The sequence below is a fragment of the Ictidomys tridecemlineatus genome, chromosome 8 (assembly GCF_052094955.1).
Source record: "Ictidomys tridecemlineatus isolate mIctTri1 chromosome 8, mIctTri1.hap1, whole genome shotgun sequence".
NCBI lineage: Eukaryota > Metazoa > Chordata > Mammalia > Rodentia > Sciuridae > Ictidomys > Ictidomys tridecemlineatus.
In genome coordinates, this window is record NC_135484.1 from 133,471,443 (window position 1) to 134,570,130 (window position 1,098,688).

A 1,098,688-nucleotide genomic window follows, 5' to 3' on the forward strand; every position below is an offset into this window, starting at 1 on the left:
AGCTGGGCATGCACACCCCACAGCACCCTCCGTAGGCAGTCCTGCCTGCCCTGGATCTGCACTGACGTTAATTAGGCTGCTTCATGAGAGGGACGAAGTGTCTGAGGAGCTGATGTGAAAATGACCAATACGTGGATCCATCCCTCTGACCCAGGGCCAACTGGCTTTTCTAGGGGGTGCCCCAGTGGGCACCCAGATGGGCACCCCACCACTTTTTCTGGCCCAGCTTTTATCTCTCTGATCCCACTCATGTGGGAGGTAATAATCCCAAATAATCCCAAAGTATGGAGGAGGGAACTGTTAGCATGGGTGCAGACCCTTCACTGGGCCTTCCAAACCCCACAACTCCAGAATGTCACTTTTCTCCACTGTGGCTTAGAAGTGGGAAGCCTGGAGCTGGGAGGGGGGGTGTGTGGCTCAGTGATGGAGCCCTTTCTAGCATGCCCTAGGCCCAGGGTTCTGTTCCCAGTAGGGCGAAATAAGAAGAAAAACCAAATTGGAAACCAGTGAGCTCAGTAATTCTGTCATGGAACCCAGAGGACTCTATCTTGGCTGGGCCCGTAGCACGGTTTCTAAATGAACAATGGCCGTCTTCATTTACCAACAGGAGAAAAAAGAGAATTTGTTTTCTTTGAAGATGCCAGCCTGTCACCCTGCTCAGAACCAGTCTAAGCAGCCGCACCCAAGGCAGCCTTCAAGCCCACGCCACGCTGAGACCAAATGCGGCCTCGGAGCTCTCTGAGCAGAGGACAGACATCCATCGGGTGGCACTTCTGGCATGCATACCCTTGTGTTTGGTATGTGGGCATTTATACACACCCCAAGGTGGGCATGCACACACATTTACCTGTGCACCCACGCGAAAAGTTTCGGGAGGTGACTGGTGTTCCATGCGCACATGGAAACCTCGTCACTTTTATTGTCTGTCCTTGTGCGGTATTTAAAATACAATTTTGAATGTGTGCAGGTTTTTAAATGTTATTGGACCACTTGGGTTTTTTGGAAGTCAGGCTGACTCAGAGACAGACCGCATCTGTCTGTGTTGAAAGGGACCATTCTTTCTCTCCCACTCTAGCCCTGCCCCCTCCGCACACACCCTCCTTCCAGTGAAACCTGAGTGTTTCCTTTCCCGTAAGGTTTCTTCTAGAGCCTGTGCAGCAGGGCCAAGCCCTGCGGCTCAGGCAGGCCCACGTGACTCTTGAACTGCAGACCCAGGTCCCAAGGTGGGAAACCGTTTGTCAACAGCTCCCATATTTATGACCACAGGGCCTGGCTGGTCGGTTGGTCAGTCAGTGGGGGGTGCAAAGCTATTGTTCAAATCACCAACAGTGCAAGGAGTTCCCGGGAAGCGCTCTCCAGTTCTAAAGAAATGCTGCTCTCTCTCCCCTGGTTTCCTCTGCCCCAATATCATTCTGATCTGGGGGCTCAGTTAAGATGCTGACCACCACACATGTTCTCTCTGCAGAAGACAACCCGTGTTGATGCCTGAGTTTTTCACAGTTCTTGTCACCGTGATCTCAAGCTGAAGAGCTCTCTTTGGTTGATGGGCCAGTCTCTCCACTCTTTCCATTAGACACCTTGGACTGTATTTCTTGGATATCCTTCCAATTGTCCCTCAGTATCTGCATGAACACTGGTTCCAGGAACTGCCCCACCCCAGATAGACAGAAACTCAAGTTCTGTATGTGACAAGGTGCAGTAACTGCAGAGAACCTAACGTATCCTCCCGTACACTTCAAATCATCTCTAGAAGACTTATGATACCTAGTACATTGTAAATGCTACGCCAGTAGTTGTTAAAACTGTAGCATTTAGGCAATAATGATAAGGAAAACTCTGTACATGTCGAGCACAGATGAATAGATTTAAATTTTTTTAATGCACAGTTGGTTTAATCTATAGATGAAAAACCCATGGATGTAGAGGGTCGGCCGTGTCTTTATATATGTTTTCTATTTATTATAAAATAATCTCACATCTTTAAAGAATTTTTGAAAAAAGGAAACGTGGAATCCACAATACCACTGTGTAACTCCATAATGTTCCTATGTTTAATTGTTCTGATCCTGATCATATGAAAGCCTAGTTTTAACTGGAAGTTCAGGATTTTCACATGATTCAATATTATATTAACATAATGTTAATTATACAGCATTATCATGTTTAAAGCCACCTCCATTTCCCATGCAGTATGCCCTGTTATAATTTCTAATGCTCTGTTACTGTTCCAGTCAGAGAAAGTGCCAGGATTTATTTTACATTCCCTTTTTTGCTCGGTATTTGGGTGCAGTGCAACGCATGTAGACAGGTTGTTTTGTTTCTGTTGAATTATGTCCTTGAGAAGAGTGAGATGATTGGATCTACTGGTGTAATCATTTTCAGGACTTGTATTCCAACTTGCTTTCTAAAAGCTTTTAACCACTTACAATGCCACCAAGAGCTAGCATAATATTTTTTTAACTGCAAACTTGCCAGGAATAAATTAGTTTTTGCTGACTTAGTAGATACAATTTGATAACCTTAAAAGGCTATTTTAATTTTCATTTCTTTGATGAGTAGGGAAGGGTTTGTTTGGTTTTTTTTCTTTTTTTTCTTTTCTTTTCTCCTAAACTCCATGCATTTTTAAAATAGCCTGTGGCAACACCTTCATCCTACCTCTCTAGATTCTGGCTTCAAAGCAGAGGATACAGATGAGGCCTGAAGATACAAAGGGCACCCAAATCACCAGAACAGTCTGTGAATTGACGTTTCTCTATAAATCACATAGCTGGCCCTTCCCAGCTATGAGTAAGGGACAGATTGAGCCGGGAGCTGGAGCAGGAGAGCAAAGAAATAATTTCCAGGGAGAGGGGGCTAGTCTGTGACCAAAATGCCTGACCAGAACAACTTAGAGGCGGAAAGGTTTCTTTTGGCTCACAGTTTTAGAGGCTCATTTCATGGAGGCCACCTCCATTGCTCTGGGTCCTGGGTGAGGTGGAACCTCATGGCGGGAAGGCGTGGGAGGGGAAGCAGAAGCCACCGTGAAGATGCCCACTCCCGGGGACCCCAGCCACACCCCACCTGCCTACAATTATCACCCTTTAGTGCATTTAAACTAAGATGGACTCTCACAATATAATCATTTCACCTCTGAATACTCTGCATTAACATGGGAGCTTTGGGGGAACACCTCTTATCCAAACCATAACAGAGAGCAATGGTTGGGTCCATGTTCTTCCCTTTGTGGAGAGAAGATGGAACGTTCTGGGCTGACATCTGCTTTGTCCTGAGGCTGAGTCCCTTCTATAAGGGGCTCTTGCATCCTGACGGCTTAGTTTTCTCTGTAACTATGTGAGGCTAACACAAGCTCATTTTCTATAGCGTTTTTGTATTCAAAAACATTAAGCTTCCCCTCACCCACCTGCAGATTGGGGATGGAACCCAGGGTCTCAGGCATGCTAAGCAATCACTCTACCACTGAGCTATACTCCTAGCCCCAAAGGGCTTCTTTTTGGTGGTGCTGGGAATTGAACCCAGAGCCTTACGCATAGCAAGACAAGCACTCTACCAACTGAGCTATATCCCCAGCTCTCCAAAGAGTACTTCTAACAAACTCTCCACTTTCTTTTCAGTAAAGGTGACAGGTTTGCAAAGGGAGCTTCAGGATGCAGCCACACTTGTGTTTGTTCTTTGCTTGAAAAATCCTATGCCTCCCCTGAGCTCGCAGCCCTCATTACTCATTTAAATTAGTAGTACAAGATTATTGACTTACCCAAAATGTCCCTAATCTCACTCCTCTCCTTTCAAGAGCGATGTCAACCCACAGATTACCAGCTACCAGGTTTCCTCAAATCATTTCCTACTAAATACAAAAGGCCGCTTAGGATAAGTGTTAGGTTGATCTTTCTGGACTCTTCTCAGTCTTGATGGCTTATCAAATAAATCTCTTGCCCCGAGAACTTGTCCTCCATTCAGTGAGCCCTTTTTTGCACAGTAAGGAAATGGACTTAAGTTAGGGAACCCCCTCTAGGAATTCTGCTTTGAGAATCTTGCAAAAAACCAGAACTCCAGTTCCCCAAAGTTATGACACAGACAGACCACATCAGAGGTCCCAGGGCTCCCGTGGCCACCAGGGGCTCTGAGGATCTGGTTCCATCTGGCTCTGGTGAAGATGTTGATGCCTAACCATCAGCTCTTCATGAGGCCATCCATGACAGGTGTTGTCTTTTGAGGAAGTCAAGGGACTGTGGAGGGTGGTGAGGAAGAGAAACAGGGTAAGAAAGGACAGGCGGGGTGTTTACCATGGTCTGGGCATGTAGGATTTCCACTTGGGAGAATCTTGATTCCGATATTCTGGAGTCTTGATTCTGACATTAAACCATTCTCCCAGAAAAGCTTTCCTGGTGTCCTAGGAAGATCTTTCCCCCTGTACATCATCAGACATGGTCCTGGGGACAATCTCATTCACAGGCTCTTTGAAGCTCCTATGCGATGCCAGGTTTTCCCCTCTGGCAGGGCAAGAACCACCCACATCACACAGGTCTGCTCCCTGCTGAGTTCCAGGGGCGGGGGGGGGGGGGGGGGGGGGCTACTCTTACTTCACGTATTCCCAGCACACGGCATGCCATGGCAGGAGCGCCGGATGAATGAACGCCTTTGAGTCGACCCGCCAACCACGGGCTGTCCCTTGAGTGAGTAAGCACATAACTGCGGATCTGGGACAGCAACCTGGGAACAGAGAGAGCAGCAGCACCTTTCATCATCATCCACTCCAAAGAGCTTCCGTGCCTGGCATCCCCAAACTCAGAGGGCTCCCAAGAGCCCCAGACGAGCCCCTGGGGCTAAGACCCTGAACATGAGCTTCTTGAGGACCAGCCTGCCATCTCCAGCAGCCACCTGCAGGGCAGAGAGGCTTCAGCCCCAGGAGAGCTTGTGGGTGGCTATCTGTTCACAAAACTCTGGATACTTTTGTGGGGTTTTTTTTTGTTTGTTTTTTTCAGAGCTGGAGATAAAAACCCAGGGCCTCATGCATACTAGACAGTCATGCTACCACTGAGCATGTACACCTCCAGCCCTCTTTCTATTCATTTGGAGACAGGGTCTCACTAACTGGCTCAGGATAGCTTCGAACTTGGGTCCTCCTGCCTCAGTCTCCCATGTAGCTGGGACTACAGTCAGGTTCATCACCACACCTGACTCCAATAGTTGATGATAGAGACATTTCTATAGCTTCTATTGTTTGTGTATAGTTGCAAGATTACTCATTCTTTTCACTTAGCATTTATGTCTTAGAGTTCACTCAATAGCAGGACATTTAGAAGTTCCCTCTGCCTTTTCATGGTGGCATAGTATTCCTTTGTGTATGTTTACCATAATGTATTTAACCCGTCCCCCACTGATGAAGATGTTTACAATCTTCTGCTATTATAAATAATCTTTCATACTCTTGTGAAATTGTGTCTGTAGGAGATATCCCTAAAGTGTGATTGCAGGATCAAAGTGCATCGGTTAGGAATTGCCCACATGCTTTCCATGCATGTTATAGCAGATCGCCCTTAGGATAGTCAATCGCCTGTTGAATCTTTGTTAATCTGATAAACTGAGAATGTTTCATTGAACTTTTGGGTTGCATTTCTTTCTTAAATTTTTTTTATTTGTTTTAATTAGTTATATATGACCGTAGAATGCATTTATGCATGTGATATACATAGATGGGGTATAATTTCTCATTTTTTTCTGATTGTACATGTTGTAGAATCACATCCTTCATGCAGTCATAAATATGCATAATGTAGTAATGTCTGTTTCATTCTACTATCCTGGAATGCATGAGGTTAAAAGGCTTTCCCTAGTCTTGACAGCTATTAGCTCCCTTGACTTTGAACTTTCCTGTTCTTTGCCAGAGTTCTTACTGGGTACTACTCTTATTGATATGTATACCAAATCAGTATTATTCTTATACATCAAAGCAGTCATATTCTTGTGTATCATGGGCATTAGGTCTTTGTATGGTGTGAGTTCAAGCATTTTTTTTCCAACTTATAATTTACCTTTGACTCCTGGATATTTGAGGAAATTCACTGCTTTGTTGGTTTGTTTTCTGCTGTGCCAAAGGGATTTCTTTTTCTTTTACACACTTATTTTACTTTTAGTTTTTCTGGTTTTTGCCCCTACTCCAATATTAATTTTATAACGGTCTTGTATTAATTTTAACATTAAGAATATACAGTTTTATAGTTTTGTTTTTCCTGTTTAAATCTTCAAACTGTCTAAAATTTATTTGCATGCTATGTACAATTTGGAGCCTACCTATACTTTTTCCAAATACCACATCTCCTCCCGAATTTGAAATGCCACTTCCAGCACATGTGCTGAGTCCTTGTGTGTAACCAGGTAGTTCTAAACTCTTTAGACTTCCATCGACCTATCTCTTTAATCATTCATCAGAAATACTTTTTATTACTGTCACTTTATATGTGCTCAATATCTGACACAAATAGCCCACTCCCCATTATTTCTTTTTTTCTAGAATTTTTTGGACTATGAAAAATCGCTTATTCATCCCTCCATATGGGCTTCTGCATGAGTGTTACGTGATAACAAAGTATGTGCGGGCTTTGGTTTTTCGGTTTAGGAGTTTTGTTTGGTTGGTGAGTTGATTGGTTGGTTGGTTTCTTGTTATTATTGGGTTATGGCTAAGTCCTTCTGTAGTATGTTGATGTGTTGTCTATAGATTTTTTGATTTTGCCCATTTCTGATTAGTTTTGTATGGCTTTTATGTGGGTTTTGCTACTGTACCTGGAATATTTATTTCACTATGTTATAACTAACAGATTTCCATTTGCCTATATGAGAGCTAATGGCTGCTGTATATAACTTTTGAATACAGCAGCCTCACCAAAATATTTTACTTTTTGTAAATCCCCAGAAAAACTAAGAAAATCTGCTGTAAATAAAACTTTCATAGAAGCTACAAACTAGTAGAAGAAATATGTTTTTTTCTTGTGTGTTATATAGACTAATTTTTAGAGAAGTTATGTCAGTCAGCGTTCCATTATGGTGACAAAATACCTAATGCAAACAACTTAAAGAAAGTCTTATTTTGGCTCTCAGTTTCAGAGGTTTCAGCCCACAGTTGCTTGCTTGGTCACATTGCTTTGGGCCTGTGGCAGTGCACTATGTCATGGTAAGAGCTCATGGAGGAGGATGCTGCTCAGCTCATGCTTGCCAGGATGCAAAGAGAGAGGGGGGAATGGGCTGGGGTTCACAACTAGAGTACACCCCAAGCAACGTAACTTCCTCACACCAGGCTTCACCTCCTAAAGGATCCCCTACCTTCTAATAGTGCCACAGGCTAGAAACCAAGCCTTTAGCCTTTGGGGACATTTAAGGTCCAAACCACAATCGCAGTGTTAAATTTATTTTACTCCTTTTCTTTGAAGTCAATGCTTCAAATGTTTCTTCGTTTTTAAGCATGATACTGTGTTTATGATTAAAATATGCTTTTATATCATGTTAAGGAAGTATCTATCTCTATTGAAAGTGAATTTTATATCCAGAATAAATATTGGTAATGAATTCATGGGGCTAAGTATTTTTAATGCTTAAAAATTACATTGTCAGCCATTAAATTTAATGATTGAAAGAAAGTGTGTATTTTGGCAGTGTGTACTCCCTGATGGAAAAACATACACCACCTATAAAGTAGCTTTGCCTTTAAAAATATCAAAGGTAGATCTGATCACACTTCTTGATAGTTCTACAGACAGAGGGTCCCTAATCCAAACACACACAATTTGAAATCCAAAACTTCTTGCATGTTCACAAGATGTCACAAGTGGAAAGTTCCATACCTGACCTCATCTGATGAATCACAGTCAAGACACAAGCACATTAAAGATATTGTGTAAAATTACTTTGGGGCTAAGAATATAAGGTCTATATGAAATGTAAGTGAATTTTGCATCCACTTGGGTCCATACTTAAGATATATCTTTATACATAAGCAAATATTCCAAAATCCAAAAATATCCCAAATCCAAAACACTTCTAGTCCTAGAGTTTTAGATAAAGCAAAATCAATGTGACCAACTTACAGAAATTCAGAGACCAGGAATACCCTATACCAGACCACAGAGAAGCACTTATCAGAACCCAGGCTGTGGGAGACTGCAGAGCACACAGCCCAGGTCTTTCAAAAGTTAACTTCCAAGTTAGGGTCAGAGAGAGAAAGAGGGAGGTAGACATCACCAGGTTAAAGACTTAGAACCCATCCACTCAGGGCCATGTGTGGGCTTATTTTGATACTGATTCAAGTAAATAAATGTCAAAAATTATTCACAAGATAACCAGAAATTGGTTATCTCTGGCTGAATATTTGATGACATTAAGGAAGTACACACAATAACCAAGCTATGGAACAAAACTAGGTGCCCTTCAACAGATGAATGGATAAAAAAAATTGTGGTATATAGACTCAGCCATAAAAAAATGACTGTGACTTTTGCCAGTAAGTGGATGAAACTGAAGACTATCATGTAAGTGAAATAAGCCAATCACACACACACACAAAAAAAAAACAGTACAAATGTTTCCTCTGATATGTGAATGCTAGCACACAATAAGAAGTGGCCCGGTAGTGGGTGGGGAATAAATAAAGGGAAGGGAGAAAGGATGGGAATAGTAAAGAGAGTAGAATGAATCTGACATAACTTTCCTATGTTCATATAGTGAAACTCCACATCATGTACAACCACAGGAACGGGATCCTAATTAGAATAAGTCATGCTCCATGTATGTACAATATGTCAGAATTACCCTACTCTCATGTATATCTAAAAGGAACAAATAAAAATAGGAAAAAGGGAAGTTCAGTTGGTCCTGGTATAACAAATGTTTGACTTTACAATGGCACAAAAATGATATGCACTTAATAGAAGGCACAGCTTGATCTTGAGTCTGGACCTTCTCCCAGGCCAGCTACATGCCGTACAAACCTCCCCTGTGATGCGGTGAGCTGCAGCTCCCGTTCAGCCCCGTCATCAGGAGTGGAAACAAACCACCCTCCAGAGTGAGACATGTGCTACACGAGAGTGTGCAGGAGGGTGGGCACAGCCCGTGCGTGTTTCACTCACGACACCTTCAACGTACAAAGGGTTTGCCCAGATAGAACTCCACCCCGCGTCAAGGAGCACCCCCGGGGCTGGGGTGTGGGGCTCAGTGGAAGAGCCTTGCCTAGCACGTGTGAGGCCCTGGGTTCGATTCTCAGCACCACATACAAATAAATAAAATAAAGGTTCCATCAACAACTAAGAAATATTTTTTTAAAAAAACATTTTTTAAAAATGAAGAAGCACCTGTATATTTTTTGGAGTGATAATAGCATTGCTGTTGTTTTATAAAATCCTCGTCCTTCAGAGGTGTGTATGGAAATATGAATGGAGAACATGATGTGATGTCTGGGATTCCTTTCAAGATTGTATGAAGAGAAGAATGTGAATGGGGCATAGATGGACGAAGAATGGTCCCAGCTGAAATATGTAGTGGGTGCCTGGGGGGTCATTATACTCCTCCGTCCACTTCTGTATTTGTTTGAAATTCTCTTATTCTGTAAAGTAAGAAAAATGAATAATATATTGCATTATTTTATTTTTATTAATTATTATCATTTTCATTCTTTCATTGGTGCATTATGGGTTATGCATAATAGTGGGGTTCATTTTGACGGAATCCCACAGGCATGGAATGTAATTTGCCCCATTTCAATCGCAGTCCTTCCTCTTTTCCTCTCCTCCTTCCTCCCCTGCTTCTCTTTCTCTACTCCACTGGTCTTTCTTCTATTTGTTTATTTTTTTAATTGGTGTTTTTTTTTTAATTGGTGCAGTTCACTGTGGCATATTCATATTTGTGCATGACATAATCTGATCACTCTCATTCCACTTTACTCAGCCCTCACCTCTCCCCATCAATTCCCTTCCTCCACTCCACTCATGGCCCTTCTATTTTCACGGGAAGTTGTGTGTATTTATGGAGTGCGGGTCAGGTTTCAATACCTATGTGCACTGTGTACTGTGTGTTTGGAGACTCTGAGGTCCTTCCTCTGCTTCTTCATGAAACATAAGCTACTGTGAACTGTAGTCGCATAAAGACCATGGTCACAGGGAGGAGCGTCATTGATTTGACCTTGAATGAAAACAAGGTTAAAAATTAAAAATATCAGTACATACAATAAACCTCAACTTTGTCATTGTGAGAGAGACAGGGGATCCTCCGGGTCCCTTAGTCCTCATGGGAGCTCCTTGGCTGGATCTAGGAACCCAGTGAATCTGAGAGCTGATTAGTCGGAGAAAAGCACTAACATTTTATGAGTTCTGCACGTGCTCGGGGATCTTCACGGAGGAGTGACATCTGAAGAAATGGCCAATGCTTGCTGCTTCTACACATTCAGACAAAGTGCAGTCATTTGTAGAGCAATGGGTGATTAGATCGGGATAATAAATTCTAGGGATGTTTCAAAATCTATATTTGGAGGATGCAAAAGCTAGTGGAAAATAAGTTCCTTCAAAGTTGGTTTACTCCGATTCATGGCAGCCCCCGGGACCGTCTCTGGTGATCAGCATCATTTTCCAGCGTTGGCATGTGAAGGACATCCCTCCTCAAGAATCGTGATGGCTTCTGCACATAGAAATGCAAGCGATGGCCCTTTCTGAAGCTCATCTCCTCAAGGGGTTCCAGCTGGGAATAGTCACCGTGCCAGTTTGGCAGATTTTAAGATGGGGTGTACTTAACTCCTTCATAACCCACGTGTGAACACACTCAGGCACCCTTAACTACAGGGTTACCTTCTTAGACATGTGTCCTTGGTGATTTTGCCACGAGGCAAACACAGAGTGTACTTGCACCAGCTCAGACAGCCCCGGTGACAATGGGTGACACCATCTTGAGGGTTATTGGCTGAAAAATGGGAAAGAAAAAATACCAAACTATTCACAGTGGCTACACAGTGGGAGATTTTGTTGTTGGCTTTTGGCTTTTGTGTTTTGATTCGTTTTTGCAAATATTCTACAGTAAACACATCATACTAATGTTTGAGGTGACAGAGGAGGCCGCTGAAGTACAACAGCTAAGCCATTCCATCAGAGGTCTATCCTGTTGGTTTGATCCCCAGAAACATAGTCACTTGACCCTCTGTGCAAAAATGTGTAGTCATCTTCTGCATTATTTTTAAAAAGATTTATTCTGTATTTGGCTCAGATGTTTCCCCTCTATAGTCTGTACTTTCTGGGGTTTTTGTTTTGTTTTGTTTTGTTTTTTAAAAAAATATTTTACTTGTTTGGTCAACATTTGTCCATAGTTAACTATGAATGTTTCAAAATATTATCAGAAACTCTATCTCTAGAATTCCTTGTAACTATTTTTTATTGGTTCTTTTTAGTGGTACCTGACAGTCGGGTCCATTTTGGTAAAATTGTATATGCATGGAGTATATCTTATTCTAATTAGGACCCCAGTCTGCTGGATGTACACAAAGGTGAGATTCACTGTCGTGTGTTCATATACGAACAGGGGAAAGTCACGTCAAATTCTTCCCACTGCCTTTCCTATTCCCATCCGCACCCCCTTCCCTTCATTCCCCTTTGTCCAATCCACTGAACTCCTGTTCTCCATCCACCTGCTTCGTGTGGGTTAGCATCCTCATATCAAAGAGAACACTCATCCTTTCTTCTGACTGCTCACCAGGAGATGCTTTCAAGACCCATACTCAAATAAAAAGCAAAACTACTTGGGAACTGTGGGAGCAGCCAGGAAGAAAGACCTGTAGCCTCTGTCCCTCATCACAGGCGGCCAGCTGCCCAGCCCTCACTGAGACCTCTGGGTTCCCTTACTCCTCACGTTCCCCTTCGTCCTACGTTCCCGGCAGCCACTGAGGGATTGGCTCCCCGACTCTGTGATCTTTCAAGACTCCATTCTTGCAACCCGCTGCCCCACGTTTCCAAAACGCACACTTAGGCAGAAACTGCCATCACACCCTGGTGCTGTTTTGGAAGCTCTGGGACAGATGGGCACAGGACACAGCTTTGTCACACTGGTGAACATCAATAATTGATGAAATAGCGCCCCACGTTTGCAGAGAAACCTACTTTCTCTCCACCCTGGACAGACCCAGCACGTGCCAACCATAAGGAAGGGCTCTTAGGCTTCTTTCCTACATCGGCTTTTGTTAAACTTGCAGACTCTTTTCCCCAAAGGCACCTCAAATGGATTGGGTCAGCCATTGTTTCAGTAATAGGGGAGTCGTGTTCAAAGCCCCCAACCACCATCGGACCCAAGAGAGCCCACACCTTCAAAACCAGGGGAAACCGGCTACTTACACACCACTTGTTGACCACCCAAGTGCCTGGAAGCCAGCTGTGGCAGCCCAGAGGAAGGAACAGTTTTGAGGTCTCTGTTATTTTTACAAATGGCACAGTTGGTACTGAGAGGAGAGCCAAGTTATTTCATTTCTTCCTTTTTTCAAGGCAAATGTTGATTTCTTCAAAAGCCATTCTTTCCAAGAGGGTTATTTATTGGCAGGGTCGGTTAGAGGTTGGTTTGTCTATTTCTTTTTTAAAAAATATTTTTGGTTGTAGATGGACACAATCCCTTTATTTATTAATCTTTATGTGGTGCTGAGGATCGAACCCAGTGCCTCACCTGTGCTAGGTGAGTGCTCTACCCCTGAGCCACATCCCCAGCCCTTGGCTTATCTAGTTTTAAGTGGTGTGTAAGTAGCCAGTCTAAAGCTCAAGAAATACACCAAACTTCTGACAGCCAAGGAAACCAGGGCATGAAGAGAGAGCCTGCAGAATGAGAGAAGCTCTTTGCCAGCTAGTGTTCCAACAGGGGATTCATATCCAGAACACACAAAGAAATAAAAATGTTTAATACCAGGAAAACAAAGAGCCCAATTAATAAATGGGCAAATGATCTCAACAGGCGTTTATCAAAAGAAGAAATACAAATGACCAACAAATACATATGAAAAAAAAATGTTCAACACCCTTAGCAATCAGGGAAATGCCAATGAAAACTACACGGAGATATTAGTTCACTCTGGTTAGAATGTCAATCATCAGGAATACAAATAATAATAAATGTTGATGAGGATATGGGGAAAAATGTATAATTATACATTGTTGGCGGGATGGCAAATTAGTACACCCACTCTGGAAAGCAAAAAAAAAAAACTAGGAATGGAACTTTCACATGACCCAGCTATCCCACTCTTCGGTATTTATTGGAAGGATCTAGAATTAGCAGAGTCTAGTGAAACACACCTACCAACGTTTATAGCAGTGCAATTCACAATAGCCAAGATACGGAACTGGCCTGAGTGTTCATTGACAGATGAGTAGACAGAGAAAATGTAGTATGTATGGAGTGTGGTATATAATGGAGTCTTAGCCATAAAGAACGAAAATGTGTCATTTGCTGGTAAAAGGAGAGAATTGGAAAGGTGAAGTAAGTCAGACCAGGGCTGGGGCTGGGGCTCAGAGGTAGAGCGCTCACCTAGCATGCATGAGGCACTGGGTTCCATCCTCAGCACCCCATAAGTATAAAATAAAGATATGTGTCCATCTATAACTAAAAAATAAATATTTTTTAAAAAGAAATAAGTCAGACCAGAAAACCAAGGGTCAGATGTTTTCTCTCCTATGTGAGAGGGAAAGGGGGGAAAGAAAGGATTAAAAAAAATGAATCTCACAAAAACAGAAGGGAGAGCAATTAAATAGAGAAAAGGGACTGAGACTCATCTCGCCTCATTATTCTAGGGTCCCCGGAGTAAAATCCTTATAAGAGCCAGAGTGTGACAACCAGGCAGCCAAAAAGCCTGTGGATCCTCCGCCAGAGCCCCAGGCTGGGCTCCAGCAAGGCCGTCCCAAGCCCAGAACGCTTCTCCTTATGTGAGGCCGACGGGTCCCAGGCTGCTCCCAGGGTCTCAGCTTCCTGGCTGACGTCCACCAACCAGAGAGATGGCCAGAAAAGAGCTCTAATGGGTCAGCAGAGAAGGCAGCTTTGCTTCCAACGCCGAAACCATCTGCACTGCACGGTTTCCAGGGCTCCTCCGCAGCCCCGTGAAGGACAGCGCAGTGTCCCCGTGCCCTCTCTTCGGGGTGTGCACACAAGGCAGGAGACCTCCCATGGCCTGTCCTCTCCACACCAGGCACCTCAGAGGAGGAGACAGAAGGCCCCTGTGTTGTCGCCCTGGAGCAGACACCGCCATCCAACGTCAAGGCTAGGTCACCCAAAAGACTTCACTTAACCTGCCCAAGTGGAGCCTGGATCCTGTCAAACTCTCCAGATGTTCCCAAAGAGAAGGATTCAGACCAGGTGGACACAAAGTACTCTCCAGATCCAGAGGCTTTGCTGTTCGAAAATAGTGTTGATAAGACAATGTACAATGTGTTTCAATTGTTTCAGGTGCCATTGGCTGAGGACCTACTAAGTTCTACGAACTATATGAGGTTCTTCAGCATTATTTTCAGTTTTGGGTGGGGGGAAGAGTACGGGAGATTGAACTTAACCCATGAGACGCATCGCCGGCCCTTTTTGTTTTTTTGAGATGAAAGTGGCTCACTAAGTTGCTTAGGGCCTTGCTAAGTTGCTGAGGCTAGCCTCAAACTTGCAATCCTCCTGTCTCAGCCTCCTGAGTCACTGTGATTACAGGTGTGTGCCACCGTGCCCAGTTTATTCCTAATCTTTACAACAACCTCACAAGACAAATATGATTACATCCAATGCATTTTGTTCTTTTCCTTACTTCCGTCCTGCTGAGGGCGTCTGTCATGGAATTCGGACAAAACTAAAGTCAGGAGGTTCCATGACTGACTCCGGGTCACAGGTCCAGTCATTGACGAGACAGGAATTGGGAGGCACATCTGCTCAGCTCCACATTCCACTCTGCCTTCTGCCCTCCGAACTTGTGAGTACCATGGGGATAGTGCCACCTTTGCATGATTATTAAGGAAATAAGGTAAGACACATCCACCAGGAGGTCACACACTCAAGAGCTCTCTGGCCAGTTGAGCAGGGATGGTCGCTTGGTCCCCTTGTCTTGGTGTGGGTAGCACAGTCCATCAGGGTAGAAATGTACCGTGGAAGAAGTTGTTTCACCTTGTGGCAACTGGAAAGAAAAGAGGACAGAAAGAGTCTAAGGTCCCAATTTCCCCTTCAAGGGCACGCCACCAATGACCTAACTTCCTCCCACTAGGCCCCGCCCCCTACAGGTTCCACCACCTCCCAGCAGCACCCTGGGTTGGGGACCAAGCCTTCAACACATGGGCCTTTGGGGAGCAACTCATACCCACGCGATGGCAGGCTCCTTCCCCGAGAACGTGCTAGAGTTCACACAGTCTCTCACCTCCTTTACAAAAGAGAATAAACTTTTCTGTTTGTTTTTTTATTGTAACAAAATAGGCCTCTATAAATAATCACCATCCTAACCATCGTTAAGCATAGGGTTCCCTGACATTAATTAGATTCACATTATTGTACAGCCGTCACCACAGTCGTCTCCAGAACGTTTCATCCTCCCACACTGAGACTCTGAGCCCAACAGCCTCTGACTCCCCCCCCCCCCCCGGCCCTTGGTGGCCACCTTTCCACTCTCTTTCCAAAAGAGTCCCCTTACCTCTCCTTCCCCAAATGAGGGACACCTTCCTTAGCAATTAAACTGGCCCCGGACTCCCCTCCCACCCAGTCTTGTACTCATTCTGAGGCTGGTTTCACAAACAGCTTTGGGGCCCACGTGGGGCTATTCTGAATTCAGTGCCCTGATACAGTGAGATTCGAGTTTTAATAACTTTACCTATTATAGTCCTCACCCACCGACACAGAACCCACCGGTCACCCTGGAGGAAGCCCCCCAGGACCCAAGAGGAAAGACAGAGGACAACTAAGCCCCAGATGGGAAAGAGGAGGGGACTGGTAGCAGAAGACCCTTCTCCGTCACTTAGGATCAATCTGTATTCTTGTTTTGTTTTGTTTTGGTGCTGGGTTTTGAACCCTGGGATCCTCAGCACCCACCCCCCATACACTTTTTTTTTGCTTAAATTTTTAGATGTTATTTATTTTTTTTAATTTGTTCTAATTAGCTACACGTGACGGTGGAATGCATTTTGACACACTGTACACACATAGAGCACAACTTCTCCTTCCTCTGGCTGTACATGGTGGAGTCACACCAGTCACGTAATCATACATGTACACAGGGTAATGATGTCCGTCTCATTCCACTGTCCTTCCCATCCCCACACCCCCTCTCCTCCCCACACTCCCCTCTGCCAAGTCCAAAGTTCCTTCATTCTTCCCCACCCACCCACCCCCATGATGGATTCATAATAGCTTAAACTATAGAGCCCTTTTTATTTTTCATTTTGAGACAGGGTCTCACTAAGTTGCTCAGGGCCTCGCTAGTTGCTGAGGCTGGCCTCAAACTTGTGATCCTCCTGCCTCAGCCTCCCCAACTGCTGGGATGACAGATATGCCATTGCTCCTGGTGGGATCAAATCTGTCTTTGAACCTAGGTGGGGGGAGGGAATTCTCTATTTTCAGATACCCTACTAAAGGATCATTATCACCCAATTAATTAAATGGCCAATATATTGGGATTGCTTACAGCATACCAGAAATATTCTTCAGAAACTTGTCATCTCTCCTTCCCTATCCTGTCCTGGAAGGCGAACTTTGAGACTCCCCCACCCCATCCCCAGGGTGTGTAATCAATGCAGTCAGATCCTAAAGTGTGTTCCATACAGCCGTCCTACCAGGAAATGCTCTAAATACTGTTTCTGGAGAATTTCAAATCATATTAGTGTATTAAAGTCCTGGGGAATATCAGTTTAAATGTATGTGTCACCGGAATTGTTTTCTTTTTAATTTTTTAATTTGCATCATTGATGGCTACAGGCAGCCCAAGAAACCAGGCATCATCAGAACCAGCTGCAACCAATGGCCTGTGTTGAACAACTGCTTAAAAGCTCGTCCTGGCCAGGCAGGACGGCAATGGCTCAGGAGGCTGAGTCAGGAGAATCACAAGTTCAAAGCCAGCCTCAGCAACTTAGCAAGGCCCTAAGTAACTCAGTGAGACCCTGTCTCTAAATAAAATATTAAAAAGGGCTGGAGATGTGGCTCAGTGGTGAAGTGCTCCTGGGTTCAACCCCCAAAGGGAAAAACAAAACCAGGCCTTATGTATGTTCTATAAGGAATTTAAGAATTTGCAACCAATGCACCATTTTGTCTACTGGTAATTTAGTGTGCTCTATAGTCCTGGAATGTATAATTGAGTTCATTATCCATCATGTGGACAATAGGTAGGAAAAATAATGTGCCAAAAGCTGTTAGTTACCTCATAATGTTATTTATTCCCTTCTTATCTAGTGACAGAACCCTGATTTTATTTGAGAATGGCAACATGCCCAACCAAAAAGTACATTTTTCAGCCTCTTTATGGCTAGGTATTACTGATCTAACCAATCAAGCTGTGCTGGTAGGACTTCTGGGAAGATTTCTTTTAAAAAACTAATTAATTTGGGTAACGAGCCTATTCTTCCCTCTATGGCTCCTTTATTCTGCTGAGATGCCGATCTGATGGTAGGAGCTCCATCAGCCACTTTGAACCAAGAGGTTACCCTGAAATGGGAAGCAATACATTGAGGATGGACAATCAGAAAGGGATCTGGGTCTCTATGACATCATGAGGTTGCCATACCACCCAAGAACTAGCTGCATCCAGGCCTGCCAGCAAAATAAACACTTGTATGTTTAAGTTGCTATTTCTAGGTTTTTTTCTTTTATATGCAGTGGAGACAAAATCTTAACCAAAGAAACAAGAGTAACTAGTGGAAAGTTCGTTAATGTTTCTGGAACAGGAGATCTGGCCAGCTTTCCAATAAACCTCCACCTTCCCAGCTGTTGCTCGAAGTGAAACATGATCTGCTACCTGATAACAAACAGCCAAATTCCCCTACCGTCTGGGGATTCCCCCTCACCCCAGAACCCTAGCCTGTGGCCCTGTGTCCTTCCTAGGGGACAGGAGTTCTGTTTCCTGGCCAGATTCCTTACAGACTCCAGCCATAGGTCCCCGCTGCTCTTTGCTTTCACGATGTGAGTTTCTCCTATAAATCTCATCCTGGTCTCCTTGCGGGGGGGTCTCCCTTCTGGATGGAGCCCCCCACCACGAGGTCGCCATGTCACGGGGTCGTGATATTTTCTGCAGGTTTCTACAAACTCTCTCTCCCCATTTGTCAGGAATCGTGTTTTTAGGAAGAGGAAGTTTCTTTCTGATTCAGTAAACGGGCATAAGAAGAGGAGCAAAATGATTTCGATGAGAAGATATGGGCTTCCAGAACTTTTCCCGCTGTCTGACCCAAATCTGAGAGCTCCTTATTTTGTTCTTTCTGCACGAAACAAAGCAATGGAGCACGCACGGCCCTCTGTCGAAACAAAAGCATTTTTTTTTCAGAGTGAAAATGTTTGCTGCTGCTTCATCTCGGCGGCAGCAGTGTCACCCCAGGAAAAATAAGGACAAGGTTTGTTCTCTTTTTTTAAAGCTAACTCCCCTATACAGTAGTGAGGGAAACCAAAGGCTGAATGTTGGCAGATATCGTGGTTTTACTTAGTCATTTGCTTTGGTCTCTGGAGTAAGAGTGGACGGTGTTGCAGTCGGCTTCTGCATCACTGTGACCAAAACACCCGACAGGAACGGCTTAGAGGAGGAAGAGTGGGTTTAAGGCTCACGGTTTCAGGGGTCTTAGTCCATAAATGGCGACTCCATTGCTCTGCACCCCAAATAAGTGGCACATCCTGCAGGAAGGACCCAGAGGAGGAAAGCTGCAGAGAGAGAGAGGAGAGCAGAAGGGGCCACAGTGAATACGCCTCCAGGTCCCAGTGACCCCCTCCTCCAGGCAAAGCCCACTGCCCTGGGTCACCACCCGTCAGTCCAGTCCAACTAGGAGGGACTCACTGGGCGACAGCTCTCCTAACCCAGTCACTTCACCTCTGGATATTTCTGCATTAACAGGAGCTTGGAGGGACACCTCGTCTCCAGACCATAACCATAGAGACAGGGGTTAGATGGATTTGGGGGGTGTTGAGCAGGTGGGTGGGTGAATGGGTGGATAGGTGGGGGCGCTTGGGTGGATGGATGGATAAACCAGGGAGGGGTAGAGACAACTGTTAAAATCATAAGACGACAGGGAGAAAACCCAGTTTAACGCCCTTCAACTAATGATGAGAAAACTGAAATCCAGAGCGACCAAGAACCGGTTTCCCTCAATGACACCTAAAATCCTAAACTTCTGAAGCCCTGCCCACAGCTCTATTTTTGCTCCCGTGCCTCATTCTCAGTAGAATTAATGGAGTTAAGCTAATTTAAATCTGCAATGGGAAGCGACCCCCCAATCTCCGTGGCTCAAAATAGCGACAGTTAATTTCTTGCCTGCACTTCAGGTCCAGAGCAGGCGATGGCCACTCCTCCCAGCCACCATCTGAGGTCAGGGCCGCCTCCGCCCCATCTCCGCCCCCAGTCTTCCATTCACAGCGGCTCTTGGGTGCCTCCAACCCAAAACTCCCTGAGTCACTCTCGTTTGGGCAGAAGCAGGTCTCTGGAGGCTGGGAAAGGCAGTGCTCCCTCCCATTCAAGAAATACGGAATGAGCCGGGCACCGTGGTGCACGCCTGTAATCCCAGTGGCTCAGGAGGCTGAGGCAGGAGGATCACCAGCTCAAAGCCAGCCTCAGCAATGGTGAGGCACTAAGCAACTCATGGAGTCCCTGTCTCTAAATAAAATACAAAATAGAGCTGGGGATGTGGCTCAGTGGTCAACTATCCCTGAATTCAATCCCTGGTAATAATAATAACAATAATAATAATAATAGCAGAATGGAAACATCAGGGAGCACCAGAAGTATCACCCACCCTAGCCTGGTGGGCAGGGCTTACTATCCCTCAGGACAGTGTACAGAATGGTCTACACCTGCCGTGTTGGGGACTTCAAAGTCAGCAAGGGACAAAGGCTAGATCCACCTTTCAAACCATTCAACTTCTCTAAAACCCATGTCGGATCCGTCTGATGGAGGTTTGGAAAATTACAACCCAAAGACACGAGGAGCCCTTGGCATCTCTGACCCTAGTTCTTTGTCATGGAATCTGCAAGCATAGACTTCAGGACCTTAGGCATATGATGTTATGGCTGTGAAGGAGACTATTTAAGAGCAGGCCAAATCACTAAGCCCGTCCGCCTTTGGAGAATGTTCCCCCAAAGGAACTGCTTCTGTCTTTATCCCCTTTAACCATCCCCATATAGCTGACCTGGGGGACAATGTCATCATTTTACAGATGAGTGCATCAGTCCAAATCCACTGGCCATTCCACAGTGACCGACACTTAGGCTCCTGGGGCCGAGCACCACATAGTACGGGGGTTGCTCCTGCTCACACTGTGTGCAACACGGGTGGTCAGGGAGTCCTGCTCCACACCGTCACTTGGGATCCAGGATGATGACGGATCCCCATCTCGCAGCCACAGCTCTGGGAGTGCACAATTTTCTCAGCAGGAGGAGAGACACCAAAATGCTCCCTGCACACACCAGTCACTCCCACCCACTGTCCATTGGAGGATTGACCCTGTGGCTCCTCCCACCTGCAGTGGCTGGGAAGGACAGTCCCCCTACGTGCAGGGTAGCAAATAGCCTGGTGATGTCCACCAAGCCAGGGCATTCCAGAGCAGAGCAGGGTTCAGAACCCAGATGGCCTGCGTTTCCTGTTAGTGCACCCATTCTGTAGTAAGAATAAGAGGTTTAAAGATAAAAAATTCAACTGGGGTCTAGGGCCATTACCTTGGGTTAGTCGCTTTACCAACCTGAGACTCAGATTGTTCATTTACAAGGTGGAATAATGAGCCCCACCACGGGCCTGTTGTACGGATTACAAGAGATAGTGGACAGGAAGTGCTCAACATGGTATGTAGGACACAGTGGGCATTCACGGAATGAACTGGAAGCTCTCTGGGAAGCCCTGTTGTCATGTTGTCATGTTCCATATCCATGCACAGAGCGTGGGTTTATGCAGGATGGCGTCACCTCTATGGGCAATAATGGGCCCATGGAGCTGGGTCTCGTGGATTACACCCGTTATCCCAGTGGTTCCGGAGGCCAAGGCAGGAGGATCTCAAGTTCAAAGCCAGCCTCAGCAACTTAGCGAGGCCCTAAGCAACTCATCGAGACCCTGTCTCAAAATAAAAAATAAAAAAGGGGAGCAAAAAAAGGGCACATGGAATCCTGCTTTGGCCCGTTCAATGCTCAGGGCCCTGAGGAAGGTGTACACACTCGTCCTTGGATTTAGCTTTCCCCCCTTCTCTAACTCCAGGCTATTTATTGCGTTCACTTGATCTGATAAGTCTCAGAGCAGTCTCAAAAGCTTCAGGGAGCCGTGCTCCCCACCACCTGCCAGGGACCCTCCTTCTCAGCCTCTCTCATCCCTTTTTTTTTTTTAGTGTGCCTTTCTTTATACAATGGCCAGAAATATAAACACACATCCCTTGGCTGGTGGCAATGGCAGTAGGGTCAGAAGCCACAGCTGTGGGGCAGCTTCCCAAAGGACCAGGCTGTTGGGACCCTAGACAGCCCACAGGCCCCTCCACACTGCAGACTCCAGGCCTCACTTGGGGGAGCTGGGGACTGTGTCTGCTGGTTCTCCTTCCCCAGTGATTCCACGAGCCGTTCAATATCCTGTGACAAATCCCTTTCTGCTCAAACTCCCCAGGGTGGACTCTGCTGTGTAACAGGGCCCTGACAAGTCCCGTGGCTGGGGTCAGGAGACCTGCAGGGCCGACCTCAGGAGGGGAAATCTAAGATCCTTCAGCTCAGTGGCTTGCAAACCCCTGGGTCCCAATGGTACACAGATCATTTTTAAAAGACATCTCTCTCCCCATTCTCACTTACACAGAATCTTGCCTTTCTATAAAGAAAGCAGTAGCCCTCCGCTTTCCCCCACTCAACCAGTGGTTGAAGTTTCCAAGTGCCATCAAAACCCTCCTGTGTTTCCATCTTTTCCTGTCTACTGGGACCTTCTGCTATGGAATTGGCCTGGCATTAGTAACAACCTCTCCACTGTGTTGAGAAGTTCTGGATCCAGATAGAGGAGAAGCGAAGTGGTGAGAGTAATGTTATTTACATCACTTCACTTGTCTCTGACATCCTTTAAGATGCAAAGAACACATCATTTTGGAGGGGGAGACATGGGAGAGCTTGGCTAAGAAATGCTTTGTGATTTGGGGAGCAGAGCAAGGAAAGAACTGGAAGAATTGACTGATCTTTTCTGTCTCCATTGGTTTAATTTTGTGATCAGGGTTTTTCAGATGTCATAGCTACCAAACACCAAAAAATAGGAAAAGAGTTGACACAGAACTGTGTCCTATTCTGGCAGGGCTTTATTCATCCTTTTACGTTTTAAAAATGAGAAGAATTTATCCTATCAGTGATGCATTTCCAATAAAAATTTTACTCCTTGTAAAATTGTGTTTTATCAATATTTACCACAGATTTATGTTGTTTGTGTTCGTTGCGTATGGCAACAACGATCCTAGGGATGATTCAACCTAGAAAATATTTTAAACTCCTAAAATCTTTTTGGTGAGAGTTCAATGAAGAATATTTTAAAATTTCAATGCACATACATGTTGGAGTGATAGGAAAGAGGGACGGATACATTTTTCAAGCATAACCGTAGGGTGAACCTTGAAAATGTTATGATAACTGAGGGAAGTCAGTCAAAGGGTCACATGTTATACAATTCTATTCATATGGAATTTCTAGAATGGGTCACTCTAAATGGACTGGGAGGAAGTTAGTGGTTGACTGTAACTGGAAGAGGGAATTTGGAGGGAATGTAGAGCAATGGCCAAGAGCTGTGGTCCTTCTTTTGAAATGGAAACATTCTAGAACGTACCGTGGTTATGGATACACAACCCCTCTGGGACTACACTAGAAACCATAGAATTGTACATTTTAACTGGGTGAATCGTACTGTAGGAGAATGCTATCTCAATAAAACTGCTAAGAATTACCCCCAAAATATACATTAGGTTACGTTAGGGCCAGGGTTTAGGCCAGGGGTAGAATACATGCTGAGCACAGGTGAAGCCCTGGGTTCAACCCCCAGCACCAAAACTAAGTAAATAAAAAATACTGTGATACAATTCAGAGGACAAGGTGGAATGGAAATATATGTTCAAAGGGTAAAAAGAAAAACATAAACATTTTTAAATGTTAAAAAAAGAGATTGTTCAACCATTTTTAAAGTGAATAATAGTCAATAGCATGTTATTATCATGTTTGGGTTTCATAAAAACTTTTTTTAAAGTTACATAATAGTTTTATCATAAGGCCAGTGTTTTACAGTTTCTGGCAGATTATTCATGAAATTAATGAAAATTAATTGTCGGAGATTTTCTTTAGCACGGGCCACTTCTGAAGCCTGGAAATGGTCCTTCTAGGGCATGTATTTTAGTAAAGTTTGCAAGAGACCTTTTTACCTGCATTTTTGTCTTAGTCCTTTCATATGCAATGGCATCCACAGTGGTCACCGGCACTGTTGGAATTTCACCAACTGAATCAGGATGAATAATTTAGTTTGGGTTTAGCAGTATATAATTACTGACGTACAATCACTTCCACATACAGTTATTTCTAGCCACTCTAGTGGACAAACGATTTCTAGAACTATTCCTTCTGCCCAAGGTGCTGAAAGGGGGAAGTCATACCCATGAGACTCATTTTCTGGGTTGCCCAACACCGTGAATATGGACAGTAGAAAAGAAAGAAGTCTGGGTGTGAACAAAATATGAAGCCAATCTGGACCAAAAAGGAGTATTGAGATGTGTCTGGCAGAACATGAATAAAAATAAATCTTTCTCGAATTCTGTCATACAAGCTTCTGAAATTTCTGATGTTCTGTGATCCATTTTAACTCTTTACCCCTATCAGAAGAATGTCTGATGTTACGTTTAAAAGTGTGTAAAAGGTACATTATTTTCCAAAATCATTTCAAGGAGTAGATAAGGAAAAAATAACTGAGACCATTAAGTTATCTGTGTTGACTGGGTTTGAAGCACTAAAGGTTCTACTCACAACAGCAGATGGTCGCTGACGCTCCGTGGCATGAAGTGACACAACAGTTCCTTCCCTGAACTCTGCTGCAGAAGTGGCATTTCAAGAGTTGAGTGATAGATGGAATCTTGAGCTCAAGACCTTCTCATCATGAACTTTGTGGGTCTATACACCTACCCTGTGGTTCAGAATGCAGGGCATTTTCTATACAGTCAGTTTTCTGTGCATAGAGAAATAACTCAGCTACTGAACGCTCATCCATGACCCAAGAAGTGAGCACTATTAAGGTAAAAATAACCAAGTGGAGGACCCTGGAACTACTTCCCCCTACTAAAAAAGTCAAAGACAACATCACATCCCTGGATGAAACACTAAAGATTAGGAAGATACAGAGACAGTGATACCTGTTACGGACACGTAATTCCCTTGCTTGCTCTGTGTAGAATAAAAATGTTTGTTGGAGCAAAACAGTGGTCTTGTTACCTTAACCAATGGATGACTCCATTTACAGCTGTGGCTCTAGATGTAATTTTCATGGCTCCAGCAAATCAGTGCAGCCCCTGGTTCTCATTATGTAGCTAGCAATTTGACAAATGCCTTTTCTACTTCCCGATGGGTCTACAAGGAGAAATAATCTTTTACCTGGTAGGAACAGCAATGTCCCTTCCCAGTCTGACTCTGTGTCAGGCTCCTCTTCTCTCCCAATTTCATCTGCAGGGGACCATGCTCATGTTGACCTGACACATGGGTGCCCCCACTCTCATTGAACTTAACCACGAGGCACAAGTACATTAGGTGACCAGATGTGCCAAAGGGAAGAATGTTACACTATGAGAATTCAAGGAACTGTTGAGCACAACTGCTGTGCCCAGAGATCTGGGGAGTGATCTGATCTCTCTGCATCTTATACCTCTTTCTGCTAATAAAGACCCATAGCATTTAATGAGGCTCTTTGGATTAGTGAACTAATATATAGCATGAGTGTTTGTGCAGCTCTGAAACATTTTCTGAATCATCCATCAGAGTACCATTTTCTCAAGTATCCATTAGGGCTTTGAGGGGACCCAGGACACACTGTTCGGATCAAATGTAAGCAGCTTGGTCCAAGCGTGGACCTACAACAGGCCTGGTCATGCTTGAAGTGACAGTGGCAGACCAGGATAGTGAGGTTGACTGTAGGAGCTGAGGCTGCATATCCAATCATAGAAGTTAGTGGAAGGCTAGAGCATCTCAGTCCAAGAAAGATCACCCAGAAACAGGACTTGCAGGAATTAAGACTTCCACCACACTGCTAGATAGACAGTGTTAACCAGCAGAAGCCCTGAATGAGAGGAAAGGAAACACATCATAAGGGAAAAGAAAGGATTTGCAGTCGGAGGTAGAGCCTAGCATGCACAAGGCTCGAGGTTTGATCTCCAGCCCAAAAAAGAAAAAGATGTCGAAGAGTCCAACCTCAGAACACAGAGCATAGACTAGAATGTAGAACCTCTGTGAGAAAATGATGCTCCCATGGTGGGAGCATGTGGCAAAGGAATTTACTCATGGATAGGGCATGAAAAAGAGGAAGGGGTGGGGTCCGGCTCTTCCCCTTCAGGGCACACCCCCAATGACCAAAAGACCTCCCATTAGGCCCCACCTCCTAAAGTTTCTGCCACCTCCCAATAACACAGAGCTGGAGACTAAATCTTTAACACAGGGCAATTAGCGGAACCTGTTGGTGTGACCCCACGAGGCTCAGCGGGGCTGCACGAGTCTAGTAGCTAAGCTAGGGGAGTTTCGGTCAACTGACACCGAGGCAACAGGAAATTCCAGACCCCGCCATGCCTCATATCGACAATGACGTGAAACTAGACTTCAAGGATGTTCTTTTGAGGCCAAAACGCAGCACCCTAAAGTCTCGAAGTGAGGTGGATCTCACAAGATCCTTTTCATTTCGGAATTCAAAGCAGATGTACAATGGCGTCCCGATCATTGCTGCTAATATGGATACTGTAGGCACCTTTGAAATGGCCAAGGTTCTTTGTAAGTTCTCCCTCTTCACTGCTGTCCATAAACATTACAGTCTTCATCAGTGGCAAGAGTTTGCTGGCCAGAATCCTGATTGTCTTCAGTATCTGGCTGCCAGTTCAGGGACAGGCTCTTCTGACTTTGAGCAACTGGAACAGATCCTGGAAGCTATTCCCCAGGTGAAATATATCTGCCTAGATGTGGCAAATGGCTACTCTGAACACTTTGTTGAATTTGTAAAGGATGTACGGAAGCGCTTCCCTCAACACACCATCATGGCAGGGAATGTGGTCACAGGAGAGATGGTGGAAGAGTTGATCCTCTCTGGGGCTGACATCATCAAAGTGGGAATTGGGCCAGGCTCTGTGTGTACAACCCGGAAGAAAACTGGAGTGGGGTATCCACAGCTCAGTGCAGTGATGGAGTGTGCAGATGCTGCTCATGGCCTCAAAGGCCACATCATTTCAGATGGAGGTTGCAGCTGCCCTGGGGATGTGGCCAAAGCTTTTGGGGCAGGGGCTGACTTTGTGATGCTCGGTGGCATGCTGGCTGGGCACAGTGAGTCAGGTGGTGAGCTCATCGAGAGGGATGGCAAGAAGTACAAACTCTTCTATGGAATGAGTTCTGAAATGGCCATGAAGAAGTATGCTGGTGGCATGGCAGAGTACAGGGCCTCAGAGGGAAAGACAGTAGAAGTCCCCTTTAAAGGGGATGTCGAGCATACCATTCGTGACATCCTAGGAGGGATCCGATCTACATGCACCTATGTGGGAGCAGCTAAGCTAAAGGAGTTGAGCCAGAGAACTACTTTCATCCGAGTCACCCAGCAGGTGAATCCAATCTTCAGTGATGCACACTAGACCTGAGCATTTCTGCCCGCTCAAGGCGCCAATACTTCGCAACAGGGTCTCCCAAATGGGTTTCTCACCCATTCTAACTACTGTGGCAGTGCATTTAACAGTTCCCATTGTCTTCCTCCTGAGAGCTCCTATAATAACGTTATACTTCTCTGTTTGTACACACAAGATGCCCAGAGCACTTACTGGGGAGGAAGTGAGGAAGAATATAGTCTGAAAATGAAGTAAGATAATCGAATGGGTATCTGGGTACCCGGCATCCTGAAGATGAAAAGATACTGATTAAATCATAAATGTTCTATATGGCCTTGGTCTGGATGGGGCAGGCTTTTGGAATTATGTCTTATTAATCAGCTTCATTAAATGAGATCTTTAAATATCTAAAAAAATAAATAAATAAATAAATCTTTAACACATGAGCCTTTGGGGCCCAAAGTCTAGCAAGCATTAATAAAAGGTCAGAACAGTGTGTTTCTAATATTCTGCTGGCAGGCACCATAAGGAAGGCATCTGGTTTCTCCATGAAAGCATGAGGAGAGGTCTCAGTGTCTGTTTATTGGCTGTGTAGGGTATTAAAAAGCACTGCCCGGCAAGCCTCTTTTGCTGGTGTGGATCGCATCAGGCAGGACATGGCTTTGGAGCCAGCTGCTGTCTACTCTTGGACGCTTCCTGATGATGCCAATGACCTGTCACATAGCCTCCTCAGCATGGCAGGTGACAAGATTCTGGAGCTAGAAGTGGTGGCCACCATTTCCTGACGTGGTTGCTGTCTGCAGAACTGGAGAAGAAGTAACAGCTTCTTCAGTTCTTCAGGGTGGCTTCGGGTAGTGTTCTTAAAAGATCAGTCTGGAATCTGATTCTTTAATATCCTGCCATAAATCCCTTTCTGCTTAAACTAAGTAGATTGAATTCTGTTCTGTGCAAGCAAACCTGGGCAACAGACCATGTAACCCTCTTTGTATTCCTGTGCCTGTGTGTCCTTTTCTCCCTCCTAAGCCAAGTTCTAGAATATATTATCCATGCCTCCTGGCCAAACCACAGGCTTTCCCTTAAAAATGTCAGCTTGAGATTGACCCTCCATGAAGACATTTCAGATGGGTTCAAAAAACGCATCCCATTTCCTCTGAAACTGCAACCCAGACACTTAGTAATGGCTCTTCGGGGGGCTCCAAGGACATTAATCAGTTTCAGCACCAGAGTCAGTGAGCTTCCCTGGGGAAGCATTTTTCACATAAAGTAAAAAGTACTTTGACCCTCGCCGGGTAGACAAGGGCTTAAAAACTCAAGTTTAAGACTGAGATGACAAAAGGTATGAATACTCATCCCTCTCCTCTTTCAAATTATTTCTTCCCCTTTTTTCTTTTTCTCTCTCCTTCCCAGAATACTTGGCAGCAAAGCGGGATAGTAATGCATCACGCCCACTGAGAAGATTCACTCAGAAACAAACGTCCTCATCTGTCAACAAAGCATCTTCACCTTTCAGGAGACCAGAGCCAGGACCCTTGGGTATGCTGGGTCTTCTCCAACATGCAAGCGCCCAAGTGCTGAATGGTGCCAGAGCCCTGCACCCCTGCAAGTAGCACACACCGCCCCCTATGGGTGGATCCCAGCATTGCTTCCTGAGTTCCCATAGGTGTCTGGTTCCATTTCGCAGCTGTAGACCTTCTGTTCCTGCCCAGAGCCACCGCAGATAGCAACATAGAAACAAACTAACTCACTGACAGTTTTGCAAGAAAAACTTTACAAAGGAACACTAGATGAGGAGTGGTCATTCCAAAAAATATCCTTCCGATAACTTAAATACGTAATAAATCATGAGGGGGAAAATGTATAAAATGTGCTAGGCATGATTGCCTATGCCTATAATCAGAGCAACTCTGAAGGCTGAGGCAGGAGGATCTCAAGTTTGAGGCCAGCCTCAGCAACTTAGCAAGACCCTTGGCAGCTTAGAGATACCTGTCTCAAAATGAAAAACAAAAAGGACTGGGGATGTAGCTCAGTGGTAAAATGCCCCTGGGTTCAATCCTCTGTATCAAAAGGAAAACAAAGAAACAAAAAATGCATAAAATGTATTTCCCTTTACCCAGCATTTCCATTCTGACTTTTTGCCTTAAAAAACAAACAAACCTGTTTCTATCTTATTCAGAAGTGGTGTAATAGTGACCCCTTCGATGATGAATGATATCACCTGGCTTTGATAGCAACACCAAGCACTTTAGAAAATTCGAAGAGGTAATACTTGGTAATTAACAACATCATATACATTCTGATATATTTTGCTAAACAAAAGAAAAATGCCAGGCAAACGAGTTGATCAACTTCATGTATCAATGTGTCGCTTCTAAAACTGAATGTTCTCTGAATTCTAAGACCAACTTTCTCCAGCAACTTGTGTAACATGTCCCTAAACTGGTATTTAGGATTTGGAAATAAAACATAATTTGAAGAGATTCCTTAATTGGAAAGTTACTTCCTTGCTAAGGACATAAGCCTGTTTCTATTAATTATTTAATTATTAGATTCAGTTACATAACTTTGTCAGTCAGCTTGCTGACACTGTGATCAATATACCTGATAACCACTTTATAAGGATGAAAAGAAGAATGGAGGTCACAGCCTCTGAGATTTCAGTCCATGGGTTGCTTGACTCTATGGAGTGGATGGTAGAGGAAATTGCTCAGTTCGTGTCATCAGGGAGGCTAGGAGAGGGAAAGGGCTTGGGTCCCAATATCCTCTTCTAGGGCACAGCCCCAGTGACCTAATGTCCTCTCAGTAGGGCCCACCACCTACTAACAGCACAGACTGGACAGCAGGCCTTTAACACACAGGCCTTTGGGGACTAACTATCCAAACCATAGCCACCATTTTTTGTTTAATTTCGTGTTCACATATGCATAAAATGTTTGTCTCACCATCAATCAACCAGATATTAAGAGAAGGCAAACATCTTCTGGCCATAGTTTTAGAAGCTGTTTGTGAACATGCAGTCTGCGGCCAACACCCTTGTGTTTAATCATCACATTGTGGCTTTTTCTCCCCCCACGCCCACCATGGTGGAAACTGAACTCGGGGTGCTCTGTTATTGAGCCAATATCCCCAGCCCTTTTTTGAGACAAAGCCTAAGTTGCTGAGTCTGGACTGGAACTTGCAACCCTGCCCCAGTCTCCCAAGTAGCTGGGATGACAGGTGTGCAACACCACGTCCAGCTATTGTTGCCTTTTAACAATTGTCTTTAATTGATTCGTTGGGACCTTTTCCTTCCATGAGGCCCTTATGCAGTCAGCATTCAGATTAAAATGATGGTAATAAAACACACCAACGTGGTAAAAGGCAACTGTGATTTTGCAGTCATAGGGATTGAATCCAAGGCCTCCTGCATACCAAGCAAGAGCCCTACCACGGTGCTACATTGCCAGCCCTTTTTATTATATTTTGAGACAGGTCTTGCTAAATTGCCCAGGCTGGCCTCCACTTGTGCTCCTCCTACCACAGCCTCCCAAGTAGCTGGGATTATGAGTCTGCATCACTATGCACCCCCCCCTAAAATAAAAGTGTTTACAATTTAGTTCATACTGCAGTGATTTATCTCTAAAGAGCTCTGTGATCAACTTTGAAGTGAAGACTATCAAACGAACTTGCAATCAAGATTGCAGCATTTATTTTAAATATCAATGTATTATGAAATAGTTACACTTCCCCTGAAAATGAAAAATGGGACTTCATAATTTTTGACCTTGAAAGATTGAAACTCTACGAAGACATTATAACAAGATCCCCCCTCCCCAAGACAATACTGTCAAGAAAATTGAATTTCCTTCTCTACTTAATGGTTTAATTTGAAAAACAAAAAAAAAAAAACACACACTAAAATTTAAGGTTTAAAAATAGAAGAAGGAAGGAGTTCACATCTTTGTGTAACTGACATTCCATGAAGGGACTTCAAGCATTTGCAAGAGAATTAAACAAGGTAATTTTTATGGCTTCCCCATCTCTCCTGGATTTTTTATTTTAAATATATATACACAAAGTAGACAGAATATTATAATAATCCTTCCCATACCCTTCATTTAATTCAACATTTATTAGAACATATCTTATTTTTATTTACCCTTACCAAATATCTCTGAAGTAGATACAAGATAAATCATTTCATATAAAATAGTTCAGTAGGTATTTCTAAATGTAATGATTCTTTCAAAAAAAAAAAAACACCCAGCTATACTAAAATCATTACACCACAAAAAAGCAGCAGCAATTCCTTATCATCATCCATTATCCAATCATTTCATTCATTTTTATGATCTATTTAAATCAGATCCAAAGTCCATGGTTGTAGCTGGTTGCTAGGTCTCTTGGGTCATTTTTAATCTTTGATTTACCCCCAATTCTTTTCCCTTGAAATGCACTTGTTGAGGAAGCTGAGTCATTTTTCCTGTAGTGTTTTCCGCAATCTGAATCTGCTGATATCATGCTAGGGGTGTTATTAAAACATCCCGTGTAGTTTGTGTAAGTTGACAGTCAGATCTGGATTCTTGGCGGGATTCACTGTGACCTCTTCTGAGGTTGTTTGGATTTGTGATCTGCCCCTCCCCAGTGCTGTGCCACGGATAACTACTATGGATTAGGATGTGTTTTGTGTATAACTCTTTGGTGGAGCAGATATCTGAAGGCTTCACGGTCCAGTGGAAAGAACAGGACAATTTAAAATCCAGCAGAGCTCAATACGAGACCCACTGCCTCTGAGCTATAGGATACTGAGTAAGTTATTGAAACCTCAGGTATTTCATTTATAAAGTGGGAACATGAATACCTGACTTATGAGGTTGTAGAGATCAACGTGAACAACATGTTCAAAAGCCCTGAGCACACCGTGAGTTTTCAACAGTCGTTCTTACCATCCTGATATTCCAGAGTTGCCAGGGGTGACCCTGCTCTCTCCCGGGGAACATTCTGCCCTCAACTGTCCTGCTAACTCCACATCCTAACCAACCTTTCTCTCTTCCTAGTAGTCTTCTCCAACCCTCAGGCGGAGCTATCTGTCTTGTGTGTTAACAGCATTTATCAAACCACTGTGAGTTCGCTAGTTTCTCTTCCTCACTAAAATGTGAGTAGCTTACAATGCCTCTGTGTGTTTTATTTAGATGCTCTTTTAATTATAAATCATCTCATATGTAACAAAATACTCATAGATATCTAAGTACCCACCACCAAAATTAAGCAAATTATGAGTATTTTGTCTGATGACTTCATCTTTCTCTTTAAAACAATAAAAGGTTACTGACTAGATAAATCTCCATTTCTACAGTTCTTCCATTCTTCCCTTTCGAGAGGAGCTGCCCATTTTTAAGTATGTTTGTGTACTTTTACTTCGTATATATGAATTGCTGATCAAGACACAGTGTCTCATATGTTGAATCTTTAATGTTTACCTAAATGGTATCAGGCTGTCTCCATTCTTTTGCTATTTTCCTTGCTGATATGTTTTTGGGATCTATGCATGGTGTAACATTTAAATATCATTTATTTTAATTGTCATAGATAATTATATGAATGAATAAGCATTTTTTTTAGCCATTTCTTAGAAAGGGATAGTTAGGTTGGTTCCCCCTTCTGCCACTTCTGAGACTCCAGTGAATAAATGCAAGCATTTGTCCCTGTGAACAAAGGCTTGGGAGTCAATACTTGTTAGTTTTTCTCTGGGGGAGAAGGTATAGATGAGGGTCTTGTCTCCACACCCCAGACTCCCAACACAGTGCCTGAAATATCAAGTTTTCAATCAACACTTGTTGAGAGACGGAATGAACATATGAAACATTTCATTCATTCAGGAATGAAATACTGATGGGCATAAAAACTAAAACATCACTAGGGCCCAATGATTAAAGATATAAAGCTACCCAGGAGCATTTGTACATGTGAATGGGCCGCTGTGTCTTGGCATAAGCTGCAGAAATTCAAATGAATTATGGGGGAAATGAAGATATAATGCCAGAGAAAAGCAATCACTCCCCGGGGTTGACTTCAGCTACGTATCCAAGTGGGTCCCCAAGACAGAGCTTCATTTGTTACCTTGGATGAAACTGAAGAACCAAGTTAAACACAGGCCTCTAAGGCAGGGCACCAAGTTGCAAAGGGATCTAATACCCCACATCTCAATGAGGTCTTATAAACTTTCATGAGAATGACCTCAGTTGGGTCATATATAAACAGATACACTTTGCCCTAAGAAGCTACCAGGGGCATATTATATGCCACATGTTAAAAGCCAACTTTGATATCACAGAACTGCTTTTTAGAAAACACTATTCAACTACTGATACTAAATCAGAAAATAAATTAAGAAACCACATAACTTGGCCATTTTCCAACTTTCCCAGCTGTGGAACTCCTACATGCAAAGGTGGTATGAAGAATCCAGCCATCTCAAATCATGGCACCACCTGGGTCTTCCTTAACCAGATCACTGGCGATAGGGATGACATCTTACTTAGACCAATTAGATCTACTCCCTGGAGCTACACAGGGAATTTGCCTTCCCTAAGGCATATAATTGTACATGGAAAGGTGGGTTCCTGAACAGATTTAAACTCCCGTGAAGAGAAAAGAAACAGGGGATAAATCCTGAGTGGACAACCAGCCGTGTCTGCTACAGTCCACCCCTTTAACTTCCCAGTGTCTGTACAGACTTCTCTTGATGTACATTAAGGTGACTACGCCTTTACGAAATGCACTCGCCCTTTGTGATATGCCATCTTCTTCATCAAGTAGCTCCTCATGTTCACACAACAACACAGGGAGAAAAACCAAGAGAATTGCAAAAGAAACAAAAACCACTTAATGTAGGAGGTCAAGACAGGCTAACACTTCTGTTGCAATTTGAAAAACTTAATTGCAATGATCATATTTTTTAAAAGACATTGGAAAGTTCTAAAAGTAACAAGAACTAGATGAACTATTTTTTTTTTTAGAGGAAAGAAGCCCTTTCAAATTAAGCCAATGATCACTGGCCATTTTCATTCCTGAGAACACTTTTCAACTCTGGATCCAAATAGAGGGACTGAGCTAGATTAAAGAGAAGTCATCAAAGTTTTGGACAGTTGCATAAAACCAACCCAAAGGATTGTAAATGAAAGAAAAAAAAACAAAAACAAGCCTGGATTTATTGACTAGTCATCTACAGAGTGCTGGGACGGTATAGAAGATTAAGTGAGATGACTAGAAAGGCAGAATAAAATCTTCCACAGTCTCATGGTGCTTTGAAAATAAAGTCCTACTAAAGAGAAGGAACCTAAACCAAAGGAGTAAATTAATTCACAAATATTTTATTCTTTTTAATACTATTTTAAGTAGAACTGTTTTCTTGAATTTAGTTTTGAATTGTTCATTCCTAGTGTACAAAAATAAATTAATTTTGTATATTGATCTTATATTCTGCAGCCTTGCTTAACTGCTTCATTATTTATGATAGTTTTTTAGTGCGTCCCTTAGGATTTTCTATACATATAATCCTGTCATCTGTATACTTTCACTTCTTCCTTTACAACATGAGCCTTTTCTTCTTTCTCTTAACCACTCCAGTTAGCACCTCCAGAATAAAGCTAACTAGAAGTGGCAATGGTAGACATTTTTGCCTTGTTCTTAAATTTAGGAGGAAAGCATTCAGTCTTTTGTCATTAAGTATAATGTTAGATGTGCATTTATCATAGGTGTCCTCTGAAGTTTTTTCTATTCCGAATTTGAGTGCTTTTCTTGTGAAGGAGTATTGGATTTTGTCAAGTGCTTCTTGTGCACCTATTGAGATGATCATGCAGTTTTTTGGATCCTCACTGCATTGACATGGCATAGATATTTAATAAAATTTTAAAATGTTGAGCCAATATTCCCAGAAGCAATCTCACTTGGTCATTTTGTATCATGTTATTTTTTTTGTGAATTCAGATTATATTCTACTATGTATTTTTGCATCTAGATTCATAAACGATATCAAATTATAGTTTTTGAATGTCTTCATCTGCTTTGCTCTCAGGATAATGCTGACCTCATAGAATAACTTGTTACTATTAATTATTGGTCGATGGATTTTGAAGAATTTGTATTAATCCATTTTAAATATTTGAAGAATTTTAAGAAGTGAAGACTCTGGACCTCGGTTTTTAATTTTGGGAAGTTTTTAAATTACTAACTCAACCTTTTTACTTTTTATAGGTCCATGCAAATTGTCTGTTTCTTCTTAAGTCAGTTTCAACAGTTTGAGTTTCCTAGGAATAACCTCCATTCATGAAAGTTTGTACCGTGTTTTGGCATCCAGTTGTTCATAGTAATCCCACATAATCCTTTTTATTTCTCTCATATCTGTAGCATTGCTCTACTTTTCATCCTGATTTTAGCAGTTTGAGTCTTCTTTATTTTTCTTGGTCAGCCTAGCTATTGTTGGTCAATTTTGTTAAACTTTATGAAGAAAAAACTTTTAGTTTTGCTCAGTTTCCCTATTGTTTTGCTATTTTTCTATTTAAATAATATCTGCCCTAGCCTGTATTATTTTACTCTTTCAGCTAACTTTAGGTTTAGTTTATTCTTTTTAACCAGTGTCCTAAGGTGGAAGATGAGGCTATTGATTTGAGATTTGTCTTCTTTTTTAACAGAGTTATAAACAACTATTCAATGACCTCTAAACTCTGCTTTAGCTGCATCCCATATGTTTTGAAATGCTGTGGCTTTATTCTAATTTTCTTGTGACTTCTTCGTTGACCCATTGAAAGTCAATTCAATTAGAGCTATTGAAGTTCCCAACTATTATTTTTTAAAAATATTTACTTTCAACACTTTTTTTTAATAATTTTTATGTCAATTTTATTGAGGTACAATTAACATACAGTAAGACTTGCCAATTTTTTGTGTGTGTATGTGGTGCGGGGGATTGAACCCAGGGCCTTGTGAATGCGAGGCAAGCACTCTACTAATTGAGCTATATCCCCAGCCCCCAACTAATATTTTTTAATTATCTATTTCTTCTTTCCCCCTTTCACTTCTCACTTTTTAAATTTTTTTTAGTTGTTGATTGACCTTTATTTTTTATTTATTTATATGCAAAGCTGGGAATCAAACCAGGCAAGTAGACTGCCACTGAGTACAGCCCCATCCCTCAATTCTCATTTTAACTTTGTGTAGTGAATGGTTTTATTACTAGGCATGTATGTGTTTATAATTGTCATATTTTCCTGCTATATTTATCAATGCAAAATGTCTCTTTTTATCTCTAGGATTTTTTATTTTAAAGTCTATTTTTTCTCAGTATAGTCTAATATAGTCCAATCTATTAGTATAGTCTAATCTCAAAACATTGCTGTTTTCTTATGGTTATTATTTGCGTGATATATATTTTTCAGCTTTTTCTTTTCAACTTACTTGTGTCTTTGATTCTAAAGTTTGCCTCTTGTTCACTGTGCACAAGACTCAACTCAACGTGGATTAAACACCCAGGCATTAGACCAGAGACTCTGCCCCAACTAGGACAAAAAGGTAGGCCCAACCCTCCATCACGTAGGCAGGAAATAACTTCTTCAATGATTAGATTGTATCAAACTAAAAAGCTTCTTCACAGCAAAGGAAACAATCAAGAACAGGAAGAGAGAGCCTACAGAATGAGAGAAAATATTTGCCACCTGCACCTCAGATAGAGCATTGATCTCCAGGATATAGAAAAATTTCAAAAAATTTAACACCCACCCCCCCCGCAAAAAAAAAAATAGCCCAATCAATAAATGGGCACAGGAATTGAATAGTCACTTCACAGAAAAAATATAACCAGTCAACAAATATATGAAAAAATGTTCAACATCAGCAATTAGAGAAATGCAAATTAAAACTACACTGAGATTCCATCTCATTTCAAACAGAATGGCATTTACCAAAAATACCAGTATCAATAAATATTGGCAGGGTGTGGGGAAAATGGTACATCCATATATTGCTGGTGGGACTGCAAATTGGTGCAACCACTATGGAAAGCATTATAGAGATTTCTCAGAAAACTTGGATTGGAACCACCCACTCCTTGGTTAATACCTAAAGGACTTAAAATCCGAATACTATAGTGACACAGCCACATCAATGTTTTTAGCAGCTCAATTCACAATAGAAAAGTTATGGAACCTATCTAGGTGCCCTTCAACAAATGAATGAATAGAGAAAATCGAATATTACTCAGCCATAAAGAAGAATGAAATTATCAGCATTTGCCAGCAAATAGATGGAACTGGAGATTATTATGCTAAGTGAAATAAATCAGTTCCAAAAAACAAAAGGCCAAATGATACGCAGATGCTGGCTCACAATGGGGCAGGAGGAGTGGAGGTTCACCAGTTGGACAGGAGGGATTGAGGGTAGGGAAGAGGGATGGGAATAGGAAAGACAGTGAAATGAATCAGATATAACTTTCCTTTGCTCATATATGGATACACGACCAGTGTAACTCCACATCATAGGATCTTAATTGGCATGGGTTGTACTGCACATATGTAAAATATGTCAAAATATACTCTACTGTCATGTATATCTAAAAACAACAAAAAGAAAATATTTTATAAATAAATAAAGTATGCTTCCTGTAGACAGCAGTTGGATCTTGTTTTTTAATCCAGTCTGACACACCATACTTTATTAAGTTGTTTAATCTCTTCATATTTTATGCTATTATTGACACTGGACTTACAAATGGAATTTTGCTTTTTGTTTTCTATACATCTCATGTCTTTTTTTCCTCAATTCCTTTTTTACTGCTCTCTCTTGCATTGGATGAATATTTTCTGTGTAAGATTTTAATTTCTTTAACCATTTATTTCACCATATTTTTAATTATTTTCTTAGAGGTGTCTCTAGGATTTATCACACACAATTTATCAGAATCTACTTTATATCTACATTAGTTTAATTTCAGGGAAATATTAAAGTGTCACTTTTCCATAGTTCTAATTCTAATTCCTTCCCCCATTTCTATGTGATTGCTGTATATAAATCATAATCTCAATGACATTTTGAATATGTTATTCCATTGCCTTCTGGCCTCTATTGCTTCTAGTGAGAAGTCAACCGTTAATCCAGTGTGTGGGGGGTGGCATTTTTAGTATTGTGTCTGGGTATGCATTTATTCTATTTGGAATTTGTCAAGATTCTTGAATATGGATATTAATGTTTTTTATCATATTTGGTGAATTTCAGCTATTATTTCTTTTTTTTAGTTGTAGTTGGACAAAATACCTTTATTTTATTTAGACACAACACCTTTATTTTATTTATTTATTTATTTTTATGTGGTGCTGAGCCTCGCACAAGCTAGGCAGGTGCTCTACCACTGAGCCACAACCCCAGTCCCTTATTTGCTTTTATTTTTATGTGGTGCTGGGGGCTGAACCCAGAGCCTCCATGCATGCCAGGCAAGTGCTCTACCACTGAGTCACAACCCCGGCCCCTTCAGCTATTATTTCTTTGAGTATTTTTTCTACTCCTTTCTTTCCTTGTACAATCACCATGTTTATTGGTGCACTTTATAGGTTCCCACATTTTTTTGAGTCTCTATTCATTTTTTTACTGTCTTTCAGATTATATAATCTTTAGTAATCTGTCTTCAAGTTTGTTGATTCTTTTTTTTTTCCCTTTTTCTAGCAGTTCAAATCTATTGTTGGGACCCTCCAGTGAATTTTTCATTTTAGTTGTTATCCTTTTCAGCTCCTACATTTCCATTTGAATCTTTTTATAGCTCTTAGTTCTTAATTGATATTCTCTATTTGATGAGACAGCACCTTTCTTTACTTCTTTAAGCATAGTTTCTATTAGTTCCTTATATTTGGATTGTAATGCTGTAATGTATTGTAATTTGTATTGTAATGCTGCTTTGAAGGTTTTATCTATTGGACTCTCAGGTTTGAGCCTGTTAACAGGCAGTTTGTGTTATGAGGTCATCCCACCCTGTGTATGGGTCATATTGTCCTGTTTATTTGCATGTCTCATAATTGCTCATTTAAAACTGAACACTTTAGAAAATATATTATGGCAACTCAGGATCCTGATTTTCCCTTCCTTCTAGAGTTGTTGTAATTGTTTCCTTGTTTCTCTGTTCAGTGATTTGGCTGGACTACTTGAGTGAAATCGACTTCCTCTGTAGTATAGAGCCTTTGATGTCAATTCTCAAAAAGTACAGTCTTGAATGTGTGCACAGTCAACCTGGCATAAGTGTGGTTTTAGCAAAACTCTCTTTCACTGTTTCTTCACCAAATCTCTCTCTAAGCTGTCTGTCTCTTTTGGCATCACACCCAGTTGTTAGGCTCTACAAATTGCCTCCTGATTGCTCTGGAGTTTTTATAATGATACGATGCATAAATTGCTCCACAAACTGAATCAAATTTGGGCCTCATTTGTAGGAACGTTTTTGAAGCTAGTCTTTGAGATTTGCTTTTATTCCAAGAAAGACTTTAACTATCCTTTTCTCTGGTTCTCTCTCATAAACTAGTGGTCTTACAACTTAACTTTTTGCCCTCAAGTGCTACCAACCCCCTCTTAATTGCAAAATCTCCTTTGTTTTTGAGAGTTCCCTTAAGCATGAGCATCCCAACACTCTATTCTTAATAAAGCCAACTCATTTGAGGAGACCCTCAGAGCTCTCTAAAGATGCACTTCTCCCATTAGGCAAAATCTCTACCTACTGTCCTGGAGCTTGGAGCAAGAATAGTGGCTTGTTTCTCTCTGGGCAATACCCCATGTTTATGAGCACTGTGCTGAGTAGGGACAGTAGTAGCCTTTGGCCTTCTCATCTGACCTCTCCCAGCCTGTAACTCCCCAGCATGTGTGAGGCAGGGTAAAAGCAATTGGGGCTCCAATGTCCTAGCCCACCATACCTGAGGGTTATACTCACCATACTCTCTGAATGGGAGCTGAATGGAAGAAGGAGCCCTTGACCTCAGCCACACTCATCTGGAATTTAGCCTATTCAACACAGCACTGGGGAAGATGAGAAATGCTGACAGTCTGCCCATCTTAGAGAGATACTGTAGCCCTTGATGGAGAGGTCATGATCATACCCTCCTAAAATGCAGATGCCATCACACTGAGCTCAGAGGGGAGCAGGTTGTGTTTCAAATGCCACAGATTTTTGCTCCTCTTACTAAGATTTAGTATAGTACAGAAATACAGAAGATAATGAGAAATTATTTTTAAACCTTATATTCCAATAAAATAGAAGACATTGAAGGCATTGGCAAATTTCTTAAGTCATATGATCTGCCTAGATTGAGTCAGGAAGATATACACAACTTAAACAGACCAATATGGAGCTAGGGTATAAAAGAAGCCATCAAAAGATTACCAACGAAGAAAAGCCCAGGACTGGATGGATACACAGCTGAGTGCTACAAGACCTTTAAAAAAGAACTAATACCAATACTCTTCAATTTGTTTCAGGAAATAGAAAAAAAAAAAGGGAGCACTTTCAAACTCATTCTACGGGGCCAATATCACCCTGATTCCAAAACCAGACAAAGACACATCAAAAAAAGAAAACTTCAGGCCAATATCTCTAATGAACATAGATGCAAAAATTCTGGCAAACTGAATGCAAAAACACATCAAAAAGGTAGTGCACCATGATCAACTGGGAATCATCCCAGGGATGCAAGGTTGGTACAACATACAGAAATAAATAAATGTAATTCATCATACCAATAGACTTAAAGATAAAAACCATATTATCATCTCTATAGATGCAGAAAAAGCATTCAACAAAATTTGGCACCTCTTTATGCTCAAAACACTAGAAAAACCTGGGATATTAGGAACATATCTCAACATCATAAAGGCTATCTATGCTAAGCCTCAAGCCAACATCATTCTAAATGGAGAAAAACCTAAGGCATTCCCTCTAAAAACTGGAACAAGACAGGGATGCCCTCTCTCACCATTTCTATTCAACATAGTTCTTGAAACACTGGCCAGAGCAATTAGACAGATGAAAGAAATTAAAGAGATATCAATAGGAAAAGAAGAACTCAAATTAGCTCTATTTGTTGATGATATGATTCTATACCTAGAAGACCCCAAAAAAATTCCACCAGAAAACTTCTAGAACTAGTAAATGAATTCAGCAAAGTATCAGGATATAAAATCAACACCCATAAATCAAAGGCATTTCTGTATATCAGTGACAAATCATCTGTGAAGGAAATGAGGAAAATACCTCATTCACAATATCCTCAAAAAAAATAATAAGATACTTGGGAATCAACAAAAGAGGTGAAAGGTGAAAACTACAGAACCCTAAAGAAAGAAATCAAAGAAGACCTTAGAAGATGGAAAGATCTACCTTGCTCATGGATTGGCAAAATTAATATTATCAAAATGACCATACTACCAAAAGCACTATACAGATTTAATGCAATTCCAATCAAAATCTAATGGCATTCCTCATAAAAATAGAAAAAGCAATCATGAAATTCATTTGGAAAAATAAGAGACCCAGAATAGCTAAAGCAATCCTAAGCAAGAAGAGTGAAACAGGTGGCATCACTATACCAGACCTTAAACTATACTACAGAGCAATAGTAACAAAACCAGCATGGTATTGGCACCAAAACAGGCTGATAAACCAATGGTACAGAATAGAGAACACAGAGACTAACCCACAAAATTACAATAGACAAAGTTGCCAAAAACATGCACTGGAGACAAGATAGCCTCTTCAACAAATGGTGCTGGGAAAACTTGAAATCCATATGCTACAAAATGAAAATAAACTCCTATCTCTCACCATGCAAAAAACTTAACTCAAAATGGATCAAGGACCTAGGAATTAAAACAGAGACTCTGCATCTAATAGAAGAAAAAGTAGGCCCTAATCTTCATCATGTGGGATTAGACTCCAACTTCCTTAATAAGACTCCTATAGCGAAAGAATTAAAACCAAAAATCAATAAATGGGATTGAATCAAACTAAAAAGTATCTTCTGAGCAAAAGAAACAATCTGTGAGGTGAACAGAGAGCCTGCATCCTAGGAGCAAATCTTTACCCCTCACACATCAGATAGAGCACTAATCTCTAAGGTATATAAAGAACTCAAAAAGCTAAACACCAAAATAAATAAATAAATAAATAAAAATAACCCAATCAACAAATGGGCCAAGGACAAGAACAGACACTTCTCAGAAGAGGATACACAATCAATAAATAAATATATGAAAAAATGCTCATCATCTCTAGCAATCAGAGAAATGCAAATCAAAACTACTCTAAGATATCATCTCACTCCAGTCAGAATGACAGTTATCAAGAATCAAGCAGCAATAAGTATTGGTGAGAATGTGTGTGAAAAGGTACACTCAAACATTGCTGGTGGGACTGCAAACTGGTGCAGCCAATATGGAAAGCAGTATGGAGATTCCTTGGAAAACTGGGTATGGAACCACCATTTGACCCAGATATTCCTCTCCTTGGTCTATACCCAAAGGACTTAAAAACAGCATACTACAGGGACACAACCACATCAATGTTTATAGCAGCACAATTCACAATAGCTATACTGTGGCACCAACCTAGATGCCCTTCAGTGGATGAATGGATTAAAAAATGTGGTATTTATACACAATGGAATATTACTCAGCATTAATAAAGAACAAAACCATGGCATTTGCAGGTAAATGGATGGTGCTGGAGAAGATAATGCTAAGTGAAGTCAGCCAATCCCCAAAAAGCAAATACTGAATGTTTTCTCTGATATAGAGAGGTTGACTCATAGGAAGGGAGAGCATGGGAGGAGTAGATGAATTCAAAATAGGGAAGAGGGGTGGGAGGAAAAGGGAGGGGGTAGGGGAGTAACAAAGATGGTGGAATGTGATGGTCGTCATTATACAAAGTACATGTATGAAGACTTGAATTGGATGTCAACATACTTTATATACAAACAGAAATACAAAAAAATATGGTATTTATGTGTATTAAGAATTGTAATGCAAAAAAAAATAATGTTACCTTAGATTAGGTAGAGGGAAGTGAAAGGAGGGGAAGGCAGGGGATGTGGGTATAAGAAAAATAGTGGAATGAAACATGCATTATTACTATATGTATGTATGTGACTGCATGACCAATGTGATTCTACAATATGTACACTCAGAAAAGTGAGAAATTATATCCCATCTATGTACGATACATCGAAGTATATAAATTCATTCTACTGTCATGTATAACTAATTAAAACAAATTAAAAATGTCAACAAAAAAAAGAAAACACCATGAAAAAAAAATTGCCACAGATTCTTGCTCCTCTTACTAAGATTTAGTAGAGTTTCCTGAATAAACACCTATTATTGTATTAGGTGCTCCTAACATAATGTCCACAATGTCCAGAGATTTTAAATGTTTGGGTTTTTAAAAAATAATAATAATTTTCACTAGAGCTGGAAGTGTGGCTTAGTGGTAAAGCACATGGTTAGCATGTGTGAGGTCCTTAGTTTAATCACAGCACCAAAATTTTTTTTTGTACCAGGAATTGAACCTAGGGGAGCTTGACCTCTGAGACACATTCCCAATGTAAAATATATAATATATTTTATTTAGAGACAGGATCTCACTAAGTTGCTGAGGCTGGCCTTGAACTTGTGATCCTCCTGTATGGCTGTTTTGTACGGGAGTTCCTCACATGCCACTCCAGAAGCAAACTAATCATGTGGGCTTCTTAGGGAAGAATCTTTAAGCAATTTTGCACAAAATGATGAAGGGAGAGATAAAATTAATTTAATACCAATGTGTATTCAAATATGCTTTTTCTTTAAAAATAAATAATGTCAAAACTAGACCCCTCGCTCCCTGACAACTTCAGAATTCTAGGACTCCTCAGCCATTTTGTAAGAAGTCTGACTGTCCTGAGGCCGCCAAGCTGTGAGGAAGCCCAAGCTACACAGAGATCCTGCTGACCCCAGTCAGGTGCCAGCCCCAAACCTTCAAATCGTCCCCAGGTGTCCCATCAAGGGAGCAGCTGGTTGTACAACAGACACAGGCTGTCCCACCGTGCCCCATCCAGCCCACCGAACCTGTCAGCATAATAAAATGGCTGTCTCAAGACATGAAGTGTGGGGTGGTTCTTTAAAGAGCAAAAGATAACTGGGACAAGGGGGAAATACTCAAGATATGTCCAACAATAGTGCTGTCTTGCTCCATTTTTTGTTGCTATAACCACTTTCCATTGTGATGGGGAATCCCCCGTCCCAGCAAGCTCCAATGAGTTACACCAGTTGTTTCAAGTGGCTTAAGCCGGCCCCTTGCATCCCAGAACCAATGCTAGTCCCAACAGCTACAGATGCTGAAAGGAAGGGAAACCATGAGTGAGGAGCTGAGGAGTTTTACAAGGTGGCATTTACCTAGTTGTATTCATCACAGTCCAGAGATCTGGTGCTCAGCCTTGAGGTCCACAAACCTCACCTGGTCATTACTCAGGGAACCCCAGAGACAGATGAGTGACCAAGGAGCAGTTTGTTGATTAATGATAGTGCTCCCACTGTAGGCCTTCTTCAAGGTGGTGCAGTGTTGAAGCTTGTTCTGTGAACCGATGCTCAGGCAAACAAGGGAGTATTTTATAAACACGCAGGGCAGGAAAGGTAGCTCAGTGGTGCAGCACTAGCCTAGCATGCACAAGGCCCTGGGTCCATCCCCAGCACCACAAGGTAACAAAAGCAGATATTTAATGGGGATTCGATTCAAATATGCAGGCAGATCCAGCTCCACACTGAGGTAAAGGTAAGCAGAGCAGGGACAGGCATTTCTGTGTCCTGACATCTCTCACACACTCTCCGCCTGGCTGATTGTAATCTGCAGATGCCTCTCACGGTGATACTAGGGGCTTCCCACCACTGACGGTCATGTGCAACACAGGTGCAGCACTGCCAGATCTTCTGACTTTGGGAGCAAAAGGTTGAAATCCTAGCTTTAATTTTTTAAATTCCCTGATTTTTAAAATAATAGCTCAAATGTTTAGAAATGCTAGATGGATCCAAATAAACATCAGCAGCATGAGTCCAACTTTCAGGCTGCCAGATTGCAACCTCTGAAATGTCAGGTCTCCTTTCTGGGGAGGGCATGGCCAGGCCTGCTCTTGGAAAGCCCCTAGAAGACTTCAGAGGGAAACTCCCAGGCCCAGATAAAGGGCGGCAGCCCAGCAATGGGCTCTGTGGCTCCATGTGCAGAAACTTCAGCAGCCCTTGCAGCAGGCCTAGGAGATATGGCTCACTGAAGAGCAGAAGTGTCGCCTTCTACGGTTGTATCTGCTACTTCTGGTGCTAATGTGGCTAGAAATATATAAAGCAGTGAGCTCAGTTCAGCGCTGCTCCACTAGCAGATACCCACACTGTGCTGCCTGCCAATATCAGGGAGCTCTGGCAGGGTGCACCAAGAGTCACAGCCACCATCGGCACCCCATCTTGTTTATATTTTTTGCACGGAGTCAAGAGCAAGCCAAAGTAAGGCAGCACTGTACCAAATACCTTAGGCTCTCCCCCTTATCCTCAGGGGATATAGTCCAAGATCCCACCCAGAGGATTCCTGAAACTGCAGATGTAACTGAAACTTACAGATGCTATGATTTTTTTCTATACATACATAACTATGGTAAATTTTAATCAATAAATTAGGCACAGTAAGACATTAACAATAATAATAAAATAAAACAATTATAGCAATAATACCATAACAAAAATTATATGAATGTGGTGTCTGTCTCTCTCTTTCTCTCTCAAAATATTTTATTGTACTTTTAGCCTTTTCATTTGAAGAACTTGATGACGTCTGTTTGGCATATCCAAATTGCCAGCATCACTATTTTTGTGCTTTGGGGTCATTACTAAGTGTCATTTGAATAAGAGCACTTAATAAAGCAACTAATACCCAAGATGATCATTAAGTAGTTAACGTGCGGGTAGTGTATACAGCGTGGACACAGAGGACACAGACAGGAGGATACATGACCTAGGAGGGATGGAGTCGTAGAATGGAATTATATCACAATATTTAGAACAGTGATTTAAAGTTTATGAATTGTTTCCTTCTGAAAATTTCCCATTTAAATTCTTTGGACTTCAGTTGACCACAGCTAAGTAAAGCCAAGAAAAGGAAAATAGCAAATAAAGTCCCCATTTTTTGGTCCATTTTCAATCCTGGGTAACTCTGAATAATCCTTACTGAGATATTTCCTTCCCATCTGCCCCCAAGACATCCAATCTCAGCTGGACCTGCTGCAGCTGTTGCACCTTCTATGAGGCCTGCAACCTGACCAGCCACCCTGGCAGACGAAGCAGGCCCTACCTTTTGCCATGGTGGCCCTGATTTTCTCGAGCAATTTCAATAATGAATGATGTGTTCCTCTGTCAGACTATCATCAGATTTGGGAGTTCAAAATATCTCTGATTGGCTCCAGAAAGGCAGTTCCCATTAAGAAAAATACAGTGAACCGGAGCCAAGTCCCAATCTTTCCCAAACCCTTATCCTGGAACCTGGCTGGAACTCTCCCAAAGCCCCAGGTTTCCCACCTGTAAGAAGACACAGGAGCACCTCCCTGGAGCCTTGTTCTGAGTCGTTAACGTGTTTGGAAAATGCAAAGGACGGCTTCACATGTGCGCTCACTAGTCCTCGGGTCTCTCCTTCCAGTGTTCATCACGGTCCCTGGTCAGCAACTCAGTAAACCCCCGCTCCCTTGTTCCTAATCCCTCTCCCAGATCCTGTCTCAACAGGAACCCCAGCCAGCTTCGCAGGGCAGAGCTATGTTAAGGCCTTGTGCTTCCCCGGGGTTGGAGACATGACCACCCACCTGCACAGGAGCCTGCAGCCCTGCGAGCCAGGGCCCCTTCCCTTAAGCCCCCTCTGTAGGTGTGGGTAGGGGTGGGGACCCAGGTCTTAACAGCCCCAGAGGGCTTCACTTGATGGAGTCAAGCGGGGACTGTAAAACTCACAGCCTCCCAGTTCCCAGGCTCTTTGTCCACCCACCGAGCCCTGTCACCTCACAGCTCCTGCAGGCTGTGGCCCCGCGCTCCCCTGGGAAGGGTTTAAAAGCCCAAGTCTGGTTTTTAGAAAACACCAGCCGCTGACAGTTCCCCCGCAGATCCAAACCGTAAGCAGCAAAGCGAAAGGAAAGAGGAGAAAACTCCTGAGTGGGGCTCTCTCAGGAAATATCATTTCTACCTGGGAAACTAGAAGATTCGGGCAATAATTGTGCTCCATCAGGAAGAGAGCCAGAATCCCCACAGCATCCCGGGTCGGGAGCCAGACGCACTCTGGCCAAACCCAGTCAAAACACCGACACCCCCACAGCCCACGGAGGCCACAGTCTGAGGGTTTCTGTCTCCATTTGCTCCTTTGCACAAAGCAACGGATTCCAGAAAGTTCTCTTTCCCAAAACAGTGAGCCTGGCTGATCTTTTTTCCTTCTTCTTCTTCTTCTTCCACGCCCAGACCTCAGCTGATGCAGGGAAAGAGGGCACTGTCTGCTCACCTCCCTGTCGGGAATGAAAGGCTGCCCTTGTTCCGATGGGAAAACAGGGTTGCGGCTCCCCACAATCCGAGCGCCGTTTTGATGATTAAAGCGAGCATTTCAACCCGCTCTGTGACAGACCTTCCGGGTGGGCGAGGTCAGAGAAGAGGACGCTGCCTGCCAGTCTTGTTTTCTCTGAACTTCTGGCCCCAGTGGGAAAGGAAATTAAAACTTTGTTTTTAATTTTTAGTATGACCCACGGTGCAGAGGGGTCACCGCAGGGGGTTTGGAAAACCCAGCCCTGAAAATGATTTGAAAGGCTCTACTGGAGGTCAGTTCACCATGAAAGAATCAAAGGCCCAATCAGGGACGGTAAAATCATTGTGTAGAACAGACACCTCGTGCGATGGAATAGATAGGATAAACATTCCTAAAGTCACGAACGTGGCAATACTTACATCTGCAACTTAACTTACAATTTCTTCAGTACAGATCTGGGCATAGGGGAGTTTCAATCAACCACAGGCTGCGTATAGCAATAGTGGTCCCATATGATATAGTGAAGCTGAAGCATTCCTATCTCCTAGTATATTTCCTATGTTTAGCTACACAAACACTTAACTCTGAGTTACAGTTGCCCACAGTATTCAGTACAGAAACATGCTGCACAGCTTTGTAGCCGAGGAGCAATATACCATGAAGCCCAGGTGTGTGTTAGATTGTCCCATTTGAGTTTGTGTCAGCAACTCACACAATGTTCACACAATGATGAAATCGACCAGCAACACAGTTCCCAGAACATAGCCCACCATTAAGCCACACACAGGACTGCATAGATACTTACATTTGTAATTTCCATAATGATTTCTAAGTCCTTTTGCAATTGGACTTGCTGGACCCTCCACTCTCAGATTCTAATACACTGTCATTTCAAGAGCAAGTTTAGGGCTTTTAGTGTGTATTTTTTTAAGGTCGGTTTATGAAATGATTTATGGACCGGTTCAGGCAGTAAATGAAAGAGAAGTTGAAGAATGTTAGCCAGACTCAGACCCCATCATGGCTCAGTGGATAACTTAGTGTAATAGGTAACTTAACTCCCAGTAACTTGGACAAGGTGAAGTTCACCAACAGAACACTTGCCTAGCACGTGTGAGGTTTTTTTCCCAACTCCAGCATCACAAAAAGAAAAGAAAAACTCCTAGTAATTTAAGAAGACAAAGCTCTCAAGAGTGACCAGCCAATAAAGTGCCTGTCATTGGTCCAATGAAAAGATTCTAAGGAAAACTAAGAATGAAGAGATTCTATGGAAAACTAGTGACCACAAAGAAGGTCCCAAATGGTCTCCTTTGGGTCTCAGAGGATTTTTTTCTTTTTCTTTTCATTTTTTCATTTATTTATGCTGGGGATTGAACTCAGACAAATGCTAGACCAATGCTCTAATCTCTAAGCTACATCCTCAGCCCCATTTTCTCTAATTTTTACTTTGAGACAGAGTCTGGCTAGGGTAATCAAGCTGGCCTTGAACTTGTAATTATCATGCTTCATCTTCCTGAGCAACTGGGATCACAGGTGTAATCATTCCCAGTCTGGTTTTTTTTATTATTATTATTATTTAGAACTATTAATTAATTATCACCACTCCAAAGACATCACACCTAAAAATCTCGGTTTCTGGCTCCTCTCCAGCAATTGGAAGATGAGGCTATGCTGGACGCAACCATCTCATATGGCAAGACCCGGCTGGAGCCGAGAGCACCTGCCCTCTGGATAAGTTGTCCCCTCACCACTCATCACAACTGCCATGCTATGCCATCAGAAGCTTCTGAGCTTTGGAACTCTGCTCTGGAACAAATGGAGCACATAGTACATACTTGGACCACAGCAACGGAGATGCAAATCTTTTAAATAGACTACCTCGCCCCAGGACAAAATTCTTCAGAAATGCAAAATTCTTGTAGCTATGCTTAGGAAATAAATAGGCAGAGCTGGGGGTGGAGCTCAATGGTAGAGCACTAGCTTACCATTTCCAAGATCCTGGAGAGAGAAGGGAAGGATAAAAGGAAGGAATGGATGAATGAACAAAGAGCAAATGGAAAAGACCACAGTAGTCATCCAAACCCACATTTGGTGGCACCCTTTTACATCACCACATTGACTTCCTCTGGCTCTGACACTGATCTGACAATGATGCCCAAATCTTGGAAGCACTAGTTTTGGCACTCTCCACTTCTGCTAATGAACCCTCCTAGAGGGACAAAGGGAACTCATTCTTCTCTCAGGACACTTGCTCTCAGACCTCTGGTGGCCTACAGCCAGAGCCCTGAATTACGGCAGTGTGAGTACCAGCGTCCACAGGTCTGTTCCAGGCTGCAGGAGTCCCCATCGCCCACTAGTCAAATTTAGGAAAGATTTGTTTTGTGAAGCAAAGCGGAGCCCTCTGGCTGGTTGTTTGCCATCCATCATGGGCAGCTACGCAGTCTTGGGCAGTGCCAGCAACCTGAGGCTGCCCGCCCCACTCACGGCAGCTGCACACAGCAATGACCTCTACCCAGTCTGCAGCCCTCCTTCCAGACCTGGACAGGTCAAAAGTCCCCAGTAAGGAAGAAAATCTGGAAATGGGCACCAAAGTGGAATACCTAGTTAGAAAATTGAGTCTGGCCGTCAGATCATTTGGAAACATTATCTGTAGTCTCACAGCCCAACACTATTTTTTTTTCATATCGAGGTCTTTAAAGCATAAGAAAAACTGTACTAAGAAGGACAAAGAGAACCTTAGATACCATTCATGTCAAGATGTCCCTGGAAAGAAGGAACAGTGAGTCCTGAGGACAGAGGCAGGAATAAGCAGCGAGAGACTTGCTGCCCAGAGAATGACTATGCAGCATTGGACAATGATGCCCAAATCTTGGAAGCAAAGCCTGAGTTTGGGTACAGGTCAAGGTGACTTCAAAAGCCACCAATGGGATTTACTTTGACATGCGTATTTTATTATTTGTTGTAGAAAATCCTGATTTTAACAACCAAGAAAAAGAAAGAGAACCACAAGACTAAACTGGTGAGACATGGGGAGGGCTGGGAGGAACCGAGGGTGGCGTTCAACATTTTCAGGAGGAAGTCTACCATTCTGTTTTCTGCATTTCTTTTCTGGAATTTCTTACTCTTCCAAACACAACTGATAATTGAGTGGGGTATTCCACCATCCCTCCAAAAACAATAATGCCACACGTCCAAAATTCCACGGCTGCAAAAACTTTGTATCCAAAAGAGTTGTAAAGAGTCCCTCTATGGTAACCATCTCGTACCAAATAAATCCTGCCGTTGTCACAGACTGGCCGTGGTCTTTCCATTTCTGACGTGGGCTTTGAACAGAACATAAATCCATTGATGAATGAGTCACATTTTGACCACAATCCTTTCCACAAAGACTAGGCTAGGTATGATGAATTTAAGTTCAGTGGCTATCCAGAGGAAAAAAAAATCATATGAATTCCCTTTTCATAAATTGATGATGAGATGTTGGGAGAAGATGTCCAGTGAGTTCTCATATCTAGATTCATTGATCATTTATTAGCTGTTTGGACACATGGCTGGGAAGGCTCCTCCTTCGCGGGTTCTGATCTAGTCTATCAGCAACCAACCATGACTGTGGTCAGCTCACACCTTCTCTGGACTCCGCTGCCAGGTCCTTAAAAAATTAGTCCCTAATGAGCTTCCGGCTCTGAGATGGCATGACTTTACCTTGAAATAAGCAAGAGGCAGAAAGAAATGTCATGTATACCTTGGAAAACAAATAAGCAGAAAGACTGAAGAGAAATTGATGATGGGAAAAGCAGACAGTCCTGCCTCCAATGACTGGAGGGAAGAAAGAGACTCTGAATTCAGAAATCAGAAGTTGGCCTTCGCAGGCTGAGTTTAGCAGCTCGGATAGACAAAAAGATCTTGGCCTAGAAAAACAGACTAGCGTTAGACGGGTCCTTGCCTGGGACACAGGTACCATCACATCAAAGACTCAGGAAAAGAGAAAAGTCACGTGATTATTAGTTAATTTCTGTGGCTGATACAAGAAACAATGGGAAGAAGATGGGGGACAAGGAACAGCTCCAGGAAAAGTCTAGGTGTCTCGGTAAACAGAAAAGTCCTTGTAAATATATGATGTAACGTAGTCACTAATAGGACTATTTTTTCTTTTTTTAGATATGATACACTGAGTGCACACAGAGAGGTGAAACACTGTGAGCCTGACAGGCAACAAGGCTTTCTTTATTCTGAAGTTTGCAACCGTAGTTCAGCCCCACAAGCAGACCGCAGACAGTTTGGAGCACCCCAAGTTCAGAGGAACACTGAGACATTGGAAGCCTTCCAGAGGAGAACCGCAAAGTTGAGTTACAGGCTGCGAGGGCTTGAGCAATGGGAGAGGTCATGACGTTGAACACCCAGTGAGGGCAGTGGCTCTAAGTCAACCAGGGCGAAAGTGACCTAAAAATAATCTCCAGGCTTCCCCCGTGAAGAAGGTGCCTATTCTGCCTGAGTTGGGGACCTGGGCAGCTACAGACCACACCCAGGCTCTAGGCCCAAAGAGCCAACAATATATTTATAACCTAAAGCATTCAGAGCCCTCTGTGGCTGGCCCACCTGCACTGGGATTAGCAAAGTCAACTGTCAGAGACATGGTGCCACAGAGGGGTGACCAGCACAGACAGACACAGTCCCAAAGGACAGGGGAGAGACCTCAGTAGTGGTGGGTGTGCCCATCCCGCTCTTCCTCGCTTTTCCTTTCCTTCCTCTTCCTCTCTACACTGTGGCTACCCTAGTGATCCACTGTTCAATCATCTTCCCTGGTCCGAGAGGACAAAGATGATAAAGCAGGTGACCCTGAAGGTGTGGGCAGCTCTGCAGATGAGCCTCCAAGACTGCAGCATCTGTAGACAGGGAGAGCCCAGGAGACTGGGATGGCTGCCGGAGCTGTCACGGAAGTCACTGCAGATCTTCTTGACCCTGATCTCCACTGCTCAAGCGCCTCTGCAACCCAGAAGGCCTGCGGCAGCACGGGCCAGGTACCGAGGACAGCACTCGTTATGGACTTCGCCACACAAGTTCCTCTCTGTGCAACCAACTCTCACCCATCCATTGCTGAAACCCTCAACCCCTGACTAAATTTGAAAAAGGAAACCAAAGGAAGTAGAAAGATGAGGAAGAGTCACTCGCCATTTTCTACCTTTGACATCCATGCTCTGAGAACAACAGCTCCCAGTGACCAGAGGGTGGCCACTATTTGGAGCAGTTTATGGCTGCATGACTCACGATCCAGCTGAGGAAGTCTCTTATGAGTCTCCTTTCTTTTTCTTTTTTTTTTTTAATTATACAATCATCCTTCCGTATACAGCTTCCTCATCCATGGATTCCACCAACCATGGATTAAAACAACCACAGATAGAAGATACTGGGGAAAAAAAAAATATTGCATTTGTTTTACACATCTTTCTTGTCCTTATTCCCTAAACAATACAGTGTAACGACTACTTACATGACATTCACACTCAGAGATGATTTGAAGTACACAGGAGGATGTGTGTAGGTGATATAAAAATGTCGTCCTTTATGTAAGGGACGGAGTATCTGCAGATTTGGGGATCCAGGGGGGAAAGGATCTGCAGATTAATCTGTTCTGATTGAAAACAACAAGCTACACTTCTATATCAAATGATAGAACCAACATAGAGAGAGCTCCATTCGCCAGCACAGCTGGAGGAAAAGACAAACAGGGATTTAGCAGATAAGTGGGACCCTGGTGTGAAGCGTTGCCCTGTAAACACCCCCACACAGTTCTGCTGTTAAACTGGGGACCACCAAAGGACCCTCACACGCTAGGAGCCAGGATTCTATCAGAATCTTCCAAAACAGAACCCACTCCTCTGCCTTTGAAAAGTGTCTTCACAAACTCAAGAATTCGAATTCGGATTTGGTCAGGGATGCAGGTCCCTTGCCTTGTGGTCATTGTGAGGCAAGGACACAAGCAGAACTGCTGGCCCAACACAGGGGGCAGCATGAGAAGAGGAATCAGCAATGCAGCCGGAGGCAAAACCTCATTTGGTTGAGCAAGCGTGTCTTGGCCAGCTTGAGCCTGCTCGGATCTTCCTGTCCACAGTGCCCAGGGGCCTTGCTCGCCTTCTGTCACCTGAGCCCTTGTCTTGCCACTGCAGGATGATCATGAGCATCTGCACTGGGGCCTCCTGCTCTCCTTTGCCTTACAGGAAGAGCTGAACAATAAGGCCTGAGAAGCTGCAGGGAGGATTCAGGCAGAGGCTGGACTAGTGTCCTGGGAGACAAGGGTAAGGAGGAAAAGGTCCCCAAGGACTTAGGAAGGACCTCATCTCCCTGGGGTGCCCTGGGACACCTGGCGAGGTGAGGCTTGGACAGCTCACAAGGGCTGAACTCCAAGGACCCCAAACAGATGTCTGTGGGCAGAAAACCTCCAAAGCCACTTCTCAACTGGGGCTGATTCACCACAGGACGGGCAGTTGGCCAGCCACAATGAGTTCAGCCTGACCCAGGAAATCCTTGAAGACCGCTGTCTCCAGCCCATCTCAGCTCTCCACATGTGTCGTCCCCCTCTGTCTTCTCAGGACGTCCCACTCATGGGCTGTCACCCTTGTTGTGTGGCTGGGTCCCTAGGACACTGGCTCATGATGATGGGGCTTTCAGTCTGACAGAAAGTGTGAGGGAGACTAGAACTCCAGACTGGCTGAGGCACTATCCAGAGAGGGGGAAAGAACACAGGAAACAGGCTGTGGGAAGCCTCTGAGTCAAGGTGTGTGAGAAAGGAAGTTGGGGCTCCACTGAGGGAGGATGTGGACCATCAGGAGCTCAACTACATTCCTCAGAGTATAAATCATGGTGATATCTACGACAGTGCAGACACCCAGGACTCACTAGTTCCCCATCACAGGGTACATCTTACACAAATAGATGCCCATGTACGCCAGGATTCATGTACAAGAGTTTTGTAGAAGACCATTCATAACATCCCCAAGCTGAAAACAACCCAAGTATATAGCAGTGATCAATGATTAGTGCAAAGGAATATTATAAGCACTGAAAATAAAAAAAACTTCAGCTACATACACAATAGAAGGATCAGTCTCACAAGCATAATGTTAGAGAAGAGAAGACCACAGACAATAAGACTCTACTTATAAAAAAAAACTATAAAATTCAAAAACGAGGCAAAAAAAAGAATATATGTTGCTTAGGGATTATATCTAGGTGGTAAAGCTACACACACAATCTCCAGAGAAGGGGGATAAAGATGCCACTGTCAATGATCCATGGCACCCCCAATTCCAGAGGTGAGAGAAGGTATTTCAATATTTGAAAGGGAACCTGGACTCCATCAACCGATGAATAGATAAACAAAATATGGAGTATACATACAATGGAATATTAATTGGCCTTAAAAGGAAGAAAATTTTGACACATGCTACAACATTGATATACCTCGACAACAGTATACTAATTAAAATTAGCCAATCATGAAGGGAAAAATGCTGTCTTATTCCACTCATGAGGTACCTAGAGTAGTCACATTCATAGAGGCAGGAAGTATTTGAATGGGGGTTTCCAGGAGCTGGGGGAAGGGGCACATGGAGTCAGTGTTTACTGGGCGCAGTTTCAACTTGGCAGAATGAAAATTCCTGGAGACAGATGACGATGATGGTGGCATGATAATGTGAATGTGTTTCCTGCTGTAGAACTGTGCACCTAAAAATGGCTAGGGTGGCAGGTTTATGTTACGTGTATTTTACCATGATTTTGAAAATAGTTAAGATGATTTTGAAAATTTAAACAGGGGTATTCTTGCTAATGTCAGCAACAAAACAACAATCTGCCTCATCATTGATACAGCTCTACACTGTAGTTGAGGAGGCAGCCAAAGCAACTAGATACGAAAATGAAATGGGGTGTGTCAAAATTGAGAAGGAGGTGAGGCTGAAGGAAAATGGAAGCAGAATAAACATTAGCCTCTACCACATCTTTATTCACTTTGCCAAAGTTTCCCTTGTGGGTAGGTGCTTAGAAAAGGTATCCCATTCGGGGGTTGGGGATTTAGCTCAGTGGCAGAGTGCTTGCTTAGCACATGCAAGGCCCTGAGTTCAGTGCTCAGTCCTGGAGGAAAAAAAAAAAAGATTAAAAAACAAAAAGGATTAGATAGAGCACTAATCTCTAGGGTATATAAAGAACTCAAAAAGCTAAGCACCAAAATAATAAATAAATAAATAACCCAATTAATAAATGGGCCAAGGACCTGAACAGACACTTCTGAGAAGATGGTATACAATCAAGAAATATATTTTTAAAAGTTCGTCATCACTAGCAATTACAGAAATGCAAATCAAAACTACTCTAAGATTTCATCTCACTCCAGTCAGAATGGCAGCTATTACGAAGAAAAACAACAATAAGTGTTGGTGGGGATATGGAGAAAAAAGTACACTCATACACTGTTGATGGGACTGAAAATTGGTGCAGCCCATATGGAAAGAGTTAGGAGATTTCTTGGAAAATTGGGAATGGAACCACCATTTGACCCAGCTATCCCTCTCCTCGGTCTATACCCAAAGGACTTTAAAACAGCATACTGCAGGGACACAGGGACACATCAATGTTTATAGCAGCACAATTCACAATAGCTAAATGTGGAACCAACCTAGTTGCCCTTCAATAGAAAAATGAATTTTAAAAATGTGGCATATATACACAATGGAACATTACTCAAATCATGGCATTTGCAGGTATATGGATGGAGTTAGAGAAGATAATGCTAAGTGAAGTTAGCCAATCCCCCAAAACCAAATGTTGAATGTTTTCTTTGATATAAGGAGGCTGATTCATGGTGGGATAGGGAGAGGGAGCATGGGAGGAATAGGCGAACTCTAGATAGGGCAGAGGGGTGAGGGGGAAAAGGAATGGGTGGACATGGGGTTAGAAATGATGGTGGAATGTGATGATCATTATTATCCAATGTACATGTATGAAGACATGAACTGGTGTGAATATACTTTGTATACAATCAGAGATATGAAAAATTGTGCTCTATATGTGTAATAAGAATTGTAATGCATTCCACTGTCATATATAAATTTAAAAAGCATGAATAAAAAAAGGAGAAAATGTACCCCTTCCCCCAGCAAGCTGCCCTGTGCAGTGACATAAGTACACAAATGCAGGATCTCAGTGGTCAGAGAGAAAATTAACATACAGAAACCAACAACTTCTTACATACTGTGAAAAAATGCAAAAGTTATCAGGATCAAAATGAATTAGCTTGTGTTGAACAAAAGATTAAAAAAATAATAAATAAGCCAGAAGGTTATAAAAAAGTGTTCTTATCCATGATTGCCTGATTGCATTATCACAAAAGAGTCTGCCCAGACCATAATCTTGCACAAAGGCCACCACAGCCTCAGGAATTGTCTATCAACTGTCTGCTCGACTTCAGACCGATGCCAGTCATTGTAGCTCCTGGGCTGGGGCTGGCGCTTAGTGGTAGAGCACTCACCTAGCACGTGTGACGCCATGGGTTCAATCCTCAGCACCACATAAAAATGAATAAATAAAGATATTGCGTCCAACTACAACTAAAAAACAAATTTAAAAAATCATTGTAGCTCAGGATGAGTGTTTCAAAATATTTGATGAAATCCTCATCGTTTTTGTTTTTAAAAACTTCCCCTTGGGGCTGGGGATGTGGCTCAAGCGGTAGCGCACCTGGCATGCTTGCGGCCCGGGTTTGATCCTCCGCACCACATATAAACAAAGATGTTGTGTCCGCCGAAAAACTAAAAAATAAATATTAAAAAAATTCTCTCTCTCTCTCTTAAAAAAAAAAGTCAATGACATAAAAACAAACAAACAAAAAAAAAACTTCCCCTTGACTCAATCTCCTTGAATTTCTTACTCTAGCCTCTTACTCCATTTCTTATTCTGGCCCATTGCAATGCCCTGCTATTCCTATTGCAATGCTATTCCCAAATAAATATCATTATATTTTAGAGACTCTCTCTCTCTGATTTTTATTTTCCAATTGCTTATGTAAACAATGCTCCTTTAAAGGACCCTTAAAAGTTAGTGGAGGGCTAAGGGCATAGCTCAGTGGTAGAGTACATACTTAGTCTACATAAGGCCCTGAGTTCCACCCTCAGCATCAGACACACACACACACACACACACACAAAAAAAAGATAATGAAAAATGCTATGAGAGCAATATTTCTTTAAAAAATATATTAGGAAAAATGATAGAATGACATGGACATTAAGACCCTAGGTACATGTATGATTGCATGAACGGTGTGACTCTGCATAGCGTACAACCAGAGAAATGAAAAGTTGTGCTCCATTTGGGTTTAATAAGTTGAAATGCATTCTGCTGTCGTGTATAACTAATTAGAACAAATAATTTTTAAAAGCATCTTAGGAAAAACTTAACAGTATATGTATCGCCCTTTAGAATAAAACTTCAAAGAGCTCTTGAAGAATATAAAGGTAGAACTTTTTAAATAGAACCCTATAGTTTTAGAATTTTCAATATCAAAAGATGTCAAGTGGGGCTGGGGATGTGGCTCAAGCAGTAGCACGCTTGCGTGGCATGCATGAGGCCCGGGTTCGATCCTCAGCACCACATACAAACAAAGATGTTGTGTCCGCCAATAACTAAAAAATAAATATTAAAAAATTCTCTCCCCCCCACCCTCCCTCTCTCTCTCTCTCTCTCTCTAAAAAAAAAAAAAAAAAAAAAAAAAAAGATGTCAAGTGTCTCTAGTTCGTTTAGATATGATTATCATCTCAGTTTTTTCTAGTATGTGGCAAATAATCCTTAAGTTTATTAAGCCCCTAAATAAAATATTTTTAAAAGGTTGGGGATATGACTCAGTGGTTTAATTCCTGATACCCACCCCCCCCACACACACACACACAAAATACGGGGCTGAGGTTGTGGCTAGTGGTAGCATGGTGCCTCACAGATATGAGGCACTGGATTCAATCCTCAGTACCCCATAAAAAAATAAAAATAACGACAAAAAGTGTATATCTTAGTTCTATAAAATATTTTATAGAACTAAGATATAAACTCTACAAAAATAGAGTTTACATCTTTAGTTTTAATTGACACATAATAATTGTATATATTTATGTGGTATAGTGTTTTATTTCATACGTGTATACAGTGGGTAATGATCAAATCAGGGTAATTAGTATTCCCCTCTAAGAAGGACTTTGTTTTTTGAGGTAGGGCCTGACTATGTTGCCCATGCTGGCTTTGAACTCCTCAAGTCAAGTAATGCCCCAGCCTCATCCTCCCAACTAGCTGGTACTGCAGGCGCACATCACCACACCCAGCTTTAAGATGGACTTTTAAATAACAGGTTGTTATAACCAGGAAGCCATTTAGAAAAAAAAAAAACAAACCTGAATCTAACCCTCACAGAATATGCCAGAATTAACACAAAAGTTATCACAGATTTAAATATAAGAAAATAAAAGCATAAAACATCCTAGAAAAAAAAACCAAGGGCAGATACCTCTGTAACCTTGAATAGGGAGATCTTTCTAATGAGGACTCAAAATTTCAGTAGCTAATTAGGAAAAAAAAAAAAAGACTGAAATGTTGGGTAATCTAAACATAAAAAATTTAAAATTTTCATCTGTCAAAAAATTTAAAAAGCAATTACTGTGAATTTTCTTGGTGTGATAATAATATGATGATTATATGAGAAAATGTCCTCATTTTTAGAAGATATATGCTGAAGTCCTTGGATTAAAAGAAACTCTATCTTGTGTCTATATGCACACACCCACACGTGCACACACAGATAAGGCAAACAGAGTTGTTGAATTGAGGGAGTAGATATAGAACTGATAGTTGCACTGTTCTTTCAATGATTTATTTATTCCAAATAGAAAGCTGAAAAATAATGCCATCAACAAAGTCAGAAGATAAATGACAGATGGCGGAAAATATCTGTAACTCATAATAGAACAAGGGTGAATCTTCCTAATACATAAAGAACTTCTAAAGGCACAAAATAAACAGTCCCCATAACTCAATACAAAAGTGAGACAAGTAAGAAATTGTTCACAGAAAAAAATAACAATAACTCCACTCAGAGGAAATCTATATTAAACTATACCTAGATAACTACAACAGTTCAAAAGCCATCAACATGGTTAGCAAGGCTATGGGAAACATTCCTGGTAAAATGGCAAAATGGTGAAACACCAATGGAAAGGGATTTTATAACTATCCAAAATTATGAATATATCTACCCTTTGACCCCACATTCTGACTTCTGAGAATTTATCTTATGGAAACAGTTGTATATGATGCATGTGATGACATATGCCCAGTGAAATGTATTGAATCATGGTTGTATTTTGCCGGTTCTAATAACATAATTTGCAAAAAAAAAAAAAATCCTCAAGAGCATCATTTAATTTTTAAGTAAAGATTTTTTTTAAATGTTGGTGATACTTAAAGTTATTTTATATGTTGCCTGATCAAAATTTTGATTCTGAATGTTCTATGTAACTCTAGTTCCCTCTTTTAATTTGTGCAAAATAATGAGCCAATGGTTTTCCTTACGAATTTGGTCCATGTGGAAAACTAACCTCAGCAATATGGGGCGAAAAGTCCTTTTCTTCAGTAAGTAGGAATAGGGCATTTTCTCTAAGTTATTCCTTTCTCTCTCCCACATGGGTTTGCTTGTAGAGGCAGCGCCCTGATTTCTCCCAGCTGCCTCTGGGTACTCTCTGTCTAAGCTCATATAATCACCATTGCAGATAATTCATAAACAAATATGGAGGCGAGAAAAATCAACAGTGCCAGAGTGTTGGTTATTGTTCAATAAGGGAGGGGATAGATATTGCTCCATGGGTCTCGTCCAAAAAAACCAACCCAAACACACCAACACCCTCTCAGCCATCCAGATGCCAGCAGGCCACACATGCTGACTCTATTAATTCTAGTTTTTAATCCTCAAGAGAGAAAAGCCAAAGTATCTCAAATGCGTACAAGATGTACAGGGAACTCGAGGACCCATGTGAAACCCAATACCCTCTCCCAGGAGCTCCTTGGGGGCAGGAAAACAGGATACTCTACAGAAAGCAGAGATCATGTTTGTGAACTCCTCTACTCCCCAGGGAGTTGAAGCTGTGGAGACAGAACCCAGGCAACTCACTGAGTGCCTCCCTACAACCAGATGCCCTACTGTGTGCTTTCATGCAGACAAAAGCAGGTTAAAAGACCAGTTTGGGAGAGAAAAAAAAATTCACTAAATAACACTTGCAGACTGAAGGGAAGAGTCTGTAGGCAGGAGGAGGTGCACTTTTGCGGGGCGCTGTGGGCTATCTATGGGAGAAAGGGTTCTTGATAACAGCCATGGCAAAGCCAGCACTGTATCCCTGGCAATCTGCCTCGGGCTGCTGCCCAATTCTGGCAGAGCAGGGCCTTCCAAGCCTGAAGTTTGACATTCCCCAGTCAAGTAATTTTCTGCATTGTCCATTACCATCCAGAGCATAGATCAAATACCAATCCCTGAAGGGGCGGAGCTATCTCTGAACTCCTGGTGAATGCTGCTGAATCCTGGTGAGCTCCTGCTGTTCCAACCAAGAGCCCCTGGAACAACTAACTTGAAAAATTGTGTTTTCTTCTTCAATTTTATCTTCCTAAATTCTTCTGCATTTTCCCTCTCTGACTTTGGTGTTTCTGTTGTCCTTTTATAAAATAAAAGCATGCAGATTAATCAAAGACTTCCATATAAAAAATTAGAAGACTTTTTCCCAAATCAGATACCATTAGTGTTTGGCTATTCTTCAAAGCCCTCCAGAAGAGAACTTTGGATTGTAAAAATGACTATGAAATAAGAGAAGAAAAGTAAGAAAGGAAAGAGCTATTATTTCTGGTGGGAGTTCTCCCAGAACCAAAGCCCTGACTACTAGAGGTCGATTAATTCACATGGGCCAGCATTTGTTTTTTCTAGAAAACCGGAAATCACAATCACTACTATTGACCAGTAGCATCCAGCATTCAAGGTGTGGAGGAAGCTGAGGGTGATTCCTAGGCAGCTGTCACTCACCTTCAAGTCTTTACTCCAGCTGCAAATGACTTCCTCCCTCTCTGGCTCCCAGTATGATTATTTCCTACAAATGTAAAAATGCAGGTCCTTCACAATGAGGCCAGGAGGGACAAAGATTGAGGTCGGTGAGAACTGACTTAGATTCCTCACCACCAGAGTCCAGCCTCTACTCCTGGGTTACGTTAACCATGCCCCTTGAGTTCCTTTCCTGATCAGACCTCACACTCTTTATTGTCAAGTTCCAGTCAAATGGGCACATTTGTTTGAGCTGAAAAATTATGCCAGGCTGAGAAAATTGTCTGCTGCTCAAGTTTCCCTCTTTTTCTGTTACACAGAACCATGCAGAGAGAGGCTTTATTCCCCAAGGGAAAAAAATGACACTTGTTAGGGTTTGCATGGGTGGGACTGAGAACATAGGTCCCAGGAGTGCATGCGTGTCCACATGCATTTGTGTGACAGTGTGTGTTGGTTGTGTCTGTGTGTTTGGTGTGTATGTTGAGTTGTGAGAGTGTGTGTGTGTGAAATGAGTTGTTAATGTGTGCATGCATACTTCTATGTGTGTTGGTATGTGTGTCTGTGTGAGTGTGCACATGTGTAAGTTGTGTGTGTACTGAATGTGTATGTTTGTGTTGGGTGTGCATATGTGTTCAGGTGTTGGTGTGTGTGTTGGGTATATGTGAGTGTGCACATAAGTTATGTGAGTGTGTGCATTGTGTGCATGATAGAATCTGAATATGAGAGTGCATGTTGGGTGTGAGCATATGCTCAAGCATTTGTGTGAATGTTGGTGTGTGTGAGAGAGAACATCCTAGTGACTGGGCTAAGGTATGAGCCACTGGCCAACTGAAGCCAACTAATTTAAATAAAGAATTTCTTTTTTCATTGACTTAAGAAATGCTTTTGAGTTCTGGCAGAAACACTCCATAAAAATTTACCTTTGGGCAGACATGGCCCAGCACCAGGCAAGAAAGGTTTCAGGACCAGAGAATTTGGCAGAAATCATGAGCAAGTGACTAAAGGAGTTGGGAAATGAGGCTCCATAGATCACTGGAACGAATCGGTTTGTTCCTGCTGACAGCGGGGACTGCTGGCTCCAGTCTTTACTCGGGCGCAGTCCCCTAGGCAGTGGGACTTGCCTCCCCAGGTGTGGCGACTGCAGGATTATTTCCCGTGAGCTCATGTGAAGTGACTTTTATGAAAACATCATCTACTGTAGATTTCACAGAAAAGCCTGCACACGTATCCTAAATCCATTTCCCAAATAGAGCCTTACGTGCTCAGAATACCATGATCATCTCACCTACAAAACATGAACACAGGATCTGTGTGTTTGTCATGAAGTTTATGGCAAGAGTTTGCAGTGTTCCAGAACATGGGCCAATTCACAGTGTGAAATGGAGAAGTGAGGTCATTTTCCAGATAATACATGACCCCAAGATAATTATGCCAGAATTATCTGGAAAAAGCATGGAAATATGTGCTGCTGGCTTGATTGATATGACAAACTGACTCATGTCAATTTGCACAAATCCTTAGTTCCCCAAATGAGCAAGAAGGAGAATTCTCTTAAGAACTAAGAAGACAAACGTGACCTCATATCTACTATTCTGCTGAGTAGACAAATGTCGTTTCTTCTTTAAGTCATCCTTGTTTGTTTAATAAACATTTATTGAGAGTCTGCTCTGAGCCAAGTATGAGAAGACACAGGTGGATAAGAAACAGATGTCATCTAATATTATGATTAACACTGGGCATAAAAGCTGTTTTCTGTGCTTCTACCTTAAGGCAGATACTTTTATTTTAATCCTCAACAGTTATAACCAATTCCATTCAAACATCTGCCAGCAATCTCAGAATTACTGTTCAGAGTGATTCTGCAAAGTCCAAGCACAGAGAGGGCATTTGAGAAATGGTAGCTGCAATTGTTACCACCTAATTATAAATCCAAGTCCTTTTATCAATTAGAACAGTAACCAAATTTCATTCATGGCATCTTCTGGTACCTAGTGCAGCACCTGGTACATAACAGAGGTTTGATAACAATGTCATCATGTTTTCCTCATGTACAGAGATGACTGACACCAAATTTCAAATTGCACAAAGTAAAAGAAGTGACCAACTGATTGATTCTCTCACCAAAAGGCCGCTTTGGGACAATTTTAAAACATATTATGTGTTCTGCAGGTGATGCTGTCTCTGTAGAAATGTGAGAAGAGACAGAAAAGCCACAGTATTTCAACAAGCATCCTTACAACAGTGGCAGTCTCAGTTGGGCTCAATGGGGTTCAAAGAGCAGTGATTTTCTGCCTAGGTGCCTCCTGAAATATTTGTATTTGGTAACTGAGGTTGAGATGATTATCAATGCTCCATGAAAAACAAGATCAAAGGGAAATCACTAGGAGCTTCTTTCTTCTCTTGGCAGCTCAGACTCTCACTCATCTTGGCATTACCCACCCCAAGCACAGCGTCTGTTCATTGTCAGTGGTTAACAAATGTTTCTTGCAAAATCACCTTGGAGAGAGCAGTGTGTCTGCTTTATTAACCTAAAACAACAGGAAACGATCCTTCAATATGTGCTGCAAGAGAAAAAAGGGGGTGTTTAAGTTCATGTACCCAAGACAATGGGAGACAGGGCTTTAATTTCCAGTGGGATCTATCTCCCAAATGTTCCCTCCACCCAAGCCCACAGGTCAGAGGCAGCACCTCAGCCACAGACTCCCAATGCAATAGCTTGGATCTGAAATGTCCACCATAGTCCCTTGTGCTGACTGGTCCCCAGCAAGGTGCTATTGGTAGGTGGTGGGACCTTTAAGAGGTGGGACCCCATGGAAGGTTTGTAAGTCATGGGGCTTGTCCTTGAAGTCTGTGGAACCCTGGCCCCTTCCTTTTCCTCTCTTTTGCTTCCTGGTGATGAAGAATATGGTGGCTTTGCTCCACCATATTCTCCCTGCTATGATGTCCTGCTCCACTACTGTCCCAAAAGCAGCAAGGTCAACTGACCATGGACTGACACCTCCAAAACTATGAGCCAAAGTAAACCTTTCTTCTTTATATGTTGGCTATCCCAGATGTTGTTATAGGGATGGAAGGCTGATGGACACATCCTATATGTCCTATGCACTGGCCAGTCCTTATCTGGGGACACAGACAACACTGTTCTAGGACATTCCGTAGTTAATTCTGTGGGACACACTGGAACCTCATCAGATTTTAAAATGTATATTAGCAGTTAAAAATCTGTAAGAAAGTCTGTAGTTGGGAAATAAGTTTGACTTTGCTCATAATTTATTTAAATTTATCTAGTTGCATAGCCTCCATTAATTGTTCTATAAAATTGAATTTAGGGAATGGTGACGTATAGGGATCGATCTATAATTCCACTTTTAAAAAATTTCATAAACCTTCTTTGTCATAAAAATGACACCTGAAAGATTTCACATGCCAAAGGGAAATTATTTACTCTTTTTAATATGTTGAACACATATTTAGAGCTCAAATATAATGAAATTCTTATTTTTAAGACAACCCAAAACTATGTCATTGTTGATTGGTTAATGAGGCTTTAAAATCAGGGCCTGTCACACCCAGAAACAGGGAAGGTGTTTGGTGAGTGATTTTTGGATGGGTGTAGAAAGTCAAGCCAGAGAGAGATCACTGACTTCAATGGGAGAAAAAGGTGAAGATCTATTTTAAAAAGGCACATTCACTAGCAAAACACCATATAAAAGCAATTAATTTTTAAAACATTTTGGTATTGTATAAACCTAAAATTAAAGTACTAGGAGATGAGCATTATCCCAAATCAACAGATCTTAAAACTGCATGTCGGCTTTATCAACATATTGTTCTATATTTGCAAATTCACTTACTCGCTAAAAATCACCCACAAATCAGTGCTTGCACGGTTTTCACCGTCCTTTGTTAACATGTGATAACCAGCAAAAAGTTCAAGTTGCCAGATGAGCGTGACCTGGCTGGACAAGGCCATTCCTGCCTCTTGTTCCAACTTCCAGGCGGCAGTAGGTATCTATTTTGCCGTCTATTCATTTTCACCTTCTTGAGCTTGTTGGTGGTGGTTCCACTGTTTAAAATGCCCCTGTGCCCAGTGCTGATGTGTGTCTAGGGTTTCAAAGCACATAAGACTGCATGTGCATTTGGAGAAAACCAGTGTGTTGGATAAAATCCATTCAAGGGGCTGCAGGCAGAGCTCAGTGCTAGAGCCTGTACTTAGTAGACAAGAAATGGGGATTTAATCCCCAGCTCTACAAACAGGTAACAATTTCAGCCTGAGTGACAATGCTTCTAAAGCTGTGAGTTCAGAGTTAATGAGTCAACAACGAATATTAAATAAAGGGCCTCTAAACAGAAACATAAAACAAGGTTATGTATTGATCACTTGAAAATGTGACCAGAGGCTTGAAGAAAACTAACCTTTTCCTTCCCTAATAACAAGTTCAGCAAAGAAGAAGGGTGGGCTGTGTTCTCAGACGTTCCCAGGTGCCTGAAATCACAGATGATATCAAAACTTACATAGAATGGCTCTTCCTAAATATGTAACAATAGTAAAGTTTAATTTATAAATTAGATGCAGTAAGAGATGGACAAGTGTTAATAATAAAATAAAGCAATTATAACAGCATATCATAATGAAAGTAGAAATCGTTTATTTCTGGAATGTTATGTGTGGTATTCTCAGACAATAAATTGACCCAGGGTAACTGAAAATGAGGAAAGTAAAGCCCTGCCTAGGAGTGACCACTGTATCCAGTTACTCTTGAGTTTGCAGTGACTTTATAGATCACGAGATAGAATCAAGGGTTATATTTGCATAGCAGTGACCAAAGTTTCCTTTCAAGAAAAGTCTTGCCATGGGGCTGGGTTGTGGCTCAGTGGTAGAGCGCTTGCCTAGCACGTGCGAGGCCCTGGGTTCGATCCTCAACACCACATAAAAATAAATAAATAAAGGTATTGTGTCCAACTAAAAAATAAATATTAAAAAGAAAAGTCTTGCCATGCCTCCCGGTGAACACCTCTAAGGAGGATCAGCAATGAGTGAGACCCTGTCTCAAAAGTAAAAAGGGTTGGGAATGTTGCTCACGGGTCGAGCATCCTGGGTTCAATCCTTAGCACACACACATACACACAAAAAAAGAAAGAAAAGAACAAAAGAAATCTTAGTGAAGCCGAACAGGACAATTTCTGGAAGGTGAACTATCAGTGAAGATTAGTTTGCAACCTGCGAAAGCTCTGGATGTAAACACAGCAGTCCGCCAGGGTTCTTCTGCTTGGTCTTCTGATGCAGCACATGAGGCAAAGGTACTGTTTGCATTCTGTCTGCAGCCAGTTTCTATCTGGCCCAGCACTACATGTGACTGTCTGCTTTCCTCTCCTACTTCAGCCAAGTTTTACACTCAGTTCCCAGTGAGAACAATCAAAGCATGCTCTGAAAGGTGCAGTTTCATTCACACTGAGGAATCTGGAACTCTAAAATAGGGTTCTTTTCTTGGTTCATATTTTAATTCAAAATCTACTGTGTTTAAATCATCAAGATTGGGCCAGGTATAGTGTCAGGAGGACAAGAACCCAGCCTCTGCAACTTAGCTAAGCAACTCAGGGAGACCCTGTCTTTTTTTTTAATTTTTAATTTTTTTTTTTTAGTTGTAGATGGACACAATACCTTTAATTTTTTATTTATTTTTATGTGGTGCTGAGGATTGAACCAGTGTCTCGCACGTGCTAGGCAAGTGCTCTACCACTGAGCCACAAGACTCTGTCTCTAAATAAAATATTAAAAAGAGCTGTGGATGTGGCTCAGTGGTTAAATATCCCTGGGTTCAATCACTGGTATAAAAATAAAATTTAAAGAAAAAAAACAAAAATTAAAAAATCACTACTGGAGCTTGTGCTTAGCAGGCAGGCCCTGGGTTGAATCCCCAGTACCCCCCAAATAATAATGATAATAAAATATATTGGTTTCCCCCTACTTATCTATGGATTCACCTTCTGTAGTTCAGTTACCCAAAGTTATGCACAGTTTTAAAATAATAAAATAGAAAATTCCAGAAAAAACAGTTCATACACTTTAAATAAGATCTACATTAAAAGTTATATTAATAGTATATTGTTATAAATGTTCTATTTTAGCTATTATTGTTAATCTCTTACTGAGCCTAATTTATAAATTAAACTTTATATAAGTATGCATGCACAGGAAAAAACAGCCCACACAGGGCTCAGTACTGTCCTGATTTTGAGGCATCCGTGGAATATCTTGGATGATATCCCCACAACATGAATAAAGAGGACTGCAATTTTATAAAGTTTATAACAACCTTATAAAGGTCTGCCAGCATCATCGGATATTTTCTTCACACTGTAAAGCATCTAGACCATTCTTTAACGAGGCCCACATTAATAAAACATCTGCTCTTTGTCCCCAGCCATATCACCCACAGCTGTGTGCTGGGCCAGACCACACAGCCCCCACTGACATTACAGAGGACTTGCTAACACAAAGGAGCCCTTTGGTCCAGGAGGACAAGGCTCCAGAACAAGCCATGGCAGTTCAGCCATCTCAGAGTCCCACAGCCACCAGAGTGGGCCATGTTCAGTGCTGACGGAATGAAAGTTCAGAATCGATGTTTCTACTTCCTTCTAGCACATTCCCTCTGCCTCTCCCTCCCCTTTCCCCCACCACAAGACAAAAAATCTGTAGCAACGTTGATCTTCTTCTTCAATCTTAAACACACACACACACACACACACACACACATACACATATATACACACACACACGTATGTTTCTAGACATGGCCAAATCAGTGTGATTTTAAAGTGAATTTTGTAAAAAATACACTACAAAAGGAAAAAAAAAAAAACTACTTCATGCTCACGCCCCCACCCCCCAGGTGCAGCATGCATATGACATGACGTGATAATTCTGCAGCTATAAAGAGATACGTTCGAAGATTGAAATAGCACATTTTTCCTTTGAACTGATGAAAAGATCCTTGGGCGATTTTGAAGGCTGTGCCGAACGTTTGCGAGGAGTGAAGTAATTCACAGGGGGGTTTTGCTTGGCTTGTACAAACACACACCATGGACTCCAGGAAAACAGACACAGAATCGGTTTCCTTGACTTCTTGGGTCTAGGAGGAGCTTTTGCTCCTGTGGCATGATTTCTGGAAGTCCTGACCAAGTTACTTCTTCCCCGAGAACGCATCTGACACGTCTGTACTAAGCTGCTGGTTTACGTACAGCTTTTTACCAAACCAAAGGAAGCCAGACCCTGCCATCTTGATCCAGGAGGGCCAGCCTCAGAGGGACAAAGGAGACTCCACGTCCTGCTTCCTAGGAAGGAAGTCACAGGTAAGTGCCTCAGTGAGTCCCCATCTGCCCACCTGCTGGCAAAGGAAATTGCCCTGGACATTTCTCCAAATAAGGGGACCTACTTTCCCTCGTGTGGTAAACAAATAAGGAGGAGTACTGGAGGGGTTTCTTCCTTCCTTTGGAGTTTTAACAGAAACAAATTCCTGGGATGGGGCTGTTGGTAAAGAAGGGGCCCCCAACCTTGCCTGTTAAGTGCCCCTCCTTTCCCTATGCAGGAATCTGTGGGCAACTTAGGCTTGCAATGTTTGTGTGACTCCCAGGGGGGATCCAGAGGGGCGTGTGTGTGTGTGTGTGTGTGTGTGTGTGTGTGTGTGTGTGTGTGTGTGTGAGAGAGAGAGAGAGAGAGAGAGAGAGAGAGAGAGAGAGAGAATACTTTTTGAAACAAGTTATTTTCATTTTGCTATCCTCGGGGAAAAATGCTAGCTAGAAGACTCTAACCAAGAAGGAAATCACTTGCAAGTGGACATTAGCCCAGTGACCAGCTTTCTTTTGCAGCTACTTACCTTAACTCCAGAGCCCTTAGAGTCTGCTTTCTTGCTAGGGACTCCCTCCCTGCTCTGATCTTTCCCTGCTAGTCTCAAGGCTGTCAAGGTAAAAAAATCAAAAGTTGAGAAAGTACCTGCCTTTCAAGTTTCCATTTGAGTATGACCAAGCCCTTCTGTTTAAAACATAAATGTTCAGGTTGTGTTATGAATTACATGTGATTCGAAGTGCAGTGGCGAGCCGGGGGTGTAACTCAGCCTATAGCACTTTCCTGGCTTGTGCAAGGCCCTGGGTTCCATTCCCAGCACCACAAAAAAACAAAAACACAAACAGACTAGGAAACAGGAATTGGTCTTCAATTAAATCTCTTTCTAAAGTAAGCTCATTCATTCCTAAAGGGCTAGAACTCTGGTGTCTGAACACAGCCTCTTGGAAGCCCGTGGAACATTTGCCTGTGGAAAGGAGACAGGCAGTGAGCATTCATAATAGATTGAGCTGAGAGGAAGCCACAGCCGACGGGAAACAATGAACTTTATGTTCTTCAGAACAGATTACACACTCTCTCCAGCTCATAAAGGCTTTTTATATAATTCCACTCATGCAATACCTGGGCAGGGAGCAGCTACAGGAGGTCTCACATCCTGGGGTGGCAGATGCCCATTGACACCACCTCCCACAGCCAGAGCCCTCTAGCCTGGCCAGCTGTGCTCATCAGGCCTCCCCAGGAGAGGCCTGCCGTCCCAGCAGACGCATCTCACTGGGTCTTGCCCTCATCTGGGATTCAGAATTTTTTTAATTTTAAAATTTATTCTAATTTGTTATACATGACAGCAGAATGCATTTCAATCCAGAGTACACATATAGAGCACAATTTTTCATGTCTCTGGTGGTTCACAAAGTAGTCACACCCCTTCGTGTCTTCATACATGTTCTTAGGGTAATGATGTCCATCTCATTCCACCGTCTTTCCTACTCCCATGCCCCCTCCCTTACCCTCTGCCCCTTTACCCTATCTACAGTTCCTCCATTCCTCCCATGCTCCCCCCTCCAACATCCCATTATGGGTCAGCATCCACATATCAGAGAAAACTGGGATTCAGACTTCTAATGCTGACTGGAGTCCACGAGGCCACCAGTGAAGGCAGGAAAAAGGGGTGACACCTCCTGAAAAGCTGGCCCCTCAACTTTCAGAGCACGCAAGACACTTCACGAGATGACAGCTCGGTCCTCATGAGCCCTGTCATGACTGCAAATAAAGCAGACCCCAGTGCCGGTGCCCTGACCAACTGAAGCAAGCCACCACCCCAGGTTGTGAGACCTCCTGTAGCTGCTCCCTGGGGCTTAGCAGCTACAACTCAAAATAGGCACCCTGAAAATCTTCCAACAGAAGTCAGTCCTTCTGGACTGAGGATATAACTCAGTAGTAAAGTGCTTGCCTACCATGTGTGAGGCCCTGGGTTCTATCCCGAACACTACTGAAAAGGAAAGATTGGGCGGTGGGGGAGAAAGAGAGGGGAGGAAGGGGGGCAAAGAAAGAGGGAGGGAAGGCAAGGCCCTGGGTTTAATCCCCAGTGACAAAATTTTAAAGAGGAAGGAAGAAAGAAAAATGAATCCATGCACTCATAGGTGAAGGTGGCCTTTCCGTATCTCCCAGGCCTTGTTTGGGGGCAGTCACGAACGTTTTGTTTTAATGGTCAATGTGGCCACTCATGGCCCCTCATGGGAACCATAGTGGAGGTCTCTCTGTAAAAGCTGCATTTTTAAGTGACACATCCAAATCTAAGACTTCCAGGATGATCAGCAAACGTCAGCCAGCAGGTGGGGGGTTTCTAAGGAGCACCTGTCAGTCTGTGGCTCCCTCTCAGGATGACTTTTGGGGCAGCCCATGCTGGGGCACAGCCCAGCCAGGGCGAATGTCTCCCTCTGCCCCTGTTTTCCAGAGCCCCAGGCCTACCTGAAGTTGAGAACGACTCTGTATTTGGTGTGGTGATAACAGCCCGTCCTCTCTCATATGCTCTCTCTAATCTCTGTACCTTGGGGTCAGCATGCTCCATGAGGATTTCCCAGCAGGTGCCTGGATAAAAACATTTTACTGGAAACACAGTTCTAACTCCCCAAGATGCATCTGCCTGGAGGTGTTCCTCAGCACCTGATTCCCTACCTCCCTGCCATAGCTGGCCTGCAAACAGGGGTTCCTCCTTCCCTGCCCTCCACCATATCCTCCTCCTTGTTCTCTTCTCCATCCACCACACACTGATGGTCACCATGGAGCACCAAAGGGACAGCTTGCTTTTTTTTTTTTTTCCCCGGAACCAGGGATTGAACTCAAGGGCACTCAATCACTGAGCCACATCCCCTGCCCTATTTTGTATTTTATTTAGAGATAGGGTCTCACTGAGTTGCTTAGTGCCTCGCCATTGCTGAGGCTGGCTTTGAACAGCGATCCTCCTGTCTCAGCCTCCAGAGCTGCTGGGATTACAGGTGTGAGCCACCCTGCTAACCTGGGGTGGGAGGGGGCTTCTTTCAGGAGAGTAACAAGTGTTCAAAGTCAGGTAGGAAATATGGTGTGGGCCCAAGTCCCGAAACACAGCCCTCAAATCTGTTTGCAGAGCCCTGTGACCACATGCACAGTTTGAACATTTCCAGGGCTTAGTTGTCTCTCAGGGTACGTTTGGACTTAAAGATGGAGAGGATCAAAGTCCCACACAGGGAACCCAAGTTCCTTAGGGACTTTTTCCCCCACCGTGGGGAAACAGGCCACTGGATAGCATAACATTCAGCTTCACTCTCTCCCTAATGAGGTGGAGTCATTCTAAGAGCCCAGTAGTAAAGCCCTCGTGGCATCCTGCCACCAAAACTTAGTGGGAAAGCTCTTGGTTTACAAACAGTCCTAAAGTGCAAGGATTTTTACCTGGCAGACACAATCTCTTCACCTCACTGGTAGGAAACCGCCCGGCCGGCTCAGAAGCTTCCAAGTGCACTTCTCCTTTTGTCACTAGATGGCGCCAGAGCACCATCTCAGTCGAGGTCTCCCCCGAAAAGGACCCACAACCCGGATTCCTAAGGCGGGGGGGGGAAAAAGAAAAAAACTAAAAGAAAAAGAAAAATGAATGGGAGAGGTCGGAAATAACTCTATTAGTACATTCCTAGTCCGTGAACAATTGAGTAACACCACGGGCTCCAGTCTTCAAAACCCAGGTCCAATTTTTTTAAAATATCTTATGTATTTTTATGCGGTGCTGAGGATCAAACCCAGTGCCTCACACAGGCGAGGCAGGCACTGTACCCCTGAGCCCCCAAACCAAGGTCCAATTTATCGAGAATCACAAGAAAAATCACAATACAGAAAACTCCAATTTGTAAGCCCTAATAAAACGCCACTAATTAATTGCAAATGTCTGTTTAAAATAAGTTGATTATAGAGGTTTGGCGGGGGGAGGGGAGCTTCTTTTCTGTAAATGATAATGGACACTTAGAAATCATCTTGGCTGTGGTTGAACCCCGCTTCTTGGTTCTTCGCCGCCTCTCCTAGTCTCAGAACATGTCTTCTGTTCAAAACGGACACCCCTTTAGAACCCAGCTCTCCCCACCTGGGAACAGCACAGAGCAAAGCTCCTGTAGGTGACTTGCCCGGAGCCAAGTCCTCATGAGAATTCTCTCAGTGGGAAGCCAGAGCATTTTTGCCCTGGAGGTGAGCGCACGCACACACATACACACACACACACACACACACACACACACACACCCAGAAAAACCAGAAGAACAGCCCACAGCACTCAGCCCGCTCCCAGCCGGCCCCCTCTCCTTCCGCAGCTCCAGCGGCCCCTGCCCTGCCTCCACTCTTCCTAGTCCACTCCCCAGGAGATAAGATTCCTGCAAAATGATGGGGGAGGTCAACGCTCCCTGTAGCTTGTGCCCCTGAGCCCCACCCTCCGCATCCTCACAGCACCTCCGTTTTGTAAATCAGCAAATGTTATATAAACGATTTATCATTTTCAAGCCCAGATAACATCAGTCCTGGGGGGAGATAAAGGGCTTTGCGTGAAATCTAATGCCTTGGCTATTGGGAGTTAACAGGCTTTCCTTCTGGCCTTCCCAGGGGCTAAAGGCCCCTTGTTTATCTCTTCCTCTCACCAAATTACTTCAGGGCCATTCACACCTCTCCTTCCCCCATCCACATCAGCTTCTTTTTCTTCTCCTGCCCCCTCCCCATCTTTGTTCACGCAGGACTTTCTGGAAGATTTCTGCATGTTCTCTTGTCTCTCAAATGCATCTTTTTTTTTTTTTCCCAAATCCCATTGCCCTACCTGGAAATTTAGAAACCGTACATCATCAAGCTATAGAGCAGGGCTTTGATGGAAGAAAGCACCACCCTAAAGATCCTTGTGGTTGTTTTTTTGTTTTTCTTTTGAAGTCTTCATCCAAATGAATACATCACTGTTCCACGTTTGGCAAAGTGCTCTTCATTCTTTTTTTGTGATCCTAGGAAATTGGTATGTTTACTAATGACCTTCTGGTTGACTCCAAATCTGTTGCCATTTAAAAATCTCACTCTGAAAATAAGTTAATTAATTAAAATCCAGCTTTGGGGCTTGAGGGTGTAGCTCAGTGGTAGAGCACTTGCCTAGCATGATCTTGCGAAGGAAGGAAGGAAGGAAGGAAGGAAGGAAGGAAGGAAGGAAGGAAGGAAGGAAGGAAGGAAGGAAGGAGAAATCCCATTGGCTTCAACCCTAATCCATATCAGGGTAGATTTGGATATTGTGTATATTTGTAGTTACTGCATTCTTACAACTCTAGGAATCTACTGCAAGATGTAAAGGACTATTTTCCCTACTGTAACACTGTTTCTTCTAAAGCTTGTTGTGATGATTTATATACAAAATATTATAAATAAGGAGGTAGGGGCAGGTGTTTGGGGGGTTGCTGGCATCTGACCCTTTCTCTGCCACCCTGTTGGTTTTTTTCTTGCAGCTTCATTTCTAAGCAGAAGCCTTGAACACACACCTTCTGTCAGTCTGGGCTTGTCAAGGTAGTATGTGGCCATTAAATTCCAGGGATGTTAACTAGAACTTCAGAGAACTACTCCCTCATTTACTATTTTATAATCCTCGTTTTTTAATTTCCTGTATTTACACCGTTTCTCTTTTCAAAGGCATTCCAAAGGCTCTCCATTGAGATCATCTCATAAAAGTCAATCTTTTGGGGGCTGGGGATGTGGCTCAAGCAGTAGCGCGCTCGCCTGGCATGCGTGCGGCCCGGGTTCGATCCTCAGCACCACATGCCAGCAGAGATGTTGTGTCCGCCGAGAACTAAGAAAAAATAAATAAATGTTAAAATTCTCTCTCTCTCTCTCTGTCCCCCTCTCTCTCTCACTCTCTCTTTAAAAAAAAAAAGTCAATCTTTTCATGTTTAAGTGAAGTAAGAGACAGATATTAACCTCTCTTGAAAGAAAAGGTAAACCGAGGCATAGCTAGGCACCTCAGGCTGGGCCCTGTGGTGCCTGGAATGGCAAAGTCCTGCATGCAGCATGTGGCCTAAAGCCATGGCCACCAGCAAGCCAGCTGGACCCCCCAGTGGTCCCCCTCTGCTGCTAATGCCTTGACCTTAAGTGAGGAAGATTTAATTTCTCTGTCAGATTCTTGCTTGGAGAGCCCAACCATTTGTTCCATTGAGATAATTGGGAGAAGTTATTTTTTTCCACAGTCATGTTGCCTGCACTTCATCATGTGTATTATTGGATCTGCTTCAAAAAGAAAAATGGCCTTTCATGGTGCATACTGCATGTGGGCAGAAGTTGGACCAGGCAGACATAGAGTTACACATGGAGATGGAAACTATTCATGAAGAACACCCACACTCTCCAAGAGAGGGGCCAGGACAGGATCCCGAGTTCTGGGCCCTATAAATGGGGCCACAAAGTCATGGTGCTGGAAGTGGCCCCATGCCCCTTACACTTTCCCCACCAGCCCATGGCCCAGCGGAGATCCAGGTTGCTCTTTCCCAGACTGCCTTCCCCAAATGCTTTAGCCCTCCTTTAGTGGGGGAAGCAATAAGAAGGCCCCAGAAGTTTCCCACACATTTACACCAATACTGCTGTCTGCCAGGCACATTTTCCCAGTGTGTTCTGTGACAGGTAGAGAGACAGACCTGCTGTCCCTCTGATTCACCACTGACTGCCAAAGAAAAGGATGTATCTGTTGCCTTAAGAGAAACTTCCTTGCACTCCACTTGGGACAACACTCAGATCGCACTTGGCCATAGCAGGACACAGATCTTGCTGGGATCCCCAAGCATGGTCAGCTGGTCAACCAGCCCTGGGAAAGGTGGGAAGGGGTGGCCACCCCCAAGCTCTAGCCCTTCTCCTCCCCAGGGATAAGTGTATCTAAGGAAGGAGAATGATGATATAAAAACCATTTGCAGAGAAGCGTCAGAGAGTTCATGTAGAAGAAAGAAAGAAAAAGAAAGAAAGAAAGAAAGAAAGAAAGAAAGAAAGAAAGAAAGAAAGAAAGAAAGAAAGGAAGGAAGAAAGAAAGAAGGAAAGAAAGAAGTCTGAAAGTATGGTTCATTGATAGAGAATAAGCGCTGGGTTTAATCCCTAGCACTACAAATGCACACAAAAAAAAGAAAGGAAGGAAAGAAGAAAGAGAAAAGAAAATGAAAAGAACAAAGGAAAAAAAAGAAGAGGAGACAAGCTTGAACCATGACCATGATAATAAACCCACTCTACCACCAGGAAGAAAAAATATCCAGCAACAGAGGGACCACCTTGTATCTCCCTGTGAACAGCACTGGGGACTCCCACCAAAGGGGAAGGATTCTAGAAGGACAAGCGAGGACCCCCACCTGCAACACCCCTTTCAGACGTTTTCCCCATATGATCACTAGTAAACCCTTTAAAATATGAGAGAATTAATAACCACAGCTGTCACGCTTTCTAAGAGAAAGTGGTATCAATAAAAGACCATCATGGGTTTTCTTCAAAATTTTGGACTTCATTTTTAAAAATCCAATTGATTTTGTAACTGATACATAAATTATAAAAATCATTCATATTAATAGATATCCTTGTGATAGTCTGACACATTCATACACTGTTTGGACCTCGTTTTATCTCTCCTCAAAGTTCATCTTCCTTCCTTCCACCCATCCCACCTAACTTTGAATTTTTTTAATTATATTAAATGGTTATAAATGGGGCAGAGTGCAGGAGGGTAAATTGAATCCATCAAGACATGTTAGATTGAATGATTCAAAATTCATAAACTTTTCCTAAGAGAAAGAACAAATAATACATCCATCATTTTCATTTTCCACCAAATGTAGACACTTACAATATTTGTTTGCTGATGGATAAAACTGAAAGTTATGCTAATATTAGAAAAGCAGATCTGGGCCTATCAGAGAAATTTGTTTTTAAAGGGTCATTGCCAAGAACTTTTGAGTCCAGCACTTGACCTGTATTTAATATTACTTCGATCTGCTTCAGGACGCTTTCAGAGTTCTAAATACCTACTTGGAAAATGTCTGGCACAGTCAGAAAATAAAGTACAATCCTCCTTTTATGAGATTTACAACAGACTGTCAACACCATCTGATAATTGAATCTCTTGGAAATCAGCAGCGCTATATAGATATCATCAGGAAAGCTGATGTACAAACCAGCAAGAAGAGGGGGCGGGGAAAGTAAGAAAATGTGTTTATTTTACCCCATTTAATGCATATTTAAGGAAAATTTGAAATTTGCCAAACTCAAGAAATACGAGATACGGATTTTTTTTTTTCCAAACTTCACTTAAAAATAAAAGGAAATGTTAGTGCAATACATTATGTCTCTCTTTTTTCTAATTTCTATTTATTTGTTTTTGCAGTGCTGGGGATGAAACCCACAGACTCCTGCCATACTAGCAAGTGCTCTACCACTGAACTGTGCCCTCGGCCCAGTCCTGTCTTTTAAAATATCCAAAGACGAACTGAAAACTGAAATGAATGAAGAGGAGGCAAGGAGCCGGACTGCTTCTGAGCCCATTCCAGAAAAAACAGTTGGCATCAATGACAGTGATGTTTACTAGAAAACTAACCTGCTTCCAACAGACAGTAGACAATGTGAGTGATATTAAACAAAATATGCGAATGTGTTTGCCCTGATGTTCAGAGGGTGGAGCCCTGTGTGTTTTCCCCTGCCCACTCCTGCCCCAACATTTTCCCAGCGACACGTCTGCCTGCCTTTGGACACGTTCCCTACTAAAACAAATAGGCCTAACAAATAATCTTTGATAGCAAATATTCATAAAGGCACACAATGAAAACTACTATGGTGTGTTTCTTAAGATGGCACCGGTACTCTATGGAATTACCACACACAAAAGAAAAACAGTCGAGCCTTGCTGGCTGGGCCTAACTCCCGGAAGTCAGCAGCTGTCAGCAACTGGCTCTTTCTTGGACAGTAACTCATTTCCCTAGCTGTGAGTTCTATGTGGACCTCTCCCAAATAAGTCATAGTATGTCTATTTGGTGTCTATTTGGGAAGTGATAACTATAAAGAAACAAACTATAATTATAAGTGCACACTCTCCCAAATCAAAGGAGCATGTCTTGTGGCCCATCCTGGCACCTTATAAAAGTGTAATTTAACCTTATCTAATCTAGTGCCTGTTTCATCATAGGGCTATCCAATAATGTAAACCTTTGTGTCAAAGGAAGAAGGAAAAGCGCACACAGGGCGGGTGTGACCGACTCTGCCTGACCCAGCCGGGACTCTCCTGGACTCTGCAGCCATCCAGGGAATGAATGCTCTGCCGTCCTGAGGGTGATAGGTGAGAAAATGATGGATGGGCTGGGGTACGGTGAAGGCAAAAATGGCTGAGAAAATCGTTTCCTCTTCCCATCTGTTCAGGAAGGACGTCAGTGAGCTAGACTAAACACAGGCCCTGCTCAGGATTACGTGTGCGCGCCTGTGTGCACACAGCACTAGGCCTGGAAATGGACCTTCTTCCTTGGGCTGAGGCAGACAAAGGCAGGCCAGACACTCAACCTGGCTGGTCTTGAAGAGAAGCAGGCCAGTCCCAGACTGCGACCGTGGCTGGCAGGGGCCGAGGGGCTCCCTGAGGAGTCTGGCCTGGTAGTGCTCAATGCCTGTGCCTGCCCCTAGCTCAGGGGATGCAGTCCTGCCAGGGCAGAGCCCCTAGCTGCTGGCTCACGCCTTGCAGGCTTCCACACAGGCCTGGCTGAGGTCTCTTAGGGCTCTGTGCTCCAGGGCACCCTCACGCCACAAATGTTGGCCCTTGGGTTAATCTTCCAGACCCTGGCCAACTCCTGATTGGGTAGGGAAGGAATTCCCAGGAAAGAAAAAAAGGCTCTGCTGCCTTTGGCGCATATTGGCTTCTACAAACCTCTCTCCTCTTCTCTGCTCCTACTTCCCTCCAAATACCTCCCATATCCTCTCCACAGGTCAAAGGCTTCCGTGGGCCTCAGACATATGTGCTGTGGGACTTAAGGTCAAGGAGCCAGAATGATATGCTGGGGGAAGGCTGAACTAGACTTTGCCAGTCCTGCATAGAAGCCCTACCCTACCTTGGGCCAACACTGTCCTGAGAGCCTCAGTGTGACTTTCACTGTGACTCCCTGTGACTCTAACTGCCTGACTTTGATGACAGTCTCATTAAGGGTTCCTGGGGTTCGCCACAACTTGAAACCCACCTTCTGCAGCCGTGTTCCTCCTCCAGACTCTTTTGCCCAAATTTTGTGATGGCAACTGAAAGAAAATGCTCCTGCCTGCTGACTGGGTCCTGATCTTTCCTAGCCTGCAAGGATCTGGCTGGCTCATCTGGAAGCAGGAGCTGGAGTGGAGGAAAGAGTAGGAAATGTCATCTGGTCTTCATTTGCTATCCTTCCTGAGGAAACTTCCTTGGAAAAACTAAATGGAGAGGAAAACAGGAGAGGAGCCACCAGGTAGCATCCAGGAAGAGAGAAAATGCAATAAACAGCAGGATCTTTATTCATATTCATAGGAGGCTCATGCCCAAATATATAGCATTTTCTGTGCATGTAAATGTCATTTCGCACTCTTGTGTGTCTCAAATATAAGTGTGCAGATAAACCATCCCAGTGCAAGTCCAATATATTTACACATGTATAATGGATTCAATCATCAGAGTCCATAAACATTCTTTCCATAGTTATTAGTATTGACCTTCACATAGATGTCCATCAAAGGGATCCCAGCTATTAGAATCATGCCAAACAGAGAGAGGTCCCTGTGTATGTGTTGATTAAATGGATCCGTAAACATAGCATTGATCTAAAATGCACTTTCTTGTTTTACATTTTTAACATCTGAAATGGAGATGAGAGTTGCAATTGATGTTTAATTGTTTTCCTTTTCCCTCTCTTTGTGATACCTTATTGTAAATGGCATCTTAGATCCAATAAGACACAGTAAAGGAAAATAGTGAGGGGAGTGTGGCTTGGGCAGGTTATTTATTCCAAGCTTTCTTTCTTTTTCTTTTTTTTTTTTTTTCCCCCAGGAATAAGATGGAGGTAGCATCCATGTCAGGGTCCTTGAGAGGATTAATCAGAATGATTATTTACAGCACCCTTGTTATGAAACATGACAATGCTCCAAGCACCTTACGTATCGTTATCATGGTTACTAGCATCTGTGCTTAAGAACAGAGAAACAGCACATCAAACAAATTCGCCTTTCATTAGTACTCATACTCTGCCCCAAATCAAGCTTTGAGGAAGAAAAAAAAGCTGCTGTTGTTGGTGAATGGAGAGTTTTTTTTAGTTGAAAAACTTGAAAAAAATTAATTCTGAGGGGTTGGGGTACAGCTCAGTAGTGGCATGCGCTTGGCATGCGTGAGGTGCTGTAAAGAATAACATACTGGGACTACCACAGCTAAATACTACAGAGCAAATCCCTCCGTTCTTCACCTACATTTACTTCTATTTTATGTGCTGTGGACCTTTGCCTCTCTATTTGCTGTAGTTGTCTTTTCTTATAGCTTCAGTTCCAAACTAAATAGCACTAATCCGAATGCATACCTCCTTGGGTGCCAGCGTTTAGCCCTGTGTCTGCGCCTGCCGTGTATGTACATACTGGCGCGTCTCTCCGTGGGTGTGTATAGTCTGTTCTCACAGTGACTTGGGGGTGTGTAAATGCATGTGGGGGTGTGAGATCTCACTAGCAGCCACCATCAGTGCCACTCACTGGTCCTGTTCTCTAAACCGGTTCTTTGGAGGTTTGGCTTTTGGTAATTAATACCGAATGGCTAAAACACAGAGGTACGTTTTCCTGGAAACCAGCAGTCTATATCTGCGACTTTTATTGGCAGACCTGGCTCCCAGTAAATGCATTCCTTGGCATCTCCCAGAACGTAACTCACTTGATGAAGCGGCTTTGCTTTTTCTGTAACGTGTACATCAATTAAAGGGGGCCGCCTAGAAGGAATGTGTAGTTGGTGGCTGAGCGTCCCAATTCCAAGTCCCTCTCCAGAGACAAAACACATCTCTCTGGTCTGTGCCTGGGAGTCTGAGATAGTCTCTACGATGGAAGTAGCCTCCTCACTGGGTTCCAGAGGCTGTGAGAGTTGCAGTGTGTGAAAACAAGGAGCCTGGCATGTTTTTTTTTTCCCCCAAGACCCTCTTCTCTGAGGAAGCTAGGCCTGAATCCGGGGATGAAGTCCTGTCAGCTGCAGAGACTCCGTGGAGATGAGACCACCGACTGCAGGGGGCGCTCGGAGCACGCGCAGTGTCCAACTGCCAGCCTCTGAGCGGCAGGCTGTGCTCGGCTTCCGAGGCTCGGGACTATCCCAGGGATCTACATCCCCTAGCCCGGGATCCCCAGCCCCGGACGGTCCCACGGCCTAGGGTCTTGCACATTTTCCTTTCTTTTTTGCCTTCCCTTGCTGGTAAGAGATAGAAAGCCTACAAAGGGAGGATGGGGCTCCGCACCACTATTTCCAGATCCAGACAGCCCCCAGTGGCGACGCCCCCCAGGCGCTCGCGGGAGGCCTTTTGCAGGAACTCAGGTGCTGGCATTGTCCCAGCACTGAGAGGTGCCAACGCACGGCTCCGGCCCAGGGCTCCCTACCGCTCTCCACAGGTGCGGGGTCCGAGGCGGTCTGCTCTTTGAGCACACAGGCCCAGCCACACAGTGGAACGCGCCCTTATAGGACTAGGGACTTCGGGAGGAATGTCCCAGAGTTCGGGCGGGCAGAGCACGCGGAGGGGCCGAGGGTCCCGAAGTTCGGGCTCTGGGAAGGAAGGTTCGGGGCAGCTCTGGTGCCCGGGTCCGCCGCAGCGCGGGCTGGTGGCAGGGCAAGAGCTCTCCTTCTACAAAGGTGCAGCTGACTTCAGCCTGCATGGGGTTCCGGAATCTTCTGTGGGTCTGTTCGGCTGATCAAAGCCTTTCCTCCAACACCCTTTGCCAAGGCGCGACTGTGCAGGAGCGCGCGCTTTCCGCTCCAGCCCGGGAAGGCGCCTTCACCACGCCATTCTCCGACGGCCGGCTCCCGCCCGCACCCCGCAGGCTCTGAAACCCGGGACCCGCCAGCGCTTCACACAGAGTTTGGAAGGTGGAGGGGCCTCTCTTGCCCTTTCCAGGCCCTCAAGTGCGGCAGCCGCTTAAGTTCTGTTGGGGACCTGAATGGGGAGAAACCGAGGCGCTGGCAGACCCACTTACGAACAACTCGTTTCTGATCATCCTCCCCTTTACAAGTTTTATTCTAATTTCAGATTATGAAAGGTGCCAGTTTGACTCTCCAGCTACCTCTGCCTAGACAAAGAATGCCCTGAGCCTTTTGTGGCCAGGCATCAAAATTAAAGATTCACTTGCCAGAAGCCTGGTGACCCCAGTTTACTGCTCAGCTAGACTCAGAGCCCCGAAAACGCTTTTCACCGAGACTGAAGTTTTCCTACAAAGGGGTGACAAAAGGAACTGATTCCTAGGAGTAATAATATCTCTCTCTCTCTCTCTCTCTCTTTCTCTCTCCCTCCCCCCTTCCTTCTCTCTCTCAATAAGGGGGTGGGGACAGTTTGGGAAGATGACATTAAATTATCCTATCATACGAACCTCCCCTACTGGGCCGCGGCGTCTAAGACAGCCACTATCCGATTAATTCAATCATGTAGATAGGTAACACAGATCACTTTACCTTGGAAACAATCGAAAAACAAACTCTTTTCATTTATATTGTAGGCAATTTTTTTTTCAATTAAGGAGAAGCTGAAATAGAGGGACCGAATTAACCAAACCTCTATTCCGCGAACTCTCCAACTGAGAGAGAAGGAGGAAGTCGATCCGTCCCAGTCGCGCGGCCACCCAGACGTTTGGTCCCCTCCTCCTCCCTCTGCTGAAAAGTCACACCGATGACAAACGCAACCTGCCTGATGGTTTGATAACGAATAACGGGTATTGACACCTGGGTAGCCTCCCCTACCCCTGGGCTTCGACAACGAGGCCAAATGGAGAACTAAGACAATTATCTAAATAGTTCAAAGACACCCCCAAAAGGCCTTGGCTCCAGTTGTTTCTGATGGCAGCCTAGTGGGAAGTTTTCAAGTCGCATTGTCGGGATAATTGCCTTAATCCTCTACGTCTCCCACAGCTAAGTGGGGGATGCTGCGAACGTGCAGCCTTTCTCCTGGATGTGCAAAGCCCCCGGGAATCCCTGCTGCCTGTTGAGTCGTCCCTTCCCTCTTCTCAGCCTGCCTTTCTCATGTCTGGTAGCTCTTGTCCCATCCGGCCCCCGAGGGCCAGCACGCAGACGTCCTAGCCCCTCGACGTTTCCACTTATAGGGCTAAACTCATCCAAAAACGTGGGCAAAACTTTAAAAAAAAATGGGGTGGAGGCTTGGACACCCCCGGCGGTCGACACAGCCGCCCAGGGCTGACTGAGGACGCAGGAAGGCTGAGGAGCAAGTGGTCTCCAGGGTGGGCAATGGAAGCAGCTTGGGTCCAGCTTGCACCCCTGGGTAGTGATTTTCTGCGCTCCGGGGGGGTCCCTGCCCAACCCCGATTCTCGCTCTTTTACTCGAAAAAGGAGAGGGATTTCTGGCTCCTGGTAACTCGTTAGAACTTGGTCCCTTCGCCCCCAACTCTCCATACCTCCTCCCCTAACCGGGCATTTCCTGGAATGCGTGCCACCTCCCCCTTCCTGGTGCTTTTGCGTAGGAGGGGCCCAGAGGGATCTTGTTTTAAACCTTGCTGTGACGTCATGCCCCCTACTCAGAGCAAGAACCCTCAGGTGGGCCCGGAAAATTGCCACCGGGCCTGGAGAGTCAAGGAGGGGAATGAGGTGGGGTGCGCCGAGCGACGCTTCCACTACACATCCATTACTGCTGTCGCCTGCGGGGCCTTCAGGCTGCAAGTACTCGAGGTGTCAAAAAGAAGCCGAAAAGGTTCTGCGGGGGGCCTTTCTGCCAATTAGATCTGGGTTCTAGGGGAGACGGACGACTGAGCTACCCTTGTAGCAACAGAAAAGGAGAATCAAAAACCTTAGCCTGAAAATAAAAATTTTAACCTGTTTCCCAAAAGACTTCATGTCGGTGTCTTAATGTTCAAACAACCTCCTAAGTAACAATAATAAAATAAGTAAAGTGCTTGAAATACAATCAACCCGTTTACTGGAGGTTTGCTTCCGAATAAGCTTATAAAACACAAATGCAAATATCTTTTCCTGGCGAATATCCAGAGCTAAACCAGTGGAAAGCTGATCTTTATAAAACTGCGCCCCTCCATTCTCCCCTCCACCCCGACCCTGCAAGCCAGATACTAATTTCACAACGGCAATTTCTGTACCCAAAGCGGGGAACTGAGAGCGTCCGAGCAGTTCGATTTGCAATTTACATAACAAGCTGTTTACACTTCCCTGGGCTGGAGGGAAGCTGGAGACTGTGGATTGGAGGGGGGGGGGGGGTAGCGGAGTACACTGTCTGTTGCAAAACCCGGCCTGCTGGTGTTTCCCACGTTCGGAAAACATCTAGATGAGTTGCTGAACTCTGCATTTCTCTCCAAGTACTAGGAGCAGTGCAAACGCGAAGACTCAATTCACCAAAAGCTAAGGTGTTTAGGGGGTTCACTTTCTTATTGTCCTCCAGGTTGAAGTCAGACCCCCCACACATACACACACACTTAAAGTCTCCTCCAAAGGAGCTGAAACGACCTTCAGGTTCAGGGATAGGGTTGGACACCAAATCATGGGGCTTAACCACACCCCTACCATACCCAAATGTCTTTAGAATCACCAGCTAGATGATTCTGTTAGAAAACTTAGTGTTTCTTCCAACCCAGGACTGCAAATAACCCCAGACAGGGAGCTCAAGTGACCCAAACGCACTGCAGGCCAGGAGGCAACTGCCTCTGGATTTTCCTAACTTCCGGGCAACCCTACCCCTTCACACGCCAAAAAAAAAAAAAAAAAAGAATTCTCGAAACAGCAAATCTTTCTCTTCCCTTGAAGTAAATATCCATTTTAGGTGTGTGTGTGCGCGTGCGTGTGTGTTTTCAAGTGACTCAGAGCTGTTCCAGCTACATAAGTTAGCATCCTTAACATTTAACAACCGAAGCTGCAATTAGAATTTTCGAGGAAAAAAGCTAGGAAGGCAGGATTCAAACTGGGAAGCCAAAGGGAGCTCCCAACAAGTCCTTGAGTTAAAGAACGTCAGAAATTGGAGAAGCGGAGGTGTAAAATGCACCACGCATACTTCTTCACAGTCTCTTAAACTAGCTATTTCTCCTGGCTTCTAGTAAAGGACCTCTTGTCCAGCCTCGGAAGGGTATTTATTAAAAAGTTGCTGAAAAGTAGAATCGCACCGAAGGCGGAGAAAGGCCGGTCCCTTTCCTGCTCCTTCGTTTCGTTCCCTCTCATTTCTTTTCTTCCTATCCCATCCCAGTCACCCAGAGGCTGCAAGCACCCAGTCGTAAGCACAGGACGCGGGGGAGGCAGCGGAAGGGGCATTCTGCGCTCCTACCCCCAGAATCTTTGAGCCGCCCTACAGGTGGGATTCTGAACATCTCCCAAACACATCCTTTATCTCTGGGAGACGTGTGGAGATAGAGATTGGCCTGGGGGAAGCATTAAGCTCTTAGACGTGCTTCTTTGCTTTTTGTCATCACACCTGCTGAAGTCACTGAGCGCACAGCTTGACCAGAAACGTGAGGGGTGGGAAGAGACATTAGGTGAGCCGGGAGCTGGGGGACCCTTCGCGGAGGACGAGTGGGGAAGAACGTGGGGAAGTTGCCGGCTCCTACGGCACGCGCCGCCGGTACCCTCGGGCAGCCAAGGGCCCTGGAGCGCCTAGGAATAAGGCGACCTGTAGTGAAGAGGGCAGTCTACAGGGACGAGCTAAGGTCCTGACTCCTAGCAGGGACACGTATCCCCTTTCCTTATTTCGACTAGAAAAAGGTAATGTAAGGAGTCTAGGTGTGGCGACCACACTTTCCCCACTGAAAACTGCGGGGATGTGACTGAGCCCTCAAAATAGTGTGCCCTTTGGGACTGAGTTCAGGGCGGGAAGAGACCTCCAGGTGTGTGTGTTTGGGGGTGGGGGGGATTAGAGACGTCGGTGTACCGAGTAAGAGTGGCGATTGGAGGGAGAGGAAAGGGGGTGGTGGGGGGAGAAAAGGTGGGCAGATAGGCAGAGAGGCCCGGGAAACCCCGGCGCTGGAGCCAGGTGTATCGGCGAAGGAATGGGAGAGAGCCAGAGCGAGGCGGGGCCCGAGGACTCAGTGGGCATTTGGGAGCGGTGGATCGAAGAGGGTCTGCTTGAGGCCCTAGGAAGGGCATAGGAAGTCTGCGGGAACAATGGGAATTCGTGCGGATGGCCCAGAATGAGAGGTAGTGCCGGGCGCCAGAGGTGAGCTGGTGGGTCTCGGGGGGTGAACTGACCACCGTCTCTTGACCCGCGCGGGCAGGGGCACGGGCGCGAGGCCCGGGTGGCCGGCGCGCGTGTGGTCAGCCCCGCGGTCCTCCGGCCGCGGGGCGCGGGCCGGTCGGGCTCGGCCTTCGGCTCATTCAGAGGCGGTTCTCGCCTCCCATTGGCTGCCGCCGCCGTAGCGGGGCGGGGCTCCGCTGCCCGGAAAAAAATGTAACTGCGTAAAAAAGTCCTCGCCTGGGTGACGGATGCTCAAAAGTTCAGAAGTTTTCCCAATGCTTCCTTAAGCGGCCGGCGCGCGAGAGACTGAAAAAAGGTGACGCGGGGCCCGGGAAGGCGGCCGGCGCGCTGCCCCCCCCCCCGCCCCTGGTTATTTGGCCGCCTTCGCCGGCAGTTCGGGGCAGTCTCCTGGAAGGCGCAGGCAGTGTGGCGAGAAGGGCGCCTTCTTGTTTTTTATTTTTGGCTCTTTTTTTCCGTTTGTGCCTGGAAGTTGTTCTGCGAGTTCCTCCAAGGCGGTTAGCCGCATCCTCGTCGGGCCCTCTCCCCTCTCAGCGACCCTCCCTCGCGGCTGCCGCGGGTCCCGAGGTGGCCGGAGGCGCCCCAAGAGCCCCAGCGAGCGCAGGGAGAGGCCGCGCAACCCAAGGCGCTGGGAGGCGGCGGCGGCCGAGCCAGACGCAGCGCGCCGGGCCAGCACCAGCTCGGCGGGGCCGGGACTCGGACTCGGACTCAGCGGCCGGCGCGGCGCGGCCGGGCCGGAGCGAGGGTGGGGGGCGGCGGGCGGCGCGGGGCGGCGGCGGCGGCGAGCCGGGGCCATGCAGGCGCGCTACTCCGTGTCCAGCCCCAACTCCCTGGGAGTGGTGCCCTACCTCGGCGGCGAGCAGAGCTACTACCGCGCGGCGGCGGCAGCGGCCGGGGGCGGCTACACAGCCATGCCGGCCCCCATGAGCGTGTACTCGCACCCGGCACACGCCGAGCAATACCCGGGCGGCATGGCGCGCGCCTACGGGCCCTACACGCCCCAGCCACAGCCCAAGGATATGGTGAAGCCGCCCTACAGCTACATCGCGCTCATCACCATGGCCATCCAAAATGCCCCGGACAAGAAGATCACCCTCAACGGCATCTACCAGTTCATCATGGACCGTTTCCCCTTCTACCGGGACAATAAGCAGGGCTGGCAGAACAGCATCCGCCACAACCTCTCGCTCAACGAGTGCTTCGTGAAGGTGCCCCGCGACGACAAGAAGCCGGGCAAGGGCAGCTACTGGACGCTGGACCCGGACTCCTACAACATGTTCGAGAACGGCAGCTTCCTGCGGCGGCGACGGCGCTTCAAGAAAAAGGACGCGGTGAAGGACAAGGAGGAGAAGGACCGGCTGCACCTCAAAGAGCCTCCGCCACCGCCGCCAGGCCGCCAGCCTCCGCCCGCGCCGCCGGAGCAGGCAGACGGCGCCGCTCCCGGACCGCAGCCGCCGCCGGTGCGCATCCAGGACATCAAGACTGAGAACGGTACGTGCCCCTCGCCGCCCCAGCCCCTGTCCCCGGCCGCCGCCCTGGGTAGCGGCAGCGCCGCCACGGTGCCCAAAATTGAGAGCCCCGACAGCAGCAGCAGCAGTCTGTCGAGCGGGAGCAGCCCTCCGGGCAGCCTGCCTTCGGCGCGACCGCTGAGCCTGGACGGTGCGGATCCCGCACCGCCTCCGCAGTCCGCGCAACCTGCGCCGCCGCCACACCACAGCCAGGGTTTCAGCGTGGACAACATCATGACTTCACTCCGGGGGTCGCCTCAGGGCACAGCCGCGGAGCTCAGCTCTGGCCTCCTGGCCTCGGCGGCCGCGTCCTCGCGCGCGGGCATCGCACCCCCGCTGACGCTCGGAGCCTACTCGCCCGGCCAGAGCTCCCTCTACAGCTCCCCCTGCAGCCAGAGCTCCAGCGCCGGCAGCTCCGGCGGAGGCGGCGGCGGGGGCGGCGGGGGCGGCGCTGGGGGCGCTGGGGGCGCCGGGACCTACCACTGCAACCTGCAGGCCATGAGCCTGTATGCCGCCGGCGAACGCGGCGGCCACTTGCAGGGCGCACCCGGGGGCGCGGGCGGCTCAGCAGTGGAAGACTCCCTGCCTGACTACTCTTTGCCTCCAGTCACCAGCAGCAGCTCATCGTCCCTGAGTCACGGCGGGGGCGGCCAGGAGACCGGCCACCACCCTGCAGCCCACCAAGGCCGGCTCACCTCATGGTACCTGAACCAGGCGGGCGGTGACCTGGGCCATTTGGCGAGCGCGGCGGCGGCGGCGGCGGCCGCGGGCTACCCCGGGCAGCAGCAGAACTTCCACTCGGTGCGGGAGATGTTTGAGTCGCAGCGGATCGGCTTGAACAACTCTCCGGTGAACGGGAATAGTAGCTGTCAGATGGCCTTCCCTGCCAGCCAGTCTCTGTATCGCACGTCCGGGGCTTTTGTCTATGACTGTAGCAAGTTTTGACCCCCTTCCTGGTCCTGGCACCGTCAAAGCCGAACTGAATAGAATCCCAAAGCAGGAACAGCCGAAAGAATCCATCAATGCAAAATCGAAACTAAAAAATATGCAATTTAAAATACGAGAGATATTCAGCACACCAGCAAACCGATTCCCTTCCCAAATTCAACTCACCAGCACCAGCTCAAAGAAAACTATTTTCTTAAAAGATTAATCCAGAGCCACGTCCACTTTGCCTTATCTAAATAAACAAAAACGTAAACTATTTTGTACAGAGACAGCAAAATCATGGTTTATTAAAGGACAGTGTTACTCCAGATAACACGTAAGTTTCTTCTTGCTTTTCAGAGACTCGCTTTCCTGCTCCTCTCCTCTCCCTTCCCTGCCTTCTTCCTTGCCTCTCACCTGTAAGATATTATTTTATCCTATGTTGAAAGGAGGGAGAAAGTCCCCGTATATGAAAATCGCTTTCTTTTTATTCATGGACTTGTTTTAAAATGTAAATTGCAACATAGTAATTTATTTTTAATTTGTAGTTGGATGTCGTGGACCAAACGCCAGAAAGTGTTTCCAAAACCTGACGTTAAATTGTCTGAAACTTTAAATTGTGCTTTTTTTCCTCATTATAAAAAGGGAAACTGTATTAATCTTATTCTATCATCTTTTCTTTCTTTTTTGTTGAACATATTCATTGTTTGTTTATTAATAAATTGCCATTCAGTTTGAATGAGACCTATGTCTGGATACTTTAATACAGCTTTAATATAAAGAAAGATTTCAGAGATAAAACACACTAGGAGTTACCTGCTCTCCGCCTAAATCTCTGAAAAAGAGAAACTCTCTGACTAGTCCATGTAAAATTTCACTGAAATTCTTTTTGTTTAGATTTTTTTTTCCTGCAGCATCTTCTGCAAAATGTACTGTACAGTCAACTTGCTTTGTGGCTAGTAAAAAAAAAGATAATTTCCTAAACAGATTTGAGTTGGCATATAAACAAATACTTTTTTCTCAGTAATGACAGAACATGATTTGGAAATCTTAAGCCCATGAATCAGCAGCAGTCTTACTACAGTGATACCTGTGTGTAGAGAGATGCAAATGTGCCTGAAGATATACACAGATGGATATTTGGCTCATGTTTCCCATATAAAATTGCATTGCATATTATACATCCCTGTGAGCCAGATGCTGAATAGATTTTTTTTCCTATTAATTTCAGTCTTTTGTAAGAGGAAAAATAAACCAGTTTTTAAGTATATGTATATAACTCATCCACATTTACAATCCTTCGTTTGTTATGTAGAAGGGTCGATTTTTTTTTTTAAGATACAAATATACTGCGGGTTGGAAAGGGATATTTAATCTTTGGGTAACTATTTTAGAAGATATGTTTGTAGAACAATTATTTTTGAAAAAAAGATTTAAAGTAATAACAAGAAGGAAGGCGACAAGGGCAGAACATTTAGTCTGGGGTGGTTTCTTTTCAAACCAATTTTTTCTTGTTAATTTACAGTTAAACCTAGGGGGCAATTCGAATTGCCCCCTCCCCCCTTTTGTAAATAACCCAGGAAATGTAATAAATTCATTATCTTAGGGTGATCTGCCCTGTCAATCAGACTTTGGGGAGATGGCGATTTGATTACAGACATTCAGGGCCTTTCAGTTTGTTTTCGAGATAATGCAGTTTCCTATCTGCCGCTCCTATCTAGAGACAACACTTAAGCAGTAATTGCAGTTGCTTGTTGTCAAAATTTGATCATTGTTAAAGGATTGCTGCAAATAAATACACTCTAATTTCAGTCAAAAACTTCTCTACGTGGCCTCTGATTCGCTCGCTCCCCTCCCCCAGAGCCGTAACCTAGTAGCCGGGGAAGATCGCAGCGGTGCTGGCGCGGTGTCTCGGTTCGGGTCAGGCCGGCTCTGGCTGGCATTTTTAAATCTTCTAGGTCCTAGGTCCTAAGGCTGCTTGGAGTTTCTTAGGATTCTCCTTTCCTGGGGGATAAGATGGGGAGAGGGGGTGAAAGGAAAGAATCCACCGACCAATCTAGTGGAGTTGGTGCTTTGCTCCATTTTGGGGAACCCAAGGTGGAGCTGGGATCTGCGTGCAAAGGGTCTGGTGGCCAGAGCTGGGTTGTCTAGGCCCGGATGGGGAGCGGCAGCAGGTGACCCTACGGCCCTGTCGGGTTGACAGGCTTCGAGGCTGAGTAGCTGGAGAGCGTACACTTCTCGGTAAATCTGGTGCAACTCTTTGCAGAGGGGAGTGGGGGTGGCTAGTGGAGCCCCGTGGCCCACCGCTGGCTTTCCAGCTGGGGCCCCGAAATCTTGCGAGTGGCGTCGGACCCCGACGCCGGCTTCTGGGACGCGGCTCCCGGATGGGAACGCTCTTCAGCTAATTAGCTGTAATTACCCACTGCGGCCCGGGGCCCGGCTTCTGTTGGCGTTTGGAGCTCTTTCCTCCTCCCACGCCCGCCCCCGCCCCGCCGCCTCCCTCCACGGATTCCCGACCTCGCCTCCGCGGCCTCCTCCCGAAATAAGTTGTTTGGGGGGAGAAAATAGAGTCAAAGGAGACCTCTGTTAGGTCTGATGGGTTAATCACAGGTTGCGTCGGGATGCCGGGAAGACCGCGCGGAGCGGAAGGTGGCCAGGAGCAGGCGTGTGTGAGTGCCGAGGACCAGGGTCGCCGGCACGGAAGACGCACCTTGGGGCCCTGGCGTTCGCGCCTGGGGCAGACGCCGAGGAGTTCGCTCCCCTCCTCGCCCCGCGACTCCGACCGGCGCTGCCGGGCCCCACAAGTGCTCCCATTTCCTTCTTGCTCGTCACCTTCGTTTTGGAGACACACGTGTGTTTGGGAGCCCAGCCGGGTTGGAAAGGTCAGAGGCACTTCATTGCTCACGGGTGACAGCGCGCCCCACAGCCTCGGCAAGCACAGGGCCCGGGACCACTGGTTTGCACGACCACCTCCCAAGTCCTACAGGGTCCCCAATCCGTCAACCTTGGCCTGGCCGTGCCGGACCTGTCCGGGCTAGCGCTGTGGCCCCAGGCAGCCTCCAACGCAGGGCTGCGTCCTTGTGCAGTGTGTGAGGTCGGTTTACAGACGCCACAAATCACTTGGCAGTGGCCAGGCAGGAAGTCGCTGGGCCTAAAGAACGCGAGAGGCCTGTGTACGTGAGGCCAGCTCCGCGTGTTTGGGGTCCACGTGCCCGCAGCCCCCGCCATCTCCGTGGGCCTCGCCTTTGAAGCCCTAAGGATGTCGCCGCCTCAGCCGGCCGTGGGCCTCACCCCAGCCTGGCCCTGTAGAGCTAGGTGGGCTTCTTCTAGGCCGCGCTGCTCCGAGGGGTGGCCTGCGGGACAGCTAGGTCTGCGCCCCGCACGCCTCCCTGGAGTGCACTCGGCCTGCCCAGAATCCGGCAGCTGGGGAGAGCTTGGCAAAGCGAAGAGCCGGCAGGTTCCCAGCAGGGCCCTTCCCGAGCACGCCAGAGTGTGGAGTGGGCTCCTTGTAGTCCTTCCTATTTGGACCCTGCAGCTGGTGAGAAACCGGCTGTGCCTATGGAGTTGTGACTTCTGTGACCGGCGGGGCCCCTCTCACCACAGCTCCTGGGAATGTTTCCCTGCGTGCCAGAGGAGAGTTTCTCAACTATTTTCATCCTCTTCGATTTGAAGTTTGAAAAATTAGGCATGGAAGACATATGGGTCTATGAAGGTGTTTGTATTTATTTCTGCACGGTTTGCCTACATAATAGTTTAGAAACTAATTGTGAGTGGGAGACGAGAAGGTCTGCTCCTTATTCTTTTTAAAAATCACAAATGTATAATTTTTCTACCATCAATACGTTTACTTTTGAATTTTCATATCCAAATTCAAGAAAAAAACAATTTGTGACATTATTTAACCTGGAACTTCTTACTCTGGTGGTTCACATGTTTGAGTTTTACTCTTTTTTTTTTTGTTAATTATAAGGATTTTTTTCTGTAAAATGTTCTGAGAAAAATTTCTTGATATTTTAACTGCTAGTCAGTTCATTTTGAAATTAGTCTGCTGATGGCAGGCAGGGTCCGGTTGGAAGAATCAGCTAATTTTGTAAACTGCCTCTGTAGAAAGCTTTGGATAATAAGTATTTTGTCCTTTATACGCAAGTGGGGTATGTTTATTTTCTTAGCAATATATACTATGAGTGCACGAATGCTAGCATGCTATATGCCACATAAAATCTTGCATTTGGCATAATGCATGTGTGGTAGGAACACGTGCTGTTTTGTAGGGTTATGTAGTTAGCAGGCCTTTTTCACCAGGCTGCATGCAAACAAGCATGCATTTTACAATCTATCATTCCACACAGTTTGTGTCATTAATAATCGATGTTTGCAGAAGAATAAGGCTCAATTGTACTGGTTGCCTGTAAGCTCCTGGCTGTTTCCTGTCGGGTCAGAAACAAGGGTCAGGAAACAAGAGTGCCTTATAGCCCTTTTGGGCTCTCCCTAACTTTGATAGGTGAAGAAAGTCATGACACTTTTTCTCTTTCACCCTGTTCACTTGGGGGCCGGGAGAGTCTTGGGTTTTAGGGTGGAAAGCCATTAGTTTTGTTCTTAATGGTGTAAAAGTGGAGAGACCCTGAACTATGCATGTTCAGGCAGCCTGGTCTGACAGCCCAGGAGGGACAAGAGGCATCCATACTCTATCCAAGCCTTAGGCAACCAAATCGGTATTCTTCCGGGCTGTTAGTGTTACTAACAGCAAACAGGGTTGTAATGACACTTTTTTTTTCTACCCGCATCTCACATCTTAGCTCTCTAGGAGAGGGACCCCTTTTGTTTTTGAGTGCACCACTGGGTCCTGCTTGGTGTTTCAGAGCCTTCTTTTTTGACTCTTCTCTACTCATTTCATGGCTGGTTCATGAAACCATTAGCCCTTCCCATCTATTCAAAAACAAATGTGTTAGGGGTAAGATTGATGGTGGTCTAGTAATAAAACTGGCCGGCAGGACAGAATATGATTTGATGTGGGCAGGGACTCCCCGCCCAGCAGAAAGATTAGGGTGTGGGGAGTAAAGGGACCAAGAGGGGTCCAGCAGCGCAGGAGAACTTCCAACAAGGGATGTTTGATTTATTCAGACAGTGACCACTTGGCAGGAAAGTAAATCCACAGAGATTGGCCAGGGGACCCAAATGCCAGCCTTAGACACCCTACTTCTCTGAAATCTCTTATTTGAATTTATAACCCAGCCAAAAGTTTCCTGGTAAAGAGACTTTATTAATGGCATTTTTGCTCCCACTTTCCTATTTGGGCCCTACCTCTATAGTTAATTTTCCTTCCTTCTTTATTCCAGCCCCCACTTTCTGAGTGTGTATCCAACATAACCATTAAGTTGTATGTATCTCTGTTTCTTCGTCTTTCTCTTTTCCCCATCCTTGCCCTAAGGCCCCTGGAGTTTTTCCCGGATGTCCCCTGCTCCCAGTTTGCACTGCCTCTGGTGGCCTCAAGACCCACCCTGTGCGGAGCCTTCTGGGGGATGGGCCAGATGCAGCCTGAGGGAGCTTTCACCGAGGCCTTGAATAGACCTGGGGCCACACAGGAGCAGAACTGTCAGGTTCCAGGTCCAAGTTTGGTTGGGAAAGGAACAATACTTAATTAAATGAATTCCAGCTCCAAAACCCATCCAGGAGAGTGAAAGCCACTTCTCCACCAACATTCTCAACGTGATTAGGAGTGGAAAATTGAGCAAAATGTACCATGTCTGCCTTATTGGAAACCAAAATAAGGTACAGAGAGCATAGAGCTCGACAGACCTTTTTTGCCTCCGTTCCCATCTTACCTTGGCTCCTAAGAAACTCTGTTTTATATTAGTTTTTTTTTATTGTTTACTTGATTTTTTCCCTCACTGATTTTAAATTTGTAGCATATTGAGCGTATTATAGGAGATGCAGTAGGATCTGGAATTTCCTTGCATGTAGGCCCCAGTCTGTCTTGGAGAAGAGCAGAGCTCCCTCTCCAAGGAGAGGCCAGGATTTGAGGATAGGCTGGGTCAGCTGGACCTGAGAGAGGGCCAGGCATTGCTTCCAGCTCAGAATCTCCCAGCCTGGGGTCAGGAGGGTAAATTAGAAAGCCTCCGTGTCACTTCCCAAGGCCCCTTGCCCTAAGGATGTGTCTCTCCCAAAGAGCATGTTTCTTCCAGTCTACCCACAGGCCCCTTCAAACCTGATGGTTTTGGAAGGCCTTGTTCCACTAGACTTCCTACCCTCTTCTCTCAGCTGCCCCTACAGGTTGCTCTCAGGAAGGGGACTGGGTGGGCTGCCTGTTTGCCCTTAAATCAAAATAGCTTGGTGCTACTTGGGTGGGCATGGGAGAGCAATTTGTGTGTCCAGTGGGAGCAGCATAGGGTGGTCAGGGCTGGGCAGCTGAGGTTTCTTTCCTGACCTGGGTGGTAGGACCCCCTGGCAGGGTAGAGAGGTGAGGAAGGCTCAACCCAGGGGCTGGGGAACTAGAATTTGGGGGGAATGAGAGGGTCTGCTGAAAGGCTTTGGGGACAAAACGGAGGGAAAGACAGTGGCAAATGGGGTGGTGCGACAGAAAGAGAGGGAGGAAAGGAGGTGGGGGGAGAGGGAGAGGGAGAGGGAGAGGGAGAGGGAGAGGGAGAGAGAGAGAGAGAGAGAGAGAGAGAGAGAGAGAGAGAGAATGAGAATGGGAATGAATATGAATCCCCCCTCCCATACCTTCTCCAGGGAAAAAGCAGGAAAACCAACACATTTAGCGCCATTAACTCTTAAAGGCCTCGGCATTTCCTTCAGTATAAAAGCAGGTCATTGGTCCCGGAGGCTCGTTAATGGCTACAGACGTGCAAACCGGACAGGGCTGAGGAACATATGTTTCAGTCGAGATTGGATTCTTAAAAAATCTGCTGGTAGGGGAAAAACGAAAACTGTTCTCTGAGTCGAGCGAAATCGGCATTTCCGCTGGTGCAGAAAGGAGCCTTTAGTATAGTCCCAGGAGACCGACGTGCGGGAGGGAAGGGGACGGGGGTGGCCCAACCGGGTCCGCAGCCTGCGCGGGGTCTGCAGCCAGGGTTCGCCCGCCGGTGGGGTCGGGCCTGAGGCCTTTCCAGAGTCTAGGTACCCAGGACAGCCCTGGCTACTGAGCCCGAGGCTTCTTTTCAATTCCAAAGATCAGTTTTGTTATTGTGGCCGGGCACGCTAGTTTGGGCAAGAGAGTGTGGGCTAGCCGGGGGCGAGGGGCGCAACCCCCAGAGACACCAGGCTAAGTTGCTGGGGAGAGCTCTGGAGAGGAGACCCATGTGGCTTCCCCAGTCAAGGGCGGTGTGGGTGTTAGCTATTCCCAGAGAGCGCCCAGGGGTTGGTGTCCCTGATCACCGGTGGTCCCGGGTCTCTGCGCGCACCTTAGCCCCCCCCCCCGCCCCGCTTTACGTCGATAGACTATCCGGGAGGTGCGGGGCAGGACTTTCAGTGTGTGCCAAAACAATAATGTGACATGTTCCTCCAGCATTTGTCCGCTGGCTCCAGGGAAGGCCTACCCGGCAGCCCCGACCGGGAGTCGTGTCCTCAGAGCCGAGGAGAAAAGGCCATCCTCTCCCGGGTGCAGCCGCGCGCTTCCCGCGCCGGGCGCTGCTGGGCAAAGAGGCACAACAGGAAGGCTTCGCCAGAGGGCCCTTCCCAGGCAGTTTCCTCGCCATAAAAAGCCAGACTCCAGCCGAGGTCCTGACCCCTTCCAAATATACATTCTCTCGCCCTCGGCCCGCCACTCCAGCCCGGCCTTCGGGCTGTGCAGCTTCTTCTCAGGCCGGCAGGGACCCAGTGCCGCCCCGAAGCATCGGGAGTCCGGGGAGCCCCAATTTGTGGCCTTCCCTTGTTCACCAGCTCCCTTGCCCTCGTGCTGTTGGCCTGAAGGCTGCCGCGCAGCGCACCAGTGAGCCCAGGGCCACAGTTGTGAGGGTTTTCTTTTTATGAATGACAATGCTTTCTCACCTCACCTCTGCTCTGGAACCCCCCCCCCCCCAGTTGGGAAGCGGGAGGCTGCTGGCCACTGTACACATGCAGGGTCCGAGCCCGCTGGGGCCTGAGTTAAGGGACTCCTGGCCTGCGCATGCGCACGCGCGGCGCCTCCGGGTCCGTGGCGGTCAGCGGGCCCATTTAGCCTCTCCTTTGAGGCCGAAGCTTGGAAACCCAGAGATTTAGAGGCTCGCAGAAGGTCAAGGTGCTAGTGAGCTGGCCCAGGCCTCCGCATCGGGGATCTTCGCAGGGATCTTCGCAGCCACCTCGGCAGCGCACCCAGGCGGGCACCTTGGCCCCAAAATTCAGAGATCAAAGGGGCAGCATAAACTTGGACTTCTGCTGTGTGTGACCCTGACTCTGGAGGAAGGGCGGGAACCTGGGAGTGGGCGGTGGGGCCGGAGGTCAGGCCGAGATCTTGGGCCCCCAACAGTCATTCTTGCCCAGGAATCGTTTGAGGATGTGGTGGGGGGCCCTGCCATCATATTCTTTCTTAACTAGGACCTTGGGAAGATCTCTGGGGGTTCTGGTCACTTCCGGTGAGAGTCGCAGGAGAAGCCCACTACATGGAACTCTGCAGATTGCTGGGCAGCCTCGAAGGCCAGGGTCACCGAAACGGTGGTGGTCCAGTAGCAGGCCTTATCCCCAATGGCATGCTACCTGAAAATGTGTTCCACCAACCCCAGGTTATGTGGGGGGACAGGGACACGGTGGAACTAGGGGTGAGGAAGCAAGGGACTGCTGGGCACAGGGCAGCAGTGTCTCGCCCTACTTCCAAAAAAGACTCAGGCTCTGTGTTTTCAAAGGATACTGAGAACCATGGGAAGCCAGGACTGTAGGGTGTGAGCCACCTCTCAGAACTGCCTTGTGTCCCAGTTGTCCGCTGCTGTTTGTGAAAATTCTCAGTACCCCCAATTGTGAAATATCCCAGTGTTTGGGGAGGTGCAGATGGCATGCTGGGACTTTCTGATTTGTTTGTAACACACACACACACACACACACACACACACACACAAATCTTTGTGTGATACCCGCATGGGAGCTCCCCTACTCATGACATCCTCTGAGTAATTAAGGCTACAGTGCCAGGATTGATGGGAAAATATTCCATGTATGAATTGGATTCTTTGGGATACTCTTTAAAACAGAATGCCAAATACAAATACCTTTTGCTTTGAGGTGTTTTGGGGGGAGGGCTTAGAAAGTTGTTTATAAGTGATGCACTTGTTTGTTTAATTGCTGGGGATGTATCTGGGGCCAAATGCATTCTAGGTTAGGCAAATGCTCTACCCCTGAGCTACACCACCAACCCCAAGGTTATTATTTTAAAATAAAAACTTTTAAATGTTGCCTGTTGCTCCTAGTTTTAATAGCATAGAAAAAGTAGTATTCACCAGCAGCCCACCAACTTCTTGGCTGCCAGGGATATGGGGTTTGGTGGTTGGTGTTGGCAAGGCCATTAAAAGGGAATAAAAGAAGCCTGAAACGATTTCTATCTGATCACAGCACTGGATCTGCCCCTTACCTGGCACACAATTCAGACAGGCAATCTGGCTTCCTAAGGAGCCATCTTGTGCAGAGCATTATCTATGGAAGCACTTTAGCACTTTCCTTAAGGTGATGCAGCCCCACAGCCAGCCCTGGGCCCCTACACAGCTGCAGAGGTGTGACAGGTTTATTATGGTGGGGCCTAGCTCACTTGCTGGCTCATAATTCCTTCAAGAGCCGGCAGATAAAGCCCACAACTGGGGCTGGCAGGCAGGTCAGTTGGAAAGTGAGGCCACTGGGCAGCCCAAGTATCTATACTTGTCTTTCCTCTAATGAACAAATATGGGTTTGACTGCTTTGCCATAATAGTTGGGCATACTGAAAGTTTAACACTTAGTTTTTACCCACCCCCCAAAAAATCATGGTGGGAGATGTTTTATAATATTTAAAATTAATAGCCCAAATTTGCAAAGCAGGAAAAAGAGAATGCTTACAGGACAAAAGAAAATATATTGAAATGAAATTGAGATTTAAGATCGAAGAATCCCTTTAATATGGATTGTCTTGAAGGATGGCCACAGGAAAGAAAAATACAGAAGCAAATCTGTTCTTTTTTTCTCCTTTTAAACATACATCCCACAGGAGAACAAATGAACCCCCCTCCACCCTGCCATCAACTGAGGGGTCAGGAAGAATGAGGGAAGGTTGCAATTAACAACAGCTTGTTCCTTCAAAAACTGATGCTCCAGTCCATGTTGAGAAGTATAATTTAACAATGGCTGCACTGGAGTTGTATTAAACTCCTGCCTAGAATCTCTCCTACTCCTTCCTGACCAGCTTATGATGGCTTTGGGCTAAAAAGCCACAAAACATTGTATTAAATGGGGTTACTGTCAGCCTGAAGTCGCCTGAAATATTCTCTTCTGGGTGTGAGATGAAGGGCTAAGGTGGTCAGAGAAAAGGTGCCTGTCAGGGTCAAGGCAAAGAGGAGAGTGATTATTTCTGAGATTTGTATGTATATAATTGTGTTTGTGACAGTAGGTTTTTGAGTTGTGTTTGCAAGTGTTTGTGTGACAGTGTGTAAGATGTTATGTTGGTGAGTATATTTGTGAATGGATGTGTTTTGTGTGTGACAGTGTATGCTTTTGTGCAACAGTGTGTGTAAGTATCCATTTGTGAGTGTGTATATGTTTGTGTGTGCTTACCAGCCCTCCTAGTCCTGGAGGCTTGGTCTCTGAGGGACCATCTGCTTCCAATTAGCAGCATCCAGCTTGGGAGTTGGGAGAAGTCTCCTCCTGGGGCAGCTTCTGAGAACCGGGTGGGCCAGCTTAGGCTGCCCTAGTTCTGCTCCATGGAAGCTAAGGCCGCCCAGGCCAGCATGCTTTCACAGGGACTGGGGCAGCCACACAAAGAGCCCTCTCTCCTACACCAGCCGTTGGAGCCCTGATCCTCCCCCAGATCATAAACCTGCCTGAGAAGACATTCAGAAATAGTTCACCCGTACTCACACACGCATGTGCAAAGGCTAGAATTCCATTTGCTGTAAAGTTTTATTTTATTTTGCTTGGAAGAGAAGTGTGTAGGGGGAAAGAGTCCTGACCTAATTTATTCTAGGGCAAAATACTGTATTTCATGCGGGGGTATACACCTGTACACAACTCTTTGCTTGCTGCCTGGAGGTATTCTGTACATATTTCTGTCAACCTACTTGTAGCTCTACACTGTACATACACAGTTCAGGAGCATTTGCCTGTGGTCACACCCAGGACACCTAAATGATGCACTCAGTGAAACTGGGTCCAGTGATCTGAGGCTGGGCCTTAAATGTCTTTATTATAAATTCTAATTAACACTGACGTAGTTCAAGTGTGTAGCACAATGTCTGACACATATTAGGTACAATATAAATGGGTTGAATGAATTAAACCAAAATTCAGTTTAAAAAGTGATCTAGTACTGATGAGAAGAGGTTGTAAATAAGCATTGTGTGAAAGATTCTAGACCCCAAGGAAAGGAATGAGCGAAGACCTCTGGGTAACCCAGGGGCATGGAATGCTGCAACAATATTTACTTACCTTCAAGTTTCTTCTTGTAACCCCATTTCTCAAGCTTTCTTTTGAGATGGTGGGAGCCCAGTGGTTTCTAATTATAGTCAGCATAGACCAGAGAGGGTGTGAATGCCTCACTTCTACTGGAAATCAGTTTCCAGAGTAACATTGTTACCAAGAAGGGAAAGGAACGTCTCAGGCATCCACTATGGAGGGGACTCTCTGGAAGCCTACAGGGTCTTCCGAGCCCTGGCTTGAAGGGAGCAAAGCCTGGGGGAAACATTTCATTCCAAGGCATGGGTTTTGGCATTTTTGTTTGGGGCCCTTATAACTGTTTTTTATAACTTTGGAAAAACATAGTGACTCTGTTAATGCTAGTTCATAAAAAGATCATATTTAATAAGAAAAAAGAATTTGAAGGCCCCAGAATTTAAGTTGTCTAAGTGACATAATTTCAAGTAAATATGTGAATATGTGATTAAAACATCTTGATTTCACAAAACCATTCAGAGGAGGCTTCGACAAAAGCAAAGCGGCCAAATCCCGGAGTGTCACGTCCCGGTTGCTACAAACCTGGCGGCCCTCGCTCCCGCCAGCGGGGACAAGGCAGTGGCGGCGAGGGTCTCAGGGTACCGACTGGATTTGCCTGCCCCTCCCGGGTACATCCCAGCGCGTGTCTCCGCCTGTAACCCCGCACCAGCCGGCGCCAAGAGGGACGACAGGTCGGAGGGCGCCGGGGCTCTGAGGCCGCGCTCAGGCGTTGGGGTTGGTCCTCATGAGCTCCACGTCGGCGTGCACCATCTCCCTCACCAGCTCCTGCGACAGGAGACACAGGGTGGGCGGTGAGGGAGGAGCTTCTGCCACTCTCTCCGGGTGACACCCTTACCCCGGGTGGCGGCCCCAGAGAGGCCTCCGGCACCCCGCCCGCCGCCCCGGGCCGCCTCCGCCAGGCCCAGCCCTCCCTCCTCCCCAGCCCGGCCCTCCCCGCCTCCCCGCCCTGGGCACCGCAGACGCCGGGCGGGCCTCACCCAGAGCTGCTGCCCCAAGCCCGGCCGACCTGCCCCGCAGCCGGCGACTCAGAGGATTCCGCACCGTGAAGGCGACACTTACATCAAAAGCGACCCGAGGCTTCCAGTTCAGCTTCTGTTTCGCTTTGGAGCAGTCTCCTTGCAGAAAGTCCTAGGGGAAGAGATGGACAAAGCGGGCGTGCGTGGGTCGCGAGGCGCGGACACCCATCGTCTCGCACTGCCATCGGCCCTCGCGCTCCCTCCCGGCGCACAAGGCTCCCCCTGTCCCTTCTTAGGGTCCCCTCCGGGTCCCCTCCAGGCGCCTTCCATTGCGGCTCTCCGGAGCGGTAAATCCCAAGAAGGTTGCTCAAGCCAGCTAGGTCCGTGACAGCGATCAGTCCCAGCTCGCTCCAGCCACCTCCGGCCCACCCCCTTCGCCCCACCGCGCCCCATCGACTCTTAATGGCTTTTTTTTTTTTAAACATTAAGTTGTCAGGGACGCTACTGTGAGAACTGTTTCGAATTACTGTACTTTTCAGACAAGAGGAGGAGTAAATCATCCCGAGCCCCCTCCCGCCCCTCGGAGACCTGGGCTCGGGTGGTGGCGCGGGCACGGAGCGCCCGACCTCGGGTGCTCTCATTCCACCCAAAGCCACCAGCCACGCGGGGGCGGGACTCCTCTAGAGGCGCAAGGTCTGGGGACCAGGTTCTGGGCTGCAGAAAGCAGCGCGCTCCTCTTTAATGGACCCGTTGAGTGTCGATTCCCAGCCTGCAGCCTGGAGCAATTCTTCTCAGGCGGCAGCTCGGGATTTTCTGGCCACAGTAAAGACAGCTCATGTTGCCTGCAGCACACCCACATGTTTATAAACCGAAACTGAAGTTTTATGAAGCAATATTTACCCTTACCATCCAGGGGCACTAGGTCTACTATTCTACTATTCTGTTTTATTCTACTCCCTAGAAAATGCTGATCTCGATCCACTGCATTTCATACCCACTAACTAGTTGCAACCAGCAGTCTGAAAACATTGCTTTCCGAGGCCCTGAAGCTTCCTTAGCTGCGGTCCTTTCCATCAGCTTCCCTTTTCTCCCAATGCTCCCAAGCAACTCGGTAGAAGATCTAGCTAACTTTTCAAAGAACCTTCAGCTCTACACAAGAGGCGGGGGCTGCCATGTGCTTGATACTAGAGTTTCTCATCCCAGTCAAGAGGACCTTATCAAAATATATTTTAATAGGAGGCCAGTGGCTCCTGATCTGCCTGCTCAGCTTCTACCTTGGAGGGAGGGAAACACAAACACGCCAGGATTTCATCGAGAGTTCTAGGGGAACAAGGGAAGTTCATTTCCACCCATTTAAGAGTCTTCTTTGGAAAGAAGACTGGTAAAAGGAAAGGGGTAGAGAAGAAATTAATCCTGCATTTCAGCCCTCTCTTACCAATTTGTTTATTACAAGTCTCTGAAGACTGATTTAGTTGAAGATTATGAAGAGAATTTCAAGATGAGGTGCAAGAAGAAGGAAAGGAGGAAAGGAAAGGAAGGGTGAATGAAGGAAGAAAGGAAAATCAGACAACAAAGACTCTGAGCTACATCATTTTTAGAAGAGATGAACACTGAGCTCTTTCATACTCTTATGTTTTCATCAAATAATACAGAATATATGAATCTTCAAATAGGCAGCAGAACATGCAGGTGGTATGAAAAGAGGCAATTTTTAAGGTGAGCAATACTCAAGATGCACACAGAACGAAATTGTCTAAAACCAGTTACATCAAGTCAAAGTAACAGATAACCAAGCTGCAGTTGGAAGCCTTTCCTGCTTACTTGCTTCAGATTCCTCTGAACTTGGCAGGCATGGGGACTTTGTTCTAGATTTATGCTGGGGTAGGGCCTATTGGCACTGCCCACTGGGTGCTCACCTTCTCTGATCAGCCACCTCCAATGGAAGCATGTCTGAAACCATGCTCTAGCAGAGGACATTTAGCCATCTCACTCCCAATCATCCATCACTGTGTTTTAGGCTTGAATAAATCAAACTCCCAAAGGCTTTGCATTTCACAATACACTGAAGTACCCATTTCCTCCCGAGAGTGTTAACAAGTTTTTTTTTTTTCCCTTGCTGGCCTATATACAGATTCCTCAGGAAAGGTAGGATACAAAAATTAGTAATTAGCAATTTAACACAGTGCTACACGAGCTACCAATGTAAGTGGGAAAACAAACCAAGTAATTTATTTCTCTTTCCTTCCTCTAAATAAATGTGTATATATATACTTATACAGTGCTTCTCTTTTACTATAAGAGCCACACAAAGATATTCATTCTTTTTCCCCAGAGGAAGCTGTGCAGTGTGCAGTCGTGAAGCAACCAACAGGGCCAGTCCCTCCCTTCCCTTCATCCTATAGCAGCTACACAGCTCAGAGAAACATGCTTATTGTTTAATCACATAACACTGGCTGTAAATCAACCAGCACAGCATAGGATGCAATTCATGGCTGTGAACTTATAGTTAGCAAAACCCTAAAACCCAGTTTGGCTTCAAATGATCTCAGTAGGCTTGGGAAAGGGAGTTTTGTATTGTAATTATGTTTCCTGTATTTTTCTACAAGTAGCTCATAATATAAAAACAACCAGGGAACTACAATTAAGGAAAAAGAAAAATGGTTTTCAAAAGCTTAGAAACAGACATTGCTACCATACACTGTGAAAGTATTTCATTGAAACCAGAGAAGGGCCCAGTTAAACTTCCCAATTTACTTTGAGCACAGCTCTTACACTGCAGGCTAGCTGCTCCCTTCAACCTTCTGCCAAGGCTCTGTCTCCCTGAAATCTAATTAGACCAAGAACCCTTGAGAAAGAAGAGGATGTCCCATCAGAACAAAACAGTGGCCTTCCATGCCAGCACCACTAAGCTGACATCTGCTTGTGCCCAGTCAATATGCTTATGCCCAATCAGCTTTTTTAATCCCAGAGCTAGGATGGAACCCAGAGCCTTGCATATGCTAGACAAATGAGCTGCACCCCTGGATCTCCAGCCAACTTATAAAGAAAGATTAAGGACTTCCTATCTTGTTTTGTACTTAACTGTTCCTGAAGAAATTTAAGAAATTTCTTTTTCCTGTGGTATCTTCTATAGTAAAGATCCAGTCATGGCTCATTTTGCAAGGTTTGGGGCACAGGCACAGTGACAGGGTCTAGGTGGTAGAGTGCACAAAGCTCTGGATGAGAGGTAGACACGGAGACATTTCTTTAAACTTGGCTTCCCCTGGCCTGTGGAGAAGTCATGTGGCAGAAACTGTATTTTTACAAGGCATTCAAGTCCTAGATGCTCCTTTTATATTTAACTGTTCTTAAAACTTTGGAACTTTTACAGACCCCCTCCACTAGGGCATGACCAACTCCTGAGGACAAGTGAGAGGGATGAGTTTATCTATTTTGCTCTTTTTTTTTTTTTTTGGAAAGTTCATTTGCTTCTTTAATTACAGGCTTAAAGGTGTAGTATGACAACAGGGGCAAAAGCTGAACTAAAGTGATGATTTTATGTATAGTTTCCAGAAAGGACTCTGTGCACTGGGTGGTCTGGAGCTTTTCTGGAAGACAGAGAGAGAGAATGAACAAAGCTCTGAGAAAAATTTAAAGCATTTCTATGTGAATATGACATTTCCTGAACTCTGGCTTCTGGTGTCTTCACTGTTTTCATTGCTATTCCTTAGGTGAACTCTACAGTTTCAATATGTAATTTATTATTGTCAAATTCAATTAGGTTTAACTGAGCATTTTACAGCAGCCAACACGAGCAAAGGGGAAAAAAAAATGCCTCTGTCCAGACACCCCTTCCTTTCCCTCAGACTCCCTGACTGCTTTTTATTCATTTGACCTTTAGGAATTGTCCTCTAGCTACAGCGTGACCCTGAAAGGCTCGGCACCCATGGTCAGAGCTGCACACAGCAGCCTGGCAGAAGGGCATGTTTTCTGCAGCAATTTTTCAGGCTTTCCTGGCTCATGTTCTTGTCATAGTGAACTGATAAAGTGCCAGACCAAATCCTGGAAAAGTCATTAAGCCAGTTCCTGAGGCCACAGTAGTTAACGGAAAATCCAGAAAAGGAGTGCCCACACTGCCATTATCTTCTCCCCTAACTCTAGGTCCCTTTCCTCAAATATCTAGGGTCATCCCTTCTCATCTCAAGATAACAACACACCTTTAAATTACACTGGTTACTTTTTTTCCTTCCCCTAATCTTATTTTCATCATTCTTTACATGTTAAGTCCGTTTCCCACCACCGACCTAAAATCACTGTAGGCAATGCTATTATGTAGACAGCACATGTATCCTATGAAGCACAGAGGATATATTTTCTTTATTCTTTTCTTGCCTTTTTGAGGTACTGGGGATTGAACTCAGGGGCACTTCATCACTGAATTATATCCCCGGACCTTTTTATTTATTTATTATTTATTAAAATTTGAAAGAGTCTCACTAAGTTGCTGAGGTGAAGCCTCAAACTTGGCGATCCTCCTGCTTCAGCCTCCTGAATAACTGGGATTGCAGGTGTGTGCCACCACTCCTGGCAGGATAATGTTTCTAAGCCAGCAGTCTCATTTCTTTTTTTTTTCCCTTTTTCACTGACTTTGTTTTGGGAAAATTTATTATTAGTCAAAATTACGTGTTGGATACCACATTTCCTCAATAGATCTGCTGGTAAGGTTTGCAGAGAACATCTGTTGAGGTGGAGAGAAATTTTAAGAGTGTGAGTTCTCTTGGCAGGATGTTGTTAAATTTCTAATGTACATATTGAAAGAAATTGACTCTTGAGTGCTATAAATAAGAAGAAGGTGTATAGACAGAGGATGTTACTAAGGAAAACCAAGGCTGATGGAAACCAAGGTTAAACATCTTTAGGAATTTAAGACATGGAGCTGTTAGTGGCACAAAAATATATTCATTTTTTCCTCCTATTTTTCTTAGAAAAGCAAAACGAGGAATAGCTCAGGTTCTAAGGGAGTAAAAGAATGCCAGTGAGGGGCTGGGGTTGTGGGCAGTGGCAGAGTGCTGGCAAGGCACTGGGTTTGATTCTCAGCACCACATATAAATGAGTAAAACAAAGGTCCATTGACAACTAAGAAAAAAAATTAACAAAAAAGAATGCCAATGAATTAGGCTCTAGATCTAACTTTATGCTAATGTACAGTGAGTAAGAAAGTTTTGCTCTTGGAGGTAATGCTTCTTTTGGAAAAGCCAGAACCATTAAAAACAATCCAAAACAACAAAACCCCAGGAAAAAACTTTGAAGTTACACGGCACAGCATATCCTAGTCAAGATTCAAGACAAGCAGCAGAGAGCAAGGGTGGGGGGAGTGAAAAATGACGTCTGCACTGTACTTTCTTACAGGGTGCAAATTCAGCTCTTGTATCCCTCCGTTTAATCCTTCCCCTTTAATCCTTCCCAAGGAGAGTGAATCTCACAGCCCTAAGAAAGGCAAAGGCGGTGTTAAGACCGGTAATGAACATTTCCCCTCTCCTCTTGACTGCTGTATATCAGCACAAATTGAAGTTGAAGCCAGGCCTCTCCTTTAATGACAAGGGGTGATAAGAGACAAGAAGAAAACAGCAGGCCATCTCGTCTGCTCAGGAAGCGGGACTCAGGGGGACTGTCCATCAGCAGGGGCTGACAGAGAGCCGTCAGAACTCCAACAATGCTCAGTCAGCCTCAGGGAAATCGAGTCAGTCAGCACTGGCTCCAGTGAGCCCACGGTGCACTGAGAGTGGAGCTAGAGCCCGGCAGGCAGGCCCTGCACAGAGGCCTGTCCTCAGCCACTGCAAAGAGGCTTTGTACGGTCATGGCTGGGGGCAGCTCCTGCACAAGTGTCTTGGACTAAAACCACCGTTGGCTGGGTACTCTCACTGTCACCTCCATTGGTGGGTTTACCTAAGCCCCCTTAAAAATGAGTCAGACATGCTGGAGGATGGTGCCTGGAGATATCTTTAAGATCCCAAGCCCCTTTTTTGAAGGAAGGGGTTACTTATTCTCAACTGGTTGAATTTGTCATTTGGGATCAGAAGCTATTCAGAGTCACTAAACAAAGAGAAAAACACATCCATCTACATGTATGCCCCGGACAACTCATGAAAAGATCTAGCTAGTGAAGCGGCAGACCTTTCCTGGAAGGCAAACGAGGACATTGTCTTCATTAGGTGTCTACCTGTCAATAAGCACAGGTGTGGTTAAAAGAAAGGTATTCATTTCATAAAAGGAGAACTTAATTAATAGCACTAGTAGTGTAGCTTATATATGGATGCATCTTTTCATTTATATTTAAAAATATATTAGCATAAAAAGAAATGTAGATGGGCAAAATGTAGACAGCCTTTTTTTCTTTCCTAAGCAATATAGTATAACAACTTTTGATAGAGCATTTAGATAATATTAGGTATTATAAGTCACCTAGAGATGACTGAATATATACAGAAGGATGTGTGTAAATTATAGGCCATTTTATATAGGGAGCTTGAGCAGCTGTGGATTTTGGTATTGGTAGAGGTGGTCATAGAACCATTCCACCAGGGATAATGAGGGGTCACTATATTTAGGGGAAACACAGAAGTTAGGCCTATTAGTTTCCTTTTAAAATAGTTTTAAAAAATATTCTAGAGAAATCCTTTTCAGGCTGACAGGCTTGAGACATGAGCAGCAGTTCACTCTCCTCTGTGCAGTGGAATATATTCCCCTCCCCATTCATGCCAAGTGACTTATAGCCTCTCTCCTTCAGACAGCAGCCTAGAGATTTCCTCACAGACACTGGCTGGCTGCCCAGCCTTTGGGGCAGAGAGGTGGGGACACCCTAGAAAAGCTCCATCTACCCTGTCCATCCCTGTAGGATGATGGTAGTGGGGATTCCTGCTTGCAGCTGAGCAGAAGAAAGCATTTCTCAGAAGCTATCCCTTTAAGCTTTTGGGAAGCTGCCTACTCATAGGTAGGTGTCTAATAGGTTACTTTAGACAATAAGCACATGAGATTTTGGGAAGTCCTCTTGCATCATACATGTTTATGTGATACTATGTGTCTCTGTTCTACATCTATAAGTTCAACAGCAGAATTAACTTTTTTGTTAGCTTGACTTCTTGATCCTGGTGCTTACAGTGGCATCAGCCTGGGGAAAGCGAGTTGAATTTCTGTAACTAGAGCCCTCTCTGGATTCCTTCACTGAACTTAGTTCAGACCAGCTGATGGAGGTGGTGGCTGACTCACAGTTATAATGCAGGGACCATTTAATGAAAGGGAGATAAGATTGTTAGTGACCTCAGCATTCCAGGCTTCAAAGTCAGCACCATCTTCCTAGGAAATTACTGGTTACTGTTAATAACTGGATCTAGGGTGTAAAGATTTACCATGCTGGTAGGAGGTGGCACAAACCCAGAGGAAAGGAGATAAAGCACTTTTAAGTGGACCGATTAGGGACTGTTGTGACATAATTGGCAAGTGGCATTCTGGACATAAGACGAAGGCTGCTTTTCTTTTGCCACTTAGTACTTTCTGCCCTCAAAGCACTTTAGAGACTTCAGTTAATTAAACCTGAAAACAATCACATTCAAGATGCAACTCAGGAGATCTTGTATCTGTTTCAGGTACCTCTTTCCTAGAGATGAAAGTTCTGACAAAGTGTCTTGGAACTAAAAGCCAGATTCATCCAGCTTATCTTTAGCCTGCACCTTCTCATCCAGGAAGGGAGGCTTAGGCCACAGGGCATCCCGAATTGCACAAGACAAAGGGAATGTTCCTTAAGCTTGTTTCCTTCTCATTTGTTAGAAAATCTACCCAACTTCTTAGAAAATACCTCCTCCCCTGTTTTGTACATTAGTACTAAAGCACATTGTAAACAACATGAATTTCTCTATAATATAGATAGGACATTTTTTCCTTTGGGGATTTTCTCAGTTTATATAAGTATACTAAGGTCTTCCAACTGGAGAATTCTTGCTTCAATAATTTATCCATCCACCCACCTGTCCCTCCCTCCTTTTCTTCAAACAGAAATGACACAACAGGGTCCTTTGAATAGTCACATTCCCTCAGTAACTTCTTCACTTCTAGGGCTAATAAAGCAACTGACATCATTGAAATTCTTGCTTTTTGGCTGTTTATTTCTGGGGACTTTTTGAGGAAAAGTTAAGACCACTACTTTGACATCCATTAGCAAGCTTCTAGAGAGACACAGAGAAAAGATGAGCAGTAAGATGGATGCATATGTTTCCCATGATGTCATTTATCTTCAGCTTGCTTCCTATTATCCTGGCAATCGGTGAGCTTGAACTGCCTGTCTGGGACCTATACATGGTTACCTAGCACTCTTTGTTTTATGTCTTCATAAAAAGAAACTGCATTTGTGGAGATATTTAATCCAAACCAATTAATTAATGTCATGAAGTTGTCTAGTGGTGGGGTTTTGGACTATGAAGGCAGGGTTTCTGATTCTTAGACCAGCAGTTAACCATACTCAAAGGACAAAACCTTCTGTAGAAGACAGTGTAAACTATAAACTTTATGTTATGTTAATTTGAGTGGCAAAGCGGTCTCTAGATAATACTGTGCCAGTATATGAGACTGTCTGCACACCCCAATGCTGGCTGAAGGAGTCAATACAGAAGAGCATGAGTCATGGGATTCATTATATGATCTGGAATAGTCAAATTCATCTATGGAGACAGGAATCATATCAGTGGCACAGGGGAGAGTGTAGGCTAGGAAGGTGTGGGAGGAGACTTTGGGGGTAACGGAATGTTCTTTATATGGACAGGAGTGTCAGTTACAAAGTACATGCATTTGTCAGAATTAATCAGCTGGCATCATTAACATCCATACATTTCACTGTATGCAAATTGCATCTCAATAAAAATACCTTAGTCATCACCAACAACACAGAGACATCACCAGAGAGACATGGATTCACATCATGGCTTATCTACTTAGCTGTTTCCTAACGTCTCTGCACTTTGGGTTTTAAATCTATAAGTTGGGGGAAACACTGATTACCCTGTAGCATTTTGGTGAGAATTCAAGATTACAAATGAAAAATAGTTAGCACCGCTTCTTGACGTTCCTCTCTCACCATTTTTTTAGGTGCTGGGGATGGAACCCAGTGCCTCGAGAAATGTGCTCTCCCCCACTGAGCTACATTTCTAATTCATCCTACACAGGTTTTCTGTTAAGGCTAGCTTACTCCTTTAATTACTGAAATATAGGAAAGACTTGTTTTCATGCAGTGACATCATGGACGAAGACATACATTTTTTAGGTGGGTCATCCTTTGGTTTTTCTTTGACAGTCATATGCTACTTCTCTCCTGCACTCCAACTGTGTGTGTGTGTGTGTGTGTGTGTGTGTGCGTGCGTGCTGGGGATTGATTGAACCAAGGGCCTTGCACATGCTAGGCAACAGCTCTAAGCTACATCCCCAGTCTCAGTTTTCTTTTTAGATCATTTTCTGAATAGTCATAACCAGAGTATAGAGAATTTTGTATTCTGCTTTTCTGCAATTATTGCACACATTTCACAACTCTTGATTGTCATCAGACACTGACTGCTTCAGGCACTGGGGAAGCACCTGTGGACAAGGCAAGGCCTTGGCTGTCACGAGGCTTATGTTCCACTGGGGAGAGATGGCAAAGGAGGGAAGAGAGACATGAGTGAGAGGAGGGAACTTGTGGAGAGCTGAAGGGCAACACTGATCGGGTGGGGAAGACATCCTACACAGGCAGAATCTCTGCTCAGAGATCTGAATGATGAGAAGAAGACTGTCACATGGGGATTTGGATAAGGAGGTCTCTTAGGAGACATCTCAGGTGGGAAGTCCTTGAGCCCCAGTGGCCATGTCTGCACCTCTGAGTGAGGGAGAGGAGCCCATTTGAGGTTGGATAGAGACAAAAAGACAGAACATGGGGGCCTGGTTAGTCCCTGTTATAGGGCCCATGCCTTTCTTTGCAGAGACCTTGTTGTCACAAGACTTTATCCTTTGAGTCATACCCTATTGTCAACTTAGAGTATTTGTAGCCTGTGGACCACAGTTAAAAAGCTGGTTGACTCAGTTGGATATAGAGAGATGTTTGAGTTTCTGAGAAATGTGATTTTGTGTGTATGTGTGCATGTGTATGTGTGGTGCTGGGGATTGAACCCAAGGCCTTATTCATGCTAGCCAACAGCTCTACCATTGAGCTACCTCCCCAGCCCTTTTTATTTTAAAAATTGAGACAGGGTCTTGCTAAGTTGCCCAGGATAGCCTTGAACTTGTGATCCTCCTACTTCAGCTCCACCACATCTTGCCCAATTTGATTTTCAAAAAGTATGGGATTTACTTCTAGCTGTAAGTATATAATCATTTTTTTTTTGTAATGGGGATGTTAGGGATGCCTAACTACTGAGCCACATCCCCAGCCCTTTTTATATTTTATTTTGAGATAGGGTCTTGGTAAATTACCAAGGGTCTCACTAAGTTGCTGAGGCTGGCTGAACTTGCAATCCTTCTGCTTCAGCCTCCTGAAGACATGTGCCACCACACTGGGTATGTATATATTATTTTGTCCTCATGGCCCACTCTAATACATGATCCTTCTCTGTCCTAAAAAATTCTGTTAGTTTTTGATGTGTTTGGGCAAGCAGCCAACAAATACCTGGTCACTCCTGTAGGAATTAAATCTGCATTATTGCAGTGGACAATCAGAATGATACCCAGCTGCTCTGGAGGACCAGGGACTAAGGACCTGGATGTGCTGCTCTGGCACCCACAGTGGTATGTGGTGGAAGGGCTGTCTTTTTTTCTGGCCAGATAAGGACACAGTCAGCTTCTGAGGGCTACTGGATGCTGACACACCTTCACTTCCTCCCAGCTGGAATGAAGTTGGAACTCTGAGTTCCCCTGCCTGGCTGAGAAACCTCCTCCTCCTTCCTTACCAGCTCTCAAGAGGATGAGATACAGCACTGAAACTTGAGTTTAATTTTTTTTCTTTTTTTTTTTTAAACCATGCTCGTGTGTGTGTGTGTGTGTGTGTGTGTGTGTGTGTGTGTGTGAGAGAAGTTCCACTCATCTACAGAGGAAGAATCTGCTTTTCTTTAAAACTGATCTTTACATCCTGGCACCAAAAGCATGGAGTCTGGGCTTCCTCTGGGTGACTGGAGAGTTTGAACGTAGGCGGCAAATGCTCTGATGGAAGTTTTCAAAGATGGCTACAGATGCTGCACCTGGACTAGAGGGGGCAGGGAAGGAAAGGAGGCTAGATAAGAGACCCTAGATGGTGGTGGCTGGATCAGAGGACTGCTGGGGGGAATGTGGTTATGGAAAGATGTGGGTGAACTCTGGACCTTTTCTAGAGGTACAGCAAAAGATATATGTATAGACTACATGTGGGAGTAAGGGAAAGAGGATTCCCTCTCTCTTTTCTCTCAAAGGCACTGCATGAGTAGGAATGTACAAGGTATGAGTGTATAAGCAAAGTAGGAATGTACAAGGTATGAGTGTGACATTTTAGCACAACCACACCAGCATTATTATTATCATCACATTATCTCTTTTTCAAGGAAAACTCTTACTTCCAAGATTATAAAACAGGATTCTTAGCCAGGTATGATGGTGCACGTCTATAATCTGATCCTGGGAAGGCTGAGGCAGGAGGACTTCAAGTCCAAGACCAGCTTCAGCAACCTAATAAGACTCTGTCTCAAAATAAAAATAAATAAATAAATAAAAAGGGCTGGGGATGTAGCTCTGTGACAGAGCACCCCAAGTTCAATCCCTAGTACTGCAAAAAAATATAACAAAATAAAAAGAAAACCCTAAACACAACTACAGGGATTCTTTTAAAAGATTACTTCTGTGAAATAACTGAGGACCTCTTATATTGTTCCATGGAACACACTTTCACATTTGGGATCTTGATTTGATGCCAAATCCTCTCAGCTGAGGAAGTCTGTTTAACTCTGAGAAAGTAGCTCGGTTTCCACATGTCCTGGCTATGTTCATGTGAACGGAAGGTGAAGGGGCCTGGCTCACCTTCTTCCATGACCCGAGCTGACATACAGCTTCACCCAGGTCCCAGGACAAGTGAGGAAAGGGTTAAGTGAAGCTGTGTGCCCTGCACCCTACCAACACGTCCCACTTTTATCCTCCAGCTTGCAGCAGGAGGAAGTCCGAGAGGTGGCCTTTCACATGACATCATAAAAGCCTGATTTATCACCAGCCACCAAACATCTAGAAAATCATAACATCCTTTCAGGAAAATGCAGTGGAAAATAATCAGGTTGACTTTGATGAAAGCTTTGGTGGGGACTCCATGTGTGACATTCTGTACAGTAACCCTTGGCAGGTGCTTTGTTTGCCTTCAGCGCCAGCCTCACTGACAAGGCCCAGTGTCCAAGCCACACAGCGGCCCATGATGGAGCATGGCTTTATTGTGCACAGATAAAACAAGTCTGGATCAATCACACTCTGCCAGCTTGCCTAAAACAACACCTCAGTGAATGTGAACACACTCTGAAAGTGATGGTCCGTCCAGATGTGAGAGATTATTGATTATGGGATCATAAAAAGTCATGCCTTGTTACATAACCCTCTGAGATACCATAGGAGCCAGGCCACAGCATCTTCTGTATGAGCTAATGACCACTATAGCATTGTTCCTAATAAGAAAAGGGGGCTAAGAGATTACAGGGCAGGAGCACTGTGAAATGTTAGAGGAAATAAAGGGATGAGTTCCTCATGCCACAAGGATCCTTCCCCAGGAATGTCTGTATCTCCCTATTGCTTCTCTTGCTCAGTAAGTTGGTAAACCACCAAGCAGGAACCTCTTCTTTGATGTACACAATGTGCTCTGCAAATAAACACAGGAAAGAGGGACCGAGTGGCCTGCAGACTAAGATGGCTCTAGAATTCTGGCCACGTCAATTCTATAAAAGCCTGCTGGCACAGAAAGTAGACCTATCTTTGCAGAGTGAGGTCAGTTTTGAAGGGCTTGGGATTCTTGAGTCTTGGGGAATAAAGATGTTGCAAAGCTTAAGCCATAGCTGAAAACAGACTAATCTGGGTTTTTAGGTTGCCAGAAATGAAACTTGGGCCCAAAGTTACTTTCTCTTAATTTAACAGTTAACCCAACCACTTTGGGGCACAGCACCAAAGGGTTGAGTGAGCAGACATAGTCTCCAGCATTTCCCTGGCCACCCTGAAGATTCCCAGAAGATTGGTGCAGGTGTGGCCCCTTATAGGTATGTGTCTGCCATGGCTGAGTAGCTCAGAGCCTGGCCTGATATCATCAGCCTAGGAGAGGGGACACCCATAGCCACTCAGGCAGTTTTTACTACGATTCCATAAATCCATGCAGGTCTGATTTCTTAACTGCCTTATCTTCCCAAGGAACTGGAACTGCACCTTCTCTGAACTTACTCCCATGCCAAGGACCATCTTCTGGCCTATCACTCACTAGTCCTCTTTCCATAGTGGCTGTGGTGGCCTAACAGCAGGACTCAAGTTCTCCTCTAGATGTGCACAGTCTGGCTTATTCTTAGCACTGAGTATGTCAAGCTGGGTAGCCAGGGGAGCCAGGTGACTTACTATACAGTCTGGTGGTAGAAAGTGGTGACAGGCTTCTCCTGGCCTGACTCCCTGCACCTCAGCCCAGTAAGGCCTTCTCAGGCATCTTATATATCCTGTGGGAAGTTTGGAGCACTAGTTTCCTCAGGGCCTTGTTCAACACACTAATACCAAACCCAGGCCTATTCCACATAGATAGCACCAGGACGCAGGCCTGAGTTTGGTATAGTGTGTTGAACAAGGCCTGGAGGAGACTGGTGCTCCACACTCTTCCCATGAAAGCATGCCTGGACAATTTGGGAACTCTTCCCTATGACACTTGGAGTGCTTCTGCTAAACTGTGGTTGTAAAATGGATGCTCTTGGAACCTTATTGCCTTGAGTGATGCACGCCACTGATATATAATAAAAGTAAGTGGCCTATCTGCTGGAGACTGTGGCTGTACCCCTGTCTTTGTTCAGGGGCTTGTTTGTGAGGTTTCTTCTGCAGCGGGCCAGTAAGCCCATCCCCAGATGTTCAGAACGGGTTCTCTACTGGTTCAGTGGTGGAACTGGGGATCCTTTAGAGCCAACGATAGCAACACCTTTTTATTGAACCTCTCTTTTGTGTTATGTACAAAAGCATTGCACACCCCACAATGTTCAACTACCAATAGTTCTACATGGCAGATAAGGAAACTGAGGCTCTGATAAATTAGGTGACTTGTCCACTGCCACTCTGTGGTGGAGTGTGGACTCAAACCCAGACTTGTCTTACTCCAAAGACTAGGTTACTAGCCCATTAATCTAGACTGCTTCCCTCAGAGGTCTTCTCTCTTTAAAGTGGGCTAATAGTTGAGAAGAGAAACATGCAAAGCCATGCATTCACCCCAAACAGAAGCTCTGGGGAAGGATGAAGTGTGTTTCCCAAAAAAGAACTTGTTAAAGACAGAGACTGAAAAAGAAAATTTAGTTTTCCTCCACAGAGGTCCAAAAACAAGAAGGCTGATGGTTAGATTACTTGTATAGATTTGATTAGGGTAGATAAGGGTAGGAGCCAAGAATCAAAAAACAAAAAGGGCCCCATCAAGAGATTCTACCTTGAAATAAGCATAGGACTTCCTCAAAGCAGTGTACTCCACAGTACAAAGCTTCCTACAGTCTTTTTTTTTTCTTTTTTTTTGAAACCAGGGATTGAGCTCAGGAGCACTCAATTATTAAGCCACATCCCCAATCCAATTTTGTATTTTATTTAGAGACAGGTTCTCACTGACTTGCTTAGTGCCTCACTGTTGCTGAAGCTGGTTTTGAACTCGCCATCCTCCTGCCTCAGCCTCCCAAGCTGCTGGGATTACAGACTTGCACTACTGTGCCTGGCTAGTGTTGGGTTTTAAGCACAAAAATAACTTCATTTTTTTTCTAGCTAGAGATGAATGCTTTTACAGAGGCATTCTTGGTGGAAGAGAAAGCAACTTTGATTGTTTAAAATGGTTAATATAACTTTGTCAAAAACAATTATCAAGCTGGGCATGGTGGCACATACTTGTAATCCCAGCAGTTTAGGAGGCTGAGACAGGAGGATTACAAGTCCAAAGCCAGTCTCAGAAATTTAGTGAAACCCTAGATAATTTAGCAATCCCCTGCCTCAAAAAAGATAAAAGGGCTGGGGATGTAGTTCAGTTGTAAAACACCCCTGGGTTTAATCCCAAGGACCCAAACAAAAAACAAAACAAAACAACAACAATAAAATGCCCAGGAAAAAAAATAAAAGAACCCAAAAAACAATTATCAATTCCTCAAGTGCCATTAGGAATGATCATGATCCTGGATTTTGTATTTATGAGTAGAGAGACACCACACCATCTACCTGTGGAAGGATTTTTTCTATGTGCCCCTGACAGTACAAGGCCATGACTTTCCCAGTGGAGTTAGCTGGCAGAATTAGGTTTTGTGGCAGATTCTTCAAGGAACTGCTGCTTTCCAGGACCACAAGGAATACTAAGAACTGCCTGGCATGGGAGCTCTGGAGCTTGGGAAACTTCCAAAGGGCCTTTGCTTGGAATCTGATTCCATCAGAACACCCTTTTCTATGAAAAGGCTTCAATGCACAGAACTGAAATGTAGAGTCGGCCACCACCATGACTGCTGCAAACGGAAACCTGCTTCTCCTTCAGGGGAGGAACTCTTCTGTTGTCAGGGTCTGCATCGTAAAGGACCCATTAGCAGAGCCTGTGCACTTGGATACAAAGGAGTAGGATGAGTCTGAAGACCCCGAAGTAGTGAAAGACTCTGTCAAAACCTACTTACTTCTTGAGTTTGAGTAGTCAAAGTTCAGGAAGAAAGGGATCCTCAAATCATCACCGCCACAGTAACAGAAGTAATGATAGTAAAAGTTATCACAAAGGACCTTCCAATCTATTTTCTCATGGAATCCTGGCAACATTCATTCACTCATACACTCAACAGTCATAAATACCTGGCCTGCAGGAGCTCAAGGTCAGTGATGGAGACTTAACAAACAGACGGTGACAGCAGACATGTGCCATGCGGGGATAAGTGACAGAGAGCAGGGGACAGACTTGGAGTGAGTAGAAGGCACAGGGTAGCACTGAGACTTGAAAATGGACCCAGGAAGTTGGAGAATAAACTGCTGTGTTAATCAGCCTCTGAAGCAACTGCAGAAATAAATAATGGGATGACTTGTCTAACATTTCCCCCTGGGAAAAGTGCCAGGACTAACCTGCCTTCACAGAGTGACAGAGGGGGTGGTTTGCTGCCCAGTGAGGCAAAGGGGTTCAGGAAATGCTTCCCAGAATAGATGTCCTCTGAATTGGGCCATGAGGACTGAGCAGGAGGCAGGAAGGCCAAGAGTGAGGGTGAGGCTGCCTGAGTATAGGAATGGGAGTTCTAGGGTCCAGAGGGGTTTGAGAGCCTCCCAGGAATTGCCATGAGCTGGGTATGGCATGGGAGTGAAGTGGGCTCTCCTCTCCCGCTGGGTGTAGCCCCAGGTGTACAGCAGTCAGCATTAGCTTAATATGAACTTTGGAATCATATCTAGGCTGAATCCCATTTTGCTATGAACACAAAACTCACTTGGCCTCAGTTACAACCTGTTACATTACACCTATCAACGATGAAGAGGAGGGACAAGTGGCTGATGTTGACCAAATACTCAAAAAATAGCAGCTACCGTCAGCATAGAACTTTATGGCTCTGGCAAGGTCTAGGAAATCAAGTTATGTCTCTTGGATGGATACTTGGGTCCTCTACACTAGTTCTGCAAACTTAGTGCCAGTAGTCCCCTATGTGAACCTTCAACCTGAAGCCCCCTTTCCTCATGCAGGTAATTCCTGAGAGCCTAAAACATTCTCTGTCCTCATTTATTTAAGCCCATGTAAAAGCACATGGGGTTTAGAGTCAGAGACTTAGAGACTTAAAATTCCAGACCCATCAGCATTTACTGGGTGAGTCTCAGCTCCTCACTTGTGCCACCACCTGTAGAGTGGTACAGATGTGATGTGCCCAGTGCCTGTCACACAGCCTCACACTTGCTCACTCTCCTTCCCTTCACATTCCTCTATCTATCTTCAGCCTCAACCATCTCCTCCTACCTCACACTCATTCCTACCTCCTTCTCTGTTGGCCACCCCCGGCATGAGGTACATGTCAGTAGGGCCACACACGCATAGGTCAGATAAGGCCACAGCTCTGGGTGACAGTTTAGGAGTTAATATTTCTTATGAACTGCAGGGTGGGTTGACTCAGGGTGTGGTCTCAGATGACCTTGAATACACGGTGGCATCCCCATAGCACTGCTGCGGGGATGCTGACCCAGCAGCCAACGTGACCAACAGATGGCTCATGCTCCATTATGGCAGTGCTGGATATACAAATAAGCAAGAAAAAACCATTGGGAATGGAGTCAGGAATGCTGCCAAGGTGAAGTTCAGGCAGAGCGCTGATGGGCAGCGATGGGAAACCTATGGATAGGCATTCCAGGTGGAGGAAGCCTTTTGGGTTAAGTGACTGGGAGGTCAGAGACCCTGAATTTCAGAGTGACTTCTGAGGGTGGGGTGAGGGAAGCTGTTACAGGTGGAGAGAACTTCAGGGTGTGACAATGATCCATGATTTTGTTAAGGAAGAGCCCTGTATAATTTCTTTCTCTGGGCACTTGTCAAACCCTCTGCTTGCAGGCGATTTTGGAGGACCCCCTTGGGGAATGCTGGTGATCAGTCTGGACTCCTTTTAGATGTCCTGGATCATCCTGTCTCTGTCAGGAGTTCCAAAGCCTGGAAGGCTTAAGAGGATCCACAGGGCTCACTCAGTCCTCATCTTTTTGTGTGCACCAGAGTTACTGGGGGACATGAGTCAGGGCTGATTGTTTTATGTTCCTCAGGGACAACCTATGTCACTATCATCATGCTAGAAAGAAAAATGGAGGTAAATATCCTCTGCCAATTGATGGCATGCAGAAAGTGCCTAGAGGAGATCCTAACTGGGTCACAGATGGAGTCTGACTTTCAGGAGAAACACTTTATCTTCTATCAAGGAGAAAAGGTCAGGGTGCAGTACAGCTCAGTAAGTGTCTTCCTGACCCTTGACCCCTCAAAACTGGGCAAGAATGGAGTTTTACAACTGGCACGGAAAAGGCCCATTGCTGTCCAGACAGGTGCGCACTTCCGAGCATCATGCTTCAGCAAGCCACTTGCTTGTGGCTCATTTCTCTTGGTTGAAATTTTAGGAGGTGAAATTCATGTTGAGAATCTGTTGATGTCTCTGAGCATCTCTTGGATGGTACCTGCAGTTGGCCCCTCCTATAGGCTACTGCTCAATCCCCCTGTGCCTTATTTAGGACACCTGGGGTACCACAGGTATGGTGGGGAGGGACTCAGGACCTGGAAGGTTTGCTGGTGACCACAGAGCCAGGGCTTGAATAAACCAAAGCACTCTGCTGCCTTGTGCTGCCTCTCTGTGACAGTTTGCTGGGGGCCTGGAAATTACACGTGGCATGGCCACCAGCATAGCCACTACCACTGCCATTTCTGCACCTACACCTTGTGCTCTGTGTCTCTCATATCAGCTATCTTCTTCCAGCTGTCTGCAGCAAAGGCTGTCACCTCCATTGTTGCAGGCGAGGAAGCTGAGGCTTAGGGAATGACTTGTCACAGTGTGTGAGTGGGAATGGGCCGATGACTTTCATTCTACTTTACTCCTCCACCTTTGTTATTAACCCCTGTACTCCTTCTTCCAAAGCCAATAAAAGCTCCCACAGGCAGAGACTGTGTGGTCTTCATTTTTAATGACCACCTCTAGTGCCTGGCTTGACCTCCCTCGAGTAGCAGCTCTGAAAATCACCTATGGAAGCTGTCTTGATGGAGCGGGGGGGGGGGGGGGAGAGAGAGAGAGAGAGAGAGAGAGAGAGAGAGAGAGAGAGAGAGAGAGAGGGAGGGAGGGAGGGAGAGTGAGTCAGAGAGTCTTTTATTTCCCATGCTGTCTTGTGCATGGTGTCTTAAGTCCCATGTGGCAGGGCCATTCTACCCCTCTCCTCTAGGTCCCCAAGCTCTCTGCCCTCCCCAGATTTCTTTCTAAAGCTTCCTGTGCCTAGTGTTCCCACACTATCCTCGCTCATCTCTCTTCCCCTCCCCTTTTCCCCAAGCAATAGTTTCTGCTCCTGGCTTCCTGCAGGTTCTCAGGGGTGGCTCTTTTCTGCCCTTGATTTCAGCTGACACACTACACAAGGACACTATGACTTGATCTCCATCTTCAGTGTTCTCTCCCCTATGCCAGTTCTGCACTTTTTCTTCCTCGTTCTACAGCTACAGTTCAAAGCCCCTGTGTCTCAGACAGCCTTTTTGGTAAGAAATCTCTCTACACACAACCCTGCTTCACATTCTCACAGTGGCCTCTTCATTTCCTGGAAGGCTTTTCCGTAGTCTGTTATGTCAGTTAACACGATGTCCTGTCTTTGTCCACCCTAGAATGTAAGCCCTGCGAGGCCAGGGCTGTATTTGTCTTATGTCCTCTATCATCAGGGTCTGACCTCTAGGAAGCATTCAACTGTATTTGCTGAATGGAAAAAGGGATGTTTAAAACCGATGTCAAGCGGGGCACAGTGGTGCACACCTGTAATCCCAGTGACTCAGGGGGCTGAGAAAGGAGGATCACAAGTTTGAGGATTGCCTCAGCAATTTAGCAAGCTAATCCTAACCCTAAAAAAATCAAAAGGGCTGGAAATGTAACTCAGTGATAAAGCACCACTGGGTTCAACCCTCAGTACCAAGAAAACACAACAACAACAAAAAAACCCAAAACACAAACCAACTACATCAACAAAAAAATTGATGCCAGTGTATTTTCCCCCAAGCAAATAATTCCTACTGCATTGTTACCATTCTTGCCCTCTCCCTTACCCAGGCTTAAAACGTTGATCACCTTTAGCCCCTTCTCTTGTATTCTGCCCACGTCTTTCACTCCCGAATTTTTTCCAGCATCACCATGTTGACACAAGCATCAGTGACCAGATATCTGCACAATGACACCATTTTCTCCCTCACAGACTAGTCCTTCCCTGCTCTGGGGTCCCCAACTCTCAGTGGGACCCTATCCATGCCTCCTGTAGCTGTTCTGTTCTGTGACATCCCCCAGTAGAGATAATTACTTGCCAAATAAAATCCCAACTTTTACCTTGGCTTTCAATATCTTTGACAATTTGATTCCAACCTCCTTTTCCAGGTTCATTTCCCCTTCCTTTCAAAAGACATCCTGCATTCTGGATAAGTCAGATTAACCAGGAACTCAGCACATGCTGAGTACATCCCCTGTGCCTAGTGGCCCCACACTATCCTCTGCACTCTGCTGCATATTGAGACACTTGCTGAAGTAGCATCCATGAAATACATGCCACTTTCCAGGTCTGGGTGTGAACAGTCAGTCAACTGTGGTGGGGAAGACACTTTCGAAAGCCAGATCTGAGGAGCTTATCAACCCCAACCAGTTTTTCTCAAGCAGATCACCTTGACAGCTCCCTTGGGCATAGTTCATAGCCCTTCTCTGACCTTGCTGAGCTGGAGCCAAGGAAGAAAGCTCTGACTGCTTTTCATAAAGGTGACTTAAGCTGTGTGGGTGGCAGAGGGGGAGGTCTAATTTTATATAAAATTTCTCTCTCTCTCTATATATATGTATATGTACTTATACACACACACTCACACACATATATATATATATATACACTTTTTTAGTTGTTGATAGACATTTATTTAATTTATTTTTTATATGCAGTGCTGAGAATTGAACCTAGTGCTAAGAACTGAACATAGGTTAGGAAAGCACTCTATACCACTGAGCAACAACCCCAGCCCATCAAGTGGTTTTAATGTGTTTTATTAGCTTAGACCTAATCCCTTTACTGCTCTCTGACATGGAAAATGGAAGATGTGGGAGATGGAGAGTGAGGGTTAGGACACTGCTGGCACTAGGTAATTCTTAGAGGTCCTGGAAGGACACAGGGTTTCCTGATGTATACAGCACAGGAATTCAAACAGTTTTTCTTAAGCTTTACAAATGGACTGTCCTCAGCAGTCTGAAGGGTCTAGAAGCATTCATGTGTCTGATGCTTTGGTTACTTAAATAAACCACAGACATCACACCTTCAGCTGCTTACAGTGTAGGGGACAAGAACACAGAAGCCAATAACTGCAATTCAGTGTGATGACACACTGACAGCGACAGTGACTGATACAGCAGGAGGGAAAAAGGAGAGGGACAAACTATTCCCTCTTGTTGGAACACCTTCTCTTCATCTGGACCTACCAACACTGCGCTCCCCGACCAGGGCCAGCCTAATGCTGGCTCCTCCCAGAGCGTACTGCTCCTAAGTGATCTGGTCTTCAGGAACTCTAATGGTTCTCAGCTCATCTCCCCAAAGAGCACAGATCCCGTATCCCTAAGGCTCAAGTATTCTCCCTAATTGCAGGGTCTTCCACGTAGTGGGAGACCTCCATCTTAGGCATTATCCACCCATTAGAGCCCAGGACCTATTCTGGCTACAGTGAGTGCTCCAAGGGCATCTCCTGAAAGAGTGGCCACACTGTTTGCTTAAAGCTGCTTCTCCAGGTTAGGTGAGACAGGCCTGGGGTTCCGTAATTTGGGCAATGGCTCATCATATCCTATTTTCTCAGGATATCCCCACTGTTGTTCTGTAGAAGTGACAATATAAGCTGTGTGGTGTTTCCATGTGGCAAAACTTTCCCTGAGCAGTTTTGCTGGATGGAATTCCATGTCTCTGACACATCTAAACATTTCGGCTTCTACCTTGTTTGGAAGGAAACTTCCTTTCTAGTGTTGTGCTACTTGAATTGCCAACTTTTTTGCAGCAGATGGGGGAGCTGTGTTCAGTAGCACAGAAGGCTCTAAAGATTATTTTTACATCACTGTTTAGGGCCGCTCCATAAGGTATGAATTAATTTCACCACTAGCAACACAATGTTACCGTAATTTATGTGAAGAAAACACAGAGCAAGCATTAGTTCTGCCAAACCCTCATTCTTTGCTATCATAGTAAGGAATGGTTTTGAACACATGTTAAGAATTTGCAGTTCAATTTTTCTGCACACAAGAAAAAGCATGGCTCCTCCCATTGTAATAAAAACGCAAAGTGGTTTTGCATAGATAGCTATCAGATCTGTTCAGTTTTGTAATACTTTAGTTCATAGTTCATTTAGCTAATTATCACTCCCAAATAATGAAACATTGTAACTATCAACAATATTTGATGAAATAGTTTTTGTAAAATGATATTTTTATTGGTCTAAGTGTAAAAATGTTGTGGTGATCACAGCCTTCTATGTCTCTGTTTGATTTTGACAATAAAGAATCTAAGACATAAACAACCTCCTTGGAGCTCATATTTGAATTTGTTGCTCTAAATTCCTGATATAATGGTTGCAAAGGCAATGTTCCACACAGAATCAGAAATAAAGAAAAGTATAAACTTATTTTTAAGGTGAACTTTAAAAATACACAAATGTAATTATAATTCTTATTTTTTAAAAAGTGTTAACTTACGATACTTTCCTCAAAGTATTATTCACAAGTGAGGCTTTGGATTCTGTTGCACATTGATGGCCTTAGAAGCCTAGGGTTCATGATGTCTGTGTGTGTGTGTGTGTGTGTGTGTGTGTGTGTGTGTGTGAGTGTGTGTGAGAGTGTGTGTGTGTGTGTGAGAGAGAGAGAGAGAGAGAGAGAGAGAGAGAGAGAGAGAGAGATTAACTCTCTAATAAGGTCCTAGCTTTTAGGGTCCTACTTTCGACTAATATTGTGATATACATTCAGGAAATAAACTTAGGTACTAGGAAGAAATAAACCTATTATTCTTTAAGAGTTTTATATGGTCTTCCTATGACTTACATCAACCAATGTTTCAAGTACACATCAATAACTCTTCTTAACACATGGGGAAACTCAATCCTGAGAGGTTAGTGACTTGCCTGTTGTTTCAAATCCAGGAAGTGAGAATATCTGATAATTTCTTAATCTCTAAATTTAACACATTATACTTATGCCAAGAGCATTAAAAACATTACTAATGTGTATTTAGCCTCTTTTGGAGTATATTTAAGAAAACATTTTCTTTTTCCTAATAATATACTCATTAAACTAGAATCCTGCAAATTGAGATCTTCTCTTATAGCACCTGGTAACATGAAATCATGTTACACAATATACAAATGCAATAGAGCCAAACTTTTGCCCTAATTACCACATCTTCGTTATGTGCAGGCCAAAGGGCATTTTCCCTTTTGCTACATTCTTACTCATTCTTAAACACAAGTCAATTAACCCAGGTTCTTTCCAACCCATCTTGACTTTATTTCTGAAGAGAAGTTTATTGCACCCTTACCCACTAAAGACATTTTAACTGTGCTTCAGAGATATCCCTTTGATATCACTCCCAGCACTTATTTAAGAAAATAGTGCTAACCTTTCTTGTTCCTTTGTCTGGGTGACCATTCCCTGGTGACAGTTTTCCAAACCCATCTGTCAGAGAGTCCAGAAAAATCAGAATGGAACTTTCTAGCAAGTCTCCTGGATAGTGAATCTCTTCCTCGTCTCTGCAAGTAACTTCCTTAGTGACTGCCTAGCTCTCTGACCTGGGATAAATAACTTCTGTGGGTCTCAGTTTCTTCAGCAGAAAAGTGGCAAAGTTGGAGTAATTGCTGTGCTCTCTCCCAGCAACACAGTTCTCAGACAAGACCCTTTTCCTTTCCTCATCCATCTCTGGAGACTGGGGTCAGCAATGCCAATGACATGCATTGGGAGCATGGGGAGTCTTAATCATCCAGGCAGCCAGGAACCTGGCAGAGACTGAGAGCATTCACTTCTACATGTGGCTCCACCAGCTCTGCTCTGATTCAACTCCATGCCAACAAGAGAACCAACCAGCAAGTATATGCTGATTTTTAAATTTTAAAATTAAGAAGTTCCCTTATGTACTTTTAGAATATCCCATCAGGTGGCCTGTCATATGGCAGGCATCTAAAGACAATGCATGGACATGTCACAGTCCATTACTAACTGGGCACAACTAGTAACACTCCAAGTATTCTCCCATCAATTCTTATCATTCTGATAAGAATTACCATCACTCTGTTGTTATCATTCTGATTAACAAGCACAGGGGAAAACCTCTTCTAACTCTGACTATTCATTAAATGCTTTAATTGAAAAGAAAATGAACAGATGAATGAAACAGAAAAATACAAGACCCTACTATAACCCCAGGGCCAGCTCTATCATGAAGACATGTGAGTAGTTTTCTTGGTCCTTTCACATGGGATAAAAACTGGCTTTGACGTTTGGCAGGTGTACCTTCTGCTCTGAGCAGCACATTTGAACAATGGCAGCTATATGGGATCTCATGGCCACTAAGAGTACAGTGCAGGGCAATGATCTGATCAGATCTAACCGGCTAGTTCCCAGATAGTACCAGCACACACTCTCACTGCTCCTTGTCACTATGTCTTCAGCCTACATCTGTCCCACAAGGTAGGAGCACACAGTGAACAGCTGTGTCAGTCTGGCATGGTTCATGAGGGCCCAGTGCAGCTTTTCCCTCAGGTGTCTTGTGCATATGCCCCTGAGTTGGCAGTTCAGGGCCTTTCAGGCAAGGGACAGAGAGGGAGATGGTTGCTCTCCTGTATTCCTTCTCAGACTCTCCATGAGCCTCAGTTTTTGTTCCTCTATCACCATGCCTTTGACTATGTGGTATGAACACTCCTTGAAATACAGCAGCAGTTCTGGGGATCTGTGTAAGGCCTGATGTTGAGAGCCACAGCCAAAGGGGCCCCAGCAAACTTCCAGCTGCCAGCTGATGATTGGCTCACAGCGGCCGCCTCAAACTTCCAGCTGCCAGCTGATTGGCTCCTCTGCGGTGATGCTCATTGGGCTGTTTCCCCGCCCTTTCAGACCACAGAGCTGGTCATTGGGGGACTTTTTGGCTCCGCCCACGTGACCCAGCCAATCAGCTGGCAGGTAGAAGTTTGCTGGGGCTGCTGTGAGCCAATCATCAGCTGGCAGCTGGAAGTTTGCTGGGGCCCCTTCGGCTGTGGCTCTCAACAGCCTGGGACACACTTGGTGTGTTGTCTAAAGCTATGAATTTAGTCAATGTCAGACTTGCCTTCTTCCATGTATGGCCTGGGAGAAAATAGAGGCAGAGGTGGGTCTATAGTTGGTATTTAATTTAGTTTAGTTCCTTGTTTGATGTTCTCAGGCATGAGGCAGAGATCAGAAATGTCAGTCTGAGCTTTGTCTTGGTGGAATCAGGAGATCTGAGATCAGTAGAAAGCTTCTAGGAAGACTGTCCTTACTAAACAGGACTCCTGGCCAGCTCTGACATTCTGCTGCATGTCCTTCCTCTGCTGTCAGATGAACACTGTTTGCAGCACACATGGTGCAGTCCTGATCTTCTTCTCCCTGGGTTACTGTGTCTGCTGTGTATGTCACCTTCCAAGCTACCTTCAGTCATCTGTGTCACATCCCCATTACACCTGATTTGTGCCCCTCCTTCAGATTCCCAGGGGTTCCAACACTGGGCAGCCTTATGAAGGGTAGAGATGCACCTCTTGCCTTGGACCCCCATGGCATGGCCCCAAGGCACTGGTGTCACTTCCTATGCATGCTCTTGACTCATTCCTATGATTTGCCTTATTGTTTAAACTGGGCTGTAGGCTGCTTCAGAAAAAAAATTAAATTTTTATTTTTCCATGACCAGAGATGGTGTGATGCTTGCGCCAGGCCTCAAAAACAAGTGCAAAAGACATGAATAAATGGAAAGACATTCCGTGTTCACGGACTGAAAGACTTAGTATTGTTGGGGTAGTGAAGATGCCCAGTGTGATCTATAGATTCAAGGCAGCCCTATCCAAATCCCCATAGGCTTAAAACAAACAAACAAACATACAAAAACAAAACCAGAAATATATCCTAAAGTGAATATGGAATCTCAAGGGAATCCAAATAGCCAAAACAGTCTTGAAAAAGAAGAACAAAGTTGGAGGTCTCAAAATTCCCAATTTCAAGTTACTACAAAGACAAACTAATGAAAACAGTGAGGTACTGGCATAAGGATGGTTATATAGATCAATGGAAACAAGACCTCACAAATAGGGTTAATTGATTTTTGACAAAATTGTGCAAGAACAATGGGGAAAGGTTCTAACAAATGGTGCTGGGAAAACTGGATATCCACATGCAAAAGAATGAACTTGGACCCTCAGTTTGTACCATATACAAACTCAAAATGAATTGAAGACCTAAACATAGGACTTAAAATTATAAAACTTTTAGAAATAAACATGCGGGAAAAATCTTTATGACACTGAATTCAGTAATAATTTCTTGTTTATGATACCAAAAGCACAGGTAGCAGTAGTAAAAACAAGTTATACTGAAATACAACAAACTTAAAAACTTCTGTGCATCAAAGGACACAATCAACAGAATGAAAAGGCAACCTGGAGAATGGAAGACAATACCTAAAAATCATACATCTGGTAAGTGGCTAATATCCACAATATATTAAGAACTACAACTCAACAACAACACACAGTAAACTGATTTTCAAAAATGAGTAAAGGATTGCAGTAAACACATCCCCAGAGAAGATGCATAGATGGCCAAAATGTACAACATTGCTGTTTGTTAGGGAAATGCAGACCAAATCCACAAGAAGACACCATCTCACAATTAATAGGATGGCTACTATTAAAAAAAAATAACAAGCATTTTCAAAGATGTAGAGAAATTGGAATCCTTGTGTACTGCTGGTAGGAATGCAAAATTGTGCAGCCACTATGAACAACAAACAGTATGGCAGTTCTTCAAAAAACTTAAAGTGGAGTTATCAATGAATCTAGCAATTTTGCTTATGGATTTATAAACAGAGGAACTGAAAGCAGAGTCTTGAACAGATATTTGCATATTCACACTGAGAACAATATTATTCAATATAGCCAAAATATGGCAGCAACTCAAGTGTCCATCAATGATTGAATATATGTGGTACATACCTACAATGGAATACAATTAAGCTTTAAAATGAAAGGAATTCTGAGATGCTGCAACATGCATGATCTTTGAGGGCATTATACTAAATGACATAAATCAGTCACAAACGGATACTGTATATGAGACCACTTACAAGGTTCCTAGAGCAAATTCACAGAGACAAAAGATAGGATGGTGATTATCAGGGACCATCACAGTTAGTGGGGTGCTCTCTGGTAATACCAAGAGCCTCTTTGAGGTTTGGGGTAAGGAGGATGGGGATTCATTACTTAATGGGTACAGAGCTTAGTTTTGCAAGATAAAAGAGTTCTGGAGGTGGATTGTGGTAATGGCTGCACAGCAATGTGAATGTAATTAATTCTTCCAAACTGAATACTTGAAGATGGTTAAAATAATTAATTTCATACTGTGTACTTTACTACAATCATTACATAGCTAGTTACATCATGGGAAGTCATAAAATAAAAAAATTAAAAATTAAAGTATAGGAATGATTACATGGATTCTGATCATTTCTTAAATTTCTAAGGTTACTCATTAAACTATTTCATGCTGTATTATTTTTTTAAATAAAAATTTCCTATGTATGTACAATGTTTATATTTTATTTAAAGAAAAAAGCCTTTAACATTTTTTAATACAAAACTAGGAAGAAGAACATAATGATCTCCTTATATGTCCTCAGAGACAACAACTCAAGGCAGTTTGATATCTGGCTGCAGTGTGTTAATCCTCTGTGTCAGGGTGAAATCTGCATGTCATGTGCAACCCTCTATTCAGTGTACAGATGAGGATGCTGAGATGCAGAAGGTCAATCACTCGACCTGGCTCCCCAAGATAGCAGTGGAGGGGCTGGCTGCTAAACACATTAGGTTGACTCTCTTTTTTCATTTATTTATTCAAGTTAATTATCTTAACTGATAAAATTAGTTTTCTAGGACAAATTGGTCAACTTCTTAGGTAAGGTTAATTAGAATTTTTTATAATAGAAACCACATGACTTAGTTCATGGTGTCCTGTTATTGGCTCTGGAAATGTGGTCACTAATGTCTCTAGGAACTCTGTTTTGTTTCTAGAGCCCTGACTTACTGCAAGCATGTACTGAGGCATGCTTCCAGGAGGTCTGATGGCAACAAGGCTGCACAACTCTGCACGCTGGAAGAACTGCTACCTCTACAGTCAGTTACAACTTAAGTGGCTAAATTAAACCCAGATTTATCTTTTTTTTCCCTTTGTCAATCAGAAGGCAATTTATTCATTTTGGAAAAATGTTTAGTATCCTTCTCTTTTCTTTCATTTTGTTCCCCAGTCATATTTACCACAACAAATCACAAACTCAGGCTCAAATGAGGTAGCATCTGCAAAGAACTTTGCAAAAGGAGTCAGTACTGGTGCTGAGATAGGGCTGAGGTAGGGCTGAGCTGACGGTAGGTTTGCTCCAGACTGAACACCTGCCTCTTTCACTGTATAAATCAGATAACACTTGGGCAAAGGACTGAAGGTCCACAACATACACTCTGTTGGAGAAGGGCTGGCATCCTTTTGAGTAACTCCTTGCAGGAAATAATCTTTACAATGACCTACAGCAATCACAGAGACTGAAGTCTGGCCTCCCAGAACCCTATGCTGGAGGCTTTGTAAGTGTGTGTGTGCGTGCACACACGCACACATAGCAAGGGTGGGGGTGTCAGGAGGCACAGGTGCAGATCTCCCAGGTTCCTCCACCTTATTGTAGAGGGGTCTCTTGGTGAGGGGGACACCTGAGAGGGCTTGCTTTCCAACAGGATGGCCCTGAGAGAGTAGGTCTGGTGTCTGACCAGGAAAACCTCCTCGGAGATCTTTGATGCTGTCAGATTCCTGCAGAGCATGAAGCATGTCATGCTGGGTACCATGGTATTGCACAGTCTCTGCTTCACGGATGTCTCCCCCCAGAGCTGAGAGTGAATTATGAAGGGAGAAGGAGACAGTGCAGGTGGGCGTGTGGGACAGGACTGTGGACAGAGCCTGTTAGTTTCGCCACTTATGCACTTAGGCAGGTGCTGAAATAAGAGAGGCTGAGCTTGAGGATGGCTAGTGGAGGCTCTATATGACAGCTACCTTGAGGATCATAAAAACCAGATGAGCCAGCAGATAACTGCTGTATGGTAACTTGTGTCACAATAAAAATGTCAGCTTTCTGTATTATTTTACAACATTGACTAGCTGAGGAATGCTTTCAAGCAGGACACTGATACCCTCCATTGTTAAACATAGACTTAGGCATTTATTAACTGGTATTCACACGGCTCTTCACTACCCAGGTTTGTGAAGCGAGACCAGATTTCCTGTCCTTAGTATTCCTTCAGGGGTAGCTACCATGTGGGCGTGGTAAAATGCTTCCATCCAAAATGACAGCCAGGGTAGGCGCCCCACGCTCCCACATTCCTATTCCTCTCCCTCTCTCTCCCTGGAGAGTTAAGCAAAATTGTCTTTATTAATTTTGTTCTTTATTACTAAAACACAAACAAAACAAAAAAACAAACAATGCTTTGTAACAAAGAACTCCAGAAAAAAAATCACCAAATCTCCCCTCCTTTTTTAAAAGGTGAGTTCTCTGTAGAGTCCTGGCAGGACCTGGAGGTGGGGCCTCTTCTCACTCCTGCCTTGCATAGCACTGGGGTCATCATTTCTCCTCTGTTCTCATGAAACTACTCAGAGGCTAAAATTGCAAGTGGTGTGCATTAGCAAATAGATTCCTAAATGATTATCCAGAAAACGTGCCTTTGAATTTTAAATGAAAGACATTATTTTTTAGGACTATTTGTCTTCTCTTTGATTTGTAAGGCCCATTATGAACAAGCACCATAAAAATTACTATCCTTCATGGCAAAGGTAAATACGACACTATCTCTTCTATGGGCATTTAGGTGAAAATACTGATTTTCGTTGGGCAGTTGCTTCTTTCATGATGACCCTTGAACTTGCTCATTGTTTCCAAGATGAAGCCACCATTATCAAGTCTCATTTTACTTCACTTTTCTATCTGGAGTCCACTGAAGAACAAACAGATAGTCCTGCTAACTATTAGCCTTTCAGGCTCCCCAGCAGGATCCAGGGTTACACTATGCAATGGTGAGAACACAGCTGAGGTATCACAGCACGGGGGAAGACAAACTCTACATTTTTACCTAATGCTCCATCTACTCTATGATACATGTTTTTATTTTTTTGTTTATTTTTATTTTTATTTTTTTGGTGCTGGGGATTTAATCCAGAGCTTTGAGCATGTGAGGCAAGCACTCTACCAACTAAGCTATATCCCCAGCCCCAGTCCCTCTATGATATACTTAATCACAAAAACACTACTGATCTTAAACAATAAGTGATTTTTCTGAATTGGGTGTGTGTATACATATGAATATACTAGAGATTGATCCCAGGAATACCTTTCCACTGAGTTTTAGCTCCAGTACTTTTTAGTTTTGATTTTGGATATAGGGTCTTGCTAAGTTGCAGAGACTGGCCTTGAACTTAAATCCCCCTGTGTTAGCCTCCCACGTAGCTGGGATTATTAGAGTATACACATACATACACACACATGTGTGTGTGTATATATACATACACACATATATGTATATACATGTGTATATTCATGCATGTATGTGTATATATCTCTATATGTGTATGTATATATACATACATGTAAAATACAACATTATATATGTAATAAAAGTTCTTATTACATACAAAATATTGAGAATGTATCCCAGTGGCAAATCACTTGTCTAGTATCCATGAGGCCCTGGGCTCCTTCTCTAGCACTGCCAAAAAAAAATGAGTAAAATTTTAATAAATGTTTTTAGAGTAAAATAACAAAATCAACATAACACTGACAATGCTTTGTCTCAAACCACTAACTCTGGGGACTGGGTGTAGCTCAGTGGTAAACAGCACACTCAGCATGCATAAGGGCCTGGGTTCCATCTCCAGCATCATAAAACAAAAACAAAACACAAAAATAAATAGAAAATACCTGAGAGATATCTAGTTTAGCTTTCCTCTTGGAAATGAGGAACCGATGCACCTGGCTCAGGGAGCCAATGTTACCCTGCTAGAGTGGTGTTGTCAACACCATCAAGCTACTGGCTGAAAACACTCTGGGAGTGGAGAGGGGAATTGCAGTTTGCTTGCTGAAGAGAGGCCTAGGTGGGGGATACCTGGGAGCTGTCCTTGAATACCTGAAGGGATCTCACAAGAATGAGGAGATAGGATTTCTTGGGGCAGTTAAATGTAGCAGTTACATGGAGGCAAGTTTTAGTTTAATAGGAAAAAGCAAAATGACTAATATAATAAGCCATCTGAGAGTACAAAGGACCGCCTCTGAGTAAAGAGGAACTCCTCATTACTGGGGGCTTCTGTAGAATGGACACATCTGCAGGGCACATCTAATTCCCTGCATCAGTAGAGAGAGGTTGGAGGGAAGAGGGAGCTGGGACAGCCCCCAGCTGGGGTGGCAACACTATGGGAGAACTGATGCTGGGGGTACTTTAGGATAGAAGTTTTTTACGACTTTATTGTTGTATGCTTCACACATCGTATAATTCCTCCACTTCAGCTTGCAATGCCATGGTCTTTAGTAACTTTACCAACTTGTACAACTATCATCATAATTACTTTTAAAACATTCCACCCCAATAAGACCCGTGGGGACAGCCATTTAACTACTGCTGGTCTCTCAGGCATGACTATCTTGCAAGGGGCACATCTCATGAGAATCATATTGTGATGATCCTTCCTATCACAGTTTGGGTAACTTGCTCGGGTGTGATTAGGTGTGGTTCCCATGAATGACATTCAGAGTGGTTCCCAGACAGGCTAAGGGGCTGGATGGTGAGGAAGAGACTGGCAGAGAGGTAACAGAAGGGCAGGTGCCATTGAGGTAGTGACAAGGTAAGAGTAGATTCCTCTTTTCCTGGTCCTCCCCCAACTCCATACAAGGTTCTAATTATAGTAAGTCTGAGTAAGGTAGTGGAAGCTTTTCACTCTGACAGTTTATCATAATAAACTTTAAACAATAAAGACTGAATCACTTGAAAACCCTTAAGTTCCTAATAAAACAGATGCTCATAATTGTTATATAACATCCATTCTCTTTAAGCAATAGTGTACATTTTAAACCAGTTTATTTCCCTGACAAGCTAATCTAATACCAAGAAAAAGGGATTCCTCTTTAAGTTGGGGTCATCTGTGGTGTGCCCCGAAAGGAAGACTCAATGGCCCGGACTCAGCCATTTTATAAGGGTTGGCTGGGCTGCAAATGCTAACTGTGTGTCACATCTCTCCCCATGCCAGAGGACCTGCTTGTATTCTCAAAACAGGTGCTTAAGTAGCACCTTGAAGAAAATGACGTGCTTGCTGGATTATGTACGTGCACACACTTCCTCGCTGGAGTGTGCCTGGCAAGCCAGGCTCTGCTAATCATATCTAGGTGATAATCACAGGATGGGCAAGGCAAAGCCACCAACCCACGTGCCAATTAAATGTTAAGGGGCCTTAATGGGACTGGAATAACTCTTTTAAGGTAAAGCCTAAGATTCTGGCTATTAAAGGAATCTGATAATTCTGAGAGTTCATTCTTTGCATGAAGCTTTGAAGAAGTGGGCTCATAGTGTATTTAGGGTAAAAGTGCCAGAAATCCAAAAGCAACAAAATAACATGAAGTTCCCAGAAAAACCGAGAAAGACATTTTAGTTTTGTTTTTAATTTTTTTAAAATTTTTATTCTTATTTAATTATTTACTTAATTTTTATATTGCTGGATCTTTATTTTATTCATTTATTTATATGCAATGCTGAGAATTGAACTCTGTGCCCTACACATGCCAGGCAGGTGCTCTACCACTGAGCCACAATCCCAGCCTGACATTTTAGTTTTCTATTTAGTTTTTTTTTTTTTTGGTTAGGGTTGTGGGCACAGTCTGATCCAAGTTGCAAAATGTTGGGATGCATTAAATTTTGTTCACCTCCTAGATCACATGAAAAAGAACGAAAACTCTCACAGGGTTTGTGAATGCGTTCTTTCTATTCTGATGATTCTATTCTGATCTAGTACTCAAAAGTAACCCAACTATTTGGCCAGGGAGATGCAGGCAATACAACATGACAGAAGATATTGCTGGCACATCTAAATCCAATCTGCTCTGAAGTCTTTTTAAAATAGACATGGCCACACAAGAGGGGCGGTAGGGAATATTCACTCACAACACCTGGAATCTTTCAGGGAACTGCCCAGAAGACAAGCACATTAAGAACTCTCATTCTTTCCAGCATAGTTCCATGGATTTGTAAATAAATCAGTGTTGGTCACACCATATGGCCTCCATTTTCCCCCATCTTGACCTTGAGATATGGCCCGAGGAGACCACAAGTCCCAGCAAGCAGTTTTCAATCTATATCTGAGTATCGCCACATAAAAGATGAAAGCAATTACAACGAGCACCATTTGCAGCCAATACCTCGATGCAGTCCTCCTGGCTTCTGGAAAATTGCAAGGGAGCCCTGTAACTGGCCCAGAGTTCGGGCACAGGCTTCACTGACATCTTTTTCAAATTATAAATCCATTTGGGTTAAATTCTCATGGGTAGTGCCTTAGATCCTCGCGTGGATTACACAGCAGGCACTATTAGATCCTAGCTGTAATCAGTGAGTGATGGTCCAGGAACCTGGGAAGGTTCTAATAACAAGCAACACTATCATCAGAACACTTAAACACTTAGGCAGCTTCGCATCTTCAAAGCACTTTACAAACATTAATTAATTCATATACACTACACCCCTGTGATGTCGTTAAGTATTATTATCTCCATTTGACATATAAGGAAGTAGACAGGTTAAGTAGCTTGCTTGAGGCCACACAACAAGCCCAGAGTAGGTCTGGGAATGTAAATTAGAAGCACCTGATCCAATGCACACACAAGTCTGCTATGGCAGGGTCAGCAGGCTCACCTGTTCTCAGTCCTCCATGCCCCAAACAAGTGGGCCTGTGGCTGCAAGATAGCTGCTGACACCCTGTCAGAGGGAGGAAGCCCCCAGGGTGTTGCCCAGGTTCTATTACACATCTCCTGGATCATGTTACAACCCAGAATGGTTAGCAGGAGTTTCATGCACCCACTCTAGTGAATCTGCTGCTAGATTCATACTATGGTTTGAATGGTGTCCCTGAGAATTCCTGTTGAAACTTAATCTGGAAGTCATATGTTAATAGTATTTAGAGGTAGGATCTTCAGGAGGTGATTGGATGAAAAAGAGCCCCAAGAAGGGATTAGTATGCTATGGAGGAAGTGGCTTTGTTATGAAAGTGAGCTCTCTTTGGCACACATGTTATCTCGCCATGTGATGCCCTGTGCCACTCTTCAGAGTCCTACCAGCAAGAAGTCCTCACCAGATACAACCTCTCAACCTTGAACTTTCCAACAGTAAGAAACCAATCTCTTTTCCTTATAGATGACTCAGGTATTCTGCTATAGCAGCACAAAACAGAGTGCAACAGTCCAGTTGCAATGACGGGGAGGGGAGGGCCCTTTGCTTTAGCATTTCCTGCTGCCTGGGGAAGCCACCAATGTGGCTGGAAGGAAAGGCCCTGGATAGTCAGAAGTCATGGCTACAGGATGTGTGATTGACAGAGGAGAAAATGGAGGACAAGTGGAAACTCGGGCAGGAGGAGTCTATGATCTGTGAGTTATCAAAAAACAAACCTAAACAACAACAAAATACCAGGAACCTATGCTGGGGAAATGGAAGAGGTCACAGAAAACCACATGAGATAAACAGCAGGGGCACTGTGAGATGGAATGAAGACTTGCCCTGGCACTGAAGGTGCTGAAAGGAGGAAGAACAGCGTGGCTGGAAGAGATCAGAAGACTTCTGAGGGGAGAAGCAAACCAGTACTTCTTGAGTGCCTTCTGCATAATGGGAGTGTAACAATCTACTCCACCAGGTGAAAATCACATCTACTCTTGATCTTCATCTTGGGAAGGGGAAACAGATAACAGTGGTCCACGTTCAGGCAGTGTTAGATTCAAACTCAGATCTGGATGGTGTTGAACACATGGAAACCTGAGACAGGTGAGAGCTCTGGGGGTTGCATAAATGACACAGCCAAAAGGCCTCTGGGAAGAGCAGGAGACGTAGAACGGCCATGAAAATGATAGCAGCACTGTGTATACTAGGGATTTGACTTTGAATACTGGCACCTGTGGCTGTGGGTGACTGGGAACTTGGCATCCAAGGATTAAAGCTCCCACATGAAGTACAGCTGATTTGAGGACAGAGCTCCATGGGAGGGAGAAGGGCCATCAGTCCTACCTGCATATCTGACAAGCACATTCTTAGGAACCTAGTCGGACACTCTCAGGGTAACTCACTGTGACATCCAAGGAGAAGCTCCAAATGCATCATAGATGTCACAGCAACTGGTTTATGTTAATGAACATAGGCCTGTGAGCCAAGGGCAGTGGCTTGTTCTTTTTCAAAAAGATGAACTGAGGGGGTTGGGGCTGGGGATATAGCTCAGTTGGTAGAGTGTTTGCCTCATATGCTTAGGGCCCTGGGTTCAACCCCCACCACCAAAGAAAAAAAAAGATGAACTGAAAGAAATAACCCCCATACTTCCCAGATTATCTGATAGAAACACAAGTTTGGGATTCAGTTCTGCCTAGTGTTTTGCATTCCCTCCTGCTAACATGCTGAGGCAGTTGGCTTGGGTTATGTGTGGAAACGTGTTGAACGAATGGCTGAGGACCCAGAAGCAAAACTTCTATGAATGCTCACCTTAGTACTCTCAGAATGAGGATATAGGTTTCCATTGACTAATTTTACTGAAAACTTCCTACTCTCTCCCTTTCTTGATTTTGTTAGAAATGTTTGATTCTTTCCTTTCTCTGATCTGCTTTAGGGAGATTTCAAAGCTAAAATAGAAATTCTTATTTTCAAAGGATTCAGTGCTCACATATGATATTTATGATCACACAGTAGCTTTTCTTAGCATTGGGTAGCTTTTCTAGAGCATGCATTGGGAAAGAAAAGAAAGGGAGAGAAATTCAACTTGGGACCTCTTTGAAGACTTTGTTAGGGAAGGATGCTGTGGGACTCCGGGGAAGGCAGAGGGCATGGGAACATATGCAGGTGGAACACTGGGAAGGAGGCCTGAGCTGCTGGCTTAGATAAAGCAGCCATCACTTTCCTTTCTGAGTTCAGCTCAGCCTAATCGTGGGACCTCCTCCACCAAAGCACACCAAACCTGCCTCTTGTTTTGACCCATTCAACTGAAACCCAAAATTCCCTAGAAGAGATTTTAGCTAGCATCTTATTCCAGAACAGTGGGATACCAAGTTCCTTTCCTTTCTCCCCACTTCCACTGTTGCCCCTGCAGAGCCCTTCCCACAGCACTAGAGTGATGCTTTTAGGAATGCAAGTCACACTGGTGCTCCTTCTGTGACTTGCATTCCTAAAAGCATCACTCTGAGGCTCCTCTGATCACAGACACTGGGACTCCAAACCCTGACATGGGCCTACAATGCCTTATGTGACTGGCCTGTGACTATTCTTTTTCCTTCCCCTCCCTTCCTTGCTCACTCTGTCCAAGGCATACTGGTCCCATTGCTGTTCCTTCAAATGGCAAAGAAATCATCCATGTGCTGCAGAGCCTTTGCATTGTGTCCCATGTGCCTGGAATACCTTCCACTGAAGATCAGAGAGGCCTGCTCCCTTACTCCCCCAGCTCTGCTGTGGTGTCCCATTGCCTTCCCGCATCACTGTTTACCCTGCTCTGTTTTACTTCATAGTGCATGACATGTTACTCATGTATTCATGGTCTGCGCCCTCCCCTGAGACTGTAAGCATCTTAAGGATACACGTCTTTGCACCCCAGGGCCTGCAGCAGTGCTGACACATAGCAAGGCCTTGGTAAAAATGCATTGGATAAATGCTTACTTCTATTCAAAAGAATAAATTATATGTACCACTTATTTTAGTTTTTTTTAAAAACATTAATTGGGCTAAAAGCTGTTTACAAAACAAATAGCATCCTGATCAAATTTCACTTTGATAATTGTTTTTGATCACATTCATGCTGAAAGTTACCCATTCTTACTCCAGAACCTCTTTTATAATTTCTCTTTAAGATGAAAATTGTTCTTTGCTACTTGAATCTTATATCAGCCTATGGTCAAAACATTAAGGCTGGGCATCCCTCTTCACCCCAAGATTTCTGGGTCATCTAGGTGTCACCTTTATCCCTGGGACTTGGGCCTCATCTGCCTGCTCCCCTCTGACCCACTGTCCGTATCACCCACAGGGAGGATGGGGGTGTTTACTCATGTGGGAGACAGAGTTTTCTCCCCACTGGGAGAATGAGTGTCCTTTTTTCCACAGTCCTCCATCCTCTGTGCACCATGGTGTTTCTCTCTACACCATCTGACCAGTGCCACACTCATCTACTATGTCCAGAGGCACTATGTCCCCGAGTGTCAGCGAGATGGAAAAGAAGTTACTTATAGCATGATTCTGACATTCTGAAGTGTTTGAACTTTATGTAAACTGTTCCTTGATCATTCTTGGTTCTGACCTCATAATTAAGGGGAAAATGCTAATATTTAATATTTAAGCATAATATTTAATTTGGAAAATCCTAGTGATTGTATAGTAGTAAAAAGTCTACACAAACAGGTAGAGATTTTTATAATCTCATTGATACTGGGGGTATAGGGCAGTAAAAACATTTTGAAACCAAAGTTGAAGTTGTCCTAAGTGTAGAATTAACATATTTTACTTCGGTAGTGCTCATCGGGATAACTTATCCATGACACATGTGCTGTGTAAACATATGTATATCCTTCTGCATATACAGTTGGCTTTGCACGTCTCTAACACTCCTGGACAGGGCATGATTCATGGAATTGGCAGCTGGCAGTTTATCTTTGACTGACCGCTGCATTCAAAGTTGGCTTATGCATTTATGGGCACAAAATATAAAACCACTATGACGTTAAAAGATTTCAGTTCCATGTGGGAGAACAGGTAACAGGCCAGTCTAGGAATTGAAAGTGATTGTGAAATGTGAATGTAACAAGAGAGGAGGAGACAGACCCTTACTAGTGCAACAGAGAATAAAGATCTAGGTTTGTTTTATGCATTACTTTCTCATTTTTCTTCTAAGGCAGAAATGATTATCTGACAAAATATATTTAGGGCAAGTTTTGCTGTTTTTGTTGGTATCTTGGTTTGTCTCTTTTAGGATCAGAGAGCTCCCTTCTCTCTTGGTGGCCACATATTCCTGCTGTGACAGAGAATGATGGGATGGAGGAGGGGGATGCACATGTGCCTTGCTTCATACAATGGTCACAGCCGTAGGAAAACAGAATTTGAGTACATGTGATCATATCTTCAATGTGGTAAGGAGTCTGGCTTTGAAAAAGACCCTGCTGAGCTTAAGTGAGGATTAAACAGCATATTAATAGATCTGTTTAGTATGTTTGATTTTAGCTTAACAAATTGAGTTCCATAATAGATACAATATTTCCTTTTGTGGACTATATTTCTAATTTTATCAACCTCTGACCCATTAGCAGAGTTCAGTCAAGTGAATTGTCAGTGGAGGAGACATAATGACATTTCCATCCAGGTAGGGCTTGGAGTCTACAGAGGAGCTTTCACATACATCACTTTGGTCTCTCCTTTGTCACAGGGATAAGTATGCAGCAGATAGGTAGATTAGGTATCTGCCCCAACGGTCAAACCACTGGGGGCTCCTAGAAATGGGATCCAATTCTTAGGTGGAGGTCACTGCCACACAATGCCTGCCTTTCTCCCTTTTCTGCACCTTATATTTTACACTGTGGATCTGGTGGGCCAGGGGTCCTCTTCTATCATCCTGCACCAACACCAAGAACATCCTCATACCTGAGGAGCAAATATGGTAATGAATGAGAGAATATAGTAATGAATGAGAGAATCAACACTTCTCTCTCCCAGGAGCATTGTATAGGGAGGTGAATCCCTGCCCAAGACTTTATCTAACTATCTGCCTATATAACAAAGGAATTTCTTGCAACTTAAAAAGTTATACAAACATTCAAAGATCCAAAGGTAAAGTCAGGAAGATTTTTAAATACTTAAGCAATGTGGAATTCTATGGAATGCAAAGAACCCATGGAATCCTGGTGTAGGATCTGACTTTGCCCCTCACTGGAGGAGTGATGCAGTGGGCATTTCCTAGAATGTCTACCATTGACTTATGACAGTTACATTTTTGGTTCTCAAGCTCATAGTATACTTGTGACCCTGGCACTTAAGTAAGCTAACTGGAATAATAGTGGCGATCTGGAGGAAACTGTTTAAACTCTTTTTTTTTGAACGTGAACTCAGCTGGAAACCAGCCTTCCATTCACCTTCTGTCTAGCAGCGATATGATCAACTCTCCCAGCTGTTCCACAGATCTTTATGAAGCACTTCCAGGGAAGGGTGCTGTACTTCCTGCAGAACACAAGTACCCTGAGAGTCCTTAGAGAACAAGAATTCTGTCAGAGTTCAGCCACAGGACCAACCCCTTAGGAGGACACCCTGAGTACGACTAGCAGGAGCCTGGTCACAGCTGTGCCCACACTAGCCCTTGCCATTGACCCAGCAGGGATGGCTGCCTTGAGGGTGGTGGGAGTAGGGATGAAAGAAGCAAGTCTGCTCAGCAAACTGTGAGACAAACAGACCCAGATGGATCAAAGTCTGCCACTTTGCCTTATCTATCTGGAACCATAATTCAAGAATGAAATTGCCCTAGGTTTCCCCCTCCTCACCATTAAATTCCGTTCAATCATGGTAGGCAAAATGCAGTTACGCTCAAGCATCCAGATGTTATCATTACAGACCTCTCTTTATAAACCCATGCTGAAACCTGAGTGGTTGATGAGCCCAGCTAAGCAGTTGTACCTTTGACCTGATTGCATTAAACTTGCCCTATCAATTTGAGCTTAGTATAAACACCATTTCCCAGAGCCCCTCGTGAAGTCAGTGGTGAGAAGAAGCTGACTAAGCCTAAACATTTTTTAACAGCAATCTTGTCTTACAACACCAAGGGGATTTGCTGGGCATCTGGGGCTTTATAAAACCATATGAACATGCTGAAAGAATTAAAATCCTTTAAAAATGAAAAATTGATGGTGACAGTCCTTTCTGAAGACTAGTTGGTATAATGGCAGTGTAGGAATGGGTAGGAGGTGGTCTAAAACACTTTTGAATTTTTTAAAGTGACATATTTTTATTAGTTTTTTTCTTCTTTCTCAAATGTTTACAGTGGCCATTTCAATAAAAAAAATAAAAGAAAGTGACACTTATCAGTGACCTGGACTTTTTAAGAGGAATTGAACATATTTAATGTCCTGTTTAAGTTCTTTCTAATGAAGACTGGAACACCCCACCCCACTCAAGCATCTTAGATAAAGCTATCATAATTCTTTCCACACTGCATGCAGTAGTATGGTCCATATACACACCCCAGGATGAATGAAGGTAGTGACCATGACTTGTTATTTATTTGTTAATTTTTTATATTTCAAATATATGAAACTTTGGTGTTTTATAAAATCTAAGATTATATTTAAATTTTATAAGTAAATATACTTCAATGTAAGGCAATTTCAAAAGAGAAAACCAAACTTGGAAGTGTTCGTTTATTTTTTGTATTTGCTTTATATAAAAATATTATTCAGTCACCTTGTGGCTTAGTTTCCAAATATGTAGGATACTGTTTCTGCTAAAATAGGACATTGGTGAGCAAATAAATGTGTGAATATAAAATTCATAAAATTTTATAGCAACTACTTTTAAAAAAGTCTTATTAATAAGAACAAAAAAATCTATGAATTATAAATTATAAACCAAAAAAATAGCTAAACAAGGTATGATGATGTGATGTGCTCTTATAATCCCAGCTACTTGGGGAGGATGAGGCAGGAAGATTTCTTGAGCTCAGAAGTTCAAGGCCAGCCTTAGTGAGACCCTGACTTAAAAAAAAAAAAAAAGAATAAGTCTAGTATATAAATATTTTAAGAGATGGGGGGAAAAGAATCTAAACATTGAAAAAGAACATTCTTCTATTGAGAAGAAAAAATGCCATGAATTTAGAAATAGTTTCTTGGAATACATGTGAAGATGTGTAATTAGATAAGTCAATACATCATCTGATTTTTGCCAAATCAAACAAGCACCAAGATATCAGTTCAGGAAAACAAAGCCAGGGAATTGCCAAAAGAGATTTTATGGCTGAATCTGAAATAGTCTGGAATTAGTGAAAGGTTGTAGACTTGAATGGAATATACTTCTAATTTAAATCAGTATTATTTTAACTAATGAAGAACTCTCTGCAACTTTAAAATCGAATACTGAAATTCAGGAAAACTCTGTCAAGTGTTTTGCTAGTGTAAACTAAAAGAATTATTCTAATCCTTCTCTTTAGCAGGAGGAGCCATTCATTTAAGGGGCAACAGAGAGAAGGCTGAGAAAGCTGCAAGTACTGGGGAGGCTGAGCTGGGCATGCCACATAGTCAGAGGGGGATTTTTGGCAATCCCATGAACCTTTTGGGGCCTGGGCCTTCTGGCCCCAATGTGAGCTTCAGAGGAAATGGTTTCTCAGGTTCTTCAGGCTCCATGATTCAGATTCTACACCTTAAACACCTGCATTTAACAAATAATAATATTTAAGGTTCCTTCTATCTGAAGGATTCAAAAAGTATCTGAAAAATTTGTTTAGAGAGAAATGCACTCTGAGAATAACACCTTCCTCTGTCACAGAAATAAAAAGAACCAACAAGCCTTGTGTATATCATTGTTAACAATGGGATGTCGAAAACAAAGTCATCACATTCCACCATACTTGCAGGGGTTTCTGGACCCTGCCTCCAAAGCTGTCAATGCCTGTCCCTGATGGCTGTGATTATAAAGACCGCAGAAACCTCCCAGGCAATGAAGATGAGCAAGGGAGTTTGGAGGACTTCCTAGGAACACACCCTTGCGTCACAAGAGGGAAGAGATCTTGAACAATGATTTTAGACACACCAAGTCTCTGGAGAGGATCAAGTAAGGGCTGTGCAAATGCACGTCACACTCCAGTGTCATTCAACTTTGGACTGGAACAGGACAGCCTCCCCAGGTGGATGGGACTCCTGCCAGCTGGCCTTTGGGGGTCACAGGGTGACAGCGCACCAGAAGCAAGAAGGGACACTCTGTTTGTAGGTTCTGTCCACACTTTCAGAAATCCAGTGTTTCTGTTGGTTTCACATAAACTAAAAATGAGAAGAGAAGCTTTTGGAAACTTTTGGTTAATTAGATAACCCTTTTTTTTTTTTTAAATGGATGTAATACCTGCTGAAATGTGGAAGTGTGTTTCTGAGCTGTGGGGACTGGTAAATTACCTTTCTTAATTAATGATAAGTTTAGATATATACATGATATTGGCTTCTCTACACTGTGATAAGATAGAGAAAAATATGTTAATAAAAAGCTAGAATATTTCCTATGTGGTTTTATAATTAAAAATGACATTTAAAATGAGGAAAAGTTAATAGACTTATCCTGTGAGCAGATTCTTCCTAAGGGTACAGTTCAGTAGTACTCAGGAGATAATCATCTCCTTGTGTCTTTTGTCTTCAGCTATATTTTTAGTTTTCATTCTGCATTCCATGGTTCCAAAAGCTGAAGTCATCTGCAGGTCAAACCATGGCCTGGGGTAAGTACCTAGTACATCTTAAAAAAATGCATCTTCATTTTGAAAACAAGAAGACTCTTGCTCTGAGGCGGGATGCAACGAGCCACGCCTATTACAAGTTGTTCATCTGTCCCTGCTCACTAGCCTGGGGGGACTTTTGCTCAGAATTTTGCTGTCACCACACAGCTGTAGGGCTTTTCAAATTCTAGACAATGAAGCTCATTTCCATGTTGCTCACCTCTCAGCAACCATGGGGGCCTTCAGGAGGCTCGAGTTTTCAGACTCAGGCATAGATCTGATGGCAGCTCTCCTGTAAATCATAGGAATCTGCAAAGGCCCCAGAACAGCATAACTGCTCCAAGATGTCAATCAACCCCCCTGAGCTTACCTTTCCCAACAACCTGTGACCCACAAAGATGCCAGCCTGTCGGAGCCTAGTGGCAGGCTTATCACTGTCAACTTGGGGTTTATAGACGTATGCATGTTGGTGCATGTGTTTAAAAGGCTTCTCAAGCTCAGTGCCCTGATCAGACTACGCAAGCAACTGCAGACAACTTTCCTGTGGGCTGTGCTTCTAAGAAGCACCACAATGACCAGGAAGTGAATGGGCCGCCTGTGGAATCGGGCCCAAAACAATACCACCAGCACCCCACACCACCACAAAAGGCTACTCCTAATAAAGGGCATTATTATTTTCTGGGTATATAGTCACACAAGTATATAAATATAAACCGCAAAGTAAACTAAATAAACCAAAGCACTGAATTAATGATAACATTCTGTGATTTGAGAGACATTTTGTACATCCCTAAATATGTATAAAATAAATTTAACATGGGCAAAATTGCAGATCCAACATCACCACACACTTCCTTATTGTATTTCTACAAAAAGAGAATTTTGTTCTGGATTAAACAGTGGCCAGTAGTCCACCAGATTACATATCCTGGTTTGACTATGATGATTATGGAGTAATCTGATTAGCTAACTTGAAGTCATTGCTGTATTGTTTTCCAAATGATAAAGGTGACCTGGTATCCATGTCATAATGCATAAATGAGAGGCTGGGTAAGATGGCAAAAGAATTGGAGAGAACTGGAGGGCAAGGGATAAAATAGAGTAGAAAAGAAGAGGAGGGAAGAGGGAAGATAAAGCGGGGTGGCTGTGATTCTAGGCAGTTCATGAGTATTGGATTTGGTGGCCCATGTGTGGCATACATGCAAACAAACAGGCCAGACATGAAATTCCCAGTTTCATATCTAACATTCTCTGTACAATTTACATCCTAAAGATTGTGTAGTTCTTGCAGAAAAGTGATAATTATTGGAAACAAAGGTCTCAGAAATTTCCAGTTTCATGTCTGATTGTGTCTTTGCCACAATTTACATCATAAACATTTGTATTAAGAAAGGCATTTTTAACAATGGCCAATTTCCTTAATAAGTGAAATCTAATACTGGAAGATAATTCTAAGATCACTTATGAGGATCCCAAGAAATGAAAGACTGAAGACGGTTCCCACCGCTGTGTAGAGAGATGATTGAGATGTGTACTTTCCCAAAGGTGAAACCCCTGCTATTGAAATGGGGCCTGTGGAGAATCTGAACACCTCACAGGCAATGCAGGGAGGGGTGATGATGCATATTTCTAGGGTTCATTTCTTTCTTCCTTTTCTTTTGGTTTTTTTTTTTTTTTTTTTTTTTTTTTTTTTTTTTTTGAGAGGGGTAGAATTAGGGATTAAACCTGGGGCCTCACATACTCTAGACAAGCACTTGACCACTGAGTTACATCCCTGGCCCTTTCTATTTTGAGACAGGTCTCACTGAGTTGCCCAGGCTGGCCTTGGAATTTACAATCCTCCTCCTCGATCTCCCCATTAGCTGGGATTACAGATGTGTGGCCTTAAATTCTTTTGTTTTCTTTTTGGTTTTTGTGTTCCTATGTCACACTGCAATCTTCTGACCATTTCTTAGGAAACTGCCCAAAGGTGCTTTTTGAGGCTGGATCAGAACTACAGATGTCACAGAGCTGTGTCCTTCTGGATGTGTCAGGAAAGACAACTTACTGCTGGTTCTACACTCCTCAGCACCATTTCAGCAGGGATTTAGAAAGTACCACCCAATTCCTAATTCCATATTTTCAAACACAGCATGAAACGAACCATCGATCAACCAACAGCAGCTGGCACACGATCAAGCAGGCCCTGCAGTGGCTTGAACTCTGGTGAAAACAGATGAAGCTCGGGATTTCAGAGGCTTCTCCAGTTTCAGGCCATCACTAATACTGACTGTATTTTCTCTCTCCCAGGCTGTTCAGCCAGCTCCCCTTCAGCAGACTGATGGCAGACCTGCACTGCAAAGTTCCCAGAAATGATAGGGCCAAGTGATCAGGGCATCACCAGACCTCATTTCCCCTTCCTAATACTTTTTTTTTTTTTTTGTATAAGACTCTTTCTTATTCTGAATTCTCCTCAAATAGGGTATTAAAGGTCTTATTTTTTATTTAATAGACTTTTACACAGTAAGTACAGAGTTCTTGTGCACCTCTTCCTTTTTGCACCCTACACAATTTCCCCTATTATCAACACCTTGCTTTAGAGTGGTATGTTTGTTATAATTAGTGAACCAACACTGCATTCTTATTAACTAAAGCCAATAGCTTACATTAGGGTTCACTCTTTGGATTGGATACTTTTGGGTTTTGATATATGACACTATGTATCCACCATCATAAGGTCACACAGAACAGTTTCACTGCTTGAAATTCCCCCTGTGCTTTGCCTACTCATCTTTCCCTACCTCCCCCTGTATGCTGGGCAACCACTAACAGTTTTACCCTCTCCACAGTTCTGTCTTTCCCAGAATGTCATATAGATGGCATTAAACAGTACACAGCATTCTCAGATTGACTTATTTCAATTAGTGATGTGCAATTAAGGTTCCTCCATGAGTTTTTTTATGACTTACCAAAAATCATGTCTTTTTAAAAATCAGTGAATAATATCCCATTGTATGCATGTACCACAGTTTGTATCACAGTTTATCCACTCACTCATTCACAGAAGGATATCTTGCTTGCTTCCAGTATTTGTCAATTATCAATATCTCTGTGTAGATTTTTTAAAAAATATTTTTAGTTGTAGATGGGCATGTTACCTTTGTTTATTTTGATGTGGTGCTAAGGATCAAACCCAGTGCCTCACACATGCAAGTCAAGCACTCTACCACGGAGCCACAACCCCAGCTCTGTGCAGATTTAATGTGGGCATTAAGTTTTAACTTGATTGGGCAAACACCCAGCAGACCAAATGATGGATCACACAATAAAACACTTTCAAGAAAGTGGCTGTGCCATTTTCATTTCTCACCCAGTGAGTGAGATTCCTATTGTTCCACATCCTTGTCCGCATTTGGTGGTATCAATGCTCTGGATTTTCCTCATTCTAGGTCTGTGATTGTTTCTCATTGTTGTTTTAGCTTGTAATTTTCTAGTGACATATCATGCACAGTACATCTTCATATGATTAGTTGCCATCTGTCCATCTTCTTTGTAGCAGTGTCTGTTAAGAATTTTAGTCCATTTTAAAATTGGTTTGTTCTTTTGTTAAATTTTAAAGTTCCTTGCACATTTTGGATACCAGTCCTTTACTAGATAGGTATTGTGCAAAGACTTTTCTCCCAGTCTGTATTTTCTCTAGTCATTTACTTAATACTGCTTTACAAGAGAAATTTTAAATTTTACTTACTTTTTTTTTTTTTTTTTTTTTAGTGGATCATGCTTTTGGTGTTATAAAAACTCAACACCTAGATTTTCTCCTACATTATTTTCCAGAAGTTTCATAGTTTTACATTTAGGGTCTGTGATGCGTTTTAAATTAATTTTTGTGAATAGTATAAGGACTGTGTGTAGATTAATTTTTTTTGCATATGGATGGTCAGTTGGTCCAGTACACTCATTCAAAAGATTGCCCTTTTCAATAGCCTTTGCTAAGTCAAAAACTGTATTTGTGAGTCTATTTCTGGGCCCTCTATTCTGTTCCATTGATTTATTTGTCTATTCTTTTTTAAAAATATTTACTTTTTAGTTTTAGATGGATACAATATCTTTATTTATTTTTATGTGGTACTGAGGATCAAACCCAGGGTCTCAGACGTGCTAGGTAAGCACTCTACCCCTGAGCCACAACCTCAGCCTCTGTCTATTCTTCTACTAATACCACCATGTCATGATCATTTTTGCTTTATCAGTGTCAGTGTCCTGAGACTTTGTTCTTCTTTAGTATTGTGTTGGCTATTCTGGGGCCTTTGCTTTTCTAAATCAACTTTGTTATCAGTTTGTTCATATCCACAAATTAACTTACTGGGCTTTTGCCTGGGATTGCATTAAATCTATAGATCAAGTTGGGAAAATATAGATTCATAGCTAAGAACTCACACTTTAACAATAGGGGTTTTCTATCCATTAACATGGGATATCTCTCCATCTATTTAGGTTTTTTAACATTTCTTTCATCAGAGTTTTGTGTTTTTCTTATATAGATATTGTACATATTTTGTTACACTTATATCTAAGTATTGCCCTCCCCTTTTTTGGGGGGGGATTGTTAATATAAATGATATGTTTTTAATTTCAAGTTACACTTGTTCATTGGTGGTATATGTAGAAAAATGTTCAACTTCTACATTATAACCCTACATCCTACAACCTTGATATAACTGGATATTTATTCCAGGAATTTTGTTTTTGTATTTGATTCTTTCATATTTTCCACACAGACCATCAGGGTCATCTGTGAACAAAGACAGTGTTATTTCTTCCTTCCCAATCTATAAACACATTATTCCTTTTCTTATGTTATTGCATGAGCAAGATCTTCTAGTATAAGACTGAATAGTAATGATGAGGAATGACATCCTTGTCTTTTTCCTGACCTTAGGTGCAAAAGTACCTAGGTTTTCACTATTAAGTATGATGTTAGCTGTAGGTTTTTTTGTCAACGTTCTTTATCAGTTAAGGAAGATATCCTTTGTTCTTTAAGCTTTTTTTTTTCTTGTACTGGGGATTGAACTTAGGGATGCTTTACCACTCAGTTACATCCACAGCCCTTTTATTATTTAATTTTTAGTTGCAAACGAACATAATACCTTTATTTATTTTTATGTGGTGCTGAGGATCGAACCCATTGCCTCAAACATACTAAGCAAGCACTCTACTACTGAGCTACAACCTCAGCTGGATTATTTATTTATTTATTTTGAGAAAGTATCCTTAAATTTCTGAGGGTCTCACCAAGTTGTTGAGGCTGGCCTTGAACTTGTGATCCTCCTGCCTTAGCCTCCCAAGTCACTGGCATATGCTAGCATACCCAGCTTGTCTGTTCTTAATTTGCTGAGAATTCTTTAAAAAATCATGAGTAGGTGCTTTATTTTTGTCAAATGCTTTTAAAAAATATGTATTACATGCTCATATGTTAGATTTCCTAATAATGAAACAGTTTACGTATCTAGAAAAATAGATTTGGTTTTCGTACTAAGGGTAAAATAAGTGAAGAAGTTTCCCCTTCTATTATTTCCTGAGATCTCTCTTGTAAAGAATACTATAAAATTTCTTAAATATTTGTTAAAGTTCACCAGTGAAATCAGCTAGCTGGTACTCTCTGCTTTGGAAGATGATTGATTCTTCATTTAATTTCTTTGATAGACACAGGCCTATTCAGAGTACCTATTTCAACTTGTGTGAGTTTTAATAGATTGTGTCTGCTGCCTTTCCAGGATTCCTATCCAGGGCTGCTCCGGCAGTAGTTTCTGTTCCTAAGAGCTGATTCCTGGTATTTCTTCAATTTTGGAGGCAACAGGTAGCCCTGTGATCTTGATTCTCTAGTGGATTCAGGAAGAGATGCTGCTCTCCAGTTTATTCAGCTTTTTTTTTCTTTTTTTTTTAATTGTGAGGATAGAGCAATGACTTCTTGTTCCTTACATGTTGGACTGAACTGCAAGTGACTTTGGTTGTTTTTTGATTAAATTTTCTTCTCAATAATTGTAACTTAATCTAAGTATGAAAAGGTAACACATAAGACAGGAACAGAAACAAAAAGTAGACAGGGATCCAGGAAGAACATTTTAACTTAAGTCAGAGTTAAAAATTAAATTTTGTAACTACCTTTCTATATGACACATTTGTACCTTCCTATATAAGGAGGGATGTCCCTGTGTCAAATTATGTTTTCATACATTTCTTTTGATCATTTAAACATCAAAAATGACTAAATATTTTCATTTATACAGCAGTGGAACCTGGCATAGTCAGCTATGTGGCTAAACATGACAAAGGTATCATTATTTGTTTTTAAAGAAGCACCTGCCACAGCACATTCTTATACATGGAATATGAATCTGATAGCAAAGAAAAATACTGATTAAATAGTGCTAGTTACTCAAACAACCTTAGAAAAAAGTGCTTCTCAGATTTACATGACCTTAATGCACATGCGTGCGCGCACATACATGCACACACACCACAGTATTCTCTGTCATGCACACACTGTGCTGAAAAAGGAAGATATCATTTCACTTGTGTAATCCATGTTGAGAGCATTTAGATGGTGGTTACCAAATACTTCTACACAGATGTACTACAGACAGCTATATCTCAGAGGAGCAGTATCATGTGTGAAGCCAAACTTTGGCTCTGCCTCCAAACTTGTGCAAATAGCCCTGTGACGTCCTCTCCTACTGAAGCATATGGATTGTTCCAGGCCATGGGGGTGGGTGGGAAAGAGTTTTAGAATATAAATAGAGACCAGGACAATGACTATATTTATTTAGAGGTGACAACATCATTAAATAATTTAGGTCAGCTGATGCAAGAGCTGAGAATCTGAACCTTTACAACAACTGGCATGGTGCTGTATCTTAATTACCAGGCCAGGCAAGTGTGCCTGGCTAATATCACTGTTAAGATTTGCTCTCTGCTCCCCATACTTACTGGTATTGACTTTGTGAAGAGGTTCAGATCCATGAGTCGCTCATGAAGTAATGACTGAACACAAAATGAATACAGAGAAAAACTCATCTGTATGTGCTCTGTGTTCTTCTCAGGAAGGGCACTTCCAAGGGGGAGATTGGTCATTGCAAGTTGTTACAGTTCAATGTGCACCATATTTTGATAATACACAGAGAGTGTTTTATTGCAGTCAAATAATATCTTGAGCTCTCACAGCAGCAAACTGCAGGAACTTCAAAGGGATTCCAGTCCAACTGGAACCGTCATTACAAAACAAATTTTAGCTTTATTGTTAGCCAGACCACAAAGGGGTAGAGACAGTGCCAAAGTAAATGTTCTTGAAATCTACTCTATATATTACCTTTGAACAATTAATTGGTCTCCTGGAGACAAGAGAAGAAGAAAAAAAAAGAAAACAAAATAAAAGATTGACAATGGAATATATTGTTCTTGGATGTCACAGCATGGACAATCCATAGCTATATTGCACAAATCCCTGCCAAATTGATCAATAATTTCAACTAGTCTATTATTCCACACATTAGACTTGGGGTTGTAAGCTGAAATTATTCTCTCTTTGCAGATTATGTTTTTAGTTGGTCACAAAGAGGAGATTCTACTGCCTAGGAGAATATACTGTATTCAACATCCAGATACTCAACAGGTCACCAGGCCTCAGAGATGAATTCAACTTATTAGGCATTTCTCCGTGGCTAGCAGGTTTTGTGCCCTTCATCAACCTGCTTCCTTCTACCATCTTCCAAAGGAACAAGACATGGCTCTGGGTTAATGAACTTAACAGGCAGGAAGATTAGTGAATGAATGTGAGCCTGATTTAAATGCCTGAGTTCTATCCCTGAGTATCAGAACCCCTTTGCCTGATCGTTATTGTCCTCTTACACCTGTTGCCTTCTAAAATATTGTGCAACCTAAGGCTCAGGTCAGACTTTAGTTCTGACTCTGTCCTGTGGCTCTACTTCTCTAGTGGGCATGATACCACCCTCTGGTCTTCCTCACTTGGGAGCTGAACCAGCATAATCAATGTCTCATAGATCAGGCCCTTTGAGAATCTTGTGATGAAGGGGCTTATAATGGCAAAGCATCATTGATCATGAACATTCTAGGGACTTTACTGGAGCCACACAATATTTTCCATGATTACTACTTTGCGCTTGGATATCAGGCAAACTACAGAAGAGTCTACAGGGACGTCTTCCTTTAACAGGGCCTGGTGCCTGGTGGGTGCTCAGGAGTGCTTGTTGCTTCTGAAACTGATCTGAGTGACACAAGAGGCTGCTTTCCATGACAAATTACTCTGCATGAAGTTTCCTAAACAAAAGTCACATGTGTGGGCCAGAGACAATTTAGATCTTGGTTTGTTCTCTCTGCTGCCTTCTTAGAAGAGCAACAAAGAAGCAACAAACACACTTACATGCACACACATGTGCAAACACTCATACATACGCATGCACATCTATACACATACATACTCACACTCATGTGCACGTACATATTACACACCCACAGAAAAGTACACAGGGTATGTGTCGATGCAGGAGAGGAATGTGTCTATGCCTCTGCCTCTTGGCAGTGTCCTGCTATCTGGCCACCCAGACACGCTGATACTTGTCCGACTGTGGCAAAAGCTTCCGCTTGACTGACATGTGTGACATCACATTGCAAATCCTGTCACATGGTTGGATAAGTCACTTATTTTTCAGCTTGGTGAGTTCTAGCATGCAGGTCCCAGAAAGCACAGGAAGAAAGTAGCTCTACAGTGTTCAGAACTGGAAGTTGTGAGAAATTGGAAAGTTTTGTGTTCAGGATGAAGATGGAAACCAGAGTGTGGCTCCAGGTAAAGAAGTCTACGTGGTAGAGGCAGGGCACACATGAGAGCAGACTACATGTGCCAGAGGGGCTGCCAGCAGACAGCAGGTGACATTGGGATCCAGGGCAGGTCAGGATATGGATGGGACAACAATCTCACCAGTCCTTCTGATCTGAACCACCACAATAAAGAGCTTGTAGGTGAATGAGAAGAATGCTGTGAATTTTAAAAATCAACAAAAACATTTATTATGTATATGTGGACATTTCTCTTTTAAAAAATTATGGAAAAATTACTGGACTTAGAAGCCATGGCTCCAAGTTATGGCCCTTTCACTTCTCAGCCTTTGTATTTTGTATGTCTAGGTTTCTAGAATGTTCTTTTTTTCCCAAAACTTTGATGTTTGCAAAAGGTCTATATCTTTCCTTCCCAACCAGATGCAATTCAGAGGAATTTGATGGGATCCATTTATTTTATTCTACAATGTATCCTAAGAAAAATATGAAGAAAGAGAAAAAAAAGTCTGTGTCTCAAAAACGCTTTCTCACACCTTTAGGGAGGAAAAAGCTGGCAGAGCTGAAGCCCAAATAAATTCACACCCCCGCCTGCTCTGCCCCAGCTTTCCACCCCACCTAACTGGTGGCCAATGGCAGCAAAGCTGGTGGCATTTCTGGTCAGGCTCACAAAGACTCTCACATTAAAGGGATTCAGGTGTGCAACTTTGACAACTCTGGTATCTTGTCCAATTGTGAGGACCAGGATCACGATATACCCATGAGCCACTCCAGGGGAAAATTCGGCAAGGGAATGTGTCTCCAATGTTGATGGACTTCAGTTTTTTTTTTTTCATTTATACATGGGCACAATATCTTTATTTGGTTTATTTATTTTTAGGTGGTGCTGAGGATTGAACCGTGTGTCTCACATATGTGAGGCAAGTGCTCTGTCATTGAGCCACAACCCCAGGGCTTTAGTTTTTTCAGGAACAAATCTAGTGCATATGTGTTTGCATGGGCATGCAGAATACATGCATGTGTGAAATCTGTAGCTATTTAAGTTAGTTAAAGGAAGTACCTCTGTTGGCTGAGTAGGTCCTAGAGGCCTCCAATTTGAGAGCTCTCAGGAAGAGGAGGGCAAATCTACACCTGTGTGCAAGTGAGTGCCCACAGTACCTGTGCTGCCGCATCTGCTTCTGGCCTCTCTGAGACTGTGCCCACAGCACACATTTTACCTCACTGGGGCTCTAGTTTTAAAGGTCTTAGGATATCTGTCTTAAGCCTGTCACAAAGAAAAACTTATTTTAACTGAGGAAACTGGCAGGAAGACTGGTGCCAAAAGTCTAGGAGTTCTGGCTCTGATGCTGAATTTTCTTCCCAATTCAGCACATTGGATTTGACCATTTACCCTCATGTTTTTCAGTGATGGGGGTCAACTGTCCCCTAGAAGTTACATCATGTTCAGATTTGAGAAAAAAGCTTTAGACATGAAAACCATTTTCTCTCATTTATGTTTTCTCTAAATTTGTTTTTCAGTTAATTATAAAAAGTTCCTTTGTATATGTTCATCTTCATATAACTGAGATAAAGTGGGTGGTTCTTGGTTTTGAGATGTAACTATTACATCGTACCTGTTCTAAAATGCTCTATATTATCAACAAAAGTTTCTTAAACTTTAAGTACAGTAAGTTTTACAATAGTAAGAGAGGGTTTTTGACATTAATAGGCCTGAATTTGTCAACTATTGGCTAGGTAGTATATACAAGTCACTTATTCTCATTAGGCCTTGGTTTCCTCATCTGTAAAATGAGAATAACAACAATACTACCTAACTTCATACTCTTTTTGTGAGGATTAATGGGGTAATATGTAAATACCAGGATGTGGGACAACTAGAAGTCTCATGTGTTGCTGGTGGGAATACAAAACAATAGACCAGCTTTGGGAAACAGTTTGGGAGAATTTTACAAAGTTAAAATATATTTTCCATACAAAACAGCAATCCTATTCAAAAGTGTTTACATGAAAGAAATGAAAACACGAGTGTGCACAAACCTTGTCTGTGAGTGTTCACAGTTCACATCATCCCAAAAGGAAACAAGCCTAAGGACTTTCAGGTGCGGAGAGGATGAAGGGTGTTCTACCCCTACAGTGTGCTACAGCTCAGCAGTAAGAAAGAATGGACACTGAAACACCTAAAAATGTGCATGAATCTCAAGGATATCATACTCCGTGAAGGAGTCCAAATACACAAGGCATGAAATGAATGAGTCCATTCATGTAGTATTCTAGAAAAGGCAAATTTATAGTGACAAAAAGAAAGGGGGCTGTGATGGGGAGGGACTGACTGCAAAGGGGGAGGAGAGGGCTTTTTGGGGTGCAGGAAATGTTACATCTTAGTGGTGGCGATGGTCGTGCAATTGTATATATTGCTAAAACTCATCAATTTGTATGCTGAAAGTGGGTGATTTTTATTTTAAAGGAATCGTATTTCAGCAAAGCTGGGAGTAAAACCAAGCACAGTACCTGTCACTAAGTAAATATACACTGTAGTTGTCAGCGAGATCTATAAGCTGGTGCCTGTGTGTGCTAATGTTACCTGTCACTGAAGCCTCACTGATCTCAGGCCTAAGTGTGGCTTTTCGCCTTCAAGCCCTTCTGACACAAAACTGCCTTTTCAGAAAAATTACTTACCTACTTAAAAAAAAAAAAGAGTAATGAGACCTAATTAACGTTTGTAAAGCCCCTTGAGACACTTGGATAAAGAGTGATAGAGGAGTGCCAAGCGCTGTTATTACTTTTTTGTTTTCGACTACACAAATAGTGCAGTTCTTTGTTTGCTCAGTGACTTTAGCAATAAAGAAAAAAAATCCCTGTTTAATCTTAAAATGTAATTAAAAGGCCATGTGACAATATATTCTTAATCTTTCTTTGTGCCGACAGATTACCACACTGACATTTCCAGGCTCAAGCCTCTAACAATCTACTAAATTCCTAAATTTGGAGTCTCGGTCCAGCATCTACCCTCCTTAACCCGCAGTTCTAAGCTCAGCCCTAGCCGTGGGCTGAGCATGATGGGGTGGGTGGGCAGCAGCAGGTATGGGCTGTGTGGACTGAAGGAGATGAAAATGGGTAGGGTAAAAGGGCAGGGGTAGAAATTTCAGACTCAAGACAAAGGGAAAGAGTATGGCTGTTTCTCTGAACTTTTCTTGGCTTCACTAATTAGTAATGTTTTTCAGCTTTTAAGAGCTCTCAATTTGCAACACCCTTCTTAAGCTTATCAGCACATTCTTGAATACCACATACTGAAGCCTGCTTTTGGCACAGAGGGGCATACTCAAATCTAAATCTCTCTTCCATTCCTGGTGATTGTGCCATGAAGCAGAGGATGTGGACTCATTTTTTGAGACACAAGGTCACTTCACACTGGGGACTGTTTGGCGGGTTCTTGTTGGCCTTGGGTCTTATACGGAGGTGGCAGGGAAAGAGAAGTCTGTAACCCTCATTACAAACCCTTTCCAGGCTGCAGGCACATGGCTGCAAGCGGAGGGAGAACTGAAGCAGTTTCTCATGCCCTGCACTCTGAAACCCGAGATGACGCGGCCTCCTTCCTGCACAACAGTGTGGAGTGTTCAGTTGGTGTTATGACTTGTCTGGTTCCCACAGAGGGAGGAATCCTGCCAAATATTTGTAATCTGTGCTTAAGTATGCAATCAGGGAAGCCACACCCAGAAGCAAGTGCATGGCTGCATAATTACAACAATCACGCTGGAGGACCAGCTGGAACGTTGGTCAAGGGTGGAAGAGGCTGATGAGTGAGCGTCAACGGGATCTCTGACACCTTGGCTCTGGTTTTCGGCAAAACATTCTCCTTAGCCTCTGGAAGGCATGCATCTTTCTCCAGGCCCACAGATGAATCACAACGTTTCTCTCTGTATGTGAAGCCACTTATCTGTGTAAAGGTTCTAGATAAGTAGAATTCTCAGGTTGGTTTGTCTTTACATCATAAGACAAATCAGACCGTGTGTATATGCAAACGATGCTCTCTTGTAAGCAAAGCACGGTGACACCATCGCCATGACAGCACTGGGTAAAAGTGCACCTTATATTCCTGCAGGCTGTGTTGACATTGAGCTGTTCCATTTTTCAGGGTTGGCCCTGCTATGCAAAAGGGTTAAAAGCATTTGCTCTGAGGTACTGGTAAGATGAAGGGATAAACACATAAGTTGATCATCCAAGGACACAAAATAAACATTTTTTGATAGGAAGTTACTGAAATTAGTAGAGCTTAAATTTTTTAATAGTCAGATAATAGCTATCAGCAGCGCCATCTGTTGAGATATAAAGAAACTTCATTTCCTCCATCCCAAATTATTTTAAATAAAGAAAGACAAAAAACATTTAGAATCAAAGGTGGGACCGGATCTCAATCCCACCTCGAGGCAACATCACGACGCTATTTTCTAGGATAAGAAGGGCTGCACCATCTGCAAAGCCCCAGAGCAGTGACCTTACCTATATCACTCACCTCCCCACTGACAGAAAATTCCTCCCCTAACAGAAACTAAACAGCTCATGCTTCAACTCCTTTCCACTCCCCAAGCCTCAACCTCGGGAGGGCGGTGCACAGCTGGCTAGCACATGCGACACAGACTCTCCTGTGCTTCACTGGTCTGTTGCATTTCAGTGCTGGAAGTGGCCCAGGCTCCTTGCTCCAGGGAAGGAGAACAAGGCCCACACTCTAGGTCTTGGTTTTGCCCAAGGTCAGGCAGGTGCTAAGTATTCAGGTCAGAACTTGAATTCAGGCCCCAGGTGTTCTGAATTCCAATCTGGGACTCTTTCCACTGCCTCCTAGTCATCTCAGTGGTGTGTAGGGTCAGTGATGATTGGTCCACTAGACAGTCAGAGAGCATAGGTGCTGTCCCAGACACTGGAAACACAGGAGACCATGAATGGCACAGGTGATACAGGACAGTGGGAATAAGGGGTCACATGGGGGTGCTGTCCCATTGAAGCTTCTGACAGACTGAAGGGGTGAAGGAATGGCCCTGCCTTCCTGCTTTCTGGGGGAGGAACAGGTTTTGGTCCCCGAGGTGAGTGGAAGGGTCAATGTTGTTGGACAGAGACCAGCTGGGGTGAGAGGGCTGGAGCTGAGCCTGAGCCCAGCGGGGGCAGGGGACAGGCCATGTCAACACTATTGACTGAGGGAAGGACTTCAGATTTCATTCTGAGTGAGATGGAAAGCCAGGGTAGGGTTTTGAGGGAAGGCTAATGTGGTCTCCCTTTGTTTTAAAAGATACTCTGGCTGTGTGATGAGATTGGGCTGTAGCAGGCCAGGAGGGCAGCAGAAAATGCTACTGGGAATCTATGGAGAGGGGATGGCGCTGCACTCTAGAAGGGGCTGGAAGAACCCTCAAGACATGGCTAGGTTCTGGATTTATTTCCAAAGAAAGGCAGGCAGAGTTTTCTGATGGACTTGTGGGACGTGAAAGAAAGGAGTCATCAAAGTTAGTTTTGAGGTTCAGCAGAAAATAATCACAATATGTGCTGGCTACCTACTATGAGTCAGATATCTCTCTAATAGTCTTGGGAACTCTGCAAAGTGGGTATAAATAATTCTCATCACAAAGATGAAGAAAACTCAGTAGCTTGCTGCCCACAAGGTGGGAAGTGCTAAGTGGACTCAAGTGTCTCCAAAGCTCTTGTCCTACTCAGATTGTCTCCAGTAATCGAGAGATTCCTGTTCCCTCCAGTGCCTAAGGTTTGTGTGTGTTTCTGCTTTGTGCCTGTGAATCTTTGCTGAAAACGGCCATTGTTCTTCCAAAGCACATATAGAGCTACTGAGCCACAGACCCACTGCAGGTCTCAGAAGGTCTCAATCTTAAATACTAGCCAGAAAAGGAGAACTAGCCTGGGGACTTTATACTCTACACATAGCTTGTTGGCTTTAAAGACTTCACTGTAACAGTCTTATTAGGTACCAAATAAAGCAGAAGTTCTACAAAGTGCCAGTAGCATTTCTGAGGTGTGCACAGGTTTCTGATGTGGCATCTTTTGCAAATTTTACCTCTGTTCAAGAAATATGAGTTTAAAGAAAAAAAAAACCTCAGTTCTCTACATCCACATATAGATATGGAGGGAAATAAAGGATAAGCATTTAAAATACAGTCATATTCCTTAGAGACCACCCACTGCTTACATTAGAGGGTGAATATTTGTATAGTTGATGTAGCTGTCTTTATAATGTTTGGCTGTGAGGGTTGTATTTGTAACTTCTGTGCCTTCATTGGCTTTAGTAGCCCATTACATGGACAGGTATGTATCTGGTCATTTGTCCAACTGAGCTGTTGATGTTTCAGACACTTATTTTTTAACCACTGAAGAGATGCAGGAGGAATGGCCTGTGTGGGATCCCATATTTCATACATGGTTGGACATAGTCACGGAAGGATTCATCAGCGGCTTTCCTCTTCCTCTTCATTTTACTTTGCCCCACGCCCAATACTGCAAACATGAGCCAAGACAGCCCATAAAATTACTTAAGTGTAGGCCTTTAAAACTACCTCCCAGTGAACACTTGAAAGCTTTCACTAGCTATTATAAAGTAACTTTTTATTCTCTGAACAACCTGTCTCATGACTAATGTCATCTAGCAATGGAGTAATTGAGGGACACTCCCCCTGAATCATAACCAGTGTAGAGTTGAAATTGAGATATAATGTTAAAAAGGACACCTACTTCTTTGAATCAGACATGTCTGTACCTTCCAATATAAGACCTTGGATATTAGGGGTGAATCTGCCTCTGGCCCCCCTGTTCTGGCATCCCTGAAACTCTAGCATGAAGCTTTTGCTCATAGACACAAACATCTCCTTCCAACTCTTGTGTCCCAGAATGATTAACTTTCCAGGGTTTTTTCACTTGGACTTACTGTTGTGTATAAGTGTGATTTGAGGGCTTTTTTTGGTCTGCAAGCTCCTACAGCACAAGATCTACCCACTGTATTATCACACACTGGGCACTAAACAACATCTACAGAAAAACCGTAAGAGAGAAGAGCCATGATTTTCTTAGGTCAAGTGCCCATGGTTGGCTTAATCCTAAACAAATGTTCAAACTTTTCACAGCACAGAAACCAGGTTGAAGTACCTGTAGTGACGTATAAAGCTTGACCATAAAGTGATAACTTCTTTTTTAACAAAATAAAACAGGCTACACATTTACGTATACAAATGAACCGAGTCTAACATTTGTTTGTTTCCTTTTTGGTACTAGGAATTGAATGCAAGGACTCTTTATCATTGATACATATCCCCAGCCCTTTTCATTTTAATTTATTTTATTTTGAGCAAGATCTCGGTAAGTTGGTTACAGCTTCACTAAGTTGCTTACACTGGCCTCGAATTTGTGATCTTCTTGCCTCATCCTTGAGAGTTCCTGGGACTGTAGGCAAGTGATACTGTGCCTGGCTTCTGTTTCTTATACCAGGCATGGTTCGAAATACTTCTGAAAATCTCTTTGGGAAATGCCTCAACAGTGAATGAGTCTACACATCACACTGAAAACCAGTTTTAGGATTGGGGTAGACAGTAGCTCAGTGGTTGAGTGTTTGCATTGAATGCATGAGACCCTGGATGTTATTCCTAACACTGCACAAAAATAAGAAAAAGAAGTTTTAGATGGTATAGTTACAATATTTAAAATTTCTTTTGCTTTAACTGCTTTATTGTGGTATATAATTAAAAAAACATAAAGAGCGATCCTTACTCCAATGTTAAGTACTGTGTCCTTTTTCTCTGGTTGCCTTTAGCATTTTCTCTTTATCACTCATGTTGTTTGATTCTGTTAATTTTTTTAATATTCTTTTTTTTTAAATTTGTGATTTACTTGAAATAGTTTCCATTGATGTATCTTTAAATTCACTAATCTTTTCTTTCACAATGTCTAATATGCCATTAATTCCATCCAAAATAATTTTTATGTTATATATCAAGTTCTCTTTCATCTTCTAACATATGCAATAGGGTTCTAAAAATTGGTTTAATATTCCTACTGTTAATTCTAACATGTATTAATTCTGGGTTGGGTTCAATCTGTTCTTTTCCCATTCACTAGGAGAAATGCTTTCTTTCTTCTTTGCAAGGTTAGTAATTTTTGATTGGATATCATAAATTGTAGATTTTATTTTATGTGGTGACAGGTATTTTTCCATTCCTCTGAATACTCTTGAACTTTGTTCTAGGACACAGTGCAGTTACTTGGAATTATTGTCCTTTTGGGTCTTCCCTTCAGGATTTGTGCAGTAATATCCAAGATAGGGCTCCTAAGTGTTCATTACGGAGGCAAGACCCTTCTCCACACCTTAACCAATCCCCCATGGACTTTGAACTTTTCCAGTCTGGCTAGTAGGAACAGGCAGCATACCCAGCCCTGTATGAACACTTCGTACCCTTCTCTTTAATCCCTTTGGGTGGTTCTGCCCCAGCCTTAGATAGTTTCCTTGTACTGATCAGCATGCTCCTGCATAAATGAGGGAGCTTCTGCAGATCTCTGCAAATCCATTTAATGCTCTCGGCCTGTCTCCTGCCTTCTCTTGCCTGTCCAACCTCACTAAGCCCTCACCTCTGCCCTCTCAATGTGAGGAAGTTCCTGGACTCCCTGGCTCTTGCCCCCATGTTTCATCTTGTTAACCATCTCAGTGGTGAGCAGTGGCAAATGAAGGGCTCACCTCGTTTATTTCCCATTTCTCAGATTACTGTCCTCTGCTGCCTGATATGCACTGTACTCAAAATCACTTTCTCATTTATTTTATATTTTTTTCTTTTGTATGCTTTTAAGCAGGATATAAATTAATTCCCTGTCACCCCATCTTGGCTTATAACCTTTTGAACACTTGATGTGGCTATCAACTTGGCTAGGGCTGACTTTGGATCACCTTTGCTTCTTTCAAATTCAATGGCAAAGAATAAAATTTCTGTTATGAGCAAGCAAGCATGCTTACTAGTTTATTTTCTCTTTATCACATACAGAACATGTAAATACCATTCAGGGATACTGTGTTTTATGTACATTATCTCATTCTAGTCTTTAGAACAACTTTATAAAGTAAATACTTGAGACTCAGAGTTAAGTCATTTGCCAAAGATTACTTAGCTAGCAAGTAACAGGGCTGAGAGTTGAAATCAAGTCTATCAGATTTCAAAATCTGTGTTCTTAATCATTTCACTTCTGAATGCACCAAAGAAAAGATCTTGGGCTACAAAAAAATGTGTTGGAATAATGGCAGCATTATTAAAACATGTAAGTGTACAGCACCTTTTCTCATGATGTGACAGAGCACGATGATAACAATCTATTTCACTGATTCCACATGCCACCAATGGTCAGAGGTACTCTTATTTTATCTACCTCGTAAGAAAAATCCTGCTCCAGTATACTACGATATAGTGTTTAAAATATCATCAGTTTTAGGATGGATCTCAGTTTGAGAGTTGTTAAAACTGAAAAGTTTGCAGGTTGAAGTCAATAAATTTTGGCACAATGCTACTTACTAGATATTGTAATTGTGCTATTATTATAACTGTTACAATGACCCTCCAAGATAGGTATTACTGTCTACTATGTGTGTGTGTGTGTGTGTGTGTCTGTGTGTGTGTGTGTGTGTCTGTGTGTGTCTGTGTATTAGTAGGGACTGAACCCAGGGTCTTGTGAATGCTTGACAAGCACTCTAGCACTGACATACACCCTTAGCCCTATGGTCTGCATTTTATAGAAGTAGAAACTGAGGCTCAGAGTGAGAGAGGATATGTTTCAGATCACACAGTTAATAAATGTCAGTTTTAGACATTCCTTATTTCATATATGCTTATTTCAAAAATCAGTCTTATCTTATATTAAAATAAAAATATGTTGCTAATGGCATGTTAATCCTATACGCATGTATATGCAAATGCATCTGTCCTGGGAGTTAGACCTTCTTTAGCAGAATAGTGACAGGCGGAAGTGCAACCAGTAAATGTTGGCAGCAGGAAATTTCTCATGTGCTCACAATCTAGTGAATGAACAACTATGCCATAAATGTTCCAAGAACTTAGGAAAAGTTTAAAGACTTTTAAAGCTTAGAGTTACTTCAGAAATAAATCAGTTTTACATTGGGACATATATATATATATATTTCAAATGCAAAATAGCTATTGTTTTCTGAGATTCCTACCTAGTTTGAGTACATCAAGATTCAAGGCAGTTGGGTATGGTGGTGCACTCCTGTAATCCCAGCATTCAGGAGGCTGAGGCAGGAGGATCGAAAGTTCAAAGTCTGCCTCAGCAATTTAGCGAGGCCTTAAGCAACTCAGTGAGATCCTGTCTCAGAATAAAATATAAAAATGGCTAGGGATATGGCTCAGGGGTTAAGTTCCCCTGGGTTCAATACCAGGTACCAAAAAAAAAAAAAAAAAAAGACTCAAGACTCAAGGAAAACTCTAAACTCTACTTTGAGAGTTTAATTTTTAAAAACATTAATCCTGTAATAAAGAATAATTCTTTACAATACTGTGGAGGAAAATGCTGCTTCAAGTAGAACTTGCTTAGTTATTCTGTTAATTCTGTCTCTTTGTATTAAAAAAAGAGAACAGATTCGTATTTATTTTAAAGAATAAATTTTTACAAAATCAAACCTTCCTGAGGGTCAAGTGAGAGGCTCATCTTCTGAGATTGACAATTGCTTGTCATTATGAAACTTCTCAGACAGCTCATCTCCCCGAAATCATCAGTACTGTCAGGGTGCATACTGAAGACTTAAGCTACTGTTTACCATCCTCATTTCTGAGAAGGGTTATAAATTTACACAAAAGGTTAATGTTAGAAATAAATAGATTTCTAAGGCTTCTGTAAAAAATCTGAACCAATGAATAGCTTTGAAATGGTGAAGTGAAATGTAACTCTCTTTGAGGCCTCATGTCAGTAATACCCTCTATAGAATTATAGGTATCTTAATGTAAAGACTGCTATAATCCTGGTCTAGCAAGGCAATATTTTTAATATGAAGGTCCAATTATGTGTCCTCTTTCAGAAGAGTAAGGAATGACAATGACATATAGGGAACAGATTTTTCAGAGTATTAGAGGATGGTAATTACAGAGGGCTCTGTCATGCAGTAGGCAATGTCTAACATGCCTGTCTTTTCTTGACATAGACCTAGATACACATGGCCATGACAAATGGAGTCTGAAAGCAGTTCTTGGCAGAATCCCCAAGAGACCTTGCCCTGTCACTTGGAGACTGGTACCTCCTCTCCGGAGTCCTGTGTATTCTTCTTCTGGCTCCTATTTAGAGTCTGGAATCCAGTAAATTAGCTCTGAGGACACACAGTACTGAGAGAAAGCCTGTGAGCAGGCTGAACCTGACCAGAAAACAATCACATCAGTATTTCTTTTTTCATACAATATTTCTTTTTTCTTTTCTTGTCTTTTTTTTTTAAATTGGAACTTTGATGAGAAAAAAATACTGAAGGGAAATGAGAGGGCCTGGTTTAACCCATGTGTAAGAGCTTTAATGATGAAGATGGAGGCAGAGAAAATGGAAGAACAGAAAATCGGAGGGGCAGAAACAGAAACATGTAGAGGGGCGTGATTGTAGCTGGTGATCTTGGTCCAGTGGTCTAGGGTTCCTAATGTTTTCAGCAGGAAGAAAATAACTGTAATGAAATGTAATGAGACCCTTTGACACTGAGGAAGTGACAGCTCAGGCCTGGCCTTTCACCACACACCTGTAATCTGTGTCTTGCAAAAGAATATTTCTGAAGAGAGCAATCCTCTCTGAGTATGGCTCAGGCTTGATTTGCTGTTCTGGGAAGGGTCACACAAGTTGCTAATCCTTGTAAAACCAGTTGAAGGACCATTTCTCCCCCTGAGAATCTTCTTCTGTTCTTTGCTAATTTTGGCTCTTCTAGTGGCATTGTTTCCCCTCCATTTAAGTAAATATTCCTCAAGTTGATGTGCCAAATCTTTCCTTGGGAATAACGGAAGATTCAATAAGTATGTACACTTTGGACAGCACTTGGCAGGTTACTGACAGTGTCATGTGTGTCATTTTTATTCCTCCCCAGGACAAGCTAAGGCAGAAGGCAGTGCCCATTTCAGAGATGAGGAAAGTGAGGCTCAGAGGAGTTAAAAGGTGACTTAGGGTGCAGCTCAGTGGTAGAGTGCATGCTTAGTATGTGCCAATCCCTGGGTTCAATCCCTACCACCAAAAAATGTTAATAATCTTAAGTGCCACACCTCATAGACCAAAGTTCAGCAGAACTGAAGTCCAGCAGGATTAAAGTCCAGGTTCTGATGCTAAGTCCACTACCTTCTACTCTATAACAGCTTTCTCTTATTATAGTAAGAAATGAGTGTTTGGAAGGATGAGCACTTAAAAATAAAAGACTCATATTTAACATTTGGCATCTTTAAGCACTCGGTTTTGAAAGGTGGAAATGTTGACGATTACTGGGAGGGGCTGCAGAAACACATAGTGTTTCTAGTGCATAGAAGATTCAGAGCAGTGTGTCTGCCACACAGCAGGCACTCGACAACACAAGTGTCACACAAGACAGTGGCAGCTGTTAGGCTGTCTGAGCCTAAATGCCACAGCTCAGAAAATTAAGGGGATTGTGATGCCTACACACTCCTCAAGGTAAAGACTTAACATCTCCAAAGACTATTCCTGTGCTTAATGGCAGGTGTCACTCAAACTCTAAGTGTCCCATGAAACCCAAGGGTAGCCCACTCACAACTCTTTCAGTAGGGTCCATTTGGAATGGACTTGCTGTGTGAGTTCCTGAGCTGAGCCAGACACTTGTAATGAGGGAGGGAAAACATTTTGGGATGCAAGATCAATAATCAAGGAAGGTGCCCTGGTTTGCCAGGACTTTCCTGGCTTTAGCAATGCAAGTCCTGTGTCCTGAGAACCTCTTCAGTCTTTGGCATACAGGGGTGGCTAGTGACCCTATCAATCATAGAGACTGAAGCAGCAATAAAGCAAACAAACAAACAAACAAACACCCCAAATCTATTTCTTATGAGGAATTCCTCAATAGAAAACAATGCTAAAGTTTTTGGATGGCTGTCACTCCATGTTTTCAACCAGTGGTTCTCGTAGTGTGGTCCACAACAGCATTACCTGAGAAGTTATTAGAAAAACAAATTGGAGACACCATTCCATACTCATGAGTCAGAAGCCATGGGAAAATGGCCCAGGAATCTGCATGATTCTGAAGCTAGTTGATGTTTAGAACTGCGGGAGCATCAGCAGAAGTCAGACCAGAGGCCAAATAGAATGGAAACCATGACAATTCATGGGGTAACATTTTCCTTCATCTATTATCTCTGCTTCCATTTCTGATTGTTCAAGCTGAACTGAGGAAAAAACCGTAGGTGTACATCCAGCACCCTGTTCTCCAGGAATCCAGTATGACTTGGAGGTTTCAAGGGTAAAGAACCTCCAGAAAGTAACACACTGACAAGAAAGGCATCTTTGGCGCCATTATACATATTAAATCATTTGTGGCCACATGTGAATGCTCTTTATGCATGTGTTCTGAAAAGAAGAGGGGAGACAAAGAGGGTCTCCTCCCAGCCCCTCATATCAGAATCTGGTTTCCTCCCCTCAGCTGGGGCTCTCTGGAGCTTGGCTGCAGTAATAACAGCCTCCTGGGGAGATTAAAGCCCTGGCAAACACAGTTTATCTTGGTTAATGTATACTTTAGCTTTGTGTGTGTGTATATATATATAAATATACATATACATACACTGCAGTATTTATATAGGATATACATGTGAAATATTACTGGAAATGAGGCCTGGAATGGGCCAGTGATACCTATAGAGCTGGAACTGAGGTCCTTTAAATGCAAACTTGGTTTCCCTGAACTGTACCTGGCCCTGTGCACTACGAACGCATGTGCACATATCAGGAAGGATACCCTCTTTTTCTGCCAACAAATTCAGCAGGGTCTTTCTTCTGTTTCCAAAAAGACTAGAGCATTCTGTGGTGGGTTCTTTCTTTCTTTTTTTTTAATCTCTGGGGACTTTGCTTATTAGAAAAGACACCAATCATCAATCTCTTGAATAAGGAAATGAGATGGTCAGGAGATGAGCTGACTCAGGGCAGCTTCTTTAAGTCAGGTTGACAGAGATGGAAGGGGAAGAGTACTCAGTGTGACAGAGCCTGGAACTGAGGAGGGTGGGGCTGGCACTTCCAGGCTGCAGCTCCCCACGTGTGTGACCCAGACACCCAGACAGAGGGCAGGGTTAGCTAGAGGTGCTGCCACTGTGGCACTCTGGGCCTGGTTTCCTTTTTTTTTTTTTTTTTTGGTGGGGGTGCATATTTCCTCAGGAAGGAGCAGATAAGTTCCTCCTTAGAACTGTGAATGCTTTCTTGTCACTTGGCCAAATGGAAATTCTAAAAGTATTCTGAACAGGCAGCACTTGCTCACAACAGTGCAGAACCACAGTGGGATCAAATCTCCCAATCTGCCTTCATGAAAATCTGAATGGGTAGCTCGGACCTTTAGAAAACGTTACAGAGAACAATACTCTATGGGCTCTAGCTCTCTAGACAGACCTACCTAGTCTCCATGTGTGAGTAACAGCACTGCCCAGCCTAGGTTCAACAGGAGGAGCTGAAGTGCAGCGTTCTGCATCCCAAGTCCCTCAAGGAAGGGGCCAGCCAGGGGAGAAATAGAAGAGAGAAAAGGAAGGTACATGTCAGGCTGGAAAAGTGAGGCTGGGAGAGGAAAAGGAAGAAGAAACCCAAAGAAAGTGGGGCAGAAGACCTTGCCTTTCCTAGGGCTGCCTGCCCTACCAAATTACTGCAGATTTAGGGGTTTAAACAACACGATTCATCCTCTTAGAAGCTGTGGGTGTGGGCAGGGCTGGTTCCTGCTGGAGGCTCTAGGAAGAATCTGTTCTCTTGCCTTCTCTGCCTTGGGAGGCTTTCTGGCCACAGTTCCTTCCTCACATCACTCCCACCTCTGCTTCCCCTCTCACCTCCTCCTCCACTCTCTTGTCTTCCCTGTGATTATAGCAATCACCCCTGATGCATAGCAGTGTGTCTGCCACACAGCAGGCACCCAACAACACATGTGTCACAGAAGACAGTGGCAGCTGTTAGGCTCTGTAAGCCTAAATGCCACAGCTCAGCATGTTAAGACCAAGATCCAAGACTCTGTGTGGATAACACAACTGAATGGTAGCAAACCCTACATATATTGTTTTTTATATTCATACATATGTATGACAAAGTTTAATTTATATGTTAAGGACATAGAAATTTTAAAAATAACTAATAATATAACAATATGCTGTAATGAAACTTGTGTGTGGTAGATTTCTGAAATTTTTCACTTAATATTTCTGGATTATGTGTAACTGATACCTTAGAAGGCAAAACTGTGGATAAAGGGGCTACTAGACAACTAGGCCCCACCTGGATGATCCATGATTATCTACCATTTCAGGATCCTTAACTTGATCCTGTGTGGGAAGTGTCTTTGCTATGTAAGGTGACATAGTCACAGGTTCTGACATTAGAGAGGAGAGAACCTTAGGGGTGGGAGAACATGGTCATCAGAGTCTCCTCTTCCTGGTGCAGCTAAGGACCACACCCACTTCCTCACTGAGACAGCAGCCTGTGGCCACCAGGCTTCGGTCCCTCACCACACTTCCCAGGCCCAGATGAGGGCCTCATAGTGGCTTTGCAAAAAATCCATGAAAGTTAGATATTTCTGTATTCAGTTTCTATAGGGAGCCCCCCAAATGTATTGAGCTGGATTTGCCTCCACTTGCCCATGTTGTCCCTGTATTCAAAGACCTTCAGGGGAAGCTACTGTTTAATCTGAAATGCCTGTACTTAAAAATATCAAAGTGTGTAGAAGTACAGGAAAAGCAGCATTTCTTTAAGGAAAAATTTTCATATTACTTCTAATTTATTAGCATATGATAATTTTTAAAGTTACCTTTCAAGAAAACAGCTCATTTTTATTCAACTACTTTTTGAAGTTTTATTTTTGTTCTGAATTTTATTATTGTGCTTGCTGAAAAAATGTCAGTCCTTTAATTGTCTTCATATAGTCACTAAAGCATCAGAAGAAAACTGAATTTTAGGTTCAGCTCCATGGAACACCTCAATACCACTTAAGCATGAGGGCAGTGGGAGCTGGCAGCAAGTTTCAGGAAATCCAAATTATTCGTTTCTCCCTGTGGGGGTAAAAGCAGACCTACGGTCTTTTGGCTCCCAGTTGCTCTGAACAGAGTCAGATGCTGCACAAGAAGGATCCACATCTCATTTTAAATTCTTGTGGGGAACTAAAAAAAAAAGTTAAAGACTACGTGGGTGTCAGGGCCTTTGAGGGGGAAGAAGACCACACAGGACAATGGCACCTAATTTTGGCGTTCTGCAGACTTGAGCAATGTAGTGTGATGAAGGCACAATAAGATGGACAAAGATAGCAAGGCCAAGAGTACTACACAACCCTCCTCCTGCCTGGCACTGTGACATTAGGCTGAGCACTGGTTCACTCAGCAGAGATGCCTGGGGTCAAAACATCCATCCTAGCCCCTGTTCTGGAAATCTGAGACTCCAACTATAGTACACTTTAGAAGTACACTTTACAGTGCCCTTTAGAAGATACCCGATGAAAAGCATCCGAAGTCGAGGCTGTAACTTATCCTATTCATAAATCAGAATGACAAAGTAAAAAAACCTGTCTGAGGCTGGGGACAGGGCCAAGGGGACAGACTCTTGAGAAGTCAGTGCTGAGGAAGCTTCAGGTGATCACTTGTGTAATGCCTGGAGCCCCTCCTGCATCTACAGTCCATTTCTCTATTAGCCCATTTTCCCTCCTTCTCACCCTCCCTCCTGCTCCCTCCATCCCTTCTCTAATAATGGAGTACATCATTCTGTTCAAAAGGGTAGATTGTACTTGTGACAAGATCTGATTTATAATTAGCCCAATGACCTTGATTCCTCTATAAACTGTATATTATTTAAAAAATAGGTTACCTTTCTTTCATTGGTAATTCTTCTCTATTTATACACAATGTTGTCTTCAAATAGAAAGTGAAATGGACGTGATGGAAGCTCTATCCTTTAACCCTGTGTCTATCACACTCCCTTTTCTAGCGTGGTCACACACTGCTTGCCAACATACTTCATGAGCAGAAGACTAGCCTATTCTGATAATCTCTCCCATTCATCCATGGAGTTGAACTTAAAGACAGTTCTGCACAATATTAAAGGATACATTCAAATTTTTGAGAAGTGAATATCTTGGTCTATGAGCATTAAGTTAAAAATAAAATAATTTATTCTATTTTAGTTTTATAACTTAGGCCATAAAATCTAAGATCCTTAGGGCAAAGGTCTTAGTTTAAAATTATATGTAAATATTAATTATAAGTAATAAATAAATCTTTGCAGTGCTGGAGATGACCACCACCCAGCCCCTAAATAAATTTATTTATAAATAAATTTCATCTTTTCCATACACATAAATGTGTCTTCCGTTTCTGTAAGCTTAGAGGAAATCCCTTAGAACTTTTTTTTTTTTTTTTAACGGTGCTGGGGATGATGTAACCCAGGGCCTCATGAGCTCTAGGCAAGTGCTCTACCACTGAGCTACATCCCAGTCCATTTTTATTTTTTATTTAGAGACAGGGTCTTGCTAAGTAGCCCAGGTGGTCCTTGAATTTTCATTCCTACTGCCTCAGCTCCCCATGTAGCTGATATCAGACCTAATTATTTTTGTTTGCTGATGATAGGTAATACAAATAATTTTATTTGGAGCAAAACATGTTCTGATTGAAAGAAGAAGAGATCTTCCAAAGTAGCTAAAAGCTGATTCAGAGGAGGTTGCCTTTTACGGCAAACTTGATGTTAAGAAAGGTCAGATGTCCACGCTTTCTGAGCTGAGGGTGCAAGAGATTCCTCTGAAGTGACACGTGTCTCTCTAGGGTATTACTGGACTGGAAGCTGGAATGCCCCCTTGCAGACCAGACGGATTCCGAGGGCACTACCACACCACACGGACAAAGCTGTTTTCGGAGCAGGGCCTGACAGAATCTCAGGGTTTTTTTTTTCCTTTCTTTTTTTTTGTGGTACTAGCAATTAAATCTAGGGCCTTGCACATGCTAGGCAAGTACTCAACCAATGAGCTGTATCTCTGGTCCTTTTCATTTTTAAATTTTGAGACAGGGTCTTGCTAAGTTTCCCAGGCTGGCCTTGAACTTGTGTTCCTCCTGCCTCAGCCTTCAAGTAGCTGGGATTACAGGTGTGCCCATTGCATCCTGCCAGCCTCAGGTTTTAACAAGAAGAGCCTCTCTGAATTTCCACAAAGGGGCAGCTCACCTGTAGCCCCACTAGAGAATTAAAGTTGATAGGGACAAGGACTCCCAGATAGTTCCATGTTTTATAGTTAGAGCCAGATTAAAGAAACATATATTTCAACTGTGGCAGAGCCAGGACTGAAACATTAAAGTGGATTTACCTAAAATTCAATTGATTTTAAACCCTCTGCTTACTCAGGAGTTTATGTGCTGCACCCCTTCTACTATCACTGATGCTCATAATGTTTCATAGTTTCACTGTGTGTAGGGTGGGAGAGATAAGAGGGAAGGAGAGGGGAGAGAGAGAGAGGGAGGGAGGGAGGGAAGGGGAGGGTGGAGAGAGAGAGAGCAAGCGAGCGCGAGTGAACTAAATGCAATTGAATTTTGCTCCTTAGGGAAGAAGACAAAGGTGTCTTTGAGGCAAGCCACAACATGCACTGATTCTTTGTGCTCCCCCATGGTGGCATTGATTGTACTATCAATCAGGGTGGTGCCCACCACTGGCAAATGCTGGGTAAGCTTTCTGCAGGTTTGCAGGCTGATGCATTTAAGCTATAGGTACTCAGGGTCTTAGAGTTCCAGAACACTGATTATAGAGAACCAAACAGCCTCACTGCCCTATTAGTGACCCTAACCTCAATCTGGGGAAGCGGCTTCCTTATGAAAAATAACTTCATCTTTGTGACAACTCCGCCTCAGTCCATGCTAAGAAGAGACATCAATTGTGTTGACTTATGACTGCAGGTTTTTGTGTTCCAGATTGCTATCCGCAGAGGATTTCCTAATGCAGTTGGAATGAAGCCCACATATGCAAAGATGAGCTGAAGTGCTAACCAAAACGCATGCCCAAGTTCCAGCTGCAGCTGTGCATTCTGGTGAAGGGAGCTGAAATCTTTCTTAAGCACAATGAGCCTAGTGCGAGTGCAGTCGGTGGAAACTCTCCTGTGAATTACATGGGTGGCCAAACAGGACATAGTCATAGTGGGGGAAAATGAGCTGGTACAGAATATCCTTCATTTTGTTTCTTCTCTGCCTCTGCCTCACCCCTTCCCCCTGGAAAAGCAGATGTTTTAACTGATGATTTGTAAATATTCTTAAGGCAGGCAATTGCTACCTTAGTTCCTCTTTCTTATCTCCAGTTCCACCTGAAAGTGATAACACAACACATCCAAACATGGCTTGTCATTCTAAAGAGGGCTCTGTAGCTCATGTAGACTTTCATTCATTCAAAAAAAATTTTTAAAGTTGTTTTTGTGAGTAGCCTTTCCTGTGCTGGGTGAAAGTCCATTCAAAACTCTTTTGTGGGCTGGGGTAGAGTGTAAGTTTTCATGCACGAGGTTTTGGGTTCAATCCCTACCCCCAAATCTATTTTAGACAAATACAGAAATATATTTATCTTCTTCATCCCCCAATAGTGCTGTGGGGCAACATGCCAGCCATTGTCCTTGACCCCTGACATGACCATAGGCACTGGGGGGAGGAGTTCTGTCCAGTAATCACCAGGTGCACTACTCCCCTCCTGAGCATCTTGACACCACTAAAGAAGCCTAGGACTGAAGTGAGATGCCAGCATGCACTCTTGGTTTACACTGAGCTTACAGATGGCCACAGTGCCAAGGCTTTTCCCACATGCAATGCTGGGAGGTTGTACCTCTTGCACAATTTGATATTTAGAGCCACCTTCTCTTTTCCTTTTCTTTACCCCTGACACAGGCCTGATGTAAACATAAATTTGAGAACATGGTCCTTATGTGCCAGATATGTGTTTTTGAAAGTCTGTGCATGCTGACTTTCCTTTTCTCTCTCCCAGTATTTTATTTCCCCCCCCCAATACTGTCCTACTGGTGACCTAACCTCAGTCTGGGGGAAGCGGAGAGAGGAGTTCTGTCCAGGGAATCGAACCTAGGGCCTTGTGCACTAAGCTACACCCCAGTCCTTTTTATTCTAATTTGAGACAGGGTCTCACTAAATTGCTGAGAATGGCCTCAAACTTGTGATCCTCCTGCCTCAGCATTTTGAGTAGCTGAGATTATAGGCATACCCATCATGCCTGGCTTGTTCACCCTAACTTTCTAAGGCTTGTCACTTACCTAATATATAACCTGTCATTTGTCTGCCACAATGACAAGTACTGTGAAAGATACAACAAGACAAGACATGGCTCTTGACTCCTACAAGTTAGCATTTTGCTAAGGGGACAAGATTAACACTGATGATACAATTGTCAGTAACTCAAAGTAGTCTGCGAGAATAGAACTCAGTGATGCTAGTTGTAAATATAGTAGAGTTATCCAAAGAAGAATGAACATTCCTAGAAGTGGGATCAGCCTGAGTAAGGGCAAAGAAGATCCAAGTGGTGTCAAAGAATAGCCCCCTGCCTGGTACAGAGAATGTATATATCAAGAGAGAAACCAGATTCTGGAAAGCTCTGAAGGCTGGCAGAGTAATACAGGCTCCATGGGACAGACAATAGGGAGCCACAACAAGGTACTTGGGCAAGAACATGGCGGTGAGGGAGGAGTGTCTGTACTGTCCTACTTGAGATGGTTTATAGGAGGAAGAGGATGAAGGCAGCATGACTAACTAGGAAGAAACTTCAGGAAATCAGAGGCATACTTCAGAAAGGACAGGTGAATGGGGATGACAAAATATCAGCCTTGTGATATCACTGAAAAGAGGAAATGAGAACATACACTTGGAGTGTACTGAGTGCCTAGGATGAAATATGTGCTTCATAAATGGAACCTAGTGGAACTTTTATAGTTGTTGCTACTGTTATTTCCATGTGTGAGAAGAATGTAAACCAACAAAAAGTAAATAAGTTAAACACAGGGCCTGCCTGCATGGCGTCTGTTTTGTGGACTAATATCAGGGCTACCTAGTTATGACAGCCCTTGTTCTATTGTTTGAGAATGAGGACCGATGACTCTCTTGTTGACTTAAAAAGTGCCTTTTGATCTGGATCATTGAGCAATTTTAGAATTATTAAGGACTTTAATAATACTCATGGTTAAAATGCTGAACAAAGCCCATCCAGAAACTTCCTACATCCACAACTCTGTGACTGGATCTGCAAGATCTATGAACCGTTACTAATAATAAAACAGTCCTAATAAAGGACAAAGTGATTAGTACTAAAGTTCAGTTTCACCAGGAGGTACTGGTAGGTTACCATAGGCCAGGAGATACATTGGGGACACAAGTGGAACAAAACACACCCTATACCTACAGAGCTTAAAATACATGGTTGACATAGATACATGCATTAGCAATTAGAAAACAGGTACAGAGTCCCTGAGATGCTGTGGCCTATAGAAAGACCAGGTGGCTGGTGCAGATCATGCATGTAGATGTCTGCTCTGATCTGTAGGGACAGTCCTGAACCACAGGAATCCTAATGTTGCATCTGGCCAGTGCCTCCTTTTACTTTTGATATTTGGATGATTACTTTGTAGTCAACCTAATCCCATCTGTCCGAACACCCCAGTAACATAAATATTCCTTTGACAAAATGTATTATATTCACAGTCAGTGATAAAATCAGAGCATAAATAGTTTTGCTTCAGTTCAGGCCACATTTTGTAACCAGATGGGTTATAAGAGGTTCTGGCTCTCGCTGACCTCTCTGGATCTCAGTCCTGGATAAGGGGCTGCAGATGACATGGGGTGGAAAATGCAAGTGTCACAGGGACAGAAGAAGGACCACCTCATGGAAGGAGGTTGGGGGAGATTCTGGGGGAAGCACCAGTAAACCTGGGCCCCTAGGGAGGAGAGTGTAGGGACAGGAAGGAGGGAATGGCAGTCCAGGGGAAGTCTTGGAGGTGATAGGCACCCAGTCATCCAAGGCTGGAGTCAGACAGTGACATGAAGGGCAAGTAATATAGTGGGGAGGCATCATAGAACACGTGTGTTGGGGGGTGTTAGGTTGGGAAGAACAGGGTCAGATCTTGGGGTGTTCTGGAGTCATTGGGCTGATGAATCCAAGGAGGAGACTGGTGCAGAGGCCCAAATAGGAGACTGAGGCAGGAATGCAAGTCAGAAGTGAGGGGGATGCATTTGACAGGTGCTTAGGGGACAGAAGCAGGGCTTGCTGACTGACCAGAGGTTGAGGGAGGGGGAAGGCAAGGGAGGTATCCAGGGTTTTTGCCTCATTGTTCTAACCTGAGACTTGTGAACAGGACTTGTCTTTCTCTTCACACTTATTTATTCTGATGAGAATAACACTGAGGCCTTTTCATTTTAAAGTCATATGTGCTCATCTGTGAGTACTAGGCAGACACAAACTGTGTATGTGTGTGTGTGTGTGTGTGTGAGAGAGAGAGAGCCCCCTCGCAGGCCCATCACCATAACACTGTGAACCCTGAAAGTCCAGTGGGAATAAGGCTCAGAGCCACAGAGATGTCTGAAGAATGTGCCTGATGATGATGTTCTAGCTTTTTCCTTACCTGTGTGTAGGCTTTCTTATATGGTTCTGATCATTCTATTTATACATTTTTTTATACTTCTTTTTTTCAGCTCTGGCATTTTCCTCAGTTATCCATACCCTGAATGAAAGGGGTTTTTGATGGCTTTGCCGCTTCATGCCAATTTGAAATATAGTGCTCAATTATCCCCTGTGTTTGGACATTATGCTGTCTAACAGATCTCTAAATTCAAAGGAAATTATTTTAAAGGCAAACCTTCATGCCAATACTTCAGGGAAGGCGAGGAAGCATTTGGCATCTCTCACTGGTTCCTAGCTTGTAACTTTCCAAATTCTCTTGCTGTCAACTGAACTGGGCATGGAAACATTTATAACTGGTGGTTTGTGGATAACAGAGTAGTATTTTAGCAGTTAAGTGGATCTCAAGTTTCAGTACCTCTCAAATGTTGTTTACTCAAAATTTCAATATTATTATTGGTTGGGAATAGAAGGAATTAAAATTACATCTCCATCGTGCCCACCAGAACCACGTCTCTGCTAACCATACTTTTTATGTGACTTTAAGAAAGCAAAATCAAGTCATAAGGTTTTGAGGTCAAAACACGGACTGAAAAGATTCGGATTTTTAAAAAATACTTATCTGTCCATCCATCTACCTATATGTTACTTAAAACAACTTCTCATTCTCCCAGAAGGGGGAGGGAAGGTTTTAATGAGAGACTGAACAGCCACATAGCTGAGAGAAGAAATGAAAGGGCAGCTTTCTCAAAGTCCCTGCTACAGAGCACCGTTACCCACAGCAGTGTCTAGGGAGGCACAGGAAAGAGAAGGACCACTCCCCTTCGTCTCCCCCAGGATAGACCTGGTTTAGGCAGACCAAACAAAGGGTAGGTAGCAGAAGGTCTGCTGGCCTTTGGTTCTCTTTCAGAGTAATCTTCCAAAGAAACACATTATTAGCACCCAGATTTGGAACTCAGAATGGGTACCTGTATAGAAAATAATTTTATATATGCTAACAGGTCCAGTTTAAATATTTTTAACAGCATTTTAGATACCTAATTGGGAAATAAATTTTTGTTGGCAGTGCTAGGACTCTAATGCCATTGAAAACATGCTTTCTAAAAGAAGAAAGTTTTCAAGCACCAAATCTGTTACTACACTAAAGACTGTAAAATAAGCTGCACGCTTATTAGCCACATGGAAAATTAAATGTTCTTAAACATTTTCTGGAATCAGGCAAGGCATACATAAGTGAAATAAGAATAAACAAATGCATTTCTCATTTAATTTTAATGGAATAAAGAGGAAATATCCAGAAGTATCAAGTGCAAAAGGAGCCCATCCATACCCTCCTAGGGACTGGAGGATCATAAGGAACAAGCCATTTGTTCACATCCATGGAAAAGTGTGAGAACCAAGACGTGGCATCTTTATATATCTCAAAGGTAGGAAGGGAAACAAGTTTAGGCTATAACTTTTCCGACACTTGAAGCGTCACTTCTCCACAAAGCAGCATTCCCCACAAGCAGCGAAGCGTGTTCAGGGAAGCTAAAGGGCAGATGAGGGGCACAGGGAGGGACTAGCAGGGTGGGCTTGCGGTCAAAACCCTCCCGGGGGCATTGTCAAGATAGTAACAGCAATGCAGATAAACATGCCACATGGGTGGGTCCAAGCCTGAACTGCACAGGGATAAATAAGTCATTGTGCAATGAAGGAGGATATTAATAATACAGTTTAGTCTGGGAGACAGTGTCAAGAGAAAGCCCTGACATCAGATCACTGGTAAACAACGTGGTTTAGATCTTTGGAAAGTACACTTGGGTTTTCTTCAAACCCTGTGTATCACCAACTCATTAGTGGAATATTTCCCTCCTACCACCCACTTTTTTTTCCCCCCCAGTGCTGGGGATTGAACCCAGGATCTTGAGTAAGTTAGGCAAATACTCTATTACTGAGCTAAACATTCCAACCCTAGAATATTCCTTTTTAAATTAAAATCTCACAGTCTATTCTAAGAATTCCAAGGATACGTTAAAGAAATGACAGAAACTTTCAGGAGGGTCTGTGGGCCTGGACCATACTCCCTTGGGCACTGTTACCTGAAAAATCAAAAGAGTCAGTGGGGGTCACATCTCCATATGCTGCATCTCACAGATTGGTCTTTCTTTTAAATGTAAACCAGAAGCAGCAGCTTTGCATAGTAAGGGAATATATACCAGTCACACATGGAACTACAAAGAGCCATTGTTGGGCCATGACCCATCCTACTCCCAGAAAATTCTTCAGAGGCTTCACACTTGGTGCCTGAATTGCTGGGGGAGAGGGCACAGCTGTCTGGGTGATGTCCCGATTGCCTGAGAACCTTTCACATTGCCTCAACAATGCAGGTAGGCATGACAGGTTTATGTCCCCTGAATGTAGGAACAGGTCTCTGAGTACGGGTTTATAGTTTCAGGCCATTAAGTAGGTATAGACATGTCCACTGTGACAAAGACCAGCTGCACTGAGAAAGGCAGGGGAAAATGTGCATAGAATCAGATTGTCAGCTGCCCACCTGCTTAGTGCTGCAGCTAAGACACCTAACTAGAAGTCACCAAGAACAGGTGTCTCTGAAGACCAATGGGCAGAAGGGCCAAGAAAGCCCACATGATCCAGGAGGAAAGGAGGGAGTTTTCACTGTGAAGGACAACCTGCAAAATAGCTGCGCAAGTCACTTGGCCCCTTAGCAGCCCAGTTTCTTCATCTGAAATGGAGATAGTAAAGATAATGCTCCCTGAGCAGCCAAAGGAAATGACAATGGGGCTCTGTACCATGAAGTCACAGAGAGGAGTGGCAGTAGAATCCCCATAGCTCCAAAATGGCTACACAGTCAATACCTCTGCAGGTTCTTTGCTGCCTGTCCTCAAGGACTAAGGAGATGTCTTTAGCTGGTCACCACAGAAGCACAGAGAGGCAAGCAAGAGATGTGAGTCAAGGCCTTGGCTTCTCTCTCCTTTCCAAGGCAAGAACTTGATTTTCTGGCTGTCCATTCACAGCTAGTGACATGAGTGCTTGAAACAGAGAAAGGAAAGAAGAGGGATTCATCAAGAATTAATATAGTATAAATTCTAGTTAGGGCAGAGGGGTAGGAGGGAAAGGAAGGGGGCAGGGGATTAGCAAGGATGGTGGAATGTGATAGACATCATCATCCAAAGTACGTGTATGAAGACACGAATTGGTGTCAACATACTTTATATATAACCAGAGATATGAAAAATTGTGCTGTATCCATTTAATAAGAATTATAATGCATTCCGCTTCGTTTATTTAAAAAAGCAATAAAAAAGAATTAATATAGTAACTAAGATTTATAGTTGGGGTGCAGAACAATGTTTCAAAATAAGATCTTAAATTTTGGGGAGAAAGAAAATATCTCTTCTCTCAGTGAATGGGAACTTTTGGCTGGAAACCTGCCTGGCTCAACTGCAGCAGAGTGCCCAAGAAGGGTGAGTTTGTATCTCATGTAGCAGCTTTAGCTTAACTACAGAATTATTTCTGGAAATGGTCAATAAAAATTACATATGTATATAAAAGGATAACATAAAACCCCAAACCGAACAAATATGTTTAATGTAAATGACTTCAGATCTTAAAAAATTGTTTTTATATTGCTGGAGTCCCTGGAGTCAGAGTCCTTGCTACAGCTGGACCCATTCCAAGAATCACTGCTTGTCAACACTGCTCCTGTTTACCTCCACTCTGCCTGTCAAGCTGGCTTTGTGTCCAAATGCTCTGCTTTCTATTACCACCCTCCACCAGACCAGGAGGGACATGTGTATACTTCCAGGAAGCTTAAAGACGTGACCACTGAAGACACACTTGGTTAAAAAAAAATTCCACTTGGTTAAAAAAAATCAATCTCACTTATTAATCAGATGCTTCAAACAGCTGATTCCTGATTTTCTTCTCCATGCATATCTATGGCATTTGTTTAACTTTCAAATACTCAGGGCCTGCTTGCTTTGCACCTGGAGTGGTGTAAACCTAGCTGTGGAGTCAGATCTGATGGAGCTGTGGTCCATCAGAGAACTATGTGGGACCATAAGTGGCTTCACTACAAAGGAGCAAAAACACATATCTACACAGATGTGGCCAGGTCACCTCTGAGATTTTTCTTTCATGTGGCCCCTACGGCCCAGAGCTCCCTGTGGGTGGCAATATGAAAGCCAAGACTATCCAGGTACAAAAGCTGGATTGCTACATTTATAACATCAATTTAGCCTGAGTTGGTAAATGTTCCAATGACAGATGCAATGTTGTGAAGGGTCTAACTGGTCATTTGTGAGGGGCTTAGTATACAGGATTAGAAATTTCACAAAGGAAAGCTGGATCACCCCGAAAGGAACATTCTGAAAACAAGTAAGCAAATGTTAAACAAATATTAAATAATCATCAAAAAAGTAAAAACGGGGGACTGGAAAAGAAGGAGGCAAGATGTGGTTCTGCAGTTTGTATTTCTCAGCATAGGTCACTGGAAAGAGATGAGGACTCCCTAAAATTAAGCACAGTGTTGTATCCTGAGCATTTTCCTCTTGGGCACAATCAGCTTTTATCTGATTCTCAGTGACGTTAATGAAACCAAAGGTCAGGAACATCTGAACTGACTGCATCACTCCCTGACTGTGGCCAAGGGCACAGCTCTCTGCAACCAGATAACTCTGCAGGGCTCAAAACTGGCTGCAAAGGGTCCCCACAAGAGTCCCAGAGGCCACTGCTTAATAGGTGTGAAGATGAGTCCTCTAAAACTCTTTAACAGTTTTCTGGCTGAATTGGAGACACCGCACCTAAGAACCACAGACCAGGGTGGCCACTGTTAAGAAAATATGCCCACAATTCTGCTTTAGTGGTATTGCCTGTAAGGAAATGGGTCTATGTCCATTTGCTAAGAACACCTGGGAAAACACCGGGAATATATCTACAATGACTCTGACTTTTACAGTCAAAATGAAACATATTGGTGGGAAATACATGGAGAAACCCATTTCATCAGTGTTTGCATTGAACCTGTTGTGTATGTGGCTTGTGGTTCAGTGGTACTTACTCATCTGCATATTTCACACACATTAAGGTATGTTTTTTTGATCTATCTTGCTTATCTCTGTGTTATTAGTCTGTCTTTGCTTCTGAGGCCTTTGGATACCTGCACACCCCTTTCTCACCCTTTAAGTGACTTAGGAAATTTCAGAAAAACCATCTTTCCAATCCAGATTCCATGCACTGTGGATGAAAGTCCTGGATAGCCATATGGAATGAGTTGGGCTGAAGGATTCTTTTTCTGGCACAGTAAATGCTACCACAAGCATTCTGGGCAGACATACTTACATGTTTGTCAACTGGCGCCTGCTGGAGCTTTGAAGCAGTCACCAGCGGAATGTGCCCTGCAAAACTACTCCAAACTCTCACCTGAGCTTTAACTAATGCCTTTCACATTTCTCTCTTTATACATCTATGACTGCAACTTACTCTCTAATCTCCAACAAAACTTGGAAACAGACTTCAGGATCAAGGTTTAGGGCTTTCTAGCAGATATAGAAGATGCTGGATAATTCAGTCAGATTATTCCAGAGTCCTTTGAGGAGTTCTTTTCTTTGATAATAATCGCATCAGTTTGCAATAATGTGCTATCTTTAATCATAAGATCTCAACACATTTCACAAATGCTAATTTACCCTCCCACTACTTTTGTGAAGTTTAGCATAATCATCCTTCATTTAGATGATGGGGAAACTGAGATGATGTATAAAGTTGAAGATGTAGATAACTAAATGTGGAACTTTCAAATGCTGCCTTCTATCTTAACCCCTAATTATTCTGACCAAAGTGTTTTCCCTTGTTTCCTTCAAATGAATAAACTAATATTATTGCAATGGCTTACATAAATAACAGTAGATGCAAAAACCACATTCCAAACATATCCCCTCCAGCTAAAGTTGAGGTGCAAAATGTCACTCATCTGGAGAGTAGATGCAGAAGAAATAGTGACTTATCATCGACTCATGGTTTAAACAAATACATGCTTTACTTTGAAGTCCCTGATGTTAACCACAAAAGATGAGGGTTTCAGAAATAAAGTTCAACTGTCTGAACAAGTTATAAAGATGGAGAGAGGAAAATAAGAAAAAAAATTGAATTCTTAAAAAAAAAAGCCACCATGACAAAGACAGAAAATGAAAAACTTTTCTAGTAAGCAGCAATGGGTTAAGTTTGGATTTTAGCAAGAGTCTGTAATAGAATATTATAAATATTATTAATTTTGGGGAAGACTGAAGAGAGAGTGATGTGACATGTCCATCAGTGAACGGTGCTGTGAGTAGACTGTAAAGCTGTTTCTGCTGTAGAAAGGTAGAAAGCCAAAGCCATCATTCTATTTTTATCCAAAAGTGGTAATTCCATAAACATGGACTCCATAGAACCCAGTTACTGTTGAGACTGATAAGTCAGAAGAACCATGGTGGATCCATGGTGATCACTCTCAATGGATAAGCAACTAACTCTGTTTTATGTTTTGCCAGATATAGCTGAACAACAGGAGGTAAACACTAGCTTTTTCATAAATAAGTTAAATAAAACCACAATTAAAGCCATCCCCTTAGCCACCATTCTCCCTGTGGGATGGCATGTCCTAGTTCTCTAGTGGACTCCATTGTGTTATCTTTTCACCTCGTTTCTGGGATCACTTGGTGGTTGCTCAGCACCACGTGTGACGACTGGGCACAAGCCCTGGCCGCTCCCAGCACCCACCACCCGCCCACACTGGGATCTGGTGCTCGGGCTGTTTGTTCAGCGTCTCCTCCCTGTAGCTGCCTCCCACTACCCCCCTTGCCAGCTGAAAGAGGAGACAATGCACTGGCATCAATAGCCATCCCACCTTTAGGACAAGTGGGAGGTGCTGATGCATGAAGATAATTCATCTCACCAATAGAAAAACAGGTTTGGACCAGTGGAATTCCTACCCCCCAAACACTCACACATGTATGCTACATTGTACAGGTGGGCCAGTCTCTGAAAATGGCTTCTGTCTCATCTCAATTGGGCAGCACAAAGCACTGGAAACTCAAAGGAACATCAACAACTGTTTTGATCCAGATTCTGTCTTTTCCCCCCATTCATCTGAGTTGTAGATGGAGATCTTATTTCTTCACATCCTCTTTATAAGTTAACATTTTAAGCAAGAGACCTATACTCAATCAGACTATTTCTCTTCCTGTGGGAAATCTAATACTAAAGAAAACTATACTTTAGACATTTGTTTTAGAAAGTATATTAAAAGCTTATTCCAGTGCATTTGACTGAATTTTTCACCAAAATGGGTGAGAACAGAGGAGTCTATCTCAAGTCTAACTAGAAAAAAAAAATCTCTGCCAGCCTAACATTTGTTTCAGAAATTAAAAAAAAAACTTCTAAATAATTATCACTTATCTTATATAGCCATATACTGATATTCTTTGCATTTTTTTAAAGAAGAAAAACACTGAAGACTCTAATCAAGGAAAGGAAAGGATAACATGTCATTAGGCTTCCAATAGACTTTGGCTCTTCAGTAAAAATATTAGCCATAATAGCTATTTGCTGATTGATACTTCTCATATTTTTATTCAGAAAGTTTCAGAGACAGAATAGCAGAGGCATGTGTGAAATTGGTAAGGCCCAAGGCATGAATAAGGGTCTCTAACACTGCATGATCCTCAGCTCCACAAATATAGTCTATGAATGGAATAAGAAAGACGGTAGCTGCCCACAGACTTATTCAAGGTTCAGAACTGGAGAAGCCTCCATATGGCAGGTGAATTTTATTTAAATAGAAGCAACGTAGGATGCTTTCATATATGCATTGTTATTGGTACAGCCCCCAAGACTTCAAAGATGCCATCAGACTGTTCATAGTGCAGACAGAGCATGATGTGGATGCTAGAGACACCTTGCTCTGGAGGGTCTGAAGGGTAGAGCTGGCTTCAATATCACCAAAACTAGATCTTCCCATAAAGAGGAACCAGGAATTAGCTCTGGTGCATTAAGCTTGTGTAAGATGATTGGGATAGATGAAAAAGAAAGTTGCACACATAGAAGAGGGGAAACAAACTTATGAAGCCAAAAGTTTAAGAAAAGATGAAAAAAGGAAGGGAACATCAGCAAAATCACAAAGAGATAAGACAGGAGTATAAGATAAAAGAACTAATGAAAAGGGATATGGAGAAAAAGGAAGAGAACTAGAACAAGAATTTTTAAGGGTCGGATGTACTCAGTAAGCTATGAATGAACTTTAACATTCAAGTTGCCATGGAATCTCAAGCAGAAAGAAAAAGAGCAAAATTACTATTTAAAAGATTTCTGCTGCTTAAGATGTAATTACAGCTTAATACACTGGATAGAGTAGTTTTGGTTGCCAGAGCTGGGTGGAAACCACGAGAATGATTCTTTGGTGATGTGTACACACGCTCATTCATTCACCCCGCACTACCTGTGCCAGGTTCTACCTAAAGTCATCACATGTCATTCCTACCCTCAAGCTCCCAGGTGGGAATGAGACATCACAACACAATGGGGCCAGTGCTTCAAAGAGCTGAGTGCTGACTCTGCCTAGGGAAGCAGGAGTAGGCTTCACAGAGGGGCCAACATTTGTGCAGTCCCTTGAAACTAGTCATTCATTTCTTCATCATGTCCCCTGAGATCAGTAGGAAAATACTCATTGCTATATTCACGTGGGAAAAACAGAAGTAAAGGCTAGGAGCTTTAAGAAGATTTTAAAAAGTCTGAAAGCAGAGGAAAAAATGTATTGAGATTTAAATATGTTACATCAATAATGTAAGAAAGTCAAACATATTCAAATTATCACTATATTTTCTGTTAAACAGAAAAATTTTGGTAAGAGAATATAGTATCTTCTAATCTTTCAAAACTAAAATTGATACAGAAACAAATACATCTGATGACTTCACACACACCTTCTCTGCTACCCTGTATTTGAAAACTAATGGAAACACCTGAATTTAAAATACACAGTGTCTTTCTAATACCACTGAGAAACACTTTCACATTAGAATTCATTTCATTCTCAACAAAATTCCTGTAAGATAAGGAAACATTTCATTAGAAAGCTGAAGAATATGTACAAGAAATAAAAAGCATCCTTAGTTTGGTCTTCTTGCAAGGACTGTTAGGGAACACCCTTCCTGAATTTGATGCATCAGGGGTTAGATGGCAGATATCAAAACACAGGTTAGAGGCTGGGATATAGCTCAGGGATAGAGCGCTTCTTGAGCATGTGCAGGGCCCTGGCTTTGATCCTCAGCATTGCAACAAACAAGCAAACAGAAGACAGGTTAGTGGTCTCGGAAAGGAGTGGCTTCAGGGATTTTAAGGAGGATGTGTGACTGGTTTTGATTCATGACAGCGAGAAAAGAGAAGGGAGGAAAAGGGCGATAAAAATAAAGGGAAGAAAATACAAAATAGTAAAACTATATGAAGAAAAAAAAGATAAAAATGAAAAGGGAGGAGCAGCCAAGTGGCTGCAGAGGTAGGCGCAGTGCAGAGAGGGGAGCTTGCCTTGCAGGCGTCTGGGCAGAAGGCCACCTGACTCAGGAAAGGTGTCTCCACACTTCTCAGGGTTCCTCTACAGGGTCCCAGCCCTAAATCTCTGCCCGTGCTGCTGGTTCATTCTCACAGTACCTCCTGCTCAACTGGGAATACCCTCCATCTCCCTGCCTGCCCCCAAACTCTTTTTCCTTAGCACAGTTCCTTCCCAAACTGCTCTGAAACTCCCTTTCATTAGGAAGTTGGTCTCATCCCTCTGCTTGTTATCTCCTTGGACTTCAGCATGGCCAATCGGTGTAATGTGAGTGGTATTTTTTAGTTTTTACATTCTGAAGCTTTCATTGGGCAATGAGCAGGGTCTTCATTTCTTTTCTCTCCTCAAAGTGATTAATAGTAGTCTTCCTGAACAACAGAACACACTGTGGTCCAACGATGGCTCAAAGTGATTAATTTGAAAGTTTCTGCCAATAGAAAACCTTCAGTCCCTTGAGGCTCCAGTAGGAACACAGCTCTGTCAACACCTTGACTTTAGCCCAGTGGAACCCACTTCAAACATCTAATCTTGAGAACTGCAAGATGATACATCTGGGTGGTTTTAAGCTGTTGAAGTTAAAAGTTTGTGATAATTTGTTTGGGGTAATTTGTTATAAGCATTAGGAAACCAACACAGATTTTAGGCTATAGAAGTAACAACCGGCTGGCTTGATGTAATAAACCCAAAGATGGATTTCTGTAGGACGATTTTTTTTACCATAATTATTTTTATTCGTTTTATCTTTGCATCCTCATTGTTAGCAGAGTTCCTGTTGTTTAACAAACATTTGGTTGGATAAAATAAGAGGAAAAAAACTGCCATTTGCTTATCTGAGTCACAATTTCCTGGGACAATCTTGCCTCTGTTTGAACATATGTATCTAAATTAAACCTTGCCTAAATTCTGGCCTACAACAAAGCCAGGAAGAGTATGATTTCATGTAAAGTTGGCCAAAACAGGACTCAGAGGGAGAAAGTTCCACGTCAGTGATGAGAGAATCCAACAGGTAATCCCATCGGAAGTTTGGCTTCAGGACTTGGAGTAGAATGGGTACTCCTCCAGCTGAGACTGACTGGTTGACCATGACACAGGCCTTCAATGTCTGTTGAAGCTGAATGTGACTGTCATCTTCTCATCATTCCATTTGAAGTAAAAAACCTGAAGGTTCTCTACAATGCATACTAGTGTCACAGACTAAGGGATCACCATCACATTCCTCTGGGTATGAAACTGGGCTGGGGTGTGAGTGTGACTATTTGTGTGTGTGCACGTGGAATGCATATACATGTTATTTGCAGCATCTCCTTATTCTTGGGATCTTCCAGAAGTGAAGCCTCCTCTAGCTTCTTTATCCAGAGGCTGTAGGCTGTGACAATGATGCCCTTGGAGGGGCAGCACTAGATCAGTTTCTTTTGGGAGGGTACGAGTGACACTTGACTTGAGTAGTTACTGGTTTATATTTCAGGCCAGTATTATTCAAGACCCTTTCAATATGGAAGTGGTTGAAGTTGGAGACACCAAGGGCTTTTTACCAACCCCCCCATTTACCAGCTCCTCCATGATATCTGGGCTTCCAGGAATGTTAATTTACTGGCCCTTATTGTCTTTGGGGAATAAGTCCTTCTTAGCCTGAAATCCCTGAGGCCAAAGAATAAGAAAGGTGTTCAGAATCCAGTTTCAGACACTGAAGGTCTTCCCACAGACTTCCTTCAGGAACTTTCTCTCAAAGAAGGTTTCCTGTGGGGCTGGGGCTGTGGTTCAGTGGTAAAATTTTTGCCTAGCATGTGTGAAGCCCGAGTTCAATCCCAGCACTGCCCCCCAACAAAAAAAAGTATTAAAAAAAAAAGAAGGCTTACTGCAACTTACTAACAACAAACAGGTCCTTCTGCTTTATCACCCACTCTTGGATCTTCTCTTGGATGGCTTCTGCACCTCTTTCTCATTCTGATAGACCTAGGCACAGCCTATATGATGATATCCTGCATCAGTGGCTGCCTTCACAGTTTCTTTGACTTTGCCTGGGGGAGAATTCGAGGTGCCCAGTCCCACAGTGCGCATCCTGGTTTTGGTGCCAGGCTCATCAAAGGTGGCCATGGATGGAGCAGAAATGGTTCTCAGAGAGCAGATAGATGTCTAGACATAGGAAGATTTCTGAGGGAACAGTAAAAAGAGTGGTTGGCAGATAAATAGTAAAGCAGATGAGTCGGGCACAATGGTGCACACCTGTAATCCCAGCAACTCAGGAGGCTGAGGTAGGAGGATTGCAAGTTTGAGGCCAGACTCAGCAATTTAGTGAGGCCCTAAAAAAGTGATTGAGAAGCGGTCTCAAAATAAAAAAAAAAAAAAAAAAAGAGAAGGGATGTAGGTCAGTGGTAAAGCACTTCTGGGTTCAATCCCCAGTATAAATAATGAAATTAATTGGTTAATAACAAAATAAAGCAGATAATGGCTAAATGTCTTCTCCTTGGTTGCTGCACTCAAGCCTGCTCAGGATTCTGAAGTTCCAGGAGTAGCCACAGATCTCAGGGCCTCTTGCAACGCCTAGGAATGTATCGTTTAGAAAGAATGAGAAGAGATCATCAATTCAACACATCTCTACTTTCCACCAAAAGCACTGTTTCTAATACTGGATCAAGAAGTACAAACCTGTTTTGTGATTACCAAATAACAATAATTTGTAAGTATAACAGGAAGCAATATTGTGAGGACTATTCCTCACCCTGCAAAGAGAATCTTTCCCCAACCAAGACCTCTCTTTGTCAACCAAGGTGATGGAATGTGCTCATACCTTCTGTCACCCACCCTGTGGCTCTGCCCAAATGCTTACCCTTTTATTCTGTCCAAATCCTGCCATTTTCCAACATCCTAATCAATTTCTACTGAGTCCAGGAAAACACTTCCTACTCAGTCTAGTTGTCAGTGATTTCTTTTTTCTCTAAATTTACCTAGCACCTACGACAGATGATAAAGAATGTACAATTTTTTTTTTAAAAAAAGTACAAGGCTGGAAGTTCTAAGGAGCAAATAATTTCCTCCATGAAGTTGTCTAGGTACAAAATGAAACAAATATTTTAATAAAGGAAAACATCAGGAGTGAAAGAGCTCAAAGAAAATGTCTCTTGCTAACTAATGAGTTCACAGGGGTCAATGATGATGATGATAATTAATAATGAAGACAGTAATAAAAATGATAATATGCAGCACAAAGTAGCTTATACTTACATAAGCTCTTTCATCTTTAAGAATTTTAAAATGCTCTGCAACCTGACTTCTAGGACATATCAATTTGCCATTGGGTCTCTGCTTGCCTCTGGTCCACAGTTTTGCCTAGGATGAGATGTGGTAATCATCTGCCAGTTAATGGAAACCTTTTGGTACTAGCCCTTAAATCCTAAAGGAGCCTGAAGGTAGAGAATAATTATCCAGGGTGGGAGACAGTTTAGTCCACCCTATGGCTTTGGGATACAAGAGCTTAGTGTATGAATTCTGTGAATTCTTAACCCACTTTTTCAACATGTGTTTTTCAGACACGGCTCCTAAAACTCAGATTTGCCTAGCTTCAAGTTTAGCTCCCTGTGCATGCTTTTCTTCTCCACCTAGAGATGTTCTTTGGGGGGAATTCATCTTGCAGCTTCATCTCTTACCCTCTTGCACATGTGACCCTTGTCCTGGCTTCTTTCCTCTACCCAGGCTTTCAACTCTCACTACCTCCTTGATATTGCTGTATTGATGTCCCCCAAGCACTGATTGTAACAGGGCTCCTCAACACCTCCCCTGCAAACCCTCTCCCTGATCTCTGATCTGGGTTCAGGCTTCATCACCTCCCAACCTTCACTGATCAGCCTTTGATCCTGGTGACACCCTCAGTTCTGGGTTTTATTCCACATGTGGCTGTCCAGTCTGATTCCTGATTCTGTGGTCTCCACCTCAGCAGTATTCTGGTTTTCCTGTCTTCACCACCTTGTGAAGTTAGAGTCTTGTTCCACTCTACTGGAGCTTCACAGCTGCCCCTCCATTTGGCTGAGAATTTCTCATCTCATCCATCTTTATATTTCTTGGTGTTGGGCTGGGACTAACACCATGGTGGAAAGTCAATAAAAATCCTTTGACCTGAATCTTTAAGACTTCAATCATATGTTTTTTGATTTTATATATTAATATGTGTCTGAGAAATTAAAGGTAAGTCAGGATGATATTTTATTTTTTTATTTTGGTGGTGCTGGAGATTGAACCCAGAGCCTTGAGCACACTAAGCAAGTGTTCTACCACTAAGCTACATCCCCAACCCTTTTTATTTTTGTAATAGAGTCTCACTCAGTTGGTGAGGCTGACGTTAAACTTGTGATCCTCCTACCCCAGCCTTCAAGAAGCTAAGATTATCATTCCATGAAATGGAAAAGCAGGGAACCCTTCCAAACTCATTCTATGAGGCTAGTATCATCCTGATGCCAAAACCAGACAAAGATACACCCAGAGAAGAAAACTTCAGACCAAAATCCCTATAATGAACATAGATACAAAAATTCTCAATAAAATTCTGGAAAATCACATACAAAAACATACAAAAAAGATACTACACCACTACAAAGGGGTTGGTTCAACATATGGAAATCAATAAATGTAATACATCATATCAATAGACTTAAAGACAAGAATCATGTGATTATCCCCAAAGAAGATCGAAAACTATCACCTTCATGTTCAAAACACAAGAAAAACTAGGGATAGTAGAAATATACCTCAATATTGTAAAGGCTATCTATGCTAAGCCCAAGGCTAAGATTCTAAATGGAGAAAAACTGAAAGCATTCCCTCTGAAAACTGGAACAAGACAGGGATGCCCTCTTTCCCCATTTCTATTCAACATAACCAGAACAATCAGAGAGATGAAAAAAATTAAAGGGATAAAAATAGGAAAAGAAGATCTCAAACTATCACTATTTACTAATGACATGATTCTATAATTAGAAGATCCAAAAAAATTCCACTGGAAAACTTCTAGAACTAATAAATGAATTTATCAAAGTTGCAGGCTAAAAATCAATACCCATGAATCAAATGTATTTCTATACATAAGTGATGAAGCCATTGCAAGAGAAATTAGGAAAACTACCCTTTCATAATAGCTTCAAAAAAAAAAAAACTTGGGAATCAAATTAACAAAAGATGTGAAAAACCTCTACAATGAAAACTACAGAGCACTAAAAAAAGAAATCGAAGAAGACCTTAGAAGATGGAAAGATCTCCCATGCTCTTGGAATAGCAGAATTAATACTGTCAAAATGGCCATACTACCAAAACTGTTGTAAGATTTAATGCAATTCCTATTAAAATCTCAATGACATTCTTCACGGAACTAGTTAAAGCAATAAAAAATTCATTTGGAAATGTAAGAGACCCAGAATAGCCAAAGCAGTCCTTAGTAAGAAGAGTGAAGAGGAAGCACCAGAATACCAGACCTTACATACACTACAGAGCTATAGTAACACAAATGGCATGGTATTGTCACCAAAGTAAAAATGTAAACCAATGGTACAAAACAGAAGACACAGAGATACAACCACACAAATACAGTTATCTCATACTAGTCAAAGGCATAAAAAACATGCACTGGAGAAAAGACAGCATATTCAACAAATGGTGCTGGGAAAACTGGAAATCTATACATAACAAAATAAAATTAAGCCTCTATCTCTCACCCTGCACAAAAGTCAACTCAAAGTGGATAAAAGACTTAGGCAGTAGAACAGAGACCATGCAACTAATAGGAAAAAAAAGTACGCCCAGATCTCCATCATGTCGGCTTAGAGCCTGACTTTAACAAGACTCCTAAAACACAAGAAGTAAAGTCAAAAATTAACAAATGGGATGATTTCAAACTAAGAAGCTTCTTCTCAGAAAAGGAAACAATTAATAATGTGAAGAGAGAACCTACAGAATGGGAGAAAATCTTTACTACACGCACCTCATATAGAGCACTAATCTCTAAGATATATAAAAAACTCAAAAAACCTAACATCAAAAAACAAATAACCCAATCAATAAATGGGCTAAGGAACTGAAAAGACACTTCACAGAAGAAGAAATACAATTGATCAATAAACATGAAAAAATGTTCATCATCTCTAACAATTAGAGAAATGTAAATCCAAACTACTCTAAGATTTCATCTCACACCAGTCAGAATGGCGATTATCAAGAATATAAGCAATAATAAGTATTGGCAAGGATATGGGGAAAAAGGTTATCCTTATACATTGCTGATGGGATTGCAAATTGGTGCAACCACTATGGAAAGCAGTGTTGAGATTCCTCAGAAAACTTAGAATGGAACCACCATTTGACCCAGCTATCCCACTCCTAACCCTAAAGGATTTAAAATCAGCATACTACAGTGACACAGCCACATCAATGTTTATAGCAGCTCAATTCACAATAGCTAAATGGTGGAACCAACCTAGATGCTCTTCAACAGATGAATGGATAAAGATAATGGGGCACATACACATAATGGAATATTACTTAGCCTTAAATAAGAATGAAATTATGGCATTTGCAGGTAAATGGTCGGAGCTGGAGGACATCATGCTAAGTTAAATAAGCCAATCCTAAAAAAACATAGGCTGAATGTTTCTTTGGTAAGTGGATGCTGATCCATAGTGGGGGTGGGGTAGGGAAGAATGAAGGAATTTTGAATTGTGCAGAGGGGAGTGAGGGGAAGGGTGGGGTGGTGGGGATGGGAAGGACAGTAGAATGAGACAGATATTATTACCCTATATACAGGTATATACCCTATACATCCTATATACAGTACTGGTGTGACTCAGCACCAAGTACAGCCAGAGGAATGAGAAGTTATGCTCCATTGTGTACAATGTGTCAAAATGTATTCTACTAGGGCTGGGGCTGGGGCTGTAGCTCAGTGGCAGAGAGCTTGCCTTGCAAGTGTGAGGCACTGGGTTCAATCCTTAGCACCACATAATAAATACATAAATAAATAAATAAAGATATTGTATTCATTTATAACTAAAAAATATTTAAAAAAATGCCTTCAACTCAATGCTGAAAGGGGAAGAACAAGCAAGAGGATAGAAAGCTGTATTGTGGGATGTGATTCCTCATTGTGGACTGCTGAAATTGTGGATAAGAAGCATTGGGGCAAAGAATCAAGAAAACAAAATGAAATAGAAAAATGAGCAGAACATGCTGACATGAATTAGAAACTTTCTAAAAAAAAAAAACCCCACAAAATCATTTTAAAATTAGCTTTTATTAAAGGTACAAAGATTGACTTTATTATCTCTCCTCAGTCCATATTATCTAACTCATCTTGTCCAGTGCATGTAAACAAAAATAAGGCCCATTGTATTTACCATTAAAATAAAAAAATATGGGTTGGAGTTAAAAAATGCCTTCTACTGTCACATATATCTAATTAGAACAAATAAAAACAATAACAACATCAATAACAACAAAGGAAGCTGAGATTACAAGTGTTTTCCACCATGTCTGGTTCAGAATGGTATTTTAAATGTACATGGTAAATGTCATAAGTAAGGGATTCCTGTAATGAATACTAAAAACTAAAGGATCTTTTAGTTTGTACACGTACTTGTTTTTTAGTTACACATTCTCATAGCAGGTATTTATGAAGCAGGGCATACATGACTTATCCAGGAAATGAGTGATTTATTCAGTATTACAAAATATCCAAATTGAATTTTGCTATTAAGGACAGTTCCTATCCATGAACAACTGCTGAATGGAACCGGGTATTTACTAGTGGCAAAGTATATTAAGCATCGTTGTTGGAGCTACAATTTCAGGAAGACCATTGGCAGATATGTCACCTGGGAAGTTTATGACAAGCAGCCAGATGGATTCTCAACTTTGCTAGTGGATGTAACAATAAATGAAGAAATCAGTCTGGCATGATCCAAGGGTGTGGGGAGTGAGGCAAGAGGAGGCATCTAGGGTGAGAGAAGAGCACAGAGGAGAAATACCTGCACTACATTTTAGTAGACTAGAATACTTGGTGTCTGGAGAGTAATTGCTTCCAAGGGAAGAATGTGCTAGGGAAAAAAATTTCAAAACAATAATTAATTGTACTGGGATCAAAATGTTAGGATAGGGTGCAGGAAGGAAGGCACAGACAGTATTCTTTATGAAATCTCCATGAATATAGAGATTTTTGAGTTACAGTTATTTTAGAAAGTACACATGACTTACTAGAACATGAAGAACATTGTTGCTTTGTAAAACAAGACAAAAATTTAAAATTTAAAGATGGGGATATTCAAAATTTTGAAGTACTGATGAGTATGAAAAGAAAAATGGAACCAGTGATTGCATTAATGAATAGATCACTCATATGTAATTCAATATCGTGAGGGAGCTACATCAGAGCTAGCTATGAAAGAAGCTGAACTCAACTACTAATTGTTCTTCCTAAGAAAAGCCATTGTGGATGCTAAAACACATTTCTGAGATGATAAAAAGATTTTGGAGATTTTATTTTATAGATATCAAGAGGTCTATACTGTGCTTATAAGTGAGGATAGTCAGTACCTGGATAGTTTTTGGGGGAAAAAAAGGTAAAAATTCTATGAGAAACCTCTACTGGTACACGTAAAGAACACATCGACATTAAGGATGCCAGACAGTCTTAAGGATAAACACAAAAACTATCTTTCAATAAGAGAAGGTACCTAGTTACGTAGATGGATTTTGAGTCTTTAACAACAACATTTAAATCCAAACTTGACCATAAAAAAGGGACCTCCAAGGAGAGGAAAAGAAAACAAGAGGAAGCTGAGGACTTTATAATCAGTACACAACTACTATTTCATTAAGTATGAAATGCTTTTGAGTGGGGACAGTAGCTGAAGAAGGATCACAGGCTTTGGGAGGAATGTCAAATGTTCCTGGGATCCTGTGAAGTATGGGCAACACACAGTGGAACATTTGAGAAGCAATTGGAGAGACTGAAACCTAAAGCTCTTGCAGTTAAGTCCAAGGAAGGAAAAGGGCAGGAAAGGCCAATGTGATTAAGGAAGGATATAAAGATTAGTATGAGGAGCCTAAGAGGGAGGCTTAAAATATATAAACAGTGATTTAGAGATATAAACTATTTATAAAATACAAGTAGTAAGAAGTCTAGAGAATAATTACAAAAGAGGAAGCATTCTGATTGGGCATTATTGACAGCATTCCACACCACTGTGGTCTGAAGGTGCCAGGACATTAAAACTGGAAGGGACCTTTCAGAACGAATAGTCTAGCTTCTCCTTTCACAGAGCCAGGAGTGCCGGAAGAGTGGCGCTGGCCCTAATCTGCTCTCTGCATCCTCTGACCCTGGCTTCCACCAGGCAGAGAAAGGAACAAAGAAGAGCAGGAGTGGAGGGGAGAAGGAGAGCCTTCGAGGTCAGAAGATCAGGATGGAGAGACAGAATGCCTCTATCAGAGCTGCGGCAGATAGAGTGGGGGATCTCATTTCCTGCTTTGGAAGGGCAAGTGTGCAGTAGTGAGAGCAGCTACAGGAGGAAAAGGGGACAAGTTTCAGGACAAAAGTCCACCCTGGTGAACACGTCCAGGGATTTTCACCCCCAAATACAGAGGGAAGCTCTAACTGGTATTTATACAAGTCCTCTGATGACAGATCAGATTCCTGAGGTCTGGAAAGTGTTACATATCATTATTCCAAACAGGGCTGTGAGATAGAGCAAGCAATTACAGGCCATTTAACTTAACATAGTTTACGGAAAAATATTAGGAAAAGTTTGTGGTGGGGGACAGCGGGAGGGACAACTCGACAAGCATATGGTGGTCTTATTAGAAACAGTCCACAGGTTTTCACGGGGGAGGGAGTCACTTGAGCTTGCTGGTCAGACTTCTTTGAAGTTACTGCTTTTCTAGTTCTAGATTTTAACCCATGATTTTTTTTTGCTAATATCTGTAAAGATTAGGAATAAATATAAAGTTTCTATGTAAATAAAACAAAAACCAAGCACAACTTAAAACACTGGAAATACAACAGGGAGAAAAGTAAATTTTAAAGACAAATGGTATAGCAATGAAAAAAAAGTTAGTAAATATCACCTAGTGGAGTTTAAACCAAAATATATTTTCAGGAAAATAATTGATTTGGGTCTGTGATTGTATCCATCACCCCAATTCCTACAAGTGCTCTGTAGACAAAAAGGATTTTGTTTATTCCAATGAAAAAGTCTTATTTTTTATTTTTTAGTGAACCAACCATATGATGTGGTTAAAAATCTGGCACATGAAGATGAATATTCCATTAATCCTTCCTTTGAGAATTTTCCAAGTTAAAGTTCTCAAAGACAAAGAGGATATCTTTGTGGTTATTTTAAACTAAACAATAGGTCAGTACCAATTTTCTCATATTTTTATATTTCCATATCACTGAATAGCTACTGAACCTTCAAGAAAGATTCCAAAAGAATGAGAACCAAGACAGAACAAGTACATATTAATGTTTGCTAGAAGTCTCCATCAGCCTTTGTTATCCACTTATCACTGGTTAACCTGCACAATTCATTAATGATGTCCTACGTTTCCAAAGGTTCTGGACTCTAGGAACTGGTATCATCGTACCTCTACAAGGGAAGGAGCCACATGTGTCTTGTTCATACTTGTATTCTCAGGGTCTAGCACAGTGTTTATTAAATATTCAGTGAGTGAATAAATAAACAATATTAGGTATTTACTGTGTGCCAGACATTGTATAATGGACTCTGTCAAATCTCCAGCAATTCTTTGAAAGAAGTTTTATTATTAACCTTACTTTTAACAATGAGAAAACAGACGCACTGAGAAGTTAAGTAACTTGCCTAAGGTCACACAGCTACGCAAAAACAGGTTTTGAATTTAGGCAGTCTGGCTCAAAGTCCTACATTTTTTGAGGGGAGGGGTTCCCAGGACACAATGTTACTACTTCTCCAGAAATGAGTATATTCTGTAATAAATCTGTGGGATAAACCTATGTATGTATAAGTAACCATACACAAGGAAGGAATCTTTTTTGTTTTGTGTTGCAATGCTGGGGATGGAATCCAGGGCTTCATGCATGCTAAGGCACTCCCAGGCCAAGGCACAAGTCTTAGGTCGTACAGAATTCCAAGTATTAAGATTGCCTTCAGCAAATACTGGAATTCAGAGTCAATGAGAATTTAAAGTCTAATTTCTAAGATTCAGCTATCTGTAGCAGCAAAACTCCTAAACATCTAAAGGAAACCCCAAAGGCTTATAGGTTAAGTACCATTAAATGGGGCTCCATTCAGTTCTAATTGGATGCTGAAGTCTTTGGTCCAGAATAAAAACATTCCAAGTTGGAACAAGAGCAAGATTTAAGGGTTAGCATTGGATAAATCAGTGAGGAAAAAAGTTATCAGCACATGCAGAACCATGTTCTACATGTCTCACTGGTGGCCTCTTTTGGATGAGTAACCGACTTTGCTGAGCAAAGGGACTTACTTAAGACTAGGCTGAGCTTATTAAAAAAAATAACATAAAGCTCTAATTCCTATTAATTTTGCTTTAGGATATTCATGTTATGAGACCTGATGTTCTCATCATATTTTATTGTTTTCAAATTTTCTTCTTGGTACTTTTTTTTTCTGTCAGTCATTCTGGAATCTGTAAGAAAACCTAGTTTATGCTTTTTTATATTTGTTTTCTATTTTTTGGCCTGGTGATGGCTTTCAGTATACTGAAACATGCTCTACCCATGAACCATTCCCCTTGGGCCAAGTTTATGCTTTTAGCTTCGAGTGCCTCTATATACTGAAGATCTTGGGGGATAGATGACCAAAGTTGATCAGGAGAATAAACTTTCATAGAATCAATCCCAGGAAGAATGAAAAGAAACCTCTGGCTTGTGCAGAATAGACTGTTCTAGATGCCTTTGACAGGAAGAACGGTCATCCCAGAGGAAAACTCCACAGAAGACATCATGTTGTTCTAAGTTTTAGGGGAATCTCATTCTGAGGAATTAGGTTAAAATTTGTAATATCACTATACAAGAAAAGTACACCCAGTGGAATACCAAGTTGAAGTGGAGTGAAAGTAATTAATGCAGCCTAGAGGCCTAGAAAGATAAAACATAGCTTAAGATCCAAAATCAGGAGGGAAATGGAATCTCAGAGGAGAGCTAGATGGGTTGTTAAAAAAAAAAGCAGGCATATGAAATTAGACACCACTCTTATGTTCAAACAATGCCAGTGTCAACAGAGTTGCAGAACAGGTATGATGATAGCGCTTGAATGAACAAAAGAAATGGAGGAGGGGCATAGTGTTGCTGCAGGAAAGAGGGTCCATGGGGATTCAAGAACAAGTCTTGTTAGTCTTAGGGTCCCTTTCCTGTTCAGCAAATTCTTTTGTTCAGTGTCCTTATCAATCCCACACCTTGCCTAAGTGAGAATGACAGACAAGCCATTCTTAATGACTTCCTAGCTTTTGAAACTATTTTGGGGTCAAGTGAGAGAAAGAGACACATTTGAGCTGTTGTAAGCACTCGGGTTTCTTTTGGCTTCATTAATTTTCCACTCTGAGATGACTATTTTTGTTTGTGAGCAGAAAAACGAATTTGCACATATATTTTATTTGTGCAATGTTCCAGAAAAATGATGCCCTTGTGGCACCTCATGGGGACAGGGGAAACAAACGGCAGTGTGGCTTGGGACTCTAGACAGGCAGTCGGTGCTGTGTCAGCAGCAGTGTGGCTGGTATCTTCCTCCTCCAGGGACAGGGCACATCCTCTCTAGGCACACCCACTCACCATTAGCACCAGGAACAATTGTTGGCTGTGTCAAAGCCTGGGCCACGCCCTGTGCCGGGACAATGCAGGACCACGCAGTCCTGCCTCTCCCAAGCACTGGCTGCTTCCTTTGCCTTTTCTCCCCTCCTGTGTGTACCAGAGCACCAACTACAGCTTTTTTTTTTTTTCACTGTTTGAAACAACAATTTTAAAGGGTATTTAATGACTACATATTCACATTTGATTTTTCTTTTCTCTGGCAGTTTCTTAATCTTTGAAAGGCTATACAACCAGAAAGAAAATTGGTTCAAAACAGGGAAAGGAGTTCAAAAGGATTCTACCTTCACAGTTAATATGCACTTAATTTGGTGATCATCACATTAGAATGCCGCAGTCTCAAGATGTGGCTTCCAGTTATCTTTGTATATTTCTATTATATTTAAGATCTTGTGTTTTGTCACCATAGTGAGAATGGACCACATTAAAGTAACAATACTAAGCTACATGTTTCCATAAATTCAGGAAAAGAAGATATTATGCACTAATAATATATACTATTGATACTAATGATCTATGGGTTATTTCATTTTTTTTTAGAGAGAGAGTGAGAGAGGAGAGAGAGAGAGAGATAGAGAGAATTTTTAATATTTATTCTTTAGTTCTCGGCGGACACAACATCTTTGTTGGTATGTGGTGCTGAGGATCGAACCCGGGCCGCACGCATGCCAGGCGTGCGCGCTACCGCTTGAGCCACATCCCCAGCCCCGGGTTATTTCTTAATAAAGGGACTTCTGTACTTATAAGTTTATTCATCTATCAACCCATCAGTCAGTATTTATTAAACACCTACATTGTTATACTCTTTTTTAAAAAAGTCCCTATCTTTAATTCAGAGTTTAATAAAGGAAGAAAGACACGAAAACAAGTGATTATAATAGGTACTATAATAGAATTATGCACATCAGACAATGTGGATGCATAGGAAAGGGGAGAAATTACAGTGGTAGTAGAGTATTGGTCAGAAAAGGATTCATAGACTGTGTGGTACTTGAGGTGAGTCTTTAGACTGTTAATCACTTAGGTATGTCTGTGAATATGTCTTGTATGGGTATGCATGAATGTGAGTGTATGTGTGCACATGTGCAAGGGTACACAGGCTCAGCTAGAGCATCAAGTGATCCTCCAGATCCCACAGACCCTGAAGGTCCAGAGCATCTGACTTATAAAGTTAGCATTGGAGATCAGCCATCAGAACAGACTAATGTGATGGGATGTGCCCATGCTATCAGCCTCCATTTCTGAGATCAACTATTTCCTTGGGTGTGTTTTACTCTTGTTTTTCTTAATAGTCATGGATTTTTGTGGTGATAATGATATCACAAATTTAATTCCCGTGTTCTGGTTTGGGACATGCCTGCAGAAGGATGCCAGAGAGGTACACAAATGGCTTTGAAAGTTGGCAATAGGCATTCAATGAGAGCATTTTCCCAGTTAGTGGCCAAATGTGACCACACACTGGGCGATGAGGGAGACCTTACCACTTCAGTTGGTCTGTAGTATTTGAGATCCACAGTCACGTGAACTTTGCCGGTCTCTTTACATCTGCCCACTTCGTTTTCATTCTTTCCTTCCCACCTGTAAAGAAGATAAACACTTAATCAGCTCCTAATTGCTTGGGAGCATCTGGCCACAGTGCAGACCTTGAGATGGCTGCTTTCTCCCTGCAGGAGGGGAGAAGCTCATTAACTGTAGGAGGACAGGCCCGCCTAACCCTGTCATTAGAGCAACAGTGCTTTTCAAAGCTTTTCCTGGTCTACTTTGAATAGGAAGTTTTCCCGCTTTTTAAAAAAATATCATCAATTCAGTAGTGAGGCTATAGAAATGAACAGATTAGTTAATAAAAGGAACTTGGTAACTTTTAGGCATTTCAAACATTTTGCTCTTTTTCATCCCCCTCTTGATAAAGGCAGTTATTTGGAATTAATATATTTTGTCCTCCTCCCTTTATTTTTCCCTTCCTTTTGTACTTTTTGAGAAATTTAGTGTCATTTCAATGCATTCCATTTGAGGATAAGTTCCATATCCTAAATGATGACTCAATTCATTTCTGTATTATGTACAAGTGCCCCTGCCCTCCTCAGTCAGCAGTGGGCCTTGTTAATAAATCTCAGATGATTAAAACTCTAAAAAGTGCACAACTAATTGTTTGTTTCCTGCTGAGACAGGGTGCATCAGCATCTCCCTACCATGTGCTCCACTAACTTGATTGGCATATTATTAAGAGTCCCGTTTCCTTCCCTAAATACCCACAGTTGACAACAGTGAAGATCCATCATGATTCCTCAAGAGCACATTTTTCCAGGACACACCCATTTACTTCAAGACCAGCTTCTCACTGAAATCTACTTTTCTGTTTTATTTTCTCATTTTTAAAAAATAAACAATGCCAATGGCTTAATGTTGACCTATGGATTTCTACAATCTGCCATCCCAACAACAGAATATACTTGTTTATGTTTAAAAATGAATTTTTTTCTGCAAGGAAAGATGTAAAAGTTTACATTTGATGTCAGTGCTCATCCTTAGAATGAATTCGATTTATCAGCTGGAGATGAATTCTATGAACATGGGACAAGTCTGTGTGTTCCCTGGACCAGTCACAGAGGAATCAAAGAGTACTAAGTTAGCTAATTGACTATGCAAGTCCCAGGTACCATTTAAGATAAGCATTAAAGATTGATGAGGGATATATATATATATATATATATATATATATATATATATATATTTGTTTTATAGTACAGGCTCAAAAGGTTATAATGAATAATTATAAGACATCAAAATGAAAGTATTCTATAAACTGCAAAGTTCCATGTTAATAATGGATACTAAAGGAGGGTTAAATTTTAAAATAGGTTGTGTACTGGAGCTCTGACCTCACAAAGTTTTATTTTTATTTTTTATGATGATGGAGCTTGAACCCTTTAGCACCTTTAACACTGAGTGAAACTCGCAATCCTTTTTTAAAACTTTGAGACAGGGTCTTGTGAAGTGGTACAGGCTGGCCTTGAATTTGTGATCCTCCTGCCTTAGCTTCCTGGATCACTGGGATTACAGGTGTGAACCATTGTGCCAGGCACAAACATTCTTTTGGATCAATCACCTGAATATGCTATGAAATCACCTATTGATATCAAAGAGAAATACTTGACGATTGGAGGAATCTTCAGTTTATCAGTGTGCCAACTCTGTTAAGAAAATCAAGGCAAATATGAAAAAAGTCCCACAACAGTGAGAGAATTATACCACAATATGTAGAATAATATAAACTGTACAACTGGTTATTTTTCAATGACTTTCATAGTGATTAATGTGAAAGGGAGTCTTTGATAATACACTTATTTGTTTTAACTTCTTAATGTTGAGTGGATCAATCTGACAAGTTATGTAGAGCTGAGAGTTACAAAGCAAGGAATGATGGGATCAGAGGTGTTTTTGGAACATTCACCTAGAAATAGGATGTTCTGGAGTATGGAGAATGGAAATGTTTTATAATGTGAAACTGAGTAATGATAGTAATCAGAATTTCTTATGGATAAAGACCAAAGGACGAAAACTGCTTAAGTCATGATTTTTTAAAAAATATCATTTATTCTTTTTTTTTTTTGAGAGAGAGAGAGAGATTTTTTAAAATATTTATTTATTTTTTTAGTTTTCGGGGACACAACATCTTTGTATGTATGTGGTGCTGAGGATCGAACCTGGGCCACACGCTTGCCAGGCAAGCGTGCTACTGCGTGAGCCACATCCCCAGCCCAAATATCACTTATTCTAAAGTTAATTGGCTAATTGAAAACTTTTCTTTGGTTAGGCTTCCAGTAAATGAAAGAATATTTGTATTTCATAGGCAGGCATTAACTTCACTTCTGTCTACATTCCATACTTTACGAAGAAACACAGTTCAGCATGACATATCATTTTTCATGACAGTCGCTCCACCTAAAGCCAACACTGTTCATAATATTGTGTTTTTTACAATGTGTGGCTAAGGATTTAGTCTACACTGACCTATGTACACATACATATTCCAATATGTCATTTGTATTGGTAAATAATCTCAGATATTATGATCTGGAAAATTGGTGATTCAAATCTATTTATAATTATATATTTTTTGAACTTGCACAAACACATATACATATTTAAATTGATAAAGCCACAGTAAAGACTTGGGACAATTTCCCTGATTTGAGAAGGAGCATGTGATTCAGGAAAAGAATGAGGCCAAGGAAGAGGGGTCTTTGGACCCTAGGTCTGCAAACCTGTTCATAAAGACCTAGGCAGTATGGATCACATAGTTTCTGTTAGGTATTTCCCTTTTCACTCTTCTTTTGCTTCTTTCCCCCTCTTCTCCTTTTCTTTTTTACCTTAATTTTTCATAGTGCCACCCTTTAAAACTGCAAAACCCATTCTTACTTCTAGGATAGTAGCAAGCAAGCCTTAGCAGAGCTTTGGCCTGCGGGTCAGAATTGCCCCCCCCCCCCCCATTACCTCCTCACTCTGGACTAAGGGAAAGCATTTATATCAAGAGGCTGCATGGCTGGACCACTTGATTTTTAATGTCTGCTACTGACCCTCTTTGATTGCTTTGCTAGTCACAGCACATATTTGGGATTTGTTATACTAGTCGAGGTGAGAAAGGCTAAAGGAAGGACACACTCCCTTTTAGGAGCTTATTAAATACAACCTGAAAGTCAGATTTGGGTTTAATATTACTTTGGCACCTAGAGGTCAGAGCTCCCATTAAAGCTTTTTTGTTGCCATCTGACCACTGTCTGTTGGGCTTCCATCTTGCAAAGTCAAAACAGTCTCTAAGGCACTTAGAGGGCATTGCTTTCTACAATTAATATAGCTACAATGAATAATCAAATGGAACTAGGAAATGGCTCAAAGTGGAACTGGGTTGGCAAAAACCACTTTCTAATTTGCACCAGGTCTGCATGAGGGCAGTAAGCAAAAGTTTGGGCAAAGAGCCAAAAATCATTGTTACAACAATACACAAAACACTTGTATTAACAAGCAAAAGGTAACAGCTAACTAGTCCTAACAAGTAATATTATGACTCAAAGAGTTGCAGTGTCAATGAAACGATGGTGGCTTTTCAGGGAGTAGATTGAGCCAATTAATTGGAATTACTACCCACTAATTTGGATCAGCGATTTATCAGGAAGGGATTCTATATAATTCAACTTTTAAAAGAAACCACTGGCTCCTAATAAGCATTAAATGGCAATAGAATAACAGGATCATGCCCAATAAGGCAAGATGAGGTCCTATTAAAATCTACTCAATTGTGGGTCTTTAAAAGAATAACAGACAAAATCAATCAGGTAAGTTGGACCTGCATGGGAGGGAGCAATGCACTGCTCAGAGTAACTGAAATACTGTAAAATCCTTCAGGAATTATTTTCAAGAAAGGCTATTTTATGAAGGTTGGAGGCTGCAGTGGCTAGGGTTTGATAACACAAAGCAGTCACAGTCCTGGAAGACTTATTGGTTTCTGAAGAGATGGGTGGTTTGTACACACTTCTGCTTCTTCTCAGGTCCACTTTAAAAAAATTGAGTAAATTCATGAAGGCTAAAATAACAGGAAAGAGGTGAGAAGGAGCAAATTCTGGAAGGCAGATAGAACAGTGTTAAAACTTACCAGAAGCCCTAGTCAGAGAGCTGAGAATGAACCAAATTTACACTTGCAGAAGCCTCCACCAGGAACCAAAGTGTGGGTTGATTATCCTCTGCCTGGGAGGCAGGCTGGTGCTCCACCCCTTCCCATTCCTCAGCATTTGGCAACTGCCCCACCCAGCCTGGAGAAGAAGGTCGCTGGACTGAAGGTCATAGGCCCAGTGAAGGGTGGGTCAAGATGCTGTAAACCAAATATATGCACAATGAACCTGGGGACCCCTGCCCTGCCCTTACTGTGTGGGCAGTCAATCCTATTTTCTCCCAGTGATGAGACTTAGGAGTTTCCTTTGTGCATCAGAGATTTTCCAGCTAAATGGCCTTGTCAGGTCAGCCCATAGTGATACAGGCAACTATGGTTAAGCTCCAACTATATTCTCAAAACTCCCACTTTGCTATTTAGGCCCCCACTTTTAAACAGAAGCAAAACCCAAGAATTATCAGACAGATATGTGAGGAAAATCACATACATAAAAGGTCAAAATCAGAATAAATAGAAAAAAAAGCAACTTGAAACAGAACAAGCCAAGATGGAAGAATTTTAAAAACAAAACTTTCACATATATACCTTTAATATCCTTAGATACAGAGCTACGGAATGATACCAAGGAAAAGACAACTGGATACTATATATAAAAAAAGGACACTTTGAAAAATCAAGAGATCTTAAAAATGGAAAAAGTAAAATGGCTCAAAATTCAAGAGAAGATTTATTATTATTATTATTATTTCGGGACGGAGTCTTGCTCATTGCCTAGGCTGGTCCCGAACCCCTGAACTCAAGAGATCCTCCTGCTTCAGCCTCCTGAGTAGCTGGGATTACAGGTACGTCCAACTGTATCCAGCTAAAAGATGATTTTAAGACTACATTGAAATGTACATTGAAAGTTGTGAAAAAATATGTAAGCATGCAAACAAAACACAACAAACAAACAAAATAAAAGGCAGTTGATAAAATGAGAAGACTGCTCAGGAGATCATTATACCAGATTTCCAAAAAAAGAGTACATAGAAAAATGGAGCAGAGCAAATAATTATCTTAAAATAAATCAGGAAAATTATCAGAGTAGAAGCAAATGCATTTCCTAACTAGAAGGGTGCTCTATATAATGGATGGGTCTAAATCCATTGTGTTACTCTGCTTTCCACTGCCATAAAAAAAAGCCTGGGAAAATAAACATATATGGAGGAAAGGTTGTTTATTTTAGGTCACAGTTTCAGAGGCTTCTGTCAATGATCACTTGACCTCGTTGCTTTGGACCTTACAGTAGAAGAGGCTGATGACCTCATGGTGGTTGGGAAGCAAAGAGAGAGGAAGGGGCCCAATATTCCCTTCAAAGGCATGTCTCCAGTGACACAACTTTCTCCCACCAGACCACACCTCATTAAATTCCCACACCTCCTACCAATAGTACCACAGGTGGGTGTTTTGGAGACACTTATCCAAACTACTGCATCTACCTTACATATTTCAGACCATTGGGACCAAAGGAAGGCAAGAGCTACTTCCCAGACAGAACAAACACAACTGGAAGTCAGATAAGCTCTTGGTTTCTCATATAACATTGTAAATCTTCAAAATTCCTTGTACGTTGTTTTGTTTTGTGTTTGTGTGTGTGTGTGTGTGTGTGTGTGTGTGTGTGTCTACGAATTGAATGAATTGAAACCAGAGTCTTGTGCATGCTGGGCAAGTGATCTACCACTGAGCTATATCACCAGCCCAAACCTTCAACATTCTGAAAGAAAATTATTTCCCATCTAGAAAGATGTATTGGCTACAATATTAGTTTTAAAGACAGACTAAAGATATTTTAAGATATGCTTGGCTACAAAATACTTGTTTCTAGACATCCTTCTCAGGAAACAAACTAAAATTTTGCTTCACTCATCCACAAGAGGTGGCATGTACTTGTAGTCCAACTACTCAGGAAGCTGAGGCAGGAGAGAGAATCCCTTGAGCCCAGGAGCTTAAGGCCAACCTGGGCAACATAGGAGGACCCTGTCTCTAAACAAACAAACAAACAAACAAACAAACAAATATTCTGCTTCATCAAACAAAAAGTTTTACAAAAGGTGTCAAAAGTGGGATCTAATATAAGAGACTGGCTAAGAGAATCCTCCAAGTGAGTGTGAAGGGAGACCTAGGGTGCTGACCCTCCTACTTACCCAGACTAGATTAGGCCAGAAGCTTCTAGAGAGATGCTTTAGTAAGACATGACTGTTTGACTAATTTCAGGGGGTGGGGTGGAATGGAGAGAACCTGAAAGCCTTCAGAAGCAATTTAGACAACTGGGGCAGAGTTTAGGGTAAATTTAGTAATAAATACATAGAAAATTAAGCAAAAGGAGAAAGAATGCATTTAATAAGACTATGATCAACAAATGATAATGGTATAGAAAAGCAAAAATAATTGTGATTTAATGGAATGAATACCAATCAGTCATAAAAATGTAATGCTGAATACTGAGCTAATCAAAAATTAAAATTTAACAATAGAGTATTAAGAGAATAGAGGACTGGGTAGAAAAAGAGAACAAAGTACTCATTTTGAATAAGAGATCAGAGAAAGCTAACAGATAATGTCTAGAAGAGAAATAAAATATAAAAAAACAATAATCACAACAATTTATTTGGAAACATGAAAGTAAAAGCCAAAATAATCAGCTAAAAGAGTGTAGTAAAGGACAATAGGATTTCTATCTAGAAAGAGAGAAAAAATAAGAGTGAAACAAATAATGATCATGAAACAAATCAAGACAATTTACCGGAGAAGAACTATTTACCTTTTCAGATGGAAAGGGCCCACAGAATATCCCAAATAACAAGCGGAGCTGGCTGAGAGATAAGCTTTATATGAAATCAGTCAGGACTGATGAAGCCCTTTCTTTCTTTTCATTTTTATTTTTTTGGTACTGGAGAGGATTGTACTCAGGGGCACTCAACCACTGAGCCACATCCCCAGCCCTATTTTGTATTTTATTTAGAGACAGGGTCTCACTGAGTTGCTTAGTGCCTTGCCATTGCCGAGGCTGGCTTTGAACTTGTGATCCTCCTGTCTCAGCCTCCTGAGCCGCAGGGATTATAGGCAGCTGATGAAACCCTTTCTAGAGCCCCCTGTGTGTGGCAGAGATTGGGATTCTGGAATGACTGCAGCCAGACTCCACTGGGCTCAGTCAGAGCTCTGCTCTGGGGACAGGCTTTCTGTCCTACCATTTCCTCTATAAACCCAACACTTCCTTTCAGGTCTCCTCCTGCCATTCTTCCTCTGGGTAAGGGCAGGGGCTGGCATCTTTGGAACCACTAACATGCCAGCTCCTGCACCGAGGACATCTCCTACAAGGTGGTCAGAAGAGTCTGCACAGAAGACGGGAAGAAGCCATTTGGAAGAGGCAGGTCAACTTGGAGGGCTTGGCCTCAGAAACTGAAGGCACAGGGGTGTCTGCCCAGGGCATGATCAATAATGTCAAATGCTAATGATGAGACACAGGAAGATGCGGGATTTGAATGGGTCCCCAAAAGTGCTAGAAAATACTGGTATGTTGGAGTGTCAAGAGCAGGAGACTGGAAAGAGAAGGGGACAGTGAGGAGGGGCAACTCTCAGATTCCTTTTGTCAAAGCAGGGAAAAGGAGAAGAAGGCAGTGGCTGGATCTGAAGGAGGGAGGAATGGCAGGCCTGGAATCCTGAGAAGGCAGGAGGGCAGAAGTCAAAGGCTAGGAGGACAGACTGTTTCCAAAGGGCCTAGGGAGGGGGACCTGCTGGTGGAACAGGAGAGATGAGAACTGGTGTTTTAATCACAACCCCTGCCCTAATGATGGAAGATAACACCAGTCTCCTGGACACCATGCGATCTGAGAACCTCAGCTGCCTACAGCTCTCTAGCATTGCTGTTGAAATGAAGACTCGTCTGCCTCCATCCCTGCCCAGAATTCTTCCATTTTATTTATATTAATGATGCTAACTGTTCTTAAATGAGGGGTTTCTGGCAGCAAAAAGTCCAGCTGTTACTTCTGTAGTTATTGAACTACAACAAAAAATGTAAAATTTAAATTCATTCTCCAGCTGTTCATGTAGAAGGCACTTCTCAGGATTAACACCTACATTTATTCTGTGCTTTCTATATCAGAGGGCCCTTAGGAACGTTAACTGCTGAATCCTGCCAAGAGTCAGACAGGTAGTGTAATCTGCAGTTTATAAACGGGAGAAAAAGAAGATCTGAGGGCTGAACGATTTACAGAAGGCCATACGGGGAAGAGGATTTGGAGCCAAGATTGCAGAGCTAGGCTTCTTGGCTCCACCATCCTTGGCTCAGGTCATGACTATTTCACATGGCTAGAAAAAGCTGATGGGTGGGGGTGCCCTCTTAAGAGGGTACTATCATTTTTATGGGGAGCCCTTCCCAAACATTTTTCCATGACAGTTGTCATTTGTCACCTCACTTTCTTCTTTTTTATCAGCATCACTGAGAAGCTTTTCATTAGAGAAGCTCTACTTTCAAATTGTCTTTTCTTATGCTTTATCTCTAGGAAATCAGACTGGCATGAGAATCCAATGGGAAAGTCTTATGTGGTGGTGCTTACCCGGGGGGAGGGAACCCAAGAGATTAAAAATAAATAAATGCATAAGCAAATAAAGAAATAAGTAAAACAGACCAGCAATGCTCCTCCTTAGCTGTCAAATGGCAGTGGAAGAATTTTCAAATGCATAGCCAGCATTTAAGTGAGTCTTGGTGTTTCCATGCTATCTTTATATGGATTGCTAAACATTATCTGGCTGCCTTATTTATTTTAACTCGGTAGGGACATTACTATCTACCCCAAAAGGATACAGGTGGAAATTTTCCTCTTTTAAAAGAGAAAGCAAAAGGATCGGAGGTCTTTTACAGGGCCATGGAGAAGGCTGGTGTTCGGGCTCCATGTGAAATCTCAGTCACAGTTCTGGGCCTGTGCTCACCTCTTCTACCTATACAACCACATCTATCCATCTCCTTTTCTTCCATCTCCGACAAATTTACACTGAACACCCCTGAGTGCCAGCAGCTATAGCAAGCCAGGAGCTAGACCTGGTCTCTATCCTTCAGGAACCTGGAATCTGGTGACTACCACACCACATGGAGACAGACAGGATGTTGTCACAGCCCAGAGGAAGACACCTGGCACAGACCTGGTTGGAGGAGAGTATCAGCCCCAGGGAGGATGTCTGAGCTAAGGCCACAAGGACGCGTGGGAAGTGGTCAGGGGAAGCAGAAGGAATCATAGGAGCAGGTAGTTCTTGGTATGCCCTGAAGTGGTCAAGCTGGTTCACCCAGCTTATTGGTTTGCCTGGCACTAGCACCCACATACAATTCACTGCCTTCTGCCTCCATGCCTTTGTCATGTCATCCCACCCACCTGGCAGCTTTCCCTCTTCTTAACTACTCTCTGCATTTCCCACTTGGACAAGGGCTGGCTTCAATCTTTTCTTTAGATATCTCTCAACCTTGATATGGTGCCACTACTTCAGTATTGATGTGATACATTTGTACACTGCCATCATCTTATGTATATATCTTTGTGAATGATGTGTTCTTATTAACTATTGCCCTGTAGAGTCTATAGTTCTCAAGGGCAGAGAAATATCTTTTGATTCTCTTCAATGAGAGAAAACGAGGTGGGCAGAGGGTACATGTACTATACATCTATGTGTTTAGATACTGTGCTGGATGTTTACTTAGGTTATTATAAAGACCACAGTTTCAGGATCTACGCGATCCTTGGTTAAGAACTATGATTGACTTTCTACCTAATCAACTGCATATGAAATAGAATGAGAGTTGTCTCATGCCACCACATCACATCATACCAGGGTTCAAATTAGCTTTCATCATGCTAATGACTCAACGCCTGTTGCTTTGACAAAAGCACACATCAGTTTAGGCTGTAGCATTTGGGTTTTTATGGGTTAAAAATCCAAGTACCTAAGAAGTTTATAAAAATAAATGATGATTAGGGCTTAGATTGCTCAGTGGTTGAAGGGAGGGAGAAAAGGACAAAACAAGAAGAGAGAGAGAGGAAGGAGAAAAAGAAATCTCTTTTATTCTTTATGTTTTGTAATGTTGGGGATCAAACCCAGGGCCTCATACATGCTAGACAAGCTTTATACCTACCATTAAGCTATGTCCCCATCTCCACAATTTAGAGTTTGCATGAAATAATCTATTATGATGAAATAGACTGTGAATATTTTTGAAGGCCCACTTAGAGACTTTCCAGAATTTTTTTTATGATACATGCACTTGAGAGTACATAGTTCTATGAAGGTTTGCTTGCAGTGATCAATTTTTCTAGCTCTAATGGCAAATTCTGAGTGATGACAGATGAGATGAGTTATATTTCTAGAAGTCAGTCTCACAGATTTCACTAAATTCAGCTGGACAGTATGTTTACCAAAGAAAAATTTAGCAAACTGTTGAGGTAGGGGTCAAAACTACCAGGGACTCAAAGATGGCTGGCTTAAAAGCAGTGTATTTAATAGTATGAAGGGAAAGGCAGAGCCATGGTAGTTTTTCTTCTCCTGACTGCCCCCCTGCAGAAAACTCTTAGAAGTGTGTCACCTGAGAATTCTGCTCATCAACAACTACAGACTGGATTTGATTTTCCATACTGTATAGTCACAGGCTCAGTAAGCTCTGGAAGAATGCCTCATGGGAACAATATTGGACACAGGGACATTTCATTCATACCCTAGAACCTGTATCCACTGGCCCTTCTTCTTACCTGTCCTCATCAGGATCCTCCTTCAAAGCCCAGGGCCCAGGGTCCAGAAGTTCCCCCTACCAAGAAATTAGGGAAGAAATGTGGGCCAGCACAAAATGGCTTGCCATCCCAGCTGGGAGGATTTTAGACATGGATTTCTTTTTAAAAGTATACTAATTTTGCCCTTGTTTTTACTGAAAATGTAAAGAAAGCACCACAAACTATGATAAATCTTTCCATTGCCTGAAACATCTTTCCCCCAGCAACAGGTATTGGTTCTCTTGTGATTGCAGGCCATTCTTACAACTTTCTTCTTGCAATCTAACAAGATTCATCACAGAAAATTAGTCAAGACAAGTATTTGCCTGTTTGGTTTATCCTACCAACATCTTAGTTGTAGGAGAAAGGTGTTTCTTTTTTGTGTTACTTAGTATGAAGTGGACAGAAAGTGAAAACCAAAACATAACACTAAAAAGACCCCTGATAAAGCATCCTCCTGCCCCTCCTCTAAAATACCCTATAGAACTGTTCGAAGGAAACAGCTGTTGTCATACAGCTGGCATCCCTTTACGAATGTCTGCATGTCTAATCTTTTATCAGGATGGCCTGTGGTACTGATCTGCTTCCCTAAATATATTTTACTAGCCCAAAGTCAAATTAATGTGCTATTTTCTAATAAATGCAAAGCTAAATTACTCAAATGGTATCAAATACTCAAGAGGGAATAGCTCTTTCAATTTTAAATGTACAGATGGCAATTCAGGTGTCAAGTCTTTTCAGTGTATATAAACATTTCCCAAAACAGAGGCAGAAATGTGAAGAGAACACAGATTTTAAGGCAACTAAAGTAAGAATATTCCAGATACTGATCAATATGAAGAGGAACTAACATGTATGATGAGGCTGTAGAGAAAGTCTAGAACCAAGGGAAAATATCTCTGACTTTCCTTTAAGCACAGATAATACAGGAGGTAAGAGTTCCGAGTGGCAGAATGCTATCTGTGTTAACTAGTGGTGCCACTAATGAAGTTAGAAACTTTGGCTTCACCAAATCTTGCTGATTCTGTCTATTATGAATCAATCTCTCCCTCCCTCTTCAGGCCATCAGCTCCTCACAGCCCCTTCCCTGCAAGGCAGCTTCAACAGCCCTCTGGCGGGAAGCATGGTGACTTCCCTGGAGCTGTCACCACCATGCCAGGGTCAATCATACTAACCATGGAACTTGGGGAAATTAGAGTGACAATGAGCAATCTTGAAAGGCCTTTCTGGACAAGCTGGCTTTGGGGAATATCCATTCGTGTTCAATTAAGTATTTATAGAGGGCCTGTTGCAGGCAGCTGTTTGTGAGCATTGATGCTACTCTGGGAAAGAGACAGATGCTAGTGCTGTCTCAATCACTTAACAGCTGCTGACCTAGAGGGCAGCAGGTACTTATACAACTTGTTGGGAGAGGTGCTGTGGTTTAGGGAGAATTTGCTTCTAGTGATAGAGCTTAAGACCCAAATTGCATGCAGTGAAAATTGTCCTTGAAAACTCCATCATATATAACTTTATTCAATCAGAATTTGGGCTCTTGAAAGCTCAAAAGCCAAGCCTCATCTTTGTTCTTTTGGCATTTGGTTGGGGCTTCTCTTTCCCTGAGGTGTGCAGGCCTGGATCTGTTTTTCGTGCAAATATTACATCACGAAGTTTTTTTGAAAGAATGTCAACAAGAAGGATGCAAAATGCAACATAAAGGAAAGTGGCAACTCTTCTCTTTCTTTTTCTTCCTTCTTTATTGTGTCCAACTACAACTAAATTTTTTTTTTTTTTAAAAATGTTCAGATCCGACTCTGCCACTCCCTTGCAGGGTGACCTAGGGAGGATACTGAACCACACTGGGCCTCAGTTTCCTCCTCAGTGAAATAGTACCCAACCCCTGGAATGAAGATGTCTAAGTGTGGAGCTCCTGGCATGCTTTCTGGCTCACACTAGATGCCCACCACACATGATACTGAGCACATGCTGTTTCTCTCTGCCTGTGTCCCCATTCTCTAGTAGTAGCACCCTAATGTTGGGGAAGATCCAGATCCTCTCCTATTCAAACTGTGGACTTCCAGTGGAGCTGCCTATCATGTACTTTTCTCTCATGGACCACAGGAAAAGGCCTGGGATCCAATTCCATTGTGGCTACAATGACTGGTCTTGAGATGATCACAAATCCCAACTGTCTTTTTCTATCATCACCCAGTCACTCATAGCAAATGTTTACACAGAGCTCAGACTCAGGCAGGTGCTGTTCATATACCTAATAACCTGCTCACTCCGCTCTATACCTGTGGGGCTGGGACTCTTACTATCCTTACTTTATAGTTAGGGGAACAGAGACAAATACAAGATAAATAACTGTCCTAGGAAGTCACAGAGTTGGGATTCCAGCCCAGGAATGTGATGATGGGTCTTTGCTTTTAATCATACTACACCACACTGGGTGCAGATGAAGATGAATGACTTTGGGATGAAATTGACTAAATCATGAAATAAAATAATTAGGTAGGATTCTTGGAAGAAAGAAGCATGTTCATGTATAGTAGTCCTCTGTTATATGCAGGGGATATGTTCCAAGACCAAGGATAGTACCAATGGAGTGTGTGTGTGTGTGTGTGTGTGTGTGTGTGTGTGTATGTGTGCTGTTTTTTCTACATATATTATTATTATTATGATTTAGTTGTAGTTCTGAAATGTTTCCCAAAGTATTATGCATACAGAGGTGGGGCTTCAGGGCAATGATTGGTGAGAACTCTGACCTATTCAGTGAATTTATCAGTAAGAGTGAACAATTACTAATAAAATAGAACAAGTATAACAATATACTGTAATATAATTGCCAGCATCACCACTCTTGAGACTTTGAAGCCATAAATAAGGAAAACAGGCATTATTTGAACACAAAGGCACTGGGATACCATGACAATTGACCTACTAATCAAGATATCTACTAAATGTCTCCTGGGCAGGTGGCATTTATGGTGTGGATATGCTGGACAGACAGACAATTCACAACATGTGTGGGAACGATGGTGTGAGATTTCATCATGCTATTCAGAATGGTGCACAATTTAAAACTTATGAATTGTTTATTTCTGGAAATTTCCATGTAATATTTTGAATTGCTGCTGACTGCCAGTAACTGACACCTCCAAGTGAAGCCACAGATAAGAAGGGATTACTGTACTCTTGAAGTCCTATAAAGCAGGTTTCCCAAATTGGGCACAACATTGTTCTTAGTCTCTTAAGAATCTTTCAGATCCTAGTGTGCTGCCTTCGTTTCTGTCTGGTTTCTAACTGTGAGGGCTCTGCTCCCGAGAAACCAAGAAAGGCTCAATGGCCCTCTCAGAAGCTCACAGCTGCAGCAGAGGAGCAGCCAGGGCCCAGGCATGGGACACTGCCTGTGGCTTTCCTCTTCCTCTTCCAGCTGTGATTGGTATGCTGACCTGAAGGCTCTAGAAGACCCAAAGAAAGGAGATTGAAAAAAAAAACAAACAGTGAAATATAAATGGTAGACACATTCACAAAGCTGTCATGATTTTATTATTTGGCCTGGTGAAGTAAGTTGACATTATTAGATAAATTACACTTTAAGTATCACTAGAAGAGTTTAGCACCAGAATTTTTATTTTCTTTTCATTTTGGAATATCCACATATGCAAAATAAGATATCTTTGGGATAGAACCAAAATCTAAACTAGAAATTCATCTATATTTCATATATACCTTATACACAGCCCGAAAGTTAAGTTTGCACAATATTATAGTGTGCCTGAGTTCTTTCTTTCTTTCTTTTTTTTTAAAGACAACAATTTGTGACAGTTCTTATGGTTCCCCAGGTTGACTGGGCTCACTTGAGATGTCTTTACTTGGGGTTTCTCCTGGGGTCAGATACTTGGGACTGCAGACATCTGAAGGCCTGATTGTGTTAACCACTCAGGATGCTTTGCCTGTGTGGCTAGCAGTTTGATATTGGCTAGGGTCTCAGCTGATGCTGTCCAGGTATGAATGTCCTCTTCATGTGATGTGCCTGTGACCCATCAAAGGAAGTTGGATGTGGAATTTTGTGCTTGTGGTGTTCTATCAGTGCTCAAAGTTTCAGATTCTGGAGTATTTTGAATTTTGGGTTAGGAATATTCAACCTGTATAGAATAAATAAGATGAATGTTCTGCAAACTCAACTCCACTGATAAGAGGCAGAAAGAACTGAAATAGTTACTGGGTACACAGGAGAGTACCATTTTGTCTAGGTGACAAGAAGTGTGATAGGCTGCCACTCAGAAGACTATTATTAAAAGCACGAAGTAAGGTCTTTCATTCATCTAGAATGCTGAACCATCACATCTCTCTTTCTGGGAAGAGGTGAAAAAAACTTATGGGCCAGGCATTTTGCCTATAATCCCAGCAACTAGAGAGGCTGAGGCAGGAAGATTGCTATTCTTCTTGGGGTTTATTATGCCTCTTGGATCTGTGGTTTTATTGTTTTTATGAAATTTGGGGGGAATAGTCATTATTTAATTCTTTTTCTGTGTTTCTCCCCCTTGGACTTCAATGGCATGTCAGGTTGCTTAATAATTGTCCCCAAGTTCCTGAGACTATTCTCTCTCTCTTTTCTCGCACTAGTCTTTTTCCTTCTGTGCTTTCTCTTGGATCATTTCTATTATTATGTCTCCATACACACTGACATTTTTTTTTAATAGAGATTGACAAAATTTGTGCAGAAATGCAGAGGATTTAGAGTTTCTGAAAAAAAAGGTGGAGAATGTTTACTGCCTCATTTAACATCTTTAAAGTTTAAACATGGTATTGACATAAGGTTAGACATACAGATCAATAGAAAAGAATAAAACTTTTCAGAAATAAGCCCAAACGTATATGGGCAACTGAATTTCCACAAAGATAATTCAGCTGGAAAAGACTAGTCTTTTCAACAAATGATACTGGCACACTAATAATGATGTGGGTTGGGGAGTGAAATTCAGCAGATACCTCATACCACACGCGCGCGCGCGCGCGCGCACACACACACACACACACACAAATGGATTATAGATTTAAATGTAAGGGCTAAAATTAACATACTGCTAGATAAAAATTAGAATAGCTTTGCAACTTTGGGGTAGTCAAAGATTTTCTAGATTGTTTTGTTATTAAATTTTTACATAAATATAGTTTCCTCATCTATGGCTTATCTTTTCAGATTCTTAACAGTGCTTTACAAACAGCAAATATTTTACATTTTTATGTAGTTCATCTCTTTGTAATCATATAGTTTATTAATTTTTAGTTTCTTGTGTTGTATGTGTTTTCATTATATATATAGGTCAGTTTAAAAAAAAAGACAAGGATTTCTTAGGACACCAAAAGCAAGAAACATTTTTTTTAATGGGGGGTAGGAATGTAGCACAGTGGTAGAGCCTTTGCCTATCATGTGCAAGGCTCTGGGTTCAATCCCCAAAACCATCAAAAAATCATAAAAGGAATAACACTTCAAAATCTCTGCTCCTTAAAAGTGATCATTAAAAAAACAATGAGTCAAGCCAGAGTCTGGGATCAAAATAATTGTAATATGTATATATGGACACAATTCTTATATGTAGAATATAAAACGTAATTCCACATTAACACAACTCAATAAAAAAATTGAATACTTCATACAAGAAAATATACAAACAGCCATTGAGCACATGAAAATATGCTCAACATGCTTAGTAACCTGAGAAAGCTATATATTTTTAATATTTATGCTCTTTTTTTAAAAAAATTTTAGTTGTATATGGACACAACACCTTTATTTTATTTATTTATTTTTATGTGTTATTGAGGATCAAACCCAGTGCCTCATTCTTGAAAGGCAAGTGCTCTGCCACTGAGCCACAATCCCAGCCCTCTAATCTGCATTTAATGCCAACAATGAATTTTTAAGATTTCAGATATTTGGTTTTTTATCTCTAGAAGTTTTTATCTCCATTGGTTTTTTTAAAAAAGTTTTGCTATTTACCACTCTCTCTGCAATGTGCTCCTGTCTTTCTTAGAAAACCGGAACATCATTATAATAGTTATTTAAACATCTTTGTATGTTCATACCAATACCTTTATTATTCCTCAGTCTGTTTTTATTGATTGATTTTTATCCTGGCTATAGGTCATGTTTTCCTGCTTCTTGACATGACTACTAAGCTTTGATTGAAAGCTGAACATAATGAATTCTGTGTAGATGAGTGTCAAGATTTACTGTTTTCCTGTAAAGAATGTAGGGCTTTGTAATGGCAGGAAGCTAGGTTATTTGTGTCCAGTTCCATCCTTTTTAGAGATGTATTTAAACCTGGTTAGCCTAAGTCTAGAGTAGACTTTGCTCTGCGGAACAGCTTCTTGCTGAGGCAGAGCCCTTCTGAAATCTGCACTGTACTCTCTGAGGGATCCACAGGTTGCCTCATCATGTATGGCTGAGTCTTCAAAGCCTTCTAGTCTTGGATGAACTGGAAGAAACATTCACCTTCCGCTTCTCAGGTAGTTCTGTGTCTAAGTTCTTGTGGCATTTCTTACACACATGCCTCTTATTATTATTAAGTGAAGACTTAAGAGAACCTCTATGTAGATTTCTGGAGCTCTGTTCCATATAGATCCCCTCTCTCTAGAATTCTGTCCTATAATGTCCAGGTCCCTCTGACTATGAATTATGATCTCTACCTCCTCAATTCAGCAGGAGAGTTGTTCTAAGCTTGGGGTTCTCCTTGCTTGCTCCTTGTACTCCCAGGGAGAAAGCAGGACAGGGTGATTACAGAGCTCCTTTAATTCATTTATTTTCTATCAGAGATCTCAATCCCATATTGCTTGCCATCCAGTATCTGAAACAATTATTTCATGTATTTTGTCTAGTTTCCTAGGTTTTTAAAGATAAAAGGTTAAATCTAGTTTTTTTATTCCATTATAGCTAGAAGTGAAAATCCTTTCTTATGGTTCAAAAATGAATCTTAGACTTCTCAGAGGAGGACATACAATCAATCAATAAGTACATGAAAAAATGCTCAACATCGCTAGCAGTCAGAGAAATGCAAATCAAAACCACCCTAAGATACCATCTCACTCCAGTAAGAATGGCAGCCATTATGAAGTCAAATAACAACAAGTGTTGGCGAGGATGTGGGGAAAAGGGCACTCTTGTTCATTGCTGGTGGGACTGCAAATTGGTGCAGCCAATTTGGAAAACAGTATGGAGATTTCTTGGAAAGCTGGGAATGGAACCACCATTTGACCCAGCTATTCCCCTTCTTGGTCTATTCCCCAAAGACCTAATAAGAGCATGCTACAGGGACACTGCTACATCGATGTTCATAGCAGCACAATTCACGACAGCAAGATTGTGGAACCAACCTAGATGCCCTTCAATAGATGAATGGATAAAAAAAAATGTGGCATTTATACACAATGGAGTATTACTCTGCATTAAGGAACGACAAAATCATAGAATTCGGAGGGAAATGGATGACATTAGAGCAGATTATGCTAAGTGAAGCTAGCCAATCCTTAAAAAACAAATGCCAAATGACTTCTTTGATATAAGGGGAGTAACTAAGGACAGAGTAGGGACGAAGAGCAGGAGAAGAAGATCAACATTAATAGGGATGAGAGGGGGGAGGGAAAGGGAGAGAGAAGGGAAATTGCATGGAAAGGGATGGTGATCCTCAGGGTTATACAAAATTACATACAAGAGGAAGTGAGGGGTAAGGAAAGAATAATACAAGTGGAAGAAGTGTTTTACAGTAGAGGGGGTTGAGAGAGAAGAAGGGAGGGGAGGGGAGGGGAGGGGGGATAGTAGAGAATAGGATAGAGAGCAGAATTCATCAGACACTAGAATGGCAATATGTAAATCAATGGAAATGTAATTGATGTAACTGATGTGATTCAGCAATCTGTATACGGGGTAAAAATGGGAGTTCATAACCCTTTTGAATCAAACTATGAAATATATCAAATTAGATGTAATGTTTTGAACGACCAACAATAAAAAAAAATGAATCTTAGAAAATAGTTTGGTGGTTACCATATGACTCAGAAATGCTACTCCTAAACCCAGATCCAAAAGAATCAAAAGCAGAGACTCAAATACATATTCATGAACACATATTCACAGCAGCATTTTTCACAGAAGCCAAAAGTATCCACTAACAGATGAACGAACCAATAAAATGTGGTATACACACAAAATAATATTATTTTCAGTCTTTAAAAAGATGTTAAATGTTACAGTGTATATGAACTTTGAAGACATTATGCGAAGTGAAATAAGACAGTCATAAAAGGACAACTACTGTTGGTTCCACTCATATGAGGTACCTAGAATAGACAAATTCATAGAGATAGAAAGTAGAACAGAGGTTATCAGAACTAGGGAAAGAGGAATTACTATTTAATGGTTATCAAATTTCTCTTTTTAGGATGATGAAATAATTCTGAAAATGGATAGTGGTGATGGTTAAACAACAATGTAAAGGTAATTAATACCACTAAACTGTATATTCAAAAATGATTAAAATGACAGAGATATGAAAAATTGTGGTATATATGTGTATTAAGAATTGTAATGCAAAAAAGTACATGTATAATGGCATAAATTGACATGAACATACTTTATATACAGAGATACAAAAAATTGTGCTCTATATGTGTAATAAGGATTGTAATGCAAAAAAATGATTAAAATGATGAATTCTATGTTACCTATATTTTAGCACAATTAAAAAATCATTAAAAATAAAAATATCATCTGTAATGATTTCCCACACATCTTTCAAATATTCAACTAATAAAATATGACTTAAATATTTGTATAATGCAATATGTAGATGTAGTACATGATTATAAACTGAATCGGTTTGGTATAAAGTAGAGCATCAGCCAAACTGCCAAAACTCAAATGTGATCTGATGATTAGGTGGGAGTAATTCATCACTGTGAATTTCCTGAGTTTGATGGTTGTATTGTGTTTATGCAGAAGAATATCTTGTTTTAGGAAATGCACACACCAGTTCAGGATCGTTGGGCACCAGATTACAACTTACCCTCAATGGTTTAGAGAAAAGGAGACTATAATGTATTTGAAGCCTTTCTGTAAGCTTTTGATGGTTTCAAATTTAAAAAATATATGATGGAAGTAGTAAAATGTGGGAATTATTATCACATTGGTCTAGAAAGAGTACAATTAGACCCAGTAGAATCATATTAAAAGATGGTATTTACACTGTGATAAAAAAATTTAAAATAAAATTAAAAATTAAAAACATTTTAAAATAAGAGAGATAAAAGAAATTAGGAAGAGACTAGGTTTAAATGCTGACAAGCAGCTGACATTCAATGTAAATGGGGTTGCATGCAATGCCCCACATGGAAACCTTCTGTTCTGATTTTATGAGAGTGAAAGGGAAGATAAGAAAACAAAACCCCAGTGAAGAGCAGACTTGTGTGCACACCTACCAGAAAATGTCTCTGAAAAAGCAGCAATCAACCTCAGGTATACTTACACAATGGTTTTTCCAATGTGCAAAAATGATTTCTCGACAAATTCACGGACACTATGGACCTCTCCAGTTGCTATGACAAAGTCTTCTGGCTCATCGTTCTGCAACATCAGCCACATAGCCTAGAGAGAGAGAGGCAAGTTCACCTGAAGGTCATACTCAATGGCCACTTTGGGAATACAATGTTGTCAAATGCATATAATCAGTTATGGCCATGTGCAGTTAGAAAAGGAGTGCAAATTTACTACAATAGTCTAACTTCTACAATGATTGTTCTTACAATTTAATGTGCATCAGAAATATTTGGGGAACATCTTGGTATGAATGCCTGGGTCTAGTCACAGAGGCATGGACTCAGAAGGAATCTTTAATCTTAAACATTGTAGAAGATTTTCATGTAGCAGTTCTTTGAACTCAACTTAAAGGAACATGATATCTAATAATATCTGTGAAAATAACCTTTTTTATAGTATGTGTATGAAGAAACAGTCCCAAAAGCATGTCAGAAAGGGCAGACAAGAAAAAGTATTTAAACCCAGATTATAAATCAAATCCATTAAATCATCAAAAATAGAGACTCATTTCTTAACAATAAAATTTGAAAATTTAACCATCAAAAAAGCAATATAAACAAGGACCATTAATGAAGAAACAATCAACAATAGAGAATACTACTATTTTAAAAAGTTGTCTGACAGGCAACAAAAACCAGAATGAGGGGGTTCAGGTTGATAGTCAGGTGCTCAATTTCCATACTGTGATCAATATGAAGGTATTACTGAGGTGTAATTTCTTAGAGGAACAAAGAATCTGGTTGGGCAAAAATACAGTAGCATTCTGAGATACTGATTGGTGGCAACTGTCACAGGCCACCACAATGGAATGAAATTAGAAATCAATGTTAAATAAAAAATAGAAAGCTACTATGACAAATAGAGACTACATAATACACAGTTGAATGATGAATGGTGCTGGGGTTGTAGCTCAGCGGTAGAGCGCTCGTCTAGCATGTGTGAGGCCCTGGGTTTGATCCTTAGCACCACATAAAAATAAATAAACAGAATAAAGGTATTATGCCCAACTAAAAAAAGGGGGGAATGAAATAAAAAAATTCTTAGAGGCAAATAAAAACACTGATACAAAATATCAAAATCTCTGGGACACAATGAAGGCAGTACTAAGAGGAAAGTTTATTGCATTGAATGCATTTATTAAAAGAATAAAAAGTCAACAAATAAGTGACTTAACACTACATCTCAAAACCCTAGAAAAAGAAGAACAAATCAACACCAAAAGCAGAAGACAGGAAATAATTAAAATCAGAGCTGAAATCAATGAAATTGAAAGACAAGAAAAAACTGGCAAAACAAAAGTTGGTTCTTTGAAAAAATAAATAAAATAGATAAACCCCTGGCCATGTTAATGAAGAGAAAAAAAAAGAAAACTCAAATTATTAAAATACAAGATGAAGAAGGAAATATCACAATGGACACATCTGAAATACAGAAGATAATTAGAACCTATTTTGAAAATTTATACTCTAATAAAATAGAAAATATTGAAGACATCAACAGATTTCTAGAGACATATGATCTGCTTAAACAGAATGAGGAGGTCACAAATGATTTAAATAGATCAATTTCAGGTAATGAAATAGAAAATACCATCAAAAGCCTACCAACCAAGAGAAGCCCAGGACCAGGTGGATTCTCAACTTAGTTCTACAAGACTTTCAAAGAAGAATTAACACCAATACGCCTCAAAGTATTCCATGAAATAGAAAAGGAGGGAACCCTTCCAAACTCATATATGTAGCAAAATGAAATCAATCCTCTATCTCTTACCCTGCACAAAAATCAACTCAAAGTGGATCAAAGACTTAGGTACTAGAACAGAGACCCTGTGCCTCATAGAAAAAAAAAAATAGGCCCAAATCTTCACCACATCGACCTAGGATCTGACTTCCTTAACAAGACTCCTAAAGTACAAGACGTCACATCAAGAATCAATAAATGGGACGGATTCAAATTAAAAAGCTTTTTCTCAGGAAAAGAAACAATTAATAAAGTGAGAAGAGAGCCTACATTTTGGGAGAAAATTTTTACCACATCCACCTCCAATAAAGCATTAATCTCTAGGATATATAAAGAACTTAAAAAAACTTAACACCAAAACAACAACAGCAACAACAACAAAAACCCCACAAAAACAAATAACCCAATCAATAAATGGGCTAAGGAACTGAACAGACACTTCACAGAAGAAGAAATACAATTGATCAACAAATATATGAAAAAGTGTTCAACATCTCTAGCAATTAGAAAAATGCAAATCAAAACTACTCTAAGATTTCATATCATTCCTGTCAGAATGGCAATCATCAAGAATACAGGCAACAATCAATATTGGCAAGGATGTGGTGAAAAAGGTACACTTATACATTGCTGATGGGACTGCAAATTGGTGCAGCTGATATGGAAAGCAGTATGGAGATTCTTCAGAAAACTGGGAATGGAGCCACCATTTGACCCAGCTATCCCACCTTGGTTTATACCCAAAGGGCTTACAATCAACATACTATAGTGATGCAGTCATGTCAATGTTTATAGCAGCTTAATTCACAATTGCTAGTCTATGGAACCAACATAGGTATCCCTCAGTAGATGAATGAATAAAGAGAATGTGGTATATATACTCAATGGAATATTACTCAACTTTAAAGAGTAAAATTATGGCATTTGCCAGTAAATGGTTGGAGTTGGAGAACATCATGCTAAGTGAAATAAGTCAATCCCACAAAACAAAAGGCTGAATGTTTTCTCTAATATGCAGATGCTAATTCACAATAAGACAGGGGGCACTAGGGAAGAATAGCATTACCTTAGATTAGGTAGAGGGAAGTGATGGGAGGGGGGAGTGGAGGGAATGTGGGGACAGAAAAGATAGTAGAATAAAACAGACATTATTACTGTGTATATGTATGTGATTGCATGACCAATATGATTCTGCAACATGTACACTCAGAAAAATGAGAAATTATATCCCATCTATGTATGATATATCAAAGTGCATAAATGAATTCTACTGTCATGTATAACTAATTAAAACAAATTTTAAAAATTATAAAAAAGAATATGTGCTTCTTCCAACATAGTCCCCAGTGATATGTGCATTGAACTCTTGTTCTAACATTTAGTGAATACCATTTTGATTGGTGTCTCCCTACCTGGTGTTGGAAAAGCTAAGAAAATAGGTTGCTAAAATAAGCCAACCTAATTTCTCTTGGAAAATGCTACCAAAAAAGTTTAATCCTTCTTTATTCATTCATATTTGTAAATTTGTAGCAACCTTCTAAAAATAAAATAAAAATTTTTCCCATTTTTCTTGAAGTTATTTCTTATGGGTATTCATGTTTTTGGACTATTATCAGATCATTTTAAATGAAACTTTTGTTCTTTGAAGATCAGAGTTTGTGCAATTTTCCATGATATGGAGATGTAGCATGCTTAATGGGACAATATCAATTCCTTTTGAGTGAGTGATCTACTATATAGTAACTGGCAAAAGAAATAATCTTGGTGAATAGACAGATTTGGTCACATTAATGAAATATTTGCAGTTTCACTTTGCATTAAGAGACCATAGTTGATGAACTTAGATACAACACTTTTTGAATGCTAATTAATTAATGTTAATGTTTGATAAGGCTTGATCAGATTGCAAAGGCACAGAATATAAGCTTTCCTTTTTAAGGGGACAGTTCATGCAACAGATGCAGTCTACATGGCTTGGTGGCCCTTGTACACTGTTAAGTGCTGGGGGCTGAGAGGAGGAGAAACAGAGAGGTGCTCTCTGGAATAGGCACCAAGGTCCACAGGCATTGGCAGAGGGCTGGGTGCTCCTTGTAGGTCTGTGCCTACATGTGGAGTCATCACAGCCTGGTATTTGCTCTTTCCTCACATCTGGAAATGCTAATTTGGCCTTCCAGATCCTGGACCAGGGTCCCAAGTCTAGCCATTGGAATAAGTTCCTGTTGCCTCACTGGGTTTTCCTGTGATCAAACTGCACATGGCACAGTGGCTTCCCTGGGCCTTAGGTGCCCTTTGGTCGCCCTTCCCAACAAAGTTAACCTGCCCACCTCTCCCACCCAGGCACAAGCATGTACCTGTGCCCAGGCATACACCTACACACAGGCATGCACATACAAACTGGTTTTGGCTTTCATCAATTTTCAATAAGAAAAATTAAATACTTAGGAAAGGAAAAATTAAATTATGCTTCTGGGTAGAATTTCTGTGTGAATATTTTTTGGAGGGATTAGATGTAAAAGGGTAAATTCATTTAAATGTATCTGACTCAAATTTCCATTCTAAAAATAACATTTCAAATAGGTCTTTCAGGACTACTCAGCTGATTTTATTTCTTTAGGAACACTTTGTTGTAGAGTACTCACAGAAAAATCTTGTTTTTAGTCATGTGAAACAAAAGAAGGGCTTGGTAAAAATGAGAGGAGGAAACATGGGTACCATCAGTGATGAATCACTCTAAATGTGGGATCCAGTCCCTGGCAGGAATCTGAAGATTAGTAGGAGCCTCTGTTGCACAAGAGCAAGAGCCAAGAATCCGCCCTTTTCTTTTCCATCAGACTATCTATGGCCTCTGACCTATCAATTTCTAGGCATTTCCTCTGGGGTTCATATTGTACCAGACTCCAGTCTGGGAATGGGAAGAGAAAGGATATACAATTCCAGATTTATTTGTTATTACTGAATAGTTTACTGGTTTTAACAGAGGGAAAGGGCTTTGTTTAAATTTCCACTGAGCATAATTAATGGTTATTGACTGGTAAATGAAGAACAGGTGACACTCTGGATTAGAAGATAAATGATCCTGTGTTCTGGTGTGATAATGGGTTAGTAATTTGCCACAGAGCTGAGGGTGAATGTGTCCCCATCATAATGCCAGATCATGTTCAGGAGACAAAGGCCCCTTGTGAGGAGGACTCGGCCACTCGCCTCAGTGTACAGCTGCATACGTTGATCTGCTCCATTTATTCTCTGATGGATGGCACAACTGAGGCAAAAGTTCACCCATTCTCACCTTCCTGTTCACATGCTGGACCACATGACCCATGACATAGCCGGGCCACAGTCTGACCAAATCGCCACCCAGCTTTGGCTTCTGACTGGAGAAGCAGTTTTGAGATTACATGTTTTAGATGTCAGTCTTCTCTCTTTGTCTCTCAAGGAATCAAGGAGGAAAAGGACGGAGTCTTCCCACATTCTTTCGGTGCCCTTTAAGGATGTGACTGACTTATCCACTTCCTCAGATACTTATTTACTTTTAGTCCTGACCTGATTACCAGTGTGCATGAAAAAATCCCAGGCCTTTTTATCCATCCCACAGGGAGGGAAGCAAATCAGTTAAGGAATGTACCAGAGCTTCAGATTCTTCAACATAAAAATGTCTCTCAATGGCAAATGAACAATGCAGTTTTCATATCACATTGTACTTTTAAGTCACACGAGGATTAAGGGAAATCTGACTCCATTCGATTGATATTGGATGACGAGGTTGAGATAGATATAAATGTTAGTTAGATTTGTACACATGCTCTCTTGTAACTACAAAATTAATCCATTTTGTTCTACAAATCTAATAGAGATCAAAATAGAACTTTAATGTGAAAACTTTAAAATACAAACGCCCGTCTCACATTCTCCTATTCATAGGATCAAATGATGAATGCGGAAGTGGCTCTGGAGGCCCCTGGTGATAAGTCGCCAGCTCTGGTGGCTGTTCACAGCTGGACCACTGAAGGAGAACACCCAAAGTACATCACCACAGCCGACTGACTACACCTGATTCCATGCATGCCTTTTGGGGTATGATGTGTGTTTGTCTTAAAAGTCTAGATTCTACAATTGCTTCTACCTTGCCATTAACCTGCAGTTCAGTATCCAAACCACAAACACTTATTAACTGAGCTGGCATCCATGAATAACAAGATTTGTTAATCAAGGTTATGTTTAACTATGTGTATTTGATTGCTGCTTTTTTAGCCTTGTGCTTTTGTGCTTTATATGCTTCTGTCATAAAAACAAATTTTAAAATACAACTATATATACACATATATGTATATGTAAATGTTTTCTTTTTCAGAGGGGAAAGTATATGAAATAATTCTGACAAAAATCATGGGATCTAAGGTTATAGCTCAGTGGTGGAATGCTTGCCTAGCATGCACAAGGTCCTAGGTACCGCAAACAAACAAACAAAAAAGTGAATTTGAACCCATGGAAATGAAAGTTCCAGATAAAGGATGCCAAGTGTGTCCACTAACACACACTGCATTGTTAAACAGTATCCAGTCACTATTTTCATGATGTTGGCCTGCAATATATAGTTTAGGTCAGCACCTCAAAGGGGTATTGTGGAAGGCCAGGCCTTAGACTTGGTGGGACTCATGCAGATGGGTCTCAGGATCAGCCTGGGAGAGTACTTCTACTCTGACATTTTTGGGAAATAAGAATCAAATGATCTTATCAAAACAAATAAAATGACATTGATTAAATCAAATAGCACAGAATCAGAGTCTGGACTTAACAGAGCCCTCCATCTGTTTGTTTTCTTCATGGACAAAAACACTGTGACATATGGATTCCTTTCATAAAAGGTCTTCAGACATTTTAAAGATAAAAAGTTACTGAATAGGCAAAGCTGATAGATGATAAATTAATCAAAGCATCAAAATAACACAATACAATTTAGAAAGCTATATAGCCCTTGCTGCTTGTATTTTTGCTGTTAGTGTATCATTCCACATTGATATCACACATACTGAAAGAAAGAGGCTACATAAAAACTGACCCTGACCTTTATCCTTATTCTAGCCATCCATACCAGTCCAAAATCCAAAGTTGGGTTTCATTTTTTCTTTCCTAAAAACAATATGAAACCCAAAAGCTCCTAGTTGTGTGTTAATTATTCTAAAAAATTTTTTTTCCTGGGATATCTGCTCTTTTAGAAGGCAGATCCTAGTTACTTTAGTTAACAGAACAGTTAGTATAATATAATCTAGTTACTTTTTTTTTTTAACTCTGAGTATATTTATCTCTTCTATTTGCCCTATTTCTTTTCAGGCACACCAATTATGCATATGTTGTATCTCTGTTGTTGTGTCTTCTATATCTATCATTTCCTATCTAGTCGTTTTAATGTTTTTTTCCTCATATTATTTTATGTGAGTTCCTCAAGGCTGTTTTCACATGATTGTTTCAAAAACATTTATTTTAAATTTTGCAGCTAATACAATATCATTTCCTTTTTCTCTTCTGTATAATTCCTGATCAATACCAGATTGCTTTATATTTCTTTACATAATTTTATTTAATCCAGGGGATATCAACTTTTTTCTTGAAGGGTCAGACAGTAAATATTCTGGGCTCATGGGCACATTTTCTTTCCTAAGTATTCAGCTCTGATGATACAGCACAAAGCAGACATAGACAGGATAGAAACAAATGACTCCAAAACACTATTTACAAAGCCCATAGACTGTAATTTCCCCACCTTGGCTTTAAGTAAACTTATCAGAAACCTGTTAGCTATAATTTCTTTGAGTCTATACGGAATAATGACCTGAGCTCAGGGACGTAAGTGTTTTGTTGTTACTGTTGTTTTAGTACTAAGGTTTAAACACAGGGGCGCTTAACTACTGAGCACATGCCAGCCCTTTAAATTTTGTTTTTGTTTTTGTACCAGGAATTCAACCCAGGGGAGCTTTACCACTGAGACACATCCCCAGCACCACCCCCAACTTTAAAAAAAAAATTTACTTAGAGACAGGGTCTCGCTGAGTTGCTTAGGGCCTTGATGAGTTGCTGAGGTTGGCTTTGAACTTGTGATCCTCCTGTCTCTTCCTCCTGAGCTGCAGTGATTACAGGTATACACCATTTCCTTGGCTATGTAGTCCTCTTTGAATAATGCCTCTTGATGGGTGTTGCTCATCTGCTTCAATGATGTTTCTTCTCTTCTTACAGTTCTCTCCTCACTCCCTCACCCTCTCTGCCATAAGGTATAAATATTTGGGTGGCACCTTCCTAATTATTACTACACTTGGACAAGGCTGGCTGTGCTCAAAAATTTATCAGAAGGAACAGGAAAGTGCACTGAGGCCACCTGTGGCTTCACTGTAGACTGCTCCCAAGACCTCTTACCAAACTCATTCCAACTTTGGACCAGGACAGGGCTGCCAAAGTTTCTCAGCATTTTGCTGGGTAGTGTGGCTTACAGAATGGCCTATACATCACAGGACTGCTGCAGTATTATCTGGCAATTAGCAATTGCTCCACCTTCACCCAGGACCCATGATCTGCAGTGTCCCTCTGCTAGGAGGTTGTGCCATAGACAATAATACTGGGCTTTAGCAACTCTTGCCACTCTGCAGTGCAGCAGCAGGTATTGATAAGGGTATTCCCTGCCTTTTTCCATGTCAGTATTTTGTGGGCAAAATTTAAAGGCTATATGAATAATTCTTAGCATCTTCCATTATTTTTCTCCAAATTTGTAGCATCTGTCTCAAATGCTTAATATCTTGGAATTCAAATATGGCATATCTTATTGTTATAATGAAAATAAAGTTTCCTTTTTGCCATTTTATCCTTTTTCTTGATTTCACAGAGTTTCAAGGAAAGAGTGTTGAATGACAATACTCTTAGTTCAATATTTTAAAAGCAATATTTCTCTATACATTCACTTTTAGGACAATTTTTTTTAGGACAATATCTTAAAGGATTAAACCTGTATAATTTAGTGAATATAGTGCTTGGCATAATATATTGTGAGGTTTTAAAAATTGATCTTATTAGTGCATTATAATTATATATATAGTGGGGTTCATTGTGACATATTCATATATGTAAAAAACATAATTTCCTTCCCTGCCTCGCTTCCCCCTTCTCCATCCTCTTATTCTTCTGGTCTTCTACTTAATTACACATATGCTTTCATTTCATTGGTTCATTACAATATTACATAAAAGTGGGCTTCACTGTGGTATATTGAGCAAGTACATAAAGAGTTATGCCATCACATGTACCCCCAGGGTACAAGTGTGATAGAGCCTTAATGAAAAATGAACAAAGAAAGGTTGATACTCTTCTCTATTGTGACTTGATAAACCATGTCAAAACATAGTTGTTGTAATATTTTTGTTGCTCATGATTCTAGAGTCAGGAGTTCAGGAGGGCTCAGGATACATGGCCTATCTTAGCTCCTGGTGGGTACGGATGGGTACTGTGAGACCATGAGGGCCTCTCTATGGCTATGGGGGTATGGATGGGTCTGTGAGACCATGAGGGCCTCTCTCCCAGGCCTGGCTGGTTCAGTTCTCCTCCACATGGCCGTCCTTCCCCAGACCCCACGTGGTGTCTTGCCATTCTTTAAATTAGTCCAAGCTTCTTTACATGGTGTCAGCTCTCAAGAAGGCAAACAGAAGCTGCAAGGCCTTACAAACACCTGGCCTAAGAGTCAACCATGGTCACTTCCTCTGCATACTACTGGTGACAGGGTTGAGTCTGAATTCAAGCAAAGGGGAAATAGAGTCTCCCCCATGACAAGAGGATCAGTAAAGACACATTGCAAAAGACCTGCAGGATGGGTGGGATTGTTTCAGCCATCTCTATGAAGAGACTACCACAAAGGGATATCTCCTGAAGACTATAATGTCAGTAGAATGATTTAATACAACAGCAAGATTACTACATTTGTCTTTAATATAAGCATTATTGCTTTGACTTGCAGATTCTATGGAAAGGTCCATCTGTATTTAACAATGCTCAATGATAGGTTTCTATGAGGGTGAAAATAATTCACAGTATGGCACCTAGAATATGGAAGCACTCTTTCAGGTCACTGTAATTTGACAAATATTTTAACTTGGCCCAAACATCACTACTGTCACAACATACTTCCCAGAAGTGGTTTGTTGTTTCCTGGAGCGCACCCAGCCACCTACCTCAGCCAGGTGTTTCCAATTACCTGCTCCCACTCGAATACCCAGGTAAGCCATACTAGAATTGGTTCCTGGCTCAACAGGAACAATATAAAAGCCCTGGGTATGCTGGAGGAAGTTTCTTTACACTCATGACCACCTGATGGACATCTCTGTGCTCTTGGTTCCTGGCAATGCTGCCTAAACCTGTTCCTAGGAGGCCAGCTCTGACCTGGCCATCATCTTATCCTGCAAGCCTGTCCTGACCACCTGATTCTGACTCTGACCTTGGGAATTCAACTTCTGGGATGGTTGTAGGCCCTTGAATAGTGGGTCTCTAGGCCTTGCTGTGGGTCTCTCCTTTCCAGTGTTGGCAATCATTGTTACCAGTAAATTAAAACTATATACAAACTGGGTGTGGTAGCTCACCCAGCCAGTCCCAGCAACTTGGGAGGTTGAGACAGGAGGATCATAAGTTCGAGGTCAGTCTCAGCAATTTAGTGATACCCTGTCTCAAAATAAAAAAAAAATAAAAATGGCTGGGGGTGTAGCTCAGGGATACAACATACGTGGGTTCAATCCCCAGTGCCATAATACATATATCATGTACTAACAGATACAACTTCATAAGGTTAGTGTACAATAGCACTGTCCAGTAGAAATATAAAGTGGGCCACATATATGTAATTTAAAAATTTGTATTAGTCACATGAAAAAAGTAAAAAGAATGGTGCAGTGGATTTAAATGGTTTATTTAACCCAATATATTGAGTATGTTATTCTTTCAATATAATACACTATTGAGAAACTTGACACACCTTTACTAAATACTTAGTCTTTGAAGTTCAATGTGTATTTTGCACTCAATAGTACATCTCAGTTCAGAAGAGTGACAGTCTGAGTGTAAGCACAGGAGGCTGGTGGCTGCCTCAGTGGACAGTGCAGGGCTAGAGAAGCTGCTTCATTTTAAGGTAGGAGGGGAAACTCAACTATGTGATGTGATACCTAATCCTACCTGCTCAACCTGCCGAGACACTGCCAGGAGATGCCTTCTCACTTTCCCCAGCCCATAACTGGAGGAATAAGCCCCTCTCCTCCCTCCTTTGTAACTGTTTCCACCCCCTGACTCCTATAGCTATTTCACTGGTAACTAGGAGAGAAAGCAAACTTCAAAAGCAGTACAAGTAGCTCCTAGTTCACGGGCACTGGCATTTGAGTACCTGCCTCATTCATCCACAGATGGGCAGTCATATCACACTCCCCACTCCAGCTGGGGTACCTGGGAGTTAACACCTAAGGAGCATTTATAGGTCTGGTAAAAAGTAGTGTTGAAGAAAGGAAGCAGGAGTACTCAAATTTAACAGGCATTAGGATCATCTGGACAGTTAAAACACAGATTGCTGGTCCTCTCAAGCCCCAGAGTTTCCAATTCAGGCCTGGGATTGAAACAGAGAGCATACATTTGTAACAGGTTCCAAGGGGAAGCCAGGGCAGCTACTCTAGGAACCACACTGAGAGTTTGGGCAGTGGCAGATTTGGAATCAGACCACTGCTTCAACTCCAGGCTGCTACTTAATGGGCAACTTCTGGGGAGTTACTTAATCTTCCGGTGCTTTGGTAAAATGAGACTCCTACCTCATGGGGTTGATTTTAGGATTAAATTAGCTAACATATGTAAAGTGCCTGGAACTGTGCCGGGGACATAGGAAGTGCTAAAGAACTACTATTTATCACCAGGATGAAGATGACAAAAATGATTACGTAGTTTGAGGGAGCTATTAGTGCCTGGGAGAATCAAATTCATCTCCATGACCAAATTCTTGCACCCATAAATGGCAAGGGGAGGGAAGGATATAGGGTGGGGTAAATTAAATCCCAAGTCTGTTAGTCAGAGCCACAGAATTTTATAGCTGGAAGGGGCCTCAGAGATGTTCTCATTTAGTTCAACTCATTCTAAAGATGAAGCAACTGAAACCAGAGAGATTAAGTGGCTCGCCTAAAGTCACATACCTACTTGTGCCAGAGCTGGGACTACAGTCTCGACTCACCTTCTATTCTTTCTTCTGCATTATGCTCATGTGCATTTTCCTGCAGAGACTCTGATACAAATGCTGGCTAGGAACTGCTATACACTAACCTGGGGACCAACCAGCAGTCAGTAAATATTTCTGGAGTGCCTGGCAGGTACCAGGCACTATGCTAGAGTATGGATATATACTAGACAGTGACAGACAAGGCAGACACTGTGCTGGGCCTGGGGACTTCCAATGTTTATATAGGAAAAAGATTTTACCGTCCAGCATCTTATTTAAGGAAAGACTTGTGGGACACAGGCTCCAGGTAGTACCTGGGAGCCAGCAGGTATAGGTCCTTTCTAAGCCCTCCATCTGATAAGTAATACTGTCCCCACCCACTGCTCTAGCTGAAGGGGCGAAACAGTAATCTGTCCCTGTGCCTCCTGCCCTACCAACCCCCTTATTGTATACGGGAATTTAGCATATTCTGGGCCAATCAGAGTCTCAGAGACATCTGTAGGAAGAGACACAAAGTCTAAAATAGCAAGACAGCATCAAGCACTGGAGTTGTGTGAGACCTGCCTGGCCCCGAGCTGGTCCTAAAGATTTCCTAGATGCTGGCCTGCAATCAACATGAATAAAAAGGGAAGCCAGTTACATTTAAGAAAATATTGATTGTCACAGTTATATATGAACATATTGCTATGGGAGGAAAGAAATTACACAGTATGTGCATGTATACACAGCCATATGCAGCAAAAATACACATCGATACACAAAGAATAATTTAGGGAAATCCCTTCCTCTCAGTAAGGGCCTGTCTTCATTACTGAAAACTAAACAACAAAAACAACAACAAAATCCCTTTTGTTCCCCTGATTTAAAATAAAAATCAAGAGTGTGTCCACAAATTTGATTAAGAAGTAAACAGATGATCAAGGGAGATTTAAAAAAAACTTAAGTCTATACAATTCTAGATAAAATCAAGATAAGGTAGAAAAGCAAGTTAATGACAAATTAACATTTGCAAAATATTAAGCTTATGAAGTATTTGAAAATTCTAAACTATCCAAAAATATTTTAAAAAATCTTTATAGAGAAATAGAGAAACTGAAATTATCAAACACTGGCAAGTGAGCTTTTTTTTTTTTTTTTTTTCAGTAACAAACATTTTCAGTAGTTTGACAAGTATCAATGACTGTTCAAGGCTGTTAACCCAAAGAAACTTCTCTGTTACCATACAACACCGTAAGCAGCATCTCAGAGGCAAACGCTAAAGGCGAAGCTCTGAGAAGCACCCTTTTCTGTTAATATAACACAACATTTTTCACATTCATTTCATGTGAATGAACAATGTCTTCATTGTTTTCCTGAACACTAATTTAGTGTTGTATTTTTTTGCTTGTGTCAATGAGTGTCAAAATATTGTTCTTTTAATACATGAAAGTATTTGCATAGAGCTTTATTACTGATCTTCAGATGCTAGCCAGAGGCGAAATAGAACAGAGACGCTCCAGTTGGGAAATCTCACTAGCAATGAAAAGCAAGAGTCTTTAACATATTCTGCCTTCCTGCCAGTTTTTTCCCCCCAAGTACACAATGATTTATTTACTTCACAATTGGTAAGATTAAAAGCAACGTAGGAGATGACAAAACTGTACTCCAACTATACGAATTCATTTTCTTAAAAATGAAACAGAAAGTTTGCAACGAGGAATACAAAAACTCAAAGAGGAAGTTCTAAGATCCTGACATGAATTAAAAAACAATATAATATAAACCAATTACAGAAAAGCCAAGAAACACAATATGCTTCAACAGTGAACTGAGAAACACCAGGGCAGTTTTTGTTAAGTTTTGTCTTTCTGCGTCAGTTCATCATTAAGCATTCCGATGCTTGTAGTTGTTCACATCTATTCCAATTACTAAGAAAAACAAAGATATCACATCTGCTGTCCTCTGAAACCTGAAGAGTCCATGACCAGGTATCCATTTTTTCAATTTGGATTTTTCCCACCCTAGCACTAATTATATTGTCATTTGGTGTTGCCTGAAAGACAAAATGCCCTTTCACAGAGGCGCGGACTCCAGCTGATGGGTTACTCACGACGAAACTGAAGGGCTGTACCCAGGCTGCGGTCAGGGCAGAGCAGCCCAGAGCTAGTGCCAGGCAGGCTGGCGAAGGCCACGCTTGAATCGCGAGCAGCCAGACCAGCCTTTCAAGTCAAGTGTTGGCTTGTACACACGTAAGTTAATCAGCTATGAAATCACCGCCACAATGTTCTTATTGATCACACAGGCCTTATGATGTAACCTCTTGGCCAGGAGAGGATTTGTGCTTCATTCTTTCAGCCTTCAACCTTCAGAGAAAGAGCACTGTGAGAGGGGTTCATGAGAAGGGAGATGTTAGCTTTGGGATCTGAATCTTCCTTGGAAAATGGTCAACCTTCAGGGTCTCTGAAATGAAGTGTACCATGTCCCAGAACATTCACTTCCTATCACATGCTCATTCAAAGAATCTGATGGTATTTTCACTGCGTTGTATATATAGAGTAAAAGATTATTAATAAAGTATCAAACTGATAAGATTTCAAAATATAATTGTAACTGTGTTCCCCCCAAAATGTTGTTTTTACTTTGAGACTCTAGGAAACTTTGATCATTTCATTTATAGCTCAATAGTATCAAAGAGAACTACTGAACATTTGCTCTGAAGAATCATAAATTTATATTTTAAAAAGCTGGTAATTTAAAATACGACTATGTGTGCAGTCAGAATATTGATTTTACTGCTCTTGCAAATGAGCCAGTAGACATACATGGTATTCATACTTTCGGCTTACTCTTCAGATCTCATTTCTGCTACATTATTTCTGAGATCAGTCATGGAGTTTGGAAAACCTAGGTGAGAGAGGGCAACTTGTGCTGCCGGAGTTTCAGGATGTGCTGAGATGTTGGCAAATGTGGGCCATGGGGTCATTCAGAAACATGCCAGTAAATGAAAGAAACTTTTCCCAGTAGGCCAGTCCTGTTGTTCTGTCCCCTGAAATGTATTCTCTTAGCCAAAATGAAAAACAATGAATTCAGCTCTGAGTCCATACTTCAGTTTTAAGTTCAGCAAGTAGGCTGAAGAATCACTGAATTAAGACTTTTTAAGAGTGATATTCAGTAAATCAACTCTCCAAGGGCACAAATATAAAACCCTATGCCTCCCCTGAGAGTGCAATGTCTGCCAGGTAACAAATGTCCCCTCTCAGTGAGCCACTCTCACTCTTAGGGTAGGCCTACAGATTTTATATGCAGACGTGAGAGACATTCTCAGTGTGAGAATTAATCTATTGACCATAGGACCAGTCACCATCACTCCTTTCTTTTTTCTTTCTTTCCCGTAGATTGTCCTGTGTGTGACTGACTCCAGAAAAAAACAGGAATGGAAAAAAATTCAAGTATTGTTATTTCCATCAGTAAAATGAACTGCAGGTTTACTTTCAGGGAAACAATGGAACATTCTAGTCCCATGGTGGCCTGAAGCACTTCAAAGCAAAGAGAACCAATTTCTCCATTTGCGCGAGGTATTTCTCTCTCTCATTCAGTGTTAGAGTAGTCTAAAACTTTGCTAGGACCACTGAGAAAGGGATGGGATGCTCTTAAGTGTGCACATTGCCCCCCAGCTGGGTGGGTTCACAGGGAGGAAACAGCGCCATCTGCTGGAATGGCAGTATGTTGGTGCAAAGGCCCCTGTGCCGCCCAACAACCCCCTGCCAACTTGAAGAGATTGTAGAAGACAATGGACCACAGAAAGGGAGAGGCACCCAGGCCTGCCTGCTTCTTGGCTTGTTCAATTCCTCAGAGTAAAACTTGGGCTGGAGGGTTAGAGTGAAGGAAAAAGAAAAGTTGTGTGTGTGTTTGTTTAAAATATCATGCTCCCACCAGTGACAACAGTGCTGGTATCTTAGGAGGCCTTTCTGCGAAACTGCATGTACTTTTACACAAGATGAGAGACAGTTATTTAAAGCTGGGGGTGTGTTGGAAGAAAGAATACAAAAACACGCACTCAAAATAAAAGTTTGTATGCAGGATGTAAGAGCTGAGCGATTCACAGAGGCAAAAGATGAAGGTCTTAAGTGCTTGTTCATCTTTCCAAATTAAGTCTTTTTTTTTTTTAATAGAAAAATGGGTAGTGATAAAGAACAGTGTTTATGTTTTGTCATGAAAAGAACTTGGACTGAAGTCCTCAGGCTTTGGGTCCTACCACTAACCAGGCCTGTGATTTTAGACAACTTCCTTAACTTATTTCACCCTTGATTTTCTTACATAAGTTGTAGGGTTTTAGATATCCCATCAGATAATATATTGAGAGCCCTTTTGTGATCTACCAAATGTTATTGCTATTATAAATGATAATATTATTGGAGAAAATTCCTGGGTTAATGCCTGAGAGATCAGTACTCCAGAGCGATCATGGAGATATGATGTGATAATTCCACAGGCTGTTATCATACCAAACATAAAAACACAGCATTTTTCAGAGCACTAATTCCTTTAAAAAATGTTTTAGAATGGAATCTGGGGTTTCAACATTTCCATCCTTAAGAATTTCTGATTCCCTGCCTGAAAGAGGTCGGTGTGTTCAAGTTTCAAAAGAGCATAAAAATGCTGGCAATTTACAGATATATCCTATGCATGGGTTTCTTTCACTTTAAGAAAACAGATTCACATTATAGAATAGATATTCCTGAGGAGCTGTCTTGTCTCTGAATAGTTAGCTGCATTCATTATTGTTAGTTAGTACTCCTTTGTTAACAGTATTCTTAAATAGTGAACAGATGTTGACAAAGTTATTTTTTCCAACACGATTTCTCAATGAAGAAGAAAAACCCATAAGCGTGGCCTGAACTGAGGAGTAAGTAGAAGACTTAAACAAATTAAATCTTTTAAAAGACAGAAACCAAACCAAACAAAAATAAAACAGAAACTCTTTTAAAAGAGATCAGTTAACTGGAGACTGTGCTGTTTGGATCCAAATTCTAACTTCAGCACACTAGCAACTCTAATGCCATCCTTTATTCAACATCGTTTTCCTAATTATCTTGGTCTAAGTGTTTCCAAACTTTATTGTTTATTTTGGCACAAAGTGCTCCTAGCTCCTCCTCGGCTCTTCCTAGAGCTGGGATGGTGTTAACAAGGTTAGGTGGGAACACAACCCATTAACAGGCAGCCAGGGCTGTGGTCTGAAAACCCTTCAAACAGATAAGACCTAGGAAGACAGCAAGACTGAGGCCCAGGAAAGAGTTCCTTTGCCACCAGTCGAGGTGCAAATAAATAAGGATTCCCCCAACGTTTCTTACAAACAGCATTCATTCATTTCATCATCTAATTTTACAGATGGAGAAACTGAGACATGCTTGGAGAACTGACCTGCAACAGGGTCACAGGGCGGCCGAGCAGGAACAGAAGGCAAATTTCCTGGTCTCTGGGCCAGTTTTCCACCCAATCTACCCCGTTGAAATGAAACGGCAGAAGCTTAGTTTTGATAAGCAGTTCCATGAAAACACATCCTGTGCCAGAGTCTCTCTGGTGCCCAAAGACACTCCCTGGTGGGGGGTTAGAACTTGGAGTCCTTTAACTCCTTCAGCACACTGAGGATGTGTTAGAAGACAGCCAGAAAGCCAGAAGTTCTGGGGAAGGCACTTTCTGTGACCCCCACATGGGACCCTCTGCCCTGTCCCACATTCTAGCCCTGACACTGAGGGCCAAGGTGTGGAAGCCTTTTCCCTGGGTCCTATGAAACATGCCTGGTCTCCTGATTAACACCCTACCTTAGCCACATGTCCTTTATCACTGTGGTCAGACTAGCTGCACTTTATGAAAACTGAGTGTGAAATGGGGGCAGGTATTTGAAGCAGAGGACGATTCTTACCTTTACAAAAGGATTGTGTTTAAAAGCAATCCTCTCAGTGCATCCGAATTCTTGCTTGATTCTATGATGATTATTGTTATTTTCTATTTTTGATAGAGAAGCTACACTGAATTACTAAACTGAACAGGAGCAAAGATCCTGTGGAAGCTTCCTTTGAGCTTTAGAGATAAGGAATGTGGACTCCCTAGAAGGTGTTCCAGATGGCTGCAGACAGGCCACGTGTCAGAACCCATACCTTCTATCTGCAGGCCAAGTACCTTTCTAGGTCACGATGATGAAGAGAACCTTGAGAATTACAATGGAAGCCAATGAAGAAATGGGTGTTCACATGACTGCTTTTACACAGAAATCAGGAATAACAAACTTTCCAGTACACAAAGTACCTTGCTTTGAAAAGGGACTTTTTGAGTTTAAATAGCACCAGAACAAGGGTCTGAGACAGGGCTGGCTACTCCTGCCTCCAGGACTCTGGCTGGGCTCACTCAGGCTGCCAGCAGTCCATGCTCTTTTGCTGGAGTCTGGACATTCCAGCAGACGGTCCCCACATGAGAAGATAAAGCCAGCCTCACCATATCTTTTGGCTATTTAAGGAGAGTCGCATATCTGATATGCTAAAAACCAAGAGTTGCATAAAAACAAAAATTCAAACTTTTAAACACAGCCTCCCAATAGGCCAGAGCTGGTCCTCTGCTTCTGCCTAGCTCTCCCTCCTTATACAGGACCCTGATGAGAGTGAAGTTTTCTCCCAAGGAACCTAAGTGTCAAGTCAGGCAGGGATCCCCCAAACCTTCCTATGCCATCACTGCAGGGCACGCTGAACTTTATCTAGCTTAGTAGAAAATAAAATTGACAAATTATAAAATGTGGCTTCTTAGATATATTTACAATATAGATCCCAAATTTAATAATGTTCTTGTTTTCCTACTTTTGTGAAATTCTTCATATAGGAAATGTAAACCACAAAAGGGGATATGATTTTAAAACTAGAAACACATTTTTCAACTCTACTCCCCTATTTCATTTAATGTGCAAGAGAAAACATCCTTCGTAAAACAGCTAATATAATTACAAAATAATTAGTCACAGAAGTCCTATGTAATGAAAAACAACAACAACCCGTAAATTTCAGTCATCAAAAATCAGGAAGCTCATTATATGAGAAATTTAAAAATATCAGTTTGTTGAAAGTAAAATCTGAGTTCGAGGCACAAAAAATAGCCAGAGAAATCAAGGATTACTTCAACCTTATGTGCACATCCAGATAACAAAAAACCCCCGACAAAACAGAACATGCCACAGCGGGACCTCCCTAGAATTCTTCTCTGCACTGCCACCTCTCCCCAGTCCCCAGACTGACCCCTGAGTCAAGCCAGATGGGATGGAGAGAGACGTCAAGCAAGTGCCGAAAAGGTGACTTGCATCTCTGGCAGCCGAGTCTGGAGCGAGTTTCTCTGCAAATTCTCTGGGGGTTGCTGCTTTCCAATTTCTCAGGAATGTTTAATTCTCCTCATCCCTTCACTGCATCTCTCTGGAGAGGTCAGGGAAGCCTGTGACATCCCCGGAGGGCACTGCCTAACTAAATTAGCATGAGATAACTTTGGACTCTCTCCCAAACACAAAAATACAAGGGAGAGAATTTCATTAAAAGCAGAAGACTAGGTGATCCAAGTTAATCCCAGCTCTGAGCTGCTGTAGAAATGTTCGGTGTTTATATTTTGACTTTCTTTGTGACAGTTCACTGACTGTAATGCCATCCATGTTACGTGTACAACTTGACCTCAGCCAGCCAAATCTTGGTTTCATAATAAAGGTAAAAAGTGGGTTTGATGGTGTTAAAATAAGTATTTAGCCTGTTTATGTGTTAGTATATGAAGCAGAGGATCCAGGGGTCAAAAATAAACATTTCAGTACTTTGGCCTTTAAATATCTTTTAAATCAGGAAACAGGAAACTTTAATAGGTAACATGAGTCATTACCATATGTATGTGTGTAAACATGGGAATATCTAATGTCAATTTAGGAAGGCATATAATGTGATGAAGATATGCTTTCTATTATATCTACAAATGTTTAAAAGAATACATTGTAAATATTTAGAATGATAGTATAATTAATGAGATATGTTCAAAAAGCACAAGGATAACAATTTCATCATTTGTTTCTAAAAATCTTAATTGGAAGGACAGCTCCAGAAAGGTATCAGTGTAACTGTGTGGTTGACAAAATATGTTAGATAAAATGTCAAAGGATCCAAACCTACATGTATACCTTAGAATTCTTCTTCTTTAACAAAGGAAGTACAATGTCTATGAATTCTTTAATGAATGAATGTTTCTGTTAGCTATTATCTCATAATTCATATTATAGTTTGCTTTGATTTTTAAAATCTTTTGTTTAATTTGAATATTTATCACTTTTGAAAAATGGAACCTCATAATTATTATTCCTCTATTACATTTTACAGGCTAAATGACAGATGCTTGTATTTTTCATTTTTGTATACATCTAGACATTTTCCATTTTGAATTCATTTTAGTATTCCTTGACTGTTGTAAGAGAAAATATAAAGAATAATATGCCCAGGATGAGATATTATGGGTTACTATATCTTATCATATTACATTCTATAGAGAGTAATAAAATTATTTGCTAGTATATTGTACTTTATATTAGGTGAACTACTGACCTAATTAGTTCCTAGAAAAGTCCTCTATTTTGACTTGGTGATTCTGTGCATTGTGAACCTAACAATTTCACTTTTACGTCACAATGACATACACAAACTGAACACATACTATACACCAGGATTGGATTTACAGAGATAAAGAAGAAATGGACCCTTCTTTCAGAAACATCCAGTGTAAGAAGGTATACAGTTTAACTTGTGAGTAAATAAAATGCCTGAATTTCAATTACTAAGAAACACTCTCAAAGATGAGAAATAAAGAAAATGATGTTTTAGCTTCTGCTGAGTTACTTCTCACATGAAGTAAAAGTCATACTCACACTGAAGCTATAAAAACAAGTGACATAGGAAATGCAAGGATGGAATTGATTGGCATACTGTAATTTCCTGCCTTTCTTTTCAACCCATCATTGGCATTTTCAAGATGGCTGGCGGAACTCAGTGAAATCCTTGACCGCAGAACTATACTATTAATCAGCCAACAGGAAAAATGAAGCCCACGCTTCAACATTATTAGTTCTAAGCTCTAACAAACCAAAATCAGTTGGCTCAGACACAAAATATTCATATCTCTTGAGTAACACATAGGTTAAATCTAAATCTCTGCCGATTATTATCTTTTGTTAAGAAATGCTAAATAAACCCCTTCAAACTTTTTGTGGCTATTTAATTTTTTTTTGTAGAAGTGATTATTAACTTTACTTGTGTTTGAACTCCTTTGAGAATGATAAAAAGTAAGAAAGATGAATTTTTCCTTGAAAGAGACACACATGTGAGTCTACACATGATACTTTCCCCTATGACAGCAGTGGATTCATGATATTTTTAGACCCTAGGTTAGAAAATTTTGAGTTACAGACATAGTTCACAATTTCTAGTGATCTTTCACTCATTTGTGAAACCCATCTTGCATACATTTACTGAAGGCCTAGTTTAAGGCACTATACTAAAAGCTGTGTGGGACACAAAGGGAATATCAAAGAGAGTCCGGGCAGTGGAGAGCCTGATCATGGAGCAGGTACAGGATGAAATTGGAGACACTCTCCACACAACTGCTCCAGAGAGCCTCTGGGGTTGCAGCTTCCTCCTTGGTGATTTGGAGTCTGTAACCTGCCAGCACATCGAGTGAGACAATGCAAGGGCACAGTGCTTGCTTTGTCAATGGGAAACCACTGTGCAAATGTTAGCTGTTGGTTTTATGAAGTCACACTTGCTTTCCTGTTTTGAGAGCCAACCATTCAGGGTAAAGCAGAAATTTATACCAGGAAAGTGAAAGCCAGATGTCATAGAATTAATCAAAAGCATCCTTATAAATTTTCTTCATGAGGATAGAGGATAAATACCAAAAGCTACCAGCCAACTGTTTAGTAAAGGTTATTAAAAATGAAGATCCAGTAAGAAAATAAAACTGCTAAGGTAATAATTGAATAAGTATTTGCTACAGAGTATAGCATGGAGTTTTAGCTGTGATTTTATGTAAACTGTGTCCCCTCCTCCTATTCCCCTCCACATTTTCAAGCAATCCCAGACAGGTTTGATCTATGCAAAATAATGAGTTACTTGCTGGGTGAGTACAGTGGCACATGCCTGTCATTCCAGTGATTCAAAGGCTGAGGCAGGAAGATCACAAGTTTAAGGCCAGCCTCAGCAATTTAGCAAGTCCCTAAGCAAGTTAGCAAGACCCTGTCCCAAAATTAAAAAAAAAAAAAAAAAAGAGCGGGAGATGTAGCTCAGTGGTAAAGCACTCCTTGTGTTCAATCTCCAGTACAAAATAATAACAACAACAAAAATAATAAGCTACTTAAGTATTCTTTGTTGCATAGAATATATAAATAAATCAAAATTAAATAAGTAAATTATTTGTAAAATAGTCATTTAAAAAATCAAGTTACTTGTAATATTCTACATGCTAAAAACAACACTGCCCCTCCATGTTACTCAGACATCATATTCTTTCAGAGCTCAGACATTTAAGTCAAAAAGTATGACTGACCTGGAGCATGTCAGTTGCTAGAAAGTCAGACCAATCCTGTTTGTTTGTCTGTTTGTCTGGTACTAGGGATTAAACCCATGAGCTATTCTCACATTCCTACTCCTTTTGTTTTTAAAATTTTTTTGAGATAGGATCTTGCTAAGTCGTGAGACAGCCCTCAAACTTGCTATCCTCCTGCCTCAGGTTTCAAAGTTGACAGGATATAGGCATGTGCCACTGAGTCTGGCACCATGTTCGGCTTCTTTGCATCTCAATAAGGATGACTGTGCTGGAGCTTCTTTGGTCATCTCTACCTCCTAATTCAGGATGCAGAGAGAAGTTCTGAGGAAAGCCTATGCCTTAGACAGACTCTGGTCTGAATCCCAGCTGTTATTTAATGCCTGGGATGCTGGGCAAGTCACTTCAGCTGTAAACTAAGGATAAGTGCTTCTTTTGCAGCCTTTTTATTTTTAATGGAAAAAAAAACATGTATGTAAAGTGCCTATAACAGGGCTGGGGATGTGGCATGCGTGCGGCCCAGGTTCGATCCTCAGCACCACATACCAACAAAGATGTTGTGTCCGCCAATAACTAAAAAATAAATAATAAAAAATTCTCTCTCTCTCTCTCTCTCTCTCTCTCTCTCTCTCTCTCTCTCTCTCTCTCCTCTCTCACTCTCTCTTTAAAAAAAAAAAGTGCCTATAACAGTAGATGGCATATAGTAGTATATCATAAAATAGTAGCTACCATAATCTGCAGAAATGATTCATCAAAGGAAACTAGATGCAAATTCCCTACAGTTATAGCACTATGTTTTGCAAAACATCTCCCAATATGTCATTTGATCCTCATGAAAAAAAACTGAAATATGTGAATCTTTTTGTTCCTCTTTTACCTGTACAAAAACAAAATAAGAGATATTCACTAATTTCCAAGCATCACACAGTGGTAGAGACAAGAAAGGTCTAGCTGAAAACTCACAGCTATATAAGATCTGATATGTTCAGTGAGGAATTAATCCTATGTTACCAGTAGCTATTGTTATAGTATAATGTCCAAGTCCAGCTCTATGAATATTGTAGAAATTTGTGAAAAAGGGAAAGAGAAGAGTTAACTAGGAAATGTGAATGCATGATAAGGAAGCAATTAGTCTCAGGAGAAATTTTAGATTGTAGGCAAGAAAAGAAAGAGCCACTGAAGAGGTTTTTGCTGGCTTCCAATAGCCACAGAAAGAACCACTCTGAGCAGAAACCTGTAGCTTTACTGAGAGCTTACTGGGGCTAGAAAAATGATATTTATGAAAAGAGAACAATATGTATTGAAACACACACTGCCCTTTCGTAATCTCTAGAATCTCAGGCTATTTTCAGTTACTGCTACAAGGAAAATGAGGCAAAAGGAGACAATGAATAGAAGACTACAATCTTTTTATTTCTTTCTTTTTATAACCCTGAGGGTGGTTCAAGGAAAGAATATGCTAACAAAAGAGAAAAATATATCCTTATAATTAGGAAGTTCTTGTAGCATGCCTGCAGAAATTTACACATATTTTTTTGTGTCCTTCCTTTCCATCCCCAGTGAGAACAAGGCAGAGGATGATTTAAATAGAAAAGACAATCTACAAATGCAGCAGAGGCCCTTGGAGAACCTTAGCGGGTAAGAATCAGGACTGCAATTTGAGAGATGGTTGAACTTACTGCAAATTATATTTAGCTCTTAAAATGAAAAGAGCTTGAACAGGGATTTAGAAGACAGAGACGCCAATCTAGGGTAGTGTAGCATCTATAATCATGTACCAGGTTATCTAGAGTGAACATGAAAGGGATCTGGTTTACAAGAACTTCGAACACAAGCTGGCGACAGTGGGAGAAGGCCTGGTAGGAGAACAGTTGGTAGGGTCTATGATACCAATGACAAATCCAAAAATCAACACAGGCTCAAATATTCTTTATTTCCTCTCCACCTATCTGTGGGCGGCAGGTTGTTGCTTTTTGGAAGGAGGGGTTTATTGGAAACATTACCCCAGTGTGCCTGCTTGATATTCCTCATGTTTAAGTGGGGATGCATGTTTCGGGGCAAAATAGGAGGTAACAAGAACTCACAGGGATGCTTCTGATTGTCAATAGTTGGGACTAATACTGAAAAAGCACATTCTTCTTTCTTTTGAATGGCAGCACCTGCTGATCCTGAATTGCAAACATTAAGCTCAAACAGCAGGGTGAGAAGCAAAGGCAAGGGCAGAGGAGTCTCTGGCAGGGAGGGTTTAAGCTGCCTCTGTGAATGCTAGGAAAATGCTGAGAATTTCAATGGGGAAAATAGAGAATGTGCTCTATTTCTTGAATCTCCACCATGGGCAGTAAGAGAACTCACAGGGCATCTTCAATTTGAACTTCAAGGGAAGTGTGCTATTTGAGAGGAACAACCAAGTTATTTGGGTAAGCCCAGATCTTCCTCAATAGTTACAATGTCTCTTGAAAGCATTAGCATCTACTGAAATAATAATGCCTGAAATACAACCTTGTTAACAACATTTTTAACAAAAGCTTTGTCCATTGCTTAGAATGTTTAGCACTCAACAACATCAAACTGCCAGGCATGAAGAGTGTATTTGCATTCAACTGTCTCACAAAACATTCCAGTGCCTGAGGACCACAATAAGCAGAGGGGCACAATGGAAAAACCGGGCTGACCCTTGCACTGGTGGATTTGTTTCTTAGAGTGAAAGAGCGAGTGCATGTGGAATGCCAGCTTTGCAGTGTGGGAAAGAGCAGTGAGCAGGCCTCTTACATGGGCCACCTATAAACTGGGAACTTGTGTTGAGCAGTGTGGTCCACTATTGGATGGGCTGGCCCATTCTCCATTAATAATGCCTGAATGTCAATGCTAATGGTTTCATTCCTCTTGAGAGAATGTGGGATGAAACCACCATGGAGATAGTAACACTTTATGACAAAAAGGAAAAAGTTCATTAAGACTTCAGTCTCCTCAGGAGGCAGAGAGCTTAACATGAAAGAAGGTAGACTTCTTATGAAATTTTAAGTCCATTAAAGTTTGTAAGTATCGTAGACTACAAATATTTATTATTAGGTCAAAAGCTCAAGCCACTTGATATGGTATATATTTTGAAAAACAAGAAGTAAAATAAATTTTGGAGTAGTAGCTTCAATTGAAAGCAACGAAATGACAAAATGACCTGAAAACAATATTAGAATGACATGTTAAAAATCAATTGAAGAAAACCTTGAAAGAATATCACAGCCTGCAAAATTTCCAAAGAATACTATGTATATTTGAGGAAGGGTCTTAATAAAAATTAATCAAAACCATAAGAATTCTACTTCCTTCAACTCTTTACTTAAATGTTTATATAAATATAGCTGCAGAATAAAGGACAGTATTTTATCTGGTGTGGAGAGATATACTGTCTTCTTAGCCCACTTGGGCCTCATCACTCATGTGTCACAGGGTTTAACCTCCCCCGCTTGTGGAAAAAACATCCTTGTTTTACAGCATCTATCATGCGATCTCTCTGTGTCCGTGGAGGACACACAGAGCCATCAGTTGATATGGGATATGGAGAATATGCCATGAGTAAGAGAAGCAGGCTCTCAGATGAATTATGTGGGTTATTCCTTCACAGCTGCAGATAGTTTTCATATTTTATAAAACAAAACATGATGCAATCTCTCACTATGTTATTAAAGTGGATTAGGGCCCATCACCATCTCCAAATGATGACTGTGTGTAAATGTGCAGACACAGGCACATGTGTGCTCAAGTGCACACACTCTGCCCTTCTGTCTCACCAAATAGCAAAGAGAGATGTTTCAAGCCTGAGCCACATTGAAAACACATGTACAGCAAGTTCTAGTTCAGAAACTCACGCTGTGGCAGAAGCTACTGGACCCAAAGTAAGAAAGGAGCACTTTCCAAAGATCTCCTTTGTGCTTATAAAGAAGCAAAATTTCAGTGGAGGGGGTGCACCTCATGGGATGAGTACTTGCCTAGCATGCACAAGGCCCCCTGGATTCCATCCCCAGCACCACTCACACATAAATCCCCACATGCACACACACAAGCAAAATTTCACATTTCATTACTGCCGTTATGTTTACCTGCCACTGACTGAACCAGGAACATATATAATTTTAGAGAATCAGAAGACTTTAAGGGATTTTTAGATTGAAGAAAGGAAACTGAAATTCAGAGAGCTGAAGGTTGAGCAGCTAGTCAGGAACAACTAGCAAGGAAGGGAAGGTGAAGGGAAGGCAATGGGAGTTTCCAGACTAAGGCCACTCAACATCCTCTTGTCTTTGACTTCTTCTAAAGGACAAGTGTATTAGAAATAACTACTTAATTAAAATCTGTATCATCTAATAAGATTGTTGAAACAAGTAAAGATTGTTGAAAAAAGTAATGTTAAGGGTTGGGGCCATAGCTCAGTGGCAGAGTGCTTGCCTAGCATGTGTGAGGCACTGTTTTTTTTTTTTTTAATATTCATTTTTTAGTTACAGGTGGACACAATATCTTTATTTTATTTTTATGTGGTGCTGAGGATCGAACCCGGTGCCTTATGCATGGTAGGTGAGCGCTCTACCTCTGAGCCACAACCCCAGCCCGAGGCACTCATTTTGATCCTCAACACCTCATACAAATAAAATAAAGGCATGCTGTCCATACACAACTATAAATAAATAAATAAAGTTGCTGATCTTAAAAACAAAAACAAAACAAAACAACAACAAACTAATGAGAAGACAATCAGGGTCCTAGGAGTGAGGGTCTTCAGGTGTACCCTGACTTCCAGAGACAAGATGGTGCATTCTGCTAGCAGTAATGCCCAGCTTCAGTAGGGTAGTTTTATGAGTGACCTCAGTGAGATCTTGTGAGTCATTGCTAGGCTTCCATCTTCTTCAGTTGTACTACATTTTCAATGTCTATGTACAGAGGCTGTGGAGATGACTAAAGAGCCAGTATTAATTAAGACAACCACCAAGCTGGGTACAAGGACACATGCCTGCAATCCCAGCTACTCAGGAGGCTGAGGCAGAAGGATCACAAGTTTGAGGCTAGTTTTGGGAACTTAGCAAGACTCTGTCTCACAATAAAAATATTTTTAAAAGGGGATGGGGTGTAGCTCATTTGAAGAGCGATCTTGGGTTTCACCCTCAGTACTGAGAGGGAAAAAAAATAGACAATCACCTCTAGAGGACTGCTAACTGAAAAGAGTATCTTTGTATGCATTAGGAAAAGGGGCCTTTTCCTTCCACTTTGTTGAAAAATTACATTAATATATTTATTATGATAATAAGTTCATATTTACTGTCTGTTGTTGGAAAATTTTTATAAGTATATGAATCAAGGATGTCCTGAACCAACTTTGCAGTTTCCTTGACCTCATTCTTTTATCAGGGGTCCAAACACATCCCTTTGAATCCTGCACAGAGAGTGATTCCCAGCTGGCCTGATGCTCTGCTCCAGGGACAGAAAGAGGTTTTCCTTGTCAGTATTCCTCCATGTAGCTATGAAATGAGATGAAAGGAACCAAGCTCCCCCACTCCACTTTTTTTCTCTAGAAATTTGTGTTGTTTACAGTTCAAATGTTGTTCTTTAAAGTACAGAGATAAACAAACAACAACAAGAAGCCCAAGCAAAAATAAAATACAGAGAAATAACCCTACAATTTTCAAAAGTCTGAGCAATGGATGGCTATCTCTAAGTGATAGGATTTTTTCCTTCAACCTCTCTAAATTTTCTAAAAATAATGTATATTTTATTTCTGTTTTTACAGTAAAAAAGAACTACAAAAGGAAAGCTGGGAGATGATAGGGCTTTATGGTCACAGTCACCTTAGTATGTACAGTAGTATAGCATGTGTCTCATCACTTCTCTTGCTGTGCTTGCTAGGTCTGTACTTGGCCACTATCTTGCACCAACCCTGGCAGCCAAGGATGAAGACTTCCTGGACTTTGAGGTATAGTCCCTACATCTATTGGTACAATGAAAACTATGACCATTCAAAATCTTAAGCTGACTACATGCTGGTATCAGGAAGATACCAACTTTTCTTAATGATTTATGGGAGTGCATAATTCATTTCCTCTGAATTTGGAAAGGCATGGGAGAAGTTGTTGCTTTTTCTTAAATTAAGCTAAAATACATATAGAACTATCATATAAATCTAAGGCAATCCTGTTGTCAACAAGACTATGTGCCACACAGGATCTAAGGAATCTTACATTTGGCATCTCCTGAGAATCAAACATCTGGGATCCCAGGTGCTGCTTCAGACTTATGAAATCAAAACTTGCTCTGAACCAAATCCCTAAAACACTACCTTAGCTCTTGTTAATCTGGCATTTGGAGTGCCTTCCCCGAAAGAGACTGTGAACCCAGGAAACAGCTATTCAGATGAAGACTGGCACTCTTTCCCATGGGATCTGCAGAGTCCTGGAGGATAAGGCTCAAATCTCAGCTGTGGTGAAAGCCACAGGAACATCTGGGGGTGGTGATCTGGCAATGGGTCATAGGTGATGGATGAGGTGTCAGGAAATCACCAGTGTGAAAACAAATGGCTTTAGATGCAAATTCTAAGCACCTTTTACCCTGCAAAATTTGGCATACTGATAATAAAATTCATCATTGATGAACACCTACCATGAACCAGGCCCTTTACAGGCATTTTCCATATAGCCTAATCCCTACACCACCACTGAAACAGGCTGTGTTGCTTTTACTGGATGACAGAAAAAAAATAGGAGTCAGAAGCATCTCTGTGCTAACATGGTACAACTCCCAATCAGTCAGAGGACCCGACTTTTTTCCCACTTCAAAGGTGATGTGCATTCCACTGATCCACACTGCTTCCTTAAAGTTCAGCTGTTAATGGGGAATGTGTGAAACTTTTTTTTAATGTGGCAATTCTACAGAGAAAAATGTTTTGCTTGTCTTTTTATTTTAAACTATTTTTCTTCTTGGTATATTTCCAAATTTATTGCTGAAGGCTGAAGTCACTTTGTTTTGAGAAATAAAAACACATATACATACTGGCTCCATCTGGGAGACTCCACTTCAACAGTGGCTATTACACCATCACTCTTATTATTAGACTTTTCCAAGATCATAATGACATTAGTATTTCTAGGAAAAAGGGGACTGATGTTGAGCAAGTTTCTGCTCCTGTCATGTAATCGTGTCCATTCGGCAGCCATAGGCAGGGGACAGAGCTAAAGTTTAATTAGATGTTCTCTGGATGAAATTTACATTTGAGGAATAGTTTCTTCTTTGGGGAATGGAGAAGGGACAGTGAGAGGGTATAAAAGGCCTTCCTCATTATAAAACACAAACTGTTCTCTTCAGACTGCTCCCCGTGAATAACGAACTAGGGAATTAAAAGCTTTAAACCTGTTAAAGAAGTAATATTAAGTTTGGTATAAATATAGCTGAAATAATCCAGACAGTTTTATGACCTTACACCCCAAATAAAGGTGAAATGCTGAATTCTTTCCCTAGAAATAGAGGTAAACACAGCTAACAGATGGAAGAGCTGAATGGAAATTTCAATAAAGACGGCCACAAAGAAGCATTTGTAAGCTCAGGGGTGCATGCATTAAAAAAAAGAAGCTGAAAAATGGAACTTTGTTTTATTTTGATAGAGTGCCAAAACAGTACTGCATTCCTTAAAGAGCTGAATAAAGGATCGAGTTAGACTGGCCTTCTCAACACCTCGCGAAAAGCCCCCTTGAGTCTCATTTTGCTGGGATGACTATTTATATGACAGGTAAGGGAATAATTTTGCTGGATTCTGTTACACTAGGGCCCCTGTGACCTCTAGGTCAAAAGAGCAAATGCAAAAGTGACAATGTGGATAATTGCCTGTTTAGGATAATGGAATACTGATTGAAGTCAATTATTATAACACCTGAAAGATAAATGAGCTGATGTTAAAGGTTCAGTGGAGATAGCTGAAGAGTCAAACAGCAGGCACCATGTGGAGGAGTGGCCAGTGAGGCACTGCGGAATTCAAGAGGAGGGGCAGGTTTCCTGACCTGGAACTTACTCCAGCCTGGAGTATTCAAAGATCTAAAATAGGTTAGTTTGTAAAACATGCCATAAAATAGAAATTTAGCCCAATGCCCCCAAACTGCAGGATTAGAGTAACATTAGTTAACATGGCCTTCCATTAATTTTCACTATAACCTCTGAAGGCCTAGACTTGCCCCAAATCCATTATTTTTGTCTGTCACTGGAGGGAACTTTCCCTTCCTACCAGCCAGGAAAAAGCCTGCTGACGTCTGCAGCTCAGACCTCAAAGCGCTCGACAGCAGAGGCCTGACCAGTGTGGGCCAAAGTTGTACCAGCTCCACAGTCAGAACTCGGCCCCTCAGATTTTCTTGTGTTTTTCTCTTATGGCAGAAAAGCGCCTGAGAATGTTTTTCCAACCCCAACACCCCTGCTGCCCTCCCGGTTCAGGTTTCCTATTGCCGTGCCTGGCCCTTCAAAGGCCTGCCCCTGTCACCTCACAGAGCTGGCGCGGCCTCCCAGGCTGTTCCATGGGCCAGGCCTGGCTGGGGTGGGAGTGAGGAGGACTGAGGAGAGGGCTGTGCATGGGGGCTCTCAAGGGAAAAGAGCTGCACTCTGTTTACAGATGAGACCCAAAGTGGATATCACCATCCATATGGTTCAGGGTGTGGGGACAGCCTTTCTCCAGCAGCTCTCTCCTAGACCATGCTAAGGGGTTTTCTATCCAAGACCCAAGTAGCCACTTGCTGGGAAACCTCACAGGTTTATTTCTCACCTCCTTATCCCTCCCCTCAAGCGCCTAGACCAGCTCAATCGTCATAAGGATCCGCACACTGGTGGGAGTCTGAAGTTTCCTCTGGCTCACAGAAGACTCTAGGGAAGCTTGAGGTCACATATCAGATGAGTCAGCCTGGGTCTCTACCTGGGCTCTCATCTCCCAAAACAGCCAAATATAAAGGTAACTTTTTTGTAGTGAATGGAACAGTGAGTTACCAGAGAAGTTTCTAGAAAGGATGACTCTAGGAAGAAGGTTTTTGACCTAATCTGCAGTATTCCAATAAGAGACAATGCATCTGCTCCCTGAGGAGACATTCCTCATCTTCTCTGTGATGATGTCTGAGTAAAAAGGAATGTCCTCTGACAGGAAATGTCCAGAAAGCACTCCCCACCCCCTGGGAGGGGGAAAAAACAGCATATAAGCAGCTGGGCAAGCATACCTCAACAATGTGTGCTAATCTGTTCCTCTAATTGATAGAGGGAAAATAAAAACATCAGTGGTCAAATGCAATTTCTTCTTTAATTTATTGAGGGCCACCGATCTAATTAAACGAAGAATTTGTGTTTTCATTGTGCAGAACCCTGTGGGAGAGCCAGCCCTGTAACTGTAATCTCAGGCATATTTTAGTGATCAACAGATACAAGCAGGCTGGTACCAAAGACGCTGGACAGAATCACATTTCTTTAGAGTCCCTTAGAGTCCCAGCTGTTCAAAGCCACAGTAGGCACAGTTGAACTTCAAATTGGAGTTTATCTTTTGAGGATACTTCTCACCAAATAGCTTTTACACCTTGGGAGGCATAAAGAGGCACATCTTCAGAAGAGGCAAGGAATGCCAAATACAAAAAGAGAGGCATATTTTAATACAATCCCTCCATTTGCAGCCTTTTGTTGGTGTATAAGCAAAGATGTGCTCTCGTATATGCTTTTGGTATATATGAATAAAAGTTTTGTTTTCTAAATAATGATTTCTAATCCTTAGGAAATGTGACTTTGGGCTAATTGCTTACTTCTTTGTGTGCTAGTCTCCTCATCTTTAAAATTGGAACAATACCATTAATACCACAGAGATTCTTATTAGGATTAAATAATAGTACTTAGCACTGCAGGAAGCACATAGAATGTATCCAATCAATGGCCATAACTGCTGTTACAGCTCACAAGGGCAAAGCTGGTCCCAAGGCCTGTGAGAGGGTGGGTCAGGACTCTCTTCCTTAACTCAAGGCTGCCCATGATATTCAGCCCCTCCACAGCACCAAGAACCTGTGGTGATCAGTTGCTCCCTAGCCTGTGGCGGTGGAGAGTCTGGGTAGGTGGCCTCTCTTCTGCCTGCCTGACCAGAGTAAGACTACAGCATGTCCTGCTGTGCCCAGTGACTGGCTGCCCTTGACTGCTCTACCCCTCCTCTGATCATTTTCAGTTAGGACTGATGTGGGACAGTTCACTCTCACCTTCCAAGCTTCATGTAAGCATTCCTGTCCCAAGAGCAGTTAAAGTGTTCAAGGGGATGTCAGACTTAGAGAAGAACCTGCCATTTTGTTTTGTATTATTTTTATGCCAAGGTGAAGTCTCCCTTTAACCAAAAAACCTGGATTGACTTGAGACTGACAAACATAAAGCCCAGGGAAAGAGCAGACACAGTCAACATGCTCTGATGCTGCATGCAGTTTGTTGTTGTCGTGGTCACATATAAATTTAAAAACCGTCCTATCAAGAAACCAAAGCAGAGCCAGATTTTTTTCTTTTTCCTTTCACATCTCATTCTGAACAGAATTTGAAGAATTATCCACAGGAAGTAAGTTTTTCTCTCTTACTGTTGCAAGTGGACAACCACCAACCTGTGCTGTAAAATCCTCAATTTCATAAGTACTCCCTAAAGTGGGAAATCACATGACTTGCAAGATACTAGAATCAGAGGTGCTCCATAAATTTCTAGTTAGAAAAGGCTCCTTGCTGATAACTAATCAGAAGAAAGTGACCTTGTGTCTTGTCCAGTGCCCTGCCTTCCTGGTTTTCCCTCTAGGTACACTATTGCTGACTCAGGTCCCCAGCAATGCACAGAAGCTCAGACTGGGCTGTGTTCATGCCACTGCTTTGGTGGTCCTCACCTGGTACACTGACCCATGCCCTGCTTCTGGCCTCTTGCTCTCATTCTCCCTCCAGTGGGTTTCTGGTATTGTTACTTATTCCTAGCGAGGGCTCCTACCCTTTGCTCCTGGAGCTGATTCTGCCAGGCCTTCTGCCTGTTCCCTTGAAGGCTTCAACCTGCTTAGCCTCTGAAGGGTGTGAGTATCCCTGGGCAGGGGTCAAGCTCTAGGGCTAGTTCCCTCTGCTGCCCCCTGCCTCCCTCACTCCCCTGTCCCCTAGGGTAAATGTGTTGGTGGCTCTTCTGTGTGGACTTGAGCCCTACTGAATTGTCCAGGGGGTGGGGATAACATCCTGCTGTGACTCTCCTCTGGAATGAACCCTGCTGGTCATAACTTCCTTTCCTTTCAACTTAGAACTGAAAGATGAGTCACCAGATTCCAATACTCTTAATGGTCATGGGGTCTTTTTACAACTTTATAGATTGTAAGAATAATAATTTTGTAAGAACAGCACAATCCTCTCAAATCAATTTCCCCCCAACACAGTTGATTTTCAGAGAATCCCAGCTGTCCTGAAATACTGATGAGCAGGGGTGGAATGGGCTAACTTCAAACACAAATCCCAGGCCCTGGGCCTCGCGGCCAAGTTCAACAGACTGCACAGTAACAGGCTGTTGTGCTTGGATCAAGAGGATCTGAGTTTTGAGGCAGGCTTGAAACAAAACGGATTTTATTATAAGTAAAATTAATTCAATGGAATTCTATTGAAACTGCATAATGGGGGAGGGTGGAGGCGTTGGCCTGGTTTAGTCCAGACTCACAGAATTTGATCCAATTCTTTCATTTGCTTCCTCACTCTAACTTAACCCCAAAGAAATTTCTAGCAAACAGATCAGTTACCCATATTTAAAAATTAAGAGGTGGGAAAAAAAAACAAAACAACCTTTCAAACCAATACACCCAAACCTGGGTATGTCCTAAGAGTCACACACAAGCAAACATACTAATCTGCAATTCAAAGTTTGTGAACAATCATTTTCTTATCTATATTAAATAAGGACAAATGGATAATTTATTTGTTAATCCAACAGAGGCTAAAATCAGCTCCAAAACCTTAAGTTTCTTTCAAGTTCCACGTTTTCATTTTTAGGACCAATTAAAACCTGAATTCAGAGCCAATGGGACCACATCAAATAAAAATTTTGCATCACCCACTGGAGGGTGAAGTCTTTCCTGGGAGACTTTGGACAGAAATGCCTCACAGCTAAAAGACCAACTCTTACTTAGTGATTGATGATTCTCAGTTTTGTCAGGGACAAATATTAGAAATTATTAGAAAGGGACTAGTTAAGGGTGAAATGGCAATATGGATCAAAATGAAATAAAGTACTTATAAAAATAATTTCACTAAATGCGTACAGTATGCCTGGCCCTATCCATGTTCATGTTCACATTAACTTATCTAATTCTCAAAGCAACCCTCCCTATAAAGGAGGCATTATTATTTCTGACAAGAAAAGATCAGAGAAGTTAAGAAACTGGTTAAATTGGGACATTTGGATTCTAAACAAGTTATTAAACATCAAACCTCAAACCAGGACTCCATGGGACAATTTGAAACACCCTGATATCACTTCCTTTGGAAAGTCTTGCCCCTGAGGGCTGATGGACTCTGATATTTTAGTGGACGCTGATATCCTAAATGTCTACTAAAATACCTGGGTAGTCCCCACAAAATTCCCCTCAGGGCAGCATGGTGCTTTGATGACCATTGTATCCCCAATGCCTGGTTGAAAATTTCAGATGATCACTAAATATTAAAGTCAGGATCCACATGTTGAAAAGAATCCCAAAGGAGAAGGATGTTACCTTTACTCTTTGGGAACAAAATCTGAATACAGATTGTGAATCAAAATAATATAAATCATATTACATGAAATAATTTTCCTTGTTCTTTAAGAGCAGCTATGATGTTTTACATAGGTAATGATAACACTGCTGGAATAAATACAACTTTTTCATTTTAAGAGTTATCACTGAAAGTACACTGAATAGAGAAATCTGTAAACAGATGCAAGCTCCCCCACAACACAGCTCACTCTTTTTCACATAAAAGGCCATCAGCATTTTGGTACTTTGTGACAGAAGAGATGTTAAGGTGAGTTTGGGTGCCCTGCCCCTTCTCCCTGGATAGGATAGGGTAGGGTGTTAGAACAAATGGGACAGCCTGAAAAAACACAAAACAAGAAAACAATTCAACTTTAGGGAGTGCCCCAACAACCACAAAATCTGAGGAAGTTAAATCTGCTATAATAAAAGGTACATGTTGCATGTTACAGGTGGGCTATTTAGTATTGTCTTTAAAAATTTTTCTAAGCATACTGAAATATGATGGAGACTAGAAAATTTAATTTGTGCACATTCACAGTCCTCCCTCTACCCGCTCTGCTTAACATGTTCAGTGTCTGTCTGTTCCTAACACTGTCTGGTGCTAATGGAGAGTAGGGACCACCGCCAGAGCAGATAGAGCAACTGGAGGGTCTGGCTGGGATCAGAGCAGAGTTTGGGCAGAATGGGATTACAAAAAAAAAAAAAAAATCAGATGCATTTGGGGAGACACATGAGTGAAGAGGAACTTTTGAACTCATGGTTCTGTGTCTCATGACTGACATCTTTTCATCACCTCTTCTAGAGACTACAGGAGAAGAATAAAAGCACTTCTCAATGTTTCACAAACTGGGTTCAGGCTGCCCTTGGCTGTGACACCAGATTAAAACGAACACTCAGCAGCTGAATTTTCTTTGCATCACATGTGAAGTGGACTGATTTCAGGCTCTCACCTATAACAAAGATACCTTTGCAGATGGGAACAAAAAAACCATTGCAGCATACCAATGCAACTCAAAAGTGTGCATATCTATTTTGAACATCACCAATCAGAAGGCATGCACAAAGGAAAAGAGAGTTTCCCAGGAAAGTCTTGGTATAATAATAATAATAATAATCTGTTATAACATGAATTTCTCTCCTACAAAGCACTACAGATAACTTTTTAGTTCTAATAAGACAACAATCAACATAAAAATGTGCTGGATGAAGCTGTAGTAATACCTCCAAGTCCCAAGAAGTTGATCTATTATTTTCTATTAGCCCAGCAGGGTTAGGGTATAATTCATGGAGTTCTCTGCCTGGCTCTAACAAACCCAAATGGTTTATAGTTGAAAACAAGATTAAAACATGTTTTTTATTTTTATTTTAATAAATCTACAGCATGGAGTATAAAAAACTCCACAAAGCTATAGATAGATAATGAGTTAAGAAAAATCCTAACAACTACAAAGAGAAAATAGTTTTATCAGATGAGTATGATACATACAACTGAAAACAGGTCATAAAACAAGGCTTCATTTCCTTAGGGTAATTTAATCATGTCTGTGACAATGCGATGCCATGAGGGTATTTTGCAAAATTTTCTTCTTCCTGAATGATAGCACATAAAAACTACTTTGTGAAATGTTTAGTTTTAAGATAACAATGTGGATAATATTCCATCTGGATAAATCAGTTTAAGAAAATGGCATAGTATTGTTCTCAGGGAATGGTCTTTGAGACCGTGAATGGTATACTTTGGAATAGAAACACCTTACATACTCATGTTAGATGTGCTGCAGTGATGTATCAATGCTGAAATTTCAATGGCTTAACATGGCCCTATTCACCAGAAATACACTGCTAGCCATGTAATTTTAATTTTTCAAGTAGCCACATTATAATATAAAAATAAACAAGTGAAATGAATTTTAATAATGTTACTTAACCTAAACTACTCAAAATTATCATTCTAACTTGTAATTCACATAATTATTTGGTGAGATATTTTAAATATATCCATATATATTTTGTATATATCCAGTGTGTATTTTACACTGACAACACACCAGCTAGATCAGGCTGGTCTCATTCAATGCTAGACAGCAGTTTTGATACAATAAAACTCTTTCAGTTCTCACTTTTCTCCATTCAACTGGTATCTAAAGACAGTCAGTATTCCATGTGTTAATTAAGGGACCAAGACCCTTTCAGTCTTTCCATCCCTCAGGGGCTCAGATACCTTCATTTCCAGTAGATAAGCTGGAAAGGAAAGGGGAAAGAGGCCTAGAAGTGACCAATGTCATTCTGCTCCAAATTAAAATAAAAAAAATGCCACTTTTGACTGAACAACAACTCAAAGAATGGGTCATAGAAAGCTGCTAAGATAAAAACCTGTTGTTACCTTCTCCAAGCAGGTAACTCTGTTCACTTTGGTGTCCCTAATGCTCCAATCTTGATTTCTCTCTGATTCTTTATCAGAAAGAAGATGAAGTCACACTGGTTTGGTGTTGACATGGCTCAGGTTTAGCATTGTGGGTGTGTGTCACTGGGGGACACTCATGGGTCCACGAGGTGATAACCAAGTGTTAATGGATCTGAACCATAATTGGTGGGGCTAGTCTATAGAAACTAGTGCTTTAGTGAATTTATGATCACTATGGCCAAATATAAAATTTCTCTAAAATTTAGTACCCTAAAACAATCATATTTCATGCTCTATGAATTCTTCAGGTTGGTAATTTGGACAGAGTTGTTGTCTGGGGCTTGAACATGCTAGGGCTAGTTTTTGGACTCACTGGAAAGATGGCTCACACCTATTTGTGGAAGTCAATATTGACTGTCAGCTATGAGCCCAAGTTCCTTTCTATGATGCTCTCTATATAGGCTAACTCGGGCTTCCTCGTGCTAGGGACTGTGTCACCTCTCATGAATTTACATCAGCACTTGTTCTGCCATGTTCTCTTCATCAAGGCAATTGCAAAGTCCCTCCAGTGCCTACTCAAGGGAATGAGCTTCCACATTTTGATAGAGGAGTGGTGAGGTTTTGGAAGAGCAAGTGGGATGACAGATAAAACTGTGGCCATTGTTTGAGCTATAGTCTGCCCCCTGACTGGATGGAGCTGCATCTCTCTGTGGGTTTCAGAAGGGCTTTGATCTCTGCTCACCATCTAGTACCCACTTATTTGCATGAAAGGTTGAAATACCCTGGGTAGAAAACTTTCCTGAAAATGGAACCATTGAAGAAGGAGTTAAGAGGTGGTTCAGCTAGACAAGTGAGATGTTACATAGTATAGTGGTAAAGGAAAAATCCCACATAAAACCAATGTGCTACAGTTTCAGCATGATGCTACAGTGTTGGCTGAGAATCTGGAGGCTGTAAACATCTTGAAAATCTAGCAATGCTCAAGGACATATGATCCATCTTGCACAGAATGACATAATTTTTAAAATCCTACAAAATGTTAATATAATGAAGCAATAGTGCAGTTCAACTCAGTTCACCAAAATTCGTAAATTCAACTATGATTGAAAAGGATGGAAATGACAATATTTCAACAAAAAAACATTCAGCTGGTCTGGAGCTGGGACTGAGGGTGAGGAGTACAGGAGGTAGAGTCTGCTGTGGACAGGGAACAGTGACAATCTAAGTCCAGCAGGAGCAGTTCTGCCCATGGAAGTGGAATGTAATGACTCAGGAAAGAGGCCTAGTCACCTGCCCATGGCCAGAATTGTAGAGGCTTTTGTGGGACAGAAGGGATATCATCCAGGGCCCATGGGCCATCCACTGGGCTGAATGAACCAAATTCCAGCCTTCAGCTGTCAGCAAGGATGTGACTGCTCAGGTACTCCCAGTGGTGGGAACTGGACATGTTCTTCCAATGGACCGAGCACCGCAGAAGCAAGCAGTCTACATCACAGCACTCAGAGCAATGTCATCTGCCTTCCCAGAAAACTGCTTTTGTCGTGAAAATAGGACATGTTCCAAATTAGCCAGTTACACAGTAAAATTATTACAATTAAGGAAATTTGTCAATAAGTTGTGGCATTTTTAAAATATTACAATCATTTCAAAATGATAATTACATCAGAAAATAAAAAAGGAACAAAAGATTGACTACCAATTATTCAAAAGAAAAACAGAAAACTGAAGGAGCTGACCATCATGTTATGACAACTCAGCTCCAGGTATAGATAAGTCTCCTGCTATTCTATGCATTCATGTACCCACTGCGATGGGCCTATCAGCAAATACAACTCATGTGTGTCAAAACAAAATGAAAGTTTCCTACTTAAAAAAAACCAAAAGGCTAATAGACTTGAACATTTACGGCATTTTTTTGAGTATACCTTAATCTCCCCCTTGGCTAAGCTGCCATCATATAAATCAGATCCTTAAGTTATCATTGTTATAGTGGCAATAAAAATAATAATAAAAGTACTGCGAGGTCAGAAAATGTCAAGAACAGTCAGAAAAATGAGAGAGACATAAAACAAAGTAGAAAAGACCAGCTAGAGTTGGAAATGTTCAGGTACAGTACCTCCAAGCGTCCTTCGGCAGGAGGTAGCCGCCACTGCTGTTTTATTTAATGAGCCTCCACATAAATCCCAGCTGCTAACCATGTGATAAGTCCATCTCAGAACATGAGGGGCCCCATTCTCTATCGGTGTTCAGTCCTGGCTGCCATTAATGGGAATTCCACTTACAATAAGGAAAAAAACAGATCTTGAAATAATAATTTAAGTTGCCTATTTTTAAAATTTTCATACGAACTGGCTGGATTTTTTGGAACGAAATCAACATGTAAAGTATTGCCATACAAATGCATGCAAATGAAAGGAGAACAAACACTGGGTATTTGGAATATGTTTAATGGGGAAAAGGTGTAAAGACGTTTTCCTGGATACCAAAAAGAAAACTTATTCCTTGGAGTAGAAATAATACCTAAATAAATTTCATAAGCTGATTGAAAAGGGTGATTAGAGAAAAGAGGGAATTACATATATTTCTGTAACCCTCTAAAGCCCAAGGGTTTGGTGGCTGATACATGGTTTTTCAGAGTGGAGCACATGCAGAGGACTGACATGTACACTTGTACCTGATGATGCAGCTCGGCTGGTGGGAGGCAGTGTGGGAGAGCGAAGAAGGCGGCCTTGAGGTGGATGGGCCCGGAGCCCAGCCCAGCCTCATGCTTACCATGCAACCTTGGCAGGTCACTTACCCTCTGTCTCAGTCGCCCAGATGTCAAGTTGGAATATTAATGCACAGAGGTTAGAACAGGCAATGAGGAAAGGCTTGGCAAGCAAGGCAGGGGCAGGCTCAGAGAGGAAATCATGAGTCACAGTAAGGGAGACAGAGGTAGGGACCAAGAGACAACCAAGGCCACAGTCAGGAGGGCGATCCAGAGTTCAGACTGGGAAGATGAAGAAACGAGGGAGGTGTGTAGGATCCAGAGTGGGACTACACTGATAAGGAATGCCTGCGTGCACTGTGTACTTCAGGGAATTCTTCAGTTTCTTCAAATTAAAGAGCAATGAATGTGTGGTAAGGGGAGTAACACAAGAATGGCCTCATTTGTGAATTTTTCTTTTTTTTTTCTTCTCCTGTGTGGGTTCCTAAGAGTTCCTCAATTCAGAGAAATAGTATTACTATCCTGGGGTTTTCTGGCAGAAATGTCTGAGAAGATCTGGTTGAAAATGGTGGTAGAAAAAAGAAAAGAGGTGTTGGGGCTATGGCTCAGAGGTAGAGTGCTCGCCTACTATGCGTGAGGCACTGGGTTCAATCCCTAGCACCACACACAAATAAAATATTGTGTCTACTTATAACTAAAAATAAATGTTAAAAAAAAGAAAAAAGAAAGAGGTAGTTTCTGATATCTAACCAGCAATGGAGGTGGAACGACAGGCCTGAGTGTGACTTTATTACTTCAGAGAAGGCAATCAGAGCTTCTAACAGAATTTTCCTCTGCAAACCTCTAACTTAAGGCCTATCTTCAACCTTGCTCATTAAGATTACCAAGTTCCTCAAAGTTAGAATTTGGTTCAAATGGTGGTGATGGAACTTAGTACTCTGTATCTTAGGTCAAATTATTTTAACTCTTGAAAAACTGTATGCTTACATTTTAATTGTCTTAGATTTCTGGATGTAATTTTATTTCTGTAAATGTGTTAGTGGCAATACTGCAACACAATAATGTGAAAGCACTGGGACTTTGAGTCAAGGGCATAATCCCCAATAAGACAGCCTTCTCTAGTGAAGCCAGTTAGAAGTTTGGGAATCTCCAGCTGCCTAGACTTTTAACTTACTACAAATTCAAGGCACCTCCACAACTCCCCCAGGTTTGATATTTTATTAGAATGACTTCCGGGACTCAGAAAAGTGCTACAGGTACCATGACAGTTAGGAAATAACTCAGAACCAGCCAAATGAAGGGATGCTGGGCACAAAGTTGAGGTTCCAAAGCAGAGGTTCTATGTGCTTAAGGGGCATTAGTTTCCTACTCAATCAGTGCAATCACTAACAAGGAATTTCCCCTGAGCATCCTGTCCAGAGCTTTTACTGGGACTTCATTTCATAAGCATGACTGATTGAACCATTGGCCAGGACACTGAAGTCAATCTCTAGCCCTCACTGTTCCCTGGAGGACAGGAGGTTGGGCTGACCTCATGTGGTGCAAAGCCAAAATCCTCTAGGCAGATTTGGTCCTTCCAGCAAGACCAGCACTGATCCTGAAACCACTGAATGGCCCAACAGGAATAATGTTCCTATTAACTGAGAAATTTCAAGGATTTCATCTCCTCATAGGAAGAGGGCAAAGACCAAATTTTTTATTATATAAATTATACAGAACTGGACTAAAAAATATATTGTCTAATTGCATATTCTTGTTGGTAATAGAGCTAAATACTATGCTAACATTTAAAAGAGCATATAATCCCACTACTGTTTAATTAATATCACACTTAAGTGTATTAGCTCCTGTAATTAAAATTATTTGTGATCTACTCTGGTACATTTTATCATTCTCTCCCCATCTTGTATTCATAAAACATCTTTATGTTCTTAAATACATGACTTTTACATTTACTGCTATTCAGGTTTATTTTTTATTAAATAGCTCTCTCATTTTCAAGATCATCCAGAAAACCTCCTTCTTTCTGTCAATAATCTTACCAATCCTACTCAGTTGGTGAGAAATCCACACATAAACAGCCTCACTCCAGTATGACAACTGAGGAGTAAACTCTCAGGGCTTAGGGGTTATAGACAAGCCCCCCTTGTCAAGAGGAAGATAAATCAATAATTAGAAATAATAGTAATAATAATAAGTAGTAGTAGTAAGAGTTTGCATTTATTGAATACTTTCAATATGCTGATGTTTTAGGCATGGTTTTACAATAACCTACTTAGCAGAGACTATTACTTTCTTTCTTTTACATGAGCAAACAGATTCAGAGAGGCTGACAGACTTGTCTAAATTCATGCAGAAAGTGCTAAGTGGACTTCTTAAATTCAGCTTTTTGACTTCAGCACCTAAATTCTACCGTTTCTGGCTTATCTGCCTGTTTTACAGGAGATAATTTCATAAAGTATATTTTCTATGAAGATTCCAAATTTTCCAAAACCCAGGTTTTTAAGAGTAGTTTTAACTAAAATTAAGTTTGAGCTTTCATCTATTTTCAAACATAACAGGGAACACATGGTTTTAAAAGAATTTCCATTCATTGATTAAGGGATTAAGTACAAGGAAGTTCTGTTGTTATGTTCTTTTCCCTCTTGTGGGAGGCTGAAAAAGTCCTCCCAAACTTGTGGGTAACTTAATTCTCCAACCACTGAATATGTTACCTCACATAGAAAATAAAGATTCTACAGATGTGATTGAGGATCTTGAACTGGGGAGAGGTATGGGTTGTATGGCAGGTTTGATGGCAGCCCAAGATTAGGAGAGGTGGGAGGGTTAAAGGAGACAGAGGAGGCAAAGTGGTGATGGAAGTGGAGGGTGCAGGGTGTGTTTTGTAGATGAAGGGCAGGAGCACAAAGCAAGGAACATGGGTGGCTGATAGAAGCCTGAAAGACAGGAAATCAGATTCTCCCGTAGTGACTTTAGAACTTTGTTGGAGACCTTGACTTCAGCCTGCAAGACTACTGACTTCTAGAAGTGTAAGGTGGTAAATTTGTCTCTCTCTCTTTTCACTTTCTTCCTTCTTTTCTTTTCTTTCTTTGGCGCTAGGGATCAGATTATGGCTCTGTAGAATGCTAGGCAAATGCTATATCCCCAATCTTGTGTTTGGCTTCATCTGCTTGGCTGCCATAACACACTACCTTATACTTGATGGCTTCTATTCAGAAATTTATTTTTCCACTCTTCCTGAGACTGAAATTCCAAGATCATGGTGCCAGAATGGTGACATTTCTGGTGAGGACCTTCTTCCTGGTTTGTAGACAAAGATAGACTTTTCATTGTGTCCTCACATAGCAGGGGTTAGGGAAGAGCTCTGGTGTCTCTTTTTATTATTATTATTATTATTTATTCCAATTTGTTATATATGACAGCAGAATGCATTACAATTCACATTACACATATAGAGCACAATTTTTCATATCTCTGGTTGTACACAGTTAGAGTTGCACCATTTGTGTCTTCAAACACTCACTTAGGGTAATGATGTCCATTTTAGTGAAGCCATTAATCCTATTGTAGGTGCCTCACTCTCATGAACTCATCTAAAGGAAATGATCTCCCTAAGTCCTCATCTCCAAATACACTGAGAGTTAGAGCTTCAACAAAGGAATTTTGGGGGAAAAAACTGAGTTCAAAGCAGCGATGTCTTAAGCCACTAAGTTTATGGAAATAAGAAACTAATAAATTTCTTTCCTTTCATAAATGAAATAACATCCTACTCCCTTTTCCTAGAATTAAATGTGGATCTTACCTGTTTTCTTAGTAAAGTTAAAAGGTGAAAGTATTTTTTACCTTTAGTACTGGCTATATCATATAATCAAATCATATGTTTTAAAATTAATTTAGCCTAATCAAACTATCATATGTAAATTAACAAGTCAAATAGTACTCAAAGATATAATAAAAAAAAAACAGAAATCACTTGTTCCTGCTCCTACCTTGACAGACTCTTCAGAGTCCTCTTGCAACACTTATAACAGCTTGCTAGATGATGCATCTATTATCTCCTGGTTAATATATTAACTAGTTAACTATTGACTTCTTATTACAACTCTAAGGGATTTTCAGTGAATTTATATTGCTTTTTTTTTTTTTAAAAAAAACACTTCCCTTCTAGAATTACTTCTTTTTTTTTTCTTTTTTTTTAATTGGTTGTTAAAAACATTACAAAGCTCATGACATATCATCTTTCATACATTTGATTCAAGTGGGTTATGAACTCCCATTTTTACCGCAAATACAAATTGCAGGATCACATCGGTTACACATTCACATTTTTACATAATGCCATATTAGTGACTGTTGTATTCTGCTACCTTTCCTATCCCCTACTATCCCCCCTCCCCTCCCCTCTCATCTTCCCTCTCTACCTCATCTGCTGTTGTTCAATTCTCTTTGGTTAATTTTATATTCATAGTAGCCATTTATTTCTAAGTAAATATTATTCACTTCTGAATCAAATAATATATAGTGATTTTATAATGATTTTCATAATGATTTAATAATTATTTTGTTACTTCCTTTAAAAAACCCATCCTCCTTTTTCCCCTCTCTCCACCAGACTGTTTGATTACTTTACCTCTATATCAGTTTTTTTCCACACCGTCAAGCTTTCTATAAAACACATTTCAATAAATTGAATAATTTGAGGATATTTTTATGTTCTTGAACCCATTAGAGAACTGATTCCTTTTTATAATAAAAATTTCCCTGGAGACTTCCTTGTTGAAACCCTCCACCTTCCATACTGAGACCAGAACTACTCCTGTTATCTTCTTGGGGCTTCCTTTACTGTCATTCTTAGAATTCCCTTCTCTTCTATTCCTGAATACTACACCTTCATCTTTCTTAGTTTATTCCCTTGTTTTGGTGGAATACATCCTTCAGTAGCTTTCTCAAAAAGTACACAGAAGATAACTATTTTTAAAAATGATCTGTTTGTGAATATCTGTAATCATTTTGGCTGGGTTTAGAATTTAAGATTAAAAATCATTTCCAAAATTGAGAAGCTTTTACTTTATTGGCTTCTCATTTCAATGTTGATATAATACCATATTTATTCTTGATCATTTATCTGAAATCTGATTCCTGAAAGTTTTTAGGATCTCCTCTTGTTATAACTCCAGTGTTGAATTTCACAATAAGAGTTGTTGGTGTGAGTTTCTGTTCATTCACTTGTCTGGACATTTACTTTAGTTCTGCGGAATGTTCTTCAAATATTCATTTCAAAATTTCTTTATATTTTACACTTTTTCTCATGAAATTTTATTAGATGCTTTCACTCTTCAATATTTCCTCTAGTTTTCATATCTTTAATTTTCATCTCTCTTTTGTTTAAAAAAATTGTTAGTTATAGAGGGACACAATATTTATGTTTATGTGGTGCTGAGGATCGAACCCAGTGCCTCATCCATGCTAGGCGAGTGCTCTACCAATGAGCTACAACGCCAGCCCCCAATTTTTCAACTCTTTATTGATGCCTTTTCTCCATCTCCACTCTAAGAGTGATCCTTTCCTGTCTCAACAAATGACTTCTTGAGGTCTCCTCTGGGAGCACTCTGAGGCATTTTCCTGTGTCTTTACATTTCCAGTTCAATAGTATTCTTGGAACCCTTGATAAAATGATGAATTTGTGATATACATCTCTATTCTCAGATGGCTTTAGAAACTGATAAGGCTGTTCTAGAGATACAGATATGGGTTAAGATGAATTGAACAGCTCCAAATGACTTCAGGACTATTATAAGAAATTTAAATAAACTAATGAATTCCTGTGTCCCTTTGAAGCAGATATGAACCAGAGTGGGAAACCATAAACAATCTCTTTCTAGAAATTCATGACCTTAAGATGTCCTGGACTTGATGAATCTGCCCTTGTGTAAAGTGAATGACATCAACTTGGAGACACCTGGATGCTTCTGAGCCATCCCAGGAGAAGTCGGGGTGTCTCATATGCAGAGGTGGTAGAGATAGTTTATTGTAAAGGCAGCTAATTTTCTCACTTTAAAATGGGAAAGAAAGTTTAAAACTCCCTGGAGGATAATTACTATTCCCTTCCCTTCATGCTCTGCAATTTTATGGTCACATGGATTTCTGGGTTCCTTATTTTGCTTCGTATTTCTGAAATTACACAAATTCTCTGCCAATACATTTCAAGTCTCAGAACTTCTCCCAGATACCCTTTATACTCTAAATGCACTTAGAGTAGAAAGTTTGATAGTTCAGTGCCCAACATGAAGAGAAGACTGTACTCATCTTAAAGAATAATGTACCTGGGAAGGGAAGGGAAGGGAAAGGGAAGGGAGAAAGAAGAAAGATTGGGGATGTAGCTCAGTGGTAGAACACACCTGGATTCAATCCCCAGTACCATGAAAACAAAACAAAACAGAATAAAAACAAAACAAAACAGTATTTAGGTCTGTATGAGAAGCGTATCCTAACCTTTTGAAATGAGTTTACCAGTTATTTAGTACCAGTGCTACACTAGTACACTGTGGCTTCTTTCTTCCTCTAAGATAAATGCACAGAGATTTGGGGCTGGGGATATAGCTCAGTTGGTAGAGTGTCTGCCTAAATACTTACACTGCAAATTCTCCTTCATTATATTTATATCTACTCAAAGAATTTCTCAATCTAAGATCTATTCATTGAGAAAAAACCTCAGAAAACTGCAACACTGTATAAGCTGTTCAACTAGTGCAAAAACATTTACATAAACAAAATGCAGGTACATCAGCAAAAATCACAGGGCAAGGAAACTGTGGTATTACACAGGGTGCCAGGTATTTAATGGTTGAAACCATGAAATATGATGGTTTTATGTCTATGGGCCGAATTGGAGGTCCAACCTGATACCAAGAAGCCACAGAAAATGCACCAGCCTTGGGAGAGTATATCATCAGTTTGACTTCATGAAAGAGTAGGATGAAAACTGTTGACCTGGCTTGAAGGAATAACTAAGTATTATTTTCAAAACTTCCTGTCAACCCTGAATATTAGCAATAGCATCCAAATCATTGTATGGATTAAATGGTACATGTATTTTCTGAAAAAAATTTTGTTATATAATATCTGGGACATGTCATTCTTGCCCTGAGGATATAAAATTCATTTGAGAACTTTGAAAAGGAGATGGAAATATCCTATTCTGGTGCACGTGTATTTTGATGTCAGTAATGTCCTAAATGGTCTAAAATGAATGTATTGTCATACACAAATTTCTGTGTGCTACCAAAGACTGAGATAGAGAGCTTGTGTTTTTAAAGAAAGTTTCAGTTATAGTTAAAGTCCACAAGGCAATATAATGTTAAGTCTAATGGCTGTTAGTCTAAATGATTGTGTGGAGTTTTGGTTTTCCTTCTGAATATTTCAGTATCTACACACACACACACTCCTTTTAAATCAGCTATTAGAAAAAGGATCTATGCACACCCCATAAACTATGTTTTCTTAGTGAAAGATAACTAAAGACTGAATGAAAACTTAGAGATTTTTAAGACAATATTCACGCAGTGAAAAATGGGCAGATTAGCAGGGACTATGATTTGAAATAAAAAAAGACTTATTTATCTATGGTGCTGGGAATCAAACCCAGGGCCTTAGTACTTCCAAGGCAAAAGCTCTAACCACTCAAGCAACTTAGCCACAAAGCTTAAATATGTCTTTGATTTAAAGATATGCAGAAAACACTTACAACATGACCCTAAAGAGGCAGTGGATGTTAATAATTTCTCATGATCTACTTTTATAGTGATCCAATTGTCAGGGGAATCAGAGCTGAGACAAAGCAGGGCCTGGCCAGATCCTTTCTTCTAGGTTCTCCACAAAAATGTCAGAAACTGTACAGAAAGTGGCAACTAGAGCTTTACCTTTAGCAGAACTCTTCTCCGGGGATGAGCAGTTTATGTACTTCTTTTTGCAGGGGTAGGTAGGGTACCAGGGATTGAACTCAGGGACACTTGACCACTGAGCCACATCCCCAGCCCTGTTTCGTATAATATTTAGAGACAGAGTCTCACTGAGTTGCTTAGTGCCTTGCTTTTGCTGAGGCTGAAAATGAATTCATGATCCTCCTGCCTCAGCCTCCTGAGTTGCTGGGATTACAGGTGTGCACCACTGTGCAGAGCTTTTGTGCACTTCTTTAAGAGCCAATCACCACAGGGCTGAGTAGGGCTCTGCCACAGTAAACCTCAGAGTGGCTCTAAGGAAGAGGCCCTGGCTCTGAAATCTACCCTGTCTCATAGTTCTTCTTCATAGGATCTGAAACTGGGATCCTCTGTCATTTTATCTTTGCAGAAGATAATGCAAGGAAAAAATTCATGTAGGGGAAAAAATGTATGAAGGTTTTATTTTTCAATAAGTTTGTTCTTCAAAGAAAAAGAAAAAGAAATGGAAAATAAAGTTAGTCCAGTTTATACAGTATGTTCTTACCATGTAAATTAAATCCTCTGTGATACCTCAAAAATGCAAAATTTCAGGAATCACTCCTTCAGATTGCAATAGGTAAGTTGGAAAGGGGCCTAGGAACTTGTAATTTTATAAATCTCCCCAAAGGCCCAATTTTTTTCTTCCATGGGGCTCGAACCCAGGACCTCTTGCATGCTAGGCAAGTCTTCTACCAATGAGATACACATCCATAGGACCTTCCCAGATGCCCTTATCAATCAAGCCATGGTTGGAATTTCAGATCTAATGCTGTTTTGGAAAATTCCTGGGGATAATGTAATATCTCAAATCACCAACCCTCCAATTTTATTTTAGTTGGAAATACTGAACTCCTATACCTATTGGTTCCTTTAATGACATAATAATTTACTGATTAACTACCGCACTTCAATTAAAAATAACATACATAAATACTATTTTGCTAGGTTTTCCATCCAAATGCTTGCTTTGATTTAGCAGCACAGACCTTGAGGAAGCAGAGAACAAGGCTCCCCTTTTTCTCAGCACCTCCTCAGCTCCTGCGCCTTCAAGCTGTATAGATTTTTATTTATTTACTATATTTGTGGCAATTTCTTATCATTTTACTAATAACAAGTCAGGAAAAAAGTCATCTAGCTTCTGATAAGAAGTGTTTACTCAAATGGCTCAAGAAAGTAGAAAGAATGGGTCTACTATACACATAACAAATGATCACTAGGCCATGGCTCTGCTTTGCTGAAGGGTGAATCTTATAGCTAGAACGATAAAAGCACAGGTTCAACATGATAAAAAGGTAAAGAATCCTCTCACTTCCCTCTTTAGTTTAAGCAGTGAATACTGTAATAGACTTGTCTCTCTCTAAACCTACTTTCCATGAGATGGAAAGCTCTTCTTGAGGACATTTGTGATGGTTTGTCTGATGCAAACATGGTGGCAAGTGTTTCCACCATCACTATCTTCACCATCATGGATATTGACACCTTAAATCATTCATAGTTCCAAGCATTTTACACACATTAATGTGTTTAAGTTCCCTGTTGGAGTCCTATGAGATAAAGACATTTATTATCTTCATTTTAAAAATGGAGAAATTGAGACACAATGGCCTTAGGAGATTTGCATAGCATCCCACAACTCGGAAGTAATGGAGCCAGTATCTAGACCCAGGAAATCTGGTTCCTGAGTTAAGGATTTGGATTTATACTTTGAGGGACATCACTTACACAGAATACAAGGAGGTATGCAAGTGCCCCCCCCATGGGCACTGCTGAAACCCCCTGCCCTGGTGCACATCAGGACAGTTTGCTAACATCACAGGACCCCATGTCATGTACTTTTGCTGTGGTGACAGGCAGAGTACTCTAACTTTCTGTTTCAACTTTTCTGTGACTTAGTTTTTGGTTCTAATGCTAAGACTGTCACACAGTTATTTCCTGGTTTTATATGTTCAAAAGTACTCTTAGAAAACACCCTCCTGCAATTCCTGAATAGAGCAGTCAAAGAATATAACATTTTTCCATTTTCCTAGCTTTGGTTCCAATCCTAGTTTTCACCAGCTTCAGATAAGCACTCATTCCATAGTCCTAGAAATTTCACTAACTGTAATTACATACTGAAAGACATTGACCTTGCCTAAATTTTGATTTATGAGTTTACTTCTAATTACACAGCAATCACTCTTCCCCCACCTCTATCTTAAGAGAACTGCTTTAAGGATTAAGAAGCTATCATTATAAAATTCATCTCCATACTGTATGATTTTCAGATAAATGACCATAAAGGATAATTTTAAAAGAAACCAGTTTTTTTTTTTTTTTTAAATGTTGGAAGAAAATCTGTGCTTAACTCTTCTCAAGTAAGAGCAGAACCTGTAGAACTGCTGGTCTTATGCAAACCCTCTGTGTGGGAGGCGCAGGCTGTCCCACAGCTGGAATGTGAGTGAGAAGCATGTGAAGGTAGCATGGAGTCTCTTTTTGATCACAAGAGTTTTAGAACCCTCCCACAGTCAGCGACCCATTCAAGAGCAAGTATCCCTTCTCTTGGCGTATAACGAGTTTGGGAGCCTTCCAAGTGAATGTCCCCTAAATGTCAAACAGAACCAAGCACTATAAAGCTCTGTTTTGCTAGTGCCTTCCTTGCAATCAGATCCCATTTTCTGGTTTTGGCACCGGATGCCCTTGGAGAGTACTAGACAGCTTTGTTGACACCTACACTGGGGGTGTGAACTGCAGGCTGTGACACATCAGTGGCAACACAAACCTGCATTTTGCTTGCTTCAAAACATACTTCTTCCTTATGGGGTGTAGCCATATGAATTTAGTCAGGCAGGAATTTGGACACAAATAACTTAGAACCCCCCAATTTACTTCTGTCACACGTATGGTGTTCTGGTCAACAATCTGTGAGCCAGCAGAGAGGCGCTTCAGTCACCACTACTTGATTTTTAAATACGGACTTTCAAAGCCTTTACTCCTACTAATTCCTGGGATAGCTTGCAGGTCAAAAATGAGCATAGGACAGGACTGAAGCCAGGCAGCTGGAGCTAGAACTGGAGGAGAAGGTGTGGGGAACCTGTGGTGAGGGGGATGGGGAGGAGGGAAGGCAGTCAGGCCCAGCATTTCTCATGGGCAGGAGTCTCCTGTTCCCTCCACAATCAAACATTAAAAATCAGGTTCTCTTTAAAATGTCTATTTTTTCATAGATTTAATTCCCAGTGATAAAAGTGAGTGGCCCTGATCATGGAGGAGCAGATGTGCATTGCTGAAGGGGCCTAAGCTTTAGCCACCAGTGTCCTTGAGAAAGGGTGATGTGTCACACCAGAATTCACCAAGTGTACCTACGCCACTTACCTAAGGTCTAGTCTCTTTCAAAGTTTGATTCCTCCTATGGAAGCAATTTTTAGATAGGGAAACTACAATCAAGATATACTTTCATTTTAACTCTGAAGTTCTTCATTATTTTCAACATAGGCAATGGAAAGCAAGAAAATGGAGTTTTGGCTTTTCTTCCTTGCTCTGTCGTATTCTAGAATAGCAGAAGCATATGACCCTAACATGGAAAGAAGGCAAAACAGGACAGTCAAAAGCAATTGCCTGGCGTAGGAGGTGTTGGAGGCTGGGGGCTGGGTAGGGAGGATAATTACACCTGGAGGGAGGTGTTTCCTGGACACACATATGCTGTTGACTTAATGCTGTCAGCATTATGACTGGCATACACTGGCTGATTTCAGGGTTACATCCTACCAAACAAACCCCATGTACCTTATTCCTAGGTGCATTGATTTGGGGACTCCTTCTTTAAATACACAAGGTACTCTCCCCTACTAGTTCAAATATATCCTCTTAGATTTCTATCAGTTGTAGATTTAATTAGGCCAATAAACACTCCAAGAGTTAAGCCAGATTATTCATTTCTTAGTGTCTTCTCCTTCTTTTTAAAAAATAAACAATCACAATGTGCAGAGAGGGTTTCAGTTATTCTAATATTTGCTGTGGGGAAAAAAGTAGGAGGTCAGGGGACAAGAAGAATGATCACAGTCATCTTCTCAGAGCTGACCTTCACCTGTTCTCTGCCACCTATAAGTGGCTGGCTTCTGAAAACTGTTCCTTCTGAACAACCAAAAGGGTTCCTGAAACAAAATCCACATTTTCAAAGTAAATAAGGTCAAGTTTAATTAATGCAACATCTAGAAATAAAGAGGCTTCCAGTTCTGAGAACTCTGCTTGTGAATCCCAGCAGTTCCAAATACAGGTAATACTGATATTGGTAAATTCCTTAAACTCTCCAAGTCTCAGTTTACTCATTTCTACAAAGTGAATAATAACAGCAACCTTTCTCAGGAGGGCTACTTAAGACCTCAAGGAGATGACATCTAAGGGCAATAGAGTATGGTTCCTACTAACATTCTTTAGAGCACTGCACAATTCTCAGCTCCTTGGGACCTGTAAAGCAGGCAGAGCCATTTCGAAGAGCTACAATAAACGGATATGATTTTGTATCTGCACAGACATGGGCTTGGGTCTCCAAAGACAGAGTCACATCTAAGATGTCATGGTATTGGTACAAACTTCTGGGAAGAACTGCTGAAGGAGAGAGCTCTGGTGATGAGAGAATCTGAAAAGGTAAGTCCTCCTCAGTTTAGGACTCTGGAAATGACAGATCTTAGCAGCAGAGAGCCACCACTCTATCCCTGCCCCTGAAAAGTGATACTCTGACAGCCTGCTTCCAAGGGATCTCTGAAACAGTAGACTTTGACTGTGAGAACAAGTGGTAAGAATAGCTTGCCCTGAACTTAGAAAACGGAGTTCTCTCTAAAAATATCCCCATTCTTTGAGACTCACGGTGACATTACCTTTTAGGAATGGAGACACATGCTTTCTATGAGGAAGCTATACAAGGTGGTTTTCCAGGATAATAGTGCACATTTCCAGTTTGTTCCTTTCAGTTTTCAAAAAGCAAGTGATGTTCTTTATAGAAACAGGAATGATATCTTACTGGAGAAGGCTAAGTACATGCATTTTTTGTTGTTGTTGTTCAAGTTGCCAATCCTGGTAGCTATTCAGTAGATAAGTAATTAGTAACAGTTTTGTTGGACCATGAATATCAGAGATTCATACCCTTTGAATAGAACCTTAATACAGCAGTAAAGGTTTATAGCTGTATAAAGCTGTCCAGCTGGAGTGGAAGCAACCCACAACATGTTCCTTGCAAAACCCACTCACATGATGCATTCCCCGCCCTACTTCACTCCCATCGGGAGGCAGGGCAAATGAAGCAGATGTTTGCACGGGAATTTTCCCAGGGCTTAATTCAAAAAGCTAAAAGAGGGAGCACACCTAAGCAAATGGGACCTGGTTCTGCAGGCAGCACTGTTCAACAGCCTGTGTTTTTCCAAGACTATGGTTTAAGCACTAAGAGCCACAGAAAGTAAGTTAGAAAGGCCTTTTTTACCTTAAAATTGGAATTCTACCCACTTGCTATAGTGATATTTATCAGGTTCCAGGAGGGGACAAGGGAGAATCGGTGCATTTTAGGTTTGTTTGATTGTGCAGTGTGTTTATGTACATCTTAGAGAAAATACCTCATGTAAAGCTACTCAGTCAGCCCCATATATAAAAAAACACTGGATGCTAAAACAGGCCCTAACCTTAAAAAGCAACATCTCTGACATCACAAGCAAGAAACTTTGGAATCTGGTATTTAAGCAAATCATGTTAAATAAAGGCCTATTTGTTTAAACAGAAAAATTGTGATATACTACCACCTAAGGAAAGCGAAAAAAGAAAATGTTGAAATAGTTTCAGTAGATTACTCCAATGCAAAATAAAATCTGCTTTGTGAAATATCTGACCAAAAGCAGAAGCCTTCACCTGAGAACCTGAACTTCCATTAATTAATATTGCACAAGTGTGCAGACAACAGGTAGTCCAGGGTCTTGTGTACAGTTGGTACGCAAGAAATGGTACCTGAACTAAAGGACAAGACAGAATTCTGTGAGATCAAAAAGGAACAGGAAAGTTTTTACAAAGCAAGCATTTTCTATAATAGGCATATCTCAAACTAATAGGCAGGAAGTATATTTAAAAAAATGTTTTTGCTTTAGGTCTAAAAGATTTTCCTTTCCAACTATAAAACAGCTGAAATCATGTATCCTCAGCCCAACATAATTTCACGCCTAATTTATGGAAACAGAATACCAAAGGCCTCTGAAAGGGAGAGGGCAGGCAGGAGGGAGAGGATAGTGTGACATTAACACGGAGACCTGCTCGCTGTTGTTTGGCAGGAGAGGCGGGGAGACTGCCCTACAGGGCGGCACAGTGAGATTCCAGCAAAAACATGTGTTGTGCGGGAGGCGGGGTGCCGGCCGAATGAACTTACTGTTACCTTTTTCCCCCCTCTCACATAAGTCTTCTTTTTCCTGATACTGTCTGAATTTGAAACATCTAATTTAATCCGTTGGAGGGCCAGTCTTCCTTTTATTTCCTGTCTGTACTGAAGCAGTCGCCTGTTTCAATTACGACTTTCTCCAGCTCCTACATTTCTTGTGCTCCAGCTGGCTCAAAGTGCACTTCCTTGGAAGGTAAAATGCACTAACTGTGCTGATCGGAGACTGATAGCTGGAGAGCCACAATATTTAATAGCTGAGCTGATAAGGAGGTTTAAAAAAATCCATTTTTGAGCCTAAACAAAAGGATATTATGTAGCTGTACGTTCAATTAAGATCTAGTTAACTTCTTTTTTCCCATTATGTGGAACTTCATGCAGGCAGTTGACATAATTCATAGTGTTATGGCAAATTTCATCGGCACTGTATGTTTGAGAAATGTTTCCCTCCTGCCTTTCAGTTAGTTACTGCTGATTTGGGACCAGCTTGGTGCAATTATTTCAAAGCACAGAACTGTGGGATTGATACGGCATTCTTGCAAAACCTTGGCTGGCTAAAAATAAGACTGTTTTGTAGTGGAGAAGGCAAAAAAAAAAAAAAAAGTCTCTGGGCTGTAAACACCAGTCAATGTATTTCTTTTCTGCTTTACGAAAACCACAGGTTTTTTTTTCTTTTTTTTCCCATCCTTCCTTACTCATAGCATAGTTTAATTACAGTTTAATCTCTCTCTGAGAGGAGCCTTAGAGACCTTATTGTTCAACCACGGTATTATCAAAGCTACAACTACAATTTATGGCAAAAAGTAGAAGTTCTCCACAGAAAAGCCAAAATGCTTCCTTAACCCCCCCACCCCCAATAAATAAATAAATAAAATAAAATAGTGACTTTATTACTAACTCACATTGCAAATTTTTATTAGGCTCCAGAGATGCCAGGCCAATAATTAAAGAAATACCTGAGAGGTGTTGATCAACACTTACCCTGTTTAACTCTACTGGGTCAATAAATCTGCAGGAACACTTTTAAGTTAACAAGATTGTTTGGGCCTCCAGTTGCTGAAAGTATTTGGTTACACTGAGGGGAAATGAGGTGGGAGAGAGTGGGGGAGAGGTTCAGAAGTAAAAAGCCAACTCTGCACACACTCAAGGTGCAGGAAATATACAGTAAAGAGTTTGCTGCAATTGAAGGGGTGAGTAAGGTCAGTAAATTATTTTTGCTGCTTTCAGCTCACAGGTGTAATTTAGTGTCTCGGAGTGTTCATACATATTTTGAAAGAGTTGCCAAAATCCTAGGGGTTTCAATCAAAGGAAGAGTAAAACTTGACTGTTCACCAGAAGAACAGAGATGATAAGCATAGGGTGACGCACCAAGTTCGAGACAGAACTTGAACCTTTACTTTGTTGTTTCCTTTACTGTCTTCATTCTATAAATGCTTTATGGTCAATTTGATTCACAAATTCATTTGCTTTAAAGAAGCAGGAATAATAAAAACCCAGTATGCCGCTTGCCAGTGCTTGCTGGCTGCTTGGAGGGTTTAACCTGTCACACATTTAACTTGGTATTAATAGAAGACTTTCAAATGCCATGCACTTCCCTTCAGTCTTAAGTCATGGCTGGTCCATGGGGCCAGGTGCCTGAGGTGCCCCCAGGACCACCTCGGCCCACTTGGAGGCTTGGCCCCCATGTGGAGCTTAGCCTCTGCCACCTCTACCTCCACTGCCACTCTGCTTTTCTGTTTCTCACTTCTGGGACTGTGTGCAAAAATGCTGGCTCTATGCAAATTTTGCTGGTAAATTGGAACTTTAGAGCATGCTGATCCTCCCAGTTTATGACACCAGGCTGACAGGTTCTCCTGCTGCCACAAAACACTGATAGCTCATAGTTATCCCTGTATACACATTCACTTCAAATTTCATTACATTAGTATGTAATCTTTATGGGACAAAAAAACCCGAACAAGCCAAAAAATTTTAAAAATGAACAACTCACTTTTAATCCTTATCAATGGACTTTTTTACATGGCATAGAGGTGTTTATTCTAATTTGTGTTTTTCTAAAAATCTTTAACATCATGCTCATTTTTAAATAACAGCTGAAATATATTACCCTTAACATTTTTCTAGGCTAAAATCCTCTCGGCCAAACTTGAAGGCACGGGATCTCAATGGAATAATTTTCCAAGTGCTTTAAGAAAATTGAAACTTTCATTTGAGAAAAAACACTGGCTCCAGCCATCCCACAGCCAACCTTCTGGAGAAGATGAGTGGCTTTGTATTTCAAAAAGAAATCAAGACAGGTTTTTTACTGTCTATAATAGATATAATAGACATCAACGTTGCTCCATTTCATCTCGTTTCTTGAGCTCAAGGTTCTCTTTTCAGGTGCCTACAACTTATAGCTCCACTTACATGTTACTTAACTATTAGTTTAGCTGTGTGAGTTGGTTCAATGTTGATATTATTTAGTATTAATATAAGAAGGGGAAGGATATTTACGCTTTAAACTTTATTTTTCCTGTTATATTTTATATGCATTTGAATATTGCAAGACGTTTGTTTTCTTAGTAGGAATGTATATTATTAAAAATTTATTTTCGTGTGCCATCAAATTTCTACACACATGCCATTTTCTAGAATTATATTATTCTGCTGTACTGCTTCTAATGCAGTTTAAGATTCCAACAGCACAGGGTGGCAGATCTTAAGTATGGTTAAAGGGACACTTAGAGGTCCCTGACAACATTTCATCTGGTCTACACAGGCAAAAGTATTTGTAGAATAATATTAGGCTCTCACTTTTTTGTCCTTCCAATTCTATCACTACTGTACAGGAGTTCTCTAGAACTGACTGTGTCCTTGCAAGAGACTGAATGTTTATTGAAGCAGGTAAGAGATTCCAACCATCTTCTATTAATCCAGACATTAATAAGAGTTTCAAAATCATGAAACAGTGTTACTCTTTGGACTTTTTTGTTTTGGAAAATAGTTATTTCCATAAAAATGTTATTTATGTTACCATATTATATTTAAATGAATTAAGTATTTTTAAGTGCCATAGTTTTATTATCTAATAATGATATAATCCACATAAACAAAAATGCTTTGTGATCCTTTATATTTAAGAATGTAAAGGGGGTTCTGAGACAAAAGCAGTTTAGTAGTTTAAAAACTGTGGAATAGGGTGTTTATGTTGTTTCCAATTGGAGGCAATTTTATTGTGCAGGTTCAGTTAACATTAAAATACACACACACACACATGCGTGCGCACGCACACACACTCACATATCTGGAGAGTGGGTGGTGTGGGAGAAGGGGAGAGAGAGAGAGAGAGAGGGGGGGGAGAGAGAGAGAGAGAGAGAGAGAGAGAGAAAGAGAGAGAGAGAGAGAGAGAGGTAAAATCCCAGGGTCACTGTTTCTAGCCATTACTCATTTATATATATAAATATACCTAGGTAACTAACTTTGTGCCAGGTCCAAAGTAGTCCTTCATAGATTGGGGGATGTATCTAGTAATTAAAAAATCAACTTTAGAGATTTGAAAGAGAGTTATCCCACATAACTATTTGGTACTAGTATTTATTTGTCACAGGCTACTTAAAATATTGAATACTACCTAAAGTTCTTATAAGATGAGCACTCAGTTTTAGATTACCTTACATTAAGTAATTCAAGTCAGAAAAAGACTGAATTTGGGCACCGGTGCTATATCCATTGTCAAAAGAGACCTGGGGTATATGGGTGCATACACATGCACACACATGCTCACACACACAAGTCCTTAATTGAGACCTGAGTCTGGTAGGCCTTTTTGTAACTGAACAAATTAGGGCTTGGAAACATTACTTCCAACTCCATCTGTTTCATTATTTGCCACTAAAGCCTTCTGCTCTTATAACCATTAGTATTTGTCAATGACACAGAATGGATTGATTTTGCCTAGGTTAGAATTTAGGATTCTTACATTTCAAAACAGGAAAGAGGCTCTGTTGATATTTTCACACACTGATACCTATCATCACAGGGTAGGGCTTAATTTAAGCAATGATTATCTTTCAAAAATAGAACCATAAATACTACTCAACTTCAAGAATCAGTTAATGGTTCTCCCTTCAAGCTGATAGCCTCTGTTCAGGCTGTATGCATGTTGTCAGGTTTAGAACAAAGATATCTCATTGTTCAAGCACTCCAGCCTTGTGAATTATTGATATGTTCCGACCTGAATATATAAAGACGATCTGATAATACTTGTCTTCCTTTAGATCAGCGAGTCTCAATGTGTGGAGCAGGGAACAGAGGAAGTGTGAGTGCTTTGTAAAAGCATTTTCGGTTATTATAACTGTTTTGTTTGAGTCACAGTATTTATTTTTAAAAACTCCAAGAACAGATTAGCGTACTAAAGTAATTCAACTGGGAAAAGGAAAGTGTTTTCAATAAGGTTCTAGAGCAACTGGATATCCATATGGAAAGGAATCCTCACCCCTGCCAAACACAGAATTAATCTGATATGGACCACAGACATAAATGTGAATGCTAAAACTCTAATGCTTCCCAGAAAAACATGGGATCTTTTCATGACCACGAAGACAGGAGAAGATTTCTTAAAGGTGACACAAAACCCACTAACCATAAAGAAAAAGATGATACACTGGACTACCTCACAATTAAAACCTGCTCATCAAGAGACCATTAAGAGAATGAAGAAGCAACCCACAGACTCAAGAGAAAAATACTGATATTGCACAGAAGTAACAGAAGGGATTATTTCTGGACAATATAAAGAATTAGGAATAAATTAAGAAAAACTAAGATCTCAACAGTTTCCCAATTAAGGACTATCAATTGTCCTGAGAAGCAGGATCCAAACAACCAGCAGGACAACAGACTAATTGTTCACTCATTCAGGCATGTTCCTGATACTGGAACTTGTGTGAGGAACCGTGTGCACACAGCTGAAAAAGTACACAGAAATGTTTTGAAGTATTGCATGGTACCGCAAAAATACATACAAATTTTATGTATCAGTTAAAGTTCTCAGTTTAATGAGGGGCCCACAAAAGACAATTGGTAATTAGAACAGCATGAAATACGAGTGAGAGCCTAGACCACACTTGGCTGCATTGAAGGGCAGACCTGAAGTTCACATAACTAGTTCCATTTCCTTCTAATCTTATTTTTCCTATTGCCACTTCTCCCACTTATATGGAGGTCTTACTTGCTCAGCTCTGTTATACATGGAGGCACAAGGCAACATAGATGGTGAGGACTGATGGCTTGTAGAAGGGATATCTAGGCATAATACACAGAATTTTCAAAAGGAAAGAACATTGTTGGAATTTTTTATTGATCAATATTAGGAATTTGAGTTTAGATGAGAGTTTTTGAGAGTGCTTCAATACTGTTAAGAATATATAACAGTAAATAATATATACTGTTAATAATATATAACTGAAATTTTATAGTCCTAGATACTGTTAGATATGCATGTACAAAATTAACCCAAGGAGATACATTTTTAGCTTTAGAAGAAATATAAAAAAATAGTTGCTACCTAATGTTATCATCTAGAAAAAGATTAACTTATTTTGTTGAGAATTTCAAGATTTTCCTTTTTCCCAAACATATTAAAAGGTAAGGATGGCTGGGATTCCATCAATTATTAAACTGAAGCCAACATTAAAAATGGTACTGATAGACGTGAATAATTAAAAAAAATCCTAAGCTTGCTTACTCATACTTGTTTGCACTAGTATATATGTTTGTGTATCTACATACAATGCATATAGATATAGAATTATTTGTATATATATTGATCTCTCTCCATCAAGTATATTTAATGGAGCTTTAGGTCCTTGTCTTTTTCTTTCTCCATGATGCTTTTACATCAGTATTTTCCATGAACACATCTGGTGTTTCTTTATAGCCTGGATTTACTAAATGTCATATCTAATGAAAGAGGGATTTATGGTTTTTTGACATAAATTCATTTTATTTTCTCCAGGCTCCTCCCTCACTTCTCAGAGCTGATGACTTCTTAAACCAAAATGGTTGGTTAAAATCCAATCAAGAATATAAAGGCAACTGAATAAATAAAACCATGAAGTAAGTGTAAAATATTAGTGTCCAGACATCTGAGATGTATATGGCTACTATGAAACTTCCACAGCTGTACTGACCTGGAGCTCACGTGGTTCCCCAGATTTAACAGGACCCATTACCAGTACGAGTTTTATTTGCTTAATAAATTACATTCTAAAGCACAATAGCCTAGGTTCATAGCTGTAAAATTGCCAAATATTGTCAATGGCCACTCTCTGGTCATAAATAACAAAATAATCTATGACTCATTGGATTTTTGATTCCCAGGGCAATTCTTTCTCGCCATTACTCAAAAATGTAAAAAAAGTGCCTCTACGTGGCATTTTATAGGGGTTATAAATTACTCAAAGGAGATGACATAGGACAGATTTGTAGGCCGAGTAACAGGAACCAGCCAACCAAATGTGTAAATTAAAGAACTAGTGAGGAGGAAGAGGACTAGTGAAAGAATTCTGAAATCTTAAGGAGAGATGAGGATTAAGATTGTGAAAAGAGATCTTTTCTCTTTTCAGAGAATTGGGAGGAAAGTGATATGACGACTACTCAAGAAGCATTTATGATAACTGGAAGGCAATGTATTAAAATGGGTGAAGCATCATCTATTGACTTCTAAGGGAAAACTAGGAGTAACCTTGAAATACACTTCACATTCATAGACTTAACTGAAAACATTAAAGGGTGAACACTGGTATCTAACATGTGTTCCAGAGATAAACCTCAGAAGGTGATTTTTTAAATAAGTAACATTAATTTTTAAATGAGAACAGTACCTCCTCCATTTATGCAACTAAAACATACTATGCAGCTGCTGCATGCCAGCCCCTGGGCCAGACATAGTCTGGCCCACCCAAAGGAGCTTGCATTTTGAAAAGGAAGCTGATTTTATCAGTTTGTCATATGTGCCCTGTGTGCTGTCAAAGGGCAGGTCCCTCTGGTATGGCATGAGGAATAGAAGAGGCATGTATCTCAGCAGGAGATAGATGGGCAGGGCAAGTGGGAGGAAGGGGACAGAGAAGCAGTGTTCCTGTAAGGAGGAACTAGGTAGGTGAAAAAAGCAGGAAGAGCCCGAGTAGCAAGTAAGGAGGTGCCTGTTCAAGGGCCAGTCTTGAGGGGCTTCCTCAGCCAAAGGAGTGAGATGCATCTTACCTTGCAGGCCAATGACAAGAACAGATTGGCGTTTAGACACATTCTTTCAGCTTGGAGACTGATTTCATTATAATACTATTTAATAATCAAGTCTAAATATTTTTAGCTTTTAAGCAGAACACTGATGGAAATTAAAAATGAATCTTTGCAGCAATTATGATGTTAGGTGTGTGGCATTTTACATGTCCTGACTACTCTGTCTTCGCTTTGATTACAAAGTTTCTTTTCTTCTCTAGTTTTCTGTAGAATGATCTGTAATAGTTTTGGAAAATTCTGACAACATGAAATTGTATCCTGCCGAGCAGTTTGTTGTGTGTTGAGAGGACAGATTTTAAAATCTTCTTGATTATTTAAAGTGGCTACAAATCAATGCTATGCTAGGTAAACTCTCATTTCTCTCTGAGGATAAAATGATGAAATAATTATTCAAAATCTTTCACATTCATCAAAGATAAATAGGTCCTCTTTCATGGAAATCATCTGAGAACACAGTTTTGAGGTATTTTCTAATATTCAGTATGATGCTATCAAGTTTGAACTGCCACAAACATAAAATGACAAATATGTCATACCAGCTAAGTTTTATTTATATTTGTATAACTCAAAACTCTCTATGGTTATCATACACTTTGAATAGATGAAAGAAATGAAAATTGCTTCTAACATATCATTTTAATATACCCTTGATACATAAACTTTTATTTGCAAAACAATCAAGAACATTTTTCTGTCCATTTTTTTATTTCTTTTAATGGAAGACCTCCATAATGTTTTGGGAGGATTGCTGGGAAGAGTCTTGCTACCTGTTACAATGAACATTCAGATCATTCATAGGTACCACCTCTGTGCCACACTGGAAGATGCAGAGGTGCTAATCCTCCACTGTGAAGGTGCACAGTGATGCTTATTTTAATGACAATGATGCACTGGTGTACTTTTCCTGTTCTGCTGTCTGCTTAGTCTCTGCATAAGTTTGGTGGTCCCTTAAAAGAGAGGTTATGTCCATAGAACTTTTGGGATATTAATATAATCCCACTGAAAGTACTTAATTTTAAAATGATCTTCCATAATTTTAGAATTGGAAGCTCTGATATTCATCTGATTAATGGTTACTGTGCACATATTAGGTTTTAGATACAGTGCTAGATACATAAAAATACTGTTACTTTTTTACTGTGGTGGAAATTAAGAGGGATCTGATAAATGATAGACACAGATCTGCATACAGGGCTCCGGAAGCACAATGAAGAATTTGTTTTCAATGGTATAGAAGGTGAGTTGGAGCAAGGTTCACAAAGACAAAATTTTCATTGAGGACCTTAGGATGATGAGACATTCATAGAGAGAGGCTGCATAGTACAGAGGCAGGGCACACAGGTGACTGAAGTGAAGAGCACATGAGGGGAAAGAGCTGGGTCAATAACTATGAATCAGATGATTACTTACTGAGGGCTCAGACTTTCTGTAGCTAAAGGTGGACTTAGTACAATAGAGAAAATCAGAGGTTTCCAATGTTGGCAGCTGCAGAATCTTCTAGGAGATTCAGGAAGAGGACAGGAGGGAGAAAAAGAAGAAAGGACAGAGGAAAAGGAGGGAAGAGGGGAACATGGAAGGAAAGAGAACAGAATAAAAGAAGAATATAGTAGATTAGAGGCATGAGAACAGTGGACACTTGGACCTGAGGTCCAACCTCCAGGGACTGAACCAGAATCTACAGCCAAGGGCTGAAGGGCCTGCACTTCTCATATGATTTGGGATCAGTTAATATAATTCTCAGATTTCCTGGGAGGGAGGGTGACTCTATTTTTTAATCCGTTTTTAAAAGAGGAAAAAGTCCCAGTTTGATGTAAAATTCTTAGACTACAGACTAAAGATTGCAAGCTGGGAACAGAACTTTATTTTTGCTAGAGCTTTCCTGGCTTTATCTTTTTGACAACTCTCCATAACTATGTACTTCTAAAATGAGATATTAAGAATCAATATATATTTTCAAGAACTTTGAGAAATAATAAAAACTATTTTCTTCTAAAATCTAATAACTTCAAAGAGTTCTTTAGGTAAATTTAGAAGAAAAACCCAGAACTCAGCAGCCACAGTATGGTTATTTTGGAAACTACTATTCCTGAGCCATTCCTATCTTCTTCCAACTTGAGAAAAAGACTGAACTTTTTTAGGCTTCTCTTTTTCATTTGAAAACTTAACATGATGTCCCAGGAGACAAAGAGAATCATAAAATCCCTAAAGTGGTACCTTGGGAGTAATTGGTTCTAGATAGCTAATAATGTATATCTGAGAAAGCAGAGAGCACTAGAGGTTTTAAAAAGAGCATCTTTCTAAAGATTACAACATCCCCAAGAGACACTTAAGATCTTCTAGTAAGAAAAGAAGTAATCCACTGACTTTTCCCGTAGTACTTAAACTTTTACTAATTTGTGCTGTGAAATAAAAACCTTTTTTTTAATCAGACTCTTCTTAGCACAAGTCAACAGACTACAGAAATATTCATTCTATTGTTTTACCACTGGAAAAGCAACTGTTGGGAGAAAAAAAATCACAGAATAAATTCCATTCATTATATAACACAAAGAGCAATATTTGGTTTCATATAAAAAATGTAAAACCTAAATTATAAATCTAATTGTTTCATGTGAATAAATTTTGAAAATCTGGCATTATATAAGCTGCACTAAAATTTCAAAAACAAAGCTCAGTGCTCGAAGATGAACTGGAGCCTGCTTGTCCTTTTCCCATTTTCATTCCAGTGGATTATGCATGCTGATAAGAAAATCTTAAGATTGATGACATAATTTTAAGTTAGATTGCAGTTTTGGTTCTACCCTAAGAGTCTGTTTACATCCACTGTGGCTACAAGAGAGGCTATAGCTAGCACAGGGAAGTTCTTGTCTTCTGAAGGATGTCCAGCAGCAGAGACAGGCACTTCCTTCACAACAGGAAGGAACATCTCACATTGAAGGTTCATGGTGAGGTGTTATTTTCTTCTCCTCTTTTTTTTTTTTTTGTTTCTGTTCTTTCTTTCTAGGAAAGGTGTACTTTTTGGGATCAGGAAGACATTTTGAGAAGTCATACAACGTTTTCAACATTAATACCCCAGATAAGGGTACCAGAGAAAAAAAGAGTGCAGCTGTTTTGGGAACACTGGGGGACCACCTGGGCTGTATTTTCTAGGTTTTTGGATGTGCCATGTGAGGATAAAGTGCAATTCAAACATGTGTGGGATATTAAAAGGACTTATATACCATAAGAGAATGTGAAAGAGCAACTCTATAATTTTAAAGAACTAAGAGGTGGATGACGAACAGATTTAATGTAAAGGCACATTATGTTTTTATAAAGGAACATCACATGAATGTGACCTACATATTTAATTAATGATAATTTAAAATGATATCAACACATTAAATTATGCAAATTGTTAGTTGTTTTATATATGTATAAATATTTTTAAATATTTATTTGTTTTTTTCTTAGTTGTAGTTGGACATAATATCTTTATTTTATTTTACTTATTTTTATGTGGTGCTCAGGATCAAACCCAGGGCCTTGCATGAGCTAGGCGAGTGCTTATCGCTGAGCCACAATCCTAGCCCTATTATGTGTATATTTTTAAAATTCACTTATTTGAAACAATTCAGCTTTATAATTCAATCTCTAAACTATTTTAAATAAAATCAACTCAACAATTGCATTTATTTAATGATTTTATAAAATTTCTTGTGATTTCAGTTTCTAATAAAAACAGGTAGAAATGATGAGCTAGAGATATATCTCAGTGGTAGAATACTTGCTTAGCATTTGTGAGGCCCTGAGTTCAACCTCAGGACACCCCTCCCCGACAATGAACTGTTCTATATTTGACTTGTATGAAGAAATGAAAGGTGTTCATTTTTAATTGAATATGGAAAAAACAGGTTACATTTGGGTAAAATATATGTATATAGTAGAATATCATAAACTCTAAAACAAAATACATTACCATGTTATACAATATTCCTCTTTAAGATTAAGTAAATTCTGCTGTGGATTAAATCCTCCATGAACATAATATATATTTTTCACATAGGAAGCTGGGCTCCTAAGTATTTTGTACTTCATTGTTTAGATTTCATCCCCAAGATATTTTCCCCCAATGTATAGATTATCTGCCATTTTAAAAAATAATCTACTGAAAAAAAATCAGTTAACTTTAGTTTTGAGGAAAGCTTACAGTGTCCGTCAATTTACAATTAACATTTTTATCCCAGCAAGTTATTGTATGCAAACATACACAATAGGTGATATTTTCCACAAAGTAAATATCAGATAACTTTTTTACATCTGGAGAAAAAGTTATGGTAGAAAATTTCGGTGCTCTTATTTTTAGTATCAAATTCTAAATGAATTTGCTTGTGGACCCAAACGGATTGATTCCATATAAATAGGTATCTGAATGTGGGCAATAGCTCTATATGGACTTGAAAGGGAACATTCCATTTCATAAATAAGACCATGAACTAATCCCATTTATTGGAAAACCAAAAGAAAAATAATCTGAATTTTGCTTGAATTTTTTTGATAAGTCATATGCCTTCAAACAGCTTTCATCAAAAAGAAGAAAGTGTTCAAGTAATATTTTTAAAATAGACCCATTCCCATTCACACGTCAAAGAAATAATCTTCCAATTCCTTTCTTCCTTTTCTGTTTTTAAATTAAAAAAGAAGCCCACTAGTAGGGATGCAAACATGCATTTTACAGACTGTTTACTATAATAAATTTGGCTGTTTTTGATGGCCCATTGCCCATTGTACACCTTACACCAATGTCAAGCCTTATTTTCACTCTTCCAGATTTCTTTCCCAAGAAAACAAACTCAGACTTGCAAAATATTACAAAAGGAAAAGAAATAACTTCATATGGACCCCCTCCTCAAAAAAAAGCTTTCCCCCATGACAACAAATACATTTCCCCCTTCTGACATGCCATGTTTGCTATAGTCTTGGGTGTTTGCTATGAGAAATAGCAATAATAGAATAAAGCTTCACATAAGAGTACATGCCTCAGAATCCTGGGTTTAATCTCTTGCATGGGTTCAGAAGAGAGAGGCCCCTCTATGATCCCAGGGACTGGGGAGGCAGAGTTAGGAGGATCACAGGTTTGAGGCAATCCTCAGCAACTTAGCTTGGCACTAAACAACTTAGTGAGACACTGTCTCAAAATAAAAAAGTGCTGGGGATATAGTTCAATGGTAAAGCATCACCTAGCTTCCATCCCCAGTATAAATAGATAGATAGATAGATAGATAGATAGATAGATAGATAGATAGATAGATAAAGAGTGTTTATTGTTCCACCTGCAAAGGAAGGGGTGGGGGGAAATGTGCTCCTGGCCTTGATCTGGCTCTGTAGGTGAAGTGACTGGGCAAGGGGAGGGGAGGAGCAATCATTCACTGAACCAACCATCCACCCAGCATTTATGAGAACCTACTATGGTACTTAGAAAAGTACCAGGTAGCATTTATGGGAGAACTGCTATGTGTTAGCAGCTGTAACTATCTCCATTACTTTGAACCATCTTATGGAAATGGTACTCTAATGACTTACAGATGAGGAAACTGTGGTTCAAAGAGCTTATTTAGCTATTTTAAATTACATCAAATAAGGATTAAACTGTGATATGACTGGATCTCAATTTTATCTCATTTCAAAGCTCAGGCATCTCTGATGACTATACAATGGTGACCCCACAAAACACCAACATTAGATTTATTCATACACGATGACAGTAATGTCTTCTAAAATATTATCAAGAGAAGAAATATGGCAAGCTATTATTGGCAATTCAGAATATACTGTAAATTCATTTGCTATGTTTTCTAACTTGTATGACTTTAACATAAAGTAATATATCCTCATTGTAATTAATCAAAGATCACAGAAGTACACAAAGAGTTAACAGGCTTTTTCTACATCTTTCAAACAATGTTGAATTTACTCAATCAAACAATGTCCATTTCTTTTCATCCCTTTTTCTCTGCTCAAGAGTGCAACAAATAAATAGGTTTTTTTTTTTTAAGTTGTAGAAGTTTTTATTTTTTGTCTGCTGTTTTGATAGGAATTTCAGTGGAGGGGGAGTGATAATATTTTGGAAGACTAGAGAAACAACCAGGTCTGGGTAGAGTTATGAGAGTGTAATATTTCATTAAGAATACATATTTTTCCTTTATTCTAAAACTAGAAAATTAGTCCTTAGTAAATTAGCAGTGACCACATCTAAGAAAAATAGCACAACTCTATATAAACTGGCATTTATGCATACATAGGTAATGCACTGCTCTACACACACACACACACACACACACACACACACACACACACACACACACACACATACACACGATGCTACTGATAGATTGCAATCTAGAACATGCCTTCCTGTTCCAATACAAATGGGTCTGCATTTTCTTTTAACTTGGCAAGGTTAAAAAACAGACTCGTCATAAGTGTGTAATGTCTTGAACCAAAATAGACTTCCTTAATGATTTGTTTTCTCCAATTTCACCACAAAATGTAATGCAGCCAACAAAAGAACTATTCTTCCCCCACGTATAATAACATGTTATTCAACAATCATGTAAGAAAGCCTATACATAAGACTGCCAAGGATCTGAAATTGAGTTTCTAACTGAAACGTTTGGGAAGAAATCTTTCTTTTTAAGTTTTACTCCGAGGGTTTGAGTGAAGTGATATAAATATCTAGAAATATACAGTTTTGCTTTACTACTGTAACATGCTTACAGAAGTAGTTATGGTTTACTTTATAACATGGGTCACTGAAAACATTAACCATAAAAACATAAAAGTACAAACAAGTTCTCAGTAGGCCATTTACTCTGTAGCAGAACAAACAATTTAATTGCTTCTGTCCTTGTGAGGGCAAACAGCACCTGTTAAAGCTGGGACAGGGGCACCCCTTGGCTTTGTGGAGAGCCCCAGATCTGTAATCTGTTCACCCTCTCTCTGTACATCAAAAGGGCTGCAGCTGGGGAAAGAGGCGAAAGCACAGTCAATAGGAGGAAAAGCAACCTGTGCATGTTGTAAATAAGATTCTGACAGAAGGACATGCTATTTTTCTTTCTTTCTTTCTTTTAAAGGAGAACTGCAAAAGAAAGAAAAACTGTAATGTTGTAAAAAGCTGAAAAAGAAAAAAAAGTGAATCCACTATTTAGTTTTCTGAAATACAGAGTTGGTCTTATGAGTACACATCAAAATCACTACAGCAGAAAACTACAGAAAATAGAGAAGATTGAAGAATGTAAATACACCATCTGCACACAATGCATGTTTATGGTATAAATATGACAATGAATATTAATATTTCAAAAATGAAGATATATTGCCTATACCCTTTATGTATCTGGGAAACTTAAATGGGTAAATGAAAATGTGTTCATTAAGACAAGAATTAAAAATATTAAGATATCAAGGACAGATTGTTCTAACTACTGAAAGTTAGATTTTCTCTGTGTAAAAGTTTTCTTCGATGAGAAAGTTGGGGAAGAAATGCTGACTAATTAGAACAAAAGCACTAGTATAAGAACACACATATGGGTAGATGTATGTTTACACATGTGTATATCCACACATCATACATACATACACCAAGTCATTAAAATAAGTGGTGCATTTTGCATTTTGGAGTTAGGGGGAGTCCTGGATTTAAATCCCGGATCCACTATTTATCACTTATGGGGCACTGAGTAGATCAGTTCACCCCCTTTTGCCTAAAACTAGGGAAAACGCCATTCATCCTACAGGGGTACTGAAATAAGAGCCTAACGCAGGTAAGGTTCTAGTGTTATGCCCTGCAATTAGGTGTGTATAGTGTTTTTATTTTTATTTTTTTTTGAGACAGGGTCTCTGTCACTTTCCCAGTCTAGTCTTGAACTTGTGATCCTCCTGCCTCAGTCTCTCAAGTAGCTGGGATTACAGGCATGTGCCACCATGCCTGACTGTGTTTATTTTTATAAACACAAGATGGATTTATTTAATGAATTTTTTCATTATATGTGAACAGTATTTAGTTTTAAATTATCATATTAGGAAAGTCACACGGATGAGAACTACTCCTTGAAATATAATTCTTTATATTCACTTAAAAAATTTGTACTTTGGGTTAAGTTTCTCATATAGACAGACTATGACAGATAAACACTGTAGGGGTAATCTCAGTCTTGTTCCATTGTGATAATGTTAAAGAAATACAATAGTAAGACAAGTTAGGAAGATTTCCTGCTACTTATAATTTGGAGTATTTGTTTTTAGCAAACTACACAACAATAAATATTTATATCCCATAAAAATTTCTGTCTAGTACAATACAAAAATTCCTTGATAATGTCACCATTATTGATGATATTGCACATTTCTAAATTAGCTGACATGGTTTATAGTTGATATAATTTATAAACTATATTTTTGACATGGCATCAATAAAAAGAAACTTCAAATCTTAAAAACATATTTAAAAGAAATTAGAAATATGGGAGACTACTTAGGGTAGTTTTCTGCTGTTCACACGTTATTTTAAAGAAGAGACATCAACTTTATTATGAAAATGTAAAAGGTTAATAAAGAATTCTTTGGTAATAAGAACATATACACATAATAAAAACATACACACAAAAGAAGCACTGGATTCCCAATTGAAATTCAATGAGAATTTTTGCCCTTTGGCAATCAAACAAAAATTCCAGGAAAATAGCTTAAATTCCCTTCACAAAGTTCAAATGTAGCTATTAGACATTAACTTGCAAATGTAAGATATAAATTTTTGGTGCAAATATCTGACCAATGATTGGTTATGTATTCTATACAATTTAGAATATTTTTTCATTTAACATGTTTAATGTGCAATTATTGTAATGGTCCAAGATCTCTTTACTTAGAATCCAATTTCCTACAGATGTAATTCCATACAAATGTATTATAATCCTAAAATTGATGTATTAGATGTATTAAGATGTATTAGAATCTTAAAATTGTATTTAAAATTTAAGGTAAGTAATTCATCTAGAGGGATAAGCAATGTTCTTTTTTTGTGTGTGTGAGAAAGGGAGGAACAATTCATTTATGCACTGAATAATGATAAGCACTGTAAGTTACATAATGCCCTGCTAACAGTAAGACACAACATTAAAAAAATAATGCATTTTTCTAAATTCAAAACATGAATTATCAATTAAAATTTCTCTGCCTGAACACCTTAAAAACATGGAGACTCCATGCATGGTCACTGGATGGCTCTGCATACTTGGGTGTGGAACTCCAGCTCAGACCCATCTACTATTAATTGGCTTTATAAATTCAGAGAAGTCCCAGAGCCAATACATTTCAAAAAAGAATTGTTTCAAAAAGTTACCAAAAGTGCTTACAAAAAGCTACCTCACTGAGTTTTACATATGTAGACTCTCTCTATATGAATGCATATTACACCCAATTATGGTTACTCCAGAGTAAATGGATATCTTTTTAAAAATTTTTTAAATTGGTTTTTTAAAAAATAAATGGCAGCAGAATGTATCTTAAGAGAAGCCAATATTACAGCAAACAAGACTAGAAACATTCTTTTTAACTGTGTGAGGAAACAGACATTTGTTTCTTTTCTCCTAGCTAAAGTGGGAAGACACTTAGCTTTTCAGAAGCTAATGGGGTCTCCCCAGAAGTTCTGAGAACAGCCTGTGATAAATAATTCTGGACTGAGAAAACATTCTGGCTCCTTCTGAGCAGGGGGCTCCATTCAACATGAGCCTTCAGTGCTGCCTAGAACCTCTGCTGGGGGTGAGTGGTTGGTGGCTGGGGGCTGAGTTGGCTGCTGCTGGCTTCAGGGAGGGAGTGAGCCTTGCAAGGCCAGGGTGGGCAGGGATGAGGAAGGGGAGACTGACATTTCTTTGGTAATAAAAATGCAGTTTATATAAACTACAGGAGAGTTGGTGAGAAAGTAAAAGAGGTAATTGTTCGCATTCCAAACCTTTTAATATATAAACTGTGTAACCATCACTCACGAATAGCGCAGCTGCTAACAATTTCTTTACCCCCACTTTTTTCCCCCCAGGATAAAAATCACACTGAAGCCAAGAGATGTTTCTCTAGTGAATGATATTTTGAAATTCTGGTCAAAAACAGAACTGTGACATAATAAATTTTTTAAGGAGACATGAAAGCTTAATAGTCTGAAATTTGAAAGAGGACAGTTTTTTCCCCAATTAGAAAGGAACACATTTCAGGATTCACTACAGTGGTAGGCTCAGTCTTCCGAGGGGAAAAGAGGCCAATTCTGCATGCACATCTGTTTCCAGTGTGATGCTGGTATGCAAACTATTGTCTATTGGAAGTGTGTTGTGGTAACGTTTGCCAGGGTTAAAGGCTGGGTCAATTTGATCAAGAAGCTAAAATTAGCTTCTGTGTGTTTTCCTGAAAAGAAAAAAAAAATACTGTAAAGCTCTTTGTTTTCCTTCAAGTGCTGTTCTCAGATTTCAGTTTCTGGTGTGTAAACTACCAGGAAACAGACGGCTGTGACAACTGACTTCTTGTTCATTGAGCTCTGCATAATGAAATGGTGCCACACATCACTGAGCTAGAGGACACGGGAAAAGCAAGCTTTCTACCCAACTCACATTTTCCCATTTAAAAATATCAACATTATAAAATTAATGTGAATGCATTTGGAAATTCAAAGCCACAGCTGGAATGTCAAGTGTGTGATGGCTTGGCTCAGCCCAAGCACATCAAGAAACTCATCATTCTGAGAAGCACTGGGGGTAAGGTTTAGGTCACATATTCCAGGTAGTTGACAGTGCTCTAATTATTTTCAAAGGAAGTGAGTTTCTTAAAACAAAAAAAGGGAGAAAAATACATATAAAAACTACAAACCATTAATTAGTTGACAAATTCAAGGGACAAAAAGGAATCATGGAAGCAAAACATATACTTGTGAGACAGTTCAAGAAAAATTTCAATATATTTCTAGATCAGCAAAATTATTTAGAAGTGAATGTGTCAATAGACAAAAGAGGAAAAGAGATAAATAGGATTATTTGCTATTTTTAAGCCTTATTGATGAGCACACACAAAACAAAACCATGTTTGAAATTTATTTCTATTTACAGAAACTTGCTTTTCTTTTCTATTTCCTTTTTCTTTTGATGCTGGGCATAGAACCCAGAGCCTAATGTCCACTAGGAAAGTGCTCTATGACTCTATAAACTTGCTTTTTCTTACATTAAATGCTAACTTAGATTACAAAGATCTATTTGTACTTCAGTAAAAAGAACATTTAATATTTTAACCACTTAAATATTGTTAATTTTAATTTGTAAAATGATACATAATTTAAAAAGCACTGTATGTGTGCTTTCGTATAAATATTTTCTTGTAAAAAAAGTTTGAGAAAGAAAAAAAAATTTTCACCCCCAAAACAAAATGTGATAGAAAAATAACTTCCACCTAGTTACGCCATGGTGAAAATGTATTTTAAAATAAAACCTATTCATAAAATCTATATAAAATCACCTAATTTTATATTTATATGTCCTCTAGAACCTTATAATAGGGCACAGTAGGTACCTATTAATTATTTAGTTATTTTTTCCTTGGGCCATAAGTTAGTAGACAAAAATACACACTATATATCTTTACACCAAATTAATAAAATTCCATACTTTTTTCTTATTTCTCACCACCAAGTCTTCAGTTTAAAATCTGGTCTTTTTTTCACATAAAAATGTAAAAAGGGAATGATAATGTTAATGGCAATAACTGTGACTTCATCTTCCCAGAGGTATCATGTAAAGCACAGGTGACCATAGCCAAAAACATTATCAACTAAAGATTCTTCCTCTTTCCCCTCCTCCTCTCCTTGGCATGGAAGTTTCAGCATTTCCGAAAGTTGCAACCTTATCTCCCTTCCTTTTCCTTTTACAATACTGCTTTTCATTAAATTCACCCACTAATAAGACTTTAAATATCTGTTTCTAATCTAAGAATTTATAATCTGGGTACAGAACATCCATGAATAGACTTTAGAGGTCGATTAGACTCCTGAAATTATGTCAAAATATATGAATAAATATGTAAAATTTCAGTTGAGAATCAAAAATTTTCATTGAACACTGCCCATGATTTAACAAAACAAAACAAAACTCAATACCCTTGCTCCTTTCAATACCAGGATGGTCACTTCTCACAGCCCAATTGAAAACCTGCACGTGAGTGTTTCCAGCTTCATGGGTACTTCAAATGCAAGCCAAACCCATCAAATGCCTCCTCCTGAGAACTGCGCCTTACCCATGACTCCTGTTTGATTATGACATTATCATTTTGCCATTTCTCACTGTCCTGTCTCCCTCACCCAACAACTTCTATTGCTGCACATCTGAAGGCTCCTCCACGATGTTCTTATGTTTCCAGGACCTGTGAAATATGCTATGTGATGATTTTTTCTCCTGTCTCCCAATCCAGAGCAGTCACTGTTGCACAACTGTGATTCATGTCTCATACTTCCTGAAAATGCAACACCCCTCCATATGATGTGATGACAATTCCAGGTCTGTATGCACAGCAGGGGACTTAAGGTGCACATGTCTATACTTTCCACAACAATATTCTCACTTCTCTTTGCTTTTTTATCTTCAACTCTTCACATTCCTTGAATATGCCCAATCTTTATGCCATGATTCCTACTTACTCCTGTGTTTTTAAAAAATACCACCAATTCCCCACCTCTCACAATCCTTGGAAGTCCTTCTGTTTGTCTCTCTTATGAGGCTCTCAGGAGAACAGAGTGTCTGCAGACAGGGTGTGGGTATTGGATCAGGATCTGGAGCCCAGCTCTAGCATAAACTACCCAAGTAGTCATCTATAAACTACTTAAACTCTCCACACTCAGAGCCTCCTTTTAAAGTGCAGATAAAATTTAACAGTTAGGATGTGAGGATTAGATATAATAATGCATGCTCAGTGTCTGGTACATTTCAAGTGCTCAATGCTTTTGAGCTATTACTCTGACATCCTCACTCCCAGCAATGATTTCATTCTCCATTCTGCACTCTAGTACTCTACACTTGTTTTTTCCCCTTCTCCCAAGTAAGAATTTAGATGTTGGGATCATGCATTAGCATATTTAAATCACCTCAAGCCTCCAGCACAGTGCCTTAAACATAGTAGCAGGTGCTTACTAAATATTTGGTTGTTTTTTGTTTTTTTCCTGAAGTCGCTCTTTAACCTGGGTCAGAATTTATTGGAGGGCAAAGGGGTAAAAGGTGGGAGAAAAAAACACACAAGGAATCTTAAAACTTTTTTTAAAAACTCCCCCTGCCCCAAATCTAAAAGCTTAAATTGCAAGTAGTACATGTGAGAGTCAGTCACTATTTCAGAATTGTACATGGGACATGCTGCCTGTGTCTTCAGTGTACCAAAGCATCAGCTGAGACTATTCCTGATGAAGTTTAACTTGTATAGATCCTTTAAAACACCCTGAGTCTTGTGAGAACATGTACACAGGAGATACAGAAATCTAAACATTTTATCAAACATATTTTCTTAACTCCACAAATGTATACCACACCAAATGCATTACAAAATATCAGACTGCAAAATATCAGACAAATAAATTTAAAAGTGGCTTAGTTAAACTGTATTGAAAAAAGAAAGCTACTTTAATTTGAGACACTAACTTGAATATCTATAGTAAGAGGGGGAAAGAATGTTTCTAAGTAGAGGGTCTATGAGATCTATATTTATAAAGAGATCTATATTAGCAAATTATTTTAATACAAATGGAAGATCCTAAAATTATTCTAAATGCTTCTAAGTTTGTTGTAGGTATTCCTCATTTACACTCTGTTTAAATTATTAATATGATAAGAATTCTTTCTACCAAATATTATTATGAATATGGGTATAGTAATGGATTCCAAATTAATGAGGCAAATTAGCATAAGTTCACTTTAATTCTACCTGATTGTAATGTAAAATACCTGGTTACATTTCCAATTCTGAGGACTAATAAAAAATGATTTCCCCATGCCTTCTTTCTCCACTTCTATTCAACACAGTTCTTGAAACTCTAGCCAAATCAATTAGACAGACAAAAGAAATTAAAGTGATACAATGCAGAAAAAAAAGAATTTAAACTATTATTATTTGCTGATGACATGATTTTTTAGAGGATCCAAAAAAACTCAACCAGAAAAATTCTAGAATTAATAAATTCAGTAAAGTAGCAGGATATAAAATCAATATCCATAAATCAAATGCATTTCTATACATCAGTGATGAATCCTCTGAAAGGAAAATTAGGAAAACTACCCCATTCACAATAGCCTCAAAAAAATCTCCAAAAACAAACAAACAAACAAACAACAAAAAACTCGAGAATCAGTAAAAGAGGTGAAAGACCTCTACAATGAAAACTATAGAACACTAAAGAAATTGAAGAAGACCTTAGAAGATGGAAAGATATCCCATGCTCTTTAATAGGCAAAATTAATATTGTCAAAATGCTCAGAATATCCAAGGCACTACAGATTCAATGCGATTCCAATTAAAAACCCAACATCATTCCTTATAGAAATAGAAAAAGCAATCATGAAATTCCTTTTGAAAAATAAGAGACCCAGAATAGCCAAAGCAATCCTTAGCAAGAAGAGTGAAGCAGGAGGCATCACAATACCAGACCTTAAACTATACTATAGAGCAATAGCAGCATGTGAGTCGTAGACCAATGGTATAGATTAGAAGACACAGAGACAAACCCACATTATACAGTTATACTAGACAAAGGTGCCAAAAACATATAGTAGAGAAAAAGATAGCCTCTTCAACAAATGGTGCTGGGAGAAGTGGAAATCAATATGCAGCAAAATGAAAATAAACCCATATCTCTCACCATGCACAAAACTCAACTCAAAGTGGATCAAGGACCTAGAAATTAGTTCAGAGACCCTGTGTCTAATAGAGGAAAAAGTAAACCCCACACATTATTATGATAGATTAGGCCTCAACTTCCTTAACAAGACTCCTAAAGCCCAAGAAATAAAAATCAAGGATTAATAAGGGGAATGAACTGAAACTAAAAAGCTTCTTCTCAGCAAAAGAAACAATCAATGGAGACTGGGGTTGTGGCTCAGTGGTAGTGCACTTATCTAGCATTCGGGAGGTATTTGGTTCGATTTTCAGCATCACAAACAAATAAATAAAATAAAGGACCATTAACAACTAAAATATATTAAAAAAAGAAAAAACAATCAATGAAGTGAACAGAGAGCTTCATTTTGGGAGCAAATTTTTGCCACACACACGTCAGACAGAGCATTAATCTCCAGGATATATAAAGAACTCAAAAAACTTACCACTAAAAAAACAACCCAATCAATAAATGGGCTAAGGAGCTGAACGGACACTTCTCAGAAGAACAAATATATGAAAAAAATGTTCAACATCTCTAGTAATTAGAGAAACGCAAATCAAAGCTACTCTAAGATTTTATTTGACTGCAGTCAGAATGGTAGCTATCAATAAATGTTGGCAAGGATGTGGGTGAAAAGACACACTCATACAATGCTGGTGGGACAGCAAATTGGTGCAACCAATCTGGAAAGCAGTATGGAGAGTCCTTAGAAAACTTGGACTGGAACCACAATTTGACCCCGCTATCCCACTCCTCGGTTTATATCCATAGGACTTAAAATGAGCATACTGTAGTAATGCAGAAGCAACCTAGATGCCCTTCAGTAGGTGAATGGATAAAGAAACTGTGGTTTATATACACAATGGAATATTACTCAGCATTAAAAGAAAATAAAATTATGGCATTTTCAGAGGAAAATGAAGGGAGTTGGAGAATATCATGCTAAGTGAAGTAAGACAATCCCCCAAGAAAACAGAGGTTGAATGGTCTCTCTGATAAGTGGATATTGATCCATAATGGTGAAAGGAGTGGGGAGGCATGAGAAAAATGGAAGAACTCTGACTGACCAAAGGGTAGGGAGGGTGCATGGGGGCAGGAAAGATGGTGGCATGAGATGAACATCATTACCCTAGGTACGTATGACTACACATATGGTGTGATGCTACATCATGTATAATCATAAAATGAATCAAAATGTATTCTGCTTTCATATATACCTAATTAAAATAAATAAATAAATTTTAAAAAATTAAATAACTGGGCTGGGGATGTGGCTCAAGCGGTAACGTGCTCGCCTGGCATGCGTGGGGTGCTGGGTTCGATCCTCAGCACCACATACAAATAAAATAAAGATGTTGTGCCCACCAAAAACTAAAAAATAAGTATTAAAAAATTCTCTCTCTCTTGACTAATCCACAAAGTTACAACTATCTTATATTTGATAAAGGGGCTAAAAACATGCAATGGAGGAAGGATAGCATCTTCAACAAATGGTGCTGGGAAAATTGGAAATCCATATGCAACAAAATGAAATTGAATCCCTTTCTCTCGCCAGCCACAAAAGTTAACTCAAAATGGATCAAGGAGCTAGATATAAAAACAGAGACACTGCGTCTGATAGAAGGAAAAGTTGGCTACGATCTACATATTGTGGGGGCGGGCTCCAAATTCCTTAATAGAACGCCCGTAGCCCAAGAGTTAATGACAAGAATAAATAAATGGGACCTACTTAAACTAAAAAGTTTTTTCTCAGCAAGAGAAACAGTAAAAGAGGTAAATAGAGAGCCTACATCCTGGGAACAAATTTTTACCCCTCACACCTCAGATAGAGCCCTAATATCCAGAATGTACAAAGAACTCAAAAAATTAAACAATAAGATAACAAATAATCCAATCAACAAATGGGCCAAGGACCTGAACAGACACTTCTCAGAGGAGGACATACAATCAATCCACAAGCACATGAGAAAATGCTCACCATCTCTAGCAATCAGAGAAATGCAAATCAAAACCACCCTAAGATACCATTTCACTCCTGTAAGATTGGCAGCCATTATGAAGTCAAACAACAATAAGTGTTGGCGAGGATGTGGGGAAAAGGGCACACTTGTTCACTGCTGGTGGGACTGCAAAATGGTGAGGCCAATCTGGAAAGCAGTATGGAGATTCCTGGGAAAGCTGGGAATGGATCCACCATTTGACCCAGCTATTGCCCTTCTTGGACTATTCCCTGAGGACCTTAAAAGAGCACACTATACGGATACGGCCACATCAATGATTATAGCAGCACAATTCACAATAGCTAGACTGTGGAACCAACCTAGATGCCCTTCAATAGATGAGTGGATAAAAAAATTGTGGCAGCTATACACAATGGAGTATTATGCAGCACTAAGAAACGACAAAATCATAGAATTTGCAGGGAAATGGATGGCATTAGAGCAGATTATGCTAAGTGAAGCTAGCCAAGCCCTAAAAAACAAATGTCAAATGTCTTCTTTGATATAAAGAGAGCCACTAAGAATAGAACAGGAAGGAAGAGCATGAGGAAAAGACTAACAGTAAACTAAGACGAATGGGGGGAGAGAAAGCAAGAGAGAAGGGAAAACATATGGAAATGGTAGGAGACCTTCAGTGATACACAAAATTATAAGAGGTTATGAGGGGCAAGGGGGTGGGGGGAAAAAAAAAAAAAGAAGGGGGAAAGAATTGAACAACAGCAGAGGAGGTAGAGAGGGAAGATGGGAGGGGAGGGGAGGGGAGGGGGGATAGTAGGGGATAGGAAAGGTAGCAGAATAAAAAAAAAAAAAAAAAAAAAAAAAAAAAAAAAAAAAAATTCTCTCTCTCTAAAAAAATTAAATAACTGTATACTAAAACAGGGAAATTTACTGTACTATATCTCAATAAACTTAAAAAAGGAAACAAAAAGTGATTTTCCTAGAAACAAAAAAATAAAAACAAAACAGAACAATAAAAGGCTTTATATAAGCTTCAATTGCTATCTGAACTCATTTCATTTCAGAAACCTAATGTGTACAAAATAAGGAGTGTGTAAAACTATGTTTAATATAATTAACATATATCAGCTGAATACACACTAGTTTTAAGTAATTATATTATATATTTTGGAAAAGAGTTAAGAATTCTTGGCTTTAACAATATTGTAATTGGTTTAATTTACAATCTTATAAGTTAATTTTATCTAAAGAAAAGGATTTCTTGCCATTGTTTCAAACTCCACTGGTTGAAGCAACTTCTGGGATATTCAGAGGAAATGTATCTGGTTTTTATTGTTGTTGTTTTTTGTTTTTATGTTTGTTTATTTGTTTGGTACTGGGGAGTGAATCCTGGAGAATTCAACCACTAAGCCACATCGCCCAGCCCTATTTTGTATTTATTTAGAGGCAGGGTCTCACTGAGTTGCTTAGCACCTTGCTGATACTTATTGTCGTTTTTGAAATAACCAGGTATGTGAGGAAATTTAGAAAGCCACTGCACATACCCAGCTAAAAACAGGTTCAGAAAAGAATTCAGAATACATTAAGTTTTCACCTCAGGATAATTCCCATCACAGACATACTGGATGACAATAAAAACCCCACCAAGTCATGGAGGAGGGAGGCAATCTGATTTTCAGAGTTATTACATTAAAAGATTCAAATGTCCAGGTTTCAGCAAAAACCTAAAGAGATCTAAAAAGCAGCAGGTTCACTCAAAGGGAAAAAAAAAATAACTGACAGAAACTATTTCTGATGAAGCCTGGGCTCTGGACTTACTAGGTTAAACATTTGTCTTAAAGATAATAAAAAAACTAAAGGAATTAATTGACAACCATAGGGAAACTGAATCTAAACAAAATTAGAATATCAATAAGGGAAATTATAAAAAGGAATTAAAGAGAAATTTTAGAGCTAAAATTATAATAACTGAAATGAAAAATATAATAGAGAAATTAAAAAGCGGATTGAAATGAGAAGATAGAACAACTGAAATCATTGAGCCTGAGAAACAGAAAAAAAAAGCCTAAAGAAAAACCTATGGAGCACCATGAAGCAGACAATCATATGCATTGTGGGTATCCCAGAAGTCATAGTAGAGAGAGGAAAGGACTAGAAAATATCTGAAAACAAATGTCTAAAACATTCCAAATTTTATGAAAGACAGGACTCTATAAATCCAAGACATTCAACCAACAAGTAGGTTAAACTCAAAGAGAACTACCTGAGACATATAATCAAACTGATGAAAGCCAAAGGACAAAGATATAATCTTAAAAGCAATAAGACAGAGGCATTTCACTGCATACAAAGAATCCTCAATAAGACTATCAAGCAGTTCCAAATCAGATGACTTGGAGATCAGAAAGCTCACTGGCTGGCTGATACATTCAAAGTACTGAAAAGAAAAACACTTTCCACCAAGAATTCCATAACTAGCAAACTTGTGTTTTAAAAATGAGGCAGCAGGGGTGGGGTTGTAGCTCAGTTGTAGAGTGCTTGCCTCGAATGTGTGAGGCATGGGGTTCGATCCTCAGCACCACATAAAAACAAACAAACAAATAAATAAATAGGGTATTTTGCCCATCTACAACTAAAAATATTTTTTAAAAAATGAAGGAGCAATAAAGATATTCCAAAACAAACAATAAAAAAGTTTATTACCAGTTTCTTTTGTAGATCTATCCTACAAAAAAATGCTAATAGGAGTTCTTTAGCTTGAAATGAAAATAAATTAGGCTATAACTTGTATGTATGAATACATAAGTATCTCCAGGAAAAGAAAATATATGAATTATTATAAACGCTAGCATTATTATAATTGTGGTTTGTAATCTTGCTTATCTATGATTTTAAAAACAAGTTAAAAAGCAAATATTAATCAATGCAGGTGACAGTTATATTATTTCCTGCTTTATACATTTTGGCTTTAGGGTTTTCCTTTTTCGTTGTGAGTTATTTGGGTAAAGAACAGGGATGTCTCAAAACTAACTCTGACACTCTCACTAATTGACACTGTGGCTATCTAAGGAAAACTTGATTAAAATAAATTAAATGCTAGATTAAGTACACTTTTATATGTTAATACCATTTTATATATGGTTTAATTTAATTTTTCCCCACAATTTTGATGGTATTGCTCAACTTTTTTTCTTCCCATTGTTGCAGTCAGGAAGCCTTACTGCTAGTCTGCTTCTTGTTTTGGTTGTGGGTGAGCTGTGTTTATGTCTCTGGTCTTCCCGTTGTACTCGGTCTTCTGGAACTTCACAGAATTCACTGTATGGAAGGACTGCTCACCCACCTTCAGCTTTTTCAGACACTCTATAGGCTGTGAGCCTTAATCCAAGGCTTATACCTTCTGAAGGCTCTGGGGGATTTTATTCCTGACTTTCAGTCAGAAATTTAAGCATCCAGAATTTACTTGCTATGCCTTTTATCTTTTCCCCCTATATTGTATTTTGTTGTCTTTTTGCTTTAGGCCCTAACTAAGCTTGTTTTTAATCAACCTCCTATCTATGAAAAAAATTTTTTTAGCAATTATATTTTACTGAAGCACTCTTCTTGATATCTGATTTTTGCTCTATTATAATCTTCGATTCTTTTTAAGGATAGGCAGCATCCTCTCAAATCTCTCTGTGGATACAAATTAGAAATGAAGCATGGGGGAAAACTTGATTAAATATAAATTAAATGCTTGATTAAATGTAATTTTATATATTAATACTATTTTATATAGGGTTCAATTTAATTTTTCTTCACAGTTTTGACAGTCTTGCTCAACTTTTTTCTTCCCATTGTTGCTGTCAGGTATTAACTGATGATGTGCTTTATTTTAGAGTGACTAGGGAATAAGCCACTATGCTGAGGATCCCCCAAAGACGAGATAATGATTGCTTTGTTTTGGGCATCCAAACCACCTGATACTGTTGAGAAAAGTCTTCTGATTTAGCAGGGCTAAAGGAAACCTGACCAGGGCATTTCATATACAGGCCTTAGTTAACCTGCTGATTGTAGACCTGCAAATGGTGTCTGCTCTTTTTGGTGCACATCAACTCCTAGGGAAAGTTATTCTGTGTTCTCTGGGCAGACAGGGTCCCTCCCAGTATCTTCGAGGACCTTGATTCAGCAGCCAATATTTCTGTCACATAGGAACCTTGTCAGAAGTACGGAATCTCAGCCTCATCCAAACCCCCACTATTCATATGCACATGCAAGTTTGAGAAACAGGTTTTAAACCACAACTTCTATTTTTCTTAGTCTACTAAAATTCTCTGACCTGCCCTGTCTTCTAGAAATTAGGTAAAAATCTATATAATCAATCATAGTGCCTAGTACATCACAGATATTTAATGTATATTTTAGGAATAAAGAAAAGGGGGGGTGTAGAAGAAAAGCCTAAGAAATTATACTATAATAAAATTACAACTTTTCTCTATATTAAAAAAAGTCAACAATAAATACTCTTTGATATGGCCATTTTTGCCTAGAACATAGTAAACAACAAACTATAACTGCCACATTTTCAGAAATCTATACTTGACAATCCAGCAAGATATTAATGTTATCTGAAATTAATATTAAATTGAGCCCTTTGCACTATATCAAGACATTTAAGAGATAAGAAACAGAGCCTCTGGGAGAGCATGCCTACTTCTTCTTTTTTCTTTTTTAAAGAGAGAGAGAGAATTTTTTTAATATTTATTTTTAGTTTTTGGTGGACATAACATCTTTATTTTATTTTTATGTGGTACTGAGGATCAAACCCAGTGCTGCGCATGCCAGTCGAGCGTGCTACCGCTTGAGCCTACTTCTTACACTGATAAGTAAAATGTTACCCCAAATCAGAAAAGTTTCCCCCTTTCATGAGCATCTAGAAAACTATGTGCCAAAAGCATTACAATTTTTTTCTATTGTTCTTCAAAATCAATTCCACAAATATAAATATGGTGTTCCTGTTGGCTTTATTTTGCCAATAAATAAACAGATTTAATGTTTCCAAATTAGAGTAGTCCAGCAGAATTATTTTGTTAAGGCCACAATAGTCCCCTCATTGGCTACAAAGGCATTACTGCCATTACAGGGTTAGAAGAAATTAATGGCTTTTTTCCCCTCTAAATCATTCCTTTGGTCAAACTGGTCTCCTGAACATTGGGTCGAAGCCTTCTCATTCAGGAACCCAAAGAAAATGAGTGTGTCCATTCTGCCATTTGTGATGGGTGATATAAGCAAGAAGGCCTTCAACTGTGGATCTGCTGCTTACCAATATGCCACTTCTCTTTGGTAACATGAGGAATCTAGATATTCAAGTCTTGATATGAAAGTCTCTGAACTGCAAAAACTCTAAATAAAGGACAATTTTATTTAAGGATTTTAGGCATGGCTATAAAGTTTTTAGCAAAGGAATTAGGAAACAGCATGCATTGATGAGAATGGTGAATCCCAGAGGCAGCTTTTAGGGGAAGTATGATTTAGTAAGACAAAAACAAACACTACAGAACACCATATCACTCAGGGGCTAGTAAAGAATGGTCTTAATGGTCTTTTATTCCAGCTTTCTGAGGATTCACCTGAGCAAAGACATCCTACCCTTTTTAGGTTTTTGATGGAATCTTGAAAACTCTATAACCACCTGCAGAGATCATTTGTTCTAGAAGCTGAAGGCTTCTTCTAGGGGGATCTGCCAGGATAAACTACAGTATTAAAAAATCAAATGTCCCACCAATGGCAGCTTGTCTCAACTACACTAACCACTTATGACTGGTTCTCTTCAGAGTCAGGGCACAAGGCCACAGGGCAGGTTCTGAGACTCCTAGCCTCTCTATTTCTAACTCCATCAATGGGAATTTCTGTAACAAATAATTCTAAGAAGGAGTTTCTTCATGGTCACAGTTCATCTGCCCTACAATAAGCATAAGGTAGTTTTGAAAATGTCTTCAGAGATTTAATAAATAAATGAAAACTATTTACATGGTTTGGCTAGAACTAAATGAAGGTTAGGGTGCAGAATATAAAAACTCCTTAAAGGTTTGTTTGTGTGTGTAACATTTTGACCCTAGGGCAAAATGATGACTTCTTTTTGTCTTGAAGGACATGCAGAGGCACTGGTAGCTGGTCATGAAATGGCCACCCACTGCTTTTGCACAGATTAAACAGAAATAATGTGATTGCTTGGGACTCACTGGATGTCCAAGATAGAAAAGTGGAAAAGGAAAGGCGAACGTAAGACAGAGCCAAAGACTCTGGCCTTAAGAATTGTCTACCAGTGGTTCAGTGGTAGAGCACTTGTCTAGTACATGTGAAGCCTTGGTTCAATCTAATCCCCAGTACCACAAATAACAATGACCATCACTGTCATCATCATTCACCATATGAATTTTTAGCTTAATGAAGTTTTAATAAATATTAATTAAGAAAATTTATGAAAAAGAAATCCTAACCAAGTGAGGTCAACCCATTTTAGAAAGTTCATTTGCAAAAAGCTTTTAATGTAAAAGTAGAACTTCTAATTTTCTTTCTTTTGAGTGAAGCTTCGCCTGCTACAGATCTGGTCTGGAGGTGTGAGGTGCACAATGAACTTGATCAGGCTGTGTCTCTGTGGCGACTTTCCAAATCACACATTTCCCCAGCAAAAATGTTGAGGCCACATGAGGAAGGAAGTCTTCAGCTACTGAAGCTCATTAGCAGCGCTGAGTGCAAGCACTGTCAGTTTCTCAGGTTGGCCTCTGATCACTCATACAAAGGATGGAAAAATTGCTGGCGCCGCTGGCTCTGTGCCCAGCTCACCCGGCAGTGGAGCATATGAAAGCTGCCTTTTTTTTTTTTTAACAACTAACACACTGGAAGGGGGCAAAGGGTGGCATGGACCCTCAGGCACATTAATCAGCAGGGGAATTGGCCAAATGTCACCTCCTGCTGGGCTTCCCTGCCAAAACTACATGTGTCATTGACTCCCAGAAAAAGGGAGGCCCCAGAATAACACTGGACGTATTAGACGCCCTCTCTTCCTTCGTATGGAAAGCTCATCTTGTAGGTGTCAGAGTAAAACATGAGAACAGCATCTGTCCTCAGAGACCAGGGAGAGTGATTCACTATTTCATGGCACAACGAGGGGAGGAGGACACTGCAATAAAACTTTATAAGGTGAAATCTAAATCCTGAATGCAGCACACATTTGAAAAAAAAAAAAAAAGCCCTTTATTTTCTGGCCTTTTCTTCCTTTCCCTTCTCCTCCCCTTCCTGAGGGAACATAACACAATGTAATTAAATAGTAAATTACTTGAGAGAAAAATGTTTAGACTCAGGACAAATCTTTGTGCAGAAAACAAAACTTCACACCCCACACATATTTTAGATGACCTAGTTCTCCCAGCGAAGTTGAAAACTATAACCAAGTTTGTTTAAAAAACAGTTTTCAGATGAAAGGGCAGTGGGTTGAAAAATATTCATTATTCAAAAGTAAGGTAATTTATGGAGGCAGAAATTAACACCAAAACCAAGTTGCTCATTAAATGAGCAAAGTAAATTATGAGGCTTTGGGTTAGGTTCTCTCTATTTCTAGTCAGTGTCTAAATGGGAAACATGCTCTCCTTAAAAATCACAATACGTACATTCCACCAAATCCTGAGAACAATCCTCACATTTCTTACTCCTTCAGAAATGAAGATGTGTATATACAAACATAGCGAAATCATCAAGACAGAGCTTCAGTTTTGGCTAAAAAATTCTGGAGACATTATTAAGGATTTGTATTTTAAAATCTAGTAGTTAAAATGGAAACCAGGAAAGTTACAGATTTGCAGGTTAAAATGCTTGCCATGCTTTGAAATTAAACCAGCTGATATTAATTTCATCACTTAGCAAGAAAATGAAAGATAGTCTACAAAGTTTCATTAAGGGACCATTGGAAGTTAAAAAAAACATTTAAACCTAAAAGAATTTCCATTTAAAATGCTCTCAGTGGTCAGGGAAAAATGTTCGGCTATTTTAAGATACTAATTTCCATCTGGTAGAGCAGACCCAGACCTACAATGCAGCATTTCCCTGAGCAATTGCTCAGAGGTCCTAGGGGCGCTGGGGGTTACTGAGTGTCAGAAGCTCCATGATGCATCTTCTGTCTGTTGGCTCCAGTTGGGATCCATCTTTCCTTAGTACTTGACATCTATGTGGAGAGTCAGCAACTCCCTCTTTCATTAAGTAACAAAACACAACAAAACCCTTTATTTACAGTGCTTTTGTAAGATTTGGCTGAAACACCAGCATTTGACTTTTGACACACTTCCAATTGGAATACAGGATTACTTTCTTCTTCCAGAGAGTTGAATGAAGGGCAATTTCTTACTGAACTATATCATATGCAATAATTCCCAAATAACTCATTGTTTTTTAAAGCAGATATTGTATTCATATGGTTAAAATTTCAAAAATTAACAAGGCATATACTGAATTATCTCCATTAAGTCCCTGGAAAACTCTGTTGAGTTCCCTTTCCTAATATAACCAGCAACCAGAGTTACATTCTTATTCTCCCACCTATCTTTTTGATACTATGCTCTACATACTACTCTGATTTTGTTTTTTCAATTAACATCTGAGAAGACTTTTAGTTTCATGGAGAATGTTCTACTTTTCTACAGCTGCAAGCAAACTACATTATAGATTTGTCATAATTTTTTTTCCATTTAGACATTATTTAGTTCTCTATAGAGGATATAGTTTTCACCTCCCAGTTTCCTAGGAAAACAAAAAAGAAGAAGAAAATAATAAAAATGTTTTTTGGACTTTTATATCTTGTTCTGTGGTTCTAACTCTATACATTTGATCACTTCAGTTTGGTTTTAGTCCTTGAATTTGATCCATTAATTCTATCATCTATTTGTTGTAAGCAATTATCTATTATTTTTAGTTTTCACATTTTTAAGAAGTATTTATACAATGTCTACTCTTGGTACCCTCTAGGTCCAACAAAGTGGAGAATGGGTGGGGTAGAGAATTTTAAAAATGGCTAGTGTCCACTAGGTACTTTAAAAGCTTATTAGTGAAAAATGCTACATACAAAACTTTAAAAAGCCCAAAGTAGTATATGACCAAGTGTCCAAACAACAGCTGCCTGGAATTCAGATGTTGTTAAGTAAGCTGGTTATATATATATATATATTAGTTTAAGATAGCAGGAGTTTTATTCAGAAAAAAATACAAAATTTGCCATCTACTATCTGTATGATAGCAAGTTCTTTTAAACTTTTTTGGGCCTAAATTTTCTTCGTCTATATGAAGTACACCTCACCACTACCTCATAGGACCACCAGGAGGACCAAATGTGATTTAGAAAAGAAAGTTCTCTTGGCATGTAGCTCTTACTGAATGGGAGAGAGGGGGGGAGAATGGGAGGGAAAGTCAGGTGAGCGCTAAATGCTGAAGTGGGGTGAATGATAGGAGCAGGAGGCGGCAGAATCTGTAATGGTGGTGGAGCTGTCAGGGGCATTTTCCTTGAGGAAATGATGTGTACTCTGGCTGAAGGACACGCTAGATAGATGGCCAGGATAGTGAAGAGATGGTTTATGCTGAAGCAGGGTTGAAAGCAAGGTGGCAGTCTGCATTCAGTTCCTAGAGCAATGGAAGTCAACTTCTAACTGGGAGGACAGCAGCATTCTTTGGGAGGAGCTGTCATGTCACATTAGGGGAATTTTCCTTTTTTTAGAAAATAATGCGAAACAGGTGAAATAAAAGATGTGTCCCTGTGAACTAATAATAAACCTAGTAATACATTTAAATTACTAGATTTATATCTTTTCAGGCTGGAAGACTTGAACATTTTTTAAGTTCTTAGACTTCTTTTGTATTTCTAATTCAAATAAGTGCAGTTTACAGGGGGCCAGAAATATCATTTGAATAGACATTATTTAGTTCTGATTGTGAAGAACCAGAAATAAAGTTTTGATGGATGCCCTTTGATTGCATTTTTTAAAGATATCAATTTGGTGACATGGTAAGAAATAACTATTATATCAAGGAAAAAGAGGTTACCAATTGAATGTTCAAGAACGCCAGTGAGTTTTACATTTGTATTGTTTAAATTGTTTTTCTTCTTCCCAGTAGTCTCATCAGGCCCAACATGAGATTCAAATTTCTTTCTCAGTGGTTTTGTAGTCTTACTGAAAAAAATTCCTAAGCCAGAATTTTGATTTTGACTTAAGAAAGCCAACGGCATCCAATTAGATGCTCAGAGAGGTAAATATATATATTACCACATCACCATCAACTTAACAATTGCTGTGCTATTTCATGAAACAGAGAGGCACTGGCATTACAGGTTCTAATCTTTGTTCATAGTTAGGTGTTTGTCACAATAATTTCCCTTATGTTATCAGGTAAAGCCATTTTAGATTTCATGGAATCCACAAAGTATTGTACAGCACTGCTGTGTATTTTATGAGAAAATAGCTCACATCTGTAGTAGAATGATATCTACCTGTTTTAAATTTGCAGAAAAATATGATCACAACAGCCTAAAAAAAAGGAAATTTGGTAAAAGTGACCAACAAACTGGCTACATTAACGTATGCTTCTTCATTGGATTTTGTGGAGCTCCACTTGTAAAATTCTGTGGACTCCTGCAAGGCCCTCCTCCTTCTTCTAAGCCAAGCCCTCCTTCAAATGGAAGACACCTGAATTACATAAATCTCTACAAAGTTACATTTTCTGTGCAGAGCAAGAGCTGTCAGGGAAAAGGTAATGAAGAAGAATAGCTTAGACAGGGGGATTTAATGATATCCAGCTGCTACTCTGTGTTCCTCGCTGATAAGACTTTGTTTTAAGTTTACAATAGAGAAAGTTTGGGAAAAGGCTAAAAATTCATATACAGGAAGTGGAAGTCTTTATATTTCATTTGTTCAATTTCCGCTAACTCTTGCAATTATGTTCATAACAGGTTTAACTTTCAGTATGTTCAAAAATGTCACTGTAAGACTTTAAAACTAAAATTTAAATTGCATTAAAAAGTGTAGAAATATTGCACCTTAGGGAAAAGACATTTAACCTATTTGGGCTCACCACATGTTCAGATGATAAGATAAACCTGGGAAAGCAGGAGACTGCTAAATGTTTACTATAATTGCATGTCATTATTGTGATTTTTCGGCATTTATGAAAAGGGCAGGGGGTAAGGAGAGAAAGAGCCCTTTTCTAATGGGAAGATGGTAGCCATTTCTTCATAACTAGTGTTACCATAAAATTTGACAAATGAAGTCTTTGAAGAATGGAAAACCCTAAACAAATTACATTTTATAAAGGATTCAGATTCGAACACAATGTGACCTTTGCACTTCCTAATTTCCTATTTGCATACAAGATGTTTAATGGCATTATTCAAAGTGCTAACCATTAATGCCAGATCCCTGTACTAAAAGCTCTGCATTTTCTAAGGGCAGAAATGCTGTATGATTAACCCTTGTGTGGGTAAAGGAAATACAGGAAAAAATTCACTGTGGGAGCCAAGCAATGAAGGCTCAAGAAAGAACTTCTGCCTTTGAAATGTGAATACTCACCCTGAGGACTGACTGCTAGAGGAGCCAAAGAGTTAAAGTGAAGTTCTTTCAGGCTAATGAAACCTTCCTGCTGGGAGTTCTTTCCCCAGCGAGTGGGAAAAGCCCAGGGTGCATGGCTGGGGCTCTGTGCACTTTCCCACAGGTCTGGACAGGATCTGCTGCTCAGCATCTACTACTCAGAGAGGAAGGAGAAGCAGGCCCCACAGGGTGTAGACAGGAGGGCTGGAGAGACCCAGATTAGGCGGGCCCCAGGCTCTGCTGCCCAACAAGGTCTCTGAGAGCTTAACAAAGAAAGGCAGTGCTTCTTTTTTGGAAGGGCACAAGGTGCACCTTGGTCAGTGGCAGGTACCCGGGTGCAAACCTCCCATGAGTTGAACTAAAAGGAATATTCTGCCCTGCCCGTCCTTGCAGGAAGTCTCCAGACACAGGAAAAGCTAATAAAATAGAAAAGGAGGAGGTTCTGCCCTCCTCCCCCAACTCCTCACATTACAAATTTGCAAACTAATTACTTAGAGCCAGACATATTAAAAAATTTCCCTTTACAGCTAAGTGAATACAGGGAGATCCAAAATAGAGTATTTGGCTCCAGACTTAGATAAAGCTCTGAATTTAAAAGTCTAGTTAAGGCGAATCCTGTTTGCCACGTAATTCTCTCAAACACTAGCATTATTGAAATTACTCCTAACAACTTAATTGATTTAACCAATACCTCAAGTAAAGATTATGCAGTAATTATTTCAGCCTGTAGAAACCAGAGTATTAGACATGATGAGGTTTTCTTACAATAGTTTTTGCTATTTTTTCCACATAAATTCATTTCTGTGAAATTCTGGGTTTGATAAATTTTCTTTAAACAGACATAGCAATGGAAACAAAACATCGAATAATAAATAATAATTAGCGAACTGACGCTCACTAATTTACAGGGGATTTCTTCATTAGCAATGAGACTGGGATGAAGTGTAGGGAGGGAGTCCTTTTCCCTCTTGCCCCTTGGAGTTCTCTCTGGAAAGGGGAAAGGGAAGATGATAGCATTTTGTGACTCATCCTTTGGAAGAGCATTCCAAATGTGTTTTACTTAATATAGCCCTATAAATCACCTAATGCAGAAATAATCTCAAGATCTGCATGTAAACATAGCTATTAAAATATTACAATTACTCTGTTTGCTTAGTGCTCATAAGGTATATCTCATCTTAAGATAAACAGCTTTTTCCCTGAGGTGGGGCATCCAAAGTAGCGTCCAAATTACATGCCCATCCAAGAACGCTGAACTTACATAAAATATCATATTACCTAAGTATAAGGACAAGTACTAGGAAAGGGACTATTATACCTTCAGCTGAGATTTTTCTGCTGTAAATTTGATGTACTGGTTTGGAAATTTAATTCATCTAATTTTGCAGCTGACTATAGCACTGGTTGGCAATTATTATCACAGAGAAAATTTTAGCTCAGGAAAAAAAAAAGGTGAATGTGTTTTTGACTACATTTGTTTTAGATATTTGCTCAGTAACAGTCCCAAGGCATTTATTTTTCAACAAAAAGTGTGTGTGTGGGGGGGGTGCTGGAGTGAATGAGAGAGTGTGTGTGTGTGTGTGTGTGTGTGTGTGTGTGTGTGTGTGTGTGTGTGTATGCCTTTTGGTAATACTTATTTTGGGCTCATCAGACTTAACTTTGTATAGTGTGGTAATCTGTAACTGTAAGCAATCATCCTCCCGATTAGTACTGCGTTAAAAACTGTAAACCACCTACAATTACTAGCATGATCCCTAACCTCTGTAAGGTGGTAATCCAGTATTGGTTGTTAGCTGTCAAATTTATTTCCCTTTGGTGAAATATACCCTGGATTTAATTAGGAGCCTTTCTTGATACTTTATGGAGCTGAGCCCAAGTGCTGTGGCTTTGACATTTAACCCCTGACCCTTAAATATTTACCAGCTTTTAAACTGGTTGTGTACAATTATCCCTTCAAGTATATCTCAGATCCATCATTCTGACCACTCCAGTCAATTCTAAGTCAGATGTACTATTCCAACTGATGTTGAAATTTTCACCCTGTAACTTGGGGGGGAAATGTTGTTTCACAATGAGCTCCATCAGGCAAAGCTGAAAACACTTGTCGCTAGACACCACCTACTAAAGGAGCAGGGTGGGCTTCCAGGGAGGAGTCACTGATGAGAGTTACAAGCAGGAGTCAGAGAGAGTGCACACAGCTTCCCTTGCTACTCGGGACAGCTCAGGAAGCCTTTGTGGGATGATGCCTAGAAACAATGTCATCTTTAACTCATAATCATGAAAGGATATTTCAAGCACTGTTTTCTTTGTTCTGTTTGAAATCAACTTTAGGTATGGTTTGGGAAGTGTAATTTTTTTAAATGTCCCAAGTTTTCCTGGGCAGCAGATACCTCAATGGAAGTGTTGTGAGGAAGGGACTTCATTTTTCCTAACTTGGCATAAAACTTCTACAGCATCTAATACATACAACAAGTATTCTTTGGATGCTTAAATTTTAGAAATGTATTTTAATCCACAAGATTAGGAAAGAAAAGTCCCTTGTTAGACAATATCTGATTTAAAAACAAATGAAAGCTGTTCTCCTGACATTTTGCAAGATTCCCACTGGAAGGTGCAATAGGTCTCCACTTGTGTAATGACACCCCCACCCTTCTGCTCTGCTTGCCCCAACTGTTCGCACACAGTAGGTTCTCAGTAACTCTTTGAATGGGTGTGAAATAAACATGGCACTCATAAAACAGTTTACAAAGGCAAACACGCCAATCCAAAATGTCAACTAGATTTGTACAAGTAGAAAGAAAAATGTTACTGGACGTGAGAGGGAATCAGAGCCAGGAAAACAGAAGCATGCATTACTGATATCCCCCCCAGTCCCAACCCCATCAGAGTGAGAGAGGAAAGAGCAAGAGATGTATTTGCTGCTAGTGGGGAGCCCATAAGCTGAGTCTAAATTAGTGCCAGATGGTAGTTTTTGGCTACTATAAGAAACCCAAGTCTAGGTCAGCTGCACTTCCAAGTAGGACACAAGTGGAGGCCCTGGGCTCTGGTGGCCAGCTGATCCAGAAGTCTGCTTCCTTGCGGGAGCCAAAACTGGCATGTGAATCAGCTGGATGTAAAAAATTAAAAGAGAAACCTGTAGAATAGTCATAATGTGTGGTCCTGAGTGTAATCTCAGTAAATGGCATTAGGGTTGGGGAAAATGCCTCAGTGGCAGTTTGGTGCTTCCCTGGATCTGGCAGCCACTTAATTCGTTGTGAGGGCAGACTGTAGCGCTGCTCAGCTATGCTGTATGCATAATGCAAGTAAAAACTAAACAGGGAGGACTAAAATTTATGAGTCAAATTTCTTTCATGTTTCCTTAGAGATGAGATGCGGGAAAACAGTATACAGAATTTAAGTATCAGAGATTCCACAAGCTATACATTTTACATTCCCTGGCATTTTTTTTTTAAGCTTTAGTAACTAATATTTTAGTGATGGGAAAGATCCTAAGTAGTAAAAGAATAAGACCAATAAGTCATGGGCATTTATCTTTAGAGAGTGCTAAAGTGTTGGAAGTACTAAAAAGAAAATGGATTCCTTCTCCTATAATCCCTTACTTTTAGAACATCCCAAAATATTTCAAGGCGTTCCTTGTTTTCAGTTTGGTCTTAGTTCAAAGGTGAACTTTCTGCAAGGAGGAGGCTGACTAAGCATATTTTAGTCATTTGTAGGAAACATGATACTAGAAAATAGCATATTTCTTCCCAAACATTAACTGCAAAATGAAACTTGTAAGAAACTCACCAAATTCACATGTAGCTGATAATCAAATGCCAAGGGTTTTGAAATCATTGATTATTATTAAAGATCATTATTAAAGATCAGTGTCATAGCTAAGTACAATGACCAAATCACTGTTGTTTTAAAGAGTTATTTTTTTGTACCCTTAAATACAGTTGTTAATTTAAAATATTTCTAGAAACTGGGAAGGGGGAAGATGTTAATATTAGAATAGGGGAGAGAAAAAATAACAATATTTTGCATAATAGGGCCCTATTTTTGCTACAATATCACTGCCATGAAATGTTATCCCTGATCATACAGATACAGGGATGTATTCAGGTATATATGACATAGAGAAAGGGAGGGAGGGAAGCCAAGAAAAAGGAAGTTGAGATGGTGCTTACAGTGGCTAGAGGACCCAGGAAGGACTTGTTTGGATGCACCACCTGACTCCTCTCTCTTTCTCCCCTCATCTCTGGCTGGGAAGTCCTTCTATTCGACCTCAGAGCAAATGCTGTAACCACCATTTCCTCTGTTTTCCTTACCACCATCTTAATTAATGACCTTCTCCTTTCTCCTGTCTGGACTGGATATGCCTATAACTCAAGTGCCTTTCAAACCTGATGGTGATAAATAGACCTCTTTCTTGGGCTCGTCTCCCATTCCACTAACATTCTCCACATTCATGTACTTATGTATGCCGTTCCATCAATGGAAAGTATATTCTTTACCTCCTCCTATTTCTACTTATTCTTCAAGACTCAGCATGAAAAGCCTTTCTCAGAGAAGTCTTCAGTGGTGGCTTTGATGAAGTGGCCCTTCCTAGGCAAACCCAGAAAGTTTGGGTGTTCATCCACATCTTTGTGCCCCATGAGGGCTGCCCACAGCTCTAGTGTAGGACCATCAGAGCAATCCCACTCCTGACTAGTAAACAGCCCAGATACAATCTAACTCTAGCCAGGGAGATGGGAAAGGAGGCCTCTGGGGGCCATCTGGCAAGGCCAGGGGAAGTCTCACCAGAGAGAGAAGAATGTGTCCCCAACTGCTCCTGGCAGCTCACCTAGAGCCACAATAGGGACCATGCTGTGGACGGCAGAGAGAAGAGACAGCTGAGGGCCTGGATAACTATGGATCTGCCAACAGAAAAGATCAGCACAACTCAAATACCATGTCAAAGGAGATAATATATATCCTATGAATAAGGCTAATGTGACTCAAATTTTTTATTATTTGAAGATTTAAAAATGTTCTAATTTTTTTAAGGAAAAAATTCCTAATATTTTTTTGTCTTCAAAGATGCAATATGATATGGAGGCTCACATTGTGTATTTTCAACAATACAAATATCTAGCCCTCCTGCAAGGTTGGGGTTTTGTGTGAGTGGTAAATACTGGGCAGTATAGATAATGAGCCACAGGCCAATGAGCTCATACCCAGGGGTGCTCTTGGAATGGCAGGAGGTGCAAACCACTAGCGGGCAGCTCCATTCATAAATAATAGCAGGCCATACTCATGTGGGCCAAAGGGAGGCATGTGTCCACCCTGCTGGGGTCTGGATTCCTGCTAAAAAGAAGTGCTATCAAGTTGGGAAAGTAGCAAGATCAGAGATCCAGGGCTCTCTTGGATGTAAGGACTGTACTGGATTAAAGCCCACTCTGGCTGAGCATAGTTCAGCCTTCAACATTGTCTTGCCCCACCCTACAGGCCCTTTCAAGAGAGAAAAGGGGAGAGGAATTGAGTCCACTATAGCTGTGCAATGTGCAAGGTTGGCTTGCTAGTCACAGACTTCAACTCACCTTAAGCAATGTTTTTCTCACCTTGTTTTGCTTTTAGTGTGATTATATAGGCAATCGGGATAGCAAGAACTGTGATTTATGGACTATCTTCCATGTGCTGGGCATCAGATTCAGTTTTACAAATGCCACTGTATTTAATTCTTACACTGACACTACTCACTGAAGCTTATTACCCCCAAAGTCCACAACTTTCAAAATTGAAGAGCTGGGGTTTGAATGTAAGTTTGTCTCTAAACCTTGACATTTTTCCTACTATAATGAATTACCTAAATAAAAAGAAGCTGAAAACAAAACAAAACCCCTAAAGTAGAATGATTTTTTTTTAAATCAAAAGAACTGATGAAAAGAGAATGGCTTATGCATGTGAACTCTATGTTTGATGTTCACATTTGGTCTCAGGATGAGTGGGAGATGGGAAAAGAAGGGCCAACAGGTACAAAATTACAGTTAGGAAAAGTAAGGTCTGATGTTTACTAAGGTAATTATGTTAACAATATTGGATTACACACTTCAAAGTAACTAAAAGATATGAAATGTTCTCACTACAAAGAAAAGATAACGTTTGAGGGGATAGATAAGCTAACTGTGCTAATTTGATTATTGTGAGGTGTATTTATATATCAGAACATCAAACAGTACTCTATAAATATGTATAATTATTATGCATCAATTAAAGACAAAATAGCATTTAAAAAGAAAACCAATGATAAGTTAGCACTACAGAAAACCTACCTTAAATAGTATTAACCTATGTCAGGATTAAACTTAAAATTCTTGGCAAACCATACTTCTTGTATTTAGCTTGAATTTTCAAACTTAATGCTTGGCATATTTGTTTTTACATGTAGTTTTGAGTTTTCCTAAAATCAATGACAGCCTTCATTATCAGAGAAAATATCTCTAAATTCTGTAACAGGAAATATAATAATATATACCTTTTTTCTTGAGGGATCTGAAATAAATCTGATATTAGAAATCCTTTTTATTGTTTGAAATATTTGGTCTTCAATTATAGAAAAGAAAATGAATGTACAAGCTGCCTGTACTATATTGAGCAACTTTCAGTGGCATTAATACATGAAATAACTTGGCTCAAGTTCAAATACATAATTTTATAAATAAGTTAGCTTCTTTCTCAGAGAACTTCCTTTAAGTAGAAGAAATTAACAACAAAGAGTTGCATTAATAATCTTGAGGTAATATTTCTTTATGTGAATGGATAATGGCTAAATGAAGTGGCCTTCTGCAAATGAAATGGAAATTTGGTCTCAGAAGAAATCTTTAGGTTTTGCTATCACTCAGTAAATGTTGCTAAAGCTCAAAGCATTTAAATCATGTATTCTTAATATTTTTCTCACTGATTACAAAATGTGACTCTGGTTACAGAAGAAAAGTAGAAACATCTGAAATAATGGCAAGACAAATTGTTTTCATGTCACAAAGCATTTCACATCTGAGATTGAAGCAATTTGTCAATGTCATCATCTGACTAATGATTTCTCTACTGTACATTAAAAGAAGTGACATATAAGGTCACAGACTGAGTTAAAGGGAGAGAGTATAATGGATTTCATGGATGTAGTTTACTGTCCCATATTTTTTTACGCTTTCAGGGAAAGAAAAGATTCACTATCTTCTCTTTGTACCATACATACACACAAAACATAACACACAAAAATATAAACAGAGATCTTGTAGAAAGTGCACATATAAGATTATAATACAATATTGCTCTGACCCATATGTGTTCTAGCCAACCACTTCATTGCTTATTAAATGGTTTCCTTCCTTCCTGCCTCCCTCCCTCACTCACTTCCTTCTCCTTTGGTTGTACTAGGGTATCTAACATATTTGAGACCTTCTGATTCTTTATTATCTTATTTCTTTATTTCAGTGCTGGGATTAAATCTGGGACCTTGAACATGCTAACCACAAACTCTACTACTGAGTTACACACCAGCCCTTCCTTATTGTTACTATTAATTAATTAATTTTCGGGGGTACTAGGGACTGAACCCAAAGGTGCTTGCTTAACCACTGAGCTACATCCGCAGCCCTTTTAATATTTTTATTTAGAGACCGGGTCTGACTAACTTGCTTAAGGCCTCACTAAGTTACTGAGGCTGGCTTTGAACTCATGATCCTCCTGCCTCAGCCTCCTAAACTGCTGGGATTATAGGCAAGAGCTGCCACTCCTGGCCCTCTTTATTATTTTAATCCATTTGTAGGGAACTCCTTTTCAGAATGCTCTTATTAGGCCCTCACAGCAATGTTCATGCCTGATAACAGCATGGAGTAGGTTTGAACCTCAGGCCTACAACGTGTGAATCCCTGAGAAGCCACTTATTCTATGGTCTCCTTGATAATACGATATTTCTTTATAGATAGAGTAAAAAAGGACTTAGGATATAACTCAATTGTAGAGCACTTACTTAGCATGTGTGAGACCCTGGGTTCAATTCCAGCACCACATAAAAAAATAAATAAAATAAAATAGAGGAAATAGAAAGGAAGGGAAAGAGGAAGGGAGGGGAGGAGAGGGGAGGGGAGGGGAGGGAAAAAAATTCTGAATCTGCAAGCTATAGGGAAATGGTTTGGAAAGCATAGGACCACAGAAAGAAGACACTCTACATTCCTGTATATCCAAGATTGCGGACCACTACCTTCTCCACTGAGTCATTATACTTGCAACTTGAACTGTAGAACACTCAAGGCAGAATCAAGGGAAGGACACTCTTGGTGGAGAGTACAAGTTAGAGATGTGGACAGAAGCAAGAATATGATACCAGTATTTTTTAAAACTTAGAGCATTTATAACTCATATCTTTTAGAACCTTACTAAACCAACTAGGCAGAAACTCTGTCAAAACAAGTGATGACAACAAGCATTGCAATGAAAAAAATCCTTACTAATAAAGGTATAATACGATATAGGGGAGGAAAAAAGCAGAGGAACTCATTCTTGACCTTTCAGATGTATTCAAGAAGCATCAAGGGGCTGGGGTTGTGGCTCAGTGGTAGAGTGTTTGCCTACCACATGTGAGGCCCTGGGTTTGATCCTCAGCACATATAAATAAACAAATAAACAAACAAACAAACAAAATAAATGTGTTGTGTCCAACTACAACTAAAAAATATATATTTTTTTAAAAAGAAGCATCAATATGTATCTTTTATTAGAGAGAGGTAAGTACTCTTGGAGAAGTCTAGAAGGTGGTGAGACGGATGATGAGAGAGCTTTATTTTCATTCTTGTCAAAATTCAGAAGATTAATACAGCAGAAGCCTATTCATCTGTGGTTTTAAAATGCCACCACTTCAGTTGACTTTCACACCTAAGTCTGATCTAGAATTTTCTTCCACACTTTTTATACTTGCTGCCTCTCCACACTGATGCCAACCAGGATCTCGACCTCCACATGACCAATTAGAAACCTGACTTCTTTTCTGTGGAACATGTGACAACCCATTTGTTTCCTAGATATGGAGATTTATAATGCACCACATGTCCCCTGTAAGGAGGGCTTAAAATCTTAGACTCTTAATTCATCCTTCTACTCTGCCCCCATATTAATTAGCTGGCAAATTGTATACTGTCTATCTAGGCCACATCTCCGTCAAGTAGGGATGAAATTCTAGTTCATGCTATTTTGGGTCAACCAGAACACAACATGATAGACATGGTCCCTGACCTGAGAGTATACAGTCCAAGGGGGAAGATCAGTGCTTCAGGAGGAGGAAAAGAGTGAGGCAAGATTTATGGAAGAGAAAAGTACAAGACACCATGGGAGTTTACAGCAAGGGCATTAAGCCAAGCCTTGTGTTGGGGAAGCTTCTCTTGAGGAAATGACATTGAAATGAGACCTGAAGGATGAAAGGTGGAAGGCACTGGGTGGTCCAGGCACTGTGGTTAGTTTAATCCTCTTGAAGTCCACTGCAAATCATGTCAGTGTCCATCTTCATGGCTCCCCACTGCCTATTGAGTAACTTCTCACCTTTATGCTTAAATTCTCCATGACCAGGCAGCAATGTATCTTTCCATTTCATCATCTACTGCTTCCCTTGAGTATGAGACGCTCCATCGGGTGGTCTCTGCTCACAGCTCTGCCTTCCAGCCTCTAAGCCCCTGCTCCTCCATTTCCTCCACTGAGAATGCTGGTGTCTAAATGCTACCTATCCCTCATGCCTGGCTCCAGTGGCACCTTCTTTACAAAATATCCATAGATCCCTGGACTTCCATAGTTCCCGCATCATTTCACTGCCCTTAAATCGGGAAGCAGTTTATACTTATTCTGCACTCCCAATACCCTTCTTGGTACTGAGTAATTTCTGCCTTGGGTCATTTATGAGATTTGATTTAACAAAGTGCACACACACACACACACACACACACACACACAAACACACTTTCTTTCTCCCTTGAGTGCTAACCATGTGTGCAGCAGAGCTTTTTTTTTTTTTTTGTAAAGCAAATGGTGGGGGAAAGGATGTGAATTCATGTTTGGATGCATGTGCTAGAAACAGCCTTTGAGATACTAGGGTAGGAATGTCAAGAGGGCAGGGCTGTATAGAAACTGAACTAAGAAAAAGTCTGGACTGGAGACAAACATTTAGAAGTAAGTAGAAAGTAACTAGTGGGAGAGGATAGGCAAATATGTGTTTTCTCTTCTACTAAAGCAGAATTTTTTAGCAGTGGCATTATTGACATTGTAACCTTGATAATATTTATTGTGGGGCCTGTCTGTGCTCTGAAGGGCATTAGCAGTATCTGTGTCCTTGACCCACTAGATAACCCTTATCTCTCCCCTCAACAACCTATATCCAGTTGTAATAACCCAAACTGTCTCCAGACATTGCCCAATGTCCCCTTAGGGGCCAAACTACCAGATAGAGAACTCTTGGCCTAGATTAATAAGTATAAGTTCTATACATGTTTCTTTCTTCCTGTGATTTAGTCAGGAGCTGTTAATTGCTAAGCAAATACTCAGTGACTATCTACTATGTATAAGCACACTGAAGTCCTATGTTAGATGCTTAATAAATATTTCATAAATAAATTTTAAAAATGCTACATTTCAGGGGGAAAAACCACCCTGGTAATATACACTTGGGGGTAAAGGAAGATGGCCCTTTTAAGAATGTAGATCAGTTTAATGGTGAGGCCACATGTGCCCAATAACACTGGGGAGCAGGACCTTAGTGACTAGATGTCTATAATGCTTTTTTCTTAAGGGAGGTGACACAGGGTAAGTAAGCAAATAACATACTTCTTTTGTTCTCCAGACCCTGGAAAGTTTGCTGACACAAAATATAAAATGTAGTCTGTTGGCACAAACACATGATGACTATTTATTTGTGACTAGCTTGTGAATACCCAGTAAATGTTCTCAAGTTATATGGAATAAAATAAAATTTTGTCATTGCAAAAACAAATCCTAGAATTTCTGTTGCTATAGCTTTTCCTTGAATTTGAGTTTCCTAAATCTTCATTATAATCTCCTTGTTCTGAAGACTATACCATAAGAATTACCCTATTATATCCAGAGAATCTACAGTTCAAATGGAAGCTCTTTGGCATATTATATAAAGCAGCAACACCATCAGGCTTATTATGACACAGTTTTGCAATCCCTTCTATCTAACAAAGAACTTTTCAAAACCTTTCGTAGAGCTAGAATTGCTCAGAGAAAGCAGGAGTTCTTTGCAAAATATGAAGTTCATTTTTCACTAGAAGGAAGTTGAATCTTAAAGAGCTTTTGTCCCTGAAGACATGCGCTGCATGTAAAATACCATTTTTTTCTCCGTAAATGATTTTTACATGACCCAGGGTAGAATGTCAGAGATGTCCTCTTTCTCCTGGTGCCTTTTCTTTTTAAACCTCTTCCTGTAGGCTCCTGGGCCTTCTGCTGACTACCTCCAAATAAAGGCATAAACTGGCAGCAAACAGACAGCCAAACTTCTGAAGAGTTTCTTCCTTGTGCCAAGCTGCTATGGGATGTAAATACATTCCCAGACTATGTTGGAAGCTGGCTCTTTCTGGTTTAGCCTCAGTGTCTATTACCCCAGTAATGTGCAACTCATTACTATGGACATAAGTGTCAAAATACATGTGGCAACAAGGTTCTTCTTCCTGGTCTCAGAAAAACTTTTCTGTCAGTTTTCAATTAATTTGCAAGGATGGCTTGTTTATCAGAACTGGAAATGGGCCAGATCTTCAGAGTATTTGATGAGCTTTACAATCACCCTGAATGCACCTGTTAATTTTGCCTCTGGGTAAACAGTTGAAAACTCCTCAGCTATTTCCTCAAATTGGGTGGAAACAAAGAAATATGAGATTAAAAAAAAAAGGCTAGATTAGGGAATTGGAGATGCATTAATTTAAAAAAGAACAGGGTCAAATGAGGGCTAGGAGGCTAATAAGCACAGAGCACACAGCAGAAAGCTCCCAGCAGGGTAAGAGTTCACTCAATTTATCCAGCGATCTATTCCAGACACAGTCAATGATACATTATTGGATCCAGACCCGCAACTGCTTCCTAAGACCAACCTCGCTTAAGTGTCACTGCCCTCCTTTTTAGAAATATTGCTATTACCCAAACCTGTTTGCAGGGCGGGCTTGCTCAGCTGGCAACCCACTGACTTTTGTTCTTTATGATGCTCCCTCTAACTCCCCTTTCTGCTGTGGGAATTAGGCATAACAACCACCATGCAAACCGCAGAACACCCAAGTTGATCCTACTCGACGAGATTTTTAGTACTTTATTACACGGAAAGCCAATCCTAGGGATAACAGACTATAAACAACAGCAAATGCTCTATCGAGCAGGCTGCACAAGGTTAAGGACTTTGAGAGATTTACTGAGGGGTTGTGGATGGGGATGTTCCATCAATCAAATGCTCTTTCTTACACATTAGATAAACTTTTTTTTTTTTTTTTTAAAGAATGGAAATAAGACACTCTGGTCAAGACATTTAGAAAGTGTGCTTGTTCCAAACAATGAGGGGAAAGGCCGAGTGATTAACTGTAATTAAGGCTGTCTTCTCACCTTTTAATTATTATTAATGTGGGAAGTCATAAGACTGAAAAAACACATATTTCATCACAAAAGGAAATAAGTTTTAGGTGTTTGCTGGTAATTTAAATATTTAAATGGAATTGCCAAACAATAATACATTATACTCACATTAAAAGGGTTTACTGGAAACAACATACTTTATTAAAGTTAGAACCTTCAGGGCAGGAATTCACTGCTCGCCTATGCTATCTAATTGTTTGCAAACACATACTGTATAGCAGACCCCACACTAAATGGCAGAACATAGGCATGTAATAAGGGGACTGTGTTTGTAGGGCTATAAATATGGGCCAACAAATGAGAAAGAGATCACTACTGTGCTCATGAGCATTCCCTTATCCTGGATTTCACCTTAAATACCAGCACCCCCCCCACCCCCCCACCCCCCCAACCCCCCACCCCTGCCAAAAAAATACAACAACGACAACAAAAAAAAAGCTGGGCTAGGGTGTAGCTCAGTGGTAGAGTGTTTGCTTAACATGGGTGAGGTCATGGGTTCGATCCCCAGCACCACCCAAAAACAAAACAGAAAAACTGGAATTGAGAACTATTCACAGAACACAACATGCTTTTAGTGGAACACCTTTTATTTTGAGAGATTCACATTTTCAAGGGTAAAGAGAGAGAGAGAAAGAGGTGGTTAGTCAGCAGACCCTGGAGCATGTGCACATGTGAATGTCCCATCACCAGGGCTATGTTGGTGGTACCACTCCCTGAAATATATCTCTTCCATAATGGTCACGCCATGGCTTCAGAAGCAACTGAATTAAAAGTCATGTGTAGACACAGAAGCACATGAGGAACCCCCAGCAGTGTTCTGCACTTCCCTCTAAGCCAAAGGCCTCAGAGACTCACAAAATGCCTTTGGAATGAAGATTGGATACGAGTATATAATGTGCACACTGAGAACTTAAAAATCAAACAATAAATTTAGCAGTGCATTATTTTGGTCAAAATCTTTCAAGTGCATTTTCTTTAACAGTAAAAGTTGTCTTTGTTTTATTTGAACCCTTGTATGATTTTTTTCATTTTCCACAAGCTTTCCCTACATTAAAAAGATGAGTTTCAACACAATTTTTCTTCTCTCTCCTCTCTCTCCCCATCTTTCTCTTTTTGGCAGTGATAGGGCCTTGGGCATGCGAGGTGAATCCTCAGCCACTGAGCTACATCCCCAGCCTCTTCCTTGTACATCTTGCTTTCATAATTAAGCATTTTATTTTATTTTTCTTATGATTTCCCTCTTGACTTTATACTGCACTATTTTTCGTGTCTCTAGAAAGGCGGAAGGATGATGGGAAAAGGTCAGTCATGTAGTCTGTTTTATCACTTGGAGAATATTCTCCTTTCTGCCCTTGTTGAGAGGAAGAGGAAATAAAGTTGGCCTTGCTAGAATTCCTTCTATTTTTTTCCCTTTCCTTTTTACCAAGTATGCACAGGAAACTCTGGAAAGCATCTGAGACATGCAATACTCTCAACACCAGGCACAAAGCACTGTGCCTCTTTGTAAAGGGCTGGCTCAAGATCACATGAGGAGATAGCTGTATTTGTGTGTGTGTGTAACTCTGTGTGTATTTGCACACACTTGGATAACAGAAAACATTATTTCAAACTGTCTATATCAGCTGTTTAGAGCTTTACAGCCTACCAAAAAAATCAAATATTAAGGAAGACTACAGTGAAGTGATTAGTTTACTAAAGAGAATATTAATAATTGGGCAACCATTTTAGAAGTTCAAGATTTGGTTAAGATAGTTGGAAGATGTGTCCACAAGGCATTATCATCAGTTTGATCTACCCACATGTAGTGAAACATATAAATCATGTGGGTCAAACCCACTTACTCATTTTAGAAAATCCCCTGAGTTGAATGAATGAGTCACTCTTGCAAGGTGTATTTTTCACTTTAAATTATTTCCCCCACTCTGATATCAGTGCCAAATCCTTCTCCACCTCAGTCCTTTAGCACTATTCAGAAGCAGACAATGCCACCACTGTTCTCAGAACATGGACACGGTCAAGAGAGGAATAATATAATGATGCCATTGGAAGCAGCACAGCTAATGTTGTGTCAGCATTTCCATTATAAAAATCTCTTTTCAAGGATATATATCTTAGTTGTAAAAGTTCACACCCAGGCAAACTTTTGTGGCAGAAACTATTTCATTCTGTAAAACTGGAAATGCACTTGTCTTGAAACTAATATTTTTAATATGCACCAACTTCCTACACACCAATATGTGATAACTTAAATAAAGATATGTGTGTGTGTGTGTGTGTGTGTGTGTGTGTGTGTGTGTGTTATGGGGCCATTGGACTGAGGCTACCTTGATGGCATTATTTTATAGAAAACACCATGTACCAACATGCATCAAATTGGGATTGCAAGATTTATATGCTCAGATTTTGTGGCTGTAAACACCAAAACACAATAGTCCAAGGATGTTTGTTTGTCTGTTAATGTTATCCTCCAACACTATCTAAACCTAATCCTATTTTCTTGGATGGTGCTTCTCAACTGGGAGAGACTGTGTCCCCTAAGAGATATCTGGCAGTATCTAGAAACATTGTAGTTGCCACCAATGGGGTTGTGTGGTACCGCTACTGTGTGGCAGCCAGTGGTGCTCTGCTCAATAAAATGCTCCAGGCTCCACTGCCAGTGCCCATTGCCTCCTGATTCAGCATATTGGCACAAGACTGCCCAGCCTCACAATCAAGTAGGACAGGCCACATTCATGAATGACCTCCTCCCCAATGTCCTGAAGTGTGCTTTCCTTTGTTTTCTTTCTTCTATTTAAGTTAAGAAGAGAGAGGACACTTCAAAATCTCAGATCAGTTATACTGAAATATTTTTTTAATCATACTTTCTTATAAAGGGTGACTTCATTTAAAGCTGAGAGATAAGTAGAAAGAAAAGGAAGATGAGCAATAGTGGCTTTATGCTATGAATGGATGATTATCTGTAGTTTTCCTTAAAGAGGGGAGAAGTCTGAGGGGCCGAGCACAAGTTTGAGAAAGGCTAACAGGCCACTTTTAGAGTAGCACTCACTTGGGATTTAAGACCTTTCTTCCTTCTTTGTGTTTATCTTTGACAAACAAATAGCTCAATCTCATATTTTCCTAATGTATCAACCAACTACTCTCTCTCTTTTGTGCTCGGAAATGTATCTGGTGGCACAATGTGAGTAATCTGTCATAGGACAGCACAGATGAAGACATTAAAAGGAAAACCCCCATTCCAACCTTGGTCATCAGATCAATGTGTCTCCAGGCACCATCCATTCAAATGCTGACTCCAACTTATACTCATTTTTTAATTATTTATACTCAATTTATACTCAGTTTTTAATTTTTTTAATTTCTATCATCAAGGAGAATGAAGGTCTCTTTACAAGGAATAAAGAGTAAAGAGCCAGAAGCTGGAAGACGGGAAGGATTTATCAGTTAACAAGAAAAAGAATGAGGTTCTACTCATAAATACAGAAAGAATCCAGAATTCCAGGCTCCACGAGGGTTGGTACCACCCCTCCAAAGTGTCAAGACAGTACATCATCCCTTTATTTGTAATCTATACAGTTGTCACATATTCAACTGGACCAAGCAATAAAAATGTCACTTTTGTTAACCAAAATACAGTCTAACTAGCAAACTAACATGGAAACAATAATTTTTCAGGAAAAAACACACAAATTCACTCTTGTAGCAATGAAAACATTTGAAAGTAGAGTTGACATGTTGACATTTAGCTTATCAACAACTTTTAGGCACAATGTGTACTTTGTGTGTGTGTGTGTGATTCTGGTGATTGAACCAGGGCCTGTGTGTACTAGGTAAGCACTCTACCACTTAGCTATATCCTCAGTCCTTTTTTATTTTGAGGCAGGGCCTCTCTAAGCTGCTGAGACGGGTCTTGAGATTATGATCCTCCTGCCTCAGTCTCCAAGTAGCTAGAGTTATAGGATGCACCCCTTTGCCCAGCTACTTTTTTTTTCTTCTGTCTACTACTACTACTACTACTACCACCACCACCACCACCACCTACTACTACTACACATCTACACACAATCATGTGCATGCATAAATTGATTCATGCACATACGTTATGATGAGATTCTCAAGGTGAGAGATTGGATTTATAAACATATTTACATGCAATGTTTGTCTGCATATCTAGTCTCTCAACTCCAAACTCTTCCCACAAACTGAATGCAGTGGTCCACATCTGTAATCCCAGCTACTGGGGAGTTTGAGGCAGGAGGATCACAAGTTTGAGGCCAGCCTCAGAAACTCAGACCATATCAAAAAAAATATTAAAAAGGGCTGGGATGTAGCTCAGTGGCAAAGTGCCCCTGGGTTCAATCCCCAGTACCACAAAACAAAACAAAAACAAAATCTCTCCACAATAGTTTCAAAGACCTCTAGAATTATTAATGGTGGAACAATGATTACTGAATATTTTAGGAAATCTAAAATTTCCTATAATTCACAGACCATCTTGGGAGTCAGTTTTGTATTTCAGAGTTATGGCTAGTGAGGACCAAATATGGTAGTTGTTGATGGTGATGTTGATAATGATAATTTCGTGTGTTTAAATAACTATTTTCACCTCTGGATTTTGGGACTAAAGCTGCTGAAAATGAAAGCTTCTTGATAATTCATCTAGGCTACTGCCATGTCGCAGAAAAGTGCACTCTAACCTTCCTGTGAGAGGTTGCATACCTCTATCTGGTCCTGACAACTAAGCACTTACGCTTGCTCCCTTTAATTCCATAAATCAGAAAACTCCTCCTGATCCTGAAAACATCATTAGCTACCACACAGAGTGCCAAACTCTGCCACTGATGTAGACATTACCTCTTCAAGTTGTGGAGTACTAGCCTATTTGACCAATTTGCATTTTAATAGTCTGCAGCTGTAGTTGACTGTTCATTTTTATGATGGGGATGCCCCAGCTTTGCTCAAGATAGGCTCTCTTGGCTTGTTGCCCAGAGAATGACAGCTGGACCTCATTTGGACAAAATGCAACAGAGCGCAGCCTCTTACTTCCAACAAAGGTCAACATGGAGGGGACTCCATCATGGGCCCAAGAGCTCGCTTAGACAAGCTTAGCACAGAAAAGCTCCTTATTAGCTGCATTGTTTTGACATTTCTTCCTAGATATCTTACCCTTGGACCAACTGCCTCACTCCCCACAGAGCCATAGGGACATTCCTTATGCCTATCTTGAAGGTGAGGACATCAGTTCTTATATGCCATGAAAAGAGAAGCCATTTTTGAGAAGAAGCCTTGTTAGTTCATAACAGTTTAATTATGCTCTTAATCTAAGCAACAAAATAGATGAACTTGGTCCCAGAATGCACAGAGTTGTCCCACATGCTAAGAGACTTCGGCCTCTCAAGGGTTCACTGAACTTTCTGGAGGTACTATACACAGAGGAACACCAGTGCTTACCATTCTAATTTGTTCTCCTCTGAGATACCCCAGAGGTTTCTGTCTTAGAAAATACTGACACCATAACCAATTTAAGAAGTATGATAGAAGCAGGGTTTTAGACATGACACACAGGAAATCATTTGCTTAACATTGCTGTGGTGCATGCAACATCTTGGGGTGGTCTTGCTGTTTTACTTTTCAAGAAATCACCTAACAGTCCACATGCTGAGTTCAGTTCCAGCCACCATAATGGGAAGCACAGAATACTCAGGCATCAGCTTCCAATGCCCATGAGTAATAAGTAAGGCCTGGGGACATTTGGAGACAGTGGACTCTAGATCTGGGCTGATAGTGGAAGTCTGTTCCAGCATCTGTAGCTCTTTACACCTTGGAAATTGTGGTTTAGCTCTGGCTAATAGTTGTTTAATTTTAAGGTCATAGTAGGAGCTAATTTGGAAAGAACTCCTAAACATCTTGTCAGGATGCCTTTTATCAGAAAGTCGAAGATGGCTGTCTCTATTTTTTTTTTTGAGTTACCGGGAATGTAATAAAATGTATTTGTGTTATTCATTATATTTTATAGCAGGACTGAGCTGTGGTCCATGTGCAGACTCTCTGCTTTTATTAATAAAAGCCATAAATATCACTGCAACCGTTTTGACAGTCTAGAAGTTGCCACTGTTGTTAGGACTTGTATCTCTGTGATTACCATCAAAGTACAGTAGGTAAGGCAGCTATCTATAATCATCATCTTGGAAAAGTCATCGAACCAATTCTAAGGCAAAGTGATGCTAAGCTGCCACAGACTTGTGCTGTGTTTATGCCATCTGTGCCCCACCAGGTAGGAGTAAAGTACATATATTTATAAAGATCAATGTCCCCCTGACAAGATTAAAGTGTGTACTATGTTTATAAAGATATATGTCACACTATATAAGAGTAGAGTTATAGAGCTGAGAGTTGGGAGTCTTATATCCAATTAGCCTACAACTCCAAGTATCTGAATAAAACATATTAAAACAGACAAAAAGGAGCCATAATGTAAAATCTTAAAAGAATAATAAAACCTAGAGAAAAGTGCTTAGACGTTACCCCTCATTTCTTGCAAAGTAAGCTCATATTTAAGTTCAGATGGACCGGGTTAACAATCACTATTTTTAATGTTAAAATGCCCTAGGGAAGTTATAAACGCACCAAATATGCTGTTAACCTTACTTTATATTGTGTGCAGCTGTATGGCTTTGTACCAGGGACTAAACTTCCTAACTGGGCCAGCAAAGTGAAAGAGGCTTTTTTTCCCCAAAACCTTTCAATAACAATGCTTTGCTTGTCACTACATTTCCATTTCATTTTTTTCTACTACTTCACACTGGGTTTAGATTTTACTTATTTCCAATTACTTTGTTTGGTTGTCATTTTCGCTGAGAAGAACACTATATGTTACTAAATAGGGATAACAGGAGGTAAAGAAACCTAGGAGAGACAGAAGAGAAAATTCAAATGCTTATTTCTGACGCCCAGAGTTAATGGGTTGGTAACTCCCACAACCATTCTCAAGAGCAAACTGAAGGAGACACTGATATTTCTGCAGACCTTCCTGGGATCATTAATGATAAGGATGACCAGTTGATCGTATGAGAACAAAAATAACATTTTTTTCCCTCTGTCTACACAGGGGGCAAAAGTCTATTCAACATTTTAAAAAAGAATTTTAATGGTTTTAGATAATTTACAAGCATTCAAGAAGAACATGTCTACATTTCTTGCATAGAATGGGAAGAAATAATCTGACTGAGGTCAGATTCTCAGGTTTGTGTCCTACACATTTGCACTTGAGGAACTTTGTACTCAGATTCATGACAGTGGCACTTCAGGCTAGCCTTGGCTCCCTGGCAGTGACTAACTGACCAGCATGCTGTCACATAATTCTTGTTGACATCCAAGAACAGCACTTACCTAGGAGACTGAACATAGGTATCGACACCTCATCAGAAAACAGGATTCCAACCAGGAACCTTGTGATCTTTCCATGCCACTGATAGAAATGGTATTTTCAAATGTTCCTATTTAGATAATGGTTTTCTACAAAGTATTTACTAAAATGTCTTTTATGATAGAGAACAAAAAAAACAAAATAACTTCTTAGGAGGTAAAATTAAACTAGACTGTGTTGGATGAAAAAGTCCAATATATTAATTCAGTATGATATAAAGCCACGACATTTTAGCTTTAAAGACCACTGAAGTGCAATGAAACAAATCTCATTACCTTACATAAATCTGTGCCTCATTACAGTGCTGAATGTCAAAATTAGCTCTTTTTGTTTTTGAGTCTTTAATTGAAGGAGAAATGGTCCCAGGGCCCTTCTTTGTGAATGAGCTGTCCAAAGCTAGAAGCCTTAAAAAAAAAAAAAAAAAAGCTAGACAACGGTGTGAAGTCACTAAAGAAACCATGGCCTGAAGGCTTGGGGCTGCCCTCTTACCTAGCAAAATCTGGGGACTCACCATGTGATTATACAGCCCTTGTACCAGTCACATTTGAATTGTGAATCAGAACACTTGCCTGCATCCAATGAACAAACATCCTAATTTGCTTAAGAAACGCACTTAAACACTGTCCATCCTTATTTTATTCTTTTTGTGATGTTAGGAATTAAACTAAAGGCCTCGTGTATGCTGAGTACATGTTCTACCCTGAGCTATATTCCTAAACTCCATTCAGTCCTTATTTTAAGGCATGAATACTTAAATAAAAACTTAAAAGATTAGAAGATCTTATTTTAATATGACTGGACTAGACTCCTATAATACAGATTGAACTATTTACTAACTGAAGACTCTCCTGACCTCCACTGGCCCTTTAGATTTCAATTTGTAGTGAGGAAGAAAGACTAAGAAAATAAAAGTAAAAACAAAACAAGACAAAAAGAAAACCTTCCATAATGATGGCATTAAAAAGAGGAATATAGGAATTCAAAACTGCTCAGTACATCTTACATATAAATTATATGTATCTCAAAATATTGGGGAAACACGTTTAATTATAATAAAAATGCTATAATGAAGTTTTTTGTTTTTTCAGTTAAAAAATGTTAATCCATATGACAGACAACTACTTAGCAATAAAAAAAGAATAAACAACTGATACCAGACCAGAAGGATGCCAGACTCCAAAAAATACATACTTTATAATTCCATTTGTATGATATTCTATAAAAGGAAAAATTGCAAGCCCAGAAAACAGATTGATGATTACAGAGGGAGGGGGAAGGGGAAATGGAAGATCAAGAGGCTGGGGTCAGGGGGTTTATGGGTGATGGAGTTCTCTGTATCTTGACTATGGTGGTGGTAATAAAACTACATGAAATTTTAAAATTCATAGAACTGCACATTAAAAGGGGTGAATGGAACTATATGAATTACACCATAATAAACATAGCTTTAAAAATAAAACAGCTGATGGATTTACTAAGTATATATGTTTGATGCCAAAACCAGGGACAAGAAGAGTGATCTCAGGTTGTCAGCTGAGGGTCTGGTCTTCTGGCTTGGATTTTAGGAACTTGATGAGGAAGACAAAATTCAATGGTATTTTTTAGAAGGTTAAATAAGTTAAGAAGTTCTCTGACTTTCTGAGTTACACAGCAACCAAACACTGTTAGGAAGGAGATAAGAATCTGAGTGTTCTCGCCTTTATGATTACACCAAATGGACAAGGTGCTTTTTCTCATCCTGTTCTGTTAGTTGCTGGTCAATTAGCAGATACACATATTGCAAATACACATATTGGCTCAGAGCCCACTGACCCAGCAATGAAATATCATGCTTCTCAATTCAAGAACATAATTTACAGAAACAAGATCTGTCTTTTCTCTGCCTTCCAGTTACTGTACTGTTAAACCAAATAAGATTCCTGCTTTTGAACTAGATCACTAGAGAAAAGTTTTATGAATCACCTGGAGGTCAAAATGCACACAAGGTGAAAGTACCCCCAGGAAGTGAAAGGGCAGGAAGCCAGATACTGCTTTAAAGCTCTGGGTTCACAATCACATGTTGAGCTGCTATTCATTCTAGGAGGACACACATGCACACAAAGGGAACAGATGATGAAACATATGCGAACACAATAAAACAACAAAAAAAAAGAGTGCACAATGAACAAATAGGACTGACAATCCAAGGGTCTAGACAATTAGCAAAGCCCTCTGGAATGGCAATCTGGCCAAGGCTGGGGGCTTCATCTGAACACACAGCCAGTGGGGCAAGCATCTTGGGTCCTGCACTTCAGGGGGAAATCAGTAGAGCTGCTCCTGTGGGAATTCCAGCCTACAGGGCTGGCCTGCTAGCACACACCAGGCTGATCAATTCCTCTAATTTCAGGGCATGAAGCAAAAATGTCAGTGGCTAAAGGTCATCACTGCTCTTTCTCCCCTAAAATAGTGGAAAACACAGGAGGTATTCCACGGGCCACAGGAAAATTACCTTATTGGCTAAGAGAGGTCTGGCCTTCCATCAGTCTCCCAGACTTGGTGTTTTGCCCTCTTCTATACATGAGAGAGATAATCTGTACAGATGCATATCAGTCTCTAGGCACAGGTGACTGAGGGTCTCAAGCACCCTGTCCTTTCGACTTCACTTCTGAAAAGACAGTAAAGTCTACAAAGACAAAATACCTACCACTAATACACTAAGAATTATTTTTGGTAACATGCAAAGTGAAAAGTAGGTATGACTGAATAAATTTAGGAACAGAGAACAATGAAATTACACAAACCTTAAAATAATAAAAGAGCTTCAGAGAGAACTTTCATTTCAACCACTTTCCTTAACAATCTATGTTTTAGTTACACTTTAAACTTTTGAGTATTTAACCGGGATTTACAGAAAATAACTTGAACAGGAAGAGAGATAATGATGATGAAAGAACAGATACTTCAACACTAGACTTCTCATCCTTCATAAACCAGACCAATAAAAATAATGTTTTATTTGATGACTTAAGCTCATTTGTTTATTTTAGAGGCTGTGGATGATCCATCAGATTGAAAGAAAAATAAAAATTATTTTGTTTAATCTTTTAAACTAAAATAATGGTTCTCCCTTTACACAAACACACCTTGAACAAGAGGCAATAGGAAAAGACAAAGGATTCTGCTGGCCTGGCTATGGACTATAGTTGTATGAGCCTCACAATCCATGGCTGCATTAAGTAACAGGTTAGCACATGGGACTATTAAAGAGAATTTGCTGCATATACCAAATGTGTCTCAACTTTATTCTAACTAATGCTAGAAATTATCATTAAAATCCACCATAAGAGGATTTGGGGATTGATATATTTCCACAGCTTGCTAGAGTATGCACTAATTAGTCTCTGCCAAAAAATCTTTCCCAGTTGCAAGCAGAGATATCCTGGATTGACAACCCAGTCAAATCAACTTGAAAACACCTAACATTTTACTCTTATAGTCTTTCCCTAGATAAAAATTGTGGATTGAGTATTTGTGCCAGCAAGCTATATTCTTCTTTAGGACAAAATAATGGCCATGATGTGAAACTTCCTGGAGGGGAGCTCTAAATCCTATGCATTCACAGTTAAGAGTAAGTTTCTGAGTAACATTTTCTCTTACAAACATAAACCCTGCATATATAACTTACAAAAAACACTAAGAAAACATGCTAAAATTAGAAAAGTTAAATAATGAAAGATCAGATAATTCATTATGAATAATAACTATTTAGAAGTCAAACTACAATTATATTATTATACTTTTTAACATGTTAGAAATAATGCTTGCATTTTTTTGCTCTGCAGAATGGGAAGAAAATTTTTTTTAGGAAATTGGATTTTAAACCCTATTCAAAAGATTCTGAGTGTTATCTGCTGTTTCAATGGACTATATTATCTGTATGACTGTAAGTTATCAGGGATGTCAATGAACTGTCAGTATCCAATAGTCCTTGGGAGGTGTTATAATTATACATAACTTTTAGTTTCTTCTAGTATGTTGAGGAAAATTCACTGTAGGAAAAATTCTAGCAAATAAAAAACAAAATGTTTTTAGGATTTCACCTTAGAGGGTATATTTTTCCTGCTTAAGTACACTTCTGTATGTAAGGAGAGTGGAGCTAGAAATGGCACCCACAAGCACTTGGCTGTAAAACTAAGGTATTATGTAATATACCACATAGTACTTCCTCATATAGTACTTCTAAATACAGAAAACATTTTTGTGTGTGTTTTCCAATATAATAGAGAGCAAAAAAAAATCCTCCTAGTAATTTTATTCAATACTTCTAGATTTACATAAAGCACCTAGCTAGTATTATTTTTAATGGCATGAGAATAGATATTTTATTATTTGTAACTTAAAGATTCTGATACCTCTCAAAAGCTTCTTTAATAAATTAAATTCTTCTAATAAATTAAATTCACCTTTAAATTAAAGGTAAAAGTATAATATATCAAGAAGATCTTAATAGATGTGTCTATACAGTGTGGTAGTTTGATAATCTGTAAATCACTTTATTTTTGCTTCTACTGTAAAACACATAATTTACCAATAAAATGCAGACATTGCATATACAATTCCTTTACAGCTGTATACGTTAGGAAATCATACACCACCAAACTTTAAAGTTATCACATTTATCTCAAAATAAAAAAAGTTTGATAGCATATTTTCTAGTGTATGACCCTTAAGAAGACATTAATCAATTTTAAATGAAATATCTAATGAGACAGCAGGAAAAAAAGGTAGTCCCTTTAAATTGATAAATTCCTCTAATAGTAAGGGTCATAACATTTTATTTACAAACATTTTAAGTCACTTTTTATGAAAATAAGAAATGTACTTCTAGTTTGTCATCTATTCAAAAAACAACCCACCCCATGGAAATAAAACATATAAATAAAGAGTTATTTCTATAAGCTTTTGTCATTGTGTATTAATATCACTACATAAGAATAATACTTATAGTAGTCTTTTCAAATCACAGATTTGGGAAGCTATTATAAATTTTGTATTAGAAAAAATATAGGATATTTTTATATTATATATTTTGACATAATGAAGTTTCTAACAGTTCTTTTCCAAACAGAGCTATACATTTTAAACAAGCATAACAAAAGAAAATTGAATTAATAAAGCAGCACTTAACCCTTAATTCCAAGATTAACATTATTGTTATTTCTTCTTACTATGATAAGAATTGCTAACTAGATATTTTAATTATCAGATACCTAAAACTACGAAGCAAAGGTCACTCTAAATGACATGATTTTTTTCTTCCTAGGTAGTAGATGCCAAAACATGTCGGAGAGGGAAACATACCCAGGATCCCCATTCCTGGTCTTCGTTCACTTAGTAGTGTTAGACTAAATGTGGCAAAAGCAGATTTGCTGGTGATGAACTGAGGATAAAATGGAAAAAATGTGAACCCTGACCTTTTTAACACCAGTTAAAAATCAGAACCAGACCCATCAGTGCACCACCCCACTGCCTTTAGCCTAACAAATTGGAAACCTGATCTCCTCTCTTCCCAGTGGAAAGCAGGTTGTCAGAGGCTAAGCTGCCACAGACTCCTGACGCTGTCCTGTTGACTTCTCCCTCCAGACCCAAACCCAGAAAGGCCCTGAGTAAGTCAGCCTTCATATGGCATCCAGAATTTACAGCAAGGTTGAATATAAAGCACACTTTCAAACTGTTTCTTCTGCCTTGCTTTCATACTTCACTGAGAACGTTAATAGAGAAGATATAAACTGTGACTGAACAAAAAAGAATGTGCACATTTATTGCTAGGGCACAGAAACTCCATCATCCATGCTCACTGGCTCCCTCCCCTCTTCAGTATCTCTCTTTGCAACATTATCATGTTAAACTGACCAAAATATCCTATCTTAATCAGTTGGTGACACAGATATAAGCTACTTTCTGTAAGAAATATTTCCTAATTAAGGGTTCTTTAGAACCTTTTCTTTCCACTTTGTCTTGATTAGAGAAGCTTTTAGTTGATACCTACTTTTCCATTTCTCCAACTTAGAAAATTTGTAACAGCTGAGAAAGGATAAGAAGACAACCACTTGGTATAATGTTTAGTACAGAACTGAATTTGTGTTTATTTCAAGGAAAAACAAAGGCTCCTAAAAATACTTGTTGTCCTCTATTTTTTCAAAGTGGAAAAGCTGAAGTAAAAATCTTACAACAAATTAAGCCAGGGTGATAAAATCCATGGGGGAAGAGGAGGAGAAGGAGATTAAATGACATTAAAAAATATCCAAGTCTTCATTTGATTAACTTTAATCTAATTATAAAAAGTCACTTCTCAGTTTTCTACCAAACAAGGAGACCTCAGAAGGTTTAAGTAAAAAGGGGGGAAAAGAGTTTAGAGAAGCAAAAATAATGCTGAATTAAAGCACTTGGAGGCCAATGGCTTTGAACCTGGGCTCCACCAGTCATTCCACCCAGAAAGGCAGTCTGCAGAGGTTTGGGTTCTTGTTAACAGAGCCCTCATTGTTTTCAAAGGCAGTTAGAAAAATGCTGCTTTATATCTCCTCACACCACAGGCTTCATGCACAGCCCCGAGAAAGGCGGCTAAGAGTGTACAATCCACAGGAAGGAAAAAAAAATGCATAGATATATACACAACCCTTACCCCCCCAATACCCCCACCATGACAGAAAAACACATTTTTCTGCTATAAACTACCCCAAACTCAATTCCTGGCTAGCAAACTGTGGTAAAGGATGTTATGGTGGTGCATAATTTATAACTGGAAATTTCTGATTCATGTGGGATTTGGGGCATTTCTTTGCCCTTTACTCTCAGTTTCCACCTCCAGCACAGGGAGGTGAAAGCTGTCAGGCAACGGGCCTATGCCATCAGGCAGTGAGGAGATAAACACTGCATTTTTGAGAGTGCAGTTATTCCACACCTGTTTAAAATGTTTATATAGTAATTAAAGATTAATGCTTATTCCAGACCAGATAAATATTAGACAGTGCATGTGTGTATATACATATATGAATCTGCAATGCTGCAGAGAACAAAGATTTTATTGTATCAGGCATACTTAGTGAAGAGTATATGCTTTTAAAAGGTCTGAGCTTCACAGAGTTTACATTACAGAGGGAGAAAAAGGTTTAAAATGTTAAGTGGCTGGAGCTACTGAGTGCCATACGGAAAGCAGGTAGTTAGTACTATGAGCTAACTCTGCTGCTAATCGTTTGGTTTGAAAGGTGAAGGTCTCAGTTTGCTCCTGACTAGCAGTCAGTTCAGGAGGTCACTCTGAATTGCTTGCTGAAGTTCAATAATTACGCCTGCTAAAACCAGGACAAAGAAAATACTTGAGCCTTGAAAAAAAAGTAGTAATTATAATCTGTAGCTTTTATTGTAATTTTTGAAAAGATAATGCAATGAAATGTTTGTATAAGAGGTCAGGACCCAGATATAGCAGTAGCATCGCAGAACACATAGGAAGCCTGCTCAGTGAGCAGAGGCTGCTGACTGGGGGCCGAGGGAGGGGGGATACTCACCACAATGCACCAAGAGCACCCCAAAGTATTATGGGCAGCTAAAGCACAGAGTGTGACTTGCTCTTGTTCTCTCTGGGAAGGAAAATCACCCAATACACATCATGCTTATTGAGTAACATAAATATATGTCTTAGTTTATAATATATTGGTAGTTTTATTTACTTTTTAAATCTATGACAACAAAAGTTAAAAGAATCAGTGTTGTCTTTCAGTTTATTAGGGAAAAAAAGAGAATGCTTCTGACAAATTCAAGGATATATTGAGCCACATTTCCCAATTTACTTTCAAGAACTCACAGAGATTCTTTGTGTTCCTTTTTGATATTAATCCTAGTGAATAATAGATACAACTTGAAATGGTTGAAAACTGTGACAATGTTTAAAGTTACAAATGTCTACAATTTTCTTAAAGGACATGCTAATTGGGTCAAATAAGGATTTCTTTAAAAAGTGATAAAAACGAGTCCTGCAACTAATTTGCAAATGTTTTCTATACAAAGGGCTTTTGTCCCTAGAAATGTTAACCAAAACACATTTTAATTATACTTTCATAGGGTACTTTCACAGCATGGATTTTAAAAGGTACCAATATGATTATATCTGACAAATTTGATAGTCTGCAGGCAAAAATAGACAAATCTAGAACCATTCATCTGAATTTTACCAGGTTGTGGGCAGAGACCACCCAAACACTTTATATCCTAACACCCACCAAGTTACTGATATACTCCCTGCCAAGAGCTGGAACTTGGAAGTCTTCCAAACTCTGCATGAGATGGTCCCTCCACAGGGACTCCCAGAATAAGTGGACACATGTCTTGGAGAATCAGAAGAAGAGAGCAAATTTCCCTCTATTTCTTGAGTTATCTTGAGTTATTCATAAGCATGGGTAGGATGATTAATAAAAATAAGTCAGCAAATCAAAAGCCTGGAAAAATATGGCTGAAAAGTGAAATTATGAAGAAAACACACTCAAGTAACAGAAGGTAGAATTTTTAGGAGTGCTAGATACATACTACCTGCTATCTAAGAAGTGCCTTGTGTCTTTGGATGGGGGATTTCCACCCAAGGAAGGGAAAATCCTATCACCCTTCCCTCTCAACAGCTATTCTGCCATCTGTAGGTGTTTAGGGACTAAGTTCAGTCACCAGTCTATTCTGAATGGCTAATCAGGTAGCCTGGGAAATGTTTACCCACAGTGATGAATTAGACATGGGGTGACTATAATGGATGACCCAAGAAAGACAGCAGTGTTCAATGCACCCAGTTTGATAAACTGAATATACTCCATCACAAGATTTTCTCCAAAGAGCCCAAAAAAGATAGACATTCAAACCACTATTGTTGAAGAGCACTAATGTAGCATTTCTACAATCCTTACTTCATTTAATAATTTTTAAGGTTCTTTAAGAATTTTCAGATAAGAATTTTGTCAGTTCAGGATTCTTTCCAGTATATTGTGCTATAAAGGTTGCAAATAAATGCTTACTAGCCCTAGAATATGCAAAATATATTATGTATGATTGTGAGTTCAGAGGCTGAATATCAAGGTGAAACAGTTTGGTCACTCAGAATCTTAAAAAGCAAAGTTTATATGATATTTAAAATCAAGAGTTGCTTATACTTGCATATTTTAAGATTAAACTGTTCATTTTAAATTAATTACTCATACCTTATATTTATATTCATTTAAAAATGATTTAACATCTCTTATAATGCATTTTAGCTATAACTGAAATGCTAAAGTGCAAAGGAAATATTAAAACAGGGATCTGAAACCACATTTGAAGCCTAAAGGAAAATATACCAGGGCTTTGATTAAGATGGTTAAGGCTTTCGAGCAATGTGCTTCTCTCTTAGTCTGTAAGAAGATGAGGCAACCAAAGCAAAAAGGAAGCCCTGCTAGATTAAGCAATTCACATAGCTTGGACAAAAGGAAAATACTGGTTCTTCAGGAATCTTTTCCTCTGGCACGATTCTGTCTGTGGATTTTCACCTCGGACACTGATTGGAAAGGTTTCCAAAGATATGCTCCTAGATTCTAAATTGATCTTTTGTTATCTGTTTTATTTTTGTTTTCAAAATAGCATCCCTAAATAAAAGGCAAAGGCATAAACTATGTTCCGGGAACTTCTAAGAGCAGGGGCTGATGCTTTCATGGTTCAGGTAAGTTTCTCCTTGGAAATCTGACAGAATCAGGTTTTAGAAAGCAGAGTCTAGCATGGTGGTATTCTAGGAGCAATGTCTTCAGACTTACTTTTGGCACAAACTGAAGGGCTATTAGATCTTGCTCTTTGGCAAGTGCTTGCTATTGAGAATTACCCATCTATGTGAGTGCCATTGCCCTTAGATGTAAGGCAGTAACAGCCATGGTTAGGGATGATGGACAATTTGTGACCAACAGGGAAGGAAAGCAGGAAGGTAGCAGGAGAGATTATATAGAAATCAACCTTTGATATTAATTTTTAAAAGGCTGAAAATCTGCAGAAAAACAAACAGTACATAATACAATCATAGGGACCATACTACAGGAAAGAAACTCACAGTAGGTGATAGCCTCTCTCATATTCTGTGGGGGATCCAAGAAGGACAGGGGATGCTCTGCCCCCACTGCTCCCTGTATGTGCTGCTGTCATAAGCAAAGGGAGACCCGCTGGTACAGGAGCAGGTGTGTATCCTGAAGAGGATCCTTCCACCATAGGGTGGTCAAGGGCTGTGGCACTCTGACCATGCCCAGCTGTGCCTGGTGCCGCCTTCCCCAAGAAGTGGTGGCTGCTCTCACAGGTCACACCTGGTGCCTGCTTTTCAGGGTAGAAGAGAGAACAAGACCATGACCAGCAGCCAGATGGCTGTGATTCTGCCAGGATGCCATGTTTGGTACTTTAGTTGTAAGATGTACATCTTTGTTTTAAATCAGTGGTCACTTTATTGTAGTTTTCTTCAGCAATAAGCAGTGAAATCCTGCTTATTTCTTTCTATCCCTCTTTGCTCCTCAGTGCTAGATGACATCCCTGTGATTAGTATGGCAGGTTTGTATAGAGAAATGTACTTTTGCAGTCGTCACTGCTATGTCAATAGACAGGGAATCAGAAAGCTAGTATACAGCTTCCATTAGCAATTCCATGAGAAGAGCTAAGGATGCGTGCTTTATCCGTCTTGAACTTTTAGCAAGGATTATATACTGAACCCTTAGAAGCAAAACACATACCTGCACAATTTGATCTACAATCTCAATCTCCCCCAAAGCCAGATACATGTACAGTTACAAAACATTCCAAGCCGAATCATCATCATCATCATCATCATCATCATCATCATGGCTCTTTGCTTATGATTAAGGAAGCCTCAGGTTGGTTTTATGAGTATAGTCAGCATATTTGTCTTTTAAGGAAAGGAAGTGGTTCAGTGCCAGATACCTTGAGATACCTATCTTCAAATATACCCTTCCTTACACACACTCCTTTTAGTAGATAATTATTTTGGTTACACCCAAGATACACTCATTACACTTAAGTCATTTAGGAATAATATTTAAAACAAATGCAAAACACATACTATTAATGAAATTAATCCAAAGTAAGAGAACAGAGCTTTATTTTTTTTACATCCGTCTCAGAGAAGGCAGAAATGCACATTTGTCCACTACCAAGAAAACCCCAAAAGCAAAAACAAGCATGAATAGAGCCCAGGGAACTAACAATGTCACCTGTCCCATATGCTGGACAAATATCTGGGTCTACTGAAGGCATTTCCTATTTTGCATATGTAACAATTTGGCGTTTGGGTGGCTTCCCTAATTAGAGAATAAATGCTTCTCCTTTCCAAATAAAATATACCCATCCATACCCTCCCCCCATACACCTAAATTATTTTTACCTACCAGTGAACATCCACAAGGAGAGTTAGAGAGTACCCTGGGTCACCAGAGGGCTGGCAAAGAAAGCAGGGGTGGGGGAGTGGACAAGCTCAGGGACCCTCCAGCTGGGACCTGTTTGTGACTTCTGGGCCTCACTGTTTGAGACTTTCTGGCATTTTTATTGCCTGTTGTCTCAGTGATAATGTGCAAGCATAGAGATATATTAAAACCCTAAGTAAATATATTCAAAGGGAGAAAAAGAATAGGTCATTAGAGAAAATAGCAAGAGAACATTAATTTCAAAGTGACATGTACAGAGAATGCAATATTTTAATTTTCAAAAATTCCATTAAAAAGTATTAGTGGAGGCTATTATTTCAATTGAGTACTTTGGGGAACACAGCCAAATAAATAATTATAAATGACATTCCCTGAAATGAAAAGCTGAAAGAAACTTTTAATAAACTGGACTAGTCCTATCCTTCTTTGTTACAGAATTTACTTCTTCATAAAATTTGTAAAAGGATTCATATATCAATTTTACAGGGGGGAAAAAACCCAAAGCACAATGACCCTTATTTTAGATATATTTGTTCCATGCTAAATACAATAAAAAATGCTGTTCTGTACTGCTGTTGCTAATAATGAGGAAAGCCAATCATAATGTATTCTTGTAATGACTTTTAAAAACAGTTACAAACAGCTCAATTCTTTTCTTATTAGTCACATAATACTTTCTACAAGAACATAGTCCAGATTAAGAACATGGCAAACTACGTGCCCATTCTTTCTCTCTTTTCTGTTTTTTTTTTTCCCCCTAAATGGGGACAAATACATCAGCCAGCACAGATGTGCCAGCACTATCCTCTTTCTCTGTGATGCTGTTAGCACCTTTGGGCATCAGGTTATTTATTAGACAAATGAAGTATTTATTTCTAACTGCTAACCAGCAAAGCATCTTCTTTCCCCTAGGACTGGACGATTATTTTCCCAAATCCCCTCTTCAAATTAATCTCGCCCACTTATCAGCCTCTGTCTTTAACCAGTAGACAGTGATGCCCTTGCATGGCCTACAGCATGAATGCTGGCATGAATGCAGAGCTAAGCTGACCTATGGACATCCACCAGGCTGGATGATGGGGATGGCTTATTTTCACAAAGGGACTAGATAATATTTTAACAGTAATAATTCAGTCCATATTAACTATAATAATTCAATACTTATTATTTACATTCTTTTATGCATGACTTACATGATGTGTCATATATGTGCTTAATATCCAAGAAAAATGATGATTAATGCTTTATGGAAAGGTTGAAGAAGTGAACACATTTGTTTGTAACCAGACTCCTTTTAACAATTGCTGTCAGAACTTAGTCTTTTTGCGGGGATATGATAGTCCTGTGGATAAAATAGCCCACATTTGCTAGCTACATGTGACAACATCCAAAAAGGGTACAATATATCACTGAAACAGCTTGCAAACTGGCTAGTCACATTATTTATTACGAGCCACACATGTGACAAATTATTTAACTCAGTTGATCCTAATAAGTCAAAGAGCAAGCAATTAGCTAACTCAGTCAGAGGGCTGTTTGTGGCAATTTATAGATGCGCTCAAGCTGTCCCAGCACTTCAAAGCCCCATTAAGGGGAAACCTTTTAATGACTCACTTGAGATGACAAGCATTACACAGCACATATGGCAGTCAGGAATTTGGCAGCCTATTCTGTTACACTTGCCTGCCCCCAGCCCCCAACAGCTGTTTACGTGTTTTCGATCTGTGCTTGGCTGCTGTAAGCCGCTGAACTGTAGGACCAGGAGGCAGTGTATTTTCTAGATCAACAAGTGGCATGAGATTCTTGCATCACACAGGTTTTTGGGAACTGCTGATATCCCCCCTTTTGTGAGCCCACATGAGTTCAGGGAGAGGAAAGACAGTGACACCAAGACATTGTGGAGTCCCCTCTTCCAACTTGTCTCAGTGTTATGGGCAATGTGAAAATAATAAAAATCTACCACATAGAAGTGTCAGAGAATCAACTACTAAATGTAAGGAAGATGCTTTGAAGATGAAAAGCGTTATCTGTGAAAGGCCTATGGGTTATGATTATGCATTGCAACACCAACTGTGCATGTCACTGGGACTTCTGCAGTGGACTTTCCCTAAGAAAATTCTCACTTGGGCTGGATCTACATCCACATCCTTCATTCCATTGCCAAGCTTGTTGCCCCACCTTTGGAAGAAGAGCACAATGCCACAACTAAAGTGCTCAATAAAGAAATGGAATTCTGAGCAACAACTTCCCACAGGGAAGCTTAAATGGACCACTTTTCCCCTGGAAACAGTGCACACAACAAGCTTAGACACTGAGAAACAAAATCCCATCTGACACAATTAGAAACTTTTTCATTGCCTATAGTATTCAGGCAGCACTAAAGAAGATAGTGCCAAGAGAGAAGGATTGAGAGACAGAAAATTGGAGATGTCTTTTATATGAAAAACAGGAGATACAAACACTAGAGCAATATAATTACTTTAGTGGTAAAGGTCATGCCTCTTTATCTGTGGTTTCAAGTACCTCAGTAAGGCCTGCCTAGTGAAAGACAAGCTTAATCGATAGAAGTTGGTGACAGCAGGAAAACACAACACCCTACCTTGTTTGGATGGGGCCATGATTTACTGAGAAAAGACAAGTGTCAACCTTTCCCAAAGTTCCAGCAACCCCTGGAACTCATTAAAGACCATATACTTGCTTTATTCATATGACACAATCAATGGACTGTACTTTTGAATCCCCCAACAGTCACAGATGTTATTAGAGCCATGCTGTATTAACTGCTCAAGGAGGCAGAAGGACAGACAGGAGGAAGGGATGCTGGCCACCCTGAGATAGTGAGCTCAGATGTCTACCACCAGACCCAACCAGTGCTTCTAGAATCCACCCTGTTCTTGATTCTAATTTTAGTTTTTAGCTTTCTGTTGTCGTTGTTGTTCTGAGTTCATACTTTCATAAAACTTTTATGTATTAGTTATTTTAGCTACACTACTCTAGTTTTAGGGATTTTTTTCTGAGTTAATTTTTGGAACTTTAATTTATTGTGCATTATAGCTATACATAGTAGTAGGGTGCTGGGTTTCTGTACATGACTAAAAGGCTCAGGGGTCACTCCAAGAAAACTGGGCTGACTGGGCTGTGCAAAATAACTACACAAGAGACACAAATACCTTTTTCTTTGGGGGTCACTGTGACGACTCCTCTGACCTTCAGGGTCCACAGGAAGAGAGAGAGCAAGAGCACGTGCTGACCTCTTTTATTGAGGAGAAGCTATTCAAATGAGGCAAGGGGTCAGGTTTCAGGGGGATGAGTCTATCTTCATGATGTCCACTATCAGCAGGTTGACTGACACCTGGGTAGGCCACACCCAAGGGCACAGTAAGAGAAGGGATACACACAAGATCTTAGATGGAAGATTCTATCCTAAACAGGGAAAGGGGTTATATTACAAAGGAACAGGTAAGGATAGCTACACCCATGGGGCTGTAGCAAGACACACCCATGCACTAGACGCCATCTCTCAAACTCAAGAAGGGTGGGGAAAGCTCTGCCACATTTCTGTAACTGAGCACCTCAGCACCCAGCCAGGGAGTGTGACTCAGTCACGTGCAAAGTTGGTCTCCCACAGTGGGGTTCATTTTGACATATTAATAAACACAAACAACACAGTTTGCCCATTTCCCGTTTTAGTTTTTCACCTTGGTTGGATAGAATTCCAAGTTTATTTTGATGATATGGAAAAGCTTAACAAAGAAACATGTAAATCGGCCAGGGATACAGAAAGAACAAAGGAGAGCTGGATGTCTCTTTTAAGTTGTGGTTTAAACCTTCAAGTCTTTTTATAGTAAAAAAGGGTCCCCTCAAGTACTCACAGAATCTCATGTATAATGGGGCAGTCTCTCAATTATATTATTTTGAATAACCACACACAGTATTGGAGTGGTGGAGGGAGGACATATTAGTTTAAAATATTATCAATCCATCCTAGTTTCTACACTTCATGGGTCACATGAGAAAATTTGCTGGAACCAATAAGGCTAGGGGGACCATGGCCATACATGTCTATAAGATGGGACTGGGATGTAGCTCAGTGGTAGAGCACTTACTCAGCGTGCACGAGGGTCTGGGTTCCATCCTGAGCACCACATTGTACACGCACTCATGCACGCGCACACAAACACACATAAACACACCATATGATGAATGAAACCAGAAATGTCAAGTTACACACTGAAGACTCATGAAATTGGACAGACATCTATGGCAGCACCAGCAATGAATTCAAAAGTCCTGCCTGAATATGGGTTCTGGAAAACAATTCAAAAAAGTATTACTTGGGCTGGGGTTGTGGCTCAGTGGTAAAGCGCTCACCTAGCATGTGCGGGACCCTAGGTTGGAACCTCAGCACCACATAAAAATAAATAAATAAAATAAGGGTATTGTGTCTAACTATAACTAAAAAATAAAATATTAAAAAAATACCTCTTGTAATGGAGATACTGATGTCCAAGATATGTTGGAGAGTACTGAATAAAATTGTTTGATAAAATGAGAGTTAATAAAAACCAATATTTCGGACTATTTTAATGTTTTAATTTAGTAAATTAAACATTTATAATCATTTTATCACTCTATCCACATTCCTTAATATTTTTTTTAAAGACAGAATGAGAGAGAGTGAGAGAGAGAATTTTAATATTTTTATTTTTTAGTATTTGGCAGACACAACATTTTTTTGTTTTGTATGTGGTGCTGAGGATCGAACTCGGGCTGCATGCATGCCAGTCAAGTGTGCTACCGCTTGAGCCACATCCCCAGCCCACACATTCCTTAATATTTAAATATCCAGCTGCCCTAGAATGTTTTTTATTTCTTCTCATTTGGAGAACATAGGACTAAATTATATTTGAGGTTTTCTATAATGGAGCATATAAAATTCAAAATTAAAAGGATACTCAGGCCGAGAGTGCAGCTCAGTGGGGGAGCTCTTGCTTAATATGCAGCAAGGCCTTAGGTCCAATTCCAAAACCACAACAAAACTCAACAGAAAGAAAACTATATCTAACAAAGGTCTATTCAAAGAAGCTTTTAAGTTAACATATCTAAATTTACTTAATAGAAAAATCAAGTTCGACATTTATGACTCAACTTTACAAAACATATTTGAACACTTGTTTAATCTATTTTATATTCCAGTCTTTTTGCTATTTACATACACACAAATCTACACACAGAAAGACTGGAATGATATTTAGCAATCTTTGTTAGAATTAAAAAGATTTTTTTAAAGTATATAAATGCCACAAGACACATTATGAAAAAAATTAGTTGCTTAATTAGCACATGAGCACAATAAAACTCAGCATTCTATTAATGTCTCAAAACCTTTAAACACTAGAATCTCATACACAGATACAAAACCTTAAGAAACTGTCAGGTTGTAGTGTCATCTTCATTCTTAAAGTCACTGTTATGTCTCAAGATGCTGTCAATGCTGTTTTTCTCAAAATATTGCCAAAAGTTTCTACAATTTCTTCTTTTCAAATAGTATGCCAAAGTAAACTTGACAAAGTAAAATTTTCTCAAAATAAGAATAGTATATTATTAATGATATTTTAAATAATGTGAACATAAATGTCTTTATGCAGTCTTCAACTGTATCTTCGTTTTGACTAAAAAAAGTTTGCTATGTTAGCAAGGCTAAAGACACTTTCCAATTGTACCATCTGTTATGTTCAAGGGCTGAAGGTGATGAGAAAGGAGAGGTGTTTCAAGTGAAACATAAAAGAGGCCATTCATCCAGCTATACATTCTTTCAACCTAAGGATGTAATTGATTTGAAGTGATAACCAGTCTTTGAAAATAAATGTGGTGGTTTGTTAAAGGAATAAACCTGTGCCCAGATTGTTGGAAGGCCATGGTCTTCCATGGCAGAAAGCAGAGGAGCCTGAAGTAGAAAACCCAGGTTCATGCCTGGTGCCAACAACTCCTGAGCTGCTGTGAGATTTCTCTCCCTCATTTACAATGTAGCTCATAATACTAACTAATGCTATTATGAGGACTCAAAGAAATAGGTTATGCCCAAGGAAGCTTTTTATATTATGCTGTCACATAATATAAATGTTAGGTATTACTATGGACACTTTTGTTTGTTCAACAAACTTCTATGTGGAATATACTACAAAATCAAATGTTTTCCTTCTTTTTTTTTTGATTTTTAGATAAAAAGAAGATAAATTGATTGTCTTATATCTTATGTAAAGAGATTCTCTTATTATCCCCGACCTGTTCCCACAATGGGAAAACCACGAGAAAATGATTGTGAAGAAAAGGTGGGCCACGGAGCAGTCATGGCTAAAATGCCCAGTGAAAACGTTCTGCTTCTGCTGTTTCAGAACTGTGGTCCTATTCAGAGTCACAGAAGAAACTTGACTCTACCCCGGGCTTCTGACATGCCAATAAACACAGGGTGGCTTTCCTTTCCCTTCAGTGTCCTTCCTGGGAGTCACCCTGCTGGGGTTGACCATCAACTCAGCCCGTGGAGAAGGACTGAATTCACAGAACTTCTCCTAAGTCTCACAGTCAGAGCCACAGAAATGTGGTCTCAGTTACTGTAGATTCTCAGATGTTAAGCAGAACAACTGATGGAAAATATAAAAAGGTCAAAGAAGCTGAAGGAATGAAGGTGCATCTACTTCTTTCAAGTCTCCTGTTTTCCTCCTTAAGCCCTGAATGCTCTTTATATAAAGTGCACTTTGGAGGGGGGAAGAGCACCAAAATGAGGACACATCCAATATAAGTCATTTGTAATATGCTGAGATTGATTTAAAGATTAAAAATGTTGGCAGGTACACTGTTTGGTGGGCCACCTGGCATGAGAGATCTTTATCATGTATATCTTAGGTGTGGGGTTTAGGAAAATTTCACATTTCTTGAAGGACGTTCATTTGGGGGTAAAATTAAATAAACTGTAAAATCTTTAAGCAAAATGTTTTTACTATTTGGAGCAAACATTTACCATTTAGAGGTCAGCCACACCTCTCTGTCCTTTGGTTCTCCTATTCATGTGGCAGGCTACATTCTTGTTCCTGGTAGCTGTGACACAAAACTATTTTCAGAAATGTCATCTCTGAAAAGTCCTAAACTAGCTAGGCAAACAACCCATGTTAATTTATTCCTCAGGGACATCCTTCCATTTTTACAATCCTGGGTGTTCTCAGGGATTATGTGATGTGTTAACCCTTAGAAAGAGAACTGGCAGCCACGGGGGAATTCTTGGCTCTACAGAGGTGCCCTGAGGAGCATAGAATACTGGCATGTGGTGTTTATTCCTGTGGAGCTAGGTTCTAATATTCTTGCTGGCCACAGGGGCCTCCCCTTGTATGAAAAAAGAAATATGAGATGCAAACTGCAAATGCTCTTAACAGATATTATTTAATCCCTTGAAATAAAAAGTATAAACAAATAGCATGTATTTGCTACAGAATTCAGTGAAGAACCAGATAAATGGTTAGATATATAAAAAGTAGTACTTAAGAATCAATTTTGAAAGACTCTAAAAAGGTGAAGTTTTCCCCTGATGGATATATACTCCAGAGAGAAAATGATAGAAAGTAGGGTTGAAACAACTCCAACTTAAACTTTCTTTCATTCATTCTTTCTTTTTTTTTGGAGGGGGGGGGACTGGGGATTGAACTCAGGGGCACTTAACCATCGTGCCACATTACCAATCTAATTTTACAGACAGGGTCTCCCCAAGTTACTTAGAGCCTCCCCAAGTTGCTGAGGTTGGCTTTGAACTCTGGATCCTCCTGACTCAGCCTGCTGAGCTGCTAGGATTATAAGTGTGAGCCACCACACCTGGATAGCCCTGACTTTTTCTAAATACACTTGGTCCATGAGCTATCACCAGGCTCACCAGCATTTATCATGGCTGGTTTGAGTGAGCATGCTACACAGTTAGACCATGAGCTCTGTGGGGTCAGAGAATCTGTGACGTGTTAGTTGTTTTGTCCTTCATTCACCAGGAGAAAACAATCAAGTCTCAGTAATTCTATATTTAAGAAATATTTACTAAATGAATGACTTTTATAAAAAGTCTTTAATAAAGAAAAGAAAAAAAAAGAATTCAAGGATCCTTTCTAAAGTTTCACTTGGACACAGAAAACAAATTATTGTCTATTTTCTATTTAAGCAGGATTTGGGTACAAAATATTAAAAATATATTTAGATATAAGGGACAGAACTTCTTGACTATAAGACAAAACACTAAACCAAGAAGGCTGGTGGAATTTTTCAGAATTCTCAGAAACTTCTGAAATGTAAACTGTGGATATGCTGTACACTGGCCTGCTAAGGAAACCGATTCAATTAGTAAACTTCAAGAGATTCCACAGTCAATATAGCAAACACAGTCATTTTTATGCTATATAAATACTAAATATTTTGAAGACAAATTTATTCTTATTTCCCAACATGTTACTATAGTTTTTTCTTTTTTAAATATTGAGCTATTATAGAGAAATTCTTTCACTATAGATTTGTTCTCATTTTTACTTCTCTATGTTTAACTACCAAAATTTCTACTACCTTTTGATAAATATGCTAATGTACTGATTTCCTGACTCTTACCAGATCAACCACACAACAGGTGGCTTCAGTTTTCAATTCAGAAATCTGTTGTATTTCTAAAACATGTCTACAAATGATCCTCAAGGAATGAGATCTGATCTAGATACCATGCAAGAGCCCTCGGAGAGCGTTCTGAATGGTGGAACGGTACTGCAGGCACTTTCTAGGATGACAATGCTTCTGAATTCTGATACCCATATGAGATGTGGAAATAACTTGGTAAACACAAGGGAGACTACTGGATTGATTTTATTTTTCAACATATAATTGAGTTGACACATGGAAAAAGGTGAATGACAAGTGATGGTACATATTCCTAAATAGTTTATATTACAGAAGTAGAAGGCAGAGCATGGGAACGAAAAGGAGGGATAGGGAAAGTTGACTGTTAGAGAAATTTTAAAAACATAACGGGCAAAGTTGGGGGTTTAACTATTTTTATTTTACCCAATTTGCTTAGTCTTCTTGCTTTACCAACTAAAGTGTACTGGTCTGGATCCTAGCTGTTTTGGTTAGCATCCAAACAGCTGCTAGGGTAACCATAAAGTGTGCACTTATATGGTATCTTTCAACACAAAACAGAAGTCAATATAGTTGATCTCAGAATTCTTCCAATTGCAATGAAACATCATTAAGATACTTCAAAAATCTTCAGAAGCAATGTCTAGTATCTAGTTGGAAATTTCAGATCCTGCCCACCCATCTTTACCCAGATGAACACTGACGTAAAAGAATAAATATGGATCATTATTAGATAGAGACAGGAACTTACTAGAATAGTTAAACTAGAAAGAAGGACATGAATTTTTTTAATGATATATGGAAGTAGAAAACAAGGAAAAAGAAAAAAAAGAACATTCTGATAACTTGAATGTTAGATTCCACCAAGAGTAAAAACATCACTGAACTATATTTCAAACACAGAAAAGGAGACATTTTACAAATGGACATTTTTCTGTTCTGACCAAATTAACTATTAATTTTAAAATTAGGCAGGAGGAAAGTAGAAACATAAAGAAATTAAAAAGGCCAAATAGAAAAGCTGCCTCTTCCATCAGAAATAAAATCTGTATTACAATCAACTTGGGAGGTTCACCCAGAACATGTAAGAAATGAATAAGCAGATGAAATAAAGAAATTGTAATATTCCATGCTGTATTTTAACCTATTTGTAGCCAAGACCTTGTCTTGAAAATGAACATAGGGGACCAAAACAAATGAGATTAAAAGAGAGAGATTGAAAATTAAAATGACTTACTTTTTAATTTTAAGTTCACTACAGTTATTATATATAATAGTGAGGTTCATTCTGACATATTCATAAATGAATGTAATATAGTTTTCTCTATTTCATCCCCAGTATTAGCTCCTCTCCTCCCCTAATCCCTCCTCCTGATCCCTTTCCTCTACTCTAATTATCTTCCTTATATTTATTTATTTTATTGACACATAAAATGAGTTACTTTCTAGGAAAAAAGAAGGCTGAATATAGATCTAAGTAAAGCAACTGTGAACAACTGTCTAGATAAGGGACATCATCCTATATCTCTGCCACGTAGCCTCGAAAGGACAATAGTGATGTAGTCAAAAGAACTGAATCTGAAAACATAATGTGCTCTAGTAAAACTACAAAAATGTGATTAAAATAAGAACTAAGTAAACAAGACAAATTAAACTACCAAGATGCCTGTTCTGCTTTTTAGCAAACCTCTCATCTCTCATCCCAGTTTTTCAGCAGGACTGCTCCAACTCTCATCCCAGAAATCCTACTGAGTTTACTGGAAATAACAGGATTCAGATTACTCAAATGATCAAGAGCATCTGCTTTCCTGCAAGATGCACAGCGGGATGAAGCAAAAGACATCACTCAAGATCTGGCAGGTCGACCAACAGTCAGCAAAAGATCTGGTAAGAATTACCAGTAGAAGGAGGGAGACAAAAACCTTCCAGAACCACAGCAGCCGTGCAAGCTAAAGTCCTGCAAGCCACAGTAAAAGTTAGTAGAGTTTCTTCCCAGACAAAGTCCCATGCCAAGTAACCTTGGTCCACAAGAGATAATCAAAATGATTATTTTTGAATACATATATAAGTAGGTTTATTTATGGTGAGTATTTTATTTTTAGAACTCCTTTTCTAAGTCAACCAAGGAAAGCATTGGCTTTAAAAAAAGGTGTGGCATTTTCAAACTGGAACATACAGTTTATACTGTCCAAGTTAAGCATTCTGAGCAGGCAGCAGGGGTCTGATAATTCTTTACAGCTTTTGATCTATTAGAACTGAACAAAGAAAAAAAATCATGCATAGTATTCTCGGTATAGGATAAAGGAGCCATTTAATTGGCTTTTTAAGATGAAGATATACATATAAAATTGCTGAGAAATAAAAATATTGGCTATAACTTAAATCATTCACAGTTTTATTTTGTGTATGAGGAATATGTCTAAATGTAATGAGAGATACTCTCAGGTAGGATGATAAGTCAAAGATATATATTTTTCAAACAAAATGATCATGACACAGGATCAATTAAAAACAGGAGAGAGCAATAACAGAGAGGACTCTACCTAAGGACTTAGGAGGGGAAAAGAACTAAAAGATTAATTCTTAAGAAATTTAAGACTGTTAGTAATACCTAGCAGAAAGTCAGTAATCGGGAAAATCCCAACAGTTCTTGCTGCTGATTATTTAATAAGCACTAACATAGCTATATATAGGATCTTAAAATTCTTTATCATTCTCCTGACGCCATTTTTCTGATGATATTCATGAATGGATTCATGAGGATAAGGTAAAACATGGTATATATAATAAAAAAAATCATGAATTATTCAGGTCAGAATCCACTCCCCCCATCCCCATCTTTATATCTTTGGGGCTTAGTTTCAGTATTTTTCCATTTGTAAAACAGAACTACTAAGATAGATCATAATCGATTGTTGTGAGGATTAGAAAAAAATATATATAAGTTAGGCTGGTTTCTCAAAGACTTATTAAATAGCTATGCTGGCAGTAACTATATAAGCCATTATATAGAGGAAAGGTTACTCTTTGTGCACATGTGCAACTTGTAAAATTAAAGATAAATACATGTTTAAGACCTTAATTGCTTAAAAATGGAAATCACAACTGACTAATGATCTAATTTTAATATATTGCTCAACAGGTTGTATAAATTGATAATAAAGAAGAAAAAATTAAATTTATTAAAGATATTCAAACTATAGAAAGAACTTGAATAGCTAGAAAAACTCTCAGGTATATAACTGATTGCTCTAAGACCCTGTCCTACTGAAAAAATTTAGATGAGTCTTACTTACACACAGACATACACATATCAAGGAGCAAATCTGGAATTATAAGCCAGCTTCTCTGGTATCCAAACAGACTGTTCCTCCTACTTAAATGTGTACAAATTATTTTAAAAACTGAGCCAGGTGATAAAAATGTTTCATCATTAAAATGTCAACATTTAAATTTTAATGTTGATTTAAATATCAAATATTTTTTAAAGAAATGTTGATTCACATGTTTTATATTTCATTATTAACCAAATAAAATTTGTAAGACCCAAATACATTATTATGTTTATTTAATGAAAAAGATATTTTCCAATTATTTCAACATTTACTACCTAGTTTTAGGGCCATTTCATTTAGAATTAATGAATGGAACATGGTCACTAAAGTAATATTTAGCATACAATTTTCAAGTAGCAAAGATTTTAACAAAATTACAATTAGAGAGAATGCCTCAATTTAAAGAAAAAGACCATGACCATGTATACTATTACTTGTATTACATGTAAGAAGAACACTTAATATTACTTGTAGGAACTTGGATATTCAATCATTTTCCTGCTTTTCCCTGTTCTTGGTACCAAGCACCTAATAAAATATCTATGTGAGAAGCAGAGAGATACAACCATTCATTGAACTAACACAGGTGAGAACTTCCTTTGGGATAATTACCCTCAGATCAAAGCATGGTCAACAAAGGGAGCGATGATACAGCAGGGCAATTTATATATGACTTAAGTGATCACATTTAATAAGAGCACATAACCCAGAGTTCTGGGGAGGAAGTGATGCAGCGTCAACCAGGGAAAGTCTACAAATAGGACTGGGGGTCAGTTATGTCTTCACCCAAGTGGCATTTTTGCCAACAAAACTCCTGGCAGCCCTTAAGGGGATAAACTAGTATGATTTACCAAATATGGTGGGGAATGTGAAAACATCACAGATATTAACATTTATTTTTGAGACTAACATAACACAGTCCACAGGCCTGCCACCAGAGCCTGCGGCCATTAAGTGATAACTGAAGCACTGGAATGCAAATAATCCATTGGTTCACATTAGTGTCATGCTCATTTGTAAATGTTCCCAGTCCCCTTCTGGCCCTGAGGGTACCTCACTTTCATTTTAGGGGCATAACCTATGGGTAGTATATTAAAAAAAAGAGTTAAGTTATGAGTGCACCAGTGACCAGTGATTTACTCATTAAAAAGTGCATTAGGCAACAGCGCCCTGAGCTGCTGGACCTTGGAGCTGATCACTTCTAAATTACTCAAATAGAAGTAAGTTATTTATCTACTGGCAGGGGCTCAAGATTTATCTGTTTAAGTCACAGAGTTCTCATTTATCTATCCCTACCGATGTTAAATTTTGAAATCCTGATTTAACTATAGGAGAAAACTACATTGATAACAAATGAGAAATGAATGTAGAACTCTGATAAAACAGGAACTATTTAAACAATCCAGCACCTTTCCTCTGAGAAGTTAAAAGGATGTTTCAAATAATTTATGAATGTGAAGGGATAAAGCCCTTGTTGTAAAGAAACAGGGTCAGAAGGCTCAGAGCTCTCGACCCTGAGATGCCACATTGGACTTCTGATTCTGAAAAAAAGAGTAAAACTCTATAATTTATTAGAAAAGTCTACATGGAAATTAATTTACAGCCTAGTTATCTCTGTGCTATAGAGATAAATATAATTATTTCTCATTTTGAAGTTGAAAAAGAAAAGCTATCTTAGAATAAGTGTATTCTCCCACTCACTCTCTGGTTCTGCTGTTTATCTTCACTATATATCAAATTAATGTGTCTGCAAATCCAAGTAAAGAAGCAAAGTGCTTAATCTAGACTTTATATCACCTTCTCATACCACGGAAGAGTAGGAGAAATGGGGAAATATATCTAACTGACATTGGTTGGAGACTACAAAGGCAATGAGGTAAAGTGGTATTTTCAGCATTAAAATGCAATGCTTTGGTTTGTAAAGATCACAACGGAAAGTGAGAGGCAATGTCACAATTGCCCTTTGGCCTCTGAGGCCACATAAGTTTCCAAAGGCAAACAGAGTCCATATGGCTTGTCTGTGGACTCCCCCCGTGCCTCACAATTTTGTCCTTGCTGTCTTCGTATATTACTATCTACCTGATGTCTGTCATACAACATTTCTCCTCCATGGGTCTGGAAAGCCAAGCTAGCACACCTTGTCCCCTGTATGGTCAGGGCCTGCCTGGAACACCAGGCTGCACCCAGCCTCTCACAGAGAGGCCATTTCTACCATTTCCTCTTGTTTCACATCCCAAAACAAAGGGGCCTCTCAACCCTGGGCTGCACTGACACAGACTGTGAGTGGTTCCCATACTGCTCTGATTACTGCTGTCTGCAGAAATGCCAAGGGCAGGCTGAAACCAAGTGACAGAGCCGAGAATCACAGCATGCTATTCAAAGTGAATGTTTCTGTAATTTATAAAAAATTTCCTACTTGGTCATTTGTCTGAGAAAAGAAGAAAGTTATGATATTTCTCCTCCCTTCCTCCCCAAAGGTAAAAGCAATGCCAAGAATGTCCCCTAAAAATATAACATTAATTTCCAACTTCAAGAACTTCGCATACTGCCATCAAGTTCAATCTCCATCAGAAATCCATTAGGGTATATACTTTTAGGACCTATCAAATCATTCTTTCTCAGCTGTGTAATTCTGTTGGAATTTTACTGTAACAAGCACTAAAATATCAATGGAAAAATGATAATGACCAGAAATGGCACAGATTTTATTCTGTGATAAATCAAATAACTTCATCACGTATCAGAGATGGAAAGGCAAACATAAATTAGAGACCTTGTTTTTGTGAACAAAAGGAGGTTTTATATTAAGACATTTCATTTTTAGATGCCTATAAATCAGATAGTTACTTCATTAACAGCATCCTAAGCAAGAAAATGTACTATTAGGATTGCTGCTACCAACATTTCACTCAGTTCATGAGTTTTGCCATGATCCATGACCATTTTACTAAATTTCACTTTAATTATTTATACTTTTTTTAAAAAACAAGAACAAAACTGTATTTACTTTATTATATTAATCAACACCAGCAACTAAGGGGAGAAAAAGACTAAGTCTTCCATGTCAGAGTCAATACTCTCTGGCTATTGTAATAAGAGACGAGATTTGACTCAATACATGGTAAAGCTTTATCACAGCATCATCAGGCTTTCCTTTGAATCAGTCAGTGGAGCTTATTGGTTAATGCTCATTATCAACTGGCAAAAATTTCTCCAGCTTTTTTTTTTCTGTTTGTTCTTATCATTTTTACTTTGAGTACTAACAAAAGAGTAGCCGTTGCTACTTTAAATTATTAAGCAAACTTACAATGTGCCAGGCTATGTACTTAATGCATTTTACCATTTATTCATCTTGGATAAGTATCTTTATCATACCCATTTCACAGATGAGAAAACAGAGGCTTCAAGAGGGAAGCTACATGCCCTGGGTGGGATCCAGGAATGCCTATTTTAGGGTCTTGCTCTTTACCAGCAACTATTTGGCAGTCATATTGTTCAATAAAACTTTTTAAAGAACCTTAACAGAAACCTAGTAAGTAGATATTTTAGAGATGAGAACACCTTCTTGGAGGGGTTTACAAATTTGTGCCAAACCTTGTAAGAGACAGTGTTAGACTCTGAGCTCATTGTAGTATGGGGTATCTCACCAGTAAGAATCCCAGGGATTACCTAGAGCACAATTTAGGGACATTTTGCAAAATATAAGTACACAAATATGTTTTTCACTAAGTGAAAAACAAAAAAACAAAACAAAACAAAACAAAACAACAACAACAACAAAACCAAATTTATGCTCTCCTTTTTGCCTCTCTCCAAAATGGGATGAAGGGACTCTGGAGTTGGTATAGGATAGTAAATGTTCCTAATACCCGCATCTGGAGTTTTATTTTGTTTTGAGTTTTCTTTTGTTCTGTTTTTGTTCTCAACTGTCCTCTATTAGATGAGAACACCTTTTTTCAAAATTTTCCTCTGACTTTAAATCTTAAGATCTGCCCTTTCTATACAAGGTCATTAACATTATCAACAACACCAAAACACTTTCTTTCAACCTTCAGCATTTTCTTCTTCCTTTTTCCACCCAAATTCCTTGAGAACTATTTACTTTCCTGAAGCCTTCACTCATTCCCCACACACTCATTAAAACTTTGATTCTGGCTTTCACCTCTCCTGCACTTAACTGGAACATTACCACCTCCCAACCTCACACTCCACGGCCGGTCCAGTCATCCATGGTGTTTCCCTGGGTGGCTGCCTCTCCTGTCAATCTGCCTGCCTTTGCTTTCACCATTCCCTGAGGTCAAGGTTCCCTCCTTACATCTTAAACCCTTCTACACCTGACTTCTTTCTGACCTTTAAAAAAAGAGCTGTGCTCCCAAGTTATGCATTCAAACAACTTTCCTATTCTCCCATTACCTTCTCTTCTCCTGGACACTTGATTCATTTCCCTGGCCTTACACATGCCTCCAGGTAGCCATCTTCACATGCCTCCCAAAGTCCAAACACCCACCTGACTTTAACGTCATGTGGGCTCTTCACTTCTCAAGATTCATCTCTCTCTCTCTCTCTCTCTCTCTCTCTCTCTCTCTATATATATATATATATATATATATATATATATATGATTCATATACCTTAATATTCATCCATTTAAAGTATACAATTCAACAGATTTTAAAACAGTCACAGTTGTAAGATCATCATCACAATATAACGTTTCATCAATCCAAAAAGAACTTTACATTCATTAGCAGTCATTCTCCATTCACAGTCCCTCACCTCTGACAGAAATCTACTTTTTGTATACTTGGATTTCCCCACATTGGATATTTCACATGAATGGAATCCTATAATATATTGACTTTGGGGTCACTCTTCTTAGGATGTTTACTTAGGATATTTTTCAGTTATGTTGCAGCACTGTCAGAACTTTGCTTTTTATGGTTAAGTAATATGCCTTTGTGTGGCTACACCACATATGTTTATCCGCTCATCAGTTGATAGATATAATTTCATCAAAAGCTTCATACTTTGATTATAGTGAATAATGCTACTATAAACATTCCTGTGTAAGTTTTTGTGTGGATATGTGTTTTTATTTCTCTCAGATGTATTACCTATATTGAACATTTGGAGAAATTGCCAAACTGTTTTGCAGAGTAAGTGAGCCATTTTACATTACCCATGTATGTTTAGTGTCATTCTGGTGGGTGTGAAGTGGTACTTCACTGTGATTTTGATTCACAATTCCTTAATGGCTAATGATGTCACAATCTCTTCTCGTGTTTATTAGTTATCTGAATATCTTCTTTGGAGGAATGCCCATTCAAATCCCTTGACTGTTTTTCATTAGATTATTTGCCTTTTTATTATTGATTCATAAGAGTTCTTTATATATTGTGGAGAAGTTCCTTATTAGATATGATTTGCAAATATTTTATCCTTTTCTTCAGTGTGTTTTTTCACTTTCTTTTTTTAATTAAAAAATTTTTTTTGTAGTTGCAGATGGACAGCATGCCTTTATTTCATTTATTTTTGTATTCGATGCTAAGGATCAAACCCAGTGCCTCACACATGCTAAGCAAGTACTCTGCCACTGAGCCCCAGCCTACGCCCTGTTTTTTCACTTTCTTGAGAGTTTCCTGTAAGCTAAGCACAATAATTTTTAACAATGATGACATCTACAATGTCTACTTTTTTTCTTTTCTTGTATTTGCGTGTATGAGAAGGTCTTATCTATTTAAAGGTCAGGAAGAGTGTTATAGTTTTACATTTTAGAAAGGATGGTACATGGGATATCATTAATTGTGAGTTCACTCTGAGTTAATTTCTCCATATGCTGTGAGGTTCTTTCCCCATTGACTTGTCTTGGTATCCTGGTTGAAAATCAATCAACCACAAATGTATGAGTTAATATTTAAAAAACCATACCTTACATTCTTTTCCAAAGCCAACTCCTAACTTTGTAAAAATGGCATTGGTATTGACTTTCCTGGTCATATATGTGAAGTCATCTTTGATGCCTCCCTTTTCTTTGCCTCCCATGCACAAGCATTTGTCAGAGCACGTGGTTTCCAATTCTACAAGTTTTTTTCATGTGTCCTTTTCTTTCCAACCTCAATGTCATTGTTCTAAATCAAATCCTCATTAGAGAACCGTTGTCAAAGAGAGTTAAGAAATAACTCCATGTCTAACCTGGCCTACTGTGCTACAACAAGTCCATGCTATCACGCATACCTCCAACAGTGAAGGCAGGGGAGCCACATGTGCTGGGACATGAAATAAACTGATGCTGTGAATGGTTGTTAGAGCAAGGGCCTTATTCAAATTTACAGCCTAATCCCTGAATTTTTAGAAAAGACTAGGCCAATGTAGAGAAGTATTAGGAGTAGTTTTGAATGATTAGAAAACTTCCAAGTTATTTTAAAGAAACTCTCAACTTTCTATAAATATTTAATCCTCTAATTGAGCCAGAGAGGGGAATTCTTGAAACTTGGTTTCTGCTTCCTTACTTTCTTACAGGTCAGAATGAGAGTGAACAGCTAAGACAGTCATTCTAAAAAATGGGAGCAAGGGTCACAGCATTGGGATTACCAAGGAACTTATTAAAAATGTAAATTCTTGGGTCCCACTAAGAAATCTTGCAGGTATGGATCAGAATCTGGGTTTTAACAAAGCTTTCAGGGCATTCCTATGCATGCTACAAGTTTGTGAATCACTGGGCTAGGATGGTAGATAGGGATCTGGAGCCTGGGCCAGTGTCTTAAGGTTACTTGACAAGGCTACTACCTCTTCTATGCTGAAATAGCCAGAACAACCAAAGAACTCTGAAAACTCAATCAAATATCAATATTCAGTATTTAAGCCTTAATAATACTGCTGGACATGAAAAGATATAAGTAGTACTATTACTGAAGTATGCTCATATTTAATTATAATTTTTTTCTCTTGAGAAGCACTGAAGTATATACCCAAAGAACAATCAGTCTTAATAATCCAGAATCTGTATTTCCATATTTTTTGCCAAATCCCATAACAAATCCACTTTTAATTAACCTTTTAGCACCCTGTATGAATCACTTAAAAATAACTTTGGGGGTTAGGGTTGTAGCTCAGTGGTAGAGTGCTTGCCTTGCAAAAGTGAGGTCCTGGGTTTGATCCTCAGCACCACATTAAAAAATAAGTAAAAATAAATATATTGTGTCCATCTATAACTAAAAATATTTTAAAAATACAACTTTTGGATATAACAGACACAAATGTAGCAGGGTGGCTTTAGGCTTGATGGTGTTGTCAAAGAGAAGGGTTATTATGTCAACGTACGGCCTATTTTGATTAGCTACGCATTCTCACTCACAGCTGCAGTTTCCCAGTCCTAGATAACAGCTTGAGACTTTGCCTCTGCACTAAGCCTCATCCTGGCCACTACAGCTCCTTCCCTTCCAGCTTCCTGGGAGAATTCCATGCTATCCCCTTGTTTTCACATTACAAATCCAATATAAACCTTATAATCCTCTAAGAAGCAACCCAGTACAGATATAACTAGTACTATTATTAAAGTATGCTCATATTTAATTATGATAATTTTTTTCTCTTAGGAAATACTGCTGTAATAGCCAAAGAACAGTAAGTCTTGACTGTTTCATCAGTCATGCGATGAAATCCTGGCCAAAAAAAGAGGTCCCATGGCGGGTGACAAGAATGCAAGGCTAACCACTGATTTTTGGCTTCAGCCCCCATCCCCCTTCACCTGTCCTCCACCCTACCTGATTTGAAGAGAATGCAGAGAGGGCCAGTGGGGAGAAGAAAGGAGCACTTCCCTGTGCCCATCTCTCCCAACCCAAATGCTCCATCCTTTCTCATGCTTAGCTGCCATTTTGGGCTTTCTTCACATATTGAATCCTGTTTTCCAAATTGGCCAGAAAAGTTTTTGCCATGCTGAAGTCATTTCCAGAGCTAAATCGGGAAACCTGAGGCAGCCGGGCAACCTTACAGCTGGCTGGAATGAGGCTCGCAATAAAAGGCAGTGTGAATAAGGTGTATTGAAGCTAAATTGGATTCGTGTGAAGGGCCGCTTATTCAGAGGGGGTGGAGGTGGAAGGAGAGGAATTAATGAACATAAGAAATTAAATTAGCCCAACCAAGCCTTTAAAAAGTATACTGGAAAATACTTGACCTGCCTTAACCTTTTCACAAAACGAGACCTTTGGATTTATTCCTGGCCCAAGAGAACCCTCTGGAAGGAGGGGTTTCTGAGTTAGATAAGACAGAGGGCAGGAGGTGGTTCAGGGGAATATGGTTTCTCTTACTGCGTTCAGGATGGAAGGCACAATTGGCAAAGTCCATATGCAGCTGAGAGACAAGAGGTCACCCAAACTGATGAAAATATTTAATTCACTAATCATAGAATACCTGACACAAAAATAAACATGACTTTTCATCTTAGCTAGCAGATTTTTCTTCAATGAAATAAAATCATGACCTATCATGTTGTTGGAAAAATTATTGATCAATTTAGGAGCCTAATACTTTAATTGACTGCAATAATATTTTACTCACACCTCTAATCTGATCTTAATGCCACACTGAGAAAGCCATGGGGAATTCTTTTTTTTTTAATATTTATTTTTTGTTGTAGTTGGATACAATAGCTTTATTTTATTTATTTATTTTTATGTGATGCTGAGGATTAAACCCAGGGCCTCACACATGCTAGACAAGTGCTCTGCCACTGAGCCACAACTCCAGCCAGCCATGGGGAATTCTACTGGAAGAATAATAGTGCATTAACAAACAAAAGGGCTTTTATATTATATGTATATTTAATATTTTATATTGCAGGTATTTATATTTCATATTTGGTATTTTGTATTACAGTATTGACATATTGTCCTATGAAAAAATCTGGAGAAAATTTTTCCTTCCTCAAGTGACCAATTTTAGTATTAAAACATTTAATAAATTAAAACAATAATAGAACAGAGTGAATAATGATATTAAATATCTCAGGCTAGGGTTGTGGCTCAGTGGCAGAGTGCTTGCCTAGCATGTGTAAGGTGCTGCATTCGATTCTCAACACCACATAAAAATACATAAAAAAATAAAGGTCCATTGGCAACTAAAAAAATAACAAAAAGAAAGAAAGAAAGATCGATCGATCTACTGTTTAATGCTTTCTTAGCACTTTCAAAGTGTTGACACACAATTATCTCATTTTTACCTAGTCCTTCTTATGACATGGAAAGCAAGATGTTATACCTATTGTTTTAGTTCCATAATTGAATATCCAGGAAAGGAATAAACGTATACGAATGTCACAAATTATCCTGTCAAAAGCATTAGAGAAAATAATATATGAATACAATTTTTTTATTTTAAAAATTATGGCTTATTTAAAATCCTAGTTTCATAGAGTTTGGGGTTATGTACAATAGCTCTACTAAATAAGCCTCCAGAGTCCACTGATACTAGGCATTAGGCATTCAGTAGACAGCTGTTGGGATAGGGTTTTCCTCTTTTCTTGCCTCTCTCCTTCCTCCTTTCTTTCCTTCCTTCCTTCTTTCATTCATCTTTCCTTCCTTCCCTCCTTTCCTTCTTTTCCTTTCTTTCTTTTTGGACCAGGGATTGAACCTAGGGGCACTTAACCACTGAACCACATCCCTAGACCTTTTTTAAAAAAAGATATTCTTGTTTTGAGACAGGTTCTCACTAAGTTGCTTAGGGCCTCACTAAGGTGCTAAGGCTGGCTTTGAACTCAAGATCCTCCTGCCTCAGCTTCCTGAGTTGCTAGGATTACAGATGTGTGCCCTGGCACTCTCCCTTCCTTCCTCCCCACCTTCCTTCTCAAAAACCTTACTTTAAAAAATCCGTCCCTTCAACGTAAATTGCAGAAAAGATGCTCTTTTCTCTCTATTACATTCCAAAATTTATTTTTAATAATTTTGATCTTCATAATAAATTAATTAATTAATCAAAATTAATTAATTAATTCTGAAGAAGATAAAATAAAAATATCTGTTTAAAAAAAGGACTAGGGATGTGGCTCATCCAGTAGTTAAGTGCCCCTGGGTTTAATTCCTAGTACAAAAAGAAAGAAAAAGATGAAAAGAAAGGAAGGAACAGATGAATGAAAGGAAGGAAGGAAAGAAAGGAGGAAGAGAGGAATGAAGACAAACAACAATAAGTGTTGTTGAGGATGTGGGGAAAAGGGTACACTCATACACTGCTGGTGGGATTGCAAACTGGTGCAGCCAATATGGAAAGCAGTATGGAGATTCCTTGGAAATCTGGGAATGGAATCACCATTTGACCCAGCTATCCCACTTCTTGGTCTATACCCAAAGGACTTAAAAACAGCATAAAACAGGGACACAGCCACATCAATGTTTATAGCATCACATTTCACAATAGCTAAACTGTGGAACCAACCCAGATGTCCCTCAGTAGATGAATGGATTTTAAAAATGTGGCATATATACACAATGGAATATTACTCAGCAATAAAAGAGAATAAAATCATGGCATTTGCAGGTAAATGGATGGCTTTAGAGAAGATTGTGCTAAGTGTAGTTAGCCAATCCCTAAAAACCAAATGCCAAATGTTTTCTTTGATATAAGGAGGCTGATTCATAGTGGAATAGGGAGCAGGAGCATGGGAGAAATAGACAAACTCTAGATAGGGCAGAGGGGTGGGAGGAGAAGGGAGGGGGCAGGGGGTTAGCAATGATGGTGGAATGTGATGGACATCATTATCCAAAGTACATGTATGAAGACATGAATTGGTGTAACACACTCCATATACAGAGATAAGAAAAATTGTGCTTTATATGTGTAATAAAAATTGTAATGCATTCCACTGTCATGTATTTAAAAAACAAAATCAATATTAAAAAAATAAAAGAAAATTATGGAACATGACAAACTTTTAAACCCAAAGGTCACAGGTATTCCAGGAGTCCTTACGGGACTTTGTCTGGCAAGGTTAGATATTTGGAATAATTTTACTGTATGGACTGAGTTTGGGGAATGTCAGAAAGTTGCCTGGCTTGCTTGTTAACATTTTCAGTAACTGCCCAGCAAGGCCTGCCTTCCATCTGCCCCATGTTCATGAATGATTCTGAACATCAGCAAGTGTCTCTCCAATGCATTGTTTTTCATTTTTAAAAAACTGTTTCAAGTATCATTTTTTTCTCTGCCCAAAATGAGCCATAATAAAAGTTTAATAAACATTTCCAAAAGCACCATGTATAGTAGATTGCCTAGAAACAGACCTCATTTCTGTCTGCACTGTCCATTATGGTAACCACTGACCATATATGACTATTTAAGTTCATAATTGTTAAAATAGATTAAATTAAAAATTAAGTTTCTCAGCTGCACTCATTGTTATGTGGCATATGACTATAGTATAGCAATGATATGTGACTATCGAATATAACAATGTTCTAATCAACAGAATGTGAGACAGTGGTCTTATCAATTTGTGTCTGTGCACTCTATGATGTTTGTTAGGTGACACATAACTATTATTTACTGAGCCACAAAAGATACACAGCTGACATCATGGAGTGCAATCTAATAAGGGACATGGAAAAGTAAAGTGAGGATCAAAGAGGAATGTCCAAGAACTGCAACGGAGGCACAACAGAGCTCTGGAAGCAGAGAGCTTGTCTTGGAGGACAATTCCCTTAAGGGATGGAAGCTAAGGCAGGGCTTCTCAAACCTAGCACTATGGTCATTCTGGGCATTTGCTGTCTTGTATATTGTACACTGGAGGATGTTTTAGCAGCCTCCTGACCTCATCCTCCACATACAGAGTGAACTGTGACAAGCCAAAATGTTTCTAGACATTGCCAAACATCCCTGGAGATGAAAATTGCCTCCTTTAGAGAAGTACTAAGCTAAGGCCTTTGGGACACATTCATATATTTACCCAACAGAATTTTTGGGACAAATACTGAAAACTCAGTGGAAAGAATATACATAGGGTAGGTCCAGGTCCTCATATTAATAAGTTTAATATCCAAAGAGAGTAAGAGTAGCCAGGGCTTGGAGGAAGGAAGGGGAGCTTGCAAAATGAGAGGACAGCATGTAGGAGAGCACAGGCACTGACAAACCTTGGGAAGTTCCAGCATGCTAGGTAGGCTGGTGCTGTAAAGAGAGGCAAGAAGGAGCGGAGACAGTAGGAGATAATGGAGGGCAGAGAAGCAGAGTTGGGTCTTGAAGGTGTGTGTTTGTATGATGCACATCATATTAAAGTTAGAATGTACTGCAAGGGAATCTGAATGAAGAAATAAATAGTCAAGATTATATTTTAGCTGGTGGTATGGATTTTGTGCCATCAAAATGTGATCTACAGACATCAGTGCTATCAAATACCTAAACTGCAGAGAGAACTTTTTCCCTGATAAAGATAACAAGGTTCTGAATCACAGATGATGGTTACAGGGATGAATAGAGATTTGATTCTGTCTCTGGAAGTGGAATTAACCAGGGGTTAGGGAGAGCAAAAGGGAAGTCCCCAGGATGACTTCCCAGTTTGGGGTAAGAACAACTCTCTCTATATGGTGGTCACATGAAAAGGGTGGTAGATTCAGGAGGAGAAGCAGATGGCACGTAAAGAGAAAAGCAAGGTCTGGACTAGCAGGATGGACGCAAGCACTCAGCATCCATGCTAGCTGGAGTCAGGAGATGGGTTATGGGAAGGGGAGTACAGGACAGGAAGCTCTGTCAATCTCCTTTGGCTGCGGTAACAATGCACTGTAGATGGGGCAACTTAAATCGCAGTAATTTACTTCCTCAGAGTTCTGGGGCCTGCAAGTCCAACCTCAAGGTGCCAGCAGGGTTAGTTTTTCCTGAGGCCTCTCTGGATTGTAGATGACCTTCCCTTCCTCTTGCTGTGTCTTCTCATCATATTCTCCCTATAATGTGCCCTAATGTCTTCTTAAAAGGACACCAGGCATATCACATTAGAGCCCACTTGACTTCATTTTAACAAGTTAATCTCCTCTTTAAAGACTTTAATCTTCAAATATGGTCACATTCTGAGATACTTGGGTTTAGGATTTCAACATGGGAATTTGTAGGGGACACTAATCAGCCAAGAACACAATTCAGTCTAGAGGTCAAGGATGAAATCCTGCAAATGGAGTTTAGTGTGGGGTTGCAGTTGCTAGATTTAGTTTGAATCCAGGTTTTGCCTTTGTTAGCTTTGAGACTTTGACAAATGGCACATACAACAATGTGCCACATAATGGTGTTTTGGTCAGCAATGGACTTAGGTGTGTTATAGCTTAGGTGTGTCATAGACTATACTATCTAGAAATTGTAAATGTTTGAGGAGATGAATATGTTTACTCTGATTTAAACATTACACAATATAAATATACTGAAAATTATATCACACTTCATTAATATGTACAGCTTTAATGGTTTTATGTGAATTAAAATAATTCAAAAAATTTTAAATACCATCTAGGTTTGTGGAAGCATACTCTATGATGTTCTCACAATGACAAAATCACCTAACGACATTTCTTAAAAGATATCCTCATTAGCAAGTCATGCATGGCTGTATTGCCATATTTATGGGACAATCTGAGGAACAGAAAATGTAATAAAGATTTAAAGTGAATGGCCAATGTGTACATGTACAATAGGGAGGAAATTACAGAAATATAGGAGTTTCTTCCAAAGCCTGCTTCCAAAATGGAAAACTATTCAATCTTCACTGCCTCAGAACTGGTTTGGTGAAACCAAACCAACTCCTTGTTTAAGCACAAAACTGGCAGACAATTCCCCTCACCCATCACTCCTCATCGAATCTGTCTAGATTTACCTCCAAATATATCTTTCTCACTCCAACTTCCCTCCATCTTTGAGGTTATCATCTCCTACTCAGCCCAGCTGTAACAACATGGGGCAGCTTCCCAAGCTGGCCTTCCCCCTTCCATGACTATCCGGTATGCCATAGTCTCCAAGGAAGCAAGAGTAATCTTCCCAAAATATAATAAATCAAATGATCATATCCTGGGCTTAATATCTTTCAAGTGGTTCCTGTCTGCTATGTATGGGTTCATCTGTAAGAGCAAGAAATCTAAAAATTTCAGTTAATTTCTTCACATAGATGATCCCTAAAGGTAGGCATCATAGAGCTGAGTGGACAGCTCACTTCTACCTCACTCTTAGGGACACAGACTCCTTTCTACCTCATTACTCCACCAGTCTCCAAGTAGGGCACTTAGTTTCTCATGAGCCAGCACAGCTGCTGGAGCTCTGGCCATCATAATCCACATTCCACATAGCAAAAAAAGAATGGGCAATAAACATTACTTAAAGGAAATTTCCAAAAAGTTGTCATTCAACTCTTGTGTTACTATTTTTCTGACCAGACATTATTCACAGCCACATCTTTGCAAGGGAGGTGAGGAAATGTGGTCTTGACTCTGGAAGGCTGGCATTTCCTCAAGAAATATGAGGAAAATTGATATTGTTGTGGGCACCTATGATCCCACTACAGTTTTCTACTATGTTTGAGATAAAATTGGAACACCTGCAAGGCCCAACCTGCCCTGACTCCTACTCACCTCTCAACCTCATTCTGTAGCATCTTCTTGCTTTACCTTGTCTTTGAAACTATAAGCTTGCTTTCTGTTCCTCAAATGAGTCCAGTTCTTATCTACTTCAGGGCCTCCGTCCTTGCTGTTCATCTGTCTGAAAAGTGCTTGCATTGGCTCTCAGATGTGCTGCCTCCTTCTCATCATCACCTATACTTTGTGGACCTAGTTTTACATCTTTAAAATTAAAGACATAAAACTGCTTATTTACTAATGTATTTTCATATGCAGGTGTATACAATATCTTTATACCTATACATCATGTAATTGGGAAATATACACATTTTGGTTATCAGTGATTATCTCTGATTAATAGAATTATAAACTTTGTTTTAATTTTCCGCTTTATCTGTATTAATTCTTCTATTAGGAACATGAACTACTTACGTAATAAAGACCATATTTTTTTAAAAAATGCAAAAGAAAAATAAAAGAATTAATATAACATCTTCAGAACTTCAGTGGAAGGGAAATGTTGTAAGGTTGATAGAATGAGGCTACCTTTTCAGCTTTATGATTGTCTTAAAGGGAAAATTCAGCTGAAATTTTTCCTATAGAACCAAGAGAGAAAATGTTACAAAATTTTTAAAAAAATGTAGTTAGCTAGTAAAAGGCACAACTCAGGAAAGATAAAGAAAGGTTCAGGAGGCAACTGAGGTTCTATAACAGCTATAAACCACCATCCCCCGTTGTGGTGAAGACAACTGTGTTGTCTTGCTCTGAAACCTTCCTATGACTACTCCACATGCATGTGGAAACCTCATGGTGAATAGGGTAAATGAGTACAGGCACAGATGGCTAGACCACAGGTAACCTGGAGCCTTTCAGGGCATTCCTGATAGTTAAAGTGGGACATCTTAGGTCAACTACTGTATTGCAAGAAAAGTTAAAAGCAATTCCTATACCATGAAGCCTTTTTTTCTTAAGCAACTAGATGTTTTTACATCACAATGGGATACTTTTAATTTCAGAAAAAGTCTGATACACCATGTAAGATACAGAGAGAGGCAAGAGATATAGGAAGGATAGCATCTTCAACAAATGGTGCTAGGAAAACTGGAAATCCATATGCAACAAAATGAAACTGAATCCCCTCCTCTCGCCATGCACAAAAGTTAACTCAAAATGGATCAAGGAGCTTGATATCAAATCAGAGACTCTGCGTCTGATAGAAGAAAAAGTTGGCTCCGATCTACATATTGTGGGGCCGGGCTCCAAATTCCTTAATAGGACACCTATAGCACAAGAGTTAATAACAAGAATCAATAAATGGGACTTACTTAAACTAAAAAGTTTTTTCTCAGCAAGAGAAACAATAAGAGAGGTAAATAGGGAGCCTACATCCTGGGAACAAATTTTTACTCCTCACACTTCAGATAGAGCCCTAATATCCAGAGTATACAAAGAACTCAAAAAATTAGACAGTAAGATAACAAATAACCCAATCAACAAATGGGCCAAGGACCTGAACAGACACTTCTCAGAGAAGGACATACAATCAATCAACAAGTACATGAAAAAATGCTCACCATCTCTAGCAGTCAGAGAAATGCAAATGAAAACCACCCTAAGATACCATCTCACTCCAGTAAGATTGGCAGCCATTATGAAGTCAAACGACAACAAGTGCTGGCGAGGATGTAGGGAAAAGGGTACTCTTGTACATTGCTGGTGGGACTGCAAATTGGTGCGGCCAATTTGGAAAGCAGTATGGAGATTCCTGGGAAAGCTGGGAATGGAACCACCATTTGACCCAGCTATTGCCCTTCTCAGACTATTCCCTGAAGACCTTAAAAGAGCATACTACAGGGATACTGCCACATAGATGTTCATAGCAGCACAATTCACAATAGCTAGACTGTGGAACCAACCCAGATGCCCTTCAATAGATGAATGGATAAAAAAAAATGTGGCATTTATACACACTGGAGTACTACACAGCACTAAAAAATGACAAAATCATGGAATTTGCAGGGGAATGGATGGAACTAGAGCAGATTATGCTAAGTGAAGCTAGCCAATTCCTAAAAAACAAATGCCAAATGTCTTCTTTGATATAATGAGAGCAACTAAGAACAGAACAGGGAGGAAGAGCAGGAGGAAAAGATTAACATTAAACAGAGACATGAGGTGGGAGGGAAAGGGAGAGAAAAGGAAAATTGCATGGAAATGGAAGGAGACCCTCATTGTTATACAAAATTACATATAAGAGGTTGTGAGGGGAATGGGAAAAAAATCAAGGAGAGAAATGAATTACAGTAGATGGGGTAGAGAGAGAAGATGGGAGGGGAGGGGAGGGGGGATAGTAGAGGATAGGAAAGGTAGCAGAATACAACAGTTACTAATATGGCATTATGTAAAAATGTGGATGTGTAACCGATATGATTCTGCAATCTGTATTTGGGGTAAAAATAGGAGTTCATAACCCAGTTGAATCTAATGTATGAAATATGATATGTCAAGAGCTTTGTAATGTTTTGAACAACCAATAAAAAAATAAATAAATAAAATAAAACAACAAAAAGAATAAATCAAAAGGGCATTGCTCTGTATTTTTACTGTACTAAAAGAGCTCACGCTCTCAAAGTACCCTGTGGTGAATCCTTTCGTAAAATGAACTTCCACGGCCTAAGACATCTTGTTTTGAAGAATACATTTTATAAATCAACTGGTTTCATTTTATATCCTGTCCCCTAGAACTGCCAGGGCACATTTTTAAGTTCAAATGAATTTTCTAACTCCAGGTTCTGTATCTGTGTCAAGTATCCATGGATTCAGACAATTCAGATTGAAAATATTCTAAAAGGGATGTAATGTAGTTCAGTGTCAGAATGCATGCTGAGGGCCTAGGTTCAATCTCTAGCATCACACACAAACATGCGCATAACACACACACACACACACACAGTTGTGTTTATACTAAATATTTTTTTTAAAAATGAAAAGATGCAGACCTTTTTCATAATCTTTATTTTCTAAATAATATGATATTGTTTGTAGAGCATTTACATTATATTAGGTAGTACAAGTAATCTTGAGATGATGCAAAGCATACTGGAAGATGTGCATAGGTTCTAGGCAAATACCATAACATTCCATACAAGGAACTTGATCACCAGCAGATTTTGGTGTCCAAGCTGGGAATCCTGGAACAAATCTCCTCAGGTACTAAAAGAATATATACAAAGATTTCATATATACTAAAGAGAAGGTATTTTGAAGTTTTAATGCAATGTGAATAGATGGTGCTGTTGGAAGACCATCAAGCTCCTTTATAATAAAGTGTTGGTTCATGAGGAGCCAAAGTGTACAACTGATAGAGCTGGACAGGGACTCGGCACTGGTTCCATGTGCTCAGGGTCAATGTTCTCATACTGTCCAGTACTGGAGGAAGCCTCGACAGCCTTTTATCAAATAACTTCTGATACATGCCACAAGCCAGCTTAAGTCAGCAGCCACCACTGCCCCCTGGATACCTGCCATGCATGCTGCTGCCCTTGTTATGCTCAGGGCTCACCACTGGGCAGCAGACCACACCCTATCAGAGATCCTTAAGGTCTTTGTCCTTGCTTCAGTCTATAACAAAACATACTAAAGAAAGAAACCTTGTAAATGTAATCATTTGGGGTTTTATAAGTGAAAGATGCTTTAGAGAGTACTTAGTTCATGATTTACTTTAAAATGAAGAAATTTGCTGGATGTGGGTGCATGCCTGTAATTCCAGCAACTCAGGAGGCGGAGGCAGGAGAATCACAAGTTCAAAGCCAGCCTTAGCAACGGCGAGGTGCTAAGCAACTCAGTGAGACCTTGTCTCTCAATAAAATACAAATTAGGGCTGAGGATGTAGCTCAGTGGTTTACTGCACCTGAGTTCAATCCCTGGTTACCCCTGCCCGTCCAAAAAAAATAAAGAAAGAAGAAGAAATTCATACCTGCAGGTGTGAAAGTTATTTTTTCCTCCTGCTATAGTTTAAGAGTGTCCCCCAAAGTTTATGTGCTTTAACTTTGATTCCCAATGGAGCAGTGTTAAGAGATGGGACATAATGGGAGTTGTTTAGGTCACAAGGGCTATACCATGAACTTTAAAGCTGTTCTGGAGAGTGGGTTAGCTCCCATGAGTGGCTTTGTTATAAAAGCAACCTCTGTGTGCACTCTCTTGCGCTTCTGCTTTTCCAACATGAGGTGATGCATGAAAGTTCTCACCAAGCATTATCACCATGCCTTTGGACTTCTCATTTCCAAAATCATGAGCCAAATAAATTTCTTTATAAATCACTCAGTTTGTATTATTCTGTTATAGTAACACCAGACAAAGATATTTCAAAATTGCATCATTAAACAGAGAAAGATTATAAACTTTATCTTCTAATTGCTAGTTAAGGCATCCTTTGACAACCCCCTGCTCAAAACAAAACAAAACTGAATCCCTTTTTAAGACCTCAATTCAGGGCCTCTGGGAAGTCTTCTTTGATGTTTCTATAACTACTGAGTTTGTCACTTGTCTCATACTACTCTGATGCTATATAGATTTCTATCCCCTTAAATGCTAAGCCACTGAAGGGAGAGATTATTTTTCACAGGGTAGATACTTAATAAGAGTTTGGTGAATGAATAAATAAATGGATGACTACTGCCTGAAGGTTCAAGCAACAGAAGTCACTCGTGTAACTTGTTATGTCAACATAAAATTTCTTACTCCCAAGGAAGCACCACTCTGCCCTGTGACTATTTTCAGACCTGCTCCCATCAGGTACTCTGTTGAAGAAAGAGTTTTCAAGATGGTTGAACACATGTGCCTGATTAGTATCTCTGTAAACAATAGCTTCATCCCAGATGTTTTAGTTAGCCTTTTCTCTGCCGTGACTTAAAGACCTGACCGGCACAATTGTAGAGAAGAAAAAGTTTATTTGAGGCCTCACAGTTTCAGAAGTCTCTATCCACAGACAGTAGGTTCCATTCTTCAGGGCTTAAGGTGAAGTTGAACATCATGGCAGAAGAGGGTGGCAGAGGGAAGCAACTCACATGACAATCAGAAAGCAGAGAGAGGGCGCTCCACTTGCCAGAATATATATATATTATATATATGTCCCAAAGCCATGCCTCTAATTCCCTGCCTCCTCCAGCCACACCCCACCTGCCTTCAGTTAGCACCCAATTAATCCCATCAGATGGTTAATTCACTGATTGGGTTAAGGCTCTTTTAACCCAATCACTTCTTCTCTGAACCTTTTTGCATTGTGTCACATGTGAGCTTTTTTGGGGGACACCTCACAGCCAAACCATGACACCAGAGTTCCCCAAAGGAGCATTCCATTGGAGAATTCTCAAAACTCAGGGGTTGGCAAAGTTCTAGGTGAGTGCAGCACATCAGCTTTACCAGGTAAACCGGGAGTTCTTAGGGGACGTTTTTACCTTATCTCTGGAGGACATGTGAGGATACTGGCAATGCTGTTAAACCTTACTTCCAGATCCCCTTGGACTAGGCTAAAGATGTGTCCCTCAGGCCTGGGAACTGCCCTCTTCAGAGCAGTCAGGTGATACAGTGGAAAAGGAAGGCCACAGCCATGCATTTTTGTCAGGCTGCTCCCTTTCAAGAGTCAACTTACTTTTGTATAAAATGGGCAAAACAGCAGTGTCCTTACCTGGACAGTGTTTGTCCCTATGGGCTATCTGAACCTTACAGACTAGCATAAAACACAGACTTTGAACAACTCAGTAAATGTTCTATCAATTATAAAATAAATGATAAGATGCAACAAGAGCTCTCAAACAAGGTACCAACTTAGTCTGGGGGGTCATAATAACTTCCTGGGGGTGGTTACAGTAAGAGCAGGTTGAGGAGAGGTGAGAATCAGACCCTATCAACCATTAAATGAACACGGGGCCAGGAAGTAAGCAGGTGGTGTCTGGTAATTTTGGATGCACAGGACAGACAGCTCCTGCCCTAATGGAGCTCAGTATTCAGTTGTGAGAAACACCATGGCAGATTACACAAATAATGAATTAATTACAACTGGAACAAATTTCATGGGGGAGTCAAAGAAAAAGAACTGAGATAATGTACCTACCAGTGCTTTATGAACTTTCTCATCCCTGAAAAATGCTCCTTTCTGCTAAGATACTAGAAGGGACAAGGGGTAGATAAAATTAGAAAGAAAGTTTCCTTTCTCCTTCCTTTCCTCTCTCCCTTTTCCTTCTTTCTTATCTATTTCATCATGAACATGCTAGGCACATGGTAAATAATCAGATTGGCATCTTTATTCTCCAAACTAGTTTTAGTGTTATATTTAAATGTTACCAGTGCTATTTTTTCCCTGAATGCTTTGATCCAAAAGGTGATGTGTGATTATCTAACTTTATTACTTGGAGAAAATGTAAGGCAAGAGTACCCACACATCCTGGCCACATGGAGAGGAAGTAAAGTGAACAGTCGTTCCAATGCACACATTGCTAAGTAGGACAAAGGTGATCTGTGAGATTTTTAAGGAGAAGCCTTCACTAAGACAAAAGACCTTCCCCAAGAAGCCTGTTGCTAAAGCTGCACTGAACTAAGAGAGAAAACCCTCAGGCCATTTCAGGAAATGATGGAAGAAAGCAGAAGTTTTAATAAGTTTACTATAAAAAATATTAAATTTCAAAGCCAAAAAACAATCTCCTAAGGCTTCAGTAGAACCTTAGCTCAGACTGCTTTGTAAACATGACCTCATCTTTATTAAAGACAGCATCAGCTGGGGTCTGGCAGTGAGGAAGCAGGACAAAAAGAACAGTCACTTCTCCAAGGCCATGCAGAAACCTGTGACAGCCAGCCTGTCATCAGTCACAGAAGAAGGAAGGTTCACCTATCTACTCACACATCTGTAGCTGACACTTCAGGTTTATGGCACTCTATTTTCTAAAAACTGTCCTTTCCCTAGAAAAGAGAGCTTTGAAGATTCAGGGAGACCTGTATGTGCCAAAGAAGTTGCTTTAAGGCTTCATCAATTGCCATGGCCTCCAGCTGTATAAAAATAGGAAAGAGCGGAGTTGTGGGGTGGCTCCTCTGGATTCCAAAATGGAGTGGATGGGCACAGAAGACAGGTGGTTCTTCAGCAGACACTATGAGCATTTAATAATCTAATACTTTTATCATGCAAAGTCTCCAATAACACCATCAACTGCATGAAGGAAAAACTAAATAGTTTGATATTTTAGTATAAAACAAAATGGTAATCAAACCCATTCTCTTATAACAGCCCCCTCAATATTAAAAAATAGCATTTATTATTATTAAAACTGTACCATAAAGAACCTGTGATGGGGGCTGGGGTTGTGGCTCAGTGGTAGAGCGCTCGTCTAGCATGCATGAGGCACTGGGTTTGATCCTCAAAACTATAAAAATATAAAATAAAGATATTAGGTCCCCCTAAACCCCCTAATTTTTTTAAAAGAACCCCTGATGGTAAATACAAGGTCATATTTCATAAATCATGAACATTTCAAAGTGACATAATAAAGTATAATATAACAATAAAAAGGTATTCATATCATGAGCATATGGCTTGATATATTTTCAGAAACTAAGCATGAAGTTTTATGGCCAACTTCAACCAATCTTTCAAATAATGTGATAATAAGAGACAGTTTGGAAGAGTGGAAGGGAAAAACCAGAGGCCAAGGAGGCTGATGGGCCTGTTTTTTGTTCTGGCCATAGGACACTGGATAAATCGTTGACTTCTATTAGTCTTCATTGCCACATGTAATCAGATTAAAAAAATTCTAAGTGTATCTCTGAGTCTAAAGTGTCATACTCTGAAAATAAAGGCTGCCTTACCTTCAAATCAAGTGCTCTAGATGTATCACCTACAGATTGTTTCAGATATCTTGGTTAGGCCAACATGTTATGGTAACTCACAACGCTAGGGAGAAAGTAAAGTTAGGCTGTAACCTTTTTTTTTTGCCTTTCCTTGGCCATTTCCTGTACATGTACTATTAAGAAATGTTATCTTCATTACCTGTCAAAATGAAAGACAGGCCAAATGCCAGCAGCAGAACTGATCTAGATTCCTAATGAGCCAGTGCAGCTGCCTGGTTCTTGGGCCACAGCACCTGGGGACAAGCAGGGCTGAAGTCATCACTGGGACCCAAGATTCTGGGTTGCAGACATTCTATGTTAATGAAGATATGTTTCTCTCCTCAACTTTGGAACTTCTGAGTTTTGAATCCTGCAGACTTTTAAAGTCAGTCCTTTAAAAATTTTAACATGGTGTTGCTACTTGGTTTTGGTAATGAGGTGTTCTTGTGGGCATAGGTAGTATTAGCTGAAATGAGCATGTGCTCACACTTATCAAATAAATCAACATGGAGGTGTGTTAAGTCAGGTTTTCACCTCAGTGTGGTTAAAACACGGAGAAGGAAAAGCATATAATGAAAAAGATTATTCCAGGAGGTGGGCCACCTATTTTATTTTAGGACATTGCAGTTAACTCCTTTAGATCAGCTTAAGATTAGTTTCCATAGATTAAAAGGCATTCAAATAGAACGATTTAACATATCTTCCAAAAATAATTTACATAGGAGAGTTCTGTTTTCCTCCACTGTGGGCTGGTTTTGAAGGGCTGATAAAGAAATCTGCAGTAACCTCTGATATACTGTGGTAATGACATGCCAAATTGCCCCGCACTAGTCTAAAAGAACGCAAAGTAGGCCAGTCTTTGACCATTCCAGCACATTCCTACATGCTCATTACTGAGTTAGACACTGAAGAAACCAAATGAAACATACTATTCTCGCCTTTGAGAAATCAGTAATATATTTGGTTGGGTGCATACATAAACAACTAAAGGATCAATTATTGCTATGGAGGCCATATGATTACAGAAGAGAGACAGGAAGAAGGGTTATTGTGGTTGCTTGGAACGTTTCTGTACAACAGAAAAAGGGTAAAATTGCATTTAAAGATAAAAATATTTCAAATTTGAACTATCAAATAAAAGAAAAATCTAATGGATTAGAAAATCTGGAGAGAATACCACATTTGCCAAATGCCAACTGGCTCAATGTTCTAGAAGCATGCAATTAAAATTTGCATATTGAGAGTCAAACATCCAGGACTATTTAAAATGGGCAATAATAAAGGCTTATTTCTCTAGATTTTCTCACTCTTAAAACCTAATCCTCACTCTGGAGACACACTGTCCTAGGCTCCTCACCCCAACGTGGTGGTATTAAATTGAGAATACAGAATAAGAGGCAATGGCAAATGTAAGAGTTATTTATGGACTGAGCAATAAAGCATAAAACTGCAATCTTTCTGAAAAAAATCAATTATCTGGACTGATGAAAATTCAAACTTGTAATAAATTATTATTTTTTAGATTATTGACTAAAATAAGTAAAGGGTTCTTGAGGCCAGACTTTAGGGAAAAAATGCTGATATATCCTTAATAACCAAAATGACCTACCAGTCCTCAGTTATAACAACAGAAGTACATAGTAGATTATCTGGAAAATCACTGTTTTGAAAAATTGCACATGAATGTTAAAGTCTATTTAAATGGCTATTTTAAACATAGATAAAAGATAAAAGTGCTAATAAGCCATACAGATCACTTATAATGTGGCTATTAAAAAGTCCAACAGATATTTTTTAAAAGTCCTTACGGCTCACTCATATAACAGAAAAACATTCACATTGCTCAAGTTAAATCACAATATATCTCTTAAATCTGCTTAACCTGAAAGCTATTTAAATTTACAAAAATCAAAATATTCATATTTACAATTTAAACATCAATATGACACTGTAAAGATATGTGCCATTCTGGGAAAAGCTGAGTTTTCCCCTGATATAAGTTTAATGTTAAAATAAAGGTATACTGTATAAAACCAGCAGTTTCTCTTGTCACAAACAGCATTATTTTTCCTGTCAAGACATTCCCATTATTAATGCCACTTATCTAGTAAGGACTACAGAGCAATCAGATTTGCTTTATTTATAAAGTTTCTAATAGCTGACTTACAGACATTCAGTAAGGAAAGTAAGCACCTTAGCATCATAAAACATTGTCAATACATGTGTTTTTGATGGTGTTCTTTTTTTTGGGTCCCAACTTGAGATTCAAATTTCTACAGAAAGAGGTAACTTTTAAGTCACACAACAGCATGGCCACTATATATGGTTTTGAATTATAAATTATGTATTGGTTTCTATATCAAATGCCAGAGTTCCTACATATGGAGATCAGTTCATTTTCCATATTCAACTTCATGGAGATTTGTTCCAATAGTAATTTAATCAAGTACCTTTTTACTTGATAGCGATGTGGAAATCATGTAGAACTGAAAGAAGAATTGGGAGTAAATCTGGAAAATCAGAAAACTATTCTTGTCTAAGTCAATTTTCTGTGAATAAAAACACTTCAAATGTGTTTTATCTACATAGCTTTGTTGGCCTAAAAATTTACAAGCTTAGTGCAAACCAGGCGTAAGTTTCATTACATATTTTTAAACAACAAAAGGTCCTTTTCTTGGTCCATTTTCTTCTGTGTCTTCAACTAGAACATGATTTCTAATCTATTATATTCTGCGTCCATTTAAACACTAAGTGCTCATAGGCTGACAGATTTCTTTTCTCCTTCTTGGAAAGCTTGTCCTATTTTCTCCACACCAGATAAAGTCCACCCAGATGCGCTGATGGGCACCTCCCTCTCTCACTGCCCTCCCAACCCTGGATGCCTTTGCAGTCCTCCTCCGTATTCTTGGGTGGGCAGAAACTCATGGAGATGCAGCCACCAGGCAGCTTGCTACTCTCTTGAAGCACATCTGGGCTTTATATCAGGCCTTTAATTAATCCTCAGTGAAAGCCAAGCTATGACATTTTGACTGGGCAGGCTCCAGTTCTGGACAGGTCTTGATTTATTGCGACTGAGTCTCAACCAACTTTGATTTATTTCAGCTTTGGGGAGGAGGGCAGGCTCAGAACAGAAAAGCGCTGTTGAATGTCGGGCACGTGATGTCAGGACAAGACCTCCAGACTTCCGAAGGCCGCAGGGCAAGTGGGTCAGAAGAGAATGGCCTCTGAGAATGCTGTTTTTAAAATCCCAAGTTTTAAATAACATGAAATTCTATGAAACAAAAATGCAACCATGGAAGAGAAAATGGTTCCTGAAATGCTGGCTGATGGCTATAGAACAGGCAGCCTAGGCTAATCTCTGGGAAAAGGAGGTATCTCAGGAATCTGAGTGACAATCAGGACTCTCATTTGCATTGGGGTGGAGGCTGCACAGGCTCCTCCTTCCTGGGGCTGCTTAGAGAGCAAAGATGGGGGCTTCCAAAGGATCCCCCCTCCTCAGCACCAAGAACAGCTTTCGACTCTTTAAATAAAGGCAGATTTCCTTTTCTCAGGTAGAGAGAATAAGTCAAAAGCAAGCAAAGTTATTTGATTAAACAAAAACAAAGTTACTCAACTAATAAATTTCTGTCCTGGGCAGGCACTCCTGTCTGGAATACTGACAATGAGCTGAGCTCACTGCATGTCCTTGAGTCCATTAGAATGGTCACTGCCACTCTCAACCCAGCACTTCACAATACTCTGACACTGGCCAAGCTGGGGCCCACAGGATGATGCCCTTGAATGCCTTTCTGCAACCTTGATCCTTGTCATAAAGCAGGGGCCCTCATTATAGCATCTTTGATGACAATGCCCCATCTACCTTCATGGGGAATGGACTGCACAGGATGAGCATCCCTGATGTCACTAAAAACATGGCTGACAAAGGCAAGTGTCAACAATTGTTCAAGGCAAAGTTAAGTTTCTTAAAAGCGGTAGGGAAAATGGGCTAAAAAAAAAAAAAGAGAGAAGAGAGGAAGTAGAAGAAAAGGGACAGGAACAGAAAAAACGATAGAGGCAACATGGCCCAAGACATGGGTAGAGCATAGGCTTTGGCCTTGGGAACACATACATTTGAACATCTCATAGCTACTTATTTATGTGTGTGAGGAGTCTCCTGTTCTTCAGGGACAAAATGGGAATCAAGCCCTTATTCTGCAGGACTTCCAGGAACACATGAGGAAAGGCCTACAAAGCTCTTACCACAATTAATGCTAGTGCTGAGGACCCAGGGGTAGGACCTCAAAGGCACCCGTGTGCCCACATCTAGTGTAATTGTACAGTTGTAGATGCTGGTGTGTGAGGTTCTAACAGGGTGTCTGGGGACATGTCTTTGGGAAGGAATGCCTAGGTGGCTGTGAGTCCCTGCCACCTGCTGTGCTCCTATGGAAGTGAAAAGTATTCACCATCTTTCCTCACAGATTCACATAGAATGTCTATTATGAAAGTCAAGAATTTGTAGCTGAAACTACTGAATGAGTGATACTTGTGACAAGTATTAATGTCATTGTTAGTTTTGTGACTAGACTTAAAGCTTGAGCATGAGGACATGAGAGAAGTGCTATAATATTTTAAACTGGCTTCAGGATGTGTGTGTGTGTACAGACACACACACATGTGTATGGTGGGTGGTCAATTTCCCATTTCTGCAAATAGTCAAGTGCCAACTTTGAGACCTGGCATGCCAGGATTCGGTAAGCAAGCTCCAAGCATGGGGTAAGCTGTAAAATCCACAGAGTCACCAGGATTTTTAGGCAGTAATGTAACCCATACCAAAACACTAATGGCTATAAATGAAATAACCAGAGTTGAAGAAAACAACTGCATAATAAAATACAAACGTTTTATCATTGAAGATGGCATATTTTAATTTTTATTGCCAGTTTTTTCAACCTAAGGTCAAAGTTACCTCAATGTATATATTTACTGCTTTTGGAATCAAAACTCTATGGTACTCTAGTTTCGTGGAGATTGTGAACTGGTTAAGAACTGAGAAGCCACAGGTGAGGAGTGCTGGGCATTCACAAGACCTGTGAAGCCTGGAAGCCCTAGGTCTGCACATCAGGGTTCCTCTGGCTCCAAAACTATGTGTATCACAGAACAAGGAGAGAAAAAGAGCCAAAGTCCTGTAGGACCTGCCCTCTAATCAGGATCCGGGCTACCTATAGCCTAGGCTACAAGGTCCTACTCCCCAGCCATTCTGTTGCTCCTGAAGCAGAGACAGGACCCACTGTGGGGCCTACCCAAGACCAGTCCCAGGCTTCAGAGAAGGAGGAGATGGAAATCAGTACCAGTCCTGATAGAGGAGCACCCACTCCTCTATCAGGACTGGTACTGCCAGAATTCCAATATTTTCTGTTAATCTGTGAAAAAGAAGATGGGAGTTGATGGTAATAGGTCCTTAAATTTGTACCTGCAAGCATATTCTCTAATATAATATCCTGGTTTTAATGCATATTTTCTCTCTACATTGGTTGTTGACTTTTGTGAAAGAATAGCATGAGCATACACACGCATGTCTATGTTAATGTGAACCCACATACACACAGATTCAAATCACTTCAAGCTCCCTGGGAACAGAGAGGGAAAGATGAAAAACCAGTGGACAAGTTCTAGAAAAGCAAGTGCCACAACTCCAATGACACCAGTTTTTAAACCTGAATTCAGACAAAATTTAAACAAACAAATCTGATACAAATATGCTGTGGCCTATGTAGAGATAACTTTCTAAAACTATTTTAAAGAAAGCTTTATTTAAGAAATCCAAAACCAACACCAACTTTGGGCCAGTACAGAATTAAACAAAAGCATGATGTGAACCCTCCTGGAGGGTCCACATAAAGGAACCTTCAAACACATGGGAACACTTTCCTTTGGGACACGGTTGTTGGGGTTCAGAAAGGATACACCCAAATATGCTGCTTTAGATTTCCAACTGAAAATACCTTGAGGGCAGTAAAAAGGGAAGGGTTTTTTTCTTACAGATCTGCCAAAAAGGAACATAAGTGCCTTCAAGCTTGTTACTGAAATGTCATTAAGCAAGGAGAATACCGTTTTAACAACAGAGGATGAGACTGAAAATCAAACACTCACCCAGAGCTCAGAGGAACTCATCCTAGGCCACTGTTTTTCACCTCCATTCGTCTCCTCTCAAAATCACTTACTCTTCTTCTAAAAGTGCCTGAAGCCCCCTTCCCTCTCCCTTCTAAAGAGGATACTTATACCTCAACCATTTGCCTTTGCCCAAGTTTCATCATTTGTGTGGCTCCTATGCATCTGTGCACTTCCATAAGTGCACAAATCGTGTACCTTTTTTCCTGTTAATCTATTGTTGGCTTATTTCAGCACACTGAAGCATGGAAGCTTCAGAGGAAAAGTTTTAATTTCTCTACAGTGTATTTCTTTTTACAGATCAATAGGCCAATGAGTTCATAAAGCAAATGTCACTGACTTATTGAATTTAATAAAGCAAGTATGCCACAGAATGACAACGAAAGACTTCTTCTGGGCCTCTGTGGAGCTGACATGCATTTTACAAAAATACAAATGAATAAAGTTTTAAGAAAATATGTGCTTACAAGTATTAAGGTGTACTTATATACTTATGTATTAGAGATAATAATGATCAATAAGCAAGCTATGCTTTAGGCAAGCACTCGACCACTGAGCTATACTCTCAATCTCTGTCATTTTTTAAAATTTTATTTTCAGTTTTCAATGGACTTTTTCATTTTATCTTATTTATATGCAGTGCTGAGAATCGAACCCAGTGACTTGTACATACTAGGCAAGCACTCTACCACTGAGCTATGACACCAGTGCCCCCTGTGTCACTTTTATAAGTTACTTTTCTCATATTTTTTTCATTTGAAAATTTAAACTCAGGTTTCTCTTTGCCAGGAAGTTTACAAGTATGAACTACCAGTTCTGTTCTAAATTTCTCTATGAAAAAATACTTATTGAATCAAAAACTTTCTTTGAGATGTACACAATCTGAGTTCTGATATAAACTCCAATAAAGATGGTGTCACTTAAGTCTCATCATTCTTATCAGCAAAGGTACAAAGAGGCAAGAAAAGTCTGTTGCCCCTTTCTGCCATAGTTACCTCTTCTGATCATCACTCTGATCCTGAGGCAGACAGTAGGCAATTCAAGGCATGAATTGCTGCTTCTTGTCTCAGAGATTCCAAAAGATGTAGAAGTTCAGATGTTCCCATGACTCTTGCTTATGAGTAGTTGGCATGTATTAGAAAGATCAGCTATATTTTACTTACTCATATTTTAAATAACTGAAGATTAGAGTAGAAATTAATAAACTAAGAGCTGTGTATTAAAATCCCAGGTTTTCTGTTGACTCATGACTGGCCCTAAAGGCAAGAGTAATTAACCCCAGAGGAGTTAGAACATTCATATCTCTGCAATGAGGACAACTGTACCAACTGGCTCAGGAAAGTACCTCAAGATCCTCAGAGAAAAGATGCTATGTAAATGGAAAGGATGATAGGGCTCTTCCCCCAAACAGGACATTCATCACACCAGTAAATTTACAGGTGCTTAATTCATTTGTATGGCTGCCATTAGGAACAAAAAGAGCACACCAGACTCCTGCCTTAAGGAAAGTCCCTTCAAACAAAGACTTTTTGTGACTAGTACAGCTTGGTAGTCTTTAAATGGAGTGGGCTAAACTACAGACAAAGCAGCAGCTGAAAAGCTTAGGAAGAGAAATGGAACTCTGGGCCTGAAGCTAAAGCACTTAAGTAAAGTGAGTGTTTCTAGAACTTCACTTGACAATTGAAGTTCTGCCTACTTTTGAATTACCTATCTGAAAGAATGGATTTAAGAGACTTGACAAAGACCCAAATGTACAAACTCTGTTCTTATGGTTAGTTTTGTGTCAACAACTAGAAGCCTTCTTAGGTCCTTTACTTAAAAACTTTTGGGGATTCTTTGGATTGCACAAGGCTCTTGCTGTGAGGTGTAAGAGTCTCTGCTTTTGACTGGTGCCCTGGTAGTCATTCAGAGTGAGTACTAATTAGCTGCTTTACCCAAAGGGCAATCTGTATTCAGAAATCTGAGAAATTAGTCTGTGAGTGCTGCTAGCTAAAGCCACTCCAAAACTTCCCTGAAAAACTCTCCAACTGGGAGAAGAATGGGGAAAGTCTTGTATGTGCTCCTTCAGTGTGAGGGGCGCTATGTGGCCAGGGCCCATCAGCTAATCATTGAAGACAAGGTAAGGGTCACTGAGGCCTCCCATCACATGCTTACCATGGAGGAAATGACAAAGTGCTTATCAAAAAGAGAGTAACCTACAAGCATCCCAGCTTTCTTTTTTCATGGCTTCCTATCTTCAGAATTTGATAACTGTAGATGGAGACTACTGGGTTCTGAATGTGCAATTTCATGCATAACAAAGCGAATTTCAAGTCCACAAGTATGCAGAATCCCTCTGTTAACAAAGGCAGGTGATGGCTGCCATGTGACATGAAGTGTGTCTGATTCGAGTCGAGATTTCAAGTGTTAAGCACTTACTGAATTTTAAACAGAGTATAAGATGTCTCAATCACTTTTAAATTTCTTCTACATATTTAAATAATATTTAGTTTATTAACTAAACTACAGTATTAAAATCAATGTCAATTGCTTCCTTTACATTTTTCAGTATGGTTAACTAGAAATTATATTTTAAAATTTTTATTATTTCTTGCTTATTTTACTTTTTGATGCTGGGTTTGCATAGGGCATCAAGCATGACAAGCATGCACTCCACAACTGAGCTATACCTCCAGCCAGAAAATTTATAAATTATAATCAATCATATAGATCACATGAGTAGCCTGAATTACATTTTTAACAGATAGTACTTTCTACAACATCTTTTATCCTGGCATATAAAATTAAATAGAAATTATCTTAAACTAGTGCAGAATAACTGATGTAAACTTGAAAAAAAAGATATTAGGCTATATGAATTAGTTATTTTACTTAGTAATTTCATAATATTAAAACATGAACTCAAATTCAGAACTAGAGAACACCTTATTCTGTTACCAGATATTTTAAAAACATCATTTTACACTAAATATTAAATAATGCTTGTATGAAGAATTGTTTATTAAGCTGGAATCATATTCTCAGATTATGAACCTAGAACTACACAGAACTCTAGTCTCTGACTCTGAAGATGAGAAAAATCCATATGGCAAAGTGATTTTCTAGAGGTACAAGGAGCAGTAGCACAAAACTCAAGACTCAAAATCTAGCAAGAGGGACACTACTCACCAAGAACAAGGTGCCGTGGGTCAAGTCACACAATCAATCACCCCCACCAGTCTTCAGCCCAAGAAAAGAGGAAGTAGGACATGAAGGATCAGTTTTCCAGTTGGAGGTAAGTTGTAGAAGTTGTACACATTGAAAATTGTGTGTGTGTAAATAAAAAAAAGTGAAATTAATGCCCTCAATGAACATGATAGCTTTCCTCTAGGTAAGTATTATTAACCCTTAAAAAGGGCTATAGAAAAACTGCTTTCTGCTTTTAAGAAAAAGTTTGGAATGGGGATGTAACTCAGTGGATTATTACACTTACTAAAAAATGTTTTCAAAGTTCACTGCACTTGCCATTCCCTGTAATTGGTCTACAACATTTTTGGCTATTGAACACAGACAGTCTGGTGTTTTCATGCATCCTGCAACTGAATTTCCCCTCTTGAGTGATTTGATACAAGAGGTGTTTCCACAGCCTGGACTCTGCAGTCAGGGGTAGGCTGAGATCTATGACATTTCTAACAACAATGCACACGTACACTTGATGTAGGTAATAGAAAGGGCATGAAAGTAACATTTCTAAAACTAATAAGCCTTCCCTACATACTTATTAGCAAAACCAGAGGTAGGGAAACTGTGTCCAGGGGCATGCTAATGTCTCCCAGAGAAGTCCAGGCAGGAACTTCAGCTGTTCTATCTTTGGACCATTAATACTGGATGTTGAGTCAGGCTACCTCCCAAAACACCTACAACTGAAAAGTAATTCTTCTCAAATGAAAACTGGCATGTTAAGTGTACCCTCTAGGTTTGGGGAATGTTTCCCATCCCCAAATAAATTTTAAAGCACAAAGAGACAGTTAGAAATGGTCACTCGGCTGATAACTGTGTTTTATTTAGTAATCTGTCAGATATGGCAGAAAAAAACTGACCTTTATATTTTAATTTTCTTTGCTTGTTCTTTTTCCCATTTTAAAAAATATGGAATTTGTCAAAAGAATTAACAGAAATCATGAGAGTATGATATGCCTTTCCTTGTCACACTGGCTCATTTTCAAGGGAAAAGAATTATAGCCAGAGAGAGGATGTTGCCACACGCGTATAATAATGGCATGAACCATCCTGACTCGCAACATAAATTGAACCATTAAAGGATTTAAGTGTTCCTCATTAACTTTTATTAGCCTCAATTTTTAACTTTTTTCCTTCCTCTTAAAATTAAAACTGAGTATTCCCTTCAAGTTTGCACACCTTCCAGGAGCATTCAGACTAAAATGGGTCTTTGTAGGATCACGGACTGGTTGTCTATGAGGGAAAACAAAACCTCAAATAATCAAATCCTCTGGTACAGAATTTCTTTCAAAGTCTCTAACCCTTTATTTAAAAAATAGTAAGTCTAAGGCTATAATTTTAAAGCTTTTTCTAACTTAGTCCTGGGAAGAATAAGAGATTTCATATTCCTGTCATTTTTCTGTTTATCATTCCTATCATTAAAAAGGATGTAATCTAATCAAAGCCTTGTGGAGAAGGCTCCAACTTTGTAGAAGTCTTCCTATGTGTATGGGGACTAGGTTAAGCACTTTGCCTTTATTATCTTATACAACAAAGCCTGAAAGCTTTAAATAGGTATAAGACACTCTTATTATGAAATGTACTACCCACTGGTTGATTAATTCAATATCAAAAATAAACAAACAAACCAACCAGAGAAAGAGAGAAGAAACAAACATATTATATAAAAAAAAAACCCTTTTGATGTTTGTTTCTAAAAATAAATGTAGCATGTCATAAAGTGATAAGTACATACAGGGCAAGAGATTTTTTTCAAAATGGGTGGAATGTTATAACATAAAAACACAAAATTACAATCTTGTGCACACACTCCTGTAGAATTATGTCTAATGACCACTTGATTTTTTTCTGCCACATTAAAGGCCCAAATAACTACAAAAAAGTACCTTTCAAAATTAGATCTACATTTACCTCTGTCACACAAAATATGAATTGAGCAGAGATGTTCAGTTGTATAATTGATGTGTAATCATTATCTGTTGCAAATTTGATCCTTTATTTTTGTCAACTGACTCTTAAAGAAACTCAGACATGGCAATTATGTCCTGATTATATTTCTAGTTACCTTAATAAGCAAATTCGGTAGCCACTATGTATAAGAAATTTTAGAAGCAAGTTTTCTTTCTTAAAGAATAAAATGGTGCAATTCTTTTAAATTTAAAATACTCTATTCCAGTTCTAGGGGAAAAAATAATACTATGTCAAAAAATGACAATACTATGCATTTTTTTTTCACCTTGGAAACTTTAGACTTGAAAGAAAGTTTTCCATCACTCCAGTTGAATTCTAAGACCACCAGTATAACAACACCACTCAGAAAACCACAGGGGTGGCCTTGCTAGAATATACATAGAGTTGCTGAGGAACAGGAAACGAAGCCAGATGGTTCTGCTGAGGGAAGCACTTTTTTTTCCTTCATAAAGCCAAAAAAGTACTAATAGGTCAAACACAAAAATGCAGATATGGTAAAATAGAAAGCTAACAGGGAGATTTATGTAAACAAGACACACTTAGTTTTGCATTATGTTCTCATCTACATCAGTAAATGGATGCAGAAAAGGAAAAAGAAAAAGAAAAAAAGAAAAGTAATACAGTAGATTTATCACTTAGATCTGGGGGGGTTTCTTGACAGGGAGAAAAGCTACTAATTCTGCTTGAGCACTGTTATAAAATTTTGGAAATTCAAACACACTGAGCATCTGCGAGTTATTGTGAAAACTTTTTTTGGTGAAACTTTAATACACACTCTGATATAATCACAGTTTATACCCTGGCTTCTTATACATCTGGTTAAGTGTGGTTGATCACAATTGCATGAAGTCCAAAAGCAGTACAACAACCTGACAGCAATCTGAGCCTGCTTCTAGAGTAGGAGGACCACATGCTTTGAGCTCCCTCAGTGCACACTTATGCCCTAAAATTTCAGAACTGACCTGGTACTGGGACTTGATTCAGGCAAGTGTCTCCCAGAACACCTGGCTTTGTATGAACAATACTCTCTATATAACACCCTTATCTTGTCTTCCTTGATTTGAATATTTGAAGCTCAACACCTGGCTGCCTAACCTCTCTTCCAACAGAGTGGTCAGTAGACATGTTTCTGGCTAATGAAATGCTCATTCTGGTGGCCAGATTTCTGTGGCCTGCCCTTTCCTGCCTGAGCCTGGGTGGAAGGTACATAGGACAGGTGGGCTGAAGTACCCTTGTGATCATGAGAGGCTCAAAATAATACCAAAGACTGGTCCTCACATCTGTGAAGCATTCAATGGCTGGTAGTTGCATAGTAGTCCTAGACTTACTGCACTCCTTTACTGATATATGAAACAACTGAGATTACCAGTGTCCATATCACAAAGGCCACAAAGGGACTTCAGATTCTGAACTCTCTTTGTTAAACCAAGAATATCTCTGAATAATACTGTTAGATGATGGGTACTAATCTGTTAGATGATGGGTACAAAAAAGTACTAATAGGTCAAACATAAAAATGCAGATATGGTAAAATAGAAAGCTAACAGGGAGATTTATGTAAATAAGACACACTTACTTTTGCATTTTGGAGATGATACACAAAGTTGCTTCAGTTTTATAGGAATTGATGAGGCTGATCTAGCTTGCGGTCTGCCTCTCTGGAGTAGTCATTAATAAATGAGCAGAGTAGTCATTAATAAATGTGCACTGAGTCCCTGTGTTCAGGGTGCTGTGGGAGGGGTGCTGGGGACTACCAAAAGGAGACAGCTGGGGGGGGGCTCTCAGGAATGGGAATAAAGAGAACTTAAGGCCAATATGAAAAGTGGCCAGGAGTATTATGGTGGGGTTAGGAGAGAGGACAGGTCCTGCCCACGGACCAGTGGGGGCCAGACATGGATAAAAAGCCCCATTGTGAGGGATTGAACTCAGTGTCTTGCCATTACTGAGCATGTGTTCTACCACTGAGCTATACCCCTAGCCCCCAAAAGATTCTTATACAGAAGTGTTTAACAGTAGCTGTAGAAAACCTACACACACTCTGTAGGAAGAAGAAAAGCATTCTGCAGTATCATGTCAGGTTCTTCATCTGTGGGATTTCATTCCCTTCTGGCTGCACTTCACCTACATGTTCAGAGGACAGTTCCCAGGTCCCTCCTGCAGCCTCTGACTCAGTATAGTGATGCTGTGTGGGTTGTCCATGCTGGAGGGAACAGGGAAGGGAAAAGAGAACAGAAGGAGAGGAAGAGAGAGAGGCAGTGAGGAATAGGAAATGTCAGGGTACAGTGAGTTAGGAAAGATCCTACTGAAATATTTAACTAAGCTAATGTAATTTCTTGGAGGCCCACTAGACTTCTAACATCCCAGAGCCCTATACCACACGCAATTAAACAAGCAAACCCGTAATTCATTAGGGATAATTTTAATAGATGACTCATTTGGCCCAGTCATTCAATGATGCTTTGGTTTCCCAAAGGCCCTGGAAGATAGTTAATCACAAGGAAGCTTTCAGCTACCACTGACAAGCAACAATGGAATTTAAACCACCTCTGCCACTTCTTCAAACTTCTTACTGCAGGTTTTGTGAAGATAAAGATCAAATGAAACAATTTCTGTTAAACTTGTATTTCCTGTACAGAGGTGATACCTTCCTTAAATTGTATGATTGTACAACTATTAAATTAATACTTACTGCAGAGGAAGTCTCCTGTTTAGAATGCAGAACCTGGCCTGGTAACTTTTGGCTCTTCAAATGTTTTACAGTATGCTTCTCAATTTCTCACACTGGAGCAGCCTTATAGGATGAGTAGAGAACTTAGAAGATCAGTGATAGAAATGTTAGCTTGTCTGCAACTGCTAGTGAGAGGCATATATTTGTTAGATGGCCAGTGTTTGAAGTCAGTGAAAAATGGGTTTAAAATCTCACAAGGATGTCTAAATGTACTAAAAATCACCCTAGAAATAGCAATGTGTCAAGAAGACATCACACTGAACAAACCGCTCAGTACGAATGAGGACTTCAGATAAAGGCTTCTCCTTTCAAAGTCAGCCAATCCTTATGACAAATACAAATATAATTCCTGCTGTCTTAACCATGCTTAGAGATCTATTGGGAAAATAGAAGAGGTCAACTGTCCCAGGGTTAAGTAGAAATCTGGTGAAAATTCTATTTTATTTTCAAACTTGAAATTTAAGATCAGTGAAAAGCACAAATAAATCTTGACGTAAAAGAGATACTATAAAAAATAAAATGAAAGTGTGTAGCCCTTGTAATCCTGATTTTTGCCTTTTCCTGGTGAAAAGAAGGTAGGTGGGCTGCTATACCCTGAATGAGTACAGATATGGTGACAGGATGGCCCAAGAGGCAGAAAGCCACAGTCACCTCCCTGGAATGCAACCTGTCCCCTCCAGCACAGGCAACCCACACAGCATCACTACACTGAGTCAGAAGCTGCAGGAGGGACCTGGGAACTGTCCTCTGAACATGTAGGTGAAGTGCAGCCAGAAGGGAATGAAATCCCACAGGTGAAGAACCTGACATGATACTGCAGAATGCTTTTCTTCTTCCTACACAGTGTGTGTAGGTTTTCTACAGCTACTGTTAAACACTTCTATATAAGAATCTTTTGGGGGCTAGGGATATAGCTCAGGAGTAGAACACATGCTCAGTAATGGCAAGACACTGAGTTCAATCCCTAGCAATACACACACACACTTCTTTAAAATTTCACATATATGTAAAAGCAAAGTTTTATTATTAGAAGGTGACCTGCTTCTACTTTTTGTGTATGTGTTAGAATTGTAAGATAGGAAGAAATAACAGAAAAATCTTAAGATTTTCTGTAACAATAGTATCTGTGATGGAAATTTGGGTCCATTTAGAAGAATCTATTAAAAACAAGACCCTGGAAAACTAAAAGCAAAATACACTGATGAGCATGCAAATAAAAAGATTTCTGAATGAGATGATGGCATGTTATCAGGCATGCCCAGGAGCATTTGACCAGTAAATAAATGAAGTTTTTGTGATTTTTAAATTTCGTTTTTTCAGTCAGGGCCAGTTTATCATTCATTCTGTTCTTCTATCTGCTCAGAAATCCATCTTTAAAAATAAGAATAAAGTCTAATAGTAGAAATCTAGATTCTAGTAGAATCTAAAAACAATTAGGAAATGACCACTATATTAGCACATACAGGCACTTCTCAGTGTCCCTTATGGCTTATAAGCAATCAGACAGAAACATGCTCAGAAACATTTTGCTGCAATCAAGTAAACATATCACGACTCAGCCTGAATGTGGAAAGATAATGGTCAGTGGGAAATGTCTTATACTAAGAAAACATCTTTTACTAATACAAGAAATAAAACGTATTTCATATATTTAGGTTTCATTTTAACAAATTTTATAAATAAATAGTAGGGTAGGATTTTATGAAGAAATGATTGAGTATTTACTGGGCAGCTGATATCACCAGACACACTTCGAGGTGCAATTAACGAAAAATAGGACTAGAAATCAGGTCCTGCCATCCAGGAGCTTACTAGATGGACTGAAGAGAGATAACAGTCCTAAAGTCACTATCCTCAGAAGTCCTGCTCCTCTCAGATTCTGAAGGAAGAAATGAACAGCAGTGATTTGTGCTCAGTCATTCTTTCTATGATATGAGAAACATAGCAAGCACAACTGGTCCTAAGTATTCTTATATAACCCTGAGAGGTACCTAAGGGAGCTATCCTAAGGAGTGATTTCATTTTTTTTGAGAACTTTTCTAAAAATTTCCATATTTGAATCTTAAACCAACATTGCAAAGACAATTTCTCAAAGGACTTCTCAATTTTGCCTTTAGATAATTCTGCTTCTGTAGAATGGTCCTTGTGAATTAAATGGGCTTAGTGGAAGTCCAGTTCTTTTCTTTCAGGAGAACTTCATTTAACTCTACCCCAAATTCATGCATATGGAACATGTTTAACTTATATGTATGATATGCCTATAATTTCTGGAGTAGCTCCAAAAAGCTGGGAACTCTGGAAATCTAACTCCAAGAGGACAATGGCTTTTGAATATTCTCTATAGCAAGGCAGAGTAGGACATTTAACAACTTCACTAGCCTATTTTACGGTGATTTCACTGCAAGTGAAGATGTCAAACACCTATTCCTATACAATTGTGGAAAGCAGGTTGTGCTCTGCTGAGTTACTCCATGATGCATGTGGAAAGCAGGCTGTACCTAACCCTGAGTTACTCATTTTACAAAGCAGTTGTTTGCCAGGAGTTTCTTCAGTTTAAGTGCTGAGGTGGAATTACTCTACACCTTATTTGTATAAGTAAAAAATCACATCTACCTGGCACAACCATAGGAAAAAAAACTGACAAATAATCATGCTAATAAAAATGATCACCTTTGAACTTAAAGAATTAAATCAGAAGCACATGGATACATAGGCATATCAAAACCCCATATCAGATAAATCAGGTCCGTGGGCTCATCAAAGATACCAGACCACCAAATGAAGTTTCCCTTTTCTGAAGCCCAATAAAAGGAGGTACTTCCTAAGACCGGACACAGTGGCACAATGACTGTGTCACCTGATCATTTGTCATGAACCTTGCCCAGGAAAATCACCACAATGACAATCCTCTGATTCTCTGTTTCTGGGCTTTAGCTCAGTGTCATTTCTCCAGCCCACAAGGATGCTTGGCCCACTCCAAGCTGGTACCTAAAGCTGACACTCTGAAGCTGCCACCTGTTCAGACCCTGGTTTGTGTTTTGACATCTTGGTGCCTTGAACAAGTTCACTGGCTGGTTTCTAACCTCATATGACCACCTGTACTGACTCTTGCATTCATATCTGCTCTGGGCCTTTGCTCTCAGTCCAGCCTCCTGAGCCCCTTTACCCTTTCTTAGTCTTTCTGTGACCTGTTTATATCATTGTATAAAGTGTGATGAATGACTTGAGTGTTATAGATATTAGTAATTAAGATTGGTATAAAACAATCTGTGTTTGCCCAGATTATAACTATTAGGTGAACATTGAGAATTCTGTAAATGGCAACTTCTCAAAGTGGTGTGGCTTATGAATTTATTGTTATTCAATTTAATTCTGATATTGTGGAATGACATGAATGCTTTTGGTCTATGTTACTGGTATATCTCCCTCACAACACAATACATATTTGAATTCCTGCAATGTCTGTCCCATGTCACCTGGCCTCACCACTACTGCTGTGGACAATCAGCCATAGATCACCAGGACAGATGACCCCACCAATTCAAGTGACTTTTAGGATCAACTTGCACTGCAAAGCTATGTTATCACAGCTTCACTAAAGTCAACAGGTAAAAAAAAAAAAAAACATAATCTATCTTAAAAATTCAAATGATCCAACACTAGCAGAAGGGATCAAACTCTTTTTAACCTAAGAAAAAAGGATTAGGAGAATCTTTGTGAATCATTGCTGTGATTCCCTTACAGAGAATAAGCAGAAGACAAGTTTTAGAATGGACTAAATAGAAGCAGAAAATAAAATGTATTTCTTTGCTTTGGGAAACATTCAACTTGATAAAGATTTCATTTTTGTGGCTGTGGATGCAAAGGCATAATGAACTCATTTGTATCAAATGATCCCCCGAAGCTGAGCCTGGAAACCTGGGACTCCTTGAGGGCACTCCAGTGGTCCACAAAGTGACAAGGCAGAGCCCCAGGGCCTTCCCACCAAGTTCCCTGAGAATAAAACATGTAATTTTGATAAATGATTTCCTGCCATAAAGGTGCTCAATAAATAAGACAAAGACAAATGATATTTTAGAATGAATTTTAAAACAGATTTTTACTTTTGGCTTGGGGTGTGTGTGTGTGTGTGTGTGTGTGTGTGTGTGTGAGAGAGAGAGAGAGAGAGAGAGAGAGAGAGAGAGAGAGAGAGAGAGAGAATATGAGCGTGTGCACATGTGTGTGCCAGAGGAAGAAAGACAAATTAATTTATAGTATTCTTGTCCACAGAGCACATGAATATAAGAGAAATATTGCCTTAACTATAAACCATTTTGCTGTCTTCCAAAGGGCATTAGTATTAAAGTGAAACACTGAAGATCTATACCTTCTAAGAAATTTATCATTAATCTGTATTTATCACAAAATTATCATTAAATTTATGTGTTGTTATTTGAGGTAATTCCACCTATATCACATAATTAGTCTTGTTATTAAAATTAAAAAATTTTGTTTGTGGGTGGAAGTAGACCTGACCTGGAAGAGAAGCTGGGGGCAAGAGACCTAGGGCAAGGGACACACACACACACACACATACACACATACACACAGTGCTGGGGAGAAATGGGAAGGGCAGGCCAACCAGGGCTGAGGGAAGAAGCTTAAGGAATTTTCCCTATACAGGGAATGTGAATGTATCCTTGTCTAAGCGTGAAAGGCACCTTTAACACTGTTTTCTTAGGGCTTTCATTCTGAGAGCTTGAACCAAGACTTTCTTAGGGACAAGTGACACTTTATGATCCACAATGGTATGAGGACACTGGGCATCAATGGGAGTAATGGATCAAAAGGTGGAGTATAAGCTTCCTCTAAGTGGTTAATTGCTACCCATTAGAATGTAAATGGCATTTAAGCAAGGTTTCCTAACTCATGCCAGCAGGCTCCATGCCTACAGAACTTGGAGGTCCATCTATTTGCACTTCCATCCTCCCCCCTCCTCTCTCTCTCTCTCTCTCTCTCTCTCTCTCTCTCTCTCTCTCTCCACACACACACACACACACACACACACACACACACACACACACACAAACTGCTTTTCTAATTTAATATCATATGCTAAATATTATATATTTAAAATCAAGCTGAAAATGTCTTCCAAAAATGCACCAATTTTTATGTTTCTAAATTATCTGTGCATGATGGATAACTCAACTGAGAAACACAGATAGTTATCTTTCATTAAGACAATTAAATGGGGCCTATAGTTTTTGATTGGAGGACATGGCCACTCATGAGCTGTCATTCCCAACAAATTAAGACTTGGCCAGATGAAACAGACAACTATGACCTTCTGAATTTGTCTTGGCTTATTTTAAATACTACACTGAAATTTTAAAGGTTTGCTACATAGGGCTGGGTTGTAGCTCAACTGTTGAATCTTTGCTTAGCATGTGTAAGGGCCTGGATTTCATCCCTAGTACCACCAAGTGAAAAAGAAAAGGGAAAAGGAAAAAAAAAGTTTTCTATACAATGTTTAAACCAAAACCACAGATGACAGAAAAAGAAAAAGGAGAAAAAAATTGTTTTCTTCTTTACTTGGATGTGAATAGTATATTCTTTAGAAACAGGAATAGTTACTCAGAGCAGACACTTTCGATTTCAAAAATATAGGAAACTGTTACAAGCCTCCCCTCCCCCATAAGACCATTCTTTCATTTTTCTTTATAAATTTATTTATTTGTTTATTTATTTAAAGGCAATTCCTTGAGCTACCTTTCTATAAATGTTTGGTTTGTTCAGAAAAAAAAGAAAGAAAAGAAAACATCATGTTCCTCTAAATGCTGATAAAGGGAATATTGTTTATTTAGTTCTTTTCTTTTCTTTTGGTACCAGGTACTGAATTCATGGGTGCTTACCCACTGAGCCACACTTCCAGCCCTTTTTTAAATTTTTTGTTTTTGAGATAGGGTCTCACTCAGTTGCTGAGGCTGGCTTTACGCTTGTTATCCTCCTGCCTTAGACTCCTGAGTATTTTTCAAATACTATATAAAATAGACCTCTAGAAGGTTATAAGATTCCCCCTCCAATGGAAAATAGCAGTCAATACCTCACTAGTCAACATAAAAACTCAAAATTAAACACATAGTAAGCATCATAATGTATTCAATGAGTAGGTCACTGGCATATTTTCTATTCAATCAAGAACATCTCAGATTCCTAAGTAAGAATATGGGCTCAGACTTTTGCAGGTAGTAGAAATCCTATCATTCACCTTATTCCCTATCAATTGACAAAGATTGCATTAGAATAGATTTTCCAGGAAAGTCCCCTTGGAGCGCTCTGCATATATTCATATACCATCTTCCACTGCACTGTAAAAATCTTAATGATACTGTTCAATGAGAGATCTCCACAGAAACTCAGTGTGTGTCACTCTGTGGTCACTTTACAAGTAGAGCCTCACCTCTTTATTAAGTGAGGCTTTACTAAAATATGAATTCTGACAATATTAACACTTCATATAACTGAAACACACAAAAAGCTACTTTTACATGCTACTCTCCTAAATGTAGACACACACACACACACACACAAACACACACACACAAACACACACACAAACACACTGGTTGCTGGTGATGCTCCAGACAGGAATTTCCTTTAAAAAAGACCTCAGAAAGTTTAAATGGTATGTTTTCCTTTCAGATTTGTATAACATGGGATGTAAAATGTGGACTGAAGAAAAGATGATGAAATAGTGGGTCAGTTCTCTCCAGTTCTGGTCATAGTTTATGTTCCCTGCAGAAGGGTCTCTGCAGCAGCTGAGAATTAGAAGCTGCAATGAAGGTCCACTCATTGAAGGTTCAATGGACAGAAGGGAAGGGAGACTTCAGCATACACCTCCCCAGACATACCCTCTGCATCTTTGCCTGATACAGCTGGAATCACAGGTACAGCAAGAGCTCACATATACCCCTATCAGATCTTAACTTCCATATGTCTCTCTTCCCCTTTGGACCACTAAAATCAGGAAGAGAAGAGGGAGAAAAGCAGAATTTTCCAACTCTCTGGAAATGGCATGTTATACAAACCCTCCTTCTAACACCCACACTCCCCTCACCAAAATTAAATGAGTGGTTAGAATAATATGATACTACATTCAGAAGAACTTTAAGCCAATCCCTAATAATCTGAATGTATCCTGGATTTCCTCCAGATGATAGAACTCTCCAGGGCCATCTATGGGGTTGGCTCCTAGGAGGGAAACCTCTCACCAATCCATAAATAGCTTTTGCCAAGTCCTTGAAAGTCTTGGACCTGGTCTCTTAACTATCTGTGTCTCCCAAAGGAATAGGAGGCTCTTGAGAGTGGTAAAAGCTTCAACTTACTCCCAGTGTAGCTCCTACCAATTAGCTTATGTCTCAATATTTTACTGGCCAGAGTTATGTTCTGGATACTTGAATCAACAGGGGATCACAGTGAAATTTTGTTAATCAAACTCTGGAATAGAATAAATTCTATTCCAGCACATGGCACCATTTGCTAACTCTATATAGTACTTCTATGTATTAATACTTTTTTTTTTTCATTCCAAGGATTCCCAGGTCAAATAAGTTTGGAAAATTCCCTACCAATCTGAATTGTCTATAGTCCACATTAACATATCAGTTTTGGGCAGTGAGTCCTACTATAAATAAATCTGTTTAACCTTGTACAATATAAGATTTTCAGTCATATCTGGCTTTAGACAAAGCTTAGAAGACTGCTGTCTGCAGCAACTAGAACTACGACCACAGGAGGTATTCAATATATGTGGAATGAATATATATTCTGAAAAGTTAGAGGTTTTTTCCTTTGCTCTTTACACTGCCACCACTGCAGTGTTGACTGGCAGTCAGCTGGAATATGGTATGAATGCCTGAAGTGTGTTCTCAAGAAGGTACAGGAAGGTAGGCAGCATAAAACAGGGAGTGAAGGGTTCAGGTAAATAGTTGCTAAGAAAAAAATAATTTAAAAGTTCAAATTGCTGTCTAAGTATATATTACAAGAAATATAAATTTATGACAACTTGTATTTGTATCTATTAGGTATTTACAGCTGTGAGCTATTATTAGCATGACAGTGATTATCTAAATAGTATTTTTATTTTCAAAATGCAGCAGAATTAGATGTTAAATATAGAATCTGGGTGGTAGATAACTGGGTGTTCACAATACAATTTATTCGATTATTTTGCATGTTTAAAAATGCTTATATTTAAACATTAGAAAGATTTAAGTCCCTATGACTCGCCTATTTTGAAATACAATATAACATTATACAGTTTTTTAATGTTCTTTCTTTATTTCAAGTTGAAATATAACATTATACAGTTTTTAATGTTCTTTTTTTCAAGTTGAAATAAGTTTTATCTATTTAAGTAATTTTTAAAGCACTTTGATCTAGAAAGCAAGACTACACTTGGATGCTAATGAACCACAATCAGCCACAGGAAATGACTTTGTACAAATTGTTGCAAAAATGTTGACAAGACAGAGGTAGAGTTTAATCACATATGCCCAGCATGTTAATGCTAATTTTTTACAGGGTTGTTATTATGTCCTTTTCACTGATGGGCAAAGGGAGATATAACAACTTCTCTAAAGCTGGGGGGCAATTCAATGACACAGCTGGGATCCTGTGCACCCTTCTTAAATCATGAGGGGCAAATGTTCTCTACTCCTCAAGAGGGAAATTCATCTACAAGTAAAAATGGATACATCACTTAATCTAAAGATTGATTGACGTTTTTGTTTAAATGAGAGGGATTATATAATTAAAACGTGTGTAAATGAGATGCTATTATGACTTCTTTGATCTATACTTGCAAATAATTCTTCATCCTAAAGCTGATTACCCTGTCAGGATGCACATATGTTTTAAACAAACAGTGCTTCTCCTTTTTCAATCTTACTGATTGTTGACTTTAATTTTGGCAACAAATTAATTTTAATCATAAGTCTCTGGAATAACGTCATTTTAATACATTTAAAATTGCAAGAAACAGTAATATTCCTTTAAGTAGAGAGTTGCAAACTATGAGTGCTTAGTTATTTACGGTATCTTTTTACAAATTGAGACTTTTTCAATACACATAAATGAGAACTATAAAATGCTTCTTACATCATCAACATGTGTTACTATTAGAACCCCAGGAAAATCCTTAATGCACAAAATCCACTTGTCTTGTGGAGCAAACCCAGTCTTAGATGTCAAGAAGACTGTCTGAACTGTGCGAATGTATATGTGTATGTATATGAGTGCGCCAGTGGGCACTCATGCGTGTGTGTGTGTGTGTGTGTGTGTGTGTGTGTGTGTGTATGCCCATGGAACGTAACAATTTCACATTTTTAGTAAAAGGCCTGAGTATCTTAATCTTGTCTGGACATTTTGGCCACTGTTTTTGAAATATTTGCGACAAAAATGTTTATAGATATTTTTATTTTATATGAATTCAAATATGGGTCTTTTGTTTAAGATTTGAGCCAAACCCACTAGTTTTGCTAGACTTGTCCTTGGGGAGTGAGACTCTACCAGAGTCACTAGTTCACAAGATATTTTCTTATTACTTATGTACCTATTCTATAGTCCTTTTTAGAAAGTTTTGGTCTCATTTACAAATGTCATTTCCAGGGCTGGGGATGTGGCTCAAGCAGTAGCGCGCTCGCCTGGCATGCGTGCAGCCCGGGTTCAATCCCCAGCACCACATACAAACAAGGATGTTGTGTCCGCCGAGAACTAAGAAAAAATAAATATTAAAATTCTCTCTCTCTGTCCCCGTCTCTCACTCTCTCTTTAAAAAAAAAAATGTCATTTCCCTTCCCAATCACAAAGTTTTATATGTGTTCATTTCAAAGATATGGGAAAAATAAAAACCACAAAGAAAAAAAATAACCAGTAAGGAATACTACCACCAGGCTGGCATGACATTTCCCTCACCATTAAAATCCAATGGATGTCTGAGCTCCAATACAAACTTTTTTTTTTTCCCAAGTGCAAATAAAATAGAATAGAATTTAATATATTTGATCCCTAAATCAGGAAAAGTGTTTTCATATACTTTCTATGTATTTCTAAGTATATGCAAATTGCTAGGATGCTACACATCAATATATCACCGAGAAAATATCTATTTTTCCAAATTTCCCTTGTGTTTTTTAGTAGGAAAGGCCATTAAAGTTAAATAAGAATAATATTATCTTCTTTTACCCTTATCTCCATTCTCCCACCTTCATAATTTTTAATAGTGTGGACCTATGCATTTTTTATACAGTTCTCTTAAAATATATCTAAGAAGTACTGCTTCCTTGTAATAATAGAAGCTCATATTTAAAGGATCAACGAAGAGAAGAAGAGAGAGAACTCAAATTACTAACATACGGGATGAAAAAGGCAATATCACAACAGATGCTACAGAAATACAGAAGACAACTAAAAATTATTTTGAAAACCTATATTCCAATAAAATAGAAGATAGTGAAGACATCGATAAATTTCTTAAGTCATATGATTTACCCAGACTGAGTCAGGAGGATACACACAATTTGAACAGACCAATATCAATGGATGAAATTGAAGAAGCAATCAAAAGACTACCAACCAAGAAAAGCCCTGGACCGGATGGATATACAGCGGAGTTTTACAAAACCTTTAAAGAAGAATTAATACCAATACTTTTCAAGTTATTTCAGGAAATAGAAAAAGAGGGAGCTCTTCCAAATTCATTCTATGAGGCTAACATCACCCTGATTCCAAAACCAGACAAAGATACCTCAAAGAAAGAAAACTACAGACCAATATCTCTAATGAACCTAGATGCAAAAATCCTCAATAAAATTCTGGCGAATCGGATTCAAAAACATATCAAAAAAATTGTGCACCGTGATCAAGTAGGATTCATCCCTGGGATGCAAGGCTGGTTCAATATACAGAAATCAATAAATGTTATTCACCACATCAATAGACTTAAAAATAAGAACCATATGATCATCTCAATAGTTGCGGAAAAAGCATTCGACAAAGTACAGCATCCCTTTATGTTCAAAACTCTAGAAAAACTAGGGATAACAGGAACATACCTCAACATTGTAAAAGCAATCTATGCTAAGCCTCAGGCTAACATCATTCTGAATGGAGAAAAATTGAAGGCATTCCCTCTAAAATCTGGAACAAGACAGGGATGCCCTCTCTCACTTCTGTTCAACATAGTTCTTGAAACATTGGCCAGAGCAATTAGACAGACGAAAGAAATTAAAGGCATAAAAATAGGAAAAGAAGAACTTAAATTATCACTATTTGTGGACGACATGATTCTATACCTAGAAGACCCCAAAAGGGTCTACAAAGAAACTACTAGAACTAATAAATGAATTCAGCAAAGTGGCAGGATATAAAATCAACATGCATAAATCAAAGGCATTTCTGTATATTAGCGACAAAACTTCTGAAACGGAAATGAGGAAAAACACTCCATTCACAATATCCTCCAAAAAAATAAAATACTTGGGAATCAATCTAACAAAAGAGGTGAAAGATTTATATAATGAAAACTACAGAACCCTAAAGAGAGATATAGAAGAAGATCTTAGAAGATGGAAAAATATACCATGTTCATGGGTAGGCAGAACTAACATTATCAAAGTGGCGATATTACCAAAAGTTCTCTATAGGTTTAATGCAATGCCAATCAAAATCCCAACGGCATTTCTTGAAGAAATAGAGAAAGCAATCATGAAATTCATATGGAAAAACAAAAGACTCAGAATAGCAAAAGCAATTCTAAGCAGGAAGTGTGAATCAGGTGGTATAGCAATACCAGATTTCAAACTATATTACAGAGCAATAGTGACAAAAACAGCATGGTACTGGTACCAAAACAGGTGCGTGGACCAATAGTATAGAATAGAGGACACAGAGACTAATCCACAAAGTTACAACTATCTTATATTTGATAAAGGGGCTAAAAGCATGCAATGGAGGAAACATCTTCAACAAGTGGTGTTTGGAAAACTGGAAATCCATATGCAACAAAATGAAACTGAATCCCTTTCTCTCGCCATGCACAAAAGTTAACTCAAAATGGATCAAGGAGCTTGATATCAAATCAGAGACTCTGCGTCTGATAGAAGAAAAAGTTGGCTCCGATCTACATATTGTGGGGTCGGGCTCCAAATTCCTTAATAGGACACCTATAGCACAAGAGTTAATAACAAGAATCAACAAATGGGACTTACTTAAACTAAAAAGTTTTTTCTCAGGAAGAGAAACAATAAGAGAGGTAAATAGGGAGCCTACATCATGGGAACAAATTTTTACTCCTCACACTTCAGATAGAGCCCTAATATCCAGAGTATACAAAGAACTCAAAAAATTAGACAGTAAGATAACAAATAACCCAATCAACAAATGGGCCAAGGACCTGAACAGACACTCCTCAGAGGAGGAAATACAATCAATCAACAAGTACATGAAAAAATGCTCACCATCTCTAGCAGTCAGAGAAATGCAAATCAAAACCACCCTAAGATACCATCTCACTCCAGTAAGATTGGCAGCCACTATGAGGTCAAACAACAACAAGTGCTGGCGAGGATGTGGAGAAAAGGGTACACTTGTACATTGCTTGTGGGACTGCAAATTGGTGCAGCCAATTTGGAAAGCAGTATGGAGATTCCTGGGAAAGCTGGAAATGGAACCACCATTTGACCCTGCTATTGCCCTTCTTGGACTATTCCCTGAAGACCTTAAAAGAGCATGCTACAGGGATACTGCCACATCGATGTTCATAGCAGCACAATTCACAATAGCTAGACTGTGGAACCAACCCAAATGCCCTTCAATAGATGAATGGATAAAAAAAAGTGGCATTTATACAGCATGGAATATTACGCAGCACTTAAAAATGACAAAATCATGGAATTTGCAGGGAAATGGATGGCACTAGAGCAGATTATGCTTAGTGAAGCTAGCCAATCCCTAAAAAACAAATACCAAATGTCTTCTTTGATATAATGAGAACAACTATGAACAGAGCAGGGAGGAAGAGCAGGAAGAAAAGATTAACATTAAACAGAGACATGAGATGGGTGGGAAAGGGAGAGAAAAGGGAAATTGCATGGAAATGAAGGGAGACCCTCATTGCTATACAAAATTACATATAAGAGGTTGTGAGGGGAATGGGAAAATAAACAGGGAGAGAAATGAATTACAGTAGATGGGGTAGAGAGAGAAGATGGGAGGGAAGGGGAAGGGGGATAGTAGGGTATAGGAAAGGTAGCAGAATACAACAGTTACTAATAGGGCATTATGTAAAATTGTGGATGTGTAACCGACATGATTCTGCAATCTGCATTTGGGGTAAAATTGGGAGTTCATAACCCACTACAATCCAATGTATAAAATATGATATGTCAAGAGCTTTGTGATGTTGTGAACAACCAATAAAAAATAAAATAAAATAAAAACAAATAAAACCAAAAAAACCCCCCAAAAATAAAATAAAGGATCAAAATGTTGCACTATCTGAAATTTAAATCGCAGTTAATTTTTCCATCCATAATAAAAATTAGTATTAGGTATTCAGGAACATACTTATTTTTAGTTGTTATAAAAAATAAAAACACAGGTGAAGAGAATCTGTTAGCAAATGAGTTACTTATTCTCTTTCTTTTATAAATGTTCAAGTTTCTTTTTGAATCACATCATTGCACAAGGATGCGATACCTAGTTTCTCAGAAATCCTATAAGACAGAGAGCCACAGGAGCATAGGAGATCTGTGAGCACCTGAATAATGAAGACAGATGACTCTAGAGAAAAGGACAATGTTGCTATTCTGCTCATTCATGTCTGGCCACATGTCTGGAGATTTCAAAGCATACTAATTAGGGCAAAGGAAAAGGTAACCATTTGTTTACAGAACAGAAAAATCATACTACTCATGCACATAACCCTGGTAACCAAAACCCAAATGTAACTTGTGTAGGAATCCCAAGAGTGAACCTGAAAAATTTCCCTTTAAGTATATCTATTATTCAGCAGTAGTATCATTGAGCATCTCTATTTGATGGACAAGGATCATTGGTGGTAACAAGAAGTGTGCAGAGACACAGCCAGACTCCTCAGCAGCAGAAACCAAAGTTCCATAAGACAATTACTCTCACAGGGATTTCAAAGAATAATGCAGATCTAAAGGTCTTAGATTATAAAAATTGAGATTGGTTATTATTTCTTAAAAATATGAGAACAAATATTTTATATCCAAAAAATTCTTTCATGGTAGGTTTTGTGTGTATTGGATAGGAAAGACAGAAGGTGAAACAATGTGGGTAGGGATCAAAGCTTTAGAAAGAAGAAAAACCAACACTGTAACATTTTTTCCCATCTGTCTAACCATCCATCATCCAAAGTACTACCAGCTCCTTTGTTTTAACTAATTAAAATAAGAATTTTGAAAGATTTCCTCATTCAAATAGCATTCAGTGTAATCACTCCTGAACTAACAAGCCTTCATTTGAAAATATGAGTTTAAACATAAGTGCATTAGCAAAAGTCTGTATGCCACCACCTAAGCTCATGCTTTTTCACCACGTGCCTTTAAAACATCAACCCATATGGGTCTTTGTAAGAATGTAATGAGTTAGTTCCTACCTCTACATAGTCCTTGGCGTGGCCCCAATCTCGTTTGGCATCCAGATTTCCCAAACTGAAACATTCCAGTTGTCCAAGGTAAATCTTAGCTACTGACCGGCTAATTTTTCGAGTAACAAAATTAGCTCCTAAAAAGAGACAAAAGATGTGTTATCAGTGAAGTACATTTGACATGTTACAGTTTAGTGAACCAAACACAGCATCAGCCTCTGGGCATTTCTTTCAATCCCCCACCCCCAACCCCCATCCTGCTTAAAATAATAAAAGAAAAGAAAAAGAAAAAAGATCACTAACTGTCATTTAGACAAGTTAAGAAGGTCTAATTCTAAGTGTCACATCAGCTCTACTTTCATAACAAACATTTTTTCTTTAGGGGATGTCTTAACATTCCTAATTTGCTGCTTCAATATGCAAGCCAGGCATTAGGCCAAAGAAAAGCTATTGGAATGCCAGTTTTTAAACAAAAAATTCTAAAGGGTTGTATAAAGGGAAATGCCAGAATGGAAGACAGACATCTAAGACCACCCTGATTTTTTTTTTTAAAAACACAAACATCATATATTCCTATTACTAAGGCTATTTTGGGGCCCATGGGAAGAGGGGGGAAAGTAACTTAGTTCACAGAGTATAACTAGTGAAAGGAAACCAAAAAGAAAATTTATTTGGGCTGCCTTTCTCTTAACAAAATAAGTGGTGATCGCTCTTATTCAGAAACCTGCACAGCCACACAAATATCAAGAATGACATGATTCCAAGTCAAAAGTTTCTCTACACCATACTTTTGTGCAATGCCATTTTCCAACTTCATGTAAATGTTATCTACAGAAATGGCCTCCTGAGTTTTGTAGAAATGTTTTTAAATGATTGGATGAAAGGCAGTATAAACTGAAGAAAAAAACAAATTATTTTAATGTTCTCTGGTTTTTTAATGAAAATCTCTATTTACTTTTAGGTTGTTTTATTCTTTTTCTCACATTTTTCCTCTTAAGAGATAGGGTCTTACTTTATTCCCCAGGCTGGTCTCCTGCCTCAAACTCCTGAGTAGCAGGAACTACAGACACACCTCCATGCCCAGCTTCTATCTCCTTTTAAGAAATTACGAAGAAGGATAAAATTAAAAGGCTCCACTAAGGAAATTTTATCTGCACCTTTGTATTTAGGTAACATTACCAGAGAACACCATTTCATGCCAGATTCTCAAGATAATAATACACATGTGCGCTACTATGGCTTCATATGGTTAAGACACATTGATATCATAACTTATCACATATCAATAGCTTTACCTTTGTTCTTCTACGAATGAAGAAGGGAAGCAAATATGATGAAAGGTTTTGGCTTCTATTAAAACTGGCATAGGAATAAGGGGAATATTTCTAAGTAGGTTTCCTAAATTTTGGCAAGAATGTGGGCTATCACAGGTTCAAACACATACTAAATTGATTCTACCAACTTGATATATACATTTATACAAATATCATTAAAGAAACCAATTGTACTGCTTTGGGAATTCAAATATTCAACTCACAAGGCACATTAAAAAACTGGAGTTTAAACTTTCCATAGAAAAGTTTGTAAAACATACAGAGGCCCTTCAGGAAAAAGTCTTTCGAAATGAAATGAAGATATATTTTGGGATCACAAGTTCAAAGCCAGCCTTAGCAACTTGCAAGGCACTAAACAACTTAGATTTTTTTCCAAAAAGGAAGGGGGTGGGGTGATGTAGATTAGTGATGTAGATTGGGAATGTAGATTAGTGCCCCTGGGTTCAATCCCCAGTACCCAGAGTGGGTTAAAAAAGGATATATTTATTGGCTACAATTCCTCTAAGTATATTACTAATTAGTAAACTTTCCATTAACTTTTAAAAATTAACTTTATAATTGAATTTACATATTCTGATGTCTGTTTTTACTTTAATGTCAGGACTGAACTATCATTCTAAAGTATGCCAGGTAAAGCAGTGATGCCAAATTATTATTAGACCAACATAAACAGTTCAGATTTTTCTAGTCAGCAGGAAAGCAATGCTTAGGAGTCTAATGGAAACATTTGATCTTGTCTTATTAATTTATTCTTTCAGCCAGTATTACCTAAGTACTACATGGCACAAGCTGAGCATTTGAAAGAGAAAAGGCAGCCCCTGCTATCAGGCAGCACAGAGGAGAAGATCGACCAATAAACCCAGGCTGACCTATTTATAGATTTGTCTATTGGGATACTTCATATAAATGGAATTACATAATACCTGGTCTTCTGGGACTAGAATCTTTCACTTTGTGTGGAGTTTTTCAGGGTTCATCCATGTTATAGCTTCAATTGGTACATCATTCTGAGATCAGGAGGTAGAGAAAAGGCCAGGCAGTCAGAGAATTGGGCACCTGGAGGGGCCTTCCATGATCAGCAGAAAAAAAAACCCCCAAACTGTTGCTAAGGAGTTTGTGAATATCTTACCTAAAAAAGGCATGCATGCTATGGAGCCCACAGCCTCTCCAGAAAAGGGAATAACCTGTGATCAACATCTTGATTGGACATGGGACCACATGGATATCTTGTGGACACTGGGTGTCTTACCCAGAATTAGGTTACAGCATGACTTCCTCTTATTATAACAAATGAGTATAAAATGTTATCCCTAACAGACATTTATAAACTCCTAAACAGGACTGGCCCACTAGCAACCCTCTTGGTACCCCTCCCAAGGGGGTTATTTTGCTTTGCTTCAATAAATTCCTAGACTTTGCTTTCACCTTCTGTTGTCCATGAATCTCATTCTTCAGGTTTCTACCAGATGCCATGCTCCAAGTTACAATTCCTTTTTTTATATCAAAATAATATCCTCTTATATGGAAAAATGCATTTTATTTACCCACATATCAGTCGAAGACCTGGTTGTTTTCATCTTTCCACTGATGAAAAAATGCTTCTATGAACATTTGAATACAAGTACTTGTGTGGACACATTTTAATTTCTTTGAGGTATATAGGGGTGGAATTACTGGGTCACATAGCAAGTCTCTATTTAACCTAGTAAGCAACTGTAAACTATATTCCAAAGTAGATGGAGCACTTCATATTCCCACCAGCAGAGCAATAGGGTAGTGATTTCTCTAATTCCTCTCCAGCATGTTAAGGTCTTTTCTATCACAACCACCCTAGTGGGTACTTAGTGGTATTTCATGTGGTTTTGATTCACATTTCTCTGATCACTAATGACATCAAGCAACTATCTTTTAATATGCTTACTGGACTTTTGAACATTTTCTTTGGGGAAATGTCTACTCAGATCGTTTGCCTCCTTTTTTTTCTAAACAGGGTTGTCTTAAGTCTTTTAAGAGTTTTTACATACGCCAGATCCAAGTCTCTTATCAAATGTAATTCCCCAATATTTGCTCTCATTCTGCAGTTGTCTTTTTCACTTTCTTAACAATGTCCTTCGAAACCCAAAAAGAGTTTTAATTTTGATAAAGCCCAATTGGCCTATTTTGGTTTTGTTACATGTGTTCTTGGTGTCATACTCACAGCTTTGTCTAATCTAAGGTCATGTGGATTTACTCCTGTATTTTCTTTTAAAAATTTTATAGCTTTTGTTCTTACATCTGGGTCTTAGATCCATTTTTAGCTAATTTTTGTACACTGTGATGAAAGGGTCCAGCTTATACATTGCATGTAGAAATCCAGCTGACGTGGCACTATGTGTTGAAAAGGTTACCTTTTCATCACAGAATTTTCTTGGCACTTTTGTGAAGAATCAGTCATAAATGTGAATGCTTATTTCAACTCTAGTTCATTGATCTCTATGTTCATCCTTATTCAGAGTCTTTATTATTATAGTTTTCTAGTAAATTTTAAAATCAGAAAGTATGACTTTTCCAACTTATTTATTTATTTATTTATTTAGGTGCTGGGGATTGACCCATGGCCTTGTGTGGGAAGGCATGCACTCTACCAACTGAGATATATCCCCAGGCCCCCAACTTTCAACTTTTTAAAGATTATCTTGGCTATTCTCACTCAATGAATTTCCAAATAAATCTTAGGATCAGCCTTTTGATTTCTGCCAAAATGCCAACTGAGATTTTGATAGGGATTTTAGTAAGTCAATATTTTGGAGAGTGTTTCCATTCTAACAATCTTATGCCATCCAGTCCATGAACGCAGGACTTTGTAAATGTGTCTCAACAATGTTTAATAGTGTCCAAAGAAAAAATTTTGTACTTTTTTTTTGAGGGGAGATATTAGGGATTGAACTCAAGGGCTCTCAAGCACTGAGCCACATCTCCAGCCCTATTTTGTATGTTATTTAGAGACAGGGTCTCACTGAGTTGCTTAGTGCCTCACCTTTGCTGGGGCTGGCTTTGAACTTGTGATCCTATTGTCTCAGCCTCTCTAGCTGCTGGGATTATAGGCATTCACCACCATACCCGGCTGTACTTCTTTTGTTTAATTTGATCCTTCTTTTGTTTAATTTGATCCTTAATACTTTATTTGTTTTAATATTATAGCAAATAAAGTAGTTTTCTTAACTTCAGTTTTAGATTAATTTTAAATAATATTTTTGCAATCATATGTTTACCAATTAATTCTTAGATGAGGCTTAAAAATCTACTCTCCTTAGGGTAGAAGATGGGAACCTGGGAGACAGAGGAAGGAAGGGAAAGGGGAAAGACTTGGTGAATGAAATTGACCAAATTATGTTGTATGCATGTATGAATATCTAACAACAAACCCCACTAATATGTATCATTGTAATGAAGCAATATTTTTTTTTTTAAATTCCTCTTCTCTTTTTTTATTACTTATCACACAGGACTGATGTTTTTAGAAGAGAACTATATTAAGTAACAGAACATGAGGGCTGAGACCTCAGAGTTCACTTTTCCCAACCATCCCAAATATGCAAATGAAGGCGGAAAGGCAGGACAGGTATCAGCACATGTTCTGAGTCTGTCTCCAGCCCTGTGCTGCTTTCAATGACCCACAGAGAAAAGCAGGATGTACCCCCTTCCTGTGAGATGGCTCCAGTAGTTGTAAATTATCACATATGTGGATAATGAAGCCATTGTACTTATTTTAAATACTTACCTTATTTCTAACAGCCTTAAGTTAGAAATCCCTACCTAGGAAGAATATCAAGAAAACCAACCCAACGGAGCTGAACAAAGGCCAGCTCTTTCACTTAATAGTTTGTGTCAGCTCACACAAACCATTGAACAGCTCTGAGACTATGGTATGCTTTATAATATTAATATAATAATAACATTTGCCATGTAAAACCTAGGGTACATTAATGCAGATGAAATAGTATCACAGATATAAATTGCTATAAAATGAAAGGAATGTCAGCATGTCATTGTTCATAAAATAAGGATAATAAGAAGTAGGTTTGATGTATAAATGAAAAAAATCAAGCTAACAGGATTTATAAGTACTCATTATTATAATGATCACATTAAATTGGTAATGATATATACAATTAAGTGTCAATGAAAAGTTCAAATTTCTTACTTCTTTTGTGACTGTATATCATAATTCTTTGATTTTGAAAGTCTAAGATTGAGGTCTAAATAAACAGTCATTGCCAAAAGTAGGCATGTAGACTTACATACAGGCACTGCTAGTAAACATTTCTTGAATTATTTCAGGTTACCCTTTCAACATAAGCTCAATAACCTTTATAAACACTTATTCAGAATACAAGATAAATGAAAGAGGGATTTTAGTCTAAACATTAGCTCTAAGATTGGAATCACAAGTTTCACTAGTACTTATAGAATGAAAAGAACAGAACTTCTGTTCAGTCAATACAACATGCAAAAAAAAAGCCACTTTACAAACAGCAGTATATGTTGGATAAAATATTATTACCATTTCTTTAAATTCAAAGCTGAGCCTCTAAGAACTAAAGGAAAATCTGCAGGGGAAGGGGACTTCAGCATGTAGAACATGGACATGCACCAAGGAATCTGGTTAGGAGGAAGAATGGAAGGCTACCTCAGGACTAGAAACAGGCTTCAACCTGTCCAAGCCGAGACAAGGCCAAGTTCTTTGAGGTGGGATGCTAAAACTAAGGCTAACACACTCACTGTGTCAGTTACTTGCAACCATAATTCTGTACTTCTATCACTATTATGATCTTAAGCAGGTGTATTATGTTCTTATTGCCTGATTTATAAAATGGGATCAAAATCTACACTAGGAACCAAATAAGTACTACACATTTCAGAGGCTGCAGAACATGGCATTAATGTAAAGTGCTTCCACTATTATAAATGTTTGCTGTCCTGGATATATTTATTGTGATAAGAATTAAAAAAATAATATTCTAAATAATTTCAGCATAAAAAAGCCAAGCATGGTCACTGTTCAAAGTTCTTCCTCCAGTTTAAGATGGACAGGCTAGTAGCATGTGGCAGTGGTCCTTGAAAGGAGAGATTCCCCATCTATCCCATCAAGGCCAGTGGAGCAGGGTGTGAGTAAAGTTAGAAGAGTTGAACCTTGGTCTTCTCACCCACCTTCTTTGGGCCAAGGCATATGGGATAAAATAATCAAATAGACTAAAGGAATCTCCAAGAGGACCAACTTCATGTCTGAGTCCACTAGACAGACTTAGAATAGCTGCATCCACACATGCTAAGCAGTGCAGAGGGACTCTAAAGAGACCCTGAGTTGGGCAAGAGGTGGAGAGGTGAGGGCCCCTGGAAATTGAGGTTTGGCGAAAGACCACCCAGGACTGAATCTGAACTACCCCAAGAACCTTGGAAAATAGAAGTCTGGGAATTTTACAAACAACAAACTCCAAAAGAGCCAGACCTGGGACCAATCCCACCTGCATGGCTACCAGGCAAGGGCATAGCTCTGCACTAAGACCAGGAGGCATGCAGAGTGTCCTACATGGACCTGTGCATACCATCTGTCCCTTTGTCAATACAAGGTCAGATAAGCCACAACTGTGTCCTGAGCACCTGTAAGCCATCTTGAAGAAAAACAAAGGACACAGAATTCCAAGAAAAAACTAGCTTTGGCATTACATTAAGCGGACACTGAGCTACATTTTAAAATTTAATTTGTTCTTTTTGAGAAAAAGTATAACAACCTTTAAGGACTGTATTAATTTCCTATGGCTGCCACACAAACAACCACAAACTAGGTGGCTTAAAACAACAAAAACCTGTTGTCTTATGGTTCTGAAATGAATATCTGAAGTCCTACAGGACCATGCTTCTACAGGGATATCTTTGGGAGAAACTCTTTGTCTCTTTTAGTACTTGACAGCTCCTTATATTCCTCAGTGCTAAGGGCACATTCCAATCTCTACCTCCATCTTCACATGGCCTGCTCCTTTCTACACCTGCTCCTCACTGCTTCTATTTCCCATCAGGACACTTGACATTGGATTTAGGGTTCACCTGATAATCCACAATCATCTCTTTATCTGAAGAACCTTAGTTATATCTCCAGAGATTTTTCATCACATGAAATCACTATCACAGGTTCCAGGAACTAGAAAATGAACATATCTTTTGGGGTCTATCATCCAACCAAAACATGGACCAAGGATTAGAATATTTATAAAATATAAATATAAATATTTATGATAAAATATAAATATAAAATATATTTTGATAAAGTATAAATGGGAAATAGTTTCATTACTTAAAATGTCATTTCCCCCCCAATACTGGGGACTGAACCCATTAATGTTCTATCTCTGAGTTACATCCCCAGACTCCCCCATTTTTACAGACAGGTGTGTCTCGAACTTCCAATCCCCCTGCCTTAACTTCCCAGGTAGCTGGGATTATAGGCATGTGCCACTGCACCCAACTTAAAATATCATCTTAAGAATAGTTAGATAACTTTCAGGAGTGCAATAATCAAATAGGATTTCCACTTGTAAAAAGATTAACTTAGAGGTAATAAAGTAAGTTCCCCCTCTATTTTAGATCTGCAAATTTCCTTCAGATAATCTGAATAACTCTCTGGCTCTCTATCTTCAGACAATCTATGATTTCATCCATAGCTTCACACTGTAAATGCTGTGTGTGTTCATGTATTTATCAATTTCCTTTCTCAGCATTTTATCTTGAGTCTGCCTTCAGGCATAATTTCCCTTCTGAGAATTCATTCTTCTTTTTCTTTTCTCATTGCTAGAGTTTGAACACAGCGCCTTGCATATGCTAGGCACCCCCTCTACCACTGATCTACACCCCAGAATATATTCTTTAAAAATTCCTTTAATGTAAAGAAATGGTCTGGCTTTTTAACACAAAAACAGTGTGCAGTTCCAGACAGCTGAAAACTATTTTCAATTTCCATTGGTGGTATTCTTCCACTGTATTCTCATTTCCAGTTTTTGCTACTAGTCTGTAATTACTTTGCAGGTATCTATCTTTTTCCTCTTGTTAGTGTAAAATATTCATTTGTCTATGGTGTGCTGGAGTTTCAATCAAATGTGCCAGACACAGTGTTTTCTGTATGTGTGAGTCTTTTATCCAAGTTGGGAAATTTTGCAACAATTATCTCTTTAAATATTTCCTCTTCTTCACTCTATTTTCTTTCGTCCCTTGTTTTTCTTCTGGGAAAGCAAGTTATACTTTCTCATTTTAACTTCTAATCTCTTAATTTGCTTTGCTATAATTTTCATCTCTTTTCCTTTCTCTCCTTGGATCCATTTAGGTTTTCTTCAGGAGTCTAATACTTAAGTCAGCCATTTAATTTATTATTATCACTATTATTATTATTATTATTATTTCTATGTATGTGTACACACACACACACACACACACACACACACACACACACACACACACACCTGTATTGTGTTCTTTTGGTTCTTTTTCAAATCTGCATGGGCATTTTTATATTTTCTTGCCTCTCCCCTATTGTTGTGATTTATAATTTTGTTTAATGTGTTTTAGTAATTTTACATTGTGAATTTGATAATTCTCATACTTGGAAGTTATTTTTGGAGATAACTCTTTATGTTCTATTTCTGCCAATTTTGACAGATGGTGGTGGTTTGTTTCTTTGTTCCTTGAGTGAGAGTTCATGTTTAGTAATCTTAATTTGCTGGAGATCAGAGGGCCTTTATGAGGATGATGCTTTCCTCCTGTAATGGTTGGTGCTTATTTCTCAATGAAACCAGGAGATGCTAACACCTGGGATCTCATCTCCTTCCCAGGTTATGAGTTTTTGCTCTTACAACTTTTGCTATGTACTTATTAAAGAGGTCAGGCATTTCCTACAGACCTATGCATGCTGCTGCATCTCGCTACATAAATGGGATCAGACACCATGTTGGTGTCTCCAGAGCTTGCTACCTGCTAGCAGAAGGAGAATCATCAGGAAGATGAAGACAGGAATAGAAAATTTAAAAAACTGCATTTGCTCTGTGCATCTGATATAATGTCAATACTGTGCCACCTGGCACATACTTCTTTTTAATCTTCACTTCAGAAAAAAAAATTGATTGTTCTGTTTTATTTTACTGAATTAAATTTTTTTTAGTTATAGATGTACACAATACCTCTATTTATTTATATGTGGTGCTGAAGATGGAAGCCAGTGCCTTACGTGTATAAGGCAAGCGCTCTACCACTGAGCCACAACCCCAGCCCCTGTTCTGTTTTATTTTATGCAGAGTATGTGTAAATATGTACGTGAAAATGTATTTCATACCTAAAATCTATCTCAACTTTTTTTTGATCACCCCACTTCTCTGACTCAAATACAACTATTTGTAATGATTTTTTTCCACATTCCAGGCAAACTACCCTTTTTCTCCTTGTGAAGTTCTGAGCCAGAAGATCATCTTGACTTTGCAGTTCTCTACCCTTTGCACTGGGCCTCACTTCCTGCAAAGACAGATGACCAAGATGGCTGTGAGGCCCTGCCAGCACACCAGGAGGTGGCTCAGATACAGAGCCACAGTCAAATTCCTAATTTCCTGGCTTTGTTCTTCTTCTACTCCTGACATAGATGTGTACGTGAGTGCATGTGCATGTGCATGTATATACACAGTTCCTGTTAATTTAAACTTTCTACTATAATGTCATCAGTCCCAACAATACAAGATACCTGTTACATAACTTCTAAGAATGGAAAGAAAAGAACAAACTTCATTAGACATATACCTTAAATTACCAGCATTAAACCAGAGACAATGAAAATGGTTTTAAGACAATGAGTAGTACCACATTTACTGAAATTAAAAGAATTCGATCAGCTATTAAATCACAATATTTTTCACAACTTATTATTCCCATAAAGATTTGTTTTTAAGACAAAATATAGCACTGGCATCTTGTGCAAATGTAGTAGAAATAGAGGAGGAAAACAGCCAAAGTTATCCTGCTTGTTGCTTTAAACAAAATCACTTTGTGTTTTTTTCATGGTCCTAAAATTATTCTATTTAAGCCCTAAGAAGCAATATAACTCTCAATGTGTAGTGACTTTTATTGTTCATATGTGCACACATACACATGATTGTGAATGTGCAAACGCACACAAGTGTGTAAAACTCATCCCTCAACATCCAAATAGTATTTGAAATAATCACAATTTCTCTAATAAAAATTTTATTCCATTGTCTAGTGCTTCATCTAAAAGCTTTTAATTTAAAGATATTTTTGGAGTTAGATAAAGTACAAAGACAGTTTGGATAATATTCATTGCAAAACAGAAATCATTCCAATTTATCCTGAACCCCACATGAACCTCCGCCATGGGGTCCCGCATTTTTCCCCTGTGGTAATCTCTGGCCACCCCACTGAGATCTGCCTGGGCCGTGGCTCAATGCAGACAGGGTGTAGAAAGGAGAGACACTGAGAAGGTCATGGCTGACTGAGCAGACTGCTGAGATCAGAGAGATCGTACCTCATTTGCTCACCAAGCCCTGCCAAGAGCAACACTATTTAACTGCAGGTACTCAAATCCAGCAGGCATGTTTAAAGGAATCCCAGGCTTGAAAGAGGACAATTCACAATGTGCATTTGTCAGGGATAACTACTACCTTTTGGCAACTATTTTTAAAATGTGCTTAAAGAGAGAAATACAAATACCTTTGCTGTTTATATCAAATGTTCAGTGTATTTTTCACTGACAGACAATTCAAATTCATGAATCATTTCATAAATTGAGAAATTTGTTCCTGAGTTTCTCAACTTTGGCACTATTGATATTTAGGGCTGGATAATTCCCTTTGTGGGGGGATGTCCTGTGTATCCATAACTTTTTCCCCACCAGAAGCCAATAGCAACCACTCACAATTATGACAACCAAGACCATCTATAGACACTGCCAACATCTTCCTGGGGAGACAAAACTGAGTTGATACCACTGCCTTAGTGAAACAAAACAACCCTGAAGTCAAAATGCCACATAATCAAAACATATTTACACAGAAGAGCTAACCTCATTCAACAGATACACTGTGCTATTTTACATATGCCTATTCATTTGATTTACTAACTACAGCTTCGGGGAACTAATGAACATTAGTGACAAACGTGAGACCTCATCTGAAGTCAGAGGGTCTCTCTGAGCCTGACCTTCCAAGGAGGGCAAGGTGGGAACACACATTTGGGAATCATCCATATGTGAATGGATGATATTTCCAGTCCACAGACTAGCTGAGACCACCAAAAGAGGGAAGTAAGCAGGAAAACAGAAATGGGGCATGAACCAAATCTACTGACACTGCACCATTTAAGAGGTCAGACAGGGAGGAAGCAGCAAAGAGACCAAACAGGAGAAAGCAGTGAGACTACAGGAAAAGCATGTAGGAACACTTCGAGTCTGTAAAGGGAGGAATCACCTAGACTTCCAGTCACAGCTAAAGACAGAGAAGTGACCATGAAGCAGAGCAGCATGAAGGTGACTAGGGCCTGTCCAGAGCTTAGGCAGAATGTGGGCAAGAGGGCCATGGAGGTAGGGTTCCAGAGAGAATGAAGAAACCTCAGAGACAAGCTCACAGACACTTGTAAGGACTTTTGTTGCAAGGTGCAGAAGAGCACGATGAGACTGGGAAGTTTTATTTCACAATGAGAGAGAAAGCAGCATCTTTGCAAGGGAAAGATCCAGTGGTGATGAGGAAGAAACTCATTCCGGAGAGATGTCGAAACCACTGACACAGATCTTTAAGACAGCAGCAAAAAACAAGCAGCTAGTGAATGTGGTGGACTCTCTGGAAAGAGAGCTCATTCCCTGAGGACAGTGGAGTAGGAGAGAGAACAAACACAGGCAGCTTCAGATGTTCTGTCACGGGCCTTCTAGTCCCCCCTCAAATTGAAAACAAATCCCCTGTCCTACTACACAGTTTACTCTGTCCCTCTCCTCCATGACTGTTGCCCTGCGTCACTTGTTTTCCAAGTACAAGGTGGCCCCACTTTGCCTACTCAGGGTCTCTAGCCTTTATTCCCTTCATGATCATATTATGAGCCACTGCTTGGATCATTTTGTGACAAATGCTCTTAATTCATTTGCTCTCCAAACTTCACACTGTGGCAAAACTTCACATCCCCATCTCCCCAGTATGTTTCTTCTCGTGCCTCTGAGTTCTGAGGGTGACCGCCACATCCTATTTACCCTCTCCAACTGGAGCTGAGCTCTGGCTGCTTGGTCACTACATGATCAGGCCTGCAATTTACCAGTTTTCCTGCTTCCTGTTCACCTCAGTGGATGTAATCTCTAACTCTCTCTCACTTCTTTCACCCTTCTTTCTGGATATCACAGCTTGGTGAATGGCTTCCCCCTACCCAGAGGCCTGGGAGTGCCCTTTGACTCCTCTCTCATTCAGTCACTCCCCAGTCAACTGTTCCTCTGACTCTACTTCTGAAACACTCCCAACTCCAGTCTCCAGTAGACCACAACTGAAATGGCTGCCTAAATTACAGATTGCACCAGACAGTATTTTTGCGTTCTTTCTATCTTTGTATGGTCCCAATGAGAACAGCCTGACTCTGCTAATCTAACTGCACCCATCAATTCAAGAGTTAAGAGCCTAACCCAAGCTGGCCCAAAGAACTACACTCTCCTGGTTAGAGTGACTGAAGGAATGGGCAACTAACTAAGACAGGTCAGCACAGCACTTCCCTGGGTCTTTCCCAAATGGGACTGAAAGAGAAACCCTTTTTTCCTCTGCAGTGGTGAGACTGAAGAAGCAGTGACCTGAATTCTGACTTCATAGAAAATAAACTTGTTTGAAAAGTCGAAGCCAAGATAGAAAGAAAAATGCACACAATAGAGAAAAGAATCCTGAAGATCTCTGAGTTTCTGGTTCCAGCTATACTTACAATCAGGCAGATCTGACACTCCCATTCTTAGAAAACATCTATACTATGCTCTATCTTTATTCAATTATTTTGCTTAAGCCTATTGTGAGTTTTTTGCCATTTCTAAACCAAGTCCTGACAGTTGCACAAGTCCCAGTTCAGTGAATTGTTCCATCTGGTCTAATCCCTTATCATTTTCTTTTCTGGGTTTCTGCCATTGCTACCAGATGCTCTTCTTATCCTGAGTCTCTTTCCCCCAACATCTGTCCAAAAACTTATGGTTGCTAAATACAAATCCATCCACAACCCTTTCTTGAGTGCCTATAAGCTGCCAATAGATCAGAAGATTCTGTTGTAACCTATTGTCTGCTGTCTCCCTTGTTTCCATACCCTGTAACACTTTTCTCTAGCCATATCCTACTTTGTACAGACACTTCAGCATCCCCTTCTCTTGGTGGGGAACATCTGTGCCACATTTTGCTCCTCAGATGTCTGACCTGCCAAATACCTCCTCCATGTAAGGTTTTCCTGAGACCTATCCTATGTCTTCAGTACCCTCTTGAAGACTCTACCTGCTCTTACCTTGCTTCACTGTGAGTTCTAGTCTACCTACTCCCAAGTGTGAGTTTTTTAAAGACAAGCATTACATTTTGTCTCTTCCAATAGGATCTAACATGGTACCTATTACATTACAGACATTTAGTTAACATTTTCTCAAGAAGGAGGAAGGAAAGCCCAGCTATTTATCAGTTTAAACAGTAAGAATCTTTCATTTATGAAGTTAGTACATAATGAGCCACATTCTTTTATTTCTTTTGCCATAATTCCAGATCTTGGGAAGGATTTAAACTCAAACTGGTATTTTTTTTTTTCAAAGACACGCACATCAGAAAGCATTGAGATTAATATCATATATGACAGTTAATGATAAAGAAATTATCTAACTATTCTAGGTGATTTGTCTTCCTTCTGACACATCACAATTCCCTCTTAGCCTTCATGATTGTGAATACACTACATTCACCTGTATAGTAAGAGGTGGATAGAGGAAAGAACTAATGGAGACACAAAATTCTGTCATTAAATACACATTCAAAATACATAAGAATGAAAAGCACATTGGGATAATGTGGATACTTATACAATCTTTTGAAATCATCTCCTTTTTGTAGGAATGGCTTATCAGCATTAAAAGAATGACTTATTCCACATCATTCTATATTATGTTTGGCTTTGTTTCAGAATTGATAGACAGAGCTATCTGAAAGAATGACAGTATTCATACTTGCATTTGACAATGCTCATACTTAAACCTCTTGGATTAAAATTCTCTTTAGCTTCCTCCCAACTCAGAAGTGTTAGTGATATTTAAGAAGAAAAGAAGGGCCACTTCACATAAGTTTCATGATCAAAGTTAAAGTATCATTATTGGCTGATAGCCATCCCAGCATGTAGACTGCAAAGTAAGAAAATCTTCAAAAGGCCTTTGACTTGAATTCTTCATCTGATAGAAAATTAGGACAGGTAATGTCTATTAAAAAAATGAGGCAACTGTGTCTCCTTAAACAATAATGTTTCTTGGCTGTCTTGTAGGGCTTCTGTTATTCTCTCCTGTCACAGTATAGTAAACATATGCAATACCCTGAAAACAAATGAGTGCAAATGATATTTATTCACCCAAGGAAAGCAAGTAACCTTGCCTCCTCTGTAATAACTGTTGCTGATACTTTATTTGGACTTCAAACAGGTTTTTGAGAAGGGTCAGACTCCAAGGGCAAGATAATTAGAGATAAAGGCTCACTGCTAAGTATTGCATCCCAGTTAGTAAACACTACCATAATGGTTGATGTGGGAGACACACACATACATACACACAAGAAAGGGAGACCATGACTTCCTTCCTCATTACTTAGTTTCTCTCCTTAAATAACATCTATACCTCCTCAAGGCTCTCCATCCCTTTGGGGTTCTCATGCAGAGGCCTATTCACACAGATGAGCACACAGAAGGAGCACCCTTGTAAGGCTCAAATGGGCACAGAAAGAAGCTGTGCTTGCTCTATAGCAGGAAGTAAAGCATAAGGTTCACTTTCTGGAAATTAGGTAAAGAGCAAAAAAAAATCACCTGGTTAAACTATAATACACAAGGAGATACATTATTTCACACCACACCCCACCCCAGGAGACTTGCCTGAATTTTAGAGTGTGCATATACAGCTCTTGAGGTCCTTTGATTTGCATGAAGCTTATACCTGTGAGTTGTAATACCCAATATTCTTCAAATTAGCTAAGAACAGATACTATCAACAAAATAAATGGACAACAAATTTAATCATATAAACATACAAACAATATAAAGAATTTTGAAAAATAAAAGTATCTTTCATGTTGATATGATAACACAATAATACCATAAAACAGAGCTGTCAAAGTTAACAGACCCAGTTCAATTACTATGTCAATGTTGTGACAAAAATATAGGTGGGAGATTTGCTTTTATACTAGTGCTTCATAACTTCATTTTTCCATTAATGTTAATTAGTTTAAAATGTGCTAGCATTTTTTAGGGTTCAGCAAACCTAAATGGGACTGAAAAAAAAAGTTCATTTTGGGAAATGCAGTGTGACAGATGAGACAGGCAACAATAGGAATGGCATAATTTAATGGACAGCCACCCATGTTCAATGTCAAGCCACCTGGGTACAAATCCTATACCTGACTTATTTTGACAAAGCAGTCTAACCTCTCCAAACTCCTGTCTCCTCACCTGTAGAATGGCTATAACGACACCCGCTACACAGTTTTATCATCAGGACTAAAAGGAAGAGTGAAAACAGAATGCCTGGCACCTGGTCAGGGTTTAATCAATGTTGGTTGCTCTGATATCTTCACCATTATTAGTATTGTTACCAGTCCTGCAAGTTGGAACTTTCAAAAACTGTAAGTTATTAACTCAAGAACATACCCAAGTCCTCAAGAAGGATTTATACTTAAGAATTCGCATCTCAGAAGCAGGCTGAATCCTGCCAAGGAAAAAGAATTATGCCGAAAATATCAAGCAGATGTCTGCAGCTTTGGGAAAAGTGGCTATAGAGCACATTCAACCATCGGATGCAGGAAGAGGGCCCAGTAAATGCAGATACCAACCAGGTAAGCCTTCCATGAGAAGGGTCAGAACCACTCCAGGAATATGTCAATAGCCCTCCTCTGGGCAATCCAGCTCCCCATGCACACTTCACAGGGAGCACTGAACTCATGCAATTTGCATCCCCAAACCAGACCAGAAATGTAATTACATTTCAAAATCATTGGCCCTAATTAAAATAGCAGTAAACAGCAAGTTTTACTGCTTTTATTCACTCAAATTATTTTTACTGTGCTGGAGCTTCAACACAGGGTGCCAAAAAAGCTAGAAAAGCATTCTACCAAGGAATTATATTCCCACCCCTCCTACTCATTTCTTAGAGAAAGATATATGTCATTTTCCACATATGGTAACATGTGGGAAATATATGGTATATTAGCTAATATATGGTATATATTAGTTCATTTAAATGATGGACAAAAAAATAGAGTATCTTCTTTTTTTCATATTTGCAGTTCCATCCTTTGTGTGCATATATTTCTGGGGACTGAACCCAGGGCTTGGACATGCCAGACAAGTGCTCAGTTCCCTGCCTTAAATTTTCCTTGATGTCTAGTATTGCATACTCTGTAGGTACACAGCCTTATGGTTGCCTACATGGGGAAGGCTAGTCCTAATTTTTTAAGAACACACATTTTATCTTCATCAAATAAAATTTATCATGCGTCTTTCAAGTTTGTTCCTTTGGTATAAATGAACTGTTAGTGTCCTATGAGGCACCTGGGTGGGGTCTGTGCTGAATCCTGTGTACCTGTGCCTGGCCTGTATTAACACTGGGGGCTTCCCCATGCCACTGATGAAACCATGCTGCAAACCTACCATTCTCACTGTCAGGGAGGGCTTCTCTGTGATCAGGTTGTATATTCACTTCCCTAACTGCATGTTCTCTAGGCTAACAATCCTCATGTACATCTTGCTTTTAGCTCCTATTAAGAAATATTACTTTGAAACAAATAGAAATAATCTTTTCAAATGCTACAGATAGAATAAATATTAATAGTGCATTTTAAAAAAATAAATTGAATGACCATTCCTTGATTTATTGTTTTTAAATTTGTGTCTTAGTATGGTGGTTTACCTAAATTGAAGCATAACCAATTTACATATTGAAAGATCATCTTATCTAATGTATGAAATATGATATGTCAAGAGCTTTGTAATGTTTTGAACAACCAATAAAAAAAAAAGAAAGAAAGATCACCTTTACAAAGGTTAGCTAAGTATACTTTTGGTACATCATCAGTTTTAATACTGATTTGATTTGGTTGTCTATAATTTCAATTTTACTTGTCTAAAAGGCAAATAAAACTCTGCTTCCTTTTGAAGAAAAATTTTGGCAACATCATAATGCATTGTGGTAATTGAGGATCATCCCTAAGTCCTGATTTTAATTACTGTTGTTTTCTTTTTAATAAGGTTCTTTATATTTATTTAAAGAATTGCCTTTGTATCTCTGGCAACCTTCTGCTTCGGAGCTAACTGTGGTTTGGGGTTAGTTACTGAATCACAACCTGACAGCAGTGAAGAAAAAATTGGCCTGTGTTATTTTAGAAGGACTGAATTGGGGATTTGCTGAACAGGTATGTGTTAAAACCATCCCAGAAATGGAGGATTCTATGTGCCTCAATTTCAGGGAAGCATTTTCTTAAACAGTAACATTTCCATGTACTATATACAAGGTCTGCACATTCTCTTTTTTCTTTTTCCTTTTTTTATTGATTGTTTTTTTAAAATACACCACAGTAGAATGCATTACAAATCTTATTATACATATAGAGCACAATTTTTCATATCTTTGTATATAAAGTATGTTCATGCTAATTCATGCCTTTATAGCAGTTGTAGGAGGAGGTAAGGAGTGGATGGGGAACCAATGAAACAAGATCAATCAAGAGTTGACAACTTCATGTATAACTAAAAAAAAAAATTAAAAAAAACAGTTGATAACTGTTGAAACGGATGATGGGTACAGGGGTTCATTAAACTACTCTCTCTACTCTTTTCTATCTTTGAAATATTCCATCATAACAAGTTTTTAAAATCCTGTTTGTAACAAATTTATAGCACTATTTTAAATGACCTATCTATGTGTACAAAATAAATCTGTATCCATGTAATAAAATTTGTTTCAAAGGGAAAAAAAGAAGAAATATTAATCATACTGGCAGAAATTTAAAAAATGGCGGCAGAAATAAACCTTGTTTAACAAGATTTTTCTCACTATCCATCATTGGAATCTGTCCACACCAAAAATGTCTACGTACCAATACCTGGAATTAAACACCCCATGAACAACAAAAGCACAGACCATTCTTCTTCTAATGCTTCATGTTCAATATCCTGTCAATTACTTTATCAGGTCTGGTCTCCTTTAATTATCAAATTAACAAGCTTTGAGAACTTAACACTTTAGCTCAGGCAGGAAAAAAAAAGTTGTTTATCTCCTATTCATTTTCCTCTTTATTATTTCAATTTATTATTATTACATTTTAAATTATGAGGCAGCACAAATTAAATCTATTTCTCTAGGTGGGACGCTAGTAGTAGTGCTGATAATAATTACAATGTACTGATAACTTTACTTACATATTTCCTTTAATGCTCATAACAACTCTAAGTGAAGACTGTTATTATCCCCTTTTACAGATGAGAAAACTGAGGCTCAGAGAGATTGAGAAACTTGCCTAAAGTCACTTGCCTAGTAAATGGGAGATCTTGAATTGAATCCAAGTCGTTGAATACTCTATATCTTTATCTGAACCAATTAAAATGGAAGAGGCTGGGAGTGTAGCTTAGTGGTAGAGCACATGCTTTTAGCATGAATGAGAAAATGGATTTCATTCCCTGTACCCCAAAATGGTAGAGGAAGGTAAAGTTCTATAATAAATAGTGGAGAGAGAAATAAAAAGTGCTAAGACTCAAACTTTTTAAAAAATGGCAGCAGAAATAAACCTTGTTTAACAAGATGCTATTTTTTAAAAGTAAAAAGCAATATATCTTATAATTTTTAAAATTTAAATTATAATCATGAGGCCAAGGATACAGTCTAATGGTAAAGCACTTGCCTACAGCATGCTTGAAGCCCTGTTCAATTCCCAGCCCTGCAAAAAAATAAAAATAAAATAAATAATATAATTAAGTAAATAGTAATTGCATCTTCTTGTTTCTTATTAGTATAGCCAAAATAGAGTGAAATTTTTTCTGGTTTGTGATTTTTTTTTTGACAAAACCATATGTACTTCACATAAGATTTTCACGGGACCAGTAATAAAAATACATGAATCATTTTCAAAAATACTTGAGAGTTTCATTAAATTTCTTAAGGGTCTTTCAAGGGCCTTTCGTATCTATCCATAATCCTTTCATTCACATCTTTTTTTTCCCTTTCACTTCCCTAATTAAAATGTTAACTGGTTCACCTCAGAATCTCATCTGTAAATGGCTTTTCCTGTGATTCCAGCCATCTTCCAACACTACTTATATTTTATCTTTTTGCAATTCATAAATGTCTCAGTGACTGCCCTAATTCATCTGTAAACATCTCTGACATACTCCTGGTTTCTCAGTCCCAAACCATCTCCAGTTGGCAGACCCTGCTACATCCACATTTCTCATGTCCTACTTTCACCAGTAGCCACCAGAATCCCACTAACAGAGTGGGCTCCAATAGGGTCTTTCACCTTGGAACAGGCAGTAGAAAGAAACAAATACCCTAGGACATAGTGCTGAAAACACAGGCAGAGGAAGGGAAACAGATAAATGTTTACATCTGGCAGGCACAGTATTAATCTTGCACATATATGTTCTCCTTTTGCCTATACAATTAACCCAGAAGACAAGTGATCTCCACAATGCCCCTATGAGGTGGGTATGAGAGTATTCTCCAAGTTAGAGGAGAAAACTAGGGTCTGAGGAAATAATTTACCCAAATGCACAGAACTAATGAGTGGTCAACCTCTCAGTGCACACTGCCTGACTATAGTGCAGGATGTTGTGCCATGGAGATCAGACAGTCACTGGTTTGGTTTCAAACATAAATCTTGCATAGATTATGAAACATTAAAAAAAAAACAAGCATTAAATTCAGTTTGACAATCACTGAAGTCTCACATCAGTCGGTGGGAGGGACTTCATTTTGTTTAGTGGTAATAACCACCTCCATTAGACCAGGATTGCTTCAAAAGTCTTTCATGTTTAAACAATTATACCTCATCTCTCCACAGAGAATAACACGGGCCAGACAGCATTGTGATAGCCAAGTGTACATGTCATCTGTGGAGTATCATAGTCTACAAATGCAATGGTAAACCAGATGATGTCACTTGGTGCCCCAACCAGAAAGGCCACCCAGAACCTGGTGGGCCCATAGATAGTGGCCAACAATCTAGCCATTAATGAACAGACAAAATGGTATTGTGCTAAACCTATAATGCTCTGTTGAACAGGAGGATTACTTCATCCCCTGATTTCACAATGGACAGCTATTTTTTTTTTCAGTAAGCTAAGGCTCTTATGCTCATCTAAAAAAAAAAAGCCACAAAGCACCTTTGATACATAGAAATGCAAATAAAATATTGAGCTGTTTGATATTGGTTTTCTTTTTGGTTTTTTGATATCGAGGATTGAACTCAGGAGCAATTAACCACTGAACCATATCCCCAGCCCTATTTAGTATTTTATTTAGAGACAGGGTCTCAATGAGTTGCTTAGCACCTTACTTTGCTGAGGCTGGCTTTGAGCTCGTGATCCTCCCACCTCAGTCTCCAGAGTAGCTAGGATTACAGGCATGTGTCACCATATCCGGCTTGGTTTTCCTATTTTGATATGTCTTGATATTTCTAGAGCAACATGATTTGAAGTTTCTAGTTAGACTAATAAATACTTTTTAAAAGATTATTTTATTTACACATATATTATTTATATGGAAAGAAAGGAGCACTTTCTGCCCCTTGTGATTAAATAAAAACAAGTTCCAGTTATTTGATTTCTATCATACATTCTATCATCCCCTAAAACTCTATGAACTCTAAGAATTTTAAAGGAAAATTCTTATTTATAACAAACCTTTTACACTAATACTGCTCTAATTCCATGCACTGAAAGATAACCTTGAATCTGCTTTTAATAATTGCTTTATACCAAACACAGAACACTCTACAGCTTACTCCCAAAGGAGAGATCTGTTCTTGTTACAATAACAAAGGCACACATGTTCATTGATTTGAGAGGAAAAGGAGGGTCACAGCCCCATTTTGATTTGGTCAGTGGATCAGCTGCTTTTGAGACCTACGGCTCAAACAGCTTCACTTAAAGCTGCCAAAATTTGAATGCTTTTCTGCTGCACTGAGGCAAACATCGGCTAAAGCTTTATGAAAGACTTACTGCAAAGTAAAAGTGATGTATAAAGAAAAACGAGATCCTCTTCTTACAGATGACATTTGTCTAGATTCTGTGACAACAACTTTTGGAAGTGAAACTGTTAGAGCAGGGTTGCTCAGGTCCATCACTATAGCCCTTCTGGAGGAATCAGTCTGTTATGAGGGACAGCCCTGTGCTGTGTGGAGTGTTCAGTAGTGACCTTTGCCTCTATATACTGGATACCAGGAGTATAACCCACTTAAATCATGACAACAAGAACATCTTCACAAACTGCCACATGTCCCCAGAAGGAGCAGTCACTTTCTTCCCAGTCTCCTTCCCACACTCCCAGTAGAGTACCACTAGATAAGGGTATAAATCTTGCCCTTAAAGCAGTAGATAAAGAATAATCTTTAGAAAAAAAACAAAGGAGAAAATTTCTTAAAATTTTACTGACTTAAGTAGTTAACTTCATACATAAATTAGTTTTAAAAATTCTAAAGATAAATTTATGATACTAAATATGGTTAGACATTTCACAAAATATTCTACAACTAAAAAAAAATAGTTCAAGACTACAACTCAAAACCACAAGTTCATGAACCTTAAAATGTCAGATTCTCTCAATGAGGTGAATACTGTATTTAGACTGATATATATGATTTCTTATGAAGCCCATATTTAGAGGAATGTGCTATATCATCTAAAAATGGCTCAATATCTAAACAGCGGCAGCACACCATCCATTTGTGGTAGTCTCAGACTGCTAATTATGAGTTTATTTAAAGTACTTTATAACTTCTTATTGCCTAAGGATTTTTAATGTTTTTCATTAAAAATACATTATTTCCATTATTTCTATTTCTTCTCATTGTCAGCTTGTTGTTGATATTCATGATAGATTATATACTTTATATCACATTTATATTTTAATATTAAAAATTAATGTTTTATTATTATTTCTCTGAAATATCTGAGAAGAATATTTCCTTTAGCCAAATTAATATCTTTTGCAAAAAACAAGAGCAGCTGAAATGTTAAATTACCAGCTTCTTCACTTATTTCATTGGAAGGTCCAAATACCCACCCTGCCTCACAGCAGTTAAGCTATTCCAGTTACAAGTCTAAAATTCAAACATATGTGATTTCCTCACATAGAACAATGTATATATCACTCCAAATTTTCAATATTATTTTTAGTCTCAGCTAACATCTGTGGGTTCTTAACCTTGGACAACTCAAGCTCATGCTGCATTAGTTTCTTCACCGACAGGAAAAAAAAAAGTGGGGGGGCGAATGATCTTTAAATTTCTTTTTCTCTCAAAAATTCTGAGGAAATTTTAGCAGAGTTGGTTGTTCTTTAGAAGTCCTTTCAGAGGAAGAATAATATCTAATGGCTTAGTATACCTGTTTAGTATAATATTTAGAAAATGTAAGTACATATGAAGTCTTATATACACATAATGAAATTTGTAAGTTCAACAAGGTAATCAAAATATCTCTAAAAGTACCTTAAAAGCGTCAAACCATTAAGTCAAATGAACCTAAAAACAGCTAATAGATATATATTTTTCACTGTTTTGACACTCCAAGGATGATGATAATGATGATGATGATGATGACGACGACAATGACCAAACTACCCTGACTCCTCAACTTGGAAAAAATAAAAAAATGTCATACAAATCAAAATGAGTACAGGCACCAGACTTTAAGTAGTATTAATTACACTCTCATGGAAATCTGGAGACACAGGCTTTTCAGCAGCTAAAGAGCTCCTGGAAGAAGACAGTGGTGATGGTGTCTTTAAAGGCCCCATAATCACAGAAAAGGTAGTGCAGTTACATGTGACAAGTGGAAGAGAAAGTTGGTTAGGGGTCAGACCACATAGTAGGAGAAAGAAAAGAAAAAAAAATACTGAAAACAGAGAATACTTTACCTAGAGCTCAGTAAATTATCCATTCTTTTTTTAATTTTATTATTTTGAGATTTTTGGTGATGGGTATTGAACCCAGAGCCTCATATATGTAAGGCATGTAAGTCCTCTACCACTGAGCTACATCCCCAATCCCAAATACCCCATTCTAAACACCTAAAGACAGAGAAAAAGAAAGAGTGAAAGAATGAAAGAAATACACTGTCAGCTTAGAGTGTGACTTCTTACTCAGGCTAGAGGTATTCAGATATGAAACCAATCACTATGTGGCTCACTGATCGTAAATTAATGGCCTAAGAGGTAGGTTCACTTAGCCAAACTTTACCTCCTTCGTCAACTCTGGAAATATCTGTCAGTATATTACCCAGACTTTCTCGCGTTCTTTCTTTCTTTTTTTTTTTTTTTGAAAATGAGATTAAGTCAACAGAAGAAAAACATCCTCATTACACAACTGGAAATCTTAAAATCGACTCCCTTCTTTATAGTCAGCATTTTCAGAGTGGGAACACAGCCTGCCCACATGGGGCAGCACTGAATTTCATTGGGCACACTCTAGGTCTGCACTTTCTTCACCAGAACATGGACCTTGGGAAATCTTGCAGAAATGTCAGTCACAGAAACCCAAGCCACTAATTCCATACTCACATTTAAAACTGAAAAATCACATTCAAAGAATAAGAATGCTCGATATTACGCCTATTTACCCTTTAATTCTGATGGCTACAGTCATCAAAGTTAGGTAATTAAGTTTAACTTAATCATTTAAAAGATAGGTTATATCTTTTTTTTCACTTCCCCTTTAATTATCATGTAAATTGTTTTATTTATTTGGAAAAACTTTATTAATATGAGAACTTCATAAAGTTCACCAAAATCACATTCATTAAGCTAAAATATGCTAAGAATGGAGACATAATGAGCAAGTTGGTGACATTTATCTAAGTGACAAATAGTAGGTTTTTCTTTATCGGTACCCAGGACACTCAACCACTGAGCCATATCCCCAACCCTTTTTATCTTTTTTTAAATTTTGAGACAGGGTCTCACTAAGTTCTGGAAACTTACTAAGATTCCAAGGCTAGCTTTGAATCTGTAATCCCTCCAAGATGCTGGGATTACAGACATGCACTACTGTGCCTGGCTTTACTTTCTAATGTAATAAACAATCAAAACCATAAGTATTATTATTAGGTTCAGTAAATATTTTTATTTTTTTATGTTTTAATTTGCAGAATAATTTTAAGAGTCTATTTTATTACCATAAATAATATATTTCAAAAGAAATTCAAATATACTGTGAGCTATTTCAGAATAATTAAAAATCTTTTCATATTTTTCCCATTGCTTAACTTACATAATTGACATGATATCACAGTTTCAACTATTTAGCATTTTGAAGAAATTTAACCACAAAGACAAACAGTTTTAGAATGTCAATTTCCTTACAGAAATTAGTTCACAATAAGAAACACGATCTTTTTTCCTACATAGAGGGTATATAAATCTGTATTTCCACCAGGATGGAACATCCACATCTGTGGCCAATAGAACACTCGGTTTATATAAATGTAAATAGACAGATGTGTGTATCTCCATAGCGAGGTGATACAGAATTCCAAGTTTGAAGAGACAGTATGAGAGAAAGAAGTCTTTCACATTTAGAATCAGTTTTGCATAATTTTTTCATGAAAAATCCTTTGAATTAATAAATAGTATATTCTTTATTTTAAAAAAAACTTAATGCTTATGAATAAGAGAACCTTGTTAATATCTATAAAGGTCAGTATGTAATACATAGTAATATCTACTCACAAAACATGCATTTGCAAACCTTACAAAATATAGTTTTAAAATAATTTTAAGTATTATTAAGTTCCCTGTAGACTCTATTACTAATGTGTCTGCATCTTATGCAGAGTAAGCCTAAAGCATGGAACATTGGTAGTGTTACTCTCTGAAAGAGTGAATAAGCAGCTGACTTATGGATACAGAGGTCAGGTCACTGTATCACTGGCTTTCTTACCTAGATCAATGATTCCAACTGTTCATTCTACACAAGTGCAGGTGATCGCAATCATTTACAGATGCATTATAAAGTTCTCATAACAGTGTAAATACACTTTAAAAGAATGTCTACATAAATAAAGTTTTTTAAAAAGAAAGAAAATACAGAAGGATGGGAATGGATAAAAGACATTAAGTCTAAATAAAGTCTTAAATAAAAGAAGAAAAAAAATAGAACCCCCAAAAGATTAGAATGGACAAGAGACTAAGAGAAAACAAAAAAATGTCAAAGCTAAGAACCTAGGGTTGCTGTGAAGAGCTAAGCTGCAGAACTCTAGTCAGGACTAGCTCCTTTGGATCCATAACTCCCTGACAATTAGCTTTCCTTTAGAGCACGTGGCCACTCAAGTACAGCAGTGAAGAACAACAGAACCCCAACTGACCAAAATACTTCTGAAATTCAGCTGAAGGCTGTCCTTATTAACTCTTTGACTTTAACATTTGTTGGAAATCTGTATAAAAGTCTACCTTGCTTCTTTGGGAGAAACCCACAATAAACTTAAATGAAAGTTTCTTGGATGTTGAGGATCTATCTATAGCTGGGACCAGCAAATGTTTTCTTAAACACCCAGACAGTAAATATTTCAGGCTTTGCAGACTACAGGCATTGATGACATGTAAACAAATGAGCCTGTGTTCCAATAAAACTTTATCTACCAAAAAATAACTCAGTGGATTGAATTTGGCCTATAAGCCATAATTTGCCAAACTCTGGTCTAGAATATTTTATATTAAAAATACTTCCGGGGCTGGAATTGTGTCTCAGTGGTAGAGTGCTCCTGTACCATGTATGTTAGATCCTCAGCACCACATAAATGAAAAATAAAGATATTGTGTCCACCTAAAATTAAAATATATATATATATATATATATATATATATATATATATATATATATATATATATATATAAAAACACTTCCATGCTTTTTAAAGTCAGAAATTCTCAATGACCTTGTCAATTATTTTTCTTTAGAGAAAATGTATATGTGTCCCCCCAAACAACATTAACTTGAGCTCTACTAATTGGGCATTTGGGATTGTACCTTTGAACAGACTGAGGTTTACCACCACTCCATCTTGCAAAAGCAGTGCTTATTCTCTGTGATAACTGGGCCTGAGAGGACTTGTGTATAAAAGCTCAAGAAAACAAACTCACAAATATCAAAGCAAGTTGTAGTATACAAACTAAGATTATTAAAAACAAATTGTATCTGTTTATAAAGTGTTCAAACTTAATCATTATTTCAAAGTAGTTTTTAGCTTTAACTAGTATATATCTCAAATCACTACAATAATATTTCTTTAAAACTATCCTATAAATTTCTATTGTTCTCTCATTTGAACCACCTAGCTTTCAAGTCAGTGAAGTTTTAATGAAACATAAGATACTCATTCATTTAAAAACTTTCACTGAATGTTTATTAGCAGACAGACAATGCTTGAGAAGTTGGAGATTTAAGAATATAACACAGTCCTGCCACTAAGAGATTCTCAGTCTGGCAAAGAAATCTCCTCAGAAAACAACAATGAATCTTTAAGAACAATCTTATTGTCAGGCTAATTGTTATTTTATTTTTATTTACTTATTTATTTTTGTGGTATTGGGAATGAATTCAGGAGTGCTGTACCACCGAACTTCATTCTGAGCCCTGCTTCCCTTTTATTAAATTTTGATACAGAGCCACTGAGTTGTTGAGGTTCTCCCAAAGCTGCTGAAGCTGGCCTTGAACTTATGGTCTTCCTGCCTCAGCCTCTTTAAGTCCCTGGGACTAGGGTCATATGTTGGCCATCAGGTTAACTTTTCTTTTCTTCTTTTTGGTACAAGGGATTGAATGCAGAAGTGCTTAACCACTGAGTCACCTCCCTAGCCCTTTTTATTTTCTGTTTTAAGTCAGGGTCTCACTAAGTTGCTTAGGGTCTCACTAAGTTACTTAGGGTCTCCCTAAACTGCTGAAGCTGGCCTTGAACTTGCAATCCTCTTGCCTTAGCCTTCAGAGTCTTAGGATCATAGGCAATTACCACTCCACCTAGCTTCCGGTTAAATTTTAATATGAAAATTAATTTTTAAGTTCCAAGAAATGCTATAAGAAAGTAGATTAACTGTTGCCTAGCACTGGGAGTTTGTGGAACACTGAAATACTGTGAATGGGTACCAGGTTTCTTTTAGAAGGCATGAAAATGTCCTAAATTTGAATGTAGTGGTGTTTGTAGTACTATCTGAATATAATAAAATTCATTTAAGTATAAAAAAAGAAATGGTGTAAATATTAGGAATTATATATTTTATCAAATTAAGCTTTAACATCAGTTTCACATATAGCTTTATATTTCTGCATTATTTATTTATATAAATGGAGTAAAAATATGGAAAACACTGATTTTAGATATGTAATAAAACAAATGATGTGTGCTACAAAGCCAAGTTTTAAACAAATGTTTAAGAGAAGCCCAAGTTGCAGAACAATACATACAGGGCAACTCCTCTTGGAAAGAACTGAAGAAACATGGAACATCTCTGAAGGACTGTTCACAGAGGTACTGGGGATAGTTATTCTTCTGCTCTCCTGACACCCTCACATGCTAAGCAAGAACTTTACCATCAAGTTACACTCCCAGCCCAAATGTACAAGTATTAGGCTATCCTTATGAGATGCAAACAAAGGACAGGGGTGGGAGGTTATCTTCAAATTTATCTTTTTACTCTAAAACCTAAGAATGCTTTTTCCTCCCCTATCCTGATTTACAATTAGTCCCCTATCCACCCAGAAGTAAAAGTTAAAAAGGAGAATACAGAAACTCAAACAATGTGTATAAACATGATTGTGAGAAAAGAGGCAGAGATTATCATTCACTAAACAGATTCCTTGAGCACCCCACATACCAGATGCTGCAGGTAAGAACAGCTAATATCTCCCTTTTCCTTTTCCCCTTACTCACAACATCCAGAACCACAAATTAATTAAAGAAATGCTTCTGGCTTCTTGGGCAACACAAATGACAGGCTAGCATATTATGCTTTAACAGTCCATCATGGGGATTTTTAATTTAAGCAACTGTAAAATAAAAGTGTACTGACGCTAAAGATACTGTATAAACCTGTCACTTTAATCTTTCTTCATGACTTGATGGTTTAATTAGGTGGCTATACAATGCCATAAAGTTTCACTAAAAAAATTATAAGCATTACCAGTTGCTGGATATGAAACAAATCATAACACTGGGCTTTTATTCTCAGACTATCAGACTAAATGATAGTGAAATTGAATAAAACTTCTTGGAATTAGATTAGATAGATATTTTTACTTTGTAAAGAGTGTCTTTGCTTGATTAGGATTTCTTGTGCTTCACTACATCAAGAAGTAAGATGGGAGTGCACAGCTTATTTAAAACCTAATGCTGGAAACAGAGAGCTTCCACAAAAACTATGACAAAAGGAAACAAGCTGATGCAAACAAACAAGGTTTTCTGAAAGAAGAAACTGATGATGCTTCTAACTACAAGAACTGATTTCAAATTTCTTTAAAAATTTACTCTGACAGCATAGCCATTTCTGGGTGTCTATTTCATGGAATGTGAAAACAAACCAAACCAAACCACTAAGTATCTAATTGTTTGAGTCTATGTGAACAGGAGTGACTTCCAGAAAGAACCATCAGTTTACTCCTTTTTCCTTTGCATTCACATGGAAATTTTAGTTGGAAAACAAGCTTGATAAGACCTACTAATGAAAATGGTAAAACTGGAACCCTGCCCAGTTTTTAATGTTGAATTAAAAAAAGAAGACCCATAAACCTGATGAGCAAACAAGGTCAGATTTATACTTCTTCATTTATTACTTCTGACATTTCTAATGGTTAAGTGTAAAATTTTTCACAGGGTACAGAACATTTGAAAAGGTAATTGCTGCTAAAGTCTAAAATTCTCTTTTCAATTATTATTTACTGACCTCTTCTGGGACTCTCATGATTGAAGAGAATGCCATTCACTGCAAAGAGATTATATGCCTCCCGGAAGTTCACCACAATCCAATAAGCATACAATTTTGCTGCCCCTGTTGAATTAATTTTTTAAAAACAAATTAAGTTTATTATAAAAGACAAGGATTTTCACTTATCTTAAAGAACAAAAATTACAGTTTGTTTCAAAGTAGCAAAAAATGTGACTCCAAAGCCAAAAGAAAAAAAAAATTCCTATGCCAGTTAATCAGGTTTACCAGGAAATATTTAATAATTTCCTACTTTTGTAATAGCCACAGTTTGTTCTTTCACCATCTAATTGTTTCAACTGTACTGTGTGCAACTGCGATATATCAAATTCTCCTTTCTAGGTAGTTTTTGTTTGTTTGGTTTTAGTTTTAAAGAATTAGAAAGAAAAAAAATTGGGGATCTTAACATTTAGATGTTTTGAAATTTTATCACTAAAGTCTTTCATGAATAGTCTCTTTACAAATATATTAAATGTGATAGTAATATTTTTTCCCTAAGGGTTTGGGTTCAGGGGAAAACTTTTATGAGAGACATAAAAACATGAAATCTTATCACTTCAGCACAATCTCAGAGAGTTTAGAAAAAGAATAATGTTGGGTCTAAGTTTTCTTTTAAAGTGATCTGTGTAGAAGGGTTGAATGAACACAGATTGGTGAAGTGAGGTGGTAATTTTACCCCGAAGGCAATTGCAGCAAATACTTGTAGTTAGCAATGTATAAAGGTATGCTTCTCAACAAGTCTAGTCACTGTAGTCTATCTTAAAGTTAATCTCACACCCAAATGACTTCAGCCATGAGACATGTACAGAATGAAAGCAGAGCAGAAACACGCCCCCCACACCCACTGAGCTCGCCATGCAGGCAGGCAGCAGTGCACACGCGGGTTCTCACCATAGGGCGACCGAGGATAGAATGGGGTAGTTTCCTTCTGGGGTATTTCTTGCACTTTCCCATAAAGCTCACTTGTTGAGGCCTGATAGAACTTCACAGAGTTGATAAGGCCACAGGTCTTAATTGCATCCAAAAGCCGCAAAGTGCCAATCCCATCAACATCTGCAGTATACTCAGCTAAGTCAAAAGAAATCTGGAAAGAGAGGGCAGAGATGTGGCCAAATCAGTGGGGTGAGGAAGACTACAGTTTCATACACTGTGAAGCATCATATGGGTGAGGAAACACCATCATTTTCAAACAGCAGAGTAATAAGACTGTGGATGTCATCTACTTCTAATATCAAATGGCTGGAAAAATATTTTAATATCCACTCATTACTTATGGTAATGTGAAGAACAGTTTAACCACCCTTACATTAACATCCCATTCTAGGTTGAAGCCCTGGGGCACTACTTATCACAGGGCAAAGCTCTGCTCCTAGAAGATGTTCCTTTAAAATTCAGTTTGGACTAATTTCTTGAGTGTGGCTCATATTTTTCACATTTTAAATGAGTTCCAATTGATTATTTTGCACTGAGAAGACTGAGAACATGTGCTTTAGAATACAGTTGATTTTTAAATGGACTGTTTGTTTTCTATTTTTAAACTAAGAAGCAAGAAGGACTTTGTAATATTTTGCAAGCATATGTAATTTTTTTAACGTTTCACTTCTTTCTTTTTAAAATTGCTTTTATTTTTTAAATACATGAAGTGGAATACACCACAATTCTTATTACACATACAGAACATAATTTTTCATATGTCTGTTTATATATAAAGTATGTTCACACCAATTCATGTCTTCATACATGTACTTTGGATAATGATGTCCATCACATTCCATCATCATTGCTAACCCCCTGCCCCTCCCTTTCCCTCCTACCTCTCTGCCCTATCTAGAGTTGTCTATTCCTCCCATGCTCCTGAGAAAACATTTGGAATTTGTTTTGGGGGGATTGGCTAACTTCACTTATCATTATCTTCTCCAACTGCATCCATTTACCTGCAAATGCCATGATTTTATTCTCTTTTATTGCTTAGTAATATTCCATTATGTATTTTATGTCACATTTTTTTTTGTCTATTCATCTACTGAAGGGCATTTAGGTTGATTCCACAGGTTAGCTATTGTGAATTGTGCTGCTATAAACATTGATGTGGCTGTGTTTCTGTAGTATGCTGTTTTTAAGTCCTTTGGATATAGACGGAGGAGTGAGATAGCTGGGTCAAATGGTGGTTCCATTCCCAGTTTTTCAAGGAATTTCCATACTACTTCCCATATTGGCTGCACCAATTTGCAATCCCTCCAGCAATGTATGAGTGTGCCTTTTTTCCCACATCCTCACCAACACTTATTTTTGTTTGTCTTCATAATAGCTGCCATTCTGACTGGAGTGAGATGAAATCTTAGAGTGGTTTTGATTTGCAATTCTCTAATATCTAGTGATGATGAACATTTTTCATATATTTGTTGATTGATTGTATACGTTTTTTATTATAAGGCACAGTGCATACAGCAATATACTAATATACATATGAATTGACTTCTTAGAGAATCTTGAGAAATAATTCAATGTTTTGCAGTTCTTTATGTTTTTTTAAATACATTTGACTGATACACTTTCTTAAATTATCTCTACACTTAATAAACAAGTTAACCTAATATTAAATGTTCTAAAATAATAAGTGTTTATCATTATTCACTGCTTTGTGAATGCCCTCAGTCTTCACACTACGAAACTTCTCACTGAGACCAACAGCACTCTTTGTTTCTTGGTCCTAAGTGGCCCCTTAGCAGAAGCTGTGGCCTGAACATAGTATTACTTGGGCAATTGGGAAATTGCTCACTAGGGACTCAACCAAGTCTACTAAATTCATGTCATCTAGGCTTGTAAGCAAAGCTCAGGTTGAAGCAAGAAAGAAAAGATATGTCTCACCCTAATCTTTCAAAGTCACAAAGGCAAATTAAAGGCCATTTTATTTTTTAAAAATAATAGTTTATTGAGACATAATTTACATACCATAAAATTCACCATTTTAAAGTTTATGGTTCAATGGTTTTAGTATAATCACAACATTATGCAATCATCATTACCATCTAATTCCAGAACATTTTCATCATCCCAGAAAAGAAATTCTGTACCCATTAGCAATCACTACCCAGCCCTTAATTCCCACTCCAACCCAGACAGCCACTAGTCTATTTTCTGCCTCTATAAAATGTCTCTAGCTACTGGGGACATTTACAAAAAATGGAACCATACAATAGGTGGGCTTTTGTGACTGGCTTCTTTAATGTAATGCTTTCATTTCTTTTGGAGATTCATTACACACACACACAAACACACACACATGAATGAATGAAAGGAGTTGCCAGGCTGTTTTCCAAAGTGCCCACACCATTTCATTCTCATCAGCAGTGACTAAGGGTTCTAATTTCTCCACATCCTAACCAAAACTTGTTGTGGTTTGTCTTTTTGATTATAGTCATGCTAGTGGTTTAAAGTGGTATCTAATTGTGGTTTTGATATGAATTTTCCTGATGACTAATGATATTGAGCATCTTTTCATATGTTTATTGGCTAACTATATGTGTTATTCAAAAATGTGTATTTGAATCCTTTGCCCATTTTTAAATTGGGCCATTTGTCTTTTCATTATTGAGTGGATACAGGTCCCTTATCAGATATATAACTTGCAATCTTTTTCTCCCACTGTGAAGGTTGTCTATCCATTTTCTTAATGGTGGCCTGTGAAGCAAAAAAATATACTTTGTATTTCATCATTTATATTTTTGGTGTCATATTTACAAACACTTTGCTTAACTCAAGATCATGAAGATTTTACTTCTGTGTTTTATTCTCAGTGTTTTATATTTCTGTCTCTCATATTTATTTCTACAATCTATTTGAGTGAAGTTTTGTATATGGTTTGGGGGTCCAACTTCACTGTTTCTCAGTTGTCCCAGCACCATTTGGTGGAAAGGCTATTATTTCATGGTTGAATGGTCTACATGATGGGCTGTTTTGTTCTCAGGAAAAGCAATGGCCCTATGTTGAAAGAACAGAGAACTGAGAAGACATCAAGACTGGGGATATCAATAGCTACATGAAAACAAGCTAGTTTTACTTAGGTCTTCCTTATGGGGCAGACATAACACATAATAGTTTCTGTGAATAGATTATTCAATCCTAAGAACAGATAAGCACTTAAAGTGGGACAAAGAAGTTATAGTAAGAGGTAGAGTAGCATATTTTACTCATGGTGAATGTGATATATATTGTATATATTACATATCTGCATTTTATTCATGGTTAAAAAATGTCCCATTAATCTTAGGAACTTAAGAAATTCATTATTCAGAGGACATACTCATGGCAAAGGATTTAAAGCAGTTAGGCTGAAGCTAGTAGATGAGGCAGAAGGTAGTGTGGTGGGGGGAGCAGTCTGTCTACAAATTTTGACTACATCAAGAATACAGCATACATCACATAATAAAAATTTTGAGGATAAGACTGATAAAATCTAACAGTTTACAAAGTTTTTTTTAAAAAATAAAGTATTAAATGAAGTAATTTCCTTTTTTAAAAAAAATCAAAACAGTACTTTATAGTTTGATCAACTCCTAAAGGTTATGATTATTAAAGCATTGAGAGTTCATGGAGTTACAGCCCACTGGCTGAATATGGCTAGCTGCCTATTAGGGAATTAAAAGTTTCATGAGATACAGCCACATTCAGTCCTTTACACATTTTCCATGGCTGTTTTAGTGGTATGACCACAGAGTTAAATAGCTGTTACCCAGAATTTGTATTTCTCACAAAGCTGAAAATCTTTATTATCTGGTCCTTAACATAAAGTGCTCTCCAATTCCTAAACTAAGTCAGTAATATCTGAGAGCCAAATAGATTATTTAAAAATGTTATTATTAGTTTCTGTGTCCTCTCAGTGTAGATGCTCCCAACTTATGATGGGATTACATCCCAGTACACCATCTTAAGTCAAAAACACATTTAATACACTGAACACTCTGGCTGAGCAACACAGGACACTGTGGAGTGTGGGTTGTTTCCCCTGGTGACCATGTGGGGCTGACTGGGAGCTGTAGCCAATGCCACTGCCCAGCATGGAGAGAGGATGGGACCACATATCACTAGCCAGAGAAGAGATACAAATTCAAAATTTAAAGTATCATTTCTACTGAATGTATAATGCTTTTTTTTGCACCACTGAAAAGGTTGAAAAATCCTAAATTGGGGACCATTTGAGCTACAGGGTAATTATGGAGTATGTTTCTAGTTACAAAAAAAGAGCTGCATTTTCAGAGACATGAAAACTTAGTTAATAACAAATATTTTAAAACATTGAGTATACATAAATTAATTAATAAAATATATTATTTTAATGAATGTATTTACTAAACTGCTAATAAATTTAGCTAAAAAATTAATAAAAATTTATTTTTTATTGTTCACTGATGAAGAAATCAAGACTGATTTTAAAAAACAAACAAACAAACAACAACAACAAAAAACCCAAAACACCAAAACCATTTTCATTTTGGGTTTTTACCCCAGCCTATATAATAATGCCTAATTCCCTTTCTAGAAATATCTTCTTCCCTTGGCTGCTGGGTCTTCACATTCTTCCAGATGTCTTCCCCCTTCCTTGGCAGCAACTTTTCAGGCTCTGGTGCTGTCCCCATGGGTCTCCCCAGGTACCCGACATCTCTGCTCCAGCAACAGGATTCAGTGTAGAGCCTTTCCTCTTTCTACCCACCTTTTCTATGTGTCACAAAACCAAATTGCCATCTCACTATTGTTGTGCAGTTGGCTCCAAGGGCTCAACTCCCAGCCAACTCCCTGTTATTTGCCTTATCTATTCACAGAAAAAATTAGCTTTTCTTATCACTTCCAGACAAGCTCCCACATGTAGATTTTACCATCACATTTAATAGCAACTAGCACAACAGCCTCCGCCACTTCAATTACACCCCTCTACCTGGTCCCTCAAGTACTATTATCTTTTCTCACTAGTGACCCAGCCTCTCTGGCTATCCAGTGTCCTCACAGTTGTGCCAACTTGTTCCTGCCTTGAGCCCTTATCCTGGCTATCCCTGCACTGTACGCATGAGCTCTTCATTACCTCTTTTCCTCTCCTTCATCTCTGTTACTCCCTCTAGAACAACTCAATGCTTGTCACCTCTATCTGTCCAGCCCATTGTCCTGCATAATTTCTTCATTGAACTCTTTTATTGTGGCAGGAATAGGGACCTCAAGAAGTACAACTGTGCCAAATTTTCATGTGGGACTCCACTCTGGAATCTAGTGTGAGGGAAATAGCTCCAGCCAAGAGTTGCTCAGTGAAAGTGGTTTACCAGATCTTCCTAAAGTTCCCTTGTACTTTCTCTTCACACAGAATACTCTTACCTCTAAACACCCATAAGAATATATATTTTTAAAATTCTGAAATCTACTAAAAGCAAATGCTAAGGCAAACAAAAAGAAACACACACACACCAACTTCCACCACCCTTACACTCTCGACTGTAAACTTACTGGGGCAGGGGCCTTCACTATTATCTGTCAGGGATATTTCCTAGGATTGCACCAAGTCAAAAAGCGTCTAAAATTTTTAAATGAAAAGACATTTGAAAAAAAAGTTCTGTCTACATATAAAAAATTAAATATGGTATACATTCATTCCACAAATGCTAATAAAATCATTATCTTCTAAAGTATAAATGAATTGGGGAATATTTGAATAATAATTAAGTAACAAAAGAGATTCAAGCACAGTAAGAGAGAACTGCCTCACAAAGTGATGAATTGTTTGCAGGCTTTCAGCTGAAACAACACACAGAATGAAGGGAGGAATTTAAAGAAGGGAAAAATTACTTATAGCATACTTTGTTTGCCTCTCCAAATCCTTAAGGTTCCTTGGTACAGCCCCCTGGAGATTTGGCCTCCAGGCCTGATTTCCAACTTACCTCCATTCACACCAGCACTGCCTGAGGGCTTGGGCCTTTTGCTCCTCCCTCTGTTTGGGATATTTTGCCTACACTTCTCATTCTTTCTCCAGAGTCCTTTCTGAACCTATCCACCTAGAACAACTGCTTTCATCCCATTCTCCCCAGGCCAGTTCCACCTCACTGCACTCCCCACCTTCCAGTACCCCTATCCTCTTGTGTCAGGCCAGCCTGTAAGCTCATTGCAGATAGAAGCTTTGCTTATTTCTTTTCTTTTTCTTGTTTTTCTACAACAAAGAAGAGTGTCTGTTGCGGAGAGAAGGTACTAGGGAATTTTACTTGAATGAAGCACTGAAGTACCTCATTACACAATAAGACAACAAATTTTACATATGGAGCAAATTCCAATTTAAAATCTCAATGAATAAGCCATGTTTTCTGGCTACAAATGTCATATCAGAAAAAGACTTGTCTGCAAAAGAACTAAATGTGGTAAAAGATAACCAGAGACCAAAAAAAGTCTTCCTCTAACATTTGATCTGAAGACACATGAGGAGGCTCAAGATACCCAGGAGCTGGAAATGCCTAAGACCACACAAGCAGCAGCACTGTTTACTGCTCCTCTGTGGGTGAAAGTTATTAATCAAGGAGAGCAACAATAAAACATTGCTTTCCATCCTGAATTAGTCTTTCCCTGTTAGCAGGAGTCCAGCAGAGCTGACAATTTACTTAGCAGCTGGGGCCAGATGCAAATCTGTTTTTCCAATGCTGGGCAGAGTCAGGTAAGTGTGAGTCTAGCTTGGCAAGAAAGGAGGGCATCTAAAAAGGTACTGCCTTACCACAAGTGGGCAACAGGGCCTGAGTATAGAAAATACAAAGGTGAAAAGAAACAGAACCTCATCCTCCCTGCTGCCCTGCCTCTGCCTTCTGGGTGCAGATGAGAAAGAGCTATCAAGAAGCTACAAAAAGGTGTTACAGCAACAGACAGAGGCAGGGTGAGAGGGCTGCAGAGTGTGTGCACCGAGACAGACTTAAAGGAGAGTCAGATGACAAGGATATATCAAAGATGGGCTCATGGAGGAGATGGCCACATGAGGAAGTAGAGATGTAGGGATGTGAGCTATTTTAATAGAGGGTGGGGGATCAACATGAGCAAAATGGGGAAAAATGCACTGGCCACTATTCAGAAATAAAAAGTCCTGTATTTACATACATGAAAGCAGAGGCTATTCTGAAATAGTCTATCTCTGCAAATCCATAGTTTGTTCAGGGGCCTCTGTACCCAACACTGCCTCTGAAGCAGAGGGTAGTGTCATTACTCTGAGTCTCATCTCTCAGTAGAGATTTCAAGCCTCCACTCCAGGGCCCCCAGCCCAGCCCAAGTCTATTTATTTCAGAAAGTATTATTCCTCATTCCATAAACCCAACTTTATAGGATTTTTTTCAATACCTATTGCAATTATATTTTCCTTCAAAAACATTTATAATTACAGTTTGGAATATCAACCAATCATGAGGTTGTTACTCTACCAGAGTGATGAATTCCAGCCAGACTAAACACATGTGATATCTTTGTTTGTCTTTGTATGCTCAAAGGTAAATTAAGATGTACTTTCCATTAAGGATTTTGAAATACCCAAAGTAGAATAAGGGTTCTCATAGGGAAGCAGAACTTCCATTATATAAGACAAGGTAACAATCCCAGAAGGCACCATGCTTCAAGAACTCAAAGTCACACTGCAGTTGTCTGTTGGCCTGCTCCCTACACTGTGAGGCCAAAGTTTTACATCTTTTGTGCCTACTGCTCAGGATACAGGAGGACAAAAAATATTTGTTCAATGTTAAATATTTACATGAGTTTTTATTTTTAGCCATAAAAGTGAATTGAAATTTTTACTAACCAGAGTATAAAGGACATAGGGTACTCTACTCTAAAACATTCCATAGTTGTTTTTTTTTGCTGTTGTTTTGAGTTTTTAAATAAGGGCTTAACTCCTGCTCCAGAAGGCCAACCTCACTGTAATATCTTACTTAAAAACTGTTGGCTTCTCTTATTTATTGACACCACAAAGAAGATTAGTGGCTCAAGAGAATTCATTGAGTTTAGGACTCTATTTCTAAGATGCTGGGACTAGGTTTTTTTCTCCAATTCAGTGATGACTCTTTGGTCACAATTTCTTGCTACTTTTACATTTTCAAAGAATCTCTGGTCCCGTTCCTTTAAATCTTTCCTAAAGTGTTTTCACAAAACAAATATTAAGTTTGAAACAGATATTTAAAATTTAAAAATTATTTTTATTAATTTAAAACAAATATTAAACTAAATTCTCAGTTTTATAAAAAACAATTACTAATAGGGCATTATGTAAAATTGTGGATGTGTAACCGACGTGATTCTGCAATCTGAATTTGGGGTAAAATTGGGAGTTCATAACCCACTTCAATCTAATGTATGAAATATGATATGTCAAGAGCTTTGTAATGTTGTGAACAACCAATAAAAAAAAATAAAAAATTAAAAAAAAATTTTAGAATGTGATTAAAAAAGAAAACCTCCTAAGTCTCTTAAAACGCGCATCCAACCATATTCAAAAGCTTCCATCAGCCATTTTTAGTTCTGGCTGTATATAGCATGAACACATTATTTTCACATTTCTATTGCTCTATAGTTGGAATTAGGAGATTCTGGACCCCAATGACAAAGTACAAAAGTAGCCAGGCATGGTGTCGTGTGCCTATAAACCAACTACTCCAGAGACTAAGGGAGGAAGTGATCAAGCTCTAGACCAGGTCAGGCAATGTCATAAGACCCCACATCAAACAAAAAAAGAAAAAAAGAAAAAGAAAAGAAAGCACACAACTACTCTAAGACATTAATCTAAATCAGAAAGTGAACAATCAAACTGGCTTTGAAACACCTTATGTGATTTAACAACTTTATTCTTCTGAAGGATCCTGATCATACATACCAAGACAGGCTACTGTTCCCAAGTTCTCTGCTGGCACAGAGTGATTGCACAAGTGGGACTGGAGGGTTCACTGTGTCGGGGATATTAAGCCAAAGGCCTTGAAATATCAAACCAAAGGGTTAAAAATATTCATTGAAGACAATCTTACAGATGACTACAGAATATTACCATTCAGATTATGGTAATTTGGAGTGTTCTCCATACAAACTAATGAAAAGTCACTTCAGTTGGGCATAAGGGAAGTGAAACACAACAATTACCTTATATTCCTCACTGTTATTATGAAGTTCTACTTTCCTTTTATGGCTCCTAAAAGTACATTTGTAATTACCAGTACTGTAACATTAAAGTGGGAACAGAACAATAAACTTAGTACCTCAGTAGTTTGTCATTCTTTATTCATTAGACAAAAAAAGAACAAAAATGAGGAATTGCTAAAAGGTTGAATGAGTCTAAGAACCCACAACATGGCCTGATATTGTAAGACTGGAGGTCTCAACAATTCACATGGAAGGATTCTCTACGACAGAAGTACAGTTAACACCCCTAGGCATAAAAAGTAACTTGCTTTAGGGTGCTTTTGACCTTTGAAGAAACTGGCTTATGCCAATGATTATAGGTCACAGTATGAGAGAGACCAAGTAACAGCAAGTTATGTAGGTAACAGGCATTCTCTCTCCTTTCTTGCTTCCACTTCTCTTGACCTTGCTCTTTCTAAAATAGTATATAGATAATCAGAGGAAATACAAAGAGGGATAAATGTACAAAAGTCCTTTTATAATAAATAACTTCCACATGAGAGACCAAGAAGATTTTTAGAAAATATTTTATTGAAAATGTATTAGTCTGCTTTCATCACTGTGACCAAAATACCTGACAAGAACAACTTAGAGGAGGAAACATTTATTTTGGGTTCACAGATTCAGAGATTCAGTCCATGGTCAGCTGGTTCCATTGCTCTGGGCCCAAGATGAGGCAGAACATCGTGGCAATGGGCATGGCTGAGGGAAGTTGTTCAGGTCATGGCATTCAGGAACCAAAGAGAAGGAGGATCCATGGACAACATATATAATCCCCAAGGCACACCCATAGTGACCCACTTCCTACAGTTCCACCTTGTCTGCCCACAGGCACCACCCAGTGATCCATTAAAATTATTAATTCATCAAATGGATTAATCCACTGATTAGATTACAGCTCTCATAATGTGATCATTTCACCTCTGAATGATTCTTCCTGCATTAACACAGAAGCATTGGTAGGGAAGAGAGGTGGGTGCCTCATAGCCAAACCATCACAAAGTCCTGAAAAGAAAAACTAGGAGTTCAAAAGAAACAAGAACAGTGGGACAAACTGGCAAGCAAATGAGAGAAAATAACAAAAAAGACATTCATCAAAATGGAATAAAATTAAAATTGTATTCAAGAAAGAACAAGGTAGGATTCAAGGGCAGGAATTCAAGGTCAATAAAAGAGCAACCAAATATTGAGAGAAATGTGGGTATAGGAGGGATGCAGAAGCCCCCAAAAGAGAAAGCTAGAATTCTGTCTCTACTTGCAGCAGAAGACAAAAGCAGGTTCCAACTTTCAAACTCCCTTTAGAAACAGGCAGGAAAAGCAGTAAATTTAGAGCTATTCTAGATCTAAGACGAACTGGAAATTAAACCAATCACCAGTCTGACTGGCATTCAAGAAGTCATAAGTGATACAGGAGAACTTAATGTACTATGACAAAAATATCAGCAGGTTATTAATGTGACTTTGGTCCATAAAAAGCTAGTTCACAGTCACACTGTGAGTAAACTCAAATCCCTAGGCCATTGCTGGCTGTCTTGTCCATAGTAAAAAATCTAGGAAAGTCTACGGCTAGGAAAAGAATCAATGAATAGAGATAACACCATGGCAGAAAATCAAATGGCTCAGTGGGAATCAAAGTGTGCATGCTATTTTTGCAAATATCTTTAGGGATTAAAACAGCATAAGGGCAGGAGAGAGTGAGGGGGGAAACTGTGGATATAATCACCAACATTATCACAGGCCTTGACAATACCATAACAATGTACAGTTAAGAAATAAATCAGAGTGCCCCCAAGTTCCATCCTCAGTATCAGAAAATTAAAAAATAAAAGAAAGAAAGAAAGAAAGAGAGAAAGAGACAGAGAAAGAAAGAAAGAAAGAAAGAAAGAAAGAAAGAAAGAAAGAAAGAAAGAAAGAAAGAAAGAAAGAAAGAAAGAAAGAAAGAAAAGGGAAGGGAGAAATCAAAGTCATTCTGAAATAGGAGAAAATCCTGTCTCCTAATCATCAATAACAGGTTCCTACACCATCCTTAGCAGTCCCCAACCCCACCAAAAGTAGAAACTCAACGAAAACTAAAAGCAGGAATAAAAATGTGCAAGCTAGAAGGGCAAAATAAAAAACAGATCCTGTCAGTGACTAATTTAAAGATGGTCTTTATTCCATGTTTTGGAAACAATGTGGGAAAGGGAGTAAACAATGAAAACTTCCAAAGGTTCCACTGTTTTTCCAGAAATGTGTGAAGTCAAATCAGAAATTATATACTGCAAGGTCTCATAGTATGATACAATGTGTTTGAAAAATGGCAGAACACTTCAAATTGGAGAATTTGAAGAGAATGGGTTGGAATTAAAAAAAGAGAGCACCCCCACCGGCAGACACCTGCCAGAGCTCCAGCACAGGACCACCTCTTCCTACCAGCAGACTACAGTGGGAGCTCAGGCCCAGCCCAGATCTGCCAACACTGACTTCCAAAGGACACAGGCCCAGGGTAGGTTCCAGTTCGCCACGTCCCCCACCCCCAACCTGAGAGCCCAAGACTAACCCACTTCCATCTTGGGACACTGCCAACATTGCCATAGCCTTCCTCCACACAGTAGCCCCTACCTTGTTGACAACAGATCAGGCCTAGAAGTAGCTGCATTTCAGAGCAGGCATCACAAAGAGAGTGTGAGGCCCACCCTTTCAGCCCCATCTCTGCAAGACACTGCATTTATCTTGGGCACCTCCACTATTATCTCAAGTTTTCTCAGCTATTGCCATCACCACCTTTAGTTGCAGTAGCATACACTGTAGGACACACCAACAGGGTCTGCAAATCCAACATCAAGGTGAGGTACAGGTACTATAAGAATATAGGGAAGAAACTATAATATCAGACCCACACTGCAAGAAAGGAAGACACATAGACAACATGAAAAACAAGGGAGGAAAATACCCAAAACAAACCAGGATATTACAATGTGGACAGCAAAGTTGCTGAAATGTCAGAGAAGGAGTTCAGAATGTTCATAATTAAAATAATCCGCAAAATAAAGAATGACCTCAAATGAGCAAATATAGGCAAAATTTGATCACTGCAACAAAGAGATAAGAGCAAATACAGGTAGCAAAAGATTATTTCAAGAAAGAGATTGAGATTCTGAAAAAGGTCAGAAATCCTTGAAATAAAGAAAATAATAAACCAAATAAAAAACTCAATAAAAAGCATAATCAACAGACCAGAAAGAAAGAATGTCAGATAATGAAGACATAGTATACAATCTGCAAAATAAAGTTGACCACACAATGAAGATAGTAAGAAACCATGAACTGAACATCCAAGAATTATGGGACAACATCAAAAGACAAAATCTAAGAGTTATTGAGATAGAGAGAGGCACAGAGTTTCAAACCAAAGGTATGCACAATCTCTTCAATGAGATAATATCAGAAAATTTCCCAAGCACAAAGAATGAATTGGAAAACGAAATACAAGAGGCTTACAGGACACCAAATATACAAAATTACAACAGATCTACACCAGAGCACATTATAATGAAAATGCCTAGCATACAGAATAAAGATAGAATCTTAAAAACAGCAAGAGAGAGGAATCAGATCACATAAAGGGGCAGACCAATCAGTAACTCAGATTTCTCAACCCAGACCCTCAAAGCCAGGAGACCATGGAATAATATATACCAAGCTCGAAAAGAAAATGATGCTAACTAAGAACCTTACATCCAGCAAAATTAAGCTTTAGATTTGAAGATAAAATAAAAACCTTCCATGAGAAACAAAAGATAAAAGAATTTACAACTAGAAAGCCTGTCTACAGAACAACCTTGGCAAAACATTCCATAAAGAGGAAAAGAAAAACAATGATAAAAATCAGCAGATGGAGGTATTACACTAAAGGAAAATAAGAGGAGAAACCAAGTCAAGTTAAATATCAAAAATTTAAAAAAAAAAAGGCTAGGAATACAAATCATGTCTCAAAAGAAAGACCCAACAAGATAAAAATATGGTGCCTCCTAGAGACTCATCTCAGAGGAAAAGCCATCTACAGATTGAAGGTAAAGGTTGGGAAAAATCATACCACTCACATGGACCTGTGGAGGTAAGCAGAGGTTTCCATTTCATATCAAATAAATAGACTTCAGGCCAAAGTTAATCAAAAGGGATAAAGAAGAACACTACATACTGCTCAAGGGAACCATACACCAACAAAACATAACAATTATAAATACATATGCCCCAAACAATTGATCATTTACGTTCATCAAACAAACTCTTCTCAAGTTCAAGAGTCAAATAGACTACAACACAATAATTTTGGGTAACTTTATCATACCTCTTTCATGACTGGATAGTTCTTCCAAACAAAACTATAAAACTCAATAATACAATCAATAACTTAGACTTAACTGACATATACAGAATATTTCATACTTCAATGAGAGAATACGCTTTCTTCTCAGAGACACATGGATTCTTTTCTAAAATCGATCATATCTTATGCCACAAAGCAAATCTTAGCAAATATTAAAATGTAGAGATACTACCCTGCATTCTATCAGATCATAAAGGAATGAAATTAGAAATCAATGATAAAAAATAAAAGCTACTCCAATACCTGGAGATTAAATAATATGCTACTGAATAAACAATAGGTTACAGAAGACATCAAGGAGGAAATTAAAAAATTTGAAGAGGTAAATGAGAACATAGACACAACATATTGAAATCTCTGGGACACTATGAAAGCAATTCTAAGAGGAAAGTTCATTGAATGGAATTCATTTCTTAAAAGAAGAAAAAGTCAACAAATAAACGACTTAACATTACATCAAAAAGCTCTAGAAAAAGAAGAATAAATCTACACCAAAAGCAGAAGACAGAATATAATTAAAATCAAAGCTAAAATCAATGAAATTGAAACAAGAGAAACAACTGAAAAAAATTGACAAAACAAAATGTTGGCTCTTTGAAAAATAAATAAAATTGTCAGACCCTTACCCATGCTAACAAAGAGAAGGAAACAGAAAACTCAAATTACTAACATACGTAATGAAAAAGGAAATATCACAACAGACATTACAGACATACAGAAGATAATTAGAAATTATTTTGAAAACTTGTACTCCAATAAAATAGAAAGTGTCGAAGGCATCAACAAATTTCTAGAGTCATATGATTTACCCAGATTAAATCAGGATGATACATACAATTTAAACAGATCAATTTCCTTTTTTAAAATTTTCCTTAGTTATATATAAATACAATATATTTATTTTGTTAATTTACTTTTATGTGGTCTGAGGATTGAACCCAGCACCTACATGTAAGAGGCAAGCACTCTGCCACTGAGGCACAACCCCAGACTAAACAGATCAATTTTAAGCGACAATGCCATCAGAAGCCTACCAACTAAGAAAAGCCCAGGACCGGATGGATACATAGCCAAGTTCAACAAGATCTTTAAAGAAGAACTAATACCAATACTTTTCAATTTATTTCAGGAAATAGAAAAAGAGGGAGCATTTCCAAACTCATTCTATGAGGCCAATATCACCCTGATTCCAAAACCAGGCAAAGACACATCAAAAAAAGAAAACTTCAGACAAATATCTCTAATGAACTTAGATGCAAAAATTCTCAATAAAATTCTGTCAAATCAAATAAAAGCATATCAAAAAGATTGCACACCATGATCAAGTGGGTTTCACTCCAGGATGCAAGGTTGGTTCAACATACGGAAATCAATAAATGCAATTCATCACATTAATAAACTTAAAGATAAGAACCATATGATCATCTCAATAGATGCAGAAAAAGCAGTCAACAAAATATAGCATCCCTTCATGTTCAAAACACTACAAAAATTAGGGATAGCCTGAACGTATCTCAACATCATAAAAGCTATCAATGCTAAGCCCCAGGCCAACATGATTCTAAATGGAGAAAAATTCAGAGCATTCCCTCTAAAAACTGGAACAAGACAGGGATGTCATCTCTAACTAATTCTATTTAACATAGTTGTTGAAACACTTGCCAATGCAATTAGACAGATGAAAGAAATTAAAGGGATACAGATAGGTAAAGAAAAACTCAAATTAGCACTATTTGCCGATGATGATATGATTCTATTCCTATAAGACCCGAAAAATTCCACCAGAAAACTTCTAGAACTAGTAAACTAATGAAAGAAATTAAAGAACACCTTAGAAGATGAAAAGATCTACCTTGTTCTTGGACAGGTAGAATTAATATTGTCAAAATGACCATACTACCAAAAGCACTATAGAGATTTAATGCAATTCCAATCCCAATGACATTCCTCATAGAAATAGAAAAAGCAGTCATGAAATTCATCTGGAAAAATAAGAGACTAGATAGAATAGGTAAAGCAATCCTTAGCAAGAAGAGTGAAGCAGGTGGCATCACTATACCAGACTTTAAACTATACTACAGAGCAACAGTAGCAAAACCAGCATGGTATTGACACAAAAATACACTTGTAGAACAATGGTACAGAATAGAGGACACAGAGACTAACCCACATAATTGCAGTTATCTTCTAGTTGACAAAGGTGCCAAAAATGTGAAGATAGCCTCTTTAAGAAATGGTGCAGGAAAAATTGGAAATCCACATGTAACAAAATGAAATTAAACTTCTGTCTCCTACCATGCACAAAACTCAACTCAAAATTGATTAGGACCTAGGAATTAAACCAGAGACACTGCATGTAGTAGAAGAAAATGTAGGCCCAAATCTCCATAATAGACACTACATCTCTTAGAAGAAAAAATAGGGCCCAACTTCCTTAATAAGACTCTTCTAGCGCTAGAATTAAAATCAAGAATCAATAAATGGGGTGGATTCAAACTAAAAAGCTTCTTCTTAGCAAAAGAAACAATCAGTGAGACAAATAGAGAGCATACAATTGGGAACAAATTCTTACCATAAGCATGTCAGATACAGCACTAATCTCTAGAATATATAAAGAACTCAGAAAACTTAACAACAAAAAAACAAATAACCCAATCAACAAATGGGCCAAGGAACTGAACAGACACTTCTCAGAATATACAACCAATCAACAAATATATTTTAAAAATGTTCAACAGTTCTAGGAATTAGAAAAATGCAAATCAAAACTACTCTAAGATTCCATTTCACTCCAGTGAGAATGGCAGCTACTATGAATACAAACAACAATAAGTGTTGGCGAAGATGTGAGGGAAAAGGCACACTCATACAATGCTGGGGGATTGCAAATTGGTACAGCCAATATGGAAAGCGGTATGGAGAATCCTTGGAAAACTGGGAATGGAACCACCATTTGATCCAGCTATCCCACTCCTTGGTTTATACCTAAAGGACTTAAAAACAACATACTATAGAGACACGCCACATTAATGTTTATAGCAGCACAATTCACACACAATAGCTAAACTGTGGAACCAAGATGCCCTTCAGTAGATGAATGGATAAAGAAAATGTGGTAATATATACACAATGGAATATTATTCAGCATTAAAAGAGAATAAAATCATGGCATTTGCAGGTAAATGGATGAAGCTGGAAAATATAACGCTGAGTAAAATTAGCCAACCCAAAATATCAAATGCCTAATGATTTCCCTGATTTAAGGATTCTGATCCATAATATGCTGTGAGTTGGGGTGGGTTAAGTGAACTCTAGCTAGGGCAAAGGGGCAAAGGGGAGGGAGGGGGCATAGGGATAGGAAAGACAGTGGAATAGGATGGTCATCATTACCTTAAGTACCTGTATGAAGACACAAAGGTTGTGACTCCTTACTTTGTATACAACCAGAGATATGAAAAATTGTGCCCTATGTGTGTAATATAAATTATAATGCATCCTGTTGTCATATAAAAAAATTAAACTTAAAAAGAAACAATACTAAAAAAATATAAAACAAGAGAGCAAGGAAAAAAATTCACTGGACCCATATCCTCAAAATTCTAAATATCCTCAGGGTTTCCTAAAGACTTTGGTTTGATGATGAAAGCCAAGAAAATGTAGAGTCTTGCCAAGAAGAACAGAGCAAAAAGAGTACAAGGCAGTGTCCCATTGCAGAAGCCAGAGGCTCTTACCTCTGGGAAACCATAGGATCCTGGAGACAGCACTTTAAGAAAGTCAACTGGAACTTGAAGAATAAAATATGTTTATATCTAGGATGCAAGAAAAAAGTTCAAGGAAACAAAACAGCTATCATATGGAGAGAGGGTTAGATTTCACAAATCAGAGAATATGAAGAGAAAGAACATAGACCAGTTCTTTAGAATGCAGAAGATTTGACCAAAAGCAAACACTTCCTTTAAGTCTGATTAAATACTAAGTTAGAGATTCGTCATCAACTGAGTGATACAACTGAGTGAACAATTTACTTAATCTGCACCACTGGGTAGAAATCAGTCTATGTAGAAACAAATTATGTATAAAAGAAACCATAAACTTTAGAGGCTACAGGGTATTAGCTCCTAACTTGTTCATCTGCATGTACATGTCTCACCCAGTGCCTAGCACATGGTTGGCATTCAGCAATATTTCTTGAGGAAATGAATAAATAGGAGAAGAATATTTTGATATCCTCAGGGAAAACAGTGATTTCAAAATTGCTCCTTCCTCTCTAGATTTCTTTTTCTAAATTCTTATGAGGAATCATTTCCACAGCAGTAATGTAGCAAACCCAATGAAAATACAAAATTTACAAAATACATTATTCTCAAAGAGAAAAATAATATTGGTATAGTAAATGACTATTAATGCTTTTAGTATCAACATTTAGTAACATTCAACATTGATTTTAAAGATCTATAACAATAAAAAGTATATGAAAAGCTATTGATCACACAATTGCAACATGGAAAAAATAAATTGTGTTTTCAAATTCGTTTTTACACTGAAATTGCTGAATGATTAAAATATTTAAATCTTATAGGAAAACACAGGTCACATGGAACAGTTTATATATCTTACTTTCTTTTGCACATTTCTTGTAGTTACACTGCTGCAATATAGATCAGTATCTACTTCTTTAGATTCTGTAAGTTGATATGAGCCAAGCACCTGAGGACCAGAGGTTGAAAGTGAAAGACACATGTACCCACAACACTGTAGGCAAACGGAGAAAATGAGGAAAAAAAATTAATTGAAAAGTAAAAGGAGAAAATAATCACTATCCAAGTTTAAATAGCAAGGATGGTGGAATGTGATAGACATCATTATCCAAAGTACATGTATAAAGACATGAATTGGTGTCAACATACTTTATATACACCAGAGATATAAAAAAATGTGCTGTATATGTGTACTAAAAATTGTAATGCATTCTGCTGTCATTTAGTTGTTTAAAAAATCAATTAAAAAGAAAGAAAACTAAACCAAACAAAAACCCACCAAAAATTAGAACCTTAAGGCAAAAAAAAAAATAGTAATTTTCTGTGACAGTAATTCCATCAGATAGGAAAAAGATGTTTGGATTATATGTAACTGATGAATGAGAAACAAGAAAAAACGGACACAGGAAGTTATTTATGCCAATTTTAACTAAAATTCTAAGGTTCTGACCTTTTATCTCTCCATTAGCCAACAGGCAAAAGAATGACCCTCACTAAGTGTCAAGTTCCTCCTAAATATGAAAGTTCTTTCCAGGCCTAATTTTTCTACATGCAAGTACATAGTAAAAACTAATTTGAGGATCAGGAGAGGTAAGAAAAACTAAAATTCAATATTCAAAACAACCAGAGAGTGATATAATGAGAAGCATAATCACCAGCACTGAAGGTGAGGAGACTTCCAGGCATCAACAAATACCCTGCTCAGTACACAGCACTGTGTTACTCCTAGGGACTCTAATGTTAACCTGGCTTTTTCTACAATCTATCCTCTGTGCTACCAAAATTAAGTTTCTAAAATGTACAGTCCAGTCAGTTCCAAGTCTTTTTAAAGTGTCATGGCTCTCCAGAGCTTTCAGAGGAGTTCAAACACCTCATTTTATATAACTGAAGTCAACATGGTAACTATGTTGTCATATTTTAAGTCCACAACCCCCATCACTGCCACTCGAAGCACAGCAACTATGTAATTCCCCAAAGAGAAAACTAAAAAGATATGGTTGTGTAGGCCTAGGCAAAACAACAGAAGATACTGAATCAGAAAACTTAGAAAGCAGACCTCAAGCTGCAAGCCTGTTGGCATTTCAGGCTGGAGTTGGCAGAGGTGGGTAAAGGATGTTTTCAGCCAGGCTTGCTGCTTCAAACTAAGGGCTAAGGCAGACCATCCTAAAACATGAAAGGAAGAGGAAAAGATGAAGCTGCTTCTGACAGCTTGAAACAGACATATATAGAATATATCAACCATCATCAAGTGGATACACGTTCTTCTCAGCAGCACATGGATCTTACTCAAAGATAGATCATATATTATGCCATAGGGCAACTCTTAGTAAATTTAAAGTTGTGAGGAGATAATACCATGCACCATATCTGATCATAATGGAATGAAACTGGAAATCAATGATAAAAGAAGGAAGGAAAAATCCTGCATCACATGGAAAATAAACAATATATTACTGAATGATCAATGGGTTACAGAAGACATAAAGGAGGAAATCAAAAAAATTTTAGAGATAAAACGACAATTCAGACACAACATACCGGAATCTATGGGACACAATGAAAGCAGTTTTAAGAGGGAAATTCATTTCCTGGAGTTCATTCCTCAAAAAAAGAAAAAAACCAACAAATAAACGAACTCACACTACATCTCAAAACCCTAGAAAAGGAAGAGAAAAACAACAGCAAATATAGCAGAAGACAAGAAATAATTAAAATCAGAGCGGAAATCAACGAAATTGAAACAAAAAAAAAACCATTGAAAAAATTGATAAAACTAAAAGTTGGTTCTTTGAAAAAGAAAAAAAAATTGTGCACCGTGATCAAGCAGGATTCATCCCTGGGATGCAAGGTTGGTTCAATATACGGAAATCAATAAATATTATTCACCACATGAATAGACTTAAAGATAAGAACCATATGAAAGTCTCCATAGATGCAGAAAAAGCATTTGACAAAGTACAGCATCCTTTTATGTTCAAAACACTAGAAAAACTGGGGATAACAGGAACTTACCTCAACATTGTAAAAGCTATATATGCTAAGTCTCAGGCTAGCATCATTCTAAATGGAGAAAAACTGAAGGCATTCCCGCTAAAATCTGGAACACGACAGGGATGCCCTCTCTCACCACTTCTATTTAATTTAGTCCTTGAAATACTAGCCAGAGCAATTAGACAGACAAAAGAAATTAAAGGCATAAAAATAGGAAAAGAAGAACTTAAAATATCACTATTTGCAGACGATATGATCCTATACCTAGAAGACCCAAAAGGGTCTACAAAGAAACTACTAGAACTAATAAATGAATTCAGCAAAGTGGCAGCATATAAAATCAACATGCATAAATCAAAGGCATTCCTGTATATCAGCAACAAAACTTCCAAAATGGAAATGAGGAAAACCACCCCATTCACAATATCCTCAAAAAAAAAATAAAATACTTGGGAATCAACCTAACAAAAGAGGTGAAAGATTTATACAATGAAAACTACAGAACCCTAAAGAGAGAGATAGAAGAAGACCTTAGAAGATGGAAAAATGTACCCTGTTCATGGATAGGCAGAATCAACATCATCAAAATGGCGATATTACCCAAAGTTCTCTACAGGTTCAACGCAATGCCAATCAAAATCCCAATGGCATTTCTTGTAGAAATAGATAAAGCTATCATGAAATTCATATGGAAAAACAAAAGACCCAGAATAGCAAAAGCAATTCTAAGCAGGAAGTGAGAATCAGGTGGTATAGCGATACCAGATTTCAAACTGTACTACAGAGCAATAGTAACAAAAACAGCATGGTACTGGTACCAAAACAGGCAGGTGGACCAATGGTACAGAATAGAGGACACAGAGACAAATCCACAAAATTACAACTTTCTTATATTTGATAAAGGCACTAAAAGCATGCAATGGAGAAAGGATAGCATCTTCAATAAATGGTGCTGGGAAAACTGGAAATCCATATGCAACAAAATGAAGCTGAACCCCTTTCTCTCGCCATGCACAAAAATTAATTCAAAATGGATCAAGGAGCTAGATATCAAATCAGAGACTCTGCACCTGATAGAAGAAAAAGTTGGCTCCGATCTACATATTGTGGGGTCGGGTTCCAAATTCCTTAATAGGACACTCATAGCACAAGAGTTATATACAAGAATAAACAAATGGGACTCACTTAAACTAAAAAGTTTTTTTCTCAGCAAGAGAAACAATAAGAGAGGTTAATAGGGAACCTACATCCTGAGAACAAATTTTTACTCCTCACACTTCAGATAGAGCCCTAATATCCAGAGTATACAAAGAACTCAAAAAATTAAACAATAAGATAACAAACAACCCTATCAACAAATGGGCCAAGAACCTTAACAGACACTTCTCAGAGGAGGACATACAATCAATCAATAAGTATATGAAAAAATGCTCACCATCTCTAGCAGTCAGAGAAATGCAAATCAAAACCACCCTAAGATACCATCTCACTCCAGTACGTTTGGCAGCCAGTATGAAGTCAAGCAATAATAAGTGCTGGCGAGGATGTGGGGAAAAGGGTACACTTGTACATTGCTGGTGGGACTGCAAATTGGTGCGGCCAATATGGTAAGCAGTATGGAGATTCCTAGGAAAGCTGGGAATGGAACCACCATTTGACCCAGCTATCGCCCTTCTCGGTCTATTCCCTGAGGACCTTAAAAGAGCATACTATAGGGATACTGCCACATCAATGATCATAGCAGCACAATTCACAATAGCTAGACTTTGGAATTAACCTAGATGCCCTTCAATAGATGAATGGATTAAAAAACTGTGGCATTTATACACAACGGAGTATTACGCAGCACTAAAAAATGACAAAATCATGGATTTTGCAGGGAAATGGATGGCATTAGAGCAGATTATGCTAAGTGAAGCTAGCCAATCCTTAAAAAACAAATGCCAAATGTTTTCTTTGATATAAAGAGAGCAACTAAGATCAGAACAGGGAAGAAGAACATGAGGAAAAGATTAACATTAAACAGAGACGAGTGGGGTGGGAGAAAGGTAGAGAGAAGGGAAACTGTATGGAAATGGAAGGAGACCTTCATTGTTACACAAAATTACATATAAGAGTTTGTGAGGGGAAAGGGGAAAAAAACAAGGGAGAGAATTAAACAACAGCAGATGGGGTAGAGAGGGAAGATGAGAGGGAAGGGGAGGGGGGATAGTAGGGGATAGGAAAGGTAGCAGAATACAACATTCTTTAATATGGTATTATGTAAAAATGTGGATGTGTAACCGATGTGATTCTGCAACTTGTATTTGGGGTAAAAATGGGAGTTCATAACCCACTTGAATCAAATGTATGGAAGATGATATGTCATGAGCTTTGTAATGTTTTGAACAACCAATAATAATAAAAAAAAAAAGAATAGGAACTACAAGCTAGGTTAGCTCTGTATAATATGAGTCCACAGAAGCAGTGTTTCTGACAGAAAAAAAAATACCGTAGAATTTGTGTTATTAAATAATTGTGTTTCATGCTTAAGAGGTTGTATTTTGAAAATGATTCAGAACAGTGTTAGAATATGTTCACCAACTTTATATTAAAGATAAGCAACATTCCATTAAAAAAAAGGCCAAAATGAAAGAAGAACAGATTTGAAAAAGAATTAAATATAATTCTGGTAATAGGATGTCCTGTCAGCAAAATCCCAACTACAAGGGTGAAGAAAAGCACTAGTCTTTGTAAAAGACAATTGGAAGGCTCACAGCAGGAACAGATGCCAAAAGAATGAGTGCATTTTGTGACAACAGGTGTCCCCTTCAACTCCAGCCACCTAATACAGCTCTAGGAATGCAGCTGAGAAACACACAAGTTCAGTGAAGAGGGTATGGGGCAGGGAAGAAAGAAGTGACTATGAAAACTGGGGTCTTCCAAAACTGAAGGCAGGTAGAAGTTCACTTGTCTTGAAATCTACCTTGGAGGAAGATGGGCAAGTCAGAATTTGCACCTGGGCATGGGTGGATTTGGGGATATGGCACCTTTCCACATTATAAGTGGAACAACTTTGTTCCTCTATGACTTCATGATGCACAAAGTTCAGCTTCATACAGTGGCATGTTTATGACAGTTTGAAAAATGGTCCTAGCGAGGGCCTATAATTTCAAGTTTCAACATTACTTTTATTTAAAAGAACATTGCTTTCCTTTAAGATTTATTACAATACGACAAGGTCTTGAATCACAGGTAATCTATAAATGATGTTGCCTGTGATTGAGAAAATGACCTTCCCTGGGAATCTACTTATGTCAAATGAGAGGTTGTTAACTGCTTTCTCTATCTAAAAACAAATACTCATAGTTCTTTCCAGATTAAGGCACCACTGCAGTTTGGACCGGTATAATATGCATAAAGCATAACCCCACCATTGACACTGTGTAGCAACACAGACAACTCATGAGGATACTAAACTTACTTTCCCTGAGAAATTTAGACTTTCACTTGTTTGATGAGAGCATAAAACATATATTAAGAGTTAAATAGCTAAGAAAGATGCCTGAAGCTCCTATGAATAGGGTGCTTCATAGTCACAAACTTGTATTAATAGCTTATCTGCAAACTTCTACATGAAGGTAGTTGTTACATAAATGAACACTATAAGTGTAAAAATAAAATGTGGGAAGCCAGAATGATCTTCTGAGACTTCAGAATCATGATGACTCTAAACCTCTGTCACAAAACTTAAACTTTGCCATTAGTTTTGCTTATCTCTCCATTCATTGCTATTAATTTAATAGTTTGGGATCTTTCAGGATAATCTCTAACTCAGTATTGAAAGGTTTTTTAATTTCAAGCTATGCCAGTTTGAGAGTAAGGGGGCTGAATGAAGGGCAAAGTAAGGAGACAGTGAATAAGCAATGCAGAAGTATTTTTCAAAGGGGATTTTTTATTTGTTTTAATTAGTTATACATAACAGTAGAAAGCATTATGCACTTTGACATTTCATACATAGATGGGGCATAATTTCTCATTGTTTTGATTGCACACGTTGTGGAATCACATTGGTCATACATTCATTCATACACACACACACACACACACACACATAAAATAATAATATCTCTTTTTTCTACTATCCTTCCTATCCCCATGTCCCCTCCCCTTCCCTCCCCTCTACCTCATATAAGATAACTCTATTCTTCTCTGGTGCCCCTGCCTTATTATGAATTAGCATCTGCATATTAGAGAAAACGTTAACCCTGCCATTAGTTTTGCTTATCTCTTTCAACCTTTGGTTTGGGAGGATTGGCTTATTTCACTTAGCTTGATATTCTCCAGTTTCAAAGTAGATGTTTTAAGCATCATTCTCTTTATTTTGTACTGCAAAAGCACAACAAACCAGAAGATAATGCAGAAAAGGTTTTACTGTTTATGGCTATGTTGCACTTTCCATGGTGAGAGATGCAGCATCTCCTGTGTTGGCTTACCACACCAGGCCAAGCTATGCTAAAAGTTGCACTACTGCTCAAAAGTTGAGAGACAGAGAAAGCACGTGAGAAGTGCCCAGAGAATATTAGTATGAAGATGTTAAGAGAGAGCCCATTCATTTTTCTTTATTGGTGTTGATGGAAACTCAAAGACAAAGGCTAAGAGTAGGAAAGGAATTTTTCAAACTTTTTCTCACTCTTTTTTTTGTGTATATATATATATATATATATATATATATATACACACACACACACACACACACACATATATATATACATATGTATATTTTATATATAATACAAAAAATATATAATCTTTATATATATGCACATACATTTTCGTTATTATATGTACACACACACACACACACAAATATACTGAAAACTTAAAGCTGCAGTTTCTCTTTGATTGGTATGGAATGTTCTCTCATTTTATTTTACTTACTGCTCCAGATAAACTGAGTGAAAATATTTGTAAAATCACCCCTTTACAGTCTTAACTCTTTTTTTGGTACAAGGGAATGAATGCAAGTGTGCTTAACCACTGAGCCACATCTCCATCCTTTTTTATTTTTTATTTTGAGACAGGCTCTCACTAAGTTACCTAGGACCTCGATAAATTGCTGAGGCTGGTTTTGAACTTGGGATACTCCTACCTGCTTCAGCCTTCCAAGCTGCTGGAATCACAGGTGTGCACCATCGAACCTAATATGTATTTTTTTTTTGTTTACTGAATAAACATGTACAGAGCAATCCAAGGCCCTGACATTGTCCTAGGCACCAAGATAAAGCAGTGAAGGCACCAAGGAGAAATCCCTGCCCTATGAAGCTTCCATTTTAATAGGAAGAAGAAAATGGACAATTAATTAAAAAAAAAAACAGAATACAGAGTAAATTCAATAGCCATAAGTAGTATGGAATTAAATGAAGCAAGGAATAAAGTGGGGAACATTGGGTTACACTTTAAAACAAATTGCATGAAAGAATTAAACACAGTAATAAAAATGCAGTAGGCACAAAAGAAGTGTAGTTGTAGAGGTCATAGTCATTGTAAGTGTTTAAAATGCGCCATGTGCCAGGCACTGGGCCAAGTGCTTTACAAGCACTCTGCCATTTAAATACCATGACAAGCCTGTGAGTCAGGGACTACTATTATATGTATTTTACATCTGGAAAATAGAAGCTCAGAGCAATTAAGGAGCTTATCCATGGTCACAGTTATTAAATAGTGAAGCTGGAATTAACACTAGGGGAAAATTAATAAAATAAGGGAAACAAACAAACCACCAGCAGTATCCCCCCATATGCATCCTTTACATTAATATTTCCTATAACCATAACCTGTAACCTATAACTGGTGGTCCAACTTTTCTATACAATTTATTTCCAAAATGATGCCTAACTTTTTTCTAAAGTGAGAGGTTGGAATTCAGAATCAAGATGCTTGTAATGATATATTTTTAAATTTTTTTTCATAATTCATAGTAAAATTTCTCATAGATACAATACTGTAAATAGTGGCTTAGCTTTCATATAGGTCTGTTTAATTCAGAATGAAGATACATAAACACACAACTATAATTTAAAAGAAGATACTGCAATAATACATCCTTACTGCCTCCCCTTCCTTTTCCAGCTCAGTCTTACCCTCATCTCCTTTCTTTGGGAGAAAAGTGCTCCCAGCACTCCCCCTCAGGGGACTCTAAACCCAGGACCCAGAGCATGCTCCAGTTTGGGTTCCTTGTTCAACAACCCCCAAATGCACACTCTTTTTTTGGAAAACGCCCCTTCATGGGAAGTTTCAGAACACATGTGCCATATGCAATAATGACATGTCCAACTAAGAATTACTGAGTGCTATAATACACAATCCTAGCTTAGTGACTTTACTGATTAAAGGTTGTTAATGTTTAAAAACAAAATAGAGTAAATCAGTATTTTTTTTAGTTATACTTGAACACAATATCTTTATTTTGTTTATTTATTTTTTTATGTGGTATTGAGGTTTGAAGCCAGTGTCTCACATGTGCAAGGCAAGCACTCTACCACTGAGTCACAACCCCAGTCTGTAAATCAGTATTTTAAATGAGAAATACAGTTTAAGATAGTTTAAATGTGACTTAGCCTTGAAGGAGGAATGGGATATAGATAAATATCTTGAAAATGAAAAATAATACAGGTGAGGAGCACATACAGGCACAAAAAATAACTTAGGGAAATTCCCAAGCAGACCTATGCAAGCTGCTCTTGTACACCATGATGCTGGGAGTAGTGGGCAAGAAGGACAGATAGGGTGGCCCTCCTAGGCTATGAAAGATTTCTAAGGTCAAAAGGGATTCAGGTACAGTGGTACACACCTGTAGTCCCAGCAACTCAGGAGGCAGAGACAGAAGAAACGTAAATTTAAAGACAACCTCAGCAACTAAGTGAGGCCCTATCTCACAATAAAAAAGGTTAAGGATGACGCTTAATGATAACTTGCCCTTGGGTTCAATCCCCAGTAAAGAAGGTGAAGAAGATGATGAAGAAGATGGAGAGAAGGCAGAAGAGGGGAAAGAGGAGAGGGAGGAAGAGAAGAATTATTATTCACAGAAATACATAAGAGCCAGAGAGTGGGTAAAGAGGATGAGATGGAAGAGGAAGTGGCATGTGCAAATTTCTACATCAGTATGGCCAGGTTGACATGTGATCAAGGCCAGAGGGGGAAAAGAGAGAGATCAAGGGTTTGCTTTGGGGGTAAGAAAAGAATCCAGAGAGTCCTAAAGAATAAAGCTTACACATTAACACTTTCATTGAGAATGACACTGTACATTTAAATTAAGGAGAAAGAAAATTCCATCTGAAAACATTAGGGTTCAAGAGACTTTGTCTAGCCTTTGAAAAAGTACATGCTTGGAGTGCTTAGAACACTCTGGGCATCTCTCTTCTCCCCTGGGCCTTCCACAACAAACAGGAGAGAGAGGGTAGGGTGATAGCTGTTGAGGGTGTTAGTTTGTAAGGTGAAGAGCAAAGGTGACTGTGCTAGGTGGCATAGGTAAAGGTAGCTGGCCATCTCAGGGTTCATATCCTTGTAGATATGATATTCATGGCTGCTAGTTCAACTCCCTCACAATCTGAGACATTTATTTCAGAGGAAGATCCTTGGTGAGGAAGTGAGTTGATTTTCTAGGTATCTGAAGATCACATTATAGGCATCTTTAATTTTTACATTTCTGAAATGTTCTCCTACCATTTAAACAGGGAAGAAATAACAAACTCCAATGAGGCTTATGATACCAAAAATATGACTATAAACATCAGTAACTAACTCTTGGGGGCCTTCAGAAAGATTTACTAGTGTCTTCTCCCATACCACATATGCTCCATGGTGTGTGCTGAGCCACAATAAAGGATAAACAGAAGTAGTGACTCCTTGAGTACTCATGCCCATCAATGGTGAGTGTGCCCTGCTGCTGCCACCTGTCCTCACATTCACAACAGGCCACGCCCAGGCCTCAAAGAACCCCCACAGCCTCCTCAACCAGGGCAGCAAGTTAAATACACAATACAAATTTACTGAATGAAAAAAGGAAAAAAGTTGTTTGTGACAGAAAAAGTACCACAAAAGTAAGTTTAAAAAGGAATGACTAAAAGGAACTAAGAAAAAAATCTGTGGAAGCATCACAGAATGCTATGAAAAAAAAATATCCACAGGTATCCCAAGTTCTGATGATTAAAACAGATATAGAGGTGCTTAAGATAACCCAGGAAAACAGAACAAGCATCCCTATTTAGGAAAATAAGTGCAAAATACCATCTCAAACATTTTAGTGTATTGGAAGCTAACTGTTTTCTCAATATTTATGCTACAGAAGATGACAAAATTAGAAACTTTAAAAAACTACTATGTAGAGTTATAGTTGTTACCTTCCTTATTTGTTTTGTTTTTGTGGTACTGGGAACTGAACTCAGGGGTATTCTACCTCTGATTTACATCTCTAACCCCTTTTTCAAAATTTTATTTTAGAACAGGGTTTCAGGTAAGTTGCAGAAGCTGTCCTTGAACTTGTGATTCTTTTGCCTCAGTTTCCAGAGTACCTGGGACTACTGCCATGTGCTACCATGCTTAGCTCCTTTCTGTTTTTAACAAAACTACAGACCAGATATGAATTAAAATGTCACATACATTATGTGTTTCCATTCTGTCTTTCTTAATAGTTATCTTCAAATTTTTATCTTTATTTACAAACTTTTTCCTTTAATGTTATTCTAGTGCATATAAATTAACTTGTAAAAATATATCTTATAGCTCAAAATGTTAAAATTCTGTCCTTTAGAAAGAATGCCTTTTAGAAAAAGTTAAGGAAGGCTTTAAGGCTGAATCTGGATGGTGTGCATGATCAAAAACAAAGGTACATACAGCAGGGTCAACAGAGAAGAGATTCTTTAGTTCAAAAATATGGAACTTGAGCTTTAAAAGTACAGCAGAGAGGCAAAGCTTAAAATCACTGCATTTATGGTTCTTTATCAGTAGGGAAAAAGGTGTTCAGCCTAGACACAGCTGCAGAGGAAGTGGACCTGTGTAGTCATATGACTATGCTCACTGTCCTGCCTCTGACAACAGTAATCCTCCACTGACTTGTACTGTGATTACTAATGTGACACACTGTAACACTTAAAGCATTAAACAGATAAATGAATGTAAAATTTAAAATAAGAAACAAATTAGGAAAAAGGGAACTGAACATAGTGGCTCAGCACTGGAGCTGAGGCCACATACAACAGAGAGTTTCTCTCAAATCCATACCTAGATGTCTGTTTTTCCTGCTCTAAAATGGGGCAAACAGCTTTTTCTCCTGTCCTATGTCAAGGTTTAACTACTTTTAAATATCTTCAAGATTCTTTTATATGATATAAATAAAAAATAAAAAGAAAGCTTTTTTTATGTACACTTTATCTCAAAAAATACAAAGTGAGAGTTAGCTAGGAAGAGCGAATCTTCCTGTTAAATATGGCCATTATAGAACTCATCACATTAGGGCTAATTTATATAAACACCTCCTAAATTTCTTAGGTCCCCCACCCCAGTTTCCTCCCTTGGCACTGTACTCAAAAATGGTTGCTGAGACTTTTTTTTTTTTTTTTTGTCCAGAAGCTGCTGGTATTTTTATATAGATTTCAAGGTAAGTTTTAAATTGCTCACTCTTATGTTAGAGTCTTCCCTTATCTAACTCCACCCCACCTGTCCACAAGCACCTGTTAAGTGTTGGGAGCAGGCTCCCTGAGAAGAGGTCCAGGGCTCTTCTAGTACCAACTGAGGTGGTGACAGTGCACACATAAGCCAGTCTTACTGGCTATCTGGAAATGTGGAGAGAGGCGGGGCTTGTTCCTGGTCTCTTGTCAAACTCAAAGAAAAGCAAGCTGCCATGGGCTGGGGATATGGCTCAAGCAGTAACGCACTCACCTGGCATGTGCAGGGCCCTGGGTTGGATCCTCAGCACCACATAAAAATAAAATAAAGATGTTAAAAATTCTCTCTCTCTCTCTCTCTCTCTCTCTCACACACACACACACATATACACACATACACAGACACACACACACACACACACACACATTCTCTCTTAAAAAAAAAAGAAAAGAAAAGCAAGCTTCCAACACATGTTCTTGACTCATGAGAAATATCTCCCCCACTTTCTTACACTAGGATATACAGAAACTATTTCAAAAGTGTGACAAGGCAGGACACTACCAGGTTGGGGTTGCTTCTCCTCACACAAACTGAAACAAAGCCTGGCTTACTCCCTTCTAATCCTTCTCTAACTGCATCTTCTTCAATGCTATTAGGAGGTCCCCGTCACTTCCTAGGGGCATACATTCTGGCCTGTTGCCCTCTCTCTCTGTCCAAACCCACTCAGCCCTCCCTGGTCTAAGGAGTATCAGATGCAATATGGGGCCAGACCCAGAACTCCTTCTGAGCAATAGTGCCATTTTGGGTATGTTCCTGAGCCTTCCTCTGCCTCAGTTGCTTAATCTATAAAAGGGGAACATTTGTATTATTTACCCTATAAGGTAACTATAAATATTTTTCCCACTTCAGTACTTAAGGAACTATGCTGCTAACTCCTGGCCCTAGTTGACTTTCCAATGTGACCTCTGTAAGCCAAATGCTGGAGTGAAGAAAATCCTCCACTGATTGAACTTTTGCTCAGATGCTGTCTTTACTCCCCTCTGGTAATTTGGCTGGTTCTCTGCTGCTCTAGTCATTAACATATATTCTTAGTTATTAACTACCACTGGATCATAACCCTGATAAATCTCAGCCCCTCACCAGTTGATTTTGTTTTTTCCTCTACTCTAACTCCTAGGCGGACCAGGAATGAGCCTAAGTGGGCATTGTTAAACTTAAGTATAGTAACAGTAGTAAAGCAGTCAATGTGATATTTATTCACTTCTTTTTAAAAAATATTATTGATGATGATGATGATGATGATGATGATGATGATGATGATGATGCAGTAGTTGGGATGGAACATAGAGCTCTGGGTAAGCTAAGCAAGTGACTAAGTCACATTCCTAGTCCTTGTTCCCTTTGTTAACTAGCTCTCTCTTGGGTCCCCTACTCTGCTCACTGCTCCTATCCTTTCCTCTTATTCTCTAGCAGATTATCCTTCTATCTCACTCACAAAACAGAGGACACAAGATCCATTTCCTCTACATATAAAACTCTACCAGTCTTCCAGTATTTTCTGCTGCTTTAACTGAGAGATGTCACTATTCCTTAGCAGGTCTAATTTTTCCCTATATCTCGTTCTAGCCTCTTCTTGTCCTCCTAACTTAACCCTCTTTCTCTGGTCTCATAAATTAAATGTGCATAAGGCACATTTCCCTCCAACTAGCCTATTCATCACACTCTAGCATTATCAAAGACCTTAGAGAAGAACAATCTAGATTTCAATTTCCCTTCTTTACCACCAAATTGCTGGTCTCCTGCAATCAATTCTTTGGAAGGTTGCCAATGATGTCCTAACTGTAAAACCTTGGATTTCCCTGGGTATCAACCTCACTCTTCCCATGACTTCTATGACTTTATTCTGGCCAAATTCTTTCCTGATCTCTCTGATTGTTCTTTCTCCACTCTCAGAAAGGCATTGTGGTACACGTCTGTAATTCCAGCTACTCAGGAGGTTAAAGGTGTGGGTGTTATTTAAGCCCGTAAGTTCAAGACCAACCTGGCCAAAATGGTGAGAACCCCCATCTCAAAACTAAGAAACACACACACCCCACTCTCTTCATTAACACTTCATTATCTTCCAGTTCTTTTTCATTGCCTAATTTTCAGGGCTGAACAATTTCCCCAGAAAGATATACCAAAGTCCAAATCCCTAGTACCAAAGAGCATGATCATATTTGTAATTAGGATATTTGCAGATGGAATTAAGTCTAAGTCATAGCAGTGCCCTTATCAGAAGGGAGAGAGACAGACAGTGGAAGAACATCACATGGTGATAAAAGAGTTACAGAGATTGGAGTTACACAGCTGTAGGGCAAGGGGCACTGAAGACTGCTGGCTGGGCCCCAGAAGCTCGGGCAAGACTCCTCTATAGATTCCCAGGGAGTGTGGCCCTGCTGATGCCTTGATTTCAGATACTAAATTTATTTTGTTTGAGCCACTCAGTGCATGACACTCTGTCATGGCAGCCCTAGGAAACTGGTGCAGTTGAGTGTACACTTGAAAACTCTTCTCCTTACAGCCACTCAGATGACTGAACCCACACCTAAGTTCTGAGTATTCCCCAAGACTACCATACTCACCAGGAACATAGTCTAGCCCTTATCAAGCTGCCCCGCAAGCCCGTCAACCTCAACTTGTCTAAATTCTCATCCAACTGACCTACCACCACTCCTGCCTTTGCTTTCTACCAGATTGCTGGTCCACCTCACCTGAAGAAAGAAGAATCATCACCACCTCACTCCCTTTCTTTGGCCTCATGTCTCCTCATTCCCACTGCCATCCTCCCAGACCCAGTCCCTTCATCATCCATCTACACTGGTTTCCATGTTGCCCCACAGTATGCCAGGCACTTTGTGGCCAGGGGGCTTTGCCACTCAGTTCATGCTGCCTGAAATAGTTCCCCCCTGGAAATGTACCCTGTCAAAACCTTCCGATTTTGTAGACTTTGTGTTCAACTGTCGCCTTCTGAATGAGATTCTGTCACACATGCTCCTTCTACATCCACCCAGCACTCTTGACCTCATGGTCCATATAATTGATTGCCTCCTAAAGAACATAACACCTGCATGCCCGCTGGCATCTAAACTTGGTATTACCATCCATGTTTCCCTATGAACAGACAGACTCCTCACCAGAGATCACTCAGAACAGTACTTGGCACAAAGAAAGTCCTAAGAATTAATTAATTAATCCACAGTAGACTAACAGCCTTCTTGAAGGCACTGCACTTTCCAGTTCTGTCCAACACACAGATCTCCTGCCTACCCACAGATTCCATGTGTTCCTATTTGAAATATTTCACAAATAAAAAGAAAAAAACTGTTAGAAGAAAAATGGTCTGGCACCACAGATGTGAGCAGATCACCCTGCTGCTTTTCCTACAGAGTAAAGGTCACACTCTTCCACGGGATGCTCACAGCCCTTTGTAACCTAGACACTGCCCATTTCCTCTGTCACCATCACATCCCTTGCCTTGCCTCTCCCTAGACCCCTACTTCTACTGTTTATTCAAACTGCCAAACCACTCTTCCTTCTCCAACCAAGTCATGGATCTTCTCCCATCAAAGACTGCTTATAGTTTTTGTTTGTTTTCTTGCTGTCTGATTCATGTGGTGAATTCTTGACCAACTTGTCCCTCTTTTGGTAATGCTTAAATTCCTGGAACTACATTAGGTAATTCCTTCTGTCACTTTTGACATTACCCATTCTGCTGTGGACATGAAGGCAGAGTTTATAGCCTTTCTACCTCAGTGTGGCTGGCCTTGGCAGAGGGCCTGGCATGGTGTAGATGCTTAACATGCTTCTGTTGTGGGTAGTTGCTGAAGTAAAAAACAAGATCTTACCACAAAAGGTATAGGATTTTCATCAAGCAAGACACAAAAGTGTATGATGGAGGCTTTTATATCTATCCTTTTGGAACTGACCATATTTTATTATTATTTCTTTTTTGTTCTTCATTTTCAGAAGTTATCAGAAAACTGTATTGTATAAATGCTTAAGTTAGAGCTAGCGTTACACTATTTTTTAAAATTTTCTCTCCAGACCTCAATTTTTAATAGCTCCTTCTCTAGTAAAGAAATTTAACCTAGTAGTTTCTGGAATTTGAGCATATTCTATCCTAATTAGCTAGCTCTAGCTATCAATTTCATATATTCTCCCAGTGCTAATGTGACAGTGATGAGAAAAGTCATAACTCCAGGAAGTTCTTTGATCACCCACCACCTCCCACCACTGTCCTCATACCTGTCACAGTAACCCAGAATTCTTGACTTAAAAGTATTTTTTTAGGGCTTCAAAGAACTGAAGATAGTAACCTCTGACATGTTCTACCACAGTAACTGCATTGCTGCAATGATTATGGGAAACTAACATAAAAGGAATTTAAGAGCTTATTTTATAGGAACATAGTATACTTAAGAATCTGAATAATTTTCTTGTTCCTTCAATTTATACTCAGATTCTTTGGCTCCCAAGACATATAAACCCACATTGTCTATTTTCTTGTTCTTTTCACACTAAAAGACATTTGGATTATAATGTCCCCAAACAGAGAGACACACACATACATGTACCTTTCCAACTATCTCTCCTCAACCAAAACAAATATGGATACAATTACAATACAAAGTCAGTTTGTGAAAGTAGAAGATTACACTCTTAGGTGATGTTAATGTCATTTCTGAAAATAATTCTTGGTGTTTCAGTTCTCCCATGAGGGTAATCATATGCTATATTCCATAATTTGTAAGCTTATAATTTTCACAAAGCATCAAGAAGGCAAGCCATAAATAATTCCTCAACAGACATTTAGGGAACATTTAACCAGGTCAGACACTGTGCAGAGTTTGGGAAAAGAAGAATGAACAAAGAACAAACTTTGTCATTAAGGAACCCATGATACATCTGGGACACATACATTCAAAGAAGTAAAAATATTAAAGTCTATTTAATGCACAATAAGAACTACAGACAAGTGTTATACACACAGAAAAGGGAGCTAAATAAGTAAATACATCCTAGGGAGCCTGAGGCTTCAAGAAGGGGGAGATATTTAGCTGAGCTATGGCAGATAAATGGGGGCAAAGGACACACAGAGGAAATGGCACTCATTGGCACCATGGGCTTCCGCTTTCAAGAAGCAAAGTGATCATGTTCACTGGTCTCTCCTACTTTACAGGATCATGTTGAAATCACTAAAGACATATAAAATTGAGAAAGAAATCAACAGTAACCCTAAAAATCAGAGAAGGGCACATTCAACACAAGTAAACTAAAGAATTTTTGAACAATATAAAACATGTGATTAAGTAAAAATAATCAGTGCTGAGTTGGCAACAACACAACACAGACCAAGGCACATGTCTTATAAGAAGTGATAGGTACCTCATAAGAACTATCACAAGTCCATAAAAGCAGCCACTTGGCTATAACCAGCAGAAACAAAGTGGCACTATTGTGGTGCTTGGAAAGGACAGCTCACTGATTAATGTGGCTGCACCAGAGATGGCCATCATGGAAGACATAGGACCACATGGTGTAGGGGGAATGGGGAGACCCTGTTCACCCCACCTCTATGTATCTCTCAGCCCCTTCCCTGATGGCTATAGGTCTGACTGCACTCAGGTAGCCTGTGACCAAGCACTACCAATCTCAGACCCTATCACCACAATTAGGGACTCCATTAGAGCTTCCCAAATCAGAGTGGCTGAATCAATATTCTCTTCCCATCTTGTCTGAGAAGATAAAACAAAAAATTCAATCCCATCCTGTGTAAATGGTTCAATGATAATTATGCACTTGGAGAAATGAGATATTAAATTACTTTTCCACCACTGCATCCAACTATATGATGTCCAATGTTTCTCTTGCTAAGAGGATCTTCAACCACATATGCACAAGTCTCAAAACTTTCTGTTTATTCTCAGATATCATCACTCCAATTCTCTAACTCCTCCTCCAATAGAGGCCAGCTTGGTGGTTCTGAGCATTGGTTTGGCAAGGGCCAGGCTCTACACAGATTCTTCTCCCAATCCAGCACCTGTGACTAGAAACAGAAGCACTGCCTGGTTCGAGGAACACCTCTTCCCAGTTCTGCTTATCTGTATGACATGCCATTTCCTGCTTTTTGGTGATCCCTGTTTCTATACCTAACAATAACCATCCAGGTCACTGAACAGCAAGTGAACACATGCTAACTCAGGCATGGTTTGTTAGAGTTAGCTCTACAAAATGGGTGAGGCAGAAATAGAGCTACCACTGCAAAGGGAGAAATCTGGCTTTAGAACAGCCTATTCTAATAGGCTCCACAACCCCAACTACTATTTCCAGTAGCAGCTGCCCTTCTTCATCATTGGAATTTCCTCATCAAGAGGCCATTCTTGCCAGGCACAGTGGTACACTCCTGTAATCCCAGTGGCTTTGGAGGCTAAGGCAGGAAGATTGTAAGTTCAAAGCCCGCCTCAGCAACAGCAAGGTGCTAAGCAACTCAGTGAGACTCTGTCTCTAAATAAAGTACAAACAAAAAAAAAAAAAATAGGGATGTGGCTGAGTGGTTGAGTGCCCCAGAAAAAAAAAAAAGTATTTCCAAGTATTGTAACAGCAAGAAGGTAGCTATTCCATTGCAATCCTTTCTCCTTGCCATGAAATTTCTGTCCAGGTCTTGCCTTGTCTTGTCTTCTCTTCAATTAGTTAGGACTGAGCTCATGTACAAGTGATAGAAAAGCCAGATAAGAGAAACTTAATCAAGATAAAAGTTTATCTTGCACTCATTTGAGCCAATTGATAGACAGAAAGGGCTAGTATGACGTCCCCAAAATTATTAGGGAACTTTTTCTTTATTCTATATATTGTTCTACTATCTACATTGTATGGCTTCCAACCCTTGATGTAAAATGGCTGCTGGAATTCTTACCATCACATTCATCTTACCATCAATACGATTCTTTTTCACCCCCTTTACAGATGTTTTTTCAAGCAGCTGGCACACATCATTTCTGCTCAAAAACAGAGCATATTTTAGAATATGGTCACTTGTCTACACCTAACTACAGGAGGAGCATGAAAATGTAATTTTGCAAGAATATACTCAAATAAAATTAATAATTCCATTATGTAGAAGAGGAGAACAGAAACTAAACAATCAACAGCTTCTGACATGCTACTTAAACAGATTTCCATTTAGAAATAAGATGTCAGGTCCCGCCCAGGGCCCCCTTGAAACACCACTAATTTTTCTAGGCAAGTCTTCTGCTGTGCACCCCGTCTCAGTTTGGTGAGAAGGGAACAGCCACAGCACTGCCCAGTGGGCCAATGACTCATGCCTAATAATTCTATCCCCTCTTCCTGATCAATCTGTTCTGATGGATGGAGAGAGAAAGGTACTAGGAGGAAAGAGAAAGTGCTAGGAGAAGCAAAGAAAGTTCTTATGATGTTTCTTAGACCCTGAGGAGGAAGGGATGAGGTCCCAGTTTGAAGTATTTTTTTTTTTAATGTAAAGGCCTCAATGGGTCTAGGATTTCTTCTTAGGATACAAATCACCAGTATTCAGAAAGAGAAAATATTCCACTCAATATCTTGTGATAGTATTACAGGGATAGTGACTAGAAGACACATTGAAGGGAAAGCCACCTTTTGGTCTATGGTCCCCTGGAGAGTTCAACACCACAGGCCAACTGGTGTATAGACCCTCCAAAAGGAGAGGGCAAAAAGAGATTTTCACCTCTGCTGAGGGCAGGGGTGCTTTCTTACTACCAACACCAACCAGCTGACATCTCCCTTCATAAAGATGTGCATACTGTGAAGAGTTTCGAAACCTGGAGGAAAGTCAGTACCAAAAAATGGGAGAGAAGTCAGGCTGACTAAGTACAGTAAAGGTGCCTCTGCAGCATGCTCAGGGTGATCTCAAGATCTCAGTCCTCAAGACCAGAAAAAGGCTACTGTGAAACATAAAGAACAACTAAGGCCCAAGAAAAGCTCCAGAAAACTAAAGCCTAGTAAACAAACAAACATGGAGGAAAATTAAGATTTTTGATCTAGAAGACTGACTGAAGGAAGGTAATCTTCTAGAACATGGAGGAAAAATCGTGAGTAAACAGATGAGAAACAAATGCCATTCCCAGGAGGTAACACTGCTACCTAACAAAGAAAAGAAAAGGAATAATCAACTGGAACACACCCCTGAGAATAAAGTGCCAGAGGAGAACACTGTTAGGCCACATGTACCTAACTTCCTGATAAACTACAAAGGTGTAAAACTAGAGAAAAATCACAATGAGCTCCCTAGTAATAAGTTAAGGATGAAAAGGAAGGAGGATAAGAGAAGGCAGGAAGGCAGGTGACAGGGAGGGGATACGCAATGCTAAATGCTAGAAGAGCTATAATGACACAAATATGAAGGCAAGGATTATGACATAAAATATAACATTAAGTGTGGAAAACATTTTTTTAAAACAAGGAGATTAGACATTATCACCAGGAACAAAATATTTTGTGGGAAGTGCTACAGCCCCCGCAAAAAAAAAAAAAAAAAAAGATCCAAGTAAGTGGTACAATGTTATAAACAATGAAGATAATAAAAACTATAATTAGATAGGGCATGTTCAATAAAGTAGCTGTAGAATTAATGGCAATTATTCAAAAAGACATTAAAAGAAAAAATGAGACTGATTTAGTAATTAACATGTAAATTATTTCTATAAAACCTAAGTCTGAATAGAGTTGGCAGACAAGCAAAGGCAAGTACAGGATTTCCTTCCCTCCTTGGCAAAGATTCAATGTGATGAAGAAACTTAAAGGTCTGAGATAGAAAGATTCAAATATTCTTATGAGAAATAGTTAACAAAATAAAGTTAAAACACAGAACTCCAGAATGAGTTCTCTAAAGAAACCAATATTAAGAAGAAACATCAAAAATAATCCAAAAGAAATAAAAGAGAACACAAATTAAAAAAAAAACCCAGAACACAAATTATTATTTATTTTTGTGGTACTGAGGATTAAACCTAGACCCTTGTGACAGCCCTAGAACTTTTTTTTAAGAAAAGGCAAGAATTAGAGCAAGGAGATCAATATTTTCATAGCTATAACAGCCTTGATTTCTTTTGTAATGATAAAAATTTCTTTGAGTATTAACAAAAATTAATTATATGTTATTTTCAATACAGCTGCATGAAATAACATGAAGCAGAAAAAAATGTACAAAGATAAACAAATAATAATAAAAATGCAGACTTTGGGCTGGGGTGTACCTCAGTGGTAGAGCATTTGCCTAGCATGCACAAGGCCCTGGGTTCAATCCCCAGCACTGGAGAGGGGAAAAAACTAAAATATGAACATAAAGAAACACAGATTTCAAATGTATAAAGTGCAAATAATTGGAAATTCAAGCAGAATTAGACAATTCAATTATATTTAGAGGATTTCTAAATAAACCTTTGAATCTGAAAGACTAAGAAGTCAAAAATAAACAAAGGAAGATAGAGGTGTGAGGGGTGGGGGAGCTGGAGGAGGTACAGGTATGGTGACTGTAGAGTCCCTAAGACTCAGCTCTGGCTTCCTGACTTTCTAGATGGGGTGGATGCTCTCCTTGCATTGACAGGACAACAAAGAAGAACATGAAAGCCCAGCAATAGCAAGTCCTGGGACAGCAAGCAGTTAGGGAAAAATAGGATACAAAGAAAGTCATGAGCAGAGAATCTGCACAGAGGAGTGAAAGATAAGGAACATGACAGGTGAGCTGGGGCCTTAGACATCAGGACAGATTTTTCCAAGAAAATTCTTTTTCCAAGGATTTTTTTCCAAGGGCATACCTAGACGTCTCTAAGATACACACCTATGAAGGCTCTGAGAAAATAGAGGCATGCAGGAAAGGAGAACAGTAGCAGGGAAGTAGACGGACCATACAAAGCCCTGCAAAACCACAACCTAATTCCAGGTAAGGAAAAAGGTAAGGAAAGTCATGCTAAGTCTGCATCGGCCTGCATTCATCTCTGCAAACAAAGCGTAAAATCTGAAGTCTTTTAGGGAAATGAAGATGCTAGAGCACAGAGCCAACAGTCAATAAATGCCTGCTCAAGGAGGAACAGGAAAGCACACACCATTAATTCTTAACTTACCTCAAGATCACAACACAAAGACATACAATTTTAGTTGAAGGACAATACAATGTTAGGAAGAAAAAAACCTATTGTGTTTTTTACATACATGCATAAAATTAAAAACTTTAAGATATGCATTAATAGTATCTTAACAGTTTATATATTATTATGTATATTACATGCAGAAAAGGACACAGAAACTGGGAGCTGAGTGAATCATACAAAGCTCATATATACATTATACAATATTAGATATTGTGTTATTATATATATTCCATAATATATAATATATATTTTATATTATAGAGATCATACTATGTATTATATATTACATATGCAAAATATTTATACATAATATATAAACTGTTTCATATTCTTATGAGAAACAATCAGCAAAACAAAGTTAGAATGCAACTCATGAATATATATGTATAATAAATTATATAATATATATACATTATGAGCAGAAAAATATCTGTAAGTACCCAAAACTGTTAGAAAATTTCTGTAATAAGTTATTTGATGTCTCCTTAAGATCTACTTACTAGTGTACTGACAGATTTTGAAGGCTATCACCATAGTCAATTCTAGAACACTTTAATTATCTCAAAGGAAGCTCTGTATCCATTCATTAGCTGCACTCCTCTGAACTCCATGGTTCCATCCCTCTGCCCACCTTACCAACCACTAATACACTTTATTTATCTATTACCTATTGTGGATATAATGTATAAACATGAACTTTAATTACTGTCTTCTTTCACTTTGTATATTTTTAAGTTTCATCCATACTATAATGTGTAAAGAATGTGTGCCACTCTTTTTTATGGCAAAACAGCATCCCACTATGTAACAATGTATAAAATATTTCATCCATTCAATAGCTCATGGATATTTGTACCATTTCATTTTAAGATACTATGAATAATACTGCTGTAAACATTGTTACACAAGTTCCTATGTGGACCTCTACTTCCATTTCTCTTGGATAGATACCTAAGAGTAGAATTGCAAGACCTTACGGTAGCTCTGTTTGATCATTTGGGGATGTACAGACTGTTTTTCCAAAATTTTCAAAAATTTTACATTCCCACCAAATGCATATAAAGATTCTAATTCTCCCATTTCTTCACAAACATAGTCATTATCTGACTTCTACATTCTAACCATCTTAATGGAGATGAAGTACTATTCTACTGTGCTTTATTTGTACTTCCCTGATGACTAATGATGCTGAGTATATTATTCAAGCTTTCTGTCACTTTAGTAAAATATCTCAGACAATTAATTATAGAGAAAAGGTTTATTTTGGCTCACTGTTTGAGAAGTTCAGTCTACAATCAGTTGGCCCTGTTGCTTCTGGGCCTCTGGTGGGTTGCTTGATGGCACTGGTAGAGTACCTGGCAGAGGAAAACTGTTCATTTCATGGCCAGGAAGCAAAAGAGAGTAAGGGACCAGGGTTCCACAATTCAACTCAAAAGGCACACCTCTAAAGACCTAAAGACCACCTGCTATGTCTTATCTCTTACAAGCTCTTCTGCCTCCCTGGGAACCAAACCTCTAACACAAAAGCCCTAGGGGACATTTAAGATCAAACTATACCATTGAGCATATTTTCATGTGCTTATTGGCCATTGTGCATCTTTTTCATCTGAGAAATATCTTCTTCAATCTTTTCTATTTTTAATTGGGTTGTTCATCATATTATTATTGGGTTGTACAAGTTCTCCTGTATTCTAGTTATATACCCTTTATCAGATAGATGATTTCCAAATAGTTTCCTCCATTCTATGTGTTGCCTTTCACTTTCTTCATATTTCTTGAAGCACAAATGTCTTAACTTCATGAGGTTCAATTTTTTCTTTTTTTTTTATTTGGGCTTTAGTATCATAATTAAAAACCCCGACAAATCCATGATCATGAAGATCCTTCCTGTGTTTTCTTCCAAGAGTTTAACATTTTCTTTGTTTTACTTTATTAATGTCTTCAGTGAGTTACATTCTGAAATGGATTCTAAGAGGAAGCACACAGTTGCTGAATAACCAGAGCTATATTTAAAATTTGTTTTAAAGAGTTTGTTTAAAGATGGTCCTGAAGGGAAAATTGAGCTTATATCAAGTCTCAGGGTTGCATGTTCTTTGCTCTATCTCCTTCCAGAATCAAGGGTATGTTAATTCTTTAACAAATATTGTTGAGTGCCTACCCATGTTAAAGAGTAGTAGTAGGGTGGGCAAACACAGTATTCTTGCCCTCATGGCTCTTCTATTCTAGTAGAAGAAAATGAACAATCAACAAAAACTATATACAAGTTGGTTAGAAGCATTGCAGATATAAGGCAGGATGAATGAGGGATGGAGTTAGAAACTAAAGTGAAAATGAAAACATTGCCAAAAGATGCTCTGACTTCAATGTTTCCTATCATCTTTTCTTTCTTTTACTGTTTGAGATCTTATACAAACTAATGTTGAACACAATAAAAAGTCTTTAATATAAAATTGAAAAATTCTTCCAATGTCACATATTGGACATCTTATTATGATACCTACCTTTTATTAATTTCAGGAACATAATGGTGAAGAAAGCTCTAGGTTATTTAGCTATATTATATAATAATTTTGAATTATATCTAAGGCAAACATCACAGACTTTTGAGCCCCAAATCCATAAAGAAGAGAGCCTTTTTTAATGCTATAACAGAAATCACAAATATCACACTTAGAGAACAAAATTAAATTCACCATCTACTTGTTGAGTGGCTAGAAACTTCAAAACACTACACTGAAAATGGATCCTAAACTCAATACAAATTAAAATACTTACCAGAAAATTTACCACTTTTACTTTGGTGCAAAAAAACTTCTTGGTTGAACACTTGAATTTTTTTTCCCAAATTATTTTCCAAATACCAAAAGTCAGGGGAAAAAAAATAAGAATACATTTAACATGAAGAGTTCATGTCTGAACATGAAGCACCTTGGCTACCACCAGACCATATTCTACAACAGAACATGTGATAATGAATTACATGTTTCCTAAGCTAACATACCTGTAAAGGAATGTCAGAGTAAAAATCAGAGTTCAATTTTGGGATAATTTTCTGCTTAGTCATAACTAATCTAGGTATAGAGAAAGCCATAATGACAATATTGCTGATGAATGATGATGATGAGGTGTTAGATGTTATCTTATTAGTATCCTTTATATTCCTATGACATAATGACAGAGTACATGTTATTTCAATTTTGTAAATTGGGAAATCATAAACAATATAATTTACTTAAAATTCCAATGAATCAAAATGCTGCCAGACTCAATGACCAATGAGAGCACTCTGTGTACTAAATCATAAATTTAAAAAGCATATGTCATTTATAACTGTCTCAAAAGAACCTAACACAAATGAATGCATAAATTTCCAAGGAGCAGTAGCAATTAGTTTTAAAGGCACTCAGGAGAGGAAGACTTGCTAAGAGTGACCGACCATTCACCTTAATCATAAAATATTTGCCTGATAATCTCAAATTACTCAAATTGGAATACAATAAAATTTAACAAATTCTTTTTTTTAAATCTGCCTTGCAGTGCAGAAGGATAAAATGATCTCAGGAATCAATCAACACCTTTCAAAGGTCTGGGAAATAACTAACTTGAGCTTAAGCCAGGACCCATTATTTTAAATTGTTATTGCATCAAAATCTTTTACTGTGACTTCTTTTCCAATGCTACATCTTACACAGCAAGAAAAAAATACGATAACCTGATGAGATGTTCACATAACATCCTACTCTGTAATATATCACACAGTTTAAACAGCAACGTTTTCAGAGCACTTTTTCTGGTTATAGGCCACAGTTAAAGTCAAAAGCTATAGAAGCCATTAACAGGTTGCTGTTGGTATTGGGGAGATAACACACGGGTGGAAAATGTTCTAATTAGCATGTGCAACCCTGAGTTCCGTCCCCAGCATAGATGAAAGGACACCATTATTTATTATACTTTATCATAAAATAATCACCCATTACTACTTCACAACAAATCAAAAATTGAGAATAGAATTTAGTCATTTTAAAAATTTTACAATTCATTATAACTAATTTTTTTTTAAATTAAAGTTTTTCACAAATTCTTCTCTTAAGTCCTTCCAGACTATATCAGATATGATATACCAAGGAGCTTTGACAACCTACGAACTAGCTGATAGACACAGGGACATGACACAAAAGATTCCATCTGTTAGGGTTGATTCAGTTTTCCTACTGACTGGACTGTTCTGAACTATCACTGGGTCTTGTGGGTAATACTAAAATTCTATACTTGGCATTGTCATGAAACAGGAAAGAAATCCTGAACACTAGATCCCCTGACATTTCTGAAATTATGTGAGGAGAGCAAAAGTTATAGAAATAAGAATTAAAGGGGAAAAAAAAGATAACCTGATGAGTTAACCTGTGTGACTCTGTAATATGTCACACAGTTTAAAACAGCAAAGTTTTCAGAGCACTTTTTCTGGTTATAGGGTACATTTAAAGCCACAAGCTATAGAAGCCATTAAAAGTAAAGTAACCGGGAGTCAAGACAGGGCCTTATTTTAAGCAGATTTTAAGTGAGTTTCTGATGTTTAGATTCAATATTGCTCTTTAAAAATATCTTTTTAGTTCTTGATAGACATTTTTTAAATTTATTTATTTTTATGTGGTGCTCAGGATCAAACCCAGTGCCTCACACGTGCTAGAAAGCACTCTACCACTGAGCCACAACCCCAGCCCCAATACTGCTCTTTAGAAAATAATTTGAGCTAATGTTTGATATTAGTTGCTGAAAACCTATCTATAAAATATAGCAGATAGAATAAAGCTTGATAAAGTTCCATAGATTTAATAACTAGATTAGGGTGACCTACCATGGTACATAGATTATAAGTGAGATCTATTCAAGTACTTAAGAAGTACTTATGGGTACTTATAAACACAATCCTGTTTTAAGTAGTTTCAACATTCTTGCTAAAATTGTGTTTGTACTATTCGTTTGCTTAGTGGAACTTTTTTCTGAGACAGTTATGGTGAGTTTTAATAAGGCTGTGTCTGGAATAGCTCAAATCTTGACTCAATGGGGCCTAGATTAATAAGGTTTTAAATCACCTCAACATACAAGGCCTCATACAAGATGTTCAGTATCACTAGGATTCAGGGAATTCAACTATATGGTCCAAGCTAAAGGTAAAAAAATTTTAGTCAGAGTCAATCTATCATGGCCATCTATCCCTCAGAATACAATTGCCCCTTTATGATTTCAACTCTTGAAGGGAAAAAGTAGAAACGAATTTGTGTGTCCTGAAAAGAACAGAGACTGGAGTTTCATCCTAAATCAACTGGCATTTTGATATACGAAATCCGGTTTAACAGTTTTGGTTTTTGTTGGATTATTTTCCATAAAAAAATCTAGTTAAATTAAAAGCCTAAACCCCATGGTCTACTACTTCACTGGCTCTATCAGAAATACAACTTCATCTTCTTGATCTCCCATTAACCAAATTGAAGCCCAGGCATCTATCTTTTCCATACTTAAATCCAGTGTGTTCAACCTCACAGAGAAAACGGTTTTTGTCACACACTGAATGTATGGCTTCCAAACTCAGCTGGGTCCTCCACACCACCCAGTACTCCTTTTGATTGCATTTGACTCATGGCTCTTGAGATTCACTCTTTCCTTTGGCTTCTACACACTACCAATGCTAATTATCTTCCCACTTCTCTGATCCCTTGTTTTTTGTTTTTTGGAGGCCAGGGGCATTAGGGATGGAACCGAGACCTCTCGTGTATGCTAAGCAAGCACTCTACCCACTAAGCCCTCTATCACTCTCCAGCAAACTCTTTTCAACCAGTACAATCTTAACTCTGAGTATTCCCAAAGGCCAGTTTTCCCCCATAGAACTCACTCTGTGTACCGATTTCTTCACATTCAGTTAGCACTTAATACACTAATGACCTCTACGTCCTCATTTCTAAGTCAACCATCATTTGAGCTCCTGAGGCCTCATGCCTGAACCTCTCTCACCTACATTCACTTAGCTAAACTGACAGAAATGTAGAAATCATCAAATTCACTGGTTTCTGGGGTGAAGAGAAGTTGTGTTCTATACTCTGCTCTTTTTTTTTTTTTGAATTTTTTAATATTTATTTTTCAGTTCTCGGCGGACACAACATCTTTGTTGGTATGTGGTGCTGAGGATCGAACCCGGGTCGCACGCATACCAGGCGAGCGCGCTACCACTTGAGCCACATCCCCAGCCCCTATACTCTGCTCTTAATAACACATTTCTTAGCAACTGCCACAAAATGGATTTATTGATAGGTAAACCTAAAAAATGAGTATTTTATATGTTATATGCATTCTGCTTTATTTATGTACATGTTGTGTAAACTGAAAAATCACTATCTACATCATTCTACTAAGTCTTCCTTCCCATCAATGATTTCTACCACATTTTCTATTCTACCACCAAAAAGTAGTGTTTTAAGCAATATGCATAGATGGTCTATGTAGGAAGAAAATTCTAATCTGTTATATGACTTCTTGTCTTACAGTTTTCCCTAGGGGTAGAGAAAAGAGACAAAGATAAAGATTGCATACTCATACTCTTTGTACTCTTATAAACACAACAGAAAATAATAAACTCCTCTAGAACACACAGACTAAGGTGAGCAGGTTTTGATGGGATGGAATAACTACAATATTCTCAGCCTTCAATAGTTGTAAGGCGTGAAATGCAGGGAAGTGTCTCAGACTCCCTTAGGCATGCCAATATGCCATAAAATTACTCCCTTAAGAGCTCAATCTCAAGCCCTAGCTTCGAGCTTGCTCTGGCGCTCTCTCTCTCTCTCTCTCTCTCTCTCAGAGGGGGAGGGGTTGTTGGTGGTGAGAAATACAAAGTGTGCTGCTGAGTAAACCAACCATCAAAAGCAAATAATACTATTATAACATACCATAAATGTCTAAAAAATGACATTCTTATTCAAGTCTAAGAACACTATCTTTCCAGTTATTTATAATAAAAAATTCTATAAAAACTGAAATCTTTAAGTTCAATAATTTCCTCTTACTATTCTCTGTGTGTGTGTGTGTGTGTGTGTGTGTGTGTGTGTGTGTGTGTGTGTGTGTTTCCTTTCACATTTAAGAATATTTAGTAGCTTGGATTGGGGATGTAGCTCAGTTGGTAGAGTGCTTGGCTAGCATGCCCAATGCCATGAGTTCTATTCCCAGCACCACAAAAAGGAAAAAAAAAAGAATATTTAATAATTTGATATTTTCTAATCCTTGTGTTCTGAAATTCACTTGGTTTTCTCATATAAGGATCTAATTTTTTTTTCCTCTTGAGGTTTAAAGTCAATTGCTCTTCAGAAACATTCACTTTCTGGTCCTGAGTTTTGGCTTCTACTTTCCTTCTTATCTACTCCACTAATTCTGTATAAAGCAAGTTGCTGAATTTATAATCAAGTTTGCTAAAATAAAAATAGAATGCCAGATGTGAGTGCAAACTCTTATTATTATCATTATTTTATATTCAGTATTTCATTTAATATTTATTATAATCCAGGGTACTTGCATTATTATTCTAATTTAAAGAAAGAAAATGGGTAAGTTTGTATTTATTTCTGATTGATTGGCCAGTCACACTGGGAATACATTTCAGACCTTTTGTCCCCCACATACCCTGAGGATGCTACACTTTGTCATTTCCTCATTGTCACTCAAGGAAATCCTAGAGAAAATGTGATAGGACAACTCTCAATAGTGAGAGGGTGTTGCTTAGGTGACTTATATATCTATAGCTTCCCAAGACCCACATTAAACCTCTGAGGGCTGGGGTTGTGGCTTAGCAAAGAACACTCACCTAACATGTGCGAGGCCCTGGGTTCAATCCTCAGTACCCTATAAAAATAAATAAAATAAAGGTATTCTGTCCAACTGCAAAATAAAATTTTTTTAAAAGCCTCTGAAATCAGACTCTGGGGATGGTGGCATTATCTCTAGATGTGTGGCCATATTTGTGAACCAATGGCTTTCAAAATTACACTTCAGACTTAGACTTCATTGTTGGCAAAGGCAGACTGAATTCCAAATCCCGCAATTGAAGTCCTGAGAGATCTTCACAGTACCAAAGAGATATGCTGTTTAAAAGGCAGGAGGAATTGGTGTCACAAATGTTAGATCTGAGAAAAGAGAACTTTCAAACCTGTCTGCCTAATCCATTTTAAACAGTATCCCAGTAACTCACTATGTAGATAACTAAGAGAGCTCATTAATCATCTGAAATCGAGGACTGCATAAATACATAAAGTTGATAATGAACAGCGCTTCCCCCTCCCAGTTGAATGAATTTCCAAATCTCATCTTTTTCTTTTTTTTAATTAAAAAAGTTACTCCATTCTATTGTCCATGATGACTTAAAAATCACCTCTACTGCAAAACCAGCAGCTATTCATGACTCACAGATATACATACACACAGAACATCACAATTTAAGACACGAAGATAATCACCAGATTCCCAAGATACAGAAAAGCAGACTACATCACTTCAGTGAATTCTTCAAAATGTTCTGAATGATTTTGATAAACACATTAATTAAATTTTCATCATAATAAGAGATGAGGCAAAGGTAAACATATATATATATATATATATATAAATTAGGGTTTATAATAGAATAAAATCATGCACAGGGCATTTTAAATCAGAGTAATTACTGGCTCATTTCCAAGTAAGTGACATCACATGGACACTCAACTAGAAAGAGGGATCTCTGAACCTCAGTATGGAAAGTTTTATCTCTTGAATCAAGTTATTAATTAATAAATTAAAGAATTATTAATAAATTAATTAATATTAATAAATTAAATAAACAAATTAAAGAATTTATTTATTGATATATTTCATATATATATTATATATTTAATCATATATTGATATATTTATTGATATATTTCATATTTCAAGAAAAGAACACGACTATAGAGGACTAAGATGATTTTATGGCTATAATATTCTAAAAAAATTCTAATTTTTGTACTCTTGAACAAAGAACTCATGGAGTCGACTCAGTGATGAGCTCTCCAAAGGCTGAATGGAAACTGTGAGAAACCTCTCCTGTTCTAACAGCAGCATCAGGTACTAGCCAAGCAAGAACCCTATGGAGGGAAGGATTTGAAAAGAACAAGTGAAACCCAGAAACCCAGAACAATTAAGTTCTTGTAAAAGCCACTGATACATTCAAAGCAGCATAGAGGGCTGAGGTGGGATTAGGTGGGTCTAAGAAAAGGATAAATCCAATGCAGATTTTTAAAAATTTTCTAACTTATTCTTTTTGATTTTAATATTTGCTTTTTAGTTGTAGTTGAACACAATACCTTTATTTTATTTATTTTTATGTGGTGCTGAGGATTGAACCCAGGGCCTCGAACATGCTAGGCGAGAGCTCTACCACTGAGCCACAACCTCAGCCCCCAATGCAGATATTTAATCTGAACTCCCAAAGTCAGAAATAAAGAAGATACAAATTGGTAACAGGATAAATCTAAAGCTGGAAAGGAAAAATGACTATCAGAATATGATAAACGCAGCTCATGTTAATTAAAATAGAAAATTAAAACTATGGTCTTCATCTCTACCAGCAGAATTCTACAAAGCATAAAAAATGTTATTGTATTTTCAAGGACAATTGCTTGTATTTATTTTGAATAGAGCTTCAATAACCAATGGGAAAATAGTAAATGACCTAAATGTTCCTAAAATTCAAGAAAAGTATTTCAAGATAAAATGGTTGAAAATTGTCACAATTTGGTGAAGACTATACTCCTTAGAGCCAAGAAACCTGATGAACTCTGAGCAGGATAAACAGAAAGAAAAAAGCAAAGAATATCATAATCAAATCACTGTAAGCTAGTAATACATACAGAAAACATTAAAAACAGAGGGAAACTAAGATGAAAATGAGATTACTTCTCAGAAAATGATATAAAACAGAATATAATGGAAGAAACATTTTTAAAATGCTAAAATCACTAGCATCCCATGTCCACTGAAAACAACCTTCAAAAAAGGAGATGAAATAAAGACTTTGGTGTAGATGAATAAAAGCTGACAAAATTCATTAAGAGCAGACAGATTACATGAAAAGTAAAACATACATAAAATGCAAATTTGTATTCTATTCAAATAAATGAACAACAGAAGTGATAAAGATGTGGGTTAATAAGACTTTTTTCCATATATAAAATGTTCTTTAAACAAGTGTTAAAAGCAAAAGTAATATAAATATATTGTAGGGTCAAGTAAAAATAAAATCTATGAAAATAATAGAACAAAGATCAAATGAAGAAATATAAATGTCCCACTTTCAGCTTCTTGCTATACATGGGATGTGATATAAATTGCCTACAAATAGAGAGTGATAAGATGAATGTGCATATTACAAAATCTAGAACAATCATTTTAAAAATTAAAAAGTAGATACAGGGGCTGAGGCTGTGGCTCAGTGGTAGAGCACTCGCCTAGCATGTGCAAGGCCCTGGGTTTGATCCTCAGCACCACATATAAATAAAGGTATTAAAAAATCACATCAATCTTTAAATAAAAGTAGATACAGAAAAATGAAAGGAGATCAAAAAGAATGCTGTAAAATATCTAATTTACCCCAAATAAGGCAAGAAAAAATTAAAAGAATCCAAGAAAAAAATTAATAATTACAAAAGACTAAAGGCTTCCTGTAATGGGCAATTATATCAAATGAAAAGATCTAAACACTCTCATTAAAAGAAAGATTGTCTGACTAGATAAAATTAGATGACTCAGTTATATATTTTTATGTGAAACACATCTTCAGTATAAAGACAGAAAAAACTATAGGTAAAAAGACAGAGTTTTATCAAGTCAACACCAATCTCAAGGACTTCAGCTCCAACATGTAAAGAGCTGGGAAGTCATTCTTCACATCCTCAAAGCAAGAAAAAATCAGGAACAAATGGAAAACCAATTACTTTTCTTAGATCCATGAGAAAATTGAAGTCACAGGACAAACAACCATCCTAAAATCTGAGGAGACAGGTGAATTCAGACAATCACAGTGGAGACTGGCTTACCTGAAGCTGGCATAGGAGAGCCATAAACTCATAGGAAAATTTAAGTGGTATCTTCAGCGAATTGTTAAAAGGGTAAGTGGGGACTATCTTGGGAGTTAAAAAGTTCTGGGTGTCCTGTCTTAGAAGGGTCCCAACAGTTTCCAGGATTTTACCTACAAGAACTTCACTAGATTCTCATGGGAAAGATCAGAGAAAACCTTCCTACTATTTCAGTGAGGAAAAGAAAAACAGCAACCATTTTGAAATACATATGCTCCTAGATTTATAATTGGGTTATGTCCCAATAAACCCAATGTAAATTGAAAATAAATCTAACATATCCAGTCTGCTATACATCCTGGCTTAGTAGCACAGCACACAGGCGAGTGGGGGTTGTAACCTGCCCATTATCACAGGCTGACTAGGAACCATGGCTGGCGGTCACTGCCTACCATATCACCAGAGAATTTGGACTATATATTGCTAGCCCAGGAAAAGATCCAAATTCAAAATTCGAAGAACAAAGTATGATTTCTGCTGGGTGCATATGGTTTTCACACCATCATAAAGTGAAAAAAATCATAAGTTGAATTTTTAAAATTCAGATATTCAAGAGCATAAGCTGGGCTGTGCTCTGGGACAAAGTACTTTAATACAGCCTTATCTGACCTAGAGAAAGAGTAAACACTCAACCTTGGGCCCATCTATCTTTCCAGTATCCTCTGTAAGAGAAGGGAAAAAATGCTAAGAAACACTTTTTAAGGTCATAAGCCAGGAACTCAGCCCCATCTTTAAAAATGAAATATAATCACAAAATTATAAAATGTTTCCCTTCCAGAATGCCTTACCAACACAGCAGCATTAGTATAACAGGGGATTGATTAGAAGTGAGAAAGCAACAAGCCACTGAAACTATTTAGGAAGGAGTTCTCAGATGATCCCAGACTCAGGAGGGGGAAGAAAGAAAAAAAAACAGGGGTAAACTAGAGGGAAAGCAAGCCCCTGAGACCTATAGCTACAGCAAATACTAAACACAGCCCAGTTCGTGGTCAGATAAATGTCATACCTCATACTAAAAAGCCTACATCTCAGTTCCTATTACCTGATATATCATGTCAAGCTTTCAAGAAGAAAAGGAAAATGTTATGAAAACAAAAAAGAAAAGAAAACTAAAACCAAAAACATAATCTGATGATGTAAAACAAGGATTAGAAGCAGATTCCCATATGACACAAATTTTAACATTATTAGAGAAGGAAGTTATTATAACTATTATTAACACATTAAGGCCCTAAGGGAAAAATGGATAATATATGAGAAAGCTGGGCAAGGGAAGTAGAGCTAGAAGAAGAAATCAAAACACTATAAAAAAGATGAGAAATGCCCTTGACACAGCAAGGAATCAGTGAGCTCCTAGCTATGTCAATAGAAATACTGCAAACTGAAATGCAAAGAAAAAAATATAAAGAAAACAGAACAGAATGTCTAAGAACTGTGAAATAAAGGACAGTATAAGGAGTTAAATTAAAAAAGAACTACAGGTAGTGAAAGAGCACTTCAATAAAGAGTTAGAGGTTGTGAAAAAAAACAAGCAGAAGGGCTGGGGCTGGGGCTTAGAGGCAGAGCGCTCGACTGGCATGCGTGAGGCAAAGGGTTTGATCCTCAGCACCATATAAAATAAAATAAAGTTATTAAGAAAAAAACAAGCAGAAATCCTCAAAATGAAGGAATCAGTAAACCAAATTATAAATTCAACATAAAGCACTACCAACAGACTAGACCACTTGGAAGACAGAACCTCAGACAATTCAGATAAAATATATAACCTTGAAAGTAGAGTTGAACATGCGAAGAAGATGATAAGAAACCATGAACAGAACATCCAAGAATTGTGGGATAACATGAAAAGACCAAATTTAAGAGTGATCAGAATAGATGAAAGAGCAGAGATACAAACCAAAGGCATGCAAAATCTTTTAAATGCCATAATGGAAGAAAATTTCCCAAACCTAAAGAATGGAATGGAAAATCAAATACATGAGGCTGACAGGACCTCAAAAGTACAAAATTAGAGCAGACCCACGCCAAGACACATTATAATGAGAATGACTAACACAGAGAATAAAGATAAAATCTTAAACGCTGTGAGAGAAAAAAAATCAAATTACATATGGGGGAAAGCAATTCAGATCTCAATTGATTTCTCAGCCCAGACCCTCAAAGCTAGGAGGTCCTAGAATAATATATCTCAAATTTTAAAAGAAAATGAATGCCAACCAAAAATTTTATATCCAGCAAAATTAAGTTTCAAATTTGAAGATGAAATTAAAACATTCCATGATAAACAAAAATTTAAAAAATTCACAACTACAAACGCCACTACAGAGCATTCTCAACAAAATATTCCATGAGGATGAAGTAAAAAAAAAAGTGAAAACCAGCGAAGGGAGGATCTACACCAAATGACATTCAACCAAATGAGAAACTAAGACAAATAAAAAATCAGAAATAAATCCAAATGACAGGAAATACAAATCATATCTCAATAATAACCTTGAATGTTAACAGCCCAAACTCATCAATCAAAAGACATAGACTGGTAGATTGGATTAAAAAGCAAGGCCTAACAATATACTGTCTTTAAGAGACTCACCTCATGGCCAAAGACATCAACAAGCTGCAGGTGAAAGGATAGGAAAAAACTTATCACTCATATAGACTGCATAAACAAGCAGGGGTTTCCATTCTCATTTCAGGTAACACAGACTTCAAACCAAAGTTACTCAAAAGAGACAAAGAAGGACATTTCATACTTCTTAAGGGAAGTATATAAAAGCAGGACATAACAATTATAAATATTTATGTCCCAAACAATGGAGCATCTATGTACATCAAGCAAATATACTTTCTTCTCAGCAGCACATAGCTCCTTCTCTAAAATAGACCATATCTTATGCCACAAAGCAACTCTTAGTAAATACAAAAACAACAGAGATAATACCCTGCATTCTATCAGACCACAAATGGAATAAAATTAGAAATCAACACTATAATAAAAAATAGAAGCTACTGTAACAAATGGAGACTAAATAATGCACAATTGAATGATGAATGGGTAGTAAAAGAAATCAAAGATGAAATAAAAAATTCTTAAAGGTAAATGAGAACACTCATAGAACATATCAAAATCTATGGGATACTATGGAGGCAATACTTAAGAAGAAAGTTTATTGCATTGAGTGCATTCATTAAAAGTATAAAAAAATCAACAAATAAATGACCTAACACTACATCTCAAAGCCCTAGAAAAATAAGAACAAATTAACACCAAAAGTAGAAGAAGACAGGAAATAAATAAAATCAGAGCTGAAATTAATGAAATTGAAACAAAAGAAACAATTGAAAAAATTGACAAAACAAAAAGTTGGTTCTTTGAAAAAAATAAATAAAGTAGATAAATCTCTGGCCATGCTAATAAAGAGGCAAAAGAGAGAAAACTCAAATTACTAAACAATAAGATGAAGAAGGAATATCACAATAGACATATAGAAAATACAGAAGATAATAAGAAACTACTTTGAAAATTTATACTCTAATAAAATAGAAAATATTGAAGAAATCAACAAATTTCTAGAGACATATGACCTATCCAAATTGAATGAGGAGGTCAGACATGATTTAAATAGATCAATTTCAAGTAATGAAATAGAAAATACCACCAAAAGCCTACCAACCAAGAATAGCCCAGGACCGGATGGATTCTCAGCAGAGTTCTATAAGACTTTCAAAGAAGAATTAACTCCAATAATCCCCAAAGTATTCCATGAAAAGAAGAGGAGGGAACCCTTCCAAACTCATTCTACAGGCTAATATCACTCTGATTAAAAAAAAAAAAAAAACAGACAAAGACACTCAAGGAAAGAAAACTTCAGACCTATATCCTTATAATGAACATAGATGCAAAAATTCTCAATAAAATTCTGGCAAATTGCATACAAAAACATATTTAAAAAGATAGTGCACCACAATCAAGTGAGATTCATTCCAGGGATGCAGGGTTGGTTCAACATACAGAAATCAATAAATGTAATGTATCATATTAAGACTTAAAAACAAGAATCATATGATTATCTCAATAGATGCAGAAAAAGCATTTGACAAAATACAGCATACCTTCATGTTCAAAACACTATAAAAACTAGGTATAGTAGGAACATACCTCAACATTGTAAAAGCTATATATGCTAAACCAACATCATTCTAAATGGAGAACATCATTCTAAATGGAGAAAAATCCTTATGTCCTCTTTCACCACTTCTATTCAACATCATCCTTGAAACTCTAGCTAGAGTAATTAGACAGAAGAAAGAAATTAAAGGGATACAAATAGGTAAAGAACAACTCAAACTATCACTATTTGCTGATGACATGATTCTATACCTAGAAGATCCAAAAAATTCTACCAGACAACTAATAAATGAATTCAGCAAAGTAACAGGATATAAAAGCAACACCCATAAATCAAAGGCATTCTGTATCTCAGTGACAAATCCTCTGAAAGAGTAAGAAGAAAAACTATCCCATTTACATTAGTATCAAAAATTTAAAATATCTGGGAATCAATCTGACAAAAGAGGTAAAAGACCTCTACAATGAAAACTACAGAACACTAAAGAATACAATTCAAGAAACCTCAGAGGATGGAATCTCATGCTCCTAGATAGGCAGAATTAATACTATCAAAATGGCAATACTACCAAAAGTGTTACACAGATTTAATGCAATCTCTATTAAAATTCCAATGACATTCTTCTTCACACAAATAGAAAAAGCAATCATGAAATTTATTTGGAAAAATAAGAGACCCAGAATAACTAAAGCAATCCTTAGTAAGAGAAGTGAAGCAGGAGACATCACAATACCAGACCTTAAACTATACTACAGAGTTATTGTAATAAAAACAGCATGGTATTGGCACCAAAATAGACCTATAGACCAATAGCACAGAATAGAGGACATAGAGACAAACCCACATAAATATGGTTATGTCATAATAGACAAAGTTGCCAAACACATTCACTGAAGAAAAGATAGCCTATTTAACAAATAATGCTGGCAAAACTGGAAATCCATATGTAGCAAAATGAAATTAAACCTCTCTCACCCTGCACAAAAATCAACTCAAAATGAATCAAAGACTTAGGCACTAGAACATAAACTCTGTGCCTAAAGAAGAAAAAAAAAAAAAAGGCCCAAATCTTCACCACGTTGGCCTAGGATCTTACTTCCTTAACAAGACTCCTAAAGTGCAAGAACGAAAATCAAGAATTAATAAATGGGATAGATTCAAATTAAAAGGCTTTTTCTCAGGAAAGAAAACAATAAAGGGGGGAGTAAGCATACTGAAGAAGAAATACAACTGATCAACAAATACATGAAAAAGTGTTCAATATATCTAGCAATTAGAGAAATGCAAATCAAAACTACTCTAAGATTTCATCTCACTCCTGTCAGAATGGCAAACATCAAGAATACAGGCAACAATAAATGTTGTTGTATAACCATAAATAAATGTTGTATAAATAAATGTTGTCGTATAACCATAAATATTAAATGTATGGAAAGCGGCATGGAGATTCCTCAGAAAATTGGGAATGGAACCACCATTTGACCCAGCTATCCCACTACTTGGTTTATACCCAAAGGACTTAAAATCAGCATACTATAGTGAAGCAGCAACATCAATGTTTATCGCAGCTCAATTCACAAATGCTAGACTATGGAACAACCAACCTAGGTGTCCTTCAGTAGATGAGTGAATAAAGAAAAAATGTGGAATATTACTCAGTTTTTAAAGAAGAGTAAAATTATGGAATTTGCTAGTAAATGGTTGGAGTTGAAGAATATCATGCTTAGTGAAATAAGCCAATCCCATGAAATCAAAGGCTGAATGTTTTTTCTAATATGTGGAAACTAATTCACAATAAGGTAAGGAGCACTAGGGAAGAATAGCATTACCCTAGAGATAGAGATAGAGGGAAGTGATAGGAGGAAAGGGGAAGGGATGTGGGGAATAGGAAAGACAGTAGAATGAAACAGATATTATTACTGTAGGTATATATGTGACTGCATGAGCCATATGATTTTGTAACATGTATATTCAGAAAAATGTGAAATTACATCCCATCTATGTATGATATATCAAAGTTCTCAAATGCATTGTACTGTCTTGTATAACTGATTAAAACAAATAAAACGTTTTTAAAAACTAAAACAAAATAATATGGTTGTATATGCAAAAATCTTAAGTGCTGTGTGCAGTGGTGCACACCTATAATCCCAGAAACTTGGAAGGTTGAGGCAGGAGGATCTTAAGTCAAAGACCAGTATCAGCAACTTAGCAAGACCCTGTCTCCAAAAAAAGAAAAAGGAAAAAAGAAAAAAAGAGCATCCTTGGAGGTTCAATCCCAGGTATATTTAAAAAAAAAAGTCCTAAGCAATTTCCAAAATATTTTTGGAATTAAATTAACACTTGAATTTAATATAGTAACAGTAAACAAGATCAAATATAAAAAACAATCTATTTTATCACTAATTACAAGACAGAAGCAGTTGGAAATTTTACTTAAAATAAAAAATAAACAAAGTCGTAAAATGCAGTCCTGTAGCAACTGCCTAAAAATACAGTGTTCCAAAGTACATAAGCAGTTGATTGTAGATGGATAAAAAAAAGCTATGATTTTGTTTAAACTTGTCAAAATCAATAAGAATTTGTTCAATATCAAATTCAAACATTATTTCAAGTCAAATTCTGTAATCATTTTGTATGATGTTAAGTGGATACCGGTTACTACATGGAAATACAGTCCAAAATTCTTCATCTGCAATTCAAAATTTATAAAATCTAAAACATTTTTTCCACATAGCTAGTTCATAATCAAGTTTTACTTGATTTGAATTCAGTGCTAGCCAGAAGATCATATAAATCAAATAAGTCTATCTATAATTAACTGTATAATTTATATGCAGATATTAATAAATTTGAGTTTCACTAATCTTGCATACTGACTCTTTGGTGAACTAAGTTATTAGTTGTGATAATTTTTAGTGCATTCCTCAAAATCATCTATAGTTAATATGGTATGATTGATCTAGACTCCCACTTAGGTTGTTAAATAAATAAATATTAATACTTCTTGCTTATAAAGTGTTTGTAATAAAGGAATTTGGAAATCTTATGTTTCCACAGTTAGCAATGACCATGTATGCATTTGTTACCATTTTAAAATAATGTCTTTCAACCTTAGTCATGCTGTTGTTAAGTTATCTATAATCTAGAATTGTTAATCTAATACTAAGTATAGTCTAGGACAGTCAAGAAAGCAATTTGTAATTCCTTTTCTAAAATGTCAGGAAAGAAACATGAAAATACTGAAATGAATTAACTAAAAAGATGCAAAAGAAGCATATTACATCTTTGGCTACTGATTGTAATGACTCATTCATTCATTCTGCAAATATCTGTTGAGCACAACTTTGTAAAAGACAATAGGACTAGAATGAGCATCCCATTAAAAAAAGCAATACAGTGGCTTTAAAACAAGTAGGAAAGTTATTTTTAAAAAATTTAAAAGTACAAATAAAATATAATTTGGATTGCCTATTCTGAACATTTCATATAAATGGAGTCATACTAACTGGCTTTTAAACTCAACACAGTGGTTTCAAGATTCATTCCAGTTACAGCACAAATAAGTTCTACACCCCTTGTCCCTCCTTCCTCATTTTTGGGCCCTATCAATAGGATTTTTTATATGGAATAATACATGATTTTTTCAATTTATTTATCAGTAGATGGAAATTATATTGTTTCTGCCTCTAGTTATTGTGAATGTATACATAAGTTTTTGTGTGAACATACACTTTAATTTAATTTCTCTCTATATAATATGAGGTATATATCTAGAGACGGAATTGCTGGGTACCATGGTAACTCTGTATTTAACCTTTCGAGGAACTGCCTGGCTGCTTCTAGGTTGGCTACACCACTTTACATTGCTCAGCAGTGAATAAGGGGTCCAATTTCTCCACATCCTCATCCTGTTGTCATACTGTCTTTTTAATTACAACCATCTGAGTAGGTGTGAAGTAGCATCTCATTGTGGTTTAGATTTGCATTTCCTTGATGGGTCAATGATGGTTTCATGTCCTTATTGGCTATTGACAACATGTAAAAATAAAAATGATTTTTCATACTAATCTTTCATCCTGAATCTTTAGTAACTTAGCTGTGATAACTTAGTATATTAAGATTGTCTACATGTAATTTAAGACTTTTTCATGTCCAAATAGAGATAGTTCTAGTTCTAATGTGAATGCCTCTTACTACCTTTTCTTGTCTCACTGTCTGGACAAGAACCTCCAAACCATGTTAAAGAGAAGTGAAGAGAGCACAAAATCTTCTCTTGAGCCTCATCTCAAAGGGAAAACATCTAGTCTATTTCACTATTAAGGATAATGTCAGCTGTGAGGTTTTTGTAGGTAAACTTTTTCAGATTTTCTCTTCAATTCCTAGTGTAATTAGTATTATCATGACAGGATATTAGTGTTTTTTTGAAATGTCAAAAAAAATTTTCTGTGTCTACCAAGATTATGCAGTTTTTGTCTTTTATTATACTGACAAGCTGTCTGAATAGTGTTAGTCACATTTTGTACATGAAACCAACCTTGCATTCCTTAGATAAATCTCTCTTCATCATGGTATATACTCCTTTTGATATGTTTCTGGATTGAGAATTTTTGTTTAGGAATTTTTCCTCTATTCAAAAATGATATTGGTATGTAGTTTACTTTTCTTTAAATAAGGTCTTATCTGGCTTTTGATATTAAAATTCCATGTTAAACCTAAAATCTTAAACTGGTAGAAGTCCAAAAACTGTTATGAGTCTTAGAAGTTTGTTTATATGACTAATTCTGTATACATTTACAATATCTATCCCAAGAAAATGATTCCTGGAGAAAGTTATTCTTGGATATAAGTATACGTGAAAACTGTGAGGATTTATAGAAAATATTTCTAAATCACTGTGCAATGCGCAATACATATGCCCAATGTTATAATTTAGGAGTAAATACTATATAGGTAAACATATATGAATATGTGTATCAATTATAAATATGATATACAAAATACTACAAAGCAAGATTTAGAAACTAAAATAATATTTAAAAAGTCTTAAAATATTTTAACACTTTGTTTGATCTATAAGTTAGGAGAGGCACAATGCTTCCATTGTTTTAAAACTTTATTTTAAAGTTTTAGAGAAGGAATATTTTAGTAACTTTGTAAAATTATTAAAATAAATATCAATAATACATTTTTCAATGGTTTAATCCAGCATGAAAAAAAGCTGCAATTAATTCAGGTGTATATATTTTTTAAATATCAAAATTGAAAATTAAAAATGCTTAATAAAATACAAGTTCAATGGGAAAATCATTACTTTTTTAATATAAATGAAGAGAGTGATTGTTTTAAAAGTTATGATAAATGCCTAGAGAAAATTTGGCAAAATTGTGATAATACAGATTATCTGAAAATAAAGCATAGGGTAGAAATTTTGCCTAAATCATTCAACTGATTTATTGTTTTCCTTAAATACTACTGGAGTGTTGCTTTAAAAAAACTTTGAAAACCTGAGACTGAGTATGTGCTTATCTACTAAGCATATCTGGAAAATAAAACAAATGTGGAAGGCTTTTTCAAAAAATCATTTTCCTTTAAATTTCTTTAGCTGTTCTACCCCCAGCTGAGATGGTCTTGAGCTTCCTCCTTCTCCAGGCTGCTCCTCCTGCATTTGGCTTTAATCAGGTGCAGAACAGGAACTCAACATCCTGTTGCCTTACTCTGATTAGGAGGAGTCAAATTCTACAAATTGGCAGGTTTCTGCTTGTAGTGATTCTATTTGATGAATCATCTGCTTTTAAGTATTTGAAAAAGGGCCATTAGTGAAGCAGCAGCCCAGCTTGTTGCTATTTTCCGGTCTATTTATAACCAGCCACTCCAAGGAGCCAAATGTTGATCCTCTTTATCAACTGAGCCTAAAATTTAGGAATGCAACAGAGAAGACCGGATAGCCACTTAATTCTGAAATAAAAAACAGTAGTCACCAACAGTTGATACACTAGTTGTAGTGGTCTCATGACCACTATATAGTAAATTAAGGAATTAAGAAATCTAGGTGGCTTTTCCCTAATAATTGAGAAGCTTCAAATGAATATTTAAAGGGTTAGTCCTCCTGGCAAAAAAGTGAGGATTCAATCATTGTTAACAATAAATACAGAATTCAAGATACAAGGTGAAAAAGAGCCTAAAATTAACAACATCACTAAGATAGTAATGGCTTTCTTAGTCTCCATGTCTTATATTAACCCATTTCCTAAAACTCTAATCCTAGATATAAGGTACTGAAGCTATTTGGACAGGTATAACATAACTGTTATATGCACTAATGATGATGTTCTAAGTTCCCATCTTCATCCATAGAAATGTCTTCCCACCAACCACACCACATGGTCTGCACCCAAGCTCCAGTCACTCTTGTAAGGTGATACTAACAATGCATATACCACCCAGCTGGTAGGATGGCAAGAAGCCAGACTTCCTCAGCTGGATGGTCTTGATTTAGAGGTTGCAAAATGGCAGTCTCATTAAGACCTGGCCACTGTCTCTTTCTCAACATCATTAAATTGCTAACACAGCAGGCCCAACATCAAATGGCCTTTGTGTAATCCTATTAAGCCAAAGGATGAGAAAGGCTTGACTTGGGGATGAGGGAATGCTTTTCATTGAAACCTGAGTTTTATAGCCTGACAGACTCCCTTAGCAAGGGAAGATGGCAGAGACAGCATGAGAAAGCTACACCAAACCGAGGCAGAAGCAACATCACAAGTACTGAGAACAGGAACCCAAGTAGAGCAAAATTTAAAGAAAATCTCATAGCTGGGGACACCAAAAGCTAACAAGCCCAAATCTTCAAGGCACTAAATTAAAATGGTTGAATATGGGACACATACTTAGAAACTGCATGTCTTAATTGCTTACTGGCATCAACTCATGCCCCAAAACCAAGTGATAATTTTGTGGCATTGTTCTGTTATTCTTTGCCATTCGTAAAATTCATAAGGTAAAAAATGGCAGAATGTGCTACACAATTAGGCTTCAATGACTTTTCAAATTTAAATTTTAGAAGAAAAAAATCACAAATGAGATCACTTGTTAAATCTGCTAGCAATAATACACAATGCAAAATAAAAATCACTGCCTCCTTGAACAAAGCACAAAATCAAACATCTTAGCTACACAAATGCATGTTTTAGGGACACCACAGGTGCTGTACAGAAAGTGTCCAGACTAAAATATGTATTTTTAAAATTTCATTCAATTGACTGTATAGGGAAGAACAAAAAGAGGTAAAAGAGGTAAAATTTTACTTTATATGTAAAAATTTTAAAAAATGGCAATTCCAGCCAAATAATATTAAAGCTTTAGACCACAGAGAAACCCCAAACTCTTTAAGATTTTTGACAGAGGAATAATAAAAGTATTCAGGTACTTATCCTTTAAGAACTTAATCTAAATTCACATAATTAGAGACTTTTAAATATTATTTATAATTAATTTCTGTAATTGATTTCCTTAAGTACATAGTTCCTGAGTCTCCTTGGCCAACAATATCAGGTAATATTGATGCTGGTCCTTGAATCTCAATACATGGTCATCACACTGTATTCCCAGAAGTTTTATGGACGCTTCCGAATAGCTGACTTAAATTTCATTTTACACAATACTGAAAACTGCATGTACATGCAAATTATACTGACATTAGTGGTATCTACTTCAATATGTACTTATACTGTCAGATTAAACTCAATTTTAATTTTATTTAGACTGGATAAAAAGGTTTCTCCTCTCATTTTTACATACACTTGAACCTTTTAGATGTGTCATTAATAAGGACAATCAAAAACTACAAGAGGTAGGATATCTGTCTTCTTTCTCATAATAGTTATTTGTTCGCTAAACGTTGCCACAATTTTCAAAATTCAAAACATATAAAGCTTGTTGAAACCTGTGCCACTCTGGCAGATGCAAAGGTAGTAGTCTCTCTTACAGGGGCCCTACTGAAACCCAGGTTAGATAGGCATTCAAGAGAGGGCAGTAATGCAACCCACAGAAATATGTGCATTCTCAGAACTAAGAGCAGGAAAACAAAAAGGACAATCTAAAATAAGCATACTTAAAATATTCAGAGATAAAAGAAGGATGCAAAGCCACAAGTTAGAAAAGAGATCTAAAGGGAGCACTGAACAGAAATTTCATATGGTTACTAAAATGTTAGCAAAAGTCGTCAACGGAGAGGTTGAACAATAGAAAAGGCATAGCTCAACAGACAGCTATACTGAATGATGAATGATCTGAATGAGGAAAAATGAGAGCAGCACCCAAAATAAAGCACAAAACTAAAAAAGCTAAAAATAGATAAAGTGGAGTCTTAAACACATGGAAGGGAAGCTGGGAGGCTCCAAACTGTGCCTAATAGAAGTTGCACAGGAAAGAAATAGACAAAACGTGATGGGAGACAATGGTCATGGAATTGGTTGCCAAAATTTTTTCAGAACCAAAGAAAAACACAGATGCTCAGAGTAAAGGAATACATTGTGTTCCACCCAAGAGTCATTCAGTTACACTATAATGAAACTGATGAACATAAAAATCAAAGATACATAAGTCTTAAAAGCAAAGTACTCACAAAGGAATACAAATTATGCCAATTTAAAAAAAGAAGAGCGAGAGATATCAGGATATTTTCATATTGCTAAGAGAAAATTTCTTCCAATTTAGAATTTTGCAACTAACCAAACTACCATTTCAAGTATAGAGACAAAATAAAGATATTTTCTTACAAAGGTAGAGTGTCTGTAACTCACACACTTTCAAAAAATATATCACTAAAGAACATACTTTAACTAGAAGGAAGCTGAACCCCAAAAGCAGAAACTAGATGGAAGTAGTAATGGCAAATAAAGAAATTGGTAATCGTACAATCAAATCTAAACAATTATTAGTTATCTTTAAAATACAACAAAAACAACTGATTAATTTGTAAAATAAGCAAATGGCAGAGTTAACATATTAGAAAGCAATAAATAGAAACATAGGTGGCAGCAGATCAAAGTTCAAATGTTCTGAGAACAATACTATTAATTAGATTTAGACTTCATAATGTAAGCATGCTAAAATTAAGCAAAATAACAGAAAGGAATAGAGAGGGCAAATTCTGCACCAGTAGCTGAGAAAAAAGAAATAAAGAAAATTCAAACCAGCAAAAGGCAGGAAAGAAAGGCTTACAAAGAAAAAGTAAAAAAGATAAATTAAAATAGAAATGAGTACCTATATATATATATAAATTACAATAAATACAAAAAAAAAGTGAAAGGAAGCTGGGCACAGTGACACACACCTAGAATCCTAGCAGGCAGGGAGGCTGAGACTGGAAGATTATGATTTTAAAGCCAGGTTCAGCAATGCTGAGGTGCTAAGCAACTCAGTGAGACCCTGTCTCTAAATAAAATACAAAATAGGACTGGAGATGTGGCTCAGTGGTCAAGAAACAAAGTTCAATCCCTGGTATCCCACACATACAAAAGCAAAAATGAAAGGAAGGTAGGAGTGGTGGCACTTGCCTATAATCCCAAAGGCTTGGGAGGCTGAGGCAGAAGGATTGCAAATTCAAAGCCAGCCTCAGGAACTTAGTAAGAACCTAAGCAATTTAGTGAGACTCTGTTTCGAAATAAGAAATACCAAAAGGAGGGAGGGTAGGATATTGTTCAGTGGATAAACATCCCTGAGTTTCATCCCTGACATAAATTAAGCAAACAAACAAACAAATAAAAAAACAAACAAGTAAACAAATGAAAGGAAATAAAACTGAAATTAAAAAAAAATACCTAGTTATTGCTTATAAATATATACTGAAAGCAAAAGAACACTGAATGGCTGAAAATATTGTAGGTAAAATGTTTTTTAAAAAAAAAAAACTTCATTTAACAATACCAATCCTTTTTTGCTTTAAATTCAAGGCCTGGCAAAAATAAAAGTTATATTACATACTAGTAAAACCATCCATGGAAAAGACATTGCAATCAAACAACAAGAAGAAACAGTTGGGTACAGTGTTACATGCCTATAATTCCAGCATATCAGGAGGCTGAGAGGAGGATCACAAGGTCCAGGCCAGCCTCAACAAATTGGTGAGGCCCTAAGCAATTTAATGAGACCCTATCTCAAGATAAAAAATTAAAAGGGTGGGGGATATATCTCAGTGGTACAGCAACCCTGAGTTCAATTCCCAGTACCCACACCCACAGCCCTCCCCCCAAAAAAAAAGGAGAAGGAGAAGAGGAAAGAAAAGGAGGAGGAGGAGGAGGAGAGGAAGAAACAAATCAACAGTGATAGTGAGAAATTCAAATATTCTGTGGGCATATTAAAATTGCCAATGTAATTATTTAGAAAATGACACTAAAATAAATGAGCTTAGCATTCAATGTATGAAGAAACAGAACAAAATAACCCAAAGAAAGTATAAGATACACAAATTTGACTTTCATTTTTACTTTGAAAAGGAATCTAATTTGTTTCCATTTTTATTCACATGTTATTAATATCATAAGTTAAGGTCTGACATAAAAGTATACTGAAGAATTAAAAATACCTAAACTATGAGTTTAATTTTCACATCTGATAATGATGAGGATAAAATGGTCATGTGAAGAAGCTTAGAGATTATTGGAAAAAAATATTTAAAAGTCTTAGTGTCACACACAATGAATTTTTAAAAAAAATATGTAGTTAAAAAAATTTCAAATCCAGCATTCACTTATCTTCATGGATGTCATTATTAGCCAAGCAACTGAAACCACATGGTGCATGAATATTAAAAAGAAAGTACTCTTATACTGATTGTATCTTAGCCTTTATATTTTCAGACAGATGAATGAAAGTGTACACCATGTGGTCTGTTTCTAAGTCAAGACGTTCTCTAGCAATATGAATATGTTTCAAGCTAAAGGCAGGTTTTGAAGACCACAAAATTTTTAAAAATTAAATTTAAAATAGACAGTTCTTTGTTAATTCTAAAAAAACCTATATAGAAATGATGTTTACTAGAGAAAATAATGAACTCTGTAAATTTTATAATTTTTACCAGTCCACATTAAATTATCAAGATTCCCATACACTTAAGATGTTACAGTCCTTAAAAGAAGAAAAAAGAAATAAAGAAAAAGAAAAGGTTTAACACTGCTATGTGGTCATTAAAATTTTTTGACATGACAAAATAACTCTTTAAATTACTCTTAATACCACTTAGCACATTTTACTCAAATGCTCAAGTTTTACAAGCTTTCCTCTTTTTTAATGTAGAAGGTTTAACTCTCAGAACAATCACTACAGTTCAATAACTGCCCACTAAAAACAGTGTGCAAAGGCAAAGGAAGGTCAAAGGGCCACCACCTGGTCCTGGGTCAGAGACCCCCTGGGCTCTGGCCATGTGGCTCTCTCTTTATCTCATGGTGTGGAAAGCCTCTCTCACTTTGAGCTCAAAAGGATCCATTCAGCCTTGGTTCCCAAGCACACACCTCCACTCCCAGGTTACTAGCTCCATTTGTCCTGCTTTCCTAGCCCTTGTACAAATATCTTCAGTATGAATCATGGACTTAATGAAGTGGAAAATAAGGATACTAAGATCTTTTTTCAAACACAAAGTCATGCAAAAATACCTTTGCAATTTATAAACAAGACATTAAAAAAAGGTTAAATGTATAGACCATTTTTCATAGCAAATGAGAAGATGACATTCAAAATTACCAGCATCTGAGGTGTCATTTTTATTTCTACATCATTATCCACTTACGGAAGCCTGTTGTGAATCTCAGTTTTGTAGTTTGTATGATTTGTACATGTTAACAGAAAAATGCTTAATTTCAGCATTAAAATTTCCTAAACTGCTCACAGCTACTCTCAGTACTTCCTAGGATTTTCTTCCAGTAACTGGTATGGATAATGCCTGTGAAAACATAGCAAAACGAGTTTCAGATAACCGTGTCTGTGGATGAGTCAGTAAGCTGCCTGGCCAAGGTAAATGGATGTCAGTGTATATACATCAAGTCTAAATTAGTTATTTTGTAACACAAATGTCACATCTTCATCAGTCCACTGAATATGGCCTACATGAAGAGCTTTGTACTAATTCTGAGATGTTATCCAGAAATAGGAAATAAGCTCAGTACACTTTTCCAAGGAAGAATATAGATCACATAAGAAATAAGATAATGTCAATGAAAATGTGACAAAAATATAATGCTTAATTAAGAACTGGAACCAGAGATTATAGTAGAAATCATAACAGGAGAATTTAGTCTAAAATGGTCTCATGAAGAAGGTGGCCTATGACAGTTCTTTGAAGGTTGAAGCATTCTGACCAAAGAATAGAAGAATGGCATTCCTACATGGACACCTGGGCACATGGACAGGGACAGAGATAAGAGCAGGTAAATCCCCAGCAAGCAGCTTATCTAGATAGTTCAGCTATATAAGGAGAGGAAGAGAAGGTATTAGAAGAGAAATAGGAGATCAAATATGCAGAAGTCTCAGAACAGGTAGAAAGCTCTGAAACTCAGGCCCTAATTGTTGTTTTCCTTTTCCTTTAATATTTAGTATGTTCAAGAGGGAAAAGATTATATTGATTTGAATATATAATAAGATATTCAGAAAAGGGAGCGAAAAATTCTTACCAGAACACTCAAATCCAGGAGGAAAGTAGTAGGGTCTGAAATAAGAAGAGGCATGGACAACATAATAGGCATATTTGGTGTACTGGGACTTACTGATCTCTGAACATGGCAACTAAAAGGCAAGGAGGATCTTCCTGAAACAAAACTAAGGAAATAGAAAGAAAGAGCAAAGCACATGACAAGTACTGGAAAATAGTGAGGCTGGCATATCATAATACAGATTTTAAAAGAAGCTATAAATGTATGCTTCGTGCAGCTTATGAAAAACAGTTCTTTTTATCAAAGATGGATTCATAAGGAAAAGTGAAAATTTCAGAAAGTTATCTGCATAATCTAAACATCAAGTAGATGAAAACAGGTCTTGTCATCTTATTCAAACTGGCTTTCTATCATAATATAGTATATGAACTTATCACTGCAGGTTCCTTTGCTAGTATAGCTTTAGACTCAAAATTTTAAGTCTAGTATCTATTGTTTTTTTGCATGAACATTTTTAAAAGCTTTAAATCTCTGAAGAAAAACAAATAATTTTTGGCAAAAGAATAACCTTAAAGCAGCTAATATAAAGGGCTTAGTTGAAAAAGTCTAATTTGTAAGTATTTCAATCATATTTGATTCATAGTTAGATCTTACTTCTAAGCAAAATGTTAGCATAATTTGTAAGGATAAAGCTGCTTAGATCATGACATAGATGTAAAAACACCTTTACAAGAGCAAAAGCAGCACAGACAAGATCACTTAAGTGAAGTTAAATGTGTTTCAAGTTTCTCAAAGTGGAGAAAAGGTGAATATATTTTTAAATCCTAAATCATTTACCCACTGCAATTATCTCATCTACCAGAATTCCAAATTCAATTTGACTGGACTTTCATTTATGCTTTAATAGGAAAAAATGACACATTTCCAAATTTAATTAACCAAAACAAAAATTCCTAGGACACCCCATGTAATTCTGAGTGGACTGAACAATACATCTTAGCTGCTCAGGACAAAAGGTCATTTGGAAGGGATGTGCCTTTAAGGATTTACAAAGACTTGGTCTCCAGTCCTGTAATAAAAGAGGAAGCACATCTCAGTAGAGGAAGGATGCCCACTTTAAATAAGGAAATGGGTTTGCAGGATGCACACATGCTGCTTTCTATTAATGATAAGCACAGTCTACAAAAAGAACCCAGACTGTTTTAACTTTCATGTAGAATACCTGCAGAGAATGCCTAACATAAACAAAATGACAAGCAATGTGTCCACTTGCTGTTTTAGTAAATGATTTATGTGTTCATAACAGAGGCTAGTAAATACTGAGGACTGTATTCCAGTTAAAAGCTGTAATTGCTGGTGTGATGATTGTATGCTAGGATCAACGCCAATAATGTTTTGAGAGAGAGGCATACTTTAGGGGTTTATGAGGATAATTATACAAGATAAATGGCTTTGCTGGCTCTGTGATTTTTTTTTTTAACCAGAAGGAATAAGAAGACAGAGATTTCTTAAAACCTTTACCCTAATTTAAAAGATATTTTATTGCCTATGTTTATGCATTCTGTTAACGTTTGATCTCCTCCAAGACAGATAATAAATTCAATAATCTAATAAATATTAATTTAATTTTGGCCATCACCCTTTGATTTCTTCTACCTCTCTCTGTCTCTGTGTCTCCCCTTATCTCACATATGTACAATCACACCTCCTTATCAGGTATTTTTCAATTACAATAAACCCTAAACTTTATTTAATTACTCAGCAGATGACCATCCAATCTACCATGACTCCCCTCTTTCCTTCTCACCACCTACATACTTAGCGCCTCAACAAAAGCAAGTAAATTATCTATGGAGTAAAATTCCACTACAAACTGAGCACCTATCAATAATTCCCAGGATTTGCCTCCATGATGAAGGGGGACAGTTTATAAATTACGCCTACAGTACAACCTTTCTCTTTGCAGTGCCATGATGAACTTTATAAACCTGCAAGACTTTGTTAACTCGACAAAACTGGTGTCAAGCATCTCTTTTATTATGAAAAAATTCTGAATTGTGTTCTGAATGGATCTGGGACTTATCCCATTACAGAATCACCAAAGATGCTAAGTTCTTTGTGTTACTCCAAAAGAGAAAAAGTTCATTTGTAATGCATCTATGTAGAATTTTGATAACAAAATATTTCAAAGAACCTATTTTAATTTAAATATGAATATGAATTTTGTGATATTTTGAATCACATATTGGGATGTGGGAAATTGCATGGAATACTACTTTAATGTGGGGGTCCTTATAAGGATTTACTCCTATCCAAGTCAAATCTCTAATATAAAACAGATGATATGCATCCTATCAAACCACTGCAATTTCTTTCTCTTTGTGAAATGATGTGAACAACAGCTGTGATGAAAATGCAAACATGTGTCAGGCTGTATGGGACAAGAGGTACCCATACAGAGATGCAGACACATCCATGTCATCCACGGTGCCCTCTGTACACTGGCCAGAGACCTGTCAGCATGGGTTCTTGTCTGTTTCCTCCATCAGAGTCTGGACTTTGGTCTGGACTTCTTTAAAAGATCATGTCAAAATAGAAAGCAAACAAGAATAATTATATGTTCACCTTTTCTTACAAGTATGTTGAGGGTGGTACGGAGTAATACTTGTGTTAAGTCTATGAAGTCTAGAAAAAGATGACTGAGACAAACTCGAATTTGATTAAAGAAAACACCAACAACTTGAATTTGGTGCTTATAAAGCACCTGAAGGATATTTTGCTGTTCTTATTTCAGCATCTGAGAATTTGCAGGGAGAGGTTAAGAGGGGGCACACAGCTTCAAATGTTGCTCCCATTTCTATCTTAAATGGACTTTGCTTCACGTATAAAATACATATGGAATGCTTTCTTATCAAAAGTTTCCCAAGGATTTGCAGCAGCAGTCTGTGCAACCAGCCTGACCACAATAAGTCTTAGGCTCTAACTTTTCTCTGGGGATCAATGACATGTGTGCAAAGAAGAATTTATAAGACTCACTAAAGTTCCACTGGAACTATTACTTTCTGATGGTGAAGGTAATAGATATTTTTTAAAAATAGTATAAGTGCCAAAATTCATACTGGCTCCAAACAAGGGAGTGTGCATTAGACAAACGTAGTAAAATTATTATAAAGTGGTTCACTAAAATGTGAACATACTGCTGGAAGACTTAGTGATACACAGTCCATGTTTCACTAAAATGAGAAGTCTAGAACATGACCTAATACCAATACAATAACAAATATTTTTTTTCCAATTGCTTTATTATAAACAAAATCAATTATTACTGTGTCAAATCTTTCACACGTAAAAATGATCATATTACTCTCTATACAAGGGTCACAAATTCAAATGCCTACAGGGGTAAGCATGTAATCTAAATAAAGGAAGCAGACCAGGTGCCGGCTGGTAAAATCAACAGTGTTTCCTCAACTATAATGTGTATAAAGGAATCTTCCTATTAAAATGCATCTCCTAATATAGTAGTTCTGGGGCAGAACTCAAGATTTTGTATTTCTAACAACTACTCAGAGAAGCAAAGAACTAGAGAGCTCCTCCTTTCAGTAGATGGCCTCTCCATAGGAAGGCCACTAGACTCAGGGCTCTGATTTCACAAAAGCAGAAAATTCATTCACTCAACAAATTTCCTTACCTACTGTATGTTTTAGGAATCCCAGGAACTGAATATATAGTGGTGAACCAGACAGATAAAAATGCAGATCCTAAAGAGCTAACTTGATAACTAGAGAGTGAGCCACTCAACAAGATAAATAAGCAAAATGCAAAGACCAGTAGTAAGTGCCTGGGGGAAATGTCCAGTGAAACAGAGACCATGTGCACGGATTGGTTGTTTAGGAGTTAGTACAATTTTATATAGGAATTCAGAGACAGTCTCACAGAGACTATGACACATGAATCCCTTGAAGAAGGAGACAAAGAAAGCAATGAGGATATCTGGGGAAAGAATTTTTAAAAGATTAAAAAATCAGGGTGAGAGCATTCCTGGTATGTTACACTGTGCAGGAAGCTAGGTGGCCAAGGAGTAGACTGAATGGGAAAGACTGAAAGGATGGCCTAAGATCTAAAGGCATTATGTGTTCTCTTCTAATTTCTAAATGCTAAAAACCTCTTTTAAAAAGTTTAAAGATTTTTTAAAAAAATCCTAACATTATAAAAAATCAGATCATTATCACTCTTTATTGGTCTCTATAGTTTTAAGATTTTTAAAATATAATTAGCATTTCAGTCAAATGTCTTATGGAAAAATTATTAGTCATTTTTTCACTGCCTAATTTCTTCTTTTAAACTACATTGAAAAATATATAATTGTGGGGTTGGAGTTGGAGCTCATAAGTAGAGTACATGAATTCCCAGCACCAAAAAAGAAAAAAAAATACAATCAGAACTTAGTATTGAAAATGTACAACACAAAGATCTACTTAAAAAAAAAAAAGTGCAGATATCACAGCTTCACAATGATCAAAAGTGGAATAAAATCCCAGCAAAGATTGCATTCAATTGTCATTCATCTCTGACTGGGCTGCCATTCATTCATCATCTGGAAGACAGATGCAGTGCCCTGTTTTGCTGGTGATAGTTTTGTATTGGAGACATACAGTAATTCATCAGTCTCTTTATGAACAATGTCAAGCATCTGAGAGTGGCCCAGTCAAGGATGCCTTAAGAGACAATAAATCTAATTTGCCTTTTATCCTCCTGATACACAATCCTCTACAGCTGGATATCTCCCTGCAACCTTTCTCAGGGAGTTTCTAGGATTTCATGGGTATCATCTGGGTATGAATCTCATTCTTGTAACCACCTCACTCTGTTGCTTGTACTTTCCCACTGCCTCATTTCCTTCCTTACTGATATTAAACTCATTTCCTCTTGACATAATATACCCTTATAATCATTAAGTGTCCTTAAATCTCTTCAAAATAAGGTCTGGAATCCCTTCATTCATTAAACATTATTGAGTGCCTACTGTGGAGTAGTATTATTTTAATTACTGATTGTATGTCAGAGAATAAAGATCCCTGCTCTTAGAAAGCTTACAAAAATAAAAACATATGTACCAGCGAACAAGAAAAAGGTAACTTGCTCACAAGGAGTCTGATTTAACCAACAACAAAATTAGTAGTAGTACTCTATTTGTTATTATAAAACTGCTAATGCACAGTTAGTTGAACCGAGAGAACACTTGGAATATAACCCTTGTTGATAGACACAATACAGTTTCTCTTACTGATCTGCAATACAACTCACTGATTCCTATAAGAAGGACCAAAGAAAAATTTTAACATCAATTTGAACTTTAATTTCATTTTTGAGAATTCTAAACTAAAAGTCATAAAAATACTTGAATAAAATAAAAACAAAATAACATGCTAAAACCAGGTTACAGACAATTATTTAAAAGTAAAATTATATTAAATCATGCAAACAGTTAAATAAATTATCATACAGGAAAAGAAAAAAAATTGACGTCATTATAATTTAAGTTAATTCCAATTCCTGGATTATTTTAATTGATGTTTCCTTCATTTGTAGTTTGAGTCACACCATATGACCAATGGAATGATGATTACATAATCACTGAATCAACAATTCAATGATTCATTAATCAATGAATAATAATTGCTAAAAGGTACTATAAATCCAATCATTGTGTTACGAGTAAAGAACTCATCAAGAGGTTCCCAAAGTATCAGCTTATACTGCTATCAAACTGATAGTCTATAGCAATATTTCCCTCAAAAAATAATGTTTTATTTGACTGAGGGGGCACCTCAATTATTTATATTCCAGGGCCCAAGAAAACTCTTTCTGGCTTTCTGGGAAAGATGTATAATTAAACTGGTGAGGTGTGAAACAAATCCTTCATTTTATCACCAAACCAAATGGTCTTCTCTGTTCTTAAACCTTTGTACTTACTAAGGAAAAAGTGGCAATGTTTGGCTCATAAGAATAAATTTACACCTGAAACAATGCTCTCAAGAGACAAGAAGACTTCTGGAAAGTAGGTTTTTAAGGGGTTAAACTATCCCAAGTACACTGCCAAGGCTTTTTTTTTTTTTAATTGTACTACTTATATCAGATGCTAAAAGTACCAAAGTTGGTTCCCAAACCATGTTGCACACCAGAATCTCTGGATGTACTTACTTAGTGTTTAACACAAATTTTGGAGTTCAATTTCTAGCAAGTCTGTTTTGGTAGACCTGAAGTGAAAGTCTAAAAACTATTGTTGACAAACACCAAGTCTAGCCTATTCTAAATAAGTATTTTAGAATCACTGATCTGAAGCAGACTGTACAATCCTTAAGAAGCACATATGGTGGTTCAGAGAGAGATGGAAAAATATTGAAACTTTTGTATTGAGTTTTCTTCTATCCACTTTAATTTTTGAGGTGAATAATTAATAGTATACAAAATATACTGAGAGAAATAAAGGTATACAATTTATAAATATATGATATATGTGAGTGAATATAGGGGATACATGTTAAAAAATATATTTCCAAACAAAAATATTCAATGATTTTTTATAACAGAGGTCAGCAAACTTTTCCTGTTAAAGGTCAGACAGTAAATATTTTAAGTTTTTCAGGCCAAATATCATCTCTGATTGAATATAATTTTTTATTGGTTTTATTACAAACCTTTAAAAATGTGACAGCTGTTCAATCATAAAACATTACATATTATTATTCCATTTATATAAAATGTCTGGACATAAGCAAATCTAGAGAGAAACAATGTATCAATGGTTGCCAGGAGCTGGTGGGCAGAAGGGAAATGGAGAAGAAGTGTGCTGATGGAAATGGGTTTTCTTTTGGGGCTAATTTATAATGTATGATAATCCACTGCAATGATGCTTATACAATTCTCTTAATATACTAAAGATCACTGAACGTAACATTTAAAATAGGTGAATTGTGTGACAGGTAAATTATATGTCAATAAAGCTGTTGTAAAAATTGCAATTATCATTCTTATTTCAGGGTTTCATTGGCCCCATGGGCTCAGAGCAACAGTTTTCCAAGTGTGGCTAGGAAATCCTGAGGGCACCCAAGACACTTCTAGGGGGACCACAAAATCAAAGCTATTATCACAAAATACTTAAATATAATTTGTCTTTGGCAAAGGGTGTTGGGGATTGAAACCAGGACCTCCATAAAGCTATACAACTAACCCCATTTTCTGTCTTCATCTTTACATCCTCAGATTTAGATAGTGGAATTTTCCAGAGCCCACATAATAGAGACCAAATGTAGAAACAGGTATAAGTATCCAGCTTTATCATCTTTTCTGATTGAAGTTGCACATGATGCCCAAAGCAAAATGACCACCTTGAGAGAAAGGAAAGAGTTCAGGCCAAAGATGGCCAAGTAGAAAAACAGGAGAAGATGCCATTCCTGATGGCATGGTGGAACCTCCATACCATCCCCCACTTACATCTCCAGACTTCCGATTCCATGAGAGAATTAAGCAGTTTTTTAGAACTCTGATTTTGAGCTAAAGAAAATCCTTTACACATACAGCACCACATCACTCATAGTCCATATGCAGAACACTCCCCTTGACCATTGTCTCTGTAAGCCTCAGACTGGTTACAAGATGTGGGTAGCCGACCTCATGGAGAAGCTGCCCTCCCCTCACATATCAAGTCTTATCTCCTGGGTGCTATTGAAAGCTTTGGCTTCCCAGATACCCTTCTCCCATCTACCAAAGTTCAAAGTTTATTCCTTTTTCAAGATCAACCCAAGGAACAAGTGACTTCCTCAGAATATGTTCCTTTATTTCCCCAGGAATCACCCACTCATCTTACTACCCACATCCGTGCCTCAAAAGGCTCTTGCATTCTACTTCACATTCATTCATTTCTTTGTCTTATGAATCCACTCAACTATTGTATTCACTTCTGTATTCCCCAACACACCTACCATAGCACCTAACAATAAATAAAAGCTCACTATTTTTTAATGATATCAATAAATAGAAAACACTATAGAAGACAGAGCACAAGCATATTTAAAACTCTTCTATCCATATTTAAAACTCTTCTCTCCAATAATCTGTTGTGGCTCAAGCTGGCCTACAGGCCTATCTCAGGCTTCAGGTCATTGTGCCAGGAAGAGTAAATGACAGTGTTCTCCTTTCACTGACTTTAATTTAATGTAAGAAATTGTGTGCCTAATGAAAATCAACTCAACCCTGAACTCCCTTTTAAAGTCAATGAAGGAAATCAGGGAGACTTAATTAACTGGCGAAATAAAGCCCTTTTAAGGAGGATTTATGACCCTTCTGTGTAAAGTAGTTAAGATAACAAGGTGTTGATAAATTAGGCCTTGGTTGGATAAAGATCTAAATACATCAGCATAACAGATAAGTTGTTCATAAACGGACATCCCAGGAATAAACTGGTTTATTGATTCTTTAATTGTTCACTGGAAACAAAATCATTGCTTTTCAGATCTCACTGCTTATTGGTACCTAGAAACCTAAGCTCTGCTCCATAGGGGACCCTTTACGGGTTTAGGGACCCTGTAGGACACCAACTACTCCTGTCCATAGGGAGCTGCCCTAGGGTATTTGTCTCTTCTACATTAGCAGCACTCCAGGCAAAAGGCCAAGAGCACTGAACTACAGTACCAAAGGCCCTGATTAAGACACTTCTCTTCCTATAAATGTCAGGAAGTAAATACAGGATACACTGAAGGTAAGCAGTTATCCATATGAACAGTATTCTCTAGGGAAAAATAAGCCATGAACAAAGTTTACTAAAAGACTTCAGAGTCTTTAGTATGTTAATACAATACTGTGAAACCTGCAAGGTAAGCAGTACTCCCCAAATCAATGTGGCCCATCCCACCATGTCATCTTGACCATAAAATATACTTTCATAAGTAAGTTTTAAATAAGTATTCACTAGACACCTCAGTGTATACTTCTGTTCTACTTAAAATTACTTTCTGGAGACAAGATATTGAATTGGCTGGGCATGATGGTGCATGCCTGTAATTAAAGCTACTCTGGAGGTTGAGGCAGGAGGATTCCAAGTCAAGGCTAGCCAGGGTAATTTAGCAAGACTCTATCTTAAAATAACAATTCTTTTAAAAGGTCTAGGGCTGTAGTTTAGTGGTAGAATGCTTGCTAGTGTATGGGATGCCCTGAGTTCCATTCCCAACATCACACATACACACACACACACACAAACACACACACACATACACACACACACACCATACTGAGATAAGAACAACATGAACTCACAAGATAAAAGGACGTAAACCTCACCAACAGTACCGTCATTATCAATAATGTGTGTCTAACAAAGGTGTCTCCACTTTCAAAGCCAATATCAGTCAATAGCTCCACACTTTCAGGTGGACAGCTGTGACTTCACTTCACCGTCATTTGGTTCCTGTGGCATAAGCCTTCTAAGCACTGCTTTTTGTAAAAAACAAAGATGGTAAGAAACATGAAAATCCTAACAGAAAATTACAAATAGTCCAGAAGAGAAGGACACCAGATTCCTCCCTTCCACAGAAAGTTATGCTATACTATAGTAACAAGTTTTCAAATAAAACATTCCCTCTGAAATAACTTGGCTCACTCTGCATGTCCCTAACAAGTCAGCTAGGCATGAGGATTCTGATCAGCCCAGACTACAGGAACAGACTGGCTGCATTCTGATAAGTGCTTCCAACCAATAAGGAAAGCCAGAAAAGAAGCTCTAGCTTCAAGTAAGTCTGAGGTCTTTGACAGTATAGTAGAAATGAACTATCCTACCTTGAACCCAGAATGAGACACTGACACCTGCAAGACACTTATAACCTGTGTATATCGTTTATATAACTATGGTTATATAGTATATATACCATAGTATATATAACCATGGTATATATATAAAAACATGGTTATATATACTATAGTTTTTTACATATATATGTTCATATATATATAGTTATATACTATTATAGTATACATAGTATATGTTTAACTATAGTTATATATATACTATATGTGTGTGTGTAGTTATTATTTTGTTTTGTTTTTTGGTTTTGGTTTTGAAAAATTCTACAAATAGAGTAACATAAAGTGCCTGGATTTTGTGAATCAGTGAGACTGATTGATTGGGATTTGGTTCTGCTGCTCTCTAGTGTTTACAAACACTAAATTTGGGCTTTCCTTAACCAATGATATCTAGAAGTTGTGGGTAACTTGCACATCATTTCTGAAGTTTCCTGAAAGGAAGACAGAAAGATAACAACAAATGAAGACAAGAGAGCAGAGGAATGAAATAAAAAGGAAGAAGAGGAAGAAAAGAAGCTATCACAGGCAGTACAATAATGGCTTACAAAAATAAATATTTGAGTAACTCCTTGCCACAAAATATCTGTAGTGTACCTACCTTGGTAAGCCACACTTTTAAAGTTAACCTTGAACCTTGAAATAAAAGGAGGGGGGAACTAGCTCACCAAAGAACCCATATAAATTAAAGCTTGAAGTTGGGCTGGGCCACTTTCTATTGAAGATCAGCCCCCTCCTGCCCCCTTCCTGACACAAAGCTGGCTTTGTCCCCAGCACTGCATCAGCTGCACGGGACAGGGCGTACATGTTGAAAAGCAGCTGTTTGCTGACAGATTGTGAGCTGGGAAGCTAAAGCTAAGTGAAGTGGTTAACCCACATCCCTTCCCCACCGATAAAGTGCTTTGATAAGCAAGCTGTACTGGCAAAAGCTGGAAAGGCTGCCAAGAGGCCAGCTCTCAGGAATGAATGCAGGCCTGTCTGGAGGAGCCTGAGTTTTCACATATTCCTTGTTGGCATTCACTCCAGGTCCCCAATCTCTACTGGGCCTGCATGTTTCAGTGTTCTTTCAACTAGCAGTAATACCAATTCTTTGATATGCCAAAGCTATATCCTGTTCATACAGAAAAACAAATATTTTTTTTAATCTTTAAGAAACCACCTCTTCAAGAAATTTTTCTCTAAAGTATTTTTTTTCCCAATTCAAACTCCTACTAGAAATAGAGCATTTAAGAAAACACTTCCTGAAAAATGCTCATCCAACCAGTGACTGCTGAGTCACGTGGGCATAAATTTTTCTCCCATGTTTACTAACAGAATGAAAAGTTTAAAAACACAGACATAATTTGGGGTTTCAACTAGTAGAAACCTCTAGATACACTGTTCCTAATATAAAGCCAGAGGGTCCAGGCAATTTGATTCTGCACTAGCCCTCACAGATGCTTTCCTTCAAAAATGTGGTCCTCATTCAAATTTGTGACAAAAGAGCTTGGATTCTATTAATATACTTTCTCTGAGCCCAGGAGCTCCTGTTAGGTATGGTTTGAATATCCCCTCTAAAACTCATGTTGAAATTTGCCATTGTGATGGTATTGTAAGGTGATACATTTAAGGGGTGATCAGGTTATGAGTTTCTCACCCTCAGAATGGCTTAATGAAACAGATTAATAGATTCATGTCCTTGTCACAGGAGTGGGTTAGTCATGGAGGAAGTGGCATTGTTACAAAATCAAGCACTCTCTCAACCAAATGATACCCATTGCCTTGAAACAATGCAGCAAGAAGGCCCTCCAGATGCAGCCTCTAGATCTTGGACTTCCAAGCCTCCAGAAATATGAGCTGGATACACATCTACTGCCTATAATTTACCCAGTCTGTGGTTTTCTGTTATAGCAGCATGAAACAGACTGAGACAGCTCCTCAGTACCTGTCAGAGCAAACTCAATCACACTACCCCTCTGCAAAGGTGGGATGTAGATGAGGACAGGTATGCTACCACATTCACTGTCTGAAGGACTGAAGACAAGCCTCAATATCAAGATTGGGGCAACATGAACATTTATTAGCATTAATCACTATCCACTGGCTGAAATCCTGTTTAAGGAAATATAATTTTATAAGCATGCTATTTAAAGACAAAATCAATGAATGTGTAAAATTACAGATGGTTTGCTTTCAGTACACATATGAGGAAAGAGTTGTATGATCTACCTGGCTTACTTGCTATCAGAAATGATTGCTCTTTTTAGCAAACATCAATATTATCTTCATATGCACTATTTATATGTTCTTTTCTAGCAGAGATATGCATTAACTTTTAAAACAAAATATATCAGCTTCTAAGAGCTGTAGAGGGCTCTGTATGAGTTGAACTAAGGACAGTAGGAATTGATGGGGTTGAGTATATGCTACACCAAAATGCCACCCTGGCATTTGAGAAAACAGCAGAAACAAGAAGGTCCCTCTCCCCTTATTCCCTGAAACAGGTCATAAAACTCTCTTTCCAGAAGTGTCGTTCCCATATCCAGAGGACAGTAATGACCTTATGTCTGATGACACAACAACACAAGGAAGAATCTGATCAGGGCTTGCTGAGCTCTGCATCGTAGCTTACTACCATACTACAATCAAATGATCCTAGCTGTTGTCCTCCAATCACATTTCTCCATCATCATACTGCTCCATAATCCTTTCCTTCTTCATAAAACAGAGCATACAAATACAAAGGCTTCCTTCTTTAAGACTACATTTCCTAAGACACCCATATCACATAAAACTTTTATAAAAAAATGTTTTTTTCCTTCTAATCTGTCTTTTGTTATAAGGGATATAGTCATGAACTTTAAAATGAATGACAAATCTTATTACTTTGTCTTCCCCTTGGAGGCAAATTTACTTGCAGGATTCTTGCTCTGTGATTTTCAAGACAAATGCTCAAAAGGGTATTATACCATGAAGAAATGCATATACTCATTTATAAAAAATGTATATATTTTTATGTGCCTATATACAAAAACAGTCCTGACAATTGCAAAACCTGATGCAAAAGGTGAAAAAATATTAGAGAAATGAATGTTTAAAAGACTGCTACAGGATGTAGGCAAAACAAAAACATAATGAAGAAAATGAAATGCAAATAAATATGACTATTTCAGTTACTGGAGAAAGGTGTGTTAACTAATGAACTACAAGTAACAATAACCGTATCAATTACATTTATCTCATCTCAGACCATTTAATTAAACTATTTTTCCTGAGACATTTTTACAGAGCCATATTGACACCAAGGCCATTTTGACTGTGCTTAAAAAAAACAAACAATTGAAGTGTTTCAACATTAAAATATTATCCACTAACATATACTACTGACACTTGATCCAGTCCCTGGTCCTTACTCTTCCACCCTTGGGCCTGAAGGACAAACGGGGAGCCGGGAGAGGCAGGGACTGGGGTCAGAAGTACAGCAGTTCTGAAGCGAATCTGTTAAACGTACTGTGATATATTTTTAAAACATCAATTTGTTTTAAAAACCTTAATGTGACTTTGTAAAAATAGACAATTGTTTTGGAAATTATTAGAGAAGTTTCAGGTAAGAGTGGTAGAAAGTATGCTACAACTAACAGTGTGGCAGAAATGAAGAAAAGAATACCTTTTAAAAATAGAGGTCCAAAAAGCACAGGCAATGGTATCTTCCATAAATATAGTCATTTTCCCACATGGCACAAACACATGTACTGTCTAAGGCCTACCCCTCTCAAGGAAAGCATATTAATGGAATTTGGGTCAAACATCCTGAGAGACTTACTTTTTTTTTCCCCCCTAAAGGAGACAATCTAACAGTGGAAAGTCACAATAGAAGGTCTTATAATTTTTGAAAAGGTAGTAAAGGAAGTCAACCTTTTGAATGCTCCATGAACTTATAATTGTGAGTTCCTTTCTATTAAAAGTAACTTAAAAATCATTCCCTTGAAAGGTAACTATTTCAAAATATTTCATACTTACAGAAAAGAAAAAAAATGTTACAAATTATCCATAATGGGTAAGAAAATATCTCAGATTTCTTTCTTCCTTTTTATGCCCAAAAGCTGACTAACCCATTATTGGGTTCTATCTGTTCTACCCTTACCCACTTTTCAATCCACTTCTTCCTACTACTCTACCTGCACTGCATTCTTGATCCCCCTATACTATCTATTCTCCAACTCTAGCCAGAGTTGCTTTATAATTTGTACTCTACAGCTTATAGCATAATTACATGAGAAAATTATTCCAAAACAGATTTATAGGCCTCATCAATTGACAGAAAATTCTAAGTCCAAAAGTTTTGCCAAGACCACAGGAACCTAACTTTGAATATGGACCCCAGATGATTCTGATGTAGGTCATCTTCAGATCATAATTTGAGAAGGACTAGGCTATGAGATTCAAATCCCTCATCATTTTCAAAACAAATAATAAACAATAGGAATTTAATATTTGTAAGACAGCTAGTGGTAGTAACTAAAAAGCCTAGTGACAAAAGTCATTACTTCCTTTCACTTGCTTTCTCTGCCTTACATTATGACACTGTACAAAGTATTGTTTTACTCACAAAGACCTCCCCAAACTTAGCCTTTCTCTTGTTAAACACCAATGTGACACTTTGTGCACCTTTCCTTGGTTCACTAAAGTACTAGTAAACACAGGATTACAGCTATAGTTGAGTTTTTTAGCATTTTGTGGGGATTTGATGAATGCCATGAGTCAAGTCACCTGAAGACTTAACAGCAACAAGCCCAAGTTTACTGCTGGCACTCAACATGTTAGTCCAAGAAGGCTGCCCCAGGAACTGCCACCCTCCTTGGAACTCGCTTACTTGGCTTCACGATTTGGACATTCTCACTGTTCAATGAAAGGCTGCACTAACTACTATCCAAAATATCTGTTCTATGCCATATAAATCTTCATTTGATCCAAGCAATTGTACATAAAAAGCAGCCAAGTATACCTCATCAAACCTTAGTTCCTTTTCTCAGTTTATGTTAGTAGTCTTGGCACCTTGGTAAGCTGGATGGAGCTAGAAAAAATACATGCCAGGGCACTGGGAGCCCCAGAGAGCTGTAGAAAGAATGGATGGCGAAGCATCATATCCAAAAACTAGCACTTGGGCAGTCTAAAATAGCAGTGGCCCGTCATAGGTACCAAACAATATTTGTAATGTGGCTACTGCATATGTAAAATAATATTTTGGATTTTGGGGAATAAACAAATACACCATTAAGCTTAATATTACATGCATTCTAATAAACATTTTTAACATGGCTATTAGAAAATTTTAGGGTTCTTTCCAGTACTGGGTATTGAACCCTGAATCTAAATGCATGCTGGGTAAGCATTCTGCCACTGAGCTATATCCTCACTCCTGGGAAGGCCATTTTTAATGGGAACACGTCAAGTGACCTATGCTTAAATATGATTTCTGACAGAATTTTAAAAATATTTGACTTTGGAAATTTCTTTCTTGTTTATGCTTTTTTTCCTACCCAGACTTTGCTAACAGCACAATTTCATTAGAAACCATTAAAAAATTCATTAAAATTCATTAAAAGCTTATAAAATCATCTAGAAAAGGAGTCTTCCAGGAGGTCTCTCCACACATACACAATTATTACTTCTGTAGTCACTAGTGTATTTAGATCTTCTTGAATCAATTTTAATAATTTATATTTTCCTGTAAAATTCATTTCAGTAATTCTTCCATAGTCTAACAATTAAAATTCTTAAAATTAAATAAGATCCCATTCTAAAAGATAAATTCTCTCTCTGAAATTTATTTCACTTCTCATTTATGATATGTTTGGGTATTCATTTGTTCTTTTTTTCTTGATGATATTGCCAATCGATAATCATTTTTGAAATTCATTAATTCTATTGTTTACATATTTCTATGCAAATGCTTAAGCTGCCAAATATGAAACTTGAAAATTAACTTGGCCTCTAAAAATTGATGTGCAAATTAAAAAAAATTGTAGATGAGGTTTTTGCCAATGATAATTAAGACAGTAATTTGTAAATGTATTATGTTTTAGGTTTTGATTAATGGCTATTTCCATGATGATCTGTTAGTTCATATGAAGATCAAAATAAAAATTATACTTAAACAAATTTGGCAGCTTAAGCTTTTGAATCACATACATTTATTACTTTGTCTAGTTTTTATGGGCTCATGATTTTTAAAAAGAAAACTTAATCAAAGAGGATTTATATGTTATTTGAATAAAACAACAGTAGCCTGCTTATTTTCTAACACATTTTTCATACTTGTTGGGAGAAGAGTGATAAAGAAATATGGGTAGTGATCACAAGACTAAAAATATCACTCAAATCCATCATAATCCTTGCATCAAATGGTGGTTTGAGGAATTAGTTTTAATATTCAAGTAAAAATATTTTTCTACTTACATATACTCACAAATGTGTGCTGCATGCAAGCAAGCTCTCACACACAAAGGAATCACTAAAAATTCTGACTATATTGAACACAAATTTCACTATTTTGTTTGGAAAAATTCCAGATACTAAAAAATTAGAAGCAGCCTGAAAATACACTAAACCAATACCCAATTCACACCCTAGATTATAGTCTTATTGCAATTGACATTTGATATAACCCATTAAAACACAAATTTTCTGGCAATTCTCTTTAGATGGTCTTGCACAGTCCAAGTTATATTAAGAGTTTTGAGTACATAAAGTAGTTTGGCACTATTCTTGAAAACTAGATTCACCAATATAACATTACCAAATAATGAACTGGAGGAGTGAGAAGAGGTGTGATTACTGTGGTCACAGAGAAACATGGTCTTATAGTAAATTTGTGTAAAGCAAATTTATCATGGAGTTCCTCTAAAATAGCCAGAAATGGGATGTGATTTTTTAAAACTGAAATATATTCAAATCATTCACAAATTTTTTAAAGAATAAATTTGCTTGAGATTAGACATATTAAATTTTTTCACATGCTCTGTCATCCTATCAAGAAAATTCCATGGACAAGCTACATTTAGTGTTAGAAAATCGGGGTATCAAGGTAGGATAACTTTCATTTCGGATACTTTTTAGAGAAGAAATATCAATGCTTCCTCATTGCTTATACCCTGAGCTCACACTGACCAACAGTACTAGTGTATGGCACAAACACCCTTAAAAACAGTATCCAAGAAGAAAGCGATCATCCTTCAGTTTACACACTCCATCTGCTGATAGTCTCTGCTGGCCAACAGCAGAGAACTCATTCAAACAGCAGATCTAGTTAAGCTATGGATGTCCCACATTAGAAACCTTTCCCTACTTTGGAGATATGAAAACACTCTGCTAAACCAGGTTCTAGAAGATTGACTATTTTCCCTTTCACATTTACATCTATAACCCATGTAGAACTGCTATGTATGATATGAGACAGATTTCCCTAGAGTCAGGCAGTTGCCAGCACCAATTGGAGAAGATGAGTTCCCCAAGGTACTACACAAAGTCCTTCACACTTTGTTCAACTGGACTGTTTGTCACTCTCAGGCCAAAGGCTCACTGTTCTAATTAGCATGATTTAAAATATATGTTAATAATCAATTCCTCCCACCATGCCACATTTTCCTTCAAGAGTTTCTTGGCAATTATTATTCCTTTGCATATGCATATAAATTTTGTAATCAGTTTACATACCCACACATAAATCTGCTGGAGAATGCTTACAAAGCTATAATGAATAGGGAAGAGTCTACATTCTAATGTTAGTGAATCTTCCTACCACTTCCATTTAATTACTCCTTTTGTTTAGGCCATAGTTCCTCTCAATCATATTTTTTCCTGGTGTGATCTTGTTTTTCAGTACATTTATTTGACATTTTACTGCTGCTGTGAACAATATCTTTTTTAAATTTTGTTTTCTGCTTGTTGCTGCTAAATAGAAATACAACTGATTTTATTCACTGGAGTAATTCTGTATCCAACAACACTTCCATTGAAGAGGGGATAACTATGCCCATTTCACCACCCACGTATCAATATGATAGTTACTAGAGATGGAGCTGATAGAAGAAAAAGTAAGGTTACATAAGCATGGGTGGGAGGGATGACACACGATGGGAATTGTACCATAAGAAGAAGGTATATCTGAGAGCTTGCTCTCTCTCTCCCCCTATCCTACCACGTGAAGTCACAGTGAAAAGGCAAGCCAGGATGAGAACCCTCACTAGGAATTCAGCCTACCATGATCTTGCAATTTCTAGCCCCCACAATTGTATGACATTGAATTTCTCATTTATGTCTCTGAGTTTATGGTATTTTTTTTAATGGAAGCCTAGTCTAATTCCTAAAGTTACTTATTAACTATAGTAACTTATCTTTGATTTCTTTTGGAATATTCTTTGTTTGCAAACATGTTTATCTGCAAATAAGAAGATATTCCTGCCTTTCCAATATTACAATTAATTTGTTCATTGTTTAACAATTTGTCTAACTGCACTGGTTATGCCCTCCTGACAATACCAATAAGGTGCTAGTGAGCAACCTTGCCTCATTCCCAAGAATTTTCACCAATATGCATAAGGTTCTTTATAAACCCTTTTAGCTGCACTGTGATACAGATTAATGGCTCTTCAAATATGTCCATGTTCTAATCCTCCAGAACTGTGCATTTGTTATACTTTAAAAATAACAAAAGGTACTTTGGGGTGGGAGATTTATTTATTTATTTATTTATTTATTTATTTATTTATTTTTTATTGGTTGTTCAAAACCTTACAAAGCTCTTGACATATCATATTTCATACAATACATTAGATTCAATTGGGCTATGAACTCCCATTTTTACCCCAAATACAGATTGCAGAATCACACCGGTTACACATCCACATTTTTACAAAATGCCATATTAGTAACTGTTGTATTCTGCTACCTTTCCTATCCTCTACTATCCCCCCTCCCCTCCCCTCCCATCTTCTCTCTCTACCCCATCTACTGTTATTCATTTCTCTCCTTGTTTATTTTCCCATTCCCCTCACAACCTCTCATATGTAATTTTGTATAACAATGAGGGTCTCCCTCCATTTCCATGCAGTTTCCCTTTTCTCTCCCTTTCCCTCCCACCTCATGTCTCTGTTTAATGTTAATCTTTTCTTCCTACTCTTCCTCCCTGCTCTGTTCTTAATTGCTCTCATTATATCAAAGAAGACATTCGGTATTTGTTTTTTAGGGATTGGCTAGCTTCACTAAGCATAATCTGCTCTAGTGCCATCCATTTCCCTGCAAATGCCATGATTTTGTCATTTTTTAGTGCTGCGTAATACTCAATGGTGAATAAATGCCACATTTTTTTTATCCATTCATCTACTGAAGGGCATCTTGGTTGGTTCCACAGTCTAGCAATTGTGAATTGTGCTGCTATGAACATCGATGTGGCAGTATCCCTATTTAAGAGTACCCTTTTCCCCACATTCTCACCAGCACTTGTTGTTGTTTGACTTCATACTGGCTGCCAATCTTACTGGAGTGAGATGGTATCTTAGGGTGGTTTTGATTTGCATTTCTCTGACTGCTAGAGATGGTGAGCATTTTTTCATGTACTTCTTGATTGACTGTATGTCCTCCTCTGAGAAGTGTCTGTTCAGGTCCTTGGTCCATTTGTTGATTGGGTAATTTGTTATCTTGTTGTCTAATTTTTTGAGTTCTTTGTATACTCTGGATATTAGGGCTCTATCTGAAGTGTGAGGAGTAAAAATTTGTTCCCAGGATGTAGGCTCCCTATTTACCTCTCTTATTGTTTCTCTTGCTGAGAAAAACCTTTTCGGATTAAGTAAGTCCCATTTGTTGATTCTAGTTATTAACTCTTGTGCTATGAGTGTCCTATTAAGGAATTTGGAGCCCCACCACACAATATGTAGATCGGAGGCAACTTTTTCTTCTATCAGACGTAGAGTCTCTGATTTGATATCTAGCTCCTTGATCGACTTTGAGTTAACTTTTGTGCATGGCGAGAGAAAGGGATTCAGTTTCATTTTGTTGCATATGGATTTCCAGTTTTCCCAACACCACTTGTTGAAGATTCTATCCTTCCTCCATTGCATGCTTTTAGTGCCTTTATCAAATATAAGAAAGTTGTAATTTTGTGGATTAGTCTCTGTGTCCTCTATTCTGTACTATTGGTCCACCTGCCTGTTTTGGTAGCAGTACCATGCTGTTTTTGTTACTATTGCTCTGTAGTACAGTTTGAAATCTGGTATCGCTATACCGCCTGATTCTCACTTCTTGCTTAGAATTGCTTTTGCTGTTCTGGGTCTTTTGTTTTTCCATATGAATTTCATGATTGCTTTATCTATTTCTACAAGAAATTTTGGAATTTTGATTGGCATTGCATTAAACCTATGGAGAACTTTTGGTAATATTGCCATTTTGATGATGTTAGTTCTGCCTATCCATGAACAGGGTATATTTTTCCATCTTCTAAGATCTTCTTCTACTTCTCTTTTTAGGGTCCTGTAGTTTTCACTGTATAAGTCTTTCACCTCTTTTGTTAGGTTGATTCCCAAGTTTTTTTTTTTTTGAGGATATTGTGAATGGAATGTTTTTCCTTATTTCTGTTTCAGAAGTTTTGTCGCTGATATACAGAAATGCCTTTGATTTATGTGTGTTGATTTCATATCCTGCCACTTTGCTGAATTCATTTATTAGTTCTAGTAGTTTGTAGACACTTTTGGATCTTCTAGGTATAGAATCATGTTGTCCGCAAATAGTGATAATTTAAGTTCTTCTTTTCCTATTTTTATGCCTTTAATTTCTTTCGTCTGTTTAATTGCTCTGGCCAGTGTTTCAAGAACTATGTTGAACAGAAGTGGTGAGAGAGGGCATCCCTGTCTTGTTCCAGATTTTAGAGGGAATGCCTTCAATTTTTCTCCATTCAGAATGATGCTAGCCTGAGGCTTAGCATAGATTGCTTTTACAATGTTGAGGTATGTTCCTGTTATCCCTAGTTTTTCTAGAGTTTTGAACATAAAGGGATGCTATACTTTGTCGAATGCTTTTTCCGCATCTATTGAGATGATCATATGGTTCTTATTTTTAAATCTATTGATGTGGTGAATAACATTTATTGATTTCCGTATACTGAACCAGCCTTGCATCCCAGGGATGAATCCTACTTGATCACGGTGCACAATTTTTTTGATATGTTTTTGAATCCGATTCGCCAGAATTTTATTGAGGATTTTTGCATCTAGGTTCATTAGAGATATTGGTCTGTAGTTTTCTTTCTTTGAGGTATCTTTGTCTGGTTTCGGAATCAGGGTGATGTTGGCCTCATAGAATGAATTTGGCAGAGCTCCCTCTTTTTCTATTTCCTGAAATAACTTGAAAAGTATTGGTATTAATTCTTCTTTGAAGGTTTTGTAAAACTCCGCTGTATACCCATCCAGTCCTGCGCTTTTCTTGGTTGGTAGTCTTTTGATTGTTTCTTCTATTTCATCCATTGATATTGGTCTGTTTAAATTGTGTGTATCCTCCTGACTCAGTCTGCACAAATCATATGACTTAAGAAATTTATCGATGTCTTCACTATCTTCTATTTTATTGGAATATAGGTTTTCAAAATAATTTCTAATTGTCTTCTGTATTTCTGTAGCATCTGTTGTGATATTGCCTTTTTCATCCCATATGTTAGTAATTTGAGTTCTCTCTCTTCTTCTCTTCCTTAGCATGGCTAAGGGTCTGTCGATCTTATTTATTTTTTCAAAGAACCACCTTCTAGTTTTGTTAATTTTTTCAATAGTTTCTTTTGTTTCAATTTCGTTGATTTCTGCTCTGATTTTAATTATTTCTTGCCTTCTGCTACATTTGCTGTTGTTTTGCTCTTCCTTTTCTAGGGATTTGAGATGAAGCGTGAGCTTATTTTTTTGTTGGTTTTTCCTTTTTTTGAGGAATGACCTCCAGGCGATGAATTTCCCTCTTAAAACTGCTTTCATTGTGTCCCATAGATTTCGATATGTTGTGTCTGTATTTTCATTTATCTCCAAGAATTTTTTGATTTCCTCCTTTTTGTCTTCTGTAACCCATTGATCATTCAGTAACATATTGTTCATTTTCTATGTGATGTAGGATTTTTCCTTTCTTCTTTTATCATTGATTTCCAGTTTCATTCCATTATGATCACATAAAATGCATGGTACTATCAATACCCCTTTATATTTACTGAGGGTTGCCTTATGGCATAATATATGGTCTATTTTTGAGAAGGATCTATGTGCTCCTTAGAAAAAAGTATATCCGCTTGATGATGATTGATATATTCTATATATGTCAGTTAAGTCTAGGTTATTGATTGTGATATTGAGTTCTATAGTTTCTTTATTCAACTTTTGTTTGGAGGATCTGTCCACTGGTGAGAGAGGTGTGTTGAAGTCACCCATAATTATTGTGTTGTGGTCTATGTGATTCTTTAACTTGAGGAGAATTTGTTTTATGAACATCGCAGCACCATTATTTGGTGCATAAATATTGATAATTGTTATGTCTTGTTGGTGAATGGTTCCTTTTAACAGTATATAATGTCCTTCCTTATCCCTTTTGATTAACTTAGTCTTGAAGTCGATTTTATTCAATATGAGGATGGCCACCCTTGCTTGCTTACGAGGACCATGTGCGTGGTATATTTTTTCCCAGCCTTTCACCTTCAGCCTGTGTATGTCTTTTCCAATCAGATGTGTCTCCTGGAGGCAACATATTGTTGGATTTGTTTTTTTTATCCATGTTACCAGCCTATGTCGCTTTATTGGAGAGTTTAAGCCATTAACATTTAGAGTTACTATCCATATATGGTTTATACTGCCAGCCATGTTTGATTATTTATCTTTTTTTTTAAAATCTAGTTTTTTTTTCCATGATTAGCTTTCCCCCCGCCCGCCCTCTGTCATTACCGAGGCACTTCCCACTGATGGTTTTGGTTGTTGTTTTTCATTTCATCTTCGTGTAGTGTTTTGCTCAAGGCGCTTTGCAATGCTGGTTTTCTGGCTGCAAATTCTTTTAGCTTTTGCTTATCATGAAAGATTTTTATTTCGTTGTCATACCTGAAGTTTAATTTTGCTGGATACAGAATTCTTGGTTGGCATCCATTGTCTTTCAGTGTTTGAAATACGTTGTTCCAGGATCTTCTCACTTTCAGTGTCTGTGATGAAAAATCCGTTGTTAAGCTTACTGGTTTACCCCTGAATGTAATCTGCCTCCTTTCTCTTGTAGCTTTTGATATTTTCTCTTTGTTCAGTATATTGGCTATCTTCATAACAATGTGTCTTGGCGTTGGTCTACTGTGATTTTTGTGTGCTCGGTGTCCTGTATGCATCTAGAATTTGAATATCCGTTTCCTTTTTTATTTCTGGAAAGTTTTCTGTAATTATTTCATTCAGCAGGTTACTCATTCTCTTGGTTTGAATCTTGGTAGCTTCCTTTATCCTGATGACTGGTAAGTTTGGTTTTTTTATGTTATCCCATATCTCTTGGATGTTTTTCTCGTGATTTTTTACCAGCCTTTCTGAGTTGGCTAGACTCTTTTCACGATGATATATTTTGTCTTCATTATCTAGGGGATTACACACCTGTCGCTGCTGGTTTCAATGAAGTTATCTCCTCTGCCGCTTTCTGGTGACGTCAGTTGTCTGCCATGGTGGTATCCCATGCAAATAGTGTCTGTTCATTCCCTTTGCTGGGTGACCGATGCAACGGGTGGTTCCTGACTGTCTCTCCCAAGCTCCGTTTCAATCCTGTGGCCACTGCCTATGAAGGCTCGGTTGGGTTTTACCTCTGTAAGTTCAGGAGGGCCGACCAGTTATTTCAGCGGGATCATTAGTGTTGAGTCAAGAGAAGCAGGCGAACCGGAGCTTGAATGCAGCCGATCCGGGCTTGGTGTGTGTTCCGAGAGGCCCAGACTGTTTGCCCCAGATCTGCGTCAGCTCAGCATTGCCTAGTGATCCTGAGCAAACAGCATTTAGACAGTTTAGGACTCCCTATGCCCGCGCAGCTGAAGGGATCAGAGACTTGATCTCTCCGTGCCCGCTGCAGCTGAAGGGATCAGAGACTTGATCTCTCCGTGCCCGTTGCCATGTTGGATCCCCTTTGGGGTGGGAGATTAAGTTAAGAATTTTTGAGCTAGTAACATTGTCCTGGATTATCTGCATGGCCCCATGGTAACTAGTAGGATCATTTAACACAAAATGATGAAAGATAATCAGAGATAAAAGATGCTATGATGACAGAAGCAGAGGTTGGAAAGGTGGGATGCAGGCAGCCTCCTAAAGCTGTAAAAGGCAAGGAAATGAATTCTGCCATGGAACCTCTGGAAGGAACATAGCCATGAACAGACCTCAGTTTTAGCCAATGGAGACTCCTCCTTTTTTTTTTTTTTTTTTTTGACTTCTGGTGTCCAGAACCATAGGACAATATATTTCCTTTTTAAGTCACAAAGTTTGTGATAATTTGTGTCAGCAGCAGTAAGAAACTAACATGCATGTAATAGTTAATTTTGGAAGTTTCCTTATTACTAAATAATTTTCTACTTCAGGTAAGAGAATCATTTTCTCCATGGTTTAAATAATATTGTGAAATATACTAACAAATGTGAAGGCACTCTTGTATTCTTGGAATAACCTCACTTGGCTTGGGGTTACAAGTTTGTTTGTTTACAAAAGTTTAACCTTATAATATCCTTTCTATTAATATTCTTGTCAATTTCTACTATCAAAGTTTTACTTCTTTAAAAATAAGTTGAGGTGTGTACCTTATTTTCATATTCCCTGGAAGAGTAAGTATAAGCCTGAGGCTATAAGGCCATGCTGAGCCCAATGATGGATCTGCTCAGCTGAGTTGGTCAGGTTACTCAATTTTTCCATATCTTCTATTTTTTTCTTCTGTGACTAGCAGTTAGTAAGAAAAATGGGCTAAAATCTCTGACTGATTGTAGTTAGTCAACTTCCCCTTCTAGTTCAGCCAACTTCTACTGCATTATAGTTTGAGGCTAGCCTGTTAAGAAATATTTAGAATTGTTCCCTCCCTGCAAACCTTTACCATTAATTACAAATCTTTACATTAATTACAATATCTTGTACCTATGGCACTACGTTTTTTTTTTAATATTTACTTATTTTTAGTTGTACTTGGACACAATACCTTTATTTCACTTATTTATTTTTATGTGGTGCTGAGGATCAAACCCAGGGTCTCGCACATGTGAGGTGAGTGCCCTACTGCTAAGCCACAACCCAGCCCTGTTAGTACGTTTTTTACTACCATTTTCTTCTTATATTTATGAAAGATTTACAAAAGCAGTTGTATCTAAACTAAAAATTAAAGGGTACGAGATAACAACTGTGTAAAGAGGGGTCCTGCCTCTACACAGGAAAGACAAGGTCTTAGAAGGAAAAGAAAATATGGCTCCTCCAAGAAACTGAAAAATCTTCATAGTCTAACATCTGAGTGTAAGAACCACAGTCTATTGTCTTTATTCCTTTCTCAATAGCAGTAATAATCCTAATTTTGTTCTGGTATTCAGTCTCTCAGGTGGTAAGGAACCACATAGTCTACACAGACAAAAAGGTAAATAATTACTGCTGCAAGCTAAATATGATACTTCTATTTTTCTGGTGAAAAAGAAGAGAAAACTTCAGGAAAAGGCTATCACCTTGAATAATGTGATGATCATGAAAGAAAATCTGGATGTCTGAAGTTGTTGCAACCATTCTGTGACAATGAGGGGAATAGCCTCGGAAAAAAGCCAATACAGTTTTTCAAGCTGAAATGATAGAAGGAGCTCTGTCTACACTAACACTGTTAACCTGTTCCTGTGTCCAGGCTTTCTGCTAAACAAGCCTATGTATTTTTATTGTTTAGGGGACTTTCTGTTGAGTTTTCTGCTCTGGGTAGCTGATACATTCTTTTATAACATTTCTTGATTTTTTTTAAATCCTTCACTTTAACTGAGAAGAGATTGTTGAAGAATAGTTTATTTCTAAAACTGAATTATCTTTATAAGAGAAAAGATATTTACCTTTTTCCAAAACATTGCTATACATCCATATTACATGATAATCTAAAATATTAAGAAATTTAATTTTTTCAATATTATAAAAATATGTAAACATTCTATTATATAAAAAATGATCATTTTATAAAGATTCTATTCAAAAATATAGTTTCTATGTATGGTCATGACAAAGCACAAGTACAAAGAATTAAGAAACAATACATGGAAATAAGTATAATTAGATATGAGGAAAGCAAAAATGCACACACACACAATGCAGGCCAGCTGGAGGCATTTCACAAGAAATGGCTAGGCTTCTCTGAGTTTTTAAACACATTCATAAGTATGAAAATATTAAAAATTCAAATTATCTTCACATCCTCACTTACTACATTTTCATAGTTAGCCTACCAAATATTTGTAATCAAAATATTTCAAATTTCAGGAAATAATAGAAGAATAAAATACTATATTTCACCACATAATTGTGCCACTGCAGTAATGTATATTTACAATATTCTGTGCAATCTCATCTTGCATCAAAACCAGTTTAGTAACAAATGATTTTTAAGTCATACCCACACAACTTAAAAAAAGAAAAAAAAAGCTTCACATAATGATTGCATCCCACTTTTTTGCAGGAAAAAAGGGCATAAAATCTGCAACTATTATACAGTAAAATTCAATACACATTCCTAATGAATTTATTCAATAGATTAAAATTTCACAGCATATAATTTTAAGAAATGTGAAATTAAACACATTGAGAAAAATATTTTCAGGTTCGGTTTATCAAACAAAAACTTAATATTAGAACTATAAATAATCACAGAATAAAACTCAAGATAAAATATTTCTATTAATGAATATGCATTGGTAACTGGGTTAGCAGTATCAAGTAAATAAATCAAGTAAACATTGGGAAATTAAACTGTAGGTGAGTTTCCTATTTTTATAAATTTGTAGCCTCCACATGTACCACAGTCTCAAGTAGAAAACCTACTGTCTTATTGGCTTAAAGAACTAATGGACAAAGTATAGGGTGTGTACAGATGGTAGAGCTTGATGACAATTACAAACTTCCCATTGAAAGGAAAGAGGGAAGATGCAGCGTAAGTTCTGTATATGAGCTCCAATCAAATCTCTGGCTGACCTATAAACCAGGCTAAGGTGAAAGAACTGAATGATGATGTAAGTGTCCAGGAGGCTGAGTTTGTAGTTTAAGTCATCCAAACTAACTTTTGCAAAAACAAAAGCAAATCCATCAACACTTTTGGGAAGAATTTAACAAAATCTAGAAGATTCAGTCTTAAAAAATACGACAATCAACAAGACTAATTCTGACATGGTCCAGATGTTGAAATTATCAAAGATTTTCTTTTCCTTTTTTAAAGTTTTATTTCAAAAACTTTTTGCATATTGTTCTGTTTACAATGCCAACATTTCAAGCAGAGGTAAAGCCCAAAATGCTACTTTGTTGAGAACACACAGTCTGGTTTTTATTCAGAACAAAAAAAAAAAAGAAACTTTAATCATACTAGTAGAAAGTCAGCCTAGGTTTGGAATCTGCATAGATAGATTATATTACACGCACAATGATGATAGCATTATGAATTAGAATTGATTTACTGCTGCATTTCTTTACTGCTTGTCTAATAATATCAACAAAGATAAACAGGACCATCAACTTCTATTTATAGTAGTCCTTACATTGTTGAAGCATCAGCACACCATTTCATATCTCTCACACTCTGGATTCCTTTGTTCACCTGAGCTTCCTCCTCTGCAGCAAAGTCTTTTTTTATATTGAAGGTCTTATGAACCTCCTTAGGAGTTTTCCCCTGGATCATACTGTCAACAGGCTTGCCTATAACATCAAGGAAACCTTTGATATCTAAGTAGCTTACAGTCAGAATAAGTACAAAAAGCATTTCTTGGTCAACTTTCAGGAATGCTTGGTCCCAAACAGGGACACTGTCTGTTCATTTTTGTTTGTTCTCATTATCCTTAGGAGGAGGAGAAGATTCATCTCTGTGGTGGGTGCCCTGCTGAATGGTCTCTTTAATATTGCTCTGTTACCATTTGGTAGAAGAACTGCATCATTGTCTCCTCCTCCATCCATTTCCAAATCTTCCAGCAGGATCTTCACTGTCAAATGGTTTGGCAATTTCTATATTAATTTCAAATATCTCTCCATCTAAACACATATATCTCAATTGAAGACATGGTGTTGGGTCTCAAGAGATGGGAGATGGGAGGCAGAGCCTGCTGGAAGTGAGGTGGCATCTACACAAGAAAAGAAAGTTGGAGGATAAAGCTGCTACCCACATAAGGATTTTCAAGCAGTGACTGAAACTTGGATCAGGGAAATATGCTCATGATGAGTGAATGGAAATATTATAATAGAAATAACACATCATAAGAAATAACTAGATAAAAATTCTAGAACTTGAAAAACATCATATTGAAATAAAATGGGTTTTGTGCAGCAGCAAGTGGGCTTAGTAGCAGATTGGTGATGACAGAGAAAATGTCAAGAAAATCAAAGAGTAATAGAAATGAAAGGATCTGAGGAATGGAGAGAAAAAATACTGATCAAAATGGTGAAATCTTAGCTATTTGATGAATAATATTAAAGCATTCCTTTAACTGTGTTCTGAGAGAAAAGAAAAAAAAAAGGATGGGAAGAGAAAATTAATTTTCTCAGTAAATTAAAATTACTAATTTATCATATTCATAGAGGTCAGCAAATCCCAAGCAAGATAAATAACAAAGAAAACCCCACCTCTGCATGTCCAATGATAAAGTTGATCACCTGTTGCATGGCCCACTGTTTATAGTATAACAGTCACAGCCTTCCCGTGTGCTATCACATCTGGGTGTGATGTCTCAGGCATTTGCACTGTCCAGATCTCACCTTGAGATGTCAAATTATTTTCTCTCTTTCTCAACCATTCTTCCCTTAACTTAGAGGCAGTGTCACATGGTAACATGTTGATAGAGTTATTGATGGAGTGGCAACATTAATTGGTATTTCCCTCTGTTTATATGTTTCTTGCTATTTTATTTTAAAAGAATAAGCCCACTCTGAGCATTTTATGTATATCTGTGGGTTAAATATCAGAATATCCAGTATAAAATAGTGGTTAACAACCTGGATTTTGAAATCAAATGTATTTGAATCTTAGTTTGAGATTTTTCTAGATTCCTCAGAACCATCTAAAAAATACCCATTATTATTCCATTATGAAAATTAAATGCTTTTATCTGCACACTGCCTAACAAACAGAAAACACCCAATAGTTGTTTTAAATTTAATCATTATCATAACTATTATATTTAAAGAGGCAACTAAGGCATTTTACTTTACTAAAACAAATCAAAATTAAGCATTTGGAATTCATGCAATAAATAAATTTAATGACAGTACCAATTATAAGATAAACCCTTATTTCATGTATCACAAAGAAAGAAAAAGCCTTGCCAAGTGAAAGAGAATACTCTATTACCTGTATATCACCTTCTGATTATAAAGCAAGTAATATGTACATCTTAAAACCAATTAAATAAGGTATGTAAACAGTAATTCCCCCTTGTCTGCAGTTTCACTTACCAATGGTTAACTAAGATCCAAAAATATTAAATCCAAAATTTCAACAAGAAACAATTCATAAGTTTGAAATTGCACACTGCTCTGAGTAACATGATAAAATCTCATGCCATTCCTCTCTGTCCATCCTGGGGATGTGAATCATCCCTTTGTCTAGTGTATCTGCACTATACTGGCTACAAACTCTTCAGTCACTTAGTAGCCAGCCATCTCAGTTATCAATTCTATCAATAGGGTGTAATAGTACTTGTGTTTTGGGAGCATTTACGTAATAGCTTATTGCTACATCACAAAGCCTATGTCATTCATCTCATTTCTCATCATGAAGCCACTGTATCATTTCACATTGTCACAAGAAGAAAGGTGAATACAGTATGATATTTATAGAAATATTCACATATCTTTTATTCTAGTATATTGTTCTATTTATTCTTTCTTATTAGTTATTATCGTTAATCACAACCTGTACCTACTTTATAAATTAAACTTTATCATAGGTATGTATGCATAAGAATAAACATAGCATATATGGAGTTTGATATTATCTGCCATTTCAGAAATTTGCTGGGAGTCTTGCAATGAATGTATGCTACTCCTTGGATAAAGGGAGACTACTGTATTAACTCATTTAGTTCTCACAAAGTCCTACAAAATAGATACACGTTTTCCATAAATCAGATGAAGAAATTGTAGTCCACAAAGGTAAAAAAAAAATTGCTCAAACTTGATTTCAGAGTTCTTTCTACTAGCTATTGTACATTATGCTTTTCTTGGATTCTGTCATTTCATTTACTTGAAATGTTCCTATAACAAAGGTCTTAACTCTTTATTATATCAGGCTCAGATTGGTGAAAAAAAGGGGGAGCATTCCATGTCAGAGGTGACAAAATAAGTCACCTATTATTTATTATGAAATTCTACACAGAGGACTAGTGCATTTCAACCCCGACTGCCCATTAGAAAAAGTTCAGGTGCTTACAAAACCACAAATAAAGGGAAATAACTCCAGATGTTAAATGATCTTTATCAAACTTCTACTTCAGAGATAAACAACTAAAATTACTCACTGGATACCTTCCCAGATCAGTGACCTTGTTTCCTACAGACATCATCACTATCCCTATCTCAACCATAGCACACAAATTGCAGTGAGGTCCTTCTGTGTCTCCCCAACTGATTGCTCAGACCTTCCAAGGAAAGATGCCATGAGGGTATATTCTATACACAGTTCAGTGCCAGGACAGAGCAGAAGCCCAACAAGTAAGTGCTGAATGAATGGATAAACTTTCTCTTCCTCCAATTCATACTTACAACCAGTTACATTCATTTTTTAAAATAAAATGTAATCACATCTCCAATTTTCTTTTCCAGATATAAATCTAACTATTAAACCTCACACATCTTAATCCCTGGGAATACTGAACTACTCATATATCTTTTTTTTGCAATTATTTAATGTATTTATTATGCACTAATGTACATCACTATTTATTCATATTTTTCCTTTTTATTAGCACATTAAAATTATACATAACAGTGGGATTGGTTATAATACATTCATACATGCACAAAATAAAATAATTTGATCAGTTTCATTCCTCAGTACCTCCCCTATCCTTCCCTTCCTTCCCCTAATCCCCTTCTTCTATTCTACCAGTCTCCCTCCTATTTTCTTTTAATTTGTTACAAATTGTTATACATGACAGTAGAGTGAATTTTGACACATTGCACACAAATGGAATACAACATATAATTCTTCTGGCTGAACATGGTGTAAATCACACCAGTAGGGTAAATATACTTACATATAGGGTAATCATGTGTGTCATTCTATGGTTCTTCCCCTCACTCCCCTTTGTACAATCCAAAGTTCCTTCATTCTTCCCTACCTCCACCCCCACCCCCACTATGGATCAGTATGTGCTTACCAAATATTCAGCTTTTGGGGTTTGGGGGTACTAGCTTATTTCACTTAGCATGGTATTCTCTAGTTCCACCCATTTACCTATAAATGCGATAATTTCATTTTTCTTTAAGGTTGAGTAAGATTCCCTTGTGTATATGTACCACTTTTTTTTAATCTATTTATCTGTTGAAGAGCATCCAGGTTGGTTCGATAGTTGAGCTATTGTGAATTGAACTGCTATAAAATATTGATGTGGTTCTGTCACTGTGGTATGCTGATTTTAAGTCCTTTGGGTATAAACCAAGGAGTGGGATACTGGGTCAAATGGTGGTTTCATTCCAAGTTTTCTAAGGAATCGCCATACTGCTTTTCATAGCAGTTGTACCGATTTGAAGTCCCACCAGCAATATATGACTGTACCTTTTTCCCCAACACTTATTATTGCTTATATTCTTGAGAGTTGCCATTCTGACTATAGTGAGATGAAATCATAGAGTAGTTTTTATTTGCATTTCTCTAATTACTAGAGATGTTGAACATTTTTCCATGATGTTGACTGACTGTATTTCTTCTTCTGTGAAGTCTCTGGTTCAGTTTCTTAGCCCACTTATTAATTGTATTATTTGGTTTTGTGGTGTTAAGTTGTTTGAGTTCTTTATATATCCTGAAGATTAGTGCTCTATCTGAGGTGCTTGTAGTAATGATTTTTTCCCATTCTGTAGGCTCTCTCTTCACATTATTGATTGTTTACTTCGCTGAGAAGAGACTTTTTAGTTTCCATTCCATTCACTGATTCTTAATTTTACTTCTTGTGCTTTAAGAATCTTGTTAAGAAACTCAGGTCCTAAGCCAATATGATGAATATTTGGGCCTACTTTTTCTTCTATTAGGCGTAGGGTCTCTGTTCTAGTGCCAAAGTCTTTGATCCACTTTGAGTTGATTTTTGTGCAGAGTAAGAGAGAGAGGTTTAATTTCATTTTGCTACATATGGATTTACAGTTTTCCTAGCACCATTGGTTAAAGAGGAAATCTTTTCTCTAATGTATGATTTTGCACTTTTGTCTAATAGAAAACTCTATTATATGGGTTTGTCTTTGTATCTTCTAATTTGTACCATTGGTCTACATGTCTGTTTTGGTGCCAATACTATGTTTATTGTTGTTGTTGTTGTTGTTGTTACTATAGCTTTGTAATATAATTTAAGGTCTGGTATTATGATGCCTCCTGCTTTACTCTTCTTGCTAAGGATTGCTTTGGCTATTCTGGGTCTCTTATTTTTCCAGATGTATTTTATGATTGCTTTTTCTAGTTCTATAAGGAATGATGATGGGATTTTAATTGAAATTGCATTAAATCTGCATAATAGTTTTAGTAGTATGTCTTTCTGTATTATCAGATTTTCCCAAGAAATTGACAATCCCACCAATTTAAAAATCATAGTCATTCTTCAAAAAATAAATTAAATTATATCTTTTTTATTAAAATCTGCCTGGTACCCTCACATAAAATATGTCTCTTAAATAATCTGTAGTCAAATTAAAGGAATAAAAATGGAGAAATACAGAAAGTTATTTCTTTTATGTTTCAGAGTGCTAAGAAATCAATATCAGATAAAATCAATGTAACACTATAAATTAGAATTTGCTGGAGTCCAAAAACCACATGTAGCTAGTGGGTATTTAAAATGTGACTAGTGCAACTAAAAAACTAGATTTTAATTTTCTTTGAATTCAACTAATTAAAATATAAGTGTGAATAGTCACATGTTCATCGCTGCCATATCAGGCAACACAGGTCTGGCAGCACATTGAGCTACACCTTGGAGTACTATCTTGAGCCTCATCCTACACAATATTTTATTAATATCTCAGGTATTTCAATGATAAAAAGCTACAATAAGTGATTAGTAATTTGGAAGGAGAAATAATGCCCCTGAAGCAGATATTAACTATTGGTACCAAGGTCCACATCTAGTACATATAATGAAATCAAATACAGTGTTGAAGGCAATAATGGACCTGTGAGATCTTAACATCTAAGGATATGGTAGCCATCTTCATTTTTGTGAGCACTAATATTCACACAAGGAAACTGCTGCACAACACATTCCTTACTGTATGTCCCATTGTTAATTAGCAATGACTATATAAACTGAATAAAACACCAAACCCCCAAAACAAACACAAAAAGTGTCACAAATTATGATGGTGTAGGTGCATTGGTATACAAGCAGGGAAAGAAAAATAAAACAGACTTTGATTAACTGAGGCTCAAAATGTCAAAAGTATGACACTAACTACTCAATAAAGCTGATAGCATCATGGCTATACATAGATGGAAACTGTCTTCAAAGTGAAGGAGGACAGCCACTCTACCCTCTTAAGGCTATTGGTTGTGCCTGACTTGTGGACTGTCAGCATATCACACCAAAAGCAAAGCTTTATCCATCTGGAATAGTTTTCATTAATAGGGACCAGGATAGTATGGAGAGTTGAAAATCACATCTGTGGAAGATTGGAGAAAAGCCTAAGAAGATTTAACTTGGAATAACAGGTCATAATAATTCTTATTATGTTGTAACTCTCCTGATATATCTGGGAAAAAGTAAAATAGAAGAGAGATCTAACTCATTTTCCTTATTCTGGAGGTAAAAGTTAAAGGCAGAAAGATCTATTCTGAACATGGGAAGAACTTTCAAATAAAGTCTTCTGAAGGTGGTAACAAAGATGTTCAAGAACATTGCTATCTACCACACTGAGGATCACTGTGAAGGGTGTGAAGGACAGAAGCAGGGAATGGAGAAGAAACCATCAAAGCCTATACTTGGAAGTTGAAGCAGAGAATAAAAGAAAATAATTTAGTGTTCATAGCTGCCATATAAATCAGAGTTACACCTGGGAGGCAGAGCTAGATCTTCTAATCCTCAATATAGACTGTCCACTAGAATAGAGTAATTCACAGGTGTTCAAGTTGTTTTAAAGGTAATAGGCTTCAGCTGCAGCTGCTGGAGTAATGTCCATTAAACACGCCATCATGTACAGAGTTTCTTTATGAATGCAATACAGAGTTATACATATCTGAAAATATATCATTTATCAGAACTAGAATTTTCTTTAAAAAGGGAGAATTTGGTCATTAGAATAATTATAAGCTATTTCATAGTTTTATTTATAGTGTTTATAATTACCCCTTTCATAATTGATGCTAATAGAAAATGATTTATTATTGAGACATAAAATTTGTACATCCTTATGGAGTAATTCAATACATATATACAATGTGTCATAATCAAATTAGGATAATAAGCATTTCTATCTCTTCAACCATTAATTACTTTTGTGTGTTGGAAATTTCATGCTCTTGTTAATTTTAAACATATCACATAAATTGTTTTTTCATGCACTTTTTGGCTGCTGTGTGTCATCTTTTGAGACACTTCTGATTATTTCTTTAGTCCATTTTTTAAATTGGATTATTCAGGTTTTTGTTTTCATGATTGTTTTTAGTTCCTTGTGTATTCTGGATATTGACCCTTTACTGAATGAATGGTTTGCAAATATTTTCTCCCAGTCTGTGGGTTGCCTCTCAGTTTTGTTCATTATTTTCTTTGCTGCACAGGAGATTCTCAGCTTGATACAATCAAATTCTTGTATTTTCACTTTTATTGCCTGTACTTTTGTGATCCTAACTGAAAAATCATTGCCTACACCATTGCCTATGTTTTCATGTAGTATATGTGTCTTCAAATGTTTTCATAGATTGTTTTAACAAAAGTTACCCTACTGTGCACTAAAGAAAAAACAGAATATATCCTCCACTACATGTTTTAGAGCTCCTTACTTAACTACCGTCCATTCCCCTCCCAGCTTCCCACCTGGGGTTTAACATTTAGATATTTGATCTATTTTCAATTGATTTTTGTGTTCAGGGAGAGGAAGGGGGAGAAGTTTCAAACTTTCATTAATGTATATTCATTTTTTCCAGCATCATTGCATGTTCTTAGCATCTCAATAAAATCTCAGTTGGCTATATGAATGCACAGTACCAAGCTGTTTTAGCTTTGCAGTATGTTTCAAAGTCAAGTATTAGGATACTTCCAACAAAACCCTCTATCCCATTCAGGATCCCTTTGGCTACTCTGGGTTTTTTGTGGTTCCATATGAATTTAGGATTGTTTTATCTGTTTGTATAACTTCATTGAACCTATAGAACATTTGGGAGAGTATGGTTATTTTAACAACATTGATATTTTTTTCCTATCCATGAACACAAGATATTTTTCCAGTTCTATGTGTCCTGAATATATCATCACTGTTTTTTTTTTAAAGAGAGAGAAAGAGAGAGACAGAGAGACAGAGAGAGAGAATTTTTTAATAGTTATTTTTTAGTTTTTGATGGACACAACATCTTTATTTTATTTTTATGTGGTGCTGAGGATCGAACCTAGCGACCGTGCATGCCAGGCAAGCGCGCTACTGCTTGAGCCACATCCCCAGCCCCTCATCAGTGTTTTTTAATTTTCATTGTAGAGATTTGTTGCTTCATTTAGATTACTCCTAAATAATTTTTTTGAGTTTTTTTTGTTTGTATCTGTTTTATTAATTTGCTTAGAAAGATTCTAAAAGTGTTGTTCAAGTGCTAAGGGGGAAAAATTTCAGATGTTCAGAGAGGGCATTCGCCTAAAAAGAATCTACAAGTAATAAACAGGAACTTCTTTAAAAATGAAGATAGGAAGTGCCATTTTCAGTACTGGCATTAAAGCCTAGTTTTTGAACTTTTTGAATTTTACAAAATAAGTTTTATAGCTGAAATAACCAAAAATAATATAACCATACTTTTTTTAAAAAAATAACAAGAGAATGTACAGGTAAATATAAGCATGCCTCATTCTTTCACACACTATTTTTTCTCTTGAACTATTCTTGTCAGTCTATAAACCACACAAGCAATGCTAGCGATATAAACACCCACATTGTACAGGTGAAAAATCAACTTAGTTTACACACCAGCTTCCCCAAGTGATAATGGTACCTGGTATCCTCCCCCCAGACTTCTCTACCTGTCTCTGTTCCTTGGTTGTACACAGCAATCACTTCACTACTTAAACTATCTATGACAGCCAAGAGAGCCAGGGAGGGGCCTCCATAATGGTGGGCTTTTTTTCCTTAAATACACAATAGGAAGCAAATTTTATTTTCAGGTCTTGGATAAACACAGCTTAAAACAGCAAAACAAAATGAAGCTAGTTTCTAAGTTCTATAATTATATAATAACTATTCATCCACTCATTCAAACAATATAGCTGAGTACCTATTATGAGCCATCACCATTCTAGACCCCATTGCATGATATCCATTCCAGGAGGTACAGCAAAACAAAATTTCTGCCTTTGTGGATCTCATGATTCAGGCAGGGGAAGAAGACCACTAAACAACATGAATAAGTACAATGTATGATGGTAGAAGAACGTGCTATGGAGTAAGGAGCTGGGTACAGGCAGAATGCAAGTCACAGAGAGTAAGGGAGCCGCTTACTAAGAAGGTGACCTCTGAAAAAACTCAAAGAAAGAAGCAAGCCATTGAAGGCCTCCAAGTGCAGAAGGCCCTAAGGCAGAAGCATGGCTGACCTGTCCCAGAGTCAGCAAGAAAGTCAATATGACTACCACCTGGGGTAGAGGGAGAAATGTGCAGACAGGCCCTGGAGACCTCTACAGAACTAACCAATTGCTTGTTCACTGCCTTCCCCACCCACCCTCATTTACTCACACTCTGCATTCCTGAATCTCACAGCCTCTGAGAATAATAAGAAGCTATTATAAATAAGAAGTCTTAATGGTATTTTGAAAATAAAGGAAAACATTTTTCTATAGATTGACTGTTTGCCCCAAATCTACCCTCAAGTATGGTGTGCTTTCACTTTCAATAAGAGTGAAAGTGATATTATACGTATTGATCATACTAAAGATCTTAAATGGTTACCAATTCACATTATTTAAAACTACCTACTTCTGTAGAGATGATTGTTATAAATGTTTATCCAAGACCCAAATTTAATAACAGGAGACAAGAGGACAGAGGAAAAAATGTGTGTACTGATTTAAATTCTATCTCATAAGTCATTCTTTATTCATACAATACATTAAAAGCTTTCAACTGTTTTTATAGCTATGAGTTTTGACTTTAAAACCTGAAATCCTAAGCCACTGCAAGGTAGTTGGCTTGGATTATTTCCTAGTGCTAAAAGTTTGGCAGCTAAATAAAACTGAGAACTATATGTTAATCATTCACTCAATATTTTCTAGACCACAATTATGCATAGATCAGCATAAGAAACCAAAGAAACACCACCAGCAATATTCCCTGCACTAGCCCAGAAACAATTTCCCATCTGTGGTCTCAAGAGGGGAAGCTTCCCAGAGACTCAAGAGATACATCTCCCCCATGCCCTGGAAGGGGCACTCCCGGTGACCTGCATGTCATGTGCAGCAGCCCTCTTCCAGGTCCCTTTCTCCCTTGAATAAATGTATAGTCATTCCTCGGTATCCACAGGAGATTGGTTTCAGGACTCCTGCTCCATACAAAAACTCCTGGATGTTCAAGTCCCTTATTTAAAATCATCCTCTGGTCCACTTTAAATCATCTTTAGATGACTTATAATACCTAATACAATGCAAATGTGTTAGTAAGCAGTGCTTATACATCTGTACAGATAGGACAGATTTTTTTTCAAATATTTTCCAACCTCAGGTGCAGAATCTGCAAATATGGAAGGCCAACTAAATATTAGGAAATTTCACATAACTATACAAGTACATATAATTAAAAAACAAAAGTATAAATATCCCGGGTGCTGATTTTAAATTGCTGACCTAGAATATTTGTTGTTTATGATGAAAACAGGGAAGAAGGATGCTATATAATTAGGATCATTTGGACTAACATGGATATTTGTGAAGATTGCAAAAAACTGCGACAAATAAATATATTATCACTTTTCACTAAAATAAGAAAAAATCCTTTTTCTTTAGTAAATATATGCATAAACTGAATTCAAAATATGACTGGTATAATTTTCAAGGCTAGACACTCTTCATTGATATTTTTAAAACTTGCTTTTTGCTCTATTTATTTATTTAGTTAGTTGTAGATAGACACAATACCTTTATTTTTATTTATTTTCATGTAGTGTTGAGGATCAAACCCAGGGTTTCACACATGCTTGGCAAACACTTTATCACTAAGCAACAAACACAGCACTTTTTGCTTTCAATTAAAAATAACTGTTAATAATTCAAATCACCAAGTTTTCAATTATAGTGCTTTGATTTCATCTTAAAAAACATGGTAAACAGCATTAGTCTAAAACTTATATTGAGGTCTGGGGACACAGCTCAGTTGATAGAGTGCTTGCCTTATATGCACAAAGCCCTAGATTCAATACCCAGAAACACAGGGGGTGTGGGGGGGGGTGGGGAACCTATATTGAAAGACGAGTCACAATAGAAAGGATCAACTGGCAACAAATAGTCTGGAGTTTCAAAATTCCCAGGAGCAGTTCTGTAATTTGAGGCAAATTAATCAATCTCTTTGAGCCTTAATTCACTTACCTATAAAACAAAGATATTCATAGTTCCTTCTCATTTGTGAGGGTTAAGAGATAACATGAACAAAGCATTTAACTTTTAATAAATTGCAGCTATTATTAATACCAGTTTTTTGTTTGTTTAGAATTTGTATGGTCAGATCTATAAACATAGCATTTACCCTAACAAGCCATGGATACAAAGTAGCAGCACCCAAGCCCAGGACAGGAATTCTGTTTGTGACCATCAAAGCTACGTCCCTTGGGCATAACATACCTAGAATTTAAAGAATATCAAATAAATATCCTTTTTTTTTTTTAGAGAGAGAGAGAATTTTTTAATATTATTATTTTCAGTTTTCAGTGGACACAACCGCTTGAGCCACATCCCCAGCCCAAATAAATATCTTTTTATCAAAAAGAAGAAAAATAATAAGTATCCCTGCAGAATGCTTTAATATACTTCATAGTTGGGATTGGCCCGAAAGTTTTGCATCACTTCCTGTTGTAAAAGATACTTTGATATTTCTGCTTCCTGCTGCAAAAGATACTTTGATATTTCTGATATTGAATATATTCAGTAAGCAAAAGGAAGGTCTTCAATTTCTTAAGAAGTTCACTTACATGACAAGGTGGTGGTTGGTTGTACTTTTTTAAATTTGCAGGTAAGTATAGGCCAAAACATATTTTCCATTCTTAAGATCTAAAACCCCAAGGAAACAAAAAGCACAAATATTCACTACCACAAAGTGGTTGTACTTTCCATAATGGAAGACAATATGAAAACAAACAAAACCAAACCATAATAAATGTGAAGTATAACACTATTACTAAAATCAAACTTTAAAAAATGAGCATATAAAATGTTTAAGAAACTGCTAACACTATAGTTAACATCTTTATAAGGTCAACTCTTGCAGGCATGTTCAAAACTCAATAAAGAAGTTGGATGCCACAATGGCTGTGTGAAACATGCATAATCTAGAGGGAACAAAGCACTTGTGGAACCCAATGTCTCAACAGCCCTAAATAATATTCCACCTGTCATTTATCAAACAATTTGGCCCAACTCCCTAACAAGACAAAAGTCACTATTGTTGAATGACAAATGTGCTACGAGAACAGATTGGGAAAAGCTGTTTGAAGGTTAGAAATACTCCCAAGTATTTCAAAAGAAAAGTAATAAATAAAACGTGTTAATGCCCAATATTACTGGTCAAAAATAATCAAGAATTAACAAATGTTACTATTAAAGCTACATACCCAAGTGATGGACAAATTGAGTTATATAAATAGGTGCTCTGCAAATAAAGATTCAAGAATGGATAATTAATTACACACCATGTGGAAAAGATATTGCACAAATGTAAAACATCAACAAGTGGAACCTAATGGAATGTTTTCAAAATACAAAGAGCAGATCTCACATTTTCCATTTCCTGGAAAGCAGACCTGTCGTAAATTGTGCTTTCATACACTAAATTGATACTAAAAGGCAATTCAGGTTTGAGGAACTACTCCTTCAATATTCTAGATGTGTAAAAATTAAATGTATCAGTAATCATAATTGTATGTATGTAATTCCTATAATTTTCAGTATGTCAAAATTTATCAAAGTATATTGGAAATAAGGATGAGAAATAACAAACCCAAGAAAAGGTTTTAAAAGACACTTTAAGGAGGGAAAAAAAATAAAAGAACAGAGGGAGAGAAAGAAAATATACATTTTAACCAACCACATTTACACACTAAAAGCAAATACATTGTTGCTGAATATTTCCCATTATTTTCTTCCCTAGGACTGATTGACATTTTTTTTTTGAGAGAAAGAGAGAGAGAGAGAGAGAGAGAGAGAGAGAGAGAGAGAGAGAGAGAGAGAGAGAATGAATTTTTTAATATTTATTTTTTAGTTTTCAGCAGACACAACATCTTTGTTTGTATGTGGTGCTGAGGATCAAACCCAGGCCCTATGCAAGCCAGGCCAGTGCGCTACTGCTTGAACCACACCCCCAGCCCCTTGATTGACATTTTTGTCTATGTGAAGAGAAAGACTGTTTCTCCCTATACCTAGGACGCAGGACACTTCCTCCTTTTCTTCCCTCTCCACAACTCCCTAATTTCTTCCCACTTTATTAATTACCCCCTTTTTAATCCTTTGGTCAAGTCACTTGGTTTAACTTTCTGACACAAGCCCTGATACTGAGGTGGGGGCAGCCAGGCTGGTATGGGGAGTAAGAGGTAGCTCTGCCAGTTTCAGATTAGCTAGGCTGACTTCATGCCAGCTGATTCTTTAGCAAGGCCATACTATTACATACTATTTAAAAAATTATTTTTTTAAGGAGGAAAAACCATTCCATTTATATTTCTATAAACTTTCCAATAACTCAATCAGGTAGGTATTATTATTATCTATGTGTTATGTATAAGAAAACTGGAGCACAGAAAGTTAAATGGCTGTCCAAGGTTACAAAAGCTAGCAAGTGGCAAATGAAGATCAGAGCCCAGAACATCTAGCTCTAGAGCCCATAGTCTGAACCACTAATATGCTATTTATTGCCCTAGAGGTCTCTTCTCTGAAATTCTATTTAGAGCCCTGAAATAGCAAACCAAGTAAGAAACTTTAACATATAAAATATGAGTGTTGATAGTGGGGGAGCCTGGGATAGAAGGTCCGTAGGAATTCTCTGTATGTTCTCAATTTTACTGGGGACCAAAAACTTCTCAAAAAATAAAGTTTTTTAATTTGTTTTATTTTTGGAAATTAATAAAATGTAGGTGAAAACACTATTAAAACTTATCTTTATTACAGACTGATATAAATCTCATAATAAATAGATATGGAGGAAAACAAATCAAAATACATTTACAAATTAATGAAAAGTGAGGTTCTTGAAGAAGACAGAAGTGATATTTTACCTCTCTGGGTTTCAGAAGAGGCAGGGAAACTATTCAATCCATCAATCAAATAATAAGTGGATTTGAATCAAACCAAAGAGAGGAAAGTATAATGTGAGACATTCATAGTTACATATATGTCCAGGTCTAGGAAAGGGGAGCTGTCTGTGTGTTAAAAACTAGACAGCTTCCAGTGCCCACAAGCCTAAGGTGCATTGTTTCAGGGGAAGGAAGTGAGAGAGAAAGCTAAAAAGATCTTAGACCACTTGGACCTAGGAGTACTTGAGTCCTGGCTGAGCAGAAGCACAGAAGAATGGAAAGTACTGGGAGAAGTGGCTCTGGTGTGATGGCTTCTGAGAAGATGATGAAAAGGGTTTTACATATGAAAAGTTTGGCAAGATTTCAAATATGCTTTTCATATGTTTTCAACAGAGGAAAATTATTCAATTTTACTCCAGAATTAGGATTACAAGTCAGTAGCTCAGACACAACCAAAGTGAACACATATAAAACTGCTCCAAAATTAAGAAATATCTGACAATATCAAAGAATGCATGCAAACTAGAAAGCCTGGAACTGGAACCATTCTACCACATTAAAGACAAAAATAATTCACTCAAAAATCACTAAATACCCACCAATATCAGGTACCACAGGAATCTTTGGGGATAAAATTTATCTACGTAATTTATTTGTAAAAAAAAATTTGCAGTGTTTTTTGATAAATACACACATAGTGAAATTGTTACTATAGACAAACCAGTTAATATATCCATCATTTCACTGTTACCCCTTGACTTTGTATGGCAGAAACATCTAAAGTTTACTCTTCTAGCAAAAATCTCAAATACAACTCTAAATATATTGAGTAGCAATCTCATGTTTTACATTAGATATGTAACTTATTCATTCTCCACATCAGCATCACAATCAATTTTTAAAAATAATATATAATTTGGAAGAAATAGTAACATTAAAGCATATAATTGCTATCATTGCCATGGTTCCAACAAAGTGTTACAGGTGCTCAAAAATATACTTTTTTTTTTTTGACAGGGGGATACCAGAAATTGAAACCAGGGTTACTTAACCATTGAGCCACATCCCGAGCCCTTTTTATATTTTATTTTTAGACAGGATCTCAGAAATTTGCTGAGGTTGACCTTGAACTTGTGATCCTCCTGCCTCAGCCTCTCAAGCTGCTGGGATTATAGGTCTGAGCCACTGGGTGGAGATGAAAGGAATACTTTCCATACAGGCAGTGATATGCTAAAATATATCTTAAACTAGATGAATTAAATTATATGCAAGTTTCTTCTCAATTATATAATTCCTGAAGATTATTATCAAAGTACACCTGTGTTCCAACAGGTGGTAGGCAACTTTCTCCAAGTTAAATTCACACTTCCTCAAAATAAACTACTTAGCAAGTTAATTCATGAAAAAATATGGTTTTAACTCCATTATCAGTAATTAAGCAAGAGGCAGTCTTTTATATAAGAAATATATGTTAAATGTGATAAAACAAAGATATACTTTCTAGGGAAGTACAGAACAATATGAATATATATATCCAAGCATCTTATTTAATTTTATTTATTATTTCACAAGCATAGGCCATGATCACAAAGAGTCTATAATGTTTCTATCCTTTTCTATTACTATCATACCTACAGAAAAGAAAACTTAAATATAAAATGATAAATACCTTGTCCAAGCACACTCATCTAGGAAATAAGAGAGTTTGGCCTTAAATCCAGACTTAAGAGCCATGCTTTAAAAGCCTTCCCTACACTGCCTCTTGCTAAAAGAAGCCTAGCTAGGGGGATGATACAAACTCTAGCTCAAACTGTCTGGTGATTGCTAAAATATGATCATAACTCAGAGAGTAGAAACTTGGTTTATTGTATCATGCCTTTCCTAGTGGGAGGAAGAGGAGGCTCTATGAGGTTTTCCATACCTCATTCCTTAGTCAGTCATCTGTATCTACCCAGTACCTACATGCTGCCACTATGCTAAGGACTCAGAAATGCAGTCTCCAAGACAGAATCTGGCACCCCTTTTGTACCATGGACCACTGGCCACCTAGCCTACGGATGCTTTCTCAGAATAGTGTTTTTAAATGAAATTAAGTTATATAACATTTTAACGGAAGTAAATTATACTGAAAAGCAATTATCAATATATTTTGAAAAACAAGTTCATGATATAGTAATATACATCCTCTAAGATCTTGCAGTTCAATGGAAAATGTCACAGGAGCAGAGCTGGAAAGGTAATGGAATATACTACCTAGAAATACTCCTTTATATAAGTTCACACACATTTTCAACACTAAGACCACAGGAGGACAAAAGTCACATGATCTCAAAAAAAGTCTCTGAATTTCCCTGTGGCTCTCTAATCCAGAGGATTATTCAGGGTCAATGCTTTTGACCTCCTCAGTACTAGGACTTCCTTGACCTTGGCATCTAAGACTCCACATTTACCTTACCAGTTCTTCCCATTCCCACTATTTCTACTATGTTCCTTCCAGAATTCTTTTTTTTCTTTGTCCACATGTTGAACATGTTGTCCAAGCTGGTCTCAAACTCTTAGATTCAAGGGATCTTCCCCCCTCAGCCTCCCGAGTAGCTGGGACTATAGGTACACACCTATCTCATCCTCTGATTTCTGAACACAGACATATCCAAGAGTTTCCTATCAGAGTGTGCACCACAGAACTGATACCTGATGGAACAGTGCCTAGTAAATTCTTGACTGGCCTTCAGATATCATCTCCCATGAGCAGACACTGCAGTTACTTTTTTTTTTTTTTAGTTGTAGTTGAACACAATAGCTTTTATTTATTTATTTATCTATCTATCTATCTATCCATCCATCTATTTATTTATTTGTGGTGCTGAGGATTAAACCCAGCACCTCACAAGTGCTAGGCAAGCACTCTACCACTCAGCCACAATGCCAGTCCTGCAGTTACTCTTTATGTATTATTTTTTTAAATGTAAAATATCTCATATGTCCTTGTTTTTCCTCACTCATGCTTATCCACAGAAGCTATATCCTTGCTCCAGAAATGAGTTCCTTGTCCCAAAACACAACAGATTCTTCCCAAGCAGAGACAAAGATCCCTATCTTTCCAGTGCCTTCCTCTGCCCATTGTTCACATAAACATAGATGTTCTGAAGAATTTTTTTCCTGGCAAGCATGTTCTACCAATCCCATTCTAGATGTTCACTGGATCAAAACCAAATCTATACATCTCAAATCCTAAATTCCTCATTCAAGGGCCTATAATAGCCAAATTGGGTATTTCTAGGACATAGCAACTAGTGAATATGAGTCTTTCTATACAGATTTTTAGGGTTCTTATCTTAAGAAATCCTTTATTCCATCAGCATAATGGCAATGAGGGTCAGACCTGAGTGAGGCACTCCATAATCCCTTTTCCTGAATCCATCTTCCCTAATGGATAATTAATTTCTTGTATATATTTGTATTAACCACATAGCTACTTCACACATAACGTGAACTCAATAAATGTTGAATGAGTGAAAGAAAAACAAAGTAAATACAGAATAACTGATAATATGTCAAAGACTGCATCTCTAGCTAAGAAGAAACGTTACATTTTCTTCAACTATTAAAATGATTTTGAAAAAGCTATGAAAAACAAGAACACATGAGATACTTTACACTTAAAAACTAATAAAACCCCAAACTTCTTTCGGCCACCTGTATAGGCATATTTGAAATTTCTAAGGGAGCAAAATGGCAAGTGATGGTGAAGAATGAATATCAACTGAAGGTGATCAGTCACAACCTGTTTATTCCTGTTTCTTATTTTGATTGTGAGGCACAGGATACACCCAGCCTCACTGTCTTCATCTCTAAAATGCTGACACTACCATCAGGGCCACAAAAGAGAGAGGGGTGGGGGGGGGAATGATGGAAAAGTCTGCTGTCAATCTGCAGAGCAACTCTTTGTTAAGGAAGAAATCCACATGAGTTGGAAGGTCCATGCCAGGTAGGAAGATACATGTTATGTGCCACTAAGACTAATGGAAATGAATCTCTACCTGGTGTTTTTTGGTTCTCCATGTGTTTGCCGTGCTTCTTCAGCCATGAAAACACTTTACTTTTCAGACATTTAACTTCTCCTTCACACAACAGGAAGCATAATGCTATAGGAATAGCCACTGTCAATATCATTTTTAATTATCAATAATTTATGAACTATTTAAAAGGCAAAATTTTTTTTCTTACAATTTAGATCCTCTAAAATGTTCAAAATCTTTAAAATATGAACCTTTCTTTACCCCAACTCTCAATATTATAGTTCTTCAAAGTTCTAATTCTTTCTTTATAGGACTCATTTGAAGAAATGGAAGGTATCTACAAAGCTTCTTCAGGATGTCTAAAGTAGGCTGAATAACAATTTTTGCCATTTTTTTAAAGAGAACTGATCAAATGTGGAAATAATACTGCTCCAAAATATGCTGAAAGTTCCAATTCTCTCCAAGATATTAGGAGCATGACCTGCAAGCTCTGGTTTCAGACCAGCAGGGAGTGGATTTTGAGAGTTATGGTTTTGTTTTCCAGTGACCAATCTCTGCAAACTGAAGTTTAAGGAAAGATACTGGAAGTCATCCAAAATCAATCTTCTTTCAATTTCATCATTTTAGGACAAGGAGTAGATCCTTCACACTGCATGGAACAAAATCAATAAATGCCAAAAACAACAGGCATGGCTCTTTCAAATCATTTCATCAGGACTTAGCAGAGGCAAACACAATGAAGTATCTGTAAGCTGCTAGAATAACATTTTCACTTTGTTATTCACTGTGCTATAATCTGAACTCCATCTTCCTGATCCAAATGCCATTTCAATATTGAAATTGCTATAGCTGGTAAAATCACAAACATATCTGTGAATTTCTATCTGCTTAAATCAGATGAGTATTTGACCTTTTTCCATCTCAGACTCAGATATTCTGCATAAATATACTGTTTTATTTTTGCATGTATTCTTTTATGCATCTGAGACTCAGTGACCCTTCCCTAGAAATACCAACTAACGGTTTTGCTTTCAACACTGGAATGTTTAGATTAGACAGTCAGTGCACAGGGGAAATTAATACAGCCCCCACCTGCCACAACTCATGGTAACTTGTGCAGTGTCACTCTTGTGCAGAAGACACCAGAGTACCTCAGGGACAGTGCTGGATTAAAGATGCACCTTTTCTAAACATATCTAGTTACTCTTCATCACTGACAAATCCAAGAGCATCAACCTCCAGCTAAATCACTCAGCAGATGCATGGGAAAGTAAAGTATTTAGTGTTCAAAAAGTTGTAGTTTGCTTAAAAGGTTGCTTTTTAACTTATGTTTATAAAATGGTACTTCAGATTCTGATCCTAAAATATTTCAGTAAGTAAAATTTGCAAAACAATATCTTCAGTTTCTTGATGTGTGGAATGGGCTGCTGAGGCAGCAGCAGCACTGGTGCTCACAGTGCCATCCAGGTGTGTCAGCTGCCCAGAAGGCAGCAGTAGCTCTGTGAACATGGTGCACAGAATAAACAAGTGCCAAAGTCACTGTCCAATGAATTCTATAAATTTGATTGTCTTATTCTTGATATCAGGATAACAATACAAGAAGTATACTTATTTTTCCATTTCTCCAATTAATTATGACTACTAAAAAAGGAAACTTTTTAAACTACAGTGAAATTCATTTTGATTCCTTTTATGAAACTCCTGATTTTGTTTTTAATTGTGATAACATTTTGCTAAACATATAAATAAGCAGCTTATCTTGTTGAGCAAATGCACATTGATAAGAATGTCTAAAAGAGGGGCTGGGGTTGTAGCTCAGTGGTACAGCACTTGCCTAGCATGTATGAGGCACTGGGTTAGACACATCCCCCCCCCCCGCACCACAATAAAAAAAAAAAGAAATACTAAATAAAGATATTGTGTCTATCTACAACTTCAAAAAATAATTTTTTTAAAAAAAGAAGAAGAAGAAGGGTGTCTAAAACAGGACTGATCTTCATACCTGGACCCACTGACTACTGTTGGGACTCACTTTGCTCTGCAGTTTGGTATTATTTATGTATCTTTTGTTATGTGCCACTAAGACTAATGGAAATGAATCTCTACCTGGTGTTTTTTGGAGAAAATTAAGGTAAAGAGTATTATTAAACCCTCTTAGGGAGCAAGAACAACATCATAACAAGGAAACCAGTTTGAAACCACAAACAAGAATTACAAGAAATGAGTGAGAAGATGACATCATTGCAAGAGAGAGAATATGGGGGTCAATGGCATAGGTTCTCAAGGCAACAAAGAGTAAGCACATAATGGTGTTTTAAGATGTCTCCATTCCAAGATTGACAAAATTAAAGTTAGCATAGGAGCCAAAGTATCCAGTGAGTATGGGATCATTCCCTTTGAATGTTCTACCTTATGAAAGTACTTCAATAAATACTCAGTTGGAAATGTCTCTTTCACAATGCTCAAGAAAAGTCAGAAGTTTTAAAAAAAATTAATTGATAGAAGTTACTGAAGCTGGCTTGGAGATCATTGATAATCTTGATGAAGATTATGAACAGGAAGATGAGGAGAGTCCCCTTAGAGAGAAACTTATATTTAATGACAATTTCTTCATAGAAGCTTATGATTGCACCTACAGAGAGAAGGAAACACAGTATGAATTCTTCTTAAGAAAGCAGACCTTATGAAATAGACAAGCAACCCTCTTCTGCCCTTTTTGATGTTTCGAGTGAGATGACTGACATTAGTAGATTAATTATTAATATCACTGCATCACTTGCCAAAAGAACTGATGCATTTGAATGGTTTATGTAGAACTTCAGGGATATTTGTATTCAGCAGGACAAGATGATTCATCTTATAGTGGTGAGTTCTGGTAGTGGTCTATCTAAAGTCAAGTCTATCCTAGAATCTTTCACAAGTGAATATAATTTCTACAATTACAGTTTGGTCTCACTGAATATAGAATGTAATCATGAATAAGAGCTAAATGTGGGTGTCTGAGCTTGGAACAAGAGAGATGTCTTGATGTTTTTCTGTAAAGTTGATATATATTTCTCAGCCAAATTCCTTAATATTTGCCAGTTAAATGTTGAGCAAGGTTAAAAGGTGTTTTACACTGTGGCATTCAGTCTTTACAATCCTGACATGGTTTATGCCAACCAGGATATGCTACCACCTGTGGAGCAACAGCAGTCAAACTTTTACCCTGTCATTATGAAAGGCTCTCCTTTATGTTTGTTGTCCAAGGACAAAACAAAGTTTCATTTTTAAAGTTATTTTTTAAAACTTTCAAAAAATACACTATAGAAATAATTATACTGAAAACAGCAAAATCACCCTTCCCTTGAAAATTCTTTCTAGCCATCCCCCTACATAAATGTATACATACCTATTTATTTATATGAATGATCAAATATCCATTTTGATCTTTGCTGTTCCATTTGGTGCCAATTTAGAATGTGCACTCACGTTGGGGCACTATCTTTTAGCTATTATATACTATCAACAACATAAGCTTTATATATAGACTAAATTTCACACAGGAAACATTAAATAATGGGAAAAGGCAAAGACGGGCTTTAGGTCAATAATAGATGGATTAGAAGGTCACTTCTCTCTCACTCATTGGATATTTGATCTTAGGTTTTCTAGGTTGAAGAATTTAAATTGCTAATTATTCAACTTTTGGGGGGCTATAAAATAGTAATTCATATGCCTCAACCAAATAATAGCAACCTCAATGTTCCATAAAAATTGAAATAATATCCTCCTAGTTAACACAGTCATATAGAAGTCTCACAAAAACTATTTCATTATCTTTATTAAAACTTTATTTATAGCCAGACATAAAGATACACACTTGTAATCCCAGATACTCAGGAGGCTGAGGCAGGAGGATCTCAATTTCAAGGTTAACCTAGGCAACTTAACAAGATTTCTCAAAATAAAAATCAAAAGGCCTGGGAATGTAGCTCAGTGGTAGAGTGCCCCTCTTTCAATCCCCAGTACTTGGGAGGAGGGGGGCTTTGCTTATCAAGTGTCAATGTAGGATGTCAGATTCTCAGTAAGATACCCTTGTTCTATTTTTTAAACTTAAGAAAAAGATAATGGTAAAATTAGGATATCTACGGAAAAAAAATAAAATCTCACAACAGAGAAATGTGCCATAAGAACTCTACAAATGTTAGCTCTAGTCATAGGAAAACAAGTCTTCATTCTGATAAGGTCCTAGTCCTGTGAGTTACAAGATATCCTCTCTGGGCAGCTCAGCAGGATGGCCTATCCCTTTTCCCAAATGGTCAGACAACAAAGGAGAGACCACAAGAGAGCCACTGCAGGCAATAGCACCTCTGCTCTGGATCCCTCAGACCACCTCCTGCTTGTCTGTCCTGGAGACCTCCCCTCAAGTAATGGTTTGGAGTCAGCTCTGCAGCTTTCTCCTCTGGCAGCCCAGAGGGCCAAAACTGCTAGTGTTTCAATTTTAGCAAAAAGATCAATTACACTCCCCCAGTCCACAGTCCAGGCTATAATTTACCCACTCACTTTTGTAGGACTAACAGTCTGCATCTGAACAGGGCCCTCTTCTTTCTTCTCACCGGCATTCACTATGAGAAATTCCCATCATTTCTATTGCTTTCAATGAAGTCAAAGTCCAGAACTGATGATAAGCTTGTTCCTGAGGCCTCTCCACTCCCTCCCTGGAGCAAAATGATTTCTGCATGTTCATTCACAAAAGTGGGCTCTTACAGATCACTCACTTCAAAATGATCTGAGTTCCAGAAGCAGTGATAGCAAGTAGGACATGGTGTAACTAACCCAATGTCCAGCTCAACCTCATCACTGTCACACTTTTAGGAGATTTAGCCACAAAGGGACACAACATCCTACCTATGAAGAAAATTATGACCAGAAATAACATACAAAATAAAGAAAACAAAAAAAACACTTAATAATACATGTGTTCCCTACCTTACACACACACACACACACACACAGAAAATCTGTGTACTTTACATGAATGTTTCACTTGATTAGCATTAACCATAGGTTTCACCTCTGGCCACTACCTTTGATGAACCTCAAATACTCTTCACAATTACAGAAAGTCACACATGCTAATGCTACATACTCCTACTCTTTCCTTACCAAACTGCTGCTCTAATCTTGCTTTCTGAGTTCTGATGACTTTGGCTCCAAGGAACAAGAGGCTACTACAGGAAGTACACTCAGCAGAAGAAACTGAAAGGTGAGTGTCACTGTTGGCCAGGTCATTGCCCTGCTCTGGCAGGACAGATACCACAGCAGATACTCTCTGTCAGTTCTCCCTACAGAATCTCAGGGTGCAAGCTCCCATCACCACACCTGCACATTTGACGATAAGGATAATAGTTTGTCATTGCTTAAAATCTCAACTTGTGGAGTAAAAACAATAAAGTTAAATCCTAGTTTTCCATTTTAAATCTTAAAATTGAAAAGGCTGTCTGAAAGCATCTAATTCAGTGTTTTTTAAACTGAAAGTGACAGCTATGGGTTGTGAAAGTAATCTGGTAAATGACACTTAAAAAAAAAAAAGAAAATCCTGCAAATTTTAAGGGAGTGTTATTTTGCCAAACTTTTGTTTTTAATGCACACATGTGTGTGCTGGAATGGTTTATGAAATATATTTCTTACTGTGGATTACAGGGAAAACAATGTTTGAAAACGTTGATCTCACTCAATATCTTCATTAGACAGATAATAAAATTGAGTCCCAATATGGTTAAAAGACTTTCTAACAATTACAAAATTTGTTATTGGCAAGAACTCATAGCTAATTAATTATTCTTTATACCAAGATATCTCCTTAAAAATGTAACTTTTAAAAAAAAATCCCAACTAAACATCATCATTCATAATCAAAGAAGGGAGATGTGTGCAAAATTTTCAGAGAATTTGCTGTAAATAACAAATAATTTCTTAAAATCACTTGGCAAATCTGGGCTTTAAGGATAAAATCAGTGGAGTTAGAAACAGTGGAGTTAGAAACCAGGGATTGTAACTTTAAATCAATATAAATTAGATATCTTTAACACACAAAGACTACCAATGTCAGACACTTAATGCTAATATCCTCTTTCATCATACCTACCTTACAGGTTCATCCACACAATTTGAGCCTAAAACAAGCCCAGATCATCCAAATTAATAGAGAATCTTCCAGCTAAGTAAGATCCTACTATGCAAAAGTGGGATCTCTAATTATGAAGTAACCCGTAATTTTTCAAGTATCAAAGTAGCCTAAAGAAAACACAAAAACCATAGCTACATCTTGAGTTATTCTAATGAATTAAATAAAATGGGCAGTAAGCTTAAGACCTAAAAACAACTATTTAGGAAGAAAAAAATCAAATCAAACTCATGACAACTGAAATACCCCTTCAGAGTATTAACCACACAACTTTTCTGACACTAGCTAATTCTAACTGCTTTGAAATATTGGCCTAAACACCTTCCAGACGGGTAGGAGTTGAAGGCCATGTCTATACCTCAGAAAGCTAATTTTGTCTTGATTTTATAATAAAGTCTCTGATTTCTCACAGGTCTTCATGTCACTTGAGTATTCTTAAAGTAACTATAGTTTATTGGGCAAGTCCATCATCAAGTAATTTTAAAATTACAGTATATTTATCATTTGCTATTGATTCCTGACAGATACACTGAAGTGGAGGTCTATTTTTACCAAAACATTCTAGGTAATTGGGGGAGTACACATTCCAACGTCCCACATTACCAGAAATTATCGTAGCTTGAAAGGAAAGAAAAACCAAAGTTAAAATAAACAATATTCAAGATATAAAGAGTCATGAGTCGGGCATAATTGTGTATTTCAAGGACCGTTCTGGGTATAGAAAACCAAATTAACAAATATTTTACCAAAAGCTTTCTATATTCAAAAATACAAATGTGATAAACTTTATATTTTAGGCAAATGCAGGTAACTTTCCTGGCTAAAGTCTCAAGTCTGATTATAAAAGTTACACTTGATCATGTGTGGCTTAACCTTTTTTTCTACCCTTCTAGATACTGTTCATATTGATTTACATACTTCCAAATACCTATTATATCATTTAGGGACACTATGTTTCTGGGTTTTCGTGCTTTGGTTGAAGGGTTCGATCATGTAAGCTATGATAAACTAGTGAGCACAAGGCAGGCTCATAAACAATGCCTTTTACATCAATGACTTGGGCTCACATGTGAGGAGCTGCTTATTTGTTCAAGTGGCAGATGGAGATTCAATTTTCCAATCTCTAAAATAGCTCCCAGATTAGTCAATTACCCTTCATTTTATAGCAAATAGCTAAAATAAAATAATCCAAATAAAATTCTTGAATTAAACTTTCCAAAAGTCAGAAGGTTGGTTTACACATAATTTGAGCAAACCAAAGAGGGCTATCCCCTGCATCAGAGACTTTCTAACACTATTAAAAAAAAAGAACTAGCCTTGCAATTAGTCACATAAAACCATAATCAAATTCAGCAGTCAGTACAAAATTTAGCAACCTCACCATTTTTCAAGGTTATACCAGATTTTTACTAGGCAAAATAAATGAACCCTAGGAAAATACCTTGAACATAGGCACATTTTTAAAAGGGTGCCTTTTATACAACTGTGTTTGACCAATGTCATAGGGCCCATAAATTTATGAAAGTATAGCTCAGAAATCCTTACAATCACCCCAGACTGCTCCCATTTTGCTTTTTGTCTCTCTTTCCAAGTATCTGTAACATGGATCTTACTATTTTCATTATTCATTTTTGTTTTTTTCTTTTTTGCCTCCTGAACCACCTACAGATTTTTAGCTTAGCATCTTCAAACTTGTTTTCTAAGTCAAGTAATTCTAACATTTCATCTTGAATTATGAAAATTGCTCTTCAATTATCTGCCTATGCACCTTATCTAACAACTTTTTAGCAGTCATATGTTCTTTCTCCTAACTTATCTTACTTTTGCATATGTCCGTCTCGTCAGAACAGAAAAATTTACCATGAAATTTCAACGTTTGTGAAGTCAGACAAAGCTGTACTCAAATCTAAGATCTCTCACCTTCACTTATTAATTCTGTAGTCTGAAGACACTTACAAAACCTCTCCGAGTTTGTCTTTTAGCCAGCAAAATAGGACTATAATACAGATTAAAGGAAATTATTAAATAACATGTGCATGCTACTCTTAGCATGGAGTGGCCCACAGTGAGGGATCAGTGGTCACGCTGGTGCTATTCTTACTTCACAGGCTTTGTTTCATCCAATCACATGAAAATGACATTGTCCCAAAGACATGATCCTCTTCTTCCACAGATGAAACCTGGAAGAATGCTGTATTAACAGAGAGTCCAAAGCAATTTCTGCAGTCCCATTCATCCAGCAATTGTGCATCTTAAGGCAATATCACTTTCTGTCTATACCCTGGTCTACCCACAATCTGTCAGAATCTACAAAACTTCTACCTGAGTCCCCTTTCCATTCTCCATCTCTCCACTAACAGCAACACTTCTTTAGCTCTAAGATACAACAAGAAGCATAGTCTCACAACAACAACAACAAAAAATCATGGCCCAGTATCTTGGATTCCCATCATTCTAATGTGATACAGAAACTTTACTATGATCCAAGCCTTTAAACGCAAACTGCAAGGCAGTGCCCCTAATATTAGTCAGGAGAGAATAAACAACCAAGAGCAAGCAGCACTCTGTTGTTCTTCCCAGAGCTGCTGTTTCTGTGGCTGCCTCACAGACTCCAAAATCTCCTTAGTAGTGGAGAGGCTGCTTCCCAGCACTTACATTCTTTTCAATTCATAGAATAGACATTTTACAAAAAGTTGTTGATAGACTTTATTCTGTCTGTGCACATCAGTTAAATGTGTTTTATTTCCCTTTTGGGTTGTGTGCTGGCAGAGAATAATACAATGAAGAGGTGGCAGTGTACATTTCCAGGCCCTTTATGGCCATGATTATGAAAGAACTGCTTTGACAAAGAATGTTCAGGCTGACTATAATGGTTTTCCTTTTTACTACATTATTGTTGCCATGTGTTTGCTGCTCTCTGGAGTTAAAAAAAAAAAAAAAAACTCTGAAATATTTGTCTGTCCTTCATAGACTCAAGAGTTTCCATAAGAGAAATCACTTGGAAAATCACAATATTGCTCCAAATAAAATATTAACATAAAAAACTTGTTGAAATGTTGAGCTAAAATACTAAAGAATTATTACCACAGATGTAATTTATGAGGATCTGAGTGCCTCAGCCTCATAAGGGCTTTTCCATTCCCACTATAGGCACATGTTTGGTGTTGTTCTTCACACAACTCTGACACTGCTATTTGGGGGATCCTGAGAAGTTCTGACAAGATAGATTAGAATGACAAGGAGAGGTGTTGTGATTCAATTTTTGAGTAAAAGGACATTTAGTAAGACAATAGCCAGCCCTTATTAATCTGTTTTAATAAATTAATTTAATAAATTAAAATTTCTTTTATCATGAAAAATGTAAACACTTCTTTCTTCCTGGCATCCTAATTGTTGATTTATTGCTTTGAGCTTAAGAAGTGAGCCTTGAAATGTAACAAGTGACCAGTGGTGATAATATTCTCTAGGATAGGAAGCTGGTCCAACTTTAGGAAAATAAATAATCTCTGGGTATCCCTGAATTTTCTCTAAATTCAATCCTAGTGGAAATATTCTCATTAAGAACATCTCTAACTGAAGATGAGGCTGAATTTGCATTTGGGTTCATCTTCACTTTTGAAAGGACAAACAGCTGTATTTAATCTCACTGCCTAAAAACAGTAGGTACTTAATAATGGCATGCTAACTGAACTACATATGGGTTAGCACTTAGCCGTAACCAATATTAGGATACTCTGAGTCCCAATGTTTCTTTTATGAAAGCACAAAATAAATCTTGAACTTTTAATTATCCCAATATAACCCTCTGTGCCTATTCATTATTATATATTATCAACATCAAAGAAATTTTTATTTTTTCCAAAATTTGAGAGTGAGTGAAATATTTATAATCCAGGTCAGAGTTTTATGACCTCAGATTCTTAATGGAATTATTGTTTAGACTCTACTAACATATTTTATTTATACAAGTAATATTATGGGTTGGACTATAACATCCCCCAAAGGCTCAAGTGTTGAAGGCTTGTCGCCCAATACAGCAATGTTCAGAGGTGGGTCTTTTAGGGAAGTGATTCATTCAAGAGGGCTTTCATTTCATCCATGGATAGATGGGTTCATATTCAGTGGCATTATGGGGAGGCAGTGAAAAATACAGCAGATGGGGCTTAGGTAAAGGAAGTAGATTCTCAAGGGAAGGGTGTTTCTTATCCCAAGCAACTTCCCCACACCCACACCCCTCCCTCCTTGTCTCTACACACACACACACACACACACACACACACACACATACACACACACCTGCCTCCCTCCCTCTCCTTCTCCCTCTCCCCCCTCTCTCCCTCTCTCTCTCTCTCCCCCCCTCCCTCTCTCCCTCCCTTCTTCCCTCTCCTCTCTGGGCCAACATGAAGGGAATAGCTTTCCTCTGCCACAGCTTTTCTGATGATGATGTTTCCATATTGCCACAAGTCTAAAAGCAATGGAGCCTGCTGCCCCTGACCTGAAACCTCTGAAACCAAATAAGAAGTTAACTTCCTCTAAGTTAATTTCTCAGTTATTTTGTCACAGCAATGAAAAGCTCGCTAATATACAAGTGAGGTCTTCATTTTTCCTAACCCTACCAGAGCATAAAAAAGCTCTGAACGGGGTTGGGGTTGTAGCTCAGCGGTAGTGAGCTTGCCTAGCACGTGTGAGGCACTGGGTTCGATTATCAGCACCACATACAAATAAGTGAAAATAAAAGTCCATCAACAATTTTTTAAAAAATATTTTTAAAAAAGCTCTGAACTTGAGAGTTAATTACTAGCTCATCTATTTTACTTGTCTGCAAAGTATTATAATCTTACTTAGATTAGAACAGAGAGAAGACAGATGGGTTAGAAAGAAAATTAAAATGAGAAGTAGTTGGACATAATAAAATGTTGTACTTGGAGTATGAACCTTAAAATGAGAATGTCTTAGAAACAAGAACAACAAAAATGCAGTAAAGATCACAGTATGGGGTATATGGAAGGTATTCAATTAATGCTTCTAGAAATGACCTATATGATTCATTTGTAAAAGCAAAGACTGACTAATCCCTACCTTACCTATAAAATGGCAATAATAATAATAATCTGCTTTGCCTGCATTACAGGATTGGTATTAAAAGAGATAGAAAACGAAATAGCAAACCATAGAGCACCAGTCCTTCCTATCAGTCATATCCTGCCTGAAAATCCTTCCAGGCTCACACATTCTTCCAGCCTTCAAACTTCTTAAGTTAAAAGCTTTGGGTTATAATAAACAAATAATACCTGCTTTCCAATTTTTGCAAGACTAAAATTTTCTTTTATTTCCTTAAAATTAAATACATTGCTATTGATTCTGAAAACAGCACATAAAGAAGACTGGTCATTTCTGATGATAACCTGATTCTAGAGATGGAAAATTTCACCTAGGAGCAGAAGAAAATTCAGTCCTTGTGCCACTCCTAAGTATAGCTTATGTTGGCATGTTCTTTTTCTTTATCCCATTCCCAAGTGAGCTGAAACTAAGAATGTGATAGCTGGTATAAGGTGCTGGTAGCACATGAGAAATGGAAAGGCCAAAGGAGAGTCTAAACTGTGAAAACAAGCATGTCAGACTAGGACCTTCTTCCTTTAAGCTTCATAGAGGGAATGTGTGCCAAGGGAGGCAACTGATTGAAAAGTCATTATCTGATTCTCTTAATCATTATGTAACTTGATGAACATTCACTGAATAGATATTGTGTATAAACCACCATATAAAAGGCCAAAGATAATACTGACACCAAATAAAAACACTCTTATTCCTCTATTAAGTTTTTAGGTAAGTTTATAATAAATTGATGAGGCATGATAATGAATCACATGAATATATGGTTCTCAAACATTTTCCCAGTCTCTAACTTTAGACCACTTGGCTGGGGCCAGATCTCAAGGAAATCAAATGTCATACTTAGGTATTTTCATAGAGAAACTACTGAAGGATTATGAGTAGCAACATAATTAGCCTAAACCTAATTTACTACTAAATTTGGGGAAAAAAAATAAAAGCCAACTAGGACACTATAACAATAGCTCAATTTGTGAGATGAGGAAGCAATAGCACCAGGAATCAGAACAATAGCATAGGGAATGAAAAATGAATGCTTTAGATTCTCAAAGCAGAGGAGAATTTCCAGCGACATAAAAAAGCTACAAAACTGAAAAAGGGAGATTACATAGCAAGAAAACGAGAGGGAAAAGGGGTGGGAGGAGCATAATGCCAAAGCAGAAGTAAAACAGAAAAGATGTGAAAAGAGAGCTCTCATTAGAATATACTTTTTCCCTGAGTACCTGGTTATTTTCTACTATGTGCTGCTCATTGCCCTTGAAAAATTACAGTTGGGTCTTACTTGTGATAATTCCCTCCAGAGAATAATTTTGGTAGCTCTTGCAGGAATTTAAGGGTTCTACAAGTTCCTGAATTCCTAAAACAAATCTTGTTTTAAAGTTTTGTGAACCACTCATGCAATATTTATTGGAATTAAAATATGTTTGAGGGCTTACATGTGGTTACACCTTCTCAGGAATTCCTCTCCATCTCTGCTCTGCTTAACACCAAAGAAATTTTCCTGAAAACTCTGGAGTTGGAAAGAGAATTTATATCTAATACAACCTGAAGATGAAGCCCTTTGGTTTTTTTTTTTTGGTTTGTTTTTTGTGGGTTTTTTTTTGTTGTTGTTGTTGTTGTTTTTTGTCCTTCTCATCACATAAGATTCTCAGAAATGAAGTTCCAGATGCCAAATGGAAAAATGCCCTCACGATGAAAACAGCCTGAATATGTGCTTGGCCTTCCTTCTTCTCCGTATTTGCCTGATAATGGCTCATTACCTTATTAATTCTTTAATTATTTTGAAGAGGATTTTGAAGATTTTTATAGCCTGCATTTTTTAGTTATTTACAAGAGATAATTTGATTCAAATAATCTAGCCTGCAATATTCCTGGATGTGGGACAAAACACTTGAATTCAAATCTCTAAGCACAATAAGTATTGTGGTCAACTAAAGAAATAACCAATCCCAAATCTTTTGGCAATAAGTAGGGAACAAGTATAAGAAATTCCTATACTTAGAAAAAAATAAATATTTGCAAAACTGAGATTAACATATTCATTTGATAGTCATAAACAAAGTTATTTACCACTTAGAACTGTTATATGAGGCCAGTAATTAAAACAGAAAATACTCCTAATGATGTACCTTCTAAATATCAACAAATCTCTTAAATTTTCAAAGTAACATTCAATCTGAATAAACAGGAATAGATTTTAAAAACTCACAAGCATATAAAATTACCTACTTTACATTGCTTTCTAGAATTCCAATCTTAAGCTAGAACAACAAAAACAAACAAACAAAAAAAATCCTTGTTTCTCAGTTTTAAGTATGGCAATATATAAAACCAAAGGTTTTGGAATGATACGTTGATTTATACTAATATAGGTTCAAATTAAAACAAATATTTTAGAATATCTGAACTCTTACTGTTTATAATGTCAAAAATATAATTTTAACAATCCCCTAAATCAAAAGTAGAATATGTTTCAGAATATCAAAGAAGGATCTAGCTGAAGTTTCAAGGTCTCATCACTTATTAGTTCAAACTATCAGCCTAGCAGAACTAAAAGGAAAAATGACACTATATTCATTATGTAATTTAAGTATAAAACACTGCCATGATAAATATTTGGAAATTCCAAGCTTTTATAAAAGCACACTTTATGTACAATATCAGCATTCATCCCTTAGGGTGTACAATGTAGACTGCCTCTAGGGGGAATTTATCTCATTTCATTTTCATTCTACATTCCACTTTTGAGTTGCCAACTAAATTGCTTCTTGGTTTATAGTATAGAAGACTTCATAATGTTTAGTTGGAATTGCTTACTTTTAAAGTATGCTGATAGAAAACCCAATGTGGTCTAAAATATCCTCACCAGATGTTTGAATAGATGTGAAACCAACATGTATCAAAAAGAGATCCAAAATACCACTAGCTATATAAAACACTGGCTCATATATTTAACAATTTCAGCCGATCAAAACACATTAAAACTCTTCAGGAAAAATGAATTTAGCTCTTGCATTTTTCATTATTAGTACTCAAATTCTATCCAGTTTTTTAAAAACTATCAGAATTTCAATAAATGTCAAATAATAATAAGCTACAAATACAGTTTAAGTATATTTAATGCTACTGGACAGTGGGACAATTTGATATGATCATCAAAACAGGTTTTTAAAAATCTAGGTCAGAAAAACAATAATTTAACTTTAACTTAACTTAGTTAAATTAGTTTAACTCACCTAGCTTAGAACAAATAAAATGATAGACTTATTTCTTTCCACACCAGTTAAGCAACACCTAATATAAGATGTTTAATTCTGAGCATTACACCTTAAGAAGGATAAAGATAAATGGGACGTATTGAGCATATAAGAATCAGAAGACTTGTAGAACTTGAATCCACACAATGGGAAGAGCAAGAACAAGAAACTGGTGTATGACTTTGACCAAAAATGTCGGGGCCAGGTTTCGGGGAGAGGGTGTCTACTTGGGAATAATAACCCTTTCCAAATATTTGGAGAAGAGAAATATAACAAAATAATTAAATTTACTTCACGTGTGGATTCTCTTCCCCGTCCCCCCCCAAAATAAGAACAATGGATATAAAATAAACTACAGGGAGATTTTCAGCTAGAGTTGTTGGAGGAAAAGAAGTGGATTAGTTAAAGTATTCTCTCAGGGTGCACTTGTTAATCCTTTTTAAGTATATATGCACCATCATACAATCATGTTTCAGCTGTGCTGTTCTGTCTGAAACATTCTCCTTTTCTGACCACCTGGCAAAACACAACTTTAATCATTCTAGCCTCAACAGAGCACTTTTCTGATTTCCCTGAGATTATCCTTTTCCCCCAGTCCCTTCCCATCCTTAGAATTAATCATTCCTTCATCCCAAATCATGTAATATTTTTATTACAGTATTTACCTTTATATGCTAATAGAAGAGAGAGACTGTCATAATTGTCTTTCTATTCCTGGAATCTATGTAAAGTCTGGTATAGCTTTGGTGTTTGTCATGTTGTAGGCAACAGATATATTTTGAAATGCAAATGATATTCAAATATCAGATGCAGAGTCAGGCTATATAATTTTTTAAGACACCGAGATTCTACAGTACGAGCAAACATAGAGAAATGTTTAAAGTCTCCTAGAGTGAAACAGATCATGTCTATCCCTGGTCTTCCTAAAGCAGTATTATAAATGTACTCGTAGACAGAAGCTGAAAGTCTGAGGATCCAGTGCATTTTCCCCCATAGTAAAAACCAAAAGCTCATCCACAGACTCTGTAGGTATAAGTTGAGTACTTCAGGTATCCAGAAAAAAAGAAAGGTGGGGGGGGGGGAACAACCTTTAACTAATAGCAATATAAATAATATTCTAAACAAAACAGAATGTTTCATGAATAAAGAAAGGTAACTGAAAATTATAAGGAAATATGGAGAGACATATATATGAAGCCAATAGTTATCAGATTAAAAATTTACAAATATAAAATTATCCATTGTCCAATTTTCCAGGGCTATATTTTGAACTTGCTCATTGAAATATGCCAAAACTATAAAAGTAAGGCAAAGTAGGAATCCTATAGTTTCACCACCAAGTTAAATATTTCCAGTGTTGCCAGTCTTTCCAGATGTAACTAAATGGACAGAGAATTAAGTCCAAATATATTTAGCCTATACTATTCTTGTTGGGTTTTTAAAAATCTCCATTATAAAAGAAAAAGAGGTCTACAAGACCACAAAACATCCTTTCTCATATTAAGAAGAAGAAAGAGGAAACACTTGGAAAAAAAAACATGTCAAAAATTTCTTTTTTATTATATATTCTCTTTTTTAATAAGAAAGGAAAAAGGGAGGAAAACAAAAACATGGATTTATCTTTAAAAGAAACATACAGGACATTTCATATGGTTTGCACGGATTCAATCTAATTCCCTAAAACCAGTGGTAGTAGATAATGACTATAATTGTACTTATTATAAAGAATTGAGGAGAGGATCTAAACAAATAAGAAAAATGCATAAGAAAGCATTGCAACTATAATGTTTGATATAAATGTAAAAAGTTAAAATACATTTTTCTGCATGATTCTTTAAAGTAAAAGACTAATATATGATTATGCAATCTCTGAAACATGACTTACAGCAAAGAAAGAATTTTTTAATAAAAATTTAATTGTAAAAATGTACATAATTGAATGTATATTATAATTTCACATACCTCAAAAATATTTGAAAACAGACTAGGAAGAAAAACAGCAAAAAAAAAAACCAACAAAACACAGGCTCTAGTGTCTTAACGTAATTTTTCTCCATTTTCCCAAATTTGTTCTAATGTTATTATGTTACTTTTTAATTAAGAAACAATATTTCACTTAAAATGTTTAGAAAGAGCTGATACAATGTGTGGGGGGTGTTAAGCGTGGGAAATAGATTTCTCAAGAACAACTTTGTGATAATTTCCCCACATTCTTGAAGTCATGATAAAGCTCCTCATGGTTTTCTTGTAGACAGGATAATGAAATGCAGACCCTTATGAGGAAACAGGTTTCTAACAGGCTAAAAGACTACTTCCAGAGGAAGCTAAAGGCCAATGTCAACATGCACCTATGGGGAAGTGTCAACATGCACCTATGGCTGCCACAGGGTTCTCTTCACTAGTCGATCCCATACAACACATGTGCCAGCAAGAGGAACACACTTGCAGAAAGCATACTGCACATAGTTGGAAATGATAATGCTAGAAATGGCGATAGCATGTCTGACACAGAATCAATAGACTAAGCCTTTTTATTTGTTCACCCTCCACAGACTAAAAATATGTAACCTACATCTCTAAGATGGCAACTTAACAAAAGTACATGTAAAGTAGGGAAGTCTAAATATTAAGCTATAAAATTAGGTCAAAAGGAAATACAGCCAACGGGCCAAATATCTGAGAGAAACGATCATCTTAATGATCACCCAAGAGCATAGCATGATGGCCAGTAAAGCCAACATGACTCAAGACTGTATGAAAGGAGAAGAGAGCAGGTAGGCCCTAGAATGCCACATGCTATACTAAGAACTACATTCTCCACATGGCATTCATAAACTGCTTAGAGAAAAAGAAGCAGATCCAAGAATACATTCAAACTTTTAAATTGTCATTATTATAAAAGGGGGTAGACATGTTCAGTATAGTTTGTAGGTCAGGGAAAGCCAAAATCAATGGCATAGAGATTACAAAGAAGCAGAATTGGTTTCGATATAAACAGACCTTTCGGACAAGAAAGCATCCCAAACACAGGGCAGACTGCTAGCAAAGATAGTGAACTTCATTACTCTGATTAGGTGACTGTCAGACACAAGTGTACTCTCACCTGTAGTCAGGAAAGCTACAGGAAAGATTCCTATACCATGTAAAAGATGAAAACAGACTACCTAAAAAACCTCTTCAAGCTGCTAGATGCTGTGTTTGTTAGCCTAACCAAGGTATACGGGAGGTACAACTATGCCAACAAGAAAAAGAAAACAGGATTCTATATGGAATTTTCTTATTAAGAATCAGACAAATTGCTGGGTTTTTTTTCTGGTAAATTGGAAACCCTGGACCAGATGACACACTCCCCAGAGCATCAAACACACACACCTAGCTTAGCAAGACAGCACAGAGTGGCATGAGTTCTACAGAAAGCCTTGTCTCAACTCCAATAGCTCTGAAATAAGGATGTACTTTTATAATCGTGTTCGAGCAGGTGACAGCCATGTTGTAATTGTCATCGCTTGACCAAGTGCAGACCCGAATCACTGCTGTTCAGACTGTTTTTAGGTTAAATGTTGTACATTCTACGTATGCACATCTTAAGTTTAAAGCAATATAGTATATAAACAGGAACAAAAATACACAATAGGGTACAAATTTGGTATTAATAAGCAAATACTTATCACTGATGGAATGTCCACAATTCCATATTTTCTTTCAAAGAAACCAATTCATTTTGCTTATATTTTGTTTTTAGACATATACAAGAGTAGTCTGAATCAAATCTTTCCTAACAATACATATAAAATAATGATGCATCTGAAAGTCGTAGAAACAGTGAAACAGTGGGTTTCTTGCAAATGCAGAGTGTATTTTAAACTACAAAGCACTTTATCTTGGAAGGAACCTTGGAGGTCATTAGAACTAACTCAATCTAGCATATGAATCCTTTCACTAATATACTAAATGTGCTGGATGACAACTTTTTAAGATGCTTGAAGATTCCCAGCAATTATGGAAAACAAGCTATCCAAGAGGATTTCTTGGACGTGTCACATACAGTTCCATAAAGGGGCGGGGGGAGGTGACTTCAACAAAATTTAAGATTTATGTTCTGTGAAAGATACCACAAACAAAACCAGCATAGAAGTAGCAAACTGAAAGAATGTATTTACAGCACATATAACTGATAAAAGATTAGTAGGAATTCCTACAAATCAGCAATTTTAAAAAATTGAAGAACTATATGAACAGAGAATAGAAAAATGAATTTTACAGAAAGGTACAACAGAATATCCAATGACTTATAAAGTGGTTTCAGCCAAAGAATAAATCTTAATTTTACCAAAGTGACACAGAAGGTTTATTAAAAATAATTCTGAAGTAAATAAACATTCATTTTACAGTTAAAAATGATCTTCCTGATTTGTTTTCTAAATTAAATCCTAATTTTTTCCTAAGGTTTTTATACATCTAGTTGTCTTAAAATAGGGTTAAGACCAATACCAAAAAATAAAGCATATTTTATGATTTCCAAATAAATACAAATATTTAATTATTTTCTGTTTTACTACTAGACTTTGGTTTTGTTTAAGAAAACACATTTACAAACTTGATCACTTTTTAAGCATAACTCAGTGAGGGAATCATTCACTGTGTCTATGTCAGAAATAAAAAACTTAGAGTTAACTGATATAGTGGAAATGGCTACAGCAATGGTTTGCCATTTTAAGGAAAATGACAAGTTGAGTAACAGCTCTTAGGAGGTCAAATGCAACTCAAAATCATTAAAAACAATGCATAGTTAGTTCTAAAAAAATATTTCAATGTTCTCACTAGCTACAAAATTCACATATTACTTGAAAATTCTAAAGCTAATCAAAAACAATTCTCACTTCCCTCAGAACAGTGAAAACCTATTTGACCTGTGCCAATCGGGAGGTTCCCAGTTCAAACAGAGGGCTAGCAGTTGTAAAGTACAGCTGTCTCACTAAAATCCCAAACAAGTCACAATGGACAAGTCATCAAAAGCCAATATCAACTTTATATCTTAGTTGTGTGTGTGTGTGTGTGTGTGTGTGTGTGTGTGTGTGTACATCTAGAGACTATACTTAAGTTATTGACTGTAAATTTTATATCAAGAAATGCCTATATGTTTAAGAGTCAAAGAATAAGTTGTCTTTTTTAAAAAAAAGTCACTACAGACATATATAATGTATAAAAATATTAAAAGACAATGTGAATTTAACAGGTATCACCTTAATAATACCATGCTGTACAAGTGTAAACAAAATAATGCTATTTGAAAGGAAAGGGAAAATAAACCATACTAGTTTGTGAGTTACAGGTAACAAATGAATAAAAGAATTGCAAGAATACCCAGAAGTCCAAAAAAGGTTGTTACAGATCATTGGAATTTTGGAATCTGAAAACTCTGTGTTTTTTTATTTTATTATAGTGAATAACTATGTACACCAGCCCCCATGGAGCAGTGCCTGGTCTATTGTTCTTAAGGGAAAGTAAAACAGATGGTTCTAGTCAAAGCCCTTTAACAACTCCAGTTGCCACCTATCTACGAAAGGAGGTGGCCCTTGGGGGGCAGCTAGGAGCAGGAGAAATGCTTCTGGGAACAGAGAGGAGGCAGGAGCTTAAATCAAAAATAGACAGGTAAAGCGGTGAAGGGTAAAACTAGATGTAAATTATGTTTGGCTTTAAATATAAGGGTTTTAATGTTTTATTAGTGATAAATTCACCTTTTTTACCCTTAAACTGCTGTCACAACATGTATTAGTGGCCCTTGACAAATGCTTGAAATCTCTGCCATCATTATTAACACAGGAAAGGCTTTGAAAGAATTCCAAGCAATCCATCCATGTCATACTTTGACAAAGCAAGTGAGAGGCAATGTGTAGAGAAGATTTTTCTCTGAGTGAAGAGTTAAAAAGTAAGCCTTTATGCTAACCCCACTCTGCCCCACACAGCCTAGCTGACTGACCTAGAGCAACCCGAGGTGAGGAATTTAATTTCTTTGAGATTCAGTTATCTAACACACAAAATGAAGGGATTAAGTTAGAATCTTCCACTTGTAACAAAGTAGTCACCACTCTACATGATTAGGATAATGATGACAAAAGAAATGCATCACATAAACAAATTGTAGCATTAATTACAATGCATAATTAATTTTCAGGTACTTTTGAATTTGGTACCACAGTTTAAAAAAAAAACTTTAATGTGATACCAAAAACAAACACAGTAAAAAGATAATTAAGTACTTCTTATATTAGGGGGAAAAAAGTAGGACATAAAGAAAATTATATGTGTTATTTTATAACTGCTCTTCAAATTATGAAACTCTAAGCACAAAGAAAGTGATCTACTATAGGTTGTTTTGGATTTTATTGTGATTAGCAAAGGATAAACACCAATATAAGAATTTGTATATAATTCATAACTTGAATTTAAAACATTCTTAACATCTCATGGTAATTTCAGAGAAGAAAAGGTGGAGAAAATATAACTTTTACATAATTATTTGAGTTAACTTTATAGCAATCCTTGCACAAAATTTTTAAAATTTCCACAAGACATATAAAGAGACCTATAAAAAGCTCAGAGTAAACAGCTTAGAAATGCCTTAACTAGAGTTAAATAAGACTGATAATAAGCTTAAAAACTTATGAATATTTGTCACCTTGACTGCATGAAATGAAACAAAATTGGAAATGGGATCTGAATGACTTTAAAATAATTGAATCTAAGATAGTTTTAATATTGAAATCTTTTACTTGGGAATATAAGGTTTAAATACAATGATAGTTAATAGGAAAAATGCCTATATAACTATTTTTCTTTAAATTTTTATAAGTCCTAGGAGTAAACAGAAATTCCTTTGTCAAATAAAAAATTAAGGGGTTGGGGATGTAGCTCAGTGAAAGAGTGCTTTCCTCCTGTATACAAGGCCCCAGATTCCATTCTCATTACCATAAAAAAAAAAAAGAAAGAAAGAAAGAAAAGAAAAGAAACCGCATTGGAAATCAAAACTTTTAACATCTTTTTTTTTCCACAGATGACGTATTTGTAACATGCTAGATTAAAGCACAACATTTAAAAATAAATTTCTAAAAATTTCACTTTTTGTTCTCCAAAATTACCTACATTCAACCACTATATTATGTGTTATAAACTTTCATTTAGAATACATTCAGTAGAACCAATAATGACTTACTGCCCTACACATTAAATATTTACTTTTAATAACTAAGTCTCCAAACTAACTGCTTTTCTCCTCAGGGTGCAGGGAACAAGAACAATTCATTAAATGGAAACTTTTGGAAAGTTGTACTTGAATGAAGTTACTTAACAATGTTTAGAAGCTTAAGTTTCTAAAATCACAACCCGAATTGTCAGTATATTCAGAGCACAAAAACAGGTTTGTTTCCCCCTAATGAGCAAATCTGGGGCACAAAAGGATTTATTGCAATTGTCTATAATTTCTAAGAAATTTACCTACTAAAGGTAAATACAGAAACAAATTTACACTGGCACCTAAATTTATTTATATGACTCAGAATTAATTCGCACATATATTTGTGTACCTATTAAAAAATCAGCAAATATTATTTAGCAAACCAGCCTATTCATTCAAATTTCTATTTTATAGATAACATTCACAAACTAATTTTCCCTATGCAAGATATTTCCATGGTAACTATGTTAGCAAAAGCTTATGCAGTACTCAGTTTTAATCTGTACTTTTTGACAACATGAAGCATAATGCTTTTTCCATCCTGGAGTTTCCACTCTTCTGTATTAAGTTTTTAAAATGTATAAGGCTATTTTATAAAAGAATTTTAAATTATTTCTTGAGAAAACCATTATATACTTAACTACTGATTCTCAATTATTTGAACCTTTCATCTTTGGGTTTTATTAACACTTAATGTTGACATTAGACAGGATGCATAATTTATATTGATAAGTATAATACCACTTCAAACAAAATCATAGAATTTCAGGGTAAAAAGACATCTTGGAGTACATGTAACCTAACCCCTCTCCACATTCTAAAGCCTCACACTCCATTTTACAGATGAGGAAACTGAGGCCCAGAAAGGCTATGTGTTTTGTTCAGAAGTTCTCTAATGAGATAAAGACTTTGAAAAAGTCTAATTCCTTTATTTCTCATCACAAACAGACCAAAACTACCTTGTGCTAGTATTTAGAAGGTGTTATATTTCCATGTATGAATCACAGATGTAAGTCAATGAGGTTTGAATCACACAATTACATAATTGAAACTGGGCTAAACAAATGTATATAAATTGTCAATATAGTGAAACTCTTTATTTCATATGTTAACTTTGCAGTAATCATTTCGATTTATTACAAATTCCTAGGAGATAGATAACTTGTGAATTTTTAGAAATTACCCGGGTTTGTGTCCTTTTAATCTCCTAGATGTTGTAGCAATCAATATTTTATCATTATACTGATGTTTCATTAAGAAATCTGTATATGCAATGACTTATTTTATTTTATGAAGCACTATTGGTAAAGGTCTAAAGTCATAGTACAATTTAAATAAACTTTAGATTATCCAGTGAGGGATTTGATATGTGGCAGCAAACATATGTCATCAGTTTGACTAATGCAGATGGAGGACCAAGAATAAAAAGTATATGACAGCAACAAAATCTGGATCAACAAGAAATTGAGATACTACCTAGAGCATGAGATCACAGAGCTAATATTTTGAAAAAATCAAACACCTCACAGGAGCTCGACATATAACACTAACATCTGGAAGTTAGATAACCAGAATATGGAAAATCAAATGCCCTTGAAAAATAAAAGAAGGCATTCAATTACAGTACATTATATTTGTTTTACACATAGAAATATAATTCTTATCTAGCGAATTGATTTCAGTAAAAATTTTTATTGTACTCTTTCTGTAAGAACACAAGTTTATGAGTAAGATGAGGTAAAACCTTTTGTCAATTTCAATTTTTTTCTATAAAAGAGAAAAAAATTAACCTGCAATTTTTTTAACTACATCATAAGTGTAAGAGCTGACATTATTGAGTTTTCTTGTTTAAAAGTGACAGTGTTTAAGTGTCAAAATTTTACTAAAAGGTTTTTACTACAAGTTTTCATTAGAATGTAATTTATAATATAATATAAAGAAAAATTTTACTGGTTTGTGATTTAAAACCTCTAACCAGGTAAATGTTTAATCAGAATGTTTATGTTGTCAGTTAAAATACTTTTTTTCCCCAAATGACGCATCTATAAATTCATTCAGAATTAGCCTGGTAAAATACACTCTAAAGAAAAAGAAAATTTAGTCACACCTATACAAAGAGAAAAGAAAGAAAAGACAAGCTGATATATCACACTTTGGAGACTTTTGTAACTTTTTTATGGATTAGTTTCTCTTCCTATGCCAATAAGCTGTATGACCAAGACTCATCATCATACAAGATGCTTCAATTTAACAAGTAAAATCCTCCTCAATAAGAACCGAGAGAACAAGAGGGAGAAACAGAGAACACATGCCAAAGATATAACATAAAAGCGCACATGAAATTTATGTGAAATTAAAGAGTACAAATACAGGCAATAAATTTATGAACCTAGGCATTCATTCCTAAAATAAAGATGCATCCTGTTGTTGTTGTTGTTGTTGTTTTTAAGGCAATTAAGTTTCACACCAAAACTGAATTTTAGTGCACTAATGTTAATTACTTTTTCCACTATCATTATAATATTTCTTGAAAAATAACAGCCACAGAGAAAATATTCTTTGTTGATTATGGTATCTCTCATCTATCAATTTAAATAATTTTTAAATGTCTAGACATTTTTAAATATTCTATATCAAATAAAAGAGAATAAAATTGGGGCATAATAAGAAAGCTAAAAATTAGACACACAAATATTTTATAGCATAATTCCCAATAGTAGTGTTCTCTATCTTAGAACTGGAATGCCAGTCGATCAATAAGATAAAAATTTAATTAATTTAATTATAAATTAAAGCATAATAAAGCATATTATTTCTTTAAGCATAATAAAGAAAATTAAATAAGACAAATATTACTTAAGCTATTATTATATTATAATGAAAAATTTCACGTAAATTCAAAGCCATCATAAAGTAAAACTAATTTTAAAATGCCAATAAGATTCTAAAGTCTTTTATAACGCTCCAAAAATCTGTTTGTATACTTTAAAAAGTACATACAACATTATTTATAAAGTATATCCTTTTTGAAAAAGTCCATTTAAAAGGTCATAAGCAAACTGAAAAAATATAAAAATTATTCAACAATTAATCATTCATACAAAACATTTACATAATATTGTCCAGGTTAATTAATATACCAGTGCTAATATTCAGAAAATTAACATAACTGGTGTTTTCTAAAAAAGCTTTAAAATAATATTCTTCTGTTAGTAAGGAACACAAATCACTTAGATGTAAGTACGTGAGACATGATTCTTTTGAAACCAAGCAGTTGGAGGAAGTGGTGTTTCGATCCCGTCCTTTTTCTGAAAACTGTGGCAATGGAAAGGTCAAATAAATAATCTGTATGATACTGTGCTGCTAAGAAAAGACAGAGACTACACCTATCATCTGCTAAAGAGGGCAAAAGCATAAAATAAAATGTAAGCAGTCACCTGCAAAACATTACATTCAGTTTAAAATTGTTTTCAAATAGCATGTTAATCTACAACCACTTAACAAATATGTTAGATATTTCATTAATGACTTATAAAGTAATTTATATATAATTTTAACTAATTGAAACAGTGTAGACTTTCGTTTTAGGAAATAATATGATGGTGGAAGTTCATCTTATAAAATTCTATCAAATTAATTTAATTGAAGACCCACAAAATTATAAAATAATTAAATCTTTGGAGGTCATATCTTTCTTAGGTTTTATGTTTATTAAGCCCACACTACTAGAATCATTGAAGTAATATAGAACTCTCTATGCATACAAATGAAAGTTAACACAACATAGTTAAAAACAGAAAAAAATGCATATGTATGTATCTTTTCCTACTGATATATGACAGAGCATAACCAGTTAATCTTTAATAAGTAACAAGCAGAAGCCAGAATATGTTTTATGCTTCATTAAAACACCATTGAGGCCCATTACAGTACACAGTAAATGATGCTGGAAACCACCTTCACCCTTGCAAACCACATTCCCTTCTAACCTCATTTGGTTGAAGCAACTAGAGGGTGAACGGCAATATACTCTCAAGTAAGCCTTTATTAAGTATGAGAAATAAATTATATTAAGTGTTATTTTTTGAACTCAGAAATGAGGGAAGGGGTTGTTAAGATATCAAATTTACTAAGAAAATAATTATGTGAGAAATAAGTTGCTGTCACAAGAGAAACTTGCCAGATATTGCATTTAAGCAAGTTGTTATACACACCTTTAGAATCAATTTTGTGACACAGAGATTAGTCTGTGGTACTAAATCACCTCAGAGGAGATCAGAAAAAAACTGAAGGGTAGGGGAAATGTTTTCCTGAACAACATTACCATTACTTTAGACGTACCAAGAAACCCTTATTATGTTTGCAAGCAGTAAAGAGAGTGAGGTGATTCAATTGTTCAGGACGTTTTACAAATTGCTTTTTTATAACTCACTTCCAGATTTCATTTTCTAATACACAGGCTTCTATTTTGTCTGATCCTCCTGTCTATGATTTTACCAAATGCAGTTCTAAAACTTGAAAATCACCTGGAAATTTCTGAGAAGCCACCAAAAGGTCCTCAGAAGCAGACACATATTAAATATTAATTACAATGATGACCAACATCTTTTATAGTGCTTATGTCATTATACAGGAATGCTAATTAAAACATAAAATGACTTGTTAATTGCAAATGCGTTGTAAAGAAACACATTTGTACTTGTGCATTTAATAGCAAATCCAGTCTGGGGACTGGGCCATAATAGACTACAGTTCTATTTTCTAAAATGCTGACATTTGAGCAAATGTTCCCATGGAATGTTTGCCTGATTCGTGGACTGACATTTCCTCTTTGTAACTTGCTTAACTAAAAAGGAGACATGCAGGCCAAACTCTACCGTACCCGCAGGCAGCAGGCCTCACTTGCCTTGCCGATGCAGCTTGTGATGGTTTCTCTTTTACTTCCCTCTTGCCTTACCCCTCCTCAGTCCTTCACTGTCTTTTAAATCTGACATGCACATTTTCTTAGCTGATTCCAATCATCTGACAGTAGTGGATGACATACCTTAAAAGATTAAGCTTTCCCACCTGGGATTTGTCCAGAAATTCAGTGTATTATAGCTTCCCATAGCCTTCTTCATTCTCTTATATTCTTGTGTTATCAATAGTAGCTTTCTTTCTTATTTTACGTTTAACTGCAGGACACAGGCAGCTATGCTGATGGAAGTCAGTTTGTACTGTCACTCATCCTTCATTCCCACTACAAAGTTGGCCTCCATGGTCTGTAACACTTTGCTGCCATCTATATGTATAAAAGAGCACAACACTATGCACTAAAAACTTTTGTCTCTAAAGAGACGAAAAAGGAGCTCAGAAATAATTTGCTTGGCCTGCTCAAGTGCAGAAGCTTGTCAGAAACTTCTATTACTGTCTCTGTGAAGCAACTTCATAGAAGTAAAGGATTATTGGAGATCCATTATTTAACAATATTACTTAATATAACCAATGCTTTTCTCCAATATTGTTACTGATAAATTTTAGTTAATGTGGCAACTTTGGTGGAGTTGTGATTGAAAAGAAAATGGTTAAAAAGTTGAGATTTTGATTCACTTAAGTAAATAACTTCAATAAAATATTTTTTGTAAAATAGAAATCTAAATATCTTTCCAAACAATAGGATTAAATAATCTTTAAGCCAAAACTTCCATAGTATTTAATATACAGTAAACAGATAAAAATATAATTTACTCACATTATTTAATTTCAACAAACAATAACTCAAATATTGTGATGTAAGAACTAAGTAATCTCTATGAAACACTAAAAACACTTCTTCCTGAGGAAAATGGACAAATCCATCAGAACACACCAGAGAGACTTTCAGCCTGGTTTTGAATTGTCCTGATAAAATGTCAGTGTCAAAAAAACAAACAAACAAAACCCCTCCAGTGTGAGCCTTATAGAACACTAAAACAAACAAACAAAAGCTTTCCCCTGTACCATTTAACAATTAATTCACACAGTAGAGGCAAAGAATGATTATTTACAATCAGGACTAATGATATGTGTTAATAGCCTTGAAGAATGTCCTTTAGAGGTTTATTTTGTCAATATTTCCAATTTTCTAAGACTGTATGGAGATGGGAGTGAAAAGGAGACAGGAAAAAGTTGACCCTGAAACACCAAACAAAATGAGCTCACACTGTGCCTCCTCTCTGCCTATCTGTCCTTTATAACAACTGCCACTATTACCATAAACACGATGTTCTTCCTCTCTGAAAACATTTTATTTTAAAACTCACTATAACTACACAGAAGTTGAGCTGAGCTTTCAAAATGCAACATTTTCTAAGAAATTCGCAAACTATTCTAATAATGAACTTAATAGTTTAATATGCTGATGCTGGTCCAATATTTCATGCAATTTCTTGTAAATAAATTGAAATTCACTTCAGATTATCAAAAATAAAATCTCCAAACTATACTGTCACATAGTATGTAAGTATTATAAAAAATAACAGGAACAATAATACCTATTGATCTTTGATGTTAGCTGCTTTTCAAAAAATGAAAATCTAGTACATTAAAACAATTTTCTCATAATTATTTTTTCTTGCCGGCACTGGCAAATCCAATTAATAAGCTTTAGTGGAAATTAATAGAAAAGAGTCTGATGCATTCAATTTCTTTGAATTAGAAAAGGTCTCATTTTATCTCACTATTTCAACTTTAAGCATCCAACTTTAACAAAATAAGTTGTATAAACTTCACTTCTACAAAGTAGAAATTATATTGGAAACCAAGCTTTATTAGGTATTTTGAAAAGAGTAGTTAGTTTGTTCTTAAACTAACACACAACTTTGGTGGGGGGGGGGAGAAATGTCTAACTATGATATTAAATAAGGTATTATTTGTCTATAACTTTATACAAATTAGGAAATTGATTTATCCAATTAGGAATCCTAAAAACTATCTCTATTCAATCATTAAAAGTCCAAAACAAAAAGTTTCATTCATAATACATTTACTGACTTACTATTTGTTCCATTTGTGTTTGTAAATACATACAGAAATTGATATTAAAATATGCATGCACATTGGCTATATGCCTTAATTTCAGTTAAATATATTTGAAAGAACTTAAAATATTAAAATACTGCTACTTTTATTTAGGAAACAAGCTAGTACTAAGTGAAGGGTGCAAGATCCAACAAACATACCACTGTGTGGTCCACTAATTATAAGCAAAATTCCAAACATTATTAGCTGTTATCAAAATTACAATACCACCTAGATCTAATAAAATACAACAATCTGTTTGAACAGGGAGAGGAGAACTTTCATAGAGTGTTCTCTCCCATATAAATTCTTAATGGACTATAAAAGACTTTTTAAGTCGTTTTAGATTTGAATTCAATTGCTCAAATCCACAACAGGCTTTCAATAAGAATTTGAGCCAAATGACACGTGGGGACCCACCAACAGTGTACAATCCCCACATTCTCATGAATATAACACAAAAAATGTCCAACTTCTTCCTAATAGACATGAGAAATAACTAGTCATATTTATATTAGTAGTGTTTATGCATTGTAAACATAAATATTAAATTATAAAATGGGGAAAGTTTATAATGCGATTTATACCTTATTGTAATGCAAATAATAGCTTATTTAATATCACAGTTAGACATAACAAACTAAAGTGACTACCATCTGTATTAAATATCATGAGGACTGTGCCTGCATAGATGAGAGGGCAATAGGACTAATCAGAAAGAAACAGGGGCTTGTAGAACAAAAACAGAAACACATCTTTATTTGAATGTAGAGATTTGTTCCACCCATGCTATCTACCTATGAAATTAAAGCATATGATTTGCTCCAGTCACCTACCTATTTACTGCCCTTGTAAGGGAGCTAAATTGTCCAGAAACACACACTATAGTATGCATGGATATTAGGTACAAATGCAAATCCACCATATAAATCCTCAGTTCTCTAAGTTGTACTCACTGATCTTTACTAAAGTAAACTCTTCTGCTCACAGGCATCTTTATTATCTCAACATTCACAATTTGCTAATAAACTAGAGGCTTTATGTTGCTCTGAGCACATCCAAGAATCCTGTTGACAATGTAACAATTTTAAACTTCATATGAAATATAAGGCTATATCAATTTCTCTAACTATTAATAAGTTATTTTCAGAGACCAATATAGACTTATAATTTTTATAAACTAATAAGTGGACAAAAATGTATCTGTGGTATTAAAACAGAAATATTTATTTTTAAACCTTAGAAAATACATTAATTAATATTATAGTTATGTTACTGCCTTGGCAATTTCTTTAAAACATAATTATAGGAATAAGCTGTTCATTCTAATTATTAAGCTAACAACTTTTCTGATTCCATGAGTAGCAAATGCTATTACATACCTGACTTTTAGGGACACTTACATATATACCAGCAATGGTATAAACACTCAGTTCATAAAAAATTACAATGAATTGAATTATCCTAAACAAAAAGATTGTAATCATTCCTGATGAGTCAGTGTTGTAAATTTCTCTTTTTCCTATTTGTTAATTTTATTTTAGCATCACTAATATACTTGTTCATTTGTACCTTGCATTGTTGTATTTGGGGATTTTCCTAGCTATGCAAACACTATTCATATGGTATTAATTATAACCAATTCCCTCCAGCAAGGAAAAAAATTATTTTTAATTCAAACCTATTGCACCGGAACTTCATTTCACTGTACTAAATGATGGGAATGACAAGAGAGGTAAAACTTCTCTCAGTTCAATAACACCTTCCTTCCCACCCCCATCCTCAGTCTTCTCAGTTTAGGAGCAGAATAAGAAAATGAGTGGCATCAGTCCTGGGTTCCAGGCTAGACAGAGCTGGCTGCTCATCAATTGGCAGACCCAGGCAGGCACTTGTGAAATTTGAACTGGATAACTGCCAAGAGCTCTGCCACCTCAGAATTCTATGGCCCATGTAATAAAATACAAAGGGCCCAGAACATCACTTCCCCCTTTAGAATGTGTCATGCAAGTTAACATTGCAGAGGCAGGAACTACAGGCATTTCATTGAAGAAAACACTCTTGCCTATGCCTGAAGCTAAGGCAGAGAGCAAGTCCCATCTCTGGCAGAAGCCCATCCACTTCCCTAGATAATCAACCTCATGTTAGCCTACACTGAAGAGAGGGGCACACTGATTATTGGGGTTCCTAAGACCCCTTAGGACTATGGTATGGAGGTGGGGAGGCAGAGTGGCCAGTTTGCATTTCCCTCCTCCCTGGCCTACTGCATTCACCACTGCCTACACCCTCAGGACTGGGTTGCCACCCTTCCTAGGAGTGTTCCTACTGCACATAGTCAGGAGGGCCTCACCAGCCGCTGACCTCTGAGTAAAGGTTGAGCACAGTCAATGAACAAGATGGGCGGATACCTGAGGAAAGAGTATTACAGTCAAGTTCCAGTGCACAGGCCCACAGGCAGAATCATGTCCTAAAGGTGAAAAAATGTAGATTTAGAAAGGCTGAGTAGCCTATCAAAATCCTATAGTCTGCATGTGATACAACCAGGATTTGAAAACAGGAAAAATCCCAAGTTGCAGAATCCCAGCAGGGCAGTTGGAGGGGGGTATGTTCTGGACATAAAGTTTTAGAATGTGTCCCAGGAATGCTGATGTGCACCCCTGGTTCAAGAGCCCCAGCCTATATAAAGAGCGTCTTGTGGCATAGTTGTCAATACTTATCCCAATATTAGTTGCAATGTGACCCCAGTGCATTCTGTAGGCACAGAGCCAGGTAAAAGATACAGCCACCACAGTAGAGAGGCAGATGGCTGTATGGCTGTGTTCACACGTGGAGACATAAGAAACTCTTACCACATAATAATATAGACCATGAGGCCAGGTCCTGACCTACCTATAAGGATGTTCCTCCTAAAAGCAAGAGGTATGTTCCTGACTACTCCTCATTTTCCTGCTCCACTCACACCTCCTGTCAGGTTCCCCAGAGTCCAAAATAAATAAATAAGAACACAGAAGAACAGTCCCTTTCTCTTGTTTGCACTGGGTTTTTAATAGGCCACCCCCTACTCTTGCTATAATTACACAGTAAAGGGTCACGTTGTTGCAATTTTGTTTTTTTTCTATAATTGAGTAAGTCAGGCCCCTAACCAGATGTTTAGCCATAGGCACCTGCCCTTCCCCACCATAATGCAATTCTCCCACTGCATTTAGTCACTTGCCCCCTTCCCTCAATTAGAGGTCCCAAGAGGTTCAGGCTTCCTGGGAATGAATACCAAGGCTGACTATCAAACTATAAATTTCAGCTCAGAACGTCCAGGAAAAGTCACTGAAGATGACAATTCTTTAACTCAGGTAATTAAATTGTTCTCAAGACCCACTAGGTTAATTCCCATGCCTGTTTTTAATTCCCAACTTCATTCCCTGGACTGGATTTTCTGTCTTATCTCTCCTTGATTCTACATTGGTGTCCAGCCATAACTACATCAGCTACTTGGTCCATAATCAACTCTTTGTGGCCAGCTTATTGAGCCTGAGGATCCCCCAAGGAGGACTGCCTGGTCTCCTTCTCTTTGGGTTCCCAAGATCCCTTAAGACTATATGAGGAAACCTCAGTCTCCCCTCACTAGGTCCTGCTCCAGCTCTTATCCCAGGCATTCAGCCCTTCCCCAGCTGTCATGAAACAAAATGAAACAACACAGAGAACTGAAAGGGAAAGTAATAAAGAAAATTAAAGAGTTAGAAGAAGAGTGGAAAATATGGAGCTAGTTATGTTGAATAAAAGAAAGTTAAGGAAAGACATAATAATGGTCTTTAGCACTGAAAAAGGATTTGAAAATCTCTAAACAAAAAAAAAAGAGAAGAGTAAGTGTATTTCTATTAAAGACACAAAGAAGAAAAATGAACTTAAGAAGAAACATATTGTGAGGAATTAAGAGGAGGACTAATTTCTATCAAAATTATAACTAATACAAAATCATTTTCTTCATTGATTTTATAAAATAAATTCTAGAATTTAAAGACCTGAGTTCCAATCCTGAACTGGCAGTTACTAAACATATGACTGAGCAAGCAATTTCATTTGTAAAATGGAAATCATATTAAATTATTTCTAAAGTTACTTCTAGCTCTAACATTCCATGTTTTAATTTTTTGAAAAAAAAAAAGGCAATTCTAACATGACATTGTGAGATGAAAGGAAATAATACTGGACTAGGTTCACCAGAGCTCGTCCAACACTATGACTTCAAAAGTGACGTGTGGTTATCAAAGAAGCTGCAAGAAACAGTGGACAAATCCAAAGGCATGACAACAAGAAATGCTGAACGCAGCCTAGAAACACTATTATTTACACAGGAAAAATACCCCATTAATCTCAAAAAAGCAGGTTCCTAAAACTTTTTTTCCATCAAAATGGGCAGGTCCACATATTGGATAATTTGTTCCTACTTGGATGATGTCATCATGCTAGGTTTAACTACTTTTAATAACTAGTACATTTCAGTCATCCCTCACTTTCTCCCACATAAGATCAAATCAGTCTTTCAATGACCTACTTCATGAGTCATAATTTTTCTGTTTATGATTCAGAAAAATGTCTTCAGTCAGTATTTCCCAGACTGCTGTGGGCTTATTCCAAGAACCAATTTCATCTTCATTGGTTTCCTACAGGAAACCAGACCAACTTCCTATTATTTTATTTTCCTTACTTTTAGTATACCATAGCCCACATCAAATTAACTGGAAGTGAGAGTGATAGAAGACTTTATTCCACACAAAGAGAAGCCAAAACAAACAGTCTAAAAGTCATAGATTCAGAATTAAATACAAAATGTGCTAATATTAGAAACCTCTTTCAAAAGAGCCCCAAACAATAAGACATTTATTTTATTTAATCTATTGCAAGCATTCCATGGTCAGAAAGAATTTATTCATTTTTAAAAAAAAGTATATCATCTAAAAGTACAATAAATTCTGCAAAGTTGAGTAATACTTAAATTAATTGAAAAAAATAAAATATGTATTTTACAATAGAATCCCAAAACAAGCTACTATGAAAACAGACAGAGCCTAAAGTGGTCTAGTGACAGAGCAGCATGCCCCAGCTGCCTGGCAGGTGAGCAAAGTCAGCACCCAAGGGGCTTCATCAGGATCCCAATTCTCTATGCCCACTCTCCCTGTGACTAAGAATCAACCTATCTTAGATCAGAGCAGAAACAGAGGTATGAAAGCATGAGATTTTGTAGGACATGCCTACCATAGTTTGTACTCATACTATTTCTTTAAAATGTTAGAAGTAACTGAGAAGTATTTATTCTCATGGACTGTCTGTACTGTTTAGAAAAAGGAAGATTTATGAATGTGAAGATCCTTAGCATAAAGGTATATCAGATTCTCTTCAGTCTCTTTCCATTCTCACCATGCCTAATTGCAGATAGAGTTTGGGGCTTTAAAAGTCCATAGCATTAATGATGAGTAACAGAACTATGTTTTATCAAACTCAAAAACTCATACATTAAAGAAGAAAGTCAAAGAAGAATGCATTTGAGACACATTCTCTACATGGATAAACCAAGAAACCTGAAACACCAGAGTAACAGCTCTCAAAGTATTGTCCTCAGATGAGGGTTAGGCATCACCTGGACATCTCCTAGAAATGCAAGTTCTCAAACCTCACTACAGACTTAGGATTATGGGAAGGGACTTGGAAACCTGCGGGGATGCTGATATATCTGTCATCTAGTATATTCTCTTGTCTTTCTACCAAGAGATCTGAGAAAAGAATCCACTCAGTTTGCATTTCCCTCATAAACCATCAACTTCTAAACCTCCTCTGTTCTCACTAAGTTATTCCATCCTATCACCAAAATGCTTTTTTCTTAAAGTCAGGCATCAGATATGTAGCTTAGTGGTAGAATGCATGTCTTGCATGTGTGATGCCTTGAGTTCCATCCCCAGAAAAACACACACACACACACACACACACACACACACACACACACACACTCACTCACACAAATATAAAAGTCCAAAGTCATCTCCAGCCTTACTGATAAGGCCAGTGACCTCTTCTTGGCCCTCTCTCCCCTAGATTTATCCTTTCCTGCTTGAAATGATCTGACTTCCAACTTCCAGGAAAATTCTACCCACTGCCTCTCATCTCCTGTTCCTGCCATCAGCCTTATTCTCCTTTCTCCTCTAACTACAGTAAAGTCCTAGAGGTTCAATCTGTACTCTTTGCCCTCTTTCTCCAGCTGCTACCTGGCATCTCAAGGACTCTGAGTGCTGAATGTATACTTGCACCCCCAAACTCTCCCAAACCTCAAAACTTTTTAAAAATATCTCACGACCTGCTTCCTTTGCATGGTCTTCACGTATTACCAGGAGAACACCTGACAGTGGCCCCATCAACTGCCTGATCCCCTGAGCACTGGGGGATCTCTTCCCTGGTGACTATATTGAGTAAGAAGAAGAATCAGTGTTGCTGGACATCCTGTTCCTTCCTCCTGCCCCCATTTCTGATGCTGCCATCCACATCCAACAAGTTTCCTGTGTCTTCTGCATCTTACTTCTAGATTCTGATCCCTAAGATTCATATCTGAATACATTTCTCCCCTGTTCCTCCTTAGCATGGCCCCACAGTTCTCCTCCATATTCTTTCTGCTCAACTGATCATTTGAATGTTCATCATGCTCCAAACGTGGCTTGAGGTTTTTTTGACATCTTGGCTTTCTTGGCTTTATGTTATAACCTCCATTTCAACTTCCCATTTCCCACTGTATATGTAAATACCCTCCTATACTTTAAGATTAGTGCCAGCACCAGCTCCTCCTTGACACTACCCATATCCCCTCAGATGAAAGTTATTTCTCACCTTCCTCTAAAGACTGGAAGACTCTGTGCCAGCCTGTGGTCCTTGCTGCAAATAACCTCTATTAAAGTTGAAACCTCTACAGTAGAAGTAGAATTTATACATCTCTTGACCTTAGTATAGCATGTAAGTTACCTTATATTAGGTATACATTAACAAATCTTTGTTGATGGATTAAATAATCTCACAAACCAAAACTCTTAACTGAGGATCATTGATCTATCAGGAAGGTAGTCAAAGTAAGGTAAAACAGAAAATTTCACATACATGGCAACTTAGAAGGAATCAACTCAATCTCCTTTTCTCTATATTATTGAAGTATAACTATTCTGGAATGATGACTAAAAACTATTATGCACACTACAACTAAGGAAATAGAACATTTTTTTTGAACTACAAATACATTTTGGAGAAAGGAAAGGTTCAGCTCATTTAATACACTAAAATGACAGAGGGAAAGACTTCTATAAATAAACCTTTATAAAATGTCCTAAGTCCTTCTGCCATGCCAGTTCATGTCTTCCAGAGGTGATAACCTATCTACAATCACAAAGCAAACTTCTTAATCTTAGGAAAATTGAATAACAGAGTGCTCGTTCCAAAACATTCTGTTTTGTCTGGAAGATACTCTCATGGCTGGTCAGGAAGGTCAAAAACAGTCAGATGAATTATATTGTGGAAGACAGACTGACTGCCTCAATTAAGGAAAATAAGATCGTCATTCCTGGAATGATTAAGAGTTACTGCTTCTTTTTAGCAAAGAGGTAGATTAATCTCTCAAGAAAAATATACCTAAAATACCATTCCTTTCCAAATACCAAATTTTAAACCTAGATATCAAACAGAATCATTACATATTAAGAAAGGGAAAAGCACCTGGAGGTGGAGCATGCAGGCAGAGTGTGGGCTAGCACTAGGGATAAAAAAGGAAAGGGAAATTTTTTTTTCCTAAACAGCATGTATCAGAAGTTAAAAGGTATCTTTATGATGGATATGTGGTCATTTTTCAATTTTTCTTACAGAAAAAAATTATTATGAGGATTGACAACCAAATTTTTAATCTCTTATCAACTGCAACGTTTTATGAAATTCAGTTCATAACTTCATCTCAAACTAGAAGAGCTATGGGAAATAGGTATATAGCCTTCTTTCTTTGAAAAGCTGAGGACATGGAGAAACTTCAAAAGATGTTAAATACTTCCCAAAATAAAATTGATGAATTTGTAATTCATTAAATAGCAAAAAATGCTGGTAGATGTTTCTGGACCTTCTTTTTTTTTGGCAGGGAGTGAGGTTTAAAATTAAAAGTCATTTGCTTTTATTTTTAAGCTTCACTAACTATGCTAATTAAATAAGTTTCATTAAATAGAACTCACATCATCCTGGGTTCAAATTTCACTCACCAAAGGAATACTAGGACACAAATACAACACCCTAAGTGAAGCAGATGGTGAGAAGTCTGGGGGGCGCTTCTCTGGTTTACAGTGTTTGGCTCCAGAAAGAACAAAAAAGAAGAAGGTAGAACAACTCAGCTAATTTTAACATATAATTGAGATTCAAAAAATATTCTTAACCAGTTATAGTAGTCACTAATAAAAATTAAAGTTAAGGTTTTACTGAGTTAAATCTTCCAAAATTTTAACAAAATTTTATTCAAAATGTGGTCTGAAATGGCAGTTAACAAGCCTTGCCGGGGTCATGACTACTGGGAAAAACAAAATAAATGAATATTGCTATTTGAATGTTAGCAGTAAGATTATATTATGCTGTTCAGTAATGGAAAACATACCTTCGAAAACCTCTATTTCCCTTAGGGTCAATAACCAAATTAACATGGATGGTTAAATTTGAAGACTAGGACAGGTGGATTATTAAGTTAAGAAGCAACAGACAGGGGCTGCAGTTGTAGCTCAGTGGTAGGTGGAGTGCTCACCTAGGACATATGATGCACTGGGTTTGATCCTCAGGGAGGGAGGGAGGGAGGGAGGGAGGGAGGGAGGGAGGGAGGAAGGAAGGAAGGAAGGAAGGAAGGAAGGAAGGAAGGAAGGAAGGAAGGAAGGAAGGAAGGAAGGAAGGAAGGAAGGATGGATGGATTAGGGAAAAAGAAAAATAAAGTAGAAGCAACAGACAAATGTAAAACATAGACCACCACAGGAACACAGCTAGAGAGAAAATGATAATGAAAATGGCTTACTTTGACATGGCTCTGGGCTCCCAGGTTGTAAATCTCTGTAGGCTTCACTTCATTGATAATCTTCACAAGGCAGGTACTATCAGTAAGATCTCCATAGTGCAACTTCATGTCTTTAGAATTCAAAAACCGACCATTAGATAAAAGAAAACAATAAAAGCTCAACTTTTGAAAATATCAGACTTGAAATGCATACACTTACAATGTCTGTAAACCAGGGTCAGAACGGAAATGTTGTCCTGGAGCAGCAGAATATAGTTATCATCTTTAAAGAACTTATGAGGTAAGAATGTAGCTCAGTGATAGAGTACTTGCCTAGCATTCACAGTACTGGGTTTTGTCCCCAGCATCATAAAAATAAACAAAGGATGAACCTACACAGTAGAAAGATATTTACATATATTTCCTATATCTATGAAGGATTTATAGGGATAAAATCAGATGAACTTTTTAAAACATTACCATACAATAACAGATGTTAAACAATTAATATATCTTACAACTCCAAGCAGTTGGAAGATGTGTTATGTAAGAGTGATTTTTCAGGCAAATAAAATTTTGTAAGAATGTATATACATTCTAAGCACATCTATAACATACTGATGATAGTAACAATAGCTCATATTTATTATGTTTATTCATATACTTTCATCTACTGATTTATAAATACATTATAAACATCAGACCTTAAGCTATCTATGAAAAGTCTGACACTATAATATAACTGTGATTAGGACAACTAGCCTATTCCAACTCCTACATCTAAGTTGATCCTTATACTGACTTCATTAGTGTAAGAATTTAAAATGTATAGATGGGTAATTTGATCATTTCATTATTTTTACAAAATATTGATCTTATCATTATCTCTCTACCTGTGTTCCTGTGGTGGTCCATGTTTAACATTTGTCTATTGCTGCTTCTTTTTTTTCCCCCTGTAATACCTTTATTTTGTTTGTTTGTTTGTTTGTTTGTTTGTTAATTTTGGTGCTGAGGATCAAACCTACTACATTCCTAATCAGAAAACTCAAACTTTGAAATGCTCCAAATCTGAAATGATTTTAATGCTGACAGGATGCCACAAGTATAAAATTCCACATCATGAAACTTGGTTTAATACACAAAATTATTTAAAATATTGTATAAAATTACCTTTGTCTGTGTTTAGCAGACATATGTGAAACAAATAAATTCTGTTTTAAGACTTGGGTCTTATCCTCAAGTTATATCATTATGTATATGCAAGTATTCCAAAAACTGAAAAAATTCAAAATCCAAATCTTCTGGCCCTAAGCATTTGGGAAAAAGGGATATTCAATATACCTGTAATAATTTTCAAGAAGAATGTACTCAGCAATAAGGTGAAAAGTCTTTTCTGTGGACAAACTGATCACCTTCTTGATGATTACTACCTGAAAAAGTAACCCAATCTTCCAAATATTCAGGACTTGGAGGTGAATACAAAATCATTGATCATTTATAAATTGACTGTATCACCCTTGCTAGCTAGAAAAACTGGCTGAATAATGCAAGCTGAATTTGGAGTTAGAGCTCTGTGTTCTAGTCCCACTCTGTCTTCTTGGTAGTGTTTGACCTTGATAAAATCACCTCTGTCTCCATTTCCTCATGTACAAAATAGTCTAACAACTTGTGGAGTTGCTATAAAGAACAAGTAAGACAACACTGTAATTGTGCTGTGTAAACTATGCAGCTACAACACAGGCAAATTTACTAACAATGACAACAAAAAAAGCTATAAATCTTAACAATAATTGGTAAAGTAATTTAAATATAGTTTTAATTGCCACAAGGTTTTGAATCTATCTTCACAAATTATTTTAAAAATTAATTAAAATGTCTACACATTGTTTAACTTAAGTAAACTGACCACATATAAAAAGCAAAAGAGTGTTCTTTCTATGTAGAACTACTCTTTATTTGCAGGGACAGGGACACCTGGAGAGGGGTGATCAATTGGATAGGTCTCTCTGAGCCACCTATCCAATTTCCCTCAAACAGTCAAACCCAGATGATACAATGGCCTACGACAGCAAGCAACCAGGAAGGTTTTCAGCACATGCTGGTCATATTCAATACAGTAATACATGGGCAAATAATTATGACTAGATAGACTCTGAGAAAAATGACATTTGACAACATCTTCTCTGAAGATAGGAAGTTTATAGACAAAGGTTTTAGAAAAGAAAATGACTTACTTCCTTCAATATGAGCCTGGGGGTTCTTATATAGATGTTCAATTCGACCTGTATTGAATGAACTGGATCGCCGTACAATTCCATGGACCTGAAATTTTAAGTATGAAAAAAAAAAAGTAAATTACAAGTGTGTAATGAGAATTAATAAACAACTCAGAAGGTCTTTTGCTAATATTTGGCTTTATGAAAAATATAACTATTTCTTATAAACATTATTTTTAAACTATTAAAAACAGTTATGGTGCTTATTTTCTCTCCAACTACTGCCCAACAGCTACTAGCACCCTACCTCCACCTTTCTCCAGTGTTTTTACTGCCAATCTCAACAAAAGTAATTAGATAATTATGTGACTTCATGCTTAGTTATAGATACTCAAATGTCTCCTTTGCTAAACACATATATTTGCTGCCCTACTGCTGAAAAAAAAATGTCTCTTCAATTTGAAACTGAAGACAGACCACATGAGGCTACATCTGTAAAACAGCTTTGTGGCCTATTTAACAGGGCATGGGGACTCCACATCTTTCCAATGTCCTCAGAGCTATTGCATGCTGCATCTATTTTGAGTGTGTGCGCGCAAACGTGTGTACATAAATAAAGTTTTTTTCTGTGGAAAAGTCAGAAAGCTAAATTGGACAAGTTAGGAATAAGATTCACACACTACAGGATTTAATAAGATATGAAGAAAACCCAAATGAAGCAAAGAATTTTTAAAAATTATCTTGATTTATCCATGATCAGCATGAGGGGATAAAGTTGCTGGAACAGGAATGCATACCTGTCTGATACTGAAGAAAAGACTATGTGTGTCTAATACATAACAGAAATTGTTCCAGACCTGGCCCCACTTCCTTCTTGTGTCAGGACTGCTCCCTTTGTGCTGCCAATGCTAACACTAGTTTATGTCACCAGCTGCCCAAGTTCCAGTTCCACTGGTGGCAGTTTTAATCCTTGACTTATTTTAATAAGTGTTCCTTCTAAGGTTGGGTAGGTTCATTGCAGCTGAATACACTTCTATATTTTTAACTCAATCGTTTTCTGTCTATTTCAAACCAAAATTAATCCTTGGCATGACTCAAGTATTCCAAATGCAAGGAGGAAATTATAAGCACATAAGACTTTCTTTCAAATAGAAAGAAATGTCATCGTCATTTTACATGGCATACATGAGAAATGACTTCTGCAATGGATGCAACACACCCACAATTAATAATTCTGTTAGTTAGCTGTATTACCCAAGAGGAAAGCACTCATCAACACTATTTTCCAGAAGAATAAAACTCAAGAAAAGTTGGTAAATATGTAAATATTTTAGTAGGGGTATACTGCATTCTTGGTTGACGTTTTAGGAGACAAACATTAAAATCTTAGAAATGGTGAGATTTGGTTATGCATAGCCATGTCTTAATTTAGAAGTATAAGAATATATAAATATTAAGTTTAGAATTTATTCTACTTTCATGGGCTACAATTGTTCAGGTTGTTACTTAATTGTTAAATTGAGCTTCTCTACAAAATTAATAAATTTGTTTAACAAAAAGCAATTTCACATACTTATACATAAGAAATCTGATGTTTAACACCAAAGTTATTTCTGAAATATATCAATACAGATGTCAGTGCTTTGTTTTATTTGATGGAGAGGAATGTATACATTGTAAAAATACATAATTTAATATGTATAATGATGATAATAATAATATAATGATGATGATAATAATAATATAGGGTATCTTGATTGATGAATTCTGAGGAAGTCACATATTCATCATGTGTAAGCATAAAAGACTTTGAAAAAAAATTAAACAATCTTTATGGATTCAATGTGAAAAGCAAACAATTATACAAAGTCATAGCAAATCAGTAACACAGGAACTTAATGTCACACTTACAATGAAAAGCATTAAGCACTATTTCTTTTTTTTCCTCTAATGAAAAAAAAAAAAGTGTTTTAATTTCCCCTCACTCCCAACTGTCGGTATGTATATACAGAGAAAGAGACTTGCCAAATGCTTAATCCATGACAGCAGGTATTATTCTAAGAACTAATGAAAGCTGAGTCTGTCTGCTTCTAAGACAGGTGAAATACAAACACTAAGACAAGCCAAATTGTATGCAAACTGCGTAATCTAGTTAAGAATTAAGAATTTGAGATTAACAGCTTCTCTTTATAGAAAGGATGTAGGGCTTTTTGTTTGTTTGTTTTTGTAAGGGTTTGGAAAGAGATGAGGGTTACAAAATCAAACTGAAAAGATAAATGAATTAAGTGACTTTATATGAACTTAACCAGAATTATTATTAAATTATAGTAGTTCAAAACTAAATTCTGAAAAACTAAAGTCTTAAATGGATATAAGTATTGTGGCAAACAAATATGTCATAGTTAATTAGGTGATGAAAGGGGAAATTTTAAGTTTTCTTCATATCAGAACAAAGTTATTTTGACTTCAAAATCTAGAGTCAGATTAGGCACTATGACAGAGAAATGCTTCATTATTTATTCATTATGATCAGGAACATGAAGAATCGATATCACTAAATGCCAATTCTTTAGTGTCTATATTTCTCTTGGAGGCATGGAATACCTTGCAGGGATGATTAATGTCACTCAGCCTTTGAAAAGTATGTAAATACATATTTATATTTAGGTAATATAAACAGTTAACATTTCCATGACAGTGACCACGGGTCAGACTCTGTCTTTTATAGATAAAAAAAAAAAACAATCACTCAATATTGAAACAACCAAGCTAATATTATTTCCATTTCTCAGATGAGGACACTGCCTGAGATCACACAGCTAGTAAGTAGTGACAGTTAAAGGGTTAACTGGGCCAATCTTGAAGATGCCCAAGGTAGTTTTAAATAAAGTCCATAAAAAGCTTGACTTCTTTCAAATAATGTATAAAGGCTTCTGGGATAATCAATAAGCCAAGGGAAAAAATATTTCAAGAATTCTCACTGATCAAGAAAGGAAGTGTAGGAGATCCACACTCCAACATATAATCTCCCCAAAGAAAACAACTGGATAATTCTTGTATCCCATTTCTTTTCTATTTTTATACTCTACCTCAGAGGAGGTGGTTATAGTTACTTTCCTGGGAATGAAACCCATAATGTACCTGTTATTTTATTTTAAATTCTGAGGTGCTGTGTTGTTGTTGTTGTGGTTGCCAAGTTATTTTAATATAGATTTTTCTTATATTCCTGGGTAAATGTTAGCTTTTATAAAGTTCAACTTAGTCTTTTATTTCTCTGATTCTTCTCTGTGCAAACCAGGCAAAAGCATATGTTGCTGGCAGTTTGTTGTCAGCTTATCTGCTAACAATGGTGCTGAGAAGGTATTTGAAACTAGAATGTACGAATGTACTTTCATAAAACATTTCACTTCTGTCAATTCCCCCCCCCCCATGATGGGGAAGAATGCATGCAACTCTGGCATCCAAGGCAAGAGAACATGCCTGCCTTTCATTAATGCTAATTTGTGAAGTAGACTAAAGGAGCCCACTATACCATCTCTGTCCACTAGCTTGTCAGCATCAGACACTATCTTTCATTCCTGTCACAATGAGCCCCTTGCATCTCACAGAGTTCCAAGGGCTAAGTGTTGTTCAAATGCTCTTATACCTAATCTTCACAACCATGTCAGGAGATAGGTATATTCATCATTCCCATTTACAGACAAGGAAACAAAGTCTTAGAGGGGCTGATTGACTTGCTCAAGGCCACAGAGCCAACAAGTGGCAGAAGAGGGATTAAGACACAGGACATACAGTTCTAAGCCATGGTGGGCTGGGCTGCTTGTTCAGCTTCCTTGCTCTATGCTGGTCCACAGGGTAAAAAAAGAATGACCTCCTGCACTTCAGTAAGGCACAGAATAAAGTCCATAATGAATTCACAGAATAATTTTCCACAAAATCTTGACAATTCTTTATTTTTCTCTTTTTTTTTATTTTATTTTTATTTTTTTTTATTGTTGGTCTTTCAAAACATTACATCTTTCTTAATATATCATGTTTCACAATTTGATTCAGAATGGTTATGAACTTCCATTATTACCCCGTATACAGATTGCTGAATCACATCGGTTACATCAGTTACATTTCCATTGATTTACACATTGCCATTCTAGTGTCTGATGAATTCTGCTCTCTAACCTATCATCTACTATCCCCCCACCCCTCCCCTCCCCTCCCCTCTCATCATGGGAGAACATTTCCACATATTAGCAAAGAATTAACAAGTGTTAGATCATTCTCTTTTAAGTCTCCTTACTGTTTAATTCTTAGTAAAATTCAAGAAACAAACAGCAATAAAACTGTAATTCTCACTGTCTTTTCTCAGTGAGAAATGGACTGTAATTAAAGCAGTACACCCAGCCTTCCATATCCATAGGCTCTACATTCATGAATTCAATCAACTACAGACAGAAAATTATTTTGTTAATTGGGTCTATATTGAACATGTCCAGACATCTTTCCTTATCAGTATTCCCTAAACAATACAGTATATAACAACTTTTTACACAGCATTTATATTGTGTTAGGTAATCTCCAGATGATTTAAAATATTAATATTTAAAAATACTAATATTTAAAATATTAATATTTTAAAATACTAATATTTAAAATATTAGAGAGGAGATATACAGGTTCTCTGCATATCTATGCCATTTTCTAGAAGGAACTTGAGCATCTTCAGATTTTGGTATGGGGAGGGTGTCTGGAACAAATCTCCTATAGATACCAAGGGATGACTATACATACTTTACTTTTTCACTTTTAACAGTTCTTTCAGAACATGATCAGATTTATAGATTTCAGTGACCACATTAAGCTTGTATGATCATACAAGGAATTAACCACTACTAATCAATCTGTTAATCTAATCCATTCCTTTTGAAGTCATCCACAGATGTCTGGTTTTGCTTTAAGATTAGTTAAGCTTTTTGTATTTAAAAAAAAAAGGAAAGAATGAATGAAAGAAAATAGGGGAAAAGTAAAGGAGCATAGTTAACTGTGCTGTGCTAGTTCTGCATACCCTGTCTATGCCACCCGTCATTACTACCCCACAGACCTGATTGCTCCTCTACCAGCCACCTTCATAATACCAGACTGACCTTCTACTGCTAGCCAGTCAGTATGCCTCGTGTTTTCTAAGAACAACTCAATCTCAGCATCAAGCCTCTTCACAGTGTTTATTTGTTTCTGGCTTGTACTTTGCTACCCCAAACTAGGCTGTTTCCAGTTATTTCTAAGTTTAGTGATATTCCTGATACAAAGAACAGATTTGAAATAGCTCAGAGAAAAAAATCCCCACAAATCTGGAATATGTTAAGTCATCTATGATTAAACAGTCACCATATCTCATTTGAACCTTTACTCATAGTAGGTCCTCCACATGTAGTTCATGGTTGCCACAACTGGGGACAAGATAGAAAGGACAATTTCCAAACTTTTGAACCAGGCTTTGGTATCTTAATGGGACCTCTCTCTGAGAACCCACTGAGAAAGTTTGGGAACCCATAGAGTTAAAAGTCTGTACTCATCTAAAATTGCCAGAGTTGACCCTCAAGGGTTCAGATGTGAACAAATGTGTCCCCCTCTCATCATACTGCACACAACCTACTAATTCTATTTCTGCTTGTGGTCAAAAACTACAGCTGATACTTCTCAAAATTTTCCAATGTAGCAAATGTGAAAAATCACTCTAACATTCACTTTGATCTACACACAAAAAGATAAAGCCTACAACACCATCTGATTCTTCTCAATAGCTTATTCTCCAAGTATATCAATCTCTGAAAGTTCTCAACAGCAGCCTACTGAAACAGAATACAATGCAGATAAACACCTTTTATTCCAACCATCCTTATAGCGTTCACATACTCCCTATACTATGTGGAAAACTTGTTTCTACTTATACTTTGTGGCTCAATACCTTCCCCCTATACTGTCAATCATGTTTTCTTTTATCAATTATGGATCTCACTCCTAAGTGTCTCCTTTCTGGTCAATTATTATTTCTGTGATAAATTCCTCCCAAATAACCATGAATTGCCAAGTGGGCTTTCTATCATCTCTATAAGAATCTAATCTGCACTTATAATTTCATTGCCAATGAAAAAAATATATTTGCACTCACCAAGCTGCCCCAGGTTCTCTGAGTGTTTCCAAACCTCTCATCCTAGTTAACTTCTGAAATTGGCTGGGTCCTTAACAAGTCACCTGAATAGAGCTTTGCCTCTGCATGCCACTCTCCTTCATAGTCTTTGGCAGTAGCACTAACTGCACCACCATGCACTGGTTCTTCAGCCTGAGAATGGGCCCTGCCACTTATCAACCATTATCACAGCACACAGCCATACTCCCTTGTCCTCAGGACTGGATATGGACACTGCCTATAGCCAACTACTTCATCTCTAGTCCCAGTCCTCATGACAACTTTAACAAAGACCTTAATACCCATGAAGCTACAGAGTCTCTCCTGCCATACCACCTCCTTCTGCAATAATGCAATAACTACTTCTCTGCTAGCTCCTTCCCCTATTTCACTTGTGCCTCAACCACAGTACTGGCCACCAAACACCTCCCAGTAGGTCTTCCATATCTGAAACACAGTACTATGGCTATTTCTCCTTTTAATGTTTATTAAAGCATAGATTAATCTGAATTGATAATATAACCCTTTCCTAGAAACAACTCTTTGAACTATGAATGATCTATTCTAAAACTCTGCTCAGTAGAACCTATATTTATACTTTTGATTATTATAGCAGTCTATTCATATGGGTATATACGTACACATGTATTTTCATAATTACACTTGCCTTATTTTGATGTTGCAAGATGTAGAACTATTAGGAAAGAATACAGAAGGTGGTCAACACACCTGCTATGAATTCTTAAGGTCTAGAAGTCACGGCTCTCAAAAAAGTTTCTGAGTTATAGTAAGAAAATTAATTTTCTTTTCTTCAAACCCTATCTATTGGCATTTAGATGCTCGATTCCATGCTGTTGTTTTTTTTCCATTGTCTCCAACTACACATTTTTACACAATGTCCTTACAACTGGAATAAAAATACAATGCAAAGCCATCAATACAAATGTTCCCAAAGCAGGTTAGAGCATATGGGCAATAGTGTGTGGGTATTTATTCTCTGCATAGCATGAACTTACACATACATAGATATCTGAAAAAAAGTCTTTGAAAAGTAAGATATACACACTGAATCACATCAAATTTCATACAAAAACCTAGGTTTCTTTTAAGGAAAGAATAAAATGTTGAAGGCAAAGAAGAAAAAAAACAATGATGAAGCAGCAATGGCAGCAGCAAACCTGAAAGTTTCAGCTTTCATAAAATATATGGCTGCCTACTAAGAAAGCAAAAACCTTCAGGTGTAATTTCTCATTCAAGCTTGCCAAAGATCAGCTTGGCTTTTATTGCTCCGTGTAATTTCCGATTTAGGTGACTTCACTGTGAGTGGGACTTTTTATACAACACATTACATCATAAATTAGTGCTCATAATGTTACAGCTTGGGCTTAAGAAGGCTGAAGCTTTATCAGAGATGTGTGGAGCGGCTGAGCCACCAGCGCTCACCAGCAGATAAAGAGCACAATAAGCTGGCAAGATCACAGGCCAGCAGCACAGTCTTCCCCAGATTCTGATTTGTTATCAGTTTCCGTGGAAAATCAGGAGGATGCAGCAGAGGAAACGTGAGGCCCTGTGTCTGAACAAATCCACCATCCGCTAGCCCCCTGAGTCACTCACCTCGTAGCCTTTCTCCAGCAAGAACTCAGCCAAATATGAACCATCCTGGAGAGAGAAGAAAAAATGAGAAGTGTCAGACCTATGGTAGCTAGAATTAAAAAAAAAAAAAAAAAAAAAAAAAAAAAAAGGCCTACACTAAGAATAAAAAAAAAATGGCCTACACTAAGAATTTTGAGAAAAGCATTTAAGAGGTTTCTTGAACTAAAATAGAGGATCATGGCAACCAAAATAAAACAATACCAATAAAGACAATAAACACCATACAGCATTCCACTATTCCTGGGGAATTTTCCCAGACAGTAATCCATTTGCACTCCATAAAAGACAAAGGAAGAAACTGAAACCCAGAGAAGTAGTTAACATGAAGAGAGAAAATGCAGACCTTTAGAATCACATGGATTTGGGTTTACATTTTGCTACTCACAAGCCATATGAAATACACAAATGTGTGCAATGTAAAATGCCTTGTGATAAACTCCTTCCAGATAACTGTGATTTGCCTTGGTGCTATGGGAACATAAAGCAGGAATATGACAAATCGAAGGGAGGTACCAAAAAGGAATCACTGGATAAGGGATCAGATGGAGACAAAGGAGGCTTGAAGAGGAAAGGGCAGGGAAGAGGAGGCAGAGAACATGCAGTGTAGGCATTACTGAAAAAGAGACTACTCAATAGAGTGGAAAAGCCAGCAGGGCAGTGAAGGGAAGTTAGCACCTTTAGGGAAGGCTTCCAGGCCTTGGAGGGAAGTTGGCTGCTAATCCCAAGGGCTCTGGGAAGTCATTGATGAGTTTAAGGGATTTTAGCGGTGTGTGTGTGTGTGTTGTGGGGCAGGAGGGAGGTATAGATGTGACCAGATCTGTATTACCACAGCACATGTATGCTCCCACACACACATGAACTTTCAAAAAGGGGAGGATATTAGCTTTTCACAAATAAGTGCTTCATTTGTATTAATTTTCAGTCATGTAGTTCATCACTACCTCAATCCCTATCTCATGAAAGTGTTTGACTAAATACCGAGATTCTCAATTGGATTCTAATAATTCTTTCAAAAATTTCTAAGCAGGGTCTCTGTTTAAAATATTTCGTGTACCACTTTCAGGGAAAGAAAGTACAAAAGATAACTAATTAAACTAGTAAGAGGTCAAAAGCTGGGAAATCACCATTCAAGAGACACTTTAAAAGTCACATTTTAAATAGGGATCTTCTAACACTCCAGTCAGAATGGCAGCTATTATAAAGACAAACAACAATAATTGTTGGTGGGGATGTGGGGAAAAAGGCACCCTCATACATTTCTGGTGGGACTGCAAACTGGTGCAGCCAATATGGGAAGCAGCATAGAGATTCCTTGGAAAACTGGGAATGGAACCACCATTTGACCCAGCCTATCACTCTCCTTGGTCTATACCCAAAGGACTTAAAAACAACATACTATAGGGACACAGCCACATCAATGTTTATAGCAGCACAATTCACAATAGCTAAACTGTGAAACCAACCTAGATGCCCTTCAGTAGTTGAATGGATTTAAAAAAATGTGGCATATATACACAATGGAATATTACTCAGCAATAAAAGAGAATACAATCATGACATTTGCAGGTAAATGGATGGAGCTGGAGAAGATAATGCTAAGTAAAGTTAGCCAATCCCCAAAAAAACAAATGCCAAATGTTTTCTCTGATATAAGGAGGCTGACTTATAGTGAGGTAGGGAGGGAGAGCATGGGAGAAATAGACGAACTCTAGATATGTCAAAGAGGTGGGAGAAGAAGGGAGGGGGCAGGGGGTTAGCAATGATGTTGGAATGTGATGGACATCATTATCCAAAGTGCATGTATGAAGACATGAATTGGTATGAACATACTTTATACACAGAGATATGAAAAATTGTGCTCTATATGCGTAATAAGAATTGTAATGCATTCTTCTGCCATGTATTTAAAAAGTAAAATCAATTTTAAAACGTCACATTTTGTAATCAATCCTGTAATTGCTCTTCTTTTTTTAGCCCCAGTATGGGGTCCCATCTTCCCACCCAGACTTAACAAAAATGGGACACCGTAACTACTGGGAATTTGTGACCTCTAAAGTAGTTGGGGATGTTTGAAGTTTCTTGGGTATCTTCAGTTTTAAAAAGCTTAAAATATACCTTTCAGCTTCAAAAGTTCTTACCAGATATCCAGGAAAAAGAAAAATAATGCAAACCTTATGATTATCATGACTTGACCGAAAGCTGGAACTGGAGCTACCCTATGGGTCCTGGAAATGACAGGACTGCCAAGGAAGTGTATACAACATTAATGTAGAAGTCCTACATAAATTCAGGCAGAATGACAAGGCAAGGCATACAAGAGACACATTTTGTGGTTCATTAAAACCTCCAGCAGATATTTTTCAGACTTCTTGACATAAATATTCTGGTTTACGGACTCACATGGAGAAGAAAAGAAAGGGTTTGTGCTTTTCATCCCAATATTACCATGTGCATGGTTTTTACATGCTCAATACGTTAACTAAATCAGTCCATAACCTGTCCAATTCAGGCCAGGACAAGCCAGGTTGGCCTACACTACCATCACAAATGTTAAATCAATCAATGACAAAATACAGTAGTAGAAAAATATTTACAAGAAGAATTAACAATATGGCAATAAGATAAAAAGGCCTAGGAGTATAAAGCTTTGTTGTTGTTGTGTTGTTTTGAAGACAACACTTTCCATGTACCAAAATTCTCTTGAAATAACAAGTGAAAATGCTGTGTGTCCTACCATAGTTGCATAGGATGTTGTTTTTTTAAAAAAAAAAAAAAAAAAAAAAGGCAGAGGTACAGGGGATGGGGGTGGGGGGAAGCTGTGATTATTTAGAAAGCTGATGTGAAACAGACCTGACCAGCACTGAACCCTGTCAATAAGGTCTTGTTCTTCTCACCCAGGCTGCTTCTCAAACTTTCCAACCACACTGGAACATTCTGAACCAGCAGTGGCACTAGCTTCCTCCTCATTTCCTTGCCAGGCCTTTCCAGTGATAGGGCCCAGGCTACACAATGAGTGGGAAACAAGCCGAGCGTGGGCTCCTGGTCTCCTGCCCAGGGAGCCCAGCTGGCCTCCCCTGGGGGCCTCCAAGGGAGACAGGGTATCTGAGCAGGCAGGCGTCCTCTGAGCTATCAGGATGGTTGTTTCTACCCTCTCTTGAAGCACAGGCTGATAGAGAATGCTCCAATCAGACTAATGGCTGAAATGTCATACCAATGGAGAACCTGCAACTCACATTAAGTTCTGACACTTGACTCCTCTGAGACAAAGGCACGAGCCAGCTAAATCTCTAACTTGTTCATTATAAACACAATTACTCTGGTATAAATCCCAAATTGGCTTCAAATCCTGTTGCAAAAAAACTTTTTAATTTAAAAGATAATGTCCCAACCGTGACCCTTTCAAATTTAATTTTGCATATGGTTATTAAGGGCATCTATTTCATATAAAATGCTATATTATTTTAGGCAATCTCCATTGCTTTAATGTTTTCAGACACAGAATTTTTCTGGTCTTATTCTTAGAAGAACTCGGCTAGGAAGGTAAGCAGCCATTTGGAAATAGGCAACTGAGGCGAAGGAGGTTAGCAAACTTACCTAACAGTATACCACTAGTTACAGACAAAACCAGAATTAGAATCCAAGTCCTTCATTATTTTAAACTAGAAAATAATCTCCTTACTTATTCTGCTCCACCTGGAAACTACCAAAACAATGTCAAGACCCAACAAAATAATAAGAGACCATAAAGGAATCGTTTTTCAAACCAGCTTGATTTAGTCATTTCCCATTACAGGGTGTTTTATGAATTAAACAAGGCTTCCAGTTTTAATCAAGTGACCCCAAACCCAGAAAAGTCATGTAATTTTAGAACACTCAGAGCTCAGAAGAGAGAGAAAGGATACAGTGCCTGAGATTTCCCAGGTCTCATATATGCGCCTGTAGGGCAGTACAGTATCATGTGGGGGTAGAACTGACTTGGTGGTGGACATATGTCAGAGGAAGGGATGGGGCCCCTGCCAAGAGCCAAAGGATCTGGTTTCAGTGTGCTTGACATCTACCATATTCCTTTGAAGGATGAACCCTCACTTCCATGGAGTACTCAGAAATGTCCAATAGGAGTCACATAAAAATTAAGCATAATCCTAAAAATTAATAGTCATATTTTGACTATTATATAAAAAATTACTTAAAACTCCACATCTATTTAAAAAAAAAATAAAGGAAACAGAGAAAGTTTCTCCATTCTCCTAGTGGTCAGAGATGGCTAGAAAAAGCACTCAACTGATCTTTACACCCACCCATAAATGTTTCTTTTCTCTCTTCCAAAGTGAATGAGCCTATAGCCCAGGTGGACAAATGAAAAGGAATGTTCTCATGTGCAACCTGAGAGCACGGCCCCTCTGAACTGCAGGCTAAATCACATTGTATGTTTCTGTTTATGCACCGTTTAGCAGCTTCTTTGAACAGGATAAGATAAGTAGTACTAAGCTGGAGAAACTGCACCAGTAATAAAATGAATCTCTTTGTTTAGGTCATCAAGCTTCAGGAAACAGAACACCCTGTCTGCATCACGAGAACGCACTCATTTACTCAGCCTTTCATGCTTTTACTCTGGGTATTCTAGTTATTCTAAAAAGACCAAGTTCACAGCAAATCTCCACTACAGTATCAAGAAAATTCATCCCTCTATTAAAAGAACTACAAACACCTCCATAATTAACAGAGGATGCTGTTTTGAATCAGAACAAAAACTTCTAGTGATTTAACCACTAGAGTGTGAATCATCTAGGGGCAGAATATATTGGAAAAGTACTTACACCTGGTTCATGTTTGTCAAATCACTGGATAAAATCTCTGTCAAACTCACTGAATTCAAAAGACCATGGGGATTAATTAATCCAACCCTTTCATTTTAAAGATCAGGAAATTGAGACTCAAAACAGTTAAATGTTTAGTGTATAGTCATACACTGAGGAATGCATACACACACAAAATGGCTCTGGTTGCCAGACCTCACAATTGTGTACCAAAAATGCTTAACACCTACAATGAGTGTGGACAGGTTACTATACTTGTAAAATACTCTATGACATTACCAGAATATTTTACTATACAGTAAAATATAGTAAAATACTATATAGTATTTATGTCATACTATATAGTATGACATTACCAGAATGAAGAACAAGAACAAAGTCAATAACAATCAATAGTGATTTAACCAATTTGACTGATAGAAAGAAAATGAGGGCACCATCAATATTTAAAGACTCCCATTCCATATTGTCCTCAAAGATAAAAATTATTTCTCTCATAAAACCAGTCACCAAAGAACCAACCTTTCCTCCCTTTGATTTGCCTCTTGATATGATGGGCATACCTCTGAATAATGAAGAACTGACTATGCCGAACAGTTAGGACATTCTTTACCTGTGACTTCCTCTTCTCTCATTGCCAGAGAAAAAGCCATCTAAGCAGGTGCTCAGAGGCTACACATGCACCACATGGAAAAGAGAGTAGCTCTTTTCCATGTGGTGCATGTGGCCAAACACCACACCTCCAAGTGACCAGTGAGTGCAAAGTTAATATTAAGATCTTAGAAAGAGGCCAGACCTCCAGTCATCCTGCACATTGGCCTACCAGAGTTCTCTCCCTCAAAACATTCTGTTTCAAAAGGTTATAGATGTTAGCTTTTGTGTCTATTGTCAGTTACGATACATTTTTACTTATCAAAAATAAGAAAGAAAAAAAAACAAGGGAGAGAATTAAACAACAGCAGATGGGGTAGAGAGGGAAGATGAGAGGGAAGGGGAGGGGGGATAGTAGGGGATAGGAAAGGTAGCAGAATACAACAGTCATTTTTATGGTATCATGTAAAAACGTGGATGTGTAACCGATGTGATTCTGCAACTTGTATTTGGGGTAAAAAATGGGAGTTCATAACCCACTTGAATCAAATGTATGGAAGATGATATGTCATGAGCTTTGTAATGTTTTGAACAACCAATAAAAAAAAAAGAAAAAAAATCAGGTTAACATAAAAAAATATGAAAGAAAAAAAGATATGCTATAAAAAATTTCCCAATTTAATTTATTTTAAAAATTACATAATGGGGTTTTCTGCTTCATATTTCATCCAGTATGAAGACTGAAGTTTTTTGTGTTTGTGATCTTATAGATTATTCCTTCTGGGAATTGTTCATGTTTAGATCCTCTACCCATTTTATATCCTCTACCCATTTTCTAATAGGCTATATTTTGCCAATTGGTTTATTTGTTTCTAAATATCTAGAAAACTTATAAAATTACCTCATTTCATTTCCAAAAAAAAAAAAAGCTTCTCAAAAACTGATACTTGAAATGGGTTACTAGATTTTCAGTAGTAGAATTTCCATAACAACATAGTTTGAAATACACATTCCTTGCAAATTGCAAATGTTTATTGTAAACCCTTAATTTAATGAAGTGGGAAGAAAACAAATACCAACTGAACTCCAGGTATACTTGCACAACCCAGCATTTGTAATAATATTAGTGTAAACAAACTAAAATAACCATTTATTTTGGGCAAATGCTATAAGGAAAATGGAGTTAAAGTTTTTAAAACAAGCAGAGGGCAAGCTGTTATTGATAAGGTATAGAAAGATAACTTTAAATGATTAGGAGAAAGGCAACAAAGAGAAACCCCAATACACACAGTTCCAAAAATGGCTGAAAAATCTAGAAGGTAAATCCAAAGGCACTTGTTAACAGCCCGCATGCATGCAGGGTAAGAAACACAAAGGGCAAGCCCACAAGCTCATCTCCATAGGAATAAAAAGGTATACCCAAGAAATACAGTACCCACTGGTTTTCTTTAATGTAAGCTCCTATAGTTGGAACCCTTTTGTTTTTCTCTCCCTCCCACATTCTTGACATTCATGTTGAGTTTTGAATCTCTATGAAGAAAAAAAAAAAAAACATCCTGTGACCAAATAGCAAGCACTTACACAGTTCTTTACATGTATGCCACATATGCCCTAATGGTCAACATTCATCCATCCTCATGAGAACCCTATGGAGTTGTACTACTATTACCTCCATTTTACAGAGGAGGAAATGGAGGCAAATTGAAACTAAAGTAACCTACCCAAAGTCTAACAGACCTAGAGCAAGAATTAATCTAGGTATATTTCTATTTATTTATATAGTAATTTGCTTCATTAATAGACTCAAACACGCTATACTGATGGGTCTGCAGATATTTTAACATAAAATTTGGTTTCTACAGATTCTATTAACAATAGAAAGCAATCTGGACTGGTGAATATCAAACACTCACTTAGGCCATAGGTGTTATGGAATGGATAACAGGAAGGAAATAAGAGATTCAGTCCCTGCCCTATTGCTCTGAGAAGTATCTGGGCAGCCAGGCATTTCCTGGCCTAGATCGGATTATGCTTCAACACTGGCCAGGATCTCTAGATTTCACATGCATCAGCACACCCACACGTGGACAGGATGAGAATAATAAGCAGGTAACTGCTAATCAAACATTCTGCTATCAGAGAATGCCATTAGATGCATGAGTCATAGACAGAAGGTGGCAAGGCTTTGTGGATGAAAGAAAAGCTATGAAATACTACCACATTGACCTCTTCTATATTGAATGGCACAGTGCCCTGGATAAATAAATCACCACACTTGAGCATGAAATCAACAATGGGAAAAAAACAGAGGAAATACAAGAAGCATATCCTATCAAATCCTTTCAAAGATCTGACTAACTAGCCAATTCTGTGCTGGTGTGAATAACTCCTTTCAAGTTTAGAACAATATACTAGCTCAAAGTTTTTATAAATCAGGGATCCAAATACATTGATAAGGATTTTATAAATTTGCAGGGAAGTTAATAATAAATTAATCAACAACTTCATACTTACATAATAATCTCTTAAAAGTAAATAATTATTAACTATATAAAAATTTAAATTGTACTTATTTTGATAACCAAGTTTCTTTTCCCCTTATTCTCCCCTTCCTATCTTTCACAGTGACATTCTATACAATTAAAGGCTGTTCTTTGCAAAGCGCATTATTATATAGTTCTAATCATTTAAGTGATTTATAGAAGAAATTATTTTTTGAAGGTACGCTAACTAAAACAGTGCTGCATTTTGTCCAGTGAATTTGGAAGAAAAAAAAAACTTTGTACTGAAAAGAAAAGACTTATAAAATTTTTATATTTACCTGATTTATTGATGTTTCCTTATACATTTCTTTTTATAATTTGTGTCCTGGCTAAGGCAAAAAGAACAAAGTAAATGCTGTTTATGACTTTAAAAAGATCATATACAAATAAACAAATATTGATGACAATACCTTTCTTCTGTCACTGCATATTCAACAGGTTGCTGCTAAAATATTGCTGTTGATTACATAAGATTTTTATTTACAAATGTTCTTTCTCATTTAAACCAATTTCTTTCAGGGATACAATTAATTAACATAATTCAGTTAAGTTTGCTCTTAAAATATGTACATGTCATGATAGAAATGTCTTTTATTGGATCCCTGATCTATTTCTGATCTGCTCTGCAACTATGGTGTCCCTGCCATGCAGAAAATACTGCATCCCACTAAAGAAAAATGCAAATTAAAAACTGTGCTTTATAAGGCTTAGGATAGGTAGTTCAGTGGTGGAGCACTTGCCTAATATGTGTAAGGCCCTGCTCAATACACAGGACCAAAAGTACATTAAAATCCACTGAAAGACAGATGAAATTCAAGTGTATGTGCATAAGCGTAAACACAGAACTCTGTAAGCATACACCCAGAAAGTTGCAGATGATAAAGCTAATAATGCTAACTAATATTCAGAGATCAGGGACAGGTGGAGTGTTATAAGAACAACTGTTAAGTCATGGACATAAACAGCTCTTAGTGAGAACAGTTTTTATTCTCCTGGAATGTGGCATTTGGAGGTAGTAGGTTCAGCTAGTAAAACTCAAAAAGTTTTTGGGTGAGTGCGTTCTCCATATTGTATGCTACATTGTACATTAGGGTTCTACCACACAGAGAAAGCATTCCAAACCATTGGGGGGGCAGGGCTCAGAGAGAATCACAATTTTTAAAGTATCATACTTGCTCTCTGTATCCCAGGGTTACTACATGAAGGCTATACAATCCAGGTGTTTCTAGATAGTTCACCTCCAATACAGAAACAAACTCCTGGTGAAAAAACCAAGATTATAGTTCAACTTTCCACAGTACCAAAGCTTTAAGCTTTGTTTTGTTTGTTGTTTTGTTTTCTTTCACCAACAGCAGTGGGGGTTTAGCTCTTATTCAACCATAATTTTTTAAAATCTGTACTCAATAAGACTGACAATATTTCAAGTTTCCACTAAAAAAGAACAGCATTGAAGGAGGGGTAGGGGTTTCTAGGTAAAAAAATAATACTACTAAAAATGCCCTACCCTAGGGATTAGACACCACCCCTATCTTGGCCTGCACAGCACCAAGTTCCCCACCTGGCCAAAGCCTCAGGCTGAAGCAGAGATGAGTGTTAATTAAGTTTAATGTAGAAGGCAAAAAGCAAGAGCCTCTGACCAGACTATCCAGACCACATACACCTTTAGGTCTAATCCTAGGACACTGAAATATCTAACCACTGCTTCAGCTTTCCCACTACTCTTTCTCATGATAAACATATTAGGGATATTTAACCACATTTTAAAGATTTGGGTCACATACTTAAGCCATCACCTTTGTATAGGTATGACATCAACTTTATATTGCAGCATATAGGTTCTTCAAAGTATTACTACTCCTACCAAATTAACATCATCTATATTACTATGATTCCTTCTAGTTGCTAATTAAGAGAATTTCCTCATTTACATTTCACAATATCATAGTAACACAGCAGACACAATCCCTGTATTTCCAGATTAGAAAATTAAAGTTCAAAAAGTTTAAATCCCTTGTTCAAAGTCATAGAGCTAGAGGACTTGGCAAAATATAATCAATTTATCTAATCCTAGCTACAATGTTATTTCCACAATACTTCTGATTCAATGTAACTCAAAATATTTCAGACAAAATAACACTTCTTAAAATAATAAATTTATTGAAGAGGCTATCTTTTCTCCAATGCATATTCTTGGCACCTTTGTCTAATATAATTGTAATTTTGTGGGTTAGTCTCTGTGTCCTCTATTCTGTACCATTGGTCTACCAGTCTGTTTTGGTGTCAATACCCTGCTGTTTTTGTTACCATTGCTTTGTAGTATAGTTTAAGGTCTGGTATAGTGATGCCACCTTCTTCACTCTTCCTGCTAAGGATTGCTTTAGCTATTCTGGGTCTCTTATTTTTCCAGATAAATTTCATGATTGCTTTTTCTATTTCTATGAGGAATGTCATTGGAATTTTGATCAGAATTGGATTAAATCTGTATAGTGCTTTTGGTAGTATGGTCATTTTGATAATATTAATTCTGCCTATCCAAGAGCAAGGTAGATCTTTCCATCTTCTAAGGTCTTCTTTGATTTCTTTCTTTAGGTTTCTGTAATTTTCATTATAATGATCTTTCATTTCTTTAGTTGATTCCCAAGTATTTTAATTTTTTTCTTTTTGAGGCTATTGAGAATGGGGTAGTTTTCCTCGTTTCCCTTTCTGAGGATATGTCACTGATATACAGAAATACCTTTGATTTATGGGTGTTGATTTTATATCCTGCTACTTTGCTGAATTCACTTACTAGTTCTAGAAGTTTTCTGGTGGAACTTTTAGGGTCTTCCAGGTATAGAATCATATCATCAGCAAATAGTGCCAATTTGAGTTCTTCTTTTCCTATGTGTATCTCTTTAATTTCTTTCATCTAACTGCTCTGACCAGTGTTTCAAGAACTATGTAGCAAACTACATGGACACATCTTCATCTATGTTTATAGCAGCACAATTCACAATAGCTAAACTGTGGAACCAACCTAGATGCCCTTCAGTAGATGAATGGATAAAACAATGTGGCATATATACACAATGGAATATTACTCAGCAATAAAAGAGAATAAAATCATGGCATTTGCAGGTAAATGGATGGCGTTAGAGAAGATTAACTTGATTGGCTAAGTGAAGTTAGCCAATCCCCCCCTAAAAAAACAAATGCTGAATGTTTTCTTTGATATAAGGAGGTTGACTCATAGTAGGATAGGGAGCTGGAGCATGGGAGGAATAGGCAAACTCTAAATAGGGCAGAGGGGTTAGAGGGGAAGCAAGTGGGGAGGAGTTTATTAATGATGGTGGAATGTGATAATCATTATTATCCAAAGTACAGGTATGAAGACACGAATTGGTGTGAATATACTATGTATACAACCAGAGATATGAAAAATTGTGCTCTACATGTGTAATAAAAATTGTAATGCATTCCTCTGTCATATATAAATAAAAAATAAACTAATTAATTAACTTTTATAAAAACTCATGTAAAGTTTAACATAAAAATAACCCTTAAATTTAAGTACTATCAGGTATTACCCTGACAATACACTAATAAAAACCACTGCTTAAATAAATCCCTCCACCAAGTACACTTAATAAGTGTGTGTGTGTGTGTGTGTGTGTGTGTGTGTGTGTGTGTGTGTGCGCGCGCGCGCGCATGCAGACTCACTCAAAGGGACTTCTACACCTCAGGTTTAAAAAAACAAAGTGAGTGTATACTTTGAATTGTTAAAAGCAGATTTGGGACAATCAATCAACTGACAAACAACTATTAATATCTAAAGCACTAAATGATAAGATATACTAAATTTTCAAAAAAAGATAAAATGCATTTCCTATCCTCAGGAGTTTATAACCTAGTGAGAGAAGAACAGGGAACAATACATCACTACCACCATCATCATTTTAGCAATAACATTAATGTTAATATTAATTCACTGTGTATTTATAATGGTTTAAGACAACCCTGCCCAGCAGAAATATAATGTGCAACACAGATGTAATTCAGCATTTTCACTTGTCACATTTTAAAAAGGTAAAAGTTTAACAATATATTATTTAACTCCTCAACATATCTAGAATATTATCATGTCAATAAACTATTGAGATATTGTGCATTCTTTTGTCTTAAAGTCTTCAAAACCCAGTGTTTTATACTTTAGCAGATCTCAATTCAAATTTAAATTTCCATCATAAATATCTGATGTATATTTAGATTTCATAAAGTTTATGATTAAAAAAAGTAGATTAACATGCCCATATCCAAATTGTACTAAAAATACTTTAAAAGTTTTTCAAAAACTGTATTGGATTTTTTAAAAGATTCATTTTGCTTTAATCTTCTCATAAGTTGACAAAACCAGTTCACTTTTTCCTAATAAACAATTTGACTTTGAGGCAAAAGTATATACTTTCTAAACTACATCTGTTAAAATTAAGTAAACTTAATATCTTGTGTCAAATTAGTATTAACATCAAATTCAAAGGTGCATTTATATAAACTGGAAAGCAAATTCAAATTTATCAGTATCAACAAAGTATTCTTTAAATTTTTTCAAGTTTTTGTAGCCAATATACTTAATAGTATATTGGCTACAAAAATCAACACTAGATATGCTAGATATGTCTAAATCATATTATTGACTTCAACTGTTAAAACTTACAACTTTAACATAAACTTTCATACTTACCTAGCAATGTCACATATTAGTTTTTTTTCCTTCAAGTTTTGAATTTAGTTCATACAAATTAGTGTTACATGAGTGAGAGAATGTAAACCATATTGCCATGTTTTCTTGTTAAGCACTAAATATTTGGCAACTGTTCCTTTTGTTTCAAGAAACAAAAGAAGATCTTATATTGGAGTAAATATTACAAGTTGTAATACTCATGCATGGCTCTATCAGTAAGTATCGGCAAAAAGCATAAGATCATTCTCTTCACTGTCTTCTATTTCTTTCAACAAGTCCATAAACCAGTAGTAGATTTGCACACAGAGACTGGACAATTTTCCCTACTGTATCTAGGACACATTTTACAGAGATTGCTTCAGAATATAATGGAAAGCAATTAGGGAAATATTTTAAAATTCCAATAAATTCAAATATTTGATCTGGAAAACTGACATGAATAAAATTAATTTTTTCATCATCTGAAAATCTTTGACATGTAAAACATCCAAAAATATCTAGGCTATGACGCTAACATTCTGAGCAACAAATTTATAACATTTTTTCTGCAAAATAATTTTATTTATTTATTTAGTTAGTTGTGATTGAAAACAATACCTTTATTTATTTATTATTTTTTAAATATAAATGACAGCGGAATACATTACATTTCTTAATACACATATACAGCACGATTTTTCATATCTCTGTTTATATATAAAGTATGTTGCCACCAATTCTTATCTTCATACATGGATAATGTATGTCTATCACATTCCACCATTCTTGCTAATCCCCTGCCCCCTCCATTTCCCTCCCACCCCTCTGCCCAATCTAGAATTCATCTATTCCTCCTATGCTCCCCATCCCTACCCCACTATGAATCAGCCTCCTTAAATCAGAGAAAACATTCAGCATTTGTCTTTTTGGGATTTGCTAAGTTCACTTAGCATTATCTTCTCCAACACCATCCATTTACCTTCAAATGCTATGATTTTATTCATTTTTATTACTGAGTAAAATTCCAATGTGTATATATGCCACATTTTTTAATCCATTCATCTACTGAAGGGCATCTAGGTTGGTTCCACAGTTTAACTATTGTGAATTGTGCTGCTATAAATATTGATGTGGCTGTGTCCCTGTAGTATGCTGTTTTTAAATCCTTTGGGTATAGTCCAAGGAGAGGGATAACTTGGTCAATTGGTGGTTCCATTCCCAGATTTCCAAGAATCTCCATACTGCTTTCCATATTGGGTGCACCAATTTGCAATCCTTCCAGCAGTATATGAGTGTACCTTTTTCCCCACATCCTTGCCAACACATGGTTGTTTGTCTTCTTAATAGCTGCCATTCTGACTGGAGTGAGATGATATCTTAGAGTAGTTTCAATTTGCATTTCTCTAATTGCTGGAGATTATGAACATTTTTTCATATATTCGTTGATTGATTGAATATCGTCTTCTGAGAAGTGTCTGTTCAGGTCCTTGTCCCATTTATTGATTGGGTTATTTGTGTTTTTGGTGCTTAGCTTTTTGAGTTCTTTATATACCCTAGAGATTACTGCTCTATCTGATGTGTGAGGAGTAAAAATTTGCTCCCAGGATGTAGGCTCTGTTCACCTCATAGATTGTTTCTTTTGCTGAGAAGAAACTTATTAGTTTGAGTGCATCCCATTTATTGATTCTTGGTTTTAATTCTTGCACTATAGGTATCTTATTAAGGAAGTTGGGGCCTAATCCCACATGATGAAGATTAGGGCCTACTTTCTCTTCTGTCAGAGAGTTTCTGGTTTAATTCCTAGGTCCTTGATTCACTTTGAGTTAAGTCTTGTGTATGGTGAGAAATAGGGGTTTAATTTCATTTTCTTGCATATGAATTTCCAGTTTTCCCAGCACCATTTATAGAAGATGCTATTTTTTTTTTGAAGATGCATGTTTTGGGCACCTTTGTCTAATAGAAGATAATTGTAATTTTGTGAGTTAGTCTCTGTGTCCTCTATTCTGTACCATTGGTCTACTAATCCATTTTGGTGCCAATACCATGCTGTTTTTTATTAATATTGCTCTGTAGTATAGTTTAAGGTCTAGTATAGAGATGCCACCTGCTTCACTCATCCTGCTAAGGATTGCTTTAGCTATCCTGGGCCTCTTATTTTTCAGAGTGAATTTCATGATTCTAACATTCTGAGCCACAAATTTATAACATTTCTTTATAAGGTGATTCTTTGTTTGTTTGTTTTGGGGGTTTTGTTTTGTTTGTACCAAGGATTGAACCCAAGGACTCTTTAACCACTGAGCCACATCCCCAGTTCTTTTTATATTTTATTTTGAGACAGAGTCTTGCTACATGCTTAGGGCCTCCCTAAGTTGCTAACACTGACTTTGAACTCCTTAGTGATCCTCCTGCCTCAGCCTCCTGAACTACTGGAATTATAGGTACATACAACACAACCAACTTTTTGATAGTTTTTAAGTCTTTGAAATAAAGGATATCTAAAGTATTAACTAGATAGTGAATCATGTATTATACAACTTATCTAAATCTTTTTTTTAAAAAGTACTTGAAATTTTTTTCATTTCAAATAAACTGATGGTTTATATGGTTAGAAAGGTCTCACAGTCTACAGCCAATGAAAGATTTAATTAAAGATAGTTAAGAAGTTTTTCTTTATTGTACGTTTGTCTTTTCTCATAATATTCCACTAAAATTTTAGTAATATATATATTTTTGGGGGGGCATCTCCCCACCTAAAAATGGTTCCTTATTTAGTACATGAATTCAAGCCATTTTCTAGGTAGCCAAAATAACAAGTTTTGTTAAAAATTTCTGTTTAAAATTTGTTGAGCATTAAATGCTAATTTCAAGCAAATTTCCTTTTTGATCTTTGAGAGGAAACTTCTAATCAAATTCACTATGAATTTATTGAAATTCTTAATATTTCCCACCTTATTTTCTTTCCATTATTTTTTCACATAGGTTTTCTCTTTTGCTCCAGCATAGCAAATTGTACATGCTATGAAATCCATAGTCTCTTTCTGTTCTCACTGCTCTCATCACAGTGCCAGTTTCTGCATTTATACTCAATTCTTCAGCTATTGCAGTACAACTGAGTTTTAAATTTAAAAATTTGTTCATAATTATTTTAACTAAAATAAATAAGCATTTCAATTTAATTGCCAATGATAATGTTCATGCTCATTGTAACTTATGTTATATGCATAAAATGTTCAAATAAACACACTACAATGTTAGAATATGGAAAAAAATATGTACTCAGATTAGTTAATACCAACAAGAATAACTCATTTAACATAAAAAAGATCAGTACAGTGTTTATGTATGAAATATACTAAAGGCTAATATGGTTTTCCAAAACAAGAAAGCTATGATTTTAATAGAAATATATTTTTTTCATTGCTTCTGTTTTAAAACTTCAGTACCTCACCTGTGGCAGCCACATTTTAATTATTTGAAAATCACATGTGGCTCATGGCTACCATGTTTAGACAACATAGTGGTAGGCTCTGACCTCAAATGTTTATGTGAACCAGCTATACAATTCTTACAACTTTAAATGCTCTCCAAATATTTACTATAATTATCCCCATGTCACAGACAATAAAACTGAGGCAAAAGGAATTATGTGACTTGTCCAAAGTCATCCAATCCTTAACTGTGAAACCAAGATTTATACCCAGTGTGACCCAAGAGACTCCTCCTCATTATTTCAAACTGTCAAAACTTCAACAAGGACAAAAAGTTTAATGACAGATGGGACAAGAGGTGCACAGTGTGTTTAAAAACATGAATTAAATGACTTGGTAATTAAAAGAAGGCCAGGCCCCTTAGGAAAACATGGTAGGAAAGGAGAAAAGACATGAACTGAATACTCAGAGATAAATATCACAGAGGACCAGGATAAGCAGCTGACGGCAGGCAGGAGCACATATATGAACTGTGAGCAGAGAGTTAGTCAGTCATAAACAGATAACTTTGATCAGCTTTTTAGTGACTACAGCAAACTAAATGGTCCCCTGAGATATGGCCAAGTCCCAATCACTGGAAACTGTGACTGTTAGCACATATGGAAAAATAGTCTTGGCAGATGTGATTAAATTAAGAAAAAATTTCCTGAGTTAAATTCAGGAAAGATTATCCAGAATACCTGGATAATGCTATCTCAAACATTCTTATAAGAGAGAGGTGGTAGGATTCCAGACAGAGGGAAGCAGAGATTGCAATGAGGCCACAAATCAAAGGATTCTTTGGAAAAGGAGCTGAAAAAAAGAAGGAACAGAGATAGCCCTAGAGTCTCTGAGGAAGTTTGGGCCTGCTGACCTACACCTGGACCTTAGACTTCCAGGCTGTGAGATGATAAATCCATTCCATTTCCAATGATTTGTTACAGCAGTCACAAGAAACTAATACCGTTACTAGGAACTTTTCAAATCCTATATTTAAGCTGGGTACAAGGATGTATACCTATAATCCCAGCTACTTGGGAGGCTGAGGCAGGAAGATTTTAAATTTGAGACCTATCAGACAACACAGTGAGATCTTGTTTCAAATAAAATTTTAAAAATACAATTTTATACAAAGGTGCCTAGCAAATCAGCAAGTGGAGAATATAGTGGAGTGATTTCCATTTTTTTTTAAGGGGGCAGTTGCTGGGGATTGAACCAAGGGCCTCACTAAGTGCTAAGCAAGCTCTATACCATGAAGCTATATCCCTAGTGCCTTCTAAATTTATTTAATGACAGAATCCCAAGCTAGCACCTGTTAGCATCTGGCAGACCTAGTCCCTAGTATTCCTCTAACAAAGTGTGGGAAATCCTAACCCCATGTACATTCCAGAAAGCATGTAATTCAGGTTAATAAGTCTGAACTCTATTCAAACAACAATGCAGACCCATTAAAGAAGGTTTTTGAGAAATGTTACAATAAGTTCACCATCCAAGACAAAGCCCTGTGACCCTGGATTGGGGATGCCTTCAAAGGGGCAGAAGATACTGCTGTGGGATATGCAACATGAGCATCTGAGCTAGCCACCTCAGCCAACAGTGCTACTCCCAAGCCCAGTGTAACCACCGCCTCTAGGAAGTTCTACAAGTCCTGAAGGACACTGAAAAACTGAAGAGGCTTCAGGGTGACAAGTGAGAAATGACAAGAAAGAAGTGTTTCTCCTAGAAAATAATATTCCAAGGGGAAACAAAATAGCAATATCTCTAAATAAATGAAGGGCTGAAATGTAACAGAAAAAAAGAAAGAGGAAGGTTCGACAAAAGCCAAAAGTGAAGAGTCATGGGGAGCATGATAGGTCACAAGGAGCTGTCCACAGGCTTGGCAGAGCAGCCCTTGTGTATCTGGATATTCTGTGGAGAGTGGAAGACAAGTCACTAGTGTCATAGGAAAAGAAAACCCACCCTAAGTAGAGAGGTGGTCCTGACAACTGATAAACTTCCTCCAACTCCAAGATTCCATTACCTGAACTAACTGGCACCTGTTTGTCATACCCACAAGCAAAACCAGAATAATAACTGAATTTAAAAAAAAAAAAACGGTGTTAAACTAAGGGTGAACTTCAAAATATTGAAAAATCTGTGTACCATAAGAACTATCCACTAGAATGGCTGGTAGCCTACAAAGGGTACCCACAAGCTCAATCTCAGCCTTCATATAACTGCTAACACTGCCCTATAGCAGAATGTGGATTCTGAGCAGGGAGCAGTACAGAGGGAGGGGTAAAGAACCCCATGCAAAAACTGTTTATTTGCATTGACAATAAGTCCCCTGACTTGGGAAGCCACAGGATGGAAAGGAAGAATGACCAGTTAGGCTGGAAGCCACTTTCTAAATACTGGGCTTCTGACCACAAAGGGCCAGCAGCCACACACTGTGGTACCATAGTCTCCAAGGCTGCTGGCTCTGCACCTTCTGCAAACACTAATGACATGCCAGGAAGTCTGGGTTTCGTTGTGGTTGTGTGTGCTCCCTCATTCACATTCTGTCTCTCTTTCACTTCTTTCTCTCTTTCTTTTTCCCACCCCTAGAGTCTTGTCTTCTTCTCCCTCACCAATTCCCCTCCTATAGCATAAGTTTGAGTCCCACTCGTTTCAGGCTACTAATATCCATTTGGCAGCAACTGTCTAATAGGTTAATGCCCAACAATAGGCATTTGTATTTGCTTATAAGGTGGAGGTAAAGTATGGCACTTGAACAAAGAACTTATTATCTAAATTTTACTGCACGTTTACTACAAGCCAGTTTCAATTTTATGTTTTCAACCCTAGGCCTTAAGACAAAGGACAGTAGGTCCACGCTCATATTAGAAGGGGCTATTTTAAAAAGAGAGAGAGAGAGAAGAGGAGATAGGAAGAGAAAGAGAGAGAGAGAAAAGAGAGAGGAGAGAGAAGAGAGAGAACGAACCTCTTTAAGTTGAATTTTTCTAAGTTCATATGCTGAGATCCTAACCCCCTAGTACCTAATTCAGGACATGACCTTATTTGGAAATAGGGTTGTTGCAGATAAAATTAGTTAAGATGAGATCATGCTGGAGTAAGGTGGGCCTCTAATCCAATATGACTGGTATACTTATAAAAAGGGAAAATATGGACACTGAGAATGCAAGTGAAGATGAAGGCAGAAATTGGGAGCATGTTTCACAAGCCAAGGAATCCCACAGATTGCCAGCAAACCTCCAGAAGCTATGAGAAAGGAATGGAATAGACTCTCCCTCACTGCCTCAGACCAAATCTGCCCAACCTTGATCTCAGACTTCCAGGCTCCAATTATTCCCTGCCATTGTATATTTTTCATTCACTTGTTCACGTACATGTCACATCCAGTCAGCTGGTGTTCTAGGTGCAGTGCAGGATGAAAGGCATGTCCACCAACAGACAGACTAACAGCAACAGTAACATCAAATGAACAGGTGATATTTATCCGAGGCAGCATTGGCTAAAATGTCCTATAAGCATTAATCTTCAGTTGACCTCACAGGTAGCATCTCATAATTATTCTAGTTCTAAGGATGAGGAACAGGAGTCTTCAGGAGGTAAAGTCAGCTACAAAGAACAAAGTGAGGCTGTGAAACCAGATGCTTGGTGTTTTTGTAGGTGATGGTCAGTCAAGTGTGGCCACAAGAAGATGCAGAAGAGGCCCAGAAAAACAAGGTTTATTATCTTCCCAGGTCCTACAGAAGAGGAGGCTGCAAGGTGACCAGAGGTAAAAGGGAGAGTAGAGAGTGGACAGTCCAGAACAGAGCCTTAACTGGGGTTTCCAGAAAGGATAAGTAGGCATGGTGAACAGCTTAGGACCAGTGAGTATGAATAACTGTGGTGAGCTCAGAGCCCTTAGGGTAGTTATCTATTGATACAGAGTAGTATCTACTGATCAAGGCAGAGGAATATGGCCTTATGGGGTAAAAAAAGCAGACAAAAGAGCATGGCTTTGAACTGGTTAATTTCATACCAAATATATACTCCAGCTGAGCCCTTCTAAGTGGCTTGTTTTAGGCAAGACAGTATCTCCTCAGGCAGAAAAGTTTTTAAAATACCAGAGTATAAAGAAAAACACAGAGAGAACATACACAACACACCACACTATTTGAATTTAAGCATTAAACAACTGTGCCTGCTGGGTCCCCAGAACACAGATGGTATGACATTAGAGTAGACACAAAGTTCAGTCAAGTGGGGCCACAGTGAACACATGAAAGAACAGAAAAGGATCCATAAAGAAGTTGGCATTTGAATGGAGTACTAAAGCAAAAGTGGGAGGCAGAAGGTCTTTCCAAGAAAAGGGAATGGCCTATGGAAAAGCACCCTGGCCAGCCCACTTAGCTCAAGTGTCTTGATGTTATGGAGCAAGGGTCCTGGGAGAGAGAACACAGCAAACAGAGAGAAAGATAAGGGCAAGCACCAGGACTCAAAGGGTGAGGGCAAGAATTATCAACTTTCAGTTAGCTGTATAATGATAATTAGTATGAACAGGACTGCATAATGGTAATTGTATTAACAGTCTGCATTTCAGCTCAATTTCTCAAGGATTTACTGAGTATAGTCTAAGTACATACACAACAGATACATTTAGTACCCCTAACAGTCATGGAAGTCCCAAATATCATTTTAAAAAACAAATCCATTTCATTCCACCATTTTTCCTTTTTCCCATCCCTCTTCCCTGTCCCTCTATTTCCTCACTCTACTCCACAGATCTCTGTTCTATTTTCATGTGATTTCCCCTGCTGCCCTCTTTTACTATGTACATATATGAATATACCACAGTGAATTTCACATTTATGTATATCTATAAAGCACCCATTTAAAAAAAACTATAAATAAATAGAAGAAAGACCAGTGAAGCAGAGGGAGAAGAAAGGGGGAGGGAGGAAGAGGAGGAAAGAGGAAGTACTGGGGACTGAAATGGAGCAAATTATATTCCATGCATGTACGAGTACATCAAAATGAACCACAATATTATGTATGACTATAATGAATAAAAACATTTTAAAAACAGCCCAAAAGAAATACTTATACATTCATAGCAGGTATGTTTTAGAAGATGAAATACAAACTGCCAGTAATCATAAGAAAGATATTCTGAACCAGGGGTGCAACTCAGTGGTAGAGTGCTTCCCTAGCATGAGTGATGTTCTGAGTTCAATTTACATTTAAAGAGAAAAAGAAAACAAAGATGTTCAGTGCTTTGGTTTGGATATTAGTGTGACTCCCAAGGATTCACAAACCAGAAACGTGGTCCTTAGTGTGACTATGTTGAGAAGTGGCTGACCTTTAAGAGTGAGGGGGACTGGTGGAAAGGGGTTAAGTTATTGGGAGTGCTGCCTTTGGAAGGGATTAACACTGGTTGCACAGAGTGACTTAACACAACCTTCAAGCACAGGTTGTTATGCAGCAAGACTACCTCACATGCTTGGTCTCTTCCACATGCATCCAGTTCTCTTTCTATTTTTCCTTCATGTTGTGACAAAGTCAAGGGAGTCTTCATCTGAGGCCAAACAAATAAGGCTATACATCCCGAACTTTCAGCCTCCAAAACTATGAGCTAAATAAACTTTCTTTGCTTATAAATATCAAGCTTCTTGTATTTTGTTATAGCAAGAAAAAATGAATTAATATACTCATTTTTGTTAGCAATCACAGAAATGCAAATTACAACCACCATGAGAAAACATTTTATACCCACTAGATTAGCCAAAGTTTAAACGTCTACCAAAATAAAAAATGTGCAAGCGAGACATTTGGTTGAATATTGCTGGTAGGAGTATAAATTGGTAAAAATCACTTTGCAAGATACTAGTCAACTATTTTCCAGCATTGATGTAAGATGTAGGATACAGCCTCAAGAAACATAAAGGTAAAGCTCCTCAAGGAGGGTTATGACAATATATAAAAGATGGGCAACATCATCAGTTATGAGACAAGAAGAAGAAAACATGATACCTACTATTGAGCAGTTTGAGTTTCTGAAAATAACAGAATATTCATATGGACAAATCCAGTAAACAATCTCTGGTTATATAAGACTGGGATTTAAATTACACAATCTCTAATGGCAGCTGAAGCTCTAAAGCTCTGCATTTTTATAATAATATCTGAGAAGATCAAACTTCATGACTCCTTTACATATCTACTATAATTCACTTCTTTCCTTGTTCTACATTCCTACACAATCAAACAGTTTTGACAAATCCTCCACCTCAAGTGCCTTTATAATATGGATGCTGGATTTCTTGGTTCTTCAATTAAACCACAGGCTCCTGCAAGAGTCTGATAAACTGTCTATGTTCCTCAAAATGCCTTCCACTATTGTGCTGTGTATAAAGTAGTTCTTTTATCCCAATGTGGAACTCAGAAATAGAGTTAACTCTCAGGTAAAATCTGCCAAGAAAGCATCCTGAAAGATGAATTCTAAGCCAACCTTTTGAAGATGTAAAGGAACTTAGTTACTAGAGAAGAGAAAAGACAGCTTCTTGGTAAAGGTTATAGTGTCTGAGTATGAAGACTCTAAGTGCAAGTTGCTGACCCAGCATACCATTAACTACACTGGGACTAAAGGCAAAAGAAAATGGGAGTCCCACTTGACCTACACTTATCCAGTTTCTTCTTAACCTTAAGATGACTACTTTCTTAATGATATTTTAGAGCCAAAGGCAGTATTTTGGAATGAAGATAAAAATAGCTCTATTCAGAAAACTGGTTTTGATGAAATCTAACAAAAAAGTTACCAGTTAGCCAAAGTGATGGTCTGAAATGAATCATAAAGATAATCAAAATGGTAATCATTTAAACCTCTGACACGGCAGACTCTGCCAAGAGTAGAAAACCAATACCAGCTTCCCCTCACTCACATACACATGTTCAGAGTCCCTAATTTTAGTGGTACGTGACATTGGTTGCTAGCCCAGAAGAGATGCTTGAGACTCTGAACTTAAGTTTCCAGTGACTTGGTCCAAAAGTATATTTTGATAATATTCCAAATGGGAAAGAAAGACCTAGACATCAGACTACTATAATTTTGAAACCTTGGCATTAATTATCTCTAGCCTGGTGTTAAGACATTGGAAACCACTGCATCATTCCCAGATCATTATTCTGGATCCCCTACATTTATCAATTTATCCCTCCCCTCCCAGCCCATACACCATTACTATTCATCAAGTGACAACAGCAACAATCATACTTTTGTTAGAGTTCTGTTTCTCCATGAGATCCTTACAAAGCAGATCATGCTACAAAACATAGGACTTTTCTCTAAGATTCTCCAAAAGAATATTAAAATGTATTCAAGTCTAATAAATGCTTTAAACTTAGGACAATTCCCCTGAGCATATTAGATAATTCAGCAACTTAGAAATCAAAAGTAGTTACATTTTATGCATAATGAAATAGATGTGTTGCTGACAAGTTGTCTTAACAAAATATTTACATATTGACTCACAGTTGAAATATGTTAGGAGTATTCCTTACTTAAAAGAATCCTGTGTAAAATCCTCTATAAAGGTTGTTGTATTCTAGACATTTTAAAAGTGGGGCACCCCTACCATAGAACTGAACTCTCTGTTTCAGTCCAATATTTGGAAACACATTTTTACTATTCCTGGAAGCACTTTCACATTTTTGTCAGATGTTGAGTGAGCAAGAGGGTAAATAACTTTTCAAAAGCATTTTTAGAGTAGTAAAACCTTAAGTTCCTTGCTAGAGAGGCTGATCCAAAATAAATTAAATGCTAGTGTGACTAAGCCGAATGTGGTAAATTCAGATTTGTAGTGTGAAAACCTCCAGTTAATGGATCTATTCAGTAATTCAACATGTACTTCGAAGTCCTAAGTAGGGCAGCAAAGTATAAATATAAGACTTAAAAGAATCCTCCCTATCTGGATTTCTGTTCCCAGCTAAGCTACTAGTGTTGACAGCAGGGGTTGTCCAAAACCTGTTATCACACCCTGGTGGGTTGCATCAGCTGTATGAAAGAGGTGGAGTTTAGGGAGCTAAAACACCAAATCTGAGTTAATCCATATGAGTAGCATTGATAGACATGCAAGCATACAGTAGAAAAAGAGGAGAGAATGTTCTCTTGGCCTATATTAAAACACAAGCAGCTCCACATTCAAGATGCCACCGCTGAGGTCCATGAATAGGCTGGGCTCCTGGGCACTATCATCCATCACTGTGAGTTAGACTTGGAGAGGGCCCTCGAGATCAATAAGATCTAATTACATCATCAATGAGGAAACCAAAATCTTGGTAATATGAAATACAGAAGAAAAGGGAAAAAAATGCAGCTATTCTCTTGCTTGCCCAAAGTCACCTCAGACAGTTTAAGGTGGTTAATGGCTTTATCTTAGAATAATTAACTATGAAAGAAAAGTTAAATTATTATTTTCTTATTTACTGAGGAAAAAAATCATTGACAAGCCAGTTGTTTGGTTTGAAAAGATAATCAGTTTAGTTGATTTTATCAAAACAGAGGAAAAGGTACTGAAATTGTAGCTCAGCAACAGATCATGTGCTTAGCATGCATGAAGCCCTGGCTTCAATCCCCAGCACTACAAAATAATTAAAATTGTTAAATTTTAAAATGGAGGTAAGAGGAACAAGATGTTATCTTTTTATTTTTTTTAGCCAAACTGCTAGCAAATATTGGGTTATTTATATGGGTTTCCTTTTGTTTGGAAACCTAATAGGTGGACAATTTAACCACAACACTCCAATGAACAGGCACACACAATAAATGTGCACATGAGGATTATGTAAAATTCTACTACAGCATGGCATTTTTAGCCACCTGAATTTAGGACCATTAAAAGAAACCCAGCAATGTAGAGCAGAGCAGCTGTCCCAACACAAGCAGTGAGGGAACTGAAAATATTCCCACGCCAGTTCTCTTGAATCCAGTCTATTTTATGCTGTTGCGTGGATTCAAGGAAACAGAACTACTATTTAAAAGTGCATTTACAAAGAAGCCTTTAAAAAGCGTCAAAATAAATTACTTTGAAGTGTATTTCTCCAACACGCCTCCAGCTTTCCCTGCTTTTCCTATTTGCTGGTCCACAGAACCCAACTGTGACTATATTTAACTGCCTTTACAAGCTGTGGGGAGACTGAGCACACACAGCAGATCTCAACCAGAACTGTGTGCACTAAGCAAGTCACAAGGTTGGGAGGTGTGGGAGTTTTCTTTTTCTTCCTCCTTCTTTTTTTTTTTTTTTTAACTGTCTCTAAATTACCTTATACTCTGAAAATGAACAGAAACTATTTAGAAGATCCTCTATTTTGCTCTGCATGAGTATTGAAGTTGTATTTTTATTATATTCATACAATATACTCAAGCAAACACTATCATGTCACAGTATTCTAATCCATATTTTATTATTTCTCTCTTTTAAAAAACACTCAATTTACCTAGTATATATTATGAGAAAAGATCAAGTATTCATCAAACGGTATTCATTTAAGAACAGGTATAGAGAGATCAACAGTATTAGGAACTAAAATGACAAGAAAATGAACAATCTCTGATCAAATTTAAAATGAATGAAATATTTCACAGAGTGGGATATGCCTGGTTTTAAAGCCTGCATCCTGCACCACCTCAAAACTGTCTCCACAGAGTTCTCAGGATACGTATTCTAGCATCAAATTGGCCTTACCATTTATTACACTATCCTCTGGGAAAATCACTTACTCTTTTTGGTAGCAGTTTTCATCTATAAAATTAGGGATGGAAATTCTAAAATGCTTTCTTGAATTATTTCCATCTATCAGAAGCAATTATTTCCATCTATAAAAAATCCACAAAACTGAAACTAAAGAATATTCAAAAGACTGGATGTTTTTGCAAAATTTGTAGATACTGGCTAAAAACTGAGTTGAATAACTCAGTAAATTTTAAAATGCTTTGGTTGACTAATATTTCTAAGTGTTATCAATACCTCTATCTTTATGTGATATTTAACATAATCTTTTTCTATTCTGCAAAATTTATACAGACCACATTTAAAATACATAGATTATAATTAGTTTGACAATTTGGAAACTCTGAATATGAATATGATTGGACTGCATTTGTATTGGCAAATTTCTGGCGGAGATGCCTGAAATATTAGAATATATCAGGATGTAGTAAGTGTATTCTTATGTATTTTTCTAGATACAGCTGTCTTTAAAATATTTATTTTCATTGAAGATTCCCAAGGCAAATGGAGCTTTCAAAAATAATGCTGTCATATAAACATGAACACATAAGAGTGAATTCTAAGTAAACAAAGTTTACAATAAGTTTGTAAGATAGCCACTTGATAGTTACATAATTCAGTGCAAGTAACTGCACATTTTTTTGAGATTAAAACGGAAAGATGAATCTTATAATCAATTAACTAAGATAATATATGGACACTATTAGCCTAACTTCTTATTCATAATGATCTTCAGTATTATCAGTAATGTTTCCAAAGCACTGCTACTAAAGAAATACACAGAAAACTGTTCTCGATCCCTGAAAATTTATTTTCAAGTTTTCCATTCTGCAAATATTTCAAAGAAACTTATGCAGGTACATTAAAATAGGCTAGAAATCATAACCCAAGTTTATATAAACTGTTAGTGTTAATGTCATTATATTACATTTTTATCATTATTATATAATTATATATTACATAGTTACATATATATTATGTACTACATTAAAGGTTTTATAGGTTTTCCACATATGAAACAACAGAACAAGATGACCTGTCTAAACAAATATCAATTAGGAAAAAAACAGTTTAGAAATGGAGTGTGCAATTTTTTCCTAAAGTAAGTATTTATATAACACTAATTTTAAATTAGAAAGCCAACCATAATTGAAGATCAGATACGAGGTGACAAATCAACATGATAAACAGATAATGCTCTAATATGAAAATATCAATATAGTAAACAAATACTTAAATTCCTTTTTAAAAATTTTTTCTTATCATTTGGCTTTATTTCTTGAAGAATAGTGTTTAACAGTCCCCTTACTTGCAGGAAAACTAAATTCAGGATTAGCTTTCTAAAAAGTCTATTTAAAATAAAATTTAATTCAGTTAAGGCAATTTACTGGCCAATTTGGAAGATATTCAAAAGACTCAGAATTGGTTACTGTTATTAGCCAATGCAATTAAGTTAAGAAAGAAGGTGACAACAGAAATCATTATTTTTCAAATAATATAATTGTATGACTACAAAATCCAAGAATTTATTAAATTAAGTAATTAAAAATTGTTGTTCAAAAGCAAGCGTTCCCACTTAAAAATATTAACATTTAAGAAAATTAAAATAAAGAAATATCTCAATTATATCTTCAGTAAAATCTGAATACCTAAAAATAGTTAACAACATATTAGTATAAATCATACAAAGAAAACCTTAAGCTCTTAAAAAATGTAAACAGAAAAAAATTTAGAATATTGAAAGACAATCCTTGCTCTTGGATTAAAAGATTCAACATCATGAAGACATTCACTGTACCCTAATTAACCTTAAATTTGATTCAATGACAGGTTACAGGGTTTTGGATAGAATGTGACAAAATTCTATGCTAGAGCCGTACAAGTAGGCAAGACCAGAAAAAAATGAACAGGAGAGATGGAATCATGTTAGTTATAAAAATTCAATATTATGAATTTACAGTAATTATAGCAGAAAGACAAAAATAATGCATTCAAAATCTGGATAGATTCCCTAATATACACAGGAATGTAGTATAAGATAAAGGTAGCCTCTTTCAACTTATAGAAAAGAAATGGATTATTCAACAAATGTTGCTGAGAAATAGCATTTTAGAAAAAAATATACCCACAGTCCTACTTCACTCTTTATCTCAAAATAAATTTCTGATACAACAAAGGTTAAAAATGAAATAATAGAAATACTTAGAAAAGCATGGATAAATGCATTTATAATCTTAGAGCAGAGAATTTAAGCAGGACATAAAATTCAGAGATCATAAAGGAAGACTTACAATTTGACTAAAGGAAAATTAAAAACCTCTACAGGGTCAAGATTAATAATAATAATAATAATAATAATAATGTGACAAAAAGGAGGGGGAAAGTATCTTTAATACCACATAAAGAACAAACATCCATATACATAAAGAATGTGTCAGGCTGGAGTTGTGGCTCAGTGGTAGAGCACTTGCCTAGCATGTGTGAGGCACTGGGTTCAAGTCTCAGCACCATATATAAATAAATGAACAAAATAAAGGTCTATCAAAATCTAAAAAATATTTTTAAAAAAGGATGTGTCTAAGAAGAAAAATAAGCAAATTAGCCAACAATCCAGTAGGAAAAAGGTAGCTAATGAACACGTAATTAACAGAAAACTTTTATAAAAGTTTTATATAAACCCTATTATGACAGGCACTCTTATAGGATGTTATCACACATACGTTTAGAAAACAATTTGGAAGTTTACATGCTCTCTGGTGCAGCATTTCCCCTACGAATTTTGTACTCCAAATATGCTAAAAAACATGACAAGTTGCATACATGTACATGAATGAGAATGTTTATTTCAGCAAAGGTTAGAATTGCACATAGAATGTAACATTAAATAAATTTTAAAGGCTATACATTAGTGTGAGCATAAAAATATTTCTGAAAAACTATGCTCTGAAGGGAACATGGAGCACTTTTCACAGAGTTTGATCTTTACCTTGTCCAGATAATACTTTTATATAAAAAGTAAGAAGCAGCTAGGTGTGATAGGGGCAGAAGCCTATAATTACAGCTATTTGGAAAGCTGAGGAAGGAAGATCACAAGTTCAAGAACAGCCAGACAACTTACAAAGACCTTTCTCCAAAATAGACAGATAGACAGACAGACAGACAGACACACACACACACAACTGAAGACCTAGCTCAGTGGCAGAGTAGCCCTGGTTCAATTCACAGTACCACCAAAAATCAAAAATAAAAACAAGAAAATAATAAAGAATGTATTAAAGCTGTTTTTTATATTTTTATATGTAAACTTTCCCTATTTTTCCAAATGATGCATACAACTCCATCACAATCACATTTATTGAAGACTTAAGTAAAAAGGTTTTGATATTTTATGGTAGATTTTAGACACAAAAGTGGAAAAAACAGTGAAGTATATTTAGTCTTCCTTCTTGAGCTGTTGGCCCAGTCCACATTTTTTCTAGATTTAAAATAAAAATGGTCTGTGAACACACAACAATCCTATTTAGGAAATCTCTTGCTTCTACTTCAAATTCTATTCAATAACAAAATAATACATTAAATAAATTTTCTTTTCCATCTAGACTACTTAAATCATTTACATTAACCAATACATAAAAATGTTGAAAAAATACTCATATTCAAAATTAAATTAAGATACTGGGAAGTGGTTAGGATCTATAATTCAAATGTTGGCATATAAAATAGGAAAGAAAGGCAATGACCACAAGTATGCACCAACTCTTTTCCAACTCATATTCAGTAAAAGATTTTCCACCTAAATTATGCCACTTGCTTCCAGACATTCACTGTCTGGTACCACCCAAAACCTGTTCTCTTGACTAATTCTAAGGTTCATGATTACAACATATCAATAAACACATGAACAAGATGCAGTTATTTAAATGATCAGGGTTAAAGCTGGATTTTTTCAATCTACTTACCATTAAGTACCTGGAATTCTGGCTAGACCCAAACCCATTGTGAATTTTATCCGGTTAAACGCAAGTTTGATAAAAAGCCTCTTATTGAAAATATACAAAAGAAAAAAAACAAGTTTAGCTTAGACCAAACTGGTTTATTCCAAAGTTGAACCATAGGAAATTGCTAATATTCAATGGCTAAACTACAGGTTTTTACCTATTTCTTAAAGTTTAACCTAATACTTAACCATAAAAAGGCTGACTAATTAACTATTTCATAACAGTCTTTTTCAACTGATAATATATGTAATCATACTTATTTTTAAAATAAAATTTCCCAAACCAGAGCTGACACAAATGCTTGACAAATACTGACAACTTTAAAAAAGTAAACAAGCCAGTTTAAGTGAGACTTTTTAGGCCCAATGCAATACAATGTGGACACTACCAAATCACAAGGATGTGTCTGTTTTACTCTTTACAACTAAAGATTATCTACAACCGAGTTTATCTTCACTATCTTTACTCTTTCACAGCAACTCATCTTTAACACAAAACACAAAAGGAGTCCAACTGCAAAATGGACAATGATCTTTTCCCCTAACTTGACAATTAAGAAAGAAAGCAGAAAATTGGACACTTAGTAGATTTTCAGTCTGACATGAAAGGTAATTACCATTTGAGTAGATGTTCTTTTTATTTTTTTTAATTCTAGATGGACACAATATCTTTATTTTATTTATTTATTTTTTAATGTGGTGCTGAGGATCAAACCCAGTGCCTCACGTGTGCTAGGCAAGCATCCTGCCACTGAGCCACAACCCCAGCCTGAGTCGATGTCTTTTGTTGTTGAACTTTGTGACCAAATGCCCAAAATTTATTGTGAATCACTCTCATAAATGGTCCCCTATTTAAAAGGAAGCATTTTACTTCCTTACCACCAATATATGACAACTCAACAACTGCAATCTGATTGCTTCTGACTGACAAGAGATCAGTGTGTCCCAAGTAGTTGATAATAAGAACATAACCATTGTAAATGTTTCAAATTCAGGTCCCTTGTTCATAAGAGTTCCATATTAATGGAACACATTAGAATATCATATCTTTAGGAAAAATGAAGTGCCAGGATACCACAATGCTATTTCCCTCTTAAGCAACAGCATCACCAAATTGTTTGCTCTTTCTTATCATGAAGAGTAAGAATCAATATCTTTGCTAAAAGTTACTTTTTAACCAGGTGTGGAGATTTCACAAATATGAGTTTAAAATTATGAAACCAAATAAAATGGCCATAATTGGAAAGGTATTTTAAACAAACATACTGAGGTATAAAGGTAACAACTGAGGTATAAAGAAATAAACAAATAACAAAGAAGATTTAAATTGCCCATTGTTATTTTTGGCATTTGGTAGATGTATTAGGATTACTCCCTTTTTTTTTTAATGAGTCAAGAAATGTAGAATATGTAAAAGCTCTGCTGTCAAGAAAAATCTAAAAAGATGACAAATGTTTTCTTGTTCTGAATCTTTTTTGTTGATACCACTTTCTCATTCAGGATATAAAAAATGAAATATTTAGTACCATAAAAGTCAGTTCTCCCATGTATAAGTTGTGTGTTATAATTATGAGGCAAAAATGTGAAGAAGAAAAATTAGGGACAGAGACATTGGCAATCGTTCAAAAATATATTTTCCTGTGGTGATAAAATTATCTATACATCACTCATACTAAAAACTTGGAAAAAAAAAACACAAAAAAAATTCAGTCTAATGAACACTCATCTTGCACAGCCACAACATCAGCTCATGCCATATACTCAAGTAATAAATGGTGAGATGAATGAGCAAACAGATTAGAATTAGGCATACAACCAAATACTGACTTTCATAACAAACGAAAAAGTCACTGGTTTTTAAAAATAGAGTCTTAGAACATTTATTTGATAATTACTGAAGCAAGATCATATTGATATTTTCATTTTGCTTAATAATTCAAAACCTTTAACTTTCATAATATGACCATAACATAAATTACTTTTTATTCTAAAGTCAAGTAGAAACCAAGTCTATGATTCAAAAACATCACCACTAAAACAATGTATTCTGTGCATGTGAACTTTTCAATTTTGACTCCAAATGTGCTTCTATTTTCTCTACACACACCAAATAGTCCATATTTTCTTATATAGCCTGTTAAAATGAAAAGAAAGCAAAAGAACCTAAGATTTTAAAGAAGAAAGCCAAATGCCACGGGTTTTCTCTGCTAAAGTCATAGAAGAGAACAAAAAATGATCACCAAATTACTATAAAGAAAAACATGCAACAACTAACTCACTTTCTTCTAATTATGCATATAATGAATTTTTATTCCTCGTATTCCAGAGGAATTTAGCTTTGTGGAAAGTACCACAACAATTGATAAACACTAAAAACTCCATTTGCAATCACAGTATAGCACAATCTGATTGTTTCTATAAACTCAGTGTGTTCTAGAGCACAGCTTCTCAAACTTGACTGAACATCAAAATTACCTGACATCTTTTTAAAATTCAAGTTCTAATTCAGAGTGACTGGGCTGGGGTCAGAGATTCTCTGTCTCACAGGCTCTCAGGGGACACTGTCCATCTGTGAACCAAACTTTGAGCAACAAGGTTCTAGAAAGATCTCCCCTAACACAGTCGCTCAAGTGCATTCAAATTATTTGTCTTCTTTCTAAGTGTGGGCATTATATTTCTGTGGTGGATGTGAGCTTTCCAGTCTCAGATGCATTTTAAGTAAGCCTAAAAACAAGCAAGTTGTAAGAATCTCTCTCTCAGCCCCATCACCAAGAACAGCTACACTGCTAACCTGAATACAAAAAAAATCACCCATCCTATGGCTAATCTCAGCATCCAGATGTTGCTTCGACCAGATCAGAGATGCCAGCATTAACCTTGTCACATGAGTAAAAAATCTCGATGCCAAAAGGAAATCTAAAGACAAAGAAGAGATTTGCCAAAGAAATTAGGGATTCGGTAATTAGGAAACCACAAGACACCAGGCTTCTTGCATCAGTCAGAGATGAATGGGAACATTTGCAGAAGTATTTTACCATTAGTCTGATTTGTGAAAGAGAACCATAGGAAAAACAGAAATTTTTAAATTCCTTTATTACCCAATACAATTATGTGTTTCAGCCTAAACTAATGCTGGCACTGTTAGAATTCTTTCATTCCTCAAGGGTAAAATGAGAAACAGAATAAATATAGGCAGCCTATGTTTTAGCCTCTCCCTGTGTATCGAAGAGAGACATCTCTGTTTGGAAATGGGCATTAAAACCTGCCTGATACAGTTCTGATTCACTATTGTCTCTAAGATGGTAGCTGAAACAAAAACAAACCTCAGCCCCCGAAACCACATCAATACCTCCCTCCTCATGAAAGCACCATTCTTTCATGTTCAACTCCCACAGTGGCCTTTTCATCACCTTGCTGGTTCCAACTTTTATTTTCCTTTTATAGTACTAGTAATGTTTTAAAAAAAAATTCATATGTATACATAATGGAAACAGAAACTGAAAGTCTACCTCAGTTGACATTCAAATAACTCCCCTGAGAGGGATTCCTTAATTTATAGTAAGAAAATACCTTCTAGAGTATGGTTAGAATACACAACCAAAGTAAAGCATAAATATGCCCTGAGATAATTAGGATTTTTTTTTCTGACAAACAAAAATGAATTATAAAGCAAAATTTCCCATCAATCTCAAACAGATGCCATATAGTTGTCAAAATAAAGTGGTGTTGTCCATCAGTTGGATGGATGTGATAATGTTTCAGAGGACCTCAACATAGAAACCTCTAACCTAGGTAAGAATCACAGATCAAAACTGTTCACTTTGATTATAAGCTGCTTTGGATATCTGCTGGCCATCTGATTGCTACTAAGACAACTGCTCTAACCTCCCTTCAGTATTGGAGGATGAAATCGAAAAAGGCCTGATGGGGGCACAGAAAATCCCTTCTGACTACTCCCTCTAAATTCTCTCAAACAAGTATACCCAGATATAGTCAGTGAAACAATAAAAAAATATGAGTGTGGAGGTAAGAGGAGAATCAATAATTATGTGCCCTGAGTAAGCAATACCAAATAAAATCTATCTAAAAAAGTAGATTTCATTTTTCCTCAATTTTTTAAAGCTCTTACTTATTAAATTTCATGCCAGTTTCATTCTTTTGGTGACAGCAACTGACACATATGGAGAGTGTACAGACATTATCCTAAAACACTTAACATTGACTTCTTTCATTTAATCTTCTCACCTGATGAGTGAGCACTACTGTAACTCCATTTTGTAGGTGGAGATTTTCTCAGCTAGAAAAGAACTAGGCTTTAACAAAGGTCTGACATCAACTCCTACTGTATTAATTCTTTTTTAAATTAATTATTTAAAGATACCTTGTCACATCACAGAAAGTCACTCATTTGTCACTACTGGTTTAAGTCTATGAAGATTCTGATGTATGATTGGCTAAATTCTACTTACTAAACCAACAAAGATTACAAAAATTCCAATAATTTTAACTTCTCTGGATAATTTTAAAAGATCATTAATCTTTAATTCCATGTATACACTGGTATTACTCATAGAGGAAACAAGCTATTTAAATTGTAATAAGTTCCAGGGGCAGTGGCACATACTTGTAATCAAAGCAGCTCCGGAGGCTAAGACAGGATGATCACGAGTTCAAAGCCATCTAAGGCAAAAGTGAGGCACTAAGCAAGTCAGAGCGACCCTGTCTCTAAATTAAATACAAAACAGGGCTGGGGATGTGGCTCAGTGGATGAGTGCCCCTGAATCCATGATACCAAAAAAAAAAAATAGTAACAACTGACATTGACTGATCACAGGTGTTAACAGAGCCCTGATTATATGCCCCACCCTGCATACTATGAGTGCTAGCACAAGATTTATGAATTAGGCAGAGGATAAACAGCTTCCCTCAGGAAGCTTCAAGAATTTCTTTCAAATTTTTGTTTCTATTGGGTCTATTTTAGGATCTGGAAATTCATTACAGTATTATAAGAAATCTAGGCTGTGAAACACTGACCCAGAGATGGCTGAGGAGCCTCCAGCTGGTCATCATGATCCTTGAAACAACTTTCCTGGTACAGAATAAGAATACACATGAGCAGGGTGAAAAGATAAAGGACCAAACAGAGATATCAAAACACCTTCTTTTCAGGCAGAATTACCATTTCCCTAACTGTCCCTGAAACACAAATAAGGGGCAAGAGTTTGGTTTCAAAGGACTTCCTGGCTGTGACTGGGGCTGCTAAAAAGTCAGAATAAGTGATGAGAAAGCCAAGACCTCATCCAAGCAAGTCACTAATGACAGAAGTTGCTGTCAATAAACTCAAAAGCAAGATCTGCCACAGATAAACTACAATACAGCTAATTCACTCAGGAGAAACAGAGCTGTCTCTCTGTGCATGTTTTATACCATAGGATATTCACCAAGAAAAATAATATTCTGCCAAGGAACATCTTAATGACACAGGAAATTGTCTATGCCTGATAAGGTCACTTGCTTTCACAGGCAAAATCTCTTGAGACTGAATTGGCCCCAGAGCCACACTAGGATATACATTCCAGTGCCTATTTTATTTAAAAATAATAATAAAAGCAGTCCATTTCCCACAGAGCAGAAAGAACACCTGACCAACAGTAGAGGCAGCTGGGTTCCAGTCATCCCTCTGCCCCCAACTGGGTATCCCTGGAAACTTAAATGGGCCACAGTGTCAGAGGCTGGTTTTTGTGCTGATAAAAAGGAACTGACTAGACAAGTTCAGAAATTCTCAACTCTCCTCCCATGAACACAAATGAAGTCTATAGTTTTCTGTAGGTAAGATTAAATAATAGGCATCTGTTCTCAAAGTTCTTTTGCATATTTTTTAATACCTTGGTCTTGAAACTACTTGTCTGCTAAGAGAAAGCAGAAATTGATTACTAACAGAATAGATTTTGTTTTTTACTCTTCCACTCTCATGTGCTCAGGGTTGAAATTTTAAACTGTATACCTAAAATAGTCATTCTTACTGCTAGCAAAACTAGTCCTGGCTGACAGAATCAAGCTTACCAAGTTTTCATAAAATTGCTACAAATATACCCCACATAACTTCTGGTACCTTGCTACATGACCAGATTTGAGACCCATAAAATTGGTGACCTTTAAGATGTGGCCTTGGGTTGAAAGGAGAAAGCAACAGTAATACATATATACTTCAACCCTCCTGCTCTTCAAGTTCTAGGGCCACTGTAATTCTCTTCATTTCCATCATCTTGTGTCCCTACTGCCACCCTCTATGCTATCACCCTATATGCTCTATGATCTCATATAAAAATAAAAATTTAGAGGAGCAACAGTCCATTAATTTGAATAGGTCTCTAATTTTCTCATTGAGCCTCTCATTGCAATGCTGGTATGAAACTATCTTATGAAAAATATCAATAAGCTCTTGAAATGTCCAATCAAGACTAATGACATGTATCTTAAAGGCTAGTATATTACACTGAATGATGATGGTGTTTAGCCCAGGTGACAATAAAGGTCTTTCCTAACAATGAACAGGCACTATAAAAATTGCCAGCAGCCGGATGACATGCATGACATCATGTGATCTGCCTTGACTCTCACGTGAAAAAAAAATCACCAATGAAAGTCAGATTTCCAAGATGTCTATGTCATGTGGGATTCTCAAGCTGATCCACAAAGTTCAAGAGAAACAAACAGTAAATGTACTGGTCAGGGTTCAACCAAAAAAAAAAAAAAAAACAGAACAAGGGAGCCTGTGTGCATATGTATGAGACTTATTAAAAGCAATTGGGAATTGGTTCCAGAGAAGATGGAAATTCCAAAATCTGCAGTCAAAAGTTTTACATGCAGGGGAGTTGATGGTGTAGTTCCAGTCCTAGTCTGAGGGCTTAAGAGCCTAGAGAGCCAATGTTGTAGGTTCTAGGCTAAAAGCCAACAAGTTCAAAACCCAAGAACAGATGTTTCAGACTGAATCCAAAGGAAAGAAAAGACCCATGTCCCAGGAGGATGTCCCTCTTACTATTAACAGAGACAGCCTCTTTGTTCTATTCAGGCCTTCAACTGATTGGATGGGGCTCACTCACATTAGAGAGGGCAATCTGCTATAGTTATTCTAATAATTCAAGTATTAATCTCACCTAAAACAACATCACAGACATACCCAGAATGTTCAACTAAATGTCAAAATGACACAAAATAACATCACATATGTTTACTGCATTCCCTACTCTTTTATAGAAGACAAATCCATATTTTAAACCAAGGATGCCTAGTTATCCAAATGCATAAAAGAATGTCAGCTCCTGCAACAAATAATAGACAGGGAAACATTTTCCATGGAACTTTAAAATAAATTTAGCTAAGAGATAAAGAATCAGATTCATGATGCAATGTTAGAAGATATGAAATCAAACAAGCAATTCTGGAAAAAAAAAAGGCAGAAAATTCCACATATGAAAATATATAGTCATTAAAATTAAAAACGAGGATAAATTCAACAGCAGACTTGTTTAAAAAAAAAAAAAAAACAACCGCAGCAAATGTTAGGGGAAAAGGTCACCAAAAATGACTCCAAAATATATACAAAGACAGAAAATACAAAAGAAAAGAAACAGATGATAGAGCAACTTGCATAAGCATTCAATAGGAGTAGTAGTGATAAAAAGAGAAAATGTGATTCACATAGACACTGGCAGAACATATTCAGAAGTGAAAACAGACCTTATATTTAAAAAACATAACAAGTACTAGGCAGAATAAATAAAAGCAAGTAGATTTCTATTCATATCTAACAGAACTTCCAAAAAGTAACTGACACAAATTCTTCAGGGAAAAAAAGGTGCAACTATTCCCAATGACTAACAGTTAAAGTAATAACAACATGACAAACAGCTGCCAGTTCCTCTGCCTGTGTCAAGTCCTTTACTAAGGAAACATTACAATAACAATTATCTCTGTAACAATATTCTTACTTTACAGATGAAGAAACTCAGCCTCCGAGAGTACAAGTAAACTAATCAAGTTCCCACATCTGAAATTCAAATTCAGATCTGACTCTAAATCCAAGAACCTTATTCATACTGACAGCACCTCTTACAAATAGCTAGAATAGTCTTTCCATCTGGAATGGCAGGATAAGATTTATGTAGGCAAAGATTCTAAAAGCACCTTCCTAGGTCATAGAATCAATAAGCAGCAAATCTAGGTCACCTCACTCCAAAAGCAGTGCTCTTTCTGCTGTGATAACTCATTTATCAGCAGGCCTCAGTTTCTCCATCTGTACAAACATGGCCAAAGTTGACTCTTCTTTTTATTCCTCCAAAACCCTGCCTCCTTGCCAGCTTGTCACACCTACTGGGCAAAATCTCAATTCTACTATCTCACTCTTTCCTCCTCAGTCTCTTGTTTCCTTTCTCTGTTCCTAATCCCAAGCAGCTGAAATAGACCAAGGAAAATCCCAATGCAGACTGTTACCTCTACAAATAAATATGATTTGATTTCAACTGCATCATCACAACTGCCTGGTAATCTTATGGCATGTGCCACATCACTGTTCCTAAGCAATTTTAAATTTTGATTCAACCACTAAGTTGTCCTCTTTCAGTGAATTCACCAATGACTTCCTAGATGCCTAATCCTGTGGACATTTTTTCTAGACCTTATTATCCTCAGTCCTTTTGCAGCATTTTATTTGGTTAACCACATAACTGTTGGCATTAACACCCCACTCAGGAGCTCAAGGGTAAAATGGGAGGGTCATTTCAGAAGACTGTTATGCCCTCCAGTCAAAAGTTCTATCCATTCAGTCTCCATACATATCATACCCATTTCCTTTATTTCCTCCATACTGCCTCATCTAGTTCCTCCTAATCCCTAATATAAACAACTATTCTAGTGTCCTTATTGAACTTTATACCCATAGTCTCATTCCCCATTCTAACTCATTGTCCAGCACTCCATCTACCTAAGTGATCTACTAAAAGCCACTAGAATTACCTTTGAAAATTCAAATCTGATCAGAATCAGTCTTTCTTCAAATTTATAGGTCCTCCCATCCAAAAGAAAACCTTAATTCTACAGGAAGATGTACAAGGTCCTTACTATTCTGCTTAATCTCTCATCATATGCCTTTCCCCAATACCCACACATAGTTTGGTCTTTCATGTGGTTACATGCAGCCTTGACCTGGGATGCTTGCCCCTAGCTAGCCTGCCTGGAGGACTCCATCCCAGCATTTCTCCTCTGAGAATCCTCTGGCTGTTCTTATTTCCTTGCTCTGTCACAAGTTAGAGATACTTGTATTTCTATTAACATTCCACTGCAGTAAGCTACATGAACTGGTCTCTTCATCAATCTATTATTTCCTTGGGAACAAAATTTCTAGCTTTATTTTGCATCTCCAATGCTTTTTTCACACTGTGGGCAGTCAACAAGCACTTCATAATTGTGCAAACACATGACTGGATGGCTTAGGAGCCTTGCTTATTAGAGCACTTATAAATTCCCACCAAGTTCAAAAACTTCTTTAAGTTGAATGTTAACCAAAGCTCAGGCACGAAGCAATACCATTCCATGATTCTACTTCATGGGTGTCTCCTCATGTCTCTGCACTGAGCATAGATGCCAACTTTTCTACAGTGCCTACTCTTTGTTTTCTCTACATTTGCCTGTTCTTTTCCTTCCTTCCTCAAAAGGCAAAAATCAGCAATAGTCATGTGCCAGTTTTTTCACATTTCCCTTCTTTAGCTCTCTAATTTTCAGCAAAATGCAAGGAGAGGGGAGTATGTAGCTCGCTATTTACTGCAATAGTATTCAAGACCAAAACTATCTTTACACTTGACAGTTTGACTTGTTCCATTTCAAGGCCTGAGATCCACAGGTACTAAGAACTCAAAGAGTGAAGCAAGAAGTCACCTTGCTACAAACAAAATTTGAGCCTCAGAGTGTGGAGCCATAAAATTGTACATAATTTGAATATCAGATGTCAGATGAAATTACAAATATTAAGTAACTAACACATTACTGATATATCATTTTGACAGAGGATATTTTAGAAAAAGTCCTAACTAGGTTTTCATCTCATAAACCACAAAATTAGACTTCTACTATGCTTTTTGATTTCTTTGCTGTACTTTCTTAGGTTGAATGAATCAGTTGCATTCTTGAAATACTAGCCAGAACACATCAACTTCTTCTTTTAAAGAAATTCCCAAAATGGTAAAGTAGATGCCAAATAAGAACTTAGCTTCTAAATATTAACTTAATACAAGTATTGTAAGTAAAGGCAAAATTGTTAAAAGGAAATCTACTCCTGAATAGTTACAGAAGAAAAGTTCACTATTTATTTCTATGTATTCCTTGTCAACAAAAACAAACATATTAACTGAAATTTCTAATTCTATCTGATATAATTTATTAACAAGATATATAGTGAGGACTATCTCATCTAAATGCTGAAATTTTTAAGTCATATAATTAGAAAAAATATTTTTAAAAAGATGCTGACATTCAGACAGATTTATTGATTTTCTTTTAGACTTCACAATTACCTTTCTAGGGAGGGAGAAACTGAAATTCACTCAGTTTCTTAATCTTTAGGATAATCTGAAACAAAGTGTTAATCTTACCCACCATAAACAAGGGACAAGTTCAGAACTAGAAGGTACTTCAAGGAACTAAATGGTGAAACAAAAGTTACAATTAGTATAAAAATAGTTAACTAAAAGTCTAGTTGATACAAAAAATATTGAAAAATCCTTGTAATAGCTCATTCAACAAATTCACACACAACAGTTTAAAGCAACCAGGCAAGAAAAATAAAGGCAATATAATTTTAAATCTTCTAGGAAAACAGTATTAAGAGTTAACTCCTCCCCTTTTCTTTCATAAAAGATTTGCCAAGATCTGAGATTTTTTTAACTTAAACCACTCCTCCAGCAGAATACCATCCTCAGATCTAGATTTAAAAGAAAAGATTCAGACAGATTTCAGCCATGTATGCAGATGGCAATACTTGACTCCCAATTACTACTTCAAGAGTCCTGGTATTGTTAATAAAATGTTATTACTTTTAATAACTTTTAATAATAATGTTATGGGCTGGGGTTGTGGCTCAGTGGTAGAGCGCTTGCCTAGCATATCTGAGGCACTGGGTTAGATCCTCAGCACCATATATAAATAAATAAAGGTCCATCAACAACTAATAAAATATTTTAAAATAATAATAATAATGTTATTACCATTAACTTTAATGAAATTATTAATTTCTCCCAGTAATATTAAGAAATGTTATTACTTTAAGATTGTTTTAGGGCTGGGAATGTGGCTCAAGTGGTGGCGTGCTCGCCTGGCATGCGTGCGGCCTGAGTTTGATCCGCAGCACCACATACAAACAAAGATGTTGTGTTCGCCTATAACTAAATGATAAAATATTAAAATTCTCTCTTTCTCTCTTTCTCTCTCTCTCCCTCTCTCACTCTCTCTTTAAAAAAAAAAGATTGTTTTAAGTCTTATATCCCTGTTATTGATTATTATTAATTCTGTTTTGGGAACAAGGGATTGAACCCAGGAGTGCTTAATCACTGAACCGCATCCCCAGCCCTTTACATGAGACAGGGTCTCTCTAAGTAGCTTAGGGCCTAGTTTGCTGAGGCTGGCTTTGAACTTGCAATCCTCCCACCTTAAGCTCCCAAGCCACAGGGATTATAGGCATGTGCCATTGCACCCCGTCTGTTACTGTATTTCCAAACTGTAAAAGGATAATTATGTTAAAAAATCACCCATCTGCTGGGAACGGTGGCACAAGCCAATCCCAGCTGCTCAGGAGACTGAGACAGGAAGATCACGAGTTCAAAGCCAGCCTCAGCAAAAGCAAGGCACTAAGCAACTCAGTGAGACCCTGTCTCTAAATAAAATACAAAAATAGCTGGGGATGTGGCTCAGTGGATGACTGCCCCTGAGTTCAATCCCTGGTACTACCCATCCACCCCCCCCCAAAAAAAGAATCACCCATCTGTCCAATTATCTTTTTTGTAACCCAAAACTCTAAAAATGAATTTATATCAGACTGCTAAACACCAATAAAAATGTATATCAGACTATTATATACTTGTCAATCAAAATCCAAGTACTAAAAACTACAAATACACATTGGTAAATGAATTCAGAAATTCATGAACTTGAACTCAGTAGTCTGTTTTTATTGTGAGGAGTAAAGATGAAACTGTCACACAAGCTTCAAGGGTCTCAGGCATGTAATCAAATGGGGTAATGAATTCTTACACATATTCAAAAGATAAAAAGAATAAAAACAAAAGCAAAAAAAAAGAGGACAGAGAAGAAATTTAAAATGCAATTTTCTTAACATTGTTTTAGTCCATTCAAGATGCAATACAAAATACCACATATTATATATCTCATAAACAGAAATTCTCTCAGCTCTTGAGACTAGAAAGCCTCAAATCAAGGAACTGGCAGTTTATTATCTGATGACGGCCCACTTTCTGGTTCATAGAAGGGTATGTCCACCTGTGTACTTAGCTCATGGAAGGGGCAAGTCAATTTTCTAGGACCTCTTTTACAAGGGCACTAATTCCATCATGAAATTAGGCTCTACTCTTAGGAACTAATTACCTCTCAAAAGCCCAATCTCATAACACCATCACATTGATGATTAGTTCTCAATATGTGAATTAGTTCTCAAATGTTTGGGGGACCACAAACATTCAGACCATAGCAAATCTGGAGCTCTTTTGACAAAATAAAATGGCATGCCAAACACAATCTATCATAAGGATTAATGTTTTTTTCTTTTCTTTTTTTTTTCTTCTCACAATTGATCCCACCTAACATCATTTCAGGGTCTCCCATCCCATCACACCATCTTCCTATGTAACTTCAACATAAATGTAGCCCCAAGACACATTTAAGAAAACAGTCTAATTTATCTGTCTCTAGGAAACAATAAATACTTTTGAATTAAATGAAAATAAAACAAGCAAACAAAAAGTGAGTCATAATCCTAAAGACTCAAAAACGTAATCTAAAACAATCTACCAAAGGAACTAAAAGAAAAAGTATCAGAAAACTCGTTAACATCTTCTTTGAAAGTACAAAGATTTCTGTGAGAAAAGTACAAACACAACGAAAAAGAATTTAAGGTCAAAATAGGTTAATGACTGTTGTATTCTGCTACCTTTCCTATTAATATGCCATTATGTAAAAATGTGAGTATGTAACAGAAGTGAGTCTGCATTATGTATTTGGGGAGTTCAAAACCCAATTGAGTCAAATGTATGAAAGATGATATATCATGAGCTCTGTAATGTTTTGAACAATCAATTAAAAAAAATGGAAAAAATAAAAAATAAAAAAAATAAAAAAAATAAGTTAATGAAAAAAGAAATGAATGAAATAGAAATTAAAATTTCAAAAACATAATTTAAATTCACACTGAGAACAGTGAGGGACAAAATCAGTGCAATAAAGACAGAGAATAATCTGCATGGCAAACAAATTTGAGTTGCTTTCGCATATTATAGAATTAAAATAGGCACCTTCCAAATACCACAGAAAACATCAAAGAAATAAAAGTGCATACAATAAAAAATAGACCTTCCAAACCCCATGCAAGGCAAAAATACATTAAAAGCAAAAATAAAGCAGCAGATGTATGTCTAAACTTACTTATGACAATCATTTGTTAAAGACTAAAGTTTCTCATATTGAGGAGAAGAAAAATAAGATACCATCTCACAAAATAATGGGATCAGGAGTATGTCAAGCATATAAAAACAAAAAGAATGGCAATATTAATGCAAGACAAAAAAAAGGAATTAAAAGCAAAAGTACAAAGTAGAATAATTAAAAGGTAATAAGCATGAATTTCTATAAAAATATCATTATACTAAAAGAATAAAAAGAATTAAAAGGCCAGGCATGGTGGCACACTCCTAAAATCCCTACAACTTGAAGGCTGACCCAGGAGGATCCCAAGTTCAAAGCTAGCCACAACAATTTAGCAAAGAAGCCCTAAGCATTTTGTGACATCCTGTCTCACAATAAAAAAATAAAAGGGCCTGGGATTTAGCTTAGTGGTAAAGAGCCACTGGGTTCAATCCTCAGTACCAAAGGAAAAACAACATAGAAGAACTAAAAGAAGAAGGAAATGTCATTAGAAATGCACGAAAATCTCCCAAATCTTCTAGATTTAGAAGAGCACACAGCACTATCAGACCTAATATGTAGGAAAAAGTTAGAGAGCATAGAGAATTGAAATTATGTAATTGATAAAGTCCATGGATTTGTATCAGGGTTTATACTCACTTATTAAAAAATAGATCTTCCTGAACTGGGTCATAACTCTGCTGATAAAGTGCTTGCCTAGTGTGCACAAGGCCCTGAGTTGCATCTCCAAAAGTGCAATAAATAAATATTTTCCACAGAGCAGCTACAAAAATTGATAATAACCCCAGAAACTTACAAATTGCAAAAAGTCATATTCTCAATTCCCAAAGAAGTAAAATTCATAACAAGGTTTAAATAAAATACAAATACTAAAATATTCATCAAAATGGAAATCTGCAACTACAGGTTATTTTTAAAAAGAACAAGACTGCTACTTGTTAATATTTAGGAAATAAAATCAGATAATCACAGAAAAAAATATATGGCCTTAAAGCCTTCTGTTACTAAAAAAGCAGAAGTATTCCTGCATACTTGCTGATACCTAAAATTTATCCAGAGTGGGGATGGGATCTGTCACTAAGAAATGAAAAAAAAAAATTAAAGAGTTTATTAAAGTACAAATGCATAGTTCATAATAACATGCTTCAACTAAGGAAAAAAATCAACTTTAAAAAGATAATGTGCTTCAGAATAAACCAGTTTTAGATCACCTGAACCCAGCATTACTAATTCCAGATGCTTCCAAGGTTTATAGGGCATGGAGGGGAAGAGGGCAGCAAGGACAGAAAATCAAGAGTTTAGAAGGGTTCAATAGGTAAACACTGAGGACATGCAAGACAATTTAAAAGTATCCTCTTTTTAGTGTAATTAATTCTAACTGAAAGAGCAATAATTGAAGTGATAGCGAGATAACATAGTGCATGTAAGGAAAATTAATTCTTGATTGCCTATAAGGTTGTGACAGCTAGTAGCTCTGACAACCAACATTTACTTTATCTATCTCCTGCATGACAGTTTTCTTTCTTTCTCTTTTTATTAAATTATTTATTTTAATTTGTTTATACATGATGGCAGAATGCAATTCATTTCATATTTCACACATAGAGCAAAATTGTTCAAGTCACTGGTTGTAAGGCAGTTTTCTTAAGAGAAATAAGTCCTGTATGTAGAGATCATAAAATAGATGTTTTCCACCCAGAGTCTTGACTAACATTTCATTGGATTATTTTCATGAATAGCTACCATCCTCAAGCACTTGAGTATATCAGGAACTGGGTAATATTCTCTCTCATACCAAGGGCCAGGTTGGCTTTTTTTTTTTTTTTTTTTTTTTTTTAGGTATAGATGGACACAACACAATGCCTTTATTTTTACGTGGCGCTGAGAATCAAACCCTGGTCCTGCCCGTGCTAGGCAAGCAGCGCTCTACCACTGAGCCACAATCCCAGCCCCTAGGCTGGCTTTATCAACTTCCCTAGGAGCATATGAGCTACAGAATGGGATCACAGGGCATACACACAAAGGTACAAATAAGGATTCCCACCCCAGATCCCCATACATTATAATATTAAATAAAACTATGAGATTAGAATCAACTTACATAGTGGAAGAATTTTTAGATTCCTGTTTATGTGCTTAGATGCTAGAAGCTCTGAGTTCTCAAATTTCAAAAAAATATAAACAAATATGCCATCATCTTTGGGTTGGGGTTGAAATGCTTGCAAATGTACTTTTGAAGAAACAAAGAATTTACCTGAAAACCATTCTTTCTCATTAAAAAATCTTCAGGCCTTATATTAAAAAAGTTTAGAACTCCATGCTAAAATTCATCTATTTAATTTTTTTTCCAAACTATGCCTGCAGAGTTGTATATATTTGCAGGATAAAGAAGAGTCTTCCAAAGACTGGGGGTGTAGCTCAGGTGGTAAAACACCTCTTAAGTATTGTTCAGATAGTAAATGAACAAAATAACATACAGGAGTAGAATTTAAAGGTTCCTTTTATCTGAAGCCACAAAAACCTATACAAAATATAGGAAAGGAAAAAAGAAACATGCTTGGGAGGGACGGAGTATCAAGGACTTGGGGGCTAGGTCTCCAATCATCACTGGCAGTGGGGAATTTCACAGAGTGCACAATCCTCACTTGAGGAACAAAGAAGGCTGTCATTCAACCAGACCACACCAGAGAACCTGGCTCATCACCGGAGTCACAGAGGGAGCTAGCAGTTCCAAACACAGCACAGAGCAATCATCTTTCTCCCAGAGGGTTCTAAAGGCTGGATACATTTGGGAACTCATGAAATACAATTTCACTTCTTGAAAAAGGAGATGTCTTGATTATTAACATAAGGAGAAGAATACGAACTCAAAGAGAAAACAGCACATGTTAGTAGCATAAGGATAGTGAATTTAAGGGAAGTAAAGTATTATTAACCTTTGAAAGGCTCGGCAAATTTAAGCAGTTTAAGAATAACAAAAACATGGTTTCTGGGCTTGGCAGAACTAGGCCAAAAGTATTATTAAATTCAAAAAGGAGATTTTTTCCCAAGGAAACATGCCACCAAAACCTTTGGCAGTTAAGTTTCCATGTAAAAAATGTTAAGCAAAAGAGAAAACAGACCCACCTCTCTGTAGATATTCCTGAGAATTCATGCAGATAGAAAAAAAAGAGAAGTGTTACTTCACTTGAGCTCTATGAAGAACCAGAATAGCCAATGCATCATTTCACTCAAATCATCTCAAATTCAACTTTTTTCCCTTCACATTGTAATTATCCAAGCCCCAAAGAACACAGCTCCTGAGAAGAAGGCCTGTTTTTGTTTCTGTGCTTTTAGTTTTCACACACATATACACAATGCCCCTCTCAATTTGACATAAATAAAATGTCCAGTAATAATCTGTTCACTGTAATATTAATGATCATTTTTATGGTTAACACTTAAACATTAAAACATTCTACATATTTTATATATGAATCCACATAATCTGGGAGCACAGATGTGTGAATTGTCTGTCCTCCAGAGGCCATTATAGGCAGATGCACACTAGCAACCTCAAGTGTCACCAGCATCCCCATGTCAGTCACCAAGAATGTAAATCATATTTCTGCTAATTGACAAACTGGACCAAAACAGGATAAATTCTTTTTTTTTTTTTTGATGTTTAATCTTTTGTTGTTGTTGTTGTTGTTCCATATTATTGGTGCATTATAGTTATACATAATGGTGGGATTTGTTGTTACATATTCATACAAATACACAATATAACAATATAATCTGGCAAATGTACTTCTCTGATACGCATACACACCATGTTTTCTTTATTAATTCTTTGACAGACACCTAAGCTGGTTCCACAGTTTGGCTATTGTGAGTTGTGCTACTATGAACATGGGTATGCACATATTGCTAAAGGATATGACTTTAATTCTTTAGAATAAATACCAAGGATGGTACAGCTGGGTCATATGTTTGTTCCATCCCTCAAAAGAAATACTCTACACTTATTTCTATACTGGTTGTTCTAATTTATAATCCTACCAAATTTTAAAAGTATTCTCTTTTTCTCCATATCTTCTCCAGAATTTATTATTATTTGTATTTTTGATGGCTGCCATTCTAACTGGAATAAAATGTCAGTATAGTTTTGATTTGATTTCCATTATAACTAAGGATGTTGAACATTTTTTTCATATATTTGTTGGCCATTTGTATTTCTTCTTTTGAGAAATGTTTAGTTCATTTGCCCTTTTGCTAATTGGGTTATTTCATTTTTTTTAGTGGTAAGTTTTCTGAGTTCTTTGTATATTCTAGATATTAATCCTCTGTCAGAAGAGTAGGTAGAAAAAATTCTCTCCCATTCAAAACCAGATAAATTCTGAGTCTATTACTTGATGAGTTACATAGTGGCAGTTCTCCTTTATGTTATCCAAATTTCTGTTTTTCACTGTCAACAGAATTTCAAGCACCTAATGTAATACAACAATGGTTAAAAACAGGTTTTAAACTCAGAGGTTTACGCTCTTATTAGCTATGTTATTTCAACTAAGTGATTTCCCTTTTCTACAATTCATCCGTGAAGTGGACACATTCATAAAGTGAGACAAAGATTAAAGAATCAAGTTCTAAACAGAATGTCTGGTAAAACAACTGAGACAAGACTAGGAAGAGAAACTCATGGAAACCACATAATGGCTTAACCCAGAGTCAGATGAAAAGACAACCTGATCTGCTGGGCAGAGTAGGGGAGAGGACACTTTTTAGTTTGAGTCCATCCCGTTTATTGATTCTTGATTTTAATTCTTGTGCCAAAGGAGTCTTATTAAGGAAGTTGGGGCCTGATCCCACATGATGAAGATTAGGGCCTACTTTTTCTTCTATTAGACACAGGGTCTCTGGTTTTATTCCTAGGTCCTTGATCCATTTTGAGTTGTGCTGTGTGCATCGTGAGAGATAGGATTTAATTTCATTTTGTTGCATACAGATTTCCAGTTTTCCCAGCACCATTTGTTGAAGAGGCTATCTTTTCTCCAATGTATGTTTTGGCACCTTTGTCTAACATAAGATAATTGTAATTTTGAGGGTTATTCTTTGTGTCCGCTGTTCTGTACCATTGGTCTCCCAGTCTGTTTTGGTGCCAATACCCTGCTGTTTTTGTTACTATTGTTCTGTAGTATAGTTTAAGGTTTGGTATAGCAATGCCACCTGCTTCACTCTTCCTGCTAAGGATTGCTTTAGCTATTCTGGATCTCTTCTTTTTCCAGATTTTTCCAATTTCTGACAAGATGAATTTCATGATTGACTTTTCTATTTCTATGAGGTATGCCATTGGGATTTTGATTGAAATTATATTAAATCTATATAGTGCTTTTGGTAACATGGTCATTTTGATAATATTAATTCTACCTATCTACGAGCAAGGTAGCTCTTTACATCTTCTAAGGTCTTCTTTGATTTCTCTCTTTATGGTTCTGTAGTTTTTATTGTATAGATCTTTCACCTCTTTGGTTAAGTTGATTCCCATGTATTAATTTTTTTTGAGGCTATTGAAAATGGGGTAGTTTTCCTCATTTCCCTTTCTAAGAATTTGTCATTGATACACAGAAATGCATTTGATTTATGTTGAAATTTAAGGTGATTCACCCATGTGATTATACTTAAAGCTAAAAAAAAAAAAAAGATACATTATAGCAGCACAATTTCTGACAAGAGCCAACTGTGAAGCACAGGCTAACTTCAGGTGGATTGACCAGGCAGTTCTTCTGGGTCTGTCTAAGTGAGAGCAAGTTGGGTACTAAGGTAGGACTGCTGAGGGTTGCAGGAGAGAATCTAAGAGGATTGATAAAACTGGTTACCAGCACAAGCAGAGATACCAGGGGCTGTTCAAGGCAAGGCATACTTCAAAATATCAAAGGAGTTGAACAACTTGGCAACAGGTACAGTGACTCTTGGCCTCATATAGCAAGGGATCGCTGCATCCTTTAAGCACTACCATTCAAGAACTGCTGGTGAGGACTTCAGCTCTGAGGACCCTCCTGATGAGCTTGGGCCCCATCTTGCCAAATGATCCTTAAAGGTAAAACTTGTAAAACTTGAGGAGAAAGTCCAGGATTGAACAATGAGATACGTACCAGAGAGCTACAGTTGACTGTGAAAACATAAGGAGATAAACCCAGAGATATGTAGAAGACACCAAAGTATTTGGAATCCAGAGTTTCTGGAAAGACTTGGTCACAGAGATGGGAGACATTTTGGAGAATGCTACTAAATGCATTTCTGAAAAAGAGAGAACCTGAGGACAAAAAGCTCACTCTGGAGAATGTGTTCTGAGGGTTGTTACTTTCAGAAGCAAAGTTGAAAAGCGTGTTTGCCAAGCATAGCCAAGAGAAGATGACTCCCAAGGGTGATAAATAGGACCTTTATGAGAATGAACTCATCTGTCATGTGTCAGCTGGTGTTTAGGTATAACCTGGCATGATGGCTACAAACTTCATGGCTGTACCATTAGACTTACTCAGGTGACTGAACTCTGGGAAAACATTCAGTTCTCCAAGAGAACTGATGGCCTGTTCATAGAGATCTGAATGTTCTCTCAAAGTTCAGTCACCTATTTTCTTTATTTATTAAAATAGGTTTTTGTATTGAACCATGAGATACTTCATGTGCTCTGTTCAGGATTTAGTCATATTGGCTTTATTTCTATGATACTCTATTGATTTTATGTGACTAGTTGGCCCTCATCAGAAGTCTTGCCTTTGAGCATTTGAACAATGTAGCAACTGTTTCTGTGGCTTTTATCAAAAGGTTTATGAAAATTATTTTAAATTGGTACTCTGATGACTTTGAACCTGAAATTCTCTTAACTGTGTATTTTTAACTAATTGTTAAAATTAATATAGTGTATCATATGATATTTTATGTTGTGGGAAAAGGAGATGGGGATTGGCTTGACATTTGGGTACTTAAATGATAAAGATTTATACCTGTATAATATATTTGTTAAAAATATAAAAGGGCCTCTCTCGGGGAAATAAAGAAAAAAATAAAAGAAGATCACACCAAATTAAAAATACCTTGCTCTTTCTGGAGTGACTCTAATGCTCCAGAAAAAAGGTAGACACCTGAACTAATCTGTTTTCTCAGTTATTTTCCTGACCAGGGGCTTAGTCCACTTGGTAATTCCATGTTTGATGATAAATGTTCATCTTTTCATCTTTTGAATTTACAAAAAAAATATATTGACAAAGATAAAAATAATTTGGAAAACAAAATACTTAAAAGGTAATGTCAAAAGTTGAACATTTCCCTTTTCCTCTCATTAGGTTAAAAAAAGGACAATTTGTGATAATGCTATACATAGCCCACAATATCTATCTAGAATTCACTACTTAGCTTATTCTTTTGTGGAATGAGTTATGACATAAATGATTCCTAAATAAATACAGAGCAGGGTGTTGCTTTGGAATAAATAACAGCTAATACGAACAAATCTTCACATTAATTCCAAGAATGTTTCTAAGAGTTTCCAAAATACCTGATAAATGAGATTTCTTTCCCCAATTTAACCCATAAGAACTCATTACAGACCCCAAGATGCCTTTTTCATTAGGTATTTCCTTTCCAAGTCATCTGTACCAATAGAATATAAGACAGATCTATGAAATTTCATGTTTAAAAGGATTCCTTTAAAAAGGCACATCAGAACAAGGAATATAACTACTAGCTTCTCAATTCTTTTCATTCTTCCCAATCTCTTTCCCCCAACAAATGGTATCTCTATTCATGCAAATGACCAAGGACAAACCCTTAGGACAAACACTTAATAGTTATCCTTTTTTTCACTCCTGAAATCAGCCCATCAGCAAATTATATTAGTTCAATTTCAAAATGTACAAATTTGTCTATTTTCTCCATCTGTTCTGCCCCACCATCTCTTGCCTAAACAAATAATATTGCCTCCTAATTTTCAATCACTCTTAACACCCTATTAGCAAAAGTATGCAACAATGACCACTCAGAACAAAACCCTAACTCATGTCAAAGTCAATGAGCGCCTGGAGGATCTGGCTTTTGCCAACCTGCCTCCCTAGCACCTTTCCCATCACTGTTATTACTCCTTATGATCCTGGCTTCTTTCTGTTCCTTGAACACACTAACCAGGTTTTCTACTGCCTTGACTGCCTTGGCACTTTCATTTGTTCTGCTTTAAAAAGTTTTTCTCCAGAAGGATAGCATCTTCAACAAATGGTGCTGGGAAAACTGGAAATCCATTTGCATCAAAATGAATCTGAATCCCTTTCTCTCGCCATGCACAAAAGTTAACTCAAAATGGATCAAGGAGCTTGATATTAAATCAGAGACACGGCATCTGATAGAAGAAAAAGTTGGCTATGATCTACATACTGTGGGGTCGGGCTCCAAATTCCTCAATAGGACACCCATAGCGCAAGAGTTAACAACTAGAATCAACAAATGGGACTTACTCAAACTGAAAAGTTTTTTCTCAGCAAAAGAAACAATAAGAGAGATAAACAGGGAGCCTACATCCTGGGAATAAATCTTTACTCCACACACTTCAAATAGAGCCCTAATATCCAGAGTATACAAAGAACTAAAAAAATTAGACAATAAGATAACAAATAACCCAATCAATACATGGGCCAAGGACCTGAACAGACACTTCTCAGAGGAGGACATACAATCAATCAATAAGTACATGAAAAAATGCTCACCATCGCTAGCAGTCAGAGAAATGCAAATCAAAACCACCCTAAGATACCATCTCACTCCAGTAAGATTGGCAGCCATCATGAAGTCCAACAACAACAAGTGCTGGAGAGGATGCGGGGAAAAGGGCACTCTTGTTCATTGTTGGTGGGACTGCAAATTGGTGCAGCCAATTTGGAAAGCAGTATGGAGATTTCTTGGAAAGCTGGGAATGGAACCACCATTTGACCCAGCTATTCCCCTTCTCGGTCTATTCCCTAAAGACCTAATAAGAGCATGCTACAGGGACACTGCTACATCGATGTTCATAGTAGCACAATTCACGATAGCAAGATTGTGGAACCAACCTAGATGCCCTTCAATAGATGAATGGATAAAAAAAATGTGGCATTTATACACAATGGAGTATTACTCTGCATTAAAAAATGACAAAATCATAGAATTTGGAGGGAAATGGATGGCATTAGAGCAGATTATGCTAAGTGAAGCTAGCCAATCTTTAAAAAACAAATGCCAAATGACTCCTTTGATATAAGGTGAGTAACCAAGGACAGGGTAGGGAGGAAGAGCTTGAGAAGAAGATTAACATTAAACAGGGATGAGAGGTGGGAGGGAAAGGGAGTGAGAAGGGAAATCGCATGGAAATGAAAGGTGATCCTCAGGGTTATACAAAATTACATATAAGAGGAAAGGAGGGGTAAAACAAGATAATACAAGTGGAAGTAACGATTTACAGTAGAGGGGGTAGAGAGAGAAAAGGGAAGGGGAGGGGAGGGGAGGGGAGGGAGGGGAGGGGAGGGAGGATAGTAGAGAATAGGATAGACAGCAGAATACATCAGTCACTAGAAGGGCAATATGTAAATCAATGGAAGGGTAACTGATGTGATACAGCAACCTGTATACGGGGTAAAATTGGGAGTTCATAACCCATTTGAATCAAACTGTGAAATATGATATATTAAGAACTATGTAATGTTTTGAACGACCAACAATAAAAAAAAAAGTTTTTCTCCAATGTCAAATCTCATCTTCAGAGGTGTCCCTGACCTAGCTACCATCCATTTCATTCCCAGCGTGTTACTCAATAGCACAGTGCCTCTTCAACTAGCTGTGACAAAGGACCCTTTTATTTATTTTTAATTATTTTTTTGCATTTTCAATCTATCATAGAAGTATTATTTTATAAAAACTATAGGAAAAATAATTCTCTTTTAAAATGATTTTTGGGGGGTACCAGGGATTGAACTCAGAAGCAATCAACCACTGAGCTACACCCCCAGCCCCATTTTGTATTTTACTTAGAGACAGAGTCTCCCTGAGTTGCTTAACACCTTGCCATTGATGAGGCTGGCTTTGAACTCACAATCCTCCTGCCTCAGCCTCCCAAGCCACTGAAAAATATGAAAACTACAAGCCCAAAATGTAAATGTTCAGCATCAATGGTCAAAAAATTTCTCTATCACATGACAATAAGAGTCTCTCACTTCTGTATTTGTCAGTGCCAACCACTATGAAGTAGTGCAACTACCAGATCACACTATTACACTGCTCCAGTTTGCCACCTAGAGTATTCCCTTAGAGCACTTGCATACTCTATAATTACCATTGGTTTATATATTGATCTATACCAGACCCTGTTTTGGGCACTAGAGCTTCATAATGAATAAAATAGACAAACTATGGATATGATTCAGCACAGAACTTCTTAAGTTCATGTATACCATCATTTGTTCCTCAAAAGTATTGCAACATTTCACTGTACATTCTTTATATAATAGTATAATATTTTGATGAAATAATCCTTTCTAAATCAATGTCCATATCCAGATACCAACCTTAAGAATTCAACAATGTGAAAGAATTAAACATCTTCACCCAATGCCTGTAGCCAATAATGATATCACAATAGCCACAACTAATTTTCCACAACTAACCAGCCAAGTTGTATACTAAGTCTGTCCTGCTGGTTTTATCCCATCCAGTGTGCAAGTTCCTTCAACTAATCCCAATCAATAGTTTAAAAATGCTCAGAATTTCTTCTAAGGTATAATCAATACCTCAGCTTTGCCAACCCAGGGCCAAGATGATGTTATACCTATTAAGTACACATCCCAAATTTCCTTGGGCCTCATTAGCTGTCATTAAAAATGATGTTCCCATTCAAAACACATTGGTCCCCACATATATATATGCCAGGTCTTGGACTGTAGTCAAAGTATCTAGGACATGCTGACATTCCTTCCACTCCCATTCATCCAGCTCACCACCTCCCCAAAACTCTATATTGTTATTATTCCCACTTTACAAACAGTGATGTCTATTAATTATTTTTTAAAATTAATATTTGTTAGAATTTTATTTTATTAAATATAGTGTTATATTCTTACCAGTGAGTCCACCTTGGTCAGATTTTAAGTCACCAAAGCTGCCAGGTGGATCTAATGAAGCCAAAATGACATTAGGAACCAATGAACTTTGCCAGATAAAAACTAAGTGTGCATACTGGAAATGCAAAAGGACAGTAGGAAAATGAAAGCTGCTCATTTTCGAAATGGTTTAATGCTTTAATATGCAACGTTATTAGAATACTGCTTGCATAGAGATTCAAAAATCACTAAAGATGTTTGTGTTTTTTCAATCAAGAAGCAGGCCTATCCCTTATAAATAGCAAAAGTGCCAATGAATGGAATCTGACATAAGACTACCTATTCAATTTATCCAATTCCCAAAATAAGGCCAAGGGCATTATTAAGGGATTTCCATTAAAACTCTAAAATATCTGAAGCAACCTGGAGGGAGAGGTAATCTTTAACAAGCCCTACAGTTACTTCTATATAAACAAAGTGCTAGTTAGTCTTCCTATCATAAATTAAACATGGTAGAAAGAACTTCATCTCTAAATTTGGTATCCCTTCCAGCTGACTTCAAGGATTTGCTCTAATACACACCGAAGACCATTGTTTAGCTTTGTTTATTAATTTAAAGGAAAACTCCATTCTGTCAAACAAGGACTAAAAACCACACAACCACCTACATAGTTTGACTTGTAGAACTGCTGAGCAAGACAAGGGACTGAAATTACTGAGTGGGTATATACTAAAACTCTCTCATTGACATTTATAGCCAAATGGGAAGCTAAAAGACTCTTTATTTGGGTGTTTGCCACTTTTCATTAATAAGTGTATGTATGTATATACACATACACACACACACACACACACACACACACATATATATATATTCATATATATAATTTTATATGTGATCAATTTGATACTTTCAACTAAGAGTGAAGTCTATCATTAAATATTAGTAATACTGTATGTTTAAAAACAAATGCTTTAAACACTTTGCTAGATCATTAAAACATCTTAAGCAATTGCTGTTCTCTAGGCAATCATACTTTGTTTTCTTCTATATCATTTCTGCTTATAGCCTTTACAATGACATCACTGGAACCAGAAATACTCATCATTCATGAACCAAGGTCACAAAAGAAATAAATAAACAAGTTTATTTCAGCTGGTCCTTTCTACAGCAGGGGAGAAAAAAGGAACATTCAGTCAGTCAACTAGTGAAGTATCCCTGTCTCCAGTCAATGAGGGGCCTCTCCATATCTTCAGAGTTTGCTTCATCTCCACCTTAGTGGTCTAGAAGGAAGTCATGCTGACCACCAACACCTGTGACATGGTTGGGGCATGAATTCTATTCTTTTGTTTGACAACCATTCATAGTTCTATGGATTTGATTTACCTGTGACCCTGTTAGTCATGGTCACGAGCTTAAGTCTCATCCAAGTAGACTAAGCTGCTCCTTGGAGAGGTACCAACCTGTTAAACAAAATATAAAATAGGAAAAGCACAAAATGTGCGTCATGGTGCTCTGTGTAGAAAATACTTGTATCATGAGAGATACCATGCTTGCTATGCAAGGTTTCATTTAATAAGCCATGAGATCCTATCCTATGAGGGTGGTACCATCACAATGTCCTTTTCCAGAAGACAATGCTTAGGTTTCCAATGAATAAAGTATTGCCTAGGATATCAGGTCAAACAAGTAAAACTTAAACCCTGAGTTGTGATTCTTATCTGCCTTTATTTTTAGTAGCCCATATAAAATAATGCCCACATTAGAAGGGAATGAACAATGGTTTTCAAGCTGACATTGTTTTATTCAAAGGGATCATTATTAATAAGAGTTCTCAACATAGACAATTACTGAAAAGCAGAAAACTAGATGCAAACTAGCACTCTCATTTCAGAATCACTATTTCATTCTTGCCTCTAAGGCTCCAGAAATCAAAACCCAGAATAAATTTGCCCAAGAATGCAGAAAAGTAAAAGCAGTCTCTTTGAAAAGTTTTCAGCTTATGATAGAAATTATTAGAATCAATATGATCAGTCAACAAATACATGAAAAAAATGTTCAACATCTCTAGCAATTAGGGAAATTCAAGTCAAAACTCCACTGAGATTTCATCTCACTCCAGTCAGAATGGCAATAAATGTTGGTGAGGATGTGGGGGAAAAGTTATACTCATATATTGCTGGTGGGACTGCAAACTGGTGCAACCACTCTGGAAAGCAGTATTGTGATTCCTCAGAAAACTTGGAATAAAACCACCATTTGACTCAGCTATCCCACTCCTCAGCATTTCAAGGACTTGAAATCAGCATACTATCATCATGAAGCCACCTCAATGTTTATAACAGCTCAATTCACAATAGTTAAGCCATGGAACCAATCTAAGTGACTTTCGAAAGATGAGTAGATAAAGAAAATATGGCATATATACAAAAAGGAATATTACTCGGCCTTAAAGAAGAATGAGATTATGGCATTTGCAGGTAAATGGATGGAACTGGCAACTATCATGCTATGTGAAATAAGCCAATTCTAAAACTCCAAAGGCTGAATGTTCTCTCTGATATGTGGATACTAACATACAAAGGGGATGGGGGTAGTTCACTGGATTAGACAAAGGGGACTGAAGGAAAGGGAGCACGGATGGGAAAGAGATGACTATGGTGAAAACTCTGTCTTTCCTAAGACAGTACAATGAATCTGACAAAGCTTTCTTATGTTCATATGAATACATGACCAGTTTTAACTCCACCTCATGTACAAACACAAGAATGGGAACTTTTACTCTATGTATGTATAATATGGCAAAATATACTCTACTGGCATGTATACTAAAAAGAACAAATAAAAAATTTTAAAAATAAAAATAGATAATAGAAGAGTTGATTCCCTACCACCCCAGGTGTTTCTCTCTTTGGGCTGACAGCATTCTTGGATGCAAAAGGTCTCTTTCCAAAGAGGGAGGCCTTAAAATGTGTGAGTAACAGGAGTGACAAAGGCTCCTGCACCAGAGACAACTAAAATAGAGAACTGATTAATCTACCTGAATGTTCAGAATTCTCTCCTCAGACACAGTCCAATCTAGCTAACTCATCAATGATCAAACAAATCATTTTAGCCTTTTTATTTAACATCCTGCTTCCAAATCCAAAGGTAATTTAAAGTTTCCTATAAAAATAATATTGAGGACTCTCTTTTAATCTCACTGGTTGCTTCATCTGAGATATCTAAAACTACTCTATGCTAGTCACATAAGCAACCTCCCCTTGAGACCAAAAAAAAAAGTGCTGAGGCAGGAAAAAGTAGTTAACATTTTAACTCTTATTATTTGCAGCAACTGAATATTTTCCAGGAAATTTTAATGCTAAAGAATAGAGGAACTCTAGATAGGGCAGAGGGGTTGGAGGGGAAGGGAATGGGGTATGGGGTTATAAATGATGGTGGAATGTGATGGACATTATTATCCAAAGTGCATGTATGAATACACAAATTGGTGTGAATATACTTTGTATATAATCAGAGATATGAAAAATTGTGCTCTATATGTGTAGTAGGAATTGTAATGCATTCTGCTGTCATATATAAATTTTTAAAAAAGAATAAAACAGTTATTGCTTTATCACAAGTGCTTCTGGAATATGAAGATGATAATCCTAGTTCTCAAGGAATTTAACATCTAATTATATTGTTTTATTCAAAGGGATCATTATTAAAAGAGTTCTCAACATAGTCAATTACTAAAGAGCAGAAAACTAAATCTAATCATCTAATGATAAGGATACATCACTACTCAATTAACTGCAACCTGTGGTAGAAGACTGAGAGGTGGCCAAGTGTACATCTGAACATGAAGTAGAGCTGCATTAGAAGGAATGGTAAGAGAGAAACAAGCAAAGCTTAACTGGGAGAATCCCACACAGAGATGCAACAAGATGCAACAAGATTTCTCCAGATGGGCACTGGAGAAAGCTGAAGCGGGGTAAGAGTTCAGTCTATTGTCCATTACTACCAAAGCTTACAATACATAGAAAAGACAGAACTGGGATGATGGTGTGGTAGGGTCAGACTGCTGGGTTAGAGAATTTAACTCACAATACCAGTCTGAGCTCTATCAAAATAAATCTCACAATTATATGAACTGATTGGGGAAGACTAAATCCAGTAATATCAATAAGCCTGAAAAAGCCAAGAGGAGTTAATGAAAATAACAGAAAGGAAGAGACAGTGTACATGAGAAAAATACAGAAACAGAACATGGTGATTTGTCTGAGAGAGAAAAAGAGGCAGAAAGACATTCAAAGGACATTCAAAAGACATTCTTGGGGCCAGAACTAGGAGTGGAGTAAGGGAAGAGGGTGGTCAGGGATACAGAGTTTCAGTTTACCTGTTTTTATCATTTTACTTTGAGATTCAGGGAGAGCATCCAGGTAGACATCAAATGGACAACCAGAAAGGCAATGAAACCTTATATTTTTGAGCATTAATGTTCTAATCCATAATGGTGATTCCCAAATCCAAATGATTATCAGAATCAACTGGGAAACCTGATCAAAGCACAGACCCCCCTCAAGCCCCAACCTAAGAAATCCTGACTAAGTAGATCTGGGACAGAGCCCAGGAATACATAGACTTAGAAGCCAAGAGTGGGAGCCACTGCTCTTTGGCACTCTGCTCACTTTGCAGTTCATAATCTCCTCCCTTTACAGTCTGAATATACTTTCAGAGCATATTCACTTTGATGGCATTTGCAGAATGAGAAACTATACCTCTCTGGAGGATTGGAAACATACTTTCACATCTGAAAATAATTACTTCTCAGTCTGTATTCCACTGGTTATGGGGAATGGCTTTGATATTCTACTATATAACTGATGGCTGAGGTCTGCAAGTACCAACTACTACAACACAGAGATCAATTCTGCTGAAGCTTTTTGTGGCCAAGACAACACAACCACTAGGACTGATGACAATGTGCATTCAGAAATTGCTTTGTTTTAAATGATAGAGCTCAGTAAGTTTGTGAGATAACTGTGTAATCAAATATGAACCTTTTATGTATGTCAATAACTTCAGCACATATTTCAATGGATTTCTGGCTCCAAGTCCTCCCACAACTCTTATCTCCTTTTCCACCTCACAGAGGTGATGGCATAAAGCTCAGGAAGGCAACTCAGGCAATGGAAAAGATTCAATCTGCAACTTTTATTAAAAGCACAATATTTTATGTCTGAAGAAAATTTCCGAAGATTGGGGGAAAAGAGTAAGTGTGAAATATAAAACTATGGGAATTTTGTGTTTTATGTTTATAATTGAGCAATGATAGTTTAGTATTAGAATACTCTTAACCCCATCTATTCATTGTCTGTTTTCTTTTTTTATTTTTTTAAATAAATGACAGAAGAATGCATTACAATTCTTATTAAACATATACAGCACAACACACTAGCTACATATGACACTGTTCTCTCTTTACACGGAATTTCTCATTTAAGTTTTGGTTATCCTATCATGTGGGTAATTTCATGATCCCCACTTCTAGCAATCAAGTTTCTGCTCAAAGCTTAAAGGCTTTGTCAAAGAGCAGAACTACAATTCCCACCCTGTGCTTCCTGAGGGCAGCATGCTCTTAGCCAGAACTCTAAGGGATGGCCGAGATACAGGACAGGATGTAAAGAGAGCTGGGAAACAGGTCACCTTTGCAATGACTCAAAAATTATTTTTTTCCCTGAATCCCACATGTGGCCAAATCACCTTGCACTCCCTGAGGTGGCCCCTGTGTTTTTTCATCACACACAAGACTCATCTCTTGGGGAAGGAAACAAGTGCCGCTCACCTTCTACTCTCCAACATCCAACAAATCTGGTCTCAAGAAAAGTTCTTAATGGTGACATTGAATGAGCACAGCTGAATAATCTGTGAGAACCTAACCAATGACTCTCACAGTCCCCATTCTCAGAGCCTAAGGAGGGTTTGGGGAGTTTGGGGAGGCTTCTGGGTTATCAGGATCACTGGGGCTGCTAGTGGAATAACTTCAGCACATATTTGGATTTCTGGCTCCAAGTCCTCCCACAACTCTATCTCCTTTTCCACTGTGTGGGTGGAGATCAGGAAAGCAACAGGTCTCATGATGCCAAGGACAGTACTCAACCAAAAACTGTCCTGCATTCCCTACAAGTTTGTTAAGATCTGTTGGAGAATCTTGTGGGTAAAAAATCCTGTTTATAATTGTCTAAGCATAAAACCTAACTCAGTTTTAACACAGGCATAAATAATGTGTTGCAAAGTATGTGGCAAAAAGGACTACTATGTTGTTCCAAATTTATCCAAATTTGAATATTTCAAAAAACAATGACACCAAAAGCATACCACTAGTGTTCACTGAAGTGTCACATGCCCATAAGACAGATACAGGCCCATGAGTGACTTACCAAATGGTCCAGTGTGGCAGCATCCACATACCTATATAATGAAATGTGAGTGCTCTGGACAAAGGACTCTCTCCCCGCTTTTTTGTTGTTGTTGTTCCAACAAAACCATTATATGGATATTTTAAATAATATGTGTACTTGCAAGGTTATACACAAATTTCATATCAAGACTATAAAGATAGCAAATACAAAATGGCCACATGGACAACAGGAATTGTGGAAGCTTAATGAAAGTGCTATAGGCATTATAAATATTACCTATCTTTCTCGATTCAGCATGATGCAAGTCAAGTCAGGTAGTTCCCATACCCCAGGAAATCCTGACTTAATCTATGCTTTGTCAGCAGTTTGGATTGCGCATGCAAGGAGGGAAAGGTGTCTGCTGATCAAGGCCTCTATATTCTATACTAAAGTTATTTTTGAGTTCCAAACTTTACTTCTAAAGTCACAATAATCTCTGAAACAACATGCTAAAACTCTCTGAAAAGAACTTTAAAACAAGAAGAAATGACATAAAATATTTGCAATGAAGAAATAAGAAAAAATATGGGGAAATGTATTTCATTATCTTTAAAGAACAAGGTCGATTCCTCATGGAATATATTTTATTTTATTTATCTTTTTTTTTTTTTTTTGCAGTGCTGAGAATCAATGCATGCTTGATGTGCTAGACAAGAGCTCTACCACTGAGCTACACTCCTAGCCTAAACATATTTTAAAGAAACCAACACACCCATATATAGTTTAAACTCAAGAAACAAACATTATAGCTAAAAGTACTATAACATTAAATTGCGTGTTTAAGCATTTTCTACCAATTTTACATCTTTTTGCATGGAGGTGAGTACTGGGGAATTGAACTTGGAGGTACTTTACCACTGCGCCACATCCTCAGTCCTTATTTTTTGAGTCAGGGTCTCATTAAACTGTTTAGAACCTTGCTAAGGCTGGTCTCAAATTTGCAATCCTCTTGTCTAGCTTCCCAAGTCACTGGGATCACAGGTATATACCACCATGCCCAGCTAATTCCTTCATAAACCAACATGTTTCACATCTCTAATCTCTTTATCATTATAACAAAAAAGATTCCATTTTTATACCAAACCACACACAAGTAAAAGGTAACTAGGATTAGAAAGTACCATATACACTTATCCTAATTACAGAGGAGAGAGGGAAATCCAAACAACTTTACCTACAAAGTTCTCCTCAGTAAAAGTTCTTTAAAATCACATGAATTTCCTTGACAAAAATTAAGACCTTAACAAAGATCCATTGTTTAGAATTCTTGGTTACCACTTGGCTAACTACACATAATGGGGGAAATTAGCATAGTCAAGTAAACATATATCAAGAATTTCAGACACAGTAGCACTGTTTCTGCCAAGTATACAGTAGCAAGGTTCAATAAATGCTATTCCATTAGTCACAATCATTCCTGTGGAATTATCAGCCTTTACTTTGCTAAAAAGAAAAACATTATTTTTAATAATATCAATAAAGACTTTGGTTTTCCTTCCGGTATTAATTATACTTACATAGAAATAACAAGAGTAAATAAAATCAAGATAATTTTAAAACATGCTTTTTAAAAACATCTTATTTTTGGTCCAGCAATATCTTGAACTAGAATTAATACAAAAAATTGATTCAAATTTCACTTTCTTTTCCTTTTTTCTTCTAACAGAAGTTATAATGTCTTTATCTGAAAATTCTGCAGCAAAAAGACATTAAATTTCTAAATAAGTATTTATTTTCCATTATGCGTTAATCGTGTCAGGAAAAAAAATCTAAGTCTGGGGCTCTAAGATTGAAAGACAAAAAAGTATGAGAACAAAAATTACAATGCTGTATCTTGGTCAGCTAATGGGAACAGGGTTGATTCACCTGAACTTCACTGCAAACATATTCTAAAACAAAGTAAATACTCTGGCATTTTAGTCTTTTTCATGTAAGTATATATGAAGCTATAAAGCAATTTCCTTTTCATGAAATAAAATAAAAAGGGTTTTAAATTATTTTCGGGGAATAGTAAGTCCATATAAATTACATGTTGATTTCTACTGATTATGCATCTTCTCTATTTTCTAAACAATAGAGATATAAAAATAAGAATAAACCAGGTTGACAATTAGGCATCTATTAATTTATTTGCAACTGTGGGAAGTATATGTCAAAATAAATACATAAATATTAAGTAAAATATACAATATTCCAAGAAGACAATTGTCAAAAAAAAGAAATAATGTCCAAGCTTTTTATACTACTCTAAGAAAAGCAGTGTCCAAAAACTTAAATGTTATTCAGTGGTGATTAAGAACAATCAACCTTATACTTAGCATTTACTCAAAAATTGTATGAAAAAAATAAATTCTTACAATGACATATACTAAATGGTCTCTCTGAAGTACACAGCAATGGCAAAACTCAAGTGTAATTAAGGACTAAAAAAATGCAGATGTTATATACTTGAGCCATCTGGTGGTTTATTTCCCTCACTGCACTGATAAACACCTTATGCTAAGCACCCAACCTTGTACCAATACTTGTTCAACCTTGTATTGGACTCAGTGTCAAGAACAGGAGGAATTTACATTTACCAAAATATAGTTAACAGTGTAGGTCACAAGGCACAAATCACTCAAGAGCACTTTAAAAACTACACAGTTTCTAAGTATGGAAGGCACACCTCAAAATATACCATAGTTGGTCTTCAGAGCTGTTTTTTATGTTTTTCAACAATATTTGACATCTACACTAACAGTGAATCCAAAATAAATAAAAAGGAACAGTAGATCAAACCTTCAGCTTGCCCATGGTTTACCTACCTCTTGCCCAGTTCTGGGCAATTCAGGACACAGCAAATTTAACTTCTAAAGGGTGTTGCCTTAACTGTCAACAAGGTGGTAATATGTAGTTAGAGACATCAGTTTGAAAACAGGCACACTTTGTCACTAAGAGGAAAGGTGCAAAACGCCAACATTTTCGACCTTCTGATATAAAATTATGATCCCCAGTGCAGCCGGGGGCACACATTTTGTAGTCTCAACTACCTGGTAGGCTGAGACAGACGAACTGCTTGAACCCAGGAGTTTAAGACCAGCTTGGGCAACACAGAGAGACCCCATCTTAAATAAATAGATAGATAACTAAATAAATATTATGCTCCCCAAAAGAATTCCCAAGAGGAATAAAGGAATCCTGGGGTGACCAAAGTTTTATGAAAACTTTATTTTCAAACTTACTAAGGTAAGAACTAGGGTGCATTAGACAAGAAGTATAACAATTCTAATGATAATGGTAATGATGATTACAAAAAACTTGATTCTAAATGCATACTTGCAAAAAAGTCAGGAACAAGTTAAGCCTTTTAACTCGTAAATGGGTTGGGAGGTGAACCTTGGAGTTCAGCAGCAGTCCACACCCTCTCTAGAAGAGGAAACTTCCTCTCTCTTAATCTCTTCCATTAAGAACCAATAAGCTCTGCATTAAAGAAATGCGATTAGCAAACTCAAAACATCCATTGTAATGACTGCTCCCATCACTGCATGTACTGGGAGGTGTACCAGGCATGGATGCCAGAGGCTCCTCTCCACCCTCATGTGAAAGCACTCCATGTTACTGACTCATCCCAGAGATTCGAGGCCACACAGCTCACCAAGTGGAAACACTGAGCGGAAAGGAGGATTCAAAGGATGTCTCTATTCATCTTCTGGCCCAGGTTCTTGGTGGAGGGTAGATGCTATTAAAAGACTAGTTTCCTCGGGAAGGTAGATGGTTTTAGGGAAAAGACCATTTGGCTGGAAGGAGGAAGCTTTGTTGCCAGCTGTTCTTGCAGCTCCGCTCCCTGTGTGGTCTCAAGTAAGCTGCTAAACCTGACCACGTCAAGGGCCAGGTCTATAAAAATGATGACATTTCCCATAAAAAGGCCTGCCTGGCTCTATGCTATTTGCCTTCACAGGGTAGCACCATGGCTAGAGAAGCACTGGCTTTGGAGCTTTGCCATGAACAAATCAAAAAGTGAGACATAGTCTTGACATTTTTCCTAGTGAATTTGGTCCCATTTCCTTGAAACACTCCAACAAGATAGCATAGCTTTAGTTTGTCACACTTCCTAATTCAAGGGGCTCTATGACACAGCTAGTGTTGTGAGAAAAAAATGGGAGATTTGTCACAAGGGCCTTAGCACAGTATAAATGACAAAGGATGACTCCCCTCATAGAGGCCATCCTTCTCTCAGAGGGCCACTGTGCAGGCCATGAGGCAGATCCTACCATCAGTCTCATTTCTTGAAGAAGCTGTGATTGAGAAACAACCCGAGTATCAGTAAAAGATGACACACATCAGAATAGGAAGGCCTGGGTTTAAATTGCAGCTGTGTCATTTACCATCAGGTAGATGCTGTGCAAAGTAACCTTTCTGATCATTCTCATCCCTATCTGTAACATGGAAATAATACACATCACTCTAAAATCTCACCATGAGTGAATGATAAGAAGGTGTGTGGAATTCACTAAATTAAGCAGCCACTGGAGGCAAATGCCAAGACCAGGGCTGGCCAGTGACAGAAGTAACAGGAATGCAGAACTTGCATCAGAAGCTAAATGGTTAATTTCCTGTCCATGAAGAGAGATCTGGAGATATATATATATATACACACACACACTCACTTATAGATACTCAGGTAAGCATATACAAATATATGTGATTCTGAAGAAAAGACTGTCTTGTTAACAGATATATCATGTACCATCACTGTCTAACAGCAAGAAAAATATACCTGTTAGAAAATGAAACAGACCTAAAACATTGAGAGGCTTAAGGACCTTGCTATAAACTAACATACTTTGTGCTCTCTCCAATGACACCACTTTCACTTTATTATTTTTTTTTCTAAAACATAAAATCATACTAGGATTCTCCATTCACATTCTAGACCTCACTGGATTAAAAATAAAAAACAAAACAAAATCAATAAATAAAAGCAGAACTGCAGATAAGAACTGAGTAAGGAAACTTGCATTTTACTGCTATAAAGTACTTCAAAAAAAATTATGGTTATGTGAAGCTGGAAAATATTAGAACTGCTATAACTTCTACACCACATGAGACTCTTCAAGTTCAAGAAAAACTAAGCATTTTAAACTTTATGGTATCTGGAATAGAAAGGGTAGAGATCATGGATCCTAAGCCACTGGAATTATACTAACTCATATACCAGGTGTCTCAGGCCCATCTCTAAGATCACTCTTGGTTAGAATGGGAAGGGCAGGAAAGGGACAATTTACAAAGTCAGTATTTCAGGCTTGGAAATGGCTTTGCTTTACCTACAAGGATCCTTACACCAAGAGTTTGCCATTTCTACCCTAGAGAGAGAATACAATATCCTTATTCATAAAGTTGAATCTCTAATGTCTAACCATCTACTCATTTCCCTACCCTATAATATTTGAAAATGCAATTTCCAACTTCATAAAAAAGATGTTATAATCCAACAATGTTCATTTCTTATAGGTTATAATGGTAAAAATTTTCAGACTAATTCACTCTGTGATTTAACTTTCACATCCACAACACATGCTGTTGTTTATTCAATAATTGAGATTTTCCTAAAAACCATTTAATGAAAGATTCTAGTTTTATGAATGGCAATAAAAATTAAGTATTATACTAAAAACTCTGTTAGACCTTAACAGGAACCCAAAATAAATTTACTCTCTGACACAACAACTCCCAGGCAGCCAGGATCTTTATAAAATGTAAATCAGATGTTGCTCCACTGGCTTCTCATTTCAACTGAAATAAAAAGTGAACTTGATACTGCAGTCTATAAACTCCACAATCATTCCTCCACTTACTTTCTGCACTTCAAATGGTTCCACTCTCTCTTTCTACTCTCCCCATTCACTCGCCCTCACCTGTGAGTATATGCAGCCACTTAAGCCCTCTTGTCCTAGAGTGCAGGTCACTCACCACCTTTCCACTGCCTCAAACACCTCCTCTATGCTGCTGGCTCCTTCTCTCCACTTTCAGCTCCTATGATACCTCCTCAAAAAGCCTTCTTATCAGCAACACTGGCCCCAAACCAATTCAAACGCTATTCATAAAATTATTTTTTCATGGTGTTTTTCATTTTCATTTATTTCAATCTTCTTCATTCAAATATAAACACTTTAACAGCAGGATTTTTATTTGTTTGTTAACCACTTTTTAGCAGTATCTAGACATAGTACCCAGTACAGAGCAGATACAAGAAATACTTGTCAAAAAAATAAGTTAAGTATATAGTTGGAGAACTAAGGATTTGCAAAGGATAAAGGATAAAAATACCAAGCCATAAAGTAAATGCTATTTCAGAACACAGCAGATTAGAAATGTTAAGGGATTCTGTGTGATACATATGAACATTGTCATCTAGAAACCTTAGCCCAGGTATGATAACTCTAGATTACATTCACTCGTTTATTATGCAAATTTTATTGCATATCTACTGTGTGTCACATACTATTTTAGGCATTAGATATTCTAGCAGTAAACACTTCAAAGTCTCTCCAATTAGGAAGTTTACACTCCACATGAAAGAGATGAACAAGAAACACACACCAAGTGCTAAAAAGTGCTATGGAGAAAACTAAGGCAGGGTAAAAAAAAATGGGGAGGGAGAAGACTAAAATCCTAAGAGCAAACTGAGAAGATGACATCTTAGCAGAGACTTGAGGGGAGAAAGTTCAGCAGCGGACACCTGCATAGAATGATCTGGGTAGTGCAAAGGCCCTGAGCAAAAAAGAAAGCTTGATGTATTCAAAGAATGGTTAGGGGATCAGTGGAGCTGAGGCCAGCCAATGAAAGAGGAAGACAGTGAGGACAATGACATGGCAGAAGCAACAGGCTCTAAGAAGGATTTGGCTTTTCCTGGGTAAGATGAGATACCACTATACAGTCTCAGGAAGAAAATCAAATAACCTGGTTTAACACTTAAAAAGTCACTCTGGTCATTCCATTGAGGAGGTAAGGGTAGGGTCAAGAAGGCCAGTTAGGAATCCCTGCAGTAGAAGGAAGGGTTTTACTATGCACCAAGGGCAAGGAGCATCTACAACTGATATTAATCACTAGAAGGCTTTTTTTTTTTCTTATGAGTTAGTAAAGTAAAAATAACTAAGTAAGGGCTGGGTTGTGACTCAGTGATAGAGTGCTCACCTAGCCAGGTGAGGCACTAAGTTTGATCCTCAGTACCACATGAAAATAAATAAATAAAAATAAAGGCATTGTGTTCACCTACAACTAAAAATATTTTTTAAAATAAGTAAATTATTAGTAAACATAACTAAGATATTCAGGAGTCTGACATCTAAATAAATAGACTATGCAATCTGTGTCCTGTTGCAATCAACAACAAACATTCTTAGATATTCAATGTAAACACTTAAGAAAACTGAGTGCTAATTAATATCTAAGTTGACTTCAAAATAAAGAACACTACCAACATAAAAAGAAACATTTCAAATCAGTGAGTGAATTCATTAAAAGATAAAACAACCTTTCTTTCAGGGGGAGTGCACATAATGGCAGATGTTCAAATACATCAAGCAAAAAATGATGCTTGGACTCGGTGGCATCTAGGTTTTCCTTTGTGGTGGCCCTGGTCCCAGCACAGTGGGGCTGGAGGTCATCCTAGGTAGGTTTACCTCGGTGCTCCCATGGAGGCTGCAGCTTTCAACTGGCTTTGGCAAGGTCGCTGCTCCTTCCTTTGAGGCAATGCCAAAAGGGCTGACTTAAGGGGCTGACTTGAGGGTCAACTTGTGGGTCTTGGGTCCAGGAATTCCTCAGGTTTGACTTTCTTTTAGGCATGTTCATTACGGCTCTCCTAGTAATCCGCAGTGAGGAAGTCCACCTCGAATCAGATTGCCATTCAAGCCCACGGATATCTGGCTCTTTGGCCTCGTTGGTGGTGCATGTGCAATAATTTTTTTCGAGTAGTTTTGTCTTGGCTGGAACTACTCTGCCAGTAAAGTTTAAAACTTTAAATGGGAATAAAGGGTAGTATATACAAGGAAATAAGACTGAATAAGTCATCCTTGGTTTAAAGAGATACCATATTAAACTTACTTATGTGAAGACTGCATCCCCCTGCCTTCAGTACCAGCAGTTTCTCTGTTCTGAGATCACTGTGATACATAGGGGCTTCTTAAGTGACAAACTAAATGAGCCTAGGGCATGGAAAAATATGATTTCTACATTGGTTTGAAAAGGCTCCATGAGAACAAGTCAAAGTGGCCATGCATATCTTAAAGAATGGCTGTGGTGGGCTGGACTACCAATGCGAGCAGGTGAGGTGGCAACCTTCATTGGGTTTGCCTTTGTACCAGCCATGCTAGTAATTCCACTGGGAGCTCTCAGCATCCTCATAAGTGCCATTCTTTCTTCATACTTTCTAAATGAAAGACTTGATCTTCATTGGAAAATCACAGTTACGGTCATCCATGCTCCAAAGGAAGAGGAGACTGAGACCTTAAATTAAATGTCAGAAAAGTTGGGTGATCCAGGTTTTGTGGTATTTGCAACTCTTGTGGCATTGTGTCCTTGATATTAATCTTTGCAGTGGGTCCTCACCATAGACAAATATTCTTGTGTACATAACAATCTGCTTGATGATTTTAGTTTCCTATGTGAAGGGTTTGGGCATCACTATCAAACTGTTGGCTGGAAAGCCTGTGCTGCGGCATCCCCTGGCCTGGATTCTGCTGCTGAGCCTCATCCCTTGTGTGAGCTCACAGATCAATTACCTAAACCAGGCCCTGGACATATTCAACTCTTCCATCATGATGCCAGCATATTACGTTTTCTTTACAACTTGTTCAGCAATTCTTCTTAAGGAGTGGCAAGATATGCCTGCTGATTATATCACTGGCTTCTTCCCAATCATTGTGGGGATATTCTTGTTGCATGAATTTAAAGATGTCAGACGTCAGCTCTAGTGTAACAACTGTGCTTGTATCTTTTGAAAAGATGATAAAGCAATGAATGATAATCTCTCTACTATGTATAAAATTCTTAAAAATAATGAAAAAAGCTTATCCTGTGGAATTGAACAACTCACTGAGAATATCTCCCGGAAAAATGGAAATCTGATAGCTTTTTAAGAAAGATGTGATTTAAAAGTTAAACTATAATTATGTTATAAAGTGATTTTGAATAACAAAATCTGTCTGAAAAAGCATTGTCCTCAAATACTGTTCTCTAAAGAGAATCTTTTTTTAAGTTTCCACTAATGTGGATCAAGAAGTTACTTTTCCTTATATATAAACAATGTATAAGAAAATTCGGGCTGGGGATGTGACTCAAGCGGTAGCGCGCTCGCCTGGCATGTGTGCGGCCCGGGTTCGATCCTCAGCACCACATACAAACAAAGATGTTGTGTCCGCCAAAAACTAAAAAAAAAAGAAAGAAAGAAAGAAAATTCACTCACTAAAATGGCCTCAGTACATGGCCAATTTCTATTAACATTGTATTATTGTAGAGATATTTTACATTTTGATTCTTTCTTCAAAATCTAAATGCACTAATGACAAGTTTTAAGTCTATAAGACTTATTTTATTTCTTCACTGGTGGCGAAAGTCTGAAATGTACATTTATCATTCCCACTCCCATCAATCCCTGATCATGCAAGGCTTTTTGGATTATAAACAAGAACTGTTCCAATACATTATCCTCTGATTTACCTTACCTACATATAAAAAAATAAAATGAAGCATGAATTCATGGAAGAGATTCATGTATCCAGGAGGGAGTAGGGACAGCTCCTCAGTGTCTCCCAGAGATACCCTTGAGTTTGCCAGTCAGTATAGCCTACATTCAACAAGAACTCCAAACACAAAAGAACCTAGAGCCACAGGCTCTCTTATATTCCAACCTGTGGAGATGCCCCTTCAGGGCTTGAGTCCACTATCATAAAAAAATTCCATCAGACTCCACAGTTCTGTAATCCTGCATTCTATGCCTTAAGCTTGACCTCAGGCCAGCAGCAGACTGGGCCATGGCCCACCACAACATATTGAATTAAAGCTAGGCAAATTCTTAACTGAGTGACAGAATAGCAACCACTTGAAATCTTAAAAATTAAGTTTTATATGATGTTGTCATTTCTATGAATCTAAAATTGTTGGATATGGTAAGCTCATATGGTTTAACCTTTTATATGTTATAAAGAATAAAATATAAATCAACTCAGTGGTAATTTCATTTTTTAAAAAAAATTAATAGGATTATTTTTAAAGCAGTTTTAGATTCACAGGAAAATTCAGCAAGAGAGAGAGATTTCCTATATCTTCCCCATCCCCACACATGAACTTGCCTACCCTGTTTTCAACATTAATTTAATTTTAACTATAAACAAGTATTCTACCTAACTTTTTATGTGACAATTTAGCAATCCTGACCTCACATAACTATTCCTGAGGAGATGTCCAAAGCTTTATTTACATTACCCCTGCATGAGAACCAATCTTTTTCCATGTATCCTTTAACCACTCAACTCACTGTATTCAATATGGTAACAATACTAATATGGGACTAGAACAACACAAAAGATAGTTAAGTATTTTAAGAATAGAAGATAAAATTTTTTAAAACCCTATTAACTAAACTTTATGGAAAGTAGCTTTAGGGGAACAATTTTAGAAGTAGTAATATTTGTTTGTACTCAGTATCTATAACAGGGTACTTTCCAATGCTATCACAGTCTGCCCTAATTATCATTGTAAGTAGATATGACAACCTTATAATAAATAATTACATTATAAATGAGAGTTGCTCTCTGTTGGCTAGCTTTGGGTGACTTAAATGTGTATTCAGCGATGTCATACAATACTATTGCCGAGTTCTCAGCCTTTCTCTCTTACTCTCTTTTCAATAGATAACAATTTTCTCTGACATCACTGTGCTTAAATGTTTAGTTACAACTCACACATCTGCACAACTATCAATTCTCTCTGTTTACCCTACTCTGGGAGGAGGGGAATGGATTGAACTGATGGAAACCAGGTGAGCCAGGAAAAGTCATGGCAGCTACATTCTTAAGAGTCTAGGCTTGTGTCCTATATATCCTGACAGAGGAAGGGAAGAGCTACTGAATCTGACATAGCACCAAGTTTATTGTGGTTTATCTGGACAGAGTACACTGTTTCTGCTCTGAAATCCCTCCTGCTCTAATAATGATATCTGTGCCCTTGTTTCCAGAACATAGTAGACAGAAAGGCTGGAGCCCAGGCAGAAGCAAATAAGGTCTCCAAATGGTGAACATGGTGGGGGTGAAGCAATTCTGGCCTCTTATATTTGACAAGGTCTGCAGAAAGTCACCTTGAGTCAAGTAATTTGGCGCCTGGATGGGGGCTGTGCACCCCCTTTACCATCAGTATTCTGTTCTACTTTCATTTGAAAGGTTTCTAAGAACATTTCTTGGTGTGTCTTGAATGGTTCATACTTGTTAACTTTATAGGAATGTGTGTTCATAGGAAGCCTGTTAATCAAATTGCCAACATAAATTACTTTTCCTCATTTTTGAAGGCTTGTCCAATTAATAAAAGGCTGATGCTTAGGTACTAGAGTTATTTCAGGCCACTGGGGGTGGGGGTAGGGGAAGTTGCCATTTATTGATTCAACATAGTTTTTCCTGTCACATTGAAGACATTTATTCAATTTTGAAATGAAAAATGATGGTAAAATTGGAAAAGAATATGTAAGAAAAGAAATTCATGAAAAACAATTCCACAATTTAAAAATAATACTGCCTTCCCTGTCAGGCTTTGCTGCCAGCTGTTATTTAAACTTTGCCTGGTGCAAGTCGGCAGCTCAGAGTCCTGTATTAGCAGGAAACCAGGGCATTTATGATTGAGTTCCTGTTATTGACTTATTCTTAGACAAAATGCCAAGTTTCTTTAGACATAGTACAGTAGGCCCACTGTGAAAGTCCGGTGTGAATACTGTTGTGACATTTAGTCCACGATTTTTGTTTTATGTGTCAAGATTTTTTTAAATGATTTTTAAAAGAATATATTCTGTAATGATTTGAAGAAAGTGGTTAACTTTAAAATGAACTGTTTCCAAGATAGCTTCTAACTTGTATATCACATAACTATAAGTGGTTTAGGTTGGTCCCAACAGTCTTGCCATGTTTTCCTGATAACGGGATATATTTCAAGAGAAAATCATGTGCTAATGTAGAGGCTTAAGGGCTAGTGGGGAAAACACCTTCACAATAACATAAGGAACAAAAAAAATTTACATGATCATATACCTTCTAAAAAAGGTAAATGCTTTGATAACAGTAAAAATTATCATTAAGATAAAATTACTGGGGATCAACATATGCCTGCATTTAACCTTTTCTTAAAGGGCAGGGAAGGGGAGAGGTATAATTTCCCTTGAGGTTATCCTCAGCAACTTGACTTTCAAAACTTCCTTAAATTGAGTGACTTACATTCCTAGTTTTTGCTTATTTGTGGTGCTAAGAATCAAACCCGGGGCCTTCCATACTAGGTGAGCTCTCTACTACTGAGCTAAGTTCCAAGTCCCGGTGACTTAAAGAAATTTATTTGAGACAGCTACAAAACTAGTAACCTAGATTGTCTTTGTTTACATAGGCTTGTTCTTCAGAGAATTTTCTCTAAGCACTAAGATACTTCATGTATTAAGTTCCCATTACCAGAGCTGTGAACACTCCCTAACAGAGGTCAGTTTCCTGGCCATCTTTATGTTGGTCTTTCTGCAGGTAAAGGTAATATCAGTACAAATAAGTACCCTTGCTCTCCTCTGTGGGCCCCTTACCTCCCTCCAAATCTTGGTCGGTTTTATCTCATCTCTCTGCTACTGTAATGCAGCAATAAAATAAAAATTACTTACAACTGCAGCTTCCTGCATATATTCCTATATTTATTTATTTTTCCTTTTAGCTGTAATGGAATTGAACCCAGGACCTCACACATGCTAGACAAGTACTCTACTATGGAGCTGCCTCCCCAGCCCTTATTCCTTATGTTTAAATGACATCCTTTATTCATTCAACAAATCTCCAAATCTCCATCAAGTATTACTTATATGCTAAGTGCTATTTTAGGTATCTCAGTTCAGTAATAGGAGACAAAAGTCTCCATTTAAAGAGCTTAGTTTCTGGAGGAATGTTATCTAATACAGAAGCTACTAGACACCTGTAGCTTCTCAAATTAAAATTAATTCAAATTAAAAATTTGGTTATTCCAAGTGCTGGCAAGGATGTGGGGAAAAGGGTACACTTGTACATTGCTGGTGGGACTGCAGATTTGTGCAGCCAATTTGGAAAGCAGTATGGAGATTCCTTGGATAACTGGGAATAGAACCACCATTTGACCCAGTTATGCCCCTTCTCGGACTATTCCCTAAAGACCTTAAAAGAGCGTACTATAGGGATACTGCTACATCAATGTTCATAGCAGCACAATTCACAATAGCTAGACTGTGGAACCAACCTAGATGCCCTTCAATAGATGAATGGATAAAAAAAATGTGGCATTTATACACAATGGAGTATTACTCAGCACTAAAAAATGACAAAATCATGGCATTTGCAGGGAAATAGATGGCACTAGAGCAGATTATGCTAAGTAAAGCTAGCCAATCCCTAAAAAAACAAATGCCAAATGTCATCTTTGATATAAAGAGAGCAACTAAGAACAGAGCAGAGAGGAAGAGCATGAGAAGATTAATATTAAACAGGGATGAGAGGTGGGAGAGAGAGGGAGAGAGAAGGGAAACTGCATGGAAATGGAAGGAGACCCTCATTGTTATACAAAATTACATATAAGAGGAAGTGAGGGGAAGGGGAAAAAAACAAGGGAAAGAAATGAATTACAGTAGATGGGGTAGAGAGAGAAAATGGGAGGGGAGGGGAGGGGAGGGGGGATAGTAGAGGATAGGAAAGGCAGCAGAATACAACAGACACTAGTATGGCAGTATGTAAAAACGTGGATATGTAACTGATGTGATTCTGCAATCTATATACAGGGGAAAATTGGGAGTTCATAACCCATTTGAATCAAATGTATGAAATATGATATGTCAAGAGCTTTGTAATGTTTTGAACAACTAATAAAAAATTAAAAATAAAAATAAAAATAAATTTGGTTATTCCATCAAATTAGCCACATTTCAAGTGTTTAATAATACATGTAGCTGGCACCTGCTATTTTAGGCACAGAACAGAACATTCTCATCATCACTAAAGTTTCACTGGACAGAACTACCCTAGTAGACAGGTCAACTTTACCACTGATGGTTTTAGATCAGGTGAGAAAACTAGAATCACTATATAATCTCTCCTATTGCCAAAAGGCAATACTTAGCTGGCTCTACAACTGGACTATAGCATTCTTTTCTTAGCCTTGCTTGTCGTTGGGAGGGCCAGCTATAGTCACCTATAAAAGTTACTACAGGAGCTAAAGATATGCTATTTGCTTCCATAACAAAAAATTAATCAACAGTATTTTGACAAAAAACTTTATTTAATATTCAAGAAAAAATTGTTTTTTTTTTTTTTGCAGGGGTGGGAGGTTGCTAAGGATTGAATTTAAGATCTCACAAATGCTAATAAGCACTCAACTACTGAGCTATACCCCAGATCCTTAAAACTTTTTAAAAAATATTTATTTTTTAGTTGTAGTAGGACACAATACTTTATTTTATTTATTTATTTTTATGTGGTTCTAAGGATTGAATCCAGGGCCTTGTACATGCCAGGCTGGAACACTCTACTAGCTACAACCCTAGTCCCCTTAAAACATTTTGTGTAAAGTTGTACCAAGGAAAATTTTAATGACTCACATTTATTGAGCATTTAATATAATAATTTAATATACTTTTATTATTTAATTCTCCTAGCAATTCCCAAATGGGATGTTAAGATCACCATTTTACAAATGAAGAAGTTGATGATAACTGGCTACAGCCACTCAGAGAATAAATGGTTGAGCTGAAGCAATCAACTCACAGTTGTCTGGTGGTTGGTTTTAAACACTATCATTATTCTTCCTCTTCTTAAATCACTTTAGTTGCATCTGAAACTCCCTCAATGAAAAGTTCATCTCATCAAGGCCAATCCTTTAGCTAACTCCATATATTCTGTCTCCAAAATGTATCACAGATCTGACCTCTTCTTGCCATGTCCTCTAATCCAAGTTACCAAAAATTATTCTAATAGCATCTTGTCTGCATCCCTTCTTTCACTGTTGTCCTCAATAGTCTATCACCCACACAGCACCACATGTGTTTGTTAGATCATAAAGAAGATTACAATTCTCTTCTAAGTTAATACCTTCCATTTGTCTCCAATTCCAATTAACATAACACCCAAGTTAACTTATCGAGTTCTCATAGGTCCTGGATGACATGGTCTTAGCACACAGAAACCTAACCAAGCTATTTCTTCTGCTAGTGCCTCTACAACTACTGTTCTTAACAACTACCATCTGTCCCCACTGTAGTGCTACACAGCAGACTTCTTTTCATTGTTCAGTGTAATTCTTCAGATGTTGGTCTGTTTGCTTATTTGTGAGTTTGTTTCATGGGCTTTTATGTGTGAAAGAGGTTTTTGATAATGATATCAATTTCTTTAAAAGATTCACATGTTCTTTTTCATCATGAGTCAGCTTGAGCAGGCTTTAAGCAAAAAATATGTTCATTTTTTCATTATAATAGTGGCAACAGTACCAAGAACATAAAAAGCACAGATATCCAAATCTGAAATCAATTTTCCAATTCAAGCAAAGCATTGCTTCCTTTAATATTGCATGGCTCTGTGTTCTTATCCTGAATGGCTACAGTTGACTGACAAATTTCAGCAGTACCTCTGGGAGGCACTAGGAGGCACTGAGGAGCTGTTCCTACTCCCTGAAAGGTATACTTTTGTCCTATGTGAATTTATGCATATTCTGATGTACTCATTTGTCTGTTCAGTGGTACGTAACAGAAGACAATGTGAATAGAATTAGAGTGGTCATTTTCAATAACTTCAATCCCAACATGCCCACTGTCACCTGGCCAACCTCATATGCATACACCATTTTGTTTGGCAAGATGTAGAAGGTCATCACAGTGGTTCTGTGTGTGTGTGTGTGTGTGTGTGTGTGTGTGTGTGTGTGTGTGTGTGTACACATACTGGGGGTGGAACCAAGGGCCTCACACTCTACAATGAGTTTCAGCCCTAGTCCCATAGCAATGGGTCTTAAACTTCGGCGTGCAACCAAGTTGCTCATTTAAACACAGATTGTTGGGCTCTATCCAACCCCCATCCTCTCAGAGTTCTGATTTAGTAGGTCTGGGGAAGATTACCAAAAAAGTTCCATGCTGATGTCATTGCTGCTGATCTGGGAAGTACATTTTGAGAACCACTGTTTTAAAGTCTTTTGAAGTATATTCATTTAGGAACATATAGGTGGTGCTCCTTAATCTGAGGACGTCCTTACCTGAAATCTGGAATGACTCCACTAGACCACCAGGGACATACAAGGATAGGCACATTTAAAAATCACACTTGCAAAAGTCTGCTTAGTGATGTCATCTACAATCATGCTGCAGGGTTAGAGATGGCCATGAAAACACAGGTATACTAAGCAGCCTACCAGTGGGCTGTTCAGGACTGTTGACCACTGGGCCAACAATAATCAGCAACCCAAGTTACTTCTATCCTCAAAGCTCCTTCATCTCAGGTAGCAATAAAGAGGAAGGTAAAGGAAAAGGTGCCAAGTCCCCCAACTTCCTTTAAGCAGATTTCCCAAAAGTCTCACGAAACACTTCCTCTTATATTTACTGTGTAGAACTCAGTCATAGTAACTACTAAAGAGGTTGGAAAATGTCATCTTTTAACTAAACTATGAGCCAGCTCCAAATAATACAAGGACTCTATTTGTAAGGAAGAGAAGAATGGTATGCAACTAACTGGTTGTCAATGCCACAATGAGAACAAAATACTCAGTTTACGATGAATGATAAGGTTTAGAGTTGTAATTAAACTTACAAAACTTGTATCCGATTTGAATTGTCCCATGGCTTGTCTTCATCCTTCCTGAACCATTTTGTTTCTAGCATCTACTAGATGCTCAATAAATATTTGTTGAAAGAGTATTTGTACTTGTTTGAATACTACTCCGAGGATCAATTAACATATCATCATTATATAAAAATAAAAGTAAGCTTCACATTAAAATAAAAGTAAGCTTCCGCCTTGCCCCCTGAAGATCACAGTGCTGCCCATTTAAAGGTACTCCTGGTAAGACTGCAGCTGAACACTTCATCTTAAGGATGAAGGGGGTTACATAGATAAAATTCCTAGCCTAGTTCTTTAACATAGGCTCTCCAGAACCAGGAAGTTAAGCATAGGTTGTGCTTGCCAATTTAGTAGCTTTTCCAGGTACATGGAAGACCTGAGAGAGGGAAGGAAGGTAGAAAGGGAAGACAGATATTTCCTTTCCCAGTTCAGAAAAGTCTTCATCCACCATTCTGGGAAACATGTTCTGTCTCTCTCAGTGCAAGTGTATTTAGCTTATCTGCATTCAATAGCCCAGTTCTAGCAGTCACAAGAGAACTGTACAGTGTTACATGCAAGATGTCCACACAATTCCTCCACAACCTTACTGGGCCAAAAAGAGGTGGTACTGATAGCAGCCCATTGATCTTAGATGCTGAGAAGGAGCTGTTTTTATGATTAATCAAAATATTCTTCCATAGATTTATGGCAGTCAGACTGTGGAAGAGCTCAGAGCAGTTGAAATACCCAAAGGGAAATAAAAGGCTTCAGAACAAAGCATGCCTGAAATGTGATAATTTGAGAAGCTGCAATTCTAGAAAGAACATTTTTTTACTCTTCAAGTAAAATCTGCATATTGTTGTTAAAAAAAAAAAACTAGCACTGAATCTAAAGCCTATTCAGTGAAAACTATAAAACACCTCTCTGAAAACTCACTGTTGGGGCTAGGGTTGTGGCTCAGCGGTAGAGCATGTGAGGCACTGGGTTGGATCCTCAGCACCATATAAAAGTAAATAAACAAAATAAAGGTATTGTGTCCATCTACAAACAAAAGGAAAAAAAAAGCTCACTGTCACCATTCTTAGTTACAGAAAAGTGAGGGTATATTGGGTTTAGGTGCTCTAATGTTCTCAATAACACAGGTAATAACCATGTGACTGACTGCTGGCACCAAAGCTGACCTGAGCTGGTCACAGGGATGAGAGTAGGGATCTTACTAAACTAAACTGTATCTTAAGATCAGTTCAGAAACCTCTTCATAGCTCCAAGGTCACCTTTTAAGACTTTTACCTCCCTAACTGTTATCAAAGCAGGTCCATAACTAAGGATTCACCAGCATTGCAAAACAAAAACTGAAATCAAGATAATGTTACATAAACTCATAACTCAATACTCAGACTTCCTGTAAGATCATCTACTCTTGACTTGCTTCCTAACTTTCTATTATTAAAACAAATGTTCTTTAGTTTAAATGATGGCCATATTTAAAGCTATATATGTCACGGAGGTTTTAAGTTTGTTTTTATTTTAAATATCCTTAGGTGACAAAATAGGAGCATTGGTAGTTTCACAGTGAATTAGTCTATACTGGGGTAGATGCTGCTGATTAAGGAAATCGAAGATCTGCATTATATGAGGCTTATGTTTCCTCAGCTCTGACTTCTCCTTGAATTGGCCAACTTGCTCAATCTTCCCTGGCTAGGGGCAGCCGTCCTGCACAGCAGACGGCACTCTGTTACCCAAGACCACATATAACATTTTCAATCACTCTTTCTCTTACAGTTCCCTAATATGCATTTTAAACTTTAGAGAAGACCAATTCAATAGTGGTATCTGTCCAACATATTTTGTAAACAGGGCTTGTGTCTAAAAATGCTCAAATAAAGCTCCCTCCCCTGAAAAACAAATTTTTTTAAACTCCCAAGACATATGAAAGAAAAAAAAATTTTTTTAATATTACTATTCCTAAAATAATCTAGGCTATAGAGTCAGAAAGCAGACACCAAAAAAAATTAAATCCAGAAAATTACTACAGAATTCTAAATTCCCAGGAAATATTTATTCCATTGGAAAACAAGACTAGCAAGTTTACCACTTCTATTTTAGGTGAGGCAAAGTAGGAACTGCAATAAGTACTTCAATAAGACATAATACAGAAGCATTACAAAAATATAACTTTCCTATTGTTTTTCCTAGTGTAATCATCTAAAATGTAACTAAACTTTCAACAATTGGTAATAATTTAACCCGTTCCTTTTGAATTACAGTTCATTCAATTAAGTAAATACAGTAGGGTTGTGTGGGGAGGTTTAATATTATAGTGCCTACTTATTTTTTCATTAAGAACCTGTGTAACATTTCTTTGTAATTCAATTGACTAAAAAGCCAACTAAATGTGATATTTTGTGATATGATGATCAAAAGTTCTACTAACTCAGGCAGTGACTTTTAAAAGCATAAGGAATTATAAAATAGCAATACCTCAACTAATTCCTTAAGCGGCTTTTGTGTTAGTTATTTTCTACTTGGGAAAGTTAGAGTTAAGAAGGTCTTCCTCCAGGACTTAAGCAGGCAAGCTTAAAAACATGCTGATAATTTAACATCCTTCCAAACTCAGACAACACATTGCTTTAGTAGCAAGCATTGGCAAGATGACCATCTCAAAAAAAAAAAATTGTCTAATAAGTAAAAAAAATCAAAGGGACAAAAATTTGAAACATTATACTTTGCTGGTGAGACTTCATATTGGTATAACCACTCTGGAAAGCAGTATGGAGATTCCTCAGAAAACTTGGAATAGAACCGCCATTTGACCCAGTTATCCTCACTCCTAGGACACTGACCAGAGCAATTAGACAAAAGAAATTAAAGGGATATGTGTAAGAAAAGAAGAACTTAAATTAGAACTATTTGCTGACGATATGATTCTATACCTAGAAGATCCAAAAAGCTCCACCAGAAAGACCCAAAGGACTTAACATCAGCATACTACAGTACACAGCCACATCAATGTTTATAGCAGCTCAACTGGCAATAGTTAAACTATGGGATCAGCCTAATTGACCTTCAATAGATAAATGGATAAAGAAAATGTAGTACATTTACACAATGAAATACTACTCAGCCTTAAAGAAAAAAATGAAATTACAGCATTTGCTGGTAAAGGGATGGAACTGGAGACTATTGTGCTAAGTGAAATAAGCCAATCCCAAAGATCCAAAGGCCAAATATTTTCTCTGATATGCAGATGCTAAATCATCATGGGGCAGGGCAGTCAGGGAATATTAGAAGTACTTTGGATTAACCAAAGGGGAATGAAGGGGAGGGAGGGAAAGAGGAATGGGAAAGAAAGCAGATGAATTGCACATTACTTTCCTATGTGCATATAGGAATACACAAGCAATGTAATTCCACATCGTGTATGACCAGAAGAATGGAAAGTTATGATCCTTATATTTATAATATGTCAAAATATTCTCTTTCATGTATAACTAAATAAGAACAAATAAAAAATTATAATTGAAAACACTGAAGAACATTATAATGTTCTGATAACACTGAAATTGTATGCTTCAACAACACATATACTCTGAAAATTGGACGGACCCAATATGGCAAGGAAATAAAAAACAAAATTACTATGAATAATATAATTGCTGGGGATAGGAATATGGCACAGTAGCCCTGAGTAACAAGGTCCTGGGTTCAATCCCCAGCACATTCACTCAAAAAGATGAAAAATATAATTGGTGGAGAAAATAATCAGAAAGGCCTGGAAACTCTTTTTCTTTCAGTTATCACCTTTCTTGGTTCTACCAAAATTATATTAACTTTTGGGGGCGGGGGCAGGTGCTGGGGATAAAACCCAGGGCCTGGAAGCCAGGTAACTTAAGAACCTCAGGAATAGGAAAATCAAAACTAACCCCCTAGATAAATATTTTCATTACAATGTACTTTAAACACAGTTAAAGTCACTAATTTTAAATGTATAATGCTTTGACAAATGTATATATTTCATGAGCCAAAACCTCTGAGATAAAATTTTGCCAATTCCAAAAATTTCTTACAAGCCTCTTTTCAGGTAATTCCCTCCTCTCACCATTGTCTTCTTTTTTATTTAGTCAGATCTCACTTATCTTAGAGCACAAATATTCAGTGTTAACTATGAGTATCTTGGTGAAACCTCTATTTGCACTTGAAGGAATGTTCTTTTGGTTTAGCATTCTATTAGTGTCAATTAAGATAAAGTAGTTTAGACTGCTGCATATGCTTTTTTGTTCTAGTTGTTCTGTCAACCAGAACAAAGACACTTGTTAAAGTATCCTGTGGAATTGTTTTCTTATCTATTACTTTCACATATTTTTGTTCACACATTTTTATTATGTTATTAAGCACAAATACTTTTAAAATTGTAATTTGTTCCTTAAAATAAAGGAAAACAACTACCCTTCTTTTTTTTATTTCTCAATTTTTTCTTTATTTTTATTTCCCAATATTATAGAACTCAATAAAAGGAACATACACACTCACTGACAATCTCTGTTCACAGTATTAGAAGTCATAAAATAGTATGAGCTCACCATCAGGCAAATATCACTCAGGAAAATGCTTTGAGATTGTCTTGACTCCAGAGTGCCTCAAAATGTGATGCAAGGGGGACCCCCCTAGATTTATGGTAGTCAGTGAAGCCCAGTGAAAATACTCTGTGGCTCTAAATTATAATTACAGCCTCTCGTTAATCTGTCATTTACTAATCGTGGGAGCTTAGTTCTGTTAAGCTCTTTGGGTTTCAATTTTCTTCATTAGTGAAATGAAAATAACAATACAGACCCAATGCTTTTGACAAAGCATTAGTGCATATTAAACAAGATATTTGATGTGAACTCCTCTTGAAAAAGTACAGCAAATAAAATACACATTGATTTTTGCCATAAAGGTACATAAGACTGCTATGCTACAGGGTGGGAGAGAGAAAGGGGTACTTTCTGAAGGGGGGGGGAACTACAATGGACCTAAAACTGACTGCTGGGCCATGCTTCTGTGTGGCAGCATCTAGAAAGAGTACCACTTAAGAACTAGCCTTGCCAGGAATCTACTGGCTACAGAGCATTCAAGAACACAATAGGATTAAAAGAAACCACAGTGGAGTCATTACTGAGAATCAGGATGAGGGAGACTAGAACTCAAACTTATAGGGGAGAGAAGGCCTGAACTATCACATTCGTAGAGGTTTGAGTCAAATAAAAAGGTAGCAACATTCTAGGAGGCAATAACCAAAATTAATACTTTAGCAGAGACATAATAAAGGGCAGTGCTAATATTTTATTTAAAGATTTTCAAAATTTAAAAACGTCTGCCTTAGGAGTCTAGAAAAAGAGCTGATTATAGATTTGAAGAAGGAAAACTGCATGGATCATCTTGTCCTACCAGAAAGCAATGAAGTAAAGACTAGCAAGGCTGCACAAAAGGACATAGAGGCCAAGTGGAAAGGATCCCCTGCCATAGATTATGACAAGTGGAGCACCAAGGAACAATGGATATCAATGCACAACAAAAATACTTAATTCCATAAATTCAACTGATATTTTTTAAAGAAAAGGTGAACATTAGAGGACAGATGAAACCAAGTCATTAAATAAGTTAGTAAATATGAAGAACTGATCATTTATATACCTTTCTTTTCCCACAGGATAATCAAATACAGTATTTAAAAGCTTATCTTTCTAAAAATATTTTGGCTATTCTTGAAGAAGTAATTACAAAATTAGATTATCACCTATTTTCACTTCTAAAGAAATAATAGATCTTGAGAATGATTTTCAACGGTTGCTGATATTACATGAAAACAAGACAATGCATGCCTTTCAAGGGAAGTACGCAGAACCAACTATGAAGCACTCTGAGGATCAAGACTGAACCTGATGAAGTCTACAAATCTAAATACCCATTTACAGAAAATAAAGGTATGAAAGAACACCATGATAATGCAATCAGTCAAATTCCGACTTTGGAAGAAATATGAGATAGTAAATGGCCCAATGTCTTCAACAACTGGAGGAGAGTAGGGGTGGGACACACACAGGTGGGAAAGACATAAGGAGTGAAAGAGAAGGGTTAGAGGGACAGGAGACAGAAGAGAGGAAGGCAGAAATGGCAAGGGAACTGAGGGAAGTTGGCAAAAGGGGATTAAGAACTTAGGAGACATCATCCAAGTGTAATATTTATTTTCAAAAAAATTAAAAATCTTAACATTTATAGATACCTGATTATATTACTGAATTACTAGCTTATTAAGTATAATAATAGTAGTGGTTATTTTTAAGAGAACCAATTATGCATATGTATATACATACACACATATATATACACACACTATAATAAATATAGCTGAAATAATATGATGTCCAGAATTCATTATTTTAAAACTTGGGGAAGGGGTTATAAAAACATAGTTATATATAACATATATTTGGTTATGAGTTACTTATAATTAAGGGAAGGGCACATGAAGGCTTATTATACTGTGATGTCTACTCCAATACATTTGAAAACATTCCTCAATAAAAAATTTAAGCTAATAAGATTACCTTGAATTATTTTTGGAATAAAATAGAATATAAATAAAAATATAAAAGACTGGGGATTATTAAATTGTTGTTAATAGGTATAATATATGCTACTTAAAGACTCATTTCATTAAATAATTTGAATTTCTAATGATATGGTGTTTAAGATTCTGAAATAAAGTGCATGTTGGGCTGGAGGTGTGTCTCAATGGCAAGGAGATTACCTAGCATGTATGAGATACTGGGTTCCATTCCAAGAAACTCAAAGAAGAAAAGAGGAAATACGTGAATGTTTTTAAATCCATAAGAAAAATAACAACCAACCTCATTTCATAATTCCTAGATTATAAATTATTTTGAATATTTTAACAAAACATAATGTCCATTGACTCAAGTTAGTGTGAAAGATTACACCTTAATCAGAGGAGCACTGCTTTGCTAAATCTGTGAACCTCAGAATGGGGTTGTGGCTCAGTGTTAGAGCGCTTGCCTAACACACATGAGGCCCTGGGTTTGATCCCCAGCACCACATAAAAAAACTAAATAAACAAAATAAAGGTTACTATGTCCATTTACAACTAAAAATATTAAAAACAAAACAAAAAACCTGTGAACCTCTAATATGGTATGGAGATATGTGAGCCTGTGCATGTATATGTGCTTAGGCAAAAATGGCTCCCATGCAAGTGAGCACATTTGTACATGTGTGTTTTGCATTCATGCTTTTTTGTGGAGAAAGAATCAGGCTTTAATTACAACAGTCTGTGACCCAAGAAGAATTTTTAGAAAATCTGGTTTGCTTAGATCTGCTTAATTATCAATTTTCATATACACAAATTCAGTTTCCAAGGATCCAGCACATCTGCAGCCATAGTCATCAAGACTCTCATGCCCCTCCATGGGAAGCCCTTGCACACTCATTTCCCTGGAGCTCCAAATACACCAAACTGCTGTAAGTCAAATAAAGGAACCCTGGTTGTTTCTGACCTGCTTTCCTTGTACCACTCCTACCCCATCCCTTCCTTGACAGCTAATTCATGCTCTTTTCCAAAAAAAAAGGAACTCAGCTGTCACCTGCTCTGGGGTGCCTCCCTATCTGTGTCACTAGGGCCCACGCAGCACTGCTCCACTTTACCATGCATAGGGGCCTCCCCTACCAGGATGCTAATCTGCAGTTGTGCACTGGGTCTGAGGTCTGGAAATGTGGATTCCAGCTGTCCCTGTGTCCCACAAGGAGGATACTTCTGGGCTGTAAACAGTATGTAATCGGCTCAAAAATGGTCCTTAGAGAGACAGAGATCACACTACATGCCAGTTTCTCTGAAGCCCTTCCTGAGACACCTAGTATCTGCTTAAAGTCATTATTCTGGCTACGTCTGAAGGACAAATGACTAAAAAAATTTCTCAGGTTCCAAAGGAACTGAGTACTCTATAAAGTCTGAATTCATCTGTGCCAGTGGGGTTGCCTCTAAGCCCCTTAGTGGCATCAAAGACTCCTCACCACCTTTTTCCCTGAATTCCCTACCATACCACCCCAATTCTGTTATATAATTTTCTCACCCACCACCCCTGACATTTTTTTCCAGTTCTGGGAATCAGTCTGAGGACCTCAGGCATGCCAGCCAAACACTCTATCACTGAGCTACATGTCCCACCTTTATACTAAAACCTCAGGGAAAAGGGGGAAAAGAAAGTTGACAATTATAATGATTTAATCTGAAAACCACAACCATAAGATCCATCCTCTGGAGAGGCACAAGTTAAAGGAAAATAAAGCTGTAAACAACAAAAACAAATCCCATCTTTCTGTGCCTCAAATCCTCAGAAATTCCCTTAGTTTTATTGATGAAAAACAGAACATGGAAATATGTTTGCCTACAGGAAGTGAAAGATTAGAACAAACCAGTTATATCAGATCATTCAAGAATTATATAATATTTGATCTTACACTGTTTCTTGAATTAAGAGCCTGGCTTTGCCAGAAATCAATGATTCACTTTTGAAAGCACACCATGATTCCATACTTTCACATCTAGGAATGGAAAAATAAGCTTTTTTTAAAATCCATTTCAGAGTACAGGATTTTAATTTGTCAATATTTTACAGGGTTATTAAAAGCTATGCTACATGCCAAGAACTGTGCAATCAAGTGTTAATTATTCTCATTCTATAGATTAAAAAGCTGAGGCTCACAGAGGATAAAGTTTATTCAAAATCACAAGGTCTTAAAATATGACCAAAAGGTTGTGCTCTTTGTATCACACCACATTGTTCTCCATTCCACTTCCATATTTCTATACATTCTAGCTTTATTTTTCCTGTTAATCTCTAACTCAATCATTAGAAGGGAATATATAAAAATGTTGTCTAGCATTTAAGACATAATTGTTGAAAGATAATGCCTAATATTAAAAAAAAGCCATTATTAAAGTCATTATTCTGGCCATGTCTGGCTGTGTCTTCTTGGCTACATTTTGGGATGAACCTCAGGAGACAGACAAAAACTTAAATTGCTCAGAATTAAATACTCTATGGGTGTTTGCTGAGATTATTTCACAACCAAGATTACATAGTGCCCAAATGAAAAATCTTCTAGGCTAAAATTACCAAAGCTTGGAACTATGGATGTAACTTAATGATATTGCACTTGCCTAACATGCATGAAGCCCTGGGATCAAGCCTCAGTGCCACAAAAAGAAAAGAGAAAAATAAAAAATAAATAAAATTAGAGCAACTGTATTTTATGAGGCAAATTTGGGACCCTTAAAATCCATTTTACTATTTGGTACAGTGGAGAATTACTGAGAACCTGAGACCTGCCCTTCAATCTGATTCATGAAGAAAGGAGTGCCCTTTACTTTGCAATGTCAACCTCATCAATTTGCAATCTACCACTCCCACCCCATGATAAGCCAGGAAACATAAAAGACTATTTTTTTCTTCTCAAAGTTTACTTAAAAGAAAGTGCTACCAAATATGCCTAAGGCCCTGGGTTCAATCTCCAATACAGCAAAAAGAAATGGAAAAAAGAATAAGAAGAGAGGACTAGGAGGACCACTGTTATCTGAACAAAAGAAAATGTTCCATTCCCAATTAGCAAAATAAAAAACTCTGACTCCAGGCCTATCCTGCTGCCCATATTATCCTAAGCCCAAAAAGTTATCACAAGGTACCACGCCGTACCTTGTGACAAAATCATAGAATTTGGAGGGAAATGGATGGCATTAGAGCAGATTATGCTAAGTGAAGCTAGTCAATCGTTAAAAAACAAATACCAAATGACCCCTTTGATATAAGGGGAGTAAACAAGGACAGGGTAAGGATGAAGAGCTTGAGAAGAAGATTTACATTAAACAGGGATGAGAAAAGGGGAGGGGAGGGGAGGGGAGGGGAGGGGGGATAGTAGAGAATAGGACAGACAGCAGAATACATCAGACACTAGAAAGGCAATATGTCAATCAATGGAAGGGTAACTGATGTGAAACAGCAATCTGTATACGGGGTAAAGTTGGGAGTTCATAACCCACTTGAATCAAACTGTGAAAGATGATGTATTAAGAACTGTGTAATGTTTTGAACGACCAACAATAAAAATAAAAAATAAATTAAAAAAAAAAAAAAAAAAAAAGTTATCACAGAAGATGATCTGAAGTATAGGAGATATATCCACTCTCAAACACTGAAATACAGTAACAGGAGAAATGGTTAGCTCCTCTGAGAAGAAAAAGCAGGAAAGTGGGACAGAAGCTGGCAAGGATAGAAGGAAAACTCACTCTTTTGCATCTTTTTTTTTTTCAATTTTTTTTTTTTTTGGAGTTGTAGATAGACAGCATGCCTTTATTTATTTATTTTTATGTGGTATTGAGGATCGTATGCAGTGCCTCACATGTACTAGGCAAGCGCTCTGCCACTGAGCTACAGCCCCTACCCCTGAATCTTTGTATTTTTAATTAGGTAAATATATTACCTACTCTGAAAATCTGAAAATAAAGCACAATCTAAGTAAAAGCCAGATTATCCAAGAACTGCAAACCTGCATTCCAACAGGATTCTTAAACTGAAGAACACCTGACACTGTCATCAGCCAATAGTGCAGTATGTAAATGAGAAGACAATGTGGAATTCACCATATGGATGTCATTAAGTAATCACCTTACACAGAATACTCTAAACCACTGCTTTTCAAACCATCTGCAGGGAAGAACTAGTTGTCATCGTCCTCAATTCAAATTTCTAATCCATCATGAACTAGTTCTTTTACGAAATATAATTAAAAGTGAATTACTAGAAATGTGATCAGATGTTGAGTGTCACAGGAGGGTCAATTTGTTATAAAAGCTTCTAAACTTACTCTCATTTTCTGTACTTACCTTGTCATAGACCAGTAACAAAGTGGGACCACACCAATAAAACAGACCACACCTTTGGGCACCAACTTAAACAGAGAACTTTAGTGAAAAATTAACTCTGATTATGAATATGAATTACGTATTATGAATAATGCTCCTGAACAGCATGGTTATTTTTGTTTTCTTGAAATATCATAAATTATGCCAGTAATTATATCATCCTCTGTTGTGGCATTCCAGCTTAAAAATATAATTGTGGCTACCTGAAAAAGGATGTATGTATGGAATTATGGCACTAAATTCACCTCCCAGCTTTATTTCTGACTTCACCTAGAATTCCAATTTCTCATTTGCAATGTCACAAATTATCCATTCATTTGACTTCAAATGCACTTTACCTTGTTTTTTCATCAAGCTGTATTTATACAATACTGTACTATTAAAATAGTGTCATATATCCAGGCATGGAACACACACCTGCATCCCAGGTACTCAAGAGGCTGAAGCAGGAGGATCCCAAGTTTAAGATCAGCCTGGTCAACTTAAAATAAAAAGGAAGGAAGGAAGGAAGGGAGGGAGGGAAGGAAGGAAGGAAGGAAGGGAGGGAGGGAAGGAAGGGAAGGAGGGAGGGAAGGAAGGGAGGGAGGGAGGGAAAGAAGGGAGGGAGGAAGGGAAAGAAGAAAGGGAGGAAGGAAGGGAGGAAGGAAGGAAGGGAGGAAGGAAGGGAGGAAGGAAGGCTGGGATGTAGCCCAGTGGTGCAGCACTTGTTTATCACCCTACATGAGGCCCTAGGTTCCATCCCTAGTCTGCAAAAAGAAGAAAAAAAAAAGTCATCTAAAATGTTACCTTTAACAAAGTGATCATAGTAAATTTATGAGTAAAAAAAGTAAAAACTCATATTCACATTATCATAATCCCAAACCAAAAGATAAGAAAACTGTTTTCAAAATGTACCATGCAGTATAAAAGAATGAAAAGAAACCACCATCTGTGGCCACTGCCAATGGGCCATCAAGAAACTCAGAGCTACCCCTTTAAGGCTGAAGGACCATAAAGAAATAGGCTTTCTTAAATTAAAAAAAAAATACAAAAATTATACAGTAATTACACGTTATTCTCCACAGTAATGAAAAACAACACAGACAACTGGTTTCTGACAAGGCTCCTCACACGGAGTTGATTAGTGGGAAGTACTCAATATGCTGAAGTCTGAAAAGTGACAACTTTTGCTATATTGTCACTGAATTATGGTATTAGAACTGCAAGTTCTCTGGAAATCAGATCAAGACTTGCTCTAGGAAGTATGCTATAGACTGAATTTGGAGCTTCTTGGGAATTTGCTCTCTCATTACACAACCATTAGGCACCCATTATCTGTGAAAGTCCTGGTGAATGTGCACAGAATAGACACTTGGTCCTTGAGGCATTTGTAGTCATTAGGGAAGCAGGCAAACACAAAATACTCACAGTATGGGAATAACACTGTAATCAAAGTAATTACTCAATTAGGAACAAAAAGAGGAAATACCGATTTTCCTGGGAATGACAGGGAGGGCTAAGGGGTAAATATAGGATGAGTGGCAGGAAGGTTTCCAGGTGGCCAGGGGACACCATAGTAGGTGTGGGGACAATTTGAGAGAAAAGAAAATGGGCAAGTTGAGAAAGACACTACAATGTTACTTTTGTATATCAAATTAGTTAGGCTAGGCTATGGAACCCAGGTATTTGGTCAAATACTTGTCCAGATGTTGCTGTGAAGGTTATTTTTTAGATGTGATTAACACTAACATCAGCAGACTCTGAGCAAGTGGATAACCCTCCACAATGCAGGTGGGCTTCATCCACTCAGAGAACCTGGCCTTCAGACTAGAGATGCCACATCAACTCTTCCCTGGGTTTCCTGTCTACTGACCTGCCCCTACAACTGCATGAGTAAATTTCTTAAAATAAGTATTTTTATGTATCTATCTATACAGTCTACTTGTTGTATTTCACTGAGAATCCTGACTAATACTGTCATGTTGAGTTCAAGAAAACTATGAGTAGTACAAAATGACTGAATTATAAAGGGCACACACAGAAGTTGAGGGACACGATGCAAAGACAGAAAAGTCTTAGCCACAAGGTCTGGACACTGGGAGTTTATACCTACCCTGGGGCAAGAGATAGCCACCTAAGCAAAGGAGGGGCATGACCAGAAGGTCATTTCAACTACAACTCACTTGCAGCAAATGAATAGAAGACAGTGTTGGGCTGGGGATACAGTTAAATTGGTAGAGTGCTTGCCTCGTAGGCACAAGGCCCTGTGTTCAATCCCCAATACCAAACCAGAAATAAAGAAAAGAGTGGGCAGAAAGACCAAGTAGGTAGTGATTGCAATAGCCAGGGTAGGACAAGGTGATTAATTTGGGTGGTGAGAGGATCAGAGCTGCAGCAAAGTCCAAAGCTATGTCAGTAGGGTAAAAATCAACAAGACTTTAAAGGTTAAAGAAGAAAAAAACTTCATGACTGAGATTTCTGACTCTAGCTCCTAGATTAATGGATGGTGGTACTACTCTACATTATGGTAGGAAGATGACAGGAGGGAGGAGGAAAATGAATTCATCTTTGGATACGTAAAACAGGACACATCTACGAAATATCTATGTGGACACATTGAGACATCTGAAATTGAGGATCTGGAACAAATCTGGGCTGGAGACAGTAATATGGGAGCAGATAAGCTATAGCTATGGATACAGAAATTGGGTAAAGTAGAAAAAAGAGCCAGCAATGGAATATTAAAATGTACCAACCTTCAAAATGACAGTGAGATAGAAGAAAGAGAGTGGAAGGTCAAGAAAAAGAGCCTAGCAATGACCATAAGTGCCAAAAAGCAAACAGGACAAAGACCCAAGTATGATAGGAACTGTGGAACAAAATATTCAAAAAAAAAAAAAAAATAACAGTGACCTAGAGAGTTGCTAAGCAAGTAGACAGTGACTACAGACACTAGACTGTAAAACAAAGACTGGGAAACAATCCTTTGTGGAATTCTAGAACTGTCCATCCCTACTGACACAGACACTGGATGTACTGCACTGTAGTGGTCTCTAAAGAGGAATGCTGACCATGGGACAACAAAGACCACTGGGCATCAGTCTCAGATGATCTGGCATTTCATTTGGGTTATGATATTGGGAATGTTGGTCATATGTCAAAAAGTTGGGAACTATTCACAATTGACAGCCTAATTGATTTCCAAATAAAAGGTCTCAATGAATGTTCTATAGGAGAAAAAGTTATCCTAAAAATAATGTATTGATAGTTTAAAGTATAATTTATAATTATAGGGATCAATGGTCAGGAATATTCTGTGTACAATTAGTATTGTGTCCCAGAATGGATGCTGAAAAAGAAAAAAATCTTATATATTTGCCAAAATAGAGCACCTTCATAAAAGCATGTTTGAGCATGCAAAGAAGTAGTAGTTGATTACTGCACTCAAATTGTAGCATGTCTTCAGGAAAAAGAATTCTGTATCAAAGCAGACTAACATTCAGAATGGTTAATAGTAAAACATTACTGAGTACTTATTATGTATAAGGCACTATGCCCTTTAACCCCCACCTATAAAATAATACTATTATCTTCACTTTACAAAAGAGAAAACTGAGGCAGAAAGATTAAATAATTCCCTCAAGGCCACAGAACTCAGAAGGCAGAAAGGAAATTTGAACTCAAGAAACTTTGCTAATGAGGACACTTTACAGTCGCATAGAGCAAACTGCTCTCCAACTTGTACTTTCTCCTGCTCCTACACCACAGCTCTCTCTGAGGTTTATTCTGGTGGGTCCTATGCCACTGTGTACAAATGACGAATTGTTTGCTAACCCTTAAATTTTGCAGTGTGCATTTGGATTAGAGTGTTTGCTATAGACCAACACTGTCTATCAATATCACAGTAGCAAAAAAGTAGAAAAGAACCTGTTATTTGCTAGGAAGCTAGGAATCAGAAAGGAATGAATGCAAAATCTAAATCAGAGTGGAAAAATTAATTTTTCAAGGGCGAAAGACAAATGAGTCAGAAAAGTATTAGCTTTCACTTGGTCCATAACCAACATATATTAATATGGCTCTTTCCATAACTATTGAAATAAGATTCCATTGTTTGTTCCAAGAAATCTCCTGAGACATGATGACCACCCACAAGCAATCATCAGGGAGTACAAGAGCTGCCATTACAGCTCTCCTGCTACCGAAGGCATATGAACTCCATCCCAGGATGATAAACTGCTTCCACTCCAACCCCTGAAGTCCTTACCTGAAGAAGGGGAAAGAGAGTGGGGGGAGAAAAGTAAAAAATAGTGGAGAGGAATAAGACAAATAGGAGGAGGAGAAAACAAAACAATTGTGTAAGAGATATGATGTTTCTTAGATAAAGACCAACACCAAGTCAGGTTAGCAGTGAAGATCTGATCCTATGCTTTTTTTACTAGTTTTTCAACACGTCACCATAACTACACAATATAAGACTTTCAGGAGCAGAAAATCGGCACAGAAATCCAAATAAACGCATCCTGTATCCAGGAGAGAAGGCTTCCTCTCCAAGCCATCTATGGGCCATCATTTCACCCTGACCTGAGTACTATGTATCTCATTACCTATAGGTGACTGGTTCCTGGACCCTCCACAGATACCAAAATCTGTGGATACTCAAGTCCTTTATATAAAATGGCATAGTATTCACATAGAACTTACACATGTCCACTTGTATACCTTAAATCATCTCTAGATTACTAATGATAACTAACACAAGGTAAATGTTATGTCAATAGCTGTTTTACTATATTGGAGTAAGGAAAAAAGTCTGCATGTGTTCAGAACAGATACAATATTTTTCTATTTCTTTTTCTTTTTGTGGGGCGTGGGGGGGAGAACGTTGCTAGGGATTGACCCCAGGGCCTCACATACGCTAGGCAAGCCCTCTACCACTGAGCTACATCCTCAGTGAAATTTTTTAATTTATTAATATTTTTGTTCCACAGCTGGTTAAATCTAGATGTAAGATTAATAGAGAAGGCAAACTGTATTTGATTTTGTTCAGAACTGGCCTTGGATGCAGAATCCTGATTCTTAGGTAAAATAAGGTAAATTATTATTCTAAATATAAATAAAATTATTTCTGGAAATAATATAAAATTATTTCTTGGGTAGAAATAATATAAAATTCATAAAGTTGGGAGTCTCCTCTATAGTAGAATCACAGAATACAGTTCATAAATTTTGAAAGAATTTGTCAGATCTGTAGATTTGTAAAATCATGATTGAATTTAAGAGTCATATTTAGCTTATGGTAAGTATTCATAAAAATAAAATCACAACTAAATTTTGTCATATAATTAAATTTAATCAATCAAAAACATAATCAATCTAGATAATAAAGTGCTTTCACAGAGTATATCATTTATAAAACTTAAATGAGAAATATACCACAGTGATATTCCCAACAACAAAGGCATCATAACCTCCCTATCAGACTAAGCAGAAATGGAATATGAATAAATGGAAATGCAATAATCAAGCAACATTACAGAAAAATGTTTAGAAGTGTTTGCATATGTCAAAGACTAATGAACTGTGATTCTATTTGTGTTTATTGTCCTGAATTACATCATCTTAAAATAATATAAGATTAAAATAACTAACATTTGCACTAAAATATAGGAGCAAATGTCTTTGATAATTTTAATAAGAGGTCAAGCAGGTTACCTGACAAAAAGTCTCCAGGTGGGGAATATTCCTCACCCCTGAAACCCCAAATGCATTCAGTACACTGTAATTCCTGTTATACTTCAGTACCTCCCAACTTCCAAAGAAAGATCCCAGACCCACTATACAAGATACATATCCAATTCTAGGACAGTGGTTGTTCCTTCTTAGCTGCAAAAGGTGACTTTTCTTTGAAAAGAATTGAAATTGAAGGTAAAATATCTCCCCTCCCCCCCACACACACACACCTTTGGGATGAGCTCCAAATCTAGAAAACCAGTTGGTACTGGTAAGAATTTCAGCAATTATTAGGTAGTGAATGGGAGAAATGCCAGCTCAATAGGACATACCCAAGATGGAACTGGACAGAGCAGATGAAACCAGCACTTAAGACTGAAGCTGAAGGACAGGGCTGGGCAGCACAGGGTTTCCTTGAGGCTCTAGAATGAAAGGCTGTACCCCTTGGGCCACATGGGCTGAATCTAAGAGACCACACAAGTGAGAAGAAAACAGGGTCACGCCAGGCATGATGGCCCTTGCTTGTAGTCCCAGAAACTCAAGAGGCTGAAGCAGCAGGATGGCAAATTCAAAGACAGCTTCAACAACTTAGCAAGGCCTTCATAAACTTAGTGAGGCCCTGAGCAACTTAGCAAGATCTTGTCTCAAAATACAAAAAAAAAAAAAAAAAAAATACAAAAAGAAAATTTAAAAGACTGGGGATGTTGTAGCTTAATAGTAGAGTGACACTGGGTTTAATCTTCTCCAGTATTAAAAAAAAAAAAAAAGGAAAAAAGGGAGGAAGAGAGGAAAGAAGGAAGGAAGGAAAGAAGCAAGCAAGCAAGCAAGTAAGGAAGGCCAAAACCCTCCTGGAACACACACATGCCCAGAATTTGGGACTGCCATCCAAATACAGGCTCTCCCATCTGCTTCTACCTTCACAGTTTGTGCAGCATTCCCAGGCAACATGGGAAACAGACACATGCCTGTACTCAGTGAAACTAAGACATAGCTGTGTAAACCCCTTTCAGCTCACAGCCCAGACCTGTGCATGACCCACAGTGTGAAGTATATGGTAAAGGGAAAGCAAGCAGTTGCTTAGACCTCCCTTTTGGTGCTGAACCAGGACAAAATGTACCATTCTTCAAAACAAAGGTACAATTCACCTTTAGCAATTTTTCCTAAAGAAACAAGAATGGCAGATACCTGCCTGGGCCTGCTTGGCTTTACTTGGAAATAAGCAGCACAGCTTGTCAATGCAACTGTCACTCAGGATTAAATGTTTAGGACATCCCATCACTGATCTAAAAGGACTCATTCACAGAGGCAAATGAAAACTAAAGACCCAACATGACCTTTCTGTGCTTCTCAGCACTTCTGGAGCCTTTGACCTATCTTTCTTCCCTCCTCTCCCTTTTTAACCCCTCCCTTTTCCTTCACTGTCACTCTAACTCTTCTACACCTCCACCTTTTAAATGTCCTGCCTTGTGATGAACTCATTTTTTTAAACAGGCAAAACAGCTTTTAAGAGAAAGAAACCACATTACTGGAGAGTAAATCAAGAAAGCAGCCCTTCACAGTCACCATGGTGCTCATGCTTCAACCTAAGTTGAATGGGATTTTGAACTGGTAGTACTAACTAATCAAAGGAGGGTGCTTTAACAAATCCTTCCAAAAATACACTTGAAAATGAGTTTTTTAAACTTGTGCCCATTTCTTCACAGGAAACATTAGTTGAACACAAACTTAGTTTCTGAAGCACATATTTAGAGTAACACTTACAATGGTTTTGCTGCATAGAATGCTTTTTCGGTTCCAACAGGGCTGTGAAGCTCCCTTAATTAGCCCCCAACACCCTCTGTTAATTACTTCATCACATGGGTTCCAGGTCAGATATCAGAGGAACAAGGTGAAACAAGGTACCAGTAAACAAAGTGAGAATGGAAAGGGAAGGCCTGGATGTGGGCAGCAACAGAACCAGAGGCTTCAAATGGGAGGTAAGGGGAAGGAGGACAGACACAGCAAGAGTCCATGAGGCAGATTTCCAATGGGGAGAGGAAGTCCAGAGACTACCTCCTCACTACCTCCTCCCACCAACCCCTGCAGGGCTCCACTGCAGGAGAAGAGTCAACAGCCAATCAGGTGTCTGAAGGTAGGGCATAGCCAACATCCAGTCTGGTGCACTGGAAAAACCAAAGTGGTAAGATAATGGTATTCCCTTTTCCTAAATGCCATTGTGCAAGGCCCTTTCTTACTTCCTGGTAAGATAAGGTTTTATCATTTCCTGGTACAGACAAGGGGGGGTACAGGGAGATTTAAAAGTTTGCTCACAGCACCCAGTAAGTATTGAGGTCAGGAATCAAACTCGTGTTCATCTGGCTCTCCTCTGCCCTTGTTTCTTTTGGGAACAGATTTCTCTCAATTCTATGATAAGGATTCAGATACCAGAAATGGGTATATACTCATCATTCCTCACACACAAAAAAAGATCTGCCTATTAAAACAATCCTACTACAATTAAACAGAAAACAAAAACCATCAAGTTAAATAGATAACCTTTCAAAGCATGGCCTGGTTGTTCGGCCTGAGGAGGACTAACGTGCAATCCAGTAGTTCTGCAGGTCCTTCTACCTCATAAACCTCAAGGCGCATACCTTCCTAGAGCAGCCTTGGCCCAAGATATTCCAGAAACAATGTGCTACGTCTTCCATGACAGTCATCAGACACTTTGAAGACCCTTCTGCAGAACCAACAGTTGGCTTCCTCTTCAGAGTTCCACAAGTGGATTAACTCCTGAAATCTCACTCAAACCCAAACATTAAATGTTATCCAAATTCAACAATGTCCTACTAAATTCTAGGTTCTATTGTACATGCCATAAATTTTAACTTTAAAAAACTAAAGAAAAAAATAGATGCCTTTATCTTCTCTATGTGTTTATATCCATTTGCTGAAATGTATACTTAAAGAGAAAAAAAAAATCAGAGTCCATAAAAGTTAAATGATCTGTGCTCTTCAGACAGCTCAACAGTAATTTCAGGTTTCCTGGACCCAACCCTAAGTTGTGCACTATACAGTGAACCTTCTATTTCTAGGTGGGCTCCCAAACATTTGCCTGGACTAGATAAAAGAACTTTTTAAAGATATTCCCTTGTTTTTCGCAAACTTTCCTTAACAGTCTGGCAATAGTATAAACTTTTGATTATGCCAACATGTTCAACACCTGTAAAGATTAAAAGACAAAACAATACAAAGAAAATACTGCATATTTTGAAATAATTCAAAACTTCCTAAACTAGTCAGAATAGCAAAATGGATAAGAGGTAAAATTTCAAATTTATTATAATCTATGAAATAGTAGAAAGATAAAAATAGAAGGATTTCAATACATTCAATACTTATTCCATTCCTATTTCAAAATTTATATTTAAAGATAGAAAGGTAAGCCAGATATGGTGACACATATCTGTAATCCAAGGTTGGGAGGCTAAGATAAGAGGATTGCAAGTTTGAGGCCAGCCTCCAAAATTTAGCAAGACCCAGTCTCAAAATAAAAGTTAAAGATTGGGGGGTGGGAGAGCATCTGAGGTATAGGTCAGTGGAAAAGTGCTTAAAAGATAAAAAGATAACTTGGTCACTGTTCTTTATTCTTAGATCATGTCCTTAGATTTTAGTGTGTAAAATGATTTTTTTAATGAAATGACTGTGATAGCCGATAATAATTTGTTCTACTTAAGGATTTTACTTTCATATCAAGGCCCTGGGTTTCAATACTTAGTAACACACACACACACACACACACACACACACACACACAGCACATAGCAGACAAACATTGCAAAAAAAAAAAAAAAAAACATGCAATATCACTTTACCTCAAAACAACCCCCAATACCCCAAATCCTTTCCATCCATCTTGAGAAATTCACCCAATACATTTAACACTGTCCCCCTATAAATCCCTGCTCCACTACCATATACCCAGGGTTGATCAACTCAGAAAACTAACTGGATGTCCAAGTCAACATCATAAAAGCAAATAAGAAAGAGTACCTAGTCAAAACTATGAGATCTCTCACCACCCAAAAGAACCCAAAAATTTGGTTTCAGTTTCAAGTTAAAACTGAAACAACACAACAATGATTTGAATATTCCTTCCAAGCACACTAGAGACTGGGGACAGCTGCAGAAACAGAGCTGAAAGGACTCAAAGGGCATGTCTGACTCTACCAGCTTGGATGGAATGATATGTGAGGCATGAAAACTGCCTAAGGAGTCTGTCCAACATAGTAAAGAAAGTCAAAAATGAAATCTCAACCAACCAACTAACTAATATTTCCCAAGTACCTTTTATGGTGCTCAATATCAAATGGGTACCAGGAAGGACAGCACTCTTTCAGACAGCCCTGCTATTCAACACTTAGTCCCCACTCTAGATCATGTATATATATGAGGGCATGTGTCCTATCTTGGAGTCAAAAAAAATGTCACCACAAATTTAAGACAAGATGCCTATTCCCAAGAAATTCATTTTGAGTTCTGAGAATCAGCCAAGTGAATTTTTTTAAATAGTACTCAATAGTGGTTCTCAAATATAATCTATGGACTAATGCCAATACATGACACATTTTTAAAACATTCTTTAGAAAAATGAGAAAAAAAAAACGAGAGACTAAAGTAGTTCACATAGTTAAGATAACTTAGTCACTGTTCTTTATTCTGAGATCATGTCCTTCTTAGATTTTAGTGTGTAAAATGATTTTTTAATGAAATGACGGTGATAGCAAATAATAATTTGTTCTACTTAAGGATTTTACTTTCATATCAAATCTCTGTGATCCAATTGCTATTCCTTTCTTTGTTCTATTGAAGACCACCAAATAACTTCTTGGTGGCCAAAATCAAAAGGCCTTTTTCCAGTCCTAAATTTTTCCTGAACTCCCTTGAAATATTCACAATACTAAGTCCTCTTATTCAAAATTATGTCCTAATTCTACTATGGGTATATATACCAAAAATAAAAATAAAAACGGGTATTCAAACAGATCTTTGTATATGAGTGTTCACTATAGCATTTTTCACATAAGTTCAAAGATAGAAACAATCCAAATTTTCATCAACAGATAACTGAATGAACAAAATGTAACATATCCATATAATGGAATATTATTCAGTCATAGAAAAGAAGGAAGTTTTATTGCATGCTACAATACAGATGAACCTTGAAAACATTATTTCTATGATTTGAATATGGCATGTTCCCACCAGAACTCATGCTGAGGCTTGATTCCACAATGTGGCGGGGTTAGGAGGTAGGGCCTAGTGAATAGTGTTGATGACGGTGACAGAGCCCTCATGAATAGATCAATGCCATCTTGTGGGAAGTGAGTTCTCCCTTTTATGGGACTAAATTAATTAACATAAGAACATGCTATTATAACAGGAGTTTAGGGTTGGGCGTAGCTCAGTGATAAAGCATTTGCCCTAGCATGTTCAAGGCTAGGATTCAATCCCCAGCACCGCAAAAACTAATACAGAATATAGCCAGATATGGTAGCACATGCCTATAATCCCAGCAACTCAGGAGGCTGAGACAGGAGGATATCAAGTTCAAAGCCAGCCTCAGCACCTTAAAGAGACCCTAAACAACTTAGTGAGACCCTGGGATGTTGCTCAGTGGTTAAACACCCCTGATTCAATGCATGGTACCAAAGAAAAAGAATTACAGAATATAAAAGGAGCTGAGTTTCTTCATTGATCTGTTGCTTCCTTCTTCACTGGCCACATGATCTCTCATATGACTGCACCTAATTCCCTTCCACTTTCCACCATGAGTTGAATCAGTAGCACAGGGCCCTGAACAGATTTCAGTCAACTGATCCAAGACTTTCCAGACTCCAAAACTAGAAGCCAAAATAAAGCTTTTTTATCTATAAATTACCCAGCCTAAGGTGTTCTGTCACTGAAAGAGAAAACTGAAAATTATGCTAGTTAAAAGGAGTCAGGCACAAAAGGTCATATATTGTATGATCCATTTATATGAAATATCCAGAATAGGAAAATTCATGTAGACTGAATACAGATTGTTGGCTGCCAGGGGTTGGAGAGTAACTGCTTAATAAGTACGAGGTTGCATTTTAGGATGATAAAAAATACTCTGGAACTAGATAGAGGTAATGGTTGCACAACATCATGAAGACACTAAATGTCACTAACAGTTAATTTTGTTATGTGTATTTTGCCACCAAAACAACAGAATTGTTATGTGTATTTTGCCACCAAAACATCCCTCAGATTCCATGATATTACTCAGTACTCTGTTCTCTCTCTCTCTCAACTCCTCACTAACTTCCTTCTTTTTTAACCTGCAATGAAAACATCTCCAAATCACCTGTATTCCTTCTGCCCCAGATTCTCCCATTTGGAGATAGCATCTACTTCTGTTGCAACCCAAGTACCATCCTGGGAAGACAGCTCTACAGCAAGGTTTGGCGAACTATTTCAGTAGCAGGTCAGGTGATAAATACTTCAGGTTTTGCAAGACATACACCATCCCTGTTGTGGCTACTCAACACTATATGAAAGCAGTCAGAAATAAAATAATAATTAAACAAACAGGTGTAGCCATGCTCCAGTACAACTTAATTTACAAAAACAGGTGGCAGCTAGATTTGACACATGGATTATAGTTTGTCAATCCCGTTCCAAAGTATGATATGTTGCACACTTACATTCCAAGTTCTTTTTATGTGCAGTATATTTCCTTTGTAATTTTTATAGCAGAGATATTAACACTAGATGTCATTCAATAAATATGTATTAAGAGCCTGCCATATTCTGAGCACTGTACTAGGAACATGGAATAAAATATAGTCCTTGCGGACACTGACAAACTCAATATAACCAACAACTGCCATGGAAACAAATACAAAAATAAAGGAAAAAACCCTCCTTTTCCCTTTGTTTCCCTAATTCCAGAATCCAGTCATTTTGATTCTCCTCTTTTGATTCTCCTCTCACAATCTTTCTTATTCCTTCCTATCTATTAGGTGAGGCCCCAATTATCTAGATAAAGAATTCATTCACTGGGGATATAGCTCAATGATACAGTATTTGCCTAAATGTGTGAAGTCCTGGTTCAATTGCCAGTCTCTCTCTTTCTCTCTCTCTCTCTCTCTCTCTCTCTCTCTCTCTCTCTCTCTCTCTCTCTCTCTCTCTCTCACACACACACACACACACACACACACACAAACACCCACACACATGCGCACAAAGTAAAATGAGACAATGCATTCCATTAGTTCAAAAAGCAGATTCTCTTTATAAGATTCGCATATTTTCAGGTTATAGTCCAATGATAACATCAAAATTCATGATAATCAAAACAAGACCTTAAAATTTAAGAAAATCTGAAAAAGCCCAAGTTTCTTTTTTTTTAACTTTGAGTTCAGGGCCTGTTAGCATGCAGTAGACATGACAAACATTCTCAAAAATGATATCAGTTATCTCAAAATGAAGCTAGGATGGTTAAGGTATGATTCTAAAAGAAAGCAAGAGAAACCTTTTAAAATAATAAAAGAAACTTACGGTCACTCAGTGAATAAATTAAAAACAAATAACAGCTTGTATTTATACATGGGCCACATGAGGAAGGGAAAGTTCCTACTGGGATGGAATCATCCAACAAGGGTCACACTCCTGGAAGCATGGAAGAGCACTCTTCTGTAATGGGGTTCTTCACACCAGCTGAGACTAATATATCAGATTAAAATTAATGAATATTCCATCAAGGGCAAGCCTATCAAACTACCCATTCTCATACAAACAGCTAACTACAGCAATTCCCTTTTATCCATTCCACATGAAGCACTTACCTAACATGCACAAAGCCCTGGGATCAATGCCTGGCACCACCAAAGGGGGACTACACTAAGCATCTGAGTACAGATCTTACCATTCTGTTCTTCAAGCAAAAAGAAAATGAAGATACAAAGTGAAGCTCAAACACCCCACAGAGATACACAGAGAAATATGAGAGAAAATATTCTGGGTTGTCAAACTAGTGAATTTCAGTAACAGAGCAAACAGTGTGGGGAGGCAACAGCTCTCTCCAGATTCTACATAACTTGTAAACAAATATACTGACAGGTTTTTCAGGACTATTTTTTCAAGAACATCCATAATGTTGTCAAACTTTAAGATAGAGACATGTCTCTTTCTGGAGAAGAGAGAACATTTGTATCCTATCCAGAATAATAAAGATATTATGTCTTTCTCAAGGCAAAGGCTAGCAGACTCTAAAAGATCTAAAAGATCCGCCTTTCCCAGCCAGGCTTTATGGTGCATGTCTCTACAGCTACATCAGGTGGAAGTATCACTTGGGCCCAGAAATTCAAAACCAGCCTGAGCAATGTAGTAAGCCCCCCCCCACTCTCTCTCTCTCTCTCTCTCTCTCACACACACATACACACACACACACACACACACACACACACACACACACACACAGGTGTTCCTAATCTCACATTTCCTCCTCTACCCCTGGGCCTTGGATGGTGGAACAAGGGGCAATCAAGAGAATGCTATGCAAACAGAACTGCTGCAAACATTAAGTTAATGCTACATACTGTGTTGTGACTGATAAAATCTTGTGTCTGTGACCCACAAGCTTGTGTCTTCTGCCATCATTCATAAAACTGATGGGGGTTAACTTGTTAGACTGCAAATAGTGGGAACTGCAGGATGACCGCAATCATTGGCCAATAGGGTTCCCCCTGTCTTTCTCCTTGATTAGGTATATTCAAACACAAACATACTTCAGATTTGCATTTTAACCTATGAATGTCTCACAACCCCAATTATGTTTTGAGAGATTCCACTCGAAGCTACAATAAGTATGCTTATTTTTATCAACAATGACTGCTGAAGTATGAAGATTCCTCAGAAAACTTGGAATGGAACCACCATTTGACCCAGTTATCCCATTCCTCAGTATATAACCAAAGGACTTAAAATCAACACACCACAGTGACACAGCCACATCAATTTTTAGAGCAGCTCAACTCACAACAGCTAAGCTATGGAACCAGCCACAGTGCCCTTCAACAGATGAAGGGATAAAGAAAATGTGGTATATGTACACAATAGAATACTATTCAGCCACAAAGAAAAATGAAATTCTAGCATTTGCCAGTAAATGAATGGACCTGGAGAATATCATGCTAAGTGGCATAAGCCAATCCCAAAGAACCAAAGGCCAAATATTCTCTCTGATATGCAGATGCTAACAAAACAATAAAGCAAGGTGAGAGGATAGAAGTTCACTAGATTAGACAAAGGGGAATAGAATAAAGGGAAGAGAGGCGGGATGGGAATAAAAAAGACAATATAAAGAATCAGACATAACTTTCCTTTGTTTATCTATGAATATACAACCAGTGAAACTCCACATCATGTACAACCACAAGAATGGGATCCAAATTAGAATAAATTATATCCATGTATTCTGACATATTATCCATGTATGTATAATATGTCAGAATACACTCTACTGTCATGTATATCTAAAAAGAATAAAATAAACTAATTTTTAAAAATTGACCACTGAAAAGTACTACCAGTGCCTACATATTTCTGTACAATTCCAACTCATCATTTTTAAAGAACTCATACAAATACAGTTTAAAAAAGGAATATAAAAACCTAATTTCTGTTGTGAATGATTATATAAACAGAGTGCCCTTCTAAGAAACATAGAAAACTATGTTTTAATTTCAAAAGGCTACTAATAGGGCAAACAAGTGGCTTCTTCACTCCTCATTTGGTAACATGTTTCTGTTAAACACAACCAGGTAATTCATTTCACATGATAATCAAGCCCAATGCTTAATCATAATATATATACAATATTACAAAGTTTTGGTACTACATTTCCCAAATGTAATTGTGACTATTAAAAAAATACTCAGTATAAATGCCTTTATTTTTCATTTTGATGAAGTTTAAAAAAAATGAAGATCTAAGAAAGGATTACCCTAAAATTTACATTTTAATTTTTTTAAAAGGCAAAATATGAACAGCCTGAAAATAAAAATGGAGGTAAACACCTTTCAGTGAAGAAAGTAACTCTCCATAAAATCATCTAACCTTAATTCTACATAACTCAGTTGATATAATTGAGCACCAAAACAAAACCCTAGAAAGCAGAGTCATTTCAGTGAGTGGATTTATAAAACAGGTGGGTTAGTACTTAAGGCCAGGACTAAGTTTGGTACACTGGTGCCCCAATGCCATGAACGATTACTGATAATGGGCTCCCTGTCCTACAGAACTGTCTTCCAAGTACGCTTCCCGCACTCTCATGTATGTATTAAGGATATAAAGGAATGGTTAGTGCAACTGAGCACCTTGCTTCCTTTTCATCAGGGAATGGGAAATTCCCAAAATTCCTCAAGAAAAGAAAAGGATGACAAGCTAAAAGTTGGAGGGATCTTGGACATGGATGCAGCATTACAATAAAAATAAGTGAGAGTAGAGCATGTCTATAATCCTAGCAGCTCTGGAGGCTAAAGCATGAGAATCATGAGTTCAAAGCTAACTGCAGCAACTTAGCAAGGCTCTATGCAACTCAGTGAGACCCTGTCTAAATAAAACACAAAAAAAGGGCTGGGGATGTGGCTCAGTGGTTAAGTGTTCCCTGGGTTCAATCTCAAGTACCAAAAAAGAAGGGAGGGAGGGAGGGAGACAGGCAGGCAGGCAGGCTGAAATTCCTGAAAGTAACCTGGTTAACTTTAATCACAAAACTAAAGGGAAATTGTTACTTTTGATATCAGATAAGTGGAGTCACAGAAAGTTTTGGGGGAAGGGGAAGAAGACTGATTACAACAGAACAGCAGGAATACGTTTAGGACATTCCCACTCCACAGAGTCATCTCTGACTTTTGACACTGTCCAGGTTCTGTGTTCTCTCACCTACATTCCAAGCACATATTTTAAACAGTTTATAGATTATTTGAAATTGGATGTCATGCTCTCACCTCAAACTCAAGAGGAACAAATTAATTCACTATCATTTCCAGAAAATTGGTTTATCTTCCCAGTGGCTGCGTTTCAAGCCATGGTAATACCATCTAGCCAGCCTCTAACTTGGGATCTCCAACTCTTCCCTGTCTCACATTTCCTATATTTAACAATTCTCTTTCCTTCACAACCACTTCCACCTCATGTCCTTGTAATTATGAGAGCTGGTCTTACCTCCTCCATTCTTTTACTACTCAAGTTCATTCTGCATACTGTACCCTAAAACCCATTCCCAAACACATCTCCATCCTTCTGTCATTCCTCCCCATCCTGAGAACTTATTATACATAATAAATAATGACATCTATCATTTCATAAGCAGTATTCTACTGGGCACTGTGAGAGATATCATCATAACCATCATCAATTTGTGAGTATAGCTAACCCCATTTTAAAGCAGAGGATATAAAGGCTCAAGAAGACTAAGTAGCTTGTCTAAGAACACTCAGTAAGTAGCAGAATGTCTTTAATACATTCATTTTATTTATTTATTTATTTGTTTGTTTATTTATTTTTAATTTTTGGTAACAGGGATTGAACCCAGGGGTACTTAACAATCAACCCACATCCTCAGCCATTTCTTATATTTTATTAGAGACAGAGTCTTGCTTAATTGCTTAAGGTCTCACTAAGTTGCTGAGGTTGGACGTGAACTCATGATCCTCTTGCCTCAGCCCTCTGAATCGCTGGGATTACAGGTGTGCATCACTGAGCCTGACTAACAAACTCATTTTTGAAAGTAGGATTTGAGCTCAGTTTCAGTCTAAGCCAAAGCTAAGTTCTATTTATCACAAATGTCTCTGATACCACACTGTATATCATCATGTCCAAGCCTCAATCTGGTTTTCATGATTCACTGGGAAAAAAAAATCTATCAGTCGACCTGCCCTCTAAATTATGTCATCACAAGAAGATGCTTCAACAAATCATCAAATGCTTCTTTACTTCTTCAAATTCTTGGTCTATGTCTCATCTGTGTATTCATAAATGTATCTGATTAAATAATTGGAAAGGCCTCCAACTACAATAAATGCTCATGACAGAAAATATAGCCTGTAAGACAGGAAAATAAGATTAAAAACATCTTTAACCAACCTTCACTTAATACAAGACTAAGCAAAAGATTTCAATGTCTAGTAGAAGAATAAAGCAGCATACAGGTAGTTCCTAAGCAGCTCAACTTCCCACTCAAAAAAAAAAAAGTTTACAGCTGGTGCAATGGCATAAGCCTGTAGTGCCAACTACTCTGTTTTGGAGAGTGAGACTGGGAGGATCACTTGAGCTCAAGACCAGCATAAAAGGCTAAACACAGTGATATGCCATCTCCTTGAAAAAAGAATTTTAAAAACCAACTTCATGACGTGATGAAGATTTAGGCCTACATTTTCCTCTATTAGGCACAGGATCTCTGATCCTAGGTTCCTGATTCACTTTGAGTTGAGTTTTGTGCATGGTGAGAGATAAGGGTTTATTTCATTTTGCTACATAAGGATTTCCAGTTCTCCCAGCACCATTTGTTGAAGAGGCTATCTCTGTCCACTGTATGGTTTTGGTGTCTTTGTCTAGTATGAGATATTTATGTGGTTTTTATCTCTATGTCTTCTATTCTGTACCATTGATCTACATGTTTATTTTGGTATCAATACCATGCCATTTTTGTTACTTTATCTTTGTAGTATACTTTAAAGTCTGGTAGACTGAGATGGACATCATTACCCTAGGTACATGTATGATTGCACATATGGTGTGATGCTGCATAGTGTACAACCAAAGAAATGAAAAGTTGTGCCGCAATTGTGTACAGTGAATCAAAATGCATTCTGCTGTCACATATACTTAATTATAATTAATTAATTAAAAAAACTTCACAACCAACTCTTTTAACTACATGACATTTTTAACCAGAAAATTATACAGTTAGAGATGCTCAATTAATTTGTTGAGCTAATAATATTTTAGAACATTTATAATGCTTTAATTCATGAATTATCATAATAGCAATATAATTACCTACCTAATTGCTTATCCCCCCACCAGATAATCATGTCTTTGAAGACAGAAATCATGTCTGTCTTGTTCACTCACTGCTACATCTCTAGCACTTAACCAGCATACAACACAAATATTTGCTGGAATTAATAAAACTCTACTATATAAATCCTAAGTTCAAAATATAAATGTTTATATATCTTCAATATTTCTACCAAAAATAATAACAACAGAAATTTTTAAAATCCAGTGTCAAAAAAAAAAAAGCCAAAAAATCCACACCTTATTCATCTGGTATGTCCTATGAAGGTAAACAGTTCAGATTTTTCACTCTAACCTTATTAACAAATTCTTATGTGAATTCTTAGTTGACACACTTAAATGTCTAAATTCTTAGTTGACACACTTAAAAGTCTAAATTCTAAACAGTTCACTGGTTTAACTTTTTGGTGGGGATGTGGGGTAGGGGTGGTACCAGGGATTGAACTCAGGGCACTCGACCACTGAGCCAAATCCCAGCCCTATTTTGTATTTAATTTAGAGACAGGGTCTCAATGAGCTGCTTACTACCTCACTTTTGATGAGGCTGGCTTTGAACTTGAGATCCTCCTGCCTCAACCTCCCAAGCCATGAGGATTATAGGCATGCACCACCACCCCTGGCTAGTTTAATTTTTTTTAATTCTCTCATTGGCCATTATCTTTTAAACTGATATTAAATGACTGAACTACTTAAATGTAAAGATATGTATCTAAATTTTTGTTTTACACATAGTGATGGTTTGGCATGCAAGCCTTTAGACTAGGAACAGACCTTAGAAATCTCAGGTAACCTTTCCTGTTAAAGAGTTACAAAACCTATTCATAAAGAGGTTAAAGCTATTCTCTGTTTTTTTTTTTTTTTTTTGGCAGGAAGTGGGAGTTACTGGGGATTGAGCCCATGGATTCTCTACAACTCAGCCATTTCTCCGGCCCTTTTAATTTTTTTATTTTGAGACAGGGTCCTGCTAAGTTGTTTAGGGCCTAACTAAATTGCTGAGGTTGGCCTTGAATTTGTGCTCCTCCTGCCTCAGCCAACCAAGTCATTGAAATTTCAGGCATGCATGACAGTGCCCAGCAACACTATACAATTAATTGGGAGTAAAACCCAACCTCTGAGTCCCAGGACAGAAATTTTTCTCAGGACAGAGAGCTCTCGATTAATTACATTTGATATAAAGACCTGAAAGCCTTCCCACCACATAACAGTCCTTGATCAAAGCAGGACTGTACTCAAGACATCCCTCTCATCTCCAATTATGCCAAACCTTTCATCACAGCACAGCAAATCCGAGAAAGGAAGATTTAGAGTGAAAGTCACTGCCCGCAATCCTCTTATATGAAAAGATAAGACCTGATCTACTTTGCAAATTCATTCTGTAAGACACACCGGACAGCAAATCTTCTGGCCTCCCAGTACTTCATAGCCTTATGGTTGATTCCAAATACTATGGAACTTTCCCCTCCTAGCTAATGAATGCTCCATGCAAAGCAACACTTCATAGTAATACCTCCCACATTCAACTTCCTTTTCTAAAGTTCAATAATTTTTATATTATCTTATGAACACTTACTGTAAAGGAAGGACCATTCTAATAACAGGGCAAAGGTTCCTACTATGTAGCAAACTTACTTCCTGTTTGGCATGAATTACTCTTCCAAGCTGGCAAAAAAAGATAAGTAACTTACCAAAAGCCATAAGCCTGAAGGTTGTTAAGCAGTTATTCAAACCCAAGTTGGTCTAGAAACACAACTCATTTTCCTCCACTCCACTCCATGACAGAGTTCTGATCTTCAGGGAGTCAGCAAAATTAATAGTCTTCAACATGTACCCTCCAAAAAATTAGCTAAAGATCTAACCCAAATAGCTTTGTAATAAGTAACCAGACTTATTCCAATAAAAAAAATGGGGAGGGCATATAACTTAGAATTAATACAGTCTTATTTCATTACCTTAATCTACCTTTGTACAACTGCAAAAAGACTCTTGAAATGCTTTGTTTCTTAAATCTGAGGTAACATTCAGTTACTTCTCCTCAGAATTTATTTGTTGGTATGAATTCCAGACCTAATAGGAAATAAAATCACTGAGAGTTATATTTGAAATCTGACTCTGCAAATGACAACTCAGACACCTCAAGTGCCCTCTAGGCCATAGCCTTAACCTCTCTATTCCTTGAAGATGGTAAGAAAACCACCTACACGAGAGTTCTGTTACTTCAACAAGTAACAGACTTTGAACCAAATGGAAAGTCTCTAAACAATGCCTGGCACAAAGTAAATGCTCAATACATGTTAATTATCATAATCATATCTATCCTCATCACCACCACCAGTAGTACATCAATGTAATTGATGTATTTTATACTTTGTTCACTGTTAAACCCCAGTGCTTGAAACATAATTTGCACTCAGACATTTGTTGAATGAATTAATTGTAATTATTAATACTTCTATTACTAAGCACAGGATAATCTGCCCCAAATATGACATCCTCTAGAGGAAAATATAAATTAAGCAGAGAGGACAGAGGTGGGGAGAATAAAAAGCCCTAAATTGATGCTCAGAAATTTAAGAGAGGAAATAAATAAAGAACCATAACTCAAGTACAATGCTTAATAGAAGAGATAAAAGAGGAGGCTATCCTCAAGTCAAGGGAGCATCTCTTCAGACAAAAGCACCCGGGGTGGGGGTGGGGTTGTTAGATAAAAAAAGCTCTTAGCTTTTTTCAGGACAAAAGTGTTTCAGGTTGCAGCCACAATGGTTGGCACGTGCCTATAATCCCAGACTAAGGCAGGAGGACCACAAATTTGAGGCCAGCCTCAGCCTCAAACTAATTCCTGTTGATATGAATTAGTAAGACCCTGTCTCAAAATTTAAAAAAAAAAGAAAAAAGAAAAAAAAAACTGGGGACGTGGCGGTGGGTCCAATTCCCAGCATATGAGAGAGAAAGAGAGAGAGCGCACACGCGAGAGCGCTCACATGTAAGCGAGCATGTTTCAGGCTTAGATAAGATTCTCCGTTCAAGATAAGGTACAAAATTCTAAAAAGGGGGAATCTTGCATTTCACAAGGAAAATCCAATCAGGAGCTTGAAATCACAAGTCCCACTCCACAGAAAGAGAAAGCACCCACAGAGATGGAGTAGCTTACCTCAGGGCACAGGCAGCACCATATGTGGGGATTCTAACACTCACATCAGTATGTAGGTGGGAACAGGGTCACTGAGAACACTCTGCAGTAGCCTCATGACCAAGCACCTACTTCTCTCACCACACTGCATACTTGTACCTTCCACATGCTCTCAGGACTCACAGGCAGGCTCTCTATGTACAACACTCATCAAGATGGTCCACCCATAAGGTATACCCAAAGCACCCAACTTCCACTGAGGATCACCTGAATTTGGCTACTGGCTCTTGAACCACTTGCCAGAAGAAGCAGAGGTTTATGGACAGGGAAAAGCACTTTACTATCACCATTTTCATCTCTTTACCTGTAAGAACACTCAAAGTACTGAAAAAAATTCCTAAAGCTTCACTAGACCTCCATAAACTAGCCCTCAACCTCCCTGGTTCACCCTTATTCCAGACTTCTAGGACATACCAGCCAATCATGTTAACATCACTCAATGAGATGGTAGAGCACTTCTCAAATATATAGTTGCATTTAAAAACAACATATTTCTGGAGAAAGCAAATTTCTAGTTTGTCCACAAACGGACCAACAGAGCTAGTCTGACTTGACACTTGAGATCCTGAGGAAAAGCTAACATATGTAGGTCCTCAGGCAAGATAAAAGCTCACCAAGCCCTGGTTTCCTCAATACAATGTAACATGGACAGTAAAAACAAGCACCACCTGAAGTGACCTGAGACAATTTATGCAAAGTATGTGGCACCCAGTTATCATTACATAAACATCAGTAACATTTTTTCTTTACCCACCTTTAAGTTACCCATGAAAAAAAATTTTTTAAATTTTTCTTTCTTTTTTCTTTCTTTCCTTTTTTTTTGCTAAGTACTAGGATTGAATCCAGGGACACCCAGAAAACCTAGCTAACTGTAAACATTTTGCCTCATCTCTTATGCCTGGTTCTTTCCATGGAAGTACAGCCAAATAATACAGTTTGGCTAAACATGAAGTAATCATTTTTGTCTAATAAACTTTCAAGGAAAATCTGTTTCAAAAATTAAGCAAGAGCTGGGGATATGACTTAGTGGTACAGCATTTGCCTAGCATACACAAGGCCCTGCGTTCAATCCTAGAACTCCCAAAAAATGATAAAAAGCAAAGGACAGGCAAATTGAAGATTCTTTAACTCAAAGAAAGCCCCTCAACATCACAAGGACAAATAAGAGTCTTTTAGACCATCAAAATATCATGTTAGGAACTAATAAAACACATTCTCAATTTCAGCCTTAGAATCCTGAGGCCAAACATGGAGATATATAGCACTGGGTCTTCCCAGGTTATGAGTTGACAAGCTAGCACTCAAATAATTTTTGAGGCATGGAGGCAAACTACCAGGTAAAATTATACATGATCTTGAATATACAGTCCACCATGCGACCAGCGCACTGGTTTCATTAAAGAGGTTCTTGGCATAAAAGTTAGCTAGTGAGATCGAAATAAAACACACAGACTCAGTTACCTTTTTCTATGACCAGGTCCGAGACGGCTCCCCTCTCTGGTTCCCTCCTCAAACCACCCGGTAGGGCAGCAAGGATTACTCAGGGCTAGCAGGAGGGAGAGAGAGGGAGAGAGAGGGAGAGGGTGAGGGAGAGGGAGAGGGAGAGGGAGAGAGAGAGGGAGAGAGGGAGAGAGGGAGGGGGGGGAGAGGGGGGAGAGAGAGAGAGAGAGAGAGAGAGAGAGAGAGAGAGAGAGAGAGAGAGCACGCCAGGGAGTGGCCTTTTTATTGGGGAACAAGAAATTCAGGGGAGAATTCCATCCAATGAAGGTTGAGCCCCACCCCCCACTCCAAAGGCAGGATTGGTCAGTGGTCAGTCACACCCCCACAGGGACGGGCTCTCTCATCAGGAGAGGGCCAGGAAAGCTCCGACAAAGTTAGCCAGAGCGCCTCAGACCCAAACCAGGAGTTGCCCAGTCACGTGTGAGAATGGCTCTCCACAATACAGCAAAAAAAAAAAAAAAAAAAAAAAGTTGTTTTTGTCTTTTTTTTTTGTTTGTTTTCCAGTTTTGGGGGGGCTAAATACTAGGACTGAGTCCAAAGACACTACACCACTGAGCTCTATCCCCAGCCCATATTTTTATTTTGAGACACAGTCTCACTAAGTTGCTGAAGCTGGCCTTGAACTTGGCAATCCTCCCTCAATCTCCCCAGGATCTGGGGCCCAGCCTTGTGGTGACTAGTAAATCTTAAGTGTTCTAAAGAAGGTTGTCTATAGTTAACCTCTTTCTTTAGTCCCAATAGTTTTATTAATCTTCCTATGTAGATTAAATACTAAAGATTTCCAATTAAATACTGTTAAGTATCTCAATCCTTTCAAACTATATTTTGTTAATATAAAGTGTTAAATGTTAAAGTTAACATAAAGTTAGTTTTCCCTTGAATATTGAAATAGATTCTAAAATATTTATTCAGATGTTCATTTGTTATTAAACTTTACAGAACACTGTAATATCTATTTTACTAATGTATCCAGTCTTTCATTCCAATTTATGTGGCATGTTGTTCTGAGCCTTCTGAGTAAAAGTTAAATCCCTGTGAGATATGTACTAATAGTACTAATAGGCTACCTATCTACTTTGACTGGATGACCAGAAAGCTCAAAGCTGAATTTTATGTTCAACTGTCTACAGCTATCCTTGGCCCTCGATTTTGATACAATACTTCTTCTATCTTTCTATTTTCTTTATCACAGGCTCCTAGTTCTCATTTTGGAGGGTTTTGTCTTTGAGGTGCTGGGATTGAACCCAGAATCTCATGCACACTAAGTATGTGCTCTACAACTGAGCTTCAACCCCAGCCCCTCAATTCATTTTTAAGGATGAGTCCCATGATATGTGTTTTATTGAAACCACCTCAAAATCTTTTGTGGAAGCCGAGGATGGGGGTATAGCTTAGTGGTAGAGCATGTGCTTATGTACAAGGTCATGGGTTTGATACCCAGCACCAAAAAGAAGAAAAAATATTTCAGAAAGTTATATAAACAATTCTTCTATATTACTATTCCTCTTGTTATTACTAACAAGGATGGAAGCAGCAATGGAAAACTGTCTCCAAAACTCCCTTCTCTATACAGTGCATGTGCAATTTACCCAGAACAGTCTCTTTAGTTTCTAGTATTCAAAAACTCCTAAAGTTGGATGAAATACTCATTTGGGTCCTAACATTGAATGAAATACTCATTTGGGTCCTAACATTTTTGTGCAATATTAATTTTTTTGTGTTCACTGTTTTTGTGTACGTTGTCTTAAGCTCTTCAAAGACTATGAGATGCTGGTAGGAAGAGAATTTATCTTACACATCTTTTTATTCTAAGCAGCATCAAAACAAGCCTTTTACACTGCAGATGCGCATTAAAGATATATCCTATTTATGGAAAAAGTAAGTCAATTTTCTTAAAAATCCACTAGGTAAAGCCATGTGGGAGGCAATAGGCTGAAAGTAAAATTTCTATCTTAACACAGTTTACAAACTCAAAGAATGAAGATATGTAAATTATCTATACAATCAATAGGGATTGCATATATGTAAATACAAAGAAAGTTCCTGGAGTGGCTGCATTTGGCAGGATTAGTCTGAGAACACTGAGGCTTTTAGTCAAGCTAAAAGGAATAAGATCTGTCCATTCAGCCACAAATAATGACTCCAAAGAGGTACAAGGCAATAGTACTCAAAGAACAGCAAGAACATTTCTATGCACAGTAAGTAAAGAACAGCAAACATCATTAGACAATGAAGGTGAGCTTTGGGGATGGCTGGCAGAGAGCCTGGAGGCAGCAATGGAAAACTAGAGCCTGGGCTTATTTAAAGATGATTTAATAAGGTACACTTTTTGGAAAAGGATTCACTACTGTGACAAGAATAGATCAGAGTGGAAAACCAGAATAAAAAACCTGAGCATACATGCTAGAGGTATATAGCAGATAAGACAAATACCCTGGGACAACCCATTTAAGCTCAGTGGTACATTTCAGTGACTGAGTGTCAGAATACAAGCACTTAAATCGGAGCCTTTTCAGAAAATCTTTCAATTAATCAATCAACACCCAATCTCACTCTCTCTCTCTCAATTAATGTGTCTGAGACAGTATAACAAAATGTCTCGGAGAAACTGCCCTGGAGTCTGACTCCTAGGTTAAGACTTCAGCTCTGACACTCATTAGGTGTGTGACCTCAAGCAATCTTACTTATCCAAGTGTAAAACAGGGAGACAAGTTATACCTGCCTCTTAGAGATATATAAAATGCCTAGCAGAGTGAGTAGCACAAGAAGTTCTCAGCCAATACTATTAAGAAAATGTTCAGTAAGGTATGAACCCCTTGCATTCATGTCACAGTCCTCCAGGGACACTTGATGCTCAGGTTGGGAGTCATTTTCCTAGAAAATAAATAAAAAGCATAGAAGAGTAATAAATTCCATCAGCAAGTATTTATGTGGCAGCTCCAGGACTCAGCACTGCGCTAAGTGCAACAACAGGAAGTCAATGCAACGCTAAGCAAGCAAGAAGACAATGCTGAGGGCAGACATTGGAGGGAACTGAGGAAAGGACACTGGGGCAGAGAACAGGAGACTGACAGAGAAGAAGGGTTTTTTCTTGTTTTGTTTTGTTTTGTTTGTTACTGGGGATTGAACTCAGGAGAGCTTTAACACTAAGTCACATCCTCAGCTTCTTATTTTTTTATTTTCAGACAGTGTATCAGTAAGTTGCTTAAAGTCTTTTATTGAGGCTATCCTCAAACTTATCCTCCTGCCTCAACCACCTGAGTGGCTGGGATTACAGGTATGTGCCAAAGAGCCTGGCAAGTGTCTAAAGCTGGAAATGAGTCAAAAAATTCTAGTTAGGGTATGTTGAGCATGGTGCTTCAGGAAACACTCCTTCACACACACATACCTCTGGTGGCAGCCTGCAGGACAAAGTAGAGTGATGGGCCACTTTCCTAGCCACTCAGTACCAGTCAAGTGACGACTCTCAAATGTTTAAATAATGTTCCATTTCTAACCTGCACTGACTGACTACTAGTCACTTAAATTGGTATAAGCAATACACATAGCACATTAATATCTTTACCAATTTCTCAACAATTCTAAAAAGATTGCTACTTTCAAGAGATCATGTAAATTTAGCTAAAAGTTGAGCTCTGAAGCTAGTCTGAGTTTTTGGAAAAAAGGAATCATCTGTAGAAAGGTCTCCAGTATTACAAGAGAAAGGACAGGGCTGCAGGGATAGATCAGGGGTAGAACATGCATACAAAGTCCTTGGTTTCATAACCAAAATATAGAGAATGAGACAGTAAGTAGGCCCTGACCTGTCTTACTGCCTGATTTTATGGGATTTCTACCTCAACTTCAGATCCTTCTCCTAAGGACCTCTCTTACCAGTTTTGAAACACTTGTTTTAATTACTTTACACAAAACAAGATGCACAAATAACTAGAAATTAACCAGGATACAGAAGCTGAAATTGTCCAATATTCTGAGGCTGTGTATCTGACCAGTTTCAATTTCTCCTTCTCTAATGTTAGGGAGCTTTGAAAGTAACTTCACTCCAAATAGACACTTTCCAACTGGCTGACCTCAGGCAAATCAAACTCCTAAACCTCAATTTCCACATCTACAAGGTGGGAATAATAGGGAGTTCATTGTGAGAACCAGTGAGTTATTATTAGTCATGTAACTGGAATATAAAGAGCACAATATGTATAAGCTATTATTATCATCTTTTACATCTTCCTTATTTAAGCATTATATTAGTCACCCCCCTACCGGAAGCTATCCAGGGACACAGAATATCCCATTTTTTCTATAGGAATACATGAATATGACTATTTCATCACCCTTGAAGCTTGATAAGACACAGTGGTCTGCTCCACCTGTTGCAATACCTCTAGGAAATGACTGTCACAAACTAGGCACTCTCAGCCTGCAACATAAGGTCCCAACATTCAGGACAGCTCCACCTGATTACCCCACTGAAGGAATTCATTTCTTTGGAAATAAAGGCTAGCATTAGTTTGGGACTTGTCCGTGAGAAACCTGCAAAATGTGATCATGAATCTCAGAAGTTCGTGTGATTTTAAAAGTTTTTGTGAGTTCTCCCCTTACCCAGATATTTCCTAGTATGTGACTCTACAGCACTACTTTCTTTTCTATCTGGAAATCTGGTCAGCGGGTACCAAGAGAGCAAGGCACCCCCTTCTCTGCTTCCCAGGCATTAGAGTTAAGTAGGATTGGTTCTTTCCCCTCCTTGGGCACCAAGATCTGCCAAGAACGAAATTCCAATTGCACCCTCAGGACTGGAGATACAAGCACGGCGGTCACCAGGTGGGCGAGGGTAATCCTGCCCAGGTATGAAGATCACACCCCGTGCGGAACACAAGCTCATAACCCCCAGAGGAAGATCAGAAGTCTAGGAGACATTTCATACGCTCCACATGCAACACACTCCCCGCGGCGCATTGCTGTCCCACCTCCCGGCAGCAGACACCTTCCGGGACGCCCAGAAGGCTGTTCCTGGAGACGCAGGCAGCCCGGAGCCGAGGGAGCGCACGCACACGTGCCTGGCAGCCCCAGGCCCGCTCGCCCCCGCCTCCGCACTCACCTGGCCGGTGATGCCAGTGATGAGCGCCACCTTCCTGAACTTGCCCATCTCGCCGTCCCCGGAACCCCGGGGGCTAGGGCAGCGTGCCGGGGCGTGTGCCATGTCGCCGCGGACAGGCGGGCGTGCGGCCCAGGGCGGGAAGGGCGGAGCAGAGCAGAGCTCGGGCGGCAGCGCCGGCTAGGATGTTGGGGGTGTGCCGTGCGCAAGCTGCCTCGTCGGGCTGCAGGCTGAGGGAGAGCGCACCGCGCTGCCGGCCGCCACAGTCTGACAGGGGCGCGCGGGAGGCTGGGCGGGGAGGGACAGGGGCGGGCCTAGGCGGGCCCGGCGGCGGGGCTGCGGCCTGGCGGGCGCCGCGTCATCCGCGTCAGCCCGCTACGCTGCCGCGGCGCCTGCGGCAAGCCACGCCTCTCGCCGGCGGCCGCGCGGGAGGGGCGGGGCTTGTCGCCACCTCCTCGGGTAAGAGCAAGGCCGCGGAACGTCGCCGCCTCGCCAGCGGCGGGGCAGCGGGAGGAGGGCCTGGCCACCGGCGGCCTGGGCTCTGTCCCTGCGTGCTCTCTTCCCCTCCCGAATCTCCCAGGAATCCTGATGTCACCCGAGGATGCTGGGAGGAACTATGAGCGACCTTTCCGTTAGAAAAAAAGCCCTCAATTCCACATCCAAGCGACCCAGGTTCGGGGTTGTTGACTTTGGTAAATTATTCCTGGGAAACTATTGCATTGGCCTGTTTAGTCTCCTTTTCTGTTACTTGAAGGACACTAGCATTAGAGGGCCCTAAATGGGGTCACAGATATAGGAAAAGACTAACCTCACCCCTAGCCTGGCTTTCTGACTTTGGGCTTTTATGAGGCTTGGAAGTGTGTGTACAAAGTTCCAAGTAGCTTGATTTAAAAGTACAGTATTCAGGGCTGGGGCTATAACTCAGTGGTAGAGCGCTTTCTTGTACATGTGAGGCACTGGGTTTGATCTCAACACCACATAAAATAAATAAATAAGGATATTGTGTCCATCTACTACAAAAATGAAACAAAAAATAAAGGATCCATTAAAAAAAAAAAAAGTACAGTATTTAAGTTTGCAGGACTTGCTGTACAAGACCAGAAAGTCTAAGGCCCCACCCACGTGCAGCATAAAGACAAATGACAAAAAGACTGCACGGGTCAATAAACCTGCAAGTGGTAAATGTCAGACATAAGGCAGAGTCCCAGCTTGGCGTCTGTGGGATTTAGCTTGCATTTGGCAGATACACATTGGGCAAGACAAGGAGTGTTTGTGACTCAAAGGGAGGGTAGCAAGTGTGAGGGGAAGAGACAAACTTCCCTCCCCCACTTTGCTTTTTATCTGTACATACTTCTCTCCCTCAAATAACCTCAGATAGTTGCTTTATATCAAAAACTGATTCCTTGAGACAGTGCCTAACATAACATGCAGGATGTGGTGCAGACCTGGATTCTCCAAATCAGGAAAACTCAAAATTAAATTAACCCCTCCCCCAACCCCTCAGGAACATTCCTTAGTTTTATAGACAGAATTGCCTGGTTTCATACCTTGATTCTGCTTTGGGTATTCTGTAGCAAGAATAGGACCCTAAAGTAGAGAAAACACATTCATTTAGAGGAATTCAGTATATGTCTTTGAAATATACTAGATTATCTAAAAAAACTTATATTTGTTTTCATGTGAATTGACCCTTTCCAAAAAAAATTGCTGAGCAAAATCTATACTCAAGGGAGATATTCCCCATTTCTCCCATAGTTTTGCAAACTATCACACCAGCAAACACCAAAAATTCACCTATCCTAGTAAAAAATGTGACAGGTAGAGATGTTACATTTTTTACTAGGATAGGTGAATTTTTGGTGTTTGCTGGTGTGATGTCCACTTGGGGTCTAGGTCCAAAACAAAGAGTTGAGCAAGACACACGGAAGTACCAGAAAAAGTACAGATTCATTGAAGGTGAAGGTGAGAGTAGCACTCCATAAGGTAGAGCAAAGTAGGTGAGCAAGAAAGAGAAGCTTACAGCCCTGATATCTGGAAATTAGTGACTTATATACTGAGGTGTGAGGTGTTCTCTTCCCTTTAGGAACCTGATGGAAGATCTTACCCCATTTGCTCCCACTGGTTATTTTAGAACACCAAACTTGTGGCAGGAGTTATCATGGGCAATTAGTCTTCAGTGGTGGGAGTTGTCATGGTAATGGGATATCATAAACACAGATATGATGACTCATCTCCTGTCTTGTCCTTCAGTGGCATTTTTCTTGTACCCTGCCTCAGCCATCTTGGCATCCCTGAACTCCTAACAGAAATCACCAAAATAAAACCAATATTATTAAGGCCTGAAAATAAAATATTTATAAGATATTAAGAGAACATAGTTAAAAAATATTGAAGATCAGAGATGAAAACTGAAGTATATTTTTCTCGAAAATTTCTAAGACGGGTGGTGAGGCAGTTTATTAACCTGCCAGGGCTTTCATAACACAGAACCACAGAGTAGGTGACTTAAACAACAGAAATTTATTTCCTCACAGTTCTGGAGGTTGGAAGTACAAGATCAAGGGTTGATTTCTTCTGAGGCCTCTCTTCTTTGCTTGTGGAGTCATCTGTCTTCATGTCCAGGTGATGTTCTTCCCACATATGTGTTTGTGTCCAAATTTGCTATTCTTATGAGGACACCAGTTATGTCTGATTAGGACCCTACCAACCTCTTTTTTAACTTAATTACTTCTTTTTAAGACCCTATTTCCAAATACATCCACATTTTGAGCTACTGAGGTTTAAGACTTTACCATATGAATAGAGGGAGGAACAAAATTCAGTCCATAACAGAGAGAGACAGGGAAAGAGTTTTTTCTGGTTCCTTTGATTTAGAGGTAGGAAAGGAAATGTGTGATGGGAGTGGATGTTGTAATTTTCCCTGTGGCATTAGGGGAATATGAACAGTCAGCACAGGGGTTAGATAGCATGAGAAGGTTGATTACATTAGCTAGAAGGAAAGTTACAGGATATAGAATAGGGGCAATGGTCCTAATTGTGTTTTACTCTAACATATTAATTCTCAACCATAAGTGATTTTGCCCCCGAGGGGACATTGGACAATGTCTGGAGACACAGTTTGGTTGTCCTAACTGAACTTGTGCTGTTGGTATTTATTAAGTAGAGACCAGGTATGTTTCTCAACATCTAACAATGAACAGAATAGCCTTTCTCAACAAAGAATAATCTGGCTGAATATTTCAATATATTTGGTCTCCTGTATCCATATGTTCTGCACCTATACATTCAACCACCCTCTATTATATACTATGTATTTAGTTCTACAGTGTTTGTGTCTATACTGAACATCTATAGTCATTTTTTTCTTCTCATCATTCCCTAAAAGATATACCATAACAATAGCATAACATATCATTTTTATTATATTAGGTATTATAAGTCATCTAAAGATGATTTAGGGATGGGGTTTTATCTCAGCGGCAGAGTACTTGCCTAGTATGCTTGAGGCCCAAGTTTGCTCCCTAGCACTACAAAAAAAAAAAAAAAAAAAAGGAAGAAAGAAAACTTAAAGGCTATGGGAGAATTATATAGGTATATGCAAATGCTTCCCCATATTGTACGAAAGACTTAAGAATCTGCAGATATTGATACCTATGGAGCGGTGGAAGGCATATCCTGGAATCAGTCTCCTTTGTATTTCGAACTTGGATTTTAACTCTATAGGAGTCCTAGAACAGAGGCCCAACTCTCAGGGGTCCAAGCAAGTTTGGGTCTAGTCATTCAACCCAAAAACCAAATGGTGAAACCAAATGGGAAAGGGCAGGAAAGGAATATTAATCAGTAGAGCTAACAAGGAAGTTGAAGGAGACCAACGTTTCCAGTGCTGTCTTCAGTGGTACTGGCATGATCTCCTAGGTTATCCAGAAAAGGGGCAGGAAAAGCATGCACAGTCATGCACATATCAAGCCTAGTTGATCATTTTCTTACGATTGGTCATAAGGAGACTTGTTGCTATTACATGGTGGGCAATTTGGGCACACCACAAGATTTTATCCATCAGACACATTGTTCCTGGAATCCAAGATGACTGACTCATAGCAAAAGAGACAGATGTAAACTGGAGGCAGAGATGCCATTTTCTTCTATATGTACAGGTCCAAGTAAAAAGTTAGTATTTTCAGCAAAAGCAATCTTGAAATCCTTGTGTACAGTCATGCATCCACTACCACCCTCAAGATACTGAACAGTTCCAATACCACAAGGATGCCTCATGTTTCTCTTTTATAACCACTCCACTCTCTCTTGCCCATCTCTAGTCTCTGAAACTACCAATCTGCTCTCTAAGATTTTTCCACTCAAGCTCCCTGGAGATTCACCCAACTTCTATGTATTGACATTTGGTTCACTTTTACTGTTGAGTATATTCCACCGCATGGATGTCAATTTTTTTTTTTAACCACTCACACATTGAAGAATTTCTGGGCTGTTTCCAGTTTGGAACTGCCATAAATAAAGCTGACATAAACATTCATGTACAGATTTTTGTATGAATGAAAGTTTCATTCTGAAGCATGATACCCACTATGACTTGAATCACACAAAATGGGATGTTGTATATGTACACACTTGATCTGGAGGTGACACATCCTGCTTGGGATTGGATGACTTTGTTCTTTGCGTGTGTTTGTTTGTTTATTTGTTTCCTGTAATGTACATATTAATGTTTAAAAAAATAAACCCTATTTTAAAAGCCTGGGGGAAAAAAAGAAAGATTCATTTTGCCCCATAGTAGAATCACATAGTAATTTTTTTAAAACTGATAAAGCATTCCTTTGCAAGGATTTTATAAATATAAAATTCCCTGAATTAAATTCCATTCTGCTTGAAATACCTATAGCAGTCTCTGTGTCCAGCACTAAATTCTGACTGACATGGTGATATAGGTAAGACTGGACTGCAGATTCAGTGCCCATAATTAAGACTGAAAGATTAATGAAATGGCCACAGCATGTGAGTGTGATTGAGAAAGAAGGGTTGGAGCAAGAGAAATTATACAGGAGGAGAGTATAGACTATTTCCTTTTTACTTTCCTTCCACTTCAGAATTTACACCAGTTTTCCAGTTTAGGAAATAAGTAGGATTGAAGCACTGGATTTTTAAATGAACTCTTACAAAATCTAATTTTGTTGGACATGAAACAGTGTGGAAAACTGGTTTTTCACTGGAAAAAAATTACTTTGCATGGATCTTCTTTCTAAGAATATATAGCAGAAGCAACAGGGTTTTACACACAGAATTGAAAGACAGCAAGATATTCCTAGGGTCTGAAATTCCTAGGGTCTTCTGAAATCTGTCAACAGAGCTTTGAAACATACCATTCTACTACTGCAATCACACCATTACAACACATTTTTTGGATGATGTGTTCTTTTTTATTAATTTTACTTTTCATTTGGGAAATGAGGACTGGTCTCAAACCCTTAGGCTAAAGTAATCCTTTTCCCTCACCTTCCTGAGTAGCAGGGACTTCAGGCACTCACTACAGTGCTCTTACCACAGTGCATTTAGAAAAGGAAAATTAAAGTATTTAAAATAATTAGAGACACTTATTTCTCTTATGTCCTCATTCATTTAATTTTTCACAAGATAGATCTCTGTTTTCAGGTAAATGAACATTACAAGTTGCAGGTTCTAGATGTGTGTGTGTGTGTGTGTGTATGTGTGTGTGTGTGTGTGTGTGTGTGTGTGTGTGTGTGTGTATACAAGGCAGGGCATATATGTGTACCTAAAGTTACTTTGTCTCTATCTTTCTTCATTTTTTTTAAGTTTTCAAAAATTGAACCAACGGTTTTCAAGGTAGCAAAATTATTCACTGGGGAAATTTCATTAGGAAAGTTTTTCATTCTTATCATCTCAACTTCTCAATGCACAAATTCCCTGGGAACAGCCTTGGAATCACTGCTGCCACTGTCTAATGCAAATCTCTTCTCAGGAAGCACAGCATTGTTTTTCCATTAGTGGCATCAAACCCAGAAGGGAAAAGCATATGAAGCTTTAAGTCTTTTCTGGTCTCAATTTTCAACATTCTCCTCTCAGGATTTAAGAACATATACGTGCCCACTCCTCCCTTTGTGACATTTCTTAAAGCCATGCTCAATAAAAGTGGATCTCCAATAACATAAAACACTAGAGATGAAGTAATACATTGTTTTTTAAATTAGATGAGGTAATAAAATACTCTTGCCGGCATATGGAAACTTTCCAGTACCTGGCTACTAGTCTGATCCTTCTAATATGTCAAAATTGCCTCAAGGTTAAGATATTGGTCTCATTTTTAACTTTAAGTACTTTACTGCCAGCAAACTCTGACCATTTTGTACTAACATGTTCAAGATGCTGTCATAAACCTCAAATGCTCCAGGCTGAGTCCACTACAGCTAGTCATGTCTTTTAATCTTCCTTCTAGTACTTTGATGCTCAGGAAAGGTCTTGACTACGGAACTATTCTGTAGCTAGGATTATAAAAGTAAGCACCTTGAATCCCTCCTGAAAGAAAAAGTAAAGACCTCCTGAAAGAAAAAGTAAAGAATTTACTTTTTAAATAAAAAAAGAAAAAGTAAAGAATATCCTGGTGAATTTTTTAGCATTTTTTTTAATTTTGTTTCATTTTTGTGGTGATGGGGATGGAACCCAGAATCTGCATGCACTGTACCATTGAGCTACAACCCCAAACCCTCATGAATTTTTTAAGTGGCCCCCTCCTTCCCATCTAGAGAGCTTCCATCACCCTCTGGAAGACAGTTCTTAGGGAATTCACCTGAGAACAGAAGACTGCTAAAGAGTGTCTGGGCTCTGTCCTGGACTGTACCCTAATCCTTAGTGAGTAGAATCAAATGTGACATAATGATGCAAGGGTCCTCTAGATAATCCTCAAATGCAGCTCTGGGGAAACTTGTCCCAAATTCTCAAATCAAACTATAAGTCAAAACTAAAAAAGCCAGGGGATCCTCTGGGAACCTTACCAAAGAGCAATAAACATGGGTGGGGATAGAATCTTCAGCAACCTGCAAGCAGTGGAAATAATCATGGCCAAATTAATATCATTTGTGGTCCTGGCAAGATGATTGTGAGAAACAGGCTCACCTGTCCAAACATGAATGGGCTGAGAGGTACCGAGAAGAGGTACAGAGAAATTGAGACTTTCAAATAACGTTCTTGCAAGATTGGGTATCAGGGGGGCCTGCATAATCAACATTTTATCGCCTAGAGTGCAAGGTCCCTCTCCTGGTTCCTCATTGGCTGAGTACCATGGGGTGTACAAATCTTCCAAATGTCACCTAGGTTTTACTGCCTCCTCTTGGGTAAATTAAAGAAATATACTTTTAACAGTTCCCATTTTCCTCTGTTCTCTTGTGGTGAGAAAGCTTTTCTGAGATTAACTACATTTTGGCACATATGAAGTTTGTCTTTGTTGATCTGACTGGACCCCTTCCCCATCACCTCCTGATTGTCAAAGGGGCTGTGAATCTCTCACTGAGGTGTTAACTTGTAGTAGCCATCACATCGTTCCTCTTCAGCTGATTTTTCTTCTTCACACCTGGGTTGGTTTGACTAGGTACTGGGGCCTGTGTAGGCATTCTTTTCTCTGTGTGAAGCCTCTCTATGTGGCTAGCCTGGGCCTTCCCACAGTGTGGGAGTCTCAGAGTAGCCAGCTTATTATGTGGTAGCTGGCTTCCAAAGAGTAAATGTTCCAGTAGTCCCAATTGGAGGCTGCAAGGATTTTTATAGACTAGGCTCAGCAGTCATACAGTGTGATCTCAGTCACTACTATGGGTTGCCAGGGTTTGAGTGTGTCCCCAAGGTTTGTGTGTTGACGTTAATCTCCGTGGGGAGGTATTAAGAGGGTGGAAACTTAATCCAACAATAGTGTTTAGAGGTGGGGTCTTTGCCAAGTGATTAGAGTCAAAAAAGGTCATCAAGTAGTCCTCCAATACTGAATGATGCTGGCTTTATAAGAGGAGGGAGAGAGGGCTGGGGATGTTGCTCAGTGGTACAGTGCTTGCCTAGCATGTGCAAGGCCCTGGGTTTAATTCTCAGTGCCACAACCATTTTTTTCAAAAAGAGGAGAAACCTGATATACATGTGTGCTCTTTCTCTTTCACCATGTGACACCCCGTATCATCTAGGAACTCTGCCAGCAAGAAAGCCATTATCACATGTGACTCCTTGAGCTTAGACCAGAACCATGAAACGAAATAAACTTCTTTTCTTTATAGATTAGCCTGATTCAGGTATTTTGTTATAGTAATGGAAAACTCATATTTTGTTGGTCAAGAGCAAGTCACAAGGTCATATTCAAAAGATGGGGACTATTCTGGAACAATAAATTCTAGGAAGTATTGCTTACTGGAGAAACCATTTTGGGGGACTAACTGTAAAGGCAGAATATATCAACTTGGAAAAGCAGTATAATTACTATACACAGTTTAAAAAACTAGTTGCCACATATTTATCACCTGTATCAATATCCAGATTCCACATGCAATTTTTTGACTCAGCAACCAATGCCATGTTGGTGTATTACCACTGGCTATTTAGTAAAGCCAGATATCATACATACATAATCACATTGAAACCATGTAACCATGGCAAGCCATGGGCATGCATCATTCATTATCTCTAATAACTCAAGACCTAAGAAATCAGGGCCAATCACAAAAGAGCATCTTCTGGATGCTTCTGAAAAGGGCTTTCCTCTTCAGAAGAGATAGACAAGCACAAACTTATCTTCCTGGTTATTGGTGTAGTTTTATGAAGATAAGATCTCTGGAGTTGCAGTAGACATCCTATGACCATGAAAGAAAAGCAAAAAATTGTAAAGAAGCAATTCAGTACCCTGATATAGAACCACAGATGTAGCTCAGTGGTAGAGCACTTGCCCAGCATCTGTGAGACCTTGGGTTCTATATTCCCAGCACCACCACCACCACAACAGAACAGCCCTTACATAATTGAACTACTAAAGTAGACACCTCTGAAGCTCCTTACTTCCTGACTTCTATGTACTTGGGATTGAACCCAAGCCTTTTATATGCTGGGGAAACACTCTACCATTGAACTACATCCCAACCCCTTGCTTGTTTTTTAAACCACTTTAGTTAGTTATTCTGTTCCTAGCAATTCAATGCATTCTTATTGAGACATCACTCCAGGCCACCAACTGGCGGAGAAGAAAGAATCCTGGAAGTTGGTAGTAAAAGAACTTTAATGGCCACAGATAACATAACCATCTGGTATCAGCCAGGGAAATTAGGGGCCTCTGGAGCTTACTTCACCCCTTCAAGTATACTCCCTGAGACCGGATGGCCTGAGAGAACAAGCTTTGGTTTTGTTTCCTTTATTTGAACCCATTTAATCTTTAAGCATTGTTCCACCTTGTTCCTTCCACACTTGATGTGTTGGAAGCTTAACCTCCAATTCAGCAATATTAGGAGGTGAAGCTGAGGGAGAAGTGTTGAAAAGGGCTCATGGGAGCGGTCCTGGTCCTCTCTTCTGCCATGTGAAGGCACATGTTTGCCCTCTTTGGAGAGAGCAGCACCTAGATGCCATCTTAAAACTTGCAGGGGTTTGGGTGTGGTTTGTCTCCCAGAGGCTCATGTTTTGGAAACTCATTTTCCATTATGGCAGTATTGAGGGGGTACACTTTTAAGAGGCTTTTAGTGGGGGGTATTTATATAATGGGAGCACTGATCTTGAAATGAATTAATGTAGTTCTCACCACCCTCTGAAAGAGCAGGATTTTACAAAAGTCAGTTTGTCCCCTCCCTGGCCTCATGCTTCTTGTCTCACCATGAGTGTTCTTGTGCATGCTTACACACCAAGTGCTGTCATCCACCAGAAGTCCTCACCAGAGCTGAACAGATGTCAACACCATGCTCTTTTTCCCCTAGATCTATAATTTAATTATTTTCTTTATAAAGTATTAAGTACTGTTAATCTTTTCTTTATAAAGTACCAAGCTTCAGGTATTTTGTGATAGCAACACAGAACAGACTAAGGCAGAGCTAAAGAACAAATCCATCAGTGCCTTCTTCAGTGGAATTTTAACCTCCACAAGTATGAGAAATAAATTTCTGTAATTTATAAGTTCTCCAGTCTATAGTATTCTGTTTTATCAGCACAAAGCGAACTAAGACAAACATTCTTCCCTTCTCTGAGCATGATTTCATATAGGATAACCAAGTTTATATTTTCAGTGATTCATTCATAATTATCCAAAACCATGGTGCTATCTTTATTTTACAAATTATTATCAAATCCAGAATGAGAGTCAAATGACCCTGTGTAGGGCAGGACATTTGTTTCCTCACACTATTATAATAAATTATCCCGAACATGGTGAGTTAAAACAGAAATTTATTCTCTCACAGTTCTGAAGACTAGAAATCTGAAATCAAGATGTCAACAGGGACATACTTTCTGAGGAAGTATCTTTCCTTATTGAGAACCTAGCCTCTACCTCAGTGTCCAAGGAAGAGGGTGTGCCCCTGGTCCTTGGAAAAAACCCACAGAGCACTCCTAGGCACATACCCACCCTGATGAGTTGTTTGTTTACAAATAACAGGAGAGGTCTGAGGCGCCAGGTGTCCCTGACTCATTTAGGCTAGGTGAGGACCCATAGCAACCCCCCTAGCAACCTCTAATCAGCATGCGACAGGGAAAATATCTGGAATGCCAGATGACCTCCAAGTAGTTTATGGTGGTTGATAACATGTTGGGAAACCATGTAGTTTAGCACATACACCCCTCATGGCCTAAACCAATCAGTTCAAAGGAATTCTCCTCTTGTACTAACCAATCACCCCTACCCAACCTGTTCCCACCAGTGAATATGCTAATTAATGATAAGAGTTGTTTGACTTTCCCGCGGTATGGAATGATTTGCTGTGTGATGTTGTGACGAACAGAGTATCCCCCCCAAACCTATAAAATCTCACTGGACAAAGGACCAGGACTCACTCCCTGGGACCGCTGCGTCGGGAACGGTTGTGAGTCCAGGCTCAAGCTTGCAATAAAGACTCTTGTGTGATTGCATCCAATTAGGCTCCTGGAGGTCTATTGGCATAACACTTATTTCTTCCCATCTTCCAATAGTTGCCAGCATTTCTTGGTATTCCTTGGCTTGCAGACATATTATCCCAATCTCTGCCTCTGTTTCACATGGTTCTGTGTGTGTGTGTGTGTGTGTGTGTGTGTGTGTGTGTGTGTATGTCCAAATTCCCTCTTTTTATAAAAACATCAGTGATCTTGGATGTGGGGCTCACCCTATTCTGATATGAGCTTATCTTGTCTTGATTGCAATTCTAAGGACCAAATTTCAAACTAAGGTCACGTTTACAGGTACCAGAGATTATAATTAGACTTTTTATTGGGAGACTTAATTCAACCCAGAAAAAGCAAGTCTATTTAAGGACTGATGTAATAGTTAATGTCACTTTCAATTGGAAGATTCTTTCTTTCCTTATTTTTGGAGTGGGTAGGGGGCTGTTGGTTGTGGTGGGATTGAACCCAGGGCCTTGAACATACTAAGCAAGTGTTCTATCACTGAGCTAAAACCCCCAGCCCTTTTTATTTTCTTTTGAAATAGGATCTAAGTTGCCCAGGCTGGTTTTGAACTTGTGATTCTACAGTCTCAGCCTCTTGAATGACTGGGATTAGAGGCCTGCTCAACTAGAGGATTCGAATGAACTATATTGGCAACAAAAGAGCCTAAAAGCATATCTGAGAAGGCTGAATTTAAATATGGAGGTGTTCAGAAGAGGAAGAAAGAGAAGTAAAAAGAAACTTGGTAAAATTTTCTGAAGAAATGAATTTCCCTTGCCAGGGAAACCATGTGCAAGAGAATAAAGACTTCTACGTGGAGCACTTATAACTTGGCAGCTCATTAGATGAAACACTGCATATATTGTTTCAATATTTCTCATAGTTTCACAAGGTAGGAAATACCTCCATTTTCTAGATAAGGAAGTTGGAACATAGGGAAGTTAAGTCAATTGTTTAAAGGTTACTTAGTAAATAAAGGGCAGAGCCAGGAAAAAAAAAAATCTCTATCTGACCACAAAGTCTGTGCTCTTTCCATTTGCAAAAGTAATCCTTCATAAAGTCAACAAATAATTACAGTGTGCTCACCATATGCCAGGCATCTACTCAGGCTAAATGCTGAGGACTGCTTTCAACAAGGTAATTGTGGCTTACATTTGCACTCACAGCATGTAAATGTGCCTGATGGCCCAGAACATTCCCAATGCTGAATATCCAATCTGGAATTCTTCAAACTCAAATGGTTGAGCATGGTATCTTGTTTTAATTTGCATGTTTTTGACTACTGGTGAGGTTGAGCATCTCTTCACATGGGTATCTCTTCATCTTTATTTCCTTTTCTCTGAATTGCTTTGTCCATTTTGTCCAATCTTCTGATGGGTGGTTTATCTGCTTGTAGATTAGTTAAAGCTTTTTTATGTGTAATAGGTTTTAACAGTGTAAAAGATTTCTACATTATAAATATTTCCTCCCATTAAGTTGTTTTTAGTTTTGCTTTGTTTCTAGTAACTTATCTAAAAAGATCTTCCTCATAGCAAGATTATACAACTGCCCACTTGTTTTTTCCTGTATTTGTATTTTTATATAAAATATAATTTAAACATTTCTCAAATAGACAGATTTCAAAGCCATCTATTGATTAGTTCATCCTTTCCACACTAATTTGATATTTTATTGTATCTTGAATTGCAATTCTATATGACTCTTACTAGAGCCTCAGTTTTTTCATTAACTTAATTACCTATTTATTATTATTATTATTATTATTATTATTATTATTATTCTGTTTTGCAGTGCTGGGGATTGAATCCACTTGCATAGCATGCATGAGGCCTTGGATCTGATCCCCAAGATCTCTCTCTCTCTCACACACACACACACAAACACAAAATCATATCAGAGGCATCTTGTCAAACTCATTCCAATTGGACAAGTTCTTCTATTCTATATATATATTTAGTTGTATATGGACACAATACCTTTTTAAAAATTTTTTAATATTTATTTTTTAGTTTTCAGTGGACACAACATCTTTATTTTTTATGTGGTGCTGAGGATCAAACCCAGTGCCCCGTGCATGCCAGGCGAGTGCTCTACCGCTTGAGCCACATCCCCAGCCCAACCTTTTATTTTATTTACTTATTTTTATGTGGTGCCAAGGATTGAACCCAGGGTTTCATACATGCTAGGCAAGTGCTCTACCACTGAACTATGACGATGACTTCTTCTTCTTCTTCTTCTTCTTCTTCTTCTTCTTCTTCTTCTTCTTCTTCTTCTTCTCTTCCTCCTCCTCCTCCTCCTCCTCCTCCTCCTCCTCCTCCTCCTCCTCCTCCTCCTCCTCCTCCTCCTTCTTCTTCCTTTGAGGGATAATAACAATAAGTTTATAGAATTTATGTTTTAAATCAATATTTATAGAACTGTTTCCTACCTATTATGATTTGGATACAGAATATCCCCCAAAACTCATGTGTTGAAAGCATAATTCCCAGGGTAGCAAGATCCAGAGGTAGGGCTTTTAGGAAATGATTCAATAATTAGAATTCTGACCTCACCAGCGGATTAATGATGGATTAATCCATTGACATCAGTGGATTAATCCCTCTGATGGATTAATCAATGATAGCTGGATAGACTTCTAAGAGGTAGGACCTAGTTGGAGGAAGTAGGTCACTGGGATCTTGTCCTGGAAGGGTTTACATTCTCCCAGATCCCTTCCTCCCTCTCTCTCTCTGACCTCTCCTCTTCTTTCCTCTCTACTTCTCCTTTTCCTCCTTCTTCTTATCCTCTTTCTCTGCTTCCCAACTGTTTTCCCCCACCTCACCTTCCACCATCATGTTCTGCCTCACCTCAGGCTCAGTACAATGGAGTTGGCAGCATGGACTTACTTCTCTGAAATTATGAGCCAAAATAAGCTTTTTTTTCCCTCTAAGTTGTTCTGATCAGATATCTTAGTGACAGAAACAAGAAGATGACTATCACACCACCCATTTATATAGGTCTTTAAAGTTTTTAATCATATAACTCTTATATTTTTCTTGTTACATTTATGCCAAGGTTTTATAATTTGTGTTATTATTGTAAGTGAGAATTTTTTTTAATATCTCTTATTGATTATTGCTAAGAAAAAAGGAAAGAAAGAAAGAAACCAAGATATTACACTGTTGGTTCCTATATCTTGATTGTTTTCTTTGTACCACTGGCTTTTACCAAAACACACTCTGGTGCTATTATGGATTTATTTACTTATTTTGGTGCTGGGTATTAAACACAGGGCCTTGTGCATGCTAAGCTCACCTTCTGCCACAGAGCTACACCCCTATCCCCTTTGACCTGCACTATTGAGGTCAGAGCCCTCACTAGTCAATAATTTCCCAATCTCCATCTCTGAATCTTGCTGCATTAGTGACCTTGCTTTCATGTCGTTCATGTGACATGTGTGTGTGTGTACATACATACATATGGCTTTATTTATTAGATCAGTTTCTGGTTCACAGTAAAACAGCAGAAAATAGAGTTCCCACATACTTTCTGCTCCCACACATGCATAGCCCTCCCCACTATCAACATCCCCTACCATTTCTTCCAATCAGTGACCCTACATTTGTTACTGTCTAGGAGTGCTGGGTTTGTTGTCTCTTTTCAAAAAAAATGAAGAACCACACACAGAGATAGCAAGCACAAGAAGATTCAGAGATAGACTTTTCTGAAGAGAAGGAGCCCCAGAGTTGGTCATCTGGTGAAGAATTTTGGCCTGTTCACTTTATGGTCTCTGGAATTTCCTCCTCTCCTAGCTCCTCCCCTGTCCACACATTCCTCAGAATGGTGCCCCCCTGTCCATGCATCTGTTTTAGTTTTTCTGTTGGATCCCTCGATTAGGGACAGGAGTATGGAAGTGTCTGTCTGATTGGATCCCCTGATGGTGTACATGAGCACTTTCATCAAGCTTGAAGTTGACCTCATCAGAAGAACCTCTCATGCTCCTTTGTTCTGGCCCTGTCCCTAACCTCCTCACTCACTAGCTTGACCTGACTGCCTCCTAGATCGCCCTCACATTGACAGATCATTATCACACAAAGTTCATAGTTTATAATAAGCCATGTAATCTGGGCATATAAAGTTTATCTCTGCTGTAACTGTACCGGCTGCTGTGTCTCCACTGAGGGAAAGAAGCTCCACATCCAGGGTGGCAAACTCACATGGTCAGCAAGTTGGTACTCAGTGGAATGGAAACTCAACCACAACTCAGAGCCAGGATCCTCACAGCACAGTGGGTGATTCCCAAGGCCCAGTGCCCTGAGAGGGAGCCAGGAGTAAGTTGTATTTGTCTTTGATGGCCCAACTTTGTAAGGCATATATAGTGTCACATCAGCTATCCTGTTGATCAAAGCACTCACACAGGCCAATGCAGGCTCAAGGAAGGGACATAGACCTCACATTTTTGTGGGGAGTTATGTTTCTGAAAAAGCATATGAGGTGAGAATGTTGTCACAGGCATCTTTGAAAAATATATATTAACAAAAACAATTAATAGGGTTATCTTCCTTGAAATGGTTTGGAAGAAGCTCATACTCCTAAGATAGCTGATAGATGATTGATAGATTATAGACAGACAGACAGATAGATAGATAGATAGATAGATAGATAGATAGATAGATAGATAGATAGATAGACATAAAATAGGAAGAGTAAGGTAAATGCCAAGGGGTCATGATGAAGGACATTCACCATGTTTGGATGTTTGTTTATTACCCTGTTATGGATTGAAGGTGTTACTCCAAAATCCATACACCAAAGCCTTAACCCCCAAATCTCTAAAGTTAAATGTGGTATAACTGGTGGAGCCATATCCACTAGGACTGGGTGTCATTTTAAGGAGAGAGGAAGGGAAAGAGAATGAGAATGAGAGAGACACAGAGCTCTCTATCTCTCTGCACTCTGAGGAAAGGTCCTGTGGGTGCACAGTTAAGTTAGAAGGCAGTAGCCAGGAAGAAAACCTCACCAGAAACTAAATTCTCTGGTACCTTGATCTTGGACTTCTTGCCTCCAGAAGTGTGAGAAAATTAAATCTGTTGTTTAAGCTACACAATGAGTAGTATTTTGTTACGGCAGCCCAAGCAAATTAAGCTAAACTCTATTAAGCTTTGAATGCTAATGTTAGGCAAATACCTACCATATTAAGACAGTTTTGTTTTTTAGAGAGAGATTTCTGGCTGTCACGAGTGTAAATGGAGCATGCCAACCATGAACAGAAGCCCATAGGGTAGAAAACTCTTTTGTTTTATTACTCTTAAGCCAAACTGACTATTTGTAGGCAGAACCAAGGGACAAATTCTCCACTAGCAAATAAGGAACCAGTGTGTCTTGGGGAAGCATGAGGGCAATGAAGGAGAGGAGCCCCTTCAAATGTGTAGGCTTGGAATCCAGAAATTCCTTATGTTAATGTAGAGCATTGTAATTTGAATATGAGGTATTATGAAAAGCTCCTGTGTCAATGAAAGAATATTCAGGGGTGAAATGATTAGATTATGAGAGCTGTGACCTAATCGTCCATCCTAGTTTGAGTGGAGTAACTAGGTGGAAACTGTAGGTGGTGCATCATGGTTTGAAGAGGTGGGTCACTGGGGGCATTACCTGGATGGATTCATCTTCCCTGTTCACTCTTCTCCTTTCTCTCTTCTTCCCACCTGCCATGTCCTGAGAAAATTCCCTCTACCATGCCCTTTGGCCATGACATTCTGCCTCACCTTGGGCCCAGAGCAATGGACTCAGCTAGTCATGGATTAAACGTCTGAGACCATAAACCAAAATAAATTTTTCCTCCTCTAAGATGTTCTTGTCAGATATTTTGGTCACAAGGATACAAGATAACACAGGGCCTAAATGGCCAATTTCTCCACTCAGTGCATAGGAGAATTAAATTATAGTCTCACTTTACTACTAGGGCCTGACTCTTACCTCTGTGTGAATCTGAGTAGAACTTAGAAAAGACCATCCTATGAAGGTTCAGGGAGTCATCTGTTCCTGTGAATGGAAACTAGGGTAGAAGGAAACCATCAATCAGTGAAAGGTATTTAGTAAGCACCTGCTGGGTGCAAAGCTAATGATGAACAAACCACATCTGAGAAAAAAAGGTTCAGCAAATACTTGATGTTAGAAAACAGTCACCTAATTACTAACTCATGCTGTAAGCCAACTGCATTCCCCAAAGCAGGCTCTTGGACTATCCTTTCTCTCTTTCAATAGCATCTGTGCTGTCAGAGAGGACTTAGCAAGACTCAATACCTTGAGGAAAAAGAATCTCAAGATTGCAAAAGGAGGTAAATGGTGGTGGAAAGAGGATGCAGAGATGTCACACTAGGCTAGTTTTCCACTACTGAGCTACACCCCCAGGCCACTCGATAGTTTTAAGTAAGTTACATTATGTGGGCATGACTGATTAAAATATTTTGGCCACTGGTAATCAATTCACTTGACAGCAGTTCTTCCCTTTTTGGAGGTTGGAAGTCCCAGCCTTCTGATCATGCTTTAGTCATCTCCCTCCCTTCTGATCATGCTTTAGTTTCTCCATCTCATCCTAAAGCTATCTAAGGGTCCCAGCTCCTAGTCATCTGATTAGCTTACACAGAGCACTTGGGAGATTCCAAGGATCTTAGAAGTTCTTGTGTCAGGAACTGGGAACTAAGACCAAATATAACAAAATAATGCTCCTATCATCCTTATCACTCAGACAGTTACAAGGTTTTTAAGAACCTGTTGTCAGGAACTAAGGGCAGAGACCAAATGGATATTTCTTGCCATGAAATACACATGGGTGCAGAAAATCTGAGATTGTAACCTTTGTTGGTTACAAAGTCTCAGGAAGCATCCTTGTTCTCAATAGTCTCTAAGTTAAAGGAGGGAGGATAATATTTCCCCTGTACCTCTATCCTTCCCTATTTACTGAGCATACATGCCAGAAACAGTAGAGACTGAAACAGCCCTGACTCTCAGGAGCTAAGGTTTTTGGGTGCTGGAGAAAAATAACCATTTTTGTTCCCTTCTAATACTAAAATATATGACCATGAAAAGTGTGGTGTTTAAGCTAAGGTTCTTGCAGGTGTTTGTGTATGTAGTGCTGGGGATTAAAGCCAGGGACTTGCACATGATAAGGCAAGTGCTCAATCACTAAGATACATCCCAACCCCCTATTTCAGTTTTAATTAGCATGAATTTAAATAAACCAAGGCGTAAAGTAAACAAAGCATCACTACTATTCCTTGAAATCCTAAACCAAGAGTGTTACTGAAATTTACCCTTTAAACTTATTATCTATCTTCCAAGTCAATTCTAAGAAAATCCATAAAACTTATCTTCAGGGGAAGACTCAGGCATTTAAGCAACCTGATTTCAAATAAACAATGCTGCTGAGTTAATAATATTAGCTAAAAATAAACCTCATCTAAAATATGAAAAAATTGATGCTTTAAAATATATTTTTTAAAAAATTTGTGAGTGTTTCTGGCTAAATGTGCCATCTAATAATAATTTTTGCAACTTTTAAAAAACTGCCGCCTGTCATTTTTACATTTCTGAAAAAAATCACATAAAAGGAGAATTCATGGAGTCTAAAGGGCAATGAGAATATGTGAAAGGAAAAAAGTTATAAAGCGTTTGCTCACAATAGCATGCATTCCTCTCCACTAGGCTGGGAATTCCATTTATATTTGCAAAGTTTATATGAACTTTGGAATCCAGTATAAACCCTTGATAGCTTTTAGGGGAAAAAAGGAAAAAAAAAACATGAAATAGCAAAATGGAGAGAGAATTAAAAGTGAACGGAAATTCTTGGTCAGTTAAAAAATTTCACACTTCCTAGCAGTTTTTTTTTTCTGCCCTTAACTCAAAGCTCTAAGACAAGTAAACATTAGAAATTAGTGCTTCCCGCAACAGTCTTCTTGGATTATGCTAAGTCAAAACAGAGATCTTGATTCACACCGTGGAGAGTATAGAGAACTTCCTGAATGAATATCCAGCTCCTCAGAAGGGCTGTGCATTATACGTCTTTAAACACACCCAGAACACATTGCAAAGATATTCAGTAAATGCTTTCAGAATTGAATCTTGATGAGAAACAGATAATACTGTTCTTCTAACTATTAGTTCTATTTTATGAGGGTAGCTTAAAAATTAATCCACTTAGATTATGACATTCAAGGTCAGGAATGTCCTTTCTTCCTCACTTTATATTCCTGGAATCCTTTTCTACTTGTTGTATTCAGTTTTCCTCCTTGGGCAAAATTCAGAGAGTGGTCACAAGAATTACTGTAAAAAAAAAAAAAAAGAATCAAGTGCTCCTATTAAAAAAATTTTAAAGTCCTTGTGTAAAGAGTTTAGACTTATTTAATGTTCTCTTTGAGTCCAGTCAAGGTCTTTATGAAAAATAATGAGCAGTTTCATTCTTGCTGAAGTTCAGGGAAGACAAAGGAGAATTTAAGTTTTGATTGGACATTTCATTTATTCAATGTTCGCTTGACAAACATTTATGTGTGCCTAAGGCATAACAAGTACTATTATAACTGGTTGTTAATGCTAGCTTTGGAGTTCAGGACACACCATCCCAAAACATGACTACAGGAGACCAGAATATGACACTCTAAAATATATCTCTTTATCACATTAATTATGTCAAATTTATTAGAGAAACTTCAGACATAGAAGTAGCTCTGAAAAGTTGCTAAAAGAAATTTCCATCTACAAGAGTTTTAATTAGTAAAGATATATAGCAGGAAGAGAGCTGCTCCCAGATAACTTTTATCACCCAAGAGACTGTTTTTGTTGTTGTTCCTTTTGTTTTAAATTTTTGTTATTTCAGTGCTGAGAATTGAACATAGGGACTCCTGCATGCTAAGCAGTGCTCTACCACTGAGCTATATCTCCACCTCCGTAAGAGACTTTCATCTGCCTAGCAAGACAACATTTATTCATGATACATTTTCTTTATTCATCACTCTCCCATAATCTGGCTGCATCCACAGAAGTCCCACCCCCTATTCCTTTCTGAAGTCTAGGATGCTAGATAAACTCCAATCACCCAGCCCTTCTTTGAGTTTCCTATTATTGTAGGAGTCCTTAATTAAATATTTTTTTTCTCTCCAGTTATGTCAATGTAATTCACAGCCTAAGCCATTTTTTCCCTCCTCTATACTGAGTTAGCTGCTAGAGTGAGCTACTAAAGGAAGTGGTATTGTATATACCATTACTGGAGCTTGATGAGGAGTCTACTCTCTCCTAGAGGGACTAAAGAAAAACAGGGAACAGAGGTAGGTAAAACTCAAGATGCTTTCTACCTCTAACTCTATGCTTATCACAAGCTTTAAGATTGAAAAATCTCAAGGCATTCTGACTTAGATGATAAAGTTTGATAAGGGGAAGTAAAGCCATGAGTACCATTCTGTCACCTAACTTTCCAGTAATGAAATAAAGGAATGAATTAGTGAAGAATACTATAATGTACTTTAGTGAATTAGCAGTTAGCTATAGCTCCAGAGTTCTGATGAACCCAACAGTGAAACTTTTCCACTACCCCCATGAGCACCTATAAGGCACAAAACTAGATCAGGGACAATCCCATTGTATAGCAACTGTGTTATTCAGCTTTTCATTTCTATAGCATAGACCTGAGATATCAACTTATAAAGAGAAAGGTTTATTTGGGCTCACAGTTTTAGAGCTTTCAGTCCGTTGTTGATCAGTCCTGTTGCTTTTGGTCCTATGATGAGGCAACAAATTATGGCAGGGAGTGTCTGGAAATGCAAAGTCACTCACCTCATGTCCAGGGGAAAAAAGAAATAAAAGAGAGAGAGAAGAAGAAGAGGGATTGGTATCTCTGTGGTAGAGTAATTGCCAAGAACGCCTGGGGCTCTGGGTTGTATCCCCAGCACCACAAAAGAGATAGAAAGGAAAGAGAAAAGGTCTGGTGTTCCATTATCTGCTTCAAGGGCACAACCCCAATGATCAGAAGACCTCTCATTAGACCTCATCTCTTTAAATTTCCACTACCTATAATAGCACCAAGATAGTAAAATACACGTTTTAATGCATGAGCCTCGGGGAGACATTTAAGATCCAAAAAGGTAGTAGCAACCATGAAAATGTAATTGAAAAACACTGCCTGACTCATGGCTTCTTTAAGGATCTCTAGATCTTTAAATTCTTTCAAAGAACCCCGTGTGTGGATCACTAGTGTTAAGTTTGACCTAAAGATGCCTCCATACACATTATGAGTTTGGTTTAAAGATATATTCATCTATAGTTATCTACAACCTAATTTGATATGTTAATAGACCATAATTGACTCTTGTGGTAAGTAAATAACTCTTAGCCAATCACAGGTGGCCAACTGTTGAAACCATATTCAAATAAGACAGGTGTGAGCTGTAACCATTTAGCGTGTTTCTATATATCAATTCCAGTTTTCTGTAGTCACTTTCTTTTCTCTGGCTATAAATGTAACTTGCATAAGTGGTAGGACAAAGTTTTTCTGAACCATTTTTGGTCCAGACTGCTGGCCTATTCTAGAATTGCAAATAAAACCATTTAAGATTTAAAAAACTGTATTTGTTGTTAATTTGTCTTTTTAACACCAGAGTTATTCTGAACCATTCTCAGGAATAGGTCTAGTAGTTATAGTAGGTAGATGTAGATGATACTTTACCCCTTTTACTATTCTGTATTTAATCTGGAATGATAGAATTTGGATCTGAAACAAAGCAAAACAAAACAATATAAAATGTTATCCAAAGCTAAAATCAAGGATTGAATCTAATTAGGCAAGTTAGAACCAAAACCACAGGAAAACTGAAAATAGATAGTGATGGATCTTATTTACAATCACAAGAAGCCAGAAAGTGTTACTGTCAGTTTGGGTGGGGCAATTCATCCTTGGGTTGAACTGTTCCATGTGCTTCAGGACATGTCACATACTTTCCCCCTGGTCTCCAGTTGTGTGACTTTCCCCATGTATCCTATTTTGGTTAGGATTCTCTCATAAGGACATATTGAGACAGGATTGAGTTCAAGTAGTTTACTTGGGAGACACAGGAAACAACACTATTGGAATGAGAAAGTGATACAAAGAGTGGAGGGAAACCAATAGTCTGTTGTCAGTTCAGCTACTGCTATGAGATACTGAGCTAAATTGTATAGAAAATTTGGAAATTGTATAGAACAGAATCCCATAGTTATCTCCCCATGGAGAAAGGGATATTTTATTTATATATATATTTAATATTATATTTTTATTGAGACAGGGTCTTGCTTAGGGACCTTGCTAAGTTAACAAGGTTGGCTTTGAACTTGTGATTTTCCTGTCTTAGCCTCCAGAGCCTCTGAGATTACAGGCATGTGCCACCACACCCAGCCAGGATATTATTTAAAAAATAAATGGAGTTGGATAGACTGAAGCCTTCTGAAGTGTTAAGTCCCAAGGGATATAAGCAGAAAACCTAACCAATCTTATCTGCCCATTTTTTTTTCTAAATGTCCTCTTAGGAAACAGCATCAATGTCAGCTTGTTCTTGTCCCACACAAGACTACTGCTTTAGGCAATCAAGGATCACTGAGGAGTTTTAGGATGTATATCAACTACTGTCTTATTTGTCTTTTAAATATCACACTCAGTTATGAAAGAAATTTGAGATTGAAGCCACAAAAGCCAGTCAAGAGGATATTACTATAGTGGAGTTAGAGAATAAACAAAATGAATAATAGAATTAATATGTTAGATAGCTATAAGTTCTATTGAAAAGAAAACAGAACAGAGAAGGGGATAGAGGGTGTCAAGATATTGGGTAGAAGGTTGTAATTTTAAATTGGATGGTCAGTGAAGTCTCCCTGTGAAGGTGACATTTCAACATAAGTCTATAGTAAGGGAAGGAGTAATCAGATAGGGGAAGTTGCATGGGGGAAATGCTCAAAGTAGAGGGAAAGCAAAGGCAGAAGTTTTGTGTGGAGCATGTGCTTGGCTTCCACAGAGAACAGAAAGAAGCCAGGGAGACTGGAGTACTATGAGCTGGGGGGAGGGATGTGTGCAATGTGAAATTTATAGTGACAAACCACCTCCATGATGGCCCTGTTACCAGCAGGAGTCAGGATCGGACTCATGGTCCACAGAGTCTAAGAATGAGCACCACAAACTTGGAGGTAAGCAAGGAGGAAGCAGGAATGTTATTTAAAAGGAGAGTAAAAGATTCAGAACTTCTGGCACAGTGCACCTGGGAGGGGCAAGAGTGCCATTTAAGTCTTGCAGCACTCCTTCTTTTAAAGGCACATAAGGAGAAGTTGATAAGCTCCTCTTGATTAGTTTTTGATATTTCAATTGTCACACACATGGGAGTGGGCTGGATCATGGATTATGCCATTGCTGTCCACAAGATGGAAACTTCTACCCTGTCTGAGAAAACGGAACTGTCTTATTATAACATGTTGGGACATTTTAAAGTGACTGTCCTCATGCTTACCCTCTTGTCAATCTTTATTGTCCCTTCTCTATTCTCCACTGCCTCACCTTTTCTATCTCAGTCTCGAAGATCTCAACTCCTGAGAGTCCCTCTTTTGTGTGATTTCCTTCTTTTGAATGTGGTCACATTAATTAACTCTCTTCTAATAAATGGAAATGGTATAAGTGATGGACTGTGAATTGTGAAACTGTGGCCTCCACTTGGTGTCTTTCATTTTCCACAAAGTTCTCTCCTGTTCCCTCTTGTCCCTGCTTTCTCTTATATTCCATGCATTGTGGAAAACTTGCTCCTGCATTGGTGACATAGGAGAGAGAAAGAAGATCTGCTGGAGTGGTATCCTTGATAAGACATAGGGAGCAAACAGAGGCATAGGCCAAACTATGCTAAAATCTCAACTAATCTATAGTAGCAAGGCATACTATGTGAGCACAGAACGAGTGATTTGTGGTAGCAGGAACTTGTGAATGTTCTTTTTCAATTGCTTCCATTTTGTCAGTTAAATAAAAAGTAAGATTGTTAGATGTACTTCTCAGGTTCTTCAAACAAATAGAGTCAATAAGATTCATATAGATATGTAGAAAGAGATTTGTAATGAAGGGAGACATGATTATGAAGGATGGGAAGTTCCACAATCTGTTACCTACAAGCTGGAGCCCAGGGAAGTGGTGGTGTAATTATAGTCCAAACTCACAGGACTGAAAACTGGAGAAGCTGATGTGTGAGGGCAGGAGAAGATGGACATCTCAGCTCAAGAAGAGAACAAATTCACCTTTTTATTCACCCTAATGGTTGTATGGGGTTCTCAATAGATTGGATGATACCTATTTGTATTGGTGATGGAGATATTCTTTATTCTACCATTTCAAATGCTAATCTCTTCTGGAAATTCCCTCATAGACACATCAAAAAATAATGTTATATCAACTATCTGAACATTATCCCAGTCAAGTTGACATGTAAAATTAACCATTACTCCAACCAAGAATAAGGATAGGGAAGAGGTCTTGAAAGTTGAGGAAGATGTGTGAGACAGTCATGTAAGAGAGCAGAAGGGAGAATAGACTAAGGAAATTGTTGGGCAACACTAAGAGATCACTTGGTTAACCAAGTATATAAAGTTACACTAGCCAGAATATATATGTGTTTTTCTCAGATTGTCTTCAACTGTCTGGTGTAGGCAGAGCTGGATTTAAACAAGACTGTGTTTTTACCAAGAGGGTAACAACCAAAAGAAATGGGAGGTGTATGGAAGAGTATGCTTATAATGGTGAACTTTCAAGATATATGGGATAACATGAAAAGACCAAAATTAAGATTTATTGGAATAGATGAAGGCTTGGAGATGTACACCGAAGGAATGCACAATCTTTTCAATGAAATAATATTAGGACATTTTCCAAGCCTTAAGAATGAAATGGAAAATCAAATACAGGAGGCATACAGGACTCTAAACATACAAAATTACAACAGACCCAAACCAAGCCACATACTTATAAAAATACCTACCACACAGAAGGTCTCCTGGAGTGGCATCCTTTACATAGGGAGTAAACAGAGGAATAGGCCAACCTATGCTAAAATTTCAACTAATCTATAGTAGCAAGGCATAGTATGTGAGCACAGAACAAGTATTTGTGGAAAACTTGCTCCTGGATTGGTGACATAGGAGAGAGAAAGAATAAGATAGAATTTTAAAGAGAAAAATGACAGGTTACATTTAGAGAGAAACCAATCAGATCTCAGCTGATTTTTCAACCAAAACATTAAAGCTAGGAGGTCTTGAAATAATATATACCAAGCTCTGAAAGGAAATGCATGCTGAACAAGAATACTATACCCAGAAAAATGAACCTTTAGAATTTAAGATGAAATAAAACCTTTCATGACAAACAAAAGTTTAAAAATATTCACAACTACAAAGTCTGCACTAAAAATGTATTTAACAAAATATTTTATGAAGAAGAAATGAAAAATAACACTGAAAACTAGGAAAGGAAGGAACTACATAGAAGAATATTCAATCAAAGGAGAAACTAATACAAATTAAAAATTAGAAATAATTTAAAAAGGGAGGAAATAAAAATCATTTTACAATAATAACATTGAATGTAAATAGCCTGAACTCATCAATCAAAAGTCATAGACTGGCAGATTGGATATAAAAAGACCACAAAATATGCTGTCTCTGAAAGATTCACACTATAGGTAAATACAACCATAGACTGAAAAGTAAAAGGATGGGAAAAATTTATTATTCATGTGGATCTCATATACAAGCACTCTTCTCATATCAGATAAAGTGGTCTTCAAGCCAAAGCAAATTAGAAGGAGTTAAGACGGTCATTTCATACTGCTTCAGGGAATTATACAACAAATTGAAATAAGAATCATAAATATTTATGCCCCAAACAATGCAGCATCTACATACGTCAAACAACCCTTCTCAATTTCAATTGAATAGACAACCATTCAATAATACTGAGTGACTTAAACATACCTCTTTTATCACCAGATAGATCCTCCAAATAAAAACTGAATAAAGAAGCTATAGAACTAAAAAATACAAGTGATAATTTAGACTTAACAGACATATATAGAATATTTCATTTATCAATGATAGAATATACTTTCTTCTCAACAGTACATGAATCCTTTTCTAAAATTACCATATCTTAGTCACAAAGCAACTCTCAACAAATACAAAAAAAAACTTGCATGCTATCAGATTATAATGGAATGAAATTATAAATTAATGATAGAATTAAAATTTTAAGCTACTCTAACATCTGGAGAATAAATAATATGCTATTAAATGATGAATGGATAGCAGAAGCTATCAGGGGTGAAATAAAAATACTTAAGAGATAAATGAGAATAGTGGCATGACATATCAAAATCTCTGGGACACTATGAAGGTCATAGCACTGAGCTCATTCATTAAAAGAATAGAAAGCTGGATCCTTTTGCTGAGAGCCGGTCCCGGCGGAGGGGCCACCCCTTGCGTCCTGCTCTGAGGCTCCTGGGCCCGACGGACGGACTCAGCAGGCAAGGGCCCGACTGCGGGCAGCGGCAAGCAAATTGTGAATAGTACTCTTGAGCCCCTTCAAGTGATTATCACTTAGACTTTTCCTGGGACACTTCTTTGAAAGGACCATCATATATCCAATTTGCTCAGATAAGCCAAGATTAATGGAATTCTTGCAAAGTGAACTGCACTTGTCTCACTAAGACTGATGCTAAGAATTTGATTTGAGGTGATCCAACATGGCGGCTGGCAAGGAAGCAGCGATTCCACTTTAACGGGATAAGAAAGACCCATCGGAACAGCGGCAGCCTACCTATGGAGGAACTTCTAACATAATTCCCTTAAGAGGAGAGCTGCCGTGAACTGGTAGGTTTATTGGAAGTGACAGTTTGTCCCAGAGAAGTGGATCTTGGACAGTCACGCGGGCACAGAGGTCTAGTCCCGCAGCCATCAGCCGCTCTGGCAAGCGGCTCCCCCGGGAGGCTTAGCTCTCGCTCTGGGAGCAGCCGCCTCACCCGCCCGGTTCCTAACCACGCGGCCACAGCTACCCGGCTAGACAGGTAGCCCCGCGGCGGGTGCAGAAGTCAAGTCCTGCAACCAGCAGCCGCTTTTGCAAGCGGCGGACACCCTGAGTGACTTGGCCCGCCCCGCCTGAACCGGAAGTCGGCCTCCGCCATCCGGGCTCCCCTGGGAGGCCTAGAGCTCGCTCTGGGAGAAGCCGCCTCACCTGCACGGTTCCTAACCACGCGGTTGCAGCTACCCGGCTCTACAGGTGGCCCCCCCGGCGGGCGCAGAGGTCCAATCCCGCAGCCACCAGCAGCTTCTGAAAGCAGCGGCGGCCCAGAGCGGAGTGGCAGCCCAAACCGGCAGACGCCCCCGCCATACCGGCTGTCCCGGGAGGCCCTGCTCTCGCTCGGCGAACAGCCAAACCACCCGCCCGGATCTTAACCACGCAGACACAGCTGCCCCGCTCTTCAGGTGGCTCCCGATGGCCTGATTCAGCTAGAAGGGTCCCCGCATGGCCCAGCACATGGCCATGCCCTCTGGGCTCTGCTAATAGCCCCGCCCACCTGGCGAACAACCGGGAAACTTCAAAATCTCTCCATGGGCGTGACTGCAAGGACCAAAGGACTCTAGACCCCCAACTCCCCCTACTGCCAGAGTCAGGCAGACCTGAGACCCATCAGCCGAACAAGCCTAGAGGCCTGCCAGCATGGTAGACACGCCACTCCAATTGGAGTAGGGGCAGAGCAAACCAGCCGCCCGCATCCGGATCAGGCCCAACGACCCGAGGGGGTGATAGTCATAGCGCCACAATTGGAGGGGGGGCAGAGCAGAGCTGCCACCCGCACCTGCAGGGTGGGCAGACCTGCGAACAACCGGCAGAGCAGGCCTAGCGGCCCGCCAGCGCGGTAGTGAGATCACCCCAACTAGAGGAGGAACACAGCCACTACCTACCCGCCCTGCAAGGGAGATTTTTCAGCTATACAAGAGCAATATAAATAATTAGGGGGAAAATCTCATAAACACAACAGTTTCACCAAACAGAAAGAAACATGAGCAGCATGAAAAGACAAGGAAAGAAAGGACCACAAGCAATGCAGGTCAACTCAACTTTAGAAGAGGTAATAGCTGCAACAGATGGATTGTCAGATAAAGAGTTCAGGATATATATGCTTCAGATGATCTGGAGTCTCAAGGAAGACATGAGACAGCAAAATCAGACAATGAAAGATCACATTGACAAACAAATCCAGGAAGTAAAAGATCAATTTCACAGGGAGATAGAGGTAATAAAAAACAAACAAATAGAAATCCTAGAAATGCAGGAAACAATAAACCAACTTAAAAACTCAATTGAGAATACTACCAGCAGAGTAGATCACTTAGAAGAGAGAACATCAGACAATGAAGACAAAGTATTTCAACTGGAAAAGAACATAGACAGCTCAACAAGTCTGCTAAGAAACCATGAGCAGAACATCCAAGAATTATGGGACAATATCAAAAGACCAAATTTAAGAGTCATTAGGATACAGGAAGGCACAGAGCTCCATACCAAAGGAATGAACCGTCTATTCAGTGAAATAATACAAGAAAACTTCCCAGACTTGAAGAATGAGACAGAATCCCAAATCCTAGACGCCTACAGGACGCTGAATGTGCAAAATCATAAGAGATCCACACCTAGACACATTATAATGAAGATGTCCAACATACAGAATAAGGAGAGAATTTTAAAAGCTGCAAGAGAAAGAAAGCAGATTACATTTAGGGGCAAACCAATCAGGATAACAGCTGATCTCTCAACACAGACTCTGAAAGCTAGAAGATCCTGGAATAACATATTTCAAACACTGAAAGAAAATGGGTTCCAACCAAGAATCGTGTATCCGGTGAAATTAAGCTTCAGGATTGAAGATGAAATTAAAACCTTCCACGATAAACAAAAGTTAAAAGAATTCGCAGCTAGAAAACCATCTCTTCAAAAAATCCTTGACAAAACATTACAGGAAGAGGAAATGGACAATAACATTGAAAACCAACAATGGGAGGTAGGACAGTAAAGGGGGGAAAGTAGTCAAAGAGGATAACAAATCAGGTTTAGTAACATCAATAAACAAATATGGCTAGAAGAACAAACCATATCTCAATAATAACCCTAAATGTTAATGGCTTAAACTCACCAATTAAGAGACACAGGCTAGTAGAATGGATCACAAAACAAGACCCAACAGTATGCTGCCTACAGGAGACGCATCTGATAGGAAAAGATATTCATAGACTGAAGGTGAAAGGTTGGGAAAAATCATACCACTCATATGGACTGCGGAAACAAGCAGGAGTGTCCATACTCATATCTAATAAAATAGATTTCAAGCCAAAGTTAATCAAAAGGGATAAAGAAGGACACTTCATACTGCTCAAGGGAACCATACACCAACAAGACATAACAATCATAAATATATATGCCCCAAATAATGGTGCAGCTGTGTTCATCAAGCAAACTCTTCTCAAGTTCAAGAGTCTAATAGATCACCATACAATAATCATGGGAGACTTCAACATACCTCTCCCACCACTGGACAGATCTTCCAAACAAAAGTTAAATAAGGAAACTATAGAACTCAATAACACAATTAACAACCTAGACTTAATTGACATATATAGACTATACCACCCAACATCAAGTAGTTACACCTTTTTCTCAGCAGCACATGGAACCTTCTCAAAAATAGACCATATATTATGTCACAGGGCAACTCTTAGACAATATAAAGGGGTAGAGATAATACCATGCATCTTATCTGATCATAATGGAATAAAACTGAAAATCAATGATAAAAGAAGGAAGGAAAAATCAAGCATCACTTGGAGAATGAACAATAGGTTGCTGAATGATCAATGGGTTTTAGAAGACATCAAGGAGGAAATTAAAAACTTCCTAGAGTTAAATGAAAACACAGACACAATATATCCGAATCTATGGGACACATTGAAAGCAGTTCTAAGAGGAAAATTCATTGCTTGGAGTTCATTCCTCAAAAAAAGAAAAAACCAACAAATAAATGATCTCATACTTCATCTCAAAATCCTAGAAAAAGAAGAGCAAAACAACAGCAAAAGAAGTAGAAGGCAAGAAATAATTAAAATCAGAGCTGAAATTAATGAAATTGAAACAAAAGAAACAATTGAAAAAATTGACAAAACTAAAAGTTGGTTCTTTGAAAAAATAAATAAAATCAACAGACCCTTAGCCATGCTAACGAAGAGAAGAAGAGAGAGAACTCAAATTACTAACATACGGGATGAAAAAGGCAATATCACAACAGACACTTCAGAAATACAGAAGATAATCAGAAATTATTTTGAATCCTTATACTCCAATAAAATAGAAGATAGTGAAGGCATAGATAAATTCCTTAAGTCTTATGATCTGCCCAGATTGAGTCAAGAGGATATAGACAACCTAAACAGACCAATAACAATAGAGGAAACCATCAAAAGATTACCAACTAAGAAAAGCCCGGGACCGGATGGGTATACAGCAGAGTTTTACAAAACCTTTAAAGAGGAACTAACACCAATACTTTTCAAGCTATTTCAGGAAATAGAAAAAGAGGGAGAACTTCCAAATTCATTCTACGAGGCCAATATCACCCTGATTCCGAAACCAGACAAAGAGACTTCAAAGAAAGAAAACTACAGACCAATATCTCTAATGAACCTTGACGCAAAAATCCTCAATAAAATTCTGGCGAATCGGATTCAAATACATATCAAAAAAATTATACACCATGATCAAGTAGGATTCATCCCTGGGATGCAAAGCTGGTTCAATATACGGAAATCAATAAATGTTATTCACCACATCAATAGACTTAAAAATAAGAACCATATGATCATCTCGATAGATGCAGAAAAAGCATTCGACAAAGTTCAGCATCCCTTTATGTTCAAAACTCTAGAAAAATTAGGGATAACTGGAACATACCTCAACATTGTAAAAGCAATCTATGATAAGCCACAGGCCAGCATCATTCTGAATGGAGAAAAATTGAAGGCATTCCCTCTAAGATCTGGTACAAGACAGGGATGCCCTCTCTCACCACTTCTGTTCAATATAGTCCTTGAAACACTGGCCAGAGCAATTAGACAGACGAAAGAAATTAAAGGCATAAAAATAGGAAAAGAAGAACTTAAATTATCACTATTTGCAGATGATATGATCCTATACCTAGCAGACCCAAAAGGGTCTACAAAGAAGCTATTAGAGCTAATAAATGAATTCAGCAAAGTGGCAGGATATAAGATCAATACGCATAAATCAAAGGCATTCCTGTATATCAGCGACAAATCCTCTGAAACAGAAATGAGGACAACTACTCCATTCACAATATCCCCCCCAAAAATAAAATACTTGGGAATCAACCTAACAAAAGAGGTGAAAGATTTATATAATGAAAACTACAGAACCCTAAAGAAAGATATAGAAGAAGACCTTAGAAGATGGAAAAATATACCCCGCTCATGGATAGGCAGAACTAACATCATCAAAATGGCGATATTACCAAAAGTTCTCTATAAGTTCAATGCAATGCCAATCAAAATCCCAACACCATTTCTTGTAGAAATAGATAAAAGAATCATGAAATTCATATGGAATAATAAAAGACCCAGAATAGCAAAAACAATGCTAAGCAGGAAGTGTGAATCAGGCGGTATAGCGATACCAGACTTCAAACTATACTACAGAGCAATAGTAACAAAAACAGCATGGTACTGGTACCAAAACAGGCGGGTGGAACAATGGTACAGAATAGAGGACACAGAAACCAATCCACAAAACTACAACTATCTTATATTTGATAAAGGGGCTAAAAGCATGCAATGGAGGAAGGATAGCATCTTCAACAAATGGTGCTGGGAAAACTGGAAATCCATTTGCATCAAAATGAATCTGAATTCCTATCTCTCGCCATGCACAAAAGTTAACTCAAAATGGATCAAGGAGCTTGATATTAAATCAGAGACACGGCATCTGATAGAAGAAAAAGTTGGTTATGACCTACATACTGTGGGATCGGGCCCCAAATTCCTCAATAGGACACCCATAGTGCAAGAGTTAACAACTAGAATCAACAAATGGGACTTACTCAAACTAAAAAGTTTTTTCTCAGAAAAAGAAACAATAAGAGAGATAAACAGGGAGTCTACATCCTGGGAACAAATCTTTAATCCACACACTTCAGATAGAGCCCTAATAACCAGAATATACAAAGAACTCAAAAAATTAGACAATAAGATAACAAATAACCCAATCAATAAATGGGCCAAGGACCTGAACAGACACTTCTCAGAGGAGTACATACAATCAATCAATAAGTACATGAAGAAATGCTCACCATCGCTAGCAGCCAGAGAAATGCAAATCAAAACTACCCTAAGATACCATCTCACTCCAGTAAGATTGGCAGCCATTAGTAAGTCAAACAACAATAAGTGCTGGAGAGGATGCGGGGAAAAGGGCACTCTTGTTCATTGCTGGTGGGACTGCAAATTGGTGCAGCCAATTTGGAAAGCAGTATGGAGATTTCTTGGAAAGCTGGGAATGGAACCACCATTTGACCCAGCTATTCCCCTTCTCGGTCTATTCCCTAAAGACTTAAAAAGAGCATGCTACAGGGACACTGCTACATCGATGTTCATAGCAGCACAATTCACGATAGCAAGATTGTGGAACCAACCTAGATGCCCTTCAATAGATGAATGGATAAAAAAAAATGTGGCATTTATACACAATGGAGTACTACTCTGCATTAAGAAACAACAAAATCATAGAATTTGGAGGGAAATGGATGGCATTAGAGCAGATTATGCTAAGTGAAGCTAGTCAATTGTTAAAAAACAAATACCAAATGACCCCTTTGATATAAGGGGAGTAAACAAGGACAGGGTAGGGACGAAGAGCTTGAGAAGAAGATTTACATTAAACAGGGATGAGAGGTGGGAGGGAAAGGGAGTGAGAAGGGAAATCGCATGGAAATGGAAGGCCATCCTCAGGGTTATACAAAATGATATATAAGAGGAAAGGAGGGGTAAGACAAGATAATACAAATGGAAGAAATGATTTACAGTAGAAGGGGTAGAGAGAGAAAAGGGGAGGGGAGGGGGATAGTAGAGAATAGGACTGACAGCAGAATACATCAGACACTAGAAAGGCAATATGTCAATCAATGGAAGGGTAACTGATATGATATAGCAATCTGTATACGGGGTAAAGTTGGGAGTTCATAACCCGCTTGAATCTAACTGTGAAATATGATGTATTAAGAACTGTGTAATGTTTTGAACGACCAACAATAAAAAAAAAAGAATAGAAAGCTGGGCTGAGTCTGTAGCTTAGTGGTAGAGCACTTGCCTAGCATGTGTGAGGCACTGGATTTGATCCTTAGCACCACATAAAAAATAAATAAATAAAATAAAAGCATGTTGTCCATCTACAACTATATAAAAAAAGGAATAGAAAGTCACCAAATAATACTCTAACATTACATCTCCAGGCCCTAGAAAAAGAATAAATAAATACCAAAAGCAGTAGAAGAGAGGAAATAATTAAAAATTAGAGCATAAATCAATAAAAATGAAAAAAATAATTAAAATCAACAAAACAAAAAGTTGGGTTTTTTTAAAAAAAATAAAATTCGCAAACCCTTAGCAAAACTAATAAAGAGATTGAGGGGGAAAACTCAAATTATTAAAATTCATGATGAAAAGGAAATACCAGACAGATGCTCCTGAAAGAAGATAATAAGAAACTATTTTGAAAATTTATATTCCAATAAAACAGAAAATCCTGAAGACATTGTCAAATTTCTAGAGATACATGACCTATCCAAATTAAGCCAGGAGGACATAGAAAATTTAACAGATCAATTTCAAGTAATGATATTAAAGAGCCCATTGAAAGCTTTCCAACAAAGTAAAGCCTAGGACCGGATGGAATCTCAGCTGACCTTTAAAGTTAAGCTAACACTAATCCTTCTGTAATTATTCCATGAAATAGAAAAGGAGGTAATCCTTTCAAACTTATTCTATAAAGCTAGTATCACTCTGATACCAAAACCAGACAAAGACACATCTGAAGGAAAGAAAACTTCAGACTAATATCCCTGATAGACATAGATGCAAAAATTCTTAATAAAATACTGGCAAATTGCATACAAAAAACACATTAAAAAATAATATACCATGATTAAGTGGGGTTAATTCCAGGAACGAAAAAGTTGCTCAACATACAGAAATCAATAAATGTAACTCACCACATCAACAGACTTATAGGCAAGAATCACATGATTATCTCAATAGATGCAAAAAAAATTCAACAAAATAAAATATCCATTAATGTTCAAAACACCAGAAAAATAGGGGTAGTAGGATCATACCTCAACATTGTAATAGCTGTATGTACTAAACCCAAGGCCAAAATCATTCTACATGGAGAAAAACTGAAACCATTCCCTCTAAAAACTGGAACAAGACAGGCATACCCTCTTTCAACACTTCTATTCAACATAGACTTTGACACCCTAGGCAGAATAATTAGACAGAAGACAGAAATTAAATAAATAGGAATAGGAAAAGAAGAACTCAAACTATCTCTATTTACTGATGACATGACCCTATATTTAGAAGACCCAAAAAACTCCACCAGAAAACTCCTAGAATTCATAAACAAATTCAGCAAAGTAGCAGGATGTAAAATTAACACCCATAAATCAATTGTGTTTCTATATATCAATGATGAATCAGCTGAAAGAGAAATTAAGAAAACTATCCCATTCACAATAGCCTCAAAAATAAAATACTTGGGAATCAATCTAACAAAAAAGGTGAAAGACTTCTACAATGAAAACTACAGAACACTAAATAAAGACATTGTAGAAGACCTTAGGAAATGGAAAGATCTCCCATATCCTTGGATAGGCAGAATGTCAAAAATAGCCATACTATCAAAAGCACTATACAGATTTAGTGCAATTCCTATTAAGATTTCAATGACCTTCTTCATAGAAACAGATAAAGCAGTCATGAAATTCATTTGGAAAAATAAAAGGTCTAGAATAGCCAAAGAAATCCTTAGCAAAAAAAGTGAAGCAGGAGGCATCACAATACCAGACCTTAAATTATACTACAGAGCTATAGTAACAAAAACAGCATGATATCGGCACAAAAAACCGACATGAAGACCAGTGGAATAGAATAGAAGACACAGAGACATACTCACATAAATACAGTTATACTAAACAAAAGCTCCAAAAACACACTGGAGAAAAGATAGCCTCTTCAACAAACAGTTCTGGGAAAACTGGAAATCCATATGTAGTAGTCATATTTTACAATTTGTATTGATAATTGAATGGCATAACAAATTCTGGAACAATGTAATGTAGGAAATGAGGGTCAAATAGAAGCAGGCGTTACCATGAACTTCAATGACCAGAACACCATGAAATAAATGTGTTAGTCTTATCAATCAACAGGAACTTGTTTGAGACCCAAGTATGTGTCAGGTATTGTATTAGACATTTCATATAGCTTATTTCTCATCTTTACATTAACAATATATAGGAAATATTGTATCTGTTTTACATATGAGAAAACAGAAGGCCAGTCTGGTTAAGTAGTAAAAGGGATAGGGAAGGCAGAAGTCTGAGAAGAAAATGAGTCTGATTTTGATGGGCTAATTTAAATTGTATATATTTGAGATATGCAAACTTTTTTGGGCGGGGGAGAGAGAGAGAGAGAGCCTCACCTATCTCTGTTGTTGCCTAGGCTAGTCTTGACTCTGGTGCTTACATGATCCTCCCACCTCAACTCCTCAGTAGCTGGGACTACAGGTGCATGCCATTGAACCTGACTTGAGCATAGTACTTGGTACATATTTATGTAGGAAAATTAAAATTACAATCTAGAAAATGAGTGCATCCTTATCCCCAACTTTTTGGGTGAGTAAGCACCCAACATCTACTATTCTCTTAGCAAAATTTCAGTATACAATTCAGTACTATTAACTATTGTCACAATGTAGTACATTAGACCTATTCATTCTATGTAAGTGCAACTTTGTACCCTTTGACCAACATCTTCCCATTTCCCTCAGCTTTCTGACTTTGGTATGGACCTTTCTATCCTCTATTTATTTATATTCAACTTTTTAAATTCTTTAATTTAATTTTATTAAATACTATATAGGAAACACTATATAGGTAATATACACATGCTAGGCAAACATCACTGAGCTGCACCCCAGGCCCTACTGGGGACTATCCACTTATAAGTGAGATTGGACACTAGTTTTCTTTTCGTGCCCAAATATTTTCGCTTAGCATAATATTCTCTGGGTTCACTTATGTTGTCACAAATGACAGGATTTACTTCTTTTTAAAGGCTGAATAATATTCCATTGTATAAGAATACCACATTTCTTTTATGTATTCATCCCTTGAAGGACAGAAGTTGTTTCCATGTTTTGGTTACTGTGAATAATGCTGCCATGAACATGGGAGGACAGCTATCTTTTTAAGGTATTGATTTCCTTTCCTTTGGGTACATTCCCATTTGGAAAAGAAGCTCTAGCATTTTCTACAATAGGACTGTTCCAGGTTACATTCCCAACAACAGTGTTTCCTTTTTCTCCTCACCTTCATCAACAATTGCTATTTTGTATCTTTATAATAACAGCCATTCTAACAGGTATAAGCGGTCTCACTGTGGTTTTGATTTGCATTTTTTTATGATTAGTGATATTGATCATCTTTTTACAGATGTGTTGCCTATTTGTATGTTTTTTTTTAAAAAAACATAAGTTCTTAACCTGTTTTTTTAGTCAGGTTATCTGCCTGTTTCCCCCCCACACTAAATATTAACTTCCTATCAGACACATTGATTATTTACTCTCCTGTGCCGAAGTTTTTATTGATGTAGTCCCACTTATTTTTTTGTGCTTCTGTTGCCTGAGCTTTTGATGTCATATCCAAAAAGTAATTGCCAAGGAGACTTTACCCTAAGTTATCTCCTAGGATTTTCACAGTTTCACACCTTGCATCTAAAAAGTCTTTAATCCATTTTGCGTTAATTTTTTATATAAGGTAAAGAAGGAAAGAGTCTAATTTCATTCTTTTGCATGTGAATACCTAGTTTTTGCACCACCATTTATTAAGAGACTGCCCTTTTCCATGGTTTTCTTGGTGGCCCTTATCAAAGACCAGTTGACTTCATGTGCACAGATTTATTTCTGGACTCTATTTTATATTCCATTTGTGTCTCTGTCTACTTTCACACTACTTCCATACTGTTTTGATTGCAATGTCTTTATAATATAATTCAAAATCAGAAAGTGTGAGGCCTTCATTCTTTTCAAGATTACTTTTACTATTTGGAGTTTTTTTGTGGTTCCATACAAATTTTAGAATTGCTTTTTTTCTATTTCTGTGAAAAATATCACTGGAATTTTGATGGAGATTGGGTTGAATCTCTAGATTGCTTTGGGCATTATGAACATTTTAACAATATTAATTCTTTCAATCCATGAATATGGAATATTTTTCAACTCATTTGTATCTTCTTTTATCAATGCCTTATCATTTTTTGTGCATCTATTCTTCTTTTTTATTTATTTCTAAGTATTTTATTATTTTTGATGCTATCATAAAAGAAATTGTTTTCTTAACTTTCTTTTGGATAGTTTGCTACTGTTGTGAAGAAATCCAAACAATGTTTATATGTTGATTCTATACCCTGCAACTTTACTAAATTTGCTTATGAATTCTAATAGGTATTTTTGTGCATGTGATCTTTATAATCTCTTACAGATAGAACAACATCATCTGTAAACAAGAATAATTTTGCTTTTCCTTCCTTTTGGACACCTTTTACTTCTCTCTCTTTCCATTTGATAGCTCTTGCTAGTATTTCCAATGCCATGCTCAATAGAAATAGCAAGAATAAGCATCTTTTGCTTTGCACTAGGTCTTAGAGGAAAAAGGTTCTCAGATTTTCTCTTATTATTTATGATGATGATTGGGAGCTTTTCACAAATGACCTTCTTTATATTGAGGAAATTTCCTTTTATTTCTAATTTTTATTTCTAATTTAAAATTTCCTTTTATTTTAATGTTTATCATGGTTGAATATTAAATTTATCAAATGTCTTTCTACATTTATTGAGATAATCATGAGGCTTGTCTTTTGTTCACTGATGGATTTGTATGTGGAATCAACCTCTCATTCCAGGGATAAATCACTCTTGGGCATGGTCACATCTTTTCAATTTCAGTGTGTTGTTGAATTCAGTTTTCTAATATTTCTTTGAGGATGTTGTGAGGTGTTGTGAGATGTTCCTACCTTTAGTAGGAGGCTGGGAATATGTGATTTTAGTGCAAGGATAAGGCTAGAGATATAGATGTGTTGATCACATTGACCCAAAGACTCTAGAAGCAGCAAATCAGAGAAATCTGCAGAGGGATGATAACTGAACTCAGTCCTGGGAAACTCTAAAGAGAGGAAGTAGAAAGAGAAGAGGATAAAAATAAAGAATGTAGGAGAGTACCCATAGCTAAATAGGAGAAAGAAGAGGAGCTAGAGAAGTTTACATGGACCAGAACCTATTCTGGTACCCATTCAGGCGTGGACATAAAATGCATAGGACTAGAAGCTCTGGTTATGATTTCATGCTTAGGCCCTGCAAGATCAGACATTTCTGCACTCCTTCTGACTTACTGCTGGTCCTTGTTACTGGTGTTTGACTTATAGTTGTGAATGGTTTTACCTTTTATCTCATTGCCAAGTGCAGGTGTCTCCACTCTTTTTCTTGCTTTTTTAATTCTCTAATCCTATCTCCCAGTATTTTGGGTCCTACTTCTTGTGTTTGCCAGTCAGATGCACAAGATGAATCTTCATTCAGACACTTGAGACACTCAAGTCATCTTAAGTCATCAGACTCTTCTTTGTGATTGTGAACATTGGAAAGGTTGGAGGTGCCTGTGAACCTTTGTGATTCTGATAAAATTGCTGTCACTCTCCCATGGTCAAAACCTTTGTGGTATTTGTCATTAACATATTTAAGAAAGTATTAAAGTAACAGAATCTATCTGCATATATAAATGCAGAAACATCTAACTTTTCCTTGGAGCTCTGGAAAAATCTTCATAGAGGAGGTAGTGGTTAAGAGGTTAAGACTAGCCTTAGTGAATAGTGGTAGTAACTTGGGAAGAGGAAAAAGGGAAAGAGAATTTATAGTAGGAGTAACAGCATGTGTAAATGCTTAAAAACAAGGAAGTACATAGAATGTGCACTTCAGGACTGATGAGCCGTTCAATATGACTAAGTTAAGAGTCAATACAAAGAAACAGCATGATAAGAGGCTAGAGAGATATGCCAGCATCCAGTGGCAAAAAGGAACTTGTCTGACTTGGTAAGGAGTTGACATTTTATTCTGTAGGCCATAAGGAACTCAAACTAAGCAGAATACAATAAAATTTTTGTTTAAAAAAGATAATCAGCTTCCAGTTATAATGGAGTAGCCTGAGCTGAACACATACGTCATTCAAGAATAGCAAATATCTCCCCCTCACAACACACACAACACACACACACACACACACACACACACACACACACACACTGTTTTTGTAGGGAATGGGGATTAAGTCAGTGGAAGAGTTCTTGCTGAGCTTGTATAAGGCCCTGGATTCAATTCCCAGGACGAAAGAAAGAAAGAAAGAAAGAAAGAAAGAAAGAAAGAAAGAAAGAGAGAGAGAGAGAGAGAGAGAGAGAGAGAGAGAGAGAGGGAGGGAGGGAGGGAGGGAGGGAGGGAGGGAGGGAGGAAGGAAGGAAGGAAGGAAGGAAGGAAGGAAGGAAGGAAGGAAGGAAGGAAGGAAGAAAGAAAGAAAGAAAGAAAATTTAAAAATCTGTTTGAAGGCCTCAAAGAGCTGCTGAGTCAAATAGGAACTAAAGGGATAGACTCTAGAGAAAGGAGAGTCATGTAGAGAATTAAGCTGATATTATGCAGCCAATTTTTTCTCAGGGTATTTTAAAATTCTGGGTATAGAGAAAGAGACCAAGAATTCAGGTAAAGGAGCTGATTAGGGGAATTACTACAACAAGGTAGAAAAACTTGCAGGGTTTTCCATAATTTTATGCTAGTAGATAAAATTATAGAATTAGAGACTAGTTGTTAAGAAAAGAGAGGTGGGAAATTGACTCCAGTACTCTTGGATTTTTCTTTAGACATTTGCTGAATTCTCAGGTGATGCTAGGATGGCAAACAAAGACCAAATAAAAACCTCTGGAGAGTAGAGCAAATGTTTTGATGATCACTCAATGCCAAGAAGTATCAGAGATAAGACTCCCTTAAGTCCTCAGATGGAATACCTAAATGATAAGTCTAAAATATGAGGGTTGGTCTAGAAATATGCTGAGCTTGTGGTCACTTCAGTCCTTAACTAGAATAAAGTGTTTATTGACAGTTTTATTATTTATCTGCAAGCTAAGAAAGGAGAAAATCAGCTCTAAAGGAAGATAAAATCATCCACCCCCACCCCCCAAAATCTGAATGCACAATAAAAAATTACTAGGCATGACATGCCTTATAATTGAAATAAAAATAAAAAATTACTAGGCATGACATGCCTTATAATTGAAAAATAACAATAGAAAAAATAGACAATAGAAACAGTCCCAAGAATGGTCTGATATTGAAATTATTTTAAAAGGAAATTAAAATAGCTATGATAAATATGTCAACATAATAGTGAAAAATAAGGAATCTTACTGGAGATTTTGAATTCATAAAAAAGTAGTGAATAGAAATATTAGAAGTGAAAAAATACAATTCCTGAAATTAAAGAACTCAATAATCAAGCTTGATGGGGTATTAGCCATGCAAGGCCAACATTTTAGTGAACTTGAAGAAAAGTCAGTACAAAATATGCTGATTGAAGAATAATGACTTAAAAGGGTGAATGATACAAAAAATAGTATGTTAGGTTGTTTTTATATTATTATCAAGACAGGATCTTGTTATGTTACCCAGGCTAGACTCTAATTTGCCATCCTCCTGCCTTAGTCTCCTGAGTACATAGGATTATAGGCATGCCACTGCATCTGGCCTCTTATGTACTCTTGAAAATTGAAGTCTTCAAAAAAGTGTAAGTGAGAATCAATATTTTAATAAATTAGGACTGAAAATTATCTCAAACTAATGAAAAACAGTAAGCCTCAGATTCAAGTCTACAAACCCAAAGCAGGATATATTTTGGAAAAAAAAAACTACATAAGAACACTATAGTCAATCTGTTATCACTAAAAATAAATGAAACCTTTTAAAGCAGCTCATAAAAAAAGGAATTATTTGTTGTAAAAACAACAAAAGACTGGATCATCTTTGAGCCGTCAACTGAGATGATGGAAATGAAAGAAAATGGAATCATATTTCTAAAGAGCTGAAAAAAATAACTGCCAATCTAGAACTTTACATTAGGAAAAAAATATTCTTTGAACATAAATGCAAGTTGAAACCATTTTTAGACAAAAAAAAAAGCTGGAAATATTCATCACTGGCAGATGTGAACTGAAGAAATGCTAAAAAGATAGAAGAAAAATGGTCCCACACAGATGCATGGGAACAGGCCAATAATAAAGGGAAACAAAAAGGGATGACATGAGGGAAAATGTAAATAAATATTGACCACATACAGCAATAATTTAATATTTTATAGGGATTAAAATGGGTGCAGGGCTGGGGTTGTAGCTCAGTGGTTAAGCACTTGCCTTATATGCATGAGGCACAGGGTTCGATTTGGATTTTTCCACATAAAAATAAATAAATAAAACAAAGATATTGTGTCCATCAACAACTCAAAAAAAAAAAAAAGAAACAAATGTGTGTAAAATTTGAGGCTGGTGATGTAGCTGAATTGTAGAGTATTTGCTTACTATGCATGGGGTTCTGGCTTTGAACAGAAGCACTAAAAAAAAAAGTGAAAAATTTGCAGAATTAGAAGGATAGAAATAATACATGGAACAGTGCAAATTTATAAAACTTATGTCCAATCAGGAAAATAAATAAGGCTAAAAGTTTTATTAGAAAGAAATAATAAAACGTTAAATTCTTTAGTATTTCAACATTAATGGAAGATAAAGATAACAAATTGCCAGTATGGGAGGTGATAAACTGCCTCATCCCTTACTTAAGCTCTACAATTAATGAAAAGATAATAAGAAATCTAATATATAAATAAATGTTATTAAAAGGAGGCTGAGATAGGAGGATCACAAGTTCAAAGCCAGACTAAGCAAGATTTATTGAGGCCCTAAAGCAACTTAGAAACACCCTGTCTCTAAATAAAATATTTTTTAAAGTGTTGGAGGAGTGGCTCAGTGGTTACGAAATCCTAGGTTCAATTTCCAGTACCCCCCAAAAAAAAAGTTTCTTTGCAATACCTTCTATGTGTGTGTCTAAATTTATGGTATAGCTATTTGGAGTCAGCATGATTATTTCCATATAAATCTTCTGTGACTTGAGTTATTTTTATAAATAGTGTCATCTTTTTATGTCATTTTTCTGTTAGTTTGTTGTTAAAGAAACATAATTTTTATTATTTTTATTTTATTTATTTTTATGTGGTGCTAAGGATCAAACCCAGTGCCTCACACATGCTAGGCAAGTGCTCTACTACTGAGCTACAGCCCCAGCCCCACATAATTGTTTTTTAAATGTTGACTTCATTTCACAACTTGTTTGATGTAGTACTAATTTGAATTAATTTGATTTTCCTGTAGTCTTTGGGACTTTCTAAGTCAACATCTTGTTAACTAAAAATCTGTTTCCCCTCTTCTTGGTTTCTGTGACAAATTAAGTGGTAAACTAACCTCTTACTCTTGAAATCAATCTCCCCAAACCTAGGATGCTGACTAGTTAAGGATGCTTCTTGTCCCCTCTCTCCCTCCTCCCACTTTTCCTCTGGGAGCTCTCCTTCTGTTTATGACTATTAAAGAGCCTTGTCTCCCCCACCTGCCTGTCAAGTCACCAAAGAGGGGGCAATTCCATGGAGATGTCAGAATACTGGCCAAATTCTATATCCAGGCAGTAAAGTCTGTGACCTTGATTGAAAACTGTCCTTCCATCCATGTAGGAAAGTTGTAGATGGTAGTAATGACTGCTAGCAATACATGGGTTGTAGGTCAATGTCCTCATGTGGGTGTTTCTTGTATTAAAGTATATCTTATAATAATATAAATCCTCATTAGGTTTCTCCTAACATATGTGATGTAGAGCTTCCTTTGTGGTAAACCCTTTTTTGGTTTCACCTCCCTCTAATCCATTCTTCATAATTTTATAAACCATCTTCCCAAATGGTACACCTGATGAAGTTGCTCCTTTTCTTTCTGGTTCATTAGCTTTCTTTTTGTCTTCAAGATAAAAATCCAACTCCTTAGCATGGCATGAAAGGTTGTCTGGAGTTTTGGTTTAATTGACATAATTGAGTGTCAACTTCTTTCCTCCTCTTTCTATTCCCTAAAATTCTAGCTATACTGAGATACTTGCTTTTTCCTAAAAGTGTTTTTTTTCCCATTTCTTTATTTTTGTTTGTTGGCTGAGAATAAAATCAACCTATTTGAGAACAAAAACTTTGATTTGGGTGGAATTAGGATCACAATCAGGCAAAACACAGATCCAGACCTTCTAATGGTGGCTGTATTTATAGCTTTAAACCACCAGGGGGTTGGAAATCATGTCACTTGTTAGGAATTGTGACTGGTGCTGACAAACGCTAAGGTGCTTATAAGAATGGGATTGGGCGCAGTCTCTGTCTCTGAGTAGTTGGGAGGAGGGGGTCCACTTGTACAAAAGGTCAGTAGCAGTTAACAACAGTTTCAAAGGGTAACTGGATCTGGGTGTGGGCCTGTCTGCCTCCCTTTTCAAAGGTTCAGCTGTAGCTGTGTCTGAGATCTGATTAGCTGTGACCTCCTGGACTATTTTGAAGTTCTCTGAACCATTGCTATGCCATTTAGACTTTTTTTCCTTGACATCTTTGTGCTGCTTTCTCTGTCAAGAATACTTTCCTCCTTCCCTTTTGATCTTCCATTCCAGATAGCTTACCACTGAGTACAATCATTTAATGGGCTCATATCCACCATAATGGTTACATTTCTGAATTCTAATTTTTCATTTTACTTGCCAGTACCCACCCCCCAAAGCTATAATCCTTAAAGTCAGAAATTGTCTTTTACTCTTTAAATTTCCAGTTTCCTATCTCAAGACCCACACAAAGTAGGTGCTCATTAAATAACAGGTGAATTCAACAGATGCATCTGAACACAAACTGTGCTTTATAATCCTCCTTGTATAAACTATGGGAATTGTTTGTCAGCACCAGTCACAATTCCTAACAAGTGACATGATTTCCAACCCCCTGTGGTTTAAAGCTATAAATATATCCACCATTAGAAGGTCTGAACCTGGGGGCTGGGGATGTGGCTCAAGGGGTAGCGTGCTCACCTAGCATGTGTGAGGCACTGGGTTCGATTCTCAGCACCACATGAAGGTAAATGGGAGATATTGTGTCCACTTAAAACTAAAAAATAAATCTTTAAAAAAATCTGAATCTATTTTCCTTGATTGCAATCCTAATTAGTCCCGAACCAAATCTGGTTTGAGAACAAGAGCACAGGGGAAAAAGCAAAAAAAATATATTTAAGTTGGTCTGTTTCAGCCTGAATGAGAGGATCTTATACCATCAAGTAGACATTTTGTTGTTGTTGTTGCTTATCCCTCCCAATTTATATTTTTGTAAACAGAGTAATCTTAAAAGCTTAGATAGTGTGGGAGGAAACCTTTTCTTCTACCATTTTAGGTTTGAAAGGTTGGGCGTCAATGAATTTTGTGATAATATACAGATTAATGGGACAAAGGACAAGTCTATTCACATGTACACATGGGAGGTAGCTCAGTAATAAGCAACTCATTGAATAGCCAGAGAGAAATGTTTATCTACTAACTTAATAAAGAGGTCAAGGGTCAGGATTTCTACAGAGAAGTATGGAAAGAGCTCCTGAGCTCTCCGAGGCTAATGGCACAAACAGCCTGTCTCCATGGCAGCCGAATTAGCAGGAAACTCCCTCAGAGTGGGGTTATTGGTAGCAGTATTTTCCGGAAGGTCTGCTATAGTCAGAAAATTCAGATAAGATTCATTCTGCATCTCCATAGTTCCAAATGTTTTCACTTTAAAATAATCTTTTGCCAACTTTGAGTGTCCAAATGGGTCTCCACAGTAGTAAGTATGACTCACGCCTCAAGTAGACTCAAGATTTTAAGGAAAAGTGATTTTACTTAATCTCATCTTTAAAAAATCAAACGGAGCCAGGCATGGTGGCACCTGCCTGCAGTCTCAGCTACTCAGGAGGCTAATGTAGGAAAATCATGTGAACCCATGATTTTGGGATCTGCCTGGGCAACATAAGGAGACCTCATCTCAAAAAAAAAAAAAAGTGCAAAATAAAATGTTCTCCACAAATAAGGGTATAATACTTCATTTCTTTTCTTCTAAGCATACATTTTATTACCCATCTGAAATTCAGATAAAAATTTTTAACAGCTGGATATCTCATCTTTGCTCAGAATAATGAGGTATGCCTCATCAGAAGGGATTGGAATGTATTTTTTTTCTTTCTTTATGATTCCTATAGCCTACCCATCATCAAGTTGTTGATGGTAGAGAATCACTCCTGGATCAAGGATCAGATTATCCATAATAATCTAATCATCAGCCTGTTTAGAAAGTTTGGCTTTACTTACTAGGGACTGAACTCTTGGAAATCTCTAGACTGTTCTGTATATGTTCTACAAAAAATTCTCTCAAGTATTAATCCTAAAGCTTGTGAACAGGATATTGTTCTAGGGCATTTAAAAAATGTTGCCTTCAATTTTACTATTTTTAAAGATTTATTAAGTGCCATTGAAACACAGACCTTTGGAAAGGTTTTATTTCAAAAAGAATCAGGGTTGAGTACATCTTTTCCAGGAACAAGAAAGTTAAAGATGATGAGAATCCAGGAAAAAAACATGCACGAATATACATATAAACAACTTGGTTTTATTTCAGTCTCAAGATGGTACCACAAAGCATCCTTATGGACCTCTAGGTAAAAATGTCAGATATCTTTGGTTCTTGAAATTTAAATTTTCACATTAATGTTTTCCATCTTTTTTTTCATGATGCAGGCATTCTTTAAGAATTCTTCTACCAGTTTTAGATCAATTTTGAGGTTTTATGGAATAAAGCTTGCCATTTTCCACACTAGAAGTCACTTTATTTGAATACCAGAGTGTGTTTCTGCTTGCATACTGGCAAAGACCACTGGAAAAATAAAAGTGTGAAATTTGATTTTATTGCTACCAGAAAATATTAGCCATAAGGTGGAAATGTGAGAAACCTCCCACTTTGCAAGAGGAATCCAGCATATCAAGCCTCTAGGCTTTGTTTAAAGTGGGAATGGATTCTTAGAATATTTTACCTAATGCAGGGAATCACTTTGCTTGTTACTATCATTAAAAGAAAGAGGCATGCCATTCTTCATTGTTTCCTAGAAGTGGATATTATGGTGAAAATCATGTGCTGAGAATGGCAGACAAACAAGGAAGAAAGCTGGTTCTCTGATGGTCGTGGAGCTGCCATCCCAGCTCAGGACTATATAAAGGAGAAAGAAACTTCTAGTTGAAGCAAGGTGGCTCTTATTGAGAGTAAGACATCTAAATATCCAAAACACCTGAATGAATTTTCTTCCTGGGGAGCAACACTAGCTAATCTTTCTATTCTGTTTATAGCAATGTAAGTTGCTATAAACAATGCATGGACTGAATTATATTCAGTCCATACAGAGAGAGAGGGGGGGGGAAAGAGATGTTATCAGTGATTTAGTGATTGATTTTTTGGGGGGGCAACCAGGGATTGAACTCACAGGGCACTTGCCTACTGAGCCACATCCCCAGCCCTATTTTGTATGTTATTTAGAGACAGGGTCTCACTGAGTTGCTTAGCACCTCACCATTGCTGAGGCTAACTTTGAACTCGTGATCCTCCTGTCTCAGCCTCCTGAGCTGCTGGGATTACAGGCATGTGCCTCCACACCTGGCAGTGATTGATTCTTGATACTGACCTGTATGACTTCATTAGGTGTTGCAAAATGGTTACACTTAAATTTTATCGTTCCTTTTAATTATGAGTATTTTGAGTATCTTTATGATATTCGAACACAGCGCTTGTTGTTTCATTCATTGCAGTTCTTATTTTTGTTACTTTTATTATTGTTTGCAGTGTTGGGACTTAGATGCAGGGCCTCGTGCATGCTAGACAAGTGTTCTACCACTGAGCTACATCCTAAGCTTGCAATTATTCTTTTACTAGTAATCAAATCATCCCATCTTTAACTCCTTTATGTTGGCTCCTGAGTACTTCCAATATAATCCAAACAGCATTTGGTGAATTTCCATGTCCAGACACATCTTTAAAATTTCCTGCTCAAACCTGAAATCAGCCATTTTTTCCCATGTTTTCTTTTCTACTGGGAAAAGACACACTGAGACCACAGTCACGATTCTAGGAGAACTTATTAGTATTGCCATTGTTTCTAGGACTTTTGAGTTGGATGATTAGTCTTCTAATGCCGATTTAGGTCTCCAGGGTTTTACTCAGCCTTTCCGAGTTTACATTTGTACCTCTTTTTCCCACATGAAAATCGTGGTTCTTGAGGATACTGGGGAACATAATTAGAATATCACATAATTACTCATTTCCTTTAACCCACACAACACACAAAATAGTTTTAGAATAACTGTACTGTCACTAACAATTTAATTACTGAAAGCATTTAAAATTGTGTTCTAGTTCTTTTTCTTTTTTGGATAAGTCCCTTTGAGAGGAAATGATATTACCATGTTCTAAAGTCATTTGAGTAATTAGCATTTATATTTCTAAACAGAATCACATTGAATTTCATTTGTTATATTTTATTTTCAGTGTGCAGAGGTTTTAAAAAATGTATCTCTTTTTGCATAATGATTTTAAAAAATCCATAGTTCCAAAGTTGAATAGAGCAAGTAGTTTGTAGTGAGCAAAACAATAGCTCCTCAATCTATGTTCTGATTCCTGGAACTCATTGAATATATAAGGTTATGTGGCAAAGGGGAGCTCAGGTTGTAGAAAGGACTAGGATTACCAATTAGTTTACCATAAAATAGGAGGATTCTCCTGGATTCTTCAGGTGGTCCCAAGATTACTACAAGGTTCCTAATAAGTAGAATTGGGTATCAGAAGAGAAAGAACCAGAGACACGGCAGAGAAGACTTGACCAATATTGCTGGCTTTAAAGATGAGGAAAGGGCCATGAGCCAGGAAATGTGGGCAGTCTACAGAAGCTAAGAAGGGCAAGATATATTCCATATCCCTACTTCACCTTGATTTTAAGCCAATAAATTTCATTGGACTTCTGACCTCAAGAACTATAAGATAACACATTTGTATTGTTTAACCACTACACTTGTAGGAATTTGTTAGAGCAGAAAACTAATACACAGATATAGCAAACACTTTTAAAATCTTCTATTCCTAGTTCTCCATCTGCATTATTTTTCTTGTTTCAAAATTATATATATATATATATATATATATATATACACACACACACACACACACACACACACGTACATATATATCTAATTTAAATGATAATGTACAATTCCTGCTATAGGAGTTATGGTTCTTTAAAGGAACAAAACCAATAGAATGTGTGTATATGAGGTAATTAATTAGGGGATTAGTTCACATAATGACAGAGCCTGAGAAGTTCCACAATATGTGGACTGCAAGTTGGAGAGTCAGGGAAATCAGAAATGTGGTACAATCTAAGAAGTTGGAAACCTCAGAACCAGGGAAACCAATGATTTAGCCTCAATCTGAGGGTAAAGGTTGAAAACCCTTGAAGGACCCCTAGTGTAAGCCCCAAGGTCCAAAGGCTACAGAACATGGAGCATGGAGTCCACTGTCAAGAGTAGCAACAGGGAAATGTGTACTGCTCTGTAGGAGATTTCTGTGTGAGTGCACCTGTGCAAGAGGGGTAGGGGTAGGAGGAGGGGGAGGGGGAGGGGAAGGAGGAGAATTATCTCTTCCTTCTTTTGCTTTCCTGTTCTCTTTGGATGTCCAGATAATTGGATGGTACCTGCCCACATCATTGAGGGCATGTTTTAGTCAGCTTTTTCACCACTGCAACTAAAAGACCCAACCAGAACAATTGTAGAGGAGAAAGAGTTTATTTGAGGGCTCACAGGTTTTAGAGGTCTCAGTGCATAGACAGCTGTCTCCATGTCTTGGGTCTCAAGGTGAGGAGGAACAACATGGTGGAAAACTGTGGTGGAGGGAAGCAGCTCACATGATGATCAGAAGCAGAGAGAGAGAGGATGCTTTACCAGTTCTTTAAGTGTCCCTCCAGTCAGTTCAATTGATACCAAAATTAACCATTCCATAATAGTATATAGTTGACAGGTTGAGCTGCTATAACAAAATACTATACACTTGATGTGTTACAACAAGCATTTGTTTCTCACAGTGCTATGTGCTGGAAGTCCAAGATCAAGTTTTTGGCAAGGGTCTGCTTCCTGGCTTTCAGAAATTTTTATTAGGTATCTTCTGGCCCTATCTTCACATAGTGGAGGTGGAGAAGGAGAGGGAGAGAGAAGAGAAGAGAGGACGAACTCTGGTCATTCTTCCTCTTCTTGTAAGAATAGCAATCCCACCTCCTCATCCTTATGACCTCATCTAAGTCTTATTAACTCTCGAAGGCTCCACATTCAAATACCATCACGTTGTGAGAATGTTAACGTACAAATTTAGAGGAAACATTCATCTATAACAAACATTCAATCTGCAACTATTGAGAAGTTCCTTGTTCCTTTTGAATGCCACACAGTACTTCTTTGTTTTGCTTTTGGTGTTAGGAATATTCTGGAGCCAAACTGCTTTGTTCATATGTTGTTTAACATCCTTGCTGGCGCATCAATAGTATAGATTCTGGAAGTAGGATTGCTGGGACAAAGGCTGTATAGAGGAAATGTGCATAAAATATTGCCAAATATCAATAAAAAGTACTTTGCTTTCCTATCAATGTATGCAAATGTCTGTTTCCTCATCGCATTGTCAATAATTGTTAAACTTTTAAAAGACTGACAAAACACGATAATAGTAAATTATTTTATTGCCGTAAGGACACATGACATGAGATTTGCCATCTTGGCAAACTTGTATGTGTACAGTACAGTATTGTCAACTATGCTTACATTGTTGTAGAGTAGATATGTAGAACTTTTCATATGTGTGATTGGGACTCCATACCCACTGAACAGCAACTCCCTGTTTTCTACTCCTTCCATTCCCCGAAAACCACCCTTCTACTTGCTACTTCCTGAGTTTCACTCTAGATACATTATGTGAAAAAATCATCCAGTGTTTTTCCTTTTGTAACTGGCTTATTTAATTTGCCATGATGACCTCAAGCTTCATCCATATTGTAGCTTAAGACAGGGCTACTCAGGGCTGAGTCATATTCTATTGTCTCTGTGTCTTATGGCACATGGATATTAAAGTTGTTTCCATGTTTTGACTATTGTGAATACTGGTACAATGAACATGAGACTGCAAATATTTCTTCAAGGTCTTGTTTTCAATTCTTTTGGAAATTGGGATTACTGGATCATATGGTAACTCTGTTTTTAATTTTTTGGGGGAAATTCCATAGTACTTTCCAGAGCAATTGCATCCTTTTATAGTCTCACAAACAGTGTACAAGTATCCAATTTCTTAACATCCTGGCCAACACTTGTACATTTCTGGAATTTTTTGCTTTTATAATGTCCATTCTAATGAATGAGGTGATAGTTTGTTGTGGTTTTGATTTGAATTTCCCTAATTATTATTGATATTGAGTATCTTTACATTTACATGTTGGCTATTTGTATTTTCTTTGGACAAATGTCTATCTTTGCCTATTTTTTTAAATTGTGTTATCTTATTGTCCTGCTGAGTAATAGGAGTTCCTTATAAGTTGTGGATATTAACCCTTTCTCAAATATGTGGATCCAGATATTTTATTGAAATTTGTAGGTTACCTTTTTGTTCTGTTGATTATTTCCTAAGTGATATCGAAGCTTTTTGGTTTAATACAATCCCACTTGCCTATTTTTGGTTTTGTCAAAAACCAATGTCATAAAACTTTTCCATGGTATTCTCTTTGAGAAATTTTATAGCTTCAGGCCTTATATTTAATTCTTTATTTATTTACTTAAGAGTTGATATTTGTGTACAGTGGAAGGGTCTGATTTTATTCTTTTACTTATGGATATCTTATTTTCTGATCATTATTTTTTGAAGAGATTTTCCATTCCCCATTGTTTTAATCAGCTTTTCATCACTGTGACCAAAAGACCTAATGAGAACAAGTTAGAGGAGGAAAAGTTTATTTTGGCTCATAGTTTCAGAGTTTCAGACCATAGTTGGCTGACTCCATAGCTCTGGGCCTGAGGTGAGGCACAACATTATGGCAGAAGGGTGTGTGGAGGAAAGCTACTTAGTCCTTGACAGCCAGGAAGCAGAAAGAGAGCTCTACTCACTAGGTACAAAAATATAAAGTTATGTCTCCAGTGGTCTCCTTCCTCCAACCTGCTCATAGTAACATAATCACTCAGTTAATCCATTCAAGTAAATCAATCCACAGATTAGGTTATAGCTCCCATAATCTGATCATTTCAGCTTGGACCATTCTTAAATTGTCTCACAGATGAGCCTTTGGGGGGCATGTCACATCTAAACCATTGAATGGGAAATGCATCTCTCCAACTTCCATTTTCACATTATGCTCTTCCTCTGTGTCTTTGTCTCTATTTTCTTTTCTAATAATGATACCAGTCATATTGAATTAAGTGCCCACCGTACCCCAGTATGGCATTAACTTAATTATATCTGCAAGGACTCTTAGCAAATAAGGCTACATGCTGAGATGTGCAGCTTTGGAACTTTAACCTAACTTATTTGGGGAAACAAATCAATCCATAAAAACTCATTCAGTCTTGTGCATGCTGGGTATCTGACCCCTACCCTCACCCCACCTCTAATTTCAAGACCCAAAGCCTGTATTTTTAAAGGAACTAGAGAAAATACTTCTCATGGTTTCTCATGATGAGCCTGTAGGAAATTAAGGCACAGGTTAATTTTTAAAAAAAATTTAAAGATAACCACTACTAAGGTTTTTTAAACATTTGAAAATGTCTTTATTATTTTTGCAGATTATAAATGGAATGCATACCCACTATAAAAATTCAAACAGTTAGAAACATTAGTAGAATATAAAGCAGATCTGTCTGCTGATATAACAGAGGAGGTAAAAGAAAAGAACAAATTGTTGATACAGATTCAATTATAAGAACCAGTCTTCCTTCTGAAAACATCTAAAATGTTGGATAATATATAAAAGATATTTTTCTTAAAGCCAACCAAAAGCCAAGAGGTGAGACACTGTCTGTCCAAATCTATGGGAAAATGGCATCCCAGGGAGGTAAGCAGAACACAGAACCCTGTTAGCTTCCAAGGACATTTCCTTCCGTGGTAAACTTGATCTTTTGTTTTGATGGCCTCAGGAGGTGACAAGAAGAAAACCCCAGGATTTACCCAAGAAGGAGGGACCTTCTCCACATGGAGATGGGGTATAGACAACTTGTCATTAAGGATAAAGTCAATCAGAAATGAACTCTCCCAGTGCATCTGTGTGAAAAGTCTGAAACTGAACAGAGGTGGAGTGCAGGGAAAGGAAACACAACCTTGGGTGACTTCTCTCATGGATCGACAGCATAAACTCTTATCTCCTACATGAACACCATTTTTCTAAGACTCGAGTTTATTTAAAAGTGACTTGAGTGCTTCTCAAGATGCCTGCAAAGGTCTAGGCAGCAACCCTTGACTCCTCCATAGCCCAGAAAGGAAGCCGTGAAAGAACAGCTAACCAGAGACGTGGGTGAGAGAGTGGACACTCTAAAACTCAATGTTAGACAGTTGGAGACTTGGATTTTGGTTACCAGAGCAGAAAATAAGGTAAGAATTCCTTGACGCCTAACCCTTACCAATGTTGTATCAAGGGGAAGGTTAACAAAGAGAGAAAGAGGGAGAAGAAAGGTACATGAGCTTACTTCCTTAACAACAGTCAGAAATAAAGGCCGACCAAGTTAAAAGGGGGCAGGAGCAGCAAAAACAATGAAAGATATTGCATAATTTAGCCCAAATTGTCAGCGGGGGGCGGGGAACTCTGTTGAGCAGGATAGTCACTTTGTAGAGTCCACAAATAGGCAGCCTCTCTAGAAGAAATGAAATCAATACAAAATCTCTTCACCTATGAAGAGTAGTAAGTAAAACCATCAGGAACATCTCTGAAATGGCTTGTCTCAGTATCTGTCTGGAAGGAACTTGTAGAGGGACCACTACAAGTTGAGGGAGACCAAAACCCCCTCCTGATCACTGAAGACAAAGGGGTGGGGTGGAGCTGACCTGAGAGCAGGCCACTCCCAGGGAGTGCTAACCCCAACCCCAAACTCCCCATAGTAGCTCAAAGGTGGGTCAGTTGACAACCTACCCCTGCCACAGTGATGGATAAAGCCCTAGAGATCTGTGCCATGGACCACCCACAGAGAGCCTGCATTCACAAGCCCCACAGTTACAGACAGCCACCAAGCACTTAGATAAGACCACTACAAATGAGCCCCAGCAGTGGGGAGCAGGTACTTAGTGTGCCACCAGCAGCCAGTGATGGCCCTGAGCCCTGTGTCCTCACATCTAACACAGAAAGTGCGGCACCCCAAACATGTGGATTTGGACCTTTGGATTGACTAAAAGCACCAGTTGGTGAGAGATCCACAGTAACCATGGAAGCTGCTCCTATGCCCCATGCCCCTCAAAGGGTCCATAGCTGCAAGTCCCAGAGATGCCAGTTAACCTTATTCTTACTCAGGCACATGGACCAACAGAAAGCATTTCCTGAGGATGACTCCAAGCAACCAATGGAGAACCTCACACACACACAATGGAGTACATTCCACAAATAGCTTATAGAGGAGCACCACACAGACACCACCATTACCCAGTATGCCCAGCTACAAGCCCACTGACCTATGACCTATGTACTCCAGAGGGGCTAGTAGCTCCCCACATCTCACAGGCCACCCAGTGACACTTCAACCAGACTACATACCTCTACCTTAAGCTGCCACCCCTACACTCTGAAATACACACAGGGGGAGCCCACACTGGATTTGGCAGCACTAGATACATGGAGCTTTTCTTCAGGAGGGTACAAAAGACTGCACTTCTGAGTGGGGAGTAACCTGGCTGCTGAGTCAAAGACAACTAGGGACCATCTTCCCTGGCTCACCAGAAAGCTAGTAGGTACCTGGACACACCATATATAAAAGGGGAGCTCCTAAAATTATATCAGAGGTGAGCTGGTATGATCACTACTCTACCCAGTGACAATTAAAAGTAAAGCTAAGGAGTAGTGGGCATCTTCCAAAGATCTCAACTCCCAATGGAATTCCAATCAAGAAAATTCAATAAGAAATCACTCCACCTCAAATAACTTGGCATGGAATAGTATATATAGCTCTAATGTCAATTTTGATCTTAGAGATATTACTTTTGTATTGAATTAATAGATATTCCCTTATTACATTATATTGCTGTCTTCGACCCAATTGATATTATTTCTTCTACTGTTTAAAAGCACCAACTGGAAGCATACTTTCTATTTTTGCTTTCCTATTTCAAGTTTACACTTGTTAGTTTTATTCTCTTTTCCCTCTTATATTACCTGCTCCTGTCTCAAGATCTCCTATTTTTTCCTTCAGATCCAAAATTAATGAAATTGAGAATAATAATTAAAAAAAAACACAAAGGATCAATGCAATAAAGAATTGGTTCTTTAAGAAGATTAACAAAATTTCTAAACTCTGAGCCAAACTAACCACAAGAGAGAAAAATCTAAGTCAATGAAATTAGAGTTGAGAAAGGAGATATCACCACAAACATTTCTGAAACCCAGAGGATCATTAGCAACTACTTTGAAAATTTATACTCCAATCAACTAAAAAATCTAGACAAATCTAGACAAATTTCTAGATACATGTGACCTACCTAAATTGAACAAAGGATACAGAAAAACTAAACAGACCAACATCAAGTAATAAGATTGAAGCAACAATTAAAAATCTTCCAACAAAGAAAAGCCCAGGATCAGATGGATTCTGAGCTGAGTTCTTCTAGATCTTTAAATAAGAACTAATGCCAATCTTTCCCAAATTATTTTATGAAATACAGAAGGAGGAACATTCCTAAATTTGTTCTCTAAAGCCACTGACACCATAATACAAAACCAAACAAAGACATTTCAAGGAAACAAAACTACAGACCAATATCCTTGATGAGCAGAGACACAAAAATAATAGAATATTAGCAAACCACATCAAAAACACAAGATTGTACACCATAATCAAGGGGGTTTCATCCCAAGGATGCAAAGGTACAATATATACAATTAAATAGATGTAATTCACCACAATAAATAGAATTAAGGACAAAAATCAAAATATAATCTCGAAGCCAGTGGCTGAGTGGGAAGTGGCTTTTCTCCGACTCTAATGGTAAGAAAACTGCTTCTCTGTGAGGTGAGTGGAAAAACAACAATCCTCTGATACTCAATATTGGATAGAGAGCCTTGGAGATTAGGAAATTTGGGGTACATCAGAAAAAGCTAAGGAACAGAATTGGAGCTGATCTCCTGGCAAGAACAGGCAAAATTAATACACAAGGTCCAAAAAGACTGAAGAATCCTGTGAAAGTCCTGGCCTGGAGAATCCCAGAATCAGGGGAGCAGCCTGCTCTGGGCCGACCAGAGGCTATTCATCTCCTTCAACTGGTGCACGAAAGTCACAGTCTGTCTGCCTTGGACAGGGAGTTTGAGCTAGAGACATTTTAGTTACCTCCATGAAACAGAGGTGCAAACTCAGACTGGGAACTTAGATTTGTGAGTTCAGGGAGGAAACCAATACATGAATCTGGTAGATGCCAACCTCAAAATCTAAACTGAGCCTAGAAAATCAGAAGAATCTCTTACACGGAGAGATTTCTGGCACAGAGACCATTTTGCCTGGGGGTAAGACAGATCAGAGAGGCCAGGAAAAGCCCGCCCCCTTCTGAACCAGCAGTGTACAAGGTGGAGTGACTGAGCTCAGTGCTCAGAAACAGTCTTTGAGAGGCCAAGGGGAAAAAAAAAAAGGCAATATCCCAGAACAACAGAACCAGCAAAGACTGACTGCCTTTTCCCACTAGTGGTGTCCTGGGAGAGAAGTGGGGTACTGTCCTAGAAGTGCGTTTATTTAGAAGTGCGTTGATTTGCCCAAAAACTCCCCACACAATAAAACACCTGGGCCAATATCCTGGGAGCTTCACTTGCAGAAACTCATCTCACAGAACCCAGCAGCAAGTATACCCAGTAAGTAAAGCCCAGAGAAACTTCCTGCATGCATATACTCTCATTGACTATTCTTATTTTGTTTTTGAATGTGAAACTGATTGATATATGATGGACATTTATACAATTGTAGCCATACATCTTTGTTTCTGCTTTTTCATTTTTAGCATTTATTGAAGGCGGCTATTTTCCATGCTCTGTTTTTTTGAGGGTTAGTGTTTTTGATTAGTATATTTTGGATTGATTTTCTATTTTCTCTTTCACAACTCTGTTTCTATTCTCTCTTTTTTCTTGCTAACAGCCAAACTCTGTTGTTTTCTCTCTTCCTTTAATTCTTTTACTTCTATTTTTCTTCTCCCCCTCATAAACACATCCTACATCACATCTACATTTGCCCTATTCACTTCTTGAATCTAATAACCCTTTTCTAACCCCCATCTCTTAATGTACTCTATCTTTAACTAAATACTTCTATGTATTAACGTAGTTTCTATTTTCTCATTTCTAGCATTATTTGAAGACAGTTATTTTTCCTGCATCAATATTTTGAGGACTAAGATGATTGATTAGTGTATGTTAATTTTATCTTATAATCTTTTATATTTTTAAATTTTATTTCATACATTTTTTTCTTTCACTTACTGTTTTTACTCAACTCCTTTTCTCTCTTTTCCTCCACTAACAGCCAATCTCTATTGTTCTCTTTCAGTCTTCCTTTAATATTTTTACTTCTGTTTTCTTTCCTCCTCCCTCATAATCATCACATCCTACATTATTTCTGTTCTATCCCTGTTCACCACTTGAATTTGTAAACCCTTTTTTAAACTTACTGTTTTTACCGTGGATAATTAACTGACCATATCATTTCTGATTATTTTGACAATCAATATTGTAGATTTCATAGCAAGAGCTATTTGGTTGAATGCTGTAAATTGTTTGCATTGGTTGTTGTTATCTTTTGTCTCCCTCTAACCTGTGAGACACTGGAAACATTCAGGGGCACTGAAGTCCACAGGGTAGAAACTCTGTTGCCTCAAAACCTACTGCTAGATGGGTAAACACAGAAACAACATAAAAGAGTAAGGGAAATATTTACCCCACACAAACCAAAATACTTCAATGACAGAGGAGTTTAGGATATTCATAATTAAATTTATCTGAAAGGTAAAGACAATGTAAGAGAGAAAATACAGAAAACAAGAGATCACTACAATAAAGAGAGATTTTGGAAAAAATATCTCAAAATGAAGAAATCAATAAACCAGTTTAAAACTTCATTGGGCAGTATCACCAGCAGGCTAGACCACTTGGAAGACAGAGTTTCAGGAAGTGAAGACATATAATCTTGAATGTAAAGTTGAACATGGGGAAAAGATATTAAGAGACCATGAACAGAATGTTCAACAAATATGGGATGACATGAAAAAAATCAAATTTAAGATTTATTGGGATAGATGAAGGCCTGGAAATACAAACCAAAGTAATGCACAATATTTTCAATTAAATAATATCAGAAATTTTCCCAAACCTTAAGAAAGAAATGGGAAATCTAACACAGGAAGCCTATGGTATCCCCCAAAACACAAAATTTCAACATACCCATAGCAAGGCAAATTATTATGAAAATGCCTAACATACAGAATAACTATGGAATTGTAAAGGCTATGAGAGAAAAAGGAGTGGTTATATTTAGAGGCAAACCAATCCAGATCTCAACTGATTTGCCAATCAGAACATTAAAGCTAGGAGGTCTTGATGTACTATATAGCAAGCTCTGAAGGGAAATGGATGCCAACCAAGAATACACTATTCTGAAAAATTAAGCTTCAGAATTGATGATGAAATAAAAACCTTCCATGATAAACAAAAGTTAAAAGAATTCACAACCACAAAGCCTGAACTACAAAGAACAAACAAAATATTTCATGAAGAAAAACTGAAAAATAAAACTGAAAACCAGCAGAGGGAAGAACTATACTAGAAGAGTAGTCAATTAAAGAAGAAACTAAAACAAATTAAAAATTAGAAATAAACCAAAACAGGGAACAAAAATCATCTCTCAATAATAACATTGAATGTAAATGGCCTAAACTTATCAATTAAAAGATATAGACTGACAGATTGGATTAAAAAAACAAGACCCAACAATATGCTTTCTCCAAGAGACTCATCTTACAAGCAAACATAAACAGACTAAAGGTAAAAGGATAGGGATAAAAAAATTATCATTCACATGGATCTCATAAACAAGCAGGGGTTTCTATCCTCATATCTGATAAAGTGGACTTCAGGTAAAAATTCATGAGAAGGGATAAAGAAGGTCATTTTATACTGCTTAAGGGAAATATACATCAACAAGACATAACATTCTTAAAATATTTATGTCCAAAAAATGGAGCATTTACATATATCAAACAAACCCTTCTCAATTTCAATAATTAAAGAGACAACAACACAATAATACTGAATGACTTTAATATGCCTCTTTCATCACTGGACAGATCCTCCAAATAAAAACTAAATAAAAAACTATAGAACTAAAAATATAATTGATAATGTAGACTTAATAGACATATATATAATATATTATCCATGAATGACTGAATACACTTTCTTCTCAGTAGTGCATGCATTCTTCTCTAAAATAGACCATTATCTTAGTCCACAAAGAAATTCTTACCAAATGCAAAAAATACAGATCCTTGCTATCAGATTATAATGCAATGAAAATAGAAATCGATGATAAAATAAAAAATAGAAGCTAATACTTGAAGTCTAAATAATACACTATTGAATGACCAATGGATAGGTGAAGAAATCAGGGATGAAATAAAAAATACTTAGATGTAAATGAGAATAGCAACACAACATATCAAAATCTCTATAAAAGTGATTCTAATAGGAAAGTTCATTTCACTGGACTCATTTATTAAAAGAACAGAAAATCACCAAATAGATAACATAACTTTATATCTCAAAGCCCTAGAAAGAGAAGAACAAATCAACACCAAAAAGCAGTAGAAGATAGGAAATAATTAAAATCAGAGCTGAAATTAATGAAATTGAAACAAAAAAAATTAAAATCAATGAAACAAAAACTTGGTTCATTGAGAAAATAAATAAAATTGATAAACCCTTAGCCAAGGTAATGAAGAAAAAGAGAAAACTCAAATTACTAAAATTCGAATAACCACCGCCACTCTCCAACAGATTGCAACAATAAAACAGCCAACTGTGCGACTGGAGATCCGGGCCGACTGATTCTCGAGGCCCGCCCCGAGGTTACAGACGGCGGGGCACCACCGAGAAGCCGACTAGCAAGCAGGGAGAAAAGGTGCTGCGGATTCTATGGAATCCTGCCGGCTGAGCCCTCACTCACCCCTTGGTTGAGTTCAGGATTTCAGACAGGGAAGGAAGCGGGACAGTTCTATCCCCCACAATGGAAACTCCACCAAGGAAACCAGCGGCCACCATCTTGGAGAGCTGAAGTAACCACCGACACTCTCCGACAGACGCAACAATAAAACAGGTGTGTGTTACTCAGCTCATCTCTCATACAGCAGGGAATTCGCATAAAATCTCTCCTAGGCTTTCCAGGGGAGGGATTATCAGAGCGAGCCTGCATAAAGACGCGGGGAAAACTAGAGACACCTGACCTTCAACTCCCCATCCCATCAGCGGCGAAAACGAAACCTGTCTAGCCAGCACTGGGGGAGGGGCAAGCAGAAACAATCAAAACAATAGAGTACCGGGGTTCCCAATAGCCACCCTCCACACCCAACAAACAGCAGGCCCAGAGTACAGTTTGAACTGCCGAGAGGCATCACTCAGGGGAAATCTGGTCTAGCAGGAGAAACAAAGACTAGCAGGAGAAACCAGGGGACTAGAGGCCAGGCCCTCGCGACTGGGCGGCTGGAGACGGCTCGCCCGCCAGCGACAGCCCACCTGCTGCCCCTGTGACTGGGCGGCTGGAGTCCGCCCCCTTGCCAGCGACTGATCGCCTGCCTGCTGCCCGCATGACTGGGTGGCTGGAGGCCGCCTGCCCACCAGTGACCGGCCAGGAGACTGGGTGGGTTAGAGATCGCCCACCTGCTGGCGACAGCCCACCTGCTGCCTGAAGACCACACGCCCGCCAGCGACTGATACCTGCTCGCTGCCTGAGCAACTGGGCAGCTGGAGACCGCCCGCCCGCTGGCTGGTGGCTGGAGTCCGCCCACCTTCCGGTGACAGGGAGTTGAAACCAGCCAGAGACAGTGCAGTCCCACCCCCCCCATTCGGACACCCCAGCAAGGAGCCTGGGGTCCGCCATAGCAGAGAGGTGATGTCACAGGAGCTCGGCCGTTGGAATTCCTTCCCAGTGGAATCCACTTTAGCAGGCATAGTCTACCAACACAAAGGAGAGACAACAGAGATATACAAAACCAAAACAAATCTATAGAAGAGAGCAGAAACACAGCAATCAAATAGAGCTGGAAAGTAACATGAACATCATGAAAAAACAAGGGAAAAAAGGAGTACAAACAATGCAGGACAACTTAATTCTACAGGAAGACCTAGAAGCATCAGAAACATGGATAGGGAAAGAACTCAAGGCATACCTAACTCAGATGGAAAGGAATATTAGAGAAGACATGAGACAGCAAGTCCAAGGAATAAAAGTATATTTTGAAAATGAATTAAACAAACAAATTCAAATGGCAAAGACGAGCTTTACCAGGAGATAGAGATCTTAAAAAAAATCAAACAGTAATCCTAGAAATGCAGGAAACTATAAACCAAATTAAAAACTCAAACGAGAATATTATAAATAGACTAGATCAAGTAGAAGTCAGAACATCAGATAATGAAGATAAAGTTTATCAATTTGAAAAGAATATAGTCAATACAGAAAAGATGCTTAAATCCCATGAGCAATCTATTCAAGAGATATGGGATGTCATAAAAAAACCAAATTTGAGAGTCATCGGGATAGAAGAAGGCATAGAGAATCAAACCAAAGGAATGGACAACTTATTAAATGAAATAATTCTAGAAAACTTCCCAGAGATGAAAGATGGAATGGATTGCCAAATCCTGGAAGTCTACAGGACCCCAAACATTCAAAACCGTAATAGACCAACTCCAAGACATATAATTATGAAGATAGCCAACATACAGAACAAGGCAAGAATATTAAAAGCTATGAGAGAAAGGAGGCAGATTACATTCAGGGGTAAACCAATTAGGTGAACGACTGATTTTTCATCACAGAATTTGAAAGCCAGTGGGGGGAGAGAAAGGGAGAGAGAAGGGAAAGCATATGGAAATGGCAGGAGACCCTCAATGTTACACAAAATTACATATAAAAGGTTGGGAGGGGAAAGGGGGAGGGAAACAAGGGAGAGAATTGAACAACAGCAGAGGAGGTAGAGAGGGAAGATGGGAGGGGAGGGGAGAGGGGATAGTAGAGGATAGGAATGGTAGCAGAATACAACAGTCACTAATATGCCATTATGTAAAGATGTGAATGTGTAACTGATGTGATTCTGCAATTTGTATTTGGAGTAAAAACAGGAGTTCATGACCCAATTGAGTCAAATGTATGAAAAATGATGTATCATGAGCTTTGTAATGTTTTGAACAACCAATAAAAAATAAAAAAATAAAAAAAATAAAAATAAAACAAATTACTAAAATTCGTGATGAAAAAAGGAAATATCGTGGTGGACACCACTGAACTACAGATAATCAGAAACTGCTTTGAAAATCTATACTTCAATAAAACAAAAAATCATGAAGACATCAACAAATTTCCAGAGACATATGTCGTACTGAAATTGAATCAAGAGGACATAGAAAGTTTAAATAGATCAATTTCAAGCAACACAATTGAAGACACCATCAAAAGCCTACCAAAAAAGAAAAACCCAGGGCCAGATGGACTCTCAGCCAATTTATACCAGACCTTCAAAGAATAACTTACATCAATACTCCTCAAATTATCCCATAAAATAAAAAAGGTCCCCTTCTGAACTCATTTTATGAAACTAGTATCACCCTGATAGCCAAACCAAAAAAAGGTACATCAAGGAAAGAAAACTTCAGACCAATATCCCTGATGAACATAGATGCAAAAAATTCTGAATAAAATACTGGCAAAAAGCTCCTGTGTGACACAATGCAAGAAGGTTAAGAGGAGAAATGATTGGGTTATGAATTAATCACCTGATGGAATTCACTGAGTAGTAACTGAACGCAGGTAGGATGCAGCTGGAGGAGGTGGGTCATTGGGGGGGGTGCCTTTGGAGTATCTGGCAAGTGGAGTCTCTCTCTCTCTCTCTCTCTCTCTCTCTCTCTCTCTCTCTCTCTCTCTCTCCACTTTCTGATCATCATATGAGCTGTTTCTTTCCACTGCACTCTTCAGCCATGATGTCCTACCTCAGCTTGAGCCCCAAGGAATGGAGCTGGTTTTCTGTGGTCTGAGACCTCTGAAATGTTAAGCCCCTAAGTAAACTTTTCCTCCCCTGAAATTGTTCTTGTCAGGTCATTTAGTCACAGCAGTGAAAAAGCTGAGTAAAACAAGGATTTGAAAAACAAAAACAAACAACAAAAAAATGCCAGGGGGATTCCATGAGAATAGAAGGGAAATCAGGGGAGCAGAGGAAGGGGCTTGATGGGGAAGGATGAGGGAACGGGAAAGAGAAGTAATGGTGGAATGAAATTAATCAAATCGTGCTGTGTTCATGTATGAATATACCACAGTGAATTCCACCTTTATGTGTATCTATAAATCATCAATTGAAAAAACACTAAATAAATAGAAGGAAGACCAGAAAATTAGAAGAAGAGGGATGGGGTGAGAGAAGAGGGGAATGAAAAGTGTAAATGCTAGGAATTAAAATGGAGCAAATTATATTTTATGCATGTATTAAATATGTCAAAACAAACTCCACTATTATAACTATGCACTAATAAAAAACATTTTTAAATGCGATTCTAGAGCCAAGTACAGTGGTGTATATCTATGGTCCATGGTCCTAGCTACTTGGGATTCTGAAGTAGGAGGATCACATGAGCCTAGGAGTTCTTAGTCAGCCTAGGCAACATACAGAGTCCCTGTCTCCCTCTGACTTTTTAGAAAAAGTGATATTGGTATAATTACTTTGGAAGACATTTTGATATGTTCTTAAAAAGATAATCCTTTACCCATCACCTCATTCAGCAATTCTATCCCTGAAAGAAACAAAAACACATCTGGGGTGTAGCTCGACAGTAGAGCATTTAAAGCTCTGGGTTCAATCCGAGTATCACAATGAAAGAAAAAAAAGAAGAAAGAAGAAAGAGAGAACAAAACCATGTTTATGAAACATATTTGTCAATTTATACAAAATTATCTATTTAAATGAATAAAATTATTCATTATGTTTGAATTTGAAACAATTCAGATATCAAGGAAATGATACATTTATCATGTATCATTTATAAAGTTTATAAAGTGTGGTGCATTTATATCATAAATCACTTTTTAGAAATTATCTTTAAAAATGAAAACAAATTACTCATATACTTAATAACATGGATGAATCTCAGAAATATTATGCTAAATAGGAGTAGGCAGACACAAAAGGGTACATATTGTATGATGCCATTTATATGAAATTCTGGAGCAGTCTAAACTAATCAGTAATGTCAGAATGAAGACTAGTGTTTACTGTGACTGCTGGTGCAGGAGATGGAGTGCCAATGGACACAAGGTAAATTTCTGAGAGAACAATGCTCTGTATCTTGACCTTGGTGGTGGTCACACAGTTGTAAACATTTGCCAAAAGTCACTGATTGTGTGTATGTGTGTGTATACATATACACATGTGTATGTATATAAATTTATATATGTGTATGTGTGTGTATAAAATGAAAGTCTGTACTTTCCATTTTAGGTAATATACCTCTCAATAACATTGTTTCCAAAAAGTCTTGGACGTGTAAAGCAATTAGGCACCTGGTACTGGGTAATGATTTATCTTAGGACTCAAGAAAATCTTCATAAATAATTTTTCATTGACAGTGCTAGTGCACACACATGCACACACACACACACACACACACAATCAGCCAGGCATGGGAGTGTATGCTTGTGGTCCTAGCTACTTGGGAAGCTGAGGCAGTAGATGGCTTGAGCTTAGGTGTTTAAGGCCAACCTCGCCTACAGTAAAAATCCTATCTCAAAAGAAAGAAAAAAAAGTAAAAAATGTATAGGTACAGTAAACACTAGTCTGCATCTTAGGGAAAAATATAGTAGAAATATCAGTTTGTAGAAACAAACTTGTAAATAATTTCGGTGGTGAAATTATCAGATACAGATTGTAGAATAATCATGTTCACCATTTTATATGCAGAGAATAGGTCTGTATCAAAAGAAATCTAGTAAATCTAAAAAAGTCCCAAATAAAACAAGAAATGAAAAATATAAAACTGAACTTTAAAAATATATTGGATGTGTTAACAGAAGGTTCGAGTCTACTGCACAGAAAATTAGTCAACGGAATGAAGGATCAGAATAAACATCCAGGAAGTAGTACAGAGACACAGAGTTGCAAAATATGAAAGAAGGGTAAAAGGATATGGAGAGTAAAGTGAGCTCTAAAAAGACTACTTGAAGTTCCCCAAAAGCAGGGAAAGAGAATGACAGAGGAAACATTTGAGATGATATCTTCGAATTTTCTAGAATTAATGAAAGACCACCAGTTTATAAATAGAAGAAACCCGTTAAGTAAAAGTTTATCATCCTGTCTCAAATAAATATCACAATGAAATAATAAACAGTAAAAATGATGGCAGCCAAAGACAAAGAATATTGAACAAGCTATTACAAAATACCATCAGTTAATGTGAAAAGCAGACTTTTCAAACAGCAACATGTTAAGCAAAAAGATAACGTGCTGAAATGAGAGTAATTGCCAATCTTAAATTCTGTAACCAGAAAAAAAAAATACTTTTGAAAACCGAAAGAATTTACTGTTAGCTGGCCCTCTCCAAAGGAAATTTTAATAGATATGCCTCAGGCAAAAGAAAATCATCCCAGTGAAAGACCTGATGTGTAAGAAGAATAAAGAACAATGAAAGCAGTAAATATCTAGATGAAATAAAATGGAAAATAAGAAGATAATAATAATTATATTTAGTGGGATTGAAAAAACAAGACAGAGTTAATACAGCAATAATGTAATTTCCTTCTTCCATAAATCAAGGAGAAGATAAATGGAATTAAATTAATTTAAGGTCCATGTATTATTCTGAAGGAGGATTATTTTAGACTGTAGTAACTATTTGTAGATTATTTGAAGGACAACTATTAAAAGAATAGGATCAGCTTAGTTAATTTTGAAACCAGTAGAGGGGGGAAATGGATTGATACAAAAATTCCAAAAGAGGGCTGGGGCTGTAGCACAGAGAAAGAACTCTTGCCTTGAATATGTGAGGCACTGGGTTTGGTCCTCAGCACCACATAAAAATAAATAAAGATATTGTGTCTATCTAAAACTAAAAAGTTTTTTAAAAAAAATCCAAAAAAGCAAAAGATAAAAGAAACATTGAATATATAAAACAAATAGCCCAAAATATAGTAAATTAAACCCAAATATTAAACAATCACATTCATGTAAATGCATTAAATAGTCCAGATAAAAGACAAAGATTATCAGGTTAGATTATAAGCACAACAAACAAAAAAGAATCTAATGACATGGTATCTATAATAACCACTTCCAAAACATAAGGTACAGAAAGATTAAAAATGAAAATAAGAAAAAAGTTATATCCATGCACATGATTCTCAAAAGAAGCTGACATTGCTATATTAATAAGTTAATTGTTGGAATATTCATAAAATGGAATGGTGTGCAGCATTAAAAGTGGATTAACTGCAATTATACACAACACAAATTAATCGCACACACACCATGTTAGATTGAAGAAGCAAGATACAAAAGACAGTGTGATTCTATTTGTATAATTTCAAAAACAGGCAAACTAGGTGTGGCCAGCACCTAGCCACAGAATTTTTACCTGCTCAAAAGGATAAGCCTCCTGAGAAATTAAAGTCTAGAATAATTAGTGAAGAATAAAAGACAAGTAGAAAATGGCTCCTGTGGTTTATTTATGGAAATAGACAGGGGTAAGATTTCAAGGGTGGAGTCTTGCTTGCTGATGTCTTGAGATCAGCAGGTTGATTGGCATCTTTGTTGGTTGTATCCATCTCAGAGGGGCTGTGCGGCTGCAGCAGGTCACCCCATCTCTGGTGCTGTGTGGGACCTGGCAGAGCTCACAATGTCTCTTGGCATCCAGCCAGAGAAAATGTCCAATGGAAGTTCCCAGACACCAGATTTCCCTATTCAATTAGACTGTGATGCACGAGGGTCCACACACAGCGTATGGATGGCTCAGGACAAACTGCATTTTATCATTTAGAGATGCATACACAAGTGATAACTGCAAGCAAGAAATAGCTTATTACAAAATTATGATTGAGTTACTGCTGGATGGGGAGGGAGAGGACCAGGATTTGAAGCGACACCTTGGATTGGGAGTGAAGCTTAGAGAAAGAGCTCTTCCCTAGCACTTTTGAGGCCTTGGGTCATAGTTAGTACTGGAAGTAAGCAAAAAGTGACACACTGGAGGCTTCCATTGTGGTAGAAATATTTTCTTTGTTAAATGGTGTGTGTTTGTGTGGGTAGTGTATATATGTATATATATAAATCCATACATAAATGTGTCTATATATTTACTTTTCTGTATATTTCACAATAAAAATATTTTTTTAAAAACTCAAACTATTGGGACTGAGGGTTTAGCTATGTGGCAAAGCAAGCGCTTCTCATCTGTCAGACCCTGGATTCCATCCCCAGCTTCAAAATAACAATAATTAAGCAAAAGAAAAACTCAAAATATTGCTTACAACAAACAGAGTAGTTTTTAAAAATGATGTCAGAATGAAACTAAATATATATTATTGCCACAAACATAAATTCATTAAAACTCCGATTAAAAAGGCAGAATCTAGGAATAGAAATCAAAATCCAAGCTATTAACAAGTACACTCTGGCTGGGTGTGGTGGTACATACTTGTAATCCTAGCAACTTGGGGGACTGAGGTAGAAGTATCACAAATTGGAGGCAAGCATTGGCAATTTAGCAACATCATGTCTCATAATAAAAAAAAAAGGGGGAGTTGATGGGCGGTGATGTAGCTCAGTGGTAGAGCACTCCTGGGTTCAATCCCTAGTATGGAAAAAAAATATCCAAGTATATGGTCTTCATAAGGAACATGATTACATCAAGCAAAGGTTCACTTCCAATGTTCATAGAAGCCAATACTGCACCCCTAGTTTCTGCTAAAAGAAAGAGCTTTTTATTTATGAGGTTGACCAGCAAGGAGAACAGGAGCAAAAAGCTCCAATCTACCTCTCTGATTAGTTGGAAAAAAGGGGGGCTTTTGAGTTTATGACATCTAAAGATCATTGACTGTGCATGTCTATTCTCAAAAAGCCAGTTTTAAACCTTTCTTGAGTGGCTTCTGGAGGCGCCTCCTGAAAGACAAATCGAGCACTTTGTTATTTAAGGAATTTATGTCTGGGTATGTCTAGGCCTTCACAGGTTTCAGTGATGCAAAAATTTTAAAATGAAAATAATGGGAAATGTAAGTCACATTGACATTAAAAGAAAGAAAGAAAGAAAGCAGGGATTTCACTTATAAGTAAAAGTAGAATTCAAGGCAAATACTATTATATAGGGAATTGAGATAATTTTAAACTAACTGATAAGAGTTATGCACACATATGGGACAGCTTTCATGAATCTTTATGAACTTAATATCACTGTACTAAATATAAATAAACACTTATTAATACCAGGAGATATGGAGAGAGATACTGTAGTAGCAGGACTTTAACAATGTTTCATATATTTTGATAGATTAAGTAGGCTAAAATAAGGATATAGAGAAGATAATATAATACAGCATGAAGTTAACTGTATGTTTTGTAACCCTCGTTCTCTGGATGTATGTGAAGAATTATTATGAGAACATTTTGCTCAGGGCTGCTGTTTATTTTGTTCCCAAAGTTATTGTAAACAAAACACATTTTGCCATTAAATGATTCATCTTCTTTTCTAACATAGTTTGATTATGTAGGAGAAATTCATTTGCATCCCTTGCAAAATGGAAGAGGTTCTTCTCTTTTCTGGGAGGCAATCATCTGACTTTATCTTACTCGGAGACCATTTCTTCTTTCCCCATAGTCAAGGTGCTAGAGAAGAAGAGCTCCTCACCTGAACTCCAGTGCTCACCCTCACCTGGGAATCCCACTTTGCCTTTTCATAGATGGATTTGAATTTTCCATCCTATAGTGAATGTAGCCATCCTTCTTAATTACTATTGTTGTGGTAAAATATACTAATGCAAAATTATTTTAAGTGTTTAATTCAGCAGTATTTACAATGTTAAGCAACTATCACCAGAACTATCCAGAATTTGTTTTCATTGTCCCAGACAGAAAGTCTGTATCCATTAGATCCTAACTCTGCATCCCACCATTCTAAGTTCTTTCTTCTTTTTTGAGGGGTGCTAGGGATTGAACCAGGGATACTCTACTTCCAAGTTATATCCCCAGCCCTTTCCATTTTTTATTTTGAGACAAGGTCTCACTATGTTGCTCAGGCTGACCTTTGACCTTGCAATCTTCCTGCCTGAGCAGGCTGAGGAGCTGGGATTACAGGTATGGACCACCATTGATTCCTTTAAGTAATAATGTCTTAATATTAAGTCTTTCTATCCCTAAACAGGGGCTATCTTTCTATTTATTAGTCTCTTCTAATTTCTTTTTACAATGTTTTGTGAATTTCTGTGTACTAGTCTTTTGCTTCTTTCTTTAATTCCTAAGTATTCTATTCTATTTGTTTTTGGGGTTTTTTTTTTTTTTTTGGTAACAACGATTTGAACCCAGGGGTGCTTAATCACTGATCCACATCCTCAGCCCTTTTAAAAATATTTTATTTTGACACAGGGTCTCTTTAATTTGCTGAAAGCCTTGCTGAGTTGCTGAGGCTGGCCTTGAACTTTCAATTATCCTGCCTCAGCCTCCTGAGACACTGTGATCACAGGCGTGTGCCACTGCTCCAGACTTACAGTGGGTGTGTATATGTGTGTGCAATCTATAGTAAATCTTTTAAAATGTTCATATAACATATATAAAAACTGATTCTGTAACAGAAAACAAAGAAAATCTCAATATGACTTTATGTTAGAAATTGTACAGGCCACATTTTCTAACATCAGTTAAATAATGTTGCAAATTAAGAACAAAGCAAAAAGAACGAGAGAGAGAGAGAGAGAGAGAGAGAGAGAGAGAGAGAGAGAGAGAGAGAGAGAGAGAGAGAGAGCAAATGAGCAAGAGTGCTTTGTTAAGTAACTTTTGGGTTTAGGAATAAATTTAAAACCATAATAAATATAAAAAGACTGAGTAGTGGATTAGCTGGGTCAAATGATGGTTCCATTCCAAGTTTTCTAAGGAATCTCCGTACTGCTTTCCATGGTGGTTGCACCAATTTGCAGTGCCGCCAGCAATGTATGAGTAGTGTACCTTTTCCTCCCCATCCTTGTCAACACTTTTTATTGCTTATATTATTGATAACTGCCATTCTGACTAGAGTGAGATAAAATCTTAAAATAATTTTGATTTGCATTTCTCTAATTACTAGAGAAATTGAACATTTTTTCATATATGTATTGACTGATTGTGTATCTTCTTCTTCTGAGAAGTGTCTGTTCAGTTCCTTATCCCATTTATTTATTTATTTATTTATTTATTTTTAATATTTATTTTTTTGGTGTAGATGGACACAGCACAATGCATTTATTTTTATGCAGTTCTGAGGATCGAACCCAGGTCCTGCCCGTGCTAGGCGAGTGCTCTAGCCACAATTCCAACACCCCTTATCCCATGTATTGATTGGTTTTTTTTTTTTTTTGGTGTTAAGTTTTTTGAGTTCTTTACCCCCCAAACCAAAGGCTGAATGTTTTCTCTGATAAGTGGATTCTGATCCATAATGGGGAGGGGGTTGTGGAGAAAATGGAGGAACTTTGATTGGGCAAAGGGCAGGGAGAGAGGGGAGGGGGTATGGGGGCAGGAATGAATGGTGGAATGAGATGAACATCATGACCCTAGTTACATGTATGACTGCACATGTGGTGCGACTCTACATGGTGTACAGCCAGAGAAATGAAAAGTTGTGCTCCACTTGTGTAAAATGAATCAAAATGCATTCTTCTATCATGTATCACTAATTAGAACAAATAAAAAAGAAAGAAGAATATAAAAAGAAACATAAGCTTTCAGTATCAAAATTTATGAGATATAGCTAAAAATATGCTAAGTAAAATGATGTAGTCTTAAATCATTTTATCATTAAACAAGAAAATTGAAAATAAAATTAAAGCCATCAATGTGAGGATTCTAAAAGAAAGCTAAATTTGTGTAAAAAGGGGGCTGGGGTCGTGGCTCAGTGGTAGAGCACTTGCCTGGCATGTGTGAAGCATAGGGTTCAATTCTCAGCACTGCATATAAATAAATAAGGATCCATTGACAACTAAAAAAATGCTCAAAACAAAATTTGTGTAAAAAAAGGGAAATTACTAAAAGTAAAAGCAGATATTAACAAATTATAAAACAGAAAAATATAAAATTGATAAACAAATCTAAGAGGTGGTTCTTTGCAAAGATGAAAAAAAAAACCATTTGATCCAGAATCTGACATCATTTAAAAAAAATGTGTGAAAATACCTACAATAAATGAAAAGAATCCAAATGCAGATATTTTAAAACTATCAAATGAGAACTAAATGAATATTAATTTGGAAACTAAAGGAAACAATACTTTTCTGGGCAATTATAAATAAGAAAATAAACTCAAGAAGGACTAGAGGAACAGAGTGGGCCTTGTATCCTTTAAGATTATGTTCAGCTGCAGGTAACAGAACCAAAAAGTGATTTATTTGTGTCAATAACATAAATCTTGAGGTGGGCAATCCAGGCAGTCCTGGAGGCAGACAACTTGCTCAAAGATAAGATTAAAGGTCCCAAATAGATTTATCTTAATACTTTACCATTCTTAGCATGTGGCCTCTTTCTTCAGGGACTTATGAAGGCTGCTTATCCTCTAGCCATTGCACCAATTTTCTAGGTAGGAAGAATAGAGGAAAATAAAGTGCAGAAAGCAGTAGGTACATGCTAAATGATTCTGCCCCCTACCCTTTAATAAGATCAGAGAAGGAACAGCTTTCTTTGAACTTCTGTTCCAGAGACTTCTGCTTAGATTTCTATGCCAAATGGTCCATTCTAGCTCTCAGGAAGACGACAGGTGCTTCTTTTTAGTGGACAAATTACCTTCCTATTGTAGTCACTCCATAGAGGCACAAGGACCCTATTCAAGATTTGGTTTGAATGTTGACTGATCACACACCACATGTGCACCATAAAGACATAAAGCTGAGTTAGTCCCCAAGCAGGACCAAAAATGGCTAGATAGAGTGGGAAAGGTGACGAGCTCTGGGGTCTTGAGGGGGGTGAGTGTGGGTTGTATGGTTTGAACCTTCCATTGGTAGCCAATTTGGAAGAACTTGGGCTTCCTCATCAGCTTTCCCCGACATGGGGTGGAAAGGAAGGAGGCAGAGATGGCCCCTAAAGATTCAGGAACCAAACATTAAAAAAAAAAAAGTCACACTCTTCATTGAAATTCATTTCCAACCTTTGGTGACCCAGATGTGCCATGTTTCATTTCATTGAATTTGAACTTGTGTGCATGAGCCAGAGCCCTACTCTACCAGGCCTGTAACCTGAGACCAGCTAGGGAGGTGACAGTTCTGATGAATGCCCTGCTCCAGAGTCTGCCTCTGTAGCTCTTTTTTTTTTTTTTTTTTTTTTTAGAAGTGACATGAGTGCCCTGTTCACTATCAGTAGTGTCTGGAACTCTAAGGGAATGAGAGTCTCCATGAGGCTGTGCAGAATGACTTCAGCATATTCAGAGATGTGCGTGACCTTGGTTTATATTTTGGGAGTCTGTGCATTATATTCCCAGAGTCTGTTCTACCCCAAGAAGGGGCAAACTTGGCAAAGGAATTATTGTTGCTGCCATGGGCCGGGATAGAGAGCAGACCATTGGCAATGGCCCAAGGGTCTGTAAAAATGAACAGATGGGGCCAACTTTTGGCCAGGGGGTCTAGAACTAAGTTGATTGACTGCCTGAACTTCAGCCAATTGTCAACATGAGTCATGCTCATTATCACAAACATCCCACTTAAAAGGTGAAGAGCGGTAACTCTGCAGGAGGAGCCATACCTTGTGATGGTGATGATTTCATTTAAAAAGTGCACAAACTCCCTTCACCATCACTCATTTGATCCCAGATAGCCAAAGGATCCAAAATGACCTTCTGAAGCTCGTGGCCTTTGGCAAAGACTTAGGACAGGGGAGGCCTCCCCTTCCTGCAGGTGAGATATGCCCCAGGGTTATGGTTTAAGTCTATCCTGTAGGGACAATTTCCATTTTTTTTGGAAGAAGACCCTGGTGACCATGCTGATTCTGGGGGTGCTATTTCCATGACTCAAGGCATAATTGGGCAGATAGGTTTAGAAGTTCATGGGCTCAGGGCCTGTGAGAACCTTGATATCCATGAGAGCCCAGAATGTGGCCAGTAATCCCATTTTAATGGCATATGGGATGGAGCTAAGAAGGTCGGTTTTTTCCACTGGAAGTCCATGTGCAATTAGTGGCCAGAGCTCCAAGAGGCATGAGAGGAGGTGCTAAAGTCCCAGCAGTGAAGGAATCTTGGGATAATAGTGGGCACTGGTGAGAGCAGCTGCTGTATTCCAATTTGGACAGATTACAGGCCTGCTGATATGGAAAGCCCCATTCCAGGTGGGCTGACTTGTGAGTAACCACACAAAAGAGCTCAGGTATAATTTGTAAATGCCGAGTATGTTGCCTCCAGAATCCTAAAGGAACATTGGGCTTGTTTTAGTGTGGGTAATGAGTGGGTTAATAGCTGTTTCTTGACCATGTCAGGGATGAAGTGGTGTTGACTCACCAAATATCAGAAATTTTTTCAGGGAGTCTTCCAATGTGTGCGGCCTGGCCCATACCCTTTCTGTGAGATCTTCTGTGAGCATTCAGTATGCCCTGCATGATTTTGTCAAATGAACCACGTCAGAGGAGGACGTAATACTTGTGCTCTTGGTGAACGTTGGGAGTGGCTAGGATTTTGTCTCAAAATATCCTAACTTCTCTTTAAACTCTGTGCAGATCTCTGAGTCATGTATATGTGTTCAGAATGAGCAGACTCCAAGCAATGCAGCTAAGGTTAAAAGAACTGAACTGAGTTGATCTGCTACTAGGATAACCCAGTTTCTCCAAAAAGTTTTCTGGTTTGGGGATCAAAAGTCCTATCAACAGGGGACCCTTTTCAGTAACAGGCCAATTGGGATGATTGGTCACTTTAACTGTTTCCCAAAAGGCTGTTTGCAACTTGAATCCAGTGAAGCTGGCTGCCTACTAAAACAAACACCAGGAGGAATATATTTGAGTCCGATCTCTGAAACATAACATTTACAATTTGCTATGAAATGAATATTTGTGCCCCCCCCCCATGTGCTGTATTAGGAGATGGGGACTCTGAGACATAATTAAGTCATGAGGGTGGTGCCTCTTGAAGGCAATTGGTGCCCGAATAAGAGACACGAAGGTTTGCTTCTCTCTGACTTCCTCCATGTGACGTTACAGCAGAAGACAATTATCTGCAAACCACAAACTAGGCCCTCAACAGACACTCAAACTTCTGCCACTTTTCTCTTAGATTTATTATCTTTCAGAACTGTGAGATGTATTTGTTTGTTTAACACCGCCCCCCCCCCAAGTCTATTGTAATTTGTTATAGCATCCTGAAATGACTGACACAATGTTTAAGATATGATTCAAAATTAGCAGACAGGTGGGGAAAAAAAGTGAAATGGGACCCATTTTCAAGCAAAGACAATCACATAATACTGACTACCAAGATAACCAAATGATGGGGATCAATAAAGATTTGAAAACATGTATTAACCACGCTCAATCATGTAGGAGAAAAGGTGGTCATAGTGAATGAAAAGATAGGCAATCTCAGAGAGACATAGGAATCATAAATAGAACCAAATAGAAATTCTGTCTTGAATACAAATTTGGAAGTTTTTAGTATCCAAATAAAAAGTTTAAAAAATTGAAAATAATAACAAACAATTTCATAGGTGTCTGGCACAAAACTAACAGATTATGTAATTGGAGTCCCAAAAAGAGAAGAGAGAATAAAGAAGGCAAAAGAACCTCAAATTTGACAAATGAATGAGAAAATTTATGAGTGGTAAGAACCATTATAACGTCAAAAGAAGAGAATCTAGCAAAAGACCCATAATTTGCCAATTATCCTGATCTGGTCATTACACATTGTATATATGTATTGAAATGTGAAACCATACCACATAAATATGTAAAATTACTATGTGTCAATTAAAAATAAAAACATATTTAAGAAGACTCATCGTCTGGTTACTCTTGGTGGAGCGTTCTAGTACTTTACAAGGAAAAACTAATAGTAATTAAAAACTTATGGTACTTATGCCAGTATGTTATTTGTATATTATTCAAATATGTTATTTATTTGAGTTAACAGTTCATTATTTAGGTCCAATCTCTCCGTCCTGAGTAGCAATACGTAGCCCAGACGGACCCAACTTATGTGTTGGATCACCACTCGGGTACACAGGGAGGGAACATAGCCTAGAATACTATACTACTATTGAGCTGGTACTTCAAAGAGCCTATTTTTGATTGAATGTACACTATTGGTCTGTTGGAATCCCTAAGGAAATGAAATTTGCCTCAGCTCTTTGATGGTAGGAATTCCGTCTGCTTGCTTTCGCAGTTCTGAAGAGTGCTCCTGGACACGTTCTGTTGGCAAGCTCCATTTCTTTCATTCAGATTGGTTGTAGGTATTGGGAGACTTTTATATATGCAAGTCCCATGTCGTACGAATGGCTGGCAACCAGCATCTACTGTGGTTCTACATCCCACCCATTTCCTATCCTGTTTTCTCCTCTTATAACTGATGATGGATCCCCCTTTTATTTTTGTTTTTTTGAACTTGCTTGCTGAGCAGATATATATTGTCTTGCTGCCAATTCCCTCTATGCACCTCTGTCTGAAAATAACTGAAATGGTCACTATTTGTTGTTCTACATGCCTTTTAAAAAAAGTATTTGCTTCTTCCCTCCCACTCCACCCTCTTCCCCTCCAGGCTATTTAAACTGGGAACTCGACCCACAATCCAGGGAAGTCAGAACATAAACACAACACTACACAGGCTTCCTGTGCCTGTGCTCCTGGGCAAACCCTAAAGGGGTACCCTTTCCTTGATCGTGAGTCACTTACCTGTCTTTACTCGCCAGCCAGCACACATTGGCTTTGACAGAACCTTGAGTGATTGATAGGACCCGACCCTCCAGGGGTGGATCCTCTTCCAAAGTCAGCCACTTAGATTCTGTGTTATCCAAATTACTATTGCCTCCAAGGACAATGGGTGAAGTACACAAATTTTTGTAGGAAGGGATCATAACCGTGAGTCATACTATTTGCTATGGTTTGGATAAGTGCCCCCCAACAGGCCCATGTGTTCGAGGCCTAGTCCCCAGCCTGTGGCATTATTGGGAGGTGGTGAAATCTTGAAGTGGGGCCTAGTGGGAGGAAGTTAGGTCATTGAGGACATGACCTTTAAGGATGCAAGGGGACCCCAGCCCCTTCTCTCTCAGTGCTTCACACGACAGGCTCCCACCATGATGTGCTGCTTTGCCACAGGCCCCAAAGCAACAGGGTCAACTGACTGTGGACCCAAACTTCTGAATCTATGAATTATTAAAAATTCCACCTAGTCCTGTGCTAGGTGCTGTGAATAACAATAGCAATCACTTAGATTTTTATACTGGAAGTTACATGCCCGGTTTTAAGAGCTTAACAGGTACCATCTCAACAAAAACAAACAAGCTGGCCTTTGACCCCAAGGGAAATGCATGTGTGGTTGAGAATAATGACAAAAAACTGAAAGACAGAAAGATCAGTAAACCAAGTGAGTACCTGAATCCTCCAAAAGAGGATGTGCACATCAGGCCAACTTGGAGCCTGTTGCAGGTGAAGATTAGCTGAACTGGTTCTGCAGGCTGTCACTCCACTACATTCTGATCCATTCTGGTCAGCAGACTCAGCACTGGTGCTGACTTCAGGGTGGGGGACCCAAGTCTCAGTTCAGAAGGGATCACATTCCTGCAGGAGCGCTGCATTCTTGTTCCAGGGCTGTTCCCAGGGGGTGCTACTGGTTGGTCAACATGCCTTCCTTTTGTCCCGGGTTGGGTGGGATGTGAAGTTTCAGTGTAACACCCTCTGCAGCCTCTAATACACTGGTGTTGCGGAGGGAAGTAAGCCCAGGGCCTTTGCTCCCCAGAATGAAAAGTCTTAATAATACAGCCAAGGAAAGACTGTGCCCCAAGTAAGGATCACAGAGGCTTCTATCCCCTGTAGCAACTGTTCTCAAAATGAATTCCTAGACAAGAAACAATAGTGTCACTTGGGTCCCTCAGCATTCTGAATTTTAACAAAGTCTTCTGGATGATCCTGATTTTGAATAGTTTTTTTTTTTTGCCCCTGCCGAAGCCTATATATATAATATAGATATTCATTCTTAGGTACTTCTCCAAAAAAGTCTTGGTAGGAAAAAGTCAATGACCTTTGGCACTTAGCAGGGTTCCATATCCAGCGTGTGCATTGTTTCTAAACAGCCTTTGAACTAAGGAAGGCTTTACAATTTTAAAAGTTAGTTAAATGTGTAAGATCCAGGGTTTAATCCCCAGCCAGAAACAAACAAAACAAAACAAAAAAAGAAAAAAAGGAGAAATGTTTATTAAAAAAAAACAATAGCAAAGAATAACTGACAGAATACAACCCTCAAATTCTGAACTATTTCCTGTCTGATCTTTTACAGAAAATTCTGCTTACTTATTCTTTTAGATAATGTCTCAAAAACCTTATTTAATATAAATTAATCAGTCATATTACTTTTGTGACTGTGGTCTAGCATTCAAAAATCATGATAGAACAGAATTTTCCTTTAAAAAAATACTTCAATTTACCGAATGGTATTTTTCTCTCAGTGAAATTTAAACCCTGTACTGTTTTTAATGACTGTCTGGTTGGAGAGGAATAGATATTCTGTCTTTCACTCCAAACTGACAAATATTTATTGAGCGAACACAAAGGTGACTAAAGTTAAATTTGGCTCTGAGTTCTTAAGAATGTGGTAGATACTACAATGATACAGTCACATCAATATTTATAGCAGTTCAATTCACAAGAGCTAAGCTATGGAACCAACCTAGGTGTCCTTTAACAGATGAATGGATAAAGAAAATGTGGTATATATGCACAGTGGAATATTGCTCAGCCATAAAAAAGAATGACTTTATGACATTTGCTGGAAAATGGATTAATCTGGAGACTGCTAAGCGAAATAAGCCAATCCCCCCCAAAACCAAAGGTCAAATGTGGAAGCTCTGATATGTGGATGCTCACACACAACAAAGTGGGGAGGGGAAGAATAAAAGTTCAGAAGATTAGACAAGGGAGAATGAACGGGAATATAAAAGACAATGGAATGAATCTGACTTAATTGTCATACGTACATATATAAATACACTATAGTCAATGTCCACATCATGTGCAACCAAACACTGGGATTCTTATTAGAAAAAGATGTACTACTCCATGTTTGTATAAATATGTCAAAATTCACTCTACAGTCATGTATAACTAAAAAGAACAAATTAAGAAAAAGAGTGTGGTAGAATTGTTGGACAGGTAAACAGGTAACTATGTGAGCACCAGAAATACAGAAGAGAGGATACTTGTGTAGTGTTCCACTGGAGGGGTGCACCTCACTCATTTATCCTGAGCCCTGATGACGGACATTTGGGTTGTTTTCAATCTGTCCAGTTGTTTCCCGGATCAAAATAACGTTGTCACATGTACCCTTGGACACACCTGCTGGGTTCAAGGTGATGTGCAGAGACTGAACATTCCAATGGGCTGAGCCCCAACTCAATGGGCCGCCATGGATTAAAAGTCCTTAGAATAAAATTCTGTCTATACTGATCGTGTACAAACTCCCTTTCCTTGTCATCAGTCACTGAACAATACAGCATAACAGCTATTTCACATTGTATTTGGTATAAAAATCTAGAAGTGATTTAAAATATACATGAGGATATGTGGAGATTTTTATGCAAACGCTGCATGATTTTATATAAAGGATGTGAGCATCCATGGAATTTGATATCTTTGGAGCCTCCCGGGATTAATCCCCTGTGGATAATGAGGAATGACTGTATATATAAAAATAGAATTCTGATGGACGGGGGATGTAGCTCAGTGGTAGAATGCCTGCCATGCATAAGACCCTGAGTTCTACCCCTAGCACCACAGACAAACAAACAAACAAACAAACAAAACCAAAAATAGAACTCTGACCCACAACTACAGCAACCAGACCAGGAAGCCAAATAATAATCTCTGTAACAATTGGCCCCAAATGGCCAGGACTTGATTGATGGCTGACTGCCTCCTTAATTTTTATTCTTGCTTCTAATTAAGGACAAAAGAAGAAAGTCACAAATGCACCCCCAACCAATCACATAGGATTCCTTGCCTCTGGTCAGCCACCTCTATCTTGCCCACACCAACAGCCTCCAATCAGAGCACATCTGACCCCTTCCCTTCCCCCCACAAATCTTTACCACCTCTTTGCTTGACTTTGAGTCTTTGCCAAATCACACGAGATGTGTGATTCTCCTTGCTATGGTACATTCTGAATAAATAGATTTTCCTATTATGATAAGATTTGGTCTTTATTTCCACAGTTAAAGTAAAGGCCTCTCTGAAATAAATTATGCACTCACAATTGCCTTGGGCTTGGTGTGATACCCACAAACGCCACCCTCTTCCTTGCTGTTCACAGTGTGGATGCACTAAGTCAGCACTAGTCCAAACTCCACTCTCTGTGTTGAATTCCTAGATTTGTTATATTTAGTTTGGTACTCAGGTATAAGTTTGGCATCCTGGGTAGAATCAGACTATTATCTATCTTTTTGCAGTCATATGTTGTTGCTGTTTTTTTTTTTTTTTGTATTGCATTGTCTATAAGTGCTGTTAGTTGCAAGAAGGAGAATCAAAGGGCAGAAGGCATGGGTACGGGTCCTATAGGCCTATTGTTCAGCTGGCTTCTCAGTGTTCGTGGTTCTCACTGGATAAGCATCCACTTGGACAGACTTTGCTGTGGGTCATGATAAAACCAGTAGAGGTGCTGTGTTCATCTGATTTTTTATATTGAGGGATTGGCTTTGATCAAGTGCTCTCTCTGATTTTCTTTCTGCCAGTGTTTTAGATTGTCAGGGCTGCTTTTGGAGGTGGCCAATCATCAGAAGGGGAGGGGTCTGCTGTGGTTTAGATAGGAGGTATCCCCCCAAAGCTCATGTGTAAGACAATGCAAGAATTTTCAGAGGTGAGATAATTAGATTATGAGAGGCGTAATCTGATCAGTGGATTAATCCACTGATATGGATCAACTGGACAGTAACTGTAGGCGGGTAGGATGTGGCTGGAGGAAGTAGGTCGCTGGGGGTGTGCCTTGGGGTTTATCTTTTGTCCCTGGAGAACTTCCTGGTAGTTGTGTTCTGAGCTGACTTTCTCTGCTATGCCCTTCTACCACCATGTTCTGCCCCACCTCGGGCCCAGAATTATGGAGTTGACTGACTGTGGACTGATCTTCTGAAACTGTGCACCAAAATAAACTTTTCCTCCTTTACATTGATCTTGTTAGGTCTTTTGCTCACAGTTATGAAAAAGCTAATTAGAACAAGGCACAGTGCTCAAGATTTCACCCCTACCAACCATTGCCGGCTCTCATAGGGTCATTTTAATCTAAATCTTCTCCTTTACCTTCAAATACTCTCACTCTTACCATGTATTTGGATTATAATCCCAATTCCTGTGTTTATTTTTGTTTATTTATTTTTTGGTGCAGGGGACTGAACCCCAGGGCCTCACACATGCTAGGCAGGTGTTCTGCCACTGAGCCACACTGCCAGCCCTGCCTGTCTTTAATATTTATTTTTTAGTAATTGGCAGACACAGCATCTTTGTTTGTATGTGGTGCTGAGGATCAAACCCGGGCCGCACGCATGCCAGGCGAGCACGCTACCGCTTGAGCCACATCCCCAGCCCTCTGCATGTCTTTTTAAGTGGCATAGTTTTACTGAGGATAATTTGAGCTTTCAGTAGCCATGCTAAAGAACATTTGATTTGAAAAGAATTGTTCATTTGAGAAGAAGAGGGGACAACATTTCTAAGGCTACGTGGACAGCATTTTTTGGGCATTTTGCAGAAGTTTCTGAACAAAATTCTAAATCAAGAACTCCTTCACTGAAAGATTCTCTGACGAAGTCTAATGAACAAATGCTCCTTGTTCTCCTGATGTCTATGTTCAACTTTTCCTCTTCCCTCTTATCCTTCTCATCTCTGTCCTTCCACACCTCCTCCCTTATCTTTCCCTGATCCATACTCCCTGCCTCTTCCAAATAGTCGATCTACTGCCCCCTAAAACCCCAAACTGCTAGCTGCCTCTAACCATCCATGCCCTAAACCTTGGACCTGGGCAGGGGGTGTAGGTTATTGGAAGAGTTCTTGTCTAGCAGGCACAAGGCCCTGGGTTGGATCCCCAGCACTACAAAAACAAAAATCTTGAGCCTGAGCTGAATTAAGAGCTATAAAGATTCCCCTAAACCCAAAGAAGAAACCAGCAAATATTCATAGAAGAATTTAGAATTCTTTGGGGGGCATATGACCCAGTGTGACCTGAACTTTATCAACTCATGTACACATGTTGGTTAGAATCTCAGGTGCTAAATCCTGGATGTTATGTAAAAGCTAATTGGATGAATCCCAGAAAGATCCCCAGAGGATCCATTTTTTTCTCCAATAAACCTGAGGGTCAAGAGAAGGTCAATTGTGTAGGCCAAACTCTCCTAAAAGTCATACTCAAAAGGTTTATAATAAAAATCTGTTGGGTCATGATTCAATCATGCAAACGGGATGAAACTACAGGAGACTTTTGGTGTAAACTGGAATATATTTGCACAGCATTTCATGTCAAAAATATGTAAAACAGTGGATGTGTAACCGATGTGATTCTGCAATCTGTATACGAGGTAAAAGTGGGAGTTCATAACCCACTTGAATCAAATGTATGAAATATGATATGTCAAGAGCTATGTAATGTTTTGAACAACCAATAATAAAAATTTTTTAAAAAATGATACTGCTGTGAATGCAGACCTTTCATCTCATTTTGTCAGTGGAGATGAACCTGAAATTGGAGACCCAATTCAAAAACAGAAAATAGAATGGGAAATAGCCCTTTAAACTGAACTGTAGCACCTGGCAGAGGTAAGCATGTTGACCGGGCTTTAAAACAAAAACAAGATCAGATTCAAAGTAAACTGGCCTCACAGATCACATAGCTAAGTGGCCCAATCCCCAACCACCTGCCTGGAGACAAAAACATTTGTAGGTATTTTACAAAGGCAAAAAGATTGTACCATCTTATACACACACACATACACACACACACACACACACACACACACACAGAGAACAGTATAAAATCAAACAAAAATGAAGACAAAGAAGACTTCAACAAATCAGGTCAATGAAGGTTCACCAAAGATGGAAAATGGGCCCAATATACTGCCCAACTCTTAATCACTGCTAGCATTCCATCACTATAACAAATTACCTGAGAAAATCAACTTAAAGGAGGACAAATTTATTTGAGCTTATAGTTTCAGAGGTTTCAATCTATGACCAGTTGGCTCCATTGTTTCTAGGCAAAACATCATGGTGGGGAGCCAAGCGTGGAGCAAAGCCATGTACCTCATTCTATCTTCCTCTTTCTATCTCCAGGAAGCAGAGAGATAGAAAGAGGAAAGGGACAGGGACAAAACAGACTCCTCAGGGGCATTCCTCCAATGACCCACCTCTTCCAACTGAGTTCCATCTCCTAAAGTTTTCACCACCTTCCAATAGCCTATTAAGTTACAAATCCATACATGGATTAATCCATTTATGAGATTAGAGCTTTTGTGATCCAATTACCTTCCCAAGGTCCCATCTCTGAACACTGGTGCATTGAGGACCGAGCCTTCAACATGAACTTTTTGGGGGACTCTTCAGGTACAAATCATAATGACACTCAAGGTAAATTGATTTCAATGTGGATGTCCATCCTCGTTAGTTGCTGGTGGATGCTCTTCCTACATTAAACCCCCACCACCATTGGTCAACCTCTTCTTTGGATTAAACAGCACACACAAGTAGGTAGTTGGTATTTTACATAACCTCCAGGATTTTTTCCCTCTCTGCCAGTCATTAAGCATAACCCTGGGGCCCTTTCTGCCTTTTCATGTGCCTGAAAATTTAGGAAGGAGAAACCCACTCTGCAAATGGAATTGTTATATTAAATGCATATTGGAAGAGCTATTTCTTCATATTCTGGAGGACACCTCTCTTCATTGTCAAGTTCTATCTGCTCTGTCTATGTCCCATCTAAGTACTAAGTACTAACCAGGCCCGACCCTGCTCAGCTTCCAAGATCAGACGAGATCGGGCGCGTTCAGGGTGGTATGGTCGTAGACTGCTCTCTCTCTAAACCCTCGCATCCTCCATTCATTCCTTAGGGTTCACAGAGGATTGATTCCAAGACTCCTCTCTAGATGCCAAAATCCATGGATGCTAATATTCCTTGTATAAAATGGTATGCCATTTGCAGAGAAACTACGAACATCCTCTTATATATATTGAATCGTCTTCAGATAAATTATAATATATAATAAAGTGTAAATGCTGTAGAAACTGTTCTTATACCATGTAGTTTAGGAATAATGACAAGAAAAAGGTCTGTACATATTCAGTACATTTTATTTTTGGAATATTGTCAATCCATGGTTGATTGAATGTGCAGATCCAGAGACTGACTGTATTTGATGCAGACCCCAGATAACAATCACAGAGAAATGTAGGGTTGGGGGGGGGGAATTTGCTTTAGAATTTTGTCTTGCTTTTATGGTGCTGTGGGACAGGGTGGCCAACGCTAACACGGAGACTCAGGCCAGGGGTGAGCCTGGCTGGTCCGGAGGTCTCAGCATGGGTTCCTCTGTCCTGCTTTAGACAGGTTTCATCACACAGCCAGGGCAACCTAGGAGATCCAAGCTTCCTTTTTAAAGACCATGTGGGGAAAAAAAAAAAAAAGAGTTTGTCCCAGCTGGTGCAGCCTAAGAAATTCTGGGATGGACTGTGATGGGCCCAGCTAGTGGCTAGGCCACATGGCTTAGAGGCACATTTTTCAGAAGCTGGGCAGTGCTGATCTGGGCATGCAGAAAATAATGGGAGTGAATTCTAGGGCCGCTATGTGTGGAAGCAGCCATGAATGTTCCCTTCCAAGAGGACCAACGGCAGGGGGAGGGAAGTGTTCTTTGCTTTCTAGAAGTCAACTTGCACACAGCTTGTGGGGCAAGTTTGGCCTTTGCTTTCATATGGTAGAAGAATTTAAGCAATATAAACATTTTAAAAATCATCCTATTTCTTTCTGGAATAGACGGTTCAATGTGCGGAGCAGTTGGAAGGCAATGAGGTTGCAGGTTATAAAGTGAGATGACTTAGTAGAGTAAAACTATTCCACTTACCTGGAATCCAGGCATTTAGAGCATCCTGATAAGGGGCCCAAGGGTAATTCATTTGAGCAGCCTGGAGTCCCCTGAGCAAATACCATTTTGTGATAAAAATTTTATTTGATGGGTCACAGAATGTCCCGTAAAGCAGAAGCCCTAAATCTTAAAACAACACTGACTGCTGGAAGGTGGTGGTGTGCAGCAGTTTGATATTTATATGTGAAGTGTGAATGTGATGGGGCTTTGTATGTTTAAGGGGTTGGTCTGTTTTGGGTATTTAGAGAGAACCCAGCCTAGAAATGCCTCATCTCTCTTGATGCTTCCATTTTATTTTACTTTATATTTCTTTCTTTATTTTTTTTTCATTTTTCCTGTGGTGCTAGGGATGGAATGCAGGAGCAGAAACTCTACCACTGAGCCATGCACCCAGCCCCATGCTTCCTTTTGATTCTCCAAAAAGGGAGGGACCAGTGGCTGGCTCCATCTGACAGCCCAAAGCCAGGAGATGTGCTGTTGGTCTGCGCCATCATCAGAGACGCTTGGACACAGTGTGGCTGGTCTCCATCTGGCAGGATTCAGGGTTCTGGGCACCTGCCAGTTCTCTGCATTTTGCACTATATTGTGTCTGGAATTAAGAGAGTTGTATTCCTTCATTGCAAATTTTACTGGATCTCTGGACAATGCTAGAAGGCACTTGCATTAACTTGTATTCCCCCACTTTATTGGTGAGCCAAAGTAAAGAACCATTCATTGAAAGAAAAATTGCTTGCTTTTAGCCCTTCTCTTAGAACTAGAAAGTGTGCTCTTGAGCAGACTGATTATGTACACAGCCCCGATTGCCAGTCCTTGCTGTGTGACTTTGGGCAATCATTCAGTCATGTGTGAAATAAGAGGGTTAGACTGAATGATATTGTTATTTTGTCATTCTTTTCCTACTAGCTAATCTACATTGTAAAACACCCTATGCTGGCGGTGAAAGGAAAGAAGAAGAAATTGTGGACCCTCAACTCACCTGCATTCTCACTCAGTTCTACTCATGTGTTCCTTACTCCCTCCAATCTCCAGGAAGAAGAGGGAAACACCACAGACCATCCCTAGCACTCCTCTGTCCTGGCCTCAGGAGAGTCTGGGGTATTCACAGTATAAAAGTCTGCAAGAAGGGGGGTATCTTTTGGAAATCCCAAAGTGCTATTGATTCCAAAAAGTTATAGAGTATAAATTGAAATGAAAAGTGTTGGGTCATTAACACTGTTTTAAAAGATGTTCCTAGGCATCCTGAAAAGCATCTGCTGTGACTAGGATTGAAGTTATTTATTTGTGGGTGTTTCTGGTTGTCTTTTCTGTAAGTCTCCTGTTCCTCCCCTACCACATTCAGCCCATTGTTCAGCATCATGAGTGTGTGGGGACTGGAATTTTCTGATTTGAGGTCTAGAAATTTTATTTCTTTTTAATTTTTTAAAATTTTAAACTGATACATAAAAATTGAACATATGTATGGGGTACCATGTGACATTTCCATATAGGTATACATGGTGTAATGTTCAAATAAGAGTAAAAGTGACTATTTGCTCAGGTGATTACCATTTCTTTAGGTTGACAACATCCAAACTCCTTTTAGTTTTTTTTTTTAATTATAGTACATTATCTATGGTCATCCTACAGTACAATAGCATGGAACAATTAATTTCTCCCATCTAACTACAACTTAGTGCCCATGGACCAATCTCTTCTACCCTTCCATCCTCCTTCCCTCCCCATCTTGTGGTGACCACCATTCTATTCTTTCTTCTATGAGATCGACTCTTTTAGACTCCATATATAAAAGAGATCACGTAGAACTTGTCTTTCTAGGCCTGGCTTATTTCATGTTTCTTAATAATATATTATAAACATTTAAGATTGGAGCTGGGCACATGCATGAGGCCCTGCATTTGATCCCCAGTTCGTGTGTGTGTGTGTGTGTGTGTGTGTGTGTGTGTGTGATTTGTGCTAAATTCTGCTCTGTAGCCATAAAGAAGAAACTTCTTAAGTAGAAAATAATGTAACTTACAGGACTAGAGTCAAGCTTTCTGATAGTTTCTATTGACTTTTCTGGAAAAAAATCTACGTACAAATACTCCTTAACTTATGGTGGGGTTGGGTCCCGACAAAACTGTGGTTAAATTGAAAATATTTTTTGATTTGAAAATGCATTTACTACACCTACCAAACATCATAGCTCAGCCTAAACTACCCTCAATGTGCTCAGAATACTTAGCTTATGAATGGACAAAATTTTTTTTTAACATAAGGCCTAATTGATAATAAAGTGTGGAATATCTCATGAAGTTTTTGAATACTGGACTGAAAATGAAAAGCAAAGTATGCTTTTGCACCAAACTAAAATTGAAATATTGTTTCAGTTGAGCACCATCTATATGTCTCATGGTAGGTTATTTTCTTACAATTTAGTGGACAAGCTTCTGCCTGTGGAAAAAATTTGGGCTGCCACTGGGTGTGATATTGTTTTTGAGTTAAGAATGATTTTTTTAGATTTTTAGATCAGTAAGTAACCATTCTTTACCTCTCGGTTTCCAACCCCTAAAATATTTACTGTTTGATGCTTAAGAAACCTTTGCTACTGTTAGAGCAAACTTTTGGAGTGAAAAAGAATGATAAAATTTTATTTAGATGACATAGCAGTACTTATGTTTATAAACGTGTCTATGACAATATGACTGATTTTGCTTTATCTTGTTGGCAAGATTCAACGTCCTGATGTCAGAGATTGTTTTGAAACAAAAAACCAACCAACCAACCCCCCCACCAAACCCACAGATAAGGCTACATCAAATAAAAACACAATAAAGAATACAATTAAAGAGACGCTTGTGGGAAGACTTGATCTGAGCTACTATTGTGGTTATGCACTGTATATAAATCCCAGAGAAGCCTGGACTATTTCAGTGTTTCTAAACTCCAAATAGAATTTGTGTTTCTCATGCATGTGCTGTTCTATATACTGCTTATAGGAAAATTCCCATGATGTTCCAAAGCTCTATCCTGGGCAAGGTAAACATGGGTGCTTTGCTGGCTGTGGACCTGATAAAAGTGTATATCCATGGGTTAACTAGCACTTGGAAACAACATAACCCAGCAGTTCAGTGCCACACCAGGAGCCAAAAGAAACAGATGGATCACCGGGCTTTACAAAGGGAGTTCACAGTAGTCTCTGATAGGATAGAATAATATCTTTGAAAGTTTCAAAACATAGATAAGACAAACTCATTTGTATTTCTTGGGAATTACTCTTTTGAAACAATGAGAAATTCCAGCCAGGTTTAGGCTGTCTTGGCACACAGACAATACTGCCACCTGCTGGCCGAGTTGAGATGGGCTGTTTGTGTCAACTTTTCTAGAAACTGATAAAACTTAAATCATTTGGCAGGATGGTGTAAAACTCTATCATTTCAAAAATTTAATCTCTTTCTTGTTCTTTGCCAACAGCTTTCAAAGAATTCTGCCTTTCTTTGTGACTGCTATTTTTCTTTATCTGTGGCTATGAATTGGCATCACATACAGCTACAAATCATTTCCACTATATTTGTGTCTAAAGTTGTGGGAATTCCGAATCTTTGGGGTGCTAATAATTACTTTTGCAAAGTAATAATTACCACTGTTTAATATTTTCTTTGCTTTGCTTTTGAAAATAAATAGCGTTCCACTATGTTGCCCAGACTGGCCCTGGACTCCTGAGCTCAAGCAATCCTCCTGCCTCAGCCTCTGGAATAGCTGGAACTAAAGGTGCATCCCACCATGCCAAGGCTCTTCATTTAAAAAACATACATGTAGCTGAGACAGATTAAGGAAAAGAGAGTGAAACCTATATCAACCCATTTTTTTTCATATGCAAACAGCATTCATTAAATATTTGGTGGAATGTTATTTTTAAAATAACTGATTACAGTAAGGGTCTGTGGTTACCAATTTATTGCACTTTACATCCATTCTTCATTGATATAAAGCTCTAGTTTAATGTTATTAATTAATTTAATTATAAAGGCTCTGGATGTTCATGTCTGCATATACTCCTTTTTTAAAGCATTTTTTTTTAGTTGTAGATGGACACAATACCTGTATTTACTTATTTATTATTTTTATGTGGTGCTGAAGATTAAACCCAGTGCCTCACATGTGCCTGGCACGTGCTTTACCACTGAGCCACAACCCCAGCCCCTGCACATACTATTTTACTGCAAATATTTATTTCCCAGCAAATATGTTTGAACCACATATTTAATTTGGGGTAGTTAGCTTAACTAAATGTTTTTGTTATTCTCTCCAACATGTTTGCATCTATCTTTGCTTTTAATTTAGTATGTGAATATAGTTGCTTGAAACAATGGGAGCTGCGTGGAAAAAATACTTATAAGTAACATTTGTGTGGCTGAAATGAGACAAATCCTTTCAAAAAAGGGTGGGCTGGGATGTAACTCAGTGATAGACTGCCTGCTTAACTCTCTTAAGGCCCTGGGTTCCATCCTCAGTGCTGCAAAAGTTAAAAAAATAATAATAAAGAATAAAAAACAAACAAAAGGCAGTGGCGTTGGAGAGAGGGTTGATTTAAGGAAACCTCCTTGTAAGGGTGTAGATTAGCTAAAATATATGACACCTAAAGTATCTAAACCTGCATAAATTATAATCCTAACTGTAAATTTCCCAAGATATGTAACTTGAAGTGTAGTATATGTGTCAAAGACAGGGAAAGCGTTATTCTTAATTTCAAATTAAGAAACAAAACAATCCCCACCCCCAACCACAGGACAATGGAAACCTAAAAGCAACATAACATTAAAACCTATTAATTTGGGTTGTAGCTTAGTGGTGGAGCATTTGCCTAGCACACGTAGGGAACTGGGTTCGATCCTCAGCACCACATAAAAATAAATAAATAGATGAATAAATAAAATGAAGGTATTATGTCCACGTACAGCTAAAAATATTTTTAAAAGACCTATTAATTTTAGTTTGAGACTCTAAAGACACTTTTTTAATATCAAAAGTTGGGTACTTGTAACTTAAGTGTGCCTATAGGTGAACAGAAACTGAATATTTTGGTAAAAAAACATTTTGGTTCCTATCCATAAAGCAACACAACTTATTTTCAGCAATTGCATCTCCCTGGACTGCAAGTTTTAAGGTTTTTGGAGAATAGCCCAGGCTTTCTTACTTAGCGGTTAAAATCTAGTCTGAGTGCTTGGCATTTGTACTACTTTACCCATTAGTTCAAACTACTACTCAACTAGATTATGGTGAAGAGTTTTTTTAACTGGGAGAGGCTGTAACAATTACCTGATCCAGCCCTCTTTTGTCGGGAAAGCAGAGGTCCTGCCTGGTTAAGAAAGTCAGTTACAGTATCAAAATTTCTTCCCTCCCTCCCTCCCTCCCTCCCTTCCTTCCTTCCTCCCTTCCTTCCTCCCTTCCTTCCTTCCTTCCTTCCTTCCTTCCTTCCTTCCTTCCTTCCTCCCCTGCCCTATCCCTCAACCCCAGGGATTGAACCCAGGGGCACTTAACCACTGAGCCACACCTCCAGCCTTTTTTATGTTTTATTTTGAAACAGGGTCTTGCTAAGTTGCATAGGGTCTCACTAAATTGTGGAGGCTGGCTTTGAATATGGCATCCTCCTAACTCAGCCTCCCACACTGCTGGGATTACAAGCATTTGCCACCGTGCCTGACTCAAAATGTGTTTCTCAGGCAGGATTAGGATGTTGGATTAAATAAGTACTGGGTACTTGGACTTGAACAATTTCATTGGACTAATTGAAGCTTTTTAAAAATTTTTTCCCATGATTGTTCCCACTATATCTCACTTTTTGAGAAAGGATCTTGCTATACTGGCCAGGCTGTCCTCAAACTCCTGGGCTCAAGACCTACCACCTCAGCTACCCAAATAGCTGGTTCTCATCACTGGTCTGGCTGCTCCACCATATTTTAAAACAATCCTTTAGGTCTGTACATTTAAGAATTTTATATTGTGTGTTGATATGTAAATAAATAAATAAATAAATAAATAAATAAATAAATAAATAAATAAATAAAAGGAGTCCATGTGATTTCGAAATGAGGGTGTTCACATAAAGATGAGTTTACAATTAGACTCCATACAACTATTAGATCTAGTTAAGGACAATGACAATGTGTGGCTGCTAATGAGTGGGGAAGGGGGGTAGTAAATTATTAAAAGCTGTTAGGTTCATGAATAATACCTCAGCTTGTCTATTTATTTATTTTTATTGGTGCCAGGGATTGAACCCAGGGCTTCATGAATGCTAAGCACACATTCTACCACTGAGCTACACCCCTAGTCTCAATACCTCATAATTTTTTTAATACCCTTTGTAGAAATGATCTCAAATGATGAGTCCTATTCAATCATCTACTTTTAATTCCTTCCTTCATTTGATGATTTATTCATTCTCTGCTGTGTTTGCTAAGAGCCCATTGTGGTAAAACTTGCATTAAATAATATGTGCAAAGAGCAAAGTGGAGTCAAGAAAAAGGTGCACTGGCATTTTTTCTAATTCTTATTTTGTTTCTTGAGGGTATTTTTAATCCCCTTTTGAGCAGAACAGATGGTGAATTTTCTTTATCTCAGTTACACTCCCCAGGACTCCTTTCCGCATAGAGAAGCAGCATGCTTTATTAATTTTTTTTGATGGTGCTAGGGATTTAAATCTAGGGCCTTGTGCATGTGAGGCAAGCACTCCACCAACTGAGCTATACCCCCAGCCCAAGCATGCTTTATTAAGAAGGACTTATACCAGACAGAACATTCAGCCTTTGGTTTTTTGGGTACCAGCTTATTTCACTTAGCATGATATTCTCCAGTTCCATCCATTTACTGGCAAATGCCGTAATCTCACTCTTCCTTATGGCAGAGTAATATTCCATTGTGTACATGTACCACATTTTCTTTATCCATACATCGTTGAAAGGCACCTAGGCTGGTTCCATAGCTTAGCTACTGTGAATTGAGCTGCTCTACATAGATGTGGCTGCATCCCTATAGTATGCAAAGGGGAAGTATAGAAGTTCATTGGATTAGACAAAGGGCAATGAAAGGAAGAAAAGGGGAGTGGGAATAGCAAAGACAATAGAATGAATTGGACATAACTTTTCTATGCTTATATATGAATACATGAACAGTGTAACTCCAGATCATGTACAACCACAAGAATGGGAACCAAATTGGAATGGATTGCACTCCATGTATATATAATATGTCAAAATACACTCTCTACTGTCATATATCTAAAAACAACAAACTTAAAATAGGACTTCTAGACATCTAGTTGTTCTAGAGCAAATTTAGAGACTTTTTTCATATTAATTGAATGTGGATTAGTTAATGCATAGCCAGCTGGATTTTTGCCTCAGCTGTTAAAATGTATTCAGGAAGGGGCTGGAGTTGTAGCTCAGTGGTAGAGCACTTGCATCTCCAGCACTGCATAAAAATAAATGAAGGTTTGTGTCCACCTACAACTAAAAATATTTTTAAAAAATTTATTCAGGAGGATCCCCAGCACTGTAAAATAAATAAACACACACACACACACACACACACACACACACACACACACACTGAGGAAATCTTTCTTCTTTTTCAAAAACGTGCTTTAATATTAAAAAATAATTTTAAGTGCTTCAAAGTAGTGATTGAAATTTAGTGGATGTCCTTAGACAAGTGTTCTTTAACCCCTTGTTTATCAGGCTCTGGGCTGTAACTCATCAGAATTTTTAGTCTGGTGCTTTGGGGTTCATGTGTGTGAATTTAGAATAAGAAGTTTCAAAGGGATCAAATTATATATAGTCATCCCCCATGGGGAAGCCTTCTAAAATCACCATTGGATGTCAGGAACTTGATAGAGCCCAATCCTATATGCATTATGTTTTCTTCCTATATCTGCATACCTATGGTGAAGTTCAATTTATAAATTAAGCACAGTAAAAGATTAACAATAAAACACACAAAATATAATTAGGATACATAGAATAATTGTAACAATATACTGTAATAAAGCTATGCAAATGTGGTGTCTTTCAGAATATCCTATTGAACTAAACTTACCTTTCTTGTGCTGGTGTGAGGTGATACTTACAGGAATCACTTTGTGTTTTCTCTTTGGGATATCTGAACTGCTGGCAATGCCACTCGTGTGCTTTGAACCATTATTAAGTAAAATAAGGGTTATTTGAACACAAGCATTGTGACACTTTAACAGTTGATGTGATGACCAAGATAACTACTAAGTAACTAATGAGTGGGTAGTGTATACAGTGTGGATACGCTGGACAAAGGGATTATTTGAATCCCTGGCAAAATAGAGCAAGATGGCAGGAGATTTCATCATGCTATTCAGAGCAGTGGACAATTTAAAACTTAAGAATTATTTATTTCTGGTATTTTCCATTTAATATTTTCAGACCACAATTAATAGCAAGTAACTGAAACCACAGAAAACTGTGGATGAGAGGGGACTTCTGTAGCATGAATTCATTGAAATATCCATTGGAAAACTATAAGCTAAAATATTTGCATTTTTCGCTTAAACAATTTGGGAATTCATTATTTCATATAATAAGAAATCCAGAGGTAAGAGATTCCAGGTTCTATATTGCAGGACCATCATGAAGAACCTGTGTTCTTTCCATTGTCCCACACTGTCATCTTCAGCACTGTGGTGGAAGCAACAGTAACCGCCAAAGATGTCTATGTGCTAATCCCCAGAACCTGTGAATATGGCAAATTTATGACAGGAAATAGCCTTGCTTAACAGCCTTATTGATTTGTTTATCTAGCTCCTTTCTTTCTTCTTTCTTAATCTATATTTGTTTTGCTAGGGATTGAACCCAGGGCCTTGTCCATGCTAAGCATGTGCTATACCCTAAATTCAAATCTTATTGTAAAATTTTGTCTGTATTTTTGGCTAACAAGTGAATTCATTACTGCATGTCATTTATCATGGTTCATTGTAAGGAAATGCTTGTGCTATAGCATATGAATAATACCTCACATTGCACAGTTTTTTTCATCCATTCATCTATTGATGAACACTCCGTTGCTTCTGACTTTTGATTGTTGTGACTAATGTTCTTGTGAATGTGGGAGCATACCTGTCTGTTTGAGTTTCTGCTTCTAATTATTTGGGGCATGTACCCATAAGTGGAATTGCTGGATCCTGTGGTAATTCTGTGAGCAACTATTTGAGAAGTCACAACATTGTATCCCACAAGAGCTTCAGCGTTTTACATTCCTGCCAGCAGTATTCAAGTGTTCCAATTTCTCCACATCCTTGCTATTTTCCTCTTCCTTCTTTTCTTTCCCCCTTCCTTGTCCTGAGGATCAAACCCAGGGCCATGCTAAACATATCTCCAGATACCATCCCACTTTTGATAACAGCTGTATCCTAGTGGCTGTGAACTGGCATCACATCAAGATTGTGACTGGAATTTCCCTAAAGACTAATGAGGTTGAAAAATCTCTTTGTGCAATTATTGGTTATTTGTACATCTTTGGAAAAATGTCTACTCAAGTCTTTTCCATTTCTAAATTCAGATTTTATTTTTTTTTGGTGGTGGTGGTGAGTTGTAGGAGATGAACACATTTTTTTTTCTGATTTGCAGTATAAGGCTGAAAGAAAATACCAAGATTTATTTCCTGTGCATTGTGATCTTGATAGTGCCGAAAAGAGTTTTTTTTTATATATATAGTTAATATTTACTTTAAAAATACCATTTTCTGCAGGGTGCAGTGGTGCATGCCTATAATTCCAGCAGTCTGGGAAACTGAGGCAGGAGGATCCCAAGTTCAAAGCCAGCCTCAGCAACTTGACAAGGCCCTAAGAAAATCAGTGAGACACTGTCTGTAAATAAAATATATAAAAAGGTGGGCTGGGTTGTGGCTTAATGGTGGAGTGCTCTCCTAGCACATGCAAGGCCCTGGGTTGATCCTTAGCACCACATAAAAATAAATAAATAAATAAATAAATAAAGATAGATAGATAGATATTGTGTTCAACTACAACTGAAAAATAAATATTTTAAAAAATAAAAAATACAATTAAAAATATGTGTGTGTGTGTGTGTGTGTGTGTGTGCGTGTATGTGTGTGTGTATGAGTATAAAAGGCTGGGGATTTGGCTCAGTATTTAAGTGCCCTCTGGTTCAATTCCTATTAAAAAAAGAAAAAAAAACCAAAACAAAGAGACAAACAGAAAAAACATTTTGTTCTAGTTTTTTTTCATTTTCATAAAAATTTTAGGAACATCTTGTAAATTTATGTAGAAATATTCTTCAGATATTTATATATCTTGACTAAAATTAGTGAAGATTGCATAGAATCAATAGGTCAATTAGAAAAAAAAATATTGTCATATTGAATATTCCAAATGATGATGGTTTAAATTTTCATACTTAAAATTTACTTTAAAGTTTTTTATCAAAATTTTGTGGTTTGGGTGGACAAGACTTGACATGTTTGAAAAATATTTTCCTCATTATTTTATTGTATTTTAATGTAATATTATAACACATTTTAAGTTAAGTCTTTAATTTTGTACCTAGCATATAGAAAGAGATAGGATATTGGCCATCTATCCTCAGATCTGCCAACTACTAACTAGTTCTTGTAGATTTATCAGGATTTTCTATATAAATGATCATGTACTCTCTGAATAAGTGTTTTATGATTTCCTTTTCTTAAAAAAAAAATTACCAGCTAAGGGTAACAGAGAGACAGAGAAAGCACTCTCCAGTCTATTCTTATAAGGGCACTAATTCTATCATGAGGTCTCCACCCTTGTGACTAAACACCTCCAAATTACCCTCTTAAGACCATCACATTGGAAGATTACTATTTCAATATAGGAGTTTTGTGGGGACCCAAATATTCAGGCCAGACCAGTTCATGACCAAGACAGACTATAAACGACAAAAGTTCAATGTCACCAAGAGTTCAGCTATAGAATTCATGGTGGTGAAAACCACTTCTTACCCATCTGCATGGCAGCAATTAAAAGGATAGATGACTCAAACCTTGACAAGGATGTGGGAAGACAGGGCATTGCTCATGGGACTTCAAATTGGTACAGTCATTCTGGAAACCCGTCAGTTTCTTTGTGAAATTAAGTGTGCCTCCGTCCTCTGGTCCAGCAGTCCCAGTCCTGAAGTTGTGCAATGCAGGGCTTTCACAACAGCAAGTAGTGGCCCTGATTCAAGACCACAAAATGAGCTGCTGGAACATCTGGGAAGAAGACCTTTTGCTTGCCAGGTAGTTCACAGACCTAGGTTTGTTGTGGCAACAGTGCATGGAAAATTAAAAAAAAAATAAATTCTTTGTATATCAGAGATTGAAAAGGAAGCAGTCATGCCATTGAGAGAATCTTCAGGTGAGGGCAGAGGATGGCTCATGGTGGATTCTAGGGTTCTGAAGTGATGCTCCTGGTGGTAGTGAAACCTTGAAAGAAATTGCAGGAAGGGAGTCTGGAGGGACTGAAGCCTTTAGAGCCACAGCCTTACAAAAGCGGGTGGAAAACCTCAGAGCATCTCTCTTTTGATGTTTCCCTTGCATGTTGCAGCACGGATGAGCATCTCTGACAAGGTGACTGGCAGTGCTGGGTCCAGTGAGAATCAGCTGAGCAATCCCATCAGCCACAGCCACCTGGGGGACCACAGGGCTTTCTCCTCCCTGGAAAGACAGCTCCAAGATCCTGATGTTTCAGGAGGACAAGAAAGTGGAAGTTTGTGATCTGGAATTCCTGCCAATCTGCAGGTGGAGGCTGGAGCCTGTTCTGCTTTCACGTGGAAACCTAATATGTTTCTGTCTTCTGTCTTTGTTTCCATAGCCATTTTTCATTCTGCAGGGTGATGTTCTCAAAAGTAAGGTAAAAGTGTGATTCTGCTTTGTATCCTCGTGACCTGGAACAGGATCTGGTGTGCAGTACTTCTCAGTAAATGTGAGATGAAGAAGCAAAAGAGGAGATGGCCAATACAGAGTGCGGGCACAGGTAAATCTGTTGGCGGTCAGGAAAAGGCAGAAGGGAGCAAGGTGTCCAGGGTTTCAGGGGAAACCCTCACCTCCCCACCCCTTTATCTCCCCACAGAGAGGCTTACAAAGAACAGCTTGTCCCAGATCATTTGCTCCAACACCTGGTGAAGGGAGAGGAACTATTTGCAAATGTTCCTATTGAAGAAACAAAATTTGGGAGAGGGATGTTGATTGAGAGGTGATAAGTATTCTGTAAGCTGCATTCCATGCTACTTTTTATCTCAAATTGCAATTTTAATTCAGGTTTCATGTCGACCTATTCTGACCTACCCCAAAACCATTAAGTTCTGGTTAGAAATATAAATATAATTGGGGTGAAAAAACAAACAAATTACCCACCTTCTGAGAACCGTTGCACACAGTAGGAACTTAAGTCATATTTCTTCATGGATTGATTTCCCTATAATATTTATATTTTCTTGTAATACTTTGTACCTGATAGTTCATAAAGAAAAAAAAACAAAGGTAATTTCATTCTAAAATTTGAGAGAGAAGGCTGCTGAACATATAATCATTGAAAAGAGTTTTTTGTATTTAATTTCTATAAATCTTGATCTTTGTTAATGGAGAGTTTAGTTTTGGCCTCTCTATGGTATTTGATGAAGTCCAGTTGAAATAAAAACTTCAGTCTCAGTAAATTTTGATTCCTGGCATTGAGACCTGTGAAATGGTTTGATTGTATTGAAGTACTGATTTCTAGCCTTACCAATAGACAATGCAGATATTCTCTTTCTGGACAGTCTCTGTTGTTTAGTGGCTGATGGCAGTCATACAGAACCCTGAGCAGACCAGGTATAAAAGATCATAGCAATATCTTAAATCCTTATCCTATTCTTGGGGATGAGATGTATGCTAGTGTTTTCCAATTATACTGATACAAATGTATTAGATGTGAGGTAGTGTTTAGAACACAGATTTTTGGTTTCATACACACTGAGTGGGGTAAGTACTTCCACAATTAAATGATATCTGGTTTATGGCTGTCTCCAGAAGAATTGCATTTCTTTGTCTGCTGGTGGCTAGTCACTGCTGTGTGACTTGCTTTGGTCCGTACAATGTGGTGTCTGATTTTCTAGTCTTTGGATCATCTGCTGTACTGGACTGTTTTGCCTTGCTGTGACAAAATACGTGAGACGAGGTAATGCATTAAATAAAAACTTTATTTGGTTCATGATTCTGGTAGGTAGAAGATCTATATAACATGGTGCTGGCATCCTGGGGAGGGCTACCAGCTGTGTCATAACATAGCAGAGCAGCAGACAGGGAACTGGAAGTGTGCAAAAGGGAGAGATCACATGGCAAGACAGGAAACGAGTGAGCGAGCCATGAAAACCAGAGTCACTTTATCACCACCTCTTCTCTCAGTAACTAATCTACTCCAAGAAACCATAATAATTCCTTCTGAGGGAGGCACCTCCAAGATCTAATCACATTCTACTAGGTCTTACCTCCCAAAGGCTCCATCATATCTTAACATTGCCTCACTGAGGACCACACTTCCTGCACATTTACTTTTAGGGAAAAAACATATCCAAATACGGCACCTGCCATGACTATCATGGAAGTATCAGATGGTCCCTCCATCAATCCCTGAATGACCAGGAGAAGCAGAGCTGCTCTTCTGCATTGGGTATATAGGATCATTAGAGAGGAACAAGCTGAGATATTCAAGCTGTTTGTTACTACAGCATAACCTAACCTGTCCTAACTGATGCAGTCAACTACATATTCTACACATAAGAATGAACATATAGGTGATCACATACATAGGTAAGAAGAAAATAATAAGAATAATGGAACAGTGACGCATTCAACGAACACTCTTTCTTTTCCTTCCTGGACACAAAGATAGGTGACACTGCTTTCCTTCTCTTGCAGGTATAGTTCTAAATGAAATATGGAAAGAAGGTTATTTATAGGCCTGGGCCTCTAGAATGTCTCCCATACAACCCCTGCACATTCTCTCTCCTTTTCCCTGGGGAGAGAGGCCTCTGAGGCTCTGGGAATTGTAGCATTCATAGACAGAGGGAGCATGGGTTCCTGAGTGACTGTATGGAGGAAAGTTCTTATATGCCCTACATAGTCCATAGTAGACAGTGATTTGAGGGACTAAAACAATAACAACCCTTATTTATGTAAGTCATTGAAATTTGGGGATTGTTTCAGAGATTAGCAACAGTTGGACACATCCTTAAAAGAAAAGATTTCTATTTCAATCTCAAACCAGCAAGTGTAAAGTATAACTGCAACATTAGAAACAAGGATGGCCACTTGCTATTACTGTTTGGCATTGTTCTGGTGGTACTAGCCTATGTAATTAGATAACAATAGGAAGTCATGACTTTTATCTATCCCAAATAAACTGTGTGAGGTACTGACCCTATGGATAGGACTTAATACCTCCGGAGATTCAGTGTATGATAAAAGGATATGAAATCAATAAAGAATAGATGGATCAGGCCCCTGCCTGTACCCATCATCCAACTCCAACATTTTCAACTCATGGCCAGTCTTGTTTTATCTCTTACTCTCCCTCCCACCACCACATGCATGCTTTCCTCACCTATCAGAGACAAAAAAATCAGCATATTTTCTTGGAGAAAATGTATCTTAAAAAGAACAATAAATAAATTTTATAAAAACATTATACATTGTTGGAAAAAATAGAAATCAATTACAATGTTTTTATAAAATTTATTTATTTATCCTAATTTATTATACATGTTAGAATGCATTTTAATTCATAGTACACATATAGAGCACAATTTTTCATGTCTCTTGTTCAAAAAAGTAGAGTTACACCATTCGTGTTTTCATACATGTACTTAGGGTAATGATGTCCATCTCAATCCACCATCTTTCCTACTCCCGTTACCCCTCCCTTCTCCCCCCTCCCCTTTGCCCTATCTAAAGTTCCTCCATTCCTCCCATTCTCCTTCCACCCCTAGTTACAACCTTTATAGAGAGTAATTTATTCTTAACTATCAAAACTATAAACACTTTGATCCAGAAATTTCATCTCAAGGATTTTGTAATGTGATACACTTTTACATGTGCAAACACCTAGAAAGTTAACTATGAAGTTATTAGTTGGACAAGCCAATAATTGGAAATATCTTATATGCTAATACTTTGTAGTTACACACAAAAAATGAGGTAACTGTACTGATATGCAGTGTACTCCAAGTTGGATTGGGAAAAGAAAGTGCAAGGCCCAGAGCAGTGTAATAGTGCACTCCCATTTGAATAAAATAAGGGGAAAGATGCTGGTAGCAGAAAGTACTCAAAGGCTTCTATAGGAGCAACAGATGGCTAGATGTTTTACTTCATTTTTTTAAATATTTATTTTTTAGTTTTCGGTGGCTACAACATCTTTATTTTTATGTGGTGCTGAGGATGGAACCCAGCGCCCCGCGCATGCCAGGTGAGCGCGTTACTGCTTGAGCCACATCCCCAGCCCGTTTTACTTCATTTTATGTTGCTATAACAAAATATTTGAGTCTGGTAGCTGGTAGCTGGAAAAGTTCAAACATGTTGGCACTGGTATCCTGGTGAGGGTCCCCCCTGACTCTGTTCAATGTGACAAAAATATAGGGAATTGGCCACATGCAGAAGGGGCAAGTGTGACCTTGTTTTATAACAACCTGCTCTCTAAGGTGCTAATCCTGTTCCAAGAGACCTGATCCATTCTTAGGAGACAGCATTTAGCCATGCATGAGGGTGGAGTCCCTCATCCTCGACACCTCCCACTAGGACACCTGTTAAAGATTCTGTCATCTCAATACCACTACACTGGGGACCAAGCTTCCAGCACAGGAACTGTTAAGGGACAAACTACATCCAAACTAAGCACTAGGGGTTAGGGTTAGAAGGAAAGGGCGGAAATTCAGGTTTTTTCTACATATACTCTTGAGTTGTATATCATATTCAAGCACTAACTATTCAAACACAAAATAAAGTTAAAATTTAAAATCAAATCAAGTTGGCAACCACCAACATCATATGTTTAAGCAAAGTATACTTGTGTCCTGTCAACCAAAGAATATCTGAATAATAACTTCTCTTGGAAAATTAAAAAAGTGACTCATTTGAAAAAAAATCATCTTTTGAATTAAAGAAAAATTAGTGACACCTGATCTTGTTTTGTAATTGTAGAGAATAATTATAAGGAAGTGTATTCAACTTAAGAAAAACAATTTAAAAAAATGAAAAAAAATATTGACTTACATTCTTAGAAATAAATGTAGAGTGTGATACACTGTGTGCCGTCATCCATACATATACAGAGATGCATGGACTCGTGTGCATTACATACATGAATTTCCTTTGCATTCATGTTCACATACATGTTGCACACACATGGACTGCCCTTGTGTTCCTGCATACATACAATAGCACACAGAAACACACATGTGCATATGCCCATGCACAAGCACTCACAATCCTATCTCGTCAATTCACTTCTCTCCTTAAGTATCAAAACACAACTCACGGTTTGCAAACTGTATGGGGCCAATGCTGGCCTATAACATGTGTTCTGGATCCCTCCGCTATCTTGGCACTGGAGAGGATGCTCTGTTTGTTCAAACACCATCTGCTCTGAATTGCATTTTATTTTATAGCTTTCTAACAAGCTTTCCAGGGTGCTGCTCACCACTTATCCATACAGAAGCCCAGCCACCTCAGTGTGCTTCCCTCACCCCACTGACTGAGCTGCGAGGCCATGAGAGGTGCCCAGAGGCCCCTTGCCCCTCTGGGAAAGACGCTGAGCGAAAGTGTGTTTTCCTTGAAAGAACCAGAAGAGAAAGTGAACAGCAACTCCTGAGGTAGTCTCAGAGGCATCTTCTCCACACTAGTACCAGGCTATTTGTAAGAACCAGAAGATCCCTTGGAAAGTGGTTAGCTCTGAACCATTTAAAATGCACTTTCTACCTATATTTGTGCAACTTCTTAATGCTTGTAAGAAACTATGAATCTATGCTATTTAGTAAAGTTTCCTCTAGAAAACCCACCTGAGTACCTCAGAGTGACACAGAAACTGACTGACTATAATGCATACATTAGCACTTGTGAAATGATAACTGCTTGTCTCAGTATTATTGCTCAGCAAATATTTATTGATCAATAAATACCATGGGCCAGGCCTTGTTCTAGGTGCGAAGGACACAATGGTAAATAAGAAAGGCAAGCACCATGCCCTTCTTAAGTTGATAAACTAGTGATGTAAGATTTACACTTAGTGATCAATGTGCACATCCACAGAATAGATGCTGTGCAAATTCTCCTGCCTTCACTGCAAAGTGTATTGACAGCTGACAGCTGTTGGCTGAGCTCTTCTCTGGGTATTGTCCTCAGAGGAGGGAATAGGTCCAAGGTCTCATTCCTCCCCAGGTGGTACCACATACCCATGACCACATGTCCTGGAGGGTCAAATGTGAAGATATAGGCTGGGGCTGTACCTGGGGCTGATTATTTTCTTATCCTTATTCTGCAAATGACCCAATTCTCTACTAAGAGAGCAGAGATGGTGACCTTTGTTATTTCTAAAAAAAATACAGAACATAGTGACTCCAGTCATTTCTTAATATTATTCTTTCTTACGTATGAACTAATTATTTCCCTGAAATCTGGGCCTTAATTACAAATAAACTTTATTATTATTATTAATGTTTCAAATGTACAAATAAACTTTAGAATAATCTTTCAAAACTTAGTGTCTCCAACCATATTTGATACTTACACCAGATCAGCATTTCAAATACGGTCTTCCAAGCCAGAACCTTTTCTTTATTTTAGAACCATACACATAAAAGTAAGAGTTATGTTTATTTTATTTTATTTTTTGGAGTACTGGGGTTTGAACCTGGGGGCAATTTAACGCTGAGTTGCATTCTCAGTTCTTTTTATTTTTTATTCTGAGACAAGGACTCACTAAATTGCTTAGGGCCTCACCAAGTTGCTGAGGCTAGCCTTGAACCTGAGATCCTCAGGTCTCAGCCTCCAAAGCTACTGGTATTACAGGCATGTGCTACCACAACCAGTGCTTTTAATTTATTTTAAATGCTTAAAAAACAAGCATACTTGAGATTAAAATGAGACTTGTTGGTAGAATCTGAATTTCTAGTATCCCACTTTACAATCTTCCAAGACACCATAAAAAAGAATTGGTCAATATTTGAGGAGATAGATATGCTTAACCTGATTTAAAGATTACAGAATGTATATATGTATCAAAACATCACACAGTACCCCATGCACAGTTTTAATGCTTTTCATTTGTCATTTTAAAAATTCAATTAAAACTTTTTCAAAAAGACAATTAGATTGTAATGTTTTGAACAACTAATAATAATAATAAAAAATAAACCTTAAAAAAAAAGACAATTAGAAAATGTCATTCACATGTGCCTGTAACAGGCTTCTCTAGTTGCTAATGAGAGAAGGCTGCTGGAACAGGTTTGAAGATTAAAGTAGATTCTCTACTGGGCCTGCTTAATCCTCCCTTCCCCCACCAGGGGCAATGTTTGGAGCTGTTTTGGTTGTGACTACTGAGGAGGGGATGCTACTGGCATGTCCTGGGAAGTGGTAAGTAGTGGCCCTGTGCTGCTCAGCACCCCACAGTACACAGGACAGTCCACATAACAAAGGCTGATCCACCTATCAATAGAGCTGAGGAGAGACTCTGATGGTAGCCACCAGCCAGCCTCCCTACCTCATAGAATATCCTCCAGGAGAGAGGAATTCCTTTCCATAGCCCCATCCAAGGAGAGATAACTTTTTTTTTTCTTTTCCTGAAGCCCCATTAAAAGCTGTCCAGCCTCATTGCCTCAGTGGGTCTGTCTCTGTAACCACACCCCAGTGTGGGATCCATTAATGGATTTAACTCAGTCACAGACACTGGAATAGGAAGGAGAGGTGAGGGTCTCCAGAAGAAACAAAGGTGCTGTTTCAACCAGAAGAAAAGGGAATGTATGGCCTAGAGTTGTAGCTCAGGGGTGGAGCCCTTGCCTATCAGGTGCAGCAAAATAACCGGGGGGGGGGGGGGGGGGGGATGACCAACAACTTGGGTACATTGACACAGCAGGAGTGGGAGCTGTTTATTGTAGGACAGGAGGGGTATATATACATTCCACACAGCTTATCCTAATTAACATAAACTAGATACAGCAGTCAACCAATAAGGAATCTCCACACTTAATGGCTCGCTGGCGTTACTTCACAAACCACTCCCTCTGCAAAATGCCAGGCGCCATCTTGATTTGTTTACAGACTCGAACACTTGCCTATCAGGTGTGAGGTCCAACCCCAGCACCAATGGCTCAAAAAAGGGAATATATGGATATTAGGGAAAGAGAGATCTACCCTCTACAGATGGCAAAGCAGGGTGTAGATGGAAGTATTCAACAAAGCATTTGGGGTGTTTGCTTTGTAGGATCAGTGAAAGACTGCAGGAGAAACAGAAAGCAAGCCTACTTTATTGAAGTCAGATGGTATCACTAGTTTATGATTCCTCTGATGAGCAGCCTGACAGTCAGGGGTGTCTGAGGCCTAAATCTTGGGCCCAGACAGTACTTCCTATTGGAAATAAGACAGATACAAGAACATATTATGCTTTCTGAAATATCCTTTCAGAGGTCCCCAATTCTCTGTATATGTGTGTTCATGGCCATGTGTGTCTGTATGTGCTTGTGCATCTGTTTGTGCTAGATTAGTGTTGATGGGAAGTGCTTTCATTTCACCTAAAACCCCCAAACCTTTAGAATAGTGATTAACAATCTGTTCTTTCTCTCTTTTCTTTTCTACCCTCCTGATCCCCAATGGAACATTTGCACACAATAATAAATAATAATAATAACTAACATTGTTATGCACTTACTTACGTGCTAGCTCCTTAAGTGCAAATTGCCACAAGCCCCTATGGGGAACATATTTTAATTCCCTTAGAAGCTGAGAAAACTGAGGCCTGGTGAGGTGAAGCAGGTTGTCTAGGACCAGTGAGAGGCTCAGGGGAACTGTGTGGAAGTGGGAAAGACAGTGAGAACTATTGCATTAAATCAGATGGGAGTGTGGTTCCCAGACACATCCGCCCACTGTTGAATTTCTGCTTGGATGTGTCCTGTGGAAGTGGCACCTGCCACTTCTGGGCAGAAGCTCCGTGAGCCAGCACCTGGTCTCTCTGCTTCCTCTCCCTCTGCCATGGGACAACGGACTTCCAGGGGGAGGCTGCTCCCTCAGTGTGCCTCCCTGGGGGGGGGGGCTTCAGGAGTAAGCTGGCGTGGACCTGAATGGATATGAACTGTGGGCAAGGGAAAAATCGGAGGAAATCCCTGAGATCTTGTGATGGGTTGTTATCCCAACAGAATGTGGTTGTTTTGACAGATTTAGGGGCCCTTGAAACTTTTAGCCTTATGGGATTTGGCTCCTTAGAGCGTAAGGGAAGCTGAGAGGGAAGCTGGCCAAACAGTGTGTTTTGGTAAACCCTTCCACTGGCCTATGGCGACTCATGTGCTGGGGAATTTACAGTGAAACTGCGGTAGGATGGGGTCCCCGCCCCCTTCCCACACTCAGGGGCTCTCTTATGGGAAGAGAGCCACGTGGGAGGTTCTCAGCGGTGCAGATGTTGTCCTTTAGTGAAATAGTAAGGATTTCTAGGATCCTTACTCAGGCCCCAGTGGTTTCTTTGGTCAATTCTAAACATTTTAGGAATAAACAATAACAACGCAATACAAACTTTTCCAGAATATAGGGGAAAAAAAAAAAAGGAAAAACTTTCTTTAGAAGACATCTACCCTGAATTTTAAAAGCTGACAAGGACGTTAATACAGGAAAATGACAAGATGCTGAACTCCCTAACAAAATTATTAGCAAACTAAGTTCAGCAATATGAAAAGTGGTGGCTTATCCCAGGAATTCAGAATGGTTTATCTTTTGAGGCTCAATCAATGTAGTTCATTAGAGTACTAGGAAAAAAGGGAAAATTATATGATCATATTGATGGATACAGGGAAAAAAATTGGACAAAATTTAACACCCTTCACTATGAAAACCTCCAGCAAACTAGGATTAGAGGGAGACTTTCCTGGGCTTGGGGTGCAGCGCAGTGGTGGAGTGCTTTGTCTAGCATGCATAAGGTCCTGAGTTGGATCCCCAGCACTGCAACTCTCCCCTCAGAGTCCTTACAAAATTCCCAAACAACAGGCTAGTGGTACATATCTCTAACCCTCACTACTCTGGAGTTTGAGGCAAAGAGGATCTTAAATTTAAGGTTGGCCTAACGAGAGATCCTGTGTCAAATAAAATTTAAAAAAGAGCTGGGACGTAGCTCAGTGGTAGAGTACTTGCCTAGCATGTGTGAGGCTCCGGCTTTAATCCCCAAGACTGCAAAACAAAACAAAACAAAAACCCCAAAACCTCAAAACTTTAATTTGACAAAGATTATTTACAAAAATACACAGTAGCAAACATCAGATTTAATGGTGAAACACTGAAAACTCTGGGGAAAGCCGGGAAGCTGAGGCCTTAAACAAGCAGACTCCACACGTGTGTCAGTGTTCCCACAAAAGCTCGTCCACTAGTTGCACGTGCGCGTGTGTGCACACATGTATACACACAGACACCATGCTGGCCTCGGAAACCCCCTAGTAATACTTTTCTCTCTAAAAACACTCTTCTGACTGTTTGCTCACTTCTGTGTTGACTGAAATGCTGTTTGAAAATGTGGAAACCTAAGGAAACTTTGGCTAACAGCACAAAACCAAAAGCAAAGAGGCCCCAAAGAAATCAGACACCCGGTGAGCACTCTCTTCATATTGCAAAGCTGTTTCTGTGGTCACACCAATGGTTCACTTCAAGAACCTCTTAGCTGAGATCTGGTTTTTCAAACTGCAGTGGTGATTGTGGCTCTTGAGCACTCTCAGATATTGAAGAGTGTCGATAGGATGTGAGTCTATATTTCATCTGGGCTAGTGGTGGTTCTCAAGGCTAAGATAGTTGTGGACTAACCTCTTTTATGGGTAAAAAATGTTTTCTATTTTTTTTATTCCCTCCACTGTTTATACAAATTATCTTTTTTGTTTGCTTTTTCTTATTTTGTATTTAAATTTAAGACTATACATATTTAGTATACTAAGTGATACTAAATAAATTATTTTTGTTGTCATACTTAAGTATGGACAGGTATAAAGCTATGCATAAACCAACTTCTTTGATCAATTCTCTAAGTACATAGGTTCTCTACCAAATCACCAAAGTGAATATGGTATTAACCATTACAGTTTAGTGGTTTTTTTCCCCTATTGTAAATTTATAGGATCAATTTATCATCTTCCATAAATGATTCAGACCTGTTTTTCTCTATTCAAACTACCAGGATGTTTTCCTATAACACTTTGCTGTGCCATCTGGGCTCTGTGCATCATTTAAATCAGAGGCAGACAAGCGATGGCTCATGGGCCAACTGTACTTGTCCAACTATTTTTGTAAATAAAAAATTTTACTGGAAGATAGTCACAACCACTAATTGACATATATTCTATGATGGCTTTCACAATACATTGGCTAAGTTGTCTATTCTGTCAGTATTAGCTCGTTGCAATTAAGACAGTACTTTTTGGTCCTAATGGCCTAATAAGGCCCAAGGCAGAAATGGGTATCAGTATCCAAAGGTGGTGCTTGGTTACAGAGAGCAGGCACTCAAGTAATTCAGAATTGATTTATTAATTATGGATTATGTTTCTGGAATGATTTTGGCCTCTTCAATACTACCAAATGCTAAACGTCTAGCAGTGACATAAAATTAGAGGTGTTATGGTTTGAATGTGCGGCCCCTCCAAAATTCAGGCATTGTCAATGTGATAGAATAAGTAAGTAGTGCCCAACAGATAATTAGGCCAGGAGGATTCCTCCCTTGAGAATTGGATTTCCATAAGAAGGCCTGATGGAGAGAATTTGTCCCTTTTTGGCAGTGCCATGTGAGGACACAGCAGGTAATCTCTCACCAGATGCCCTTGCCTTGATCTTGGACTTACCAGCCTTCAGTCTGTAAGACATAAATTTCTGTTCTTCAGACATTACCCAATTTCAGGTGTTGTGTTGTAGCTGCACAAAATGGACTAAGATAAGAAAGAACAATTTGGGCTGGGATTGTGGCTCCGTGGTACAGTGCTTGCCTAGCATGCATGAGGCAGTGGGTTCAAGTCTCAGCACCACATACAAATAAGTAAAATTAAAAAAAAATTCACCATAACTAATAAAAATATTTTTTTAAAAGAACAATTTATTGGGGAAAGCAAGCTAATTTATGATTTCTCAGATTTACAGGTTGATGTTATATAAAGGTGTTTCCTTGGTTTATGAGAAAAAGGCAATATTCAACAAAATTTTATTGAAAACCTACTAGGAATATAAAAATAAATCAGATACACTTTCTGACACAGCATTTTGTGGAGCTAGAATTTGGAGGATTCATTTTCTTTTAAGACTTGGATTCATGGTAATACAACATGTTTCCAAACCCTGTGTTTCAGTTGTTTTATGGACTTTTGGGTCAGTGCCAATCTCAGCCTGCTTGCCTTATCTTTCACACTCCTGTGTTTCTTTTGGAAATGACTTCAGTGGAGGAAATTGGACAAGAAAAGAAGTTTTGTTTTTTTTAAAGATGCTTTCCTTCTGTAATTTGGAAAGAGGAACAAATTGAGTGCCCCTAATTTTAAAAATCTGAACTACCAATGCTCTGAAATTTGAAACGTCTTGAGTGCCAACATGAAGCTCCAAAAGTTTTGGATTTTGAAATTTTGGATATTGGATTCTGAATCCTTAATCCCCTTGGAAATCTATGCAACTATTACATCACCCACCCCACCACCCAAATCTCCCAAATCTGAAATGCTTCTGTTTCCACATTTTGAGTAAAGAATATTCAACCTAAAGTTTGGATATAGCCCCTGTCACTAGAAAGGGTATGCATCCTTCTATTCATATAACATACATTTTCCAAGCATGTCCCATGTGCCAAATGGTCTGCCAGGGACTGGAGGGTCAGTTATGACCAGGACAAATATACTTCCTATCCTATGTGATTCTAGTGGGGCAAATGACCTCACACATGTGTGGTGAGATTTAATGAATGGTAGGGGAAAGCTAGGGTAAATCTGCAGCAGGAAAAGAATCTTGGAAGAAATCATATTTCTGTAAGAACTTCAGTGTGTGTAGGAGTTAGATAAGCCAAGAGGATAGGAAGAAACTTCCATGCAGAAGACAGAGCATGTGCCCCCAAGTACATCATAAAAACTTTTGAGGAATGCAAAAATGAAGATGTCTATGGATATGCTGGTCATATGCATCTGCATGATTTGCAAACTCTGCCTTTTAGTTGTTTGCTTTTTGGCATGAGGTCCACGTTAAAATGTCTGGATGTCAACTCTGCGATGGTTCATTGCATGTGGTATTCTGACATTCAATTCTACACCATCCTTTCACTGTAGTTTTTTGAGAGAGCACAGGAAGAAGTTACACTTTCCCACCCACCTTGTTCCTACATAATCTCAAAAGTAATAAAGCAGACAGAGCAGACTGTATTTGCCAAAGTCTCTTATGCTCAGAGCTTGTGATATATTGGTCTATTTCTTCTTTCCCCCAAAGAAGGAAACTTTGCTCTCATATTCCTTTTTATGGGTGAGGAAAGTCATATACACATATTTCATAGGAGTTTCAAAATGCCTAATTTCAAGTTCCAGAATGTTCCTGAATGGTACTTTTCTCCCCTTTTCTCATCTAGGTCAATTAGATGCAGATGGCCTCAAATGAGAGTGGAAAGGGTACTTTATTCTGCAAAGGGTTTATTTTAGAGGCAATGTATGTGAATGAGCTCTATTTGGGCAAACCCTGCTTAATGACCATGTGCATCTTTACTTATGACAGGTCAAGCGGTCTCTTTCCTGGAACTGGCACAAGGAGGTGTTGAAGCTGGGTGTTTGCAAACTGCTCCATTTAAAAGTACCTCATTAAATGAAGTCTGTGTTAACCACCTCCCCAGGGATGAGGCAGTCCTGGGCCAGCTCACTCTTTGTCCCTTGTGCATTCATATCTTTGGTGGGTGCCGTGGAAACTGGGTGCAGAGAGCATGATTTCAGTTCCCAAGCCGTTCTCTACAATAACTAAGACCCTCCTGAAAAATCATTTCATACATTTGGGCTTGAGGGGTTTGCAGCAGATGATCAGTAATGTCACTTCTAGCTGTAACACATTCTGTGAAGGAATCTATTGAACACGTTCAAAATCCCTAGACAGATGGACATGGGAGGTTGGAAGTTTATTTAGCACAGCACTTTATAAGGAAACTCACATAATTTCAACATCTTCAAGTTGCTTACTACGGTCATTTATGCCAGTCGAGTGTTTGGTGATGATAATAATTTGATTTGTCTCAGCTCAAGGAAAATTAGGATTGAGGGAAGGTTGTGAATTTGCGTGCAGTGTCTGATGGAATCCATCTCACAGTGGTGTCCCTTCCCCCCTCAAAACTCTTATCTGAGAGACCACTGTTCCAGAACACCTGGGGCTTCCTTACATGAATATTATGTTATTCTCATTAAGCACAAGAACATGCAACAATTATGTAAAAGTGCGCATGTGGGGAAAATCCAACACATTTCACAAGGGAATGGGTATACAAAGCCGGCTTTGAACCTGCAAACCCAAGCCAGCCAACATGTCACAGGTGAGAACGTGTTAGTGAGGGGGTGACGACAGTTCTGAAGCTATTAATTCACTTATCCTCAGATACACTCAGGCAATTGTTCTGAGTTTCCGGGTGGCTGGAGGGCATTGCTCCTCTGTGGCACGTGCGGGCCATGCCAGCTGCCAAGCACTGTCTTCGCATCTCCTGGCTCTGTCTTCACGTTTCTCTGTTCCCTTTTCCATCGGATTGCCGTGGCTTGCCTACTTTCCCATTCTTCTGGACTTCTTCCTCCTTTGTTCTGAGGGGATGACTGTGAACCATTTAGAAAGAAGTAGTAAAAAATAAAGATGTACTGTTTTAATATGTGCAGGCATCGACACAGCTGGCATAATAGAAAATACAGGAAAACCAGTTAGCAACTCCGATTGATTTGTAGGCTGTATCACCCTCGGAGTGGGGCTGGGTGGAGAGCTTTCCCTGAGTTGTGGAACAAGTGTGAAGCTTTGACCCAGGCAGTGACAATAGATGGTGACATGAAAATGATTTACTGTCTTTTTGTCTGTTTGGGGTTGAAATCCTCTTTATTTGTGGTAGCAGCATTTGTCCTTTGTTATACATATACCACACATACACACAAACCTCCCACTACATATACATACTCGGCACACATAGCACAACACACACAAACTCAACACACCAGATGCAGTCACACACACACACACACACACACACTATATATATATATATATATATATATATATATATATATATATAAAACCAGACACACCCAACATATACCCAACACCCACACCCACTGCACATACCCAACACAAACATCATACACCACACACACACACAAATTCCACAACACACAAAATGCACATGCCACATATACTCAACACAGACTCAGCAAACACCACAGCGTGCACACACACACCATGCATATCCAACACATATTCAACACATACATGCACACACCACACCACACATACCCAACACACACCCAACACACACATACCACAACACACATGTGCACACCACACATACCCAACACACATATACCACAACACACACAGTGCACACACCGCACCATATGTACCCAACACACACCCAAAAGACATATGTATACACACACACTGTATACACTTGTGAACACCCCTCTCCTGCAGTAGGATGGGGGACATTCAGGCACTTTGGTAAAACACAGCCATGGGATTGGAAGCTGAGAAAACTCAAGGTGAAGGAGCCTCATGGATGGACTTGGGTGTAATTAGAGGGGCCTCTTCACATAAGTCATCTGCCAAACCATCTTTTCCATACCGTAGGGCTTTACTGCGAAGAGAAGAGGGCGTAGTTGCCTGCATTTGTTTTTTTTTTTTGGTAACTATTTGCTTGGTTCAATGCCTGATGATTATCAGACGAATTACCATTCCTCCTTCCCTGCCCAGTCCACACACCCTCAATGCTGCTGTCCTGTGCGGGCTAATGTTCAGGGGTTGAAGCGATGGAGGGAGGGATCCGTTCTCCCTACACATACACACAAACCTCCCACTACATATACATACTCGGCACACATATCGCAACACACACAAACTACAGAGCTAAGAAGGCTTTTTTTTTTTTTTTTTTTTTCAGTACCAACTTGTCTTCTGGCCCCACCAATAAAGAAGTGAGAAGCCATTATGAAAAAAACAGCGTTCTCCACTCCGGCCAATAAAGTGTTCATGGAAATGCCCTCCTCGCCCCCCCCCCCCCCATGGGCCAGTGTGTGTGAGGAATTTCCATGGTAATGGTATTTTACGAGCATGAGTCACTCTTCTGTTTTCCAGGGAGCGCTTCGCTCTGCCCATCTCTTTTAGTACATTTCCATTTGGTGTGGTTTGGCTGCCGAGCGCAGTGTGGCGGCAAGTTGCTTGAAAACATTTCACGGAAAGCCAGCTGCCCCAGCCCTGGCATACCTGCGGACCACATATAGGGCTGTAATTGCAAGCAGCTGCCCACCCACCCACGTAACAGTCAGAGAAGCCATTTTTTAAAATGTTAAAAATAGCATGCCCCAGGGGCAGCCAGCTCGGTTGTTGATTCAAAAAATATTTGCCACCAAGAAGAGCTAGTCCTGTACCTATCCCCCTGTGAGTGTTTCAGGAGGGTCACTCAGGACCAGCCCCATGGTTAATCTGAATTCTTAATGATAATGACAACTGTAGCCCAATGACAACAGCATGCATTTATTGAGCACTTACTCTGTGCGTCCTACTCTGTGTTTTAAGCCCTGTCAGTGTCCCGACTCAGTCCATCTTCAGATGCCTGCCCCAAGGTAAGACTGTCACATGGAGAAAGCAGATACCAGCATGGGGACCCCTGAGATGCTGGGAAAGCTTTACCACACCAAGATGTTCCCTTTGTCTGTCTGACAAGTTGAGTCCGGGGAAGAGTTTCCCCCCACTAGTCTCAAGATGCCCCTGAAAAACAGAAAGAAAGAGGGAGAGAAGGAGGGAAGGAGGAGAAGAAGGAAGGCAGAAAGAGAGAGAAGGTTCTCTACCACTTTCTTTCAATTTCATTTTTTTTCCCCACATCAGGACCTGTCGTGCCAAAGCTTGGGCTCTTTCTTTTTTTTTTCTGAGATGGGGTTTTGCTATGTTGCCCAGGATGGCCTTCAAATCCTGGATTTAAGCAATTCTCCTGTTTCAGGCTCTTGAGTACCTGTTACTGAAGATGCCTGGTTCTTTTTTTTTTTTCTTATTAATGGACAAAATCATGTTTAAGGGGGCACAGTGTGATGTTTTGTTACCTGTATATTACATAATGACCCAAATCAGGGTATTTAGCATAATATCACCTCAAACATCTCTCATTTCTTCTTGGTGAGAAACTTCAAAATCTTCTCTTCTAGCTATTTTGAAATTTTCAGTATAACATTGTTAATCACGTTCACTCTATGGTGCAATAAATAGCTCAGCACATCTCATTTCCCCCCGCTAACTCAATTTTGTGCCCTTTGACCACTCTCTCCCCAATCCCCCTCCAGACTAACCTTCCCCAGCCCCTGGTAACCACTATTCTACTCTGCACTTTAATGAGATGACCTTTTTTAAGTTCTACAAGTGAGTGAGATCATGTGGTATTAGTCTTTCTGAGCCTGGCATATTTCACCTTAACATAGTGTCCTCCAAGTTCATCTAGTTCCCTGTAGATGACAGGAGTCTATTCTTTCTTTTAAATGACTGAACAGGATGTCACTGTGTGTGTACACCACATCCCCTTATCCATTCACCCATTAATGGACATTTGGGTTGACTCCACACCTTGGCTATGGGGAAACAGTGCTGTATTGGACACAGGAGTACAGATGCCTTTTTGGCATGCTGATTTCATTTGCTTTGGGTATATACCCAGTAGTGGGGTTGCTGGATCACATGGAAAGTCTATTTTTATTTTTTGGTGAGCCTCCATACTATTTTTTTTTCTTTACAACGGATGTGTTCATTTACATTTCTAGCAACCATGTTTAAGGGTTACTATCCCTCCATGTTTATGTCAGCATTTGTTAACAAAGATTTCCCCAGTCATCCTCTAAGGTAGGATAGTGGTGATTAAATAGTGAGCAAAAGACCTGAAAACATATTTCTCAAAAGAAAACATCCAAATGGCCAAAAAGTGTGTGTGTGTGTGTGTGTGTGTGTGTGTGTGGCGGGGGTGGGGTGGGGTGGGGTGGGGTGGGGGGTGGGGAAGCTCAGCATTCCTAATCATTAGAGGAGTGCAAATCAGAACCACTAAGGTATTACTTCACCCCAATAGAGTGGTTATCATCAAAAAGACAAAAAGTAGCAATTCCATTTGTAAGGACTGTTTACAGGTGTTAGTGTGGGGCATTTCAGAGCCTTTAATTTGTGTCAGAGAAGTCAGTTTAGGGAGCATTTCCCAAACTTGACCTTGAATCCGTGATTTCCAGAGCTGGTCTTGATAACCTGGAATTACAATTGTCCCTGTGGATTTTACATGATGACCCCATGAAGAATGTGTCCTTTAAATTCTATGATCTAGAGAATTCTCAACACCCCTGAAACAATTCTTTCCTTAAGTTTTCCTCCTCCTCCTCCTCTTCCTCCTCCAACTCCTCCTCCTCCTCCTCCTCCTCCTCTTCCTCCTCTTCCTCCTCCTCCTTCTTTTTCACGGCAGAAGGAAAATGAGACCCTTACTTGAGATTACCCATTCTTTCTTGCAGTGCTAGGAGATTTGGAGAAGATGAACCTTAATGAGGTTATTGGATGTATAAAAGTGCTGGAAAATGTGCAAAGTTATGATAAAGGCATAAAATGGCATTCCTGGATTTTAGTGGATCATGACAAACATTCTAAAACCAACCAACAATTTAATAAGCCATAGATCTTTGCCAAACTATAAAGGGTTTTCACCATAAGATGTGCAAAAGTTCAAACAAAGCATTTTAAACTGATCAATATGAAAAGTGTCACTGCAGAAGTTATCTGACCTGTTGTAAGTGGATGTTGATAATGATGTTGATGTCAATAAAAGCAAATAAATGGTAATGTAAATATGCAATTTTATTTAATTTCCCCAGTTACCCTCTAAGGCAGGACAGATGGTGAATTCATTTCAGTGACCTGTTACAAACGTATCTGCAACGGAAACCACTTGGGATAGAACCTAGATGTTGAAGAAGCATTAGGAAATCAGCTTACACAGTTTGTGTGTGTGTGAGATTTATAGCTTTCCTTAGCATGTTTTCTCAGTGTCAAACAGTGTCTTATAATTTATAGTGTGATATCTATGTAAATAAACCCACAAGGAGCTCAAGGCTCGTTGGCCAGGCCCATTTTATTCTTCTTTATTCTACTCACATTAAGGACCATAGCTTTATCAGAGCCCTTAATTTCACTATAACTGTGTTAGATCTTAATCTAATTTTCTGGCTCAGGCCATGTGTTTGGAACTTATGGAACTTATGAAAAACATCCAGACAGCAAGATGTCACAGTGACTCAGGTACATGCCTCACAGTCTCCTCCATCACAAACCAAAGAGCAGCTTCATGCCATGAACTTCTGACTAAATCATTATGAGTGGTGGGGGAAAGTGGATGGGTGTGAACTCACTTAGCATGTTGAAGATAACAACAACTGTAGGTGTCTCTGGAGGGGAGAGACACCTACAGTTGTTGTTATCTTTCAGGTGATGTAAAAAGTGAAAATTATGTTTAAATGCTTATAGTTTAACTTGTTTTTCAGTCTTTTATTGACCAACCTTATTAAATAAGGGCAGAAAATGTGGTACCTACATACAATGGAATGCATTTCAGTTATAAATCCATTGGTTATAACACAGTTGGAACTGGAGATCATCATGTTAAGCGAAATAAACCAGGCACAGAAAGACAAGTAGGGAAATCCAAAAAGTGGATCTCACAGAAGTTGAGAGTAGAACGGTGGTTATCAGGATCTGAGGATAGTGAGTGAGGGAGGGTGGGGAAAGGTTGATGGATGGGTGCTAAGTCACAGTTGGAGAAGGGAAATGGGTCTAGGGTTCCACTGTACAGTAGGATGACTGTAGATATCAAAGATGTACAGGTTATTTCAAAAAAGGCTAGAAGAAAGGATTTTGAATGTTCTTACCACACATGTGATAAATATTTTCAAAGAAGATTATGTTTACCTTGATTTGAACATTTCACAATGTCTATATATACTGAATCATCACATGGAACCCCATGAATATGTACAATTTGTAAGTGTCGATTAAAAAAAGGCAGAAAACTGGCCAAGTTATGAAAAAATTTTGTCCCTCTAGTAAACAATACAAACAGAACTTAGTAGGGAGGGAAGACATCTTGCTCCGCTTTTTAGCTATATTCACTCACCTTGCCTTGAAATTTCCATTTCCTTACCTCGAGAACAATCCAGGCCTGTCTATCTCACAGGATAGCTGTGAAGATCGAATGGATACTCAGTTAACTAGTTAGTTAATATCCTGCTCTGTTCTAAAAAGCAAGCAAAAAACACCCCTGCCCCCCTCCAAAGGATGTAAAGCAACTGCCTCAGTAAATGGCCATGCTTTTGAAACCTAAATGGACTGTAGATATGCAAACCATTATTACTAATCAAGTCAGTGAAAGGACTGAATTCTGAACCAGATCAGAATTTAACACCCAGAACTGTAAATACTTTAATACAATTATAAGCTGACCTCATTTTTGTTGGATTTCTTATTACTTTCTCTAGTACTACAGTAACTTAATAGTAAATACTTTGCATCTTGGTGCCAGGAAGGTTGTAGGATTTAGTATCAGAGAAGAGCCATGGGAAACCCAATATGTTGTTCTGTTAGTGCTCTGTGCTTATTACAATGCTAGCTTATCTGTTAACTTATGGGTGTATAAATATGAGTGTGTGTGTGTGTGTGTGTGTGTGTGTGTGTGTGTGTGTATAAAATAAGGGTATACACTTTTTTTTTTTTTTTTTTTTTTTTTAGTGTCTGTCTCTTTTGTTGAATAGTAGAGTTCACAAAGCCAGGGCCACGTCTATTTTGCTTTCTGAGATATCTCTACAGGCCACTCTGTCTGCCAAATAGTAGGCCCTCCATAATGCTATTTGAATAAATGACAGAGTGATGAGCAAATCTGCCTTTTCTGCTTCTTAGTTAGCTTCGCTGTAGTAAGGCAGCCCAGCTCCACCAAGGAAAAGCTAACTATGGTACAAGGTGGGAGGGTGAGGCCTAGAAAAGTGCCCAGGCAAGTTAGAAAAAGCTCCCTGTCTTTGTGCATTTGCTTCCACTGGCCAAGTGCCCTCCCTGCACTCTGGGTAATGTACATCTGTTCTGGCCATGCTCTGTTGAACTGGAATTATAGTATCTTGTTCCCCACTCCAAACACAGAGCCAGTGTGAATGGCTTTCCTAATAACTTTAGTCATTGGAAAGACTGAGCAAACGTAGCTTGTGGCTGGTGAACCTTAACTACAAGAAAATCAAGTAGGTAAAGCCCAGATTTTGTCTATATGGTAAAACTACATGGGGACATGTATGGATGTACCCCATGTATACATCTACATATAGAAATGGTTGAACTGTGTTAAGGAATCAGTTAAGTTAGGGACAAGCTGATGGAGTAAAGGGGTTCTCACATACACACACACACACACACACACACACACACACACACACACACACAGTAAGAAAAGTGGCAACTAGATCTCCCAGATGTAAGGTGGTGGACACATTGTCTCTGATTTAGCAAATAAGGAATATGGAATGGGAAGGAGATGAGTGGGGGAGGAAAACAAATATGAAACCATTTGTCTTTGGGTCAGAATTTCATCATCCTAAATTTCACTAAAATTTTCTGTGTGAACAATATCCAGTAATTATGCATAAGTAGATATGTCTAATATGTGTAGGGGAAGTCTCCGTGAATTAAAGCAAAAGTTATTTAAGAAAAATTTTTTTGAATGAGGAATTTACTTTTTAGACTTTCCATAGTTTTCAAAACCAGAATGAAAATGTCACTAAGTAAGATAAGCCAACTGGATGAATAAAGCAGTGACTACCAAGTTATTATTGATCTGTTCAGAAGGAATATTTAATATTTAGATGATTATTCTAAATTTGACAGCCAAGTCTTTGTTGAAGTCCTAGTCTCATGGCTTGCTCCTGTCTCATTATTTTTTTTCAGAAACCAAACTACTAATTCTCTAAAAGAGTTCAAGACATCAAAATTAAGTAGGCAAAAAGAATATAACAGTTACTATCTTTGATTAGGGCACAGAACATTGCTTCATGTTAAAATGAGTAAATTAATATGTCTTTACTTACATGAATTAAGACACAAGGGCTGGGTTGAATCTCATAATATAAATAAAAGACATTTTTGATCACATCATCTTAGAAATGCTTTGTTGCAGGCAAATGTCAACTAATGAAGAATAGATTGAAAAATGAAGATAGATTGAATGATCCAGGAAGTGAGGCAGCACTGAGCTGGTGAAGGACAAAGTTGGCCACTATAATTTGGTCCTCGTAAGCAAACCTAACATGTTCCCATTGCTCCTTGACTCTGGTGCCTTAGATTCGAGATACACTTTAACATGTGGATAGTCTCCTACTTAGTTCCTGGCTTCTTGACTTTTGCCTACCCATCAAAACTCATTATCCCAATCATTTCTGTCTTTCATCACTAGTCAAGAATAGACAATTGAGGTTGTATGCAAACACTTTCCTCTTTGCATGCTACTCAAACATCCATTAACACCGCCAGGCAGCATCATCACATTACACAGATCTGAGTGTTGGGAAACCAGGTATTGGTCATCAAGGCAGCCTTGTCTAGGAAGTGACTAGCAGTCCAAGTCTGAATTACTGTTGGCAAACTTTGCAAGACTGTTCTGTTCCAGGAATAAGGGAGATGATGACCATGAAACTTGGAAAATTGGTTTGGGGCAAATGATATGATACATGATACATTTTCCGCTATGGAGAATGGTATGAACAGAAGAGGGTAAGGTAATCCAAATGGTCTTTGGTTACGAATGCTTTACTTAGTCTCTGAATGTCTGCTAAGGTATGTGTTCAGGGTCTGAAATCCACATGCATGTGGCAGATGTTTTAATTTCGGTATTTATTTCAGGAATGTGGGATTGAAAGCAAAACTGCTCAGAAATTATTTTTGAGATCTTATGGTAAGAATATTTACTATGCTGTGATATTTACGGGGAAAAACAGTTTTTAAAATAAATAAATGTAAAGCATGGAGAAAAAGAATTCTTAATTTCTTTGTCTAAAGGAAGGATTTCTTTCTGACCAAGTTTGTTTTTATCATTATTATAATTTTCTTTTTGTTGACAACTGGCACTGTGAACTCTTGGATAAAGAAGTTTTTGTTTAAATTATGAAACTTCTGAAAGCACTAATTTCACACCTGTCTGGCTTATACTTGAGTTCACGCCTGATATTTCCAGCCAGGATACTTCTTTGGGCCAAATTTTTCTGGTCAGTTTTTTCTATAGTACGTTAGTTATTTTGTCTAGAGTCTTCCAAAATACTTTTCAAATATGTTCAGTTGTTGAATGATATTAAATTTGGGCTCATACAGTTCTCTAGTTGACATGAAATATAATTTACATGTCCTTGAATAAATAAATAAGTTATTTATTTATGTTGGGGACATTGTGCAAATGCTCTATGACTGAGCTATATACTCACTCCACATTTTTTGTTTATTAATCCCTGTTTTCTTTTTTTTTCTAAATAATGGGCTTATCTTTCACATTCATTCATATCCAACTAGTGTTCCTTCATTCTATTTCCTGTTTGTTATAAAATGTTCAGCATGTTTTTTTCTCATTGCTGATTCTCAAAGAACCCACCGGACAATATAGCCCATGGACATATTGGCTAGGTGGCTATGTGCTAATCTTTATATTATCTGAAAAGAGCAAGTACAAATGACCTCTCCTGAAATATGTAGGTCATAGAGACAATGTGATCAAAACAGATCCAAGGCTGAGGGTGTAGCTCAAGTTAGAGCAATTGCCTAGCCTGTGTGAGACCCTGGGTTTTATCCCCAGCCCTGGAAAAAAAATCCAGATTGAAAGATAATATACATATTTTTAATATTCTCTCTGTGTAGATTTGAAATTTTTCATGATAAATATTTGAAAACATATTCATGTTTCATACACAGTTGATCTTCATTATTTGTTATTTCATATTTGCAAATTTGCCCATTCTATAAAATTTTTTGTAACCCCAAATCTGTACTTACAGCACTTTTGTGGTCATTCATGGACATGTGGCATAGCAGAAAAACATTTGAGTCAACTGATGTGTATGGTCCCTGCTGAGGTTGGACATCACTCTTTCTTCTTGTCTCAGCTGACACAAATATCCTTTTTGTGGTCTATTTAATGCATGACTTCCCCTCCCCCATTTTTGTACTTTTTATTGATTTTGCTGTTTGAAATGGCCCCCAAACATAATGTCGAAGTGCTATCTATTATCTGTAAGAGCAAAAAGCCTTGGTGTGCCTTATGGAGGAACTCTGTGTTAGAGAAGATTTGTTCAGGCATGAGCTATAATGCTGTTGGTTGTGAGTTCAATGTTATGGAATCAATGAAAATATTAAAGAAGGTATCTTTAAATGAAAACACACATAAAACAAGACTATCTGTTAATCAGCTTACAAAAGTGCTATGGCAAGTCGTTTGTAAGAACCTAACCCTGTAGTATCTGCGTTTTCTACAACAATGTATTCAATGAACTATGGAAAATACTTTGGGGGAAAAGATTGTATCTGTACTGAAAGTGTAGAGACTTTCCCCCTTGTCATCATCCTCTAAACAGTGCAGTATAACAATGATTTACATACCACTTCTATTGTATTAGATATTATAAATCATAATACTAGAGGTGATTTAAGCCGATAGGAAGATGTGTGTAGGTTCTGTGCAAACATTACATGATTTTATCTAAGGGACTTAAGCATTTGGGCATCTGCAGGGAGTCCTGAAACCAAGTCCCCTGTGTGTATGGAGGGATGCTGCATTTCCCCATGAAGGGTGGCTTGGTACTCACTGAATCAGTGTACCTTGAATAAGAATCAACTGTACTTATATATAATTGTACCTCATTAGCATCTAACCAGCACTGAGGAAGTGCTGATGATTTATGTTCTATATGTATGTCAGACTAGTTCAGCTGCTAATGGTTTAGTTTCCTATTCAGTTAGTTCACTGTAGGAAAAAAAAATACTGATTCTATTACCTAGATTGTATTTGTGTCCATAATGTTCTACAAAAATTTTTATTCTCTTTGAATTTGGGCTGTTGGCATTTGTGATAAAGAGATTTTGTTTAAAATGAGTTTTAGAATAAAAGCTGGCAGTTATGTCCCATTGCAAGGCAAAATTACATCAAATCTTGTTTTGCAGATCTTTATTGGCCTTATTATGGATTCTTGAATCTGGCACCATCTGGACCAAAAATGGTTCTGAAAGCTCCTTCCTATTCTACATAGAGAGGATATATTTGTAGCAAGAAAAAAATGAAGTGACATAAAGAAATTGGAGGTGGGGTACACAGAGAGCCCTGTTTGGTTACAGCTGGAGTCTACCTTATTTGAACATAATTTGAACAGTTGGCCACATGTGATTGGCTAAGACTCAGTGACTTGTTACAAAGTAGGTTACAATCTGCTTATACATCAAGTTAGGTTGCAGTTCACTGTATTCGAAGGTAACTTTAAACCCAACTTGATTTAACTCACCTCATTATCCCCTCTTGGAATTTCAGTATCTGATCCTCTGAACAATTTTTTTACAAGATCAGGAAGCATGAGTCTTCCTTAACAGGGAAGAACTTTTTTATCCTCTAGACTGAACATAGCACCTGGAACCTAGTAGGTACTGAATAGAATGGCTATGTAGAATATTAATTAAAGATACAGCCATAAAACTTATTAAAAATCTTACAAAATAAGTGGTGACTAATGTTTAATGTAACAGCTGGGAAATGGAGCCCTCAGGGCAGAAGCTGTCTTAGATGTTTAGAGACTTAGTATTGGTTATAAAACCTATAAAATGCACAGAAAAATTACCATATATATTTATAAAACCACACAGAAATATTGTGATAAATCATAGAGTTTATATATTTTATTGGTTTGGCAACTGACAGTAATAAGTGTAAATAAACAACTGAGGTAACCTTTATTAGTTTGACATAGTATCATAAAATATTGCCCAGGGGACAGACAAGCAAAATTTAAATACTGATATCTTGGCTTGGGAGTTATTTCATAATTAAGGTAACTCCTATCAAGAGGGCAATATTTTCCAGCTGTTCTCTGCAAATGTTACCATTAACATTATGCTTTATATTTTGTTGAGTAATACATGCAATTAATTCTAAGCATTATAGTTTGTCCCTTATTTGACCATCAAAATTTTAAGAAATGATTTTTTTTATCTAGGCAGTTAAACAGAATATAAATGTCATTTTAAAAATAGGAACTGAAAATTTAATAATATAGTATTAAGCTGTAAGTATAAGTGAATAATACTAGTCCTAGCTCACTTTATTTTCTACACAATTCTGGCCTATCAATGGAATTTTTATTCACAGGAATGTTGTAGTGCAAAAAGAACTTTTTTGTCAAGTATAGAAGCTTTCAATAGGAACACAAAGGGAAAAAATGAAAATAAATGTTGAGATATTTATACAGATTCATAGAATAAATCATAGAATAAAAATATTCAGAAAAAATATTCATAGAATATTTTTATTCATAGATTCATAGAATAAAAATATTCAGAAAAAAACTCCAGCAGTAAAGGTAGTTTTCACTTGGAGTTTTTCCTCAAGTCTTCATGTAGTTAGGTATGTCAGTGTATGAGAAAATACGAAACTACCCAAGGACACAAACATATATAAAAAAAACCCAACAATACATTTATAAAAATCAAAAAGTATTTGCATAAAGTGAAAAATAAAATGAAACAGAAACTTTTTCAAACAGACGGAAGCCAGATGTCAGAAAGTCTCACGAACCAGAGTGGCCACTGAAGGTTTGCCTTGGTAGCTGTGCCAAGTGTATTCCAGTTATCATGGCTAAACAGATGTCATACACTGGCTGAGTGAATTCCTTTTAAAAATAAAAATGATGGGGCTGGGGTTGTGGTTCAGTTGTAGGGCACTCGCCACGCATGCGCAAGGCCCTGGGTTCCATCCTCAGCACCTCATACGAATAATAAATGAATAAATAAATTAAAAAAACTTAAAAAAATAAAAATGATAATTTCTCTCTGCTGTATGTTGGCCCTCGGATGGAAATATGGCTGGCTAATGGTAGTAAGATAACAATTAATAACGATTACCTATTTTATTGCCTGAGTCACAGAATTTGCACTGAGAGGAAGAAAAATCGAAAAGTTTTGATCCATCAAAATGAAAAACATATTATGTCTGACTACTGTATATTTAAACATTTTTTCCTGCTACGTACTTATTTTTTTTTCTTTCCCCTTCCTCTGTCTCTGTTTCTCTATCATTTTTTCCAGTGCTTTCTATATTCTTCCCTCTTCTAGGCAAGGTGCCTTACACCAACCAGGGCATTACTTAATCTGCTTCCACTGATACAAACATCTGCCCTGACCCATCTGGGATGCAAAGAGACTCAAAGTTTTCTTCTGGTTCTTTGGGTTTGGGAAACAAATAAACAAGCAAGCAATGAAGTGAGCAAACAAACAAACAAGCAAACAAAAAAGTAAAACTTTCAGTCTTTCTCAACAGTCCAAACAATTAATTTCTTTTCTCTTTTTTTCTTTTCTTTTCCTGGAGTCTTTTAGCAATGAGGAATGGAAGATTAAAGAAACAGGATACTCTTTTAAAAAAAAATCTCTTTTCCATAGAAATACCTTATGTGACGGGCTGTGTCCCTGGAACTATATACTCTTGGGGGCTCTGGGGATGGTAACTATTTCTTGGTAGAAAAACAGATTTCAGGCAAATACTCATTGTGTGTCCACTCAAACAGGTTCTAGAATGTTGCCTGCTCACAGGTGATGGGGCCTTCGTGCACCTAAGCTTGTGGAAGGCCAAAGGGAACCACACACAATATTTTATTCTAGGACTGTCCTTCTTAAAATATAGCCCGAGGGGCTCGGGGTTTGAATTATAGTGTGTCTCCTGCAAAGTTCTGGCATCTGGTTTGACAATCATCTTTTCAGAAATGCAGTCTTTTGTGAGCTTGTGACCCAAAATGATACGGTAAAATGAATGCTAGTGAGTCACAGGTGCTTACGTTGCAATACTAACAAAACTAAGAGGAGGGAAAAATAAAGTTGGACACTGGGTGCAATTTAATAAAATACAACACATAAATAGAAGGCCTGTCTATCGGTTATCTACCTGTTCTGGGCTGAATGGTGTCCACCCCCCAACTTCTCAAAACATTTATGTTCTGATCCCTGGAATCTATAAATGTGCCTTATTTGGAAAAAGGATCTTTGCAGATGTAATCAACCTAAGGGTGTGGAGATGAGATCATACTTGATTAGATGGGTGGACCCTAAATCCAATGACAAGTGTCCTTGTAAGAGACACACAGGAGGGACAGAAAAGTAGGAGAGTACAGGACAATGGAGGCAGAGGTTAGAGCATGTGGCTGCAAGCCAAGGAACACCTGGAGCCACCAAACACCGAAGTGACAAGGAGTGGATTCTCCCCTACGGCTTCTGGAGGCAGTGAGTCCCTGTAGATACCGTGATTTCTGACTCTGGCCTCTGAAAGTACAAATTTCTATTGTTTGAATCAACCCAATTTGTTCTGGTAGCTATAGAGAGTGAATTTTTCCTCTCTTTCTCTCGAGCTATCCATCTATGTCTATCATCTATTATCTATCACTTAATATTTTCAATATGACCCTCTCACTATATCCCTATTTTTTGCCAACCCATTCTTATTTCTTTGATGATACATATTCATTTCATGTATTCTATTTTTTCACCTTTTAGTTAGAAAAAATAATAAATTCTAACCATTCTCAGTTTCGGGGCAATATTTTATTTCTGAACTCCATTTTATTTCCTACATGAATATATACAATATATTAAAATATGTGCCCATGTTAAAAATAAACCACACTGCATGCCTATGCTATCTCAGGATATTCTTCAATGCCATGTTAGTTCTGAAGCCCCAAAGAGGAGGGAACAGTATGAATAGAGTCCTTTATAACAGCTCTGACAATGGTGCCCTTATTAATCATGATTTTTAGGCATATTCTTTTGACTTAAAAGTAAAATCAGAATATGTGTTAAAGGAGAGCAAAGCCAAAGCCATCCAACCAAACCTGCTTCTATTGCATTGCTGCTTATTTCAGTCAGGGCTACGAAGGGCCCTCAAGTTCCCAGTCCAGCTCCTGGGAGTTTGTGGGCCATTTCCACATCTCACCTGTTGAGAGGTTCTCCATGCCCTCTGTCCACCTCTCCTGTCACCACTGTCCTCACGTAGAGTTGGGTCAGCGTTAGTTACTTCATCTCTCAGTTACTCTGACCCTCTCCTGGCCCTGCATACTCCACTGTCTCTTCTGCCTACCAGGCAGTCTCCTTGCACACAGGTCACTGACCAGGACCCAAGACTTCACAAACCCGGCTCACTCTGCCTCTTTTCTCTTTGGAAGCTATCTCCTCCTCCCCATCCCTTGCCACATACCACATACATGTGCATGCACATACACACACACACAGAGAGTCACAGTCACACATTCACACATACCTACACCAAGTCCACACATGGATACACACATTCAGCCTGCACACACGCCCCTATGCCCCCACATGTGTATACACATGACCATACAGGCGTATCCCTACACATACTCCCTGTACACACACTCCATGCATGAACACACCTGTATGCATGAGCACATACAATTATACTTGCACATCCCTACATCCCTGTCAACATATGTACACACATTATACACAGTCCTTATGCACACCTCTATATTCTTCACACCCCCACACAATAAACTCATGCTTACAACCTACCTGTGTACACATACACAACCCTCACACACATAAAAGCATGTGTGCACATACATAGGCACCCATGCATGTACATGTTTATTCCCATGTACACATACATTCCCTGAACACAATCCACACACATATCCAGTCTTACACACACACACACACACACACACTTGCATGTATGCATGTGCACATGTGCTATGCATGCACACGTCCCCCAACACCATATTCCATGTAATTACAGGGAAGCCCTCAATTGCGTTAGCCTCAGTGGGATATATAGCATCCCTGTGGCCCAGTAAGGACAGGACTCAGATCTAGTTGAGGTTCATCAAAGACCTTCGGAGAGATACCCTTGGATGTGGGAGACAAAGCAGGGCTGTGACTTTTCTGGGTACACTGGCTGAAAGCATTAAGATCCTAGAAGTTTCATTGGCCATTTTACAATTGCAAGGAGAGAGCTCAAGTAAGAATAAAGTTAATTCAGGAAAGTGAGCCAAAAGACAGTTGGAATGGGGAGAAGAAGGGACACAGGCAGCAAGGAAGAGAGAGAAAGGGAGAAAGAGAGAGGAATGAATCATCTTAATCTCTGGATCATTTAGTGGGTGAAGAAACCCCTTATCTTGGACCTTAAACCAATAGAATTGATTTTTGCTTAGGCTAATTTGAGTTAGCATGCATAATTTGCAATTTATATTGTTCCCATGGATTAGTTGCTCCCCTGAATGCAATCTTTCTCTTCTTCCGTAACCTATAGCCCACCTCCCTGATTTCTTGCCTGTCAAACATCAACATCCACCTTTAAGCCTTTTACATTACAGTGTATAATTTAGCCATTCAGATAACTTGCAGCTTCCTGAATGCAAAGTGGTGTTTCACCCTCAGTCTCTGCATATTTTTTCCTTCACTTATTCCAGAAATATTTTCTAAACACCTATTTTCTAAGTACTGGAGATATGGTAGCAAGCAAAATAGATAAGAATCGTTGCCCTGGTGAGGCTTGTATTCTAGCAAAGGTGAGGGAGGAGAACAGAGTATAAGTAAGATTAATAAGTAAATATAAATTATGTGCAAACGCTTAATTGTAGAGGTACCACGAGATCCAGCAACTTCACTCTTTGTTATATACTCAACTGAAATGAGAACATGCATCAAAATAAAACTTGTGCATGAGTGTTCATAGCAGCATTATTTCTTATGGCAGAAAACCAAGCCAAAACAAAATAACCAGTAGTCTGCCAACGGATTATATGTAGATTATGAGTCAGAGTAGAGGATGCACTCCTTTCATCTGAATGCTCACCCCGGCCACAATATCACCTGTTGCCCTGTCTGTCTAGTGAATACCTCATAAAGCACATGCAAAGGCTTTTTCTCCACGATTTTACTGGTGCTCAGTACAGTATTTGGACAAAGTAGACTTTCTAAAGCATGATTGCGAATCAAATGTACAACCCAAGTGGACAGAATGGTTCTGAGGCCATTCCTGGCATGGGATCATAGTTTAGAGAAACACCCATAGACTTGTAAAAGCATAGGAGAGTCGTGTTAGGCTTTGGCTTAACGTCTCTTTTTGTTCAACATCCAGCAAGAATCCTGCAAAAATCTCCCTTACCCATTGTTATGATTTAGATATGAGGTGTCCCCAAAGACTCATGCATGAGACAGTGCAAGAAAGTTTAGAGGTGAAATGATTGGGTTGTGAGAACTTTAGCCTAATCAGTGCATTAATCCCCTGAAAAGAATTAATTGGATGTTGACTGTAGGCAGGTAGGGTGTGGCTGGAGGAGGTAGGTCATTAGGGGCATGCCTTTGGGTTATATATATTTTGTTCTTGGGGAATGGAGCTGTCTCTCCAGTGGCCACAACCTGAGCTACTTTCCTCCCCCATACTCTTCTGCCATGATGTTCTCCCTCACTTGGGTACAGAGCAATAGAGTTGGATGTCTGTGGAAGGAGATCTCTAAAACTGTGAGATACAAATGAACTTTTCCTCCTCTAAAATTGTTCGTTTTAGGTCTTTTGGTCACAGTGGCACAAAAGCTGACTAATCACCATGTATGCTTTAGAGTCTCTCCGGCTACTTCCCACTCTCTTTCTTGGTAGTCGCCGGCTCTCTCTCTTGCCTCTCCTTTCCTACACTCTCTTCTGTCTTCCCATCTCACTTTTCCTGTAGGCCTGAATTAGACCTGAATTCCTTATCTTTCTCCTCTCCATCTATTAATTCAGCCAAGGAGACAAAACCTGGAAATCTCACCTCGCTGAGTTAAAGATCCTTTCTACTAGAGCCTGGGCAGGTGGCCTCCAGCTAAGAGTGACCTCCTGCACTACCTCAGTATGAAATGGGACTATTTTCCTTTTCCAGATGAACAGCAATGTGAAGAAGATTGGGAAGCACCGAGGGAGGGTGTGTAAAGTACCTGGCATGTGGGAGATGCTCTTCTTTCTTGTTTTCTCCCACTCCTTTTTTTTTAAAAAAATAATTTTTTTTTTGTAGTCGTAGGTAGACAGCATGCCTTTATTTTATTTGTTTATCTTTCTGTGGTGCTAAGGATCAAACTCAGTGCCTCACCTGTGCTAGGCAAGTGCTCTGAACTACAGCCCCAGCCCTCCCTTCCACTTCTGAGCACATCTTTATTATAGCACATATGATAACTTCATCTATTACATGTTTGTCTCCACCTCTAGACTCTAAGTTCTTTAAGTGCAGGGAAACACATTACACTCATCTCTCTTGCTGGGGGCTAGCACAATGCTTCCTACAAGGGAGGTACTTAGTAAGCATTTGACGAATGAATGGATCAAGGATGACGATTTCATGGAAGAATCACTTTAAAATTTCCAGCCACAGACTGAGGAAAGCCAGGATGAAAGCATCGTGTCTCTTGCCCAATTCTCACCACACTCTAGCAGTGGTCACTGCACTGCAGGGTTTCTCCAGGAAGAATGACCTCATGCCAAGGACGAGGGAGGGCATCGGGTCTGTGCCCAGCACTTCCCAATTCTGTGCCCTGGGTGGGGGGAAGAGAAAGGATGTCTACAAGGGAGGGAGGGAGCCAAATGGAGCAAAGGAAGCCAGGAGGAGCCCAAATTGCTTCTGGCCAGGCGCAGGCATGTTGCTGTCCTGTTAGTTGTGTTAGAGGATGTTTCTGCAGTGTCCCTCCATGTCCATCACCCCCATGATGCTCTCAGTGAAAATAAACTCATCTTCTATGAAGTGTCCACAAAAAACTCCATGGGGAAAGAAATGCCATGGGGAAGTAGGCCCTTCTTCCAAGTGAGAGCCAAGAGCTAAAAGGCCTATTTCAGGCTGTCTGGCATTAGCTGGAATGGCTACAGAGCTGGGCCTTCTGGAAAACTGCTGAGACAGTGCAAAGATCCCCCTTCAAACCCTGATTCTTGCAATTAAGTCATAGAGATTTCAGACATGTTGCTCAAAAGTATGAGTTTATTAGAAGGGTGGGGAAAGGGAGAGACTAGGTCCTCAGAGAAGCAAGGAATGGTATGCCTCTCCTGTCCTCTGGTTTTATTGGGGATCCCAGAGAAGTTTTCACAAAGTCCTGCCTAGGTCCATCTCTTGACTTTTGGCTGACAGCAGGATGTCATTAGACTTTCAAGTCCCCACTGCGGATGATAACTCTAGATCACTTTAGCCCATGCTGACCGGTTCTAATGGGATTTTATAGTTTGGGGAAATTATCCTTAACTTCTTGAGTTCTGGGATCTGTCTGTGCAAGGGTCACAAAAGTCCCTCCTTGCTCCCCAGAGTAACTTGTGTTCATTTTATAGGTATTTCAGGCCTGCTTTTCTCTTGCAGATAACAGGTAGTTTGTTGAGGAACGTAACATATCCTGTCAACTTAAGCCAGGCAGGGCTGTAGGTAAATTGCTTTTTAAAAGTGAAAGCATGTGGGGTCAGCACAGTGTGCCCTGTTTATAAAATTATTCCCTTAACTTCATGTTCCCACCACTCACGTCTGTCTGTTCCCTATCAGAATGACCTTGGGATGTACTTTAGGGGAGGCAGCTTTCCCTCTTCCATGGTGTGTGTGGCAGAACACACACAAGATTTCAGGCTCACTTAGTCATGACTATTACAGTAACCTTAAATCTCATCTTTGGGAACGGAGGTTGGCCAGTTCTTACTGTGGAGGCTAGTTTCTTTAAATGCAAAATTGTTTCAATTCATCAATGTCCAAGTATTCCAACAAAGATACAACATAGACACTCAGAGCCTGAATTGATTTTCTAGTTAAAAACTTTCGTGGAAGAAAGTTATTAACTTGGTGGATTTTTAAAATTGTCATATTTAACCTTAGGGGAGAGGATAATATTTCATGGGAGGAAAGCTGGCTCCTTTCTGGTTCCTCCTTTCTGTGCATCCCTCCCTCTGTCACTTGTGGGGACCCATGTTCATACATGAAGAAGTACAGTCTTCCTTCTGTATCTGTGGGTTCTACACCACCAGTTCAATCAACTGCAGATCAAAGATACAGTTAGGCTTATTGTGATTGTGTCTGTCCTAAGCACATACATATTTTAAAAATTATTTTCTCCTCAACAATACAGCATAACAACTAATTACATGGTATTTATATTGGATTAGGTATTTTAAGTAATCTAGAGATGATATAAAGCATGCTGAAAATTATATATATATAATTTTCAAATATATATTGGACATTCAATATAAAGGACTTGAGCATCCCCAGATTTTGGTAACTTTGTAGACACTGGAACAAATCTCCCAAGAATACTAAAGGATGATTATATTACATAATGTTTTGTTTTTTTTAAATGTGGTTCAGGACTTGTATCCCCTGGAAGCTTTGAATCTCAGGCCTCACCCCAGAACTACCAACCATATTCTTCATTTTGATGAGAGTCCCCAGATAATTTGAATGTACATTAAAGTTTGAGAGGCATTGGAATAATGTTTAAGATGGGTCCTCTGATTCTGGACCTAAATCCATTGTAGAACTGGGACAAGTCACTGTAAGGTTCTTTGAGGCTCAGAATTCTCATTTGTATTATGTACACATAAGGGCCTATTTTGTAGTCGTTGATGGGATTAAATGAATGAACAGATATAATAAAGCTCTTAGCATCCAGTGTTGGAAATGATCGCTATGGAGATGACCATCATTCCCCTGTGCCCTCCTTCCCAGTCCTGGTGCCCAGGACCCAGGCTGGTGCTCAGAGCAGGAACAATATAATAGCTTTGGGCTGATCATTTGAAAACCAGCACAGGTAGCACCAAATAGGACTCCTGATTGACATTGTATTTCGAATGCCTCACTCACTGATGTTGATAGAAATGGGTACAGTTGAGTAACAGCCTACTTTTGTGATTTTATTAGTTTTTTTATTAATGCTATTATTCCTATACTATTGGAGGAATTAATGAGTTTTCAACTTGTAAATGCAGCAGCTTTCAAAATTGCAGTCTTTAAAATTTATGATTGCAAGTTTTAGGCCCTCTGAATTAATATCCTCTGGAGGAAAATCCTGCCTTAGGCACCTGGGTGTGAGGCCACAAATATCACAGCTATTCTTCATGCTGGGGTGGAGTAGACATGGTGGGACTGCAGGGCTTACCTGGAAGTGTCCCCTGGGGGCAAAGCAGGTGTTGGAAAGATCCTGGTCTGACAGCAGAACCAGGCACCTACAGTGTAAGGCAGTACACAGCAGGGGCAGTTGGAGCACCTGTGGCCCAGGGACATGCTTGGCACATCTGTGAATCCCTTTCAGTTGATTTTTACAGTTTGCAGTCTGTTTTAATGGATCTCTTTGCCTTGAAGAGAATTTTCCATTTTTTCTGCTAAGGTCCTCAAAGTTTTTGGCACATGACTTGGACCTCATGGTAAATGAATTGCTTTGTCACTAAGCACTTGAAGCTTATCAGCACTGATGTGTTTCTCCACTGTTCCGTCTTACCCTAGTCCCCTGCTTCCTACTCATTGCTCTTTTACTGTGGAAACTGTTTTGAGTTGACACTTGCAATATCACTATTAGTTTAATGGTCAGGGATGCTGCGAGGGAGAGAACAATGACCTGAAATGTGAACATGTTAAGGATATTTAATGAAGGAGGTAGGAAGTCAAGGAACATAGATGAAATGGACAGAGGTATTTTTTTCTTTTTTTCTCTCTTTTTTTTTTTTAAATTCCATAAGACTTCATGTTTGGCTTGGAAATGAAGAATTCTAAAGTTACTCCATGAATTCTCATCGTAGTAGCTACTCAATTATTCTTGGACAAATAACCATCCCGAATCTTGGATAACAGTCAGATATACTGTCTGAAAAGTTGAAATGAGATCTTTCTATGCTTTCAAACATGGCACTTGGCTGTATTCCGGGCAGCCATGCCATACCGATGCGGTAGCCAGTGTATTACCACTTGGCCAGTTGATGGCCTCTTGCTCTAGTGAACCCTGTGTGCTGATAACTGTCATTTGTCATTCTCCTAGCTTCATCTCAGTTCAGTCAATTATCTACTGGTTAATATTGCATCTGTGGGCTGCCATATGGAATGTGTGCTCTTGGGAAATCACTTTACTGTTTACAGATGCTCTGGGAGTATGATGCAATTTTTCAGATAATTAAATCCATAAAAAGCTTTTGCTTTTCCTTCAATGATTGGCCTATTTCAAGTGAATATGTTTCCTTTGGCCAAAACTGTATTGCAATTGCCTCCGTTTTACATTTCTCTGGTCATATATCAAAAAAACCCTTTCTGTTTTGTATACATGGGGCTGATCATCCATACTATACAATTCGTCAGGGAATCTCTGCAGAGTTGACCTTGGTTTCTGTGTGTACTAATATAAGATTGCTACTGGTCTATGTTAGAAAAAAATCATCCACAATTGGAGTTCACAGAAATGTCCAATTTTATATCTATAAATGAGAGAGGTCTCCAGTGGAGTTAGGGAGGATTTGGAAAAATGGCCGTCAGAGAACAATAACAATAGCTAAAGACATATATTGAATATGTACTGTGGGTTAAGTTTGTGAAGTACCTTTCCTTTAAACCTTTTGGTAATCTAAAGTTGATAGCATGGAAACTTTGAGAATTTGACTTCCTTGCCCAGGGTTTTATAACCAGGAAGTAGCAGAGTCTTGATTCCAATCTACAGTCAGAGGATGCTGGAGTGTTCATTTTGTGTCTTTCCAGTGAGTGATGGTTCATACCTATTGGAGATATGATTGTTGTTGGAACATGCTTGCCATTATGATGCTGACAGCAATAACAGCAGAAAGAGCGTGCATCCTTTGTATGCATTCTGTTTCATATTGGAAAGAAAGATGGCAAGAAGTTGGCATGTCTTCTACACGATTCCAGCCCATCATCTGGCCTCCAATATTCCCACCCCTACTTGGCTCCCCTCTTTTCTTTGTCTCATTCTAGAAGAACACAAACTCCTTGAGGACCTTTGTTGAAAATTCACAAACTTTTCACAAGTTTTAATAAACTAGCTGTGGCTTCTTTTAAAAATGTGCCTGGGCAGCTGAGTCCAGGAGAGCTTTAAAAAAATCCCTGATTTTGCCAGCAGACTGAAGAGAGGAAATTCAAGTCACTGGAGACAAAGGGGCAAAGTCGTGGGTTTGGCGCTGGCTCTGGATGTCAGTGTGCTCCTGCTCCAAGGACCTTAATTGGCTGATAGAATGACTGCTTTGGCCAAGGGTCCAATTAATACCCAAGATTTGAGGATTGGTTTTCCAACCTTGGTTGGATGAGTTTCCTGGCAAGAAAAGTTTTACTTACCACTGTAAATTCAATTCGCTTCCTTAACTCTGCACCCACTCTATAATGTAAGGAGATCACTGTCTGGTTAATTCTCCAGACAAGGCTCTGTGAGCAGATGGGGAATTTGGATTTTCAAATTTGAAACAAAAAAAAAAAAAAAAGAAGCATGAGTGAGTGTGAGTTTTATATAGTCACCTTGGTGCTCCACCTTGTGGAAAATGCACTAAATCCCAATACAGAAGGAAGCAGGATGGCAAATGGAAACACAGTGCTTAGCCTGGAGGTTTGTGTCTGCTGAGAACGCTCTGATTGAGAGCCTGCTGTGATTGGCCATAGATGCAGGGAAATCACTGTTGAACTACAAAACAAAGTCATCCAGCCCTGTGTGGAATGTAGCATGGGATGACAACACAGTGGTTGGACAGCAGGCACTATGACATTCTACAGAATAACAGTAGAAGCCATAGGTGTGCATCATGGCTCTGAAATTTACTAGTTGTGTGCTCTTAAGTCGCTTAATCTCATGTACAAAGCAGGGATGATAATACCTTCTTAAACCTCATCACGAGGATCTCCTTAAAGACCATATGTAAAAGCATAATGGCATTAATTTACATTAGGTCCTTTCCATTAAACTAGGGATGCATCCAGTCTGACACTGATATGCTTTTGTAATAATGCTGTCTTGGAGAGGCACATACAGCCTTGTGTTTGGCTTCCAAATAGTAGCCACATAATAGTAAATTCCTAGTAAAACAAGTTTGCAACCATGTAGTCGCTTCCCTCCCTGCTGTTTAGCATTCTGGCAGACAAGCTGTCTCAGAGCCTTGGTTTCGTCTGTTTTTACTCACCCTGAATGGACTGAAGCTTTGCTCCTGTTTTTAAGTCTTCATTACTCTTTTCCTTTTCCTCTTGTTTACCAGATGGAATGAAGCCTATTTGTTAAAAACATCCTTCCCCTCTACTTACTTTGACCTGATTTTGAAAGTAGCAAGTCAATTTACTTGAGCTTCTGGAAAGAGCATGGAAGCAGATGTTGAGGTGAGTAGGATTTCTGGAAGACATTCCCCGTGTCTCCTCTCAGACACGTGATGCATGAAGTAGGAGCCCCTGGCCGTGAGCCACAAGCCCCCTGTTGCAGCACGCATACTCACTCATGCCTCCCATCACTGTCCAGAAGGCCAGCTGCTTCAGCATCTGCCTGCTAATTAGTCTCTGGTGTATTACCCAGAATACCCCACTACCCTAATGGAGTCTGAGGGTGGGGAACGCAGTAGCTGGAGGGCAGAAGTTCTCTGTGACGGAGAATCCACGAGACTGGAGTTTGTCAAAGAGTCCAGTCCAGGTCTGTGACATATTGTTTTCAAAATAAAGAAAGCTCATTCAAGACTCGTTGCTTTTATCCTTGACTTCTTAAACCAGTGTAGACAGAGAGTAGGGTGTCATTTAGGAGTTCTTACAATACCTGACCTCACTCTAGAACAGACATGCCCAGGGCTACAGTGCAGACTGTCATTCATCATCCCTTTCTGGGGATGATGAGCTCTAGAGTACTTGCTTCCTTTTCCCCTTCGTTGATTCATTTCTGAGCAACCTGTACCTCCCCAGAGAGACAAAAAGAACATTTTTCTCTGCTTCCCAAATTGGCAGTCTTTGGAAAATTGAGTGAAGTAGAAGGAAAGGCATTTATTTGTGCATGTATTCATTTCTCCAACAGTTATTTATTGAACATCTGTTATGTGACAGGCACTGTGGAGAACAGGTGAGCAAGAACAGTCCTGAGCTGAAGCAGATTGCTGGCTGCTGCTGGTGGGACAGACAATCAAAGAGGAAACTGATAGTTTGTAGTACTACTAAGACAAGCACTGAGTGCTGTAAGAAGTTCCCTGGGAGCGGTTGTACTAAGAGGGAGCAAAGCCACAATGTAGAGCTGAAGGATGAGAAGGGATTAGTTGTTTGTGTGGTGAAGGGGTGGAGATGGAAAAAGGACAAGCAGGTAGAGGTGAGACCCCCTGAGGCAGACAGAGCCAAGGCAGGGTTAGTCCTATGAGGTGGTGGATTCTTAGGAACCCAGGATAGACTTGGGGTTTCCACAGAGGCCCAGAGAGGGCTGGTCGAGGACCCACTAGTGAGGGTCTCTGAAATAGGGTTAGAATAACTACTTAGCATTGGCAGAGTTGTATTTCTGATCTAGCACTTCCCAATCCTTGAGTATCATCTGAAGAGATGTTCTAGATGGGTCTTGTTTCTTGATACGTCTCTGTTCCATTCTTCAGGAAGAATGGTCATAGGGATACCTCCACTGTGAGGCCAGTGTGATAGAAGAGTATAGCTCCCTAGCACACCAGGGGGGTTCCTGGGGGGCACTGCAGGACGTCTAAGAAGCGAAACCACCACTTGGGAATCTGGATCTTGCAGACATGGCAATGCAATCCCATAGCCCACGTCTTTCTTAATGCTCAGGTAAGTAGGGTGTAGGGTACGTCCACCTAGTGCTTCCAGACTTTCTTACTTTCCTATTTGCGACTAACAACTTTTCATCTTCATCCAATTTTCAACAAATATGAGGGTGACCAACTGTTTCAGTCTGCCTGGGATTGAGGGGGTTCCCTGGATGCTTGACCTTCACCACTAAAATCAAAAAGTTTTAGGCAAACTAGAATGAATTAGTAATCCAAGGAATGCTGACTCTTGACGAAACAATGTAAAATATTTACATCATTGGATCCTATTTACTCTTTGAAGCAATGTTTTGCAGTGGATCATATTTGTATTGTAAGGAGTTCATAAACAAGATTTGAAGTGTGCTTCCCAAGGCTACTTATCCAGTAAGTGATAGATCTTGGATTTAAGTTTGGTCGTCTGGTTTCAAGCTGGTACGTCAGTTGTCTGCTGGTGCTAATATGTTACTTCAAAGCTAGGTGACTTAAACCTATAATAAACATTTATTAACCCATCGTTTCTGTCACTCAGGAATCAGGAGCCACTTAGCTGGGTGGTTCTGGCTCAGAGTCTCTCATGAGGTTGTGGTTAAGAGGTCAGCTGGGGCTGTGGACATCTGAAGGCTTGACTGGGGTTGGGGTAGCCATATCTAACATGGTGCATTCACATGGCTCTTGGCAAAAGGCCTCAGCTCCCCCCAGGTAGCCTTGTCTTGAGGGTTGCTCAAATATTCCTTTAAAAAGGTATCTGGACTCCCTGAGTGAGTGATCCAAAAGAAAGCCAAGAGGACGCCATGTGTCTTTTATTACTTAGCTTTAGGAATCATGTATCACTGTTTCTGGAATATCCCATATGGCAGAGGGATACGGTAGAGGATTACCAATAGATGCCATCTTAGACACTGACTACCAGAGTCACTGTGTATTCTACAATTCCACAGCTACCTCTTTGGACTCTACCTAAAGTAGGAATCAAGGGGAGTCCGTAGATTAAGATAAATTGAAAATAAGTACATATAAGAATACATATGCAACAATATTTATTATATTTGAAAATACCATTGTACATACTCAAATGAATATTCTTTCAAGATAATCACTGCATTGGCAGTATGTGCATTTATCCTACTCATGTTTCTATTACACCAAATATTTTTGTTTGAATATTAATTATGAAGGATAATGAACTTCTGATTTTTCAAATTTTATAACATGAGCATGTTATTTTTATAAGCAGAAGGAAGTAATTTTTCCAAACTCTATAATATGAATCCATCTATTATTTTATTAGTAAAGACAATAATATTTGAAAACATTTTTTATGGGTCTATGTGAACTCGCATTTGATAGATAATACCATTTGGGATTCTGCTTAGGAATTTTTAGAAAACAGCTTACCTGTTCAGATGTTTCAGCGGGCAAAATATATATTGCTACTAATAAACAAAGTTATATATAGAATTACATATTCCATTATATGTGCAGATATATAGACCATTTCCTGGAATTCAAACTGGCAAAAGAGTAGAGAGGGCAGGGAGTTTAGGAAACCAGAGATGCCAACAGTAAGATGTTGGAGAGAAGAAAGATGGAAAATACTTGTGTGAATTTTTATCCTCGCAGTGTTGCTGGGTGGTCCTTGTTAATTTAAAGGAGCTGGAATGGTACAGTCACAACTGTATTTTCTGAACCTTCGTTACTTCATTTTTAAAATCAGGGGGAAATAGTGACACTTGTGCTCTCGACTCCATAGACGTGTTGTAAAAAACAAATGAGAAACTGTATGTGAAAATGCCTGGAAAAGTGTAAAGTCCTAAACCAGAGGAAGGTGCTCCTATCCGTCATTGCAGCTGTTGTCTCTGGAAGGGTACCAACACCTCCTAGGGTCAGTGCTGCTGCTCTCAGAACCATGCATAACTGCTGCTTTGCAGCCCCTGGGAGCCCTCCCCCACCAGCACTAGCCACACGTCTTGCTCCAGTTGTCAGACACCTTAGCCACTGTGTTTTCCTAAGATCTGCTTCCATGTGCTGCCTGGAAGTGCGTGGTTCTGTGGGTGGAAATGAGACTGCTGGCAGGGATCTTTGCTCGTGTCTGCTGCTTGCTTATGCCTGGATGTAAGGTCAGGTGGGGCTAGGTGTGCACAAGGCTTGCCACCTGGTGCTGGTGGGTATGCAGGGTTGGCATCAGGCCACAAGCTCCCAAGGAAGCAAGTATAAATGGTCCCAAAGGCAGAAAGTGGAACATGCATATAAACCTGTAACACTCTTTTCACATTATTTGCCATACCACCGAGGCCCCAAACAGGAGAATTGAGTTTCTTTGACAAACATTTCTTTTTCACCCCTTTTCTTATAAAATTATCCCAACCTGTCTGAAGAGTCTGGCGGCCATTCACATGTCAATAAGAGGCAGTTTTATGGTGATGGCATGAGCAAATTCCCTGCTAAGACTTTCAGCTCTGTGTGAGAAATGAGTTGCTGCTTAATGAAGCACAGCTGAGAACCTCCAGCTTCCCTTCACCCCACGACTCCCAGATTCCCTATCTCTATATCATACGTCTCTCTGATCTGAAGAGTGGCGTGCTGGTCAATGTTTAGTAAACCATTCCCCAAAGGGGGCGGGGGAATCATACCCTGGATTGTCACATCTGCCAATTTCCATGGTGTAAATATTCTCACCAGGATTGATACTAAGCTACTGACCTGATGAAATGCAGAGATGGGAAGAGACCACTGATAGTTACGAACCAATATGAGCTGGTTCCAGAACACCACCGGATCCAAACTTGTACATCAAATGCATCCTTACACTTAGAGGTAAATTAAGCATCTCAAAATCTCAAAATCAACCTGTACCAAATTGAACTCTTTCTCTGCCACACACACACAACCCTGTCCTCTTGTAGATTGGTTTTGCACCCCAAACCCTGGACACAAGTTGTAATTGTTTATAGCTTCCTTCTTCCTCATTACCATAAACAAATCATTGATTTTTTTTACTTCTTAAATATTTCACAACCTGTCCACTTCCCTCTAGACTTATTTACTATTAATTACCTGGATTATTGCAAAAGAATTTCTAAATAAATGATTTCACTGTATCCATTTTTCAGACACAATACCACACACACACACACACACACACACACACACACACACTATGCAAGATTGTCAAGATTTTTTGAAGTTTAATAATCTTAAATGTTGGCAGGGATGTAAAGCAACTGGGACTCTCATATACTTCTGCTGGAAATGTAAACTAAGGATAGGATGTTATCAAAGAAAAGAATAAAGTATCTTTTCCGAGATTAGGAGGTTTGGGATAGCCTTTCCAAAAAAAGAAAACCTTTTCTGAGATTGAAGAATGAGGCAGAGTTGTTCAGATCAAGTAAATTCAGGCAAAGAAAAATTTGTGAAAAAGCCCACATAGTAAATAGTAAATAGTAACAGCTTGGCATGTTGGAGAAACTGAAAGATAGCCTGTATGGTTAGGGCAGAAGGAGCAAGAAGCATGAGGCCAGAACAGCATGAAATTGGGCTAAAAAGAGACAGGCAGGTATCAACCATGTTTGTTTAGATTACTTTCAGGGTTTTTATTATTATCCTAAGATCCATGGGAAAACGATTAAAGACTTAAAAAGTAAGGGAGTAAATGTATGATATGTCAAGATGATTGTACTGTCATGTGTAACTAATTAAAACAAATTTTAAAAAAGCAAGGGAGTGGCATTATAATATTTGCATTTTTCTAAGGTTACTCTGGCCAATGGCATTGTGATTTTAACTTTTAATTCCTGGAGTGCACATAAATTTGAATATCTAAGATGTTTATTGCCCATATGAATTTTCTAAGTGTAAAATGCCTGTTCAAGTCGGTTGCCCATTTTTCTATTGGATTGTCTTGTTCTTATTAAGGAGCACTTTACCCATAATGGAGGCTAAACACTGTGAGTTACATATGTTGCAAATATCTTTTTCCACTCTTTCCCTTGTTTTCTAACTCTCTTCAAGATGTCTTTTGATAAAAAATAAGTTTTTAATTTTAGGGTTGTCAAATATTTTGTTTGTTTTAAGCTGCAAATTGAACCCACCCCCAATCTCTTGGCTTTGCTTATTGCTAATAAGAAGTTAACATTTAATATAATTTCTTCCATTTAAAGTTTTTTGTCTTTTATCTCTCATTTGCATTTTATTAAATCTTCTCTTTTTCTTTGATGTTATTCAGTTTTATTATGTTGTATCTGACTTTGGATTTATTTTTATTTATCCAACAAGAAATTATTCTGGCTTCTTTAACTTGCAGGTTTGAGTCTTTCAAAGATTTAAATTTCTCAGTGACTATCTACAATCTCTCATATTCTGCTGAACTTTGCATATATTACATCTTTTCATTCTCTCTTCCAACTCTTTGTTCTTCTAGGTTGCATTTCGAATGATTCAAAACATCTATTTTTCAGTTTAGTAATTCTTTGGTTTGTGCTTAATCTTCTTTTTTTAAACTTTATTTATTTTAAATATTTTTAGTTGTAGATGGACACAATACCTTTTCATTTATTTTTATGTGGTGCTGAGGATAAAACCCAGTGCCTTACACTTGCTAGGCAAATGCTCTACCACTGAGCCAGAACCCCAGCCCCTTGATCATCTGTTTAATACGTTTAGAGAAGCTTTGACTCAAATGTAATTTTCATTTCTAGAGGTTCTATTTCAGAAACTGGTTCTCTTTTCAAATTTTCTTGTTCATCTTCAAATTGCTAAAATGACAAAATAACTTATTAAAGCACTAAAATTCTTATTTTTATATTCTGATAATTTCTGTTTCTTAAATCATTACCTGACCTATTCTGATATCCATCTCACTCTCATCTAAGTATCTGATGAAATGTGTCATCTATATTCCTCTTCAAAGACAGGCTCCATGCTCAATTGTTCCTGCCTCGATGTGGGGAGGAATGAGGGTCAGTAGGCCGCTGCCATCATCAGAGAACTGCCTCATCCATAGCATGCCCTCTTCAACTCAGCCTGCTTCTGGGGACAGAGTGGCGATACTATTTTGGCCGGGGTGTAGGACACCTCTGATGGACACATCCCTATAAGTGTTCTCTTCTGCTGGGTTGCATAAAGTTTTGTCAGAGCTTCATTTTGGTTGAATTTCTCCTTTTGATTTCTTCATTTTCTCTTTTAGAATTGCCAATTCTAGTAAATATCTAGTTTTCTAAGTTCTAGTCCTGTGGCTACTTCCAGAGGACCCAATCTGCAATTTACACTTATGTGTTTTTTCTGATGCTTCTTGCTTATTGTATTGGTAAGATGAAATTTTAAACCAATTAAATTGAATGGAATGTAATCAAATAAAAAATTGGTGAATCCAACAGTAGTAGTAGTAGTTCTGACAGAAAATGGTTCAGAATGATTCAGAAGACTTCACCTTGCCAAAAGTACAGGCTCTATTTATAGCCAGAAAAAAGGCGGAGCCATACAGAAACAACCTGATTGGCTGTAGTTGGCATTTTTCATATACAGTCATGTTTTGGCAGCTTTCAGCCCCTGACTGACTGGCAGTTCAACGGCTCTGATTGGCTGAGACTCAGCAACTTGTTATAAGAGTATACTTCCAGGTTAGATTACAGTCTGTTTACAGGTTACATTTAATTATGCACAGAGAAACTTTTAGGCCAAATTTAAAATTATATGGAGAGGTGACTTTGGGCCAAACATAATTCAATTTATCAGTAGCTTGTTTCCTTCTGTGTTTATATTTCTTGCAACTTTGTCTATGGGGATGCTTTGAGACTTGTATTGAGGTTGGGTTCCTTTTGAAAGTACCTGAGATTTCTTCTACCAGTTGTCTGGGGGCATGGCCAACATGGGACTAGGTTGAGTTAAAATTGTCTTTTTTTTTTTTTTTTCAAAATATCAATGCAGTGTGTATTGACTGAAAATCCATATGATTGGGGGTGGTAGTTAAGACTTCTCAAGATCGACACATTTCTTACTTTCTGTTTCTTTGCTGGGTTTGTTTCCCATTTACCCTTATACTATGGCCGTGACGTTATAGGCCTCACTTTGTGTGGGAGCCTCTTCACCTTGGGTGGGCTCAAGGCTTAATTTCCTGTTTCTCATGCCACTGTGTAGCTCTCGGATGGAAACTAAAGTTCATCAGAGTTCAGCACATAGTTTCGGGTGAAGGCTGGTTTGGATCTTGCTTACTTTCCATGGTTCCCAGGCTCAGTGTCTTACTTTGAAACTGGAAACTCATGGATGGTTCCAAGTTTCAAAGAAAGATAGATTCCTCACTTTATTGGCAGCATGTTGATTCATTAAAATGTTATTTTCTTTTGTTTTATATTTATCCAGACTTCATTTATTTTCCTTTTCTGAAGTGGCAGCTGGGTCACTTAGGGTTTCGAGTCTACCATGCTGATAGAGATAAATGTTGGGAGTCATATTTAAGTGAACTTTACACAAGAAAGATGCCTGGAGGGCCAGAGACCCCAACAGAGACAATCTGTGTTGAGTGGATCATCTGAAATAGTGTCAATGGGACGTTGAAAGTGGCTTAACAGAGGAAGCAGGGGGCTGTTTATGAGAGATCTACAGTCATAGGAACGTCTTTGAAGAACCCACTAAAAAACACCAAGAAAAATAGTCAGTTTTCAATGTCCTAAAGACCAAAGAGTACGACAGTAGTTTCCCCTTATTCATAATTTCATGCTCCATGGCTTCAGTTACCCATGATCAATGGTGGTCCAAAATATTAATATTTGTCTGAACTCTTGTGAGAGAGATGGACCACATTCACATAATGTTTATTGTAGTATATTGCTATAATTGTTCTATAGTGTTGTTAATTTCTTACTGTGCTTATTTTATGAATTAAACTTGATCATATGTATGTATGTACAGAATAAATCATCATACACACACACACACGTTTCAGCACTATCTGTGGTTTCAGGCATTCATTAGGAGGCTTGGAATATATATATATACATATATATATATTCCCTTATACATATATATATATTCCCTGTGGATGAGTTGGGACTATTGCTTGTGTGGTACTAGGTACTGAACACAAGGCCTCATGCATATGGGCATGCGCTCTACTGCTGAGCAGTAGCTCCATTCCTGAGACTAGAATTTTAGAAGGTGAAGGCACTTCCTGCCAAATAAGAGCTTCCCTGGCCATATGTCTTCTCCTTCCCTTCTATCTCATGCTGGAAGGAGTCAGAGGAAGATTTGTAAGGAAGGAAGACCAACAGAAGCATGATGCTTGGAAACAGAGAAGAAAGACCCCTGACCACTCCAGGGCCGAGAGAGGGGAGAAGCTTTAAAAATTCATCATTTTGATTATGACAGAGGAACAAACAGACCAATGGCTAAAATATTGTTCTTGAATATTCTTACAACCACATGTGAGCAGGAGAGCTATATGTTTTCTCAGTCCTTCTTTCAGGTAAGGACAAGAAAAAAACTCCACATAACAGGTTGGAGTGAAGTGGTAGAGAGAATAAAGATATTTCCTGAGAGAAACTTATGAATCTGCTTTTTTGTGTGTGTGTGTGTGTGTGATGCTGGGGATCGAACCCAGGGCCTTGTGCATGGAAGGCAAGCACTCTACCAACGGAGCTATATCCCCAGCCCATGAATCTGCTTTTAATATACAAACTACCTAGGATTCATACTGGAGTAACAGTTGGAAGGACAGAAGTAGTTGGGGGAAACATGTGGCAAGAAGGATCTGAATTCAATGGTTGAAAAAGAATCTATATAGAAAGAGATAGTGAAGAGAAACGAGGAAGGGGATAATCATGAGAGGGAAATGCCTTTGGGTATACAAGTGGTGGCTTTTCTGCACAAGTGAAGGTGTTAACCTCAGACTATGAGGGGGTCATCATCTGTTTCATTTTAACACAGAGGAAGAAGAAAGGGTGAATGAACTTGTAGACATTTGATGGATTTCTGATCTGATGACTTCTTTTCCCTTTGAAGTGGGTGTAGGGTCACTTTTAGAGAGCGAAGGGCAATATGATGGGGTGACATGTTTTAGACAAATCAAGTTAACATGAAAGAGTTTTTGGAAGGATGGAGGAGCGCCAGACTCAGAACAGGCAGGGGGATGGCAGAATTCACTCTTGACCTAAATAAACAAAGCTGAAAATCTAGACTTCATAGTGGAACTCATCTGTGCCATTTTATGATCTCCTTCAGCAGCTTAACGATCCTGGATAGAGGACAAGAAGGGGACAGTTGGATGGTCCTGTGCAAGATAGACTCTACCTTGGTAGCAGAGGAATTCCTTTTTAGAGAAATTCCGTTTTCTTCCTTCATGCTGGGGATTGAACCTCAGGCTCACACGTGATGTCCAGAGTTTAGTCTTTTGCATAGAATCTCTTTTTCTGCCTTCCCTTTCTTCCTACAGGATTCCCTCTTTTGTGACTCATTCTTCTTGATAAAGTTGTGATTTCATTGGTTAGAGTGTTGTTTTTCTCTGTTACATTCCAGTCCTGTGACTTGATTGAAGAAACATATCTAGTCTTTATCTCTAATCTGTGTACACAACAGTCTTCTTGGAATAGAGCATGACAAAACTGTTCCAGTCAACATTGATTCCTGCTGGTATTGTCTTCAAAGATGAGTCATCTTCAAATCTGGGGAACCTCTTTACAACCAAGGAAGTTATGATTAAAGTTCTTGATGGGGATGGCCATCAAATTTCAGTACATGCCACAGTCATGTGGTATGCCCATGGACTTGTAAGAACAAGGGTTGCTGGACTCTGCTCTTAGAGTTTCTTCTTCAGTTGGTCTGGGACAGGGCCAGATAATTTTCATTTCTTCCAAGTTCCCAGGAGATGCTGCCAATCTGGGGGCCATACTAGAGAACCACTGTGCTGAAATAATGAGACAAGTGATAACAAATCTTCATCATAATAATCAGGTGGTACTTATCTTGAATCCAAGCAGCTCGAAATCAAGTTTAAAAGAAGTGTCTCCCATGTAGTTCATTTTCCTGGGTTTCTCAGTTTCTTTCGAAGGGTTCTGCTCATTTATTTCTGTGTTGCACTTGTTAAATCAAGCCTACCTGAAGAGAGGAAGATGGAGAAAATAAGCAGATCTAGGGCCTTAAAGGTATGAATGATCCCATTGAAGCTGGGTCATCTCAGCTTTCTATACAGAAAGTAGATGAAGTATGGCCATTGGGTTTTTGCAGGCATCTTTATGGAAATATTATGGATCCTAATAGTTGATAGGAAAGAAACATTACAATGTTTCAAGGATCCCAAACAATCCAAGGTCATATATAGAACAAGAGTTAGAAAAGGAGTGTATTGGTCAGTTTTCATCACTATAACAAAATAATTGAGGCACTTAATTTAAAAAGAGGAAATATTTATTTTGGCTTGTGGTTTTGGAGGTTTTAGTCCATGATGAAGTAGCTCTTTTGCTTTGGGCCTCTGGCAAGGGAATACATTGAGGCAGGAGCATGCAACAGAGCAAACACTCACCTCATGAGCCAGGAAACAAAGAGGAAGAGACAAGGGATCCCTAATTCACTCCAAGGGCAACCCCCCAATGAGAGGTAGTTAGTGACCTCTCATTAGGCCCCACATGCTAAAGGTCCATAGGGCTTCTCAATAGCTCCACCCACCAAGTCTTTAACATATGGACCTTTGGGGTATACTACCCATATTCAAGACATAGCAGAACTTTACTGGATCTTCAGTAAAAATAAAACTGCTAAGTGGTCATTGTTTTGATATTGATAAGAGGATGAATAAGGTCAAAAAAGGTAAAAAAAAAAAAAACAACACATTTTTCCAGAGCCAATGATTGGGAGAATTTTTGTGGTAATGTATCAAATACAATTATGTGAAGGAATTTCTATAATAATGGATCCAGTACAATTGTATAAAACATTAATAAGACCTAAGCACATTAAGTATTTGGTAGAGTATGATTAATTTTTCAATATTAGTCAATGTTTAAGTGTTTTGGGAAGTCAAATTTATTAACCTTTTTTTTCTATTTGTTTCTTTATTTTTCAATACTAGGATTGAACCCAGGGCCTTGCACATAGTAGACAAGTGCTCTACCACTGAGGTAGAGTGCCCAGTCTTTCTAGCTTTTTATTTAATAATTAATTAATAATTTAGCTTCGGGGTCAGTCAGCTTTCTGTTGCTGTGTCAAAATACATGGGCAAAATCAATTTAAAAGGGAGAAAGATTGTGGGGCGCGGTGGTGCATGCCTGTAATCCAACATCTCATGAGGCTGAGACAGGAGGATTGCAAGTTCAAAGCCATCCTCAGCAACCTCGAGGAGCTAAGCAGCTCAGTGAGACCCTGTCTCTAAATAAAATACAAAATAGGGCTAGGGATGTGGCTCAGTGGTCGAGTGCCCCTGGGTTCAATCCCCCAGTACCAAAAAGGAAAAGAAAAGAAAGAAAAAAGAAAAAAGGAAGAAAGGTTTTATTTTGGCTCAGGATTTGAGTTTTTCAGTCCATAGTCCTGTTCCCTTGTGAGCACATGGTGGAAGAAAATTACTCACTTTATGGCAGTCAGGAAGCAAAAAGAGGCAGAAAGGGGCTGGGTTTCCAGTATCTCCTTCAAGGGCGTGGCCCCAATGACCTACTTCTTCCACCTCCTAAAGGTTCTACCACCTCTCAGTAGCACCATAGGTTGGGGACCAAGCCTTCAACGTAGACATGGAGGTACATTGAGATGCAAACCGTAACAGCTTTTTATTCACTAGTTAAACTTCTGAAAACTGTGTAAATATTTAGGGAAGTGTTAAAGTGCTTAAAAAATAATCAGCAGACAATAAAAAGTGCAAATAATGGTGAGCCTATTTTCTGCTCTACACATGAAATCTGCTCCAATATTGAAGAATTTGGGGCATTAAACTGATTGACCAGTTGAGGAGTCAACTAATCTCTTCTAGAGGAAAAAAAAGGGTAATATTTATTGGGTATAAAATATAGGATGCTATTTATGTCAAGAGATTCTTTTCTCTATCAATAACTCTCTGTTCATGTCATTACCGAGCAAGTTCTGCCAGTCTCTGCTTTTCACGTAGCTCACTGATGACGCTGTCATTCTTTTGTTTGCAAAAGAGTGTTTTTGCTTATTATCTATGGCCATTTTTCAGTTACAGAAGAGAACAAATGAACTGTGTAGTCCCCATAATCTTGCAAAGGTATTTGGCCTGGAAGATGCTTCGTGGCTGTGTGCCAATAATGACGGCTACAGGGAGAACATTTGGTTAGTCCATAATAAGCAACTCGAACTTGTGCTGTTTAAGATCTGTTGAATTTTTCAGAATCGCCATGATTTTAGCCACAGGAAGAAGTTTATAAAACAGAATGCCCAGGTTCAAGGAAGAAGCCAAGATCGCTGAGAGGTATGAATAATGAAGAGGAAAAAACTCAAACCCAACACCTATCTCAAACATTTTACTGTCAATTATTATTTTAAAATACTTAGCATAGTAACTTCTACCTGATCAACTTGCATCAAGCCACTGAATTCACAGAGTCATTTTGAGAAGCCACTTGGCAGGCAGAAATGGAAATTGCTGGCTCATAGCTTGGTGAGAAAACCAACAGGTACATGGTAATGCTTGCCTGTGTTTCATTTTCCTCTTTCTCCTCTCCTTCTTTTTCTTCCCTCCTGCCTTTCCCTCCCTTTTCCCATTTTCTTTTTTGGCCATTGAAGATTTATTGCCTTTCAGTACTTACAGATGATGTTTTCATAGGCTCTAATGAGGTCCCAGCAGTTTTTAACAATAACAGGACATTACTGTTCCTAAGATATATTATGTGTTTTCCCTCATCTTTCTCCCTTGAATGAAATGCTTAGAAGTATGTTAACCCCCAATTCCCTTTCCTTTACTATGATAAATGGTTCAGTTATTTAATAAGGCTAACTGCTTTGCTGTGATTTTTATATTACTCATTTAAATAAAATCTTAAGAAGGAAGGGCATTTGTGTGCTCTCCATGTGTTTTCTAGTAGAGTACCTGAGCCCATGTGAATGCATTTATCAGTGGCCTTCAAAGTCCTAATGCCATAATTGCTAGTCACATACCCCAAGGACGCTTTTTTTGGGGGTAGCATTTGATGATCTTCTTTGAGAGCTGGTGTTGAGAATGCCCTGGTCTTAGTCCATTTGGTGTTGCTATCACAAAGTATCTGAGATTGGTCATTTTATAAGGGGAAAAAAGTTTTTTTGGCTCATGATTCTGGTGGCTAGAAAGTCCAAAATGCATCTGGTGAGGAGGTCCCAGCTGCGTTACAACATGGTGGATAAGCAGGTGCAAGCAGAAGGAGCATGTGTGTGTGCAAGACAGCAGATTCAAGAGAGGAAAATTAAAATTGATTCATAACAACCCACTCTTGAGGGAACTAATCCAGTCCCATGAGACCTGATCTATTCTCTTGAAAGCATTAATTCTTTCCCAGGGCAGCTCCCCCCCCCCCACCCTGTCACCTTCCAGTAGACCTCACCTCTTAAAGATCTACCACCTATCAGCATTGACACACTGGGACCCAACATTCTAGAAGCATATGCAGCCTTGAGGGATAAACCACAGCACTCAGTATCCCTTCTCCAACCCCACAGGACAGGTACTGATCCCTACTCTGAGCTGCCCGGGAAGGTCAGACCCACTTTGGTTACTGCAGTGAGACCTATGACCAAAGAGGACTTTTTTAAAAAGGGGGGGAGGGACATTTCGATGAGCAAGTGTCTTGGCATTGTGTGACCTAACTTGGCCACTCCCAGGACTTGTTCTTCTGTGGGGATCTGTTAGAAGCCAAGGCTAGAGGTACTTATTTTCTTCTTCTTCTTCTTAAAGGTCAGACAGATTAAACTTAAACAAAAGAGAAAGGAACCAAGCTGGGTCCCATGATGTCACACACAGATTTCAGCAACATGGGACATTTTCCTTTGAGGAATTCCAAGGGGTGGGGAAAACTTTATAGCCAGAAGGGACTTTTGAGCATGAAAGCTTACCACCATCCCGTATTAGTGTGTTCTATTTTGGTTCTGGGCTCGCTTTGGATCCGTGGCTTTCTCTCTGCCCTGAAATTAACATGTTATAAATGGACGGGTTGGGTCTCCCATCCAGAAAGAACCCAGCTTGAAAAATCATTCTGGGAAATGCACTGAATCATTTGTTCCAGGCACAGAAAGTCACTTTGCCTTGAGAAAAAGGGCCATCAGCAAAGTCCCCCAGTCAAGCGCCCTCCTAGTAGCCCTCTAATAGGTGCCAACTCTGTGCCTCCTATAGCTTTCTGTCACTTCTTAGCTACTCATGTTATTTAGGATTGGATTTCTGCTAAAAGGTTCTCTTGGGAGACTATCAGGAGATAGTTTCTTAAAGATCCTTCCTTTTCCAGATTCCTTTGGGATAGAAACCACAGAGCTATTTATTGCTGTGATAAGCCCTTTTTTTTCTACCCTCTGTTTTCTGGGCAACCGCTTTTGCTCTTGGTGTGTGCGCGGGCGCGGGCGCACACACACTCTAATGACTGCAAATGAGTTCCAGGCCGAGCAGAAATCCATGTGGCATGTGCTGCCAGCTCTGGGCAGGTCTGAACGCTGGTTCTGCACCTCAGCCCTCTTTAGGCGCCTTCAGAGTTTGGCTCCTTCAAATCCCACCCAAAATATGGCTCGTTCCACCCTTCCACAGGAGGGCGATGCTGAGGGTGTTTACAGCTTCAGTTCCCCCAATGATCCATTTTTTTTTTTAATATTCAGTTACTGTCCTCCAATTTTTCCAAACAAGCAGTGTGTCCAAAAAAGGATCAAATGGAAAACTTTATAAATACTCCAAATGGTGGAAACAGGAAGTGGAATAAAAATGATGTAGCTATTCACAGAAAACATGCTGTAATTTTTCCTCCGTAAATATATACTATTCATTTTCAGAAAAAGGTTGTGCAGCAAGGAGAAGAAGGAGAAAGGAGGAGGAGAAGAGAAGAAGGAGGTGAGGAGGTGGTGGAGGAGGAACACTCACAGTGACGTGGCTGAATTTGAAGACTGTTCAGAGAAGCTGTATTGGGATGTATGGGGTTTCCCTAGTGAGGGCATGCATGAGTGGATCATGGCCAGGGAACCTCTGAAATATAGATATGGTTTCTAATGCAGAAATGCAAAGTGATGCCTTGTGGAATACTGTCTTTGTCTGTTTTCTGTTGCTATAATGAAATTCCTGTGACCAGATAATTTATAAAGAAAAGAAATTTATGTAGCTCATGATTCTGGAAGCTGAAAATCCAATATCATGTGGCCACATATGATGAGGGTCTCATGCTGTATCATAATGTGACAGCAAAGTGGAAGGGCAAGCAGGTACATGTGGAAAGACAAAACACACAGGGTGTTCTCACTTTAAAATAACTTGATCTTGAAGTAACTAATCAGTCTTGAGGAATTAAGTCACTCCCATGTGAAAGGAACTAATTCTTCTTAGTGACCTAATTACCAGTTAAAGGCCTCACTTTCTGACATGGCCAAAAGGGCAGTCAAATTTCAGCAGGTGTTTTGGAGGGGACAAACCACACTCACACTGTAGCAGGTACTCAGGTCCTAGCGAGTCTTGACTTATTTAACAGCTAAAGAGCTTCATCCATGTCAACTGTATCAATGGTATCAATCCCATTTCCATTGATCAAATCACCCAGCCATTCCCAATTTCTCTTTGATAACCTTGTCCATGTGCTAGTACTAACACTAATATTTATATGATGTCTGGTGCAGGGGCTATTACAAGTACTTTGCAAGGATGGACTTATATACTCCTCCTGAAAGTTCTAACTGGTAGACACAAGTACTATTATCCCCATTTTATGGAGAAGAAGATGAAGCACAAAGGAAGAGCTGACTTTCCTTTGGATAGATAAATTAGAAATGGTGGAGTTGTTGGGTAATAAGATTGATCAAAGTATGCTATGTGTATATATGAATACGGTATAATTAATCCCACTGTTACGCATAATTATAATGCACCAATAAAAAAAATAAAGAAGTCACCATCATCCCCAAGAACAAAAATGAAATGGTGGAGTTGAACTTCAAATCTTGGAAAGTGAAGTCCAGATCTGTTGTTCTCCAGTATTCCTTCATTGTGGATGACGGAAAGATTGGAAAAATAATCAGGAAGCACACTGTGCACAAATGAAACATTTGTTATTGACAGCATTGGAACTTCAGGAAAGGATTCAAAATATAATTCATATAAACATAATCAAACTCCAATGTAAAAAATGGTATCCAATTTCACGTGACCTTACAAAAGAAAGGTGGAGGGAATTTTCACACAAAGAGGAAAAGGTCATGTGAAGATGCAGACAGAGATGGGAGGGATGGGTCCCAAACCAAGCAGTGCTGGAAGCCACTAGAAGCTGGAAGAGCAAGAGATTATCCCTTGACCGGAGGGCATCCCCCAGCACCTTGATTGCAGCCCTGTGGTTGAATGGATTTCAGATCTGAGATCCCCAGATTGGGATTGTCTAAATTTGTCCTATTAATTAAAACTATAATCCTTCAAGGGCAGGTTAGTCTAAAGAGGGACATCGAATGCTTCATCCTCTATAACACATTAGTCTGAATCAGTAGTCCTCAAACTTTCTGTTTTCAGTAACCCCTTGTCATTCCTCAGGACTACAAAGAGCTTATCTGTAGGTGGAGTATCCCTGTAGACATTTACCAATTAGAAAATTAAAGCTGAGCACATTTAAAAATATTTAATTCATATAAAAATAAAATTCATCAAGTCATAACAAAACAAGCCCATTACACGTCGACAGAGATGACATATTTTAATTTTAAAAATGACTGTATGTTCCAAAACAAGATTTGGTAAGTAGAATGGCATTGTTTTACATTAAAAAATTTTTTAAAAAAATAATGTCTGCCTTAATGGAAGACAGCTGGACTCTCATAACAGTTTTTCATTCAATATTTGCAAAATGTTTTTGTTGAAGTATAAGAGGATGATCTGGCCTCACCTAGATAAGTAGTTGCAAAAGAAGGCGTATTGAAGTGCCCTTTGGAATAATTTTAAGTACTCCAGGCACAGGGAAGCACACTTGTAATCCCAGTAACTCAGGAGGCTGAGGCGAGAGGATAAGTTCAAGGTCAGCCTGGGCAACTTAGTGAGACCCTATCTCAAAATAAAAAGATACAAAAGGCTGGGGGTGCAACTCGTGATAAGAGTACCCCTGGGTTTATCTCCAGTACTGAAAAAAAAAAAGGATCATTTTTGAAGGCTAACTAATGTAGGATCTGAAATAATATCAACAAATTTTTGGTACGTTGTTATATTAAAAATCTATTGGCATATTTTGTACTTTGGATATTTTACCCATGAATCCTTTTTTACATATTTGTGTATTAATTTATTTTTAATTTTAGTGAAAAATATGTAACTATCATTCACTTAAGTTTTTGTCATTTTATTTTATTTTTTATGGTGCTGGAGATCAAACCCAGGGCCTCACACATGCTAGGCAGGTGCTCTACCACTGAGACAGACTCATGCCCCAATCACACATAACATAAACATGCCATTTAGACCATTTTTAAGTGTTCAGTTCAGTGGCATCAAGTACTCTCACTCTGTTGTGCAACCATCCTCACCATCACCTCTAGAACTCTTCATCATTCAGAATGGAAACTATGTGTCCATTAACAATGATTTCCCATTTCCCTTTGCCCCTGGCCACCATCTTTCTGCTTTTTTGTCTCTGTGAATTTGACTACTCTAGGTAACTCAAGTAAGTGGAATCATATAGTATTGTCCTTTTGTGATTGGCATATTTCACCATAATGTCCTAAAGGTTTGCCCATGTTGTAGTAGCATGTCTGAATTTACTTCCTTTTGAAGGCTGAATAATATTCCATTGAATGTGTATACCACATTTTCTTTATCACTTTGTCTTTTGGTGGACACTAAGTTGTTTCCCCCTTTTGGTTATTGTGAATAATGCTGTTATAAATACAGGTGTTCAAGTCTTTGGTTTCTTTTTTCTTGGTTGTAAAGTTTTAGTTTTATGTTTTGATGTGTGGTGAATTTTGCATTAATTTTTATATATGACTTAACATAAGGGTCCAAATTCATTCCTGCCTGAAAGTGTCCAGTTTTCCCAGCACCATTTGTTGAAAAGACTATTCTTTCCCATTGAATGGTCTCGGACCCCTTGTCAAAAATCCTTTGACCTTGTATGTGAGTGTATATTTAGGTGCTCTTTATTTTTTTTCTATTAGCCTATATATATGTCTTTATGTTAGCTATGTATGATTTTGTAATCTCATTTATTGATCACTTTGAAAATGGTTCATGGAGTTTTTCACATTTTCTAAATGTTGACAGAATTTAAAATATCAAACAAAATCACATTAATCAATATCAATACCAAACTCTTTTTTAAAATAATTTTTTTTCAGTTGTAGGTGGACATAACACCTTTATTTTATTTATTTATTTTTAATGTGGTGCTGGGGGTTGAAACCAGGCCTCACATGTGCTAAGCAAGTGCTCTATGACTGGGCTACAACCCCAGCACCTCAAATTCTTTTTAAAAATTCTTTAATTTTTGATAAACTGTCAGTCTCTTAGTGGTAGATATGAATTTTCCAAACGTCTAACTTTTGCTAGAAAACTCAAATTTCATTACTGCTACAAGACTTACAGTTGTTCTCATTGAAGTGACAGGCTCACTGCACTCATTTCAAGGCAATTTCTGCCAAATATCCAAGTCTGAATAACTGCAGTTAAATAATTACACAACTGGGTGCTATTAACCATTCTTCATTTTGAAACTTTGAAAAAAAAATCACTTGCTACAAAAGTTTTCTTTCTTTCTTTCTTTCTTTCTTTCTTTCTTTCTTTCTTTCTTTCTTTCTTTCTTTCTTTCTTTCTTTCTTTCTTTCTTTCTTTCTTCCACTCATTTGAAGCTTTTTTTGGCTGGTCATTCTTGGGTTGTGATCCCAAGTCCTTTATATTTCTAGATTGACACTCTACCTAGGTGATCTCATTTGGTTTTGTGGTTTTAGATGCCATCTACAGGCCAATTTTTTCTATTATCTATCATTTCTTTCTATCTATTTCTCTGCCTTTGTCTATCATCTTTCTGTCTGTCTGTCTGTCTGTCTATCTATCTATCTATCTACATCCTTTCAATGTGCTCCAAATGCCTAGGGGACAGCGAGCTCCATTTGGAAATCAGAGAGAGATCTCCAACTAATGTGACCAAAACTGAATTCTTGATTTCATTTCCTAGTCTATTCCTCCCTTATCTCAGTAAAATGAAGCCCAAAATTGAAAGTCATTTTTTTACGTCCTCTCCTATCCACGTACATTGTGCATCCAATGCACCAGAAACACCAGTGGGTTGTGCTTTTAAAATTCACCGTGAATCCAGTCACTGCTGGTAACATCCACAGCCCCCACTCTTGATGAAGCCATCATCAGAGAAGCAAACTTATTGAATGCCGAGTATTGACCTCTTGTAATAGGCATCCAAAAATGCATTCCCAGATTTATTTTACTGCATGGTCTTTGATGTGATACCATCAGTGTATAGGAGGGTTTTTAAAACAAAGTCCATGAGCTTGTGGCTGTCTGTGGTTAGGATATGGTTATGTCACATGAGACATTCTCCTCGAAGACTCCAAGGAGAAATTTCTGTTCAATCTAGAGGAAAGAGTGGTTTGTTTATTGGTTGGAATGCTTTGGTGAAAGTAGGATAATCATATAATTTATCATTTGAAGCTAAGATGCTTTAGGGATTAAAAGGGGATGGTCTGAAGCAAGGAGGCATATGCTCATTATACCTATAGTAAGAGAAACAAACTCTAGCTGGATTAACTGAAAAGAGAGGTCTTTTCTGTAAGGATCAGGGTGTCATATAGACATTGAGAGCAAGAGTGCAACCAGGACTCTGCAAAAGGCTGGCACCAGAACCAGAAGCCTCTGTCCCCTCCTTCTCTGTTGAGCCCAATTCTTTATCTACAGATTGGAGATTGGGCTTTTCCTTTTACATAGTGAATGACAGCCATGGCTTGGTTCCATTCAAGAGGTTACATCAAGCTAAACCAGAATACCATAATTCCTTCCTCATGCATTTTATTAGAATTTTAAAAAAAATTTTATAAGTCCACAAAATATTTAGAACCATGATATTCAGAACCAGTAGCTATTTGGATGATACACATCAGAAATCTGGGGTTAGAGGTGACAGTTGCAACGTCATCTACCTCAGCATCCAATTTTGCCTTTTTAAAAAAAAATTTAATTGATTTTATTTTTTAAATACATGACACCATAATGCACTACAATTCGTATTACACATATAGAGCACAATTTTTCATATCTTTGTATATAAAGTATGTTCACGCCAATTCATGTCTTTATTGCCTTTTGTTTAATTGCACAGAAATAATAAAATTCTGATTAACAGAGAAGATATTTAATGTCTTAGCCATTGTTCATGATCTTCATCATTAACCTAAAGCAAAACATACCTGAAACCTTGGTAGGATGCAGCATTATCACATCTGACATTTCCACCGCAGCCAAGTGGGATCAACTGGTCCACATATGTGCCTGAGCCTTGCTTGTCCTCTCAGAATACCACACATTGTGGTGATAGACCCTTTTGTACAACTTCACTTGATACAAAATTTGCAGGTGTGAATTTATATAAATCACAGCGCAGGACTTCATCCTGTTTTGTCAATGACATGTTTAGCTGAGGTCAAGTAGGCACAGAAATGGTGAAGTGTTTATACTGAGAATTATACAAAAATGAATTACCTGATAGCTCAAAATAAGGGAAATGGTTAAGATCTATTACTGGAGTATTTCAAAGCCCTGGGAGAGAATCCTAGGTCCAGCTTGGGGTCCTTTGTCTATCCATAGTCAAAGGGAAGTGATTACATAGAACTTCAGTGGATGCTTTGGAGAGAAGTGGTCAATAGCTATCAATAGTTCAGAGAAGTAGGAAGATGATCCAGTGAATAAAAGAGGGGAAAGTTTCAAGGATGCAATCAACAAGATTTTATTAGATTTTTCCACTAATTTAACAAACACCACCATCACTTAGGGCCAGATATTGTCCCAGGCACTGTCTCCAAGGAGCTGACAATTAATAGGAGGTTGACAATGAATTTTAAAAATTCATAACAGTCCTCTCAGGTATTGATGAAAGCTGGGGTGGGAGCCCTGGAGGAGTTCATGAAGAGCTGACGTTTGAGTGAAGGGAAGGAAGGGTCATGAGGGGATCTGGAGGTGGAGAGTTCTAGGCAGAGGAAACCATGTACAAAGGCCCCAACGCAGGAGTTGATGTAGGTATTTGAGGAACAGCATGAAGACCAGTACAGTGTGTCTGCAGTGGAACAAGACGGGGCAAACCAAAGCCAAGGAGTCTGGAGAGGTGTAGCAATCAGATTATGTAGTTTATGGGCCATGGTAAAAATGTCAGATTTTATTCTAAATGTGGTGGAGGCCATTGGAGAGTTTAAGCCTAGGAGTGGTAAGGTCTGATTTATCATTTTTCTATTACTGCCTGCAAATGTAGTAGCTTAAAGTAACACACATCGATTATCTCAGTTTCTGTGGTTGGGAGTCTGGGCATGGCTTGGCTGGATCTTCTGCTCAGGGTCTTGCTTGATTATGATCAATTTTAAAAGACCTGTCAAGCTAATGTGTGGAAATTTGTACTATAGGGTGGTTGGGGGACAAAACTTGGTGACAGAAGGCAATCATTGGCCATGGCTTTTTCAACAGATATTTATCCGGTCATAATAATGAGAGGTACTGGGCTGTGAGTTGGGGATTCAGTAGAATTTTTCACTTTTGAGAAAGCATTTTTTTTTGAAAGACAAGGGGTAGTTGACATTGGTTGAGGGGTAAACATGAGGTGAGAATATTCTCATAAAGTTTGAAGGTGAAGAGAAGGAGACAGATGAGATAGCACATAGCTTGAGGGAGCTCGAATCAGTAGGATATCTATTGTGTGTGTGTTTTAAACTTCTTTTTCGTGGTTGAAGGAGGTAGAAGGTACAGAAAAAGGAGCATTTCAGAGGAGAAGGGAGGAGGTGGAATGAGGGTTATAGGAGAAAAGTACCTTAAAAGAGGGTGAGGACCTCTTTTGTAAAATAGCAACTGTAAAGACATGAATAAGATCAATAGAAGAGTAGAGGGGAATTGATGGAGCACATTCCACACTCCAACGACCACTCCACAGACCCTGTATATGTCTAATAAGCAATTCAACTTCAGCGTGTCTTGATCTTCCTCACCAACCAGCAGCCTTCCCCATCTCATTGATAGTGATCAGCCTTTAGATGTTCATACTTCTTTCCTTTTCTCACATTGCTCACTACCCAGCTGGGACTTCTACCTTCTCCAGCCACATCATACCTGCCTACAGTTACCACCTGGTTCATCCTTATCCATGGATAGGATGAACCACACGGATTAGGTTAATCCTCTCATGATTTAATCATTTTATGTCTAAATGTTCTTGCATTGTCTTACATATGAGCTTTTGGGGACACCTTATATCTCAACCAAAATAATCACTTTCTAATAGACCATATAATCCATTTATTTATTATCTTTATCATCTATCTCCCTTCATTGGAATATGAGCTCCATAGAGAAGGGTCTTTTTTAACATTTATTTATTTATTTTTAGGTGTAGATGGACACAACACAATGCCTTTATTTTTATGTGGTGCTGAGAATAGAACCCCGGGTCCCGCTCGTGCTAGGTGAGCGCTCTACTGCTGAGCCACAGTCCCAGCGCAGAGCAGGGTCTTTATCTTTTTTTGTTCCCTCATGTTCTCCAAATACCTAAAATTATTTCTGCATGCCATAAGTGCTAAATAATCTCGAATGAACACATTCATTAAGTCAGCTTTCTTTGGACCCCCTATGCCTACTTTTCCTAAAGTTGTATTTGTACACTTGTGAAATGTAGATTAAGTTTCACCAGAATTACGGAATCAGACTCTCTGAAAGTGGAGATGGGAAGGAAAGTCTGTACTTTACTCTCCAGGTAACCATGCATCCACAAGAACCATACGGTAAGTCTGTTAGACTTCAGGATAGTAGTTTTCAAATTTCTTGGTAGCTTTTGAACTCTTTCTTTAAATGTCAGTCTTCAAGGTCTTAATAGATAAACTTTAAAAAAACTGATTTAAGCAGACAATTTGGAATGGTGGAGGTTCAGAAATCCTGTCTAGTTGTAGTGGTTTCTGAAAAAACAGGGCCACCTTCCCTATAGCCTATGGTATTAAGAATAGATGACCTATTTCTTTTAGGATTTTTTTTATTAATATGAACCTTTTAATAATTCCATTCTGTGTATTAGATTCTGCTAAAATTCAAAATGTCTCCACCTTAAAGATTCTAGTCTAAATTCTCCTCTGCAAACACATCTGACCTCTCTCCCCTGCCCCTCCTCTCACTCCTACCCACCCCGGGTATGATGCCAGTCCCACCTTCCCCCTCTGCAGAGGCCACTGCCTTCTGACCATTCTGGCAGCTCTGGAGAGCTACACAGCCTATGAGGTCAGGGAGAAGAAAGCAATAAGCAGAAGAGGCTGGAAGGGAAGACCCAGTAAAACAGAAGGGAAAGAGGATGCAGCATACTGAAATCCAAGGGAAAAGACTGAGTCAAGGAGAAGTGAGTGATCAGCCATGTCTGAAGCCGCCGATGAGTCTGAGATGCGAACCAAGAACTGGCCACTGCATTTAGCAACTTGAAGGTCAATGGTGATCTTGAACAAAGCAGTTCTAGCATAGTAATTGTGGGCAAATCTGGCTTGAGTGGACTCAAAAGAAACGAGGAGGAAAGAAAGTGGAGAGATGGCCATAGACGACTCTTCCAGGGAATTTTTCTATGAAGAAGATCAAGGAAGTGGGGTCTTCACAGGGGGTGTTGTTGAGTCAGTTGAAAAAAGTTTTTTTTTTTTTTTTTGTAATGGGAGAAGTGCAGTGTGATTGCTTACATAATTGAGATTGTGTTTTTGTTAAACAAACCAGAAAGGAGCAAGGTTGTTGAGGATATGTGCAAAGAATTCATTACACTGATTCACCATTGAATTTAAACTGGGTTCTTAGTGAAACAATGATGATTTTTTTAAAGCATGTTTTAAAGTCAGACTAAGTGTAAAGGGCATCATGTGACTGTGACCCATGGGAAACCCAGGTTGGTGACTGGATGCAGAGAGGATCAGCACTGTGCTTGGAATCGAGGGTAGAGCGAGAAAGAGGAGGAGGTGGTCAGAGACCAGTGTTTTCAGTGCTGCTAGAAACTGTACCTTCCTTAAGTTAAGGTTCATTCTTCATAAAGTAGACATTGAGGGTATGCTACTGGATAAGAAAAGGAAAAGAGGGATAGAGTGAAAAATTATTTACTCGTTATCTATTTCTTGTCCTGTTGTGTGCTTGCCTCTTGGGGGATTCTGTATTTAGTTGCATCTACATTTTCTAAGAATCTCCAGTGAAGAATTAAACCATAGCATATCAGCCCAACCATCTGGAATTCCAGGTGCATAGAGAAGGGAGGCTGTATTAGTGGGGATTATTAGTTGATCCTTTGGTGGGTGAGCTTCCCTCCAGCACAGCGTTGGTTCTCTTAGCTTCCAAAATATATTCAAACCCCAAGACACAGGAGTAGTAATCCTGACACTTTGGAATAAATTTACAGAGACAAGGAAATAAACAATTTAAAAATCCAACAGTGTCCTGGATGTTTCAGGACACTTGGCCAATGTCCAATAAGAAAATACAATCACAGTGACAACATTCATTCCTGTTCTGTTCTCTGGGGGCACCCAGTGTAAATGGTGTCCCTAAAGCTGTGAACTCAGTGGCCCTGGGCATCCTTGGAAATAAGTTCTGGGATTTCTGAACCGTCCAGATGCAGACCTTAGACAAAGATGCCCCTCAATACCAGCGAGCTATCCACTTACTCATTCCTCATCTGCCTAGGGTCACTGAGATTCTTATACAACAGGTGAAAACAATGTCATTATTTCCCCCAAAGTTGTTTCTTTTTTTTTTTTTATCCAAGCTGTTTTCCACTGAAACCCCATATATTATTTACGTGAGTGAGATCACAGAGCTGATGAGTGTGTCATGTGCTTAAGCTGATGACTGACTGAGAGGAGCTGGATACTGAGGGGAGACACGTTTGGGGATGATCTACCTGGAAGAGGGCCTTTCCTCTCTGGGTTCTTTCTTTTTCAGATTGCCCTGTTATTTGTTTTCCGTTTCTGCTGGCCACAGGATGAATGAACTTGCATTCACCCTCACCAGCACCCCTTGCCCAAATTCATTCTCTGATCATTTTGGATTGACATTTTAAGCTAGATGTGCAGGGGGTCCCTTTTCCCATCTTGGAAAGTTTTCCAAGGGAACTCAGGGAGACTTAGAAAAACACCAACAAATCCTACTGGCTTCAGGTTTGGATTTGAGCCGTGCCTTAGGGCGAGGGGTTGGGCAGGGGCTGGAAGAAGGAATGAGATGGAATGAAGAAAAGGCTCCTGTCCAAACCCAGAAGTCACATTGTCACACAGTTCCTTTCATCCAGGTAAGATTTCGCCTCTTTTCTCACAAAGTCAGGCCAAGCTTGTGGTCAGCTTCTATCCATGAAGGGAGAGGAGGGAGGGAAGGATGTGGCAGCAACTTCAAACCCTGGCATCGGCCAGGCTTAGTTCTCCATGTAACCAAAGTCGATTCCTCCTGCTTCCTTGGCTTCCCAATGCTATTTACCTCTTCTAACCAGTGAAAACTGAAGCAGGTAATTATAAGAAAAACAGAACTGTGGTATCCTGATTGGTGAGGTTACCTTCTTGTCACATCATTCCTGGGGTATTTGTCAAGCGCCTGTTAAGGCCCCTGCCTGAACATATTTCTTTTCTTTTCTATTTTTTTTTTGGTGTGTGTAAAATAGTCACATCAATTCAGATCTCTTTCCAACGTACAGTGGAATGTGCGTCTCATTCCTCCCCCTGAAAAAACCGCAGAGCTTCCTGACTCCCCTTTGTAACCAAATTCTTCATATTCTTATTCCTTACAAAGGCTATTTAAGATATTTATTGAAATTAGATGTATACATATGTATACATCTATATTGTATACATCTCTATATATCTATATACACACAGAGAATCTCAACCAATTTGACTTTTCTCTATGATTTCTTTCAAGAGAGGGGCTTATGCCTTCTGCTAACTGAACTTTTGACCTTCCTTTAGATTTTTATACTTTATTCAGGGATGGATCCAAAAATGTTTGTTGGTGATACCACAAAGACCTTATTATTTTTTAAAAAATATTTATTTATTTTTTTAGTTTTGGTGGATAAAATATCTTTATTTTATTTTATTATGTGGTACTGAGGATCAAACACTGTGCCTCACACATGCTATGCGAGCACTGTACCTCTGAACCACAACCCCAAGACCTTATTTTTAAATGGCCTTAACGTAACTTCCTATAAGATATTTGTTGAACAATTGCTTATGATTTCAAGGGCAATTTGCACTCATTACTTAACTTACTCTATTAGCCCTATGGATAGGTTGAAGGGGGAGCTGCTGAGAATGAAAGCTCAAAGACAGATCCAGGACTTGGGTTACTGATAAATAAGTTCTGTGTCCTTTAAAAAGTATGAACCAGACTATCCATTACAGCATAGTTCTCCACAGCAACAATGGAAACAACTTAAATGTCCAGCTATGGAAGAAAGGATATATAAACAGCAAAGTGTTTATTCAATACACAGCAATGTTACACACAACATCACGGATGACAAAATGTTGAATGAAAGTAGGCATCTCGAAGGAATACAGATGCCATGATCCCACTTACATTGATTTAAAAACTAGCCTGCTCCCCGCCCACCTGCTGCCTAAATATCATTTATTCCAAATGTGTTACCTCCAGCTTGCATCTCCCTCCGTACTTAGAGAATTTCATAGGCTCATGCTAACCAGACACCACACTTGGATGTCTTGAGAGAGCTCAAAATTGGACATTTCTAATAATGGTGACTGGGAAGGATCAAGGGTAGGAGTCTGGGATCCTAGAAATGTGTTTACCTGGATCTAGGTGTGGAGTACACAGGCAGACACATATGTAAAAATAAATTGAGCTGTATCCTTATGATGTATGCTTTTTCTAGATGTAAGGAATACTTAAATTCAATAGCTTAAATGAAAAAAGATGAACAATACAGAGTCCCTGGGCGGGAGGAGACAATAGTCTAGTACAAAAAATTTAAGAATCAATCATTTTCCTGCAGTGTGCCGAGAGCTGCCACTGAGGTGTGTGCCAAGAGGAGAGACAGGGGCACACATGGGCATAGGCAAGGGAGAGGAGAGGGACGTACTTGGTACCCTTGGAAAGGCAGAAGGCCATTCTTGGAAAGGGACAGCTCAGTGTGTCCAGTGTGATTTATGCCACTGTCATACTGAAGACAGAAGCTCTCAAGAATGTCACCAAATCCAGGGGATAGTTCATAGCTTTTCTGCTTTTTGATCTCTCTGTGGCATTTGGTTTTGCCAGTGACTTTCTTGCATTTTCTTTCTCTCTTTTTGTTTTTTCTTTTTTTCCTTGGGATTGAATCCAGGGGTGGTTTACCATGGAGCTACATTCAGTCTTTTTTTTTTTTATTTTTTATTTTGAGACAGGATCTCTCTAAGTTGCTGAGTCTGGTCTCGAACTGTGTGATCCTCCTGCCTTAGCCTCCCCAGTCACTGGGATCATGGGGGTACCCGCTGGGCCCGGCTCTATGGCTTTCACTTTTGGAAATGCTCTCTTGCTTAACTCCAGTGACATTTTCTACTGGTTTCTCTCCTCTTTCTTTTTTATTTTTCTTTTTTTGCTTCCTGGTTCCCCTTCCCTGGTCCTGCCCTTTCAATGACCCTGTTCTGCAAGGACTGTCTGTGTCATTCTTCTCTCTCTTCCTCATCCCTGGCTAACTTCATCCACCTGAGCCTGTGGTTTCAGTGAACCCTCTGCCCTCCCATCCCCACTGCCCAGATAGCTTTGAATCCACATTTTCTATCTCGGACTTACATTCCCATCCTTTCCTAAGGAACCACATGCCAATGGGATGTCACCATTCAGGTGTCCTGCAGACAGTTCAAAATGAGTAGTTCTGAACTTGAACTCTTCGTCTCTCTTTCGTCCCCAACTCCTTCTTCTCATATTCCTTCTCCCTCATCCAGCAAACGTCTTTTCTCCCAGGCTGTTAGATGGTCCCTCTTTCTCTCTCCTTCTGTTGAACTTTGTGCACACCTGCAATCATAGCGGGCCTCACTCTTGATTCAGAACTAATTGAAGGCAACTGATGTTATGTGTGTTCGACTGTCAGGGTGGACTTCCTGAGCGAGAGGCTGCAGGTGGACTTTGGAAGAAACCTGTCCGTATTGACGCTTGCTGGAGTTAGGCTCAATATTCCTTACTCTCAAAAGAGTAAAGAGCTTGCAATTTCTCCAGATTTCTTCCATCCGTTCCCAAAGCTCTGTGTGAATGCTGGTATAATAAACCCCGTCTTAGTTTGATCAAGTGACAGAAATATAACTAGTGACTTAAACAAAACAGGAATATACCGAATAACCTTAGATTTGGATGTGGAAACAATTGAATCCAGGGTTGTTTTTTTTTTTTTTTTTTTTTTTTTTTAGTCTGCTTTCTATTGCTATAACAAAACATCTGAGATCAGGAAATTAATAAAGAATAGAAGTTTATTTGAATTATTTAAATGCAAAAGGAATAGAAGTCCAAGGGTATTGCACTGTCATCTGGCGAATGCCTTCTTGACGTGGCGGGGAGGGCATCACCTGGTGATGCAGAGCAAGCTTGCTAGCTTAGGGATCTGTTCTTAAAAAGTTACTAATATCATCGTAGGAGTCACACCTTTATGACTTTTCAAAGTCCAATCACCTCACAAAGGCCCCAATTCCAAATACGAATTTGGGATTAAGTTGGGGGTTAAGTTTCCAACACAAGACATTTTGAGGGACACATTCAAACCATGGCAGGCTTTGTGATGTCATTTAGATTTGGCTCCTCTGTTGTTAGGTCTCAGATCTGTTTTCGTAACTGTTGACCACTCTCAGGAAGAGAGCACTGGGCTCCACTGCCTTTTCTGGTTGGCAAATCTAGCAGAAAGAGAAAGCCTCTCTCCATTTCTCTCCAACAGACTTTCCCCGTAGAGTCTCATGGGCTCAAGAACTCACTCCTGAGCCCACCACTAAAGCCAGGCAGATGGAAAGCTTCAATGGTTTCAGCCTGGGTCCTGTATCCCTCTCAGGAGTTGGGTGTCCATCAGAAGGCCTGCGTGGGCCCCCACTCAGGAAAAAGTGAGGTGATGTTTGTAGAAGAAGAAGGAAGAAAGGTTGGCCAGGCAAAATAACACCTGTCCATCAGAAGCCCTGGGAGAAGGAGAGTCGGTGACACCCCCAGGCTTCGGGCGATGCTCAATGTTGGCACCACACCACGCTCCTCGGGCTCCAGTCCTGGCTTCTTGATTGTGGTTTAGCCTCTGATTCACTCCGTCTGTCATCTTGTCTCTCCTGTCAGCCTCATACTTCCTAGTCAGTGGGTCACTGTCAGGGGAACAGGAACCAAAGAAAGGGAGCCATTGAACCTGTGCTTTCAATCTGCCCTCTGTCTTTGCCTGTCATGCCTCGTCTTGTGTCATGGGAATGAGGAAGAATGGTGCGGCCAGCCAGTTTGGGCTGGCCTGCGTGAATAACCTGTAAGTCATGCAGAACGATGCTACAGAGGACTCGGATTTCCAGGAGCCTCAGCCCAAGCATCCTTCTTGTTCCCCATGGATCTGGCACAGGGCTCTGGCCCCCCCACCCTCAGCGCCACTGAAGCCCAGATGAGATGTGACCATGGGAAAAGCACAGGGATGGCAGTAACACCCCAGGCCTCTGTGTTTACAGGTGTTCTGTCTGGTGGGTACCTGGTGTTGCTGAACACTAGCCATATTTCTAGTCCTGGCTCTTTGGTCACATTAACTTGAATGCTCATGTGTTCATCAGCCCTGTCTAGGCCTTGTTTTTTTTTTTTTTTAATTAATTGAATGAGAAAAATGGGACACAGACACTCCTTTTAGTTCAAAGAGCTGCTATGATTCTGAGATATCTCATTATGAAGGCATCCCCTGCCACCACCACCCCACTCCACCCCAAGCACAAAATGAAAATCCTATATTCTGGGGGTAGGTTGATCAAACATCCTGATTTGAGCATCCAGGTATTTCCTAGTCATGTATTTCCTGAGGAGGGGATGGAAGGCGACGGTTTTTCTCTCCTACTGACTCAGTCTGTGCTATTCCCTAAAATAAAGATCGACTTCATCTAAAGCTGCTGAAAGTTTTACGCCGTCTTAGCACACACCACACCTAAACTCAGCAGGACGTTGTTTCCTTGTCAGAGGATACCTAGCAGAGCGCTCCAAATAATAGCTCGGTTGTCCAACGTCTACTTAATGGATTAGCAAAGTTAACAAATGATATCTTATTCCTGGCTCCTTCTGCTGAAATGGGATACTTCCAAAGGCCTATAAACCGTTCCCACTTGGTGACCTTCCTCCTTCCAGGGAATGAACATATTTACTTCTCTCAACCTAGGCTTTCCCCCCCCCCCCATAGGATAACCCAAAACATCTGGAGATACTGTGGGGTCTCTCTCAAAAGATTACATGTTCTTTGCGGCTTTTTTCCTTTTCTGGGAGATGAATCCTGACAACTGGAAATTAGAAGCTGGAGTTATGGCGACATGTGAGGGCCAAGGGAGATCTCCATACCCCTCCTTCATGCTGGCTTGCCCCTTCTCGCTTCCCTCTTTTCTCCTTTCTTCCCGTCCTTGAGCCATTTCACTGAACCTGGAGACTGTGAGGCACACAGAGGCATCCACGGCCCCCTCCATTCCCAACATGGGAAGAGGCCACCTGGAACAGGAATTCAGCATGACTGACTTCCCAGCACATTTCCTCTGGGCTCCGCTTGAGGGCTGGGCTTCAGGGGGCAGGTTTCACCTCCTTCCTAGAGACACCTGAAGGCCACCAAGCCCCTGTCTCTGAGTAGTATAAATTACAGCTGAAGACCTTGCAGGCATTTGGAACTGATTCCTCTGTCTCTTTCCTAATTAGGAGCTTTGCAAAGCTGGTGTGTGTCATCTCTAATCACTCATTATTTCTCTTCATGCTGATCTTCCTCTGTTCAATGAAGGGGACCTAGCTGAGTGTCTGCTCTGTGACAGGCAGGGGGCTCTCTGCCTCCCAAGCTCCAGGGCCATTTTCCAGCTGAGATAAAAGGAAAGTCCAGTCAATCATTTGTCAGAAATCACAGAAAGGGGATAGGTTACTGCTCAGGCTGCCTGAGAAAGAAACATCTTTGAGTCCTTCATCTTCGGCTCCCAGGTGAAATCTGGTAGCTGGGTTCTTGATGGCTGACTTTCACTAATGTTTGGTTAGAGAAGAGAAAAATGAACAGAACCCTCCTTGGAGTACTGATGGGTCACAAATATTCCAGGGACTTTGTGGAGAGCCCAGAGGTCCAGTAGAAAAGTCATTGAGTCATAGGACATTATAAGAATGATATATTTTAATGAAAGACATTTTTCCCTGGAGATATGGACAGTAGTGTGTGTGTGTGTGTGTGTGTGTGTGTGTGTGTGTGTGTTAGAAAAACATTGTGATGGAGGAAGAAGGCGAGAAGTGGGAAGACACAAATAATTGAGGTGGGGAAAGGTCTAAAGAGCCTTCCTTGTCTGCTTAGGCGGATTTTGCTACAGGTGGAATGTGAAATATGAACTGTTTACACAGTTCACATTTCCATGTAATAAGAAAAACAGAGGAAAGCTGGGCACAGAGCTCGAACTGAGCTCCCTTCTTCTGAGCTCCAAACCACTTCTTTAAAACGGACTGTTAGATCTTAGAGGAAGCTGTTTTCCACTAGCCCTAGTGGTCCTAGAGCAGAGCATGTACCACCAGCTGAGAAAACAAACCCGAGAAAGAGAAAGTATACTCAGGTTAACAGGCCCTCGGCAAGAAGGCCTCCTTCCCGCCTGCCCTGCCCCAGCGGCCTCCCTCCCCTGGGGCTGGAATCGTGGCTTTGGCAGTGAGGTGCTTAGGCAGGGATGAGGACCGGCTGCCCTGAGCCGCAGAGAACATAAAGAGATTTACAGTCTTCTACTCCCGACTTTTATTTAATGAAAACCAGAGGTATAAAAATGAGGCAAGCAAATAACACCATAACAGGAAATAAAAGGGGAGAAGGAGGAGGGAAAAGACCACACTTTGAATACAGAGTGCACATTCGGAGCACAAGTATTTGCAAATACAATTTTTATTGGTCACACGTCTGAAAGCGACATGACGGTGCATGAGTGACATTGGGTGCACAGCTGTCTGATCTGGGGTCCACTGGATCTAGAATTCATTGAGAGAGGTGTAAGCGGGGTGAAATCCTAACTGGGACCTGTCAAGGCATTTCCTCTTTTGCTTGGAGATCCTAATATAGTCTAAGTAACTTTTTTGTACTCTATTTATTTCTGGTTTGTTTCCTACTTCTTGTGAATTAGTTGAGCTGAAAACTAACTATGGTGAGACTAACAATGGTGAGAAATTCTTTGTGGACAAGTGCGTGTGCGTGTGTCTTTGTGGATGTGAAAGAAAAAATGCTCATACTTTTTCTTTCAAGCAGCTAGCAATTTGAGCTAAATCTGACATTCCAAACCCTTATCCATAGTTTCCGAGTGGGTGTTTTTTTGGGCAACCCGGGAAACTTCCAAATGACAGAATGCTCCGTTGACGGGAAATTCCTTCTACTGAAGAGTAAATTCTGTCTTGGAAGGCACAAGTATTTCTTCTCCTTTTTTTTTTTTTTTTTTTTTGATATTCATACCTGGACTCTGCTTCATCAGCTAAATTCAGGTGGAAGATATCAAATGCTTATAAAAATATTCTAAAGTTATGCCTAACCTTTAAGGGGGAAGGTCTAGAGGTTTCATTAAACATTTATCACTTTTTTGGAGGCAAAGAGACTTTATTTTCCTCTCTTGGGGAATTACCCAGAAGCAATAAAATGCTGTTTTATAACTGAATATCCCAGTTTACATCTCGTGGAACGAAGCAAAATAAACACAAACTCTAAAAATATGGTCATGGCCCATATATTTTAAAAAGTGTTGTCACCATGGCCCAACGCAGCTCAAATACGTTTCTTTCATGTTTAACTGTATGGGCTGGGGAGATTTCCCCCAATATCAGTCTCATTTCCCTATAAAGACTCTGATTTATTCTGTAGTGTTTCTTTAGTAAAAAGGGAGTGGTAATGAAACCCCCCACATTATTTAAAAAGTAAAATGTTACCAGAATCTGAGAATAATTTCTAGGAATGAATTCCCCCTGCCTCCTACCTCACAACTGACTTTTCAAATTTTTCTTCCGTGTTTTTACTTTTCCTTTTTTTTTTCAAGTTTTACTTTTATTTGGAGTTTATTATGCAGCCTTTCTGAACACAGAATTATCTCTCTATATGTTAAAATGTTATGAAACAAATGGTTCTAGTTCTGAGATTTGCCTTGAAACAGTCTGGTAGTGTGAGGCAGCAGAGGTATCCTGGAGAAGGCCTACCTGGAACTGGTTTGATCACAAACTCATTATTTTTGAAGCTGTCCACGAGGCACATGGAGTTTTTTTTTTTTATATTATTATGTTTTGGTATATATTTGAAGTTTTTCTTAAAAGAAAATATTCTCCTCAATCCTCTCCAGGATTCATTTTTTTTTCTCTTTGATGGGACTTTAGTTTGTTGATGTGTCATCCTCTCCTCTAGATTCCCAGTACTTTTCTGGAAAAGACACCATTTTGCTTTTCTGGAAAGGTCACTGTCTCTGACAATGGTATTTCTGGAGTTCTTTCCAAAAAAAATCTCAATACAGTTTTGATCACTCTAGGTGTGGGTGTTATTCCAGCTCTTCAGGTGATGGTCATCTATGTGGGCCTCACTGAGAGCCCAGGTTAATGGGAAAAGAACTGGGTTCTGCTGGATTACAAACTACTTCCCTTTCTGGATGTGTTTTTCCTCCTCTTCTCTCCATTTCTGTTCACTCTTCTTCTTCCCACCCCATCTTTTCCCTCTTTTCTCTCAGGACGAGTCCAACTTTCTTTCTCATGTCTTGTGTGGGCAAGCTGTCCTGTAGCCACTTTTTCAGATTCAAACTGCTCTAGAGTAGGTGGCCAACTGCTGTCAGGTAGCCATCTGTCCTACTCTTAACAAATCTAACACATTGACACAGGTGTCTACACAGAGATCTTGCTTAACATGGGGCAGAGGGAAAGAAGTTGAACTCGGTATGAATCTGGGAATTACAGATGTTCAGGCATAGCTGCTGGGATGTGTTATGGGGAAGGTATTATTGACTAAATTCAGAATGCAGAAAGTCTTTCCACTCCATCAGTCTCCCTAGAACATAATAAAACTTACTATTATTCTCTCTACATAAGGCTAAGATGGATAACAAATAAAATAGATAATAGTATCAGAACTCCAAATGATGATTTCAATAGGTAAGACTGATGACCTAGAGCTAATAATTATAACATTAACAGTTCCAAATTTCTGCGTTTGGGTGAGAATTATCAATTGCAGTCGTGTGACAAAGACCTGGGATTTCCAAAAATTTAGTCGGAGCCAATACTGAAATTCAACTACTCACAAAGCTTTCCATCATGTCAATAGATTTCCACTAACCTAGTTGAAAAAGATAATAGTCCCATATTGTATATTGTAGGCACCACACTTTAAGAAAAATACTAACATATTTGGGAAGTTCCAGAGGGAAGTAAATGAGATGAAGAGGAGTCTGGAAATGGTAAATTACAAGGATTCATGAAAGAAATGGGTATACCTCCTGGAGAGGAATAGAGAATAGATGGAGGCTTCTCTCAGAGGGCCAAGGGTGCAAGGAGAGCCTGATGAGATGCAGGAAACTCACTTCTCCCTGTCTATCCCACTTAAAGCAGGAGAAAAGACATGGGCAGCTATTCAAAGAGTCTCAAGAATAAGTCATGGAAGGTGGATGAGAAGACCAGAACACAAAGTGCTGCTAAACTGGCAATGAGTTTCCAGTGTTCTTTCCTTCCAGTTCTCTTACTCCTCGGTCCGGTCCAGCTAGTGGGTGCAGCTGTGGAAGGGATCATCAGAGTGAGTGACTAAAGTTCCAACTTCCCAGATGGAGGAGCAAAATGGGAAGCCCCAGGAAACAGGAAAGTACTCACAAGAGCACAAAGACAGAAGAGCTGGAGAAAGTAACCCTGCCTGTCAAGTTGTTTTTTTGAATAAATTCTAGGCTTACCCCTGAGCTGCACAGAAATGAATTTGATTCTAATCAGCACAAAAAGGACTTTGAGAATTAAAAATAACAGACTATTGTTCAGGTCCCAGGGTAGCTACTGCATTGTACCTATGCAGGGAACATCCAAATAACACTGTAAAGCCTTGGAAATTGAATTGGCCTCAAAATCACTGACCAAAGATTGAAATGTAAGCCTGAAACTACCTAGGTTTTGATTGGCTCCCAAAACAAAAATGTCAACATTTTCCATAGGATTTAAATAAGACCAAGGATCTCATAATAGTCAAAATGTCTATGACCCAACCCAAAATTGTTGGACACAAGAATAAATAGACGAGTTGGGTGTGGAGGTGTATGCCTGTAATCCCAGTGACTTGGGAGGCTGAGGCAGGAGAATAGCAAGTTTAAAACCAGCCTCAGCAACTTAGTGAGGCCCTCAACCATTTGGCAAGAGCCTGCCTCAAAATAAAAAAAAATCTTAAAAAGGGCTGGGGATGTGGCTCAACTCAGATGGCAAAAGGCAATCAATTGATGGTAGCAAAAGGACATAGATTCTGGAATTATATGACAAAGATATTAGAGAAACTATAAGTAAAATTTTCCAAAAGGCAATTGTGAACATGCTTGAAAAAAAAAAACAAACCAAAAAGCAGAAAGACAGAAATGAAAAATACAAAAACTAAAGTAAAAACTCACTACCTTTTAAATATAGTTTATTTTTATTTAATCTTTATTTACTTATTTAATTTATTATTTTTAATTAATTAATTTAATTTTAATTTTAATTTAGGTTTATATAATTTAATTTTAAGATTACATGATTTATTTTTTCAACAATTGTCTTTTAAATATCTATTTACAAATTCTTTAATATTTAACAATCAAGAGCCAGTCAAAAGGATGCTTACTTATAATCCCAATGATTTAGGAGATTGAGGCAGGAGGACAGCAAGTATGAGGCCAGCATGGGTGATTTAGCAAGACTCTGCCTCAAAATAAAAAACGGGGTTGGGGATGTAAATCAGAGGTAAAGTGCCCCAGCACTCAAATAAATAAATAAGCATATTTAACAATCAGCTCCCATGAACTGGCATGGGTTAGCTTTTCAACACAACCAACATTTACCACGATGCAGTCTGTTGTAATGAATAGCAAAATATCCCTTACTGTAAGACCTAGAGAATTTATATTGAAAAGAGCATTATGGAATATCAACAGAGAGGTGAACATGCATTCTAAACAGATAACTTAAAGTTGGGCAATGTTTGATGGAAACAAACAATTTAGCACCAAGATACTCTGTTTCTTTTGACTACATTTAAATTTCTCTCTTGCTCCATAGCCATCTATAATTTTACACTCACTGTAACTCCAGCCCTTTAATTGTTTCTCCTGTCTTGTCTTCTTTCTATGCCCTTCCCCTATAACTTATTTTTGGGGCACAAAGCAACTCCTTGCTATCAACTTTTTCGTAGACAGTAGCCAAGTTTCAAATCTGGACTTACTAATAAAATTTTTGGAAAAGGCTCTATTTTCTTTCTTTGTTAGCTGAAAGGGAGTTCTGCCATTGCTTTTTCCCATACCTCTTACAATGCATACACTTACACCCTAGAAACTGTCTCTCACAACATCCATACACTTTGCAGCTATTAAATCATCAAGATGTTGGAGACTGTCTTATACGTTTGGCAGGACCAGCCTCTGGGATAACATTAACTATCAGCCCCCTTTGCAATGGTCATATGCATATAATTTGTCCTCATATCTCCATCTGTGTTGACCTTCCTCCCACCACTTAATTGCTAGAGCCCTATACCTTTGTTCAAAAGAGTAGGAACAGCCAAATAGTTAGAGATGATGTGATTTCCCCTTCTTTGTCCTCAGATGGACAATAGATCACACATACGCTATCATCGGGATCCCTGGATCTCATTTGGGAAATGCTACTTTTTATTACTTTAGAATATAGTCTGTTTATGTCCATGAAAAACCATCCCTGAACTACAAGAATTTAACTCAATAGCTAATTTCTCTTAATTTGCACACAGCTGTTTTACCTGTGTTGACAATTTTCCTGAAGAAAAATGTTGCCCCTGGAGGAGTTAAAGCCTCTTCCAACTTTGCCAGCATTTCAGAAATAAATGGTGTGCTAGCGCGAAGCTGCTTTTCAGTGAACCATGGGCTTGCCAAAGCTCAAGTCCTCCCCAACATCATGGATGCTAAAGTGAACTTTTACAAGTGGTGCCTGAGGCTGCGGGGGAAAACAAACAGAGGAGGCAACTGGTTTGAAAAACTACAATCATGTCTATCCCCATTTGGAAATCCACATTTTTAACTTAAAATGGTTGAAATTCTTCATTAAGTTCAAAGTTGAAGCTGACCACTCTGAGACGTCATCTCCATTCCTTTATGGGCACTTTCAACTTGTAATTTGAACTGTGGCAAATTGGTTTTAAGGCAGATTTGTTAACCCACTTACGGATGGCTGGAGTTAGCCTGTTGGTTTGCTTATGCAGGATGCGAACTGCCTGTATATAACGGGGGCATGATTCACAATCACTGTCACTTGATATTATGCTGCTTCTTCATTCTATAAATAGTAACACAGATGATCCCCAATGTATGATGATCCGACTTTTTTTACCCCACTTTCCAATGATGCAATAGTGATAGTATTCAGTAGAAACCATACTTTGAATTTTGAATTCGGATCAGTTTCTTTCACTAAAGATAGGTTGTCTGATTCTCTGTAGTGGTAGTAAGTCACAGCTCCCAGTCACACAGTCGTAAGGGGAAAGAAGTAATGCTCTATGGTTTACAGTGTTGCCAATTTAGGATTTTTTGTAAGTTAGGAGTGTTAAATATATTTTCCTTTTTTTTTCCTCCACATTTTTTAAATTAGTGCTTTATAGCCGTACATAATGATGATTTGTTTTTACCTATTTATACATGCACACAGTGTAACAATATAATCTTGTGTTTTCAACTTATATTTTCACCTGAAGATATGCTTTTCAGGATGTAACCCATTGTAGGTCAAGGAGCATATACTATCTTCCTCTGTATTCTAGAATTTTTGGAATAGAATTATTAAAATAATTAGTAGACCTATTTACCTTTTTTTATACCAATTCTAAATTTGTGGTCTTATTAGTAGGATGAATACATTCAAGTTGAGTATTATTCACCTTTGCATCTTTAACTACTTTGCATCTTTAACTCCAACAGAGCTTATGGGGAAAACAGGTCAGCTAATCAGTGTTAATGAATGAATGGGTGAGGGGTGCTGATGGGGAGCTATAGGAACTACAAGGTCAACATTTTCTTCCCGTCAGTCACAGGCTCATTGCTATTAGGTTACAACTAATATTTTCAGGGGAAAACTAATCAGCTTAGAATTGAAATTTCTCTTTCCCCACCCAACCCCAGAAAATGATTTGAGGTTTATTCTAATTTAGACCCATTCTTTTGGCTCTGATGCAAGAAAAGTAGAATTAGCTTTCCAAGTGGGAGTTTGGGGGCTGCTATCTTTCTCTACATTTTAAAATCCTCAAAATCAACCTGGGTAATAAGATATCCAAAAGAGAAAAAAATTGGTTTTGGAGGGGGTGGTGAAAAAAATCTTCGTTTAAAAATATATGTCACAGATAGATATACACTGTGTCCATAGTTTTAGAAATTCAAGGTGAATTAATAAGGAAAAAATGTCTAAGCAGGGCTCCTGAAGAATGATAATGAATAAACATTGAGAAACACTCTAGGGTAGAAATAAAAGATATATCAATTATTCTTATTATTTGCCAGTCTTAATGGATAAAATGTAGCTACTTTAGCTTCAGTGTTGCTCATAATTTATATTTTCATATCATACCTATGTTATATTGTAATATTATCTGTATAAATAAAGTATACTCTTAGTACAATGAACAAAATCAATATAACCTTTTTTAAAAAGAAAGAATGGTTTAGAAATGAGGTGTCCCCCAGATTTTATCTATTGGACAATGCAAGAAAGTTTAGAGGTGAATCAGTGCACTAATCCCCTTGAGTGGATTAACTGGGAGGTAACCCTATGCAGGTAGGGTGTGGCTGGAGGAGGTAGGTTACTGTAGGCATGCCTTTGGGGTCTAAATTTTGTACCTAATGATCAGAGTCTCTGTGTTTCCTGATTGTTATGTCCTGAACTGCTTCTCTCCACCACACTCTTTCGCCCCTGAGGTTCTGCCTCACCTCAGGCTGAGAGCAACGAAGTTGGCCATTTATGAACTAAGACCCTGAAATTGTGAGCTCCCAAATCAACTTTTCCTCCTAAAATTATTCCTGTCAGGTCTTTTGGTCACAGCAGTTGAAAAAGCTGACTAAAACCAAAGGCAAATCCTAGGCCATTTTATTTTAGGCAATATTGGACCAACACAATGATCCCTATCTCAGCTGGGCTCAGTTAGAAACCAAGTTATCTTTATCATACAAATATCATGCAGAAATATATTATTAAAACTTCAGTATGCATTCAATTTCTGCTATTTTGTTGAATAAAAAGCTACAGAAAATCGCTTTCATGCATAAAGAATTATACCCCCTTTTAATCTGTAATACCAGCATTGATCCATAAGTAGTTTTATTTTTCATGAAGAATTGTCTGGGCTGGGCCTAAGAAAAATAGAAATTTCTATTAAAAAGAAAACATAAATCTGAGCTGTATATTTCAAACAAAGAAGATAGCATGTTCCAAAGTAAATGAAAGAGAGTTTATCTTACTCTTCTCAGTGAGGGAAGATTTGAAGCTAGCTCATTCTGATTTCAAAGTCAGGAACAGATTGGTGAAATAGTGATAGATTCACTGTATATTTTATAGTAGCATGGAATTTAAAAAATAGGAACGCCTACAATATTATTTCATCCAAAGCATAATAAACACAGAGAATAAGGTCACTGGAGTCGATGATTTAAACAAATTCCGTAGTTCAAGAGGCACCTAACATTGAGAGGAAAATGGTATCCATCTGCCTAGCATTTTAAACACACTCTTCCTTCACGATTAACATGAAGATAAACCAAATAAGGCCAGCTTTGCATTTTTCTTCTGGGTCAAAGGAAGTCACTGAGATATAATTTCATGTCCTACTTTGAAACTTGGGGACTTGGTGTTATCATGACTTAGGCCATGTTTTTAATGGATTATGCTGGGAAAGAAAAGTGGCTGTAGTGCTCAGCCCACTTAATGCCTTCGGAAAGTAACGTGATAGCTTCTCAAGCCGCAGGTGAAGTCCAAAGGGCAGAGTGCTGACCACAAAGTTGGGGCTGGAGTGCGCGGTTTCAGGGTGTCCTTCACATCCAACATCCAGGTAGGTAGAGCAGACACTGAATCAGGTTAAGTGAATAGATCAGATTGTGAGCATCTCTTTATGCAAGAACTGTGATCTTTTTCATCAGAAGGGACATCCTAAAAGAGAGAAAGATTCTAAATTGATGTGTAGGGACTAACTTCACTTTCTTCAACATTATACCAGAGTCATTCAAGAGGGCTGCAGACTTTGGTGAACACCTTTAAACTTGCCTCAGATTCTATTCTTCAGAAGTGTTTCTGTGCTTTTTCCCCTCCAGATGATTCTCCCAACAGGATTTTGCAGACTATAGTATTTGGCGGAAGGGTAGTGGGGTACTGAGGATTGAAATCAGGGGCACTCACCCACTGAGCCACATCCCCAGCCTTATTTTGTATTTTATTTAGGGACAGAGTCTCACTGAGTTGCTTTTGCTTTTGCTGAGGCTGGATTTGAACTCACAAATCTCCTGTTTCAGCCTCCTGAGCTGCTGTGATTACATGCATGCACCACAGTGCCCGGTTATGCCACTGTGCTCTGCTATAGTATCTTTTAGACTTATTTCCTTGTCAATCAACAGGATACAGAGGTAGCCTTCATATATGAAAAAGTAAAAAAGGGCTTGGTACACAGTAGGTGCTCAATAAGTAGTAATGTGCAGGCTCCACTGAAACCAAAGGTGGGTATGTAAATATAGACCTGAGTCAATATGATTTGGTTGATTGTTCCAGAAAAACTTTGCCCAAGGAAGATAAGGCTATAAGTCAAAGTTTTACTCTTTGCCTAAGGAAATTCCTACAATCAACTTATTAGAGCAAATAGTCTACTCACCTGGGCAAACAACTAGCTTATTAGAACAACAGTATACTTACCAAGACTCTCTTCAAGCAGTCATTTTGCTAAATCTACAGATACTAAATGACCAATTCCTACCAGTTTCTTGCCTTGAAAGACCTGCCTAACCTCAGCCCACCTCTTACTTTGCCCTTCTGAGACTTTGCTGAGATTCTGTCATGGTGGTATTTACTTATTTACTTGCGGTAAGCTCAAATATACTTAATTTTGCCTGTTTAACATTAATTGACCCATATATTTTGGAGCATTCAACAGTCATCATATGATGGGTTTTAATTCCTTTATTTTTACTTCATTTGTGTGGGGGTATATCAACAGTCTTTCCACTGTTCAGGCTTTGGGATACTCTGGTATTAAGTTGGGTTTCTTTCTTTCTTTATTCCTTTCAGTCTTTCTAAAGGAAGGAGCGGGGATATAGCTTAGTGGTAGAACACTTGCCTCGCATGTGCAAGGCCCTGTGTTCAATCTCTAGACTCCTCTCTCCCCAAAGAGGAAAGTCTACAATTTCATCTTTTTTATTAATATTTTTTCCTTGCATCTAGAATAAATTTCATTTTTCTTTTGGTTTGAAATGTTTGTCCCTTTTATTCAGTTTTGGAAAATAGCTTTTTAGCTGGGGATATAGTTCAGTGGTAGAATTCATGTTTGAGACCTTAAGTTCGAGTATCAGAACTGAAAATTTTTTTTTAATCTTTTATTTTAATTTTTAGCAGTGCTGGGGAATCAAACCCTGAGAATTGTGCGTGCTAGGCAGGCACCCTACCACTGAGCTATACATACCCCTAGCACTATTTTTTCAATTGATACATTATAATTGTCTATATTTTTGAGGTAGAGATGATGCTATACATATATATGTACATATATATACACACAAGTGCAACATTAATGATTAAATCAAGCCAATTAACATATCTTTCACCCGTTTGACATATATTCTTAGCAATTTTGAAATATATAATGCATTATTATGAACTATAACCATCAAGTAATGCAATAGATCTCAAAAAAACTTATTCCTCCTTCCTAAGTGAAATTTTGTATGCTTTGACTAATAACTAATAACTTTCCAATCCTCCTCACCCTCTCCCACTCCTGGTCAACACCATTCTGCTCTCCACATCTATGAGTTTGACTTTTTGGGATTCCATTCATAAGCAAGACCATGTAGTATTTCTCCTTCTTTTTTAAATTTTTTTTTTTACTAGTTGCTCAAAACATTACAATGATTTTGACATATCATACATTTGATTCAAGTGGGGTATGAATTCTTTTTTTTCCACGTGTACATATTGCAGTATCACATTGGTTTTACAGCCACGTTTATACATACAGCCATATTAGTGTGTGTCTGGCTTATTTCACTTAGCTTAATGTCCCTGGGGTTCAGTCATGTTGCTGAAAATGATAGAATTTCGTTTTTTTTTTCTTTTTCAGAGAATGAATAGTATCTCAGCATGGACATATGCCACAGTTTCTTTATCTTTTCACTCATCATGGACTATTAGTTTGATTCCTTCTCTTGGTTACTGTGACTAGAGCTGCTGTGAAATTGAGGGTAAGATATCCTTTCAGTATATTGATTTCAGATCCCTTGGATGCACACCCCGAAGGGACATTGCTGAACCACTTGGGAGTTCTAGCTTTAGGTTTTTGAGAAACCTCTAAGCTGTTCTCCATAATAGCTATCCTACTGTACGTCCTCACCAATAGTGGATGTGATCCCTTTTTCCCACTTCCTCACCAGGTAAGTTGGGTTTCTGACAGAACAGCACAACCGATGACATTGCATTACCCATTACATGACCCCGAGAGAATGCATTTTGGTATTGTCTAAAAGCCTCAGGGAACATCTCTAAATGCCTTTTTTGAGTTCTGGGGACAACCTAGTTTAAAATCAGGAAGCAGTTAGAGCTGGATATTCTTCTCAGATGACCAAGATGGAAGCAGAGTTCACAAGTGACACACTCCATGTCATGGATTACGTTGAGGTGGGCCACTTGCTTTACCCCTAGGGTCTACCTGGGTTGGTTAGAAGGGCAGCTAATTCTTTGACTCCTTTGTTGGACTTGGGCTGAATCCTCCTGTTAGCTGTCAGCCTGCTTTCATACAAACATGATTCCTCAAGCTGAGTTTTCCATAAAACAGAATATTAAATCAGCCAAATTATCTCCATCTGGATTTTGGCAACAGCATACTCTTTAGGTTAGGAGAGGAAAGCAAACCTGTCTCTTATCTTTCCCCAAAACCTGTAAAGCAGGCATTTTAAAAAATATATGTAAATTCATAGGTTGTTGCTTCTATTTTCATACAACATAGTCAAGTAGGATTTTAAATTGAAGTTCTGTAGAGATTGTAGTGTAAGTATAGTCCTTCTTAATGTGGGTGTCAGATATCTACAGGCCAGATTTAGCAAATCAAATTAGAGGAAGCATAGGTAAATTTTGAATTTTAGGTTTTAAGTATAAGTATGGCCCAAATATTACATGGGACATACTTACACTAAAAAGTTATTTGTTGTTTATCTGAAATTTAAATTTAACTGCTTGTTCCATATTTTATCTGGCAATCCTCCTCAGGGTTCAGAAAATTGTGCTTGATCTAAAGCCAGGTTTCCTAGCTTGTAGTTCTAGAGTCTTTTGAGCATGCAAAAAGCTTGCTTATGCCTCTTAAATTGATTTATTAAGTTACCTGTGTGGTATGGAGCAATATCTGATTAGTGAGAAATGACAAAAAAGGTATTGTCACGCAGAAGCAGAAGTTTACTGTGGGAACAAAAAAAACCTGTCAAGGATTAAATTGGGTCTTTGGCATTTAGGCTGCAGGGAGGGAATGGAGAAGTGCCTAGCACAGATCTTCAGTACAGTGGTTGAAAATAATCTTGAGCTGTCACAACTTGGTTTAGAAGTGTGTCTTTCTGTCATTCTTTGCCAGGCTCAAGCCCTGTGAAACGCAGTCAGGGAGTCTAGTCATGACACCATGCTGATTGTGGCCAGATGTTAATCTTGCTGTTTGCTGTATTTTATTGCTGTTATATTATCTCTAAACTGCTGAACAATGACATGTAATGAAACTCCTAATATACAGTAGTCACAGTCCTCAAGTTACAAGGTCTGGGAAGCCCATGTTCACTGTGAAGTTATTTTTCCATACTTTCCACACTTCCCTGAAATCCACTCATTTGCCTTGCTATCTTATAACTATGAGCCCTGCATTCACACCCTAAACAAGTGGGGAAAGAGCCTTCTGAAGAAAATATGTTGATGTAGTTATTGTTTTCATTATCGGACATCATGTTCCTATTACTATGGGAAAGAGCCCCTTTCCTTTAGAAAAGAGAAATTTCCTGAGGCTGGTATGTGGAAACTCACCAAATACAACAGCACCCTCCACTGTCCGGTTGAGGGAATGTGATATTTTGTGCATGGAGAAGAAGGGATTCTCCATGGGTCTAAGGAGGTCGTTTTCATTAAAGGCAAATTCCCTTGCTGTTGGAACCACAGGCGTTAGGTTAACAGAACATAAGTGGTTGAAACTAAGCCATTAATTTTTTTTTAGTTATAGATAGATACATGCCTTTATTTTATTTATTTATTTTATGCAGTGCTGAGGATGAAACCCAGTGCCTCACACATGCTAGGCAAGCGCTCTGCCACTGAGCTACAACCCCAGCCCCTGGAGCCATTTTTTTAAATTAGCAAAATTGATATAAAGAAGTGTCCATTGGGCTGGGGATGTGACTCAAGCGGTAGCGCGCTGGCCTGGCATGCATGCGGCACAGGTTCGATCCTCAGCACCACATACAAACAAAGATGTTGTGCCTGCCGAAAACTAAAAAATAAATATTAAAAATTCTCTCTCTCTCTCTCTCTCTCTCTCTCTCTCTCTTAAAAAAAAAGAAATGTCCATTGATTCTGAATGGGATCTAATAAGGAACTATAAATCTCCAGTGAGTTTCACTATGAGGTCGTTGCAAAGCTGGAAGGCCCTTTACCTTGATTATATTTTCCTTCTCCTTTATGTTGGAATAGATTCTGACACTCCAAAGTTCATTAAAATCAGACACAGTTCTCAAGAGTTGAGAGGGGAAGCTGGATTTGGGTGCTGACCCTGGAACTGCAGGCTTTGCGAATTTCAGTTTGGTTCAGAGTTTGATCCAGCAGCACCAGAGTGTCAGTTGCTTCTATGGGCAAAAGTTCATTAAAATCAGACACAGTTCTCAAGAGTTGAGAGGGGAAGCTGGATTTGGGTGCTGACCCTGGAACTGCAGGCTTTGCGAATTTCAGTTTGGTTCAGAGTTTGATCCAGCAGCACCAGAGTGTCAGTTGCTTCTATGGGCGGTCCACCTAAAAGGGCGAAAGTGGCTGTTTACTTTAGAGTGAAAGCAGTTTGTGAGCAGTGCCTTCTGTCCAGGGTGACCACTGGTTGGTCCCAACTCTCATCTTATTCTAGAATTTTCCTTGGAGCACAGAACCTGCTATTACAGGTACAAGGATATTGAAAAACCTTCATTTTACACTTCATGAGTCCTGAGTGACTTGTCCAAAGTCACTGAGTCATCACTCTCTTCCTTCTTTCTTTCTGTATTTTTTTTTTCTCGTGATCTGGGAGACTGAACCCAGGGCCTGGTACATGCTAGGGAAGCACTCTACCACTGAGCTGCACCTCCAGCCCAAAGTCACTGAGTCATCTCTATATAAATATTTTCTTTCAACTAGCTGCAATGCTGCTAATAACTTATTCTGATTTTAACCTTCTCAATGTTGGTGGCAAAATGAATTTTCAAGGAGATTTTCCATAAAGGACCCATTATCATGGAGGAACTTGAGGTGTGGGGTACTCAGCCCCCTGGTGAAAGTGATTGAAACACTTTGTTTTATTGCTTTTGAGTCTGTTTTATTCATGGAAATCTATGAAGTCACACCCCAAAGAGATGAGCAGTTAGTTTTGGTCTGTTGATAAATTATTCTTCCATAACACTGGTATGTGAAGCAGAAGGTAAAGCATTATCCACGAGGCAGGTCTAGCACAAGACAGGAATTCTTTACGGGCTCATATCGACACTCTCGAATCAGCTTGACGTCATGGATAAATTCACATGTTTAACAACATGGAACAGCATTTTAGTATGATTGAGAAAAAAGAGAAACTAATAGTATCTCACTTTATTTTTCTTTCATAGACCAAATCTCTAAATTTAATTCTTCAAAGTCATCTTAGATTTATAACATTGAAAAGCAACAGGAATTAAAAGCAAAGCAAAACAAAATGACAAACTTGAGTCGACTCTTCTTTTAAACATTCTTTAAACTTCTTACTAATTTGGACCACACCGTCAAACATTTCTTATAAATAAATTGTGGTCAACAGACTTAAAGAAACCAATTGTTTGTGGATGGTAGGCTCTTAGAAATTTAGTTTGGAAACCTCTTGAGAAAACAGTTGCCACACCATCCTCCTTCACCCACACCATCAGGTTTACTTTGTCACCACTGTTACTGTGAAAGGTAGCTGAGGGGCGATTTAGCCTCTGGTTTTCTAAAAGGTGCCGCGTAGACTTCTTCTGTGACCAATTTCCATAAAGTTCGTTTTAGCAGTTCAAACTTTATTAAGACTCTTGACAAAAACAGCTGCTAGAATTGCAAAGGAATGTAATAAAAAAACATAGAGTCAGAAACAAGCAGAGTCTATAAAAGCAATATCCACAGTGGCCAAGCCCCCTTGGGGGCGCAAACTGATCCCAGAATCTGTCCATACCACACAGACCCCCAAAAGGGCAGACAGCGGGACACCAGCCTGGCCCAAGCTCTGTGCTTGAGGCTGCCTCCCATCGCCGGCTGATAACTGAGTTAAGGTCCAGGCACGAAGCCAAATAAAGACGAGCAGGGAAGGCATGCTGGTTTGAAAGAGTGAGGAAGCACTGAAGCTAGTTCATTTTATGCTGGTTTTATTATGTAGTAAAAAATAATAAAAAAAAAATCTCCAACACATACTCATTTACTAAAAGAAAACAATAAATGTTCAGTTGATCGTAGTTTCCATATTAGCACACAGGGGCACAAACTGAAGTGAGCCAAAGACTCTGAGATACATTTGGAAATCTTGGTGGAAATTTTCAGGTTTGAATATGAAGATGTAGTAGGGATTAGATTAGGGTTGACAATCCATTATTATTCCTCTTCTCTGATTTTTTAGGGGGGGGGGGCTCTTTGATATATATATATATTTCATATCCTATTGAAAAGACCTCTGGGCATTTCAGGGAAAAAGCAGGAACACAATCACCGGTGTCGCTTTCCACATACAAATGTAATATTCGGAAAAATGGAAACTTAGAAAATATGGTTTCTTTTTGTGGTTTTTGACTGAAATCACAAATGAGGCAATTTGCAGAGGCTGGTGTGATCATAGAGGCAACGGAATCCAGAGTCAGTTCTCTCCCTCCCACTTCTCCCCACTTATCACACACACAGGCAGAGTGAAGGAGAGGGCCCTTTTTTGGGAGACCATCTCATTAGAGTCCAGTCTCCAAGGCAATATGAAGGAAGGCACAGAATGAAGACTGATCTGTGGTTAATCATGGTGAATATATATATGTGTATGTCTATATATATATATTCAACAAACATGGCTGGATTTTGAGCAGGAAGAGGAGTGAAGGGAAGGGGAGGCCCCACTTAGCTCAAGCTTAGAAGGCAGACTCCTTCTTGGGGCCTTCTGGCTTCTCCCCACTCAGCTTCCCCTACTCAAGGAAAACCAAATTATCCATTGGCAGAAGTGTCTGCTGTCCCCCTAGTTGCTCATTTTGTTCAAGGACAATTGAATGGACTCATTTGTCCAAATTCACCAAGGAGAAGGGTTGGCCACAAACTGGGTCTTACACATGAGCAGACAGAAAGAGCCCTTCTCCCCACTTCCCCAGATACCGGGAGACATAAGGACACAAACTGAATGAAAAATCTACTGAGTTGCCATCTGTAGGATGGAGCACGGGTCAACTTTGGCTGACTCAGCAGGTGGGGAAGTGGCTGCGTAGCTTTGGTGGTGACTAGAAATAGCCCTGTTGGGGCCACGGCCACATGGCTAACCCTGGACACTGGTGGTTTCGCCACCTAAGCAGTCACATCCTTGGTGGACATCAGCCTGGATGGTGTGTTTGGGTTATAGATTAAAAACTTTTTTCGGCTTTATTGAGATATAATTCACATTCCATTCAATTAATCTATTTCAAGTGTATAATTATATGCATATTAACATAATGTATTATTAATTTAAATTGTGGTAAAAATATGTGTAACAAAATATGCCATTTTATCCATTTTTAAGTATACAATTTGTATTAATTTCATTCACAATACTATACAATCATCTATTTCTAATACTTTTTCATCAGCCTAAAGAGAAACTCAGCTTGATGGTTACTAAGCAGTATTTCATATTTCCTCTTTCCTAGCTTGCTGGTAAGCTCTAATCTACTTCCCTTATCTATGAATTTTGTTAATTCTAGATATTTCATGTAAGTAGAATATATAATATCTCTGTGTGTAAGTGTGTGTGTGTGTGTGTGTGTGTGTGTGTGTGTGTGAGTGTGTGTGACTTATTTTACTTAGCATAATGTTTTCAAGGTTCAGCCATGTTGAAGCATGGGTCAAGATTGAATTCCTCTTAATGACTGAGTAGTATTCAGTTATACACATGTATCATATTTTGTTTACCCATTCATTTTTTTGTTAATGGAGAATTTGGTTGTTTCTAATTTTAGGCATTTGTGATTCATGCTTCTATGAACATTGGTGTATAAATATCTGTTGCAATCCTTGCTTTCAATTCTTTTGAGCAAATACTTAAGAGTGGAATTGCTAGGTTATATGATAATTTAGTTTAGCTTTTTTTTTTTTTTTTGTACTGAGCATTGAGTCCAGGGGTGCTTAACCACAGACCCACATCTCCAGTCCTTTTCAATATTTTATTTTTTGAGACAGGGTCTCACTAAGTTGCTGAGGGCCTCAATGAGTTGCTGAGGCTGACTTTGAACTTGCAATCTTCCTGCCTCAGCCTCCTGTGCTGCTGGGATTACAGGTGTACGCCACTGTGCCTGGCTGGTAATGTAGTCTTTTGAGGCACTGCCATCCTGTTTTCCTTGGCAGAGGTACCAATTAAATTCTCATCAGCAAGGTATGAGAGTTCTAATCTCTCCACATCCTCACCGATGCATATTTTCCATGTTTTTTTTTCTTTTAAATTGTCAATATAGCCATTTTAATGAGTGTCAAGCTTCTTGCCGTTTTGATTTGAATTTCCCTAGTGACCATTGCTGATGGGCATCATTTCATGTGCTTAGTGGACATTTGTAAACCTGCTCTGGAGAAATATCTATTCAAATTCTTTGCTCATTTTAAAATTAGATTGTTTTGTTGTTGTTGTTGTTGAGTTATAGCAGTTCTTTGGATATTCTGGACATTAAACATTTATAAAATTTAGAAATATTTGCTTTCATCCTCTGGGTGATCTTTTTTATTTCCTGAAAATGTCATTTGATGATTCTCAACTTTTTCAAAGCAGGTAAATGTTTTTTCTCTGTGCCCCCCCACCCCCCAGCTCCCTGCTTTCTTGTTGTCTTTCTTCTCTATGGAGACACAGTCTCATGGCTATGGGAGGGAAGGGACTTTAATGTTCCTGGACACCAAGGGGGACCTTCTCAATCTGTTTTTCTCAGAGGCCCTTCTTTCCTGAGGGCATCGCCCTGTAGAATATAAAATTCCTCATGGTGAATTAATCATTTCCCATCTACAGAGGCGACTTTTCAAAGTAAATATTCCAGTCATCTCCTCACTCCTGGGCAAAGTCCTAAGCCCGGCGCGGCCACATCTGCTCCCAGTATCCCGTGTGTCAGGGTGCTTGCATTCCAGGGCAGAGATGCCACCGTGCAGTCACAGAGCTACACTGCGTCTCAGGCCCACATTTCTCTACTTCTTCATCGTGGGGAAGAGATGTGCATGAATGTTTCAAATTAAGTCAGGGTGTGGGAACCTGGTCCTGCAATAAAATGACAGGAACCTCAAAGCTGGGGTCATTGCAAAGGATGCCGCTCATGTTTTCCATCTGAGTCCAAGGCTGAACTTGGCATTCTGCAGAGAGTAGTCAAGTTTTATTAAAAGGGTCAGGGCCACTCAACTCCCTGAGTCCCTTCTCAGCTTCATTTGTGCCCACACCTGCCACCAGCCCTCCCTCTTCACCAGTCGTCCTCAATTGATAGGTCCTAAGGACAGCAAGAATGAATTCATTTTCTTAAGACTGTGCCAGTGAAACTCAGCCAAACTTACTGTTTTTTTTAATTTTTATTATGGAAAATTCTAAGCACATGCGAAAGAAAACTTCTAAGTACTCATCAGCCAACTCTGACAATTATCCATGCATGGCCAATCTTGTTTCCATGCTTACCCTCCACCCCTACTCTCTCCTGACCAGTTACCATTTTGAAGCGAATCCCAGGCCTCATATAATTTTATTTATAAAGGATTCAGATTATATCTCTAAATAAGGACTCATAAAGATGTGGATCCAATATAGCATGTCGACAGTATTAGCAGTGATTCCTTATTATCATCTCCATATCCAGTCATGACTCATATTTACAATTGCATCAATGTCTTTAATTATTACACTGTTGGTTTGTTGGAATCATGGAATCATGGAGGTATACATGTTGTGCTCGGTCAATATGTTTCTTTTAATCTACAACTACATTTAAATTAACCAAATCTGGTTCTCGGGAGAGGGAGTGGCTGTACTAATATTCAAAGAGATGGACCTTATAGCGATGGAGGCCTCTCAAGATGGTCTTTGGGAAATGTCTGCAGACCATGGTTCTCAGAGGACATGAAGATTGGGGGAGTTGGGGAAAGGCTGAATGAGACTCACTTTGCGGCATTTGCAATTTTTACAATGTGAACATATTCTTACATTATTTGTGAAATACAAAGATAAATTTTAAAATAAAGAAAAAAAACTGGGCGTGGTGGTACAGGCCTGTCATTCCAGCTACTTGGGAGGCTGAGATAGGAGGTTTGCAAGTTTGAAGCCAGACCCTGTCTCAAAATAAATGAAAAATATAAACAAAATGAAAATTTAAAAAAAAAATAAAGATAGTGAATGATACAGTTTGACATGCATTAGATACATGTGTGGATTGGAAAACAGGAATGTAAGTGCAATACAGTAAGAAAAAGCAAGAGTCCCTAGCGAGAAAAGGAGCAGAGGTTCCCTCCATGAGCCTCCTCCTCTCTTCTTTGGGATAGGGCAACAGCAGTGGGGAGGACCTGGATATTCCTTTGTCCTTGAGCATGAAACCCTCTCTTCTTTTGCCACACATGTGGATGTACCATTTCCTGCTCTTAGCTTTTGATCCTCTTTTTACCTTGCCATGTATCTAGGATCTGTCCACCTGTTGCTCATCAGAGCTTGGACGCAGTTGAGTCCATTACAGGCTCGAAGGTGGGTCATGTTGAACTTCCCTATTTTTCTTGAGTGAATATTTATTGCCCTGAAGGTCTTTCTACTTAGTTAGTTGTCTATTTATCTTCACTCCTCATCTTAACCTTTTTAATTCTATGGGCATTCTTATATTTACTTAACCAGTTGCCTTTTTCTTATATTTGATATTTATTGAATAAATGCATGAAGTAGTGAATGACCTACAGTTTTATTTTGCTGAATAGAATTTTTGTATTGTACAGATGATCTCTAATCTTCTATTTAAATTTGTGCTTATTTCTTTCCCCCCCCCCCCTGTTTTTGGGTTATTTTATGTCAGGAGGAGTAATTTTAGATTTTTAAGAAATATAAACTATGTTAAGAGCAGTTTTAGGTTCATGACAAAATTGAGCAGAAAGTACAGAGAGTTTCCTTGACCTATGCATGGCGGTTGGCATCCAGACCAGAGCAGTTCATTTGTTACTACTGATGAATCTGTATTGACACATAGTTACCACCCAGGGTTCAAGGTTTACATTAGGGGTTGACAGTCTGTGGATTTGGACAATGTATAAGGGCATGTATTCTCCATCATAGTAGCACAGAGTGGTTTTATTACTCCCCGAATACTGTGCCTATTCCTCCTTCCCATCCATTTAACCTCTGCCATTGGCTCCTCGGGTTTTGGCTTTTAATTCTCCTGCTAGTTTCTGGCATCTTTCATATTTTTTAGACCACTGGGGCCTGTGAGTTTCCAATTTTAGACCCTTGAGACTTTCTGGTCCTGAGGTCCTGTTGTCCTTTAGGTAGCCTCCCTCCAAGTGTACCCCCTTTTCTTTGCCTCATTGACCACTGTTGTAAGCTAATTTATTCATGGAAATGAAGGACTCACAAAGTAAAACACGCCAACTGAGTTGGGGCAGAGAAGAGAAATGCAGAAGTGCATGGTGATATTATGATAAAGGCATTTTAATTGTTCAAAGAGATTATTTTCCCCCGAGACTAGGAACAAAGGTTGTAGACTTTAAATTGATGGGTAGTACTCTGTTGCAACTTCTCTAGTTAAGTCACCTCGTAGGCACAAGTACAGAGGAATAATAATTAGTTAATTGAAATATGTGCATATATAAAATTACCAGTCTAAAAAATTAGTAAAACATGAAGATCTCTCTTTCTCATACAAATGAAGACTGAAAGGTTGTGTTGTCTTGGCCAAGGACCCAGTTGCAAAAGTCAAGGGTAATTCAACCTCTTATAATTCCCAGTTTCAAGCTGTGATGATGGATGTCTATGACACTTGTTTTATTTTGGCATAGATGGTTAAACTAAGCACAAATGTTTGATTATAACAGTGTATTCAGCAGGCCTAGAAGTGTGAGGCACATTCACTATTTCAGACTTAATGTTTGTAGTGATTCCAGCCAGGGAGGGAGGGAGGGAAGAAGGGGGAGAGACAGAAGGAGAAGGGGGGAGAAGAAAAGGAAAAATTTCCTGGCATAAATTGTTCATGGACAGGCGATTTTCATTAAAGCACAGCTTGGATCAACTTGGGAAAGCTTGATAAATCCCTGATAAGGTGCCAGATGTTCTAATGAACTTTCTCGGGGGTTTCGCCATTTCAAGTCGATTGTGTTTTGCCCAAGGGCCAAAGATTGGGATGGTCCCAGCATCTGATATTGATTCTTCAAAGAATCTCCCCCAACCCCCATTGCCCCTGGACACTGAGTGCCCGCTGGAGAGGCTGCAAATTGGATCAGCCTGATAGGAACTGTAGTCAAGCCTGGAAGCAATATTCTGGCTCACTTTTCCAGGAACAGTATCCCCAAAAAAGGATTCTCAGGGTCTTTTTACCGCTTCCCAGTGATGGGTATGTTTTTTATACAGTGTGCAGATTGCCTTCTAAAATCCCCATATATTTTTAAGTCTGCTTCTTGGAGACTTGAGCAATGAGAAGAGTCACTGAGAAACTATTTATCAACAATTAGCGATTGATCTCCCAGGCTCTAGGGATTTAGAGATGGATAAAGCAAGGCATGTCTCCTTGAAGAGTTCACCAGTCTATGGGGTGAGACATATGTAAACTGGCAAAGCCCAAGACATGCCAGAAACAGGAGGAGCACAACACCCTCAGCCTGAAGCTCCTGCCATCAGGTCTCATGTCTTTTGACACCTAGCCTTCCTTTTTCTTTTCATTTTGAGTGCATGGGCTACTAGATCTGCTTAACTCATTTCACCAAAGAAAGATTTGTCATTGTTTGTCCTTATATGATTGCCTGATATTTTGTGGAATTGACAACAGGGAAGAAGGAAAAGGACTTGGATAAGATAACTGGTTTCCAGCCATTTAAGCAATGAAAGGATTTTTAAGATGAGGGACCTGTGTGCCTCCACTGGAAAGTACCCTTATGGTAGGTTCTGTTGTCCTCTTGTCTGGCATATCTCATTTGGGAAAGGTGCAAAGTATAAGACCAAAGAAATGCTATGGTCTTATCCAAAGAGTCTCAATTCTCATCACTGAGTTTAAAGATATTTTACTTCAAATAAAGGTATGTGTTGAGTTTAAAAAATTACATCAACCTTCATTCAATGTTAACTACAGAAAGACAGATACACATCAAAATCAGTTGGTCTAGTCTATCACACTGTTTTTTTTTCTTCTTCTTCTTTTTTTTTTTTTGGTACCAAGGATTGAACCCAGGGGTACTCAATCACTGAGCCACCTCCTCAGCCTATTTTTATTTCTTATTTTGAAATAAGCTCTCACTAAGTTGTTCAGGGCATCACTAATATGCTGAGGCTGGCTTTGAACTTCTGATCCTCCTGCCTCAGCCTCTGCAGCCACTGGGATTACAGGTGTATGCCACAGCACCTGACTACCACACTGTTCTTAATGCTACATTGACATTGCATTCTATTTATGCAGTAATAAACCATCAGATCTGGAAGGAAGTTTAGCCCCGGGGTTGCAAATCATTTTTATTAAAAAAAGTCCACAACAGTTGCCTGGTAGTTGCCACCTGGAGCCTGGGTTGAGGATTCTGAGTTCGGGTTGGATCTCAGGGACACAATTAATTAGTAATGTCAGCTGTGAACAGATGACAGGCCTCCTATTTGCCAATTTCCTTTTCTTATTGATAAGAAAACAGATCATTGAAATTCAATGTCTTCCAGAAAGTCCCTGTGAGAGCCAGATGAGCAGAGGAGCAGATGCTAGAAATGGGCGGCTGAGTCAACCCAAGGGAGCAGCTGTCAGCACAGGTACACACTCTGATCACCCTGACCATGCAGTGGCACGCTGTGGGCTTGAAGAGAGGTGGCACGGCTCTGACTATATTGTCCACTGGGAGCATTTTCTTGGAGGTGGGTGGGTAGGGGAGAGCAGGACGTGACTGAGCAGAGAGCAAGGGGGAGGGATGTGCTCTGGCACACGGGAGGAGCATTCCTTGCACCAGTGGCCGGTGATTAGTCACACTTGGTTCCAACCCCGGTTCCAAACCTGGCTTATCTTTAACACCCAGTCTACCTCAAGACAAACAATGTAAGGCAGAGAAAAACATCTTGGGGTCATTTGGAAATATTTGCGTCACAGCTCAAATGAAAAGGCAGCACTGGAGCCATGGAGCAGGGAGAGGAAGCAGGAGGCCCAGTCTCCCTGCTCTGAGCCTCCAGTGCCCTCTTCCTGTGCAGAGAGCACTTTTGGTAGACATTCCTTGTCAGGATCTAGGAATTGGCGTCTTGTTCCAGAGGTTCTTTATCCTGCAACATGTACAAACCAGGTAGCTTGTCCCTAAATGTCAAGAAACGTTTGGAATTCAGCACCTGAAATGAGCTGAAAAGAACTGCATATTTGGAAAGAAGAAGATGAAGAAAGAATTTCCTTGTGGGGATTTTCACACTAACTAAGTAGCAAAATTTGAGGACTACAATAATTTTTTTTTCCCTGTTGGATTCCAATTGAACAAAAGATCAAACTGTATGAAAACAGTAGTGCAGACACCAACTCATGTCCGCTCGGGGTGAATCACTGGTACTATGATTTAACTGATCAAAATGATATTTCTGAATCCTGTCCTGAAATCTTCATAGGAAATGATTCCAGGTATTTTGGTTAACATTGATCTAAATCCAGGGCATTTCAGGTATTGATAGCTACCTGTGTTTGGGTCTGATGCTCACTCCCAACTCCTTCCTGTTCTCTACCATCTTGTTTCATATTTACAACTTGGTTTGTAATGCCCTGGCCTATCATGCTACACTACCAAATCTTACCTTATCTTTTAGAGCCTGACCATCTCTCCCTTTTATGAAGACTTGCCTCATACTCTCACCTGCTGAAGCTCTCTTTTCAGTTTTTGAGGAGCCATTACATTTACATCTGAGGCTATTTTTAACACCACCTATCATTTTGTATAATGCAGTTATTTTGGCTACACATTCTGTTATGGTTTAGATGTCAGGTGTTGCCTAAGAGCTCTTACGTGAGACAATGCAAAAAGTTTAGAGGAGAAATGATTGGGTTATGAGAGCCTAACCCAATCAGTGAATTAATCCCCCTGAGGAGATTACCTGAGTGTTAACTGAAGGTGGGTAGAGGTGGCTGAAGGAAGTGGACATTGGGGGCCTGCCTTTGAGGTCTATATTTTGTATCTTGCAAGTGAAGTCTCTCTCTGCTTCTTGATCATCATGTGAGTTTCTTCCCTCCACCACACTCTTTGGCCATGATGTTCTGCCTCACCTCAAGCCCCAAGGAATGGAGCTGGCTATCTATGGACTGAGACCTCTGAAACCATGAGTCCCCAAATAAACTTTTCCTTCTCTCCAGTTGTTCTGGTCAGGTCTTTTGGTGACAACAGTAAAAAAAAAAAAAAGCTGACTCAAACAACATCTATGGTGCAACAAAAAGATTTGCCTCAAGGTGCTCATGTGGCTGACTCTACATTGCCTGGTTGGTATAATGTCTGGTACTAAGGAACCCGTATTTTTTTTTAAAGGGGGGAGGGAGGGGGAGGGGGAGAGGGAGGGAGAGAGAGAATTTTTTTTAATATTTATTTTTTAGTTTTCAGTGGACACAACATCTTCATTTTATTTTTATGTGGTGCTGAGGATTGAACCCAGCACCCCGTGCATGCCAGGTGAGCGCGATACCGCTTGAGCCACATCCCCAACCCCAGGAACCCCTATTTTTACAGCAGAAGGAGCTACCCAAATCTTTGCCTCCCTTTGGACTGGGAATTCCTCCTGCTGCAGAAGAGATTGCAGTTTACCCTAAGTGCCTAAAGTCTTTAGGTTCAGTGTGACTGATGTTGTGTAACAGGCATTTGATCCTATAAATAGATGATGCCCTCATTTATTTTGGATTTTCCATGTCCCCCAGAGGACCATGTATTAAATGCTTGGTCCCCAGTCCATGGTGCTATTGGGACGTGGTAGAACCTTTAAGAAGTGGGGCCCTAGTGGGAGGAAGTTATATTATTGGGGGACACGCCCTTAGAGGGAATATTTGGATTATAGACATTTCCTCTCTCTTTTTTGTTTCTCGGCTAGCAAGAGGCCAGCAGCTTCCTCTGCTCTGCAGTCCTACCTTGATGCGCTGCCTTGCCACAGGCCCCAAACAATGGACTGATTGACCACAGACTGAAACTTCCAAAACTGAGAGTCAAAGTAAATCTTATCCTCCTTTAAAGTTGATTATCTCAGATGTTTTTTACAGTAACAGAGAGCTGACTCACACACCCCAAACCCATACCATCTGGCACTGAGAAGCCTGCTTAGTCTCCCGTTGTTGACAGGATTATTTTACCACGATGACCCTATGAACAGGGAGACCCTCACCTTCTGCTGTAACACAGACCCATACTTCAGGTTCCGCTGGGCTCTGGTGTGGCTCTAAACTTTGTTGGTGGGGGGGCGGGTTGAGAAATTCAGGGGAACGTGTTCCTTTTCTTTTCTCGTTGTTGCTAGGCCAAATAAGTTTTTTTGGAGAAGCTTTCTCAGCTCCAAGTGTGTAGCAGCTGGACTCTTTCCCCCATCAGCGCCAGGAAGGTGGAGGCTCAGAGAGGATTGTGCTGAAGAGACCCACTTTGTGTGACTCTGTCTTATCTCCTCTAGTGGAATCAAAAATTATTTAGCTGGATGGAGACTAATAGCACCTCTTCCATGGTGAGAAAGATGAGGAAAGAGATGTGAGGAGACCACAGAAGATAAAAGAGTTGCCATGAAGATCACAGTATTGAAGGAAGGAAGGGGAAAGAGTGGGCAAAGGAATGCATCGTTGGCAAATGCACCAAATGAGCCCCAGAACTGGGTCCTCGTTCTGTCTCTACCTGCACTGAAGCAAAGGTAGTCTCCCAGTCTCATCAATGTCGTGGAAATATCGAGTTTCCCCTGCCTACAACTCAGGGTTCTGGGATTCTCTTCATCTGTCTGCCAATTGACCTTTGCCCCAATACCCTCTTCTCCTTTGAGTTATATGAACAAGCTCAGGTCTAATTCCCCCCCCACACTCTGATAACTTCCCCCTTTTTTTCTCCATCTGCCTCTTTTATGACTACTTCTCTTAGTCTCCCTCCCTTCCTTAGGTGGCCTTGAATGCATTTTGTGCCCTTTGCCCCCCGCCCAGCGCAGTGCCTCCTGTCTACTTGTATTTGCTGAATTTAGTCAAGAAGAAATCAAAGCATGTATTAAGAAGCATGAAGTAGGGCTGGGTTTGTGGCTCAGCGGCAGAGCACTCGCCTAGCATGTGTGAGGCCTAGGGTTCGATCTTTAGCACCACATAAAAATAAAGAGATAAAATAAAGATATTGTGTCCAACTACAACTAAAAGATAAATATATTTTTTTAAAACGTATGAAGTGCCACAGGAAATAAATATTCAAATCTCATGGTAGCCATGGATACTCTAGCAATGTGGAAAGGTGAATTTACAACTGTGTGAATGCTTAGAGAATGATAAGCTTCCCTCAGTGCAGATATGGTGCCCAGGAGACTGTGTCTCCAACTACAGAGGCCTCCAACTACAGAGGCAGAGTGAGCCAGGATACTTGCTCTGAAATCCATTCCTGTGCTTCTAACTATCTTTGGAGCCATGCTTCTTCTGCAGGTCACTCCCAGACACTGAGAAGCAGGGATATTGAGGCAGGCCTTTTCCAGGAAGACTTCTCTGATGGGCAACATTGCTTTGAGGACTGCCTGATAACCTTCTAGATGCATTTAGACTGTGGTCTGGTCCAACTTTGATTCCCTCTCCTTCACTTAGGGCCAGACTTGCATCATGTTCTGATGGCTTCCCCAGACTTACCTGGCTCTCCTTATACTTACAGATTCCTCCCATTTAATCCTTGCGTGTTTCACCTTGCTTTGACATCTTCTTCTCTAGGACCTTGCTATAGTTTGGATAAATGTCCCTACAAAGGCTCATGTGTTAAAGGCTTGGTCCTCAGCCCATGGTGACTGAAGTGGTGGAACTTTGAAGAGGTGGACTGAGAGGTCCTCCAGTCATCGAGGGTGTGCCCTTGAAGGGAAATACTTGAACTGCAGCCCTTCCTGTCATTTCTTTCTCATCCCAGCCATGAGGTGAACAGTTTTGCCATGCTCTCCTGCCATGATGTACTTCTTTGCCACAAGCCCAAAATCAATGGGTCAACTGACCTTGAACTGAAACTCCAAAACTGTGAGCCAAAATAAACCCTTTCTCTTCGTAAAGTGATTAGCTCGGGTATTGGTTACAGTAATAGAAAGCTGACTAGCACAGACCTGGACTAACACAGTCGGCCTTGCATCTGGACTAAGCATCAGCAGACACAATGGAGAAGCCTCATATGTCAAACCCAAGTTTGCAGTGGATCTCGAACTCTGTTAAGTCACTATAGTTTCTATAGTTTCTCACTCCTACAAGGTCACTAAATAAATCTACAAGAAGAATCAGGTTTGCAAGGCAACAAAAGTTTTCTTAAATATGCACAAGAAAAATGTCATAGATAATTATAAATGTGAAAAGTACTAATCTCATGCTGCAAGAAGAAAAGGATTAATACAGACTTGTTCTGCCTATTATCCACAGCTAGATATTTTTTAAGCTGTGAAGACCCAACCGATTTGTTAACACATATGACAATCATGCCACAGTCTTTCCTTTCACCTAGCTTAAGTACTTCTAGAAACCCACACAGTAAAATGAAGATTGATTGAAAGCTATACAAATGCTTAATGTTTAATGTCCTCTAGGCATTCTTGGAACTGTTGTTGGTTGAAGTAATGATTCCAAGTTATGTGGTGAGAATTCTGGGGAGCAGGGTTGGACTGCCCCCGCCGGTGCTAGTCATTTGTTCACAGTTCTCAGAAATGGGGTGATGCAGGCCTGCTTAGCCATCTCATAGGTGTGATTCTCTAAGCATCTCTGGAATATTTATTATTATCCCCATTTAGCAGATGTGGAAACTAAGGCTGGGGCTGATTAAATTTTTTTTAGACAGTCAGCGGAATCTAACTCCATGTCTGTATACTTTCAAAGGCCTCTGTGATTTCTGCCCCACCAGGTGAGAAGATGCTGAATTGTCCACACTGGACAGATGGAGTCTGTGTCCCATTCACTTCTCTGTCCTCAATAGCTAGCCTCTGTCTGGCACAGATAAGATCCTCCAAAATGGTGCTGAGTTGAAAATAATTGTGGTAGTTTAATAACAGATAATTTTTTTTTTTTTAGTATTTTTGTTTCAGCTTGGTTTTCCTTTCAGCCTCCAGCTGTAGATATCTGCTATTGTAAAAGACTAGACAAGTTCAAAAATGACTTGCTGCCCCACTCTGGGATGGTCATACATCCAAAGAGCAGGTACATTTGACAAACTCTGGGTCCTGTTCTTTAGCCTAGCTAACAGTCATTCTCTTTTATCTGTGGTTATTTGCTTTCCTTGGTTCCAGGTACTACAGGTCAATAGCAGTCCAAAAATATTAAATGGAAAATTCCAGAAATAAACAGTTCATAAGTTTTCAATTGCATGCAATTTTCAGGAGTATGATAAAATCTCACCACATTTCATTCAGTTCAGGATGTGAATCATCCCTTTTCTAATGTATCCATGCTGTATGTGCTACCCATCTCTTAGTCTCTTGGTAGTCATTTTGATTATCAGATTGACTGTTGTGGTGTCAGTGCTTGTGTTCAGGTAAAGATTACTTTACTTAACAATGTCCCCAAAGCACAAGAGTGGTAATGCTGGCAATTCAGATATTGCAAAGAGACGCTATGAGTTGCTTCCTTTGATCAAAAACTTGGAAATTTATCACAGGCATGCATGCATAAGAAGAAAGCATAGTACATAGATTTGGTACTGTCTGTGTTAGGCATCTACTGTGTGTCTGGAATGTGTCCTTTGTGGGTAAGTGGGGATGACTGTATAGTCCTCAGCGAAGCAGATAGTCAGCCCCATGGTCTGAATTATAATCAGCTGTCATGAAGGTGTCCCCATAGCCCTAAAGATGGAATGATTAATTTATCTTGTCTGATTAAGAGGTGAGGGATTTTAATACCTCTTTTGAGTTGACTCTTCTTTCCATGCTTTATGAAAATGTTTTATGAATATATTTTTTCTTAATGTAAGAGATATGTGTTCATTATAGAAACTTTAGGTATACAAATACACAAAATGGACAAAATCTTAAAATACCTGTAGTTTCATCATACAAAGATAACTACAATTTATGCATCAGCACAACCCTTTCCAGACCTTTGTATGTCTGTCCCTAGTGTCCCTGACAGCCTTTGGAGACCCCTGGGTGCTGATGTCCCCCTCTACATGTGTTGGTGCTGGAAGTGGGGGATTTGTGGTTTTAACATATTTGGAGCAGATATTGGTGGGTATGTTTTTCCACTTGTCAGATACCTGGTGATAAATTCTTCAGTCTCTTTAATTTGGGATACTCTGTATTTAGACATCGTTATTTTCTTTGATTCCAATCAGTTTATACAGGCTGCTCTGTAACACATTTTTAAACTTAGATTTATACTGTGAACATTTTTCTAGGTTAACACTTGTTAGTGGAAGGATGGCACCCCACTTTCTGTCTGTACCATTATTTACTTAACCAGTTACTCACTATTGGATGTTTCATTGTTGATCTTTCCTCCCACTTTTTTTTTTTCAATTTAAAACAACTCTTTCAGGAAAATCACTTTACTAATCTTTGAGAAAGATTTTCTGGATTCAAGGGTGTTCACATTTATAAGGCTTTAAATACTTTGGCCAAACATCCTTCCAGAAGAATCGTGCTTAACATTCCCACAACAGCCTGTGGGACTGCCCATTTTCCTACAACATGCTCTTGCCATCTGTATATTTTGCCAATGTGATACATGGAAAATATTTCATTCTTTGAAATTTGGAATGTTATTGTTTTGCTTTACTTTTTTTTTTTTTTTTTACCCTGGGTTGGTTTGCTGGAAAATGAACCTATTCTTCCTACAAAATAAATTGGGCCTTTGATGTCTCTGGTTGGAAATACCTGTGTTTTCAAATATAGGCTTCATTATTATTATTCAGGGATGGTGAGGACAACAGATCAGGAAGTTACTGCCATTGAAAACACAGAATACTGCTCACCATTCTCAAGAGGAGGGGCCGAGTCATGTCAAGTCATGGGGGAGGCATAAAGAGAAGCACCTAGTTGGTCAGGAGGCAGAGGGAACCAGGGAATATATACAAGAGACTTTATGGTGGTTTCTTTAGGAAGGAAGAGGCAAGGCAGGGTAAACAGTTTTGGGGTGAGTGATGTTGAACAATTTCAGGGCTCTGGGACGTAAGCCTGCTCCCAGTTGTGTGGTATCTGGTCCTGAAGTGAGTAGACTAGGTGGATGGTGGCCCAGAGTATGAGAGCCCAATAAAGGAGGTGGTTGAGTTTACAGCTCTGGATTGGCTGATTTGCATGTGAAATGTGCATTTGCAAGTGAGTTGCTTGCTGTCTTTAGAAAGTAGCTGACTCTGGGAAGTGGGTGCAGTTCTCTCTTTGAAGTAGGCCCCAGCTATTGAAGGATTACAGTATAAAAAGTGTTTTTTTTTTTTTTTTTTAGCCAGTATTTGGATTGCTGTGACCAAAATACCTGATAAAAACAACTTGGAGGAGGGGATGTTTATTTGAAGCTCAAGATTTCAGGGGTCTCAGTTCATAGAGAACTAACACCATTGCTCTGGGCCCAGTGCATCCCGGCAAAAGGGCATGGCAGAGGAGGAGTTCTGCTGTTTCTAGCATCCAGGAAGCATAGGGAAGGAAAGAAGAAGGAGCCTCGGGGAATTGCACCTTTCCAGTGCACACTCACCGCTGGTGACCCGCCTCTTCCAGTTACCTTCAGTTAGTCTATTCAAACTAGGATAAGTGGATTAGGTTATAGCTCTCATAATTGAATCGTTTTATATCTGAATATTCCTGCATTAACAGGAGCTTTGGAGGGGACACCTCATATCCAAACCACAGCACATTGCTGATACTGCATGCCACTAGCTCCTAGATGGTGCTTTTTGAGAACGTGTGACTCTGTGAAATGATCTAGCATCAAGTGGGATGGCCCAGGCTGTACCCTCTTCCTTCATCATAGTCACTGTCCTTTCAGACCAACTTGTGGGAATCCCCTGTGTACCCCTGCATACCTGGGTGGTACCAAGAGCACACCCCACCTCCTTACCATCAACATCAATTAGCCATCAGAAAATGGAGCCTCAGAATACATTTTATAAAACTCCTAATTACCATTTGCCACAGAGTGCTTGAAATCTCTTAAAATGGGAGGGTGAAGTCTTGCTATTTAGAGTTCCCTTTTTCCTCACCACATATTCTATTTTCGAGGCCTTTCTTATATATTTTATTCAGCCAAGGCTCTTTGCCAAGGAGTTTCCATTCCCCCCCTGCCATTTGAGGCCATGCTCGCTGGGAGTTTAGTTTTTGCAATTTCTCTCCCGGCTTCACCCACTCCCTCTGAAAAACACAGCTAATTGATGGTGAATTTGGCCACAGAAGCCTATTATTGGAAGTGATGGAATACAGGAGGATTTATGGACTAGATTTTTTTTCCTTCTTCTTCAAGAATTACAAGCTAACCCCAAATTATAGCAAAAATTCTTAAGGTTCAATAATTAAAGCAAAAGGCAGTCCCCATGAAAAAAAAATAAAACAGTGTGGTCTGGAAGCTGTCTTTCAAATTGAAGCAGACTGTGTAACTCCCAAATATTATGGATACAAATTAGCTATATTTGATCACTGGATCTTATTTACCCTAATTGTCTTCATTTCTGTGGTTTCCTTATACATTTTATTTTGAGTGCATTTGGTTAAGCAATGCAGTGCTGGGGTCTAGTTGCAGCTGGTGAGGAGGGCGGGTTTTAAATTTGATGAGGGGGAAAGGAAGAGGGAGAGGAGACAGAGATAAGAGACAGATGCACAGAGTGAGCAGAGCAAAAGAGAGAAGAGGGAGAGAAAGGGAATAAGAGAGGGAATGATATAAGGAGAGAAGAGGAGGCCATGAGAAGAAAAGGGGTGAGGGAGGGAGGGAGGGAGGGAAGGAGAGAGAGAGAGAGAGAGAGAGAGAGAGAGAGAGAGAGAGAGAGAGAAGAGAAGAGAGAGAGAGAACAAGAGAGCGCACAGCCAGCATGTTGGAAGAGAAGAAAGAAGGGAGGGAGAGAGGAGAGAGAGACAAAGAAGGGGGGAGATAGGAGAGAGAGAGAGACATGAAGAGGATGAGAGATGTAGGGAGAAAAGAGAAGGAGGAGAGAAGGGAGAGAGATAGAGACAAAAGACAGTTTTTATTCTTATTTTTATTTTTCTTGAGATATGTGTTTTCCCTCAAAGACATAGAAGTCTTGTGTATTCAGACAAAAAATATGTTAAAAAAAACCCAACCTCTTATGTTATGTGAAATGTTTTGTCTCTGGGAATGATTGATATGCACCTGAGAAGAACTTGAAGCTTGATCAGCCAAGCAACCAGGCATTATGACCTTATCTAAAAATTTAGGCAAAACAGAAAACTGCAGACCACTGTCATTAGGACATGGGGTTAGAAACCTCCTAAGCAGTGACTTTCCCACAAGATTGCTGATGCCTCCTAGTTCCGAATGAATGAGAAATATGGCAAGAATGTACCATTGCTTTTAGTATCTTTTGTCCCTTTCCCTGGTTTGGGGTAAAAGTAGGAAACCAAGGGATACAAATGAATGGATAAACAAATGTCCCTCAAGGGAGCCATTTTGGAATTTGGGGGCCACACTGGCCGGGGTTTCGGGGAATGTTAAGGCTGGCTCTGTTCTCTGAGCTTGCTTCTCTGTTCCCAGAACCTCTGTCTACAGTGGATGTGTCACTTATTATTACAGAGGACGTGAATGGCTTGGCACATGTACCCCTCTGGAGACCTGAATTCAGATTCTGGCTGGTTCAGATGGGAAAACAAAATTGGTGGTGGTGACCCAGTCCTCACGGGTAATGAGCTTCTGTCACATAACACGTACACACACACACACACACACACACACACACTCACACATGCACATGACCCACTGAGATGATGAACATCCCAGGAATGTCCCAGGGAGGAGACAGAAGTGCTGTGTAAGGGGGGGGGGAGGCAGGCAGTAGCCTTGCTTTCTTTACATTTGCTTGTAGCTAGAATTTAGTCCTTGGTATTTGATGAGCACCTTGCTTCATACACAGTGCTGCTCCTGCTTACCAGCGTGTGCGTGTGCTCACACATGCGTGTGCACGCACTGTGGTATGGTTATGGTGACCTAGAGCGTGACTGACTTCAGGATGGATCATGACCAGAGATATGTATAAAAGCCAAACAACCAACCAACCAACAAACTAAGCCTGTTGAATAATGCGAAATGCTTGTTCAGTCTGGTCGCATCTCTTTGACAAGCTCAGAAGGTCTGCATCAGCCTGTGGCTGTGACAAATCTGATTTCCTTCCGCATTCGATCGCTGGGGAAACACATTTTATTTCTTGTCTTTGGATAAAGTCAACACAGCTCTTCATGCATGGACCCTCAAGGATGGGCCCCAGCCCAGGTGTCCAGATCTGGCTCCTCTCTGGCTCTGGCTGGATGAGAGGCTGGAAGACCTGGGGGACCTACTCAACTTCAGTCACTCCCTTAGGACCAGAGGCCTCTGAGAGGAGGCAGGTGGGGCAAAGTTTTGGTAGTTGGTATTTTTTTTTTTTCTCTCCTTGGAATAAAACTCCTTCTTGAATAAGAAGGAATTTTTCTATCTGATACAGTCAGATGGATTTCACAGAATTTTTTAACGCCCTCTTGATGCAAATCCCATCAATTGTAATGAGAATTACATTGTTGTCTCCTCCCTGGGAGAAAAGGGTAAAGGGAGGGTAAAAAGAATTGCTGAAACAATTAAGAAAATGTTCTCCCATAGTTTTGGGGGAAGCAGAGAATTCTAAAAAGATCTTGAAGCTTGCCAATGTTTCCATGAGGAATTTGTTTAAAATCATTCCTAATTTAATAATGTTTTACTTTAAGATAGCGACATTTTAAAATAAATGACCTTGTAATTATCACCAAGCCTTCTATTCTTTTAATTTTTGTTTTTTATTTGCTAAAAAAGTTTGCTGGACTTCCTCCATTCGTTTTAATTTATTATTTATTTGATGTATGAAAATAATCTGTTAAAAATTGTATTTGAGCTTATGTTATAGCCCATTATCTGGTAACAATAACACAAACAACAACAAAATATTTATCTCCAGTACTTGATTAGTTCCATTATTTCAAGCTGATACCACTTATTTGCTCGGTTCTTTCATGTTCTCAACTTGAGATAATATAATTTTTCAAAAAACCTAGCTCTCTCTCTCTGTGTGTTTGTGTGTGTGTTATCATGCTGGAAATTAAACCCAGGGCTTTGTGCATGTTAGGCAAGTACTCTACCATTGTCCTATATTCCCCAGCCATAAAATATATCTTAAGCTGGACATAGTGGCTCACGCCTGTAATCCCAAATACCCGGGAGGCTGAGGCAGGAGAATTGCAAGTCTGAGGCCAGCTTGGGCAATTTAGAGAGATCTTGTCTGAAAGTAAAATAGAACTGGGGATGTAGCTCAGTGGTAGAGCACTTGCCTAGCATGTGAGAGGCCTTGAGTTCAATCTCTAGCACTGGGGAAAAAAAAATCAAACAAAACATACCTTAAAATATTTATCCCTGAAAGCCTATAGATTTAGAGCTGTCACAAAATCAATGATTTATTTAAGCTCATTAGTTTTAATTCTAGATGTATTTCTGCCACTCAGAAGCTTTTAAAACCCATAATCCTTAAAAGCATCTATTCACTCTTTTTCCATGAAATGCATAGATCCTATACATGTAACTGCATTAACTAAGAAACTATTCATTAATTATGTAGTGACTATGCAAATATGGAAATGCGTACACATCCTTATTCATCCCTATGTCTGTTTGAAATAGAGTGGAGTTGAATCAAAATGACATTTCACTTCTACAGTTTCAATTTTGTAAATTTAGCAAAACAAAACCAAAAACAACCCCCACCCACCCCCCCAAAAAATTAAATACTGTTGTCAGTTACATCTGCTCATGAACGTGAATTCCAGAGTGGACCCACGTGGGTGGTTCTAGATGCCCCCAGCCTATGTGAGCCCACGTGTGTCTCATGCTATAAACATCCTTCGAGCAGAGTGTGATCCAGGCCTGAGAGGGTAAAGACCTTTAAACCCGAATCCACATCTTCGTTTGTGTTCGCCTGAAGGAACCATCAAGGCTTCCAACAAGGATAGAGCCCCCTGGAGATCTGTCTATTGTGAAGTTTCTTTTATTTTTTTTTTATTGATTTTATTTTTTAAATACATGACAGCGGAATGCATTACAATTCTTATTACACATATAGAACACAGTTTTTCTTATCTCTGTTTGAGAGTGTGTCACACCAATTCACATCTTCATACACATACTTTGGATAATGATGTCCATCACATTCCATCATCATTGCTAACCCCCTGCCCCCTCCCTTCCCCTCCCACCCCTCTGCCCTATCTGGAGTTTGTCTGTTCCTTCCTTTCAGGCTCCCTCTCCCTACCCCACTATGAATCAATCACCTTAGAGAGAACATTTGGCATTTGTTTTTTGGGACTGGCTAACTTCACTTAGCATTATCTTCTCCAACGCCATCCATTTACCTGCAAATGCCATGATTGGCAGCCACAGCAGAAGAAATGACAGAGAAGGAGTTCAGGATGTACATGGTTAAAAAGTTCTGTGAACCCAAGGAAGATATAAGAGAGCGAATACAGGCCGTGAAAGATCACTTGGACGAGGAGCTACATTGTGGGGTTTCTGAGGATCCTTCAACATGATGCCCCTGTCCTGCTCTACGAGGAGCTGCCCTGTGGGTGAGCTGAAGCTTCACCACGAAATTAATGACAGATGGGCTGTATTTTCAGCACAATTTGAATTTCCTGGCTTCTTTCTCACGTTGACTTCCCCGATGTTTCTGTGATCCTGTCCTGAACTTCAGCCTGCACTCAGCATGTCCCATCGCCAGCTGAGAAAACCCAGGGGCAAGAGAGGAGTGTGTGAGTCAGAACGGAAGAGTCAGCAAGCTTGTGGGGTTGAGCACGGTGGAGGGCAGCACCTCACTTGGCAAGAGCTGTTTTTGAAACAAAATGTAATTATGTTCCATTCTATGTGGAGTTCTTATAGAAACAGCCCTCCAAAGGACCTCGGAGGGCTGGGGTTGTAGCTCAGGGGTAGAGCGCTTGCCTAGCATGTGCGAGGCACTGGGTTCGATTCTCAGTACCACAAATAAATAAAATAAAGGTTTATTGACTGAAGAAAAAAAAAGGGACCTCTGAGATCCCCTTTTAGAGTTTCTAAGGAGGCAGCTGTGCACTGCTTAGGCATTAGGCCTAGGCTAATTTTCATCTTTTTGCCTTTAAAAGTACCATTTTCTGAAAACATAACTTGCTCTGAATTGAGCTGGGAGTGTGGAATTTTATCATTTGCTGTAACTGTTATGTTGCAACATTGATTGTCTTTAAAATTTAGTCATGAACCAGATATTAAAATAAATCAAAAATCCAAAGGGATGGAGTGAATTTGGATACTTCTGATCACAAATAATATAATGTATCTTCTTTGAATTGAATAACAAAGTTGCCTTTTAGTGGAATAAAAATGTGCATGATAAATTGAGATACTCCAATTTTCTCCTTATTGAACCCAACAGTTAATCTGTATCTAAAGTCCAATTTATGGTACCGTGAACCCAAAGAGTTGCATGGATGCCACCTGGCCTTGCAGTTCTTGTATATAATGGCTCAGAGTGACGTGGAGATCTGAGGCTGAGGGATGGTAGTGTCCACAACATGAACTTTTCTCCACGTCTCTAGGACCAAGTTTCCAGTTGTCCTACAATTTGTGTTGTGTGAGACCCTAACAAAAGAGAAACTTCCAGAGAAAACACATGACAAACATACACTCTTCATCACAGGCTAAAAATAGAACAGAGTTTCTAGTGACATGATTCTGTGTCTTCATGAATGCTCTATTCTCCTGGGACTTGGTTACTCTGGGCTGTCTGGAACTAGGCTATGGGCAAGTGATAATGAGCTTCTAAAAATGCAGGGTAACCTTACTTCTTCCTGGATATGAATAGATTGCATTTTCCCTTTTTGGACACTCCCCTCGGTAGGTTTATGAGTTAGTTCATTGTGCTAAAGGACTGTGGTCAATGTTACCAGAAGCTGTCCTCTGAGCTTCTTCCCCCAGTTGCCCTGCGTCCTAATTTATGACAACAAGGCTACATGTACCAAAGGAGGGTCAAGGGCCTCTTCTCTTCTCCCAGCTTATATTTTGTTCCAGCTCAATGTTCATCTGTGTTCCATTCACAATAGAAAGAACTATGCTCCTGAGCATCTAGATGGGAAGAAAGTTCATATTACCCCTAAAGTTACGAAGAAAAACCATGTAGGGGGTCCACTGGGTTGAAAACTGTCTTTCCAAAATTTGCATCCACCTGGAATCTGTGAATGGGACCTTGTCTGGAAATAGGGCCTTTGCAGATACAATCAAGTTAAGATGAAATCATAGAGGAGTAGGTGGGCCCCAAATCCAATATGACTGGTGTCCTAATAAGAAGAGGGGTATTTGGCTACAGACACACACAGGGAGAAACCATGTGGAGACGAAGGTGAGATTGGTGTGGTAGATCTAAAAGCAGAGGAATAGCAAGGATTGCTGGAAGGTCTCCGGAAGCTAGGGGGACAGGCAAGTTACAGACCACCTCTCAGAGCATCCGGAAGGAACCAAGCCAGCCACCACCTGGAATTCAGACTTCTGGCCTCCAGAACTCTCAGAGAAGAAATTATTATTGTTTGAGGCCACCCAGTTTGAGGTAATCTGATACTGCAGCCCTGGGAAATTAGCACAGAGCATTGGAACTGTGAATACATATGAATAACCCTTATTAAATTATCTCTACTATAAAATGAAACAACAGAGGGTAAGCACTAGTTAGAGAGATTCCAGTAGCATTTCATTCATCTTCAAGGGTTAGTCATGGGAACAACACAATCAAAAATTGTTCATTTATTATCCCTTAATTGATAGTTTTCAGGTTTTTCTGCTTCATCCATTCTAATAAGAACAGATGTGCCTTTATTTTCCTTTGTGGCAGATAATGCAATGAAGAGTCATGTTTTTTTCTGGGTGTGCAAGAAATGGCAAAACCTCCTCCCCTGCCCCTCTCCCTGCAGCTGGATCCTGTGAGGAGCAAGACTTAAGATATGAGCAAACTCTCCTCTTGATTCTTTGATTGTTCTCAAATTCACTCTAAGTTCAACACCACAGCTTTGCTGTACCCCTTACTTCTATTTCTCTCCCTAGACTCCAGTTTTCTCCTTTTCTACTCACCCAGAACAGAACTGATGGGTGGGGAACATTGGGTTTAAAGAAGCAGAAGTGGAGAGAAGTTGGTGGAAATTGTGGGGTCAAGACAGTGATGATTAATGCTAAGTGAAGTTAGCCAATCCCCACCCCCCCCCAAAAAAAACACAACAAACAGCGAATGTTTTCTCCGATATAAGGTGACTGACTCATAGTCGGGTGGGGAGGGGGAGCATGGGAGGAATAGACAAACTCTAGATAGGGTAGAGGGGTGGGAGGGGAAGGGAAGAGGGCAGGGGATTAGCAAGGATGGTGGAATGTGATGGACATCATTATCCAAAGTACATGTATGAAGACACGAATTGATGTGAACATACTTTATATACAGAGATATGAAAAAGTGTGCTCTATATGTGTAATCAGAATTGTAATGCATTCCGCTATCATGTATTTAAAAAATAAAAGCATTTTTTAAAAAGACAGTGATGATTGACAGACACATTGATATTGATTCTGTGAAAGAGTTTTCACTAGTCTGCCTGAGGACCTGGAATAACTTTTTCATTAGAGCTTTAAACCAGGGTCTTTGGTTGCTCTAGAATCCCAAGATGAGAGAGTCAACAAAATGATTGGGCTACCTCGAGTGAAAATTAATACATTCACTATAAAAAATTGTTTGGCAGTGTCTCCTAAAGCCGAATAGTAGCATTACCTATCTACTATATGCATGTATATGCAACAGAAATGCATACATTATGTTCAACCAATGACATGTATAATTTTTCATAACCTCCAACGTAGAAACAACCCGAATGTTCTGTAGGAGGATTGCAAGTTTGAGGCCAACCTCAGTAACTTAGCAAGGTCCTATTTTTATTTAAAAATAAAAAGAGTAGGGGATGTAGCTTAGTAGTTAAGTGTCCCTGGATTGAATCCTTGATACAAAAAAGAAAAGAAAAAGAATGAACAGAAAGAATGGATAAATACCAGAGTTCGTAAGATGGAAAACTACACAATAGTGATAAGGAAACTATGTAGCACCAGTGAATGCCACAAATGTCATTAATGTAGAGCCAGTGGACATGCAAAAAAAAGTGCAATGCTACTTATATAAAGCTCAAAAGCAGGAAAACAGAACTATGGTTTTAAAAGTAAATGTAAAGGTTACTCTTGGGAGTCGGATGACTGGTTCTAAGAAGAACTTGGATGGTGCTGGTAATGTCTGTTTCTTGGTCTGGGTGCTGTTGATAGAGGGGTGTTTCCTTTTAAAAAATCATGCAGCTATTCATTGATCTGGGACAAACTATGCACCAGTCTCCTGTCTTTCTGTCTTCCAGTTGGGCCAGATTGTTCAGTGGTACAATAAAGGCCAACCAAGAACAAGATGGACTGCCAAGAACTTTGACAAGAACATTTCATAAAAACCTCTTAGATATGTGGAATTCCAATGGATTGCACTGTAAGGAAAAAGATCCTTTCTTTATATTTATTTGTTTTTTTTAAATTTATTTTTGAGTACAGGGGATGGAACCCAGTACTTCACACATGCTAGGCAAGTGTTCTACCAGTGAGCTACATGCCCAGCCTTTTTAAAAAAAAAATTTGATTCAGGGTATCCTTAAATTGCCCATGCTGACCTCAAACTTGCAATCTCCTTGTGTCAGCCACCCAAGAAGCTGGGATGACATGTGTATGCCATATACTCAGCCTCTTCTTTATTTTTGTATCCTCCTGAGCCTCAGAAAAATTCAATATATGGTGTATGCCTCCATTCTGTTCTTGACCTGACCTGCCCTTCAAATCCCATATCAAGTCAGAGTCACCACAAGAAATAGATGGTATTTACAAGTTACAATAAATCAAGGGGGATTTAATAAGGGGGCTATTGATAAAGTCAAAAGCAGGGCACAGGAAAATGACAAATGATACTTAGAAACAGCTGGGGCTATTATACTCCCATGGCTGATGAGATAAGTGTGGCTATTGGTTATAGGAATCTAAGAAGAGAGAGGTTACATTGAGAAAAACTGTCACCTTAGTTCAAGGGAAATAGCTCTTGTATTAGTCCATTTTCTGTTACTATAATGAAATACCTGAGGCAGGTTATTTTTTTTCAGAAAAGGAAGCTGAAAATCCAAGATCAGGAGGCATCTCTGGTTTGGACTCTGGTGAGTGGCATCATGGTGGGAGTTATGTGTGACAGGGAGAGATTCTTTTACCAAACAGGAAGCCAGAGAGCAATTTAGGGGTTGGGATCACTCTTAGAACAACTTGCTTAATCCCTTTGGAGGGCAGCTCCTCCAATGACCTTAAGACTTTCCATGAGGTCCCCAAAGGTTCTACACCATCAACCAACACCACCACCGTGGGGGACCAAGTCTCTGATGCATGAACTCTTGGGGGAGAGACCATATCCAGAGCACAGAAGCCCATCAGAATCAATTCCACAGGAAGGGAGTGGGGCTGGGGCAGGGGGACCATAGCCTGATCTCACTCTGCATGGCCAAACCCAACTGGAGACAAGAGGCTAAAGAACCCAGTGATGAGGCCCCCACTGGGAGGTCTTCCAAGGACAGGGCAATATGGCGATGGCTACAGAATGAGTCAGTAGGGACTAGAACAGAAAGCATTTGGTGGAGACTCAGTGTGCTGTGCTGAGACCACCCAGAGCCTGAGGATCCTACAATCACTGGCCAGGCCCTCTGCATCCCAGTTCTGGATGCCCACTGCTTTGGCCGGAGAACAAAATGGGTTTGGGTTGGCCTAATCCATGAGCTTTAAATACAGCCTTAGAAATGTTTTGATTACTGACATGGTCAGAAAGGATGCTTAGATAAGGAGTTGAATGAATGCCTTGCAGAGGCTCGCCCTGCAAGACAAACAGCAATGAGATTTCTTTCTTTCGTTTTTGTTTTACTTCTCTGAAACCTCCTTTCTTGAAGTTTTCAAAGCACAAATGTGACAACATCTGAATCAGGCAAAAAAAAAAAAAAAAAAAAAGTGGAAGTTGTTGAACACAAGCCAGGGAGTGGCTTCTTCAAGATGGAGAGAGGAACTGACAGTGGGAAATTGAGGGACAGGAGATGGAATTCTAGTCTGTGTCTCCTCCCTCCATCCTACACACTCCTTTCTCTCAAATGATGCACCTGGAAACTCCAGAATTTGAGCCCATTTCGGAGGACTTTCCATTTCTTTGCTTTCTATTTATCTTTGACTTAATAACGAAGGGAGACAGGAAGCACATGTCTAATGGTTATGGCTTATGTATGTTTAAAACATGAATTATTTTGTTGGGGTGTGAAATGCACTCAGAAATGTGCCCACATAAGCAAACAGCTCAATGAATTCCCTCACTCTGGACATGTCTGAAGAGACATTAGGCTTTGACGTTGTCGGGAGCCTGGTGTGTACTCGGCCGACAAGTTAGGCCCGGAGCCGTAGGGGGTGGTGCATGGCAGCCACCATGTGGGTGAATGGGCCATAAATCAGACCAGCCTTCTTGTTTCTGGTGCACTTGGAAAATGATGGGTTTTCCTGGGGAGAAAAATTATCACAGAAACATGCTTGCTTTAGAGTTCTGGAAAAGAAAGGAAAACAAGACAGTTGAGTGGGCTGGAATGAACTGAAGATTATACAAGATGCATTGTGCCATATTTTATAGAAATAGCGGCACATCAGTCACTGGGCCTGGTCTCCTTTACTTATCTGGAAGAGGTAAGAAACATTAAAAATGTCACATGTAAATGTAGTTAGTCTTAAGGCACACTGAGCAGAAGTGTTAACGTTGGGGAGGGTATTAGTGTAAAAAAAAAAAGGATGTGTTTACAGAAACTGAATTGAAATCTTTAGGCTGACAGTGGGCTCAATAAAAATGTCTGGTTTGATGTTTGCTACTTTATCACCTGAAATTCAGTGGAATGAGTCTGAAGAAAAGTAATCTAATACATATTGCCACTCCATCAAATTCACTGTCACAATGGGCTGTGGATTTAATGATACTGACCAGACTTTACAAGTATTGGGCTGTCCTGGCCCATTAATAATATTTAGGGTGTGTAGTAACCACAAATGAAGTTATGGTGGTGAGACCTATAATAATGAGCCCTCAAGTCTTGGGGCTTATCCTACTTTCTGGTTATGTTTTCCATATAGGATTACATAATTGGCCAGCCAATGCATAATGGTTTGGATGTAATAATGGCATAGTCTGACTTCCTAGCAGTCCCTCACTGTCTGCAAACCAGATTCATCCAAAAACTTTAAAAACCAAATAAATATTCCTTCAAGTGATTACTGCATTCCAGTTGTCATCTGGCTTGTAATGACCGCTTTTCAGTGTTCGGCGATGGCCCAAGCATAAAATAAATCTTGTTCCGATCCTCCATGTCAGCACAGGCATTAAGGACCATAAACCATCCTCTGCTTTGCCTGTCAGTTGCTACGATGTCTTCAGAGTAGAAGGGCTAATATAAACCTGCCTTGCCAGCCCCAGAGGTCACCAGACAGACATTTTATGGTTGAGTTTCCTAGGCCAGATGAAAGCGATTAGAAACTACAAGGGTTCTTTTGATATGACCTATTAATAGTCATGTTGCCATTCGATGGGAGTGGTGGGGAACATTGGCACAAGATGGGCAAGAAGGGAGCACTGCCCCTGACCCCTGCAGGGTGAAGTCTGGGGTCATCTCCCCTCCTCAGCCCCTGCCCAAGTCTCCCACACTTCGGTGTGCTGCCCTCCCTCTGTCCTTCCACTGGGAAAGAATGTTTGACATCCAAGCTATTCCAAACATCATCCTTGATGTCTCGTTTTGTGGGTCCACTTCACACCGTGGTGATCGCTTGCTGTTCACGCTCATACCTCGGCTGTTTGTCTTGGCAGCTCCCCCTGTTTTGCTAACTGGACAGAATCAGGTCAAGACAGCCTCCCCTGCGCACAGGGAAGGGGCGCCATCTGTCATCCTTCAGCCAGCGGGATGCCCGGCTGAGGTCTCTGGGCAGGGCCAGAGGATAAATGTCCTCCATCTTCCTCTTTCTCTGAGCTGCAAGAAAAATGCTGAAGCAAAGATTTTTTTTGCACACAACCTTTTGGAAAAAATTTGAGACAAAATGTAGGAGGCATCGGTTGGAGGGGAGTCGTTGGCGAATACCTGGGTGTCAGTGGGAGGGGGAGGAGACCCAGGATTGCGTCCTGCTCCCTGGTCCTCTCTTTCATGAGGAAGCTCTTTGTACACTCTCTATAATATGGAAAAAATGTCTGCATAGGCGGTGGCGTGATTTCCACTCATCCATTTGGCACAGCCCCCAGGCACACAGAGGTCAGGAGCATTGGTTCAGTTGAACTTTCTCAGATCTGGAGACACATCAAAACAGACAAATGTTACCTGATCCCTAAGGGAAGAAAAATGGGCTTAGGGGCTGTTCAGCTTTAATGTACAATGTTTTCTGAGTTAGTGATAAAATTGAGCATTAGATTTTAGAGTTTGAAAGACAGAACAGAAGGTATAGGAAGCTGATGGAGAATTTGGAAAATGAGTTTGAGTCCTATGTCAGACAAGATTCTCTCATTATCAGCTTCTGCTATGGGAAGCAAGAGAGAGAGAAGCTGGAATGCTCACCCAACATGGGCCGCCATGTTTCTGTGGCTTATGGCCTGTGTACGGCTCTTCAAGAAATGTTTGTCAGTCGTTCCTAGTTTGGTTCCTTCATTGGCCACATTTTCAAACATCCTCCAAGGTAAAGAAAGAGGCTTTGGACAACTGTAAAAGAAATCAAACCAAGAAGATATTCAGTGGGTACCACCTGCTGTGGCCTCTCATCTTTGTTGGATCTAGATGGTGCCAGGGAAGACTCAGCCTGAACTTGGCCCAAGCAGGAAGGAGTCAAAGCAGACTTTAAGGGAAAACTGAGACAGGGCTGAGTCAAAGAGGAAGAGAAGAAAAATAATGTGCTAGATAGAGCATTTGTCTCTGAGGATTGTTCTGGAATGATCAATCTTTGGGACTCAAATGAAATGGTTAGAGATTTCAATCCATGGGGAAAAAAATGTCACCAAGGATCGTAAGTGATAACTGAAAGACCAGGGAGGCATTGTTTGGCAAGCTTGTACACTAAAGGAAACTTACAAAAAGCCACAAAGAACTGTCAATTAAAATGGCGGTGCTTTTTGGCTTCCCTTTCTTTGAGGTTGCCCTCTTTAGGAAACCCTCTTTTCTCATTCCCCCCCCCCAGCAATTGTTTTGGATCTGGGTCTCACAGCTCAGATTCATTTGCCAAACGGGCTATTAGCTTTGCTCCTCCACTTCCCGGTTATGGGAACTTGGGAGAAATTAGCTAACCCTAGGGAGCCTCTGTTGACTTTTTCTGTGGATGAGAAGACACTTTTTCTGTGGATCTTGGAGTGCCTAAGATCCGTGAGTGAGATAATATGTAGATGAAATGTGCACACTTGAGCTTTGCATTTTTGTATCATATTTTAACTTTATTTAGTGAGACAGAATGACCACTTTGTTTCTCTCTTGCCTCTTATATCAAAAAAACACTTCGTTTCTAGAGGCAAACACTTCACATTTCCCCTTTTAACATCATTCAACGTCCTATATCACAGACAGCCAGAGAGGGTTGTTTTATACTTAAAGTCAGGGTCTCCCTATTTGGTGGCATAGAGTGTGGGTGTTTCATTACCACCCAAAGAACTGAGCTGCAGGCAGTTGATTAGCCTGAGGCTTTGGAGCAAAGGAAAAGCTTGCATTTTGACAAGTGAGGGTGAGGAATGTTCCAGAGTGTGTGGAGCATGTTCCTCAGGCTCTGGAAAGACTCTACCATAGAAAGGCATCCCTAAGAACACAATGCCAGGGTCCCAGGGTCCCACTCAGAAGCAGTTACTGTGTCTTCCATCTCCCTGGGAGGCAGCGCTGGCTCCATGTCTGAACCATTGTGTCTGACTGAGGCTCCCTCAGTCTGTCTCCACTCATGCTGCCTGGTCTTCCCTCATAGCTGTGCCATTTAGGGATGGCGAGTGGACTTGTCAGCGTGGGAAACTCCACACTCCTGTTCCTGTCCCATTCACAGGCCTTGTTCTCTCTCTGATAGGCACCACACCCAACTGTGATTTCACATAGTGCTTTTGCCTTGTTCCAGGATGAACTGCAGATAGAGGGCTGCCCGATGCTGTCAAGTGTTAAACTGGAACAACAGAGTGTCACTGAGGACACACCGGAAAGCCAGAGCAGAAGGAGGAGAGAACCACTAAGAAATAGAGCTCACCTAGTGACACTGACTTTCCCTCTGCTAGTTTGGAAGCTGCATGTCCCCAACAGCCCTTATGTTGAAGGTTCGGTCCCCAGGGTGGTGCTATTGGAAACTGGGGGAAATTTTGAGGGGTGGAGCCCTGTGGGAGGGTCTTTGGGTCACTGGGTATGTGCCCTTGAACAGGACTGTGGGACACCAGCCTCCTCCATTCTCTCTTGCCCTTGGTAGGTAATGAGGCCAGTTTGCTCCACCACCCACTCCTGCCCTGATGTGCTCCCTCCTCACAAGCCCAAAACAATGGGTTCAACTGATCATGCATTATAACCTCCAAAATTGTGAGTCCAAATACATCTTTTCTCTTTTTCAGTTGATTATATTAGGCATTTTTTATAGTTATAGGAAGCTAACATACCACCCCGTGTTGGAGGGTATTAGGGTAAATGAAAATAAGATGTCTCCTGAAATGGACTTCTGACAATAAGAGGTAAAGTATGTCCAGACATGAAAATAACAAAGCCATCTGCCTAAGGTTGTGCTAAAAGTGTTTGCTGTTAATGTTAACAGTGTCCCTATAGGACAGATGACTAGCATGGTCCCATTTTATATTTAAGACACTAAGGCACACAGACCAAGTGGCTGGCCCAAGTTAGGGGACATCCAGGATTCCAGTTAAGTCTAAACTCCACAGAAGAAGTGATCAAACTGTACCCTGCAGGTCAATCTGCCTGCTGCCTGTTTTTGTATGGCTTGGGAATGAAGAATGTTTTTTTACACTTTTGAAAGGGAGATTTCATGATACAGAAAATGATATGGAATTCAAATTTCAGTGTCTGAAAATACTGTTTTATGGGAACACAGATGCACTAGCTGTTTTATGTGCTTTCCAGGGTCTGCACTCAGGCCAATTTATAACGTGTAGACATCCGGGGCACTAAATTGGCATAAGCTATTGAGGCCATGGACCATCGGCAGCATATTCCCATGTTTCTTTGAAATAACTGTTTTTTTTTTTTTTTGGTGATACTGGGGATCGACCCCAGGTCCTTGTGCATACAAGATAAGTACTCTACCAACTGAGCTATATCCCCAACCCCATTCAAGTTGAAAGTTCTTTAGTTATTCCTGCTCTCTGCTATGATCTTGAGGGATCCAGCTGGCAGGACTGGCCCAGTGTTGCTCTTTCACACCTGGGAGGCAGTCCCCGGGCTTAGCATGAGAGCAGTTTACTAGGACCAAGGTGTCTTCTGCAGCAACACCTTTGATGGAATAGAGGGGATGGAACTGGCCAGAAGGAAAAGCTGGGCTGCCGAGGCAACCTTTCTATCATGAAGTTCTCTGTGGGTAGTTGCCTGGCTATCACTAAGACGGCCCTCTTTGTAGTGGGGCTACCCAGGGCTTTTCAAACAAGATCTGACTGTCCAGGGATGGAAGGTGACAAGCATCTTCATGTTTGGTTGGTTTAAAGGGAGAAGTTGCACTGTTCCTTTGAGGTGGCATGAAGGGAAGGAGGGCTGCAAGGTCTACACCTTGAGCTGATGGGTTTTAGAACTGATCCTAGGCTGGAAGTTGGTCTGAAAAGTGCCTCTCTATGAAATGAAAAGTAGATACTTTAAGAGCTGCAACTTGAGAGCTCAAATACCCTATTTAATTAATTAATTAATATTTATTTATTTGGTGGCAAGCAATATTTGCCTGTCCTCTCTTAAAGAGAAGGAGAGGAGAGGTTAGGAGAAGCAGTCGCAATGACGCTTTGAAGGAGTTTTCTCTTGAGCTGTCATTGCAAGAGGACTCAGGCCTAGCCTCCACCTTGGATCTAGTAAATCTTTGGGATTCATGGATAATTCTTGGAAGCAGGTACTTAGGAGAGTGATATTTAAAATTTTGTTTTCCGTACTGAGAGTTAAATCCAGGATCCAGGCCTTCTGCATACTAGGCAAGTACTCTACCACTGAGCTACATCCCCAGCCTTGTGACATTCAGACTTTATGTTTTGATAAATCATATGAGAAAATAAAATATTTGACTGGTTTTTGCTTCAGTTTGTAGTTTTTAATCAATTTAAATAGTTTTGAAATATTGATAGGGCCATCATGATTTTTTTTTTCTGGTTGCTGAAAAATCAAAACAATCCTTCAATCAGTGTTTAATTTATGGTTCCCAGATGCAGGTCTATAACACTTTTTACCTGTCTATGAGGAAACGTGATTATGAGGAAAACATTCATAAAATTAAAATTATTACCTTTCAAGTACTGTGTTTTGTTGTGGTAATATATTGTTATATCTTTTCATACTTTTTTGGTATAAAATTTTTCTTCCTCTTGTGAATGTTAGTGATTTTAGATGGTGGGATATAAAAATATGTTTTCACTTGGCAAAATTAAGATTTGGAAACCAAATACCTACCTTTCAAAATGTTTCTAAATTTTACTTATCTGTGAAATCTGTTTAATAGGGTACCCACTGATCTGGTGAATGGTATCTCCAATGTAATACAGATCAAAATTTGTAAAGCCCTGTATAGCTTACATAACATTCCTGTCTCCAGAGTCCTTAAAGCATTAAGAGTGGAACTTACTGGCAAACATACAGCACTTTTATGCTTTTTCATGACTGCTGCTGCAAACCAGCTCTAACTGGCTTTTTAACCCTGGATAAAATCCTTACCATGTATAAATCCTGTGACTTCGATGATCACACTATATTTTAAAAAGCAAAACAAACAAACAATAGCAAAAAAAAAAAAATCAAAACCCAGAAACTTCCTCTGGTCACTTTAGTCCCCCAGTTTGACTTTAATAACAAAAAGACCTACTTTGTGCAAATGTACTAATGCCAAACCTCTCAGGTGGGGAAGAAAACATTATGACACTATAAAAACTTTGTCCAAAGAAGTTCTCTCTTCAATTTTTTTTTTCAGTGTTAACTGTTTTAGACTCTTGAGACATGGTGGGTTGAGAGCTGTAAAGCCATCGTTGGCCATCTTTCCTGAGGGTCTGCCCAGCCAGGTGTCCTCCCGACTTGACAAGGATGAGGCCAAATTGGTCCCCTGCTGTTTTGTTTCCACCCCTCCTGTTTCAGTATCAGATGCCTTTTTTTTTCAGTTCTGCAGTTACCATGTACCCCCACCCCCCATTCTAGGGCATCTTTTTCTCATCTGTAATTTTATAAGGTTACGCAGTGAGTCAAGTCACCCTAAATCTTGCCTGTCCAATTTGCAGCACCACAGGGCCACTGCCCCTAAAGCCGCAACAGACCTTAGAAGTTTCAGGCTAATTTACAGAGGACTAACATGAAATCCAGTGTTTCAGTGGCCTGATGAGAGCCAGGGAATCCCTTCTCAAATATCTAAGGAAAAACGCCTCTACATAGGACACATTCAGCTCCCAGCTGAGAGGAGTTGACACAATTTGGGAGCGCTCTTTCAAAAAAGAACACATGCTAAATCAGGTATGAAATTGTTATCATTTGGAAAAGAATCACAAAGAATCACAAATTTTCAAAGGCTGTAAGATACTACAGACTGCATGCATTCAAGGGAAACGATGTTTTTATTACTTAACTATTCAACCCACCTCTGGATATTTCCCCCTTATTTTTTGGCCTCATATTTTTGGATTGCCTTTCCTTGTGATCATAGTTTTTGTAATCATTTCTGTAATGAAAATAGTGAGGTAATTCAGTCTTTCCTCTAGCAGACTGATCAGAATCTATTTTTTTATTGACTGGGAAAATGTCCTTCAGTTTTGCGACATTATTGAGAGTGTCATGTAAATATTAATGTTGCTATCAAACTTTGTGTAATTACTATCAACTTTCTTTCCGAAGATTAGAAAAAAATCTTTCCATAGAGTGAATTCTGACTCCATTATTTTCTCCTTTTTTTTAAAAAGAATTTATATAATTTGTATTCCATTCTTGATTAATTACAAACATAATTCTGCTAAATTTGAAGTATAAAGATACTTTAACATAATCATTGACATGCATATTAAATAAAAAGGCATAATTATATTTAAATGACAAATAATAAAACAATAGAGACATTCCCATTAAAATCTAGGACAGATTAAATATACTTGCTATCAACATTATCATTTAATAGTATTCTGAGAGTTCCAGAAGTACTGCAAGAAAATGTAAATCTTAAATATTGGAAAAGGAGAAGAAAACAATTTATGTAATTCACAGATTATATGCTTTTTAATTTTTATTTATTGGTTCTTTTAGTTATACAAGACAGTAGAATCCATTTTGACAAAATTATAAAAGCATGGAATATATCTTGTTCTAATTCAGTCCCCAGTACCTCCCCTTCTTCTCCTCCCTCCACCTCCCTTTCCTGTCTTCTTCTGCCATTTACCCATAGTTATTGTTTTAAAATTAATTTCTTGTGGATGTACACAGTGGTGAGATTCACTGTGGTATACTCATATATGTATACAGGAAAGTTATGTCAGATTCATTCCACTGCCTTTCCTTTTCCCACTCCCTTTCATTCCCCTTTGTCTAATCCACTGAACTTCTATTTTTTTTTTACACCCTGCCTCCCACACACATATTGTGGGTTAGCTTCCACATATCAGAGAAAACATTTGAATTTTTGTTTTGGGGATTGGCCTATTTCACTTAGCATGATGGACTCCAGATCCATCCGTTTATAAAAGTCATAAAGTCATTCTTCTTTATGACTCCATCATTTTTGACCCTTGTTTCTCTTCTTCTCTCCACATTACTTCACATATCCAGGACCTGGTACCATGGTGCATGTCTAGACAGTGAGAAGACCCATGACCCTGAACTTTGGGGCCACCATGCTGGTTGCACCAGCAGAATGGGTTTTGTGAGCATTCCTGGAAGCTGTGTCTACACCGGTATGGTAGCAATGATTTAGCTGTACCTGGAAGTAGTGGTGAATTACACAGATGGAACCCAAGCTGATGTATCCCTATCCTTCATTTGCTGTGACTTGAGGCACTGGCGGGGCTGTGTGCTAGATGCTTGCACACAGAGGCATATGCACGTATGCACACAGAGGCATATGCACGTATGCACACAGAGGCATATGCACGTATGCACACACATGCAAACACCTTCACAGCTCTGGAGGCCAAGTCTGTCCCCAGCCCCAGGAGGCAGTCGGTGGCTGTACTCAACTTATCAGCCTTTTTTTCTGGAAAATAGGCAATGCCTTCCAGGAAAAGGGACCTCAAAGACTGAGCTCAATGCCCTCTTTCAGAACCTGGCTGGCTCACTAATTCTTCACCATCTTATTAGCACCTGAGCCTCAAATTCTCACTACAAACAATTTTGGGGTACAGTATCCAGCATACAATTAGAAATCAGATTTGTTCAGAGATGAGTCAACAGGTATAAATATTAGCTGGAACTAAGAGTAGCAACAGATTCACTAAGGCTCTGGAAAGTGGAATTGCAAAATTTTATAGAGATAGAAAACAAGTTAATAGAGACAGAAATAGCAAAAAAAAATCAATGAAAAATTGGAATACACACTTTCATATAACATTGTCTCCAATGATGTTTAAGGAGATAAAGAAGTGTTCAGAATTTTGGTAGACATGGAAGGCAAATTCCCAAACTGAAAATAATCAAAATTAAGAACTCAGCAGATGGATTGAATAGCAGATTGGTCACCATTGAGGAGAAATTTAGTAGGCTAGAGCTTAGGTTATAAGAAAACAAGGAAATACAGGAAGACAAGAGTAGAAAAATATAAGAGAATTACTAAGAGACAGAGAATACAGTTAAAAGGCTTAACATTGGGGGAAAAAAAGAAGCCAAATGCAAAATAAACTGTGGGCCTGTCAGTGAAACAGAGCCCCAAATTCTTTAAGTTTCTGAATTTCCTCATAATGAGAATAGAGGCTACAGAAAAGACCCCCAGGAAACAGACTGTGAGCCTCCAAGTAGCTCAGCCTACGTACATCTACCTATGCATATGTCCTGCCATTTGTCCCAATTTGCCTCCACTCCTCTTATAAAAAGCTTTTGGCACCCTGAGTCCCTGAAAATGGAGATTTGAGAATAAATGTCCTCCATCTTCTTCAAAGATGCTTGTCACCAACCTGCCTCCTGAGCTTTCGTGAAATGCCATGAATGGTAAATTGTTTCTGGGTTTTAAAAGGAGAAAACAAACTACTACTCTACTCCCCAAACAGAATGATTCTGTGATTCCAGATGTGCTTTGGGTTTTTTTCCCCCCCACGTCAAGCAATTCTTCAGCTGATTCTACAGCAGATACCAGCTGGATGTCCTCTAATTCAATTCAATTCTGATTTTATCCACCTGGAGATAGCATCGGATCCCACAGGTTGAGGTCTCAATTTCAGAAGACGGCCCCCGACTTCAGATGCCAATCGCAAGCTTCTGACTGGCCAGCTGTAACTGAGGTCCCCAGGAGTCCTCTCTGGGATCTGATTACTTTGTTAAAGGGGCTTACAAAACTCCAGGAAATATTCTATTCATGTTTGCCCATTTGTCATAAAGAATGATTACAAAGGATACGGAGGAATAGTCGGGTGGGAGAGATGCATAGGGCCAGGTCTGGGAGAAGGCACAGAGATTCCAGGCAGTCTCTGGGTGTGTCACCCTCAGGATCATCTGCTGTTCAGTCCCCCGGAAGCTTCCACAACCCAGTTCTTTTGGAGTTTTGTGGGAGTTTCATTACATAGGCATGATCAATGACGTCATTGGCCATTGATTTAGCAGCTCAACGTTTAGCCCTTTTCTCCTCCCTGGAAGTTGAGGAGGAGGGTCTGGGGTAAGGGATAGGGTGGGGGAACTGGGAGTTCCCATCTTCTAGCCACGTGGTTGGTTCCCCTGGTAACCAGCCCTCAGCATTTCCCTAATAGGGTCACCTCATTTGCTGACAAAAGACACTCTTACCACTGCAAGTATTTTAGGAGGTGTATGTCAGGAAATGGGAATGAAAACCAAATATATATATATATATTTTTTAAAATATTTTTTTAGTTGTAGTTGGACACAATATCTGTTTATTTCTATGTGGCTGCTGAGGATTGAACCCAGTGCCTCACACATGTGAGGCAGGCGTTCTATCACTGAGCTGCAGCCCCAGCCCCCAAATATATGTTTTATAACATCACAGAAAATGATATGATTAAGAACTTTCCATACAGATTACACATGTAAAAGATCTGAAACAAACCTAAACATCACTAAATCTGAAAAAAAAAATTATTAACTTCCTGATACACCTCTAAAATGCTTTTCTCTACCTCTTTTGGCCATGACCTCTTTGATCACCTCTTCAACACACCGTAACTCCATTTTCTACAAAGAACATAGAAAATAGAAAGGTAACTCAGGCTTTCTTTTAGTATGGTTGAAGATTTAGAAAAAAAAAATTCACTTTCAGGCTTTGACTCTATATTGGTTGTATCATGGAAAGATTAGGATTGTTGTCAAAACTTGGGAAAAATTTTATGATATATCTATTTTAAGGTTTTTATGACTTTTCAGTTTTTCTTGTATACTGACTAGGCATAAATGTTCCTGGAATCCTAGGCCAGAGGGGATCTGACAAACTAGGTCAGGCTACTAGTCCCCAAAACCAAATAAAAAAGGTATTGGTGAAAAGCTGGAAAAGAACTTAAATCAATATGACCATATTGGGAAGGCAAGGCAAGACCCAGCATCTCAGTCCAGTCTTGGGGTGCTGGCATGAGCTGTGGGTGTAAATGGAATGGGGACAGGTGTGAGAGTCTGGGTAATTAAGCATGGGCTGGTCAAACTGTGGTGGATCGTGATTTCAGTTCTGGTTCTGGGAAGTGGCTCTGGACAATCCTTAATACTTGAGGAGGCTTCACAGGATGCAAGATGTTAATCAGTCAGACCTGTGGCCCTGGAAGGAGGCAATTCTGTTCCAATAGATGATTGCTCTTCTCTTCCTGGAAGATGTAGAACAAGGACTTCTAGGTGCCACTGCAGGGGTCGGTAGCAGGATGCAAATCTTGCCTCAGTCTTGAAGGGGGAACAAGGTAGATTACTTGGCCACGATTAAAATTTAAAACCTGCTTTTAGTTGTCCATTAGGCATCTGCAGGGTTAAAGAAAGTCAATGCTTTAAGCAAAGGAAACTTCTCTAAGTCCCTATTGTATATGTACTCTGAATTGGTGACACATGCATTCACTGAGTTTTGCCAATAAGTGGCTTCTTAGAGAAAAAAAATTGTGAATTTTGTCAAAGTGTTACTGACAGCCTACCCCAGGGAGTCTGCATGAATCCCTGCTGGCTGGAGTTGGCCACCTTCCCACAAAAGAAATAGGCAAAAGATAAGAGCAAACTCTATGCAGTTTGATCAAACTGGAGAGAGGCGGCTAGACTGTCAGGGTTGGGGCTCACAGCCTCCCTGGCCTCCGCTGTCAGCATAAGGAAGCCATTCTCAATTTTGGATGTGGGTTGGGGGCAAATTAATTCTGTTTCAAAAGGACAAAAGTTCAAACAATTTAGTTTTGAGATCTTTTTTATTAACTTTTTAAATTTCTATATGACAGCAGAATACATTACAATTCTTATTACACACATAGAGCACGATTTTTCATATCTCTAGTTGTATACAAAGTATATTCACACCAATTCATGTCTTCATACATGTACTTTGGATAATAATGTCCATCACATTCCACCATCATGTCTAACCCCATGCCCCCTCCTCAATGCTCCCAGTCCTCTGCTCTATCTAGACTTCACCTATTCCTCCCAGGCTCCCACTCCCTACCCCACTATGAATCAGCTTCCTTATATCAGAGAAAACATTTGGCATTTGTTTATTTGGGATTGGCTATCTTCACTTAGTATTATCTTCTCTAACGCCACCCATTTACCTGAAAATGCCATGATTTTATTCTCTTTTATTACTGAGTAATATTCCATTGTGTATATATGCCACATTTTTTATCCATTCATCTATTGAAGGGCATCTAGGTTGGTTCCACAGTTTAGCTATTGTGAATTGTGCTGCTATAAACATTGATGTGCCTGTGTCCCTGTAATATGCTGATTTTAAGTCCCTTGCATATAGACTGAGGAGAGAGATAGCTGGGTCAAATGTTCAAATATTTCCATTTCCAATTTTCCAAGAAATCTTACGGACAAAGGCACCAAAAACATGCATTGGAGAAAAGATAGCATCTTCAACAAATGGTGCTGGGAAAACTGGAAATCCAAATGCAACAACATGAAATTAAACTCCTATCTCTCACCATGCAGAAAACTCAACTCAAAATGGATCAAGGACCTAGGAATAAAACCAGAGACCCTGTGTCTAATAGAAGAAAAAGTAGGCTCTAATCTCCATCATGTGGGATTAGGCCCCAACTTCCTTAATAAGACTCCTTTGGCACAAGAATTAAAATCAAGAATCAATAAATGGGATGGACTCAAACTAAAAAGTTTCCTCTCAGCAAAAGAAACAATCTGTGAGGTGAATAGAGACTTCCATCTTGGGAGCAAATCTTTATCCTTCACCCATCAGATAGAGCACTAATCTCTAGGGTATATAAAGCTAAGCACCAAAGCAAACAAACAAACCAAAAAACCTGAATAACCCAATCAATAAATGGGCCAAGGACCTGAACAGACACTTCTCAGAAGATGATGTACAATCAATCAACAAATATATGAAAAAATGTTCATCATCGATAGCAATTAGAGAAATGCAAATCAAAACTACTCTAAAATTTCATCTCACTCCAGTCAGAATGGCAGCTGTTATGACGACAAACAACAATAATTGTTGTCGAGGATGTGGGGAAAAAGGCGCACTCATACACTGCTGGTGGGACTGCAAATTGGTGCAGCCAATATGGAAAGCAGTAGTTTCAAGATCTTTTTTTTTTCTTTTTTTTTTTATTGGTTGTTCACAACATTACAAAGCTCTTGACATATCATACTTCGAACAATAGTTTCAAGTGAGTTATGAACTCCCATTTTTACCCCAAATACAGATTGCAGAATCACATAGGTTACACATTCACATTTTTTACATAATGCCATACTAGTGACTGATGTATTCTGCTACCTTTCCTATCCTCTACTATCCCCCTCCCCCCCATCTTCTCTTTCTATCCCATCCACTGTAATTCATTTCTCTCCTTATTTTTCTTCCAATTCCCCTCACAACCTCTTTTATGTAGTTTTTTATAACAATGAGGGTCTCTTTCCATTTCCATGCAATTCCACTTTTCTCTCTCTTTCCCTCCCATCTCATGCCTCTGTTTAATGTCAATCTTTTCTTCCTGCTCTTCCTCCCTACTCTATTCTTAGTTGCTCTCATTATATCAAATAAGACATTTGGTATTTGTTTTTTAGGGATTGGCTAGCTTCACTGAGCATAATCTGCTCTAATGCCATCCATTTCCCTGCAAATTCCATGATTTTGTCATTTTTTAGTGCTGCGTAATACTCCATAGTGTATAAATGCCACATTTTTTTAATCCATTCATCCATTGAAGGGCATATGGGTTGGTTTCACAGTCTTGCTATTGTGAATTGTGCTGCTGTGAACATCGATGTGGCAGTATCCCTGTAGTACGCTCTTTTAAGGTCTTCAGGGAATAGACCAAGAAGGGCAATAACTGGGTCAAATGGTGGTTCCATTCCTAGCTTTCCCAGGAATCTCCATACTGCTTTCCAAATTGGCCGAACCAATTTGCAGTCCCACCAGCAATGTATAAGAGTACCCTTTTCCCCACATCCTTGCCAGCACTTGTTATTATTTGACTTCATAATGGCTGCCAATCTTACTGGAGTGAGATGGTATCTTAGGGTAGTTTTGATTTGCATTTCTCTGACTGTTAGAGATGGTGAGCATTTTTTCATGTATCTGTTGATTGATTGTATGTCCTCCTCTGAGAAGTGTCTGTTCAGGTCCTTGGCCCATTTGTTGATTGGGTTATTTGTTGTCTTATTGTCTAATTTTTTGAGTTCTTTGTAAACTCTGGATATTAAGGCTCTATCTGAAGTGTGGGGGGTAAAAATTTGTTCCCATGATGTAGGCTCCCGATTTACTTCTCTTATTGTTTCTCTTGCTGAGAAAAAACTTTTTAGTTTAAGTAAGTCCCATTTGTTGATTCTTGCTATTAACTCTTGTGCTATGGGTGTCCTGTTAAGGAATTTGGAGCCTGATCCCACAATATGTAGATCGTAGCCAACTTTTTCTTCTATCATATGCAGAGTCTCTGATTTGATATCAAGGTCCTTGATCCATTTTGAGCTAATTTTTGTGCATGGTGAGAGGAGGGGATTCAGTTTCATTTTGTTGCATATGGATTTCCAGTTTTCCCAACACCATTTGTTGAAATGCTATTCTTCCTCCATTGCATGCTTTTAGCCCCTTTATCGAATATAAGATAGTTGTAACTTTGTGGATTAGTCTCTGTATCCACTATTCTGTACCATTGGTCTATCCGCCTGTTTTGGTACCAGTACTATGCTGTTTTTGTTACTATTGCTCTGTAGTATAGTTTGAAATCTGGTATTGCTATACCACCTGATTCACACTTCCTGCTTAGAATTGCTTTTGCTATTCTGGGTCTTTTATTTTTCCATATGAATTTCATGATTGCTTTATCTATTTCTACAAGCAATGCCATTGGAATTTTGATTGGCATTGCATTAAACCTATAGAGGACTTTTGGTAATATCGCCATTTTGATGATGTTAGTTCTGCCTATCCATGAACAGGGTATATCTTTCCATCTTCTAAGATCTTCTTCTACTTCTCTTTTTAGGGATCTGTAGTTTTCATTGTATAAATCTTTCACCTCTTTTGTTAGGTTGATTCCCAAGTATTTTATTTTTTTTGAGGATATTGTGAATGGAGTGGTTTTCCTTATTTCCATTTCAGAGGTTTTGTTGCTGATATACAGAAATGCCTTTGATTTGTGCATGTTGATTTTATATCCTGCCACTTTGCTGAATTTATTTATTAGTTCTAGTAGTTTTTTTTGTAGACCATTTTGGGTCTTCTAGGTATAGAATCATGTCATCTGCAAATAGTGATAATTTAAGTTCTTCCTTTCCAATTTTTATGCCTTTAATTTCTTTCGTTTGTCTAATTGCTCTGGCCAGTGTTTCGAGAACTATATTGAATAGAAGTGGTGATAGAGGGCATCCCTGTCTTGTTCCTGATTTTAAGGGGAATGCCTTCAATTTTTTTCCATTCAGAATGATGCTAGCCTGGGGCTTAGCGTAAATAGCTTTTACAATATCAAGGTAAGTTCCTGTTATCCCTAGTTTTTCTAATGTTTTGAACATAAAGGGATGCTGTACTTTGTCGAATGCTTTTTCTGCGTCTATCGAGATGATCATATGGTTCTTATCTTTAAGTCTATTGATATGGTGAATTACATTTATTGATTTCCGTATATTGAACCATCCCTGCATCCCAGGGATGAATCCTACTTGATCATGGTGCACAATTTTTTTGATGTGTCTTTGTATCCGATTCGCCAGAATTTTATTGAGGATTTTTGCATCTAGGTTCATCAGAGATATTGGTCTGTAGTTTTCTTTCTTTGATGTGTCTTTGTCTGGTTTCGGAATCAATGTGATGTTGGCCTCATAGAATGAATTTGGAAGGACTCCCTCTTTTTCTATTTCCTGGAATAACTTGAAAAGTATTGGTATTAATTCTTCTTTAAAGGTTTTGTAAAACTCCGCTGTATACCCATCCGGTCCTGGGCTTTTCTTGGTTGGTAGTCTTTTGATTACTTCTTCAATTTCATCCATTGATATTGGTCTGTTCAAATCGTGTGTGTCCTCCTGACTCAGTCTGGGCAAATCATATGTCTTAAGAAATTTATCGATGTCTTCACTATCTTCTATTTTATTGGAATATAGGTTTTCAAAATAGTTTCTAATTGTCTTCTGTATTTCTGTGGCGTCTGTTGTGATATTGCCTTTTTCATCCCTTATGTTAGTAATTTGAATTCTCTCTCTTCTTCTCTCCGTTAGCATGGCTAAAGGTTTGTCAATCTTGTTTATTTTTTCAAAGAACCAACTTTTAGTTTTGTTAATTTTTTCGATAGTTTCTTTTGTTTCAATTTCATTGATTTCTGCTCTGATTTTAATTATTTCTTGCTTTCTGCTGCATTTGCTATTGTTTTGCTCTTCCTTTTCTAGGGCTTTGAGATGAAGTGTGAGCTCATTTATTTGTTGGTTTTTCCTTTTTTTGAGGAATGACCTCCAGGTGATGAATTTCCCTCTTAACACTGCTTTCATTGTGTCCCATAGATTCCGATAGGTTGTGTCTGCATTTTCATTTATCTCTAAGAATTTTTTGATTTCCTCCTTTATGTCTTCTGTAACCCTTTGATCATTCAGTAACATATTGTTCATTTTCCATGTGATATTGGATTTTCCCTTCCTTCTTTTATCATTAATTTCCAGTTTCAATCCATTATGATCAGATAAAATGCATGGTATAATCTCTACCCCTTTATATTTATTGAGGGTTGCCCTATGGCATAATATATGGTCTATTTTTGAGAAGGATCCATGTGCTGCTGAGAAAAAAGTATATCCATTCGATGATGGTTGGTATATTCTATATATGTCAGTTAAGTCTAGGTTATTGATTGTGGTATTGAGGTCTATAGTTTCTTTATTCAACTTTTGCTTGGAGGATCTGTCCAATGGTGAGAGAGGTGTGTTGAAGTCACCCATAATTATTGTGTTGTGGTCTATTTGATTCTTGAACTTGAGGAGAATTTGTTTTATAAACTTCGAAGCGCCATTATTTGGTGCATAAATATTGATAATTGTTATGTCTTGTTGTTTAATGGTTCCTTTTAACAGTATATAATGTCCTTCCTTATCCCTTTGGATTAACTTAGTCTTGAAGTCAATTTTATTCGATATGAGGATGGCCACCCCTGCTTGCTTGCGAGCAGCGTGTGTGTGGTATATTTTTTCCCAACCTTTCACCTTCAGCCTGTGTATGTCTTTTCCAGTCAGGTGAGTCTCCTGGAGACAGCATATTGTTGGATTTGTTTTTTTTGATCCATGTTACCAGCCTATGTCGCTTTATTGGAGTGTTTAAACCATTAATGTTTAGAGTTACTATTGATATATGGTTTGTACTTCCAGCCATATTTGATTATTTATCTCGTTTTTTTTTTTTAATTGCGTTTGTTTCACCATGATTAGTTTTTTTTAAATTGCGTTTGTTTCACCATGATTAGTTTTCCCCCCTCCGTCTGTCTTTACTGAGGTACTTCCCACTGTTGGCTTTGGTTATTGTTTTCCGTTTCTTCCTCGTGAAGTGTTTTGCTCAAGATGCTTTGCAACGCTGGTTTTCTGGCTGCAAATTCTTTTAGATTTTGTTTATCGTGAAAGATTTTTATTTCGTTGTCGTATCTGAAGCTTAATTTTGCTGGGTACAGAATTCTTGGTTGGCATCCATTGTCTTTCAGTGTTTGAAATACGTTATTCCAGGATCTTCTCGCTTTCAGCGTCTTGAGTTGAGAAGTCCGTTGTTAACCTTATTGGTTTACCCCTGAATGTAATCTTTCTCTTTTCTCTTGTAGCTTTTAATATTTTCTCTTTGTTCTGTATATTGGATATCTTCATAACAATGTGTCTTGGCGTTGGTCTACTGTGATTTTGTATGTTCGGTGTCCTGTATGCATCTACAATTTGTATATCTGTTTCCTTTTTTAATTCTGGAAAGTTTTCTGTGATTATTTCATCTAGTAGATTACTCATTCCCCTTGTTTGAATCTCTATCCCTTCCTCTATCCCAATGACTCTTAAATTTGGTTTTTTTATATTATCACATATCTCTTGTATGCTTCTCTCATGATTTTTAACCAGCCTATCTGAGATGGCTAGCCTCTTTTCCAGATGATATATTTTGTCTTCATTATCTGATGTTCTAGCTTCTACTTGCTCCACTCTATTAATGATACTCTCATTTGAGTTTTTAATTTGGTTTATAGTTTCCTTCATTAGTTTCAAGATCTTAATGGGCTTTATTTTCAGTTTTAGAATCAGGCAACACTCCATTCTATAACATACACATCCCCATGGTCTAAGTGAAGGAGTTTAGTTTTACAAACAGAGAAAAGCTGTAGAAAGAAAGCAAAACCAAAAACAAAAAGCAGATTGGTCATTTCAAAGTTACTTCCCTTGTACAGAGGGTCAGGCAGACAGATCGCAGACAGATCAGTAGGAAAATAACTGATTAATTAACATTAGGTTATTTCAAGTTACTTCTTTTATGTAAGGATTAAAGCAGAGAAACTTCATTATTATGCTGATTGAAACTGGTCTGTTTGGGAAATTTGTTTTCTTTCTAATCCTGATTTTTCAGGTAAGATAAGCGATTTAGTTTCAGTTTGGTGAAGTGGAACTTTAGCATGAATGACTCCATGACTCCATTTTTTTTTTTTAGCTTGAACTATTGAGGCCAATGAAGGAGATTAGCCAAAACAATGACTTTTTCTAATTTACTTGAATTTTTTGTATTATTTTCATTGGTATAACTCATTTTTCTCAAATCAATAAAACCTTTACTTTTACCCCCAATATGTTCATGAGATTGTTGCTTCCTCATTGATTAGATTTTCCAATAGTCCAGTGGCCCATACATGATTTCCACTCATATTTGTCTGTTCAATGGATTATGTTTTGAATGATCTGAATGTTCTTCGGTGAAACTTCATTTCTCTTGTTCAGAATAATTCTTACTCATTCTATCACATACCTTTTCCATGTTGGTTCGTATTCTGTTGAATTTCAGTTTGACGGAAGACACCCTTCCTTTACATTTAAATCAAGTCTTCATTTGTTGTATTAAAATGTTTCTTCTTTTTAAATCGCAAAAATATGTGTGTATTTTATCAAATATGAAAAAAGAAAGCCAGTAAACTTCAGTTGTGACAATATGCTGATGAGCCTGTGTGCACAATTTTATATAGCTGATGATCAGAGGAAATTTCCTCAAGTCAACATTTGGATCTGTTCCTGCTAGAACTGATTTCTCCTCCACTAAGCACAGCTGGGTGCTGCAGGACTTAGTCTCATCTCTGATTCTGTATCTGCAAGTCTTTATGCTGGGTGAATAGACACAGGGTGTAATAGGGACATCTCTAGATGCATACCTATATAGAGACAAGTAGCAAGAACTTCGCACAGAACAACACTGGAAATCATATAACTCATTTCATTCAATCCAGATTAATTCTATCCTCAACTCAACTGTTCTCTAACTGGAATCCAAGTGGACTGCAGTTCCACCCCCAAATATCTTAATGTATTGCTGATCAAGGTGTCCAGGGCTCACTCAAGAGACAAGATCCTGTGGACACTTTCTTGTGGTATCTTGCCAGGCCCTTGGAAGAAGTGCACGCAACAAAGGGCCCTGAAGGTTGAGCTTGGTTTGTTTCCTAGTAAATCTACTCTTGGCAGCTATTTATTCTCTTTTGTTGTTAATTTTTAAAAAATCCTCTTATGTGTCAGGCACAGGGAGATATCAAGAAATCTCTGAGTAATGTCAATTCCATCCTCCCCACATCCACTCTACTGGGGCCCTTCTGCCATTCTACAGAACAAAGGTGGGCCTCTTCCTCATAGTATGAAGTGTTGCTCTAGGGTATAAATGTCTATAGGCACCAACTGAACAAGTCTATATGTCGTTGTTGAGAAAATAAATGACTGAAATGATGGTAAAAAGTCAGATTGCTTCCAATTCCTTGTTTTAAATAAAGAATAAAGGAAGATCTAAATAGGTTGGCAGGTGATGAGTAATTAAAAGTAATTTTGATGATGGACCATGATGTGATTTTTTTTTGGCATATAACCCAGAAGAATGTCAAAGAATTGAGTGACATTGCTTCAACTATCTCTGGTTTATGTGAACAAGGTTTCATTATATTTACATGTATAAAACCAAAATTAATTAGAGAATTATTGTTAGATTGTTTTTTTGTCCCCAAATAAGCAATTTTTGTTCAGGAATTCACAAATCCAATTAAAATTACACACATACACACACACACACACCACCACCACCACCACCACCACCACCACCAGAAAATTTTTGTTAAGTTTGCAATGGACACAAAGATTATTAGGTATCCTTTGTAGAATACCCTTCCAGATTATCTTTGCAGTTCCTTGTCTTTGAACTATTGTAGATCTCTGTCAATTGAAGAAGTTGTATAGTAATGCAAATAATTCTTTTTGTTAGTGGGCATTGAACCCAGGTGAACTTTACTACTGAGCTACATCTCCAGTCCTTTTTCTTATTTTTTTTTTTTAATTTTTGAGACAGTTGTTGAGGGGCTTGCTAAGTTGCTAAGGTTGGCTTTGAACTTGAGATCCTCCTTCCTTCCCCTCCTGAATCACTGGACCTATAGATGTACTGTCATACCCAATCAATGCAAAAAATTCTTGATCAAAGAAATGCAGAATTGTGTCCAGTGGTGATGCAATTGAATATTGTCCCTGTAGATAGTGACAGATTTTGCATCTATTTGTAAAATCATTTCAATATTCCTAACTGGATAGTTGTCTATTTTCTGAGTGGTTAGGGTTGACTACAAAGATCAGGGACGCTGTTGGGAGTGTGTCTTACTTAAAAGACATTATATATCCTAATCCCTCTCTATTTTCCTCTAGTAAATTCTGTTTTGAACCAGTTACATTAATATCTATGTGTTCTCTCATTGGTTATGATATAAATGAAACCTCTGATGTGTTTATTTTATAAAAGTCATAAGAATTTAAAAAATTTCTGATGTGTGCACATATATATTAATGTATACATATATATATATATATATAAAATTATCAAAGAAAACAAACTGGACCAGTATGAATTTTATTTTTGGAATTTTTGAGATTTTATTTTCGCCTCACAAATTACCAGTTTGTGTTATGCTTTTCCCACCACAATGTTCTATGTGTAAGGTACAGAGTACAGGTATGTGCCAACAAATGAAAACAAAACAATCCTGATAAAACAACTTCAAGCACATCTTGAGGGCTGAAATGGATGAAACCAAAGTCTCTGAAAGGCACCAGCGTGGCAGTGGGTAGGAAAGTGGCAGAGCTCCTACTCAGAACCTCTAGTCGTCAACATCATCACTGTCTTGGCCTGACTGCCATCACTCAGTCAGCAGATTACCCACTGCCTCCCTGTCATTGTGTAATGTCCCCACAAGCAAGAGTTCTGAAGGGATGGCTATGAGGTGCTATTCCTAAGAAACTTTTTCTCTGAGCAGAAATAGTCTGAATCCTATTTGTTGGTCTTACTCTTTCTTTTATACATCCTGTATTTTCTGAGTGAAGCACACTCCCTGACAGTCTCCCTCCTCCTTGCTACCAATCCTGACTACTAAAGAAAAAAAAAAAAACCCACAGACTCATCATTTACAGAAATCGGACTCAGAGGAGTTCTTGATTTTGTCTGGAGCCAATCCATTGTATCCACAAAGCAACCAGAAAATTTCTCCCAGCATGTCAATTCCGCAGCCAGGCAGAGGAAATAAAACGCAGTCGGGCTGATGCCTGGTGATCCTCGCCTTCCCAGCACGTGAGTCACACTCTGCGCAGCACAGCACAGAAATGGGCATCTTCTCTGATCAGATACAAGGAAGAAATGGCTGGCGTTAGATCCCCTCCGGGAGCTGGTTTCACTGTGGAGTGGCAAGAGAGCAGGAGGACAGGGTGTGCTTGGCAGGAATATTTCTACTGCAGAAATGTGTCCCTGACGGGAGGCAAGGAAACAGCAAGAACGGGGAGAGTTCCTGGGACTCAGGGCACGTCATATCCCAGACGCCTGGAAAATTCTTGTGCCATCTCTGGGGATGGGGAGGATCTACGGGTAGAGGGGTAGAGAGGGTCTGTTGTCAGTATAGTTGATGCCCCAAGGCACACTCATTTGTTGCAGGACATGGGTTTTCTTCATCTCACAGGACTGCTCTCAGACTCTCTGTTCCTGAGCTCAGCACCCAGCCCCTTCCCATGTTTTCCCCAACCTGAATCTTTTCATCTGCTTTCCACCAAGTACTGGAGACTTCCAAGTATTAATTGAACTGGCGTGTAGGCTTCAGGTTCAGGTGTAGCAAGCCGATTATAATCTGGTTGGCTAAAACACGTGTTGGCAGTTTCTTTTTTGACTCTCTCATGCCAGTGGAAAACAAGCCCTCTGCCAAGCCCCCTTCAATAAGAGAGCTCTAATGAACTTTGTGCAATCACACCATTTATGTCGGGCCTGGTAGTTGGAGCCAAAGTTTGTTAACTTTGATTTCTAGCCAGCTTTCACACACTCACACACACACATTTGGCAACATGTTCACTTCACTTCTCCCTGCCTATTTGTGAACCCACCTTTCCACCAACCCCCTAGAGATCTTTTACCTACTCCTAGCAAAGATCAAGGTTCAGGAAATCTCTGACAAAGTTGAAAGGCAATAGATAAAATAATCCATGAGGTTTTCTCCAAATCCTAATCTAAGTCTAATCTTCAAAACAATACCACAATTTATGTGAAGTTTTCAGGACAAGAGCCTGCCACCCTAGATGCCTCCTGCAAAGTCCAGGCACATCTGAGAGAAGAGGATGTCTTCTTCTGTCTGTACAGTGGCATGCTGGTAAATGTGTAACAACCAGCTCTCCAGGAGTGAAAAACCCCGGTCTATAGCATTTGCCCATTTCTGTGGTGTAAATATTCTCTCCTAGACTGATTTCAAGCTACCAACATAAGTCCACTCAATGTGGACCTGTAAAGAGAAGCACAGAATTCTCTCTCCAAAGCCCATGGGAGTTGGCTCTGTCATATCATTGGCTCTAGACCTACTATGTGCCAATCTCTAAGCAAAGTCAACTAAATAGAAGAGAGGCAGAGTTGATGAAGTAATTGACATTGGACTTGTGGGTGGGATGGAGAGGATCTGTAGGTGGATTTCACATTCAGATTTCTTAAAAATTATCTTTGGCAAAGCGAGAGGACCATACGGTAGCGCCAGCTCCACATCAGAATGGTGAATGTCTTGCATTGAACAGTATTTACCACATGCCTTCTTACGCAGCACTGGAATAAAAGTTCAAACTGGAAGAGGCCAACTTATGTTTTCTATGGGTATATAAAAGCCTGGAAATTTTTCTGTTTATAGGTTCTGCCCCCAAATTCTTCAGCCAATAGTAATTTGTTTCAGTGAAATTTTAGGATTTGGAGAAAACCTCATGGATTATTTTATCTATTGCCTTTCAACTTTGTCAGACCCAAGATTCCTCTCTTCCACAATTTTAGGGAGTCCACTCCTAAATTTAGGAATCTTGGGTCTAACAGAATTGAAAGGCAATAGATAAAATAATCCACTACCATCTCCTTTTGAAAATATTCTTTAACACTGCAAGGAAGAAATTAATGGATAATAGAACCCTGCAAACATATTTTAAAAATCAATATGATGATCAGTTACAAATACTCATGTGGTTTGGTATCAGGAGACATTGGGAAGTCAGATGGGTGTATTTATATGGGGAATCATCAGGAAGGTGAATATCAATGAGAACAATTGCACGTGGGCCTCACTTGGGCTCACATACAATAAGTAGCTGTGCAAATCTACAAGATGACTTTCCAAAACAGTAGATGCTTGAAACATCAGATAGTACTGAACACTGAAATACTGACTTTTTCCTATACATTCCTATGATCAAGTTTAACTTATAACTTAGACATAGAAAGAAATTAACATTAACTAATAATAATAAACAACAATTATAACTGTGTATTATAATATAATCATTTGAAACTTAAAACTTATGAGTTGCTTATTTCTAGAATTTTCTGTTTAATATTTTTTTCCAACTGCAATTGACCGTGTGTAACTGTGGAGAGTGAAACCTTGGATAAGGGACTAACTACTGTTGGAGTTAAACTCTGGGCTATATGATATTATAAGCAGGCTTCTGACCTGCATTGACTATACTATAGAACATTCTAGAATCTTAAAGAATGTGAGATTTTTTTTTTTTAGTCCTATACATGTCAAGACATCTCCCCACCAATTAGTATGACAATCCAAAAATGTTCCTAATGCTCATGGTAAAGCAGTGATATAATTTAATACCTATTTTATAGAAACAGCCTTTGTACTCTGAGCATATTAGTTAAGTCACTTTTAGTCATAAATAACATAAAGCTCTGACTGAAACTGGCTTGAACGACCCAATAATTTATGATCTTGTGAAACAACAGCTCGACAATGTCACTGGGGACTAGGCTCCCCTCCTGTTCATCCTGCCATTTGTCAGCTGGCTGCAGGATGGTTGCATGGTTCAGCACCTGGCAGACACAAATATGCTCTTCAAAGGGAGTAGCATCTTAATAAAGATGTCCCTTCTGTGGGCTCGTGCCATTTACCAATCTCACTCAGGGAAAATGGAGCATTCATGTTGGGTTAAAATGAATCAGGACTTTCCCTGGGAGGGCTTAGACAGCTTCCATAATAAAATATCACAGCAGGTTTTTTTTTTCTCACAGTTTTGGAAACTAGAAGTCCAGATTAAGGTTGCAGTGGATTTAGTGTCTGGAGGGTCTCTGCTTCCTTCATAGAAGGACATTTTTTAAAACCGTGTCCTCACATGGCTGAAGGCAGGAGGGATCCTTCTTTGTCTTCTCTGATCAGGGCACTGATCTCTTTCATGAGGCACCACCCTCATGAAACTCATCACCTCCCAGAGGTCTCACCTCTTACGACCATTTCCTTGGGGAGTGGTTTCAACATGTGAATTTTAGGGGGACACAAACATTCAGACTAGAGTGCTGGGGCAAGATGTGACATCTCTGTGGGTGGAGTGGGGGTCTAAATGAAATGGAGGTTCAGCAAGGAAAAAAGTGGGGAGCTCTTGGGGAGATAGCTCAGGCAATCAACAGTGAGAACCTGGTAATCGATTGACTATTAGTTTGCTGGTGGGACCTGATAGAAAACAAAGGTGATAGGGATAATGAGGCTGCTACCCTGGGGTCTCTGCTCACCTCTGTGTTCCCTTCAATGGCAGCAGGCTTGGGACTTTCCTATGTTTGTCACATACTCAGCACTTGTTGACTATTTTATGAACCAGTTGAAGTAGGGTTTTGTCTCAGTCTGGCCTGGCCATCTACCATTTGAGCTACTAGAGGGTCTGCAGCCTGACTCCCAGACACATCTCATGCTATATCCACTCCACACCTTACTCTCACATCCTTCTCCCTCCCTATACCAGGGCTGTTGGTGAAGGCTGGGTGGACTATTATCTTAGGGAGTGACCCCCAGAATTCCTCTTAGGAATATGTCCCGATAGGAACACTTGTTCACAGAGATGAGGAAGGCTGGGGTATGATCAAGAGATGGTGAAACTGCCTGGTAAGAGAAAAGAACAAGATGCTGTTGTTGGCTAGCAATAACACCCCCACAAAGGAGAGTATTTCCACCTTGGGAAGAGACCAAGGATGGTAGGGGAGCAAACCGGGCAATGCGACATTCACAGGAGCAGGCACTGAAGAGGGCCTGGTGTGTACCATTCCTATCTTCCTTTCCCTTGAGTCACGGTCTCTTGTTTGAGTGCGATTGGGTAAAGTCAAGGAAAGATTTCGGTCAGGTTAGGGTGACCTAGGACAGGGAGAAGAAAACAGTGGTAGGAGGCACTGAGAGGAGAGGTCAGCAGGACAGGAAATTAGAACCAGAGGTGACCATGGGAATGGCAGCCCCAGGGAGTTTTCAGAAATCTTGGGTAGGGCCCCGGGTTTCCCACAGGATGTGGAAAGGAGGCTTTGCCAATTTCATGTGAATCCTCGAGGACTGGGCAACCCCAGTTGACTCCCGTGTTACACAATCTTCACCCATCACCCTTCTGGCCAAAAGTTGACACGGGGGTTAAAGAAACTCAGGATCTTGATGCCTCAAAGTTTTGTGTCACGGTAGATGCAAATGAATGTGATGGCAACTGGAAACCCTGTCCACATTTTACTGTGTATTCATCCATCCCTGAAATTTCTGGTGCTAGAGACTGTGCCAGGCACCAGGATATGAGGGCACATAGATTCCACTCTCCTCCTCCGAGGGATTTCCCACAGGGGACCAGCTACCTGGCATCTCTCTAACCTTCTCAGGCATTTCCTCCACTGTCTTGGTTATAAACAATCTGCTCTTCTTCTCCTGTGACTGGTGGGGCTGACCTGGGCTCAGAAGTCTAGAATCTTAACCAGAGGAAGGAATATTTGGGTTGAGACTTGACTCATGAGTTGGTGTTACTCAAGCAGAGAAAGAGACCCTGGACACCGACTTGAAGAGTAACAGGCACACCCGATGCACTTGCCCCCCAGCTCTGCAGTAATGAGTTCAGAGTTGAGATTGCAGATTACATCATGTCCTACAAAACAGTAATCTGAAAAATGATGTGGATGCCAGGCCTTCGAGCTTCACCTCCTTACCAAGACGGTGCAAACACATACTCAAATGCACATGGAATTTTGTCCACATCCTCCAAGGCGTGGAGACCCTCAAGTGTGTATCCTTATTTCATTTCTTCACTACACAAAGAATGAAGATATGGTGGAGCGGATGAAGGTGCTTTTATAATTACCCTTGTGGGAGGTTTTGATGGCTTATGAAACAGAAGTCTTAATAGGGACACAGCCCAACAGTGGTTAAGAATACAGGTGGTCCACAATTTATCCTTTTTCTACTTTACAGTGGTACAAAGGCAAACTCGGGCAACTATTCTGTTTTTCATTTTTAGTACATTATACAATAAATTACATGAGAGACTCAACACTTTATTAAAAGAAAGCTTTGTGTTAGATGCTTTTTGCCCAACTGTAGGCTAACGTAAGTGTTAGGAGTGCATTTAAGGTAGTATGGGTTAAGCTGTGATGTTCAGTGTGTTAGGTGTGTTCGATGCATTTTTGACTTAGGATATAAACTTACCATAGGTTTAGCTTTGTAAGTCAAGGAGCATCTGTCCATGCTCTGAAGCCACATCACTTGTGTTTGAAATCTGACTTTGCTAAGTTCAAGTTATGCAAAGTGCATAGTCTCTCTGTAATTCATGTTTTCTATTTCCAATAGAACATCTGATAATATCCAACTCATGGGATGGACATCAGGATAAAATGAGATAATGCAGGTGAAGTACTCCGAACAGTGCTTGGCACATACTAAGTGCTCCCTAAATATTAATACTTGATACTATTTTCACCAAGGTAAGTCATATGTCAAAATGACTTCTTCACTCACGGAGGATTAAGACGCATTAAGCATCTGTCTCTGGATCCAAAAGAAAAGTTCTCTTCCTTCTACTACCTCCTATCCCTGTTTGTAGTGCCTAAATCTTGACTAGTTTTTTTGGGGGGGATCAATCAAATGTTTCCCAATACAACTTGAAATGTCCCTGAGAAATTGCAGGTCCATCTAGTCCCAAGGGCACATTTAAATGCATGTCTGAGCAAGCATTGGTTCAGAGATGAAGATTTGGGGTTAGAATCCTTATTCCCCTTCCTTCGGTTTATTCACCTCTCAATTTGTTCTGCTTTGGTGATGTGTGCAACACAGACAGATGGGAATGTGTAAACAAAAGTACAACTCATTCCAGAGGTAAAAATGGTACCTGTTTATGGAACTGTTGGGTTCAAAAGCAAGCTCTCATTAAGGAGTTCTCCAGCCAAATGAGGGAAAGTGGCTGAAATAATTTTTCTATGATTGCCAAGTGTTTGGCAGATGCAAGGTGTTTTTTAGATGTATTATACCACTGTTGAGGTCTGTGGTGATTGACAGTCTTTAGCTGCCGCTTTTCGAAAGCGAGACAGCTAGTCCTGGGCGAGTCACTGGGATTTCTGAAGCAGAGGGGAAATGGAGATCGCTCCCTTTCACTCCGGTAACTTTCTTTGCCAAAGGTCCCCAGGGCCATCCCTTTTGGGTGATTGAGAGGGGCACTTAACGAAGGCAGGGCCCAGGTCTAGTTTCTCCATAAAATGTCCCCGGTGTAAAGTTAGCTGTACGTCTCTTAAACTAGCCACTTTCAATGGCTCTGTCATTAGGAAAGAATTTAGTGGCCTTGCACTCATATAAGCTAATGGTTTCTGGAGGATTTCTGAGCAGCAAATAATAAGTTTAAGCAGCCTCCTGAGAAGTTTGAATGACGTACAAACTCAAAAGCACCAGAGAGCAGCATATCTGCCATCTCCAAGAGTGAAATGTTTGTTCTTGAGCTTAGTTAATTACATTTCTCTGAAAAAAAAATGCTAGCCCTATACCTTGTGTATGTACTTATCCTGTTTTTCTCCTGTCTCCACATATGAGTCTCTCCTTCTTATGGTGTCCACTATAGAAAAGCCCTGTGCCTGCTTCTACATGTAAGAAAGAAGATAGAGTTAAATTTATAGGATGATTTTGGTAGATGTAACCATGGAAGAGAAGAACAGTTGACATCCATCCCATCAGAACAACTGGACCCTGAAATGTGGCAGGAATTTTTTCATGGGGATCTGAAAGTTTAATTAAAAATTTTCTGATACTAAAATGCTTAGGATTCTGTACACAGTACTACGACCTGACATGTTAATACATATAAATTTACCATTTTAACCATTTTTAAGTTAACCATTTTAATTTCTGAGACACTAAGCATAAATGTGCTAAGACGTTGAGTGTTGTGCAACCATTGCCATCATCTCCAGAGCTATTGCAAAGCAAACTGTTGAGAGTGTCAGATCATAATAATACACTGAAATGCATAGTCCTCTTGGAGGAACATCATTATGTGTGTCTTGTCTACAAGAGAAGTCATCAAACAGTCCATCTGGGGACCTAGACAGAATAATAGAGTTCAGATGAGTTAGACCCATCAGAAGAGGCTGTGCTAATTCTTCACATTCCCTGCTAAGATAATGTAAAGGGGCAACTCAGTGTCCCTCAAGTGCTAGCAACCTCCTTTGGTTTCCTCAAAGTTGGCTTTGTTAGTGTTTTCTCTTGCTATAATAAGATACCTGAGAACAGGTAATTTGAAAACAATAGAAGTTCATTGACTCATGATTCTGGAGATTGGAATGGCCAAGATCATGCTGCTGGGAATTGCTCAGCATCTCATGAGGGCCTTCCTGCTGTGAGGTGACATGATGGATATCACATGGTGAGACAAAGCAAATGTATTAGAGAGAACTCACTTTTATAACAAAGCTCACCCTTTGGTAATCCCTCCAAAGCATTAGTTCATAAATAGATTAATCATGACCCAATCATCCCTCAAAGGTCCTACCTCCACATACAGATGAATTTCAACTGAGTTTCCAATGCAAGAAACTTGAGGGACACAGTCACACCATAGCGCTGACCCCCTTAGCAATCCTTCCTGGGAGTGTGGGAACACCAAATATGGTTCACATGCTGACTCTTGATGAAAAGTCATCAAAAAATTTGAATATTGCCAATTGCTCCAAACAAATGATGTTTTAGCAAAGGGAAAAGTATTTTGTCACTCCTAGCCTGGAGAATTTTCTCCAAAGCAGAAGAAGTGCCCTTCCAAAGAATTATCCTGCCAATTGGGTCAAACTGTTTTAGATTCAATCAGAGTCAAAAAGAGCCAGGATTTAAGCCAGCAGCAATGCTATGGAGAGGGCAGCTCATCACTGAGTTTCTTGGGAAAGGTTTTCAGGAGAAGGGCTAGTGCTTCCCAGAGAGGAGGAAGGAAGAAAGAGAGGGAGCCCAGAGCAGGTTCCATGCAGGGAGCCAGGCGCCAGGGTCTTTGGCTCAGTCCCTTCACCCTGCTGTAGGCCTGACGCTGGGTGGCTTGGGAGGGCAGCCCCCAGCTGCTGTGGGTCCGCTGGCGCTGCAGGGGAGGAGGGCATGCAGCCAGGGTGCGGTATTTCTGGGGAGTTAAAGACATTTAGAAATTACTTTCTGAAACATAAGTCTAGTATTTCATGTTTTTGTGATCTGGAATTGCCTTGGGAGCCTCGGAGGGTTAGTGAACTCCCAGAGGGTGCTCAGCAGCCCTCTGTGTAGAAATTGTGGTTAGCAGTCAGAAAGCTCACAGCATCAGCAGTCCCCCCCGCCAGGGGCTGCTGCCCTCCTGCATGGCCCCCAGAATTGTGAAACATCTTGGGGGCGGGGTGCCTCACCCAGTGAGAAGAGATGGGGGGAGTGGAGAAGGAGAGGAAGAAGAGACGGAGAGGGGGGAAGGATTACTGGATAACTAATGGAGAGAGAGCCCAGTCTATAGGATGCACTCTACTCTCTGGTAAGGTCTGCTGAGATTAGGTTCCTCTAAGGAAAGTGTGGAGGTTAAATGCCTTGTTCAAGGACACACAGTTTTCCAGAGGGTCTAACTGCCCATCTCCTTAACTCCACAGACTACAATCTTCCAATCTCACAGTGCTGCAACCAATTCAGGAAAATGGTGGGACTGAAATTATTTCAGATCATTTCAAAAAGAAGTGGAAATTAAGAAAACTACAGGGAATGGTTGTTGTTTTTTTTTAAGTTGTGGCAATAATAATGGCTTGCATTTATATAATAATAATAATAAATAGGCCTTATGTATAAATCTAACAGTTTATATAAATATGCAATTAAAAAAATTATTCCATGAAGCCAGGTACTAATATTCCCACTTTACAGATGCAGACATTGAGGTTCAAAGAGCTTAAATAAAATGGGTGTAGTGACATGTGCCTGTAGTCCTAGCTTCTTGGGAGGCTGAGGTGAGACAATCCCCTGAGCCCAGAAGTTTAGGGCCAGCCTGGGCAACACTGTGAATCTCTGTCTCAAAAAAAAAAATAAATTGATTAAAAAAGATTGAGTCACTTTCTTATGTTCATAAATGAAAGAGAAATAATTAACTCTATAACTAGATGAGGTCTTTCTTCAACAATCCATCATTTATGAGTAAATCAGTGGAATGTATTTAAAAGTATCGATTGATCAAAAGGTAACTATCTGTAGTTAAAGTATGGTTTAGTTTGTTTGCCTGAAAATCTTTTTGTGAAAAGATTTTCCAAAAACATAAACAATTTGTACTTGGAAAAGTTAGATTTCAGATGGCCAAACTCTTTCCAGAGTCAAGCCTGTGAGAACAGTGAATCCTCTGAGTAATTTTTGTTTTGCAATTTAAGTGTATAGCATATGGATCATTGATTTAAGCTATTGATCATTGGGGAGGGGAAGATGGTTAAGCAAAGTTGGAAGCTGTAGACAAGAGCATACAGAACTGTCATTTTATTGGAAAAAGAAACTAGTGTTTTTGCTATTCAATAAATACTGTGTTCTTCTTTGTCATTTTTTCTCTTGAGCATTCAGTGCTGAGGACTCAGCAGCAACAGAAGTTCTCTAAACCGAGAGTTGATCCAGGTCTTGTGGGAATTTAGCAACATTCTGCGGAAGATGATCAACACAGTGTGACTTGGGGAACTGAAGAATCTTAATTTCTGGTTCCCAACCAGTAAGGAAGAAAATGATTTGTATGTGTGAAATCCGGAGTCAAATAGATTTCTCAGAAGATTGTCAAGGCCAGTGGGAGTTAAAAGGAAGAGCCGAGCCTGGAGGGAGGAACGGTGTTAAAGAGTGATGGATAACACTTAGGAGGTGTCCAGATGTTTTCGTTACCTTGAATTTTGCTCTCAGCATTGTCACTGCAAATGGAGAGGTTGGGATTCTGGGTTTTGCTTGTGCTTAACCTCTAACAGGTTATGTGGCTCAGGTGTGTGCCTACCTCTGGTCTAGACCTCCCCTCTGAGGCTCAGGCCTCTGATCCCACAACCCATGTGACATTTCCTTGGAGATATTACAGAGCAGCTCAATTTCCATCTGTCCAAACCCCACTCAATTCTCCCTGGAAGCTGGAGGCTTGTTGACCTCATTAATCTTGAAGAAGGGCATGACCACCCCCAGCTACACAGGGAGCAAGTGAGCATACCTCATCACCCCTCCTCACCCCAAATCCACTGCATCATCATCCCCAGCTCCTCGCTGGCCAGGTATTTTTTCTGGTTCACTGCTGCAGACTTTACCCTCTCTCATTTATTTCAAATGAGTTCCTGCATTGCAACCAGAGTGATCCTGGTTTTAAAAAAAAAAACTACACTTAAAACACAAGATTTTTGTCTTAATCATTTTGCAATGCCTACATATACTCAAATAATACATTGTACCCCCCATGTACTTAAAAAATATCTGTTTGTTGCTGGGCACCATGGTGCACATCTGTAATCCCAGTAGCTCCTGAGGCTGAGGCAGGAGGATTGCAAATTCAAAGCCAGCCTCAGCAGAAGTGAGATGCTAAGCAACTCAATGAGACCCTATCTCTAAATAAAATACAAAATAGGGCTAGGGATGTGGTTCAGTGGCTGAGTGACCCCGGGTTCAATGCCCAATATCCCCCCCCAATTCTGTTTGTTAATTATATCTTAATAAAACGTGGACACACATACCACACACCATCAGTGACTTTCTTCTGTCTTTAGGAAACATATTCATATGGCTCAGACCCTGGCATGGCTTGATCCTGCCATCTCTAGAGTCACCTCACACTGTGCTTCTACCCAGCCACTCAGGAGATTCCCAGTAGCATGGCAGGTCCACCTGGCTCCGCTTCTCACTTGGCCCCTATCATATATCAGCCTCTTTGCCTGGACAGCGATTTCCTCCTGGCTTTGCCTAGTTAATTCCTGCCTCTCCTCATCCTGCAGACCTCCGTGGGGTGGAGTCCTTTCCTGACTTCTGCACTAGGTCAGGCTCCATGTTGGAAGACCTTGGCCCTTCTGTACATTTCCTTTGAAGCCCCTTTCACAATCGTAGTTCAACTTGCACTCTTGTCCTTATGCTATGACCGTCTCTGTCCCCGGTTTTGTTCTCTCTGTTTTTAGATTGGAAAGAATAAATAAAAAGTGAAATCATAACTGAGTAGGAAATTGCTAATAGCATTTTTGTGGCCACCATCATGCCTTATGAAAATTTGATTGTTCAGTCCCGAGTATTTCAAAGTCCCTCTTGCTCACCCTTTGCAGTTTGTCAGAATTTAGATAAGAAACAGGGAGATAGTTGTGCTAAGAATATCCTTGGTAGTGCAAACCTAAAAGATTATGTTAAAAAGTCATTTTGGCAAATAGATCTGTAAAGTCGTTGATAATATTTGATTCTGCAGAAATTCATACTGAAAATACTCACTCGGATGTTAAGGTTGGGAAGCTGAAATGTCCTCTCCAGAGCTTATGTGTTGAAGGCTTGGTCCCTAATGCAGCAGTGGTTAAAGGTGGGGCCCTTGGGAGGTGACTGGAGGATGAAGGCTCCAACCTCATAAATGCATTAATCCATTAAAGAGTACATAGCTTAATGGGCTATTATTTTGAGAAGTGGTAGAAACTTTAAGAGGTCTGGACCAGTTGGGGGAAGTAGGTCACTTGGGAGCATGTCCTTGAATGATCCATTTTTGGCTCTGGTTCCTTTTGATCCCCTCTTTGTACTTCCTAGTGGAACTTTGTTGACCGTATACCATTACCTGCCCTCCTGCATGATGTTCTCCCTCACCACAGGCCTAGAAACAACAGGGCCAGTTTGCCAAGTATGAAACCATCTGAAACTGTGAACCAAAATGACCCCCCCCCATTTACATTGATTTTCTCAGCAATGGGAATCTAACACACAAGCCTTCTTAATGTCCCCCCTTTTCATCATTTTAAGGATGAGACAAAGGCAGAAATGCATTCTGAGAATGGTAATTTCCTAGTGATATAGCCCCTGTCTTACTTTTTCTGTTATCCTGGATTTCTGGCTATCTCTGTTTAGTTAGACCTTAACTCGGAGCTCTCTGAAAGAATTCTTACAAATTTGGGGAATGCCAGGCTTGAGAGACCCTGGAACAATACCCAGCTCTGACATACCTTGAAATCCAAGGCAATTTAGCTCATGACATTTCAGCAGGTTCTTAGAGATTTCTGTTGATTTTCATTGAAGTCATTCACATTATACACCTGAAATTTTGTGAAGAAATTTAGCAAATTAAACTGATGAGTAAGCCTATTGTTTCCCCCACTTGCTAGAGATGGAAATTAATCTCCATTCTGAGACTCTGATTAGTGGAAGTTTGGGTTTTGGGCGAAGCTCCTTGATCTCTGAGTGTCTGCTGGTGCTCGGGACTCTGTATCTGTGTTAACATTCTTGAGTTACACAAAATTTACAAAGGCAGTGGAGACAAGAAGTGATTACACATCCGTGGGGATTTTGGTGATATTGTAAATCAGCCTCTCTGGCTCCGAGGGCTGACCTGACATCTTGGCCTTTGGATTTTCAGAACATAATTCAGTTTCAGCCCCGGGTTCATCTATATGTCTTCTTCCCAGAAGAGCATGAAGAACGTCCTGAGAGTTTTCAGAGTACAGTTTATTAAAATTCCTAAATCATCTCAAAAAGGGAAATATGACCTGAGTAGAATAAGTAATTTTTTTTAATGCCCATTAGAACAAATCCTGATGTTTCATGCTAAACAATTAATTGTGAATTGGGCTTCAAAAAAAAAAAAAAGCCATCATTTCAGGCTTCCATTGAATTTAAGCCACATACACATCACCATATAATAAGAAGCATATTATGCTTAAGAAACCTGTGTGTTCACATGTAATGCAATAGTATGAAACCCGATGCCAACTATCAACAGCTGAAGCGCAAGTTTCAACAGTTTTCCTGTGAATTAGGATCATTGTGAATTAGCAGCTTGGTTAGACAGCCAATTTGGACATTTCAGATCCCAAAGTGGTGTCTTAGGTCTGATTTATTTGCTTTAGCTGTCTAGATAGTTCCAAGTCACTAGACAATAGCTCATGAGGCAAATGGCAAGTGCCCTTCTTGTGCGGATGTCTCTTCCTGGGCAGGGATGGATGTGGGAGGGGAAGACTTTGCTTTTCCTGTGATTGAAGGGGTGCCTTCAGAAGGTCTAGCATTTTCCTCTTCGCTCTTGAAATCCAGACAGCAGTGGGAACCTCATGAGCCCTGGAAAGCCCCTGGTGACAATTGTGGGATAAAATGTTTTAATTGACAAAAGAGGCCCTTGGCTAAATTCTTGTCTTTGTAGAACTTGTCAAAAGTGTTCAGTTTCAAGCCAAAAAGCTGCCAGGATGAAGGCCAATCGCTAATGACAGAAAGATTAGGAGCGCCGCGAGCAGCTGGCTGCTCAACAGCAAATAATGAGACAAAATGCTGGGGAGTCAGTTGAGGGCAGTTGACCCGTGGCCAGCACGTAATCGGAGGGGACCTGGTACAGAACGCCCACCACCGCACACTGGCATTTCCAATGTGCAGAGCAGCCATTTGCCTATCTCTTATGAAAATAAAAACATGATACTCCAGTGTATTTCTATTCAACTGTTTTTTCTTTGTTGTGCATCTACATTATTTTAGACACTGGGTAAGATGAAGGATTAAAAAAAAAAGCAAATGACTACTCAAATTATTTACCAAGTTAATCCTATAGAGTACATGCTATATATTCCAGTAGCATGCACTCACACACACACACACACACAGTAGACATTGTGGATTTTCTCCAGGCTGTGGATTATGTCCAAGAAAAGTCCTGGCATCTCTGAGTTATACATGAAACTAGAACTAAGCTATTTTAGTTTAGCAGATGGAAAGTTTCACAAAATGGCAGAGTTGAGACAGCTGTGAATGGACCTTATGCTAACTCTGTCCTACCCTGGTCAGTGGTGCTACTGCCTTGTTTTGGTACTGAGGATGATTGTGCAGCTTTGTGTTAGACATAGATGGAGTGAGGAACATGTCCCCATCTGCATCCCCACAGCCACCTCTTCTGTAGGACCATGTCAGAAGACGAAGCTGGATGAAGGCACTGGACCCCAGTCTATCTATCTTGGGATTTACTATTGATTCTGTTTACCTAGAAAAAAGATTGGAATTTGGTTAAAGAAACCTTTTGAATATATACCATAATGTGCCATATAATATTTCAGTCAATAACAGATGGTATATGCCACAGAGCCTGTGTGTGTAGCAGGTGGTATCATCTAGTTTGGTGTAAGGATGAGAATTCCACAGTAATGAGATTGCCTAACAATACATTTATCTGAATGTGTTTCTGCCATTAAGCAATGCATGGCTGTATTCCCCTTACCTTATCTATGGAATCTTTAACCTCATCAACATCAGCATGAGGGGATTTGTACTTTATCCCTAACTCATGCTCAACAAAAGGGGATTTTTTCCTTAACTTACTTCATGTCTGAGCCCTTATTGGGTGAAGATAAAATAATGGGAATGCAGTGAAGGAGGAGAATCCAGGAAGCAAAGCATTGATTGAATTCCCACAGTCACAGGGGAAGGGAAGGGAATGACTGGGTGGGGAAAGAAGAGAAGGACAGGGCAGGGGTGAAAGCAAACATCAGTTTACCTTGACTTGAAGGAACACTTTGGAGAAGTATTAGGAGAAGTTGACATGTGATTAGAGAAGTTTCAGGAGAAGCTGACATGTGATTGGGACATAAATGAAAAAGAACAATGGGAATAACCCTTTCTTTAATCTTTTATGTGTCTTTATTTTGCTTTTTTAATTCATAGAACCTTCTTTCGTATTTTTAAAGCATTCTGATAAGGCACATTTTGATTGTTTTTCTAAATAAAAATGTGTCAGACAATGTTTCTTGGTATTCAAACCTTTCTAAAAATGGGTGGCAAAGTGACAGTTTATGGGATGACATAGGTAACTAAAGCCATGTCCAGAGGATGCTGACCACTAGTGTTAAGAGGGGCAGCTCTAAGACCCATATGCCCAGAAGTTTCCATCACGCTGAGCTTAGCTTCTCACACTTGAGCTTGGTGTGCTGGTTCTATAGATATCCAAGAATCTCAGCTTTGTACCCACTAAGTGATGAGAGTCGGCTCCAATAATAGCTGGAATGATTCAATGGAGACATAAATGCACTCATGTGTGGCTTAACAATAGGATATGCCCTGAGAAATTTGTTATTAGGAGATTTCACTGTTTCATTGCATCTGTCGTCGCCTGAAACATCAAGATGCCAGGCACAGTGTACTAGCATGCTCCCTGTGTCTGTTTCAAATAGTCACATTCCTTGAAATAAAAGAGCTTGTGTGCAAAAGGCAAGGCAAGAACTTTAAAGCTTAAAAATACAATTTTCTTTTTTTAAAAAAGCTGCTATTTCCCAAAACAAAAGAGGGCAAAATAATGACCACGAAGCGAAACAGTCGGTGTTTGATAGTTTTCCATCTGTGCTATAGCGATTTTCACTAGCAATTAAGAAAAAAAAAAAAAATCCTGTCCTAAGCAGAAAACAGGTTTGGCCATGAAAGTAAGTTTCCTTCCTGCATGTGATCAAATGTGACTTCCAGATTTATAAACTCACAGGCCACTCACATTGCATTAGTCATTGAAGTGGGGCAAGGTTTGGCTTTGAAAGATGTTTACAATATTTTTTAGGTTCTGTAATAAGCGAGTGTCCAGTGAAATTCACCATGCGAACACCAGAATGCTGCCCACCGCCTTACAGTTGTCTGCCTGTGTTAATGGCTGAGGGTTGCCACCTCACTAGATGACAGAGCCTTAAACAGTATCAAAATGACATGAAGCTTAATCACAAGATGTTGAAAGACCTTTATCTACAGTGTCCTACATACCAATGCTAAGTGAAATCATCCTTTTTTCAAAAGTCTGGCAGATTTGAGTTTTACATATGCTGTGGGCAGGAAGCCAGTAGTTTCTGGGAACATAGGAAAGGTACAGATCTGTATCTCTTCTGTTGTCATGTAGTGAGAATTCATATTGCTCAAAATATTACATTTAAACCTGGTCTGAGAACATGATGTTGGAAAGTAGCGGCTGTGCCTGCAGAACCGCTTGGCTGCAGGTGCCTAGTCCGCTTCATCTGAGTGACTGGATTTGCCATCACTGTCACGGAGGTGTTCCTGGGACCAGCATTTCCTGTCATCATCTTCAGATCCCAGGCATTCAGAGACCCATATGTCTTTACCTACTGAGTGGAGTCCTCAACTGGGAATGGAGGGAGGAAGTTAGAGGCTGAATTAAGAATCGCCTGAGGTCCTCAAGTGTACTCATACACCATATTAATGCAGCCCTGGGATAAGCTGTTTGCTAATAATTTCCCCTGTTTTTTTCTATAACCCGCCCCAGTCTGCTGTACGTGCTCTTTGGTTCAGCTTCTCTTTGTTTCAAGTCTGCCTTCGTGTTTTTAACCAGAGTCAGCACAAAATTGCTCAGGAGGAAAGACAAGGGGATGGCAGAAATATACATATTTGCTTTTAACCACTCCCCACACCTGACATCCATGACTCTCTGTTTATTTAGTTGTGTGGTATTCCATTTTTTCCTAGTCAAATTTCCAACATAATGATTGCTCCAGTAAATGTGCTTTCAAAGAAAAAAAAAGTTTTTTGAGAGTTGATCGAAGATATCTTGCATATCAATTAGGCCAGTGTATGACTGAATGTAACAGAAAACCTGACAGGTTTAAATATTAAGAGATTTATTTGCGTCTAAATCAGGGCTGATATTGCTTATTGTATCCTTATGGTTTCAAGATGGCTGCTGCACTATGGATACGTATTCTAGGCAGGAAGAGGATAGGTAGAAGAAAAAGAAGGAGCAAAAGGTGTATGGGGCAGGCCTACTGATTTTACTCTTTAATAAGCTTTCTGGGACACTCAACTCTAGGACGTTTTCTCATCTCATTGCCCAGAGCTGGCACTCATATCTACGCTTTGATACAAAAATTCTCCAGCTTTTGTATCAGAGGCAGAGGGGATGCGTGGCTTTGGAGTAGCTTTGTGAAGACTTTGAACACTAAAATAATCCAGAGGAAATACATATCTTAGTTCCATGAAAGTGGTTTTGAGGAATGTTGAAATGAAGATGCACCATTACTTACACCTGAAGTCGCACTGTGTTCAAGTCTGTCTGAGACATTCCCAACTAAAGCCCATGCCCCTGGCCTAATTGCTAAGAGCACCACCTTTAGCTTTGTCCCCCCCACCCTTCTTTCTCATTATGAGAAATTTCATGTTATCATGGCAAAGTTGGGCAGATTTTCTGAGAATATTTTTGTGTTCACTACCTGGATCTACCATTAACAATTTATTACACTTGATTAGCTTATTCTCTCCACCCTTCAAACCACCTTGGTTATCTTTTGGTAGCACTTGGGTAGCATTTCAGAGTAAATTATAAACATCAGTACTCTTCTCTTTAGTAACATCATTCAGAGTAAATTATAGACATCAGTACTCTTCTCTTTAGTACCATCATTAACAGTTCTATTTTTATTTACAGGATTTTTTCTTTTGAGATAAAATTAACATAAAATTAAATGCACATCCTGAACGTATATTTGCTAAATGTTGACAGGTGTGTAATTCAGGGATCATCCCAGAATACTTCCTCTTGGCACCTTGGAGTCAATCTCTCTTCCCTCTACCCAGATGACCTGTTGTTCTGATATTTGCCCAATTTGGATGATGTTCACTGTTTTAGAACGTCAGATAAATGAAGTCATACAATAGACATTCTTGTGGTAAGGTTTATTTTATGAACATAATATTTTGAAAAATTACTCATACTGCTGCATGTATCACTGCAGCAGGAAGAGAAAACTTATTTTTTTTACCCTTTCTATAAAAATACAAAGATTTTGGGTCCCATTGAATCAGAATCACCTATTTTCAAGGTGATTTGAAAAAAATCTCTTCGAGGAGCAAAACCTTTAAAATTCCCAAAGAAATGCTGCTCCCATCAATGACAAAGAATGAAAACTTCTAGAAACAAAGATATGTTTGGTTCTTTATTTCACAAAAAGGAATTGGAGCTTCTAAATGACCTGTTTTTAAATTTAATGCCTCTCTAAGAGATATAAATTAACAGCAGCAAAATATTATGGCCCTTCGAATGTTTCAGGCCACGAATTGTAAATTCAAGTTTGTGTAGCCATTTGGTGGGACTTAACCATACTAGAAAGAGCCGTTAAATGTTTTATGTATCTAAATGGACTTGGGATCATGGGCACCATTCCTGCCCTCTGACACATTTTTATTCAAGTGTTCTAGGGAAAGACTAAGAGAACGTACATAAAAATATTCCCAGTTAACAGAAGTTGAAATGAATTAAGGACATAAAGAACACACATGTTTGCATTTAGACATGGTATATGGCCAATTTTTTCATGAAGAGAGCCTTATTACTTTTGCTCTAAGCGGTATTCTAAATGTTCGACATTTGACAAGGGGAATTTGCCTTCCCTTCTCTCCTTTCCCTACAGTATATATTAAACTAATTGCTTTATTTTAACAAGAGGGACCCTGTTTCCCCTAACCATCCTCTCAACCCCCAACTTGACCTTCAACTCTACGAATCTTTGCTCGGGAGATAATTGCACTACCAATATGATTTAATGCGCTTTGGCTTTTGTGCATCAAGTCTTCCCTGTCTTAGCAGCATTTGTAACTCTCAAAGGGTCAGGTTCCCATCCTATATAATTCTTGGAGAGTCACATAAAACTTAAATTTGGCCCAGAGTTTCCTTATCATTTATAATTTCCATAATACTCTCAGAGTCACTAAACTATCTCGTGTTTCAGGGATGAACGATTTGCTGTATTTCGTGAACAAAAATTCTCTGAAGAGTAAGGTAAGGAATGCTAACAGGATTAAAACTGTCGCGGGAAATTGTAAATGAGGCTCATAACCTCCCATGCCCTGCTTTAGACCTACCTTTGCAAGCACTCATTTTCTTCACCCGCTTCTCAAAAACTCTTCATGATTTAAGTAAATACACATGAAAAATTGCCGATGAGAGGACAGATTGGCCTTCCTGTCATGATGGATGGAGAGGTGAAGCCAGATACCACACAGAATCCTCATCCTTCTGGGCTTAGGATTCCTCTTCCCTGAACAGTTTATCCCTGACAAAGCTCTTCCCGATTCCACAGAATTCCACAAGGACAGTGTGACTTGTGCAGGTCATTCCCACTTTTACCTTTCGGGTTTTGGGTAGGTTGCTTTGTCTCTGCAAGTCTGTTGTACACCTTAAGTGTAAGGACCGTGTTCCATTCTTTACAATTTTAAAATCATTTTGTTTATATTCATCACAATGCATCTTATGGGCTTACACTGTTTTCTGAGTCTGAGGGTTTTGCACAATGCAGAAAGGGAATAGATTACATGATCCTTGAGGGATCTCCATCCAGCTCCCAAAATTCCTCCTATAACTTTAACAGTACTTATGAGAAATTTTGAAATGTGTTCATAATTTCCATAACAACTCTAACTTGGCTTCAATGGGTTGATATCATCATTAATTCTTCTCCTCCCCCAATAGGGTGTCCTCATGTTTTTCATTTATGTGTAAATACTACCATCAGGTTAGCAAAGCTTGTTCCACCTCATCCTGGAATATTAAAATGGAATAAAATCATGGACTATCTGGGCTCAAATTTCTGTCTCACCACCTCCTTTCACATTGGGAAAGTTACCTGCTCCTATTTGTGCTTCAGTTTCTTCTTCTTCTTCTTTAAATGGGAATAATAATGCCTACCATTTAGGATTCTTATGAAAAGCAAATGAATGAATACGAAAAGTGCTTACAGCTGAGTCTGGTATGTGATAAACTCTACATTTGTTAATATGTAACTCAGAGCTGTTTCTAGCAGGCAAGGAGTCATTTTTTTACTCCTCCCTTTGGGTGTTCAGGGATGGAGAGGTCTCTGCAAATGAAGAGTGCATCTGTGTGGGCGCTATTTAGTGCTATGACTTTTGGACTTTCTTACCTTTCAAAACGCTTTCCCCATGGTTCACTGAGGACTGAAATTCCACAGTCATATCCTCCTGTGCCTTTGATGTCTGCCACAGGAGAGATCTGTCCTCCCCTGGAATATGAGAGACATGACATATTAACTTCTTCAAGACATTTTTGTTCCTTCCATAGTCTATCAGAACTTTCCTAAGTGAGGATTTCTTTGGGTAGATTTGGAAAAGACAAACATGGGAGATAAGAAGGAAAAGGGGAGACTGGAAGCCTTGCCTGGGAACAGCCACACGGTGGGAGCAGGTGCAACAGAGAGTCAACATTTCTTCTAGAAGCATCAGTGCCAGAAAGGACAACTTGAATCTCAGCTTAGCCACTTGCTGTTTGGATATACTCTGTCAAGTCCCTTTAAGGTTATACTCCAAAACTCCAGTTTCCCATCTGCAAAGATGGAGGCAGTCATCTTGCCTCATGAGGCTTTAGCCCAAATTTAACGTGTTCAGGTATTTAAAATGTTTGGTGGTGTCTTGACCCAGAACACACCTAGTAAATGGTGTCATTGCTCACTTGAGGCTTTTAAATAATCTTCAACTCAAGGTTGATCTTTGACTCTCAGAAGGTATGTGGCATCTAAAAAGCAAGGAAACTTTAATATAGTCACTTACTTCAGAATCTAGAGTTCCCAGTGCAATTTCTTAGATGAAAAAATATCGATGAATCATTCACTGCAGACATTACCAAAGAAAATTGTTAATATCCCGCAATTTTGCTTTAGGTCTCTTGCTAGCCAACAGAATATTGAAATTCATGCTAGTTACCCACTCAGACCACTGTGATTCTCTAATTTTCAGATATTAGAGGACCCTATTGAGGAAATAGAGGGACAACTTTCTTCATCCAGTGACATTGAACAATGTTCAGATATCACGAGTGAAAAACAAACCAATAAAAAAGCAACAGAAGGAAAATGTATAAATTGAGAGCTTTAAAATGAGCAGCATTATATTTAATTTACTTACATTTTATCAAGTCTTTACTACTTAAAGGAAAATCTTGCTTTTGGGGGCTAGGCTTGTGCAAACATAGTAATCTTCCCTTATCAATGGGGGAAGCACTTTAAGACTCCAGTGGATTCCTGAAACTGCCTTATTCAGCAGCCTATTGATGGATACTGTGTCTTTCCTCTACACGTACCCCTATGATAAAGTTTAACTTATAAATTAGACACAGTAAAAGATTAACAGCATTAGCTAATAACAAAAGAGGATAATTACAATACATAATAATAGAAGTTATTTAAAAGTTGTGAATTTCTTATTTCTGGAATTTTTCATTCAGTATTTTTGGAGCATGGTTGATGGTTGGTGACTGACAGTGCAGAAAGCCAAACCATGGATCTGGGGATATATCTCAGTGGTAGAGTGCTAGCCTAGCATGTGTGAGGCCCTGTGTTTGGTCCCCAGCACTACAAAACAACAACAAAACAAATGTGGAAAAACCATGACTTCTAATATTAACTCTATCAGAATGCACTGGGTTCAGTCGGTGATTCTGTACCTCCTGTATCTTTGGACAGTCTTGGATAATGGCATACTGAGGACTTTTCTTCTGCATATCCAGGCTCTGCCCTAGCTCCTGTGCTTATAAGCTGAAGGATTTGAGACAAGTTACTTTGTTGTCTTGTCTGTGAAGTGGGAATAAAATGTTCCTCCCAAAGCATTCTTGGGAAGCTGTATAAGATGTAAGACTTCGCACCTATAAAACACTATGGTACAGTTATCATTGCTAATAATTCACTCTCCTTTTTTAGGCAAGGACCAAGTCTGAGTAAGTTTCCTTTATGATCCTTAGGAAAGTACCATGGGGCTTGAATAAAATAGCACAGTTATCAGAAGGGAATGAAACATAGCTTTTGGAAAACAGAAACAAAATAGTCCTGCGCAGTGATTCTTTTGGTTGTTTGCTAGAAGGGTCATTGGAAAGATGAACAAGAACCCCCTTGGTAAGAGACACGAGGAGCAGGGACATGATTGGCTCCGTTATTGCTGGCCAGCTGCAAAATGAGATCTCATCTCTCTGCCAGGTAACAAAAGCAGAAAAATGGCTGTGCGGGGCTGCCCTTTGGAGCTTGGATAGAAGATAGAGGCTTCCAAACGCCTAGTGTCTCTCCTGACTGAACCTGTGACAGATGTGGGAAGCTGCCATTCACAGATTCCTGGGAGTCACTGTGAATACTTTCTGTCTGTCAAATCTCCCCTTTCCTTCTGATCTTCTTTGGGAATCCTTTCCACATTCCTCCGAGAGATTGTCCAGTCTCCATTGACTGTGGCAAGCCAGAGAGCATGGCTAACATGTGAAAGCAAGTCGGAGGAAAAGAAGTGCTGTAGGCCAGCCCCAAACCCTCGCATAAAATAATCTGTCAGAACGATTATCCCATTTCAAACCGTCAGTGGCATGGCCCTTTTGCCCCTGTCAGGTAGCAACAGTTCATTTCATGATTGGAATGGGGGAGAGGAAATGAATTTCCGGTATCCAGCCTGCCCAAGGAGGCTGGGTGTTGGATGTGCTGTTTTTCGGATGCGCTCCCTTTGCAGCTTGCTCTCTGCAACATGCTGTTTGCTGGGTCCCATTGTTCTTGACCATTTTTAATCACAGGTTGGTCTCAGTCCTTCAGTGAGTAGGAGATGACTTTTGGAGCTATGGGCCACGATTTTCACCCCAATTCTTTTGGTCAGTCTTCATCGTTAAGTAACTTCCAATCACAGGCTCCCCATTTCTATCTGTGGTTAAAGTGTAGCTGACAGCAGGGGCAACAAGTGCCTGGGTTGGTGTGGTTACAATGTTTGAATGACTCAGTCACATCATGGCCAGATATGGTGTCTCAAAAATGTCCAGCCATCTGTTCATACAGCAATCTAGCAAGTGCTGGCTACTGGACACTCAGGGAAAAGAAGGAATGTGTGGTGGGATCTGTATAAACCCACCATGAGCATTAGGAAAAAGAACTTTCTAGAAGAAGTCTTGCTGATGTGTGCATTTGTCAGTATTGCAAAGACAGTGCCAACTTGCCCTTCCATTTTTTCAAGCTGAGGTCCTATTATGATGTCCAGGCTGTCCTCCAACTTGTGACCCTTCTGCCTCAGTTTCCCAAGTAGCTGGAACTATATAGGTGCGTTCCACACACCAGCTCCAATCTGCTCTTAAAGGGGGAGCTGCATTTCCAGGCTCCCTTGCTCTGCCCACCACCCTCCTGAAGCCAGCTCCAATCTTTTCCTACTTTTTACCCTAACTTGTCTGAAGAAACTTGACTCATACCATCTGAACATGTTTGTTTATAGATCTGGCTTCTTCCACTAGACCAAGGGTCAGCAATATTTTTCTGTAAAGGGCCAGATAATCACTGTTTTAGACTCTGTGAGCCACACAGTCTGTCTTAACTGCTCAACTCTGTGGTTACAGCTTCAGACCACAAGAATCAATATGTAAACAAACGGGCATGGCCATATTCCAATAAAACTTTATTTAAGGACACCAAAATTTACATTCTGTATAATTTTTACATCTCCTCAAATATTATTCTTTCCTGGATTAAAGTTGGATTTAAAAAAGAGATTTGGCCCATGGACCACGGTTTGCCGACCCCTCTAGTAGAGTATAGATTCTAAGGGCTGAGACTTTTCATGTTTATATAATTGGAACCCTTGGACCATGGTAGATTCTTATTAAATTCTTTTTTGAGAAAAAAATGTGAATAAGATAATTTCATTTGGAATTTATTTTGGAATCTATAAGCAGATAACATGAACTTAAATTTCCTAGTTCTTTGCAGTTGAATAAGTACCTTTACAAACATCATTTTATTTCATCCCTGTGCCTGTGATGCCTGCAGGGAATACAGCAATCTTATTTTATGGATGACAGACTTTCTCCAAAGAGTTCATTTTGGTTTTTGTGAACTCATCTACCAAGAGTGATTTTTCAGTGCTGTTAAAACAAAATCCCCATAGAAAACGCCTTTCTAGTTTTTTTTTTTTTTTGTGTGTGTGTGTGTGTGTGTGTATTTTAATTTTTGAATTTTTTATTTACATTCGGAGATGCTTTGGGCAACTTTGCTGACCTAATGATGCATTAGGTTCTCCATAACACACTTCAGTTACCCACTGAGTGGGTCACACCTGGTAAGAGAGTAGACTCCACTAGTCCTCATGGACGTGGAGTAGCACGTGGAGTAGCAGTGAAGTCTGGAAATTCTGCCCTTGAAGCAATCTCTGAAGTATGGACACCCTCTTCAGGGGGTCAGAGGAGCCTCAGGTGCAGATGGAGGATGTGTTGCATGTCCTTTATTAATCGTCTGCCCAGATTTATCTTTTTCCCCTTCTCAGCCTGTTCTGTATCCTAGGAGACTGGTGTCCAGTTGTTTTTGAAAAAGGAGCTACACCAAGCATGGGAGAGAACAGAAAGAGACTGATGCTCATCTTTATCCTGGGTCTGCAGTGGCCACGTCTCCCATGGGGAGTACTCACTTGCATGTCCTCAGTGTGTGGTGTCTGTGTCCTCCACAGAGAGCATTCCCCTGCAGGTCCTGGGTCTTCTGTAACCTCTACGACAGGCATTCCCTTGCCTGTTCAGTCCACATCCTCCATCACAGAGTCCCAGGACATGTTCTCGAGGTGTGGCCTCACTCAGGCCCTCTGCTCCAAAGCCTAGGGGTGTCCTCCATTAGACAGTTGCTCCACCATGGACTGTGGGTGCTCTCCCTCGGCACCTCAGGGTACCAAGACCAAGCTGGTCTCTGGCTCTGGGGAATGAATCCACGCCACCTTAGCGAGGCTTGTCACCAGGCTTCAGGGGCCATGCAACTGGTACACAGAATGTGCTGGTGTCCGTATCCATGGGGTTAACAGATTACAGGCAATGGCCATTTGTCTCATCACATGCATCTTCCTTGTGTCTCTTTCCTCGGCTTCTGCCTGGGCATAGAAACCTGTGGAAGGAGAGGCCAGCCTGGCCACTGGCGGGCACCACCAGATCTCTGCTGGGATGGTGCAGACCCTGCTATTTAGGAAAGCATTCTGAATAACAAACTCACAGGGCTGTGGGGCAGCTAAATGATACATATGTATATACGTGTGTGTGTGTGTGTGTGTATACATATATATTATCTACAAAAAATATATCTATATCTATTATAGATATAATATACATCTTCATATTCATATATAAACACATGATTTGGTAAATTGTAAATCATCTAATAAATACATAGGAAGTAGGATGAGACTTGGGTAAATTAATGACCGGTTTTCCTGTTACCTATGGCATCTCTCTCCACACCTCCTTCTAAAGCATTTGTCCTTATTAACATATTAAAATACAAAGAACAAAAAGGCAGCTGCGTGGGCTTTTTTTTTTTTCCCTTAAGAAACACCTTGTAACAATTTGTGAAATACTCAGACACTACAAAAGCGTTTAGAAAAAACTGAAAAAACTTCACACCAATAGATAAATAACACAATCAATAACTGGGCAAATGGCACCGTCTCTCTCAGGGCTATCCTCCATCTGTTCAGTTCCACATGCTGAAGCTCTGCTGCAGTCTGTTGACATCTCAAGTGTATGTGGTGCACTTTTTTTTTTTTTTGGCTGAAATATTGGCAGGTTAAACATATAGTTTTGCCCCCTGTTATTTTTTTAACCTAAAAATTTGTAATATTGTTGTTATCAATTCAAAGAGAGCACTTCAAAAAAAATGGTACAACTAGGAACCACAATTAATGTAACAATTCTTTGATTGAGTTATTTGCATTACTTTGCTACTGCAAATAATCAATGACTAATATCTTGGTAATGCATAGTTCTCTATGTGCATTACTCCATAGTGAGGGTAAATATTTGGTATGGAATTCCTGAGTCAAAATACTGAGTCAAATACTATGTGTTTAATATTTTAGTCAATATTCAAATTATCCACTCCAGAAGGTCTGTCTGTATGAGCTGAAAACTACAATGTTATCAGAATATATATCTATATATCGGAATGTGAATCCTTGTTCCTCCACATTTTCACCAATGTGGTATGCTATCTGTATAAAAAAAAAAGCTTTCCTCATTTCTTAAATGAAATGTTGAATTTCGGTAGTTTTAATTTCTCTTGCTTTGAGTGAAGTTGGGTTTCTTTTCATGTTACTCTTTTGATAATTTTTTTTATTAGTTATTGATGATTTTTTTAAAGAGAGAGAGAGAATTTTTAAATATTTATTTTTAGTTTCGGTGGACACAACATCTCTATTTTATTTTTATGTGGTGTTGAGGATCAAACCTAGCATACGCTACCGCTTGAGCCACATCCCCAGCCCCCTAGCAATGATTTTTAAACTTTTTTTTTTTTTTGGTACCAGGGATTGAACCCAGGGTACTCTTCCACTGAGCCATATCCCCAGCACTTTTTTATTTTATTTTACTTTTAATTTTGAGACAGGTTCTCGTTAAATTGCTTAGGGCCTTGCTAACTTGCTGAGACTGGCTTTGAACTTGCTTTTGAACTTTCTATCCTCCTGCCTTGGCTTCCTGAACTGTTGGAATTACAGACTTGTGCCACCATGCCTAGCTAAACATTTTTATTGTGCATTATAATTACACATAACAGTGGAGTTCATGGTTACATAGTCATATATGCAAATAAATGTTCCATGTCATTCCCCATTATTTTTCCTTTTCTTCTCCTCCACATTCCCCTCTCTTCCTTCACTGCTCTACTAGTCTTCCTTCTATTTATTTATTCTATTAGTTGGTGGATGACCCTTATACATAAAAGTGAGGTTCAATGTGACACATTTTTGTATGCATTTAGCATAGCTGGGTTCCTATTATTTCACTGGTCCGCCTCTCCTCATTCCCCCTTGATAATACTTATCTACTCTACTGTTCTCCCTTCTGTTTTCATGAGATCCCTTTTTTGGTTGCTTGTTTCTCTCCATCTTTTGCATGTGAGAGTAAACATTTGACCCTTGACTCTCTGCATCTGGTTTATTTCACCTTAGTATGACTAATTACATCCATTTACCAGTAAATGACATAACTTCATTCTTGTTAATGACTGAGTAGAACTCCATTGTGTCTATACACCACATTTTCATTGTCCATTCATCTGTTGATGGGCTGGTCTCATAATTTGGCTATTGTCAACCATGCTGCTATAAACATTAGAATGCAGGTATCACCACAGTACACTGATTTCAGTTCTTTTGGATAATTACCAAGGAGTGGTATAGCTGGGTCATACGGTGGTTTCAATCGTAGACTTTTGAGGAATCTCCATACTGATTTTCATAGTGGTTGAACTAATTTTAAATACCACCAATAATGTATGAGTGTTCCTTTCTTTCCACATCCTTGCCAGAATTTATTATTATTTGTATTTTTGGTGATTGTCATTGCCACTGAGGAAGAAAAAAAACCTCAGTGTAATTTTGGTTTGAATTTCTCAGATTCCTAAGGATGATGAACATTTTCCCACATATTTGTTGCCCATTTGCATTTATTCTTTTGGGCAATGTCTGTTTAGTTCATTTGCCCACTTATTGATTGTGCTATTTATTTATTTATTGCTATAATCTTTATATAGTCTGGATATTAATCCTCTGTCTGATTAATAAGCTTTTCTCCCATTCTGCAGATTTTCTTTTCACACCCTGTTTCTTTTGCTGAACAGAAGCTTTTTAATTTGATACCATACCACTTATTGATTCTTGGTTTAATTTCTTAAGATTTAAAGGTCTTATTAAGGAACTTGATGAATTTGTATTCATAGTTCTTGACCATTTGTCCTTTGGTGGCTTGATCTTTTTGTTATTGCTTTATGGCAACTCTTTCTATATTGGGGAAATTATAGAAATGACTGTTTTGTAAACTATAAATGCTTTCCCTAGATTGTTGGGCAGCATTTTAATATTGTTTATGGATTTTTTCCTGGGAAAATTTTCAAATTTGTAGTATAGTAAAATTCATTATTTTTTTCCTATGGCTTCTGGATTTGTGGGATATTAAAAGAATGTCCTTCCTCTGAGATAATTATTATTTTAAAATTACCATGTGCCTTCTTCTACTAGTTTTGGTTTTTACTTCTTCTTGCTATAAATCTTTAATGTACCTGAAAATTATTTTGATATGATGCATCAGAGAGCAATCCAACTTTGTTGTTTTAATAATTGTTTAATTGTCTTGTTAGTGAATAATCTATCTTTTCTCCATTATTCAAGATGCTATATTTTTTATACCTGCCGCAGTCCGGCTGCAGCAAAATAACCGGGGGCGGGGGGGGGGGGGGGCGGTGACGAATAACTTGTGTACGTTGATACAGCAGGAGTGGGAGCCATTTATTGTAGGACAACAGAGGTATTTATACATTTTGCACAGCTTATCTTAATTAGCATAAACTAGATACATCAGTCAACCAATAAGGAATCTCCACACTTAATGGCTTGCTTTTGTTACTTCTCAAACCACTCCCTCTGGCATTTTGCCAGGCACCATCCAGACTTGTTTATGAACTCTAACATTCCCCTGGCAAAATACCAGGTGTTATTTTGACTTGTTTACAGACCTTAACATATACCTATATTCATTTTGGTTTATTTCTGTAATGTATTCTGTTAATCTACATATTCATGCCCCATATAATAATTATATAATGTATTTCAATGTCAAGGGTGTTAGTCCACTCTGAGACATTATTCATTATTTTGATTGTTTTCATATTAACTTAAAAAACAACTTATTTAGTAAAATTTATCCTTTTTTATTGGGGTCATGGCAAATTTAGAGATTGATTTAAAGAAAGGTCTGTTTTGTTTAAGTCTTTATTTCTGACCAATAGCATTTAGATCTTACACATTACTTAATAATTATATTCTTGGTATGTTTTATTACATTCACAAATGGAGTATTTTCTTTTTGTTATATTTTTTTTAAACTTGCTTATTATAGAATTTTTCTACTTAGCCATTGGGTTGAACTTTATTATTGTTTGCAATAGTTTTAAATTGAGCCCATTAGTTTTCCTAGTAAAATAATATATTCTGCCAATCATAATAATTTTAATTTCTTTTTTTTTGTGTTTTTATTTTCTTCTCTTGTCTAATTGAAATTTTACAACCACCAGAACAACTTTATTAATGGCAATGATAAAGGATATTCTTTATTTGTTTCTGAATTTACAGGGAATCTTCTTATCAAACAGTACATCTCTTAAATTATTACTTTTTAAATCATGGAGTTTGTATGTTGGACTTTGCCACTTTTTCATGATTTATGGAGATAATATCTCTTTGTATTAACATTCTAACACGGTAAATGATATTAATGGAGTTCCCAATATTCAGTCATCTTTGAATTTGTGGCACAAGCCCACTTGGTGGGGTACACTGTTCTTTTTTTCACTGATGCATACTTATTATACAGAATGGTGGCATATTTTACATATGTAAAAACACAATTTGCTCAATTTCACTCCCTAGTATCTACTGCACCCTCCACTCCTCCTTCCCTTGATCTGCTTCCTCCACCTCAATAGTCTTCCTTCTGCTTCGTAGTACTCCCCCTCCCTCTTTTCCCCCTGTTTTCTGTTACTAGAGAAAATATATGATGACTTTCTTTTGGAGTGGGGTGGATACCAGGAATGCTACTCAGGAACACTCAGCCACTGAGCCACATCCCCAGCCCTATTTTGTATTTTATTTAGAGTCAGGGTTTCACTGAGTTGCTTAGCACCTTGCCATTACTGAGGCTGGCTTTGAACTCAAAATCCTCCTGCCTCAGCCTCCCCAGCAGCTGGGATTACAGGCCAGGCGTGTGCCATTGTGCCCAGCAAAAACATATGATCGCTTTCTAAATCTGACTTATTTCACTCGATGTTACAATATCCAGTTCCATTTCCTTTTTTTCCCAAATTATATAATTTTGTTCTTCATTACGGATGAGTAGAACTCCAGTTATGTAAATCTCCCTTTTTTCTTTTCAATGTATCTGGTTAAAGACACCTAGACTGAGTCCTAGGATGAACCAATTAAGTTACAACTCTCACAGTCCAATCTTTTCACTTTATTCCTGCATTAACACAGGAGGTTTGAGTGGGGGACACCTCATATCCAAACCAAAACAGGGTCCTATTCAAGAGATCTATTCCTCTATATGCTGAAGTGTTTTTCCTACTTTTAATTCTAACACTGGCAAAGTTTCTGCTCTTATGTTTAGGTCGTCAATCCCTTTGGAGTTGACTTTTATACAGGGTGAAAAATGGGAAATCTACTTTATTGTTGTACATATGGACATTCAGTTTTCTCAGCACCATTTGTTAAAGGGGCTGTTTAAAGAGACTGTCTTTTCTCCAATGTATGATTTTAGCATCTTTGTCAAGAATCAGATGATTGTAGCTTCATGGGTTTATCTCTGTGTCTTCTGCTCTGTTCAATCCGAGTTTTTCTGATGCTACCATGCTGTTTTTAGTACTATGCCTTTGAAGTATATTTTAAAACAGGGTATTGTGTTGCCTCCAGTGTTGTTCTTTTAGCTCAGGATTGCTTTGCCTATTCTGGGTCTTTTGTTTTTCCATGTGAATTTTAGGATTGTTTTTCTCATTCTGTGATGAATATCATTGCTATTTTGATGGGGATTGCATTGAATATGTAGATCACTTTTGATAATGTGGCCATTTTAACAATATTAATTATAAGAATACTAATTAGACACATCTTCTAGCATCTCTTTCAATCTTTTTATTCTATTTTCTATCATTTTCCTTAGATTTATTCCTAAGTATTTTATTAGAAGCTATTGTGAATGAAATGGTTTTCCTGATTTCTTTCTCAGTGGATTCCTTGTTGGTATGTAAGAAAGATATTGATTTTTGTATGATCATTTTGTAACCTGCCACTTCAATGAATTTGTTTCTCTACAAGTCTTCTGGTGGAACATTTAAGGTCTTCTAAGTGTAGGATTGTATCATCCTCAAATAGGAACAATTTGACTTCACCTTTTCAATTTGTATCCTTTTTATTTTTGTCTCTTGCCTAATTGCTCTAACTAAAATTTCAAGTACTAGATTTAATAGGAGTGGTGGGAGTAGAATTCTTGTTGCTGATTTTAGGGTAAATGTTTTCAGTTTTTTTCTCATTCAGTATGATACTGACATTGGGTTTGCCATATATGGTCTTTATTGTGTTGAATACATTCATTCTATTGAAGCCAGAATTAAAGAAAGGCAGTTAGTGGACTTAGGTGATCAGCCTGGATCAAGAAAATGGAGGCCAATTTGGATCCCGGAAGTTGGAGATTGCCCCTGGAAGACTGGAATGTTCTCCAGAGCCCTTTGGTTACCAAGATTACCTGCCCATAATACCCCTCCCAAAAAGGTGTTAATGAAGCAATTCCTGAACAGGTGCTTCTAGTTAATGTCCTTTGGACTGCTGCTCCCTTCCTGCCCAGCACTCCACCTTGGCCCTTCCAGCCCACCTGCTCCTCACCTTGTGGGCCCCACCAGCATCTCCCAGTCATGTATACAGGATGGGGGGGAAATGAACAAGATAAGGGAGAAGAATGCAGGAGACTAAAGGAAACCTTTGTTGTAAAAAATGGAGGAGACTTGCTCATCCCAGGGATTCCGCTTTTGGGTCTCTTCTTCTTCCTGGGAGAAGTCTGTTTTACTATCCTTTAAATAAAATTTCTTACTTTCTACTCTATGCTTGCCTTGGCGCTCTTCTGGTGTTATACTTCAACATTTGAGGGGGCAGGCAGTATCAGGATCCCGAAGTTTCCTCAAGACTTTTGTCACGAAGGCATATTGAATTTTGTCAAAGGCTTTTTCTGCATCGATTGAGACAATCATATGGTCTTTGTCCTATTTATGTGGATTTTCATATGTTGAAACATCCTTGCCTCCCCAGGGTGAAATCGACTTGATTATGGTATACAATCTTTTTAATATGTTGTTGCATTTTATTTGCTAGTATTTTATTAAGAAATTTTGCATCTATGCTCATCAATGATAGTGGTCTGTGGTTTTCTTTCCTTTATATGTCCCTGTCCAGTTTGTATCAGGGTGATATAGGATTCATAGACTGAATTTAGAAGCATTCCCTCTTCCAATTTCATGGACTAATTTGAGGAATATGAATATTAATTATACTTTAAAGTTGAGGTAAAATTCAGTTGTGAATCCATCTGGTCTGGCGTTTTTCTTAGTTGGGGGGCTTCTGATTACTGAGTCAATCTCATTGTTTGTTATTGGTCGACTGAGGTTTTATGTGTCCTCTTGGTTCAGGTTTGGTAGGTAATATGTGCCTCCAAATTTATTCATTTCTTTTAGATTTTCTACTTGGGGAGTATAAGTTTTTAAAATCACCCCTAATGATCCTCTGGATTTCAATTGTGCCCCTTTTCATCTCTACTTTTACTAATGTGGATCTTATCTTTCTTTTGGTTAGTTTGACAAGTGGCTTACCAATCTTAGTTATTTTTCCAAGAACCAACTCTTGTTTCGCTGATTCTTTGTATTGTTCTTTCAGTTTCTAGTTCATTAATTTCAGCTCTAATGTTATGTCAGTGACTTGGTGCTTCTCTCTTGCAGCTTTTAAAACTCTTTCTTTGAAATTTTTCACCTGAGAAGGCTCTGAAGCTTCCTGTCCAAGTCCGTAAGCCCTAGACTGGCAGAGAAGAGCTGAGAACAAGGTTCCATTGCACCATATTGGTATTTTATCTCGACCCCTGTTATACCAAGGAAGAGCTGGCTCTTCTTTAGTAAGATGGTATTACTAGAGCACTTCAGAGTGTGGTGGATTACAAAGGACTGCACGTTTACCCATATTCAGTCTCTAATCAGTGTCCCCAGTTCACTCTGTTCCAGATGGACATTTGCCCTTATTGGCATGGCATGGTGTATGTTTTCTCCAAAGGTATTCACAAATTAAATTGGACCATGTGGTTTTTTAAAATGTGATAATTTTAGGGCAGTTTTGTTATCAATGTTATGCTGCTTGCATAAAAATAATATGAATGCTCCAAATTGGTGCGGCCAACATGGAAAGCAGTATGGAGATTCCTTAGAAAGCTGGGAATAACACCACCATTTGACCCAGCTATCCCACTCCTTTTTTAAGTACCCAAAGGACTTAAAAACAGCATACTACAGGAACACAGCCACATCATTGTTTATAGAAGCAGAATTCACAATAGCTAAACTGTGGAACCAACCTAGATGCCCTTCAGTAGATGAATGGATAAAGAAACCATGGTATATATACACAATGGAATATTACTCAGCAATAAAAGAGGGTAAGATCATGGCATTTGCAGATAAATGAATGGATTCGGAGAAGATAATGCTAAGTGAAGTTAACCAATCCCCAAAACCCAAATGCTGAATGTTTCCTCTGATATAAGGAGGCTGATTCACAGTGGGGTTGGGAGGCAGAGCATGGGAGGATTAGACAAACTCTTGTAGAGGGCAAAGGGGTAGGAGGGAAAGGGAGAGGGCATGGGGGTAAAAAAAGATGGTGAAATGAGATGGACATCATTACCATAAGTACATGTATGAAGACATGAATGGTGTGAATATACTTTATATACAACCAGAGACGTGAAAAACTGTGCTCTATATATGTAATATGAATTGTAATGCATTCTGTGTCATATATAACAAATCAGAATAAAAAATAAATTTTAAAAAAGAATATGAATTCTCTAAAACAGAGTAAATTGCAACAGTTTTCTATTTCTTATAATCTTTCAGTTTCTTATAATCTGGTAGAAATCAATGAAACTATCCCAGTTTGGGGTTTTCTAAGGAGAAGACTTTTAATAATTTTAATTCTTCTAGTTAATCAGTCTAACTAGATTTTTCTTTTGGGGGGGTCAATTTTGACAAATAATATACAGTTATTTATATGAATTTTTAAAATTGGTCTCAATTTTAAAATTCTACTCTGATTGCATTATAATTTCTAATTTTTGTTGATATTTATTCCCTCACTCACTCTAATGTTTTTATATGAATTTTGCTAAAGGTAATTCTTGGATCTATGCATTGATATTATTAATTTTCTGTTTTTTAACTTAGTCATTTGTTTTACCTACAGAAATGAATTCTTTTCTACTTCCCTTAGGTTCACTGTGTTATTTTTTTCAGTTCTTAAACTTACTCATCTTCCAAACTCTATTTTTAATGATATAAATATCTAATGCTGACCAGGTATGGCAGTGCATGCCTGTAATCACAGCAACTTGGGAGACTGAGGCAGAAAGATTGCAAGTTTGAGACCACCCTGGGGGAACTTAGGGAGACCCTGCTTCAAAACAAAAATATAGAAAAGGCTGTAGCCCAGTAGTAGTGCACCCTATGGGTTCAGTCCCAGTATGAAAAAAGAAATCTAAAGTTAGTATTTTTCTCTGAGCACTGCTTCAGTTGTACCCCTTAGGTTTGGGCCTGCATTGTTTTCATTATCATTATTCTCTAACTATTCTGCAATTTTGATTTTGATTTTTCAGTGACTGAAGAATTAAGAAAATACAAAAAAAATATTTCTAAATGGCAAGTTTATTTGCTTTCTAGTTTCTAACATTGTTTCATGATGATCAGAAAACACTGTTTTCCTTTTGAATTTAAAATAAGTCCATGAAGGCTTTCTTTATGCCTGACTATATGCAATTTTCATGACTTTTACTAAATCCATTCGGAAAAAAAGATTCATTCTCTGATTTCAGGGTGTAAAGTTTGATACATAGTAATTAGATCTACCTCATTATCTATTGTTTAGGTTTTCTTTTTTTAAAAAAAAATTTTTTTTAGAGGTTGAGAACCTTTATTTTATTCATTTATTTATATGCAGTGCTGAGAATTGAACCCAGTGCCTCACACATGCTGGGCAAGTGCTCTACCACTGAGCCACAACACCAGCCCAGGTCTTCTATTTTTGTATTGTATAGGGTGTGTGTGTGTGTGTGTGTGTGTGTGTGTGTGTGTGTGTGTGCATGTGAGTGCTAGATTTAACATGAACTTAGTGTCCTACTCTTAATAAATTTCTGCATATTTCTTCTTATGTTTCCTGTGGGTTTTACTCTATGAATGTTAGTGTTGTGCTATGTGATATATATTCATAACCATTATATTTACATCAGGAACTGAAAACTCCATATTTTCTTTGTAAATTCTATAAACTCAACCATTGAAAGCACTTATGTTTCAGGGCATATTTTTAGTACACAGCTGTTCTGCAAATGCAAACCAACCAAGGCCAAGGAAGGACAAGACTGATTGTTTTAAATTTATAATAGAACTAAAATTCCTCTTAGAATGGATTCAGTTTACATAGCAACATCTTTAAACTTTTTTTTGTATCTACTGAATATATTTGAATCTCCAAGAGCAAAACAAATCAAAGCAAAATAAAAACATATAGAGAGTACATCACCCAGGACTGATCGTCTGCCACTCACCCTCCGTCCTCCCCACCACCTATGACTTCCTCTTTTCTTCCTCATCTCATCTACTACCTGTCTTCTGACATATATCCCTTGAAGAAATAATGTTTTCTAAGAAGATACTTCCCGCCTTGCTGTGTCACAGCTCCTCACCCTTTTTAGTTGGGAATAGTAGATACACTGGTGAATAGGTATGGGTTCCCAGAACAGGGAAGAGACCAATATTGACCATATAGTCATATTCAACTTTTCATCCTTGAGAGTCTGTAACTTAGTTTTCTTTTCTTTTTTTCTTTATTTATTTTCTTCTTTTTTTTTTTTGCTTTCACCCTATGACACTTATTACCATGTACTTGTTTTCCAAAAGCAGCAAATCCAATCTCTCCAGATCAGATGAACTCAGAGCAACTTCTTGGTCCTGATATGTGCAGAGAGGCATGAGCCCCACCTTTGAAACCACAAATGGGGAGAAATCTAAAAAAGAAAAAGAAACAGGGATGTCTAATAATTGTTACTATAACTGATATATCTTTGGTTGGCTCTAGGGGTTGGATTTTTTACATGGTGGGCATGTGTCAACACAGAGCCTGTGGACCACTGAACTGCACTGAGCACACAGTGATCAAGAAGGGCCACTGATTGATATTAGCCTCAACCATGTTTTACTGCTTTCTAGAAGATTCTGAGGACTCATCAGTTTAGGAAATGCTTTATTCTGAGGCATGTAAATACTAGGGCAAGAGCACAGGATAGCTGCAGGTGTTTCAGACCAGAATGGGTCATCAAAGATTTTGACCAAAATTAGTACCTTGCAGTTTGTGATGACTTGATTTCAAATACACCTACCAGGAAAATAACCTAATTTTAAAAATACAGATGCAACTGGGAATTATAGGTGTTGTAGTACTTTAATCAGAGTATTAATTATTAGAATTTTTATTTTGGAAACTTTAGCAAGATATTAAATTAAGATGGATGTAAAAGGAGATTATTGAAAATATTTGGTGGATATAGTTTCAGAGTCACTTTGTTACATTAACTTGTAGACCATCATAGTAGTAATACCAGAAATTAACTGAGAAATGTCCTATTTACTTGTTTAAGTGTGGTTAAGTACCACATAATAAATAACACATCAGTCAATAAAGAACCACATATATGATGGTGGACCCATGAGTGGGGTTGTGTCTATCTTAGTTTGTATAAGTACACTCTATGAATCTTACACAATGATGAAATTGCAAAATGACATATTTTTCAAAATGTGTCCTGGTTGTTAAACAAGTACTATGAAGTTTTGAATTTATGAACTAGTAAACTTGAAATCAAGTCACAGTGACATCCTAGAAAGATCACTAAGTTAATATTTGACAGTAAAGATCCTACATGAAAAGATTAGACACCATCATTTCTTATTCTAATGGGGTTGCTACAAAAAACATAGATGGAGACAAAAAGTGGGCACCTCTCATCAGATTTGCTGTAAGACACTGAAGCTCTCTTTTGATAGCTCTCAAAGCCCAACTTGAATGAGGATATCGAGAGATGATTTCAAAGTTTATTCAACATCTTTTCCTAAATAATATTGATAATGGCTTTTGTTAACTGGAAGAAACAGCCTAACCTACCACTTTCCTGTCTCCTGCAATTAGAAGCAGCAGAGCAAAGAGATCAAAAGTTGGGGTTCTAGAACCCAATAACCTGGATTCTGAACCACTGGCTCTCTGCTGTGGTTTGAAAAGGTTAAGAGCATTTCACTCCTGTGCCTGCAGTGCCCTCTGCTGACAGGACTGAGCATTGTGCCAAGAGATTATCAACAGGGATCTGCTCCAGGATCACCCAACAGGCAGAGAAGGGTGTATTTGGAGCAAAAAGTGACACCTGGCCCAAGGGATGCTGGGGAATTGTTTTCATAGGACCATTGCCACGACTTTTACCAAGAGAAGGATTGAAAACCAATAGAAGATTTGGGGCAGAAGAGTGATACAATCTTATTCATACTTTAATCAGTGTGATTTTGATTGCCGGGCTGAGATAGACTGCAGAAAAGCAAATAGAAGCTGGATAGTAAGTTATTTGTTAGAATATTACAGTAAGAATTTAGCATACTGTTTAACATTAATTAAGATATTTTATGTGACTATTGTTACACCTTTGCTATCAGTACTAGCTCTAGGTCTAAGTAAGGAATTAAAAACATTTTTAAAAGAACTTTAAGAAAACAATCATCATGAGATGCATGCTGATTTTTTGAAGTAGGTGGTAGTAATTATGTTGCAATATAAATTCAAATTAAAACCAAATCAAATACATATGCAGGGTTTTTATTTTGGGAGCAGAGTGATTCCTTATGTTTTTTTAAAGAGAGAGAGAGAGAGAGAGAGAGAGAGAGAGAGAGAGAGAGAGAGATAATTTTTTAATATTTATTTTTTAGTTTTCGGCAGACACAACATCTTTGTTTATATGTGGTGCTGAGAATTGAACCCGGGCTGCACGCATGCCAGATGAGCGCGATACCGCTTGAGTCACATCCCCAGCCCAGAGTGATTCCTTATTAACTTTATTTTTAAAAAATTCATCATTTTGATTAGTAACAAATTCACATGCTTTTCAAAACAGAATAAATATATAAAAAGCTATCCAGTAAAAAGTTTTCCTCCTACCTTTTTCAGTCATTTTCATGTTCCCATAAAACTTTTATTTCTTTTGAATCTTTCTAGAGTTTTTAAATATAAATATCAGAAAGCACAAATATATATTCCTACATCTCCTTTTAGTTTTACATAAAAAGAATTTACTGTGTACACAGGGTTTTCACCTTCTTTTTCACAAAATTATGTATCTGAAGCTATTTCCATATCAGTATATAGGGAGCCTGTTATGGTTTGTATCACAAATGTCCCTCAAAGGCTTATGTGTTGAAGATTTGGTCCCCAGTTGATGGTGCTATTGGGAGGTGGTAGAAATTTCAGGAAGTGGGGGCCTCAGGAAAGACGTTAGGTCATTGGATACCTGGGACCCTGGACCTTCCCTCTCTCTCTCTTTGCTTCCAAGATAATGTTCTACCTCACCATAGGATGAGAAGCAGAGGAGCCAACTGAGAATTAACTAAAACCTCTGAATTTGTGAACCAAAATAGTCTATACTCCTTATAAATTAATTATTTCAGGTATTTTGTCTCAGTGATGGAAGCCAACTAACCAAAGAGTCTCTTCATTAAAACATAAATAACTGCATGTTGCACACTGTATTTAAGTAGTCCCCACTAAGGGAAATTTGGGGTGTTATTACAAACAATACTACAGTAGATTATTTTCTGTATATGTCATTTTTGCATGTGTACAAGTATATCTGTAGGCTAAAGGTTCATAAGGTAATTGCTAGGATAAGGGATGATGTGCATTTGTCATTTGCCGCAGTCCGGCTACAGCAAAATAACCGGGGGTGGGAAGGTGGGGGGGTGGGGGGGTGAGGAGGGGAGGGGGGGTGACGAGCAACTTGTGTACATTGATACAGCAGGAGTGGGAGCCATTATTGTAGGACAGGAGGGGTATATATACATTCCACACAGCTTATCTTAATTAACATAAACTAGATACAGCAGTCAACCAATGAGGAATCTCCACACTTAATGGCTCGCTGTCTTTACTTCACAAACCACTCCCTCTGGCAAAATACCAGGCGCCATCCTGACTTGTTTACAGACTCTAACAGTCATTTCAATATCTATTGTCAAATAGACCTTCACTGGGGCTGCAGCAATTGACACTCCTGCCTAACATATATGTGAATACCTGTTTCCCCACAGTCTCACCAACACAAAGCTTTAACAACTGTTTGATTTTTGCCAATCTGGTTTATGAAAACATGACATCTCAATATATCTTCCATTTGCATTTCTCCTATACTAAGTTCAGTGAACATTTTTTCTTGTGTTTAAGATAGAAGTATTTGTTCTTTTCTGTGAATTGTCTGTTCATAGTCTTTGCTCATTTTTTTTTTCTCTTGGACATTGGTCTTGACTCTGTGTTTTTAACCTGAGAAATTTTAAACACTATAAATTATTTGGGACCTAAAAAAATCCAACTGCATTTTAATGTTATAAAATTCACAATAAATCTGCCATTTTAATACTAGTAAATATGTCTTATTATACTACAAAATAGTCTTTGTTCAGAGGCTGCAATTAGAAATTTCAAACATGGATCAGATGTGTGTGCAAGTGCATATAATGATGTCCTTCTTATAAAGTCATATGAGGCTATAAAACTTTACTCCAAAAAGGGAAACCAAACTCAAATGAGGTCTCTAGAATATGGCTATTCTGAGGCTTAAAAGTAAGGTCCCAGATTAGCCTACGCATTGCTCGCTTGAAAGGGATAACATTTCTAATTATTTTAAACCCATTTGTTGAACAGTTTCCAGTCTAAATCATTAATATCATGCCAGATTTCTGTGTTGGCTGTTTGAATGGTGTACAGTGTGTTATATTTATATTAAGCTCCATTTTATTAATAATTTGCAAGAGCATAATAGACATCGTGAAACAGAATGTCAGAGCTCGAAGGACCTTTGCCATCTTGTCTGATCCCCTTGTTTTTCATAAGCCATTAATATGGGCTTTGGTTTTTTTACTTTTTCTCCCTTAATTTTTTTTTCTTCAACTTTTTACATCATAATATCTGGTTATACACCCAGCTTCCATGTTACATACCCCAAATCTTCTTTGCTTGGTTCTGATCTACTAACTTTAATGGCATCTACATATTCTCTAGAGCAGTTCTAGTTTGTTTTTGTTTTTGTTTTGTTCTATTTTGTTGCTTTTGTTAATAGGCTTCAGCTTCCACTTGGATCAAGTATGGATTTTTGAGTAGAAATCCTCTAAAGTTCCCAAAGATCCAGTCATCTGTAGGTTTATGAGAGAATAGGAAGGTGGGGTGATGGATTCTTCCACTTTCCCCAAGGAAAGGTCTGCCCTGCTTTGGGGCAAAGTTAATATTTTTGCATAGTTCTGTTACATTCTATTTCCTGAGGTCATAACAGTCTGGGTTCCAATTACATTCCTAAAATAATGAGCCTGTTACAGTAAATGAACATTTTCGAGTGCAACTGAATAACCATCTATTGAATGTGCCGACACCTAATAATTTTCCCCTTGGCAGAGGAATGATGCAGGCATTTCGATAACGGGAGGTAGTTCGTGAAACATGATAAAGAAAAGGAGGATGAGAATATGAGGTGGCTCTCGGGTCTCTCGGGGCCTCTGTGTAATCAAGGCAGCTAGGAGATAAAGGTGATGGGCCCTTTCTGCAAATGGGGAAGCCCCTGACTCTGAACCGCCTCAGGGTTGGTTCTAACCTGACCTCACAAGTCGTCTGTTCTAAGTTGGTCTCCTTTCTCCCTTTTAATGTTGTGACTGATATCAAATGTCACATCAGTATCCTGACTTTGTTGGATCTGCGCTATCACAAAGGACAAAGTTGCATTGGGTAGCCTGGGTGGAGCGGATAAGCCTTAGGAAGAGCTATTTTTTTAAAACGTTAAGGCTGTGGTTTTCAACAAAGCATGCTCTATGTAACAATATTGCCCTTTGGCTTTCTGCTATTTTCATATGGTTTTTATCAAGGCAACTTTGTGACCAGACATATACAAGCCAAGTGTTCCTGTTAAAAAGCCAAAGAGAAAACTGGTTGGTGAGAGTCAGAGTAGAAAGTCCTCGTGGAGAAATGCCCTCAATCGGAAATAAAGCAGGACCCCGACCAGGATGGAGGGGTAAGTGAAGGCATTATCATCTACAAATATCTTACACATGATTTTCTTACCAAAAAGCTGTTAATCTTGCAACTTCCACCTCACACTGGAAAGAACAATGTATCTATTTGTGGTCCCACAATTTTCTATGTGAACTTGCACAAGTTTCCTGTCTTTCCTGGATCCATGTAGACTCCCCAAGTTCAACCAAGTAGTTGCTTTATTTGCAAGCAGTATGCTAGAGGTTGCATGTGGTGTTTCTACCACAGTAGATTCATAAGGACCCGGGTATATGGTATCAAGTTTGGATGTGCTTTCTGTTACATTAGAAACCATTTGTATTCACCTGCCAGAGACAAACCATTTGTGTTTATAATTTTCCCTCAGAACTTTGTTACGAATTTTGTTAGCTTTCCTTCCCTCTGTGTCAGACCAAGGAAATACTGACCACTGGACATCCTGTAACATGTCATATTGATTCCCTTAAATTATTATACTGATTGTCTCAGATAGCAAGGGTGTTATGGTTTGGATGTGAGGTGTCCCCCAAAAGCTCACGTGTGAGACAATTCAAGGAGGTCCAGAGGAGAAATGATTGGGTTATGAAAGCCTTAACACAATCAGTGGATCCATCCCCTAGTGGGATTAACTGAGTGGTAACTGAAGGTGGGCAGGGTGTGATTGGAGGAAGTAGGTCATTGGGGCATGGCCTTGGGGTATATATTTGGTGAACTGAGCTTAATTTCTCTCTGCTGCCTGATCATCATGTTCTGAGCCTTCGCTCTGCCACACTCCTCTGCCATGATATTTTGCCTTACCACTAGCCTTAAGGAATGGAGACTGCTGTCTATGGACTGAGACCTCTGAAACTGTGAGCCCCCCAATAAACTTTTCCTCCTCTAAAATTGTCTTGCCAGGTCTTTTAGTTGCAGCAGCAAGAAAGTTGACTAAAGCAAAGAGGTTGTCAATATGTTAGAGATCACGGTATATATGCTCTAAAGGAGGGGATGAATCACATAAAAATTCAGGGGAATGACAGATGAGTAGAGTTTTTAGGAATCCAAGGGTCAGAGGGGTGCCCAGACATCTTCTTCAAAACAGCAGATAAACTCCTGCATCTTACATCCTGACCACAAAGAAGGAAACTTTTCAGGTGGGGCTCTCTTTGAGTTCTGCATGCTATGCTGCAGACTCAGGATACACTGTGGCCCACATATTGTATGCCATGGAAGGCTGACAGCTTTTAAGTGGGGGCCTGAAATGGGTAGGAGAATTCAGTCCTTCCACTGGGGTCATTCAATCTGGCAGACCCTACAGCATGTCAGAGATGTCAGTGGAGCCAGATGCTATGTGAGTTTGTGTGAAACCCTAGTGGGGGTAATTGCATTTGTACTATAGCATTGCATATCCTGGCAAGAAACTGGGATCTGGTAGAGATAGGACACTTGATGATGTGGTAACTGCCCACCATAAGCTAGTTCATCAGACCCACTAAGTCATAGTGTTGGATGGGCCCTGCATCTGGGATCCAAATCTAAGCAGAATCAGACAGCAAGATGCATGAACAGGAAGGCAGACCTACAGTCATCTAAATACTCCTAGCTCAAATCTGCAGCCACTGTTAATCCTCTGTGACCAGCTAAGGTTCAACTTGGTGTGTGTGTCCAGCCAAAAAGAAACAGGGGCTGCACTGGAGTTACTTTCAGGGATGGCTCTGAAGCCAGTACAGAGAGGACAAACTTCCAGTGGGCAAAGTCCCAAGTGGTACACTTGGTCATCATTTTACATGGAAGAAGAAATGGCCTGAAGCGGGACCCTACAGATTTCAAGCCAGTGACAAATGGCTTCACCAGCTGGTCAAGGGCATGGGAGGAGAAGAAAGACAAGATCAGAGACATGGAGGTTTGGAGTCAACTATACAGCTGAGCATCAGACACAACAATGAAGATTTTGTAGCCCATATTGGTGTCCATAGTAAACTACACACTTCAGAAATAGACAAAAGACTCAACCAGATCAGACTGATCAGCTTTTCTCACTGGCTTTCTCTAAGTGCATGAATGGAGTGGCCATAGTGGGCTTAAATTTTCCCTTAACACGGCTGCTCTAACTACTGCTACCTCTGAATGGCCAATCTGTCAGCAACAGAGAACTATGCTAAACCCTCAAGGTGATACTGTCTCTCAAGAAGATCACTCAGTCTCTGGGTGGCAAGATCCACATTGGATCCCTTCTGTCCTGGAAGAGCCTGCACTTTTCCCTAATTCACATAGATACCTTTCCCAGATATGGGTTACCTCTCCTGCTTTTAGGGCCTCAGCCAGCACCACTATCCATGTGCTTGCAGCATACCTGATCCACATGTATGGAGCCCCATGCAATACAGCATTTAACAAATGAGGTACATACAGGATCCATGGGTTGTATCACTACCATCCCCTGCAGAAGCAACCAGCCCTGTAAAGTACTAAACTAGTCTTCTAACTCAGAGGAAAACTGAAGGGATGGGGTGCCATCCCTTACCCAGGACACATGGTATTAAGTCAGTGACACTTAATCATGCTGCTTTTCCAGCAAGAGGAGGAAGGGCTGCTGTTACACATTGGATGTCACAGGAATGTGTGCAGAGCTCAAGTGATCCACTCAGGTACCCAATTATAACCGATAATGGAACCATACAACAAGCATGACCTGAAAGAGAATATGATAACTAAAGTCTCAGATATCTTGGAATGAAGGTTGGAATCACAGCACCAGTCCACCAAGGCCATCACACCCACATGGAGAAAAGAATGGATAGAGGAGATGATTTGATAGATATCAATTGTGGTAGCCTGTAACCAACTGAAAGGAAGGTGGGGGGAGGAGAGAGAGAGGGGAGAGGAGGGAAGGGGAGGAGAAGAAGGAGACAGAAAAGAAGAAGAGGAGGAGGAAGAGAGGAGGGGAGTGGAGGAGGGAGGAGGTGGGTAGGGTAGAGGGGAAAGAGACAGGAGGTGAGAGAGAGAGGTTTCACAATTCTTTCTCTGGTGACTGTCCTTGGAACAAACAAAGCAGTTTCTACTCCCTCCTTGAAATGAAGAAAGTAGTAATCCTGTCCAGCCAGGGTGGCAGACATACCATCTTTCTCTAGCTATGTTAATTACACCTTAACTTCAGCAACAATCCCACTGAATGTGCTGTTACTTAAAGTCTAGATTGTACAGTGACTTTACATAAAAACTTGTATAAAGATAATATTATTTGTATAAATATATAGAAAAATTCTTAGCTATGTGGTCAGCTTTCCATTACTACAACAGAGAACTGAGACAAACTAACTTAAAAAAAGGAAAGGTCTGTTCTGGCCCACAGTTTTAGAGCTTCAGCCCATGACCAATTGACCTCATTGCTTTGAACCTGTGTGACACAGCACATCATGGCAGCAGCACGTGGCAGAAAAAAATTCATTGACCTCTTGACTTGGAATGAAAGAGAGAGAGGAAGAGACCAGCATCCCACAGTTCCTTCAAGGGCATGCCCTTGATGACCTAAAACCTCCCACTAGGCCCCGCCTCTTAAAGGTTCCACTGCTTCCCAGTAGTGCCAAGCTGGGGACCAAGTCTAAAGGCTTGGATAAACCACGTGGACCTTTGGGGATCATTCCAGATCTAAACTACATCAAGTTGCTGCCATCCCTATATCTGTAACGGGTCACAAGACCAAAATTGGTATGTTTTTAAACATTTCATTGGCATATAGTTCACATACCATAAAATTCATCCATTCAAAGTGTACAATTCAAGGGCTTTTAGTATATGCAGAGTTGTGCAAACATCACCACAAATATTTTAATCGCCTCTAAAAGAAGCCCTGTATACACTAGTGTTCATTCTGCATTCCACCCACCCCTCTGGAAACCACTTATTTATCTTCTGTCTCTATAGATTTGCCAAATCAAGACATTTCATATTTCATATAAATGGAATCATGCAATATGTAATTTTTTTAAAAAAGTTTTCTTTATAGGTACATTATAGTTATACATAATAGTGGGGTTTCATTTTGACATAATCATATATGCATGGAATATAATTTGCTCCATTCCAGTCTCCAATACTTTCTCTTTCCCTCCCCTCTTTCCTCCCCCTTTTTTCCTTCCTCTACTTTACTGGTCTTCTTTGTACTTATTTATTCTTTTTTAATTTGGTGCTTTATGAATGTACTCAAAGGTGAAATTCACTGTGATATATTCAATATGCGATCTTTTTTGTGACTGGCTTCTTTCACTTAGCTTAACAGTTTCAAAGTTTTTTATTCTTTTCAGTTGTTGATGTTTATAATGGCTTAACAATTGGCACAATGAGTAATAATACTCATTCCATAGATTGCAGAGGATTAAATGAGTTAATACCTTTGAAATTCTGAGAACACTGCCTTTTGGTTAGTACTTAATAAATGAACTATATTGGTAGTTTAAATTGGTGTAGAAATATTTATGGTGATAAACAACACTAAATATCTATGTTCTGGCCATACTGAAAAGTCAGTAGATTTTTTTAAATAAATAAGCATTTTTCAAGAGACAAATGTTGATTGCCAAGATACTTGATGTGAATTGAAATTTCTCTCTTGTTTCTTCCTGTGCAGATCCAAAGTTTCATTATATTTTGTCCATAACAGCTTCAGGGTAAGGTCAAAAGCTATTACCTTCACTGTATAGGTAGAAATGTAGAGAAACACTTCAAGTTATTGTATTCTTATATTTCACTTCAAAACTCAGGACTGCCAAATGTGTTCTATATATGGGAACTAAAACATGTATTATATTTGTGCTTCTATTTTTCTATTTTTTTATTCCCAAATTAGCTTGTTGCAGTTCAAGACTGTATTATTGATAGTAGAGAGTTGAGGATGTAATACATCAATGTTCTCCTGGAGAGGTTAATTAAAAAATCTGGCTCTCCATAATCTTTGTTTTCTTTTTTATTGTTTTTTAAATTTGTTCTTTTTAGTTATACATGACAGTAGAATGTATTTTGCATTGCAGCTCAATTCACAATATCTAAGCTATGGAACCAACCTAAGTGACTTTAATAGACGAAAGGGCAAAGAAAATGTGGTACATATACACAACAGAATATTAGTTGTCCATAAAGAAGAATGTAACTATGGCATTTGCTGGAGGCTATCATGCTAAGTGAAATAAACCAATTCCAAAAAACCAAAGGTTGATTGTTCTTTCCATACTCTTAATGATTCTAACTCAGGTTCTCTAGGATGATTCCTTACTTCCTATGCACGAATTCCCAACCCCTTATAGATGGTCTCTGAAGAAGCAGTCAGGTGGATCTTTGAAGGCAGCTTGACCTTCTTAGGCAGGATCAAGGTAAGCCCCTGAGGTGAATAGGCTGAGGTGAAACCAAGACCATTCTGGAGCTCGTGGCTCTCTCCAATTCTTTGAGGGTGAGTGGCACTGTGGCTGTCCAGGTGGGACTGACCAAAAAGCCATGAGAGAAAGATAAGTAACATCTCATATAAAGATAATAAAATTCTTCAAAAAAAAAAAAAAAAACAACAACAACAAGAACCAAAAAACAGGTAAGCATTTTTGGCTTAAATCAAAAATTGATTCAATGAAAGTTTGTAAAAAACAAAGTAAGTTATTGCAGGGGTACAGAGAGAAGTTCAAGCAGAGAGCGTGCACAGAAAAAGAGGGTACTCCCCACCAGAACCGGATGCGTCTTACCTATATAAACAGAAAACTAATTCTAATCAAGTTTGCTAGATAAAATTCATAGCATTCCATTCCATTTTAATTTTAAAGATAAAGAATGAATAATTTTATCTAAAATCCAAATTTACTTCATATCCTGTTTTCACTTTTGCTTTTTTTTTGGGGGGGGGGGTCATTGTTAATGCTTTTGCTAAGTTGTACAGGCCTGTTTTGAACATGTAAGAATGAGACAGTCATAGAATGTGAGAGTGCTTAACCCAGAGTATGCATGCAGGAATTTGAGGGTCAATGTTAAGAAGTGACTGGGCTTCCCCCCCAACCATGACCCCATTCTTGTCTCTCTGTTTTTCTTTACTTGAGAGTCTGTCTTTTCTATTTCATTTGCTCCTTTTGATCAGGTTCCCCAATAGCTAAATTTTAGCATCTTTCAGAGTTTTGCTTTTACACTACATGATGACTTTTTTGGTCTTGAGAGTTCATGTACTTTGTAAAGCAGTAGGCAACCGTAAGATCCTAGGGATGAGTTCTTAGATTTATTCTTCTTACTAAACTCCTTGGCCTCAGGGTCTAACATAGTGCCTGGGCCAGAGCTGGTAAATTGTACATTGCCATTCTAGTTGTGTCGGAGGTAAAGAGGGACAGAATCATCACTAATGTGACCCTCTGCAATTCATCTTTTTTTTATTTCCGTTGTTTTTCCCAGTATCTCAAACATAAGACAATCTCAATAAATCTTTTGAACTGGTCTCAACTGAGAGAAGGCTGTGAGATTCATTTTTATTAGGGTAGATGTATCTTTAGAAAACTTTTTATTATTTAGCAAATCATGGAAATTTGGATTTGCTAAACATCTCACAACCACAATTATTATTTTATTGCTTTTTTTTTTAATCCTTTGGGCTTTTTGTTCACGGTACACCATGCTCTGTAGTGTGACAGATCTTGGCATTAGTAATTCTAAACCTCAGCGTCCTCTCAACTGTTAGCCCAGTGCAATTACATGAGGACTTGGGATTCTGGCTGAGTCAGGAAAGTGGATGTAAGTGAAGCAGACAAGGTAGAAATGAACTGAACAACAGCTGGAGAGGACCCCAGCCAGGACTCATGTCTAGCCTGGTTCCAGCTGACCTCCTCATTCCCCAGTCACTGCCTCCTCCAAAGCAGCAGATAGTGGGTTATAGGACTAATCACGTGGGCTGGGCTGATGTCCCCACTCAACCCTCAGCCCCTGCAGGTGAGCAGCACCAAGACATATTCATGGTCATTTTTCCAAGCCCTTGGCTAAACTTGGGTCTGGCCTCTATTCCCTGAAAATGATCCTGTGTGTAAACTCTTAAATAATCTTTAAAAGTCTCAAATTTCTTTGAATTTCCTACACAAAGTTCACATACAAGAATTCCAACTTGGCTTTGGCTGCTATAATTTAATTAAGGGTAGAAAGAAAATGAGAATACTAGTTGTCCAGGTGGTAGAATGTTTGGGTTTAAGGTATGCACACTTTTTCCTGGATCTCTTAAGATAGATTTTATGGTTTTAATCAAAAGTATAAACTTTCAGGATAATGCTAAGAGATGGTCCGTTGAACTGCATTCTTAAACTATGAAAGACATCCAATCGCCCTACAATCCCTATATTGTAAAATTTTATGTCTCAACTATATTTAATTTTCCATCACCCAATCTCTTGGCTGAACTTCCATGTTTTCTCAATAATGGCTCCTCTTACTTGGCTAGTCATGTTTAGTTTAGCAAAAGCTGGGATGTTGATCACCTCTGCCCCAATCTCCCCTCAATGGGGTCATTTGTGATGTGGCCCTGGGCTTCCTTCATCATGAACATAGTGGGTCTCTCCATCACTGTGATCCATGTGCATAAAAAACTGCTATTTAGAAATCCACCCAAGCAGCCGCATAAGATCTTACATGTCTACTCACTTGCAATCCAAACTGTGGGCTGTAGAAGGGAGGCCTAGGGTTCTTGCTACACCACAGGGAAGTGGAATGTGGTGTCTATTAAAACATTTGTTCAGATGCCTCCTGGTGCTGGGATGTTTTATAAGTTGGAAGCAGAAAGAAAATATTGTTCACAAAGAGCTTGTGGCTTCAGTAGAGAGAGAAGTCAGCTCTCTGTCTCACAACCTATCACAATTAGGTCTTTTTGTGTCTTGCATAATGATTACACAAAACAAGAAGTCAGGTGGAGACAAAGTTCGAGGATTTTCAGGTTCTACCAGGGAACAAACCACAGAAGATTTCTCTAGGAATTGTTATTCTAGCTCTAGGTGCATAACATGGCAGGAGTGTGGTGTGGAGCTTCTAGCTCATCCTTGGGTCTGGGAGGTATGATCTTGATGCTCACAGGTCCTCCTGTCCTACACTCAAAGCTATGTTCATTGCTAAAGTAGTCTGCTTGGACCTCTGATGCTCCTTTCCCTATAACTAAACACTTTAATTTCTCTGACACATTGCCTTGCAGCATTTCTATTCATCTTTCAAGTCTCAGTTTAGGTGTCAAGGAACCTTCTTTTAACATCTGAGACTGGATCAGGTGTGCCTCCAACATCTATCTGCTCACTGCTCTGGTCTGACATATGCTCAGTGCTCTGGTCTTGACCTCTGTTCTTTGATGTATTTTGAGAAAGTCTGCATGTCTGTCTACACTGTGAGCACTCTCAGTGTACACACATATACACACTTAGACACACACACATCAGGACAGGCATGACTATATAGCACACACACATGCACACCCACTGGCAAGCACACACGCACACAGACTGTGAACCCAAGGGCCAAGACATTGTCTAGTTCCCCACTATAATCAAGTTCCTTGCTCATAGTGGGTGGTCAATAAATAACTATTGAATAGATACTAAACAACAAATGGCATACCATGGTATGTACTTCTTATGTTCACCTGACCATAAGAAATTTTCTCTTCATTTGGAGTCTAGCCAACTCTACTGATAAAACTTTGAATTTGAAGTCCAATTTCCTTCTTACAGTTCACAAAGTATACCCAATCAGATAAAAATGCAAGGTACCATTCAAGAGTAATTCCATCCCTGAAGAGTTTCCATCAGAGACTCAAACAGATAAAAAAATAAACAGTTCCCACTCTTGAACAAAAATTGTTTATATTGATAATAAGTCAACAAGTCCATACATCAGCATATACCAACAAATGAAAAGTCAATATCAGTGCTAACTGTCCCATATCAATCCACAGTACAGATAAAAGCAACAAAATAAAAAATATTATGAACCACATGTCGCAACAAAAACTGAAAAATTTCAACCTCATGAAAAAATGTAATTGCAAAAAAATGTACATTTATGCATATACACACACACACACACACACACACACACACACACACACACATGTAAATTGATGATAAAAAAATGACCAGGCAGATCCACAGGTGAAATATAATGGAGAAATCCAGTGTCAGTCTGTTTTATTTTTTTGAAGACTGATAATGAGATGAAGAAATTGTTTTATGTATTTGCTCCCTGGTGAGTATGGCATTAGCGTCATTGGATGAGGTTAGATGAAAGCAGAAAAGAGAAGTAATTTCAGAGAAGCTCATTCCAACTCCTTTGGGCAGACTCACTCTGCTGGGGCAAGGTTGTGGGGATCATGGGTAGGAAGAGGGATGCAGGCAGAGGCTGGAGTAAGAGAAGGAATGAGTTGATGCAAAGTTGGAAGAGCTGGAATTGGCACAAACCAAGTTCACCCTTCTTCCTTTCCTACACTAGTCAAACCCTATTCCTCATAAAAACTCCAGTGAAGATCTTCAGTGCCATCCAGTGCTTTCTAGAATAGGAACTGTGTTTCGTTTATTTTCCACACCCATTAAGACTGTGCCTCAGGACCCAGTGCATTGTACAAAATAATGATGATGATAATATCACTTGACATTTATATTGTAATTTGCAAAGGATTTTCACACTCCATATCTCACTTGGCCTGTGTGTTTGAAGACATGTTGCTTCCACACCCCACCTGCAAGCCTTTGGGCTGCCAAGCCATCCCTACTCACGGCAACTCCCATCCCTGAAGGCCCTTGTAATGTGCTAGACTCACACAGGCTGTAACAGTGACTCAGCCATGCATGGCCTTCTAAAGACAATGTCTCAGTGCACATCTCAAAGAATTCCCCAAGGCATATTAACTTGCTCCACAAGAAAATTTTCTTGTTTGTGATACCTCAGGATTTTCCTCCAATGTTCATATTTCTCTTTGCAAGATAAATCTTAAGATCCTTTGCTATTCAAAATATGGTCCATAGAACAGCAGCATTAGCATCCCCTGAGGTCTCATTAAAAAAGTTCTTTTTTCAGCCCCCGGCCCCCATACCTAGTTGGGGGGATCTCAGGGATTTGTAGGCACATGAAAGGTTGAGATGCTCTCTTACCTACATTGTATATGCATTGAACATAATACATGCACTGATCATTCACTTCACACATTGCTACAGAATTTATAGTCACAAAGACTTCCAGAGATCATGTGCTTCAACATCCTCCTTTTACCAATAAGGACAGAGCCCAGAGAGATGAAGGCAGCTCTAGCCCCTGTTTATAGACATGGAACTAGAGGGTAGCCCTTGTCATTTCCCATGGCACTGTCCTCTTATCATCTCCCAGGAGTTCATCTTTAACATTGTTTCAACATTAAATCACTTTCAGTAGGCATGCCTGCAGGCAGTCTAACACAATAGCCTATTACAGCACAGCTAAGAAATGTTGTCCACTATCCTCTTAGATGTTTCTAAAGCAATTTTTATTAAAAGCAAATAAAATAAAGCAGAAATAAATAGCCAGAAAAAGTGTTCAATTCATAGGTTTTACTTGTTAGTTTTGCTAGGTTACTAGATATTGATATTCTTGATATTCTTAAGCTTGTAATGAGTTGAGAATAGTATTTTGTTATTGACTGTAAAAAAAACCCAAAAACTTCTTTTGTTTTTTTGCAGTTCTTGTGCCTGCCAGGGAAACACTCTTCCATTAGGCTATATCCTAACCCCAACTGACCATCCTACATTTCTAATACTATAAAGGACGTTGATTCTAAACCCCATGCTAGTTTCGCATGTTGTTTGGAATAAATACAACGCTTTAATTCCTGAGTGACCTTGATTAATCTAATGTTAACGTTTCTAGAATAATCATATGCACTAAATGAATGCAGCTTTATTTACAACAGCTAGTAGGCGAGAGATCTCCAGCCCACATAGGTTTTGTGTCATTTATAAAGAGAAGGGGAAAGTCCCCATTTTTATTTATTATGGTATATGTAAAGTTTACCAGAAGAATTAGGAAGAGTACTGGAATATCAAGTAACTGCTAGAGTGGAAATTCAAAATGGCCAGGTTAGAATCATCCAATGGAGGAATAGAATGATATTGCCTTTCCCTATCCACACAATTATTTATGATGGCCAATTGTACCGTCCAAGCAATAGGAAAATACTGCTATCTTGCTTGAGGGTGGGGATATCCATTACACTTCTTTTCCATATCCAAGATTCCTAATGTACAATGTTTAACACAGAGAACGTGCTCATTAAATACGTTTTGAATTTTGGAACTCAAATTCATCTTTCAGAGAGTTTGGCTAATCTGTCCAGAGTGAGAGCTGACAGATTGGAGAAATGTTTAGCTGGAGACAGCTTTAAAAGAAGAAGGAAGGTTCAAACTGTGGCCATAATATATTTTTTTAATGCTCCCCATGTTGAGCTCCTGAAATATCCAAAACATTGCCCAGCAGAGCAGCAAAGCCAGAATATTTTGTTGGACCAGTGGACAAGTGAGTTTATCCTTTAAAGTCCATTTAATTGCCTTCCTTGTGAAGTTGAGTCGTGCTGATATAGCTGCTGAGCTACTTGTAGACACAAGGCACAATCCAGCAGAAGTAGCTCAGAGGGCACAAGGCCCTGGGTTCAAGCTCCAGTACTACAAAAAGAAAAGAAACGGTTATCCAAAGATAACTAAATGTTGAAAAAATAATTTTCTTGTGCTATACAGATTTATTGCTGAGTCACAACAAAACTCACATCCTTGGAAAAGACTTCCTTGATAAAAATAATACTTTTCTCCTGATTATAATATATGATTTTTTTCCCAAAAAATGTATAAAATACAGCAAAGCGTAAGAGGAAATTAAATTTCCTCGCACCCATCCTTGGAAGATATTATTTGAGTAGACCTTCTTTCAGTCTTTTTTCTCCTGTACATATAGACATTTTTAAAATCAAAATCATCATGCTCCTGATTTTATATTTCACCCTTCTTATCTGATATTGTAGCATGACCTACTTTTCCAATGCTAATAAACATTCTGAGAAAGTCCCAAATCAATGACCACACATTTTCATACAAAAATATATTTAAAGATTCTTCTATTATTGCTACTTTAAACACTCTGATAACTCTCCTTGTATGTAAATCTTGTCCACATTTTGATTATTTTCTTAGGGTGGTTTCCTACAAAGTTGAAATAATTTCAAAAAAAAAAAAAAAAACCAGCACTGCCTTTGTGATTTCAAGTGAAGCCATGGTTGGGCATCCTCTGAGCCCACCTTTGAGGACATTATCATCTGATCAGGAACTCAGACCTTACAGGGACCTGGAGTCCTTGGCTGTAGGCTCATGAGATCCCTGAGCTTCACTTCTTATAGAGTTTCTTAAATTTCCTGGTTTCTAAAGGAGAGAGGATGTCTCCAATATTTATTCCTAAGCTTCGGGGGGGGGGGAAGGAAAAGATATATTTTTCCTTGAAAGAAAAAACAGTCTATTTTTCAGCAATGTGATCTCATCTTAAAACCTTTGAAGGAGTAGTATTAATGTGAAGCCTATTTAGGTTCATAAAATGTACTTTTTCCTTACAGTGACCTTTTGTTGAAGGTATTTGAGGTTTTTTTTTTTTTCAGAGACAGTTTTCACTTAAATTAAAATCTCTTCATTAATGTCTTCTTTAAAATAAATGCCATTATATTGTATTAAGGGACCTAGAGTTAAATCTAGCTTCTTTTTTAAAGCCAAAGTTAGAGAAGGCTTCTGATCCTTATGAGATGAATAGTTGCAATCTCAATTTCAGGAAGAATGCTTTGCATAGGTATATATGCATTCACTGTAATACATATGCCAAGGAATATGGAATAATGCATAATAATATGCACAAATGATAGCAATTTGAAGTTTACAAAACATATTCCAACCATCATCTCTCTGGATAGTCATAACAGAACATTAGGCATTGCCGACATTATTTCAGTTTTGTTGTTGAAAATCATGAGGCTTAAAGTTAACTAAGTGATCCAAGGTCACCTTTGTCTTTTATCAGTTACTATATGATTCCTTCTTCTCTGGAGCTATATGGCTTCCCTAAGATCATTTTTGAACTTGGTTAATGATTAACCAAGTTGGCTTCAGTTGCATCTTGCAGAACATAAAGGTATCTCCCCTTCTCATCACAGAGATATTATGAAGACAAATCTGTATGAAAATTGAGTATACACACATGCACGGACATGTCCTATTTACAAAAAGGACTGAGGTCCTTTTGTAAATAGTCACATTAGGAATGCTCACAACTCCAAATTTATATTTAAAAATTATAATTACAAAATATTTAGTATTCAATAAATTTTGCATGATCAAACTATGGCCTGATATCAAAATGGGAATTTTTCTTCTTATCAATGGCACTTCTACTCATTAAAAAATATAAAGTGGGCATCGGGCCTATAATCCCAGCAGCCTGGGAGGCTGAGACAAGAGGATCATGAGTTCAAAGCCAACCTCAGCAAAAAGCAAGGCGCTAAGCAACTCAGTGAAACCCTGTCTCTAAGTAAAAAATAGGGCTGGGATGTGGCTCAGTGGTTGGATGTCCCTGAGTTCAATCCCTGGAACACCCCCCCAAAAAAATGTAAAGTCACTTACATTTATAAAAATGTAAAATAAGTAGGTTAAAAAAATACCCTGAAATTTGCTGTGCATGGGAAGATGAAGAAAAATGACTCTGTGGGTAAAAAGGTAAAGTAAACTTGGGCTCCCAAGTTTCCATATCCAGTTCAGAAAATACATGTAATTGCTACTGAAAGCTTGGATTTCCCTGGACCTTAATTTTATCTGTTGCAAAAAACCAAACATATTTCATGGATTGTTATTGCACATGTGGACAATTTATATGAGAATGTTCAATCTTTTTTTCTGTAATTCTGCCCACCAAAATATTTAAAATAGTAAACGTTGGAGAAAACAATTGCAATGTGAATATGCTGCAAACATAAGGTACAGCGTAAATGCTTCCTGAAGGGGCGATGAAAACATGTATTACATGTAAAACATGTTCTCCCTTGGACTCAGCCACTGCGCAGTGAGTTTGGCAACTTTAATCTTGCAACGTTCTCATCTTTTTTTTTAAACAACTGAACACAGAACCTGTTCTGACAGATGTTACCTCTCCAAACAACAGCTGATAGAAGAGTCTCAAGAAATGTGAAGACAAATTTGGCTTCTTGGTGTCAAGATCACTCTCAGCCTTGAAGGTGGCTGGGGTCCCTGCTCTCTGCTGCACATCCTAAGCCCACCTGGCTGAAGACATGACCTGAAGAAGTTTCCTTTACTTTTTCAGATATTTTTGTTGTTGTTGTTGAATGTATTTAAGGTGTATCACATAATGTTTTGATATACAAATACATACTGAAATAATTACTATAGGTAAGCAAATTAACATATCCATCAACTTTCTTAGTTCTCTCTTTTCTCCTTTTTTGTAGCAAGAGCACCTAATGTCTACTTTCTACAGCTTTATTCTTTCTTTTCTTTTTAAACTTATCTTGGTACTCTGGATTGAAACCAGGGACACTTTATCATTGAACTACATTCCCAGTCCCTTTTAAAAATCTCTTTATTTTTTATATGGCCTTGCTAAGTTGCTGAGACTGGTATCAAACTTGAGATCCTCCTGCCTCAGCCTCCCAAGTTGCTGGGGTTATAGTTGTGCATCACTGCACCCGGCTCTGCAGTTTTTTTAAAGGCTTCCAGACATGCCTACTTCAAAAGTTCTCTAGGGAAGGACACATGCTTCTGACATCTGGGCTGACATTGTCACTATGCTTATAACTTTCTAGATATGCTTTAGCTTCAGTGTATCAAAGAGAATTATTTCTCCCTACCTTCTTTCCTCCGTTTCTTTCTTTCAAAAACCAAGAAGAACAGGTTGTGGGAGTGATCATTGTGTCCTTGTTGCTTGCTGTAGGATTGCTGGTGTCCTCTGTAGCTTTAGTTACCAATATGGCTAATGCCTCCTACTTGAAGTTACACCGGGAAACATTTTAATTAGTGCACATAATTTTAGTCAATATAGACAACCAAATCCCCCTCAACACAACATAACACACACATACTTTCTCTCTCTCTCTCTCTCTCTCTCTCTCTCTCTCTCTCTCTCTCTCTCTCTCTCACACACACACACACACACACACACACACACACACACTCAACAAATCATGTCTTCTGATTCCTCAGAACCAGATTTTCCCACTAATTTCTAAAATTCATTATTTCCTTCATCCTAATGCTCAGGTTTACCTAGTTCTTTGCTGCCTGCCATACAGTTCACAGGACCTCCACAGTCCCCAGGTTGTCAGTGGGTTTTACCCTATTGGCATAATGGAATCACATGTGGTGGGGACTTTTCACAATTGCTCAATGCTGGGCCCCCTAACAAGAGACCCTTGACTTGATGATCTGAGCAGAGACTCTCATTCTTTAACATTTCTCTCCTGGTTTGCTAGCAATCAAGGCTAGTAACCACTGGCTATCTGTGGCCTTCTATTTCTCTTCTCACCTCACGTCTCAGCTCCTTATGCACCCCAATAACTATACGGACAAGTTACAGAGAGGTTTTAAACTAAGAACTCAGCTGGAGTATACTATAGCAGTGGGATTTTAGACATTTGAGCTGAGGGGCCCTTTAGGATTGTGCTCAGCACGTACTGTGACCCCTGTCGCAGTGTGCCTTGGACGTGGCTCATCTTAAGTCCAGGTGAACATTAGGCCTGACAGCATTGCCAACACTTGTCTTCCTCTCGGCGATTTCTCCTTACCAAGCCCACGAAGGCCTTGGGAAGCTCACAGACTTGGGAAGCCCACCTTGGGAGCCACCAGAAGCCACAAACACATGTGCTTCCTTTTTGACAGGGTCCAGCCCATCTGCAAGTACTGTCACCTTCCTCACTGTGTTTTTTATTTAAATCACCACTCTTCCAAGAACATGAACAAGAACATTTCAAGCCCTCGATCCTTTCTCAATACGCTCCAGTCTTTTCCCTCACTCCAGTTAGAAGCTCAAGATGTGAAATAAAGAAGGGGAAGAAAATAGATAAAAGGTTATTGTTTCAACAGCTATCTCCTCCGCTTCCTTTCTGATCCCTCAGGCTGGTAAAGTGATCCTGTTGGGTTGTCTCTGTGTATATATCTCTTTGCATGTTCATGTGTGTGGTGCGCATGTACACACACAGGCGGCATGTGCATACATGTATTCTGCACACATTTGTACATACAATCTTGTACACACTTGTATGCATGCACATTTGTGACTGCTCCCATGCTCTCACTCTGGGATTCCCTATTGTCCTTCATATGGATTGTTCCTAGGTTTTTCCTGGATCAGTACCTTAGGTTTCTCCTCACCCCGCACCAACCTTACTACATTATAAAGAAACACAGGCCAGCAAATCTGGCCACCCAAGATGTTGCTGTTAAGGATGAACACCTGAGTGAAGTGTGGTTGTGGAGAAAAGTGAGGTCTCTGGCAATTCCATTGCCTGCACAAATGAGTTCCCCCACCTTAGGCAAGTCACTTTCTTTAAGCCTCAGTGATTCCTCTGTGAGTGGATATAATAAAAGCTGCTCTGGGAATCAAAATAATGTATGTAAAGTATTAGCAGAGCATCTGGCATATAGTAAACACTAAATAAATATTGTCAGCCATACAGCAATCCAGAAATCCCTTAATAAGGAACTATCTCACCTTTTCACCAGGACTAGCCTTCATGCACCCGCCTCTACTTCTTATTCCCTTTCCCCACTTCCTTGGTCGTTCCACATGTAATGGGGTTGCTAGCTCCAGTGCTGATTTTAAAGTGTTCTGTTCAAGGAAAGCTCTGTCAATGACAGTTGGAGGAAAAAGAACTCCAATTCTAATCAAACCCTAAACTGTGGGCACAACCCTCTAGGAGCCTTACCTGGGGGCAAGGCACACATGCTATCCTCCCCCACCAAATGCTGGAGGCCTGAGGGCACACACTTCCTGCTCAGGTGGGCAAGGTGCTGTATTTCCTGTATTTCTTTCTTACAATGGGGTAAAAGTACAGAAGGAGCGCAGAGTCCCAATCCAACTGTGCCCTCCTTCCTGGGAGGAGCAAACAGCAGGTGGCCAGGCCAGGCAAGAGGTTCAGGCTTCCAGGGGTCTTGCACCTGCACCTGGTCCACAGACCAGCACTTGCTTACTCTGTGTCAGCAGGAGCTTCATGATAATTCCCAGAGCTGGGACCAAGGTCAGAGCTAAGGCAACTGTATGGAAATAGATGCACGTCAATTCAGAGAATTTAATTCCATAATCTCAACGGGAGTCTTGTGCCTTGAGGACAGAAAGGGAAAGCAAGCCCCCACCCGCCCTGTGGTCCTCTCTAGCTTTGTTTTCAAGCCAGTGGACATGGCTGCTTGGTGACTTTGGGGCTGCTCTCCTGGGTCTCCTGTACAATTCACAGGCATTTAACAAAACAGAAAGGAGAAGGTCCACTCTGGTGATGCTCTTGTGATTGGGGTCCCCAAATAAACCCAGCCTCTGAAAAAAAAAAAAAGTTGATCCTTTTTCTCTCTTCAAAGGCCATTTTAGAAGAAACTTCTAGACATCTAAATCATCATCTGTTTACAAGGCCCCATTTCCATGGTCAGTTGGAAGCTAACGTTTCACAGAGCTCTTGCTTAAATGTTCACCTCCCTTACTGTTTATGAGAAAGCAGAGATCTCCAAGCCGCCCCAGCTCTTCCGTGGGCCAGGCGGTGGGGGGTGGGGGCAGGGGAGGTCGGCACTCCCTCCTTTAGGAATCTCTGAGCTCAGAACCTTCCAGCGTGTGGGTGGCAGAGAGATCAGCGGCCGGGGAAGTGCGAGTGTGAAGGCGGCCACCCAAGACTTCAGGTCACCGCTGACTCTGATGGGGCTCAGATCTCAGCCCTGGGAGGGCACCTGCTGGCTCTGCCAAAACAAACCAGCCCCTGCGAGGGGCTCCGCGGGCAGGGAGATCCGGGCTGCACTTGAACCATCTCAAATAACCAGTTTACAAAGATGCGATGTTCTTAGGTGTTGGGGGGTAGCGAGGAGGGCGGAGGCCCGCTCCAGCTCTGGTGAGCATTAATATGCATCACAACCGAGATCTAGAAACCGGCCAGCTGCCTTGCTGCCTGGCCCTTCCTCTGGTGGTCCTCTGCTGTCGGGATTCTGAACTGCTATTTGTTGTCTTTAGGCCTGAGAATCCATCTGGTTTTGATTCAGGTGGCCTCAGGCTTGCCTCGGAGGTGAAAAGGGTGCGCACTCAAATTGAATTTCTCACAAATTTCAACTCAGAAGAATCCTCCTCTTCCCACACAAAGCCCAGCTCTGCTTGGGCAGCCCCTGGCCCTTGCAGCCTGGCACAAATCAGTTTCACCTGTTTGGCTAAATGTGTGCATGTTAACCTAATGAAAGCAACTGTGCAATCAGATAGTTTTTGCACGTGTTCTGATGTGGATAGAAGGGAGGGCTGACCTCTCATTGACCTCCTCTGGTTTCCCTTCCTTTGGGGGCAGCCGTTCTGGGCCCCGGTGGGTCTGGTAGGAGTCCTTGGACCAGGTTTAGATTGGGTAGTTGTGCATATGAAATATTCAGCCCAGTGTCCCAACTGAACTTGATCAGGGAAAAGGAAGTTTTATATCTAATTGGGGCCAGGAGGGGAGGTGGAGTAGGCATGCCTAAGTGTGAGCCACTCCGATTAAAAGTTCCTGAGGTTTCAGATGAAAACTGTTTACACTTTTGATCTTTATTTTCAAGGACACATCTTGAGAGGAGCTTGTGCCATCAAGTGAGGCGATGAGGGGCTGAGGGTCCCTCTGCAGGATGGGGCTGAGCTGAAACACCTGCTTGTTAAGAATAATCCCTTATGAACATTAAATATGCAAACCTCTGATCTAAAACAAGAAACCTATTGGTACATCTCGGTGCTTCATGGGCATCCTTGGGAAATGTAACTTTTCACCACAGTTATCTTTTCTTATTAAAAACCAGCCATCAAATGAACAAACAGAAGTTGCATCTAGGACTAGGGGTGTAGCTCAGGGGTAGAGCACCTGCTTCGCATGTGCCAGGCTCCTGGATTTGACCCCCAGAACCACACACAGGCACACACAAAGTGAATCTAAAATATGGATAGGCAAAGTATGCTGGTGGGCCAAATTCTACTCCCAGCCTAATTTTTATGAATCAAACCTTTATTGTAACATGTCCACACCGTTTGTTAATATATTACCTACAGCTGCATTCTCAATGGTAGCAGTTAGCGGTCATGACAGAGACTGCATAGCTGAAAATATTCACTGTGTGGTCCTTCACCAAAGATGTTTGCCAACCATGCTCTGAAATGTTGGGATTCTGTTTTCTTTGCTAACATCATCCTCTTTGCTACATCTCCTTCCCTCCGAGAGCAAAAAGCAGACCATCCCAGAGAGAAAAAAAGTGGTTGGGAGCTGAAGGTAGAGCCCGTGGGATGGGCAGCCGTCATTTCATGAATTATTCTGGCACTCGGTAATTATTTTCCTAGTCAGAAAAATAGCGATCCATCCTACAGGCAACTCAATAACGTCTGGAAAGGACTCAGAACTAGGTAGAAATCTTGGAATTGCTTAGTTTTCAAACACACTGAACTTTTTTTTTTTTTTTCTTTTTTGCCAACTTCATCTGTCAGTATTTTGGGAGGGGATAGAGCTGTCACCAAGGGCTTTTAAATGTGACCCGTGTGCAAAAGCAGCTTGAAATGATCCCATCTCCGCAGGAAAAGCGGAGCTGTGCAGGGGTCACCCATTTGAAGTTCTGATTTCAAGAGGGCAGTGGAAGGAAGGGTGGAAAATAAAGACGGCATCCACATTTGGATGGATACTAAAGTCTCCTGTGACTTGGCTTCTTGTGTTTCCCTTTAGCAGGCAGAGCACAGCCCAGTTCTGAGTTCACTCTGTGACAGAGGGACCACACAAAACAAAGAAGGGCAGTGCCGTGAACTAACACTGTCGCCCTCGATAAGCTCCCCGGGTACGATTTCAAGGAGTAAGTTAATGGCCTAACTACAAAAGAGTCCCAGGGGTCCCTGAAGCTTGACCCCCAAACTCCCTTGAACTCTACCTGAACTGAATTTTTTTCACCCCCCACCCCCCACCCTTTTTTTTTTTTTTTTTGAGGTTTAAAAACATTTAATCAACTCCCCTCCCAGGACATTTGATTTCTGTGCTCTCCTGCACTTCTGGGCTCCATCTGGGGGGAAAAGTGCCAAAACCACCATTCGAAAGGCTGCCCTGGAGGTATTTTCAGTCCGACTGGAAGCAGCAGGTAACGGAAATCTTATGAGACAGCTTGTTCTCAGGAGGTTTTCCTGTCCAGTTTTGCTGACCAAATGTTCTCTGGGTTTGGATAAACTTTGGCTTTGCAAGTCGTACTTTGATGCTCAGTCTCTGGGTTCTAATTGCAATTAAAGTTCTTGGAAGCCCTGCCCACTACTCATGCAGTGGGCCATCCCTGGTTTTGTCCCATGGTTATAAAAGCTTCCTGGACTCCTGAATGCTTTTAGCTTCCTAGGCAGGGATTCTGGAATATGGTTGCATCAATCATTCACATGCATTCGATTCAGTCAGTGAGCATCTATGGAGCATAAACAATGTTCTTGCCATATGCTTGGAGCTGGGGATTGGGGTCTGACATCCCTGAATTCAAGGGATTCAACCTAGCAGAAAAGGCAGGGGCATTTCCATATGAGGTTATAAGTCATATTAACAGCTCAAATTAAGTACAGGGAGCACACAGAAATGGTAGAGATGTAAAAGCACTTAATAATTGTTTGGTTTTTTTAAAAAAATGGATTACACAGTTATTTTTTAAAAAATGGCTTTTTTCCAAAATATCAGTTGTTTTAGGGAGAAACATGTTTTATTTTGCTTAAATAATATAAATAGCCTGGAAAGTGGTAGGTAGATTTCCATACTGAGCTCATTTAAAAGATTGCTGTTACCTCTCTGGAGCCCTGGGTTGAGAAATATTCTGAGGTTGTATTTGGTCTCAACAGGGAATGGTACTGTGATGGCTGTTACTGCTAGTACCTGTGTGAAGAGGAAACAGCATGCCTGCCTTGAACATGCCAGTCCTGAGGAAGTTACAGACCAAGTATGAATCCAGGCAGGGTTAAAACGAAGCTCAGAACAGACTCCCTCGGCCACAACTGTGAATACAGCAGAATCCCTGTATCATGGGATTCTTCTAACACTGGAATTCATATGTACTTTGGATCAAATGCTAGTTCCCGGGGCGGGGGGGTGGAGAATAAAAGACTTTTACAAAGTGTTTCCACTGTGTTTAGATACTCTATCCCAAAGAACAAAGAAAACAAAGCCTTCTCACACCTTTGCTGTATGACTTTGAAAGAGCTGTGGCCTGTCAGTGGGGATAGCCAGGGGATTATCCTCAAACGTCAGATTTACCAAACAAGAAGTGGGGATTTCTGAATAGAAACCATAGTATCCGCCTAGAGAGGTGGCATAAGCGTGCTTGTTGAGAAATGAAATTCCCAATGAATTCTGGAAGATTAAAGGCCCAGCCAGGGCCATCCTGACAGCTGGTTACCAGGCAGCTGCTCCCTGTGATGTACAAGAACATATTTATCATCCTCAGGGCTCCAAAGGGAAAGTGGGATACTATGACGGGAGCGCTATAAAACTGTCTGGGTATTTTGGGTATTATTCTTATTAAATTAAAGCTCTGTTAGAGTGAAACATGTTACTATTTAGATTTCTGTCTGCTTGGCAGCATTTGCTTCATAAATCTTGCAGGAGAAAATTGGCCCACTGGAATTAGATGTTGGATAGAGCATTTCTTCAACATCAAGAAAATGGCCACACTTTTTTTAAAAAAATTGTTTCCCTTGCAAATAATTTTTATACAGCCTTACAAAAATGTTTTCCTTGCTTCACTCCCCAGCGGGTTAAAAATGCATACCTGTGTCTGCCAATTGGCAGATACTCTTGTGATTCCAACAGATGGCAAGGGGAATGTATGGAGTGATTGCTGGAGCGGAGAGGGGACCACTCTTCCCTGCAGCATGCAAAATGATTCTTTTTACCTTGAACTCATTCCTTAAAGCAAAAGTTCTCCCCACCCACAAGGGTTGCCTAATTGGGGGGACATGGAAAATGAATGAAGGAACAAGCCTCAAAGAGAATTGGCTGCTCCCATCTTAGTGCTAATTAATTATTGTTGTCACTAAGCTGAAAGTGTACATGGGATTACATTTTCCAGAGTCTTTGCCTGGGCTTAAAGGCGGATGTGGGGTGTTGTTGCTCCAGGCTTCAAATGGCAGTGGGGGCTCAGTGGCAGCCCGCAGGAGCTCCTGCCCCATGCTCCGTGCGTCAGTGTTGGTTTGTGGCTCTAAAATGAGATGCTTTTCAACCCCAATTATATTGTGGTGGGTCAAACATTACCAGATAGGCCTCAAATAGGAGTGTAGCCTCACCAGAAAGAAAGCATGTGTTCCAGTCTCCAGAAACAATGGCCGTATGTTGACACCTTGAATTACACAGGCTGTACCATGTGTGGGTCTTGATACAGGCACAAACGGGAAAAGAAGGCCGAAAATTGATAACACACTCCCAACTCTCTTGCATGCCTTTTTAAAAACGGGCCCTGGGTCTTTGCTTTTCTACCCAATCAGAACCATCTTTGCATGCTAATCCCACCCCCCCCCCCCCCCCCCCGCCTCTCCAATACATCTTTAAGCTCTTTGTGTTCCAACCCACCAGGGTGTGATTCAGCCGTGGAAATATCACTGGGCAGGGAACACTTTTATTCATTGATTTATTGAACAAATATTTGACTACCTGTTGGGTGCTGGGCTCTCCGCTAGGGTTTAACTTATGCAATGCTAAGCAAATCAAACATGGTCCCTGCTCCAAAGCTGTATAGGCTGAGGGGGAGACCTTAATCAAATAATCACAAGAATGAATTATAGCTTTAACTATAAAAGGTACTATATCATGAAATAAAGCTGTTGTCAAAGCCTGTGACACAGGTGGGTTAACCTTGTCTGGGTGAGAGAAATGGGCAAAGTCAAGGAAGACACCTCTGCTGAGATTATTTGAGTCAAGGTCAGAGAACTTAAATGAGCTGAGGAAGGAAGAGTGTTTCCACATGAGTAGGGTCTTCTAGTGCTAAATGAGACTTTGAAAAAGATCCCAGCTCGGAAGCTGGGCCCATTTCTGGCAAACCCACACAAAAAGATAAACAGCTTGCAGAAATCCCATCACAGGGATCAAAATGCATTTAAGAAATGGAAAGAAGGGTAGGATTGCTAGAAAAGTTACCAGAACCCAATCAGTTATGGTTTGAATGTCTACCATATTCTCACCATTGTGATGTGCTATGCTGCCACAGACCCAAACCAACATGGCCAAGTGACCAAAGACTGAAAACTCTGAATCCATGAACCAAAGTAAACCTTTCCTCCTTTTGATTTTCTCAGGTGTTTTGTCACAGAGATGTAAAGCTGACCAACACATCATTCTAGAGAAGATCCAATGAGGAAGACAAATAGGGAGGTCAAACCATTTGGGGTCACAAAAACATGCCTTTAAAACCATCCTAAGAGGAATGGAAAGTGTTCCAAGCAAGTTAATAACAGGATCTGATTTACCTTTCAGAATGTTCACCCTAGAAGATGGAGGTCATTACCATGCAAAATTCAGAAATCCTTTCCTACAATAAATCTAGCTGAGGACCCTTGGCAGTGTTGTGCTGGTAAATGTTTAATGACTGGCTTCCTCAAGAGTAGGGGCATCGAGAAACAGTGATTGACCATATTTGCTCAATTCTGTGGCACAAAGCTCCCACCATGGTTTTCAATTTCAGGCTACCAACATGAAGTACTGAGGACAGAGTTGGGAAGAGATGCCATTATGGGCTTTCAAGAGTCATATTAGTCAAGTCCCTGAGATTCAATTCCTTTCCTGAAAAAGAAACTGTTCAAACAAAATCTTACTTAAATGAGCAATAATTTAAGCCTTTCCCTGAACCCTGGAGGAGTCTGACACGGGAGAGGGATTTGAAACCCTTCTATTACATGATGTGAAAATGTGGTAGGCATGAGCAGGCTTGTTGCCCTGAGTCTTCAAAGTCCCAAGAATATGAAAGAGAGTACAACACTGATAGAAATGTGAGACCCACATTAATTTAATATGTGGTTCTTGAGAAACCATTGCAATTTTTCTACAGCCTTTTGGGATGCAGAATGTTGATGATACCTTGATATCACTAAGGTTTTAGCTACTGATTGAAACATTTTGAAATCCCAACCAATATATTAAAAGTGAAACAAAACAAAACCCATGAAACTTAATTTTCAGAATACTGCAGGTATCCACATGCCAATGGCCTTGCAGAAAAGAGAACCATGCAATATTTTAACCCTACAGAATGTACAGAATTCTGGAAACTCAGACCCAAGGTCAGGGACATTGGCATTTATTGAAGGTAGGAATAATTTCTTATTCACTATAGTATCTGAGCCCAGGATTAGGCTCAAAGCAGAAATTTTTTAAAAATCGGCCTATGGCTAATGTACTAACTTGCATAAAATATGTGTCTATGATTAACTTTGTAATATGTTCATTAAAAGCTATCTCATTTGCTGATCTTTATTATAAATAAGTATTAGAATTTTCAGAAAAGGGATAGCTTAGGTTAAAATATACCTTCATTTGGGGCTGGGGATGTGGCTCAAGCAGTAGCACACTTGCCTGGCATGCGTGGGGCACTGGGTTCTATCCTCAGCACCACATAAAAATAAAAAATAAAGATGTTGTGTCCCCTGAAAACTAAAAAATAAATAAATAAATATTAAAAATTCTCTCTCTCTCTCTCTCTCTCTCTCTCTCTTACAAAAAAAAAAACATACCTTCATGGAAAAAATTTTATCTTAGGAAGAAAGCATTATGTCTTTCACCATTAAGTACACTGTTAGTTATAGGATTTCTCTAGATTTCTGTATGAAGTTGAAGTTCTCCTCTATAGATATATTCCTGAGAAGTTTTGTTTTTCCAAATCATGAATAAGTTTTGGAGTTTTTCAAGAGCCTTTTTTTCTTTCTTTCTTTCTTTCTTTCTTTCTTTCTTTCTTTCTTTCTTTCTTTCTTTTCTTTCTTTCTTTTTTAAAAAGAGAGAGAGAAAGAGAGAATTTCAATATTTATTTTTCAGTTTTTGGCTGACACAACATCTTTGTTTGTATGTGGTGCTGAGGATTGAACCTGGGCCGCACACACACCAGGTGAGCGCGCTACTGCTTGAGCCACATCCCCAGCCCAAGAGCCTTTTCTTTACCAACTGTTTTAATCAGGTAGTGTGTGTGCATGTGTGTATGTGCTAATATGATGAATTACTTTGGTTGATTTTTGGAATCTTTAACTAGCTTTGCATCCTTGAAGTAAACCTTACTGGATCATGGTAATATATATTTATCTATTATCAAATTTGGTTTGCTAATATTTTGTTAATAAGTTTTGTATCTAGACCAGTCTATATTTTGCTCTTTTGTGCTCTTTTTCTGGTTTTTGGCATCAGAGTAATATTAGCTTTGTAAAATGAGTTAGAAAGTGTTTCCTCTTTCTCTGTTTTTCTGGATGAGATTTCAGTGCTAATCCCTTAAAAATTCTATAAGAATTTAGTGGAATTTCCCAATAAAACAATTTGAGCCTTGAAATTTTTTAAAAAAAATTTTTTTAGTTGTAGATGGACACAATACTTTATTTTATTTATTTATTTTTATGTGGTGCTGAGGATTCAACCCAGTGCCTCACACATGCTAGGCAAGTGCTATACCACTGAGCCACAACCCTAGGCCCTTTTTATTTATTTATTTATACAAAATATTTTCTTTATTACCCTATTCTATTTCTATATGCTTTTTTCTTTTTTTATTATTTTTTTAAAATTTTTTAATTGGTTGTTCAAAACATTACAAAGCTCATGACATATCATCTTCCATACATTTGATTCAAGTGGGTTATGAACTCCCATTTTTACCCCAAATACAAGTTGCAGAATCACATCGATTACACATCCACATTTTTACATAATACCATATTAATGACTGTTGTATTCTGCTACCTTTCCTATCCCCTACTATCCCCCTCCCCTTCCCTCTCATCTTCCCTCTCTACCCCATCTGCTGTTGTTTAATTCTCTCCTTTGTATTTTTTCCCCTTTCCCCTCACAAACTCTTATATGTAATTTTGTGTAACAATGAGGGTCTCCTTCCATTTCCATACAGTTTCCCTTCTCTCTCCCTTTCTCTCCCCCCACTCGTCTCTGTTTAATGTTAATCTTTTCCTCATGCTCTTCTTCCCTGTTCTGATCTTAGTTGCTCTCTTTATATTAAAGAAGACATTTGGCATTTGTTTTTTAAGTATTGGCTAGCTTCACTTAGCATAATCTGCTCTAATGCCATCCATTTCCCTGCAAATGCCATGATTTTGTCAGTTTTTAGTGCTGCGTAATACTCCATTGTGTATAAATGCCACAGTTTTTTTAATCCATTCATCTATTGAAGGGCATCTAGGTTGATTCCAAAGTCTAGCTATTGTGAATTGTGCTGCTATGATCATTGATGTGGCAGTATCCCTATAGTATGCTCTTTTAAGGTCCTCAGGGAATAGACTGAGAAGGGTGATAGCTGGGTCAAATGTTGGTTCCATTCCCAGCTTTCCTAGGAATCTCCATACTGCTTTCCATATTGGCCACACCAATTTGCAGTCCCACCAGCAAATAGAAAAAGAAGGAGCTCTTCCAAATTCATTCTATGAGGCCAACATCACCCTGATCCCGAAACCAGACAAAGACACTTCAAAGAAAGAAAACTACAGACCAATATCTCTAATGAACATACATGCAAAAATTCTCAATAAAATCCTGGCGAATTGAATACAAAAGCATATCAAAAAAAATTGTGCACCATGATCAAGTAGGATTCATCCCTGGGATGCAAGTTTGGTTCAATATACGGAAATCAATAAATATTATTCACCACATAAATAGACTTAAAGATAAGAAACATATGATCATCTCCATAGATGCAGAAAAAGCATTCGACAAAGTACAGCATCCTTTTATGTTCAAAACACTAGAAAAACTGGGGATAACAGGAACTTACCTCAACATTGTAAAAGCTATCTATGCCAAGCCTCAGGCTAGCATCTTTCTAAATGGAGAAAAAGTGAAGGCATTCCCTCTAAAATCTGGAAAAAGACAGGGATGCCCTCTCTCACCACTTCTATTTAATTTAGTCCTTGAAATACTAGCCAGAGCAATTAGATAGACAAAAGAAATTAAAGGCATAAAAATAGGAAAAGAAGAACTTAAAATATCACTATTTGTGGATGATATGATCCTATACTTAGAAGACCCAAAAGGGTCTACAAAGAAACTACTAGAACTAATAAATGAATTCAGCAAAGTGGCAGGATATAAAATCAACATGCATAAATCAAAGGCATTCCTGTATATCAGCAACAAAACTTCTGAAATGGAAATGAGGAAAACCACCCCATTCACAATATCCTCAAAAAAAAATAGAATACTTGGGAATCAACCTAACAAAAGAGGTGAAAGATTTATACAATGAAAACTACAGAACCCTAAAGAGAGAGATAGAAGAAGATCTTAGAAGATGGAAAAATGTACCCTCCAACATCATCAAAATGGCAATATTACCCAAAGTTCTCTACAGGTTCAATGCAATGCCAATCAAAATCCCAATGGCATTTCTTGTAGAAATAGATAAAGCTATCATGAAATTCATATGGAAAAACAAAAGACCCAGAATAGCAAAAGCAATTCTAAGCAGGAAGTGTGAATCAGGTGGTATAGCGATACCAGATTTCAAACTGTACTACAGAGCAATAGTAACAAAAACAGCATGGTACTGGTACCAAAACAGGCAGGTGGACCAATGGTACAGAATAGAGGACACAGAGACCAATCCACAAAATTACAACTTTCTTATATTTGATAAAGGGGCTAAAAGCATGCAATGGAGGAAGGATAGCATCTTCAACAAATGGTGCTGGGAAAACTGGAAATCCATATGCAACAAAATGAAGCTGAACCCCTTTCTCTTGCCATGCACAAAAGTTAATTCAAAATGGATCAAGGAGCTAGATATCAAATCAGAGACTCTGCACCTGATAGAAGAAAAAGTTGGCTCCGATCTACATATTGTGGGGTCAGGCTCCAAATTCGCCCATAGCCCAAGAGTTAAATACAAGAATAAACAAATGGGACTTACTTAAACTAAAAAGTTTTTTCTCAGCAAGAGAAACAATAAGAGAGGTAAATAGGGAACCTACATCCTGGGAACAAATTTTTACTCCTCACACTTCAGATAGAGCCCTAATATCCAGAATATACAAAGAACTCAACAAATTAAACAATAAGATAACAAACAACCCTATCAACAAATGGGCCAAGGACCTGAACAGACACTTCTCAGAGGAGGCCATACAATCAGTCAATAAGCACATGAAAAAATGCTCATCGCGTCTAGCAATCAGAGAAGTGCAAATCAAAACCACCCTAAGATACCATCTCACTCCAGTAAGATTGGCAGCCACTATGAAGTCAAGCAACAACAAGTGCTGGAGAGGATGTGGGGAAAAGGGTACACTTTTATTTTTTTAATTACAAATTTTGAATCTAATTCTGTAGTAGTAATTTGACTATTTAAATGATCTATTTTATTTTGGGTGAGATGTAGTAGGCAGTTAGTGCTTTTCAGAAAGTTAGTTTGTTTTATCTAAATTAGCACATTTATGTTTTTAATATAAACTAATTGTCCTTTTGGTATCTCTAGGGTCTCTAGTGACAATTTTATTTCTGGTATTCATAATCTGTGACTTCTCTTTTCTACTTTGTCAGTCTTCAGAGAGATTTATCAATTTTATTGATTTCTCAAAAAAACCCACTTTTCTGTTTTATTGATTTTCTCTATTTTTCAATGATATTGATTGATGCAGTTGACATTTTTTTCTCTACACATTTTGTGTTTTCTTCTCACTCCTTCATGTGAAAAATTAGACTACTGAGACTTTACTTTTTTCTAATTTAAGTTCTTAATTATAGAAGTTTCCTATCTTCACTGTTTTTCCTATCTCCCACAAATTTTGTTATATTGTGTTTTCATTTTCATTCAATATTTTAAATTTCCCTTGAGATTTCTACTTTCACCTTAAAAGCAGAAATTTATGTGAAATGAACCACTAATGGCCTACTTTTATCTTAAAATGTGTTGTTTTTTTCCCCAAGTGCTTGGAGAGTTTTCTTTTACCTTTCTGTCACTGATTTGTAGTCTGATTTTTTTTTGTAGTCAGAAATGAACTTTGTATCATTTAATTAAAATTTTTTGAGGTTTATCTTATGCCCCAGGTTACAGCTTATTTTGGTGTATTTTTGTGGATGCTTGAGAAGAATGTGTACCCTGCTGTTGTTGGACAGTGTTCTGTTAATGTCAGTTAGATCCTGTTGATAATGTTATTGAGGTTTTCTGTATCCTTGATAACATTTTGTCTAGTTGCTCCATTTATTGTTGAAAGAAGCATTTTTGAAGTCTTCTACTGTAATTCTGGATTTTTCTATGTAACTTTCCTATTCCATTTTCCTTGGCATATTGTATAGTCTGCTGTTTGGTGCATACAATAGGATTGCTATGTCTTCTTGATGGATTAACATTTGTATTCTATATAATGTCTGTTTCTGGTAATTTTTCACTGTTAAATTTACTTCATCTGACATTACCATATCTATGATTGATTTTCTTTAGTTAACCTTTGCATGCTATATTTTTTCATTAATTTTACTTTTAGTCTGCCTCTATTGTTATATTGGAAGTGAGTTTCTTTTATACGCTGTATAATCACTTTTAAAATTCAGTCAGCCAATCTATATCTTAATTGGCATATTTAGATCATTTATCCTAGTGCAATTTTTTTAAATGTATTAAGGCTTAAATCTACCACAAATGTGTTGTTTTCTGTTCCTTTGCTCCATATTTTCATTTGTCTGTTTTCTTTTTCCCTGTTTCCTGTGAGGTTTCTTGAACATTTTTTTAAAACTCCATTTGTATTTATCCATAATGTTTTTGAGTATATCACTTTACATAGCTTTTTGTTAGTTACTCTGAGAATGTATTATATTTACCCATATTTTACTCGTTCGATTGTTCTCCATCTTACTGCTTTTATATTTTTTTCTTTGTCCTTCATTTTTAGAAGTTCCAACATGATATGAATTGATTAATTTTTTTTACTCAGTTTGGAGTTCATTTAGCTTTTTGAGTCTGTAGGTTTATGTCTTTTGCCGAATTTGGGGGATTCTAACCCTTCATTCCTCAAATACTATTTCAGCACTGAATTCTGTGTCCTTCCTTTTGACACTGATGACTTTGATGTTACATCTTTTATTAACGGTCCCCCATCTCTTCGAGCCTCTGTTTGTTGTTTTTCAGCCTATTTTCATTCTGCTGTTTAGGTTGGAAAATTTCTATTATTCTGTGTTCAACTTCACTGATTTTTTCCCCTCCATTTTTTTGTTCCCCCCATTCTACTTGAACCCATCTACTGAATTTAAAATTTTTGCTTACTGTAGTATTTCAGTTTTAAAATTTCTGTTTTGATTCTTTATGACTTTTTTAATGACTTTCCTGGGACTTTTAAAATGTTGTTTCAAGGGTGTTTGCAATTGCTATTGAAGCATTTAAAGCTTCTTTAAAATCTTTGTCAGATAATTCTTACATCTCTGTAATCTCAGTGTGGGCATGTATTGATTGCCTTTTTTTTTTAATTCAAATTTTGTTTTTTTCTGGTTCCTTAGTATGATGAGTGATTTTCAGTGGAAGCCTAGATAGATGTTTGGGGCATTACAGTATGAGCCTCTGGCTCTTATTGTGTTAGCTGGCTTTCTGTGACACTGCTTCAACAAGGAAAAGGAGAGGACTACTATCTCATTACTGATTAGTAAGGGTAGAAGTTCAAGTTTCTCATATAATGTTCACTAATACTGGAAAGTGGGGGATGGAGGAAAAGCATTACCCTTTAAAAAAAATTATTGGTTCTTTTTAGTATATCGATATAATTATACAAGCAAGGAGTATATCTTTGAATTAGAACCCCAGTCTTGTGGATATACAGGCTGGTGAGATTCACTGTAGTGTATTCACATGTGCACCCAGGAGCACTACCCTTTGGCATGGATGAAAGAACCAGCTCCCTGTTTGGTCTTCTCTGATATGACGCCTGTGAGGGGTTGGAGCTCATTATATCTTCAGAAGAGCTGAGTCTGGGCTTCTCCTTTGGACTTTGTTAGTGTGGGTGGCGCCCAAAGTGGTGATTGTTTGTTTGTTTTGTTTTGTAGGTTTTGGCAGAAGTAGAGTGGTTATTGTCTAAATTCTGTCTTGCTCATCTGCTTTTTTCCTGGTCCTTTGGCTAGAGAGTAGGCTTTTGTTGAGACTTCTTTTTTTTCTTCTGTGCCTTGATGTTGCTGGATTATTCCCTCCTTCAGCTTCAAGACTGGGATATATGAGACGAAAGAATCGGGGGAACTCATCACTCTGCGGTTCCTTAGATCTTAATATCCCCAACTGAGCTACCACCTTCTTTCAGTATTCCATCATCTTTCAGTGTTCATTTTGTTTTCTGTATTATGTCCAGGAATATTAATTGTATTGGGCTTCAGGGAGACTAGGGAAAGACACATTACTGCATCTTCCTAAAAACAGAGTCCTATTGTCTCATTTTGTCCTATTATTTATTTTTGAATATAAAGGTATGTATGATCATTAGAGAAAAAAATAAATCATAAAGAATTTTTAAAGAGTCAACTGTGATTCCTGATCTGTCTACTATTAGTATTTTCTTTATTTCTAGTTTTTAAAAGTTTACATTTAGATATATGAATAGATATCTAAAAATATAAATTATAGATATTTTCTAGAAATGAGTTCAACTATACATTTACTTTTATATACTATATTTAATATACAGCACATGATGAGTGTTTTTCTTACAAATATTCTCTAAAAACATAGGTTTTAGTATGTTTGCCAGTATGGCTGGATTTAACCACTACCCCATCTTGAATATTAAATTGTTTCTAATTCTATGCTTCTCTAAGTAATGTTATAATAAATATAGATATAGCCTGTTTGCTTCTCAGATTATTTTCCCTGGATAGAATATTAGAAGGTAAAAACACCTGTGTCATTTATATTTTTCCTTCCTTTCTTTCCCCCTTTCTGTTTTTCTTTTATGTGGTACTGGGTTATCAAACCCAAGGCCTCAGACATGCCAGGAAATGCTCTGTCACCAAGCTATATCCTCAGATATTTTAAGACATGTTCTTACTAAGTCGCCCAGACAGGCGAGTTGATCCTCTTACCTTGGTTTCCTGAAGAGCTGGGATTATAGGTGTGTACCACCACATCTAGCGTTTTTTTATTTCTTTATACATGTTGCCAGGCTGATTTCTAGAAGATTCAGTACATGTACAGTCCAGTAGAGCTCAAGAGCCCCCACACCACTGCCCTTTATGAACATGACCACAGGCAAATTCTACCGTGAACAATGACTTCCCGAGGAGACTAAGGGCCCATTTTGATCACGTGGAGTAATGCAATCTGAAAGCTTGGGAGAGCTTTCGAGGCCGCCTAGTCTAACACTCTGGTTTTATAGACAAGAAGAGGAGTAACTAGAGAGGTCCATGTGAACAAGACCTTTCTTTCAACCTGGAACCACAGCTATGCCTTGAAGAGGGAAAATACCAACTGCTCTTGGATCACTTCCTAAAATCTTGCTTCACATGCTTTTAGAAAAAAAAGAGAGAACTCAGTATCTACTATTTTTAAATAACTTGGCAGGGAGGAGGCATTACACTTGGTCGAATGGCCTTTGTACCACCAAGAAACCTAAAGTTCTATTTTACTGAGCAATTTTGACCTCTCACAAATTGTTAACCTACTTCCTGATTGCTATAGTTTGGATCTGGAATGTCCCCCAAAGCCCCCCATGTGTCGAAGGCTTGGTTCCCAGTCTGTGGTGCCATTGGGAGGTAGTAGAACCATTAAGAGTTGGGACCTAGTGGAAGACGGTCATTGGGGAATGTGACCTTGAAGGTGTGACTGGGACCCCTTTGTCTTTGCTTCCTGACCACCATCATAGGAACCTACCTCTTCTCCCACCCACTTTGCCATAATGTGCTGCCTTGCCACAGGCCCAAAGCAATAGGATGACACAACAATGGACAGAGCCGCTCTTCAGCCAAAATAAACATTTCTTCCTTATAAGTTGGTTATCTCAGGTATTTTCTCCCAGGGTTGGAAAACTAACTAACACACTCTTTTAAAATAATGTGAAAAGGGATTTGAGACTTTGTCAAAATTCTGTCTTCTACTCCTGCTAAGACAAGATGCAAAGCCTCCCTGAGCTTCAGAGTTTGACCCTGATGATGCAGGGCTGGGTGACATGAGCTCCAGGGCTGCTTCCAGTTTCAAAGGTCAGTTGTTTCACGGTGGTTGGAAGAACCCAGTAGCCAGGGCAGCTATCCATGTTGCTTTGAGAAGCCACATGACTTCCACCTTGCCCTGATGGCAAAGCTTCATAGAGGCCACCCATATCCTCACCTCCAACCCCAGGCCACCTCATAAAACCTACCTGTTGTTAAGACTAAATTTCAACAAAGTTAGTTATATATCTAATTGGCCTTTATTCGAGGTACATGAATCAGGGAAGCCTCTGTTCTAGGATGAGAACTACCACCCTGGGCTTTGGCAGAACAGTGGGTCATCATGGGAATGAGGGGACAGAATGTAGGAAAAATACTGATTGTCTAACATTGGGTTACTTCAGGTCACTTTTTAAAATAAAGATAAGCAGAGAGGGGGCATCCTTATTATGCTGACCTAGGTGGACTGCTATGCCCTCTTTTTAGGAAAAACTGGTCTGTTTGGAGATTTATTTGCTTCCTTAAAATTTCAGTTTGAGCATGTGGCATTTAGCATGGGAGACTCCATTTTGGTATGGTCTGGTCTGTTGCGGCCTAGTGCAGGGGCCTGGTTCAAAACAATGGCCTCCCGTAATTCCTGTTTAACACCGTTTTTCTCTAATCCATTTTCAGAGTGGAATCCCAGCCTTTAGAGGGCTGGAGGACACGGGGTGACCCTGGAATGAAGGAAGTGTATTCATAACGTCTCGGGACTGAGACTTTCGCCGAGTCCTCCAGGCCTCACGGGACTGTAGGCTGAATGGATGAAGTGTTTCTGACAGGGTCCACACTTCAGTCAGTGTGTTCACAGCTCCCACCACCACAGGGCTTGGGTCCCGGCCTCTGGCCAGCGCGGGCCTGTGCAGTCACACATTGCGGCCGTGTTTTCAGAGTGAGTTCAGTGGTCCTGACAGGATCCACATTTCCAGTCAGCAGCCAGCCACACACATGATATTATCTGCGAAAGGGAAATTGTCACCATATATTTCTGCTTGAATTTTGGCAGCCGACCCTGCTGGGAGAGTGCATCATCCCCAGATCTAACTGAAGTCAGAGTCCCCTCTGTGCAGATAGCAGGGTTCACACAGACCATCCGTAATGAGCCGCGTTCCCAGAGCACCAAGGGAGTCTGTGGCTGCTGAGGAGAGACATTCTGGCGGGGATGCAGCGCTGCTTTCCCAGGAGGGGCAGTTTTACCAGGCTCGTGATGGAGACGGGGCTGTGGAGGCAGGACGAGGAATGTGTTGGGACTGTGGAAGTGTTCAGAGGTGCTAGAAAAATATGGTAGCCATATTTAGCAGAAAGATTTTTTTTAAGGGAGATGTGGTAGTGATGATATGGAACTTCTTGGAAATAAGGAAAATAACACATCGGTGACCTTGACCTTGACCTTGACCTTTCAGTCTACCCCCACTGCTAGCTGGACTGTTCCCTTTGGCTTTTCTGATGTCACTCAGATTGAAATTATTCCAAACTGAGGTCATCCTCCCTGAAATTGGCCCTTCTTCCTAATTCTTTCAGCAAGACCACACCTCTAGACCTCCAGAGCAGGGCCTTTGGGGATACTTTTGATTTTTTTTCCTTTCTCCCTCGATATCAAGTCTGTCTCTTGCCAGGTTGCCGATCAGTCATTAGTCTCCGGCTGTCTTTTTCCCTGTGTTTTCTGAGTCATGATTCCAAAGTCATTGCTCACAAAAGTGAACAAAATTAAACTTACTGCGAAAGAAAAGAAATCTCAACAAGGAGAACGAAACAGAAAACCATAATTAACTGGGTGATTTCCCATTTTCATCTGAAGGCATCAAGCCCACCCAAGATGGTACTTAACTTGGCACCAGAGGCCTCCTGGGCCATCACCAAGCCAAAGTCCAGGGTCAATGTCATCTGTCTGACTCTGAGTCTGTCATCTGCCATGTTGAGTCCCACATCCTTTTCTTTTTTAGAAGTTTGCCACATATTTCATATTCATATTTCATAAACATAGTAACAAAATAGGTAAGTCCTCTATGTATCTATATAAAAAGCCAAAAGTTGAATGTTTTCTCTGATATGTGAAAACTAATCCACAATGGCCGGGGAGGAATGAGGGGAAGACCAGAAATGCAGTAGATTAGACAATGGGGAATGGAGAGAGGGGAGGGAGAATGGGAAAAGGAAAGATTGTGGAATGGATCTGACATAATTTTCCCATGTGCATATATGAAAACAACACAGTGAATCCCACCTCTTATGCCTGCCTTCTGTGCTCAACTCCTGACCCGAGCCTTCCTTGCATTTGGTGTTCCTCTTCATACACACGCACTCCATCCTGCTGCCTGCCTCCGGAATCCCCCTGCCTCCATCCCTGTGAGCTCAAGGCCCAGCTCAGTTCACGTGGGTGCTCTGAGATTCTGTTACACCTACTACATTCTACTTAACATTTCAGATTCTTTGTTGTGTTGCCTGTAAAATCGGACTGATCATAGTGCCTAACTTATAAAGTTGTAGAAAATACTTAACAAGATATAGTACACAATGTGCTTATTATGGTGCCTGGTAATTATTAATGATCGTTAAATAAATTCTTGTTGCTGTTGCTATATTTTCCCCTATTATCCCATTTCCTGTTTTCTTCATTTGTTTGTTTTAACATGGCCATCTTGTGTCCCCCACGAAATTGTAAGTTTTATATATAATACACACACACACACACACACACACACACACACACACACTTTAAGAAGATGATTTTTTTAGTTTCTGAGTTGTATCCCAATCAAGGATTTTACATGGAGAGTGGTATCAGTGCTAGATTTGGCCAGGTGTATTGGCACACGTCTCTAATTCCAGTGGCTGAAGAGACTGAGGCAGGAGGATTGTGAGTTCAAACCTCAGCAATTTACTGAAACACTGTCTCAAAGTAATGCATTAAAAAAAGGAACTGGGGATGTGCCTCAGTTGTTAAGTGCCCCTGGTTCAATCACCAGTACCAAAATTAAAAAAATATATATATATTAAAAAAAATACACATACACACACACACACACATACAGCTAGTATTAAAAAAAGGTAAAAAAACTAAAATTAAAAGTGGTATTAATTATGAGTTTAAAAAGAAGTATTAAATTATAACTTTTTGCAGGGCAAAAATGATGATCTTTCCATTGTGCTCTGCCCTAGATCTGCCCTAGAAGCCACCTCCCCATCTCCCCCCATCACACATGTGTACACACACTCCTGGGCAGACCCTGGGGGCTGAGTGTGGACAGGTGAATTTCTGGTCTGTCTGTGTATGGAAAGGAGGGAGGGAGGGAGCTTTAAATATCTCTAATAATGAAACATAAGCCCTGAGAAAAAGAAGACAAGCCACCAATCAGGAGAGGGAATGAGCAGCCTTTCTGAGCAGCACAGTTATTTCATCAAATGGTACTTCAAGGAAAGAGAAGATAAAATGTGATGTGATTTCAGGAGATTTATAAAATAGGTGTCAGAAAAACTAATAGGGAGATGATGGCTACTAGACTCATGATTTTGAAACCCACATAAGAAGGAATTAGAAGAAAGGAGAAAAGTGGAAGAAGAATCCCAAACTGAAATACTTATTGACAGTCACTCAAAGATTTTATGTGATCCAGGAACAAAACACATAGAGAATCCCTCTGTTTGAGCTTGAATTCCAAAACCACTTCTCATCAAACAAAATCAACCTTTAAATGTTAAAAAGTTGAAGGAGAAACCAATAAAAGAAAATTAAGGACAGGAAAAGTGAACTGTAATATTGAAAGATTCTTTTATCATGCCATGCCTTCAAACCAAATTAAAAGACAAGCAAAAACAGCCCTCAAATCCTTAACTGGATTCCCAGTTTGAGACTTTGGAGAATTCCTTCTTGTCCTATTGTTGTTTTAATCAAGCCCCAAGGCACTGATATTATCTTTTCTGATTTATTCATTTCTTCCTTAGTTATTTTCCTATCTCTAAAATGCACCATTGTATAGAATCTGGGCACAGCTACAAAGATTACTCTACAATTCAACAATTATTTACACCAAATCCTGGAGTCTCCTTCCCTTCTAGTCTCCAATCTAGTGGCAACAAGCAAGACTGAGACCCAGGGAGCATCACACCCTCCTCCTCCCCTTTCACGTTGATCATAGGGGCAGGACCACAGTGGGATAGACACCAAGTAGGAAGGCCCACTCCAGGTAGAGAGACCAGTGGTTTGGTCTTCCATCAGAGAAACAGAGGAAAGTTTTCTTGAATAAGAACAACCAATAATAATAAAAAAAGAAGTTCTGCCACTAAAATGTAAAAATAAAACAATGATGAAAATAAAATAAAGCCAAGCAAGATTGGTAGAATAATTGACCACTCAGTAGAAATGTGCTTTTTGGGTTTTTTTTTTAAGCTAAACTTCGTGCTTTGGTTTCAGTACTCAATAGGAGATGGAAGTTTGTGGGAGATGGAAGGGGACAGGTTTGCATTCTGACCTGTATTGTCCATGCAAATTTTGGGTCAGATTGAGCCCATGAACAGTGAAAGAAATATAAATGACAGGGCCAATTACAGTCCACAATGACCTATTATATACTTTATGAATAACTAGAAGAGAGGAGTTGGAAGATTCAAAACATGAAGTAATGATAAGGAGATGGTCTGTCTGTGTATGGAAAGGAGGGAAGGAGGGAGCTTTAAATATCTCTAATAATGAAACAATATAATATACATTAATATAATAATATATTATATTATTATATCATATATATTATTATATAATATTATTATATAATATATTATTAATATGTATAATAATATATTTATATATTATTACTATATAATATATAATAATAAAGACTCAGTAAATGGGCCTGTTAGAGTCCCTCTACTAGACAAGGTCAAAGAAACCCACCAGGCAGCCATGATCTGCAGAGAGACTTGGCATTGAGGAAGGCACCAGCATCCCTGAGAAACTTGGTGGCAGCCCACCTCTGCAGGAGATGGAAATGCTAATGGCCATGATTTTATCATTACATATATGTATCAATTTATCACACCATACCCCATGAATGTGTATGATTAAAATAACAACAATCAGGGACTTAGGTTGTAGCTCAGTGGTAGAGCGCCTGCCTCGCACGTGTAAGGCACTGGGTTCGATCCTTAGCACCACATAAAAAATAAAATAAATATATTTAAAAAAGAAAGCGTGACCTTTCTAAAAAATAACAATAATCAAATTTTAAAAACTTTTATATATATACTTACATATATATATATATATAAACTTTTATATATATATGATTGTCCCAGGATAGGCTGCTGGGTCTGACATGCCTTTAAAGATATCAGTTTCCAAAATCATATTTGCTGTCTCTCAGCTGCAGGCAGGGTACACTGCCACATGCAACCACGAAGCTCAGCGTGAAGTGCTGAGGCCTGCCCTGGAGGGACATGGTGCCATTGTTGGTGCTGTGTATAGTCCTAGCCTCTGCTCCAGTGGTAAAGCTGTACGAGTTTTACTGGTTGGCAAAGCTGCAAAACTTGCATTAGATAGGCTGGAGACCTAAGCACATCTGTGGGCTAAAAATAAGTCTTTCCCTTGTCGCAGAGAGCTAAGTCCAGAAGTGAAAGAGCAAAGTCTAGGTTATCAGCAGCGATATTATCTGGTCTTTATCTGACTTTTATTCTGGGCTCACTTCTCACTCTTTCCATCTCTCAGCAGAGAGGGAACAAAGCCCTACTTTACAACTCGTCTAAGCAAAATATAAATGAGATGGCAAACCTGAAAAAGACAAAAATTAAAACAACTCGAAACAGAAATCCATCTCCCACCCCAATGCATGGAGCCTCCTCAGAGAATTAATACCAGTGCCTTGTGGATAATGCGCTTCGCTCCCGTGCGCAGTGAGAGACAGCTGCACAGTGTCTCACCAGATTGAACTGGTGACCATACAGTCCTGCTTTCCTTCGGGTCTGAGGGAAGCACATGTCAGTAGCTTGCCAGATTTTTATTGCCACAGCCCAGCCATGTGCTGCCAAAGCTGGAGCCAACAAAGGTGTCTGAAAAATGTGCAAAATGTGTTCTCGCTGACTGCCTGGCACGGGGTTTGCACAAGGGAGGGGAGCAAGACGTTTTCCTGCCAGATTCCAGTCCCCAAATTCATGGCAACTGGGGGAGCAATTTCTGGCGCTCTTTTTGACCCTGCAGGGTTAAAGGCAGATCCTGGTCACTTGACCTCCAACTCTAGTACGGTCATGTACAGCGTAATGATGTCTTGGTCAGTGACGGGCCACACATACAACAGTGATCCCATAGCATTATGTGGCTAGTGACACTGTAGCCATCTTAGTCTGTGTGAGTACCGTCTACCAGGTTCACCCCGTGACAAAATCACCCAAGGACACAGTTCTCAAAATGTACCTCATCATTAAGCAATGCATAACTGTACATCCTTGACCCTAAAAGTCAAAAAGCTCTGTTTCTGAATAATTAATATGTATTACTAAAACTCAAGATATTTTATATCCCATTGTGATAGATAATTTAAAAATATATGATAATAAAATTTTAGATTATATATTATAAAATATACTACATAATTATATAATTTATACAGCTTCTACTACTTCTACTTATGTCAATTTTCACAAACACAGCATTATATTATATAACAATATATTGTATATTATTATTATATATACCCTATTATATACTATATAATATGTTCATATATTATATAATATACATATCAATGTATAATGCATAATTATATTTGTGATAATAAATAATAATAAAGACTTAGTAAATGGGCCTGTTAGAGTGCTTCTACTAGACAAGGTCAAAGAAAGCTACCAAGCAGCCATGATCTGCAGAGGGACTTGGCATTGAGGAAGGCACCAGCATCCCTGAGAAGCTTGGTGGCAGCCCTCTTTTGCAGGCCTGAGCTGACCCTAGGTCAGGTAGCACAGAACTGGACTCCCTGACAACACTGGGGAAGAGACCCGTGGAATGACAGAGGCCAGGTGAGAGAGCTTCAGCATCCATTTTTGTTAAGGAGTGGTGAGAGCGTGGGGCAACCAGAAGGACCATTCTGCATAGAACTGGAGCATAACATCCTGGAGGCAGAAATGGGAGGTAGACAACAAGAGGACTGATTTATCAATGCATAAAAAGGATAGACACCAAAGACAGGTGAGTAGGCTAAGGACAACTGTCCTCATGAAAAGTCAAGGCCTTGTGACCCAGTTTGCATAGCTCATTGTTTAAAGAAGGGCTATGCAACAGAACAAAGATAAATAACACCATAACAAGCACAGATAATAGATTCACTGTCCTTGTCCAAAGGGACCCTATGGTCATTTACTTGGATAACTGAACAATGGAATTGGGAATGCCCAAATGTTTGGAAGACAGTTGGACACAAGCTCCAAGTTGATATTAATTCCCAGGGTAGAATGAGACATATAGAATTTGGGTAATGATCAGATTCCTGGCCCAGGTATGGGTCACATAAGTCCAATAACCATTTTCTCCATCCCTGAAATGTAAAATTAGAATGGACATATTTGGCCCAACCCCTGCATTGATTCATCGGCCTGTGGAGGAAGAGATACTGGAGGGGAGAAAGCCATATCAAAGCCTCAGAAACTGCTCCTCAGAAGAGAGTAAGTCAGAGCATAGTGCACCCCGAAGAAAAGGCAGAGATATAGACCACCCTTAAAAATCTAAGGGACATAGGGGCTGGGGATGTGGCTAAAGCGGTAGCGCGCTCGCCTGGCATGCGTGCGGCCCAGGTTCGATCCTCAGCACCACATACCAACAAAGATGATGTGTCCGCCGAGAACTAAAAAATAAAATATTAAAAATTCTCTCTCTCTCTCTCTCCTCTCTCACTCTCTCTTTTAAAAAAAAATCTAAGGGACATGAAGTTTAAGGCCACCCTTAAAAATAAAGGGACACAAGGCCCAATCCTAACCTGCCAATTGCTGCTTTTCAGAAGAACAAAAATCTTAAAAGATGGCAGTGGACTACTTCAGTTCAACTAAATCATCACCCCAATCACAGCTGATGTGCCAGATGCACTATTCTTGCAAAAGCAGATGAACAATATAACCATTGATATTCTTTTCCAACCTTGAGGGAAAATCAGAAACAATCCACATTCACTTGGAACAGACAGCAGTATACATGTACAGTTCTGCTCCAGAGCTGGGGCAATTCATCTATCCTCTGGAATGACATAGTCCTGGGAATGCTGACCATTTGGATACCTGTGGGACACCACATCAGCCCACCACATGGGCGACTCCTTGCTAATTCAATCAGATAAGCACAATATGACAAGTCCTTATGAGTATTTGGTCAGACACACACTCCATGAGGTGGGAGATAAACTCCATAATTTAGACTTCACCGCATCAAAACAAGTTTTAGGGATCCAGGGATCTGAGCATGCCAGGGCATTCTTCCAAAGTTAAAGACATATTATTGATTCTTACATCTCCCACCACAGAGAAAAGGCACAATGCCTGAAAAAAATTTAGAGATAGAATATTCCATCTAAGGGACGTAAGGTTTAAGGCCACCTTTAAACAGATGCTCCTTGCCTTACGGTGGGGTTAGGTCCGGATCAACCTATCATGAAAATATTTTAAGTAAAAAGGTGCATTTAATAACCTAACCTACCAATCACCAGAGCTCAGCAACAGTATGATTTAGGATATCATGTGTCCCCTCCTTGTTATCATGTGACGGATTGGGAGCTGTGGCTTGAGGCTGCTGCCCAGCATCATGAGAGAATCAGACCACATCATTAGCAGGAGAAGACGCAAATTTTAAGTTTGAAGTTCAGTGTCTCTGAAATGCTTATCACCTTGGCACTGTCATAAAGTTGAAAAATCACTTGTCAAGCCACTGATAGTTGGGGACCATCTGTATGGCATTTCCTAGAGCTGCAAATTTCAACCTGCAACTGTGTGTCTTAAAACTCACAGTCACGGAGGTCACACTCCCATAAGGATCAGCTGGGTCACACTCCCCCAAGTCTCTAGGGAAAGTCACTTCCTTCCAGCATCAGTGCATCCTTGGCCTGTGGTGGCATCACTCCCATCACTTTATCTTCATATGACCTCCTTCCCTATGGTTTTCAGTGTGTCTCCTCCTTTTCTTAAGAACATTTGTCATTGACTGTAGAGCCCAACCTCTGTCCCAAATAGTCTCATCTTGAGATTCTTAATTACATCTGCAAAAAAACCCTCTATTTCCAAGTCAAGTCACATTCATGGGTTCTTGGGAGGTAGGATTTGAACACATATTGAGGGGAGCACTATTCAATCCACAACATTGGGTGATACAAAAGGGCTGTCAGCATTGAGGGGGGCTGCAGAGCAGGTTGTGTGTGAAGCACGGGTTGTAAAAACTAGCAGGCTCTAGTATAGGAGGCATCTGTGTGGGAAAACATGCCGTGTGGAATGCATGACAGGCCCCAGTCGGAGAGTTACAACACAGTCCTCAAGGGCTTTGGATCAGGGCCATGCCATCTGAAGAGGAGAATTAGACACTCCATGGAAAACAGCTCCTGGTGTGTGACTAGTTAGTCCTTGATAGAGCCAAAGTATCAGAGTAGTGTTACCAAGTGACTACAAGTCAGAACTACCCATAGGATCTGAGTTCTATCTGATCCTCCAAGTTCTAAGGCTGCCATTCATCAAAACGTGAAACAACACCGTAGGGGTTAGATGTAAACCACGCTAGAGGGCACAGGTGAGCCTCCTGAGATACAGCAACCACTGCTAGAACCTCATGGGGTCTGGGTATCCTGTTTCTAAGCAGTGAAGGAAGGACAATACTAAGATCTGTTCAAGAGGGTCAGGTCAGCATGTGGGATGGAGCTCAAAATGGACCACTAAGGCATTAAGAGAGACTGCTACCAGGTAAGCCACCAAGACCAGCAGAGGTGCCCACTGAGCATGAGGAAAATCTAGAATGGTAGTACTTGTTTTCCTCTTCTGAGTCTTTGCAGCAGCTGGGGATGTATTTTTTCCTACTATCTTCCTCTTCTAAGACTTCTTTGAGAGGATGCAAATGTTAGCTATCTGCTACTATAACCAAGTACTTGACATACTTATCTCATAAAAAACAGAGGGTTTTAGTCTATGGAAGTTTTAGTCTATAATGATTGGCCCTGGTGCTTGAGGCTTGACCCCACATTGTGGCAGGAATACACGGCACAGAAAAACTGCTCACCACAACACCAGGAAGCAAAAGAAAGAAATAGGAAGAGTCTGAGATCCCAGCGTTGCCTCTAAGGACACCCACCCAGTGACCTAACTTCCTTCACTAGGCCTCACCTCTTATAGGCTCCACCACCTCCAAATAGCAACACCCTGGTGAAGGAGCCGTTAACACATGAGCTTTGGGGGGACTTTCAAGACCCATCCCATAGCAGTACATTTCCCACTTCTGAATACACTGTCTATGGACAGCCCAGACCTCAGCATCTCTAGGATTTGCATGAGGCCAGGGCCTCTCTACTTCACATATTGACATTTGGGGACCCCCTGTGTGTTGTGGGAGGTGGCTCTGTGTACTATAAGATGTTTAGCAACATCTCCAGCCTCTACCTGCTGGATGCCCTTACCCCAGTCATGACAAACAAAACCACACATAGACATTTCCAAATGTCCCTTGGAAGCAAAATTAACCTGGTTGAGAAGGACTGCACCAGGCTGAAGAGAGTCACCTCGCCAGGGATCACACCTTCTCGAGGTAGCTCGCTTCTAGTAACCAAGCCCATGGTCTGCCCTGGCCAAGTGGCAACCCGAGGGCTGTGCCAGTCTCAGAGCACTGAGGTTCTTCTGTTGTGCCAGCTGCAGAGCCCAACCTCTCCTGCACAATCTTGCTTCCTTCTCTGGTGGGTGCCCACCCCGGAGGACTCCTCCCATCTCAGACTCAGTTTCCTGAGAAATGCAAATCTGAAGCAGTGATCATCATCTTTTACAGAATCCACTTTCATTCAGTAACACACTTTGCAGCATGTGTCTGCTGGGCCAACAGCACATAGAGTCACGAGGCTGGTCCAGAACCACATTCCACAAGGACAGCAAGTTTGCCATCTACAAGGGGCTGAGTTTGGGACATATCAAAGAGCTTATTTCACACTTAGGTTCAAGGTTGGCCGCATCACTGGCAGGTTCCTTTGGGAAAAGGTTATTAAGAATTTCAAGTTAGCGTCAGTCCAGCATGATACCCAATATGGGTCCCTTCTGAGCTGGGAGCCCATGCCCTGCAAAGATCATCAACCTGTGAAGCTGGCAACTGTGGTTTGAAGGTTTGGGACCTCCAAAACTCATGCTGAAATGTAATGATGACAGAACAAAGAGGTGGGACATTTGACAGGTGATAAGGTCACCTGAAAGTAAATCTCTGTTTATGATAAATTACCCAGTCTTGGATATTCTGTTATAGCAGCATAACATAGTCTGAAACACTCATTCTGACTGGGTCCGACTTTCATAAGACGATGCTCTAGCTATGGGAATAGTGTTAAACCACTAACTAAGCAGTAAGTTATTTTATTGCAATTGTGAGAAGTGTCACATTGGAGAAATGCAAGTTTCTATGCAGGTTCTAATAAGGAACCCAGATGCTTCTGGCTGAGAATTTTAGGGGGGGAGGGATTACAGACCCCTGAGACCACTATCCCTCACTCCAATTTCTCACAGCAGGAACTACTTGCCTATTGATGGGCCAGCAGAAGTCTGTTATTTGAAACTCTTCTCCGAAAGAAAATGGGTCACAGACATATGGCTTCCTCCAAATGCTACACCACACTTCCTTCATGTAGAAATAGCTCCAGAAGAAAAAAAAAAATCATTAAAAGAAAAAAAAAATGCTGTTAAAATAAAGTGAATAGAAACATAAGGAGGTCCTTTACTGACTTAAGAAAATAAAGTAAAATCCAAAATATTCAGAGACACACATTAGAGAATTAGAGGGGATCAAAAAGTCCCCAAAAGGGCCAGTTATATGTCAGGTTCGGAAACTCATTTAATTCCACGCTAACAGCAAAGAGACCTCGGTGCTTTCCCAGCACTCTGATTCAGAGAAAGTCACATCAGCCTTCTGGTCTTTGTCGGAAGAATGGAAAAAAGAAAATGTTGGCCTGTCATTTTGGATTTCCTGAGAGATTCTTTTAGGATGCTTTGAGCTGACTCTTTTAGAAACACAAACACTACTTATTCTAGAGGAAGCAACCTAAGGTTGGTGAGCACCAGCTAGCCACACACAGCCCCGACCCTGACAGACAAGAGTGGCAGTGGGTAACCCGACCTTCCTAAGTACCCAGGACCCCTTTTTGGCAGGGATTATTATTTAGCCAGGTGGTGAGGAGAGGGCTACTTTGGGTGTCCTCTATAGCTGACCATACCCTGAAGCCCTCACCCCGTAGCTTGGTCTGTGACAGATATTTATTTTCCTCTTTTATTAAATAAAATTATTTATCCATTCTTTTGTCTTGGTGATGGTCCATGCCTGTCGGATACACAACAAATCATGACGACTTTTTCACAGGTACGTAGCTACACGGGCAAGCAGCGCCGAGAGTCATGTGGGTGAAGTGTCCATGAGCAGACATGGTGGTTGTCCGTGTTCCCAAAGCAGGCACCTCATCCCCTGAGGCTGCTCTATTGCTGCTGCTGCTGTACCACATCCAACACCACCAAGTTCAACCTCGTCAGATTATGGTCAGGCCCTTCTCTTCTGTGTGTAGCACGTGGTACAGTGGGGTCATGACAGGCTGGGGGTAAATTGCCAACAGCAAGATTCTGCAAAATGGCTTTCTCATAGCTGTGGGATTGGAAGGATCATCACTCAGGGATACTCGGAATGAGTGAAAATATGCTTCAGGGAGACTGTGAATCACCGAAATTATAAGCAAAATTGGGTGTGAATTTTATATGTGTATAGAGATGCAGTTTCAAAAGTTAGCCCGGAAGAGGCTCAGACTAAACATTGCTTCTATAGTATCTCTACTGAGTGATAGACATGGGAAACGCCTCCAAGAAACCAACCACGTGTGTGTGTGTGTGTGTGTGTGTGTGTGTGTGTGTGTGTGTGTGTGAGAGAGAGAGAGAGAGAGAGAGAGAGAGAGAGAGAGAGAGAGAGAGAATTGATTGTGGGACCTTGCAAGTCTTCAATCTGCAGGAGAGGGGGCAGGCCACAGATTTAGTTAGGGAAGCTGATGTTGCAAACTTGAGACTGAATTCCTTCTTGCAGAAACCTCAGCCTTTGCCCTTAGGGTCTTATCTGGCTAGAGGAGGCCCACCACATCACGGGAGAAGATTTGCTCTACTCAACGTCTACCGATTTCAATGTTAATCACATCTAAGGGATACCCTTACAGCAATATCTAGATAATGTTTCACCAAACAACTGGGCAAAGTCAAGTCGACGCATAAAAATAACCACTACGTTTCCCCATCTTAGAAAAGTTCCACAGGTTCTCATCGCAGTGAATCGTACCTATTGTGATGTCAGCAGAGACGACTCTGAACGTCGTCTTTGATGAACTTGCAGTTCTCAGGCTTCCCCACCCTCATGGTTTCCTTTCTCCTAGGGCCACTTCTCAGCACAGCCAATTGTCACTTCTGATGTATGGTTAGAAGGGCCTAAAAAGGCAACTTCATACAAAATATTTTTCCTTTTCCCTTCCGGGACCCTAACATCCTACATTACTCACTGATGTGGGGAATAATCTTGAACCACAGACATCGGGGCTGGTGGCCACTGCCCAGGGAAGATGGAGGAGTAGGGAAAGCTGTTTTCAGAACTCATTGGTGCTGTTTCACTCATTCCCAGCTGGTGGCAGGTCTGTGCCTCACCCTCTCTGAGTCAACTGTGGCCAAAGGCCTTTTCTTTGGCTGATGGATGTGAGTGGATGTTGTATGTGCTATTTCTGGTAAGAAGCTGTAAGCATCAAGCCACGTCCCTCTTCACATCTCTCCATGGTGATGGTGCTCTGTCTGCCTGGGAGCTGACCTGGAGGGACCTAGATAAGCACAGTGTCTCTCTGTCCTGGGTCAGACATGGAGCATGAGTGAGAAACTGCACTTGTTACTGCAGCATACCTTGGGCCTTCCTGGCTACAGCAAGCTTTGTGTGACTTTTAGAGCACAAACCTCCTCCACCTTCATAGTCAGCAATCAAGGCACAGGATGAGGCTACCAGAACTGCCTGGATCCTCAGGTTTCTTGAAACCATGGATTGTGTCCCAATGGGGGGGGTGTCCCACTTTCTCTTGTTCTTGTTTCTATCAAGTCAACCATGTTCTTACTGTGGGCTGAATGTGGGGGAGTTATAGGTTCTTGAGGGTGGAGTCCTCATGAGTTGGATTAGTGTCCTTATAAAAGGGACCCCAGAACCATCTCATCTTTCTGCCATGGGAGAGCACAGTGAGAAAAAGGCTATCTGAAATCTAGAAAGTAGGCTCTTGCCAGACACTGGATCTTCTGGCACCTTGAACTTGGTCTCCAGCACTATGTGAAATAAGTTTTTGTTGTTTATAAGCCACCGAGTCTATGGGTAATTTGTTATAGCAGCCAGAACTGATGAAGACATCTGTAATTAATCACATATGTGGAGGAGAACTTTCGCATTTTGAAAACCATCTTCCAAAATAGAATCCTGTATTATATAACTGTGCGACAAAATGAAAAAAAAAAATTGCAGTGTGATTGAGTCAAAAAGAAAGAGATTGACTCAAGAAGAAAGAGCTATAAAGAGTTAGGGCAGACCAAAACCATGGAAGACATTCAGAAGAGCAGTCAAAAAAGTCCTATCAAAAAGGAGTGAGGCATGGCGGTGTGGGCCTGTGGTCCTAGCACTTGGGAAGCTGTGGCAGGAGGATCACTTGAGCTCAGGAGTTTGAGACCAGCCCAGGCAATTTAGCAAGACCCCATCTCAAAATAGATTAATAAATAAATGAATGAATAAAATTAACAGACTTAAAAGGAGATATAGAATGTATATATTTTGGTGGAGGGGGGCGCCGAATTTACAGAGTTGACCAAAAAACAATGGTGAATAAATGAAAAGGACTCTGAGCAGGAAATACAGTGATTAGCGTAATAATCCTCAATTGAATGTAAAATGTTGATGCAATCTCAATGACAAACCCAGTGAATTTCAACATAAGTGATTATCAATTCCCAAAAGAAGAATAACTAGAGAAGGGTAATAGAGAAAGATTAGAAATTTTAGAAAGTAGTATCTCAAAATAACGAGTCTTTTTTGTTATTATATATTAATATGTACTATGCTATATAGTTAAAACAGGCGTCTATTGATGCAAAAAGAAGCAGACAAGATATAGGAAGAGCATACAGAATCCAGAGACTGGCACAAGTATCTATAATTATTTAACAGATGATAAATGTGGCATGTATGTGAACAGGGAAAGGAAAGATTATTAAAAGTATCAAGAAAACTACTTACCTATCTGGAAAAAAATTAAGTAAGCTTTTTACCTCAATCCAAATATCAAAATAAATTCCAGATGGATTAAAGAGTTGAAATGTTTTTAAAAAGTAGTAGAAGACATTAGGTAAATACTTATATATTTTGGTATTTAAGAGATCCTATGTAGAATGAAATCTACCAAATTGTGCTATATCTATGTATGCAATTGCCACATGAATTCCACAGATATATATAATTATGATGTAAAAATTAAGATAATAATTATAGAAGAGATATTAATAGAGTAGGGGGCTGGGGTTGTGACTCAGTGGTAGAGCGCTCGCCTAGCACATGAGAGGCCCTGGGTTTGATCCTCGGCACCACATAAAAATAAATAGATAAAATAAAGGTATTGTGTCCAAACACAACTAAAAATAAGTATTTTTTAAAAAATAGAGTAGGGACTGGGAAAGGGAGAAGAGCAGAGAAAAGGTATTGGGAAATAAGATCAAATTATGTGCATATACAAATATGACATAGTGAGTCCCACTATTATGTATAATTAAAATGTACCAGTTAAAAAGACCCTTTCTAAAAATATAAATTCCATAAATATCATGAATAGAAGGAAATATTACTTTACATATTAGAAAAATCTTTAACAATGTATATTCTAGGAATAGATATAGGACCAGTGTCCTTCATATATAAAGAACTCTTACAAGTCAATATGTGAAAGATAAATTCTTTGACCAATATTTCCACCCCCTAAATTTCATTCTAAAGAAATAAGCATTGCCATGGTTACCATAGTACTTGCACTTTTTTTTTTTTTTTTGAGACCAGTTAGGATATTTTGCAGTATTTTTTTATTAGTTACACATGACAGTACAATGATCTTGACAATTCATACATTTGAATCAAATGGGGTATAATTTCTCATTTTTCTGATTGTACAGGTTGCAGAATCACATTGCTTTTTAAAACTCTTTATCCAATTAGTTGAGGAATCGACCTTTTTTAAAAGAAAGTAGGAGCTTTATGCAAGTCTAGTGGCCCTGATGAGGATCAATGGGGAGGGAGACTTATGGGGTAACAGTATGTGCATCATAAGTTACTAGAGAAAGAGGGCTCTAAGTAACTAAAAGAAGACATTGAATGTTGAGTGTATCACACCAGGAGGGGTATCAGACTCTGTGAACAAAGATCCTCACATTGGAGGTCAGTTGAAAAAATGCAACACTTACTTAAAATGGTATAAAGAGCTGAAAATCCTCAAAATGATTCCATGACTCCATGTAGTCAGTATGATAAAGCATCATCCCTTTTTAAAGCTCAGGAAAATAAACCTGGGAAACATTTTGTTACCTAAATTTTCAATCTTAGAAGGGAGGAAACGAACCCAACTCCTGTCTTCTGTCTTCAAATTCTTTGCTCTTTCACTCTGTTTTTTTTTTTTTTTTTGTTTTTGTTTTCTTGGCTACCTTAACAAACGGTTCCTGTTCCTTTTTCTGGGTAAGAGAAGGAATTTTAGAGGGAAGCGTTGATGTGAAAACCTGTAAACAAGCTCAAAGTGAGGGCGGAATTAGTATGGGAGGCACCTCCTGGATCCCCAGGCTTCTGCACTCTGTTCCTTAACCATTTCCATAAATGAACCCGAGAGGCCCAGAGAGTTTGAAGGGAGAGTTCTGTGTGCAGGGGTCGGATTTCATGTCGCAGTTTTGCAGCTAAATTACGGGTCCTGCCACGTAGCTGTGAATAGAGGCCAGTAGTTAGTGATTTAGAGGTGCACAGAGGCCTCTCAAATTCTTTAAAGACCAGTTTCTTTTTGTTTGTTAGTTTTTACCAGGTAGTGGAAAGTCAGCCTTTGGAAATGTTAGGTGCCTCTGCAGACTTTAATGAAAGACCAGTTGTGTGAGCCCATGTCAGGGTTATTGAAAAGTTAAAAACACACATACATACACCTCTCGCGCAGACTTGTAAAGACCACAAAAGTGGAGGTTAAATTTTGCCCCCCTACACCCACCAGCTCTTTATTTCCTCTCTGTTTCATGTGATTTGTTGAGGTCCGTGACTCACTTTTAGATCACAGTAAACATGAATATTCTATGCTCCCTCCTGCTAGGCCAGGGGTCAACAGATTTTTTCCTCTACAGGGCCAGAGAGTAAATATTTTGGGCTCTGTGAGGCTAGATGGTCTATCACGCTATCTAACTCTGCCATTTGAAAATAGCCACAGGCAATCCACAAACAAATGGGAGTGGCTGTGTTCCAATAAAACTTTATTTACAAAAACAGGTTGTGGGCCATAGTTTGCTGATCCCAGTTCTAGTTAAAACTCCTGAAGTTCATGTCTTGTTTTCCACTTATTCAATCTTCTTTTCTTGCTTCTTCCAAGTTTTTGTGTAACATCTGTAATGCAATATAAGCCTTCCAACAAGCAATAATAGGAAAGTTGAGTTTTGAACAGTTTAGAATCTAGTATAGATAAAAAATACCCCTCCCTCTGGGTTCTTTTTGCTGACCAGGGTGCTTGCAGTCATTTGTTTAAATGTCTCTTTTGCATTTCTGAGTCTGGTTTGAAGTGACTGGTCCTAATTTTATAGGTGGTGTTATTTGGAGTTGAATTCTCCTTGTGGCTAATTGTTAAAGGCATTTACATGCACTACTTTTAGATTTCTTTTGTAATATTTAAACTTGTATATACAGAAAGAAAACTTTGGAATTCCTGAAATCCCCTGGATGGCTGTAACCCTTGGTGCTTTATGAACACTGCCTTAACCCTCAAGTAACACTTCATCTATGGCACTGGATTAGAAATCGCTCCTTCTATTGAGACCCTACTAAGTGCAGAATGCCTTTCAAGCCACTCTGCCCTTATCATATCACATGATCATCCCAACATCTCAGCTCTCCCACTTTCCAGAAGAGATGAAAGACTCCAAGAGGTTGACCAAATTCCTCTATGGTATAGTCAGAATATAGCCCTAAGTTTGGCTTACTATATAATCATCATTATATTTATCATTAATCATCACTCATTTATCTACCAGTCCTTATACTTGCCTAATAAATTTTTGTGAAGTTCTTTCTATTCCCCAGGCATTAGATCAGGCACTGGAGATGCAGTTGTGAATGAGTGAGCACAGTCCTGATCTCCAGGAACTCTTGGGATTTTACCAACAATCACCCCAATAACCATATAATAAGCTCGGAGAGCAGCACATAGTAGATTGACTTATGTGAATTAGTTTACCTGTCACTGGGTGTTATTAATTTATTTAGGAAGGAAGACTGCCCTTGTGTTAGCTGCCATTTATGTAGGTATGTCTACTTGGAAATATAATTCTGACCTCTCCATCTTCTCATTTTTTGGTATCGGGGATTGTACCAGGAGTGCTTAACCATGGAGCCACATCTCCAGCCCTTTTTATACTTTTATTTTGAGACAGGGTCTCACTAAGTTGCCTAAGGCCTCACAGAGTTTCCGAGGCTGGGCTTGAACTTGCAATCCTTCTGCCTCAGCCTCCCAAACCAGTGCACTTAGCTCTCTCCATCTTCTTTCCACTGCCAATGGTGTGCACAGCTAAGGAGTGGCAAAGGCCAACATAGCACTGTTACAATTTAGGTAGCTGCCAGAAAAAAAAAAAAAGAGAGATATGCACAGCAATTTGGATTAGCCCTAAAAGCATGGTTCTTATGGGAAAAGTAAAAAAAAAAAAAAAAAAAAATAGAAAGAGGGCAATTTATACCACAATGCAATTGTGTGTGTTAAAGTGTGTATATGTACAAAACAATCCAATATATTTTGTATATATGTAATATATGATTATTTGAATATATGATTATTTAACTACTTAAAGACCGACATAAAAATGCCTTTTATTGGTCCTAGAGGCAGGTGGGAGGTAGGATAGCTAGAAAATCAGAGATAAAACAGAAAAAATAAGGCAAGGGAAGAGCCTTATACAGACTACACTAAGAACTATTATTGATTAAATCTCTGCCTATGAGGTATCCAACATATAAACAAGGGCAAAAAAAAAAATCACTTGACAGAGTAAGCAGACTCATACTAGACAGAGGAGATGATCTTCAGATGCTGTCCTAAGCTTCAGGCAGAGAAGTGTCATGATGAAAATGGAGTATATTAGTTACTTTCCATCACTATAATGAAATACCTGAGATTTTTACCTTATAAAGAAGAAAGGTTTATTTGGGCTTAAATTTTGGAGATTCCAGACCACAATTGGTTGACCCCATTGCTTTGGGCCTGTGGTGAGACAGCACATCATGGCAGAAGCACATAGTAGAGGAAGCTGATCATCTCATGATAATAAGGGTGCCCCATTGATCTCCCATTAGGCTCCCTCTATTAAAGGTTCCTCTATCTCCCAAGATTGACACCTGCGGACCAAGTAAAGGAAGGAGGAAAGGAGGGAAGAGATAGAGGGCTAAAAGGAAGACTCATAGACAAGTTTAAATCTAACTGAGTTTATTTGAGCACTAAAAACCAAAACAAGCAAAGCTAGAATCTGGGAGCTCTCAGAATCAGAACAGGCTCAAGGAGCTACAGTTCCTTTGTGGTCAGGCAGCATTTACAGAAAAATGGAGGTGGAACAACAAGACAGCTTAATTGGTTTCAGTTCTATAATCTTCATTTGAATCAGTTGGTTGCCTGCAATTGACTAAAACTCAGCTTCTATCACTGACCCAAACCAAAACTTAGCCATTGGCTGCACAAGTAGACTCCTAAGTGAATTAGCTTCACTTAGCACAAATGACTCCATATTGGTTTGTTCTGCTGGGTCCAGTAGGAAAGCCTATCTGAATCAACGGCCTCCTGAAATTTTTATTTACAGAAGGAGAGGCAAAAGCACAAAACCCCGGTCGGGGGCTGGGGCTGTAGCTCAGTGGCAGAGCACTTGCCTAGCATGAGTGAGGCACTGGGTGTGATCCTTAATACCACAAAAAGTCAAAACAAATAAAATAAAGGTATGCTGTTCATCTACAACTACAAAAAAAAAATTTTTTAAAAAATGGTGCATGTTCCTGTGTTTTCTTAAACACTTTCCTTTGAGATATTTTACTCCTTACAGATAAGGGCCATCGCTTCAGTCCTTCCTACAAACGTTCTTTTTTTTTTTATTTTTTTTTATTTTTATTTTTTAAATTTATTTATTTATTTATTTATTTTTTTTATTGTTGGTCGTTCAAAACATTACACAGTTCTTAATACATCATCTTTCACAGTTTGATTCAAGTGGGTTATGAACTCCCAACTTTACCCCGTATACAGATTGCTGTTTCACATCAGTTACCCTTCCATTGATTGACATAATGCCTTTCTAGTGTCTGATGTATTCTGTTGTCAGTCCTATTCTCTACTATCCCCCCTCCCCTCCCCTCCCCTCCCCTCCCCTTTTCTCATCCCTGTTTAATGTAAATCTTCTTCTCAAGGTCTATTCCCTAAAGATCTAATAAGAGCATGTTACAGAGACACTGCTACAACGATGTTCATAGCAGCACAATTCACTATAGCAAGATTATGGAATCAGCCTAGATGCCCTTCAATAGATGAATGGATAAAAAAAATGTGGCATTTATACACAATGGAGTATTACTCTGCATTAAGGAACGACAAAATCATAGAATTTGGAGGGAAATGGATGGCATTAGAGCAGATTATGCTAAGTGAAGCTAGTCAATCGTTAAAAAACAAATACCAAATGACCCCTTTGATATAAGGGGAGTAAACAAGGACAGGGTAAGGACGAAGAGCTTGAGAAGAAGACCTACAAACGTTCTTTGCAGCACCCAGCAAAGCATGAGGCACGATGTGTTCCCAAAGTATCTAAGAGATGGCAGCTGTCACTCTGGCGGGATTCTCGTTTCCAGAGTCCATTCTGCATTGCAGAACGATAGCTCCTGTCCAGCGTTGGTAGTCTCGGTCAGCTACAGTTTCTATCTGACAAACCCAAAGTCAAGAAGAACTAACTGCTGTCGTCTCGGAGTTGGAAACATTGACCCTCCACTTCCTGAACAGGCTGTTCCAAAAACGGCGCTGTCATTTCGGTTATTTGCAGTAACAAAACCACTGCATTTGTTTGGAGACACCATATACATCTTTCCACATTCCCCCACCTCCCACCCGACCCAAGGTAATGAATATAGAAACTTGGAAAGGAAAAGAATGAAAGCCGTCTCCCCCAGCCATCAAGGGCCAAGAAAATTAGGTTAAGTCGTTTCTCTTTGCCTCCACTTGAAATCTTGGACAAGATGGCAATTGCATTTAAGAAAGATCACACACACACATACACACACACACACACACAAAAAAAAAAAAAAAACCTGTTTTTATTTGCCAGAATTCCATTTGGAGAGCTGATTTGTAGGTTAAAAATATGCAGTCTATGAGAGGGACTCATTTATTTCTTTCCTCTCTTAACCGACCTTGGGCCTTGATTTATCTCAAAACCAAGAGAATTTTCCTTTTGGTAAAGGAGGCTAATTCTTTCAGTAAGCCCTTGATAGCTCCTGCCATCAAAAACAATCCATAGCTGAATGCAGGAAAGTGCTCTGAATGTAAAAGAGGTGATGTGGGGGGTACAAGGAGCCAGGATGTGAGTTGAAACAGAAGCCTAGAAAGTGGGGGAGGGGTGACGTTTAACTAATCAATACCTTTAAAAAGGCAGAGCATTTGGGGATAGACAGATGTCCCTTGCCACCTTAGGGAGAGAGCCTTCTTTTACTGACTGGCTGGCTACTGTCATGCCGTCCCTGTGTGGGGCTGGCCTCAGCTCTCTGGCTGACCTTCCCCTGACTCCAAGAGGGAAGGAATAGTGAGGCTCTGTGTCCTCCAAGCCGGGCCTTCCTGTGACCTGCACAAACGTCTCAGCCCCTCTCCCACAACCCTCCAGCAAAGCCTCTCCGGAGCTCTTGGTTTATTTTTTCAGGTGAGTAAACTCTGGATCGAATACTAGTTTCTCGGTTGCTTTTAATTAGGCTTCTGGGTTCCACTCTTTCATCTCGCTGAAATCTGCGTCACTTTTCTCCAGCTATTTTGGGTTCTAAAGCCATAGGTTTGCTTTCATTCAGCTAATTGAAGGCACACAGGAAAGGAGGAAGGGGATAATCCCAATCATTGAAGAATTTTTTTTTTTTTCAGGTTGTGATAAACCACACATTTTTTAGCAACAGAAAACCACTTTCAAAATGTTAACCCTGCATCCTGTTCTCCAAGGGGACAGAGTGCTGACCTATTAAGGCTCCAAGGTTAATGTCGTGTGGGTTTCCCCTGGGGCTCCTAGATCCAGGTAGACAGTGGGAGGACAGGTGAGATACCCTGCTGTGACCAAGCAGCCTCTCCATGGCTTTCCGTTTTTTTTGGTGTCAAGCTCCAGGGGGTGTTGCTGTTAAATGACATGTTTGCAAAAGCTCTGTTGTGGAGGCACAGCCCGGACACTGCCTACTAAGAAATATCAGAGAGCAAAGCTGATGGAGATGGACCAAGAAATGTCAGCCAGCATCCAAGCATTTCTTTGATCCCAGAAATGGCCATACAAGAAGCTCCTCAACTTATCATGGGGTTACATCTGATAAACCCATCGTAAGTTGAAAATATCATATAACAAAAATGCATTGATGTGTCTAAACTACCGAGCATCCTAGCTCAGCGGCACACGCACCCTCTCATGTCTGGTTTCACCTCTTGGTTGCAGGGCTGACTGAAAACGATGAACGTGGCTTGCAGCTTCTGCCCAGTACTGCACGAAAAGATTGAACCGCTTCTCAATAGCCTGGGGAAAGATCCCAATTCAAAATTCATTGCACGATTTGTACTGTGGACATCTTGCTTTAGTACCATTGTAAAGTTCAAAATTTCTAAATCAAATCTTCTAAGTCTAAAACTATATGTTTTATTTATTTATTTATTTGTTTGGTTATTAAATCCTAACACAAGCTTACTTGTTTTTTAACCTTTTAGATCAGAAAATTGTATGAAAACTGTATTCATGAGATATCTGTGACTTTTTGTTTGCCCTAAGGTTCTTTAGGAAACCAAACACAAACTTTGGATCTTGCCAGAATAATAATGTAGGTTTATGTAAACAGTAAAACTTATCATTGTTGTTCTGTTTGTATAACTGATAGATAAGATTTCAGGTGTTCCATACCACTTCAACAAAAGTGAGGGGGAAAAAATCCTACATATTCATTACCAAAAGAATCAAAACAAGGGATGCATGCGCATGCGCGCGCACACACACACACACACACACACATATTGCATTTCTGAAGATTGAATGTAAGGCCTTGTACATGTTAAGAACGTGCTCTACCACTAAGCTATACTTCCAGAGCACCCTACATTTATATGTCTCAATATACTGTTGTCCCCCAAGTCATTCTAGGGAATGAAATAGTATAGATTACCAACTACTTTTCCTCTAAAAATCAAAGTACATATGTGGATCCAAGATAGGGTCAGTAGAAAATAAATTCAAATTCCATGTTAAGTAGACTTCATAAGACAACAAATGGGAAAAGTACTTGTAATTCATACATAGTCAAAGGGATATTATACCTAATTACTAAATAGGTCATACAGGTCAATAAGAAAAATACCAATTGCCCAATCGCAAATTGGGAAAATTATGATTACTTTGGTCAGCTTTTCATCACCGTAACAAACCTCTGATGTAAACCAATTTGAAAAAAAGGAAAACTTCATTTTGACTCATAGTTTCCATGGTTTTTGGTCTATGATTACTTGGCCTCATTGCCTTTGGGCCTGTGGCAGAGCAGAGCATCATGGCAGGGAGCGTGTGATGGAACAAGATGGCAGGCTCATGGCATCCAGAAAGTAGAGAAGAAGAGGAAAGGGTCAGGGCCCCAATATCAAGTGCATGATTCTAATGACCTAACTTCCTCCCTCTAGGCCCTACCCGCTATTGATTCCACCACTTCCCAAAGGCAGCACTGCTGGTGACCAAGCCTTTAAGACAGGGACCTCTGGAGGATATTTCCAATCCAAACTGTAACAAAACAGACATTTAATAGATGAGATCAACCTCCCTCATTATAATTAAAATGCAAACTAAACTATACTGAGTTTCCATTTTCCAACTCCCATACTGTTTATTTTTTTAAAAAGGATAATATATTTTGGTGGTAATGGAAAAGGTATAGCAGATAGTAATGTATAAAAAGCTGATGGAAATATACGTTGGTTTCAATTTCTTGGGGAAAATCAGCACTATTAAAATTATAAATGCACATACCCTTTGCCCCACAGTTCTGTTTTAAGAATTTATGCTACAAATACATTCACTCAGAAGAAAAGTTATTCTATTTTCCTCTTTTCATACTGTATTTTTGGAGGAAAATCACTGTACTATCTACAGCCCACATGTAGAGGATGGGGAATTATACTTCTCCTCCTTGAGGGAAGAATATCTACACAAATCATTTGAAATTTTCTGCAGAAAAGATTTGTCTCTATCTCATTTATTTATTCAATCATTTGCTTATATCAGTATGGGTTCATGGATATTTATTTTATCCTTTGGATTATAATCCAATGCTGCTTTATTTACTTAGCTGAGTTTTGATGAAATAGAATGATTGTTTTGGCATCATGTACATATTTAGAACTCAAAGTTCATCACACAGCTATGTGCCCTCGTCACCTCTTTGTATGTGCTTGCACACGTAACCGTTATTTTTGCTCATTCATTGATTCAGCAGGAGTGTCCCACAAGCCCGTCACTGTGCTAGGTACTAGATGCAAGGTGCACAGTGATGAGTTTAAACACCGTGTGTCTGCCCACAGGAATTGTCAATCTAAAGTTTGACCTATTTGCTGTGTACCTAGCACAATACTAGAAACACTAGGGCAACAAGAAGCAGTATCACTCCTATCCTGAGCAACTCTAATGCACAGCTGGGCTAGCAAGAGGCACCTCAAAATCACATAAGATTAGAGGGAAAAGTAAACACAGTATTCCCCGCTTATTTATGAGAGATATGTTCCAAGACCCCCTCTTGGGTGCCTGAAAATTCAGATAGCACCAAACCCTATGTATACACTGTTTTTCTTATATACACATACTTATGATAAAATTTTACCTTTCATTCAAAGGAAGCACTGTATTACAGCGTCTCTTTGGCATATCCAAATTACCATAATCATTACTCTTGCACTTTAAGGCCATTAATAAGTAAATTAAAGGTTATTTGACAATTTATTTGATAACTGAGATAACTACTGAGTGACTGGCAGGTGGATGGAGTATATAGTATAGATATACTAAGCAAAAGGATGATTCATGTTCTAAGCAGGGATGGAGAGTGATGGAACAAGATTTCACATTATGCAGAATGGTATGCAATGCAAAACTTATGAATTGTTTATTTCTAGATTTTCCATTTAATCTTTTTTAAAAAATTAATTTTTTATTTATATATGACAGTGAAATGCATTATAATTCTTATTACACATATCTCTGGTTGTATACAAAATATATTCACACCAAATTGTGTCTTTATACATGTACTTTGGATAATGATGTCCATCACATTCCACCTCATTTCTAACCCCATACCCCCTCCCTTCCCCTCCCACCCCTCTGCCCTATCTAGAGTTCATCTATCCCTCTCACACTCCCCCTCCTTACCCCACTATGAATCAGCCTCCTTATATCAGAGAAAACATTCGGCATTTGGTTTTTTGGCTAACTTCACTTAGCATTATCTTTTCCAACTCCATCCATTTACCTGAAAACACCATGATTTTATTCTCTTTTATTGTAATATTCCATTGTGTAATTATGCCACATTTTTTTAATCCATTCATCTATTGAAAGGCTTCTTAGATTGGTTCCACAGTTTAGCTATTGTGAATTGTGCTGCTATAAACATTGATGTGGCGCTGGAGATGGCTCAAGCAGTAATGTGCTTGCCTGGCATGTGCGGGGCTCTGGATTCGATCCTCAGCTCCACATAATATAAAGATGTTGTGTCTACCGAAAACTGAAAAATAAATATTAAAAAATTCTCTCTCTCTCTCTCTCTCTCTCTCTCTCTCTCTCTCAAAAAAAATTGATGTGGCTGTGTATATAATGAAAATTACAGAACCCTAAAGAAATAAATCAAAGAAGATCTTAGGAGATGGAAAGATCTACCTTGCTCTTGGATAGGTAGAATTAATATTATCAAAGTGACCATACTACCAAAAGCACTATATAGATTTAATGCAATTCTGATGAAGATCCTAATGACATTTCTCATAAAAATAGAAAAAAGTAATCATGAAATTCATCTGGAAAAATAAGAGACCCAGAATAGCTAAAGCAATCCTTACCAGGAAGAGTGAAGCAGATGACATTGCTATACCAGACCTTAAACTATACCACAGAGCAATAGTAACAAAACAGCATAGTATTGGCACCAAAACAGACTGGTAGACCAAAGGTACAGAAAAGAGGACACAGAGATTAACCCACAAAACTACAACTATCTTATATTAGACAAAGTTTCCAGGAACATGCATTGGAGAAAAGATAGCCTCTTCAACAAATGGTGCTGGGAAAACTGGAAATCCATATGCAACACAGTGAAATTAAACCCCTTTCTCTCACCATGCACAAAACTCAAAATGGATAAAGGACCTAGGAATAAAACCAGAGACGCTGCATCTAATAGAAGAAAAAAATAGGTCCAAATCTCCATCATGTGGGATTAGGCCCCAACTTCCTTAATAAGATTCCATTTAATTTTGATGGCGGAAAACTAAAATCATGGGAGTAAAACTGCAGATAAGAATACAATGATTATAGATGAAAGTCTATCTGTTATGCTAAAGGATAAGGCTAATTAGGATAATTTTCTTGAGGTGGTGCAGGAATAGATTAGAAAAGTTTTGTTTAAAATAAAAAAGGAACTGGGGATATGAGACAATGGCTGGGGAAACAATGAGGTCAGATATAGATTTTTCAATGGTTGTATTTTTAAAGACAGAATACACAAATCGTACAAAAACTGAGAAGGAGACTATAGAGGTTTCCCCACAGCAGATACCTTCCAGCCACAGATGGGTCAGAGGGGTAAATTTTGGAGAGATGACAGATGTAGATAAAACTAAGATGCTGACATTTAATCTGCAAGGGAAAAAATATTGTTATTATCCCTGTAGAAAGTGTGTAAAGGAATGCATACCTTATCTGAGAGGTGAAATAGGCTGTGAGTTCTTTTATTTAAAAAGAAAAAGCTTTATTGAACTATAATTCATTTGTCATAAAATTCACTTATAGCAAGTGTACCACAGGGGGCCCTGTGGTAGAGTACTTGCCTAGTACACATAAGGCCCTGAGTTTAATTCCCAGCACCGCACATGAATGAATAAAGTGTACAATATAATACAATGGTTTTTAGTATGTTCACAGTCATGCAACCATCACCACAGCCAATTTTATTTTATTTTTAATTTTTATTTAGTCATTATTTATTTATTTATTTTTGGTACCAGGGATTGAACCCACAGACACTTAACCATTGAGCTACATTCCCAGACCGTTGTTTGATTTTTATCTTGAGACAGAGTCTCCCTAAGATGCTGAGATCTTTGCTAAGTTGCTGAGGTCCTTGTTCAGTTGCTGAGACTGGCTTTGAATTCAGGATCCTTCTGCCTCAGCCTCCCCAGCCACTAAGACTATAGGTGTGCACCACTATACTCAGCTTATCACTGTCAATTTTAAAATGTATTTATTGCCCAAGAAAGAACATCCATAACCTTTGGTAGTCACTCCCAACCCGCCCCCTCCTCCTTCCCACCCCTGGACCCAGGCTATCATTTATCTATTTTGATCTCTATATACTTGCCTATTTTGGAGTCCTCCCTTCTTATCAAACTATGATATCAAAATATCTCCTCTTACCCCACTACCCTTTAGCCACCAGAGCTACTGGTAACTGCAGTTCTACTCTGTTCTTCTATGAGATCAGTCTTTTTCAACTCCACATGCATTCTTAAGGACTCTCTATTGGAAATAGCTATGCAACTCTTTATTAAACTTTGGAGTAAAGCAGGTAGAATAATTCCATAAGTCCAAACTTTTGAGCTGCTGTGATGGTTCTTGAATTGAGAAAAAATGCATGTGAATCTTTTAGTTAACCAAATTTTGCTACCTGTTGTCCTGTCATTGTTCTCAAGAGATCTGATATGTGGAATTCTTAATATGATTAAATCATATCTGAGGGTGAAAATGACAAATTTATTAGAATGAGGCTGGGGATGTGGCTCAGTGGTAGAGTGCTTGCCTAGCATGCACAAAACCCTGGTTTGGATCCCCAGCACCACACACACACACACACACACATCAGAGTAATGACAGTGTGATTTAAATGTTCTCCAAGTGCTATAGTTGCTAATAGCTTCTTGCTTGTCATACACTTTCTATAAAACAAACACATTTATCGGGATTTTTTGCTGAACATGATGACCTATGATTCCAGCTACTCAGGAGTTAAGACAGGAGGATCTCAAGTTCAAATCCAGTCCAGGCAATTTACCAAGATGCTGTCTCAAAAGAAAATAAACTGAAAAACATGAAAAGCAAGGAGGAAAATGAATATTTTAGTTTTAAGACTGAGCTTTTAAAGTTAATTTAGTTCTAGATCATTTTATTATTTTATTCAAGTATGACATCCACTTCTCCTGGTCCAGATCAAAATTTCTTGGACTTTCATTTGCTCCAGGATTATCCATACTTGTTCTTTCCTTCCTACTGGCTCCACCAAACAGACATTGACTTTTAAATTACAAAGGAATAGTCTTTTTAAAAAGACTTTGCTTTTAAAGCAGTTTTAGGTCCACAGAAAAATCAAGAGGAAGGTACAGGTGATTCCTATATCCCTTTGCCCCTACATATGCATTGATTCCCCCATTACCAACACCCCTGATCAGAGTGGTACGTTTGTTGTAATTAATTGATCTGCATTTACACATCATTAACACCCAGAGTCCATTAAGTCAAAGTTCACTTTAGTGTTGTGCATTCTATGGGTTTGGACAAGTGTCTAATAATATGTGTACAGCATTATGGTATCATATAGAAGTAGTCTCATTGCCATGAAGATCCTCTGTGTTCCACTTACCCATCCCATCATCCTTCCTTCCTCTAAACCGTGGCAACTACCTGTCATTTTACTGTCTTTATGGTTTTGCATTTTCCAGAATGACATAGCACTAAACCCCGCTTTGGATCCCCAGCACCACACACACACACACACACACACACACACACACACACACACACACACAATCAGAGTAATGATAGTGTAGTGTAAACCAGGGTTTTGTGCTATGTCACACAGTATGTAGCCTTTTTAGATTGCCTTCTTTTGCTTGACAACATGCATTTAAGATTGTTCCATGTTTTTTCAGGACTTGAAAGCTCATCTCTTTTTGGTGCTAAATAATATTTCATTGCCTGGATGTACCACAGGTTTTTATTAATTCACCTGCCAAAGGACATTTTGGTTGCTTTGAAGATTTGGCAATTATTAATAAAGTTGCCAAAATCATTTGTGTGTAAGTTTGTATGTGGACATACGTTTTCAACTCCTTTAGGTAAATACTAAGGAGGATGACTGCTGGATCGTATGGGAAAGTTTAGTTTTATAAGAAACTTCTAAAATGTCTTCCAAAGTGGCTGTACTATTTTGCATTCACACTAGAAGTGAATGAGACTTGCTCCATATCCTTACCAACAATTAATGGTGTCAGTGTTCTGGATTTTGGCCATTCTCATAGGTGTGTAGTGGTATCTTATTTTAAATTACATTTCCTTGATGATTACAAAGTGGAATATCTTTCCCTATGCTTAGCTGCCATCTGCCTGTGTTCTTTAGTTGAAGGGTCATTTAAGTTATGTGGTTCAGCTTTTAATCAGGTCATTTTCTTATTGTTGAGTTTTAAGAGTTCTTCGTGTGTTTTGGATACCAGCCCTTTATCCGATGTGTCTTCTGCAGATATATTCCTCCATTCTGTGGCTTGCCTGCTCATTCTCTTGACAGCTCTATGAGGCAATGGGTTGTTCTGAATCTCAGCATTCACGCTGCAGCCTCTGGTGCCCGAGGGCTTGATCATTGTCGATGTTTTCATTGACATCACATCCTCCTGGGAGAGTGACAGACCTCCTGATGTTCTGTAAGTGGTTCCAGGACATCCCAGTTCAGCCTGCTTGTCCTGGGCCAGACGTGTGGCAATAGAAAACTGGGGAAACAGGGCTGTGTCCCAGCTGGTACTCTGTTTCTAAAGTCTTGGTGACAAACAGGAATCTACTCCAGAAAAACCAATCTCCCACATGAAGCTTATCAATCAGCTCTCTCCTCTCCTCTGAGTGACATAAGTACGTTTTTAGTTTCAGTTCTGAATTTTGTAAATTGCACTTTTTTGATCATAAGATCAAGTTCCTGTGCCACTTACTGTGTGAAATGAAAATAATGGTTAATGTTGATAGTGACACTTGTGTTTCTATTGGATGTTAGAATATACAAAGTGACCCACAGGTTTTCTCATGTTTTGTCTGCAAGACTTTCCTTGCAAAAGTTTTATTTGTAATAATCACAGTTAACATTTACGAATCTCTCATTGTGTCTCAATTCTGTTCTATGACTTGAATTTGTACCAGATCACTTAAGCCTTTTAAAAACCTCTGACAGGTATTGTTACCCATTTTACAGATGAGAGGAACGAGGCACACCATGTTGAATAGTCCTGTCGACCTTCTGATTCCAGTGCCCGAACTCATACCCATTCTATAGTTCTGACTGGTTCAAATCTTCAGTTGCCCACTTAGTTATTATGAGTTTGGGCTCATTATCTAACATCTTTTATCTCAGCCCTCTCATCTTCCAATGAGGCTGATAATAACAACTATCACATAGGGATTTGTCAGGATTAAATGACAGAATTTATATGAAGTTCTTGCTATGTTCAAAGTAAGTGCTAGGTATCACATTCTTTGGATAAACATTGAGCATGTACAGTTGGCTTCCATATCTGTGGGTTTTGCATCCAAGGATTCAACCCCTCTCAGTGTAAAAAATATTTGGGAAAAAAAATGCATCTGTACTTAACATGTACAGATTCTTTTTCTTGTTATTTCCCCCTAAACAATACAGTAAAACTACTATTTACATAATATCAGGTATTATACATCATCTAGAGATGGTTCGCAGCATACAGGAGGATGTGTGTAGGTTCTATGAAAATACTACACCATTTTATATAAGGGACTTGCGCATTCATAGGTTTTGGTATCGCCGTGGGTCCTGGAACAAACCCCTCACAGATACCAAGGGACAAGCATATTCTATACCCAGCACTGAGCCTATTAGTTTCCTATTGTTGCTATAGTAAATTCTCACAAGCTTGGTGGCTTAAAACAATGCAGGCCTGTTGTACCTCTGGAGGTCACAAGTCTAAAATGAGTGTCCCTGGGTTAAAATTAAGGTGTCAGCAGAAGTGTTGTCCTCTGAGGGCTCTTAGGGGGAAATGCATTTAAATATTAGAAAGTAGTTAAAGTCACCTGTAATATTCACCCCTGGTTCACTCCCTCCATACTCCAGGCCCCAAAGGGCAGATGGAGTCCTCACATTCTATCATCTGGCCTCTGCTTCTGTCATCACTTCCCCTTCTCTGACCCTGACTCTCCTGCTTCTCTCTTAAAGGGACCCTTTTGCAACAGTGATCTGCTTCAATCTTTGAACCCTTGCTGCTCTGCCACAGCAACTTGTTTTTTAAATGGACATGTTTGTTTCTCTTCTTCTCTCCCTGTTCCTACCTAATCTCTTGCCCTCCCTAAAATCAGGGGAAATGGGATTACCTTTCTTCCCCATCCTAGGCAGAGTTATCGGTCCCTGAATATATATACATACACAACACCATAGGAACCAAGTCATCCAGACTTTGAGGATGGCACCAGAAGATCTCAGAAATTACTATCTCCCAAATGAACGAGTGAATTACAGCTCCAACAGAGAGCATGTGGAATGTAGCCTTTGAATCACCTCTTTAAAAGCCCTCTGTTCCTGCTGATGGGCTGAATCACAGCCTTTGGGACAGGATGACTCTGTTTCTCCTTTGCTAGCAAAGCAATAAACCTTCTTTTTCCTTTTTCTCAAAACCGTGTCCTCATTATTATATTGGCATTGGGGACAAGGAATGAGCTTTCGTCAACATAAGGACCCTGGATTATAAGAATACAGGATAATCTCCCATCTCAAGTAAGTACACCTGCAACATCCCTTTTGACATGTCAGGGACATATTCACAGAGTTTCCTAACATGAGAACTAGGATGTGGACATCTTGCTATGTTCAAAGTAAGTGCTAGGTATCACATTCTTTTAGGGCCATTAGTCTGCCTACCACATGTGGTAAGCCAGGCAGAGCCCCTGGCTAGTTTATTTATGATCTCATTTCCAGTGGAGAAAGTTTAGAAATAAAAGACAAAATGGCTTCTGGAGTCCACTGAAAGAGACAGTGGTGCTGAGTACCATCAGACCAGACTACTTAAAGATTTGGGGAAATCAGCCTTTTATAAAACACTTGAGGGTCCTCTCTAACAATACAATAATACATTGGATTAAGAAGAAAGAAAGAAAAGCAAGTCAAATTAAAAAAAATCAGTGGCTTCAAAAATCTCTATGATAATATTCTAGTTAGAATCAATATGTTCCTGACACATTTGGACATGTTAATCCAGGAATATTTTGAAAATATACTGAAATTCTTCATTTGGAGAGAGACATTTGGAGCTATTTTACTTTATGTACAGAAATATAATTAATCAAATTTACTCTCATAAGACAATTATTCTACTTGAGAAAAGTGAAACTCAAATCCAATCCCTTGGCTTTAACATTTTAAAAGAATCTCTCTTATTAAATGAAGATTCTAACTCCCCCCTCATCCCATGACCTCCCCATTAACCTCCATCCTTCCATAAGCCAGAGTGTTGTGGAAAACTATTGTAGCAGAAGTTCTCCCTTGGGTGCATAGTGTGAAAGAACTTGGGCATCAGAGCCTTGAGGTTTCAGGGTGTCTATAAGAAATAATATTTCACAGATTGTTAATAATGCCTGTTTATGGAGCTTACTAAAACAAATGTTTGAAAGTGAAAGTCCATCAGTGTTTCGGTCAGCTTTTTTATTGCTGTGTCCAAAAGACCTGATAAGAACAATTTTATGGAGGAAAAGTTTATTTGGGGGTTCACCATTTCAGAGCTCTCAGTCCATAAACAGCTGACTGAATTCCTCAGGGCCTGAGAGGTGGCAGCACATCGTGGCAGAAGAGTGTGATAGAGGAAATCAGCTGGAAACGTGGCCCCAAGAAGGAAGGAGAGAGAGCAAGAGAGCTCAGTTCAACAAGGACAAAATATATACCCTAAAGAACCCACCCCCTCCAGCCACGCCCTACCTGTCTATACTCACTACTCAGTGAATCCTCACGGGAAAAATGCACTGATTGAGTTAAAAGTCTCCTAACTCCACCATTTCACTTCTAAACTTTCTTTCATTGTCTCACACATGAACCTTTGGGGGACACTTCATATTTAAACCATAGCAGTCAGCCTTGCTGTATTTTATAATTTCTAGGATACCTTCCTTTCTTGCTGTTTAAAACCTTCTCTGCCAAGCCAGATCATTCCACACGGCTTGCAGGTACTGTGCGTCAATTAACATGATATTTTGACAGGCACAAACAAGAAGCATGCCTGCTAAAGAGAAGACAGAAGCACATGACTGAAAGGAAACCCAGTAGCTGGGAGAAGGGCGAGCGAGACATGGGAGACTGAGACCAGGCACAAGAGTTTAGTTGTCAGAGCTGAAAAATAGAGTCCATCTCTCCATAGATGGAGAGAGGCAATACGGGCTTGGGGTCCAGGACTTTTTTGGGGGCAGGCTCAGGGATTAGAGCCAGAGGCTCCTAATGCAGGTGGTGAAGGGTTGGGTTGGTATGAGGGAGTGGTGAGCCCTTCTCAGAAACGCCCTTGGGCAGGAAAGTGAAAATTTTTCTTAAGATGACGGTTGTCACAGAAGATGGCTGTCCAGATGCTAAGCAAGGACCCTAGAATGACTTTTGTGCTCCATGCACTCAGTGAAAGTGAACAGTCTTCATGAATCAGATCTGCCACTGAATGCCACAGATTTAACCACAATGGTGTGGTTTCTCATTCAGTAGCCTCAGTGCCTGGGACATAGGAATTGTCTTTATCCTAACAGGCTCCAACTGAGTTTGGAAGATGGCTATAACATAGAAAATCCTGTCCACAGGTCCAAATGGCAGTTGATTCTCAAGGGCATTTAGTGCATAGGTCAAAAAATGAGGTGAAAAATAGACATTATGATTGCTGTATGTACATAGGTGACTGTATGACCAATGTGATTCTGCAACCTGTACAATCAGAAAAATGAGAAATTATACCCCATGTGATTCAAATGTATGAATTGTCAAGATCATTGTACTGCCATGTGTAACTAATAAAAAAAAATGAGGTGAAACTGCCAATCAGTAAAAGATCTGGATGACTGACCCCAAATCATTATTTTCTGAATGGAGTAACTGGGGCCCAGAAGGCTCAAGTGACTTGTCAGGGCCATCCTCAGGTTAGTGGCAGAACCAGGATATGCCTGGGACCAGCAACAACAAACCTTCCTGGGCTCTGAATTTGGTGGAGGAAACACTTTGTTTTCAAAGTTAAATTTTTCTGTTTTGGAACGGAACTTCCTGTGTGTGCAGGAAAAATAACACTTACGTGCATGTGGCCAGGAAAAAGTTGTAGTATGATACTACAGCCTGTGAGAGTTTGATGACGACATCAAGGACAAGAACTGGAGTTAAGAAACATATTTTTGTTAATTTTGAAAACATTCTGAATAGACATAAAGGTTTAAATATGCAAATATTATGCTTCCTCAACTTCATATCTTATATATCCATGAACTCCAACTTCCCATCCTGCTTCTTTGCCGCTACTCTCCAATCCCGTATGCTCTTTCTTCCTTCAAATTGGAGGCTGCAAATAGTGTAGTGCTCACCAAATGGACGACCTATAGCAGCCCCCAGGATACTGTATATGCTGCCAACCCTCCACTCATTTCCAGGACACAAAATCTGTGGATGTGCAAGTCTCTTACTTAAAACTGAATAGTATTTTCATAGAACCAGAGCACAACCTCCTGTACTTTCAATCACCTCTAGATGACTAATGATACCTAATATAAGGTTAATGCTATGTAAATTATTATTCTATCATAAATTGTTTAGGGAGTAACAACAGGAAGAAAATCTGTACATGTTCAGTACAAATGCATTTTTTCCTATTATTTTCAGGCCAATCTTGGATGTAGAACCTGTAGAATATGGAGGACCAACTGTACTGTCTCCCCCTGCACTAATGTATCTCTACATTTGTTGAATTTCAGTTCCAATATCACTTCCTTGGTACATTCTTCCCTGACCTTTGGCACCGTTCCTCCCTTGTGCCACCACTACCCCCACTGTAACCCTCGGGGCTTTTATTAAGGTTGTTTACTTGCACATCCTTCAGTGTCTGATACAAGGAGCGGTTCAAGGTATATTTGATGGATAATGAATACACAAGGTCTTCACATTTAACTTTAGGGCAGGAAATCATGAAAAAAGATAATCTTAGTTGAACAAGTAATTCTTGCAATGGACATAATTAATTTTGAGTTCAGTTTGACTTTAAAGAACCTTGTGCTGTGCTTTTAATCCCTGGGAGTGTGGACATCCAGGGAGACTGAAGTTAAGCTGTGGGTAGGTACCATCACCCCCAGGTGTTTCTGAATGCAATCAACATCTGGAGGAAGTGAGTCTGTTTTGGAGACTTTGTCATGCTTTTTGTCTCTTTGCAGTTCTTTAACACTATTGTGTACTCATCCAGCAAAAATTAACCAGATAGAAAAAACTGGAAGCAAACTGACCTACCAAGGAGTAGAAATGTCTTTTAGACCTCCTCAAGGTAACTTTATGTACTAAAAACTTAGGGAGTTCCTCAACTCTACTCATATATGCAAAATTATGTTCTCTCTCTATATGTGTCAGTCAGCTTTTTTACTGCTGTGACAGAAAGACCAGACAAGAACAATTTTAGAGGACAAAAAGTATATTTGGCACTCATGATCAGAAGTCTCAGTCCATAAGTGGCTGGCTCCATTGCTTTGGGTCAGAGGTGAGGCAAAGCATCAGAGCAGACATGCACAGCACAGGAAAGCATCTCAGGACATGGCAGGAATCAGAGAGAGTGCTAAGTGTATACCCCAAAGGAATGTCCCCAGAGACCCTCCTCTTCCAGTTACACCATGACTACCTTTAATTACCACCCAGTTCATCCTGTCAGTGGATTAATGGACTGATTATGTTAAGGCTCTCATAACCCAATCATTTTACTTTGAAAGTTTATTGCATTGTCTCACACATGAGATTTTTGAGGGACACATCATATCTAAACCATAACAACATACTCAATAAGAAGCTAGGTGATTAATCTCATAAACTCTAGAGACAGACCTGCCTGGGTTCCAATCCCAATTCTGACACCTGCTAAATATGTAACTTTTGGTAAACCTCCACGTTTTTTCTCTTTGAAATGGATGATTACTGTATTGAGAAAGCAGGTAAGATATTAAGCCCAGTGACTGGCACCTAGGAAGTGATTAAAACATTACAAGCTGGTGAGAGCACATTCTGGTGATGGTCGGGAAATTGCATTACTATTTCCAAGCAAGTGGCTGGCTTGAGACATGTCTAGACAAATGTACCATGCTGCATGTGGCACACATAACCAATATTGTTTCATAAAATGACCTAGGGAACATTTAGAAGACTCCTGCACAATATACAAGTGGAGAATGATCAATATGTTCAGAAAAGAAAGGAAAACTATGGATCATAGTTTGAAGAATTCTAACAGATACTTTGACCTGAGATAGAATTTGAAACAAAGCTTCATCCAAGAAGATCCTGCTTTTCCAGGGTTATAGGAGACAGAAATGCATGTTACCAAACCAGGCCATTTTGTCCACCATGTAAGTATGCCAATCACTAAAATGATAATTTTGCAAAAGAGAAAGAGTTTATTCATGATATCACCAAGTGTGTGGAGACAGAACAGGTCTGAAATCCTCGTCCCTGAGAATAAGATTTGGGGGAATTATGGGATGAGGCATGGGGAAAGATGATTGGATCCAGCTTCATCAACTGCTACCTTCACAACTTACACCTCAGAGGTTTTGTCTGTAGTCAACTAAAAATGAGTGACTAAGAGCAGGTAGTGTAGAGAGTTGAATTCAGAAACTAAGGGCAAGTGGTTTACTCAAGTTTTCCCTTAGTTTCATGTAGACACCTATGAAGCAAGGTCTGGGACTCTGGTGGTTTGGGCCAATGGAAAAGTTGAGCAGAAGATGAGTCAGAGTTGGGTGAAGGACATGCATGTACCCTTGCTGATTAAATGACATGAGACCAGCAAAGCCCAAGTAGTCCACACCAAAGAATAAGATTTGCTCTGCCGGTGTTCTGGCCCTTATAGCAATGGGCTCAATATGGCAATTGCTAGTAAAGAGGAGAAGAGAAAGAACCCCTCCCCACCAGAACCTGGTTTGGGAAAGGAAATCTTTCCTTATCCTTTTTTTCTGGATGGTTGTTATGATTTGGATCTAAAAAGGTCCCCCAGAGAGCTCATGTGGTAGGCAGTGTAGCAAGATTCAGAAGTGATAAGATTGGATTATGACAACTGTGATCTCACCATTTAATGGATTAATAATTAAAATGAATTACTGAGTGAAAACCCCTAGGCAGGTGGGGTGTGGCTAGAGGAAAAAAAAACACTGTCGGTATGCCTTTAGGGACTATACCTATGGGCCCCAAATCAACTTTTCCTCCTCTAAGTTGTTCTTATCAGGTATTTTGGTCAGAGCAACAAAAAAACTAAAATAAATTTTATCCAAAATAAACTGTTCAGGAATTAAGTGGGATAAATCCTCTTATTGGCACCTGAGCAATGTGAACCTTATTCAATAAGTAAAAAGTTTATATTTAGTAAGTGAATTGCTTTAGAAATGGTTTTCAGTTCTTTAGAGAATTTTATTACTGTAATAGGTAGAATATTCTGTCAGCTGCACTATTAACATAGCTTTTTTTCCTTGGAGAGAACAAAAGCAAACTTTAGTTAATGCTCCCGACCCAAATTGCAAATTTGGTAATCTATACATCTTGTTTTTTCTTTATATATGTCCATTAGAAAGATATACCCCTAGGACCTGTATCAGATGCAGGCCATTTAATTATCAATGTCACTTAGATACAACTAGGTGCTTTGAGAATAGGAGAGAATTGATGCCAAATGGCATTTGTAACTAGCTAGTAAGAGCTTGCCTCTAGAGCGTAGTTACTCAAGTTCTCAAAATCATTTCCATCTGAGGAAGGTTTGGGAGCCTAGTGTGACAGGAGGGGATAGGGTCAGCCAGTAATCTGATCTCAAAGAAAATTGTCACAATTATCACCTATGCTGGTGGTCTTGGCCCAGGTTCACACTGACCAGGAGGAACAGAAAAGGAACCCACTGCTCTCCTTCTCTCTCTTCAAGGCATAGTTATTGTATCCACAGGGCTCTCTGTGGTCAGCAAAATGTGGAAGGCAAACACACCATCCATGTCTGTAGAGCAAGCAGGGGACTTGAAGACCCCAAAGGCACCAATGTGATATATTCAAAGGCTACTATAAGAGGCTGAATCCTGAGACTGCCTCGAGATTTCAGTGTCGGGCTAAACACATAGCTCCGGGTCATTCAGTTCATTCTAGGTACTGCTATGAGGGGTTTACAGATGTTATTTAGGTTGCAGATCAGTTGACCTTGAGACAGGGAGATTGCCTGACCTAATCACACACCCTCTTTAAATCTGGATATAGATTTAAAGATTTGTAGATTTACAGAGGGCATCTGTAAACGTATAAATTTCCATCTTGGAGGAAATCTGAGAGGTCCCTTGCTAACTTAAGATGGGCAGCCACAGGAGAAGAATACAGCTGATAACCAGGAGGGAGAAAGGATCTTCAGTCCTTCAACCACAGGAACTGGACAGGCATTTTCCAAACTTAGAAGCAGACCCCAGCACCAGCTGATGAAAACACAGCTCAGCCAGCACCATAACCAGCCCTTACCCTGGGCTCTCTATCCAACTGGGACATGGTGTGGACTTCTGAGCTACAGAGACTGGGAGTCATAGGCATGTGTTGCTCTGAGCAACAGGTCTGGGTTCATTGATTATTCCACAGTGAGAAATATTAGTTAGTCCATCTTTCTATATAGTCAGCCCTCTGAATTCCTTGGGTTTAAAGATTAAGATCATTTTTTTAAAAAAAAAAAACTGAATGTATACCAAACACATATGGCTTTTTTTTTTGTATCATCATTTCCTAAATAAACTGTATAACAACTATTTATGTAGCATTTGTATTGAATCTGTTACAATACAAAAAAAGTATTTTACATGATTTTAGAAAGTCATCTAAAGACGATTTGAAGTATGTAGAAGGATATGAATAGGTTTTACAAAAATACTATACCAATTTCATACAGGGATTTTAAATTTGCATTTGTAGATTTGAGTATCCATGGGGGATCCTTGAAACCAACCCCCAGGATACAGGGGATGATCTTATTTGTCATTCTTCTTCTATCCCACTTTTATTCTCTATCTCTGATGCACTTAGAATAAAAAGGAAGCTGGACATATGAGAATAATTTCATTTATTTAATAGTTTTATTTATTTAGATCTCTTATATGTATTTTCAGGTGGAAGTAATATTCTAAAACAAGAGTTTGGCCCGTAAGGCATTGTGTCTTTAGAAAAACAAAAGAGCTTTGTTGACTGCATAAAACAAGTGATCCTCATGATGTGCCTAGCTCTCCACCACAACACCCAACAGCCTTAGCTTCTCATAGTCAGGAAAGCAGGACCAGGATCGGGGAGGCAGGCAAGGCACTGGCCTTGGGCACAGTTTAAGGGATCACTACAAAACTCAGCTTCAAGGTTAAGAATATTATTTAATTACAGGAAAACATATGCAACATAAAATTTACCATCATAACCATTTCTATGTATACAATTCAGTGGCATCAAACATGTTCACAGTGTTGCAACTTTTACCACTGTCCATATCCAGAACTCTTTTCATCTTGCAAAATTGTAGCTCTGTATCTACAAAAACTAATTCCCCAAATAATGTTTTCATGCAACATTTTAAATTAGATTTTAAACCAGTGTGCAGCATGCCTGTAATCCCAGGGGCTACGGAGGCTGAGGCAGGAGGATTGCAAGTTCAAAGCCAGACTCAGCAACTTAGAGAGATTCTGTCTCTAAATAAAAAAGGGCTAAGCATGTGGCTTAATGGTTAAGCACCCCTGGGTTCAATGCCTGGTGTCCAAAAAAAAATATTTTTAGAACTGCTTTATGTTTGCAATTATGTTGAGCAGAAGGTACAGAGAGTTCCTGAATACCAGCTCTTGACACATGCATAGCCTACCTCATCAGCATCCTCATTGTAAGGTACATTTGGTACAACTGATGAACCTACATAGACATATTATATCACCCAGAATCCATAGTTTACATTAGGATTCAGTCTTGGTGTTGGACATTCCATGGGTTTAACAAATGAGATGATGTATCATTATAGTATCATACTGAGTAAGGTCACTACCCTAAAAATCTTGTTTCTTCATTCTTCCACTTATTTGCTCCTCTGTCACCCCTTTTTACTTTTTACTGAACTTTTTTATTGTCTACTTAGTTTTGCTTTTTCTAGAATGACATGTAATTAGAACCATACACAGTATATAGCCTCTTCAGACTGGTTTCTTTTGCTTAGTAACCATGCATTTAAATTTCCTAATGCAATTTTTTATTCCCTAGGGATTGAACCCTGGACATTTGTAAGGCAAAAGCATATGCCACTGAGCTAATACCTGTAACCATGGTATTTAAAAAAAAATTAAAATGAATGCAAAACCATTTAAAGATGAACAAATTATCAGAATTTAAAGACTGGATCACTGAGTGACCACTCACTCCATCCTCACAATTTTCACTCGCTCGGATAAAGTAGCAGATTCTGATAAAATGGGGGTGTTGTCATTTGGCCGTTTTTTGACAAGCTAAGTGTTGGCCTTGACCGTCTTGAAATAGTCTGGCAGCTTCGTGCTGCATAGACGCTGCCTGACAGTAGGGTACATTCTTTCGCATTCCCGCCCCTCCCCTGCTGGACGTTTCTGGGAAGTTCCTAGGCTGTGGGTGGTGTACATTACAGCTGAGAAATTAGTTCAGATCAGGCAAATAAATAAGAGGAATGGAGAATCAGCATGGAGCTCTGTCTTCGGCTTCCAGCACAAGCTCCCATCCCTGTTTCCAGAGCTTTTACTGGCATGACTTCAAAATACCTTCTTTCTGAGTCTCAGCAGTAAAGTGCTTTCAGGGATGAGAGAATTACTTAGTGACGGGGAAAGAGGCAAAGTCTGGCGCCTTCACCAGCTGGTTCCTCTTTCTCGCCCGCTCCCCACCCAAAGGGTGCTGTGAGGTTGGGATCAAGTAGCTGCAGGCCCTGGCAGGTGCTCATCTCCTCCTGTGATGAGGAGGGGCTCAGAGCGGTGACGCCCTCTGGGAGGCAGCCTTGGAACTGCCACGGGGCTCTTCTGATGGTGACACGGGTCACTGAGGTCCTGCATCTTGAGTATCAGAGTTTGGGACGGGAAGAAAGGATAAAATTCCTTTGGAGCCTGGCGCCAGGGGAGATGTCAGAAAGCATCATTTCTAGTCTCCCTCTGTTGGAACGTGGTCTCTAGGCATCTTGGACATCATGGAGTGGCCTGGTCACTGTTGTCTATGGAGGGTGTTAGATCTTTGAGCAAGGGAGGAAATGCTCCCTGTCTGACAGCCATCACGGTAGGCAGATGCAGGAGAAACTAAGGGGACTAGAGTGGGGCTGGCCAGGGACCAGAGAAAGGAGAGAGAAAAGTTACCTGAAGTCACTAGAGGTTACAGACCCTCCAGAGGGTGGCCTGGTCACAGGCACAGTGGCTAGACGCCATCACAAGCCCTTTGGCCCTTAAGAGGTAAGAACACACCCATCCTGGGTTGATTCTTCCATATCTAAGAGGGAAAGCGTCCTTTTCATGGTTGATGTCCTGGAGCTGCTCAGCTTATAGAGCAGAGGCAACTTTCATTTTTAAGGATCTTATCAAAGAAATGCAGCTCTTCTGTCAGCCTCGGCCCAGGGACAACAAAACTCATGTGCTTCGCTCAAGTTGTTAAGCCACTCGCAGCCTTTCCTCAAAGCACTTTCTTTGCAGAAAAGGGACAGAAAGGCTCTCAGCTCCAGTGAGGGCCAAATTAGTATTTGGAATATTTTTGGTTGAGGCCAAATCTTAGTGCTTGGGCATTTTCCCATAGTCGAGACTGGATTAGTCTCTTGATTTTACTGCTGAGGAAACAAGTGCCCAGAAAATTTGCGACACTTTCTTAGTCAAACAGCAGGGGACTGGACTGGAGCAGAACAGAGCTGATCTGATCGTGGGAGTGCTCAGCCCTGGACATCTCCCTGCACGGACCATCCCTGGAGAGTAAGATTTCCCAGGACCGAGGGCAGTGCGTGGGGTGGGAGCCAGGGGACATGAGTGCTTTGTGAATGAAGTCAAACGGTTCATTCATTGTAATAGATGAAACTTCCTTTTGAGAAATGGAATATTGTATGTTATGGATTTTGCTGGCTTGTGTGGGATACAATTAAAAAGAAAAGCTGAGTTTGGGGTTGTTTTTCCTAGAAACGGCCATCCCTGGGATTCTCAAGGTCAAATTCCATGTGGGTCTTCCTTCAGAGGCAGCAAAAGCCTGGGGAATAGTAGTGGACTATGCAGTCCCAAACCCCATAGCTCCACGTGACCCAATCCTGCAGGTGCCTATGGTCGGGAGCTAAGAGGCTAGGCACTCAATCTCCTTTGATGCATAAGTAAAATGAGATTCAGAGGGATTGGCAGATTTCCCTAGCAGAGGGACTTCAGCCCAAGTTCCCCGACTGCAGATTTCCATTCCAGGGAATGGTACAGTGAGATTGGGTCACCTTAAGACAGAGTGCAGCTCTGTCTTGACAAATGGGCTTGGAGTTGGGTTGGGGAATTCAAAGGGATTGTAAAAATATAATAATAATAAAAATCCTGACAAGGTAAATATGATGCATTCATGTTCTTCGGAGTCACTTGGGAAGCAACTATGATGATATTTCCCCTTGGAAATTCCACTCATGTTTGACATTATCATGCCATAAATGTGGCATCAGGCTGCCTTCTTGTGGATAAAGAAAATGTAGTAGAGATACATAATGGAGTTCTAGTCAGCCATAAAGAAGAATGAAATTATGTCATTTGTTGGCAAAAGGATGGAACTGGAGAATATCATGCTGAGTGAAAGAAGCCAGATGCAGAAAGTCAAGGGTCAAGTGTTTTTTCTCATATGTAGAGGCTAGAGAGAAATAAGGAATAAAAAAAATGGTCAGAGGAATCTCATGAAAATAGAAGGGAGAACAGTAGAGATAAAGTGGGGGATAAAGGAGGATGGGTGGGAAGGGAGAAGAACATTGGAATGAAATCAACAAAATTATGCTATGTGCATACATGAATGATCACAATGAATCCCACTTTTATGTATAATTATAATGCACCAATTTTTCTTTTAAAAAAAAAGTAAATGAACAAAAGGAAGACCAGCAGAGTAGGTGAAGAAGGAGAAGATAAAGGAGAAGCACTGGTGAATGAAATGGAGCAAGTTATATGATATGCATTATGGATATATCATAATGAACCTCACTATTATGTGTAACTATAATGCACTAGTAAAAACAAAATAAAAAATAAATCAAAGTAGCAAAAACACATCGATTTCAGCAACAGTCTTTGAAATGGCCTCATCCCTCACTGCTAAGATGATTTCTGTTCTTGATTGTGAATTGCCAAAAATAAAAAAAAAAAAAAGAAGAAGAAGCAAATGTCCAAAGGAAAGGGAAATGCTTCAGACAGCACAGGTGTGCTTCTGTTTCTTTCTTTTTTTTTTTTCAGGGAATTCCATATTAAAAAAAAACAAACAGTAAATATAGATTCAATCCCAAGATGTGTGCTTATTACAGTTACGTCCTGATTTGCATGGCCGTTTTGATTTGTCTTTTGGGCTTCCTGGGCTTCTAGTTGTGATTTTTCTTTCCGTCTCCCTTTAGATTTTCTGATCTTTTGATGTTAGGAAATGTCAGTGGTTTCTTTCAAGCATCTTTAAGGGAAAATTTTTTCCTTTTTTTTTTTTTTTTTTTTTTTTTAAGAGTCAGAGCAGGAAAAGGCCATTCCGCTTATCTTGTTCACTTCCTGAAATCCAAACAAACTCTCAGAAGACGCATCACACCCTATCCATTCAGCATGTGTCTCTGCCTTTGGACAGGAGATTTCAGAGCCATTTCAACTGCATAAAAACTTCTTGGAACTGGTTCGAAAAGCCTCCAAGGACTTTTGAGAAATAACTTAGAAAGCTTGAGAGTAAAATTGGTGTGGTTAGTTCTCTCCTAAAGGAAATGATTTAGAAAAATTCCTGCTTTCCTCAGAGAATTCCATCCCAATTGGCTGCCCAAAATTCCCAAATGGACCTATTATGGCTGATTTTTTTTTTTTTTAAATCTCTGGTCCAAATTCTATTTACCCCTGAGTAGAGCGCATTTTCTTCTTATTATTGTTCCCCCTTTTCCTCACAGCAAAATGGGCTTTGAGATTTGTTTGTGATAGAAATGAAGGGATTTGAATGCATCTACTGCCCCTTATTAGAGGAAATATATAAATATATTTAAGATTTATTTATATAACATCAGGGATCTCATATGCAAAAAAAAAATGAAGAAGTCTAGTGAAAACTCCTCACAAATTATTTCTTTGAAAGGCAGTCATGATCTGTACAAATCAGTTTCCAAACACAGTGTGTCTCTTGAACAATAGTGAGTGCCTCTTCTTACAGCTCTCTTCCCATTACAACGTGAGAAAGCAGAAACGTGAAGATGTATTGCAAAGGGTCAGGCAGCAGGGAGCAGGTGATGACCAAGTTTCTCATTGACATGACCAAGAGCCGTGGACTGTGCCTGGTGTGGTCTCAGGAACATGACAATAGTGTGGTTTGTGTGAGTGAGCTCTTAAAGCCAGGTCATTACTACTCCGATTAACTCTAAATGGTCATGTCTGTGAATATAAGCAGGGATTCCAGAAGCCTGGGAGGGTTCCTGGTGTTCAGAGCCTGCCCCCAGGAATCTGGTCCTTGTTATCAATCCAGACAGTAAACGTCTCCATCCATCACCCCTGGCTGTTCATGTGGAAACCCTGAGCCAACACTCATCGGAGGAGCCAGGCTGGGCTCGGGCCACAGGACGAGTGCGGGAAAGTTCCATTAGCAAACCACCAGATTTAGAGTCATATTTCATTATCAGAGTTAAAAATAAAACCCATTCCCCCAACATCATGACAACCCGTTCTTTCAATTAGAATATGATTCTTTGCCATTTTTGAACTAATTCCAATGACATCTTATTTATCAACGTGCTTTTCAAAGGAGAGACTATTTGTGGGTGAATCCTTGGATAACTTTTACTTAACCATTTAAGCAACACATTCATCCATTCATCCTTCATTGGGGCTAGAGATTGAACCCAGGGCCTCATGCATGCTAAGCACATGCTCTACCACCGAGCTACACTCCCCTGCCTAGCATATTTATTTTGAATCTTAACCTTTTTGGTTACATTTTCCCCTGAAATATGTTACAAACCTCCCAATCTTCCAAAGAACTTATTTTTAAAAATTATACTAGAGGGGATGGGATTGTGGCTCAGTGGTGCTGAGTGCTCAGCATCACATTTTTTTTAAAAAAAAGGTATTGTGTAAAAAAATGTACTAGAATATACAAAACAAAAAATTGACTGTTCTAACTATTTTTAAGTGGCATGATATACATTCACACTGTTGGGCAACCATCAGCACCATCCACAAGTAATAAATACTTTTAACCTAAATTAATCTCGCCTTGATATAAGAACTGACTATTCTCAATATAAATTAACTTTGCTTTGATAACTTAGAATCCTCATTATAAATATCCAGGACTATATTGTGTTGTAACGTTTTTCACTGTTAATGGCTGTTTATCCCATATATTAAGCAACCCCAAGCTGCTACGGGTTTTGAGGTCTTGGGCTCTTGCTTTTTCTTGTTCCTGTGGTTTTTCCTTGTCTTCTTCAATCAGGGTTTGAGCCACCATTTTTTCTCTATATAATTGCCTGATTTCCATTCTCTTAATCTACAGTCTATACCTAAACCCGTTAGAACTGTGCTCAGCTATGATGAGTCCCAGTGCTGGGAAAAATTCCCTGTGAGTATATTTATAAATAGCCTGTGAATGCACCTCATGGAGTGCATCTTGGTACTTGGGAAAACATCTTTGCTTCTTTCAAGGCTAACTTTGTCTCAGACTTTGGGCGACTGACTTATACCTGACCTCTCCAGAAAGGATGACTCTTCCTCTTGTGTATCTTGCTTGCCTTAAAGCTTCCTTTAACATCAAAAGGCAAAATGCAGTAATAACATCTGGCATCATAGTCCCCACTGTGAGAGCAAAAGAGAAAATTCAATTAAGAAAACAGAAAATTTAAGCAAGACTCCCTTTTAGGTTATTATCATTTCCTGCCATTGAAATAAAAGGCAGATTCTATATTTTCCTCTCAATTTGTCTTGACCATCACATTTTTACTCGTGAAATGATTTCTTTCCAACATGTACTGAGGCAGAGAATTAAACTCTTGTCAGAACTTAAAAATTTAGAGCAACCAGAAAGTAGGCAACTCTGGAAGGAACTTCACCAGGTGAGTAGACAGTAATTTCAAACACTTCTGTCTGTTCTGTTTCCATATTTTCTGCAAAGGCAAGAATTTTCTCTGAGTATCTGCCACCAGCACTACCTGTGGGTCTTCTAGTTAAATCTATCGTTCTCCATTATAGGCAATTCTAAAGTATCCCTGACCCCCGTGACAATCACAATGTCTGAAAAACAGACTGGTTGTCACCCAAAGGGGAGCGGATACTACTGATATCTGGTGGGCAGAGGTCAGAGATGCTGTTAAACATCCTACAGTGTGCAGCGCAGCGCCACAGCAAAGAATGATCTGGAACAAAATGTCCAGTGTGCCAAGGATGAGAAACCTGGAATTGAGCAATGCAGAGAAATATCAGGAGGAAGAAATGGATGTCCCGGAAAGGGGCCAGAGAGAAAGTGGTAGTTTAGACCCTACAAGTGAGTCACATAGATGCTGAGAGGTGTCTGAAATGTTTGTGGGTGTCAAGAGTTCTTGAAAATGGACTTTTGAAGCCAGAGGACTTATTTGTCAGATCAAGCCTAGTTGGGCTTGATCTTACAAAATGCCAGTGATCATTGAGAAGTTGAGGCTGCAAGGATGAGCTGACCTGGGCATCCATGATTTATTGTATCTGCTTAAAAGTTTAGTCTGTTTTTCATCACTGTAACAAAATACCTGAGATAATTAACTTACAAGGTAGAAAGGTTTATTTGGGCTCATAGTTTTAGAGGTTTCAATCTATGGTCATCTGGCCAATTCTTTGGGGCCTGTGGTGAGGTAGCATATCATGGTGGGAGCACTTGGCAGAAGAAAGTGCTTACCTCATGGCTTACCAGGTCCCACGTTCCCCTCCAAGGGTACACCCCAGTGACTTAAGACCTTCCACTAGACCCCACCTCTTAAAGGCCCCACCATCTCCCAATGGCACCGTGGGCTGGGACTAAGCCTTGAACACACAGGCCTCAGGGGAACATTTAGACCTAAATTGTAGCATACCAAGGATGGGACCTAGGTTGTTTCATGTCTGGCAAAGGACCCTTACCCCAGGTTTCTTTTTCTTCTTCCTCCTCCTCTTCTCCTTCTTCTTCTTGCCAAGAAGTGAACACAGGGCCTTTGCTTATGTTGAGCAAATGCTCTACCACTGAACGACATCCCCGCCCTTCCAGCTTGATCTTTAAAGAAGATGGCTCTCAGAAGAAACTCAATTAATCTATAGGAGCCGAAGAAATGCCCCAGTCCCTCATAATCAGGAAAATGCCCTTCAAAATAGGCATGTGTGAAAATACTATCATACCAACTCCTGTTCTTTGTCTTTCAATCGTTTTGAATATTTCCCAAGAAGTGTGTACTGGCATATTAATTGTGTATTAAAACATCCCGGATTTTTAGTTTAAGAATCAAGTCCATTTTATGAATATGAACTGCTGACCCATTACATTTTCTTTTGTGAAATGTTAATATTCATGACCCTCAGTCCTTCCCCGAGAGGAAAGAAACTAGTATAAGTACACAATTTATAGGTTTTTCTTGTGATGGTTAATTTTATGTGTTCACTTGCTAGGCCACATTACCTAAATACTAGGTCAAACATTATTTAGGTCTTTCTTGGAAGGTATTTTCTGAAATCAGTAGACTTTGACAAAGCGATTACCCTCCATGATGGAGGTGGGCCTCATCTAATCTGTTGAAGGATTTAAAAGACAAGACTGAGGTGCCCCAAGAAGGAATTCAGCCAGCAGATGACCCTCAGGCATAAACTACAACTCTTCCCTGGGCCTCCATCCTGCTGGTCCAAGCTGCAGATCTTGGATTTGCCGACCTCATCAACTTCCACATGTGAGCCGGTTCTTCAAACTCAATCTCTCTCTCCATATTAGATAGAGATGGATAGATACCCATTGATATACCTGCCTCTCTCTATATCATTGTTTCTGTTTCTCTGAAAACCCCTATTAGTTGCATAAGGGGAAAAAAAAACAATTTTAAATCCGGACTTTAATGGAGTTGACACCTAACATGCAGTGTATTTATATGTAGGAATTCAAAATATCCATCAAAATGAATGAATGAATTTTATGTCTTTCCACTTGGGCAGCTCTTGCCAGCAAAATGTTGAATATGCAAAACAGTCCTAAACCATGCATTCCACAGGGTGCCAGCTATGTAAATGTAAGAAATATAAACCATGACTCGGCTTCAGTTGTGGAAAATGTGAGGGAGATAAAAATACAAGAATATGCAGAAGGAGGATATGCACCAAGTTAATCCGGGGGGTTGTGACTTCCAAGGAGACAGCATACAGGAAACACAAGAAGAAATGGGGCCAAGAAGTGACCCCCAAAAAAGACTCCAGTATAATTAGTAAGGTTTACTTTGGACATGAAAAATACCTGAGGTATATATATGACAAGATGGTTCTCTCTCTCTCTCTCTCTCTCTATATATATATATATATATATATATATATATATATATATATATAAAACTTTATTTTATTCATTTACTTTTATGTGGTGTTGAGAGGATGGAACCCAGTAGTATCTCACATATCATCCAAAAGTATGTAGATAAATTCAAGAGAATGAAGACATCATTTAAAATTGTGATGATTAGGTCTGATGTGGACAGCAGTCCTTGGCTTGCTCTTATCCTTCTTGGGGTGAGTCAAAACCTCTAGTTTCGGCATTAGTATATGATTGCAAAAGCTTCCACCTGCCCTCTGGCTTCCCTTCCTTGCCTTGACGTCCTTGGGAGACAGGCTCCAGATATCATGCTTACAGTTCAGAAACAGCCCACCCAGCTTTTGTGAGCATGAAGATCACACTGATTGCAACACCTAAGGCTTGGAGTTGTTGGTGTCAGCAGATGATAGCTTTTTTTTTTTTTTTTCCTGACTGATACAAGCTCCTGAAAGCAAATGTCTCCTTTTTAAAATCTATTGACCTCCTTGGACATCACTATTTACACATCCTGGCATCAAAATTCTTCATTCATTTTTGGGGGCTCAGGCAGTTCTCTTTAGGATGTTTAAGCAATTAGTCAACATGCATGAAAATTAGTTTACAGTTTCTTCCACTGGGACTTCACAAACATCATCTCGTAGCCAAATAACAGTTTACCTCTCTCTGACTCAGAAAAAGTATAATGTAATTAGAACAATTTTTGCTCAATAATAAAAACAAAACAGCTTTCATGGATTGTGCTGCATGCCAAATGTGGTCAGCCACTCAGTTTTCCATTCATCGGCATGGACTTGTTTATTGACATACACTTTAAAAAGAGGGGGACCGGACAGTTCAGGGTGTGGATGTGTTCGTTTGTTGTTCATAATGAGCGAATGAAGCCTTGCTTGATCTTAATTCTACCTGGCCCCAAATTGGTATCTCTATAGACTCCTTGCACCCAAAGCATCTCACATGTGACTATGGAAACTGAAGTGGTGTGATCCAGATACAGGCTGTGAAGCCCAAGAGACCAGGGTTCAAATCCTGAGAACTGCAGCTGTGTAGGCAACTTGCCAACTCCATGTTCTTGGCTAGAAAATGGGCTGATAAGATCATCTCATGGCACTGGCTGGAGTATAAAAAATCCTTAGGGAGCCTGATCATCCTGAACACAAGCTGACTGGTGGCTCTTATTGTAGTCTGACTAAGCAGAAGAAAATGTGAAAACATCTCTTGCCCAGAGGACCGAAGAAGAATGAGGAAGAGAAGGTTATGATTGCCCGCGTTGGCCACAGCCGTGGACTGCTGCCCCCTGGAGGCAGAAAGTGTAACATGCCCTGACTTGGCAGATCCCCAGGCACATAAATCAAGACCAAAGCCCTAAATGACTGCCACAGAGGAGCAGATACCAGGCATAATGGGGGAAGAGAGCACTGCAACTCAGAAGGCACACTCTTTGCAGAAGCTCCAGGCAAATCTGAGGACCAGAAAGTTCCTCTTCATATTGATCGACTCCATTCGTTGTCACCAGTTTTCAAGTAGGAAGAATGAGGCTATTGACAAAGCTTATCTTGACATGGGAAAGAGGTATCTTGAAGGATATTTGCTAAAATATTTCTGATTATTTCTAAATGATAGCATTTGAGGTGATTACTTATTTTAAAAAGCAATCCCTTGAATTACTTGAATAAGAAAAATAAATAAATAAATAAATGTAAGTAAGGAGGAAGTACCCAGGACTCTTGAGTCAGAGACCGGACTTCAAATTCCAAGTCTACCAACACCAGCTGTGACCTTCAGCAGTCACAAAATTACGGAGGGCCTCGGTTTCTGCATCTGCAGGACAGGGATAATACTACTTACCTCCTCGGATTATCTGAGGCTTAAAGCAGATCATTTATGATATGCCAAACATCTAGATCACAGCTCAGGGAGTGATAAAGATTTCAAATAATTTTTCAGAGCACTTCAAAACAACTTATCAGGGAGAGTCACTTTTCATGGAAGATGTTGACTTGGAGATTAACCATCCGCCTCTTTACAGTGGATTCCAGGAAAATCAGGAGTTGGATTGTTTAAACCCCACTTTCTAATGCCCCTAAGACACAAGGTTGGGTGAGGAGGGGCTGTTGGCACTAGAGGAGAATGTCAGTAGCCACCCAATCAGGTTTCAGGATCACAGCCACACCAAGAGTCAGCCCCTGGGAAACCACGTGAATCCACAGCAATGGAGCAGACCCCCCCCCATGCCGCCCCACCCTAGCCCTGCCTGTCCCACCCACAGAGGACCTAGCCAGGTGGCTGTGACTCAAACCTGTCTCCATTTTAACTTGGCACCATGGAGCTCTTGAATAGAGTCCACAAATGTGTGAGATAAAAATAGGCTGGCAGGCCCTTGCCAGGGCCTCATTGTTGAAGGATGACATTAGGGCGGGCATTACACAACCGAAACCTGGGCCCACCACGGAAACACCAGCTCAGCCATTCCCTCCCTACCCGTGGCGTCTTTCCTTTGTTCTTTATTTTCTCTGCTTCTCCCCCTCCTGCCATTCCTTGGGATTCGTATTTTTCCCCCAATATAAGCTGAAGACAAATACCCCCCCCTCCACACCCCCACCCTGCCAACTTTGTTGTCTTTTGCATTTTTAAATTTCCTGTGAGCCACTGCTGGGTCCTTCATACCCCTCACGGGCAGATCCCTGCAGACCCTCCATCGATGCTCTGACCGCCTCCTCCCCTCTCTCCTCCTTCCCCTCCTCTTGGGCCTCAAGTTTTCCCCCCTTATCCGCCTCCTCTACACTGTTCTTATCACCACATGAACACCTTCGCGTTTTATGGGGACATGGACTATGCCTGGGGCTTTCCCAGGGCTTGCAATTTTGTAGCAGGGAGAGGTTTTCTAACCTCTAAAGCAAAATGCTGCTCTTGTTTAAATAAATAAATAAAAATAATAAAATAAGAAGATGCTTTAGGGGTATTTGGCTCACAGTCTTTTTCGCAGGAGGAAATCACTCATCTTAGCTATTAGTTTTCCTTTTCTCGAACACCGTGTGCACATGGCTGTGGTCCTGGATGACAAATGGGCTTGTGACCATTCTCTAAGGCTTGTTCCAATGGGTTTCTGGATGTGTGCTCAAGCAAGGTCTCTTCCTTACCCACCTGCCCCTCTGACTCCCTCTGCTCCTACAGGCACAAGAGGAACAGCAAGACAGCAAGGCTCTTGAGTCAATGTCAGCCCCACGCCACTTCTTCCTGCCACCCTGGAACTGCAGGGAGAAGTGCAGATGGTCCCATCTCTTATCAGGGGGCAGCAGCTTTCATGGAATAAAAGTGAACATCTTTTGTGGGTCAATGGCTGGGGATATATATCCATCCACTTTTTCTCAGGAAGCCAGCAAAGCACAATAAAAAAACCTGGTTTCTTAGAGCCACGGATCTACATTCCAGCTCTGGTATTTATCTCATTTGGCTTATAACCTTCAACCTCTGACCTTTGACTTCTTCATCTGGAAAGTAGCCAAGAAGCTCATACCTGCTTTGCTAGAAAGTTGTGAAATGGCTTAAAAATAAAATAGGCACTGTGGCGGCATGGTTGTGGAAGTAGGAGGACTCGGGCAAAATCAGTACATGAACAGATGGGCAAGTGGCTCCAGGGTGTCACTGTTTATCCTGGCTGTGTGCAGGAACCTGCCAACTTGTGCTATACCCTGTTTTCCCCTTGACTCCAAAAGCTGGGTCATTTTGATTGAGCTTGTTTATTTTTGTTATTATCCCATCAACCTATTCCTCTCTGATTTGCCCCCATTAATGGCTTGCCCCTTTCCAGTGTCCCAGCACACCAAATTTATAATCTCTTTCAGCTGTCCTTAAAGAGGTTCCATTTGTAACCTCCACCCTGCTGAGCGTCCTGCAGGACTCCCGAGGTTCCCAGCCCTCCTCCGCCTCCCCAGGCCTGGCTCTGCGGGTTCATTTGCATTGGTTCCCTAAACAATGGGGAGCACATTTTGCTCCCCAAAGACCAAGCCAGCCACACAGCTGGACTGAGAACAAGCACTGGTTCTGGCCCAGAAGGTCTTGGCCAGGAGGGAATGTTTGGATTGCTCACATCCAAAGTCGCTCTCCCCTCTCTCTTTTATGGGAACACATTCATGCATGCACCCCACTGGAAAGCTGTTTTCCCTGCTTGCTGAGGACATGTGTCAGCCTGCTGTGGACCCCTCCCCACCCTGGCCACTGCCCCTACTTCCAGGTCCTTCTGCTAATGGGCTTCTTTCCGTATGTCCACCTGTATGATTCCAGCAGCCCACCTTACGTTTTTACGGAGCTTGATCTCTTTGCTAGTGATTGCTTCTGCGAATTTTCTCTGAAGCAGCTGGGCGGGAGGAGGGGAGGAAGGATCTGCTGAGGAATGGCGCTTTATAAATCAAAAAATAATAACTGCAGTGTACTGAAGCACTGGAGTCTGCAAACGCTTGGGAGCCCCCAGGGCTGGGACCCGTGTGGCTAGCGAATGACAATACTGCCCTCTGGTGGCCAACGTGAGTTAGACCCCCAGAGCGTGTAGGCATGTGCCCCATGGTTGGCACTATGGGTTTCTATACCATGCAGTTTTCCCACTAATCCCATAGAAACCACAATTGAGCAACGAAAAAAATTCCCCAGGAAGCATGACAGCCAGGAAAAAGCATGGTAAAAAATCCAAATAAAAATTCCATTTTTTTTAGAATACAGTTTTTTTTTGGTCCCTAGATAGCAAGCCGAGTTTCTCAATCGTTCAGAGAGCACACCAGCAACCCAGACCTTTTAAGGCATTGTATAATGTTTTATTTTTTATAAACAACATATTAAACCACTTCTATCTCTGTTACTAGATGTTACTGTTGATCAAAAATACTCATAAACCCCCCCTCCCCCAAAGAAGAGTGTGTGCTAATTTTTTTTGCATTAAGTAAAAATGCCATATTCTGTGTTTAATTATTCAGACCATGAACTTTCAGTATAAACTGAGAATCTAGAGTCTCTGTGAGCCAGAAACCGGGCTTCAGGGCTCATCTCCCAACCCAGTGAAACAGCCACTGGGAGTCGAATATATAATCCAAACTTGATGAAATCTGCCTTTCTCAGGGTATCCCATTAAATTTTCAATCACTCACTCTAAATGCCTCCAGTCTAGGCTCAGGGAAAAGTTGCAGCATACTTGGGAACTGGGGTGGAGAACTGCAGACCAAGAGGAATATTCTTCTTGGTATTTTCCGCTCTGGGAAATTTAATCTCGAAGACTCAACGCTCCCTATTTCTTCATAAATTGGAAGAATCCTGCTATTTCCCATTCTCCCACATGTTTGTATGGGAAGGATGATTAAGAAGGGTTTTTGTAAAGCCCTTTGAGTTTCTTTCAAGGGAACAGTTTGTGAAAATCACCTTCTATAAAGTAAAAAAAAAAATGTACTTTCTAAATATACTAGTATATATGCTCCTATATATACTATTATAAAAATATACTTTCCAAATATACTATTTAGACTTGATGCTCTGATCTAGGATATTCTCTGATCACGCTAAAGCAAATTGACCCCAAAATTAAATTGACATAAATGTCAAGGAAACCTGAACACCACCTTGTATGTTTTATTTTATGGAGCAAAACTGCCAGATGAATAGAAGTATTGTTCTGAAGACAAATGGATTTTTCTAATGAAGTTATGAAGAGCACAGTTTGGAAAAGGAAAGACCAAACAGACACAATCCAGAATGAATGTGTGTGTGAAGGTCCACACAGCTCTGTATGAACTGGATGCGCTTCCCTTGGTGGACCCTGGTGAGCTCCGGTCAGAGAGCAGAGGTCCCCCAGATGAAGCGGGAGATCTTCCCCTCTAGCTTGGGAGCTCATCTTTGTGATTTCAAAGCTGACTTCTTTTCATTTTTTAAATTGTGGCGAATATGCCTAACATAAAAATTTCCCATCTTAACTATCTTTTAAGTGCAGGGGGTTCAGTGGCTTGAAAGACATTCACATTGCTGCTTAACCAATACCTCATCCATCTCCAGATTCTTTCCGCCTCCCCAAACTGGAACACTTCATCCATTAAACAATAACTCGCCACTATCCTCCTCCAGCCCCTGGCAACCCCCCCCCCCCCATTCTGCTTTCTGTCTCTATGAATTCAACTACTCTAGGTACCACATGTAAGTGGAATCATCCAATAGATGTCCTCTGAGGCTGTTTTATTTCACTTTGCATATTATCCTTAGAGCCCATCCACATTGCAGCCCATGTCAGGATTCCCTTCCTCTTTAAGGCTGAATGCTATTACATTGCATGGTTGGGACATGTTTTATTTCTCCATTTGTCAAGAGACACTTGGGTTGACACCACCTTTTGGCTATTGTGAGGTGTACAGATATCTTAACATGGCTGTACAGATATCTGGTCAAATCCCTGCTTTCAATTCCTCTGGGTCTATATTTGAAAGTGGAATTGCTAGACCATTTGGTAACTTGGCTTTTAATTTTTTTTAGGAACTGCCATACTATTTGCCACAATGGCCACCCCACATGGCATTCCCTCCAGCAATGCGCAATGGCTCCAATTCCTCCCCATCCTCGCCTGTATCTACTGTTTCCTGTCGTTCGATACTAACCATCCTGACGGGCGTGTAGCAGTAGAGCTGCCTTCTTTTGACAAATGTGACAATTGTCACATTTGTCTCTGCCTGGGACCTTCACAGGAAGGTGATTTGTCTTTGTGGTGTCCCAGAAAAGAAAGTTACAGAGTGGGTGTGCTTAGTCACTCAGTGCCAGCTCACGATGAGACCCAGCCTCCCCAGGGAGTCTCTGTTTCTGCCTCCACCGCCTCGCCCACCTCCCCAGTCCTCACCACCTAACAGTAGGTTGGGAGTTGGTCGAGGGAAAGACACTCAGACTTTGGGGAACCTCAGAGCCCTTGTGACCCAGTGCCTGGGTGGCATCCGCAGGACGAGAAGCAATCAGGCTGGACCACACAGCTCTGATGCTGGAGTCACCAGCTGCCCAGGGTCTGGTGGCCGCCCAGTTGGGGTGGGACTCCATGTCAATGGACAACCACACAGTGGTTTCCATGGAGCCTGGGAAAAAGGAGGGACCCTGGATTATAAGGGAACAAGACCCTGATAGACGAAAATGACCAAGTGGGAAGCCACTGGGTTCTGACCAGGTCTGGGAATGAGCTGCGATGGGAAATGGTCTAAATATAGCCCCGTTATAGCCAATGATAGGACTTTCTCAGGCACCGTGTGTGTGTGTGTGTGTGTGTGTGTGTGTGTGTGTGTGTGTGTGTGTGAGGGTTGGTGGCTATAGCACCACCAAATGGCCAAACGGGTCAGGTTCATCACTGAATTTTTGTTTGCATTCAAAACACTTTTAATAGTTGGTCCGAGGGCTGTGGGATATTGTTAAGCTGTTTAACAAATTGCTTTTATTGTAGGTGCCCGAGAATGAAAACCGCAGACTATCACAGTGGTGGCGCGGCACACTTTCCCAGGAAAGCTTGATTTATTCTGTTTGAATATTTAGAACAAGATAAAAGGAATCTGAAGGAATCATTTCTGTTTCAAACTCAGGTACTCTACTTACTTTCAGTTTCCTACTGAAAAGTCTTTTAACAAATATCGGTGCCACTATGTGCCCATTTCAAAAGCTGGGAGATCAAGGATTCTGTGGTCATGGGGACAGTTTTCTAGGGGCTGTGGAGCCTTCTGGATACCTGGAGAACTGCTGAGCAAGGGTACTCAGCAGGAACCACGCTGCCATCTCTCTACCTGTTAGCATTTTCCTAGGTGATGTGGACCCGAGACTTCTGTCCCCTTTGTCCCTTCTCCTAGTGAGTGGTCCTCAACCATGGCTACCTATAGAAACCACTGGGCAGAACTTCAAAGTCCTGCACCCAAATTGAACCCCATGCTGCTGGGATCTGAGCGGCTGGGATCTGAGCGGCTGGGGTGCTTTGTTAAAGCTCCCGACTCCAGATGTACTCATGTGGGACAGCCACCTCGCAGGCCAAGGGCCACAGCACTCCAGAGCTAATACTATAGTGAAGGAAAGGAATGAAAGCACCAAGACATTTTTAAAAAAATTATTTTTGTATTTTAATTAAGTCCCAGGGATTGAACCCAGGACCTCTTAGCCACTGAGGCACATGCCCAATCCATATATATCTATTTGGGGTTCTTTTTGAGACAGGGTCTTGCTAAGTTTGAACTTCTCCATCCTGTCTCAGCTTGTATTTTAACTTTAATTTTAAATTGACACAAAAATAGGCACATTTATGGATACAGTGTGATATTTCAATACCTACATCCGACGTGCAGTTATCAGAGCAGGGTGGTTAGCGATTCCATCACCTCAAACACTGAGCAGTTCTCGCAGACATCTGAAAGGAGATGATGGAGCAAAGATCTTCAAAATTGGGCAGTGAGTGGCTGATTCTGAGGGCGCCGTGACCTTGTAAGCAAAATACATCAATACAGGTGTGAAAACCAGAACAGAGAGGGGAGTCTGGTGCGTCTTCCTGTTACCCATCTGCCTCCCCGCTAAGAGGCAGTGCCTTGGAACTATCCTCTGTTCTCATTTAAATTAGCTTTCAATGTGTAAATGCAATTAATTCACTCCAACAAATACGTGACCAAAGAGAACCAAGTGATGCCTTTTCTGAAGTGATCACAATGATCCTCCTCCCAGCACTCCTCCAAATGTGTCACACATACCACACACACACACACACACACACACACATTACACACACAGACACCACATACCACATGCACAAACACCATTTATATCACACATGCACATATGTACATCACACACATACCACTTACACACCTCACACCACTCACACACACACCACTCATACACACAAATGCATATATACATATCACCCACACACACACCACAGATGCACACCATCCACATTACACACACGAACACCACTCACACAAATTTGCATTGCTCATGCATACATCACACACAAACCACTACACACATCAGTCATATACATATAACATGTACTCTACACACATGCAGGCATATGCACAAGCCTACAGTCACACATGTTTGCACATGCCACACACATTTACCTGAGTATACCTACACCTCCATGCACACATGACACACATACACAGGGGTGCACACATATACATGCCCCTTCCCACATGCACAAGCACACATATATCGCAATGCCTGCCAGCACATACGTACACACAGCCATGGCCCTGCATGCATGTATGTGGGCACACATGAATGTGCACGCACCATGCGCATGCACACATGCACACAACTGGGATTGCAACCACTCTTCATGATCATTTCCATGATATGATTTTTCCATCTTCTTAAAGTCCAAGAATGTCGAATTTCTTTTTGCATTTTAAAAACCTCCTCTTTCCCTAAGATCAGCCAATTCCCAGGGTCCCGCTCCCACACCTCTCCTAAAAATAAGTCTACAAGTCTTTTTTTTTTTTTTTTTACTTTAGAGTATTTCTTTTTTAAAAAAACAGAGGGCAAGAGCTAAGGTCATGGAAATGAGGTGTGGAGGAGATAGGAGCGAGGAGGCAGCAACTCCTTCCTCCAAGCGTCCACACTCCTGACAACCTCTTCTAGGGCTGGGGGACATTGGCCACTTCCGGCTCCCACTGTGCTTCCCAGCCACTGCTCCACGTCTCACTGTCGTTCCTGCAGGTGGAATTCACACCTCACCTCACCCTGGTCTCTCCCAACTCTGCAGGATCCTTGTGTCACAGGGATGCTATTTTAGCCTCTCTGCTTCCTGGTAGACCTTGGGCCTTTGCTCCCACAGGGCTCTACCCCTCTAGTTCAAAGACCAGCTCTACCAGGACAGAAAGCATTGGGGGCATCAACAAATAGAGGAGGTGGAACTGAGTGACATGGGGTCTTTCCCATGTGTTCCCAGAACAAGGAGAATAAATGGGAGGCCTCCTTCCTTCAAACCCCAAAGGGGCCACATCAGTCGAGGGGAATAATTCATAGCAAAACAACTGTCAGCGCTTACTAACTAAGCATGTGACAAAGCCATTTATTAAATCTGGTAAAAATGGCAAAGAGGTCCAACAGCTTAAAAGAATAAAATATTTGGCAGTGTCAAAGAGTTGACTATTAGTGTCAAACTGGAACAAAATAGTACTGTCAGAATGTGCCACCAGCCTGTCCCGATTTAAGGTTACTAATAGTGTCTATCCACAAGGCCTCTTAAGAAGAGTCATTCCAAGTAATTGAGAACATGGCACATTTGTCCACTGCTCATAGGAAGCCTCAGCCCCAGTCCTGCCAGAAGGAATGTCAGTCTGTCATTTAGCCTCTATACTAAAGCCTCAGATCTTTAGATGTAAATTAAGGGATTGGTGTAGCCCTTAAGAATATTTTAGAATATTTACTTAGCAGCAATTTTAAGTGTACAGTAAGCACAAGATAAGGTGCTCAGCTTTTCATTCATGAGAAATGCAAATGTCAACCACATGGAGATGGCACTACACTCCCACAAGAATGACTTGGTTACAAATATTGACCATATCCCGTGTTAGAGAAGGTGGAGAGAAAATTGGTACCGATACTTTAGAGAACCATGTGGCAGCAGGTAAAGGCACTTACCTAGGACACAGCAGATGAACCCTATGTCCACACAAAGACTCAGATGCTAATATCCATGGATGCAGTTTTCAGATAACCAGGAACTAGAAGGAGCTCAATTTCCGATTCACTGCTAAATAAATAAGCAGTCCTGGATAAAACAATGAAAAACCCTCAGCAAAGAAAGGCATAAAATATGAACATTAAGCAACAAGGATAAAGCTGACAACATTCTTCTAAGTGAAGGAAGTTTTCATGGCTTGGATATGAGGTGTCCCCCCAAAGCTCCCCCGTTAATGCGGGAATAGTCAGAGGTGGGGCGATTAGATTTTGAGACCCGTCCTACTTTGAATAGACTGATGGGGTGATAACTCCAGGCAGGTGGGGCATGGCTGGAGGAGGTAGGTCCCTGGGGGCATCCCTGCAGCCCCTCCCCCTCCCTCTGCTTCCTGGGAAGCGTGCCCGCTCCTCCTGCTTGCCCTTCCTCCATGATGTTCTGCCTCACCTTGGGCCCAGAGCAATGGTCTCAGTCTACCAGGACTGGACCTGTGAAACCATGAGCCCAAGTAAACGTCTCCTCCTCTAAGTTATTCTTGTCAGGTGTTTTTGTCACAGCAATGAAAATCTGACTCACACAAAGTCAAACCCAGAAACGTCACAAATTATTTGGTTTGCATCATATGGAAGTCTTGGGAAGGCACAACTATCACGGCATAAAGGTCATCAGAAGTTGCCAGGGACTAGGGATCAGGAGAGAGGATCCACTGCTAAGGGACTTAAGGAAATTTTCAGGGTGATGAAAATATTTCATATCTTGATCGTAATAGTGGCTGCCACATAAAATAACCAACATTTATCACGCTGAACTCTATGGTGTATGTTAAGTGTATGATGTGTGAATGGAATATTACTTAGCCACAAAGAAGAATGAAACTTTGGCACTTGCCTGTAAATGGATGGAACTGGAGTCTATCGTGCTAAGTGAAATAAGCCAATCCCAAAAAACCAAAGGCGGAATGTTCTCTCTGATATGACAATGAAGACTCACAATAGGCAGAGGGTGGGAGAGAAGGGGAGATTCACTGGATTGGATAGGACAGACTGGGGAAAAGGGAGGGGGATGGGAATGGAAAAGACAGTAGAATAAATCAGACATAATTTTCCTATATTCCTATATGAATACACAACCAATGTACCACATCGTGTACAACCACAGACTGGAAAGTTATACTCCATGTATGTATGATATGTCAAAATACATTCTATAGTCATGTATAATTAAACAATAAGTTTAAGAAGTGTATCCTGTGTGTGTTTTAAATGACTGAATTTTATTACATGGTAAATGCCTCAATATGGCTAGAAAAAAAAATCATTTATCCCCCATGCAGCATCCATCTTAACCTATCATTATGAAATTATATTTGGGGCAGACAGCATTAGTTGACTTGCACCCGTAGCCAGTGTCACCCACGTCTGGGTCATTTGAGTTTAGGGATCAGTGCAGGTGTGGCCCTATCACCTCTGTGCTTTTTGTAGGGTACTGGAGATTGAACTCGGAGGCACTGGACCACTGAGCCACCTCCCTAACCCTATTTTATTTTGAGACAGGATCTCTCCAAGTTGCTTAGCATCTTGCTGTTGCCGAGGCTGGCTTTGAACACATGATCCTCCTGCCTCAACCTCCAGAGCTGCTGGGACTAGAGCCTCTGTGCTTTTTGAGGAGGCGGCTCCTTTTTTCCACTGGCCAGAACAGCAACAGCACCGTGAGAGTTTTCTGTGTCCAGCAGAATAATCACACAGCGGCAGCAGTGAAGTCTCACTTTGGGACAGAATTTGGAGAACAGAGGCTGGTGGCACAGAGGATTTAGACAGCCCTCTCTGTTCTCAGAGAGCCCTGGCTACTAACAAGGATGGCGGGAGCCTTGCAGAGACAGTAAGGGCTGAGTAAAAGAGCAGGTAGTAAGTAAGAGAGATTCCTGGAGGAGGTCTCAGGTCCAGTGGGGGGGGGGGGGCACATGCCGTGGGAGAAGCTCATGGCCGGCAACATTCATCCTCCAATTGCATTAAAAATAAATAAAGACCAATTGTTCATATTAATGGGTCAACTGTGTATTCAATTAACTATGAACTATGGTCCAGAGAGTGGGGTGGGGCTGGAATCCCTTCATCCCCTTCAGGAAGGGGCATGCCCCAGTGACCTAGTGACCTGAAAGCCACCCACTAGACCCCACCTCTGAGTCCCCCCCCCTCATAATGCCACACGGGAACCAAGTCTCTAACATATGGGCCTTTGGAGGACACTTGGGATCGGTCTATAGCAATCTTCTTTCCACCAGTGGGTAAGCTGAGCGTTTCCCTCTGACTCCGCACTCCCCCTGGGCAGAGGGCCCTCTCCAGGGCTACGTGCACCTGGACAAAGTGACTTTCTGGGGCTTTTTTCAACAAAAAGTTCTGGGGCTGAAGGGAGACAGCTGGGGCACACATTTGTGTGTGCTCGGAACACGGCGGCTGCCCTGAAATCGGGTGAGTTGGGGGTGGTGAACTGTGGGAGCATCAGGGTCTCAAGGAAGGGGCACAGCAGTGACAGTCTTCCGACCCCAAATATGCAAACCCATCATCCTTGGAGAAACAATGGGGGTTTCTCCAGAGACAGTTCAGCCCGTGAGCTGCATGGGGAGCCCCCTCACTGCTCAGAGGCAAAGAGGTGAACCTGGAGATGTCCCAAGAGCGTCCCTGTTCCTCTGTTTCTGTGACAATTGTGTGGATCTCCCCAGCTCTGGAAGAAGTGGGGGTACAAGATTGTTATCATGTGACTCTCATCCTGAGACTTAGACCAAACCATCACACAAACATGAGAAGTTTGTTTATATATATATATATATATATATATATATATATATATATATATATATATTTAGTTGTGGATGGACACAGTATCTTTCTTTCTCTCTTTGTATGCGGTGCTGAGGATCCAACTCAGTACTCTACCACTGAGCTACAACCCCAGCCCCAAACAGGAGAAGTTTTAATAGTTGAACGGTATTCAATTCCTCCAAGGCGAGCCCCGGCCACACTTCCTGCCCTTTGACTTGCACCTGCAACCAAGGCCCCAACTCTGAAGTGGAAGACGAGGTGTATCTGGGACAATCCGACACTCCAGCCTGATTCCTGGGCTAGGTGTTCATGATGCGCACATGTCACCAGAGCTCCCAGGGTGACCAGACACTTGCTGAATGGCCTGAGGGTTAGTTTGTGCTTTTTGAATTTTTTCTTTGGAGACAGGGAAAGATCAGCACGTTTTTCTGCCATTTTTTGAAAATATCAGCTGAATGTGCCGCACCTGTTCTGGAAAGTTCATTCCACCTGGAGCTTTGAGTAAAGGTCTCTAATTCTCTGAAAAGCTCACATCCTGGAACAAAACTCTTGCCAACTCCTCCCAACAGGGGAGAATCAAACCCCCAGGCAGATCACCGAGGGGAAATCGGAGAGCAAGAGGAGGGATCTCAGATAAGCTCTTAATAACAAAAACCTTTTAATAACAGTGGTGTTCCCCTGTCTCGCAAGTTTCCAGGACCTGGCTGAAGACTTGGGTGACTGTGGGGCCAGCCCATCCCCAGAGTCTATTTGACACTCAATAAAAAGCCTGCACTAATTTAAACAGTTCCAGAAATGACTGACATATCGGGACAAAGCTTTACTCTAGAAGTAAAAGTAAGAGGTAATGGAATGCTCTCATTCTGAATGAACAGATTGATTTTAAAACATGGACAATCGATGGAAGCATCTACTACAACTAGCTCAGACACCTTTACAGTGAATAATTACCCAGTAGCTATTGGCCTCACCGAGGAAAAGGGCTGGGATACTTATTATGCCAAATGCGCTTTCTTGTTTTCTGTTTAGAATTGTGGCCTTTTGCCACAGGTACAGGGCAGTGCACAGGGAACCCTAGTTGTGAGTGAGTGTGTCTGTATGTGTGTGTACATGTGTTTAAACAATTTCCCATCCTTAAGCAACTTTCCTGGACTCGGATGGTTTACATAAGAATTCATGATCACTTCTCTTAGCCTTTGCTTGTGGTTTCTCTCACGGTGAAACACTGCGGGTGCAGGTGGGTAGAAGTGGGAGAGCCCATGGAGAATAGAAAATAGTGCCAGTGAACACGGGCATAAATGCAGTTTCCTTAGGCTGCCATAAGAACTACGGAGGTGCTGGCTACCTGCACAACCATGGCTACCACCCTTGTTCTGACATGTACCAGAGCAATATCTTCTCAGTAATTTCTAAGGGAGAAGCATTTCTCACAGTGGAGAGATGTTAATGCTTTCTCAAATAGGCTCTTTCATATTGTGTCTCCTCTACGCATGTTCTGATGCTATCCTTACTAGATCAGTAAAAATGTTAAAGCTATGCCTATGAACAGGTTTTGGATACAGTGTGTTCAAATGGTTCATTGTAGCTTTTATTTAGAAAGTCTAGAGTAAACCTCAACTTGGCCACTTCTTAACTGAATGAACTTCAGCAAGTTACCTAGATGTGTCAGGCTTGTTTTTCTCATTGAATAGAAAGGCATTATATCTGAACACACACTTTGCAAAAATTATTGTGAGTATTAAATTGGATAATAAGGGTAAACCTGTTAACAGAGTACCAAGCACAAAATACCTATTTAATTAATGAGGATAACTCTGAACATCCACAAGACTTTTCATGCACCTAAATATTCTTAAATATTTCCCTGATGTATTTTTCTTTAGGCCAGTCTGTCTCTCTGGGAAGCAACATTGGAACTATATTTTAATATGGTAAATGAAAATAAAATAACTCAACATCAATCATCCGCTATAGCTTATATCTAAAGGAGCATAGATATAAAAAAGCCAATGAAGTTTTACTTGCAATGGTATTCCATAATTGGATCCCATATATAGTGCATTGGGAGACTACTGGGTATTTTATTTGATAATGCCAGCTGAGATGATTCCATTCCATATCACAGATTACCTTTGAGTTACAGCTAAAGCAGTACTTGGGGAAATTATTAGCACTAAAGAGCTATATGAGAAAAGAACAAATATTTCAAATTAGTGGCTTAAGTTTCCTCCTAAGAAATCATAAAAAATTGGGGTGGGGGGGAATGGGTGGGGGTGGAGTTGCAAACCAAACTTAAAAAAATGATAAAAGTAAGAACAGAAATTAATGAAATAAAAAACCCCAGAAAATTAATAGGTTCATCTAATGAGTTATAAGCAAGCTTTTTGAGAAGATTAATAAGATTGATAGGGGATGGGGATCCAGCTCAGTGGTAGAGTGTGTGTTTAGTCTGTGTGAGATCCTGAGTTCAATCCCCCAAATTATTGGCCAAAAAAAAAAAAAAGTCAAGATCAACTTTTAAAGAACTCTGGAAATTAATTAAAGGACTACAACAATCTATTCGAGAATAACAGTTGAATATGATAGGAGCAGTCAGATTCACGACATTTTAACTTGCCCTTTTCACATTCTCCTCTCCTCGGCAATATGATGGTATTGAAAACTACCAGGCCAGCAGCCACTAAAGGGAGCATAACGTATCTGAAGTTCCACTCGAGACCACTGACATTATAAGACCTGTCTGGAAACTTCCTTGGAAATCCCCATTTGCCAGATTTATTGTAATTTGTCCTGACTGACAACACACTCAGTGGGGAAAGCTCTGTCAGCCAGGCATATGTCAAAGCAAATCAATAGTAATTACCTAACATCTCAAATGCCTGTGGGTTACCAATCGGAGCAAATAAGAAGCTGTTCAAAAAAATAAAAGGAAAAACCTGGAGAATAATATAGTTATGGGGGGGGGGCTTCGAAAAGCTGTGACATATTCCAGAGGATCTAAAACGTCATAAACATGTGCACACTATATACATGCCTAAGAAGGACCCAACCTCTCACCTCTGGTTGGCTTTAAGCCCCTATGAAAGCAAAAAAATAAAGGCTAAGGCAGAGTTCTAAACAGCTGTTACACTGAAGATGTGCCCCAACACAGACAGAAAGCCCTTTAGCAACAGTTAAAGACTCATCTCGGTAAAAATTTCGGTCCAATCACTTTTTTGTTGTTGTTGTTGTTTTAATCTTAGTTCAATCATTGATTGACCACTAATTAAGGTAACTGAGCAAAGACTTGGTGGTCACAATTGACGGGGAATAAAAGACTTTACAGAAGTAGTCAGACATTATCACCAAAAGGAACAACAAATTCTGGGGAAGAGGAAACTGATTTCTGGATTAGCCACATTATGTTATTTAAAATGTCCAGTTTTCAACAAAATACTATGATACACTGAAAGAAAAAGGCAAGTTATGACTCAAAGGAACAAAAGCAAGTGATAGACATCATCTAATAGAAAGTCATATTCTGAGACTTACTAGAAAGACTTTTAAATAACTATTATGAATGTTTTCAAAGAACTAAAAGAAACCATGCCTTAAGAATTAAAGTATGAGAGTAATGTCTCATCGAAAAGAAAATCTTAATAAAGGGATAAAATCGTTTTTAAATTAACAATTCTGGAGATTAAAAGTTATAATCACTAAAGTGAAGATTTCACTAGAAGTTTCAAAAGTAAATTTAGTTTGGCAGAATAAAGTATCAGCAAACTTAAAATAGGTCTAGTGAAATCATTCAGTCTGAGTAACAGAAGGAAAAATGAACAAGGAAATGAACAGAGCAAAATTTGATCTAGCATACTAACATATACTTAAAGGATCCCAGAGGGAGAAGAGGGAGAGAAGGGAACAGAAATAATATTTTAATAAATACCTAAAAAGCTTCCCAAATATAATGAAAAAAATTACAATGAATAAAGAGATTCTAAGTAGAAGAAACTCAAAGAGATCCAGTCTTTGCAACAGCATAAACAAATTGCCAAAATAAAAAAAACCAAGAATCTGGAATGTAAAATGTCAGACAAAGCAATTCATCACATGGCAGTGATCTCATTAAGGTTATCTGTTGACTTGTTTATAGCAACCCTAGATTCCAGACAGCAATGGAATAGCATATTCTATGGAATAAAGGAAAAAGACCAAGAATTCTATGTTTGATCATCTATATTTCAAAAAGTAAGGGAAAACTAAAACATCCCAAGATAGAATAAAATTGAGAGAATACATTGCTATCCAAACTTCCTTAGAAGAAATAATAAGGAGAATCCTCCAGGCTGAAATGAAAAGATGCCAGATAATAACTTAAATTCCTAGGAAGAAATAAAGAACACTGGTATAGGTACAGAGGTGAATACAATATCTCCCATATGATTTAAAAGTCAAGTGTGAAAAGTAATAATTACAAAACTATGTTGACAGGCCTATAACATATAAGGATGTAATACGTAGGACAATAAGAGGAATAAAGGAGAAAGTTGAGGTCAAGATATTTGTAGCAAAATTTTACATATTATTGAAATTAAATTGGTGTTAATCTGAAATAGATTGTTTTAAGTCAAAGTGTTAATTGTAATCTCTAGGAAAATAACTCAAAATGTAGTAAAAGAAACAAAAGTAGAAATTAAAATGATCTACTAGGAAATACCCTCTTAATTCAAAAAATAAATAATAATAGAAGAATAAAAAATGACATGACCTATGGAAACAAATACCCAAATGAGATATCAATTGTATTTTATATTTTTATAATATATTTGCACTTAATATAACATCATTACATTAAGTGCAAATATATTGAATATTCCAATTAAAAAGTTAATTTTAGCATAATAAATCTGTTAAAAAAAACTATATGTCATCTACAAATGACAAACTTTAGATCAAAAATTGATTTGCATGGAACAAGACACACCATGCAAATAGTAACCCACAAAGAATTAGAGTGGCTATACAAAATCAACCCTAAGACAAAAATTTTGAGTAGTAACAAAGAAGGATATTTTTTAACAATAATGTCTAATAATAAAAATGTCAATCCATCATGAAGAAAACAATTATAAATATGTATGTGTATATCAAGAAGACTCCAGAATACAGGGAATCTGTGGAAAAACTTTCAGAATTGAAAGGAGAAATAAATAATTTACAGTGATAGTTGGAGAGTTCACTACATTTTCAATAATGAACAGAATAGGTCAGAGATTAACATGAAAACATAAGAATTAAGCAACAATGTGAGCGATTACACCTAACAAATGTCTACGGAAACCCCCACCTAACAGCAAGAGAACACACATGATTCTGAAGAACACAAGGATAGAACCTGTAAGTCCATAAAACAAATTCAATAAATGTAAAGGAATTGAAATAACACACAGTGTGTGCTCTGATCACAATGGCCTTAAATTAGAAATCAATACCAGAAGGAAATTTGGAGAACTCACAAATATGTGGTAATTGAAGTGCATACTCCTAAATAACCAATAAGTCAAAAAAAAAAACACAGGAAATTAGAAAATACTTTGAGATGAGTGAAAATTAAACTACAACATGCCAAAACTTATGGAACGCAGCAAAGTCAGTGCTTGTAGGGAAATTTATATACGTGAACAACTAAATTAGAAATGGGTGTGGTTACCATCGTGGAAATGCCATATCTCAAAACTATTTTGGAATTTTTCTGGAACAATTTTTAGGGTATCCATTATAGATCTTGAATGATGGCAGTTCTTCAAAGTTGGAGGTTTTATGTGATTTTTCGAAAGCAGGAGTCATTTGGAGCCACATTATTGAATAAGATGACTTGTGAGGCTAAATGACCCCATTGATGGGCTTAACATTACATAGAAGTTAAAAAGAATCAAATTATTTTCTTGGAGGCATTTGCAAAGCAGAACAGAGGGCAGTTCCTGAAGAGGAATTTCAAACATACTGGGAGAAAAGAAAACATCAGTGGCATAAGTGCTTAGCTATAATGACTATTTTGAGTAAAGTTGTGAAGTAACATTAACCAAGTAACAGTTGATGTTTCAAGAAACCCTTCTATGCTAGTCAAGTTTTAGCACAATGATATATTTGGGTCTTAATATTCTCCCAAAAGGTTCACGTGTAAATTCAGGAGTGTTCAGAGGTAAGATTAGATTATGAGAGTTATAACATCATTAGTGGATTAATCCATTTGCTGGATTTGAAAGGGCTACTGTACTGGGGGGTAACTATAGGAAGGTGGGGTGTAGCTAGAAGAAGCGATTTGCTGGGCATGAGTGTAAACAGTTTGGACTGCATCTTGTCCCTGACTACTCCTCTCTTCTTCCTGGCGGTCATGAGATGAGTAGCTTTCCTCTGCCACACCCCTGCACCACCATGTTCTGCCTCACCTCAGGTACAGAGGGATGGAGTCCACCAACCATGAACTGGACCTCTGAAACCAGGAGCCCCAAATAATCTTTTTCTCTTCTAAGTTGTTTTTGTCAGATATTTTGGTTACAGCTTTGCAAAACTGACCAGCATACACACCATAAGCAAAAGAACTGATGAGGCAGGAGGAAAATGAAAACTGTTGCAGGAAAACAGAATGTCCTAATTATGGAACTTGACTGAAGGAAACTTGGCAGAAAGTAGAGTTGGCACAGCAGAAAAACACTGCTTCACCTTGGTAGTCCATAAGCTGCTGCTTGTGAGACAAGCTGCTAAACTAATCATGGGATGATAAGATTTGGGACAAATAAGAAAGATTTTCAGTGAAAAAATTATTTAACAACTTTTTTTTTTTTTAAAAAAAAGCATTCACAAAAGCAGACCATACATTATCTTTTGAAACCTTAGGAAAACTTCATCATTTTTGAAACATAAAGTTTAATTTTATTAAACATATGGGTAAGTTTGAAATTAACCAGAATATTAAAATTAATTTGAAAATAATTAAAATTCAGAAAAAGTTCAGGTGTGCGTCCAAGTTCTAAGCAGAATTAATATGATATAAAAATGGGTGAGAAAATTTACAGTGAACAGGTGTGTGAAATAATTGAGGAGGGGAAAAGTTCAGACATTAATTAGCAAGAATTATGAATATCCTTGTTGGACTGTTTTCTCTTGAGTTGACATATGTTAAGCATACACCTAAAGACAATATTTAAAATTATGAATACATATGGAGTGATGTACTTAAAGAAAATGAAATCAATAGTATTTTGTACTTTTGCCATCAATCGCTTGATGAGATAGGGAAATGAAACAGAAAAGGATTGAAATCGAAAGAAAAACGATTAAATATTTTTGGATGTTTATTCAGTAAGCCTTGTAATAGTGTTGAAATATTGTCATTCCAAATCCAGCAAAATAAGGGTACATGTAATCAAAGACAGTCTCTATTGAGACCTGCGGGAGGGAGGAAGTATAAATATGCCAAAAATAAAACCCTAATTCCTATACACAAGGAACTCACTATATGGTAGACAGCTAGGAAAAAAGCAAAAGATTAGAAAGCAATGTCACAACAACTATAAAAGAAACATAGAGGATGTGACAAGGACATCAGAGCTTTGCCATGGGTTTAAAAGGATAGTGGGATCTAGGTGTTATTGGGTAGATAACACCTAGGTGCTGTCTTTCAACTTGCTCAGTCCAAGGGAGAAGAATTTATATGGAAGCAATTTGTGGGTTTGGTCTTTGTCTAATGGAAAATATTTCAAAGAGAAGAAGATGTATAAATCTTTAGAATTATAAACAAGCCTACTATACTGGTGATTTCAGAAGTCGGTAGTACTCAGTACAGTGCTGTACTCAGTGGAGTACTATATTCAGTAGAGTGCTATCATAGCAGAACCCTGAAAAGTGGAAGAAGCTTTGGAACCAGGCTGTGGAAAGACTAGGAAGATTTTGAGAATAATGTTTGTGAAAGCTTGAAGCACCCCAAAGAGTGTTCTATGAAATCCTAATAATCTTTGATGAGGATTTGAAGGAAAAAGAGGAAAAATGTATTTGAAAATGGAGAAAAAAAGATTTATATTTTATAGCAGTTAAAAGGCTCAGCAACACTGTCTCTTGCAATTCTGGGCTAAAGTAGAAGGCTTACCTTATAAACTATGTGATCTAGTTAAGGAGATTTCCAGAAAGTACAGAAAATACTTCCTGGTTTCTTCTGGCAGATTAAAATAAAATGTGAAAAGAGAGAAAAACAAAAGGAAGAACTTTAAAAAAAATAATTTTAAAACTATAACCTCTCCAGTCAACAGATGATGCTACAATGTACAAATGTCTTCTAAGTAAAGAGCAAATCCCAGACACTCTGAAGAAGAAAATAGGATCTAAGCATGAAGTCATCAAGGTTTTAAAATTCTTTGCTAAGACCTCAGAAATATCCAAGACAGAGGATCATTTTGTCCAACAACCAAGCTTCCAAGATGTCTAAGGTGCTGTCTTTCAACTAACTCTGTCCAAGGCACAAGAACTTATATGGAAGCGATTTGTGGGTTTGGTCTTTGTCTAATGGAGTGAATCCCAGTAAAATTCACAGGAGATCTATGAAGTTTCTAAAAGGCTCCTATGGTCAGACACACCACCGCCTTGGACTGAAACAGCCTGAGAGAGCAGAAAGAGGAAAGAGACCTTTGTATTCTCAAAGTAGGCTGAGAGACCCACACTAGTGCACACACAGACTAGCTTTCATGGAGAAGAATTAGAATGACTAAGGGGATTAAACCAGGAGCCAGAGGGTGGATCCAAAGGTCATGGAGATGACTCCTGGGAAGGCGTTCTAGACACAGAGATCCCAGTGTTTACCCCGCTGAACTTAAGATTTGCTGTGGACTAGTGAATCTTGAGTATTTTCCTTTTTCTTCTTTTTGAATATGATTATTTTTTAGCGGCTGTCTTATGCCTGTTCACCATTGTCTGATAGGTGTATGTGATGGAGGAGGGGTGATTTTCCCTGTAGTTTACATGTGTCTGGATCAAGAACTATATTCCAGGAACTAAACTTAAGGCACTTCACTCAAGAAGACTCACCCACAATTAGACTTGACACAGAAGATAAAAATTCTTGATTCTGGGCTGATGCCATCACAGGATGAGTGAGGGGACTCTGGATGTGTGGGTGTGTCTTGCACGAGGAGGGACATGCATCAGTGGGAATGTAGAGGATGTCTTGTCTCTAACATAGGCCCAGATGATTCTCACTTTCTAATCCATCTTGCCCTTTGTAGTTCCTTTCCACATCAAATAGAGCATTTTGGAAATTAGGGAATAATACTGTTGAGATATTCTTCTTACTCACTTTTTGATTACTGACTTTGAGAAGCCAGGTGTCCTGTGATCAGCCCAGTGGAGAAGTCCACCTAGCAAGGCACTAAAGCTCCCGTCTAGCACTGCTTATGATAAAGAGAAATGAACCGCCGATGGTCTGAATCCTTTATTAATGTTCCAAAGGCCTTCGAATCCAAATTTTGGCAAACTGTAATGTCCAAAATGATCCAAATCTGGAGGCCAGTTTTGGATGGGGATGCCATATCACCAGAGACCTAGGAAATAGTCCCTGTAGGCTTAGAGGCCAGGGTGTGTGCGTGAGAAATCTAGCAAATGAGGTTGAAAAGCAACCCCGTGGAATATATCCAGGTCTTAAAGAAGACACTCAGAATTTAAGAAAAAATTTCAGAGACTACTTTCTAATCTTAAAAGTGATCCGATTAGATCCCTTTTTTTTTGTATTTTAAAAATAAAATGATCATCAATGTGGGGAGAAGAAGAGAGGATCTAAGGAGACCAATGATAAAACCTGGGGAGATCTCTGAAGTGAGTACCAGTTAATGCTCCCCAACAATGGAACTGGGAGGAGGGAAGGAGAAGAGGGCAGCAGATGGTGCTTTAAGGAGGGTTATGTCTATCACTAGTTCAACTCCCCACAGAAAACTGCAGGATTTCCTTTTAAGAGGAACATAAACTCAGAAGGGCCATTCCCCTGGTGAGCGTAGCCCTAGAATCCTCTGGAAAAGCAAGAGTCTTCTCTGCTGCCTCATGTCCACTTTAGGGGCATGTTCCATCACACTGTCTCAAGGAAAGAAAATGCTCCTCCTTAATAATGCCTCAATGACTCATGAGCGCCAGCTGGCTCTGGGGCAGAGAGGCATAGAGATCATGGGCAGGGGCTCCGGGGTGCAGCTGGGCCTGTGGGCTTTGTGAGATGTGTATTTTGGAGCAGCCCACGACTCCAAGGGAACAAAGAGAGAGGAGGAGAATCTGGTTCATTCCTGGGACTTGCACGTTCCTCAGCCAGCTCCATGAGGGGTCCAGGGCAGAATCTGAAATTAAAGATTTTTCCTAGAAAGGATGTGTAGTCCAGCAGCATGATCTTGTCTGTGACTTACTATAAAACACTGTGCTGCAGAAGTTAGTTAATATTGGAAGAATGTTGACCTAATCAGGAATTTTCACTCCAGGGGTTGGGAGGTAGTGTATTAAAATGAGTATTGGAAGGCTGGGTTTTACCATCTTCTCCTCTTTCTCTGTGTCTATTCAACACCAGAAGTTTTAAGCTAGCATAACAGATACTAAAAAATGATTTTAAAATAATTAGTGAATTAAGTAGTGTTTTAAGCATGTGGATCAACTGGAATTGTTGTACAGATATGTGCATCCTTAAATGAAGAATTAGAGTCTAATAAAAGACTAAGAATATATATAATCCTTTTCTTTCTTTAGAACACATGATCTTGCTATGTTGCCCAGGGTGGCCCCCCAAATTTTGGGCTCGTTAGATCCTCCAGCTTCAGTCTCCTGGTTAGTTGGGATTATGGGCATACGCCACCATGTTGGTCTCATGTAATATCATCCTTAAATAATGATGCAAGAATCTAGCAAGCACAGGAGCCTGTCCTTGGAGAGTGGTTCTCAGTCCTTAGAATTCCATTGAGTCCTCTGAGGGTGTTGTCACCTGATCCAAAAAAAAGATAGTTAGATCTTATCATCAGAATCACATGGTTTACTTAACACCGACAATGTCACATCAGTCTTGAGCAAACCTTTCAAGCAAGATACTTTCAGAGGGCCTAAAAGGCCAGAGAGCTGGGACTTCACCAAACTAACAAGTGGTTTGTCTACCTGTGGCTGTATCTGCTACCCATGTTTTGTATGTTCAGGCAGAACACAGCCTGAACCTTGTTCTCGGTGTGCCAAATACCACCTAGCAGACAAGTGATGGGGTTTAGGGGGAGAGATATTGTCTTCACTTGTCTCTAACTACTGGCAAGTTTGAATAGCTCCCAAGAAGATCCTAATAGCTGATACGGTCCCCTTAGCTTGGGTTTGTTCAAGCACAAAGTATGAGGCTAATCCTAGGCGGCCCTTCTTTTTTATTCTTCTTCATGATGGTGTGTGTTGTGTCAGTGTGATGGGAAGCCTGGGAAGGATTTCTTACTGCTGCTTTGAGGGATAGCCTCTGGAGGGATGCTCTGTGGCTACATCCTTGCGGAGGAGTGGGGAATAAGGAGGAGGTTGGTCAGGTGGTGCCCTTGAGTGGTGTTCTGCCAAAGAAAGCCTCTCTTCCAGACACAATGGTTCCTATTAGTGTGTAAGAATATTTTAGAGGTGAGCTTTGATGGGCTCAGAGTCCTTAAACCCTGAACTTGAGGCCATGAGACAGCTCAATACAGAATGGTATCTTTCATGAGACCCTATTTGTATCTAGTGATATCTGGAGAAAAGATTATGAACTCTTGGGGAACCTCTATATGAGGAGGGGTAGAAAAAGTTACTGGGGGGAGGAGCCCCAGGAAGCACTCATCCTCCTAATGGATCAGGGTCATGAAGTGGGGTTGGTGTCCCCTTCCCGACTCACCAGTGGGGAGGGGAAGTGGCGCAAGGGTCTCCGTGCCCTCCCTTTGTGGTATGGTAAGGGAAATGGTCATCGCCCTCTTTATCCCAAGAGAAGCAAGGTGAAGGGCCAGGGAAGAACACGGTGATTCTCAACTCTGAGTCACAGGTCTTAAGTTGAGAATCTGTTCCTGGAAAAGGTTGGAGCCATCTGCTGAGATCTCTTTTTTCATCCATATGGAGAGTCAATGAGGTTTCCTCCACTTGGAGACAAAATCAGAATGCCTTGCCTAGAGGATCAAGGGAGAGACTGGATTGTTTGCAGGAGAATAAAAGAAGAACCCCTCGATCCCCACTTGCAACTGAGGTGGTACAAAGCCCAGTGGGCCTGTCTCAAGCCAGGGTGGTGGAGGGACTCTTGCCTCTGGGAGAGCTGATCACTGCTGGGTCACTGTTCACCTGGATCCAAATGTCACTGAGGTTCACGTGAACCTGGGAACTAAACAGTCCCGTCTCCAGACTGGACGCTGAACCCAGGAAGGAACGCTGTTGCCTGGGATGGGGCAGCCGCTTCCCACTGAAGTCCCGCTGTGGTAGGTTTTTCAAAGCAGCCAAGGCCTGAGGAGTAGTCTCTAAGCTACATTACAGGGATGGAATTGCTGCAAATTGCCTTCATCATTCACTACAGACTGTTCTGACACTGGATGT

General features: G+C 39.0%; 2 protein-coding genes, 1 long non-coding RNA gene, 1 other non-coding gene and 4 pseudogenes across 6 annotated transcripts; 6 read left to right on the plus strand and 2 right to left on the minus strand.

Moving 5' to 3' along the window:
* The first annotated feature begins 25,825 nt into the window (after nt 1-25,825).
* LOC101955123 (GMP reductase 2 pseudogene) lies at nt 25,826-27,127 on the plus strand (annotated as a pseudogene).
* Nucleotides 27,128-63,259: 36,132 nt separating this feature from the next.
* Nucleotides 63,260-77,313, minus strand: LOC144366309 (uncharacterized). The gene is made up of 5 exons (XR_013425330.1): nt 72,396-77,313; nt 71,439-71,558; nt 68,870-68,962; nt 66,044-66,113; nt 63,260-64,188 (listed from the first exon to the last, which is right to left on the minus strand). It is a non-coding gene; the product is annotated as an uncharacterized LOC144366309 (long non-coding RNA).
* A 9,276-nt stretch (nt 77,314-86,589) lies between these two features.
* Nucleotides 86,590-90,631, plus strand: Foxc1 (forkhead box C1). The gene has a single exon (XM_078020437.1). It carries the CDS (start codon nt 87,172-87,174, stop codon nt 88,828-88,830), a length of 1,659 nt encoding a protein of 552 aa, XP_077876563.1. The 5' UTR covers nt 86,590-87,171; the 3' UTR covers nt 88,831-90,631.
* A 10,099-nt stretch (nt 90,632-100,730) lies between these two features.
* Gmds (GDP-mannose 4,6-dehydratase) lies at nt 100,731-716,157 on the minus strand. 3 transcript variants are annotated; one of them, XM_005335160.4, is made up of 11 exons: nt 715,798-716,147; nt 598,064-598,108; nt 590,287-590,374; nt 588,074-588,183; nt 436,142-436,334; nt 435,212-435,316; nt 405,488-405,615; nt 220,223-220,341; nt 199,742-199,838; nt 101,469-101,537; nt 100,731-101,174 (listed from the first exon to the last, which is right to left on the minus strand). In XM_005335160.4, exons 1-11 carry the CDS (start codon nt 715,897-715,899, stop codon nt 101,112-101,114), a joined length of 1,119 nt encoding a protein of 372 aa, XP_005335217.1. In that variant the 5' UTR covers nt 715,900-716,147; the 3' UTR covers nt 100,731-101,111. The 3 variants fall into 3 exon arrangements, with proteins under 3 accessions (XP_005335217.1, XP_077876564.1, XP_040138129.1); XM_078020438.1 differs by lacking the exon at nt 715,798-716,147 and adding an exon at nt 606,332-606,393; XM_040282195.2 differs by lacking the exons at nt 100,731-101,174; nt 101,469-101,537; nt 199,742-199,838; nt 220,223-220,341 and adding an exon at nt 390,148-390,294 and having other exon boundaries at nt 715,798-716,157.
* On the plus strand, nt 447,701-553,481 carry LOC101958985 (chondroitin sulfate N-acetylgalactosaminyltransferase 2 pseudogene; annotated as a pseudogene).
* On the plus strand, nt 475,461-475,532 carry Trnaa-agc (transfer RNA alanine (anticodon AGC)). Its single transcript has one exon. It is a non-coding gene; the product is annotated as a tRNA-Ala (tRNA).
* Nucleotides 630,870-648,256, plus strand: LOC101959267 (grpE protein homolog 2, mitochondrial-like; annotated as a pseudogene).
* Nucleotides 667,494-668,331, plus strand: LOC101955420 (magnesium transporter NIPA2 pseudogene; annotated as a pseudogene).
* Nucleotides 716,158-1,098,688: the final 382,531 nt, after the last annotated feature.

What these genes read in the sequence shown, in the direction of transcription:
- Foxc1 (XM_078020437.1), top strand. Translation starts at nt 87,172, where the DNA reads ATGCAGGCGCGCTACTCCGTGTCCAGCCCCAACTCCCTGGGAGTGGTG.
- Gmds (XM_005335160.4), bottom strand. Translation starts at nt 715,899, where the DNA reads ATGGCACACGCCCCGGCACGCTGCCCTAGCCCCCGGGGTTCCGGGGAC. An exon ending in TCACTGGCATCACCGGCCAG is followed by an intron (nt 598,109 to 715,797) that starts GTGAGTGCGGAG and finishes TTCTCTCTCCAG; the next exon opens with GATGGTTCATATTTGGCTGA. An exon ending in TCATGAGAGTCCCAGAAGAG is followed by an intron (nt 405,616 to 435,211) that starts GTCAGTAAATAA and finishes GTCTCTTTTTAG; the next exon opens with GAGCTAATTTTGTTACTCGA.